Below are 1,058,672 nucleotides of genomic sequence, written 5' to 3' on the forward strand. Positions count from 1 at the left end.
CTTAAATAAGAAGTATTATTATTTAAAATTTTAATATTAAAAATAATAGATAATCTTCTAGTATTTTTAATAATAAAATTTAAAAAAGAATAAAAAGTTATTAAAACTTTTACGAGTCGGGTTTTTAAAACTCCTTTGATTTTCTAACTATTAATAATTAAGAGATTCTTAATATAATAATTACTTATCTAAATAAAAAAATATAAAAAGTGCTTATTTATTAAAATAAGATAATATTTCTCTACACGACGGCACGTTAAGAGTACTTAAAGAAAGATTATTATTTAGAATAAAATTAAATATTTTATTATAAGCCTTTTCTTCTTTAAATTCGTTATTTTCTTTAGAATTAATTATATTTGCCTATTATCGTTTATTTCGATTTATTAAGTTAAAAACGTTTAGGTTTTGTTAAAGAATTTCAAATTTTATTAAAAATAAAATTAATATAATAATATTATATAAATAAAAGGTTAATAAATAACTTACTTTTTTTACGGCTTTCTATTTCGCTTTTCTTATTATAAATAATTAAATAATAACATTCTCGATAATAACGAGAAAAGTTCGATTATTAAAATTTTCAAATAAAAGCGATCGATATTTATTTATACCTAATTAAATGTAATTAATATAAATAATAATATAAAAAAGGAATAATATTACTTATATAATATAATATAAAGTTACTCTCCTTTTAATAGAAAAATCGATTAGATTAAATACCCGATTAAGTAAATCATTTTTTAAAAAATAAATATCTTCTTTTTTGTTAGGCTTTAACATAAAAGTCGATTTATTATACTTAAATTCGATATATTTATTTAATTTCGAAGAAAACGAAAGGTTAAAATTTGTATTTTACGATTTAAATATATTAGAATCTAAGTTTATAATAATAGAAACGGATTTTATTATATTACATTTAAATTATGAAAAATCAGGATTTATAATAAATAAAGATAAAAAGGTAAGTTAAATATAATAATATTTAAACTTAATAATAACGGTAAATAGAAGAAAATAATAAGAAGAAAATATTTAAACTAAAGAGATTCGTTAACTTATATAGTTATCTAAATTTATAATTAGAAATTACATAAATAAGAGATAGTTATTTTTAACTTAAGATCCGTAAGATTAATCCTTCGATTCTTACGATTCTTACGATTCTTATAATTCTTACGATTTTATAAGATTAATCCTTTTATTCCTTTATATTATAATACGTTTGCGTTTAGCGTACTATTAAGCTAATAAATTAAAAGTATATATTACAGAGGTTATTTATAATAACGTAATTACACTATATATAACCGAAGGGCGTTATACTAATACTATAACACTTTATCTTATTTTTATTTATTTTATTAATAATATAAAACTTAAGATTTATCTAATATTACGAATTTATTATTTATAAAAGACATAATATTCCCTTTTTATCTTTTTATTTTTATGTTTTTATCTTTTATCTTTTATCTTTTTATCTTTTTACCCCTTTTTTAAAAGAAAGTAAGTATAAATTACTTTATTAAAGATCATTATTAATTTACGCTTTATTATATAAATTAAATAATATCGATATTAATATTAAACTTATTTAATAATAATACTTTTATTTAAATGTAAGTTTAACTTTTCTAAAATAATTCTTAATATAATCTTTATTAAATAAATTAAGTAATATTTATATTTATGTTAAATCTATTTAATAATATTTAACTTATCTTTAGATTTTAATAAAAGCTTATTTTCCTTTTAATTATTAATTAAATAAAGATTAATTAAGATTAACTAAAACTAATATTAATTAGTTAATGCCTTAAATAATAACTAAATTCGTTATAAAATTCGTAACTAAGATTAGATAATATTAATCTTAGCCTTAGTTAACTTAACTTAGTCTTAATCTTAGTTATAAAGGTTAAAAAGACTAATAGTTAATTTCTAAACTTTGTTTATAAATAAAATAAAGGCTTAGATTAATTATTAAAGTAATAACTATTTATATAAAGTAAGAAATCTAATTATTATTATATTTATTTATTCCTTTATTAATATTCTTAAATTACCTTAAATCACTTTAGATTACTCGTAATCCTTTATAAGTTATTATAATCCCTTAAGCTAAATTACCTTGAATTTAACAATCTTAAATAAGCCTTTATAAGCTATGTTAATACTTATAGCTTTATACTTATTAATTACTTATTAGTTGTCTTCTTATAAAGCCTGTATAAATCTTCCTTCTTAACCTTTTTTACGCGCCTAGGTCTTTTTATTCGTACTAAAAAGTGGTTTACTTTATAACTAAATATAATTTACAGTTATTATTAAATTCTTTCCGATAAAGAATTCTAGTTATTATATTTATTATTTATTAAGTTCTTTATTTTTAATAAATAATATTAAATTCTTATAATTTATATATACATTTATTAATTATATAGTTTTATTATAGTAATATTTCTATTCTTTAAATGCTTTTATAATAATTATTAGGTTTTTATCGTAAACGTTATAATTTAATTTTAATTTATTAAGTTTTTTAAAATAAAATACGATCAAGTGTAATTTCTTATTATTTCTTTTTAAGCTAAGTTATCCTCCGAGCGCGTAATTTAACGCGTCGGGTTCGACTTCGAATTTCTTATTTAAATTAGTTATAACTATAAGTAGTTCGCTTATTACGCGAAGTTTTAGTTCTTTAAATACGTCTTACTCTTTTTCCGTTTATTAAAAAAGGGTATCCTTTTTTATTAAGTTTATTAAAATTTTACCCATTTTTCTAAATCTAATAATAAGTATTTGATAAAATTTTGTAAAGCCTAAGAAAGATTATACTTTTATAAAGGTTATTAATATAGGCCAATCTTTAATTATTACGATTTTAAAATCTTTTATCCGGATTTCTTTTAAAGATATAAAATATCTTATAAATATTACTTTCTTTTATAAAATTCGCTTTTCTTAATATTAGTTAATAAGTTAACGTTTTATAATTTTTATAACATAATAATAATATACTTTTATATTCTTAAAGCGTTTTTTAAAAATATAAAGATATTATTTAAATATATTACGATAAAGTTATTAAGGCTTTTTCGTAATATTATATTAATTGTATTTTAAAAGCTAGTTAATATATTAAATAAGCCGAATAATATAATTAAGTATTTAAAGTAATTATACTTAGTTTTAAATATGGTTTTCCATTTATCGCCTTTTTCATCTTAATTAAGTTATATATGTTAAGCAAGTTTAAAGCCGTAAATGTTACGAACGAAGGCTAAGAACTAGGCCTAAAGTGGAGAGAAGTAGCTCGGTTATAAAAGTCGCTTAGTTTAAAAGGTAATACGTTAATAATAATCTTATATCGAGCTTTTTATTAAATAATTTACTAAACTTTGTATAATCTCTAAGTATTATTATTATAAAGTTTAACTTAATATCTTTAATTATTAAATAAAATCTAAGTATTTTAAACTTATTTAATAATTCCTTAAAATCCTTTTAAAAGTTAAATATCTTTTTAATATATCTTTTTTAAAATGGCTTATAATGTCGTTTAGTTTATAATTACTCGCTCGTAGTTAAAGTATCCTTAAAATTAAGTCATAATTTATAATATTAATAATATTATATTAAAGTTATTTCTTATAATTTTAAATATAAACGGGGATATATATAGTCTCTTTATTTATAAGTTTATTATTATAAGTAATATATTCTTTATATTATCTTAAATAGTTAGCTTTATTAAAAAAGGTATAAAATAAGACTAATTAAAGAAATATAAAGGTTATTTAAAAACAAAAAAAGCTTAAAAAGTTAAAAATAAATAAAGGTTCGAATTATAAGATATAATATTAAAAAAACCTTAATAAATACGGGTATTTAAAGAAAATTAATCTTATTATAAATTTTTTGTTATTTTTTATTTTTTTGAAAACAAAAAAGGACGTCTTATATATTTAAGTGTATTATAATTTAATTTATTTGTTAATTTAAAAGTAATTAACTTGGAAATAAGAAAGGCACGTTTAATAAAAGTTAAAGTAACTAGGATTATTAAATATCGACGACTTATAATTAATAAAATTAGGTATTAATAAAGTAATATACATAAAGGGTTAACGGATTTATATTAAAAAAAGGTTTATAATTTATCTTTTTATATAAAATAAGTATAAATCGTTTTTTCAAGATAATTATTAATATAAGCTTTTATTATAGTTAAATAATAATATTATTATATTAAAACTCTTTTAAGTACATATAAGTTAGATTTAATTATATATACGAGAACTATTATTATAACTTTTATTATATAAATTAAGTAATATTAATATTAATATTAAATATATTTAATAGTATTTATCTTATCTTTAAATTTTAATAAAAGGTTGTTTTCCTTTTAATTATTAATGTTATTAAAGATTAATTAACATTAATATTAATTAGTTAATGCTTTAAATAATAATTAAATTAATCACGAAATTCGTGACTAAGATTAAATAATATTAGTTTTAGTCTTAGAAATTAATTATTAGTCTTTTTATTATTTAGAACTAAGACTAAGACTAAGTAAACTTAATTAAGCCTTACTCTTTATTTATATTATGGTTATTATCGTCGATATAAAGGGTTTTCTTATTTTGTCGTACCTTTAATTAATTGTTTATTAAAGAGATTTTATAAAGTCTTTAAAAGTCGACTTTTCTTTTTAAGTATTATTTAAAATAATAAATTACCTTATTTAATCTTTTACTCGTAATATTTTTATAAATACGAATTATAAATTATTAATAATTTTATTATAATTTTATTTTACGTATAATACTTTTAGTCGGCGTATTTTATATAATAGTCGTTTTAATATTAATTTTAATTAAATTATCTTTAAAAGTGAACGAATAATTAATAAAGGTCCGTAATAACGATAACGTATCTTTATAAGTCTTAGTATTATATTGATAATTCTTTATTTACTTCGGCTAAATAAGGTTCGCTAATAAATTATAATATAAGCTAATTTAAAAATAATTTATATTTTAGTTTTTCTTCGAAATAAAACGTATAGTTTTAGTTAATAAATATATAAAGTCTGAGTTAATACTTTGTATATTATATTATTTTTTAATAACGTTTAATTATCTTTAAATATAGCTTTTAATACTTACTTATCTTATCTTATAACGCCGAGGTATTACGCGTTATTAAAGATTTAATATAATTCTTATAGAGTATAAAATAATTACTTTATAAGGATTATAGCTTTATTTTCTTTAAAAGTATTCTTAGCAAGTATTATTAAAAAAATTATGTTTAAATAGCCTAGTTTATATAGAAGAATCGAAGTTTCGTGATATAATGCTTTTAATAAATTTCTCTTTCGTATCGTTCGGTATTTACTTTTATACCCGAAAGTTTTATATTATTCTAAAGAGTACTATTTAAGTCGTATTTAAGTTTATCTTTTAAACGGGTTACTTCATTATATTTTTAATTAGCTTATATATATTCTTTTAAATTATAATACGTATCTTTTACTTAAGTCACTAGTTATTTTCGAATTATATAAAGTTATATAACTTAAAGGGTATTATCTTTAATCCCTTTTATTAAAAGAGTACGTTTTATAATCGTCGTTATAATAAAATGTTTAAAATAAGTTTTTAAATAATAATTTAATACGGGTAATTACGTTAACTTATTATTCTCTTACATTAATTGTTTTAATAATTAATTAAGCTTATTTTCTTTTTTAAAACAGATATAAAGTTACCCTTTCTAAGTTATTAATATTTATTAACGAAGTAACCTTTTATTTTGTAATTATAATGTAAAAAAAAATTTACTCTTCTTTATTTAATAACGTCGAGGTTTATAAGTTTGTTATACTATTTATATAATATTTTACTTAGTTAATTATTTCGTAATTAATTATTATTACTGCTTTTTTTATATTTATTTTAAGCTTTTAATAATTATCGCTTTATATAGTTTTAAAAGAGGTTTACTTAGATTTAAAAACGTATTTAAATATAAAATCTCTTTATTTATATTATATAATGCGTTTTTTTATAATTTATGTCTCGTCTAAGTTATTAAAAGTCATTTTAAGTTTTTTTTCAAACCTATTATAATTAACGAATAATTCGTTGTTAGGCTAGACTAACACATGGCTGGCCCTAAGCCAGCCATGGCATTGGCGTGAGGCCAGCCATAGCTTTGGCTAGGCCAATGCCACAGATAGGTTGCTAGACATGCTTTATATAACACTCTTCTCTGACCACACGTTGGCCATGCTAACATGCCTAACATTCGTTAACATTGTTTTCTCGAGTTATTTCGGTGTTATTATTAAAATAATCTTTTATAATAAGTTTAAACCATTCAAGTACGTCTTTTCGGAAGAGTCTTGTAATATAAAGTATTTTATTAAAAGGCATAACGATTTTATCGCGATAAAATCGTAAGTACGCTTTATATTAAGTAGGGAATCCTTAAACATTTCCTTTTTTATTATTATATACTTAAGGTGTTAATATCTTATATTTATTATAAGTACGCGTAATTATTAAAGTTAGGGTAATAAGTAATATATTAGCGATTTACTTTATAAATTATAAATTATCGTCTTTAACTTTAATATAAACGGCTTAAAGTTAGTTATTTTAAACTTAAAGAGTTATTATTTACTCTTAAAAGGCTTTTATTATTATTAATATGTCGGCTCCTTTAATAAGATTATTAATAATACTTCCGTTTCGAGATATTATATAATATTCTTATATAAAGTATTATTTAATGCTTTTCGCGGATAACGTACTCAAATAAAAGTTATTAAAATGTAACGATTATATTATTAAGTTATAAAACTATAAATAATATAATAAGTTAAGTTAATATTAATAAGATATATTAATTATAAGAGAAAACTATAAAGACAAACCTTTGAAATAAAATAAATAATAAAGGTTTATAAATGTAATTATTAAAGTAATAATTATTTATTTATAATAAGAAATCCGACCCTTTTTATATTTATTTATTCATTTATTAATGTTCTTAAATTACTTTTAATTACTTTTAATTACTCGTAATTATTTATAAGTTATAATAATCTTTTAAGTTAAATTACCTTAAATTACTAATCGTCTTAAGTAAGCCTTTATATATTATATTACTATTTATAACTTTACACTTATTAGTTATTTATTAAGTGTTTTTTATAAAGCTTATATAAATCTCTTTTCTAACTTTCTTTAAGCGTTTAAGTCCTTTTATCCGTAATAACTAACTAATTAACATTAATTATTCTTTAGTTTAATAAATAATTAAAAGGAAAATAGCATTTTATTAAGATTTTAAAATAAGGTAAATATTATTAAATTTATATCTAAATAAAAGCTTTATTATTATATAAATTCAATATAAATATTAATATTATTTAATTTATATAATAAAAGTTATATTAATAATTATCGTTAAGAAAACGATTTATATTTACTTTTATATATAAAAAGAATATAAAAATAAAACATAAAAACATAAAATATTAACCTGTGTTTTTATAAATATAAATCCGTTAATACTTAGTAATTTTAATAACTTAAGCTTTTATCGAACGTGCCTTTTTTATTTCTAAGTTAACTATTTTTAAACTAAGAAATTAATTAAATCCTAATACACTTAAATAATAAAGTAATAAGTGTTAATTATATTATTATAATAATAAAAGCCTTTTTATTTCTTTTTATTTTATTATTTCTTTATTTTCCTTTCTTTTAGATTTTCTTCTTTTATTTTTCCTTTTTATTTATTTCTAAAACAAGTTATTTCAGTTTAACTTATTATTTAATAATTAAAATAAAATAAACATTTTTATTATTAGTTATTAATTTAATTATAATTAAAACTAAGACTAAGTTAATCAATATTAATTATAAGGGTATTTAATTAACCTAGTCTTAGTTATAGATTTTTTAACTAAAATTAATTTAACTAAGATTAAGACTAATTTAATCTTAGTCTTAGTCTTAGTCTTTATCACTTTTAATTTAACTAATTTTAAACTTTAATAATAAACGAAGCTTATAAAGTTCATTTAATTATTAACTTAACTTAAAAGCAGTTATAGTATATAAGTTATAAGTTATTAATTATAACATATATTATTAAAAACTTCGGGTTTAAATAAGTTTCCGTTTTAAAAGGGGGTGTTTTTAAAATAATAGTCGAGATAATTAAAACTTATAATTATATTACTTAGTTTTTATAATTTTCTAAAACGCGGTGACGAACCCTTATAAGTAAGTCGCCTTTAAGATTTATCCCTTGAATATTAAAAGCTCTTCCTGTATTAGAAATACTATACTAGTTGATTTCTCGTCGCATTTTAGGTGTATTTGCGAATACACCCACAAAATCCGGCAGAATGTGGCTAGAGATAATGGTTTTGGCATAAGAATTCCTCACTAGCTTTTAAAAGAACTGTGCTAACGTTGTGAAGTTGCCGTCGTACTCTTCTAACCCATTAACGAATATGACTAAATTCCCCTGACTGAGATGAGCTGTCGATATCAGAAGCAAGGCAATACATGTTACGAACGAGGCCATTACATGGGCCGCAGGAAAGTCCTCAGAACGCACCAACAAGAAGAAGGCTTGGCAAGCAGCATTGTGATTGGACAAGGACCACAATGAGGACACGTGACCCCTCAGCCGTGATCAGTGATGATCAGTACAGCGGCACTGATCAAAGGACTATGAGGCTCAGCCATGATCAGTATACCTCCACTGATCACCAATGAGCAGAACTATCACAGTGAAGGAATGAATGGATATAATAAGGATGGGGTTTCCTACTCTACATAGACAGTCATTACTTCAGTGATCAATCTAAGCATCTATCTTACCCATAGGTGAAGCTCACGCTTTGACGACTACACTTGTGAATCTCTTTGCTCAGTATATTCCTGAAGGTCTATATCTATAGTCTTCAATTTCGTGGCTAGCATATCTTGTTAGCATAAACCCCCTTGCATTCTATTATTTGTGGTTGTGCAACCCGATAGTATAATCGTCACAATACACATCTCAATGGTAGAAAGTAACGATAGAGTCTCATATCTATTGCCTTTCACTGTAGTTGACTCGCATTGACATGTGTAACACTATTGGCTTTGTAATGAATACCAATGCAGTGAGGGAGCCGAATTAACAGACGATGAGGACACAAAAAATTTGCATCACCTAGTACCACATAATTAGCTTGCTTTATACAGTATGATAAACCACTCATTTAAAGCACGGAACTTATAAAAAGCCTTCAATATGACTTGATGAAATTGCGCCAGCTTGCTTCGAGTAATAAACTCCGGTATCTGGCAATCCCACCGGCGTGGAGAAGACGCATGACGTTACGATTTGGGTTACTCATACTGGCTGAAGAAGGCGAGTTATCTTCACGCGCCAGTTCAACAAGTCTGGAACGATCTTCTGTATGATATTGCGCGCACGCGCAAACTCAAGCCCACCACAGCCATGCATGACAAGCAGTCCAGCCTGCGACACTTCAGAGCAAATGCTCACGGCAAAGCTCACTATAACACTTGATAATGTAGTCCCATTTGTCGTTGTAAGGATTCCTCTGTAATAACAGAAGTGTACAGTGGTGTTTTGATGCTAACTGAACTGCAGGTACAGTGATCGTGCTTAAGTGGGTCGATATGTCTGCCTCGAATTGACCTAAATTAGCATATTCATTGTCAAGGTGTTGCTAAATAACGTAGCTAGGAGTTTCTATCTACACGTCTACAGGTCTTCTTATTATCGACTGCACTATGTTCTACGTTTATCAGCTAGCATTGATTCGATATGAGGGAGGTAGAGGCGGAGGACGATGGGGACAAGGCAGGAAATTTTTGCGAATGCCAGGAGACCGGACCGTCTAACGTAATGGTCACAAGTACTTATGACTTTGTTGATGTGGCCGAGACTGAACTGGCAATTTCGCCAAATGATCGCGATTGAACACAACATCTGATCATTATGTGTTAGGCATGTTGGCATAGCCAACGTGTGGTCAGAGAAGAGTGTTGTATAAAGCATGTCTAGCTACCTATCTATGGTATTGGCCTAGCCAAAGCTATGGCTGGCCTCACGCCGATGCCATGGCTGGCTTAGGGCCAGCCATGTGTGGGGATCAGGTCCAGTTTACCGAGAACGTGGTTGCCGCCTCTATTAAGTATGAAACCAGTCGTGGAAAGATATTAGCTCAGGCTTTCGAGAAGTTTAGACCTATGAAGAGAAAGTGGAAGAAATTGACAACAATCCAACCTTGGCGCTCGATAACCAAGGGTCTCTGCGAAATATATGCGAGTCACAAGATGCAATAACGGTGTATTACAAGATTTACTTTAATACTACGCTACTGTGACTTTGATAAAATGCTGGCAATTTTGTGTCAAGTCACCGTACATCCTTCCAGGGAGTGAACCCATGGGCCAGCAGGAAGTTTCGGTAAGGTTGGGCACGGAGACTTCACACCGCATGATATGTATGTGCGTGACCATCAAAGCCCCCTACCCCATAAATGTGATCGGACAGCCAACATAAGGACACTCAAATCCAAGGCTATTGCTTTTCTTCACACTGGCCAGACAACTGTCGACCCGCGAATACTGGAGTCTCTTTTTATCGGATCCAAGTAGGAGTCGAGCTGGCAGAATGGGCGTGACAAGTCTACTGGGCCAGTACCCAACTTGGAGATGTAGACCGTCTACGAAGTGTATTCATGTGAAACCTTTCTTTCCTTGCTTGGTTTAACTGGCACTGGCATTGCCCGTCGTTTGCCGCTTTCCCCGATAAAGCTTGGGAGTTTGACTCACATGGCAAAGCCTAACCATCTTACCCACAAGGGCGACTCGATATTCGTACAGTAAGTTATCCTCGACGTATTTTGTTGACTTTCTTACGAGTCGAGCAACTCCGCTTCGTTCTGGCCTGGCAACTCACCAAGGGCATTAGCTGAGATTCGAGAGGATTTTGTGCCGCTCCTTGCATCAAATCAAGGTCAGATGAGGCATGGAAGTCTTGGATTGATGGACGAAGACATTGGTTGTAGAAAGCGACGTGAGCACTAAATACCTCTTTAACAGCTTTGTCGTATTTCTTGATTATAGAAACTGCTTTTGAATCAGCCTCAAGAACCCTGGCTTGAACCAACTGTCTTGTATTGGCTTCGAATTTCTGCTAATAGCTGATTGCGTTTCACGACGGCTTCCAATAACCGCGGATTTTTGTTGACTTCATCTAGCTGTTCCTTAGAAAACTTGGTGGAAACCAGCCTATTCTAAGGGTTTCTTCCAATCGTTCGAATCAGATTGTCCTATAGCGTAACGCCAACGTACACGAACGAAATATTTCGATCTACTCCGGTATGTTGTGCCGCCTGTACGTGGCTGATGTTCCGCCCATATGATCCGTGATCGGAACACGCCCCTCAAGTATATATTCTTCATTAAGCCCTTGCTTAAAGCACGGCGCAGGTCGGATAGCATAAGTGTGCTGAGGTAGCCACAGGATTTGTCGAGATGCACAAGAGCATATTGGGCTTAATGATAGTCGTATTTAGTTTCGAGATGGCCATAGGCTGAAAAAAAGAAATTCACAATAAATTAAAAAAACCCTTACCATGCACTCGGGTTACATGTGTAGAGCGATCCAACCATGATGTTTCGGAACACGCAATCGAAAAATGTCTCCCAAGCTTTGGACAGGCAGTAGGGCTTCACCGGCAGTCGCCACAGTCAACATTGCCACCACGGGGTTCTCCTTAGCTTCCTCGTCCAAATCATATTTGTGCTTCAAGACCTGTTGAATGAAACATCAATGTTAAAGATGTCGATATCTACCGTCAAATCAACACCTACACCCGTCAAGTATGTCGGGACCGCGTTATCAGGCCATCCTAAGATACCGCATGAATGAAGCTCAAAACTTTCTAATAGCTTATTACCGCGGACAGCTTCTTGATCTTGCCATCTTTGAATCTTTAGCCGAGACAGCCCTAGAAAACTACGGAGTTTGCGTTTACGAGTTGCTTGATTAGCTATGCTTGTAATTCTAGGCAATAGCTTTGTTTACTAGTTAAGAAAACTGGCGCACAGCTAGAGGACCTTACTAACTAGTCTAGGTTCAAGTCTCCTTTTAACGACTTAGGTACACCTCCGTCTTAGGCTTGGAGGGTTTCCTCTTAGGCCCAACCGCTTTATATGATTTAATCTGATCCCATAGCTCGCTGTCGACAGTCGTCCGACTTGTAATCGCCTGGCGGGTTTTCGTATACATGTGCTTCCGACCCAGACCAGTCGGGTGTCAATAGCCGCACAAACATAGATGTAGACGCGCTTCGTCTTGGATGACGAGGGAATCGACATTCCGCACGCATTGTGTGAGACACAATGGACGTTGGGTGCCTGGCATTGATTATACTCCGCTTTGCCAGAATAAAGCTCACGAGAGAGGTAGAGGAATCGCAACGCAGCATGTCAGGATAGACTAACACACGGTGCTGGCCGAGGGCTAGCCATAACATTGGCTACGCTAATGCCATTGATACGTAGTTAGGCATGCTCTATATAACACCTTTCTCTACTACAGTGGCTTCGCCAACGTGCCTAGCGCAACAGAATATATTAAAAGAAACCGAATTAAAAGGTTCAATGAAACATCTATTATAATACAACTATGTATCTTAATATAATATAAATTTCCAACTATGTGAATGTTTTACTTTTATATGCATAAAGTATAATCACGTGACTTCGCGTTGCATTTTGAAAATGCGCGCGTATTAGTAACGCGATTTCACTTCAGAACCCACCTCTCACATATTGTGCCTAAATATGCTCCATTTATAATAACCATCTATCTATGCCGTAAACACATTTTCTTTCAATTCCCATAGCACTTTCTCCTCTGTCTATATTGCGTCTACCATGCGACGTTCTCAACGACTTAGCTCTTCCGGTAACAGGAGTCGTTATTTCGACAATGACGTCGATGATTCCGAAGGCTCGGTGGCCCCACTGAAGACCGCGTATCAGAGAGTCAAGCCGAAAGCTAAAACTGTACGCGAAGGCTCACGGTCTAGTGACGTCCAGCTCGGCGATGCAGACATAGATACTAGTTATGATGAGAATAGCTTTGGATCACATCCCGCCCTGCCAAGGAAGAGGGGCCGTCCTGTAAAGGTCAATCCCAACAAGAGGCCGGCCGATAATCATGACGTCGAGGTCGATTTGTCTCGGAAGAGGGGCCGTCCTGTAAAGGTCAATCCCAACAAGAGGCCGGCCGATAATCATGACGTCGAGGTCGATTTGTCTCGGAAGAGGGGCAGAGGTCGTCCTGCGAGAGTGACTGATATTGCTGTAGCAGGGTCTGGTTCAAGGCGAGTCCCCACAACCAAGACTGTACCAGAAGACGACAACGACGAAGCAGACGAGAATGACAGCGATGGCGAGTCTCCTCAGGTTGAGTTCATTCCCCTACCAAAACTACGTGAAACTGGCGGAATCGACTATGAGCCGCAAATCGTCCACCCCAACACGATGGTATTCCTGCAGGATCTCAAAGAAAACAATAAGAGGTCATGGTTAAAGAGTAAGATCCACCCCCTCCAAACACCAAACCTTGGACTTAAGTTAATTTACACACAACAGTGCGCGATCCCGAATTTCGGCGATCATTGAAGGATTGGGAGTCGTTTGTCGAGACCCTTACCGACAAGATAATAGAGTCGGATGAGACGATTCCTGAGCTCCCCTTGAAAGATGTCATATTCCGTATCTACCGGGATATTCGCTTCAGTAAAGACCCAACGCCTTATAAGGTGAGTTGCATTGCTGATACGCTGGCTCGCGCCGTACCTTATCTTTGCCTTGGCCTGGCCGGCCCTGCCCAGCCCGAGCTCATGCTAACTCACAAACAGCCGCACTATTCCGCAGCATGGTCACGCACTGGGAGGAAAGGCCCATACGCTTGTTACTATGTTCATTGCGAGCCTGGCAGCTGCTTCGTAGGAGGTGGCCTCTGGCATCCTGACAAGGACGCTTTGGCAAAGCTACGAGCCAACATCGATGAACGCCCCCACAGACTACGACGTGTCCTCATGAACCCCAACTTTCGTAGGGCATTTCTACCCAAAGCAAACAACAATGAGGCCGCGGTCATTGCGGCCTTTTGTCAATCCAATCAGGAGAACGCACTGAAGACTAGACCACAGGTATGTCTGGATGTGGGCCATCTTATACTGGTAACCATGTCTATCTTTGCCACAGTAGGCTAATCGTGACATGCAGGGCTTTCATCCTGAGCATCGAGATATCGAGCTATTGAAACTACGCAATTATACCGTCGGGCAGAAGATCAAAGATTCTGACCTGACAAGCTCCAACGCGCAAGATAAGATTATGGCGATCATTGATCCCATGGTTGAATATGTAGGGTGTTTATTCCCCAATGTTGCTTTAGCTTTTGCTCATGCTCCCTAGGTCACATTCCTAAACTCAGTCGTTATGCCCGATCCTAACTTCGATTCGGATTCCGATCAAGACGACTAAAGTAGTGCAAGCGGCGATCCGGAATGACAGCCATATCATTTATGAGGTCTCCTTCTTCCGCACCTGCAGGCTTGACCGTTATATTGGATATGCTCTCTCTGTCCGGTATACCGATAAGTCGCTTCGACAGTCGGCCTTGTTTGTTTTCAGATAGTATTATCGGATGATTATTTGGAGCTACATTTTGCCTGTATCAATGCAAGTGGTGGTCTCTGACCCAGCACGTCATTTTGTCAAATTTAGGGAGACCGAATCATAATGGATACCACCATATGAGGGGTTGTCGCAAAGTCTTGTATTGCTGTCGGGAGTGAGACCATGGCCCAGGTTTCAAGTCCTTCGGACGAGGTACTACCCGGACGCAGACCGTGCGATCGATTGGGCAAGTGTCCACAGACGTGGCGGAGCGAAGATGCAGATACTGGGATGCATTCCAACTTGAAGACCAAACAAGTGGACTGTAGGCCAGTGATATCCCGTTGACCAATTTGTCGGGATGATAATCAGTTGCCCATGTTGGGTGTCGGCCACCACCAAACTTTTACTTACCATATTCGACGCGTATATAACCAATGAGAAAACACAGTACTCAGCTGAACTTGGTGCATGGCCCTGATTTCTGGACTTTTGCCCTTGTAGTACGAACATTCTTCAACTTTCAGACAAGTAGTTAGTAATAGAGGACTGTCGGCCATTATGGTTTGTTAAGAGACATCATATGACCACAAAGTTTGCGAGCCTGCTTTCAACATCCACGCTGCAGTTATACTGCTGCCTGTTGTTACGACACTTGCGTCGTATGCGAAAGCCGGAAGATTGGTGACAGGTCAAGGCGCCAATGATTAGCCATAATGCGGAATAGCTTAGTCCCCTAAGGTTAGGGGATGCAACTCTCATACGTATGGCGCCGCGCAATTAAGCTAGGCGCTCATCCGTCTATTCTACGGTAGCTGAGAGTCGGCTCTGCAAACGATTGAACAAGCTGCTTGTATCTGGAATCGAGGCATAGATTATTAGACGCGCTGGCAGCGAGCCGGGGTATCACGTCATGAGCGGATAAGCGGGCTGGTCTCAAAGACAACACCGAACTCCGAGAGCCTTGTTATCAACACCGACCAGCAGGATCCGTCGCCGGATATGTTCAGATTTGGTATCCGTAATATATCCAACATAGATCGGTGTTTCCTTCGTGTTTTTGTTCCTATCCGATCTAGGCCATGTCACTCTTTACAAGTCCATATAATATGTGATATTACACAATCGTTTGACGCGCAATCTCCTTGTCATCGCCATTTCATTCCTGCTCATATCAACCTACTGGCAGCCCAAGTCACTCTCTCCTACTTTCAGATGCACATAAAGGAGGTCCATGTATAAATGGGACTCTGAGATACAGAGTTGATCCAACACCACCCGTTTCCACACCATCCAAACGACCATCCATCACGCCCTGCAGTTCATCTGATAGCAAACACGAAGACAATGGATCGCATTAGTAGTAGTGCCCACAAGATCGATGAAACATTACCATTGCTGGAAAATGGTGATGGAGCACCGAAAGCCTCATTTAGGAGACCACGGCATAGTAGAGCCACCTCGGCGGTCTCGATTACCAGTATAAACGTGCCCAAAGCCCGGGATCCTGACACGATCGTGGCCATCGCTTGTGCTGTCATCTTCGTCTTATCGGGTTCCGGCGGCTTTTTTACTATCCCCATGACAAGGATACTCGAGGATAGGTTCTGTCGGGAGTATTACGACAGCATAAGCTCGAGCCCCGGGCCCATCGATGAAGAGCTATGTAAGGTGGATGTCGTGCAGTCGCGGCTGGCATATCTCTTTGCTTTGAACTCATTCGTTGGGGCACTCTTGGGTTGCTTCGTCGCAATGCCATGGGGCTTAGTTGCAGATCGGTTGGTCCCCTACTCATCAGCTCACCAAGAAACTGTCGCGGCAGCAAATACTGATAGACTCTAGACTTGGCCGACGGCCCGTATTCGTGCTCGGTCTGATCGGCATGACCCTAGAAACGATCTGGCAGATTGCGGTGGGTTGGTTCGGCGATGCTCTACCCATTCGACTTTACTGTCTCGGGCCCCTCGCAATAATCATCGGCGGAGGCAACGCAGTGTTGAATGGCACCATGTGTAGCTTGATGTCAGACGTTCTACCCGAAGCAGACAGGTACGTTCTCATACCTCGGAGCATTGCTCAGGGCGTTTAGATTCCATAACTAGACAAGCCGCCGCCAACCATGCGGCAAGGCCAGCCCACCTGAGGATATGTATTCCTTCTGGCCCAAACGCCAGATAAAAGAAAAAGAAAAGAGTCAGAGTGTCAAATCACGGGCTGTTGCTGACATGTTTATAGGGCTATCGGATTCATGCGGGTTCACATCGCAAGTATGCTCGGGAACCTCTGCTCTCCCATGATTTCCTCAGTCATGATGCCGCGGGTAGGTCCCTGGCCATTGCTGTGGCTATCCGTGGTTCTCGGTACCCTGCCAGCTGCTGGCATCTTATTTGTGCCAGAAACTCTCACTACCAAGGCAGCAGCCACGGAAGACCACGGCGACCTGCGTCCAGACTTACAGTTCAGTGCACGCTTGTCTCGTTCGCTGGTTGAACTGAGAGATTCGCTCTCGATGCTAAAGAACCTGTCCGTCATTCTACTTTTGTTTGGGTCCATCACTCTCACGCCAGTCATACTGTGCACACTACAGTTCCTTTCGCAGTACGTCTCAAAGCGTTATCATGTAAAGCTGGCCTATACGGGTTACGTTCAGGGCGCATACGGAGGGGCACACATTCTCTTTATTCTCTTCATCATCCCCTACGCATCCAAGCTGGTCTTGCGATCGAACAGTCCCAAATGGATTCGCATGGCCAACGAGCAGCAGCGGGATCTTGCATTCTTAAAGGGGTCCTTCGTGGCGGTTGTCCTGGGTACCTTCGTGATGAGTGTTTCTCCCTCGTTGCCGGTCTTTGTTTGTGGACTCTTCGTTCTGGCCCTGGGATCAGGCGCGGGGAGCTACATTCCAAGCACACTGGCTTTTTATATCGACAAGGAGCACCGGACTCGTATGTTCAGCCTGGTGGGCATCGTTCAGGTCATGGGAAGTCTTTACGCTGAGCCTATGTTGGCTGGTTTGTTCACCCTCGGCATGCGGATAGGAGGTATTTGGATTGGATTACCTTATCTGGGTGTTGCGGTGCTTTGTGGTGTAGCGTTCTTACTGCTTAGATTTGTACGGCTACCACGAGAGTGTGACCGTGGTAACAGCGAATACCACCGCACCGCCAGTGATGAGATTGTACCATAGAATTCGTGTAAATTACGTTTGATATATATGATAGCCATAGGAGACGCCCACCGTGGCTCTTCAGCGTCATTCGGATGGTCTGAGCGACATCCTACCCCAGAAGTTCAGGACAGGACAAGCGATAGAAGAGGTTGGGTGGTTGGAGGTTGATGCTGTGGCCAATCACGGATAGAAACATTGCATAGAATTGTCTTCTTAAAACCTAGTCTGGTCGCATCAAGCACAATTATTCATCATGCCGGTTTCAACCACGCAAACGCAGTGGCTGAATATCATTGACTTTGATGCTTCCTAAATACACGAACTCCCTAATCATATCCTCGGCAATGCGGGCCCTAGCTATACACGAGCCACTGTTCCAGGGCTCATAGCCAATTGTGGTGAATTCCATGTGACAGTCATGACCTTGCATACGGTGCTCAATCCCACGTGGTGTCCATAAACGCCTATCGCTTCCAGAACCAAAATTACACAAACTAGTTAATCCGACTCATCGTCCGCTGAATCCCAAATAATCGGCGGTGGTTCTTGAATGTCGCCATTCAACAAGCTATCCGGGAGCATCTGGCTCTTGGTTGGAAACTGCGAAGACCGTAACGAATGATGGCTTTGTCGATATGCCGTGGGACTGCTCGTCTCTGGAAGTCGGAGGGGCGCAGCCCGCCGTGCACCTATCATAGACGGCAATGGCACGGACTTCTCGGGGGACACCATAGGGCTTGACGTTGAAACCTGACTGATGGTCGTGGCTTGTGAGGCACGTAGGTCCCCACGGCCCTTTTGACTGTGTGATCTTGGCAGAGAACGAGACGAGGAGGCAGAAAGGGTCTCGGGCAATGCTGGTCTAGCGAATGCACTGCCACCTCTTGGAGTGCTTCTCTTCCGAATAGTTCGAGGTGGTGACTGACTCGAAGGAATCACCTCTGCATGATCCGGCGGCCCCCCTATTTCCGTTGCATGACTCATGTCACTTCTGATCTGATCCGCAAGTTCTTGGGATTCCGTAACATCTGGGCTGCTGTGGATGATGTCCTGATCCGTGTCACCATCCCATAAGGCACATCTAAGATTCGACGTGAGTTGACCTACGACCGCCGGAGGCACATAGGAGAACTTTTGTGGGGCGGCCGGCCAACCATTCTGCTTCAGGAGCTTCAACGATACCGGATTGTTAAGCTCATACATGTGAAGAACTTCGTAGGCGAACTTGGAACGCTTCATACCCTTATTGAAATCGGCATTGCCAATACCATCTCCACCTATCTCCCCAGCGGTTTTTGGTGGACCAAAGATGCACATGTATCTCAACTCGCTCTTCGGTCTCGTGATGTATATCCAGACACGATGGACGGACGCAGGGAATTTCCAGTCGCGAAACTCATGCGTTTTGGTTCGTGCTACCATGTTCTCAACGTGCTGGCCATAGATAGAGATGATGATGTCGGATTTGTCAGTAATCGGGCCCGTGGCTTTGATAGTCTCCAGTGGAACACGCTGACTTTCTATTCCTTGCGTCAAGGCTTGAGTGTAGTCCTGGTGTTCTTTGGCGGCGATTTCATCCGACCGATTGTCAAGCTTTTCTGTTGGGATATGTTCGATGATTTCATCTTCCGCCTGCACTGTGATGTGTGTATTGCTCGTGGACCCATATCTCCCAACGGCTCCTTCTTGACGTTTGGTATCTTCAATTGGCGGTGTCCTAGGCGATTTGGTTGTGCCGAGCTCTAGACTGGAACGATCCCCCGAAGAGACAAGAAGGACTTGGGTCTCTACTCCAACAGAATATTGCACATGGCCCTCGTCTTCAACTTCATCTACGTCTACATCTGCATCTGTAGCAATGATGATTTCATCTGCACTACTCCTGCTCCTCGTGAAGCGCTCTGGGGTGTCAGCTACGGAGACACCAATGTCGTCTTCCTCGTTCTCTGTATCATCGAACTCGCCATCTGAATCAGGCACCTCCGAAAGTGGCTGTCGCTTCGAAGACTTCTGGGACGCCGGCTTCGGGGACTTTGGTTTTGTCCTCCCTGGCGTAATGTTCTCCTTGTCTTCCGGAAGCTCAAAACGAAGCTTCTTTACAGGGGTGACCGTTCCTATGGGCATCATTCTAACTTTTGCCTTGGGCGTTGGCGTAACAGGCGAACTGTGAGTGGTACTACAGGAGTCCTGGATGACCTTATCCCTGGGCATCTTGGAGGTGCCTTTCAAGACGGATTGCGATGCAGCGATGTTGGCGGACTTGTTCTTCAGAGGCGAGGGTTCTTTGGCAGGACTATAACGCAATAACAATGGTGTGGCCGGTGATTGAGAGGATGGAATTTCTAGCTTGGTCATGCGATTGGAAGGTGTGACCGATCTGGCCGCAGCTGACAGAAAAGCCTGATGTCCAGAAGCACCCTCTTTCTGCTTCTTCTTCTTCGGTGTCTCCTTGATGATGCCCAGATCGTCTTCGCCGTCCAAGTCGGGAATGTCCCAGTCATCATCATCCTTGCTGGTACTAGACAAGAACTGTGTCAAAGTCTGTGTATGGAAGCTGCTTGGCGCACTGGGGGCATCGCCCATGGTCCTGCGCCTCTTGCTGTCCCGCGGCTTCTCGTGCTCCTGGTCATCGTCCACATCGCCCATGGTCCTCCGTCTAGTTGAACGGCCCGACTTCTTCTTCGCGCGCTTCTTAGACGCTACCGGGGATGGGTCTGCTGCACCAAGGCCATCCTCATCATCGCTCAGAAGTTGCAGCTCTTCTTGAGCGGCTGACGAGACAAAGTTCATCTGGGTGAGCGTTTGGTCCATGCGTTTGGGAGCAGTGCGGCGGCCATATGTCTTGATATGGCGGCGACGGCTCGGAAAGTGCTGCTGCTTGGGCTCCGAGACTTCAGCCCTGTACACCTTCGAGGCCTGCGGTTGGCCAGCAGCTCTCGTTTGAACAGGCATCGTAGCCCTCCACGACCACTGTTGCGGCACCTGGCCTGCTCGTATATGACTAAAGTGTCGCGGCACTGTGTACAATCTCACTCCAGTATGTATCCTACAACAACGGGCGTGAAGAGAGTACGGTGAGTAGTATCTTATCACCGGACAGGCCGGTTTGCAGGTTGCTGAACGTCTGGTGCTTACAGGGATGGGATGGGATGGGACGAGATGCGGGTTGGGCTGGCACGCGTCTTGGGGTTCCGAGCTAGCATCACGCGTCAAACTGCATAAACCCATTACGCCACCCCGCTACATGAATAGAGCCCACCAGTCAGTGGGCCGAATCACGTCATGGGGCATCTCCATCTAACGGTGGTACTTTCCCCAGCAGCATGGTCCATGTATCTACCCACTCGGGCCACTCGTGTCCACCTCGTCAGCATGCGGTGTTATACATACATGAACGCCGAAATGCTCAGCACATTCGATCCATAAACTCACGTAGAACTCAATACCTGGTGAATCATCTACCATGTTAAATTTTGAGGTCGGCGGCAACTCCATCAAGCAACGCATAACATCTATGGCACATGCTTGCACCGTGGCCACTGGCTGCTTGTCATGCCATGACAACTTTCAATTATGGCCCGCCAAGAGTAAATTCTGCACGTAATTATCTCGCGAGCGACATCATGTAGACGCCAAACAAAAGATACAAGGATGCAAAAGTCTCACAGCAGATGCCCAAGTGTACGATTACGTAGTCATCTTTTTTTGTTTTGTTCTTTTAGTACATGTGCGATTCTAGCATGAGCAAGTCTAAAGTAGACCATCTCTGCGTATTCGTGAAAAGGGTATGTCCTCCGGGTCAAAGACCTTCCCTCCAAACTGGCAAAAACTTTTTATAGTCCATAGATCGCCAGTCTAAACGACAGAAGCCGCTTCTGCTGCGAGAATCAAGTTATCAATGGCAAAAACAAAAAGGCGAAACGGGTATGTGAAGAAGAAATGTGGCATAGAGACACACGGCCGCCGGTCCCAGCATCTAAGAATCCACAGGTGCCGACGATGTCGGAGCCGGTGAGGCATTGCCGCCTTCACCACCCTTCACACCACCGCGGCCGCCTCGACCTCCTCGTCCGCCTCGGTCGCCCCTACCACGAGATCCACCTCGACCTCCTCGTCTACCAGACTCAGGTCCGCTCTCGCCGCCGCTAGCGGTCCCACGGTCCGTAGCACTACGGTAGCCACTCTGGCCGCTCGGGTTTCCTCTGGTGCTACCCCAGGTGCCTGCACCACCGCGGGGGAAAGTCTTGTTGCTCTCGCGCGGCTGGAATAGCTTGACCAGGGGCTTCGATCGGTCCTCACCTTGGCGAGACTTGTACTCATCAGGGAGACTTGCCAAAGCGGCATCCCGGTCTTCGGTGCTGGCAAAGTGGGCGACCTTGTTGTTGCTGTTGGTACCCCACTTGTCCACCTTTGAGATCTTGGACCTGTGCTCGTCGGGGAAGATATCGCGAGTCTGCTCGTCAGATTGGACGTTCATGACGAAGAGACCGACAATATCAGCCGCGGCACCTCGGGGGGCTGGCGAAGGGGCAGTCTCGGGAGCACTCGGTGCGCCATTAGCACCGGCTGGTCGCTCGTTCTCCTTGCTACCCGCAGCACCGGGGGCAGGGGAGGATGCAACAGGCTTGGGGGTTGCGGGCTTGGGCTGCAGAGGGGTGGCGGCTGCCGACTTGGCCTGAGCGGCGGAAGAAGGGTTACGCTGGGGACCAGTAGGGGGAGCAGGAACCGAGGCCGTGGGAGCAGAAGAGAGGCCACTGGCAGCAGGCGCGGGCGAGGGAGTGCTGGTCAACGGAGCGGCGGGCTGTTGCTTGGCACCGCGGTGGGAGAAGTTGAAACCCTGGGCTCTCATCTCGGTACCAATACGTCCGTCCTGAATCTCCAAGACCAGCCAGCCAAAAGCGGCATCGGCCAAATTGAAATTCCACATGTTCTTGAAAGCACTCTCGTCGACTTGTCCAAGAGCAGCTGAGCCACCCACAGGACCGCCGAAAGGGTTTCCGCCGGCGGCTGTCGTGGGCATCTTGTCGACCAGTCCAAGGGCATTCTTGAGCAGGTTCTGTTGAGCCTCGTTCTGCTGAATGGCTGGCTCGACCTCATTCTTGACCGTCTCCCACACATCGTTGAACGAGGCCTTGGAGGCAGCCAACTTGCCGCGGTAGTGATCCAGAGTAGGGTTAACGCTGAACTCGTTGTAAGAACTTCCATATCTGAAGTGCAGACCGGCCGAGATGGAGAAGTCGGCCTTGAGGCTGACGGACAGCTGGTTGAGGATACCCTCTCGGGCTGGAGAGGCATGGGTAATAAAGACACGGGTCTCGGTCGGGTCGTAGACGCGATTGGCAGTATCGACTAGTTCGCCCATCTGCAGAAGGGTTGTCCACATGGTTCCTTGACCGCCGGCAATGGTCGTGCGGCCCTCGCCGTTATCGAACAGCTTGTGCATAACGACAGCACCACCCAAACCGAGAAGTCGAAGCTTGACGCCTCCAATCTCCAGTAGCATTGATCGAGCCTCGTCGATGATGTGCAGGTTGGGAACCTTGTACTCGCCGGATCGGAACTTCTCCAGGACGCGGACATCCTCACATGCTCCCCAAACAGTGTAGACGGGGACGTCTAGCTTGACTTGGCCACTGAGGAGCAGCGACAGCTCGGAAAGCGGCAGCTGCTCTGGGGCGAAGCGCGACTTGACCCCGCCGGGACCTGATGCGATCGACTTCTTGACATGCTCGGGAATCAGGGGCGAGTATTGGGCAACATGCTTGAGAGTCCTGGTTTCGCAATTATGGTTAGTACTGTGTTGGCTTTTGGGAAGGGGAATGGACTGTCGGGGTCTGTAGAAGCAGGCTTACTTCTCCGCAATGCGCTCCAACGAGGTGTCATCGTAAAACCCGAAATCACCAGTATGAATAATGTGATCGGCGCGTGCTGACTTTGCAAGGTCGTTGAGCGAGCGTAGGTTACCTAGAAGGTGAAACATAGGGTTAATGACATTATTCGTGCTTGTGTTTTCTTTTCTCTTTATATATGTAATATAGAACATATAAAAAAAGGGACGGAAGAAAAGGTTGCATATAGAGGTGCGGCTACTCACCTCGAACATCGGCTATGCACAGAACGCGGATGGGGCCAGTCTGGAGGACTCGACCTTGGTTCGGTAAGAGAGGGGTGGCGCCAGGAGCAGGCTGGATGTTGTTGTTGGCTCCGTTGGGCAGGTAGCCTTGGTTGTTGTAAGGTTGGCGAGGTTGCTGGGTAAAAGGGTCAGTCATGTCATGGGCAAGCTCAATTCTGACATCGCTGCTGGCGAAGTTGTATCGCGGGCTGGGGTCCTGCTGGCGCATGCGAGCTGCAGGGTGGACATGATGATAGCCACCGTATCTGGAGCCCAAGGGACCAGCGGGCGGAGGAGGCATGTTCGGAGGGGGGGTAGGCAGCGGAGCCATGGGACCGCCTGCAAAAGGTGCTGCCATGTTGACGATGATGGTCATAAACGAGCGTAGCTGAACTTGAGCCGAAGAGGGGCGGGAGCTGGCAACTCTGCCAGGAATGTGCGAGAGATGTGATGAGGGGAGGGGGACTAGAGAGCTGAACAGAAGCAGCCGAACAGGACTTGTGTGTACAACCAAGTTGTATGTCCTAGTTGGGTTGCCGAGTGAAGCTTCCCACCATGTCTGAAGCAGGGCCAGGCAGGTAGGGTATCTTGGTTCAGTCGCAAGGAGAATGGGGTTGACATACAGCCATGGGTCAAGCGTGTGTCGAGAAGTGAATGTTTCGAAAGGTAATGGGATTGATGGATCAACCGATTGATGTTCGTGCGGCGACCGTGGGCAGAGAATGTTGAATATACTCTTCTGCAGCACAATGGAGGGAAGTCACGGGGCGCGTGAGTCTCTCGGAAGGGGGGAGCTTTGGATTGTCCTTTTTTTTTCCTTTCTTTTCTTGTCTCTCGAGTATTCGAGTTTCGATTCGTTCGAGATTCGAGGTCCAACACTTTTCAACAAACGGGCCTTGACGAACAGGTATTGCTGTGCTGAGCTGTTGCTGTAAAGAAGCCTGGGGTATCAATTAGATGGCAAGACCAGGACGTAATTAAGGATGGGATGGAAGACGAGGCACGGAAGAAAAAAAAATAAAAACGTGCTGCTCTTTTCTTTCCTTTTTGGTTGCGGGATGGGATATTGGATCCAAGTTGCAAGTTCCAAGAGAAGTAAAGCTGGAGCTGGAGCTGGGTCAGGGTGCTGTCTCGTTGCGCTGCCTTTTGCCTTTGCCTTGCCTAGGTACTAACGTTAAAACCAATGCCTGATTGATGTGCCTACGGTGACCTCTAGACTGCCTCAACGTAACTACCTACGCTTGCTACGGTGATATAACTACTACTGCACAGTTGGCTGTTCATGGTTAGGCTAAAGACCTCGTGGTTTTTTCCCCAGATGGCCAGCTGTGGTCCTGCACATGTCGTCCTACTCTGAAGGTTCTGTCAGCTGTCGCGCAGATGGTAGCTGGGCTCATGCCTCCATTACAAGACTAGTGCCACTCTGCTCAGCCGTCCAGGGGAAACATGCAGGTGGCACTCGACGGCAGGACAGGAGGTCTTTCGAGGTCCAGTCCAATGAATGGTCCTTGGGCCTCCACGTCAAGCTTTACATAGGCATGGTGTTCAAAGTTGGCCTCCAACAATCAAGCAAGCGCAAGGCTGCAGGTGTCGAAAAGTTAAGGTAGGTATCCACAAGCATGGGGCACGAGCAAGGGAGCAGAGAGCAACCAGCAACCAGCAACCAGCAACCAGCACTGTGGCCAACGTTGCCAGATGAGCACTGTGCCCAGGCCTCGTGTACACACTCCGTGCTCCATACGGGCACCTGCACTAACAATTCTATATCGGTAGCTATTTCTGGCTCATTTGTGTCGCGTGCACGTGTGCAATGTTCATCGACTGTATCCGTACGCGGTAGCTCCAGAAATTGCAGATTTATGCATGACACTCGCTAATCTTATACATGAATTACATAAAACGCATTGCTATCTCGCAGCTCAGAGCCACGTAACACTTTCATCGCTTGCATTACAAGCACGTACGCCTAACTTATTTCTTATGCAAAATCCTATGCCATGCCATGCCGTGCATAGGTATACCAAACAAAAACTCCATAGCCACTGAACTGAGCTTGGAAAATTCATTGAACAAATCCATGTCCCTGCCTCTGTTTGTCAGTTAGAAATGCAACACGCACTGTCACGGACGCTTTTATTACACCATAAATATGTTGCGAAATCCTGTTAATTTTCTTCAGTGGACATCTACACGATCGCATTATGCAATTGCGTTAATGTACAGTGCTCGGCTGTCCCCTCATGTCCATCTATAGTTACATGTCGAACCAGGTCTAGAGCCGCTGGCAAGTACAAGTACAAGTACCAGTACCAAGTAGTATACAGTCCTATATATACACACGCACACACGCACGCTCGTCGGTGCAAGTCTTATTTGGCATCCAACGGCTTCATTCCCTTGTGTATGGCCGCCACGCCTCCCGTCAGATTCTCATAGCCATCGCCTCCAACAACAAAACCAGCATCCACAATCATGTTCCTAAACTCCTCCTGCGTGGGAAACCGCTCGATGCTCTCCACCAGGTACTGGTAGCTGTCGCGATCTCCAGCCACCAGCTGTCCAACCAGCGGAATGCCCGAGAAACTCCACCGCTTGTACACGGCGTTCAGGAGCGGGTTGCCCACCTTGCTGAACTCGAGGCAGGCGAACACGCCACCAGGCTTCAGAACGCGGTATGCCTCCCTTAGCGCCTGCGGGATGTTGCTGAAGTTCCGGATACCAAAGGCAACTGTGTACAGGTCGAACGAATTCGGTTTCAGCGACTCGGGCAACACAGTGGCGTCGGCGGGCAGAAAAGAGAGGGCCGCTTGTTGCGAGGCGGGAAGGGAAAGAGACCGCTGCTTTCCAACAGCTAACATAGACGTGTTGATATCGGAAATGGTGACGCGGACGTCCGGGTTTGCATTGACTTGGTGGGCGTGGTGAAGCATGCGGAAGGCAATATCACCCGTGCCTCCAGCAATGTCGAGTATATTTTGAGGGGTCGGGGGGTTATGCGGCGAGAGGCCAGGGTTCAGGGAGCTGACGAAGTGATCTCTGGAAGGACAGGGCTGATGATTAGCATGACTATTGTGCACGGTATACAGAAAAAGGAACCAGGTGGTGACCTACTTCCACACGCGATGCCATCCAAACGACATGAGGTCATTCATGCGATCGTATGACTCGGCGACACTATGAAAGACACCCGCAACACGCTCCGTCTTTTCTGCCTCGGACACTCCATCCTCGAATCCAAAATGGGTTGTTCTGTCGGACGAAGGCGTTGTGTTGTTTGGGGCCGGAGTCGTGGGCTTTTGCGAATACGGCGATGTGCTGAACGACTTGGTGTAGCGCGCGGCGGAACAGGAACAAGAAGAGGAAGGGGGGAGAGAGAAAGGGCGCAGGGCGCGCGATGCAGTCCGGAAAGCAGGTCGAGTAGCCATAACGCTGAAACTGAGACTGGGACCCAAGCCCGAGTTTTTCTAGGCAGAACAAAGTCAGGACCCTGTGTTGTGTTCTGTTCTTGGAGATGCGGTTAGCTGTGATGCTCTCTGTCTCTACTTGGGTGGACTTTTTCCGGAGCTTCCAAATAAATTTGGGATCGGCGCCCGGTCGGCAGAATTTAGTTTTTGGAACATGTACAAACAGATCCGCAGTACGCATACTCCCACTAAACGTTACTTGCACAGCAGGCAATAGATGGCGCCTAATCGGCGGTACAAGTAAATAAGTCTGTACCGACAAGCTAAGGCCGGGGAAGTTTAGCGCCTGTACCTGCACCCGAACAACGTGCATGGCGGCTCTGGCAGCCTGGATGAGAGCTTACATCAAAGTTAACCCCAGTGCGGAGACACGCGCACCGTAACGTGGGACGCAAAGGATGAAGCTTGAACACTCCATCGTCGCTTTTCGCAATGGTGCTTCTCATATGCCACCTGTACAGGGAAACGGCATGTGCCACTTACTCATTTCAAACTGATGAGTCCGGTTGTGTCTGCTGCATGCGAGACCCGAACATGTTCTGTGCAAAGTTGTTGGCTGTAGCGCGCGCTTTCCAGATGAGGAATCCGATCAGGACGAACACGAAAACCAGAACAAGTGCAATCGCAACGTTGGGTCCAGCGTCAGCCATTGTCTTGCCGTCGATGAGAGCTTGTGTGTAGTACGGGATGTGGTTTTCTCAATCGTTACAAAGACGATGTTGTTTCGTTACCTTTTGTTGGCTGAGAAGAAGCCGGGGAAATTTGCCAGTAGAGTTGGGTTCACCGAGGCAACGCAACGGAACGAGTGTTCTCGCTGCAGCTGGACAGGTGAATACTGCCAATGCCTGATGTTTAGATGGTGCTGTGGTGCTGCAGTCTGTCGGCTTCGTTGAATTGCGAGCATATGTTTTGCATGGCTACAAGCTGGGGATGCATACGCCTGGACAAATGGGTGTTGCACCCAGTGAATTTACCTGGTAGATATTAGGCTTGATTCTTTGAGTGTGAATTACAGTGTTGGTTCCCATCGTACTTCTCGGCCATTGGCTGTTGCTGGCTAACACACCGTCGACAGCCTGCACTGATCCAACATTCACTTTGATAATGCCCTGTCATAATGGCATTATCGGGATAGAACATAGAACTGCTGGGCCGTTTTCTTCTAGTGATTTTCATGATTATTGCGACATTTGACATCCTCCTTTCAAGATCTAGTGTCATCCGGCCTGGCTTCCCTAGCTGTACTCTCATTGCGGAGGGGATGAGAACACGCAAACGGCGAACCCAGAAAAGTTACCAGCTATCCTAGAGGAGGTTATGCACAATTTGGGGCAACTACTACCACTGTTTGCCCTCGGCCATCGGCTTGGATACGCAACATTTCCTTCATAGACCGGACTATCTACTCACGGCGGATGATAGGTACACAGTGTCTACCACATCGATTGTGTCCTCCCTGCAGACGCTATTGCTCGAGACACCCTCGAGTTTTGAGGTCATTGTATCCATTATATGATGCGAAAGCTAGCAATAAATCGTGTTGCTTTATTCAAGGTACTAGTATTTCTGCACTATACTCTCTGGTGCCTTTGGTTTAGCAAGACTACGCTGCGAGTTAAATGTTTATATATTAGAGACTCGGAGAAGATAATTGAGCCTGCAAGTGTATTCGATGTTACCGAAAATGGAAGAATCCTAGCTAGAATGTTGTTCTGCTGATTCAGTAGCGAGCGATGGAAATTTTCTCGGATAGCAACAGTTGTTATGCCCCATGGAAAGCCAAAGCTGTGGGTTTATAGGCGGTTTCCAGATACCGTTACTCTACTGCAGCCTACTCAATAACGAGGCGGAAGAGGTTGCTCCCTCTGTGGACGTGACATATTTTGAACGGTGTTGACGGCAATGACACTGACTACAAGATATGCGAGATGTCGATTGGAAATCTATGTACCTACAGTCAGCTTCACACGAAGACAGAATGCGAGCCAGCTCTTATCACTTTGTAAACGGGGAGTCAGTGGCGTATGAGATCCAACAGTACATATCCCAACCACAAAGAGTGTATCGGGTGTACTATTTGAATAAAGCCGGTGTGCTCGAGATGGATATATTTCCTGCTTCCGTCGTTTGGGTGCAGTGGATAACCATCCAGGCATTCATATGATTGATATACAGATGTGTTCTTATCATTTGAGATAGTCAGTAGCCACGGCAAGCTAATTTGGTGAAGATTAAGCAACTAGACGAGGTGAGTCGAGACCATTAGTTTGTTTTAAAGGGGCACGTACATCACCATTCCAGATGCTTGGAACTATGTTCTCAATGCTCATCATATGCCTAGACAGGGGCGGTACTGGGACACGGTAGGTCAAGCCCTCTCGTCGCCAAAGATGGACAATTTCAACTGCTGGGCTGGAATACAACGGCAGGAGGCAGCCGAAGTACGAAGGGGCTTATTGAGTGATAATCACCACCGATTGTTACGTATAAAAGTACGTTTTTGATAAATATACTTCGCCCACAAACCACAGGAGTTCAAGTATCGATTCAGGATGGTAAAGACGAATAACTGCGTAGCTATGTGCTGGCCCGCTTTTTGGGGTGTTAGTAGCTCCGTGTCTGTCGAATAGAGACTCCTTGAGCGACTTATACAGTTTGTAACGCGTTAACAAACAAACGAGTTTTATAGATGAATACCTCGCCCGGCCCCCCCCCCCCCCCCCCCCCCCCAAAAGTTTTTTGGCCTCGCAACTGGAGAATATCGAAAGAGGATGCTTGTTATTTCTTTGCACTCACATTACGTTCGCGTCTAGATTAGTTGGCATCGGACCTGTTAAAACCTTTTGACCGCGAAACGAGAAGTCGCTGCAACGATGGATACATGAACGTAACCGCTCATCCCAGCGACCAAAGTAATCGAGAAGATACCATAAGATTTATGGATAACATGAGTATAGAGACTTATCACAGCTACCTCGATGGTCATCTTTCCGCCGCGCATGGAAGCTTACTAATCCTCATGATAGCTGGACTCGTCATGATCAGCAGATCCTGAGCTGCACAAATTGGATTTGTGTTGAGCGACCACCATGAACAGGAGCCCGACCGTACACAGTCAATCTGCCTCTGTATGTTCGTTATACTGGAGCGTCCCTTCAGTGTCTCTGAACAGCCTATAGACCTTCCATGTGACCGACACAGATTCCGCCCACTCTCTACTGAGCCTCCTGTGTTGTAATGGGGAACTAGCTGGGACAACACAAGGTAGTAAGGCTTATATGTAATCGTTTCAAGTATTTATTAATATGCCGTCCTTAGATTCCCTAGTCAACAAACCGGGGAAACTCAAAATGGGACAAGAAATGGTAGGGGAGTTGAACAGTAACGGTGCCTGTACATGTTGTGATATCCATCTATATCCCACATCTCTCCCTCCCTGCCGCCCCCTTTTTCGGCCTGGTTCCATGTTGGCGGCCCGCACGATCACTCGGTATTCGGAGAGCCTAACATGAACCTATTGAAAAGTGACACTAGGTTAGTCTAATCGGAACTTGCCAACGACTTCTAGGTCATGATGCCCTTTGGCTCCACGAGGTTGAAGAATCATAGAGAATTGTTGGTGGACATAATTCAGGAATTCGTCCACTACTGCTGGTGTCATCGATACATGCGGTTTTGGGACGGCATGTTGATTGTTCAGATAGCGGAACCATCGGCCGACTGCAGGATCAATAGATATAGCTTCGCTGTCGGAAGGGGTGGACACTGAATAGCGCCATGTTCTGACGCCGGCGATGGGGTTTGGTCTCGTCCAGAAAGGTCCTGAGAAGTACTCGAGTGACGCTCTGTAGCTGCACCAGGTTTTCGGTGAAGTTCATCCCACTGCCCCCCGCACGACCCCCCACATATTGTCCCATTTGATTTGACTTGTTCGAGAAATGGTAAAATAGCTTCCTGCACGATACAAGCGTCGTGAAGGCCCACCCCAATTTCGTGGGGTTAGCCCAGGGACAAATCACCCCCGGCACTCACTGTACTATGTAGACGAGAGCTTCTCACCGGGGGAGACCGCCCTAAGATGCCAGCGAGTCAGAAAACCCATCTTCGGGTAGCCCCAACAAATACAGAACACTGCCAAACTGAGTATTGTCGAGCAACTGATGTCTAATATTTTTGTGTAACAATTCACCTGCACACGGAATAATTAGTCAGGTTCTCATAGCAGACAAATGCACTAGTCCAACTGACGGCATGACGAGTATACAATATGCTTAAGGGGCGGTTCTGTCAGACGAAGAAAGTTCCACGATCTGGATCCAGCTGAATGTTCCGCTGTCCCAGGTGGTTTACTGTACAGATTGGCTTAAGTAACATTCTCTTTGATGAAGAAAACTCTGCGCCTACTAAATATATATGATGAATGGTGTTTGCACATTATTTTTGATGGCAATTGACATTGCCATTTAGACTAACTAGTCTAGGGGCTGCTTTGCCAGGGCCAGGGGTGGCAACGTGTCCAAAGGGGGCTGCAGTTTCGGTGGTTGGAAGCTGGGCTATAATTCAACACATAATCTCCGCACTGGCCCCCTGTCACCCCAGGTGAGGTGCGCTCACCTTGTCGTCTGGGGTAGAAGTATCGTGGGTTTTTTGTCGGTGTGTCCATTGCCCCCCCTTGCCCATTTTTCCATCGCAATACGCGGTCTCAAATAGTTTGCTTTTGAGGGACGATCCAATTTACGATACTGTCAGTGGGCCCAACATGCTTTGTTTGTTTGTTTGATCTTCCAACTACTTGAGGCTGGAGTGGGTAACAAGCTCTCGCGGCTTCTCATCCGAAGCGAGTTTTTGAATCTGAAAGTGCATTCGAAAGAACGCGATTGTACGGAGTACCACGGTTGCCATCCCCGGCTGGTTGGGCTCTCGGTATGGCGGTGCCGTCAAAAACTTTTCGTCCACATGATCAAATTATACTTATGTAATCTCCGGGTAATGATGTGGTCCATTCAGATTCGGACAGGTTCTGCAATAATGTAGTCGCTTACGAGGGCTCGGTGGTGGCATTACAGACTACAGTACACGACATGGTGTCTTCTGCAGGAGCGATTCAGAGGTTGGGGTGAAGAGGTGTGAGATGACAACGCTCACCGAGGCGCCATTATTGTGGATAGAAATCCTTGATTGTGGAAACGTTTCCTCCTGGCCGTTGGATGACAGACCGCCGCAAACCCGAGTCAGACTTGATATCAAATTAAGCAGTGGTCTTGCAATTTGGCGTGAATGATGCAGAAAACCAGGACCTGACGTACATACCTGCTCATTGGAGACGCCAAATGCATCCATATTCTTATCAATTGTGGGCTGAGTATATTTCCAAGGTGGAAGGAAGTTGCGGAATGGAAATAATATTCTTGGTTGGTTTCGTGCAGCAGGAAAGCACGCAATGTGAGTGGGTCGCATGCAGTAAGTTCCCCCCGTGGGTTCTAGGTACTTTAGCTTTCCTTTGCCTCTGTTAGCCAATACCTTCTCCGCCCTGTAAGGTGTCTATCAACCCACTATGAGTTGTTCATGCCACAGCCTGCCTAAACAATACATAGTATGCCGGATTTCTACTTAAGATGACCACAATTCAGCAGGTCATGCTCTACTACTATATACTGTGTGATCCCCATCTTAGATACCTATTGCTCCCCCAGAACGTCAATGCTTGTAATACTCTACAGCAGATTAACGAAATACGGGAACCTGTACCGGAAACGGACCCCAATCGAATGCTCTCACGGCGGAAAGCAAGGAATGGCAATCCGGACCTACAGTAATTGTGAAGCAGTGACTGGTTGCCAGGTTGTCAGGTCGTCCAGTGGTTGCCACCTCGTGCCGCTTCGCCAGTGCTTGACTGGACGAACTCGCGCTGGCTGACAGCTTCACAATAGTCAGAAAAACCTCGATGTCTCTTCTTATGTAGGCTGAGCTATGCCTTGGAATAACAAAAACCCCCCACCCTCGGGTAAATGATGGAAGCCATGTTCGAACCTTCTGTCGATGGATGTACCACGGTGACCCCAGCAGGCGACCGCCGGGCCATGTCTGCCGGGTGTGAGCCGAGGGCGCTATTGCTGCACTACAACTCTGTATCTTTCCACCATCCCTATCGGAATCCGCCTTCAAGGGATTGACGGTCAAGCAATGCTGGCCGAGCAGAAAGACTGGAGACTGGCGCGACTGGTCGGGGCTCGCGCTTCCTGACCTTCTCTTGGCTGTTTTCCATAGCGGCCTTGTTAAACGGGTCGACCTTGAACTAGACAGGGTTTCATCGGTCTGGGTCCCTTGGTTGAGCTAGACTTGGCAGAGATCCCCCAGCCCGCAGGGTCGTCGAACATGGGTAGCTCCAGAAGAGATTTGCATAGCTCTCCGCCATGTCCGCCACATGAAATCGGATCTGATGGTCTGATACGAGCGGCAAATGTGGTTCTGGTTTTTCTCGTACTCCGTAACGCACCACACAAACGTGACAATAGAGATGTGATCTACAGTAAGCTACAGCCGAAAACCGCAGGTTCGGCGTCAGCGATGGCCCTGAAGTCTGATAGCATCTGCACGACACAGGTGAACCCTATCGCCTGGAGGGATACATCTCCAAATGGCAGCTTGGACCGGGGAGTTGTATCGAAATTGTGTATCAACCGCGTGGTCACAAATTCACAATAGAAAAGGAGCACATGCATCCCCTCAAATGTTGACAATAGAACCCTCTCTTCGAAACACTTGCAACGACACATCATTACGGACGATTCGCTAACCTACCATTGCCATCTATCGCGCGTCTCGCGACAAACAAGACAGACATCCTGAGAAAACACCCGCACCGCTGTGCCTTTGCATACCTGTTCTGTTGAAATAGCTAATGGTATACCCCAAACTCTGGGGCCCATCTGCTACAAGTCACCCCCACAAAAGGGACACAGCAACTTGCGCCAATCCTCTCCAGACCTACCCTACAGCTGAAGTATTAGTACCTGTGTAAAGGTGGATTACGATTACGGAGACATTTTCTTTTCCAAGTACTCCGTACCTATTACCATACTCCACGCCTGAGCAGTGACGAAATCGACCCATACCTTGCCAGCCAGCCATAAATAATCAAACTGGCCGTCTTGTGATACCATCCAGAGCCAGGATTTGACCGCCTACCCCGACATCGGTATTCCTATATATTCTTTGGCCTCTCTTCAGAAGGCGATACTTTCTGGACGAACTTCCTTCATTCACCAAACTCACCATCAAACCCCCTTTCCGTGTTTAGAGAAGGCTTAGAGCAGGTACGTGCTTCGCAGTAGCTTTATGAAGAGGGAGATGCTCTGCTCTGCTCGCTTGACCCCGAGCAGTGAATCAAAGTCCATTTCCCGTGCTTTTGCCTCACTTTGGGTGGATGTCCATTATCTTGCCGTGCCTTCCTTTCCTTCAGGTATACAATTGATCAATTGCAAGCTAACAAAGTTTGTTGCACAGGCAACTCACAAACTCACCAATCAACACCTCCAGTACCTAGTTCAACCAATTGACGTTTTGAGATCGCTATTAAAGACCTTTCCGCCAATTCTATAAAACCGTCCTTCACGCCGCTCGGTTTCAAGTGACGAAATCGAACAACCACCCCATCAATACACACAACCTCAACCTTGACCTCACATTCACATCACCATGTCTTCCAGAACTGCTTTCCGTCTCACCAAGGCCGCAGCGCCTCTTTTCTCGATTCCTCGCGCCACTGCTCCCCGAGCTGTCCCAGCTGCCACCCGCGCTTTCCAGAAGTCGGCGATCCGCCAGAAGAGTGATGTCGTCGCCGAGACCGAGATCCCCGTCAGCGTCTATTCCACTGATGCCAAGGGCACTGGACAGAGCTCCAGCGACCACTACTCCATCCCCGTATCACGCGAGAACGCCAAGCCCTCTGCCATCTCCAGCGAGCCTGATGACACTGTCACTCCTCTGACGCAGAAGGTCTACAGCTCACTTCCCCCTACCATGCAGAAAATGTCCATCATGGACAAGGTCGTCGTCGTCACTGGTGGTGCCCGTGGTCTAGGCAACTACATGGCACGCGCCTGTGCTGAGGCCGGCGCCAAGGCCCTGGTCATCTTCGACGCCAACCAGGAGCTCGGCGATGAGTCCGCCGCTGAGCTGCACGCCAAGACCGGCCTGCCCGTCACTTTCTTCAAGGTCGACGTCCGTGACGGTGCTGCCATCAACGCTGCCGTCGACTCTGTCGTCGAGCTCTACGGTGCTCCCGACGTTCTGATCAACTCGGCCGGTATCGCCGACTCCAACATCAAGGCCGAGACGTACGACCCTGCCATGTTCCGCCGCCTCATCGACATCAACCTGACTGGTTCCTTCCTCATGTCCCAGGCTGTCGGTCGTGCCATGATGGCCGCCAACAAGCCTGGTTCCATCGTTCTGGTCGCCTCCATGTCCGGCAGCATCGTCAACTACCCTCAGGAGCAGTCCTGCTACAACGCCTCCAAGGCCGGTGTCATCCAGTTCGGCAAGTCTCTCGCCGCCGAGTGGGCCAAGTACAACATCCGGGTCAACTGCATCTCCCCCGGTTACATGGACACTGCCCTCAACCGTGTCCCCGCCCTCGATGCCCAGAAGAAGATCTGGAAGAGCTTGACTCCCCAGGACCGTCTGGGTGCCGTCGATGATCTCAACGGCCTTGCCGTCTTCCTCGCCTCCGACGCCAGCTCTTTCATGACTGGCAGCAACGTCATCATTGATGGTGGTTACGTAAGTGCTCCGACTAGTTCTTCCTACTGAATGAGATAACTAATATGAATTTTGCATTCAGACCTGCTATTAAGCAGTTGAAAATTATGTATTGGCGATGTGGTTGTACGATGCTTTAACGAGTGCGGGGGCTTACGACGATAGAACGTGCCCGCCGTTCACAGGAGAGATCAGACGATAGATGATTTAGAGGCAAGCACAGCGATCTGCTTGTTGGTTAAGGATTGGAAAAGCCGCGAAGTGCTCGCGGCACCTGGTAGCTATTGCCATATAGCCTACCTCGCATACCCCCTATTTGATTTTCTTTTGCATGCGGTCTGTCTTTTTTTGGGGGATTTTTTTTTTGCGTTCATATTTTGGATATCTGAGAAATGCCTTGTGGGCTTGCCAGGTACACAATGGGATCGATCACGGTTGTGGTCTCCCTCTGAATATGTTCACGTGTTCATTGGTGTGCTTGTTTCTCTCCTTGTGTCTGGTGCAAAGCAAAATCTGGTGGTCAGTCAGAGATGTTCGTCCACCTTGATATTGTTGCAGTGATTCTGCGTGGAGGGTGTGATGGGCATGATGACATGAGCATAGAAAGTACCAAAGAAGAGCATAGAGAAGTGAAAGCTAGAGAAGTGGAAGATGAGAAAGGACTAGAAGATTCGATAGACGCCTGAACGCTTTTGGTGAGCCATGTGCTGAGTAGCAGGCACTCCGGAATATATTAAATTACTCTTCCGCATTTTCGTGTTCAGATGTAACAAGATCCATCTGCTTCAGCTAAAGGAATGCATCCTCGTCGCATTCATCAACTACTTGGCAAAGCGCAACTTGGTGAATGTCGAGTTCTTCGTGAGCTCCTGGCCCTGGAGACAGCCAGAGATGTCGGTAGTAAGTATCATGTGCGCGCGTACTGGACGATGCCTTCTCATCGTGTTGATGGGATCGTCTATAGGAAGTTGAACTCATAATCTAGTGTATTTGTCCCGAGCCATTTCGAATGGACCGTCCGAGAGTCAAACCACCAAGGACCGTATGAGACATCTTAAATCCATATTCAGGAAATGCAGTTGTAATGATTTCATCTTGAATTCTGACTAAATTCTTAAAGGTAGGCCGAAGTTCAGCTCATAATCTTTGGACTTTTCCTCCCATAGCCATGGCCGTCGTATGGAGAAGGACCTTCCAAGAGGAATTAGATGGGAGGCTACGGTGAATGATGACGTGGGAGACGCAGATGCCATGGATTGCAGGAAGGCTGCGACCTAGGTTAGAGCAAAGCTCTTACCTAAGAACCGTGTTCACTAACAAGCACCCCGATGCTAAAGAATGGCCCTGCCCAGTGTTAGGCATCGAAACAGGCGTGGACAGCTCGGGGATTGCCACATATGGATAAACCCCAGTCAAGACTGCATGAGATTGGGGGCGGGCAAAGGGCTTGAGACAGTAGGAAATTCCTCGGCAAGGGTCTCACGGCCACTTCTTCGACTGAACAAGCGAGAAGGTTTTATTTATGGCGGAGTCGACAAAACATCGACATCACCACGAACGGACTGTGTTCCCGGGTTCCGTTGGTAGATTTGTTCCCTGCCGTACAGGAGTTTGGTACGTCGTCAGCGCGCCCAATAGATCTGACAAGCATGATCAATGTACCACAGCCATGCCGTATGAATGGTGCGTAGACGTTTTGCGCACAGGAGAGGCAATTTGCCGTCCTCCACTCAGCCTTGAGGGTCGGTTTCGTGACAGCCCCCAGCTGCCGAGGTACCTAAATGGCAAATGTCTACGAATGTATGTTATGCGAGGGTGCCGTACAGCGAGTACTGAGAATGGGAGTCTGGTTGACGATGAGGTCGTCCAAACAATCAACTCAAGTCCATACCTGGGCCGTGCAGTGACGGTGAGAACATTTGAGGTAGCACAAGTAGAGTTCATTGTTGAAAAGTTACAGCTATAGAGTTCAAAAATACAAACCAAGAGCGAGACGACAGAATCTTCAAAATTCTTTCCCAAGACCACACACTTCACCCATCACCAACACTTTAACCAAGGTGTATGGCGGCTGCATCTGATGACAATATATATTCATATATCCAGAAATGGATCGTCGTCAAGACGCAGAAGCGATGGTGGCAATGGTTTATGATGGTAGTTCACTGCCTACACGAAACTAATAGAAGCAACCACAAGAGTAAATAAATCACAAAAGCACCATGTCTATTTGTGTATTATGCGCGCTGAGTAGGAGAATGAGTCTTCCAGCAGATTGGTGACTATGCAGTTGATTATGCTAGAAAGTCAATTGGTTTATAACGGCGAATTTCCTCACTCACTACACTAGCATTGATAACGTTGGTGCATAGCGGCGGTACCAACTTTCTTCAGCAAGGTGTTAACTCATATAGTAATGACATGGTAGATTCACTGTTTTGGTTTCAAAGAGTGAGATAATCATCATAGTTTTGCTCTTCAATATCATAGCCATCTTATATAGGACTGCTTGCTATACACCTCAAGGATATAGTTTGCGCCAAATGTCAGCGCTTTTCCTTGACCGTTTGTTTTGTTTTGTTTGAGAACCTAGCAGTAATACATGACCTCCAGAGTTGAGGTAGAAGTGATTTCACCACGGATTCACATCATCGGCCCACGAGCTGATGCGTTGGCTTGAGTACGGACTGTCGGTTATGCGTGATTCCTAGTCGCGGCTACGCGAAGCCACGCCTTCACGAACAGCCTCCAAGATCAGGTCCTTGGCCTTCTCGCACCCTTCCTTGGTGCCAGTAATCTCGATAGCCTCGTCGGAAGCCTGGTCCTTGGGGACCTGAATCTGGGAGCCGCTCTGTTTGCGGATTGCGTTGACCTTGGAACCACCCTGGCCAATCACGTAACGGTAGGTCGAAGGGTCGGCAAGGACCAAATAACCAGTGGTAGACGGTTTCTTCGCCTGTTCCAATGCCTTGTTAATGGCCTCCTTGGCACGCTCGACATTCTCTGCAGTTCCCTTCAGAACCCAAGGAATATCTCCTTCCTCATTTGACGTGCTCTCGACCAAGTTCCACGAGTGGGCATCCGCGACCTCCTCCGGGTCATCCGTAATGAGAGGTGTAGCGCCAGTGCTTACACGAGCGTTGGCAGACTTCGTCTTGGTAGGGGGGGCCTGACCAGCATGGTCCACTGTGACCTTGAAGTCATTGCGTAGTCTGCGGAAGAACTGGCCGTTGTTAGAGATGGCGTTGTGATACTTGCGTGGCACCTGCACAGTCTCGGTTGGCTCCTCCTTGAAGGAAGACTGGATATGCTCCTTAGCCTTGGCAACAGCGTCCGGCTTTCCAGTAATTTTCACGCCGGTCTGGCCAGCACCTTGGCGGGGGATGTCGATGGAAACGGAAAACTCGGACTCCAGCTTGCGCTTCGCATCACCACCACGCCCGATCATGGAACGGTGCTTTTCGATGGGCACATCGACGGTCTCGCTGACTTGACTGGCGCGTTCCGACACCATGCCCTCGATGGAGGCAATGATTTTGTCAACCACGTCCTTGCGACCTTCGACTTTGATGGCGTTACCATCAGCATCTGCCTTGGGGAACTGGATGTAACGGTTTTGGAGTCGTCGGTCATCGGGGCCACCAGCCTTGGTGATGATGTCGCGAAGCGTGGAACCTGTATCAATGGTCAATGACTGTACAAAAACCGGGAGAAAATGCGACACTTACCACCAGGGCCAATCAGGACCTTGTGCCACTTCTTGTCGACCTCAACAGTCTTGGTCACACTATCCTCAAAGACCGCCTTCTTCTCTTCGATGATCTTCTTGGCCTCAGCAACCTGAGACTTTGTACCCTTGATTGTGACTTCGACCAAAGCATCCTGAGACTCGTTACGCTCATTGGGAATATCAACCTTGGCACCGGTCTTCTGACGGAGCTCATCCATAGCTGAACCTTGAGCACCAATCAAAGAAGGAAGCTGCTTCTGCTGGACAGTGATTGTGGCAGTAAAGGAATTATCCTTCAGATACGAGTACAGCGAGAAGATCTCATCACGAGCCTCATCAGCTCCCTTCTTGGGACCCCTGATGACAACCTCGTCAGCACCTTGTTGCCGTTTCGGCTTGCCAGCATCACTAGCGGCGTCGGCGGCAGAGTCGTCATCCTTGCCAGCGCGTGCGGTGCGGGGGAAATTGATGTGAACCTTGTATCTGTCCTGGAGACGAGTGATCTGACTGCCTCCAGAGCCGATGAGCTCGCGATGGTACTTGGGTTCGATCTTCAAGGTGTGGGTGGTTTCATCTGCCCAACTCTTTGCGAGAGAGTTGATGTGCGCCCTCGCCCTCTCAGCCTTGGCCTTGGGACCCTTTAGTTCCACTTCGCCGTTTTGCACTTGGATGTCCACGTCGAACTTCTCCCGAAGCTCATTAATGTGGCTACCGCTCTTGCCAATGAGGTGGTTGGCATGTTTCTGGGGAAAGTCGAACTTCAGGATGAAGCCGCGTTCCTTCTCGTCTTCCTTCTCCTGCTCTACAAAGTCGTTGGCCTTGGCAGCGAGCGAGTCGACAGCGGATGCAGTACCACGCATCGTGATTGTCGTGCCCTTGACGCTGACACGAACAGGGATCTCGCCTGCCTTGCGAGTCGTGGCATCTTGTTCTCTCTTGATGAACTTGCGGAGTTTCTCGTGAAACTTGACGGGTACCTCGAGAGTCTCGGTCTTGATCTCTTCTTGCTTGTTGATAAGGTCAAGAATGTGCTTACGGGCATCCTCCAAGCCTTGTTGGAACGCCTTCAGCTCTTGCGTGTTCGGGGCGACTTGGGGGACCTCGTAGCTCGGCTGTGCAGCACTCTCGCCTTCGAAGACGAGAAGAACAGGAAGCTGGGCCTCAGCAGCGTCGGGCACAACCACTTGGACGCCAAAGTCATTCTGGACTTGGGGCTTGATATCGCTTCTGAGGTAAGCGTGGAAGAAGGGATCGATGGGGATGGTGGCAAATCGAGAGGGAGGATGGCCTCCGACGATAGAGTTTACCTCCTTCTGAGCCTTCAGGATGTTCTTGCCGTCACGGCCAAAGAGGTCCCAGGGAAGACCCCTACCATCGGATACGGGAGTGCTGATGTGGACCTGATGAAGCTTCTCCAGCCGCTCGATCTCCTTCCTTTGTCGGAGGTATCGCGCAACGTCCCTCATGTACGATGGAGCACCGTTGTTGGCGTGCTTGTGGGACCTCGACACGTCGATGGAAGTCTGGTTCAGGAACATGGACAGTTCCTGGGCCTTGTCGACACCGCGGGCAACATCTTCCTCGGTGCCAATGATGGTCACAGTGTCCTGACTGGGGTCACTGGGCAGAATGATAACACAGTTGGTCTCGTTGAAAAACTCATCAACCGGCATGCCGTTGTCACCGATAATAAACTGGTGCCTGCTGAAGGGGATCTGCTCCTGGTTGATGACCAGCTGGTTCTGCAGCTCCTGAGCATGACGCTCAATGGCAGCTCTTGCGGCAGCGACACCGGGACGTTCGCCGGCAAGCTGGATCCAGTTCTCGTCGCGAGGGGCGGAAAACCATTGGCGCTCGCCATTCTGAGACTTGGGAATCGGGTGAGACCAGGGTTGATGAGGAGGAACGCGAATCTGTGCGCCGTGCTCCTTCTCGAGCTGAGCAAGGCGGCTGTTGTTGGGGCCGGCAATAAAGGGGTAGATCTCGGCAGGGACGGTCTTGAGCTTGGAGGTCAAGTTGGAGGAGTGATCTCCGGCGATCTTCCTGATTAGCTCGCGAGCGACGGCTGCAGAGACAGTGTTGCCCTCGACAATGACGTCGATGAGGGCATCCTCGTCGTCCTCGGCGGCAGCTTGGTTGTCGTCGGTCTTGGGCAACTGGACCTTGGCGCCGGACTTCTCCTGGATGGCCTTGATAGTTGCGCCGCCCTTTCCAATGAGGTGAGCTCTCACGGAACGGGGAATAGGCACCTTGATAGTGTGCTTGATTCCGATCTGGTTGACGAGATCACGGATAGCCTGCTGGGCGTGGTCCTGGGGGCCGGTGGCATCGATCTTCAGGCGGTTGCCCTGGTATGAGAAGGCGAGGTTGGCACGGCTCTTGCGGTTGATGTCCTTGACGAGATCGGGGATGGGCCGCTTGAGCTGGTTGCGTGGCAGAATAGAGCTGGGATCGAGGATGACGGACTCGTTGTGACGGCCAGGCAGGTTCAAGCTCTGGGGGCCAGAGGCAGCGGGAGGAGGAGTCGCGAGGCCGGCGTTGGAAGCGGGCGTAGAAGCTCTTGAGGTGCCGTTGGGGGTGTTGGCAGCTCCAGTGTTGAGCTTGGCCATCCAGATTGCAGGGGCAGCTGCCTCCTTGCTTTTGCCCTTGTTGCCATTGGCACCGGCGCCGAGGGCAGGGAAATCGTCTTCCAAGCTCACAGCGGGAGCGGAGGCGGAAGCAGCAGGCTTACGAGGCAGGTCCTCATCGGGAGCGTCTTCAACAGTAACATGATGGTTCTCAGCATGCTGCTGCAGGAGACGCTCGGCGGCGGAGCTGGTCTCAGAGGTGGTAGCCATTATACCAAGAGTGTATACCGTAAGAGGATATGCAGACGAGAGCGACCGAGAAGGTCGGAGGAAAGAGGAATAGAAATATGAATAGGAGTAGGAATGCGGGTCGGGGATCGAGGTGGAGTCGATAGGTTTGACCTGTGAGTTGGGTTGTCAGAAACAGAAGTAGAAATAGAATTAATTGAATGGCGGAGCTGATGTTTGGTTTCGGTGCTGGCAGTTGACCAATTAGATCAAATGGCGGCGAAGCTTATAGGTAAAGGCAGGTGGGTAGAAGGTAGATGCCGATGCCTAGAAGCAACTACAACCAGAGCGAGCAAAAGAATAAAGTGAGACGTGGAAAAGGGAAAAGACAAATAAAAGGGCAAAGGAAAAGAGGCATTGGCATTGGCATTGGCATTGGCATTGGCATCTGAGGATAGGACAGATATTGAAATGAAACCAATCGACGGTCCCCAAAACCTTCTCAGAGCTCCAACGTTGATGATTGCACCATTGGAACGTGATCTTGCACAGGAGCTCCCCCATCCGCACGGTAACTCGATGTAGTAAAGAAAGCCAACTTACTTGCTGCTGTATAGAATCAGTGCTCTGTGCCACTCCCGACTGGTTCTAACTCTTTGGGACGAGTCCTTCTTTTTTGGGGGGAGAAAAAAGAAACGGAAAAGGGAATTTCCACGGTAGCAGAAGAGAGAAAGTATCTCTGTTGATTGAGGCTGGTTCGAGGCCGGGCTGGTCGATAGCACGTGGTGATTGTGGGGATGGATAGAGGATTAAGATGGGTAAAGGGAGACAAATTACCAGAGCAGAGGCTCAGCACATGGTGCGCTGGAGGAGGAATTGACAAATAACTTGTAGTACAAGTCGGTTCTGTTGTGGTTTCAGGCGAGCTAATCACATTCACAAGCAAAATAATCGTTTGTTGTGACGAATGACAATTAAGGGGCGACGTGGAAGTTTCTCACGATGCCCCCCCCCAGAAATCAGTCAATTGCTCCTTAATCAACCATCACCACGACCACGACCACAATCATGACAACGACTAACCTCAAAGGTGCTCTTACGGGGGGACCCTTGGCCCGAAATGTCCTGGGAGTTTACTCTCAAGTCTAGAATCGACTGGCTCTTTCTGTACATTGTAAGACAGGACAAGGACGGATTAACTTGCTTACAGTAGCGTTGCCGAACAGGTAGGCTTGGTCCAAGCTCTACTTAGGCGATCTAACCTACTGGCGACTATGCATTGCCCGGCTGGAGTGCTGCCCTTCTCCATATCACATGAACGTGCCATTGCCAGACCCGTCCAATGATTACCTGAGGAGACCAACAGTCGACCTCTCGTTTGTTTGCACGGGTCTTTCTCTGTGGTAGTGGTTTTAGTTTTAGGAGATGCATTCAAGGCATACAATCTTCCTTGTACCAGAGTTTGTCATCCTTGGGAGGTGCCTAGACCGTCCATTGGGACAAATGGCAGCAACCGGTTTGTGTCAATGGTGGACGAGGATCCCTCAACTGCCTGCCGTAACCGTCGTGAGACTGCATTCGATTTCCGGCCCGTTCGTACTTGTATACATAGCAATACAGAAAGAACACTGCCTGCTACGATTAGTCGGCGGTTGTTGGCGCTTGATCTTATCCTGTGAACACTTATCCATTTTGAACCCACGAGCCCGCCTTCTCCGCCCATCTGCTATCCTTGGCCTAGAAATACCAGCCTGCAAACAACACATTTATCAACGCGCCGAAATCATCATGCTAGTTTGTTCAGCTAGTCTTACGAAATCCCATGTTTTGTCCCTCCAAAGTTGGCTTTTGCCGCCTCATCTACTTTAACCTAGAGTAAGGAGCAGCACGGGACGAGAGTGAACATTGCCGATTTGTTATTAGTTGCTATAATCTTCTAGGACCATGTCGTATTTGTATTGTAGTTGTTAACTAACAGAGCGTACAGTTGTCTGCTTCTAGATCAATAATCGTTGAATAATTATCTGGTTCTGTGCTCTGTCATGCGCCAATTCATGCCCGATTAGTTTCTTCCCTTGAGGCTTGGAACAACTGAAGTATTTATTGAGTACGATAGCTTCTGGTGCTAGAGTACAAGCTCTACACGGTGGAATATCTATCACATCGCGGTACAACAAAATGAAAATGTTTTCAAGAAGAATATCATATACCGCCATGTTAGGCCTGAATATACGGGCTATCAAATTCGAGGAATGGACGTTGTTTTGAATGCTTATTCAACCCTAGCCACTTCGTACGGGATGCTCTCTCCTGGGTGTCATGGATGTTTGGCGGCGGTTTTATGATTTTAGAACCAAATCCGGCTGGACGGAAGATCTGCCTCCTAGTACTAGTGGGCAATCATTGCATTGTTAAAGTTTGTAGGGGGACTTTAGTAAACCATGCAAGGTATCTGCACAGAAATACTCTGCTCATTTTGACTCCGACCCACTCGTGGTTGCTAAGCTTCCCGTGCTGCGGTCAAGAGACGTGGCTCTGCAGGGCGTTGGGAGAGTTTGTGATCGCACAAATGGTGTTTGCGTGCCAACTGCCCACGGACATAGGATTTCAAAGGGTCCATATCCGCTCAAATTGCATGACCCAGGGCGGGGCTCTGGAAATAGTTCCCGCCTGTGGATGCATGTCATTATATCCGTGCTTGTCCACGAGATAGTTGAACAAATGCCAGAAGTTGAGTTGAATGAAGCTACTGATGCATCATCTACACGTGCTTGGGAGAGTTGTCGTGCGGGTAATTCGATTGCCAAGTGCCTAAGAAGGAATTCTTTCGCAAGTAAAACATACCTGACGACGTCAGCAGTTTGTGGAGAGAGACCCGAGTGGATATGTCATGTTGTCCCAGGGACCCTGAAATAACAAAACCGGGAAAAACTTTGACGGCACAAGCTCGATTGGTGGTTTGTCCAGGGTCGAGCTTGGGCTCTTCAGGGTCCAATAAACCAGCAAGTATGAATACTCAGCCTTGGGTAGCGTCAGGGTTTTGTGCTCAGATAGAGCGCACGAAAAGAAGTTGACAATCGGATCGACGAGGTATCCTCGACCACAAAACGGGATATGACCTGAGAATTTATAGCTGACGGCTTCTGTGCTTGTGACCCGTACTTTCATAGGTATTCCTCATCGTACACTTTGCAGTTGAGAAGGTGTCTGAAGAGCCTCGCTCTCGAGTTCTACCTTGGCAAAGGGGATCGGAACATAGGTCCTACACATAGTGTCAATCATTGCCCAACTGAAGGAAGCAACGAGGTCGTACCACCAACTGTACAAGCCGGGCTGGGCCGTTAGGCCGTCCGCCGCTCTTGCATGGTCAAGATCGCCCACTCGCATTATCGTGGACATGTCCACGATTCACTATTCGTCTTGAGAGGAATTGATGCACCTGAATGTTAATCAAGGGAGTCTCCCAAATCGAATGCGCTTATTATACCCGAATCTGCCTTAATTGTGGTCCTCAAAGCGCACGTTGGTTGGCGAAACAAGCTACAATCAAGCTCTGCTTGGGAAGCGTCTGAGCAGCCCCCCACCTCAAAGGCTAAGACCTCATTACCGGTGACAGGACGTCATTGTCAGAAGCCGTCACCAGCATTCGGTTTCTGTTCGTAGTTGCAGTAGACTGATTCGGCTCGCTGCCCCTGCATCCTGGTAGATGGAGGTTTGGAACAACAAGATAACTAGTTCCCTCCCTAACTAAGCACAAGTACTTGGTATTCTCCAAAGTCTTTATGGACTGGTCAAAATTAGATACGAAGTCCTCATCTTCCGGGATGGTTCCCAGCGACGACTAAAAGACCCGCCCGCCAAGAAATGAGGATTCATGGGGAAGGAGATGTATGATAGCAACAAATGAACATAATATCATAGACTTTATCAATATTATGATTGATAAAGCCCTAGTCTAGGTTCAAACATAGAGTGGCAGAGCGACAAACTAGCCATGAGCCAGACCAAGACCAAATACAACATTGACCAAGCTCGAAAAGCCAAAAGAGACAATTCCATTAAAAAAAATTATACTCGCCGCTAACCACCCGCGCCGGCCGTTGCAGCTACTGACGTTCAAGTCACCTAACCTGCCAACTCAACTAACTCGCCCAGCTAAACGCGGCACCGGGCGTGTCAGGGAAGGGTCCTTTTGTCGATCTTGCCAAAGTTGTAAGGTCTAGGCCCTCAGTCTCCGTGGGTTAGCAGTGCGAAGAGTGCGACAACCACCTCCGGGAGATAGCAGCCACTGGCCGCATCGTGGGTCCCGGAGTCTGCGACGGGTGTCTCATCTGCTATCCTTTCGACACTGTTGCACAGGTTACGCAAGGCCAATCCATTCCCACGAATATGCGCCATCTCTAAAGCTCGCGGAATCACGAATGGCCGCTGCAGATTTCTTGAATGTCGAAGCCCATGCCAATGCCAATGTCTGGTCTTTTGCCAATGTACCTATCTTGACTTGTTCTCTCAACCAACCTAACCTAGTGAATCGCCAATCACTTTAAGACGGACCCCGGCAGTCTTGATTGAGCATGAACTACATTACGCAGTACGAGTTTGCTAATTAAAGAGATTGGAGCCAGCATCGGATACCCATCACATCAACGATCTGCATTGGAAGTTTCAAAAAGGCAGGGCCAACTAAGATTTCTTTGCATCCAATTGATTTCGGAGGTGCAGACTCGGAAAGCAGAGGCGCTGTTGTTATTACATACTTTGTAGTCTGTCGATTGATTCCGATTTTTTTCTTTCCCAGGTCACAGACCCCCGGGCGATTGATATTGTTCATACCCCTCCTTGGACCTTGGTTGGGTGCTTTTTTCCTTGGAACTCGTCCGACACGGGGTTCTGGTAGCTGTCAAGGTTGGTTACTTTTCTCTCTCTCTTGGTTGAACCGGACCATAATCCTCGTGCCAGCACACTTTGATGGTCCAGAGTCTATATCGGCTGCAACGAGCGGATCTGATCTGACACGGAGTACAGTTTACAGTAAGGCAAAAGTACACTTTCCCCCTCCAGCATCAGTGGCAGCAGTAGTTGGTGCATGGTGGCCAAGGGGCGACGGGCAGCAGAAGCAGAAGCAGAAGCAGCAGCAGCAGCAGCACGCCCCCAACACAGCCCAATCCAACCCGTTGACGCAAGCCCGAAAGCAGCAAAGCAGCGAGCGCATTCGCAATTATTGCTTGCTTTGCTTTGCTTTGCTTACCTTACCTTACATACTCCGTACCTACTCAAGGTACAGTGCCTTGAGTAAGTATTAAGTAGACCCTGCCCCCCTACTCTTAGTGCCAAAGCCCGGCAGAAGCAAGCCTTAGCATTAAGCACCGGCACTGGCACTGGTATTAGCATTGACACTGGCATTGCATTTTGCTAAGGCGGTGCCGTCTACTTTAGCATAGTGACCACTATGGACGCATCTAGCTCCAACGGCACGTCACAGCGTCGCCGACTCACCAAAAAGCCACCTGCGAAGCTCCAGTCATACAACAGCTTCAATAGTAATAACGGCGACGGCCTGACGTATGGTCATAGCCAGAGTCGGATACAGAGCCCGAGCCAGAGCCAGGGTCTGGGTCTTGGTCTGGGTCAGCAGCAGCTCCAGCATCAGTACCAGCAGTCAAGCTCGCTGCACAGCAAACGGAGCTCCACGAGTCTGAAGCGAGCACCAAGCGCTCCGCTGCAGCGAACGAGAACGACACCCACTCAATCCCTCGGCGCGTCTGCCTCTGCCTCTGCCTCTGCGTCTGCCTCTGCATCCGCATCAACCAATTCGTCGCCCCGGCACCTCCCCACCACCACCAACAAGTCCAGTGGCAGCAATCAGCCATCGCCGATTCTTGCGACGGGTGAATTCCTCCCATCTACCTTTTCGCCCAGTCACCAGCCCGCATCTCGTTACTTCCCATCTTCGTCGTCGCCCATAGCAGGCCCCGGCGAGACTTATGCGGGCGGTTATCCTAGAGATTCTGCAATTGCAAAAACGACGCGAGACCACCGCTTGTCTGATCCGCACCAGGGACAAGGTCAGGCACAAGCACAAGCACAAGCACAGGCGCAGGTCCGTGGTGGACATCGACATCTCAACTCCAAGACCTCAGATGAACTGGTCGGCGCACCTTTCGACGGCACTTCCATCCTGAATCATTTCGAAGCCACAAAGACGCACGCCTACCAGGCTCATTTCTCGAACCGGCGACCAGCGCCTCCCCCGCTTGCCCACGCCCAAACCAGTCCCAATCCCAACCTGCGCCAGTCGGCCAGCTTCACTCGTGACTCACCGGCCGTCATGTCGCTCTCGGAAAAGGCCCAGCAGGGTGCGCAGAGCCAACTCAACGGGCCCAAGAGATATTCAGATGAGACAAAGGAGCCGAGGGCTGGTGTCTTGAGGAAAAAGTCTGGCTTTTCGGGATTGATGAGCACGCTGGTGGGGTCGCCGAAGAAACCCATCATATCGGCGCCAGAGAATCCTGTTCACGTTACGCATGTCGGTTACGATAGCTCGACCGGCCAGTTCACAGTATGTTGTTTGATTTCCTTTGTTCAAGCTTTCGTTCTTGTCTCGTCCCCCCGCATTACGTTAGATGTCCAGTGAGACCATCACACGGTCTGGTGTGCGTCTGTCTTTGGTCTGTCTGTGGCCATCCATCCGCATTACAGCAAGACAGACGTCCTCTGCCCCACCACTGCCTTCATTTACATTGCATTACCCTGCCTTGCCTTGCCTTGCCTTGCATTGCATTGTCTCGTCTTGTCTTGTCTTGTCTTGCCTTGCTTCGCCTCTGTTTCTGTCAACTTTCCCATTCGGCGTTGCACAATACCACAAATCTCCTCTCACATTTTTTTGTAACACTCTACTACAACCTTGCGTCCTACCGTGCTCTCCTCGCACTGCTTCCTTACCCCCATGGCACCGTGCTTATGTAGCGACAGGGCCTGCCCAAAGAATGGCAACGACTCATCAACGAGAGCGGCATCCCCGAGAATGCGCAAAGGGAAAACCCCCAGATGATTGCAAATATCGTGACTTTCTATAAAGAGACCACAGAGAAGCCGCATGAGGACCAAGTCTTTGAAAAGTTCCACGATGCTAAAGCCCCAGAACTGCGCACCCCATCAGGAGGAGCGTCGCCTGGCGTCTACGCCCCAAACTCAAACTATGCCGGTATGTCACCTATGCTCAGTCCACCAGCAAGTCCCAGGTTTCCAATAGTGAATAATGAAGGCACCTTCGAGAACCCCCGAGCGCCGCCTCCCGTCCCCGGCGTTAGCATTGGACCATCATCCGGTAGACCGACGCACAAGGACGCCAACCTCATGCCCAGCCGCCCGGCACCGAAGCCCCCGACAGTTCTACCCTCGAGGTCTGCTGCCCCCCCTCAGCAGCACCAGTACCAGCAATCGCACCAGCAACAACAGCAACAGCACTACCCTGCCAAGGACTCGGGAATTGGTATGGCCCACAGCGGCGACGATCTGCCTGCAGTTGCCTATGCTCCTCCCAAGGAACCCGTCCCTATGCTTCCCGAGGAGCACCGAACAAGATCGAGGTCGAATTCGCGTGCCAATGGAAGCGCACCCTACACGCCCGGTGGTAGCCAGCCCTCGCCTGTCGTCCAGCAGGCGTACCAACAACAATTAATGGAGCAGCAGCAGCAACAAGCCATGGCGCAAGCACAGGCTGCGATGAAAGGCCAGCTGAGTCGTTCTGCCAGCCAAAGACAACCTCAGGCTCAACCTGTGCCATCAAATACGCAGAACCAATACGGCCGACCTCCGGAAGCTAGCGCCAACGGTGGAGGTCCCAGGCAACCTCCCGGCATCGGGCCCGCTCCCCAGGCGCGACCACGTCACCGCCAACGACAAAGCGCCACCATCGATGTCACCGCCGCTCTCAAGCGCATCTGTTCAGATGGTGACCCCCGTGAGATCTATCGTGGGTTCACCAAGATTGGGCAGGGTGCTTCGGGCGGCGTGTACACCGGACACGAGCGAGGATCCAACCGTTTGGTAGCTATCAAGCAGATGAACCTCGAACAGCAACCTAAGAAGGACCTCATTATCAACGAGATCCTTGTCATGAAGGACAGTGTCCACCCAAACATTGTCAATTTCATTGACAGTTATCTCTCAACCGGCGAGCTTTGGGTCATTATGGAATACATGGAGGGCGGTAGTCTTACCGACGTCGTCACTTACAACATCATGACGGAAGGTCAAATCGCGTCGGTATGCCGGGAAACGCTCAAAGGCCTACAGCATCTGCACTCCAAGGGCGTCATCCATCGAGACATCAAGTCGGACAACATCCTGCTGTCTCTAGACGGTAACATCAAGCTGAGTGAGTATACCTCCCCTTTGACCGTGCAGGGCCTGGCCTAACAATTGCTAGCCGACTTTGGTTTCTGTGCCCAGATTAACGAGGCGCACAACAAGCGTACCACAATGGTTGGCACACCCTACTGGATGGCTCCCGAAGTTGTGACCAGGAAAGAGTACGGCCGGAAAGTCGACATCTGGTCTCTCGGTATCATGGCCATCGAAATGATTGAGGGCGAACCCCCGTATTTGACAGAGTCTCCTCTCAGAGCTCTGTGGCTCATCGCTACCAACGGTACGCCTCAGATCAAAGAGGAGCAGAATTTGTCTCCAGTCTTCAAGGACTTCCTCTATTTCGCCCTCAAGGTAGATCCAGAGAAGAGAGCTAGTGCCCATGACCTATTGCGAGTACGTACATTCCCTTTCACCGTTGTACTCTATTACAGCACCGTGGCTAACACGCCCATAGCACAACTTCATGAATTCCTGTGTCGACCTGGCATCATTGTCGCCCCTTGTCCGCGCTGCAAGAGAAGCACGCCAGCAAGAGAAGGCTCGTAAGGGCCAATGAACTCCTTCATGATCATGAGAAAGCATGTGTCTGAATACCTATTATCATAGCGGCTTGCGATTTCTTTCTTACGTTTTGAACATCTCCCCACTTTGGATTCAACAATAGAAGACGACATGCTCTTTTGAGGGCGACACAACCCTTGGTAGAGTTGCACGTCCTGTATTATGCGCCATGATGGGGGGCGCCTTGGGGGCTACGAGGAGACGAATACGCTTCAGTGAAGGCCAATTGGGCTCTTCAGTTATCATTGAAGAGAAATACTACCATCAGACGAGAATTTCGTCGGAATGTTTTCAAACAGCTTTGCGGGGGGTGATAGTGTGGGTCAAGCATGACCACATGATGCCATGGCATTGTTCGACGAGCAGCTTGCGGACGGCGCTGGGCTGCACTTGAGGGACAACTTTCATGTTGGCGTTGGCACTTGATCGATAATACACAATGCACTACATCCAAAAAGCCGCTAACCGCCGAAATAAAGGACGACGACTGCTATTCAATGTAACAGACCACCAGGCATGATGATCTGCTTATTTCTCGTGTTCTAGAAGCCTGCTTCTGTGAAGTCAGCTCTGCATGCCCAGACCTTCAGGCTCGTGCAGACTGCGGTCGGGGGGGAAAATCACAGTCGGTCGCAATATCACTAATCGTATGAGTCGTGTAAGTTGCATAGACTGTATGAGTAGAGTGGCTAGCAATAAAATAAATAGCATCAGAATGTTGAGCTAGATCCGGAAACGGAATGTGAATATATCACCCCAATTGAACCCCAATCGAAAGTCTGGACTGATTACCTGCAGTCGTGAAGCCGTGCAAAGGATTGTTGCTACGACCCGTTAGTGACTCATAAGTATTTCTCCATGATATCCTTGACCCTGCCCAGAGGTAAGGCACCGATTTTCCGGTCCTTGTAGCCTACTAGATCTTCCGCCATACACAGAACATTGTATATTGCCTCCTCTGTAGCATCTGCAGCAGCCTCAAATAGACCGTTGATGGAAGTATCATCGATAACCTCCACGTTCAACGGCCTCGGCTTGAAAGGGTCTACCACACGTCTCGTGCTGCTAACTGTCTGTACAGGGATTTCGTTACCGGTCGAAAATGCAAGAAAGATATCGCCGGACGGGTTATGTCCATGGCCGCCGACCCTAGCCAAACCAACTGTGGCCCGCTTCGCGATGCGCTGCAGCTGTGTGGGGTTGAGTGGCGCATCAGTGGCGAGGACGATAATGATGCTGCCATCTTTTCGGTTCTTCTCGCTGTCTAGCTCCTCCATCGCCTTTTTCCTCTGCTCATCCTGTTTGGCAGCCTCGGCTTCCTCCTCCGCAAGGATTCGGCCGATCGGGACACCTCCAATCCTCAGATGCGGCTTCTTGCCATAGTTGGCTTGAACTAAAACCCCGACCGTATATTCCTTCTTGTTGCCCTCCGTGTCCACGCCCTCGACAATTCTGCTCGCACTTCCTGTGCCGCCCTTGAAATAATGACAGATCATACCCGTTCCACCGCCGACGTTGCCTTCCTTCACCTGCTCACTGCTCACGTTCTGGAGGCCGTGGACAATGTGTTCTGGCTTGACGGCGAATGAAGCAATGTCGTTCAAGTAACCGTCGAATGTCTCCCCGACGACAGGGAGCAAGAACCAGTCAATGTTCCCACTAGTGCTCTTGCCGACTGCATACCGATAAATGCCCTCGTAAGCGGCGCCTACACTGAACGAGTTGGTTAGGATGATGGGAGAGTGCAGCAGTCCTGTCTCGTGGATCCAGTGCGAGCCAGTCATCTCGCCGGACCCGTTGAAGGTGAACATGCCAGCGTAGCACGCGCTGTTGAACCACGAGTCCCGCGGGGTGATACAGGTCACACCCGTGTTTGTGCCAGCTGGGGAGAAGAGCTCCTGTGTGTGCACCTTGACGCCAGGGACATCTGTGAGGGAGTTCAGGGGCCCGGTGCTGTAGTCACCAAGGAACAGCTTGGGGAGCAGGGCGCGGATGCGCAGCCGCGGCTCCTGCTCCTGGGAGGCGGGTTGTGAGGCGGTGGAGCTCGACATGGTGAAGGGATCTTCCGTGGCTGTCGAGACAGGATTTGTTGGTGTAGAATTCCCGACTTGAACAGCATAGTCCGTCTTGTTAGGGAAGAATATATATATTCATAATCATTCGCTTGCTGAACCCCCCCCCCCCCCCCCCCCCCCCCCCATCTCATCTCACGTCCCCGCTAGGTCGACATACGGAGTTCGGAGCTCTGTTTACTCATCCATTCAAATCAAGCCGGGATTGTGTGGCTAACTGGCGAATCATATGGATTCAGTTGTGAGATGCTATCCTCTATAGCTTGTCAGGCGTAATATAGGGTTCTGCCAATCTCGCCTGATTCATCATCTGGTTGGAGGACATCGATCAACGTGCTGGCTTAGTGAGCTGACCGCTAATAAAAGAAATTACGAATGCTGCAGTCATTGATGAGGTCTTCCTAAATGGCAGCCTTAGATTGGGTCACGTTCCAGTATACGGAGTGCCGGGATCGAGCGGGTGTTGAGGACATGTGCATTATCATGAATAGGTCTCCACCATGAAAACTGCTTTGGGAAGGGGGACCTTTTGTCTCGTAGTGATGGGGTACCATTACGGAGTAGTCCAGTTCCGCATTACATACCGCCGCAATTGATGGTGGAGTGCCGAGGGTACGGATTCCATGGGTACAGAACCAGCACCGCCTCTCCCCTCATTGCGCTACCCCACAAGATCCCCAAAATGCGCCAAGCTCCCTAAGCCGGCTCACCACTTGAGGATAGCCGCGGGTTGGAGGCGTGTTCTCTCCCCTCATTGCAGGGTGTTTGGATTTATGGAGACTTGAAGTCAACATATGGCATCATGACTGTTTCCGTGTCATAGAAAAATCTGTACAGTAACCTCTTCCTGAGGAATATAGCCGCAATGGTCGCCGTGATAAGAGCAGTACCCAGTGTAAGCCCCTCTCTACTTATGACCACGTTTAGAGACGAAACAATCCTGACAAAGCCAAAGGCCGCTACCAGGGCGGCGAGTCTGTTGAGAACAGTACAGTACACCCACCCGCCCAATTGTCCATGCCACTCAAACCCAGGACACCATCATCACCATGCGAAGCCTCAGGTAGATAGGTATGCACAGCACCAGTCGCAGCGGAGGTTTGCATCGGTGCTGGACTCGTCTCAGCAGACAGAATATGCGTTCGAGATGGCTGCATCATCGATACGCTTTGGACCTGGAGTTACCAAGGAGGTCGGCATGGACTTTAAGAACATGGGCGCCAAGAAAGTCTGTGTCGTGACGGACTCTACTGTGAGGCAGTTAACTGCCATGAAGCAAGTAGAGGAGGCCCTCACAGCTGAGGGTATTGCATATGAGGTTTTCGATAGAGTCAGGGTTGAGCCAAAGGACAGCTCGTACGTCTTCATATTTATTTTTACCATACATACTTTGCAGTCTAACGTTGCCATCAGGATCAAGGAAGCTATTGCTTTTGCCAAGCCATACAGCCCGGATGCCTTCCTGGCAGTTGGCGGTGGATCGGTCATCGATACTGCCAAGCTCATGAATCTTTACACTGAGTACCCAGAGGCCGACTTCCTGGACTTTGTGAACGCTCCACTTGGCAATGGACGTCCGATTGATAAAAAGCTCAAGCCTCTGATTGCTGTCCCAACCACTGCCGGAACCGGATCTGAGACAACTGGAACAGCAATCTTCGACCTGGTGTCTAAGAGGGCAAAGACAGGTATTGCGCATCGTAATTTGAAGCCGACGCTGGGGATATGCGATCCTTTGAACACCAGAACCATGCCAGCAGCCGTGAAGGCGTCTTCCGGTCTGGATGTACTCTGCCACTCCCTCGAGTCATGGACCGCCATTCCATACACCCAGAGAACACCAAGACCTACTAATCCCATCTTGAGACCTGCATACCAAGGCGCAAACCCAATCAGCGACATCTTTTCGCTCAGCGCACTAAGAGCCACTGTCAAATACCTTCCGCGGGCAGTCAGAGACCCGGAAGACTACGAAGCCCAGAGCGAAATGCTTCTTGCTGCGACTCTAGCAGGCGTCGGGTTCGGTAACGCGGGCGTGCACCTGTGCCATGGAATGTCTTACCCGATATCAGGACAGAATCCAGGTTACAAGCACAGTGGCTACGAGGTCGACACACCTATCATCCCCCACGGTGTTTCGGTTGCCGTATCTGCGCCGGCTGTGTTCAGATTCACTGCTGCTTCGAACCCGGAGCGCCACCTGCAAGCTGCCGAGGCTTTTGGTGTGGATATTTCAAATGTCAAGCGCGAGGACGCCGGCGCAGTGCTGGCGGATGCCATCACAAAGTTCCTGGCGGAGCTTGGGGACCAACCGAAAGGATTGAAAGATTTAGGTTTTGACAATAGCCATATCGATGCGCTCGTCGAGGGCACAATACCACAGGCCAGGGTGTTGATGCTTGCGCCAGGTCTGCAGACGGAGTTAGAAAAGGAGAGAGAGCAGTTGAGAAATTTGTTCGAGGCTGCCATGACACATTAAATAGGCACATGAACAGATGGGTACAATACACACAGTCACTTGATGGTTTCTAGAATCTGTGAAATATATCACATGTTACGAATATGATCTGATAATAACGAATATATTCACAAAACCTAACCTAGGTAACTACAAAATGCTGGTTTGCGTTATCACGGGTTCCAGCACCATGGCCTCATTACCGACTGGATCCAAATCATGTAGATGGGGCCTTGTAAGAAGATTGTCGATAGGTTTTCTATTTATCAATTTAACCGAACGCCATACGCTCAATCTTCGCTTCCATGGATGCATGTCGTGTAAGTGAGGATATTCGGAAGATCAACCTATTCAGCCTATCGTCCCATAAAATTCCATGGTAGATACACACCGACTAGACCGCGTTCTGCATTGATGGATCAACGGTTCACCCTAGATATCCGACACATGTGTAACAAAGTAGTCAAAGCAAACGCTGACCATTAGTGATTACGGCCCGTTTCAACCCACTTGCTCTTTCATATTGTGCTTGAATAGCGAAACAATACCGGGTCAAATAGATCTAGCACTTTCCATTCAATCAATTGAGTATGAGATACAGTTTCGTGGCTGGTTCCATCGATGCTTGTGGCATGGTGCAGCTCCACTCGACCCTCCTCTGGATCGAACAGGAGTATGTTGACGTACGCAAAGATCTTCAATATGCAGTATTATAAGCAAAGTTCTAGCTCTACCCGGCCTGAAGGGATTCTTTTGAGAAGTGGCAATATCTGAGCAGAAGTTCAATGACACGGAAGTACAAAGTTAACGCATTTCCCATCCATCGCGACCACCAGCCTCCTCAGTCTCTCGGCGACTAAATTTTGGAACTAGGCAGCCGATATGAACATCGATACTCAGTTCAGTAATGCATCCATCGTTCTTCTATCGGTTTCCTTGGCGATTACGGGTGCAATAACCGTTATGCGCCGGATCCTCTGGCTGTTGTTATCAATGCTCTTGTCGTGTTCGGCAGTACCTTGCTTCGGGCTTGGCCGTTTCCTCAGCCTTTGCGTGACAGAATTCTTTGGGTACTGGATCGAAAGAAACGAATAGAGCAATTAAGATGCCATCGATTACCATGCTTGCGAGGTAGAAGGTTATCAAGGACAAGACGCATGACGAGATACATGGGCCACAAACTTCAACTCGAAACTGCAGCTGCCTCGTTTTTGACAGGTATTGTTATTGGATATCTCTGTATCGATACCACCATTGATAGGATGGAGTATCAACTGTAACTCAGCAGTCATCGGTAATATTTTTAGATCTGATACTCCTTTCCATAATAATCTCGAAGTCACGCCCAAACCGTGTATTGCCAGTGATAGACAGGAATAGACACATTGTGTGAGAGCTCTCCCAGTCTCATCGTAGAAGTAAAAAAAATTGCTGGGAATTTGTTGGGTTTTAGGACTGGGAGGGTCGATCCAAGTATGGTGGGGATATTGGCTTTAGCATTTAAAACTTATGTCGGATCCCTGATCACTGTGAAGAAGCCACGTGAAAACTCAAGTATCTCGTGAGGCCACTTCAGCCACGGTGACCATACAGGACCGAGTGATTTTGTCACAAGCTCGATAATATGCTTCCCGCTGTCCCCCACAAGCCAGAGGTCTCGGTGATAGCAGTGAATCATAGCTCCGTAGTGCGCAAATATCACCAAGGCTTCGGGTCGTCGCGCGATCAAAAGCTCGGTGTAGTCTGGCTTGACCATGGACAGCCATACGGTGACCCATGGCGCTGGGCCAGGAAATGATGGTCGGTTTTTGTATCCATCAATGACAGTCTGCAACAAATCGATGGCTCTTGTATATGCCTCCATAGCGGAATCGTCAAGGCTTCCTCGGGAGATCATTTCTCGGATGGACTGACATTCTAGCCCGGCGCCTTTTGACGTACTGAGGTTCCATCCCCAAACGAGAAAGGGTTGCAAATGAGAGTTAAGGAGAAACTGTCTATACTCATCAAAAATCGGCCTGACGCCACGATACACCTTTACTGATGTGAGCGTCGACTGGGTAACTGAGTATAGGTCCGAATAGACTGACCTTAAGATAACCAACAAAAGCATCAAGAAAGGAACCTAAATCTGCGTGTTGCAACGCGATAGTGTCTGAAAGTAAATGGGTGCCTAGGAGGCTGGAGAAAAGGAAGGTGGCGATGATAGTACCAGGCTTTGGCTCCTGAAGAGATGCACTGAATAGAGTCAAGGCTCTCGTTTGAAGCAAAGTAGCTTGGTCTGCATAAAACTTTGGTTTCGGCGCCGTTTCTGTTAGACTGAGATGCTTTGCTGCGAAAGCAAGAATTTCATGCATCAGGTAAGTACCTGCAAAGGCTGCCTGGTGATAGTTCTTGAGATAGTCACGACAAAGTTCGGGGTCCTTACCGACGAACAGAGGGTTGATGATGTCGTTGAAATGGTTGAAAAGCTCGATATGAGTCATATTTACCAGACTATCCGTGTTGTTGCTGGTGAGATGGCCACCCAACACGGCCTGGTTGGGAGCATCCTGAGCTTGACTGGTGGGCGGAGAGGCGGAATTCGACTCCGCTAGATGTACGTCGTCCCCATGTGAATCTGAGGCAGCCTTGTTAAGATTAGAATGAATTGGCTGATCTTGATAGGAACACTACACCATTCGGCGTCAGTAAATGCTTCTCAAGAATGGGTCCGGAAAGGGTGGTCTTCGGGAATATTGTGAAACAGTCATAAAGGACTAAATGGCCTTGATGGGGAGTACATATATGCTCAATGAACACGTTGAAACTGGTAGGAAACAATCCCAGCATTTGCTTACTGGGCGATCTGCCTGTGAGCAGTTGATGCACGCGGGGCGTCGTTGATCGCACTGGCAAAGTCTATTAGTGAGACTCTTGGACGGTGAAGCTTGCTCATACTCGGATATGCCGCCGACGGCATTCGTCACATTTGGTTCCCTTTCGGGACTTCTTATGAGATCTTCGTAGCATTGTGGTGAGTCTCATGCACTGGACTGCCGCATGCAATACGCGTAAAGGTAAAGAGGGCAAGAATACGTGGCTCTATACGGAACTCTTGGTGGTGACGTCAAATCAAAGACCCCTGCAACTCAAGGCAAGAAGTGAGGTCTGCCTTGATAGCAAAATATATTCTGTCCTGTTTTAGCGAACCCAATAACTAATGTATCAACAGCGACCGCGTCTAGTAACGATGTAGGTGGAGAATAGTCTAAGGTTAGGTTAGTCTAGGCTTGTTCCTGACAGAATCAACGCATCGCCTGCGAAGCGGCCGCTAGCACTATTTAGTCATGTACGGCTTGTGCTGCAGTGGTGCATATATAACTGTAGCGTCCTCGGTCATGCTGCAGGAGAACTGGCGCCATGATCACGAATCATCCTAAGTAATGTTATAGTCTTTCGGCGAGACATGCAGAATGGGGGAATTTCAGCGACAATTTTTTGGTGTTTACTCTATTTCCCAACTTCAAGGAATGCAACATATCTAGTCTAGAGGGAAGCAGCCACAAAGGCTTGCGTTTCAAGTATTGATAAAACATTCGATTTTGTCTAGACGCACAGTCTCGCTAAGCTATGTATAAACCAAGTCAAGTCTAGTAAACCTCGAGCACGTATCGGCCCTCCTCCTTGAGCCTCTCGATTTCCTTCTTCGCGTCGACCTTCTTGCCACTCGTCTTGGCTTCTGTCGCAATAGCCTCTTCAAGCACTTCTGTCACGTCGGGCACAGGCCAAGTAGGACCGCAGAGGTAAAAGGAACCTCCGTCAGCAATATATGCCTTAACGATCTGAGCCATGGACTGGCGCATGCGGTCTTGAATGTAGATCTTCTGTGGCTGATCACGCGAAAACGCGGCGCCAAGGTGCGTGATGACACCGGCATCCAGGTAGGCTTCCCACTCCTCGCCGTAAAGGTACTCCTCCCGCTTGTGCCGAGAACCGAGGTATAGAAGGATGTCACCAATCTTCTTGCCTTGGGCCTTCTGCATGGCGCGGTATTGAATAAAGGCGCGGAAAGGCGCCAAACCCGTACCGAGACCAGCCATGATGAGCGGCGCGTCGTCGCGAGTGGGCAACTTCATAACCGAGGGCTTGACGGATGCGGTTACTTGTGTACCAACTGGAAGTTGGCTGAGGTAGCGAGTGGCTTGACCATATCGCTGGCGGCCCTTGGGGTCGACCCAGTCGACGACAACGATCATGAGAGCAACTGCGTTTGGCGTCACAGCCTGGGCAGAAGCAATGGAGTACTCACGGCGCTTTAGAGGACCAACAAGGCGGACGATGTCGGTGAAAGAGAGCTTGGCAGATGTGAACTCTTCCAAGATGTCGGCGTACGTGATGGTGTCCTCTTCGCTGCGCTTCTTGAACTCGTCAGCACCCTCCTGAGCGCCAAGGACAGCCAGCTTCTTCTTCTCTATCTCATCGGTGGCGAGCTCCGATAATGCCTCGTAGAAGCGCTTGGGTGGCTTGCCAAAGATGTCGATGTTCTGCTGAAGAGCCTGGAATGCGGTGCGCGACTCCACAAAACCGGCCTCTCGGGCGGGGATATGGACAAGCTGGTCACCATTGAGGCCGTACGACTCAATGAACTGCTGGACCAGTTCTGGATCGTTGTCGGCATGAATACCGAGTGCCTCGCCAATCTTGTAGGTAAGTCCGGAGTTGCCAAGGTCAAATTCAATGTGGAAGATGTTACGATCATATGTACCAGGGGTCAACCGGCGGTTCTCTTTGACGGTAATGGTGTGAGTCGTAACGGTCTGCTCTGGGCGAAGGCTGACTTGGGTTCCGTAGGCCTCCTTAAAAACAACACCCTTTGCGGCTGTTTGCCAGTCGCTGACAGCAGGCTCTGGTTCGGATTCCTCCTTCTCGAATGGCACAAAGCTGTTGATCTTTAGGGCGACAGGCAAGGGCGAAGAGGTGGTCTCCTCGACAGCCTCTGGAAGATCAACCTTGCTCAAAGACTTATCGAGAGCAGCAGCGCTCTCCTCAAACGTAGGTGAGTTGCCTTCAATTGCAATAAGCTTCTGGAGGACCTCAGGCTTCATGTCAGGTTTGGCGACCTTGAGGAAGGCAAGCTCAATCAGAAGCCTCTCAAACCTGCCAGCGTCTTCATGTGCCGTAGAGTCGAGGACGTAAAATTCGATGTCACGCTCCTTGATGTCTTTGCGAACGGCAGCAGGAATGCGCTTCTCAATTTCATCGACCTTGAAGTTGAGCAGTCTGACGATAAGCTTGCCGCCAGTCTTAACACTTTGGGAGGATGCAACCTCCTTCAGCAACTTCTCTTCATTGACGAAGACGGCATCAGCTTCTTCAACGGCATAAGGGGCATCAATTGACTTCTGAGAAGTGCGGATGTCCGTTCGGATGAGACCCCCCTGCAGCAAGTTGTCGTAAGACTCGCTTGCATAGACATTGCTGGCCGAGTCGCGAGAAAGGAGTCCACCAATGACTGTTGGCGCATGTACAGACACGGAATTATCAACGTCCAAGAAGACGTATTGCCCAACGCCCTCGAGTTGTGGGACTTCGAAGCTGACCTCGGCCGAAGCATCCTTGGTAATGAATTTGGACAGGACAGAAGCAAAACTGGTTGGTGTGAAAACTTCAGAGGCCGGGTACTTCATGTCAACCACTGACGGAGCGGAGGCCCACTTGTCGGCGAAAGATACAGCCGTGAGGACATCTGCGTAAAGTGCCGACTGAACCGAAACATCGGCGACAGCAGTAGCATTGCTGACCTGGCCAAGAACTGCAATGTTCTTGACAGTCTCAGGGAGGACATTGAGGAAAGCTTCCTCCACAAAAGGCCGGTACACGCGAACACTAATGGCGCCCACCTTGATACCCTTGGAGGCGAGGACCTCGACGATCTGCTTGGCAAGCTGAGACTCGACACTGCCAAAAACAACGAAGACCGTTTCGGCTGCCTTGTCTCCAATATACTCGAATAGCTCATAGTCAGTGCCAAGTTCGCCATTGAAGGCCTTCAATAGTTCAGCGACTTTGCCGGCTTCATCGAGACGCTTGTTCAAGTTGTCTGCAGCCTTTGAGATCTTGTTGTAGACGTCTGCGATCCCGCTCTCACTGAGCGCGTCGATGACACGCAATGTCTCGCGAGATGCTCGGACGCCGTCGTAGATGTGAAGGGTAGGGAGCAACTTGGCCATCAAGGTTGCGAACAGAGAAATGTGTTGAGCCTCGTAGGCAGAAGTGCTCGAGACCAGACCCAGTCCCAGGTCCTCAGCGACTTGCAAGGCAGTGCCATATTCGCTGACAAGCCCGGCATCAGAGGAATAGTCTGCTGCGGCAATGTGGGCGACAAAAGGGCTGGCAACTCCGTAAAGAAGTGCGAGCTGATCCAAAGACGAGCGCAAGTGGCGCAGACTCAAGGAAGGTGCCAACAGAGTCTGGGGGATGTGCCTCTTACTCAAGTCGAAATCCTTGGAGAAGATGTAACCAAGAGCAAATGCGCCAGCGCCTGTACGGGTCTGCAGAGGCAACACATTGGTGGGGTAACCGTGTATGTTCTTTTCCCCGGCTTCGGCCCAATGCTTCACGGCAACGTCGAGGTCGAAGGTTTCGGGGGAGTAGGAAAAGATCTTGTCGGAAAGCTTGTAGGCAACCTGTTGGACAAGTAGTTGACCTGTGACATATGTAGGTCCGGAGATCGAGTCTAGTGACACAAGCTGGCCGAACGGCAGACTGGAGGACTGCTTTGTGAATTGCTCGCGGTCGTTCTTCGCATCAGTCATGGTGACATCCGCGCCACCGCTGCTCTCCTGCTGCTTCAATTGCATTGTGTATATATGTGTATATATACCAGTCGAGGACCGGTCCTAGACCCTGAGACTGCAAACAACGCTGAGCAGAACAACACAATCAAATGAATGGAATTAAGAGGTAGAGAGGGAGAGAGGAATAGTTCCAAGATCAGGAAGATGTCTTGAAAGAATAACAAATAGCAAGGACCGATCAGACAGCCACGGTTCTCGTGTTGGGGAAGTTGTTGTGTCTGCAGAGCAAGCAACCCGGGCGCAACGACGAATCATAAAAATTACAAAAGTCACCTACCTCACCCACCGATGACCGGCAGAGAGATGTCAGTCCACGGTATTGCGCCATCTTTGCCGACCGTCATTGCGGGTGTCGGGCAGGGAAATGTTGAAGTTTTGCTCTGAAATGCGCCAGTTGAGCTTCCGGCCGTCTTGAGAACGATCACGCAATCGCACGCTAATCCGTGTTTGGTTTTGCTAAAAAAAGTAAGGTGTCGCCTCATAGCTCCGCCATTGAAAATTCTGGTCAGTGCAAAAGCCCAAGGGACTGGCTGGCATTTTAACCCCGAATTATCTCCTGCAGTGTCGCATGCAAACATGCTTTGCATATTCGGATCTTGGACTCACCATTAACCCTTGTTTCTCGGCGAGGCTAGCTTATTAGATATTCTGGACGTGTCTGTCTATACTCATTTCAATGCTGCAGATGCCACGTCCTTGGAGCTGACATTGGGCCAGAAGCCCTCTTCCAATCGCAAAACCTGTTTCCATATGTCCAGAGCGATGTCTTCGTGGTCGCTGTCATCGTGTGCCACGGCATAATCGTCCAGGCAGGCCTGGATTTCCCTTACAAACGCTACGAACTCGTTTGAGGTCCAGTTTGGGATGAACTCGTTCCTCAATGCTCCTCCGTCCAGATCCTCCTCCCCCTCCTGCTGGATGTCCTGGCTACGACCCTGTTCTTTGGCATAAGTCCAAGCGTCCAAATAGACCTTTTCGGTAGCCCATAGCAGTACCAGGCCGTCAAATAGTGACCTGCTCGTATCTATTCCAGCATTTGGGCCACTAAAAGAGTCGAACAAATGCACATATTCCGCGGTGACCGTGTTGGGACCAAACTCACGGCGTGGAGTGGCGTCGATTTGGTCTTCCACCGAACATGCTAAATCCAAGTGATACTTGTCCGCCATTTCCTCGAAGAATGCCAGCTCCCTTGTAATGCCCTCCAATGCTTCGGTCAGAACGCTCAATACGCGCCACTCCACTGTCCCCACAGACGGCTGAGTGATGGGCAGCCTCACACGAGATAGAAGACCTCCAATAAAACGCACGTAAGCTTGGGCGTAGAGCCGATCCTGGGACAGCCATTGAGAGAGGACGAGGGGTGATAATCGACCCTGGCCAGCCCACCTGAGGAAAGCAGATTGTGTCGCACGAATGTACTGCGTTGTTGTCTCAGGATGAGAGAGAAGCCGCGAGCTTAGAGACGGTTGCAACGACATGATTGAAGCGTGGCTTTTAGTTCTAGTATACTGAAAGTGCCAAGAAGAAACCATAGAGATTAAGACAAGCGTATCGACGATATAATCGATGCGGCGAGCGACATGAAGAAAGTTATCTCAACGCATGAAGACAATGTTTGCTGCGGTGCTATTATGAATTCGTGATCTTTGGCAGAAAGACGGTGGACCATTGGTTTATTAGTGTAGCTTCACTTATACCGAAAGACTTCTTCTCTTCCGGGTGCCCCTCATCAGCGACACTGTGCAGTCCGTTGTGCTGGGAGTACGGAGTACTAACGTTGAAAAGTATGGGTGAGGGGCTCCCCCGCTCACACGATAGCGTAAACCCCACGAACGTATCCATGACATGACACAAGACACAATACCAACGTGTTGGAGGTGAAAATGATCCGTTCTGCATTTTCGACCATCTACGACTGTCTTACTCAACCTCCCGAGAATACTTACTGAAAATGGCACCAATTGTCAAGGTAGCTCTTGTGCAGCTAAACCCAAAGGTCAGTTTCCTCGATGAATAAGAACCACGATATGATACCCGAAAGACTGCTTTGCCCCTCCTTTACCGGGTCTCCATCCCCACTACGTCATTTGCGTATTCTCAAACTCAATGCGCCATTGTGAGGTGTTGGTGATGGTAGGAAAGGCTGTGCAGGAAAAGTGAGCTCATTTGGGTATGAACGGAGACCTGATAGCAGTGGCTGACCAGCCCACGGATAGGCCATTGCGCCAGCCGAGAACTTCGCCAAGGCCGAATCATTTATTAGAGATGCTGCATCTCAGGGGGCCCAATTAGCTGTGCTTCCAGAGTACCATCTCACGTCCTGGGTGCCAGATGATCCCAGCTTCAAGCAATCGTGTGTCGATTCCCAGAAGTACCTCGTCAAGTATCAAGAGCTGGCAAAGGAGCTCAGCATCTGCATCGTACCTGGTACGATTGTGGAATCAGCGAAGGATAACGACGAGGATGCCCTACTCAACGTCGCATATTTTGTATCGTCCGACGGCACAATAGCCGGTCGATACCAGAAGAAGAATCTCTGGCATCCTGAACGTCATCATCTCGTCTCGTCGGCACATGAACCGCACGAAGCTTTTGATACCCCACTTGGCCGAGTCGGGATGCTCGTCTGTTGGGATCTCGCATTCCCTGAAGGCTTCCGGGAACTCATCTCAGATGGTGCGAACATGATCGTAGTGCCCTCCTTCTGGACCATGAAGGATGTCACAGACGAGGCTTACGCACTGAACTCCGATGGCGAAGCTGTGTTCCTCAACAGCACGGTTGTGACCAGAGCCTACGAGAACACCTGCGCCGTTGTATTCGTGAACGCGGGTGGCCCAGCAGAAAGGGGCGAGAAGACTAACTACGCAGGACTAAGCCAGGTAGCAGCACCCCATGTGGGCTCTCTTGGTCGCATGGGCAGAGCCGAAGGAATGAATATCGTGGATCTGGACCTGGACATTCTCAGGATCGCCGAAGACAACTACAAAGTACGCGAAGACATGCAGCGCGAGGGTTGGCACTATGCATACACACGGATCAGAGAAGGTGGGAAGCTATGAATGGATTGAGAAATGTTCTTGGACTATGACGTTATTGTGGTGGTCAAACCAAAGCTGAATCAAGTGGCGTAACTATCGGGTAACCATTTTTGACGATGCTGGCGAAACAAAGAGCTATAATACATCGTTCCCGCCTCAAGGGAGTCATTTTCATCTATAAATTACTGCTCCCACGACCTACAACAGACATACTACGCGATGGATGACACCTGTGTCAAGTGTATTGACGAGTAGCCATAGATATTTCAGCTCCCTCTACGAGTCTTGCAGCTCTGACTACTGTCTTCACTCCACCGCCATCTTGCATCGGCCGATATGCTGTCTTCATTGGCAGTCCGACACCCATTGGCGGCAAACCAAGCACGAGCACCCCAAGTAGTGGCTGGATTGACCCTGCATTCACGACGTGTCATCCTTCTCAATACACTGATACATATCCAACATTCAGCCCGGGTGTGTGCCCTGCTGGCATGAGCTTAGTGGCATCAAGTTTCGACGTCGATAATGCAAGCACGGTATGGGGCGGCGCTTGTTGTGAAAGGTCGGTATTCGACATGCCTGACCGAATGGGTCTAATGCTTACATGACATAGTGGCTTCTCTCAATTCGACACGACGTACCTGTGTACATCCTCCGTGACTACACCTACGAGATTCCTTCTGGACCCCGATATTTCGACTGCTGATGTCTACACGACTCTATCGAATCTGATCATCGAGCACGATCAGTTATCAGTACTTTGGGAGGAGACAGATCTACCCGTCCTTCCAAGCGAAGTTGCGAGTCACTATGCTTCTGTAATGGGCATTTCAGTATCGACACCAAGTACAACTGCAATCGCGAGCACTACAAATACAACTCAGTCACCTGGGACCGTTAGTGCATCTGAAGGAACATCAAGTCAGATACAAACGGGGATGACAAGTATGAGTGTGGGGCCGGTAACAGCAAAAACATCAACGACGGCGAGGACATCGCGGTGGCTGAACTCGACAGAAACACAGATATTAAGCTCAACCACAACTTCGTCTGCTTCGACAGCGGCGGCCATATTGTTGTGGGGGGTCATGTGGTTAACTACCACGAGACTCATCATTTTCCTCTCCTGTTAGCTCTTAAAGAGAGTCTTGAACCTATTCGTACCAGTAGTCGTTCTATCGGGATACCCTGTGTTAAATATTATAACTTCTTGTCACATATCTAAGCAACCCGAACCTAGGCCAAATTGTATGTTCACAATTTCCCCAAACCTTGCATGAATCAAACCATGTTCAGATCACATACAAGACGATATACCTAATTATCATGTCGCCTGGCTAGGAATCATAAGCTTTCTTGAGGCCTGATGTTATGAACTTGCAAAATTGGATCCCCTTCTTCGTGGAAGGGGGAGCTGAATGTAGGTTAGACTAGTATTCCACAAGAGAAAGAGGCAAGGCTTTTGTAAGAGTCTTGAGAACTTCTTGAGGTACTGTTGCAACAGACTCCTTACCTTTCACTAGAGAACAATAGCGAACACGTCGCGTTTGCTGATCATAGCATGATCGCGTTTTCTTTACCAAAATGAGACCTGAGCACACAGCTACCAGGATTTTCATGAGCTTGAGTATTGCTCAAACTCACCGAAGAACGTGCGTCAAAATCAGACAATGCTCCTCCTAAAATGGGTTATTAGGGGCATGGGATCTCTTCGAGATATTTGTTGGTAGACAAATGAGTTGTCCGTGAAGTAGTTATTACCAAAGAATAGTTTGACCTGATAATACTGGGAAGTTGTGGTCCAGAATTAAAGCTGTGACACGGAATACTTGAGACCATACGGCCTGGGATCGTCTCCCGACGTTATTTTGACTTCAGCTGTCTGGTTCGCTAATCATCTCAAGTAGTTGGTCTTTGCTCATGTTATCGACAGCCTGAAATTTCATGAAGATGCTGTTTGACCTGAAATTATTGTGGTATATAATCTTAATATGTTTGTATTACAACATACCCTTGACGATATGAATGCAAACACTTTTGAAATTCGCAACATCCTCTTCGTCTCTGTCATTTTGTCAAATTCGCCAAGAGTGGACGTTGTCTCTCTAGACATGACATAGATGTCACCCGCCGGGGCCATCTAGCCAAAATGCCCCCAACCCACAACGTTGTACTTGGCTCATAGGCGCTCCGCGGATGATTCATCTTCCAAGTATTATAACACCATTTCTTCTTTTTTAACAACGAAGTGGTTGGGTGTCATGACTTTCACCGGGCGCGAGTTAGAACAGGTCCTTTCCCAGCACAACCGGACCATACCAAAATCCCCATGACCAAGCTTGTAAGAAACTCTCAATCAATCTTCCAGGATATCATTCAGATCGGTCGGGCGGAGCCCTTATCGGTCGCATCCTTAAACGTCTTCTATTCCCTCACTCTTGAGGGCTTCACACTAAATTTGGCATTCTTTGACAGATCCCACTGTGGACAGCTCTAAATAGATAGAAGGCCAATGTCTTGAGTTCATGCCTTTGTATGAAAGTCAGCAGCTGGTGTTGTGGCTGATGTAGCTAAGCTCACATTATACTGGTAAAGGATGTGGTATCACATTCAAGGACAACTGGATGCTTGCATTTAGTGGTGACTTTACAATTTTATTGATTTCTAGGCTATTATGGAGCGATTTATTCAAGAGATTGGAAATAAAGTGGCTGACTGTTTTGTCTCGTTGCAAATAGTCCAGGCAGATAATTATCAACGCATTGCGAATAAATGTATGCGAAGTAATGGTGTGGATGTAAATATTCATAGACCTCATTAAATGAGCGATGGTAATCGTTCTACCATTGTAAACCACCGACCAAAGTGCCTCTCATACAAACAATTTGATCATCGAGTTAGAAGAGCGCAGCCTATGGCGCAGATTGCCAGATGTTCGGTCGACAAATCATGTCCCGTAATGATGCCTGTCGAGTGAATGGTCAGCATTCTGCAATTGACAACGGTTCGTCAGCCGAGTCTTTCAAGGATGCCCGCTCTTCAATTTATCTTGTTCCGTCAAACTCATCGGGCCTAGACTTCCCCGACACCATGATTAAAGCAAATCATCACCCTGAACTTCCCATAGATAATTAGGCAGGGACGACGCGAGGTCAAGCGTTTTTCATCGTCGTACCCAGGTGCCGGTCTGCTGTACAGCTCAGCGCCATCCGCAATATATAAGACGCGTCGTCTTTACATGAACACTGTTGACTAAAAATAAAAATAAAAAGCTGCTCTCTCGAGTTGCATCGCGACCAAAAACCCACCGGGTACTCGGCAATCCTACGCAGCCAAAAAGCAAAGAAAGATATTGATGAGTTTTCAAGGACGCCGCCATGCAACCATGAGGCACCGAAAATCTACACCAGCAGGGATTGAAGATGCCTATACATGTTAACCATGAAGGAGGGAGAGCGAATGGACGGAACAAGAGTTCGTAATCGGAGGAGTCACCTTATCGCCGAGCTGAAGACCAAAAGTCGCTCGTAGTGCCTTGGCCTCATTTTGATTGAAATACGCTTGATTTTGTAGTCTATCTTGGCTCGTTGTTCGTGTTCATCCACGAGCCTATAAGTGACGTCTCATATGATGCCCTACTCCACTTCCCGGTGGGTTTGTGCTAAAATGGTAACTACAGTAGTCTGGGTGGTCTGCTAGGTTGGTTAGTGCATCACGACGCAGTCTTGATCAATGGTCAATTCCGCGAATGATCTGAGGCAGTCAGCGTTGTGTGTGTGGTAAATTTTTTCCTCTTCTCTTCCCCCTCCCCCACGTTATTCAAAGATGACTTCGGCCGCTCTACATCTTACTCATATGACGTGGGTACTCCGTATGGGCTTACTTCGATGTGGTGGACTTGCAGAAGTTGTTATGTTATGTTCTATTCGACTGTGTAACCCCAGCCTGGTGATTGTTGCCCGTTCGACGGTTACTGCACCCTGCCCCCTAGAAACTATGTACAGGGAATGGTCTTACCGCAGTGTCTTCCTTTTTGTCGCTTTGTCGCTCTCTGGGCACATATGATAAGCTTAAATGCATTGTGCTCCAAGCAGCTGGGGTCATCATTGCGGGGTAAGGGGAAATTAAAGGGAGGGGGCTCTCTTGCGTGCGCAGGCGTCCCCGTAGTTATATGTAGAGAGGTTTGTATGGCGAAATATATACATCATGTATCCATGAGGTTGGATTTGAGTCCTCAAATAAGCATGGTTGCTCCGGCCGACGGAGGCGCACAGATAGTCTGCGACTTTGTGGGGAGATATGCGATAAAGTTCAAGACAAAAAGCACGTTGCACGAAGCTAAAGCGAAGTCAGTACATATCCGGTGCAGGTCTTCCTCTGTGACGGGCGCCATTCATGCACGGCGTCAACACCATGCTCAGGTGATGGACGAAGCTGAAAATGTTGGAAGGCAGCGCTAAGAGACCGACACACCCAACCACTGCTGTTGAACATAAGGGTCTGTCGCAATCAGCAGAGCGATGTTGACCGAGCACAAGGGTCGCTCATCAGATACGACCTTGGCTCTCTTGGCATCAACACGCCGGATTTACCGCATCCGGACATGGCCTTCTGCTTGGCACATTGGCACATATCGGACGGGAGCCAGCCTACGGCCTGCATATCTCTTGCAGAAAGTCAGCCCGACAATTCCATAGTCGAGATGACCAGCCACTTCTGGTTGGTCCGTAGAAAAACAATCCCAGGAAATCATCCACCATGATTTTCGTGTTCGACACTGCAGCAGCCTGACTAACGTCAGACGGTCAGACGCACTTCACTCTCTAGCTACGTTATCGCGCATGACCATGCAAAATAGAGTAGTATGTGGCGCTGATCAACCCTAGAGTTGGTCTAATCCAGGCAGCGTAGAGGCTGGGCAACCTGGGCTCATTGCTGGATCATCTCTTCTCGAATTGCCATCTATGCGAATTTTAAGATACTGTACTTGTATATAAGCCTGAGTTCCTCTTGTGGTCGTATCGCTAAGATGTAAACAACCGCGCTTGCCACGTTGCTGAAGACTTTGGAGCATACGGCATCTTCTGAGATTATACTCACACTTGTGTTCAGCATCTCGAGATCAAGTTTGACATCCTTCCTTCAACATGCGCGCTTCCCTACTCGCTGCCTTCTTGGTCGGCGCTGTTGCGTCGCCAGTGAGCCAGGTACAACAACGGCAATCCGCTGTGCCTGTAGGATCAATAATAACTAGTTGTACTGTTTCTGGAACATTTGCCCTCACTTTTGACGATGGTCCTTTTGCGTATACAGCTGAGTTGTTGGACATCCTTGCAAACAACGGTGTCAAAGCAACCTTTTTCCTTAACGGCCAGAACTGGGGCTCTATCTAGTAAGTTGATCTCACAAATACTTCAGAGAGTCCATGCTAATACGGTCCATCTTCCAGCGACTACACAGCCCAGGTGCAGCGGATGATTAATGACGGCCACCAAGTCGGTTCGCACACTTGGTCACATGCAGACTTGGCGACCCTCGATGCAGCTGGCATCACGTCCCAGATGACACAGCTGGAGACTGCGTTAACCTCCATCATCGGCAAGGTCCCGACCTACATGCGACCTCCGTACTTCAGCACGAACTCCCTTGCGCTGCAGACCCTTGGGAACCTCGGATATCACGTCATCAAGTAGGCAATATCTTTTACATGCACGTGGCTCTATGTACTAATTTCTATATAGTGCCAATATTGACACTCTTGACTATAATCATGACGATGCGACAATTGATGTTGCTTTCCAGAACTTCCAGAGTGGCCTCAACGCGGGTGGCACCATAAGCCTCATGCACGATGTTCACGCTCAGACTGTGCACGTTCTCATCCAGGAGTCTATCAATGCTGTCAAGGCAAGAGGCCTTACTCGTAAGTTCTCTCCACTGCTGTAGATCAGGACCATTGTGCTGACATTGACGCGCAGCCGTTACTGTTGGAACTTGCTTGGGAGATGCTGCCGCCAACTGGTATCGGCAAGCCGGCACCACTCCTCCTCCCTCGGGTGGCACGCCCAGCCCAGATGATACCTGCGGAGGTACCAATGGCTATGTTTGTACCAACAACAATTGTTGTTCGCAATGGGGCTGGTGTGGCTCGACAGACGAGTACTGTGCTGCTGGCTGTCAAATCGCATTCGGACGATGCAATTAAAAGAAAAGTTTTGATGATCAAAAATGATAGCATTGGGTTAGGTAGCATTGACACTTACGACCGATAGATATTACACCTTTAGTTATTAATCTTTATTATTGTACCAATACATCAGCTCGTGGGTATAGTTGAACGAAGGTGATTATTCACGGTGTGATTGACTTGTTCTTGGTCAACGAACTGATAACATGCCCCTTCTTCAATAGGTCAGTCGGAAATTCTTTGAAGATGACTCTCAAGGCATTTGTATGGCAGGAGAACCTTTGTAGACTATGTGCAGATAACTTTCAATTCGTGATCTCCTTTTCTAAAGATTCAGCTGATATGTTGATATCTGACTCACGACTAAGAAAGGCACTGAGCATCTGTAATTTATTTGGATGTAAACTAGCATATTCGAGAATGATTTGGCGATACGGATTCCACGTACCACGGTCACAAAACCTTTTCATGAACTCAGAGTGCCATATATTTTGTGCAAATACGCAGCAGCTGCAGCATATCAGTATAAATGTCGTCCTTCGGCAATGTGACGCTAGATAACCGTAGTGACCAACATCGTAGCCAGAGATCAGATGACCAAAGGTGGCAAATTCCGTCCCTTTGATTTTAACATCTCTGAAATCTTTCCTATTCCACTTCTCTTCATGAGTACCAGAGATTATGCATGACAAGAAGGTCTGTTTTATCTACAGAATGTGTAGTGTGAATTTGCACGTCGAAAAGAAATATGTTGCTGGGTAAATCTGGTAAGAATTCTGTATACCATAAAGACGACAGTTAGGAGGGTAATCTTACAGTACAAGGCAGTAATATAAGCCCTCGTTGAGATATCGGTTTCTTTGTATTGTCTGGGTTAAATCTTTCGCAATCGTTTTCGAAGGATTGGCTCTCGTGCCACCTAACGTCTTCGTCGAGTTTATTTTGAGGAACGATGTCAAATCGTAAATTCGGAGAGTAGGTCAATTATCCCAACAATGCACCCATCACATGATCTAGCCGGGAAGTAGCACAAGACTTCTCTATCGCCCACATTCAATCGTTCCCACATAATATTGTCGGAGTCAGACTACTCCCAACCCGGGAACTGCGCAACTACTCTCCCGTTTGGTATACCCCCGGTCTTTCTGATCGTTAATGCGTAATCTTTGAAGGGCTTCAACCTATTTTGCCGCTAGTACCGGAAGACGAACTCTCACGCTCTCCAGGAAGATATCGATCCGATCGGCTGACCTGACCGCACGATCTTGTGCACGCCAGAAAGCGTGATTAGGCAAGCCTAGTATCCGAGCTCGCGCACAGGGTCACTACATTGTACACACAAGAATTGGACCATTTTGTGTGAGTCTTTGCTCGGGTTCGACGTGTATGCGACTGCGTTGTCAGCGTTCTTGAGGACTGCCTGAGTGCCACCATTCGCGAAAGGCACAAAACTTTTTGCCTGGCCCGATGCGGAATCATTTGTTATCCTTTTGAAGAGCTCAACCTCTGGTACAACTCCAGCTCTTTCTCAGAAAATCATACACCACCACTCTCTTGGCCCACGTTCTGGTTGTACTGACTGCGCAACTCTCTAACTCCAACTGTTTCCCAAAGAACTGCGCTATCTCCGATTCACTGCGACGATCGAAACAGTATTTTTCTTAATCCATGACCCTTTTTTCTAGAAGATAGGGTGACTTTGGTCTAGGCCTGAACTAATTATTGCCTTCTGAAAATTGACTGCAACGACTTGTAGTAGTCACTCCTTCGAGACCACTGCGCCCATACTTCATGCCACAACTTGAGAGCATCTTGGGCCACGCCATGGGTCTTTAGGCTTGTGATATAATACTGAAGGTTGATTATTATGCATAGTGGCCCCTCCTTAACATTGTCTATTTCGGCCCAAGATTGCAATACGATTGGAAAAGCCGCGCTTTCTGGATTAATGGTAGAGAGTATGTGATCAAGTTCCGCGATAGTGCGGACTGCTCGACTATGGCGACTCCTGCTTCGACTTAAATACTTATGAACATCTCGGAAGTGACGTTACTAACGCGTCGCATTGGATGGGCGCGCGTTTGGCTCCGTCGTGACATGTTGACGCACTTAACCTAGGAGGTATGTAGAAGAGCGAGAATCTGTAGCGTTCACAATGGACTGAATGCTACGGCAACGGACTACGGCTCCACCTTCCCTGCCTAATCCCAAAGTCCCTTACCCCCGAATATGTTTTCAATCTGCATCCCGGACCGGCCTTTCGCTGTGACTGTCCCCACCGAATTGGTCGTCTGGTCCTTGACTCGATCTTGTTGGCCGGATTCCGTCCCGCAATCAAGTTAATCTTCTGCCCCGCCGCATCGGACAGGGCCGTGTCAATCCCCCGCGCTGCATCCTTAAGCAATATCAAGCTCGGCTCGTCCATTTCATCGATTTCGATCTTGACCAATTTCCGATGGACATCCTCCGCGGGGAACACGTCCTCCAGAGCATCAACAAACTCGGCAATCTTACTGGCAATGTTCTCCAGAACTTTCCCGTCATGCAGCCCCCACGTTGTCTTCTTCACCAGGCTCGTCTGTTTCTGTCTCTGCCGGACGATGTCTTTCAGCCGCCTATGCAGCGCCCGGCCCACCGACCTCATGTTCTCGTCCTCCAGCAACCCTAGATTCTGCTGGTCCTTGGTGAGCTCGTATCTATTTCGTGCGGACTGGAAGAGCAGCGCCATCTCCTCGAGGATCGATTTTGTCACTTGGACGGACTTGTCGGTCGGGGAGCCGGAGTCGAACTGCGGGTCGTCGTTAATCTTGACCGCCTGTCCCCATCGTCCCATCCGTATCCCCGCAATATCTAGCTTCAGTTGGCATGCCTCGTAGTCATGCGCGAAATGCCGACCTAGCTGGATGTACGCAAATGTGTCAACGCAGTTGTCGAAGAGAGAGCCGCTACGCTCAGCGCGCCTGCCACGATGCCGAACGCTTCTGCCATTCTGGATCCTTTTTTCTTTTCTTTCTTTCAACAAAGTTCAGATCTTGCGAAAGTGCTTCAGACAACGGATGCGGCTGAGCTGCTTCAAGTCACGAAGGCGGCTATTACTGTCCAATGATATCCCACCGCAGCCTGATTGGGTATCTGGGATATTTCTCTTCGCTTTGTTCTGGAAATAACCCCGCACCAGGTAACTTCCTTTGTCGCAATGATGAATAGCACCAGAGATATCACGCTCTCTGGGCAAGCCAGGCTCCAGGTTGGAAATGTTTACAACGACTACCAATCTGATGCAAGCAACGTCCATCCACTAATTGTGTATGACGCAATGTTCGACAGCCATGCCGAGGAGTTTAATGCCCGATGTCTGGATGATACTCGAGTCGACCTTCTCCGCGACATCACCGAATGGGCCGATAATCCTTGCGGAGAACCTATATATTGGTTGAACGGCATGGCTGGCACCGGCAAGTCTACGGTGTCTCGTACTATTGCTGAACGGTTCAACGAACGTGGAATTCTCGGCGCGAGCTTCTTCTTCAAGAGAGGCGAGGCCGACCGAGGAACAGCAACGTTTTTTTTTACGACGCTTGCCGCCCAACTGGGTCTGAAAGTGCCCCAAATCGCAGCATCCTTCAGAGCAGCCAGAGATACCGACCCAAATTTTAGAAAAGCTTTACGAGAGCAGTTTGACAAGCTCATCTTACAACCATTCTCAGAGTTTTACGACGCACACACCCTCTTGCTTGTCGTTGATGCCTTCGACGAATGTAACGGCGACGACGATATCAAACGTATAATACAGCTCCTCTCGCAAATGCAGAGTTCACACGTACGCCTCAAGACCTTTATTACCAGCCGGCCTGAGTTGCCAATTCGCCTCGGCTTCACGAATATCAAGGGGAAATATCAGAATCTAATCCTTCATGAGATTCCCGCGCCAGTGATCGAGCACGACATCTGCACTTTCTTCAAGCATGAGCTTGTCAAGGTCAGGGACAGCTACAATGATGTGATGCCTGAGGATGTCCGACTGCCTTCAGATTGGCCCGGTCAAACTGTCCTTTCAACCCTTGTCCACATGGCCGTCCCGCTGTTCATCTTCGCCGCCACGATATGCCGGTTCATTGATGATGACCAGGTTCTGGACCCTAAAAGCCAACTAGAAAAAGTTTTGCAGTATCGGGAAACCACACCCGGTTCTGGTCTGGGCCAACTTGGCCCTACGTACCTCCCTGTCCTTAATCAGCTTGTCAGGAACGCTAAGTCGAAAAATCGCACGTTGAACGAGTTCCGTGATATTGTTGGTCCTATTGTGCTGCTCGCTGAGCCGCTCTCAATATCGTCCCTCTCTGCATTCCTTAATCATACTCAACAATTCATCTGCGCCAAGCTCAGTCGCCTTCATTCTGTCATCGATATTCCATCTAAGACAAATTCTCCAGTTAAAATGTTCCACCTGTCCTTCCGCGACTTTCTCGTCAACCGAGATCATACACATGACTTCTCTATAGACGAGATAGATTATCACACTAAGATCGCAGACAGATGCCTCCAAATCATGAACGACAGCCTCCGAAGAAAAGACATCTGCGGCCTAAGAGCTCCTGGCTCTCGATGCGCGGACGCTGCCAGCAAGATAAGCACTTATCTCCCGGCACATATCCGGTACGCCTGTCTGTACTGGGTGCATCATTTGCAACAAAGCAATGGCAGGTTACGAGACTTGGATCCAGTTCATAAGTTCTTAAATCATCATTTCCTTCACTGGCTTGAGGCTCTGTGCCTCTTAGGCAAAGTAAACGAAAGCATCGAAATGGTTAATACTTTACAAAGGCTTGTTGAGGTAAGTTAGAAAGAACCTTGCTCAAGAATTGTGCTAATTGATAGTCTGGGACGGTTGTCCAAGAGTTCCTTCATGATGCGAGCCGGTTTATTCTCAATTACGCATTAATAATAAGCCAGTTTCCTCTTCAGCTCTACTTCTCAGCAATTATTTTTTCCCCAATTCAAAGTAAAATTCGCAAAACATTTATCAAAGAACGATTGAAGCGGGTATCTCTACCAAAAGCAGACGCGGAGTGGAGAGCCTGTCTACAGACGTTCGAGGGCCATTCTGATTGGGTGAATTCGGTCGTGTTCTCACCAGACGGCCAACTACTGGCGTCAGCCTCAGGCGATAAGACTATCAAGCTCTGGGATCGGACCGGCGCCTGTTTACAGACGTTCGAGGGTCATTCCAGTCCGGTGAGTTCGGTCGTGTTCTCACCAGACGGTCAACTACTAGCGTCAGCTTCAGACGATAAGACTGTCAAGCTCTGGGATCGGACCGGCGCCTGTTTACAGACGTTCGAGGGCCATTCTAATTGGGTGAATTCGGTCGTGTTCTCACCAGACGGTCAATTACTAGCGTCAGCTTCAGACGATGAGACTATCAAGCTCTGGGATCGGACCGGCGCCTGTTTACAGACGTTCGAGGGTCATTCCAGTCCGGTGAATTCGGTCGTGTTCTCACCAGACGGTCAACTACTGGCGTCAGCTTCAGAAGATGATACAATCAAGCTCTGGGATCGGACCGGCGCCTATTTACAGACGTTCGAGGGCCATTCCAATCCGGTGAGTTCGATCGTGTTCTCACCAGACGGCCAACTACTGGCGTCAGCTTCAGGCGATAAGACTATCAAGCTCTGGGATCGGACCGGCGCCTGTTTACAGACGTTCGAGGGTCATTCCAGTCCGGTGAATTCGGTCGTGTTCTCACCAGACGGTCAACTACTGGCGTCAGCCTCAGACGATAAGACTATCAAGCTCTGGGATCGGACCGGCGCCTGTTTACAGACGTTCGAGGGTCATTCCAGTCCGGTGAGTTCGGTCGTGTTCTCACCAGACGGCCAACTACTAGCGTCAGCTTCAGACGATGAGACTATCAAGCTCTGGGATCGGACCGGCGCCTGTTTACAGACGTTCGAGGGTCATTCCAGTCCGGTGAGTTCGGTCGTGTTCTCACCAGACGGTCAACTACTAGCGTCAGCTTCAGACGATAAGACTGTCAAGCTCTGGGATCGGACCGGCGCCTGTTTACAGACGTTCGAGGGCCATTCTAATTGGGTGAATTCGGTCGTGTTCTCACCAGACGGTCAACTACTGGCGTCAGCCTCAGACGATAAGACTATCAAGCTCTGGGATCGGACCGGCGCCTGTTTACAGACGTTCGAGGGTCATTCCAGTCCGGTGAGTTCGGTCGTGTTCTCACCAGACGGCCAACTACTAGCGTCAGCTTCAGACGATGAGACTATCAAGCTCTGGGATCGGACCGGCGCCTGTTTACAGACGTTCGAGGGTCATTCCAGTCCGGTGAGTTCGGTCGTGTTCTCACCAGACGGCCAACTACTAGCGTCAGCTTCAGAAGATGATACAATCAAGCTCTGGGATCGGACCGGCGCCTGTTTACAGACGTTCGAGGGTCATTCCAGTCCGGTGAGTTCGATCGTGTTCTCACCAGACGGCAAATTTCTCCGTACAAATATTGGTACATTTATTCTTAATAATACTGATGTATCCAATTATCAGCTACAAGAGCTGACACAACAAGAACGGCAACAGCACGAGCTTCGACAGTACAGCTATAGCCTTAATGCCGACTGTACATGGATTCTACACAACAGAGCAAAGATGCTCTGGCTGCCCCCAGACTATCGGCCAGGGGTGTCAGCCGTGGCAGGTTCAGCCGTAGCGATCGGTTGTATTTCGGGCCGGGTCGTATTACTAGATTTCTCAGAAGATGAGTCAGTTTAATCGAGCCTTATACTCCTCTTCTATACCTAACTCGGACACTGAACCTGAACTTTATTGTACTGAAGACTTGATTCATCTCAACTCTTTATTTTTATTTTTATGGTAGCGTGCCACCGGAACGGTCTGGGAGGGCTCATAATTATATACTTACTTGACTGCATTCTAACACTTACGGCTTGGAGCTAATGCACAATAGAAGCATCTCGAAAGTCGTTCTCAAGACAGCCACTCCTACATGTAATGGGTCTTTGCTTCCGTCAGACGAACAATAACCACAGGAATCTACGGGACTTTCTAAACGGAGTGTAGTTTGTCTGACTCGATTTCGGAATACCTTGATGATGCTAAACATTTAATGTGTAGTTCCGCTATCGACCGCTCGTTGCAATCTCAGTCATCTCCCGTGGTTTCTCCCGGCACTGGGAAGTCAAACTCTATTGGCTGCCTCTCGCCAGCGGGCCCAAATGGGAGGACACATACTAACAACGCTGCCTTTCCAGTCCGTACTATATGACAAACCAGGAAATAAGCACCACCCGCAAAGAGCAAATTTGCCAGATTCTCTGGCGCTTCAAAGTCGGAGGACGAGGAAAGGTTTGTCAATTTAACTACTGCTAAGGCGCTTATAGGAGTCTACGTTTAAGTCTCTATAGTGTGTGCTGCACAGGAAATCTGAATTGGTATCCTGATTACCATACTCCATCAGCCTGAAAAGACGCAGTGACAGGCAGGGATGTACCCTATTTTTGGGACGTGCCTTCCACGCTACGAAAGATATACTTTCAAGTGTCACGGCGACATTAGTTGCAAAGAGACAGTTGCTTTTGACCATATCTATTGGCGAAAATATCAAAGCTAAAGAGTAAGTCTAACATGAACGCTGCTCAATAGCTCAACCTGTGGAATGGCTTCTCCATTCAGTTCTTTCCGTACAGTGTGGGCGACAAATAGATCTATTCAGCGCTATCGTACGAAGGAGAAGAAGGGATTCTTCCCCTCGTACGTGGTCTATAGATAGGGGTTTGGGGGTTCACCCGCACGGCTGCTGGCTGCCGACAGCCACATCGTGGCTGTGGTGGCTTACTGCCAGCACGCCGGTGACTACCTATACTACGTAGTCAACCGTCGTACGAGACCGCGAATAATATATTCCAACACAACCGCCTTTTATGGCCCGACAGTCCCCACATCCTCCGCATGTGTTATCTAACCTACATGCTTCTGTCGATCTTCATCACACTCTACCTTATAACTCCACCCACACGTTAGCCCACGCGTCTATGTCGTTCAACTTACACGCAGGCAGGCTGTTATGGCACGCGCTGTGATATAAAGCTCAATCACCGTACAAAAGTCAAAGCCGGCTTTATTTCAAAGTCTAAGCCCGGATGCTAAACCTGAAATTTATTATACAGTTTAAGCATGTGTGTACTTGGAAAATGGTAGTACTATGAATGCGTGAGCGTTGGAATTGACGCAGGATTAAACTATGTAGAGAATAGGAGTTCTTACACGGAGTATACTTAGAAGCATTGCTTATAGTACTTTGAGGCTACTAACTGGGTAGCTGACTACTCGGGTCAAGCCATAGGAATGGATTCTCACCATTAAAGTTATATAACCAAAGCCGCGACACCTATTTCCCCTTTTAGTATAAAAGGTTCTGAGTACACTAAACCTAAGTACGAGAGATTGGCATCGAAGAGCACCATAAGGACGCCAATGCAAAGGAAACCCCATAAATTTTAGATTATCAGCGATTGCTTTTTGTCGTTTCCCGGAGGACCGGGCAGACCTTCGAGTGCATGCATTTATGGTAATAACAGCGGACGGTCTAATCATTTTGATTCACATTGGTCACCACCGCTGTGATGCACCCCCTGGCGCTCCTTCGGTTTGGCTGTTGCAGGAGGTCTTTCTGTTAGTCTAATCCCCACTTCTCTCTACGGATTTTGGCCGCATCAAAAGCGGCCAAGTAACCCATCCTTGAACGAGCTAGCTCTGGTAATTCCCGATGTTCGCGTCGAACTTTTACGCTTCTCTTCCATTCCACAGCCATCGAGTTACGAACAAAAAGAAAAATCGAATACATACAACACCGGGGATTCGCTGGCCGTCACCGATCCAACTACTAATCCAGCGCTTCTCAGTTTATCTAGGGCAGAGCGGACGGGATGCCGAGGTTTCTAAGAGCTATGGTCGTATGTGCTGACAGCGCCGACAATTTAGGGATATAATATTGAAATAAGATCACAATCAAGTATATATAATCAAGCACCAAATCGATATTGTATTCGTTTTGCCAATAAATATAGATAAATCATACTTTACGAATCGGAGTAGAATATAAGTTTATGTAATAGTCTTCTTTATAGCATAACGAAGGGGGAAACTCTCCACTCTATATCAAGGAACATATACAGAAAAGAACAAATCTTGCACCTTATCGCGCGACTTAAAACTGTGGTAAAATGCTAGGAAAGGCTGATGCTTATTAAAAAGCTGGTCAGGGCTTTCGAACGACACCTGGGTCGTGGCTTGTAAGACCCCCAAGAGCTAAGCTGAACAATTTTTTATACTATACAAGATGGATGTACAAACGAGTCCAATGCTTATTCATCGTTTCTATGCGAGCCACCCGCTTTTTGACTGTAGTCTAGTGTTATAGCTCAATATGCGCCCCTTGTGATGGAAACGAATGCTTGCCAGACCATTGCAAAGCCCAGAGCGGACCACGAAGCGTTTGTTTTGATCGAGATGACGATGTATGCTCCATGTGAGGATGAACAACACCCCGATCTAATATGAACCATATAGAGTTCTCCTTTGTGATCTTCACAGTGACGTCGCTGACGCTTACATGGCGTGCCGACCCAGTACCCAGTACGGGCGGGACGCACTGGCCTCGCAGTGGCAACCACCCCCCCTCCCTCTGCTTCGATTGCCCCACGAACTTTCCCGTCCGGTAACGGCCGGGACACCCAACGGCCTGGAACACGTCCAATGCATGAGGCCGCATTTCACATCACGGACCTGCATTCCCGATTGATGCGCTGTACACTTGGCCTGAGTCGAGGCCGGTATCACCCATGAACCTTCACAGCCTGCCACATCACCTATCTTAGTAGCTTCTGCACGTCTCAGTGGAGGCGCATATCAGCGGACCTCACCGCTTTCAGCAGACGGGTTTGGAAGTCGGGCTCGTTGAGGCCCGAATCTTCTCCGTTGGTTCTCCTTCGTGTCACGAGACCTCACGAGACTTTGAATATTAGAGAGTGCGAAAGCACAGGCAAAACGTGTCAAGGCGGACCCCGACTTATTACCACGTCGCATACTCTACCTGGCCGCAGTATCTGTGAATTCTTACTTCTTTACCACCGCAAGTTTGTAGAACACCGCAAAGGGAAGCAACCATCAAAGACACACATCAGTACACCATCCACCAACCAGCAAAGATGTGCATCGCCCTCCTCGCCACCTCACACCCCAAATACGCCCTGATCGTCCTCGACTCGAGGGAGGAGTACATCCTGCGCCCGACGTCGCGGCCGCACTTCTGGACCCACCGGCCGTCGGGGAACACCATCCTATCGTCCCGGGACCTTCTCCGGAGAGAGCGCGGCACATGGATGGGGATCACCAAGACCGGCCGCCTCGCCGTGCTCACCAACTTCAGGGAACACGTGGACCCCGCCGACGCGCACAATGTCTTCGGCGTCAAGAGCCGCGGCGAGATCGTGAACGCGTGGCTGGGCGCCCCGGAGGAGGAGAGCCTGGACGCGTTTGTCGAGAGGACGCTGGCGGAGAAGCTGATGAAGGGGGTGGGCGGGTTCTCGTTGATCTGCGGGGACCTGAAGGCGAGACCGCGTACCTCTGGGACCGATGGAGGAGTCAATGGCGAGCAGAAGGCCCTGGGCCCGCTGGTTGTCATCTCGAACCGCAGTGAGGCCGTTTCTGGCGTCCCGCGGATCGGCGGCGAGAGGGATGGTGTCTGGGGCCTAAGTAATACCATCTACGAAGATTCTCCGACATGGCCGAAGATTGTGTTGGGACGGAGACTAGCGCGGGATGCTATTGAGAAGGCAGTGTCACAAAATGCGAGCGAGGAAGAGCTGTTCGATCTACTATTCGGGGTATTGGACACCAACACGATGCCCGCGAGAGACCCCGGGCTGGACCACGAGAGCTACGTCGACCAGCTCAAGAACTCAATATTCTGCCCGGCAATCAGTGACGAGGAAAAGGACCGGGACATGGCAGCGGCCGTCGCAAGAGGCAAAATGAAGCCCGCATTCGACGAGATCGAGGATGAAAGCCGTGAGTTGGCGGAAGAATCGGATCATCCGGACGCTCCGGCTATCTTTGACAGGGGTGCCTATGGCACACAGAGACAGACAGTAATATTGGTGGATTGGGAGGGCCGAGTCACGTACAAGGAAAGAGCATTGTGGGATGCACATGGAAACCCCATTGAAAGGGGTGAAGGAGATGTCGTGATAGAGTACGATATTGAAGGCTGGAGGTAGGCAAGCTGTAGATAGAAGACCGAGGGCGGCCCGCCCTCGGTGTTAATACCACTGCGAGATTGAGTAAGGTATATTAACATAACACTAATCTATGCGTGTCTCCCAAGAGTGTGGCTCAATTCTTACAATATCTTGACAGTGCCAGTTTTAGGATATGTGGTTTCAACCAGAGTGAGTATATTTTGAACGATCATTCATGCCTCCTCAATGTGCCCGCCCCGCCAAACCTAGACATCGGCTATTCTTCCATCCGAAACCGCGTGTATAGATAGTCTAATTAGGAATGCCGTCTACGGATATTTGTCTGATGACTTCCGCGCCAAGGAGGATAAAAAGCTACTGCTATCGTTACGGCCACAGGTAGGTTTCATTGAGGCAGAGTCCGCCTGTGCCAGAATGTCCTTCAATATCGCTTGGCTCGATCGCTTTCGTTGTACACGCAGAAGCAATTCTTTCGATGATTTGGTGTGATATGTCCCGTGAAACTGTGGCAACGCCCCCGGAGGCTGATCTTCTAGTGACGGGAAGCTAAACCGCCGGAGCTTGTCCAGTGTTGTATCGGGCGTGGGCTCTGTTCTTTGTTGTGGCTGAGCACTACTTGTTCGTTTACGACTCGAAGGGCCAATTGTACTACCCATTCCCTTCCGAGTGGCCTTATTTATTTTGTCGTTATCAGGAAATCTGAAGGATTCTGATGAGTCCGATGCCTGCTCCGTATCTTCCGATGACAGCGGCGGCGATCGTCGTCCAGTGTGGGCATCAATACCGCGTTGATACAGTGTGTTTGACTTGGCTTGACTCTGAATCGGGCGATTCTTGACCACGTTATTATCATTCACGGCGGACCAAGTGCTACTACTAAGTTGTGGGACTGAAAACAAAGGCAGCACTGAGCTGACGGTGGTGGTGGGCTCTGCCAGTAGGGATGGTGGAGGCACAATGCTGTCGAGCCTGGTAGTCAGCTTAGCATTTTCGTCCTTGGCTGGCCGGGCAGAAAAGCAGCCAGAGGGTATATCTTGTCCGTGTATCCGTCGAAGACCACTTATGACGATATCGAGTATTCCTGCAATATCGTTGCTAGACACCAGGAAGGATTCAGGCATTTCATTGGCGGCACGATCCCCATTGTTGCTGAGATCATGACTTTGATTTTGAGAATTTTGATGTTCTGCCTGGGTGGACCGCGTCTGACCAGAGCCAAGCAAGCAGTGGTCATGTCGTGAATTTTTCAGGTACACCCGAATGTTGAAAACAATATCCTTGATGCCACGTTGCACAGCTTCTGCGTCATCGAAACGAGTCGGGTTTGGGCTGTGAGGCTCAATTGTGCTCAAGTAGGAGCCGATACTGGTTGAACTCCAACACTTGGTTGTGACGGGATCGGCGGGAGATGAGACAAGTTGCTCGATGGTCAAGGGTTCTTCAATGTACGCCGTGCCTACGTCGAGGTGGCTCAGCGTACCGTTTGTTCCACTTTTGGAAAGCGAAGAACGTCTCTTTGCGAAATGGTCAATCATCGGTTTGGCGCAGAAACGATGATGCTCTGGCTCATGCTGGTACGGCAAAGGCCATCCCACTCTGCTCGGGCAACTTTTTACAGGGAGTATCGGTAGCGGCTTGCTGTCGCCAACAGCGGGTAGTGGCGAGTCCAAAGCTGATTTGATGCTTAGCAGAGATACTGGTGGTGTCTCGTCCGTTGCGACGCTGACATGACGGGTTGGTGGAATACTGTAGAACAGATCATCATCGCCGTCGTCAACCGAGTTTCGATTGGAATGGGTTAGCATGATGAGATACTTGTGGAGGGAAAAGACAGGAGGTTGTAGGTTATTCGAGAGAAAACTGTGAAATTTCATGTATGGATTCGCACTCCAGTCGCGTACGGACTTGAAAATATTCCCGGCGCCCATTGCAATCTGGTCCATCCTGCCGTGGTCAAGGTGTACTGCCTTTGTTCAAGGCAGGAACACTGCAGATAGCTTGACCAACAGATGGCAAGTGCGATGAGGCCATGCAGCCCGTAGCAACAGGCTCTAAACGGGCGGTTCGGACTTTCAACTAACACCCAATGACATGTTGCGAATTCATTCGACGTGAAAGCGAGCTTAAAACCCTCGCACTTTGGGTGAAATGGTCTTACCATTGATGTGACAAAATATCATGCCTCGGGGCTTTCCAAGATCCACTCGGTGAACCTGACAGCATGCCACAAACGCCATCCAATGCTCCAGAAACACCGCAAACTGCCTGATGCCCCCCTAATAAAATCACGTTCCCGACTACGAATCGCTTCTGCGTTGATTCTTCATGAAATCCCTTATTTGCTCGACCTTGCTCGCAAAGAACATACCCTTTTTGTCGTCGGCCCACTTGAGGACGCCGATATCTTCAGCAAACCTTCGGACCCCGTCGTACTCCTTGACCGAGTCGAACTCCATGAAGAGGAAACCGGGGGTAGCCTGCATACGCTCCGTGTCCAGCTGCCAGAGCCTGATCTGATCGATGATGACAGGCGGAAGGAGTGGCTTCTTAGTGGCGGCTGCCACACGGTGCATTTGCTCATGCGCGTGCGTGGCCAGATAGGATATCATCTGCTCTGACGTGATGCCCATGTCAACAGCACGGCGGATGGAGTTGCGGGTGAGCCGCCCCGAGACTAGTTCCCTGAAGCGCATCTTCAGCTCGCAGAAAAGAGCCAAGACGGCGATCTGTAGCGGCGAAGAGGTGTAGGCATAGATTCTGAAGTTGGTTTCAAGAATGATGGCGTTCTTGTCCTGCGCATCGGCGACGCCCTCGCTGGCGGCAGTGAAACCGGCGCTGACACTCCGGAGGCTGCTTTCACTGCTGGTGAGGGTGGTGGCCAACCTGGTGGGGAAGAAGGAGGCGTTGTCGTGTCTCGGTATGAAGACGAGGCCAAAGTCGACCAAGGACGGCAGCATGTTTCGTCGGGATTCGGTCAGGGCATCGGTGCTGTAGGCGCGGCCGAGCTCCAGAGAGGCCAACAGGAAGAGGAAGGATAGCATGTCGACGTGATCCAAGCCGGCCTCCGGCCTTGCCTCGGCGGCCTCGAGCCACAGCAAGAGCAAGGTCCAGACCTGGGCGTTGGCTTCCTGCAGCAGAAAGGTGAAGCCAGCTTGGGTGATGTGGACAGTCGGGGACACAGGGCTCCGCCTCTCGACAAGATGGCCCCCGATCAAGAGATCCTTGACGGTGGCATTGGGGCCACTAGTCTTGTCGCCAGCCATGCGAGAGCCGTCTGTTATGCCGACCGAGTTGACGACGTAGTGCAGTATAGAATCCCATCTCTTTCGCGCCCAGTCGTCGAGGAAGGGTATATCGTACTCGGCGGGGACGGGCAGTGAGGAAGGCACGCCGAAGGAGTTGTGGTCGCCTCCTCCCTCCAGGGCCAGCCGCAGACTGTTCTTGAAGTTCTTGGTGAGGGACAGAGTCTGGGGGGCATCCTTGGAAAGCGGTGTTATGGTGACGATGTGCAAGGCGATGAGCATGGAGATGGCCTGGTCCTTTTGGCGCTTGGACGTGGGCTTGACCCAGATGTCGAGATCGGAGAGGAGGAAGGGCGTGGGCATGTACAGAATGGCCATGACGATGGTCTTGGCGAGGTGAGGGAGCATGCGCCTGAAGACGGCGAAGGCGGCCGAGGGCTGTTGATAGAGGCGTCTCAAGGTTGTGCCCTGGACCTTCTCGAGGTACTCGGAGAGCTGGAGGGAGTTGGCCGACATGTTGAAGGAGTCGTCGGCGCCGTTGCTGGGGTGTGCTACCTCATTATTATCGTACGTCTGATGCTGCGACCCGAATCGACTTGACTCGGCAAATGTCGCGAAACGAAGCTTTCAAAGGGAGTGATGATCGGAGGTCACAGCCACTCGGTGAAGTATGCTATGCAGTCTAGACCAACCGTAGTCTAACCGTAGTTTGAACTTTACAGTGGCTACGCTACGGTCAGCAGTAAGTTATGTAATGCAATTGGGGAAGTTGCCTGGAATTCCAGCGCCGAAGGCCCACCTGTGTTCGTGATTACGTACAGTGCTGTACGGGTCCCGTACCTGCATGGTACATTTGGGCAGTAAGTTAATTATGTACTACCGCTAAGTTATGTACCATGTGCATGTGCCTGCAAGTGGTCGCAGCTTGCAGAATGCAGAATGCGCCGTACTGTAACCCTCGTCGTCACTTTCGAGGAGAGGAAAAGAGACACCCAAATACCAAGCGGGAAAAGAAAGAAATAAAAATAAGGTTGCATTTAGCGCCTCAGATTTGATCCTTCTAGCCTTGGTACTTAGCAGATTAGGTTAGGGGGGCAGGGGGGGCCAACAGGGCATTGACACTGAATTAACGTTACTATAAAGGCCCCTCCCCCCTACCCTTGGCTTCACGTTCTGGTATTGGTCGGGGTCGTCATGTCATCTCATGTCATCTCGGATGTCATGCAGGGCGGAGAGAAAGAGAGAGCCCGAAAAAGTTCAGGGCATTCCACAACACGTGACTCTCATCTGCATAGCAAAGCCTCCTGTTAACACCCGGCCATAAAGTTTGTCGAATCGATCGACTATTAGGGAGACATCGTATTAGGTTGAACACGCCTCTCTTTACCTACACTATGTTCATACCGCAGCTCAATACCATCGCCATCTACCATGAATTTCCGAGCGATCCATAACTATTCTCCAGCACCAGTTCTCCCTAATCATGTACTCTTGTCATGATACCTCGAATCGCTTCTTTAATTTTTCACGTACATCAACCAAGCGCCACCCCGACGAAGCTGCCACGCCTCCCATTGTGACTACCCCGTCCAAGCAGCCGTCCTACCCAGCCCCTGTCTTCCATGCTTCCGCCTCTTGGCAAAAGCTGCTCCTTGCCCTTACGCCTGGCGTACTTTTGCTGCCATGCATGAAGGCTCTTCCTGGCTTCGCTAGTCGCACAAAGAGCCTCCAAGTGCAAGAATACTCGCCGCGCTCTGTTCTCTTCATTCTCAAGACGCCCCGCGTCCACGCTGCCTCCCCCTGCTCGCAACCTGCTCTTAGTGGCAGTGCATGTTGAGTATCTACTGCTTTGGCCCGTAATTATGTTGCGCATGAGGTTGGGGTTTGATGCCGACGCAGGCATATGTGCCGGGACACTGGCTCTGTAATCCGGCACAATGGACCGTTCAGCGTGAGCCGTAACAAGTGTCGTCATGTTTCCAGGCAGTAGCATCTCATTGTGGAATCGATCTTCTAGAGCCACGAAGCGGCCAGTCCAGTATGCTGAAGATTGTGCTGTATGGATTTGTCGAGGATTACCACTATCGATGCCCGACACACCCAGCGAGGTACCTGAAGCATTACAAATACTGCTTCTGGGCTCCGAATCGAATGTTGAAGAAATCGAGGTCGACCTGCTGAACTTGGACAACGAGCTGCGAGAGACTGAGGCTGTTAAGTTAGAGATGACGTTTAATGTATTGGACTTAGGCAGCGCGCCGACAGTTCGTGGCTTGGACTTGGTTCCTAGCTTTGCGGCGGCGATCTCGATGCTGTTCTTGTGCTTATGCTGAAGACCAATCAGGCTGCTGTGAGGTGGAATGTTCTCTTGATTGTGAGCATGGTATTCTGCAGCCATTTCGTACGTGGTTGCTGTGGAGGCTTTCGGCAACGGAATGCTGGTGGGTGTGGTCTTTCGCATAGATAGGCGTGGGGCTGCGGCATAGGTCGTAGGAAGTTCGCCGCGTGTTGTGGATGCAGTCAATGACGAAGTGGCTACCGATGGAAGACACGATGGAGGGCCATCAGTCGAAAAACCGGCTGAGATGCGGCGAGTTGATGTTCTTTGTTTGTTGACGGGATGAAGGCCAAGCGGGTTCGGATGACCCAGCGAGGATTCGCAAGCTTCTTCGTTCATCTCTCGGACCTCCAGGACAGGATTTTCTTGTGGAGGTAGACCAGGATATTCCACAGGAAGAATAGAGACCAGCGACATAGTTGTAAAGATATGCAGGGAATACAAATCTTGGCGATGGTCCAAAAGCCGCTGAGCCAGAGTCTGCCGAGCTCAAACAAAGTGACCAGTGTCGTCACAAAAAATACTTGCCAGTAAAAGTCAACAAGTTCACTCAATGCCCGCAGTGTTTGGGAGACCAGCAGGTACAAAATAGCGGTAGCTGACTTGAGTAGTTGAAAAGTCTGAGGGGCAACAATATCTTGTTGCTGTGGCTGATCCATTACCGTACTTGTCTGCAATGCAGCAGGTCAGCCAGGTCCACGGCCAAGGTGGGCAGAGGACGGACTATATTGATTTTACTGGCCAACGCAATTCATATTTACTCTGCATGGAAGGCACGACAGCTACATTAGGCGTCGTCATGCCGGAGTAGGGAAACTGCCTATGCAAAACGCGGTACAATGACGTACCCCAACTTGACGAGAATCTCTTTAGAGTTCGTTCATCTTAGGATATGCTGCATTTAGGGCTTGCCGCTTCCCATCCCTTATATGGGCACAAGTGGTGACTTTCACAGCTTGGCGTGAACGCGAGTAAGATAGTCTGGATCGGCATCAACAGCAGTGTATAGTGTACATGTGGATCCAACATATTTCATTAGATGGCTGCTGGAGCATTTATGATCGTACAAGTAAGTCACTCGACTTGTAGAAACTTAAACTACATGCTAATCACGATATACTGTAGGCGTAGACGACAGTTACCTGACCTCATGTCAACAATAACACAACACGTACGCGGGCCAATCAATTAGCCCAAAAAGCCAGCTACCAGCAGGCCACCCACGAGCACAGAGAAGCTGACACCAATATTGGTTCCAATGCTGCTGCCTCCACTGCCTGTCGAGTTACCAGAACCACTTGCACCGTCACTTCCACCACTGCTCCCAGTTGTGCTTGTGCTGTTACCGCTATTGCCGCCACCCGAGCCGGTGGTGTTTACCTCGACATAGCTCTGCAGAACAGAGACTAATGCACTGAGTACACTCGTCTGCGCAGCAGCGGATGAATTGTCAAATTTGCCATCTGCCCAGGTGAAGCCACACATGCGCTTGTTGTCACCACCAGTACAAGTCAATACGGCAGCTGCAGCACTTGTCTTGAGAACTGGTAGGATTGTTTCTGTGGTGTGTGGGGCGAGCTTCATGGTGTAGGCAAGTGATCGGTGAAGGATCCCCTTGTAGAAAAGCATGTCGCTGGTACAACTCTCAGAATCCTCGCATGCTATCTCAGTCGCAATACCCTTGGGGAAGAATAGCTCCAGTGTGCGGTCAACAAGACCATCGACACGTGTCTTCCAAATATCGTCATTTGTCTGCGGCCACGTCAGCTACGAATCGCGAATTACCCCAATCCATCAGAGTGGGAAGCTTGGTGCGAATGTATTGCTTACATAGTTGTACATGTATGCAGAACCCTGCAAGAGAACACCGGCGGCGTACGAGAATTGAACACGGTTGATAGCATTGCATGCATCGGCCTAGGACTTGATGAGTGCTGCGGGTCTGAGGAGAAGAATAGATAAGTTTTACCTGCAAGCCATCGTAGACATTGAAGTCATCAGAGACCAAGCCAATCTTGCTGAGGATATCATACGTCTTGGCGGCTTCATCGCCATATGTATCATTCTTGGTCAAGACAGCTAGCTGGGCGCCGATGCTGAAAAAGCCTGCATTGGAGGCGGCTGATGACATGTCAGTAAGAACTAAAACCATGGAGAAGCAATGGTCGACACATACTGTTCACATAGCTATAACCGTTGTTGAAAGTGTATATCTGCCATCTCAGAGCGCCTGAGCAGTTTCCTTCACTAACGTGGCGTCCCTCAACACTCTGCACATCAAAAACAGTCTGTGCGAGAGCAAGCCATTGTGCGTCCCCTGAAGGAGGATCCACGAAACCTGTCTCGTCGGCCAACAAAGCGGCTTGTGCCCAAAAGCTTTGATCATCGTTGCCTTCGGAGGCAGTCCAGTTTGCCGGCATGAAATCGTTGTCCGAGCCTACTTGCCATTGCAAGCCTTCCAGTATAGTGTCATCGTAAGTTGTATTTCCGGTACGCGACCTGTAGTCCAAAAGAGTACTCCAGAGGAGTGATCCTGTCCACCAGTAGTAGTCGCCTGCCGGAGGAGCCGATCCAAAGATGCCCGGTACGCCACCCGGTTTATCTCCGTCGTAAAACGATAGCAAATCCTCTGCTACCAGTGCAGCAGCCGCCTTTACGGAATCTAGAGTTATGTCAGCCCCTCAACACGGGTCAAACCTCGCTGTCATCGTACCTGCATCGTTGATGTCGACTGTTATGGCTCCCAACACGCCCGGAATGGCAAAGAGGAACTTCTTCAATAAGGTAGCGGAAGACTTCATAATGGCAAACGGTGAAAAGAAATATTGCTACTGGTGCAGAAAACGAGTGTTTAATACTAATGAATGAACGAAGATTTATTTGCACAGGAAAGAAAACCTCACGCAAATGAACAGCGAACGAAGGTGAAGGTGGACTTGACTGCCTGGCAGACCTGGAATCAATCCCTGTGAGATTTTGGGTTTCTAGACTGGCACCGCCCAGGGGTGAGGCGTAGTAGTCCCGTATTGCACTCGGTAGCCAATCATGGGTGGCCTAGGAGATTAGCTGCTAAATCCTTCAGAAATTGCACCGCTCCGTCTGTCTCAGGGCTTAGCGCGCCCTTGGCGATGGCTCAACCAAGCTGTCAAAAAGTAAGCTTAAAGGTTACCGTGCAGTGCACGCAGATTTGGAGTCATTGCACCAAGGAACAGGATCAACCCATTGTCATCAAACAGAAACCATTCTTAATATACTGATTTCTCCAGGATACCCACTACGACACCGCGAAACCAGTGTTGATCAAGAAATTTCCTCGGTACTTGTTAGAGAAGCTATTACGTACACAATCATTGAAGAATGCCCACACTGAATGCGCAGCTAAGAGCAATGTCATACAGAGAACAAAATATCGAATTGTATAAAAACCCCGTGGAAGGCAAGGCATTGAGAAGCTTATAGGTTGTTGTAGGTACGGGTAGTCAATAGAGGAGATGTCTGAGTACGAAGTGACTACTTATGGTTTGAGATACAATTGTCACCGACTATGTACTTGCCTCTTTCTGAGAATGCCTCCAAAAGACTCGGCAAGGTCGTATTAAGCGAAATAATGTTCGCTGACTATTCCTTACTCTATTTGGTCGCCGACTATATGATTGCCTCCTTCTAAAAATGCCTTTAACAGACCTGGCCAGGTCAAGTTATGGTAACTTGTGATCGCTGATTGTACTTCACTCTTTTTGACAGTTGAAATCTAAGTTATAATGATAGTACTTATAGGTCATGATTGCCAATTCCAAGCTGTCACACTGGAGCAATTTCTAGGAAATTAATGATGAGCCATGTGATAGAAGGTCATAGTCGGCGACTATGTACTTACTGTTTCATAGCAGGGACCTAAACAAATAACTAAAACTGTTATAATAGTCTAGTTCAGAAGACTAATCTAGGCTGATGAAACCCCAAGAATCACAAGACAGAGAATAATCAGGCATAAGATTAAACCATTCGCTTTCTCCGCCAAGCGAACTTCATTTAATTCGTGCTTGCGCTATGCGCTCTATTTGATCAATAGCGAGCACTCTCCAGCAAGAACGCCACATGCCTTGCATACCGCTGAATCTAGGGCCTGAGCTGAGCCGATTGCCCCCGCGATGGCGTTCTTATAAAGTACGTAGTAAAGATTATGCGCTGACGCGCCATGCTCTGATTTCTTGGTCCTTGAGATGTGGGTAGCGAGATGCACGACTAGATGCGAGCGCACTCTCGACATACCAGAAGACCGACAATACACCCGCCAAGTCAGGACTCAGAACGTACGGCGAGTGTGCTTTTGAAGTGATTCTTGTTCGAGTTCTCTTGCCCTAAAAACAGTCACCAACATTGTGTCCGGAAAGGTTCAGGTCTCATGAGAAGTGGCTTTGTTACGATTCCTGTCTTTGCCTCGCTCTTTCTATCGCATACCTCCCGACTTTGAAATGTGCTTAGGTACAGACTATCATTGTTGGGAACCGGTTTCTTCATAAGCTGCAAAATTGACGGTGTCTGATTGAAAAGCTCTGTTAGAAGCATTGGTGCCTCGCCCTTGATAACATCTATATGTACGTGAGATCTCTAGCTCCCACTAGGGGGAGCTACAAAAGTTTACGGATGTTGCAATTGATTGCGTTGACCATCGTTGATATAGCACGATACAATCTCAAAATTTGTAGAAATTGTTAGTCATATTAGATTGAAAGCTAGCGCGATATGATGCGAAATATAATTATCACAGTTACATCAGTAATCGTTGGCGTTGAGACTAGTTTAGTCCGTTGAATCATGCGTCTCCCCTGCCCTATGGGAGCAGTGAAACACATTTGGGCTGTACCTCTTCTAACCTGGCTGAGAGCTCTCTCCAGATATCGATCTGTAAATGTTGGCCTTCTGCATTACTGACCCAATCAGGCACCCAATACTCCTTGATCTTGCAACCAGATAGTAATTTTCCGTGACTTTCCTCGCCCGCCACCAAACCATGCAATATCGTGCGACTTCCAACTTCTGCTGTCCGTGCCATCATTGTTCGCAGGGTCGCAAGCATGATTTTGGTCAAAGTCTTCGATTCTCGGCCCAGGCCAGTCGTGCATAGACCAGGAGCGACCATGTTTACAATCACACCTGTACGCTCCATAGGGCATAAGGCTGCAAACTGACGTATGGCACATTCTTCGACCAGCTTCGTCAGAGCATATCTGGTTTGGGCATAAATCAGTCTTCTTGAACAAGGCGCCGCATAAATGCGCAATTGTCCTCTCACCTTTGGTCCATATTAGCCCTCTTCTCGTCGTTAAGCCCGTTAAATATCCCGCCTTTGCGACTTTTATCCATCTCTTCCTTAGCAGTATATCCCAAGACACTAACGACAAAGACGATGGTCGGTAATATTTCATTTTTGCGTCCACTGTCGCTCAATTTGGGCATCAACAAAACCCCTAGAAACAATGTATTAACAACATTAACAAGGATGCTGGTCTCCAATCCTTCGGTAGTTGACCATGTATCCATCAGGACGCCGGCGTTGGCCACGACACCGTCAATCCTGTCCAACTCTGTCGAAACTTTCTTGACAAAGCACTGAACTGACGTATATGATGCCATGTCCAGGTGCCAGACCTGCCACATGGATAAGCATCTCCAGAAATGAACTGTTTTGAACTTTGGAAGCGTAATTACCTGTACAATTCCTTTACGTCCTGTAGACCTTTCGATGTCTGTTTTGGCTTCTTCTCCTGCCGCTAGATTCCTCACAGCCAGAACAACGCACACGGCCGAAAACCCAACAAGATGCCGTGCAGTCTCCAGACCTAAGCCAGAGTTACCGCCTGTGACTATATATGTTTTACCACAACACGTCGACTCGTCAGCCAGGATCGGCAATTTCTTGTACTGCTCGGCAGTCAGTCGGAGCATCACCATCTTGCCGGTGTTACGACTTTTCCACCAGGTCCGTAGCTGAATTATGAGAATTTTATGATATATTTGACGTCTAGATCGTTGTCGCAGTTCACCGGAATGGCGACGCTAAATAGTAGTTGGAAGAGAGTCTGCCTTTGACCACGACACGCAACACTGGTTTTTATATTAAAATGGACCCTTGCTTGTATGTGTCGGATCACTTAAACTCCAGGGTCTCTAAATCCGAGACATTTCTGCAAATCCGACATGCTAACGAAGAGATACACAACCATATTGATCGAGTATCTTCCTACTTTGGGCGCTCAAGATCTAGCCCCCATTACTTAGAACAATATTGGACCAATCAGACATTGACATCCATTCTTGGTTAGATAGATTTTTCCATGTCTCAACGCCAGGCCAATCATATCTTGTTTCCCTCTTTTGGACTAGCGTTTCGACAAACAATGCCAGCATGATCTGACTCCAGGGAAACCATTCTTCAGCTTCAATCATTCTGAAATTCCATTGCTATCAGGATTCTAGCTTCAATATTAATAAACGGATCCCCAACTACGTTTATATGTGCGAGATTGACCGTCAAGTACGGAGTATTTCCCATATCACACTTCAGGTCAGTCGCGAAGTGAATGGTGCCCGCAGGATAGCGTGCCTATTTGAGCTCCGCAAGAGCTCCAACACCTCAAGGTTACCATTCTGTCACTGCACAGCCACACACTCTCCGACTCTGCCCAGGCCACAGTTCCTATCACTGTTGCTATAGAGTCAGGATTCGTCTTACATTTTTATGACGTTGCCATATCGGGCTAGTACAGCTTGCTAAGTAATATTTAGAGCCTTTCCCCTCACAACTGCCGTTACAATTGTCGCACGCAAGCTTTGGCAACGCAAGAACTGGCTCCAAAGCTTGCTCGAGTACTGCGTGAGCAAGGATACTTGGCAGGCCGAGCCTGATTTTCAACAATACATCTGTTGCTTCATGTAAGTGAGCAGTGCGTGCGTGTAACATTGCAACATCATGGGGACAGCGCTGCAGTTCATCAGCCAGGATGCGCATGGCATAGGTTCCTCGGACCGACGTATCATTCGTTCTCATGTCATGAGAGGCAAGACCGCAGGTAAACCACACCATTCAACACGAAAAGGAGTTCCCTCCATTCACGTCAGACGCATCATCACTGGGACATCAAGCTCAGGGTTCTCGAAATCGCGACAGCTACTCTGGAACGACTTATGCCTAACGACATTTCCTCAACAACTAGACTCTGAGTCCACCAAACTCATGCATCGATGTACAGTACTCTAAGACCTATTATTCGTTTCATCTTCTCTCATATTTCTTAGGGTTCTTTGATATCAGTGATGCGTTGTTTCCGCCCCAGTTCTGCTCGAAGTTTGATATGGTCAAGTCCATATGGGTGAACTGCATCCTGGCAGACAAAGCATGTGAGTGTAGTTCATGTCCCTGCACGGGGCACTATTAATACATCCAGACTTTCACTGCACGCTGGCGATATCAGCTTCTTACATCAACTTCCTTGAGCGTGAATCTCGATTATCTTTACAGACTTTCCATCATATATCGAAGGCGTATGAGCTGGTCAATCTGAAGCTCTCAGGCCCCGGATCAATTTCAGACAGCGCCATAGCTGCCGTGATTTGTCTTGTAATTTACCAACAAATACATAATCAGCTCACCGTTGGCTTAATTCACCTTCAAGGGCTCTATCGCATGATTCAACTACGAGGAGGAGTAGTCGAACTGATGCAGCACAATCGTATGTTAGCGTTGAAGGCATTGAGGTATGTAAATTGTGGTTCAATCAGTCAACGGAAAGCTCATTTTTTAAGGCTCGACGTCGAGTTGGCATTACAAAATGGGTCTACTCTGTTCAAAAGTGACGAAGTGGCTCTTTGCATGACGTCAAGCGATTTTCATGGTCCTAAGGAGCAGTCCCTCGGCGCAACTCCTAAGCTTTCAGATATTATGCTCAATGTTGTTGAGTTTGCCAGTGATCTAAACGACCGATCAAGGAAGGGACACAGGAAGCTCGAGCCGATGAAGTTTACGGAAACACTAATATCACTTCTCTACCGTCTGATGGAGGGCGCCCCTCTGAGACGACCAAACTCTGTGCCTGGGGAGCTTTCTGGGAAAATGACACATCTAGCAATGCTGGCTTTCCTGACCTCTTTGCTTCCGGTGTACGTCCATGATTGCTCCAGTTATCCTCTTCTTTCCGACTGTCTTCAGTACACTATCCAGGGGTTCCATTCAAACTACCTTGATACTGAGACGAGTGGAACGTTATTGATTCTATGGAGTCTGTTTATTAGTGGCGTGTCTGTTCTGAAATACGGCAAGCATAACTGCTTGTTACTATCCATTTCAAAGTGCTGCGAGCGCCTGGGCATATCTGATTGGCCGACTGTCCGTCGAAAGCTCAGTAGGTTTCCTTGGATATATACATTACACGATATTCCCGGCAAACGGCTTTGGGAGGCTGCCCAAAAAGAAGTACTCGGAATTCCGGGAAGCCTCAAGGAAGTAGCTAGTTGATTTTCGCCTACGTCAGTAACCTGTAATAGGTCGGCTCACTGGGATATGCTTGCCGCTTCTCATCACAAACTAGCAGACATAAATCAGGCATGAGAGGAAGAAAATCTTGAGTTCAGTGACCTGTGATATGGTAGGAGGTCATGCGACCATGTCGAGGCCGTCAGAAGTAGCTTGACTCATGTTAAATATGCTGCAGTACATGTTCCCAAAACTTGTGATCTCACGACCCAATTTCGTCGTAAGTGTATTCCATATCATACCATAATGGCACAAGTAGCACAAAAGAAATTTCATGGAGTCACAATCAATTCCTAGTGGAATCTCCGCTTACATAATATGGAAAAATCTTGAAAGCTCTTGACTTCAGTAAATGCCATAGGAGGGAGCTAGTTGTATATTATCGACGAATATACTGTAACAGGGCCAGACTAGTGACTGTCTGATTTATGCGAATTCGTGTGCTTTTCTTGTCGATAATTTGTCGCAGTAATTACCTTATAAACTTTCCACAGTTGTAAACATACCAACGAAAGAGCAAGATGCCAAGAAGCATCAGGATACTATAATACTGTAGTTACACTGTTTAGACCAGCGATGGTCGTCTGTCAAAATGTCCCCCGAACGGAAGGCTCACCACATGGCACTCACTATCCTGTAAACAAATCTTGATGTCACGGGACCTACTGGCACTGTTGTGGGAGGAGTGCCATTGTAGCGAAGAGGCTAAAAGTTTTCACTGCCTGCCAAGTGACTCCCGAAGTTTGCTCGAATCAAGCTTCTGAAGTGACGAATGAAAGCTTAACAAATGAATTAAGTTCTTTTTGCACAGTTATATGATATGCAGAATAACACAGACTGGCCGCAAAACGATTCATAGTAGCGGCAGCCATCGATCTAACTCAGAAGATACGACTGCGTTCAATGACGACTAACTATAATCAATGACCAACCAATATTCCTTCGCACCTTCTCCGATAATCCTAACCAAGCAAGACGACCGAATTAGGTATGCTATATTACTACAATCTTCTCAGAAATTTCGTTTCTCATTTTATATACAAGACCTTGCTCCCGATCTTTTGCTCGCCTTGTCCTGAACTTACTCGTCACATACATAAGCAAGACCGAGATTATCTTCCTTCCTGTTACCCTTCTACTTTTCCGAAATACATTCTAATAACATTATACTTATATGAATTAACAGACTCTCCACGAGTACTCAGAAATCAAACCTCGGCATACGTTATCTGAATGACTTGGTCGCTGTGGATTTCATCAGCACCCCAATTTTCTCTACTGCGACAATATCAAGACCACACCAATTGCCATCATCACATTGGGTTATTGAAATTTAATTATATGCACCTCTGAAGCCTTGACAACAATGCGCCAGTGTATTATACAATTTCATGGTTCCTTTCCATAGATTCATGACCTCTACTGGCTTACTCTCATGCACCATTAACTCTATCGTACAAAATTACAACTACGTATTTGTCGTGTCTCTCGAACAATCCCGTAAATGCTTGCTCGAAGGCCACCTCGTGGTCCCCAGTGATGTCGTAGCCAACTCTGAATTCATACAGAATGATGTTTACGCCGCGCAGTACCTTAAGTATAAGGTAATGACACTCCTGCCGCTAGTGCAACGAATTCAACGAGGACATTGTCCACAGGCGGCTGCACATACATTCAAGATGCTAGATCAAAACATGAACAGTATGTTTGGTCACGCTATGGACATGCAGTCTTTCGGATCTACCACGACAACCAGCGTCTGCAACTCATATTGCCAGAATGACTCGGACTCGTTCTTCGTACCAAAAGAATTTAATCCAACTTTTGACGATATTTGTGAGGTTTCTCCGTCGAATAAGCCTGCATGTCCTCCGAGTGCTCAGGGTCCAAAATTTGACTGCAAATAAGCAATTGAAAGATGATCTAGCTGCGCAGCTGATATTAGTAGGGGGATTGTACAATGATTTATTCGAGTCGCTGCTTGAGAAGATCTCAGATAAACGTTATGGTATACCCCACGGCAACGTCCGTACGGCGGATATTTAGTTTCTTTCCAACTCAATCCAAATCGCCCCGACCTCGGACTGGGATATCATAAACTTAGGCAAAACGAGGCGGATCGGGTTGAATCACACAAGAGTAGACCAGTCCAATTAACCAGGGGCGCAATCGGCGTCAATGCAGACAGCCGCTTGCCATGTCAGCATTGCAAAGCCTAAGTGTAAAATTAACGATCGTGAAGACGTTAACAATCGTGTGACAAAAAAACAAAACAAAAAAAAAGAAGAAGGAAAAACCCCTCACCCCAGAAAACGCTGCAGCAAAAGATGGAATTCTGAAAAAGAGGAGTACAGCACGATTGTGATATTACAGGCCTGTGAGAGATGCAAGAAGGCCAACAGAACCTGCAAAATTGCCAAAAATCGAAATGGTACCAGAGCCACTATTTCATGCACTGCATTAGCAATAAGGTTTATTGTGGCCCTAATGAGCAGGTCTGGAATGGATACAATCAACGGGAGCCGATTCATGGTTATGGGAAGGAACTCGATCAGCTCCTCGTCAAACCACGCAATTGACAAATGCCGATCTGATCGCGCGTCGTTGTAGGATGCAAAACTGGGGATACTTTGTTTGGAACAACAGTGCAAAGAGTTGGGCGATTGAGCGTCAATGGGAGTCGATATAGCTGGAGCCGGAGTGTAATGGTAAGATAAGTGGCCGGGTATGTATTCGATGCGCCGTTATAGGCATAATGGTTTCCATAAGTCCTCGGACACTTATGGCTTAAGTGTAACCTATACAAAGCCGGGCGAAAACCTCACTGATTCGCGGTTAAGAGTGTCCGAGGACTTATGGAAACTAGTCTGACAGGTGCTGATAAAGTGTCATTACAGCTGGCTGGACTTGGCATAATAGCCTTTGCTTAGCCGGCTGATAGCACCATGTCTACCCGCCGGCACGGAATTATACCAACTCACTGCCAATTGCTGGTCGCTGAGATTAGCACATCTGTACTTTGGATGGATGGATTTTTTATATATATATAAAGAAAAAAGCAAACAGTTCCTTGATAATAGATAGTCAATACACCAACAACTTCATTGACTTGTTTATCCATGAGGTTGTCATAAGTCCCTGAATCAAAGCTTGAGATAGCCGTGTGAGGTTTGGGTTCACAATGCCGACTAGCTATTCAGAATAAACCGATCCTGCGCTGTTGAGCTCGGAAAGTAAGCCTCTCTGCTCAGACCCAGTCGGTATCGCGTGACGCAGTGGCCCTAAGATTGCATTTCGCGCGAGAATGGGGCTTATATGTGCCTGGTTGGCTTTAGAATTGATATAGAGTACACTTAATCTCCCTGATTGCACTGCTCGCCAAGTTCAAAGTAGCCCTTACTCTGTTAAACGGCAACGAGATCTTACCGCAACAGGAGTGTACGCTGAGTCGGCAATCGAGTCTGCAAGACCTCTTGTATGATGATGTAGACGTATTTAATGGATGACAGACGAAAATATGGACTTAGGTGTATGGTAGTTGTTGATTCCAGGATATAAGTGAATGTGTTGATTCCCTCTGAAAAATATATGCTTGGTGCTACATAGTCGCCGTTTGGAAGACAGGCTTTAGAAGTGCGTTCATGCTTTCAAGGGGTCAAGTATGTGTTTTAGCAGAGTCACAAATTTTGAATGAGGTGACACTTGGTAAAAACGAGAACAGATGAGCTTGATGAAGTCATGTACGATTGATAATCCAGGGCTATGTACTTATGCAACGATGTCCGCGTTAAGAGACAGACTGTTCTGTCCAAGCTTCTGCCCAAAATACCATCACATAAGTTTGTACGGTATGCACGCTAATACATATGACTACACGAGCTCAATAGCTTTGACGGCATCGCGATGTCTATCGAGGCGGGAATGGCTTCCCTGTTGGTTTGGGACCGCCGGGAGGTTTGCCAGTCGCTGATTTCATGTTAGTTTACAGATTTCTGGCTAGCGGAGACGGTATAGAATACTTACGCTTGGGTGGGTGAGGCCGGTTGAGGGGAGGCTCGCTCGGGTGTTTGTTGACGGCATCACGAGGAAGAGATAGTTTGGTCGGGATGGGCGGGATGGGCAAGGGCCACTATTTGAAAGTTAGTTGATGCATGTGGTCTCCATCTTGAGGGCCAAGATCAAACTCACCGGTAGCTTTCCTGTCGGCTTTGGGCCAGGTTTTCCTGTTGCTGTATGATGTTAGACTCGCCTGTAGCATACGGACATGACTAACTCACGTGTAGGCGGAGGTCCTGATGGATGAGGATGATGGAAGTCGCCGTCTACGACGGGCAAACCGTTTCCGAGAGCGGCAATAGCCAAAATGACCAAGTAGAGCTTCATCTTTATCTGTGAGATTCACGTTTCCCTGATTTGAGATTGGATGTCCACAAGGGAGTCAAACAAGACAAGTCACGCTCTTTTATAACATTCATTCGACCCCCCCGTTACTGCGGAATCTCGTCATGATATCTTTTCGGACAGCATCTCTAAAGCCTCCATGCAATACATCCTGTTCTTGGCAGGTCCATATCCTGGTCTGCCGTTATACACAGTTGACATCCAATACTTCGATACACACACGTTATTGGATAGACTACATATTGCTCTACTACGTCCTACCGAGATTTCAAACACATTTTCAAATGCGATGTGGCATTGCTGTTCCATGATGGCCCATCTCTCAACAAGTAAACCCGCAGGTCTGTGGGCCGTAGTACCAATCACGTCGCCTAAACCGGGAGAATATTAGGAAGCGGTGTCGCACCATTTGTCGCTTTTGATGCAACGACGAGATGCTGAGGTAGTATTATTGGCGTCTTCCGAGTGCCCGCAGTGTCTGATCGAGATGAGCATGTTGCGGCGTAGCTGACAGATTTCCCGAACACACTGACCGTCCCTGCCATATACACACAAAGGATTGGTCTGCTGGATATCCATGAAGCATCACATAGGATGGTGCAAACAGAAAAGATTTCTTGCCGGAGCCAATATCCGCACCAATGTTGCATTGGTGCTTGGTCGCACAACAGGCGATAAGCTGGATTCCCCGGCCCAGCCGGGTTAGCGAAAGCTTGGCTTAGGTTATATCATGCTTATGGGTTCTCGATCAAGCCATGTGTAGCATCCACATTCTATAGGCAGATACATCTATGTCGATCACCTTGATCCAGCCCACCTTCATTCCTAGGTGCCAAGAGGTGATTGGTTAGACTAGAGCAGGAGCGTAACCGCGTCGGCGCACCGCAGAATAGTCCGGGAACGTGGTTGCCCCTGCAGGAGCAAGCGCTATTGATTCGTGCTTTATGTGCGAATTGCATCAGACATTCGGAGAACTTACAGAAAGAGAAAGTGCTTTCGATATACCTGCCCGGTGAGAAATTTAGGATTTTTCTCTTTTCTTTTTTTCTTTTAAGTATGGTTCTATAAACAATCCCGCATTACCATATTGAGTTGCCCATGCAATTGGGGCTGATGACCTCATAAATCATGCAAGCCATCGGCATGAAGATTCACAGAGTCGCATAAAATCAAGCATTTATTCACTTCACTGCGGTCACATATTCATCCCGCCTTATGTTATTGGCGTTTTCTCTAAAATGACATACAAGTGGGAGTAAGTTCCAAGGTTATTCTAACTCAGAATCAGCTGTACTCTGGGCGAACCTTTACCCACGCGTCACTTGATCAAGCATGGCGAGCGGATATACTTGAGTCCACGGCCTCGAATTCGAAGGCCTCACAAAACTCTGGTCTGCAATTTACGAGATGAATGCCTCTCGTCGCAATTGCCAAGTTGTATCATCTTTGCACATTTACACAACGCCTGTCGTCATGCATGCGTCCCAATTGAGCAATGGCCGAGAAGATTAGTAACATGCTTAAGTTGAGGTCGCTTATTTGATTCCGCTCCTATAATTAACTTTTTCGCGGGCGCCGAAGTATGAAAGCAATTCATACAGGGTACTGTTGGCTTTTCTTCGTGGGGATAAACACCCGACGGCTGCTTAAATGCCACTGCAAACCACAGCTCCACAAGACTAATTTACCTCCAACCCCAGGTTTTGTCGATGTCTACCTACGCGAACATATACGGTACATGGTTGTACAATGCTACAGCATCTTCTCTTATGACACATTGTCGCGTTGGATACCATAGCCAGGGCGGTTCCGACTACAAATACTCTGTTCGATTCATTGTGTATGCAATATACAACAAAACCAGGATGAATTATACGAAGGAATCGTGGAACCGACCCAGATTTTGCCCACCTACCATTCAGCTTCGCTTCTGGCTGAATGATATCTACTTGACACTGTTTTCAGCTTACTCTGATCTCGTACACGTGGAGTTTTTTTTAGGGGGGTTTTTTTTTTGAAGGAACTAGTTGCTTTCAATGTCTATCCTCTCGCAATTTTCCGTACCAGGGCAGGAGTCGCTTAGAGATCTGCCGAGTATTTCTGTAGCTGAGCGCGCTGGGGCTCATTTCCCACGTGGTGATGAACTCAGACTGCTACACGGTAAACGGCAGCCGAAGCTCTCACCTCCGGTCACATCATGGCTCTAAACCAGATTGAGCTGAGCATACCGAGAATTTCCCCGCGTTGATTGGAGTGACCTGAAAGGAAATCCTCAACCGGTTTCGAGAGTCTGGCACGTTCGAAAGTAGTAGGTCGTAAACTCGTTGTCGTGAGTTACACAGAGTGACCATCATGCGTATCGAACTCAATCGGTCGTCGTTGGTGGTAGTGCTGCGGGTATTACTATTGCCTTTGTGCTTTACTGTTGAGTGTGGGGCCAAAGCAGCCGCCACCTCTGGCGCACCTACTGTGACGCTCGCCAATGGCTCCTATTACGGTCGCTATAGCGCTGAATATGGCCAAGACTACTTCCTCGGTGTCCCCTTCGCGCAACCGCCTGTTGGGAACCTTCGTCTCGCCGCACCACAGCCTCTCAATACCACTTTCGATGAGCCACAGGGCGCCACCGCGTACGGGCCGGAATGCATCGGTTACGGCTTCGACCAATGGATTCTAGGAAATGTCATCAGCGAGGACTGTTTGACGATCAACATTGTACGGCCTTCTGGTGTGGCCGAGGGCGACGATCTGCCTGTTGCCGTGTGGATTCATGGAGGTGTAAGTCAATGTCCACTACATATAGGCTATTGTTAGCTTTGAGCTCACATGCGGAATTCAGAGCTTCGTCAACGGAGGCGGATTAGACCCTCGTTTCAACCTTTCTTTCATCGTGGCTGAGTCTGAACGACTTGGTTCCCCCATAATTGCGGCAAGCATTCAATATCGTCTCTCGAATTGGGGTTGGCTTTTCAGCCGCGAGCTCCAAGAGGCAGGCGCTGGCAACCTGGGCCTTCGAGACCAGAGGTTGGCTTTGCAATGGGTGCAGGAGAACATCGGCTCATTCGGCGGTGACGCAAGTAAGGTTACCGTCTGGGGAGAGAGCGCTGGTGCCTTCTCGGTCGGGTTTCATCTCAGCGCATATGGCGGGCGTGATGACAAGCTGTTCAGAAGCGCGATTCTGGAAAGCGGAAGTGCAGCTGCTGTGAGGATGACAAATGTAACAGAATGGCAGCCATATTTCGATGCGGTAGTTGGTGAGGCCGGCTGTACCGAACAGACCGACGTCCTAAGTTGTCTCAGAGCCCTACCATGGGAGACTCTCAATGCCATATTCAACTCAACAACTTTCCCTGTCAGCAAACCGGGTATAGGTGCAGTCATTGATGACGATATTTTCGTCGAGCAGGGTTCGACGCTGCTACGTCAAGGCAAGTTCGTGCATGTACCGGTCTTGATGGGAATCAACACAGACGAGGGTGCATCGTTCGCCACACAGGGCATCAACACCACAAGCCAATTTCTCAGCTTCGTCCGTGCTACAGGTGTGAATATCGGCAACGACACAACGGCCAGAATCGCAGAGCTCTATCCAGATAACCCGGACCTCGGTCTGCCAGCTACGCTAAAGGGGACTCCTGCTGCCTACCCATGGGGCTTGCAATGGAAGCGAGTAGTGGCATTCTATGGTGACGCGCTCTTCCACGGTGGTCGCCGTCTTATGGCAGAGGCTTTCGCACGAGCCAAGGTGCCGGTCTTCTCATATCGCTTTAACGTCCTAGTCAATGGAAACCTGGCACAGCAAGGATCGAATCATTTCAAAGAAGTCTCTTTCGTCTTCCACAACATCCACGGCGATGGATATGGCTTACCTGGTGGCCTTGCGAAGCCTTTGGAGGGCAAGGGGCCCGAATTCTATGAGCTTGCCGACATCATGAGCGGATCATGGATCTCTTTTGTGGCAACCGGGGATCCAAACACGCTTCTGCGCCATCACACCAATGCGACTGTTGGCAGTCCCCGATGCGGCCATACATCTAATTCCACCTGGCCTTTATACACTCTTGAAAGCCCCAAGAACCTTGTGTTCGATGTTAATGTCACGAACCTGCTCTACGTGGAAAAGGACGATTTTAGAAAAGAGCAGATTGCCTACGTCAATGATGTATGGCACCCATAGTGAATGGGCAATCACGAAAATCCCGAGTGGAAGTTCACAACTGTTCACACTTGGATGTATTGACTAAACTAGTACCAGAAGGATATATGTCATCTCTTCAGCGAATAGATTAGTAAATTATCCTGCAATAAGTGCGGTATAGCAGCGAAGTGACACTATCAGTACCGCTATTGCGAATGTGCTCAGTTCTGGATAACTCACTTGCGCATGGTAGTGAAAACATCAATTCCTATTGGTCAAAAAATAACTTGCACTACCATCTGAATGAGCCAGTTACCGCCACATGATGCGGTCAAATAGAGCAAGTAAAATTGCCGAACAGTCTTATAATAGCAGGAACGTTATCCTTCAGTGTCACGTTTCTCCCAGCCTTCAGCAGGTCACTCAAATTCACAACACTGCCACCCTTGCCAACTATGGAGTCTGTGGAGAAGCACAATACCTTGGGCGTTATTCGTCTAGAAGAAGCAGGAGTAGAAGAAGCAGAGCAGACGGCATTGGAGGAACCGGAACAAGATGATATATGTCCGATCTGCCGCGAGCTCTTGTTCCAGCCAGTGACCAGCTCCTGCCAACCAGTACCACACACGGCATGCTATCGGTGTATCATGACCTGGGTTCCGCACACATCGACCAGCGCAGGAGTCGCCCACTACAGGTGTCCATATTGTCGATCCGAGACCTTTTGTTCAGTCGACTACTACCGCCAACGCACCTTGAGACATAAATACCCTCAGTCCAGCAGCGCGAAGGAATCCGAATACCTGCGAGGCTTGCAAGTCGCGCCTTTCTTCTTGCTCTTCGGAGACACCCCAAGTCACCAGCACCGACTGGGATGCTACCTATTGTGCTCCCTGCCTAGTGTCACGAGCGCGGTTCATTTTCAGCCCTGGAGTAGGGTTCAATTGGGGCAAGTCATTACTCGCCGAGAATACCCATACCAAGTTCTGGTCGCCGAGCAGAAGGTCAGCGACATGGAAATATCTATTCAGCTTACTGAGGGCTGGGAATGGGACACGCCCACTGCCCCTTCGCAAACAAAGGTGGCCGGTGACCCATTCTACATCTCGAATAACAAACTCTCTTTATGGTTTGCGTTGGTCCCTGGCAGCAGGATTTCGCATTCAATCAATTCTGTACGGGTGAAGAGGGTTCAAGAACGACCAAGTTGAATTGGAAAAATGTCTAACCTTTGTCACATCTTGGTTGCCCGTTTACTGCACAAGATACAAACACTAGAACTCATTTGGGCCTCACCTTCTCGAGGTCCCTCAGCGAACTAGCGTTCCTCCCGTGTAGAAGCACTAAAGGATATATAAAAAAAATCTTTCTATTGTTTCAACTCTAGTGCAGCACAATACGCAAGCGTCCAGAGGTTTCGCGTAGCTGTGTGTGTAAAATAATCAACAGTTGAGGTCCAGTATCTGGCTTTATATATCGAAAACAAGCTTTTGTGTGCCCAAAACATTAAAAAAGTGCCTAGTGAATCAAATAAACTCCGCCGATGCTTCCCTGATATCCAATTTTTCCCGGGCCTGTCCAAAAGAAACCAAACAATTCCAATCTAGTACGCACAGTCGCTCGATGCAAAGTTGTAGTGGCTTAGACCTTGTGGTCACCCTTCTCGTGCGGAACACCGTTTGCAGTGTTGCTGGATCGCTCGAAGTTGTTATAGGGTCTGTTTCGCAGAGCCGCGCGGATCGCGGATTCTGGGCGCTGCGCCCAGGCGTGATAGCTTGATTCACTGTAAGGGAACATGACCTTGTTTCGTGAAGACTGAACGTAGTCTGACATCTTGGGCTTGGGGCGAGCAGCAATGGTTTCCATGTCGTCCATGACTTGCTTGCAGTACAGTTCTAGCGGCAAATCGTTCACATCGTCGCCGAAGGGGTTCTCGATTTCACGGCCGATAAACAAGATACCAAGAATGATATAGGCGGCAACAATACTGGCAGGAATAGTGATCCACGCCAGTGTACCGATAAGCTGGAAGGGTAGGACGAGAATGTACGCCCAGGTAATCTGGGAGAATGCGATGGTATAGGCAATGGGCAAGGGAGTGTTCAGCACACGGTCCACACCGGTAAGCACGTCATTGAGCGCACCGACGCCGTTGTCTACACCGACGTTAGCCTGAGAATCTAGTTAGAACTTTGAAGTAGTTCGAATAACTCACATAGACCGGTCTGCGTCATGGGAATGGGCAGTTGTCCGTTGGTTACAACTTCATCCGCGTAGGCCGAAAGGTAACACAGAATCTCGAGCGGGAGGTTACCGGTAGGGCTTGTCGCTTTCTTGATGGTCTTGCGAGGGTTTGAAACCGCAAAAGATATGCCGAGCATATCACCAGTGGCTTTGAAAAAGTTGGGCTTCTTGGCTTTGAAGACGGTCTCATCCGTCGCATTCTTTGCAAACGTCTCCAGGTGATCAATAAGGTCGCCCAGACCTTGGTAATCACCATAAGGCTCGAACCGAAGCCTGTGCTTCAAGGCAATGGCGAAGGAAATTAGCATGTTCATCGCAGTACTGACGGAAAATAGTTAGTGACGCCCACAAAGATGTGAAGATTCTCATCTGGGAAGATTCTAGCATGACTTACAGTTTTGCAAGCATATCCTCCTTCTCACGACCCGGCCGCTCGTTCACATGAACCCAAAAGATCCGGCCGAGCGATTGACACGTCAGTTGCAACTGGCCCCAGTATCGTCGACCCTCAGCATATCGCTCATAAGCCGTCGAACTTCTGAAAGAAAGACCCAAACCAACGACGAAACCAGTGACGGTGAGCAGAACGCTGTTGACGCTCAGGTCGATGTTGTCGTACTTTATGGTGACTGCAGTAATCCAACCAGACCACAGGCCAACGAAGATGAGTGGTATGATCATTTTGGGGGTGATGGAACCGTGCATTTGCATAAAAAGTGGCCATTTCGAGTGTTTTCCGATATCTCTTGGTCCTTGCTGCGAGACGGTCAGACAATGTACAGATATCGGCTGCGATTATTTGCAGAAATGACTCACGAAGTAATCGTCCAAATCGAGACTGGTATTCTTTCGGCTGAAAGGGTTCGGTGTCGCAACGCGTGGAGATATCGGATATTCCTCTTCGACGGTGGTGCTGGATGTGGTGACTCTGTCCGTCTTGATTGGTGCGGGAGGATCAACATGCGCGTGGGCATTTCCGGTGCCGTGCGTTTGTGTGACAACCGGCTCAGCTCCGCCGTGAGCGCCACCTCCGTGAGCAGCAGGTGCACCGCCGTCTTCGCCCATTGTGAGTGGATTGACTTTCGGATTTCTTTGCAGGTATTAAGAAGAAAAAAAAATACAAAAAGAATTAGATGTATTGAGACTCGGATTGTCAGTGGAGGATGGGATCGTTGCCGAATCGCAAAACGACGTGATTTAGCTAATGAGTGGGCTGGAGCCTGCAAAAATGGACCCGGAATCTTCAAGGGAGGAGAACGAGGGAAAGAAAGTATTTATGGAATAACATATGAGAAGGAGTGGCAATAGCTTCACGTTGGAAAAGTGGTAAACTGCGAGCTGATCCTGGCATAGTGGAGGAATCTTTTTTAATATTTCTTCTTCGTCCGACAAGGAATATATGATCGGTCCCCGGCCCGTGCCCTACCTGAATCCAATCCTGCACTCTGCATTCTGCACTCCTTGTCGCCAACTCACTGGCCCTTTCCGCGAGCTCTCAGGGGGCGGTCCAACGTGGTATTCAACCATGCTAGCGGAGCCGTTTGCGCAGTTGGACGTAGAATTTTGAAACAGTCGACAATCTCAGGGACACCAATTGGCGGCATGGGCGAACCCTCAGCGGTTGAGCAGGGACCCACCGGCTACGTGGTAGCTCCCGCGGTAAGGCTTGGCTTCCAGGGGCTTGCATATTCTCACGAGCAGCGGCCGCCAGGACCCCAGAGGCATAGCTGGGTTTTCTTCTTCTGATGTCCGGCTTTACGCTACCAAGACCGCCGGCAGTCTCAAACGCCTGTCAAGCGAGCCTGGCCGCATGATTTGTTTCATCCATTTCAACGCGAGAAGCAAGAGGAAACAAAATATCCCAGAATCCCCAGAACCGGCAAATGTTGGGATGGGCGGTAGACGCCGAGATCAACAGTTCGTGATTCTGGGGAAAGCTCATTTGCTTGCGTCCTCATTTGCGTATTGGTATCCATCGTGGCAGTGTCGCTAGTACGATCGCTGATGAGTCGTCAAAATCTGGGAACCCGTCGAGTGCCTAGAAATCAGACGAAATGACTAAAGCCTAGGCCCGTCTACATTGTCGTATATCTCCACCAGTGTCTGAAGCTCTGGGTGCATGAATCGTTTGATCCTGTCGCCGTCAATTGTTTTGAGCTGAACCCAGAATTCAGACGCGACACTCGGTGCGGAGTAGCTGAGGTGTCAGTGCTGCACCAAACCGGGTGTAAAGGAGTAATGATCCTCGCGGTTCGGCATCGAAAGATGTGCAGTCCAAGCGTGTTCTCAATCATCCCAGTAGACGCACGTATGGCTTTGGATTGTTCGCGCAATTCTGTGCAACGGTCTCTTCCTCCGCTCTTCGTCCGAAGACTCCAGTGGTGTCTAAACTCTGGAGAATACGATGTGCATGCTTTCAGACGTACGTGTATGTCGGATGCGTCCTAGGAGATGAGCCTGCAGTCAGACTGGGAAGTGGCCGGGAATAGGATCCTCTGCAGCCTGAACAGGTCGCCCTGCGGCCGAAGGCTGAATGTACTTGTTGCCCAAGATTCGAAGGACTCGTTCTCATAAATGGCACTTGACATTGAGTGCCAACTATAGCTTTTGGCATGATGAGGCGATGTTCAGATGTTGTTTGCTGGAATTTCTAGGGGCTTTTCTGCCCCAGGTGTAGTGGGGGCAAGCTCGGCGACGCACCTTCTGTATGGCACGCGACTCCTCAAAATGTGATGGTGTACCAACTTTGTCGATAAACAATAGGCCAGCGTAGAAATTGTTGTACCCCCGAATTTGTGAGGAAAAAGAAGGGATTATTATATTTCGGAAGTCTGAGTCGATATCGGCCCGCCAATCTCAACACAAGTTCCACCCGCCAACGCCGTCGTCTCGCAACATGCCGTGCTACCCGTAGATAGCAGCGGTCGTGACCAGGTTCATCGCGTCACCTATTTGACATGACTGGTATAGGCACCCTTCGATAACGATAATGTAAGGAATCCCAGGTAGCAGGGGATCAGGGTAGTAGGCCATGATCCAAGCGACCTAAGAGCATGATCAGCATCGCAACTCTATCGTGCGCTCGCTGCAGCAAGATGTCAGTCTAGACCCAAATACGTGTCTCCAGTCCACCCAGAGCTGTGCGCTTTAGTCATGGAGAGTTGAACCAAAGGGGCGAGGATCGCAGCGCAGTACGGTAGCAAGCCTTGGAAAATAAATCAAAAGTCAGCTTGACAGCAACCGGAATTGAGCAGAGAAATGTCAGCCATCAAGGGATATATATCTTTAATGCGTATACGGCAGTAGGATCAGTGCTGATGTGAGATTGGATTGGCCCTCTATCGCTTGTGATACTACCACATGTCTACTACATGATGAAAATACAAAAGAGAATGAACATCCAATTAAGCCAAACAGAAATTGCAAACCAAGATAGTCATGAGCCGTACAATCATCATGCATCATCTATCATCTCGACCCAATGCAACACCAAAACCCAATGCAGACCGTCAACACCAAAGATAATTGCATACAAGACTGTCTCCAACAATGTTTAAGCCAGAACGCTCTCCAACCGGCTAGACTTGCCCTCCTTCTCCTTCTTCCTCTTGAACATGTTCTTCAACATGCTATCCTTGCCCTTTCCACGAATCACCATATCAATGGTGTTTTCCTTGTCCTTGCTTCCATCCTCGAGCAGCTTAGGGTCGCGTTTGGAGGATTTCTCGGTCCGATCCGAACGCTTTGAAGCGGTGCTCTTGTGGCTTCGATGACTGCGCTCACTGCCGGCAACGCTCTCGTTGTCTTTGACACTGCGACTGCTGCTCTTCCTGTCAGGGATATCCATCCCGTCCACAGCGTGGCTCCTGCTGCTCTTATGCGAGTGCGAAGACTTGTGGCTCTTGGATGACTTGGTTGTCTTGGTAGTCCTGGTGGTACGCGAGCTGCGGACGGTGCGGGCGTCATCAGCGAGGTCATACTGGCTGCGCATGGCATCTGGCGTGATGAGCTCAAGGTCTACACTCTCATCGTCACAAAGCTCATCAGCCCCGTAAGGCGCAATGCCGCGGCGCCATGTCTCAATCGTGCTCAGTTCCTCCTCGAGGCGTTCATCCATTACCAGTGCCTCATCGAAGCTTTGTTCAGATGGAGGATATGGCAGCACCCGTTCGCGGCCCATGGGCAGGTCCCCAACAGGGTAGTGCATCGACGGGGCCTGCTGCGTCTCAAAAGCCATGGGCGCCTGGGCCTCCTTCTGGGCCTGTATCCGCTTCACGATCTTCCAGCCGCCAAACATGACAACGGTGACGCCGACGGTCAAACCGGCCGCGATCAAGAACTGGGGGCTCGCCAGAAGAGCAAAGACGGCGGGGCTGCCAGCCTTGATCGCGCCAAGGAAGGAAGGCGACATCTTCTTCAGCAGAGTCGAGAGCTCGGCCAAAGTCAGGGCAACAGCAGCTGCGGCATCCGGCTTTGTCTTGAGGTGGTCGATCATATGGTTCGCGGTGTGGTGCATGCAGTGCGCCTCGGTAAGTAGACCTTCGATCCGCTCCATCAATGTGTGAGCCTGCTGCTCCTTCATGGCTGCCTTGTAGGCCGGATCGAGGTCGACGCGGGACTCGAGATCCGGTGGGATGTTACCGTATGCCAGGTTCATGTCGATTTCTTTTTCCTTCTTCTTTTTGAGCGAGGGATCAGACATCGAGCGGACCATCTCGTAGCTGATGGGCGCTGTCGGCGCGGGCGGGTACTGAACATACTGCGCCGGCATGGTTGGGTAATGATGCAGGGTCGGCCGACTCACCAGAGCCGAGTCGTAAGGTGCTGTTTCTGCATAGGGAGATCTGTAGGCGGCAGAAGCCTGGGTGGGAGCCTGGGTGGGAGCCTTCGTAGGGGCCTTTGAAGGCGCAACCGAGGAGACTTCCGTGAGCGTCTTCAAGTTCGACGATGTCAGGGCCGTTCCCGCCCTCGATCGCGACCGCGACCGTGACCGCGACCGCGATCGACTCCTGTTCGTCCTGGTATGCCTCGAGCGGTGGCTCCTGCGGGAGGATGTGTGGGAGGCGACATCGTCGTGCGACACCCGTCGCCCGGGGGCCGGTCTTATGTATTCGACCTCATCGTAATACTGTGGCACCGCGGCAACGTCGTACGTATTGCTGCGCTTGAGGGCGCGCTCAGCCTTGACGGACGCCTTCTTCTCCTGATAGGATGCCTTTGCTTCCTTGAACAGACCGAATATGTGCTTTCCCTGTGAGTGGGAGCGATTGCGTCAGCATAACGTTGCTGCATCTACATGCTTTTCCTTTTTCTTTTTGACACCGGGCCCCATACGCGCGCCCGCGTGCGCAATGATTGCATTTAGGGCGGCTTTGGTGTTGCGGGGTAGGGGGTGCAGAATAGAACAGAAGAATACCCAAGTTAAGCTTGACTTACGTTGGTTATGATCTTCCCCGAGTTATTGATGATTGTGACCGTCTCAATTGCCATTATTTCTGCGACCTTTGCCTCTTCCCCTTTTTCTCTTGACTGTCGAATGCAGAAGAAGTGAGCTATGCAGAGGCGGCTATGTATGAAAAGGTTGTTCGCCTGCTTCGAGGGCTGCAGTCTGGTGGCTGGCAGGGAGGCCCGCGGTAACTAGCACCTGGGAGCGCTGGAGGCCCCTGGGAAAAGGGTCAACGTTTGCAACTTTGGCGGTGAGCACACAGGGAACTGTCGGCTCCCATGTACAGCAAGTATGCAACTTAGTCATGTAAAGTAGTGTAGTGTATCGCGGCCATGGGCTGTTCACGATAGTAGTATAATCATGCGCTCAGGGATATCCTTTCCACAAAATTGGGAACCACTCTGGCTATGATACTTGTACAGCATTTAGAGCAGTATTTAGAGAATAGGCAAACAGCGGGACGGACGGCGATCAACGGGACCCTGACAGCAGTTTCACCCAACCGCCCATTCGGCTTTCCTCATCGAATGGCTGATCGATCATCTTGATTGGACCTCGCTTGACCATCAGGCTTCTTTGCAGCGGCACATTTCAAGGAACATTTTCCAACGGCACATCACATCACCTCCCTTCATGTCTCGCGATTGACAACCCACGCAAGGGCCGCCACCTAGTTAAACTACATTCAAGAATAAAAACTACCAAAGCGACGGGCCCAACGCCGGCAACCTGCACGGTGATGTGACACATGGATCAACTATTGGAGCATCTCACAACCTCCAGCGTCATGTAGGTCTGCCAGGTGTTACACCGCAGAAAACGTGCGAGCACAACCCACATGGAGTTTGTGCACCCAAATCATTCCTCCCGTTGGACGTCAATGCAGGACCCAGTCTGCATCCTGCACACACAGCGCCCCCCCAGGATTCGCAATGCTCCGCGATGGTGTAATCAATCCCGACTTCCAGGTCAAGAAAATCATTGCGGAAGACGGCTTCGAGATTGGGCTCCGATTCACCAGTCACCTTGATCAATTGTCCAGCAGGGCGCGACTATGAAAACATGTGGCTCCTATCGGCACCAGTTCCAGGCGGTCTTGGGCGGGGGCTGCCGGGGCGCAGAATGGGACCCCACCCAATCACTAAAGTCCCCAGTTGCAGATTGACCGCCATTGGGCAAGTCATGAACTATTTCCAGCCATGTGAAGGCTTGGTGACAGGCGAGTGAGGTCAGAAAGCGCAGCCAATATGGCCGATGGATCCTTTTGGCCGTTCATCTCAGTTTTCTGGTTCTCATCACTCTGATCAGCGATGCGGCCACCCACCCGGAGAGCCGGGTCAGAGATGTATCCCACTCATACATGTGTCGTTGTGGTTCCGATTGGGCTAAAAATGGCACAAGACTCTAGGGAGGCTGGGAATTTGAGCCGATCTGATGGTGTCAAAGCATTGGTGACTCTTGACGGTCATATCTCAGATCGCTAGAGTGCCGGCCCCTATGAACTCGCAGCTGCCAGGAAGATTTCGTCGGGTACATACACCAAAGGCACTGACGACGTATTGGCGCTACCTGCCCAGTGAGTGGTCAAAGTCATCAAGAGTCAAAACTTGAAAGCTGAACATTCTCAATCTCAGCTCGGCAGATGTCAAGCACAGACTGACGGGGTCACCTAGCCCAGTCAATCCAAATACGGTAACCCCGTAGGTTGTAACCGTGCTTCTAGCGGTCGAGTGAAGCCATCGTCAACCGTGGGTCGCAAGTGCACACCGCTCGCATTGGTGGATTCGGCGATCCGGGGCGCCATCGAAACTGGATATCATTAAACTAAGGATACTTGTAAATGCAAACCGCTCAATATGCGAACCCTCTAATGACTTTTCATGTCTCGGGTCTGAGAAATTAGGATAACGTTCTTCCCCTGAAAAGACTTCCTTCATTTTTGATTTGCCTCACGTCGCCTTCCAACCCAAATCCAAACCTAGGCGTGTCCCCTTCTTCATTCATTCCCCGCCCAGTGTACCTCGTGGTCTCTTCCTCGGGCACCACGCCAAGCGCGTTTGTTTTGTGAATCAGCCCATACCCAACCCTCATTTTTCTGACTCCGGGATCCAAATCGCCTTTATCCTCTTTCCACATGACCTTTTCCAGTGCGGGCCCTCTTGTCGCTGCGACAATGCTGGAGAACCTCGTATCATAGAGTCGGCCTTCGTTTTCGAACACGGCAACAGTTCCGAGCACGACGGCAATCACAGCGCAGAGGAACGCACAGCTGTACACGATCCACAGGTCTCGAGCGATATACTTGTACCTATTCTCCCATCTTGATTTCGTGCATGGCCATAGAGTCGTCTCGTTGCCTTTGAGATCGCCAGGCGTTTCCCATGGCTTGGCGGCCCATGTCAACGATACCATTCTATAGCTCGAAAACAAAGAAAGAATAATGTCTTCGTACAGATCCCGCACCAGATCTTGCACATTTGGGTATGGAAACCACTCCTGCTTGGGGTTCATCAATTTTGTCTGCAATGCTTTGGTATTTGCACCTGGGTTCCCGATTGGGTCCGATGCCATGGTGCCATTGATGGCGTTGCGCAACATCATACCCAAAGAATGAAACGTTGATACCCGGCGATATCGCATAGTATCGTTGGGATATACGTAATTGCTTTCAGGAACCGCCGTCGTGTTATCGTTTGTGCCATCCACCGCATCTTTACCTTTGATGTAGGTCGTGTCCATGACTTTTGAGAGAAACTCCCGTCTTGTCACATTCGTGAACTGGTCTTGTCCTTCATATTTGAACTCGACTGTATATGCTGTCTCATAGTTCTCGCACGCAAAAATCTTGGGTGTAAATGCTTCGTTCCACCCTGCCATGCTACTATTAGGCGGTGTTGTGTCAGGGTCCTTCCGGACAGAATACCCTACCCACACAACTGGTTCCGTTCGAAAAACGCCAAGATGTTCCGGAAGCGACTGATTCGGCCAGATGCGCTCGCCGTTTTCATCTACCGGCATTCCTCCCGGCTGCACCCGCTCCATCTGTGCCCGATCGTACTCGCCACCGCTTGTGTAGGCGTAGTAGCTGTAAATGCCTTCGGGCACCAAAACACTCGTGTTGAAGGGCGTCACGTTGTTGCCGAACTGTTGTACCTGGGATCCAACACCGTTCGCGATCTCTTCACATTTATACCCTGGAGCCACGAAATCGATCGTGTAGGTGCAATTCCAACCTGCGCCACAGATGTCAAAAGAGGCATTTTTTGCCCCCATGACTTGGTGCGAATATACACCCAGATTAGCCACTGCTTGGAAGAAATCGCTCGGCCCAGTATAGTAGTCGAACCAATCCGCAGCGCTCACATTGTCGTCAGTAGTATTCCAATAATTGACTGATAACCCAAACATGCCGTCAATCTTTGTCGGATGGCGGAAATCTTCGAGCTCATCCTTGGTAAAGTTCAAAGTTCTCACATTTGGACATTTTGTATGATCGATGTTTTCGACAAGTCCTACCAGGAGCGTGTTGCTGGTAAGGATGATCATCAATGGCGTCAGCCATGCTAGGGAAGCCAGTGCCATGGCCATTTTGGCTTTCTGGTAAACCTCGGTATTCCAAAGCGCCGAGACATCGTCAGTGGCGGCAAACAATGAGTCCAGGGCACCAACACTCAGTAGCTTATTTCGAACCGTCACCCATATCCGTTGCCGGTACGCAGTGATGACTGCTGCAACAAAACCTGCCTTGGCCGCGAACGAGAGGACGGTACCATAGCGTAGCATCGCAAGCTGGTTGTCCGCTATACGACCATCCAGGGACGCGTAGAAAAGATGATGGCCGAGTGCGCAGCAGAAGCCGAAGAGCAAGAAAATATACATAATATACGCTGGGCGCCATTGCCACCATTTCTTGGCTTGGGGCAAGCCAGAGGCGTAAGGCGGAGGCGTGCGCGGTGTTTGAGTCCATTCTGATATGGTTGGGGTATTGTTGTACAAGAGATAAGTTCCCGAGTCACCAGAGATTGTGCGAGTGCGCTGGAATCGCTCGCGCGGCGAGAAGGCAGATCGCCAAGAGCCACCTGGCGATGCTTTCCACGGACTGTGGTCTTCAAACTGCATCGGTGTCGGCTTTGGACGGCTAGCAGAAGACGCTGGAGATGAGTGCTGAAATGCTGGTGGTCTTTGACCCTGTCGGGGGCTGGTGGTGGTTCTCATGTATGGACTTCCAAAGTCAGGAGATCCCATATCTAGGCCGCCCATGCCGTCGGCTGGGGGGTTTGAAATTCCAGCGCCCTGCATTGGAAGCCATTGTTGATATTGTTGTTGCGATTGCGCAGAAACCGGCCTGTTGAAAGCGCTATTGTTGTTGTCTGCTTGATATCGAGAGTCTAGGGAGACGTCGCTGATATTCCGGCGATGCGGGGCATTATCCACAGCTCCCATGACGGGGGACGGTGGCTTTTGGGCGTAGAACTGGGACGACAATCGGCTCTGATGACCTGGTCTCTGGATCCATTCGCGGTATTCGGCCATTATAGTCGATCGAATATTTAACTACATATTACTTTGTTTTTAAAATGTTTACCCGAGGTGTAGTTGTGAGAAAAAATATCATGAAAATGGTAGGTGTCCAATTGAGATGTCATGCAATGGGCAGATCGGCAAGCTGGCAGTAATGTAATATAGAGTGAAGTAGAAAGGCAGCTCAGCCGCAACGAACAGAGATTCAGGCACACGTTTGCAGCAGTGTTCGTAGTTCTTAGAGAACGTCATTGGATAAAATCAAATCTAAGCCCCCCTCATGCGGCTTTGCTCATGTCCAGAACAGACTACATACGCAGTGTTGTTTTCGCCAGGTGCATCCCGTGCCGCCCAAGCCCTCCACAGTAATTCTCCAAGAGCTTACAGAGTTTCCCTCCGTTCTTTGCAAGTTCCCGACAAACAACGTACGGCATATCTATCGATGCAACGTGATTGGCTGAACGCCAGGGAGTTTGCATCCAACTGCAGGCTTGCAGCTGAAAAGTTGTGATGATTATGCAGTAGAAGGGCCCAGAACCCCCGCAAAGGTTGCGTTCCGACGACAGCCCTATCTATCTATCTTAGCCCATACTTAAAACCTCGAGTCCCGAGACTGCCAAAAGCTTGAAGAAATAACCTTTTACGAAGCCAGTCGCATTGATTGGCCAAGCATGGTAGGAGGATGCGGTATCTCTAATGTTAGCGATACGAATTAGGTTGTCCCTAGAGGCCGAGATGCTCTAATAGTACTCAACAGCAGGACGTGGTTCCCTCCCCCAGTGGCCGCATATAGTTTGGCAGCCAGGGGCCTGATGGGCAATCAGTCGCCTGAGGAAATGTGTGATAGCGAAAGTTGACCAGTAGCAGTGTGTACCACCATGCACAGAACTGGAAGCTAAATTTGGCATTCCCGAGCTTTGTGATACAAAGATTCTATGCCAATGCTACGCTGTATTTTGCCATTAATGCAACATTAATAATTGCTTATCTTTCCAAAGCATCGCTCTGAGGAAATTTCTTGAGTGGAAATACTCAGTAAACTAAGTAGATTTCAGGGAAAAGTGCCCGTCGCAGGCAGAACATAAAGTTGTGTACAAGGACTGTCCAGGCATTCTGCTCTACGGCCCGATGATGCAACGTCATCGGTCCGAGTACGATGCCACGGGCACACGAAAAATTCCTGGTAGAAGACACATGGACTCTAGCATTTATTGCAAGTTTGTCAACACATCTTGTTCTATCTTACCGCTGAATTTCGACTCGAAAATTATAGCCGAGTTTGTCACAGGAAGCTTCAACGTCATTTGTATTCTAACCTCGGTCAATGTGCACTAGACTAGTAAGTAACAAGTTTTCAAGCTCGTGACGGGAACTTTTAGTCCAACACCTCACAGCCTCGTACTCCATCTCCGGTGTTGTGGTTATTTTAAAGCAACTTTGTTGCCCATGGCTCAGCAATAGCGCCTGTTGATCTGACGTATGGTTTAATAAAGCTAAACTTATCGCTTATTAGAGCTGATGTTGACATAATTAGCTGGGAATTCCATGCTGTCGTTTACTTGTAATTGACGGTCGATGTCAAACATGTCCAGGTGGTCACGTTCTCTACTACATCACTGCACAATAAACGCGTCATCTTAACGAGGGACAGAATACTGCATGATGATGAGGCGTATAACTAATCGTGGCAATTCAGGTAGCCCCCAATTCACTTGCCGTTTAGAGTCAAAGAAACGAGTGGAATTTCTTTTATACATTCGCGGAGTAGTCGCACACAACTATGTGCTGTTATCACTCTGTTCAAATTGCAGGGGGCTCCTATCTAAAGATTGCTGATGGTCTGTTGTCTCTCTGGCACCACCTTTATTTCTTTGACAACAGGTAAATCTCGCCCTCGGCACTGTTGTCACTACCCACAAATAGACCCCGTCCCGCTGGATCCCAGGTAGCCGCAGTAAGACGGAAGCAGTTGCTTTGGGTCAATCCATTGGCCGTACAAGACTCGGGGGTTGTTGCCGAGAACACATCAGAATACCCCGTAGTGCTCGTCGCAGGAGCCACCGGGTCGTATTGTCCGTTGGCCAACTTTGTGAACGGTACCTGGACAACTTTGAACCCAGTCGGTGGCTGTCGGTCCCATGAGCCGTGGAAGGTGACGTACATGTTGGTGGCATTGGCATCAAACGCGTTCCAAATTGGTGCACTGTGAGGCATGAACGACAGACGCGGTGCAACGGCCTGGGTGTTACATGTGGCGTCGTTGAAGGTATTGTTAGGGCTCAGAACAAAGTGGTCGCCAACTTTCAGGGCGGTGTTATCCTTGAACGCTGTCGGGTCCCATACTGTAAAGCAAGTTGGGTATCCGTACCATTGATTCCTAGCAGTCAGAGGATTACCGACTCAAAGTGACAAGGTTAGCGCTATAGTGACATTCGATGAGACGAAATACATACGGTTATTAAGCTTCTCCGAAGGATTATTTATGTGCACATCTGTTCGGGCGCCATTTGCTGTGCGAGTAAAGTCCTATTCCATGTCAGTCGAGCGTGTGAATAGGAGATATACTGGGCTGCTTACATCTCCGCTATTCTCAACACCCCAGAGAACCCCATTGGGGTCGAAGGTGAAGCCGATCTCATTGCGAAGGCCATACGCGACAACTTCACCTTGTGTCTTGTAGTTATATCCGCTAGCGGGTGCTTGACTCATGTCGAAGATCTTTATGATTGCCCGGCCGGTGGCTTTATCGGCAGAAGCCATGTCAAGATTCTGGTTACTACCGACCTGCACGAGGACCATGTTCGGCTTTGACGGCACAGGGACGACAGCCCTCGAAGAGTGGACGCCTGTGTCCATTCCTTGTACCACAGTCTTCTGGTTGCTGACTGCCCTAGTGCTCGGGTTGTAAGTCCAGGAATATACGGTTTTTTCGCCACTTGCGTACAAGGTGTTGCCGTCCGGAGTAAGTGCCAAGCCATGGTTGAGGGAGTTGAGTGCAATGAGAGTAGTGCTACTGTTGATGCATCCATTCGACCCCCAGGTATGAACAGAAATGCCCTTGGTACCTTCGGCCACGAGCATGTTTCCGAGTGGGTCGAAGACGATCGTCCGTACTTGCTTCAAGTTTCCAGCGATCTTCACGGCGGTCCACCCATTTGCCGTCTTGTACTGGTATCGCATGGCTGATACACCGCTACAGCTACTTGGCAGCGGTAGTGCAGCAATATCTGCCGCGGCATATTCTACATGAGTGACTATCAGTGTAGTGCTTTTGCCCGTAGTGGTATAAGGACTTACGGATGCCAAGCCAAGCCACCAGAGATGTTATAAAAGCAAGGGAACGCATTGTCAAAATATGATCAGGGAGTATGAGTCAAAGACAATCTAAAATGAAGCGAGCCTAAACATTGTGTTTTGGGAGCGATGCTACAGATTTATACCAACCTCGAATGAACCAGATTTGTGCTTTATCAATGGCACCAAATCTCCGTGCCAAGAGGCGATGCAAGCTTCCATCGGCAGTTTTCATGTCCATTATACACAGGCCGGCAATGTGGGGGCAGCCAATTCGCCATATCCGTCACAAGTCATCTTATGCCAATTGGTCCGTTATATTACTAGCCATATTATCCGCAGATTTCCCCAAATCCGCTATTGGCTCATAACATCCGTCTTCAACGACAAATATGGCACCGGGAAAATGCTTCTGAATTACTTGATGTCATATACCTTCCGAACTGAGGGTGATGCGCATACCATCTCTTTCTCATCTTTGCCTCAAGAGCGCTGCGTACCAACAGTAACCCACTGAGTCCATTTCTATTAGCAATTCACGTCGTTGCAAGGAGTGAGCCAATCCTTTAGAGGCTAGCGATTGTCTAGATTGCTCGGTTATCAAATAACCAAGTCACGGTCGAGCCATAGGATTGGTTCAGCTGTGCGACACAGTCGTTTCAAGCGTCCTCGTTCACTGCTGATTATATCCAGAATCTGGCCAGTCGGCGCGTCACCAAGGTGAACTTACAAAAAGACTGCCGCGCCCAGACGGCTCAATATAACGCGAAGGATAAACCAGAACACAGGACGATCAGAGATACGGTAACGTGGCATGCTTATTCCTAGTGTGGATTAAACACGGAACTACTCGAATCGCCAAGAATCTTTGGAAGTGACTGGTAAGCTTGAGGTATGGACTAAGAACAAGCATAATCACTTGAATAGAGTATTGCCAATGGTGTAATAAGCAAAGCTCTTCATGGTTGATCACTAAGACTCCGTATAATGTCTCTAAGTTGTCGTTTGGGCTCCTAAGGATCATAGCAATGCAGAATGTTGATGTTATTATTTGTCAGACTAATCGTGTGATTCTTGTAAGATCTCATTGCTAGCACTAGAATTCGAAGGACGTTGTAATACAGAGGTTAGATGTTAGTGTATCGCTGTTATAATCTACAATATATCGAATGGTCTGTCCTGCTATCGGTCGGCGAAATGTATAATAGCTGCCAGTTGCCAAGCCTCGCCAAATTTGGAAGCTTTCAGCTGCTTACAGTCAACATGGTTATGAACAAGTGCTTGCAGTAAAATTTTTTAGTTATTCGAGAGGGATCGTGCCACTAACAGGTAATTCTGCTCCACTGAAGTCTTAAAAAACAAGTTATAATGCTCACTCGGCAACGCCTCTTGATTGGACCAAGTCGTTATAACGACAATCACATATCATCATTCAACTGGTTTGGGTCCACTGACCACGCAACTGCCGGCATTTTGAGAACCTCCAACCTCCCAACCATTATCCAAACTTGTAATAGTCCTCAACACCACATTTATTTTCAGTGCCTATCCAGGTTCTGCTCTGTTTCCCAGCTTATTTTGTGCCGTTATTACGGGTTGCTCTAGATAATTTAAGAATTTGGTTCCTTGTAGTCTTGAGGTGACACAAACGGCTCTAAAGAGAGAACAAGCTTACGGCTTCACAGTCGTGGTGTTCAGACAGCTAAATTATAGCTTCGTTCCACATTAATGCAGAAGGTACAATCGTGCAACCTTATCAACACTTACGTACTCGAAGCGGTCTCGTTCTTTTTGAGTCTATTGAATCACGAACACTTTGTTTAGTTTTATTTTCCAAGATTTCACTTGTTTGTTCTCTTATTCAGCGAGTGTCTTGGCTGTTCGGGGTTGGTAAAATGGGATGGAAAGAGTATAGGCTTTACCGTCCTCTCCTCAATCTTGATCCTATATCCAGCTAATCCTGACCGCCAGTTTTTATAATTCCAATGCCAATTCTGTACCATCATCTATAGTACTTGAATTACACCGCTGCATGGGGTGCATTGTTTTTTAGTGCCGTTATATTCATTCTCTACTGCGTAGCATAAAGGGCATAATCTTATCAACTGGATTTTGCCACCATAATACCAGCTATCTTACAAAGAGTAGCGATGACAGCATAAGTAAATATCTTGCATCAGAATACGACGACTTGGTGTTGAAATGAAATTAGCTAGGCCGATTTCTAATTGCTTTATATATTGTCGCTATCTTAATTAGGCAAGTGAATATAAGAGTTTAGCGAGAGTGAAATTAAGTCTTAATAATCTTCTTCAAAAACAACTGTAAGATTTAAATGAAAAACTAACGTTTAATACGAAAACAAAATATTTTATAAATAAATAAATTAATATTCAAGTCTATATAACTTTGTATTCTTTACTTTATATAATACTAGTGTTTAGGTGAGGAATGAAATACTATAATTATGTTATACTTTATTAAAGATTTTTCCTTAATGAGATCATTTGAACATCTAGCCGTATAAATCTATTTAACTCATAAGTGACAATAATTAAAACCGGCATCGAGTCTTCTGGCCTCGCGGAACCCTAAAAGTATGAGACTTATAAATATGCGAGAAAGCCCGTGGATACGTTGATGCCCATAATTTGGCGTCCTGATTGTTAGCGTTCCTCCGTGCTGTTTTCTATTAATTATTCGGTCGACTAGATTTGGCTATCATCACTCCAGCCAAGTTTATGTGAGCGACTATCACATATGTATTATGTTACACCGCTGACTACAGGATACCTTTGTGCGACTATAAGCTAGATGGCACCAACACTATTATTGTGCACATGATTGCATCTCACCTTTGTTGTGGAATAATAGGAAGCAGAACGAGTAATATTTTCTGTCCTGGCTTGGCAAAAAAAAACTGTTTGATTACGCCGCCGATCTTCCGGCAGAATGTGTGACCATTGAACCATGACAAGACAGGAGTATTTTGCATGGGGCTTATTATAACCACTGGGGAAATCCCCTGATTCTGTCACAACTCAATTGGATCTGAATGCGATGTTGCACCAAGCTGGTGCTACGACGACATTAATTGATGACCTGAACTCAGTGATAATATCGTTTTCGGCAAGGGTATGTACAAGTATGGGGGTCGCATTGCTACAACGATTGAGTTCTGCAATCCGTGCGCATTTGTTTTTGTTCCCGCAGTTTGTGAGCATAATTCTAGTACAGAAACGCTCACACTTGGACAGGCGTGATCAGAAGGTATAAATCGTCAATCAAAAGCCCACCAAGTCGCATAAATCCAAGCGTTCACTAATGTCACTAGGATCATCCGTATTGTCCCATGTTATACGATCAGGTTTTTCTTGAAAGGACGTATTGATTATCGCAATCTTTTGGAATAATTCATTATTGTATCGCTGGAACCCTGCTAAGAGTTGGTTGCACCCCTTCTTGGACTTCTTGTATGCGCCACTTGGAGGCAATAAAGTCCCCTAAATCCCAGGAACGTTGAATTGTGGGACTGATCTAGAAAAAGCAACGTATTGGCTTAAGTGGATGCACGTGTGATTAAGGTTGAGGACCCGGCCTTGGTATTAGACCGAATCACCGGGTGGGAAAGTCTCAAAAACTTGTTGTGCCAACGCAATCCATGAAATGTAATATTGGAGCCAACTGCAACCTTAGAGTCATTTTCGTGATACTCCCTATTCCGCCACGTCCGCCACGTCCGAAATGCTCAGAATGATAGGCTACATGAACATCGATTGAAGCACCACGGAACAACTCCGTCTGCGTAAGCCGAATGAGGAACGGGATATATCAACTTTGGACAACGAGACACTATTTTCAAGGTAACCACGAAGAAGGTTGCAGACTTTGAATTGCCGTATGTTAATCTTATTTGTGCCGCTAACGCCACGTTATATCTCTGTTCCGCCCGCACTTAAGGAGGCCGCTGTTATATAGATAATGCAACTACTTTTGAGTTGATTTTCCGTTTAGTGACGAGATTCAGACCTTGACTACTAATAAGGAATTACTTGTATTTTTTCCCCCCTGGTGAATAAGGGGTGTGCCCGTGACTTTAAGAGTATACCAGATCACGACATTGGCCTACTCAACGTCCCTCCCTCGAGGATTAATCTTTCAGTATACTTCAAGACGCTCCGAATAATTAATTACGGACATCATGCGATCAACATACGTAGCCGGAGCCTTGGTGTCGTTTCTTGGGCCATTAGCAACTGGCGGACCTACTGACACCGACGAGTCAGGTATGATCAAATTGATGGTGGTAGGCGATTCCTTGTCACATGGCTTTGAAGGAGACCATACGTGGAGGTATCGACTATGGGAGTGGCTTCGCGACCAAGAGATCAACGCAACGTTCGTTGGGCGTCATACTGGGACATTTCCTCAAGTCGAAGGACAGGGGCCAATATGCCAGAACAAGACACTTTTGAAGCAAATCAGCGATGCAAGTTTCAGATACCCAGTTCAAGATGCAGGATACGCCGAGGATATAACACACGACTGGCCCAACGCACACTCATCAATGTATGGCCGACAAGCCTCCCGGTTAAATCTCAAGAATATGACGGCAGACTTCGATCCCGACTACATCATCATACAACTGGGCATCAACGACTTAATTCATAATCTCAGCCCGCATACGGTACGGGCCCACCTGGGACGACTTGTCGACGAAGCAAGAGCTGTCAAGTCTGACGTGAGATTTGTTATCGCCACAATGCCAGGAATCAAAACTCTTCTTGGAATACCATTTTCCTTCGATGATCGATCGGAAAAGTTGAGCGAGATGATCGAGCACGCAATCAGAGAGTGGGATATCGCAGAATCGCCCGTTGCCCTCGTGCGCCTTAGAGCGACCTATGATTGCGATCCTGACAGATGTCCCGTGGGCTGGGACGGCAGAAATCCAGCTGAACTAGGCGAATATCAGATCGCTAGCGCATTCAGCCAAACACTGCACGAAAGGTTTGGATTCGGGAGAGTTCCGCTTAAAGTACCCGCAGAAGCGGTTGTATCTGAACGACGTGTTTCAACGCCGAAAAACTTCATGATTGAACGAGTTCCATGGGGTCTCAAGCTTACATGGGACAAGGTCAGCAGCGCCTATAGATATGATGTCGCTGCAAGAAAAGCGAATACGACGGAATGGCAGATGGTGCTTTCGGGTAACGGGTACGAGTATGGCGCAAGACGCTATGATGTCTTAGATGTGGAGACTGGCGAGGAATGGGAGTTCAAGGTCCGGGCGAACAATGGAGAGGTGAATGGGACTGAACGTTTCTCAGATTGGACGCCGATCAAATCAGAGACTACAAATATCACCACAGACATGTGTAAGCAAGGTTTGCGACCAAATGGCGTGAACAGAACCCACCGGCATCAAGTTGATCGCCCTCCATTTCTCTCGTATGTAGCTCTCTTCATCTGCGTTGCGACAATCTATGAGCTCGGCCGTAGATACCTCTTACACCCATGGCGGGCGACCTCAAGCGCTTATATGCCGATACGTTGATTGGCGGTGGAGAATGAATGCCTGTAAAATATCCCATCTTCAAGAACGAAGGGAATATGCAGTTTAACTTGCTACATTGGAAAGACCATGAGAACGATAGACAGATGGCTTAAATCGCTAAATCAGCACTTGATTTCGCATGATTAAGCCAAAATTCTTTGAACAATTCAAGTCCATCTTTTAGGTAATTTAATTTGCCATTAAAAGAGTCGATCATGGCTATTATAGGTTCTTTAGTAGATATCCACCACTTCCCACGTTCAAATTCGAAGCTAATCTTACAGACAACAACTGATTTTAGTGAGGCTATCATGACGATTGCTTGGTTGCCTTGTATTCACCTAAATATAAGGGGATAAATGAACCGCACTGAGTTTCTATGTCCGGGGTCGGCGACTTTGCATGGTCTAGTGATCAATTGAATGGAGAGAAGATGTATCGCCAGAGAATAGCGCAAGAATTTATACCTGAAACTTTTTTTATGAAGTTCATGGAACGTTAGACTAGAGTGCGTAGAACTAAGTAATACCCAGCCCACATTGTCCTTTAATCCGCTTAGACTAATTCTACCGATTGATCTCGATGGTAACGTCGAAACGAATGAGCCAAAGGCTACCCAAAACTCCAAACACCAACACGATCTCATCAATTGCCATGCTCTTTCCGACCTCCTTTAACCCAATCGTATGCAAATTATCGAGGTGTCGACCCGTCAGTATATCACGAAGCTGCGTTTCTCCTTTCACAAGACCTCCCACAAGACCTCGGAAGCTGTATAGATGCAGAACTTCTAATGATGCTGGTGACGCTTCCTCAAGAGTCAGTTGCGTGAATTTTGGGGTGACCTGCCCGCATCTCTTTGTGTGTTTGGTCATGCCAAGCAGGACTTTGGAGCAATTCCCATCACTTTCAGTTCGGTCAGGCTGCGAAGATGTCCAATACGTTGTCTATGTTTGACTGAGTTTGTACAACCAACACGCCTGTAAGATACAGGTGTCTCGAGTTTTGTCTCATGCTTAAGGAGGGCATCGCCAAATGGTTCCGAAGTCGCCATCGCTAGCATAATAATAAGAGAATTTGACGTGCTGCAGCTGCAACATCTGGAGATTAGGTTATACCGTGAAGAGAGATTCCAAGGCCGTGATTTGAACGGGTACTCGATCGAGGTTGACGAACTTGATTCCTGAGGTCTAGATAATTTCGTCAGCTTTGACTGGAGGTCCTTAGCTCTACACCGATGCCGCTTATTTTCTGCAGACTTAATACAGCAAAGAACGTCGCGAAGCAAGTGAGCAGTGGAGGTTTGTAGCTCACTGCGACTGTCGACCTTTTTTTTTTTTGTGCTTTGATCGAGCATTCTGATATTTCAGGAATAGTCCGCTCCGTTTCGTTGAGCGATGCCTCTATCTACATGTCTGAAGCGAACGAGAAAAAAGCCTCCAACCACTTAAAACCATCTATCGGGCTTTCAAAAATATATGACACGCCGTAAAGTCGCCAGAGAACCGGAAAATCCTAATTTACAACCAAGTGCGGTGGAGGTTGAGAAGCGCTGAGGCGATGATGTTTTTAGCTTTGTTACTACTTTCAAATTCAGAATGATTCGAGTTAATCAAAGTCAACTTCGAGGATGCCGTCGCCCTTGTAAGTGGATACACCTTGAGCTCTGTGTTCCCCAATTCCGGGTCCTCACGAAGTTACGGAGCTTGACGATTGGTGATCGCAAGAGCTACATCGATGTATAACCTGCGATGTAGTAGAGGTTTAACAACATGCCTGAACCCCTTCATCACGCGGCATAGATTTGCAAGGCTTCGGAATGCCTCAAGGGACTTGTACTAAAGTGCCTCAAACTCAACCATGATCTGGATAGCCTCGAAGATAAGCAACGAAGTTTATACTGGAAAAGACATATCTGATGAAGTCTATAGCGCAAGACACGGTGAGTCTACAGTTACAGATGACTTCTGTCGAGCGTGGATGCGGTGGTCGATTAGGGTATACGGAGTGATAAGGATCAGCTAAAAAGATATGCAATGAGTAGTTTCTCTTTAAAGGCATATCCAGGCCGACAAAATATAAAGAGATGCCCTGCAAACGCATCCTCAATGCCTGAAGTAGTTTTCCTTGTTTGAAGTCAGGCAAACACTCGTTCACCCACTAGCAAAACTCAGAGGCCTAGGAAGCGATGAATACATAACTTCACCAAGGTTAATTGATCTTAGCAGGATTTTATTGAGGTGATATATTTATTATAACGTCGAAATGTATTAAAATTCAGCACATAACATGGTGAATAATTAGTGCTATGATATGAGATCTACACAAATCGATCAAATACAAGTACGATACACTTTGAATGTGGAGACTCAAAGTTCCAGTCATGAATATTAAATAATTTGAATCGATGTATTGTCTTAACATCGCTAACCAAACCCCCAAGTAGTATTGAAAGAATGATGGGTATAAATTTGCTCTCTTAGTTCAGGAATATGAAATGGAATATATGCTCCGTCGTATATTAACCCCCCACCCCAAAAACACATAGTAACAATAAGAGGGAAGACCAGGTATCAAGAAAAAATTTGATCATACTTGGTTAAGAACAAGGCAAGTGAAACGGGTTCAGCCAGTCTTTAATTTCCCATGTCTCTTCGCTCCGCTTCTCTCTTTTCAACGTCATTGCGGTACTTGGCCTCTTTGTGGTGATCACGGATCTCGTGGAATGCAGCTGTCAAGGCATGAAGAATGCTGTGAAATTGTCAGACTCGTACAAACCATTGATGACGGCAGGGATATAAACTTACGTGCTAATGATAGCAAGGATGAATGTGCCCCATGGAAGGTTGCAGTTATGATTGCGACGATAGCTTTCGGGGACGATTCTTCCAGCAAAGCTGTCTTGGACTGCACAGTCTCCACTGTTAGGACCGGCATTACCGCCTTTGGGGCTGGTGAGTGTTGCAACTGCGATGAAGGCGCCGACGAAGAGGATATCCATGATAACCAGGAACCAACGTAGGAACTTGGGTCCACCGTTCTTCACGATTAAGCTCAGCAGCATTGCCAGGAGAGAATATAAGACTGCAGCAGCCAAGATGCCCTCAACAGCGCCATCAGCCGTGGTGTAGTTGTCTCGGGCAATCTTCAAAAGTCTGTGAAGACGGGCGGAGAAGAAGCCAAGCGAAATGATAGCCGACAGGAATTGGATGACTCGCAGTAGGCGTTGCAGCCAGCGGTTGGCCGACGATGATCTGAACTTTTGTAGATACGACATCTTACTCGAATCGTAAAAAAAAGGTTATCTTCTTGAGCTGTGTGGTGCTGAGCAGATATGTGATGTGTGAAAGGACAAGCAAATCGCTGTGCAGGTTCTGAACCTGTGTATTTACTTATACATACAAACCAAACACTACGTCGGTAGGCGTACAAGTAAATCAACTCAGGGAGTAAACGTTCCGATTGAGAAGGTCACTATGACGCATTGTTGTGCTAACATGCAAGCAGGGTATTTTGGGTCTCACAAGTCCAACGTTTGATTTCGTGGTGACGGTGAATAATCTCCACTTTCATGATAGGCACAACAACTGGCAGGACGAATTAGCCGTTGAATGGAGAGAGCTGTTCTGTCCAATGGCAATCAAGTTGCCCAGTCTCGAAACATGGGTTCCAACAGCAACATGTCGAGCCATGAGCCCCAAATCGAACCACTTCATCTGATGCGTATCTTCAAGAGCACCACATACAAATCTGAAAGACGCTCAGAATACGTGGGTATGCGGACGAGATACCGCATATAGAGTGTCATCAGCAAACCCAAACTGGCACTTGCCAGTTAAAGTGAGTTCCTCTATCGACCAAGTTCTAACAACCATTGTTCTAGCGCGTGTTGGACGCGCCAGATCGTGATGGACGGACAGTCCCGTCTTCGCCATGTGATTAGAGCATCATGGAATGCCACAAAATCGTCAACTCAGCCACAGGCGTGCTGAACTGCTCACTGCAATCTTGCGGCCATGGAATTGGTACTTAGATAGGTCGCGGTCATTGGTGAGCAGCTGCCACGCTGTACGGATCCATAGCCCTACGGGACTCGCCCTATGATTCCAAGCCAGTAAGCCCCACGTCATGGTAACGCTAATTCATCGTCGACTGCGGCTCACAGCGGAGAATGGTTGTCCGCTTGCAGCCTGCCGCGACCTGTAGCCAATCACTGAGTCAGGAGGCGTTAGGCCCCGGGCGATCCCTACAGGGTTAAATCCGATAGTGCAACGTTAATCGTAATACTTGATCACTATCATACCTTCAAAGAATTAAAAAGAATTTGTGCTCTTGTCTCATTCCTTGTTTTTGGGCCAGGACGTAGAACATCCGTGGGGACCAGGTTCTAGAACTCGATATATTGTATGCATGTTGCGCAATGGACGGCCACTGTTCTTGTACCGCCAAGTATGCCAAGAGGGTTTCTCGATCACTGGGGCTATTCAACATTGCCGGGAAGCCGAGTCCTTGTTCGGGTTCCTGTAGTCTCTTGCATCAGCTCTTCGTCATCCGGAACAAACTATTCCCAAGGTTTGGTCCGTTACACAGTACTTCAAATTCCACTGCGAGTCTTGGTAGATTACTTCAACTACTAAATTCGCTGGCACAAACCACATCGATTATACACCAACACCTCGGAAGTGGTTAGATCTCATGAGTAAATGCGCATCTCGAAGGGCTCCGATCCGTCAGACAAGCGGAAAAGTAACATTTAAGGGTATACTTGATAATCTGAGCTCATTACACATGCGTCACAATCGACACCGGCCTCAGTATGGCGTTCTCTTCGCGAAGTGCATCATACTCCGAGCCTGATCGTAAGCCACAACATAGCTCCTCTGCCACACTGCACCGATGATGAAAACGTTGCCAGCTGTGTTCGCTCCACCATCAGCAAATGCGCTGAAGCAAACATCCTCGTAGCCCGGTAGACCATTGAGACTCCGCACGATCATGTCTTGGGGGTCCATTGGCATCTCAACACCGCCGATTACATAGGCTGCATAAGGTGCCTTCGCATTGCAGTCCACGGTGTAATAGTCGAGCGTTGCATTGTATACTGCGGGCGGGTCGAACTGCGCATTCAGTGCCTCTGCCGCTCCTGTGGGAATGAAGTTGGGCGATGTACCGCTATCGACAATGGTCTCGAAAGCACCACTCGTTCCAAGATCCGTGACGGACCCGTTGGCACCGTACTTGAACGTCGCGTCGACCGTGTACCAGGTATATTCCCCTCCATCTTGTACGATAGGAACGCTAGTGAATGGCGCCTCGTAGTACGTCTTGGGCACCAGACCACCGAGCGCCATCAATCCCGCAGGCGCCAGAGGCGACGTTCCTTGGGGCACTCTGTCGATGACCAAGGTGAAGATGCCCTTCGAAACAATGCTCTGCTCCACCATGCTAGTGAACAAAGGCCCGTATTGAACATAGCGGCCCGATGTTCGGTTCCTGGCCGAAGTGAGTGCAGGGTATCCAAGTCCCAGCAGTCCTGAGGACGAGCCATCACCAATCCACGCTGCATAGTTGACCAGCGCGACCTGCTGCTTCGGAACGGTCAAGCCGCCCAGTGTGATCGGTGCATATCCCATATCACCCTTCAGTGTTTCACCTTCGGGGAAGTAGCTGATCGAGAAGGACTCATCTGTAATATTCGTGAATGAGCCCGTGGATGAATCGTAGAGTGGACCGAAACCACAAGCGTCCTGGCTCAAGGGTACCTTTGTATCGATATCTACACACTGCAGATCGGTGGAAACCACCCAAGTATCCGAACTACCTGTATCAATGAAGCTGATAAACTGCTGTCCTGGCGACCCGTCTGTGTTACCCCAGGTGAGATTTACCGTTGGATAAATGCCGCTGAAAAGAGTATTGACAGTCGCGCTGCCAGTCTCGAGCCGTTTGCCAAGCTGCTGGGCGGCGATGCGCTCGCGGACCGGGCTTTTGAAGTGGTCAGGCTGCGGGTTTTGTAGTAACTGCACAAGCGCCTCCGACGAAGCCTCTTGGATTGAAACATCGCTGCGAGTGAACAAAGGCCCAGTATAAGCCGCGCCCGACCCCGCGACTGCGGCGCCCAGACCGAGGGCTGGCAAGCCAAGAGTGAGTGCCAAGATCAACGACATCTTGGTATACCGTAGTCAATTGGTGAGTTAGCCCAGCCTGCAGCAGGAGAAACACTTAAGGTTAGAGGGTTGTGGTTGGCTTCTAGTGTAACCACAATGCCTTCTTTCGTTGCCAGCGATTGACTGAACGTACAGGCGTCTTGACGACCAAGGAGCAAATATGATGATCAACTAAATAAACCAAAAATGATTGGGCTCACATGAAGTTGGCAATTGTAAAACTGTTTGTGTTATGGTATCCTAACCTTTCAAGTCAATGGCTTCAATTTACTTGAAAGACACGGCCGGTATCCGCTTGGCAGGTCATCATGCCCAGATTCACAGAAGTGCGGGTAGAGGCTGCCTTTTGTTGTGCAAAGAGATCCTGGGGGGGGGCATCTTGACTGTTCGGCAATCGCACATTACGGGTACCTTACAGACTGGCCTCCGGCACATCATTGACGTATTCGGAAGGTCGTTTAATCAATGCCCTTGGAGATTGCCAGGACGCGATTAAAGCTTGATTAGGTTGTCAAAGGAGCTCATGGCCAATCATAAGGAAAGGACTTGCCCTATTCGGATGCGGCCGGCAGCATTGCTCCGCTAGCGAGTGCCGCCGTTGTGACTCTTGTGATTTGGTGATTGATCGTATCGGGGACGGGAAACGCGCAGTATCAAATTGGCAGCCAAGGAGCTATTATGACCATTTCTACACAAGGACATGTAATCGCTGTGTTATGGCAGCATCTGAGACGGAAACCCCTTTTCGGTCGGACGGGCGAATGTTTATGTGCGCTCGCCATTAGCCATCACCGAAATTATCGCAACTTTCACTATCTTGTAGGCGGTCACTCGCACCTAGAGTCCACGGTGCAATTTAGTATAATAAGCCACCGCTTACGTACAGAGGGCGCTCAAGTCGAATGTCATATCAGTTGTATCAGTACATTATAATCCTGTCCGGATTAGGCAAAAGAATCTATGGACGCCCGGAGGGCATGAGAGTATGCAAATGTCTACTTAAACCAATTGCATGCATCCCTGCGTGCATTCGCACTAAAGAGAGCTCCTAACACCACTCTATAGAATAACACAGAGAACCCGGGTATTTTGAATGATGTATGATCGGCAAATGAACAATTGTATGGTGTAACGTGTCGTTACATCAATTGAAAGTTTGCACGTTACTCGTTCGTCAGCGACTGCGCAAGGTAAACGCCGACGACGGACATTCGTGGCCACCAAGCGAGACTCTGCTGCTATGCTATGGATAGTCGCTCTACCTCAAATAGCTAACTTAGCGCATGTCAAAGCTCATGGATACTATAACTACAGTAATTCTGAATAGACTCCCACTGATATAATACGGAATAGCCTCAATAATTACCAAACTGGGTATGTGCTTAAAGTAAAAAGCCTGTAGTATGCTTTGAAATAGGATGGAGTAACATAAGTAGACTAGTTGATGTCCAGATTCATGCGATTTTCGTGAATTCTTGTTTCGATTGCTGGCGACTTCCAACTGATCAGGGGCAACTCCGCAGAAAACATGCATCTCGGGTACTTGGTCGAAAGAACCAATGTTTGACCGCCAGTTGGCGTTATGGAGAAGGTCGAGACTCCAGAAATATGCGTTCTACCACTAGTTGCATAGGGGACAGATGGGTCTTGGGCATGATTGGCCACCTCGACATTGATGCCCACTCGAAACAACTCATCACCTCCCAACATCACGCGCTTCCACTGAACGCAACTTTTTGGATCTTCAGGTCAACTTCTGTCATCCGTCGTGGTTGCGTTTCCGTCTTAGTAAATAGTCACGACATGGCGATGGAAAGCAACACCTGAAAGAACCGTCCTTCTAGGTGACCACTCGTGGTATCATCAACAACACAGTTTTCGAATACCCTATCGCAGAAGGCTTGTTCATCGCAATCTAACGTCTGCGCCCAAGAAGAGCATCATGGGAGACAGAAAGGGATTGGCCGTGGAGCTGCTCCGAGCCTTCAGCGGCGCTGCCATTGAGAATGGAGCCAAACTCAGGAAGAAAAGCGGCGGCGGCCAGCTCATCGAGAAAGCCGGTGCTGGGTCCATGTCGGTGGTCAAGATGATCGAGGCTGGTCAGCACCTGTGGAAAGCAAGTCAGGATATCGACAGCCTGCCAAAGGCAATCAGTATCATCAACGAGGCGATCCCGATCTTCCAGGTCATGGCGCATTCGATATGCGACAGCGCAAAAGTGGTTACGAGCTTCGGCAATATCGCCACGGCGCTGGGCACCGTCGGAAACCTGGTCGTCACGTACCAAGGCGTCAAGGCGCTCCAGCTGATCGCGTCGCATCTCAAGGACATCAACGACACGCTCCAGGCGCAGACGGCGCTGATGTCGATCGAGAAGTTTCCCCAGGCGGTCTACGACCTGATCGAGGAGGCCCTGCACAACTACCAGGATACGGATGAAATCTCCAACTGGTTCTTCGTCTACCACCCCGACACTATCTGGACCCCCGGCTTTCACCGGCTGGTCATGAACCGAGGTCTTCATCGTCGCTTCTGCGGCCACAGCAGCCAGCTCGACGCCGCAGTGGTATTTATGCTCGCTGCTCGGGAGTTTGCTGACCGGGCCGCTCGCCATGCGGATAAGCGAGGGAAGCAGAACCGCCGGATCAGACTCCATTTGTTGATACCGGCCTACCAACCCGTTCTCATCAAAGACCCAGTCAGATTTCCAGAGACGTTGGGCGAGTTTGTGGTGCACGGGAAAATCCACAACAGCACGCCGCTCGTCTGGATCAACGTCGATGCAGACCAAGAGCACTGCTTGAGCGGAGTCGGCAGGTGGCAGCCCCCAAGCCTCAAGTGGTTCGAGTCCATGTTCAACCAACCCGCCGCGCCTAAAACGAGGGAGCTCGGAAGGCCGCTCCTGGAAGAGTGACGAGTACAATGCGACCATTTTTGCCCAGAAGATGCCTACCCGAGTTTATCTCATACACATTCTACCGGAATTGCTTGCTTGGCTCGGTGAATATGTCGTAGGCTCAGGCTTGATGTCTCGACCGTCGCTGATAAGATGACAAGATTTTCTCCTGGAGAGCGACCGGATCGAATTTTCATATTCACCAAAGTACCTCCTAACGCGTTGGGAAAGGACAGATTCTAAGTCACAGACCTTTATCTAGAAGGAAAGTGGAAGCGTCGCAGCAGTCAAAGTCGAACATATGCAGTTCAGACGTAGTCTTGTAACTCAATCTGCGACAATGGGTTAAACAAAGAACAATCGCAAAGGTTGTTGGGGCGAACAGTAACAATGTGAATAGTGCGAGAGGTTTGATAAGGATATATGTGAGCATGTTGCGAGGACCTACACCTGAGCACGATTGCGAGTACTTACTCTACCTGGTATATGCTGTTGGAACTGTTCTGGTCTATGATGCGTTACTTTATGAGCTATACGCCAGTATACAAAGCGTCATTGCATGACAGCTTATCCCTATACCATGAGGTTGCTAAAGCTAAATTACCTGTCAGATGGTCCATGAGGCCAACCACACAAACCTAGCGTTTTCCCTTCTTGAAACAGGAAGTCTGACCATGCCATGCTCGAATTAAATAACTTAGTCTGCATTTTCCCATCTAGACCCAAATCATCTCGGACGCGAAATTCTAAGATAGTTTGTAAGACTCAGGTCAGACGCTCTTTTATAATTCCGTAAGACTTAGTCGCTGGTGTGTCCGACGGCGGAGATACGACCACCGTGAGAAAGCTCAAGTGTGACCAATGCATCCCAGAAACAATTTGATGAAGTGCGGACAGGATATCTCCTGTTATAACTATTAAAAACTCCGTGATCGTCGCGGAACAGGTAACCGGGCCCGAGTCGCCTAACATCCATCAGCCCGTGCCACACGATGCATGGCACGATCCAGCACGGCATCCATGAACGTGAGCTTGTGCTTATTGATGATGTTCTGCTCAACTGTAAAGCGTGGCCAAATAGACTTCTTCTAGGGGTCCGTGGGGTAGTCTATACAAGCGTTCAAGTCCAAGATAGCAAAGTCGACGGACGAGCAGCTCCTTGATACTATCGTCATGTAACCTTTTAGGCATCGATACGGTGATTAATACATCGTACATTTTCCATGTCCTCGTCAGTCCACTTGAGCTCCAAGACCTGCTGGAACATCATCCAGCACAGAGAAACCATGTGCCAGTAACTACAGCCGATTTCCTTCGTTCGCTGGATTTTATTTTCTATTACTGGATTGGTCTAGGCTGAAATAAACTGAGCTTTGCTATTGGACTTGAACAGGGTTCACTACTGAGGTCAGGCATGCCGGCCTGAGCCACATGAGCCAAAACAGGCAGTAGAGCTCACATCGAAACAAGGCGCGCTAAAACTTGACATACTCTTCATAACACATTTCTAACATCTCTCCCGAGACAGCGCAGGGCCTTTTTTTCTCGGAAGGGTTGGCGAGCCCAGCGAGAACGGCTATAGCGTTGGTCCTCGAAAAGGGCTTAGCCACCTTGAAAGCATGGTTTGTTGCAATGCGATTGGCGACAATTGCAAGCCCGTGGGGATGTACGAGAGTTTCCAAGCTTATAGGGCTTTCCAAACGCAGAGTGCGTTCTGGCCTTGCTTTCAGAATGGCCTCGATCTTGGCATTACCTCTGTCGTTGGAGTTTGGTGGGCTGTCCTGGGGATATCATATATGGAATACTCACGGCCACGAGAGCATCGTTTGTGTTTTCCGGGTAGATTACAGCTCAATCAGGATGAATGATTTGACGATATGCAGTGAATACCTGGAAGAAATGCGGGATGGCTGATATAAGCCGTAAGATATCTGTTGGATGGAGCTGCTGTAGAACAAGGAGCCTGAGTTCAGGCGAGAGGTCTTCAATAGTCACCATGAATGATAGTGTTCTAGAAAAAAGCCATGCCATTTTACGAGAAGATAAGGAAGATCGTTCTGTAGGGTGGTGCGATCAAGCTTCTGGGAAGATGAGAGAATATATGCACGCCGGAAGGCTAATGCGGCAGTTAGAGCTGGTTTCCTATGCAAAAAGGGTTGAAAATATGATGCCGCCGAGAGTGGCACGTGAAACAAGAAGAAGAAGAAAGTAGATAGATGCGATGGTTGTATTTAGGATCAATGAGATGCATTATCGCTGTGTTGTGACCTTTTGTTCAAATGTAGTTCTACCTAGACTAGACCACCTATAAGTTACTGGACGAAGAATATTAAAATTCAGGGCACTGCTAACTGAATGGCCCCTCTGATTTCCAGCTGGCCTAGACAAACCAAACAGCGGGTTAATTCCGCGCCAGCAGCTCCGACCCCCATCGAAAAACATCAACAGCGCATCAGAGCTCTCTTTTAAGCTTCAGCAGCTGGTTTTCCTTTCCTCGTTTCACACCAGCTTTTTGCACAGTCTGCGCAATGCTCAAATCAACCCACAAGCCGTCCGCAAATGCACCTGCGCCCTTGCCTCCGGGCTGGACCGAGCACAAGGCCCCGAGTGGACATACATACTACTACAATGCCGCGACCAAGGAATCGACCTACAAGCGCCCTGGTGTCGAGACCGCCAGCACGCCCGCGCCCGCGCCACCAGACCCCCGCGCAAGCTATCGCCAGTACTCCTCCGTAGGCTCCCTCGCTGATCCTGCCGCCGCCAACGCCTTCCTGGCACAGTACGCACCCCAACCAAGTCGCCCGCCACCGCACCGCAATGCCAACGGCCCGGGCAGGGGCGGACACCATGGCGGCGACAGACCGAGACCTCAGCCGCATGATAAGCCAAAGTCCAAGGTGCCTATACCGGGCTTCGAGCCGTGGATATTGGTTTACACCAAGTATGGGAGACGGTTCGCCTACCACCCCGAGAAGAACGCGAGCTACTGGCGCATACCGGAGAAGATCCTGAAGGGTGTCATTGACCTGGACATTCAAGGCGCACTGGACAAGGCCGACCGCACGGCGAAAGGGGACCATGGCAAGGCGGTCGGTGCAGCAGCCGGCGACAATCAGCGCTCAGCTCTGGCGGCGGAAGCGGCGCAAGCGGCTGAAGATGCGGAGATGCAGGACGACGAACAAGCGGAAGAGCTTGACTCAGACTACGAGGAAGTAGAAGTTACCGACGATGAGGGCGCCGAGGGGGAAGAGGCGGCGGATGGAGACGACGCACACCCCTCGAAACGGCAGCGAACAGAAGAGCCCGAGGAAGAGATGCCGGAGGAATTCACAGAAGACGACATAGCATTCCAACTGCAGGCAATGGGCGCCGATTATGGTCTCGAAGCGGGTGAATACGACGACGGCACCGATCCCTCCACCTGGCCAGAAGGAACCGAGGGCTTACCCATATCCGATGAAGATGCGCAAGAGCTCTTCAAGGATCTCCTGAACGACTACGGCATCAGCCCCTTTGCCCCCTGGGACAAGCTCATAGAGGATGGCAAGGTTGTCGATGACCCGCGATACACCATTCTCCCCAACATGAAGAGCCGTAAGGATACCTGGGAGGAGTGGTCGCGGGCACAGATCCAAATCATCAGAGCCCGCCGGGAACGGGAGGAGAAGAAAGACCCTCGGATACCGTACCTCGCCTTCCTGAAGGAAAAGGCAAACCCGAAGTTATACTGGCCCGAATTCAAGCGGAAATTCAAGAAAGAGCAGCCGCTGCGTGACACCTCGCTGTCCGACAGGGAGCGCGAGAAGCTGTACCGCGAGTACGTGGGCAGACTGAAGGTGCCCATAGACACGCTGAAGAAGGATTTGTCCACCTTGCTGAAAAGCGTCCCAACCAAAGACCTCAACAACAAGACCATGCTGGAGAATCTGCCAAGTCAGGTGTTGGCCGATGTGAGATACATATCTCTGGACGCAAAGACTAGAGACCCGTTGATCGAGGCATACATCGAAACACTGCCACCACCACTCGAGGAGGGAGAGGCTCAAGAGGACGAAGCGGCACGGAAGGCCAGGGAAGATAGAAGGAAGCGCGAGAAGGCTCTGGAGGATCGCGAGAGGCAGGTCGCAGAGGAGAAGCGGCGGCAAAGGCGCCAACTGGAACATGGAAGGGCGGCCCTGAGAGAGGAGGAGCGGGAACTGGAGGCCGCAATGAAGATCGGCAAGCACGGCATTCAGAGCCAATTGCTGAAAGAACGGGAGCAGGGACTGCTCGACGAGGGCGCTGCAAAGGAAGGCGGCGGTTAGAACCACGACGGGTTGCTCTGCATGGTCACTGTACATATCTCCGTGCAATAACTGATTTTAACGGGCGGGAATACCCATGTGGTTTTTTTTATTGCGAATTGGACATCTGATCATCTACCTGGGTTGCTGTTCTTTGCTTTCATGTTCTTGGACGATCACAGCTCTTCTTTTCAGAGCTTAACCTTGGTGACATTTCCTCCCTCCCTCTTCTTCTTCTGCTGCTGCTGCTGCTGATGCTGATGCGGATGCTGCAGTCAGTTGTCCTCGCCGACCAACCAGGTGTCGAACCAGGTGACGGCCTGCAGGAAGGCCTGCTCCTTGGCGTAGCGCTGGACCTTGTTGCTGAGGTCGCAGCGGACGGAGAAGCCGTGCGCGACCTGGCTGTACAGGTTGATCTGGTAGGGCTGGGCGCCCTTCTTGAGGATCTCCTCGGCCTGGTAGCGCTTCTCTTTGGGGAAGATCTCGTCCGTCTCGGCCGCCGAGATGGACAGCGGGCCCTTGAAGCCCTCGAGCTCCTCCTCGTCCACGAACGACGGGTGTGCGAAGTAGCCGACCGAGATGGCAGGGTAGTGGCGCGCGACGTACTGTGGTTGGGGGGAAAGAGACCGCAAGTCAGTAAAATGATGTGCATGCGTCGAGGTACCTAGGAAGGGAGAGAGGAGAGAGACAAGAAAAGAAAAAGAAAGAAAAAAAACAGAACTCACCTTGGCACCGAAGCAGTAGCCGACGCCGCCAAGCTTCTTGACGCCCTTCTCCTCCTTGAGGTACTTGATGGCATCCTCGACAATGGGGTCGACGTACTCCTTGGTGTGGGGGTTGTCGCCGGTGCTGCCCTTGGTGAGCCAGCCCATGAAGTCGAAGTCGGCGTCGCGGTTGAGGGAGAGGGCGTCGCCGTTGAAGACATCAACGATCAGTGTCAGGTAGCCGTTGGCGGCGAACTGGTCCGCGATCAGCTTGCTGTTCTGCCAGATGCCGATCACGTCCGGGACGATCAGGATGCCCGCGTCCTTGTGCGCCGCATCGCTCTTGGGTACCGCCAGGTACGCGTCGTGCTTGCCGACCTTGATTTCCTGGCCGGTGGGTGTGCCTCTGTTGTCGCAGTGTCAGCTATACCATGTTGCGCGTAGATGCGGTTCAGTCTTGGCTGGCGGATATATAGCGACCGGGGCACTTGGTGGCCATGAGGGGGTAGCTGGAGCTTCGTGATGCGCTAAAAGCAAAAGAAATGGCACGCTTAAACTGCGAGAATTTGAGGAAAGGCTGGTCGGAGCTTCGAAAATGGAATACGAAGCACCATCGCGGTTCAATGGGTAGGTAAGTAGGTAGGCGGGTAGGTAGGTAGGTATCATTCATCATGTCTTGGCGTGCCATCGATCACAACCACTCCGAGACCCTGGCGATGGTGGGGTAGATGAGGTTACACAACAGCAGTGCCGAAAGGAGAAAAGAGCAGCAACTTACTCATGCTTGACACCGAGGGTGCAGCATTGTGCGGGAGCTGAAGCCAGAGGCATGTTGTGTTTGTGATGCTTATGTATGTGTGTATGTATATAATTCTTTTGGTATTTTCAGACGTAAGCAAAGGTTGGCGCGAATGACGGGAAGGACATGTAAACTAATAAGCAGAAAGTCTGCAGTCTGCCAGAGCGGATGAGGGGTACCCAATTATGTACGCCATCGCAATGCCGTAGTCACACAAGAGGCTTTCGTGACGGTGGAGATACTGATGGAATAACTTGGAGATCTCCTGCCAATCTGGCAGCATGCCCATGTCCGCCATGTGCTTTTAGGCATGAAAGCCGGCATTGCGTCAAACAATGGAAACGTTTGAAGCTTTTTCCCGACCCCACCATGGGTTGAACTGTGACGAATTGGTCATCGTTTTGGGCATTCGTAGTATACTTAACAGAGCTTGCGCTCCACCTAGGCTCGTCTACTGGCTCAAGTTCCTATATCCGCTCTACGTCCGCACGTAGCCTGGATCGCAGTTTGCCAGCCGGCTTCGGCTCCGTATCTATATCCACTGCGCTGGGACATATCCGCAACGGAACACTGCCGCGTTCCCCTCACCGCACCCTATTGCCGCATCCTCTCCGCTTCGTAGACATCTATCCACTATCCAGAGAAACAGTCGTGCACTTACTCACATATATTGGTCATTGTTTCTGGATAGAGCAAGGTCATCCCATGATCTTTGCATTTCCCACGTGGTGTACAGACTGATCCTCAGGACTTTTCCCCCCTGCCATTGCACATTCAAACTTGACCGGTCTGACCGCCTCTGCCTCCTTTGGTCCTCTTGGAGTTGCCGTTGGCTGCTGTTTCACGGCCGTCTGCCTCGTATATTTGGGGGTCTTCGGTCTGTGTAGCCGCTGTGCTCACCCAGCTCATTGTTTCTGGAGGCGAAGGTTTAGACACGCGCCTGAACCACCCGCCTTTCTTCAAGCCTGGAGGCGCTGTCTGGGGTCTATCTTCGTTTGACCTTCTGACACCCGCTAATGGTACCGCTTCACCATTACGGTATCTGGCTCTGCCGTACGAAATGGCCGACGCGTTACTTCCCCGTTCTCGATGTGCGTCACGAATTTGAATATGTGGTGAGTCAAGTGGAGCTAGGCCATCAACGGATTCGTCGGGGCTGACGGCCCGACTTTGTGGTGTCGGAAGCATACTCTGGAGCCATTGTCCAAGAAACCCAGATTTTGGCGGCGATGGCTCTATGGGCAGAGGTGCGAGCTTCTGAGCGAAACTGACAGCTGCTGGGGGCATCTGTGCAGGATGGGACATGCTTCGCATAGCCTTGGTGACACGTTGGCCGCTGTCGTGGTGAGTACGGGCCACAGGTGGAGTGGGAACTGGGCGAGTCGTGACAACTGATTTTGAACGTTGACTGTTGCCATTGAAAGAAGGAAACTTGATGAGGCGCGGTCCTTTTTGTGCAGCTTGTTCAGCCGGTGTTGCGTCCGTTGCATAGCTATTGGACATCAGCCGTCCTCCTTGCTTGGCTTCTGGACGCTCGGCACCAGAATGTGCGCGGGTTTCCTGCGTAGGTACAGGTCGTAAGCGATCCTTTGCTTCGCTATTGATACCATAAGCATCATGGGTTCCGAAGCTTTGTCGTGCAGGCTTCCGTCCTGGTTCATTCCCTGGGTAGCCAGTGGCACGATGACCAGCAACAGTTCTCCATTTGCTGCGAGGCTTGGAAACCCCTACAGTATCTTCATCTGTCGTGAATGCAGTCGGCGTATCGTCAACAGGCGGCAGGAAGTCATCTTTGATATGTTCAGCCCTTTTGTCCGTGTCGGAGAAATGGCGCTACCGCTTTCTGCGTTCAATTCTACCGCCCAGGGCCCTTTCTCCCACCTCCGGATTTTGCCGTGCACGGCTCTGCAGACGAGGTCGACCTGATGGTTTAGGACCCGTCTGACGTTCGATATGAGCCTCAGACTCATCCTGGGCCATGTTATTTGGGAGCTGCCTTTCAACTCCCGTGTCATAAGGATGTGTACTACCACCAGGTCTTGTTGATCCTTTCCTGCTGGAGCTATCGCTGGCCCTCTTCAGTGCTCTAGCGTCCGCAACTTCGACCTGGTGGCCTATGTGCTCTGATGCAGTACCAAGTCGATCAGCAAGCCATTCGATCGGCGTGGCAACAGCTTCAAGGACTTTTGATTTCGCAGACCGCGGTGCCTCCTCCTCTGTTTGCTCGTTAACATCCTGGAAAAAGCGTGAGTCTGAATGTTCAGCCACTAGCGTCGTTACAGTAGGCCATCGATCACGGTAGTCAGCTTGATCGGCTTTCTCAACTTCAATTTTTGCCTTGGCTTTACTTGCGCGCCTGTTCAATGCAAATCTTGCCAAGAGATTCCTTTTTGGTTTGCCTTTGCTTTTCTCGGCCTTGACTCTGCTAGTTTTGGTAATACTGTGTCGCATCATCTCAGGCTTTGGCGAGGGGCTTTGTGGTGGTTCTATGCCAAGTTCCCTGGCGATGTCGATGGGATACTTGTTATTGAAACTCCAAGGGTTCGGCGGCTGACTTCCGCTCGGAACCAGGTTCTCTGGCATACCTTTAACTATACATCGGGTTAAGGTAGTGGAGGTATACGGATTTGTTCATGAGAGGTCTCTATTCACAACAAGCCGGACATCAGTTGGTATGAATGAGACGTGTCGCGCCTTCTGTGCGACTGGGCAGTTCGCTTCCGCATAATGAACGTGCGGCACTTCCTGTCTTGGAGTGACTGTGGCTTTCCGTCTCGGCACTTCCATTTGAATAAAAACGTGCGAAAAAGAGTGGCGTACGGCGAGAAGTAGTGTGGCAGGAATCCGCATGCTTCTCACCGAGGCGACAATCCAAGCACCTTCCCGGTTTATATTTGACATGTTACCTTCGAACGATTGGGGAAATACGAGAATACGAAGCTGCAGCTCTACAGCAAGGCTCTTGAAGGTTGCGTCTATAGGAGGAACGGCGGCCCGCTAGTCTCGAGCTTGAGCAATTGGCAGGTGCTAACTTCGGTGTCTGTGGACCCAAAGATCATTTTGTGCGTGAATTGCGTGATGCTTTGAAGCCATTAGTCAAACCAGCAACCACTTGATCCGAGTTTCGGTTCTACACTCGATTTAACAGAGCACACCTGCCCCCGTTTTGTTCTGTCTGTATAAGCCAGTCTCGAAGCCATCATGGGTCTCACCACCACACCCCTCTCGTCTCTGCCTGCCTCTTGGCAAGGCCTCACGGACCGCCTGACCAATGTCGGCGACTCAGCTTACATCTTCTTCATCGTCGACAACGATGCATCGACCGGAAAGCCATGGTGTCCCGATGTGCGAGCTGCCATCCCGGTAGTGCAGAAGTACTTTGAGAAGAGATCTGAAGATATCCTTGTTGTCAGCGTCGGGTCACGGCCAGAGTGAGTCTCCGCGGTTTGAATCGAGTCTCGACTCTTCTCTAATTCGATGTTGGTATAGGTGGAAGAAGCCCGACAGCCCATTTCGTACAAAATGGGATCTGAAGGCGGTGCCGACTTTCGTGAAGTACACACGGACTGAGCAGGGCATTTCGCAGGGCCAGGTAGTCGAAGAGGATATCCTTAACGAGGGTAACCTGAAGGCGTTGCTTTAGTCGTATGACGTGGGGGCATATGTATCCAGTGGAGAGGTCGAGGCGTGACTTGGTAGTGGTTGACCATATCCGTGAAGAGCAAATAAGCTGCTGGATACCATTTGCATGAGTTTGGTCGAGAAACACACCACAACGAAATCGATGATCCTAGCGCAACTCATGTATAGGTAATTCACTGGTAATCCCGCAGGAACAAAAAAAATAACCAATTTCTTGTGAGAATGACCACGGATATATTGTTGACATGAGGCGTAGCAGGCATCTTGTCAGTGGCTAAACGCAGGGCGTCGAGTGAACATGCGCTAAGCGAAGTCGTGACATCGTGTTGCAGACAGCCCCAAACAGACATGACCTTGATGTCAACGTCTAGTTTAATGGCCAACAATGTGATGGCGGTCTTCAAGTCGACCGCATGCCACCACATGAGCAATGCACAATATGAGCCTGGCGAAGATGCATGCAAGGCTCGACAGGCTGAACGGGACCAGAAGTTCCTCACCGTGGCCTCACCGAGTTAGCTCGGTGTGCTAGACACTAATAATTGATTAACCTTAGCCCGTAGATCCTGGCGCTAAATGGCCACGCGACCTCTCAGCACCTCAATTACGTTACGATCCGGCCTGTGGTTATCTCCTCTACCTTGAGCTTTCAAGACAATGTTATGGAATATTTTTAAGAATTGCCGCAGCTGGTGACTATCGAGAATGGCACCACGGAACGGGAATAACGGCAACGATGGGGGCGGCGGCATCCTTGGGTCTGTCGCTAGGTTCTGGACTGTACGTCACACTGCCCTGCACCTGGCTCCCAATTGACATGTTCCCTACACTTCAGCTTGAGCTTGATAACACGCAAGCGTTACCGCATCAGAGTTTTGAGCTGATCAGAGTCGACGATATAGCACTCCTACGCGCCCGACTATGTGGGCTTCGCCGGCCTCCTCACCGCTTACATGCTGATTCAATTCCTCGTCGAGCCATTTCATCGCATGTTCTTCATCAACGACCTGCGAATTGCCTTTCCGCACGCCGAGCACGAGCGAGTACCCGTGTCAATGAACTTTGTCTACGCGCTGTTTATACCTTTGGGGTTCATCATCCTCGTCAACAGCGCCACGCGGGCCTCATTTCACAAGCACCACTCGACTATCCTTGGGCTAGCCATCGCCATAATCCTCACGAGTTTCCTTACGGATATCGTGAAGAATACTGTGGGGAGACCGCGGCCTGATTTGATCGCGAGATGCAAGCCCAAGGCAGGCACGCCGCGAGATATGCTAGTCACGATCGATGTCTGCACCGAGACGGACCACCATACCCTTCATGATGGTTGGCGGTCATTCCCGTCGGGACACTCGAGTTTCAGTTTCGCTGGTCTTGGATATACGGCCCTCTTCCTAGCTGGGCAACTGAGGATATTCAGGGACAAGAAGGATCTGGGAAGGGCACTGATTAGTCTGGCGCCTCTGGTAGGCGCAGCTATGATTGCAATTAGCCGATGCCAGGATTACAGGCACGATGTGTACGATGTCTGCACAGGATCACTGCTCGGAACGGTTATTGGATTCTGGAGTTATCGGAGGTATTGGCCACGTTTAACTAGCAAAGATTGTGACACACCATATCCTGCGCCAGGCACTGACTTGGACGAGAGAGACGAGACCGGCTGGCGCAGAGTCCGAGACGAGGAAGAAGGCCCAATCTTGGGAAGGAGTGGTGCGTATGAGTTAAATGATTTGGAGTCGCAAAACTGAGCAAGACTGACCGAACATTAGTTGATTGATCGAATTGTGCAAAGCGACAAATGCTGATCGGATACACGTGTTGAATTGTATAGAAACGAATTTTTGGGTACTGTTTATAGCCTCTTTGTTTTTTTTTTGTTTTTTTTTTTTGGAAGTAACATAAATTTGGCTCTTAGATTAAGATATCTTGGCCAATGTTATTATTCGAGTCCCATGTCAACGTTGATGCGACCTGTGCCCCTTTTGGTTAAATGCGTTGGAATAGGACATGGCAGTCTGCAGGTATCGAGCAAAGACTGTGTCTATATCGCCATCCATTCCACCCACTATAGAAATGTCCATGTACGAAACGCTTGAAATGCACTCGTCTGATCACTTGCTTCGGATGCGAAATGAAAGCTTCATAGACCAACTTTGATGGCTTGATAATAAAGCGGTACCACTCTGTACAGCAGGCTGGCAGGTACGACTTCTCCAGGCCCTTTTAAAGACTTCCCCACTAAAGCTCCTGGTTTTAGTGCAACAGGTCTGTTCACAACTCCACGTACAACATGCATAGCAGCTTGTGAATCTCCGTTACGGATCTCTGACCTAGACTAGTACTAACTAAATTTAGGCCGCCCCGCCGCCACTTAACGCGTAAAACGCGCCAGCCACCGCGTTTTGTGCCTAGCCGAACCTCAGCGTACGCGACGGTTGCTCGGCCATAGATGGCTTCTGTTAAACGGACCCGCCATTGCTCCTATCACGACCTAACAGAATGTAGCAGATCTTGAGGTTGGATTAAACCTCTCCACCAAGCATCCAGCAAATCTCAGCTTTGTTAATTGCCTTTTTCTACCATCACTTCGAGTTCTTGCATTACTGGAAAGTACTCGGTCTTTGAGCTATCCCCATCCATCCATTTATCTCCTCGAGGTCTCACTTGCGGCTACCCCAGTTTATTCTGCACAAGTTACGTCTTTGGCCTCGAGGGCCCGGATCTCAAGGTACGCCTTGTCATTACAATGCAAATTAAAAAAAACTGGTCCCTCCCTAACATGCACTAGCAATAGCAATCCCATATGCAAGATGCCGCCTCGCACCCAGGTCAAAGTTGAGCTGGACGAGAGCGACCTTTCGTCCTCAAAAAGCCTGTCACCATCTGTTGCCCATCAAAGTCAGATGGCTCCTCCAGCGACGCCATCTGCAAATGGCACTTTCAATCGCTCGCATGCTCGTAAGTGCATCACTTGCATAACGGTGTCAACAGTTGTTCTGACATACTCATAGCTAGCGCCGATACTCGTGCCTTACGTCCTCAGAACCAGTTCAGAGGCGGCGACGACGTCCATTCTGAGACCACCCATGATACTCCTCAGCTTATGGAGCTAAGGACTCGCTATCAGAGTGTTCAAAATGGTGCTGCGCGGCGAAGTACGCCATCCTCACAAAATGGGGATCATGTCATGCAGCAGAGCTTCACTCACCAGTCCTTCACGGATATTGCCTCGAAACTGAAGGATTGCAATGACACATTAGCGGAACTACAACAGCTTGGAATCCAGCATGTCGCTCAACTTCCAGAGCTGGTCATGGTGGGTGACCAGTCAGCGGGCAAATCTAGCTTGATGTCAGGCCTTGCAGAACTTGATCTCCCCCGCAGCGGTGGTGTTTGTACGCGTTGTCCCATTCACATACGACTCAGCCGCCACGACCGTTGGTCATGCACAGTCTCATTACAACAAGATTACGATTTCCGGCCACATGGTCGGATCAAGAAAACAGATGTCACCCGAACCAACCCATTTCCCCCCTGGGTACCCCAGCATCGAGTAACCAAAGACTTCAAAACTCTTGATTTTGATGACCGCCATGAAATTGAGGATGTCCTACGATGGGCTCAAATTGCGATCCTTAATCATGACAGCCCATCTCAGCTCTATGTCCCGGGACATGGCGCATACACTAGAGAGCATACCTTGCAAGAGGCTGCAGAATGTACACGTGCGCAATTCTCTCCCAACATTGTGGCATTGGAAATGAGAGGGCCGAACTATCCAGATCTCAGCTTCTATGATCTGCCGGGAGTCTTCTCTACTCCTGCGCAAGAAGAAGACGAGTACCTTGTCAAGGTGGTTAAGAACCTCGCCAGCCACTATATCCGGAAGGAATCAGCAATTATTCTTTGGGCTCTGCCCATGAACAACGATCCAGAGACTTCTATCTCTCTGGGCCTAATACGAGAGGCTCAGGCTCAACGAAGGACGATGTAAGTTCTCTTTGCCCGTGCGCTAGACTTCTTGACCGCCATGCCATTGCCGATGGTACATCGCATGACCAGTATGTTTTTCTTTGACGGTTATACTGACGAGAACAATCTAGCGGAGTGATGACGAAAGCCGACATGCTTCGTATTGACGATACACCGTCTTGGCTTGCGATTCTCCGAGGTGACAAGCACTATGTCGGTCATGGATACTTCATTACTTCCCGGCCAACCTTGGAAAACAATGAACCCCTGGAACGTCTTGCACAATGGGAGGAGCAATTCTTCAGCAATAATTATGACGGGTGGCCGCGCGAGTTTGAACCATTTAAAGAACGATGTGGCGTTGACCTCTTGAAAGAGTTTTTGTCTAAGCGACTTGGCGAGGCGTTCTCACTGAGCTTACCGCACATCGAGCAAAAGGTCAGAGAAGCTAAGCGTCAAATCGAGTCTGAGCTTTCCGAACTTCCTGAATTGCCGCGCAACGTCGAGTTCGAGGTCAAGCAGAGCTTGGAAAAGTTCAAGAAGGAGGTCAAGGATGCCATGGTGCTACATGGGTTCCAGGCCCAATGGAATCTGCTCAACAAACAATTCCAAGCATGCATCTTAGCGATCAAGCCTACGTGTACGGTTAGGACCCAAGAACGACCACCTTACAGAGTCGACCCCACCGGAGCTGTGGAAATTCTTTCGGATTCTGAATCTGTCGCGGCTGATACCCCATCAAGAAAACGTCCCCGCGCAAGTGACTCGACTATTCGTGGCACGCCCAAGCGACCGCGTGCAGAACCTGCTGCCACTACGCCAGTTACTGTCAAACAGGAAATCATGCTTCCGAGACCGACACCAAGCAGTTTGCGGGCAACCCCAATGCCTGACCCTCAGTCACCCTTCTCAAACTTTCACCAACTCGGCCGTCGAGGCCTCGACATTCAGAACATCCAGTCAGTCCTTGCAAACCGTAGGCGTGCTGGTATGCCTGCAGACATCATTGGTCCAGGTGTCTACGACATTTTAATCAATAAAGCCATTGAGAAATGGCTGCAGCCTCTCGAGCTATACACTCAGCTGACAATGAGTCTATTTAAATCCATGCTCAGTAGAGCTCTCACCACGAGCATGTCGAAGCTGTCGAAACGCCTTATATTTAACGAGTCGCAACAGTATCTTGAAGAGTACATCACTAGGATGGAGGGACTCCAGACCGCTGCCATCTTTGATCTTTTTCAGGCCGAGACATATGAAATGTACACCACTAATGAGGATGCATTCAAACGTTATCGTGCTGAAGAGCTAGAGATCCTCACTCGTGCAAGGTCCATAGAACGGCTGCGCGCTATTGGCGTTATCGGCCTCGAATATAGGACCCGGCCCTTGGATCAGATGACCGGCGAACAGATTGCCCAGGAACGGGAGATGATCGCTAAGAACCTCCCGAAGCTCGGCGCGGACGAGTTCAGGAACGAAATTGAAGTTGCTTCCGTTGTCCGAGGGTATTACATCCTGGCAGCTATGCGACTCGTGGAAAGTGTCACCCTGAGTGTCAAATCGAAGCTCTTCCGTGACGTTGCGTCGGACAACATGCACACTTTCCTGGAGAGGAAGCTGGGTCTTGATCAAGCTAGTAAGTCCCGACGTGCTATAGGGTGTTTGGCTTCTACAGAACTAACTGGACCTTCAGATGATGACACTTTCAACCGTTTGATGGAGGAAGACAGAGATACTGCCAGCAAGCGCGAGCAGCTGAAGAGAGAACAGAGAAAGCTAGAGCTTGCCATTGAAAAGATTGGCAACCTTGAGCTAGGCGAGAACAGCAATTTCAGTACCTCTACGGCAATTGGCCACGAATTTGATGACGGTATCGATGAGGTGTAATCAGGTGGGGTGTTGGTTTATTGTCTGATCTATGTTCTTTTGTAACCGGAAAAGTGTAGGAACCTCCGTTGTTTTCTCTATTAAGTAGGGTTTAAACAATGCATGGATATGGTTGACGTGTAGTGCTTCGGACTGGTTTTGCTGGAGTGGAAGCGATTGTCATGCGTTGCTTTTTTCAGAGGCACATATGTATATGTCTTAGGATACCCCGAGCAAAGAATTGTATGGTTTTTTTGATGATTTCTTGCTCAACTGATATTAGAGCCTTGTGAAATATGTCGGAGCGATATGCGCCTGCTGACTCTACAGTGATACTCTAACACGGAGGCGGACCTTGTCCCAGTTGGCCAAGCCACCGGCTGGTTTCCGCTTGGGGGTGATCGCCATTGCATCAACTTATACGTTGCCCGTATGTTTCGTACCGGTACTCTACTGACTCGAGAATCGGTAAGTGGACTCTGGCTTTACAACGTGACGACGCGGACGATTAAGAGTTCAAGGAAGAGAGATATTTTGTATTATTGCTTTGGCATCTGTCGGGTGACATTCTCACAGGCCTGGTAATCAGCCCGCAAACTGCCTACACCACTATCCTAAAGCGATCGCATCCTACAGCCAAAGACGAATTTTCAACTTCCTCTACCCATTTACAAAGCGGACTTGGGCGAAGTAACATCCTCCTCGTGGATTCCCTCGGTGTGGATCTCCTTCTCGACCTGGTGGAGGTTGATGTGAGCAACGTTGGCATCGGTTCCGTCGAAAATACGGGCGATCTCCTCGAGGGTGGGGCCCTTGGTCTCGACGTAGACGAAGTAGACGAAGACAAACTCGAGAAAGTCCCAGAGCTGGAAAGAGTGCGCGTTAGTGACGTCTTCTAAGGCTATGCGAGAAGCGGCTTGAGGGTAGACTTACAGTGTAGAACAACATGAAGTTCCAGTGGTGGGGCAGGTTGATCCAGGCAAGCTGGTTGGTCTGGTTGCCGAGGGCGAGGACGGCCTGGACGGTGATGTTCATGATCATCATGCCCTTGGCACGGAGCTTGAAAGGCAGAATCTCGAGGGCGTAGGCAATCAGCAGGCCCGAGAAGCCGACGTCGTAAAAGCCACTGAAGAGCCAGATGAAGACAAGCTGGGCGTATCCAGATCCGGTGTTGGCGCCGCCCGAGTTCTCGTAGACAGCACCGCAGATTGTCCAGCATACGAACGAGAAACACATACCACCGGCGGAGATGAGGAACAGGGGGCGACGTCCGAATCGGTCGACGTTCATGGCGGCAGTGATGGTAATGATCAAGTCGTAGATGGTCCTGCCAGTGCTGAGAGCCAGCTTCTGGTTCTGGACACGGATACCGGCGCCCTCGTAGATGGTGTTCATGTAGTTAGAGAACAGAGCGTTGCCGCTGTATTGGGAGATGACACCAAGCGAGATGAGAATGGCCAATCGCCATCGGTTACCCTTGGTGCGGAGGAAGTCGACGTAACCGGACGAGCGGGCGGCGTCTTTCTCCAGGCGCATGGTCTCACGAATCTCGCGAAACTCGAACTGGACAGTAGGGTTGTTGCGGTCACCGGCACCGTGGTAGTAGCTCAGCATCTCCAGGGCCTCTTCCTCGCGGTCCTTTGACAGCAGGTATCTGGGCGACTCGGGGATCCAGTAAATGAAAACCAATTGAATGAGCGAAGGAACGATCTGGATGAAGGTGATCGATCGCCAAGACCAGTCATTGTTGACGCTGGAAGTGCCCCAACCAATGCAAGACACGATCAGAGCACCTGCGTTCCACAGACAGTTGTACACAGCAGTCACCGGTCCACGATGTTGAGGATGGCAGATTTCGGTGAGCAGGAGGGGTGATGCCATTTGGGCGAAACTGTTTCCGAAGCCAAGCAAGAATCTACCAGCAATGTACACTTTGAGGTGTTAATATCTTCTCCAATAAGAAAAATAAAGAACCGTTCTAAGCCACACTTACTGTTATAGCCGTTGCAGAAAGCAGTCAAGCAACCACCGAGAACCATGACCAAACAGCCGATAATAATGGCAGTCTTGCGGCCGTAGTGATCGGCAACAAACGGGGTGACGAAGAAGCTGAGGATACTGCCAATGTTGAACATGTTGACCAGGAGACCAAGGTACTGTGTTCCCATGGGGTTGTGGGGATCCGCTTCGGGGAAGTATTCGCCCCAGAGCGATATCTGTTGGGAAGTGTTTACCAGCATACTGAGGAATTCCACGTTAGCTGAGCTATTACTACATATTGCTCCGCCGGTACTCACCCATCGTAGCCAGTGGTGGCGGACGCAACCATCAGCACGGCACCCCAGGCGTACAGCTTGCGCAGCTGAGGTGTCTTTGTCCAGGACACCTTCTCGAACTCAGGCGCCTCTTCTTGTGCAATGGCGACATCCTGAGCTGTGGAGCCCTTTGAAGGGGCGTGTACAGGAACGTGAACCATGGTGACTATTGAGAGCCCTCAATGCTGAGGCGGCCGTTATACAGCGATAGGGAGGAAGGCTGAAAGAACGATGTCACGGAATGCCACCCTTCAGTGCAGTGGATTCTGAAGAACCAAGTTCGAACATAATGAAGAAGAGGAATGCTCCCAATATATCTCGAAAAGCTCCACGCGATCCCAAGGGTCAACTGCATGACCATCTGCTGGGGGTCGCATGTAAGTGGAGACCACGTAGACGAACCAGGGTGGCGCGAGATATTAGCCAGGATAGAATCAGCACACATCAGTCCGGTACTGATCTCGCTTCCGGGGTATAGATCATTGAACCAAACATCGTACACCGTAGAATACGGGCTAGCTACTTGACTCGGGGTCCGATTAGTCCTGAGGGTTGGGTATTGGAGCTGCCCATTGGCGGTAACGGTTATGCGGGCAAGGGGATGCGGCACAGCTTTTCGAGCGCCGACTGATTCTGGACTACCTGCACACGGTCGAGTCCAGGATCGAGTAGCTTGGGATTGGTTCGGCCTGACCCTGCCTGCACTCGTGGCTTGGCTGGCGGACCGAAGATCCTGAAAATCTGCGAATGTGCTTAAGGCGAACTGTGGCCCGTTACTACTAGAGAATTCGAGCTACACTCTGAAAGCCATTTGAGCAGTCTATGGTCGATTGAAATGGTCGTCGTTTGTCGTTGAAGCGTCAGACGCAAAGACTCCAGGTACTTGACCATACATTGTCTGGACTTGATTGTGGATAATATTCCCCATGCAAAAACCCCATGGGAAAGTTCCTTTCTGTTGCTGCTAGCAAACGGACGCTAGCCTGAGTTCTGGCTAAACGGAAGCCGGGTAAATAGGGAAAATAGCAAGACCTCCAATAGCATCAAGGTTAAAATATGGGGACGGGAGGAAGCGTTTCTACCCCGATTAATACCACATGCATTAGCGAGAGCAGGAGGAAGTATGGAGATGGTGGATCTGGGGTCAAGAGACACAATTTTGATAAAATTTTCAGCAACAAAGATTTGAATCGGCTGAGGATGGTAGGGATTATGACGGGATCTACACACAAACACTATATTCGAAATCCACATGACCAAGATGTAGCTCCGAGGCAATTGTCGGGGTTCGCTCGACTCGCTCAAGTCGCCTACAGGAACTCGAGCAATCGTACCGAGTCCACGTGTCAGCGATTGGTGGTCTGTGCCATAGCTGCCCGAGCTGTCAACAAGTACAGTACTCTCTGTACGGATCCGTAAAATATACGCCGTCAGGGCAGTCTCTAGGTCACCGGACGGGACATCCGCTGGATTGGGCTTTGCTCCAGCTGCATCGACGATAATACTACTTTCCTTCCCCAATGACCAGGATCCGAGGGCGGAAGAAACACGAAGGATTCCACTAGACTAGCTGCAAAGCTGATTCTGAAAACCAGTGATGGTGCTCCAGAATACTACACCTGCAAACCGCCGACTATTCATCGGTCCGATACTGCCATTTGCGATGGTGTATCACGAGCGAGCCAAGCCTCTTCCTTTATTATATAGAGCTGTCAAAAGCGGCTCAGTCAACCGACCATTGCTCGGCTGCATTGCAGCACCTACACGAACTTGAGCTAGTCTAGCAATATTAGCGGTCCCGAATCCTTGGGAATACACTACATGGTCTGCGCATGTACATTGGCTAACGGCCTGGCATTGCATCGCATCAGTTGGTTGTCCATAAGCGATGACTCGTCCACTCTAACCTGTAGTCATTTATTGGGCGAATCGATGAAACATGGATCTCGACTACGTGCAAGTGATCAATCTCAGGCACAGCTCTAAGTTTAGCGCAAAGCAAAACCTTTAGCCATCGTGACAGCGACCCTGTTGTCCGAGTTACATTTAGCCTAAACACTGACAGCCCCGGAGCCGCGCGACTAGCCAATACTCTAGACCCGGGCTATGGCCTGAAATACAGCCTTGCGGAGAGCTGAGAGCAATGGCCGAGGAACAAGAAGGGAACGAATCTTTCGCTTGATACTGCGGTACAGGAAAGGGCAAGCGGTATACCATGAGTTGGCACTGTATTCAACCCCAAAGAGTAGCTGATGACCACTGCAAATAGATTATCGTATGTCCATGTTCCAGTTTGTAAGATATTGCAAGGTTTTATAGAATGGAATTGGTTCATGACTTGTATCTGAGAGAACTTCTTACAGTCAGAGTAATTCGAGCCTCAATGACTATTATCATGTTTTGTTACCTGTTACTTTGTGGAGCTCCCAGCACCCTTACATTGTCTTATATAATGGCTGGGGCTGGTGCTGCTGGACACCCTCAATACAACGCGGAAAACCCTACGTAGTGGTTGGTGTACATTTTTTTTGTGCTAAGCTTGGATGGCTGGACACACCTTCTGCTGGGACCATGTAGATATTAGGACTGTTAGCAGCAATATAAGCTTTATGCGGACTGCTCATATTTGAGTTTTTACGTAGTTTCTTTTGTCACATCCAATATGTGGCAATTGAGGGTCGCTTACGAGCTCGGTATGCTTGTTCTTGAGCATCGAGTGCAACGTTCACATCGAGCTTCTGGCTTTGTTTTCGGATTGGTACATTTCTAGGCCTACGCTAGAGGCTTGGCCACGTTCCATGTTCGTTCTTTGCGTGGAATTTATGTATGATTGCTGCCTTTTACAGAACTGGTCCACTGCAAGCTGCGGAATGACATGGTGCAACATGGTACTATACCGTTGCTACAGGGGATCACTACTTACGCGTTCTGTAGAAAGAGCGAGCGATCAAGTTGCGAATACCTAGGTTCAAGACTTACCTGAAGGTATCTTTTGATGTTAAGAGGGAGTAGCGGGATCAAACTTTGTGGCTCGACTTCTTCACGATTGTGATACGCAAACTGTTTGAAGCACAACCACTTCTTTTATGTGAAGTGGAGATTTGACTTGGAGTATGGTTAGAGACATCCGCCTTGATGTGGGTTTTCACTGTTCTTTAGTCGCCTCTTTAGATCTACGGTCCCCGAAACCCTTTCATCTTCTACCCCCTTTCTTATGTGGTCTCCTTGAGAATTTGGACCTAATTAGTTCACGTGGCGCAGAAATGACACTCAAAAAGCTAACGATCTCTCCGCCGCAGAACAATGCCGTTCAACGTGGGCATAGTTTAACACTCATATTCCAACGTTCAACGTTATTCTGTTAATGGTTTTCATGTGGAAATTTGTTTCAAATAGTGATCCTCACCTTTTCCCGAGACATCGAGATATGTTGACCCAGGACGCCGAATCCGAACGAACAGAACAAATGGCTCGAACAACAAGTTCCTAGGACAGATAGCCTAGAAAGACACACTCGCGATTTGCTTGGCTAACTTCAAGACCTAAACTCATGTAGATTTTTATGGTCTTTTCAACCTAACAAATGCCCCAATCGCCACAAACTACATATCCAACCATAGCTCATGAAGACAGCCTATACCGTTGGACTGATCGCTAAGTTCGTCCGGTACTATGAACCCGCATGAGAATTCTGTTCTGATCCGGAGAAACGATGACAGCTCCTACCAGTCATACGTCGAGGGGACCTGCATCATTTTCAAGAAGTGGCCAACGTGTTAGACAAAAATATCAAGAACCTTGAGAAGGAGAATCCATCGTGATGATAGCATTGGTGCGACTATGTGTCTAGGACAGCGCCCTGAAATAAATAACAGAAGGAGTATACCCTGACCCATTCCCGGAGCTTCCTAGAAAGACTGTATCCCACGATTCGGGCTAAGCTGACACAAGTAGAGGTTGCTAGGGTCGTACCACCCCTTCTTACCAGGACTCTCGACGCGGCTGCCGTGCATGAAATGCTGAGCTGGTTTGTTGGATTGACACCGAGCATAGGCTATTGGCACATTGAATTCGGTTTGCTAAAGTTAATACTGCATGCTGGGACGCTGCGCGCTCAAGTGCACAAAGCCTCAAGCACACATGGTGCTGTTGCACATGCAACCAAACATCTAAGATGAAACATCCTACTGATTTCACGATCAACAACCCATATAGTCGCCCTGTATGGCTGGGCGGGCGGGCCCCACGGTCGTTCTGCTGGGCCATATATTAGTGGTTGCTCGTTAGTTCTGATGAAAGGATGCCTGCCAATGATTTGCTCGTAAGCATACCAAAGGGGAGCAGAGCACTCCGTTTTGAAAACTCCTATATCAACGCAGTCCAAGAAACGGAGCTAACATTCGTGCAGGTTCACAGAGCTTTGAGCCTGCAAAGCTGCCGATACAAAACTTTATGGAGTTGCAAAATCGCAAACCAGTTCTTGATCCAATTGTTAGAGTTTAACTTATTGCATATTATCCTGCTAGCCTCCCTTCTGAATGCAATTACTGAGTTTGACAGCTTTTAGGGGCGTTTTATATTATATTAGACTAGTGGAGGACCACTCGGAATTACCTATACTCTCCGTGACCTTTCCATGACCTGCCACCTGGCCGCTGATCGGTGTGTTTACTTACTTTACGATATGCAGTAGGACGCCAGCAAAAGAAACGCAATAAGTGTCACGAAAACCTCGACTTTTGACAATACCATAATCTGGCTTTAAAATTTGCAACGCGAAATAGTCTTTAGATTGTCTAATCGCGCGGCTCTTAATAGAACTATTACTTGGGCGGGCTAATCGATGTACAGGCAAAGCTCTGTAATTTCAGGCATTTGGTGATATCTGGCGGGACTTGTTGCATTCCTTCTGCGGGCAACCTGGCAGCTGATAAATCGTGGGATTTGTATTTTTTTTTTTTTGAATACACTCCAGGCCGGTTCACGAATATTGTCTCTGCTTTCAAGCCGAACCGGCGGAGCTTTCAGCAACTCGTCGTCAAACTACACCCCACTTCAAGGAAGCACGCAAGGAAAGAGTTGTGAACAAATGCACCATTAGTGGATAAGCGATGTCACAGACCTTCCGCATTGGCTCGGGGAGGCGTAGCGCGGGCGAAATGCCGCAAGATGGGTCGTAGCAAGCACTGAGGGGTCTCCAGGCGCCGGTGGTGTACGGAGAGAATTCGCAGTCCCCATCAACGTTGATGTTGATGTTGTTGATGTTCTAGAAACCTTCTGGGGCTGAAACGATTTATATAACTGACGTGCAGGCCAATATAGTGCCTTGTAGCACGTAGTTACCGTAAAGAAATGCTTGTCTCGATATTCAAGGGGCTTGAGAATGACTTGTGCGGCATTTCGCCGTGACTCGAGGCGTTGGAGCCCATGTGATCCACATGCTCGGGGGATTTTGGTCGTTGGGTAGGAACCAATTACCTAATTGAACGTCAAGACCGAATCAATCGAGGTTGTAGTCGTACATCCCCGATTAAAAAGCTTTGGAACGTTGGCATTCCCAGAGGGGTATGACGACGATGAGTGGAGCAAAATCCATCTTATCACCAAATGGATCTAATCTGATTAGATTATCAGATCTTTTAGACAAGGATTATCACCACCATGTGCTGCGGAGCGCGGTACTTGGCAGCGGTCGAAATTTTCCCAGCCGACGCCGATTTCGCCAAACTGTGGTCCAATCGGTCTTGGGTCAAAAGACTCTGTCGCGCCATGGCTCGGCCCAATGTTGTATTTTTGGCATTCTCGTGCTTGACATCTGACAACGTGCAAGTCTGTGCCACTGCAGATGCACAACTCAGTCAACATGAGTGAAATCACTCAAACGCTGATAGGCTTCGCACCCTCCCCAAAGGTTCTCATCTTAGCTCTAGGCGCCGCTGTAGCTCTTGTTCTGGTCTACCAGTACCTGTTTACGCTGCGATACCCCAAGAATTTGCTCCGCTTGGGCGAGCGTGAAGGGGTATCATGGAAGGAGATGAGGAAAAGATTCCACGACGACAGTCTGACTGTTTTCAATGAGATCTATGAAAACGTAGGTCACTTGAACCCTGCACAGTCACGAAGTTTCGCTCATCATAGCACAGTATTCGAAAAAAGGTCAGACCGTGCTCATACCAGTCTTTGGACCCAACGATGAGGTCATCTTGCCGCCGTCTGCGTTGTCATGGCTTGTGAGGCAGCCTGACAGTGTTGTCAGCTCGCTTGATGCCCAGATTGATGGAATCCAACTTCAGCATACCCTTGGCGGCAAGTATGCGTATGACCCATGGGGAGGTTGGCTGATCAAGAATGACCTGACCGGTGCACTGGAGAACATAGCTGATATCATGAGCGACGAGCTCAGTGCTTCATTCGATGCTAACTTCGGCAATGATGTCGAAAACTGGAAGGAAATGGACCTGTTTCCAGCTTGTCGTATGCTGGCTGGCCAACTCACCCAAAAGTTCACGCTTGGTGACTCCCCAGAAGGACGCCGTCTTTGTAAGTGACCACCGACAGCTATGTGCGCCTTGCACTAACTTCATGAAGGCCGGGATCCGACGTTTGTTGAAACCTGTTATGGCGTCCTCGATGGCATGCTGGATGCAGCTGGGTACCAGGCCTCCGTTCGCAAGCCCTTCAAGCCTTTTACTGGCGTCTGGGCAAGCCGACATATGGGTCCAAAGCTCAAAGCACTGGAACAACGTTTTGAGCCCCTTTTCCAGGAACGACTTCGGATCTTGAAGCAACACGCGGAGAACCAGGATGTTGAGAAACCTCGGGACCTTCTTCAGATGTTGTTCGATTACGCCGCCAAAGAACGCCCTCATGAAGCCATCAGCCTGAAGGACATGACGAGGCGCCTCGCCGTGATGAACTTTGGTACCATGCACCAGACGATCTTGACACTCCACAACCTACTCCTGGACGTTCTCGATTCCGATTCGGAGTACAAGACTATTTCGGTCATTCGTGATGAGGTCGACCGTGTGATGGGCGCCGGCGGCGATTTCAGCACGAAGCAGTGGACGAAGGCCAACATGGCGACCATGACTCGAACAGACAGTATATCGCGCGAAACGCTACGTCTACACACATTCCTAGGCCGGGCCGTCCAGCGACTGGTGATTGCCAAGAACGGATTGGTGACGGAAGACGGGATTCATCTCCCGCAGGGTGCCATGGTTTCCATTTTGGCCTATCAGTCGCAGACCGACAGCGACTCTTTCAAGGAGCCCTTCAAGTACGACCCGTTCAGATTTTCTCGTCCGCGCGAAGAGGCTGCCGATGCATCAACAGGAAAAGTGGGACTCAACAATCTCAGCTTTGTGTCATCGTCAGTCGAGTACCTCCCTTGGAACCATGGCAAGCATGCGTGCCCTGGCCGTTTCTTGGTGGATTTTGAGTTCAAGATGATCCTGGGATATGCCCTAACGCATTACGATATCGAATTTCCGGAGAGCTACAATGGTAAAAGACCACCGAACACTTGGTTTGTTGGATTTGGTATACCGCCTCTGGACGTCAAGGTCAAAGTGAAGAGGAGAAAGTGAGCACATCAGACATGGGGAAACCACTACCCCTTGGAAGACACCGCGCCGGGAGATTACCTCCAAGGACCCCTCACGTGGCAAAGTTCTAATGTCACTGCACATACTGCGCGACGATGGTGTCTTGCGCGGCTTAACGCAAAATCGGCTTTTAGGTACAATAGCATCTGGACTGGCCTATGTGCCGCTATATCCATCAAAGAATGACACACGTTTCTCTGCAGAAAGAGCTGAGCTATGATCGTCATCGAGGCATGTTTTGAACCGCACGTGCGTGCGTTGGTGTCATTGGTACGTCTTGCAGCCTACTTGTCTGTCCCGGGCGTTCCGCGGAACTCTATCATGAGTAGTAGCCATACATCCAGAAGTTCCTCGAGAGGATATAGTTGTGCCGACGGTACAGACGGATGGAATTGTACGCGTTTAATAATTACTAATTCGAGCGATCGTATGCCAACCAGGGGCTTGGCGTCAGACGGTCTTTCGGGCTGGTTACTATTCGCCGCTGTATGCCTCAAACATAAACACGGGCGCAGTATGCCTTGTACCGTACTATGTACGTGGGCACATAGGCAGCAAGTATTACAACACATCTATTGGCTCACTGCTATCGGGGCTATGCTGCAGCCCCGTCAGAACCCCTCGAAGGATCGAAGAGACGGGTATAATGCATACGAACGTAAAATGAGCCCCTGTGCGAAATACGACGCCAAACATGAATCTAGGTCCTGCTCGAGCTAATAATTCGTTGTCACATTGCCATTGACCAATTGTATATTTGTGATTATGCGACTTCATACATGATGTAGCAGAGGGGCTATGCAACTGCGGATACAACTGTGGCAGAAGCTCAAGGTTGTGTAACATCAAAATTGCTATAAAGTCGACCATGACTACTCTAGTCAGGAAAACGATGCGATACAACAACCCGTATTAACAAAGTGTCAAGATGGTGGCCATGTATAGCTTCCTGTATGCTCTTTCAATCCCAGCGATTGCGCTCGGCTCCGGGTATCCTACGCTTCCGGAATGGCATCCCCCGGGAGTTGGTGATGGTATTTCCTCCCATAAGATATGGTCGAGATTGTGAAGCTGACCTGCTCGTAGTGCGAGCACCATGTCCAATGCTCAACAGTCTCGCCAACCATGGCTACTTACCGCATAGCGGGAAAGGGATTACCCTAAACATCACCATCGATGCCCTAGGCGAAGCCCTGAACATCAACGCTGAACTGGCCAATTTTCTGCACAGCGAGGCTGTCACTACTAACCCTACACCGAATGCCACGACCTTTGATCTGGACCACCTCAGTCGGCACAATATTCTGGAGCACGATGCCAGCCTTAGGTCCGTATCTCCTTGCCATTGCTTGTCCCTGTCTTGATACAACCTGCGCAAGACCGGGTGGCTATCTCATACACCCAAGAACCAAACAGAGCTAAGACCATTGCATGTACAGTCGCGCGGACTACTACTGGACGGAAGACTCCCACAGTTTCAACCAGTCTGTCTTTGACGAGACACGATCGTACTGGAAGGGCCCCATCATCGATATCAACGAAGCGGCTGCAGCCCGCAACGCCCGCGTTCACACCTCCAACACCACCAACCCCACGTTCGCGATGAGCGAGCTCGGCGACGCCTTCAGTGTCGGGGAGACTGCGGCGTACATCATTGTTCTCGGCAACGGGACCTCGGGGACGGTCAGAAAATCGGTTGTGGAGTATCTCTTCGGTAAGAGGCGTTGGGCACCCCGAAGCGCGGCGCCCGAGTGTAAGCTAATGTGACCCCTCGGCAGAAAACGAGAAACTGCCTGCCGCGGTCGGCTGGACCAGATCTCAGGATGTCATCGACTTCGAAGCTCTGATCAGTACGATGGATCGCCTCCGGAATGCGACTGGCGCTCCTTCAGTCGGAGCTCGACGGGTAGGCATGCACAGCGTGCCGCGACTGTGATGGAAGAACTTCCCATTGGAAACCTGCCGTTGATTTCTCCATGGCGTAATCACCTTTACATAGGGGTGTGCTATCACCCACTCTCAATACGTGGCTATAAATAAAATGTTATATCGATTTCGCTGGGGCTGATCAGGAGTCACTTTTGAAGAATCACCACCTATATGTAAAACTAACGACCCCAACAGCACACCAGCCGTCAGTTAGTACACTTGGGAAAAGAAGGAAAAAAGGAGGGGAAAAAGCCGCCGCTTAATGAGACGCCCGACTAGCCACCTATAGCCATACACACCTTAGTTAGGGCTTTCTTCCGCTACGTAAACTTACACGGCGAACTCTACTAACCTATATGGCGTCAGTGCAGCCCTGGGAACCACTCCCGGCCGTCCAATCTCGCAGTAGTAATGCCGGAAGATCTTGTCACAAATGCCGACAGCGGTCTCTTGCTGCGACAAGTGAACGCCATCCCCAGGAGGGAACTTACACAAGCACCAAGCAGTCTTGGTCAACTCATCACTATAGCTTGCATCCTGAATTGTTTCTAGTTGGGTATTGTATTTTAAGTACACTTAGAACTGGAATGCAGTCGCACTGACATCATTCTCCCCAAGATCACCCAGGCTCCAATTGTCTTCCACCGTCTTTGTCAGACTGTAGTGATTATATTTGGTCGAATCAGTGGTGCCCTGTTGCCCAGAGATAGCACCACCCAGGAGCACAGTGAAGACCCTGTTTTCCGCCAGGTAGTTCTCGCTCTCGTCAAATGTCAGCACAATCAGCGTCTTGGCGGTGTTGAAGTTCTTGTTGGCTAGCAAAGGCGTAAGGAAGTTTCGCGCCCACTTGCCAGCGACCGTTACGCTTGTGTCGTGGCCGTCGTTGGTCATGTTGGGAGTAATGAACATCCATTGGGGCAGCTTGTTGGCGGCAAGGTCCTTGTCGAACATGGTGAAGTTCTTGGATTTGGCGAGGCGGTTCAGGTCGTTGGTGGCGGAATCGTAGCTCATCAAGGGGCTGCGAGTCAGACACGTCAGTCTCTTCTCTCATGATTACGTGGTTGTGGGTGAGGCATGCGTACTTGTGCTTGCGAACATAGTCATTCGCGCCCGTCTTTTGGTTTACGTAGTTGGCTTCGAAGCCTGAGTAGGGCATGTCTTCCTGGTATAAGCTCCAACTCACGGCCTTGGTGTCGAGTAGATCGACGATGGTCTCGACGTCGCCGGAGATGCGGGCAGCACTGTCGGATATGACGCCGTGAGTGGAAGCGCCGACTGCCGCGATGTAGTTCGGCTGTGAGGGGTGCGTAATGGCGTAGTAGTTGTCGAGCAAGATGCCCTGCGTGGCCAGGTATGCGAGGTTCGCTGTGTCGGGCCATGTTAGAGCATGCTCAGCGCGCAGCACAAGTATAGCGCTACTCACGATCTCCAGCAGCGATATCGAAGTCCTGGTTCTCCAAGAAGATCTGGACGAAGCGGTCGAACGACTTGCCGGACACACTGCTGGTCGGGCTCAGGGTGAGGGCGGTGGCCTGGGCGGCCGCGACAGAGGCAGACGCCGTGGCCGTGTACATGGTCGGCCCCGGGAGGGAGGTGGACGATTGTTGGTTACCCATCTTTGCCGAGCGGATGCGATGCTGTGGCGGACAACACGAGCGTTTCGCACAAGGCCGTAGGGGTCTGGGGCGATGCTCCCATTCTTATGTCGTCCGAGGACTCACAGGTGACTGAAGGCAAATGCTCCTGGCCCTGCCGCTGCTTACGAGCTTGCTGGGGTGTAATCTCGCCAGGCGCAGTACGCCAGTCCGAAAAGTAATGGCAATCCCGACAGATGGCCCTGTCGCAGCCGTAATGCCATTTTGCTTGTGGATGTGAGGGACATTGCGTCTCGAGGCACACGGTCCAGTAATCTTCAGCATCTCGGCATCGTGGAAGATGGCGACTCTGGGCCCCGGCCGCTAACGTTATTGTGTTTATGCTTTGCAGGTGCTGTGCTCGGTGCTGATTGGGGCAGTGGAAAGCCGTTCAGCGTCGCACTCGCCAGTAACTGCGGGCCGCTAAGCTGGCACAGCTGGGGAGGGTGGCGCTGGAACGCGGTAGAACTCGAGCGGGGAATAAGGCCGCATAGCGATCTGGCCCAATCAACAAACGTCTATTTCCCACGGTGGTGACCCCCCCCTGACCCCCCCTGGAATTAGGACGGCTGTCTCGTGAATAGCTAACCTTAGGTTGGTAAGTAAGGTTATTTCACATGTGCTTCCGGACTAGACTAGGTTACATATATACAATTCTCTCCGCCAAGGTCTTGTATGACATGCGATATGGCATGCGATATGACAAGCTTCGTGCGGCCTTCATGTCCTCCACGATATACGGTCGCTGGGTTAGTCATCTCCGAATACCTATCACATACCAATACTACTGCACAGTAAGTAGCCCACAATAGTGATGGCCAGGCTATCCACTCGTCTGCCCGTTATTTCTGCCGCCTTATACAGAATCGGCTGACACGTCGGCGTTTTGCAACACAACGCCGATATGATGAGCCGAGTGCAACGGCGATAGACGCAGGAAGTCTTGAGCCCGATACTGTGCTCGTGCCGTCTGCGCATATAAAACCGGAACACCAGAACGTCGTTGGGGGGCAGTTACATTACCCTAGCCATATCTGCGTCTCTATCAAACAAGAGAGTAACAGCAACAACAACAAGCACTGATTGTCTAACCATGGCGACAACCGTCTACAACCTTCCTCTACAGGGAAAAATTGCTCTCGTGACAGGCGCGTCTAGAGGTATTGGCGAAGGCATTGCACTGGAACTTGCAAACCGAGGCGCTTCAGTACGATGCAGCTACGTTTAATTTCCCATGTGTGTACTATCAGCTGACGCAGGAGGCAGGTGGTACTAGCCTATGCATCGCCAAGAAGCGAGGAGAAAATCAGCAACCTCACGGCAAAGATCGGGGCATTGTCACACAAGCCCGCTGTGCACGCGGTGCGAGCAGATCTGGGCAGCGTCGAGGGCCCAGGAGATATCATTGCCAACCTCTTGCAATGGACGGACAACAAACTGCACCTTGATATCCTGGTTAACAATGCAGGCGTAGAGCGCGTAAAGTCCCTATCCGAAATACAGGTTGAGGACTATAACGCCGTCTACGACCTCAATGTGCGGGGTATCATTCTGCTTACTCAAGCAGTCCTGCCGTATCTAAACCCAAAAGCTCGCATCATCAATCTCAGCTCTGTCGGTTCGCGCGCGGGTTTCAAAAATCTGAGCCTTTATAGCTCTTCCAAGGCCGCCCTCGAAGGTCTCACGCGGTGCTGGGCGGCGGAGCTTGGAGGCAACGGCACGACAGTTAATTGTGTCAACCCTGGTCCTGTTCAGAGCGAAATGCTGGATAACATTCCCAAAGAAATAGTCGAGATGCAGAAAGCACAGACACCAATCCAGAATCGTCTAGGCACCGTCGAGGAGATCGCAGATATAGTGGCGGGACTTGCTGGTAAAGATGGAGCATGGATCACAGGACAAGCCATAAGTGCTAGTGGTGTAAGTATTCGCCTCGGTTTCTTGCTGCGCCCTCGCTTCGCAATGCTAACCGACACGGCCACGTCAGGGCTCGGCTATGTATTAAATATAAACCTCAATACTGCCAGCATGCATCCGGTACACTTCGATTTTTGATTGTGCCAACAAGACATCATCTGTAATTACAGTCTATGTGCGTGAGATCCAAGTGTTACTTAGCAACCAGCACCGAGGAATTCTTACTTATGCATGCGGGTGTTTATGTCCTTGTCTCCAACCCCGATGCTCAGTTCACCAGATCCTGCACGATCTTCGATGCACCCGCGAAATTGAGTTCTTCCATTGTCTCTTCCCACAACCGCTCCCGAACCTGGAGCCCGTCGTCGGTATAGAGCAGTGGCGGATAACTGAAGCTGGTTAGGAACAATTCAATTTGAAACTCATTTCTAGTACTTACGGCCGCAATGTCCAGTCACTACAGAAACTGCCGTGGCTTGTTTTCCCTTGAACCACGGTGGCATCGATGTAGGTTGAACCGCCAACTTCGACACTCCTGGTCGCCAATGCCTTGAGGCCTCTGAACAACAGGCTCTCGCCACCAGGGCTCTCACCTCCGATGGCTGTACCTGAACACCAACCTGGGCTAACCATGTTGACGATGACCTCGTCGGCATTGACCTGCTCGGCAAGCTTAGTAACGAACATCATCTCCAGTAGTTTGGTGCCCATGTATTGACGGACGGTCGAGTAGCCCTCCTTCCGATCGAGCTGTGCGAGCACCGGCCCTTTCGTTTGCAAACTTGACCAATAAGCCATATCGGATGTAACGGTGCAGAGTACAGGAGGGTGCGAGGGATTTTGTCGCTTTGACCTCAAAATTGGAAGCAGGAGGAGTGACAACAAGGCTGTCGAGAGGTAGTTGACTTGAAGAACTTGCTCGTGGCCAGTCGCCTCCACGATTGTGTACTGGGAGGTTTGTATGCCGGCATTGAGTATCACGATGTCGATGCGCTCAAGTTCGTGGCATCTTGCTGCGAAACCCTGGATTGAGTCGTAGCTCACCATATCCAATGTCCACACCTCGATATTCGCATTTGGAAACGCCTCTCGCAAAGGTTTCGCCGCTGCGTCTCCCTTACCTACTGATCGCACAGCTATGATGAGTGTCGAGAGGCCTAACTGTAGGAACTGTCGGGAAGCTTCGAGCCCAAGACCGCTGTTGGCCCCCGTGACAATGGCCGTCTGGCCCTCCAGGCTCGTGCCGGCCGGGAGTGGTCGTCTGTATTTGAACCATTGTCGGTTGATGAATCCGAGGAGGCCACTTTCGAAGGCGGCCTCACTTTGTAGCTGGGCGGACATGGCGACTCAAAGTATATTCACATCAAACCTCGTGGACAACGTTCAATGCTGAATCTTTTGTGGGTTTTTTTTTCTTTTTATGGCGAAAAACGCTTTGGCGAAGATTTGCTTTATCTGCATTTTCAGAATTGTGTCCCTTTGACAAGAATACCATACCAAATGATATTATGCTAGCCCAACAAAGCCTTGTCATGACGCATCAAAAACTCGCGTCGCGACAAGAACCCTGGCGTTGATCAGATTATTCAGTTTACGCTAGAATGAGGACGCTTTGTCACTGACGACAAAGTGCTCCCGGCCTCTTATTGGCTGATTAGATGTAGCTATTTGGTCGTCGGTCCCGAGCAGTGGTCTGGCTGATTAATTTTAATCGCGAAGGGCAGGGTGTCATTCTTCTTCTCGAACAAGGGGCTTAATGGCCTTTTGAGGCACGTCTGTACACTGCAATCCCCCTAACAAGTTTAATTGTCGATTGTGAAGAAACCGTAGTCGTGAGTACCCGCGTGCTTCAATTTGTAGCTCGTTAGTGCGGCTGCAGCTGCGGAGTCAATAATGCTTAAAAGTTAAAGCTAAGCACAACCAACCGTCTCATCCTTAGAGGCTGTTACAGCGTTGGTAAGCCTCAAGCCACTATCAGAATGATACGGCCCAAATGTGTTCTTTCGTGGTATGGTTCGTTTCTTCTGAAAGGAACAGTGGCCTTCGATTCGACTTATGATAGAACGGCTTATCAAAGACGCAAAAGTAGTTTTACGTCTTTGCTCACGTCCGTCCGCAGCAGAATCGACCTCAAGCGAATCTTCATTCAAGTATTTCGGTTATGAAGACATTAAAAGCAGTTATTTTTCAATACATGAGTCACCGTGCAAGATTTGTAGCGAGGTTAGCCAACAACCCGCATTTTGAGTGTTTAAGTTGGTCGGAGTGCCAGTTCTAGTCTACCTCATGGCGATGTGTGCAGCTCGACCATCCACCAGGATAGTCATTCCAAGGAAGAGAGAACAAACAAAGGAAAAAAACCACACAAAAAAAATTCCCTGGGTATGAGTACCCTCAAGCTCTACAAATAGATGGAATCGTCGAAATCGGTTCATTGTATTCCCGGTCACTTCAATTGAGGCTGAAGTTCTCCCCCATTCTGTCCCTGATCTCGGCAGCTCGGTACGCTAATGTTCCACTAATGAGCAAGACTAAACTATGCTGTCATTCTCGCACGATGCGACTATGCGCTCCGCCAGGTCACTATTTTAGTCGACCAGAAATCAAACTCCGTCAAAAACATGTCACAACAAGGCAACGGAGTCGTCCCCCTAATCTCCGAAGTTATCGTTTCTCCAATTTTTTAGAATTTGCCTCTCTGTTCTATGAGCTGATCATCAGCTGGGGGTCCATCGGCTTCTATCACTCCTTTCCCAATAAGGAAATACGGAGGGAGGCTTCTTCTTCTTGGCTATGGGTCAGTTCTGACAAGCGTGCTTCGGATATACTCAGTGGGATTATATTTGTGACACGAATAGATATACGGATCCGTACACTGCTCGATGATGCAATGCAAAATTCGAGGCTTCAATAAGCATATTTTAGACTCCTCGCAAGCTCGTTGTTTTATAAAAAAGTTTGTAAGTGCTCTGAACATATGTGGTCTGCCGCTGCTTCTGCTACTAGCGTTCAACGGTCGCCAACAAGTAGAACCATGCTAAGCTCACGATCTCCAGTGCGTTCCGGCGCCATTGCCGCGCTCGCACTAAACGTCTTGTGAGTCCATACCTTGGTTTGTTCCTCTCATGGTTTATTCGGTCAGCTTTTGATTTCAAAGAAACTGATGCCGGACGTTGCACAGAACTGTATCTGCTCGAGTGCTCACGAGAAATGCAACTTGTGCTGATGTTTGGACACCTACCACGGCAGCTGATTGGGTAGCCGCTATAAATCCTGGTTGGAATGTGGGCAATACACTTGATGCTACTCCTGATGAGGGCTCATGGAACAACCCTGCGGTCACTCAGGAGGTGTTCGACGATGTCGCAGCAGCCGGATTCAAGAGTGTGAGAATTCCTGGTAAGGCCGAACAGGATATGACCATTTATCACGTTGCTCTCTTATTAACATCAAGCAAGTGACGTACGCCTATCATTTTACGGGAAGTTCACCTGACTGGACCATCGACTCAACATGGTTGCAAAGAGTTTCGGACGTGGTCGATATGGCATTGGCGAGTGGTTTATATGTAGTCACCAATGTCCACCACGGTAAGAACTATACTTTAACATCTGGGATATCTAACCGCTGACGAGCTGACCTAGATTCCTGGGTGTGGGCCGACGTCACAGCTTCCGGCGCAAATCTTACAATGATTGAGGAAAAGTTCTACCGCACTTGGCTACAGATTGGCGAGAAGCTTGCATGCAAATCGTCGAGAGTCGCCTTTGAGTCGATCAACGAGCCTCCTGCTAACACTGCTGCCGACGGTGCAGAACTGAACAAACTTAATGAATTATTCATCCAGGCCCTACAGGAGTCCGGCGGTTACAATGCGCAGCGTGTAATCAACCTTGCTGGTGGTGGTATGGACAGCGTGAAGACTTCAGAATGGTTAGAAATCCCGGCTGCATGCACCGATCAATGCGCCATCCAGTACCACTACTACAGTCCTTGTAAGCTTAGCCTAAACCAGTTCATCAGTACATTTGTGTCTAACCAACTTTCAGACGACTTGATCTTCCAGGCTTGGTAAGTTCGCAGGTGATATTGCTCATGTATCGTACTGATCCAGACGTGCAGGGGTAAGACGGTCTGGGGGTCTGATGCAGACAAAGCAGCAATAGAAGCCGACATTGCAAACATTCGTGGAAACTTCACAGGCATCCCTCTGTTGATCGGCGAAACCGAGGCCAACATGCAAGTGGAGCCGGGTGCAAGACGCAAGTACTATGATTTCCTGACAAGCACCGCGACCAAGTACGACACATCTCTGATCGTCTGGGACAACGGCGAGGGTTTGCTTGACCGCAACACAAACACTGCGCGTGACCCTCAGGCGCTCGAGATCATTCTCAACGGCGTGAAGGGTGTCGCGAACAGTCTCTCAGACTCGACAACCGACGCTTCAGCCACCTCGCAGAGCAGCTCTGCTTTTCTCTTCCACAAGGTCGGAGACGAAGTCGCTGACCAGACGGTCAATTTCATCTTGAATGGAAACACAATCAAGTCCATTGCTGCGGCTGATGGAACCACACTGGAGCCATCTTCAGACTACACTGTGTCCGGCGGCGATGTCACTTTGAAGTCGTCTTTCCTGGCCCAGTACTTATCTGCCGATGCAGCACCAGGGAGCAAGACAAACCTCACGGTCTCCTTTTCGGCCGGTGCTACTGCGAATGTTGATGTCGTGCAGTGGGACGTTCCTGCGTTCTCATCGACCACTTCGAAAGCTGTGTCTGGATCCGATCTTGTGATTCCTGTTACTTGGAAAGGCATCTACAACATAGCTGCTGTAAAGATGCTCCGAGCCGACGGTGTGTACTTATTCGATGACTGGACACAGTACCTTGGGCCACTGCAGCAAGCTCGTGGAGTAAGTTACCAACAAAATATGGAGCAGCTCTTCGGAAATGCTAACTTTTTTCCCCCTCAGACATACAGCGGACAATGGGATCGAGATGGCGCAAGCGTGAAACTCACTGCTACCACTGTTGCGGCAGTTGTTGCGGCTGGTGTAGATACGGTTTTCATGTTTGAGTTCTATCCTAGAGTTCCCGGAAATTCTGTCAACTACACTTTGACTGTGTAAATGGACACAAGAAATTTTATCCCCTTTCATCTGGGAATAAGACATTCCTTTTCTTATTGTATATAAATTCAATCAAAAGACACCCATAATACCAAACTGAACGCCCAATGCTACCGTGATCCTGTTATGCCAGCGCCGTGACTAGTCCTACAACACCACCGAGGCCAATGACAAAGGCTCTGACCAAGTTGAGCTTCTCAAACTTCGACAACAGCCTCCTGACTTCCGCGTCTTCTGCATCACTGGTGTCTGACGGCGTCTTGGTCAGAGGTCCACTCAGGTCAGTAAACTCGGCACCCTCGCCCCTGCCCGCCACCGAGTCCGCGGCACTCCTGCGTCCCGACGGGTACCTCTTGCTTGCCTCGTGGCCCTCGGCACTCCGCGAGCCGCCCTTGGCCTCGTTCAGCTTGATCAGCTTGAAGTTGGTGGGGATCATGGTCTGGGTGATGGGCCCGATGCTGACGCACAGGGCCGCTGCCAGGGTGTAGCCGCCCACTGTGGGTCCGTTGGATCCGAGTTTCAGCAGCTGAAGGAAGGTCCTGGATGCCACGGGGATCGAGCTGTAGGCCAGGGCTGTGAACCCGGCGGCGGAGGCAAAGGCTGCCGTGGGAAAGATGTGCGAGCCGCGGCTGAAAAGCCACCGAATGCTGGGCAGTGAGCGTGAAGCGGGTTGTGCCGAGAGGATTGGCACGTCGAAGAGCGATAGGGCGGCAATGCCTCCAGAAGCTACAAGCGAGGTTGTTATGGAAAACGCCTGCAACTGTGATGTAGATGATGATAACATTGTGATTGCGTGAGGTAATACCGTGCTTGCAACTATGAGTATTACAGGAACTCTTTTTTTTTGTACCGTTATTGCGGAATTTATGGTATGATATTTTAAATTATGTTCGTAAAATATATATAACACAATATGATAAGAGATTGTCTGTTAGTAACCAATTTTGAACCAGTAGCTGCCAATATACAACTAGTCTATGAAGTCATGACCTTAGCCCTTTCGCAACCAACAGCTGCATCGACCCAGACTATCCGTACAACGAACAACAGAAAGCGTGATTCTAGTAATTACCATGACCTATAAAATGAACGATGTCGGGGGTTGAGAAGTTTATCTCCATGTCGTGACGTAGGCTGACGGCACCACGGCGGTACCATATGTTGTGCGAGAAGTCCGAAACGCCCCACAAATGCTCCGGTCAGACAACGGGATTGCCTCTATGCGGATACGGCAAGTCCTATGCTCGATTTATATGTGAATAAGCAGAAAATCTAATTCAACAAGACAAATCCGAATCTGTCTTTGTAACGAACTTGTTTGCTCACAACATGTGTATCGAATGGGCTCGCAACAGCCTTGTGGTACAGCGCGTATTATAACTATTCTATGATTGGTACTTAGTATTTCAACTGAAAAGTATCGCAACTGGACCCTAGACTAGTATTAAATTGACGGACTATACGTTACATAAAGTCTTGTGCTGTTCGATTTTGTTTCGTGACGAGTCAAGTGGAAGAAGTACAACTCAGGGATCTCACTAGGTTAGTTTAATCGAAGGTTGAGAACTTTACATTGTTGAAAATCTCAGAATCCCTTTTAAGGGCGGCCGAAAGTTCCTGGTTGGTTGGTAGCCCCATATGCCATAATGCGGTTATGATATACAGGAAAATGCTAAGTTTGACATGACCACTTACAATTTTGAACAGTCTTTGTCGGTCACTGCCAAGACTATGGTTGTAAATGACAAGCCACAAGACGGATTGCAGCAGTTTGTGGCTAGGTTGAGATTGAGATTGAAATTGAAGCGGGTTGCGAACGTCACCCATTATTGGCTGATTCCAACAGTGACAGCTGTCTCTAGACTAACTCATTGTACTGTCGTTCTATGCAACTTAAGAAGCCCGACGTCCTCTGCTCATGTACATCTTGCTTACCATTGAGGTATGGACCATTGCCATCGCCAGCGACAGTGCCTTGAGTGCTGCTTCTGGAAGACGGTATATATGTGTAGGTATAATTACATCGACAGCCAGGTGCATTTGGCACATGTGCAAGTGTATAGGCGTGTTACTGGATCATAACCCATACTACAACGGAAAAGTCGTTGCGCATCTAGCTGCATACTGGATTATTGGCATTTCTATTGCGTAACAATCAAGAGGTTGAACTAAAAACTCGTTGCTTTGTTTACAAAATCGCCGGGAAAGCACTGGCACTTCCAGCTGTCAGCATGAGCACTTCGTTTCAAGCCTGCGTACCCTTTGGTTAGTGTTCAAAATGTGTGGAAGTGTCTAACAGCCATAACGTTCTCTTCGCCATCCTCACGCTCTACAAAGTATCATTTCTTATCATACCATACATCACAAAAAAAGAAAAAGAAGAAAGAAAAGGGCTTCATCTCGCCACTTTGAAAGTGGGGACCGCAAAAAAGAAATTCTATATTATCTCCGACACGGGGAATCGAACCCCGGGCATGACGGTTCAAGATTGAGAGCGTCATATGTTAGCCACTACACCATATCGGATCATACGATTATGTAACATAGTCCACGTATTTTTAACTAAGGATGTTGTGGTCCTAAGTGGCCGACTCTCTCTACACTAACTTCCAGAAGTAGCGGGGTCACAAGGGGTAATTTCGGTGACAACCGAAATTATTCAACACACTTCGAATTTGGAATATAACAGTTTCTTCGACGACGAATGATGCTTGATGACCTTGCAGAATCCATTGCTGCAAACACTTGGGCTTTATAGTGAAACTTTCATGACCAGATTCGGCAATGCGAGCGGGTTATCAAGTGTTGGTCGTTGCATTTGACCCCTCAGTCCATGAAAGGGACAGAGACTCACAAAAGAACCAGCCACAACTTGGCCAAACATTGTGGTTCATTCCTTCTTTCTTTCGATGTCAAGTCAACTTAAGCGTGTTTGGCTAACCGTAGACAACTTGTGCTTCAAGGCAATTGATGTGCCCTACAACTCTATTCCCATGTGGCTTTGCCGGCCGCACACTTTATACATATGTCTAACCTACTAACCTAGACTAGCTGACCTACGGCCAGGCGTTTGCCTAAGAAGTTAGCACTAACACGACATGGCCTGAATATAAATGCACTGTTCTCCTGCGCAGAGCTTGAAAGAGCCATACATATAGTTCTCCGTCAGTCATGGCTTCCAATTGATGAACACGTACACATTTTCAGTTCACATTTTGAACAAAAGAAACAATGTCGCATTTCTAGCTCTGCATTCATGGGCCCGACAATATTCATTGTCCCGGGTCTCTGGGAAGGTCCGGCTACTTACGGCCCTCTCCGGAAAGTGTTGCATGCTCAAGGATTGAAAACACATGCAACTTCTCTGAAATCTACTGGCACCAAAGCACCGCATAACCCTTCTATGCGTGATGATATTGACAACATCCGGGCCGCACTAAAGAATGTTGTTGAGGAAGCCGGCGCAGACGGCGTAATTGCGGTCATGCATTCGGCCGGAGGATTCATCGGTAGCAGCGCGTTACAGGGGTTGACGTTGCCTGCAAGAAAGGACGCCAAGAAAGTAGGCGGCGTACTCAAGATTGTGTTTATAGCCGCCGATATTGCACCTGAAGGGAGTGATAAGTTTGGTGGGTCTTTCATCGTGGAACGGGTGAATAAATAGTGGTGAAGACAGATGTATAGCGGTGCATCATGGCTAACAATCGTGAAGGACGATGGCTCTGCCGTCTGTAAAGACTCCAAGAACAACCTCTTCCACGATTTACCTGCCAAAGATGCAGAAGAGTGGCAGAACATAATCCAGGTGCAACCCTCCCTGGAGCAATGGAAAATACCGGTGTCTTACTGTGGATGGAGAGATGTGCCGAGCATCTATGTGCTTTGCGAGCTGGACAGACTATTGCCAGTCTCAGTGCAGGAGATGATGGCAGGTCTCGCAGGAAGCAAGCTAGTGCGCCTTCAAGCCGGACACATGGCCCAATTAAGTATGCCTGACGCAGTTGCGAATGTTATACTTGAAGCGGCGGGGGCATAAGCACAATACTAGCGCTAAGCAACACTATACGTACGATGTCTTTGGTGTTCCTATTCTGACTAGCTACTTTATCCTGATAAATCACACTTCCTCAGAAATTATGCTGTGATATAGAAGTCCAGGCAACTCTCGTAGGTCTGGCTGTTGCTGTCGGACCACCAGTACCATTGCAGCACGCATTTGCCTGCCTCACTGCAAGGCTCGCTTAGAGAGGCAGGTATAGTGGCGTTAAAGTTAACTACCCAACGGTCAGTAAGTGGTGTTGGTTCAATAAACATCGGTATGGACACATACTGTCGTCATTTGAACCGGAAATAGGCCATTCGTCAAATGCCTTGAGAGGATCTCCGATGACAGTGTTTGTGGCCAAGTCGACCGCGGATAAGTTCTACAGAGCATGAGTATTCGAATTTTTTGGATCAAGGAAACACTTACAGCCCAACCTGGATGATGTCCAGCGACTAATTGGATATGAAAGGACAAGAACTCGTCTACAGTGTATGCGTAAACATTGTCGGTGTTGTCCTCGTATTGGTACCCACGGCAGAGATACGCGTTGCAGTTGTATGTTCCGTTGTCCTTTGCGACTGCGTCTTCAATGGGGCCGGTGATGTCTGCAAAGGAATATCAGAAAAGGGCCCGCTGATGCGCCAGACATGATTCGGAGCATACCTTTCTGCAGGGCAGTAGTGACTGCAGCACCGCAAAGCTCAAGTTGTGCTGCACCACCCTATCAAGTTGATCAGTACAATCCCTTTACGATCAAGGAGACGAGCCAATCTAACAACACGGGGCTTGGGGGTCTGCATCACGGCGTGACCCAGAACTCCCGTCACCAGACCAGCAATCGCGGCCACTTTCGTGAGTGTGTTCATCATTATTAAAGTTCGTGGGGTTTTCGTGTCTCCAAAGTCTTGTGAATACTGGCTCGCAACAACGATAGCACCATGGAGCGACACTGAAGATTCTGGCATCACCCATGCCCAAGATCCCTTCTATACCAGGTCTTATACAATATCCAATGCTGTATTTTCAATGGAATTGCCAGGGGCTTGAGCAGGTACGACGGCCCACTGTTTCTCCACCAAGCAGCATCACTGATAGTGCCAAGGCAATATAATATTCTAGCAAACAAGACCACTATACCGTTCCCATGAGCTTTTGTGCTTCCAAGTCACACATCCTCTTTGCGACTTTCTTGGCGGCATAGGCTGTGTGGAAATTGACGTTGCTGGGCCCAGTTGCGCTACCCCATGCGCTTGACCTGCAACTTGAGGGATTCGGTACAACGTGGGCATTCGAGTGCGGCAGTCCTGCACATCGATCGCATACACCGTGACGCTCTCAAATCACTTGATTCTTGTAGTGTTCCGATAGCAAGTGTCACCTAAAAGACAATTATTGATCCCGAATGCGACCTGCACCCAGATGTTCCACCACTAATAGCAAACTGAGCTACCCCACGACGATCATCTCGATGACTTAAACACAACTACCGGGATACCACCTGGTGGAATTGAAGGCTCCGAACCACCCAAGTTGGGAACCGCTCTTGGCGTTTCGAAATGGTGTAAAACCAAGGATGTCCCCAAAATAAAATTCCGTTGCTCAATTTTTAGTGGCTTGCAGATCCTCACTTCCCTGTCATCGCTTATGATAACCATGCGTCGAGGCTTCAATCTGTTTCTGGTCCTAGCCCTATGGGCACACATTATCGTCTCTAGTCCCATACATTTAAACGAGTTTGGTATTGTTGCAGAAACGAGAGTGGATTCTGGTCTCGTGGGCTACCTTGGAGCCTTCTTTCTTGGAGCCGATCCCTATGTCTATTTCTATCTCAGCAATGGTAACAATGCTATCTCTTTCAAATCATTGAACGGCGGCCAGCCGGTCATCAAGCCGACAAAAGGCACGGGTGGCATCAGAGACCCGGCCATTGTTCAGGGTGGCGGCGCCGAGGCTGGAAAGAAATGGTATATTGTCGGTACAGACTTGAATATTGCCAAGGTGAGTGCCCAGTGGTAAAGAAACGCAAACCAGGTCTAAATAAAATACGAAGACTACATGGGATGCTGCGCAGCGTACCGGCTCACGTGGAATTTTCGTCTGGGACACCACGGACCTAGTGAACTGGAAGAACGAGAGGCTTGTCGTGGTCGAGGATACTACAGCAGGGATGGTCTGGGCGCCTGAAGCAATCTGGGATGCATCCAAAGGTATTCGTGCGTCGTATCCTAATCATATCATGTGCTGACCGGAATAGGACAATATCTTGTACATTGGGCGTCTAAGTTTGTGGGTGACTGAAGTCAGGTTGGCAATGGATATAGCTGACCCAAACTATCCGCAGTACTCTTCTTCCGACACCAAACACACTGGAACACCGTCAAACATCCGCATTCGTTACGCATATACCAGCGACTTCAAGACGTTTACTGCTCCGCAGACGTATATCGATAAGTCCACATACGATGTGATCGATCTCGACATCTTGCCACTAGACAATACGGGCAAGAACTACCTCCGTTTCTTGAAGGACGAGACCGCCAAAAAAGTCTTTGTGGAATATTCAACTTCTGGTCTCTTCGGTTCCTGGACTCGCGCTGGAGGTAGCTCTGGCGTCATCATGTCTGGGGTGGAAGGACCAGCTGCATACAGGGACAACCTTGCAGATGCCAAAGTCCATGTGCTTCTGGACTTCTACGGCAGTGACGGCTACCGACCATATGAGAGTACAAATCCTAATGGCAATGTTTGGACGGCTAGCGACCGCTCGGGTTTCCCAAGTAACCTGAGACATGGGAGCGTTTTGCCTGTAAACCAAAGTCTCTACACTGCCATCAACAACAAGTGGGGTTGAGGAGGTCGTGCATAAAGTCACGTAATGTAATGAGGCAATGTTGCCATGTAACGGATGAGTTGACGATCAGCTTTTGTGGTTTTCGGTTGAAGCAGCCACATTTGGGGTACAAGGTCCATAAAACATGGACAGCATGGTCGACTAAGTGGCAAATGCAAAAATTCACGAATACTACAAGCAATTTAAGTAAACTTCCAACAATTACAAGAGATAGCCTCTGAAACCTCCCATGTAGGTAGTTTAAGAAGAAAAAGAAAGAAAGAAAGAAAGAAAGAAAGGAAAGACCGACAGCAAAAGGTGGGACAAAGTAGAGTAACATAGTCGGACCAATTGATGCCCAAATTTGTGACTTTCATGAGATTTGCATTCGTGTCTTGCCGACCTCATAATGACGACCTACAGCAGAAGCGTCGAGCAGAGCGTACAAACAATGGATCTGGGACCAGGCATCGTAAATCTAGACCGAGAATAGAATTATATTTCAAAGCATTCTTCGTCTAAGAAATATTTCCCAATTGCTTTCATCTCTAGACTGGCGCGACTTTCAAGTGCGTAGTGACCCCGCACTATTTCTAACCTCAGTACAGTAGGTCAGCTCACACTTGCTTATAATCACTCCAAACACCTTTCATCACTTGAATGCTTTCAGCAGTACCCTGAGCCTAGATATTGTTCCCACGAAGTCCCCTTCAGTGATGGACAATGGCGTTTTCTATTATTTTTCGCATCTGCCGGTTGAACTGCGTCTGGCCGTTTGGGATGCCGCCCTATCTGCAGGTTCAGTTTTAGGGATTGAAGAAGTCAACAGGCGCGCAGGCAAAGAATATCTGCTGCTGAATCCCTTTATCGGGTGGGATGCATCGGACATGAGCCAAGTCTGTCGGGAATCACGTCTTGTGGTGATACAGCGCTGCGAGAAGATCAAACTTCCTCGATTCCTGCATTACATCTCCGCCGAACGGCCTGTGCATTGGGTCGACTTTTCTCGCACGACTTTCCACCTTGAGCCTGTACCGAATCGCGATTACTACTACGCGATCAATGACTTCCTAAATCTGCACCAGACATATGCTTCCAAATTGCAATACATGAGTTTTGAATACGTTGGCTGGCCACCTTTCGGGCCAATCTGTGCCTGCCTCGCTGATTATTGGACTTCTCTCAAGGCCATCTTCATATTGGCACACGAGGACGTTTTTGGTGTCGACACAGGACACCACGGCCATGTGGTAGATGATGAGGACAACCGATGGGTATTGCCTGGAAGCGTGCTGGGATACGATGAAAGCCAGTGGTCAGCAGTTCCGCCACGAGCGTCGATTTCCGACACTCTAGACGTTGGGCTGTCATGCAGCAGTATTCACGGTGGGCCACTCCTTGTACTTCCCATAGGATATTCTTGGTATACTACGGTCGGTCGGTCAGATTTGCGCGAACGACGTGTTGCGACATCAGTATAGGAGTTCGGTTCAATGGTGCAGGAACCAAAATCTACCCAAGTTCTTGAACATGGTAAGCAGTATTGAAGGTGGAGCCGAAATTGGCATTGCGCAAGGTGAAGAAGTCTCAACAACTGAAGACGTGTACTTCTCATGGGCTACTGGGTACCTTATGTCAATCATCAACAACTCGAAAAGTTCTTGGTCTAGTCTAGACTAGTGGAAACACCAAAACTTCCGACTATCACTGGAGGTAAGGTAGCCTATCTTTGCTTTAATTTACGCGAGGGGGTTTGCTAGCATGCACTGCACTACATAGCGCCGAGGATGGACCAGCAAGTTGATGCTGCGTGTGGGTTCTGTGTCGACTTTCTCACGCCATCTCATCTATATAAGCTAAGTGCCGTCCCTGAAATGAGGAAAGGCCATGAGGGCACATGTCGAAACTATATCTCCCCATGTTATCATAAGACTCTGCAACGATGGAAAGGTGAGCGGTGAGAGACGAGGTGTAGTTACTGTAGGAAGGAGGGCAGATGACGAAAACTTCAGGTTCAGGTCCCTGCCAGCCCCACCACTTAAGTGCAGCCCCCACACGAACTTGACAGGTCCCTGCATATTGAACCTGGCGATCCACAACCGGCATTTCGCAGTTGTGCCAAGGTTAGAAAATTTCAGGTAAGCATTGAATGTTATCGTTCAGCGGCAGCGAGTCCCTCTTTCGCCGTAAATAAAGGCTCTTCACACGTGAGTGCTTATATTTACAGCGCTTTCGAGGTGATGAAGGTCATCAGTCATCGATCATGTGTCTGCGGCAAAGCAGAGTAAGCATGACTTGGCCAAACGGATTGACCGGGTCAGCATGGTCCCTACATAGTAGAACCATTTGGCAGCGGTGACAGGAACATGGGGCTTTCCATTCCAATTAATCAATCGCGCCAATCCGGGAACTAAATTAGCCCTGATAGGCGATCCTACCCCCATCTCTTTGTCGCTCATGGTCCTTTTAACCAACAACAGAAACCATTGTTGGCCCTTTACTGAGAGTGTTGCATCACTCTGGAACCCTAACCTGGCTTCATTGTTTTGCTCTCGAGAATTTTCTCGACCAGGCGAAGACCATGAGTTCGACGGCAAATCCCGTATCTCCTACTCAGGGGTCGACTACGGTTAGTGGAGATATCGAGTCTTCTCCACGACAGACGATCCTTAGGGGGCTCCGAGAGGGCTTTCTGGAGCCAAGTGACAGATTTACCGGACAGCAACTTTTTTATCTGCTGGTCCCTCACGGTATTATTGCAGGCATCATTTCGGGGGTGATCAACCTGGCCATTGCTGTTGGTGAGTAATCTAGTATGAACTCGCAGTGACTGATCAGCTGACCCAACATCCAGGGATGTATGGCACGACTAAACAGGCAATCAACTTGTTTCAATTTCCAAACACACTTGTTGGAGATGCGACCGTTACAGTCATCCTGCAGTGTATTATTACGTGGCTGATAGAGCTGGCACTTGTCAACCAGGATCTCAAGCATGGCCGCATCCAATCGGTTGGAAGCATTAGGGAGCCAAATAGTCGACTGGCCCGGTGGTTTATGTTCTTGGATCGCACCGACCCGGACTATGAGGGTGGTTTCCTAGCTCATTGGGTGGTATTCCTGTTCTCGCAGGTTCTTCGCGCTTTCCTCATTGCGGTCATCACGTTTGCTATCTTCATCGGCCCCACGATTGGGTTATTGATAGTGGTCGGCACCCGAAACGGAGGTGACTGGACGTACACAGGAGGTGTCACTCCGAAACCCAACCTCGAGAATTGGAAACCAATGATGTTCAAGGCAATTCTAGGGACTGCAGTTGGACTGCTGACGACGCCGATATTCGCATTGTTTTGGATGGTGAGGTGTGGATGGGCTCTGATACGGAACGAAAATCGTTATGGCGCAAGTTTATCATGAAGCATGTGGATATATTCTTAGTCCTGAAATTCAGTATCATGGTATGGTTGAGTACTTGCTCGAAGATGACTCGAATGATACGGTGAATTGCTGGGACGATTGGGATTTGATGACGTTAATAATATGTGGACGATTACTGAAAGCCTTGGATCACACGATGATATAACCTAATATGCTTACTGTAATTGGATTGTAATTAACATCCACTTCATTGCTAGGCCCAACACAAGTTGTCACTTTGCTTACAATATCGACTGCCAAACCACCATGAATAGTTTCCATCACGGGGAGGCAGAACTTACCCAGGGATATCTAATGGTTTACCCGCATCTCCGTGTCCAAGACGTAGTGACTATCAGTAGACCTACGTCTCGAATACTAAGATGAAAATAACAGTCTAACGCGTGATTTTCAGGGCAAGCTGATCACCATGATTCGCCATCTGAGTACGAAGCTTCAAGACCTCAGCTCTGAAAATGGTGAGGTGAAGGAGAGGATCTACAAACTACTGGCTAGTAACCTCAACGCGATACAAGAATCAATGGAAGCGAAGACTGGGCTAAAAATTCTAGAAGAAGCGAATTACTCGCTTAAGGAAACAGTACCAGGCTCTGATGATATATTAAAAGAAAAGCAACAAATTGTCACGTCCGAACCGAATTGAAAGCACCAGGTTTGCAGGCTTTGAGGAAGTACGAAAAGAAAGTACACGGGGGAAACATGAAGATGTTAGGGAGACAAGCGGGGCATACTAGTTGTAAAATCAAGACTATAGAAATAGACCTTGAGAACGGCGGGAGTAAAGCAAAGACATATTAATCGTAATAGCGAATGTGACATTGGAGTGGATAAAAAGTGATCCTTTAGCATAGTGCGTAGTACGCTGGTGATGAATTACTTGAGATAGGCCGGGTATCCGTGGTTGTTCAGAGATCAATCGACTTGAAGGTAAGAACATCATAAGTCCGAACTGCTTACATTGCAGAAATGATGCGTTTAAATAAGTAAAATTTTCCTCTAAGTCTGAAAGCTGAAAGAAGGCTCTACCAACATTTTATTCACATTATGGGCTCTTGAAGAACTCTTCGTTTCATAGTACATTATGTCCTCTACATCATGTTTTCTGGTCATGACACTAAGCGTCTGGGCATTACCGCCCTCTTGTGCACTTTGCCTGTCTATGTCGTACTACATTTTGTAAGAGCTATGAATGAAATGAGCTTAAGGCCGGCGAGACCTTATTTGAGGTTATTATTGCCGAAGGCGTGACCGATAGTGGTATTGAAGGCAATTTGGAATTGGCACTGGTGACGCTGAGCCTTTGGAGCTGTGGCAGGTGTCTCCTTTATAGCGCTTTTATTTTCCCAGCTGGCTAACGACACCATCTTAATGCGCAGCCTTTTCCCGTGTGCTCCTATGGTCACATGCGCTTTTACTCATATCCCCGGAACTGCAACTTGCAATAGTTCAGGATGTGTTCTAATTGTCTAAGAACCAGCATATACGGAAATATGGTGCGCAATGGAGACCACCTAGGTGTAGTTATTGTCACGGGATATTGCCCAGGGAGGTGGCTCTCGGCATCCCTCGGCCAACCATCAATAAGAGCTCGTAGTCTTGTGACCCCATTTGAAACCAAACCACTCCTTAGAACTCTAGTCTTCATCTCGTCCCCTAGGTTTAATATACTCGTATGTAGTAGGGAAAAGCTCCGGCCGAACAGGCACTTAGACCCTCGCAATTTTGAGTAGCATGTTGAAGGGAATGGGGATGGTTGGCTGCCTGAATGTAGATCAAATCATTAGGCTGGCGGCAACGGCTTGCACTGGTCGCTCCTTACATTTGAACGCACTAGGTGCATCGATCAATCAGCAATCGTTGAGTCCGACGTCATTGGTCATTAGTTGCTGCCGGTCGCGTTGCGATCTTGTATTTTGTCCGGGCAGTAGATCACCTGGAAGTATTTACGGCCATGTTGCCGGGCAAATAGCCGCTCGTACGATGTTCCCTCTTTCCCCGGCCGCTTTTCTATGGCGCCATCTATCTTCCCTGGCTGGTCGATCACACTGCCTGCTTCCATTGAAGCCATGGGCGGACTTCAAATGTTCTCATGTTCGTCTTTCGTTAGCTACCATGAATCGGCAGCTGCTGTCGCATACACAGCGTAACCGGCGCCGACCGGTGGCTTGATTTACGGTATGTACTGTACATCACTCGGGATCGGGAAAGCTCGTAGTCGCGTCTCGGTCTCGATGATATCTTGTTGTCGAGCCTAATCGATGGTGCTGGCGATCGTTGATGGGGAATGTCGTGTTGCTGGAAATGCGCCTTGGCGCATGCTGGAATGACGGTATACCGACAGCGCCTGGAAACGAGGAGTAAATGGTACTCTGGTAGAATTGCAATATGCTCCATTGTGAGTTGGTATTATGTGGCTTGTACTCAACCACACCAGTATACTACTTTTTTCAACTACGTTTGCAGCTTCTGGAACTGCTGCATCATACCGCAAATTTTATCCTGTTTCTGCTTTTTCCTCACCCTTGCCTACACCCATGGCATTGCCCTGTGCTATATCACTTTCACTACACATTGTGCAAAATAATTCGCCCATATGGGTTTGACGGGATCACGACTTGAGGTTGCTTTCGTTCCTGTACAAGCACTTAATAAAACATATAAGTGACTTGGTTGGTGGCATGCTACAAACCTAAACGAATGGTACATATGGGCGCATCGTTATGAATGTCATATACTTGGAGCGTGATATTCACCCGCGAGTGTCTTGACGAGCATGTGTTGAGTCTACAGTAATCTGCCAAGTTGGCCACGTTCAGAACAAACGTAATAAACTTATCTATTATTTACATTGTTTTCTCTGTTGCGACAGTGACAATGTAGGTTTCAAGAGAATGCTGCGTACCCCCAGTCGTTTGAGCATGAATTTTGGTCCATGCTATCGTTCTATCACTCAGCTCAGCATTTCGTGAAAGGCACAGAAAATGAGTGTGGCGCTTGACGCACCTGAAATTCTGGTTTAATCATGCAAGAATTTGAACTGCCAACATTTTCTCCCTCATGGCGTTCTTAACTATCATCTCCGGTGCAAACAATGTCACAGCTGCCATACATAAATTTACACTGAACGACCGGATATCTTGACAAGCGCCGCTCCGGAGCTTTTGAGAGCGATTGCATTCACACGAGGCCTTGAACTTCTCCGACGTGTCTGCCATGATGTTTAGGTGGAGAACTGTATAGATGGATGCCAGCAAAGTTAAGACGCACGGCCATACTATCGCCAAAGTAGAGCGCAGTGGCGGAGCAGCGATATAGTTCACTCCACTGGAAGGAAAGGTACAATTCGTTAGAAACGTATTCCACGCCATACTGTGGATGAACCCTGGTGATATATGTATAGATATACTTGGTTTGCTGAAAGGTGGGAGGCCACAAAGAAAATACCTGCTAGAGCGATGTTGTCTGTGAGGGTATATTTGTATATGTGCGTGCTAAATGAGGATAGTTGATGAAGCACATGAGAAATGAAGAAAGAAACATAAGTCTGTGAGATGCGTCAAGGAAGGCAGAAATGCCTCTGTGCAATGTGGACACACAACATCTGCCAAAGCGCGTGTGAAAGCCCACTGACTGGCGTAGCAGTGACTTGATGATTGACGTGCTGCTTCTCGGCATAGCACACTGCCGTGAGGCGCTAGATAGTCGAGGCGCCACTTGCAGTATTGTTGACGAATAGTCGCGATTTCTAGACGCGATGGTAAAAGAACTTTCCGCAGCCACGGAATCGGGCATAATAAATATTTTGGGTGTAGCAGCATACTCATGGCGGCGGTATGTTTTAACTTTAGAGTGCCAGGCTAAAACTCGTTCCTCTTACATTAAAAGGCATGGGCGCATGGGCGTCTCTAAAAGGGCACCCTGTACGATGAGCCTGTCTATTATAGCTCGGGCCATAGACACTGCGTATCTCGTAGATTTCCTTCCAATCAGCAAGACACTCCCAACAAAACTCATACTTGCAGTTCGGCCTTGGGCATCTCATATGAAAGCAGGCCTCGCCTTTTTGAATTCGTATGTTGCAGCCTGGGCACGGCTTCGTATTCCGCATGATCCAATTCTGGGATTCCTGACACCTTTCACTATCAACGAGCTCGGCGCAGGTCATGCCCTCGTGCCAAGGACATTTGTGCTCAAAACACATCCGAAACTGGCACTCGTGACAGTGGATGAGTTGGAGCTTGCTGTTAGGTGTGATTGGCACGTATGATGCGCCAGAGCCACAGCCTTTTCGTAGACACCAGACAAAGCTTTTGTCATCAGTCAAGGCCTCAATCGTGCAAAGTTGGTCGTATTTCGCAAAGTCTGCGGGACTCGCTAGATGTTGCAGCTCGTTGTGCGTCAATACGCGTTCGCACGAAGAATAGGGGCATCGAATGTCATTGACACAGCCGCCTTCTCTTGTAATTTGAGCCTTAATGTGCGCTGCGATACACGCGCGACAAATATCGAACGGGTGGCCGCAGGACAGTATCTCTTTGGTTGGGAAGTGGAAGATTTGCCACGTCCACTCGCCGGCGAACTCGGTGGCTATTGTCTTCCATGTGGAATCTCCTGTCCTAAGATTATCATATTCTTGATATTCCTCCATACAGATACAACATTCCTTTGGCACCTTCCAAAGCAGACCAGTGAATATTGGGACTTTTCCAATCACATCTTTTTTGACATGATGTACTGGCAGTACTTTGATATCCAAATCTTCAACTTTGGTCAGGCTCGATCGTGCACTAACCAGTTTCCTTGCGTGCTCGACCTCTTTCAGACGCTTTTGTAACTTGGAGCAAATCCACATCCCAACCTCATCAATTTCTGGTAGGAACTTACTCAACTCTTCTCGGATCCTGATTACTCTTGAGAACGTGAGTATGTGATGGTTGACATCATTTCTGTCAAGTAGCGATTTCAGCGTTTGCGATGTTGTGTTTTGCTGAAATAATTCGCTTGGAAGTGGATGTCTGCAGTTTTCTACAGGACATTGCATCCATACTCCCAGGTCATTACCGATAGATTGCCACCACATATGATAGATATTCTGCAGTACAGCTTCTCCATAACATTTACGACAAACAATCTGCTTCTCGCCTGGGCAGCTAGCCAAAGTATGATGGAAATCGTCCACCACTTTACCCCAGTTTTCTTGACCACGAAAGCGAAATTTCGGCAGTTCGCAGACAGCGCAGATATAGATGTCAGCTGCGTAACTGAACTTTATGGAGTCATAATCTCCATTCATTTGTCCTTTGAATTTCTCAATTTCTCTTTTCGTTAGAGGCTCATCTAACCCGTTCCGGCCGACCAATTTCGTGGCAAACGACGGTTTCTGGCATGACATGCCACTGTTGTAGAGCCTCTCCAGTAGCAGCTGCCTAAGGGTCAAAGGTTCATACAATGGCCCTCCAGATTTATGATTGGCTGTTTTGCTGGTCTCTGCCCAGCTCTGATGAGCTTCGTCGGATAAGACTGCGTATGCGCGGAAACGTGCACCAAGAACAGGGTCGGATGTGCTCCCTTCGAGCAGCGTATTGAGAGATGCCAACCGGTCAAGAAGGTAGGATATCTCTCTTTCTAGGGTAATCCCGTCCAGATCATTCAAGGCGACCTGTTTTTGTGATTTTCCCTCACCATTGACATTGCGAATTCTCTCGAATCGACGTTGTTCCTTCGTCGCATCATGATTTTGTTGTGCTTCCATGGTAGTGACCCAGCTTTGAATAAGTCCTTCTAGTTTTCTGGTAATTTTCGTGGCGGATTGTGGGTTGGCTCCAGTCTGCAGCAATTGCGATTCTCGCCAACGTGAGATTGTCGAATACTGATCTCGATCGACATTTGGCACCGAAGAATGGCTTAGTGATGACACGGTACTTATATCCATCTTCTCAGGTGCAAGAATGACCGAGGTAGGCGCAGGGTCATTTGAACGCTGAAGGACAATCATCGGCGGCGGTGGAACAACTTTTGAATTCTCAGTTTTCACTTTGGGAAATCTTTCCAGGTATCTTCCCCATCGTCTTTCATCAATTGAATTTGGGGTGTTGTGGTTTAGCATGGACACCTCTGGGGTAGTTCGATGGTCGAGTACTAGTGGTTTGGATTGCCGGCGCTGGTTCATATCCATGGCTTGAGCGTCGTTTGTAACTCCCCCCAGATGGTGCCAAGGACTTCGAGCGGACCGTATCAGCTGATTGGAACCAAATCTCCCATTGTCGCGATACAATTGCTCAGGCTCAGATACCATTATACGAACGATGGTGATGTTTCTGCAGCGTTGCTAGATGAAGCGTGAAGAAAAACATGGCTTCGGTCTATGCTTGTTGGCCTGCAATGACAAGGGCTATTAATCATCGAATTTTAAGTATCTGTGAGTACGTGATTCTGTTTGGCGCGGTATGTGATTGTCATTTCATCGAAGATCTGAAACGCACACGGGTCAGCCGCAGCTTGAGACATGGCAGCCACCACTCTAGCCGAGATGATTGATCTCACAAACTTCAGAAGGTTTACGAAAGCAATGACTTGACTAGTAGCAACTATCGATTATATCATTGAGTCAAACAAAAGTACCCCAATAGTAAGGGACGGCGGAAAGTTACGGTCGTGGGTTGAATAAGAACAAGGAGAGAAACACTTCTCACACCATAATTATTCAACAATCGATTCATTCAAGTGCTCAAAAAAGAAAGGAAAAAGAAGAAGAAAAAAAAGGACGGTCATATATGGTTCGCATAACTTCGATCCACTGTGGGACGTTGGCTCTTAAGTGCGTTGCTGAGGAACTTGAGATGCAGCACGCTATGTTCTATTCGACTATATGCAGATAGATATTTAAAGTATATACAGGAATGGGCAAGGTCCATGAGACGCTTAATTATGAGCCAAGTGCGGCGGTCATCATCAGCGTGCAGCCTTTAGAAGTAGGATGCGTCGTAGTAGCCGGCGCTAGCGTAGCTGCTGCCGAGAACGGTCGAGATAGAGACAGCGGAGCTAAGTTTCGAGGCGAAAGAGGCACGGGTACCGGAAGCGCCAGAACCGGTGTTACCGTACTCGGCAAAGGTGACACCACTAGTACGCGTATCAGAGGTGCTCCACACAGACCAGCCGGCAGAGTTGATGACATTGCTCATGGAAGTCTTCTGGAAGACAACACGGGCGTAGGCACCCCAAGGTCGGCCAAGGTAGAAAGCACCGGAAGAAACGGTGTTACCAGAGGCAGCAGCAATGTCACAGTTGTTGAAGACGTAGTAGGAAGAGCTGCTGGACGAAGCACGGCCGCTTGCTAAACTTCTTGTCAGTTCCATTCATAGCTTCGGTTGCCAAGTAAGCACTTACCTGTAACATAGCCGAGCGAGGCAGAAACTACACGGAGATCGACGTTCTCAAACCAAGCTGGGGCATTCTGGCCGAAGATGAAGTCGGTGGCACCCTGGATCAAGCTGTTGGCGTAAACCTGGTTACCGGTCTGAGCCAAGACAGTGTCTTGGTAACCGGTGATCTGGCAACCGTAGTAACCGCTGGCAGCGTAGGCACTCAGGGCGATAGCCTGGCTGCCCTTGCCATATCCATTCACAACATTGACGTTGTAAAGCTTGAAGTTTGCGGCCTGGACTCGCAGAGTGCCGGTCTCGTCGTCGGTCAGACCATCCGCCTGGCTCAAGCTGGACGTGATTGTCACCTTGTTACCACTGTAGCTGGAGGTGTCGCTGGTGTAACCGTAAATGGTAAGTTGGGCCTTGCGTGAGCTTACGACGACCTGCTCGCTATAGGTGCCAGCACCGATAAAGATACATTGAGCAGTGGTAGAGGTCGTGGAAAGCGCATTAACGGCACTCTGAATAGTAGTGTAAGAACCACCGCTCTTGGCGACGTAAAGACAGCCCGAAGGGGCAGAAGTTCGGGCGGTAGCGAGAACTGAGGCGACGAAGCCGAGGCCGGCGATGAGAAACTTCATGATGGCTGCTGTTGGAATGAATGTAGAATAGGAATGAAAGAAAGGAATGACGCTATCGCTGTTTGTATAGATATCTTGGCGGCTTGGGAAACATCGGGACCTTTATGCAGTTTGGACCTTCAGACCCTGGCGCCAAGTGTGTGCCAAGCTGAGGGCCATGGACCGTTGCGGCTCCGTTCGGTAGATAGTGATTGGTGGACTTGGGCATGTCAACTGATGGATCACCTTGTATATTGATTCCCCTTGCCAGGGTTATCTCATTTCTACGCAGCGTTAGTCTTAATTGGCCACCGGACAATATAGTGCAGCAATGACAAGAAGTAGACTTTTGCGGGGAAGTCACAAGGCTCCCTAGCTCCCTGCACGCCACGCAAGCCCACGCAAGCCGTTGTTGCAAGTGAGGATGAAGGCGTAAAATACAAATTTGGATTGGACGTTGTTGGCGGAGAAATTGGATGAGATTGTAGGGAGCTGCTAACAGGTTCACCCATACCCAAAGGGTCCTAGTCGCAGCGGATAAATTGACCCATCTGGCACTACCCATGGCATGTTTCGCACGACCCTACGGATCCGTAACCCCCAACAAAGAATTATGACGAGCTGCTTGTGTTTCGTGACCTCAAAAGCTACTTGTCACTGGTGGGAAGCCTTGGCTTTTGCTTTCCGAAGAGATCCAGATCGCGACCCTTTCGATCAAAGTCCAAATAATAGCCCCACACGAAGTAAAAGTGCCTGTTAGATCTGGACCGTGCATACGACGCATTGCCATGCGTGAGAGCCTCAAAATGTTCTCCTTTTCAGTGGCCCGGATATCTGGCAGTCCAATAATTAAACTCAAATTGATGTTTTATCATAGCAACAGCTAGTTGATCGGATGGAAATTATGGCAAGACTCATATGTGGTACGTGTTTGTGCTATGTATAGTGATTAGCGAGTACGTATCCGTAGATTGCACGTCCGTTCGGCGCATGAAAATACTGCCTCCAACACTTGGTCTCTGAATGCCGCCCCGCCGATTTTGAAATCATTAAAGTGCCATCCCGAAGGCATCCAAAAGAGACAGTGTTTTCTTCACCAAGCCACTATTCGGGGAGATCCTCCTTGCGTAAATGACATGTCCCGCCCTGTCCCCCAACCATCTCACGACTGGTCTCCTGCCAAACAGTGCTCAGGTTATCAAATTAAGCTACTTACCGAGACTTGGCTCTGCTTGGCAAACTCCAGGCCAAGATGCCCAAGAAAAAGCTTGACCATGAGACTAAATCCTGCAACCCTTGAAGCACCAACCATCTGTCACTCCAAGGAGTTCATTTGACATTTACAGGTTCCACTTAGAGATTCATGTAAACCGCTTCGATCGACGGTCTGGATCACCTACACACAGCCGAGATATCCGTCAGGACTCCATTGTGCTCGCGACACGGTCATGCCTGATTCAAAGTGGATAATATTGTCCCAGGTCCACTGCTGCAGTTTTCGTAAGTGTCGCAAATACTGTTGTTTTGGACGGAGTTTTTTCTTGTTGTGCGCAAATGCTCTTCTGCACTCAACTTTGGAAATAAGTTCAAGTATGCAGCTTTAGAATAGTCTTAATCCTGTTGCTACCCTAAAGCATCGCATCAATCGCTATGATATCGTATCTGAAGCCTTACGTCAAGTGGGTTAGGCTGGTTGGTTACATTGCACCCAGCGACCGGGGGACTAATTATTCTGATGGGTACTTTCGCCGGGGCCGGAACTGGTCCCAATCACGGGCTCTGCCGGTCGGTCCTCAACCTAAGGATCGTTCAGAGGGGCTGGAGTCTCGAGGAATTGCAAGGCACCATCTTGAGTTCCGGTAATCCCCAAATCAGTTACCCGCAGACTGCGATGCTCGTGGTCGTGTTTCCTGTTTTCTTTGCTTCATAAGTAAGCTGGTGACGATACGTTAAAAGGATCTCACGTGGGGCCAGGTCGAGAGCCGGCGAACCCCTTAGTCCATGGTTGAGATCAATTTGAGCATTGTCACTGACAAGTACATGTTCATTAAGTATGAGATTACTAACACTGACCTCCCCTGGTTCTTCTGTTGATGGCCTTCCTTCTTTCACTCCGGCCCGATACTTGGATGCATCAAGGAGCTAGACTACAGCAGCTCTAATTTCACCAGGTGCAGGCGTATCGTACGAGACTCGCGGTTCCTGACCAGGGGAGAACCCAAGCGCACACATAGGCAGACTGGCCACGTAAGTAACGCTCGTGTGTACATCGTAGCTGGGCACTATATTGCTCTAGGTATTAGACATGCCTCGGAACAGAGCAGATACTTGCGCAATGCCGTCAAAGTACGTAGTGGTTTAGACTTGCCGGTTCCGAGAATTGCTTGAAGATAATATGAAAGCCAAAAAGGGATTTTGGAATGCTTCCTAGCTGTCACGTTGCTAACTAATTATTATTTGACGCCAATATCTCCTGCTCAATCGCTTCGCCCAAGCTTTTCGTATTGCCGTGTCCACCCATGTCAGCAGTCAAGACGCTCTCTTCAGACTTAGCAAGCACATTCTCGATTGACTTTAGCATAGCCGCAGCTGCGTCTTTGTAGCCGAAATGCTCGAGCATCATCTGGCCAGCCCAGATCATGCCGATAGGGTTTGAAATACCCTTGCCAAAGATATCGGGTGCGCTTCCATGCACAGGCTCGAAAAGACTTGGGAACTTGCCCTCTGGGTTCAGGTTGCCGGATGGTGCGATGCCGATTGTGCCAGTACAAGCCGGACCCAAATCCGACAGAATATCGCCAAACAGATTGCTACCGACTACGACGTCGAAAATCTGAGGTCGCTGGACGAAGTGTGCCGTCAAAATATCGATGTGGTACTTCTCCACGTCAACATCTTGGTAGCTGCCAGACATTTCCTTCACCCTCTCATCCCAGTAGGGCATTGTAATGCTGATGCCGTTGCTCTTTGTCGCGCTGGTAAGCTTCTTCCTTGGCCGGCTTTGCGCAAGATCGAAGGCATAGCGCAAAACGCGATCAACACCAGTCCTCGTCATCACGGTCTCTTGAATGACTGTCTCTCGTTCCGTACCCTCGAAAATCCTGCCTCCGATGCTGCTGTACTCGCCTTCGGTGTTTTCTCTCACAACCCAAAAGTCGATATCCCCAGGCTTCCTACCAGCAAGTGGACACTTCACACCCGGCATGAGCCGGCAGGGCCGGAGGTTGATGTATTGGTCGAACTCCCGCCGGAACTTGAGCAGACTGCCCCACAGTGAGATGTGGTCGGGAACTTGATCTGGCATGCCGACGGCGCCGAAGTAGATGGCATCGAACTTGCTGAGCGTCTCCTTCCAGTCAGACGGTAGCATGTCGCCGTGTTTCTTATAGTAGTCGCAGCTGGCGAAATCAAAGTGCTCAAATTCCAGCGACAAATCGAAGACTTTGGCTGCGGCTTGTAAGCAGCGCACGCCGTAAGGCATAACTTCGATACCGATGCCATCGCCGGGTACGACTGCGATTTTTAAAGTTTTTGGTGTCATATTGCTGATCGATTGGGATGAACGATTGAACGAAGTGGTGTTTTGAAATTTATCTAAATGTTTATACTGTAGATCAATTGTATATTGTTGTTACTAGATAGTCGCGACTACTGCTCGACGATCTTGCTGGACTATTGCTAGAAGCGGCTAAAATAATGGCCGATCATCACTCCCGCCACTCGCTCCTCCTATGTATGGGCAGTTTCTGACCTTAGACAAGTTGGCCTAGTGGCTGTAGCTGGCCGAGCCGCCGGACATGGCATCCCCCGTAGGAATGCGAGCGGTTAAACTAAGTACCGACGCTTCTGGGCTTCAATGATTGCCAAGAAGCAAAGTCCAGAACTACATAGGAAGATCCGGCTAACCTAGCCCCCTGCAGCCTTTTGGGCTCTCCTACTTTCTACGATGCCGGCACTCAAACTGATCCGCAGTCAATCTTCCCATTCCATGTTGGCTCCTTGCCGGTTTCTTACCGGCCCAAATGCTCGGCTCTCTTGTCCGGATACAAGTTGCCTATTTGCTTAATTTTGAGCTAGTCTAGTCGAGAAATTGTACACAATCTGGCGCTGGCTGTGAAATGCTCGCATGGTGGTATTGATGTCTATACCTGTGGATCTCCGAGACCACGTTGACCTCAAATCTTGCAAATAAATATTGGCTATTAGATTATTTGAAATACGCGGATGTTCGCTGCACCTAGCCGACAGGCAAGATATTCACGTTAGCAAAGATAGACTTGGCATATGCTTCATCTGCTCCTGCATATGTGGTGACTGTTAGCCCCTTTGGTGTATTCATATGCTTCAAATGGTTCAACTCTTTCGCATGCAAACATATGATTTCTTCAGGCTAACGAAATATCCGACTTATGTCTCTCAAACGAAGAATTCCAGGATGGACTTCAAGAGGTCGTCAGGCACGTGCTCCGGGATGTAGTGGCCGGACTCGACTGCATATCCATCGACATGAACCCCTTCAGCCGTCACCTTCTTCCATTCCTCCACTGCCTTGAAGCATTTCTCAATGACTCCGTACTTTCCCCAAAGTACACGCAAAGGCACCTTGTTCAGCTTTCCTTCCGCCAAGTCTTTGCGCGCCTCCTCCAAATCTAGGGTCGCGCCGGCACGGTAATCGTTACACGTAGCATGCACCGCAGCGTAGTCCGAGAGGTTCTTGACATAGGCTTCGAAGGCTGTCTCCTCGAAGATCTTGAGGCCATCCGTTTGGCGGCCGCCCATGAACATCTCGGCAACCTTTCTCGGGTTAGACAGGATCATGGTCTCCGGCATTGGAGCCGGCTGGATAAGGAAGAACCAGTGGAAATACGCCTTGGCGAAATCAAAGTCGGTCGCCGTGTACATGGCCAGCGTGGGGCAAATGTCCAGGAGGATCACCTTGTGCACTCTGTCTGGGTAGTCAACCAGCAGCTTATGCGCGACACGGGCGCCTCGGTCGTGGGCGCAGATGTAGAACTTGGACTTGTATCCTAGCTGGTCCATTACCGAGACACAGTCCTGCGCCATGAGGCTCTTCACGTATTGCCCAACATCATCTGGCTTCGAGGATTCGCCATAGCCGCGGATGTCTGGAACGATGACGTCGAACTTCTCTGTCAATTGCGGTGCAACATGGTGCCATATGTGATGAGTTTGTGGGTAGCCATGTAGTAGTAATAGCGCTGGCTTGTCAGACGATTGTTCCCCGCTCTTCAAGCCAAAGATCTCCACAGTCGGGTGGGATTGAGTAGTGACCCTGAATGTTTCGAAATGTTCAAACATATTCGGATTCATGAACAGAAGCACGAGCAAAGCTATTAAGTGTTGGACTCGATATTTTCCATGTGCTGCTCGTCTGAGCAATAATATACTGAATCTCATCGCAGCCGCACGCCCTGTGCTTAGTGTCTCATGGTATGGAGACAGCCGGTCAATCAATTACGCGCACCTGTGAGCGCTATGACGTTCAATTGTAAAGTTTAGGGCGCAAATGCAAGAGCTGCCGATGACTGCAGCATATACCATCTCATCAGGAGGCTCGGGAACGCGGCAATACAACCGTAATATAGGATCGGCACATTTCTTCTGAGGATCTGATGCTTCTTGCGCACAGGTAGCATCTAGGCGTCCGAAGGTCAACGGTTCGTTCGGACTCGCTACATTGGCGAGGATGCCGCCGACCAGGAGTCGTGCTGCATGTAGGGGATGCCGCGACAGGAAGCAAAAGGTAATATCCCAAGATAATGACACATACTCCAAATGTTTGACGTTATATAGTGTGATGAGAAGAAGTATGTCCCATTACTATTACTATATCGGCCCTCATTAATGAATCAAGACCAACTTGCTCTAGGTGTCGGCGGCTGCAACGGGCATGCGAATGGCCAGCGATCCAAAAACGGTGAGCACTTTCAAAACACGGTAAGAAAATGATCTGACCTCCAAGATTAGAGGACCAACCAAGGGATATACCGAAGCGCTAGAGCATAGGCTAGAGGCCACTGAACATGCCTTGTTACGGTTACTGTCTGTCACCAATGATACGTTGAAAGCAGCTGCATTCCATAAGAGGAATTGGTCGGCCAGGTCTGAAAATAATACTATCACTAAGTCTGAAACGAACCCTATAGTCCGCTCAGCAGAGGACAAGGCTATCTTAATGGAACAATGGGACGAGTTTCCTCTGCGTAGCGCCAATGACCTTCGGCGGTGGGCGCAAACCTGCCGGGCGCCATCAAACCCATCGAGTTTCATGCCCATTGATACGACAGCTGGGGCTGATCATGAGCCAAGTGACCACGAAGAAGCTTCGCTTCTGCCAACTTCTGTCGAAAACATACCGGTTGGCCAACACCGCCTCACACTGACGCACACCGCTTTCAGTCAGGATGAGTTGACGCATGATAGCGGAGGATCTTATGAGATCCAGCTGGAGAGAATGTCTGCGGCGCCATCAGACATGAGAGGAAATTGTCTCGGCGACTCAGAAGCCCCCACAACAAATATTGACACACCTGATCCTAGGAGAGATACCTGTCAAATCAGGGATGTGCCGCAACAGTTCCGCCAGCAATTCCTTTGGTAGATGTTAGGGCATCGTCATTGTGGCCTAAATTCGTTCAGCTGCATACCGTGCCTTGGTGGCTGTCACTCGGCCATCTATTCGTACTGAAGACTTCTCTGTACCAAGCTAGACTACATGGCATGGTTTTCGATGGCGAGGCACAGAAATATCTGCACACCTAGCAACCTGCATTGTATCGATTTCGACACTCTGGTAGGAGCTAGTGTTGGTGATATGTAGAATTGATAGCGTTGGAATTCAAACTAAACTTCACCCGCTGCTGAAGTCTTGCCAACCCATATCATCAAATAGTCCTGTGTGATTCAGATCGAGGGCATTAAGGATTTGGTCCTCGCCTGGTTGGATGTCGAACTGTAATGCGTCGAAGCCAAAGTCTGGTCCGTTATACTGAGCAATGGGTGCCCATTCAGGCAACAAGGAAGCGTTTCCGCTAGACTCGCTCGCGTGGTTTCCAGATCTCCTGCTGGAGATTTCTACTTGCGTCTCATTTTGCTCTCTTGGCCTTTTGGTGCCGCGTGGCTCTCCGGAGGCCTGCACTTGCACAGCCGATGTTCCAGGCTCCATGGTTCGCGACTGTTCAATGGTTGGCATCAGCGCCTGCCGTTCCATGTCTGATACTGGTTGATCGTTCAATCGACTTAGAAGCCTTTTCATTGCATTGTGGCAGTGTTTCGCGCTAGGCCATTTTACACCCATCAACTGAAGTGTTTTCAAGCACTTGGTGATTTCACTACGAAAAAATGGCCTGTCAATAATGGTGTTCTTCGACCAAAACTTTGTGCTTAGAAATCCAGGGTGGACTTACACAGTTGATTTTGACAGGGGATACATGTCAAGCAATGTCGCAAAAGCAAGTACCCTACAGGATTTGAGGTTAGTAATTGCTTCTTCATGACGGGACGGGGGCCGTCGGGGGTAGCGTTAAAGAGCCATGAGGAACCAACCGCCTTTAATAGACAGATTGAGCTCCATGAATATACTGAATAGGGCAGAAAACGATCCTGGAATTCGCTTACAGTCCCGCCATCCAAACTGCCGAGAGTATGACAGGGTAGTTCATTAAAAATGGATCGTTGACGACATGTTTCAGCTTGGAAATCAAGTCGCGACTTGCTGTAATAGCACATTGCAAACTCGATCGAAAATCCATGGTATGTATCGGAAGAGACAGAAAAGGACGGTTGATGAGAATGAGTAAATGATGGTACGAGATGGCGAAGAAGGCGGCATAGGACGGCTTAGATGTTTGTGTCTCTCCAATCAGATCTTCTTCCACTTGAAAGCCCCCAGGGAGGCCGTTCCACCACGAATTTATTTTGAATGTCAGCTCTGTAATTCTAGCGCGAGTGATCGAGCGAGCATGTAATGATTTGTGAAATAGTTCAAGGGCTTCAGCGACGAGTTGTGAATCTGCGTGATGGAAGCATCCCGGTTAGTAAAGTTTTCAGTGATCCATAGCAAGGAACATGCTTCATGGTTCTGACTTTCAAGACCAGTAATTTCACACCTCAGAAGTCCTATAGGCTGAGAAGGCCATGGACTGGTATTTTTCTCGAAGGATAAAGGAGAGTTGAGGAGTCAGGTTGTTTCCCAATACGTACACTTGGCAAATTGTTCTTGTACATTGACAGCAGATCCTCCACTGCCCTGATAATTGCGAAGAACCTGATTATTAGTCAATGTTCCATTTGCGCTGGAGTTGACACGAGGCTGTTGTGGCAATTCCGTTGATGATCCTACATTTTCGGCATCTCCAGCGCTTGCGCTGGGGTGGTCACTCGGTAGATGACTGTTGATGTCATTGACCGGAGAAGCCTGAGGAGACATTCGGCAATGGCTAGTGTCAACAGGTTTGTGTAACTCGGTGCCAGGCATACAAACATCAATGTCTGAGTCCTGCAATCCTAGAGGGTGGCCCAAAGATTGACTCAAATATCGGTCATGTGTATAAGCACACCAGAGAATTCGTTTGCGCATCTCGCGCACATCTCGTGGTAATTGAATGTAGCGAAACGGGCAACGATGGAGGCCTGAATGGTAGATGAGTCGCGTCAATGTCCCGTGAATTGTGGATGCAGCCCTCAGGGACATAATCGTCACGAGATACAGCTCTGCCGCCATCAGAGCTTGAAGTGATGCCAGATCACGATCAACGGAGAGAATCCCAAGCACCTCTAGCAAAGCCAATGGCGATTGGATGCAAGCGGTAGGAGGCAGTCCTCGCGGATGAGCTGCTGCGGCGATATTAAAAATGCATTGATAGGTGACTGCTCGACATAGCCTCATGCGCCTACGTCGTTCGCAGGATGCATCCTGAACATCAGGAAGCGTGTTGTCGTAGAAGGCACTCAGATCATCAAAAAATGTCGGTCCATGGAGAAAAGGGAAAAACGGGTGCCAATGCTCAAAGTAAAGCATAACTAATTGTTTGGCCAGAGTCGGGTCGGGAGGATTGCCAAGTCCACGCACACTGATCCCATAAGTTTGGAGCCCCAACGTTGGACGCTCTCCCCCACGATGCGTGGTAGATGCGCCGTCTAGTTGCGAGCTCGCATTTTCAACAACTGGCTCCTGGTTTGATTCTGCGGTGCCGATGAAACCATCGACTGATGCCGGTTTAAAAGAGTTTGCGGTCGGGGCACTGCCCGTTGTACCTTGACTGAATTTTGCGAACGCACGAAATACTGTGTTTACGAAGAACACACCACTCGAGCTGCCGGTAAATTCACTGTTTTGTGGATGGAATGCATCGAATGTTCCTATCTCAATTGGTGGAATTGAAGCACTATCCACGACAGGCATCGTGACAGACTATTTGATAAAGGCAATATTGTCCAGATATCATGAGATATCAACAAAAGATTGGTGATATTGCTTGCTGATTGAGATTGTCTTGTGGGTTTGTGACGAAGAAATCTGCATTCGCACTTGGGGCCCAGCAAGACTAATCATGGTTGTCGCGTCTGCTGATTTACACCACTTAGTGCCGGGCCCAATCTAGCCTACAACGCGGGATTCGTCTGAGAATTAGCCTTGTATACAAATTTCATGATTAAATACTTCAGTCGATAGACTAGATACTTAATCAATTAAGACATAAGTCCTTGCAATTTGCATTTTACGGGGCGTTTCAATATTTGGGCAGTAAAGCTCTCTGCAGGATACTTTGTTAGTTCAGTTCAGCGGCGCATTATGGTGCGTCAGTGAATTCATATAGCACAGCGTCAATAACATATCAAAACCAAGCTTCAAAGAGCTTCACGTAAAACTATACACATAACCTTTTTTTCTTCCTATATTCAAGATTCAAATTGCACCAATTCTGTACGAGTACGATCCGGAGTGTCCATCGCACAACACACTTGTACTCATGGAGATTAATCAGTTCGCGGAAGCAGCTGGTAAGGAGTAAGCGAGTGCTGATGGAGTGACTGATGAGTTCTGATGTAGACATCAAAGTCTTCTAGCCTCAGTGATTCGCTTAGATGTTTAAGTCATTTGCGACCAAAGGACCTGGAACTTGTATCGCATTATTCTCGTGACACGATAGCATCTGGTTTCGCAAAGCGCTCTCTGGTAGCCTCAAGGTAATTACACCACGTGATCTGCAGATGAGACCTGAGTATATGGTATATGCTCTCAGGATTAACTACAAGGAAGATCCGTATCGAAGGCTTCAACGCTACGAGAATCCAGCGTCTTCTCATATACATATGCACTGGTCCACTTGGCAAGGAACAGCTTTTCGCTGCACTGGGCAATGGTGCACAGAAGTGTTTAGCCCTCCTCAAAGGATTTTTGATAATTAGAGGAATTTTTCCACTTGAAAGACTTGAAGTCTTACGCCATATCAGCAATAGAAACATATGTGCCACGATGGTGTACTTAAACCCAAGAGGACCTTGCTGCTTCACTAGACAAGTTTCGAAAGACGCAGTCATGGGAAACCCCCTGGTCAAGTACGTCCATGATCGCCAGACCCCGTTCAATGGCCTATCTTAAAAATATCCATGAACCAATGTTACTCACTCAGGTTTGCTCCTTCGCAGAGTGACGAGACCATCAACCTTGTCAATGAATTACCACAATTGTCTTACAACATGCTGTTGAGAGTGGTGAAAGCCGGCGAATTCAACGGCTGGAAATATCATCAGAAGTCTAGTGGATGCCGAGATTTTTGTAACAAACTCAAAGGTATTCGCATTTCTCTTGTACAGCGTTCGATCGAAATAGTACGAGCTCTATGCGCTGCCAGTAAGGAATCAGGTGGCTCCTTGGCGACAGAGCTAGCTTGAGGCGGTCAGGTCTTCAAAGCGGCTGGGACGCGAACACAAACAAGGCGGCACGAAGGGAGCATTCGTTGATCGAGGTGTCCATGTATGGCACAGTATGCATATTCGGGACGTGGATTAGAAATGCAACGCAACAACGAACGGGATAAATGATGGGCCATTGAGAGATTTAAAATATTATGCATCAAGCAGGACTATGCATTTTGCGGGTTGCCAAGTAAATTGAGTTTGTTGTCTAAGCAAGGGCATGTGAGCGAAGTAACCGCGGATGACAACTGGCGGGTTTAAAAGCGCCTCGGCTCCCCGGGTTAGGATCCTACACCATGCCTTGACCATCATTCTTCAAACATGTCGTCTGAACGTACGGAAACGCAGCAGCGCGTGATTATTGTAGGCGGCGGACTAGCTGGTCTAGTCGCCGCTTTCGAACTGACGCAGCGCAATGTGCCTGTTCTCATTATCGACCAGGAAAATGAGAAGAACCTTGGTGGCCAGGCCTTCTGGTCGCTGGGTGGCATCTTCATGGTCAACTCTAGTCATCAACGGCGAATGGGCATCAAGGATTCCCGGGAGCTGGCAATGCGCGACTGGTTCGCGTCCGCCCGCTTCGACCGTGAGAAAGAGGATTACTGGCCGCGTAAATGGGCTGAAGCGTTTGTGAACTTTGCGACAGATGAGATGGAAGACTACGTCAAGGCACGAGGGATGGGATTCCTGCTGAACGTTGGTTGGGCGGAGCGCGGTGATGGACGTGCAGATGGGCATGGTAATTCTGTGCCTCGATTTCATCTTACGTGGGGCACTGGACCTGAAGTCGTGCGAGTCTTTAGCGAGCCTGTGTTAGCGGCGGCAAAGACAGGACTCGTGGAAGTTCAATACCGCCATCGCGTTGATGAATTGGTCATTGACCATACTGGCCGGGCTGTTGGAGTGAGGGGCCGGGTCCTGGAGTCCGATGACTCCGAAAGAGGTGCAAAAACCAACCGAACCGAAGTCGGCGATTTTGAATTCAAAGGATCAGCAGTGTTGGTTTCTTCCGGTGGAATCGGTGGTAATATCGAAGCTGTGAAAGCAGCATGGCCGGTGGAACGCTTGGGCAACCCACCAAAGAAATTCGTCATCGGTGTACCAGCCCATGTGGACGGTCGAATGATCGGAATAACCGAGAAGGCTGGAGGTAATGTCATCAATCGTGATAGAATGTGGCATTACACCGAAGGTCTCACAAATTGGAACCCGATTTGGCCTCTTCACGGTATTCGTGTACTCCCAGCGCCTTCGTCCCTTTGGCTTGACGCAACCGGCAAAAGGCTACCCCCCTTTCTGTTTCCGGGATCTGATACATTAGCAACTCTCGAGTACATTGGTAAGACTGGATATGATCACACGTGGTTCATTCTCGACCAGACAATCATCGCACGTGAATTCGCATTATCGGGTTCAGAGCAGAATCCGGATCTCACAAACAAGAGCATCTGGCAGTTCATAACTGGGCGCATGTTTAGTAGCAAGGGCACAACCCCTGTTCAGAATTTCCAGAAACACGGCGAAGATTTTGTAGTCCGAGACAACTTGAGAGATCTGGTGGAGGGTATGAATGAACTGGTCAAGGCGTCAGGAGGGCCAGTCCTCGACTTTGAACAGATTAAAGAGGTGGTTGAGACAAGAGATGGGCAAATGGACAACGCCTACTCGAAAGATGCACAGGCAATGCTAATTCATAATGCACGAAACTATTGGCCAGACCGGCGTGGTCGCGTCGCCCCTCCCCATCGCATCCTTGACCCAAAGCATGGACCACTCATCGCCGTACGCATGAACATCCTGACTCGCAAGACTCTCGGTGGTCTAGAAACAAACTTAAGCAGCAACGTGATGCGATCGACCGGAGAAAGATTTCCAGGACTATATGCAGCAGGAGAAGCTGCTGGCTTCGGTGGCGGTGGTAAGTAACTTCCAGGCACTCTCATCACCTTCTCAGTTGTTCGATCAGTCAACCGAGAGGCGGCCACAAATCAATTTCGTCCTTGTTCAATAGAGTGCTAATGGCCTATGGTGTTCACACAGGTGTCCATGGATACAACTCGCTTGAGGGCACTTTCTTGGGTGGGTGTATATTCTCTGGGAGGGCAGCGGGCCGTGCCATAGCTGATGAAGTTTTGGGGGAAGTTGTCAAGAGTCGTGAGACGAGCAAGCTTTGAAGGTCTCGAGACTACTACCCACTCCATGTATGCTCGGAAATTAAATGGTCAAATCCGTCGTCAGTCAATAGTCAGTAGAGATCATCGTTACTTTGTGACTATTGTGAGTGCTTGGTAAAGAAATACCGGACCTAATTCATGATTGAATCGGTCCCAAACGTCTTGTGGCCTGTCAACTGTGCATACAGCCTGTACACGGCTGGGATACACTGTTAGCCTTGTTTGACCTGCTTAATACAGTCGATTGTTGGTTGTACATTCGCCGACTTGTGGAAGGGGTGTATTGCGATTGTATTTCTGTGCGACCATTTCTGCCAAGGGCTGCTTCTAGTCGACTCGTCAGCGTGGCTGTGATCTTAATGGTGCTGCCATTACCACCCTCCATACCCGGATTGAGGATCTTCGAGCACCACGGAACGAATTCGTAGGTTCATAATTCATACAGTGCATATAATTCTTGTGGTTCTTTCTTTCTTTCTTCCTTCCTTTCGTTCTTTCGCAAAACTAAAGAACCAAGCAAATTTGGTCACTGATCTTGTCAGCTGGTCCCCAGGTCATGTATTCAAATGTCATGCTAGACTAGAGTAACCTTAGTCTAACCTTGCACAGGCTCGGGAATTTCAGAGCTGCTGCAGACGTCCCCCCAGTTTTTAAGCTCCGTGCGTGTATCGGGGATGTAGGGGCCAGGGGGCTGTGCTTGTTCCAGAAGCATGCCCCGTCTAATTTCATGGTAAAGATGTTCGCGATGACAGCCGAAGGATCGCTTGGGCACGGCACTAACCTCCAGGACAGGGCAATCAGGACTTGGCACATCTCACGTGATGGACCATCGTCATCGCCCGGTTATGCGGCGGCTGCTGGTGACTGGAACCTGGCGCGCGATTTCTCGTTTGGAGAGCTTACAGGGGTCAAGGCGGGCGGCTCAGCGCAAGTTCTTTGCTAACAGTGGGGACTTGGCACCACAATCTTCCCCCTAAACATATCGAAAGTTAGGATGATGAGCTCAATCCAGACGCCGACACACATGTCCGCTGATGAATCCTAGACGAAGACTCGAACAGCTGCAGACGAAACAGTAGTTCAATCAGACCTGAACCTGGTATCGCCAGCGGCCTTTGTGGCCGGTCGTGGCGCGTCATGGCTGCACGATCCGAAAGCTCAACGAGGTCCAAGCCTGAACAGCTGCCCGAGCTGCCCTTGGTCGGGAACCAGCCGAAATGGAACAGAATAAAGCTTATACTTCGTTCCATATCCCTCATATTTGAGATTGCCGTCATCGGTTTAGCTGTTCCGATCAAAGAGCTCTATGTGATTATACCCGTAAGTTCGCCCATGTAGATATTCCCAGAACTGGCAAGACTGACTGAGTTCAAGGTGTTATTCGCTTTCCTTTGGGACATTTCAGAAATCATAAGCATATGTGTTCGACGCAGTTTGTCCAAAGGCATTAAAGCCGGTGCGCATGTTGGGTGCGATCTGCTCCTGTTCATGGGCTGCACCGTTGTAACAGTCTTCATAGTCGTCTCCACCTGGACCTACCAACGCTCCTGGTATGACTTCAGAAACACAGATTACTACGCAGACTATCGGCGTTCTTATCTAATTATGGTTGCATCCTGCCCATTGCTTTCACTAATAACGTAAGATGGCCACTTTCAGGCGTGCCATGATAACCGCTAATTCGTGACTAGCTTACTTCACTTTACGTTGTTCGTCCGGGCATGCGTTGAGGTTCACAGGCGTCGGAAAGACCGCCGCATCCAGCAGCTCGTGATGGCTATGATTGCGAGTGGCCAATCTCCGGCAGAGCACCTGAGCTCTGCGCTGAAGGCTGGCACCGCTGCCATTCCTTTGTCCGACGTAGAAGCCAATAGGACACCGAAAGAAACAGTGACACGCAAGACGTATCGGGAAGAACCCGAGGGCAGCATGTCGTGCCAAAAAGAGATGCCTTTGGCACCTGAGGACTTGGGAATGAATGAGAAGGTCTTGTTAGACGACATCATACGACAGGTACGAGTAGAACTTAGTCGATGAAAACCGATCAAAACCTGCCAGCGTTTCGAAGGGGATCTCGATAATATTGTGATGACACTTAGGGCTTGGACCCGGAGAGTGCTGGCTGCGGTCGTACACCGGTGTCATCGTGGCAACCCAAGAATGCACAATGACATGTTGATTTGTGTGCGGTTCGGCCATTGGTCTTCGATACCAAGTGCACATGAATGCTTTGCAACAGCCAGCCAAATTGAGCATGGCCACCAAAACTCCTCCGCATGTAAAGCTTCTCATCATGAAAGATCTTGGGGGCCTCGATGAAGGTGAACAGCTCAAACATATTTGGCAGCCTGCCGTAGTGATTTACAGTGTGAAGCGCTCCGATGTACAAAATAGCCCATAAGCCGTCTCTGTCCCGTTCCAGGAAAGATCTGTATAAGTATGCATAAGTGCTATCTAGTAAAGTCGCGGGACAGCCTACGCTACTGACCACACTGCCCCACACGTGATCCTGGAAATTTGAACCGTTACAGCCTGCATGCTACACTGAAATCTAACTGCTCTGGGCTTTACAAAGTAGTTGCACGCCAAGCTCAGAATGGCAGCAATTCCATATAACAATATTGAGATCGCAGACATTTCGGATCCACTGTGTAGATATGGGATGTCCTATCAGTTTGTCGAAGTTTGAGGTTGCGATTTGGTGCCCTACGACACCTTGTGCTTTATACCTTGTAAAACATATGTGCCTGACATCTGACCGGCCGTACACGTTATGGAACTTTATAGGTTGAGGAGCCGGATACATGAGTTGACATGCGGCGCACATTCTTGGCTACCCACTTTGCCAACCGGTCACTCGAATATGTGCCGAAGGGCTCCGAGAGACAGTCTTAAATGCATTAAGGCAACGTATATCGGGGTCTCTGGAGCCTGAAACTGACAATTGTTAACGATAAGGCGCGGACTGCGTACCCCGCGGACTGTGTGCCAATATTCACGTGCATATGTTTTGTTCAAATCATACAGTTCCATTCGTAGTATAATCGTACGAGAAGCAAGTTCGTTACGAACACAATTCGGCTTGCCACTCTTAGGTTGAATGCAATCTTTGTTTTAATGAAGTATCCGAACCCGGCGACTAATTGCGTAGTGTAGTGCTATAAATATATAGCATTGATACCACGTTTGTGCATTTGTTTGTGCGAAGCTGAAAAGAACTGAGAAGGTAGACGCAGATCTGAGACTGCGACCATCGGGTAGGAATGTTGAGACTAATAAGCGAATATCTCCCGTTCTATTTCTGGGACGTATACTAAACAACTCGATTCTGGAGTGATGCACATCGACCGTCAAAGCGGTTTATTAGCATAGAATACGATGGCATACCATAGAATCCCTAAATTATGTCCGTACAATCTTGTGCGGCTGTATGCAAGGACCAATCCTTGTTCATGTTGATTGCCGGTTCACAGCATCCGAAAAACGGGTTTTAGCATGGCGCTGACAACCTGCAATGTCTCCACGAACAATCGCTGGAAATGAACGTGGCAATGCGTCTCAAGAGAGAAACCCCCCACCCAACAGTTGGAAGTTCAATGATCCAGTCGTGTATTGATTCAGAGCTCCCCATGCTTGCAAATCATCAAAGCGGTATTGCTGATTTGCCGGCATTGTCTCAAAACCCTAAATCACAGAGCCAAATGGAGAATCAAGGAAGAAAGTCTTCACTCTCACTGGTATTTCGCTCAACCGTTATGCAGTCGCAGTCTGTTGGTTTGCTCCCAACGGAAGCCGCAATATTTTGGCAAACGCGTCACTTCATCATAAGTTACTGTTTGTCTCCCATCATTTCCACTGTGATGGTGATCCATACTTACATTCACAAACGTGGTACTATTTCTACTGAACCCAACCTCGACAGACTTCAAACCAAAGGCATGAATTAAATCTAACCTCGATAGACCTCAAAAGAAAATCATCAACTGAACACAAATATACTTCGCGCGTCAAGCTCGAGTATTTGCAACAAAAATGGCTGATTTTCGAAATGGCCACAGCAGTCAAAGTGGCCAAGCTGGCCATGACACCCAAATAACCGATCGTGACGCCAAGGCGAAAAATGATACAGAACGCCAGAGGACTGATGCCTTCATAGGAAGATCCGGTGGAAATGACCCCTATACACGGGAGCCAGGCCCCCATCGGCCATATAACTCCAAGCATGAGGACGAAGGCCAAAGATTTTCACCAGGAGCCGGGGAAGACTTGGATGATGTTCGCTATAAGAAATAATAAATACCTGGAAGATGGGTATGGGGTTTTAAAGGAGACTGGCTAGTTGCTGTTATCACTGTTGTCAGGATGGTGACACCATGGTCGGTTTTCTCGTGGTATTAGGCACACTTGTCAGGTCTCGAACAAGTAGGTGGAACCACAGCAAGTTGATATACAAGACATATATGTTGCTGTCTCCATCAATCAGTTTTGCTTGTTCTTTTTCCCCTCGTAAATATGTTAGTTATCGAATGAGCGAAAAGGCCCATACCTAGATCTCCTAGGAAGTCAGACTTAGTCTCAAGTGATTTTATGCCTCTAAGACGGCTTGAAAATATTGCTGTACGCTCACAGATTATTTGAAAACCGGGTGATCAGACCCCTGCGTTGGAGAGGCCCACCTGTCGAGTCGCGAGGCTATTGGCAACTGCTGCAAGTTCTAGTCAGCGTGTATAGCTTAATTTATAACGGTGAACTAACAGCACTGCTATCATGGATTAATACTAGACCGATAGCACATGCCTCCAAAACGCCAACGCATGATTGCAACGATTACATATCGTATTATATGATGAACCCTGATACGTTCGACTGCTTTCCATGCACACTGCACCGGCACTTCAACGGTCAGTTTAATAACCCGAGTCAATTTGAACTCGACAATATATGTAAGTCAACTAGCTCTTATCCCGTTGAGCCAGGGGGGTGCCAAACGTTCAGAGCTCCATGCCGCACGCGGTCACCAAACCCTCCAAGCATAGACTTGTGTACGACACATAAGATTGCTATCATGATTGTCTCCGTGCTACGTGTTTTCGCTTGATTTTTGGGGTGTGGGAGTGTGGAACATACAGGGTCAGGGCTCTTCACCCAGGGTGATGTACCTTTGAAGATATTATTGACAAGTCTAGGCATGAAACTATTTACACAGGAAGAGTAAGATGAGGCGCGTAATCGCATGACGCACTTCTAAAAACCGAGGCCTTGATGATACCATCTACGTTCATCGACGTGCGCACGCTCGGTCGTCCTGGCGAATAAGGAACCACCGTTTCCACGCTTCACTCCGGGAGTCGCTGTGACGGTGACTGTGACAATGTGTACAGTTTTGGAAGGACTAGTGGCGGTCTTCGACGCGATAGCTGATACTGACGCCGTCGCTGTGATGATTGAACCAGTTCCTGTCGGCACAGGGTTGCTCAGCGGAATGGACACAGCGTCCGGGATGAGCGTGGGGCCAGGGACAAGGTAGCTGGTGACTCCGGTAGTGACGTTGAGGCTTCTGTCCAAGCCTGGCTGGGTACTGTTGTACAAGTGCTCGCCAAGGATCCCGACTGGAAGTTCAGTGCCGTTGCCAGTAATCTCCAGGTTCAAGCACTGTGGGTAATGCTGGGCTCCGGTGGTAAGGTTATGCAATGCGATAATCTCAGTCCGCAGCACATAGAACCCAGGCTTAACCGATGATGGGATCTCGACGAGCCATGAGTTGTTGTTTGCGATTAGCTGATCGGAAGCCCACTCGCCATAGGGTGCCATTGCGGACGAGTTGATAAGGCCGCCTTGGTTGATCTTGAAGAACTCTAATGTGGTTTTGTCAACAGACTCACAGCCTTCATCGCCGCATGACGCAAGATAATCAACCACAGGACCCTTATGCCCTTCTGGCCAACCATTCCACTGAATATGCACCTTGTCACCAGCAGCCACTGGAGCGTATCCCTGGGCATTTTCCGCATTTTTGTGGCACACAATGTCCGGGGTCGCATAGGAATCCTCCCCAATCCAGCCCATATCCCACGCTGATGTATTCCAGCCGACGATGACGGGAGCGTTCTCTGAACCGTTCATGGGCCGGAATCCGGGGTATGTTTTGAGGTCGACATCGATGTCTAGGACATAACTGTGAGCTGACACAGTGACCGCGCCGGCCAAGGCCAGCCCGATCGAGCTAAGCGAGTGCATATTCGAGGATGATCAGAAGAGTATGGCTGATGTGAAAACAATGGCACAGGTGTAAGAAACAAATATCACGTCACGCCAGCGTGTACAAAAATAAAAATAAAAGAATAAAGTAATAGCTCTGCTAGCGAAAAGGTCTCCTGCACGAGAGTTGAATGAATGAATGGATTGATGAAGACATTCTGCCTAAAGAGCTGCTATATGAATATTCATACCATGATCACTGAACACCAGTCGGCTGCATGCAGATCTTCTGCCGTCTCGGAACGGAGTCTGCAATATCAATCGCATCTAAGTAGAACAGATGAATTTGCCGGTGGATACGTGCCGTCCCATCGACCTTCATAGGCCAAGGCGCCATCTTGGGACGATCTGGTGATAGTTGGAGCACCCAAGACCATTGCTGAAAGCACAACGCCTTACAATTGGTTGATTATAGATAGGGTCAAGGTTTGAGTAAGCTTGATCCAAGCACAAATTAGCCCTCTGGCGTCAAGATCAGGTCAGACGAAGATGTGCTAGAGATCCCGCGTCGCATTGTTATTGGGTACTGCCGAATGAATGAATTGCGATCCACGTAGTCGCAATCTATTTGAGGTTGGTTGAAACAAGAGCTGGTGGACTTTTGCGGGGAGAACGCCATCTGCCAGCAGCTGTGCCGCGCCCTGTTGCACCACTTAAACGACTGGCGATTTTCGGGAGCTTGGATTCTTTATTTTTATATTGTCATAGCTTCCAAGATGCTGGCTATTGTGCCCGGAAAGTCTCTTCCTCAAAGACCAAACCACCCTGGCCGATTAGTTATCGGTAGACCACTAAGCTGGAGTACTCGAGTTTGCATACTGCAATTGTGCTGCGCAGATAAAGGCCTAACGGACGGGGAATTGTGCTTCAGTGCCAAAAGAAATACTGTCATAACATCCATAGCTTCCACTAAAGTATTGTCCAGTTGGGATGCTACCATAATATCCAATACCGTATTACTGGGTCCCTTGTTTCAGTCGCTGGTGCGCCTGACTTGACTCCTTCCCAGCCAGAGTAGTGAAAGCAAAGTGTCATTCAGTATCAACTAGTGACACGCAGGCTTACTTGAGATGCTAGTCTTTCGTATTAGAGCAGAACACTTTGTCATGGGGCCCAAGTCGGACAAGCTCTCGAGCTCTCTATTGGGCAGTTGACTCTGGTATTTCCCCTACAGATAGCTTCCCATATTATACTTTCACATACGTTGATGGATGCGGTCTGGGCACACTGCATTATTCAACAGTGAAATATTAGTTCCGATTCATTATTGCCCGTTATTGCCGCAATCAAAATAGCTTGTAATCTTTGTGAGTTATTCTTCAACACAAATCTGGGATACAGATACATTAGAGACGAGGAAAGCAGCGCATGAGGCTATGTAACAGTGACAATGCATAATTTCCGTCCATATTTAGAAGCTCTAAACATTTTCCGCAACCGAACAATATACATAGAAGCTTCGCAGTTAGCTGCACCGTCATGTCTTTTACGAGCAAGGCGTGGAACAGAGAATTCCTGACACCAAATCGAATAATTTGGCTGACTTTCCAATGCTATACGTCTCACATCATTTGTTCTGCGTGCGAATGCTTATCATAAGATTATACAGCGATGAAACTGCGTGGGAAATGATAGAGATAGGCCCAGGCATTTATCCTAGGGACCGCCATAATAGCAATGGTTAATGCAACTCTTTGAAGGTGATCCAAAACGGAAGGAATGTAGAACAGTCATACCTAGTGACCTGAACTGGTTGAGCGTAGTCTTGCGCCGACACTGAAACTGATCGACTTTGGTTGTTCAAATGGGCACAAGTGGAAAATCGAGATCACCGGGACGCTGTCCTAGGCTCCATTTCGGCAACAAGGGTATACAGGAAGCAATTGGTTCAAGATTGGGCGATACTGTACCGACTCGGCTAACAGACCTGCAGACGCTGGCGTATAGGCGCAGTCATAGCGTGACAAATAGGGCGTGCACACTTCCCAACATGCCTTATTTTGCGAATGAAACAGAAAAATCCATCAAAATATTGATACGACGATATGAACTCGAGCCTTAAGCGCAAATCTAAATTTGTTTAGTGCAACGAGGGTCTTGCATACCATGGAAATTTTAGTGAGTTGTTGCAGTGCTTCGAAATGTGATGTTCCGTTTCTGTATGCTACGACAAGGACAGGGCTGCGCGGCCAACAAACTCCACGGGGTATAGGGCGTCAGAAATAAACCTGAGGAGGCATTCCGGTGGCGTTCGTTCGTTTTTGAATTATAGTACCAATTGGAATCCAGGACTTAAGCAATTCCCGGCGGCTTATCGTTGACATAAGCTACGGGAAGTTGAAATAAAGTACCAACACTTCAGAGTTGATCTACCCTGATCGTACGTTGTCAAAATACAGTTAGAAACAGTCAGAGCCGAACTGGATATGACTACCTATCGTCGATTTAATGTACCAGGAACATTCCAGCGATACGGTATTTCTGTTGAAGGAACCAAGATTCTGTCCTAGGCGGATGGGCGACGACCGAAGACCTAGAACGACCCACTGAACGGCCCACAAGCGCTGTAAGTCGAACATACATAACCTAACCTAGTGCACTTGCTGTAAGTAAGTCTGTCTGGGGTTTAATGTTGCGCTAAAGCGCACCACCGACGATGAGGGCTGTCTCTCGACGAAGCTCGGATCAAATAAAAGACCTGACGTCAATTGTTGACACTGTCGTCGCGGGTCGTGTGTTATTGTTAGTTCGTCGCGTCTCAGAGAACTACCTACGGTATACACTCGCACTCTCAGCCGTGATACCTCGCAGAGGCTTTAAAGTATATTCTTATCTGACTCTATCGTACTTCCTCTTGACCCGGCCCTTTTAGTCATTCACACCTCTTTGGGCACTTTCCATACCGTTACGGACTTATTGAAAATCAAACACCCACCATCCTTGTTCCACGCAATGTCTCCTCGCTGGTCATGGGATCCTGCCTCGGTGCTACAGGACTTTAACTCGAGGCGTCTTAGTAACGGGCCCGGTGCCACAATGCCTGCACTGCATCTTCACGTAACCATCCCTACCTTGAATAGCATAAACTTCCTTTTAGCAGTTCTCACTGTCCAGCCCGAAAACCTACGTCGCTGATAGACTTGTAGGCCTACCCTATTGCTTCCGATGACCAGGAGAATGTTCCACATCATCAACTCCTTGCGAAAGGAAGTAATGCTAAGGCCAAGCCAAGCGCCACGCCTGCCATGGCTTCCCAGCCCTTGACATCCGCGCCACCCACAAACACCAAGCCCGCCCCAGCATCGAGGAAGCGCAAGTCCGATGCCGTCGCGGAGCCGGAAGCCTTACCCGAAATCGATGACGACGACCCCCGCCTGCAAGAGGTAGACCAGAGCTGCCAACAGGTTCGCGCAAAGGTGAGGCGATTCCTCGACTCGGGCGCAATGAAAGTTGGCGAATTCCAAGCCGCCATTGATGTTGGCTCGGTCCAGTATTATCGCTTCATGAAACTGAATGGTAAAGATGCTGGGTTTGGAAGTGATATGTATTACAAAGCATGGAGATTCTTCAAGAAGAGAGAGCTTCAGGGAATAAAAGGCACAGGGGCAAAGAAAGCCAAGACAGCCACCACCAGAGCCGCAGGCAAGACGTCTGAAACTCTTAATGTCAGCGAAGTTACGCTCGATGGCGAGGACACAGGCAAAGTTCCTGTCTTCGACACTTGCGACGAGGTGCGCAAGAAGATACGCGCCTTTTTGCGAAAAGACGACGTTACCCAAGCCGCATTTCTGCGGGAGCTGGCCAAGTGTTTCCCGGAAGAGCGCAAAGTGCAATCCAAGCAACTCAATGACTTCCTGTCTAAAAAGGGCCCACTGGATGGCAACACTAGTTGTGTCTTCTATAGCAGCTATGTTTTCTTTGAGAAACTCCGGATCAAGGGCGATAAGCCGAAGAGTGCTCACCGGCTTGAGATGGAAAAGGTGCATCCAAAGTCCGGAGTTGACGTAGAGATACCACAAAATCGTCCCATGTGGCTTGCGGGCGACGAACATGCTTATACGGACAAGTATGGAAGAGTTCACATCGTCAGTGGGAAAGGTAGAGACACGACCATCTAAATTGTTTGTGTTGCAAGTTGCCGCGGAACTATCGCCATTCAAACTGGCCGGGTCGATTGCAAGTGATGATTGAAGTCGTGGCGGGTTGCACCTAATGCTCACGGATCCGTCAATGACGGAGGCAATCCCAAACGGATGACTGTAAGGGACTGTCATTTAGGGCGCATCTTCGGTTCATAGCGCTCTGAACAATATCAATGGAGACCGGTTGATCACAGCTAATGAAGCTGTACGCGGTTGCTACTGGACTCAAAGCGTTATCACGGGTGTCTTGTGCGTGTCCTGCTGGTTGCGGTAGAGAGCGTAATAGTCACCATACAAATCTGGGAGTGTTTCCAGGGCCCTTTGGCAGCATTCTTCAGTGGTTCCAATTTCCGGTGGGACCGGTTGCCTACGTCGTCGAATTAGTGTAGAAATTGTTCCTTGCCATAGCCAACAACAACCAAATTCTCGTCTCCTGTGAGCCTCAAGATAAAAATTTCATTCTTGTCTCTGTCTCTGGTTCAAACGAGACTGGACCGACCACTTGCTTGGGTGTACTGCAAGGCAGGTTGGTTTGGCTCGTATCTCACCCGCTCCGCTACCCAGCTCCGAGATCATATGCTTGCCTTTTGAATTTCTTTTTGAAACGGCAATCAAGTGCGACCTCAGTAAATCACGGTGTACAGACACTCATATGCGCTGCTGTCCAAGTCTTCTGATATCATGTATCAGTTCGTACTCGTTGAGAAGCAAGAATCTTGCTGCTAAAATGATCATTGTATCAAAAGTACAAACCACGAACTGACACAGTGGGATGCAACAATGTCCAAGACCAGGAAGCAATTTGACTTGCGCATGTCTAGGAACCTCTAGTACACTGTATGTGAAGACCGTCGTTACTGTCATGAGATATCACACTCGGGATTCCAAAAAGGCTCTAGAATGAAGGGTAGGCTTATCATTGCAACATCTTTTTCGTCGGCATCGCAACCAGTGGCAAGATAAAGCCAGATCGTGTTCTACAGACAATCACCTCTTCCGTCGGGCTCGCGTCCACAACGTTTTTGAATCTAGCCACCCTGGCCTAACCCAAGTATGTTATATGCGATTGAATGACCGCGACATTTATGCGCACCCCAGCTTCTATTCTATTAAATCGGGTCGCGTATTCCTGAACTTTCAACTCGGTCTCGTCACCGGAATGACTGATGCAGGTTTCTTCGGTAGCCTCATTCTCCGGCGAATCGGCGAGGGAGTATTTCTTTTTTCTACTCTCCTTGGATGGAAAGTTGGAGGTGAGGGTCACGAAACCTTATCACTATGTAAGAAGATGAGGTGCTGAAGTGGTCTCATTGCAGAATGGTGTTATCACCGACAATTTTGCTGTTCAACCAAATCCTATAATAGCAAAGCCGGTCTGCACATGTTTGAATTGTCTGCAATGATGGCCCCGTGTCTAAAGTATACTACGCCATTATTCCGAGAGCCCTCGGGAGCTCGTGCATTGGGGATGTCGCCCTTATTGCGGCCGATGAGACCTCCAAAATCTAATAGAAAGTCAAAGGGAATTACGAACAAGCGTGATGTAGTGTTGACAGTTAGGACCTTTTTTTTTAGCATCAGTCTCAAGTGCATCTCAATGTCAATTATAGCTCAATCAAGCAAAACGTGCAGGCTCGCGTTCGGTTTGTCTACAGTCATTTATGGATTATGCTTAGGTTAGTCGTCTATTAGTTCTAAGAGACAATTAATCATGAACAAAATGTGTGGTATGCAGCAGAGCTAGATTAATGTTCATCTCTATATAGTGTTATGAAATATATAAATTTCTGGGCTTTAGAGCGCAATTTAGATTGGAGCCTGGAAATTTAGCGATGTAAAAGAACCTTGAGGGTCTAAGAGCACCATAGATGTTCTGGTCTAAGGTTAGGTAACTCAGTCTAAAGTTCTAATCAACGTCGCCTTCGGTGTCAACGGCAGACCTGAACTCTTTTAATGCCGCCATAAATATGAGCATCATGAAATTTGCACAGTACTGAGAAACATTTGATACAATTTGCAAAAAAAATAAAATTATAAAAATTTATTTTTATTTTTATTTTTATTTTTTACCCATGTATGTCTTACGCTTCTTCCTGGTCGTTGTGAATTACGAAGCTTGCATCTTCACATAAGCCTTCGAACTACCACTCGTTGACCAGGGCATTGAATAACGGCTGTCCGAACTGTGTCCCAATTGTCAGGCCGAGGTTCCTTGACGCGATTGATTCTGTCGGCTACGGGCACGTGGTTAAACATTTCTGATTTGGTAGGCTCATTGAGTCTCCCAGTTCAACGAGAGAATCATGGCGTCTATCAGCATCTGGAGATGGTTGCACATACGATTCGTAGTGTATCTTTTCAGGATAATAGCCACTTTTCGGTTGAGGTCACTCGCGAAGCGCGATCTGCTACTTTCCGATGATATTGAGCCCCGCCGCGTGCGTCTCCCATCACGAGACCAAGGTCGATTCATCAATGGCGATTTGTACTACCCGCCCGGTCTTTCTGGCTCCTTGTCGCACGGAAAGAGACCTGTTCTCGTCAACTGGCATGGCAGCGGTTTTGTTATTCCCTGCTTCGGTAGTGATCGCTTGTTCTGCGCCCGTGTCGCACGTGAAGCTGGCATCATAGTCCTGGACGCGGATTATCGCAAAGCTCCAGAAAATCCGTTCCCGGCGGCGGTCAACGACGTGGAAGATACACTCAGATGGATCGCGAGTCGACCGGATCAGTTTGATGTCACTCGTGTTGCCGTATCAGGGTTTAGTGCTGGCGGTAACTTGGCCTTAGTCGCCTCCTCGTCACTTCGGCCAGATCTTTCCAGGTTTGGTGTAAAGATCGTAGTGGTTGCCGCGCTCTACCCAGTGACGGATTTATCGATCGACTCTGCGGCCAAGAAGGTCTCAAACCCTGTCAACCCGATACCTGCAAGCATTGCAGCATTGTGGGATGACGCTTATGCCCCTGATAGGGCATTGCGGAAAGACCCGCGTGTATCACCTTCTCTGGCCGAACCATCTTCTTTTCCAGAAACCGTGGTCATTATTGCTTCCGAAGGCGACACGTTGTCTCCCGAGGCTAACGCTCTGGCGGCAAATTTACAGGAAACGAACAGGACTGTCGTTAATAAGACCCTACCAGGAATGGCTCATGCATTTGATAAAGGGTGTTTAGAGAGCACCAAAGAGTGGCATCAAAGGGAGATTGCATATTCTACCGTGATCCGCTCGCTCCAGGTGGCTTTGAAGGTGTGAATTTCCATGCAAAGCAGTCCTCAGATATGTGTGGCACACAACAAGCTCTAATGGGCGTGGGGGGTCCTCACAACAAAGCCATCAGGCTGAACAGGCACAACCGCTCCTTGGAATCCCATATGTGTGATGGCGCACGAAAATACCCGATTGGTACCCGCAATCACACGATTAGGCGTATTGGTTGGACGCCTGATGAAAGTCATTTGACACCACCGTCGGCATGACTTGGTCCGTGCGCGTGGACAACACCAACACCAATAAGAGGGCCAAAAGTCAAGACAATATGCCGAATTGAGAGCTGTATAGGTGGTCGAAGTCTAAAATGTCCATGAGATGGATGCAGCAGACACCAACATTAGTGAGAAAGCGGAATATCCTGTATATAGATGGCCATCATGTCGTAGTTGTAGGTGAGAGATGCTCAAACATTTTTAGGTTCACAGTGAGCTCAAGGAAGAGTATTGAGTTGGCAATTGCATACTGAAGCTGTCGGCACCTAAGTCGTGACCTCTTATTTTGGCAGAAACTGCAATCAATTTTCATCGCGGAGAAGATAATTCACCGTTTGTTCAGCTCTGTTAATTTGGCTCTTCCCATAACTACTCACCCACCTGCGTCTGTCATTTGTCTATTTTCGAGGAACATTCATCACGATTCTCATAACATGGTCTCTATTGAAATGCAGCAGCTGGTCTCGGCCTTAAACGACATTGACAGCAACGGGCATCTCGATTTGGTTCTTCGGTTGTATGAGGAAGAAAGTCCCGCGTATCATACAGAGTCTGACCAGAGCGACGAAGAAGCGGAGAGCCCGCCGCCTTATGACACCGTCCTCGAAGCAAGTCCTGCACCACCATATGAAGCGGCCAGTTCGAGTGCGCCAAGCTTGCGGTGCCGAAAGTGCCATGGTAGATTCGCAAGCAACGACGCTCTGACCATGACTTGTCCATGCCATAAAGGTAAATTATCCCACAAGTAGTGCACCAGATTCTCAAGCTGAACACAATATAGGCTACATCATCGGCGATGGAAGTTATGAGAATTCCGGTGTCAGAGGAAGTTGGAGTTGCTGTGGCAGAGTGGATGGCTCTCCTGGCTGCACTTTCCGCTACCACAAGCTAGGGTCACGTTGGAGTACACAGAAAACCAGGTTAAGCAAACAGCTTATGAAGTTGGGTCGACTAGTCGCCGTGCGGTAAGAGCTATGGGCATGAGTTTCTCGGGGTCTTTGGGTGGAGTCTGAAGTCATGAAATTAGGGCAAGAACAGCAGTGGTGCTTTCATAGATATCTCTTTGCAGGAATGAGACTGCGCTCTGACAGCACCAGTCCGGCGTCGACGCCGCCCTACTATGCTGCCTACATACGGCTTACTTTTCGCCACAACAAAATACTCTGAAATTATCAAATATGCGATGCTCTCAGGATTCTTTGGCCCAATGCGTTCCGCTCCATAACGCTGGAGTGGTCCACAAAAAATAATCCCTTCCTTTGATCAGCCAGACCATGAAGCTTGGCAATTGCCACCCAAAGGCGGCACCAACTCCCTTGCTTCTCCCTATGGGCACCATCTGCATCTCCCGCTTTTCCTCTTTGAATTCTCTATCGGCTCCCACAACGGACTGTCCCGCTGCTGATAGTAAATCCCGCTTGATATTGGCACCCAACACAGGGATTGCGCCGAGAATATGATGCACAGCGGCTCTGGCGAAAGTAGACGCATCGCCGATGGCGTAGATACGAGGACCCGCCTGGTCTACACGCAAAGTAGCAGTGTTGGTGTTGACGCGGCCGTCATCGGCAAGCAAGGACTTGTCAATAAATGCTGTATTGGGTGTTGTGCCAAATGCAGGGATGTATAAGTCTGCTTCCAGAGTTCTGCCATCTTTGAGGTTGACGGTCACCGGGCCCTCTTTTTCACTTATATCATTGCTCGAAGAGGTTACATCCTGGACAGGAGCGTTTTTGACCACAGTTACGCCAACTTGGGCGAGCAACTTTTCAGCCTTTGCCGCGATTGAAGGGCGGAGGACTGGGAGCAGTTTCGACCCAGAGGTTAGCAGCGTGATCTTTACCGTCGGACTCTTCAAGCCGTCTTGAAAGAACCACGCTCGCCCGTTCAGATACTCTCCGAGTTCTCCCGCCGTCTCGACTCCAGTCGGCCCGCCGCCAGCGATTACAACGTGCTTCACAGTCGGAAGAGTTCGTCGTAGTTTACTCCAATTCGACTTCAGGAGTTCCTGGTCTCCGTTTGAGCCTATAAGCGGTGATGGTGCGGAAGCACCGGTCGCAATCACGAGGGCATGGAAGTCGAGATTCTCAGTTGTACCCGACTCCGTAAGCTTGACCGACACAACCCGGTCGGTATGTCTCAGATGCGTTGCGGCGCCTTGAATGAACCGAAAGTTTTCCTTGGGGTATTGCGCAAACTGTTTCGGAATGTTCACGAAAAGTTTCTCCTGGGAAAAGAACTTGTCCGAGATCATCGCACGAGGGCAAGCCGGTCGGCACATTACTTCCGTTCCGATACTGACAAGGACCACTCGATATGTATGGCTCTCTGGTAACTGGGGTATGACATGTCGCAGTACATAATGGGCAACGGACATGCCTCCATAGGAGCCACCCAGTATAACGATGTTCTTGGTGGGCGACTTGTCCATCAGACCTGCCATAGTTACTGAATGTTGATGCTGGGAAATAGAAAAGTGTTTGACACTACAAGCAAGCTGCTTTGAAGATTGAGAGAAAACCAGCTGTATGTGAACTTAAACAAGCAGGCACCTTCATATATCCCTTGCGTTCGGACAATTCGGACAGCCTTCATCATATGTATAATAGTTTCCCGGCCCACTAGCATCACCGGGCCCCTTGTCGCTGCTATTTAGGTTGTGCAGGCGGGAATCACTAGAACCATTCGAGCTTAGCACGGTGTATTTAGCAAGGCTTGCACCGGGCTTTGGCGGGGATCCGTATGATGTCCGTCCGAGCTCGTCCGTGGCAGGATGCGTCTCTCAGAAATTAACACAGGTACTAATCAACCGTGTGAACAATTAGTCAAAACAAAGAAGTCAATTTGAAGACAGATTCTAGTATTACATAGTGATACATCCGCGTTTTTGGCATCTTGTTTCGTGCTTCCTATCCCGTCAGCGGATAGGTTGTGTACATACCCCAGCGGAAGCTTTCATGCCGCGGGATGCCATATTCTAGGTGTGCAACCACCCGTCTCAAATCTAGAGCTTCAAGGCAAGTTGAAGTCCACAACGATACGACTAGGGTTGTTTTTAATAATTCGAACGGTATACCAAGAATGAAGAAGAAGAGAGAAGGAAAAAACAGGTTGGCAACATACCCAGCAACTAGACCATTCTTCAACTTCTGAACGCTCTCGTCGAACTTGGATAGTCCTACAACTGTCGGTTTTAGGCGGAGTTTGCCTTTGAAATGTCAACCATCGACCCAATTAAGAACATGCCAATGTCTCACCTCGCACAGCGAATTCAAGTGTCTCGGCTACGTCGGCGAGGCTGCTCACAAGCGTGCCTTTGATCGACTGGTTTCGGAACAGAAGTACACTGGGATTGACATTCATATGAAACTCGCCAGTCGGAGGAATACCAATACTTTTCTTGTTAATTCATTGCAAAGTTGAATGCAAATTTGAGGACATACCACATCACAATACCACTAACACGCGGTCCCAGATAGTCGAGAGCGATCGGATACGATTGGATTGCTAATTTTCAGTAAGCCCGGGCATGTGCAATGAATGATGGTAACGATTACCTGTGACAAAGACACCGTGAGCACCGCCACCAGTGATCTCAACCACCTTTTTGGTAGGGTTTTCAATCTTCTTGAAATCAACGAATACCTCTGCGCCCATCTCCTTAGCCAAGGCCTCCCTTTCTTCGCCAGTGTCGACAACGATCGAACGAAACCCCATAGCCACAGCGAGCTGTACGCCTTGGATACCGACACCACCACCACCACCCGGGAAGCAAGCCCACTGACCAGGACGCAGTCCGGACTCTTTCAGCGAGGTATACACGGTAGATGCAGAGCACATAATAGGCCCCGCAATATAGTCGCTGAGACCGTCGGGGATAATAGTGGTGTATCGTTCTGGTGACTTGACATATTGCATGTAGGATCCTAAGATTCGGCAATTAGCTCCGGTTTCTTTTTCCTTTTTGGCAGGCTGCCCACCATCTATATGTAATCCTGTGAGCACTGCGTTCATGCAGTAAGTCTCTCGTCCATTTTGGCACTCCCAACAGGTATGACAAATATCCTGAATAGGTTTGTAGCCAGCCCTTTGGCCTACCTTCAGATGCTTCACATTCTCCCCAACCTTGACGATTACGCCCGCGCCCTCGTGGCCTGCACATTGGGTGCCGAAAGTTGACATTGGCGGCTGGGACCAGTCGTTCAACATGAAGTGCACATCTGACATGCATAGTCCAGTAGCGTTGAGCTTGATAAGGACATCATCGGGACCTAAACAATAATATTCATGTCTTAGCCATGTGAGTCTCGGGCTAGCGTGGTACAGGGGAGCGGAAACCTACCAATTTCAGGGACGGGAACATTCTTGACCTCGATATGGAAGTTTGGCCCCTCATTGACAACCACGCCTGCTATGCATTCACTTGGGATCTCGAAGCTAGTGTTGCCATTACCTGAACCCATATTGAATATATGCCAGATGTTAGTTTAACTTATAGACCCTGACTGCAAGCAAGTGTTTGGAAACTAAAGATCTTGACGAGTCTCGAAAGTTCCCTGGCACGGTAATGTCGTCTGTTTTGTACAAGCCCTTTATGGAGCTTCCCCTCGTTGGCTGAGGCTGCCGAGACAATGCGGGGGAGGGGACCCGGGCCTGTTCCATTCCTATGCACGGGTCACTGCATGCGAACCATAGGGAGATGGAGCAAGAGATCATGGTTGTCCAATCGATTCATAAAGGCTAGCGAAGCAGGCAATGGAAGTCTGGCCGTCAACAAGCATCTTATTACCACGGCATCCATAGAGGGGCAGGATAGCGGGCCTTCGTATAATGTACTGCGGCCTGCCAATGGCGACAACGAGATGGGGTGGCAGTCTGCTGAACACTTATTAAAGGCAAGAAACTTTTTATAAAGTGCACAGAAGTATGTTGAGTACGTGGAAACCACGATATATGGGTTCACTTCATCTTCCAGAATTCTGTGGTTGTACGGCATATGTCGCATGCCAAGGCGACTAGTTGTGCTTTGTTCCGATGTGCTTGGCGTATGGCATGCAGACGACGTATTTGCAACTAAAACGAAGGCATAGCGTGCACATTTATGCTGCGCGCGACCGTGGAGGTCTGCACAGGCTGCTGGGACGACACGAGTGATGGGGCCGAGTTATAAGAACACGATAAAGTCGTCGCTACGCGCCCAGCTCTTGGTCAGCATTTACTTTCATATCTGCCTCAAAGGATGTTGAGGACGTAAAATATCAGAATCAGAGACATGTTGCTTCGCATTACATACTTGAATATCACAGCATGGTCGGGTTTCGAAGCATTGCTTAATTGGGAATACTGGATTGACTTCTACCTCTAGCGTCATCTCCACTTATGCTGTCTCAATAGCTATCAATACCATGTATAGTATAGATACAGCTTCACAGACCGTCAATTTATATGGGTCCTGTTAAGCTGATCACATAGATCTTCGAGGTGCTTTTATAATGTGTCTCGGACTATTTGATGAATAAATGTACATGCAATGGGCACTTGTCCATGTGCTCGAACCCACTGGTGCTAATCTTGGTTAAGCAGTAGCCAATCATAGCGCTCTTAATAAGCAGAACAGCGCTTGCAGGGAGCCAGGGTTTATGTGACGTAACTTGCACAACCGCAGAGAAGATCCCTACCGCTATGGATCCGTATGCTCGCCAGAGAATCGTACCAGAGCTTCAACAATGAGGGGCGACGAGGTCATGCTCGCCCTATCTTCTATCGTTGAAACAAACAGGGTTCAAGCTAATTGCTTCGAGAACCGGATTGGCACTAAAGTTGTCTTGTAAGGAATGGCTCCATATGGATTTGAGGGGTTGAAGAATGAATAAGGCATCCGTCCCTAGACTAGATGCAGTTTACATTCCTTCACCTCCCATTCGTAAGTCACTACCAGATTCAACTCCATCCAGCTTGATCACCAACTCAAACAACTTCACCATGGCTGCTGCTACCGTTTGTCCCGTTGTTGGTAAGAATGCCGAATATCAATCGGTTTTCAACATAACCACTGACAATACCCTACAGGCACGACCAACACCACCCTTCCTCCTTCTCACCCCGGTACGTTAGAAACGATGCACCTACCTCGCTATTTGTCGCCGATTCGATAGCCAGCCAGCCTCGTATATTCCGAAATCCTCGTCCTGTCGGCTAACACTTGACAGAGATCGACCTTACAAAGTCTGGACAGACCTGCCCCGTCGTGGGTGCCAAGACTGACCACCACCTCAGTTAGTAACCCGGTATAGAGTACATCTGAAGAGAAGGGGCATAAGTTGACGTGGCACATAGACCTGCACAAGCACCCTTCTGTCCCTCTTCCATCAGACCATCCCAACGCCAGCGCAGCAGATGCGCAGAAGTGTCCAGCGCTGAACAAGGCTGTCAACCAGCCCAAGGCTCAAGCTTTGGACGACAAGATCTGCCCAGTTGTGGGCACTGCCACAACTGTGCTCCCTCCTGACCACCCGAGGTATGAGCAACCATGTCCCGAGTCCGAGCTTCTATACTGATATGTGAAATAGCACCGCAAATGCTTCCGAGGGCGATGTCTGTCCCGTCACCAAGGCCACCATTGGTCACCACAAGGTATGTCTGCTGTCGTTGCTTTAAAGCAGCAATCACGCAGAAGTACTAACTCCTTCATAGGACAAGGTGTCAGAACACCCATCCCTCCAGGCAGACTCTGAGGCAGTCTGCCCCGTCACCGGCGCCAAGGGCCCCGCTCATTAATGACGTGCATGAAAGTGATTTGGGTAAACTGGCGTACTGGATTTTTGGTCTCAATAAAGAAAGGCCGTCTGACAATATCAGGTCCATTTTGCAAAGCTCATATTTTCCTCATTTCCCACCGAAAATCTTGCACTTCGAAAATCGTAGAAGTTTAATTCAACTGCAATATTATTTTCGAAAATGTTTCTTGATTCTTGAGAACACGATCAGGCGTCGCGAATCGAACACAACTCACGTGTGAGAATTCCATTTGCTGTAGTTTTGGCTTGTTGGAGAGCAATGCCTTGTTGCAGCCGCTCACAGGAAACGCTTCGTTGCCCAACAACCTGACGACATTTTGGTTGGCAGCTACAGATAGCATGTTCAATTGTATCGGAGGCACATGGTCTTGACATCATGCTCCTTAAAGAGCCATCCAACTCAGTAGTTAATATCCCACACTGCGATAGATGAATACGGGCATCTCATTGCTGCTGGTTATGTTCAGGCTGCCAAAGAGCTATCATGAGATAGCGAGCCATCTTGGGCTGTTAGTCAGCTTAGCATCGGATGCTGCACAGTTGTTGATGGGAACCATGATTCCAGGCGAGCCTTTGTACACAGCTACGGGGGACCAATCTACACAGACCGCAACCATAGCCATGTTATAGGGCATTATCAAGAACCCCCTTCCTCCAAAACATAAAGCCCAGCTGACTTCTTTCTCATGGTGGTACCTCGATGGATTTTGACTTGGAAAAAATGGGACCCTCATCCAAAGAAGGTTTATGAACCCCATATTTGTGCTTGAGCCCAAGAACGTATTTACATTCTTCACTGAAGCTGTTCGCGGTACATCAGCAGCTCAATCCTGTCTTTCATCCTTCCGCATTGTTTTCTTGTACGGCCCTGAACAAGTTTCAATGAAGATGAGGACTGGCCCCTCAGCCGACGAGGTCAAGAGAAAGCTCGCGGAAAAGCTTAGCGTGCCCAACGAGATTTATGGGCTTGCTGCGGTGAGTTTGGTCGAAGGTATAGCCGCAATAGTGCAACATATGCTGGTGCTGATTATATGACACCATCAATTCGAAGCCTTCTAACAGAAACTATGGCAAGAAACCGGTTATCAAGAACCACACCTTTTGTGTCCTCCGACCTCTATTGATCAAAGCAAGTCTCAGGCATGGTCTGGTTCATGATTCGTCACTTGAGTGAGTTCCAACGAATTCGATAAGGTTGCAGACGGAGCTCTTTTGACAGCGTTATACCAAATATGTAACCCAGTACCCATGGTACCATCCTACCAGTGCGCCGAGAAGTCTGTATTTGAAGTCGTCACTGAAGACGAGGATTCCACTGCGATGACTACACTCAGGTGGGCGCGCATCATCTTCGATGCGTACAACGAGTTCTGGGAGGTGTCTCCTGTAAAATACGGCAATGTTACTGAAAAGAGGCGTCATCCCAATGTGCTTGACGCAGCCGACGTCGTCTAAAGGACCGAAGAGCTGGGTACCGCAGCTCTGTCACGGAATAGCCATTGATGCTGCAGGAATAGAGTATCACTGGGATCATGTGCTTTCGTGAGACTTGGCCAAACGACCCTATCATGCAGGGTTGGCTGAACGATTTGTAGAAGTATGCTGGTACGACAGCGTTCAAAAGACAAAGTCTGGAGTGAGTATTACCGATCCGAGATTAGCCATCTATAGAAATTTCTCATAACCACAACCTACTAAAATCATATCAACCTTAATGCTAAAACGACAGGCTAGGTTAAGGAATCCGGGATTGAAGATACTATGGCATTGCTTAGACGGGTAGTAGAGGGACCGATCAACGACTAACACTTGCTGCAGTTCAAGATGATGGCATGAGACGAGTTGTTAGCGACAACTTGAGTTCAGAGTCTTGTTATCCCTCCTTGTTGAAAGGGAATACAAGAGCGTGTTCGTAGTGTCACGGTGTAACATGAAGTGCACTGGTAACGAGTCCACTGTTTGGCAGCCTTGGAGGCCTAACGCGTTTGATATTTCTGAGCTTCGATCGCGACCGTAGAGTATGTTATTCTTCGTTCGCTTTCACACTTAATAAACCACACTATACTAGAGCTTTAATCCTATATTTACGCGCTACGTGACACACGGTGGTGATTAGTTCTGGCTCGAACCAGTTTCGGCTCCAAGTTGCCTGAACTCGGGTCTTGAGAGCATTCATATCAGCTGCCTGGCATGATTCATGACTTCATGAATGACATGTACAATCTATATCTTTCACGCCGCGCAACATGCATCTGCTTTGAACGCCTCTGGACAAATACTTCATTCGCATCCTGCCTTCCAACAGGAACTGCGCCTACATCATGCAATATGGCAAATTGTGCTAATTGGTTCGTGGGATGGTATCGTGCGGGGTTCGCCGCCTGCATAACCTTAGCCTTGCGAGATCTGCCTCGTTGGGCAACGGAAGGCGCAATGGTTTTGTAGGTTCGTAGAGTATACGATACATGATACATTTGCAGCAAAGTGAGCGCGCACGGTTTTCTGATGTGTCATGCCGTTTATGTCGCTTTGGATAGCTTTTAGTGCATTCCAGAATAGTTACGACGATAAAGCAACTCGATAGTTCGATCACCGCTAGCAGAGGTCCCCCCCACTCCGTCGACGATGCGTCTGCTCCGATATGGAAACGACGAAATAAGCCTGACCGACGATCTGACCAGCGATATTCCACCGTATGCGATCCTGTCTCACACCTGGGGCCATGACAGTGAGGAGGTCACCTTCCAAGACGTGGTGGAAAAGAGGGGGAAAGGTAAAGAGGGATCTTGTTCTGCGGGCAACAAGCTAAGCGCGATGGCCTCGAGTACTTTTGGGTGGACACGTGCTGCATCGACAAGTCAAATCACAATGAACTCGCCAGAGCCATTAATTCCATGTTTCGATGGTATCGAAACGCAACTCACTGTTACGTGTATTTGCCGGATGTATCGACAAGGTCAATCAGTTCATCAGGTTCGTGGGAGACTCAGTTCTCACGGAGCCGGTGGTTTACCCGAGGATGGACGCTTCAAGAGCTTCTTGCTCCCGCTTCGGTCCAATTCTTTTCGGTCGAAGGCGACCTCTTGGGTAACAAGGTGGGTCTGGTCGATGAGATCCATGACACCACCAAGATTAAGATCTCAGCACTTCAGGGGGCACCACTGGCACGATTTTCTGTCCACGAGCGGATGAGCTGGTCTCGCCGGCGCCAGACGACAGAAGAGGAGGATGTGGCCTACTGCCTACTAGGGATATTCGACGTATTTATACCGCTGATATATGGTGAAGGCGAGGCAAATGCACTAAGCCGGCTGCAAGAGGAGATCGATAAGCGGAGAGGCATGCCTGACGTTCCACGCCCTGAGGATGAACAATCTGACTCTGGAGTCCAACTTCCGACGCGGACCCGCCGTTCAATGTCAGAAGCGACACAGGAGGCTTATCTTTTAGTTCCCTTTGGACAGAACGATGAGTTCGTTGGCAGAGAGTCTATTCTCATAAAGCTAGTCGGCAAGATCCTACCGAACGCAAAAAAGAACGACTGCCAGAGGACGGTGATCGAAGGGCTCGGGGGCGTTGGTAAGACACAGATCGCCCTCGAAGCTGCATACCGCGTCTACGACCAGGACTCTGACTGCTCCATCTTCTGGGTTCCTGCCGTCACCCTGATGACATTCGAGAACGGCTATCGAGAGATTGGCGAAGCACTCGAAACGCCCGGCATCGATGATAAGAGGGCAGACGTCATGACACTGGTCAAAATGGCCCTCGAGAAGAGTGCCGTGCATTGGCTTTTGATCATTGATAGTATTGACGACGTCAGCTTATTGGATAATAGAATTTTGCAAGACTACCTCCCGTTCAATCGAAAAGGCTCGATTCTGTTTACTACGCGTAACCACGAAGTGGCTATACAACTTGATATTTCTAAGAAAGATACGTTTATAATTAACGAGATGAGCGAAGACGAAGCATTAGTACTACTACAAAATGGATTGAAAGAACGGCAATACCGAGACATAGAAGCCACGAAGAACCTTATTCGGCATCTCGTCTGCTTGCCTCTCGCGATTAAACAAGCATCTGCTTATATGACACGAACAAATGTAACGACAGTTACGTACCTACAACAATGTCTTGCATCTGATAAGACTCAGATAGACCTCTTAAACACCGACTTTGAAGAGCGGCGGCGGTACTCGAAAAACACAAACCCTATTACTATGACATGGCTTATATCGTTTCATCATCTGGAACAATCGTATCCTCTGGCAATAGAGTACCTTAAGTTTATATGTTTCCTAGCTGAAAAGAGCATTCCTATATCTCTTCTACCCCCTGGAGAAGACGAGCAAGTAAAGGAAGTAGCAATTGGAATACTTCAAGGATATGCATTCATTTCTATGCAAGAACAGGCGGACTCGTTCGATATACATCGCTTAGTACGATTGGCAACTCGAAATTGGATCCAGGCTGAATGGGCGTTCCATTGCACAAGGGTAATAAGGCACCTGGCTAAAGTATACCCTTTGCCCAAGGAAGAAAATCGCCAGGTCTGGACAAAATATATGCTGCATGCTGAAATCGCTTTATTGGAACAGCAGTGCAACGACAGAGAGGCAGAGGCAAATCTTCTTTCTGCTGTTGCGCGTAGCTATAATGAACTCGGCAAATACGAAGAGGACGTAGAGCTGCGTTCGGGCAGTCCAGAGCTCTGGAATCAATTACTAGATTTATACCCTTGGTCGCCAGTCGACAGTACAGGAAGCCTGACGAACATGTTGGATAGTCAAGGCAAATATGAGAAGGCGGAACGAATGCATCGTCGTACGCTAGATTTGAGGAGACTGTTACTAGATGCAAATCATCCGTCAACACTGGAAAGCATGAATGACCTCGCTGAAGTGCTTCATCATCGAGGGAAGTACGAGGAGGCGGAACAGATACATCGAGAGACCCTAGAGCTAAAGAAGTCGGTGTTAGGCCTAGACCATCCGTCGACACTAAACAGTATGAATAACCTGGCGCATGTGCTCGACAATCTCGGGAAGTACGAGGAGGCGGAAAAGATGCATCGAGAGACACTACAGCTATATAAGTTGGTATTGGGTCTTAACCATCCGTCGACACTAGACAGCATGAACAACCTGGCTTATGTTCTTGATAGTCTAAGGGAGTACGAAGAGGCGGAAGACATGCATCGAGAGACACTACAGCTATATAAGTTGGTATTGGGTCTTAACCATCCGTCGACACTAGACAGCATGAACAACCTGGCTTATGTTCTCGATAATCTCGGGAAGTACGAAGAGGCGGAAGAGATGCATCGAGAGACACTGCAGCTATACAAGTTGGTATTGGGTCTTAACCATCCGTCAACACTAGGCAGCATGAATAACCTGGCCAATGTTCTTGATAGTCTAGGAAAGTACGAAGAGGCGGAAGAGATGCATCGAGAGACACTGCAGCTATACAAGTTGGTATTAGGTCTTAACCATCCGTCAACACTAGGCAGCATGAACAACCTGGCCAATGTTCTTGATAGTCTCGGGAAGTACGAAGAGGTGGAAAAGATGCATCGAGAGACACTACAGCTATATAAGTTGGTATTGGGTCTTAACCATCCGTCGACACTAGGCAGCATGAATAACCTGGCCAATGTTCTTGATAGTCTAGGAAAGTACGAAGAGGCGGAAGAGATGTATCGAGAGACACGAGAGCTAAGGAAGTTGGTATTAGGTCTTGACCATCCGTCGACACTAGACAGCATGAACAACCTGGCTCATGTTCTTGATAATCCCGGGAAGTACAAGGAGGCGGAAGAGATGCATCGAGAGACACTACAGCTATATAAGTTAGTATTAGGTCTTAACCATCCGTCGACACTAGACAGCATGAACAACTTGGCTCATGTTCTCGATAATCTCGGGAAGTACGAAGAGGCGGAAGAGATGTATCGAGAGACACTAGAGCTGAAGAAGTCGGTGTTGGGCTCAGACCATCCGTCCACTATACAAAGCCGGGACGATCTTGGGGAACTTCTGAAAACTCTGGATGCTAGACATGAAGGTTCTCCGGACGCAAGTTCTGATGATTTAAGTGAAGGCGGTGTCGCCCTAAATGTTATGACTATAGGACAGTCATGATAAGAAGGCGACGTAAGTGAGGTGCGACGACGGAAACCAAAGACTTGGACTGGAACAAGACTGAAAACTAATGGACTAACTAACGACGGGACGGACAAGACTGATATATAGTGGCTGTCAGCCCTAACGACTGGGCAATCGTCACAATTATGTATATTATGATAAATAATATCATTATGTTCATAAGACTATAAAGTAAAATGGTATTTTTATAAATAACTTCGACCTTACCTTCGTATATTAGAAACGAGATAAGTATAGTAATGCATTATCGTCCCCGGTGTTGAGCGGAGTGATAATATGAATGCAAGTGAATTGTAAATATCTCGACGCAATGTGCTTCTAATGACAAGCTGTCAGGGAAAGAACTCAAAAATCATTGTGTAAGCGCCTCCAATCTATCCACTCCCTGTATAAACAGAACCGCCCACGTCTTACCACGACATGCTAGTAATGTTTTTTCTTTCTTTAATTGGCTAAGCCACCTGCGTAAATTCATGTCATTTAAGGCGGACCCGTCCAGGGAGCTTCAGTTGACAAATAGTATTTACATGTCGATAAAACTATCCTTCTGTACGTCAATACTAGCTTTGCGCAGGTTGAAGAATTAGAGATGTTTAGTTTTGTCCGCCAATCTTGTCTTGTTTTGATTACGAGCAACGTTGTTCCTTATAGACAGCAAATCATTGAGCGAGTTCGTAAGTAAAGTATGAAGGCTCACCCAGAGTCTGGGGGAAGTTGCATGGCTTGTCGTGAAGAATTATAGCGCCGAGCTCCGAGACCGTAATATCGGACTTAACATGGATAATTTTGCACACGTAGCATAGGGGCCAAGACTGCGGCTCTGTTGTTCATGAAAAGCTAAATTCGGTCATGCATAATGGCGTGTGATTCCGCTCGTTTCCCGGCTGCAACGAGACGCGTCAACTGAACCATACCAAAAGTAGCGGGGCTTGTTGAAAGGCCGAGAACGAACCCTGATCTTCAGCGGCTTAGGCATATCCCAAGGACAGCATTTTGGTTTCCACATCATCCGTGACTTGGTATCAACCCCCAATCTGACGTTGTCTTGACGGATAGAACTAAAGTTGGACCCCATTGAACCCACAATGGATGCGGGGTAAATTCTTCCCCAGTCTTCGGAGTCGTCCCCAGATTTTGGGGCGCCATGTCCAAGCAGAGAAGATTCTGAACGATGCCGATATTGTGCTGCGAACCAAATAATGGCATGTTTAAGACCTTTCCATCCCCAGCCAAGCGGTGTCACTCAATCACAGTGGGTCGCTCTTAATGGGATGGGCATGTGGTGCGATGCGAAGAAAGCTTGACATTTCTACCTGCCACTTGTAGGGCGAAGGTGTCTAGATTTCAATTTACATGCATACCCTACATACAGATTTCGATACATTGAAGTGATATTCGATTTTACACACATTACGCATCTAAACCGTTGAAGCATGGTGCCACCTTCTTTGTTGGATAATACAGCCAAATATGACATTGGAGACATTGACAATAGTGTTCACAATTGTGAGTGTTTGCGACGTTTTCCGGAATGGTTCCGACACCGCCTACAAGTCCACAAATTCTTGCCTAGTGCACCCTAAGTTAATCAATGACAAAAGTACCCGCAGTTTCAACCTGCGGAAGAATCGTGGGAGTGCCCGTCTAATCTAAGTGATCTAGGAAATAACATCTTTTAAACACATCGTCGTTGTCGCCGCCCTCCGAAAGCGGCAGATCCACTCGTTTTAGGCGTGTTGCTTCACTGTTTTGTTGAGGATAGGTTAGGATACCCACTTTAGCGGACATGCCTTCTGTAAGAAATGGTGGATGATCTGGCAGGCTGGAAAGAGCAGCAGCAGCAGCGCCAGCTACATATTGGCGAAACTTGAAACATGTGATTCGTGACTTGGTGAAGATCTTTCCTTAACAACGTCGAAACGAAACCGGGAAACTGGAGATCAGCTAGACGGCCCGAACCCGATTACTTTGCATGCATATACATATATAGACATAGGTACAGTACTGCGCAACGTCAATGTTTAATAGTTCCGGATCTGCTTCCGCACTGACCGTTTGGGTAGTTTCGCCCAGCCGGCCACTAGAATCTGAGAACAGCTTGGCTTGGGGTAAGTGCCTTATCAGATGCACGCGAACGTGCCGAAGAATCTGTCTAAGACGCAGTACGGTTTAACTAAGGTTAGTATGTGTGTTGCTTGACAAGTTGTGCCGAGCCGCGATGCGCGCGCTGCCGCCATAATGTTACATTGCATTTGAAGCATCACTGTAGCATTGACGTGGTATGTACGTACATATGCAAAGCTGATGAATCAAAACCCGCAATATTCCCGCCCCCGTCCATTTTCAAACGATAGCCGCAGACGCTGCCGGCATCTGAGTCTCGACCCTCGAGTCCTTGCCCAAGTATTCATTACTCCAATTTGATTGATGCCACCCAATCTCTTGTTGGAGAATCCTGGTTCCATACCCCGACGGTTTGTAGCCAACAAACCACCATGACGCGGCCAAGGCGGCAGTGATCTGTGTGGCGTTCCTCGCCAAGTAGTTGAGTGCTCTTACTGAGCCAAGCTTGGATATAAGCTATTGAAGATTTATAGTGATTGAATTCAGCTGTGCATCACTTCCATCCATCTCTGCATGCGTTGTTTAAGGGCCCCCCAATAGTCGGCGTCCCCCGGACCAACACAAAGCGGTATCTAAGGAATGTGGGAGAGCCAAATCACATTAAGCGAGTCAGAATACAATGGGGAACACCACAATTGTATGTACAGCAGCGATAGCGCACGGAACTGGGGCTTGTGCTTATGCGGATATTGTTCTGGGTCCGATATGGGGTATGAACGCTACGTCTTGCTCAAACGGTGGCAATCCACCGCCAACGGGGGCCTGTATCTCGCCGCGGACCAACCATGGGATGAGGGCCCGGTGGACCGGGCAAGCCCTCCTGCGAAATGATGGAGTAGCTTCAACTTCCCCTGTTCCTCCGCATTTCTGCAGTAAAATGTTTTATCGAAATGGAGTATACCCCCGTATTTTGAGGCAGTTATTTATCTCTTCCTCCCATCTCTTGGCCGAGCTCTAGTTTCTGAGACCTTGACTTTGTGGTTCGGCCTAGGAAGTGTTCTCTGACTTGGTCTTCACCTGTCGACGACTTCTCTAAATACATATCGACATCTCAACATTTCACGATGGCGACGTCAGGATACAACACCCCAAAGACGGAAAGCAAGAACGAAGTGGAAGATGCCGAGCGTCAAGCTGTTCAGGCGCCAGCGACTGTATGTTCCAGCCACGGACATTACTACATATTGAGGAACAGTCACTAATAATTATGGTGGTGATAGAACAGCGTTGAAGATCTATCCGATGAGCATCGCCAATACCTGATGGACAGACATGGGCAACTGACTCTCGAGCCGGTACCTAGCATGGATCCTGCTGACCCGTATAACTGGCCCAAAAGTACAGTTAGTACACGTTGTACCTTAAAGTTACTTGAACGACTCTGCTGACGGCATCCTAGAAAATCACCAATCTGGTGCTGGTGGCGTTCCATGCCATGATGGGCACTTTTACGGCCGCTGCGATCCAGTCTGCGTTCGTCAACATTGCCGAAGACTTCGATATCGAGGTACAGCAAGCCAGTTATCTCACCTCACTGGTCATCGCCATCCTAGGAGTTGCGCCCCTAATTTGGAGACCGCTTGCCAATATTTATGGAAGGCGGCCTATCTTCCTGATCTCTTTGATTTGCAGTATGGCCGGCAATATCGGCTGTGGATTCAGTCACTCTTACGCGGCCATGGCCGTGTGCCGAGCGATCACTGCCTTCTTCATTAGTCCAGCCGCGGCCATTGGTAGCGCGGTGGTGTCCGAGATGTTCTTCAAGCAGGAGCGAGCCACATTCATGGGCGCCTGGACGATCATGGTTACGATTGGTGTCCCGATCGCCCCGTTCCTCTTCGGTTTCCTTGCCCTGCGCGTCAACTACCGCTGGATCTACTATGTGCTCGCCATTGTGAATGCAGTCCAGTTTTTACTGTATCTGTTTCTTGGACCGGAGACGTTGTATCGTCGCGATTTTGCTGTTAAACCTAGTAGCCCCAGATTGAAGAAGTCATACTTCACTTTCCGCCGCATCAACCCTGATCCGCTAACGTTTAACGATTTCGTGCACCCATTCATCTACTTCACCAAGCCGGTCGTTTTGTTCCCAGCAGTTTCGTACTCGATGATCTTCCTGTGGTCCAACATCATGCCCACCCTTGAGATCCCCCAAATATTCCCGAAGAAATACGGTTTCAATGAGCAGGAAGTCGGTCTTCAGTTCCTGTCTTTCATCCTCGGTGCCATCATTGGTGAGCAAATGGGAGGTCGCTTGTCGGATCTATGGATGAACCATCGCCGCAAGAAGACCGGAATTGCTCCCCCGCATGAGCACCGTTTGTGGCTCAGCTACATTGGGCAAGCTTTGGCTATCATCGGTGTTATTGTCTTCCTGGTACAGACCGCGGCGTCGAAAACGTGGAATATCACACCTCTGGTCGGTACCACCATTGGCGCGGTCGGAAACCAACTTGTCACCACTGTCTATATTACCTATGCTATTGATTGCTACAAGGAGGATGCTGCTGGGGTCGGTGTTTTCATTACCTTTGTCCGTCAAATCTGGGGGTTCATCGGTCCGTTCTGGTATGTTTTCCAGGTTCAGCTAACAAGCTGATATGTGAAATTCGAATCAAGCTAACCATCGCCAGGTTTCCTCAACTGATTGAGGCGGCAGGTATGGCCGGTACTGCTGGTGTTGCAACTGGAATGATGGTCGTCTTTTCGGTCCTACCCACTCTCGTGCTCCAGTTCGCAGGCAGGAGGTGGCACCATCGAAGTGAATGAGCCAGGAGGGGGAGAAATTTACAAGGAAGCACTAATGAAGGATTGGTTGGAAATAGTTGTTATTTGTAGTAAAAACAATAGCACTCTGGCCATACGATTCTCGGCCGTTCATCAGACCATCGGGAGTTTTCGGCCATTTTTCTTCTCATAGTGGTGGAGCAATTGTTCTCGCAGCTATCCACAACAGGAACGGCTAACCTATCATTTCAATCTGATCGGGAGCACTTTCTCCCCATAGCAAGCCCGGCATAGAATCAGGTTATCTTGCGAAATCGGAGTCCTTCACCCTAGTCTGTCGGGCACTATGGCTGGCATAAAAATACAATCGTGATCCGAGGAGAAAACATCACTTGGTGGGTATCATCTGGTAGCGTATACACTATACCAGACCACAAGACACAACCATATACTCCCGCCTGTAATGCGGCATACTCCAGTTCGAGCTCATCGACCAAGACTTGCTATTTTGACACACTTCTTCTTACTACAATGACATCAGCCCGAGCGACAAGATCCCTGACATCGACATGATCCGTGAATAAGACCAACTGCTTCCCTTTCCCTCGTAGTCCATCTCCATCCTCATGTGTCATGTCCTTGAGATACATGCTTCGCAAACTGGCAGTCTTCGCTCTTTGGACACTGTCCGCAACAGCTGAATCTCTGTAGGCGTGGTGATGTACGGACCCAGTCGTGCTCGGGAACGGCATGGACCAATTGTCCTGTCATTTTGCACGTCAGTAGAGCTGTATCATTGCAACTAGCTGCCGGACTCACCCGGGTGGTATTGACAGGCCTCGGCATGATTGTCTTGCTGCCGGAATCGCGAACCACAGTTCTGGCAATCATGATACAGAAGCGTGCGCTTCATGACGATTCTCGGCTGCTTCCTGGTCGTAGCCCTGGCTGAACTCTTGGTGACTCCGAACCGTTTGAAAAGGTCTGGGAGCTCGGGAGGTGCGCGTCGGCTTGGAGTTTTGGGAGACGCAGGCTGGAGGCGTTGAGCAGGTGTGTCCAATCTCTGCAAATTGCGCGCCGGGTTTAACCCACGGGCGTCACAGACGACCACTCCTTGAGGAGTTTGTCTCCACATCAGGGTTTGAGTTGTACCACAATTGCTGCCACATCAATTAGCTTGGAGTATCTAGAATAATAGCAGAGGACCGTACCTGCAGGCTTGGCCATCGAAATTTGAGCCTTGGTTGGGTGTAGCTGGATGGCAGAATTGATCCGAGACGTTGGGAGAGGTCGCTGTTGGGCTAGATGCGTAGCGCATCACATTTATATGTGCTTGAGCGGTATCCTTAATGCTCTTTTTCATCGAGAGCACAAGTATGAGCTCGCGGAGCTCACCTGTCGTGAGGCTGTAGAGGTCGTGTGTGAACTTGTCGGCCATCGCACTGAGACGAAGTTTTCTGTTGCTCGTGTCTATGAATGGGAAGGTTCTAATTATGGGACATGCTGTGGATGGATTATGGTAATATTGTCGAGGGAAATTTTTGGATTACGTGCGGCTTGCTAAACAAGATGGTGAAGTCTGTCGTGCATGATTTGATGATTGGTATGATGATTTGTTTCGGAGATTATCTTTCCGTTGGATTCTCTCAGCAATAGTTTCGAATACAATGTCCACTTCAAAGAATCCAATACTGCGAAACTGCTTGTTGAGGTCTGGATGTAGCGAGTCGGGCTAATACGTACCCAACGTAACCTGGCAGAATAAGCTAGGCCTCGTTTTCCAGATATATAGTATGATTAGAGGGAGACGATGGATAACAGCATTGTTCTTAAAAAACACAACAGACAAAGCCAGGTCCACGTGTGTAAAACGCATGACATCAAGCTCTAAGAACAAAAACAGCTGCAACCCCACCTGACATAAGGTGATTTCCAGCTTTGACATTGGCTGAATCTCCCTCGTCTATCAGAAAATACCCCTTCGCGCAGGTACTTCCTGCCGGTGATGTGTTCATTTTGGATATTTCACAGCTAGTTTCATCCACCGCTACATGCATCATTGCGGCCACTCCCAATAATGCAGGGCGTCGCCCTTATACCATCGAGCGCCTTCATCTGAAGTAACCCCGGAAAGACACCAGAAAGTAGAGGAGTTTAATTCCCAACCGTGACATATGGACCGGGTAAGAAGGATATATATCGAACAAAAACGAAGTTCATCCGACCATTCGTAAGAGATGGCATCTTGGGCCCCGCACATGGTCTTGGATACTGATGAGTTCAAAACGCGCAACTACTTAGTGCAAACTTTGCAACATGCACTTGTGGTCGTCAGTATTGATACCGCATTCACTTCAGAAAAGGAAACTCCTCGTTTCGCTGACATGAAGGCCAAAGATTTGATATTTGCCGGTTACTGTAACGCTGGTGGGAGGTTTTCAATAAGATCAGGTATACCGTTACATACCAAATCATGAACGGTCTAGTCCGGCTGACAATCAAAGAGGAATTCAAGGTAAAAGCTACGAATCTGACACGAGTTGGCCAGATGGAGCTGGTCCAACGGATATGAGATGGGTAGCTCATTGCGAGAATAATGTATTGGCCAGAGTCCTGCTTTGGACCGAAATCTTCAACGAAGATGATGTCAAAATCAATTGAATTGTTTCAATTACTGACAATAGGCCTTCATGCATCCTAGTCTTGCGAATGGTTGCGGATATAGCTCGAAGGAGTCCCGCACAAACAATCCTGGCAGACTCCAATCTGGAGCGTCGGGATATATTTCACCTGATGAAAGTCATGTTCCTGGTATGGCAACAATGATGACTCGAAGACCTCAGCAACGCATGCAGGGCACGAGATGGAGAGTGATATGCAAGTGCCCCAATCAGGTTCCCGCAGCACGCTTCCTTGTCTGGAGTTTATCGTTGATAACATGTTCTCTCTTCAAAGATCATGAATCCTCGAGCTTTGGTTCGATTGACTACCCCGCCATTATGATTGGGTACTGCAATGTAGAGCGAGTGGCTCTTTGCGGCCTACCCATAGGATCATAGAATATTTATCAAAGACGAGAACTACTTTCGAATGCAGATTTGCCCATGACACCAGGAAAGTGATCAACGGTTGGAGACGTGTAGTACCAAGCTGTTTAGAACGATAGCTCGCATTCATTTTGTTTTGCACTGCATAGTGACAACCTATCTGTTTGAAGCCAGAAGTGCATCAGTAGATATTGTGATACAACAAAACCAGCACCAATTCCGATATCGATGTGATGGCGCGATCGTTGCTGCCCACGGCTTTAGCATGCAAACTGGCATCTCAAAAGGATCTAGCAGATCTAGTAAACTCCGAGACAATGCGACCCAAATTCCCCTTCTTGATACCGTCATAAAATTCAGAGACCCAAAGCTCCCTTACTTATGGTATTATTCGATAGTCCGAACTAGGACTGCGACTATTTCTCGGGGTACCTATCTCGTCCGGGCTATCTATAAGATGATTTCCATTGGTCCCATCAATGCCGTTCATATCGTGATCGTCCAGATCCAGGACTTCATAACTCTTCACTAGCTCATCAAGTCTCTTTTGTTGTGTGGCATCATCTAGACCAGCGTTCAATAGGTAATGAGAGAACACGTGCTCCGCCATGAGCCGTTTTCTTTTTTCCTCATTGTCGATACTTGCAAATTGTTTCAGTTGGCGCGCATCGTCTGGCGACATCGAGTCACGGAGGATGGAAAATACTACTTCCGCTATATAGAAATGTCGCGCCTGGTCCCGTAAGCCTTTGGCACAAAGGACGACGGTAGACAGTTTGGAGGTTCGTTCCGGACCACTAGTTGTCCCGAGTTCTCTGAGGGCATCGAAACCAACGAGATCAAGATACGCCAACATAATCGTGTCGCAACTTTCGAAGCTATGTCGAGCGTAGTAAAGATGCACGAGTGACTCAAGGGAGTTCTTCGCAGAAGCCGCAACGGCTTGTGCAGAGATGAAATTTCGCCTGATGGGGTGACTTTGCGTGACTGGGTGCTCGACGCCATTGAATCTGACAAAGAGAAAGATCAACAAAACAAAAAGTTGCATGCTGGAAAGAGTTATTCATAGAGACCAAGGAGGAAATCTGATACACACTTACTATATCTTCAGATGTGCGGGGAAGACAACTCGATCCGGCTGCAACTCTTCAGGCAAAGTAATTTGCCACTTGAGCAGTTCCTCTCGAAAGCCCAAGGCCTCTGAAAATGTGATGGGTCCCAAATGTCTCCCCTCGCCATAACACCGAGCGACGATGCTGTTGAGAATAACGAAAAATTCGCACATGGCTATAAAGACTAGACTGTGCTGGACCCGGGTCGGACACGGTGCTTGAGGGTATAACACCCATAACTCACAGAAGTAAGGTCGCTGCAGTTTGTCCTTCATTGGGACTCGAGGAGGCTCTAAAATCATGGGGGGTTGGCGGTTGTGGAACATCTGTCTGCTGTTGTCGAACTAGTCAGCCAGTTGTAATCAGTCAAGAGCCTCACGTTACTCACGCTTGCATGCAAAACAAGCCCCAAGCCGTAGCCGCAATGACGGCTTGCCTCTGCTCATCCTCCAATCGGACATGGTGCGAAAATATACCCATGTCGTGAGCCATATCGATCGATAGCTGTAAATATCGAACACCGATCCTGTCTGTGCCATCGCAATTGAGAACGTATCCAATAATTGCGCCGGCTTGTATCGTGGTGATGTGGTTTCGTGACTGCTCGCGATCCCAGAGTCGTCGAGCTTCAGCCATGAATTGGTAGATCAGCTCTTTCGGAGACCAAAAGTCGGTAGAACTTGTGGGGGTACGATAACAGTGCTACATATTATTTAGTCGACCTCTAAGCATCCCAGGCTCGTAGTGTAGTATGGGGAGGCTTACACAAGCGCATGCGAGGACCGCATTCACGAGCAGGGACGAACAGTATGTCTTTCGTCCGGTTACTAGACTGGCGACAAATGCGTCTTTATGGAACAACGAGTTGAACGGGAAATCGAAGTACAGGTACGCTTTGAGAAGCGTACGAACCAGATCATCCGAGTCGGTAACGGTGGTCCATTGAGAGGCGCGCACCGTTTCCAGAGACGGTTCCACGAGCTCTGCCGCATGATATGGCCAGTCATACTTTCTGTCCTTGTCCTGGATTGGATTCTTACCGTGAGCTAGAGGGCCCGGGGTGCTCTGGTCGTAGAAGATCTTGTGATATAGTATTGAGCTGGTGAATGGGTTCGCGTCCGGTTCTAGGCACGAGGGCATCGAAGAGTGCATCGGGAAACTGTATCTGCTTTGCTGTAGTGTTGTGAGGCGACACTGCAACAGGAGGTCACCCTGTTGGATAAATCTGACCAAGGCATCGACGCTCTCTCCGGCCCTGAGCCGTTGCAGGACTGAATGAGCATCGTGCTGGTCTCTGGTACGCAGGATGTTGATCAACTCGACCTGAGTACCGGATTTGTCCTGTAGATCTTTGAAATTACGTTTTAGTGCGTTCTGGGCGACAACGGAATCGCTCGCATATACGCAGGTAGCCCTGGCGCGTCGACATTTCGAACATGAAGGACGGCCGCCATCGCACTGGTGTTGTCAAGGTTAGTTGGCTATGCGCATGCGATGTCCCAAGTACCTATAGGTGGTCTGTTACCGGCAAGCCTTACCTTGGTCTTTTTTTGCCTACACTCATTGCAGGCTGTCAGTGTTTTGGGGGCAGGTGGAGTTACGGTCTCGCTGTGTGAGAGCGACGGCGGCACCGGCGGAGGGCCAGGTCGCGGAAGCAAGGGTCGCATACTCATATACTGAGACCTCGCCGAGAGGCTCTCATGGGGAGGTTGTGGCCATTAGTTGAACTCCACTGAAGCGCAGACGTTGCACGATGTTGGAGTCGGTAGTCAACGCCTATATGCGTCCATCAATGCCCATGGTATTTTGGCAGAGCACCGAGTTTCCACAATGACCACCGGTGCAGGTGACGCTGTCAGGCCATCCAGTGGACCCGGAGCTTGCTCCGAGCCAAGGGTCTCTCCTGTGAAGCCGTGGCGGAAGGCCTAGAAGCATGGGGCTGCACTAGGGCAAATTGAAAAGCCCATGTGCTTTGCGGACATCGACGATGGCTGTCCGACCCCGTTCCTAGCCAATCCCAAGTTGCCCTGTCAGCCTCCCCGGTCCTGCTGGGCCCTTGACAGGCGGCCACTGAGCCAGTTGCAGAGAGAGGCCCGGACAACACTAGCCTCGCTCCAAGGTTGTGCCCATTCATACGTCAACAACAACAACACCACCAACAACAACAAGACCCCCAGATCGTACAGGGTCCCGTATCTATCATGATACGACGTCTGCAACCGTCCCCCGGCCCAGTGTCTAGTGTACAGTATCCTGTGTCCAATGACGGTATTGCGCGACGACTTTCCCGCTCGTGTGGTCAGTGGGCATCACCTCCCGCCGCCGCACGACCAAGTAGGCTGTGTGGAGTACTGCGTCACACATGTCGTACCACAACTGCCACAGTAGAATTTGCCCAACGGTTAGTATACTGCCATGTACCGCACCCCGTAGTTGACTGAACTACTGGGAGACGCCCGCGTTCCCGAGTATTTTTTTAGGGTTCGCGCTAACGGCTTCATTTTATTAATATGCTCAGGCTACATTCAAATTCGCACATACTCGGTACATACCTATTGCTCTTCACCACAATTTGGCAAGGGGGAAAATTAGCGGGTGCCATCATAATGGCGACATTCTGAGGTACACGGTCTCGGTTGGCGCACGTAGGTTTCACGGCTTGTGCACAGTAGCAAGGTTAGTAACATGCTATCATACCCCGACTGATTCTGATGCAAAGCAAAGACTGTGGACTGTCGTGCATCGTTTAAATATGCATACTGCAGCATCAAAGACCCATTTTGCCGTCTACAGCGTGAGTATGGTCTTATCCATTGCGCACCCCCGCGAGATCCTTGTCACCGTTGTCGAGGCTATAACGGCACACAGCTCGGAGCATTTATCCTGGTGTTCGAACACACATGCTTCTGCACGGACTTGGCAAATCAAGCTTGCGCTACCCCATTCGTTTTTATTGTTTCTTGCAACCACGTGAGTACCGAGTACGCATCCGTGTGACCCTGGAATCTGTATACCGACTCCGTCATTCAAACGTCTTGCATACTTATCGCGTGTTTATCCGGGGTGGTTGTGTTCGTGCTTATAAGGTCACCAACCATTCAAATCCGAGATATCCAAGCCAAAAACCCCCATTTCGTCCGAAACCTCGTACGAAAAGCCAAGCCTAAGCAGGGATAATGAATGATGCAAAACAGATCCTTTGAGTAAGAGCCCAAGTCTTGGAAAATATTGGTGTCGACGACATTGTCGACTCAAGGACTGGTTGCGATCATTACGGATGGATTACAAGGGATGGAGACTGCCGCCGTGCGTCATGCACTCCGCGTTAGGTAGATAACGCGCCGCCAATAACATGACTCTCAGCACAAGTTCAACCACAACACCTACCAGTGCTCCTTCCTACATACCAAGACTATAATACGTCCGCACAACACCAAAAACACCAGCCTTGTATGCAGAGTCAATTTTCAAGATCCATTCATAATTGGTCTCATAGGCCCGTCGACTCCGCGTCTAAGGTTAGGCAGTCCAGGTTTTGATTAAATAGCACAGTAGGTTAGTCAAATCTTTGTCTAGGCTAGGTTAGTTAGTGCTTAACTACTAGTGCTGGCTGGAATATTGTCAGCTAGACTAGGTTGGAAAATGTTATATCCTGCTTGCATAAGACTGTCAATCCTTTATTATGCTCATTGAGATTCAAGTTTCATTTATTACAGAGGCTGGTTTTCACCAGACCCTGCTCGACTACACAACAACGAGCGCCGTTCACGGCCATTTCTCTCCTCGTTCAGTCTCCATAACGGGCACAATTCCTGGCGGTAGCGGTATCGCCTCTACATGCGGCGCTTCAATGCGGTCCAGGAGGGGCATTCTCCATTGTCGCAGTTAGCTGAGCGATATTGGTTTCGATGCGAATTATTTCTTTCATGCGACTTGCAATGAGATGGATCCGAACGACCCCGGCCAGTGACGTGGTCTATGTATTGCGCCAGCGATATCAGCGTTCCAATGGCCTACCAACGACGCCCACAAGAGCGATCGTTATCGGCGACGATGTACTCGCGAACCATTGCTTCTGAAGAATCATGATCGTTTTCAAGACGTGATAACCGAGCTGCTCGAGGCACTGCAACAATTCCTCGCGCGTGCGAACAGCGGTCTGGTCTGCACCTAACATTCCAGGAACTATTTTTTTGTGACAACGCGGGTAGACTTCAGTATGAATAGTGGAATCAGCTTGACTGCTAACTTGGTCTTTATGGTGGGGTGACTTCCTATCTGACCACCAAGTACGAGTCTCCCCAAGCGCAGTCCAGAGGTGAAATCGATTGACAACTTCCGTTTTGGACCATTGAGCTCTTCATCGCTTTAGGTTCACTAGCGTCCATTTTATCAGCTTCTCACTGTCTATATGACCCTACATTTAAAGGCTCCAGGAAGGTGTGAAGCAGGTGTATGAGATCACACTGGGTAAACGTCAATATTCAACATCTCATAGGCTACAAAATAATCTCATGGGAAGTTCAAGGAGATCAATAGCTCCGGGTGTCCGTTCGCATACTTCTCATTAGCCAGAACCAAATGTTGGTGTGTATGTGTGTAGAGGTCTCAAACATTATCGTCCGCTATAAAAATATCGTCGGACCCAGCATGTGTCATGCCTTTAAATCCAACTCGTTCAAAAGATACTGATGAAGATATTAGATATTAATTGAAAGACGGCTGCCGGTGCAGCAAGGTTTTTTCACATTGTTGTTGTTGCATTGTTTAATGTTGTGGTGGCCTCTAAGTGACCATAACCTCCCCAGAGGTATGCGACGTGACAAGCTATATACACAGGGTATATGTGATGCCATTTCATGCCTCAAGGGCTCGCAATCAAAGATCTCTTGATCGTTTCAGATGGATCCTTTAAGAACAAGTTCCATAAAAATAACATAAATAAACAAACACAAAGGAAGGTATGCGTATCAACGTGCGTGGTGTTCGTTCTGAGCCTCTCTACCGCTTCCACCCTCCTTCCCTGTTACAGTCAATCGTTTTCCGTGATTTCCCTACCGGGATTAGTCAAAAGAAAAAAGAAAGCAAAATACTTATGGGTTCGCAGATGGACTGTGAAATAACACCACGCATGCCTTTTCCCGTTAGCTAGTTCTTCTGGGGCCACTATGATCATCTTGATCCATCACTCATACCACCGAATAAATGCTGGCTCCGGATCTCGTCTACTCAAATTCATTCACGATTTTCTTTAGACGATGCATAATTGAAATCAACCACGTTAGCACCTTACTACCGCTCAGGTACCCTTGCGCACAATTATATCTTTGCACGGCTCAATACTTCGCATTCTTATCCGGCAAAATGAGCAGCTCAATTCATCAGCCCGAGACTTCGGTACACATACCAACAAAGCGCAAGCTTGTGGCCCTTCGTCGCATCACTTCGCTCAAACCCATCAAGCGCAGTCGTTGGGAAGTAGCGATCGTGGGGGGCTGGAACATAGTCGTGACCAAGGGCGAACACAGCGTTGGTGAGCTAGTGGTCTACATCGAGATCGATAGCTTTCTACCCATGTCAGACGAGCGCTTCTGGGAATACACTGGCCCACATGCCAATCACCACTACGAGGGAGAGCGAGGCTATGTCGTTCGCACACTTATGCGTCTCGGCCATATCTCGCAGGGTCTCATATTTCCTCTCAACGCCTTCCCAGAAATCAACGTTGAGAAGAGGGAAGAGCTCAAGGGCGACCTCGTTGGCAGCCCCGGACGTGTGGAAGGAGCTATGATGGAGCTTGATTACTCTGAAATGCTTGGAGTGAAGAAATTCGAGCCGCAGTACTTTGAGGAGGAAGGCGCCCCAAGCTACGGCCCACCTCCCATAATCTTTCCACAACCCGGCTGCGAGCGCGCACAAAACGTTGTCAACCTATTCCATCATTATTCAGATATAGAGTTTTTGATCACTGAGAAGCTGGATGGTGTTCCAATCACGGTCTACAGCGTGGAAAACAGATCACAATGGTACAAAGCACTTCCTCGTAAACAGGGCAGCGCAGATTCGCCAAGGCCGCGTTTTGGAGTTTGTGGAAGATGGACCGATCACATTGAGGAGGAAGAATCCCTCTTTTGGAAAACCGTGAGGCGGCAGGGCATCATTGAGAAAATACCACAGATTGGGATGCAGTGCACCGCAGCGGGTCGAAAGAAAGGCGGCAACAACTTCGCAATCCAAGGCGAATTCTGTGGCGAAACCATCCTGGGCAACAGCATGGGATTCGAGGCTGGCCAACATCACTTCTACGCCTTCGCCATCTACGACATCGACAACCAGAAGTGGCTTCCGCCGGACCGTGCTTTGAGTGTATGCAGGAAGCTGAATATTGATCACGCTCCTATAATTGCTCGAGTCAAACTGAATGAATTCGCCAATAACATGGAAGAATTGCTTCAAAAAGCTGAGGGCAGAGGTATATTGGGAAACAATAGGGAGGGCTTGATGTTCAGAACCTTGGACAACGCGTTCGCTTTCAAAGCCATTGCGAATAATTGGCTGCTTGAGTATAGCCACTATAAAACCACGCCGGATCAGTGGTAACGGTTTGGGCTCATATTCAGGTGAGTCTAGGCTGGGGAACGAGGTTATCCGGCAGCAAAGTAGCACCTGTAGATTGAACGTATTTAGCGTAAGCCCGATTCGCAGCCATCATTGCATCATTTATTTCAATCAGAAAATATTGCTGCGTGTGATGAAGTAAACAATGTACCGCGCTATCTGTTCTTTGTTTGTTTTTAGTGCGAAACAATCTGCATCTCGGAAATGAAGATTAATGTCTTTTTGAAAAGCCTCGGCTCCTGGCAGTATGAAGAAATCATCGTCTGCCTTACGAAACCAATAGATATATAGCTATAGAACATGCGGTCAGCTCCGACACATCGCTAATAGCGTGATGAAGTGAACACCGCCGCGCGTGAGTATGTGCCAGCCGTGCGACTTTTGCAACAGCCAGCAGCCCCCCAACTGCGTTGCAATAATATTATCTACTTTCGGTTTATCTAAAATTTAAATTGTATAGCGTTACTTTCTATTGACGTTTGCTCTTCCGCTCTTTACACTATTGTTACTGGCCGTTCTCGTCATTCCCACGTGGTGACTCACTGCTGCCACTTTTGCAACACCGTCTCAGGGGGGTTATAAAGCCGTATCTCGCCAATTAGGTGTCAAAACCCCCAGATATGATGCCAAACCCTCCCATTTCCAGTCCTGTGGTGACCAATAGCTCCCAAACTGATGCGCGGTAATGGTAATGTGCCAACCAGCTGCAACCAGCTTCTCGTGTGGCTCAACCTTGTACCAGCGTCGCATTCTGTCACCGTTGAAACCCCACCTTCTTCTACTGGCGTTTGCTGGCACAGTTGATGGTGGTCGCTCGTATACTTCAGCCCACCCGATTGTAATAGTAAGATCTGCTCAACGCCGAAAGCAAGACCACATCTTGACATGCGATATAATAAGAATATATCCATCATTATTGCTCATTGATTTCTGGGGGCGGAGAATGCAGCCCGTCAAGCCTGTAGCCTCCGGGCTCCGGTATCTCTTTGGGTCCGTCAGGACTGTCACCAAAATGTTTCGTCATCACTACATGTGGGCAGACATAATGATTTAGAAGATCGAGCGCAGTACTTAGCGCTACCGGGCATTATTCGTAAAAGACGAAACTGTGAGTAATGGAAAAGAGAAGCTCGCCTTCGATGGTCTTAGCTGACCAGTCCCGGGTTCAAGGTGGTGTATTGCGGGTTTTGAGCCTAATAAAGAACTTTCGAAGGTCGTTTAGAGGTGTCAAAACGGGGCTGATAACGGATGGGCTATTACTACCGAGCTTTTGCCATCCAACAAGGGGCTGGCCGTTAGGTGCACCATAAAGGTGCTGGTTCAGTTCTGGACCGCAGAGTACGAAAGAGGGTGGAAGAAATTACAAGGTGTCAGGATGTGTGGATGTACGTACAGGCTTTTGCGGCCGTGGTTGTCGAGCCGAAAAAGAACTTTGCCTTGTAGTGAACAGCGCTCATAATAACGGCCTCGACCTTTGCTGGGAAATTTGTGCTTATAATTCAGAGCACGTATAACCCATTAGGTGAATTAATGTATATCAGTTTAGTAAAAGGAGTTTGACAGCGCGAATGGTAATCTATATGAAGTGCCATGCATAAAGCATGGTGTGTTGGCTACGTGACACTTTCTCTTAATCAATCACATGATAGAGACAGATTACAGTCCATCCCGTAGTTTTGAAGGTATATTTTGCACTAAAATATTACTATCTTCTATCTCTCAAAGTGGTGAGTAAATATGCCATATTTTAGTGCAAAACGAATCGCGAAAAGTGCGGAGGGGGACTGCAAAGTTTATAGGACTCAATCGTGAGGAAATGACTTATGGCCGCCTGACATATTTCAAGGAAGCTCAAAGCTACATAATGAAGGGACCTAATATGGTAAAGAGTCACCTAGCATATTTCTTAGGCTTTCTTTCTTTCTTCCTTTTCGCCCCGCTGTATGTAGAGTGGCCCCCAGACCGAGGCTTCCAGAGCGCTCACAAGTAGTATGCTTTTTCGATTTTCCGCGTTGATTGTAGCAGCATTAGCTGCACGGAGTATCGTTAGCAGGTTCAAGAAAAACATAGAATCGCCCCTCAAAAAGGTAGCAAGTCCCACCGCTTTAGAGAATGCAGCATCTCTTATGATGGGTCTTCAGGTTCCACGAAGCATACAGAAACCCCTTGGGGACAGTGGTAGGTACAATAGCGTTTTCTTGAGGCATAGTGTTTGCCATCATTGCATCCTCCCGGATATTGGAATACTCTTGGTATGTCACCAACTATGTGCGATATATGATGTAGCGAGATAATTGTTTTGTATTATAGCAAAAGGAATGAGGAGGAGTAAGCCCGTGTAGAAAGGGGCAAGAATCACTTTTGTACGATATTCATTTGCTTCACGTGCAATATGATGTCCTGAGTAACAATACTTCGAAAGTCTCCGAATCTGTTCGCCATCAATTCTTTTTTCCACAATCATCTTTATCGCAGATAACTGGAAGTAACTCTGCGTTGACATGTTGCGCACCCTTCATAATAATTCGGTTATCTCTTGCCTGAGGAAAGTGAAGAGTTTCTGGTCAGAGTTAATCAGGACCGCGCCGATCAGTCAGCATCACCATGATATACCCACCTAGGTTAACCAAAAGACTGATTAATAAACAGACATGCACTCGATTGGGTGGTGTACGTTTGACATGTGATACATCATTACTTTATTTACATTCGCTGATATATTCCCTGCAAAGCGCAATCTTCCAACTATATACATCCATCAAGAAAGGTAAACACGACGTCGCGTCTCATCCTCCAGACCTAAGGTGATGTCTAACAGTTGGTACTCAGGCTTTTGACAATGCAGTAAGTACCATCATTACCGGAGGAGACCTTGGTTGGCTCATCACCGTCGTTGTTGCCTTCGTAGTTGTCACAACTCTTGCCGTCATCTTGGCAGCTGTTCGAAATCGTGCAAGAATCGCCATCTGGTAGCCCGAAAAGGTTAGCCTTTGCTTTTGTAAATCGGGTGAACACCACACTATCGCCATGTGAAGCTAGCACGCATATATCCGTGGCCTCTCGAAATTTATTAAGAAAAGCATGCGATCACAATGCTTTGACCACTTACAGTTGCCGTTGATGCCACAAAGAACGCCACCGTCGACCGCGATGACATTGTCGATGACGATATGGCGAGCTCCGCCATTGTTGTCGCAGTTTCCACAGGACCGTGATAGCTTTCCATAGTCTTCAGCGTAGAAGTTCTTGATAGACACAGTTCCGAAACCACTGTATATGTGGTCAGTAAATAATCTCTACTCGTTCCTAGGGCACTCGGAACATACTTAAACTGGACAATTTTGTCAGAAGCTGCGAAAGCACCACCGCCGTTAATGTTGGAAGTGCCGCTGGACTGCTTGAAGGTGATGGCATCCTCACAAACGTCTTGCCACCAGACGTTGTTGATGGTGCTGCTTGTGGGTCAGTATCATGCCATGCCAATTGACAATGGGAATAAGGCTCACCAGGTGCCCTGACAGTGAACGCCCTCGGCTTGACCGGCCCCAATGATGACGTTTGACAAAGTCGCTCCGTCCTTGAGGACAAAAATGGCGTCAGCTTCTCCAGTTTCGGTCTGCCCATCACAGACGACTGGGTAGCGATCATATTTCTTCATGCCACCGTCGAAGCTGCTGCTGACAGTGATGGCCACGGATGTAGACACGGCGCCCGAAGATGATGGTAACTTGGTAGTCAAGCCAGTCGGCCTACGAGGTAAAATTATTTTAGTAGTTAAGTTCAACTTTAAAAAGGAAACAAAAGGTGGAAAAGGAAAAGAAAAAGAAAAGAGGAAAAGAGGAAAAGAGGAAAAGAAAAAGGGAGAAGAAAAAAAGAAAGGACAAACGTACGTGGAGCCGCTCCCGGCTGTGGTGGTGGTGGAAGTCTTGATTGTCGTTGCTGCTGTCGTTGTCGTGGATGCCGTCGTTGTCGCACCCGAGCCCCCAGTAGTGTAACAGCTACACTCCTTGGAGATGGCAGATGGCTTGTTCGAACAATTGCTTGCCCAGGTTGGCAAACTTGTGGTCGCTGTAACAACGCTGTTCAAGTACGTCGAACAGACAGAGACATGTCCGCTGATGTAACTTGCACAGGCGTTGGTATCCGGGTTTGAGCAACCCAGAACAATGGGTAGGAGACCGATCAAGGTGTATTTATGCATCTTAAGTGACTAGTAGTCAGAAAAGGATTAAGATTTATACCAAAGAAGATTCAAGTTGTAGCGAATGCTTCGGTCGTGGAAAAAACATCCATCAAGTCATGATCGTCACCACATTTTATAGAATTGGGCATTGTTTACAGAGCCTCAGCAGTCGAATTCCAAGACATGCCATCCTCACCATTGGAGGATGCCATTTTCCCGTCTCGTTTCCTCCAGTCAAAAGGCAGTGTGGATGAGTTATAGTCCCTTTTTCGTTATATTCCTTGTTTGGGAGAACTTTGATATGGATGCCTTGTGAATTTGACAGGATAGACAAGCTAGTCGGTCAAGGACCATGTGGCTGCACGCTGTTCCTGGGCTTGTCTAGGATTGTAGCCCTCGACGAATCACAGTCGAGGCTTGAGAATCTTTTTCATGCATCACGTTCGCGATTTTAATAGAGTTATTGATGGCATCGGAGATATATGGCGAATCATTATGTCTAAACAAACCTGGGGTACCTGAGATTCTTGTTGCGCCGGATTCACATACGCCTACACCACTGCGTGACATTAAATCGAGATATTGAAATTACTACTATTAAACAAGCTGACAGACGCGCTTAAACGACTACGTACCAAAAGCAAATCCATTTGGCGTGCGACTTCATGATAACAAGTTGCCATCCGGGAATGTTGACTGCCATTCGTGGACTTTTACTGTCTCCTACAAACAGAAGTTGACATATACCGAATTGGAACTCCTATGGTCAGAAAGCAAGTCTAGAACGATCGCAATTGACATGAAGTTCATGTTTTAATTTGTGTTTTTATCAATTGTACAAGAGGGATACCAGTGTAATATCACCTTTCGTTGAGGTTTAGATACGTTGATCACTACTTTGACAACTTTCGGATGAAACACGCAAGATAGCCAGCAGTGCTCAACTCTAATGGACGAGAAATGAATATGTTTCAGATTGTCAACAAGGATAAACTACTACTCCTTGGCATGGACGGCGTAACCCTTCTGCCTCGTCCCCGGCTCTGGGGTTCAAAAAGCCACCAATACCGCCAAGCGCCAAGACTGAACATGCGCCACCCCCGGAATGTCGAGAACCGCAACGCTATTTGGTCTCTCAGATGAGCTCAATACGGGCTGATAACTCATCCTCAACTGTGTGACACAAGACAACCGTATCCTAGGCAGCGAGTGAGTGATACGCATCACAAGTTGGTATGAAAAAGGAGATATGTCGATGCCGGCTCGGCGTAGTGAGCGCGCTTCAACCTCGCTGGCACTATATTAACCCAAAAGTCATGCAGAAGCCCGAAAACCGTGGATCACAAAATACATCGACAATCCCGTGGCGTATCCTTTCGAAGAACAATCAGTTGGGGACGCAAGGGTATCTTGTTGCCTTCGACAGGAACCAAACCAAAGGAACCCCCCTATTCATCGCGATGCCCACACGATCCCAGGAGAACGACTCGCGACAATGGAGCATTCCCGACCACGCTGAACGCCAAATTGGTTTCAAGTACCCCACGCAGATTGCTGACTAGTACCAGTCCCATGTGCAGAGTATCCAGAAGATAAGAAAGGCCCAATCAAAGGAACCAACAAACGAAACCCGACCGATAGCTCCATGAGTCTACACGACCTGCCTCGTCTTACCTGTCTCAACTTCATAGACCCACCCACTGATGGCAACACCCTTTGGGACCGTTTCTGTTTTCTTCAAGAAGTCGACATCGTCCTTCACAGCTTGTTCCAAATCGGGGAATGCCAAGAAGTCAAGGCCTGCGATTTCCTTTGCGGCGCCATCACCGAGGTTCTTTTTGACAAGGCTCTGCGCATCCTCGTTCTGGAAAGTCAACATGCCACAGCCAGTGTGCTTGACTAAGATTATCTCGTTTGTACCCAGCAGTTGTTCTGAGATGATGATCGAGCGTTGAGCATCCCTTGCACTAGCACCAGCGTTGCGAATGACATGAGCGTCGCCCAGCTCAATGCCAAATGCGGCAGCGGGGTCGATGCGGGCGTCCATGCATGTCACTGCATACTGTTAGTGAGCAGGCCCACTATTCCTGTAGGAGGGCGTTGAACCACTTACGAACAAGATACTTCTTCGCTGGTGGGAGTGCAAGATGGCCCTTTGTAAACTCCGCTGCATATTTCGCATTCTTCTCCTGTAAATTCTTCTGAATGGCAGACATGGCTTTGTGATGATGCAGTTCGGCAAGACTAGCGTCACATGTGCTTTGGTTTTTGTCCAACAAGGGACTCGAGGTGATGGGTATAAGTACTCCCATTTGAGTCGAGAGGATGTCCCACATTCTCCGGCAACTGCACTAATTCGGGCTCCAGGAACTTGTCGCGTCATCATCATAAGACCGAAAGAGGAAATAATGATTTGCGCACATGGCTAAAATGAGGGGTCCTCTAGTGGTGAAGAGCTCGCCATCATCGCCATCCATGGCGCAATACCATACAACTCAAGCGTCTTAATAAGAGATCGACCATGGGGGCTGAAAACCAGACGAATTATTGGGTATATGGGAACTAATCTTCTTCGGCTTCTTCCTTATCCGAAAAGCAAATCGGCATTTTCGGCATGACGTATATGCAAGAGCTCCCTTCAACATTTTAGACTACTTGAACGTTCCTTAACATACTGATTACTAATCACTCTATCCCATATAATTCCGGCAGTTTTGCACAGGTTACGACTACTAGAATGTAATAACTTTCGGGCTATTCCGTTTCATACCATGGAAGTTTACTGGTGACCAGTTGTAGCTATAGTTCACTTTTGTGCCATACCTGCTCAGATTTGGTCAGCAAACACCCGGTAGGTACGAAATCTATCTAATATAGTATCAATCAAAAGACATAGTCTACTGGCAAGTGAGCCCTTTTGCCTTTTTCCCCTCTTTTTTTTTTGTCCCTTTATACACAAACGAAAAACGCTAGGTACTATATGGCTTTGTCCGAATATCGAGTCCATGACCGTAGCTTTGCTAACCATGTCATTACCATAACCAACCACATAACTCCTTCCTCAATTCCCAAACATATTCAATACTTTGGCCGAGATGGAATAGTTGACAGGAAACTCTTGATATCAATCTCAACTCCTAAAAGTTTGGAGAACCATCCTAAAATAATGAAGAATGAATCGGGTTCGCCCATATGTTTCTTGTCCGCAACATAACTAGGCCTTTGGTCAGCGGTCTTGAACCCTAAGCTCCTTGGAAACAAATACTTACCGAGCCAATTTAGGATCACCATGTTGCAAACACAGGTAGTAGTCATCTATTGGGAATATCTCGTCCTCGGTACCATTCACTAGTAGTAAATTCGAGCATGGTTTGTCAAGAGTTCCATCCTTTAACAAGGAGAACCTATCCATTGCCTCCTTCTTGAACCTTTCAAAATCAGTGCCGTAGCCATATTTGTGGCAAAGAGTCTGTGCTAGGCTTGATTATATCTGTTAGCAGATTGCATATACACGATATCGGTCCCGATTTTATAACTCACTCAAAAGGATATTCTAGGTGGTCAACATGGTCGAGCCATTCGGGATCGAACATGTAATGACATCCGCCGCCGAGCGCAGCGACACCCTTCAGCTTATCAGCATGTGTATGTGCGAGCCTGATGCTATAATAGCCGCCTGTGCTAAAGCCCCAATTGACTATCTTGCTTTGATCGATAGCTTCTTGTTTACCAATCCAGTCGAACATGCTCGTCCACACGCGATCTGGACTCGTCGGATCCGATGGTATACCAGGGTTATCACCAGTACCAGGAATCTCAACGACAAGAGTAGCACAACCAACTTTCCGCCACCCTTCTTTCCACACTGAAAGTTCTGTTCTGTACCCGTCCAGACCCGTGAAAATGATAACCAGGGGCACCTTTTCAGATGCTGACGCGCGTGAAGGAAGGTGGTAGAACCCTGGCAGGACATCACCATCACCTTGTTTGGCATGAGTATGAGAGATGTCAACCTGAACCATTGGGTATGTATGCAGTCTAGACGTTGGAAATGTCAGCCCTCAAGAATCAAGATATATCTATTGCCTACATCCATGCGTGAGCTCACCCAAGGCCCTTTCTAGCTGCTTCTTTGCCAACCTGCCAGGCATATCGCTGTTTCTCCGAGCGTGGTGCCGGAAAACGTGCTATGCGGTATAAAGCCGAAGCTCTCCTATTTTTGAAGTAAGTTATATTTCATAGATGTAGAGATGAGCTTTGATTTGCGCATACAAGTACAATTCTGACGCCTTTTTTTTATGCCCTGCCTTCTCTGCTGCCTCAGCCACGGCGACGAGTTCCTCCGCTTTGGGAAAGAAACAAGATGCATATTCATCCCAATCGTATGGTTCTTTCATGTCTTTCTACGCGATATCAGTAGTCGCATTAGTATTAATGTTCCTACTTCGTACCTTGACAATGCTTTCCACGACAGGCTCGAAGTCCTTTATGGAAGCGAACATGAATGGGTACAGCCCCTGGGCACACTGCAGACCAAATTAGTTACTGGAGACTATAAGCTTGAAGTTTCATACGGGTTCTCGCCATTTTGTCTCCCACAAGGCCTGAAAGCTTGCATGATGTGGTGCCGGAATCTTTAATTTCTCCTGGATAAAAAACTTCCCTCCTGGGGCCGCCATTGCATTGCTTTTCAAGACGAATTAAAAGTACAACTCAAGCACTGCAAGTCTGAGACATAGATAAAAGAAAATGTTGCAAATGGAAAAATTGGCAAGTCGACTCAATCCACGTTCTTGACGTTATTCGGACGTGTAGCCATGTCGAGTGAAAGTGCACGTCCGCGGACTTCGGCCTGGGGTAACCCGCTGTTGAAGCCCGCTAGTTCAATACGCAGCAACAATGTATTTCCATCTCCTCAAGTATGAGGGCGTCAAAAATGACGCAGCCGGGTAAGTAACTTGGTTTGGAGGTAATGGAACACGTACAAAACTGCTAATGCTGCACGTACGGCCAAAGAACACACTCCAACGGAGTTTAGGATACGCCTTGCGACTTGGTGAATAGTTCTCCTTAGAATGCTCCGGATGCGCAAAGATGCTCTTGTAGGAGTATTCACTCCGCCAACTTGCCTACAAAAGAAGAAGAGAGGCGAGTAGGTGCAAGATATGGCATTGAAACTATCCAGGAAAGGAGACTCATTGGAACAAGTTAATCAGGTCATCCTACCTGATCACTGCAACAAAGGCTTGACAAGCCATAAGGCAATGTGCCTAAGAGGTATTGATATCAACAAACAATACCCACACAGAAATAAGACCCTCCATGGTTTGAGACTTATTCCCAGCGTCTTTTCTCACACTCGAATGCACAAGTTAAGTATTTCATATAACGACAATGATAGCATAATAGAGGGGGCAAGCCGGGGCAAGGGCGACGCACCCGGCAATTAAACGCGTGTGAGCAGAATCACAACGGTGAGGCGGCGATCTGATGCTAGAGTTTGACGAGGTGAGCCAAGAAAAGACAAATCAGAGATTGTTAAGGTGCAGCAACAAAGGGACTGCAATGTTGAACCTGTCAAGTTGTTTAGCTGGTCCAATACCACTCAACATCAAGAGTTGAGGTGAACAGGCTGCTCCACTACAAACAATCACTTCTCTTCTCACCTTTACAAAAAACTGTTTCCCCGGTTTCGATCGAGTAGACTTGAAATGTACACCGGTGACCGTACATCTTCCAGCATCAAGCTCCAACCGTGTGGCGATAACGCCAGTACACACGGTTAATTGAGAACTCCTGGCTATAGCCAGACGTTGGGTAGATACGCGCTATACGCGCTATGCCGGTGGCCGTTTTGGTCAATTGTGTAGTCCAAGTAGTAGTAACCTGCAGCGTGGCCGTCTGGATTATTGATACTATCCTCGATAGGGAGACCTAGAGCAGCAGCTGACTTATCGATGTAGTTGTGCAGCTGAAACTGAGGCAAATGCTGAACAATATGCAGAGGCCCATTGTGCCCAAGGGATGCAGCGTTGGGATGAGAGACGCAGTTCTCGATACGCTTGAAGATTGGTTCAACCATTTCCCAGCTCCAGTTCGGATGCTCCATCTGAGCCCATTCATTGTACATTGCAGGCATCCCGCGAGTACATAGCATCTGGTTTATCCTTGACGATCCACCGAGTGCCTCACCAGACCATAGGTCTGCTTGTCTGCCATTGCAACTTTCAATGGGCTCTGACCAACGACGAGTTACTTGCAGAATCCTGCTTAGACTGCCGGAGATCAAGGGTATACGCGACAGCCAGTGATCATTAATTGCGCCTTTCTCCAGAACCAGGACAGTCACGTCTGGGTCTTCGCTCGGTCGGGACGCTATCGCACAGCTTGCCGTGCCTCCGCCAACGACAATGTACGAATACTCTTCGCCATGTATCTCAGGCGCTTTACGCTCGGGATAAGCGCTTTCAAAAGGCCACATCCGTCCTCAGCGCACACCTCCTTGAGTTCAGACTCTCTCAATTGACTCTATAAGCCCGGGGGGGGGGGGGGGGGGGGGGGGGGGAGAGTGTTGCCAAAACCGAAGAGCTGAACCATGTCTTCATGATTCAAATGACAAATGCAATTGCTATTGCTAGAATAAACTACGGTCCATATCTTTGAATGAATCTGAAAATTCATATCGTGACCGGCGGGCTTAGTACTGTAAATGCATTGCTTTCTGTCATACCATGTTTTTGTGTTGCAGTTTTTTCTTGATGCTAACATGAGAAGCAAATGTTATGCATTTGATTGCTTAAACGCTAACTGTTACGAGCAGCACGCCGAGCCCGCCGAAAATCGAAGGTTGGGGTATGTCTATGTTCGTCATGACTTTCAACCCCACAAAGCAACAAATCAACTCCCCACTCCCATTAACCCAATTCCTGTGAAAGGCAACCATGAACGCCGATCATGACAATTTTCTGTTTCTTCCTTAATGAGATAATAATGTGGACTCACTTTCATTTATCGTTGCTCAAAGGTACACCTACGGAGTATAGCCTTGCTAATAACTGGGTACCCTAGCTGCTTAGCTGTCATGGTAATATAACCGGTAGGCGCAAGACATTGATAAATGTCGGGCTACGGTCAACTCTTCTCTGCTATTGGATATGCTATTACTAACGTATGTTAAGCTGCCATGATACAGTTTATGAGTCAGCAACACGCGAGAGTTGTGACCTTGCACGTTCTCTTCTTCTTGTTCTAACTATGTACCTGCAGAGAGTGCGCGACGACAGTATTGGCGGGGGTCGTCCGTAATGAGGCTAATGCCATCATTGTCCCTGCTGTGGTAACACCTTGCATTCGCCGTCACCAGTGGTCTGCTCTTGTCCCACTTGCTTTATGATTCTATGGAATGCATCTGATCACCGTAATGCCCGGGTTGCAACTTATTCGAGGCTTATCTTGCGTTCCCGCAGCGGAGTGCGTTACGTTACCTTCCCTTTAAGTACTAGTCGGCTGCAGCTAATCGTTATTCCCAGTAATATGTCAACGCAAGCCACCAGGATCGTCGACGTATGGACGGAGTCGGCGGCGTACAATGATGTATATATCATTACCTCATGCCAGCCTAACGCGATAATCTCTATTCAGATACTGCCCTCCTCCCAGCCGTCTTCTGCTACAGTATTTTACATGCAGCATACACTGGTATTATCTTCTTAGAGGTTGCGACCATGGCAAGTATTTTGAAAGGCTTCACCGCCTTGGTTACGTTGTTGGCGCCAATCAGTATTGCGCAATTCGTCGCTGCGCCAACGGATCTGATAGCCAAAGAAGGCTATGCTGGCATCACTGTGAGGTACAAGGAAGTGCCGACTGGAATCTGTGAGCTCGACCCGAATGTGAAGAGTTTTTCTGGTTATGCAGATGTGGCGGAAAACGAACACATCTTCTGGTAAGATATTCACCATGGGCAAAGTAGCATGACCCGGGAGCGATGGGAGAAACTGGGCATTCGTGTCCGGATCTGCCTAATAGCGCAACAAGCATGTCTACATATATCCATGAGTTAGCGCAAGCAGTCTACAACGGGTTCTTGGACTAGCACTCATTCGAGTCAACTCTTGAGGGCTCGTGCTAATATCTAATTTACAGGTGGTTCTTTGAATCAAGAAACCAGGATCCTACCGAGGTGAGTGTCAAAGCAGATAAAGCCGGCTGTAATAACGCTAACTCACTGGCAGGCTCCTCTGACTGTCTGGATCAATGGAGGTCCTGGATCGTCTTCGATGATAGGACTGTTTCAGGAATTGGGACCATGTGGAGTTGACATCAACGGTGAACCCTTCAACAATCCTTATTCATGGTCGAACGTGAGCAATATGGTACGTTGAATGTACCATTACTTTTGGTGCATCTTAGACTGAACCCCTGGAAGCTTTTCATCGACCAGCCTACCACGGTTGGTATGTCATATTCAATTCCCATCCCCGCGTACGAAGACAGTAATGGCAATATTGTTCAGCTGCCAAACGCATCCTGTCCAGATTATGCTCAGCAATACGACAGTTGTGGAACATACTCGAAGCCTGACATTACTCTGGTCCCGAACAATACCCTGGGCGCGGCGCCAAACATGTGGAAAACACTACAGGGTTTTATGGGCGCATTTCCTCAATACTCGAGAAGCGGTTTCAGCTTCACCACTGAAAGTTATGGTGGCCACTACGGTCCAGTATTTAACGGCAAGTCGTGTCATGCTATGCAGGTGCTAAGATTCTGACCAGTCTTAGAGTACTTCCTTGAACAAAATGCCAAAAACATTTCAGGCGCGCACAAAATTGAGCTTGAGAATGTTTTGATTGGAAATGGCTGGTTTGACCCCTTGATCCAGTATCAGGCTTACTACAACTTTTCCGTTTACCCAGGCAACACGTATGATTACGACCCGTACACAGACGTACAGAAAGCCGAGTGGTTCAACAACATTTATGGCGAAGGAAACTGTGTCGACAAGACATTACAGTGCTATGCTACTGGACGGAATGATGTATGCTCGGATGCCGACAATTTCTGTTATTACAACGTTGAGGCGCCATACGACATATACTCTGGTCGTGATGAGTACGACATGAGAGAGTTGACGCCTGATCCTTTCCCATATTCATTTTATGTGGATTACCTCAACACCCCGAGTGTACAAGCTGCCATTGGCGCGTATCAAAACTTTTCGGAAGGATCTGGCACTGTGAGCACCGCTTTCGGAAATACTGGTGACGACGACCGCGAATCGAATACGATTGAAGACGTGCAGAAACTGCTCAAAGCAGGAGTGCAGGTAATTTTGTACTATGGAGATGCGTAAGTGTTCCCGAGGATAGTAGCTCAAAATCTGGCTAATCATTGTGATAGTGATTACAACTGCAACTGGTTGGGCGGTCAGGTGGTTGCCAAAGAGATCAATGCCCCTGGTTTCGAGGATGCCGGGTTTATCAATATCACCTCTTCCGATGGCATTGTGCATGGGCAAGTGAAGCAGAGCGATCTCTTCAGCTTTGTGCGCATCTACGAGTCTGGCCACGAAGTTCCTTTCTATCAACCATTGGCGTCTCTAGAGCTTTTCGAACGAGCTTTAGCACGCAAAGATATCGCGACAGGAACGGAGGATGTTACCCCCGCGGGTGGCAAGTATAAGACCGTGGGCACTGCCACCAGTGATTATCGTGAGGGCAACAGCACAATCGTCGGGGATGTACTGCCCAGCAATTCCACCTACAATACAGCCCTCAATGGACCAGACCCTATTCCGACATGGGCGCCGGTTATCTCAAAGAGCAAGCGAGATCTTGAGTCGAACCTAAAATCGAAGAGAAGTTTCAGAAAACTTGGTAGACCGATACGCTCCAGAGGCGGTAAACGTCCCGTGTAGGAGGGTGTAGTCATTAAGAGACATATGCGGCAAAACCAATGCCGAAGAGTTTTCTCGGGGGAAGGCTTTCGAAGAAGCCCACATGTCAGATAGATATGTTCATGATCCTAAATTATTTTTTTGTTTGTCATGTACCTGGACCGCCAAAACCTTGAATACGGCCAAGACCCCTTAATAAGCGAGCTGGGCTGCTATGTAGTGTCCTACCCTGCTACCTAAAGGCAATCTTCCACAAATCGCCTCTTCGAACATGTTGAGTCAGATATCCATAAGACATGGGCGAATAGAAAACCAGACTCGACTCGTACCGAGTATGCGAAATGGCGGAAATAGGTAGGTACTATGGTATGAGGCATAGAAAAGCACAGTTAGGCGAGCATTCTGGCAAAGAAAATACAATTGGTTCGGAAACTTAACAAAGCGGAAATGCACTCCCTGTTATGAGCCCAATACTTGCCCCGCAAGTGATATCTCACCCTCTATACTATAGCATCGCATTTTTCACGATTTGACGTTCTTTGACTGTTCTTAATGCAATCCGCCGGAGAGTTTCTCGCAGTTATCTTGGTGGATCCGGCTATCGCTGGCGTGTCGGAACGGAAAAGTCTAGCGTCCAACTCTAAATACGTCGTGGTCGCCTCCTTCATTTAGGTTCTCTTGTGCAGGATGTAGAGAAATCTTGGGAAAACTTTTCGTAAAAAGAAAAGCCAAGAGATTTCCTTGTACGACTCGAAGAATCTGAACTCGTAGTTGTTCTTTTTTGTTATTGTTGGTTTTTGTAAAGCACCACACCAGAGTCTCTTATGGTTCAACCTGCACTTGTTCATAAGGATCGACAATCTGCTCATTTCCCGAAATACCAACATAGACTTGTTTGGCTTCCGGGGGAGGTCACTAGATCCCCGGACTCTCTTGACCATAGATTGAAGATCGGCTAAAATCGAAGGTCACTCCACCGATCAGTGGCCAATAAATGCCAAATAGATCTTTTTTCGCCTGCGGTGCCTGCCCTGTATTGTACCGGCATTTGAGTCATGTCCCACATAGCGGCACATGTCGATCCTAAGAACCCTGAGAGCTAACCTCAGCTTCCACGCCTCATTGGCTTAGCGAGTGTTTGGTGCAAAGTATAATACCAAAATGATGTAGTGCTTGCTTCGCAATGCCAGGGGCCATAGCGCTAGACCTTGACAACTCGTCAGCTCATATTTCTTGGGTTTCAACGTGGATTCGCAAGCAACCCAGTCTTGCCAGCTGATAATAAGCTTGGGAACCCAAAGTTCTCATCCAGCCTTCCTCCGTCTTTTCAACCTTTCCGACTGCCAATTGTTGGCATCTCGACACAATGTCAACCGTTCAATGATCCTTATCAATTGCTTTTTGGCGATCGGAATCCACCATTGCCCAAGATGACGGGCGAAACGGGGCCAATTGTCAACGTGGTGTCGCTACCTGTGGCTATGGTCATCGGAGGATTTTTCGCACTGGCCTGCTACAACTGTATTGAGATCTACGGCTTCATCTACTACACGTTCAAACGAAAGCAGGGACTCTACTTCTGGAGTATGCTGATGGCCAATTCCGGGATATGGATACATGCATTAGCTGTTCTACTGCGGTTCTTCAGTTTGGCACCAAATCTGCCAATGTCCGTCGTAATCTGTCTCGGGTGGTTTCTCATGGTCACCGGCCAGGCATTTGTGCTGTACAGCAGGCTGCATCTCGTTGTTGGCGACCCAAGGAAGATACGATGGGTACTCATCATGATCGTCACAATGTTTCTTGTGGTACAGATCCCTACAGCTTTGCTGTTCATCACGACCAATTCGAACATACCCACTCAACCTCTCTCTGAGAGGATCTTCATGGTTTATGAAAATATCCAAATCGCAGCATTCACCCTACAGGAGACTATCATCTCGGGGCTTTATGTGTACGAAGCTTCAGTTGGTTTGAAGTTGATGGATGTAATCAAAGGCCCACGGGTGCGAGCTATAAACAGAGAGTTGATTGGGTTGTTCGTATTGGTCGTCACACTCGATATTACGCTCATGATTACGGAATATACCGGCAACTTCCAAATTCAAACAACATACAAGCCTGTGGTCTACAGCATCAAATTGAAGGTAGAAGCGCTGGTCCTTAACAACCTTCTGTCATTAGTTCAATCGAGTACATGTTCATGCTGGGACTCTGTGGAGCGGCAGTACTCGCTTTCCGAACGGCGTCTCACCGAATCTACGGTAAATACGGGTCTTAGAGTCCCGCGCGCTGTTGAAACAAATTCGTCGATCAGGTCGACCTCGGAGGCGGCAGCTTGGATGGACAACTGGGGCGGTATATACGATGGGAGACCACGCTTCCCGAAGAAAAAGTCCAAAGATTAGTAGCCAGACGTTCAACCAAATTTAAGCGTCTTGTGTGTCAAGAACCTTTTTTGTTAATCTTGAGTCAACACGTTGTTCCTCCAAAATGCTGTCTGAAATGCTACTAATTCTCAATAGACATTCATTTCACATCATAGCTGATTGGCGACTTTTACTCATTGTTGAATCAACGGCACCAGTCAACATTAGTATTACCAGACAAGAAAAAGTCTTCTGTGAAGCAGTGGAAACAGGCGATCATGTAGGCTCAGAAGCTCGATAAACATGGGTAGCTCTAGACCAGACTCATCCGCCGGCAAGAAATGCGTATAGGAATCATTCACTTTAATTACAACACACGTCACGCGCAATTGTCGCAGATCCATCCGCCATTACTGGTCGAAAGGACTGTAATTCGAGAAAAGGTCTGCGTAATATACCGATCGCATCTCGCCGCTGATTTGTAACTTGAGCCAGCTTTTTTCTCTGTTCATTGTACTTCGAAACAGAAAGGTCACTCATGGTAAGGTGTCTCATTCAAGTGGGTCACATCGAACTTCATTCAGCGATCAACTAACTATCAATTAACCTTGAATTAAATCAGCTTCGTCTCATAATACAACATTCATCTCCGGAGTTGAGAATTTTAAGAAAAAATGTCCATTTATGTCTTTTTTTTTTTTAAAAAAAAAATAAAAAAAACCGAACCTCCCCATCGATGGGTAGCAGTTTGATCCCGTCAAAAGCTTATTAAACTCTGCTCTGGGCGTGCGCGAGATTAGCCTCGCGAAGCATTCTGAAATCGGCATTTACATTTACGCACCTTTGCACACCTTTGCATGATTGGTATCGAAAAACAATGGTCAGGGTTGGATTACAACAATCGACACATTGTAGGCCACTTCGTGCTCGTATTCAAGTTGCTTCGTGTATATATTTCAAATACTGATATACTTCTACTGCGAAAACAACGACTCTCAAGACAATCTTGATGTCGGAGCCTAAGGTGGGATGGAGTCAACACAGGTTTCAGAGTGATTTCATATTGTAACAAAATTAAACTGTTATCGAAGACTCGAGAATTTAACGTGTTGATTGGAATAATGTCCTAGGAAGTCACCGTGTGATAGTATTCGCCACTCCGTGTAAACACTGATTCAGCTGTTGTGTGTAATAGGTGCGAAGGCGCCTTGCGCACCCGCGGCTGGGTTTTTGTGCCTGGAAAGGCCAGCTGGTTCTGATTGGGCTCTGTACTTAAGATTATTACGAAATTATATATCTTCTTTTTGAACTTAACATGCTATCTACTACATTTTCTTGCAACATTGGATGCGAAAGCGACATCATCTCAATGTATAGGGCACATCTGGGCTCCTTTTTGCAGTTCAATGACACCAATTCAAAATGTGATATGGAGGATACAAGACTTTTGAATCTCTGTTTACGTTAGGCTTCTCCATTCCGCTTAGGCAAACACCATATGCGTATCGAGACAACTCTCGCAGGCTTGACTTACTGCCAAATACCCGGAGGAAACCCAACACTAGCATAGCTGAAATCGTAGCATTTCGTAAATTGCCAGACATCCCATGCTCCAGGTAGGCAACTACCTTTTACGCCGATTAATACTTATACCAGTACGATCACCGCAAAGTTCAACTGCAATTTTACAGTGAATGAAGGTGCAGTTCCTTAGATAAGAAACGATTCTCGTTTCTAGGATATTAGTGTACAAGCTACATACATACGATTCCATGAGAGGATCATCAGAGTATTTATAAATGCAACGGGCAAGTGTAGTTCTTAGCATGCGAAGCTATCACCACTCAAACAATGGGCAGAAAGACCTGCTCGCTTATTTGTGGTTTCATGTCATAAAAGTAGCCAATTCAAGAAGATTTGTTAGAGACAAGTTGCATCTCTACGGGTATCATGCCTCAACATCGCAGAAAGGCAGATACCCGTGCAAATATCGAAGGCCATCCTGTTTGACTCAAAAATGTGTTCCATCTACTACAACTTAAGTATGTTGTTATATAACCCATTAAACCCTTATCACAGCGTAGAGAGGATGAAATACTCTCCGCTTGTAACGAGCTTCTTGTCCGCTCTCTTGAGCATGATCTTCATGATAACACATGTCTAGATCGACACCCCAGAAGAGGCGGCCATGGGAAAGTTGGCCATGACATACCGCGGTCTGTCAGAGGAAGAAAACAAGTGCGGACTCCAAACGGTGCCTAATTGATTCCGAAGGTTTATGATGCTTTTTGAGCAAGCGCGCTTCTCGGGGCGTGGAACTGGCTTAACTGAAGACCATAGCATTCGACAAGAACCGCAGATGTAGAGGAAGAAATCGGCGTAGCACGCGGCGTTGTTGGTTGTCGTCAACGTGATCCTGAATTTCGATGAAATGTCTTGGTAAATATTGCATAGCTAGTAGTGGTAACTGATGGCGTAGACTTATACTCCTCTCATAGATTCGTCGAATACACAACTCTCAGAGGGCGCGCCGAAGACAGACGGCTGAACAATCCAAATAGTACAACAATTTGGGAACTCTCATAAGAAAAGAAAGCTCACTGATAGGTAAATAAACTAGTCAGAAGCTCTGCTAAGAACTCTTGAGCAAATCTTATGAGTGCTAACAAGACAGGATCTATCATTAGCATTGTGACAAGCTACCATGAGCAGCGAGTTCTCTTTGAACGCAACGGTTGGGTCCCACTATACAAGCTTGATAACTCGGTCGATAATGCTTAAACGTCTCTGTATCTAAACCTCGAAATTCTAGCTACGTAGAATGATACCAATCCATCTATCCCTCAAATTTGAGGCTAGCCTTCTTCATCCATACCTGCTTGTACATAAATATCGCCCACAAGGACATACCCCACAACCCAAGAACTAGCGCTGGTGTGGCGATCTTTAGTCTGGTTCCGTGTGGGGAATGGGTCTCGAACAACCCGTATTTCCCTCAAGTCGTCCTCAGAGGGGTGATGGAAGGGCCCATAATTGCTGAAACTCATGTCATAAGGACTAGGTTTGCTTGGTGTATATATGGTTCTTGGGAAGTCGAAGAGTGCTTCCGTGCTGGCCTCTTCGAAAACCTGTGAATGCTATGATGCGCGATAGTTTCAAGCTCGGATCACTTTGAATATCATTACTCCGTACGTTGTGTCCGATTGGTCGCTGGAAAGTATTTTCAACAATGCAGCCAACCGACCTTTTAGTACCCGATTGGAAGATACGGCGACTTCGGGTGGTGGGTTGCAGATCATCAAGATACACCCTTGTTGTGTAATGTAGAAGCAATTTTTTTAATCCTCCACTTGATCCTTGCATGCAGAACCTCATGAGCGTCATGAATAGCATCCTCTGTCACAGGGACGATGGTCCATGGTGATCATGTTGCGCGATCACGCTATCATACAATTGCGGGGTCAATAGCGCTTACAATGTCGAATAGTAATACCAGCCCGCGATTAAACTCCGCGACCAGCCGGTGATTTACCAGATAAGAAGCATTTATTTTCAAAATCTCCGTGTAAACTCAAAGAGAAACTCAACTATTCTGTGCCATATATATATAGATCATCGATCCGACAAAGAGCAATGACAAATTCCACGTCAAACCCACCAACTAAATTTGGTGTAGTTCTGTTCACGGGGTTTCAATCTTTGGATGTCTTCGGACCCCTCGATATCCTGAACTTCCTCTCAAAAATGAGGAAGTTGGAACTAGTCATTCTCGCCAAGGACTTGAACCCGGTGTCGACGTCATTGACTGCTGGCGGTTTCGGCCAGTCGGTGGTGCCTACGCACACGTTCGAGAATGCACCGGACGACATCGACGTGCTCCTAGTTCCGGGAGGCCAGGGAACACGGGACGATGCGAACATTGCACCGGCCTTGGAATATGTGAAGCGGGCGTTCCCGGGACTTCGCTATTTCTTGACCGTATGTACGGGAAGCGCTCTTGCTGCCAAGGCTGGCGTCCTGGATGGGAAGCGAGCCACGACAAACAAACAGGCGTTCAAATGGGTAAGCAATTGCGATTCGAGATTTAATCGTTTACTAAGATTTTACAAGGCAACATCGCAGGGCCCGAAGGTGGAGTGGGTACTGAAGGCGCGATGGGTGACGGATGGCAACGTGTGGACGTCGTCGGGCGTATCAGCAGGCATCGATATGATGTTCGCATTCGTCGCAGAACGGTATGGAGATGATGTGGCAGAGACGATATCCATAAGGTCTGAGTACCGTCGAAATACGGACTCGACAGACGATCCGTTCGCAAAGTATGCTGGTGAAGGCTTGTGAACCGAGCCAACGGCTTTCGATATGATTAGGTAGTGGATACGGGCGCATTTCGAAGAGAAACTTGGAAAATGTTGTCAATATACGCATCTCGCTCCATGGCCGGGTTGGGGTGTCCGCTCTCAGGCCTTGCGTACCACTCAGCGTCTCTCAGCTTAATTGCTTCTTTGGCTATGTGAGTCAAAGTATTGACCGTAGGTCTAAGTTCATGTTGTACGGCTAAGCAGCTGGCGATCGCCGTCCTAAGACTACTGTCGAGGCATGGCACCGGATCCTGACCTTGATCATCAGGTAGAATCGACATGGCCATAGTGCGAAAAGTTTCCCCTCCACCCTGTAGTGTGAAAGATACAGCTTCCTCCGTGGGCAGGTCTATTACCTCTTGCGACTGCAACGTGATGAGCTCCGCCATTACCTATCAAGTAGTTAGGACCGTTCTACGCCTTTTGACCGAAACTCAAACTCACACCTCCCACCTGAAAGATGTTGTCTTTTACGGGATCATGATCAGAACGCCTACCAGACATTCAGCATACTATTCTTAGATGATACTGGAAACGTGTAACTTACGGGGGCTCCTCAGTCGCATAACCAAAATCAATGAGCTTTAGTTGAGGGATGATATCGTGTTCATACTCCCCAGATGATGGGTCCTCGGCGCCAACCATGACTTCGTGACACGTTAATTGACAAATGGTACCACGCATGTTACTTTTGACGTACTGTTGAGGGTATGCATATCATTGTGCGTCATATTACCCGGGGGTCTATCGCCCACATGCTCTAAGCGTTGCCTCATATACGCAGGTTGAGCGGGTGGCCACGCCATTGCGATCGTCATCCGGAGTACTGCGACGTTCCCTTAGAAAGTGGCTTCACTTAGCGTAACGTGGAGGCTCACAGCAGAGAAAGAATCTCCATAGCACTCGGTTTGGCAAGGTAGCGAGACCGGCATCTATTACTCGTCCGATGAAGTCTCTGACGGTGCCATTTTCTATCCATTCGAGATATAACCAGTCGTCCATGCGATGTGGCCGAAGTGGCAACAAGCTTGCTAAAGGGTCATAAGGGACGGCGAAAATTTGGCAAATATGCTTTGCCCATTGCAGCGACTACCAGGTGTATTAGTAAGTATTCAGGTAGAAAAGCGTACCTGCGAGACCTATGGCCTACCGTCAATAGACGCTTTTCTGTCTCAAGCTCCGTCTCTCGTCCGCCACGACGAATCCGGTCCATGGTCTCCGCGTCCCGCGCAACATCCTCATCCGTTTCAACAAAATCTTTGTCATACCGCACTGGGGCGCGCTCGTGCTTCAACACAATTTTCTTCCACGATGACGAAGCTGTTAGTCTATACCGAAGTCTCCACGTATACCCCTGAGCGCCCTCGCTTATCGGTCTCTCAAACTTGAACCTGTCTTTCCCTTCGTTACGAAAATAGGCTTTCAACAGATCACCGAAATCTTCCGCCCGGAAATCGTTAGGTGTGATGAGTGACATTGCGTGTCGAATGACGATCTGTTAGACACAATCTTAGAGCATCTTTCATGGCGGCGACGATTAGTAGTCCACGGTCTTTTGGATCAGTGACAAGAGCACTACTAACAAAGCCACATTCGGAGCCCAGCTCCATTCTTACGCTCAATCCGGAGTCGGCGCAAAACAAGACAACAATGGTCTCCTTGAAAAACAAACAAATCTTGAATTATTGAACGGTGAGTTATGACGTGGTCCTTACTAGTTGTATCTTCCCCCGATTGCTGTATGATTATACCGTATCTTTGATTGCCCAACATCATGCCTGGCAGAAAATGTTCATGTAATATAAGTAAAAACAATAAGAGGGTTTATAGTAGATATTCCCATATTCATACTGCCGACTTCAATTTCCAAACTCCAACCAGAACTGCGCCGTTGTGGCGCCCCTACTGAATAAGGCCAGTAACGAAGCTGCTTGCTTGCTGTACCTTGCCCGTATAGTCCAGATGCGCGCGCGTGACGATCAACGTCCCATCGCAGACTTTGTCTCCATCATTGCAAAGAATAAGTGTTGTTGCCGGATCAACATTAGGGACCTGGTCATCGTCCTGGTCCTTCTGTGTGTCCCCGAAAGTGACCGCAGCAGCGATTTGACTCAGGACAGACGAGTCCTCGATCTGCTCCATAGCTCTGTGGATCAAGGCAGCACCTTGGCTATAGCCTGAAACCACAATGCGTGACTCTGGACATGTAGCAGATATATTCGTAATCAGCGCGGCTCCGTCCTCGGCGCTGTCGGGGTCGGTACCGCCTGGAATCAGATTCTGCACAAGACCTGCCGGGTAATCAATACCCTGGACTGCGACACGATCAGCACCCAAAGCATCCTGTAAGGACGCGGCCAGTTGAGGTCCTGGCTGGTCGCCCTAGATTCATCTCAGTCAGCCGGGGTTTTGAGTTCAGAGAAAGGCCTTACCAAGTTCCCGTCTTGGGTGCTCCCTCTTGCATATACTAGCACGACGTCTTTACAGCCGGAATCCAGGAAGTCGTTCGCAGTAAACTCGGCATCGGCGTTGTCCGCCTCCCTCAGCACCAAGTTGGTCTCGCCTCTGGCCACCAGCTCCTCAATGCTTACACCTTCTGGCACGTCGTATATACTTCCTGTATATACCACCGGAACAGCACTGACATATGTAGCTAACAGCCCTGGTAATATTACACTAAAGAATTTCATGACTGGATCGATAATTTGAATATTGCACAAAGAATCCTATTAAAGTAGACCGCAAGATAATGAGCGAAAAAGATGCCACACGCACAGCGGCAGCAATTGGAAATTGGCGAAGAGAAGTTAAAGGAAAGTGATACAAATCATTTGCAAGCAGAACGGAGAATTCAAAGGTCCCGTGAATAGACGAGTTTGTTGTCCAGTAGCTCTAATCGAAGTTCTTATAGTCAACTGTTCTCCCTGCATATGCGCCAGACCACCATAGCCACACACAGGATTGAGAAAATCAAACATGCTGTCAGTTTGAGTGGGCATGGAAGCTACCACATCTGGCCAGGACCGCGACACAACTTTATTGTGCGGGACAATTCGCCGGCATGAGAATCTATCTCTAGAAGTTCTTCAGAGCTTCCATGCTTCCATAGCGCGCGGCAAGGGGGGGGGGTCGTGTCATGATTCGACACGTTGTGATGACGCGCAGTAGAGACGGTTGGCGCTTCAAGGGGTAGCAGTAGAGTGCCTATTTAGGATAATGCAATAGCCAAAGGATGCTTACAGGTTTCGGTGTCAATGTTTCAAGGGTCCATGATCGGTGTGGGGATTAGGCGGCAGAAGTGTTGAATGCGGTATATGAAGTCTAAATTCGGCCCTTCCCGCGGTCATGCCCTGCTGAGAGTCGGCAGAGCGCCAGTAAAGCTTGTGACGCCAGAAACTTTCCGATATTCATGGAAATATGTCTCTTGATTGAGGGGTAGCGAGATCATCCCTGGTCTTGATCCAGACAATCTGATTCACGATTGTTGGTTGAACAACGTTTGGGTGTAAGCTAGCGTTGACATAGTATGATACGAATCGCAGTTTGCAGAGTCAATGATATTACCTCAGAACTTACGATCAGAGCTATTGAAATGCTCTAATTCCATGGTACTGATGTTTCGCAGCGTTTCTCCTAATGACTTGACCCACGTCGTGCTATGTATGGATCAGGCCTCACTGATACATTTCGTTGCTTGCCTGTGATGTGGATACAGCACGCACTGCTGCTGCCATTGTATTGCACACCTAGGTTACCTGATAGTTGTACAAGTTAGGACACTTGCATCTACTGTCGTCAAATTTTGTATCGATTGAGCTGTGGATTAGCTCAGAAATCACGAATTGAAACAACAGAATGACCGTCACCAAGGATGTCTCAAGGAGTAGCACGATGAAAGTGATTGGGAGATGTGCAGGTTGGCGGCTTGACGCTATAGGTTAGAACTTAAGGGTGTTCTAGCGGACCAGGTGCAATAATAAGCTTCATGTGGCAAGAGTACAAAGACAACACTCCGAAGAAAAGGAAGATAGAATTAATCCTTGATGAGCTGGTGAGGCATGTAGTACATTTTAAGCTTGGAATGAGAATTGCTGTTGACCAAAGCAACAAGCTTTAGCCACAGGTTAAGCGTACTCTCTCCCTTTACACAGTATTTCACGGTTCAATGACATACATGGTTCATGCAGCTGCAGCTGCAGGGCAGTTGTGCTTTGTTCTAGTGCATCTAAAAGCCGGAGCCATTGGTCAACAGCGCTTCGGATCCCCTGCAGAATGATGGACTGATAAGGATTTCCCCTGAAGCTTTCTTATCGACACCTGGACTTTTATCCACGATTGCAGTTCTCACCTCAGCGCATTGCAACCTTGGCAGCAGTAAGCGGGTCGGTCGTTTGGACTCTTCCACAACATCCTGGAGCAGCTTGAAAGCGATAGAGGCGCTTCTTGTAAAATGCTTCCACGTCTGGATCATCGTTTGCGACAATGCCGGGAACAGTAATGGAAGCTGCTGATGACGCCTCAGCCAACGACACCATCATCCAGCACCATGCTCATAGGAATGGAGGTGGGCATGGGGACGCCAACTCCGACGCCGACGGTGCAAGACCTATGCAAGCGACGGAACCCGATCATGTCATGAGACCAGAAGCGAAACAACTGCCCTCGCCCCAGCCCTCGCCTACCGTCGATCCATTTCCCTCTCTTGAAGTCACCGCTTCTACTCCTAATGCCACTGTCCGTCCAGCCGGCGGTGTGGCGAGGCATGGCAATTTCGAAGCTACGAGGGAAGGCACGGCTGGAGAAGACGAAGAAGAAGAAGGAGAAGAGTCGGGGCACAAAGAAAGCATATCCTCTTCTACAGATTCTTCCAAACATAGCGATAATGAGTCTTCGTCGTCTTCTTCGCCAGCAGAAGATGCCAATACCGCAGTGGAGAGACCTCCGCAGAAAGTACTAGATGCCCCTGCGCAAACAAAGACGCCGTCCACGTCTACGGCGTCCTCCAAAGAAAAAGAAATCAATGGCACCGGCACCGGCACCGGCACTGGCACGGTTCGCAAGCTCTCTGCTTCCCAGATGCAAGCCCTGACTACATCACCCGAGTCTTTGCCAGTTGCCGTGGTGCCCCCTCAGCCACCCGTCGGTAACAATCGCAAGCCGAATGGAATGGAGTATCCTCTATCTGCTGGGGCGGCGGAATCAGTCAACCGTCAGTCGTTGACTGACCAGGTGCAAAGCGCTGCCGGTGTAGGGCTGGGCATACAAAGCATCATCAACGGGGCTAGTAGGTCACCGGTACTGAATCCAAGGACTGAACCTTTGCAATCCCGCCACTTCTCTGAGAACCCCCTGGCCACTCGGTTCCTTCCAGACAAACGGCCATCTGTTACCAATAGAACGCTCTCTCAGCCTCCTGTTATGCGTCGGCCGACTGTAGGGTCTGGGTCTGCGAATGCTACGTCGCCAAACACTGGCCGGCGCAACTCCTTCAACCCAGCCGCTCGTCCACCCCCGCTGAACCTGGGAAGTTCAGTCAACATCACACCTGCTTCAAGGAGGATTACGCCTTCGTCTCGCAGGCCAGACAAAACACCGTCTACAGAAGACATGGAAAGCACGGAGCCTGTACAGGCGGCCCCCATACAACAGCCAACCATACCTCTTCCTCCCATGTCTTTGCATACGCATCTACAGCTTGAACTGGCAGGCGTGCGGCCGAGTCCACTTTACATTTACCGGCACCAAACATCTGATATACCCTACGAATCTAGCGCTGTCAAATTTGAGCGCTTGCTTAATGCCTTGTTGATACCCCCTTACCTGGAATTGACACTTGTTTTTGGCACGTTGGCTTGTTTTGACGCTTTCTTGTACACATTTACCTTACTTCCTTTAAGGTTCTTTATTGCTGCTTGGGTCCTGGTCAAGTGGTGGGGCTATGTCGTATGGAAAGAAGTCAAGTGGCTTACAGGCTTCGTCTGGCAAGGCAGCTGGCGTCTTTGGAAGAGAGGCCGAAAAAGTAGGGGCCGTCCCTCTGCGAGCCGGACGGAGAGCACTCAGACGACAGCAAGCGAAACTGAATCTAGGAGCCAAAGCAGAGCACGCGATACTGGCTATGCTTCTGACGCCTCTCTAGATGCATCTCGGCTGAAAAGCAACGCTGGCTTCCACCCCCCAAAACATGCCATGCCGAAACATAGGCCCGGAGTCTTTCGGCATCGAAGAACCAAGTCAATGCCATCAGACTTGACTCCGTACCACAAGGCGGACCTTCTACAGGGAGCTGTTATTATATGTAGCTCTCTCGCTCTCATGACCGTCGACGCAAGCCGGATGTATCACTTCATACGAGCCCAGTCCGCAATGAAACTCTACGTCATATTCAATCTCTTGGAGGTTGGTGACCGCTTGCTCGCCGCGATCGGCCAAGACATTCTCGAGTGTCTTTTTAGTTCAGAGACACTATCTCGCAATAGCTTCGGTCGATCGAAGATCCTTCTCCCACTGGGCATGTTCATCCTCTCCCTCATATACAATGTCGTTCACGCTGTTGTATTGTTTTATCAAGTGATTACTCTTAACGTTGCAGTTAACTCCTATTCTAATGCACTCCTTTCACTGCTCATGTCGAATCAGTTCGTTGAGATCAAAGGCAGTGTGTTCAAGAGAATCGAGAAAGAGAATTTGTTTCAACTCACCTGCTCAGATGTCGTCGAGCGTTTTCAACTTTGGATCATCCTAATCATCATCGGTATGCGCAACATTGTGGAGGTTGGTGGCTTGTCAGTTCCAGGTGCTGGAAGTGAAATGGATCCATCCATGTCGGGTCCGGGCCCAATCCATACCGCATCCAACTTACCGGCGAGCTTTACTTTGTTGCCCTCGTGGATGTTCTCGGGCGAGGTTCTATCGCCATTCCTCATCGTCATTGGCAGTGAGATGCTTGTCGACTGGATCAAGCATGCTTATATCAACAAATTCAATAACGTCAAGCCAGTCGTTTATCGCAGAATGCTTGATATATTTTGCAAAGACTACTATACCAACGTGAGTACACACTTAAGCCTATCTACCATCTGGCTTTAATACTAATCTGATCAGGCATTCGGCGCCCCTGCTCTCACCCGCAGAATCGGCCTGCCCCTCCTGCCACTCTCATGTCTCTTCATCAGAGCCTGTGTGCAGATCTACCACATGTTTCTCGCTACACATCTACCGCCACCGATGCCAACAGCAACCACCGCGATCTCTCTCGAGTCCTCGGTACCATCTTCGCCAGCAATGCTGGCTGCGCTTGACCGTCTTGACAGTCTTCTCCGTAATGCTTTGGGTCGCGCTGTTTACGGCAACCCCTTCACGCCTGCTGAGGGCCGGGCATTCTGGTCCTTCAGCTCCGATGATGCTGTCGCTCTAATCACCATGTTGACCTTTTTCTTCTTGGCCTGGCTCGTGCTCCTCCTGGTCAAACTTCTCTTGGGAATGGTACTTCTCAAGTATGCTCGAGAACGTTATGCTGCTGTTCAAGCACAGGAACAATCCATCGTGACAGGTGAGAAGAAGCGGGAAAGCTTCTTTCAACCTGGAAAACGAGTCGGGGGCTGGGGTCAAGTAGAGGTTGGGGACGAGAGACGTAAGCTGATTTATGCCGATGATCCCGAAGGTCTCAAGAGGATGAGGGATCGTGAGAAGAAAGGCGAACAGGCCGGTAAGAAGATGGAAATTGGCGATGATGGTCTGGAGAAAGTGACTAGATATGAGATGATTGCCAAGAGGATCTGGTAACATGGTGCGGACATAACTTGCATTGCACTTCAGCATTGTTACGGCGTCACATCACATTTTCAGGAGCATCAGGGTAATTGAAGGCATTTTCACCTTGATTCGTTTCTTCATTATGATTAAAACTGAAAAGTGACAAGCTCGTTAGTGTGGCGCTCCTGTTGGCCAGATCAGTTTGATGCAGCATGAATATATATAAAAAAGCCCGCCTCGCACATGTGACACAAGCTCTGTACGCATCTGAAAGTTTTAATTTTAAAAAAAACATATCCAAAATTCATTAATTCCACATTAACAACAACATCAAGGCTAAGGACCTCCAATTACGACCTCCATGTTCAATCCCTTTTCGTGGAAACCCAGAATCCATCGAGGGCTATTTATCGCATGCGATGTCGCGAGTAAAGCCCGATCCTCTGATAAATAGCCGTCTGGTCACTTTGTATGTAGCTGTCACGCGGGTTAGGGAACAGCCATAGTCGGCGTTGCAAAGTCTGAATGACTTTGGCGGCCTTTGCATTCGACATCGATGAATTTCTAGCTTAGGAAACCGCGCGGAGGACGATCATGTGGGATAGACACGTCACGCGTGGTGATCAGTAGTAGTCTATTAATATGGAGTAGGATGTAACGGTGAGGAACAGAGCCATCCTCTGTTCCTCTGAAGGCTACTCCAAGTGGTTGCCCTAAGTGTGTACCTGAGGCATCCATTTAATGTGTATGTTAGAAGTGGTTGAAATTCTCTTCCGCTTCCTTTACGATACACTAATCGGTGGTATCTTCTCAACATTACGATTGGGGTCCACCGCGTATAAGCAATCTCGAATCACTTAGTGCTCCTGCTCAATGCCGCCGGGCCAAGGGCCTCGGAAACTCCACTTCTTGATATTTGATATCAGCGGGGAAATGGTTCCGCAGAGAGATTCTTCGCGATCGGCAATGAGCGCCAATTTATTGAGGCCCAGATAAGGCTGTATATCAGAAACAGAGGCTCATTTATAACATCTACTCCAATAGTCTGACTTGAAGATCTAAGATTGCACCAGATGGGGTTCCACGCATGATCCTAACTTTGATCCCTTGTAGGTGGTTGTTGGTTGGGAGGATGAAGTTGACGATTTACCACTGGGTTCACGTATGAACGTGCTCGATGCGGCTAAGAACCACTTCGAGGACAAGGGGAATCCTGCTTTTGATCTCGTGAAGTGGGCTTGTGGTGGCCGATAGTTGATGGGTTAAAGTAAAAAGAATCGATGAAATACGCAACACCGTGCACTGAGAGTATATTCTGTGATGCCGCATCATAGTGATGAGTTAAGCTATAAGTTAGCAGCTGTATGTTTAATTGCCAGCAGGGCCACGAGGAACCCCTGCTCTCATGCCTGTTACGTGAGTCTGCATGAATGATCTTATCGGAGACTCTCATCTTCTGATGCTAGTTGAGAACCTGTGGCAATAGACTTGCGTGAGAGTGGGACGTTCTAAGGAGCCAATCACGGCGAGCACGAGATATAGAGCTGGAGTTAAGAAATATATAGCCGATATTACTGTTATTGCAAATCTTGCCAGAAAGTTCATCACGCCGCGTTGTTGGATTTCTCATTCCTGAGCTTGCAAGATCGCTGCCTCGAAAACCTATTAACCATCAACAAGTCCAACCGCAAAGCTGATGCTGTTTCTTGTCCCAGTCTACCAGTTTTAGCGATCATAGACTCCATTCACATCCTCGGTGCTCACTAAAGTTATACGTGTGCTGAACCCACCAATCTTGAGCCTCATCGACGAATGAAGTACGCTCTGCGATCAACGCGTCACAGTGCAACTCTGCCCGTTTCTCACTCTTTGCAGATGCATAAAAATACGTTCGAACAATATCCAAAAGTTCTCTTGGTAGCTTCGTCGCTGCTTGAGCAGGCCATGTCTCGTCCGGAAGTAGGCCCATTTTTGTAGTAGTTGTGCCAATTCCGGCGACAGCTTGGAAATCTTCCTCTCCCTTGACGACCTAAACATGTGTTCCACCCACCAACTGTGCTGATTTGGAGGAACACTGGCCGTGGAGATAATTCACGTATATGGATCGGCAAGCCGCATGGTAATGAAGCTAGCTGGAAGCCACTGATACGTTTCTGACCAGGACGGAGGGGCAGCGCGGCACTCGACGTCAAGATCCCATGCACCAACTCCAGGGCCACCACAGTACTCAGAGTCAAACTCGTCTGCTGATGGGAGCTGAATTATCTGCCCGTTGCCTGCCCATTTTTCGATGGCGTCCTCGAGACCGACCACCTCATCACGCAATACTTTGCTTTCATTATAGACGAGGGCAAACAAAGAGGGATGGACAAGTGCCTAGATTCATCACGAAGTTCTTTTACAGGCTGACAAATTCAGCACCGCTTACATAGGGATCTGGCTGAAGAAGTAATCCACGTAGTCAAAAACCTCTGATGTCATAATATCGATTAGCGACGTTGGAATGCAGCCGATGCCTTTCGAGAGTTCTCTTGCCAAAAAGCTTCATCGCCGATTGAAGGAGCAATTTAACGCCGCGTCTCAACGTTTTCATTGCCAAAACTTTCCAATGCCAATTTTCTATATCTGTGAGTTCATCCATGCCAATCATGGCGACTTCGCGAACGGGCAGCACTGCGGACTCGGCGCCGCTACCAAAGCCTGAGCTCCCACCGGATATGAATCTCCTATTCCTTGAGGGAATCCCTCAACAGTAAATCAAACCTTGAGTAATTTATCGCATCAAGCGACGAGGTTGATGCGCTATATGCTTACTATTATCTTGTATTAGTATGCGTCTCTGCTATATTAAATACACTACTACGTACCACGGTGCGAAGAGCGTTGGCAACTATTTTACACCCTGACGCCGGGGGAGCCTCCTTGAAGTTGGGGCAGCAACAGCTTCAAAATTGATGCGCGAATAATTGTAATTATACATAGGGGTCCTTGTTTCTTTGGCCTGTCTCCGCCTGATCGTTCGCACTACTGTAGATTCCAGCGGATTGGCGAGAAATTTTAGTGGAGCGGATCGCTATCAACGCGTAGGCAGGAGTGTGGGAGGTCGTCGAGCGCATTGATGTTTACAGAGGTATCCCCGCATGCGACAGGACATCTTGAACTTGGAAGTGTCTTGTCCTTTAGCAATTGAACCGATCATGTCGAAGCTATCGGATCAGGTCGTGCTCGTGACTGGCTCAAGCCGAGGTCTTGGTCTGGCTACAGCCCGTGCTTTCCAGGCAGAAGGCGCTCGAGTTGTGCTCAATTGTCGCGGGAAGGACTCGCTCCCGAAAACGGAGGCAATCGCAAAAGAGCTTGGCGGCATCGCGATTGCAGCCGACGTCACGGACAAAGAGCAAGTGGCTGCACTGTTTGACCAGGCCGCATCACATTTCGGGCAGCCCATAAGCGTCGTGGTCAACAACGCCCTGGCAGACTACCAGTTCAATGGCGATGGCAGGAAAAAGTTGGACTCAATTGAGTGGGAAGATTTCGACAAGCAGATTCGAGTCGCCGTGCAAGGGGCCCTGAACACTACGAAGGCCGCTATATCTGGTTTCGAGAAGCTCGGCCGCGGTCGCATCATCAACATCGGCAGTAATCTGGTGCAGAACCCAGTGGTGCCATACCAGGATTACTGCGCAGCCAAGGGTGCGCTCCTGGCTTTCACTCGTTCGATGGCAGCGGAGCTCGGCCCCAAGAATATCACAGTCAATTTAGTGGCTGGAGGTTTACTAAAGGGAACTGATGCTAGCAGCGCCACGCCAAAAGCAGTGTTCGACCAGATCGCCGCCGTAACACCTCTACGAAAGGTTACAAGTACGCATGATCTGGCTGGCGCGGTCTTATTCTTCGCAAGTCCTTGGGCGAGTGCAATCACTGGCCAGCAAGTCATTGTGGACGGCGGTCTTGTCATGTCCTAGAACCGGAATGCCGCAGGTTTCAGGTGAAGAGTTGTGAATTTCTACCTCGAAGATGTTTCATGGAGTACTGAGGGCGTAAAGTGCCATCATGCACTACTTAATCGCACAAGGGAGCGAGGAAATGTGCACTGGTAGTGGCTCTTAAAATGACGAAAAGAATTCCATTGGGTATTCCAAAACTAATCAATATACCGAAGGATATGTTGATTGCAAACCCTCTACTTCGTACCATATAAGGCCTCAAGCGTTCGAGGTGGCTAGCTTAAGCCTCAAGCGCAAGGACATACCACGCCGAAAATTGGTTGGTATTTTGCGCATGAGGCGGTACTGCCAACCTGTTTGGAACGGTGGTCCAAGCTCTTAGAACTCTGAAGACGTAGGATCGATCATGCGGATGCTGCAAGATTCCGAAGTAGTGTTGTACCTATGCCGGGCTCAGCAGGCCAAAACCACCCCCGAAAGAATTCTCTGCGCCGTTTCTGACAATAGCACCATTGAATCCGCCGTCATGTTGGACCCTCAAGAAGTGCAAACCATGCAGAACAGTTCTGGTATGGGCCTCACCTGAAATCCTGTTACGTGCTCAAAGTCATTCGGAAGTACAGGTGAGGGTGTAGGAGCTCCAATAGGCAACCCTGGAAGAATGTAAATGTTGTGGCTAATCCAGACTACAACTGCCATATCGCAGTAGATCGTGAATGGCTTCAGGATACCAGCGCAGGCGACTAGGTTAGTTCTATGCTAGCCCAGGTGAGATTCGAAGTCCCTCGAAGCACCTAACTATGGCCTACAATGCTGTTATACCCATTGCAGGCCAACCCACCACACCTTGTTGCCCCCTTTGACAGAACAGTGGCATGTGACCGAAACCTCTGAACGTCCAGGAAATGGGACACTGTATCCGCCCAAGAATTATCTGCGAAATCTAACCATGTCATTTGATGATCGTGCTCTCGATCCCATTAAGACATGATGTAAATAACATAGGGGTCAGCACGATTCGCTGCAAGGCCAGGGTCATGATGCATATCGGGCCGGTGTCGGTATATGAAGAATACGAAGTGGTATTTTGGCTCGCCGCCGCTGTTTGGGTGCGATGGGCTGACTGAAAGTGGAACGTAGGGTAAAGAAATGTCCATTGCGTCGGGTACGGGAATATATATATACATTGATTTTGGTAAAGGCTTGTTCAACTTTGGGATATCCAGGACCTTGAAATGTATATAAGCGTGCATACCAGCATTTAAATGCTGCGGCCCTCGAGCCTGGTAGAAGTTGAGGGCTTCTGTCAAGTCCGTGTAGTTGGGCACATCCAGGTTCCGCAGGTCTTGTAGAAACCGCAGTAGTCGAGATCTCCGTTGCGGGTTAGCCTGCGGCATTAGATTGCCAACGCTTATGAGGGATACTGGCCATGACAGAGCTATCGATGTTGCCATGGCTGCCATGTTTGCTGAATTTCGTCAAGACAGTCAAAGCCGTACGGCGATAGAGCATGATAGTATCCATGCTATAACATGCGCATTAGTCACGATAAAGAGGGACCCGGAAGCGCATTTTGGAGTAATCGGCATAGCTTCCGATCGTGAGTATGCATAGATGGCTTGAAATCTGGAAAGTCATTATTGAAATTTTGTGTCTATCAAATCGGGCTTATTGTACGAGTGCCTTGCCGCCCTAATCACGCCGCATGCAGCGCATTGTGCGCAATTAGAACAAAGAAATCGGTAGTAATCACTGTGCACGACTCAGCCATAACCGATTTTCTGCAAGGATTCGTAGAAAGATCCCATAGCCATAATCGCTTCCATGTGCGTCTCTTTCACAGCTGATAGCATGACATGTTTGTATTCTAGCTACATAAAGTGGAAATCTTTGTGCTTGCCCATCACCCAACCTCACCATCTAGAGTAACCACCCTGTCTTTTTCGAATAATGATCTACTCAAGTACTCCTCAATCAGTCTGGTCATATTATTGAAGAACTGCAAGACAGTAACATGTTGTGATATTTCAGCTATAAGTGAAGATGCTTTTGTCGAAGAGCTCTGGTAAATTTCGCTTTTCATGCGTCAGGGTACTGGTCTACTAGCGGCTCACCCGCCATGATAGCCTCAGCATTCAGTCTCACGCTCCATCTGACCACATCTGTATAAGCCTTGTCCTGAAATCCATCTCCGTGATCCGAGATGTCACTGTTTCCACTCTTCGGCCCTTTCGGCCTGTGATGCTGAAATAGTCCGGGCGATGAAGTCAGACAGGTATGTGGTCTTCTTCCCCCGGTGCCCTCACAGAACCACCTCAAGATGATGTCGAATGCTGCATCGAAGTTCTTAAGTCCGGCTTCATAGAGCATCTGGCGAGCACCTTTCTGTGACACTGCATAGACCAATGAGCATACGCCGTCCTCGACATGATGAACCACACGAGTATGCTCTGGATACAACTCCTTTACATCGTTGGGGTTAGAGAGGGTCCAAAGATGCTGTTTCTGCGGTACGGTCTCATCGTTCTCATGCACAACAAGACCACTCGGGGTGTCAAGTTTATCGCTTGCGAAGTGCATACCGCAATGGCCTAGCCACAACACATCCCACTCATCGCCATAAGGCGATATGCTTGGATTTATCGTATGTGGCAGGTTGTCGAGATGAAGCTCTGTCGCTACTGCCTGCTTGTTTTGCGACCGGGGATACGATGTATCCATATAGACGCTCTTGGTACCCTGCAAGGGTTGCGTTAAGGCTTGAGACGACAGTGCAAATGCTCGGAGCTGCTTTCGCAGCCGAACATCCCAGTCCGCATCATCTTCCATGATCAAGGCAGACGAGAGATTCCGCCGTACAACCTCCTGGATCGCGTTCATGTGTCCCCGCCAAGATCCAATGACGGGGTTGGCCGGCCGCTCCTGGCCAACTTTCCCGATTGGCAGAGCCTTATCTGGAACAGTCTCTCCCAAAACGCCATCGGCGAACTCGAGTTTTATGTTGCTCAGCGCAGATGCAAGCACCAAACTGTCGCGCCGGTCGGTTCTGGACGGTAAGCCGATCACGAAGATATTCTCGAACTACGAAAAAGGTCAGCCGATGATCAAGGCGCTTGCGTGTACAACTCACCCCTAGAGTGCTATTGTACACATCGTCGATGCACCCGCCTGCGGGTGAGGATTTTTTACTGTCCTTGCCAAATGAAAATGGCTGAGTATTCGTATCATTTTTAACACCGAAACCAACGAATGCAGAAATCAAAACAATTCCAACGACGATGAGAATAGTATTAGAAGGTCGCCTTGAAGACATGATGAACCATGACAAGCTCAGGGGCACAGTGACCTAAACAATAAAGAAAAATAAAATGTATGCAAAAGTCCCGGAACTTCTATGTTTGACAATATTGGAAGAAGGCGGCCTCGTGTGCCCCAATAATATCTCGGATGGCCCCCAATTCGCCATGCGCCTGGCGAGGTTGCATCGGAGAACCAACAAATGATGAGCGGCACAGCTCGAAGATCCCTGCTCAAAGAAATGTCAGGAAGCGCTATCACAGGTCAATTTTATTTCAGCCAATAATCGGCACTGCCGAAAGCCATTCATTGCCGAATCATGATATCTTACCACGCCAACCGTTAAACTGGGCCAGGTACAACCAAGACACCCCCTGATCCAAACTGTCGGACTGTCATAAACTGCTCGCAATATGAGCTCGTCGGTCACAAAGGAGACGTCACCAAGGATAACTGAAAAGCCTTCCACACTAGGCATTTTCTAGTCTTTCATGATTCGCTGTCTTAACGATATTTCATTCGAGATGGTCTAAAATTTCTATACTCGAAATGAGAATGAAAGGCCATGAAACGACTAAATTTCGTTGACGTCTCGGGAGTGTCCCCTGAAAGGGCTATGCAGGAGGTTGACTAGGATTTGCAACATGTCGACTAGCCTTAACTCTTTTGAAAACTAAGCCCTGCTTACGGACTGAGGCCGAACTCGCGGTACTTCCGGACGCAAGGCGTTACATTCAAGAGAATATACCTCATTTCTGAGAAGCCGATCGAAGACCTTGTCGCCACCGCCGACGAAGATAGAGGTTCACTAACTACTACGAGACGTTCAAGATAGGGGGTTTCATGGTTCTGAGCCTAATAAGCGTTTCTCGTTATTAATAAAAGGGAAATATCTTATAAAACTATAGTAACGACGGTGCTTAAGTATTGCAAAACGACATGAAGAACGCCACCAAAAAGAAAAAAAAAGCAGGGAAGCCACGGGTGACCTTTCCAACGAGAACGAAGTACCGTGTTTTTAAAGGAAGTGCCTTTAAAATACGAGCAGGCCAATATCCGCTTTGGGTTAGTCGACCTCCTGCAAATCCTAGTTGACTTGCTTCATAGCCTCTCCCGCATCCCTAACACAGGTAGCCTGATATGAGTCTTATAGCAACTCAGCCAGATTACCATGTCACGATCCCTGTGCTGGCTCCCATGGTAGCCCAGGAAAGAGACACCCAGGTCTCAGCTTTAACCCACACCCCATGATAGCGAAATTCTCGCTGCTAGTGTTGCAGTGCTTGGGTTGTTCAGTAGCTTTGCTTCTTCCGCCTCGTGTACCATATCATGAAGTCCTCCAGTCCATAACAGTGTCCAGGAACTAATTCGGTAGAAAAGCTCCCGCGTCGACGCCATACTAATACCGTTTGAAGTTGTGCATCAATGATCAGGCCTAAAGCCCTGTTTCTATTCTTTGCGACTCTTGTCTCCTGTGACCAGGAGTCGCTTGCGGTCGGAAAGTTCTTCAATCCACCAAATGCGCCCGAATCTCCGAGTCCCTTCTCGGACAACGCAGTTTGGGCCGTCGGCGACGTGCAGACGATCAAGTTTACGACAACCTATTCCAACTACACCGTAGCCCTCTGGCAGCAGAACCTGGAAGGAGGTTTCGCCCTGCTCGGTCCGGTCATTTTCCGTACGTAGAGTGCCCGGTCCCCCAGAACCCCCCTTGCTGAAGTGTTGCTGATGTTCCTCCTCAAGAGACCGAGACGAACGCGTTTCCGCAGTTCGACTGGGCGATCCAGGTGTTCGACCTGGATCTCTCGTTCTCGAGCGTGTTCTTTCTCTGGCTCCACGCAGGTGTGTCGGCCGATCAGGGCAAGCCGCAGCCGCTCTCGGTCACATCGGCTTTCTTCAACATCACTCGCGCAGCGGCAGCAGGGTCAGCTTCCAATGCGACGGCCACTTCCAGCGCCGTTGCCTCGACTTCCACGCCGGCCGTCATGGTAACCGCCACATCAGGCCCTGCCATCGGCGAGGATGGCTCGGGTCAGGTCGATGGTCTGTCGACGGGGGCGAAGGCGGGAATAGGGATAGGAGCCTCACTTGCCGTCTGCGGAGCAGTTACCGCGGTCTATTTCTGCCTTCGGAAGAAGATAAGGGCCAGCGCCGATCGGGCGAATCGAACAAAAGATGAAGTTGAAGGAACGAGGCCAATCGACGGCGCCGTACACGAGAAGCCGGTAGACACAGGTCTGACGGAATTGGATGGCCAGCAGGAGTACCAACACCATATCTCTCCTATTAAAAGAACCCCTGTAGAGCTTAGTCAAGACTAAGAGTCACACCAAATGAGAACTCATTTATCCCTCCGTCCGAGATGATGAAGCCTCGGTACTGACGGAGGGTGGCGTGTCCATTTAACTTTCGTGATTCCAATCGATCCGCGGCCTCGATCCATGGCTATATATATATTTGTGTTTTCACGTAGCGTTCTTCGGCAGACCATCACGTTTATGATCGCGTTGACAATCGTCATAATCATACGTATTCGATTCGTATACACACGTTTTCGTGATCACCAGTCTATGATCGAATGCTTACCTGTAGCTCCGAGACACCGTGTTCAGGCCGACCTTAGATGCCCAGTTTAATATAATCCAACTCTCTATTATATCTGAGAAGGTTTGGGGGTTTCTTAAAATACAATTTAGAATGTCAATCACCCGCCACCAGTTTTGCGCTGAGCAGATAGACTCGTGTAACATACCGCTAATACGTAATAACGTAGATCCAATTCGGTAGCGAATTAAAATATGTTCGCCTATATGCCCTCAACTCTTTATCGCTGGAACACAAACTTATAACAAAAATTTCTCTGAATATAGTGCGTTATTTGAAGTCGTTGATTAGGAATCCGATTGTATCATAATGGAAGAACATGTCTCTTATTGCCGCATCGTGCTAACCATCTTACCGTTTAGTTAGAGACAAAGTCGAAAGGTTCTGGCGCAGGTTTTACGTCCATTATGATCTTGGTAAACGCGCACGAAAATTATTATTCCTATGATTACCGTCATGACCAGCGCGGCCATATTAGGTGTAAACCCCTATTCCTTCAATCATTTAGTCTTACACACCCGTGGTATCCTCCCCCAAACACCCCACGCTTTGACCCGTTTGAATTCCGAACTATGGCATGATTAAAGCCATATTGAGATTTAGAGCAAACACATGCGTCAGTGCCAACCAAATCAGCAATGGTAATTAATGGTGCAAGGGGTGCCAATTAGTGGGTTTTGTCGGGTTGATACCATGCGTGACAGCGAATCCCTTCCCGTTAAACCATTATTTCACGCAGTTCAGTGCGTGTTACGCGTGCATTGCATCAAGATAACTTCAGGATCTTGTCACGGGTAAAACGCAAGACAGAGTCCAGCTCGAAAGCCACCTCGGCAATGGCTCCCTTTTTATCCTCGTCAGCTTCTTCCACATTATCCAACTCCAGTAGCTTGTTCCTCATGAGACCCTTCAGCCCCTTAATTTGTGTCATAACGTTGGCCATGAAGTCCTTCACCTCTGCGGGCTGGCCCGGCTGGCCTGCCAATGACTCCAGGTCCGAAATGGACGGGCTCAGCAGTCGCACGGGAATCTGTAGCCCATTTACAAGCCGCAGCTGCTCTCGAACTTCGTTAAACTGCCGCTGAAGATCTGCGAACCGGTCGTCATTGCGCAGATTGAGAGCTGTGTCAATTGACGTGACAGGATTGAGGGGTTGCTCAACTAGTTGCGTGTGACGGAGTCCCTTTTGAATTTCTTCGACCTGCTCCTTCAGTCTCTGCACATTCTTCTGAGTGATGAATTTGGTCATTTCCAAACTGTGATCCATATACTCCCTGACGTCGCATAGGTCTGTGGCAACTTTATCAAGCACAGCATTTGAACCTTGGAGCATTTGCGCTTTGACGTCTTGGACAACCGTTGCAAGCTCTGTGACACGTTCCTCGGAGGCACGTCCAAGCAGGCGGGTCTCTAAAGCCCCGATGGCTGTTGCCAGGCTTTTGACCTCTATTGTCAAGGAGTTTTGGTGCAGGAGATCCCACAGTTTTGTGGTCGTTTGCTCAAGAGACTCGATCCGCTTACCCGGAGTTTTTAGGTTGCGTTGTTTCTTGAAGGTCTTCACGTCCTCCTCAAGTTGAGGTATGCGCTCGACCTGTTTTTTTATGCTATCATTGCTGGACGTAAGCTCTTTCAAGGACTGTGAGTGCTGTGCGTGTTGTGCTCTCAAGTCTTCTAATTCTTCGTGGAACTTTCGGAGAAGCCCCTTTCTTGGTGCGAGCGAGGCAACGTGAGTCTGTAGCTCATTCACAGCTGTTTCAAACTCGGATGTCCTTTGAGCAACATCGTCCTTGAGATCACTGTGACGCTTCTTCAAGTCTTCAATTAGATCATGTGACCCAGAGGTCCACTGAGTCATTTCGTCCCCAAGCACATGTTGGTGCTTGTCGGAGTCCTTGGCATGACCACTGGATCCAGATATTCGCTGAGCAACTTTGTCTCTGAGTTCTGTGTGGCGCTTTTCCAATTCATGGGCGAGGTTATTGAAGACGCTTTGCTGCCCATCGACCTGATTTACCCGGCTCTCGATACGCTTGAGTTGTCCTTCCAGCCCAAACGTTTGTTGTGTGACTTCTTCCCTGAGTTCAGTAAGGTGCTTTTCAAAGTCCCCGACAAGATCATTTGTGGAGCTTTGCTGTTGGTCTCCCCGGCGGTCTAGCTCCTTCAGCCGACTTTCAACGCCCTTCACGCAAGCAGCCAGCTTCGTAAGGTGTTTCTTTTCGGGCCGAGCGTCAATTAGATTTGTTAGATTTAGAATCTCAGCCGTCATGTCTGTCATTTGGTCTTGTCCAGATACCTGTGACTTTTTGAGTTCCTCAAAACGAGTCTCCAATGCGTGTACTCGAGCGACTGTCGCCTGAGTTTGGGTTCCTTGAGTGGTCTGGGTTGAACTTTCGAGCCTCTCAATTCTCTCTTTGTACAGCCCTCTGTCTTCTTGCAACTCAACTACCAAGGCTCTTAGCGCTTCTATTTTAACGTCCTGTGAGGTTTGATCCTTTGGTTGTCCGACAGTTTTTATGGTGTTCTCCAGCTTATCCACTCTTTGTCTGTTGATGGACCTCTGTTTCTGTTCATTCTCCAAGGTCTTTCCCAACAACTCCATACTAGATACCCTTTTTTGCTCAGATTGGTTGAGCTGAGCACTAAGATGTTGCACCTGCGCCTCGAGTTTCTCGATTCGCTCTTGTGATTGCATAGAAGGTTGTTTGGCAAACTGTTCCTGCCAGACACGCATTGATGCTTCCATATCTTCTAGCCTTTTTTGTCGTAATTCCAGGCTCATCAAGAGTTCGTGTACCGCATCTGAAGGCTCTGGTTCCGGACCTGGCACCTTCATAGGTAAGGGCATGGCGTCTTGAGTTGGATTGGGGCTTCTGGACTCGATATTCACGAGTTCTACGATATTATGAGACTGGTTGGACATTTTATCCGTGTCTCGTGGGAAATCAAGCCCTACCCTCATACCGGGTTCTGTGCCGGACGTAAGCGACGGGCTTTTTCGGGGACCAGAAACTGATGCTGTCGGCTGCACCGGTGATCTTGGTGGAAGACTACAGTCTGGCTGTGTTGGCACTTCCGGCGAGTCAAGTTCCATAGCCACTTCTTCTTTCTCTTTTGCATGTTCGGCGGTCGTCGAGAGTAAAGATGGTTGGTCGTCAGCATTTGCGGCCAAGTCTGTGCTTTGGTCTTGCTGGGGTTTCGTTTTATTTATGGCAGATAATGCGGCTACTATGTTATCGTCAGACACTTGTGGCTCTACTATGAGTGACCCAATAGCGGTTCTTTTCGGTTCCGGACTAGTTTGCTGGCTGCACTCGCTGTGTCGCCGCTTCCGAGGCCGCTGTTCCACACAAGCATCCCTCACTTCACTCGAATTTGTGGCCACATGACTCTGGAAGACCTGTCGAGGTGACCGGACCTGGTTCGACATCTTACGTCTTTCGTCATTCGAAGTCTCACGCTTTGGCTGCAGATCCAGGCGGGTGCTGTGCTCGTCATGTTTGCTGGAATATCCTGCTGTTTGCTTTGCTAGAGCCTCGTCTTGTTTCCTCATTCTGGGACTCATTGGTGTGGTGCGAGCAGCCAACGAGCAGTACATACGCAACTGTGGATCGCAAGTTCCATTTTCCATTTGTTCATCAGTAACCCCTAGATCTCTCTTGACCTGATATAGCTTGTCCAACCAAGCTGGGTAAAATTTCTGCCAGTCTAGATGAGACACAGAATATCCGGCCCATGGCGAATCACGTGCTTCTCGTCGGACCTCATTGATTTCATCGGCCAGCGCTTCCATGCGAGTAACAGACCCTGGCGGGTCTTCTTGAAAGACGTAATCGATTCGGCCTGCACAATAGGCATTAACAATGTCTTCCAGGTGGTAATCCTTCGTTTTCACGTCGAAACCCAACACATCTCGAATTCGTGCCCAAAAGTTCACCGCTCCCAGGAATCTGGAGAAGTGGTAGACAGCCTCGAAAATAACCCGTAAGTTCGTCTCGATCCGAAGTTGACGGACTGTGCCACGAGGCAGACGTGACGGCATGAAGGAAGTTTGTGTCAATATGGCCAAGAATACTGCGGGCTTCGAGAACGGTGGTTTATTGAAGGAAAATCCCCGGATAGACCACGGACGATATTGATTGGGCGCCATGGTGTCAAGTGGTGAACCCCCGAAGATGCGGCCACACAACCGACAGAAGTACAGCGGCTAGGGCCGCTCAATGAAGACCACACGAAACTTGTGGCTAGCCAAAGAATTAAAATGGCAGCTTGGGTTCCAGCATGAAATTTATGTTTTTCAAAGGACATGCAAGGGCAATTGCCACAAGGGGCGAGATGTGGTCGCAAAGTGTCGAGTGCTCTGCTGGGGTTGTTGGTCAGCGCCTGTAACCAAACGCATGCCCCAACCACAACACGTCTCGTTTGGGTCTCGCCTATGCCTCCACTACAATGCACGGCAGCATCTGGTTCTCCTTAATGTACGTGGTGGCGCGTGGTGGCGCGTGGTGGACGTGGCACGCACGTGCAACCAAGTCATGTACCTGTTCTGCCTGTGCCGACCGATTTCGATTCAATCTGTACAACGGAAGGCTTTCGATGTCTTTCTCGAACCCTCGAGCAGACAAACATATAGGGGGTGAAGCTTCGATTGGAGAAAGAAATTCTTGGTGCTACAAACTAGTCCCAATTACAAGACGACTCACACCAACGTTGTCACATCATGGCAAGGGTTACAGTGGGGTAAAAATATTGATTTATGGAGTAAAAACAACAACCAAGCAAGTTGCATTGACCCGGTATGGTGTTTGCTTTTCTTAGTCCATGCCCTTGACGCACTCACGAAATGAGGGGAAATGACATTGGGCGTTTGACAAGGTAGAGCGTGAAAAGTATGACGGGGCTATCATGAAAGTTGCAGTTGCTCCCCTTGACGGTTGAAACCTAGTTCTCCTAAATATGTCGAGTGTTTGGACTCAGCACTCCAACGCCTAGGTTAGTAGTGGTTGAGATCACTTTTGGCCTGGTACCTGGAAACACACTTCCCCCTGGTCAATGGGCCGTTCGTCTCACGCAAGGGGTGCATATTCTAATAGTAAACCGTTACGCGCTAGAACTAATCGAGCACAACAGAACCAACTCACTTGCGGCGAATGTGCACAGATGATTGGCGAGCATCTTCGCTTCTAACCATGATCTAATGCAGCAGTGTGGTTGGTAGGTAAGAATCAAGCTTCGGGCCAGGCCAACCGTGGTCAGCCTCGCGTGCACGTCATGGTAATAGGCATGAGGCAGTGTCGAATTTTGAAAGGAAATGCTGTGCAGTAGAGCTCTTGCAGAACAAGAACCATCACACCAGTGAAATAACATTTTAGCTCTCGAGGCCGTGGGATGAGACTGTGCATAATCTACCACGTGGAGGTTCCTACGTTCCCAACCTGAAAACCCGTGAGCGCGTGTGCCGGCCTTGAAATGGCTGCTGTCACAATTCAAATATCCTCAACGTCAGCTTAGGCAACATATAATGCTTCATCGGGTGGATTGTAGTTATAGTCTAACCCGATATCTAATTTCTAAACAAGCGAAGGCCAGCTTCCGCGGCATCGACATCATCGCCCATCTCCTCGTCAGTGGCCTCATCTTCGTTGAGTACCATCTTCTGGCCGAAGAGAGTGCCGAAGAACCGGTCAATAGCATGCTGCTCCCAGCCCCTTCGGTCTTCCGGTGCCATGAAACTTTGTAGTTTCTCGTGCACGTTGAACCGCATCTTCCTGCCTTTGCTCGCTTTCGTGTCTACGTGCTTCTTGTTCTTTGCCTCCTTGACGGCGGCATAACGGATTGTTGCTGCCTGCCCGGCGGCACCTGTGTCGGCAGTGCGCTGATCGACCAGCTCCTTCAGAAGCAGCTGGTAAAAGTCTGCATCGTCGTAGATGTCTGCGTCCTCGTTGACCTTCTGTGAGACTTGGACCGGGGCGCAAGATCGAGGGACTCGTGTCCGCTTGATGAGCCTTTCGGAATCTTGCAGTTGGTTCTCCAGAAGCATGGTGAGAGGCTCGTCAACCTTGACGAACTTGCTTCCTTTGCTGATGCCCGAGTTGTTCGCTTGCGTAGCCTTCACCTTCTTAGACCAGTTCTCTAGGACAGCCTTCCGGCGTGCCACTGCTGGACGCTCGAGCTCCTGGATGCTATCCCAAATGTCTCCACTAGATGCACCCACATCAAGGCCCCTTTTCCTCTTCTGGCCGGTCTTTCCTTGCATGGCGAAGCGATAGTCGCCAATGGTATTCAGCAGCTTGACTGCGGCAGCTTCGGCGGCTTCATAAGGCTCCGTCGTCGCCTCTGTTTCGTCCGAGGCGCTGAAGGAGTTGACTGCTACCAAAGCCTTCTGCAAGCGAATCCGGATGTTAAGTGCTGCATCGAATGCTTTTCTTTGTTGCCGTACGGCCTGACCTTTGGCGACGTCCTTCTGGATCGAGCTGGCAATGGCACCAGTGATATTTTGCGCTCCCGAGGCGAACGTGGAGGCCAGATCTCCGCGCTTGCCTTTGGCGGCTGGTGCCTCATCTTCGTCGTCATCGCTGCCACTGCTACCTCGCTCTTCATCTTCATCGTCCTCCTCTTCCGATTCGTCCTCGCCGTCATCGATGAATCCCTCGAGGTCAGAAGCGTCCTCATCCTCTTCGCTGTCATCCTCCTCGTCTTCATCGGCTTGTAGTGATCGACCCTCGTCGTCTTCCGACTCGTCGGCTTCCTCGTCCATGAAGTCAGACGCCGTTGGTCTCTTGACCTTCTTTCCTCTCACCGGCAGAGCCTGGGAGCTGCCCCTGAACGTGAAGTCCTTGAACCTCTCCTCGTCGCTCTCGCCAAGCGCGTCCTCGCTGTCGATCTCAGCGTCCTCGCCATCATGCTCCAGCTGGTCTCTCTCCAGATCTGCGTCATCGGGGTCATCGAACCCCTCCTGTGCGCTCTCGTAGTCTTCCGAATCAGACCCCAGCCCTTCTTGATCGTCCTCTTCCTCTTCGTCGTCGTCTTCGTCGTCATCAGAGGACTGGTCAAGCGCATCGCGGCTCACGCGCGCACCGCGATACTGCGGACCGAGGGAGACGGGGTCTTTGCGCTGGAGCTTCGACTTGCCGACGGAGACATAGTGCTCCGTGCCGGCATCCTCGTCAATATCATCGTCGTCACTCTCCTCATCTTCGATGCGTGGTTCGGTTTCAGGGTCGTAATCTATTGGTTGGGGGGGTTTCCCGCGGTCAGCGATGCTGCGAAATCAAGTCGCAATTGAAAGGAAGCTTGACGAACCTTGCACGGGCTTCTCTTCCCAATCAGCGAACTGCTTCGCTCTTCCCTTTGCTTTGGGCATCTTGTAATTGTGTGTATCGGCAAACGCAGATGCTCCAATCAAAATAAAACAATCGACTTCCGCTCCGTTATCCAAAGCATCTGGCAGCGAAGTAACCGATTGCCAAACGTTGCTCGGCCCCACTGCACAGTAGAAAGGACCCTCAAGAAAATTTTAGCGGTGTCGCATGGCAGAAACTGAGCTGGCGCACGCCCCGCCCCGCCCCCCATCGCATCTCCCAGTGAGCAAAAAGTGGGCGCCTGGCCCCCCCGCTGGGGAGGGTGTTCACATCGGCGCGACGCCTAAAAAACGTCGAATTAAGCTCAGCGCGGCCGATTTGATGGTGAAAATAAGCTCCGTCTGCTGCAGTGCAGCCTCTCTTGAACCCACCCACCAGTCCAGCCTCGCTTGCAGCCGCTGCATCCCCCATCCTTCAGAGGAGGAATCCGCGCTGCTGGGCACGTTGTTGGTAAATCTCTTATTTCAGCAAAGAAACCCTGCGATGCTCGGTCGAGCTTAATTCAACTCCAGAGAAAAAGGGGGGGATTGTTGAACACCCAAATTCATACATAGTGACAATACAGTGCTTCAAAGCACGTGCGGTCATGAAGGCCTCTGCGCCTCGTCTCTTCCATGCGCTCCGAGCTCTTCAACATGAAAATCCCCTGGTGAGTTTGCAACGCACCGAGTCAGAACGGATCATCGTCTTACGAAGAATAGGGGCTGCCCAGGACTGGCTCTATTCCGCGGTTCCAAAGAGGTCTGCCGGAGCGCCGTAAGATCAAAGATGTCGCAAAGGTCATCGCGGTATCATCGGCCAAGGGCGGAGTGGGCAAGAGCACAGTAGCCGGTACGTAGCATGGTATCTCAGTGATTTTTCATGAAAACCATGTCCAGCATCATCTTCCACCTTACTGTGCTTGGTCTAAGTTTGCACGGATCATGGGACTAATACGTCAAAAAATAGCCAACCTCTCCCTAGCTTTCGCTCGGCAGGGCCACCGAACTGGTATACTAGATACAGACATCTTCGGCCCGTCCATTCCAACATTATTTGATCTTTCTGGGGAGCCGCGGTTATCGTCAAGTAGATATCCCCCAAGATAGCCACTGTAGCTCTCGAGCTCCGCTTTACTGACTTTACACAGATAACCAGCTGGTACCCATGTCCAACTATGGCGTCAAGACCATGTCCATGGGCTACTTGGTCGGCGAGGATGCGCCCGTGGCGTGGCGTGGTCTGATGGTCATGAAAGCCTTGCAACAGCTTCTCCATGAAGTCGATTGGGGCGGTCTGGATGTGCTGGTGCTCGACTTACCACCGGGCACTGGCGACACGCAGCTGACCATTACGCAACAGATCGAATTGGACGGCTCAGTCATCGTGACTACACCACACACGTTGGCGGTCAAGGACGCGGTAAAAGGTATCAATATGTTCAAAAAGGTCAACGTGCCGTTGCTGGGGTTAGTGCAGAACATGAGCATATTTAACTGCCCATGTTGCAATCACGAGACGGCCGTTTTCGGCTCCAGTGAGAGGGTCAAGAAGGTCTGTCAGGAGCATGGCATAGACATGCTCGGTGATATCCCTCTGCATCCCAACATTGGCGACCATGGCGATCAGGGCAAGCCTACGGTGGTCGCGGAACCCGACAGCTCGAGAGCTCAGGCGTTCATGAAAATTGCGGAAGAAGTCGGCAGGAAAATCGGACTGTAAGATATCATTGTCAATTTAGCGATTGTAATATTCACAACAATCACAACAAACTGGGCGTAGAGACAGCGTCGACTTCCGGGGGGGGACACATGCTCCCATTCTTTGGCTTCACGACCATCAGGTGTAACTGAGGAGATAAAAGTAACCTTGTTGACTATTGAAAAGGCGCGCTCTGTTTCCTGTTGGTACCAAAGACTTAGCAATCGACTCCGGCTTGATCAAAGCAATGCAATGTAGAAACCTTGGCATTCTATGAAATTTCTATTCCATATACAACAATCCCGCAGCTGACCTGAATACAGCACTGGCAGGGGATGATGAGAGAGACATGTTGCTCGTAGACCAAGTTAGCATTCGCAACGGAAAAGAGGCAAAGAAGAAAGGGTCAAAGCCTGAACTCCCCTAATCCGAAATTCCCAACGCCGTCATACCCGTAGAACAATCAGGTTCGCCTTGTTGTCCAGCGTCAAGCGAGGCTACCTAGAGGCAGCATTAGTCTCAATCAAGTTCATCGTTCGTTTGATAGATATGGCGAGTTCTGGCGGTGTCCTTCCGCATGGCTTGTCCAGACCCTGTAAAGCCCACTGTTTGACAGAGTTAGCTATGGTCACAAACTTAGGAATAGGAGATAGGGGGAGAGGATGGTCTGACCTCTGCCAGTGACACCTTCGGGTGTCCGGAACATGCTGTCTTTCTTGGGTTTTCCTGCCTTTGCAAACTTGGACTTTGAGTTGAACTCTTGCCACTTGTTCTTCCCAGCGACGAGCTCCTTGGTCGATCTGATCTTCTTGGCCTTGGGCTTCTCATCGAGATCGGGTTTTTGTGCTGCCTCCTTGTTCTTGGCGACCAGTTCGGGGTCGATACTGGCAGCCGAAGAGATGACGCCAGGAGCTGGGGCGGCGGGGGCGACTGTGGGTGGCGGCGGAGGCTGTGAAAGCGAGGGGGCTGGGACTGGCGTGCTGCTGCCGGTAGGTGTTCCGTCGGCTTTCCTCTTCTGAGCGACTGGGCGGATGTCCTTTGCTCTGAGCTGCTCTGTATTGTCGTAACTCTTGAACTTGACAATGTAGATGGGCGCCGCTGACGAACCCGTGATTGACATGATCCTGGCGGGATAGAAACCTTTGTCGCCCGAAACCCACTTGGCCACGACATTGTCGTTGACATTGTAGTTGACCGGGCCGGTTTCTTCCTTCTCTTCGGGAAGTGCTGCCTTCTTGAACGCAGGGTGGTTTTCACGGGACCATTTCGGAGCCTCGGCAGGCGGCGACGGAGCTTTAAGCTTGGGTGGTGCTTTCGCAGGCTTCAGTTCAGCAAGGGTCTCGTTCAGCAGGGCGAGCGCATCGTCTAACTCTGATTTTAAAGCTAAGAGCTCTGCATTATTGGGGTCATCTCGGAGGCCAGCGTCGACTACCTCGAGCTGCGCAAGTGGTTAGCTAGGGGGGTAAAGCACGGTGAAGGCTGGGTGGTCGAGGTGACGGCTTACCTGCTCGCGATATTGCTGGATATCTTCCTGGATGGCTGCGACGTCGGCCATAGTGATCGAGCGTAGTATAATAAAGTAAGAAATGCGAAATCGAAGGTGCGCGACGAGAATTTGGATGTCCGGCTTTCTCGTAGACTACGTGCAGGTAAAGAGAATGTGACGTTGGCTGTTAAAACGATGCACATTGAAAGTGTCTGGCTGCAAGTGGTCTAACGTCAACTTGCCTGCCCTTCCTTATTACTGATCTTGGTGGCGTCCAACTGCAAGGTGTGCACGGTCCAAACCCCACAGCCGCTGTAACTTGCCGTGAGACAGTATGTATGTGGGAAGGGGGGGGGGGAGGTTCCCATTCCAGTGCCAATTCATGAGAGGCTTCTGACGTTCCTATCTTTGACCGCATCTCATCTCTTGCTGCGCCGACACAACCTAACGTCTGACGCAGCGGCTTTTACCAGGCGGTATATCACATTTCGGCACTGTCAAGTGAGAAAAAAGGAACCCCCAATGATATGGTGGCGTCCGTACAGCCTGATCACTATGTTGGCTTTCAGACATGCATATTCGGTGCATATGTGGAAAGGCCCATGCTCCAGTTTGGCGTACATGAGCGAAAGTATGTAGGGTAGATTGCTATACAGCTATCGGTGGCCACTCTGTATCATATCTCTTATTGGACTCAATTTCACTCAAAGTGTCAATGTAATGAAGCCCCTACGCTTTTGGTCTTGTTTTCATTATCGAGCAATTCAGATTTCCATCAATATCACCTTTAATGATTCGCTCTGTCATTGGTTTGGCCCAATAATGTGCAGCCTCTTTTAGGTTGGAGAATAAGAAGTACCTGGAAAACCCCACCTCTGTATCAGTCTCCATCTTGTCAACCGCCTATAACATTCGCCATGTCCACGTTCGCCGCTACAGATCTACACCTTGAAAGTGGTCATTCTCATGACCGCACGCCGCTCCCAGAGGAACCGTCTAGCTTCAGCGCGCTAAACAAAACCTTTTACTTCATACTACCAGTATCAGAAGATCACCTTCATCCATTCGGTAAGGCAGCACCCATAAAAGCCATGCATAGCTTTCGGCACGCGAAAAATAATAAATATCAAAGCGGGTTGTAGTCGTCATATTCCCTTTGGCAATGAAGCAGTACAAGAAGCGGCGCTACATATGCACGATCAGACCGGCAGCCTTAACTAGAAACTGCCTGGGGCTGAGAGACGACGGCTTATGCATGATGTTGAAGACCCATAGAACGTGTATTAAATGGGGGCGCCTACAAATAACCGAAAGTATACAAGATCGTCAGTCATTGCGGCAGCTGGTTTCAAGATAGTGCTTCTTTAAATTATATAGCCCGACTAAGCGAAATACAGGTGCTTATAGTCGAGGCGAGGACGCCTGTAGGGAGTCGTAGCAGCAAACTGTGACTTACACAACGCACAAGACGAAAGTCGGGAATGCCGACAATGACAACACTTCCAAGAAGGTAAAGGACGTTGATATCGACGCTGTCGATATATGTATGGTGCACGATGTTGGCCGTCGGTTCGCCTGTCCATATCACAATAGAAATACTCGGAAGTATTGCAGACAAATACCTTGTGTCAGCCCCAGGTGGGTTGAAATGTATCGTGTAAAGTTAGGACCCTTCAAGGCTCATTCCACCATACCACTCTAAATCCGTATCTAAATGTTCGCATTCGGCAACATGCTTTATCCCATCAATGCCCTCAATGCTGGGATACTTTCGGACCCGAGCCTTTGCGAGATCTGCGTTTGCAGAGCCATACACTATGCCAATTACGCAGTAATGATATACTGCTAGATGGATTCACCAAAAGAAAAGAGGAGCAGTTGAAGAGCAGGAAGATGCCAGAGGAAGCAAAATCCGATGCGTATCGATGGAGAAAGATCTCTATTACTCCTTTCCCCGATGATGACACACGAGGCACACCAAGGGCTTGTAAGTGTAAGTACCAAGTGCCCGAATCCCTGAACCAGGACACTTCAACCCAGCTAGCGAAACCTACAGAGCAATGATAATAATTTTGCATGGTGCGAACACGAGTGGAGACGTATCACCTGGGCAGCATAGGACACAAGAATCTAAATGAGTACCGATTGTATATTCTCCTTGCGTTCAAACATAGCCACGCAATGCCAGTACTAGCTATCGGTCCTACCACAATACTCCTGACATGATTTAGCCGGAGCAGCCCTTGAGTCTGACGCTGTTGGAGTACATCTCATAGGTGTCGGCGTTGGCAGCAGCCTGGGCAGCGGTCAGCTTCTTGGCGGCCGTGGGTCCGTAGGCGTAGTCGTCGGTGCCGTACAAGTGGGTCATCTCGTGGAGGATGGAGCCGGCCTTGTCGTAGTCGAAGTCGGTACAGGTGGTGGCGAGCTCAGGGAAGTCCCAGTAGCCGTTGTTGGGGCAGGGGACGATGACGTTGGCGCTGGGGACGGTGTAGAGCAGGGCAGTGCCGTCGGTACAGTCGCTGTAGGTGTCCGTGCAGGAGATCTTGGGCGACGTGGTGCGCACGTTGACGACATCCTGGTAGATGGTCTGGACCTTGGTCAAGACGGAGGTGGACTTGAACCAGGTGGTGTAGTAGTACAAGGAAGAGGCGGCAGCGGTCTTGGCGTTGGTGGCCAACGAGATGGCATCCGTGACACTGGTCTTCAGAGAAGTTGTCTGGGCGGTGGTGCAAGAGCTGTAGGTGATGTCTCGCTTCTTGATGCGGGAGTTGAAATCAGCACCAACGGTGCTGATGTGTGTTCTGAAGAGAAATTGTCAGTCTGGGTTCAAATCCGAGACGGTTTTCAGACCTACTCAGCGACACTGCTCTGGTCGGGGGTGATGGTTGCGGGAGCGGAGCTGACGCTCTCACAGAACTGGGTGTCGGCCAACGTCTCAGGAGCCTCGGTTCCTTCAATGTATTTGAAGCCCTGGATAGCAGTCACCTGAGCCTCGGCGACACCGTCAAGGTTGTAGGTCTTGGCGGCGTTAACAGAGGCAGTGACAGTCTCACCAGGCTGGATAGTCTGGAAGTGCTCAGGTGCAAGACCACTCTTCTTGTAGTTGACGTAGATACCGTCGAATGGCAAAGCATTGCCCTCTAGATTTGCATTGTTAGTGTTGATGCTCCAGCTTGTACAAGTCTGTGCAGAAGAGAGTAACATACCGGCGTCATCTACCAAGAGGTCCAGAGTAGCGTGCTCACTGAAAACGGTGTTACCCTTGAAGACAGTGAGAGGCTCGCTACCAGTGTTGGTGACAGCGACCTGGACAATATGGCTGTCAGTGCCAGCAATCTCAACAGAGAGAGGGCAAGCAGCCATAGCTGCGCCAGCAAGGGCGGCGACGGGCAGGGCCTTGGAGAGCATTTTCAGAGTTATCGAACTGCGAATTGGCTTCGTGAGTTGTCCATCAAGGTACTCAGAGATGGGATGAACCCACGACTATAAGTACTCAGATTGCCACCATTTTCGATCCATGGCACCGCCGTGGAGGCCCGATGGCAATGAGCCATGGGTTCGGTATACCCATGCCATGAACCTTGAATGCCATTCCTGCCAACGGAACCAAGAGACGCGCGTGCCGTTGCTGTTCTTGTCTCCCGATAAGAAGACAGCGGGCGGGAAATGAGGAGCCAAGAAACGCCAAGACATCTGGAATACTTATATGTAGCATCAATGGGGCGGCACGAATGTGCGTCTTCCCGAATATAGTAACTCAATTAATTGTCAATGCCGGATAAGCAAGACGGCTACACTGAATTAGGCAGGCCTATAATGCATTAGCGCCAGGTGAAACGCTGAAGAAATGGAGGTGGAGTGTAACTTGGCACGTGCTTGATGAAGCTTATGGAGGCTAAGCGTTCTTGGTAGGTTGCTTGGCCTCTTGGTTGCATCGACAATAAAATTAGAAAGTATAATCCGGTACCTGCTGGCATTGTATGCGATCGACATGACCCCAAGCTCAATTGCAACAGTTGATTGGCGGCATTGAATCCAGTCGTTGGCGGCGTGGTAAAGCTCATTGAAAACCGCTGCCAGCGGTCTACGCCGGCTATGTAAACAGGCACTACGTCAAATCGCCGACGGATCGTACGGGTAGATGCTTTCATGCTCGAATAGGAACGATAGGCCGGAACCCACGATGGTGTCGTTTGTACAGATGTGCATCGTAAGGAATATCGCGGTAACGTTCATTCCGAACTTGTTTGAACTGTTGTTGGTATCGAGGTGCATATGTGCTGGATTCCTGACCTGTCCTAAGCAGACTCGCTACAGGCTGTAATGCGAGCGTCATGTATTCATCTCTTTGAATTGACAACCCATTTGATTCGTCGAAATAGCTCACGGGTGCAGTACCTGTCAAGTTTGTGTTTCTTTTTTTTGCCTTGTTCCACAACAGCGTTTAGAGGTTTTGAACAAATTAGCAGTCCAGCTGGCATTATCATACGCCGCCTTTGCATCTTACTTGAGAGTTTGGCTTGCAGATCTTTGAACTCAAGGATGACCACAGAGTGTCATTGGCTACTTTAGTATTACGTGTAACCACACTCGTTACTTATATGGACAAGCCCACTTCCCTAAACAAGCAACGGGATCCCCCGCAAAGCTGTGATACAAATTCCCCCCACCAGATAATACTCAAGGCAGTGTTAGGATATGAGACGACATATTAACTCAATGATGTGTTAGCCGAATCTATAATTAGATTGCTCACAGGAAGCACATTTGGATCAAGATGCGCACATCGAAGGCATCATCAAATAATAGACATGCGCTCAAGCTGGGACCACGCCAACCGATGCGCATGTCTCGACTTCTCGACGACTGGAAGTTGTTCTATTCCATGGCGTCGCGGCCGCATCGTCAGTTTGAACAAATCACACAGAAATTGAGTCTCGGTAGGGGTATTCAACGTCAAATAGTGGCTATCTCATTAGAAATGAATCTTTCCATAGCGTGCTTTCTTCAATCGTTTATTAGTCCAGGCCTCCTGACTGCATCAAAACGTCTTGCAACATTTCTTTTTAAGAAGACATAGAAATCCCGTTGGGGACTGTTGCACGGAAATCTTTAATTCAACCGGATAAAGTTGTTGCATTCATAGGATGGAATTGAGTATTGTTACGGGGCGGCCGGCTTTCTTTCAAAGTGTAATAGATTTAGAAGGGCATAATTGTCCAATAGGTTTTGCTCGTGCTAGTCCTTGCAGTACCATGATTATTGCATGTTTTGACATGATATGATATGATTATGTCTCTACTTCATATATGACCATGAGGCCCGTTACTTTGTTCCTTCTTTCTTCGGTGGGATAAGCTATGCTTTATGCTAAGGTTTTGTTCAACTAGACCGTAGGGCTGGAGAGCAACACCACTATCTAACCATCGGGATCCAAAAAGAGAAGCCGTCTACCAAAACCAGTGAATCAAGGAGTGCTCATCGATATTATATAAATTTAGAATGTATGTATCTCTTCATTATCGAGTCCTTAGCCGCACAAGATCATGTCCGTGGCTATTTTTTCACTCTTAAAGCAATCTCATTGCTAAGTAATGACGGGCAATATTCAGAGTTCAAAGTTTATTCTCATCGTATGCGCCGCACGTTTCATTAGTTCCTCTTCTAATTGGCTAAGGTTATAGCTCGACAAGTATCAGATGACTTATAATCTCTTTCTAGCCTTTTTACTAGAATGCTATTCAGAAATCAATCTACAGACTCTCGAGTATAATATTTGGCCACATATGTAGTTCATAGTCGCAGTTCAATTATACGATGTCTCGAATGTGTCCTTTTCTCAATACTCCCATCATACCAGTAAAACTGTCCACGGATGTGTTGTCTCGTCTACCTGTATACAAATAATAAATATATCACATTTTTCTCTTTATCGTTGGCGTTATACTTCCCCTTTACTTGTTCACAGTAATTAGTGGACTAGATCAATTCATTGGAAAATCAACAAACCTTTGGGGAACCGGTTTAAATAGTCATGGAAGGTGCACGTGCATCGCCATTTCCCTTTCTATCCTCACAGAGTAACTTCTTCAAGCAGACTACTTACAGCGTGCTTATATTGCATGTCATTTAAGCTCTATCGACCACCAACTGGAGATAGTTTATCCTTTCTCATAAAAACTACCGTGACCTCTTCACAAATACTCAATCCTCTTTATATTCACTACACAGGCATTCTTTTCCGCCGGTCCTTCCTCTCTTCATCCTACACTCTATTTCCTGCCATCCAAATCCACATTATTAAGTCGACCTTTCTCGAGCGTTGCGATCTTCTGCTCACGTCGGGCTCTTACGTGATTGCCTCTGAGATCAATCAATCTGCTCTTTCCAATGGTAGATTAAGTGATAAATACTACCAGCGGATTCTATACGCCTATATATTCAAACGCTTTTCACCACTACCGTCACAATCAACGCTCCTCGCCATCCACAACATTTCCCCCATGCCAAGCAAATTACAACTTCTCTACCACACATCACTTACCCAATCTTCTTTATTCTCTCATTCATCAAACCTTCTTCTCGTCGCCAACAACTTCCGCAATTGTCAAGAACACGACAGAAACCAATTGGTCTCTTGACTCTAGAACGTTTGGTAGGAGAACTTTTCGAACAATACATTTATTCCATCAAGCACGTTTTTTATACTTCTCATCTTCCGTTACAATAATTCCCTTTCATCCCAATCACTCATCTTCAGCACAAGAATTTCGTCTTGATATGCCACACAGCTATCATCATGTCTTCAGACGAAGCTCCCCACGATTCTGGCAATGGTGAGCTGCAAGGCGATCGTCAGAACGTTCCAGGTGCGCTAGGACCTCACTCAGACACCCCGGATGAGACCACGAGATCTGGCAGTCTTCCGAGTAGTCAAGATCCTACACTGACCTGTGCCGGTAATCAATCGAATGCTGCAGCTACCACAGGAGCTCCTGCCGATCCAATGGTCGGATCCCACTTCCAGCCCGCTGAGCCATCAAAGGGTAAGGATGAAGACATGTCACCAGAAGAAGACATATCAAGCAATGTCATTCATAATGAAAACTCGTCTAACAGTTTTAACAAAGAGGACGTTCCTGAGCAACAAGTTCAACAATACTGTCGTGACAGTGGTGAGGCTGAGCTTGAAGGCAGCAATGATGTCAATCGACCTGAGGGTCACTCCAATCACGATGATGAGAATACTGCCATGCTGGAGCAAAAAGGTTACATTGGAGGAGGCAGCTCAGCCAATCCAACTCACACAGCTTCTCCTGCTACTGATGACAATTCGAATCAGAACAATAACCCTGTTACTAACAACGGCTCTCATCAGCAAGACTTAAACGATGATACAATCAAGAACTCCGGTGATAATGATTCTGACAAGATCAATAGTAATCACGAAGAGCATGATGAAAACTGCGAAGCAGAGGATGGTAACAATCAAGGAGATGATATCAGTTCAAAAGACTCGGATAGTGAGGCCGAAGGTAAAGCTTTTTCCTTCACTCATGTGACAATCTTTGAACCCAGCTAACCGTTAACAGACCCGTCCGTCGAGGCAGAAATCTTGGAGAATCTGGATGAATCGGAAGTCGACATCAATACCAGCGCAAAAATCCTACGACGCATGCTGCGGAGAAAAACCGAGGAGCTCAGATCAGTCCGAATAAGTGCGCTTCGACGTGAGAATCAACTCCAGGCAGATCATGAGGCCGAGAAAGCCACGCTTGAAGCCCGTGTTGATAACCTCTTGAACAAGCTCAACGGTATCCGCGAGCCTTCCATCGTAAGTAATAGGAAACTGTTGAGTGAGCTCGAGGGAATAAATACTAATGAATGTCGTACGTAGCCTTGGCGAAAGCTAGCAGATGCTTACATGCATGGTCGCCTTAGCAGTAACGGTAAACCGGTCTCTTGGAATTGTGTTGTTCGAACATCTTGCCGCCAAGGGAACATGTCAATGAATCCCAAAACGGTCCACCCCGACCTTCAATGGGCAGGGCGTAAGTACACGGATAGACAATTACGTCGGCCCCGAGATGATTTGCAGCGTGACGAAGTACTTCTTCTCTCACAGGATAAGCAGAGCGATGCAGCAGAGGGTGGTGAAATTGTCACTATCCCGCCTTTCCCGTTCGACAAGCTCCCGCTCAATGTTCAACATCGAGTATTTCAGTACCTCCTCGTCAAGCCTGGCCTCATCCACTGTCTGTCACGTCTCAGCCAGAAAAATGAGCCTAGAGAAGATGGAGTCTTCCCCTTTGCGAGCTCTGGGAAATGTGGGTTTCCACACAGATTCGTTATTGGAAACCAAGGCGTTTCTAACACTTGGACATGGAAGGGCTCTGATGTACTCTACCCTCTCTTGGTGAGTCAACGATGGCTATACGTCGGCCTCCACACCTTCTATGGCATGAACACCTTTGCATTCAGCTCTCTAGGCGAGCTCGGTCGCTTCTTCAATGGTATCGGCCAATCACGGGCCGAGCGAGTCGCACACATAGAGCTGATGTGGCACGGGAGCATTATGCCGCGTGTCAAGTCGCGCATCAACCAGCGTACCCTTCCGCTGAACTGGCTGACACGGATGAGGCAACTCGCAACCTTCACTGTCTTCATGGAGGAGGGTGCAGAACGCCGCGTTCGCCGCAAGCACGAGTTTCCAAAGATCCCGGAGGAGGACAAATTCGAAGAAGACTGGAAGTTTTACGATTTCTCGGACCGATACCAAGATTATACCCGGATGTCAATCGAAAAGATTAATTCACGGGGCCCAAATCCTCACTGGGATCCTCTGAATCCTCCCTCCACCAAGTCTAAGGGTTTCAATCCTCGCCAGTCTCTCATGAAGCGTACCGCTGGTCAGCCCAACTGTCGAGCCAACAGATCACTGCGAACATGCCATGGCATGGATTTCGTCTACCAGCTACGCGGCATGAGATGGGTACGATTTTATGAAGTTGGCCAGAACAGACGTCTTGTTCGCGATTGGTCCTTCACAGACGACATCAATAGCGTTGCGACAATGCCGAAGTCTCCGCGCTATGCGGTAGAGTGTGAGCTTGCAAATCTCACCACTCCGCATGGCTTGAACCGATTTGTGCCAGAGGGTCAGGACAAAGACATGGTCCACAGTTTCTATAATCCATGTGCCATCCTGTCAGTGTGTGGCGGCTCGGACACAAGCATATCCGAGAACCTTTCGGGTGCTGATTCCGCCGGCTCGTCCAGTGACACAAATGGTGTTCCAGATGCCGGTTCTGATGATAGTAGTCCCAACGATGGTGATTTCGGCGATGGTGATTCAGGCGTTGATATGATGGGTGTAGATGAGGATGGCGACCCTATTTTTAACCTTCGATACCCAGACGAGTGGACTGATTCCGACGATTACGACAATCAATATGTCAACATGGAGGATAACGATGCCACCAATTGCATCATATACCCTGACGAATCCGATTTCGAGAGCGGGGATGATTACGATGATGTGGATCTCGACGATACCTTAGCTTGTGAGGATGGAGATTCAGGCGTCGGGGACATATATAGCGACGTCGAAACATCTTTCATTGATAAAGATGATACTGCCGCCAAATACGAAACACAGCCTACCACGCAGGAGGAAGGCACGGAGTCTCATTGCAGCGTATTTGTCGCTGGCGCCGGCCCGGAAAATGACGACGACGACGACGACGAGAGCCTGTTCGTAGCCGAGGATCGTGACAACACAACGGTCTCCCCGACAGAGAGCTCGCATCGAAGTCTCTCGCCATATCCTAGTGCCGTGGCATCAATGGGGCCGCCACCCAGACCTCAGGCAGGCACGACCGTAAGGAAGACTATCACGATCGACGAGGCCGCAGAGATCATCGACCTCACGGGCGACGATGATGACAAGAGCACCGGGGACTGCAACGCTACCACAAGCGACCGGAGCGACTATGCTGACGGCGAGGTCATATTCGGTCGTGCCCCCAGCGTCGCGTCCACCGTGGTCAAGGAGGAGCAGTGGTCGAGCGACGAGTTCCGTCGTCGTGTCCTCATGATCGACCTCACAGGCTCCTTTGACCAGCCGGCCCCGCAGGGGTCGCTGAAGCATGGGCATGGCGAGGATAGCGACGATCCGGCAGAGCAGCCCTCTGCCAAGCGTGCGCGTACCGAAAGCCCCCAAGCCTGAGCGAGAGCTCGGCGAGGACGACGGTAACTCCGCTGCCACCGTCTCCTAGGGGCGCGTGCAGCGCTATGTCACCCGTCTGAAAATCTCTGATTTGCCGACAGAATCGAGCTTTAGCCTTGACATTGCCCCGGATGGTAACCGGGGGTTGCTGACGGACGCGAAATTGCGATGGATTTTTGGAATGGTTTAACAATACTTTCTCCTGGATTACCAGACGAGTCAACGATACACCCGTATTGTTTCGAACAGCCGTCCAGATTACTGAACCTGAAATACCTCAAACTTTTGGTGAGAGGAATCGGCGTTTGGCTACGACGATTGGACCCCTGAGATCGAAAATTGCGCATGATTTTGGAATGGTTGCGGGTAGATACAGCTTCCAAGTTCAAGCCTTGGAAGCTCCCCATAGAGCATTTCTTGCACATTCAATGAATAATAATGTTCCCAATGAGCCTAATTTAGTGGACACCATGAGGGCGGATGAGCACTTGGATACTGAAAGTTTGTTCGAATATTTTCTGGCTAACGTGGTATCTAGTCGAAAGTAATCTTTTTGCCCTGGAAGGCAACCTTCTGAGCAGCCTCCTTTGCTGCCTTGGCGGCCGCCCAACTTGCGTGAAGCGGTCCCTCATCATCCTTTTGAGGTTTCGGCTGCGGCTTGGGGACTACGCGCTTCGGCACTTCGTCTCTCTGATGATTGGCGATCGGCAGACTGCCAGAAGCAGCCAGCTGGGCGCGACGTTGTGATCTGTTCAGGCGCTCAGATCCTTGCTCACGTTCTGGCCTTGATTGACGTTCCAGTCTCTGTGGTCGTTCCGGTCTCTGTTGACGCTCTGGCTCCTGCTGATCAAAGTTGGCCTGTCGATCAGGATGGACTCCTTCGGGGGCCGACTTCTTCTCGAAGGGGTTGCGTATACCCTTCTTCCATGGCCCAGAATCCTCCTCGCCACCAACAGCTCCCTTCTTCATGTCCCAGCCTTCATCCCTGGAAGACCTCTCCTGCTGCTTCCTGACATGGTTGGCTTCCTTCTTGAACTTCTTCTCCCAAATCGCTTGGCGTGCACGCTGACCACGTCTGTTCTTCTTCAAAGGTGGCGCAACATCAATATCTGAAGCCTCGGATTCAGAACCTGAGATATAACCGCCCATAAGAGAAGGCAAGAAGGTCGAGTTACCAGAGGATGCTGGCTCTGGCTTGGCGGCTTTGGATTTGGCCCTCTTTGGTGGCGGTGAAATTGCGCTGGCGTCGGATTCTTCATCGTCCTCCTCGTCATCATCCTCTTGATTTTCTTCTCCGTCACTTTCTTCGTCGTCGCCCTCTGACTCTTCCCCCGCCGAAGAGCCAGAAAAGTAGTCTGATGGCCCTCGAATTGACTTTGCGCGACTGTCCCCAGCCTCGTCTCCGTCACTTCCATTTCCGTCGTCGTCCTCGCTCGAACTGCCCAGCATATCGTCGAATCGTGAGAAAGCCTTCTCTTCATCGTCAATTCCGGCCAGGCCCTTGAGATCTTCGCCAGCCTCAGATCCAAAGCCGTCCCATGACTCGGCATCTTGTTCTTGTTCTTCTTCATCTTCAGAAGCCTGCTTGGCCTTCTTGGCCGGCTTCTCCGCGGGCACTTTGTTTTTTACGTCGTCAGCTTGTTGTTCGGGGTCCTTTCTGTCATTCTTGCCCTTTCCTTTGCCCTTCTTCTCCGGCATCGGCACCCGCAACGCGATACACGTCCCCATGATCGCTTCGTCTATGACATCTTTGACCTGTTTGCGGTTGCACAGGGCGCTCGTGACATTGTGCAGGGCCGTTCTCTCGTCGTCGGTCAGATCGGGCTTCGGCACGGGCTTGATGGCCTCGGGGAGGTTGGGGGCATCCGCGACGCCCTTGATCCTCAGGAGCGAGGAGCAGAGGTGCTGATGGGCGCATTGGTGGAGGTCAATACTCTACAGGCGGAAAGCGGTTAGCCCAGCAAACTCTCTGTCGGGGCAGGCAGTCAAATGCAGCTCCCGGGCGGTTGATCTACGTACCTTTAACACTACGATCTCCCTCTCCAGCCGCGCAGCCTTCTCGGGATCGGCCTCGCGCTGTCGCTTCGCATATCTCTGCCTCTCGAAGCCCTTTGCCGCCTTGAGGCCGCGCACGAGCTCCTTCTCCCATTTCTGTAGGTTCTCCTCCAATCGGGGTTCGGACCGCTTTCGTTTGACCATGACGTTCTCGCGGGCGCAGCAGGATTTCTCCGGTGATTTGTCTGGTTCGCCGTCGGGAAATCTCACGATCGTCAAAAGTTTTGGCGAGAGCTCCGTTCGGGGGATAAACTTTAAAGTGGGGCACCCTGAAGAAATTCCAGCGCAAGCGCCAACGATAAGCAGTCGGTGTACGTAGTGAAGCCAGCGCAGCGAGATGCAACTGTCCGAAGTTGTGCGGACTTGATACCAGCACGAAAAGGGAGCATCTTCCACCCAAGATCACGGACTTGTCCCATTGCAACACAATGTCCCCTCCGGTCCAATGTCTCGAGTGATTCCATAGTGTTGGATTGTTTTTTTCATCTTGGCCCACGAGCCCACAGATCAATCCGTAGAGTCGCGTCCTTTGAAGGATTGGATTGTACTGGGCGACTTACACGGACGATTGGGACACTAACCTTGCGAGAGTACGTGTGCCAACTCTAATGTGACTTACCCGCTCGGGGAGCCCCATTCGAGGGGTATTCGCGGGACCCCGCCGCGTTATAGGCAGCTCTCAGGGCGCTGGATTGTGGCATGGGAAGGGTACTCACTATTTAGCTATTTTCTTGGCTTGCCTATAGACTTTGGGTAACAAAAGAGACCCATCACAAACTTCTTTATAATAGAAAGGTATGTCCCATGTTTTATATATACTAGTGGTGCAAGCGTTTCGTCTCACTACGCCGGGGTTTTGGTGATGACAGCACCAGCGTGATAAAACTGCGGCACAGCCAGCTTTTACTCAGTCTCTCCCGCAACCCTGATAGTAGGACTACGACTACTTGTTGTTCGTGTTGCTGTGTTCTTGAACGGACGTCCATCTTGTCGAATTCGAATTGTTTTCATCGCTGCGCTGTTATAGATTATAGCTACCATATTCATACAGATACTTGAGCATGATGCTGACTGCTGCGGAGCAGACTTGAATCATATACATTTATACACCATAATTACATATTTGCTTGGCAATATCAATTTCTCGAAAGCATGGCCGCTTCTCAGAATTCCAGCTCAGCAGCCCTTCAAGCTGCACAGCTGTTCAACGTCGATGGACTTGTGGTGGTCATTACCGGCGGCGGCACTGGTGAGCAAGCCCTCCTGTCTCTAATCACCACAAGCTTTGACCCATATCTTTCGTCTAGGAATTGGTGCCATGATGGCTAAAGCCCTGGCTCACAACGGCGCCGCTGCGGTATACATTCTCGGCAGGCGTAAGGACGTGCTCGACTCCGCCGTTTCGTTGATTGGCAAGTCCAACGTCAAACCTCTTGTATGCGATGTGACATCCAAAGAATCCCTCCAATCGGCTGCGGACCAGGTCAAGCAGGAGGTTGGGTATCTGAATCTCTTGATTTGTAACTCGGGAATTGGCGGACCACAAACCGTACGTCCTGGTGCTAAAAACCAGGAGAACCTGACTGTCGAGGAGTTTGCAACGGCCAACTGGGATGTGCCGTTTGAGGAGTACACCAAGACGTTCGCCGTCAATGCGACTAGTGTGTGGTACACGACAATGGCTTTCCTGACGCTCTTGGATGCTGGCAACAAGAAAGGAAACGTGGTTCAGAAAAGCCAGGTCATTGCTACGAGTTCCATCGGAGGGTTCAACAAGGTGCGTCTTCAACAGTCTCTACTCGCCCCTGCTTGGGTGGGACTAACAGATGTCGTTCCGCTAGGATGCACCTGGTGGTTATGCTTATGGCCAATCAAAAGCAGCGGCAACACATCTGATCAAGCAGCTATCCATCGCTCTGCCAAAGTTCGACATCAGAGCCAATGTATTGTGCCCTGGCTGTAAGTGGCTGACCCTTTCTCGACCACTGCACAGATAATTGGCTGACTTGAACAGTGTATCCAAGCGAGATGTCCGCCCCGATCATTGAGAAAGGCGGTATCGGCAAGGACATGATTCCCTTGGCAAGAGCCGGCGATGAGTCCGATATGGGAGGAACTGTTCTCTACTTGGCTTCAAGAGCCGGTGCTTACTGCAATGGGACGGTCATCGTTTCCGATGGTGGACGACTTGGAATGTTCCCTTCTACGTTTTAGCATGCTCGTCCAACCAAATTACAGGAACCATGCATGGCTCGTCTTCCGACGAGGCGCTGGAGTCTGAGAGCCTATAGAGAGGGGTAACATAATCAAACAATGCATGGTGTGCTATCAAAGCAAGCGATCAAGACCTCGGAAGTTATGAGCCTCCGGAAAAGGCCGGAAGAGTGGGGGTTCTGAGTCGGAAGTCGTGATTTCGACGAAGCGATCCGAAGTGGATGCGGGTCTGTACGTGCACTTCGGCATCAAACTTCGGGACCAATAGCTCAGGCCTAGGAAATGAGAATCTTGCTTAGGGCTTTTCGCTCGATTTAAAATTCGATCAGTGGTTGTTCCGTGCCCACCTACCATGAAGAGAGCTTACAGCAATGCGGGTAATAGCCAATTTGACCCAAGCTGATGTCTTATATTGCGCAGAGCAGACGAAAGCTTTCCCAGATATTGCGGCTCTGTTAGTCCTGAACCCACATCAGGACCCTAGTCGGCCAGGACGGTATTGAGTGGTGGAAAAACACAGTCCGTGTAATTGACAACTATACATAGAGATGTCAAGTTCGAGCGGCGACACAAAGCTTCTAGGAGTATCAACGATCAGTAGAAGCACGACCACCTTCGTAGCAAAGCGAGTCCGCGTATTCCTCCGTGAGATCCTTGCGGTGGTATATTGGTTGAGAATCAAGCTCGATTTCATGATGTCCGACTCGGCAACTTTAGGTTCCACCCTCAACAATATCTGCCATGACAGAAAGCTTGCCAGCAGAACGCACCGCACAGCCTCGTGCGAAGATCTGGTTATCTGTCATCTGAGATCGCTATAAACAGCATATAAAGTTGCTTTCGATATGCAAGGTTCAAGTCGGACAATGGGTACTCCGTGACGTTGGTGGTGCCGGACATTCGACGGTCCGATTAACCTGCATATGCCCCTGAGCAAGTGGGAGCGGCTTAACGATTGGGCTGCAGAATTGCGACATGGTTTAGGCGTACGGTCGTTGTGTTGGCAGCCAGAGCCAAGAAGTCTGAAAGGTTCTTGTTTTGTTGAATACCCACGTGCTTCCCACGACCCTGGGATGCCATCCAAGAGTCCAGGCCTATGGCGCCTGAGCGGTGCATGGAGGAGCTACGTCATCAAGTTACAATTGCTGAACAAGCGCCCAAGTTCTCGTTCACCAATCGTCTTGTAGTCTAGACTAGGATTAATGCATGGCCAATCCGATATCATGCGTTACAGACGCACCCCTCCCAATGGCCCTTTGAGATGAACTAGGTACTCAAGTAGCATGCATGATAACTCGGACAAAATCGGCAGCTATGCATGTGCTTCAGTAGATATGCTCTACGTAGCTTATCGATATGGGAAGAACAGGGAGCAGGGAGCTTGGAGGCTTGGAGCTTAAAGCTTGGAGCTGGTGCTTCCCCGCGTTTATTATACACGAGGGGCATCCCAAGGTGGAACGGCTTTTGATTCCCGGCGACAAACTACTTTAGTAAACATGCACAGATCATAACCATTGCATCAAGAGAAATGTACAATTCCGGTTCACCATGGCGGCCAGCCGGAAAGGAGCACGCCAGGTAATGAAAATCCCTGATTTGAGCTGGAACGGTCTTGCAAAAGCTACGAAAAACTACCAAAGACAAGCGTCTAGCAGTGCCTCATTGAGAGTTTGAGTTCGCCTCGTCTCGGTTCAGCGGCAGGTATCGGGTACCTTGCCGGGTCATGTAACAATGGTGTATCTAAACTTTATACTCGGCGATACTCGAGCATAAGCGATAATCGACATCTCACTCAGTGCCTAATCATGCCCGTCGCCATGGTTAACAATCAATTATTGTCGCACCGAGCTCCCGTGAAGCGCCCGTCACCAAAAAAAGAACAATGGCATACGAACAAACAAACTCGTGCCATTGCCGGGTTCACTGATCGTGATGGAGGGTCGATTGGCAACTGCATTGGAAGCCTCGAGACAGGGCCACAGCCCGGCATTGCCTCTAGACTCCTCTCTTCTCCAACTTTTTGTGTTTCTGAACGCTCGAACTACTTGACCACCACCATCAGACATAGGCCTGCGACTATGTACCACATCCAAACACGCACTACCAACACTAACCTAGTTGCCCAAGAAGCCCGTCTGCCCATCAACCCAATAGTCTTCAACCCCGCATTGTCTGGGGAAATAGCAACACCTCACACATGTAGGAGATACGGAAATCAAGTGACACAAGCACTACAAGGTGGACGAGAGGAGGGCCGTTGGCTTTGAGGGGCTCCTGAGCTTCTTTCTTGATAAAATGCGGGCGGCGCGCCCATTGCCATCGACACCATGCCCATGTTCTGCTGTTCTCTCGAAACTCTAAAAAAGTAATGAAGAAAAAAAGTATTCAGCATTTACTCTGAAGTGTCTTTTTTCTCTCTCTTCTGCCTTTTTGCTTGAAGGTCCCCTCTCTCTCTCTCTCTCGATTTCTTGGTCATACCTGCAACCGTTTTATCATATCTCTGCGCCGTTTAAGCATACTCCTACCCTGCATTCCGGGCACAACACTACCGAAGCATCGACAGCTTTTTGTTGGGCCGCGCATGTCACATATTCCCTCTTCGCCCTCTGGGAAATTCCATATATTCTTTGGCCCCAGCTATTGGCGTATAACGACGTGAAAATTCCCTCAAGTTATCTCGATTAGTTTCGCTTCGCCTCGCGTCGTCGCAATAATCCAACCCCGGCTCGTCCCATATCATTTGTAGTGGTTCCGGAATCTTGCCCGGTCGGCCGGCAAAAGCACGCGGGCGTTTACGGATCCCGCCCTTCACGACTGGTGTTTAAAGTTACAGAGACCACTTACACACGAACCGAGCTAAAAAAGAGGAAGACACATTGACCATTTACACGTCACCGGGTGTTTTGGGAATTCGGAAACCGAAGACAGAAGGCGGTTTTATTGGCACATGTTAGTGAACTCCCATTTGCTCAAGAAAAGTCCCCGCGATCATTTGGCTTGCGAAGCAACCCCCGTTTCGGCCATATTTTTCATGGCTTGTCTTGCTGCGTCGTCAACCATCCTTCGCTGCATAGCAGAAGGTGGATCCGCTCCCACGCTAGCCCGAGCCGAGAGACTGGTTACAGAACCACCATCAAAGCTCCTCTCTCTCCCCTTATTACACGTACCCCAGCACACCCAAAGCTCATAGCTCCACTCCCGGGCTTTCCCGATCATGTTTCGTCCACCCTCGGCCATATAACAAAGGACCGCGAGTGAGTAGAGGGTACATTGCGCCGGAACAAAACAGCAGCGTTGTCAGCTACCGGCTCCTCTATCTACTAGCAGGGCCGGAACCAATGATGCAAGACCTATTCCTCGACAACCATTGGGGGAGAAGTGGAGTACCGCTTATACCTGGTTGGTCGGGAGAGGCATGAATAAACGATCATCGGAGTAGCGACACGGCTTGTGTGTTTTTGGTCTGGGATCCTTTTGGTTCTCGTCTCGAAAGGAGTATTAAAAGTGCTCATGGTGCCCGGTTTTGCTAATCATGGTTGGAAACCTCTAGTCCACAAGTTGTTCAGCTCCACGCACGCCCGCAGCTCGCTTATCAGCTTTCCTATATACTAGCCCTGGCTAGCCCGAAGCAGTGTTTCCGTGACTGGGGTTTCGGAACTAAGCAACATCTTCCTTCTCGCTATATATCGAGCGCGGCATCCTGAGATTAGATCCTCAGACATCATGAGCTCCTCCACTCTCAAGCAAGCAGCTGAATCTGCCCGAGCAAAGGCATCCAACATGAGCAAGAGCATCACCGAGAGTGGCAGCGAGACAGCTGCCGCGGTCAAGAATGACTTCCTCCACACGCCCATCGTGAGGGCGGCCCTGCCCTTTGTCAACGGAGGCGTCTCGGGCATGATTGCCACGACCGTCATCCAGCCTATCGACATGGTCAAGGTGCGGCTCCAGCTCGCCGGCGAGGGCGTAGCAGCAGTCGGTGCCAAGCCCAGCGCCGTCGGCATAGCGAGAGACATCATCGCACAAGGCAAGTTCGCCGACTTATACACGGGGCTCTCGGCCGGCCTCTTGAGACAGGGAGTATACACGACTGCCCGCCTGGGCTTCTTTGACACGTTCATGGGCAAACTCGGCCAGCGTGCCAAAGACAAGGGCGCGTCGGTCGGCTTCTCCGAGCGCGCCGCCGCCGGTCTGGGTGCCGGTGGCATAGCAGCCTTCATCGGCAACCCGGCAGATCTGGCGCTCATCAGGATGCAGTCCGACGGCCTCAAGCCCCTGGCAGAGCGCAAGAACTACAAGTCCGTCATCGACGCCCTGACGTCCATCACGCGCTCGGAAGGCATCACGGCTCTCTGGGCCGGCGCCACGCCGACGGTCGTGCGGGCCATGGCACTGAACTTGGGCCAGCTCGCCTTCTTCTCCGAGGCCAAGGCACAGCTTAAGACCCGCACGCAGTGGTCGCCCCGCACGCAAACGCTGACTGCTAGTGCCATTGCCGGGTTCTTCGCCTCGTTCCTCTCTCTGCCGTTCGACTTTGTCAAGACGAGGCTGCAGAAGCAGTCCAAGGGCCCGGATGGCAAGCTGCCCTACAAATCCATGGTGGACTGCTTCCAGAAGGTGGCAAGAGAGGAAGGCCTGCTCAGATTCTACCGCGGATTTGGCACGTACTACGTGCGCATTGCACCTCACGCGTAAGTCTCAACCATGTTCTGGTGTTCGCTTTTTCATGATGCTAATTACGCCATTTTAGCATGGTAACACTGATCGTGGTCGACTATCTCGGCTGGCTCACGAAATAGGCGATCTAGCACGTGCTCGTCTTTCTTTTCCCCTTCTGTTTGTCGCAAATGAACTTCTTATAGTCGGCGTTGTTCGGTAGCATTGCTATTACCGATGGAGTCTTGAATGTGAACCAGGAATACCAGTACCAGTCGTACATAGCTTCTAGTCCAAAAGGCTTTTCGATTGCTTGCCGTTGCGCAAAATACAATATATATAACTTTTGTTTATCCATTGTTGCTCTCTCGTGACTTGAATTCACGCGCTATATCGCTTGACGCACCAAGATCTCACATCTTCTTGGTGCAAACGATCCAGTTCAGTTCCCCTGTCGGCCACAAGAACCTCTCTCGCCCGCTCTTGATTTCCCAGTCCGTTGTGTCCGCCCCGCAGGTTCGCAGCAATATCTCCACCTCTTCTGGCGTTCGTGTCCGCAAACTCGAGATCAACCCGTCAAAGACCAGCACGAACGGGACGATGGGGCACAAGTATACGAAGAACAAGCGGGTTGGGCTCCACCAGTAGAAGAAGGGTGCGCACAGCAGGATGAAGAAGCCATACAGGAAGCATGTGACGAGACTGGAGAAACTGCGGTCCTGCATCTCAAAGATGCCGAAACCGTCGCTCGTCTCGACGGTGTTCTTCAAGATGGCCCGAGCAAGTGGGTCGTCGAAGTGATGGAAGGCGAGGTTGAAGAGTCGGAAGACGCGCTTCCCACCTTCCGTGTACTTCTCAATGAGGCCCTCGGGGGCGGCGGAGGCGTCGACGGGGAAGGGAACATAGGTTACGTGTCTCGAGGCGGCGGCGATCTTGGACCAGGAATCGGGATGCGGGTGCAGGTCGGTGAGGACAAAGTCCACTGCCCTGGAACTCGCGTCGCGGCCGGCGGCGGATCCATTGCCGCCTGCGGCCACGTCGGCGTAGGACGGCGTGACTCTTGACGCTGCATCGGTGGTAGAGGGTGCAGGAAGGACGGTGCTCGACTTGGAGAGGGAGGCATTCAAGGCCTGCTCGATGTACGGAGTCGGACCGCCAGCGCCAGCGCAGAAGTCGATGAAGGTATATTGAGAGATGGCATTGCCGAGTTTGCGTTGCAGCACACGTGCAACGAGGGTTGCAGGACTGGCGGACCAGAGGAATGGGAGGCTGAATGTCCAGGCGTGCATCAAGCCATCCTGTACACGGGCACGTAGGTAGGGCGGAAACCTGTCGATGCAGTGTCAGCAAAAGCTAGACAATGGCCTGGCGAAGCGAAGGGTTTGGTTTAAAAGGGCACGAGGAGAGGGGGAGGGGAGAGGAGGAACAGGGGGATCTGTGAGCACGACACGATATTGGAGGAAACTGATACGTATACATACCACGGCTGGTCGTCGATCTCGAAGAGATGCAAGCGAGGAATGAGAGGTGCCATGTTGTTGGCGAATTGGCACGTCGCAGAGATGTGGAGGCTATTTCGAGCTTACACACAAGATGCCAGATGTATGGGGTTGAGTTCTCCGGAATATCGTGAAAGTATGTTGGGAGGTCCTCCCGCACATTTAAAGAAGTCACAAATTACATCGTCATGACCAACTGTACATACTACACTTAAAGGCCGGCGTACGGATCTGCACCTGGGCTGCTCAGAGTCCGTACCGTATTTAGTGGAGCTCAGTGACGGTGACGGAGTTTCACCACAAGGGAGGGATGGAGAGCCAGAGCTTCTGTAACTTAACCTGAGGTGAGTAATAAGTATGGTAGCGACAGCGACAGGGGTGAGCTTTTTAGTGGTCAATGGCAAAGCTATTACAGTTGCAGTTACAGCTACAGCGTCACAGTTTCAACTTCTTCCGCCCGAATTGGAGAATGAGACCCCCTGTCAGCCACATGTGCACCGGGCTACGGTTACTACCTAGGCTAGGTTGGGTCTAATCGTGACGTGAAGACTTCGTTACCACTCATATGTTAGAATATGGATATCAAGTTCCGGATACCGATTGTTGCCTGCGTTTAATATTGGTTTTGGTTACACTGACGGGTGTCGCTTCCTGTTGAGATTGCTTTTCTCCCTTTTCTTCTTCCTCTACTTCTTCTTTCTTTCGTCATGTTCATTTCATCTGTCAAGCAGTTGTAAAACTCTATTGGGCCCGGCAAGGCGGACCCGGCAAGTTGGACCGGAAAGTTGAGAATTGGCCGATCGTTCCACCATTCCCACATCGGCTTTTCAGTATCGTGCGACTTGTAATTCACCGCCGCTCCCGGACTCTCTTCTCACCACATAGCACAAGCTGGCTATTTCAGACTCTTGAAGGCATGGCACTCTTGGAGGGACCGGTCCTGTACGCGCTCGGCCTCATTGGCGTTATTATCAGTTACCGCTTTCTAATCTACACCCCAACTCTAACACGAAACGGAGCCCCCTTGAGAAAACCCCCCAACACTCTTCCGATAGCTGGGAATGGCCTTGTATTCATCCAGGCACGCCAGAAGCTTTTCGAGTATTTCACCAAGTGTGAGCGTCAGTTTGGTTACGAGACCTTCCAGATCTCTGTTCCCACACTGCCGCCGGGGGTCGTCATCAACGATCCCAAGAATTTAGAGTTCGTATACAAGCACGAAGGAACTTTCACCAAAGGGGAATTCTTCAAGCGACTATCATGGGACTTATTCGGTGGTGGCATCATCAACTCAGATGGCGACCTGTGGAAAGTACAGAGGAAAGCCGGACTCGGTTTCCTGAACGTGCAAAACCTGCAAGTTTTAACCGATGTCGCCTTGCCCAAGTACCTAGACCAAAGCCTTGACCTGCTCAAAAAGCGAGGCGACGATGGCGAATCCGTGGACTTGCAAATGGTGTTTCATGAGATTACCAGCCAGCTCATGGGGAAAATGGCGTATAACATGGAGATGCACGCTGACGATGAGTTTACTTTGGCCTTCGAATATGCCTCCGGCGGGACCACGGCCAGGTTCCAAAATCCTCTCTGGTTTATCACTGAGATGTTTACCGGCTATAAATTTCGAAAGTCGTTAGCAGTTGTCACGTCCTATGGCAAGAAGATTGTGCAGAGTGCAGTGAACGACCGGCACTCGGGCAAAGAGACCGGTGGCAGTAAGCTGGATGAGATTTCAGGCTCGTTGATCCAGTCCCTGCTTGACTCTATCGATAACGAGAAGATTGTCGCCGATTCAGCCCTCAATTATCTGTCTGCTGGCAGGGACACTGTTGCGCAGGCTCTGACTTGGACATTCATGCTGCTCATGGAAAATCGATTCGTTACTGGAAAACTGCGGAACGAGATTCAGGAAATCCTCAACGAAGACGGCAGCGATATAGATGTCAAGGTAAATGGTGGAAATGTGGACCCTACAGTATTCACTCCGACGACGTTACCATACGCGATGGCTGTGTTCTATGAAGCGTTACGGTTGTTCCCTCCAATCCCATTCGAAATCAGGCAAGCGGAGAAAGACGTCACACTACCCGACGGCACATTCTTGCCAAAGAGTTCCATCGTTTTGTGGTGCACATGGGCCATGAACAGGTCAAGGATCATGTGGGGAGAGGACGCTGATTCCTTCCGTCCTGATCGCTGGCTTGTCGACGGTAAATTCGTGACTAAGAGCGCCTCAGAATTTCCAGTATTCAACGGCGGAGCCAGGACATGTCTGGGCAAGAAGATGGCAGAAGTAATGGCAGTCCAGATCATCGCATCAATGATGTTGACTTTCGACTTCATGCCGGCATATGGAACAAAGCGTGTGAGCAAGAGCAGTCTCACCTTACCGATGGAGGACGGGCTCCCGTGTTATGTGCGAGCAAGGAATCACAGACCAGAATTATAGATCAGTTTGCTTTTTTGGCAATTAGACATTGATATCCTCTTCTACTTTCCAAGGCCGACATGGCCATCTTAGGGCGTTTTACCCCTTCAACCCATTCGTAATGTTCGTATCGATACTGTGAGGGATGTGCCCATGTCCTAACTCAACGTCTTCCACAAACAGCATAACTGATAATCATCCTTGAACAAAATTGAACTCCCGAGCGAACTAATTTCTCAAGTTTTCCACGATTCTTCCATCAAATTTAAGTTGAAAGGTGTTTCTATGCTTTCCTCCACGCTGTCGTTGAATCTGAGCTCTTTCCCATTGCTGGCAAATATTTCAGGTGCCGACTGGTTAGTCGGACTTGAAGGCAGAATCAATAGTACTTTCCCCCCAGGACACATATTGCTCTTTTGTATCATCAGCCTGGCGTCGTTGTATCTGGAGTCGCAATGGATTGCGCTTCGGAATTTCCGGCGCAGGATCATCTGCTTGCTCATAGTACTCGACCACCCCATGGAGCCATTCTTGAATGTAAGTGCCAGCTTGAGAATATCCGTCACTGCTAGTCGCCTTGTTGTGCGTAGTGCTCATCCTGAATAGTTGGAGATGTTAAATCAATCCGTAGACAGCCTTCGCGATCCTGAACATAGGCAGTAGTTGTTAGCCTTATTATAGTAATGCATTCATTGTTCGTCTAGCCACGTGAGTTTCCGCAGTTGAAAAAGATTAGGTCTAGCTAACAAAGCGACGAGAAGACTCGGTTATAGACAAAGGTCTTTGTTTCGGAATCCTCAAAGCGTGGAACCTACTGGTAACGTCACCAAACAAGACACATGCTAAAATGATCTTGGCATTACTCAGTAATATTAGAAGACTTGGAAAAAAAAAAAGGATACCAAATCATATATTGCGTGCTAGGAAAGGACGACATTTCTTATGTCGATAATCACAATACTAAGGCGAATTAGGGAACAATGAAACTCAACATGCACGAAATCGTTGGGCGGGATTTCGACGCGGTGCTGCCTGTACATAGATGTTGTCATCAATGGTCCAACGATTCATAACCCATGGTCCTACAGTATACCAGGTCCTTATTAAAAAGTAATCCCGACATTATGAAGAGTATACAATCCTTTATCCAGGTTATACGATCTTCCTTTTACCTGTAGGAAGGGTCGCCATACAACCTACTCGGCACTACTGCTTGTCTCCGGAGAACTGTTTCCACGACTGTCATTATTGAACTCGCGGCCCGGAATCACCGTCGCGTCTCCCAGATCTATCGTCTCATACTTGTAGAAATGCTCGATTATCATGAACATTGTCTTCTGAGGCTCAACTACATTCAGCTTTGTTAGGAACACAGGCTTTCTTGTAACCGAACCAAAAGTGAAATTAAAAAAAAACCAGAAGAAAAAATGCTTCGACTTATGTTCAAATAGTTTACTCTCAGCCTGAGCTACAAGAAATGACCAGAGTAGACGCCGACATATCTACTATACTAGGCCATCACAGAGTGGTATCACCAGGTACCAGGCAATGGACCAGCACTTTGTGGATGCACAATACAAATTCGATCGGGAGAACTACCCGGCATACTTTGAGTCCTACTGTTGATTCTGTGCCGTGGCCACAGAGGTCACCACCATCCTGCTTTTGCCAATCAAAGCACCAGAAGATAGTTCTTGTTGCCCTCTCTCACTGAGATCCCATTTGCTAAGACAACAGTACCTGTGAGTCAATGACAGCATTTCTCATATGCATGTGAACGCTTCGCTGGGTTTGTCTTTCGACATACCATAGCTTTTTCACCTGCATTAATGCCGTCTCACATACTCGTCAGTGGAAATGAATCTTGAACTCATGGCCAGTTACATCACTGGCGCGTGATATCTACCGCGATTTGGACCGGGTGATCTACCCGCTTCCCTGAACTGGAATCTGACTGTAGCTCCTGATTGGTGCAGAATCAGGGGATCATGCAGGACATTGAGAGCCAAGTGTTCTTTTATGTGCGGCTGAGGAGGCTTGGCCCTGTAAGAGGGGACTGACAACCACCCGCAAATATTTAGCACGACTACCAGTGTTGTACACAGCGGGAAAATTGCTGTATAGCAGGTTTGTAATGTTCAAACAGGAAATACAGCCGTTGCTGCACAGACACTTAGGTCTTTAATACCAATGTGGCCCTTGTAGTCCTGCACATCAGCTCAATCAACTCTCTGACAATGTAAATGAGGCTTGCACTTATCCTCCAATCATCTCTTGTGTTAAGGACCTTTTTACTTCTTTACATACCTAGCGCAATGTCACGGCAAGGTCTATGCATGGTAAATGGGATCTGTACAGGCCTCGCCAACGGGAACATATGAAGACGATGTGCTCGGCACCTAAAAGTCATGATGCGGTAAATCAATTCTCCTCGTCGCTCTGCATCTACCAGCTCCTCAGCGCCGTGGGTAACCGACGTGATTCTGCATTGTTGATCTGATATTCAACTAGTGCAGGTATTGTACTATTACCATAATTAGAACGTATCCACGCGACATGGAGTCAACTGACTCTCGGGCTACGGCACAGTTTAGCGAATTCCCAGAAGTAGATCAGCGAGCTTGGAATCAACCCAGTACCCTTCCAGAAGTGGTTCAGCCCAGCTATCCAGAAGCCCATGGATACATACGACCTCGAAACGAACCAGGTGAAAAAGCTGCGAAGATTTTGGCCTACGACCTGGTCGGGAAAGAAGTCAAACATGACACAGCCAGTCCGCTAACCTCAGATGGTGCACATTTGATATATCAGCAAACTGTACAGTCGATGCCGAAGGAGCCACCGTCAGAGAAAATAGTGTCTGAAACGTCAAAACACCTCTTTCGCGGGTGTACACCTTGGCGACTCCTAGTCCTTGCGGTCATTGTGATATTGGCTGCCGTCGGGGGTGGTGTCGGTGGTGGCATAGCGGCAAGTAGAGCTCAACAATCATCTGTTGTTTCACAATCTGTCACTTCAAGCAGGTATACAACATTCCACATCGACCGCAAAATACGTCGCTAAATTTCCAAGTAGTGCCGCTCCAGCCTTAACTTCATCATCGCCATCAACACTAGCAACCGTGTTATCAACTACCTCTTCTTCACCAGCCGTTTCTCAGACACCGACGAATCTAAAGAATCAAACGAGAGAGTTCTCCTTTCAGGCTTATGAAAGGCCAAACTATGAAGGCGGAGCAACAAATATCTACAGGACGATAGGATCTCAAACCCTCGACTTCAATTGCACGAGTTACATCTGGCAACCGAACGAAACAACCTGCTGTGTGACATTCTGCGCAAACCACAAGTGGGGAGGCTGGTGGTGCCAACCGAGACAACAATTAGTAGGCATCCAGCCTCTGACGCTTGCCCAAACACTGACCTCGTCCACAGAATGCTTCTGGAGCCTTCAATAACATAATTATTGGTTGCGATAACGAGACGGAAGGGAACTCCAAGCAACGGTGCTGACGTCTTGCTCAAGGCCTTGTGCTTGTGCTATCATGTTAGGTTTGTCTGAGTTTAAGCAGGCTGATGTTGGAAAGTATGATTTTTAAAAGAAACACGCACGCCATCGTATTTCCATATTTGACGCTGGTGGGCCGGGCATTCTCGGGTACGGGTGGCGTCTTTGTTATAATCGCAAGCAAATCAAGAGCCAAACATATGTGGAAAAATAGAAAACAGATGCAGTTCAAACCTGGCCAATCCTAGAGTGCATGTACGAATAGCCACACCAAAAAATATGCACATGAACAATCACAATTTTCATTCGTTTTTCTCTTGTAGTACCCCTGTCTGTGGACAAACTTCGACACATCATTGTACACATAGGAAAGCGCTCTGTTCACGAATAGCTGGAAGTACAATATTCCTGGTAAATCGAGGCTGCTCGAACTACTATACCTCTGACTTTATTTTTCCAGGTTACATGGACGCTAATTTTGTTGTTTATGTTTGATAATACCTCAACTTATTAGCCGTTGTCATCCAACTTCAGAATAAGATTAGGATAACGCTAACCATGCTGGCTTTAATAAGACGTTGTCATTGAAATTTAACTTAAAAAACTTCTATTGTGGCCATAGGATCAGAATGGAAGGTAAACGTGGTAGCTGCCAAAGGCTCTTGGGACGATAAAAAAGAAACACAACAAGTGACCGTGAACAGAAACGAATGAAACCCTTAACCAAGGCTAAGGTGCGCTCTGTACCTGCAAAGACTTCGGTGAGCTTCTCAGCACAGCCAATACAGCCACATACATCCCAGCACGTCAGTATATGATTTATGAGACAGGATATCTTACCCATTCCAAAGCCACTTACCTAATGGTTGCTATAAGTTCCAATATCTACCTCATTTCCAAGTAAGTCGACCAAGGGGTGTCCTGAGGCTGTTTAATTACTTCAGTACTAGTCTTGTCTACACAATACTTCGCAAGAGCCCAACTTGCCCTCTCCTTTTCATTTATTTTCTGTTTCTTTTGTGAGTATGTGTGTGAGTGAGAGAGAGAGAGATCCCACATGATTCAAATATGTTCAAACAATCCTTAGTGTGGAGTTAATGGACAAGTATAGTTAAACTAAAACCCGTTGAAGCACTTTGTTCTGACCACGACTCTTGTAACAAGGTTTCAAAGCCCCTATTCACTAAACATTGTTTTCTTTTTCCTAACCTAGTACGGTCCACGCTACTATTAGCTTTGTTCCGTTCCATAGTTAATCACAAGAACACTGATGATAACAACATGGTCCTGCGCAGGCAGTAAGTAGCATTTATATCACCTCGGACAGTTAGAATATTCCTCCTGTGCATTACTCAACACTAGTATCTACTGAAACCGTCTCACCACCTCTGCGTTTAATCATACTTCATAGAAACATGGCTTCAAAGCAGTTCAAGAACTGCGATGGGACTTGTCAGTACCAGGCCGAGCATGCTATTCTATTCCGTGGAAAGAGCGAGGCTTTTATAAAGGCCGTTCATGATACTGACCGTCGCCGATTACAAATCCAGCGCGATACTGTTGAGCGCCAGGCCGTAGAGCAGAAGCCAGGAGGTGAACATCAGGGTTCTCCATCTAATGACAATACCCGCCGTAGTCAAGACAGTGAAGAGACACGCGAGCACCTCGGGGCACTTGCAGAGCTTGAAGCCGGTAAGGCCCAGGCTGAAAAACAGATGTATCATGCAGAGGAGGAAGGAGCAGACCATATGCCTGTATTGCCGCCAAGAAACAACCAACACGTCGAGGGTGACTACAAACCTCGGCAACATCGACCATTTCGTGAGCAACCTCGAGATTGGATTCGAGAAGCCGACGAACTTGAGGATACTATAGGCTCTGCCTCTGGCACTCGTTACTATCGTTCATGAGTAATATGCCAATACAGGTAAGCTGATATTACAACAGGTCTATCTAAAATTTGATAGTACCTGAGCTACCACTCGCTGCCTTTGAACCACGGGTCCTTCTCAAATTCTTCGAGACCATTTCTTAGCCTTATGTTGTCAGTAGATGTCCTAATGAATGCCTCAGGCATGCACCTGGGGAAACCACTTTAGGTAGCCTTAAGTAGAACAGAGGATAGCTCTGTTCTTCGCCGCAAAACCACAGACCGTCAATAGACCTACTGGTAATCACGATATATGTTATGTGTCTATCATGTCCTTTATATGACTATAAAGCAATGTTTGAGTTCATAAAGAAAAACAGCAATTAGTTGCATGAATTGCCTTGTCATCAACATGCTTTTATTAGCGATGTTATTAAACAATAAGAATAATCATAGAGGACGAACGTGATACTCAGTTGTATAAAACAAGCGCCACGTACAGACCAGAACGTTACATATTCAAACCCAATGGAAATCGTACTCTCCAACACTTATAAACTCATCAATCTCATCGCTCCAGAAGCCACGACCTTTCCCACCAATCATCAATCATGGTTCATGTAATAATTCCTGATGATGACAGCATAGGACCGTTGACCTTTGGCATTGAGCTGGAGTTCTTAGTTCCAATGTTGAAACCATTGAAGCATGAGAGAAGCCCTCCGGATCCCCGTCCCATTTTTCATGCTGAGGATTTTGATGAAGGGGATCCCGCCGATCCATTTAACAAGTTCATTTTTCCTGCTCTACAAGCTGTCGACGGCATCCAAGTACGAGACCATTTCACGGATGTGTTCGCTTATCCACTTACCAGTATACCCAAATACGACGCCTGGCGACTCATTGATGACTTCTCCGTGAAGCCCGGACATGGTCGCGAGTATTCACCATACGAATGGGCCGGCAAGGAAGTCACCTCGGAGGTCCTCAAAGCAGATGATGCTGGCTATCCCAAGAAGATCACCGATGTGTGTCGCGCAATCCGTGAATGTCGTGTACATCTCAACTCCAGCGCCGGCGTTCACGTTCACATCGGTCATGGCGACGATGGCTTCTCACTCAAGACCCTAAAGCGGGTTGCTACAATCATGTGGCTGATGGACAGCCGTCTGCTCTACCTCCACCACCCCTCTCGCAGGGACAACGCAAATTGCGAACTTCTGAGCAAGATTTCGAAACTCTCTCATACCCAGGAAGGCAAGCCCGCGGCCGACCCAGCCGGACGCTACCACAGAATTATGGACGAGAATGTCCCCACGGACATTTGGCCGGCCCTTCATGCAAAGCTTCAGCAAATTTGGTTTGCCTCGGACATTGAGCAGATAGCGCATCTGATGAGTGACCGCACGCCGCCAGACTCAATGCGGGCAATCAGCCGGGGCACAGTCGGATTTCGTCGGCTCATATCCACGGGAAGGAACAGAGTCAACATCAACACCGTCGAGTTTCGGCAGATGGCAGGCTCACTGGAGCCCGACCATATTATACAGTGGGTCAAGGTCTGCCTCGCAATAGTGGACTTCGCCCGCCACTCCGAGAATGATAGCTTCAAGTCAGTTGTCCGTTCTGCTAGCATGCAACCAGAAGAAAACACATACTTTGCCTTGGATTTCCTAAACGATATTGGCTTGTACCTCGGCGTTCCCTTTTGGGCCGAGAAACTGGAGGGCTACATATTGAAACGCCAGACGGCGATGGAGTTTTACGAAAACAGTGATAGCAACATGTTCGTGCCTGCAATGCAATAGGACATCTGACGACATCTGACGACTGAACTCGACAATGAGTTAATAGACAATGGGTTGATGAACAGCGGGGTTCTCTGGCTTGAGATAGGTACCATCATGATACAGGATAATAATAATACTAATAAAAACTAAGGCATCGGAATACCTCACCGGCTTAATCTCGAATAAAGTGAGTAATGTGAAATGATGCCGGCAGCGATACGACTGAAACATTACTATGCCAATGCTTGTGTCCACTGTATATAAGAAGTTCCCCTGACTTGTTTATCAAATTGCCTTGACTTGCCTCTTGAATCTCGGTATCTCTTTGGTGAACCTCGCAGGATCATCCCGTGCTCCGTCTTTCCAGTACTCGTATTCGATCCATGCGTTCTCTGGCATCTGCTCCTCCATGGCTACCATCCACTCACCAAGCGCAGGGGACAACGGGATGACACCTGTTTCAAGGACATACTGGTCCCATAGTTTGATCAACTGCTTAAGTCTTTCCGGCTCCTCTTCCGACAGGTCGTGGATTTCTCCGGGATCTTTGGCGAGATTGTATAGCTGCCACCGCTCGGGACCTTTTGGTTTTGGAATAAAGACGATTTTCCAGTCTCCTTTACGGCACGCGGCACGACCGCAAGTTTCCCATCCGTTGATGAAATCGTTTACGTGAATGGTCTTCGTTTCGCCTTGCAGATATGGTACCATGGATTTGCCTCTCATACTGACGACCTCGCGCCCTTGATACGTGGGTGCTGGGTGTATGACGCCTGCCATGTCCAGGATAGTAGGGGCAAGGTCCATGACAGTTGAGAACTGATGAGTTATGGAGTCCGCCTCAAACTTGCCCCCAAAGCTTGCCGGTGGCTTCATGAGGAATGGTACACGGACGCCGCCCTCAGTCGTGTATGCTTTGTAGAGCCGGCTGGGTGCAGTTGCGGCTTGCGCCCATCGAGGCCCGTACCAGATGAACGAGTCTCCGTTTCCCAAATTGTCAATGTGGTTGTTGTAGTACTTCTTGAGGTGCTGAATCATCGATCCTTGCACAATCGGGTACGCCTCATAGGCTGCGCCTTCCGCGCCATTGTCCGACATGAAGCACACGAGGGTGTTGTCGAGCTCGCCGATCTCCTCGAGGTAGTCGACAACTTTCCCGACATTGGCGTCGATGCATTCAACCATGCCTGCAAAGACCTCCATTGCTCTGCAGGAGTTCGCTCTTTCTTCGGCGCTCATATCTTCCCACTCTTTGACTTCGTCAGCAACAACTGGATGGGGTTCCACATCCTGGGGCACCATCCCCAGTTCCTTGAGTTGCTGCAGTCGTTTCAACCTCAACGCATCAGGTCCATCATCGTAGACCCCACGGTATTTCTTGATGTACTCCTGCGGGGCCTGCAGAGGCCAGTGTGGCGCGGTGAAGGGAAGATACCCGAAAAACGGCCTCTCCTCGCCGCCCTCTTTCCAGTCCTTCAAATACTGCAACATCTTGTCACCATACCCGTCTGAAGAATACCAGCCATCCGGAAGCTTCTTCACATACTCCCCATCTTCGTTGTGCAGTGCAATGAAGCTCATGGTCATGAAACCGGGGATCTCGTCCCTGCCTTCCAGCTGAGGTTCGTATGCATAATGGTTTGAACATGCAGGCAGGTGGGCGAAGCTGCGCTCGAAGCCTCCAGCTTTCGGGCTCCGCTCTGGTGTAAGACCCAGGTGCCACTTTCCAGACATGAGAGTGAGGTAACCCGCGTCACGCAGGATTTCAGGCAGAGCAGCTACCCGCTCGTTGAGGTAGCCTTCGTAGCCCGGCATACCACGTTGGACAGATGTCGACATGTTGCCGCTCGGGTCGTTCTGGCCGGAGATATTGGTCCACTCAATCAGGTTTCCAAGCCCAGCAATGTGGTGGTCAGTGCCAGTCATGATCATGGCGCGAGACGGGGAGCACGCGGCTGCGGCGTGGAAGTCTGTGAAGCGGATGCCATCTCTCGATAGTTTAGCTAGGTTCGGAGTGTTGATTTCACCACCAAAAGAAGAAATGTCGCTGAACCCCAAGTCATCGGCAACGATGACAAGAAAGTTTGGCCGCTTTTCTGGTGACATCTTGATTCCTGTAAACTGTTTGAGGATGATCACTGATTTGTTCGACTGAGACAACCAATGGATATATGAGAGGCGATCACGACACGTGCGTTTCTAAATATGAAATCCTGCCTCGTCGTATCAAAGTAGTATTAACTGATGCTTTTGTGGAGTTTGAGGACATTGTCCACTAAGAAACTCTCTCGATCCCCGCATGTAGCTCCCTATAGATCAACGACGGATCTCGGCCGTCAATGAAGCTCATTGGCTCGTTGTAAGATTGGGGTCCGTTTTCACTGCTGAAGTTCAAGCTGTAGGAAAGCAGACTGAAACAAACTCTTCCATAACATTAACTAATCTGTGAACTGACCCTGTGGAGTGTACCTCCACTTCGAGACATACGCGGGCGTATGTCCGTCCAGGCCATTACTCGTGCAGTATACGCCCAGAATGACGCCTGTGAAACCCCAACTGACCAACGTATTCGAGACCTCAATGATAGTCTGCGTCTGCGATCTAGCCTCCGCCGGACCCGCCGAGAAAATATAATGCGTGGCATTGCTCTCTCTAATCTCAAGCCTTAGGGGTTTGTCTGCCCACGCCTCTGGGATGGGAAGTACAACGGGGCCGGGAACGGCGAGATACGATTCGGCGCGGAATCTGAGGTGGGGCACCAGTGCTGCAGGATCATCCGGTGTGGTAGCATTAGTCCCTGGAAACGGCCCAGTACTGCTGTTTGCGGGCAACAGGACGATGCCGAGATCGAGGTGGTGGTTTTGTGTCAGAAAGACGGAGACACCTGCTTCTTCCTGGAGACTTGTCGGTGAAAAGTCAATATTCACGCTGTACGTGAACAGGGTATCTTGCTGCCGGCGGCCGACAAAAGTCTGGCCAGAAGGTCCTGCATAATTTCCGTTCAGAGCTGTGAGATTGAGCTTTGATGGGCTAAGCTGAAGAGTATTTGGGTGCTCGAGGGGAGACACTACGAATGATTCGGGTATCGGATAGCGCCAGTAAGTGAAATGCGCTGGCAAGGTGGAGTTTGGCTCAAAATCGATGTGGTCGCCTTCTGCAATGAATGGCCTATATTCGTCAACAATATTTTCCATTAGAGTCCCTGGTGCAGTAGCTCACCCAGTACCCTCAATTTCGAGAGCCTTTGGTGGGAACTGCCAACCGCTCACCTCCCCATTCACAGGAGTGAAGATGGGAAATTCATCTTCCTCCCAAGTTACGGGAGTCATGACGGTTTCACGTCCCATGGGGAAATTCTGCCATTGCGGACCAGATCTGGTCGATAGTGCCACCGCCCACCTGTCTGTGTCAGTGGTTCGCTCGATGTTTTCGATATTGTCTAATTATGCGCTGGCTTACCAGTTGCCATTCGGATCGTGGAAAAGATCAGCATGGCCGACAGTTTGGACTTGATTAACATTTAGCAGACGTGTGAAACACAAGACATGGTTTTACCTGCAGTAGTCCGTAGTATTCGCATTGGTCAATACTGGGTTGGTCGGTGCGGGCTCGTAGGGGCCGTTGATATCTTTGGATCTCGCCATTGTCACCATGTGGCCCAGGCCGGTGCCGCCTTCGGCCAGCAACAGGTAATACCAATTATCTTTGAGATATATGTGTGGACCTTCAGGAGCCTTTTACTGATTTGAGCATTGTTGTGTGCTTTGCAATGAGTCATAGAGCGGCGTAACTTACAAGACCACCCGTTCCGTTCCAAATGTCGATCCAATCCCCCACTTCACCAGTATCGAGGTTCGCTTCCGCTTGCCAGATGCCTGGCCTACAGCCAGGTGAGGTGCATTACTAGGGAGCGGTTGCAGGGTAAAACTTACGAAATCTTATATGCATGCGATCCCGTGATATATACTTTCCCGTCCAAGTCCCAGAACGGTGACGTATCATATCCAACGAAGTCAAAGTGAACAGCATTTGTCCATGACGAGGGTTTGTATGGATCCTCAGTCGTGAATATTATCTGAGGCACGTTGTCAACAAAATAACGAAGACCCGCAATATCTTGATTCCCATGCTTACGTTGTCCCATCTCGAATCATCATCTGCTGCACGGTCATCGTCGACCAAAGTCGTAACCAAGTAAAATGTGCCTTGATTGAAACGTAGGGCTGGTGCCCATATGCCGCTGTCGCCCTTTCAGTATGGATGTCCGGCGCACCAAGAAAGTTGTGTTAACTCACCTAGTCGAGCGGTTTGTCTCTGCCAGTCGAGGAAGTTGCCCTTTCCGGTTCAATACATGCCCTGCCCTATTGGTCAACATGCCGCATCATGTTTCTCATTGGTGTCATCTACCGATTAGCTTCCAGTTCTGCAAGTCCCTAGAGGCGTGGATTGGGATGCCCGGAAAGGCATTGAAACTTGATGATGCGCAGAAGAACGTGTCGTTCCACTCAGGCACGAAAATGCAACTCGGATCAGGGTGGAAGCCCGGAAGGATAGGATTATAGTATGTCGAGTTGTTAGAATGTGCAAGTCCCGATGTCGTCAAAGCTGGCAATACCACTGACGCTGCCAATCCAATACTCTTCATCATTCTGAAACGTTCGGTGTAACGAGCAGTTGCGCTGTAACAATAAAAAGCTTTGGCCTGGGTGGTTGAAACATATTGGCCGGATCTGTTGACGATGTATACTGCGTACCTACCAATAGTTCTCCAACTCTCCACAATCCCCGCATCCGGGGATCTTGGAGTAAAATGCCGGGTAAAGTGCTGGTTAAAGCTTGATGCGGAGTTGTGACGCAATTCGGTTGAAGCCAGACCGAACAGATGAGGTTCTCTTCTCTTCTCAATCAAGGATACTCCAGGCCAAATTCGTTGGGCCCCACATACGAAGGTCAAGCACACGACTTCAAGTTACCTTGGCAGAGAAGCTCGCCTAGCGTAGCCATCCGTGTTATGGGAATATGAAACTTCTCATGCAATCACAGTTCACTGATGCAAATCAGAAAGGAATGGTTGCCAAAAGGTTTGTAAATATGTGCATGGATTCGTTTCTATGAACGAGAAAGATCTAAAAACACCAACCGTCTAGGCAAGGGTATAGGGAGTTCTAGAATCTTAGCTTAAGCTGTGCCGTAGTGAACCTTACGGAAGAAATCCTGTACTGGGTATTAGCATATCATCATTCAACTGTCCAAACATGCTCGTCACTTACCATGACACCAGTGTAAACGACGAGAAGAATACCACCACCGGGTCCAAGTCTCAAGACCTTTGGCAAGAAACCCTTGTACAGCGCAGCGAAACCTTCCTCCTTCATCACAGTTCCGACGGCTGGCCATGCCCAGTTGTACTTGGGCACAGCGCCAGCGACCTTGGGGCTGTTCTGAATTCGGGACCTTGCATAAAGGTTAGTAGCTGTCGTACGTGCGAGTAATAATCAAAGTGTAAAAGTGTATTGCCAAGTGTTTTTACAGGCAGGAGATGGGATTGAAGGAATAAGGACTGGAACATACTTGACGACATCCATAGGGGTGTTCACGATGGTACCGACAGTGCCACCAATGCTACCGGCAATAATGTCGTTTGTGATCTGGGCCTTCTTGGTTTCGGCGGCAGGAAGCAATGAGCGGACCTGGAAGATACATCCGAAGTAACCGGCGTTCCAGAGAATGTGTCTCCACAAGGTGCTCTCCAAACCGTTGTATAGCGCCAAAATACCTTCATTGGCGATTGTCTTCTTCACGACGTCCAAAGGACCGCTGTAGAGGTGAGCAGAGGCCTTGTTCTGTAGACGAATCTTGACTGGGCAATTGTTAGCTCACGCCTGGACGACCTAAAGAATTGCGTGTAGTTGCTCGTCCCGCCTCGTGGTCTTGAGAAATTCGGGGCAACGACTTCAGTCAACATACCCAGCTCGAAGGGCACAACAACGAATGCCTCGGTGGCACCAGCAGAGGCGCCAGTCAACACAGACAAGCCCTGGGTCATCTTCTGCACACCGAAGAGATCCCGGTAGAACTTTCCCCATGAGTCGTTGGCGGCGAACTTGGTTGCACGCTTGGGGGCTTCCATCAGAATGGGAGCAGTGATGCCTCTGTAGAGCCTCGAGGCACTTTTTGGCCACGTCAGCATACATACGTCCTTTTATCCCTCGCTGTGAGATCTTACCCCTCGTGCTTGACAATCTTTCTGAAGCAATCCAGCATGCCATTGTAGGAGTCTGCGCCTGTTCCAACACCGGTCTGAAGCTGCCTATAGTCCTGTGAGATGCTGCGGGTGGGATTCGTGAGACGGGTGGACAAACACTCGGGTCTTGACCACGTCAAGCGGGTACCTAGGCGACAGTCAGTCATGGGGAAAAACGCAAGAGGACAGGACACGTCAGAGAACTCACATAACCAGAATCTATTGAATTGCCGCAGGTTAGCGATTTGTGCGACCTTGAAGCCGAACCACTGACCTCAGAAACACCAGCAACCGCGCCTAGAATTGTGCTATTAGCATCGCGTGATCATACGAGCGGTGCTGGGAGTCGCACTTACCAGCAGCGAACTGGTAGTGGAAGGGAAGAGGCCTCGCGTCGGTCATCTTGGCGGATATTTGGGTCTACAGTAAAATGCGTTAGAGTCGGCGACTGCGATTGCCAAAGTTTCTTGTAAGGGCTGATGCAGGTACCTTTGAGCGTAACTTTGAGAGCGTTGCGCGGATGTGAAATGGCCGAAATTCAATTGAGCGCAGTTACATAACACCACCAAAAATGAGCCGCCGCTATCCCCACATCCTCCGTGTATCGGATTGAAATCCAAAGCCAAAATCCATATCCAAATCCCCCACATTGATAGCGATAAGCCGGCGTGTGAATGCTTATCCTGGTGATGGCCACTTTATATGCCAAACACATAGACCACTAACAACAGCAATGATTTATTGCAAGTGCTGACTGAGGACGCTCGAGGCGCGAATGATACATGATTTGGCGGAGAGGAAAAGAGAGAAAAAGATGAAGACTATTGACTGGTACCTGGGCACAAGCACACGGAATGTCCTGGCACAGCCACCTCTTTACAATACAGTACGTGAACATGCTCGTTCGCATGGAGATTGCTTCCTCGCGGTAAATGGCACAGCATGGATTTATTTACGGTATCACCACTTCGCATGGAAGCCCTGTGTTGTGCTGGTCGAGAAAGGTATACTTTTCTTGACTCGGTAGCTATCCCCATTCGTCACCAAGACTGCAGCTCACCCGTCCTGGGTCTTGGTCTTGGTCTATGCGAACGGATGGATCTTCTCCCCCACAATTGATAGGCATGTCTTCCATGCACAACAAGCGTTGCTGAAGCGGCCAGCGGGGGTGCTCTCTATAGCTCGCTGAGAGCATGTGAAGTCATCCAGCCAAGCAACCAACCAGCAGGCACAGATTCGCAACGAGGTCTGGCAGCGTAATAAAGTATGATGATGTTGGCGCTGGTCATGAGAATTAGGTCTTGGTCGCCTTGGGCACGCACACCCATGCTGGCATGCAACTTGGACAAGGCCAGAAGCTTTCCAGGCTGCACGGGTCTTGAGAAGGATGGAAAGCACCCCATGCCGCTGTCCACGGCTCCCATTGGCCAGACAGCTACCCTAGATCGCCCGTATCTCGACACCAAGGGCCGGCACGCGCACAGAGGCGACAGCTTCAATTACGACACCAAGTCCTGATCTTTTACTCCTGTCCTGCTGCCCCTCTTGAAGAATCATCGCACGCCGAGATAGCATACAGCCGCACGATTGTCAAGGCCCATCTAACTGACCAGACACCTGTACAGCAAATCAAAAGACGCCCAGAGCTGATCCAGTCTCAGAGCGCATCAACGTCATCTTAGACCCGAAGCTTATCTCCTGGAATCCGCCCGCACTTGAATCACCATCGCCACAACGCCTGAGCCAACAAAGGAACCCAGCACATCATACCATCCAGCGGTTCCCCCTGGATTCTCCCCTTTGCCGTCAAAAGCGCTTCATTCCTGCACCTTTAAACAAGCCGTAGCCCGATTTTCGAGGCTCCAGCGAGGTGCTATCTGAAGTGCTTTGTGACACCCGCGTCTGCTACACATGAGTCATCTACTCTGGAAATACTACTGGGAAAATGATGTCGACAGGTTTTGTCGGCTACTGGCTCCGGCCGGTCATTCCCATAGTCCCTATTCGACCAGGAGTCCTGGCCAGGGAGTAGGAAGTCCCGGCGCATTCGGTATTTCGCCACGAGTCGCTGCAAGGTCTCGCAAGATCTCTGCGCATGGCGCGAGTGCTCTCTCCAAGGCAGATGTCAACAGTCGTGACCATGCCGGTCTGACCATCTTGTTGCGCGCTGCTTCCTCGACATCCGCCGATGCGACAGCCTTCATTGAAGCCCTCCTCGACCATCCTGCGATCGACCTTTATGCGCAAGACCCGGAAAGCGGCTGGAATGCACTACACCGGGCCCTCTACAACGGGAACATATCTGTCGCAAGATTGCTACTGGAGAAGGAGCGCAGGGACTTGACCGAGTCCGTAGGCCTGAACACCACGACCAAGATCGGACAGCTCATCAAAACCAAGGATAACGAGGGCAACAGTCCTTTCGATGTCTACAATGCCTCGATCGCATTACGTCAGCTAAGGATGGCGGGAGACGATTCAGACTCGGATTCAGACTCTGGTGCCGACGACGCTGGCGATAATGATGAACACGGTGGTCATTCTTCGAAGATGCATGGCCTCGGTGAGGAGGTATTCACGTTTGGAAGCAACAGAAACATGTCACTAGGACTGGGTGATGAAGACGATCGACAGTATCCGGAGCGTGTCCATCTTAAGCGTCCGGATCACCTGATCCGTTACTTCTACGAAAGGTTTTGCGAACAACGAAAAAAGCACCCGACTATGGAGGATTCGCTTTCCTCTGATCTACTCGAGGTACCTGTCTTGATTCAAAACCGGCCTTTGATGGTTCAGGACGTAATCATGGGCAAACTACATACAGCAATCCTGACCACAGACCCGATCTCGAATTTGTATATTTGTGGTGTAGGACGTGGTGGGCGACTCGGTCTGGGCGATGAGAATGCCCAATTTACCTTTAAACCGGTGCAGAATGGCCTTCTTGATAAGAAGGTCACCCAAATCGCGCTCGGTTTGAACCACTCCATGGCAGTCACTAGCAATGGGGAGCTGTGGACTTGGGGTTCAAACAGTCTGTCGCAACTTGGATACGCACTTCCTCCTCCATCGAAACCGGACGAAGAACCCATTAGCACCACGCCACGCCAAGTTTTTGGACCATTGAAAAAGGAGTTCATCGTTGGCATCGCCGCTTCAGCCATTCATTCCGTGGCTCACACGGGATCTGCACTCTATTGTTGGGGCAAGAATGCCGGTCAGCTAGCTCTCATGGACGCAGATTCTAGGTCCTTGGAGGTTCAATCCGTTCCTAGAAGGGTGGCAGCATCACTTTTATCGACCCATTCATCCATTATAATGGTTTCCGCGATTGACAGGGCGACAACGGTATTATTTGAGGACCGCACTGTGTGCGTCTTTACCAATTACGGCTATAACATGATCAAGTTTCCTTTTCACGACAGTTTCACCAACTCTCCCCTCCAGAGTTCCGGCAAACTGTCCATGTCTGTGCGTTATGACACTGGTCGTCGCGAAATACACTCCATCACTTCTGGTGGCGAGACGATTGCGGCTTTGACAGGAAGCGGTGATTTGTTCACCATGAGCTTGAACCATAAGGCTGACGGCAACTTGCCAGCCACATCAACAACCAATCCAGCCAAAATCAAAGATGCTGTAACCACTCCTCAACTTCTCTGGAATTCGAGGAAGGATGGTGCAAAATCCGTCACAATCGGCGAGAATGGTACGCTTATGATCTCAACGCAATCCGGAGCTGTCTGGCGCCGGGTCAAACGTGTCAAGGCGAAAGACACCAAATCTATGCAAATAGACAAGAAGCGCAACGATTTCAAGTTCCAGCGTGTGCCATATATTACTGGGGTCGTCGGCGTCCGCAGTTCCATGTTTGGTGCTTATGCTGCGATACGCAAAGATTGTGATGTCACCCGCAACCAGATTGAAGTAGACGATCAGAACCTCTGGCATGACCTAGCTCCGTTATGTGTTTTGCGTGGATTTAAGGCAGCAAATCCGCGCTTACGTGAGAACAAAGATACTTGGAAGTTTCAGAATCCCGAAGTGCTGAAAGGTCGTGTTGATAGTCTCGGCTATGAGATATTGACATGCACGGATCTTGAGGAGGATTTAGCGACTCATCTTCAAAGCTGGAATTTCAAGAATGAGCCTTTGGGGTTGGTTGTCTGCACGAGTTCGGCACGCGGTCTACAGATTCCAGTGCACTCCTGGCTTTTGACAGCACGGAGCCACGTCATCCGTGCTGGCCTTCAACGATTCCGCGAGACTGGCAGCTATGACATACCGGACCTACTTTCGATCTCGCAGTCGGGCGGTTCTACCGTCATTGAATTCTCGGGCATCGATCTGATTGCACTATTGAATATCGTGGTCTACGCATATATTGACAGGGTGATTCCTGCGTGGAATTTTACGCGGCAGTCGCCGCCCCTTGCTTACCGATACCGACAGATCCGCACGGATTTGATGAATGTCGCTGGTAAACTCGGCATGGCTAAGCTTGAGCATTACGTCAGGATTCAAAGCACGCCAGCGAAGTCTTTGGACCAGGACTTCAGAAAGGCTATCGAAGATCCTGCGTTCTTTGAAGATGGAGATGCGCTGCTCGAACTGGATGGTGACGAAATTCCCGCTCATAGCTCCTTGCTTTGCCAGAGGTGTCCTTGGTTCCAAGGTCTTTTCAATGGTCGTTCTGGCGGCATGTGGTTAGCCAGCCGCCGTGCTGGTCAAGAAGCCTCCGAGAAGACTCCTATAGATCTGAAGCACTTTGATCCGGAATCCTTTCACTTTGTCCTGCAGTATCTATATGCGGACGTAGGCGAGGAGCTTTTTGATGATGTAGTTGCCGACAGTATCGATGATTTCTCGGAGCTTGTCATGGACGTGATGAGCATTGCCAATGAGCTAATGCTCGACCGTCTGGCACAAATATGCCAACACGCCCTTGGCCGCTTTGGTTAGTACTCTTATCCACCCGCTATCGGACTATCACTGACTGTACAAGTGACCACTCGAAACGTTTCGGTGCTACTGAATTTGATGAGCTCCTGCTCAGTTACAGAGTTCAAGGACAAAGGACTGGAGTATATCTGCTTACAGATGGAAACAATGCTCGAGAATCAGTAAGTTTTAGTTCGTTGCTGGATTCATCTCGGATTCTATGGCAACGCAGAAAGCTGCCTGACCCACAACCTGTAGAGATGACCTTGCCACTAACAATTTACTAGTCTCCTTGACAATCTAGACGAAGATCTATTGTTCGAGCTTGACCAGATAGTCAGGGACAACCAGCTCGCACGATGCCCTTTCGCCAAAAGTGGAAGAGCGGATCTGCTCCTGCATGAGAGGTATCCTTTACTAGCTGAAGATATTGAGGAAGAGAGGCAGATTCGAGTGAAGGCAATAGCCTACAGGACGATTGCCAGAGATGACGAAAAGAAGCTTTCATCTTCATTTAAAACGAAGTTTGGCAGTGTGGACGACTTGACCGCTGAATCACCCTCCTTTGATAGAAACAGGCGGAAGTCGAAGGCCGGTCGAAATGAACCTTTCAGTCCAGCGCTTCGGCCGATGGCTTCCAAAGCCGATCTCATCTTCGATATGGAAGAAGAAGGGTCGAGTGTGGCGAGTCCGTCTTCACCGCCGCGTCCCCTGGACCCATCACTTAAAGACGAGCTTGATCAGCTTCCATCACTCGAAGAAGCTTGGAGCAATCCAAAGGGCAAAGGAGGAAGAAGCCCACAGGCTCCCTTCACGAGCTCTCCGGCAGGCAGAGCTACTCCAAGCACCACTCCAGCCGGTGCCGCGGTTGAGGGCAGACGAGTATCCCACGGAGGTAGTCCTTGGGCCCCTGCAGCGTTGTCGACAACGCGTCTAGACCTTAGGGATATCATGGCAGAGTCTAAGCCAACACAATCAGCCCTCTCTGCTGGTCTGGCCGCAGAGAAAAGCCAAGCTGCCAAGGTTGCACCTCCGAGGATGTCACAGAAGGAAAGGAAGAAGTTCTTGCAACAGCAAGCGGATGAGGCTGCTAGGCAAGAAGCATTGACAGTACAGAAGCCACAAGCTGCTTGGACACAAGTGGGGGAAAAGAAGAGCGTGCCATGGAAGGCCACCCCTACCGTTCCACAGGCTTCGTTCAAAGCAACGATGAACCCAGACGCCAAGTCAACGCTCGCACCACCTGGCGCGAAGCCTCTTGTTGCAGCGGAGGCATCGGGGATCTCTATTCCACGACGAGCTGCATCTCCCGACACTAGATTCTCGGGACAGACTCGATCGGGGTCTGGTACTCCTCGCGCAGATCCAAGTCGAGTAAATAGTGGTTCAATTCCGACCACGTCCTCACCATCCCAGTCTTCTTCGGCTCAGCCAGTCCGGCCTGATGCTAAGCCCTTGACGCCACATTCAAAATCATACATCCAGAAGCCACAAAAGCTAGTTGGAAGTCTCATTGGGTTGGGTTTGGCGGATATTATCGATCAGGAAAAACGTGAGCAGGAAAGCGTGAAAGAGGCAGTGGCGAAGCGCAACCTAGAGGAGATCCAACAGGAGCAGGCATTCCAGGAATGGTGGGATGCCGAGACTCGTCGCATACAAGATGAAGAAGCAGTGCGGCAAAGTCGCGACAAAAGCAAGGGCGAGAAGAAGCATGGTGGCGCTCGCAAAGGGCGTGGTGGTAAGCCGAAAGCTGGGCCTGCCAAAGATCAGAACGGTGCGACAGCTTCCAACACCGAGCATGCACCGCCAACCACGACCTCTAGAGGCAGGGGCAGAGGTCATCGAGGTGGCAAAGTGGCAGCACAGCAAGCATCATAACCGCATGTAAAGTATACGGCATTTTGAGGCGTCCTGGTTACACGGCAAAAATATAAGATGCTGCAAACGCAACGATACCGGTATTAGTTTCTGTTAACGATTGGCCTTGTTATCAATCATATGTGTATATACTTCTTCTACTTAGATTAGTGAACCAAATAACATATCGGAGCATATCACGATACGAAACGAAGATACCGTTTGATGCTACTCCTGAGTGTATTCATTCTGATTTCGACGGGGTTGGGCTCATGACTTGTCAAACTTATATTGTTTCCTATGCCCATTGTCCCGCCACGTACGATGAAGCCCTTTTCACCCAACCATGCCGTTCTCAGTCTGTTATTTCACACCTGGTTGACATGACGAATGGGAGGTATTAGTGATTCAACACCAACAACGCTGCCAACTTCCGGCTAGTTAGCTATGACTTCCAAAGTGTGACCGCGCGAGGGCAGTGTTTCCAGACGCAGAGTCGTGCCGATCGGTTAATCACTCTACATACTTCCATCGAAGGGAACCCCACAACATCTAACTACCTGTGACCGTGATCTAGGTTTCTTTCCCTCATCTCTGACGACTGCCTGAGTCCGAATCGCGATGTCTCGTTTCTTCCGTCAGTCTCCAGATGAATATGGCTTTCCCTTGCCGCACGTTGATCCGGTTCTATCCCGATGCAATTAATTAAAGGATTCTGGCTGAACAAAAGGCCACGTCGCCAAAGCTGTGCATACCGAAAGCAAAAAGAAAAAGAAAAAGAAAGAAAAAGAAAAAAGAAAAGATTAAAAAATAAAAAAAAGTGGTTTCGCATAACCGAGAACCGCGTAACTCAAAGCATTCACTTCTCAACTACGGCTAAACCCATTTTAGCCTATATTATACCACTGGCTGCCCTGTCGTGACCAAACTCGAAAGCCATTGGACTTAAAAGTTTTGTTATTCTTGTTTTTATTAGATATTCCCGTGCTACACTAATGAGGTCTAGCCACCCAGGTATCAAGACGGTTATGCCCCGCCGCTGACTTTCGTGCCCACCACTACATGACCGCATGCCCAAAGAGCCAGTGATGAACAAACGCGCGGACCTACGCGGCTCTCGGCCTGGGGAGGTGGCAGCAGAGAGATATCGTCTAAAAGGAGTCCGCGGCGGTGAACCACCTGCCACGCGTGGGGCAAGCCCTTCTAAATTCTCCCATGGCTGAAGACAACATCTCCGAGGATTCCCGTGACACGACTGGGCATGCAAAACTTGTGGTTTGCCATGTTTCCTGTGAATGTGGATCCGAAGACGGCGTACACTCTATTCGAACTACCTAATACATGCCCCTGGTCCTTCGCGCGTCCTTGTGTATATACGCATCTCAGTTTCCGATATCTGAGTGCTACCTTGCGAGAAATTTGAAAAATAATCAAAAAGAAATTTAGAATAAAAAGAACCTGCACAAGCAGTCAACACCAAGAACGCCCATGACGCCCTCCCGTGCGTGCGGTCTATGAATGACTTACCAACAATTATGCCTATGCGAAACGCCGATTGCCTCCATGGCTTATGCCTCCGGTATCATCCGTTTAGCTTTCGAAGCTGCCGTGGCGCCTTGGGGGTTGAGGGGGTACGGTAACCCGTATTTTTGCCCAGAACAACCCATACATGATGTCATTGGTACATGCACTCCCGTTCCATCCAGCCGTTGAACCTTCCAAAACTCCAAACAGAACCACCAAATCCTAGAATTGCACGCTTAGCATCGTGGGCAGATGTGTCCACCTCTTGCGTACGAACTACCATCTGCCCTCGTCGATCATCCCTGCTCGTCCGCCGCCGACCTGCTGGTTTGGCCGTACGCTTCCGTAGAGCATTTCCATGAGCTTGCCCTTCTGTCTCGCCCGGACGCCCTCGAGGTAGATCCCGACGTCTTCCAATCCCCTGACCTGCTCTGTGACGCTCAAGGTGCTCGAGTTCACACTCCTCACCAGCGGCGATACGAGCTTCCTCCTCAAACTCTCGAGATTTGCCTTTAGGGTCAGCAGCCTACCGTTGTGCTCGACCAGGATGCCTTTATTGAACACGGTCTTCTCCCGCACGTTCCGTAGTAGCTGCCGGTTGCGTTCGTACTTGTTGACCTCGCTGGCCTTGGGGCCTAGGATGCGAGTCCAGAGACTCGACAGGTCGTCGGCATGGCGGTCTTCTTGCAGGGATGACTCACGGACTACGATGCGGGCAAGGTTTAAGAACTGGCGGTCGATGGCTTCGAAGAGCCCGAAGAGTGCCAGACTGTGCTGCAGCTCGTTGTTGATAGCTTCCTCAAGCACCGCCAGAAACTCCGTGAATGTGCGCTGCAGTGTCGAGCGGGTGCGCTGCGGTTGACTCATGCCAAACACGGTCGTCGCGATGGCCCCTAATTTTGTTGGCGTGCCAGTCGTCGGGTTTTCGAGCAGACCGGCGTCGCATAGGATGTTGTGTATGTTGGCCCAGGCTGTCGCTAGCGGCGGGCTTGGTTGGCCCTGAAGCTGTGTCAATTCCCGCCTTGCCCAATCCATGACGATTAGTATCCCATCAATATCTCCATCGACGTTTGCAAAGAACTTGGTGAGCTCGATGGCCAGCGTCTTGAGTGAGTCGGATAACTCATCGAGAGACCGCACGATGAGTGGTGCGCTCGTCATATTAGAGCTGCGCACACTCTCGCCAAGATCCCAGACAGCAACGCCGGTAGCTTGCAGATCACCGACTTGTGATACGCCATTCTCGGAGTAATAGATCAGCGGCTCGAACGAGCGCGCTATTCCGGCGACCTTGACCAAGTCCGGTACTGGTCGCTGTGATGCTGGCTGGAAGAGCGAGCGAATCGTAGACACCGAAAGTAAAGCAACTAACGTTGCCAGTATGATGTTGGCCCAAGACTTTGTAATAGCCCGCACTTTTGACCGCACAAAAGTAATTGCAGTCTCGATGGGTTCTGTACGTTGCTGGATGTCTGCGCGAACTGCAAACCGGATGTCTAGGGCATTTAGCATTTAGTTTGTTTTAGGAGTCTTTTGTTTCTCAGGTCAAGCTTACAATTGTCTCTCCTTGTGGCCTCGGGCGACATGGACGCCAACACACTGCCGCGCTTCATATCGTCCACTTCCCGTTTGACCTTGACTGGACTTGCCGATAAACTCTTCATCTTGACCAACGTTTCGTCGTCATCGTCGCCTTCGCCGTCGCCATCGCCTTCGTCATCGTCTTCGCCATGGCCGCGCAATCCAGGTTCCGGCGTGCGACCCTTTTCAGGACTTAGCGACCCGGTAGGCAGACGAGTCCTAATCGCCTGCTCGAGAACATGGTCGCCTTCTTCGTCCTCCTGCACACCGTGGCTCATATATCTCTCATGACTCCTATATCTATCTTCGAAGTAGTCACCCATAGGACTGGCGCCACCATATCCTCTATCCGTGCCCATGCCCATGCCCATGCCCATGCCCATGCCCAGGCCTAGCAGGTTGTCGTTGCGCCTCCAGAAACCGGAGCTGCGATTACCGTTTTCGAGCCTTCTCCAGGCTGGTGGGCTGTAGCCACCGTTTGAGACTGAAGACAGATCGCTGGCGTTCCCGTCCATCATGGCCTCTCTCACCTCCTCCTCTCCGGGAAGACCGTCGCTTATGGCTTGCGACGACTGGCACGACGCTGCGAACCCCGAGCGAGCCGATGGGTAGCGGACGAAGGACGGCGGCAGCGTCGGCGGCGGGGTCAACGGAGCGCGGAAGTCGTCGAGCGACGCGTCCAGATGATTTAGGTCGTGTTGCTTGTGGTAGGCTGTCATCCTCTGTTGGTGTTGTCTCGTCCACGCCGAGCTCTGTTATCTCTATACTTGTACTGCTCCGATGTTTGTTTCTGTCGCCAGGGGAGTAGGCCTTGTTGCTGAGGCTGCTTGTGCGACGGCTGCTTGAGAAGAATGATCGCAAGCTGTTGCGACCAGGCGACTGAAGGGGCGACGGTGAATGCGACAAGTTGTGCTCGTAGTCGGTCAATTGCAGGAGCGGTCTCTCCTGCTGCGGCAACGCTGGTAATGCCTTATGGCTCCGCCAATAGATGTCGGGCAATGCGACGAGGTCCGTCTCTAGAGACGCCGGCGCAGTCGCAATGGCGGGTTTTGGTCTGAATATTCGCGGCAACGGATTCAGACTGGGGAATCGAAGCGGCGCAACGAAACCAGATATGACGAGATAGGCAAAGAAGAAGAACAGCGACAGGGTGAAGGATGCGATAAAGGTACTCGGGGCAATATTGATGTGAAATAGTGCGACGTGATTGTGCACGGCGATTAGAGGCATGGAATAGCGAACTCTCGTAAAGTTCGAACCGTCGGCAAGGGTTCGCACGAGGGTAATGGAGGGCAGGTATTGATTCTATTCGATTGAGTAGGTATGTATCGTATCGAGTATGAGTATGGCAACCCGTACTGATAAGGCCCTGATAGGTATAAGCCCAATTCCAGACGCCTATAAGTCCAGTCCAGTCCAATCCAATCTCGGGACGCAGAGGGGAAGACGAACGTCGAATAAAGTCCCAGTCTCTCTCTCTCTCTCTCTCTCTCTCTCTCTGATCTCACACACGGACACACACACGCTCTCTCTACCTCAACTCTCAATAGTTTGATTATCAAAACCGTCGAAGCCAAGACAAAGTGACACAGTTCTTGAGGAGTATGTGCGATGATCTTCTATGCGGTGTGATTTGCGCAAGTTTTCCAAGAGGTAGCAGCGAGGTCTCTATCGAGTGTGGAATATGTGAAAGTAAATGCGCCCGTCAACTGAAATAGAGAGAGGTTGGGGGGGGACCCAGACGGGGGTGGCGGCCAGAACGGTGGGGGGGAGCTTTGTCTTGTCGCAGTCTAGTGTGACTCTCTCGAGACCAAACAGCCAATTGTCAGGCGGGTAGCAAGAGGCTAGGCCTGTTAGGGATGAGTAGGTTCAGCCCGTGCGCCTTCCGTGGGAATTTCCAAGGGCAGCGGTATTGCTTGTTCCTGGCCCGCAACTGCCTGCGCTGGCGGGGTGGTCGCATACAGATTACCGCCAGAAATGGTATGGTTAAGGTGAGACTTGATTGATGAGGCTGCTCAAGATCGGCTCTTCAACTCTCTCTCCAGTCAGGTAGGTTGCGAAACATGGCCCATCGGTTTAACACTGCACTCGAACTTCCGATCTGTGATAGACGTGTATGTAGCTTCTTATCTGCGTTTTCGTCCAGGCAAAGACTGCTGAGATGGTCCCTCTAGCTTTCCCACCCATACGTAACATACATACCCACTCACTCACTCACTCACTCACTCACCACACCATACCTAACCATAATCCCCTTCCCTGTCAATGCAAGCACTTCATTCTCAAAAACGCGATGCGGGAGCGCTAGACACGTCTCCAAGTGGGAACAAACTAACCCCGCGACCGACCAATGCCGTCGTCTCATTCATTCACCATCATGCTCATGGCCGTATCTTATCACCCCGCAATTGGATTGTCGGTCTGGTTAGGCCCCATCGTCAACGCCCGTCAATGCAACTAGGTCGACGTGGTTGGCCAATCAAATCCCCATGCCGCCAGCTTTTGTTTACAAATCTGCAGCCCATCTGGTCATGGGACGAGGAATATAAACATTCCGCAATCCTGGGGTGGACGTCGCTATCATGCTTTTCTTCTCGTCCCCCTCTCAATCAGAGGTATCTACTAGTCTAGTACCCACCTACCTAACTTCACCCGTCAGGTAGCTACTTAATTTAATATACGGCCTATCAGTACTCAGCCAGGCCACAGATATTGTCGCAACTTGCCATGGACGTCGTGCAAACGCTCAAGTCGTTCCATTTCATGTGAACCACATATTTAGAATGCTACAAACACGCTTCTAAGCACTATTTACTTGTTTTGTTTAGACAGCACAAACTGGACAAAATTGAGCTCCTCGTTCCTGTACTGTGGCCCCCTGTTGCGTTCTTTTCGCTAATGTTTCTCGTATCATGAAACTCGCCTATGCAAAAGGTGAAAAAGAGCAAAACGACAGTTGATAAACATTCAGTCATAACAATCTCTCCAGGCCCCAAGTCATGTAGGTAATAGAGATTCCTACGCCCCAGAATTATGCGGTCCGTAAAAATCCTGATCTATCACGATGTAGTGATTATATAAGTCTTTTGAGCCTTGCAACTTTTTTTGTTCTTCTCCCCCCCCTTCTCCCCCAGGCTAGGATCAGTTCTTTTTCTTCAAGGGCTTTCCTTCCCGAAGTACTAATCGATCCGGGCCGTCTCCAGACTTCGGGCAGATGGGTTCGAAAGGTTATTAATCTGCCTGGGCGGTGCTTGGTACTTGCTCTTCTTGCGTAGTCGCTTTCGAGCCACCATTACAGGGGCAGAACTCTTAGTGACGAGGTAATTGCTGAAAGAGCCCAGAAGCGTCCTAGCGCACAGTCAGTAACATTCATATCTACCCAACAATTTTACTTACCCCTTAAGGGCGCTCCGGCCGCGGCTTCCCAAAATGACCAGCGTTGGGCTGACAAGATCTATCACTTCCGTAATCAGATGCTTTGGATTCTTGCAGTGAATGCACTCGATGATGACGCGAACTTCCAGTTGCGTCTTCCTCAGAAGCTTAGCCACCCGGTCCGTGACGTCTTGAACCGCTCTTTCCCGCTCCTCCTCCAACTTCGATTTGCCTCTCGAAGGCGCAGGTGAGGGCGTGTTGCTACCAGCCTCCGCAGCACGGACGCGTGGAGACATGGATGTCCGACTCAGGTTGAAAGGATTCGGAGTGCCCGTCAAAGGTGGCTTGGTGCTTTTGGCTAATGAGTTGACCACTGCCGCTTGCTCTCGCATCGACTTGGGATCGTCCGGTATCTGTGATCCTGCGTCGATGGAGCCACTAGCTTCCTCGTCCATACAGTAGAAGGCTATAAGCGTGTCTCCATCGCGGAGCACCGTGCCTACAGCCCATTCGAGTGCATGAGTAGACTCATCACTCAAATCCATGGCCACGAGGTATTTGCGCAGTCGTCGATGCTCCTCCACGGCATGCTGCTGTATTCTCGAGAATTCGCCTCGATAGAGAATGCGGATTGATCTGTGTACTTCAGGAGTAGATATGATGGGCGTTGACGATATCCCAAGGTCCTGCGCACGTTTGATAGCATTCACGTCTTGATCGTCTTGGTCTGCATTCGGATCTGGCGTAGGCGCTCGCGTGGGAGGATCCTGGTCAAAGCTCGTAGACGGCTGTATTGAGCGTTTACCAGACCTCCTGGCCTTCTCTCCGTTCGGACTGGTCACGGTGATTTCCGGGTCCAGGAGAGATCTGTACTGAGGCTGCGACGCAATGTGTTTACCTGATGTTGTGTTAGCGGCTTCAAGGGTGTGCTCGAACAAGCAACTTACGTTCGTCTTCCGCGGCGGCCAGCAAACTCTTCGCAGCTCTGTCTGGATTGTTTGTGCCACGGCTGTCAGCTCTTGTGGTGAGTTTTCTGCCTCTATGATCTTCCTCATCCGAAGAGTTGACCACGTCATCGTCACTATCATCGGTCAAGATCTCTCCATATGGGCTCATGTTGGACTTCTCTATGCGCCCATGGCCTTCTCGGTCCGATTTCTTTCGAGGCAGCGAGGACAGACTTGAGCCGCCAAATACCAAATTTGCGTCCGAGAGCCTGCGATATGCACTGTTCTTGTCAATGACTGAACCGTCCTCGAGAGTAATGGTGCCGTCATCTCGGACACGGGCCGAGGACGCTCCGAGCAGATTGGAATGAGGCGAGTTGGAGCGCAGATTGAGGCGGTTATGCGGTGACTTGGACTTGCTGTTTCCTCTCAAGAACGATGTCCTCCCATGGTCGCCCGGCAGGACAATGTTTGAAAGGTCGGCTCCTCTTAGAGCTTCCCCAATGGAGCCTGAGCGGTGCTGGGTACCAGGCGCACGCCGATTTCCTGGCAAAGCCTGGCCCACATTGGTCGCGTAGATATCAGAAAATTTGTAGTCAGTGGTGAGGTCCACGTTGCGATCTCGTGGAAGCGGTGGCGAGCGTGGGCCAAGTAGATCAGTATATACAGGCTTCGCGGAAGCGTCTGACATGCTCCTGTGGTGAATGTCGCCAGACGGTACCGGCACTATACGGCGTGTAGATAAGATCGGTGATGTCTGAGCACTTGCCACGCCTGGAGATCTAGTCGTAGGCGCAGCTGTACTGTCGACATCGAGCATGCTACGGACTTGAGGGGGGCTCTTTCTGGTGGAGGATGGGCCACCCACATCCAGCATGCTCCGGACAGGCGAGCGCGGGCTCATGAATGGCGAAGGAGAGCGTCCTATCGAAGGCGGACCTCGCGAGGTTGGTTGCGACAGCAGCGCCTCGATCTGCAGCCGCTCCTCTTCCATCGCAGCCTCCAACGACATGAGTTTTCTTCCAGACATGTTGAAGATTGAACAAATAAAAAATCCCGAACGTTGGATTGGAAAGTTTTCGTGGGAATTTGCAATTCCTCAGCCTCGTACTCTTCGCGGTGTTGAAAGGCAAATGTTTGCAAAACGGCGGACCTTGTGAGCTGGTCGTTCAATGGAGCGTTTCGTGGAATCGGATGATATTCGTGCATCTGTTGTCGAGAACCACAATGGCGTCACAGCAGACTCTCGGCGGCGCACCAGTGACTAGTCGAGCTTCGTAAGGGCGGTGTTGCGCAGTGAAGAGCATATGCATCTCGTGGGGAGAAGGGCTGTCCTTTGAGAGCTTCGATGAGCCACTTCTAGCTCAGAGCATTTGCCTCCTGGGGAAAGGGCTGCTTGTGCGTTATGGATATCTTGCGCTGTACCGTTCCGGCTGGCTCAAGGTTCGAGTCTTGGCTCTCTGGCGAGAGGGTGGGGCCAAGGGAAATGGAGGCCTCGTGTGTCGCCAAGCGTGGTGAGACCGTCGCAGATGTTAGAGTTATTGTGTAGCGAGAGAGGCTTGGGAGGTCAGGAGAGTGCGAGCCGTTGGAGCGGGGGAAAGTGTCTTCTCAGGCTTGGCGAGCGACAGGAGGCACGACTTCGCAAGGTTGGGCTTTCTTGGCCTCTCGAGATAATTGGGAGTTGGTTGGGAGTCGTCATTGATCAATCGCTTAGTCTGCATACCCGCCGCGGGCCCCAGGCTTTCGATTCGACAGGGTCGTTGCTGACAAGGTTTTTGATTAGGCGTAAATCATCCTCCCAAGCTCCATCTCCCAAATTTGTCCATCTCAGCTGCAAGTATTTTGGCTAACATAAAAATGCTCGCCAAGCCTGCCCGCTGCCCGCTGCCGACTGCCCACTGTGCCGCAACACCGAGACCCCTGCCGCTCAAAGTCGATTTTCCGTGCCCTGGGCACGAAACCGTACATTCCTTCTGCTTCTTGTTGCTGTTGTTGTGTTTCCGTGCGGTGATATATGTAGTCTTGGTCTTGTGTGCCATGCGCCCGGCAAGTGACGGTCACTAACTGATCACAAACGTTCGGCACTCGAACAAAGCTAACGTTATTATTTAGACTCCAAACTTACTCCGCACCGGCCAGTGGCTGAGTATTTCCCTGCGCCTGCGAGCACATGTCATAAATGTGCGCCAAGTCAGTCATAGTCTGGCTAATTAATTACACTAATCTACAGCAAACGGTCACTTCCAAAACATATAACATAATTCCTTCATTCTTCTGCTTCTACATCTACTTCTTCTTTCTTTCTTTCTTTTCCTTCCCTCACATCCTCCTTCCCCAATTTCTAATATTCATACAGTTCGATGCCATTCCCTGTGGCTGTAAGTGATCCACGAGCTCGATACTGTCTAGTGTGTTAGTTCTTATCTATGCCGCAGTATTCTGCGGAGAGCTTCACCAGCAGTGACTGTTTGTATTCTTCAATTCGTGACTACATTGGACTGGACGATCATGGGGTGGGACGAGTCGCATTGTGTTTGAGGTGGCTTCGGGAGGTCCCTACGGGGGTATATCCGTTGTCTCTGAGCATGAGTTGTAAAATCGAACAGTTTCAACTTCACCGTTTATTTGTGGCCTACGTCTTTATTAATATGATGCCGGAATGTTCACTCAGGTCGGACTTGAGACATGGAATGGTTCTGGGAGTAGCCTGGAAACCGTCCATGCTGTGTCGTTGAGAATTTACAGGATACGATGCTGTCCGGGCGTACGCCTACCAGGACTACATTAGTGACGATACACGTATGTACGGGAGTAAGGTGGCACACAAATCATCACTAATCTTAGAATTACACTTCGTAGAGTGTTTATCACACAGTGTCAACGCCTTTTTTGAGGTGAATATTTTTATTCAAGGTATCAGAAGCTCCTGTCTGGACTGACCTCCGACCCTCGGGATTTGTATCCCTCTTGGCAGCCTTCTGGGTATTTAGGTCTGAATCATGAAGCCGCCATTCCCTTCGGTGCCAATTTAAAACCACAGGCAACCCTACTTTTGACCGTGAACGCCGGGTGTCAATCAACACCATTCAACCAAAGCAAGTCTATCAATACACGCAAACAGTAATTGGGGGTTGTGGTCTTAATGACATGCGGCGAGTCCAAGATGTTCTCAGATCCACCAAGCATTAAGAAAGCATGTGTCGTGAAGCCGTAACATATGACGTAATGGCGGAAGAAATGCAGAAATTGACACGCCCATCCATCGCTGGAATACGTGCCAGGTATCATAAACTTTTCCAGTCCCATTCGAAAGATCGACTGTGCCGACAGAGGGGCAGATCGATAAACGAGTAATCATGAAAAAAAAAGAAATGAAAACGAAAGACCAATCATGGCCGTGATTGACGAGGTTCGCAGCATGAGAGAACATCTCGTCGCTACTTGGCATAGGCATTTGCCAGTTTACGCCTTCTCCTCGGTCTTCTCCTCCTTGGCCGGCTCAGCCTTGTCGGCCTCGCCGCCCTGGGACTTGACATACTCATCGTAGACAGCCATGGCCTCATCGACCTTAGCACGAAGAGCGGTGTCATCCTCGATCCTGTGAATGTGTCAATATCATAATCAAATACGTGTCAGGCGAGAATGAGCTTACAAGTTGACGAGTTCGGTGTTATCCATCTCCAGGAGCATACCAGTGATCTTGCCCGCCAAATCAGGCTGAATAGCAGAGATCTTGGGGAAGATGACCTCACCGAGCATCTGCTTCTGCTGCTGGGGGTTTCCGTTGTGTGCCTGAAGTTGAGACTGGAGCAGCGAAGATGGAGTTAAATCTTGCTGAGGGGCGGGGGCTCCACGTCCGCCGGGGAATTGTCCACCAGGTCCATTGCGTGGGGCACCACCACGGCCGCCAGGACCCTGTCGGCCATTAGGAGGATATCCTGGCATACCGGGGCCACCCATGCCGGGCATGCCTTGCATAGGTCCACGACCGCCAGGACCGCCACGGCCGTTGCCACCAATAGTCTGTTGAGCCTGGGCCATGGCAGCCATGAACTGAGGGTTGTTGGGTTGGCCGTAAGGAGCGGCGCCAGGGGGGAACTGGCCAGGCATGTACATCTGGGGCATGACCTGGGGTCCAGGGCCACCACGTCCTCCTTGGGGGAAGGCATTGGGGAACTGACCAGGACGACCACCCTGAGGCATGCCCATACCAGGCTGAGGGAAAGGCAAACCGCGACCGCCAGGAGGGAAGGCGGGCTGCTGGCCGGGACCGTAAAAGACAGGAGGCTGCATGAACTGCTGAGGCATGCCAGCAGCAGCAGCGGCCTGCTGCATACGGAGCTGGTTGCGAGCTTGAATGCTAGCCTCAAGCTGGCTCTTTCGGACGTCCTTGCGCTGGGCGAGGGCCACGTATAAGGGCTTGCCATCAAACATGCGCTGGTTCATCTCGGTAACAGCCTTGGTAGCATCCTCGGGGTTGGAGAAGCAGACAAAGCCAAAACCCTTGCTCTTGCCAAGCTTCCTGTCGCCGGACTTCTTCTCCTTCTTGTCGTCATCCTCTTCCTTAGGCTCTTCGGGAATCTCCTCCTCGTTCTCCTTGTTTTCCTGGCCCTCCTTGGGCTCGGCCTCGTCGCCAGACTCGCTGAGGCTATCGCGCATGACCTTGGCGGAGGTGATGGGACCAAACTCAGAGAACATAGCACGGAGCTTCTCATCGTCGACATCATCGTTCAGGTTCTTGATGTACAGGTTGACGCCCTGGTACTTGCTGGCCTTCTCCTGACGGGCAGCCTCGTAGGACTTGCGAAGCTCCTCCTCGCGCTCGTGCTTCTTCTGGGCACGGCCAACGTACAAGTCTTGTCCCTGGAAGTCCTTGCCATTCAGGTCATCCACGGCCTTGGCAGCAGCCTCGTGGGTGGTGAAGTTGACAAAACCAAAGCCACGAGACTTGCCCTCCTGATCGCGGGCGAGAGATGACGAGGTGACATCACCGAACTGCTCGAACAGCTCACGGAAGTGGTCGTCAGAAGCCTCGAGGGCGATGTTCTTGACGTAAACGTTGGTAAAGTTGGCCTTCATCTCCTCGAACTTGCTCTGGCGGTCCTTCTTGGGAATGTGAGGGCCGACGTATACCTTCTTCTCGTTCAAAAGCATGCCGTTAACATGCTTGATGGCGGCGGCGGCGGCCTCGTCAGTCTCGTAGTGAACGAAACCGTAACCCTTGGAGGCACCGCTCTCGTCCTGGGCGACCTTGCAGCTCAGGATGTTGCCGAAAGCCGCAAAGGTATCATGAAGAGCCTTGTTATCGATGGCAGCATCCAGGTTCTTGATGAAGATGTTCCCGGCGCCGGTCTTGCGGAGGGCAGGGTCACGTTGAGACCACATGATTCGGCAAGGGCGGCCCTTGATCTGGGTGTAGTTAAGTTCTTCGAGAGCACGCTCACCATCGGGGGTGGAGTTGTAGTTGACGTAAGCGTAACCAAGCGAGCGGCGAGTGACGGCATCACGGCAGACACGGATAGATGCAACAGAGCCAATGGAAGAGAACAGCTCGAAGAGCATGGCCTCAGTGACGGAGGGATCCAGCTCACCGACGTAGAGGGAAGCGGAAGCGTGGGGGTGGGGGGTCTGGGCGGTGCTGGGAGTAGCGGCCTCGTCGCCTTGAGCATCGCCAGCGACGTTGGTGTCGACGGTGGGAGCCTTGGCATCGCCGCCGTTGAGGGAAGCATTGCCGAGATCAGTGGTAAGCTGATCAACAGCGTTGGTTTCAGGAGCGGCAGACATGGTGATCTAGTGAAGAGTGGTTTGCTCGACTGCGGAAAATCAAACATTAGCTGTGGGCTTCGGGAGAAATGGGAAATGAAGATGAAAATGAGTGCGGCTAGATGCAAGTCTGGAACCGTGATAGAGTCGTCGCATGGACAGAAAAGAGCATGGGTGGCTTACCAAGACCTTAAATCGAAGCTGCGCGCGGCGTAGAAGTCGGAACGGGACAAAGACCGATGACTTCAAAGGGCCAGATGCGAAAAATACGACAAGTTCTCCGTAGAACGAGAACGAGGAGTTTTCGGTGGTAGAGGAAGGCTGAATAGATAAGGGCTTGAGGAGAAGTTCGAATCTATTCAAGAAGCCTCAATTTGGTGATAGACACGAAGTCTGGAGATTGGGATTTTGTGCGAGTTGATTTTAACCTTTTTTTGTGTTTTTCTTTATGGCTGGGAAGAGATCAGCTGTGTAGTACGAAAATTCGCACTCCTTGACTGAGATCTCAAGTGGGTGAAAAAATAGATGGTTTGATGTTGGTGGTTGAGGGAAGAAGGGAAACGGAAGGCCATTCAACTCGAATGGCCGCAAACGATTTTCAAGAAAAAAAAAATTCGAATGACTGAGAAGGTGCGAACCTACTGGTTGGCCCGTGCTCTGAGTGCCTCAGACCGCCGCGGGGCTTGAGCCATGCCTGCATGCCTGCCAACACCGGCCCCCCAACATCAACCACTCTGGATTCCCACTTTCCGCTACATTGAACCGATATTATATTAAATTGTCATCAGTCGCGAATGTGTGTGGAATTTCTTAACACATGAAGAGCTCACAAATGAAGCGGGCTGTGTTGCAGTGTTGCACCAGGCAGAGGGCTTCTTTGAAACGTCATAGGATCTATAAAGGTTGGCTGCATATCGAAGCGCATCACAGAATCAGCCAGTCTTGCGCGCAACGCAACCTAGAATAATTGGTTTCTTGTCTCAAATGACACTGCATTTCCAAAGAACATTCTTTACCAGTTGGTCTAATATGATGTCAGCAGACAGGGTTTAAGCCGTTTATAGCCTCTCGATAAGCATCCACGTAGTCATTTTAACTTACATATCAAGTCAGCAGCATTTTATTACCAGGAAGCGCAGATTTGCCCAATAGCTAGAAATATGCCAACTTCCTGCCGATACCTCGAGTCTTCACAGAACTATAAGTATATATTTATCTACTCGGAAGCCTTTTAGAAGGAAGCATGCCTCTTTGTTGGTATTGATCAAAGTGTATTGTAGGGCTGAGAAAGCCACCGTCTGTGCGCACTCATCGGACCCTGAAAACTGTGAACAGTGACTGAAGGTTGAAACAGACTCAAATATCAAACAGAGCCGCTGAAGCTAATTCGTTTACAATTAAGATAACGGGCGCATTGCCATGCCCATCACTGCATAGACACCTGACCTCTCTCATATCGAGAAATGGTATACAGAGCAATACCCTACGTGGGCAGAACCAAGGTCATTCTAGGTCAGTACTCCTCACTACATTACTATATCTTATCGACAACGACAGCATACCGATATTTCTGATTTTTTTGGGGGGAGTTTGGACAAGCTGCATTTCTTTTTCAAGGTTTCTTTCTTTCTCTTCTTCTTCTTCTTCTTCTTTTGCCCTTTGTTTCCCCCCTCATCTGCTCCTTGATCCAAGAAACTGGAGGGTGAAAGAGTGTCATGGCATTGCACGACACGACATGAGCGTTGGGTTAGTTCAATTTGGATGACTACTCACTGCACTTCCCTCGATGATTCTGCTTGTGCAAGTTCGTTCATGCGTCAGAGCCAGTCCACTTCTTATCTTAGCCTATCTACGGTGGCCCAAGATAAGGAAGGGGATAGCTACTGTACCCCTCCATGTTCTGTTACAGTTTAGCTTCCCCTAAGCACATTTTGAGCGGTATGTACTATAGCAGGGCATAGTCTTTCTACGAGTGCCAGTCAGGTACAGAGTGATGTAAAAGCAGGCAATCTTTGTGCGGACATGTGCACGATATGTCTCACAGAACTGTGGGATAAATACAATATTATCTGTACACTTTTACAATACTTGCCGGCGCTTTCTCATGCTGTAGGTTTACGAGAGCCCCGGGAAGAGCGGTGGGGCAAGTGGGTGGCGTTACGTTACGTGATTACTCCGACTTGGTGGAAGCAGCTGACAGAGCAGTGACCATTGCGACGTCGAGAGAGAGCCTAGTTAGATCCAGCCTTAAGCTTGCTCAAATGCGCATTGTCAAACCCGCGCGAAAGCATTTCTACAAGCTGGCCTATGTAGGCAGGCCTAACATTTGAAACCTCTAGAAAGGCATCAAGGCGTTTGTTTGGCTGTCTTTAATTCTCCTCGCTCACGGCCGTGATTCGGCTCAGGTTTGGAGCCGAATAATGCTGTTTTCTTGTAGCACACCATCATAATACCTGGCACAGTTTCGTTGCATCAAACATCGCTAAGTAGGATACATGTCGATCTTGGGTGGCATTTTTCTTGCACATAGACGGCGGTCAACAGGCAGGAGGCATTATCACTGCTAAATTTGATTCACTGCATCGACGAACACAGCGTCGCCAGTCTCACAGCTGCGACTCATCCAAACTCCTCCATCTCCAACGTCAGCGAGAAACCTTCCACATTGGCGACATCAGAGAGATCTCACATATCTTTCACATCGGCGATTGTGACCCCTTCAGCTTTCGAGTTAACCCCCGACACCGCCGCCATGTTTTCAACATTTACTGGTAACTCCAAACGACCTCGGAACGTGAACCTTAGTGGACAAAAAGCTACGAACCCGTGGGCAAATTCGGGCTGGAATGCCGCACCTTCAGGAGCTTCGCAGACTGTGGTCAATGCTCAAGCAGAAAGGGAAAAGAGACAAAGAGAACGGGACCAGATTGCTGCTTCAAGGCAAATCCAGCGCGTGTGGAGGGGACACAAGATTCGCACGGATGTCCGGAATCAGCGACGAAGAGATTGGGACGACTTGTACAAGCAGAATATCAACCCACAAGATCGCGTCATCAAAGCCCTACCTCTTATAAACACTTTCTTCGACCCAGCCGAATCCAAGGATCAAGAAAGACTGGACGGTTTTGTGGATGATCTTAAAGTTTCTGGCAGAGTGGACCTGCACGACCGTCAATGGCGAACTTTGACCACAGTCTTGGTGGCGGCGTTAGAACCGCGGTCGATAAACACTTCGCAGCGTCTTCTTAGTCTGCTGGTAGACATTATCAAAGAGAAACCATCTTCGGTCGCTCGTATTTCGGACAGATACTACCAACTGATCATAAAGTACTGCACGCAAAGTGGCTTTGATAACCAACCCAATATTTCTACCAGCAACGAGGAATTGCTCGCCACTGCCATATCGGCACCTTTAGGCCAGACAGGAACAGAATCGTACGAGGCGTTTGCTTTCTCCTTCTTGACATCACCAAGCTTGGTATTTCTGCAGCGCAACCCTTCACAGGTCACCAGATTTCTGAATATTCAGGCATTGTCCCAGAGCATTATTGTTGGGCTAGTACAACATGAACGAGCCCATCAACGATCTCGCGACGATCTTTTGTGGTTACTGGCCCATTTCATTGCTTTGAATCGAGCGTCATTAGCATCACAAGGCTCCGCATATCTTGAGGCTCTTTATCGACAATTGACTGAGCTATCTTCAGACATCCGATTACGCGGTAATCCACAACATGACGACGAGGAGTCTGATGACGAAGCCGATGTTTCCGACCTAAAGTCTATTGGACCTTTACCCCCATATGTCACAGATCAGCTAGACTCTCTTGTTAGTGAAGACTGCATTACAGAGCTCCTAAGTCGCTTCACCTCTACTTCTGTGTCAAGTGTTCAGATGTCTGAAGACGCAAGTTTGTTGGCTGGTTACACATTGGTTCTACTCCGCTGCTTCCCAAGCCATGGCGATGACATCAAGATACGCCTTTTCCAGGGCGATGTCACTACACAGGACTCTGCTATACCTACAACTGTGCCCTCAGTTAAGTTCTTGTGGAAGGCAGTTTTAGGTACACACATCTTTTCTGCGATAGCACACAAGGAAGCTGAACAGAAATCGAAAGCCGTCGTATCTCTCTTACAGCCAGATCCTGCTCGGGACCAAGAGTGGCGTACTCTGCTCTTGTTCCTTGAACTTTATAATTTCCTTCTCCGTGTGACTGACGACGAGGATTTCCTACCCAGGGAGAACGAGGTCCATTCTGTTCAAAGCCCAGCTGTCTTGCGTATACGGGGCAGCAGTCTGAACCTGGCAGAACTTAAAGAACTGGTCTCGTTCTTGAAGAACCTTGCCTTCCCACTCTATTACAACCTCAACGATATTATGCCATCCACTACACATTCGGCAAAGACGGATGTCTCTGTACTCTTCGGCTCTTCAGGCGGCAACACTCAAATCGTACCTGAGAAAGTCGCCACGTCATTTGCCGGTATTCAGGGTATGGATGTTCTTGAACTGAGAACGTCGGCAACTGCTACTATGCGCTCACTTTATGAGCGAGATTCCCGTAGGCCTTTCTTGCAAGAAGGCTTTTGGCTCATGACGTCCCGTTTTGACATGGATGGGTTCCTATCCGCTGTCGTTCTGGAGGAACAAAGGAAGGCTGAAGCCGAGGACGAAGATGAGGAAATGAGTGATGTCGATGTGGACGCTTCGCAGGGTTTCCGTACTGCTCATGGTCATCGCGTCTCACGCTACGCTCAAATCGAAAGAACCAGGCAACACAGAAGGGCACAACGAGAAAAGCTTCTCGCCCAGGTCGGGCCCAAGCTTGAAATCCTTCGACACATGCCATTTACAATTCCATTTGAGGTTCGCGTACAAATCTTCCGTCAGTTTGTGCAGCTTGATAAACAAAAGCGAAGGAATGGCTATATTGATGCTGATCAGTGGCGTATGTCTGTTCTTCATGGACCATCCAGCCATGGAGGGCGAGATGTCCTCGGGCGACATTCTGCGACGATTAAGCGTGGTCAGCTGTTCCACGATGCATATGACCAGTTCTGGTCGTTGGGTGAATCACTCAAAGAACCCATTCAGATCACATTTGTTGATCAATTCGACCAACCAGAAGCTGGCATCGACGGTGGTGGCGTAACTAAAGAGTTCCTGACCAGTGTCACCAACGAGGCGTTTAACCCAGAGCACCACGGGCTCTTCGTGACCAACAGCCAGAACCTACTGTATCCAAACCCCACAGCATATGACGAGCGCATGGAGACACTTAGATATTACGGCATCCCAGAAAACTCTCTCGAATGGAATAACCGGCTACAAGACCTCTCAAAGCAATACGAGTTCTTGGGACGTGTAGTTGGCAAGTGCATGTACGAGGGAATCCTCATTGACCTTGCATTTGCCAGCTTTTTCCTGTTGAAGTGGTCTTCATCTAGTCAAAGTTCATCGGATTTCCGGGCTAGTCTGAACGACCTACGAGACCTCGACCCTGATCTATACAAGGGCTTATTAAATCTGAAGAACTACCCTGGGGATGTTACGGATCTTGCTCTGGATTTTACCATCAACGATCGTGTTGCGAATCCGGAGACAGGTCAAATCAAGACAATTACTCGTCCTTTACGGAAAGATGGCGAGAACATTCCTGTCACCAACAAAGATAGGCCACTCTACATCTCATATGTAGCACGCCATCGACTGGTAGCTCAACCATTCCAACAGACCAAAGCTTTTCTGCGCGGCCTAGGGAGCATCATTGAGCCATCATGGTTGTCCATGTTCAACCAGTCAGAACTTCAACGCCTCGTAGGTGGTGACAGCTCGGAAATTGATGTGGAAGATCTCCGCAACAACACCATCTATTCTGGGCTATACGTTATTGGCGACGATGGCCTTGAACACCCAACAATTCAGATGTTCTGGAAAGTTATGCATGAGCTCAAGGACGAAGAACGCCGAGAGGTCCTCAAGTATGTGACTTCGACACCAAGAGCGCCTCTGCTTGGGTTTTCACAACTAAGTCCCCGCTTCTCCATCCGTGATGGAGGCACCGATGAAGAGCGACTTCCCAGCACGAGCACCTGTGTCAATCTTCTCAAGCTCCCCAGGTACAGCTCGGCTGCTGTCTTGAAGAGCAAGCTATTATACGCCGTACAGTCAGGGGCTGGGTTCGATCTAAGTTAAGATGTTGTGAGCTGAGAGGTTTTAATTGAGGGCAATCATGGTCGCCCATCTGCTAGACAGATTCGTCAGCACGGTATTGTGAGGTAATGCATGGACTTTGGCCAGTTAGTGTAATAAATATTGTCAACTAATCGACCTCTTGTGCTACTTGCGTAATGTTATCGGTGAACCCACAGTCATGGGTACATCTCAATATGTTTCTATTTTCTTCTCAGATAGTTGGAACGGTTTAATACCGCCGGACCTGTTTTTGGACGTTGTAAGCTTATTGGGAAGGCGTTCGGGATAAATCCAAGGTCGACAGATTAGCGATGCTGCTGCCGTAAGGGTCCGGCATGAAACCCGCCACGGAAGCCTTGGGAGCTACTCGTCACCGCCAGTACACAGTTCTAGATTCTCGTGTTCTTTATGCCTACATCGCGGTGAAAGTTAGCTATTGATTGATTGGATCAACATGAGTCTTCTCATCAATAACAAGAAGAAGAAAAAAAGAAAGAAAGAAAGAAAGCAAAGGAGCAAAGGAGCAAAGAAGCAAGGAAAGAAACAAGAAAAATACTTAAGACCGTGAACGGTTATTCTGGCTCGGTAACACCTAGGCCAGAGACAACATCTACAACATAATTACAGAAATACTCCAAGATGAGTGACCAGAGCCAAAACCAGCCGAAAAAGGACCCTTGCACCTGAAGGTAACTCCCGGCCGAAGGCAACCAGGAGTCGAGCTCAAAAATGACTTGCAGGAGTCGGAAAATAAGATCGTTGCGCCCCACGATAATAGTGTATAATACAGGATATGCAGAGACTCTGCATGTGGAACAAAGAACTCGAGTGGATCTACCATTGATCTCGACATCTCTTTCTCCGATACCCAAAGGCTCGTATGTGTCAACTGATGAGCGGGTTCCTTGATTCAGACAAAGCAACCAAGATCCTCTTCCTGTCAAGAGAAAGTATAAAGGTGGGTATTAGGTATATAGCTACATTTCTGTCACAAACGTTACAATTTCCCACCAGTCAGCCAATTGACAAGACTTGTATTATCTATCATTATCAGTTGGCACCACACTCATGCTTTACTCATCCATCCTCCTTGGCCTACTTGGCCTCCCAGTCGCCGTCCTTGGTGCCCTCGATGTGTCCACAGGGGACGACGAAGGCGGCATCTCCAAGTACAGTGGGACGTACAGTTACACAGACCTCTGCGGAGATGTCACCGACTGGAAAAACGAGACGATGGCCCTCTCCCCCCTCAAGTCCGATTGCCAGGCAATCTGGCGGATTATGAACGACTCTCCCGGCTGGATTATGTTCGCCAACCTCGGCGAGTGGGACAGCGATCAGAACCACGGTCTGTACCCGCTTGTCACTCACGGCACTTGCACTTTTGCCATCAGGCCTCAGGTTTGGGAGGGTACCTCGGCCAGACTGTATGTGGGCTCGTCTGACCTGAATGGCATCTTCAATAATGCGCCCAACGACCTTGGTGGTATCGATAGGGTTGGGGCGTCGGGCAGAATGGGATGCAAGTTCCGCAAGAGCGGTGAGCCGGAGAAAGAGATTTTTTTCAGGATCTACAATCCCAACGACCAGAAAGCGAAGGACTTTGGTGATAGTTGGTAGATTTGGTCGCTCATTGGTGACTAAATTAGCGAGAGAAAGAATATGGTCCTATTACATATATGTGAAGTCAATCTTCCACCTCATATTTAACTAAAAAAAAATAAAAAATCTTAGAAGAAGAAACCCCTCCCCATTATGGTTTTATCCATGCCTCAATAGTATGTGATGATTATACCCGAAAGTATTGCATAGTCACTTTGTAAAACGCGCTCCATGATCTCTCATCATACCGTGGTTGAGTTGATCGCTGTAAAACCTAGAAATTCCCCAGCCTATACTAGCTGAGGGACACGTACTGCGTGCCAGATGGTCTCCACGCACTGTTCTATCTGAACGGGCGAGAATATTGAGACTTGCCGAGATGATTTCGCAAGACACATATCCAAAAGGCCATCGCCATACTACCACAGGTGAATCTCTGGTTTTAATGATTGCCAAAAGAGGCTCCAGCCGGAAACAGGGGGCTAAAGGCAGTGCACACCGTACGAAATAGGCATATCATTACGTTACGTCATACTTGTGCTGCAACGCTTCGATGAGCCCTCGACCGACTTTCCTTCAGTGCCCCGCCATCAGGCCTCAACCCCGCCAAAGATTCTCAGAGAGTCTCACCGGGCAAGGCGACACAAGTCCGGCTCAGCTTTACGTCTATTTTGCTCGCTCTAATTCGTGTGCATTTTTCAGAGGAAGTACCACTCTAAAGACAAACACATTTGACGTGCCCATTCTTTTTCCTTTCTCCTGTTCATGCACCCACCGCGGGCTATATTAGACGCACACGCTCGCCTCTGCAGCAAACAGTTCAACAGCTTTATCTCTCTCAGGCCAAACGACATATCTGGGCAGCTGCCACAATGTCGCGCCACCAAGCATACAGGAATTATGATTACGAAAACGATCTCGACGAGTACGATGGAGGCGAAGGATACGGCGAGGAGGAGGGAGAGGCGCTGAGTGCTGAAGACAAGGGTACGCCGATCCGCACATTTGCCGTGGAGCTCGCAAGAGCTGCGCCAATGATTGGCCACATACTGCTAATGGCGATGCCAATGCTAAATGCTAACGTTATGTTGTGTAGCACAAATGGAAGCAGGTACTGCTGAGGTTCGTGCTGCCCTCGCCGCTCGAGCATCCAAAGTCACGACGGCGCAAATACAGGAGGCGCTCTGGCATTACTACTATGACGTCGACAAGGCCATCGTATACCTCATCACCAAGTTCATCGATCCGCCCGCCCCCAAGGCCGCTAAGAAGAGCGCGCCCGTGCAAAACAAAGAAACAGGTAGGCCTATTTTCCGTTTGTTTATGACATCCATTTTCGCACCAAGAGCAAGAAGAAGAACAAGCCAAGAACACCCCGTAAGAGCAGATCCCCCGGGGTCAGCACATATACCACGTTGGCTTCAGGTCTTCGCTGTAGCTGTACGTCAAGCAATACACGTACGTACCGGCCAATACGAGTACATTGTATGAGCTACGTGGCTAATTGCGCTCCAAACAGATACTATGGCTCAGAGACGCCGGCACTTCTCTTTCGCGCACTTCTTCCAGGACATGCCATGGTTGAACACTCCACAAGATCGCCAGACCACCTTCATCGAGCCCCTATATCCTCGTGGAGGCCTGCTCGGTGGATCTGGAGCTCCGCCCAAGATGTCCAAGTTGCAGCAATTGGCTGCAGAGCGCAAAAAGAAAGCCGAGGAGCAAAAGGCTGCCCAGAAAATCAAGGATCATGAGAAGCCGCCAGTCAAGGAGGCCACTCAGCACTTGAGCAAGTTATCTCTCAGTTCAAGAGCTAAACAAAAGGAGGCTGCGTCTTCGTCTGCTAGCACAAGCTTGGCTCATGAGCCGAAGCCCCCAGCTGTCCCCATGAAGAGGAAGACAGATGACATTGTCCAGCTTGACGGTCCTCCAGCAAAGTTCCCGGCAAACACTGAGCGCAATCCTGTTGAGGACATCGCGCCTGTACAGCCAGCTGCACCGTCTGATTTTGCTCAAGCTCTCCTGGGATCCGCTCCGCCTGCTCGCACACCGAGGACCTATGCTCTGCCGTACATGTCCTTCGTCTCGTCTGTGACTGACGCGTTCTCTGGGCCCAGTCCTGATGATGTAGTGCTGACAGCACAGGCGAAAGGTTCGCTTTCAGGTGCTAGGAAAGCATAAAAGCGCAATTACTAACCAATTGCATTAGCCAGTAACAAGAAGCTTGCCAATACTACCAAGAAGAAAGGTGGCGATAATAAGGTAGACGAAGCGACAGACGGAGTCAAGGCGCTCAAGGTCGATGATGCACCTCTACCCAAGAGCAAGAACTTAAATGTTCTTAACGAGTATGAGAAGAGCAAGAGCAAGAAGAGCGCAAGTTTTGTGGTTGTTGGTAAGGAACTCCAGCAGCAGCAACAACAACATTTAAAACAACGTAATCAAGCTAACGGCAGCCAGGTCACGTCGACGCCGGCAAGAGCACACTGATGGGGAGGTTATTATTGGACCTCAACGTGGTTGATCAAAGAACCATAGACAGATATCGTAAGGAGGCGGAACAAATGGGCAAGTCATCATTTGCCTTGGCATGGGTATTGGACCAAAGGACCGAGGAACGAAGTCGTGGCGTGACTATCGATATTGCCACAAACCGGTTCGAGACGGAGGCTACATCTTTTACCATCCTGGATGCTCCTGGCCATCGCGACTTCATCCCAAACATGATCGCAGGTGCAAGTCAAGCCGACTTTGCGATATTGGTGGTTGACGCGTCCACCGGATCTTTCGAGTCAGGACTTAAGGGGCAGACAAGAGAGCATTCGCTTTTGCTACGGAGTATGGGCGTATCTCGAGTCATCGTTGCGGTCAACAAATTGGATACCGTTGGATGGTCGCAAGATCGGTTCGATGAGATCTCAAACCAGGTCTCTGGGTTCATGTCCGCCACCGGCTTTCAGCTGAAGAACATCAGCTTTGTTCCCGTGTCCGGGCTCCAAGGCGATAACCTCGTCAACAGATCCACAGACCCTGCAGCAAGCTGGTATACGGGCGAGACGCTGATCCAGGAGCTTGAAAACTCCGAGCCTCTCGCTAGAGCGTTAGACAAGCCTCTGCGTATGACGATATCAGAAGTCTTCAGGACCGCACAGAGCCCGCTTACAATATCGGGACGGATTGACGCCGGATCATTGCAGGCCGGGGATGCGCTTCTGGTCCAACCTAGCGGGGAGAAAGCATACGTCAAATCACTCGAATTGGACTCGGAACCGGTGGATTGGGCGGTGGCTGGTCAGAATGTTGTCATTCATTTGACAAACATCGATCCTATCCATGTGCGAGTCGGAGACATCATCTGCGACCCCAAGTCACCAATCAATTCGATCGACTCTTTCACAATCAAAGCTCTTGCTTTTGACATCCTCATGCCAATGCAAGTGGATGTCCATCGAGGACGGTTGTGGGCGCCCGGACAGATTGTGGAGATGCCTGCTATATTGGACAAGGTCAAGGGTACCGTACTCAAGAAGAAGCCCAAGATCGTCAAGCCGGGCAGTGTGGCTAGAGTTGTGGTCAAGATGAACAGCAAAGTTCCATTAGAAACAGGCCAAAGAGTTGTGCTCCGGAGTAATGGTGAAACTATTGCTGCTGGTTTACTGGAATAAGCAAGGAGATGCACCAAGATAGCTGATTAGAAGTGCGAATACCAAATGACACTTGAGAAACTGAAAGGATACTGGGTATATTCGTGAGTATCACAGTTTGGGGAATGAGTCGGAGGCTGAGTCAAAATAAGGCTTGCGGTACGTGGGCCAGCGCCATGATTGAGGCTCTTAGAAGGAGCAGCCACACTATATTCGGATGCAACCCTTGACAGAAAAGGTGGGTACATCTGTGACAACCACTCGAGTTCCAAAGCCGGGGTTGTTGTCAATAAGGACACGGTTCTGTATATTGGTAGTGATCTCACAGGCGCGCGCAATTTATCCGGTCCCCATCAAGAGTGTCACGCCTAAAGGGGCCTTCTGTCCGTGAGTATCTGAAAGTCGACTTTTGGACATATGGCAGGGATGCCCCGCATGACAAAGGACAAGCGCTTCGTTCCCCCAAGAGAAAATGCTTTGGAGAAGTGCCCCCCATGGGAGTGTAACGAGTGAGAGACAACTCAAAGGCTCAAATGGGAATTGCTCTTCGACAAAAAAAATTGGTTTTAAAATTTTTATTTTTTTTGCCGGTCCATAGAAACCAGCTCATAAAACCACGGTAAGCCATGAAACCACGCGTAAGGTGTTCGTGTAAAGTAAATATATATCAACTGTTGCTTTCTGTCTCCACTACTTGTGCCCTGGAATACTTGGCTCAAACTCGCGGCAGTTTGTCCGCTGTGGGTCCTTACGTAGAAAGCTCGAGAAGTACCTACTGTAATCCATGCTGCAAGGGACAAGACCAGCCACATGTCGGTCAGCTTCAAAGCGGGCGTCGGGGGACGGCGCAGTGTGCATGAGTCTGTCCATAGAGGCGAAATTAGAGAGTGAATGAGTCAATTCGTGTTGCCAGCAAAGGACAACTATGTGGACGGGCTCTTGTTTGAGTCATTCGTGATCAAGTGAGAAGTCAAGGTGAAGCCAGATATAAGCTTAAAAGTGGCAATTGCGGCGGATAACGCACACTGTAAGCTGGCAACCAGGCTGCAGGGCTGCTGGGAAATGTGAGATTTACTCCGTACATACATCTGACGTACAGTAGGGAACAACTACCATGAATGACAGGACAGGACAAGGCGGCCCCGTCTAGAGTAATTCGAAGGTATTCTTTGGGGCGACTGCTTGCTTAATTGGGTGACTGCAAAACGTGGCTTTTACAGGGCGAATACTTGACAAAGAAGAGGTCCACGGTTACAGGGGCTAGGGGGGAGGGGAGGAAATATTGGAGATACAGTAGTCTAGGGGACCATGGATGGTCCGTGCGCAGACCCAAAATTTAGTTGTGATGTGGCCTTTATGAATTATCTGTTCTTTCCATTGGGGACAGGTAGCTTTCCAACCAGTGAGTTGGGTTGCTCTGTTTAGTTCTCTACAGTACATAAGAGAATTCTCCCAGGCCCATTCGTCTTCAGCTTCGTTTTCTTCCCCCATTCACACACTTTCGCCGACTGAGCGACGACAACGACGAATCATCACTAACACACTGGGCTATATTTGCTCAAGGGTAGTGGTGTGCATTCTCGACGGAGACTTTTTTTTCTCTCCCTCTAAAACCAAACTTAGAACATCATCGTCGCTGCTTAACTGTAGTTGATTTCTACACATTTCTCAAACTCACATAGCCGCAATGGCTCGACCCCAAAATTCGTGGGCCTTGAGCTTTGGCTTGATCGCTTGGATCGGCCTGCTCTTCTGCGCTCCTCTTTTCTTCGCCGGCTCTGCCCACGCAGATGATGTCTCAGAATATGGAACTGTTATCGGTATCGTAAGTCACCCACGCACATGACAACAGCTTCCCTCTGGCCTCCTCGCTAGGCTTTCCCTTTCCTCCTTGCTAATCCGTTTCTTTGTCACAGGATTTGGGTACTACCTACTCTTGCGTTGGTGTCATGAAGGGAGGCAAGGTTGATATCCTCGTCAACGACCAAGGAAACCGTATCACCCCGTCATATGTCGCCTTCACCGAGGATGAGAGATTGGTCGGAGATGCTGCCAAGCAGCAGTTTGCCGCCAACCCCACCAACACCATCTTCGATATCAAGTGAGTAAATTTCGCCTGAAAAAAGAACACATGTGTTTTGGAGTCAGTACAAGGGAGAAGAAAAATAACTGACCGCTTCTCTTCCAATAGGCGTCTCATTGGCCGCAAGTACTCCGAGAAGACTCTCCAAGACGACATCAAGCACCTTCCTTACACCGTCAAGAACAAGGATGGCAAGCCCGTCGTTCAGGTCAAGGTCAATGGTGCCGACAAGGTTTTCACCCCCGAAGAAATCTCTGCCGTCGTTCTCGGCAAAATGAAGGAGGTTGCCGAGTCTTACCTGGGCAAGAAGATCACCCACGCCGTCGTCACTGTCCCCGCCTACTTCAACGACAACCAGCGCCAGGCCACCAAGGATGCCGGTATCATCGCCGGTCTCAACGTCCTCCGTATCGTCAACGAGCCCACTGCGGCTGCCATTGCCTACGGTCTTGACAAGGTCGACGAGGAGCGCCACATCATTGTCTACGATCTCGGTGGTGGTACTTTCGATGTCTCCCTGCTCTCTATCGACCAGGGTGTTTTCGAGGTTTTGGCTACTGCCGGTGACACTCATCTCGGTGGTGAGGATTTCGACCAGCGTATCATCAACCACCTCGCCAAGACCTACAACAAGAAGAACGGCGTTGATATCACCAAGGATGTCAAGGCCATGAGCAAGCTCAAGCGCGAGGCCGAGAAGGCCAAGCGTACTCTCTCTTCCCAGATGTCCACCCGCATTGAGATCGAGGCTTTCTTCGAGGGCAACGACTTCTCTGAGACTCTTACCCGAGCCAAGTTTGAGGAGCTCAACATCGAGCTTTTCAAGCGCACCCTCAAGCCCGTTAAGCAGGTTCTCGACGACGCCAAGCTTAAGAAGGATGAGATCGACGACATCGTTCTTGTTGGTGGTTCCACCCGTATCCCCAAGGTTCAATCTCTTCTCCAGGACTTCTTCAACGGCAAGCCATTGGCCAAGGGTATCAACCCTGATGAGGCTGTCGCTTTCGGTGCTGCCGTTCAGGCTGGTATCCTCTCCAACGAGGAGGGCACTGGTGATGTTGTCCTCATGGACGTCAACCCTTTGACTCTTGGTATTGAAACCACCGGTGGTGTCATGACTAAGCTGATCCCCCGTAACACTCCCATCCCCACTCGCAAGAGCCAGATCTTCTCGACTGCTGCCGACAACCAGCCCGTCGTTCTGATCCAGGTCTTCGAGGGTGAGCGTTCCATGACCAAGGACAACAACCTTCTTGGCAAGTTCGAGCTTACCAACATCCCCCCCGCCCCTCGTGGTGTTCCCCAAATTGAGGTCTCCTTCGAGCTTGATGCCAACGGTATCCTCAAGGTTTCTGCCCACGACAAGGGAACTGGCAAGACTGAGTCCATCACTATTACTAACGACAAGGGTCGTCTTACTCCTGAAGAAATTGAGCGCATGGTTGCCGAGGCCGAGAAGTATGCTGAGGAAGACAAGGCCACCCGTGAGCGCATTGAGGCTCGTAACGGTCTTGAGAACTACGCCTTCAACTTGAAGAACCAGGTCAACGATGAGGAGGGTCTCGGTGGCAAGATCGATGAGGAGGAGAAGGAGACCGTAAGTTCATACAAATATTATCTGATTCTACTACACATTACTAACATGCTACCTAGATTCTTGACGCCGTCAAGGAGACCACCGACTGGCTCGAGGAGAACGTTGGCACCGCCACCGCTGAGGACTTCGAGGAGCAGAAGGAGAAGCTTTCTAACGTTGCCTACCCCATCACATCCAAGATGTACCAGGGTGCAGGTGGCGAGGACGGTGGTGACTTTGATCACGATGAGTTGTAAAACATGCATAGCAGGCGCATCACATGTTGAAATTCCTAGATTTGAGTTGTTACTAGCATACCCCACCAGATACACAAGCAATAAAAAAAATAAAGAAACTTAATAAAATTGAAATGTCTTTCGTACCTGCATACGTGAAATGGGACAAATAGAGGTGTAGGACATGTGGGTGAATTTGAGTCTTTACAACGTAGTTCCACCGGCAAGATTGTTGTCCTAATCTCAAGCACATGGCAGATGGCTGTACGTTATAATGGGTTGTTTCTCCCGTATCTGACATCGTACATGGTGCACGAATCTCGCCACGGAAGTTCATGTCCACATAAATGTCTCGGACATGTGCAGTATGCCCAAGTGGTGCATACAAAAATCCGAGAAAGCTGTAGTTAATACCCAGCAAGGTTCCACTAGACTAATGTAAAACAAAACAACCTCGAAAACTACTAGATTCCATATTGCTTTCTGTATGGGAAACTAGTAATATAACCTGGGATAATCATAAAAATTACAAAATTACAACGCCGTAATTCCCCAGTCGACACCGACCTGGGTATTAGTTCAGCGCGCATTGGATCATCACTAGGGTTAATTACAGTAGACAACTAGTGCTCCAAAAACGGGGTCCTCGCAGCCCTCCCCAGCCTGAAGCATCGCTTAGCAAAACCCAGACGGATTCGAGCCCCGTCTTAACTAGCGCGTTTGTCTTTTCACGTTTTTCTTTCATTTACTAAATGCCGTTTCCACTTGTACTCGATTACTATATACATTGGAGCTTTAGCGCCTATAATAGCAGAGTCCTGTTTGCGTGTGACCAATCAAATCAGTTTTCGCAAAATGCCAATTGATCGACACAAAGGCGTTCAAATAGAAGAAGCGACCAGTGCAGGCCGGCGGCTCCAGCCTAGTGACTTGATTTATATTCAAGTAGCCAACAATCCCTATTCTTTCCACATACATGCTACCATAAACGACGGATAGGATGACGCCCGCGATGTGACACGTCGAAAAAGCCCGTCTTCGGGTTCAGATATAATTAAGTGCATGTTGCTGTTACTATACGCCTGATCATACATCACAACTCAATCGATTGAGACATGATTGCTCAGCGCCGTAATAGCCCTCGTCTCTTTCTGTGAGAATGCAGCCCGAACGCCGCCAATGCTTTGTTGTGTATTTGAAAAGCCGAAACATAGTGCCGGCACATTATTTAGTTGTCTTCCGTTCTCCATTTTGCGCGTCTAGCATAACTACAGCTGATTGAACAGCCAACACACCGGCTACAGAATAATGTAGGTAAGCTAATTTACATGCTTGTAACTCACGAGAGCGTCCTTGAGTTTCATAATATTTTGCCAACTAGCAAAGCCGCATATCTATTCTGCGTTGCCAGGCCACCACGAGCCGCTATATGAACAGAAAGTAGACCAGGTTAGTGCAATTAACATGCAAGTATCCTGAGGACATTTCGCGAAAACACCATAATTACTCCTTTTTGTTTCTTGCGATAACCCGCTCCGGGAATGGGGCTGGCCACAATGGTCGATTGTGTCCTCTGATGTTCTCCTCATAGTGTACGTTTGGGTCGGAGCGTTGAAAATAGGCACCCATCGTCGTCTCAGAAGCTTCATAAGCCGAGAGATCCATGCCGGCCAAGGAAGTGTGATATAAGTCTCGAACACGGACGATCGTCGAATCCGGCCTAACGACCTTGATCGCGTGCTCCTGGTATTCGACGGACCAACCCGGCTCCTGCCAACGCCGTTTCACAGATTCCGGCATTGCGGAATTTATATTCCCGCTACACTCGGCTACTTGCGCATCACCATCCTGCTGCTCGCTGGCAATTTCTTCGACAAGGTAAATCTCCCGGGGAATGGCAAAACAGGTAACAGCAAAGGCTCGCATGGCCTTGTTAGAAAACCTGTCTCTCCACCATCGAGATGGTATCGCGAGCCTCTGAATGGCCTGAGCGAAGCGTCTTTTCCCCTTTTGGTCAAGCTCAATCTTCTTCAAGGTGCAATTGAGAAGTGTATCCAGATCCTTCCCCAGAAAATTGTATTCGTGGCGCCTAGCCGTGTCGGCCGTTGGCAGGATGAGCACCAAATCGTGTTTGGGATCGATGTACCGCCTTGCCTCGTTGCGGACCGACAGACCATGCCAGCGATAGATGGGCACCTTCATGGTATAACGCAATAGCGCTCGCGCGCGCGACTCGGTGCAGATGCCCAGCGCCACCGGGTTTTTGTGAGGCGACCACTGCGTCACATCTGACTTCACTTTGGAATCTCCATCGCTGCCGATTATGATGGTGAGGAGCTTCGGTTGCATCGTTGCATCCCATATCTGTTCACGAAGCTCCTTGGGAATCCGGGAGAATTGTGGAAACGTTTTTGTTCCCGGTGACAGGCTCATGGTCGAGCAAGATCAAAGAAGAGCATGGTATTAGGGCTTGAAATCAGAGAACAAGAAGGGAAAAGGAACGGCAGGCAGAGCAGCTGGTATCTGTGTACTCTTACATGTGCCAGTAGAGCTGCCTGCATTCGTGGAAGTGGGGGAAATGGATTAGGTTAGTGATGGGTCCGCACGTGGCAAAATATATGAACCATGTAAAACCATGCAGCTAGTAACAATGCATATCTATTGGTGCACACTGTGAGATACCTAGTCGAAAATATGAATCCTTCCGTTTATATCGTTATTAAGCCCTGCACGAACATCCATTGAGTCCTAATTACAAGTCCAACCACCAAGACCATTGGCGCTGGTAGCCAAGAAACCCCACTGTATATTTTTGTCAGTGACCGTTCTCAATGTCGAGAGGGGAAACAGGTATGCTTACCGGAGGGTCACAACCACCAACAACGCCAGTGTTATACTGATACATCCAGCCATTGGCACACTGGCAGACGGCATAGTCAATACCACAGCCCGGGTTCTGACTAATTTCGTGGTTAATGTCAGCATGGCATCGTGAAGATTCGTGGCAGCTTCATATGAGAGATGGAGCTCAAACATACTAAGCGTAGCAGCCGCTGGCACTGCCTCTGATCTCAACGGGGCTTGCGTGAGTGGTAGCGGCCGAGGCCAATGCAATAGTAAAGAAGAACTTCATGGTGTAGCAAGATTATAATGACAAAGGGTTTAATGGCGTTTGCTGGATGCGATGTCTGTTTGAGATGAGCTGAGAAAGATTTTTATGCGTCCATAGACGACATTATATATAAATTTTGTTTCCATCTCGGCGACGAGGCAAACGATCGTAGCCTTCCAGACCCAACACCTCACATGCGAGTCGCTCTGGGATCACTCGTATCACCACCATTTTCTTTTGCTCCACTTGACTGTCGAGAGGTGCATACAAGCACAGGTGCCGCGTCAGCAGTCAGGTGTAAGATCGAAACCTCCATGCTTCATTACTGTCAAGGTCTTAGCGAACGTCGAGGGCCACGATGTAAGAAAGCATGCCAACGCTGTAGTCTACAGAAGTTCCCTGGAGAGTGGAGCTAGTTTGTCTAGCTCTCGTTGTCTATTCCAAAATGAGGGAGTCACCTGCACCGGGAAATTGTATACATCAAGCGAAGGAGTAAAAGTTTTCCCTGTGATGATACCTCATGTGCCGGACTATGGCTAGGACAAAGTGCCTCCATGCGCGCAGACATGAATAGAACGTAGCCGGAACGACGAGAAGTCCGTCCATAATTGAATGATCTGATAATCAGTGGGATGCTTAGTGGAATTGTCTTGCAGCTATTCCTGATACCACCTAGCGCTCCGAGAGCACGAGGCAGCGACACCATCGTCAATCTAAGTTTAAAGTCGCTGTGCCTCATGTTGGTGATCTGACTATGGGGCCGTCTCCACCGATTTCTTCCAGTGAACTATAACGCTATGACAATATAAGCAATCCCCCAAAAGGATTTAGGAGTCACAGTAGTGTACGGCACAGCGAAGAAAATGAGTGATTTCCATCGCAGAATAATCTCTGAACCCGGTTAGGTTCTGAATCACTGAGGAATCGCGACCCGTCCGTCGACTTCCGCGGACGTGGCCGGGGATAGATTCTCCGGCCATGATGCAGAGGATGGACTTCATTTCGCCCGGCGTCGTACTTGCATGTTTGGCGCTATATCTGGCAGCTAAAACTCCCGTTCAGTCGGTAATTGATTGATTTAGCTTGGCAGTTCTTGGATGAGCTTGGAGAAGCTTATCTCTGCGCTTACTGCAGGCGGATCCGGCTCATCGATTAGCGGTCCGAACGGAGAGCCTAACCTAATAAGGTATACAGGGTGTGATATGGGAGACACAAAAGTACTCAGACATGGAACACAGGTCGACAAGCATAAGATCAGATCATCTCACAAGAGCCAGGCTATGCTGTATCGTTTTCGGCAGTACATTCGTCAGGTGCACTAGACATGCAATTTACATGCGTCGGAGAAAGCGCGGTGCGGCCAGCCTCATCCATATTTCTGAGTCGCTCGTCTGTATCTACGAAGAAACGTTACATGGCATCCGAGCCGAAGTAGCCAACCCAATACCAGTCAGCTCTTCCAGGTGGCCTGAGCTAGCCAATGCCAATGCAATGAGGATTGGGAATGGGTGTCGTGGTTCTCATGCTTCTTTCCAACGAGTGTCGAACCATTTACATCTGATTCTGATCGATTTAACCCTGGAATATCTATCATCAGATTCTTTGAGGCATCACATTTACTAGTGAACAAGTGAGGTTAGCACTGAGAATGATCTCCGGCGGATGTCTCACACTCCCAACTAACAAAGGCATGCTCGTAAATGGTTACTTTGGAATGCCACATACCCAAGAAGTCGACTACGACTACAATCAAGTAGCTCAGAATAGTGGAAGATTCTGATTTTGAGCATTTTAACGATTTATAATCTCTCAGAGCTGCTATGGAGAAAAAATTGAAGTGTTTAAACACCAAGTCGAAAATGACTCCCGTATACCTCTACCAATATGGCATTCATACCAATAAACGAATAGACTAGATGATGGCTTATTTGAAACTCTCTAGACACATATGATTGTACCATGTGCCTTTTCCATTATCCCGCATATGTGATTATTTTCCATCTAGCTGGCGGGCTGCTAGTTCTGATGAGTGGCGTACCCTGTCCAAAACTCTTGGCTCTGTCCATAAACTAATGGCGCATTCTGTGTAGTCCAAAAGGCAACAGCCGCATAGGTATAGGTCTCAGGATTGTCGATGGCTAATGAAGCATCCATGTAATCGCCGGCATCGTTGAAAGGCACTTGGCCAGCTACCTCCGGGAATCCGTAGACCTCCTGGCCATTCAGCCCACTAGGTACACTATCCTCTTTGCCTAATACAAGATGAAAGAGCTCGCTGAGATTGATTGTCAGCGTTTCCGATCATCTAACAAGGTGAATTCGTGTAGTGGTTGATTGTAGAGAGCTTTCAAATACAGGTAATAAGACTAGCAAATGTTCGCTTACTGAAATATGGTGCCCGAGGTAGGCATGACGTCCCATATCCATCCTGCAGTTTCAAAAGCGCTACCATCAAGGATTTTGCTTACATCGGCAATGGTATAAGAATCAACCACCGTAAGTTCTTTGGGATCGGTCCAAGACGCTTGGCAGAGGGACATATATGACGGCCCAGTAGCAGGTGTCCATGTGGTCGCATATAGGCCATCAGTGGTACATGGTCCATCGGTAGGGCTATCGCCATACTTCTTGCCGAACCAGTACTGAACCAGCGGATCACTCCAATACTTATCAGATTATGCGTCAGTCTTAAACAACATGATGAAGGTTCCAAACTGAACTTACAGGATAAGTTGCCACTCCATAAATAGCTTCAGCGTCGTCTCTCCATTCGACCATTTGCTCACTATCGCTGATCTTCATCTGATTACCGTCTTCATTCAAGACTGGTTGCCCATCAGCGCCGAGCAATATGTCACTCATGCTTTTGCGAATGGTCCACGAATCCCCACAGAACAGAAATGGTTTGAGCGTGGTACGACCACCATTAGTTGAACCACCATTCTGAAGCCAGCTCAAGACCTTTTCATATTGACCTAGGATTGTGTTCTTATTAGCCTTCTGTTATATTTGATGTTATGGAAGTGCAGGCTACTTCTGATAGATTCTATGTCATCCTCGTCAGGTTCTCTGAAGACTGATTCTGCAAGCCTAGTCGCCTCAGGGTTGAGTTCATTATCCGTGTTTTCATACGCGTCGCATAAGGCAATGCCAGCCTGGGCCAAAGCAATACTCTCAGTGATGAAATTATTCAATTGGTCCTTTCCCGCGTCCAGACAAGTGCCCGGATCGTTAGCTCCGAACTTCACGTTGAAGAGATCGGTGACGTCTAATGCAGCCACCAATGTGAGCAAAAAAGCTATAAGCCAGCTCCGTGAATTTGCCATTGTCTGTATATAGAGTTACGAAAGAATAGTAAAATACAAATGTAATCAGACACTCCTGTGAGATACGACAAGAGTCAAGTCGATATATCAAGCCGATCCTCACGTATGAAAGCGTCTAGGCGAAAGGGGAGCAGACTTTCGAAACTGAGATATCTCTCAACGGAGAAACACGGCATCCATAACCAAAAAAGCAATTTAAAATATCACATCATGTAGGTAAAATGACTCCGTCGTCTGACATGAACTATTGGTGATAAATGCGAGGGTATAACGGGCTAGGCAATAGATGGCCATGCAACCGATGAAGCTGTCCAAAAGTCCACTAAGCGCGAATTTTCATATTCACCCGAGATCCCAGAATAGCTTTCTGGTGAAGATACCGAGTTCGCAACCATCCGATTCATGATCTGATGTGGAGTATGTCAAAATTGTTGCATGCAACTGACGCTTGCCATTACTGGTGGAGCTCGTGGTGTGCCAGGACCTTACATGCTGTGGATCCAATGATCTGATAGTACCAGGGGTCTGCATCAGTCCGTAGATCCTAGGCTAGACCTGTGACCGATTCAAAAAATTTGCCATATGCCTGTAATCAGATTTCGTCTCACTCAGTGGATGGATAAGTCGTGCCATCAACAAGGGCTATTACTCTAACAGGGATAACCGACCATTTGGCCCCAAATCCTGCATGGTACCTACTTCTGCAGCACCACCTAAACCTATACAATGATTATATTGATTTCTATTATCAGATAGATCTCGAAGACCCATTTCTTTTACCCAAAACCCTTGGAAACCTCGGTCAATAGCACAATTCCGAAGCTGACGGATTTTTGCTGCCTACTGATCTCAGGGGTCAATGATCATGGCGCCAAATGAAATTTACCACACTCTTAGAGGAATGACAAAAAGTCTCGATATATTTCTGGTGCTGCTTTGTTTTTTTAGGCGTCTCTCAACTTCAGCTTTGGCGGGGGCGCGGAGTGACCACGAATTCTATCCACACGACTTTCTTCTTCGTATTTCTCCTCCATTTATGTAGGACCCTCCCGTCTATATCATTTTCTTATGCTCATCGTTTGGGTTCGGAAAGGCATCTCTACAATGGCTTTCAAACGTACACTTTTATTAATGGCACCGCTCTTCGTAGCCGGAGCTACTGTAAGACATCGGGCTGCTTCCACATTTCCGCCTTTACCAGCCGGCACACCCCATGTAAGACAGTTCTACATTTGAAAATTTCAAAGTATACGAGCTAACTCATGCCAGCCGCCGCCGGATTATATGAAAGACAATGTGAACAACTATTGGGGCACCGCACCAGATAAGGGCTCTATGACTGGACCTGTCCTCGGGTCTCTCAATGAAAGCGCCTTGGAGGCCATCCATGGGGCGAAGCAAGAACGCGACAACAGCGATGATTACTGGCTATCAAGTCTGGGTAGCATTGGTTCCGTAAGTTGTTGACGAAATAAATTTCACCTTTCTCATCCTCTCGAGGGCAATGAGTCTCGAACTCGACTCCGCAAATGGCGTGATGATGCGATATTCTAGATGAATGAAGCATATAATGTATTTTATGGGATCGCGCTGAACTTTAGAACCCTCATCGATTACTCAGTGACATGAAGCTGACATACATAACAGATGCCCTTGGCAGATCCTGGCTATCAGTTTTTCCGCAATGTCAAGGACTTTGGCGCCATTGGAGACGGCGTTACCGATGACACAGCTGCCATTAATCGAGCAGTGGCTGCCTTCAGCTCGAGCGACATTAGCACGCTTCGCTGCGGCGATGATTGCGGTTCGACAACAACTCAGGGAGCACTCATATACTTCCCTTCTGGTACCTATCTTATCTCCACACCTATCATTCAGTATTACTACACTCAGTTTGTTGGCAACCCGAACAGTAAACCCATAATTCTGGGTTCGGAGAACTTTACTGGAATCGCTCTTTTTGACTCGGATTTCTATATCCCCGGCGGCAATGGTGATGAATGGTACATCAACCAGAGCAACTTTTACCGCCAGATCAGAAACTTTGTCTTTGACATGACGGCTCAAAATTGGACCAATTATGATAACGACCAAGAGTATGTACCTTCAGGTGTTCACTGGCAGGTGGGCCAAGCGACCAGTATCACCAACTGCGACTTCAAAATGGCCGTCTCAGCTGAGGGTCAAGCAGCGACAGCTGTAGGAATCTATATGGAAAATGGAAGTGGTGGTTTTGTTTCCGATCTGACCTTTGTTGGAGGCAATATCGGGTTCCTCGCGGGGAGCCAGCAATTCACCGCTACCAACTTGCAATTCACCTCTTGTCTCACGGCTATCTTCCAACAATGGAGTTGGGGCTTCACGTGGAAGAACATATACGTCCTTTCTTGCTATGTTGCCATTGATGCAACCTCCTACTCGGGCACCTTGGAACAGGGCACCGGCTCGATCGCCGTGGTCGACTCGCACTTCAACGGGGTGCCGTACGCGATCACCCTCGGCCAGAACGAAGATCAGCAGCCCACTGTGGTCCTTGATAATCTTCTCGTTGAGAACTCCGACTCGATAGTTCTCATCTCGGGCGGTGATACCCTTCTGGCGGGATCGGCAAGTGCCACATATATCAATTCTTGGGCCAATGGGTACGAATATCTCCCGAATGGTGCCGGGGGCAAGAGACAAGGCTTCATGAGTCCGGCACCGGAGAAGCCGTCATCACTCCTCGATGATGACGGGGCTTACTTTTCTCGTCTCAAACCACAGTACGAAGACGTGTCGGCTGGTAGCATCATTGTGGCAACAGATCAGGGTATTTCCAACGATGGAACTGGCGATCAGACCGATGCCATCAACTCAATGCTGGCTGGTAATGTAGGATCCTTGATTTACTTCCCTGCTGGTGTTTATCTGGTCGAGGGTACAGTTCAAGTACCTGTTGGCAGCAAGATTATTGGCTCTGGCTGGAGTCAACTCATGGGAACAGGCTCATATTTCCAGGATGAGTCAAACCCCCAAGTAATGGTCCAAGTTGGCAACGAAGGCGACTCTGGCATCATTGAGATCACAGACTTGCTATTCACGGTGAAGGGTCCTACAGCGGGGGCCATTTTGATGGAGTGGAATGTTCACGAAGACAGCCAAGGAAGTGGTATGTTCCCTAAAGTGACAGCTTCATGTTATAAACTGTCCGACAAATACTAACGTTAAACAGCTGGCATGTGGGATAGCCATTTCCGTGTTGGTGGTGCCACTGGTTCTGACCTCCAGGTGGGGGATTGCCCCTCGAAGAGCTCATCTGTAAATGAAGAGTGTAAAGCCGCATCTCTACTGTTACATGTCACATCAAAAGCTTCAGGTTACTTCGAGAACGTCTGGGCTTGGGTTGCCGATCATGACTTAGACAACCCTGCGAATGCCGACGCAACGGAAAGCACCGATGGAATTCCTCTGAATGTTCACACCCAAATTTCCATCTATGCAGGTCGTGGTATACTTATTGAGTCGCAAGGGCCAACATGGATGTATGGAACGGCATCTGAGCATGCTCAGATGTACCAATATCAGTTGTACAACGCTTCCAACATCTATCTCGGCCACATGCAAACCGAAACCCCTTACTATCAGCCCAACCCCGTTGCCACTGGGCCATTTGTGGCCGGTCAGTTTCCTTCCGATCCAACCTTCTCGAATTGTGCCGAGGATTATTGTAAGGAGGCCTGGGCTTTACGCGTGCTCAACTCCAATAACGTCTACATTTACTCGGCCGGATTCTACTCCTTCTTCTCAGACAACGAGCTTGGGTGCACTGATCAGGAAGAATGTCAATTAGCGCTCATCGAGACCAACTATGCTTCAGATTTATATTTATACAACATCTTTACGAAGGGCAACGTTCAAATCGTTACCCCGCGTGGCGGTCTGCCTGCGCTGCTTTTTAACTCCACGACCAAAGATGGCTACACAAGTGAGATCGCTGCTTGGCTAGCTTTGTCCACTACTGGAGAAGATATCGGAGATGACTCAGTATCTGGCCCAGGTAACGGAACGGACTCCGGATACGTCACCATAGACCCTGCGATCTGGAACGAGCCAACGGACTCTGTAACTGTTGCATGTAACGCACCGTGCACATATGTGCTACCTCCCCTTACTCTGGCAACGGATACAACGTTTTCCTACCCACTATACACTGGTACAATGGAAGTTGGTTGGCCCACCACTCAGACTTTTACGTATCTAGGTACAACCTCGACAACCGTTGGCTACATCAGTGTCATCACAACAACCACCATAACAATTCCTGCAGTAACAACATCTGTCATTTCCGTCTACAACGTACCTGTCGGCAGTGACGCCGGCGGTACCATCATTTATGCTACGCCTAGCATAGTACAATCCCCTTTCATCATTTCAGATGCCACCATTATCAATGGTACTACGCATTCGCTCAACACTAGAACCTTCACTCCACCACCATGGCCGGGTAGTGACTGGTCTGAGTCAACTCCCACCGCCAGTGTCTCTGGTTCGACCAAGACCTCGTCCACAATAGTCTTAACAATCCCAACCAGTACTGGTAACACGGGTACCAAGATCACCACCGGTGCCTCTGATTCGGCCACCACCTCGTCAGCAACAGTCTTACCAGTCCCAACCGATTCTGACACACCAGGTGGCTCAAAGACTTCACACGATACACATTTCCCACCAATTACACACACGGACGGACCGCCCAAGCCCACATGTATTACGCCAGGTGGCTGTGGCTCTGGCTGCAAGATATTCTGTGACCCTTGTTTCCTGACTTGTCCGGATACCAATGGTATAAATTGGTGGGACTCTAATGATCCGGACAGGCCCGTCGATCCGAGCGACCCCAATGACCCAGACAACGAGGACTGCACGACTGCGACCTATAGTTCGTGCAGCACTCATTGTATTACAGCCGCTGCAACATCAAGTTGCACGAGCACGTGCAAAGGTAAGTACTGGGGTATTGTGGAGTTGAAGGATGAATACTAACACTTCGACTTCGTAGACGTGGTCGGCTGTGATACGACAGGAACAGAGGTGATGGCCGGCTACACCATGGCACCGGTCTTCACGCCAATTTTTGAGCTTTGGACTGGATTGAAAGATATGGATGACCCAGCAGAGTGGGAGCCAAAATTGATTTCCGAGGTCCTGGGCTCGACAACTACCCCCCCGGTAGTGACCAGCACGAAGACCATAACCACTGTTCACACAGGCGAGCCAACAACTACGACTACTACAACTGTAGTGACCACAACGAGCACTTGGGAGGTTGTTCTCTACGCTACTACCTATTGTATAACTGGAGATTTCGACGAATATTATACATTAGAAGGCCCAGCGTATCCGGAACTGTCTGATAACGTGGAGTGCATATCGATCCCCCGAGTGGGTATCCGAGTGATATCTTTGACGAGTCATCCATCAATTGCCGGCACTATACAGATGGTGGAAAGACGTGGAGTGGTTGTGATGACAGCCTCTTCAATGAACCAGGATCATGGGTGATCAAAGGAGGTAGATGCCAGGTATTCAGTGAAAGCGGTTGTCCCAATGATTCGGGCGAATATGATTACTACGAGCCTGAGGGATGCCATACGTATGGAGTGGCCATCTACGACGATATCAAGACTTGGAAATCCATGAAGTGCTTCTCCGATGGCACAGCAACGACACAGTCGCTCCGTACCAATTCACTTGTCGCAGCGAGCACTCCCAACAACACTGTCGTCGATGCGGGCGACGTTTTGTGTTGGAGCGACTACAACAACTACAATTCCAGCGACATCGACAGGTATCAAGAATTCACATTGGCTGATGCTCAGCAAGCGTCCTCGGCATTCTGCGCCGCCAACTACACACTCACGCCAGATAAACCGCATGGCTTTTCCCAAGCTTATAGCAGCAACAACTACACTTTATATGCACAGATGAGATGGGCGGATGGCCCGGACGGCTGTGGGGCGGAGCAGGATGTTGAGCTTTGGCATGCCGGCTGCCTCGATGCCTTTGAGAGCACCTTCTCCAAGTGTGAGTGACTACCTGATTCCATTCGTGTTCGTTGAGTTGCGACTGCTTGGTTCCGTATACTGATTACTTGTAGGTACCGATGCAAGCGACAGCAAGAGCTTTGGGGGTTCATTCGTCTATAATTCGACCACTCATGGCTGCATCCTTGTCAGTCTGTTTGCCCCCACCAACAGCACAACACCAGTCCAAGGCCCGATGGCTGGTAAATTTAACGCTACGACCGTGGTAAATGCCTCTTGGACGTCGACGTCAAATGGGTCCACAGTTTCAGACTCTCCATGGAGCTTTTCGAACACAAGCAAGGTCGCTCTACGTGGCCTCTGGTAGTTTCATAGGACCAGGCTTTCTATATTGTCAAATAATCCAAGTAGGAGTTTTACATAACCAAATACTCAATAAATTGAAGTTTTAGTGCTTGTTCAGTGGCGGTGTAAAGAATCCCGTACCTTGTATAACAAGCTCTAGCTATAGGACCTCGCGCCTATGTTTGTTATAAGTGTTAAGCAGTTTCCATCTCCAATCGACTAGACTAGAGGTAAGATAGTCTTTTCCCGAGAAGTACGCCAATTAGATCTCTTATACCGTCGACTCTTCGTCATCTTCACCTTATCTCTAAGCGAGAACAACCAGACTCGAGCAGTATCGAGTAATCTTCTATGGCATCGGCAACCTATTCTACTAGTCATCGTATTTCCTAACTCGACGGCAATAGCATCAAATACCCCATAAAGCCGCAATAGTCGTTCTAAGCATATAAGAAACTACAGGATTAGTATTCGCTCATGCGCGTTGTCTAGTAAATTTTAATTTTTTTGGTAAATCTTTTCGTTCCACGCACTTTTCCAAAACGTCGAGTCAACACAAAACCCATCGAAACCTATATAGTGTTAGCAAACTATGATGATATTTAGAATCAAGTCTCTTACCTTCCACCCACCTTCCCTAATAGACTAGCCTTCATGTTATCTTGGATATCCGGTCGTCCCTACCACCGACCTAGACGTTCACGCTCTCGAACTCTTGCTTGTACGTAGTCGCGGATGTCCGCCTCTAGTAAGCCCTCTCCTATGAATATTGTCGTAGCCAGGAATGCGAGCAGCCCCTCCTTTCTCCCAGAGTCGCAAGGTCCAGTGTCTGTTACAAAAGGTAGTTCGACATGCGCTTCAGTTCTCTCTTACTAGCTATCGATACTATATCGGTAGCAATTGCGTGTCGCATGCACCGATCAAGTTGATGTTAACTGTATGGGCAAGCCCTGTTCTGAGTACTACCGTTCCCTTCTGTAGAGAATCGGGTCAACTCGAGGAACTCAAGTTTGCTGCACACATCATATAGGACTCCGTCGAGTTTTTGGCTGCGTATTTCAATGAGTGCGTAAGCCACAAACCCGTCCCACTGTGGAGACGACACTCCAGAGGTTCTATCCAATTGGCAAACAATCCAACTCAGAACTACACAAGTCACATAAGATCAGGATACTTCTCTCAAGGGGCTTATGTGCCTCCATTGCAATTTCTTTCTTAAGATTCGTTTTTATCGAGCTCAACGTAGTTAGATAAGCTAATGGTAACAACCTTTTATATTTGACGTTGTTTCTCAATGATGTGCTGCTTGCTTCATGTTTTCAAGGCAGTATCGTTTGGGGTTTGCCGGAAATGGGACAAAGATAAGTTTGGTCGCTTGATATCATGTGGGAATGACATGAGAAAGGAACAAATTTTGTTGGATTATTCTGGACCATCAAAAAGAGGGCCGGAAATATAATATAGAACAATACAAATAACAGTACAATTGAAACTTATAATACAACGAAGGATTTACATTTTGTCGTTGAATGGCTACTCAAGATGTCAAGGGTAAAGGGTGCGACATGGAAGGGTTGCAAGTTTGTAAGTCACATCTGCACAACCTCACATTTGCTGCTCGAGTTTGGATTAGCTTACTGCAGACGAATCAATATATCTATTCTTAGAACGTTGGCCAAATCTTACAGCGAGCCGTGTTATTCTGGGAGAAGCAGAAAAAGTGGACAAAAAGAAAAGAAAAAAGGAAAAGAGAACATGCACGTCTCGAACTCGACACCTGCAAAAAAAGATTTTGGCTGAGGGAGGACGGCTTAGCCAGAGTATATGGATGTTAAGGTAAGGATATTAATCATAGGTTTGAGCGAATAACCACTACACCACCGTGGCCTGTGGTTTCGTGGAGTGTTGATTGGGGTCGCTTTGTTTGGCATTATATATCCGTTGGTTCAAGAGCGACGGGATTTTTTGACCTTTTTTTGCCGTGGTGGTTGAAGGATATCAAAGTTCAACTGAGTTGTGGGTGTCATGCAGGTCTGAAAGCATGTCTGGACCGTGAACCATGGTTGAGGAAACCGTAATCTGGCATGCCGGGACCGACCAATGAGACGATACTATGTCCCGGATTCATAATGTTGGCCGTGTTGTTGTTCAAGGCGTGGATAAATGAGTATGAAATGGGAAATCTCCTTAAGGTTGATGACTTGATATAGAATTGATTTAAAAAGGCGATCAATAGCATCAATAGGAGATTGGCCTAGACCAACCCGGAGACGGACAAGGTATTGGCCACTATATCAAATGAGTGAGGAAGCTGATGGTTTACATATCAGCACCTGTTCATCCATTCTTATGAGGTGATCGCTGTAATGAGCATCTTGTAGTTGAAGCGGAGATTCGACCGAAGTTTTTACCATGAAGGAGTATACAGACTGGGGCCATTGATTAATCTCGTAATGGAACCAATATATAAGATTACAAAGACCGAATTGTATCCCATCGACTTCCACTGATATAATATGGAATAGTCTCGAATATTGCCAGAGTAATATAGTTAGATTAGTTGATGTTCAGGTCTATACGACTTAAGTGAAATTTTATCACATTTTCTGGAGAGAATATCTCTGAGTGGGAACAAAGATCGTTAGACAGATGTTGGATCAATATTTGCGATCTGTTATACCCATATCCAATCTTTCCATGCTGAGCAAACAAAAAATTATATCCACACATATATTCTAGCAAGGGATCGCTGGCTCAAGTAATTCTCTGTCACATGGTTAGAACCATCGAATGTGGTACAATTGGACAACTCAAACCTACTTTTTAGCTGTTGCGAGAGGCCTCGGTTTAATATGTTATCGTGCTGGAAGTCGCGGAATCTTCGAATTTATGTATAAAAAGCCGGAGCATCGTGTTCAATTATTTGAACAAGAAATGCCGAAACTGAATAAGTTCAGGCTTGGAGAAACTTGTTATCTCATTGGTCACAAACCTGCGTCGATGCAATTTCGCCTTGGCGTGTAGCTGTCGCGTACTGCCACAGAATCTTGCATAGCCCGCTTGAGAGATCACTTATGAAGGAAACCCCGCCTCAGAATTTCACGCACTTCTCACTTCTCACTTCAGAGCTTGATCGCAGATGGCATCGTCGTAATGGACCCCGCGTCTGCTATCGGCCTGGCGGCGGCAACAGCCCAGTTTCTGGGCATTGCCATCAAAGCAACTACATTGTGTATACAAATCAGAGACAATGCTGATTCATCCACGGACCTGAATCGAGAAATAGAAGAATCGATACGCGATGTAAAAGAATCCCGACAGCAGCTTTCTGCAAGCTCGTCTAATCAAACACCACGGCGCATCACCGACTTGGCCAATAAATGCGAGAATCTGACCGAGGACCTTCTACAGCTCTTGCAACATGTTCGTGGCGCTGGAAAGAACATCAGTACGGCTAAGAAATTATTTCGGGTCATGAAAGAGGGTAAGAGAGTTGAGAAACTCAGCAACTTGTTGAAGGAGAAGCAAAGGCTTCTGGAGTCTTTACTTGTTCAGGATATATCGTACGTCTTTATGAGGCAAATTAAGCCCATCTGTTCATTTTAAACTAAATAAATCCTAAACTGATAGTGTGTAGGCGCCGCTTTGACCTACAAGCCGTCGAGCAGAGCCAGCGATCTGCGTTGCTTGATTCCCGGGGGCAGGAAATCGTCAGAGAGTTGCTCAAGCAGCAATCGAACATCAATGATAGCACAATACGATTAACACAAGATATCGGGTCTCTTGAAGTGGGACTGACTACTCGGCTTGACAAAACTGATGATATTGTGCAGACGCGATTCGACCAAATGCAACGAGCAGCCGACACAAGGTCAAAAGAAGCCAAGATGAAAGCTCAGAGATCATCGGAAGAGTTGTGGCGGAGAGAATGTCAGGAGGATTTCAAAAGAAGTCTCTTCTTCGCAGAAATGGGCGAGCGACGTAGCAACATCAAAGACGCCGCCCCTGGTACTCTTAACTGGATTTTTAGATTCGAGGAACACCATGAATACAAGTCCGACAGCGACTATGAAAGCCCGGATCTCATCCAATGGGATGATTTCGTGGCATGGCTTCGTTCTGAGCCTTCGCTTTACTGGGTTTGTGGCAAGCTGGGCTCTGGAAAATCCACTTTGATGGCTCATGTTATTGACGATAGCCGTACCCAAACTGGACTTGAGTTATGGAGCCGAGGTCGACGACTTCATGTGTTGTCGTTCTTCTTCTGGCGTCCTGGGACAAAGCTTCAAAAGAGCATACTTGGTCTTCTACAAAGTTTACTCTATGAAATCTGTCAAGTTGAAGCTGAAATCGTAATTCAGCTATTAGCTGAATTGTCCATTGATCCGTGGAGAATACCCACCTGGACTGAGAAAGGTTTAAAGAAAGCGGTAATAGCAGCATTTGGAATAGCTCAAGATGCGCAGTTCTGCATTTTCATCGATGGACTTGACGAGTTCTTGGGCGACTATGGCGAGCTAGTGGACTTGATATTCGAAATACAGAGCCTCGAAAACACCAAAATTTGTGTAGCAAGCCGACCAGAGTTGCAACTAGTCAAGAGGCTCTCAGCATGCAAGCAGTTGCACCTGCAAGATCTCAATCATATCGACATCGCCAAATATGTCAGACAAAAGCTCTCCAGCCATGTTCTGTACTGTGACAGCACAGAACTGAACGGCATACAATACATGATTATCAGCCGAGCTGAAGGTGTATTTCTTTGGGCAGCTCTAGTAACCCAAGCTGTGTTACAAGGCGCCATATCTGCCGATGACGAAAACACTCTTATACAGCGCCTTGAAAGAGCACCCGAAGGTATTTGTGATCTCTTCGAAGAAATGCTTGGGAATGTCGATGAGCTACACAAAACATCGTTGGCCTTTTATCTCAAGGTCATGGATATCCCGTGTTTCAAAACTAATTATTACTACCATCCTTTGGAGCATATAACTTCCGTCGCCGTCATAACCGCAGCGAATATGAGTGGTCCTATTACCATCTCAGAATCTTTCCTGAAGCTGTGTAAGCAAACGGAAACCCAAGTCGTGGCCCGAAGCGCTGGTCTGTTGGAATTCCGTACTACACATACGGCGGAATTCAGCTACGAGTCGTGGAAGTATGGTTGCGACTGGTTCATATCAACCACTGCAAGCCAACCTGATATATCAATGCGCAATCTCTTCAGCCCCTGTTCCCGCATCATGTACACAGAGCCTGTGCCATATCCCCAAGTACTTTCATACGAAACAAAAACCCTCCAATGGGTGCACCGTTCGGCGCACGACTTCATTTGCAGTTCTCAGACCCTCGAAAAATTTGGGTTGCAACTGCCATCCAGTCAAGAAGTCATCGAAAAGCTTATAGAGGGAGGAATGAAATACTTCGCTGTAGCTCCATCATACCAACCCGGCTTCTTCGATGGGGTGATAATAACGTGGTTTCGTCTAGAGTGGTTATTGATAGCGTTGAGGAATTTGGAGAGAAGTGGTTCTTCTGCTGCCCTGGCGGCAACTGATGCGTTGCATGCTTTTGTATGTCAACTAGACCCTCGTGAGCTTCTGCCTTCCGGCCAAGAGGAAAGTGTGTTGCCTGCTGAATATATGTTCTGGGAACTATGTGGTGTAAACGGCTATTTGGACTACGTGCAACGCCGACTTCATATCATCCCGCCTCAGCTATACGCAGTAATGCTCAAGATCACTTTGTATCGTGGTTCCTGGCACAAACCGGCGTATGAGCTGGCTTCAGAATTTTCGAGACTGATGATTCAGAGCTCCAACCTCGGGAAGCCGATGTCGCCCACGTCGAATCGCCACATCAGATATCTATGTGGTCGACTGGATCCGTTCCATGAGAGTATCTCATACTCTTGTGTTCCACATGGTCAACATAAGAACATATCCCGCGCCGAGACGTTAAGCTTAGCAGCATTCTCGGCAGCCGTTGTAGGGTTTTGGCGTAATTCTTCGGATCTGTTTATCCCGGAAGTACCAAGATCGTCTGTGGAGAAACGCCGCCGAGAGAATCAGCTGCTTTATGCAAACAAAGTTTTGGATGACATACATACGATATCAACTGCAGCCAATCTGTATATTGAAATAGCGCGTTATGGACGATTGCGTCTCCAGTTATCCGTGCTATTTTTCCAAGACTTGCTCAAAAACAACGGCTTTCTGCACAGGGCACGTTCACCGGATGTATGTGCTTTGCGTATCGTTTGTCTGCCATGGACTTACTTGGAGACACGCGCATATGACAGCATATATCGGGAAGCAATCCCCAGCTCACTGGTGCCACACATATTCGCGGAAGTCAAACCATTAGTGACGTTGATGCTTAGCGAGATTACCACCAGCTATTCTCTTCAGTTTTTATGGTTGACCGAAAACGTACTTGAAGAGCATTCTAAAGATCTTGAGCCGCAGTTCATCGCTACAAAATTTGAAGCCAAGCGATGTCAGAAATTGATCATCGGTGATGTGTGCGCCAACGACCAACACCTGAACGCTACAGAACAACTATACGCTCGCGTCTGTACTCGTTTATACTTACACCATCTATTAGAGTCTATTTGGATCAACAAAAAGAATTCACTGAGGTGTAAGAGAGGTTCTACCAGTGGAAGCTTTTTAGATGACGAAGAAAGTTCCTCGAGTGATGAGGAAGGTTTTGCGGATAACGGAGAAGATTTGACGGAGGGCCAAGAGAAACGTAGAGAAGAACAAGCGGCGAGCATAGACAGTATCTCCCAGGAAGAAGCGTTAGATGATTCAGAATGGGTCACGGATAAATATGAAGATACGGACTCGGATTAGGTAGTGGAAGCTTGAAATACCGGATCAAACACGCGTGCTAAATAGGAACATACGTCGTCTTTGTGTTCCAACATTTCAATCCCAAAGTATTCCAATTCCGAACTATGAATGGGCGCCACAAGCATCGGCACCAAAGCAAAACCTCCTGAGAATTGAATGCCTAAAAGTTGTTCTTAAGCTCTAGGGTGAGATAGATGGTGACTACAAGACACCAGCAGTTGTTGTCTGGGTGCGTTGTGGCTATATATTTCACAGCTTCGTTTTCTGCAGAAAGAAATCAAGAAATTTTTAGAAATTACTGCAATAGTGAAACTGTCGTGGTCAGGCGAGCCATACAGATCATGGTGCTCGAGCGAAATATCATAAGATCTCGCTGAGCTGCAAAAATCCCTGGCTCGGACGATGTCGAAGGATTCAGGACCTGGACATAAACCATTGAATCTTGTCACAAAAACCTGTCGTCTCGTTTCTATTCTACTCATTGTTGTAGGTTTGTGAGAATAATGATATCTCCTCCGACCTGGCTTGCTCGGCTGAATACTCGACGCTATGATTTAGAGGACTGGTCCAAGAACAATAGAAACAATGGTTGAGGTTCGTTAAACACCAGGGCGATTATTAATGTGAATTCCTTGTCGAGGGAAAGCGCTGTCCTATCTATCGAGCATATCTAAGACAGAGCAACAGGAGATCTATAATTCTCTAGGCAGGTTACCCCGTAGTGTTTATCCTGGACAAAACCATCGCGAAGAAATGTGGGCCGCCTGCTACCCCATATAGAGTGTGACTAGAAGCAATAGGTGATCATCATTGGTTTCGAGTTTACTCTAAATTTGACCTCAACCTGACGAGACACAACTCCTAGCATGATCGGAACTTGAATATACAAAATCATATCGTAGCGTTACATGACTATTCTTCAACGCCGGCTCACGTGATGAATCACGTTCAGAAACTTGAATCCAAGGGAATCGGACTTCAGTGTTGATGGCGCACTTGGCCCACGAATGATCCAGTCGCCCATCATGTCGAATTCTTCACTGTCAAAGAGAGAAGTACGGACGTTTTGAACTGATTCAGCGCTGCTTGAAACCCCATAAGCCATTATTCAAGGCAATTAGGACCAATTTGCTTTCGTCGAGGGGGGTTGCTCATATTTAAGCAGTCTTCTTCCACTGCGAGTAAACACCAATCAAACTGCTGACAGTACCAGCGAGACCGACAAAGCCGTCATCAAACCCGATCCATGTAAGTGCACTTGCTGGCACGGTAAAGTCGCAAAGATCAGACAGCAGCTGTAGTCGAGCTGCGGCACGTTCGCTATATGAGAGTCAGCACCTCCGAGGTTAAGGCGCAGGCGGAAGCAGATTTGTCTTGACTCACATGGTAATGCGCTTGGCCTCCACAACGCCCTCGCCCTCCTTCTTGTCGACCTTGGTTTCTCTCTCCCTCAATCTGTACAGTGTGTAGGTCTGAGCGACGATGCTGCACAACAATCCCATGGCCCAGAATCTGTAGGCCTCCTTCTGCGCGCTCTTGGCGCCCTCCCACTTCCTGACTCCGAGGGAGTCGGCGACTGTGGCCAAATCAAAGGTCAGGTATCCGGCATAGCCTAGCTGTCGTCCGACGGTAGCATAGCGCAACACGGGGTCGATAGTCTTGGAGTCGGCAGCAACGGCGGCAGCCTTGAGATGCTCAATGTTCTTGCCGATACGAAGGACCTTGCGCGTCAGGCCGAACTGCTTCTTGATGGCATCGTAGGGAGCGATCTCGGCGGGAGTGCCATTGGTGCGGTACAGGTACCAGGAGTAGAAGCGGGCAAAGTATTGCAGAGTGCGCAGAAGCTTGTCGCGACCTACGGTAGTGGCGACGAACTTGAGGTAGTGGGACACGGTTGGGTGGTAGATGACAGCGTCGGCAACCATGGTGGGCTATCGGGTGCAATATCGCGTGGACTCGGGGATTAATAGTACAGTGAGTAGTAGCATGCGACTTGGGTAGGCGGCAAGCAATCGACTCTGGAGAATCCGGTTGCGTTGGTAAAGAGGGAGGTGGAAGACCGGTTTGGACTCTTGGAGTATAAATATCACACAGCCCACTTTGACATCAATACCAGATTAGGAGGGTTTGGTCAGTTGGATGGGAAGGATCAAACAAAGTGTACGACGAGCTCATCTCAGCCGACATGGCTAAGTTAAACGTTTGACGCTCCAAATCCCAGCGCATCGGCGGGTTGGCAGTTCACATGCCGAGGTCCACCGAGGCAATCAATGGCGGCATCCAGTTCAAGTTCTAGTTAGTCTAACCTTGGGTTAAGTTACAGTACTTGATTCACGCCCTTGACGTCCCTGCTCTGCTCCGGCTACTTACGGATCGGCACTAGTCTAGACCAAACGTTATCTAGTCTGTTGGACGGTTTGCTCCATTCCGGCTTCAGCTGCTTGTGTGAGAATTGGAAGGAAACGCTCCCTGGCAGGCCCTGGGAGGAATCTGGGGTCAGAACCGGCGAGGCACTTAATCCACCTCCGAGCGCCTCCACGAGTCTGCATAACACGAGTCTGCATAAGCCCTTGGTCTTGTCTGTGTTACACTTGCATAAACCACCCACCCTAACTGAATAATTATGTATTCGAACTCACCGTTCACAATCGCGCCCGGATAAACCCACCACGCGACAGGCTCCAAATAATTTTGCTAGGAGCAGCAGCAAGCGCATTTCGGGCCAAGCTCAGGAGCTCGATATCGTGATATCTATCGACGACCGGTGCACATATCTTGTCGCATTGGTGACCACAATGGCTTCCAAACTTAGTCCCTGGCGCGTCTGCCGGAGCCTCGCCATCCGAACACGGCCTGCAGCACAATGCACAGAGCGACGCATCGCATTGCCCATCGCGAGACGAGGCCTGGCAGATGATGCCACTACCACATCCAACACAAACGACTCCATACCCCCGCCGGAGCTGCCCAAACGAACAGAGCTCTTCGCCGACAACTGGCTCAATGCGGAAGCCCTCGCCAAATTGGAGGAGGCCTCGGCACGGGAGGGTCTCTTCGACGAGGAGGCAGGACACAAGTTCGGCATGCCTGTCCCGCCCGGCAAGCACGACAAGCTGCAGGACAGATATCCGGCGCTCATTCACCAGGTCACCAGATTACTCATGCGCGATGGCAAGCTCAGCCAAGCCGAGAGGGTAAGAGAGCATGGATCTGGGCACCCTGCATAGCTAGGAAGAGCTAACATCATCTCTAGCATCTGGCCCTGACACTCAACTTTCTCCGAATCTCCCCGGCACCCAAGGTCAACCCTCAGAAGCCTTTACTTCCCGGTGCACCCCCGCCAGAGCAACTCCCTCTCAACCCAGTCCTATATCTCACCCTCGCCATCGACAGTGTGGCACCCCTGATGCGAATCAAGAACATGAAGGGCATGGCCGGTGGTGGTATGGCTCTCGAAATCCCAGAACCTCTCTCCGTGCGGCAACGGCGGCGAACAGCCATGCTGTGGATTCTAGACGTTGTGAACAAGAAGAAGTCGAGAGGCAGTGGCAGGACGCAATTCGCCTCTCGACTGGCTGAGGAGCTCATTGCCGTGGTGGAGGGCAAGTCTTCGGTATGGGACAAACGACAGATCGTGCACAAGATGGCCACAGCATCGCGAGCCAACCTGAATCATCCTGCTATGATTGCAAAGCGACGCAAGTGATAGTGTGGCATGCATCTAGGTGGAGAAATATATACTGCTGGCTGTATGATAAGAAAGTGTACTTATGCTGTACATATGTTTGTACTGATATCTCGAAGCAATAGAAAGTTGCACAGGGTTTCCCGCTGGCTCAAAGCAGAAGTGCCATCTCTGTCAAGTGAGTTGCGTCTTCAGCCGACTCAGGTCGGTTCGTTTACTGCGGAAACATGACTGTCCACTGTGTTCTGCCAAGGAAGCAGGCTTGTGCTACAGGAGTTGAGCCGAGATGGAAAGTCCCAAGCACTAATTGAATCAACTTCCAGCAATTGGTGGCAAGACAATGCCATAGCTTCTTATCCTGCCAGTAAGGCTGACCGAATACTTCGCTTTGCTCCGGCTTTTTTCCACAAATCTTTTCGGGCCCTTCAACAGCATCTCATATTCGAGTAAAGAGCGGCTTAGTCACGAAATGCAGAACTCTTCTATCTAGCATATGATCTTTTCTTGCTTCTCGCAAAAATTATAGGAGGAGACATCCGATCACCCCTTACACTATCAATCAATTGCACATGTTTGCATCACTACTTCAGAGCTACCATATGTGCTGGGGAGAGCAGCTTGTGTTTTGGTTATTAGCAAAGTTAGAAGGCACTACAATGCGGTGGAGGATCGCAGCTCTGAGAAAAACGTAGAAGAATTGAACACAAACAAGGATCATTGCCACTTCGTTCATAGAGTCAAGTCACTAGACTGGGCCGTGGCAGACATGTTAATCACACAGATACTCAAACATGAGTAGCCAACATCCAATCAAAGGTGGCTCTCTAAAATCGTTGGCGAGTAAGTCGAAATGACCGTCAGGCCCCCGGCGCAAATGAAGTCGACACAGTAACGCATTGAAGATCACGAGATGGCCCTTTACCATATTGCTTTCTTTTTCACTTGTGAGCTTGGGTATTTCTGTGTTATGTTATAAGAAGATATCCACATGGGGTTAGAGGGAGGGGTTTTCATGGGGATTCAGTACGGCGCTATCCGAGAGTCTTCATTCGACGAAGCTTACTTGCATCCTTGATGGGAGTCTCTCAGGCCCAAAACAGTGATAGCCTGTCATGGTTTTGTAACTTTCAATATACATCACGACAACATTCATGTCTATCCAGCACAAAATTCGTCACAAAATCACAGATTATTTGGTCGTTGCATCAGCCCAGTCTCCAAGATACGTGGCGGGCTATAAGGCCTGATTTGCTTCCATGTTAGCGAATACTACGGGCGCATAGCAGCTGGGCCGCCATGTCTACTTTCACGATTTTGATCGCATTGCCGGAAATTCCCTGTCATATGTAGCTTATCATCACCAGCAAACCACTGTTCTAAGGGTGTGCCGGCTATATGGACAGCACCAAGTCTCAACAATGGGCTAGTCTCTCCATGTCGCTCAACACAAAGATGGCTCTCTACGAAACGGATCTCACAATTTGAACGTGAGATCAAGATGTAGAGATATGAAGCCACATATATTTTTTGGTCTTCCTCTACTGTTTTCAGCCAAGTTTTAGTAGCAGTTGTACTCCATAATGTATGAACGAACAACAGCTTGAATTTGTAGGCATGCCGTCTCTCAGTCTTTTGCGGCCCTCGGCACGATGAAGGGTAGTAGCCGTGCCCGCTCTCTTCTGCACTGTGAGGAATACTCGACTAAGTTTCGCGTCGGGAATAATACTGCGGGTACAAATCTTTCAAAAGGCCGACTGCAGGTGTCGTTCCCGCAAAGGATTGTTTCGAGCACTTTCGAGAAAGGGTCCGGCGTCGTTTTAAGGTCGTCAAATAAGGCAGATGTACAGTGACACGCTCCCGATAACCTCTTTTTAATCTCGTAGCCCGAAGGTAATGCCATGAGAAGCAGCCCATAGCTCTAAATTATGTGGCACGCGACCAACTGCACGTCAAGATTTTGAGCGACGGCATTCACGAAACCTACCAATCGAGCGCTGGCTTGGCGTGCAGGGTAGGATTTGGTGGCTTGTCGGCAAGCAATAAGCTTCGGCCATGGCCGGGAACCATGTCGTCAAGCATTTTTTTGAAATCCTCCACAAGCCTGACAAGCTTCCGGGCCAAATAGTAAGTCAGGTGTGCAGGATGTCTTGATTGTGAGTGCCTGGGAAAAGCACGCACGGTGATCTATCCAGAGTGCCAAGCACGAGGTAAATCTCGTAGATCTGATAGGTGAATATGGAGCACATGAACAACGCTATCAGCAACTCGGACGCTGGACCCATAGGCTATTCCAACTCTTCAGGATAAACTCCCAATCATCGTGTCACAGGGCGCAGATAGGTGCATCCTGCGGTGGACCACGAACACAAAGCTATTCCATTTCTTAGCACTTCAGCGGAGTCTCTTGTGATAAAAGTGCTGGATCCTGGAACAGGCAAGTCCTTTATGAGCAAATCAAAGATCACCAAGCGGCCACCCCTCGTACACATTGACCGGGTTATGATCGATAACAACAACCCTTGGATTTAATAGAGTTCTGCAGGTGTTCATATCCGAGCAAAACCGAAAGATTGCTTAGTCTAAATTCATACCATGTAAAGCCACTGCGGGCAAGTAACATTTGCGCATCATGTAGCGTAGCTCGCAGATAGCACGCGGCTCCTGCAGGGTTCATCTGAGCCTTCCTGCCGTCCCAGATCGTTTTTCTTTTAAGCTTCGACTTCACCGCGCAGATCTCCTCTTGATGAGCTCCTCTCCTCATTATCCTAAGAAAGGCATATGTGCCTCGTTTCCGTTTCCTGAAGCCTCCTTGGCGCTTGTAGTCCTGTAATGCATTAGCTTTGCTATAGAATTACAATAGCTAGGTTCACTATTACTTACAAACTCCACTTGACTCCCGAGACCTACATACCAGCTCTTCATATTCTTGAATTGAGGCTATCGCGCAACCACTTGCACGATGTTCAACTTCGGGCGCAAAAAGCCCGTAGAGGAAGATCCAGTCACTCAAGCGGACACTGAAACCGGCCCTGCGATTGACCAAAAGCCGTTTTGGGAAGTCATCTGGCCTGTTCTTGCTTGCGGCGCTGGTCTATTCTCCGATGGTTACGTCAACAATGTTATTGGTTCTGTCAGCACCGTCTTGGGCTACGAATACGGTACTCTGTACACAAGCTCCACCGCTAAATCGAATGTGTCTGCGATCGCATTCGCTGGTACTGTAAGTGCTCTGCGCTGCGCAGTTTGCGGACGATTCCCAGCAATGCTCCTGTTCAAATGACTTACACGCCCCTCCGCGTACAGGTTGTTGGCCAATTGGTTTTCGGCTTTCTTGCGGATCGCTGGTCACGAACGGGCTCTCTCCTCGTGTCCACCGTTATCCTGATCTTGTTTACAGCTCTTGCAGCTGGTTCGTACTGGCATGGCGACCCCGTCGGCATGTTTGGAATGCTGACTGCATGGAGATTCTTCGTAAGTCATTATGGTCAACTTCTGGCTTGGAGCTTCCATCTCAAGTAGAGTCGCTAACTTCGTCATAGGTTGGAATTGGTATCGGAGGTATGATGATCTACTGCGCCTACCTACTTGCGATACTGACAGTGTACCAGGAGAATATCCCGCCGGAAGTGTGAGCTGTGCTGAATCCAGTGGTGAACTCAAATCCGGCACCCGTAATAGGTGGTTTATTTTGTTCACGAATACAATGATTGACTGGGGTTTCGTCATTGGCGCTTTTGTTCCATGTGCGTTCCTGAACCATGCGACGCTTCGTGCTTCTGTTGGTGCTGACAATTTGCAGACGTTGTTGCAGCTGCTGCATCCAATATCTACTACGGAACTATCTGGCGAACGAGTCTTGGTATCGGTGTCGTCTTCCCATTGATTCTGTTCGTCTTACGGCTGAGGCTGAAAGAGCCTGAAGAGTTCAGCCGGAACTCGATGAAGAACGCGAAAACTCCTTACTCGCTGGTGCTCAAGTACTACGGGTTCCGCCTAGCTATTGTATCTTTGATCTGGTTCATCTACGATGCAAGTATATCGCTTGATACTCTGAAACACAACATACTAATTGTCCATCAGTTCTCCACCTATGCCTTTGGTATATTTTCCTCGCCAATGCTTGCAAGCATCTATAATGACGATGCGCCTTTAACCACTGTCTTTGGCTGGAACACCGTTATTAACCTGTTCTACATTCCTGGAACCATTATCGGTGCCTTCGTCAGTGACCGCTTTGGCCCACGCTACACACTTGTCGGCGGCGTTCTTGCCCAGGCCATTGTGGGTTTCATCATGGCTGGCTGCTATTCCAAGCTGGCGCAACCCCAGTATGTCGGCGCCTTTGCTGTCGTCTATGGCATCTTCCTCTCCCTTGGTGAGTTGGGACCAGGCAACAATATTGGCTTGTTAGCAGCGAAGACTTGCGCTACCGGTGTACGGGGCCAGTACTACGGGATCGCAGCAGCCATCGGAAAGATTGGTGCCTTTGTCGGCACCTACGTATTTCCCTACATCATTGCTGCAGGAGGCGATGACAGTACTAAGCAGTATCAGTACCCCTTTTACGTGTCCGCCTGTCTGTGCATATTCTCCGCCTGCTTGGCCCTCTTCTTCCTGCCGCACATTGGCCAAGACACCATTACTAAGGAGGATGCTGACTTCCGCGCCTACCTTGAAAGTCAAGGCTGGGACACAAGTCAATTGGGCTTGAAGCAACCAATTGCCAGTGATAGCGAGCAGGGTGAGCATGTTCGGGCCAGTAAGGAAGAACCGGTTCTTGAGACGAAGACTTAGGACGACCATCCGTCTTGAAGACGGCCTCCCTGTATTCGAAGGTGAACGATGAAACGCAAACAGTGGACATGGGTGGGTAGAATTTCATACCCGCCACCACGGTATACTCACCCTCAACCTACTATTTCAAAGCCTGCTTCTTGGCGTGGATTGGTGCAAGGGCTGATGCGCAAAATTGACATATTACGGGTAAACTGGAGTCAAGATGAGGAGCCAATTACATAAGTAATATTCTAATGAAACATATTAATATATCTTTCGCGGCACCAAGTTCTATGCAAATTCTCGCGGAAGAAAAAAGCAATTCTACATCTCTACATATTATCAAATACTCTTTCGCTACTGACATCATGATGATGAATAAGACCTAAAACCCTTCCCTAGGCACACGGAAAGAATATCGGGCATTAATTGCGAGCACTTTGGCAGTATCCCCAAGAATTTTCTCCAAGTTGGTGCAGGCGAGTTATGAAACAGATCCGAAACTCCATTGCTCCTGGCCGATCTCATTGTGTTGGTCACTAAACAAACAGATATATCTATGCTGTGGATGAGATCAGTAAGTTGTTACGTATTGCGCCCCGTCGCCTTTCATGGCCTGACTTACGATACCGGTAATAATCTCGCACTCACCTCCATAATTGGAGTTATGATTTACGATCGTTCATTTTTGCTGGGCCGACGCGCCCAAGGGGCTTGCTAATTGCGTGCTTACACGGTACCAGAGATACCGGGCCCGTAGGCGAGACAGCCCCCTACATGGCGCCGACCACGATGCTGAGACGCTGTGCTTTCTGCAACGGATGACGACTGCGTCTCTTTGTCCTTCGTGCTTGTGGACCTGGTCGCTGACGGCTCTCTTCGTTTTGTGTTGGCGCAGGGCCCTGATTTTCTTGATGTGCTTGGCATTGTGATGTGCGATGAGCAGCGATTCGAAATGATTGCTGTTTTGAGGCTTTGACTTGAGCTTAAAGAGAAATGTTGCAGCCAAAAACTTCAGGTCGACTTCCGTAAGATATGTTATATACTTTACGTCAGGGTCTATAAATACGCCTGCCCGCGCCTGTCGTGCTGCGGCATTGTTCCCGCTATTGGCTGAGTCAGCTGCAGGCTGTGATGATTGCCGTCTTACACGTACAGCCTTACAGCCCCCCGGACGCAGGATATCGCTTCGAGAAATCATGTGCATACCAAAAATTACGAAGCGGTGAACGAATTTGGAGAGAAAGATATGATAAGCCCGGTCAGGGCTGGAGGGGTTCTTGAACCCCCCACTCTTGCTGTGCCCTTGGTGGTGCATCGCTGCTGACATTATGCATCATGCTACACCAGCAGGCTGAGCTGACGGGTTTAGTCTGACCGGTGTGATCATTGCCCCATGCTTGGTTACGTACGGCTGCTATCCATGGCTAGCCGTAACCTGAAGCGATTGAGACTCTATGTCATGGCCATATGCGGAATAACATTAAAACGTTCATAATAAAAATGTTGTATTGAAAAGTTTGTAATATGTACATTGATTTTGATTACATATACTATGTTATACCCCATTGAATCAGTAAAACTTATATTGAGAAGTATGGTGGTGACGTGGTGTATATCAAAAAGAGCATGGGGAGGCAATATATCCGCGGGTCTGTGACTATACACGTATCTAACTCAATCTAGTCTAGATTAGGTGTATGCCCTGCGCAGCCGTTGGCTACAACCTTGGCGGCCCCCTACCACAACGCAGCAAAATGCCGGCTTACAAACAAAACGATGGTGATCTCACTGTTAGTACCCCGTTACAGCGTTGCCAATTGCTTAGTCCCTAACTGTCATGTATCGTCGCAAAGGACCCACCTCTAAAATAACTAACCGTGCCCACCCACTTTCGCACGCACCCCCTTTTGCACGCCGATTTACCGACGTTTCCTCAAACATACTAATAGATAGATACAATAACTGCCAGCTATAACACCATGAAATTAATTCAAATAAACTATCTCTAGGTTATTTACGTGTCCGCTTTCGCGTGGAAGGTTGTATTTCGAGGAACGAGTTAATAAGGACTTGTTCATTGCGTTGTAGCTTAGGCATCTTCCTTTTTAGCTTGTCTTACGTTGGTCTAATCTTTGCAACACTAGCAAAGACCTTATTCGGGTCTTTTCTAACTGTTTGACGTTTATCAAGCTTATAATTATCTAGTTTAGCTTGCAAATCGAGGTTTACTTAACGTGTTATTATTAGTTTTGCGAGCGTTATGTTAAGTAACTTAGTACATTTCCTAAGCAACTCCCTTACGTCTTTAGAAGTTTGCGAATAATTAATGGTAACGTCCCTAATTTAAAGTCGAAGGTCCTTATTATTATAAAGAGTAAACAGACTAATTTTAGCTAGATCTAACTCGTTTTGTAATGTTATAAGTTAAATGTTAAGTAATAATAAGAAGAACTTAGGGTCACTTAACACCATTAATTCATTTAAGGGGTAAATACCCGTTTTAGCCTAGCCGCTTTCGATAATTTGTTTCGTAAAAGTAAGGGCATAAGCTTTATTATAAGCTTTAAGCATCCGTTACTTGTTAACGGGCCTAGTAGCTTAAATACCACGGTATAAGCTTATTAGCTTATAATAATAAGACTTTAACGATAAGAAGACCGTCTTGTCAAGTGGTTAGAGCGCTTCGCTTGTATATGTTAGTAAGTATATTAAGGCAATCCTCTTCCTAAATGCCCTTAATATAAACCCGGGTATAACATAAGTACTATGGCCATCGAGGAGGAGCATCCTCCATGGGTTTAGGCAGTTTAGGGACTCTTATGGTCTGGTTTCTAGCTCGAAGACCTCTAACAACTATGATAACGCCACTACTAAGTTAGTCCAGCCTTTAGGGGTCGCTATATACTTAGCTTCCTCAAGATCCTTAAGTAACCATTATGCTTGTAGTATTATTCCTCTTAATATATACGTATTCGTTGTTTTAACCCGATAGCGTTAATACTATGGATAACTAACATCTATTTAATTGCTAGGTTTTTTGTAACGCGTGAACGACGTGACTTAGACGTCCCGATGACTATGCCTTGACTTTGTTCGGCTTCTTGTATACTTGTTTCATCTATATTATAAATGTCCTTTAGTAAGATCTTATAAGTGTCTTTAACCTATGATATATACGTGTAAAAGTCCTTTACGGTCTGTTTTTCAATGCCTTTGACCCTCTTAGCGTCAATTACACGTCTAACCTTAGTCTTTAAGTATAAGTGGCGGCTAAGGAACTTATATACCTAATTGTATCTAGGGGTGACCGTATCGTCGATTTCGCCGATACCAGTCATGATATTAGCCGCTATTTGTCGCACCATATTCGAGCCCGGAGCGCGTCTACACAATTCCTTATATAAAATCCATTGCTTAAGCTCCATTTCTTGCAATTTAGATAGGTTCTTTGACGTTTCGTGGGCTGAGGAATGTAGTTGCGACCCGTTAAGTCGTCGCGACAAAGTAGACCGTACGATACCGAAAGCTTTGGCTGCGCGCGTTATCGTTTCGCCGTTTCGAACCAAACTAATTACTTCTGCTATATCGCGTTCATTTAGTTTACCCATATTGAAAATATCAGATCGATAGGATTACAATTAGTTGAGTTCTAGCATTTACAAGAAAAGCGTGGTGTTGTTGACGCGTCGGAAGATCGGCGTGCAAAAGGGGGTGCGTGCGAAAGTGGGTGGGCACGGTTAGTCTAGTCTAGTGTGTATCCTCCATTATAATTACTTCGGCGCTGCCAGCCAGCCGTTTGTTATACCGGTTATTTATGGAATCGTTAACTAACATGTTATTGTTGCTTTGGTGAGTATGTAAAAGTTGGGAAATCTGGGCTGTGTATGGTGCTTTCAAGGCAGCGTATGTATCAGGCGTGTAGTTGTTGTGACCGCCGGACACATTCGAATTGCCTACTATATATGAAGGCTGAAGCTGAAGAGACTGTTTCGACAAAGAGATCACTCGAGGCTGGCGCTACCATTATCACTGGCGTGCAACTTGTTTAAGATGTAGACATTATATAATCGGCTGACCACCTTATTCCAGGGTACCTCTGAATAATGGTTTGGTAGTGTTTTGGCAGTGAACTAGGTTGCCCCTTGACGTAGGACACGGGCAGGGAAGATGGGGTAGCGGCTTTTTTCGAAATAGGTAGGAAGAGCTTAAGGAGACCTGGTGTAGAAACGAACAATTACTGATCTCCCTCGGTTGTTCGAGTCGTAAAGGGGGGATGGGTTGTTTGTAAACTGTTCGTCGACACAAATTCGGTCCCCGTGCGATATGATATCGTTCCGGATAAGCTCTAATTCTTGGCCGTCGATTTCAAGCATCCACAGAGGATTTGTACTGCGTCTCAATTACTTGAGAGATAGCAGTCATGGTGGCCCAAATGCTGCTCTGGGATGATCTTTCCAAGCCACCGAGATCCAATAGTGTCATAGTGGTTCAGAGTCATAATTAGACCTCTTTTTCACCTATGATGGAGTCATATTTTCATATTTTCCGAGCGCCAAAAATGCACTGTACTCCTTGAGGTTAATCGTGATCGGAGCATATGTCATGTTTGAGCCTCGTAGACCTTACCGCTATTTTTCACTCGACCTATTTAACCTAGGAATATTGTGAGCGACTGTTGGTCGCGTCAAATGCGCACAATCGCGCGACCGCTTTTAACCACTTACAGCAATCACGGCTGAAACTATGCCTTTCTTTTCTCGACGCTGTCGAATCTGGACTATGCTTAGAAGTTGTCATGGACGAAAGGAGAGTCTGGAGCACCGATTTCTAAGCCCGATCCTGCCACCGACTGAGCTTGATACTGAGTACTGCTTGGCAATGTTGAATCTAAGACTGGCCTAGAATTGCGTTCCAGAATATGGGCACCGACCTTCAGAAGCAGAGCCATCAAACGAACGAAATAAACTAAACCAACGGAGGCGAATATAGTCGTAGCAGCCTCTGGTTGCTTATATTACTCAGGAAAGCACAAATATCTCGGGAATTGGTTTGGTCAGCCGCATGTGGTACACCCTATTTAAGTTATACAAAATGAGACAGTCAAGAAGACATACAGCTACCGATGCAGGCTCGATACATCGGAGGCATCGGAGGAGATCGGAGGTGGGTTGATCGGAACGGGAGGTGGTCAGAAATGGATGTTTGTATCTTGTTGTACCACTTGTCAGTCCGGATGACCCATTGCCTAACCCTGAATCTAGAAGATTTCTGATAGTTAGGGGCAATTTTCCTTCGTGCCATGTTACACCTCACCAACATCAAGACACGGGCCAAGCTTCGCTTCTAGGCACGGAGGACTATCTCACACGAATTTGATACTGCATGCAGTTTCCTGCGGATCTCTACTATGCCATAGAGACAAAGGCACAGGCAGAGATTTCTGCAGCAGCCAAGATCCGGGTCACCTCGCTCTTGGGAACCGACCTTACTTGGGACGGCCATGTTGTTACGCTCGCTGAGCGTTTCACGCCCAGGGTTGGGTATCTGGAGTCCCTACAATCTATCTGGACGGTGTCAAGATCATAAACGGCGATGATATGCTTTTGTACCATCGAGAGGACTATCTGGCATTGGCCAAACCGGAAATTAGAGATCTGGCTTTCAATTGTAACCCTTGCATCATCTTACTAGATAACCTAGATTAGAGGTTACGATACAGCTCAACTATAAGCCGGATCTGCCCATTTTGACAGGCATCATATCCCGAACGAGAGAACCAGAGGCGCAGTGTCTGGCATATAAGAATCATCTTCTCTTGTCATCATCCTCGAAGAATATACGGCTACCTTACCCACATCAGGTTTTTAGAGATGAGTTACGTTCCACCATGGAACAGCTTCACCGCGATCCTCCCATTCCCCCGAGTATAGAGGGGCTATATTCTTGATGCCTCGTCTTTCTATAGGCGCTTAGACAATTGACGACTCATGACCCTGGACCTTGTAGGTTTTCCCCACGGTTATACCAGGTGTTCATTTAGTCACTCAAAAACACAGGACTGTCTCACGTGCAATATGCCTACACAGACCTGTAAGTATAATCTTCGAAATATCAAGAAAAAGCCATCGTCTTATATCAGACATAGGCTTGTCATAGTCGATTGAATGATGAAAACGTGCGCTATCGACGTTATGAAAGTCCTTCTACTTGCGAGGAATTACAGGCCCTATAACAGTTTTAGTGGCATTGCTAACGTTCAAATAGTAAGTATTTCCTTCATCCACTAACATATCTACCCTGATTCCTTCTTAACATATTTGTGGCAAAAGCTTCTACGCTCCATAGAAGATATTTTCGTGCTTCGTAAAAAGAAAGATTACGACAAGGCCATATTTAACGGAACTAGCAGTATATTACTCAAATATGATGTTCTGATCCGACGCGTCATATTGCTATAATATGTCTACTGCGGTACGATAAGGGTCTGCTGACTCATACCTACGGTGTGCAGCCCCCGTTTCTACCGCTTGTAAGCGCCGACCCGAAGCCTCAAATTGCAGCATATATCACTCTTTGTGACCAACCACTTAAATCTGACAGCAAAAGCCCCCTTAATGACGTTCACCACCTCGGGAGGCTTTTCAACTTTTCCCGTCCGATCTTGCCTGACTTAAACCTCACACGCCTGATACTATGCGCTTAATCAATGTTAAAACGCTCGAATTGCACGAGTACTTCGGCGACAGTATACCGCAATATGCGATTCTTTCCCATACCTGGGGCGATCAAGAGGTCACATACGAGGAGTGGCTATATGCACAGCGCCAGAACCCCCGGCGGTGGGGCTGGGTACACGTTAAAGAAGAAATAGACGACATCAAATCAAAGACTGGGTATCGAAAGATCAGGTACGCGTGTAGAAAGGCCCGGCGTGATGGGTTCTCATGGCTATGGGTGGACACCAACTGCATCAACAAAAGTAGTTCATCGGAACTAAGCGAGGCTATTAATTCTATGTACCGATGGTATCAAAATTCGGAGATTTGTTACGCGTTCTTAGATGATGTACATGGTGCGGATCAAAGTACATGCTTTAAAAACGATAGCGAGTTTCGACGAAGCCGATGGTTCACTAGGGGGTGGACTTTGCAGGAACTTATTGCTCCTTTGAGAGTATTGTTCTTCTCCTCTTCTTGGGACCAGATTGGCACAAAAACAGAACTTTCATCCTTGATCAACGAAATAACCACAATTTCAATTACTGTACTTCAGGATCCGACCGCGCAAGGCGCCTGCCCAGTCGCCGAAAAAATGGCTTGGGCATCAGAACGGAAGACAACACGTGAGGAGGACACAGCATACTGCCTTATGGGCCTTTTTGATGTCAATATGCCCCTACTGTATGGAGAAGGAAACAAAGCGTTTCTGCGACTACAATTGGAAATTATACGTCAGCGCCCTGATGTTACGATTCTGGCTTGGCAACAGGTCTTGAGCAAACCTCGAAATATCTTGTCCATCATCACACCCTGGGGGATGAAGCCACTCAAAGCAGTGCGAGCTTTTGCTTCCAGCCCACAAGAGTTCTCATTCACTGAAGGATTAAATTTCACAGATTATACACCCACTTATTTTCGGGTTGATGGTTTTGGGATAGCCATCCGGCTCCCATTGATAAAGACATTGGCAACCAACTTCTTCTTTGCCATTTTACCTCACGTGAGGAGGCGAGGCAAGCGGATGGTCTGGATTCCTCTTGTCCATATCGGGGAGCAGAGATACGTTCGGGTAGATTTTCCTGTTGTGACGTTTGATGCACCGGAAACGAACTATGGGCCACCAACTGAGATTTTCTTACCGACACATGAGGGTCACTTATTCCACCTTGACAAGGAATTGGTGGTAGTTCAGAAACCTGGGCTATACCACAATCAGATTACTTTTACACGTACCGGGCCAGTCCTTCTATTTACTTTCCCATGTGGCTACGGAGAGTTTAAACTCACTCATCACTTCCCGGGTGGGTTCGATCCTGGGAGGCCCTCCCATTCTCTTCTCCAACGTCTCTATATCAGCGATGACGACCCTCTGAACGCTTTCGGAAGCCTTGAGTTCTACCATCACCATCACGGGCACCAGAAACGATTGGAAATACTGTTCCTCGTCAGGCTAGCGAATAAAGATGATTCAAAACCCGCGAAATGGACTTGCCGTGATATTTCGAATTGGCCTATATCAGTTGCCGAATACATGAACCGGAATTACGGTACCAAGGGTTTGAGTGTAAATGAAGTAGCTGGGCAGAGATACCGCCCCATCATTGAGAGTTTGTATCATCAACCAAGTAGTTCTGGGAAGCATTTCTGGCGTTCTGAGGAAAAGCTATGGAAAGGATACGAAGGAGCTGAATTCGATGGTCATGCGTTGATGGACAACGGCGTCTACGACCCGAGTAACGCGGCTTTTTTATCGCCACTTGCGTCGGAAAGAACCTTGAACGTTATGAATCAGCCTGGGCCGTGGATTACAGTACAGATAAACTTCCCAACAGTTGTAGACTGAAAGACTTAAATAGCAAATCCCTGAAACAATATGTTGAGAACAAGTACAATGATGAATTACATAGATTAGCGTCTCGAGGGAATTGCCCGACCTTGGAAGGCGATCCCGAATCCTTACCTAATTAAAGGCCTAAAGCTCTACTGACAGAAGGAAAGCATCGGAGGAATTGTCTGAGAGAAGGAACCGGAGCGCAGACGACAAGGGCGCACGCCTCGAATTGGGACCGGATCACCGGGTCCATGACGTCTTCTGTCTATTGTGAAAACGTGAAGCCGACTAAGGGTGAAATAATACGTCCTGGTCATATCTGTCCCAAGCTGGCCAATATATGATACGCGAATGATCACAATGACACAGGCACTACAAATAGAAGTCATCGGGTTACAGGAGCAAGATATGTGTAAGTTATTTGCTCACGACAAACCTAGCGAAAGCATCAGGGCCGCACGGATCCTCTTCAACTTCGATAATTGAAGCTTCCAGACCGCCGGGATGGGGCTGGATGAAGAGGCAGAAATCCGTGGCGATTTCGATACCGAACTAGGGAAGGCCAGTATAAGCACATCTATGTGCAGTCTATCCTAGTTCTAGGGCTTACCGAAATGTATAAAAGAGCTTCAAGTCGAGACAAGCGCCTTGCTCCTGAATATCACATGTGGGCCTACATTGGAAGACAACGACCGTGGTCGCTTCGATGCCCTCGGCCGCTAACACGGCAAGGAGCACCTGGTTGATGCGTTGGGAGACGTGGCCGGGAAGCAATCGAAGGCAGAGCATCACGAACGACATCTTCACCATGGCGAGGCCCCACACGTAGGATAGCTACGCAAGGAACTAGAGCTGCAAGGTGATTGATTCGAGACTCAAGCAAAGCTAATAACAAAGCCCGCCTTAAAGAATTGAGAAAGATCATCCTCGCAGACTTCATGAATTGGAATCCTGAAGCCGACGTTGGTCACTGCAAAGATCAGTTCTAGGTTTCCTGGAGATGCTTTTTCGCTGAACTAACTGGCTAATACGCAGCTACAAAGTGCAACTGTCAGGGAATTGTTATTGTTAGTGATGGCTCCTTTCCTAACTAGAGCGTAAACCATACGTAGCTAAGCAAAACCAGAACTAATCTTGAGTAAGCATCGAAGATGTTATCCGCGACTCATAGGCACTATATCACCCAACACGATGTTGGAGACATGGATCATGACAGGTTGACATCTGGATACGGCTACACTGTGAATAGGATAATCACGCAAGTATATAGCCCTGCATACAGGCATGGGTACACTAATTTAGGTCGGGATGGGCGTCGACGATGCACTAGATACATCGCTGGGTACTTCCCACGGTACCTGTGCAACCCGCCCCTAAGTTCCATCATTAAATCTCAATATTGAAGCTCCAACTACTGCCTATCGACCTATGTCCTCTTAACATGACGGCACATTTCTTCTGCAACGTTCCTGCCATCTAATAGCTTATCATTAGCAACCAAACCGCTGAATAAGGATGACCAAATTTTTGGACGGCCGAGGCTCTGTAGATTACATTGACTGTTGGTAGTTTGCAAATACTCATGTATGGAGTGGACAGTGGGATAACAGTGAGGCTCCATCCCTTGCAGCTCCCTTGCAGCCTGCCAAGCTGTGATATCTCCCGTATAATTTTGTCTGATTATCATTAATCTAAATATATTAATCCAATGAGAAGTTAGCGGTATAGCATCAAATAAAATGGCTTACTGACCTGAAATAATAAATTCTCGAGTTCGTATAGCCTCGAGGACTTTGGTATCGGTAGTTTGACCGATATATGTACTTACCGATCAAGAACTCCAGAACTTACAATATCAGACAGTATCATGCGGCAGTCTTCAGATATGCTACTCGAACACATCAAACGTCATACAGAACCATGAGTACGGCCGAAATGCAGTGTTGCTGAAAAATATAGATCCGCAACAAGCGCCGGAGATCAATTTAGGAAGCCTCATCTTTGTCTATTGCCTCGGGGTCCTCTTTCGGGCCATATTCCCAGTTTAACGCCTCACTCAAGTCTGATTTTGACATGTTAGAAAGAACATGTGATGTGCCTATGGCTATATCAGACCTCACCTTGGTGTTTCCAGCCATTACGGTTACAACACTCCATGGGATGGAGGCCCATGTACTCATTCGGGACCAAGCCAGTAAAAACCTCCATTTTCTTTTCTTCTGAGAGGTTGAAGAGACGTTTGGCCTGTCTCAATACTCCTTCTGCGTGTTCAGGGTCGATCCCCTGAATTTGTCAGTATCACTGATTGAAAACCGAGAGTTTAGGCTTACATGGTGAATCAAAGTGAAAAAGGCCTATCTCCCGGGAAGCATGCCGAATCTCTTCTGCGACAGCTCGACGGGCCTCATGGTCGGGGCTCCAGATTCTCGTTGTGTCAATAACGGGTATCTTTTCTCAAGTTGTCGAGATGGTTGAGTTGAACTTGAATACTGCCCATTGTTCAATGTACCCTGCCTTGGCGCAGAGGTGGCGGGCGCAACGGTGGTAGTCTGAAACATTCTGCGTAGTTGTGAAGAAATAACGAGCAACTAACTCTACTTGGAGGGGTGACTAATTGATCAAATCACATGTAGAATTACACTTGTGTATCATCCATGTGACTTGGTACATAAATGCCAAGCGGGAATTTTTTTCCGGCGTTAGATATTAACCTGAGGAACTGCACAACGGAAAATCGTAAGAACTTTGTATAATACTGCATTATCATGAACACCTAGTCGTTGGACGGTTGAACTGCTAAACTATAGAATTGCGAAGGCCCAGAAGTGTGATACATGACCCACTTCGGTCTAGTCCAACTATTAAGGTGCTCCATAAGGTCGCAAGCCTACAAGTTATAATCAAGTCGGATTGGTTTGAACATACGGTCCTTGGCACTTCATCGGCCTTTGAATGATCACCGGCTCTTTCAATGTTGGCGGTTGGACCACCGGATCATCTCTGATCTCACTTGGTCTCAATATCTGGGTAAGTGGCTGACTCGGTCTTTGCATTGAGTGTACATTGTGTCTGACTGCGAATTTAGCAATCAATGCTAGCGATCATCGTAGCCCACACCTTCATGGGACTCTTGTGCGTCCTTGGTGGCCAGCCTGGTGCAAAATGGCACATTGGTTTCCCTATGTGGATGAAGTAGAACTGGGGCATCTGGGGCTACCTCTTCCCAATGGTATGTAGAGAACACTCGGGTTGTTGAATTTCCACTCACTCCCTCGCAGGCTATTCGTATTTTTCTCTCTTTTGTGTGGACTGCGACGAACGTCTGGTATAGAAGTCAATATCTTCGAGTTCTGATCACCTGCATATGGCCATCAATTCTGAACCTTGACATCCCACTTGCTTCAGGCAGTATGAAGGTTTATGATTTTGTATTATTCGTCATCTACACCGTGATGTGTTTGCCGCTCATGTGGTTCAGTCTAACTATATACGGTATGCTCGAAAGCCTGGCGGCCAGATTATGGCACAGCTGGTTATGGTGCCTCTAGGGACGGACAATCATCGTCGCTTGTGTTGGCATCATCTGCACGTCGTGCGCAGCAACGCTCTATCCCCAGCAGACCTCGCTTCTGTGGCAGCCATATGCGTTCCTCGACGCGGTGCGCAAGTACGAGGGCAGCCGAGGTGCCCGGGCGGGCGTCGCGTTTGCCAGTATCGCTTTCATGCTCTCCCAGTTCGGCATGGTCGTAGCCTCGAACTCGGTTGTGGCCGGCATCGACCTGGCCGCCCTGCTACCGCGGTGGTTCACGGTGAGGAGGGGCGGATACCTGACTGTCATGTTTGCGTTTTTCATGCAGCCCTGGTCACTGCTCAACAGCGCGACAAACTTCCTGACCGTCGTCGGGAGCTTCAATACATTCCTCGGCCCGCTGATGGGCATCATGTTCGCGGACTACTTCCTGCTTCGAAAGCGGACCGTCAAGCTTACTGATCTCTACGGGAACTCGGCGCACAGCATATACTGGTACTACGGAGGCTGGAATCTGCGTGCTGCTGCCGCCTGGGTGGCGGGTGTCTGGTTCTTGATGCCGGGACTGGTGCAAAGAGGTGTTGCACCCAAAGCTGATTGGGGCGGTTGGACGAGGCTCTATCAGCTGTCGTGGTTCATTTGATGTTTGGTGTCGGGTTTAGTGTACCTGGCTCTTGAATGGTACTGGCCCATCTCGCACAAGATAGCCGTGGACGATCTGGACTATTTCGGAACGTTTGGCGATGCGCCGGTCCTCGATGGCGTTGGGCCCGAGAATGAACGTTCGCAGACCGGTCTGGACGAGAAAGGCAGAGCTGAAGAGAAGGTTATTGATGTATAGCATTCTACAAGATCTTTGAGATTCTTATTATTTTATTACAAGAATTGAATGACCCAAATAGGCATGGATCCGTTGTTGGCATGTTAGACTGCCGTGTTAATGGCTACGGTGATTCGTCATCTGCAGTGAAACATGATGCGCTGCTTGACATGGCCGAGCTCTTCTCAGACGAAAGCAGGAACGAATTCCACATCGGTCTAACCTTGGAAGAACCACCAGCTGGTATAACATTTACAACTTGGTTTGTCCCGCGCCCGTGCCCTGTCCCGCTGCTGGGCCAAGGCTATATTATATCTATATCCAAACTAATCTAATCCATGATCTCTGTGGTGTGTATACATACGTACTACGATCCCGGTTTTGCCTTGGTACTAGTTAGCGTCAGAGGCATGCACGATACTTGCTCAGTAAGCCGTGCGGAAGTCGGTCTCTGGGCCCCATGACATACAGATTTCTACATACCAGAACTAATAGCAGCAATAACAAAACAAAAAAGCCAGAGTCCTCGGGCATGTGATGCGGCGCTAAAAGAGCGCTGACGCTAACCCGGCTTAAACATGTGCCCTTTCTGGGGTCGGGATGGGGTCTGATGTCAAGATTGGACAGGGATCCTCGAGCTCAAGTTCCGAGGTTCATTGTGGGGAGAGGCACCAGGCGAATGAATTACTTATCCCATTTGCTTGCCGGCAGAGTTTCGTTGGTTCCCCTTCCATTTTCCATATATCCTCCTCAATTAGCATTGTTTGTTGTATCTATCAAGCAAGCAAGCATATCACAGACAAGATGGGCGGTAAGTAGCAGTGCTCTGGCACCCACTGACATGGGCCAGTGTGCATCCGCGCCGACTTGCCACGAAAAGCTGACTGACAGTGGACTACAGCCGCCGACAGATTACAACAGATCTCCAACCAGGTCTCTGGTTCCAAATCAGCAAAGGAGCGCCTCCTGATCAAGAGCCCCGATGATGTGAGTGCCTCCTCTCCCAATTCTCCATCACTCGCAAAACTCGTTCTCCACAGCGACTGACCAGTCCTCTCTCCAATCCACAGATCGTCGTGACAGCATGTCTCCGAACCGCGTTCACCAAGGGCGGCAAGGGCGGCTTCAAGGACACACAGGCGGCTGACTTGATGGCCGGCGCCCTGAAGGGTCTCATCGAGCGCTCCAAGATCGACCCGGCCCTCGTCGAGGACATCGCCGTCGGTGAGGTCCTGGCCCCCGGCGGTGGAGCCACCGAGATGCGCGCCGCCGCCCTCGTCGCCGGCTTCCCCGAGTCCACCGCCGTCCGTACCCTCAACAGACAGTGCTCGAGCGGCCTGCAGGCCTGCGTTGATGTCGCCAACCAGATCAGGGCCGGCATGATCGAGATCGGTATCGGTGCTGGCGTCGAGAGCATGAGCACACAGTATGGGTACGTGATATTGCCCCCTTTTCACCTTTTCATCCACTCCTCCACCTTTCTCCCTTCAAAGGGGAAGAGTACGGAAGAACCATGCTAACATAGAGTTGACGCACAGCCCCGGCGCCGTGTCTGAATTCTCCGAACTCCTCGAGTCGCACCCCGAAGCCGCCAACTGCAAGGTGCCCATGGGCGTGCTATCAGAGCAGATGGCCGCGGACCGCAACATCAAGCGGGTGGACCAGGACGCGTTCGCGGCCTCGTCGTACCACAAGGCCGGCAAGGCGCAGGCGGCCGGGCTCTTCGACGAGGAGATCCACCCCCTCACTGTCAAGTTCGAGGACCCCAAGTCCGGCGAGACCAAGACCATCACCGTGTCCAAGGACGACGGCGTGCGGCCCGGCGTGACGGCCGAGTCCCTGGGCAAGATGAAGGGCGCGTTCGCGCAGGGCGGTTCCATCCACGCCGGCAACGCGTCGCAGATCTCGGACGGCGCCGCCGCCGTGCTGCTGATGAAGCGGTCGACGGCCGAGAAGCTCGGGCAGACCATCCTGGGCAAGTACGTCGCCGCCTCCATCGTCGGCGTCAAGCCCCTGCTCATGGGCATCGGCCCCTGGAAGGCCATCCCCAAGGTCTTCGAGAAGGCCGGCATCACCAAGGACGACGTCGACATCTTCGAGATCAACGAGGCCTTCGCCAGCCAGTGCCTGTGGTGCGCCAACGAGCTGGGCCTGGACCTGGAAAAGATCAACCCCAAGGGCGGCGCCATCGCCTTTGGCCACCCCCTGGGCTGCACGGGAGCGAGACAGGTCAGCACGCTGCTCTATGAGCTCAGGAGGCGCGGGGAGAAGGTCGGCGTGACGAGTATGTGCATTGGTACCGGCATGGGCATGGCTGCCGTCTGGGTCGCCGAGTAGACACAGTGCAAACGACAGTAATCATAGAGTTTGGCGCACCATGTTATATGTATGAATTATAAATGCATCGATATACACAAACCTCGAGCGGGATCAGAAGTGATCAAAGTGTCTATTTTTTGTTTTGTTTAAGTTTCGGTATCTTGTAGATATACATCAACATCTCCGAAACTTTTGTGGCATCTAATCATCTAATCATCTAATCGCTAAATTGTTTGCCCATCTGCAGCAATTTCGCCCGGACTCTCTTCATCATGGGACACAGCATGCCATTCAAGCAGATATTCACCACATCCTTTGAAATCGTCTCAACTCCAAGGTAAGGCGCCAAGGGAGAATGATGCTCGTCCTACGAGAAACTCTCAACCTGAGTCCCTACACCTCTGTCCCTCGCTAACTTGATGATCTCCATGCCAACGACCAGATCCATCAACCCCAAGCCGACGCTCTTGTAGATCACATTCCCACTCGTCAACCACCGGGCCAAGTGGTCGTCTCGGTTCTGCTTGCCCCGGTCAACCGACCCCCGGCTGGAACTCCGGCGCTTGTGGAAGAACCCGCCGTGATGTGAACGAGCTGGACTGGATGGAAGGCTGGAGTCTGCGGTATCCTTGGATGCTGAGGACCCGAAGACGGTCGATATGGCCGAACTGCCGGTCGTGCCCAGGGACAGCGAGTCCATATCTGACGAGATATCGGTGGAGCCCCGAGTCGACCCCGAGGCCATGGATTCTTCCTCTTCTGCCATGCGAGCTTTTTGGATCATCGCCAGCTCTCCGAGTCTGCGTCAGGTTAGCCGCATTCTTCTTCTTCTATATTGAGCATTTGATGGGATGGAAGAGATGAACGTACTCGACAAGTTGTTTCGGTTCCAACTGCGCCTCGATGACTTCACCCGCCTCTTTGAGGGCACCGTCCAGCGTATCTACGATGATCACACCGCCCTCGATCGCATGCTTGTGGAAATGCGTTCCCTTGTGGCTCTTCACTGCCTGCTGTAACAACTCCGTGGGCAATTCCCGCATATCTGGGGTGTAGCTGCCCACGGCGATTATAAGCCTGCCCTTCCGCCTGCCCTCGTGGCTCGTGAGGATGCTGCCCTCGAACAGGGGATCCCTGCTAGGCGTGGTGCAGTATATCACGTCGGACTCCCTGACGTGATCCTTCAGCAGGCGGTGGAACTCGCCATAGCCGGGCGTCAGCATGCTGAATTTCGTGTGCTCCCAGCCCTCCCTCGTCTTTGTGTCGGCGTGCACGGCATAGAACTTGTTGAGGATGTTCTTGGCGTTCTCGCTGAAGCGGCGGTTGATCACGTAGACATGGCGGATCGTGGGGCCGCGGAACATCAGCGCCAATCGGATGTGCCAGTATGCCTGCAGTCCCGAACCGAAGACCGTGATGGTCTGCACGCGCTGTCGCTTCTGCAGGAGACAGGTTGACGCCAGTGCAGTTCGGAATGCAGTCAGGGTCTGCGCATGTAGGAAGCCAATCGGTGCACCCAACGGCGAGAAGAGGGTCAAGGAACCAGTGGGCTTCACGGTATGAGAGGGATCGGCCTCTGGCGAGGGGACGGTCATGACTGGAGTTTTAGTAGTTAGCAACGCCTCAAATCATCGCAACCATACTGCCATCGTAGGCGCATACCTTTGACACCATGTCCTGCGACACTACACGAGGGTACGAAAAGTGTCGTCGAATTCGAAGCGTTGGAATGAATGGTCGTCCTGTCTGGCTGATGGATCAAGCCTGACTCGATCGACTGTGTCCCAGTAGAATATTCATGCAGCGCGCTCTTCAGAGAAAAGGAGAACCCTTCAGCTTCCTCGAGGCTAAGCGACTCGAGGAGACCCCTAATATCTTCGTCCGAGAGAACGGCGAGCGCCATCACGATACTCTAATCAGCGGCAGTTGTCCGTGGGTGTGAGAAGTAGAGAACCTGGCTTGGGGGATTGAAGTCGCAAATGTGCGCGGTCAACAGAGTTTCAGGGAGAAGCGACGAGGAATATTCTGGCTGCTTCAAGCAATTGGATTGGGTAGAGTGTCAACCCTTGGTCAGAATCACCATTTGCTTTACCCCGAAGCAGCATCTCTGATGGAGCTTCCATCTCTTGGCATCGATGGGATCGAAGATCGTTTCTTTTCCTCGCTTACTCACAAGAAAACCGCACGCCATCGAGAAGCATTAGAAATCCAGCTTTGATTAGTCAATTGGGTTTAGACACCAAACTGCCGTTTCTGTTCAACTTCTCAACGCACAATGAGACCACAGGAAACGTTCGACTCCGGATCCAATCCGGCCCTCCAGTGCCCCTCCAGTGCCCCTCTAGCTGCAATGACGTATGGAGGGGCAGATACAGCACCTTGAAGAGGCGCTGGCTCACTAAGCCACCCGCATGTAATTATAGGTGCTGCGTATCCTGATGTCGATCACGATTGGAGCGCATTCAGAACGGATCAAGGAACGATAGTGGTGCAAAACTAACAACTGTACTGAGGTGTTTGGATGAATGAAATTTGTACCTTGTAAACTAGTACCAGAAATGGCTCGACTAAATAACCAAACCTCGAGCCTTCGCTGAATATAAAGCGAAACCGTTTTCTTCTCATGTCTACCATTGCCTTTCAACTCCGTGTCCCTTGTCGCAGCCTAGGTCAACCGCGAAGATCCATAGGTCTCCTATCCCATAAAAGCAACCCCCCCCCTCTTTTTTTTTTTTCCTAATACAAATCTGAGTCTTATCGAACCTCCATACCAGCGCCGCTGCTCCTAAATACCAAAGCCGCGTGCTTGCCTCTGATGACGTCTCCCTCGAGCGTGGCATCACTCACAAGCCCGGCCCGGCCTGCCTTACCCGTGCCGTGACCCAGGTCCTTGATCCTCCCGCTCGCGATGTCGAAGAGCGTCCCATGGACCTGCAGGCCTCTGTCCCGGATGTGTTCCGCGACCGTCGCATTGGCCAGGAGGACCTTGACGCCCTGCTCGACGTTCATCTCGGCGATCCTGACGGCGCGCGCCCCATCGTCCCGGATGGCGCCGAGCTCGTCGCGGTGCGCGTTGCGGAGCTGCCTGAGCGGCGTGAGCCAGGTATCGAGGACGCCGCCAACGCGGGCGTTGCCCAGGGCGGCCGCGGCGCCCCCGCACGCCGAGTGGCCGCACAGCACGACGTGCTTGACCTTGAGGAACGCGACCGCGTACTCGATCACGGCCGACGTGTTGATGTCCGTCGGCGAGATGATGTTGGCAATGTTGCGGTGCACGAAGACGTCGCCCGGCTGCAGACCCAGGATCGTCGTCTCTGGGCAGCGCGAGTCGGAGCACCCTAGCCAGACTATATGTCCCCAAGTGAACCCCAAATTAGCCACCCCATACTTATATCTTTGTGTAATTTCACGGCAATGTTCGAGAAGAAGGGAGAAAATTTAAATAAGACATTGTAAGAATTTTCGAGCGAAGAGTGATAACAACGTACGTATCGAAGGACTCTGTCCGCCGGCCAGTTTCGTGAAGAACTCTGGGTTCTGATGGCTCTTATACCCAGCCCATGCCTGATTGGACGAGAGCGCATAGCTGAAGGGGTCCGTTGTGTCTTCTAGAAGCGCGTTAGCATTTCGTCGGTCAGCCCACTATAGAGCACATGAGTAGCTCCCGTCGCAAGTAAATTGCTTGGGGGGGTTGAGTCTTCAGAATCATGCGACTCTCATGTTGAAGGCGGGAGTTCTCGGGGGTTTCTGCCCCCTACAATACCCTCCACAAAAGCTGCCAGATCCTGCGGGGCGGGATCTTTCCCGAGATCTCGCTTCGCTTGTCGCTAACTAGGGGCGCGGGCAGATTTGGGGTCGAGTTTAATTGTACCGGAGTATAAAACTTACGAGGCATCATTTCTCGCTAGAAACTCGTGATTTCGTCTTATCGATTCTCTCTCACTCTCCCTCTCTCTCATCTATACCAGATAGCGACGCTGGGGATGAAGATTTGGGATCGAGACAAGACCCGAATGCAGTCTTCGAGTAGGACCGAGGGATTTATGACCGTTGTTCGTTTTCGAGCTGCAGCTTCTAGCCTTCATGCAAGCCCACAATCCTGAGTATCGAACCTTACGGGCGAGCACCGGGGTATCCGGCGATGGGCTTGGGGGTCACAGCGAATCCGGCGGTAAGATAAAGTAGCAAATCTTGTTTGCTGTCAGAACCTACAATGAAACAGGCAGGAAAACATAGAAGGAGAGCAATGATGGGACACAGGAATTATCGTATCACAGAGCAGGTAACAAAATGTCCGGCGGAATAAGTCAGGTGTTCAGGTCGTGCTGTGAACAACGCAGAGGCAAGGTCACTCATGAATGCTGTCGATGGTCAATACCGACTTAGACAGCAGTGTCGCCCCATGATCCATCCCGCGCGCGCGCACAGCAAGAAGTACCTTAGCAAAAGGTTTGGGGCTGGGGAAGCACGAATCGGCCAGGGTAGTTGAGATGAAACTTGTTGGAGATACCAACACACCCATGTTCCCCATCTATCTTCATCTGAGTATATAGTGTCCAAATTCCAGCTAAGCCGGGGGAAGGAGATCGGGGACCGATAGCTTTTTGTGGCGCGTCATGATAAGCCAACCCATAGCAACGGGCGGTAAGTCGAAAAAAACCATGCGCGATGCCTGCGTGGATTTCCTCAAAGGGAGAGAGAGAGAAGGAAAGAAAGGGAGTAGAGTTTATCAAACATACCGCCGAACTCCAGGCCGCCAAGCATACACAATTTCATACATGTTTAGTCGTCGGGGCCGTGGATTATACCAAGGCGGCACCAAGCGTTGCCCAGCGTTCGTCGAGGCAGGTCCCGTTTGGGCTTTGACATGATAAGCTTCTTGGTGCACTCAAGCTTGTCACACCAATCGCAGGCGTACAACTCACAGGCCGACAGTAAGCTGACGACATCTGGGGGAAGAATCATTTCAAATCTAGTAGGCGATCCTGAGCTAATGTAAGACAGATGACAGCCGCTAAGGAATCTGCCGATTTCTTGTTTGGCTTGGCCAGAAGATTTCGGTTCACAGACAACTACACATGGTCTATACAGATGAGCCTATGGTCCACAGCAGCTCTTCATGGTCCGTCATCCCAGGAGACGAGTAACACAGAGGACTTGAAATGTTTCACGGTCACAAGATGGACGTAGCTTCGCAACCTTGGGCAATGCTGTACAGTAGGCGGTGCATTGTGATGGTTCCTAATTGCCTTTTGTTACACACTATTTCGTGGGGACAAGCCATTTTGGCCGCTAACTAGGTATATAATAGTCTACCCACAGTCCCAAATCATTACTGTGGTCACAGAGGCTTGTGCAGTAGATCTAGACATAGTATGGCTCAAGTCTCAAGGTCATATTCCAGCCTTTAGCATTGACTATTCACATTCACTGATCCTGTGCAGGAACGAGGTGAGTAGGAGTAGGTGTCGTGCAAATCCATTGATTGGTATTCCATTTTACCCCTCCAACGCCGTACAGTGCAATGATTCAGATTCGTAACTCCTTATCCATGAACAAGTCAAAACCTTAAACCTTAACGGCGGTCTCGAGAGCCTTCTTCTTCTTCTCCTCACGCTTGTTGGCCTTGGCACCCATAATGCCACCACCCCACTGCTTGCGAGCGTTCTCGGAGTTGGCGAGGTAGCCGTCCTTGACAGCGCTGACGAGCTTGGAGAGCTCAGACTTGTCCTCGGAGCGAACCTCAGTCAGGGCCAGGACGGCGGCGGTCTTCTTGTGGACGACAGTTCCGAGACGAGCCTTGCCCTTGATGATGGCGTAGGGGACACCCATCTTGCGGCAGAGAGCGGGCAGGAAGATGACGAGCTCAATGGGGTCGACATCGTTGGGGATGAGGACGAGGGAAGCCTTCTTGTTCTCGATCAGGCCAACGACGTGGTTGAGACCGTACTTGACAGCGTAGGGCTTCTTGCTGACGTCCTCCTTCTTCTTTCCCTCCTTGATGGCGGTAGCCTCCTTGGTGAGACGCTCCTTCTTCTCGGCCTTGGACTCAGGGCGGTACTTGTTGAGGAGCTTGAAAGCCTGGGCGGCGGTGTTGCGGTCCAGAACGTGCTGGAACTGGGCAATCGCCGGGGGAACCTTCAGGCGGAGGTTGAGGATCTTGCGCTGGCGCTGGAGCAGGACATACTCGGGCCACTTCACCATGCGCGAAAGGTTGCGCTTGGGCTGGATGTCACCGCCGATGCCGAAGCTGCGAGGGCGCTTCTCGATGAGAGGGTTCTGGCCATCAAGTCAACACCACAATGGACGACACCAGGGGAGGGCACGACTGGGGGGTTGTCACTAACCTTGGGAGCCTTCTTGCCGGCCTTCGCGGAAGGGAACGGGGCCGGAGCGGCCTTCTTGCCAGACTTGGGGGCCTATCATTGAGAAAAGACATCAGCAATTGTTCTATTGACTGTAGTCTTTGATCTCTAAAGAGAAACGTGATACGGTGGCATCTCTGCACACCCACGATATCTCAAAGCCATAATCTTCACCCGCGTCCGAAGACGACAAGCGGAAAACTGGACAACTCGACGAGCGAGTGCCACTTAATTTGGCGTCATGTGAGGAATTGATGGCGCGTGATGGCGCATCATCGGAAAGAGTGATTATCGTATGCTTACCATGGTGATTGTTTGTCGTGTGGTCGTTGGGCGTTTGTTGATGATCGACCTGTCCGCTGAAGTTCGAAGAGAAGAAAAAGTTCGACCCGAACAGCTCGTGAAATCAATTTGTGGTGAGGGTTTGTGGAAACAGGCGAATTACGGGTAATTCTCGGTCGGCTAGCGCTGGAGCTTGCGCAAAGTGGGCCTAGCGCACCTGCCCCTCTGTGTGTACGTACCGGAAGTGGGATGTCGCCGCTCAGCTAAAAGAATCTCGGATTGACTCAGATGTCATGAGCATGATTAAAAAAGCTGCAGAGATTATATTTTGACCTGGTCGTTTCGAAAAATCATCGCTACGATTCATCGCATCTACCGTACTTTTTGCGCCATCCAGAATGCCACCAGCCTTATGCGCCATCTGCAAGACAGAGCGCGCTCTCATAAAGCGGCCCAAGAATCACCAGAAACTCTGCAAGACCTGCTTCATTCAGATATTTGAAGATGAGACTCATCACACAATAACTTCCTCCAAGCTTTTCTTTCGTGGCGAGAAAGTAGCCATAGGAGCTTCCGGAGGGAAAGATTCCACAGTACTGGCATCTGTGCTCAAGACGTTAAACGAACGACACGACTATGGCCTGGACCTGGTTTTGTTGAGTATAGACGAAGGTATCAAAGGCTACCGGGATGATTCACTGGAGACGGTCAAGCGCAATGCCCTACAGTACGAGATGCCTTTAAAGATTGTAGGATATGACGAGCTTTATGGCTGGACCATGGACCAGGTCGTGTCCACCATAGGCAAGAAGGGGAACTGCACATACTGTGGCGTTTTTAGAAGGCAGGCTCTTGACCGAGGAGCGAAAATGCTGGGCATCAAACATGTTGTCACGGGCCACAATGCAGATGACGTAGCAGAGACTGTTTTGATGAATCTCCTGAGAGGAGACCTGTCACGTCTTTCCAGGAGTACGAGTATTGTCACCGGTAACGACGCAAGTGAGGTGAAGAGGAGCAAACCATTAAAATACGCTTACGAGAAGGAGATTGTGTTATATGCGCACCACAAGAAGCTTGATTACTTCAGCACCGAGTGCATATACAGTCCAGAAGCTTTCCGAGGTAGTGCAAGGGCTCTCATCAAGAATCTCGAGAAAGTACGGCCAAGCTCAATCTTAGATGTCGTTCGAAGTGGAGAGGACATGGCACGGCTCGTTCCAGGACAAACAACGGATGCCTGTGGTTGCAAGAGCAAGCAAGTTGCAGAAGCTAAAGCAGCAGAGGAAGAAAGCGTTGGTGGCTGTGGCTCGGCAGACGGTCGGAGCGCAGGTGGCGCGATGGCTGTCATGGAGAAACAACTGCGAGAGAACGAAAAGGCTGTTGGTGAGGGTCTTGAGACCGAGGTGACCACCCCCAAAGCTACAGCTCAACGGCACGACCGGAAAAAGAAGGGCGATCATGCCGTAGTCGACAATGGCATCAGCGTTCCAATTAGACCGAAGCAGACACTCGGAACGTGCGAGAGATGTGGTTACATGTCAAGCCAGAAGTTGTGCCAGGCATGTATGCTTCTGGAAGGCTTGAACAAGAACAGGCCTGAGATTAGCATATAGAAGGCAACAAAGGACAAATTTTAAATATCAATGATACCCGTGCCAATGGCCATTTTTGTATGCTGGCATGGCCCATGATTTGACAAATGAAGTTGTTGATAAATGCTGTCTTCGTAGGCTTTTGTACAATGGTTGCCCTGGATGCATCTGCGCTGCCAATCGACTGTTCTTTCTACCCTGCCATTGCCACTTCTCATCTACGACATGCGCTTTTCGACCTGCAGGGAAGTTAGTATATGTGGCTGCTTGAATCTTCACATTGTCGCTGTGACGTACCCTCCATGGGTTATTCAACTCGAAGCCAATCGGCGCTATCGGGTTGTCCGACTGTCCTCTTAGGAAACCTGTGATCCTTCGGTCGCGGTCCATCATTTGCTATTTCACGCGAGTTAGCCTTTGTCGAAGCCCTCGCGTCCGCCCCGTAAGGAGAAACCATACTCTGTCCCACTGATCAATGGATCGTCGCTGTCGCTTGCCTCCGTTTTGCATGTGCTTGATCTTGTTCAGGCCGGCGCCGGTGACACCGAACATCTGTATCTCTCAGTAAGGTGGTCCCTCAATTGTCTTCGTGGGAGAGAGCGCTCACGGCTAGGATGATTCCATAGGGAATCAGGGCTTCGAAAGGGACAGGCATTGCGGCGGTTGTTGGTCGCGACTATATTTTGAGATCAGTCAATTAAAGAAGCGTGAGGAGGCCGCTACAGAACGGGGAGAAACCACCTACTCAATGCCTATCGAGGTTGTTATCACAAATTGGTCGCGAGTGTCTACAGCACGGTGCTCGTCAATTGACGTCCTTCCATTGGAGTTCCGAGATTGGAGCTTGGGTCTTGCCTCAGGCCGAAAGCGTGCATAGGATGTTCCATTAAGTTGTGCAAAGGTCATGTGCAACCGGCCGGTCTCCTTTTCCGCCCCCCGCGAAAGGGTCAATGCTCGGCTGTGGATGCTCTCAGTGGGTACTTCCCCTAGATAGTACCTAAGGTACGAGCCAATTAGCACCTTCCGTGCCACCAACAGCAAGTGAACTGCGCAAGCGTTCAGCAGCCACGCCAGGATAGACGTGAACCGTCTCGAAACTGTGTTCGCCTCTTGACGCATCGGACATTTGCCAATGTAATACTGTTTTCACGCGCCAAATTCCTTGAGGCGCCTGCCACTTCTGATATTCTTTCCTAATCACGGCTGTACGCCACTTTTTTGCGCGTTCAGTCGCTGTCCAGCTCCCTAGCCCACTGAGGTCCCAATGCCTATCGCACCCCGTCGTCGGCAACGGTCATTCATTCATTCATTCATGCAACTTTAACCGCGTCCTTCGAAACTCAAGTTAGTCCAAGTCGTGCGACATTCGCGATAGATATGCGACAAGGCGACCACCAACGAAGAGCGTGCGCATCGACGAGCTTGCCCTGGCCGCAACTGACCAAACTTGCCCATACCTCCCACCAAGACCCATTCTCCACCACCTAGACCAAGCACACCTGGCGACATGGCCAACGCCCAGGCAGCTCAAGACGAGCTCCAACAAAGTGTTATCCTCTCGGAAGAGGACGCCGAGTACGAGGAAGACGATGCGCCTGACGCCATGGATGTCGACGCTCCCTCAGCCGGCGAACCTGTCACGAAGATCAAAGTAGAGCTCTCGGACCACGCCCCCAAGGCGCAAATCCTCCCACAACAAGAATATGAAGAGGATGACGCAGAGGGCGAGAGCATAGATGAGACTCAACAAGTCCACGCAGATCAGGTGCCAGATATTGAGCCTGGAGATGCAGATGAAGACCCAGATGCAGAAGGGGAACCAAGTGAGAACAATGACCAACGTCACGCTGATGATGGCAGCGAAAGCCAGAACGGAAGCGACCATGACGAAGATGCTGGGTTTGATGAAGATGCCGAAGGTGAAGATGACGATATGATGCAACCGGATCCAAATGCCGTCCTCAGCGGCGATGACGAGGACGAGGATGAGGAGGACGAAGCCGAAGGTGTTGGTGCTGTCAAAATCAAGCCTGGTGAAACCGATGAGGACGAGAGTGAGGTTGAGGAGGATGCGAGCTTTGCCTCTGGCGGCAGTGATCAAGAATCTGTCGACGAATGGGAAGCTGAAGCTGAAATTGAGGAGGATGACGAAGAGGAAGAGTCAGAAGTTGAAGCGACTAACCTTTGTATGTTCTGTAAGAAAGACGAAGAGAACGATCCCGGCGAAGACTTCGAGTCGTTCCTTGCGTGCAAAGGTTGTGGTGAACATGGTAAGCTCTAAAGCTCCACTTTGATGCCGGCCATGGCTAACGTTTTGTCTGTAGCTCATCAGCAATGTGCTCACGATGCGGATGCATACGACGATAAGTCCAGTAAGTTTAAAGTGCGCATGAAACGGAAGGGGAAGTGAACTGACACGGTGACGCAGGAAGCGCCGGCTGGAAATGTCCTGAATGCAACGGCGGATCTTCTGAATCAGAGTCTGAAGCTGGTTCGTTACCTGACAACGCAGAGCCGAATAGGGAGGCCCAACCAGACGAGGTGTCACCAGCAGCTTCTCGACGCTCGACAGCGTCCAAGATTGCCCGCGAGCTACTTCCCACAAGACTGAACGGACCCGACTCTCATTCAGTATTCAGCCAACTTGTCATCGATGAGGATCCTATGGATGGTTCTAGGGTATTGCGAAAACGCAAAACTTCGTCCGCTGATGTGGAGGCCGACGCTCACGACAATCCTGAAGAAACTATGTCTCTTCGAAAACGCCAAAAGAACACGTCGGACGAGTCTAATGACGATGCGAACGAAGATTCTGCCAACAGCACCGATGAAGATACCAGACCCCGGTCATCACGTTCGCTCAGACTCAAGATTTCGAATTCAACTGGTCGATGCACCGTATTGAAGCAGTCCCGAAATGTGCTTTTGCTGAGGATGCGAGTCGCTCCTGCGGAACTTCAGCAAATTCTCTCAAAGGAACCACAACCGCGCAAACGTTCTGGCCGCTCTGGTCGATCCGCCCGCTCAATTGCGAGAACAAACGCTGCAGCCACAGAGCCGCCAATGCCATCACTGATGCCCTCCAGCTACACTCAGCCATTTTATTCATTTTATGATAAGGAAACGGATGAGTTGAAGGGAAAGCCTTACGGAGGTATTCTTACCGAACCCGAAGCCGACACGTCCAAAACTCTGCCCACGAAAGACGATAGGAGGCGATTTGACGAGGCAAAGCAAAAGGCCGACGAAGAGTGGCGCGCGCGCATCCTGGCAATGCAAGCCGAAATGGAGGCTGTCCCGATCAAGAAGTCCAGGAAACCCTCCAGTGGACCCGCAAGTCAAATCGAGTGTATCGAGTTCGGCGGCTGGGAAATCGACACTTGGTACGCTGCACCATATCCAGAGGAATACAGCCGTAATCGTGTGCTGTATATATGTGAGTTCTGTTTGAAGTACATGAACTCCGACTACGTAGCATGGAGGCATAAGCTCAAATGCCCTGCCAAGCACCCACCAGGCGATGAGATCTACCGACAAGGGTCTGTCTCCTTTTTCGAGGTCGACGGCAGGAAGAACCCGGTTTATTGTCAAAATCTATGTCTGCTCGCCAAACTCTTTCTCGGGTCCAAGACACTCTACTATGATGTCGAGCCATTTCTTTTCTACGTCTTGTGCGAGTACGACGACATGGGTTATCACTTCGTCGGCTACTTTTCAAAAGAGAAGCGTGCCAGCAGCCAAAACAACGTCAGCTGTATCCTCACCCTCCCAATCCACCAGCGAAAAGGATACGGCAACCTCTTGATTGATTTCTCCTACCTTCTTACTCGGGCGGAAGAGAAGACGGGTTCGCCGGAGAAGCCATTGTCAGACATGGGTCTGGTGTCTTACCGCAATTACTGGAGGTTGATAATGTGCAAGTACCTTTTGGAGCACATGCCTGAGGAGAGACATACTGGGAAGGGCTTGAGTATAAGGCAAATCTCCGACGATACGGGCATGATGCCGGACGATGTCATATCTGCCCTTGAAGGATTGCGCTGTCTGGTCCGGGATCCGCAGACAAAACTTTACGCCTTCCGAGTAGATCTTCCATTTTGCCGCGAATACGTAGCCAAGTGGGAAGCGAAGAATTATGTAAAGCTCAACGACAAGGCCTTGACCTGGACACCCTATGTCATGGGTCGCAGTAACGCTACGAACTTTGAGTTGGGACCGGCGATTACTGCGATTGCCCCCCGAGAGGAAGACGAGGAGGAAAACAAGGCGGTCCAAATACTTGCCAAAAGCGGGATCGCCGCTGGGGATTTTGCGGTTCCAGAGGAAAGCATTCTCAAGCCTATAGCACCGGTCGAATCAACAGTGCTCGAATCAACGGAACCCAATGACATTGTCATTGATGAGCCAATGGAAGATATCAAGCCAGACGACGTGGACAAGGAGAACAATCACATGCAGATTGAGGTACGATCACACCAGTCTGCTGCAGTTTCTGCTGCAACTGAAGCAGAGGATGACTGGCATACGGCTTACATCAATATCCCGCCCGTTCGGTTTGAAGTGTTCCCACCAGTCAACCCCAAACGCCCAAACCCATCACGTATAAACTCGACCATTACAAGACCGGTGCTGCAGCGAGCTCCAGCATCGGCTCCACGTCCAAGAGCTAAGAGGCGGCCTACCGGCACCAGGAAGTCGGCCTCGCGACCTAAAGCTAGCGGGACTCGACGGAAGACGGGCGGCACAGGGCGTGGACCCGGACGTTGGCCCAAGGGGACAAAAAAGAGTGACTATGGGAATGCTGATAGTGGTCCGGGACTTCCGCCATCCTGGCTTCAACGTAAACAAGCTGCTGCTGCCGCTGCCGCTGAGAGAGGCGACGCAGAAATAGGAGACACAGTTCTGGTCAAGCAGGCGAGGGGCAAAGGCGCGAAAAGTCAGGAGGCCGAGACCTTGGCTACTCGATTCGAGGTCAAAGACGATGCCGAGTCGAGCGGTAGCGATGCCGAGGACAGTGCAGACGACAAAGACGCAGACATGGTGATGGGAGAGAACGACGACGAGGAAGAGGAAGACGAGGATGAGGATGAGGATGCGGAAGGGGAAGATGAGTAGTACAGCTCCTCACCTCCCTGAATGTTGCTTCGATCCTAGGCTTTTGTTTTGTTTTGGGACGATGGGAATTGTACAGCGAGTTTTCCATTAGCTAGAGAGCCGGCGTTCTCTTACATGGTGCTTGAGCATTAAATAGCCAAGCTGAAGGGTTTGGCGTTATCAGGTCTCGTAGGATTAGATCGATACCTCTCTACGCGTGTTAATAGGCAATGAATTGAGACGACGCAGTGTACGATGGCGAATTCGTTTGTCTACATTGTTTTGATTGAGGCATGTTTTAGTCATAGACGATGGGGTGAATATATAGTTGCCTCCAACAAGATATGAAAGACAGTGGGGACCTGAGACGGCCACTATACAGTAGTATGCATTCTCGCATTCTCGCATTCTCTCTTACGAAACAGGCAGTCTGCCGTGTGCCTAACAAATACGACCGACATGAATCGTACAAGTTGAGCACAAGGGAAGGGGGGGGGGGACATTCGCATGCAGATTACGTCAATAGTTCCTACCAAGAGTGGCTTAGCCCCAAGGTCGTCGTCAGAATGGCCACTGACTGAGATCTGGGCTGAGCTGCAGCGTTGGAAGTACTACCTGCAGCCGTAGTGGACATGGCAGGCCGAGACTCTCGAGTTGGAAATTGTTGCACGAAAGCAGGCGCTGCGAAATGTGTGGACAATTCGTCAAGACCAGACCTTTGATAGTTATACCGTAGTATGGTAGCTTATTTCAGAGAATATTCAATATTCTCTCACAGGAAGGTTTCACCACAGGAACTTAGAATATCAAACCTTGAAATGAAAAGCTTCCAGCTGGACGTCGCTTTGTTCTTCAGCGCTGGATTTGTACTGCCAAGCCTGGATTTCACGGTCTAATTAACTCTTTCAGTGGACACTTTGGGGGAGCCTTGCTCGGCTGGGCTGCAGCCGGCCCCTCGCCCAACCTCATCATCGCATGAATCGCATGAGCTGCCCGTCTGTCAATGCTCCATTCGCCTTACCCAGAGTTACACTTGTCGGCCGCGACACCGTCAATTTCAAAGCGCCGCCTCATAGCCTCAGGCGTGCACGATTTTCTTCTCACACACAACAAAACAACCATCGTCGACAGCGATCTGGGGTCACTCTGTTTAGTGGTGTTTTTGTCCAGTAATTGAATCACCAAGCACCAAGCGCAAGTGCCAGTGCCAGTGCAAGTACCACTACCCTCACCAGTTGTTGGAAACTCCGAGCTATCCACAGGCTGGATTTGCGACGTTTAATTGCGCCCGCCGATAATCGTCATATCTCAAGGGGATCTGCCGACAACGAACGTGCACCGTAGTGTGCGTTTCGCAACGACCAACAACTCCCTACACATTCTGAGCACCTACATATTATTGCATAACGTCAATCAATACCGTCAACATGTCGAAGGTGATGCGAAGTGTCAAGAATGTGACCAAGGGTTACTCCAGCGTCCAGGTCAAGGTGCGCGAAGGTATGCTCATGCTCATGCTCATGCTCATGCTCGAACCCCCAGCCCAAGCTCAAGCTCAAGCTCTTCCGGTCACCAGTTGCCGCTCGACTTTCGACAGGAGACCAACAGACTGATCAACTTCACAGCGACAAGTAATGACCCATGGGGCCCCACGGGAACTCAGATGAGCGAGATTGCTCAGCTGACATACAATTCGTATGCAGAGGCGCTACAATACCTCCCAGAGACACGGCCTGTTCTGACAATGATGCTAGATCAACCGAGTTTTATGACATCGTCGATATGATCGACAAGCGCCTCAACGACAAGGGCAAAAACTGGCGACACGTCCTGAAGGCATTGAAGGTTCTCGACTACTGTCTGCACGAAGGCTCCGAACTGGTCGTGACGTGGGCCCGCAAGAACGTCTACATCATCAAGACCCTGCGCGAGTTCCAATACGTCGACGAGGATGGCCGAGACGTCGGACAGAATGGTAAGCAGTGCTCATCTTCTTCGCTTCATCGACACCTGTATGGCTGACGACACTGGATGTGAATAGTGCGCGTGGCCGCGAAAGAACTGAGTGCTCTGTTACTTGACGAGGAACGACTACGGACAGAGAGAAGCGATCGCAAGACGTGGAAGTCCCGGGTCACCGGCATCGAGGAATTTGCACCCGAAGGCAGCGTCCCACCACCCTCCCAGAGACGTCCTCGCAGACAAATGAGCGATGAAGACGATACTGAGTACAAGTTGGCGCTCGAGGCAAGCAGATACCAAGAAGAGGAAGACAGAAGGAGACGGGAGGAGGGTCGCACCAGCACCAACGACAATGACGATGACTTGGCCAAGGCCATCAAGCTCAGCAAAGAAGAGGATGAGCGGAGAAAGCGGGAATTGGAAGAGAGCAACGCTCAGTCTCTGTTCGACGATGACCCTTTCCCGTCCACGAGCCAGCAGCCTCAGCCTACCGGGTTCAATATGGGATACCAACAGGGCAATAATGTTGACTGGTTTGGTAATCCCACACAGAACCCCGTGGCAACGCAGCCGACCGGATACAATTTCAACAATGCGCCAAACCAACAGTATACTGGCTTCCAGAACACAGGATATCAAAATGGTTTCGGTGTACAGCAGACAGGCATGTACGACCCCTACGGTCAGCAGCAACAGCAACAGCAACAGCAGCCCCAGCAGCCCCAGCAACAGCAATTCATGCCCCAGCCCACCGGCTTCAACAACCCTTACGCGCAACAATCACAGTTCCAAGCGCAGCCCACAGCTTCGCCATCTGAACCTGTCGCCCAGTCCGGCAGTAACAACCCCTTTGGCCGTGCTCAGAGCACGTCTCCAGCTCCTATCATGTCCATGAAGACGGGCTCCAACAACCCCTTCGCCTCAGGTTTCGGACAGCCTCCACCGGCCCAACGAGCGCCTGCCATGCCGAGCATGCCCACCCTGAACCAACTTCAACCAATCCCCGAGCCCAAGTCTCTTCAGACATTCACACCGCCTCCTCAGCCCACCTTCCAGCAACCACAGCAGATCGCACAGCCACAGAGAGAGCTTACGGAACACGAGGCCAAACTCAACCAGCTTCTCGCTGGAGGCGAAGGATTGGATACGTTTGGCAACACTGGCAACCTGCGTATCCCGGCTCAACATACCGCACCGGGTACCTTCGTGAACTCTGCTGGCTCAGGTCTCAATAGACTAACGGCCGAGGCAACCGGAAACAACCCATTCCTCCGGCAGCAATTCACCGGTATGCCTCAAGCCACCTATCAACAACAACAAATGCCGGCGGCTACTGGCCCGGCTAATATGGGCATGAATGGATATGGCGGCCAGCAGAGTGCCAATCCGTTCGCAAGGCAGCAACAAACCAACCAGCAGCAGGGGCAGGATCTGATTCAGTTTTAAACCGCGAAAGCGTGACATATTTCTACTTTTTGTTGGCGAATCATTCACCGATAGGCTAGGCTTTGGGTGGCTCCGCTTGCTTGTGGATGAACGTTTGTGTTGGCCTACCACACTTCAGAGTCATGGCGTTTAGGCTACTGTCAATAACTAGCCGTATCTATTTTTTTTCTTACCATTTTGCTATTCTGAAACCATGACATTTCATAGGTTTCTACTCGCAAATATAATGTGACGCAAGTGCTGACTTCTAGTCTCGTAAAAAGGGGGAGGGAGGGAATTCATAGCATGGAGGTCGTCCCCCAGCTTATAGATATTCGTCCCAGGCACCATACCTTCTGAATACACCATAAATATCTGAGCGCAGTCGTAAATAATGCTGCCCTCCCCAAAATGCATATCATATTACACAGCTATGAGATTTAAATATTCGTATGTCTTCGACTAATTATTCTTGGTTTGTTTTCCACATTTAACATTGGTGTATGACGTCCTATGTCACACGTCTCGTCGATCGACATACGGGCTGCCCCAAAAGAACAGTCCCTAGGTATTGAGACCGTGGTGGAACTGCCGATAGTGATCCCACGCGCCACTAAGCACCGCATAGACATGTGCGCTCACAACAGCCTTGATGACGGTCTTGCCTTATAAGTGGTGCCATGGATAGTTTATCTCTTGTGGCCTGCTGAAACCTAAGAAGGAACGAGTTCTAGCTCAAGAAATGGGGAGCAACACCGCCCGGTTGTTCTGCCCGGTCACAATTGGTCAAACCCGCTGATTTGAGCAAATATGTCATTATTCGTGTACCGTATTGGTCAAGGTTCCCAAGTCAACACTCAAGAAGTCCTCGAGCCTGGATCAAATCTTCAGGCCTTGCTCCTCAGCATCCTGTAAGATAGAGCTACCACGGGGCTTCGCAGCTTGTCGAGTCTATCCAGGTGCTTCGGGAGAAGTACTCGGACAACGCTTCGAACGACTTCGTAGGGGGAATACTGCAGAAACCCACATGGTAGTACTATAGAGCTAACATTACATATTTTCTATCAACCCTCCGTCTTTCATTATTCTCCCGTGCTTAATACGACTCAGATTCTTGCCATCGACTAGTTTTCGAGTGAAGAAGATGGCTTGGCATATGAAACGGACGCGAACTAAGCGTGCGAGAGGCACTCGTACATCGAAGGGTAATCAATGTACATACCAATCGAGCTTTGTTAAGATATCCCATATCTCAACCCTCACAAAGGCCCGGAAAAGGACGTGACCTACATACTGGGAATGCAGTGGATATGCTGAAGGAATCAGTTTCAGCACCAAACGCGAACGATCATTCTGATCTGTGATTATTGAGAAGAAGTTCAAGCAACCACGAAGGAACATCTGTTTTGTTGCCTGCGAATTCAAACGTTTCTTCAAAATGTAGGGTGTCACTTGAGCAGCGAGCTCGATGTGGTCCTAGAACAGCTGTTCACCACATATGATGAGTGTAGCCCAGATGACATGTTCCATTGACAGTATCGAAATCAAGGAAGTTGAAATGTCTTGTGTTGCAAAAATGAGCAATATTCCTAGGCCAAGTGAACGTCTATGCCTGTTTTTAGAGCATTGCCAACAATGCATAGTAAATTGTTTGTTTGTCAGTGCTAAACGTGCCGGGTGAACTGAGAATTCAATAACTTATAAGCGAATCTAACAGTTGAACATGCAGCCGAGTGGCTTACAGATTGGAGCACAATAGCTAGCAGCTTCCGAAACTTCCAAGGGAATGGACTAGAATAATAAGAGTTTCTTAGTTATCCGGATGATCGATGCGGATCATGACCTTAGCAAAATGCTTCTTCTCTTTCAATCGCCTATAGGCATCCTTGGCCTCTGCCAGCTCAAATACCACATCATCCACGACCGGCTCGATGCCCTTCTCGTCGATGTAACGCACAAGTTCGCGAAGCTGGGCTCGACTTCCTCCAAGCAGCCCTCGGACAATGCAAGTGTGCAGTAATGCAGCGAAGAGCGGGACTGGCGCGCCGACCTCTGCTACTTGTCCTATGACCGCGACGAGCCCGTCTACTCGCACGGCTGCCAAAGACTGTGGAAGAGTTTGGTCGCCGCCAATATCGACTACTATATCGAATCCTCTCCCACCAGGCGTCAAACCCCGTGCCTCTTTTCCCCAGTCCGAATTCTCGCGATAGTTTACCGTATGTGCGGCCCCGAGTGACCGAAGGCGGTTCCCTTTATCTTCCGTCGACGTGGTCGCGACAACGGTAATGCCAGCGGCCGCCGCGAGCTGCAGCGTGGCTACGCTCACGCCGCCCGTTCCCTGGACGAGAATCCAGGTGCCTGGTCCGGCTTCCTGACCTCTGAGCCCGAAGAGTATGTTCCATGCCGTCAGCCAGGTGCACGTCAGTGTGGACGCTGGCAGTGGTCCCAGGGTCTTGGGCGCCTGCACGAGCGCTGCCTCGGAAAAGACAGCCCGGGAACGTAATGTCCCGTCGGTTCCCTGGCCCAGCATGGCAGAGACGTCTGCTATGCTCGATTGTGCATCATCACCGCTGGATTCAACAAGCTTCGGCGCGAAATACGTGACAACTCGGTCGCCTGGTCGGAAGTCCCGGACTGATGAGCCCACCGCCTCGACGATTCCGGCTCCGTCGCAGCCAGGGACAATCGGAGGTGTAATGGGCCCGTTCACGCCCTGTCTAGTATATCAGCACGCTATATGGATAACTGCAGTCTGAGAAGACTTACCCCGGGTCCTGCGATCACTATCTCGCGATAGTTCAAGCTAGCTGCCTGTATTTTGACCAAGACGTCGTGCAAGCCGAGCTCGTCTGTGGATGGGATGCTGACATTCTCCTGGTATTTGAGTGAGGTCTCGAATCCCTCCTGACTGTTAAGAATCCATTGCCGTGCCATCCTCTGATTTTTAATTATAACTAGCGTGAAAGGCTTCTGTATCATATACGTTGAAAGTCTACGATGGGACAGATCCAACGTTGAAAATACTAATGATGGGTTCCATCTATATATGCGTCTCAGCAAGTCAAAATACCAATATCACTCATACATGTTCCATCTATAACACATTTGTCAGAAGCCTGTACCTAAAATTGAATATCCTTTTACAGAATAGACTGGTGATCAGGGGTTGTTTCGATTCAAGCTGTCAACCTCTTCAGCTATTGACTATAAGAGTTGAACTTTCCCTAATTCGGCTCGGCACGACTTGTCTAGCCAATCGTTCATTCGCATATGGGGTCTGACTGCTTGGTACTTTACTAATCCCTATGAAATTGATTTTCCTAATCCGGTATAACGTGGCGGGTCCATGATCTCACCTCGGTCATATATGATATACATCACCTCTTAACAAGGGCAATCTCACGCCTGTCGTCTTCAAATTGATTTTCCGCATACAGAAAGCCCAACATGAGCTCGACACAGTTCTTGTTTCTGAATGCGACCGGCACGTCGGAGTTGTCCCACTTGGACGCAAAGCAGATGAGGGCCCACATAACGAGGACCAATTTCGCAAAGAGGCGCAAGCGAATACATGGTGACTTTGAAGCCAAGGCAGCCGAGACGAGTTCAAGCTACAACCCAGCCGTCTGGAAGGCAGCCAAGCCAGCGAGCCGGAGCACACGCAGTTGCGGTGACGACGTGCCGGCCCTACCGCTCACCGCGCAGCTTGCAGAGCAATACTGTTACGCACAGTTCCGTACGTATGCACCTCCGGGGGACGGTCTTATGAAGGGGACGCCAACTTGCTGAAAAGTAACCCCCCATCAAAATAGTGTCCGGACTCTGGTCGCTCGTCTTCCAGGACGGGCGTGACTATCCCACCAACGCGGACGAGGCGGCGTGGATCGCGCTCCTGGTCTCCGAGCCCGCGCTCCTCGAGTCGTCCATGGCAGTGGGGGCGCGCCACTGGTCGCCGGATGCCTCGTTCCAGAGACAGGCCGAGGCGCACTGGTCGCGGGCCGCTGGCCTCGTCGCCCGGCGCATCGGCTCCGGCGCTGCCGCCCACGTGGACGCCGTGCTCGGTGCTGTGCTGACCATGGCGTTCGGGGAGCGCCTGAGGTGCGACGGCGAGGCCTGGGCTGTCCATATCGACGGGGCGGCACAGCTGATCCGAGAGAGGCGCTCCCGCGGCGTCGGGGGGCTGCCATCGTGGTTTTACGACCTGCTCATCCTGTCGGTTAAGTCCGCTCCAAACTGGGGCTGAGCCCCTCGCAGCTGACTTTTGTGCCAGTGACTCGACCAACGATCTGCTCGGGTTCCCGCGATTCTACCACCGGAAGCTGGCCGACGAGGCCAGCGCTTACGGCCACCGGCCGCTCTCCGACGTGGCGGATATCTGCGACGGCCTCTCTAGGCTCCTGTGGTCGCTAGACGCGCACCGCAAGGACCAGCCAGGTCCAATCTCCGCGGGAGAAGAAGTCGAGATCACCACCACCAAACTGCTGAGCCAGGCCCGGGCCCTCCGGGCGCACGCCGGCCCGCACATCCGCGCCACGTCCTGGACGGTGGAGCTGATCCTCCACCTGTCCCGGGGCCAAGAGCCAGGAGCCGCCGACCTCGAGCCGGCCGCGGGGGAGCTGAGGGAGGCGCTGTGCGGGCTCCGACACCAGCCCTGCTCGTACATGAACCTGACGTCCTGCACGCTCATGATCGGGGCCCTCGCGGCGGGGGCGGGGACGCCGACGCGGGCCTGGTTCGTGGGGGCGCTGGGGGGCGCGGTGCGTGCGTTGCGGTCGCGCGGCTGGGACGCGCCGCTGGATATCCTTGAGGGGGGCTTCGTGACCCATCCTCTCTTCCAGGCGCGCTTCAGGTCCTTGTGGAAGGAACTAGACCGATGACGTATAGGAGTCTTGGTTGGTCACATCTAATAAGAATGACCGAGAAAAGCTCTTGATCACGCATGTGATGGTGAAGCACCAGATGATATGATATGATCGATATGTTTTCCAGTACCATTGTACGTCGCACGTTATGCCAAAGACCCCCCCTCTTCGAATACTGGGTATAGAAAGAACGTATATACAACTTCCTCTCTTCACACTATCCTTCAAAAAAAAAAACCCTTATTGAGATGTGACATCACATATCCTTTTCACCTCCTGCGCGCTCCTCCTTGGCTTGCCACTGCAGCTGCCGCCATTCTCTCCTTGCCTTTCCATTTTGTAGCAGGGCTCGCTGGCTCGTCGTCTTCTCGAAGATCGTCAAGCCTCTCTGCCGCGGGCTGGCCTGCTTTTGTCTTCTCGCCTTTGTTTGTCTTGTAGCTCATGTCTTTCCTGACACCGGTCCTTGCAAGGGTACTCAAGCTGTATGTGTTACCTTGACGAGACTCAATGTCAGTAACATGTTGGCATTATGATCTCTCTCATCCAGGCCACCCATGCCGAGCTCACCCACTCAAGAAGATGCCCAGAAACTCTTCCCGATTCACGCCCCCCTTGTCCTCGATGTCGAACTGCTCTATCATGTTGAGCATTTCGTTTTCTGGGATGTCTTCTCCTAATTCTTTGACGACAATCCTCAGGTCGTCCAGGGTTATTATCCCTTTGCCGCCCTTGTCGAACATGCCAAAGGTCCGGAGTAACTCTTCTCTTGGGTCGCGTTGCGCCATGTACTCTGCAGCTATGGCAAGAAATCCTTCTCTCGGCAGTCTCAAGTCGGCTGTGACAGGTATTTGTGACGGAGGCGGCTGGCCTGGTATTGAAGGTAGAGGAGTCCAGTCCGGCCGGGCTCTTCCCCTGTCCTGGAATTTGGCGATGAGCTCCGGCCGCGGTATCTGGCCCAAACCCAGGGATTGCAGGGCGTAGCGGAACTCGGAGAAGTCGAGCTCTTCGTCCTTGTTCATATCAAAGAGCTGGAAGCAGTCCTGTATCTCAGTGCGGTGCTCGTCGGATATCTGGTCCCAGGGCTCAGGCTCTTCTGGATTTTGGATGGGCGGCGCAAAGCGTCCGGTGCCCGGTCGCATACTACTTGAGCCACCGGGCCGTACGGGAAGAGAACGCGCTCCGATCTGCCTCGAATCGCGGTCTATTGGACCTCTCGTGTCGTTGTAATTGGCCATCATGCTACTGGCGCCGCCATATGCCGCCATTGTGAGTGGTTGCGCGTGCGGCAGCTAGATGCTACGTCCGCGCCGAGGGATGGGCGAATGGCTACTCGAGAGACTGTGGAAGGTCGCGACGGCTCCGAGTGCCTTAGGCAGCGTCGTCTTGTATACGTTTTGTCGACTTGGTGTCGCGTCTTGTCGAAAGTTGCGAGAAGGGGTACCCTTGGGGTCGAGCACACACCGCTTGCAAGTACGCGGGGCAATAGTATTCGCAAGCAGCGCAACTGCTCAGGGCTTGGATATGCAAGGAAGGGTGCGCACGTGGGTGTAGGTAGGTGGACTGTGTGGCAACAGAAAACAATATCACATACAGCTCAGACCAAAGCTTGGCGAAGCAAGAATAAGAACGGCAGCGTCATTCGGGTCATACGGGAGAGCTTGATCAATGTAAACAACAATACGGCAGTGTGGAATGAGGGCTTGAACGAATGCAAATGGATTTACAACATCATGGCCGAGAGTCTAGATTAATTGGAGACCGGGGGGATGATGCTTTGGGTGGTTTGGGTGCTGGACAAAGGAACGCTGGCGCGTGTTAGTTGACTTGGGTCTCGGGTTTGTGGCTTGGTGTGAGATCGCGAAAACGACCAGGACAGCCGAGGGGCAGTCGCGACTTGAGCGCGTCGCACCAAAAAAAAAAAACTCCCCAAAAGTTTTTCAATTGAGAGCTTGGTTAACTACTGACTGAAAGCTCGAACTCGGTACAACGTAGCGATTGACAGTGTGCGACAGGAAGAGACACGGTAGACATGCACTGTATGCAGTATCACGCATGTACTTTGTGCTCAGCAGGCACCCACCTCAAAATCTGCCTTGCTTAACAATCGACGCAGGAAAAGCAGCGCATGATTGGTAGAGCAGCACAAATTACTCACACACAAAGCCTGGGAGCCAGAGTATTAAAGCTTGCCAGTCGGGGACAATCTGGGACGGTTTTGTTCTTGGTCTTCTTCTCCTTCCTTGTGTTCATCACAGACACCAGGGTAGAAAGAAGACAGAGACAAATAGTGCATCGTGATCCTCCCGGCTCCAAAGTTTGGCATCGATCGCGCGTCTTGCTGTGAAGTGATTTCTAGTTGGAGACCTATGATGTGCCTGAGACCTGAATGAGACTTCCGACTACCCTCGAGCCTAAAAGCTTTGTGTGGGCCCAATGTGTTGGACTCGAGCTTCAATTCTGTTCTGCCAGCAATAGCCACCTGTCCCAAGACGCTGTCAGCAGCCGTCCAGCTCACTTGTTTGTGGCCAGCGTGCGGTGTTCTTCAAACTCAGTGCTCACTGTTCAGTGGTCGGCCCCCAAGGCGTGACCTTTGCCCGACTTTTTGGACCTTTGGTGGGGACCTCTGAGTTAGATTGAATTGGCTGAAGCTGGAGCTGGAGCTGAGCCGATCAAGATCCTGGCCAAACTTCCCATACCTTTGCCCGAGACCTCAAGAAATTCTGCTGGCCCTTTGTTCGTCTGTCTCGCCTGCCCCCAGCCGTCTGGTATTAAATTCCGACCTCAACTGCAAAGGCAGCATCACAACACCCACCCCAAACCGGTGTCTGTCCTTCTTATCCATTCCCAGACCTGCATCGAAGCAAGTAGTCTTTTGTTGTCTTTTTCTCTTGACTACTGTTCTTCGTGCCCTGTCGGTTTTTTCGTCAGTCGTCCTGGTCAATCCGTATAGGTCCGGGTTTGATCGCTTGCGCACCGCCGAAAATTCCCATCCTCACATCTCCATCACCCTTGCAGAGCGCACCTGGGAGAACAAGACCGAGCTCTGCATCGACTTCGCAAGAAGAACACACCCAGCACGCGCCCTCTCCTTGGCGTGTAGCGATCAAGAGCAAGAGCTAGGGAAGTGCTGTAATCGCATATCTGCATCCATCGCACTTGGTCATCCCATGTCTCCGGAACCTTAATCGAGGTTCTCGTATCCATCCCACACGCGTCTGACGCGCTCTTCTCTTGCGACAACACCCTCCACCTCCCTCATCGAACAGCTCTGCGACATCGCCATAATGTCGTTCGGTGGAGGATTTGGAGGCTTCGGCTCCAATACAAACACCAACACCAACACTGGTTTCGGTGGCTTTGGCAGCACCAACAACACCAGTAACACAACCGCGAACACAGGTACGTCACATCTTCCGCCTCCCTCTCCCTCCCTCGCATCCCCCCTCTCCTTCCGCTACCCCTCGCAATCAACACCCAACGAGAACATCGTTGACCAGCTTCCTAGGTGCTTTTGGCTCCACGCCCAACACCTTTGGTGCCACCAACACCACTACTGGTGGCGGCCTCTTTGGCGGTTCTAGCAGCAACACTGGAGGTGGCTTCGGCTCTGCTTCAGGTATGCAATATGCAATATCCAACCGACATGTCTTCTTCTGCTTCTTCTTCTTTTTCCTCTTCTTCCACCACAAAAGGTTCACATTTTAAAAGGCAATGCTAACATGTCTCTTCCTCCAGGCGGATTCGGCTCCAACACCTCTGGAGCCTTCGGCGCCGCGGCGAACAAGCCTGCTTTTGGTACCACAGCGTCCGCCGGTGGTGGCTTATTCGGCTCCAGCAACCCGGCCTCTACATCAGGTACTGGCTTTGGAGGCGGCTTCGGCAGCACCCCCGCCGCGCCCACGACGACGAGTGCTTTCGGTAGCAACGCCAACAGCGGCGGGCTTTTTGGCAACGCTGCAAACAAGCCCGCTTTCGGGACGTCTGCAACTGGAAGCACTGGTGGCCTTTTTGGCGGCGGTGGCACCACAAACACATTTGGAAACACGGGCAGCGCATTCAATGCTCCTGCAAGTACAGCTTTGGGAGGTCCTGTTGGTGATGCCCCTGGAACTGCAACCACACCATTCACGCCTACAATAGAAAAAGAGTCTGCCGCTAGTCTCGCGCAGAACTCGTTTCAGAACGTTCTCTTCCAGGAACCCTACAAGAAGTTCTCTGCCGAAGAACTGCGACTTGCCGACTACGCACAGAACCGTCGCTTTGGTAGTGGTGCCGGTCCCAGCTTCGGAGGCGGCTTTGGAGGTGGTTTTGGCGCCAACACGAACACCAACGCCAACACAACCACAAGCGCCTTCGGTTCGACCAACAACGCCACTTCTGGTGGTGGATTGTTTGGATCGAGCAACACTGGCTCGACAGGCTTCGGCTCGAATACCGCCAACACCGGCTTCGGCTCCAGCACTTCCGGAGGAGGACTCTTTGGGGCCAAACCTGCGGCGACCGGTGGACTGTTCGGTGGTGGTGCGGCAAACGCGGCTGCACCACCTTCTGGCGGGCTTTTCGGCTCTGCTGGGAACACCGGCTCAACTGGCTTCGGTACGAACACCGGCGCTACTAGCAGTGCCTTTGGCACAAACAACGCGGCTGGGGGCGGACTGTTCGGTGCTCAAGCCGCCAAACCCGCCGGGACCGGCTTCAGTTTCGGCACCAACACGGCCAATAATCCAGCTACTGGCGGTGGTGGGCTCTTTGGCAACACCCAGCAGCAGCAGCAGCCTCAACAGCAGCAGCAACAGCAGAGCACCGGCTTCGGAGCTAGCAACACAGCCGGGGGTGGGCTCTTTGGCAACACCCAGCAAGCCGCCACAAACACTGGTGGGGGCTTTTCGGCGGCAACAACCAACAGCAGCAGCAACAAAGCACTGGGTTTGGTGCAAGTGGCGCCTTCGGCACAAACAACGCCCAGTCATCCGGTGGTGGATTGTTCGGCAACCAGCAGCAAGCCAAGCCAGGCGGTTTGTTCGGCAGCAGCACTGCCGGCAACACGGGAGGTGGTCTTTTCGGAAACAATACCGCAGGTACTCAAAACAATGCTTTCGGCACAAACAACCAGCAAGCTGGAGGACTCTTCGGCAACAAGCCGGCCGGCACAACTGGTGGCGGTATCTTTGGTAACAGCACCAGCACCCCGGCCAACAACCAAGGAGGTGGCTTGTTTGGCGGGCAACAACAGACACAGAACCAGCCTGGTGGAGGTCTCTTCGGTGGTCTGAACAACTCTACCCAGAACAAACCCGGCGGCCTGTTCGGTCAAAGCACTCAGTCAACCGGTGGTGGTTTGTTTGGTGGTCAGAATAATGCACAGCAGGGAAGTAGCTTGTTCGGAAACTCTACCAACCAACAACCACAAAACACTTTGGGTAACTCCATCTTCAGCAATTCAATGAACAACCAGCAAGGTCAACAAACATTGACTGCTAGTGTCAATGATCCTTCCGCCTACGGTACAGGATCTCTCTTTGGCAATCTCGCTGCTCCCAGCAACGATCCTGGTCCTCTTGCCACACCTCTCTCAAGCAAGAAGCCGGCTAGGAAGCCATCTATCCTACCCATGTACAAGCTGAACCCGGCTTCCGCTTCTCGCATGGCCACACCACAAAAGCGAGGCTTTGGTTTTTCGTACAGCACGTATGGCACACCCAACAGCCCGTCCAGCGCTGCTAGTACTCCTGGTGGTTTGTCGCAAAGTCTCATAGGTGGCAGCAGTCTGGGTCGAAGTCTCGGCAAAAGCGTCTCCGTTAGCAACCTTCGTCGCAGCTTCAACGTTGAGGACAGTCTGCTGGCTCCTGGCGCGTTCTCCGCCAGCACCGGCCCACGATACACGGGTGGCAACGTCAAGAAACTTGTCATCAATCGTGAGCTGCGGAGCGATCTGTTCTCCACCCCTACAAAGGTACCGGATGAGACTACGAACGGCTCTCGCAAGCTCAGTAAGCGCGTGAGCTTCGACACTGATGTTCACGAGGCGCCAAAGGCCATTGATGGCCCGAGTGCTTCAGGCAACTCGACACCGAGCGCGGAAGAACTTGGCTACATCCGTCCTCAGACGAATGGGACAAACGGATCCAAAGCAGTCAATGTCGAAGAGCAGTCCACGAGCCTGACCATTGTACACGAAGAGGAAATCGCCAGCCCAGCAGCACCGAGCCCGTCGGCTACCGCTGCCGACAAGGAACTTGGCGAATACTGGATGGAACCCAGCAAGGAGGAGATCCAAGCCATGAACAGAGTTCAGCGCCAGAAGGTCTCGAACTTCAAGGTCGGCCGGAAGAATTCTGGATGGGTCATGTTCAAAGTGCCTGTCGACCTCACGCAAATTGATATTGACAATCTGTACGACAACATCATCGTCCTCGATATTCGGTCTTGCACAGTCTACCCGAACCCTGCCAAGAAGCCACAGGTCGGAAAGGGACTGAACGTCCCCTCACTCATCAACCTGGAGAACTCTTGGCCACGTGCAGCTAAGACCCGCGGCAAGGCTGCTGCCTCATTGAAGAAGCACATCGATCGCTTGTCGCGTATCGAAAACACTCACTTCGAAAGTTACAACGAGTCGACTGGTGAATGGACCTTTTCCGTGGACCATTTCACTAGGTATGGCTTGGACTATGACGACGAAGATGACGAGGACTTCGAAGCCGATCCATCCATGGATACAGCAGAACCTCCAAGGCATGACTCCGCGTCCCCGTCACCTTCGGCACATCCTGACTTTGACCAGGACGATATCACCTTCGACTTCCGACGCAGCCAACATTCATTGCCGGGTGCATTCGACGCAGCCGAGCGCCAAGACGACGAGGAGAGTGTAGAAGAAATGGCGGAAGTCGATGGTGCTCGGTCGTCTTTTTTAGGTAGTCGCTCCGTGGGTTCTACTTCCAGAGCTCTTGTGCCTGTTGCACAAGACGAGATGGATGAAGAATATGGATCGTTTGAGGAACAGGATGCGAGTGCTGACCTTGGACGCCATCATGCCGCGGAGCAGGATGAGGACTCGTTTGCTGCTAGCCAGATGGAGTTTGTTGCAGAGACGCCTGCCGGGATCATGAGAGCTCGGATGCGCGCCATAAAAGGTTCCGCTACCCCGGCCAAAGTCACAGTGACTGCTGGCGACGACTGGATGGATATGTTGCAGAAGACTGTCAGTCCCCAGAAAAGGGATCGAGCTCGGCTCAAGGAGAACCAAGAAGCCGACAACTACCGGATGAAGGACAGCATACAACTGCAATCACCCACCAAGAAGCGAGTTGTATCGGACAGTCGTGGATTTGCTACTAGCATTGACTTGATGAAATCGATTTTCGATCATGCCAAGACTCCGGTTGAGAAACCTCAACCCGCTGTTCGACCAGGAAATGTAAAGGTCGGTTGTTATTAGTTCCTCTCCCTATACAATTTTCGATTACATGAAAGCTTCTGCTTCACAAACCTATATCACATTGAATAAAATAATTGTGTTTCACTGCTAAATTGTGTGTTTATTCTAGTGGCCCTACAAGAGGATGACAAAAGCTCTCGACGAAAATGACTTGGACGAGAAGGAGAGAACCTGGCACGACACACTCCGCCCTACATGGGGTCCCAACGGCACTTTAGTCTTTGCCGCAAATCCCCAGGCGACCCCGTTCGGCAGATCTGGTCGCATCACCGAGAAGAATGGCCTGATGACAGTCACCAAGAATAACTTCAACTTTGAATCTCAGGACATCCGGATTGCAAGATTCTCCAATGAAGTAAGCCCAACATTATATCACTTATCCAAGGCCCCAAGACTAATAAACAATCAGATGTCTGCGAAAGCAATCCGCGCCCACACCGAACTTTCCCAGATCTACCTGGATAATGGCGTACCTACCGTACAGGGTCCTAGGGTCAGCCTGAAGGAATTCGCCACAGACACAGGTGCCAAAAACCCCGCTGCCGACCACGAAAAGCTTGTCTGGGAGCTTGCCAGCACGCTTTTTGATAACGTCAAGATCCCTGCCGAGCTTCAGAATCGCCCGGATGCCGCCGAGAGGATTCGACGCGAATCTCTTTCTCGCTTTTGGGAAAGCATGGTCGAAGCTGAGTCCAACAAGGGTATTTCCATGGCCGGCACCAGCGAGGAGAAGGCCCTTGCTGCATTATCCGGTCACCGTGTTGCCGAAGCTTGTAAGCACCTCCTGGATGGCAAAAATTTCCGCCTGGCTACTCTGGTTGCCTTGATTGGCACGGGGGACAGCGTCAAGCGGGACATGCGAGAACAGATTAGAGAGTGGCAGTCTGGCAGCATACTTTCGGAATTCTCAGAACCTATCCGGGCGCTATATGAGATGCTTAGCGGGAACGTATGCGTTTGCGAAGGCACGAAAAGTGGCCCTTCAGAGAACCGCGCCGACTCATTCATCATCTCAAACAAGTTCGGTCTCAACTGGAAGCAAGCCTTCGGTCTCCGTCTCTGGTATGCCAGCTCTTCCGAGGATGCGATCGCGGATGCAGTTGAGAAATTCAAGGAAGACTACGAACAAGACAGGGAACAGCATCCTTCAGCGTGGTTCGTCGAACAAGGCATCGGCAGCATCTGGGATGACCCTAAGGAGGCCGACCGGGAGGACCTACTCTGGGGTCTCTTGCAGCTTTATTCTAACAAGCATGCTGACCTCGAGTCAATTCTGCGACCCGAGAACTCGCAGCTCTCTCCTCTCGACTACCGTCTGACATGGCAGCTTGGCCAGGCCCTGGCGGCAACCGGGAAGGCTTCTTTCGGGAACAACGCGACTGAAAAGTCGGACGCCGCTACCATCTCTTTTGCCTCACAGCTCACGAATGAGGGTAGCTGGGTGGAGGCTGCATTTGTTACTTTACACTTGGCTGACCCGGACGCCCGATCAAAGGCTATCCAAGAACATCTGTGCCGCCATGCTGGCCTGATTGGCGACGAGCAATCTGAGAGTTTCAGGGAGCTGACCGACAAGCTGAAGATCCCGAGTCGATGGATCTGGCATGCAAAGGCTCTCTACATGCGTAGCGTCAAGAAGGATGCCGCTGGAGAAGTTCAATGTCTTCTACGCTCGGAGTCATTCGCCGAGGCTCATCAGACTTTCATCAAGGAAGTCGCCCCTGTTGCCGTCATTGAACGCGATTATAATGCTCTCGCGGACTTGCTCCAACAATTCGATGGCCGCCAGTCACAAGTGGCCGACTGGAATCTTGGCGGTGAAGTCTACAAAGCATTCCTTCAGCTGGTGGGATTCCAACGCCGTCACGAACAGCCACCTCTGGCTCTCATCAGTGGCTTATTGGAAGGTCTGCCCGCGATGCATGGCAACACACCTGAAGCTGGCATTGTGGAATATGCGGCTTTGACGGACATGGCCGAAGTGGTTGCCAAGGTGGTTAGCGACTTGGCCAAGAGCGGAAAGGTATGTTACACTGTCCCGAATTGTGATGGCAGATTTGGCAGGCTAACACTTCACCAGATGGATCATCAGCGAATTCTCAAGCTGCCGCTTACTGAGGACGTCCTGCTCCGCCACAGCCGCGATCTTGCTTGGTCACATTACCACAATGTCATGGCCGGGCACTAATTTTGTGGAGGGGGATATGGGTTGTACAATTATATAATGGCACACTCCTGAATGGAGCGGAGTGAATGCCAAGAGGCAACCTGGAAGTCAAAAACATGTGACTCTGGGACAATGCAGTCAGTGGCTTTCCGGAAGCCAGGGTTGAGGCTTGAAACCCAGCATGTGTGCGGTCTGCGTATCATACGATAGCGTATGGAAAGGAAAAAAGGGGCCTGGTCGAGTTGGTATTCCAGAGTCGATTAGATAGCACAAATCATACGATTTTCACATTGATTCTAGATGGAGTATTCTAGCCGTTGCCCCAGACATTGATCGTAATAACCATGAAATATGCCAGTTGTCGGTTGAACGAATAGCAAGCGTGCATATATTACAAATCATAAACCGGCGCCCGTGGCGAAAACAAGTGTCTCTTTGCTCTTGCTCGTCCCTCTTGACGTAGCACACGGCACATGGGAGGAGATTGCGATTCCGGCCTGGGGCCTCGATCACCACCGTCGCAAGGCATGATGGTGAAAACCATTAGGCAGGAAAGCAGATTAGAGGAGAAACACTCCCAAAAGGTTAATCTATATCTATGCTGGCACTACCGTTTCCGCGCCACTGTAGCCTCTTGCATGATTGATGTCGAGGTTCGAGTGCCATCATGGGGAACCACAGCAGGTCCTCATGTATCGCCGCCACGGTTCACACGGTTAGTTTTACACAAGTCCGTGGGTTGTATTTAGCCCATAAAATGGTCATGATCAAGTCTTGTCATTTGGCTTCGTGACTGTACATTAGTCTATCTATCTCATTCATGAGCACATCATGGATATGCCTATTTTGTGTAGCCCCGAGTCCTTTGTGGATAATTATCATGTCTAGTAGTCATCATCGCCGGAGCCACTGATGATCACGTTGTTGATCTTCAGCACCATGCGGCACAGTTGTGTTGCCAACATGAGCTGTTGCCTCTTTCCGATGAGGGGATCGATAACGAACGCCTGCTTCATGTCGTTGCTTCCCTTGTTCATGCAGTCCACACCCAGCCTGCCTCGCACTTCAGGGCCGGCCGTGGCCTGTTGCGACTTGACCTCAGCAAGGGCGGCAATGGGGTTGAGACCACTGTTCTCTGCCAAGGCCATGGGCACGGCGTCGAGGGCCTCGGCAAATGCGCGCATGGCGTACTGCTCCAGGCCAGGGGTCTTGGTAGCCTGGTCCTCGACTGCTAGCGAACAAGCAATCTCGGCAGCACCACCTCCGTAGACGACACGGTTGTCGCGCACCAGGTTTCTTACCACGCAGAGAGCGTCGTGCAGAGACCTCTTGGCCTCGTCGATGATCTGTGAAACGCAGGTTAGCACTGTAGTAGTATATCAGCATGAGACAGGCGATACTCACCATCTTGTTGCTGCCTCTGATGAAAGCAGTGACAGCCCTTGTGTTCGCACACTCCTCAATGACCAACATCTTCTCCCTCGTGGTGCCAAAAGTCATCTCTCGCACAATACCGGCGGAACCAAGCTTCTCGGGGCTCAGGTCCTCGAATCGAGGCACGATTCTTCCGTTTGTGGCAATAGCAATAAGCTCGATCTCGGGACCACCGACCCATCTTACGGCGGGCAGATCGTTCTGGAGGAGCAGGTGGTTTGCCTCGTCATCGAAACCCCATTGGCAGATGGCGAGGTTGGCGCCGGCATCCTTGATTTGTTGGATCATCTCGATAAACTTCTCGCGCTCGTAGTTCTGCAGCTTCCTGTACTCCTCGACTGATGTGATTTCAAGCTTGTGCTTGGTCTTGGGCTTCGGGGGCTCGAAGGCACATGTTAAGATGGCGATCTTGGCGTCTCTGACCTCGGAGGGCATTTGCGGGTGAGAGAAGTCCTTGTCGACAATGACACCCTTGACCAGGAGGGAGTCCTCCAATGAGCCTCCGACCTTGCCATCGACCTTGATCAACTCAAAGTCGACGTCCTTCCGTTCCAGGTCGGCGACTGACAAGACGGCGTCGACGGCCATGTGGGCGAACTGGTCGTGTGCCTTGGAGACGATCTTGCTTCCCAAACTCGTCCGTGCGACCTTGATGAGGTTCTCTGTGTTTGTTTTGCTGAATTCGATGGTGTCTGCGATGTTGTCGAGCTCGGCGACGGCAATGTCACAGGCCTGGTCGTAACCGTCTGCGATGCGGATGGGGTGGATGCCCTTGTCGATGAGCTCGGCAGCCTGCTCGAGCAGGGCGCCCGCCAGCACGACGACACCGGTTGTGCCGTCACCGATCTCGTCGTCTTGCGACTTTGAGAGCTCCACCAGCAGCTTGGCTACGTGATTTGAGATCTCCATTTGCTGTAAGATGGTTGCGCCATCGTTGGTGACTGTAATGTCGCCGTCGGGGGAGATGAGAATCTTATCGAGACCTCGGGGTCCCAGAGATGTCTTGACGAGGTTTGCGACTGTTCGGGCGGCGAGGATGTGCGATTTGACAGCTTCGTTGCCGTACTGGCGCTTCTTCTTGCCTTGACTGTGAGGTGAGAGCTGTCAGAACTGCCCCTGCTGTGAGACGTCGACATGATAACAATGATGGAGCTTACTCTCTCACTACGATGAAAGGTCGCCCCTGCTCGTCTTTCATAACATGAGCTGCTCCAGTTAGCGACTCCTCTTCTCGACCGTCGGCGGCCACGCCCACGTCCCCCTCGGTGCAGCAGCATACGTACCATTGTTGAGGTCAAGATCTAAACTTTCAGTTAGCGAGGAGGTATAGGACATGGTGGGGCAGTCAAGGGGCTCGTACTCAGAGACATCTTGAAGGGGTTCCTGCTCGTAAGAGCCTGGCGTTGGAGAGTGCGATCTTGGGAAAGGAAGCTGCAGGCCAAAAGTACTGAGGGAAAGCTTGCACGAGATGTGGTGTTCTGTTCGTGTTCCACAGCTGTTTACTTCTGCCCCTCCGTCTGCCTGTGCTTGTGCCTGTGCGAGGGTCGCCCAAATTCTCGAATTTCTGCGGGTCCAATCTCCCCCCAAGATTTTGGCGGTCCGGAAAAACAATCGACCCCACATGCAGGTGCGTCGTTCTCGTTCGCCCGTCAAGACACCAAGACCGGCCTTTCTCATTGCAACATGCGCCTTATACATGTCGTCTCGAGCCTCCCGCACGCCAAGACTGCTTGAAACTCATGGTGTCTGCATCTAGTATACAGCGCCCTCGGTGCTCTCCTTGGTTCTGTTCGTGGACGAGACTGGGGCAGATCGGTACATCCAACTTGGAGCACGTCGTGGGCTGCATCTTCCTCTCCCGTATAAACACGGTTCGGGAGAGCACTGCGTTATCGTCAACATCCGGGAGTCTACTATGAAACAACTAACACAGGTTCACCACTTGGCTGAGAAGGCCATGATAAAACCGTTGGCACACCACTGCGCACTCGCGAACCTCGCACACCTAACTCAATCCAGCTTAATCTGTCACTGCAGGTGGGGCTCGTGTACTATAGGACCTGATTAAGTATATGGACACTCTATGCCACCTAATGATACAAACCCTCGCACGCTTTGCCATACCAGGCTAAAGCCCCTCGCTCTCAGGCCCATATATCCGAATATTCTGGGTCTCGGTGTGTAACATTCATCCCGAACCGGTCGTCAAAAACGTATCATATACAGGCGTTGGAATGTTGATTCCCCCCCCCCCCCCCCCCCCCCCCGTTGTTTGTTCGTTGTGATCTTGCTGTGACCTTTTCTCGTGTCCCAAAACCGTGGCCGGCTCCAACAATGCACCTCTGCAACACCCTCGTGTACGGACGGAAGTGATACCATGTGACTCGTCGCTGCCTGCGTCCGGCTAAACAATTGTATGATGGTCCTGTTGGCTTCTATCGCACTCACCATCTCTCACCCGGCCCTCTTCCATTTCACGAAGTCCGGAAACAGGGGACTTTTCAAGGAAGGATAGAAGTTCCTCTTCAGACATGTCTGACTATCCTGCAACTCGTTGGGAAACAGGCTCATGAGCCGGGCTTTCTGTGCACATACGTTCATTCCGTTTTGTTCAATCAGCGTCGTAGGGAAAGGTGATAGATAATCGCACTCATTAGATAGCAATTATACCCTGATAGTCCACAGGATTTATCTTCACTCAAATGAAACGAAAACCAGGCCTGCGAAATTCGTTCAGGGCACTTTGATGTCAAGATATCTCTTCGGCCAGTCGAGCAGCCGTGACCTCTCGCCCTTGACAATACCGTCGATCTCCACAACCAGAGCCTCCGACCAACCTGACGCCCACCAAAGCCCATCTGGCCTGTAGAAGCAGACGGCCCAATAACTCAGCAGTATCAGCGCGGGCTGCCACCGGTTCTTCAGATGGCCAATAAAGGACCCTCGCAGCTGGATCGCCCAGCCGACGATCAGCTCGAACCACTCCGAAGACCGTGCGAGTCTGAACTGACTGGTAAGACTCATCAGCGAGGGCGAATCTATCATGCCTCTTAGATCCTCGCCCTCCCCCTCAAACTCGGACTTGAGATGTGCCAGTACGTCGGCCGTTTCCTCAGAAAGCTCTGGCAGGTCAGCAAGATCTGGCGACCACGTAAATTCCGCGTACTTCCCGTGCAGCAGCCAGTGGCGTCCTGCCTGGACTATCGCGTTGACAGGCTGGATCCTCCGGACAAGCTCGATGAATTGGTCCAGCGCAGATGCCGAGACGACATCCTGGTCGGTATCGGGAGCAAAGTGGAGTTCTGCGTCCGTCGAGAGAATGCTCAGCTCACGCGGAAGGTTGTTCGATGCGAGCGCCCAGTACGAGACGATCATGGATAGAGGAAACACCACGTTGCAGCTCTCGGCATCCACAGACGGGAGGAGCGCCAGGAGCCCCTCCAGGGTTGCCCTCTGCTTCGTCAGAGTCAGTATTCTGAAGTCAGCGGTCGTCTTGGTGGTGACTATCTTGTGTATGGCACTAATAGCCAGTATGCCGTTCAGCAAGGCCGGCTGCCTCAATGCCTCCTGGAAGACGACGTCCCGCCAGATGAGCTGTCCCGAAGGCCGCGACCAGAATGTGCTGTATGTCCTCGTGATGAAGAAATGGATAAGATCCATGTCAATAAGATACGACTGGGACAGTTTTCCGGCACCATCGTCAAAGGACGAACTGATATCATCTGGCAGCGGCGGTGGCTGGCTGAACTGCGTGGTGCTTGTCATGGGCGAGCCCAACTCCTCGTGCCCATACTCTTCTATGTATGAGCACTTCTCCCGCCGGCGCAAGCAGTGGTTGCAGCGCGGTAAGGTCTCGTCGCACTACCAGGTTCCCCATCAGTTGTGAATATTGAACCACCGATCGCGACTGCACCCACCTTCACTTTCCTCCGCTTGCATTGCTTGCATCCATGGCGAGACTTGCTATGGTTTCTCACCATATCCCCGGAGATCTTTCGCAGTTCGAGACTGCCAAGGTCAGACTACTCAGTCACATAGACGGCGATGTAAAGGGAGAGTCTAGCAACCATGCCTCAAACAACCAGAGGTCACCGCAATGATATCCCGGTTTCCCCGAAAACTTTCGTGGCTTGACGTTCGGCGGAAAGTAGTAATAGATGAATTGTTGCCGGCAACAACAGCCAAGGCTGTCAACGTGAAGTTAGTCTAGCGTCTTTTGTTGGGTGTGCGTGGCACCCACCTGGCAGCGCTTGGCACGCCTACCGCGTCGTGTCACAACAGACCTGCAAATTGAAGAGGGAAAAAATCATCAAATGATATATTACAAGAATTTGGAGAATTGAAGAAGAACAGAGGAATACGGCAGTTTTTTGATAAAAATGCACATTACTAAATGTACAAACAATGGCGCCTATCATAAATCGCAAAGCCACACTGAGTACGCCAATCGACCGTATCGTCACTAATGCACAATACATAGAGCTGAATGCCTAATTAGTGGTTGATACAGTAACAATAATTTATAAGCCAAGTATACAAATTAAGAGGACTCTTGGTCATGCATTCAAGCTAATCAACAACAGCGCCAAAGAAAGAAAGAAAATAGAGGCAGCTACGTCAAATCGTACTCTGCAGAACAGTGTGCAATTATACAGATGACCAGGCGGCACAAGATTGAGAATTCAGATTCCCATCAGTCGACCATTCAACAATTCTGACGCTGCAAGCATGCCATGATTTCGCCGATGGGCAACTTTCAGACACACGTCTGAGTTCTACTGAGATGTCATGCCTGTGAATTAAAAAGCTGATGGACCATATAAGACAGACTTTCCACCGGTAGTGAGTGTGTCGAGACAGAAGCAGAAACTAAACTGCCAAATTACATATTATTATGGAAAGCAGGCATGTTCCATGCGAATCCTTCTTAGCGACGCTAAGTAATTACTGATAATTTGGACACGAAAGACGAAATTTTAACATTAGTGAATCGATATTAGTGCTGTACCTAGGGTTCAATGTCTAATACTCCAGTCTACTCTGTTGCCTCGCCCACCTAGTCATGGAACTCCTGGGATGATATCCTGTTTCCCGTGCAGTGAGGCAAAAGTGGTCACAGTACCATAACGTAGATGATAACTGGCCGAAATTAGCTATAGCGGTCGGTTACCCATTGGTTAAGTAGAACTTACTGCTTAGAGTCCTGCCACAACGATTGGTACATCGGTTGTTGATGCCCCAGAAATTTGGGTAGTAAAAATTGGTTCCGCAGGAATTGAAGTGAAAGTTGGCGCTATAGTTGGCGAGATTGGGGGGAATGGCGGTAGAGGGATTGGTTGAAATGGTGGAGCGACCACGGATTCTTCACCAACAAGTGGTACGTGAAAGGTGAATGTATTAGGAGGCAAATATTCGGTGGTTGGACTCGTTACGACCGGTGCTGAACGGTTCTGTACAGCCTTTGTGATGAAGCATGTTGTATCCGTTGCGGCTGCTAGACCAATCAGGCAAGCAATGTTCAGATTGTAGAGTTGCATAATTTATGGCTTGGCGTGAAACGCCTTTAGTCCTTGAACGGGCTTTCCTCGTTTTGAGGTATGAAGAATGACTTTGTAACAAAACTGAAAAGTGCCTGCGTGAAATAGTCAAACGGAGTGCGCTATGAGCCCAAAAATTCGAAGAATACAGCTGAAGAAGAAATGTGAGTAGAGAAAAAGTCGAAGTCGAAGAATGTTGAGAGGACTTGGGACTGAACATGTAACGCTGCTGGAAGGACGTTTGGCATCTGTGAACCTATGATGTAAGTTCAATAGAGTGTTTGGGACAGCACGTTGGTGAATCCGGCAACCGCAAACACTCATGGCACATAAGTGCGAAGGACCTCTCCTAGAAACCCAGGATTGAACAACCGCAATGAGAAGTCAAGTCAGACACTTAGGCTCCATGATTTCCCAAACCCTCCGCTTCATGAATCATGTATCAGCTCGAGATCATCATGAACTGCAATAAATTGACGTGGTAAACGTGAGTGATGATAGATGCCAGATTTGTCAATTCAGGTCAAGTGACATGAAAGCTCAATGGGTAAATATATGGTAGTATATTTTGCAGAGTGAGGGGCAAATTACCCAAGGTCTCTGCGCCTGCTACTCCTACCCATTCCAAAATCTCCAATGATCTATGCAAAAGTTTCCCTCGCATCCGTCCCATTATGTACTTACAGAATAGTGTCAGTCGGATCGCAGTCGCGTCAATATAGGCTTGCTACACTTTCTGACTAATAATATTGGTGTCATTCTATATTCTTTTAGCTCTTTGGTCTCCACAAGGTGGAGCTGTCTGACTGAAGTGGTCAATTCATGGTCATGGTCCAATAACTTATATCCTAGGTTAGACCTCTAAATCATTATCGGCTATTCCGCTGTCGACGCTTCACTGTGCTAGAAGCGTATCAACGTGTCGCTTGAGAAGTAGAAGTTTCCACGTAGTCGGTTTGTTGAAACTTTGTAGCAACTGGTCAGTAGCGATCAGATGATTGGGAGTGATGCGACATCTCATTCCGTCGTGTGGTCCGTTGTATTGTTGGAGTCGCCGGCATTTGATGCATCTATCTGGCACTCAACAAGGCGGATATGCGTGCTGCGGTTCGCTATCCTCAGTACGGCTAGAGGGTGATAGGGTTTTAGTTCATGATCAAGCATGTGGGGAGGATACAGCCAAGCGTGATATAAATATACCACAGAATATACGGTTTTGTTGCCTTCTATATAAGGTTCCTCAGCAACCACATTCATTGCCTTGATTTCACTGTTGGATTCGGCATTGCAGTGCAAGATGAAGAATTTGCTAATGAAAGCCTTGGCATAGGTATAACCGCAGGCCAAGGTTTGTATATAACATCGGTCTGCTCTCTGCACTTACCTGAGTGCACGTTTGTCACTTTGTAAAATACTGGTGCCCCAAGATGTCAACATGAACGACGATGCAGACGGTCGCAATGGTCATTTGGGTACCCCTGTCTCCATAGAGCGTATAACAGCAGTTGGCAGCGAACCCAACGGTTTACACTTGCATTGCGTGCCACTGGTCCCTTGGTTCGGATTTGGACTACGACTGAGCTAGGTTACAATGGTACCGCCATGTATGCCGCGCATGCAAACCTCGTGCTAACGCAACTCATAGTTTAATAAATTTAGAGGTGAGCATCCTGTCCGAGCCGTAATTGGAAAACCTAGATCACAAAGGGGGTGGGCCGCAAATATCTGCAGAGCCCGGCGTAAGCTTCAAGGCAGAAGTTTGGCTGCGTGTGGACGTGTAGGTCCGACATTTCTTGTGGCGCATGATCGATATGCCTCGGCTCGCGCAGTCGCTGGCTGACATCTGAGTGGCTGGGTAAGGTTTGTGATCAAGGCATGGCTGCTATTGTGATATTTTGTTGAATAGGTTCGTCTTCTGTCATAAGCAGTGAGGAGTGATGATAAGCTGACCTCGAGATTTTAGAAAATATATACATATATATAGACTACTTGAGAATACTGGAGATATCAAACGTCAATAGCATGCCGATTCCTGGTTTCTTGGTCTTCTAGATTTCTCTACCTACCTTCTCAGTGGCTGGAACTCTGTTTGGATCTTAGCTGTATCTAGTTAGCGTACTCTATAAGTCTGGCGCCGACGTCACCGAGGACCCCTGGACCAGCCTTGGTAAATCGGTAAGTTGCTTGAGCCTCCGAATTTGAATTTCTTAGCATTGACGATCCCGAGACGTATCCAAATTTGTTTGTTTATTCAATCTCGAGTGTATCTTCAACACCTGTCCATCTTGTGTCAATATATTTCGACGATTTGTTGGTATCGAATCCATCAATCTCGACATTTGCGACTAGCTTGGTGACATCATTCTTACAAGCTCGCTACATTTTGCAAATCTGCCAAGCCTATCTTGAGCTCCTATTCAGATACACCTTAAAACACCAGCTTCAGATCACGTAGACCACACACTTCACAGCTGTCATCATGAGTTTACCGGAACAGAAGGAGGGTATTATGCCCCTTCATTTCGTCCAGCAGCCACCTTTCTCAGTCCAATCTCCTGGCGAGCTGGCCAAAGATGGCGAAACACCACCTTACCGGAACGTGAAAGCCAAAGATGGGCTCATAGACAGGCCTGCTCCCAATGTTGGTACAATCTTTGAGCTACTGAAGAATAGCGCAGACAAGTACCCTACCAAAAATGCCATGGGATCGCGGAAACTCATCAAGGTGCACAAGGAGATCAAGAAAGTTGACAAGGTGGTCGACGGAGTGACCAAGAAAGTCAACAAGGAATGGCAATATTTTGAGCTTTCCAGTTACTCCTTCCTCACATACTCCGAGTATGAGAAGTTGGTCCTGCAGATTGGAGCAGGACTGAGAAAACTTGGGCTGGACCCCGGTGACAAGTTGCACATCTTCGCTTCTACCAGCCGGAATTGGCTGTCCATCTCACATGCGTGCTCTTCGCAATCACTGACTATAGCCACGGCTTATGATACACTGGGCCCGGAGGGTGTGCAGCATTCCTTGGTGCAGACGAAAGCCAAGGCCATGTACACAGACCCGCACCTCCTGAAGACGGCAGCAAACCCTCTGAAGGCGGCCAAGGATGTCAAATACTTAATTTACAATGACGATACCAACATGCCCGTGGACGACTCCGAGATCACGAGTTTCAAAGAGGAACACCCACATCTCAAGGTCATCTCGTTCTCCGAGCTCCAGTCCCTGGGAGAGGCAAACCCTACTGCTCCCGTCCCGCCCAAGCCAACCGATCTGTATTGCATCATGTACACGTCAGGCTCAACTGGCCCACCCAAGGGTGTACCTATAACCCACGAGGGCATCATCGCCGGTATTGCTGGCCTGCATTGTAACGTAGCTGAGGGAGTTTCTTTTAAGGAAGTCATCCTCGCCTACTTGCCTCTTGCGCACATATTCGAGCTCGTTCTGGAAAATCTGATTCTATTTGTCGGCGCGACGATGGGTTACGGATCACCACGAACGTTGGTAGACTCGAGCATGCGGAACTGCGCAGGAGACATGAGGGAGCTGAGGCCTACGATCATGGTTGGTGTTCCGCAGGTCTGGGAGACTGTAAAGAAGGGCGTCGAGGCAAAGGTCAACTCCTCCGGTGCCCTAACGAATGCCCTGTTCTGGGGCGCATATAACCTGAAGTCTACATTTGTTTCTTACGGCCTTCCCGGCGCATCGCTGCTGGACGATGTCGTATTCGGCAAGGTGCGGCAAATGACGGGAGGCCGCTTGAGATTCATCGTCAACGGAGCCTCCGGCATCTCTGAAAGCACTCAGCATTTCATGTCTATGGTGGTTGCACCCATGATTTCCGGGTATGGTCTGACCGAAACCTGCGGCAACGGGTCCTTAGGCAACCCTCTGCAGTGGACACCGAACGCGATCGGCCCAGTCCCAGGTGCAGTGGAGCTCAAGCTTGTAGGACTACCTGAACTGAACTACAGAACGGATACGACCCCGCCGCAGGGAGAGATTCTGCTTCGAGGAAAACCGGTGTTGAAAGAGTATTACGAGAACCCCGAGGAGACCGAGAAGGCCATAACCCCAGACGGCTGGTTCAAGACTGGCGACATCGGAGAGATTGATGCCAATGGCCATATCAAGGTCATCGACCGTGTCAAGAACCTCATCAAGATGCAGGGCGGCGAGTACATTGCGCTCGAAAAGGTCGAAGCTGTCTATCGCGGAAGCAAGTACGTGGGGAACATCATGGTGCACGGCGACTCCTCGCATCCACGAGCCATTGCGCTTGTCAGCCCGAATGAGAAGAACCTAAGCGAGCTGGCGAAGAGTCTGGGAGTCGAGGAGAAGCACATGCATACCGACAAGAAGGTCAGAGACGCCGTTCTGAAGGACCTGGGCGGAGTCGGCAAGAAGGGAGGCCTGGGCGGCTTGGAGATGATCACCAATGTCGTGCTAGTAGATGACGAGTGGACGCCTGCTAACGTATGTTCTTTACTTTCTCCCCCCACCCGAAATTCTTTTTCTTTCTTTTTCGTGAACAGATTGTTTGCTTCGGTGGAATGCTAATCCTTTAATAGAACCTCGTGACGGCAACACAGAAGGTGAACAGAAGAAAGCTGAAGGAGAAGTACGGCAAGGAGCTCGAGAACGGATTCAAGGGATAGACATCAATTTCATGTGTTTACGAGCAAGATGTTGGATATGCCATCATCTCTACGGCATCTGGGTCGAGAGAGCCCCGAAACAGATTATAATAGTCAGCTTTTATAATATCAAATAATGAATTTCTTCACTTCAGAAAAGGAACGACAGAAGGAACAAGGAGCACCCGACGAACTTGATCAGTAGAAGAAGTGAGCCAGGTATTTCGAAGAAGATCTCCTGTCAATGTCTTTCTAGGAGTCTCGCAGCTCTTTGACGATCTTATCATACGACTTCCGTTGTTAAATTTCAGCATGATCCCATGATAACGGCTTAGGACGTATCTACGCTTTACTATGGTCGACTCGGAATAGCCAACAATAACAGTGCAGGACTGTTGAAATCAACACCCCGATGCTGCGGCCTGCAAGGCAAGCAAAGCAAGACCGTGAATAACTCAACTCGCTGGTATCCTACACGCCAACGGTAATACTCGTTTGTTCTTCAAAATTTTGCTCACCGCCTTCACCCACGTATATATCAAAGCAAAAGGACGAAAGATAAAAACATGAACATGATCGCAGATCACAGTATGCACAAAAAAATTAAATAAAAGATTTGGTGGGCAAAGTGTCCAGCAGCGTGATCTAGAATTATGCATAGTAATAGGATATCATCCTCTTGTTTTTCTTCCTGATGGAGCCGAACGCCGTCCTAGATGCAAATCCCGCTTCGCTATGTGGTGGTGTGTATGCGTATCAGAGAATAGAGAAAGAAAGAACACCCCCCCCCCCCCTCCACATTCTATCACAGATCTTTACGCTTGTAAAACAGCATGAACGGCGTAAACTTGTTGGTACAGTCAAACCACTCGCGCTCCAAGGGCGAGTTGTTTCCCGAGGCTCGGACATATCGTCTGTATACGTCCTTGTCATTGCACACGAACCATTTGTCCTTCTCTGGGCCGTTGTCCTTGACGTGTGCGATGTAGTGACCCCCGTTGGATGAGGCGCCTCCGTGTGTGATCACGGCGTAGAGGTCATACAGGTAGCGACCGAAGCCGTCTTCCTTGGCGTTGGGGTTATGGTCGAGGCTGTACCTGGAAAGGTCCAGATTTTCGACGTCGAACTTGATCTTGCGCATGACTTTGGCGCCGTTAAAGTCCCACCTCTTGAATCGGATGGCCAAGAGTGGTGGGAGACGTGCAAGCTTGGTGAAGGCCTCCTTAGACATGTGACGTTCGCCGATCTCAGTGCCACACTCATAACCCGTGCCTCCATCTGCTCTTCGAATCTCCTTGGTGTTATATTGCTCGTCTAGAAGTTCCTTCAGAGTCAGATACTGGTCGGTATCAGAACCAGTTATCCCAAGGTCCAGGTAGTTGGAGTAGCCAAAGCTGTCGACGGAATCCCCGCAAGTCTGACAAATATTCCTGTCAACGTGCAGAACACCCCAGTATGTTGTCATGATGGTGTCATGAAACGATTTGTAAAGCCGCCAAGATTCCAGTGCCAGATCGGATGGTGATAATCTGCGAGCTCTGTCCTTATCAGCTTTCTTCAGATCTTCGCCTGGTTGGGAGTAGTTGACGAATGCGGTATCGCGACTACGATTTGTTTCGTTATCTAGTTGTGAGAAGACGAAGTCAAACAAAAATTCTGATGAATCGTGCTGGGTACCGTCACCGAACTTGAAAAGTCTGTTGGAACCTGGTAGACGGTATCCTTGGTGGATCGACTGGCAGTATTTCTAAGATAATGTTAGCATTGAGATTCTCAAATAGACATTGCATTGGTCCAGTTATTGCATCTTCCACCAACCTCTGATGGGGTGAGGCAGAATCACATGAAGCGTCAAGCGAGAACATCGCGGTGAAATCAATGGAGGGGACGAAAGGGTTGTAATGACCTGTGGATCGACACAGAATACCTTGAGGTATAGCAACTTACCATGAATGTGGTTGGCTGCATCGACTCGAATTGTCTGCCAGCAAGCCACTCAATCAGGTTGCCAAGTATTCTGGACATAAGTTGCGGCGTTGGGGCTGCAGGCCTCCACTGGTCAGCCCATTCCTTCCTTGCAAGTTCAGAAGCGAATCCCGGCGAAGCCAGGATAGCTTGTATAGCAGAATTCGCAAAGCAGTTCATGTGAGGATTGATGAGCCCGGTAGGCCGGTCGCGGGTTGTGGCCTCTGTTAGAGGCCCCTTCGCGGGTACGACATCGTTGGCGGTAGATCTGCTAGAAAGCCCGCTGTAACTTGTTCGTGGAACAGAAGGTGCTGGACGGGCCGGGGGTGCTGGTGGGAGGTCGGTCTCGAAGTGTGATCGGGAATCAGTGACTGGGGCGGCCATGGACTCTTGGATTTCAGAGGTCGAAGGATACCGTCGAAGGAAGTCTGCCGTGGATCTGACAAATTCTTGCGGTGATTTTGCAGCTGCCTCGTCTTCTTGGATCTTCTTTTCAAATTCCTTGATCTCTTCGGGTCTCAGAGCCTTGGTTTGAGCTCTGGCGCGACGTCTTTGTGCCGGCCTGAAGCGCCGAAGATCTGTGCGTGGCTGGCTAACTGCTGCTGATGTCTTGGATTCTTGAAGACTATAACGGCCAAAAAGATCGACCCAAGCTTCGACGCCGCCGCGCAAAAGTTTTGGCTTGTGTCGGAGTTCTCTTCCGTAGTTGAACTGGTCGAGGCCTTGATAGAGGACAAACAAAGCTGTCGCCTGGTCGTCCCCTTGGGGCCCGCCGGGTAAGGAAGAGGAATCGTCGTCGTAAAGAACGACGAGATCAAATTTGGCGCGATCCTCAAAGGCCCTCATTTCTTCATCAGGCGCGATACCCATACTCTCCTCGATGTCATCCGCAGATATATGCCCCCGAGCGAGAACAGAAGGCTCAATGCAGATGGTATTTTGTGACATGATATGCCCGTCATCAAACTCCTCACGACTGCGAACATCGATGAGAAGCAAGCGCACAGCATTTGCACCTTTTTGCATGTACTCGCGGAGTTGCTCGGGGGTAATTGTTGTCCCGGGCGGTATTTGCACCCGCGGTGATGCTGGCGCGTGCGTCGTCACGAACGTTTCTGGTGTAGGCCTTGCCCCGATATCTATGGAGTTTCTGGCCGATCCAGGAGCAACAGATGCTATAGAGTTCGTTCGACTGAACATGCCTCGGGGGGTGCTCGAAGGCAGATTTGCTACCTCGCTGGTGACAGTCCCTCTGGCGGGACTGTATATGGCGTCGGGCATCTTGGGCATGGTTGGTACCGAACTGTTCACCTTGGGTCGGGGTATGTCCCTGGGCCCGGAGGGCTTTGTCTGAGTATTCAACGCATCTTTGCTTACGCGCAGTTGGGCAAACCTGCTGGCGAGGTCTTGAGGACCACCGTTGGCCAAGGGCTTAATTGCGTTCCCATGCAGGGCTTGTGGTTTTGGCTGGACTGTGGGCTTTGCCCTATGGGGGGAGCTTGTGCTGCCATTCCTGCTGTGTTTGACGGGCTGGCCATTGCTGGTGCTGTCGACATGGACACTTTGCGATCGCGAGTGCGTTCCGTTGGTCTTGGAAGTTCGACTCGGCAGGTTGGTGGGTGCGTTGGGAAGGTTCATGAGCAGGGCACTTCTGGGCTGTACGCCACTCCTTTGATTATCGGCCCTGATCTCAGCCTTGATGCCGTCGAAGCGCTCCGAGTATCTGGTGATGTTGGTCTTTAGAGCGAGGTATAAGCGGCCCAGGTCTGTGCGATCATTCTTGACGGCAGGGTAGTCCTTGTGCTTGGGTATCTTCTCGACGGCGATGGTGAAGGCCTTGATGTATTCGCGCAAGGCCAGGTCGTTACGGCCGAAGTCGCCGAAGGTGATGGCTTGTCGCATAGAAGCGTCGCCGGTCTCGAGGACCTTGCGCAGTGGCGTATGGGGGTCCAAGTCGACGGTGACGGATGTTAAGTCGTCGACATGAGGATATGGTTCCTTCCGGCCTGGACCTGAGGCTGAGCCCGAGCCTGCGCTTGAGCCATGGCTAGGGGAAGAATAGCCATGGGCAGGAGCAGCCATAACGGTTATATCATGTCGAGGTGAAGAATGGGGGACGTGGGTAATGTATGGTAAGTCGCAATACGTTGTTAGTCAATCTAGTTACATGTATCGCCGCAATGGTTCTCAACTGCCTTGCATGTGGCTGCGACTGACGTCGTGCGCAGGGTGAAGCCCAATGCGGTACATTAAGCGGGTTGAGGTGGGATGTGTCCCATTCAGCACTGCACAGCCGACCGGGGGGGCCAAATAGTTCGGTATGACTTTACTTGCTGTGTGTGATTACAGTATGCATGCTATGGACTAATTCACGGGGGCCGAGGGAGAGAGCAAATGTACCATTCCGTGTTTTCTTGTGCATTTTGTATTGTGTTGTTTTATTCCCTTTGGCTCACTAGCAATGCATACAAAACATGGATAGAGTTTCCAAGTTATGTTTCATACACACCGTAGTGTCCGCCATTCGCCTCTGTTCTGTAATATCCAGGGAAGAGTGAAACATTGAGCATCTCTCATAGCTACTGTACAACCATTCTAGCGGTTGGTTCAGTTGGAATCCCGATCCACCAGTTATGGACTAAGCTTAGGTTAGGTTAACAGGTGAGCTCTAAGTTAACTTAGGCTCTAAATGCTAGGCTCTAGGCTGCTAGGCTCTGCGCTCTAGGCTCTACTACCACCTATGTAACCCGGGATGGCCCCGCCAATACTTTACTTACATACAGCACACATGTAGTCAACCTGACGGCTTGACTTGACGGCTTGGCCACTGACGGCCTGCCTGAAGCTCAAGCTCCACCATTACCTTACCTAGCTTCAGGCGGAAAGTATCCCTGTAAGTTAAGTTATGTAATTCATGCTTAACGAGCCTCATCGGTGCTGCCTTGTCTTGCCGCGCAATCATCAAGATTCAAACGTCGCGGCCTTGCCTCCCCAGTCCGTCTTGTTCTATTTACAAAACATAGTGTTGACAGTACCGACCAACCTAGACACCGCAAGTCTTGACACCAGCCCCTCCCCTACCAATCTGCCCGATCTATATCTACGCCGAACAGCACAACGACACATCCAACCCTATTCGCAAGCCGCCACAAGCAAGATGATGGGAGGCTGGTGGTCTTCCTCGGCCAACAGTGCCTTGGACGAGCAGATAGACAAGGCCACCGGCAGCAGTCTGTAAGAGATAACCCCCAAAGCAAGGCATCGCCTTGGCCGCGCAGGAACTGACCACCGCCTTGCGCACAGAGAGGATATCGCACTCAACCTCGAGATATCTGATGTCATAAGATCCAAGACGGTCCAGCCCAAAGAGGCCATGCGCTCTCTCAAGCGTCGCGTTGGCAACAAGAACCCAAACACCCAGCTCAGCGCCTTGAACCTGACAGACACATGCGTCAAGAATGGCGGCCAACACTTCCTCGTCGAGATCGCCTCGAGAGAGTTCATGGACAATCTCGTCTCCCTCCTCCACGCAGTCGGCCCCGCCGCCGTCAACCTCGACGTACGCAGCAAGATCCTCGAGCTGATCCAGTCGTGGGCTATCGCCACTGAGAACCGCTACGAGCTCAAGTACATCGACGAAACCTACAGGTCCCTACAGCGGGAGGGTTTCCAGTTCCCTCCACGCGTCACCGTCGCCAGCAGCATGATCGACAGCAGCGCCCCTCCCGAATGGGTAGATTCCGATGTGTGCATGCGGTGCCGCACTGCCTTCACCTTCACCAACCGCAAGCACCACTGCCGCAACTGCGGCAACGTCTTTGACCAACAGTGCTCTGCCAAGACGCTGCCCCTCCCTCATCTGGGCATCATGCAGCCTGTACGAGTCGACGACGGATGCTACATCAAGCTTACCGACAAGGCTGGCAAAGGCGGTCCCCCGGGCCCGGGCCAGGGCCAGGACCATACGCCTACCGTTAGCTCTTTCCCACACAAGAACAGGAGCTCGTCGGCAGCCGTCATGCAGCCGCGGGACGCTCGGGTGGACGATGCCTTCGACGAGGATCTCAAAAAGGCTTTGGCCATGAGCCTGGAAGAAGTACAAGGCTCCAAAAGCAGCGGCTATACCCCCAACACGACCGCCACTGCTCCAAAGACCAACGGCAGCACATCCTCAAGCAAGCCGGTCGAGGAGGAGGACGATGATCTGAAGGCTGCAATCGCTGCGTCGCTGGCAGACATGGAGGAGCAGAAAAAGCAACACGCAGCAGCACTGAAAGAGCAGACCCACCAGCCCCAGTCTACATCATCATCTACGCCTTTTGCACTGCCCAAAAACGATTACGAACTCTCACCAGTGGAAGCCGAGAACATCAACCTCTTTTCCACACTGGTCGACCGTCTTCAGACCCAGCCTCCCGGTACCATACTCAGGGAGCCGCAAATTCAGGAGCTCTACGACTCGATCGGATCTCTCAGGCCTAAACTAGCACGCACGTATGGAGAGACCATGAGCAAACACGGTGAGTTTCATGCCAGATACTTGGTTGAATATGCCCGTCGCTAATGATTGAAAGATACACTGCTCGACCTGCATTCCAAGCTGTCCACCGTAGTACGGTATTATGACCGGATGCTCGAGGACAGGTTATCCAAGACATATAACCAGCACACAATTGGTGGTTATAATCTCCCGCAACAACGCCAATCCACCGGACCTTATCCCTCAATGCACCCAATCGTGCCGAGCGCTTCAGGCCCGGCCGAGAGCTTTTATACCGGCGAGCAGCCTGTCCACTATGCCCCTCCGCAGCATTACCCACAATCGACACAGACACCACAGCCACAATATGCCAATTACGATCACCGCGCTTCGGTTTCGGCCGTTCCAGGTAGCCAGTATCCTCCCCAGCCAGCACAGAGAGCCGAGAGTTGGCAGACCCAAGCACCTTCAGCACCTGTGCCGTACCCAGGCTATGCTCCCGGTGAGCCACATGCCCACCCTAGTCATCAAACTCAGGCCCCGAGGGCCCCCGAGTCAGTGGGAACACCGGCCTCGGATCCAAATGCAACCTTTTACTACAACAACACTCAGCAGGCACAAGGCCGTCAGACTCCTAGCGCAGTCGGCGACCCTACGCCCTCACCGTATCCCAACTTGCAGCAACCCGCGAACTATAATCGACAATCAATCCCTCCAACGCCCGGCTCAGTAGCATCTCAGCCCGTACAGCAGCAGCAGCAGCCGAACCAACAGCCTCCGCAGTATCAGCAGCAGCAGCAGCAGCAGCAATACTGGCAACAGCCCCAGCATACTGGACAGCAACCACCAGGCTACCAGCCAGCACAACCTGCTTATCAGCCTGGCTACTCACAGGAGTCATTTCCTTCAGCCCCACAACACGCACCACAGCAGCCAGTAGTTGAGGAGAGTCTCATTGATTTGTGAGCTTTTGGGTTTCGGTCAAAAGTAGGGCGTTGGAAGGACCCTGAAGTAGCATTTGTTGGGTGCAACAGGCCTACTCAGCTTAATAGTTGTTGTTTGACTACGTCTTGTAATCATACTTGAGAATTTTTGCAGATACCATTGTCTATTGGCAGAGACAAAAGAAAAACAATGCCCTGAAATGTGTTACTAAGCCATAATTTGTTTTCTCTCCAACTTCATTTGGACATACCAAGCGTCAGTGATTCCAAAGCGGGCAACGCAGAATAGTAGAAACCGAGGTACACTAAATAAAGCCTAATCTCAACTGACACTACCCTCGTGAGACTTTAACACGCAACTCAATCGGCATTCTTTCAAACAACTATGCGAAGGGCTGTACTACATAACACTCGCCATATAGATATGTAGACGAAGCCCCTGCGCTCGATTTGTGTTCGCATCCATGCGACGAAAAGCGGGACGTTCGGATTTATGATCCCCTGAGTTCTCCTCTCCGAGGCCCACTGGGTGAGGGTTACGCCGCGGGGCCCGCAAGGAGCAGTCTTGTAAGTCAGGCTCGCAAATGTCTTGGGGGGAATTATTGTAAAGATGCTCTTGACTGATGCGGGAGTATAAAGGGACTTGTGTCCTCTTTGTTTCTGAATCATGGCTATAGGTAGAGGGGGGGGGGGGGGAAGGAATTGTATTTTCTCGTCAGTCGCAAACCCCCATCGCCAGAACCATCCTATATTCCTAAAGCAACGCCCCTATCTATAGCTTGCATATTCTAGACACTATACCGGAGAGGGAAAAATATGTTCTCTAGTCATAACACCTTCAACCCAAACACGGACATGCCATCCCTGCGTGGCAAAACCGTCCTCGTCACCGGCGGCAACAATGGTCTCGGCCTGCAATCCGTCCGCCACTTCGCCGCGGCCGGCGCCAAGGTCTACATGTGTTCCCGCTCCGTCTCCAAAGCGGAACAGGCAATCCAGTCCTTGTCGAAGCCATCATCGGCGGCAGACCCTGACACAGAACCACCCTCCTCCCCCTCCTTTTCCAACATACACATCCTGCAGCTGGACCTGAGCTCCCTGGAGGCCATCAAGACGGCCGCCCGCCAGTTCCTGTCGGAGAACGACCGCCTCGACATCCTCATGCTCAACGCGGGCATCATGGCCCAGCCCCCGTGCCTCACGGCTGACGGCTACGAGGCGCAGTTCGGGACAAACTACCTGGGGCATGCGGCGCTGGCGAGGCTCCTGCTGCCGGTGCTGACCCGGACCGCAGAGCAGCAGCCCGGCAGCGACGTCCGGGTGGTCACGCTCACCTCGGTGGCCCAGCAGTGGCTCGCGCCCGCGGCGGGCATGCTGCTCGACCGCGTCGGCTCCGACATGGACGACCTGGGCCCCTGGGGCCGCTACGGGCACAGCAAGCTCGCCAACGTGTACTTCGCCAAGGGCCTGGCGGCGCGGTCGCCGGGCCGCATCCTGAGCGTCGCTGTGCACCCCGGCGGGGTCAGGGGCACTAAGCTGCACGACGCGGCGATGAACACGACGGGCAACTGGGTGCAGAGGACGCTGATGGCGGTCGGGGAGAGGTTCATGGCGCCGGTCGAGGAGGGGGTCAGGGGGCAGCTGTGGGCTAGTGTCGCGGATCGTGGCGAGGTGGGGACGGGGAGGGTGTATTATCCTGTCGGGAGAGAACACAAGGGGAGGGAGCTGATGAATGACAAGGAGCAGATCGATAGGCTGTGGGAGTGGACAGAGAAGGAGTTGGTGCGAAGAGGATTTTGAAGCAGCAATTAGCGGACGATCGAGCTATTCGACTGACCAATGTTTTTATGATTTATAGTCAGCTAAGCAATGAAATTTATTGATATGAGGAAGGCCGGGGCTAGGGATGGCCCCGCAGGTTCGACTGAATATATGATATACCTATCCCCGGAGATATAGATCGTCGAGCCGATGCGCCCTCATCTTTGCGACCGGTAGAGGTCCCCTGTAATTCTTGTAATTTTGCTTGTGCATCTCCGGCATCCTCTGACTCTTGGTGATATCGTGCAAAGCAATACCATCACCTGTCTCGATGATGCTGATCGGGCTTTCCTGATAGCTGTACCCGCTTCGGTGCTTCTTGTCCGTGCGCTGCATGTGAAGACGCTGACGCGGATGCTCTCCTTGGTCTCTGAGGCTCATTTGCACAAGCTCCCCAGTGAGCCCTGCATATATGGTCGACGACAAATCCGATGGCTTAGCCAGAGAGTAGACTGGTGATACTGATTGCTGGGTGGGAGGGAGATAGATAGTGCAGTTCGGCCTGTAAAAGTCTGACCTAGCTAGTATATGGCGGTTGCACAGAACACCGGACCGGTGGTTGCATTTGGCGACGTCTGTGGAGTGTGGACAGTATGCCATGGTTGGTGGTTTCGGCGTGGGTACAAGTGGTTGTACTCCGCATGGCAGAGCGTCCGTATAGACATATCCTTTGGTCCATCTGAAGTCGAAGATCTTAAGAGTCGCGGTGCGGGCACTTCCGGCAACGAACCTTTCCATTCCGTGCGAAACAAGAGGACCTACGGGCGCTGATACCTCGAAGTGGTCCTGATAAATCGTGTCTATTGGAGAAGGACTCCGGAGATCTTGCAGGCGAATAGTTGCGTCGTCATACGAGCTGAGTGTAACGTTGCCCCCTCCTCCAGCGATAGACGCCGTACTCAACGGCAGAATATCACGAATAGATTGCTCATATCCGACATCATAGACATAAGACTCTGTACAACGTCTCGAAGACCGCAACTTGGCCGCGTTGATAATCTGGACTCCTGATGGGGTTCTTTTGAGATATCGTAGAGGCTCGGGACTGTAGGTCATGCCTAGAGCCAGGTCCCCATTACCCATGAAACGCACTGCCTTGAGAAATCTGAACTGTTTGGAGTTTTCCATGTTTCTCACACTGACTGCCTCCTTCGGCGCAACGATGGCATCAGAGGAGCCATTATTCTGATCTGCCGAGACCAACGATGGGTCGTTCAGTGGGTAGAAGAACAAGCTATCCTTGGTGATGACAGCCGCTGTGTCTTTCCCATTATTTATGTCCAGGTGTTGTATCTCCTTCTGCTCCAGCGGTACCCGTCCCTCAGATGGTATAGGTTGGAAGTGGACTGCCGAACGTATAGAGTTATTCTTGCCTGTTGATAAAAGTTGTAGATAGCCGCTTGCTCTACCAACTAAGAAGTTGACGCGGTTAGAGGTATCGTTGACGATAGAAAGAGCTGTCACATCATCCTTCCCGCTGGCGAAACCCATTACGGCGCCTTCCACAGACGTCCAAGATTCCTCCCTCCTTGGCGTGAAACGTCCCAGCCGTTTCCGCCAAATCACAAGATCTTCTCCTGCACCCCAAACTATCGTCTCCGCTACGGTACTTCCCGTCAACTTCGAGGTCGCATCCACGATGATGTGAGGTGGGAAGGTCTGTGTCCTAAACCGACCGCCATGACCGTTCGTGGCATGTGGTTTCTTGACGGGTGGGATGAACGATGCTACCGAGAATGCACGTCGATCCCATGCACGGGACTGCCCTGTCACGTCCCTCGTCCAGCCCATACATTCTTCGTCCTTCATGCTTTGAGGCAGCGCTAGGCTCTCGAAATGGCTCCTCAGAAATATGCGCCACCCATCAGTCCGAACCACAGCGTGAAGCTTCTTGCATGTGGATGCAAGGCTCGCCACGCTTCTGGCCGTTTTCAGATATGACAGAATGATGAGCAGGATGTCCAATGGCAGATTTTCGAGCATTGATAAGTCTGCAAGGCTCAACGAAGCCACGTCTAGTTCTAGCATGACTTTTGTTGCTGATTTGCACTCGATGATGTGTGGGTGCTTTTTAAGAAGGTTTGAGATTGGCTGATTATGATATGAATGGTGTCTAGTCAGGACATCTCGAGTCTTATAACCAATCCACTAAATCCATATTAATGGTTTTGTACAAGGATTGTAAGGCCGTGTTTGATATTACAACTAGCAAGCCACGGGCTGTGCCTCTGAGAGTCATTCAATGTGGGACCAGGAATTGACATCATCATTAATGATTGGATCAATTTGCCTCTGACTCACCTGCGGTTAATATTCTCGAGAAAGTGTTGAAAACTTGTCTAGGGACTTCCCAAGACAGAAAATAACAGTGTTATATCGAAATTAGCTCTGGCTCCTAATGCACACAAGCTTAGAAACGCCAGCAGGACACATTTCTGGCTTTCGACTCATCTTGTTCATGCTCTGGGCAAAACTTTAGCCGCCAGTACGGATCCGTAACTGGCTGGCGGCGAAGAGGAAGGCCCGCCCCACATTGAACCCTGTACCTGGGCATGGTTGACAGCGGCGAATTCATACTCGTTGCGTATCCCAGCGTCTGGTATTACTGTAGACCTGGTATTTTATACTGTAGTTCTTCCGATAGCTTGTCCCACACGAGATATTGGCAGGCATCTTCTACCATGATGATATGTGTTGTTTTCTGGCCTTCAGCATCTTGTAACCACTCCCGAAGCTGAGCCCCGAGCAACTAGTCTAACCCCAGCATCATGGGGTATAACGAAGGCCACCACGATAGCCACATCGCAGCCACGACGGCAACGCTTTTGGTTACAATATCTTTGCTATATAGATATATCCTATACCCGGCCTTCTTCTCACCACTGGCAAAGCTCCCAACCCCACACTGGTCCTGCTCTGTTTCCCCAGTATGGATACTCAGTGCTCGATTCTATGGCCGGGAAAACAGGACCTTGCAAGAAGCGCACAAGGAACATGGGCCTATCGTACGGTTGGGGCCCAATGAAGTGTCCGTGAACGACATGGAAGCAGTCAAGACCGTGTACCAGGGAGGCTTCGACAAGCATGAATGGTATTCCGTGTTTGATAACTACGGGTACGTGTTGCAGCATATTGTTAGTTGAGCACAAAAGAAACGCCAGCTAATCAAATCCAAGTGTCCCGTGTACTTTCTCATCATCAGAGGCCAAACATCACTCGCTGAGGAAGCGTATGGTGTCGAATGTCTACTCCAAGTCATACGTCCACTCCTCCACCTCACTCGCTGCGCAAAATCACGAAATCCTTAATTCCAGGCTCCTACCACTGCTGGAGGAATCGACGCACAAGAGTCAAGATCCTCATGGCATTGACGTGCACTCTCTCTTTGCTGGCGTGGCCATGGACTTCATAACCACCTACTGCTTCGGGCTGCGGAACAGCTCGAATTTTATCCAGCAAAAACTGTACCGAGACCATTGGCTCGAACTGTACAAGGTCCGAAAAGGCTACGGGTTCTTCGACCAGGAGTTGCCCCGCCTGTCGAAGGCCTTGCGGTTCGTCGGGCTGAACCTGACCCCATCGTGGGTGACCGCGGCGAACAGGGAGCTCGAAGCTTGGTGCAAGAAGCTCTGCGATTCCGCGCGGGTATTCCTGATAGACGACACCGAAGCAGATCCGCAAGGCACGGCAAACGACCCAGTGGTCCTCCGCTCTCTGCTGGTGGGCATCGAGAAGGAGGAGAGCACCAGCGGGGCCGCCTCTCCGCTCTACTCGACCACGATCCAGCGGCGGGAGCTATCGCTCGCCTCCGAGATGTTCGACCACGTCCTCGCCGGGCAGGAGACCACGGGCGTCGCGCTGACCTATGTCTCATGGCACCTCTCTCGGTCACGAGATCTGCAGCGCGAACTGCGCGCGGAGCTCCTCACGCTGCTGCCGGACATGCGTCTCCGAGAGGGTAAAGCCGCAACCCCGGACCCCAGGCAATTGGACAGACTTCCGATTCTCCATGCCGTGATCACGGAGACGGTGCGTCGCTATGCCCCAGCCGGCGGGCCCGAGCCTCGCGTCACGCCAGCGGCATCATGTCGCATAGGACCGCACGAAATCCCCGGCGGTGTCCGGATCTCTGCCTCCGTATACAATCTGCACCGGGACGAGAGGTATTTCCCCGACCCGGAGACCTGGGATCATACTCGGTGGTTGCCGAGGGACGGGGACGAGGACGAGGAGAAGAGGAGAGATCGGCAGAGACAGTTCTGGGGGTTCTCGAGCGGAGGGCGGATGTGCCTCGGGTCGAACTTTGCGATGCATGAGATGAAGTTGGTCGTTGCTGCCATCTACTCGAATTACATGAGTCACATTGTCAGTGATGACGGCATCGAGCCCACCGATGGATATACTGCACATCCTACAAGTGGGCAGTTGTGGCTACGCTTCGACAAAATCGCCTAGTCTCTACCTCTGGCGGTGTTATTAGCATTAGAGATCACAATATGAGTCCAAACTTCAGAATCATTTGGCTGCTTCCGTCTAGCAGTGATACTTCACGATGTCTCTTCTGCTTGAAGCATAAACCGGGCTCATATTTAAAAATGGGAGCTCAATGGTAGTAACAACTCCAAAACAGACGAGACTGCTAGTCATGGCGCTTAAAGGACCCAATGATGATGTCTCTTCTTCCCTAATATCTCTACATTGAATGAATGGCATATATGATTATACCCCAGCCTGTTTATTAGGCAAAGCCAAAGCCCTGCGCATTTTCCAATGCCATCCCTAGCCTCTCCTTCAGCACTTCCCTATCTCTGTATTCTGGTAACAGCAGGGTACCATAACACGTGTAGGCGGTTGGTAAATGCCCCGCGTCGCCCTCCTCGGCGCCATTGCGCTGAACAACGAATTGGACATTTCGCATCCCACCGACAGGCACACGATCGCTCGCCGTGACGAATTCAAGCAGCTTGCGCTTCATATGGTCGTCGTAGCGCTTGACGATGCTCCAGAAGTCGCGCACAGTACGGTGTGAGGCATCCCAGCCTACATAACGTGCTGCACGACGAAGCTCGGCAATGTCAATTTCCTGGGTACCCTCAACCATGGATTGTAGGAGTGGCGGCGTGAGTAGTCGTAACGATTTAGTGCTGAGACAAGTGCGGAACCCGCGTGCGAATGCTTTGTATTGAGGCGCGACACTAATGTCCGTGAGGTAGCGGATATAGTCGCTCACGTAGGCTTCACGGTTGTCGCCGGTAACGAGTGGTGCATCTTCAGGGTTTCCTGAAGCAAGCGTTTCAGCGGATGGGTACTGAGGGAATTGAGGCCAGGAGATATTATTGGTTGGCTCCATTTGGCGCGATATAGGTTGGCCGAACATATCGATTGAGAACTCGTAAGTGCGTGCGAATATGTCTTCCACTGAACCATCGGCTTCGTCCCATTCGAGTAATGTTGTGAGCCCATTGGCAAGATCCGGCCAGCCATCTGCAATATGGTGAAGCTCCGTGACGGATTCGTTAAGAAGCTTCATGTATAGTGCTTTCGGAAATGTGATGGGAAGTGTCAAGCCGTTGAAAACGGCTAAGGATATGAGCAATCCCACGAGCTCAAATTTCCATTCTGGCTGTAATGATCCGGGCTGGAACCACGTCATCCGTGTCCTGTCGTCAACTGTAAAGGCACCATAATCTGGATTTAAGGCTTCCGCAATGGCAAGCCTGAAGAATTCCTGTTGGACACCTCCAGAATCAAACCCTTCTTCTCCGCTATCCTCACCGAGGTGGATTTTCAAGGGCCGCAGAAGTTCGCGCTCTTGCCTCCTCCATAACTGATCGAACGCGTCCCGGATAACTGTCTTTCTGCCAATATCAAGAATTAGGAACTTCGAAGAGGCGACCTTGAGCAAATCCTGAAGCACATCTTTCTGGTGTCGATCAGTCACGAGACTATCTGGCGCAACTATTGCACTTATCCTGGTCTGCAGTGAGCTAGACTCCTCGTAGGCCCGACTCATTCGTGAAAAGTTGATTGCGCGAAAGTAGGTCACTAGTGAAGGAGAAGAGAACATGTATGGATGATCAAGGAGATGGGCTTTTTGCCTTGAAGTATTGCACGCCAGCCAAGTAACCGGCGTTTCAATGGAATCTAGTCTGTCCCCGAAATACTCGGTGCGGAAGACGGCATCTCCCAGGAGCAGGGACTTGCGTTTTTGGTCTATGAGAAATGAGCGGCTTGTTTCTAAAAGAATTGTCACGAACGTTTACTTACGCATGGCAGCAATCAGTGAGAGAGCGCCACCAAATGGGCCGTCACCCGGGACCTCCGGATTTCCCTGCCATTCACAAAGCATAACAGTACGTGCCCAGTCGAGAAGTAGGATTGGGACGCGTTTCTCGTGTATCTCGCGTTCAGTAAATGGGAAATCTGGCAAGGCCGAGGAAATGTCTCTGCCAGGTTCTAGGTGTGAAAGGAAAATATCGAGAACAGCTGTGTGCTCTGAACCCTCTTCGGGGTCTCTGTCTTGCTCTGCGAGATCATCGAAGTATATGCGCGTTGAAATGGCCGCGAGAAGCCTCCTGGCTAATCGAACGGCCAACTCGTCGGTAAATGCATCCTCATACTCGAGAAATAATGGAATGTTCTGCCCAGTGCTGGAGCCACGCGATCGATTCCGTGACATATCAAAAAGTTCTGTTGCATTGTCCACAAGAGGAGCTGCGGCTACAAGAGCGTGAAAACAAACCGACAACAAGAACCCAGCTTCCTCATTTGACAGAGAAATCCTGTGATGCTTAGGGACAAGGGTAGCGTTAAGTGATCGCGGTGACCGCAGAGCCTTCGGTGGAGCAAACAGGCTTGCCGATGCTTGCCACAGACTGTCGAATACCAAGCTTGGCGCAGCTCTGGTCATTCGTAACATGCGATACCACAGCGTTTGCGAGTCGATTAGACCGTCCTGTGTCGCAAATGACGCAAGAATGGCACAAGGATCGCTGAGAACATTGAAAATGCTTTGTTCAACAAACAATTTCCACTCAAATTTTAGGTGCTGGGGACTTGTCTTTTGCATAGTTTTCTGCCTTCTTAGAGGATTCGAAGACTTGGAACCCTTGAAGGGTCTAGAAATGGTCGGCGGTTCAAGCAGGTGACTTTCCAATGTCCCATCCTGTTGCAGAACGTCACAGAGGAAATCGATTAAATCCGTGTTGAGGCGTGACAATGACTGCGGGAGCTCCGCTTCAGCTGTTCCGCCCGGATTTTCTTGGTCTAATGGGACTTTACTGAAACCGCTCTGGTTGATAGAAGGCCGAAACGGTTCTTTATCACCTGCGACAAACCCATTCACCGCCGCAGGAGACCGTGATTCCCGGTCATGATGCTCACATGCGTTGGATGAGAGACGCAGCCCTTGCTCGTCACCTGTGCCATTGGTAAGTCGCTCGCTCGACCGCTGGCGCATAATCTTTGAAGTCGTTCTGACAAGCCTTTTTGGAGTGTTGGCGTTTTTCGATACTATGGATATGGGAGAAATAGGCTCGTGTATGTTGCCATCTACTCGAACTCCTGCGGCATGGTCCATTGATAGTGACTTGGGCTTCGATGGGGTCCGAGCCCGATTACCTGAATTCGTCCTTGATTGAGGCGGGCGCGTGCTGCCATTAGCATTGCTATTGCCGTTCAATGATGAAGTGTCTCGTCGCGGATCGGTTAAAGAAATCGGTTCGAGGATCCATGGGTCTTGGTCACGATCCATATTCTGCCTTGGTGACAAGTCCGAGTCCTCCAGCTCAGCTGATGAGTTATTTGAGGGCACGAACAGTTCATCGTCAGAGTCATTTGGTGTTGAACGTTCATTGTTGCCGCCGGGGTGGGCTCTTTGCTCCAGGATCGCGGCAGCCTTGTCAGATATGGCGTCGATATTGCTGGGTGTCATCCATTCCAACATTTTGTATGCGACCGATCCGAAGACATTTGCTGCAAATGAACGGTAGTCCTTGCGAACAGGCCGTTCGTTTATGGAAACCCCCTGGACCTCATTCGAAGGCGGCGACAGGTCGAACTCGGATTCCTGACCATGATTATGAGTTTTCTTTTGGGTTGGGTTGCGCTTCGATGCCACCAGGCTCGGCTTTGACGCTGGATTCTCTTGAGTGGGCGGCAAGTGACGGCGGATGTTCTCCCTTTCCTCTGCCGAGACATTACGCGGACTGGCATTTGACCTCTTCACTTTCCGACTTTCGCCAGGATGGCTTTTCGTGATGCGAGGTTTTGGTCCAAAGATCAAAGGCTTGATGGCGTCGCTAGGATTCCTTTTCGTGTCGAGATTGGGGCACAGGTACTGTTCTGGATTGTCCTGGCTTGCCATGTGGATAGCCAACGTGCGCGCACTCACGGGACTGTATCGTCGTATGGGAGCCTTGCCAGCCAGGCGCCTCCTGCAGCTGAAGCATGATGATGTTGGGCAATCGTCGTAGCCGCAGCCATAGCGTAATTGTGATATGAACTTCTCGACAAGCAGTTGCAGATTGTGTCGGCGCGTCGCACGGTGTATTGAGTATACTCGTCTGGGATTCTCGATTTCGACGACCAGTTCTTTCAGCTCGGGCGGCGCGTCGTACGGGAGGCGAGGGAAAGGAACTTCTTCCCATAGGGCGGCTAGGATCTCCGCCTCGAGATCAGCATGCCCTCGGCCATGGCCGTTGTTGGAAGCCTGCGGAGTCATATCATCGAAACGCGAAGGATAGGGGAATGCTGGCTAAGTAGGACTCATGGGCAATCAGCCTCGTTGAGAAGATCAGAAACTAAGTTGGTCGAGGCTTCCTTGCCAGCCGGGCCAATGACGTGCTGTTGGGTCTAGAACAAGCACTTCGCTTGGTGTACGTGAAGATTTGGTTGATATACAGTTGGGATTGAGTGATGTGATGGCTCAAAACTGCCCGCAGGAAAGAAAATAACAAGCTGTCAACGGCTGAGATACCGGGCGGTACGAAACAACTGCACCTGAAGTGAATATAGGATTAAGCTGCACGCAATGCTGCGCCGATCAACCAACCGGGGGTGCCGGTGCAGCTTTCGAGTCCCAGGTCAGTACCAAGCGTGGATATCCGGGTGCGCTGGCGCTGGCGCTGGTGCTGGTGCTGGTGCCTCGGTGCTCATCTGTCATTTGCGTACGGATTATTACAGCCTCCATCCAGCACGGCCCGTTGCCCGTTTTACTGTACTAACCTAACCTACTGTGTACATGCGATGGAAGGTTCCACCGTTTCGCAATGCTACGGCAGTGCCACAGCGCCTGGCAGCCTGGGCGACCACAAGGTCGGGTGATTGTATGGTTGGTTTGTGTAACGATTAACGATGGGGCTCGAGGAGAACGACTCCGATGCTCCTTGCAGGTAGTCAAGTAACCGGGTCCCCGCTATAATCCATACATACACAATCCATAATCCACCCACTTCAATCATCGGTACTAAAAGCTGCTGGGGTTTAGTTCAAGTTGCCACCTCAGTCGACGATGAGTACTGGGTAGATACTACTTCCAAGTTTGTATTGTTGGCCAAAGCTGTGATACGCAGCATATATACCGGTAACAGGATGCTAATTAGAATGGGAAATAAAATGCTAAATAGGGGGAGGGCTATTTTTCACGTCTCGATTTCTGCCAGACGCAGTAAGACTGGATCATTGTTTCAATCATGTACAGGATGCTGACTTTCTGTCCAACCCGCGGTGACGGTTCGACAAGTTGACATGGTCAATCTCGTTCCCCATGAGAAAATGTTGGAGCCCGTTGGCGCTGAGCACATTGCTGAATAAGAAGAAGTCTTGGGCACCCACCCAACGAATACCCACCAGTCGGGAGGCAAGTTACACACATAGGATACCAAGCACGTAGTATGTATCTACTGTAAGATGCCTTATGGATCCAGCTAGTATCGCCAAGCATGAGCCCTGGCATTGCCCTTGACGTACATGTCTTGATAAGCGATAAAACCTGAGAAATCTACGAAAACCCCCACCAACGCCACCTGCCGGAATTTTTGTGAAAGGGTCTGAAGGGAAAAGGTCCTCCTGACCTGATGTCCGCGTGCCTGAGGGTAGAATACTTCCCTTTTTGTTAGAAATTAGGTCATTGGCAAGTCTATGACTGTTGCAGAATAAAGATAGTCTAAGCTCGGGCTCGTTCTTTTTACTAATCCTCGCTTTCCTTGGGCGTCGAGATTTTTGGAAACTCCATAAAAAAAAGAACCCCTCATAACCGCCACTTACACCTGTGACTTCTGTCATACTTCTTTTGGCGTCCACAGACAAGACAAAACAATCCTGCCGGACCTTGCTGTTCCTCACGGCATTCAACTGACTCTTGACTTCACTCCCGTCTTCTCCGACATCTCCTGCGTATTGTTCACTCTTGTTTGTGATCCAGACCCCCGCCGAACAACCGATCCTCTTTGATCAACATTCCAAATCAATCAAGATGGCGTCTATCGCGGGCAGTCGCAATGCCTCATCCGGCTTCTCTGGCAAACCCGACACGTCTTCGCACCAATTCACCTGCAATACTTGTCAGGTTGCCTTTCGACTTGCCGATACACAGAAGGGCCACATGAAGAGTGATTGGCAGTAAGTCATCTTTTAACTGCACACGATTGCGCCAGAAATGTGGTTTGCGTTGCAGTACGTCATGGCATAACCTCAGTGCTAACATGTGCCTCACTTACAACAGTCGGTATAACCTCAAACGTCGCGTTGCATCGCTACCCCCCATTTCATCCGAAGTCTTCACCGAAAAAGTCCTGCAAGCCCGCGCTGCCACGGACGCCGAAGCCGATCGTGCCGGATTCCAGCAGGTTTGTGACGCTTGTGAGAAGTCCTACTTCAGCGAAAACGCCTACAAGAACCACATTGGAAGCGCTAAGCACAAGGCGAAAGAGTTGGCCATGCAGCGTCGCGCTGAGGGTAGTGTCGCTGGCGACGACGCTGCAAGCACCATTGTGAGCTCAACCTTCTCCCTGGGCGAGCCGCTGCCCAAGGAGGAAGTCGACTCAGATGCCGAAGATGAGTTCAGCGAGGTCGTTGAAGGCCTAAAGAAGGCAAACATCTCAAATGAGAGGCCGTCTCCAGTCAAACGCCCATCGAACCCCGCGCCTACCGAAGAGGCTCAACAATCTAGAGAACATACCATTTCGGATACTGCAAGCCAAGGCGACGTCTCAAGTGCAGCCACACCTGTTCCTACCTTGACTCTAAAGTCATGTCTGTTCTGCAACTACGACTCGCCCACCATCGCCTTAAGTGTTGTCCATATGGAGAGAATACACGGCATGTTCATCCCGGAAAACCAGTACTTGGTGGATCTAGAGGGCCTGCTCAAGTCTTTACAGGAGCGCATTCAAGAGCTTGCTGAGTGTCTTTACTGTGGCAAGATGAAGAGCAATGCTTTCGCTGCACAAACTCACATGCGGGATAAGGGTCACTGCAAAATCCCCTTCACAACTGAGGATGAGCAACTTGAGATTGGCGAGTTCTACGATTTCCGAAGCACATACTCGGATGACGAATCAGAAGACGAGGAAGAAGAAGATGCTGGTAAGCCTGTCGGTGGCGCCAAGCTTGGAAACAAGAGGGCAACCAAGGCTGTTGGCGAAGACGGTGACGAGATTATGCAGGAAGATGGAGATGGTTGGGAGACCGACAGCTCTGCTTCATCAGTTGACTCCGATGAGCTGACCTCCATCCCTGTTGATCTTCACCTCCATAAATATGAGCGACTTGACAAGCATCCTCACCACTCGTCCCACGATCCTCGCCATCATCATCAGACAGACGGCTGGCATTCCCATGCTCACAAGCACCGAGCCGTTTTCTACGACGAAACATCGCTGCACTTGCCGAACGGCAAATCTGTGGGTCACCGATCTCTCAACAAATACTGGCGCCAGAACCTGCATGCCCATCCTTCGCCTGAGGAACGCCTCGAGAGATTGGCTCTTGAGGGTAACGACGACGCTATGGACGTCGACGGCGAGGGTAACCAGGTCTCTACCCGTGGTGAGCGTGGTCGCAATGGTGCTTTGGTTTCACGAGCAAATGGCAACCTGGGTATGACCGGTGTCACAGACGAGAAGAAGCAGGAAGTTCGCCGCGCCGAACTGCGTGCCCGCAAGAGGGAGCAGAATGCTCAGCGTCGTAACGAATGGACCGTGAACAAGCAAAACAACCACCAGAAGTACTACAACTACCAAATCTTGTAGAGCTTGGAATTATGGTTGCGGTCGGTGATGAGTGTTCAGACTTGCTCGCAGTTCACGAAGATGCATTTTCTTTTGCAATGATATAGGAGTGATTCGAAGAACGCTGGCTCTGCTGGGGGAGCAGGCAAGTATCTGCCCTTTGGGCGATTATGGAGCGGTTCAATACATAAAACATCATGATCAATAGAACAATGTTTCACTTATCCTATGTTCCCTATCGTCGGACTGGACCTGACATGTTTGTAAGGCCCATTGACACTAAGCTAGTTTAGAGCCGTTCGAGAACAACAATAGCCTTGCTCTCTGCAGACCTTTCTGTAACATTTGCCAGGCCGTGGGGCTTTGGACTCTCATTTGCAGCGCGCTTCAGAGTTTTGCCAGAATTATGTTGTCTGTTTCACTGAATATCGACTAATATATTCCCAGTACTTTTGGTCAGAGCTGACTTCAACGCCGACTTACTCGGTAGATTCCCAGACGAACGTTGCGTGCCTGCACTAGATTTCCGAGACGACTTTCAGCGGTCCCCAAAAACTCTTGGACTAAAGTCTCCTTGACTTGCTTGCCGGCTTATCGTGGATAGTCTTCCAATCCCAGCATGTTACTACCGTTATCGACATTATAGAACAACCTGACAATTGTAAGAAACGTTATAACTGCTACGATGTAGGAAAATTGTACAAGGCTAATACTATTAGTATGGTAAAACCGAATCAGGTTGCGTAAGTCGGATTAGTCGCACTTGGGATTGTCCCAACATATCCACCACAACATTAATGAAATACGTCTCCGAAGCCTTTCCTTGTCATCATGGCGTAGCTTTTCATGCTGTCCGGGGTGTAACCAGGTGAATTATCTGAACCTGGACGTCTGCGCCACTGGCCTCATTCATTGCTTGAGTTTTCATGATGCGGGACGTCTTGATTAAAGACACTATCGCGTATCCGCAGTCAGCAGAGGTGATCGAACGAAAAGAAGGCCTGCTTGCTTATCAACCCTTTCTAGAACGGGGAGAATAAGGAGAAATACCATTTTGTGTGGATCCCAATGGGCTATAAACTAGATGAAGCTTTGCAAGCTAATAGCTTAGAGATATAACCATTTCCATGTTCATCGTAGCAGGTCATGCATTACGACTTACCAACCCTGTATCATATCCTATGCTCTAAACAATATTAGGCGATCTCTCTGAATATTTCATATTCGCGATTTAGTTCGTTCTGAACTCGACAAATATCGGGCTCAAATCAATAGCATAAGCAATCCTCCAGATCATTTCAACTTCCTAAGCGATATCAAACACGAAACAAAAACGCTTGTCATAGCGGACGAGCCTGTGCGTACCAACTGTAACCAAGAAGAATCATACTATCTATGCACAACGGCATGTCACTCGATGCAAGCGACATTCCATAAGGCCCTCCAGCCCGGTTTCCTCGCTACCAACAATGGTCCTCTCAATTGCAGCGTAGTTGCCGTCAAACAAGTATGCAATTGAAGTGTTTGATCCTTTCTAACCTGTTTTCTGTGGATTGTCTAAGCTGGGTGCTCGTCTGTACAGGATCAACTTCATATGACCTTGTTACTAGATATAGCACTCGCCTACCAACCACAGCAAATTTGCTACACAAGACACACATACATACATCTACTTGAGGCATCGAATCGACGTTGTGCAAAGCCGTTGGAGTAACATTTGAAGTCAAGCACACAGATTCTCATTGTATATGCTCCTATTGGTTGAGATACTCTCTTGTTTCTCCTATATCATTCCACCTTATTTTTTTGAACCTGTCTAACTCCCTAGAAATAGGCAGTCGTTCGTGGCGCTTCCAAAGCCACCTTGCTGACGCAATTGCCCACATGGCTCTGCATCTCTCCTATATGATGATATGGTTTCGTCTGTTGCGTCAAACAGCGGCGACCAGCTCCACTTACTCACTCTTCTGAAGACTCTTGTGCGACAGGTAGATGATATGTGAGTAAAAGAGGCCGACAAAAATATAGACACAGAAAAAGTATGGCGTTACCCGGAATCGAACCGGGATCTTCACGGATCAGTTGTTGGTTTGAAATTCAAGCCACAACATGATGTACTAACCATTATACTATAACACCGACGTGTTGTATCACAGTTGGATGTGATTGGATGAGAGACACCTTGTTAGCAGATCTGATATTCCAAATTTTCATGGCTCTGTGGGTGCTAGGTCCGGGTTAGGTCTTCTCCCACCTCGGATGTCGTTACAATGAACAGTGGTGGGCGACGAGTTTTCATGTTGATCCGAAATCACTCAGTCTGAAATCTAATCACTCGACCATCTCTCTTAGTTTAGCGGCTATTAGATAATGGTTTTGTGGGTGTGAGAGTGGAATGAAGGAGGCGAGTATGATACTGTTATAGCCCCAGGGCGTGGGAGTTTCTTCCAACCACGAGCGTGTATGATTGTCAATGGCCTATGGTTGGCCAAAATGATTAATGCAAAGAGCAACGACAATTCAGGATAGCCTTTCGGGGGTTGCCTATGCTATCTTTGGCACTAGAATACATTACCTGACAGTGCGGCTGTGTATACATACGCAAGAACATTGCTTTAAGTGGAGCTGGGTGACTGTATAACACGTGTGTTCGAAAACATGATCATGGCATTGTAGCATGTGTTAGATCTGCTCCTCCCAATGGTGCTTCGAATACTTACCTAATCTAGTCCTCTCATTCAACTTGAACGGATTTGGGGCAAATGCTCGAAACAAATTCTGTATATCACCTATAATTCTGACACACCCTGGACTTCGTTCTTAGATACTCCATTTGTTATGATTTTTATGTTTTTAATAACAAACCTAACAGATAATCTGATTGAAAATAGTACCTGGGCGATGCCGATGCAGTCAACTCATAACACATTTACTTCACCGTTATAGGACGGGCTAGCGCGTGTGATTTTTGGCTTTGTCGGGTAGTAAGACTTGAGGCGACTATTGGAACCTTTATCTCCACTGCGAACAAGCTCCCCACGACCCAATGATATGTATATATTTTTCTGTTGTTGAAGGCTCTTAGTTAAATGAATTTGCCTGCAAAGACGTAATTGCTGTGACAGTTTTAATGGCAGTAACAATCTTCAAGGAGACATTAAATTAGTAAGTGTAAGACCACGTCCAAGCTAAATATGTAAGCACTCATATAGTCATATAATCTGAGCATTCACTGGCCCCGCGAGATAGCCTATCTCATCTTATCGTATATTGTTCTACTGAATTTCATTCATTAGACCTACCGCGCTTAATAGCTTTCGGGGGTGTTCTATACTTATTGTATGAATAGCAGCCTGTCAAGAACTCACTACAACCCTTGTGACATTTTGTGCGTCCTACTTGCCTGTCATAACATTCAATCGGAATGAGTCTTCTGTCTAGGTGAATAGGGTCGTCATACAGATCTACAAAAGTCCGGGGGTGCCGTTCGGATCCTGTTAGCCGTCCTCATTACCAAAGTCTGAGAGTTTCTCCTCTTTCCTCTTGTATCAGCTTCATCTTCTATTGTCAGAAGTATGCGAATGAGAAGGCTATATCGAGAGCGGTGTCTTCCATTCCCGTTCTTGTAGGTGCTTCGCTGGGAGGATTTCATGAACGGCGGTGGATCCAAGAGACCATCTTATCCCTTCGGTTGATCACCGTACGAGTATTCTCGTTGACGACTGAGGCACAGTTCGAACTCTAAAGTGCTCATTCTTGGTGGCGGAATTCCGTGGAATAAAGCTGCCGGTTATTGCAAACGTCGGCTCCCAATTTAACGCGTAATGCCCTTCTACTTATGATTGTAAGGACTCGACAAGAGTTTTGCCTGACCTGGTAGGTAACTGATTCAACCACACTTGACATCGCGAAAAAGACAGAGGCGGTCCATATTCAATGGCGACATCTGTGCAGAATTGCGGCTATATTAGTTGCTAGCTCCATTCTACAACGAGGAGCTTTGAACGCGGAGAATGCCCTCGGCAACCCGCCGACCCAATCGGCTTTTTGAAGGGCCTTACTGCGGTGGTCACAATCTGGTTCCGAAGGTGATTGCGTTTCGCTTGGCATGCATTGTCCCCTGTATTTATATCGAGGCTTGCGTAAGCTACCCGTTTCCCGCTGCCGCATTCAGTAGGTCAAGCTTAGAGCCAAGAATCATTATAGGCCACTGTGTACGTGAACCTGTACTGCAAAATCATGCGACACCAATCTGCCGGCCCGAAATAGACATTAGGAACCAAAAGTAGATGGAACCACAGATTTACTAATTGATAAGGTTTAGGATTAGACTCCCATGCGCTGTATGGGGGGCATGTGCCTCTAATCCATTTCCATCGAACGAATATAGTGCGTCTTCAAAGGCGAATTGCTTATGATGAAAATACTGAAATGATGGCTAAAGAAAAATTTCAGAATCTTGAGGGGTTCGCAAACATCAGAAATTCATCCCATGAGTTGAGCATCGTTGGTCAAAAACAGGTACCATTCAGAAGAACGAGATTTACATGACTTTGAGGAGGCTCAACCAGGGTCTCGACACGTGCTATATTCGCACTAACCAAATATGTAAGGCACAGAAGACGCCCAGCCGATGGAAGCATACATGGTCTAGATGACAATACCCAATGAAAACATACATATTACTCTAGCACTGATGCTGTCTATGGTTGGAGATGGTTCCACTCCGCAAAGCACGTCTTGCGTTGTGTCAACTAAACCAGCCTTGTAGCCGGCGAAGACTCCTCTTAAAGGACACTGGTCGTTAATGTCACCATGCTCATTGGCAGAGCGCACGTAATGAGGTCGCATCTGTCAAGCAGACAAAATATTACAGAAGTGATGCAATTAAGATGAGCCACGCCATGGTTCATCATAGTAGACTTGCATATAAGATCTCCTGGGGGCTCTACACTATATCTCCAAAACTTCTTTCTATCCAAGGTCCTTCATTCTTTCACAGGACTCCATAACATTCTCGATTTGATCTGACACAATTCTTTTTCGTTCAATATGGTCAACTTCAAGAACTTTGCTGCCTCCTTGGCCGCCTCCTGCATTATTGGAGGCGCCATTGCCCACCCCGGGGAGATCCAGTCTGCCAAGCAGGTCAAGCGTGAGATCGAGAAGTACGCTCGAGCTCAACAGAAGGCTGTTCGCTCTATGGCCAACCTCGCGGACTCGCCCCAAGCCGTGGCTCTAAAAGCTCGGGCTGCTGAGCGTCGCATTGCTACCGTCGCAGCCCTCCGTGCCAAGCGAGGCATCACCAGCAGTAGGTGTAACCACCATATGACAGACTTATAACAATTTACTGACATGAGAGAAGAACCCATGTTCGGCAAGCGATCCTCCACTGACCTGAACAAGTACTTGTCCGAGTCCCACGATGCCTCCGACCTTGGTTACACCCTTGACACTCCTCTCGACGTTATTTTTGGCTCCAATGCTACTTCTGGTCTTGCTCCTGAGGTCACCATCGGACCTTACTTCGTCTCTGGTGAATTTATCCGCGAAGATGTCACAGACGGCTATGCCGGTGTCCCAGTCCACTTGGATCTTCAATTCGTTGACATCAACACGTTCTATCCTGTCTCGGATGCGCTGGTCGATATCTGGCACTGCAATGCTGTTGGAGTCTACTCCGGCGTCTCTTCCGGTGGCCAGGGTGGTTTGAATTCCACCTTCCTGCGTGGTGTTCAGCAGACCGACAGCGATGGTGTCGTCGAGTTCGACACGGTCTTTCCCGGTCACTACCAGGGTCGTGCTCACCACATCCACTTGCTCGTTAGCGAGAACTCGACCATCCTCCCCAACGAGACCTACGTTGTTGGCAAGACTGACCACATTGGCCAGATCTTCTTCAACCAGGAACTGATCACTGAGGTTGAGAAGACCGACCCTTACAACACGAACACCCAGCAGCTCACTCTCACTGCCAACGATGGTATTGCTGGTGGCCAGGCCACTGCTGAGCATGATCCTCTCGTTGAGTAAGTCAAGCAATGAACCATATGCCAATGTTCTCTATTGACAGAGTTAATAGCTACGTGATACTCGGTGACGACCTTACTGATGGTCTCTTGGCTTTCATCACTATTGGTGTTGACACCACTGCTGACTACTCGGATAACTACACTCCTGCCGCTCACTACCAGGAAGGTGGAGGTATCGATACCGGCAACGGAGGTGGCGGCCCGGGTGGCCCTGGTGGCCCGGGCGGCCCAGGAGGTCCTGGATTCCCAACTGTATGTCTCACCTGCTATAACATTCAAGACCATTTGTGGCTAACTTTCGATGACAGGGCAAGCCTAGTGGACCGGGGTTCCCATTCCCCACCGGCTCTCCCGTCGCCCGTCACTAGATGCATAGGCCCCTGAGGAGGACCATTCCATGCATGTAGAGTACCATTGTCAACTACATCTCTAGCTTTCATGGGATTATAGCCTCAAGTCAGCAGTCAATGCTGAAAGAACAACCGAAACTGGAGGTCTGGAAATTCAGTGCAACGATCAAGACGTGCCTCTGGCACAACGAAATTTCATGTCAATCATTTAGTGGTACTTGAGTTTCTTTGCGCAAGCAGTCCAAACATCCACGTACTACTCAATACGTCCATAACCTCAAATTGCTGTAAATTGAATGACTATGGTGATAACGATAGTCGTGAGAATGACAGTCATGGCAGCGACCCTCAAACACTAACAGACACTCATTGCTGACTGAAAAAATTACGCGATTGAGCCAGCTAATCGCAACACCGGTTTATACTCCACCGTAACTAGTATCTCTAAGGGTTTGGGCTAATTAGTGGTGAACCACCTTCATCACAGCTGTTCAACGTCGGCCTTCGCTGGGGAGATTGCTGGATCAGATTGTCATTTCTTACGGCGGTATTTGATGTCATGGATCATTGTCGGCTGGTCGGGTTTATTTCAAGCATAAGCATAGTTCCAGAGCCACAACGAATACTGGCAGTTCGTATTTTCTAGCCCAAACGATACGACCTAACCTAGTATTGTTTAACTGAGAGTTTAATAGTGTTTTAGGCTTACTTAAGTCCACAACTAATGCGGACCGAGAGTGACACACTATTGTGACGTCGCTGTCAGCGAAGTAACTATATCATTGAATGAGTCTTTATTTCGCTTTGAGCCATCAGATAGAAATCAGTGGACATGATATTGAATTACATCACATAAATCAAACTAGTATAACTCCGTAAAAACACTACATAACTCCTCAGCAGCCTCTCTGTAAACACACAAAACTAAATCTCTAATCAATTATATGAGAACCTTCTCCATCCCACAAGTCCAACATGATGAAGATTCATATCGAACGCGTCAACAGCGCCGGACGCTACTATAGGTAGGAGCCGGGTGGTATTCAGCTAGGCTATAGTCGGTCTTAAGGTACGGTGTGCCATCCCGCGGCCCGCGAGGAGCTCGATGGAAATCGTGGTAACTGACATCGAACTGATTCCTATCACCATCGTTATAAAAGGCCCTGACAGGCCCAGACGGTCGCTCTTGTAGTTCCCGGGGGGCGCCCCGCTCAATGGGGAAGGGACAATCGGAAACTCATTATAAGGTGGTTCGGCTTTTAGGGGCTGGGGTGGCTTGTTGTGATATGCTCTGAGGTAGGCGCCTGCAGAATAGTCTCTCAACGAGCTTGTCGTACTTGGCGCCTCATATCAGCTGCTTCAAGGTTCTTGTAACTTGGTCCGACAGTCCTGGTGTTATACTTAGCCGCTAAGTTTTTTTTTTTTAGCGTTCTCTGAGCGTACCTAAGTGCTTGTATGTCTCTTTGCTAGAATGGGATTCAGTTCCTTGGTGCTCAATTACGTAAGGGCTGGTACTTGTAATCAAGGAAATACCCCCATCTTCCGGATCACCAGAATATGCTTCGTAAAGTCAATCTATGTCAACGATTGGGATTTTCAATCTCTTGCCAGACGAAGCTGAGAAGCCGGTTGCTTTGCTGCTGGAGCGAGAGAATAGAGACATAATGAATGAGATAAATGATTCAACGATACCAAAGTGAGAGGAGGCAAAGGACTAAGAGCAACGGATGTATCGTAAAACTTGTAGGCCTCAGGAGGCGAGTGTGCTTCTCGGAACTAACTTTGAAAGAGAAAAAAAAAAAAAAGAATTGAAAGAGATGTGTATGACTGAGAAGCTGCAGAATAATGGCGAGAGCCCACGGCATCATTTATTTTTGACATCTTCGTCGGCATCGGTATTCATACATCACCCTGCTTGCGAAGTCAACCGAACAAGGCATAATGTTCCATCCGGCACTTGACCCGGACCACAACGGCCCTCAGGTCATCCAGGATTCGTTTCATGCAATATACCAATCTTGGAAATTTATGAATGCATACAAGGTATGATTAGAAACGATGTTGGAAACCCGAACTGGCGGAATTTATTCTATGCGTGCCAATACCGGGCGTTACACCCCGTGATCCGTGTGTCTCCTAACGTACAAAACTACGGCAGAATCCCCGTCAGCCCGGGAAGCATAAAATGAAGTGATCGTGAACTACCAACGTAACAAATGTTGGTGACAGCTGTGTTGCGCACTGACGGCCTCGTGGGTATGATTGACCTGGGGCTGAGTTGCTTGAGCCAACAACCTCAAGTCGACTTCTGGTTGGTCGCTTGAAAAAGTGGGGGTTAGTTAGTAGGCAAGCAAGGCTGCCTTAAATCGCTTCTGTGGTATATAGGCCCCCCAAGTCACTGTTTCTTTCTTCCTCATCATCTTGAACAAACCTTTGATTGCGGCTACAACACCTGGCACACGATGTCTGAACACAAAAACGCTTTACTTTATCTTAATTTAATTAAAAAGAAAACCCTTACCTCACAGGAAATCGATATCGTTGACGCACTTGCTTGCGAAAACGTAAATGAAGCCGCCCTCCGTATTGACTCTTGCTGTCCTCCTCTGGCGGAAAAAGAGGAGGCCACTGACTATTTGTGGGCGGTTTGAGATGTCATACTCAACATCGTGACGAGTCCCGACGTGACGAGTAAGATACACGAACATATCGTGAGCGTTATCCAATGTTTAACGCAAGTTGCAAAAGGAAACTTGTTTGTATGGACCGTTAGTATGCGCCTCCAATTATCTCTGGAGCTCCCTACTAATGTCAATGTTTAGGGCAATCAGCGTGTGTGGGCAGATTTGCCATTGTTTCCTCAATGTGTGGAGGGATATTATAACAGTATGTTACTTAGCCATTCTCGTTTGGAAGAATGCCTCAGAATTAGAGAACAATGATTCTAACGTGTACACCTTGTAGACCCTATGGCGGATGGAGCGGAGTTCACTCTTGAATACTTAGCGACATGGCGTAAGATGAACTCTTTCGCCGCTCGATGTCTAGGAGCAGGTGTTTTAGGTCCCTATGACGAGGTAGTAGACGCGTTGCAAGAAGCAGTAGAGGAAGACTTAGACATCGATCAAGGCATCGTAAATACAGAGTGTAAGATTCAAATCGCTTGCGACTGGATCGCATACGGCGCTATAAACATTCTTCGGTGGGCTCGGGAGAATGTTGGACTCGTTGAAGTCGCAGAGGATGACACGCAGTACTTTCCAGGAGGTTATTTATACCAGGGGCCACCCTGCGTATGTCCGAAGCGGTGGGAGTTCTGGCAGACTCGGTTCCAGGAGCTGGGCAAGCATCCCTGCTTAAGGGAGGAAATCCGGAGGGCAGCGCTCGAAGCTGCCGACACAATGACCACGGTAGAAAGGCAGATAACTAACACGATATAATTGCTGGCGGCCTTAGCTTAATATGCGACAAGAAAAGAGGAAAGGGGCAAACTAGACAACCTCACATCAGGCTGCCAGGTTTCTTCAGAGTTGAATTTCATTTTGATAGCGATATCACACCTATATCACATGTGAATCATCGTTTGCAGCGATTCCCAGTACTGGAGATTTAGGTTGAGATCCAAAATTAACAGACTCTGTATCACGTAATGAACTCGGAAAGGCTTGCCGCAAGTGTTGATAACGGTGAGGCTCTGATGTAGGGCAAGTGACTCTAGAAGAAAACACATTCACCCTGGCGCATCGAATCATAAGGTTGTCAAAGTATCCTCGTATTTTCCCCTTATAGGTAACAACCCTTCAAACCATAGTATAGTCCAGGCGCAACATATCCACCGAGCCAGGGTGCCAGGGTGCCAGGGTGCCAGGGTACTATGTGGGACAAAAAGGAAAGTATAAGCCACTAACTCGAGACTTGATTGGTGCAATCAATCTGTCCCAAATACCACGACGCTTTCCTGGCGGTCCCTAGTGAACCGGTCATTTCTATGTCGTCCTTTCATGGTGGTCCCTTCAAGATAGGGTTTATGTTTTTCTTTTTCATGGTGGACCTTACAAGGCGATCCTATTGGAGAAATATTATAACATGCCAGGTATTTCAATTGACTAAAATTGACATACATTAGCAGCGTCTCTTGTTCGTGTTTCAATCTGTGAGTTCAATGAAAAAGTGAGATCTTCAATCCTCAATGGAATGTGGAGATTTTAATTACGGCAGATGCACCGTATCGAGCGAATCAACGTTCACCATCGTCTTGCAAACCAGGCCCATCTTTATTGAGCTATACATTAACAAAAACATACCGCTGACATAGGTTAAAGAAATTCTAAGGAGAACCCGCCGGTTTAACACGTTATGAGTTTAGCTTCGGTGAAACAAGTCCTACTACGGGACCTGGTAATATAAGCGGAAGGTCAATGAGTAGCGTTTGCACACGTATTCTCGTACCGCGAAAGGGCATAGTGATCGGCCTCATACTATCGGAGTTGTTCAGAGGAACAACTTGCGCCGGAAACTAGACGATGAACCGTACATATTAGCAAAATTAGTGAAATAAAAGTAAAAGTAAAAACAAAAATAAAAATAAGAAAGTTGAAACTCTCACCCGGCGCAATCAAGCACTCAGGGCACTTGCAGTTTCTTGAGAGGGTCTCCAAGAAACATATGAGAAATGGTTACCACTGTCTTTAAACACGGAATGACAAGGTCCCGTAGCACCCTGGCCCTAGACCAAAACCATCCGTCCGCTGTTGATAGAAAACAAACTAAAAGCCTCAAAAGTGGCACAAATTCCAACCGAATTCGTTCAACACTGCTTTTACTGTCAATGGTCTTGAGTGCGTAGATTCATGTGGGCTCCCATATACCAAGCATGATCAGGTATCATATCGGCTACATAGCCATAATGTATACGCTACTTTCCACGCCATTATTTTCAGATGTCGGAAATGTCTCTCGGGCACCGAAATTTTGAACAATTAATCGGCGTTGCGTAATACTGATCGTGGCTGCAGCAATACATAGCCAGCATCATTACTTACTGTTACTACTGCAGCACCGACACGTCAAATTTTCGTGCGACAGTCGTTGGAGGGATATTTCGTATTCTTGTACTGTGGTGATGCTGAGTCAGAGCATGCCGTACGTTGAAGGTCGCAGGCCGGTTTCTATGTCAAACCGACGAGTGATTTCACACGCTCCCTAGTCTGCCTAAGTGTAGAATCTTAAATGGACTCAATTCAGGCCCCGGGGCCTGTATTCCGGTGGTGGACGCTCGTGGACCGGGATGGCTACCCGAGCCGAATTTGGAGTCTGGCGACACTGCATAAGCTGAAAAGCTGATACGACGAGGTGGCGCTCCAATCCCGCCTCTTTTGAATCCTTTTTTGTGCCGGAACGCCTACGGAAAGAAACGCCATGAGTCTCTGGGGGGTGCAACGTGACATACTATAGACATAATGAGAGTTATGGCCAAGACTTTTGGTTCAACTGAACACGAACTGGTCTTGAACGTCTAAAAAGCTTCGTTTTCTTGGCATAAGACTCGTTCGGTGACATGTCATGTATCCGAGGCTGGTCAAACAGCCAGTAAGTATAATTAGTGAAATGTCACCATGCATTCAGTTTCGCAGTGTCGTCCGAGCATTTCGCACATTGTATTTCGTCACTCATCAGCAGCATTACCCATCTGCAGCCACAGACCCGTCCTGCAACGATGTTGCGAACACTCCTAGGTTATACTCTTTTTTGGTGAGCTCTTTCACATCAAAAGAATGCCTGTGAGCGTCGACTACTCAAGCCTTCCACAAAGAGTCTCTTGATACATGGCCTGTTTCTTCTGGGACCTACTCCATGAAATTGACGAGTTCAGAGGCTGACTTTTTACGGATCATAGCTGCGTTCTCCAGTATGCTGCAGCTAAATGCAAGACCACGTCTAGCACATCTTCTACCCTGCCGCCTGTGGACACTCATTGTCCTACGGTGACTTCCAAGGCGCTATGTAGTACATGTAATTATCCTGCATGTCTTGAGATATCGACGATCTCGAATCCATGCGACTGCTCGGCGCCTGTGCCAACAGTCTCGACGACCTACCCATGCGACGGCAGCTGCCCATCATTCCGCTGCGCTGGTACGCAATACGTGTCGGCAACTTCGTCCTCGGTCTGCGACTCGACACCGACCGAGCCCCGGACGGACTGCACGCCGACGGTAACGGTGTCGGCGTATCCCAGTGAGGGTTGCTCCATATCCTGTGGCGGGTTTTGCATTATCGATAGTAAGCCCTCGACCCCCCGAGTGCAAGCGAAGGTGAGTGATGTGGCTAAGCAATTCGGCAGAGTTTGTTACTTTTCCCTGCGGGTGCCCCACGGTTGGTGTTGGCGTGGTCACGACGACCGAGGTCCAGCCATGCCCGACAACGGCCCCGTGCTACGACTGTCACACGGGGTTTCCGTTCACAACGGTTGAGAGTCCTTGTCCCACGGATCCTCTACCTACGGCAACATCCTGAGCTCGGCCTCTGCAGGATGTGGAAACGTTGAGTTGCTGTCAAGGTGGCGGCTTTCCGCAGGTGGGGAGATGGCCTTTGCCAGGAACTCTCATTAACTTAACTGTGCAGACTAGACTATCCGTAGTTCAGTGTTTATCTGTGGTGATCATGACACTCTACTCAGGCGAGGAGGATTGATGTTATCATGCGCATCATTGGACGAATAGCATTCTAGTTGAATACAAGTTCTTCTTTAAAACGACTCTGAATGACGAAAATGGCCATTGAATCGATACCGACAGACCCAATGGTCACAGGGAATATGCTGCATGCGTACCTGATAACTGCTAAAAGTAGATGGGAGTCGTGTGGGAGCTTGCAAACGTAGATGCGAGGAGAGATACTGAGGCAACTGCTGGCAGCTGCAGCTCAGCAGCACATCTTCCGTCGCCAGGGAACGTGTCTGGTGCGTGCCCGTTTCCGGTTTCCAGCTCCCAGCGGGCAGGGGGGTCTCCGGTTAGGCTCGACTCCGCCATTTACAGGGGTCAAGCGCTGATGCATGCCCGTGCCCATGCTAATGCCCATGCTAATGCTCATGCTCATGTTCATGCTCATGCTAATGCTTGAGGACGTGCGTGCATGTTGTAGCCCGCGAAGAGAGAGGAAACTTGGAAACGGCACTTGAATGCCAAAAGTCACGACACCCAACCCAAAGCAACGAGCATTCGGGGCCTTGCCGGTATATTTCTCAGTCTCAGAAGCGAAGCGCCTGACCTTGCGTACACGATACGGGCCCATCTTCCGAACCAGCCAGGCTGCGCAATTGACCAGCCGTCCCGAACACGTAGACAACATACATAGCAGTGATAGCTTGCCTTGCGCCCAAGCTTTCGAGCTCCCAGCGGAGTAGTGACGTCGAGATGCCACATGGCCAGAAGGGATTCGCGATAGTCGCCCATTGCACGTAACCCTCTATTATATCACCCAACTTTGACAGCATGGATGGCCCGCGCCAGAATGGAGGCGCCGGCCCCGGTCGCGAGATGAGCCGCGCTGAGAGGTTCGAGGAAGAGAAACGGCGCATTGTCGAGAGCTGCTTCAACAAGAAGGACACAGATGGTTCATGTAAGCCGATCACTGCAAACTCATTCAACCGCCCACAGAGCTGACCACGCCCCCCCTCTCTCTCCTCTGCAGTGCTCGAGACATATATCACCCACATTAGGATCCTGGAATATAGCTCCTACCCATCCCAGCCACCTCCGCCCGAAGCCGTCACCCCTCAGACCGAAAAGCCCCGAGTCATCATTGTAGCGGTCCGCAAATCCGGCCGTGTGCGTATGCACAAGTCCAAGGAGAACGTGAACGGGACCTTCTCCATCGGAAAAACATGGGATCTCAACGACCTGACTGGCATCGAGTCCTTCACCTCCAGCACTGTCGACCCGCGGAGGCGGCAATATGCGCGAGACACGGGCTTCACAATCCACATCGGAAAGCCATACTTCTGGCAGTGCCAGGCCGACAAGGAGAAGAAGTTCTTCATTGCCAGCTTGGTCAAGATATATAGCAAATACACGGGCGGTAGACTTCCCGAGCTGATTGGCTTCGATCCTCGCGAATTGGACCAAGTGCTTGGCTCGCGTCGACCTCCCCCGGGAAGGACACCTCCTGCTGAAGCAGCCTCACAGCGCACAGAACGCCCCGAACGCCCTGAGCGTCCAGGGCTCGCGTCAGGCCAGAGCGACAACTCCATGTCGAAAACCCCTATACAGGCATATCAGCCCCCTCCTAGACCTCCGGCATCGCCAGCCAGGAATCTGGCACCACCAAATGGGAAGCCCGCGTCGCCAGCCTCTAGTTTGGCATCTGGTAGAGACCCGAGCCAACCCCCCGCCCTTCGACGCTTAGCTGCCAACAATCCAAGTCAAGACTCGATAGCAACCAGGAAGAGCGACGATGCGAACAGTATACCGCCGAGATCTAGGGGCGGCATGAATGGCCCAGCCACTTACGGAAGGTTTGGAGACCGTGATGTGACAGCGACGCCACCTCCACCTCTTCAACCACAGCAGCAACCACCTCCTTCCCAACAACCAAATTCTCCGGTAGATCTGCCTGACAGGAGGCGACCGCCCATGGACCCTGCCAGACCACAAAATGCTTCCGTGGACAACGATCTGGTGCCAGCGCCTTTGATGAGTCCAGGTTTCAGAAAAGACCCGCAGCCACCTCCGACGCAGCCACTGCCAACACAACCCCCGCCGAGGAATGCAGAGAGGATGTCACCCCGGAAGTTGTCAGCTCCGCAGAAGCCCGAAAGTCTTCAGAGTGTATCTCTTGCCACTGCGCTCAACGAAGAAGAGTCTCCCCTCGGGACTCCTGAGCCTACAGTGGCGGCGCCATCACCTGTGGCTACTCCCATTATCAGTGCCGCTGCAACGCCAGCGCCGTTGGAAACCCCGACAGTGCCTCAGGCACCGCCCCTCGACACCGAAGAAAAACCAGGTCTAGGCCCCATGATCAAGGCCAAAAAGTCCACTGACCTGGCGGGTACTTTGTGGAAGGCCGCTTCAGCCGCAGCCGCTTTCAAGCCGCGCCCGGGAGGCGCAGGCGAAAGATTACGGGAACTGACGCGATCTAACAGCGATGGGCCGGAAGCCATGACTGAAGTTGTACCCGCACCGCCCCGGCCAATTCCCAAGGTGGAACAGCCCCCGCCGGAACCTCCTAAAGCCCCAACCCCCGAGCCGCCCAGATCTCCTAAGAGAAACTCCAACGTACCCGAGGTCAAGATCACGGTTCCTAACTCGAGCCGGCCTAGCAGTCTTCAGCCATCGGTGTCGGAAAAGAGCACAGTCGCCGAGTCCATCATCAAGAAGCCTGACGAACTGATTCTTACAGGCAATGACGCTAGATACCTGACTACTCTCGGCATCGATACGAGCATACTCGCTGGTCAGACGGCCGAGTTTACGAAACTGCTCGACCACTTCGGCTGGATCCCTGGCGAGCAGATGCGCAGCCGTAACTTCGAAGAGATGAGGATGGACGTGGACCGCCAGCTCAACAAAGCCCAAGCCGGAGATTGGGTTGTGAGGTTTGAGGACGAGGACGAAAGAATTGATGCTATCAAGCGAGGTCTTGACCTTGCCATCAGTGAATGCGACGAACTCGACAATCTCCTAACACTTTATAGCGTTGAGTTGGGAGTAAGTTTTACATATTGTCTCTAAAACCCCACCTTGCTAATCTATTCCAGACTTTGTCCGAAGATATTGCCTACATCGAAGCACAAGGCCAAGGTCTGCAAGTTCAAGCTGCGAACCAAAAGCTTCTGAGGAAAGAGCTGGAGTCTCTCCTTGATACATGCGCCATACAGCGTGAAGATCTGCGCCCTCTTGAAGTCGCTCCCCTTGACTCCTTGTCAGGATTGGAAGACATCGAGTCCACACTTGTCACTTTGTACAAAGCCATGACCAAGATTGACCCGACCATGGATGGAATGGAGCCGAGCAAGAGTGAAGATATCGGCCTTGGCGATCAACAAACCGGGTTCAACGCTGATTACGGTAAAATGCGCATTGTGCAGGAAAAGAAGGAAATGTATCTCTCAAGCAGTGCGCAGTTCATTCAACGATATAGGATGTTCATGGAACAACAGTTTGATCAAGCAGCACGCGAAGTCAAGAAGAGTCTCGATGGAGCTCTTTCGAAGAAGGTCGATCCCAAGCATCATGATGTAGGTCGCGAGCTTCTATGGCGTTACAATGCGCTCATGGTATATGCTCGCGACCTCGATCTAACTGGCTGGAACACGTTCCTTCAAGTCTACCAGGATAAAAATCTCCCAGTATACAGGTCTGAATTCAGAGAAGTGCTTACCGCGTGGAAGCGCAATGCCAGGAAACCGACTGGCGAAGAGGCGGACTTGCTGTTCACAGCCCAGGTCGAAAAACAGCAAGAAAGTACCATGGCGAGGGCAAAAACAATCACGATGAAGCGAAGTCAGACACTAGCGAGGAACATAAGATCGCCCCTACCAGACAGGGGTAACGTGGAGAAGGGCGATCGTGTAGTTCCCTACGAGATTTTCGCTGGTATCGCTGATGATTTGTTGCCCTTGGTGGAGATGGAACAAAATTTTATCATCGACTTCTTCCATGCTACCACCTTGGAGACTGCCGACTTCCCTGATGCAGTCGCTGCTGCTAAGCCGCGAGAACGTCGTCCTGGTGATCTCAGGCGACGCAGACTCATGGAACCCGACCGAGACCTTGCCAGAAGGGTAACGCGGGCAATGGAAGTCATCTTTGCGTTTTTGGAGGCGGAGTTGCAACAGACCGTGGACTGGGTTCTGTCGCAGGATCCTTTGTAAGTCGGCCTTTCCTTTGGTATTCCGAGCAAATTACTAACACATGTTCAGACAAGGCGTCGGTGTCCTAGCAGTCCTCGAACGCAAACACTCAGACATAACCCAGTCCAATCAAGATTTCCTAAACAATATTCTGCAGAAACTCCACAACAGTCTGGAATCGCGTTTTACCAAATTCGTGGATGAACAAATTCGCGCCATCGAGGAAACCAAGGTCAAAATTAAGAAGCGGAAGGGCGTCATCTCGTTTATACGCGTGTTTCCACAGTTCTCCGCTGCCATCGAGAATATGATGGCTACAGCCGAATACAGCAGCTCTGCTCGCCGGTCCATCGACCGGGAATACGACCGTATAATCAAATCAATGTTTGAGTCGCTCAAGATCATCGCTCGCGAAAATCCAGCAACCCTTACCAATTCCGGTGCTGATCCAGAGGATAAAGAGGCGCTCAACTATCATATTCTTCTGATTGAGAATATGAACCACTTCCTTGAAGAGGTCGACACACACGGTTTAGAAATTCTCGAGGACTGGAAAAATGCCGCCAATGGCGAGATGAATGAACACATGAACCTATACCTCAATGCTGTCATGCGCCGACCTCTCGGTAAACTTTTGGAATATCTGGAGAACATCGAAGCACAGCTCGCTTCCGGGAAGTCACCAAGCACGATCGCAGCACAGCCATCCAACTCCAAAGGAACGTTCAACAAGGTGTTGTCGGGCTACGATGGCCGTGACGCACGAAAGGGTGTCGAGGCGTTGAGGAAAAGAGTTGAGAAACACTTTGGCGATGATGAAAACCCTGGCAACACGAGCGGAAGGGCGCTGGTCAACCGGGTTCTCAATGGGTGTGAGAGATTTTACGGCGAGGTCGAGGTCAGGATCTCGACGATTACGTCCACAGTATACGGCGGCGATGTTTCGTATGAATGGCCGAGAGGTGAGGTCAAGAGCGCCTTTGCCGGCGGAAAATAGATGGGAAGTACAGCGCAGATGTCAATTATTAGGGGACGTGGTGTGTATATCATGGTAAAGGAGGAATGAATGATACGATTTGCATGTGTTTTGGTATTCCGCAATAACTTGAAATGTTTCTCGGCTGCTAAGCACATTTACTCGCAATTAATACCGATTGCCTGACAGCTTCACGAATATTTGCAACTTATAAAGCCAAATCAGTGGCCGGGTTTTGACTGGGCTATCTTTTCCCATCCGTTTAGGCCGCCGGTGAATTGATCTACAATAAACGTGTTAGCTCGGTTCCGTTGTCTAAGAATTATGTTCTTTTCTTTTCTCCCTGTGGCTTACCTGCCATGTATCAATGACCACATAGCCGTTCCCTGCCGTCAGGATCCCAACGGCCACCACGTTGTTCAGCCAGTAGTACTTGGCACTACCGGTCTCGAACTTCTCCCTCAGATGAATCTTGCCATCGGTCTAATTACGCCGAACTCTCAGTTTAGTCATCGAACTTGCCTCCCTCCAGACATGCTTACTTTGGTGGGAAAACGGTAGGAGAAGAGGAAGAAGAAGAGAAAGAAAGATAGGTACCTGTGCCGGCCCCTCGGTCTGGATGAAGATGTTCGCCCCGTCCGACGTCCGCAGCTGGTACCGCGTGTCCGGGTGGAACGTCGAAGCGCCGCTGGGGTCGTGCGTGTCCGTCCAGCCCCAGTCGGCCCCGAGGTTGAGGATCGTGCCTTGGAAGAGGTCAGCACACGGGGATCTACGCCAAAGAGGATGGCGCCGCAACCGAGTCATTTGTTCATATTTACAAAAATAACAGAAAGCAAAAAGAATTGTGAAAAGAAATAAAATAAAACTCCGTACCGTTAATCCTGGGCCCTGAGAACGTTCCCCCGATGATGGGTATGGCCTCCCGCTGCCCGTACGGCCCGACGCCGATGTCGATGGCTGGCTCAATGCTCACGTTGGCTGTGAAAAGGTGGGTGAGCCCCGGTGGAACGGGTGTCGCGGCCCCTGAGGGCAGGGGGAACGTAGTGGAGAGGAAGAGCGGGAGGAGGGTTGAGAAAAGCATCTTGATGAGCCTACTTTGAAAACGAACGGCTTTGTTTGGGTACGTGTCAACCTTCGGAGGAGTTTTGGGCCTGTGGTTGCACCACACCAATGCAAATCACTAGGTTAGCTAAAAGGTTTGTAGAAATAGCGTCTGCGGTCTACGATTTCAAATAAAAGTTGGATCAGCAACGATAACCGGAAGAACGTTGGAGTTATATTAGTAGTTGGATTCAAATTAGGTATATTCACTGTGGCTCAGCAGCTTCCGCGTCGTCGACCTATCGGGAAGGTCAGACTATACTGTTCAGTTGATGCCCGCTATAATAGTGATGCGAGGTCCCACTCACTCCGCATTTTACCCCAGATTACCGGCCATCGGCAATTGACCACGGATGCTGGCCATGAACTACATACGCATTGACTTATTCGTTTACTATGATGTGTAGCTTGGGACAAAAAGTTGGAAATAAGACGATGGTATTGGTACATGTCACATTGCAATGGATGGAAGCGGACCACTGAAAAATCTGAACGCTTCGCTCTTGTTACGGTCTCGAGCGTCAACATAAGCAACGCTGGCTTTGTTCACAAGCGGATGCAAATCAAGGCACGTATACTCAGGCATACTCATTCAACTTAACCTGGACGGTGAGTGCCAACATAGATGTGACCTCATATTAGGCAGAGCCCCTGCTTATAAGTCACAAAACAGGGTGCGCTGTCTGTGGAATGACGTAAATATACAATTCCTGTATTCTGCGTCATTAAGCACATGAATCGTTTGCCGGTCTGCGTATCAGGCGAAGACTAGTCCTTTGGAAGAGAATTTCCCTAGTTGTTAATGTTGTTCGCAGTCAAGTCTAACACCAAGGTTTACTGTGCATGCGAAACTTGTGCTCAAACATCTCGCTAGGGCGTCAATTGTCAAGAATATGGCAAACTCTACATCCCCTGCATGACAGCGAGTAATGTCCTGCTTCTTTTCGATGGGGCACATGTACTTTAGGTTAATCAATGTTATACTCGTTCCACTAGGTGGCAAACTATGATCGTTATGAGGAACGGCGTTTCGACGTTCTCCATCTTTGAACCTGTAGCAGATAATTATTATTTGGTTTTAGTGGCTGCGAAACTGTTGAAAATTCTTCCGCATTGGTATTCTGCTGAACAAGGCTGATCCGAAGTTTTCTTGAGCTTCCTGCATCTCACCACCGATTTTTGCACCTGTAGAAACGGTAATTACGTTGACGATACGTTTGCTCAATAGGTCGCACTTCCTAGGTATTTTGTGGTGACGACTGTTTTGTGGTTCTCAAGTACTGCGTTGAGTGCAAAGTACCGAAAGCAGACGTGTACTTCAATGCCCTTGTTCAAGATCTATAAGTTAAAGAAACCATGGTGGCGACACAACCACAGCCGTCGTGTCAGTTGCTGGGTTGACCTTAATGTGGTTGATAACTGAACCAGATACCTCGAAAGCCGTCGAGAATAATTTGCGAGCAGTTTTTCTGTGTAAGAAGAAGGCAGCTGTTTCAAGGTGCTAGAGTGTTCACTTGAAATAGGCTTCCACATTTGTAAACATCCAAACTGTAAGTATTCCATTTGGCGTATATATGCACAACACAGCTCTGTACTAGCATACGTGAACGAATATTTCAGAAAAGGCGACCTCGTTTGATCAATTATCGGATACGCCAAAAACTCACGTCTATCCTAGTCTTACGGTTCTCCACATTTTCACACAGTCTTGAAGGTCCACGGCCAGACTGCCTTCATGCGCAGTTGTTGTGTCTTTGATCATGGCCACCAGAAGACTAGCCTGTGCAAAAGTTACTTGGTCATCCTTGAGTGCATAGAGATCTGACTTCCTCATGCCAGCGTTGTCAGCCCAGCCCTTCCATAAGTCTAACATGTTGCATATTGAGGAAGTGAAATGCCCATCGAGTATCATACGATGCAACACCATTCCTACGGCATCCTTCAATGTAGTGGACTCGGCGACGAGCTGTTTGTTTTTCAACCATTTCAGATTATGCTCAGCAACTAGCTTGGCGTCCCATTTAGGACTTTGAAGGGCCTCTAGTTCATGTTGTTCTAGACGTTGGCGGTCTAGACGCAATTTGTCGCGCACTATCGACACCGTTAGGACCAGCTCGAGGCTTAGAGAGGCTTGATGACTCACTGTCTTGCATTCGTTGGTACATCTCCGTTTGCATCCGGTTTCCTATCGCGGTCTGTCGCTGCTCAGGGGACATTTTGTTCTCTGCTGCGATGGCAAGTCTCTGCTCTTGCTGCCGCCTGACAAATAATTCATGTGCATCTGAGTTGCCATCGAACCTCGTGGCCCATTGGGGTGTATTCGATTCATCGACGATCCCTAACAGCGAGAGTACACCGCAAGGTACCGTGTGTTTGCCCGCAAAGGTCAGAAGCTCGTCGGGAATCTTGTAGTTCCAGAGCACAGTTTGATTCGTTGTGCCGTAAGCTGTGATAGCACTTGCAAACCATACACCGACTAGATTACCAGTGCGAAGGCGCAAGTGCTCGATATACAGATTTTGGAGGCCGGAGTCTGATCTTGACGTGTCCAGATCTTGACTCAATGCTGTAACCAACCCGTCAACAGAAACCTGGCAGTCAATCACTTCTGCCGAGTTGGTCTGAGCCTGCTTCTGGACAGAATCCAACGACTGCTTTGGAATTTCTTCTTGGCCCTTGACTTCCTGCTCAGCTTCTCCAGACGTGTCTCCTGGAGTTTCTGAGATGGAGGCTTCAGCCTGGCCATCAGCGTCTAGCGTCGTGGGTGGTGGTAGTCGTACCCAAAAAGGGGGCAGAGAGGCGGAATCGCGGGTAGTCCAGGACGACGACCAGTTAACTGCCAAAGACAAATGCCCATCGGAGTCATCCAGCGGCGCGATAGTCAGCGCTTTGTGACCCATGGGCGAAACCATCAGAGTACAGCCCGCAGGCGTCCACATTCCACTTGAGCGGAGGACTTTCCAGCTGTGGGCATCCGGCACGGCACCTAGGTCTAACAAGTAGGATACCAACTCATCAAACGCGACCTCGACTTGTGGCTGCCGCAGTTGATCCGCATACTCGATACGCTGTGTCTTGATTCCGATTGTGTTAGTCTTCCAATTAAACGTGGTCCAGCTTCCTCCGGGTATTTGACTGGGCTGTCGCGAGATCTGCCAGTATTCATTCCTCTGACTGAACCGGTCCCATGGTGTGACGGCATACCGCGGCAAATCTACCTCTATAACTTTGTTGACAATATCGCTTCGTGTTAGTGCGGTCAGCCTAGCTCGTCGCAACATGCGCTTAATTCTCGACAGAGCAGCAAGTGTTGCAACTGTATTATACAAGATTGGCAGGACCCCTAACACGGCCAGGGGCACACCGATATAAGTGATGATATCGGTGGCAGAACGGCCGTCATCACCGTTGGACATGGTACACGTTGGCAGATGCAGGAAGATCGAATGCCACGTCTGCCTAGAGAGCTTGTGACGCGCTGTATATTGTAAGCTCTTTTCTATATTTACCTTGATAAAGACGCAGAAACTGCTCATCTCAATTCGAAGCTTTCAGCCGCACGCATCAACGTAGCTAGAGCTGCATGTTCTGCTGGTGGCGTCCAAAGCACACATGAGAAGAGAGCGCGCTATACCAATTTTATCAACGCCGGTCCCTTACCCTTGTCACTATCGCGACTGGGGTTCAACTGACGGGGGAGCACACCTACAACGATCATGCCGTCCTTTCCAGCATTGCCAACAAGAATCCTTGACGAGTAGACCGCCCAACTACCTGGTAGCACGGATTCTCTATGACACGGGTTTCATGTTCTTAGAAATGCATCCCGAATGATTCAGCAATACCAAAATATACAGTCCAACAATAGCGAACGAGATTGAGCATGCACTACTCGAGTTGTGTCTATGAGTTGAGGATGCTGTGCTATTACCAACCCAGCTCTTTTTCCTAAGAGGGACGGGACGGAACGGATCCACTCGAGTACTTCTTAACTCTGACTCCTTGGAAACAGACAGACTGTAAATGAATAACAAGGATTTTGGGCATACAAAAACTCAGACCGCTTTCTTACTCAAGACAGCATGGCTCAGTAATCTCGAATGGTCGCTCGAGCTCAAAATGGATGGGAATGTGAGAATACTGGTCATGGAGGGACAAAGTCACCTGGATCGATATTTGATCAGAGATACGATGGTGTTTGGGGGTTGAAGTTAACCTAGTTGGTTATTTGGGACGCGTTCCTGGTTTTGACAGAACACTTGGCGCTGAAACTAGTCAGGTTAGGGGGTTCCTGAGGGGGTCCGACCCCCTGTCGATGGCTGCAAGGCACTAAACATCCGAGAACCAACTGCGCTGTTAGCGGTCAAGTGCTCACTGTGTAACACTCCCACAACGTTTGGAGAAGATAGCTGGTGCTGTACGGATCCGTACGGCTGCTGAAGCAATGAGCCTTTCCACAGTAACAATCAACACTGAGACATGGAACAGCCCTTTACATGAGGCCTGGCCATTCCCTTCCTATCCCTCCCCCATACGCCCCGCATCATCTTGATTTGATGCCACCCGATTTGTCTCATGCATGATCGCAATGCTCTTCTTGGACCGGCACTTGAGCTTGTGATTGCAACTACTCCAGAGGCTTAACCATCATGATAGCCGCCATTCGGCGACGATGAACCTTATCGGCCATGTCCTTCTCTTCGCCACTGGAGCACTGGCTCAGTTCCCCAATATTACTCCAAACTTGACTGTCGTTCCTTCTCCAATCGACCCAAATATCACAATCAGCTACAAAGTTCCTGATGGCGCCTGTACCACCGCATTCGACGCCCAGGAGCAATACACAGGGTGGGTGAACGTCCCAGGCGACTACCCGACGAACCTGTTCTTCTGGTTCGTCGGCGCGCGCGAGCCCTCGTCAATCCTGACGATATGGCTGAACGGCGGCCCTGGCTCATCTTCCATGTTCGGCTTCTTTAACGAGAACGGCCCATGCGAGGTGGTGGACGCTGGGTCGAACGACCAGTACAGAACCATAGCCAGAGAATGGGGCTGGGACAGGGCGTCAAACATGCTGTTCATCGACCAGCCAAACCAGGTCGGGTTCTCTTTCGATACCCCGTCCAATGGCTCGCTGGACCTGCTTACGAACAAGGTCTACGTGCCTCCCGAAACCCGCCCAAACTCAAGACCAGGGAATCTCTTCCTCAACGGTACCTTCAGTTCCATGAGTGCCAACCATACGGCGAACACGACAGAGACTGCTGCTTTGGCAGTTTACCATATGCTACAAGGGTTTTTGGGCACCTTTCCGCAGTTCAATCCACCCAACCGTACGTCACTGGGGGTGAACCTGTTTGCCGAGAGCTATGGCGGAAAGTACGGGCCGGTCTTTGCTTCCAAGTGGGAAGAGATGAACGATGCGAGGGTCAATGGTACCAAGTCAAACACTTCGACGGTGGATATCCACTTGACATCCCTTGGCATCATCAATGGCTGCATCGATGACCTAATCCAGGCGCCCTACTATCCTATAATGGCGACCAAGAACACATATGGGCTGGTCGCAATCAACTCCATCCGCGCTCAGGCTGCGAATGCGAGTTTCTACGTTAATGGAGGATGCCAGGATCTAATTCGACAATGTCGAGCAGCTGTTGAAACCGACGATGCAAACAATAGCGGCAAAGTGGCGTCTGTCAACGATATTTGCTCACAAGCGTACGAGTTCTGCACGGAGAACGTCATGCTGCCATACGCGGATGCCGGCCGCAGTGTCTATGATATTTCGGCACTGCTTCCCGACTCATTTCCGCCGTCGCGGTATCTGGGTTATCTCAACAGCGCCGGTTTCCAATCTGCCATCGGCGCGAGTACAAACTACACCGAGACCAGCACGGGGGTAATCTCTGCCTTCGCGGCGACAGGGGATTACGAACGCGAGTCTCTCGTACCTAAGCTCTCTTCGCTCCTGCGCGCTGGTGTGCGCGTCGGTCTGATCTACGGAGATAGGGACTACATCTGCAACTGGCGCGGCGGAGAAGCCGTCTCGCTCTCTCTAGCAAGCATGGCCTCGTCTCCGGTGTCTCCGCCGAAGTCCAGTTCAGACGCAGGATACTCTTCCTTTCCTGATACCGGCTACGCCCCGATCATTGTCAACGATTCCTACATCGGCGGGGTGGTCCGCCAAGTAGGCAACCTCTCGTTCTCGCGAATCTACCAGGCCGGCCACTCTGTGCCCGCATACCAGCCCGAGACCGCATTCCAAGTCTTTGCCCGGATCATCATGGGGACGTCCGTGTCTGACGGGAAGCCAATTGACCTGTCGGCGTACAACACCACTGGCGCGGCGAATGCGACGAGCACGTTCGCCCTGCCGGCGAGCCCAACGGGTACGTGCTGGGTGAGAAACATACCGGGAAGCTGTAGCGACGAGCAGGAAAAGGAACTTCTCGACCCAGACGGGGACGGGAGAGGGGTCGTCATCGTCAATGGCGCACTCGTCACGAAAAGCGGCACCAGCATCCCCAGCGCCACCACCGTAGTTAGCACAGCGACCACTACCGAAGTCCTCACGGGTCTCTTTACGGCCACTGCCACCCCTAGTAGCTTGGCACGAGGGTTCGAAGTTGATGCTCGGGCACCACTGACTTTGAGGCTACTAGGCTGGCTGTGTGTTTCTTGGATCATATTTTGAGTGGGTGGGACACAGGACATTATGATGCCCCTGGGTTTTGCGATGACATTTATCTGCAGACCCTGCTACATCTTGGAATCGGTTCTACGCTAGTCTGCATCCCGGCATATGACCATACATTTAGGAAAACATGCATACACCAATCAACCCAATTACCTCCATCGATGGAGATATTTCGTGACATGGATTGTAATGTGTAATGTGTAATGTGTAGGGTGTAGGGTGTAGGGTGTAGGGACGCATCTTCAGACCGAGCAAGCAGAAATTGGTATGGGGATATATTTTCCTCACGACCAGGCAACAAGGCGTGGTTCATGATGAAAAAGTGGAAGATACCACCAGGTATTCCGAGCACCTGCCCGAAAGGTTTTCCCCTTCACGATTTGAAAGTCTCCAAATCGTTAGTGGCCAGCATTATACTTCTCTCGTAAATTAAGGCAACTCTGAATATCCTGTTAGTACTTTGACTATTGACATATTCAATAAACAGGATCGATAAGGATTTTTTTTTTTCAGTTCTTAATAGTATGCCTTGTCAAAGGCGATATCATCAAAACCCAGAAGGCTATGTTGACCGTCGTGATAATATGATCATCATTATAAAAGGCAGTAGGGGGTTGAGAAGAAAAAAGTCTTACCTAATAATGCGCAGGTACATAATGCAAGAATGTTTCGCAACTGTGTGGGCAAATGCTTAAAACGAAGTCAGTAAACCAGGAACAGAAAAGCTCAAGCTGAATCGTGTTTTTGGGGGGAAGTCAGACATGACAGTTCTCTTCTGCGCCGTGAAGCTCTGACATATGCTTGTCAATTGGTTAAGTCGGATCATCATTCGTGTTTAGGAAAAAGCAAGCGAAAAAAAGATCTTACCTATTACGACACTGTAGAAGGCCTCGAAATGAAGACGATAACAGAAGACAGCAAAGCACTGTGGCATCCGAGGTAAAGTCAAGAGCCTCTACAATAGACTAATTATCTTGGTTAGCCTTTGTTCAAGGATTCGAATCACAAATATGTTTATTCGACTTCGCAGTCAGATAGGCATGAATGGTTATAAAAGGATGTTGTCTGCATTGGTAACCCAGATAAGACTCGTCATCTAAGTGTTCATCACGCGAAGGGAGGTTCAGGGCAGACATGACTTGACTTACTCATAATTCTAAGAACATAGCACTGGAGTGCTTTATCCAACGTCTGCAGCCAACCATGATTAGATTACTGCTCAAACCAATTCCTGATAGAATCGTGCGGTGATAATGTGGATCAGTGGGCGAGGTTTTCTAGGCCTGCCACAAGATGGCGTATCGACTCATGCGTTTGTAATTCGGAGCCCAGTGCCGCTTCATCATAAAAGGGAAGGTTGAAAATGATGTGATGGGAACATACTCAACACGAAGGACCTGTCTAGACGAGTAATGGTTAACATACTGCATTGACCAAAAAAGCTCGAATGAAGAAGTGTGGGTAATATGGATCAGAAAACAGCCAGGGTTTTTTCGTCAGAGATAATCAGACGGTAATTCACAGCTGTGCCGAAGCACAGAAAATTGCTCATCATAAAGTGAAGGTATAAGGAGATGGGTCTAAACATACCGACTTCGACAGGCGCCGGGTGACGGGCAAGACCGGTCCTGTTGCCTAGGGCAATGGCCTAGTTGCGAGGTGCTCAGATTCCTAGGTTCTGCCGTACAGTTAGCACGTAGCTCGGCCAAACGAATTGAATTGAAGCAAAGTGCTGATGGCTCGTCTCAGACTGACGTGTAAAAACAGTTTCATTCCAAAAGGTCAAAGACTCTAGTTTGCGGTTTACAACTTGTCATCAATGGGTAGGGGGAGGGTGTGAAGGGTAGAGATGTTACTGACCCGAGGCATCGTCGAGAGAGCTCAGCAGAGCTCAAGAAAGCTCTGAAATTGCCAAAAGCTGTGTGTTGTAAAGCATGTAAAATCGTGGACTGAAAATTCAACGAAACCTTTTTGAGTTGAGCCGCGTCGAGTGGGGCGGTGGGACACCAAGCTTGAAATGGCGGAATAACAGAGCGCCCGATCTGGCCCCACCCCTTAGACTCGGTCCTTATTTATGGAAGAAAGCTTGTCCGAAAAAGTGCGGTGACTCGTGCCTGAACAAGACTGACCTTAGCCTGACCTAATGGTTCCCACTTAACTTCTGCCCAGCGGGTCGTGCTTGACAAGCTACAGCGGGGTTGGCGGGGTGGTATTCGACCTCTATGCGGTCATAACCAGGACGAAGATGAAGATCTTCCAAGACAACCACACAGCTGCAGAAGCAAACATGTCCTTTCCTTGCAATATGGTGTTATTTCCGGCAATTGGGCTGGACTCTGCTTGGTAGCAATTGTGTCTCCTGAAATATGAATTGGCTCTGGAAATAGACATTAGCTGGACGCTCACACGACCAATCTGTAATCTCCAAATAACGGTAATGACCCGAGCTGGCCGAAATCTCCCGCCTCGGTACAAACCATTGCGCGCGTCACGATAACACCCGGAAAATCCTCTTTGGAGCTACCATGGCAATGCCATTTGGCCGGCATGGGGGCATGAACTTTGCGACTGTCATTTTGTTAACCCGTTTGCCGAACCCGCGCATCTATCGTGGGCCCCCAAATGTCAATAACCTCCAGCTTGAGGGGTGTGGAGTAGAAACAGCGGGCGTTGACTTCATAAGCTCAAGCTTTCCCCTCGATCGATCCGCTGCTCTTGTAGACATTACTTATGTACCAGTTTCGTCACACATTGAGTCTCTTGCTTGGTCTTCTTCTTCATCCTTCTTGTCTCGTGATCACGAAATTCTGTCCTGTCTAACTTCCAGCGTCCTTCACAAACTGTCCACTACTTTACTTCACTCGGCTCAGATTAAACATACCAACACCAAACGATCGCAATGGCTTCAACCGGCGATGTGCCTCCCGCCGAGACGGCGACTATCAACACAAACATTGTCACCCTAACCCGTTTCCTCACAGAAGAGCAAACCAAGGTTGCAGAGGCAACAGGAGACTTCACGTACGTAACGCTTCCGATGACCCCACGACATGGTTGTTGACTTACACGGAAAAATTCCAGACTTCTATGCCACGCCCTACAGTTCTCCTTCAAAGCCATCGCATACTACATTCGCCGAGCCACGTTAGTCAATCTGACCGGTTTGGCTGGTCAATCGAACGCAACCGGTGATGATCAGAAGAAGCTCGACGTGATCGGCAACGACATCTTCATTGAGGCAATGCGATCGTCTGGAAAGTGTGCCTTGGTAGTATCAGAAGAGGAGGAAGACATCATCTTTTTCAAGGATCAGAAGAACGCCCGGTATGCCGTAGCGTGCGACCCCATCGACGGCTCGTCCAACTTGGACGCCGGTGTGTCGGTGGGTACCATTTTCGGTATCCACAAGCTTGCCGAGGGTTCGACGGGCACAAAGGAGGACATTCTGAAGCCCGGAACCGAACTGCTGGCTGCTGGTTTCACCATGTATGGCGCTTCATCCCAGCTGGTCATCACCATGAAGGGCGGCTCTGTCAACGGCTTCACTCTGGACGCGTCGTTCGGAGAGTTCATCCTCACACACCCGGATATGAGGATCCCCAGGTCTCGTGCCATCTACTCTGCAAACGAGGGTAACTCACTGTACTGGCAAGACAACACTAAGGAGTACTTCAACTCCCTGAAGCAGATACAGGCCGACGGCAAGCCATACAGCGCAAGATACATCGGTTCCATGGTTGCAGACGCATATAGAACGCTATTGTACGGAGGCATCTTTGCATACCCCGCAGATAAGAAGAGCCCGAAGGGAAAGCTCAGAATTCTGTACGAGTGTGCGCCAATGGCCATGGTATTTGAAAACGGTAAGTTACAACATCTCCCACCATTGCAGATGACCTGAAACTGATGACGTCGCAGCGGGTGGTTTGGCAATTGACAGCAACATGAACAGGATGCTCGAGGTTGTCCCAGAAAGTATCCACGACAAGTCAGGAATTTTTATGGGTAGTTATGACGAGGTTGAGAAGGTCAAGTCCTTCCACAAGTAATCACATTGAACATTATCGGATATCTGCAAAATTGTCTGGCGCTTAATGAGTTGGGTATATCATCAGGGACTAGGCTGCCAAGCCTTGGAGTTCATGTGCACCATTAATATCAATTGACTGGGATTGTACGTCATGTTGATGATTTCGCCTACTCATATACGCACTTGTGACCTCACTCTGCCTCTGTTTGTAATAAATTACTTTTGCGACCGCAATACTGTGTACCTTTACTCAACCAAAAGAAACATCCTAGCTGGGCTTACGCAACAGATCCACGGGGAAAGAATTTGACGCTCACCGATGGTATCTGTCAGTCTACTTTAGAGGCATTCGGATAATCCGCCTGTTTGATGTTTTGAAGGATATAAATTACCCCATCCTTCCCAGGTACTCTAATTCCTTCTATCTCAAAGCTCTGTGATATACTCTATGATATTCTCTATACAAGAAATTACGACTCCTCTATTATGCAATTTTACGGTAGAAATAAGAGTAAAGGGAGCGCGCATGGGCAGATTTAGGGTTTCTATAAAAATACATAACTAAACAGCTCCTTTTCAACTTACGTTTACATAGCAAGAGCCAAAACAGAAAATATTGCAATTATATTGCAATTTGACTCGCATCCTCGAAAACATGTCTTGTTCAAGCAACTTCAAATCTTCACCGCCAAGAAAACCATGAGAGTACGCTGTCCCGACGAACATATACTCTCCATCGCTAGCGCACGGCCGCAGGATGGCCGCCCCGAGCATCCCAAACAACACGAACAGACGATCGCCAGGCCGAGTGACCTATGAAGCGAGACGGAGATTCCTTCCCTTGGTCAGAAGAAGGCTGCAAATTACAGTTTGAAAAGCAGCCTTGGTTAGGATCTTCTCTTCGCTAAACAGTCCGTCGGCGCCAAATTCTGCAAAGCTGTCGTCATTGGCATCATCTACTCCATTACCCGAAAAAGCAAATCCATTGTGGCGTCTCCTAGGGAAAACAAGAAAGAGCTTGCTTTGATACTCTGCCGCTGTCATCTCCAGCGCCCTGGTAGGCTGGGGATATTCCGTCTTTGTTCGATCAGGCGGTGGTTGCTCGGCACCGCTCTCCGAATGCTTGACCCATCCTTCCCGAGTGCTCATACGCCCTGAATTCAATATGTCGCTCAGTAATCTGCTTATAGCCATGTGCATAAGCCCAGCGTTTCCTATCCTTCGAAAAGTTTCTGACCAGCAGCCGTAAGTAGCAGTCCGCCCGATGCTAGTTAGGCAACAATGTTGTCAAGATCCCAGGTCCAATCTCCGCGTCCGTCGGTGTAATATATCTGAAATGGCTCATCCGTCCCCTGGACTCTTACATCCTTCACGACACCGATGAGGACTCCGTCCATATAAAGAGCCCAGAACCCATTGGAGAAAGATATCAGGCAAACAGGCGCTCATTTGAACAGAGGCAGTGCCGGCCAGTATTTGTAAAACCGCCGTCGTGCGGCAGTAAGTCATATTTGCGATCCATGAAGTGCAGGGACGAGCTGGAGATGATCCCATGTCGTGGACAAGATGAACTAGAAAGAACATTTCAAGATCATGGTATATCATGATATCAGAGGCGAGGACTGCCGCGAAAGACATGAGTGGCCGGTCTTGAATAGTCTGGCCGAATATTCACCCAGGTCACACTGTTCTTCATGCCCAGCATCGAGAATATTTTTATTTCTGTGGCCGAAGTATTAACGCCGATAATTGTTCATGAGTCATAAGAAATTAACATGCCTGTTTCTTACATACTTGTGACTAATGTACATCATATTATGTGCTCGGTATCTTGAACACAAGACTCAAAATGGATGAGAGAACTGCGTGATTTTGAGGTTGGCAGTGTCATAAGAGTAAGATTATTAGAGATAGTAAGATTATGGAAAGAAGTTGGAACTGTACATAAACTTGGCCGCCTGCGCGTTGCCAAGTTCCTGAGCAACCCAAGTTCCGTTCCACCACCACAGCATCCCAAGTCAGTAATTAATTCTTCATAATGGGTCAGAGGGTCCTCACGAGTATTGTGAAACAGCCACAAGGAAATGATTTTCTTTGATACACTATGTCGGCCCCGTACACATGCTAGAAAGGGCAAGTATGACTCCAAAAATAATATGATTGGCGCTAGCATATATTCTATACATTTGTGTAACCTTTCCCTTCACCTCGAGGTTGTTCTCATGACCAATACAGATTGCATTAGCCCAGAAAGCCGAAATTTTATTCTTCTCACGTAATCCGAGTAGTGCGTCATGGTCGATTAGAACCCCATGGATATGGATATCTCGACCCAGGTGTATGACAGCCCTTGATAATTGCTATTGGGTTGGTCAGCCGTATGCCGTACCCGCCGCAAAGAACACCGGATCGTGTCACGTGGTCGATCCGGAAGCAAGTCCAGGGGTCGAAAGATACCATGGGGTCTATGTCAAGACTTGTGTAGTCATAACGATAGAACCCTTAGGTATTAGCTATTTCGGAGGTATACAGTTCATTCAATCCTAGTCTAGGATACTTATTGTCCGGATTTACTTATGCCGGATGCGGCATCATCCATGCTGTTGTGGCCAGGTTGAAGTGCTCTGAGATTTGGCAATCATAATCAGAGAAATAGATTCACAATCGCGGTCGCGGGGCATCATGAAAAACGTTGATACTGATCTCTGATTGTAGGTGGTGGTATTATTCACCCGATAAGGCCAAATTACAGGCATTGTCTCTCCCGTCTTTGGGAATGAACCAGGAATGCATGAGCTGACAAGCTATTGGCATACCAAGTAACGAACCGAACCGAACCACAGTAGGTTAGTTTTGTCCTATCGCGAAATTACTTTCAAACATGCGATTTTGCAGTGTGCTACGACTCATACCAAGCTGAAGTAATGCATGACTGATCTCCACAGGCCCCATATTATTGGCAGGAAATGAAAGACTGCAAAGTCAATAAGGAATTATAATACCATTAAGGAGACTATAATAGACTATTCCGAACGTCGACAATCCATAATCTATGCAATTCGACAATCACGCATCGAGCCCATCGTGAGTGACATACAACTACGCTGCAGATCCAGCAACCTTGAAAGGGTGCGCTTCCGTATTGAAGACCCAAGTGTTGTGCTTGTCAGCAGACACCTGCCACTCTGCCTCCTCGGCTTGAATCAGATATGCATATTTGAGCACCTCGGCGAAGAAAAAGGACTCTTGTTCGTCGTACTTCTGACCTCCGTCCGGGGAGTTCACATCGCTAACACCCGCAAACCCGATATCACCAACGGAACACGTCTTGTTGATGGCCAGGAAGGCGCTCCAAGCCCAGTCCTGATACTTGGAGTCACCAGTGGCACGCCAGGCATAGTAAAAACTCTCAATGACCTCGGGACGAAGAACGTAAGCGGAACTACTAATCCAAAAGCCTGCATCTTTGTAGAAGTCCGCCTGGTCGGCAGGTGCCGCTGTGTTGCTACTGCTATTGGTGACGCTATCTTGCCATGCGAAAACCTCAGGTCCAAGACCGGTCGCTGTCTCGACATATGTGTCATGGCAGCCATCAACTAGTAGAAGACCGAAATCGATCTGAATGTAAGTTAGCGTCGTAAGTCTTCTTGTTATCTCGTCGGCTAGTCATTGACCGGAACAGCAATCTCCTCAATCCTCAAGCCCGAACGGTCTAGATAAAAGACCTGGTAATAGCAGCCATATAACAGAATCTTGTACTTACATAGTCTTGTCGGCTCAGAGTGAGTCCACCAAGAATGAAGTTGCCTCCATTGAAGCATGCCAAATGTTGAGAGACATATCGCAGGCTTGTCGAGTTAGACCAAGCCGCAAGGAAAGTCAATTCTGGGCGGCTTGATGGATGAGATGTGAGATACTTGATGCTGGAATCTACAGCCACAACCCAGCGTTCCTTGTAGTCACCGAAGCGCTCGGTATCGTAGAGGTACATCTTGATAAGATACTCATAAAAGCTGTCGTCGCCGCCACCCCAGCTCCCCGAAGAGGTTACGAACGAGCCGTTCGTCACATCAAGATACGTTCCGAGAAGTCCCGGGAACGGCTCTCCGATATTCTTCGGCTGAGGATCAAGTAGATACGCCTCTCCTTTCTGTGATAGCTCAGCGTATGTTTTATTACCGGTGATATCACTCAGTCTTGTCCATTCCAGGACTAGGGTACCAATCGTCGCAATACCATTGGTAGTGTCGTTCTGGGGACGAGGCGGTTGCCAGTCCAGGTCATTGATGGGAATTCCACTGGGTGTGTCGAAAGCAACTGACAACAAATCGGCTAGCTTCACTGCTTGTTCCAATAGCGCAGACACTTTTGCCTCATCGTCCGCTAAATCTTTTAAGGGACCAGATAAGAGATCATACCCTACCAGACTGTTAGTATCACAATTGTTGCAGAAACCCGGCAGGAAACATACCAGAGATCAGACCTCCGAGGTAACGAATCGTTGTCTCGAAAAGGGAGATAGAACCAGTGTAGTTTGCCGTCGAAAAGTCGATGTCTGGGATGTAATCCAAAATCTGGTTGACAACCTTCTTGTCTCCTATGATCAAAGCTGTGGAAAGTGCATCAACAGCACTTGCTCCCCAACCACCACTGTGAGAGGTGTTAGCACGACCCTTGATCGCGAGTATGAAATGCTCACAAGCCATCGAGGTAGGATTCCGATAGAGGAGCAAGTGCATCGTGGGGGAAGGCGTATGTGTAGTAACCTGCCCAGGCTCTGTCAAATGCTTCTTGGATCGCTGCAGCCCTTTCTGGATGGGCGATATAGTCCGCCGTGCCGGGAGTTGCTGGAGCAGCAAGGACATGAGCCACGGAAGCCAAAGTGGCTATAGCCTGCTTAAATGATACCATCGTAAAAATAGAAAGTTGACAAGGTATTGGCTACTGGGTATTGTCAGCACCTGAGGTAGAGTAGAGTCCAGTGAGTAGTAGGACAAAGTTTTATTTTCTTGGGGGGGAGCAAAGCAGACGGCAGAAGCAGCCAAACTATATACAGCGCGTAGGATGGCCGTTATGTTAGGGACTTCCAAGGTGTCTTGATCACCTTTGCACATGAGCCCATGTCCCCGTGGCAGCCTTCCACTAATGTTGGGGCAAGAAGCTGGAAGGTGCTTGTTGAAAGAACTCTACACTGTGGAAGGGTCTCCGACTATGTACTATCAAGTCATGTACACTTTACGGGCTCTTCCGAGCGTATCTAGGTGAGCATTATAATAGTATTTACTGCAGAATTCTATTGGCTAACAGATTCTCAATGCATGTACGTATCAACGAATGCAAACTGACTCGCAAAATGAACGTGACCCTGATGAAAAGCCGGCGACAGGGGGACATAACTAGAACTGTGATCGCCAGATCGGATGGAAGACGGTATAACACAAGAGTCCCTGATATAGACCAAGTCACGGAACCTCCATGCGCAGACACGACCTGTAAGACACGAAGCATAATGCCTGTTAATATGAGCATGGACAAGTAGATCCCATGCAGGCAGGGGAGGAAGAGTCCATCCAGGCCTATTGAACCTTCCTATGTCATCAACATGCCTTGACTTGCAGGCACTAGACCCGCTTCACTAAAGGGAACGACGATCCTGGGAAAGCCGGCAACCCTGCCATCTTAGATCCAGCTAAGTCGTGTGGGTGACCAGGCCATGGGTAAAGTGCATGTAACTCAACATTTAATGAATGACCAGAGATACAAACACGAGATTAGGGTAAGAGCAAGGGCATTTGGCATCGTGGGTACCATGTGCCACGACCTTCTCGCCTATTGTTTCAATAAAGAGCCATTTGTCGCTATGAAAACCGCTTCGAGAGATAGTCCAATCAAGTACAGAAAGACTGAGACTAGTTAAATAGAGGGTCAGCTGCGAGGATAGCACTGGACATTCTCGAAGTGAAGATCGACCGCCGAAGAGCGATCTGGTTTGGCCAGACTAGGGCAATGCACTCATCAAACGGGCATGAGTTGATGTATAAAAATAACCATGGCTTCAGAAGTGTGAATGAAGGCTGGCCGCCTATCACCGACCTTCCGGAAGAGTGGTAGGCTGGGAATGTCTGTTCCTCAACAAAGTTCGAACAACGGAACCGCGGAACAAGGGAATGGTATGTAGGATTATCTAGGGTTGAGCTGCGGTAAACAAAGCAGCTTCTTAGACGCGTGCAACGAGTTTGCATTTGCAACGCGTGAGATTGTGATAATCTGTGGTCTCGGCTCTTTTGGCCCATGTCTTGCAGCATGTTGGCCGGTCTACAGACAAATGACCCAAGATCTAGCACAAGCACTGGACACTTTTGAAATGAGCTTGATTTGACCCCTGCATCTCACTGTGGGGGAGCAGCTAGCGGCGGTTGATTCTCTCCTAGCGCATCACTGATCTGCGGGGGAGCTCTTTCGCCATGGCCGACCATCAAATCAATCAGCCATCATAAGACCAAGCAAGACATGCTTTGTGACAGAAGTTGCTGAGGCGATGTTACTCTTTCTCTTGCCTAGGCTAGTAAAGAACTATGGCTGCTTCTACAAATTCCTAGTAGACCAGATTTGCAGTAGAACATCCACCACCTGAATAGCTTGGTCCCTATTCTATCCGCTGACCACTCCGAGTTGTTATCACCTCGCCTAACATGATGCGAGGCAAGCATGCACAGGTGCCTGCGGTGTAACATCTCATGATTGCTACACCGTACCACCTTTGTCCGCATGGACATGGACGTGCATACTCTAGGATATGCGCGAGCTGTAGCCATCCGATATTGAGTAAGCTTGAAGTCAGAATCTCCTTCAGGAAGTAACGAGTATTTCGAGTGCGACCCCTCGTTGCATAGTCATTGAGTTCCTGCATGTCGCGTGGCTTGAGTATACGTTACGCAAGCCAATCGCCTGATCTACCGTAGCCATGACATCTTGCCTCTTTGATTAAGAGGAAGACGCGAGCATGGCCAGGGCAGAAAACCGGATGTAACAACGGCCTACCTATGAGCCACTGCAGAACGGAAGCAAGCAAACAAGCAGCACGAATACAGATGCCTGAAATAGGCTGTGATTGAGCATAATCTCCGCCTAGATGCCAGGTATTGGGGACAATATTTCAGGGCATACCCGGGCAGGCCCCCGCCGAATTCGGAGTTATGCAGGGGATGTAATAATTTCGATTGCATTGTTGCTTGCGGCCAACACTGTCCATTGCCTGGTATTAATCCTTGTCCCTAAGCTTGGCCAATGCCGCGGCGATCCCCTCACTGAGCTGGTCTTCCTGCTGTCGAACAATTGATGAGCCCTCCAGTGCAGCAGTCTTTTTCGACTCCTCGATAGCCGCTGCAATCATGGTTTCTTCATCCTCTTCATCATCATTTGGATCCCATATTTGGTACTGACTTGGCTTGCTCTTGGATTTCTCAGGTTGCGGAGGCCGAGGGGTTGAATTGTCCTGTGAGACGGCCGTCGAGAGCGTGGGCATTTCTCGTAAAGGCACTCTGCTGATGGGTACAGCCTGGTCAATAACATTGCTGTTCTCACTGGTCGCAAGATGTCTTTTAGCAGCATGCTGAATTCTGAAAGGCTCCTCAACCACACTACACCATCTCTTGACTTTCTTTTCTCCCCAACCTCCAATAACGGCCACTTGCTCTGGATCCGCGTTGACAGCATTCCGAATGCTTCCAAAAGCACTGACCAAAGAAACTGCGTCGGCTTTGTTAATGCCTCTCGGCACTGTGACAAACTCGACTAGCTTTTCAGTGTAGCTCGTTGCCTGTTGCCCTTTAATTGCTGAGAAGCTGGCATGTTCGTACGACTTGTAGAGCTCCAGGTAGCGAGCCGCTTCAGCAGCGGACCAGCATAATATCACCGTGACATTGTTGACAAGCGAGGTCTTTGAAAGTTCCCGGAGGGAGTCTTCGTGGTTTGGAATGTCCACCATGGTCAGGACAATTCTCAAATTGTACTTTCCCTGCAGATTCCGTATGCGAGTATAAATATACTCTGGGTGCAGACGATGATACTTGAGGCTCAAAAAGAGAGCGCATGTCGTTAATCCCAAGCCATAATCGGCTGGAATGTCACTGTATTCCCACGCAACAGACCGCAAAGCTGCCAATACGGGGTTGCCCTTCTGTCGAGGTGACACTAGAATGGATGATCCTACCGAACGTTGAGGTAAAGCTTGTGGTGTAGGCTGTACAATCTTTGGCCCCGAGCTATTAGCGGGCGGTGCTTTATCTAGTCTTTGAGGCGTCGGCTGCTGTATCTTCTGTGGTTTGGGCTGTTGAATGCGATTTGCCGCCCGCTGTCTGCTTTGACCTGAATCTCCTCCACCTGTAGAAGTTGCCAAAGCACTCAGAAATTCCGAGTCAGCACCAAAGTCATCGTCGTCCATGTTGGCGGTTGTGGAGTGCCTGCGAACTTCTATGAAAGCACCTGCAGTGACGCGACCAAGTTGCGAAACATCAAGCCGGCAAGGCGACAGTACAACTGGGCTGCCAGCTGGTTGCGTGGCGGCCAGGTGGGGTTCAAAGCACTTATTTTAGTGTGCTTGATGTTTAGGTATGCGTGACTGGACGTTATTCCCGTTTAGAAACACAACTCTTGCTGCTCCAGTGTCCATGAATAAATTCGCTTCTCACACATATGTAATCCCTCCGTTTTGCGTGGTTCTTGAGTGTTCTCAGGCGTACATGCCATGGATGTACACTTCCAGCCTTGAAGTTAAGCCCCTCGATCAAGCGGAAGCGTCGCATCCCGTCAGGTTACCAATTCTTATTTTTATTTAACAACGGCCTAAAAAAGATTTGTTAGGTTAGAATGAAGAACGCAATATTTATTCTCCTGTCAGGCACCTTTCCATTTATAGTATAGATTGTGCCGAGATTAGTCGGTTCGCGGATCATCTGCCCTCTGGCAAGCTGCGTGAGATTGGTGCATGAAAATGGGATATTTTCGCTTGAACAAGTCTTTCGAGACTTGATTAACCAAGTATTTTATGACACGCTCAGCGGCAGATATCGCCTATGCGCAACTATTTGAAGTTGTTATAAATTCCGACGCTCAAGCCACCAGGCAACAAAGTCTTTTCAACGACTCCAGCACGTACGTGTTTGTAAATATTTGTGGCAACGAATATATACCCTGAGACTAACATCGTCCTATTGACGGTGGGCCTACTGTTTTTGAATGTCACAATATTCTGTTCTAAAAGTCGGTAAAGTTGAAGAATAATTTGTGTTCCTGCTTCACCTCACATCTGAGAAGTCCGGTCGGCAAGCATGCTACTCTACCCGTCCTTCAATGGGCAAATACAGTTGTGACGTCCATGCCAAGTAATAAGGTTAAACACGAAGCTACCACTTCTCCTTTAGATCCTCCAATTATGAAAACCAGTTTCTTAAATCAATCTGCAATCAGGGTCCTCTCCTTACATGCTCATTTCAACCATTCAATATAGTCATATCCATCAGACGTACTCCTAAAAAGATACCTCAAAATTATTTATTGCTACCTAGCTGCAGTTCGAGTACAACAGTCGTGCTATTATCTTGCGTAGGTGGGTGAAACTCATCATAGCAACGTCCCGTTATTCGTGTTTTAGATTTCAGGAGTTATAGTAAGGAATTAAATCGGTTCGTGGCGGTCGAGGTCAGCCTTGTATAGAAACTTGGAATAAGTTAGTCAATGAACTCGTACCGCTCCTACTCGACAACGCTCAAAGCTGCAACCTGTGAGAGTGTATAAACCTAAACCAAAATCGTGTACAAGCGTCACAACCAGATTATCAGATTTCCTGATAATCTTGGTACAATGCCCACACTCGTTAATTAGGTAGATATGACTTCATACGCTCACACACACACACACACACACACACACACACATATATATATATATGTATATGTATTATTTCTTTTGTTCGTGAAAATCTCCTCGTTGAACAGAGCTGATAAGCAACAACAAGAGTTCACTAAGAGAACCTGTCGTAATAGCATCGTCGGAATTGAGCTTCTATGAACACATGTACTACAGCAATTGATGGGTCTGAAGGTGTTTGTGATGATAAGCTTAAAAATCTAGAAGATCTTACGAGTAAATAGGAGCTCTTGGCTGTTCCTCAGATTTTCTCTTTCTTCTCTGGAAGCCATAGTTTGAAAAATCACATTATCTAGAAATACGTCAAACGTGCGAAGGCAGTTGTGAAGAAAACATGTCGATTCTATCTTTTGGTAATATATTAGTGTATACTGCTAGGCTGATTTGGTAAAATTGTTCTATAACAATTGATGTTCCAAAAGAATTTGATGTCCGTTAAAAATGGTGAAAGACACATTCTCGTGTACAAATGTTTTCCAAATAGTACTAATTACTACGCGAAATTGTAATACGATATCCTGCCACATTGCCGACTGAAACTACCCACACACCCTTGTCGAATTGACACTTGGACGTCTGCAACCTCTTACGGGTATAATATATATTACGTTAAGGCCTCCACCTAATGATTTTCTCAGTCGTTTGGTTTGGCGCTACGAGTCAACGATGTCCCTAAGTGGGCGGCGATACTTTTTATTCTTATTACTGTTGAGGGTTACTAGCAATCGTCGACCTTCGTCCATTTACCCTGGGGCACACGGAATTTTGCGGTACTGTTGCGACTCTACAAGACCCACAGCCATACGGTAATCGTTTTCAAAAAAAAAAATTTGTTAGGGCCACGTAAGACACGAGATGGTCTTAAGCTGGTTGAAACACGGTTCTGGCTTTCAGTAAGGGACTCGTCTCTGGCAGTGAACTCGTGGGTACTGGAGGCAGAAAAAGGCCTACCAAAATAGGGTGAACTATGGATCATTGCTGGGGCAGGAGAGTGTTTGCTGTTGGAGCCAGAAGGCCCCCACTGCCGTAGGCGGGCTTGGGCATCTCGGCTTGATCACCATTGTGGATGGCTGTAGTTACCTCCTGGCATTCCAAATCCACTGCAGTGGTATCTTTCTGCACACTGAAATTCTTATTCTCGACTGTATCAAGAGCTCCACGGCTAGGCTCTTCGTTGTGGGCGTCTAGTGCTTCATCCAATAGATCTCTTGATGCATCAAGAGCAGACGAATTCGCCGCCAAGGCCATTCGCTCAACGCGTGAAACTGCATCCCACTCATCAAAGAGGGTATCGATAATTTCCGGATCCGGTCTCTCCTTTCTCAGCATCGATATGGCAGGAGGTTGTCCTACTAGACGCTGAGAGGGCGCTGCTTCGTTATTTGCTTTGCCTTCCTCCCTAATAGCCTTGACGACGCGACCACTCCGGACTCGTTTGAGTAACGCATCACCGACATGTTCGGGATTGACAAAGCAGACTTTGTTCGCAATGTACCGTTCGTAAATGCGGAGCATCTTCAATTCGGAGCTGACACGACTTGCACAACTGGCATCAGGCAGGTCGCACCACATGCAATTGATGAGACTTTTGAGTCGACCGAGGAGTGCCCTGATTCCGCTTCGGGAAGAAAAGACACGTTTGTAGACACTCTCAATTCTGTCTCGTAGACGAGTCTGCTGTCGTCAGCGAGTTATCCAAAGCGTTCTCTACTAGGCTCATCGGCAAACCTTTCTTCGCCTTTGTCGTCGGAATTGATGTCGATAACTTCAATTGGCGGGTCGCACGTAGGCGCCTTGGTATTGCTTTTCGTTTGCCCTCGGAGGACTTGGCTTTGGACTGACCTTACCTAAATGACTGGAGGATACGATACTCTGGTCGGAATCATCTGTGGCCAGAGCTGACTTCATGTCTGCTGTGGCGGTGGACGACTGGTTTGACCGTTTACTAAACATTCCTAATGCACGGTTATTCATGTTTTAGTTAACGAGGGAGTGTGCGGGCTGAGCTCCTTTTGAATAATTATGATTGCGAGAAAGAGAAGAGGCTTAGAAATATACCAAGGGTCAGACAACCATTCATTGAAGATTGCGCCGTTGGTGGTGGTCGATCACCTGATTAATTTAATCCAGAGAGATTGTAGTAATCTGATAGGAATTGACGAGTATTTTGAGTCGGGGTTTGCAGGAAATAGCAAGCGATCTGTGCCATTTCTGCAATCATTGTGCAGACCAAAGACACGATCGAGCTCTCCATTGTGGGCGCCAACAACAACAGACTGTGCTGAGAAAAGCTTTTGTTATGGCGACATCGTTCTTCAAGCATGGCTAAGGGTCAGTGTGTTCAAACGGGGCAAATGTTGATCGGCAGATCGATTATTATTTTTCGACTTAGTGTTACATGAGTTTGGCATTTCTTTTGAGTCGTTTTACCAATTCTCCCAGATGTTCTTGGGTATCACTTCTCTCATAACAGCCCAATGACCCAGCCCGGTCTTGTCATGGTAGTTGGCCAGTGCAGCTGTGTCGTTCTTCCTGACGAGCTTGATATCGTCACCTGTCATGAATGCTGACTCTGGGACTTCATTCCTGGGCATGAGGTAATGAGCCCGGGCTCTGCTCTGTAGTAAGTCGGCTTGAACCACGGGGCGGAACGTAATCTTGTCCGCCGTCTTACGGCAGAACACAACAACATTGTCAAAATCCCGACCGTTCTCCTCTAATTTCTCGGCGGATGGGGCTGGCGATTCTCGGAATATACGACAGGAGGGGAAGACCTCCCTGATCGTGTGCATTACGGTGCTTAGCGGAGGCAAAGTGAAGTCACCAGCGTAGTTCTGTGCATTTGTCAGTCACCAGGAACTTTGCTGTATTTTGGTAGAACTTACAATCGCGACAACACCATTCGGTTTGAGCAAGTTGTTCAAAGACTGTAGAAACTCCAATGTGAACAACGGAATCGGCTCAGCACCTCCCGTGAATACGTCATGGATGATGTAGTCAAAACTTTGGGCTTGATCTTGCGCAATGCGTTCAGTGTAGCTGACGGCATCTTCAATGGCTGCGGTGTGATTTGCAGGTAAACCAAAGTACTTGACTGCAAAATCGTACACGATAGGATCAATCTCAACAATGGTGGTGTCGATACCGTGCGCAATCAGTGCTGAAGGCGTAGTGCCGATGCCCAACCCACTGCAATCACATGTTAGCACACATCCTCATCCTTGCAAGTATTGCTGTAACTTACATGTTGAGAGCCTTTGCCTGACTATCAGGTACCTTTTCTGGTACTTCCACCAATCGCACGGCTTCCAACATTGTGAAAACAGCGTATACCGGCTCACTGACAATCGGCTTAGGTAGCTTGTGCCACTCGCCGCCCAAAAGACTGTGATCACACCTCATAACCCTGTAGCCGTCCCGATCACTTTCCAAGACTGACACGTATCCTGTGATTGACTCCCATCGGTCGAGTAGAGTCCAACCGTCTGCGTTCAGGGTAGAGTTGAGCGACTTGGTAGCAATCGGTGTCATGACATGCGTATTCAAAAACGCAGCGTGCAGAAAGGCCGGGATACTATATAATAGTAGCTTTGACGGTGCCATGATCGTATAAGTGCTAGCAAGCACCAATTCCCATCCCATGCGGGTCTGCAGAAACGACTGGCCAATACCGGACGGCAGATTGTCCGCTGCGAACATCTCGAAGAACTTGTAGATGCCGTAGGAGAGAAAGCCAGGTGCGGCATCGGCAGCCCACTTGGGCAGACCATCCAGATCGGCCCTCTCGAGGATGTCTGCCACGCATGCGACCGAGAAGACCAGAAGCGGGAAGATGGTAAGCAGCTCGGTGACTAGAGGACCGTGGGTTGCTGCCAGAGTCCCGCTCACTTTGAAGAGGTAGAATTGAATCATTGGGATATAAGCCGCGATGAGCGGAAGGAAGTACTGCGTCTTCATGGGCAGGTTGCGTCTCAGCAATAAGTTACCAGCCCATCCCACGAAGGCACCACCTATCACCACCTTGGAGTGGTATATGGACGATGGAATGCCACCGTAGACAGGCGACAAGGCCAACTCGGAAACATTAGCGTACACGGCAACGACGGCCAGCAAGGCCGCGGCCTTGGCCCAAATGACAGCTTCCTGAACGGCCCATTTCCCCCAAGTCTCATTCTTGGCTTGATCTGCGAGGTTCTTAAGCTCAGCCCCAAAGTTCTCGGGCGTGAAGGATGACTTCGGGTCGATCGCTGGCACCTCCCTCTTCGCGTCTTTCTTGCCTGATTTTTTTGGAGGCATGATGATGGTTGTACGTACAGTGCGGTTACGCTAGCTGAATCATCAAGAGAAAAGAATTGGTAAACTGAGTGAGGCTGAACACAGGTCCGTAACTAAAAATGACTTGAAATCGGGCGAAGCTGGAAATTAAAGATACAGTTCAACAGCCTGCTGTTGCATTTCTCAAGTGAGGATTTTGTTACCAGAACACATGGCCAGATATTCGTTTCGAATGCGACATTCGCTCAAGCTCAGGGATCAGAGGGTGGAGCCACAATTTGTTTCAACTCCAGCTGGAACCACGTTCACTCTTCCCTGAGCTCTGAATTGAGCGAGCCCGATATGAGCCAAGACGCTACCGGCTTATCGGAGTCTCCAGCACGTTGCGAGACATGTTCCCAATAGAGGTTCAATTTGTACGACCGTACGGATCCGTACGAAGAGCAGACCGGAATATATGTGATGGACACCCGTACCTGTAGAATCACAAACAAATTTAACCATTAGTTTTGCTTTATAGAAGAGCTGCCGCCTTTATCTTACTCTCTACCGTATTCCGCAGGTGCCGTGAAAGTAATTTCAGGTTAGCGAAGTCGAAATCGTGATGAATACTCTAACCTAGGTATGCATCAATGCGAGTTAGTCTACAAGCCCCTACAAGACATCTAGCTCCACCAAAAAGTCGTCCATCGCGAGGCTCACACCACCTCACCCAGCACGCAGATAGCCTCGAGGCCTGAAAGTCAACGCATCTACTAAGCTCTCGAGCAGTATACAACAGCAGCAGCAGCCCATCATGGCGAAGAAACGTACGTTCAAACTCATGTCTTCCCAGCGGGCATCCGCATTCCGCACCTGCCAGTTCTTCTCCCAATCACATCATCCCATTCCCCCTTTGTCGCATCCGTTGCAAAGCAACAAAGCTGACCGGAGCTCCATTGTGCTCCAACAGCCAAGTCCCGCATCATTAATGTGCGCCTCCTTTCGATGGCCATGACCGGCTACTTCTACAGCTTCACGAGGCCACGCACGGCGAATCCCATGAGCATGCTCAAATACGACCCGATCAGTATGTTCGAATTCGAAACGGCGTCGCGCAGGGCCGTGCGAAGCTAATAACTTGATTCTAGTACGGAAAAAGGTTTTGTTCCTTGAGCAGAAGCGGAAAGGCAAATAGACGGTCAAATCAAAACACCGAAGGCTTAGCAGGGCGGAGGAAGTCTTGAGCCAGCTCAGAAGACCTGGCGTCCCATGTATGTGGGATACATGTCTGAACCAAAAAAAAAACAGTCACATAACTGTTGGCCGCCGATAGCCAGGGTCCTTGTCTTGATGAGGCCGACACTACTCTTCACCAACCAAACTGCCACCAGGCCTTGTGTATGGACTTGTAAGAGAGTGAAATATTGTACATTAAAGAATATGCATTGGAAGGCGTTCAAGATTGGAAGCAACGGTTGATTGCAACATATCGCACCTCTAGCTATGTTACACTGTACATCCCCAAGCAAATATGAAAACGATATTTGAGTCATCCGTTGTTTAACGACGTGGCCCCAAATTTGCAACTTGCAGATCAGAACTTTAGCACAGCAAAAGTCCACCTAACAAACATAACTGACCGGTAACAGAATGCTCCCCATATCTCACGTTCAACTTCCCTGCGACTCGGTCTGGCGTCAACGTCTTGAAAAAGTCCTATCGGAATTGGCGGTCAGCGCTCGTTGCGTCGATCGTCTTGACGAACCTGAAGGCTGCCCGGACTCCTTCGGAGCCTGGTTGCCATACGTGACGAGATTGGCACCATTTCGACGTGAGTAACCATTGTCAACAACTGCGAGCCTGGAATTACCAGTGGTTGGTATCAGCATGTCTTCCTTGCCGACCTCCTCTTCGTTAGTTTCTCTGTCCCCAAGGACGGGAGGACGGCTCGACATGGCACGAGTTGGTCTGGCAGCGTTGCCGTCTGAAAGACCAGCTTCAGATGTTTTCCTTCGTTTGCTAGCCACTTGTGCGGTATCTTCTTGCACTCTCTTGCTTCCGCTATGGACTGGACGGTTGAAGGTGCTGTGAGTGACCAGCCCCGATTTAAGACGGCGCTGCACTGCTTGTGCATTCGGGTCTGATGTTTTGTCAGCCACGATTGCATTTGCCTGCATCTCATTTTCCTGTTCCCTTTCCATTTCTCTTGCCTTTGTAGATTGTCGCGTGGTTCTCAGACTCGATTTTGGAGGTTGTGTGGTTCGACGAGCCTCACGCTCCTCCATAACTGTCGGAGCTGGAGGAACTGGTTCATCAATAGGAGATCGGACGATGACACGGCGCAGACGTCCCATTTCTTCAACCGATGGAAGCGTCTCCTCCGAATGGGCTCCTGGAGTTTGTGTTTCGGCTTCCACCAGCGTGTCCAGCACTTGAATTCGCTCCTCGTTGACTGTGCTCAACATGACTAGTTCCTTCCGTTTCTTGGTAGCACCCGCAAGGTCGTTTATGAGATTCTTGTATCTTTCCTCCAATGCACAGAGGTTGGCTCTGCTCTCGTTCCATTGCGATACTGGATTGAGACTACTCAGTTCTGTCTTAATAGCGTTGAAGCTATTGGTAAGGTCTTGAACTCCGCGGATATCCTCCCGCAAGAGTCTCGTTAGGTCTTTCGCTTCGCCTTCGCGGTTTGATGACAGTCGCTGAATCTTTTCCTTGGCTTTGTGCAGGTCTTGTTCCATCTTTGTACGATCACCGACGGAAGCCATGAGCCGTTCCATGACGTCTTGACACTTATCTCGAAGTTGTTCGATCTCTTGTGCACCCTCGGTAACATTCTGCTCTTGACTTTTAGTCACCATGTCGAGAGCTTGTTGCAACTTTTGGTTGTTGTCCTGGCTCTCTTGAAGTTTGTTTTGCAGGTCAGCAATAGTGGTATCCTTCTCAGATAGGAGGTTCCCCAATCTGTCACTTTCTCCTTGAGCTTCTCGACTAGCCTCGATTTTGTCCTGCAACTCCATGACTTCATGCTCAACGATCGCAGTATGACTTTTGAGCTCTTCGTGTTTGCCAGAAACTTCCTGAAGACAGTTGACGGCATTATCAGCTTCAGCCTGGAGGTAACGTTGCTTCTCTGCGGCATCCAACAACTTTGCTTCCGCCTTTTGGCACTTCTGCTGCCAATACATTGTTCCATCCTCACCTCGCAGATCTTCATCAATGGTGCGACAGAGGGTGATGACTTCATCAATCTTCTTATCACGTGCAAGGCCCTTTTGGTCGGTGCCAGCATAGAGCAACCATGATTCGAGGCTTTGGATTTCTGCTACAACGCTCTTGGTGATATCCTTATGAGTTGACGCAAGACTTTCTGTAATGGAACCGGGATGGACGACTTGCGCTTTGAGCTCTGCCACTTTGTCAGCCAAGGAGCTCAGTTTGCTGTCACATTCGTTGACTGCTTGTTCGGAGTCCTTCGAACGACCTTGCTGCTCTTCCACAGCCTCGAGAATTTTGGTGTTCTGGACTTCGAGACTCCGAAGTACCTCGGTGTTGACCCGGTGGGACTCTTCGAGCTCACTTCTAACTATTTTACTCGACTCCCTCTCCTGATTTAGCTCTTGCTGTCGTCCTCCGAGATCTGCCTTCAGAATCTCGATCGTGTTCTCTACTGAAAACAGTCAGCTCTGTCGACCACAACTATAATTCACAAATGACCTACATTCAGCAATCTTCAGGCGTGCATGTGTCGCAACGTCATTCACATGCTTTTGAAGGGTCTGCCGAGTTGACTCTGACTGGTCGAGTACTGCATTCATGGAATTCTCTCTCGACCTCTCGGAAGCTTGTTGCTCGGTTTGAAGCTGATGAACAATATGCTTGATATTCTGCTTCGATTTGGTGTATAGTTGTTGTTGCTCTACAAGAGCCCTGTTCAACCCGTCTTTGTATTCTCGGCATTTGCTACGCAGCTCAACAATCCTCGCATCTTGGGTATCAAAGTTCTTCTTCTGAGTATTGAGTGAAGCATGAAGCTCGGTATTCTCGGCTTCTAGCTTATGAATAACTTCATTTTGAGCAACCTCTGCAGTCTCAAACTGCTCGATGGTTTGTTCATATTCCTCAATATAGCCCTCCAAACGATTGATTTTTGCTTCAAGCTTCTCCAGATACTCGTGCTCACGGCTGAAGTATCCGTTCCACGAATTTGCCAGAATCATCCGTTCCTGGCGTACAGTCCGCCTCAAAGGACTAAGAGGAGTTTGTGCAGTTGGTCTCGGTAATGGGTTCGGGAATCTACGCTTCGAGATGTTTGATTCCCGGGAAATGGGCCGCAGGCAGCGTTCTTCGGCCTGCGTTGTTTCTGATGATCGATTTGGAAGTTTTCGTTTCATCTCCTTGAGATTACCTTTCCCGCCTCGGCGCTGGGGACGTGTCCGTTTGACTGGAGGCGTGAATGATAGGTCTGTCACCACACTTGCTATTGGGCTAGGGGATTTGTTCTTAGCCCCTTCAGGTCGAAACCGAGGCTCGCCACTTACCGGGTGGCTAATCTGCTGACTTATCTTGGGATCAGGAGGTGCCACATCATCCTTGTGTTGAATAGAACGTTGAGTTTGGTCAGTACACTCGTATCGGAGGGGCTGTAGAGCACTTTTGGGGTTCTGCTGTAGGCCAAATTTGATAGCAACTTCATCTGGCTTTGACGTGTGCTGGGAGGAGATATTCGTCCGAAATTCCGCCGACGAACGCAAATAAGTTTCCTTCCCAATGAGTTGTGGAGACATATCAGCCACTTGATTTCCTGATGCCGACGGGTGATGCGTCGATAGTAACTCCAGTTGGTTTTCGTCATTGTTAGCCGAAAGAACATCAGCTGTATCGTCAATGATACTTTGACCATGGCTCAATATTTCTTGCTCATTGTGCTCCATTGTCTCGTCTTCGAAGTTGTGTCGCACAACGTCGACCTCCTCGAGTGTACCGGTCGAGTCGCCATCATTCTCGTTGTATCCATTATGATCATCTTGTCTGTGAAATTCGACCAGTACAGTCCTACGATGCGACGCGTCGTCTTGTTCAATAGAATTTAACGAATCGTACATGAAATAAGACCGTTTCGGACTTTGAGCTGCTTCAATTTGACGGCCTTCGATATGGTCAGATTCTCCCCTATCAGACGAATTCTGAGTACTACGAAGTGAACTAGATGTAGGTTCGATCGCCGGTATTCCCGCTTGGGAGCGTTGGTGATATGAAATGATTGGATCCCTTGCCACTAATGCTGATGAAGCATTTTGAGCCAATGTAGAAGCCGGATTGTGTCTTTGAGAGTGTTTGCTTGTTGCTCCTGAGGCGCCAGTACGCCGTGCTTCTGAGTTGGACGGAGCTAGGCTGTTTGGCTGGAATTGGAAGCCAGTCTGAATCTCCTCAATTGACTCAGTCTGGTGAGTAAACAGTCTGTTAAGCTCACCATCAGGCTGTCCCTCTGATGCATGCTCTGGCTTGGTCCGTGGGACCGGGGGAAGAAGCTCACCACCCGGTCCTGAGGGCTGTGCCTCGGGCTGGTCATGTTGCGACTGAGATGATTGCAGCATGTCCGGGGCTGTAGACCCAGAGTGTGTGTGTGTCAGTGAGTGGTCTCCGGGAAGCCATGCCTTTTTCAATGTCGGTTTGGATTGCGACTGAGAAGGTGCCATCAATTGGGATACATTAGCCCAAGAGTTCTGGGTAATAGGGTAGGACGCCATCATAAAGGCTCTTAAATGAAGTCCAGCAGAGAAACAAGTGCAAACGGCAGGAAGAGAGAAAGAAGAAGGGGTGGGGGAAAAGGCGGACCGAAAGAAGCAACAGTCTGAAGATGACGGAGACTGATGTTGTGAGGCTCATCAAGGTCTTCTCTGATCTCGAAGAGTGCTCATTCAGTCGCTTTGGTAGAGGTTTACGACCGCGAATAATGGTTTTGAAGATGTATAAATATTGAGGCACTGCCAAAAAGCTGAATCTTTTCTTTCCCGAGACGGTCAACCACGCCCATTGGACAAATACGCTTTCCTTTTCAAAGTGAAAGAACGATCACCGGCGTCTCAACAACAACACCAAATTTTGGAAACAGGACGGTGCGCCTTCCCTTTTGAACACATCTACGATACAACGGCAGCTTCATCTGCATAAATGCGCCAATTCCCATCAACCAGAACTTGCGAACTTATTTTACGCATTTAGTAGAAAATCATAGTTAGTTCAACTGTATTGGTTTTTATTTGGGAATCACTATGGTATTGAATACCTGGACGCTGTCGAGCACAGAGTCAAGCACTTTTGCCACACCGTCCATATGTTGGCGAGAAGTGTTTACAATGCCAATGTTGATTTGCTTGCCTGAAGACAAGACAGAGAAGGTTACTGACAAACTTGCGGTAATTTAATAACATCATCTAATTGTGGTAGTCTGAAGCAGTCACGTATAATCATAGACGTAGTGGTGGCTTGCCGGGCCTACATCCATTGAGACATCTCTCTCGATCTCAATTAGGCATAGAGATGTTCTCTCACGTGGAATTACAGCTCAGAAGTTTGGCTGATTATGTCCGTGTAATTAGCCGGTGGGTCAATCCTATTATGGACGTCCGGCCTCGTTTGATCTTGTCTAATATCGGATGTCAATATGAGAGTGCGGGCCAATGCTGTTTCGAACCACGAATAAGTGGGCTCTGGATCAGTGTACCTGGCCACACATGCAACAACCGCCGAGCTAACGTGGATCCCACATGGGTCGATGCACTATACAGCATTCAGGCTCAAGCTGTGAGATATTTGCTGATATACTGTACTCTAGTTTCGTGGGAAAACCCCACCAGGAAGTATTTCCGCAACGAAATTCTATTGTTTCGAAACTTTATTCGAATTGGTAAGAAAGCCACGAGGACAAATTTGCAGTATGCTGTACCGATAACTGCCATTGCATGTTTGACTTTCACAATTGTAAGATAGTAGGTTCTGCACTAGTCTCGACGTAAAAACGGTACCGACGTAAGGTTTCATGAAGATGCTTCACCATCACCACTCGGCAGCTTGTATGGCGCATAGTAGTCTATGTGCATTAACTGGGAAGTAATTTTCCATGTTAAGTATTGAGCACGAGCAGTCGGAAAACACTAGGTAGGAATTTCAACCCTTCTCGAGAGCTTTGAAATGAGAAGACGTAGCCAGCTACGCATGAGAGGCAATCACTCGTCATGCCTCGACATCAATTCTTGGGGTAAAGAAGAGTTGTTCATTTTGGATCGCTTTCACTGGCCAGTTTGGTATAACTAGTCAAACGGAAATTGCCTATCAAAAATACTCGCAGGGTAAGAACCGAAGACTGTTAAGATCGAATAAAGTGATGGGTAGTCTATGTCGGATGTATGATAGATAGTGGCGATAATGGCATCCGACAACATTCGAGGTGCTCGACTGGGTGATCACACTTGAGATCACAACTGGTAGCTATACCGTCAGAATGTGGTGTCATTCTGTCGAGTCATAGTGACACACTATCTTAAGTCTCAACTTGACAATCAATCATGCAGTAAGTATACTTGCGTGCACGATACCCGGGAATCACTCGGCCTCGAATGCTCTATCGAGAACCTCATTGCCGGCGCCAAGTAGCTTGTGTGTGCAGACAAGTATCGTAGCGTCCAATATGATGTATTGTAGCCCAATGGCGACTGGTACCTTTTGCAGGCCTGGTCATGAGATTCGTGTGAAATCTCCGGAAACAAGCTTGTGCATATAGATTGATGTTGATAACGAACCGCTCTTTGCAACCTGCGAGGCCTGGCGAGGGGGAGACGGCACCCAAGGGCACCCAACCGCTTGCGTGATCGACATCTGTAAAGCTTATTCGCCCCGAGTTGGATGGGCCATTTCCAAAATTTGACACCAGTGGTTCGACCCGACGAAAACCTTTGGCAAGTTGAGAAGGGCCAATGATAGAAAACCTGTAACATCCACCAATGCGCGTCTTATGTTCTGCTAGGTTATGTCATTGTCGGGATACGCCGTTACTCGTGGTGGTCCGCTGCCAACTTGGGAGGTTCTTCATCGACATATGTCAAGCCTGTTCGCAGACAAGAACATCTGGAAGAGGAAAGAAAATTCTTGGCAGCTTGGCAGTTTGGCGACATGGCGCTTTAAATCAAGGGGGACAAGCGTCACATGCTGACATTACTTGGACTTGACTAGCATGTTTATCCTCTCTTTGCATGATGCAACTTGATGGATGCGACATCGCAAATGCAAACGCGGGGCCGCTGTGTATACCGCCTCTGAGATCGGGATCTGATTCCTGGAGCGGAAATGACGCCGGATTTTAGATTATGTACAAGCCTACCAAATGGAAACCACTCTCGGAATCATCGCCAACAGAAGACTAGTTCTCAACACCTCCCCGTGTTGACATAATCTCTGTTTCCCGCTTTCTCTATCATTGGGATCCATTGTAGCAATTGCTTCGTAGTAACTGCACTGGAAATCAGGTCAGGAGGAGGTATCTAAGTCGCAGACCGATGCAAAGAAAGGATTTGGCGGCTATGATCCAACTAACCCCTGCGATTACTGTATGAGGTGGAGGCCTAGATTGTGCATCATGTGCCGTCCAATCTCCCAGCGCACTAATGGGTGCTTCTCCAGCTTCATGCATGTTACCCACACAACTTTCCATCTGCACTTCCTTTGTTGATAGGTCCTGTACCGCTACGATAATTCTATTGATTGGTTTGCGTCGCTGAAGATAACTCTACTGATTGGTTTGCATCTTCAATGATAGCCGAGAATGACCTGCATCAACCACCCAGTAGCCATCATGTCCCTGTGGCACTCGCCCAGTCCCGCACAGCCAGAAACGATCTTCGCGACTGCCTAAACAGGAAGGCAAAGGAGTCGGGAGAGCAGGCCAGTTGGTCAACTGAAGTTCCCAAATGCCGCGCCAAGTCAATAGGGTACTTGCTGGTATAAAAACCATGAGGCTTCGGCCTCATCTATCTTGAGCCTTGGCATTTCCTGGGCATTGGCACCATATGATATGGATGCCTTTTTTCCGAATAGCAATTGGGTCACGTTGTCGGTGGTGTTGATCGCCCAGATGAGGCTCAGGATATGTACGGTGGCACCACATTAGCGCTATCATTCGGCTCTCTGAGCAAAAGCCGGAATTCGAGGCCCGGAGTAAGTGCGATGAGACGCTGCGAGAGAGATCAATCTCCAAGACAGGAAAGCTTACTCTGTCTTAGGCTTCTCAGCTATTATTTTTCCGATGGATCCGGCCTCCAGCAGTTGCAGCGGTCCTTTCCATGGCCAGTCTCCTACACAGAGCACAATGAATACATCCTGTCAAAAATAGATCCACGTTTACACGGACCGAAACCTTTTCCAGGGTCCCAAATAAGTCCATCGAAGGAGTCCAGATGGAAGCCACAAGCGTATAGTACACCGCTATTGGCGGGGGTGGTTTCCAGGGCTCCACCGTCTCCGTCTTCTAGGGGTATACCAACCTCAACTGTTCCAGGCAATTGCACGGCGGACCTGAGCAAAACAGTCCTCTCATTCTACAATGTAGGAAGACGCTTGGGCCCTCAAGGTTCTCAAAATAGCATGCATCCAGCATGCATCGTACCTTCGCCGGCCCCGGGTACCATGCAGCATTGACACTACAACAGTGTGTGCCCTCCATATCTTAGGATGATGGACGATGTACCTGACAAATTCGGATAGGCACCCCAGATGTGTCAGCCAATCACATACACGTGCAGCACAAAGAGATGCCTCGACGTTCGAAATGACATTCTACGCCTGTATAGACGGCATACCAAAGCCAAGAGCCTCAGAGCGGCTACCGGCAAGCTGACTTGGTGGGTCCACGATAAGATTTGGTCGCCGTTGACTGAAGCTCCTTCCCAAAGTTTTGATCTTGGTAACATCGCAACTCTCATTCTTGTGTTTCTGCATCTCTGGGCGGTCTCTAGAGCTATTGCGACATCAAGGTAAGTGTTAGACACAGGTGTTCATGCGTCTTTGGTCTTGTCATTGTAGTACTGCAACGTACATCTGACTGCTTGCGAGTGGCGCCTGGAAGCCATATCAGGACTAATACGATGCAAGGTTCGAGGATCCCATGGTATAGTATAGTAGAGAACAATATCGGAAGTAGCTCAGCATGTCGGGCTGCTATGCTGTTCATCAAGTGGCGCTACTGTAAGAGCTCCCATGCCTACCATTCGCTAGAGCTATAGTTTCCCGGCTGTGCATAGGGCTTGGCGACCTCCCGGTCTGTTCCTGATGAGGAAGGCGTCGACACCATGCAAGTGTTTAACGAACAATGACTGCGGAACAGTTAAAATGATTCTGATATATAAACATCTTCATTGTCTCAGTAATCGTAGACTTTTCTATCCAAGCATCGCTCTCAAAGCTTCGACATCGTTTGCTCTGCATCAATACTTCTCTTCCAAGGTCAACACTCCAAAATGAAGGCTGCCGCTATCCTCTCTCTCTTGCCTTTGGCTCTCGCAGCCCCGGCCACCAAGCGTGCCGGTGGCCCTGCTCCTGTTTTGACACCCCGCGATGCCGGCGACAAAGTCATTGCTGGTCAGTACATCGTCAAGATGAAGGAAGGCATGAGCACCGCTACTGTCGACGATGTCTCAAACCTCTTTGAGGGTGACGCCGTCCATACCTGGACGAAGGGCTCCTTCAAGGGATTTGCTGCCAAGTTGAACGACGCTGATCTTGATGCTATCGCCAACCACCCTGATGTAAGTCTTGGAGGTTCTAACAGTGATCAACGACTAATTTTCTATTCAGGTTGAGTACATTGAGAAAGACGCTGTTGTCACCATCAACACCTACGTCAGCCAGTCCAGCCCGCCCTGGGGTATTGGTCGTATCTCCCACACTGCGTTGACGACTACCCCCTACACCTACGATGACAGTGCCGGTACTGGTGTTTGTGCCTACGTCATTGACACCGGCATCTTGACCACTCACACCCAGTTCTCGGGCCGTGCTACATTCCTCGCCAACTACGCTGGTGATGGCTCCAACACTGATGGCAACGGACACGGTACTCACGTCGCTGGTACTATTGGAGGATCCACTTATGGTGTGGCCAAGAAAGTCAGCCTCTACGCTGTTAAGGTCCTCAACGCCTCAGGCTCCGGTACCAACTCAGGTGTCATTTCCGGCATTAACTATGTCGCTACCGACTCCAAGACCCGAAGCTGCCCCAACGGTGCCGTTGCCAACATGTCCCTCGGTGGATCCAAGTCAACTGCTGTCAACAGCGCCGCTGCCGCCTTGGTTAACGCTGGTGTCTTCTTGGCTGTCGCCGCCGGAAACGACGGTGCTAATGCGGCCAACTACTCCCCTGCCTCCGAGCCCACTGCCTGCACTGTTGGTGCCACCACCTCCGCCGATGCACTCGCCTCGTACTCCAACTACGGTGCTGTGGTTGACATTCTCGCTCCCGGCTCTAGCATTCTGTCTTCTTGGATCGGCTCCACCTCTGCGACCAACACCATCTCTGGTACCTCCATGGCCTCTCCCCACATCGCTGGTCTCGGCGCTTACTTCCTGTCTCTGAACGGAGCTAAGACCCCGGCTGCTCTGTGCACCTACATTCAGAGTGTTTCTACCAAGAGCAAGATCACTGGTGTTCCTTCTGGCACCAACAACTACCTCGCCTTCAACGGCAACCCCAGTGGTTAAATTATTTCTGTCGAAACAGGATAATCTGTCGCTCAAGCAACCAAGAAGCAAATGCTTCTTCAGCAACGGGTTTGGTGTAGAACCAACGGAACAAGTCTCTCCTAATGTTTGTACATAGTCACTTGTTAGTCTTTAGTCTGCATCAATTGTACCTTGGACACCACAGATATGAATTCATCAGATGCCCTATAACTCGTGAAAATCTCCTTTATCTTACGAACAGTGACATTAGATAACTATGTCAAATATCCTATGATCTCTGAACAACGTTTGAACTGATCCGTAAGAGCAGTGGAGCAATGGATCCGCTTAGACCCATAGTAGTGGCACGAGCAGCATATAACGAGCCGTATGCTCCTTTTCACTCTTTTTCTTCCTTTGGTAGACAGACATAATTATCACTATATTTGGATTTATACGTTGAAGCATAATTCACGTAGTCCTGTGCTCTATTGCTTAGTGTGATCTCCGCGTATGTGACCAGGGGTGCTCTCCTAAGTGCCACAATAACATATTGTCCAAGCCGGTTTCTCTCTTTCTCTTGAAAAAGAACGACAAGTAATGCTAATCATATTAAGGTGTTTCACCTTCTGAAATGTTTGATTTGGAGAGCTGTGGTAGGCCTAGGCAGCGTAATCTCTGGCAGCAGGCTGGCATTGCAATTCTTGCCGTCGTTGGGGGGTTGCTTTGGCGTGATCACTATTTCAACCGGGACAAAGAGGCCGAGGAACGTGCTGGATTTTGGTTCAAGCTTTCAATCGAAGGTTGAAGTCAAGGATCTGAGTGACTAGTGGCTTGGGTATGGGAAGGGGTTTGCCAAACTGGTAGCCCGGAGGGATACCCGGAGGGATAAAGGGGAGGACTATAAGTCTATAAAGGAAACGAATTCCTCAGGGCGTGTATCGCCGCTGAACACCCAGGCTCAAGTCCTCAACTTACGTTCTCTGAATTGCAGCAAACCTATCTGAATAGTGTACGGGGGTTGGTCCTAAAATTAGCGTGACACTTTACTTGCTAACTTACAACGATATAAGGGGCTGAAAAGGCAACCTGCTGAAAATTTGGCGTGACCGATATGATGGTGGACTCCATCTCCGTTATGCCGATGGACTGCCACATTACAGCAAATGATATTCAGCCATGCCTGTGATGCTAAGGTGCGCAGCCATTCTTTCGTAAAGTAATTACTCATCGTTTCGCTAGCAATAGCGGCGTGACAAAGACGGGCCGCCGTCTTTGCGCGTGCAATCAATCAAAGCTTGCTGGAGTAGTCAATCTTGACTTGTGCGCCATCCTCAGGGAGATATTACACCAGTTGCCATAGAAAAGCCGAAATAGACGCCCGTTAGTCATGGCTTAGCCTTCTCTTCTTTGCCGTGGGTTAATACCCGGATGTTATATTGCTCAGCATGGTTGTCAAATATTAAAGGGGGCAGGTTTTCAAAGCCTGTGTAATGTCAATAGGGGCATCTCGGCGGGCGTCAGGCACAAGTGGGGTATTTGAGTGCCTCAGGTAAGGAATGATCTGTCAGCACAGCACAAACAAACACATCACACGAAGATTCCTCTTCACACATTTCTAGAGGTTCAACCAAACAGCTTGATTTTAAATATACCATGGCATCTTCGGGAACGCGCGCTTCCTGCGACAACTGTCATAATCAGAAGCTGAAATGCATCCGCGATCCTTCCGATGGAAAGTGTCGAAGGTGCTTACGACTGGATAAGTCATGCAACCATTCGCGAGCTGGGAGGTCTGGCAGACCCAGGAGGCTTCAGTCGTCGACCTCAATGGCAAGCATAACACCTGCCTCATCACTATCTGTGTCGGATGGTGTTTCGGAAACGCCTGCAACCCCCCATGCTTGCCGCTTAACATCGATTTCAGCTCTTACAGACATCTTGGACTTCAATGATGGTTCCAATCCCGAAATATTCACTGCCGATGATATGATTCTCGTCGGGAGTGGTCCAATGCCTGAATCGGGGTTCCTTGTGCAGTCTAATGCGGACCAAACAATTAAACTGGCCGACGTGGCCACGGAGCCCGTCATTTTCACGAGGCTATCCGAGATCAACAACCGATTGCAAAATTGCAACGCCAGAATAGAGAATCTGAACTCGCCCATCAAACTCAACTTATTTAGCTCTCACGATTCTCTCATCAATCTGGATAAGGGCGTCACTCTAGTCGAGTCCCTTCTTGTTATCGGTCAAAGCTATCTCAACATCTTACTCGAGCTGAAAACAACCGCGGAGCGTCCATACGATTTGAATATCTCTGCAGCACATAATATCGAAGCTATTGATCTGGCTCTAAGCTCCGAAGGGTCGCACGGCGAAGGCGAAAGCTCGCAACAGCAACATTTGGATCTACTGACCGAAAGTCTGTTTCCAACAACTTTTTACACCAGGGTGTTGGATTCGTCAACATCTCTGATGGTCATTGGAATCTACGTTCAATTGACAACCCTATGGGACCTCATGGCTTCCCTGGCGATCAGCGAAATGCATGGGGGAACCAGCATGTTGGACCTTGGACCGGCAGAGGGACTACGATTTGGTGCATATGCCATGGATGACGGCCCAATGCAGGCCTTGGTTTATATACAGATGGTGACGAGATTACTCACCCAGCTCGACCGGCAACTAGGTCTGTCCCCAACCGATGAACTGCACCATCAGTTACAGAACCATGAAGCTCTCCTTCGGCCACGGCACATCCAACTCCTTCATACTGAGCTGAGTGATGATCAGTACCAAGGTTCAAAACGAGAACGATTGAAACAGTCTTTGAGCATTACGAAGATCATTATGGAAACTTGCGGATGAGTCCGATTTCCTCTATTCTTGGATAAATACTGTTGCGCCGTTGGAGAACCGTGCCGTGTTGAATAACATGACGTTCTCACCATAGGGACCACCTTTCGGTGGAGAGTAGAAGTAAATCACCATTATATCCGAAGACGCCAACTTGGCAGGGCAATATATGACGATGCATGTACCCGTCATAGAAATTTTTTTGGCGGAAATGATCAATAATGCATTTATAGCAACTTGGTATAGGACAAATACTTGAGATGTCTCGATGACTAATGAATTTCTGCTGAAGATCAGGGGTGCTATTATAATCCACACAGCCGAGTAGATATACAACCCACTGTTGATCGCAAGCGGTGCAAGTAAGAATCGCTGCTACGACCGGTTGAGATCGACGGAAAAATCAGAGCTCAGGGGGTCAAAAAGCTATGAGGGATCATTCCTTGTTCTCGTATGAGGCTATGGCCGTGACTGTTTTGCTGGAAGTTCTTCATTTCGAAACCGCCGGGACGGCGTCAACAGTAGCTGGTGCTTCCTTCGGCGTGGTAGCCTCGGCATCGCCTTCTTTCTTGCCCCTCTCCATGCCGAAGTCGGTGTTAAGGTCTGTTCGAAGCTTAATCTCTTTCTCGATGAAGACCAGCAAAAATGAGACCCCTGAGAAGACGATACCAATCTGCCAGACCTGCTTGAGAGCGTCCGTGTAGATGCCGACAATCTCATTCCTTGTGACCTCAGAGAACGAGTTAATGAAGTCGGCAACGGCGAACTGGTAAGCATCGCCGTGACTGAAGATTGCCGCTACTTCTGGGTCCGTGATAAGGTGTGCCAATTGGCCGAAGCGATTGTTGAAGACAGCAGCTGGAATGGCGACGCCCCAGATAGCACCGAAGCTGCGGATGAAGGACCAAGCGGCGGTGATGGTGGCCTGGTCTTTCTCCTCCAGCGGCGCTTGGCATGCGGGAAGCAAGGTATTCAACACGAAACCCGAACCGCCGGCGGTAATCATCTGGAAGACGACAATTTGTGCCAGGGGGGTGTCTTTGTCAAAGAGAACAAAGAGTCCAACGCCGAGGGTGAAGATACCGAAGCCGATAAGGTGAAGAGGCTTGTAGCGGCCAAACTTGGCAAGAAGTACAACCGCGACGGCAGCGCCTGGCACACCGATTACAATGGCTGGTAGAAGCAGAATGCCGGATCTGGCAGGGGAGGCTGCAATTTTATCAGCCGCGAATCAAGTGAAAAGCACCGTGAAGCAGGGGGTGCGATGGCTCTTACCTCCTAGTATAGCTTGGAAATACACAGGTAGGAAGAACATAGTCCAGAATAAAAGGGCAGAGTTGAAAAAAGTTACAACGAAGACGGTCGACGAGGTTCGGTTGGCAAAAAGGCGTGGCGGTATAACGGGCTCCCTAGCTCGGCCAAGTGCCTCGTAAACCATGAATAATACAAGACCCAAGAGCCCAACGATGAGCGGGGCAAGAATTTGACCTGACTTCCAGGGATTCCTTGCACCTCCATATGTCAAGGCGTACAGAATTGCTATCGTGGAGATAATTAAAATCGAGTTACCAATGTAATCAACGCGACGGAGCTTCTGCATAAATGGCATCTCCTTGTTGTATTTGACATGGAGGAAAGCGAAGATCATGGCCATAGAAGCTCCTCCAACCTGTGCTATGTCAGTCGAGTATGTGGTTGAACGAAAGTTGAGAAAGGAGGTACTCACAGGAAGGTTGATCCAGAAGACCCAGCGCCAGGTAGTAGTTTCGACGAATGCGCCGCCGACATAAGGGCCGACGGCCATTCCGACGAAATACACAACGAGGACGAATGCCATGTAGTTGCCACGCTCTCTCAAAGGAACAAGATCGGATATGATGACATCGATAATCAAGTTAATGCCTCCACTGCCCATACCTTGGATGGCTCGCCCGGCGATAAGGGTCGCGCCATTTGAAGCGCCTCCAGCGATACCACTACCCAACGTGAATAGGGCTACGATAAGCATAGTAACCCATCGCCGACCGAAGATGTTGGCCATCTGTCCAAAGAGAGGCTGAACGGCGGCGCTGGCGGAACCGAATGGGTTAGTCTTGAATAAGAACGAGGCCGGCACCAGCAGCGGCACAGCATAGAACCACGTACCTAGTCAAGAAGAACACATTGGTGACCCAAATATAGTTCTCCCCTAGATCGAGCTCGGCAATGATGTAAGGGAGCGAAGTTGTAACGACTGTGTTCTCCAAAGCACTCAGAAGACCGATGACGCACTGTGATGCATGGTAGATCAGCAATCGAAGGACAATGGCGAGTCTGCATGGAGCTGGAACATGCATACGAGAGTAGCGATGATGGCCCAGAATCGGGGTCCGCGTTCAAAAGTGGGAGCGCTCCCATCTTTTGCGACAACATCGTCCGTCTGTTCCGGCTCAGAGGTGGTGTCGGTGCCATTCTTATCCAGGTTGTGGTGGTTTTGGCTGTGGATTGAATCGGACACGTCTCGAGCTTCCACAGAAGGAGGCTCTTTGAGTGAATATTCCGCGGTAATAGATGCAGCCATGACGGAAGAATAGTAGACGACGAGGTGGACAGGTGAGGTTGGGATTCAGAAAAAAGATGCGTGACGAAAGCCGATGGCATTCACTACTGCGCTTATCGTGGCTCTCGTTTTCTGTTCGTTTGATTTTATGGATTGCTTGGTTCGAAAGGTGGCGTTGACGTTATGAATGTCTTCCTATTCGGAGGATAAACTGATTCGGAGGGTTGTTGGCGGTTCGGATGGTTTGTTTTCTGTGCGCCGCCAAGACACCATCATGTCCAATATCTATCGAAGCAGAAGCTAGATACCTACCACTCATCCCGTGGGATCTTTGGTCATGAGATTTGCCATGCCTTGTTAGAAAATGCAATGTGCTCCTTCGCAAGTACAAGTACTCGCCGACATAATCCTCGTACAAGACTCATGAACTTTGCTAGATGCAAGGTTTCGTGGGGGTTGCCTTCAGGCAAATTTCATGACTGAAGCAATAATATCATTGAAACATTCGAGGAAAAAAATGCCCTAGCAGAGTAAAGGATGTCTGAGGCGGCATTGCGAAGTACGTGGTGTATGAAACCGAGTGTTATCCACGTCCTAGGCCATTGACCTGCATGAATTAATAGTGGGAAGATTAGAACTTTGCGTATACATAACACTGAAGGTCAGGCTGAACATGTAGGGTGCTATCTTTAAAATGTATTTGATAATAATTCCAAGCCTCGCTCACGTTAACGCCAATTTCCGCGGGGGAGGGAATATAGTCAGAAATAGCCAGGATGCTCCTAATTATCGCGACGCTCCACGCGGGATCCTACTATATTAGGGTTCTCTCGGAGAATTGTGGACAGGACCAGAGCCAGCTTGTAGGAGAGAGTATTAAAGACCAGCCGGTGAAGAAGAAGCCAGCGGCAGAAACCTTATGTACTGTTCCGACAGAACCAGCTTGGTGAAACACGGTGAGGAAGGCGTTGCTTTGAACCGAGAGGGCGTAAGAAGAGCGGAAGCTGTCTGGTCTGTAATAAGTGAGTGATCTTCTCTTACCATCCTTAACATTGCCAAACTGCCCGTTGTAACAGACTTTTCCAGCTATATCGTATGGAAACAAATTGAACCACTGTTGCCACGCTAGCGGTTTGCTACGAAGCAAGAAACGATAACGCACCTCGGACATGTTGGATGCCATCCGTTTTGGTATGGTTCACAATAATCCTCAGTAGGCTGTCAATGTGTCTATATAGGATAGGCACCTGTTCCTTCAAGACTCTCGAGTTGAAGGCCGGCGCTAGAAATCTGCGGACAGCGCGATGTTTTTGGTGGATTTGGCCAACTTCAACTCCCGTGTAATCTTCTTTCCATTGCTGGATCTCTGTCTTGGGAAAAGGGGAGCGGCCCTTGGTGCCGGGCATGAGAATATATAGATTCGGGTCTCAGCAGACTCATCATGATTGAGTAGCTGTATGTTTCAACTATACTGGCTCAAGCCTCCAATCTGAAGAAGGTAATTTCTGTTATCTTTGCCGCCAAAGTCGGAAGGCTGGGCGTGGCTATTCGGATAGTTTCTCTCGAACCTCTCTTTGTCCGAATGTCAGTGACTCCAGAACGCACATTCCAAGTCCCACGTTTCTTACTACAGTTCTGCACAGCTGCCGACCATAATTTCCGGAAAGAAGGGCTTAACCACATTTGCTACAAGCTGACCTCTTTCCGACGTATGATATACACCGGCCGGAGCTTATCGCGGCCAAAGAAAATTTCCGTGCTCTCCGTGTTGATGCGCCTCATTCCTGACGGCCCGCGTTGCTCAGCCTTATGATCGTGTGTGTAATGCGCCCTCTGATGCTTCCTCGAGGAAGACGCCAAGGCGGAAAGTGGAGAATCGTCAGAGTATCGCGCTACGATGGACCGAGCTATAGAGTGATGAGGCACTAAGTCGCTCAGAGTTCGAGACGGGAAGAACTATTTTTGAGCATTGACGAATCTTCCCAATCGTTTCATTTCGATACTCGATGTGAACGGTACACAATGTGAGTATGATACACATAGTCACACTAGCATCTATCGTCCCAAGCCGGAATCCCTTCATCATCGTCGGCAGACTCCCTCGGGGTTATCAGCCGTACAATGCCCCGCTACATCACGGTATTTGGAAGGATGCATCGCGCCAATTTGAGTCCTAAGGTAAATTCTCGCCAAATATGAGGTGGAAAGAAAGATGGACAACTCACATTCATGACAGTCCCATGAATGTATGCATCATGTTAAGAAAAGGCCCTCTTGACCTAGGAATAGCATGGGATGAAGCGATGCCGGCATCTCGGGATGCATGCAGATGCTCAGATATAGCATCAACAGGCATTTTGCTTCCGGAACGATTACCATCCATCTGAGTAGTTGGTGTGCAGTATCAGGTTATTTTTAAGAAATGCGATGCAACAGTTAAGCATTGCCACGTCTTGCATTATGAGCGGACAGAGACCATATGGCCGGGCTTGATCCTTCTTGACACAGCTTAATTGTTTTGAGTTCCGGATTAATATAGACTCAAGTAAGGCCGATGCCGACCAAGCTAGAAGAATGAGTAGGGAATTACATATGCGTTCGATTCAACGGAACGGGGTCTCAGTGCCGCCAAGGGAGCTGCAGAATCTGTGCTTGTGCTGAATTAGATATCTGTACGGATCCGTAGAGCTCCCGGTGGTAGAGCTTGTCGCCCAAGACCATGTCCATCCAATCAGGAATGCGGGCGCATGATGTGACGACGCCAGGGCCTGGCATCTGCCGATCCTTGTAGAAACGTTCTAATTGGCCGACCAGCTTAATCTTCAGCGCTTGCACCTGCAAGCTGCACCAATCATCATGTTGGAATAGGCTTTGACCATCTTATTGAGAATGTCTTAAGTCAGGGACTTGTTTCTGCATAAACCAATGAGGACAGTCTTGGGAATTCTTGGGCAACTTTGGGCAGACGCCAGTTGCGTTGACAGGCAATGGGCAAAGTGCCGGACGTGAAAATGTGATTGTGCTGTACATAGTGAAAGATGCGGGATTGCTGGGCAGATCACAGATTGCTCGTTCACTGTTCGAGCCTCATATGTTCTGGCACGCCCCATCACGGCGGCTGCAGAGGCCACTTGGTTGGCGAGAGGCGGATTGACGATAGTCAATGATAAAGTCGCAACTACCCGGCCTGGTGCGTCGCCATTCATGAATGAAAATTATTCTTTTTATTCTTCACGTTCTCCTAAATTGGACCCGAAATTTGTTGAAGAACATTCGGCGTCTGAAAGTATAATTCTTGCTGGTCGACCTGTACTTTCGCCTCACATTATCTGAACCACCGGTGTCTCTCACCAAGTAATACTCTGCGTCGTTCCGAATTCAAGTGCAGGACACAATGACGAGCACAAGCAATGCTTTCCCTTTAGCCACGCAAGATCCCTATACAGGCGGACAGGACAGCAGCGTGGGATCTGCGAACTCAGGAGGCTCCGTCGACAACGAGGCAGGAGCAGCTGGTAGTACCTCTGGAGCAGTGGAATTGTCTCATGGGGCCTTAGTCGCCATCATTGTCGTTGTTGTGGTCGTGGCACTGGGTGGCAGTAAGTCCAATGTTTTTCCATTTATACGATCAATGTACTAACATGCGAAACCAGTTGCATCTGCTGTGCTGTTCTATTTGGCAAAGAAGAAGGAATGGAAGATCAAAGAAAGTATACGCCGATCAGCTAGGAAGGTCGTCACTGCTTTGACACCCCGTCGCTCTGAGTTTCCGAGGTCAGTCAAAGAATCTGGCAGGTCGTCAAGGGGCCGTGTTCGACTGGATGACGTACCGCCGACTCCACGATTGAGACCGGAAGATGTCGAGAAGGGTCTAGCTGTGAAGCCTAGCATCCGCCAAAGCCCTGAGGGAAGGAATACTCGGAGCAAGTGGGCTCGAAAGTAATATAGAAGCGTTTCAGCAGTTCGTTGTTGTCAGGTGTGATTGTCTTCACTCAAAGACGGGTTGATCAATTCAAGTGGCGGTTTTTCTGATTTACATGTCTGGGGCATCGGCGTTTGGTTGTGAAGCAGGCTGCGTTTCAAGCGTGTATCATTATTTTGCATCCAGAAATACAGGGTTATGTCATTGACTCGGGTATCACATTCGTCTAAAAGTATTTGTGCTAGCACTCCGTCTGCCATCCATACGCTTGGGTTTGTATGTTGGTTCCGCGACTTCTTCGGCCTGCTTCCTCCGTCGGTTTTCTGGTACAAACGTGACAGATCTCTCTCCTACCACATCCGAGCCACGATTCTTGGTAACTCGCCCCCCCTGCTGCGTTCGAGACCCTAGAGAGGTATCCTTGGCTGATCGGCCGCCACTTCTGTTTGAGGAAGATACCCTCATGTCAAACGTGTCTCTAGGCTTCTGAGGGCGTGGGATATAAATTTTGTTGTCGTCTGAAGCATCTGAATCACTCTCGTCATCAGAAGCTTTGGGTGCTGATTTTGAGGTGGGTTCGTTGGCACCCTCAACCTTGGTGCTTGGGTTGAGTACCCTGAACTCAAAGGTATTCTCGTCAATGGCATATTCTTCATCGTCGAAGATCTGGCCGAAACGGTCATCACCCAGCATGCCGGCGTTGAAGTCAGGTGCCGTCCTCTTCTCCTGGCGTTTGACGAGGTTGTTTGCCAGCTTCTGATTGACCTTGACCTTCTTCTTGCCACGAATTCTGCTCTCACGCTCCTTGTCGATCTTCTCCTTGATTTTCTTGGTTCGTTCCTCCTCCCAGGCGTAGGGGTTGGCGATCAATCTCGCTTGGTCATACAGTTTGGACGCCACAAAGAATCCGTGCATGTAAGGGCGGAGCAAGCTTGTCTTGCCAATGAGATGATCCAAGCTGAGTGTCTTAAGCTCAGGTCTGGTGACGAATTTGTAATTCTCGTATGTTTCGGTGCGAACCTCCTCAGCCATTTCGTCGACCATGTTGTCCAGGAAGCTGGCCCATTTCGGTGCAGGACCCAGCTCGGGGATGAACCACGCGTGCTGTTGTTTGCCTTCGTTGGCGCTCAGAAGCATTCCGGTGTTTTTGCACCAGGCTACCGAGTTGATGTCGACAAGAGGTTCGACCGAAGTCCAAGGGGTGCCGTCCTGTTCGTCCCAGATCTTGACCACTCGCTTATCTGCGGAAAGGATTTTCTTCTCTTGAGAAGCAGTTGTCAGGTGCATCAGCTCCTTGACCGCAAAGCCCAGTCCTTGGTCTTTCTGAAGCAGGGGCAGAGGACTTCTAAGGTCAAATAGCTTGATCAGACCGTTCGAGGAACCTGTAGCAAGCGACAATCCAGAGTCGCTAAAATCCAGAGCGGTGATCTCGCCTTCTTGCCCTCCAATTATGCTAACTCTGTTTTTTGATCTGGGGTCCCAGAATTCAATGGTGCCTTTCGATGTTCCGAATGCTGCCAAATTGTGAGTGTTCTCGGCCTGAGCAGCAACAAGAACGGCGCCAACATTGATGCTGCCTTGAAGGCCCCTTTCAACGCCCTCGTCGGCGCCGAGTTCAATCTGGTATGACTTCATGAATCTTCCGACCTCAAGGTTCAGTCGGAAGACCTCTCCATGGCCGTCGGCATCGAGACCAACTGCTGGGACTAGCGCCTCGGCGGAGTGACGGTCGTAAATAAGATCTCTTCCGTAACGGGGGATCCTGGTTTCGTAGTGTAGGGCGCCTTGGCCCTGCAGCTCGATCTTGCGATCACTCTGGAGGTGGATAGACTTTGTGTAGTCGGTGGAGAGGAGCTGGAAGGTCGTGTTCAAAGAGGTGGTGTGACGGGCAAAGGACAGAGAAAGATGTGATAGCTGATGGACATGGATCTGAGGCTTGTATGTGCCGGTAGACATCAACCAATCGCCGTCATCTGAGACGCGGACACACTGGCTGGCCTCCTCGAACTCGAAGTCCTGGAGCAGCTCAATGCGATTCTGGTACTCGGCATCGTTCTTCAAACTCCGCTTCCTTCGGCGTGCAAGCCAGTCTGGAAGTGGCCGGGCAGTTTCGGCACCAGCTACGGTGTATACGGACACGTCGCCAGCCTTCTCGGCTTTCATCGTGCTCGAAAGAATGGCGTTGCGAATTGCTGGGGTGCAGAGATGGAGGGAAGGCGGAAGAGCGGACGGGGATTTCTGCGAATGCCAGGAAAATTATGGCGGGGCCTTTGCTTATCGGCTTATCTCGCAGATGTCCACGACGGGGACGGCGACAGCGACGGCGACGGGGACACAGTGCCACAGGCGCTAAATTAGCAGGCTGCAAAGCACCCACAACCATCCTTTGAACGCTAGGCTAACCTTGGGCCCTTAAAATGTACAGTACGGAGTACATAACTTCATGCCTACGGTAACTCGAGGTCGATTCTGTACCCAAAATTCATCGAACAATTGCACATGGATGAATGATACGCTACATGTATATGTACATGTGAGTAGTAAACCAGGCACTGCGTAAGGCACGGCGATAGATGAGGTATACACAGTGATTGGATTGGGTTGGACTGGTGCCTGTCAGCCGCAACATCGACCGCCTCAGTCGGGTTGCCTCTGCTTTCTTCTGCTTCTTCTTTCTGATTGTCATTATCATTCTTATTACTATTACAGTATGATTGCTATTAACACTGTGGAGGGCGCGGGGGAACGGGAGGCACGCGCATGTGCTCTCTCACCTTATCCCGCGAGGACCCTCGATTTGACCTGGTCTAAGGATAATAAGACCAAGGCCGACATGAGCTCGGACCCTGCGTATGTAGCTTTGCGAATTACCGAGTACCTACCTACCTTCTTAGTAACAACCTTATTCGCTCGAACTCTACTATCCTACCAGACGGCAGGGCATCCTTTTGTATCTCGTGTTGCGACAACGACCCTGAACGCTTGCAGCATCAACTCTACAGCTCTGGGCGACTGCTGCTCGAACTTGCAAACCCTCCGATTTCGACAAGATCCGCTGCAGACGTTGACTTTGTGCCCCTTATTTGCGATGGGGTCAAGCACCTGGCGTGCGCGAAACGAGACCCCCAAATGCGACAGCCGCGCTGCCTCGATGCACGCCCGCTTGATCTTTCACCTCGCCCATCCGTCTTCGCGCCCATCAACACCCCACGGCTGGTAGTCGTGGTTGACCATCAGCCTGGCCCAACAACCCACGTAATAGTCCATTTTCGGGCATAGACAGAGACAGACGGAGACAGACGGAGACAGAAGCAGAGCCAGACACAGAGACAGGGACAAGGGGATTCAACGAGAGACACGACTTACGACATGGATACTGCTGATTACGAAACTAATGCTCTAGTGGTTGTAAGTCTAGACACAGAGAGCACAACGTCGTGAACGCATCACAGTCTGACTGATCGCCCTCGTTAGAATAACATCTCTTCCATTGCTTACGCCTTCTACGAACTCAATTCGCCGCCCGCCGACTTCCTCGGACACGGAGCCCTTGACTTGGAAGGCACCCTGCGGAAAGATGGTTACCTGGCGCATATAGATACCGCCCGGCGCGGCATCTGGTGCTTTCACTTGCGTAGGAGAGATGCACACCAGCAACAAGAGGCCAGAGGCTTCGCCAAGTCGATCGAGTCTTATGGATACAGCCTCTCAATGGTCGAGGAAGGCACATATGAGCCCTCTGCACTCCTCAAGAACAAAGGCAGCGCAGGACTGAATGCAGCCAACACCCCAAGCAGCTCTTCTTCGAGCTCATCGAACCCCTTGGATGCCGCATTCAGGGCTCACCCACCTCCGGCTCTCCCTGGCACTGTCCTTGATCAAGATGCCAAGACATTGGCTCTTGCGGACCCGAGAACCCCCACCACCACAACTGTCAAAGAGGCACATGAATATCTCATATCCGCCGCCCTCTCTGCTCTACTGTCAGCATTTTGTGCTAAGCTAGGGGCTACTCCGTTGAACGCGCGCACCATCCTTCTCCCGCAACAAATACAGGGCCAAAACGGCCTTCCCATACCCATCTTGGCTTCGTTACGAGTATATTTAACAACCACCGGTGCCCTTGTCTCACTTCTGAGTCTAACCCCAGTCGAAGGCCTCATCTCGCTGTCCGACAGTCCCTTACCACCCTTGCTAGGCATCACTGTATTGGCAGCTCCTTTGGGCATGTTTGCAACATGTCAGGCTATCACTGAGAACGAACAGTCTTCAAGCCACAGTGTGCTGGCACAATCACCCGACACCCAGGTGTCGCGTGTACGCCCGGAGAAGGAGAATGGACATTGGCGGGCCATCTGTACAAAGCTGCTAAGGGCTAAAAATCTGCCATACCCCATCAGTGGCACTCAGAAGTGGCTCAGTCTACAGCGTGTGAGAAGGAAACCCGTTGAGCATGGCTATGATGGAAAAAGAACTCCCATGGTCAACAATCTGTCACCTAGCATGTCGTGGCCCTCGAGTCTTTGCTTTTGCAAGTCGTTCTCGAAGTTGACCGTCAATAATGGCCATGTTGAACCATCTGCGCACACCCCAAATGCCTCTTTTGACCCACTCATAAACGCCAAATCATGGTTCCTCGGCCTAGGCGAACGCGAAGAGGCCTTGGCCAAGAAGAAGCAGGAAAGAGAAGCTGCCGTTGCTGCCGCCGCCGCCGCCGCTCGGCAGCTAGGCCCAAACGCGCAGCCACAGCCAAATAGCGCCTTGTCCCCCATAGCATTACACAGACCCAGCAACGCCGGTCTACCTGCGGGGGCTATGTATCCTACACCACCCGACGGCGTGCAGACCATGGTTGGTTTTACGCCTTCAATGGATGGGGGGCCCATGTCTAGCCCCGGCCACCATATCGGCACAACCGCCGTGGCTGATGCTGACACCAACATAACTGCGGCGGGAGAAGCATTTCAAGATGGCTGGGAGAATACGGAGGTCAAAAGAGAGCGTGGCAACAGCTCGTTCGAGTCTGAAAATCTGTTCGGAGACCTTGGACCAGACATGTTCGGCGATAATGACATCACCGATGCTGATTTCAGTTTCTTTGACGAGCAACCGGGTGGCATGGACCTAACACTTGACGTTATGGATATGACCAATACCAATAGTCTTCTTGACATGGCTCAAAATTTCCACAATGCGACGGTACCCGTAGCCAAAACCGAACCGATTGAGCCACCACCGCCTTCATCAGCACCTCCAGCACCAGTGTTTGCCAAGCCGGAGTTGAAGGATGCGAGAAGCTCTTTGAACGAGCAGCCTAGACGGTATACAGAACCTCAGGTCGATCGGCAAAGCTCCATACCGACGAAGCGACAAGCTAGCCCCTTTACCCCGGACACTGTTTTTAAACGCATTAGAGCCTCGATCGACAGCCATAACACAGCACATCAGAAGCAGAGTTCCAAATCATCGCAGCCAGGAAGCATATTCGACAAAGTCAACTTCGGCCCTAGCCTTTCCGTGGTCAATCGCAAATACCAAGGCACCGGTCGCTTCAGTTTCTCCCTTGGCCGAGACGAAGAATCAAAGCCTTTTAGTTTTAATGCACCACCAACAACAGATTATCTGCAGCGTCACGGGAAAGGACGAAGATTTCCGAAAGACCCTCCGGCAAATGTCGGCGAGCTATTTGCCCGGGTGACCAACCGCCAGGGCTCAGCCTCACAACACCCAAGCCCCACGAGATTCGACGATCCAGCGTCAGATGCCGATGAAGTCAGTCTTATGTCTGACCAAGATGACTCAAGTTATGAAAGTGATGAGCCCTCATCACCTTTCAAGACGGGGAGTTTGAGGCGAAGACGAGTGGATGATGACGAGCAGTCGCTAGCTACCTCGCTTAGAGAACTAGAGTATCTAGATGCTACATCTCCCAACTTGTCGGTGGATCTGCCTAGATTCTCCAAATCGGATGTCGACCTACCACTGACGAGGTATTTTGCCGACGCTGAACCCATGACTGCACCGATATCCCTTTCTGATCATGACTTTATTATTGCCGCACAAGTTTTGACAGAGCAAGCTTGCGTAAGCACCCTGGGTTTCAACGCTGAATCCACAATATCTCTTCAATCAAAATCAGATCAGCGACGTGAGCTGTTGTCCATCACAAATCTTGCGATGGAAGAGCTCCGATCTGTTCTGCCTAATTGGTTCGGGGATTGCAATGAACTCTCCTTTAGGCCCTTCCTCGAGATTCCAGATGTACCTTTGCTGGGCCAGCCAACTCGAATGCAGCCTCGACCTCCGGGCGCTGAGCAACTGAAACCAAGTAATCTGTTTCAAGTTCCTTCGCCTCGCTTCGAAATGCGACGGTATGATTCTAAACTATCAGTTTTGCCATCAGCGGTGACATTTTGGGAGAGTTTGGGGCTGGGCCCATCGAATGGCGCGAAAGACATCAACGCAGTCTGCATATACCCTCACAATGAGGGACTGTCCGATGATTCGAGTTCTTTCTTGGAAAAAATGCAAGGTGCTTACGAGTCGTTAAGATTAGGCTCTTTCGACCGAATGTCTGCATCACCAGACGTCCCCGGTGGGCTGCTTTCATATGAGGTGGAGAAGTCTGGCCAGGACCTTTTTTCTTCTTCAATTCTGGGAACCTCGCTTCTGAGCGGTTTGACAAAACTCAGTGATGTGTTGTCACATCTCACAGTCAAGGAGACGAATTTTGTGATATTTTTTGTCTACTCCAACAAGGTATCAGGATCAGCTGTGGAATCATGTTATGCGTTCCACCAACTCTTTGACAGGTACAAGAAGCTGCTTTTTAGCAGCAGAAAAAAGGTTGAAAACGAAATAGTGTTACAGCTAATCCCCATGGACTTCGTTGCCTCGACAGACTCTCTGCCCACTCCGACGCCTGTTGACTACGCTAAATTGGCAGTTGAGACTTACGATCGCTGCACTCTCTTCGGCGGTCCGATGCCTGCTCCTGCGATTGTCCTTGAACAAACAATACCGCGCATGATAGATTTTAAGTTATCAACAGCGCCTTCTGCTTCACTTCTTCACGAAAACACATGTCTACATATAGCATACGCGCAAAGTGTGGACGATCGATGGATCACTGCCGCTTGGACCGACAACCGTGGTAGTCAGCAGATCACAGCGTCATATTGCCTAGGCCGAAAAGGCAAAGCTATCTGCACTCCATTCAGCGATGTGGCCCAGGAGATATGGGCAACAACGCTTGAGATGATCAATACATGGAAGGTACACTGGAGGGTCATTATAACCAAATGCGGTATCATGGAACCAGTAGAGGTCGAGTTATGGTCCAGCTTAGCACAAGCCGAGTCAAAAGCCAATATCACCTTAACATTGATGACAGTCGACACGGATCCGTCTTTGCAGCTTCTACCACCTGAAATCAAAATATCCAGCAATGCGCCCGCCATCTTTTACACTACACCAGTCTCGACTCCACAAGCATCTATGGTCTCGCCGGAACAGTCAGGCAACCCACCGACACCTTCTTTACGTGATGCAACAAGTGCGCCAACGCCAGGTGGACCTGGGGATACCGCTCCAGAATCAGACGCAGAAGCGACCCTGACTGATATCACGGATCAAACCTGGGGCGCCATTCAAGCGCATCGTTTGAATAACTCTAGCTCGCTCCTGGATCTCAATCCAGCCATTGTAAGCGGGTACCTAGTGAAGAAAGGCGGTGCTAAGATCGATGATCCACCAGCCGTCATGGAAGTCAACGTCGTCCACAATGAGGGCAACCCCAGGGCATATGAGACGCTACTGCGGGAGATGCTCGCCTACTTCCGCGGGTTGGGCACACTAGCGCGTGCTCGAGGTATTACTGATAAAGAGACAGATGTTCGACCTTGGCATATCGCTGCGGCGGAGAATGGTGCCAGAGCTTTATACATGCTCATGTGAGCGTTGTGCATCTATTGACTGGTACTCGAACCGGCCGGTACTATTCAGGATTCAGTCAGCATGTAATTGTACGAATTGTCCGGCAAGTTATAATGCTATTACTCGAAACCAGTGTCTACATATATCCATTGAATTTATACAAAGTTTATCTAAACCTGTCCTGACTTTTGTATCCGGCGGGGTTGCTTCTGGGCTTGTAACTACCAGTAGCCGGAATCCGCTCTTCACTTCTTTCTGTCTTTACTAGAATCGAGCACGCTACTACTCACTTAACGTTCATCAAATCTAGTCTTGATCTGCGTCTGAACCCCGATTTGGCCTGTTGGCGGAAAACACAACGCCTCCTCGCTAGAATTATCATCCAACACACTTTTCCCGAGCACTGCCGTTGAACCCTTGCCGATTTCCGTCCTGTTGGTCCCGCTCTGTAGCCCGAATCTATTGTCACCCCTTTCCATGCTATGCAGCTCCAACGTCCCGTTCCTATCCCTCGACTTGAAGGCACCCGAGGCCGAGGACGACTTGAGATACGAGGACCCCTTGTTGCCATTGGACTTGTTGTATGATGAGCCCAGGAGGCGGGGCATATAGCGTGATGCGATGGGCTTCATTGACGGGATCGAGGCTGCGAGGATGCCGATATTCAGCTCGATTACTGACCAGTACATGGCGCCCGAGATAACGTAGGTCGCGTCCTCCGAGACGAGCATCTGCGGGATGAATGTTATGCGGACGATGGACGATATACAGGCACTAGGCACAGATCGGAGTCAGCTTTTTGTGTTTTCCTTACCCGGTAACGAGTGAGGGCAACTCGAATAGACTTACAAGAGTCCCAAGCACAGAATGACACCCAGGCCTATCTTCTGTCTCTGAGGTATCTGCAGGTTGATGATGAGCTTGATGGGCAGGGTGTACGTCAAAAGGTCTGTGAAGATGTTGACCGCCGCGTTCGCCAGGTAGAAGGCGTTGATGTTGATGCACTTCTTGTCGGTGATGGTCTGGTCGTAGGCGGCCTGAACGGGCGTGCACTGGAAGATGGCCGCCAGCACGTTGCCGCCCGCCTGGCAGCAGACCACCCCGACCATGACCAGCGCGAGCCGCCTCAGCGTGCGGTCGCCAAGCCGCATGTACAGCGCCAGCACGGAGATCTTGATGAAGCCCAGCGTGGCATTGTAGAAGATGGAGGACAGCCAGACCACCTGCGCGTAAGCCGTCAGGTTATTGTTCTCCTGCGCCAAGGCCGCTTCGATGTGCTGGCCGAGCCCGTGTTGGACGGCTGCGATGGTCACGGCCATGAAACTCCAGGACAATAGCGCCGCGATACAAATGAGGACTGCGATGATACTTGTCAATACAATGTATACTCCACATGGCCCGAGAGCAGGTGGTGGGACTTACTATCATCGGAGCCAATATGCTTCACCAGGAAGATTCGGGCCCACAAGCGCAGAGATATTGCGATGAGCGTCATGATCCCGAAGACGATGGCGACGGACATCACCGTCGGTCCCTGGGTGTCGAGCGCCATGGCCGGTTTATGTGTATACCAGGACGAGGAAGGAAAGCACGGAAAAGAAAAGACAAAGGAATGTGAACTGCAAAATTCAAAGTATACTCCAGCACCGACGACCGCATCCAAGTTCGAACGTCAAAATCAGTCTGGTCCGAACAACTACAACACAACTAATTGTTCAAGTGTTCGAAACCGGGCTGGTCTCCGCTCCGTGGGAGACGGACGTCTTATTTCACCAGAAAGCGTTGCCTTTTTTCCCATCCCAGCACACGACCTGAACTGGGGTACGTTTAGGGGGGGTTTTGGGAAGAAGAGCCTGCCATTGGTTCACAGGGGGGGTTCTGTTGCGAAGTAGGAGAAACCTTAAATGACGATCTGACGCATCGTAAAGTAGCACTCGCCTGAAGTACCGTTAAAGCAGTCGTTATGAGCAACGAAGATATTATGTCGAGGGACCCATGACTGCCCAACTTGTAACGTTAATTCCTGAAGCAAACGCTGCTCGCAAAGAGCGCTTTGTGACTTGGCTACTGTGAGAAGTTACTTGGTCAAGCGTGACAGGGGCCATAAGGTCCCTACGCCCTTTGACAATCTCGCCTGTTCGTAGTACGGGATCGAATGGGATTACGTACTCTTACGAGCTGCAAAAATCAAACCTAGGACGACTAATAGAATCCCATCGAACCCGAGGAGGCGTGTTGTGCACCTAGGTCGGGGGTTTATGAAACAGGTTGCTTTTCTTTGAACTGCCGGTCGCGCGTCAAGCGTGCCAGTCAAACAAATTGTTGGAAAGGAGAAATATCACATGAGCGCCTCTTGGTTGTCATAAATGCTAAGCGGAAAGATCTTCAGGGGATTGCCTCTGCATGAGGAAACACCCTCGTAGACAGACAGTACTGATCAGGCAATGCGAATGCCCCCTCTCCCCCAAAACTCATAATATGCCACATACAATATGGTTTGGAACGTCCAGCCAACCGAAATAGGGCTCTGTACGGTACAGAGTCGGTCCACTTAAGTTATGCCTAGTTTCCATATCGAATCTGGCTCCTCTGTGGGGTCTGTGATCAACATTTAGACGCGGCGAGGGGGACTGACACTGGTCTAAGCCTCCTGCCGAGCACCGAGAATACGGGGCAAGAATTCTGGGCATGGCCTGACGCGTGATACATCATGTTGCGAAGTAGTCAGGCTTAACCGACAGGTTTCATGCAAAAGAATTTCAAGTGGGTAACTTCTTCTGCGAGAAATTTCGGAACGGTCAGTCACACACGACATTACGGGGCAGTACTGTATATACATATGTAGGCAAGGTAGGATTGGCAAACCACACTTGGTACAGAAATTTGGAGCGGTCCGATTTTTCGAGAAATTCGCGGAACGCTTACTCGCATGCGAAGTTGGCATACCCGGCGCCGAGGACGCCGAAGAAGAGAGGCACCCCCCACGCTGCAATTTGCATTGTCAATCCTTCGGCTGCTCACCGTTGACGTTCGGCCGGTGTAACTCATCCCCTGTTGATCGTCTTCGTTATCGCTTCCACGTGAACCGACATGACTGGCAACGGACTTAGATGTTCGAGCCACTTCACAGATACCGGCCATCCCATTCTGGGATATGGCGAATTGGTTGGGGGAGGGGCAAAAGATGATATATCGTCTTGAGCGGCTCAGTCGAATACGCTAATTTTGCGACACCGTCAGAAAAAGCCATTGCAGTTTGGTTATGTCAAGAAATGTTTGCTAAAAAAATGCCATATTCAGTAATCGATATGTAGATGATGCAAGGTTTCTTTTATAACTGCTACTGTGTACATATAGTAGTACATTACCCAGTCTCCGGAAAAAGAATAATCTCGTTAGAATTGAGCGAGCGAACGCCACCAAGCCCTGCGCGATGCAACGCTGCTGCATTAGTATAGGCCGGCCCGTCTTCCGCTATAGCCCCCGCGGCCTCCAATCGCAAGCGCCGCAAACTAGGCTGAGGAGGAATATGTCCAGGGCCAGCAGCTCCACCAGCGTTCCAGGGATGGCTATTATGTTGTTTACAGAAAGAGATCTGCCATGGGCTACGATCTACCTGGGTTTGTCTCATCGCAGGTGGGGGTGGATTGTGGGAACTTTGATGCTGGTCGCAGAAATTGCAATCATATTGGAAGCGAAGCCATGTGTTTATTGCGCACATGTTGTTTTCGATAGGTTAATTTTTCTCTCCATTTTTATTCTTCTTCTTGGATAGAAAGAAATCGTCTCTCGATATGGCTGTGCTACTAAGAAATGTCGAATGAGACGCTCTTTACACAACGCGTGTCTAGTGGTTATGGGCTTCTTCTGATTATCTGCCAAGACGCTCGCTTAGCTTGACGGTCCGAGTATCGACATGTTCGTGTATCTCTGCGCCTGTAATGGGACAATTGGCAGATTGGCTCCAGGGTGGGAGCAATTTGTCTTGACCATTATGCTGTGCCCAACAACAAGTCAACTCTCACAAGTCGGCCAAGAACGAGGGCGTCAGTAATATAAGGCCTCCAAGCCCTTGCCCAAGTTCCCTAGGTTAGGCAAGTTTTCGCAAAACGTCACAACGGGGTGGACAACTGCCAGGCTTCTGAAGCTGGTTTCTCCTCACCAAGGAGTCATGCGGGCCGTTCTTCTAGCTCGGGGGGGCCCATCCGAAATGAATTGGTGCGGTGGGCCATCAATATCCACCGACAAGGATCGGGGTCCCTGCAACAGCCAGACATTGTGCGAATTTCCATGCGACAGGCGAGCAAAATATTATGCCCTGTATGCCTGCTTGACAGGTTACAATGACTCCAACGAAATACCGGGGGGTTTGCCCCTCAGTATGCTTCGAAGCAAGGGAATGCATAAGATGGACACACAATGTCAATACAAAGAGATCGTGCCTAGCGGGTTTGCCGTGGTTCAGTCCCACATTGACCATCAGATCGTGAATGAGGAGGATACCTGATTCGGGACAAAGTTACATACAATGGCAAAGCACTTGCATGAGCTTATGGCTTCCCTGTTCAAAAAAGTACGATAATCGCTGAACCCCGTTCCCATCTCCTAATACTTCGCATGTTACTGGTGGGTTCGAAAGCACAGGTCTCGGCAGCTGGTTTTCTTTTCTGTTTCCCTTCCTCCCAAATATTTGGAGAAGAAAACGAAAAAGGAAACGAATGTGACCTGTAGCTTTCATGACTGGTCCTTGAGTTGTGACAGGACCGAAGTATCATGGTGTTGCTTAGCATAAGCAACTTTGCCCTACTTGGGTTGGCATATGTCTTGTTTAAGATCGTATACCAAATAGTATACTACCGCTTTTTGAGTCCGTTGGCTCAGTTCCCTGGGCCGTTCTGGGGGAGCGTCACGAGACTGTGGATCGCATATCACAACGTGAAAGCTGACGAGCCTGAGGCTGTGCGAGAGTTGCACCAGAAACATGGTATGCGATGATATGCGCGATGAGAGAACATATACAGCACCATGCTAACTGCCCGTACAGGACCGATCATTCGCATCACGCCCACGATGCTCATCGTGAGCGACGCGACCAAGCTGCCCGAGATCTACAGCCGCAATGCGAACAAATCGAAGCACTACATCACGGGCAGCTTTGGCGACACCGAGTCGTTGTTCAACATGCAGGACCACAAGGTCCACGCCCACTTCCGAAAGATCGCGGCGAGCCCTTATGCTTTCTCGAACATCAAGAAGATGGAGCCGCTCATCGACGCCAACATCGAAAAGTGGATTGGCAAGCTTGAAACTCTATTTGCAAAGGACGGGAAGCCGTTCGACTTCTCGCCATGGGCTGTGTACATGGCGTATGATATCATTTCCGAGGTCGGATTCGGTGCGCCGTTTGGATTCATCGAGCAAGCGAAGGACGTCGAGGGTCTTATACAGGGCTTCCACGATGGACTAGTGCCTTTCGGTCTTATGGCTCGATTGTATCCTTTCACCAACTGGGTCAAGGGCACTTTTCTGGGTAAACATCTGGTCGCTTCTCCTGAGCAGGAATCTGGTATCGGCACGTTGATGCGCTTTCGTGATAGGCTCATTAAGCAGCGTTACGAGGACATCGAAGCCGGTAAGAATGATGGCCGAATCGATCTGCTTCAAGTGTAAGTTAACCAGCGTCGGATCCAGTTTAGATTTGGCAGAAGCTCATCAAAGACAGGTTCATCGAAGCCCGAGACGACAATGGGGAGCCGTTAGACCTCGAATACATCAAAGCTGAGATTCTGCTGGTACTCCTGGCAGGAGCAGACACGACCGGTACAGCATTTCAAGCGTTCATGAAACAAGTCATGTCTCGGCCCGACGTTTATGAGAGGATGATGGCCGAGATCGACAGCGCGACGCGAGCGAAGAAGCTCTCCCCTATGCCGCAATACGACGAAGTCCTGGAACATTGCCCTTACTACATCGCATGTGTCCGCGAAGCGATGCGACTGAACCCCTCCGCCCCCAACATATTCCCGCGCCTGGCACCCAAGGGCGGCCTGGAGCTCTTCGGCAAGTTCGTGCCTGAGGGTACTGAACTTACATGCAACCCGTGGATCGTGCACCGGGACACCAACATCTATGGTGCTGACGCGGACGAGTACAAGCCTGAGCGCTGGCTGGACGTAGAGCGGGCCAAGCTCTATAACAAGTACTCGATGGCGTTTGGCTATGGTGCGCGGGCTTGTCTGGGCAAGGACATTGCGAGTATGGAGCTGTACAAGGGACCTTTGCAGTTTTTCCGTACTTTTAGGCCAAACATGGTCAAGCCAGGAACATATGTGTACAAGGGCGGAATCTCATATTTTGAGAACATGGAGATCTCCATCGAGCGGAGAGCAGCAGTCATATAGATCATGTTTATAGCTGTATATTCTAGCTCTTATATTTGATCTGTCGCTGGCGAATAAATATCATTCGAACACGTCAGGGCTTGGGTTTGAGTTGGATTGCCCGATGAGAGCTTCTAATCCTCCAAGAAGCCAGGGAAAAGATACCGGGCGGCTTCCAGCGCCTTCTCGCTTCGCCCCTCGGGCTTTGTGCAGAAAGACACAGCGCCCTTGCTCTGTCCTTCCCAGTGCTTGGCAGTAACCAAATCGCTGTTCTCCTCTTTGGTTAACTCGTCCAAAACAGCGCCTACCAGCCGCTTGGCGTTCTGACTGTTTGCGTTCATGTATTGGAAAACCATGGAGACATCGACATCGTCGGTGCTGTGCCAGCAGTCGTAGTCTGTGGCCATGCAGATCATTTGGTACGCCATCTCGGCTTCACGGGCGAGCTTGGCTTCGGGCAGAGCAGACATGTTGATGACGGATCCTCCCCAGGCGCGGTACAGGTTCGACTCGGCGCGGGTGGAAAACTGGGGTCCCTCTGTATTCTAGTTAGCCATGCCCTGCGACTTGCTTGCCGCGAAGGGGGGGGGGGGGGGGGGGGGGGGGGGACAAAGTAGCAGAACTTACCCATGCAGATGATAGTTCCCTTGTCGTGCAGCTTCACGCCGTCGCCCTGCATGGCGGCAGCGCACTCCTTGACCACACCAACGATCTTGCTGTCGAAAGGGTCGCCGAAGGGTATGTGGCCCACAAGACCACCCTCGAAGAAGGTGAACGGGCGGATGCCCTTGGTACGGTCGATGATCTGATCAGGCACCACAAAGTCCATAGGCTTGATCTCTTCCTGCAGCGACCCAACAGCGCTGAAGGCAATCACACAGCGCACGCCGATATGTCGCAGAGCTGCGATGTTGGCGCGTGCGGGCACCTCGTGCGGCGCATGCTGGTGGTGAATGCCGTGGCGAGCGAGGAATGCGACCGGGACACCGTTGTGCTCGAGGATTTGGATCGGGGCAGATGGATAGCCCCAAGGGGTCGATGGGTTCACCTCGGCGACGGGGGTGAAGCCATCGATCTTGTAGAGACCCGTGCCGCCAATGACGGCGATGTGGACCGGGCCTGAGGACGACGCTTTGTTAGAGAAAAATTCGACGTTATTCCGAATGCTTTACAGGCGCGACGGGCGTAGAATATCGCGACAGCGGGGTAGTTCCAACTGCCAAAATCTTCGGAGGGGTATGCAGGAAATCGGAACTCACGGTCATATTTTTGGGGGAGGGAAGCCATTGTGGTTGACTTGCTCGATGAGAAGGCACGAATGTCGCGGATAACGCAAAGCTCACCAGAATACAATATGTATTAGGGAAATGAGAGAAAGAGAGACAAAAAAAGATTCAAAAAAAAATAATTGGATTCGCAAGGTTCCTATGCGCTCGGGTTTAAATGTGAGCACTATAGCAGAAGTGCCCCGCGATACTTAATCACTAACTTAAGCAGCTTCTAATCTATTAGCGGCTGGTTCCATGAAAATTACCAATCCGTATTAAGCACGACATTCACCTCCTCCATCAAAGTCCTTGCTCTTATCCACGTCAATATTGCTTCATGACATGAAGTTCTGCCGTCGCATTTTACGCAGCACAAACATCGTTTTACTAAGATCAAGTGAATATGACTACTTCTCGCCATGCCTTGTGAGACTCTGTTCTATGCATCAAGTCACTCAGTAGTGAACGTAATATATAAAATCCACCACGCCATGGTGCAATATTGATCTTATTGGAGATCCCTCTCTTTTGCTTGGTAGGCCTAGCTAACCCCCGAACAAGGCCGTGGTTTCTAGGTTAAGGCGGCTTCAGCCTCACCAGTGCACGAGCTAAGGACGATTCATCTTCGACAACCTTTCACCACACCAAGCTGTTTGAATGGTTTTTACGGTATAATTGCTATGTATAAGTCCTCGCACGCAATCAGATCACCAAGAGATAATCGAACAAAAATATTTGGTTTGCATTACTTTAAACCAAATATGGTGAATATTCATGCGATGTGGAGATTGCTGACACGACAAAGGAAACATTGGCTACAGATTTCTTGCAATATGCCAGCTTCATCCAATGAGTTTCCTTCATCGAGAAGATACGACAATCGACACTGTTGAATCCTATTGACACTGCAAGATAGCACAGCTCAACTTGGAGAAGAGCTGGACTTGCTCGATAAAGGTCTGAGCAAAAGTTTCCTAGATGTTGATAATGTCACAGTTCGTAATGACAAAATACCGTAGTGAAATATTTTCATAAAGTACATTTCCGAAGAACCGAGCAACGACGGTATACACCATATCTCTCTTAACAAAATTATCATACAGTCTCATTGATCGACCCAGATGAGGTCCTGAATAAATTTATAAATCCTGAGGCATAACAACGGCCACCTCCAAGGGTTATCAACATTATCATAATGTGGCTGCAAACACAAACTGGCCAACCGAGTTGGGAGAACTCAAATATCTTGACAAAGCCGACTTTATATTTGCGACGAGCTCACCAAAGTCAGCTCTGCGTTCCCTCTTCAAGCATTGGGTTTTTATCCTTTTGCTAAGTTGGTTGATTTGGTTACCTCTCAGGCCAGGGCACCGTGTTGATGAAGGCGATTCTTTAATAATATACGGAGCGATGAGCTAGTGGACGCATTCATATCATTTTTTGTTTCTATATCTGCTTTTGTCACGCTGGTAAGCCCGCTTTGAATGCTCACAACAATCCAGGATTTAACCAGCAAACTGGGAGTCATTACCCTGGTCGTCACTATTTTACTTGTCGTCCTGACTTCGGCGGACCTGGCAAGGCCATTTGAGACCCTGGCTACCACTACAGGCATCGTACATATAACACTACTTTACTACATGTACTTAATGTTTACAGATGCTCTGTTGTTCTAGTTGTATTTCTCCAGGCTGGCACAGCATCCAGGAATTCTGATACCAGGTTAGACCTAGGCCGCCAGACGAGTACACTAACGATGTAAGACAACTAATTAAAATCAGATTATCATTGGCACTGACTATCATACTATGAGATAACTTGCTCTTTTCCACCGTATTAAACAGATGCTGTGATTTTTACAAACATGTTTTTTTGGACATAAACAAAATATGACATTTCATCAACTGCCTTGGCAGGATAAATTAGCTGGAAGTCGAAATTGCGCATCAACTATGATCCTCATCGTTAGCATATCCCAATAAAATGTGCTGAAACATGTGCTTACTTCGAAGTAAATCTTGTTCAACTCGACCTGCGCCACCATCTTGCCCGCACACATCCAACGACCAAACCCGAATACCAAGTCAATGGTTCGCTCCATTTCGTACTTCTTTTCTTCGCTGCACTCTAGAAGTCGCTCGGGTCGGAACGAATCAGCATCGCTACCGAAGATCTTTTGGCTTCGCATCATAGCTATACTGTTGTGGCCGATGGCAGTGCCGCCTGGAATGTGGAGCCCATTCAAGGTATCTCCTTCTGGAGGTACGACCTTATAGTGGCCATAAACAGCAGGTGGCCGCATGCGGAAGCCCTCGTGTATGACTGCCTTCCCAGAAAGATCAGAAATGGTCTGGAGTGGCTATTCATTGGGCTTACTTGTAAATATGGCAGCTTTCTGGCTTGCTCTACCGTGATAGGGGTAGAGATGGGCTGGCTATGGATGGCTTCCCGGATCTCATTCTTCAGACGATGGTAGACAGTTGGTGTGGACATGAGATACAACAGAGTGCTCCGAATGGCCACGGCAGTTGTGTCGGAGCCAGCAAGTATAGTCAGGAAACCTTCAGCGGCGGCTTCCGGCTGAGTGATACCGTGACGCATAAAAGCTCCCTAGACATGTAAGCTTGAGCATTGTGTATTTTGATTGATGAACGGGCTTACAATCATATCAGGGCTCTCGGAGTTTTCTTTTTCGAACCTCTCTTTCACAATATTCTTAGCGGTCCTACACCGACAAGAGCTGTCAGCCGCATCGTGGGTCAACAGTTTTGAAAATTTAACTCACCCTAAAACCTTACCCAGCCCATTATCGTCTGTAGATTTCGGCAGGAAACCTATCAATAATGGCGAAAATATTATCCACCTTAACATCGGTAGGTCTGTTGCCAAGCTCAAAGCCATAATTAAACGATCCACAGAATTCGTGTAATTGTACAAATCCCCCTCCGCATCCAGGAAGCCAAAAGGTTCGCCGTACGATAACCGTGTAATTACATCAAGCGTGAAGTAACGGATGACTTGACTGAGGTCAAACGACTTGGGGTCACCTTTTGTGCTCACATATCGTCTCTTAATAACGTCGACGAGATGTGTCACCTGCAAGTCTACCATGGCCTCAATGCTGACATTATCGCGACCATTGTATCCGTGTAGGAGTTTGGCTTTCAGTCTATCGTGTCGTGCAGTGTCAATAATTGTGCCCATATTGTCGTGCTGCTCTGTTCGTATCGCTTTATACCAAGCGTCACGGGGATAGCTGCTCCGGGCGCCGTTGATGCGACGTAGAATTTCAGGATCGTCGGTCACGATGTACCGTGGACCGGTGCGGACGATGGAGCCATATTTTCTTAATGATTCGTGCTCTTGTGCACCTCGTCCGAGGACATTGTTTTTAATGATCCATAAATATGAGAAAGAAGCTAGAAACGGGCCTGGGATGTGACGAAGGCGGTACCAAGTAATAGCTGCAGTTCCGATGTACCATGTGAAGAACAATACCGCACAAACCTCTGCAACACCAGCTATACTCGACGGTAGAAGATTCTTGAATTCAATGTACGTCATTTTGTTTGAGTTTTATCAAGTTGAACTCAAGAAGACGAGAAGTCGAAAAGAGAAGGGATATCAATTATAATACAGCCCGAGGACACAGCGACTCTTATACTCTTCACTGGCCTATGCGGTGTCGCCACACCCCAATCAATAGAACGGTACTCGAAAGAAGTACTGAGTCCGGAGCCACATGCTTATCAAGGCTCCTGACCCCTCCATCCTACATTGCATCTGTATGGGCGTGGTGTGTGTAGGGGAGTGTCCTACCGCAACCGAAGAGCCAGACTCCACGAATCGAATTTGCTTGGTCAACTTATTCGATCTTCGTACTGATGCAGTGTTACAGACGACAGCTGAAAGCCTAATGATAGGGTGAGCCTTGAAGAGCATGCTATGCGGGGATGGTTGAGGGCCAACCAACCATGCATAAAATGAATACTACCTAATAATCGTGCGCTGCTTTGAACCGCAAAGTGTTACCGTTCACTCCACATTTGGCGCAGCCACAGAATCGTGACCTTCCGACTACCAGTCATACCTGAGCGTCCAATTGACGGTGCATTGAGACATTGCTTTTGTTGATCCTGGTCAAAGATGCAGAGCTCCGAATCAGAACTGTTGCTGCACCCAAGACTTTCCCTGCGTGGGGTTCAAAGATGAAAGACTGACCTCCGTGGAATCTTTTATAAATCTCTGCAGATACGGATGCAAGCACTACATCATGCTGCAATGTAGAATGGCTCAAAAGATGAGAACGCAAGTTTATGGATCAACGCTTGAGGGGGTAATCAGCAGCAAGCTTTGCTGGTTCGTAGTACTGAACGTAACAGAATATGGCTATCGGATTCTGGAGAGGAGCACATACGTATCGCTCAAAAATAGATCAACAAAAATGGAGCACATCCAAAAAGCATTTTTGGTGTGGATGGTTTATCGCATCACTGTGGCAAGCTTCTTTAATTGGTTTTGTTTGACCCGTCGTCATTAGTTTCCTGTCTTAAGTCATGATGCCTATGCACCGTCCTTCACTTTGGCCCCAAGGAGAATTTCCTTCAACGTTCTCTTCGGTCTCGCCTTTTCGTATAGCGGCTTATGCTCTTCATTAATATCATGATCATCCTCATAATCAACATGGACAAAGGCTCTTTCAACGTCCGCCAGGCCCTCGAGCTTCCTCTGAAGTGACTGGCCGACATCATGTGAGATTTTGAGTGGCACGCTTTGATCCATGATGACGTCTACCTCGACGTAGTACTTTTGCCCGGCATGATATGCTCGACATGTATCTACCTTTAAGATCTGTTTGTCGTGTGTCATTGACACGTAGACGAGCTTTGAAATGAACTCCCTTGGTGCTGACTTCCCCACAAGGAGCCATACTTGCTCGAAGGCATTTGATACCCACGAGAAGAGGATTAGCAAGCCAATGCAGATCGCTCCGATTGGATCGAGGTACCAAACGAAGCGTGATCCCACGATGGACATGACCAAACCGAATATGTTCACTACAATATCGTTGCGGTGGTCGATCTAAGTTAACAAACAGGTGAGTGGTAATTCGTTGTTTCCGGGGAGAAACACTCACGAAGAAGACGTGGACAGTAGGATACTTGCGATAAGCAAGGCAGTAAAACATCAAGGTGGTCTTAGCGAAAATTGCCACGGCGACGAAGATGATTGGGATGATGTGCAACTCCTCCGCATCTTTCTTCTCTCCAGCACCTAGCGTTCGGCCCGATTCGACCTGAAGTATTGAGTTAGCCTTTTCAAGATATTCCTTAGTAGACGTACTGGGAAAACTCACGATCAGTTGAATAGCGACTGTAGTCATCAATGCACAGAAGAGGATAATACCAATTGTCTCAATCCTGGTTCGTCCCTGTGGACACAGCTTAGAACAGCCACGATATATGAGTTCTCGACTTCCTTACAACAGGATACTTGTAAACGCTGGCCCTGGCAGCCATTCGAGAAGTGATGAGCATTACAAAAGATGAGACGAGATCCATCTGTTCTTGATTAGTGGCGGTTCAATCTTTTGTAGGAATTTTGCACAAACAAATGCATCGGCAGCCGTGGCAAAAAGCTATCATAATGATTAGCAGTGGTCGTTTCAGGTTTGGGACACGCCAACTCACTGAAAGCGATCCCGTCGAGATGGCCGCATACATCTGAATAATGAAGAGACAGAAGTTGACCACAAACGAAGCGTTGACAGCTAGCTTGATCCTTGGAGCGACTCGGGCATCTTCTTCAACAGCTAGCCGCTCCTCATCGTCTGCGCCGAGGAACTGGTCGATAAGCTCATTCTGCTTGTTATAAAACCTTTTCAGCTTCTTCTTGTCTCCCTTTGGATGATCGAGCTTCATTTGACGCTGGGTGACATTTTCACGACGGTGACGACCAAAGTTCAAAGGGTCGGACGAATCATGCTCGGATGCGGACATCGCTGTCACGCTCTGAGTGATATCTTCCGGATCACGAGTGCCAGCGGTAATTTCATCCTCATTACTGCTTTTTGTATAGTCTCCAGAGCTGGCCAACACAGGAGTTTTTGGTGTGACGGTAGTATTGCCAATATCAGCGTCTACAATAGTTGCTTCGAGTACAGTCAGTCATTCACATGTTCTCTGCTATTGGTGTGAGGGATGCGATGACAAATGAATCCGTATGTCAGATTCGATGTACCTTCGCGGAATTCATTTCAAGTTCACGATGGCTTGCGCAATACTGAACATATTTGAAGATAACTCACCTGCAAGTCGTATTTCGGTTGGTGCATCGGAACTCGCCATGCTATAGTTGGGCTGCCTTGGCTAAGGGTGCTGTATGAGACTTGATGGATGACTTGGGGCAATGTTTGACGAATTGTGACGAGGATTCCGTTATTATATTACCATTGCGGACCGGCATAGCGTAACCAATGGCCAAGGCGACAGTTCAGTCGAAGGCAAGAGCAAGCGAATTCAACCCCTGACAGATTCAGATACGTTCGACGAATGCTCCAAAGTGTCAGAGGATAATATCCCTTAACGCATGCACCTTTCTTGCCACCAGCATTCGCAAAAAGAAAGCAGACGTGTTTAGGGTGCTTCTGAGATTTCTTGGCGATGGCCACGGAGCACCGAGTATACGGCAAGGGCTAATATAGCCAGTATGTTCTGATCGGTTGGTGTGATCCACCACTGCATTGTTTTGGGGACTGTCAACAAGGTTAGACGCCTCTAAGGTTAGTCTAGACTAAACGTACAGATCCGTAGAGTGCTCGGACACTACACGGATTTGATGGTGCCAAGGCTTATGCAAATACTAGAGTCCGACATGCCAAGCCGACAGAGCTACTTTGAAAGCTTGCTTTGTTGTTCAAATGCACAGTCCCCAATTGGATACCGCAATTTTCTCGCGATGGGTATGCCTGCAAGTGGTGGTGCTCAAGCTGTTCCGCGACAGCGTCAACCATTGGAACTGTTGTTCTGGGTCTCTGGGTCTTGGTGGCCGTGCAGAACCCCACAGCACGCTTTGTATTCTCCAGACTTTGAGAGCGGCGCCAAATCGGTGCTGGTTTCAGAATCTGCTCGCCTACGGACACGTTACTCAGCAGTATCACCATTGAATTTTCGGTTCAGCCTTCTGAACCACAGAAACAATATCAGTGTACCTGGGGAAATGGCGTGTGCTTGACCACTTCACTTCAACCCACGGGCTCGTTTTGGCGACCTTGTTTCATTACATCCACAGCATCATCGTCACAGTCTGGCATTAGCGCCAATCTGCTTTTGCGTTCTGTGGGCAAATTGTGGTCACTGTCCCCCGTCCCGAGTTTTTCGAGGGAAAATGGTGAGGCTGGAGTTTGAGCGAGGTTCTCACTATTATCCCACAGACGCCCTTGGTGGTCTAGAACTTTCTTTGAGCGATGCTGAGTTGAGATTGGCCATTAGCACACACTCAGCTGGCTACAAGGTAATTAATTATGCATGCAATTTTGCCAGTGCGCCCTTGTGTGAGTCATGTTGCAATGATTCTTTGACAATCCAAGTGACTAATTATTGCCATGAGACCTTTACAACTTTCCAGAATACGGTCAATTTGACGTGATCATAATTTACAAGACATTCACAAACTCATGAATACTCTAATCCGTTCTGTCAACCTGCTGCGTTCCAAGGAGGTCAGTCAAGTGCACTCGTCAATTAAAACCACCATCTTCACGTTTGCAGTCGGCACTATATGACGGTCGCCTCGGAAGCTCAAGCACCATCCGCACATCTTGCTTATTTTATTATTTTTCAAGGTTTGAACTTTGAATAATGTCAAGTCGGCCAGCTTTATAATGCTCAAACGAGACACGTACCGCGCTGCTACAAACCTCGAAACGATCACCTGATGATTTACGCATACTAATTCCGGAACCGCACTGATCGACGTAATGTGTTGCTCTTAGATATGCATAGAGTACTCGAAACCGTCCGAAAGTCAGACGGGGCATGATGTGGAATACTTGGGCAAAACAAAGCAAGTCTCCATGGGTAGTTTATGAAAGAGAGTGTTTCTTACCGTGCCTCAAACAGGCAATGTTCTTGGCACATAGCTCTTGCTCTTCGATAGGCAATTTTTGGCAAGTAAATCTCCAGCCTATGGGTCAAGGTTAACCGTTGATGGTTCCTGGGAAAGTCATTGCGTTCAATGCTCGTATTAAAGCTTCGAGCCCTTCCAAGAAATTTCCCCGGTCTTGGTGTCTTTCCACTTCGTACACAGACATTGGGTTGCACTGCCTCGATCGCGGAGGATCTCATCTTTCCACTCTCATTCTTCGGTTCCTCTTGTCAGCTGGGCGAAAAGCTGGTTTTTCATCTATTGTTTAATTCCGGGGAAAGTCGCAGGACGACCAATCCAATCTATCGTTACTGCGTATTAGTGTCGAGCCATCTACATTGACAGCGTTTCCCTAATCTGATTCGAATACCTTGGGGAGCTGGGCTGCTCGGTTTTTTCTTTTTTCTTATTTCTTTCTATTTATAATACACATTACAGTATTATCCGTCCAAATGGCCGAAGACATGGAAATGGTAAAACCGCTGTGCGGTGGCGGAAAAGAAGCGGGTGAATACGATGTTGGCCTACATGCTGTCGGCTTATGTTAGTGACTGATACTCCTTTTTTGGGGGTTTCAAACGACTGCTAATTACTTACTAGTTCTGGTATTGGGAGCCTCAATTTTCGGGGCTGGTTTTCCTGTTGCCGCGAAGAAGCTGAAGTGGCTCAAGGTACCTGAGAAGGTTTTCTTTGCTTGCAAACACTTTGGTACTGGCGTGCTGATTGCGACCGCCTTCGTTCATGTAAGTTGTCATCATGATGTATTACTAAGTATTTACTCACGAACTGCTGTATCTAGCTGCTTCCTACTGCTTTTGGCAGTCTTTCTGATCCATGCCTTCCGGACCTCTTCACCAAGGACTATCCTCCTATACCCGGGGCCATCATGATGGCGTCTCTGTTCTCTTTGTTCGTTATTGAACTATGGCTTAACAGCAAAATGGGCGGTCATTCTCATGGCGGTGCAAAAGGCTTCGAGGTCAGCATGACTCCAGAGCAGATGGCTAGAATGGCAGGTATCAAGCAACAACAGGCCGGCGCACCCCCGCGGCCCGCTCGCCCAGCAAGTGTAGAGTCGTACGATACTATCGCTTTTGAAAAGAAGCTAGCTCGAGCGAGAGAAGCTGAAGTATCCGATAACCCAAAAGCAAATCCTTTTGATGACATGGACCAGATGGATGCCGCGCCTTCTACGATGCCACCATGGTTCGTCGTATTTTACGAGCAGTATGTTCGCCAACGTATGGAGATGTTGTCCTTGATAAGGCAGTCTGGGCTTCCAGCTCCTAAGCAAGAGTCCATCGTGATTGCGGAGCCAATGTTTGATGTCGAAGGCCAGAGCGTTGACCCTTTGGTATACAAGAAAATGTCCATGAATATCACACTTCTGGAAGGTGGTATCTTGTTCCACTCTGTCTTCGTTGGTATGACAGTCTCAATTACTGTTGAGGGTTTCGTCATCCTCCTTGTCGCCATTCTCTTCCATCAAATGTTCGAAGGTCTCGGTCTCGGTTCACGTATCGCTGCTGTTCCTTATCCCAAAGGCAGTATCAAGCCATGGTTACTTGTTGTTGCCTTTGGTACAACGGCACCCATTGGACAAGCTATCGGTCTTCTTGCTCGCAATAGCTACGATCCGAACAGTGCATTCGGTTTGATAATTGTTGGTGTTTTTAATGCCATGTAAGTATCTCTTGAATATTTTTTCCAAAATCGTATTACTCACAACCTCGATAGCTCTTCCGGTCTTTTGATTTACGCCGCTACGGTTGATTTGCTTGCGGAGGATTTCCTTTCGGAAGAAGCACAGCACACACTAACTAAGAAAGACAAGATCACTGCTTTCAGCTGGGTCCTGGTTGGAGGTTCGTGATATCACTCGAGAATTCTTTTTTGATATTTGCTAATAGTTACTAGCCGCTGGTATGTCTATTGTTGGCGCATTCGCCTAACAAATTGAAAGGTCTGACTCGATTTACCCCTGGGCGGAATCCAGCGACAAACAACAAGATTCCAATCGGGACGTTGTAACAATCACACGAGCTTTTTACCACTGGACTCATGATGATTGATTACTATAGACTGGCAATTAAACCGCTCACGAACAACTCAACCTTCCCAACCTTCTACTAGTCTACACCATTCCGCATCGGCTTACACAGACAACCCCACAACATCGGAACGCAACTAGGCACAGATTCCTGTCTTTACCATCACCGCCTATCATTGAACGTCCACACGGATAACGATAAGGCGATTATCTCCGATTATCACTGTCTTTACAGAATAATTATCTCTTAATGCAATTTCCACGGCTCTACCGAAGTTCTAAATGGCCAATACACATATTGTATAAACTAGAGTTGAAATGCAAAGTTGGCCTGGAATGACAATCCGAAGCTTGAGGCTGCACTTGCGACATATTGCCAAGTTACGGAAGCTCTTTTCGTACGTTACAAACCATGTAAAGCCCTCTTCAATTATGCATCAACATGGAGCACCTGGAGTGCCACAAGATCATAGTGTTGGTAACATAAGTACACATATGCATAAAAACTAATTTAACTACCGTCAATCTTTATCACATGCATATCATAGATGCTTACTTAAGTTGGCCAGTTTGCCGATCCATTTCGTCCTTCACGGCATTTCAGTTACTACGTGAAACGACGCTAAGAGCTTATATCCATCGTCATCGCCATGCCCTAAGACGTAAGCTTCTACAAATGGCATCAAATCATGGCGCAGAATCATGTCCGGACCTGTTCAAGACAGCGAGAGTTTTGACTATTTGTGCGCCGGCTGTGGAGGTAACTCGAGTCGAGCAGGGAAAATGTCATATACTATTGACTAGACCTAGTCTACGCTACTAACCTTAGTCTAGATGGGTTAGTCAGTCGAGGTCGAAACAAGCTTCAGGAACACTCATGACCCAGCGCGATGGCCTCTGCCAGAACTTCTCCCCAGAAAATCAAACTATGCACACTGGAGATTTATAGAAAGAAAGCAAATAACGTCTGTGCAACCCTTCTACCCGCAATCGATATGGTCACAGACTAATATATAATACAATCGATCTAAAATACTCTCCCTCCATTTCACACGACTGGCAGACGAGCCAAAAAAGCGATTCTCCTCGTTCCGTATTGCCGCGGCGTTACCACGTATTCCTTTGATCCTTCTCAGCCTTGCAGGAAGATCAACGTCTTATTACGCGTCCCCCCCGGGGACGGTCCGGTGTGATCGTCCCGGGACAAGCCAAGCAGGAAAGATTTTGAAACGGCTTGGCGCCTGTTTCGCCCGCGACCCCTGAGGAAACCTATCCCGTCTCGGAGAATTTCCTTTTTTCTCTTGTCACCGTCCCCACCTCTCGTCATGATTTGAGTTCAGGTTCCTTATTCTCCGATTGGGATTCCTTGTTTTGGTCAGTTGATGTGACTGCGTATCGTACGAGCGTGCAGGTGATTTTGCCGATCAGGTGTGTGACGACCGGACGCGCATCAGATGGATGATTCTTATTCGATGCGGCAGCCATGGCGGTCGGTGCGCATATGCTATCTGAAAGACGATTATGCCAGCGATTAGAGCTCGTGAAGTACCTTTGCCAGCATCTGCTCAGACGACGCTTCGAAAGAAGTACCTTGCTGACCTTTTTGCGTATTGAGCTTGCTAGCGATTCGCTTTTGTACTTGTAATCCGTGTTTGCTATAAACAGTCAAGTACTTTTTCTATGATATTATCTGCCACTATCACCAATAAGCCGCTAAAGATTGTAAAATGTGCAGATTCCCCTTGGGTTTCGCTTAGTACACTAACCGGGCCTCTTCCATGAAAGATACACTGTCATTTCGTTAAATCAGTGGAAAGTCTTGGCATCAATGAGGTATGCTTGTGCAGATTACTGATCAATGGGAACGTTCAAGATTTTATGGGCGCTACTCCGAACGACGGAGGAGGACATCCCGTCATGCAGCTCATGCTCGAAACCTGAAAATAATACGAGAAATTGAACTGCGTGAAATAATACACTGGGTATGAAAGGACGAAGACGAAGATTTAAGATGATATACTCAAATCGTTCGATATTTTAAACAAATCTAATTGTACCAGATGGCATTCATGCCAAACCCGGGCTCCGGTATTCTAACCCGTGCCACGCGACCTAAGAACTCGTCTTTCCACCTGTAAATCTCCAGCCAGCCTTCCTGGTCGTCAGTGATCGCGACCCACTCGTCGCTCCAATCGCACGGCGAGACGGCATTGCTATGACCACCGCTCGTCGGCGTCGGGTTCAAGAAGAGCTGCTTCTCAATCGATCCGCAGTCGCGCAGGCGGAACGCGGCGATGTAGCCCTGCAGGTCAAAGCTGTTGGCCCGCGCCGTCGCGAACAGGTACTTCCCGGACTTTGTCAGGGAGCACACGTCCGATCGGTACATGCCGGGCCCGGCCTCGGTCTTCCACTGGCCTGGGATCCCGGGCGGGATCAGGGGGAACGAGTGGTGGGTGTAGACGGGCATGTGCGTTGCCGGGTCGATGACGTACTCGCACAGCCGGTTGCCGGCCTCCATCAGCGCGTATAGGTAGTTGCCGGACGGGTGCATGGCGACCCAGCGCGGGTGGTCGCGCGGGTCGGGCGCGTCGACCGAGCCCACTAGCTCGACCTGCCCCGAGGAGGACTCCTTCTTGTGTACCCAGAGCTTGTTGGCCTTCAGGTCTGCCGAGTAGAGGTATGTCTCGCTAGGGTCAAAGACCATGCCGTGGATGCCCGTGTTGGGCTGGTATTCGAAGTTCTGAACGTTATCCTCGAGCTTGCCTGTCGAGGATACTGAGAAGACGGAGCCGTGACCCGCATGGTTGTAGAAGGGGTTGCAGTACACGGCGTAGGGTTCCTGCTGCGCGGCGAGCAGGAAGATAGCGCGAGTATTGGTGTCGGCCGATGACGCTTTGGCTGTTCATAGAGATTCGAGGTCAGTCCCCCGAAAGATTTACCAAAGACGGTGGTAGAGTATAAGCGGCTAGATCGGGAAATGGGAGACATACGGTCGTGGAGCATGGGATGTGAAGCTTCGTGAACAATCTCTGTTGGGCTCTTGACCGCGAAGCTGGACCATTTCTTCATGGCAGCGCCATAGATGTTCTTCTTGTCATGCTGGAGCGAGACATTTAGCTTAAGTGGGCAATTGAGGAAAATTTATGTCTCTGGGACTTACACTGAACGTCATCCATGAGATAGGCTCATCCTGGGGAATCTCTATGCGTTTTACCAGTTCACATGTCAACTTCTCATCATCGAATGCGACAGTGAATATAGCCCCGGGAGGAGTCCATGTTCCACACATCAAGTAGTGAACAGGCATCTTGGCAATTCTTTGATACTGTTGAGCCGGAAATGTCAATTGCTTCAAGGGGGAGAGTATTTTCAGCATTCAGTGTAGATTAGATCCAGTCCAATCTCCTCCTGGGGAGACAAGTTTGATGTCAATTGCAAATGATCGATCACGATACCTTCTGCGAAACACATGCGGCGCAAAGTTGACCCCAAAGCTCGAATACCTTTCAACTGGTCGTGCCGCGATTCGCTCTACTGGAACCCGTTCTGCAACTACCATGGGATGCAGCTGGTCGGGGTCCTTTAATTCTCCAATTAGGTATTGTTTTCGAAGAGCTAGATATATTTGACATGGTTTCGTCATCCCCCACATCTTTCTAAACCCCAATTTTTAGTCACTCTCAGCCACTGAAGACCCACGAACAGCAATCAAGTGGAGTAATCTAACCCCTCCCCCTCCATTTACTGGGGGAAGAATGTTCACCAGTGATAGACGCTTTCGGCAGGGTTTTGCGGTACTCGGGCGGAACAATTGTCTGATTCGATCTAGCAACCCGTACAAGCCGGCTAAGTGATTCTCCCCTGTTGACTTTTGCTGTGGTGAGGATGCTTCATGAGCCCTATTCTATGTTTTGACCCCGAGGACTTAATGTGACACCGTCTATATATATTGGCGATTTGCTATGTATACTAGTTTAGCCGATTGAATTCATCTCATTACGCTGACCAACATTCGTCTTTGTAGAGAACTCTATCAATCCCCCTACATGACGGCCACACCTAATGGCAAAGTAATCGTCAACATGTCAGCTTGTTTGGCGCCAAGGGTGGTCGTTCCGGGGGGGGGGGGGGGGGGGGGGGGCAAATGCAGGAATTATTGACTTTTATGTTAACTCCAACACTAGTTTGTGAGAATGCTGCGTATACTATTGTCTCCCTCTTCCACTAAACACTCTGCCTAGATGATATACTTGGAACATGGCCACCGTCATACACACCCTTATAATACACTGCTTACGCGTTATCGCAAAGCGACACATTATTTGCCACCTTTTCTCTTCTTGCGACGGTTCTTCTTTTTAGATTGACCCTGACTCGACGGCCCATTATTTTGTTCTGTGTTTTCCGGACCGACCGTGTCATCTGATCTATCGTCTTCTTGCACGTCCTCTAGTGGCCGTGACGAAGAAATAGGGCTACTTTCGTTACTGTCGCCGTTTTCATCATCGCTGGAACTCGTAGCCTCAAGAACAAATTTGCGGACGCCGCCCGTATTGACTTCAATCTCAGTAATGCTGCCACTACGCACATATCCTCGCTTCACCCGTTGTCGCTCGGCGCCTGAGACACCAGTGTTGGCCAAAGAAGAGGCAGTACTCTTGGACGGTCCGTCCAATGATCCACTGCTGAGTGCAGGTTTGATCTGAGCAGAGGTCTCCTCGCCCTTCCCATCTGAGATCGGAGTAATCAGCAGCTTCGGCGTCTCCGGTTCTGCACGCGTTGCGTTTTGTAAAGGCGAAGTGTAACTTGGAACGTGGCCATTACTTCCCTCATTTCCATTGGGAGGCGGCCGTAGCAGGCTTGTACGCTCATTGGCGCCGTCAGCATCATGCACTTCTGTGGCTACTGATCCGGATCGTGTTTGAGTTCCACCACCGGGCTTGATTTTGACGGTAGAAACTTTGGTACTCTTGGGATTGGATGCTGGATTCGACGGACCGAGGTGCTTGAGGTGACCTCTCATTTGCTCGAAGTTGGCCTTCACAGGAACGGTGGTACGGACCAGTTTTCCGTCTTGGCCAGTAGAGCTCCTACGCATCAATAACGTGGTCCTTGGGCTACTGGAGAGGATCGAAGGCGATTGATTTCTGCCGGTCGCGGAAGCAGTACGGCTCAGTCGTAAGCGCTGGCTTTCTTCATCATCGTCCTCGTCTAGGTCAACAAGTTTGCCATCTTTGATAGCAGCATCCTTGACCATAACGTCTTTACGCTGAACACGAGCCTTAGGTGCAGGATGGGTGCGGCGGATTGCCTTGTGTACATCCACATACACATCCGACTCGTCAATGATTTCCCTTTTCAAGTTAGCAGATTATCGAAAGCACTCTAGGAAAGGCGACACTCACTCTCCAATAAGCTCTTCAATAACGTCCTCGAGAGTCACGACGCCCAGGGCTCCATAGTCCTCGCCGGGATTTTCAGAAATCAAAACCATATGAGACTTACCCTCTTGGAAGAAGTTGAGGATATCCAAGCAACTGGTTTCGGGGCGGGTTTCAGGTAAGGCGGCCAAGGCGAAGTCTCTGACCCGTTTCGCGTCTTCTGGGTCGTATGTGATGAGCATTTTGACAAGCAGCATGCCTACGAAATCCCTTCTGTTTCCCGCCTTATGGATAGGGATTCGAGAAAAGCCCGCCTCAGAAACGAGCGCTGTTATCTCCTCGTCCAGAATAGTTTCCTCGGAGAGAATCAACACGTCTTCCATGGGAGTCATAACTTCCTCGACAGGTTTCCTCTTGAGGTCCAGGACGGCACTAATTATGGTGACTTCATCTTCATTAAGTCTTTCGTTGACTTCACCCAATGACTGATGAAGTGTGACCAACGTCTTGAGCCCGCTCTTCTTATAGACTGTACCGTGATCTTCACCCAGCAGCCAATCAAGGAGTTTTGCCGTGGGCCATGCTACAGGAAACACTGTAAATGTAGTATTAGCAACCTGCTCTTCGGGACCCGTGAAATTTGGAGGGCCACAAATCCAAGACTCGTGTGCGGAACTTTCAGGCTGGGAAGTGCGGAAAACAAATCCATCTGTAGAAAAGAAAGAAAAGAAAAGCATTGCTTACTAGCCCACATTAGACACAGAACAGGCTTCGACATGTAACCACCGATTTGGAGACCATATCGGACACAGACAGATTGAGGTAGGACTTCGCCGAAGATGACTAGCTCGGGATAGTGTTAGCACAGTTTCAATGAGCAAGCACACTATCGACACGACTTGGAAGCCGTAAGTCCAGCGACCTGCAGGGACGAGGACATACCAATCAAGACTGTGCTACCAACGACAGCAGCCACACCACCGCCAAAGCACCGGTCCAGCACGACGGGCAGGGTTTCATTGACGATGACGTTGGACAAGAGTAGTGTTACCAGAACCCAATGCTTTCCTTTCTGGAGCAGGTCGTAAACACGCTTAGCGTTCTTACGCTGTGGCTCCTCGCGATCCTGCGCAATAACTTGGAGGTAAATGCTGTCCTGTCCCATCAACGCGATTGTAAGCCCGGCGAAGGCACCACCCAGCAAGACCAATACCATGGATACAATGTAGAGCACCCAGAGGGCGCTGCCTTCGGCTTCAGGCTCGTCATCGTGTAGGTCTCGAGTCCGGATCGAAGTCGGGGCGGCGGTTACGGCCGAGTATCCAAGGGCGAGGACTCGTCCTAATGCCAGAACGGCCGGTCGCAAGGTGCGCAGAACATGGTTCGTTTGTCGCGTCTGTGGCATTGTCGCTGAGACGACGCACGACGCGCGGTTGTCGGGCGAAAAAGAATGCTCGAGAGCAATACGACGGGGGCGAAGGGAGTAATGACAACAGTGCCCAAGGTAAAGTTGGCGGCGAAAGTTTGTTGTTGTGTCGTACTAGTTGGGGTCACAAGCAATTGGGAGCCGAAATTCCGTCGTCCGTCCACTGTAATCCGTACGGATGCGTACTTCTCGCTTGCGCGGGTCCCCAGAGATGAGATGAATGCTAGACTAAGTCCTGTTCCTTGGATATCCACTTGCCCTTGAAGTATGCCTTGCCTTCAAAAGTGAGGCCAGCAGGATTTTCTTGCCGTGAGAGATGAGAAAAGCCTTCGATTGACACCCTCCAAAGCCGCGACTGCCCCTCGTCGCCTCGGGGAAAATAGGTGCAAGAAACGCTGTATAGGAAGATACAGCGAGTTATGTCAGTAATGAAAAGATCAGAATGGGAGCTTGGATCAGGATGACGCGAGCTATTGCAGCTCGAGGTTCGCGGGGATGGTACGGCCACTCCCAATTGGCTCGCGTTGGGCCGGATCAATTGAATCGGTGGAAACGCTCCGTACGGCAGGGACTCCGTGCTGTGCTGTGCTGTGCTATGCTGTAATCAATGGGATACTATGCGTATACGTGCGTTCTACGCGTGAATTCCCCCATTGCTCTAAGAATTGATTGACTGATGGATGAAGGAGGATTTGCAGTTCCGCGAGGAACCTCACCTTGCCCCTTGATCTTTTTTGGCTCACTCTAGCCAACCTTAGACCAGTTCGAACAAAGTCTCGAGTGCAAAAGGTGCCATAGCAAACCACTACGTCATTAGCGGCTTCTAACACAGTACTTCTAGTGCACAGCGGCACTACACATGCAGGGCTTGACCTATTTCTAGCACGCTAAAGAGGCCTTGGGTCTGATATTTTTGGCCCCCCAGTAGGGCATCAATCATATAGCATTTCCATCTGGCACGAACGAATTCGCCGTACCTATATATAGAGGTTCGCGCAAAACCTATTCGGGGTCGTGATCAACGCGAGAGTCTGCGAGGTTACACCGCCTTCAGAATCGAGCAACACAACTGCCGCTAGTGTATCTTCGTATCGTTATGTCATGGTCCTACAAGCATCAACCACGGACAAGACTGTGAAATTGTGCGACTGGCTTTTATTGTCATAGATTACGAAGGGTCACTGAGATTCCGCAATCGTTCTCTCCGGCTTTCACCTCTTAATACTTTACTGATGCCTCACGTGCATGAAGAGTGTCACCTTATCATTGACTAATACCTGAAAGCTGACACGAGTGAAATGAGCAATATGAGAAGCATTGGCCTGAGCTACGAATTGCATTCCAACTTCATATCAGCGCCTTCATCAGCACCTTTGTGAAACGCCTCATGCTTGTGATACTTATGGACTACTAAACAACGGCACGCAATTGGACAATTAACACTTGATCAAGCCTATGCTAACATCTAGGACGCCTCGGCGGTTTGCTTTGCTCTCCCATAGGTAGTGCCCAATCTCTCAAGCATGTGCTCCTCCGCCGTGATGACCTTGCCAGTCCAGGGCTCACTACCATCGAAAGGGAGCAGTTTGACGTCAGTGTTGCCATCCACGAAGAACGGGACCGAGTATCTATCCTTGTTGCTCTTGTTGATCACCCGATGCACCGCGCTCTTGTACGCGTTCTTCGTCCATATTGATAGCATGTCGCCTACATTGACCACGTAAGCGTCTGGATTGGGTGGAACGGGGACCCACTCGTTGGTCCTGTCGTTCAGAACCTCGAGACCTCCCGACATGTCTTGCCATAGCAATGTTATAGCGCCTGCGCGAACTCAGCTGTGTGTCCATACAATACGTACGTATCTGCCTACCAAAATCTGTGTGAGCTCCAGCGCCAAGCTGCCTGGCATCCGTCGATTTTTGTGGCGGATAGTGCAGCAGCCTTATCGAGCACACAGGGTCATTGGACATGAACGGCACGAATATATCGTTGCCATATGGGAGGCTTTTGGCAAGGATTTCCATAATTTTGGACGCGAGACTCAAGCACTCTGAGTAATACTGCTCTGTGGGCGCCTTAAGAACGTCTTCGGGGATCTCTTGTGGGAAAAGATTGGGCCCCATTAGATGAGGATGGGCCTCCGCCCGCTTGTCCTCTTGTGGTATATGTTGCCCGATGTAAAACCCCTATTTTCTTTGAGTTCAAGACATTGGAAAACGCAGTTGGCACAACGAACCTCTTTCAAATCGGGGAGGGTGCCTTCTTGTAATGCCTTACTCATCCCGCACGGGTTAGCAATTTCTCAGTTGCAGTGTTTCGGGAGTATTTTAGAGCATCTTTGGTGCCTTGAGAGCATTGCTGATCAAAGTGGCCTGCTTTAGCTCCCGAGACGGTCCAAACAGAGAATCAGTGACCTTGAATACTGACCTGCGAACCGATAATCTCATATCCTCTGTTCTTCAGAGTCGGGTGCATCAGTTTCTTCTTCTTCTCTAGCGGCAGAGCAAAGAGAGCCTCAGCCGCTTTCTGCACGCGCCTTTGCAAGTCTTTCGAGATGCCATGACCCACGAGCTGGAAGAACCCGCTGGTTATGGAGGCTCGGCGAACTTGCTCCACGACCTTGGCAGCCTCTTCCGTAGATGTATCAGACAGGTACGGGCCGAGATCGACCGTAGGAATGATGAACGGGATGGGTTGGTCGACGGTCATGTTTATCATGGCTCCCTCTTCTTTGAGACTGATGAATCGCAACTTTTCTTATTGGTGATTTGATTATGTCCGATGGTTGATGATACAAAGTTTCTTGTACATCAAATATCTGGATATATAATTCTCCTCTCACATGGGCTCAATAACGTGATCATACACCGAGATGAGATAACGCAGTGGGAGCGAGGTGTGGGGTACGGAGCACGCCGGGCATCGGTGCGCCAGCACCCGGGGGAGATATCGTTGGACCATTTTATTGGTTCTAACGTTTCTATACTCGGAATTAAGACAACGGACGGGTTTTAGTTGCAACCTCCAAATGTAATGTGAATTGTTCAACAGTCCAGTCTAGAGGTCATATTGAAAACGTGAATATGGATTGGAACGTTGGATGATGTTGTGAACACTAAAATTTGAAGTTATGTTACTGTCTCGGAAACTTGTTGAAATGACCGGTTTTCAATCCAGCCCATGTGTAATCATCTTTTGATTATGGACTTGATCAACAGCATCTCAACATAGGCAACAATTCTTCTCAGTTATTGAGCAATAAGCCGCTGGCAGCTTTCCAGACGAGCATCTCAGTTCCAGAAGAACATCTCAGTTGCAGACGTTGTCTCAAATACATTGTCAAGCAATGTCCAATGTGTATGCCCAAAGTGCTACAGCAACAACTCCTCTCAATCCTATGGTTCGAGTTCTGCACCCTGCATCTAATGGGAATTGCTTTTCTAACTAATACGTTCTATGGATGTCAAACATCGCTCTACCTAAGTTTCTAAAATCTCAAATATATGCTAATCGTATTCGTCAAAGTATGTGATACTACAAAATGGAGTCTAGCACAATCGCCGATGATGCATTTTCGTTGGGATCAGCTGCAATCTAACAGGTCTTTATTCTTAAAGTCATGTGCTGACAGCATATTTGACACATAATGGTGTCACGGTGTAAGGTTATATATAGGGCCATCGTGACATTAAATCCTAACCCAGGGGATTTCGGTTGGGGTGCCTCAACTCGGAGCTGTGGGTTTCAATTGCGGCTCGATATGTGGCTTCATACGACGGTGATTATAGAATTCTGAATGTCAGATTTTAGTGAGTTGATCTGTTTACCCGTCGGCTGCAACTACTACGTGAGCTCACCAAACATATCGTAAAGGGGCTGTTCCGCCGTAAAGGACTACGACTGAATACAAGGTGGTAAGATCGCCTCGATGTGATGAATGGTGTCTCAACTATACAGTACTTTCAGTTCAAGTCGACTCGTACATGCTTCTTTAGTGCCAGTGTCCATTTCATTATATTTAGTTTCTTTTGCAGCAAGTAGTCCCCTGATAAAGTAACACTATTCAAAGCATCTTTCCTCGCAACAGATCGCGCGACTCAGAGTTTACAGAGGTCAGAACCACAATCAATCGTGGCCTTCACGGTACCGTCACTGTCAGCAGTATACACACGATGAAACCGCGCGATCAAGCAGAAATACGTTGAGAAAGATCAAATAATACAAAAAGCACGACTTGTCTATCTCGGTTCTCGACGTTGGAGAGTTTCCTTCTTTGTTTTCACCTGTCATACAAAGCCCATAAGATCTGCGTCTCTATTTGCTACAGTTCGACGCGTCGTTGTGAGACGCCGTTGCAACTAGTAACATACGTAGATCTTGAGGCAAGAGAGCAAGTACAACTTGATCTCTAAGATACCTCGGTTGGGTTGTTGGGGTTTGTCGCATGTTGGCGTATTTGATTGGTTACTGCCCCCTGCCCCACAGCTTTCGTCACTGGCGCCAGCGCCCTCGCCTTTAAACTCTCAAATATCACATCTACGCTACTGTGTACGTACATCTGTTATATGCTGCTTTGAAATGGCTGCTAACGCTTCGAAAGAGTATGCTTCCTATTGCGGTTTAATATACTCAGATAACTGAATTCGTTACAGGCCTGTCCACATTCTCTTCGTCGGCGCCGGCGCCGTAGGGTGCTTCTACGCATCTCGCCTCCATCATGTAACCTACCCGTCCATTGCTTCCAAACCGAGCTAATTGTGGAATAGCCTTCACACCGCATTCATGCTTCTTTGACAGCGAGGTCTAATTACTCTGTACTGGAAGCTTCAGGAGTAACACTGCAAACACACAGTTTTGGTGATTACACATTCAAGCCCCATGCTGTCTTTCCCTCGGTCGAAGCAGCAGTACCGAGCACAAGCAGTTCGGCCAAGGCGCCACAAAACGGATGGGATTTTATCATCGTGACCACAAAGGCTCTACCTGACCGTTCTGATGATTCTGAGCTGATTGCACCAATTGTATCGGCCAAGTCTTGCATAGTGCTCATTCAGAATGGGGTGGGTGTGGAAGAGCCATACCGAAAGCGATTCCCACAAAACCCCATAGTCAGCGCAGTCACTATCGTTAGTGCTGAACAGATCAAGCAAGGCACAATACGGCAAAACAGATGGACTAGGATCAGTCTCGGACCCTACGGTGGTGGTCTCGTGAGAGATGTAAAGGCGAGTGTGGAAATGAAGCAGCTTGCCAGCCAGGGACATGGACGTATGGTTGAGCTTGCCAAGTGGTGGACAGAGCTAGGAGGCATCAAGGATGTTGAGATACACACAGAGATTGAGCTCCAAACCATCCGCTGGCACAAGCTGTGCATCAATGCTGCATTCAACCCTACGGCAGTAGTATCCGGTGGAAGGGGCAATGCCGATCAATTGAAGGATCCCGAACTAAGAGAGCACATCCTTGGAATCATGAATGAGATCAGGGAGGCTGCCCCTAAAGTTCTCGGGAAGCCGTTTCCAGACGACCTGGCAACACCGGAAAGAATCATACGAAGCACTGAGCGTAATACGGGAGCAAAGCCAAGCATGCTCTTGGACTGGGAAGCAGGGCGTCCAATGGAACTCGAGGTCATTTTGGGTAATCCGGTTCGTATCGCGAGAAAGGCAGGTATTGAAATGCCCAGGCTACAAAGCCTGTACGCGCTCCTAAAGAGCATGCAGCACGTCAGAGAAGTTGCGAAGAAGGCGAAACTGTAGGCGGATACCCCATGATCGCGCATAGTCAAGCTGAGGATCACATCACTCGCATAAATCACGCAGTTGCCCTTTTCAGAAACAGCTCGCGTGATAACAACATGAGGCAAATTCAGCACCTGTGACATGCATTGCGATATTCTTGCGAGGCAGCACTTTGCAGAGCTGTAGACCTCGTTTGTAAGAAAAAGTCATCTGACCTCGAACAGTGCGCGATTACTTTTCAGCCATCGAATAAATCGCATCTCCTGTAACCTACGAGAGGCATTTGATTATTTCGCTCAACGACATAGGCACCAGGTTACTAAGTGATGCAGATGTGCACAATAACTTATCAGATGAGGCTAGTTCGGTCCCCATTCTCCAACATCCCCATCCAAGTCAGCGGTGCTTGTTGCTCGACCTATACTATGTACCAAAAACCGTCATCAAATATTTGTGCTCAGAGGCAGTGGTCAACGTGCATTTACCGGGCACAAAGGTGCCTACGGAAGCCGGGTGTGGGTGAGTTTTGGCTATCCAAAACCTTGCTGCCATTGGTCTTCTCGTCGCGGGGAATCGAACTCAAACCTTCGCCAGCCGTTATACCCGAATCAGTGGGGACGTGCTGCTTACTGATTACTAGGCTTTCCAGACTATGTATCAAAACTGCTAACAATGGTTCCTAAGATCTAGTGGTCACATCGATCATTGGTGGCTTGTCATTCCGACGTCACTGAGCTTTGGAGCTCTGAGAGCAAACACTCCCGGAATACCCCTCATCGACGAGCATGCTTGCCGCTGGACGAGTTCTTTGGGGTAAAACGTTTTAGACTTTAAAGCTGATTGCTTCCCCCCAAGTTCTCTTCTTGGTACGGAAGCCATATGATGATCTGAATAGATAGCATTTCCGTTTGGTCGCCATGTCTGACTCCAACAAAAACATACTCTCGTATCTCCATCAACGCCGAGCTCCTGGTCGGCCAGTTGATGATATTGAGGCCACTGCCGCCAGCGAGTCCGCGAATAACATAGCCAGCGGGAGCCATAGTGGCACCAACGCCGCAGCCAGAGAAGTTTCTCACGATGATGACCTTGCTCCGGACAGTCATGGAGCCAGAGCAACCGGTCGCGAACCCTCTCCGGGAGCCAAAGATATCTCCAACGATGATGACCTAGGTCCGCATAGCCAAGGAGCCAGGACAACGGGTCGCGAAGAAGCCCCGAGGTCAAGCAACCTATCCCCTGGTCATGATGACCATATCAAGTTCCCTGGACATCTGCCAACTCCGCGTCCAAGCATCGCTAGAGCAAGCGGCGAGTTACCAGAATATGAGGCTCTGGACCGTTACATCACGAATTATGACGCGGAACGTCGTGCTTCTATGGTCAGCTCAGCTGGAGGACAGAAAAAGAAAAAGAAGTGGTGGCAGTTTTGGAAGTCGACAGAAGTGTATCACACTGATGAGCACCCTGTTCAGGAGGTGGGCAAGGCGCCGGATAGCTGGCTGAATACTCGAATTAAAGAAGGGATTTCTACCAGTGTTGTCGAGGAGCGCCGCAAGCGATTTGGCTGGAACGAACTGACCGCTGAAAAAGAAGATATGGTCGCCAAGATATTTGGTTATTTCCGTGGACCAATCTTGTATGGTAAGTTGTCGTATCGCTTAGCATGTACAAGAGAACAGTGTTTGCAGTCAATACGCTGACACATGTACAGTCATGGAAATCGCTGCATTGTTGGCCGTTGGTCTCGGCGCCTGGATTGACTTCGGAGTGATCTTGGGTATCCTTGGTCTCAACGCCTTTGTTGGCTTCTATCAAGAAAAGCAAGCCGCAGATGTCGTCGCGAGTCTTAAAGGTGACATTGCCATGAAGGCGACAGTTGTCCGTGATGGTAGGGAACAACAGATACTGGCTAGAGAACTCGTGCCGGGAGATATTGTAAGTCTGCTCTGCCTTTCGCATCTCGTCAAAGTCATGGCACAGTCTTGCGAGGGGTTTGGGGCGTATTCTCGGTACTAACATTATAACAGGTTGTCTTGCAAGAAGGTCAGACGATTCCTGGTGATGCGCAATTGATTTGCGACTATTCTCGGCCTCAGGACTACGACGAGTTCATTGAGCTCAGAAATGAGGATAAGTTCGATAGTGATCCGAATGAACCCGATACAAAAGAGGGTAATGGTAATGAGAAAGGCCCAGCGGGCCCCGACGAGAAAGGGAAAGACAGCCAAGACGAAAATAAACCTGATGAGGATGACGACGATGATGATTCCATTCACTTTGGTCAGTCGCTAATTGCTAGCGATCAATCTGCCATTACTGGAGAATCACTGGCAGTCGACAAATACATGGGTGATATCGTATACTACACCACAGGTTGTAAACGTGGCAAAGCGTACGCTATCATCACTACTTCTGCAATGTATTCTTTTGTTGGAAAGACAGCAAACCTGGTGCAAGGCACTAAAGATCGCGGTCATTTCAAGCAGGTGATGGATTCCATCGGAACCACGCTGCTCGTGCTAGTTTTGTTCTGGATTCTTATGGCATGGATTGGTGGTTTCTTCCATCATATTCCCATTGCTACGCCTGGAGTACAGACTTTACTCCACTATGCCTTGGTTCTACTTATCATTGGTGTACCCGTGGGTCTGCCGGTCGTAACTACGACTACGTTAGCCGTCGGAGCTGCATACCTGGCCAAGCAGAAGGCTATTGTGCAAAAACTGACCGCAATCGAGTCGCTAGCAGTAAGTGAGTACAGTTGAATTATAACTGGCAAGGCTTACAACAAATCTTAGGGTGTCAATGTCTTGTGTTCTGACAAGACTGGTACACTGACCGCCAACAAGCTGAGCCTCCGTGACCCTTACGTTGCAGAGGGACAGGATGTCAATTGGATGATGGCAGTAGCTGCTCTTGCCAGCTCCCATAATATTGCTTCATTGGACCCTATTGACAAAGTCACGATATTGACACTGAAGAAATTCCCCAAAGCCCGAGAAATACTGCGTGAGGGCTGGAAAACAGATAAGTTCACCCCGTTCGACCCCGTTTCAAAACGGATTACTACAGAATGCCGACTTGGTAAAGATAAGTACATCTGTGCAAAGGGTGCTCCGAAGGCGATCCTCCAACTGGCACCCAATCTACCGAATGATATCCGGCAGGAATACAATAGCAGGACAAAGGACTTCGCCCGCCGCGGTTTCAGATCCCTCGGCGTTGCATATAAAAAGAACAATGATGACTGGGTACTTTTAGGTCTCCTGTCGATGTTTGACCCACCGCGAGAAGATACTGCTCAAACCATCATCGAGGCCCAGGCGCTAGGAGTTCCCGTCAAAATGCTTACTGGTGATGCAATTGCTATCGCGAAGGAGACGTGCAAGATGCTCGGTTTGGGCACCAAGGTCTACAACTCGACTAAGTTGATGCATAGTGGCCTCACCGGGACTGTTCAGCATGACCTTGTGGAACGTGCTGATGGCTTTGCCGAGGTCTTTCCCGAACACAAGTATCAGGTTGTTGAGATGCTGCAGCAGCGTGGATCGTTGACTGCCATGACTGGCGACGGTGAGTTTTCCATATCCTTCACGGCGGATGGACGAAAGACACGTGTACTAAGTGCTGCGCAAACATCCAGGTGTGAATGATGCTCCATCTCTCAAAAAAGCAGATTGCGGCATTGCGGTAGAAGGATCTTCTGAAGCAGCCCAAGCAGCTGCTGACATCGTATTCCTGGCTCCTGGCCTCAGCACCATCATTCTATCGATCAAGACTTCTCGTCAGATCTTTCAGCGAATGGTAAGTAATCATTCTTCTATCCTACAAGCTTTGATTTCTGACTTGGTGTTTGAACCATATATAGAAGGCTTATGTGCAATACCGTATTGCTCTCTGTTTACACCTGGAGATCTATTTGACAACTTCTATGGTCATCCTTAACGAAACAATCCGGCCTGATCTCATCGTCTTCATCGCTCTGTTTGCTGACCTGGCCACTGTGGCTGTTGCCTATGACAATGCCCATGTCGAAGATCGCCCAGTAGAATGGCAACTGAAGAAGATCTGGGTCGTAAGCATCATCCTAGGTATGCTGCTCGCTGCAGGCACTTGGATCGCCCGTGGTACCATGTTTCTTCGCAGCGGTGGCATCATTCAGAACTGGGGCTCGATCCAAGAAGTCCTGTTCCTACAAGTCGCACTGACAGAGAACTGGTTGATCTTCATCACGCGCGGTGGCAAGACTTGGCCATCCTGGCAACTGGTCGGTGCCATCCTGGCTGTCGACGTCATTGCCACCCTCTTCTGCCTTTTCGGTTGGCTTTCTGGAAGTGGTGGAGGTGTCATGTACACTACGCCTCTAACCCCGTTCAACAACTCGTCCAATGGCTGGACTGATATTGTTACTGTGGTGGTTGTTTGGCTCTATTCTTTCGGAGTCATAATATTCATCGCCATCATCTACTTTATCCTACAGCGTGTTGACTGGATCAATGATCTGGGTAGAAAGGATCGCCACAAGCGGGATACGAAGATGGAAAATATCATGGTTTACCTCAGCAAATTGGCAGTCGAACATGAGAAGGATCCTTCTACTAACGCAGATCGGTACTATCTAGTAGAGAAAGCTACCGATGAGGACGATGAGTAATTCTGTTTCGTCTGTAGTCAATATTTTGGTTTTATTTCTTCTTCTGTGGATGCGGGGTGGCTGTGGTTACGTATGTGATTTTGTCGATGATTAACTAATATCTGCGATTTTTCTGAGTTGATTTTGAATGGTAATTAATATTAGAAGCAGGATGCGTTGTGCTTCATTTCCACGCTTGTAAAGTTGTATAGTTGCACAGTTGCTGAAATATTGGCATCAGTGTAAGCTGTACAGCCTCTAGGTACATATGGTAGATTGTTGTTTCAATAACCACGACATTGTACTAACTTACGTGGTCCTCCAAAGTAGTCTTGTATGTGTTATTCGCATATAGCATAAATAATCGGCCAAGAGTTGGTACTACTGAGGAGATAGAATGTATAACCATGAACAGGTCCCAGAAACAGTATTTTACGATTAAGATGGGCGGTGTCAACCCCCCTGCGGTATGCCGTGACTCACCTCGCGTGAGACTAGGTTCGGGCCACGAAGAGTTCCTCGAATTCGCACTTTCGATGGCTAAACCGAGAACCATCCAAACCGTTGCTCCAGTGGGTATCGCGTTTGACCGAGCTTTGTTGTAAAGTGCATTCGTCATGGGCATATTTTGTCGGCTTAGAATATGCTGCGATGGTGGGGAGGGTTGTTAGGTCCATTTAAAAAGTCGTGTAGCACTTTGTCCAAAAATTGAGTATGCCGTCTGCTCTACCCTATTTGTCCTCTTGAAGATAGTAAAACGAATCTAACCTTGCTGAATACCGGTAAAATACACAATCGGTTCCCTCTTTCTCCATAGAGTTCCTGAAAATTGTCAAAATTTTCCTTTGAAAAGAAAGGTTTGAAAAGCACTTCAATTCACTCACTATCCTATCTCAAATAGACGAAGTAGAACAGGCGATTATAATTATGGGCATTGTGAAACTTAGGCCGGTGAAAAAGGATTATCGGGGGATAGCAGGGCATACGGTTTATGCAGCGATAGCGAGATTCCCGATCGGACATCCACAGTTGCGAGATACCTATTAGAATGAAATGAGGGGGAGTGATATTATTTGGCGGACTGTGGTCGCCTGGATTATGATCTTTGACAACTGTTATATAATTAAAGTAGGCCCGCGGTCCTTTCAGTACTGTGCATTTGGTCAACGTGTCAAGAGCGTCGAGTGCCATAGTGATATAGTTTCCCCAAGTGACAGATCTCTGATTGTTAAACGATGGTGAGTTATTTTGTCTAATCTCTTGAATGATGTCGAATATTACATCAGCTTGCGCGGTAGTCAGTCGAGGTGTCCAGTGTGCCTTATTCATATCCCCATGGTGACCTTTGTATCCCACAATAGTTAGTACTTTCTTCTATTAGAATATCTATTCGATAATTTTGAATATCCATGTTGCCTGTGGAGTATATGTTGCCAAATTGGGCATTTGCAGTCCCAGTGGAAGTCTGAACCGGGGGCTTAGCGGCCTTGACTACTAACTAGTAAAAGGAAACGAGGCGAACATCGTGAAGTCAGCCGTCGGTATTTGAAACATTGAGCTATTCCAACGTGGCCCGCGTATTTTATTGCGACAACGAATCGATGCTATACTCCCCGTACTAGCCGGTCAGGTGTGCACCCGTCCACATTTTGCAGATGTATTGGAACGGGAGTAGCCATCGAATGACGGAAAACTACTTTGTTTATAGTGTTCAAATTCGTAAAGGTGATATTCGCTATATTGTAGTAAAATTGTCGCCCAAAATCTCTGTGTTCAGAGATTAACTTCCTCCATTCAACTACTCCAACGAAGGCCATTTTTCGTGTTTAATTTCATAGCTCAACACAATATATAGGCGAACGTGTTAATTTATTGCTCCCCGTTTACATTCTAGTTTCATTGACTTGATTTAGATCTTATGCCATCGGCTCAGACGCAGATTGGCGTATCTAAAAATAGAAAATTATGTGAACTGCTAAATATTATTTGCCATACAATTTTCAGATTAAGTTGGAGCTCAGCTACATATTAAAATTAAAATAAAGTAAATAGTTGTTAGTGATAATGGCGTAGCTAGGATAAGATGAACACGCAGGAGTAGATGTAGGCAACGTTCGACAATTCTTTACGATCATCCAACGACTTCCTTGATTTGCCTAACGGAGAGCCCATAGTCTTTGGTTATTCAATTGCAACATTAGCTTCTTATAATGGGAGAACTACCTATAGTCATGGTAGTAGCTTCGAACACTGCGGGCAGGCTTGGTGGATGTGAAAGACAGACTGACCATTGATGCTGTCAACCTCCATCGGATCCGTTGCGTAAATTTCATGGTCAATGTCGTCAATATCCATGGCATCAGAGTTATCGATGTCCATGGTATCAAAGTCGTGGGGAGTCATCAATCTGCCCAAGGTCCAACTGCTGAATGTAATCCAGAAGAAATGTAGGCTAGGGGATCTTAAGGGAACGCCAGACCAGCTGTCAATCACCACTTCCCGTCGCTGTTGAGAATCGAAGTAGCGAGCGTAAATGCGGTCCATAAATTATGTTCAGTATTGGTTAAATTAAGCGCAGCAGTCGCGGTGGCAATATGAGGTCTCCGTAATAGCGAGTCCCAACGGCACTTAACTTGATTGCACTTCAGTACACTGACAACCATTTCCTAATCAAACGAAAGTCGAACAAGTGCATAAAGACTGATAGGTCAAGCTATCGTACGGTCCACGAGGGTACTTCTTATAAGATTAAGAAACAATGAGCAGCGGTCTGACTATGACAAAGACAGTATATTGCGATCTGTAAGATTACAATATCACAATGGATCGAACAAAAAGATTGTTGACGAACCCGAAACACCGAATCGCTCCGACCATACAGACCCCTGGCCAGTTTTAACCTCAACATCAACCAATATTAAATGCACTGATTTATTAAGTAGGGCCAACCTGTCAATTTGCCCATGGAGAGCTCAAACTAGCATTCCAAAAACCATGAGAATTGGCGTTGCTACTGCATGATCGAAGCACGAAAGTGTTTATTGTGGATAACCCCTAACTGCTATGCGATACTAGAAATTGCCAAAAATCGACTGATCCCAATATTCGAGGTACGTGCGGAATATTTGTTCTGCATACTTTTGAGGGTTAGGTTTGTCGAGAGGGGAGAAAGGCAAAAATTCTAGATATCGCTTAAGACTTTCTTGCCATTTTTATCCAAATGCATATGAGTGGCACCCTTTTTTAATTTTAATTTTTTTAATAAAAGATTTTTATAAAGTAATTATATTATGACAAACACATAAATGGATGCACTCAGCCTTGACTAGCTTAGTGTGGTGTAAGAAAGTACAAGGGGTGCAGTTTAACATCAGGAACATGAAGTCTTTTCGGAATGACCTGATTTGCTGTGTTATCTGGTTTTTTTTTCCTTTTCTTAATTGTGACCCTTTTGATATTTGTTACGACTCAAATTGCTGCGGAAACTCAATGTCTAGAACCCACTCTATCCTAATCGAATCAACTAACAAGAAAATATTTGTAAGTTTATAGAGGATATGTTCACGACCACAGAAAGTTGAAATACCTTCACATTCGTGCCTAGTTACCGATCAAAGATGCGAAACATTGGAGCCAAGTGATTAGGAAACCTCGTATTCCATTAAAGATGTCCTTATTACTCTTGTAGCCCAAAACAATCCTCAAGTCGCTATGTTCTCACTAGAGAATATCCACAGTTGCGTGCAGCTCAGGTGCTCCCACCTTACGTTGTTACAAAGCAATCATCAGTTCGCACTGGAATGCAAAGCGTTAAGTTGCAATATCTGGCTTGAGGCAAAGATAGATACCACCATTGCTTTGTGAGGCAGAAGTCCAAACAGCGAGATGTTCTTCGTGTTATGTATAAGTCGTGTCCTGTGGGCTGACACAAGAATTGGCGCACAGTTGATTTAGAGTGGCCTGTGCGCCAATTCTTCTGTCACGTACAGGGATACCCGGAGAATCTGCTCCTCTTGTACTCCATAAGATCCTCATTTTTAAGTTGATGTGAGTGGAGGCCCAGTGAGATCCCCTCCTCCAGGAACGTCGATCTTTACTCTATAAGGCTTGATAGCTAGGCCAGAAAAACAGGACTTGGGACATGCATGGGTTTCTGCTTGAACCAACGAAAATCCCATTTTTTTGCCATGCAGAAATCTCGATGCGCATTACATATCGCCGTACTACGTAGATCAAAGATCAATAATCGAGAGCTATCTCGTTTCTGCGCCTTGAACCCTGTTTCTTTGATGAGACTTTCTTCCTTACTATCACACAGTCTCCGGACTAAAACGTATGAAAGCAGAAATCCCTTCAATACCTGGACTTACAACTCAACACAAATAGCCAAAGCTGATTTATAAACTTGTTAACAAGTCCTATAAGAAATATTGAAGTATATGATGACTCCTTTTAATTATATTCCATCTTGATTAATACTATTAGTGGTAGAATATACTAGGCAACCACTTGACTGTGTGCGTTTTAGTATGGAGACCGCAGGCTGATTTTATTACAACCGCCGCTGGACCCAAGCTACCAACGGGGCTTTCAGAATCTTTTTCAGATTTAACTAGTCATGCTTCTCTAAGAACTTGAGACGCAGGGCCGCTTGAGAGCCCATGCCATTCGATGACACGTGCTTTACCAAGGACATGTAGGATAAGTGGACTCGCATGCTCTGGGCCTGCTGGGATGGCTACTAGCGAGCGAGCCCTTACCAGAAAGCTAATAACTACGGCTATGTACGTACTATAGAAGTGTTGAAGCGAAGCGCCGAAGCTGCAGCTCTATCTTCCCCCCCCTATTTTACCTCCCTCTTTCCTGCATTCGCTAGTATGGTCTTGGACCCCTTCTGTCTTTGGAATGACCGTTTGCCATACAGCCATATAGCCATACAAAATCCCGATCGTCATGATGGGTTGGGGAGCCGGACACAGCTCCTGTCAAACTAATCATCTACCGGATATTGCTCAGTGGACCCCACCAACCCGGACCTGGTCCGGCTACTGGCATGCAGGTTTTCCAAGATCGTCGATTTCGATATTGAATTATTGCACTGGCTTGGTGTATTGCCTGCATAAAACCCATTACTGTCCATCTGAAGGGGTTTTGTGTATTGTAACATTTTCAGTATGCTTTTGCGCACTTGCTACATTCATTCTTACGCTCCTTCAAGATGGAGCATTGAAGTACAAGTGAGTGATGGAGTGCCCCACGATTGATCTGCAGCAACTGATCGTCCAAATCATGGTTTAGCACAGGGTTGTGTGCGCTGTTTTGATACCAAGTTTCGGACAGAAGACGCTTGCAGCAGATTTCCCCACAGAAAGATGAGGGTACATCATACCTGCATACCTACTGTTGGTTAGACACCTCCAGCTACAAGCACTGGGCCCAGCGGGGCGGTCACTAAGCTCCCAAGAATGCCCTGAGACTCTCGAATCTTTTGCCGTTTTACTCACAGTTTGCAGTGCGGAAGTACGTAGACATTGACCGTAAATTGTGCCAATGTGCTTTTTGGAAGTTTGCAAGCCTAACCTACAATAGCTGGCGAGTAGGATAGCGTACCTATTGGACGCCTAGTCGTTGGGGGTCGTCGATCACCTTGGGGCTAGCAGGTCGGTATGTGAGCCTACTGTATTGACTCTACTTTGGATGGTAGATATGCCCTGTTCCCTTTCCCAACACGTTGCTATTTTGAATACATCCCTTCCACAGGTCATTTGCGGCAACAAATTCAAAATTCGAGAGTTCAGGATTGTACGCTCAACAGCGAGCGATGAGTCGGACGAATGAATAAATCGACGCCGCCTGGATTGGAACTAGACTACGCAATCTATCAATTGCGACTTTGCCACTTCCTTCGATGACATAAACCACTACAGACTCCATACTGTAAAGTTTTCTTTGCCCCTGGAAGAGGAACGGAAGCACTCGCCCTCTTAGCCCGTCATTCGCTGCCTCCTCAGGCGCATTCGAAAGGCTCTGCCAAGCCAAAGCCACAGCAGACCCAAAAGTAGGGACCGAGAGCATTTTGATACTATCTAGGAGCAGAGCAGACTCACTCGGGTTGCTACAACCCAACACTGTCTGTGGCCACCGTCTCCCCCCAGTTCAGTACCAACAACAGTCCGATCTTGACCTGAACCTTGCCTTGTATTGCTCACCTGACGATTTTACTTTCCGCTCACTACATACGCTACACTACAACTACACTACACTACACTACAGATACACTACACTATACCACACACTCATTGCCGGCCAACTTGACTGCTGCGCTGCTTTGCCAGTCAGCCAGTTGTCACTACCCGTCCGCGACCTGCACATCCGACTTTAATTGAACCATACTTTACCTCCTCCCACGCCGGCACCCATACGATCTGCACACCCTGACAGCCAGAAGCGAGTGACCCACAATACCTGTACCTCCACCCACCCTCAGGTCGGGGTCTGTGTCGCAAAACAGAAAAAGACGAGCTGGCGACACTCAACATCCGCCCCAGTTGATCTCGCTGTGCCATAGCTCAGATCCAGCTCCTCGATGCGATCCGAGACTTCTGGGTCGCCCCGCCTCTGCTCGCCCGCTATGGACCAACGATCCTCAGAGCCACAGGACGACATTCGTGCTGGGAGCCCACGGAACAATCCTGAAGAGGACCTCGGCCAAACACAAGTACCATCATCGTCGTCGTCGTCGTCGTCACTATCAGCGCTGCCACTTTCGTCGGGCTCAGCACAAAGTGATCATGGTGGCACACCAACCGGGACACATGCAATGCCATATGCACGTTGCGAAGATGATAATCAAGACATCACGCCGCCCGCAACCAAGAAGCCTACCTCGTTACCAACGGCTGCAATCGACCCCAACATTGGCATGAATACAGACGGCCCGGCTCCTGCTCGTCTGAGCCTCTCCACCGGGTCAGCAGGATCGTTATGGAGTCGGGCTTCAGATCGACAGCTTGAAAATGCAAGCGCGAGCAGCAGCACAGCCGATCCTGGAGATCGTGTCTTCCCTATTCGCTCTGTCGTCAGCGTTGACCCAAGCCAGTCCCAGGCCACACCCTGGCCGACGCGCTCATCCGGCGAGCATGAATACTTCCCTCGTCTTGACCCCAATGCTGACGAACGTCATCGTGCTAGTAATGCACGCCTTGAGTTGGACGACCTCAGACATCCTGATACCGTACCCAAGTCGTCAAGACCAGGTTGCAACGACTCCAATATGCCGGCGAATGTGTCGGAAAAGAGGAATACCACCATGTCAGGCGCCGTTAGTAGTCCTACCAACGATATGCATCCACCACTCTCAATTTCCATTGACAGCTCTTCGGATGCTGCCTCGGAACGTTCCAACATGAATGATGCTGGATCATCTGGTTTATTCGCATCATCGGCTTCCGGCAGTGGTCCTAGTCCCATTGCCAGTTTGGGCGAAGTCAGTGAGCAACTCTATACTACACGTTTCAAGCATGTCACTACCGACGAAGGGCACTACGTTATCACTGGTAGAGATGGTGTCCTGCAAACATGTGAAGACGAGCCCATCCACACGCCTGGGGCCGTTCAATCTTTTGGTCTTTTAGTCGCGCTGAAGGAGGACAGTGAGGGCCGCTTTCCTGTCCATGTTGTCAGCGAGAATTCTAGACATTTCCTTGGAGTCTCTCCTCAGCAGCTCTTTAAGCTCGACAGCTTTTTGGACATCTTCTCAGAGGAGCAGGCCGAGAACATTCTCGACCATATTGACTTCATTCGCGATGAGGACGCCGACATCGCTTCTAACGGGCCGGAAGTTTTCAGTATTTCTATTCGTCCGCCTAAAGAGCGAAGCATCAAGCTGTGGTGCGCCATGCATATCAACTTGACCAATCCCGACATGATCATTTGCGAATTCGAGCTAGAAGAGGACCATGAGCACCCCCTCCGTCCGGTCGACGAGATAACACCGCCTGCACCAGAAGACACACTCTACCAATTGCCAACTCTTGAGGAATTCAACGAGAGTACCGAAGTTGGCAGCAAGCCACTGAGAGTTCTGCGTAGTGCTAGGAAAAAGCGAGGAGAGGCTGGGGCTATGCAGGTGTTCGATATAATGTCCCAAGTACAAGAACAATTAGCCTCAGCAACCGATTTGGACAAGTTCCTCAAGATCCTTGTCGGAATCGTTAAGGAGTTAACCGGTTTCCATCGAGTCATGATATACCAGTTCGATTCGTCGTACAACGGGAAAGTGGTTACTGAACTGGTTGATCCGACTCATACACGCGACTTATACAAGGGCTTATATTTTCCAGCCTCTGACATCCCTAGGCAAGCCCGTGAATTATACAAGACGAACAAAGTGCGACTACTTTACGATCGTGATTTGGAGTCGGCTCGACTGGTTTGTCGAACACAGGTAGATATGGAACAACCGCTCGATCTTACTCATTCTTACCTACGCGCAATGTCTCCAATACACCTCAAATACCTCTCCAACATGGCTGTACGAGCTTCCATGTCCATCTCCATCAACGCGTTCTCTGAACTCTGGGGGTTGATCGCCTGCCACTCTTATGGGCCTAGAGGTATGCGTGTGGCTTTTCCGATTCGAAAGATGTGCAGACTCGTGGGGGACACGGCATCAAGGAACATAGAAAGGCTATCATATGCCTCGCGTTTGCAGGCAAGGAAGTTGATTAATACAGTTCCCACTGATAAGAATCCATCTGGGTACATCATCGCCTCTTCCGATGATTTGTTGAGACTCTTCGATGCAGATTTTGGAATGCTCTCCATACGTGGCGAGACTAAGATACTCGGAAAGCTCGAGCAAACTCAAGAAGCTCTTGCCTTGATCGAGTACCTACGACTCAAAAAGTTTAGCTCGGTCGTGACCACGCAGGATATTGGAGCGGAGCTTCCCGATCTCAGATATCCTCCCGGGTTTTCCGTCATTGCTGGCATGCTGTACGTGCCACTGAGCGTGAGAGGTCAAGATTTTATTGTCTTTTTCCGAAAGGGTCAGGTCAAAGAAGTTAGATGGGCAGGAAATCCATACGAAAAAGTCATCCAAGAGGGCACCTCCGACTACCTCGAACCACGCACGAGCTTCCAAGTGTGGCATGAAACTGTCATTGGCAAATGTAGAGAATGGTCAGAAGAACAAGTCGAAACCGCCGCGGTACTCTGCTTGGTATACGGTAAGCTCATTCAGTTTTGGATCACATTTATGCTCCGCTTAATATAGCACAACCTCTGACAATTCATGTAGGCAAGTTCATAGAAGTCTGGAGAGAAAAAGAACAAGCGCTGCAAAAGAGTCGTCTAACGCGACTCCTGCTGGCGAACTCGGCCCACGAAGTCCGCACACCACTCAACGCTATCATAAATTACCTCGAAATAGCATTAGAAGGCAGTCTTGATGGAGAAACACGAGACAACCTATCTAAATCGCACTCGGCATCCAAATCGCTGATTTACGTAATCAATGATTTGCTCGATCTGACTAAAATTGAAGAAGGGCAGAACCTTGTCAAAGACGAAGTAATAGATTTGCCAGCTTGTCTGAAAGAAGCTACTGAGCCATTTACAGTGGACGCAAAGAGAAAAGGTATTTCTTATTCGGTGATCGAGCATCCAGGTCTACCTCGTATGGTGCATGGTGACCACCGACGTGTGCGGCAGGCCATTGCGAATATGACGGCAAACGCTGTTGAGCATACGACAAAGGGGTCGGTCACAGTCGAATGTTTCGTAACAGAGGTGGTTGACAGCCGGTGCAAGATCGAAATTGTGGTTCAAGACACCGGGCGTGGCATGAGCGACGCCAAGCTTGATGCATTATTTCAAGAGCTTGAACAAGTTAGTACAGTCGAGGGTCTCGATGACGAAATCGATAAGCCGGTTGACAATCGTGCCCTTGGGCTCGGATTGGCTGTTGTGGCAAGAATCGTTCGCAACATGGACGGTCAGTTACGTTTGAAGTCCGAGGAAGGTCTCGGTTCCCGGTTCGTTATTCAGCTGCCGTTCGATCTTCCAGAGGGTTCTGTACCAGAGCAGACCGACTCGAACAAGAAAACGAGGACACAGGCAAAAGGGGCTCCCAGTGTGGCATCAGTCACCAAATCTCTACCTCCAATTGAAGATGGCGAGGTCACACTGGTGGACCGCGGATCTGCAATGGGCACAGACTCACCTAGTCGGACTATCAGGCACCGCAGGAGCTTTGACGAGACAGGTAGTATTCAGAGTCTGAGGAGTGCGACGAGTAAGGGCTCAACAACTAGTAACAGGAGTGATGCCGATCGCTTAATTGACGCCCTATCGACACCATTAGCGTATGGCGAGGGTGACCCAGACTCTGTCGGCCTGCAACGTCGCTCCTCGAAGAATTCCATCCGGTCTAGTCACAGTGCTGGCGCCAGATATTCGCCAACGGAAGGGGGCCATCCAGGAAGGCATCCACCCGAGGTGGTACGTCAAGAGCGTCCAGGTCTTCCATCTCGCTCGACAACGGTACCATCAAATCAATTGGGATTAGCATCTTCACCAGGAATGGCACACGTGAAGGATTCGAAGACGCCTATCAAACCGATTAAAGTACCCGAAGAGTTTTCAGACATGCCACCGTCTGCGCCTCAACCAGATCAGACTCGTGGTGTCCTTTTCGAAATTTCTGATCAACCCCACAAGGACTCTGCGGCGACACAATCTAAACCAAAATCGTCTGTTCCAGATTCCTCTGAGAAATTGAAGGTACTCATTGCCGAAGATGACCCCGTCAACAGCAGGATACTGCGGAAACGGTTAGAAAAGGCCAGCCATGAAGTCGTTCATACCGTGAACGGCGAAGATTGTGCAACCGTTTTTAGTGAAGACCCTCAAACGTTTGAAGTGGTGCTTATGGACATGCAGGTAAGTCATAGATGCTTCCATCTTGCCGACACCTCGAGAAATAGAAGAGCACTGCTAATAAGCGCCCCGTAGATGCCAATTGTCGATGGATTGAATAGTGCCAAGATGATACGAGCTTTTGAGCAATCAGACAAATGCTCTGGCTTGTCGCCGTTGGCCCAGCATTATGGCAGAGTTCCTATTTTCGCTGTTTCAGCATCTCTTCTTGAACGAGAGATGACCAAGTATGTTGACGCCGGTTTCGATGGCTGGATTCTGAAGCCGATTGATTTCAAAAGATTAAATGTATTACTGGAAGGAATTAGCAATGACGCAATAAGGCAGGGCTGTCTTTATGCCCCTGGCGAGTGGGAGCGGGGCGGATGGTTTGAAAGTCGTTCCAATGAGGACACAAGCACAGGCACCGGGACTGGATCATGAGACTGGCAGTCAAAGCAGCTTCAACGCCACGGGTCTGCGTGGCGTCTTTCGGTCAAAGCAGTTTGGCATTATGCATTGAATGCCGCTTGCGACTGGCAACGCCCAACATACAACGACTCAAGCAACTAGACTTTTGCTCTGAGAGATGCCACACCTCCGTTGCAAAACTATGGAATCTAAACATACAGGGGTTTTGGCGTTATGGGAGGCATGCAAAGCCTTAGAAAACTCGTCAATATTTCTCGTTGTCGGGCTGGAGTAGATATGCCGGCAACCATGCCAAATTACCAGCATTGCATGGAGGAGTTTGGGAAGCGTGGTAGCTAACAGCATCGAAGGTTGAGCTATCTTCGTGGCATCAACGTTCGGCGTTTGATGATTCGGCCATTGTGTCAGGGAACTCTGAGCCCCAAAAGCTACAGCCACTTGGCCTATGTTTACATGGCCCAAAATGAGCAAAATTCTGAAGGAAGCTCAAGCATAAGACCTATGACATGACAGAACCTATACAATATCATTTCAAATTGCTCACTTTTCTCTATTCTGATAGTACGTAATTACCGGAAATCATCGACGCCGCCCGAGTTATGTGATGCTCAAGTTCAATGCTTACTGGGTTTCACCATTAGGCATGGAACATGAACGGACCGGGTTGATCATCACAGCAAGGCGAGTAAGATCTACGCACATGCAACCATATAGTCTTGACCGTCCACTCCTCGGTCCAAACTCTTACCTGTCTAGGCGGTCATGGTAAACATCCAGCTTTGAGACTACGAAAGAACTGAAGGCGGAACGCTTGTTGTCTTCTTTTTCTTTGAAAACGAGTATGATTCGTCATACCAGTTGTCCACATCACGAACTTCCAAGCTCTTCATCCAAAGAAGTGATACAAAAAATGAGTTGATCGTTGAAATTCTTCTATATACATAATTCGTTCTGCTTCATCTCTATCCCAATACTCCCTGTTCAAACGCTTTTGCAGATCGCGGCTGCAACCATGCCCACGTACGTACGTGTGTATATGTTAATCCCGGATATCCTTTCATCGCCCCAGATAAACCCGCATCCTTTCCATTCATGAGAGGGGAAGATTTCACCCCTTTGCCAGATCCCCCAAAACGCCAGTTGCCTAGATCATATGCTGGAGATGAGTGCGCAGGCCGCTCAAAAGAATAAACGTGAAAAATAAGAAGAAAGTGGAATGCCGTGACCCAAATGCAATGCTAAATAAAGAAATGGTTCCCCAATTTCCGCGTTATCAGGTCCTCTAGATGTGATCTTGAATATCTGTGATCAACGAGGTCACTCGAGCAGATACAATTCCTCCCAGTGGAAGGGGACCGGTTTTCCCCGCTTCCGGACGACGACCAAGGCCAAGATTTTGAAAAAAATTTGGCGGTCGTCGTCAATATAAAAAGGGGCACAGTGTGCCAATTAGAGGGGGTGGGGGGATGTGTGAGTCCCCCGCTCGTCTACAAAGACATCATCATAAGCAGATGAGACACCCTTCTTCTAGTTATCAACTAGTTCGTCGCTAGAGCTGCCGCTGCTGCTCGTCGATGTGACGGTGCCCTGATTCCTCGCGATGTGCACGAGGCGGTAGATACCGAAGGCGATCAGCGCCAGGACGATGAAGAGGATAATGATGATGATGGCGATGACGTCGTTCTCCTTCATGGCTGCGGATTGCCTACGATGGGAGTGTGCGTCGAGAAAATGTGGGTTGTGTGGTAGTGGTAGGCTTTTTGGCGTCCACCGTTTCTGGCCTGCGAAAGGATGAGGAATGTGGAGAGAGAGTATGAAACTCGGGCGTATTAGAGAATTCGGCAGGTTGCAGTCCTGGAGGGATGAATTGTTAGCCTAGCCTTCGTAGATGTCACTGTTAAAGCAAAGTAAAGCGAAGTATGGAAGACCAACCTATTAAATCCTTCGATCAATTAATCAGTTCAGACTGTTACTAAAGTTCGGGGCTTGAAGCTATTCCCAAAAGCAAAAGTATGTAAGTCGTCAAGTTCGTTACGTCGTAGCAAGTAGTCGTTGGCAGATAAATCTCTTGAAATTCCGAAGATACCTCGGAAAGAATGGTGCCTGTATGATTTGCAAGCTGGTCACAATTTGCATGTAGGAACAAACTGTAAGACAAGAGAAGGCGTATCATAGACAGGCAGAAAAAGAGAGAGGGTGTGCGAGGGCCGGCTGATATAGGATCGGTTGCCCCGCCATCGATTCCGCAGTAAATAGCGAGGCTGGACGCTGGTTTCCTTGCTGCAAATGCAAAATGCAAGGCTGGAAAGCTATGACAGGGGTCAAGCTTCAGGCTCTTAGTGCCAATGACGGAGCATGAGACAGGGGTTTTCGCGCTCCAAGGTCACGGTTTTAGTGGGTCGACCGTCTCCAGCCTCTCTATAATTTTCAGGAACCGCGTTGTCATGGTGCGTTGGATGACAAACAGGCATAGGACACGCAAAAAAAGAAGAAGAAAACCCTACCCTCCCAAAAAGGAAGAAATAGATTGCGTCGGCTGTACAGGCTACTGACAGAATGCCACCACAGAGCCGAATGCAGAGAGCAAGCACTGAGCTTGTCAGCATAAGTGCACCCACGATATGTACAGGCGATAGGCTACATGTCTCGGGTGGATCTTAGCACAACCTTCCAGTCGGAGCGCTAGACACTGAAGTCGGGACCCCAAGGCACGTGTCAGGACTGTTTGGACCTGCAGTTTCCCAGTTGGTGTCTGATAACAAGGCACACAAGTCTGGTGGTACTAGACAGAGGACATTCATATACTGCGGAACAGTCAGTGTGGCAATTGAGAGGTCCTCTGGCCTATGCAGATTGGACTTTTTGGTAGTTACTGCGTTAGATCTCAACTGCCAAGTACTGCGCAGCGTTTAAATACTGCGCCAAGTTCTCATAACCATACCAAAAATTCTGAAGCCGTAAACGCCATTCATTCCTGTCCTCAACATACAGAAGAGTGCTGCTGGTCAAGCCCACAGCTGAGCTGACAAGCATAATATCCTACACTAGTTACCTGATGAGCCCCTACCCCCATGTCCTAATCCACGTCTGCCTTGGGTGTAGGACTGACGATCTTGACGTGTTGCTCATAGAATTGTAGCATCTTCTGGGGACATCTCGAGTACACAATCTTGGTGTCGTGTTGTGTTTTGTGGCCGTTCTTCCATGACAAGTAGACAATTAGCTTGCCTGTTTCCTCGTCGTGGCAAGCATCGATCGAGGCGACATGGTCTTCCCAGGAACCGGCTGGGGGTGTCCAGGCCTTGGCAGCGCTGGCGGGTGGAGTGGATGACGCCGGATGACTCCCGCGTTTTGAGCGTTTCGTACCGTTCGTGGGTGTGTTGGTTGAAGAAGGTCGACCGCGCTTCTTTTGTGTGCCTTTTTTGGACTGCCCGGCGATGTTATCTCGGCCGCCCACGGATTCTAGGTATGCGTCCAGAATGTCTGAAGCGTTTTCTCTGTGTATCGATGTTAGAACGGGTTTCTTGATATGAGACGATCTGGATTGCATTGACGAACCTGAGGTTATCCTCATCCTCCCAAGTCAAATCTTCTTCCGAGTCCCAGCCTTCCCATTTCACTTTGAACTTCAAGGCACCCTGCGAAAAGTTTAGCGCCTACAAGAACCGAAGGGTATCAGAAGATCGGATGTATGCGCATACCTGCTTATAGATGTGCCCCACGATCTTCTCGACGATGAATCTGCAATGATCCCAGTTCAGCTGTCTTGAGCTCCAAGATTCAGCATGAGGGCGCATACTCATCCGGCTCCAAGTCTTCTCCATCTTCTTCTTCTTCTTTTTCATCCTTGTCTTCTTCATCGTCCTCGTTTCCGTTCAGTGTGTCGCCCTTGACTTGTGTGATGGTGGCATCATTGTCCCTGAATACGTCGTCATCGTTGTGCTTGACGGTGGAGATGGGAACCACAACGTCGCCAGCCTCCGAGGCTTCGTCGTCACTGATAGCTGACCGATTGGTTAATCGCCGAAACATGGATCGCCACATGATAATAACTGAGGGAGATGTGAAGTCGGCAAAGCGCAGGAATGGTCTGAAATGCGCATTGGCGCAATTGTAGCTGGTCGTGGGGGTGGATGGAATAATGCAGCACTTACCGGGTGGCATTTTGGACGATTGGATTCTGGTTTGCTCAGTTACCCAAGAAACGTCGCTCACGGGCAGTTGGGTCCAGGTCTCGTAACTCGGGTTCATCGATATGTTTGGCTATAGTGAGCAGAAAGGAAGGAATGAGAGAAAGAAAAAAAAGAAAAGAAAATAAAAAGAATAAAACGTTCTTTGGACTGACACTTGCAGCTGCCCGTTTGAAGCTGTCGCGACAAGCATCCCAGATGTGGAGGCTCTTCACGCGACTTGCTCGCAGGTGATGATTCTAACGGTACCATAGCTAAGTTGCTCCATAGTTTGCGTTGAAAGGTGGCTGGCAGCCACGCTACTCTATACCGCACAGCCACTCCTTCTGACAACCAACAATTGCTGTACCCAATACCTGTCATCGGCTTGCGACTTGCACGGGTTGTGCCAGAACGAACGCCTCACCGCACATTCTCTACTTCGACACTCGTTCTGCGCTTTCACTATGTCTTAGCTGCTCACGAAGAATCGATTGTAGAAGCATCTCTCATCTCCATTATAAATAGGTCGGCAGTGATGGCCTCGCGCGAGGGGTCACTTGGAACTATCATTAGTTTTTCCATCGGAATAACGCCAATAAATAACCAAAGGCATTCATGGCGGGCTCAAATTACCTGCCATTGCCACAAATAACAACCAAAGAAGCTTTCCTCCACGCGAGAAAGCGGCTTCGCAACTCAACCAAGTTCAAAGTCGCCGGTGTCGTTCAGACGCCTCATGATGCTCAGCTCCGCAACAAGATCTTGAGCCGCTTATCTCGACTCCTAACCCATTCTCTAGGTTGTGCACCAAACTATCCCACGTGGGCATGCCGCAACTCTAGCATTTCCGGATCCTCGTAATCCGGTATTACAACGAAATAAGGTTTGCTATTGTCTCTAGCCTGAGGAATTTTAATATAAGTAAGCATGGCCGACTCATCCCAGAGCCGTATTTATTACCGCTGTCTCAGTCCGGCAGTCACAGATCAAACATAGAGATCCTGCAATGCATGTGAATAAAGGGAAAAAGAGGGACCAGGGCCGAGACATGTCCTCATCACCCTTAAGATCGAGGCTTGGACCTGACACAATCGCCAGCGCCAGAGAGCCAGCAGCAGCGAAATGATTGGCCGAGAAGAACTCTTCTGCCATGGCAATCCGACCGAGGGGGAAGGTCTGTCTGCAGTGCAGGTTCAAAGAGGATTTGCTGCAATGGTGAAATTCCCTCAGCCTGCGAGTAGAAAGGGGCAGGTAGGGCTGAGCAGGAATGCCTGCATCTCAGTGAACGACGATTCAATCCCACCTAATATTTACAGATATACCGGTCAGGTACCGCATCAGAGCAGTATATTTGCGCAGGCATTTGAGCCTCTACCCAAAGCCCAATGCAGCTTATATACGCTGAGGCCACTCCGGGTCACATTCCACGGGCGTGCCTCTCGCGATGGAATGCTTTGGAAGCCACTCGTTCCCGAAGTTTTATGGGTGCATAAGAGTTGAAACTTGGAGAGAGATGATTCACGCCTCCAGCAACCTATCCTATATTACGCCTGCCCATGTGGGTGCAGTTGAAAGTATGATGCGCGGCCCTACAGGGCTCGGCGATTTGTGCTGTTCCCATGCGACGCTTGCATTTCACCATTGATTGGAGCCCAAAATCATCTGCTTGCCACAGCGTCAACCTACTACAACACCTGCATGCTGTCCAGATTTGTTGTCATTTCCACCGGCCAGTTCATGATGCATGAGACCTATGCATCCAAGCATCCAAAACATACGTCTCCTGCAAGTCGGCTGGCCCCTGAAAGTTGGCTGGGGCTCTGTTGGATCCGCTTTACCCGTTTCTATGTGCTGAAGCTTGGCTCCAATAGCTGACAAGCGGGTAGCAAATGGGCTGGTCCGCGGGCGATCAGCCTGGGAGCTAGCGATGGTACGGCCAATAACGGGAGTCAAACCCGAGCGCTCATTCACCGCGGGTACCTTGAGCGAAACATGGCCAGACTTTCCAGCTTCGTCTGACATGAATAGGCGATTGGACCTGCACTTTTGAACGTTGGGAACCATAGCCATCAGCTTAGAAGTTACTCACTGATTTGTTTCTCACTATTGGTATGGTAAAGGGGCATTTGGGGGTGGCATGACGAACAATACGGCCCGGTTTAAAATTTACGTGAGCGGTTACGTTTATGTAGGCGCTATACGAGGTACTTGTATAGGGGTTGGCTTGGAAGTATGTACTCCGTTACAGGCCGCTGTTTGTAGCGGTATTGATTGATTAGTCTGGTTAATCTGGGGTCGTTTTAGCGTTGAACCCTGGACTTTTATTAGGTGCTACAAGGAATAAGGTAATAATCCAGGTCACATTTTTTTGCAACCGCTCTCTCCCTTCCCTTACTTAGTTTTGCGGGACAAATTTCCCGGTGAGTTACATAGGGACAAGTGCCCGAGGAAGAAGAGAAAGAAGGAAAGAGACACAAGAGTTTTGAGGCTTACATTCCTCGTGTGCTCGAAAAGTTGTAATCACACGTGTAAGAGACGACCACGACTGGGGCCCCTCGGTTGAATCGCATTACTTTGTAACTCAATTTATGACAATACATTAATCAGACAGTGACAATCATTTGGCACTTTGGCACTGGACACGGAGGCACGGCGGTTCAAGTTTACCCACCAAACTCCTGATCCTAGCACTACGGTAAGCTAGCTTTACCGTTAGTGCCCCAAGCTGCAGCCCCTGGATCAAGTCAGAAATTCCCGACTCGGAAAAAAAAAAAAGTGTTGTGCAAAAGACACTCTCAAATCACAGCTTACAGGAGTGGTCGTGGACCTCGCGTCTACGTCTACAATCCTTTAGCTAGCCAATCAATGTCTTGTATATTTCATCGAGTCAAATATTAGCTCTATCTTGTCACGTATGCTAGTACGCAGGACCTACAGACATACCTCTATCGACTCCATTGAGCACTCAAGGGCACCGTGAACGTGAGCAAAAGAGGAGGAAGAAAGCTCATGGAGAGCTCAAGCTTTCCAATTCATTCGTTTCTCTCCCTGCTATATATCTATTCCTCGTTCCGCAACCGCAACCTCGATCCTGAACATGTCCGACGACGGTGGTAACGGCGCTACCGCCGAGTCTCCAGATGCATCCAAGAACCATGCCTCCAAGGACAGGAACTGCCCGTACTGTGGCCAGGCCTTCACCTCTTCCTCGTTAGGAAGACATCTTGATCTATACATCAAGGAGAAGAACCCGAAGCCGGCCGACGGCGTCCATAATGTCGACGAAATCCGCAAGATGCGTTCCGGCATCACAAGGAGACAACCTAGAGGATCCCTTGCCGCCCGCCGAGATACTTCCACTCCCGGTACTCCTACGGGTTCCACCACAACCACAAGAAAGAGCCCAGAGGCGAGACAGCCATCGTCGATACCCAAAGATGGCCAGTATCTCGTGGATCAGTCGCCTGTGTATCCCTGGCAGCAGCCTAGGTGGGAAGCTACTGGTGTCATCAACGACTTGCCGGCCAAAAACGGGGAACCTCCAGCCAATTGGGATGACAACGCAGACCAGGCGGCCAGAAGGCCAAGTACACAGCAGCAGCTGCAACGTGCTCCCAGCAGAATTGCCCAGAAGCAACAGCTTGACGCGAGGCAAAAGCTCACAGACGCCATGGATACGGCAAGGGCAGCTGAGCTGGCCCTTAAGGAATTGCTCAGCTCTTGGAGAGCAGCCAAGTGAGTTCATACCCGTCAATTATATTCCGGTACTTGCTGTACTAATAAGACTCTTTTTGCAGGCAGCAAATTGATATGAATTCGGTCCCCTTCGACTTCGATCCTCTTGCTCTCGACTTCCCCGCTCTCACACTCCAGTGTCTGCAACCGCCTCCCACTTTGTTCTCGTCGACTCCGATACCCACCTCTACTTCGTGGTCAATACAGCCACCCGCGAAGAAGCAGCATGACGCTCTGATCGCCTACTTCCAGGAAGAGTTCAAGAAGTGGAGGCAGGCTTGTGCTGCTGCTACTACCGCCACCCAGGAGGATCTTACATATCCCCCGGCACAGAATCACGTTCCAGTCGACCTGAGGGAAAGTATCAAAAAGGCAGAGAGTAATGCCGCGAACATGGAGAAGCAGGTCAATGAGCATCTGCAGTCGACATATGTCGTCTGGGAGCAGCTTCCTCCACCACGTCAACAGGAACTATGGGTCTTGGAGTTGGCACGAAGTGTCGGTCGTAGACAGAAGGATGTTGAAAAGCACAAACAGACACAACACTCGCTGAAGCAAGAGGCCGCCAATCTTCAATCTCAGATTGACCAGCTCAACCGTTTGCAACAACCCAGGGAATTTCGAATGATGCAGCCAGCTACCATACCTTTTGATCAAGCTTATGTGTCTCACGTCTTGAACTGGGGGTTTGAGACAGGCATCAAGGGCAATGTCGGCTTGAACATGAATGACCGTCATCTTGATACTAGCACAGTGGTTCAGCGAGCCATTGATCGGTGGAAGAATGTCATTGTTGCTTCGCGAGCTTCTGGCATGAGTGCCCAGCGCGCCCTGGACCAGCCTCCTCCAGCATCGCAACAAAATAATACCTCCAATGCGGCTCCCGCACCTGTCATGAACCACGCTGCTTCAACTCCAACTCCTAACCCGCAGAACCAACCCAGGGCAGTGCCAGCTCAGGCGCAGCCTCAGCAGCCTGTTCAGCCAATGCCTACCACTAATGGTCCTTCGCATGATGCCCGGTCGACAACAACTGCAGCAACGTCAGCTTCGGCCTCAGCAGGCAACGACGAAGGAAGTGATGAGGATGCTGATGCTGAAATGGAGGATGACGACAGCTTTGCACCAATTGCCGCTCCGCCTGTGGTCGCCAAACCTATCCCTCAACAACCGCTCCAGAAACTCGCAATTCCCCGAACGAGAGAACATGTTCAACAACGAAATAACGCACAATTCGCTATGAACGGTGCGGGACAAATGCCCGTCAATCAGAGGATGAATATGGCCCGACCCATGGCAAACATGAACCCGGGTGGGATGCAGCAGGCTCAGAACCAACAACGAGCGCAACAAGCCATTATGAAGAACGATTACGTCACGGCTGTTCAAGGCATGGGAAATGGCGAGCCCATGTTCATGGACGGTTGAGAGTTCGACAGTGTTCCCTGTCCAAAAACAGCTGTATGGGTTTGATTGCGTATATATTCCAGGAAATATGGTTTAGGAAAAGTAAACTATACTATGCCCGAAGCGATTATTAGTTTATCGGCAGCGTCTGTGTTCAAACCTATAAAGAGGCGACGAGCTCGCGGTGTATTAATCTATATCAATTGAAGACCAATTCTAGTATCATCGGGAGTGCACCTTCCAGCAATTTTTCGCGCCTCTTGAGCTTTGTCTAAGTTTCGCGGTAACTTCATGTAGGAGCGACACTCACTGTCGTTACCTGTTGCAGTATCAGTCCCTACATGGAATTCCATGAGGATCTTGCCTCAAGTCTTTGACACAGGAAGTTAACAAGTGCCAGATAGAGTATCGTATCCGTGGATGTCGTTGACGGTAGCAACGTCGGGCAACATGCAATGTTCGGTTGACGATGAGAGCTTTTCGCAGACACAATCTGAAAGCGAGAGAAGATCCTATTGATTTCTTTTTCTTTTTCCTTTTCACTGCTCGGGTCACAGCTTTCGTTTCTTCTCAAACACATGGATCCGACCAAATTTTGTCTACGTTCATCTTGCACGCCTGTACGTAACAGCACTTGTCCGCATACCGGGCACTCACAGAGCGTGTGAATCGCCTCAGCCCATCAACTTTGCTGCCCCTGTATCGCAATAATCACCTGGTGGTATTCTAATCATCTCAGACAAGAGGGACAATCCCTCGAAACTTCAAGATACAAGTGCTGTTCACGATCGAGGGAAGCTCGGTGCTTGGCAGCAGTTTGTAAGCCTCAGTCGTGCATCAACTTCGACCTCCGGCTACGGGGCGACGCTGTTCAAAGAATAGGATGAGACTCTAACCCAGATAAACCCCCACAAAGTCCTTCCAGGTGTTTTATACGCCGTAACTTAGCACCAAGCACTGGTATGTTGGGATCTTCACAGAAGGCAGCGCGGACCTTGAGACATCTTGCGGGCATTGTTGTTGTTGTTGTTGTTGTTGTTTCCAGAGCGCTAGATTCCTTATTAGAAATAGTTCCCACGACTCTTCCAGCGCGCAGCCGCACACTTTGTTCGCTCGTGCAAACTGTGTTCACCCAATAATGCGCGGCCGGGAGTGATGATGACTGCATGGAACTTCATAAAGAAGAATAGCGGCACGGCAAAACAACATCAGATCACTTAGTCTCGCGCCCAATAGGATGGAATTCTATGTTCAGGGCAAATGGACCGGGGAGATGACACATAGCAATAATTGGATCGGGGCATTGTTTGCATTTGAGCATTCCTGATGAACCGAACTGGTGAAGTTCACAGATGCGCTTGTGGCCAGACTTTTGTGGACGGGGTGGGCAACGGTCATAGGCTCTTGGCACAACACGAAACTTTCGTTAGGAGCTGTTTTCAGGCTGTGCTAGTAGAAGTAGCCCTGCGGAAGGGTAGTAGTATAGTCTTCCCATAGATCTGCAGTTGCTAGTTTTACCGAGATAAGACTCAGCCTACCAATTGTAACCCCCCCCCCCCCCCCCCCCCCCACTTTTATACTCTAGGTAGTGTACTCATGGCAACGACGGCAATGCTGATTACTGCTGAACAGAGCAACTTGAAATGAACCAACAAAACCATTCACATGGTAAGTACTCTGTGGATTGAATTTGCATCGTTTTGCTTTGTAAAGTTATGCAAGAAGCAAAAGTGCTTTGCAACATAAGCTCAATCAGGGAAGGGCCAGAGGGGGTTCGTAGGTTGAGCAAACTAACCTTAAGCAAGCCATTTTTAGAAATGTGTGGTTTCTAGGATCTTGGGTGCCTTTAGTAGTGCAACTCTGCCTCAAAGGATCTGCTTAACATGCAAATGTCCTGACGGTATTGCACTCATTGCATATAGCATTGGCGACATTGGATGCCGGCTTCGTCTTACTCAAAACAACACCTTGATCCGAGGACCTTGGAGTGCTAAGGCGAGAAAAAGGAAGATAGCAGTCGGTACCTGCATTTCTCGAAGTACGGAGTAGTGGTGATTAAATCAACTGCCGGAGCCCAGGGTATCATGGGGTATACAGGGTATCTATCTCGACATTCGGAATCTTTCCAAGTCGGAAAGGACAGGTTAAAGCTGTTATTGGAGACAGCCGAAGCGATCAAGAAAAAATTTGCATGCGCATCAAGGCGTTAGGGGGGATTGTCAACCTCGGTCCCCACGAACTCGCGAACCCGCGAAGCTTCAAAGCCGTCCGTTTGCATTGTTTTTGGTCTTAGCATTCGCAAGGCGTTAGCTTGTAGAACTCGCAGCACCAGGCTTAGCAAGGGCGAAGGAACTACGCCCTAAGCATGTAGGTTAGTCGAATTGTGAAAGGTTCCACTCCGCTCCCACCACCGCACACAAATAAGAGTTTGACCCGTCTGATGTTTTGGGAAGTGTAAGAGTGTCTATTAGCTCGGCCTTTCTAAGATAATAGGAAGCACCAGAGAACCAAATGACGCAGGATACCAAGAGAAGGTTTTGCTCCGAAGCGCACATAATATGTAACGCGTCCGTTGCTAGCGCATGGAGGCCCAAGGCAAAAACGGATGTCGTTCAGTCATGGTCTACCCTAGAACCTGAAATTGAGCATGTCATTGTACCTTTTTCGGCTAGGTATTGTGTACATGATTGTCAGAACTGTTTCGAATCAAGGACGTAGAGAGTCTGCAATAGGATGGGATCTGATGTAACCAGTTGACTTATGATTGCAAACAAGATGCTGTGGTGCCTGATGCACCGGCATGTTTTCAGCAACAGATCGAAGCCACTAGGTATATATATGTATGTACGGATGTGTGTATGCGTGAAGTCGTCAAACAAAGCTCGGATTGCAGGGCTGGGGTCGGGAGAAGCTCCGTGGGCTACCCTGGGCTTAGTTGAATTTCGGCTGCGGCGTGGCAATCCATACGAGTCTAGAACTCCACAGCCAGCGGGCTTCTAATGCGTAGTCTTGCAGGTCGGTCTTCTTCTTCTCAATCTTCGGTAATTCTCTGTAGAACCGTATGATATTCCACTGTCCCTGCGCGCGCACGACGCTCACTCATCTGCAAATATCTTACATTTGGGACAAGACCAACATGGCAAATGGCGTTGAGTATAGAAAACGCATGCAGTAGAGCGGCAGTACGCCATAGGGCAGTTCGTCAGAATGGCGGGCAGAGCAGCCTACTTTCCAAAGGGTGGAGCTGAAAAACCCTCAAAATTCACAAAGCCAGAGCTGCCTGCTAGGCCGACTGAATATGGACCAGTCTTCGATACAGAGCACTCTCAACTGCCGATTGCTGGTTACGACAAGGATCTCTACGACCAAGTCTATGGGGGCCGCTCGGAAACAGGCGAGGCCGTCGTTCCGGATGCTCCGCCGGGGTTCGATCAAAGTTATCTTCATCCCATGCTGAGTGAGAATGAGAGACTGCGGTTAACTCTGCTGTGGTACCATACCAGATTGATCGAAGAAGATGATGTTCTTCTGGCTAAGATCGACACCCTTGTTAAGGGTCTACAACAGGCTATTGGTTGGGATTATGCGATTGCCGGCATCTTGAACGAGTCAACATACACAAGACTAGCGACATCTCATTTGCCAATTGCTCGTCTTCCTCGGAGGGAAGCCACTTGTGCTCATACCATTAATCAAGAACTCAGCTCCGTCTTCATGGTAGCAGACATGTCCCAAGACTGGCGCTTCAAGCAATCACCCCATGTTGAGTGCGGAGGGCTGAGGAGTTACGCCGGCACGCAATTACGGCTCTTGGCAGATCATGGAGAAGAGATAGCTTTGGGTTCCCTTTGTGTTGCTTCCGATACGCCGCAACCGCCTCTATCTCAATTTCAGCAGGATCTGATTGTTCGGTTTGCCGAGCTCATCAGTTCTTCCATTACGACTCATACACGTCAAAGGCGCTTGAAAGAGCGAGAGCATATGGAGTCTTTGCTCTCAACTCTTGAAAACGACGTCGGGCTGGACTACGAAACGAATGCAGTGAACGTCGTGCGCCAAATGTATCCCGATGCGCAGGTTTCTCTCCAGGTCTCCAGGGACGGCATGCTAGCTGTGAATGGTCGGCCGGCTTTCTCATTCTCAGAAGTCTACCAATCCCTTTGGGAGGATACTCAATTCATCGAAGAAATAATAAGAACTTCCAACTACGCGGTGCTTAAGGCGGCCCAGACTGTTCGTGCTGTTGTGGCTCGTTGTGGTAGCTCTGATAAGTATATCGTTGTGGCGTCGAGCAACATCCAGCATGTTTTTGATGACTTCGACGCATGGTATGTCTCAAAATCCGCGTCAATCATCGGAGACACTTTGCAAGGGCTCCTTCTCCAGCAAGCACTAGAGGTTAGGGAGAACTTCCTTCGGGGAATGACCCACACGCTACGAACACCATTACATGGAATTCTTGGGTCGGTCGAATTACTTGCTGAAGAATTGGCGTCCCGGGCTGCTCTCGATGCAGGCATTGATTCCCGTCCGGATTCTACCTCGCCTTCGGCGTGCATTGCAACAATAAAGAATTCGGGGCAAGAGCTAATGACAACCGTCAATAACATTCTCAAGCACAACACTTGGACAGATGCTCTCCGGCCATGCCAGCTTGAGCCATACAACTTGAAAAGGCTTGAACGCGACATTTTGCCAGAGGTCTTGGCACTTCTACCGTCCGAACGACTTCGGGGTGTCTCAATCGATTTTCGGCACGAGTTTATGGACGACCGCTGCATATTTAACACGGATGCTCAAATGCTGAAAGACTGCCTTCAAGCGATCATCCTCAACGCTATACAGGCTGTCCTGCTAAATGTCGTCGGCGTTGTATCTGTGACCGCTCGAACCACTTCTGATATCTCCTGGCTTATCATTGATATTGTGGATAACGGTTCCGGTATTGAACTCGCTAACCACCACAGAGTGTTCGAGCCGTACGAAAAGCTAGATAGCCTCAAGCCCGGAGCAGGGCTGGGCCTTACATTGTCCAGTAAGATCGCTACTACACTTGGAGGTTCTGTTAAGCTGGTCTCCTCCGCCCTAGCTTCCGGCTCGCATTTTCGAGTCGAATTTTCCCACCCAGACATGTCAGCCCTTACGGAATCCTCAGCGAGCGCAATGCCTACCCTCGATAACTTGCCACGGAGATTCTCCGACGTCAGTAGCGGAGACACTCGGAATCATTTTATGGATCATGTCACGAGTTACCTCAGTAAAAACGGCTTTGAGCGCAGTGCAATCGCAGACGCGGGCCTAATCATTACTGGCAAAAACTCAAAAGAGTTCATCGCGGAAATCCGTAACTCTAATCCAAATGCCCCCGTTGTCAACTGCCAGCCAGGGCACAACGTCAACCCGTCAGAAGAACTGCCATCTCTTATTACGATGACTGGCCCTGTCCACACGCAAAAGCTTGACGAGATATTGCACCGTGCGGACCAATTATACCAAAACCTCTCCAGAGAAATGGCCAAGAAGAAATTGAAGGAGATTGGGACGGTCTATTCGCATTGCGAATCCGTCGCGGAAGCACCTCCACCGTCGCCCGATGTACTGACTATGGCACGGCTCAGCCTAGATAGTGATACGGCACCGTCAACTCCCCGCAACACCACTTCTCCGCTGAAGGCGCTTTTGGTAGATGACAATCTCATCAATCTCCGAGTGCTTCAAATGTTTTGCCACAAGCGGCAAATCCCCTACATTACAGCTGAAGATGGTGATAAAGCCTACCAACAATACAAAAGGGCTGCTGAGGCCAGAGAGCCATTCACATTGGTCCTAATGGACCTTCAGATGCCGCACTGCGATGGTATACAAGCAACAGCAGCGATTCGTGCATACGAAGCGCAACGTGGACTCGAAGGCTGCTCAATCTTCATGGTGACGGGCCAAGATTCGGCGAAGGACAAGGCCGGCTCGAGGGGCGCTGGCGCTGATGAGTTCTTGGTTAAGCCCGTCGGGCCCCGAGAGTTGGATAAACACATTTCGCATTATTTCAAGCATTACAAAGCAGCCAGGCAATAGAAAACAGATGCTCAAATACGATATTTCCTAGACACGAAACAAAGATACCCCTATATGTTAAGTAGCACTATGCTGAGCTACACATGAGCTTATTCGCCCTTCTAATAATTAGAGTCATGTTGAACTCCAGAGATGACTCTCACTCTGGGATGCAACGCAACGTTCGCTTCCTGTAATCATGTTCGCAGAGCCTATAGGGCAGTGTGTTCAATGCAAATTGAACAGAATAGGGCGGTAGCAGCCTTGCATAGCAATCTACGTATTTCAATGGATCGCTGTGTCCCAGATGAAACGGCCATAGGAAGCTTACAAGTGAGACAAGTGGGCCGGTACAACTATGTTGGTGTCCCGAGGATCCGGTGGCACAGCCAGGCAGACAGCGAAAGTCTGGAACAATATTGGAATATACTGTTTCGTGAAGGGCTCTTTGAACATGACTGGAAAGACTGCCATTTGGTTGCATATTGCATATAGTATTGCATTTGGAGGGCCAGCAAATGGGTGGGTCTTTTGTGGGGCTCTCGCTGCCCCTCCAGAAATTTGAGGGTTACTTCGAGGAGTCATGTCAAAAAAAAATACCCCGCGATCGGTATGATAGTTCGTTTGTGATAAACCTTTGAGTCGTGATTCCAAGCAACCACAACATCACGATACGGTAGCAAACATGGCTGATTCAAGCGCACCCTCGACCGAACAAGTCGCCGATCAGGTGGCTAACCTGCACCTTGATGAGGTCACCGGCGAGAGGATCTCCAAGACCGAATTGAAGAAGAGACAGTGAGGATCGAGCATATCCCCCCACCAGCATATACTCGGCGACTGACTCCAATTGCAATGTAGAAAGAAGCGCGAACAGGAGGCCAAGAAGGCCCAGAAAGCCGCCGCTGCTCCTCCCAAGGAGAAGAAGGAGAAGAATGCTGAACAGAACGAGGCAGAGTTGACGCCTAACCAATAGTAAGTGGTTCATAATGCATCTTCTTACCAAGGAAGTACACAATACAGGGCAACCGCTGATATGCTTCTGCGACCAGCTTCGAGATCCGTTCCCGTGCCATCACGAAGCTCATCGAGACCAAGGATCCATACCCGTATCCTCACAAGTTCCAGAGCGACTACGATGTGCGAAACTTTGTCACCGACTTCGGCCACATGAAGTCGGGAGAGCACCAGAAGGACAAGGTGATCCGGATCCAGGCTCGCATGTACAACAAGAGGGCTTCCGGTAATAAGCTCGTCTTCTACGATGTCAGGGATGAGGGCGTCAAGCTTCAGATCATGTGCCAGGCGAACGAAGTGGGCGAGGGAGCTCCCGAATTCACCAAGCAGCACGAGCACCTCCGCAGAGGTGACATCATTGGCATAATTGGATACCCCGGCCGCACTGCACCCAAGAACAAGATCGAGAAGGGCGAAGAGGGAGAGCTGTCCATTTTTGCGACCGAAGTTGTGCTCTTGACGCCCTGTCTGCACCAGCTGCCCGACGAGTACTATGGCCTCAAGGACCAAGAATTGCGCCACCGCAAGCGTTACCTCGACCTCATCATGAACCCCAAGACTAGAGAGACCTTTTCAACCCGTCCCCGTGTGATCAAGTACATTCGCAAGTACCTCGATGACGCCGGCTTCCTTGAAGTCGAAACCCCGATCATCAACATGATTGCTGGCGGTGCCACAGCAAAGCCCTTCGAGACCCACCTCAACGATTACAACATGGACGTCTTCCTGCGGATAGCACCTGAGTTGCCCTTGAAGATGCTCGTGGTAGGTGGCCTCAAGAGAGTATACGAGATCGGTCGTCTCTTCAGAAATGAGGGTGCCGATCTGACTCACAACCCTGAGTTCACTACCTGTGAATTCTACGAGGCTGGCGCCGACTTTTACGAGTAAGTGGTTAAAACCTTCAAGGACACATCCAGGTCAATGCTTACAGTGCTGTATCTAGTTTGATGAAGAGAACCGAGGAGCTCGTGTCCGGACTGGTCAAGGAGCTGACTGGCGGATACACGACTACTTTCACTACACAACACGGCGAGACCTACAACGTGAACTGGGAGGCACCCTGGAAGCGTGTTTCCATGATTCCCGCTCTTGAGGAGGCTACTGGCGAGAAGTTCCCCGACCCCGATCAATTGCACACTGACGAGTCGCGTGAATTCCTCAAGAAGGTGTGCAAGAAGGTCAACGTTGACTGTCCGTCACCGCAAACAACCCCCCGTATGCTCGACCGTCTGACGGGCGAGTTCATTGAGGAGACTGCTGTCAACCCGACCTTCATTACCGAGCACCCTAAGATCATGTCGCCGCTCGCCAAGGACCACCGCAGCAAGCCTGGCCTGACAGAGCGTTTCGAGGCCTTTGTGTGCAAGAAGGAGATCGCAAACGCCTACACCGAGTTGAACCAGCCCTTCGAGCAGCGTCTGCGATTCGAGGAGCAGGCCAACCAGAAGGCACAGGGTGACGACGAGGCTCAGCTCATTGACGAGACCTTCCTCAACGCTCTCGAGTACGGCCTGCCACCTACGGCCGGGTGGGGTCTGGGTATTGACCGCCTGGTCATGTTCCTGACCAACAACTACAGCATCAAGGAGGTCCTGCTGTTCCCCTTCATGAACCCTGAACAGCTGGCAAAGAAGGATGACGACAAGAAGATGCCGGAGCAGGTTGCCGCGGCGGGTGCCGAGCCGGTCCCTGCTGAGGGTACCGAGGGAATTCGTGAGTTGAAAGCCATATTTTATTCTGAATAATGTTGTGATGACTAACACGTGCTAGCCCACAAATAGAACATGAGTAAAAAGAGGAGTTTGCTACTGTAGACCTTGATTGAAGGTGATGGGAATCTGGTGTTATTTGTACACAGATGCTCAGAATAGCATCTCATAGATCATACATGATGAGTCTAGACGTGATGAGAGGGGCGCGTGAGCCAGATCCTCTTTAAAACCCAAAAGAAATTACAGTAAAAGTACACACATTTCTAAATGGTCTTCCTTCTTATTCAAACATCGTGCCCCTTTTCTTGACGGAAAAAACGCTATCGCTTGACGTGAGCCTGAGTGGCCTGCAATCTCCTCTGCACCTGCGCCAACAAAGACTTGGGCACCCGCAGCCGGTGTCCCAGAACGAGCGCTCCAGTCAATAGTGCCAGTGCACCGGCTTGATGCGCGGCACCGAGCGGGATAGGCACCATGTAGATCAGTGTGGTGATGCCCAAGGCGACCTGCAAGCTGACCAGGTGCACCATACCCAGAACGCCCTTCTTCACATCGTTGGGCATGGCAGTCGCGACCCGTCCGGTCCTGGAGTAGGCGAAGAGAGCGAGAACGGCGAAGAAAGTCGTCGTGGCCAGGATGCGGTGGTCCAGCTGTACCAGAGAGGGGTTCTCGAGCATGTTGCGCCACCAGAGATCCGACCCGTCCTCCTTGCGGCTGTAGAACTTGTCCCAGAGCTCGGACTTGGGCGGTGTCAGACCCAGGCCCATCTTGGGGAACTCGTTGTAGATCAGTCCCGCGTCCAGGCCTGCGACCAGAGCGCCGGAGAGCACGGTGACGAAGACCAGGCCGGTCAGCAGAGCGGTGGAGCGGCGGAGGGTCGAGAGGGCCGGCGATTGGAGGGCGGTGAGGTGGCTGAGGCCTTGGGCAGGGGCGGCGAGCACGCGTCGCCCGCGCAGGATGGTGAGGGCCGAGAGCAGCATCCAGGAGTAGCAGACGAAGGCGGTGGCCAGGTGGGCGGCCAGGCGGTACTGGCTGACCCTAGGGTGGCTGCCGGGGGCGAACAGGTCGTCCTTCAGGCCGGACTTGACCATCCACCAGCCGATGAAGCCCTGGAAGCCGATGAGGCCGCTGATGCCGACGAGGGAGAGGGCCATGCGGCGGGTGACGCGCCGGCGGGCGATGAAGTAGATGGTGGGCAGCACGAAGGACATGCCGATGACGCGGCCCCACAGGCGGTGCGTCCACTCGTAGAAGTAAATGTTCTTGAAGTCGGAGAGGTCCATGTGCGAGTTGAGCATCTTGAACTCGGGCGAGGCCTTGTACTTTGTGAACTCGGATTCCCAGTCCTCCTGGGACATGGGCGGGAGCGAGCCGGTCACGGGTTTCCATTCTGTGATGCTGAGACTACATGCGCGGTGACCGACGTCAGTACGGAGAGAGAGGCATAGCATAGTAGGTGTAGGTGGTGGGTGGTGAAGTGGGGTCATGACTTACCCAGACTCGGTCAGCCGTGTAAGTCCACCAAATACGACGATACCGAAGACACTAGCGGCACTGCCGAGGAGCCAGTATGCGACGGACTTGGACGATGTCTCGGGCCATGCTCCTCGTCTTCCTTTCGCTGCTTGCTGGGGAGCACGAGCACGGGCACTCGTCGACGCGACTTGCCGTGCCACTTCACTCAATGGCGTCTGTGTCGTGGTCGCTGTGCTCTGAGACCTCGTCTGCCGTACAATGCGCAGTATCCGCGACGGTGCGGATTGTGGTGTCGACCACTGCTGTTGTTGTTGTTGCTGTTGCTGCCGCGTGTATCGGCGGCAGACGGAAGCAGAGGAGAGCGGTGCCCTCAGGGCTACTCTGCGTAGTCCCGGGAGTACCAACGACATGGTCGGCAAACAAACCTCCTGGACCAGAGGGGAAGTGCCAGTTGCAATGTGTGTGTGTGAGAGAGAAAGAGAGGGCCTTGAGAAAGTTCGAGCCTCGGAAGGTATAATCGAACGATGGGGGGCAAGCTTTAGCTAGAAATTTAAATGCATGACCCTGAATATCCAATCGAACGATAGCTGATAGGCCCGATCCCCGGCGGGCGGATACTCGACTTGTACGGGGGCTTGGGCTAGGTGAGATCTTTGGTGGGGTCGCCCTGAATCTCGGGTCTACGATGTACGACGTTTTTGTCTTGTCTTGTAAGCCGTAATATCTGCCGATTAGTCAGGAGCCCCATCAGTCTATAATATGTAGCCTTGAGGCCCTGGAGTCCCATCCCAATCTCACCCATGTTCTGGACCTTTTTGACAGCGACAGAACAGGTCTTTTGTTGCAGCCATAAGTTATGACATGGATGAGCCAATCCTATTCGTTTGGCCATCCGTAGTTGCCGCAATGTATGAAATTGGAGCGCTTTACTTCATGGGCGTTCCTTATACATCTCCCTACTACCGTCGATATAAGTGGGGAGGGGGCTACTAAGCAACTGTTGAGGAAGTGGTAATCGTTCTCTCAAGCTACAGTAGCATAGAAAAATATTTATTCAATCGCAATTCAGCGATAGCGACTGCGGCTGCGATTTACCGCTTGGCCACAATTACATTCTCCAGAACTTTCCCACCATGATGGCAGCTGGTGACTCTCGTCTTTTTGGTTCGAGCCACTCACCAAAGCACAATTGAACAAGGTCAAAGCTATGCTCCTGCTTCGGCGATACGACTGCCTTTTCGCGGTCACAATCAACCTTGACGGCTCTCTCGCCCATATCAAGATACCTGTCTCCAACCTGTGACACGGCCAGTCTCTGGCATATCTGATAGGCATTGTGCTGCATCCTTCCGCATCCCGAGCAGCTGCCATTCGTCGCGTTCTAGTACAGTCCCCACCGCACCAATACACTGCGAGGGATACGACTGGGATGAACCTCAAGGGGGGGGGGGACGCTGAATCCCTGGCATGTGCGGCTGAGCTGCGCAGCAGTATGTCGACTTTCTGTGCAATCCAGGCTTCACGTGTAACGCGTAGAAGACTATTTATCCGTCTTGCCGTTCATCGCAAGATTGAATCACCAATGCCGGCTACAACCACAACTTGAGAATGAGTGTAGCGGTATCACTTTCCAAACACACTACGAATTACATCGACGTTTACACCGTCTACCTCGCCTATTATGAGCTTTGGCGTGGGGTTTGGCGATGTGGTTCTCCTCTCCAAGTTAGCCTGGAATGTGTATTTGGCTTGCAAGGAGTCCAGCGATGACTTCAGGCGTCTTTCCACCGAAGTCGCATCCTTGCACGTTGTTCTCAAGGAAACCGAAGTGTATATCAATGAATTCACTGATCTCGACCCGTCTCGGAAGAACCGCCTTGAGATCCTGACAAATGGCTGCAGTGGCACTCTGGGCGATATTGAAAAGCTGCTGAAGAACTACGAAAGCTTAGGCACACAGGCACAGCGAACATGGGATCGAATGCGTTTTGGCTTGGAGGATCTGGCTGACATGCGGTCTCGACTCGTTAGCAACGTTACCATGTTGACCGCATTCAATAGCACATTGGCCAAGTATGTTTCTAAGGTGCAGTCTGTGAGACCGGTTTCCTAATCCTAGCACAGTTCATCAACAACACGAATTGAAAAGCGCCTCAACAAGTTCATCGCTGAAGTCAAGGCAGGCTTTCGCGAGGGATCTGTCGTGACCACCCCTGATGTTACTGAGACAATAGAATCGCCCGACGTCTGGAATCAGCTCCGCCGCGAACTGGAAGATATCGGCATATCCGCTAGTGTCATGGAGGAGAACCACGAGTACATCTCCAACTGGATGCGAAATGCTCTTAGGCAAGGGCTGGACGAGCTAAGTCCTGAAATTCTGGACTCGCGGCGGCCGAGTGACTCTGGATATGGGGGCAGTGTCATCGGACAGAATGCAGCAGCCATGAATGTCGCTAACGAAGAATTCGAAGCTGAGCTGCGACGCAAACAATCCGAAAAGCCTCTAGATGAGATCTTTCGCCCAGTGACCAACCAGTCTCTCACCCCTAGTGTGAGGAGACGAAACGATCCTACTCGCCTTATCAGGAAGCTCTTTCAGAAAGACACGGCCATTGTACAAGCCGCCAGTGATGGGGATCTTGATAAGGTGGCCGATCTTGTTAGTATTGGCTGTAATGTAAATGCCAAAGACCGTTGGGGGTAAGCACATCTTACACGACCTTTCCGAGCCAAAATCCTAACTTCAAGTCCTAGATGGACTGCTCTCAGCATGGCGGCCTATGGCGGGCACTTGGGCATTGCCCGATTGCTTTTGGAGCATGATGCTGACATGGACACCGTCGATGTTGATGGCGACACTCCTATGCAACTGGCTGCCACTCGCGGCCACTCTGATATAGCCATCTTGTTTGACCAGGTCCGCGCTGAAAGGGACCTCCGTGCACGGGAGTGTGATAACGAACAACCGAGGAGGTTAGTTGTGACTACTCTCTGCTATGGGACTCTTACTGACAATTCCAAGGGTTGAGACATGATCATTTAGTTCATTAGTGCTCGTTATTTCCGTATCTCGTCCACCACTACCGTTTGATCTCCAAAAAAATTAATTTACAGGGAGGTTTCGATGGTGTTAACAATTAAGCTAGATGTTGTAGTACAATCTCCTGAAAAATATGTGGCCCTATGTACTACATCAAGTTGTGTCATAAGTTTCAAATCCTATTTCTCAATTTCTGTCGTACTATTACATAGAACTGAAAACATTCATAATGGTAATCCCCTGAGTCTTCCGCCTAGAGACTCATCATTCGGGAGTTCAAAACTAAAGTCTAGGAATACCAAAACCATAAAGATTTCTACTTAGCGTAATATCATGCAACTTCTTGTTTTTTCTTATCTTTCTTTCTTTCTTTGTTTTCCCCTTATCCACTCCCGGGGCTCAGTAGATTCGAACTGAGTGGGAGCAACGACAATATATCGATAACCATAATAAACGCTTTCATAACCTACTCCTCGCATTTTTAGTCACTTCTCTTCGGCGCTTATGTTTGACGAATCTGGAAGCCGCGATAAAAGGCCCCATCAGGAGCTGAAAGATGCCAAGGTTGACATGCATTAGTGGGTGACACCCTGCTCTGTCTGTTCAGCAATACCCCGCGTGTTGCTGCGTTGCGCTGCAGTGACTTGTACCAACTGGAGCTTGCAGCGAGTCTGCCTCGCCGTTCGCCTGGTGGTACGCACTATATTCCGACCTGGGTATAATTACACGTCGTCGGTCGGCTACTCCAACCAAACTGTTCAATTACTGCTTTGGACCATGATCGACAGATGTGTCTTCATGTTCCAGATATGTGATTATTGTCGTCGATATCTTTCGTTAAACGATCCGTTGTAACAATTACATCCCGGCTTTATGTAAACTGGGCAAATAGCTATATCAGCTTAGTTATTCAAGATGAGCAACGAACCTCCGAGGACACCTCACGTCTGCGTTGTAGGGGCTGGAGTTTCCGGGCTCCGGTGTGCTGATATTCTACTATCTCATGGGTTCAAAGTGACCATTCTCGAAGGCAGGGACAGAATAGGCGGTCGGGTGCGAAAACAAGACCCGCCAAAGCATGATTCGGACACAAAGCTTATTCTTCGTATAGATATGTCAATCTGATGAGCTCGGGTACACGGTCGACTTGTGAGTGTCTTCCCTCGTGATCGCAGGCCCGACATTGATGTGCAATCTTGGTCAGGGGCGCAAACTGGATCCACACCTGGGACTCGGGTCAGGTTCATCCTATCTGGAAGCTGGCAGTCGAGACCGAAACCCCGATTCACCACTGGAATACCAAGCAGCTCATCTATGACAGCTCGGGAAAGCCCTTACCGGATGAGAAGACGGAAAGGCTGTCCACGCTGCTCTGGAAAATTATCGAGGAGGCATTCGAATTTAGTATCAAAGCTCGCGATGTGGATGGCGGTCAGAGCATTTCTAAAGAAGACTCACTTCACGACTTCATCCGGAAAAGAGCAGAATCTGAGTTAGAGGACGAAAAGGAAAGACGGACACTATTGCAAATGAGCGAGATGTGGGGTGCTTATGTTGGAGAGCCTGTGTGGAAGCAGAGCTTGAGGTTTGCGTGGATGGAGGAATGCTGTGGCGGAGGTGAGATATGACTTCTTCTTTATCCCAGAATTGATTGACATTGACCTGAGACAGAGGAGATGTTCGTCTCGTCAAACTACTCTGCCATTTTGGATAGGATTTCCCTGCCGGCAAGGGACGGGGCAAGCATCATGTTCGGCAAGAAGGTATCCATGATAGAGACCCCAGCGAACAGGAATTCTGCTGGCCCAGTGGTCGTGACCACGGACGACGGGACGAAACTCTGGTTCGACGAAGTAGTCATGACCACGCCTTTGGGATGGCTGCAGAAGCACCTCGGCAGTTTTAGTCCGCCTCTGCCCAGCCGGTTAGAGCTCGCCATCAAAAATCTGAAACTCTCTCAGCTTGAGAAAGTGTTTATTACTTTCCCCTCGGCCTTCTGGATATCTGACAACACAAGTGACTCATTTCCGAGTTATACCAACTGGCTAAGTCCGCAATATGCAAAAGATACAAATCCGGACGGTTGGCCGCAAGAGATCTGGAATCTGGCATCCTTCGCGGATCCTAATAGTCATCCCACAATCCTTTTCTACCTCTACGGCGATTGCTCACGGTATATAGTTGATGCAATACACGGCAAGTCAAAACCAGAGAAGGACAAGTTTGTGGATGCGTTCTTTTACCCCTATTACTCACGACTGCCTGGTTTCGATCCAAACAGCACAAATTGCGTACCAAAAGCAATATTGGCTTCAGAGTGGTTGAAGAGCGAGCTTAATGGCTACGGCAGTTATTGTAATTTCCAAGTAGGTGTCGAAGAAGCAGACAAGGACGTTGAAACGATCAGGAACGGATGTGTTGAGAGGAGGTTGTGGTTCTGCGGTGAACATGCGGCGCCTTTTGAGGAGTGTGGCACTGTTGCTGGCGCATATCTATCCGGTGAATCTGTAGGCAGGCGTATTACTGAGCTGTACGATAGTACGTAGTAGTTCCTAATGACTCTGAGAATCACAAGCAGTTGTAGAGTAATCACAGATTGAAGTCAGAATTTCAGTGCACAACCCAATCAACACAACATCGAAAACACGCCACCTCAACTTAGTTCAACGATATATTCAGATTAGTACAAATTATTTAGAGTCTGCCCACCGACTCTAATAATTTATAAACTCCACGATGGTGAAACCAATGATTGACGGACCGCAATCAGCTGGCAAGGTGGACATTGGCAATATTCCTGCTCGTCGACGACAGAAGCATCGGCGCTGACGGATATGGCATGATGGACTATCATCAATCAATTTTATGAACTCCTGGGAAAATCCAGCAGGCTAAGTTCGAAGGAGAAGAAGGCTGGCGTTCATGTGTTGAAATATGGGCAAACAAAGCGCGGCTATACCGTCGAACTGGCCATCAAACCTTCCCTATTTAGCACAGCCCACCTACGCCCCCCACGTCAGCAAGGCCCAGATCGCAGCGCTGAAGATCCGGCCGAGCGATCTGGCAGAAGAAGTCCCCTCGAATCTACCAAGGGGGCCCTCCGCCGCAGTCAAGATAACGCCCATCAGCAACCCTGCGCACCCGGCCAACGGGCAAGCCGGCCTCTTCGCAGCCCGGGCCCTGCCCGCGGGCTCGCTCATCCTGCCGTACTACGGCGTCGTGCACTCGGCGTCTCCACCCCACAGCCTGGAGCACGAGAGGAGCGATTACGACCTGTGGCTGGACCGGGAGGCGGAGGTCGCGGTGGACGCCGACAGGGCCGGGAACGAGGCGCGGTTCGTCAACGACTACCGCGGCGTGAGGGACAGGCCGAACGCCGAGTTCCGCGAGGCCTGGGACCCGAGGGCCGGGCAGAAATGTATGGCCGTTTTCGTCCTGCCGGCGGGCAAGAACACGGCCAGGGGAAAGGGAAAGGGGAAGGGCGATGGTGGCATTGCCAAGGGAGAGGAGATCTGCGTCAGTTATGGGAAGGGGTTTTGGGAGAAGAGGAAAACTGAGGAAGAAGAGGCTGGTTGAAATGCATCTTTGTCATGAGAAGGCAGGTGAGTAGAGATTTGTCGAGGGACAGCGTTGAGCAAGATCGACTCTGATCTTCAGTGGGGTAGCTGGGGCTCCTTCTACGCTCATGTGCTTCGCAAGCTTCGTGGGTGGCACTTTCAGCAAGATCACTTCTCATGTGGTATGCTGTAGCGGCGAATATTTACCTGATTGCTCGAATGCTTACTTGCTGTCGGATGCAACAGATTCTAGGTTGGCTAGGATCATAGTTGGGCCTAGCAGTCGTTTCTCCAGAGCGCAATTCATGCCACTTCAAATATGGTAAAAATGATATATTGAGTCTGTCCATGAATTTAGTAGAAACATCTGACGAAGGTCGTCGTGGGACTACCTCAGCAATATACATCTGTACTAGGACATGTCTATCGTCCCAGGAATTGACGCTAAAATATAATACTCTTGTCAGCTAAAGTGGTTGTATTGAAGAAAAATGGGAACAAAACTTATGCATTTAATGACGACAAGTGATGTACTGGTATCTATGAATGATGTTGAGATTGGCTGCACTAATATATGTGATAACTTGGGGCGTCACCAATAATCTCTTAAGGTTTCATGTAGTACTTTGGTTTTCCGTCGGAAGCCATTCGGCCGGCGGGACCGATCCTCGTCCCTCTTCAATCACAAACAAGGGAGCCACGACGCTGAACTCAGTGAGCCCTTTGCCAGGCTCATCTGCATCGAATGCCCAATACCCCGTGGCTTTTCCTCGCTTGTCCGGCAGAGACCGACACGGCACGTCGCCACGAAGGACTGCGGCAATGAATGATTTCACATTCTTGAGACACCCAGCGGCATCGACTTGAGCAGTAACATGCCCGGCCGCGAGGGTGACGCGAGGTTTTCCAAGCACATTCTCCTCCTTGACAAAAGTTTCGAGTTTCTCGACGCTCCTCCACCACTGTAAGATGTTTCCCTCGTTGGGGAATATGATCGGTGCAGCAGCTTCCCGGCCCCAAGGAGCGTTTCGGGAGTAATCGGTCTCTTGTTGGTAAAGGCTATCGCCCACGTAGAGTCTTCTTGTCTCTTCATCGTACCAGCTGAGGCTATCAGGCGTGTGTCCTGGGGTGTGTATTGTGATGATAGGCAATGTCATATCAGCTCCCATTTTGTGTTTGTAGACTAAACGCTGCTCATCGAGAGCCCATATATCTGGCACAAATCGCGGAGTATTGAGGTGGTTGGCTTTGCAAAGTGAATGCTCTTCAAGACTTCCATGGGGTATCAGGAATGATTTCTGGAATGATGAAGACATGATAGTAACATCAGTGTCCTCTGATGTCACTCGTTCGCCTTCTCCCTGATCGGGCGACAGGAAGTTTTGTAGGCCGAGTATATGATCATAGTGGCAATGGGATAGTATAATCAAATATGGTATATCTTTCGAAGGGTTCAGATGATGATCAATGAAGTTTCTAATGGTCCAGACCGAAGAACCACAAGGAGCCTCGTGATTTTCAGCTATTGTACCGACTCCTGTGTCATTGAGAACTACCAGACTGGTTCTGCTGCCTCCCTTGTCACGTGTCGAACAAATCCTGGCGTAAATATGAGGGTATTCTCCCTGTAAGAATATCAATACTAGCACCAACAGCTACAGGGAGAACAAATGCTCACGAAGGCATCATGTTCTCGAATCAGCCATGTGACTTCATCGATTCCGGTGATACTGAAGCGGCCCAGTCGGTTGTCTCTCTGACTGCGCTCAGTTCTGAACTCTGGCCGACACATAATGCCTTACAGCGGTCTTGAACTTGTTTCTCTCCCTTTTCTCAATGGTTAATAGCAGACTTCTGTTGGATGATTGCCAAGCCCACGTTCTTATAAAAGTCCAGAGGGATTGAGGTCATCTCAAAAAGAGCCAAATGTTGTGCAACCCGAAGTATTAGCAATAAATCAATTGGTACTTGTTGGGTACCTTACCACAGGCTGCATTAAATGTTAAGGTTAGGTATGACAATGAACCTAGAACGTTACATAACGAGCGCTTTACCCCGCAGGCCACTAACACAGCACAACGTTTTTACCCTGATAATAAGTACACTTTATCCCATTGTTCGCGGGAAGGTTTATGGACGATAACATTAGAAGCCCGAGTACATAGTTAAGTAATGTGAGAAGTTTTGATTAATCGACTATTTCAGATTCCAACATATAGCAGCGTTTTCGTATACCGGCGGGGATAACACTCAATTTCCACTAACTAGTGGTCGCCTGCCTGTAACTAATGGGATAGGCTGTAGGTTTGTCCTTATTGGACTGCCACAAAATCATATATAAAGAGCTTGTATATGCAAGGACTTTCTTGTGTATTAATTAGTAAAGCCCCAAACCTTTCCCAATTTTATTTATTTTAGACATAACTAAAAGTATTTAGTCGGGAGGATGTAAATTACGAGTTAAGTTTCAATCAAAGCCTATAATACTACGCATCAGCACAAACTAAAGTAATGGACGGTGAGCGACGTGCAAGAAAAACCTATTTGAAAACTCTTCTTCTTCTTCTTCTTCTTCTTCTTCTTCTTCTCCTTCTTCTTCTTTTTCTTCTTCTACTTCTACTTCTAATTCTTCTTCTAATCATCCTCCAGCCAAACAAGCAAATGGCTCGAACACAAAGCTCGACCCATCTTAGCGCATCACAGCACAAACATTGACACATGCCACCCGCTTGGTGAAGCTACGTTACACGACTTTAGTACTGGCGACTTTGCTCATCAATTATGCTGCTATATTAATGGTAGTATATGATGATCATGATAGCCACATTTCTATCGTACGGCTCTCCCCTGCTGCAGTCGCAGACGGGCAGCTGGACAGGTTTGTTTAAACATTCCATATGTCACTCTAAACGAGCTGGTGATGTTCTATTTCTTGCTTTCTGGAATGACAACGATATGGAGCTAGCTGCCATCCGCGAGTCATGACGAGCAAAACGATTGCCAAGATGCCTGACGGAAGAATGTACGCCTGGGTACACAAACTGCGGCGCAGGCTGGGAGTGCTTCGCGCTGTCCATGGGATATTATTATGTATAAGGGACTCAAGGGCTCGAGACTTTTCGAATAAATACTGCGTAATAGACGAGTAGAGAAACGCAAGCCATTGCGGGTCTCTGGATTCTCTCATCCACATGCCCAACAAGTTCCGCAGCAGTATTATGATCGCAGATGCATATTTTAGTACCCAGGTTAAGTGTTGCCCTATTCCCGGCTTAGAGAGCACATGAGCTATAAACAACGATGATGACAGAAATTGGCGAGAAAAGAACTTCTGTAGATAAGAGGAAAGCGACAAGATACGTAGAAGAAGAAAAATGCTGTGGGACAAATCTTGAACAGCGACGGTATATATGGCCAATCAGAAGTCTTTGGAAGCCATTATTAACAGGTGCAGATGGCTATTGCGATATTCTTTTTGTCACACGAATGCCCCTAAGCAGCGTGACAGAGGTATAGTCCAATATGGCCTTGAAAGGACATTTATACCGGCTACGGGTACAAACATCATTTATCAGCTCCGGGCACTGAGTGTAACAAAGAGGTGCATGCTGGAGCAGTAGATGTACGAGCCCTATACTGTCATTATGACATACTCCTACGATCAAGCGGATGCTTAGATGCTAGAATACGTTTATCGACCCGATACTATTTCATGTGGGTCTACGTCACACTACATATAAAGGATCGAGCAAGGACAGAACAGCTCTAGGACCTTGATACGAAAGACTTGAGCAACATAGACAGTTTCGAGCCGCAACCAAAGGTTCATAACCACATGAGGTAGTAGGCGGAAGCTGAAAATACTCATGTAAAGCTTTAGAACGAATTTATGGTCTGTCATAGACTTTATAGTTTGTGTATTGCAGTCGTTGCCTCTCGTATTAGGGTTCGAAATTTCGATGCCATATTCTGAGAGAAGTCTACACTGACAGCGTAGTCTACGACATGTACGGTATACATCTTATGTTGCTTTATTAGTCAAGAGGTAGCATTAAGTCCGACCTGAGCTTTGTCATTGTTTGTACGACGATTGGTAATGCGAGGCATTTGCAGATCCGCGTAAGCCGTTCAGTAAGAAGCCGCTGTACCGGCAGTAGCATCACCTTGCATCTCGTAGTAATCGATTGCATCCATTCTATTGCAGCTATTCGGGGAACTTGAAACGGCCGACGGACCGGCCATTGTAGAGTTAAGTCCGGTGAAAGGTAATGCACAAAGGGTCCTACCACCCCAGGATGCTCGCCTGCCTACGTAGTACATAGTATGTTGCGTAGAGTTGATTATATGAGTAGAGAGGCCTCCAGCGCGCACGGTTGAGGGCTTTTTTGTCAAGAGTATATAATCCTCTGAGATCTATGCTGTAAGACTTTGCTGAACTTGTCTTGCTTCCCCCGGGCCATTTTCGTGTCCAGGCCATTATCAGACGGTTTTAGCAGAGAAAAATGCCTCAAAACGGACATGACGTTTGATTGCAGCCCAGTAAAGAGCTCTTAGCGCGCAACAAACTTGCGCGTTCGCCAAATATATAGGTACGCTTCGTTCCTGTTACTTTTCGTCTTCAGTCGCTCGAAGAGCCCTCGAAGAGAGCCGTAGCTATACTCGACAATACTGGGTGACAACTATACGAAGATGGATAGCAGGAACTCGGCACCGCGACGAAACCCACTCAGGCGATAACCGACCGACTGCTCGAATCCGTGAGCTCTCAAAACAATCCTCCACAGAAAATGATCACGGGACTGTCCAATTTATTTTGGGAAGAGTCGACGGATGCAACAGATGTTGGATATTAGTGGTGGTTCACCGCCGATATGACGCTTTCCGAAGCTGCCGAGCCTGATCGCCTCTCTCCTCCTTTTCTCCCCTCAATCCATCATGCCCGTTAGTCACGATATCGTGTCCTTGGGTTTAATCAAATCAAAATAGAATGAACCCCATTTCGGCTCGCGCTCGCTCGTTGCAGTTCACCTCAATAGTCGAAGGGGCACGAGGGGGGCACAGCAACCCCCCACTCTTCACAGACCTTCCTACCAAGTACTCCGCCGAACGATTCGTTGCCGCGCTATGTGTCCTCGTCCACTCTTTTGTCTGTAGTGGACCTTACCGCTGGATTATTGGCGCTTGCTTGTTTGAATTTCCCCGTCTCGCGTCGCGATCCCTCATTTCCCACTGGTGGCCTGGATAAACGATCTCGATTGCCATGCGATACCGAGGCTGCGACTTAGTAAGGCGCCTTATTAAGTCGTACCTAATCAATTGATCCTTCATACTATGGTATAAACGGCATGATCCGACACGACTCGCGCTTGGCCAACCGCCTGCCGTTACCCAAAATTGCGACATCGGTTACATGGAACAGGCCCCTGTGCTGAATTAAAACTTTGTGTACCGCATGCAGCCAGCGCAGGATGCAGGCGTTCGCGCAGCACGCAGCACGCTGAAATCGGATAATTCTAGGACCCCTGACAGGTAACCGTATCCTTTCGGAGGCCGTAACCGCAAAGAGCATGGCCGTTACAGTTGTAACCAGCAACTCAAATCCACAGAGGACCACTAATGTCGTCATTGAAAACTTTGTCGCATTCTCGCAACATGCATGGCTCGGCAAACCAAAACGGCATACCCAATTCGGAAAGTATATACTTGGTATGCGAAAGACGGGACAAGGGAGAAAATGAACTTTGTGGAATCATCGTGACCGAGATGGAGCGTTACATGACCAAGAACCGACGCCTATCTCTCTCTCTCTCTCGCTCGTAACCGTCTATGTCTAATGTGTATAACGGGAAATGCCAAGTCGACCGTCTATCCCCCCATACTTTTAGGTCTAGGAACCGAAAAAACTTGTAGCAAAAGTAGGCGGAGACATGTAAGAAGTATATACGGTGGCAGGAGACAAACTTGAAAAAGCCGCCATGGTGCATGAATGAGAATATGCATAACCAACGCCACCAGGTCCTGCACCAGTCGCCAAGAATGTCCTCGACCTAGTCTTTTTTTGTGTCCTCGCTTAGCCGTGTTCATAATCATATGATGAAATGTAACCCTCAAAAAGATGAACCCATCGTAGGGGTATAATATGCAGAAAATCTTGAAAACATATGCATCATGGTATCATGAGCTAATCCGAACTCCGATGCTTGATTGAAATGTTCACTGAGTGTTGTTGTCCCAGAAAGTTGCGGCGACGGGATCGGGTGACTGAGTGATCCCATCGGTGAAGTTGTTCATTGACCAATATGTATCCTCCTCGAGCAAGGGAAATTCACCATTCGTCTCATCCAAGGAACCGAGGTTCGGCAAGAACTTGTTTGCGGCGGCAGCGGCCTTGAACGAGCCAAAGTCGCCACTGGAGAAGTCGCCCAATGCAGCAGCAGATTGGCTTTGTTGCTGCAGGCTCATATAATTGGTAGCTGCACTCCATCGAAAACCCTCAATCTGAGCCTCACTGAACGGTCCCACGAAGTCCTCAGTCTCCGAGACATCGCCCGAGTTTGAAGTCAGTGTCGGCTCAGTTGAGAAATCGAACGCGGCACTATATGACTGAGCCTGATCGTAGCTGGATGGGGCAAAGTTGTCGGCCTTCATGTCTAGGCCATCATACTGCGCCCAGTCGACCGAAGGAGCACTGAGACCAGCACTGAATACGGGTTGCTCATCTATGCCATGGAATAGATCGAAAGAACCCGGGTACTCCGGATATTGGATACTCGAGAGATCCAGTGGGGGCAGCTGACCGTTGAGATGCTGAAATGCTGAGTTGCCAGAGATGAGGGGTGAGGCCTGTTCTGATTTGGCCTTTCGCGAATCCAAATCTTGAGCGATCAGGTCCTTGCTTCGGGACCGAGTGGGCGCCTTGTGCAGGTTGTCTACTGATCGGTTGCCCATGCTGCTCGTGCTAGAAATACTGTGCATCGAGTGACCGCGGCTCAAGGTGTAAGGTCCACATTTCTGCGAGACCTTGTTTTTGTGAGCTGGCTTATGGTGGCCATTCTCATCGAAGCTCAAGACTGGTTCCGAGTGAGTCGTATTCGCTCGCGATCGGCGACGGCCGGCTGCTCTCGCTTTGCTGTGAAGAACAGGCTCTTGGTCTTGGTCGGATTCCGACTCGGGCACCGTATCTAAAGCCGGCTCCTTCTTGCAAGAGCAGGTGCAGCGCCCTCCATGGTTGCAGCAGCAACTGTCTGTACCCAGGTCTCAGAATACTTGGTCCATATCACGCTGGGTTCTTATCCTATGAATGGTTATGTGCTTACCCGTATGACCCGGCATGGTGGGCTGCAGGTGCTGGCATTTGTGCGTCTTCTCGCCGCAGTCGCACTTTACGTGAGACGATCGCGATTTGCGCATTGAGCGACAATGCTGACATTGCGACACTGGGCGTCCCTGTTGAACGAGGTGTTAACAGTCGTCGCTGGGTGGTGGCGCAAACAGGCCTATCACTCACCTTTTTGTTGATGTGTTGTAATGGGCGATCTGAGCAACAGAAATAGTCAGCGCAATGTTCGCATCCTTTGAATGAATGTAATTTTATTTTTCTCTTCTTCTCTTTTCCTGCTGCCAATTCTGAGGGCTCTCCCCCACGAGCTCACGGGCCCCTGCAGGTTGCCCCGCGGCGGTGTTAGGTGGCTAGGATCGGGATACGGGATGTGTGTGTTGTTAGGGAAGCGGCAATAATCGCTCACCATGATGATTGCAGTTGCTCACGCGGTGTCTACGACGATCAGCGTTAGTGATGTTCTAGAAGGCTTCTCTGAGAGATCAGGGTTGAGATGCTGCCGTAGAAGAGTCGAAAAAGCAAGCAAACAAGCAATTGAGAAGACTCACCCTCGCACGCAGGCTTCGCAAGCCCTATAACCACGGTGTTAGTGCTTTGTGCCTTGTCTTAAAAATTTGGAGAAAGTATGAGGAGTTACCATTTCTCTCCGTCTATCAGCATGGTGATGGATATGTTTGCGTATTCAAGGGTCCAGTCCAGGGAGGGGGCGGAGAGGTCGAGAAGCGTAAAATTAAAGACCAAAAAAAATACAAAAAGCCACAAGACGAACTCTTTGTTCGGTTGAAGCTCGTGTCAATTGTCAGGTCCAGGTCCCCGGAGCTTTGAGTTGAGGCGGGCGACTGACACGCCGAGTGTGTCGCAGATCTCAATGAGGGTTGGTGCGTAACGTTTTGCGGGAAACGCGCCGAAGCCCCAAGGGTGACCTAGAGGTGACCTAGAGACGACCGGGGGTGGGATAAAGGGCCGAAGTTTGAAAAGGCTGGCAGTTGTGGTTTTGCCTTGGGTGCCTTTGGTGCCTTTGGTGCGCAGCGCAAATACTGGGGAATTTCCGATTTCGATGGGGCCAACAGGCTCAATAAAAGACGGAGAAACTGCAGCGGTAAAAGCGGCCCTATGCGCGCATCATTCCTCTAGCAATCAAGTTGCCAAGCGAATTACCAAAATTGCCCAATATAGTCGCTGCTGCGGCTATGTCGAATCTGAACTGAACGCACGGCTCTGATTGGTATGATCCGACGAGAGAGCTACAAAATGCGAAATGCAAGATGCAGTCCGTCCGGCCAAGCGAAGTCGAGATGTGCAAATGAAGAAAATATGAGTGGAGATTTTTTTTTTAAACCCGACTTGCAGTGAGGGTTTAGAACCTCTCGGGCATTGGTGTCCGACTGGACAGTTAAGGTAAGGTAATGTAATGTAAAGTTGCGAAGAACCGCAGCAATTGAGATCGGAGTGGGCTGGAGTCAAGGATGGAGACGGCGGGCCTCGGCGAGCTTTAGAGCATAGTAGGCTGTATGTAGTTTAATAAGTCGGGTGCAGTTGATCTTTGAGTCTGGCTTGGCTTGGTGTGGGTTGAGTGATCTGTGTCTGTGTCCTTGTCCTTGTCCTAATCCGACGGGCAAACTTCTGACTTGCGCTGCGCTGCTGCAAGTCACGGCTAGCGGGGACCGTTCGAATGGGATAGGATTGGAGGTATGCCACTCTGCTGTAATAAAAGTGACAAAACACTACAGTAAAGTATGAGCAACTTTCGCCGATAGACCTGTTCAGCCAGTTGGCCGACTACCTTACTGGTCGGATGACCCAAACTAGCGCCTCGAGGCTTACCAAAGACCTCTAACGGCCTTGCATGTATCTCGACCAAGGGAACGAGAAAATGAAAAGACAACAGAAAGGGTCTCGGGGCTGGGCAACGCTGGAGAGCGAGATGTGACACGCAGATACAGGCCCAGATACAAATCCAGAGTCGGTAGAAGGGGCGAGGGAAGTGGGAGAGGATTCAGGCGTCCGGTATGAGGCGTGGGCCGACCGAGGGACGGGAGCTTTTTAAGACGAAAAGTCAATCCCATTGTTGATGGCTCGTGTACCATGTCAATATGATTTGTATCTGTCGAGGTATCTATGTAACTATTATTCCTTAGTCACGGAATTATTCATTCTGCTGTGCGAAACTAGCGCTCATACAAAGTAGCTTGTGCGAAACTTATCGATCCTGGCAGGCCAGCCCACGTCCAAGGTGCGCAAGTGCTGGAGACGCTCCAAGCAAGGCTAGAGAGAGAGCAGACATCCGTGTATTGCACCGACGGGGTGCGCTCAGAGATGGGGACCGGAGAAGCTAAGCTTGCGGGCAAAGGCCGCCATGACCTTGGAGCCAGAGCCAGAGCTTGGGGGAGCAACGGCGCCCAAGGTTGCAGTGACCCCCAGGTGGTTGGCTACACGTTTCCGAGCTGGGTACTCTGCAAAGGTATTCAGGGTTGGGGCTCCGTATTTTCTCGCAAGCCGGCCACATTTCGTAATGTGCCAAACATGAATGATGGTGGGCATTGCTAATGGAGTCCCCGGAGATGGGGATATGCTTAGAGGCCAAGTTGAATTTACCTGTGGTGGGCTGGCTGCCACCACCACCCCCCAATCTCCAGGATTCTCTCCAATTTCTCTAACGAGATGTGATGAGTTACCAGTCCACGCCTCGACAAGCGCCATCGTATCGTACCAAGTAACCAAGCAGCCTGATGCGCAGTAGTCCACATCCACTTCGAGGGTTGCCAGCTCCAACCCTACGTACATACGTCGGAGCTCGTGCGGGAGGACGAGGAAGCTAGGCGAAAGGCGGGATCACTTACAGGATTCTAGCAGGGGAGCCATGCCAGATTCCATCATCGACCGCCGTGAGAGGGACTTTTCTGGTCAGCGTATGAGTGGGATGGATCAGAATGAAACAAGTGCAGCAACCTACTGGAGTTTCTTCGTGGCATTGGGGCGTTACCGATCGCATGGCCACGGTTGTTGCACGACTCCCTGGCGAACAACCTTCTTCTCTTCTTCTTCTTCTTCTTCTTCTTCTTCTTCGATGCACACCATCATGATGACTCCAAATATACATAGTATATTATGATGGGAGATGTACCCTCCTAATGGCCAATTCGATTCGTTATGCATCATTCTGCTTGCTATCGGGACTTGTCTGCATTTGCATTGCCCGCCGCCGGTTTATGTTCTTGCTTTCGCAGTGGGGCCGGCAAACCAGAGGCCGATTTGATAGAGTTTGACTTCATTACTACCTGCTTAAATGACATATCACCGTAGATGAATCAGGACATTTGTGAGATAGGCTTTCGTTAATGTCACTGGCATTGTTTCTTCCCTAATCAAACACTTTGTCCGCTGTTAAAAAAAAAAAAAATGGCAATCTGTGTATAATGTGATAGTTTTCTACCATAGCTCATCATGATCTTGGACTTGCTAACCTGCAGTAAGTAATCTTTGTTTACGGTCTAGCACAACACAACCATAGTCATCAAGCTATTCAGACGAGCCGAGTGTATAGAAATCATGCGACTCTTGCAGATTCGACACTTGATGTACTGTTACAGACTATGATTTCCGCCACACCTTGTCAATATAAGACGGTTTAGTATAAGCATGCGAATTTGCCTCGCCGAAACACAGCCACTTACACAGGTGTCGCTGTCGTTCCGCAAGCAACGTGGTGAGCAACACACAAACTTAGGTAACATATGTCTCAGTTGAGGTTGACCAACGGACCAATTTCAACAATGGCATTGGTTCACACTCGAAATGTGCTTGTCAACACGGTAGACATCCCCGTAAGTATGACTGCAGTGACGATCGCTTACATGCTCTAGCAATCCTACGGGTAGAGCCGCTTCTTAGGAATTGACTGAATCCTCCCTTCCTTGCAGAGCTGACATGCGGCAAGTTGTTCTTTTTTCTTTTCTTTCTTTCTTTCCCTTCCACCCGGTCTTTGCCGACTTTCTCGAATGAGGTTTGCATGCAGCATGCCTACTTCACAAGTCGTTGTCAAGTTTCTCAACATCCCGAACCTGCGCTGGGCTGACTTGGTGATCTCATTGGCGGAAACAGAGCAAGCGCCACTTATAGTCATATCGCATGTTGACCTTGCTTTCAGTCGGAACGTAACTCCTGGATAGAGCCTAACCTCAGACTAGTTGACGTTCCTCGACAAGAAGCAGGCTATTCCTCTTCTGCATCAATGTCTCTCTTCTTAACGCAGGATGCTGGATTGGGTTCATTTGCTTACTTCCCCTGTGCTTCGGGATGTCTCTGTGTTGCAGGCTTAGTGGGACATGATTCCGGTTACAGTACATGACCATCACCAGTGGAAGCAAGCATAACATCACGTAGCGGTCCTTTTGGCACAAGACCATCAACCGCTATTTGCCATCCAACTCCCCAAAATCCAAGCTTTCCCACCGGGCCGACAAGACTTTCCACTATTTTCCACACTTCGTTTAACAGCGGACCCCAGCAGACCCTTGCTGCTGCAGTCCCAGAGTCCTTCTCCAACCAGAACCCGTCTCCCCCAAACTGCCCCAGTATCGACTTTTTTAGCCCATGGGCGAGTACAGTAATGATGCACCTCGCAGCCATGGTCGCCTACCCCGACTTGCCCGACGAGGCAATGACAGAAAATTTCTTGCGCATGCACGAGATCCTCCATTCAATCCGCGCGAATCAGATGTGCATGAACTGCTCAGTTCTCATACATTTCGAATCCTTGAGCGTCCCGCGTGTTCCATTTATCCATCAGGATTCGATACTCTCTCTTACCTCAGATTGATCGTGGAGCATCCGATTTTCTCCGTCTGCGACAGATCCTCCCTGCATGCAGCCTCATCACTATCGTTATTGGACCTGCATAGATTGATTGCAGGTTCTATTATCCAGATCCGCGAACAGGCCAAGATGCCTCAATACTACCGTTGCTGATGGTTGCGACTGGTCTTCGGCCCCGCCGTTCGGCATCGCTGTAGTAGACCTGCACGTCTACTAACACCGACCGTTGTATTTGGGCCGAAAGTTGTCGCGAAAGATTGCCAAATTTCTGATTCGCTCTCGGTAGACACCACTAGGCGACATGTTACTTGCGATAGTTTACACCGCGCGCCTTAGAGACACACCAACTACGAGAGACCCTGCTTTCCGTAGTCCCAATTTCTAGGTCCAAACGCGGAAACAGTCGCAGGGTTCGACAGAGCGTTCCTCTGCCTGTTGTGTCACAACTCACTGCCAAGTAGCCGCATCTCAGCAAGGGCTGGATTTCTACTAGACTAGTCCAGCCTAAACAGCCTGGACTATACGACATCAACCTCATTGATGACCCGTTCGACCGGGTTGGATCTGGCAGCCTAAGTAGGCATTCTGGAAGCTGCAGCGCACTTTCACAAGCGAGGTCTTGGGTACAGTTGTACTTGATGCTCAGCTGGTCAAGAGAACCACCGTGCTTGCTACTCTCTGCACAACAACAATGGTTGCCAAGTGGCTGGGCTGAATACAAATTGGGCAGCTCAATTGGCAATCTGTGGTCTTCTGACAAATTACAACTTCGGCTCAAGCTATCACACGCTTTTTCGATTGACAACATGGAGACTCAACGTCCTTCACTGCCGCCCTGGTTCAGTTGTTTGCAGTGCCAGAACCTGCTAGACTATCATATTTGCGACGACACAAACAGCGTTGCTGTCAGTTCTCTAAACTATTAACAACCAAGTCATTTTCCAAGACATTCTTATCCCCAGTCAATGCCCTTGCTAGAACAACTCATTTCATTGGAAAACATCCTCGGGATGATCATCTTTTCACCCAGATCACCGTGAAAGACCATTTGCGATTTGTCAGATGCCGATACGCCGTTTTGACCTCGAAAACATGACCGGATACGAATCGGAGCCAAATATCTTGGGTGGTTTGAGCTTTTCCATAACTTTTCTAGAAGCTTTCTCTTGGACGATGTGGTGTGGCTCCTCGCTGCATCCGCTATTGGCTGCAGTGCTTCTTAACCACAATGCAGTTTCCTGGCTCTCTGCGTCTTCGGCAGTTGGAACTGTATAACGCGCCGGGCAGTCCATTCACCTCTTCTTCTAATGCTAGTATTGCCGCGAAATGGATGTGGCTAGAGCCAATTGCTACTGCCTGCTCGTGGGGCAGCTATTGCATTGCTTTCCACACCGTTTGCCATCTTCCCAAGCCGGCACTCATGATCGTTAGCGATCAGAATTGCTTTTTCCTATCCGACGGTATGGGACTCACTCTGTAGTAGGTTTGGCTAACCCCTTCAATCACGACCAGGCGCGTGCATAATGCGGGCAGGCTTTTGTTGCAGCAGAAATAGTATGCAGGATTCAACATCATTTCTCCTGTACATGATTGGTGGTGCTAGGATCAAAAGGTCTGCTGACAGCGGCAAGCTCCTTCGAGCTGACCCCCACACCAGACAGACAACCGTCAATGATTTCAGCAAGAAATTACAACCTCCAATGGATTCGGGGCGCGAAGCTATACTAGTTTTTATCTTACATTCAGCATTACGCAACCTCGCGCACCCTCCGATCGTCTGATTTGGATAGAATAAGCGACTTCGCCGTCAAGTTTCGGTGGCCTCAAACCATGTGCTACGGCTTCAGCTGCAATAGTTGAGTCGTTATCACAAGCATCTTCATAGTCAATGGCCATACACTGAGCGGGGAACTACGGCGATAAGGCACAGTGACTTCAGTGGCTTTTAGGCTTTAAGATTCACGCTTGCTGCTTCTCTCAGCAGGACCTTTGACAACAAATCTCGTCTAGCCGAAACGATGTAATTTCAACCAAGAGCTCTCGAGATCAATTTAGCTGCAATGAGGTGTCCATACTCGATTATTGATGGCACCATTCACAGCTTCACCATGTATTTGCGAACAGCTGAGCTTTAGTATGCAGCTTATGAGTCTAGACTAGGTTGCGATTCGACGCGATCATACAGGAGGCCGGCCTATGTAGTCTTCGCGATAGGAAGCGGATTCGGAATACCACTCAAAGCCTGAAGTGACTGGGGTCAACGGATTTGATGTCGCTTCTCTACTCCGTAATTTCAAAATACCAACATGTCGCCAGCGTCCGATGACTTATGCGCCCAAAAAGCCGTGCAATCATTGGACTAGCTTGCGGTATCACGACAGGTCTCTGCAGCGGATCTGACCGGCCCGCTCCATGTATGCCACAGATGCACCTTGTCCGCAGTCTCGGCGTGGGATCCTATGCACTATAGAGCTTTTCGTTATCTTTACAGTTTGGTTGTGACGCAGAACCTGATGGACTGTAGTACGCATTCCTGCGGTTGTTCACTTCAGACACCGAGTCCCCAGACGTTGTCAAGGAGCTGTTGATCCATCGACAGTCTCGTCTCAATATTTGGTCTGATCAGTATCGGTCTAGACTAACCTAGCACATAAACGACTTCTTTAGCCAATCACAGCTGGACCGTGATGGTTTCTCTTCGTTTCGCGGGAAGAAAGGAAAAAGAAAAGAAAAACCGGGGCCGCCGTCCTGGAACGGGCTTCGGTGTAGTTAGCGCGTACGGAAACCATCACGAAAGCTCCGGGGAGGGAAGAGGTATCAAATCTGCGGAACCAACCCACCGTGTGTTAGATAGGTATAACTATGTGTAGCACCCAGCACGTGTTTCGACAACGTGTGCAACCACTGATCTTCATAATTGCGAGGAGGCGCAAAAACGAAATCGATCTACGGCCCACAGGCGCGGGATGTGACTGACCCCCAAGCCACCCTAACTGCAGAGGGCCTCTTTTCAAAGCTAAACACTTGGCCCATCACAAGCCACCAAATTACCTTACGTATCAACAACGATCTTTTGTTTTGTATCAGGCGTGGGCTTGCGACAATATCCCAGCGGACCCAGAGCCTAGTAGGGAGCAGGGGACCGGAAATAGACTTTTCAATGGAAACTGATAGCGTGGAATGCGTTTTTCTACTTTGCTTTTTCTCAAATAGAAGAACCATCCATTTGGGAGCGCGTCCTATTGGTTCTTCAGCACCAGAGATGAGACATACCTTTTTTTTTTTTTTTTTTTTTTTTGTCGTTGTCACACGTGCAGCATGTCAGGTTTTCTTCTGGGAGGCCTGCCCACGTGGTCGGGAATCGCACAACGTGAAATAGGAGAGAACAAAAAAGCAAAGCAACGACGATTCTATTAATGCAACCCGAGACGCCATGGGCATTGCGAAATTGCGTGCTTGACTGGTTTCAACTCGCGCGACGGTTAGCACGAGGGAGTACCTACATTGTTCTCAAAGTACAGTCATGGTTCTCCATGTACCCAAGAGTCTGTTCTAGATCTTCTGACTATAAACCCCCCCGGTGCGAGGGGGTCTCCCAAGCCAGGTCCATGGGACCAGGGGGGCTGAGCGAGCGGCATGCCGACGCTGAGGCTCATTTGTGACAAATTGTGCCTTGCAGTATATGGCCGGGACTGGGAATTGCCTAATTTATGTCAGAAGCTTGATGAATATGGCTGGTTGTCTAGTCCGGGGCTTTACACGAGATAACGCAGAACACTTGGGTATCACTTTGTACAGGGTGCAGTGTTGTATGCAATGCTCTGATGAGTGGTCGATTGGAGTCTTTCTCCGTTGATTAATTGTAGTATTCTAGTGGACGCGGTCTTCGATGTACCCGACCGAAGATATAATACAGCTTAGCTCGCGGTGTTCTTTTCGAACACCGTCGATGAATGTTGAAGAGTAGGGTACATTAATATACATGGAATTGTCCTGAGTGAAGGCACTTGGTGGTACAAGTGTTGATAGCGATCGCTTCGAGAGCCGATGAAGTTTTTTCAGGCTATCTTTCTATTTGCACTGATCAGTCTTCCTCAGATATGTCAGACTCCTCACTTATATTAGACGTCAGCAAAGAAGGGAGTACTCTTGCATAATCTAGCCTCTCCGACTTTTAACAAGAGCCTCGGCTGGTTCCAATTTTGAGGAGTGACAATAAGGAGTTATCTTTCGACAGCCAGGCGTGGAGCGACAAGTGCATTAAGGTAGCCAGTTCGGGTCAGTTCTCTTGGGTCGAACCCAACGTGCTCGTAACTGTCGCTCATCCGAAGACTGGTATCGCCCTTGTCTGGCTTAGTGTCCATCTCCGTAGCAGTGGCCAAGTCAGCTAGGTGCTGAAGGCTCTGACTTGCAGTAGCTTCCATTGTTGCTTGCGCTGTCGAGGGGCGAAGACTTTCGGAGATGCGGTCCCTGATGGTATTATCCCAATTAGAAGGTGCCACCTGAGTTTCGAGCAGCTCTCTAAGTAAAACATTGGCTGCCTCCCGTTCCGAGTCGACCTTGGTAAGCTCCAACAGGGCCAGTGTCGTCAGGCAGAAGAAGTGGTGATTCAAAGGGTTGAGCATCTGGGGATTTCCCACCAGAAGGCTAACAAGCTCCTTACACGGCCACATAACATCGCCGGTCTTGGCATTGGTCTGGAAGAGATAGGCGAGAAGTCTGCTTTGCCAGTACACCAGGTGTAGAATCGGGTGAGTTGAAGGAGTTATAGTTGGTGGTAGCACTTCCCGGAAAAGCTCGATGGATAAGTTTAAGAAGGAACTTATCTGCAATCCTGCACCCGAATTAAGAGTCATCGTCTGCGGAGGCAAAAGAGCTACAGGAACGAAATGACCGAGAATGTTACAGAGACGCGCGAGATGATAGACGTTCTCGCCGAGCAGGTCTTTCAGACCAGGCAAAATGACGACACTGTCATTGGGGATAAAGACGGGGCTAGCGGTCGAAATGGCGTTCCATCGATCTAGCATGACCAACGTCCACCATGCTCGAATCGCCACGTTCTCATCAGCATCCGAATCACCACTTAGGTCAGCATTTGCTTGAGAGGCGTGCAATCGCATTGAATAGGCGACCCCAATCGCTTCTCCCAAAACTCCAGACTTGTTCGGGCTGCCCGACTCGCCTGTCAGAGATGCAGGGCCGCAATGATCAGACGCGATAGCAATCAGGATGAGCGTCTGTAGGTGCACGAGCCTAGCAACATTTGACATGGACGACGCATTAGCCTTCCACTCCGTAAGCGATCGGGACGCATCGGTCAGATTTTGACGAAAACCTCCGTCCACATTGAAAGAGGGAAAAGACTCAATGGTGCCGTTCAGTGCTGTGGTGAAAGCATCACGTAGAGTAGAGGGACATTGAGCCAGCTGTTGCTCTAGTCGCGACTTATTGGCTGCTAACACAGGAAAGACGGGGTGGACCAGGGTGAGGTATCTGTTCAATATTAGCTGCTTGGCCGTTAGCTAAGTGGCACCAGAAACTCACGCAGCAAAGGCCGTCTCGTCTATTTCTTGAACCTGGTCGATATGGTTCAAGTCCAGTCCCATGCCATCCATGACGGCGGCAGGTCGTGAAGGGGTATCGTTATCATGCTTTGCGGCAATAGGGGTCGGGGCCAGCCCGTTGATAGAATACGGAGGCCTGTAACGATCCGATGGAGTCGTTTGGTATGGTTGTATCTGCCTAGGCTCAGAACCAAACTGGCCCGTTGATGTTGGTGTCTCGTATTCGCCAGCTGAGATACTGGAATATGGCCTCTTGCGACTCGCATCAGCCGGCGTAAACAGGTCCCCCGAATCTCTGCGCGCGCCGTTCAGAAGCTCATTCAGTTCAGCATTAGCCCCCTCACTGGCCAGCTTTCCTTCGATGGAATGGATACGGTCTGCCAGCTCTTTGATATAGCCCTTGCTGGGTCCACGCTTCTGAGGAATGCGACTGAACAGACAACGCATGTTGGAGCGACGGCAATTTGAGCAGGGCTCCTCACCAGTCTCGGATGGCGCGTCGCACTTGACCTTTTTACGCCTACATTCATCACATGCACGAGATACCTTGGATCGTTTCCTCGGTGGGACATTGCTGTCTTGCATCTGGAAGGGCGATGCCATGGCGTCCATGGGGGCAGCAGGCTGCAGGTGTGGCTGCTGATGGTGTTGATCGGGCAAGTATTGATGTTGCATATCTTGTTGCTGTTGCTGTTGACCCTGATGATGCGGCTCGTGCTGCAGGTGCTGCTCGTGCTGGGCATGGTCCATTGCTTGCTCGTGGTCGGGCATGTGGTCGTGCATCTGTTCTTGCATCTGTTCTTGCAACTGTTCTTGCATCTGCTCTTGCATATGTTCATGATCATGCTCATTGACGGGTGGCAACCCATCGTGCTGCTGAGGCATGCTGTCGTGCTGCTGCTGTTGGACATCGTGATGGTACTGTTCGTGGGCATGGTTCATTTGCTCCTCATGCTGCTGGAGTTCCTGTTCATGCTGTGCCAGACCGTGGGTCATGACATGCTGCAAGTTCGGGTCGTCGTTAAGATCCCCCATGGGCATGCCATGAGTAAGGCCCTGGCTGAGCTGGGCAGCGAGTTGCAACTCTTCGGCGCTACTGATAGTGCCTCGCCCGCCTTGACGTGGGCTGGTAGGTTCTGCAAGCTGTCCACCGTCATCGTGTTGGGTATCGAGATCGGTCGGAGGCTGATGTTCCTGGCGGGGCGTCGTGTGGTAGAATGGACCACTGTCTTGCCCCTCGACGGTAGGTGAAGGATAAGACTGCATCACTACATCGTGCTCGACATCTACCTCTGTCACGGGATCATGCTTTTCAAGCATGGGATCTATGTCGGGCATGTTGCCGCGAATGCTGAGCCGCGTAAAAGAGCAGACTGCCGAGTTCGTATATCTGAGATCCTAATGATTTGGTGTTGGTATTGGTATAATTATAATTATGATTATAATTATATTCGTTTCCCGTGAGAACGGGTTCGCGTATGCTTGATCGTTGGCGACGCTTGGTCCCAGGTCGCGTCTTTGAAATCAGGGGAGTCGCCGCAGTGCCGTGGTCGCGTCGCGGATTCCCAATCGCCAGGCCGTGTATCTGTCTGCAAAGTTGTGTGGCTTCAGAGGGGGGGAGTCGTCGCCAGAAACAGGCTGCTCGTGGGCTCGTGTCAAATAGGGGGTGTCAGTCACTGTAGTGGTCATGGTTAATTTTCTGGTCTGGGCGGGAAAAAGTTTGATATGTTCAATTGACTTGGTGTAGCTCCTAGGTACAAGATGCGCGCACCATATCAGCGCCGGGGTGCCGCGACGGCGAGCTGTCGCGTTGAAAGCCATTGCGACGAGCTCCCAACGATGTGGTTGCGTGTTCACTGATGTGGCAGCAGTGTTCAGCGAACGGGTAATGGGAAATGTCACGTACCTCGAATAACCTCAATTGTCGGCGATGGAAAATCGTCGCGGCGTCGCGGATCAAGGAGACAACTTTTTTCCGTGACTTGGATCGCCGAAGAGACGTGCTTGTGCCTTGTCGCTTGGACGGGGGTAATCCGTAACTGCACTGCGTACTAACTTACCACTTATTCGAGGGGCCAGACTAAGGTTAGGCAAGAAATGAGCTCGGTGGATTTCCGGTTGGTGCATATGCAGTAACCTGCACTCCAAGCCCTTCAGCGCTAACCAACCGTTTTGTCGCACTAATTACGCACCACCCTCGCTATTGTAATCATTATGTGTTGGCGGCTATTACATTACCTCATGTGGAAATCGGTGACTACTGCTCCTCCGCGGCGTTGCACTACCGGTTATGGATGAGACCGACGAAGGAGACGTCGCAACGATAAATGCACAGTACCACAGATATCACAGCACGACGAAGATGTGTATGCTTGAGTATTCTGTTGGACATGACTGTGCCAGATAGCGCAGTTTAATAGCTGTTCTGACCAAACTGGATGGGACACGTTAATCGGGTTCCAACTTCGTGCTGGATATAGGGCTGTTCAAAACTGGATTAGATACACAAGACTGATAAGTTTGTGTGCCATCACAAAGCTTGATATCTGTTCAAGATAGACGAACATAACGATATATCTAGGTGTAGGTCATTCGTATCCAGGACCCGTGCATGTGGAAACCCAGGCAATGGATGCTTTCCAAATGAGCAGGTCATCGTACGATCGAAACCATCTTCTACCAAACATTACCTGGTGTGCATGTCTGGCAGATGGTATTTGAACCCGAGGCCACAATATCATCCGTTCAAGCATAGCCTCAAAGGCCATTTGCACTACCTCCTGGGGCGCAAGCCACTGTGCTTTGAACCACAGAACGAAAACTCCATTAGCAAGCCAAAAAGGTCATCCGTGACAGTCACGCGCGGGTTGTGTGTCGAAGATGACACACTTATAGATCGCCTACCTGAAACTTATTTACTAGTAATACAAATACTGACAAACTATTGGTTTGGGCGGAAGAGGAAAACAGAGAAGCCTTTCCGTACGTCTGCCGTTCAATGCGTCCCATAGGTCATTTAATGTGTCTAAGAAATTTTGCGACAAGTCGGGAAGCCTTTACAATGACGAAACATGGAATACTGCCGTGAAACCATCTTACGCAGCTAGAAGACTCTAACATGAATGACGCCAATGTTATTCCACATTTTGTGGTAGTCACAAACCTGAGAAGCGGGATGAGCAACAGGGCGAAACTCACAAGGTTGCTGTATGTGAAATGATAGTATAGACCAGTGTGCAAGTGCACTGTAATACTAGCTGTGTGATCGAGCGATTCGAGTAAAATAGCAAGAACATGAAGAGACCAGTGCTACTTATTAACGATAACCTAGTCGGGGGCACAAGCCACGAGGCGATGCCGCCTACCAGAAGGTAACGTTTAGCATGTGGATAACTGCCATGACCATAGTATGGAGAACATAGGTCGTGATGAAAGCTTCATTTTGTATGATTACAGATGTGCACAAACAGCGACTGCTTGATTGCGGCTCTACCGGAGGTACCCTGCGATGGAAAAGTCTGTATGGTGATGGTTATCATCGGACCATCAGTCTGGGGTGGGTCGGTCTCGACCGTACAAAGCATGTAACGAGGACGAAAGATAATGCCTCTCCTCTGCCTATCGCTTGTCCTCTGGAAAGATAGATATTCTTGCAAATCTGAGACACATGGGAAAACCTTAAAGCACGAGCTTCGAGTTTGGCTCATATGTACCGCGTCGAGAGGAATGTAAAATCATCTTCGTATCTGCTCAGAATGGGCCGTGTCGGTGGGTTCTGTTCATATCAACGACGATGCCATTAAGGTATATATAGCCAAAATTATCCTAGCTTGCTTGAGATGCTCAAGTGGTGGGACAAGTGCGGGATCGGTATTGAATAGATAGGTACTGCAGATAAGTGTGCAGCTGCAACACAAGGAGACAAAAGTGAAAAGGTGGATGAAAAAAAAAGTCCATATGCTTGAATCAAATATATCAACTGGCCTAAGATCAATCTTAATATGTGGAATACTGTTGTATCTAGTGAAGTTTGTATTATAATTGTGATTGTGTTAACGGCTTATAAACCAAAGAAAGAAAGAAGAGAAAGGAAAAGAAGAAAACAGGCTTCGTGAGTATCGTCGGTACATACAAGTGGTCTGTATAGTTTTGGTGCAAAATTCTGCCCAGAGACAGGTGTGGCCTACTTACAGGAAATTGACACTGGAAAATTCAGAGACTGAGTGTTTCTTGTGACAACTTACTAGTTGTTCATTGCGCAAGTCTCGTAGCCAAATTCGCATGTGTCAACCTAGCAAGAACTCGGAGCATGATCTTACCTGTAAGTGGTGGTCATAACCATGATCTGAAGATTGCTCTCTCAGCGACTTTGACTCATACTTCTCTAACTATAAAGGCCAGTAACCGGCAAACAGTAATGACATGGTAACGGCAGCTGGGGTCAGTGGACTGAGAAACAACGATGTAGACTTCCCCACAACCGTTGTTACTGCGCGCCGCTTTAACGAGGCCACAGTGAAGCAAATTTATATGATTCGAGGAATGAGCCACAGATCGCGGCTAGATGGGACGTGGCTTTTGTTCCAGTGCGTAGAGATTCTTGGTTCGCTGGATCTGGAGGCGTAAATCTTGTCTAAGCACTAACCGGGCCATCGAGATGCTGTTCAAAAGATCCTGTTTCGGAATTGTGCTCTATTCATTAACCTGAGTAGTTTTGGAGGAACAATTGGGTGTTGGGTCGTGATAAGCCTTGGTACAAGTTCTAGAGAGGTGGTGCATGCGGTTGGCGTACTAACCATTGTTGCTGGCATTACGATTAACGTGAGGATATGCAGCCACCGTATGATCGCGGCTAATATTGCATAAGTTAATCTTCTATTCCTGAAAAATGAAGGGAAAAACAATCAGCTTCTCCAGCAATCAAAAATATCAGTGAGGATGCTTCTGTATTTCCATGGTTTCGTGCTGTTGCTCACATAAAGCTTGTAAGGTTTCATAAGCAGTCATCATCTGGACAACCACTGAGGCTGAGAAGCGATGATAACTTTCACTTACTACCACATCAGGTCCGAAAACTTGCGTTAGGAAATAATCGAATTTTAGCCACCATCCAATGTTATAGATCGCAGCCAGCTGAACATAGAGCCTTTATATCGAACGCAATGTCGAGAACTGCAGGTATTGTGTGTCCAGTATTTTGAATACTATAGTCTTTTGTTGCTACCAAATTCCGGCTTGCATGATGAACCACAGGTTTTAAATCTTCGAGGTATCCTATTCGACATAACAACATGCCAAAGGTAACGTTTGCGAATTCCCTGTTGCACACCACTGAAGTAGCCCTCCGGAGGCAATCCGAGGCCCAGGCCTGCCCAGGCGTTTGGTTCTGTTTGAATGGAGTGGGAACTTTCCCAAGGAGAAATTGAGCAGTGGTGATTCTATTTATACAGTGACTACCCATGCATGGGACCAGGACTTTCCAACGGCTTCCCCCAACAAAATGAAATTATTCCTCCATCTTTGAGCTACCAGGGCTAGAGAAACAGCGACCTACTCGGACGCCTTACAGGGGAGGCTCATTGGTCGACACGATACTCTAGACAAGTGACATCGTTTAATTATGCTGTTTACCTCGGTAGTAACTAGGGGTTCTACCTTGAACTTCATCGCTGGATAGGACGCCCGAAATAAGATTGTTAAGTCTCATCATCCGCAAGAATCACAAATCCCAATTTGCATAACAGAGGCGCAACAGTGTGGTAGACCACTTTTAGTTTATCGCTGGAGGGGGAATTTAGATCTTCAAATTTAAATTTACACCATCTTCAAAAGTCGAAAGGTGAAGAGATCCTCCAACTACATGATCAGATAGAATATCCCGCCCTGAACATCACAAAACAACAACCATTGATGATGACGACGGCTGTTTCCGCGATTTAAGTTTTGCAGATGGCCAGGACTCCAAGGGTCTGTTATATAAGCCTGCCCCTTTATCAAAGAACTCTTGAGTTTGTTCTCCTTCTACTTCAGTGGTGCAACACTGCGGTCAGAGTTCCATTCAGCATTTCTAAGAGTATGAAATGTGATTATGCTTTTGCTTTCTGTTCATCTTTTCCTCAGAACAACAAAATATGTCACCCTTTTGAAGCTTTCCTGCTTGGAAGGTTTCTTCCAATAATATTGTCGGCATAAGATCAACAAGCTTCGGCCCATTCAAAGCAACGGCCAGTACTCATCTCAGTGACCCTGCGTTCCATCTGTCCGTAGCTATTGACTACAAGGCGTCTGCAACGTCACCGATATGCTCAGTGCGAGAGTCGGAATCGCGCAACGTACGGGCACCGTGATAGCTACACTTGAGGTCGATGGCTAACGTGAGATCTTGTGGTGCCAATCGAAGGAGCGGCCGCGTCCTTTTGTAGGTACTTTGGTAACCAAGCGGTTGCTAAACTCAGAATGTAGCCTGGGTTTTACTTGGTTTGATACTTGGTTTGAAGAAGGCTTTAACGTCGATTGACAGGTACCGGGCGACCCAGTAATTAGAGTTTTAAAATCCACGGAAACGGTCTTTCCGGGCCAGACCTCGGTCGGCATCACCTCTCCGGTATCTTGGATTTTGTTTCTCCTTGATAATATATTTCTCTCTGATAGTATAATAAAGGCAACTTCAGGCAGTTTGCTCGTCCAGCAATCACAAAGTAGATCTGCCATCCCATCCGCATGGCCTCACAACAACATTAGTATCCGTGCTCTTTCCTTGGGCAGTTTCCCTCTATAGTAGCCATATATGAGCTGCTTACATACAGTATAAAATCACAGGCCGGTCTGGAATCGGTAAAACTATATGATACCCTCAAGAATAATGGGGCGGTCATGGAAAGACCAATTTCTACCTCCTAAGCTTATCCACGAGTGGGTATCGGTATTTTCTAGGCGCCTCGACTCATCAGACTTACCTGGGGCTCACGAAGTTCTTATGTTTCTCAACATAATCAGGGACATCTTCGACGTTGGGGAAACTGGTACTGATCCTAGGACAAGGGACCGACCACGTTTCTCCGAGATCCACCTTGAGCCAAAACCAATACCCAGCAGCTTGATCAAGACCGGTTCTCTTGTTTCCCCGAGCGAGGCCGCGAACATGGAGCTTGTAAGATCTTTGCAAACCAACATTGCCGTACCCAAGGTTTTGGGTGTATGGCAGGCCCATGAAACCGGTTGGTGGTGTATCAAGATGTCATATATCGAAGGCGTATCCTTGGAAAAGGTATATGACACCCTCGACGATGAAGAAAAGGAATGTATAGCCAAGCAGCTGAAGCAATTCTTGAAACGGATACGAACAAGGACATCAAAAGTGGCGATAGCGGCCGCCGACACAATGCCGAGCCATGATCAGATGCTGCAAAACTACCAGACAGTGTATCGGAACGAGGAGGAATTCAGGAGCCATATCGTTGATGGATTCTTGGATCGTGTCGGTGAGGACAGTATTTTCGGGAACGTTGACACCGAGGTGGAGAAAATTGCGGAGGAGCTTCGGTGCCTTAATGTGGAAGATACTTACAATTTTGTGTTCACACATGGAAACTTTACGCCTCGGAACGTGTTGATTATGCCAAGGCCAATGGACCATGGAGGACCCAAAGTTGTTGGGATATTGGACTGGAGCCAGGCTGGCTATTACCCCGTATATTGGGAATACGTCAAAGCACATTGCTGTGAGCAAGTCGAGGTGCTAGAGAAAGGTGGGTGGAGAGTAATGGAACCGAGCTTCCTGGAAGACCAGATGCCTGATCGACTACTTGAAGAGCGGTATAATGTAGTAGCGTTGTGTTTCAAAAAAGCGTATCGGAAAGTTTGGGGTTATGGTGGAGATAACTGATATGCGCTTTCTGTTCTCAGGTGGTTAGAGTCAATCGACCAACTGACCAGCTTTTTACCCTGTTTGCCTATTCTCAGTGAAGGCGCGCTCGCAGCCATTATTTCTCCCTCCTCAGGCCTGCTATCAAGCACCTACAGGTAAGACTTTATGGGAGAAGATAGCGTGGTCCAACAACGCCGAAGCACGACGTGTAATTAATAATAGAGTCGGATAAACGGAATTAGACAAAAAGTAGACCATAATAAGAACAACATAATATGATATCAAAATGCACTATCCCTAGGAACGTTGACCTGAATAGTAGGGTGGATACGCGTGTCTTAATAATGTAGATGGAAAATATGCAGAGACTGGATGACCTGACCTGATATTAGTAGTAAAATAATTGACATGATCTCTGCGTTCCTCACATCATTTGACTTTATTAGTTCCCTGGTCAGAGTCTGAGCTGTGGTGTTAATTGGTGAATATCGGCACAAAATCCTGAGCACGATCGTTTCTTCCAATCACGCTGTAGCCCGGTCAAAAAGTCTTATTTGACCGCTGGACCCGGTATGCAGACCTTGAATTCTGCCTTTAACGGCGAAATATTCCGAATTAGAAGACCCTCTCCAGTCAACCCTTGTGCTACCAGGGCCTGGCCCAACCCTATTGGCATCTTGATCGAAAATTAATAAGCCGAATAGTCTTTCGATATAGTTCATTTTTCAAAAGTGAGACTGGCGAGTGGCGTAGATGTTACTGAATCCTCAATAGGAGACGGTTTATCCCGAATGAACTGCCGAGCACCTCATTCCTTCGTGGCACCACTCATCAACGATCCATGGCATAGCCAATCTTTCTAAAACACAGTATTCGGAACAATAACCGGATCATGATCATGAAGAAATGATCACCCTTAGGGGATTGTGACATACTTGTTATTGAGTTGTTTGGTGCAACAGATCATATCTGCAGCGTTACACTATTGTATCTTGGTCACAGGGTGTAATTAATCGGTGATGTACGCCCCCAAGAGATAAGGTATCAACATGTATATAGAGATATAACATTCTTAGCTTCACGAATACCATCGCTCTAGAAAGCGCTCCTCACGGTTTCAGCCTTGGATTGAAAACAAGTGTTTACAGCGCCAGTCATGACTTCTGTTCAATATTGTGAATAAGATGGAAATCCTATTCTGCTCCAAAAGACTTGAGGTAGGTAAAAGACAGGATATCTTTGGTTTACGATGAACAAATTTACATTGCCGGCAAGCACTGCGGCAATTCAGATGCTACAGTAGGATTAGATCATCAACCTCAAGGTTTAGAATCCACGGGTAGGACAGCGATGATATCAAGGAGTGACCCGGTAGTCAGATTGGCCGTTTTCATTATGCTTTCGTAACGCCCGTATCTTCTTCTAAGCTTAGCGATGGGTGTGGTGACTCAAACTTATACAGATCGGCAGATCGAAATTCTTGATAGTATGGGGGCTATCGAACACGTGGCATCACTACCAGGCTGATGCGGTCAATCTGGCGAGGACGGTTTGAGCCGAGAGCAACAGTTGTGTTATTTGACAAGTGCCAAGAGAAGGCGTCCACACGCTTATATTCATCGACCCTCTATCCCCGTCTTGAACCTTTCCTTGTGACTGCCCCCACAGGCATCCTTGGCAGATTGTGTTGTATTTCCTGGAGCAAATGTACAAATCCCCCTTCGCTAATGCTGAAAAACAGAACTATCATACATTGCAAAGGCCTGCCTTTCTCCGTTCCATACCAGCTGACCGCCCCGAAATATCATCGAGACATTGCGAGTGAGATAAGTCCCATATTTTGACTGCACTATGCGTACCACCGTGCGACTGAGTTTTGTAAACATCTGATTTCCCCGATACTTTTTGTGTTTTGTCAGCTTCGAAGATCCGTGGTGAATTATTGTCAAGTCAATGTTCTTCCTGGACTTCGTCTATGCGCTGAGTAAAGCACCCTTTACTGTTTAGGCAAAAGCAGGGCTTTCCCATGATATCCAGTATCCAGAGCTGGTGGGCGGGCCTTTTGTATCGTTATGTAGTCATGGACGGTCTTACCCAAATGTGCAGGGAGTGCACCACATTGGGGGAATCATCTGGAAATCTATGATCTGAACCAGCTTCGTGAACTTCGGCGGCGTTACCAAGCTTATCACCACATGTCATCCTGGTCGTTGCGTCGCCGATCATCTTGCTGGTAACCACCGTGACCATCATATTGATCTTTGCCATGTTCGTAGTCGTACACCTCAGCATCTTCAGGATAGTCTCCTGTCTGCTGCGGGTGTGAGTCACCATATGCATTTGATGACTGTTATGGTGGTTAGTCGAGAATACTTTTATGCAACAAGAGATCAACTGACCCGGTGGTACTCAAATTCGTATTGACCCATGTTATTATCTTGAGCTTGCTGTTGCTGTTCCAAGTATTGTTGTTGCTCCAAATACTGCTGCTGTTCCAGGTACTGTTGCTGCTGCTGTTGCTGCTGCTGCTGCTGCTGCTGCTGCTCTCGTCGTTTTCTTTCTTCCTCCTGAAGTCTTTTCTGCTGAGGCGATTGTGGTACTTGGATTTGGGGATGCATCGCTTGGACCTTGGCCAGATAAGCGTACATAAAATTGCTGAGCAGAACTTGGCTATGCAGTGCACGCCGGGGATTTGCCAGTTTGATGTGAGCCATCCTGTAGATAGCACGCTCCTCCAGTATGGGAAATCTGGTCCAGTGATAATCTGTATCCGGCACGAGCTCTCTCCACGGCGCTGGCTCCGGGGAAAGGGCACACTGGCCCTGTGACTTTCTCCCACCTGATTCTCTGTCTCCTTTCTTTTTGCCGCCGAAGATGTTGGAAAGAAAACCGTCCTTTTCTTTCTTCGAGTCACTCTTGCGATGGCTTTCCTTCCTCCTTTCCTCTTCCAACTTGTCGTCTGCGCTTTCGCGTTCCAACAGGAGACTCTCCCGACCTTTCTGCTTGACATTATCAATTGAGGTTTGTAGGACATCCAAGCGAACATTATCATGTGTTTTCTCCACGACCACCTTTGTTTTTGACCTCCTGTTCTCGTCTTCCTTGTCCTTCTTTTCTTCCTTCTTTTTCTTGTCCTTGTCATCACTCTTGAAGATTCCCCATTTACCCCAACCGCTACCGGAATCTTTCTTACCCTTCTTATCCGTCTTCCTCTCTTCAGAAGCGGCAAATGTTGGGATAAAAGTTAGACTATCAGTTCTGGTGGAATTGGCTCCAGGCAACGGTGACGGTTGCTGAACGACATCATTTGAACTATGATCGGTTTTCTGATGCGATTGTGGGACAGGCTGTGGCTGCTGCTGCTGCTGCTGCTGCTGCTGCTGAGCTTGGAGCTGCCCGTAATTTGGTCGTCTGCTTGACCGAGCGGGGGGCTCCTCGGGAACTTGATTGTATTCCAGGGAGGGCTGCGCATTGGCACTCTGAGAGGAGGACCGCTCCGGATAAGGGCTCGATTGAGGCGCGGGCTGTGACGCCAAAGGTTCTTCAACAGCTGGTGTCTCAATGATTTGTGGGATTAATGGGTGAGGCGAATGAAGACCTTCACTAACATCCGAATGGCTAGTGTCTATAGCCTCCTCGGAAATTGTATCCTGATATGCTTGTTGTGGCCCATCCGACTGGTTACCACTAGTTTCTCTCGTGAAAGGTTGCTGCCTCCGGACTGACCGCGAAGGCCGCGAAGAACTATCAGCAGCAGCTCCTACGGGTTCAGATTGTATTCGTGATAATGTGTGCCCTTTGGGCGCATCCACCGGAGATGCCGTGGCATTACCATCACCACCAGCCTCTTCGTTGATTCGCGCAGCCATACGGGTTTTGTAACTTGCCCCCCTGCCAGAACCTTTGGTGTCCCGGAGACTCCCACCCTTACGGTACTGTGTCCGAGTCGACCGCTTGAGGCCCATACCAGGTGGCATTGGCAGTATTGGCCTATCAGCCTCGTTGTCACCACTAGGTTGTTGAGATTCCAAGGTGAGTTTCTGTACAGCCTTCGTAGGGTCGTTGACAAGTTCATCTAGACTTAAGCCCTCAGGGGTTGCGTAGCCCGATGAGTCCCTTCTCTTCAAGCGCTCTGCGCCATCCATGTAGCCTTCAGCCGCACGTCCGCCGACATTGTCGATTTGCCTGGATAGCATGGATTTTTTCCTTCTTAGCCCGCTGTTGCTTCTGTCTAAGCCGTCTACAGAAAGGGACGAATTGGACTCGCTGGACCTCCTCTTAATTGATTGGACTCGCTTTTCGAGGAAGTTTTTGAACTCAGTCGGTGCTAGTTCGGGATGAACACCGGCAGGCACCCAAAGCAATCGAGATGGATCGCCTTCATCATCGTCGCCTTGTGGCGCAATCGAGGGCATTGCCATCAGAGAGACACCGGAAAAGGGCAGCAGATCTGGGTCGGAGTTGTTAGAGACATCCATGGACATGCGCCTCAGGGCCTGAAGATTGTTGAACTCCTTGGCTATGTCGTTCGCATTCTCGATGTTGCCCATGGGGAATTGTGACCCCTCTTCGCCCGTCATTTCACGCAAAGTCGGAGACAACGGTGATCTGGGTGAGTGTTGGCCTCCCGACAAGCTTCTTTCACTCGGCATTCGGTTCGGAAGTGGGTGAGATTTCTTGGCCGCGCTTCCGTTTGCAGTCGAAGGTGCCGAGACCTGCTCAACATCGTTATCCGAATGTGAGCGGACTTGTCTGAGTCGCGACTCCTCAGGGGAGGAGGACAGGTGGCGGCTGATTTGCTCGCCCCCATACGGGGAAGCGATGAAGCTCATGGGCCGCGAGTCGTGTGGTTGTGTCTGGTAGTCATCGTCGTCGCCGTACAAGGTACCTATCGTCTCGGTGATGTGGTGATTGGTGTCGGATATGGAAAGCTGATTAGCATGACCCCGCCGGTTTGCGAAACTGCTGGCGACATCGCGGGGACGAGATGAGGTCTAGCAAATGAGTGAGTTAGTCGCAGCTTCCTCGTGAAAGTGAGCTGTAAACCGCGCTTGATGGACACCCTGAGATCCGGGCGTGTTTCTAAGCTCCGTCTCCAAGTGATGAAGCCCAAGTGGGCGGCTAGCTCTCTCTATGGCATACGCCATTGGTAGAACAGGCAAAAAAACTCACCATCATCTATCCGTGTGGTGTGACCTCAAAGGACGAGGCCCAAGGCACATTACCTTCCCGATATATGGTGTTGTGTGGCACGAGGCACAATCTCGATTATCGCAGAGCTACCATGAGGGCGCGAGGCCGCAGACGGCGTAGATCGGTCGGGGGGGAAGACGCTCGCCGATATGATGATTTGATTGCTTGCAATGATACACGGCAGGCGGTTCTTGCGGTCACGCAGTGCCCTCCAGCGGTATGATGTGGTCGTTGGCGAAGTTCCGTCTATATCGACCCTTGCTTCCGCTGAGAAGCTGTCTTCTGGTTCTTTTCAATTGCTGGCTGACAGAGCGAAGAAGTCGCGATAGAGGGTAAAGGGGTGGTGGTAATTGGCGCGACGTCCAAGTAAACCGGATTTGTATCAAGGTTGCTGATACCGCTAGACACGGAGTCACTAATTATTGGCTATGTAGAGAACTGCTGTTCCCAAGTCGTCAAATTCATGGTCAGAGAGCGATTATTCTCGCATAGTCAATCAAGGATCTGGATCTGAATCTGAATCTGAATCTAGCTGTGAACGTGAACGTGAACCTGAACATGGACCTAGACCTAAGGTCAGACATGGACATGGACATGGACCTGGACCTGGGTCTCGAAAGATGGGCTTTTAGCCTTTGGGTCTTTCCCTTCCTGTCCGTTCTTAGAATCGATCGGTCGGTTGTTTCCCTTCGCCTTCGCCCTCGCCTTTGCCCAGCGCATTAGCGCAATTACAGCGCCCAACCTTCGCTTCATTGAACCCCTGGAGCTGTCACGTGTAGACGGTTTGAGTGGCGTCAACCGCCCGGCGCTCTTAGTGAATCTAGCCCTGTTGGGTCCTAGCACCCGCACCTCCAACACCTCCAGCAGTCCTTCAATACCATTCAGGTAGTAATTCAATATCTGCAACAGAGTTTACTGCGCATACATGGTTTCTTTCACCACACTCGACTCTCCAAGACCACATTGAGTTGTTCTTTGAGTCCTCAGCTGTCCCATTGAACCCTCGCCCGGTCTTTCGTTCTTTGCTGAAAAGTCTGTCGACACAACGCCGAATGTGCCGCTTTGTTTACTGGCTCGCCTCCATTAATGGAACCTTAAGCTTGTACTATGGTAATCATTGACGTGGGTCGGTCCGCATTGATGATTAGACGGTAAAAAAGACCCAGTTGCACGGATCCCAAATCGAACATGGACCTGATGTTACTGACTTTTGTGGAATTCGACATCAGGCCCAATTAAAGAATTCTTCATGCCGTTGTCATCGTGTGCTCCTATTATAGGTACCTCTCTTTCAGGAATGAGCAGCTATTTCGACATCGTTCCAGCGTCCGTAAGCCCCCAGTAACAACGAGCCCCCTGCTTTCAAGCACAGGTCAGGGTAGATCCTAGGCTTCCAGCCATGAACAAGGAGAACGTCATTGTCTTTCATCCACGCATGTAAGTTACTCCGCAAGTGCATTAAGCATAATGTTCGCGACTTACACTGATTTCACCGCCTGCCCCTTGCGAGTCATTGATCATGTCGTACCAGTTCTCGTGGTACGTTGACTTGAACACAGGCTATGCATTGTAATGCAAAAAGACCAGATATATCTGTTTAGCTCCTCGTTCTCAAGATGCCATATGTCTACCAGTAAAGACCAGCGCAACCTTTGCGCGATGAACTTAATTGGGTGGAACACTGGCCGTCTTAAGCGCTGGTATTGAGCTCTCTGCTATGCCGTCATCTTGCTGATGGTGGACTCGGTCCCATTGGCTGCTTGAAATGTGATCCCTGGACTTGCACTGTCCAGTGCAGTCAAATCTTACAAACACTAAACCTCAGAAGGATTCTACCGCCGTCACCTGTACCGGAAGAATGACAGTAGTGTGTGATGGTCTTTCTACTGCCGCTTCTCTCCTGGGAAGTATGGGATGCGATGCAACCACGAAGGATTATCTCTTTCAAGAACTCCCGCTGAGGGAAATTATAAAGCACAAAGCACAAATCCCATGAAACTGGCTTGGCGGCAGATGTGTTCGATGGTGAAAGGTGACTTGAAAAGTTCCCCGCTTCTGCTTCCGTCATGCTTAGCTATATAGGTAGGAATTGTTTTTAGAAGCAAAATTTCTTTATCACTGGCTTAAACGTTGAGAATCCATAAGAAACATCGTCTCATACATCGGTATTAATCCTGGGTTTATTCCCCCTTGCCTATTCCTTCCACCATATATACAGTAAGCCTCGGATAATAGGCTGTGGTCATCGGGCCTTGTCGAATCAAGGTCTCGTTTCTGAATATGCTGGCCGTCTACCTGAACATTCAAAGTTTGTGGTGCGGAGAATCCTGGACTTCAGTCACAGAGCCTCGCCAAAGAAAAAAAAATTAAAGAAAAAAGGGTATGGTCTGTCAGATATGTGCAGTCACGGAGTAAATTCCAACCAAGTATTAGTGCCGCATGACACGATACTATGTATGTTGTCAGCGCTTCCTGTCCAAATCTTCAATGGAGCACCCATCAACTGATGCAGTCAGGCTCACAAATCACCTCAATGCGTCTTGGTCGACACCGGTTTGATCATAGAATTCCGGACTTTGCGCTTTTTTCTATTTGCAACTTTGCCATGCAGAAGTGGCCGAAACTCTGTTGATATTTGTTCATGTCGTGACGTATGTACCTAACGAGCTAATGTTAGGGCTGTTATCCGGACTTCGACGAACTTAGAAATGTTTTACGTGATGCCAAAAGTTGAGTGTTGAAAAGCAAAGTGTTAGGCATGCTTGTTCTACATATCCTCACCTTACCCATGGACATATTGAACCCACACTACCCGCTTGTCTAGATGCAGTCCACCGGAAACCGATCGTGGTTGCGAAAGAGCTCGTCCCGAGACTCGCGAGTAGATCACTCCGCGCTCTCACCCCGCTTATCGCGGGTCACGGATCTATGATCTGCAAGACATCCGACCTCCTACATTGTGATCTGCTGCTCTCAAGGTGACCACTTCTCGCACGTCCGGCAGTAGCGTCCGTCTTTGCTCCCCAAACTGGGTCTTAGACAAGCAGAACACCTGCAGGGGAGCTACATACGATGCCGTGGGGCTATGCACCAGAGCAAACAGCACACGGTAGGCAAGGAAGGGCGAACTTACCTCTCTCGTTAGCGGCAGCCCACATGGTCGGCATGTTCACCAACACAATCAAACATGATACCCGTATTATATTGAGCTTCGTTTGCATAGTCTTTTGATGGGCGTCCTACTCTTTCCTGAACGCTATTCACGCGTTTACACCTCCCCCAGCGTTTCTTGGCGTACCAATCTTTGTTATCTTCTCATGGCATTCTACTTTTCAGTTTTTGGGGTCTTCTTGTGGCTCTTGATCACCGTGCATCAAGCTTCTGCACAAACATGTTGGAGAGACGCGCCATGCAGTGATATCTCGAGTGCTGCATTTCCTGGTGTGTGGGATAACAATATATTTGCACCCTCGTCCAGGACTGTGCGACCTGCGGCCTTCCTTGATGGTTCAGGAACCAGACGATTAACGGCGCCGCTTGACGCGTTGAGCCTGGACGTCAGCCAGCCTGCTGTGGTTGTTGATTTTGGTGTGGAGGTAGGGGGAATCGTCACTCTCAATTACACAGTGATATCCCTAGAAGGGGTCAACGCCGTGGGACTGGCATTTACTGAGGCCAAAGACTTTATAGGCTCCAACTCAGACAGCACGACGGGGAATTATGCCAAGCCTGATGGGGCCATATACGCGGATTTTTCTCAGACGGGTGATTTTACATATGTTATGCCTGACAGAAACCTCCGTGGTGGCTTTCGTTACATGACACTGTTCCTTCAGCCTGGCAGCGTTTCCCTAAATATCAATAGTATTTCTCTCGAAATCGCTTTCCAACCGACGTGGTCGAACCTTCGAGCATATCAAGGTTACTTTCACAGCAACGATGAGCTGCTAAATTCCATTTGGTACAGTGGAGCGTATACCCTACAGACAGACGCAGTCCCTCCATCCACTGGAAGAGTATGGCCTGCACCCGAGACAGCATGGCAGAATGATGCCCACCTAGGACCAGGGAACACCATTCTCACCGATGGTGCAAAGAGGGACAGAACTGTTTGGCCCGGAGATTTGGGCGTTGCAGTCCCTGCCTCGTTCTATAGCACCGGCGACTTGGAGTGCGTTCCCCTTTCTTACAAAAACGGAACAATACTGATGTTTCACAGAAGCACAAGGAATGGCTTGCAGTCTTTGTACGACTATCAGGTAATTATGTGAAACATGAACAGCGGCACAACACGTGGATCTCTTGCGTCTAATACTGTTGTAGGACGAGACTACCGGCGAGCTTCCGTTTTCCGGTGTTCCCCTCTCCGCAACGCACTGCGTTTCATATCATATGTGAGATATTCAGAATGTTGTATCGCTGTATCCGCTGACCAGTCCCTAGGTGGACAATGATAGGCACATATAATTATGTATTTTATTCAGACGATATCGAATTCCTCACAAGTAATTGGGAGAAGTATAAACTGGGCATGTCGTATGCTTTCAGCCAGATTGACCCTACAACTGGTCTCATCAATAGCGACAACTTTCTGAACGACTGGGGTCGACTGAACGCTAACGGCACCCTGACCTCACTACAGGCTATCTTCTATCGAACCCTTGTTACAGGCGTACAACTAGCTGACTGGGTAGGTGATAAGACTGGTGTTGGAGCGCAATGGCTCCAACAGGCGGAAGGGCTTCAATCTCGGACAAACGACATCAACTGGGACAGCTCTGTGGGTGCATTCTTCGACACGACTGACCGACCAGACATCCATCCACAAGATGGCAACTCACTGGCAGTTTACTTTGGCATAGTCAACACATCATCCGACGCGGCTAGTAATATCTCCGACTACCTCACACATAACTGGACACCTATCGGAGCCGAATGCGAAGAGTTGCCAGGCGAGATCTCACCCTTCATCTCGTCCTTCGAGATCCAGGCTCACCTTTTGACCGGCAATACTCAGCGCGCCCTGGACCTGATCCGCAACTCGTGGGGGTGGTATCTCAACCATCCGAACGGCACCCAGAGCACGATGATCGAAGGGTACCTGGTCAATGGGACCTGGGGTTACCGCTGGGATGCCGGGTATCAGAATGACTTCTCGTATACCTCTCATTCGCACGGCTGGGCCACAGGCCCCGTTACTGCTTTGACAGAACACATTCTAGGTCTAAGTATCACTGGCCGTGCTGGTAGCACTTGGAGGCTGGCGCCGCAGATCGGTGACTTGACGCATGTGGAAGGTGGGTTCACCACTAAGCTGGGCAAGTTTAGCGCGAGTTGGACGAGGACAGATGATGGAACTATCGAGCTGGAATACGATGTCCCGGAGGGCACAGAGGGCGATGTGGTTATGCAGATCGATAGTGTTGCTGTCAAGGTTGTAGGGAATGGGACAACCATGAAGAGGGGAGCATTTGAGGTTGTGGAGGGAAGAGATGGAGGCCAAGCGATTATTATCAGGAGTCAAGGGGGCAAGCACAATTTCGCGTTTCATTGACGAACCCGTGAATGTATTCTTATGTCTACTCCTCCCCCCCTAGTGTAGTTCATGGCTTTGAAGATGAAGTACTGGGATGCTGACTGATAATTGGTAGCTTGAAGGGTTATAGACCGCATACATAATGATATCCACTAACCGTCTGGCTTTCTTATATTGATGGCTGAAGTAGTTAGTTCCTGGCTGCAGTCCTTTTTGCAGCAACTAAAATGGGAACACAGCTTCGTCGGGCTGATGCAAACTATCGTAAAAATTCGCATCATACCGGGTTCTGGCACATCAATCTGAAAGCCATACCCCTCCACCCATTATGTCACTGCTTCTTACTCGGTGCCTTGCTCCCAGCACTAAAGCCACCAACCTATATGACGACTTCAGTGACAAGATCCAAGCCCACCCCCATGTCCCATAGCTTGTTGTCTTGGGCTCGCACCACGACGATTGATGGGAACCCGAGTTTTCGTTCCGGTCTACACTTTCGCAACGTCGTCGGCTAAAATTTCTATATTGCTTAGGAGTTCTCATAGTAGCGTGAAAAATTGGTTCATTATGTTACCATGTTTGCTGTATTCTTGTTGGTTAGGTCCTTCGGGCTAGGTTTTGCTTCTGTAAAGTTTGCGGCAGTAATCCTCCTCCAGCTATATCTGTTGTCGTGCATAGGTACAAAAGAGCGCAAATAAATTCACTGATTGAAACTGTAGAAACGATCTTGGAATAAACACTTCGATGGGTTGAAAACATACTTTTATATCCTATGGTGGCTGGCCTCTTAACGCGAAAAAGTCAAAACGAGTACTAAATACGAGCTGCACTTGGGTATATACTATAATGAAGAATCGTCCACCTGATTTTCCCTGAGATATCCGCTACCCCTTTTGAATTTCTCCTCTGACTTGCCTCTGATTAGAAGGTCGGAGCAACCTTAATCTCTACCTGACCCTGCCCGACTCTCGGGCTCAGCTTGAAGGATCTGAGCGAGCCACTGGTCGAAGCCCTTGCACGTTGATGGGTTTGCAACAGCGGGTGCGAAGCCTGTCGCATATGCATCAATTTAGCTCTCTCGTCCATACTTGGCCGGCGTGGACCGCTCAAATTGACCGGCGACGAGGCACGGGTTGAGGATGACCGAGAGCGCACATTGAGTTTGCCCATCATAGAGCCGATGGCCGCCGCTGCATCAAGGGGCGGTGACGGGGGGAGATGAGCGGATTGCATCGATGGTTGCGGCATGCCCATGTTGGCATAGTTGTGCGAAGACGGAGCCGAGTAGCTGGGGCCAGTGGGCATGCCTTTGATGAAGAGACCACTACCCTGTGCGGCAACCATCCCACGAGTCGGTGAGCGACTAGAAGATCTGCTCAGCGGCGGTGTGATGACACCGTTCGGAATAGCAGGCAGTGGGGATCTGGCCATGATGTCGAAGTTTGGTGGCATTGATGGCAACTTGCTGAGTCGCCGTATAGCGCGCATGTTCTTGTTCACAAACGAGGACATGTTCCGGAGTGCAGTGCCATTAGTGTGCGACTCAAAGGCAGAAGCACCGTTCTGTGGGGCTTGCGTACGCTGGATGTGCATCTGATTCAACGTTGGTTGAGAATGTATGGACTGTGGGTACTGAGGTGCGGGCGCTTCAGCAAGAGTTTGTTGGATGTGCGACATGACCCGATCGAAATCAATATTGCTCTGCACCTTTTCGGGAATATATGAAGGCGCAGCACCCATGACAGTACTTTGTGTGAGGATGAAGAATGAGCCGTCTCGGATGCGTTGTCGTAGAATATGCCACCGTGTTCTAGCAGGGTTGCGCTCGATCGCCGGTTGCAGAATAGTGTGCTGTGCTAAGTTCGAGTAAAAGACTTCAAGTCGCTTTGCCATGCGCTCCATGATCTGAATGAGGAAAGATGCCGTTGTGGTAAGCGTTTTAGGGTCAGTATGATCGACATCCGCAATGGATTCAAGAGCATCCATTCCATAACAAGCTTCTTGACGGATGTCCTCCAGCAGTGCCATGTCTAATACTACCGACTTGCTTGCGTATGCGATGATTCCGCGTTCATGGAACCGAGCACCTCTGGCATCTCGCACAAATTCGCCAATTTGTGCGACTTGTCTTGAGATCTTAACTGCATTCTCAGATGTCTTCGCTCTGGCAATGACACCCAGAACGTCAGGAAGCTTGGTGGACGCCCCATTGGACGCATTCGCGAGGGCGAACGAAAGTTTCAATATCAATTCTTGGAATTGCGGACCAAACATTGCTGAAAATCCGCCTTGCAGAAGTCTTGACTGATACTGATAGAACGAGCGGATTCCCTTGATGTTGATAAGGTCAACACCCTTGAGGCTATTCTGGAACCACCAGTTGTCTGCATCAATTGGAGTGCCCATGTCGGATCCCATGAACCTATTCATTTCAAATTGCTGCGCCACAAGGGTCTCGACAACAGTCTGAAGGTATACGAGCCACATGTCGTAGAGACCGTTTAGCTCATCACTTGCATGATAATCGGGTTTCGGTGTGAGGTTGCCAATGAAGTACTTAGTGAGAAGACTTGATACTTCAGGATTGTTGGTATGCGCAAGATTGTCAAAGGATTGCGAACAGTCAACTCCGGCATTGGAGCGGATAATCAACACACCACCTGGGTGAATTGGTGCGAAGTCTGTCACATCATAGACTTTACCATGGACGGAAATCCAAACACGCGTGTCAGGACGATGACCTGTATGAAGTGCCAACTCAGACTGAGGAATCGTAGGAAGGTTGCAAGGCAGTGGCTTAGGAGTCATAAAGACATCTAGCATGAAACGCCGCTCAGCAAAAGCCGTTGCGATGATAGCGTCACTAGACTCCATAGTCGCACTTCGCTGGTCGTAGATCGCTCGGCGGATACCAGCCATGACTGAATCGAAGACAGCCACAGAACCACAAATATAGATGTAACCGCCCAAACCTCCTTGCTTCTTGCTCATGACAAGGTCACAAACAGTGTCTGCCTGCTCTACAACAAGACCATCGATATAACGAGGCGGCGTTGCCTGCTCAACAAGATCCATGGACTGTCTGTCAAAGACGAGACCTCTTGAGTCTCGAGAAAATGCAGTGTGAACCTCAATCCTTCCAGCTTGCATAAGTTCTCGAAGCTCATCTTCATAGCAAAACTTCTCACGGGACTGCACGCCGAGATACAGAATATTACGACCAATGCTTCCATCAGCAAAGCGCTTTTGCCAGAAACTTCGGAAAGGCGCAATACCGCTACCACCGGCAAAGAAGGCACACGGAGCAGCTCCGTCGAGAGGAAGTTGGAAATTGACGGGTCTAGACACACCGATAAGGAGGTCCTCTTCAACCAGCATGGCGTCTTCTCCAGAGGACAAGGAAGGGTTTAGGAAGCCACTAGAAACGCCGCTTCTGACGGTGGGAATGCCGTTTGTGAACGTGTCACATACTTCGTAATCGGCTCTGGAAATGGTAAGGTCTAAGGTGCTTGGGAGAAGCTCTTCAGGGTAGCTTGAAATCGAATATGTTCTTGGGACCTCAATCTCGACAAGGTCAGCTAGCCATGCAAGACTGTGTGAAAGATCAAATGCCTGGTCCCAGATCTGGGACGGCGTATCCACAACTGCAGCTTGAAGTAGGTCTCCAAGGGATCCCCGGACAGGCCATTCGTTAGTAGCAAGAACCTGAAGAACAACATTCGACGAGGCCCTAAGCATAGAATGGACCTTGAGAACGAGGTCTTGCGTAAGTGGCGCCAGATGTCCTCGCCGAATTATATCGCGGACGGCCAGTTTAGGCGCTGCTTCTCGAGAGACTGAGCCTAGGTGATCCGCGAATCTGCTCCACTTCTGGTTGAGGACCACTGGAATATCCAACATCTCTTCTAAGCCCAGAGCCAAAGCCACCTTGGCACACTCTTCCCAGTTATTGAGAGGCATGACTGCAAGTCTGTCGCCAGGCTGAAAAGTGACACCGGTATCTCTCAAGTCCAAGGTAACCCGAGCGATGGATCGCTTGTGATCATTGTCAACGAAGTTACGGCTGAGAACCCTTGATCGAAACCGGCATTCTTCAAAAGTACCGCGTATTTCGTGAGGCTCATTGAGCATCTTACCACGAAATGGTTCAAGTCGTTCTTTCATGGCTTCAGAGAATTGTAGGTGAGTCTCTTCCCATGGTCGCATCCTTACTCCACTTTGACCAGAGTTGCCGTTAGTTTCGGTCCGCCCCGTCTTTGCTGCGATCTCAAGAATGCCAAAGACTTTGTATCGATGGACACCCTTCAAAGGATTAGTTATGCCATATATGAGTACAGGGTAATGCTTACCATGAAACCTCTCTCGCCTGTGTAAGCCTCAACGATACCGTCCAGAACACCATGAAGTCTGGGATCATTCGATTGGGCCACATATTCTGGGATGCGGTGATGGTACTCAATAGCGGCAATAAACGCTCTCATATTTGATGGTGACCATGCCCTGAGATGAAGACCTTCAGCTCCAAGAAACGAGTCGTATTTCTTTCGGCCAAGGAATGCATCCATGACAAGATATGGAGGGAATTGCAAACCCGATGAAGCGGGACATCTCTTGGATAAGGGGGCTGAAAACTTGGCCCATCGAACCCATTCGTCTCCCGAGACATAGTTCTCGCCTGAGCTCGGGTTTGGAGATATCGTGTGAAAAGCATTTGGCATTCGTTCCAAGATCTCCTTGAGTCTAATCATTTCGCGAAGAAGACCTTCGTTATCCCGCTTCATAACGGCTTCTTGGCAAGCTGCAATTGCATCTGGCCCATGTTGAAAAGAAGCTGTAAATGGATTAGACAGGCAAACTCATGTCAAAATTCGTCACACTCACCACTTGTGTCGGCAACACCTTTGAGAAAAGCTCTCTCAGCTTGATCACCGAATATTGGCCAACGCATATCCGTGTTGTCGAATCGTCCGACATAGGGGTACTTCGATTTGGGGTCCTTGACTGTGACATTATAACTGCTCTGGTCGACAAATGTTAGATGAGGAATGGGCCTTCCCATTCGTTTGCAAATCTGAACATATGGTAACCCGATGCTCCGAGGAAGGCCCTTAACTTCTTCGAGAACATCGTCACCCTGATCCCCCATAAGCTTGCTCTTCGTTCCTGAGTTTATGCTGATACCTTCATGCCCATCGTGCTTCTCTTCATATCGATAGAGTGAGCACAATAAGCCGAGGGCGACTAAGGCTGCCCACAGTGCAGCATCTGGAATTACGTCCTCTGTACCCTCAACGATCGGTATTGTCGCAGCAGCCTCCCGAAAACGTCCTCGAGAAATACAGCCCGGCATGCGTTCACAGAGATCACTCCACACACGGCCGGGTGAGTTCGCTAAAGCTGACACCGCCTCATCCATATCCGGAGGCACAAAGCCATACTCTGCGCTCAGGAAGCCATCGCGCCAACCTGTCTTAGGCCCAATCTCTTCGGCCCTAAGCAGCACTTGACGGGCGGGTGCTCCAAGCGCGACTGCCAGAAGGTCGTGTTCATTGGCGGTCAATGAATCGATATTTTGCGTTCGATTCAGCTCTCTATTTTCTGGTACGTCGGAATATAAAATCTCGTTGATAGTTTTTCGTTCCCTGGTCGCCAAGTCAATTGTGTATTTTGTGCGTCATGCTGTACTCTGCTTACCTCATGCGCAGCCAGTCTTCTGTATCTATGGCGTTCGGTATCTGTTGTTATGCTAGTATCAATCACACGGTTCGCTGGTGAACTGTCGGTGCTGACTTACATCGAAGGCAGCTCTAATATCACCTGGTTGTGCGAAGCCTGAAAACGAGCACCCCCTAGGCCCCATCTGACTTCTCGCGGTGGATTTTCCTGCCGGGCATTGGCCTCCGGCAGCGCCAGACACCGGACATGAGTATTCTGACATTGTTGTGTGATAGATTAGGGGTATTAGTCAATGGAAATATAGTAGATAATGGCCACCAGGGCGCGGAGCCACAGTTCTACTGGGAAGAAAGTTAAGTAGGGTGGTCAAAGAAACAAATTCAACGACTAGACATGAAGCACTAGATCGTTGATCAAAGAGAAGAGCAGGTAACAAGCCTCTGAGACCATCTTCACTTATAACCCATATTCGCTGCACGAGCCGCCATCACGGGCCACTCATAGCCAAGAGCCGGCTCACAGGGCCATAAACCAACTCAGGTCCACAGTTTCCGAGCTCTGTCTGGCTATGACAGTATCATGGGCACCACTGACGCCTTCAAGGACATGGAATGCACGACCATTCTCTCGAGAGCGAAGTAGCCACTTGAGTGGTACCAGTGGACCACTGCCAAGCTAGTCTGATACATCGCTGAAGTCTGCCAAGACAGCCATCCAAGACCAGGAAAGGGACTTTTATCAAGGTAATAGTGTTGACTTCGGTATGTGGGTGCCCAGTTGCAGCGGATCCAATAAACCTAGTGCCAGTAAAACGGTGGCCAAGTGGCACATGCAGAGAATATCAACGCATTTGCGCTTCCCCATGATTTTGAAGCCCTCGGATACTGACTTTCGGAGGCGTCGATACTATGTAATGGTCAAAATTATATGTATAGCACAGGTAGTTAGTTGTGCTTCTCACCCCAACAGCGCCTAGGTCTGAGTGTTTTGAGGCGGCTTGACCGAGTGTCGTCCGGTCGTGCTTTTCTGGAGCCCTGAGCGATGGCATTTCGCAACATCTCATCACTTCCTTCTTTTGGCCTTACAAACTCAGCACTTTCGGCGTAACGCCACGTTAGTTGCCCAAGAAGCGAGGCATTGTGTTTCGAATGCGCCATTGACCCACAGTCTGGAATTTGTCGAATTGACGATGGAACTCCAAACAGTTTGGGATTCAAGGTTAATTTTAGCGCCAGTCCACTAATTTCAGCACGCTACAACCCTCTTTGCCTGTCTCGCGGCTCCGCCGACCTGTAGCGTTGCATCTGCACCGGAGTATTTTTCTTGGTATCGATCGCCATATGAGTTGCGTTCAGACGACAGCTCGTCGTCTGGGCTGGCAGGCCGGCAGGTTGTATACTATAGCACAGACTGTCCTTGGCGAGCAAGGGTTCCAGACAAGCCGTTGCCTTCTGTGACAGATATTTGCTTGCTGACCCGGAAATTTTATTTTGTACGCGCGTCCATTACTCACAAGTCAATTCACTGGAGGCAGAGAAATGTTGTCACATCCATTCGTGATGGGTCATCTGTTCATCAGACCTCTTTTCTTTGCTTTAGTCCAACGCTGAAATCAGTTTATACAACCCTGTTGAAACTCAACCTCTGGTATATGTTCTTTGCCCTTGGGAATTTCATCTATCTGAGGACCACGCCCCGCCCAAGCTGTTATGGACTGTTTCTTCTGCCCGTAAAAGCCCAATGAAATATTCTGGCTAGGCATCGCATCAGCCAAAAATTGCCATACGCTCTAATTTCTTGTATGGCGTTTTCCAAGCGAATCAAATCTAAAGTCATGCAATAGCGCGCGCTTCTGGAGTGTATACTGCTCGTAGGAGGTGCGATGATTCTTGAGGACACTACGTATATACCGAACAACAAGAACAATAAAATCAAAGAATCATACTGCGCCAGCCTCTAAGGAATATACCATGTTCCGAGGCTCTGGGAGAGGATTGACGTTGCAGACAACGCATCTTGACTCAGTTGTTACTCAGCGTATCGCACAGATCGGGCCTGTTGCGATCGACATATCTGTCAACCGATCCTTCGCAACCGAAAGCGATGCCTTTTTGGTTCAGAACGTTTAATGAATCCGACCTGAGTCTGGGGTACACATGAACCTTTAATCAAAATATTTTAGCCACTATTCGGTGGCCAATTGTGCATATTCGCGTGTCAAACAACAACATAAGTTACAATTCCAGCCTATGATTCCAGTGCGACGCACCTGAAGCTCAATGTTAAGTATTAAAGATCAGCATAACTGCAAAACCTGCGCGGTAGCAGTCCAATCCCCTGGCTTGCCTGGTAACAATCCTTCCCCACAGAAAACCCAACCTCCAGCCTGCCAGGGTCTCGTGTTTCATCGTCCTCAAGTACCGTGTCGCGGATGTTGATCCACATTCCGCCCAGAATGCGCGCGGCCACGGTGATAACCGCATTTCCGGCCAACGCGGAGGGAACCCCGGCGGAAAACCGGGTTGGCATTATGTAAAATCGTAGAATTGACGAGGTGTTGAGATGCCAAGGTGTCATAAAGCATTCTAGATGGCGGATTTTGAGACGACCTAAAAATAAGTTCATTGCATAATGAAGATGTTTCTTCAACAGCTAAAACCTCAGTTGTGTCAGGAGCCACAAATAGAGCCAAAGAATCAGATTTGTTTCTCGATCAACGATCGTATGAAGAAAAAGCGTGTAGTCAGGGCTGCTTCTCGAACCCTCTACCTCTGGAACGTTTCTAAGTTAAGAGCTTAACGGTTCCCGCGGGCCCGTTTTGACAAGCTCTTTTTCTTCAATGATATCACACCATCTGATCTTCGAAGTGCCAATCCAACTTGTGTCGGCCGTCCATCCAGACCCCAGACGAGTTTGCTGGATTTCTCAATGGAACTCATGCTTCATTGCGCTGCGACTGGTGCTGCGCACAGTGTATACACAAATGATTGGGTAGTAAACCTTAGCCTGGTTGCACTAATCCCATTTTTTGACGGCTGTGATTGTGTATGAAAGACTGTGCAAGCTGCTTTTCTAAACCAAATACGCATTGCTCAGGATCTTATCTGTAGCTTATAATCCTTTCTCCTTGTCTCTCCGCGCTTTTTCCCGCGTCACAAAGCTCGTAGGGCGTATATTCCCTCAGGTGAAACCCATACCCAGGTGGTATCATTAGTCTCTTCAGCTCGTGGAAAGGCTCGGCGGCAAGTCCTCGTCCGCTGTTCCCCATATGCTTTCTTCTTTCCCCAATGTCAGTTCCAGCACACCACCATGATAAAAGAAATCATGGGTAATCCAGTTCTTCGTATACGGCTTTCCGTTCAGCTTCGCACTCTGTATATAGATCGACTGGTAAGTCGGATCAAAACCGAGATTCCGGATGATTGCCTGTTTACCAGTTGGCGTTCGGATTCGGACTTCCCTGAACAGCGGGGGCGTAACTAGGTATACACTCTGTCCTGCAACTGGGAAGAATCCCATAAAGACAAACGCTGTGAATGCGCCCATAGCACAATCGTCGTTGCCAGGAATACCATTGATACTGCTATTGAACTGCGCCGGTATGTACCGGTGCACCCAATAAGAGCTAAGACCAGGACGGCCTCCGTAATGGAATTGGAAAGTGGGCAAGAAGCTCTGTTCGTTTCCCATATAGACAATGTCGGACGAGTGGAAGTACTCAAGCCGGTTGATGAAAGATTTTCTCCCCCCTAGCGTCTGGATAAGAGAAGCCATATCTTGCGGCACGAAGAACGTGTACAGCCACGGACTACCCTCATAAGTGTCGTACCTAGTATCAAAATAGCAGACATCTGCGTTGTCAAACCTCATAATTAGTTTATTTTTCCATAATGATAGGGAATATATTTCATCGTTCTGCCTTGATTGAGACCACTAGTCCCACATCTCGGAAGACTTGCAGGCTTAGATGGCCATCCATCTACCAGTACTTTCTCGATGGTCAGGAAAATCGAGGACGCAGGGGGAATTTTTTCTTTCTTTCTTTCTTTTGGTCTATACGTACGCTGCTCATAAGCCGGGCTGCAGAGGCGTGGATTTTGAACCATAAATGTGCCGTTGGTGAGGCGAGGTTGGAGAAAACCCCTAAACGGGCTTTCGACAATGGTGCCGTCTTTCTCCACGTATCGGTCTTCTTGGTCAGGATTGTATAGACTCTTCCAACCCATACTTCTTTCCCGATATTTTTGTTCATCTGCAGCCTTACCAAGACCTTTAGCCATGAGGTAGATCGCAAAATCGTCGTAGGCATATTCGACTGTCCTGGAGATTGATCTCGACATCGGCCCGGTGCCGTTCTTGTCTACGTCGTCCTGGGGCACATAGCCGTAACTCTTCCAAGCCTCTATATTACCTCTTCCAACGCTGGTCCAATCGGACGGCTCAACCTCCGCATCTTTGGTTACCGCTTCATATGCTAAATTCCAGTCGATACCGGCTGTCAAGTTCTTGACAAAGGCATCAGCAAGAACCACATCTGCATTTGACCCACCTTGGGTGTAGCCTTGCGAAAAGCTCATGCGGCAATCAGGCAAGTATCCTTCATGCTTGTATATATCCAGCAAGGCTCGCACCATCCGTGTCTGTTCATCCGGATCCACGATCGAAAGCAGCGGGTGCTGTGCCCGGAAAGAGTCCCAGATACAGTAAAATGAGTCGAAATACGGCTCGCTTGAATTCCATAGCTGATTCTCTCCCGTGTAGTCTTGAGGTGAGAGGAGAGCACGGTACAAGCCGGACCAAAATGTTTTGAGGAGGTCGTCTGAGACCCCATAATGGTCCACTTCAATGACGGACATCTTGTCGGCCCAGGCCTTCTCAGCAGCTTGTACTGTCTTGTTGAATTCGAAAAGGGGGATTTCGTTCTCGGCATTACGGCATGCTTGGTCCACTGAGATGAAGGATAACCCGACGCGAGCTAGGATACGATCCTTTATAGGCCGATCGAAGTGTATCCAAGCGCCTGCTGAGCCACTTAGACGAGGGGATCCGGTCACTCCCTCGCCCAAGGCCTTGGCCGTTTCGTTCGCAAGAACACCATGAAACGTCCCTGTCTTACGTATAGCCGCCCCGCGAAAGTCGGCACAAAAATGAGCATTATACTGTCCTCTGCCGAAAGAGGGATTGAAAGTTCCATTTCCCGTGATTCGGCCACTCTCTGGATCAACCTCAACCGAGCCACCAAATCCGTTTCCTGCGAGATCTGAGAGGTCAATCAGCACCAGAGGCTTGACTGGCACTGCGTCTGTCCTCAAATGTACCTCGGACACATTGGGAACGGTGAAGTGATATAGTGTTGTATGCTTTGTAGCAGTCATTTCTGCGTGAATCAAATTGCCCAGCCCAAGAGCGAAATAGCCTGGACGTGCTTCAACAGAGCCATTCACTCGTTTGGTAGCTCGAGCAGACTTGCTAAACTCGCATTGAGCAAACTCGTCTCCTGGGCAACCTGGGTGAACGAAGAGTGGAAAGTTCCCCAAAGATGGTGACTACGTTATGTTAACAGACATCCTTATAATAAAGAAATTGCTTACCCCTCCGGTGCCTTTCAACAATATTAGTAGTCGCATCTTCAAGAGGAGACCAATACTCACCAGAGTCATGCAGATGTGAAAAGCCTGTTATCAGCGAATTGTCGGACACAAAACCCGCAGCAGCTTCCCATTGACTATTGACATCCGCCACTGCTTTGGCCATACCTATCGTTCAGACGTTAATAGACAGTCGAGTATTTCCAAGAGCCAACAAAATAAAATCTAGGTCATACCATAAGGGAGTGTTGCGCCCGGAAAGACATGCCCTGCTCACATAATTAGCAACCCTGGATGGCGGCATAGCCAAGGATTTGATTCACCTCCGTTAACAGTTCCGATGAGCGGATCGATATATGCCAACACGTCTGCACCAGTACTCATTCTTGCACCTACGAACAATGAAACCAAACTTCCGGAAGACCTTATGCCGTCGGATGGCAGCAGAAGCCAAAAGGTGAGAATACACAGGCCGAGTACCAGTACCCGCTTCAACCGTGGCACACTTGTCAACAAAGGCGCCATCTTCAAACGTCGACGCAAGAGCGTCCAAGTACCTCAAGATGTCCTTTTCAAATCCAATTCACATATTCGTGCGGCACAATTTCTCATAGAGCGGCGCCTTTTGTGCTATCTTCCACCAGTCCTGCGGAAAACAAAAATATGGACTTCTAAGTTCCACGCCATCCGCAACTCGAAAACGTGCATGTGAGATGGCAGAATCAGGAGGTTAGGTCGTTGGTCACAGCATACGGATTTTGGTAGTTTTGCTCAGGTAAGCAATATCTAGCCATGTGGCCAGACCTCAACTGCCAAGATAGCGGAACATGGGCTATATTAAACCGCAAATACACCCGTATTGCAACGCTGCAGAATGTGGCGTCAAGGCACGGCAGATGATGCACGAAAAGCAAAGGATGAGCGCACCGCATGGTTTGCCAAGATCCTTAGAGCTGCATCGCAGTCAGGACAGTTTAAGACATTTCTCTACCGGCTGTTCTGAGCCTTGAAGCTGTAGCTGGAAGAAGGTTGCTGCACAGCTGACGGGGTCTGAGTAGGAAGATTGACGAATCAGAGTGCTTGTCGCTATACGAGCTGCCTCATAGGGTCAGGTCTACCCGCCTAGAAGGACCCTCAATTCTGGAGCAGGCTTGGTAGGTAAAATAGAGAGAAAATCCACATATTCTCAAATTGAATGCTACCTTGATTGAATTGTCGGTGATATTGCATCTTGTCCTGCAGTTCACGACCATTGAAGTGGAAATCGCTAAACACGTACACTGCGACGAGCTCCCGATTGATGCCATTGGCTCCACCTAAATTCAACGACGTTACTGGAAACTTGTCTGAAGCACTTGCGGCTTCCTATCCTTGAGATCGAGAAGGAGCTGACCGAACAACCCATTAGCCCAAGAGAACCATTGCCGAGTCCAATCAGACTGATCAAAGGTGTTGACAGATTCGTGGATTAAACCAAGCTGATCAGTTGAAGAGATGATTTGCCGTAGACCTGACACAATCTCGGCATCGTCGTCAGAACTGAGTAACGAAACAATGATAGACATGGGCCAAGCCTTTCCAGGTCCAACGTGGGGACCTCCGGTTCTACAGCATGTTAATATAACTAGAAATTAAGCAACAAAGTTTGGAAGCTTACCCATTGATAACTGGACCGTGCATGTAATAAGGGTCCCAGGTACTCAGAGCGAAGTGCCTTGTATTCTGGTAGATGGTGTCACTGGCATCAAGGTAGTCAATAATCGGCGCACTCAAAAGGCTCGGAACATTGGCATCATCCATCAGATTACTAGAGCCGAAACCGTCGATCTCATATGCATAAATCTCTCCGAATACCGAGTGTTGTACTTTGCCATAAGTCTCGACTCCGTTGCGTACATTGGTTGCCAGATCGCGCATGCGCCCTGCCAAGTTACTGTCAAGTTTCTCCATAATCGCCGCGCACTTTCCTAAATAGCTCGAGAACATCATGTTGGCAGGAATGAAGAGCTGGAAAATTGTCGAGTCATCGGATGGTCGGAATGCGCTTCGTACAAGACCAGTTCCACGTCTCACGGGCGAGCCGGAACCTTTGTTGAGCAACGTTTCAGATGCCGACGTGGTTGTCCGCTGAAATGTATAAGGTGAGCTGTTAACATGCCCATCATCTGCATAAGTGCCAACTAGCAATGCTTCCGCCGTGTCCAGTACTGTTTTGATGGCATTGACCCATTGGAACTTTCCGAAGAAATCACTATCCTGGGTTTTGTCATAGTAATCATATGATAACTGAAGAAATGCTGACAAGCTATCCAACTCGTATTTGCATTCGAAAACAAAATTCTTATCGTAAGCTGGGGTCACAACATCTGTGTCTGCTGCGCTATTGTCCTGCGGTGGCTTGCCTGATTCCGCTGGGGCCTGGAAGGCATTGCAATGCGGACTGGTAAGAAGATAACGAGCCTGAAGGTTTATAGCGCCACGGAACAGAGATGCTAGAGAGGCACTCGAAGCATTGGCCTCTAGTAGAGGCTTGTAGCTTCGCAGCTGGTTCGCGCTGTCCCGCAGCCACATAGCTACAATGTCTCCTGTGGTGATGAAAGTCAACTTTGATCAATTAGCATCATTCACCCTATTCTGTATTTGGGTTTGCGTCTACCTCCTCGTCAGAGTTCCCACTCGCGAAACCATGCCATGAAATGGTTGTATCGAGCGTATTCGGAAAAGTATTTTCAAAAAGTCTGAACAAGTCTGGGTCTGAAATAGCTCCCCTCATGTCCTGGATGGCCGCCTCGACTTCAGGAAGACTGAATGTACGGCATGATTGTTCTGGCCTTTGATAACTCAGCTGATACTTGCCGGCGGAAAGAGGCTCATGCCTTTGTGTTGAGTAGCCAGCATAGTCAGGACACTGAGCCAGCGTGGTCCTCAAACCAGAAAGCAGGAGGCTGGATTTAAGTAGTGAAAATGAGGAGAACATATCTCAAGGTTTTATGACACTGTACAGAACTTGCAACGAACACAAACCAAATGCGAGAGAAAGCATTATCGCTGGGGCAGACATCCCCTCATATGTAAAATAGTGCCATTTTTGACACCCACTATAGTAACCATCATCCACGAGGACCCTCAGGTACATGTTCGTTCCTGTGGATTCGGTCATTGAGTACATGTTGTGTTACTGGGTTGTTGCAAGCGCAAGGGAGCAGCAAATGACGTTTGTCTTGAAGCAGGTGAGAATCAGTTGTAGTACTGCCGGGAAACATGGACAACATGCGGGGAAACGCATGCACCTATGGACCGATCTTGAAAGAAGACGTTACATCAGAATTTGTGCAGGTGAGCATAGTCAATCATGACCAGGTCACGGTTCCTGGAAGAGCCTGTCCTATGTACGGAGCACAGTACTACATCCACCATGTAAGGTTGGAACTTGTGCTGAAACTAAACCCGATGGGATAGGCTTGACAGCGCCTCCCCAGATTTTGGCTGTGGCGCTAAAATCTGCACCCCGCTTCGGGCGAGCCTCCAACCTGGTACTTTGGCTCATCGTGAGGGGTTTGCACACGATGGTAAAAAGGTTTTGCAGAGGTACCTGGTCCCAGTGGCGCTATCAGTCAATAACGAAAACGTTTGACTACTAGGTTGGCAACCAGAATTCTGGATGTAGGTGGTCATGAAAGGTAACGGCGGAGGGCAACTAGTCGCTTGTGACGGCAGAAAAAGGCACCATGTTTGACGTTCGCAATTCACAGGTTTGAACAGCAAACCCATCAATGAAGTGCGTAACGTAAACTGGATTTCAATTTAATGTGAAATTTCAAGTGACTGCAATCCCGCAGAACATGAAGTTGCAGTGGTACATTTTACAGCAGTTCTTGTGTGATATAACGAGCATGATGTAGTACGGCGCTGGGCAATGAGTTTGTGCTGATTATACAGCTGGGGGAAGCGGAAGTCTTATAATTACGTAGAAGCCGGAATGCGAGATTGGTATCAGCACTATTATTTACTTATTTCACTCAAATTACTTTTAGTAGCCAAGCATATATCCGCTTCGATCATACCGCCCTGGTAATGACAGGAGACAACGGCCACTAATTAATGGCACTTATAACCAATCCAGTGCCGTAGGGGTTTGTATCTCTGTGCATCACTGAAAAGAGAAGAAAAGCTAGGGCTCCCAACTCAGCCTTGTTCTGCACTTTGAATCACTGGGCGGCATCATGTTAGAAAGTGTAGTTACTCCGTATGGTTTAAGCACCGTCATGCAGTCAGCCTATCTCTTGTCGAATCATTAGCGCCGGGTTGTGAGTCAAGAGACTTCCGTTACCTGGCCTGCGACCAATAGCGTGACGCAGAAACAAGCTCGCGCATTCAGAGTCACCAGACCCCCATGGCTTGGGGGGCTTGGGGGGCTTCTCTGGACTGCCAGTCTCATCGACAACAATTAAGTAAGTAGCGTCCAAGACAAGGTTGCCAAATCTAGCTGCACAACAATTTTTGGTGAAAAATGTCTTTCTTTTTGCAGGTCAAACTGGTTGCCCTAATTCTCGTTAGACAGGGACAAGAAATATATATGTACATCGCTTCTCTTATCAGCAAAAGCATGAGACGTCACCAAAGAAGAGTCCAGAGTAAGCACCTGGACCCTTGTCGAACTTGCCATGAGCTATCCTTATCTACCCTATCAAGCGGAGATCTGAATGGATCGCTTGCCTTTCCTAGCCGATGACGGATGCTGTTGCTGTTTAGGAGACTTTCATCACGAGGTGCCAGCTACTGACCTCGCCTTGGCGATCCGTTCATGTCAAGGACTGTGCACTGACTCTATGGATGTGCGCCGGGTGAGCTGATAACGCAATTCTCACTGCGGTCACGTACTTGTACTTGTACTTGTCGCCGCCTCATCGCCACTGCAGTTGATGCATTGAGACTCGTCCTGGCTCCATTTATGCGCGTAGTCCTAAGTTCTAGCCATTTGTATCTGTAACTAAAATAACTTACAAGCACAGTACAGCACATCAACCCACAAACCATCATGGCCTCCACCCGCTAGGCACAACCCTGCGGGTATCCGCGTCCAGTAGCAGAGCCGCGATCTCGACGACCAATACCGCGGCTGCATCTCTGACCTGGCTCTCTGTCTGCCTGTGCCGAGTGGGAAGCCTTGTCCACTCAACTTGAACCCTGCACAGCTGATAGCCAAATTCAACATCCTGCTGCGATTCACTGATCAAGTCAATCTGCCCTAGATTCGAGGTTGGGAGCAATGGATTACCATCACCGGTATACTCGAAGCAGCATCCAATAAACTTGGCCCGACCGGCAGCCCTACATCAGGTCATTTGCTTGAGTATTGGGCTGTCTCCAGCGATCACCTGAGATCGCCGCCATCGAATCGAATCTCCGAACATTATCATCAACCCACAACATTCACCTGGAGAACCAGCACGATGCATCAAACTCCCCGCCCGGGGCCTCGGTCCTCGTCCCCCGCTTCCTCGCCCACCACAAATCCCATGAGAACCAACAACCCCAGGGAAACCACACGCCCCGGTGGCCACTCGAGGGCAGGGTCGGAGGCAACAGCCCAGGAGTCATCGGTTCCGATAAGAGCTAGAGAAGAAGGGGCCGATGCTGGTCCAAGCAGAGACTCAGTCAAGAAGTTGGACCAGATCATACAGGTAGGAGTCATACACCACATACGGCTGTCGCCATGTTGTACTGATTACAGTCCGACTCGCAGAATATCTTCGCCAAGACCGGTACTTTGATTCTGCAAGAGCGAATGAAGGTGACACCAGTATTGGTTGCTGGAACCAGAGAAAAGAAGATCAGTAAATGGGTATGTCTGACGTTGTGGTGTTTGTGCCTATGTCGTTGAACCACACCTAACAGTATCGGCGCACAGTTCCAATTAGACACCGATGAGATCGAAGATTTCCGAGACGAGTTCCGGACATGGAAGCATTGCGGTGGTTTCGAGAACAGACCTCCTCCAATCATTATTGAAACATACCTCGACACATCTCGATTAAAAAGCGGACAAAGTCTAATAATATTAGATGAAAATGGCAAAAGGTGGGATGTCGTCGAGGCAATGAATTCATCGGATCTGTCGAGCGACAGCAGCAGCTCTGGCGGTCGCTCCTCCAAGAAGCCTAACACTCACTTGGTACTAGAAAGATGGCGGGTCGAGCTCAAGGGATCAAGTCCTAATGACCCTGAAGAGTTTGGCCCACTATTGCCGACCGTGTACAAGAAGGCCATTATCTTCATCCGGTCCATATATACGACGACTGGTATACTGCCAACTTGGAAACTTGCCAGGAACTCGAAAACCAAAGGCTCACACCCTGCTCTGCAAATCAAGTGCCGTGTCTTGTCGGCTGAGAGTCGTCCTTCGGGATTCGATGCATTGCGCAGCCCTCTGTACGAGGGCAGAGGCGATGTCTCAACCGATTATATGTTCGGTCTGCTCGAGGTTCCAGTTGGCCGGTTTTACGCATCTGTGTCCTATCGAAATAACTGCAATTTTCAAGTGGTCGAAACTGAATCGCTACTGAGTTCGCGGATTGGACTGGCTATTTCAGATGACCTATTCAAACCATCATTACCACATCGTGGTGACAGTCGGCGTGACACCGCGGTAGAAATTGGGTCGTTACCTTACCATCGCCACGAGATAGACATAACTGAGAACCAACAGAGATACGGAAGTCTCTCGACATTTCACGGCGCGGGTCCTCACGGAACAAGTCCTATATCCGCTCTTAGAGCTATCAAATCGCCAGGTTCTGACACAACGTCACCTCCGCAGTCCCAGCCAGCAAGCGTTGATGCACCCCCTCATTCGCTCCCAATTGCTGCTCCAGCAAGACCCCCCATCAGACCAGATGGGCGTGATAGACGCCCGTCCGTGTCTTTTCAGCCGTTCAAGCAAGGGTCATTGTCTCAGTCTCCGGTACCGCGGATGCAAGATTTCGAAAGGCCTGCCTCACCACATTCACTAACCCGTGGCCCGGGATTAAATCAGCTCACACACGTCAGAAACCGGTCTTCTCTAACTGCTGGTATGCCTGCCTCTTTACGTGGCGGCCCTCCACCCGCGGCTGCAGACAGCCCACTCGTTGGCTCACCTAAGCCTGGATCCACGAATCGGTTCAGTAGTAGCTTCACTCACCGCCGCAGCAGAGCATCCTTTGGAGGTGCAAGCCGAGCCGGCGACGACGACCAAACGAGTAGTGGGAAGCAGAGCCTCGCCTCGTCTCTTGCGCAACCGGGCTCTGGCCTGCTGAACGAGGCCGGTGCAGGTGGTAGTTCAAGTTCTTTCCAGACAGACGACGACAACATTCAAGAATTCCTGAAGGCTCTGGAAAGCAAAAAGACTCTGCAGAGCTTCGAGCCGTCTAAGAGAGGCGAGGCGACTCGCAAGACTAATGCCCAGCTGTCAAAATTTCATTTGATGCGTGAGTCCAATAATGCTCTTACAGATTCACTGAACTCGTCGATGCAACTACACCGATCATCAAGCTCGTCCAGTAGGCAACTTGCCAATGTGCCGGGCATGTCGGTCTCGTCGTCCCCTGGCAAACCGCTTTCTCCCCACACGCCACATACGCCGGCTGTACCGTCTCGCCTAAGCGAGAATTCAAGTGTTGACTACGCTGCGCCCGCCCGATCAGCGGCACGAGCCCGGACGGGTCGCTCAGTTGAGGCACCAACTAGTGTTCCTCCAACGTTGGAGGGTACCACTGCTATTGATATTCCGTTGTCACCGAGACCATATCAACACGTGCGACGGTCAAGCTCAGCTGCGCAACCGCGTGTCCTAGCAGATGACGATGATGCCCATCGGAGTCTTAGTTTAGGTGCCGATGATCGCGAGCCACCGAGCCTCAGCGCACTGCTAGGACGACACGAAGCTCTTGAAGATGCTGACGAGGCCGCGGACTCGCCTATCCTGCAAGCTCCCGCTGACATCAGAAGTGACGAATCTGCAGAAATGCTGAGGCAAGCTTCTTCGTCTGCCGAACGAGAAACTAGACCTCCTGGCGGTCTCTATGGGGGCCTGTCGAGCTCGCCTTACAAACGTTACGGTGTCGGAAGCGGTCGTGGGTCGAGTACACCGCAGTCCGGAAACAGCAGCTTGACTGGCCCGAGTACCAGATATGGAAGAAGCTACCCCCGGGGCGGGGCGGCTGGTCTAGGGGTGACTGGGGGCCCTTCTGAAGAGCCTGAGGAAGAGCTCCTCTTCGACATGTCTGAGCTCGGGCACGCCTTGAATCGCCGAAGTATCGAAGAAGGCAGAGGGGGTGGCAGTGTTGGGTCTGCCCCCGACCGTGGAGGTTATGATTCGTCTCGTGGAGCAAGTCGCCGGTGGTAGGATCAGCGGCGAATGACAAGATGAACCAATGTAGCGAGCATGAGACTGATTTTCCTCTTGTCATTGCATGGTCTGAATTTGGGATATGGTGTTACGCTGCCAGATAAGGGGCAAACTAGACCGAAGTCCTGACATTTCTTGAATTTGGGTTACTTGAAGCCCTCAGCACTCAGCCCGGACGACATGGAGGTTATGCTCGAGGAGATTTCCTCTGGCGTTTGTGGTATGGTATGGCACGGATGGGCTTGCCGATAGGAATGGTAAAGTCGATTCAGGCTTCTTCACGGCATGGTTGGATTATGTGTAGATATGGTCACGTCGATGCCCGACAATCAGACTACATAGAACGAATATAAAAGATCACGACGGAAAAGGTCGTATGTTCGCCTATTACCGTGTTGAAATGTGCATATCTACGCGTGAATTATACTACAGTCGAGCACTTTCGGTCATTGCAGTTGCAGCTCGGCAACAGAGTGAAAAGTGCCCCGTTGAGTTGACCTGTCCCAGCGATGACGAGTTATTTAGCTGACCTACAGTACTTTCTTGGCTTTGGACCAACCTTAGGTTACTGTAGGGTAGTTGATTCAAAGCTGCTGGTTCTGTGGAGGGGTCGTGGCGCAATGAGGAGTCGGTCGCCGCATTGCGCGTTCGCCAACTAAGCTCCTGCTAAAAGTCCTAAATTTAGTAGCGCAGCGTCCCCATTTCAGCTCGAAGCCATGGCACGGCTTCGGACGAGTGAAATCAGCCCGTGCTATAATGAATATAAATGTTGGTACATTGAGATAGACCATGCCAGTAGAACCGGAGATGCGTGCAAGAAGAATTGACCTCCGTTCCTGTAGAAAGCCCAAATTCGAACCTCCTCCAGCAGTATCTTGAATCGCCATCATTTCCTTGTTTTGCTAAACCTTGTGGTCGCGCTGTGAACACCAGAAGCTGGGCAGCTGTGCAACAAACTCCAGTGAGGCTGAGCCGGCGGGTCGAATGCAGTGATCTCGTAGCCACTAGGGTTGATAATTACTGAGTCGGGGGTTGCAAAACAGTGCTAAGCGATCTATCAGCACGCTATCCCGCCAGGCTGCAGCTAAAGGATGGGAGAGGAAAGGAAGATCAACTGAGCTTAATTATTGATCACGCTCCCGCCCCTACCCTCCACCTACCTACCACCTCTCTCCCCGAAGAACAACGGCCGCATATTCAGTCCTGACAACGAAATCGGAAAATAGACCGGGTTCAGAGAAAAGAGACGCCAGCTCCGAAGATACAAGCGCACCATCATTCACTGAGACTGGTTTACGCTGCCCAGCATGTTTCGAGCAGCAGCTCCCGGCCCGTACGACGAGGCCATCGGTACGTCATCATCATTGTAGAAGTCACTTTGCTTATGCGCAGCGCAACGCAACGCAGCGCAGAGCAGAGCAGAGCAGCACCATGTCTTGAAGGAGCGGCGTCACATACCATAGAGAGCGCGTACACTGACATATTTCCAATCCACAGCCAAGGCGACAAATGAGAACCTCACGTCGGAAGACTGGGGCGCCATCATCGAAGTATGCGACAAGGTCTCCTCGGACCCCAATGGCCCCTCGCAAGTAGTTCAGGCCACCATCAAGCGCCTCGCCCACCGCAACGCGAACGTACAGCTCTATACCCTCGAGGTAGCCAACGCCTTGTCACAGAACTGCGGGAAGCCCATGCACCGCGAGCTCGCCTCCCGCGCCTTCACAGATGCCCTGCTCAAGCTCGCCAACGACCGCAACACCCACCAGCAGGTCAAGGCCAAGATCCTCGAGAGGATGAAGGACTGGAGCGACATGTTCAGCAAGGATGCTGATCTCGGCATCATGTACGATGCTTACTTCCGCCTCAAGCAGAATAATCCCACTCTTCAAGCCCCGAGCGCACCCCAGAAGAACAGGCTGACCGACGTCGACCGCCAAAAGGAGGAAGACGAGCTGCAGATGGCCCTGCAACTGAGCTTGCAGGAAGAGGAACGCAAGAAGAAGACACCTGAGACTACTTCGGCTGCTGCAGGACCTAGCAGTGCCGGTGCTTCAGGAACTGGAAGGCAGGCTGAGTCGCAGCCCATCAACCAACACCCCACGGGGACAACAGCCGCCACCGTTTCACGCGTCCGCGCCCTTTACGACTTCGTCCCAAGCGAACCTGGCGAGCTCGAGTTCAAGAAAGGCGATGTCATTGCCGTGCTGGAATCTGTTTTCAAGGACTGGTGGCGCGGCAGCCTGAAGGGCAACACGGGCATCTTCCCCTTGAACTACGTCGAGAAGCTCACAGATCCTACCCCGGATGAGCTGCAGCGCGAAGCTCAGATGGAGGCCGAGGTGTTTGCAGAGATCAAGAACGTTGAGAAGTTGCTCACGCTACTAAGCACCAGTAACACCGCGCCCAGGGAGGAGGACAACGAGGAGATCTCCAAGCTTTATCACCAAACTTTGGCTATCCGACCCAAGCTGATCAAGCTCATCGAGAAGTACTCGCAAAAGAAGGACGACTTTACTCAGCTGAACGAGAAGTTCATCAAGGCAAGGAGGGACTACGAAGCCTTGCTCGAGCAGTCCATGTCGCACCCACCAGGCCCAAGCTATCCTCAATATGCCCATCGGCCAGCTGTGCCCGGGCAAGGAGGATATCCAAGTATTCCCCAAGGATACGCTCCACCAGGACCGCCTCAGCATCTGCAGCAGCAGGACCCTCAACGGTATTACACACCCGGCCCTCAAGGACCGTCTCCCCAGCAAGGTATGCAATAGTGATAAGTCTTGTCGAGGCGCGGCTGACATGTTGCAGAACAGCCTCCTTACCAGGCTACGTCACCTTCTCCTAACTTCCAACGACCTCCACAAGGCACACCTGCAGCTCCTTTCTATCTGCAAGGCGCTGAGGTACCCCCTCATGCCGCAGCTCCTCCGGCCCAGCAACACTATCACCAGGGCGGTCCTCCACCTGCTCAACAACAGTATCCTCAAGGCGGTCCTAACCCTGTACAACCGCAGTACCCTCAGAGTGGCCCGACGCCAGTTCAGCAGCAATATCCTCCTCGAGACCAGCGATCTCCATTATCCTCAGTGGCTGCCGGAAAGCAGCCCGCTCCGCTTACTACATCCTCGCCGCCACCACAGCAATCATATCAAGCATACTCGCATCAGCCACAGCAGTCGGGCCCGCGGCCGCAGAGCACGTATGGCAACCCGCAAGAGCTTGCCACGTCAGCCTACGACTCGCCTGTCCAGTCTCACCAGCCGGGTCATGACCCCTATTCAGCATCGGTGTACTCAACAGAAGATCCATATGCAAGCAGCCCGACGGCTCCTTCAGCGCCTGCTCCATCCGCACCCTCCGCACCTCCCCAAGGTGTGCCAACACCTCTAGCTTTCCCATCAGCCCCATCGGCTCCGTTGGCTCCGTCAGCTCCTCCGCCACCCTCGCAACCACAATATACCGCTTACAGCCCTCTTCAACACCAACAACATCCATCATATGACGCACCTTCTGCACCCACAAATGCACCCCCACCAGTGCCAACGGCATCTGCACCTCCCCTCCCATCCCCAGATGATGGCAGCAATGATGTCTTGTCACCCCCACCGCTGCACCTAAGCGGTGCGGCTTACGATTCCCGGAATCATCTACCGAGCCAGGCTGGACACCAGGGAGGCCAGTCCCAGTATAAAGCGTATGCCCCACCATCAACAGCGGGTGGAAACAGCGAGCCTAGTGCACCGCAAGACTTTTACCGGCAGAGTGCTTACTAGTATCATATTGCTCGGGAAGAAGCACGGCCAAGCGTGGGAACAGGTCGATGACGCAAGCAATGCATGGAGAATAGACATATGGGCATTTTGTTATTTGTCATCCTAGCGTCAGTTTTGATCGGCTGTAGTTTCATTTCTGGAATTTTGTCTACTTAGGTAGAGCACCCATTTTCACCCAGACAGGCATGCGGACACAGCCGGTCTCTTCGTAGATCATACTATCTGTACCATGTGTTCATCATTGACCCCTCTAAATTGTAGAGATTTCTGTGACTTGAAAGGTATATGCACTCTGAGCATATGGACATTGCTGGTTTGCTAGTGGTGGGGATCATTGAGCAAAACCGTGGTCAAACTGGTCTGAGAGCTGGTGGAGGCGAGTGCCTCCTAATCTGCAGCAACGCAATCTGCAGCCTCGTTGTTTGCTCGAATTGGACCACATGAAAAGTTGGTGACCAAAAAACTCCTTATCTTGAAGTCTGCATCAGGCAAGGCAGTTTGTCTCAAAACAACAAGATATAATTTACTGCCAGACCAGAGGAACACCCATCTAATCTCATTTACCCATGGAAATAGAAAGAAAAATTCTCTTTCTTATATTTCTTCTTTATCCGTTTCGATTTGCTCGCGGTCTGGTTCTTTTCATTCTTCGCTTCTAATCACCTGTTCATTAATCGCTACGGCCGATCAGGCAGATGGACTTGGTTGCCTTTTGTTCCCGTGGCACCAACGCCTTCATTGGAAGCCGGTCGTCCACGTTGTCATTCATTTCTCTTCATTGTCTTTGCCAGAAGATACTCGCACTACCCGTCAGAAGTCTGGGAAATGACTCTCAGGAACCACGGCACGGGCATACCCTCTGTTCTGAACATGTTCTTCCGCTCTACTGGTGCCACTTATTTATATAAAGGTGGCCTGACAGCACTGATGGACGCAAGCACCATTCAGCTTTATGTGTAGCCATGGGTATCTCTGGTGGAAGTGGAGCTTTCATATATTCATGTCACCTTCCCCCCTTTTGGCTGCGAGAAGACTCTCGCACCCACGGCAAAATATGTCTGCGAGATTCATTCAATCAGGGCACACATGTCCGTGGAATGGGCACTGCACCCCTCTGTACATGGAATGACTTTGTATTATCTCCTGTAGGGCGGCTTGATTGCTGGCTTCTTGGCCGCCAAGGGTGTGATGTTGATTTTGCTGTCCTTGACGTTCCCTTTCAGATAATGGATATGCACAGCCTCAACGCCATGATCATTCCTGTCGAGATCTGCTCGATTGTTTTTGGTTATACCTATCACTTCATATTATGTGGACTTTGTGATAGCCGACTGGGATATTGACGCCGACTATGCCCTTCCCATATGTTCTCATGTTTTGCCCGGGATAGGCATTCATTGTTGCCAGCGAGCGATGTGTTAGTGGAAGAACTCTCATACATGTGGAAGACTGAGAGGCATCTGCACCGGAACGGTTATTTGCCTTTCCTAGGAGGACCCTGCCAAACTCAGATGACCTTATTCCCCCTCCCATTTCCGGCTTACACGATTGATAGCAGGAGAGCTATCTCGCTCGAGCAGATCGTTGGATATGGCATGTGCTCTTCTCTCCTCCCCTTGAGGAATAGACTCCCGGCAGCACTGTCAAATACAACACAGCTGATTGCCTGTGCGCGCTGGAGATTGGTGATTCTTTAGTCGTCTTTGTTCCTCTCGCACATCGATTGCATGTTGTGGAAGTTCTCCTACACGCCCAAATTCAAAGCTTCCGAGGAAGTTGCTGGTTAGAAAAACTTCTCCTTGACCGACTACACGAGGAGCATCAAGACAGAGCACCCCTGGAGATGCTTGAATGGCATTTCCCCTGTACGTCAGTGGAACGGGCGGGTCCAGCTCTTGATCATGTAAGACTTTGTGTCTCCTTTTGCAGGACATGCCCGCCGGATATCTAGAGCTTTTCGATCTTTTTATTGGCATTCAAGATCAACTAGGATCTATACAGTCTGATCATGTCTGGTCCATCTGCAACAGCTGCGGCGGGAATCCCACGTGTTTCCGGCTTGACAAAGAAGGACCTCGTTTTGGCATGGAGCCAGGGACAGTGTCGCCGGCGCCAATTATCCTCCACACTTTACGCGCTATAGTTTGAAGCCATTGGTAGCCCATGGTGGAATGACGACCAACCGCTTCAGGTCTGGGTGGCCGTTCCCAGGACACGGTGGGTACAATAATACCTACGGAGAATCACTGAGAATCCTTATTACCAGCCCCCTAAAGAACTACACCGTTACGGTAACATAAATGGCGTACCCCTTGGGTCTAGAGGGTCGAGATGTAGCGACCACGGACTTTGGAATGGCTAGCCCTTGAGGCAAGAATTGGTATCACACTCAAAAGATGTAGCTTACCACGTCCTGTCCCCCTGGGGAGGTTGCACCGGTTGCTTCGCAGCCCTCACCTCGACGTTAAACGATACAAACAAACTGGGTGGCCGTTGAACGACCGGCGCCAACTGCTAGGGAGGCTCTGGGGGACAATCTATGGAGCAGTCGTCATGACTTTATTGGAGTAGTGTCAGATATTCTGCTCCGCAGTAGATATCATATTACGAAGCCGTGCATGGTTTGCAAGAAACTCTTTCCGTTACGAGTTTCTTAACGGCTAAGTTCGTGCGTTGGGCTACTTTGAAAACTGTAGGGTGACTGGCACTCGAATTTAACCAGGTTCCATGTCTGCGGCCTGACAAGAAGCGCAGTCTTGTTGGTGCTGATGGGCCTTCACGCTTCCAGGCGATGCGTTGCCTCTGTCTAGACTCAGGCAAAGATAGCATCATGGATCATCTTGTTCTGCACCTCGGGAACTGGTGGACTGTCTCAACAGCATCTAGGGTGTTTGGTAGAAAATGCCACAGAGTCGACTCAACCGGGACACCGCCACTGCTGACACAAACAAGGCCCGAATCACTCACTCCCTGCGACAACTTTCCGTCTTAGACATACGCAGGGTGAGTTGGCGTGGCGATAACCAAGAAATGTATCTTCACTCGAAAGGAGGGCGATTGTGGCGAGACTTGTCCCCCAATCGTCTTCATTTCATCCTTGAGTAGTGGACATATCGCCACCAGTTCGCAAGTGCAATGCCTAGCTTATATAGAGATGCGTCTTAAAGCAATGGATCCATGTCGGGTCCTCTAAGAATGTGGGAAGAGGAATTGCTGAAGGATGGTTTGATATCCATGGCGACGTATGGGATCAAGAGAAGACGATAGTGCAATTGCCCTTTATTTCTGGCTTGTAGAAAAGTCTCATTACCTACATTCTTTGCGGGGATTCCAGCGCATCCGTCGTCACGTTGTATTATCTGGGCTCAGAAGAGCTAGCGATGAGCACTCTACACACACCTCTCACTTTTTCTTCTTTTTTTTTTTTCCCCGCTTGGCCTTGGCGTAGACAAGAGCACAGTTCCGGGGGAAAGTACACTTATATGATATGGGATATAGCCGAGCATTTTCTAGGCTGTCAATTCAAATCCCATGTCCCACTTACACGATTTTCTATCTTCTTTCTTTTGCTTGTCACTGTGCCTCACTGTCTAAATAAGCACAATCAACATTTATGTCGTGGATTAACGTCGCTAACTTCATAGCGAGATCCCATCGAAATCAACCACTACGACCACTACGCCGTATTTGTTTCGCCATCTTCAGAGCTTCGCCTAATCTTTCAATTCCTTCAACCAACTCGTCTACTTCATGCCATGCCCAACATAACCGAGCTCCATTAATGTACGTTTTCGACCGTGACGGGTGCTCTGAGTTGTCGTCGCCAACCGTGAACAGCCCACCAGGTGCTATGCGAAGATTGAATTGCTCTAACGCCAGGCTATGAATTGTCTCGATACCTGGTAGTGAGCCATCTTCGGGAAAGAGTACATATAGAAAGAAACCCCCAGCAGGTTCTGCACTCGGATTGCCCAGCTTGTCTGTCACTATTCTCACGCCGTATGGATACAGATACTGTCTGATCGCTGCTACCATGGTGTAGTATCGCTCCCGGTAGGTAGGTATCAACACGTCTTTAACATGACGCTGCAGGCTGTTATTTGCAAAAAGCTGTCCTAAGATTAGTGATGCCATATGTGCTTGGTTCCCGCCCGAAGCACTTGCACCCCTATAGAAAGTCAGCACGTGGTTCTGGATCGCGACGTAGGTATCTTACACGCGACTCAATGTCTTCACAAACTCTGTTGTTCCTTCCATCCACCCGACACGCACACCAGGAGCGACGATCTTCGAGAAAGAGCCATTGCTGATGGCATGGCCGAAGGCGTCCTGGCCTGGTAACGATCGATCGACATCCACGAGACGGGGAGGACATAGCAGGTGCGCATCCTGACAATTGCAGCCCTCCGTTGGACACCATCGGAGGACATCATAAACATCGTCGGTCACCAGCAGAACATCGTGCTTCCTCGCAATACGGACTAGCTCCTTGCGATCCTCTAGTGCCATGGTCCTTCCGCTAGGATTTGAGAACGTGGGCACCATATATAAGATGTGGCGATAAATCTTGGGATAGCCATTCCCTGAGGTCTTGTTCGGCGGGGCTTCTCCAAACAGGGTCGACTTTTTCTCAGAATCGTCAAGCGCTTGCCTCAAGAAGTCGAGGTCAGCGCCCTCCTTGCCCTCTGGCACAGCCCGGATTCGTCCCAAAAAGCCCGCATCGCGAAAAATGGGGCACGCAAGATGGTATGTCGGCTCGACCACCCATATCGTCCGAGTATACCCCGGATCAGCAAACTTCTGCAGAATGGTGGCCAGTCCGTTGGAAGCGCCGTTCGTAACAAGTATACGTTCCGGCGAAATCAGCCCCGCCGTGGGTTGGTATTCATCCGAGAGCCAACCAGCAATGTTGGCTCTCAACCCGGATTCTCCTTGTCCTGGCCCGTACCGTAATTGTTGTTGGATGTCGGGACTAGCGAATACCCTAGCCGCTGCCGCTTCCAGCTCCTTGGCTGGGTGAAGACGCGGCGTGGGCCATCCTCCTTGTAGATTGATTTGTGTCTGCGGAATGCCGTATTTCAAGACCATTGTTGCAATCTTGACACAGCAGCTTGAATTGTACGAGTTAGTAGGTGACTGGGCGCGACCTCCGTTGGCGGTGGCTCCCCGTTTCCGGAGGTGGGTTCTGCGGGTCATGGTGGAGATGCTCAATTTCGTGATTGATTCGGCGTATGGATACATTACTAAGCTGTGCAATATAACAGTTTACCCAAGCATGCAACTCGAACACCTTCTGATTGGACGGCGGCTATACATTCTGCTACACTCTATACCACTGACTGCGTCTTTTGAATATATTGAAACCGAGTGACTTTTCAGGTTATTCCTTATTACATCAACGAAGTTCATTTGCAAACAATCAAGCCCTTTAGTACCCAATACTTGACTGCCATTCGACGCTGAGCCCCTCAATATAAATGAATAAATAAGAAAGAGCTTCCGGGGGCTTCTTCTACAAAGGATGTGTTGTATTAATGTGTTTAGATATGGAAGTTGATATTACAGTATTATATCAGACGCTGTCTTATACACCCTTCTTCCGTGCGACCCAGTCCACTCTGTAGGTGAACATACGTGGTCCTTTTCCCTTTATTCGCCATCCACATCTCACGCATGAAGATTGTGGATGAGGCCTGAGGTTACGGCATGTGATACAAATAAAGTAATCGTGGACACGGAGTCCTCTCCAAGGGCTTATTGATGCCGGAGACTTATTGACAAGCTCCATGCCTCCCGCCATTGGAAATCTCCACTTTCGTGCTCCAAGAGCTAATGATTCCAGGCTTGCCCTTCGACCTTCGTGATGGTCAAATTCCATTGTGAATCTTCGGAGGTTCGGAAATCCTGAGAAAATCGATGGCCATCCCTCAGTCAAACTTTCGAGATCCTTACTGTCGGCCGTTACCATTTGTGTTTGTGTCATGTCTGACATGGAAGTTCGAGGCATATATGGAGTGACCGACAATGATTGGTTGAAGTGCGTCATTTGCTGGGAGGATACTCTATTGTATAAGGGTCTGATAGTGATGGTCAAGTCTTCGAGGCTCGAAGCGATGGAGCTCAAGTGCTCGGCTCGGAGACAATCGTGCCTTCCAGCCTCCAATGACAAGCTCTGAGCGAAAACGTGAAGATTGACAACGTTCGCACCCGTTGGCGGTACGAAGCATAGCGCCCTGTCTCGACTTTTCTCATTTGCCGAACCTCGATGAGGGCCATGGAAGACATAAAACTTGTGCGTTTTGATACGGTGCAATAGCCGATGGGTCTCGTTACAAATACGTTTGCAGGTACAAAGGAGGTCAAGTGGAATGGTCATACGCGAAGTACAGCCAGGTCGAATCCAGGGAGGAACATCCATGTCATATAGCGCCCAATGACCTCGTACGTTGGTCGACGATTCGAGTGAGGTGTCTTCAAAGTCTTCGTCTCCAATCCGCTTCACAAAACGGCCACCTGGGACCTCGACCTCTGCCAGAGCACAGCTGTAAACCATCCGGCGGATCTCTGGAGGCAAGCGAAACAATAGTGACTGCTTCTGGGAATGGACATCAATGGTCGCATCATGTCTGGGCCAGGCGAGTGGCATTTCGCCGGTTTGAGTCTCGTTGAGGGTACTCATGGTGCAAGATCCGACCTGGGGCTTGCCAACCAGCTATAATACGTGATGACTATCTAGGTTAATTAGGTTGTACAGTGAGGTACTAGACCAGGTGATTCGGCGGCGAGGTACTGCAGACAACAGTCGGCTCAGTTTCGCAACACATATCGGTCATGGCGGCACTGCGTCAAAAGAGTTCTGGACTGCTCTAACGTAGATGCCCTCATCGGGGGAGCGTGTCCTTATCTAGCCTGACCTACGTACGGATCCGTAGCAGGTTTGAGGGTGGACGAGACAAGCTCGGCTGGGGGCAAGTATCCGCGCACTAACAGCATCGCTAGACGCATATGCACCTAAGACGCATTGACCTGAAATGAAGCCCGTGAGGGGCACGGCAGCCTGAACTGGGTGGACCTCGCTGCTGGTTGGCCGGACATTATGTCATAGTAAACAAGCGCATTCAACACCAAGGACGCATTGTATATGTACATGAATTTAATTAAACGCGGTGCCAGAACGCGCAACACGAGATAAGAGAAACCGGACGGTCAACATTGGGTTCGCATTGGCATCGCATGTAATGTCCCGGCGTACATTTCCTTGAAGCGTGTATAAATACTCCAATCGTTTCCAACCACAACATCGGACAGCGTTGCAGATTTTACAACGGGCTAGCTAGTTGCCCACGGATTCTGAAAAATCGGCACCTCACAAGCCTGGTGCCGACTTCTACCTTCTCACAATCTACGATACGCTACGGTCACACTCTAGCACCTTTCAAACCGCCAAGCTGGAGCGAGACAAGAGCCCCAAGGGTTTCAGGGAGAGTCTGAAGGAGGGGCTGAAGGAAACATTCAAGGAGGGGCTGAGGGAACTTTTGCACCCACGATCACGATCACCAAGTCCGCCGCCCAGCATGGTTCGCGAACACGCTCCTCCGTCTCTTCCACTCCGGCCGTCGAGTCACGCCGGCAACGCTGGTGCCTCGTCAAGTCAGCTCAACCAAGAAGGCGACAAGCCACGCCCCTTTCAGAGCCACAACGGCTTCGGTCCTATCGCATCCTCAAGTCGACCAAGTTCACAAACAGGCCGGCCTCACCCAGCCCAAAGCCACCATGGTGCTGCCTCCACCACATCCAACAACACTTCGGTTCCGACACAAAGACCTGCGGTGAAAGCCAGCGCCTATGGTACCAAGACTTCGATGGACGACAAGTATGCGAATCTGTTTATCCAACCCAAGTCGCGACCCGAACACCACCGCCCAACACGGATAAACGGTCCGTTGGGCCCTTCTGCCAAGGATAGAAAGCCCCCGGCCCCGCCAATGTTCACCACCGTGGGCTCCTCCGGCAATCCTATCTCCGTCGCCGACTCCTCACCTCGGACGACATACACCAACCCCAACTTCTTCTCGTCTCAGTATGTAGACCCGAAGAAGGCGAGTGCCGACCTCAAAGCGCTCATCGAAGGCTCCTTGGAGGACGAGGAGGAGGACAAGGTCGCCGACGACAGTCATGATAGATCACAAGTTGAGGGACTCAAGGTCAGATTACTGCCTCACCAAGTAGAAGGCGTAGAGTGGATGAGGGGCCGCGAGCTGGGCCCAGTCAAGAAAGGCAAAGTCCCCAAGGGTGGCATTCTTGCCGACGATATGGGTCTCGGCAAAACTCTGCAATCCATCTCTCTGATCCTCACCAACTCCAGACCCAAAGACTCGCCGAAAATGCAAGGGGTTGAGAAAACCACCTTGGTTGTTGCGCCACTGGCTCTCATCCGCCAATGGGAAGCAGAACTGAAGGAAAAGGTCGACGACTCTCACAAACTCAAAGTCCTTGTTCACCACGGCCCACAACGTACGAAGCGATTCGAAGACCTGAAGCGCTATGATGTTGTCATCACAACTTACCAGATCCTGGTTTCCGAGCATGGCCATTCGAACGCTTCGGTGAAGGCTGGTTGCTTCGGTCTGCACTGGTACCGTGTCATTCTCGACGAAGCCCACACGATCAAGAACCGCAATGCCAAGTCGACCAAGGCATGTTATGACCTGCGCACCGTCTACCGTTGGTGTCTCAGCGGAACCCCCATGCAGAACAATCTGGAGGAGCTGCAGAGTTTGATCAAATTCCTCCGCATCAGTCCGTATGATGATTTGAAGGAGTGGAAAGAGCATATTGAACTTCCGATGAAGAACGGTAAAGGTGACGTTGCAATTCAACACCTGCACAGTGTCCTACGCTGCTTCATGAAGCGGCGGACGAAAGACATACTGAAAAAGCCCGGCGCATTAGATGTTGGTGGCAAGAAGTCCGTCGGCAAGGATGATGAAGAAAAGAGTGCAACCTCGGACTTCAAAATTACCGAACGCAAGGTTGTTTCTGTGCAGACTGTATTCTCGCCGGCCGAGCGACGGTTCTACGATCGTCTTGAGGCACGGACGGACAGAACGCTCGAGACAATGATGAAGACCAAAGGTAAAGTCAGCTACGCTAATGCTTTGGTCCTGCTGCTGCGGTTGCGACAGGTCTGCAATCATCCCAAGCTGGTCGAAGGCAAGCTTGAAAAGGACAAAGAAGCATTGAGCACAGAGTCGAAGACCAAGAAGGGCGATGCAGACGTGGATGCTCTCGCGGACTTGCTTGGTGGTCTGGGTGTCGAGGCCAAGCACTGCGATATCTGTGGTTGGGAGTTAGACAGAGACAACCGTGTCCAAGGAAAGGAGATCTGCAAGTCTTGCTTCGAAGACCTCGAATATTTCAACAACCATGAAAACGAGGGCGCCGAGGTCCCGCAGAAGGTCAAGAAGCCAAAGGCGAAGGTAAAGAAGGTCATCAAGGAGAAGGTCAAGACAGAGCTTGTCAAGAAGCCTGTGCGTAAACCCAGAAACCGCACGGCAGTTCTCGACAGCGATGACGAAGAAGACAACTCTATCGTTAGGCCAGCTCGCAAGCCTGCGAAACGGAATGCCATCCTCGACAGTGACGACGAGGAGGCCGATGGGAGCTGGCTTGTCTCTGGGGACGAGCAAGGTTCTCTGCGTCTTGGCAAGGCTGGTGGCACAGATGATGAGAACGCAGAGGGTGAAGGCGATAGCATCAACACCCGTGACTCAGACAGTGATTCTGAAGATGACGGAAGCAACCTGGACAGCTTCATTGTCCATGACGAGGAGGATGTAAAACCTGAGGGCTTGCAGCGAGCTTCAACAGATGCCGAGTCAGATTCCGAGGATGAATTTGAGTCTATATCTGTCATCAAATCACAAGTGGAGGCCGAGAAGGCCAGAGCAGCTCTCAAATCCGAAGAGGCCGACAATGACTCGGATTCCGAAGAAGGTATCTCGGCCTCTGAGTTTGAGTCGGACTCTGACGCCGACCGATCTCTTAACCCCTTTTACTCTCAAACACGCAAGAATAAGGAGAAGACTCCACTTGTCCTAGCCTCCGCCAAGATTCGGCAACTCATGACAATTGTTCACAAGGAGGTTGACGAACACAAGTTCATCGTCTTCTCCCAATTCACCTCGATGCTTGACATCGTAGAACGCTTCTTCAAGAAGGATGGCATCCGGTATACACGGTATGATGGCGGAATGAAGAACGACGCACGAGAAGCCTCCCTCGACTCCCTTCGCAACGATCCCCGCTGCAGAGTCCTGCTCTGCTCCCTGCGCTGCGGTGCCCTGGGTCTCAATTTGACGGCCGCGAGCCGAGTCGTCATCCTCGAGCCCTTTTGGAACCCCTTCGTCGAGGAGCAAGCCATCGACCGTGTGCACCGTCTGACGCAAAAGGTCGACGTCGTGGTCTACAAGTTGACCGTCGAGAACACGGTCGAGGAGCGTATTCTCGAGCTGCAGGAGAAGAAGCGTCTGCTGGCAGAACAGGCCATCGAGGGCGGCATGCGCAAGGAGGGAGTCAACAAGCTCGGCGTCAAGGAGATGATGGAGCTCTTCAGGCATGTAGGCGCCAGTGCCAGGAGCGGATTCGTCGACGACAGGACTGTGGCACAGGATGTGGGACACTACATCAGAAGGAAGCCTAGGGAGGAGAACAGCGTATACGGGAGACGGTGGTAGGAACGGGATTATGAAGAGGATTACGTGACGAAAGTGGGATGATCTAGGGATTGAAGAAATGAAGGGCATGAGGCAAGGCGGTTTTTTCGGCTGGCGTTTCAGGATTTGTTTTGTTTTTTGCTCGTATCTTAGGTAGACTTACCGAGATACAAGTCGTACATCTGTGTTCTATGAGAGAACATCGTGGTTTTGGCGCGCACAACACATTTGGAGATCAACGATATATGTTCCTCTGCGATGATGCATGTGATAATTATTGTTCTATTTCAATTTCTTCTGATGTGGCCATCTCCGAACTCCTGGGCTATGCACGAAACGCAGTTGCAATGACTATTTTTCTCCTCCTCCTGCTCCTCCCCCACCCCTTCAAAAACCTGCTGGCCCACTGCCGCCTCCTTCAGGCCCATCAACATAGGGATCAAATCCCATCTTCTTGGCAGCCTCTGCCCGTGCTGCCCAGCGCTCTTTCCCGTGAAGCCCGCTCTCGGACGCCGACTCATCCAAGTAGAACTTCAACACATGATCAGGGATAGAGAGATGTGTCATCTGCTCGAACTCTTGCAGACTAGTTAGGCGGAGCAGCATCTCGAGCAGCGAGAGCGAGGTTCTGATCGCGCCGAACGGGGAGCGCTCTATCGTCGTGGGGGAGAGAGGTGCGGAGTCCTGGGCTCGAGGCTGTCTCATGAGCTCTGTGGAGGTGGAGAGGTCGACATCCTCGTGGCCGTTCGTGTATGCGTACGAGTGAGAGCTCGAGGGCGGGGAACTCGAGCCCGTGTTCGAGGCCACCCTCATCCGCTGGAGCTGGGTGATGAGGTTCTTGTCCACCGAGGTCCTCGATGCTGCGTGCGGCCTGGGCGTCCTTGGTGCGGATGATGCACCATCCTCGTCCGTTTCGCGTTCTTCGTCTTCATCATCTGTGGAAGAGCCTGAATCATCGAACTCGAACACTTCCATGGCCATCCACTCGGGGTCAATGTTATGAGGTATAGTCCAGGGACAACCGTTTGAGACATTCGAAGGTTTTAGAGGCGGGTTAACAAGGCCTTGCTGGGGTGGCTGAGAGACTTCGTCTGTCACCTCCGCTGCTTGGCTCTCTTCTCGAAGCTGGCGATCGATGTCATCCTGCGGACTTGGTTCCGAAAGAGTAGAATCGGAGACAAAGCTGGCCTCCTCGATGCTTTCTACAAGGTGATGTTGCTGCTCCAGCACCCGGAAATCAGCAGTATCGGTCGCAACATGGGTTTCATGTACTATCTGTGAAGTGTCTCTTTTAAGCAACAACACAGGATTGCTTGACGCGCCATCTTCGTTATTGATGTTCAAAATCCTGCCGACATCAGCGTAAAACATTTTCGATATCTGACCGACGGGCACTACTTCTCGGACCCCGGCAAGAGACATGCCATCGTAAGGCCCTGGCGCAACGTTTCCGTCCTCAAACGTGTGCACGCGTCCATCGTCCAGGTCTTCAACAATCTGCAGCTGATACGCGTAACCGGTCGACTGTCTATGGCCATTCGACTCAAATCCTTCGTCATGGAGCTGGTTCGTAGGCACACGATACAACCTGACTCGGGACTTGTGTATGACTTCCTGCCACATTGGCTTTCTCTGGCCCTCTTCGACTCCGTAAGCCTCGCCGTTCTGGGCGAAAGCGTGTCCCCGGAAAAGCATATACAATGACAATGTGAAGTCCGGTCCGATCTGCATAGGACGACTCGGGGCAAGAACAAATTGTGAGTCGCCGACGTTGACTACCATACTTGCTTGAAGTAGACGCGATGGTGAGAATGAGGCTTGCTCGGGCTGGATACCCCCTATAGCAGACACCCACAGGTTTATAGACGGAATCAAGTCGTCTATGCTGGCCATGAGCTGTTTCGTCTCTGTCAAGATAGACCGTAGCTCAGCCCCGCGGTCCTGTGATGACGGTTTCTTGCCCATGGAATGGAGCTGCTCTTCCAGAGTAGCTGCATCTTGATATCTGGCGGTCAAGGCGTCGATCTCATCTCGAAGCTCTCTCCCTACTCGCACAACAGCTTCCAGTGCTGAATTGCCACGCGTGTAGCGGAACTCGATTGACTCCAAGATAGGTGACACAAGCTAGAAAGTTGTCAATACTGCAAGTCTATAAAAAAGTTGGAATAGTTGAAACGTACTTCGATTTTCCGAGCAAGGCGCCGTTGCAACGCAGCCAGTTCAGCTCTGAGAGGGTGGTCATCGACGGTCTGGATGAGTGTGAGGCTCAGAAAGAAGAAACGGAACAGGGAGCCAGCGCAGGAGGCTTACCTTGAGTAACCGCGAACCTTGTTGTATCACTAATGTGGAAGTTAGTGCCAGGCAGGAACGTATAGCATAACTCGTTGCGTGGTAAGAAACGCGGGCCAGAAACGCATCCATGGCTTTTTAGAGTCGACGCCAGCACTGGGGTCATGCCTGGTTGTCTTGTTTTTTCCGTGAAGTGCGAGTTGGAGTCAGAACACATCCAGATAGAAACATGAAAAATGGTAGAATAAAAGAGAAAAGACAAAAACTCGTCAAGAGTTTCCAAACAGCCTCAATCCTTTCACACCTGTCAGGGCACTTCACAACAACAAAGTTTGGGTTCTGTGCACGCCGTGCATGAATTCAATTGGATGCTTTGACAGAAACGTGTGAAGCTCCCCAGCAGGGTGGACTATTGCACAGTGTGCAGCTCACTCCAAGGCCGTCCTGACGAATCATTATATACCTTGGCTGCCTATTTTGGTGGACCATGCTAGGCTTCTGGCCACTGGATCTGGGGTTTTAGGGGTTTTAGGGGTCGATACAGTGCAAACCTGGCTTTAATCACAGTCTCAAGCTTGAAAGCCGTTGACAGCATCAGCACATGACCAGTCCATCTTAGCGGGGACCCGGGCACATCCTGTCAGAGGAATGTAAGAAAAGCATTTTGCAAATATTAGATAAAACATTCATCTGCTGTTGATGTGATTTACCGGAATTGAATATTGCCTGCAGCCCAACATTCAAAGTTTAATCGTCAATCGTCAATTATCAACCGTCAACCGTCATGGTGGGGCAAATTTCAGATGGCGGGAAGGAACAACCCCGCTGATTAGGCACAGCTGAACTGCCACCCGCCTCATCGGGCCAGACGGGTTGTAAAATCGAGGGGCTAACACACGTAGACATACTCATGAGAATAGTCACAGTTTCTCGAGCCGTGATAGATATTGAAAGATCTGTATTACCAACATTGCAGGGCGCAGAACTTAGGCAGCAGATGATGCGTGACTCATAAACCATGCTCATGTTGTAGGACATGTATATCTGAACTCGGTTGCATCGCCCATGTCCCCGTCCCGTCCCTGGAGCTACAGCTCTTTCCGAAAATTCCAAGCACCACACTTTGCATTTGAAAATTGCCCCGCATTGACCTGGAGTCGCTCTCCCTGCTTCTACAACCTCTGTGATCAATACCAGAGGACTCAGACTCGACTCAGACTCACACTGTTTCCTGACGAGTCTCTTCACTGAATTCGGACCGCTGCATAATAACATCAGGTCTTTCTTAAACGATTGTGGCCATGTCCGACCTCAACTCCTGGGAAGACGACCCCTCAGCGCAGGATGAGAACCTGTCGCGTCAGGCGCAAAATTTGAACCTCAACAACCAGCAGAGACAAGGTGGTTTCAACGCTGGCGGCGCATCATTCACTCCCGGTGCCGCCTCCTTCACCCCCGGTGCCGCTTCCTTCACCCCCTCCGCTCAGGCCTACGGTGGCTACCCCCAGTACGGCCAGCAACAATACTACGGCGGACAAGGCGGTTACCCTCAGTACGGCGGTCAAGGCTTCAGCCAATACCAGAACCAGGGCCAGGGCGCAGGCTACGGTCAGCAAGGCTTCCAACAAGGATACGGTATGTCGTGCTGTCGCCCTTCCCAGCCTGGCACATGATCAACTTATACTGACTAATAAATAAAAAAGGCCAGCAATATCCTCAGTACGGCCAACAACAGTTCCAACAAACCCAGAACCAGAGACAGAATCAGCAGCAACAAGCAGCCAAACCTACTCCCACCATCGCCAAGCGCCCAGATTCCGCTGCTTCCTCGTCAGCGACCGACAAGCCCACAGTCGAGAAGACTGGTGGTACAAAGATCCTGAGCATTGGAGGAGACGCTGCTAAGCCCACGGTCACTAAGGAAGGTGCTGCTAAAGTCTTGTCCATTGGCGTGCCCGCTCCCCCCAAGGATGAGCCCAAGAAAGAGGCTGAGGCTGCTCCTGAAGCAGGCAACAAGGCTACCGCTGCCAAGGCTGTCGAAAAGGCTGGAGAGACCACCAAGACTGCTAGCGGAAGGACATCGCCAACACCATCAGCTGACTCGGGTCGATCTAGCCCTAGCAGAGCCGAGGTCAAGCAGTCCAAGGCAGCGGCTGCTGCTGAAAAGCGAGAAGCCGACGCAGTCGCCAAGGCGCAATCAGCTGATGTCGATGAAGAGACCTTGAAGGACATGTACGGCAAAGAGCACGTCAACGTCATCTTCATCGGTCACGTCGATGCTGGCAAGTCCACACTTGGTGGTGCCATTCTTGCAGCTACTGGCATGGTCGATGAGCGTACTTTGGACAAATACAAGCGAGAAGCAAAGGAGCTTGGGCGTGAGACCTGGTACCTGTCGTGGGCTCTGGATCTCACCAAGGAGGAGCGTTCCAAGGGTAAGACAGTTGAAGTCGGTCGAGGATTCTTCGAAACCGAAAAAAGACGATACTCGATCCTCGACGCCCCTGGTCACAAAACATATGTCGCCAGCATGATCGGCGGCGCTGCCCAGGCTGACGTCGGTATCCTCGTCATTTCTGCTCGAAAGGGTGAGTACGAGACTGGTTTCGAAAAGGGCGGCCAGACCCGTGAGCACGCCATGCTAGCCAAGACTCAGGGTGTGAACAAGTTGGTCGTTGTTATCAACAAGATGGACGACCCCACTGTTGAGTGGTCAGAGGACAGATACAAGGAGTGTACGACCAAGCTGGCAGTGTTCCTCAAGGGAACCGGTTACAACTTGAAGACAGATGTTTTCTTCATGCCCATCGCAGCGCAGCAGCTGTATGGTATCAAGGACAGAATACCGAAGGGTGTCTGCAAATTCTACGACGGGCCATCTCTGCTCGAATACCTCGACGGCATGTCTACTGTCGAGCGTAAGCTCAACGCACCCTTCATGATGCCCGTGGCTGCCAAGTATCGTGACATGGGTACTATGATTGAGGGCAAGATTGAAGCTGGTGTTATTAAGAAGGGTATGTCCTTGATCATGATGCCTAACAACGACAAGATCGACATCACGGCTGTGTATACCGAAACCGAAGAAGAAGTCGGCATTGCCCAGAGTGGTGACCAGGTCCGCATCAGATTGCGTGGTCTCGAAGAAGAAGATATCCTGCCTGGTTTCGTTCTCTGCTCGCCAAAGCGTCTGGTCCACAGGGTTTCAGAGTTCGAGGCTCAGATCCGCATTCTTGATCTGAAGAGCATTCTTAGCGCTGGTTTCAATTGTGTATGCCACGTGCACACAGCTATTGAAGAGGTCACTTTCTCAGCTCTGCTTCACAAGCTGCAGAAGGGCACCAACCGCAAGAGTAAAGTACCTCCTTCCCATGCCAAGAAAGGCGACAGCATTATTGCCCGCCTACAGATTATTGGTGGCGCCGGATCAATCTGCATCGAAAAATTCGATGACTACCCTCAGATGGGCCGTTTCACCTTGAGAGACCAGGTAAGTTATCCATCACTCAAACACAAGTGCTCTAAATACGGGCTGAGAAAACTAATAAATTTCCCCAGGGCCAAACCATTGCCATCGGCAAGATCATCAAGCTCATCACGGATGAAAATGCTTAAACGACCACCGCATGACTTTACGAAGCACGAGATTGGGCCAAGAGTTTGTCCGGGACGACTATACCGTATTCGTGTGGCTAGTCTCATGAGAACAGTGTATGTACAACGAGCTACGGCAACTAAGATAGAAGTGGAAACGGGAGGACCACTATGGAAAATGCTGAAGATCCGGGGACCTAACGCGTCCAGGATGTTCAGAGCCAACTCAGTACTAGCCATCGTAGATAGAGGGGCTCGGCATTGCATGCCTAGCCTCGAGATAGTTGACTAGGCTGCCAAGTATAAACACGTCGCAAAAAGAACCAATAGCTCGCTCTCAACTTGGCCTAATCTGTTACTATACCTATATATATATTCCGTGGAATGCTTACAATATTTAGATATTATGTGGTAAGTGGTAGGTTCATATGTGTTACACGGTTGTCTTGCCAAAATGTACAACATTTCCACTAAATTCACCGAGATCAGACATGAGTTATGACATTTAAAACATACACAAGTATCTCGAGTGGTTGTGCGTCTCCTGGAATATCTCCCTATTCTGCGAGAAAATTTCATCGCCTTAGATTCTGGGCATCATGTTCAGAGTGATGAGTCACCGAGTATCAATATTTATTGTCGTGAACCAACGGAGCTGCTGTCAATGAATGATCACACGCAACAGTTGTGCGACTCTCTGGATCAACAATTTGTACAATTGTTATGGAAGAGGGACACCATTGCAGTTTGTTGTTACTAAGTTGTCAACATGACTTTTTGAAAGGATTGAGAACGAAGAAGCAGAGGACATAAGGTATGACGCTATCAGTGTCGACGATTCCGTAACTTACAGTAGGCTGTAGGTATGTCGCAGGGGTATGTGCGCTTGTGTCACTATTCGCTGGCTGTGGGGTCCGAGTTCTCCCGATATCGAAATAGTATACAAATTTCGGAATGATTCGGTCACCCCTGCAGCGAGTATACATTTTCGGGACATCTCGGGCAGCACAGGGCTGGTTTTCCATATTCGGGGGATTGCATAGCGATGGGGTAATATGCGGGGAGGGGGGCTGTAGGTGGGCTAGCGTCCGCCCGGCAATCTGTCAAGCATGTGAAGCATTACTTGTCGGGTTTCAACTATTGTGTGTTAATCAGTCTAGATTGCGCATAGATAGACTCGGAAGAACTCGGCACCGAATGACGACTGAAGATGGAACTGTGAGGCTATGTCTGAGGCGGCAGTTGCACTAGATACGCCCCCGGCTGAGCGGAAGAGTGTATAGCCAGGCAACCAGGGAAGCCAAATTTGCCCTGGTAACCTTTCTCCGCGAGCTAGGAAATGGGACGAAAAAGCTTGTCAGTTTAAGAGAGAGGGCTGGAACGGAATCGTTGCATTAGCTACATTTCCTCAACTGGGATCGCTGATGACTTCACAGTTTATAGTTGTGGGCACTACGTCTCGGTGTTATTGTGGACGAGCTGCACGCGATACCTGTGACAATGTCGTTTACACGGGCACGCAAGCCGCAATTTGTAGAAGCAATGGCGGCCTCCTGGCCCACTTCCGTTGTGTCGGGAACTTGGATCTTAGAACCTGTGTGAGTTTTGCCAAGCCGAGTTTCCCATGGGCGTAGACAAAAGTTTTCATTAAAACGAGCTCGTGACAGACAGCCACAACGGGGAGCTCATTTGTCGTGCGTACGTGCAGAGTCACGATGGTAACCCATCCCAGGCGCTCTGATAGTTCGGACTGCCCAAGCCAGACTTCCTTCCTAATGCCCTTGCCCTGACTTTACGTAAATTGTCCTTGTGGTTGACTCAATTTGCACGCTTTCCCGGACTGGCTTAAAGCATCTCATGAAATATCCAGATTTAGCTTGCAAATATTGAGCCGCTGATAAGCCCCAGGCCCCGCGCGGGTCATATCGGAGGTGAATCTTTGGGGGACCCATGGCGGGTGCGGGGCGCTGGGCTGCATCACCTTTGGCAGGGCTTGGGTCGTCATTGAGGACCGTGGAGTTTATGCAATGCGAGCGCTGGTCTACAATATGCAAATTTCTGGCTGACGGTGTTGGCACGGGCTGGGTTATTAATTATATCTATCTGTAAGCATCAGAATTTTCGCCAACTCAAAAAAGCACTTGTAAGACATCGATAGGTAGTACTGTATCAGGCATGTGAATAATCGTTGAAAGTTTGGGTGTATGCCAGCTGAGTGCCTGGGGCACCCCACATTCTGTCTACCCCTGTCATTATGAGTTACCGCTTGGTGGTCCCGGAAAGTCAGAGGGCAATCTTTGACACGAGACGGGTTGAGAGCCCCTGTCAAGCCACGAGAATGCCCCTCCTAACTCTCTTCGTGAAAACCGTTTGTAGATACTGATCGACGTTCCGGCTACCTGATATCGAAATCGAGATCCAACCACAAATACTGAAAGTGTCATGAACTACAGGAACAGCGAGAGAGCTCAGTATTACTAGATGAAGGATAATGGTATATCAATTCAAAGGCAAAAGACAAGTAAAGTTTTGTGACGAATGTTTCGAAAATGCACTACCTGTTGGTTCAACTTACGGCACGAGAAAGTGTAACCTGGGTTGACGGAACGTGGGCAATGATCTGGGGAAAAGTGGGCTGTATCCAGAGTCGTTCTCCAATCAGGAACTGGTCATAGTCAGAGTCCCGAATACCCACCTCCTAATACTGACAACGCAGTTGTTATCTAAAAGCATCTACACTGCTCATTATGTGTGCTCGCAGATCCTGATAATGGGAATCATTCTAGTTAGACTGTTTTACTATCCCGACAATTTACTAGATTTTGCATATACCATGTATCATCATGGCCAAAAGATAATCAATCATGCATGGCTATGTGCAAATTCCGGGGTTGCAGGGTCATTGCTCCGGTTTGAATTCGTGACCCAGCGCCCAATCACTATTAACGATGACTACTGACCTATTGGATGTGTCCATCTAGTTTCGGCTTCTCCACATCAGGTTTACTTCTTATATCCTCGGTTTCGGCCCATGTATTGGAGGCCCACGACTAACAAGTCTCAAGCCAGCATCGTCGTCCTGAATCGCCCGTGTATCACCGACAAGTGGATCTCACTATCCAGTCCTCATCGTTATCAGAGAAGAACCCAGAGTTTAAGAACCATGGCCAACCCCATTGCAAGAACAGCTTCTCCCATTCCAAGAACAGCTTCTCCCTATCCAGACAAATCCGTCACCGGTCCTCGTGGTCAGCAATTGAAGTCCGCAATCACCCATTCTCTTCTCCAGGATCGCAAGATGATTTCCAACAACAAAGTCAATAAGACAGCCCTCCACCCTGGTGGCATTGAGCCCCAGCAGGAGGTGGAACATACAGAACTTGAAATCGAACTTCACGACAAGGCACACATTGACTACGACCGAGTCGCCATTGTACGTCGGCTCCAATATTCGGAACTCGTATCTTGTACAATGCTAACGTGGTTATTGAACAGATTCACAACCCATCAGTCGCCGCGTTGTACGAAGATGCTCTTGTATACGAAGTCGGTTCAGCCATCGCTTCCAGCGGTGCCCTCACAGCATACTCCGGTGCGAAGACCGGTCGATCACCCTCAGACAAGCGAATTGTTAAGGAGCCATCGTCAGAAAACGATATCTGGTGGGGGCCCGTAAACAAGCCTATGGCACCTGAGGTACGATTCACTCTTCTCAATTGTTCTTTTCTGCCATCATCCCAAATCACAATGTCTCTCTGTCCGGCGGCATTCCCATGCCCTGTACTCCCCCGTCGTACAACACAAATCACTGCCCCACCACGCCTCACACATCCTCCCCGCAATGGTTTAGACGTGGGTTTCCGGCCATGGGGAAACCTTGCGTCACAATGAGAATTCCCTTCTGTGTCATTGGTGCAGGTCATAACCTCGGGACTTCAGAAATCTGGAAATCTCGGCATTTTGTGGGCGCTTGGGTTTGCAACGGTGCTGAATCTTAAACATGACCACGAGGAGTGTGTCCCAGTGGCGTCATTGCTGCAGTAGATCACTGCACCCCGCCTTTTCACAAGCCACACTAAACACTAGCGGGTGTACCTCACGTGCCTCCCTTCATCTTTACCATCACGCCTCAAGAGCATTCATACAATATTGTGGCTAACAACTTAATAATAGGTGTGGAAGATCAACCGCGAACGTGCTGTTGACTACCTGAACACCAGGACAAGAATTTACGTCGTTGATGGTTACGCTGGATGGGACGAGAAGTACAGAATCCGTGTCAGAGTTGTCTGCGCGCGTGCCTACCATGCCCTGTTTATGCGCAACATGCTTATCCGCCCTCCTCGTGAGGAGCTGGAGCACTTCCACCCCGACTACACAATCTACAATGCCGGTACTTTCCCTGCCAACAGATACACTGAGGGTATGACCTCGGGCACTTCAGTGGCCATCAACTTTGCCGAGAAGGAGATGGTTATCCTCGGTACTGAGTACGCTGGTGAGATGAAGAAGGGTGTTTTCACTGTTCTGTTCTACGAGATGCCTATCAAGCACCACGTTTTGACTCTTCACTCATCCGCCAACGAGGGCAAGGATGGCGACGTTACCCTTTTCTTCGGTCTGTCCGGAACTGGCAAGACTACCCTGTCTGCCGATCCCAACCGTGCCCTGATCGGTGACGATGAGCACTGCTGGAGTGATCGTGGTGTCTTCAACATTGAGGGTGGTTGCTACGCCAAGTGCATTGGTCTTTCTGCTGAGAAGGAGCCCGATATCCACGGTGCCATCCGCTACGGCTCTGTCCTGGAGAACGTCGTCTTCGACCAGGACACCCGAGAAGTTGACTACGATGATGCAACTTTGACCGAGAACACTCGATGCGCATACCCTATTGAGTACATCTCTAACGCCAAGATCCCTTGCTTGTCTGAAAACCACCCCAAGAACATCATCCTGTTGACTTGTGACGCTCGTGGTGTATTGCCGCCCATCTCCAAGCTCAGCAGTGCTCAGACCATGTTCCATTTCATCTCTGGTTACACCTCGAAGATGGCCGGTACTGAGGATGGTGTCACTGAACCGCAAGCCACATTCTCCTCATGCTTTGCACAGCCTTTCTTGGCTCTTCACCCCATGAAGTACGCTAAGATGTTGGCCGAGAAGATTGAGAAACACGAGGCCAACGCATGGCTCCTCAACACTGGCTGGGTCGGTGCTGGCTACACCCACGGTGGAAAGCGCTGCCCACTCAAGTACACTCGTGCTATCCTTGACGCCATCCACTCTGGTGAGCTCGCCAAGGTTGAGTACGAGACTTATGAGGTCTTCAACCTGCCTGTCCCCAAGACCTGCCCTGGCGTTCCTGATGAGTTGCTGAACCCAGCCAAGGCCTGGACTGCGGGCGAAGAGAGCTTCCAACAAGAAGTCAAGAAGCTTGGTGGTCTCTTCATTGAAAACTTCCAAAAGTACGAGTCGGAGGCTACTGACGACGTCAAAGCCGCCGGTCCCGTTGTTTAGACGTTTGGCTTCACAGCTTTTGTTTTTGATTTATCGATACCTGCCATATTTTATGAGGAAGGAAATGCCAGATTTGGAAGGGCCAATAGCCTCACGTTGGGAGAAGTATATATATCCAGGGAGGAGAGATTGGGGTTATCGAATTGGGACATAGCTCTAGTGCAGAGCTCACTGTACAACTTAGGTACTTGTCGGAATGGGGATGAAAAGTTCCGCAGAAAATTCTCGGACTTGTGAGGTACATTGCCGGAATAGAACAGTACCGGTTAAGAATGAATGAAACAGATTGGATAACCAGGTATTGGACATGCACATTGAATGCACAATATGTGAATTAAGGTCTCGGGACCGAATGTATGACTTGCAAATGCATTTCAAACGACGACTACTTCCTCGGAATGATGCATCACATGGATTGCTGTTTACGACTTGTCACACACGAGAGAGTGTTCACGTCTACGATTCAGACCATATCAGCGTGCCTCGTACATTTACATGCAGTATTTCGGTCGAAGGGAAGCCCAATTTCAGTCTATTAGGGTCATATATGTAGTCAATAAGATCTAACGAGAAATTCCCATGGTCTGTCAGGCTTTCCGAGGTTAAATTTCTATATTGACAGAACTAAAACATATGTTAAATAGAAAGATTATTGTGACAAGGCAAGTATGGAAACGGCCATCACATATTCCGGGCTAACGAAATACAAGAGTGAACCGATATTGCCACTCTAGTTGTCATCTTGTCCGACCTCAGCCATTCTGTCTTTGTCCGCACTATACTTCTTAGGCCATAAGGCAACTTACATAGGCAAGGAAAGCCAGCTTGTTCGCTTGACCACAGACAAGCATCATACTTGATTGATGTTCAATCCTGATAGCGATCATAGGGAAAATATGAGGATTCCTACAAGATAGGTTTGCACTACACAATACTGATCCCCCCTAGCCCTGCTAGCTATCTACATACCACTGGGAGAGGCTGACAATCGCATGATCATAATCGCGTAGTTAAGACAAGGATTAATGCAGAGCAGTAACAATAAATTAACCCCGCGATCACGGGTCGGAGAGTGCTCATTAGGTGAAGGTCCGTGCGCGTGCTCAAGTCAAAACCTTTCTGATTCTCGAAGCTACGGCCTGCTGTGTGTAGGCTAACGTTATTAGAATAGAACAGAATCCAAGCTCATGCCCCGCCAAAGTGCTCGTTCCTACAGTACCGACTTTACGGATCCGTACTTGCTGTACTACCGAGACAGGGATTTGACAATCAGATAATCGCATTGCAAGGCTTAATTGTTATTAAGTAAGGCTGTAATCCGTAACGGCAAGCGGGTTGTCACGCTACAGAGCTCTGTTCACCTACACTCTCGGAAGTTGATGCCAGTCGCATGATTTCATTTCCACTCTTCCACAGCCGGGCGATCATGACATACGCTCAAAATGGATGCAGACTGGGACGAGGTACGTTATACATCTCAATCTTCTGGCCTGAGAGCGGAGAGGACAGGGACAGGACAGAACGTGGTGTCGCGTCAAGCCAGCCTGATGCCCCGCGTCTCTGGCACCCTTCGCGCGCACCCTCACCCTATAATGGCTAGCTATAGTACGCCTCAGCTCGCCGATTGCTTTGAACTGACAGAATACCCCCTTGTCGCAGGTATCCCAGACACCCCTACCTCCTCCGGGACTTAGGGCGCATCACACTCCAGTGACGACGCTCGCTTTCGATACCAGCCAGGAGCTGCTCTGGGCCGGAAACGACTATGGAAGGGTCACGTCCTTCTATGGCACCAGCCTTCTCAACCAGTATACCTCCTTCAAGGCCCACAGCTCGCAAGATGGCAAGGTACAGCAATTGCTCTTTAGCGACAAGGGCGTCATTGCCCTCGGCCCGCGCGGCGTCCATATGGCTCTGCGAAGGGGGCCGCCCTTGTGGAACATCCGACACGAAGGCATGAAGGACCTGCGATGTATGACTTTCACCTCCAAGGGGACGGCCGAGATTCTCGTTGCCGGCGAGCAGGACAAGATGTTTGTCATTGACGTGAACAAGGGCGAGGTGACTAAGGTCTTGCCCGCTGAAGCACACTATAAGATTATGAGGAGGAGCCGGTACATCTGCGCCGCCACCACTGGTCCTGCCGTCCACATCTTGGACCCCCTGAGCTTTAGGGTGATCAAGGCGTGGGCCCCTCACGCCGGCATCATCCACGATATGGATGCTCAGCACGACTTCATCGTCACATGCGGTCTCACTCTCCGGTCCGGTTATTCCCAATCAGCTTACATGTGCGACCTGTTCGTTAATGTCTACGACCTAAAGAACATGGTCTCGATGAACCCAGTTCCCTTTCCCGCTGGCGGTGCCTATGTGCGCATGCATCCTAGAATGTCGACTACGAGCATAGTGGTATCACAACACGGCCAGATTCATGTTGTCGACTTGATGAATCCCAATACCGGAACTATCGTGCGCCAAACGAATCTGCTGTCCTTTCCCACTGCGTTTGATATAGCACCATCAGGAGAGGGTATGGCCCTTGCCGACGACAAATGCAACATTCATCTTTGGGGTTCCGTCAGTAAAATGCATTTTGCTGAAGTCCCGACCCCAATAGAATGGGCTGATCCTGAGACCCCGGCGCCAGATGTCGATTGGGACGATAAAACGTACGGATTTCCTCCCAACAATTGTCGTATTGGCTGTTGGGCAAAACTAACATGACTACAGGCCTCTGAATTCGGTCGGTATACCCTACTACAGGGAGACCCTGCTATCAGCTTGGCCGACAGATGGAGTCTATGAGGTAGGCGCGGCACCAGCAAGAGATGATCCTCATTTCTTGCGCAGCCTTCAGAGCAGAGATTGGGGTCTTTATGGCAAGAATACCAGAGCCCTCAAGCGCAACCAAGCCGAAGATACACGAAGACTTCAAAATACCAAGGAATTCGGCCTCATCAACAAGCCCAAGTTCCTGAGCGAACAGGCTCGCGAGCTAGGACATTCACCGGCTGGAACACCGGCACCAGAGGACGTTCCCAATGATCCCTTACAGGATGTAACTAACAAAGACAAACCACTGGAAAGCCACAAGCCCAACGTCCCAGAGCTATACCGGAGTATTGATATTCAGTACAGCAAATTTGGTATTGATGATTTTGACTTTGGGTATGTTCGACGAATGTAAAGAGTCATTTGGCATTACTGACTTTACCAGGTTCTACAACAAGACACCATACGCCGGTTTACAGAACCACGTTGTGCATTGCTATGCCAATGCCCTTTTACAGGTCATGTTCTTCACCCCTGCCCTGAGAAACCTGGCTCTACAGCACACAGCCTCCCAGTGTTACGATGAGCACTGTCTGCTCTGTGAACTGGGATTTCTATTCGATATGCTTTCCAAAGCAGGCTCGGCTCCGTGTCATGCTTCGAACCTGCTGAAAATAGTCAGCTATTACCCGCTTGGTAAGTCAGGGTTTGAAGAACCTCAGAATGCATATGTGCTAACATTGAGCAGCGGCCAACTTGAACGTACTCGAGGGGCGCTCAGGCGGCCAACCACGGTCTTCAATGCTGCAAAACTTATCCCGCTTTCTATTACCCCAAATTGTGAAGGACCACATGAGAACTGAACATTCAGACACGATGGACAAGGTAAGTTGCAAACTTCCTCTGAAAAAGTCAGCAACCGCTGACCTGCAAAGCTTCTCAAAACCGAAGCCACAAGTGTCATAAAATGTCATCTATGCGGAGTTGAAGCAAAGAAAAGCAATCCATCGTATTATCATGAATTGGACTTCAAAACAAGCGTGAGTATCCAGCTCCATGCACCTTGTTGCACAACTGACACGATGAAAAGAAGTCTGGATCTAGACATGCCAAGAGCGCTACAGTCACATTTTCTCAGATCCTTAAGAAGAGCATCGAGAAAGATGTGAGCCAAAAGGGATTCTGCCACAATTGTCGCGGGTACAAGTTGCTAAGCAACAGGAAAGTGACCCATCAGCTCCCAGTCGTGCTAACACTACATGCGGGTGATTTCCGAGATGTAGACCGAAGACTGTTGGCGACACCAGGATGGCTACCAGAAGAAATCGGAGTCATCATCGACGACGGCGCATTTTTCTGCTTTGAAGGTCATGAATTGAAGTCGCTGATAGACAGACAACAACGAAACCAGCTTCAACACAAATTGGTCGTGTACTCTCTTACAGCGCTCGCTGTTGATATTGACACTGGTATGAAAGAGAGTCATCTTGTTGCAATGGTAAACGGTATGTAATGCTCTGCACTCAGAGCAGGAAATGGCGCACTAATCATCACTGTAGTTGCTCATTCGGCAGAGCAGTCTCCTGGAAAGAACCAATGGTACCTTTTCAACGATTTTCATGTTGTCCCAGTTGCCCGTGAAGAAGCTCTCACCTTCAATTCTTCATGGAAGTTGCCATCGGTCATCACATTTCAGCAAAAGGAAGCGAACAACAAGATTGATCATAGTTGGAAAGAAAAGCTGGATGCCAGCCTACTCTACTACGACCTGAAGTAGGTCTCCTCCCCATAAAAGCGTTGCGCGCTGCTAATTGCTTTCCAGGCCCGACTTGACCGATAAGACTTACCGTACTCTCAATGTAGAGACAGAGAAGGTGTCGTCCGATACCATTATTGCGATTGACACTGAATTCGTATCGACTTCGAACCGCGAGATCGAGATAACTTCCGATGGCGATGAAAGAACAATTCGACCAACAGTGCACGCATTAGCACGAACATCTGTCTTGCGCGGCAGCGGCATAGACGAGGGCGTGCCCTTCATGGACGATTACGTCCACATCAAAGATGAGGTTGTCGACTACTTAACCCAATACTCCGGCATTGTACCAGAGGACCTAGATCCTAAGCGGACAAGCCATACGCTGGTGCCCTTGAAGATTGTCTACAAGAAGATGTGGATCCTGTTGAATCTTGGCTGCAAATTCCTTGGTCATGGCCTCAAGCAGGATTTCCGTGTCATTAACATACATGTCCCGCGGGACCAAATTATTGACACTAGCGACCTCTTCTTTGACTCGTCGAAGAAACGGAAACTCAGCCTGCAGTTCCTCGCTTGGTATCTTCTCAAGGAGGAAATTCAACTGGAAACACACGATTCGATCGAAGATGCCAGGACTGCTCTTCGTCTTTACAGGAAATATCAAGAATTCACCGATGCAGGCATATTCAGGTCGGTTTTGATGGAGATATACCAGAAGGGTTTCAGTATGAACTTCAAACCGCCTTCCAAGCAAGGCAATCTCGACGCCAACGTCCCGAGAACCGATACACCGCCTATTGATGGATCGACCGGAGGACCAAGCACGCCAGGCAGGAAGACCGGAGGAGGTATTGGAATGTTCGGTGCAAGCCCTAATTGGAGGGACAGCCCGGTCTCCTCGAAATTGAGATAGAGATTCAACTTCGCTGGGTGTCGCTAGGAGCACAAGCCAACGAATGAGCTCACACCTGATGAATTGAAAAGTCACATCCAGGCCGATACGTACACAAAGGTGAAAGAGAACGGAAAGAACCAAAATCAGAGGGGTAACGCCATTGATCGACGCTTTGGGGGTACTTCTTCACAGCAATATGCGACACGCGTGGCCGCGGCTCGGCCGTCATCTCTTTGGAAAACGACAACGGTGACGCCAGCCCAATTCACGCATCGTACCATGCCCCTAAGTCAAGAACCTGTCCCACGAAGTCGAATCTATACACCACATCTCCCCCAAAACCATTTCCCGAATGAAAACGAACGAAGAGGATGAGAATTGCATTTTGTAGCAGAGTCTGAGGGCAATGATAACTCTTGAGACAGATCATCGTGTACTTCTCCGTAATACGTTGCAGTACTCAGGTAGACAGTTAGACAGTCGCAGGTATCGAACGAACCCACACAAAGACTAGTTGCACTTGAGGTTGTCTCAACTAACAGTGAAAGAATCGAATTTCAATACAGACTGTACGACTAATCGGTGCCAAGTTAAACTCATATCATGTAATCGTGTCCTATTTGGTTATCTGCTGGCGCTGAATCATGCCACAAAGTCTTTGTTGATCACATGTGACCGGCTGTGAAATTTCTGCACTGATATCGACGCATACTGTAGATCAATTTTCCGTTATGAATAGATACACCGATATAATTTAGTCAATTTATGGGAGTTTAATGATGATGCTACTTATGATCGTTGTTACCGCACATCCCAGGGCCCACGCAAAATCGATAAATCGATGGCATCAGAACCAAGACGCCGAAATAGAGGCGAGTGCCCATCGAACCTCGAGATGTAGCGTGCCCCTTGTCCAAAATAATGGTTGACCCTTGAGAAAGAATACCGGCTCACTCTTGAGGCATCCGTACAGGAGGCGCTGTCTTTTTCTACGACCTGTGTGCTAATGTCCATGCCCACCCGGTGCCAGGTCTACCACATGGTGTATATCACGCAGCTCGGCGACAGTGGAACAACGCAGCTCCCGATGGGTCCCTGGGGGAGTCCCGGAGTCTCTACTAGGCCGCGGGCAGGGCGAAACCACGATAGGGTATACTAGTTATTTCCGTAGTCTGGCCGCTTACTGCCTTGGGTGCGAACGTGGTAAATACCTCGTGCAGGCGTGGTCAAGCACACTGTGTACCAGCTCTGCGTATGGATAGAAGGAGCACGGGTTCCCCCGGTGGAACAAAGTGGGTTCAGACTATACACAGTACATGGTGCGGCTGAGGCACTCGGTCGGATCTTGGCTTTTACTATAGATGTGGTCTATGAAAGAGCTCGGATAGCGCAGCTCAGGATTGGGGACTGGAGGGACGGGCAGCTCAAGCCAGTGGAACCCAAGGTGATTGGTTCTACATGGACGGATTGACGCTTCAAGTGATATGCCACGGTCTTTTGTCTGGGACTTCGAAGCAGGGAGGGTATTATAACCTCTGGGGGCCCACGTATTGTTTCTTGTCGTGCTACAATAGTACGATGACCACAATCGTCGTACGACAGTGGCACGAAGCGGAAATCCCCCAAGTCTGTTGTTGTGATGTAACCGTCTGCAAGGATACCATCCACAAGCCACGTTCTTTGATGATGGTTTGGGTTTAGATGGTTCATGGAGTGCATAAGCTAGGCCTACTATGTGTGTGGAGTATATTCAAGTTGGGAAATCCAGCTGGTATAGGGCCAACTAACTGACTCGTTGCGGACCTATTTTCCACGTTGATTGGATTGTAAAGACAAACGCGAGCAAGCAAGCACCAATGGTGAGTGACATCAGTGGCGAGGTTTTCGATTGACAGGTTACATGGAGTTATACATTCCCAAACCCTGCGGTCTAAGTCGATGAAACACAATCGCCGGCACTCGTGGTTAAGGTCAAAGTTGTGCTGCTTAAACCAAAGCTTCGGGCCGGGGCAGACTGGAGTGCCACGAGAGATTGGCAAAGGGGCATATCATAGTGAAGCCGTGTGCATTGGTGGTCAAATTTATCGTTCAAGCCAAGGTAAGTCACAGAAACAAGGTTTGTTGTCTTGCATGCATGTAGCGGATAACCATGGGAAAAGGAAGCTCTAAGGTTTGGGATATGATTAAAGGTGCTGCAAATACCACCCGTGCGGTTCAGGAGTTATTTTGAGGCATGCAGAAATGATAATTCCCTGATGGCGAAGTCCATGTTTGTGCTGTCTATTGGCATGCAGCAACGCGCGCAAAGTTAGCCATTTGCCGGCGACAATCTCCGTTGTTGTCGCCGCCGTGCGCAAGGTGCCTGTAGGAGGCCAGTACTTGACTCTGCAATAGCTGCATACCAATTCATGTCCGGCTCTTGTAAACTTCCAGTCAGATGTGGTTGGTGGTTTGGATGCGAGTCAGACTGCGCAGAAGCAGCCTGGCAGCAACCTCAGCGTGCAGGACGGAAGGCCTCGAAACGGCTGCAGAGTGATTGGACGCCTGCCTACCTCTAAACCTCGATCAAGATCTAGAAGTGGAGAGAGACATGACTCCAATTTGCAGCGGAGGAGGCTTACAGTCGAACCAATGAGGTGCTGTGCGCAAAAGTTTGAAGCAGCCTCTCGCGTGAGCATTCAATGGTACGAACGTCATGTACAGGAGCGCCAAGGTTCTGCAAACGCACCTGGGCTTGCTGGGCTCCATCAACCCGTTGGCGAGCAACCCAGTCGGTCATAGTACCGAAGGTGCTAGGGCATATGAAGTTTAGCTACCGCGGCATACTTCCGGGGGCATGTTGCTTGATTTGGGAAAGCATGTCGAGGAAAAGACGGAGTTGATTGAAAGTCGATTGGGTGGCATGGTGGTGAGATCGACGTCGACATCATAATGTACGCCAAGGTTAAGCAACAATAAGCTGAAGGCATGGTGTCCAGCTCATTTCAGAGCTTGGCTGGAGGAGGGAGGGGGGGGGGGATGATATGCAGTCATTGTTGTGTTCAAGCGGACGCAGAGTATGAGTGATGTGTTTCGCATCAAGGGCAATCGCATTTGGCAACCACCAGAGGAAGATTCAATGAGATACAACATTCAATAAATTTGGGCTGACAATTCGTGTAACACAGCATCCGAGAGATAGATAGCCTTGTCTGCTTGTTGTTTGCAACGGTGGGACGATGTCTTGGAGAATCGCAGCTGGAGAGGGTGTATTGGAGGACACCGACTTGAAATTGAGAGTGCATCGAGGGTCAATGAGCATGCTTGAGCATGAAACCTCCGCCAAAGCAGTCGCAGTCGTCACTGCCGGTTGGTGCAGGAACGCTGAACGCTTGACACCGGCGCGATTTATTTCCTGACGATCCGGCTGGTCGTTGTTTGTTGTGCTCCGCTCACACGACTTTTTTTCTAGCCCAAGTGGACTTTTTCTTTTTCTCTTACTTTTTGGTTTTCTGAGAGTCGCATCTTCAGTCTTAGACTCCTAGCTCCGGTGCAGCTATTGTTCTCCCGAGTTTCCCTCGGAAAAGATATTCGCACTGTCCCCCTGTCATGAACCTGGAGCACTTCTGCTTCTAATGTGCAAGGCTGACGACAGAACTTTTTCCTGTCAGTCGCCCTGCCAGCTAAATATTTTTTTTTTCTCGTCTGGCCTGCGTTCCATAGTGCACGCCCGGCAGCACCGTCCAATCAGATTTTAGAGGGAACTGCTTTTGGAAGATCATCCTGCAGTACGGATCCGTATGTGCTCGGGGGAGCAATGCAACCTCATGTGTGTACGTGCATTGGCCATCACTTACCGCTACTTCCAATTTATTTTTCTCTTGTCACTCTCTGCGAGTCCATGACCGTCACTCACTCCCTCGGCATCTCCAACTGACATCAAAGGCGATGTTTGAGGCAACCCGCCGCCTTGTAGAATGAACGATGAGTACTAAGGTAAAGCGAGTAACACCGAATCAGTTACGTACACAGTGGCGGGTTCATGTCGCATGAGTAGCTGAAATCTTATGAGAAGAAAAAACGAAGACCCCTAAAACACAGACGTGCACTTTGACCGCGCCGCCGGACAGAATGGGCCAATCAATTATACTGCAAGCTAGCAAGATGGATCCCAAGCCATTCTCGAAGCAAGCGATTATCCCTGCACATCCCTCCATGCTCCAGGTACCTCTCGTGGGGCCATGCACACAGCCTAGAGCCATGTCACTTTTCATTCCGCATACTCCGTACCCAGATTTTTTCTTTCTTTTCTTCTTTGGGTAGCTCTAGCAGTCAAGCTCAAGGTTTCGCGCGCCAGTTTTTTTTTTTTTTTTTTTTCCCTCCTGCTTGCAGCCTGCCACAGCCTTGACACATCCTTGACATCGACATCCCTTGGAACCTTCACGGAGACCCATGTCCCCCTTCTGTCGGTTCCAATCCCCATATCCATACTGTACAGTGACTATATTCACTAGTCAAGGGTCTATTACGGAGACACTGTAGAAACTGCTGTTTGCCGACTCCCATATTGATTCATTTCTATTCGTCGCATCGACAACGCACTGTTTTAACGCCATCCATCATCCATCAACGCCGCCGCCTCTTTCCCCTACGTCTTATCCTATTTCTCCCATGCTGCACTCTTCTCGATTCATACATTAATTGCATGCATCGAAGTTGTCCACCGCCTTTCTCGTCATTAACACACACACCCCGGCCTTAATACATACCTTGTTGTTGTACTACTATTACCAGCAGCTGTTGTCTTGTAACTTACACACTCAACATCTACCCTTCCCCTGACTCTCGCTGTTTTAACTCTACCCGTCCCGCAGCCGTGCCACAGTCTCAACACTCTTGGGCCATTCTGATCTGCATCATTTAATTCAAATATCACATCCCCCCTCCCCTGAGCACTTTCATATTTCATCAATATGCCTTACGATACTCGCCGCAAGTCGTTGTCCTTGACATCCCTCGGCATACACGTCCCGAAATCTGCGTCGTCCAAGTCGAACACATCAAACAACAAGACACCAAGCATGTCCCCGAAAACCGCCCGTTCGTATTCATCGTCTGAGGACGACGTGTCACATTCAAGCAAGAGAAGCAAACGATCGCATGACAGGGTGGATGGGTCAAAATCGGCAACCTTGAAAGCGTCGAAATCCGCCAGATTTGAGACAACTCCTCCGCCATCGCCGGGTCTGCACATGTCCATTGAGGAGGAAGACGAAAATGAAGCATCAGCACTAGAACAGATGAAAAGCATCGATTTGGGCACCGTAAACGATGAAATTGTCGAAGCTGTTGTCGTGCGCCTGCAAGAGTCTAGAAACCGCCCTCACCTGGTCAAGGAGCTTGCCAACGTATTAATGGGGCAAGTAAAGATAGTTCAACAGTAAGTTCAGCCGCCATTTGGCATAGCACAATCTCCAAGTCCAGCTTGCGCTTACCCTTTTTACAGATCCGCAAATCCTTGTGCGATCATTTCTTCTCGTCTTTCGGGGTACCTGAAGCGCTCGTGTTGGTCCACTATGTCGCCTTGCCCTCTGGCGAAGGAGCTGGAAACAGTACATCCCAGAAGAACATATTTCTACCTTACGGTTTGCCCGCACCAGCCTCTTCCTGATGCTTCCAACCAGTCGGTGGCGCGTGCAATCGCGACACCGGAACTATCGAGCTCGACCTCAACATCGGAAGATGCTGAAAGCGCAGACAACGACCGAAGAAGAGAGCTGAGCCTCTCCCCCGAAGTCGACCTGTCGTCGCCCGAGTTCGATGATATGGAAGAGGACGTCCCGATGCCTGGTACGCCTATGGGCGCAGTCTCATTGTCGCGCCATCGAACGGTGAACTCCATGTCGAAACACAAGGATGAGCCGCCGTTGGAGAAGGACGAGAGGGAGTTTACACAAACCGCGGATGGGCTGCAGAAGCGAAAGCTTAGCGGCAGCTTGTTGTCGGTAAACCCTGTCGAACATATTGATATGTACGATGGCATGCAAAACGACATGCTCTTTGGTGAACCAAAAGGTCTCAACCTGGCCCCAAGTCTGCTGCCACACATGGCCTATATGACTAGTCCCGCGATGCGACCTAGCCTGGTCGTGTCTACGAAGAAAGATAACGAAGCAGAGGGCTGGTCCAAGCTTGATGCCATGCTAGATTGGGACAGGAGCCCTGAGACAGTCGAGCTGGATGAGCTCGACTGTTTATTGAACGACTATTGAGTGGTTGTTCGGCTATGATTTTAAGTTGTGTACGATGAAGTGAAATGTTTGGGCTATGACTTGGGGCCCGCGATGCACTTTGGTATACTTGCGTTTTTGGGTTGCATAGGAGTTTTCGGCGCTTTGACCCATTCTTTAACTGTGGTCGCTGTCTTGTGGTTGTTTTACCGGGGAACACGACCTCGATCATTATGTTGATTGCCGACTCTGAAGTGCTGCCAGAGGACATGATGATCACATAGAAGGGGTGTTTGGATGCGTCTAAACCGTGGCGAGAATGATAGACAAAGGAGATTATATCATCCCGTGGCTACGTCCACAACGATCGCAGAAAGGATTCTGCAATGATCTAACTTTGTATCGGCATTATGGAGAGATGAAACCGGACTTTCTGGGTAGACAAAATTATGATGTACATTTAGAGTAGAATCGCTCACGACCCAGTCGCTAGCGCTAGACAATAGCGACAATGACGGCCGAGAGCAAGGGAACGTATCACTCTCCAAAAACAAGAATAAAATTCCACTTTCAATAATTAATTCCATCAAGTGTACATAGAATTATCGTAACACACTTGTCATTCTTTACAGTACATGATTTTATACAGCCTCTCGTAAATACGAGACCAAGATTTAATTCTTCTTTCCGTCAATATCTTTAGGCTTTGGTGTCAATATAGACGAGCCCGGATCCCACCAGCTTGATCGACCTTCGCCGTACTCATGCACCGCTTTGGCTGGCTTCTGCCCCTTTCCGTCTTGCACGTCTCTCACTCTGAGCTCGATCCAGAAATGCGTCCCAAACTTGAACCACCCGGGCCTTTTCATCTCCACAACCTCGAGACCTGGAATCTTCCGCTGCGCATCCTCGACGATCATCTCGATGTCCCGATTCCACCAGCACCCAAATCTCTCAAAATGGCCCTTGGCACTACGATCCAAAAGCCCGTTTACTAGATCCCACCAGCTACGCCCATGCTCTAGCAGTATGATGCGTCCCGTCTCCGGCCGCACGACGCCTGCCATGTTCTCGAGGAGTTTCGTCGGGTCTCGCACACTGCAGAGGCCGAAAGTCTGGATCACTGTATCGTACTTGCTGCCATCCAACACCCTGGGCCTCGGCAGGTCATCCTGCGCGTCGCCCTTCAGTATCCTCACCTTTCCGTCCAGCAAACTTAGACACCACCTTCCGTCCTCATCCTTGGCTAGATCCGCAAATATCGGCTTCTTCGCCGGCAACATCTCCGATCCGTGCGGGACCACCGACCTCAACCGCTTAAGTCCGATATCTAGCATACTCTCGCTGACGTCCATGGCCGTGAAGCTCTCCATCTCCCGCACATCCTCGATCTTGCCGCGCCCCCATCCGCTCTTCTCGAGCAGATCCTTGTTCCTTTCTCCCCTGGACACAAACCTCTCGATCAGCTTTCCCCAGTCGTAGAACTCGAGGTTTCTGCCCGTACCAACGGCGACCTCGAGCACGTGGCCCTTGGCCTCCGCGCCCAGCTCGCGACGAAGCTTGGTGATCCCATACCTGTGCTCCGACTTGTCGAGGTGCAGGTCAAACTCGAGGGGCGACTGGATGCCCGGGCGGCCTGTGGGGACGGCGGGCTCGTGCCCCGTACAGTAGATGGGCGCCGGGCTGCTGTTCAGCCAGACAAACGAAGCTGTGAACGAGCCGAGACAGAGAGCCGCGGCGCCGGCGCCGAAGAGGGCTATCCAGCGCGTACGGACCAGCTCGGCTATGCTAAACTTTCTGGGGGGTGGGGCGCCACTGCTGAAGCCGGCACCATCATGTTCTGGATTCGGTCTTGGTGATGGCGATGAGGGTCCTGGGTCTTTGGACGAGGATGTGGATCTAAAGGGAAGCGGCTTGGGTTTACCGGGCATAGGTTTTGATGCAGTGCGTCTAGGAGGCCCCGTTGATGCTCTCCGTAATGGTCGCAATGCCGTATGCGAGCACGATTTGGGTGCAAGACATCGTGTACCTGGCGGGCGTGCTAGCATTTGCCTAAGCGCGCCGTGCGCATGAGCAGATAGTGCCATCGTGATGTCAAGGCCACCCAGTATATCACTCCCCTGAAAGAGAGAGAGAGAGACTAGCCCCAGAAAAAGGGGCGTCCCTGTCGCGTCTGTCTTAGCCCAGCACGACGTGGTGTCAGCCGTCCTGGACACTCTGCTCAGCCTTCGCTCGTTTCCCCTCCGCCAATTCTGTTGTTACCCGCGCAAGACAACGGTGCACTGCTCAAACTGCCTTGACGAATTATGTTATCACCGTTCCAGATACCTGACGTCAATCAATATACTGCACAGTGGCTCGTTTATCAGATTGCAGTGCTCCAACGCCGGTCCAGAAACTGCACCCGCGTGATTTCTGCATTAGCCTGTAGGCGCGATGATCAAGTATGGAGAAATGTGACGCAGGAGGCATGCAGGATGGCCCCCTTTCCGTCGATCGTTGAATGGATCTGCGCCTGCTCGGCTGCAGGTCGATGAAGTTTTTGGCGTGAGTTTTTTTAGCGTGTCCGGCTCCGTTGACCCCGTTTTTCGGGTGGGGCTTGATCTTTCTCAAGGGTCCTGATAAATGGATTCAGGGGCGCAGGGGGCGGAAGAGGGGTTGGAGCAAGAACCATCAAGGTCATACTGTAGTATACTTGACGTTGCATCATTCGGACAGTCGATTGTTTGGTTATCTACGGGAGCATTTGATCAGCTTCGGGATAGGCGGGAACGTTTGCTATGCCGCTGAGTACCACGTGGAATCATTTTCATCGTGTGTGCACTTGGGAGCTGATGAAAACTTTGGCTTTCGACTTCTAATACTAAGTTATAGACGGGGCACAAATATAGAGGATTTTGGGATCATGACTAGAGTAAGAGTGTGACTTGATACCCCTATTATCCCTTCACTATGTATCTCCTATCCAAGAGTATGACAAGTGTTGGCGCGGTGTCCAAATTCGTGAATAGTAGATGGCATGGCTTAAACCAACCCACTATCATAATCTATACGAAATGTCTATATTATGTTATTGGGCTCTCTAGTTATGCTATAAAACAACGTGCGTCAAGGTGATCTCTTACAAATTATGTTGGAGAGCTAGGACACCACAAACCAGCAAGGTGGATGGGCGAGAAAGCACATGAAGGCATACAGCCGTTTACTACAGAGACTATATCGACATAATGCGTACAGCAACAACCTCGAAGATCAATACATAGATTCTACTAGTTAACCAAAGTGGGAAGCCTGTGTTATCATGTGCGATCAAGTGGGTGAACACGTCCACGACGACAATTAGATGCTCCAGTTGTATGACTGCATGAACTTTTTCAAGCGCAGCTTGACAAGTACAAACGCCAACCTCTGTTGTCTTGTGCTTGTCATTTAAATCTATCTCCAAATAAGTAGTTCACTGGACCCATGCACTGCACTTATCGGCAAGCAAACGCGGTTATGGAAGTTTTCAGGAAGCTTCTAGAGCTCCAGATTTGCACCACCTTTTCCGTAACAGAAGATACAGGTGCTTGTCTATTGGGTGGTGCAAAGATACCCTTGAATTTGGCGTGGATCTAAGCCTCGTCTTCGGGTCGAGATTTCTTCTCAGATTTCTTCTACACGATCATTGGGCCAAGTTGCCTGGTTTCTTGGCCGCCAGTCGTGAAGGGTAACTGCGCTCCAACAGTCCGGGACGCGAAGTACCCTTGCCATAGGTACGCAGGTGTTTGCTTGTGAGTAGCCTCATCATTGGTTGCCAAGTTGACGACAGCATTTTAGGTGGCGCCAAGTTCTTGTCGCAAGCACGGGTTGGTGCATTGCTTACCCTCTCCTTATCGTATGCAACTGTCCATCCTATGGTATGGCGTTGAAGTGTTGCACCAAAGTCTGTGATACGGGAGTGCCATACAACGGCCAGTGTAAATGCCGAGAGCGTTTACACCTTTACCACAAAGCGACTCGGAACCGGAATATGCCCACAGTAGTGTCGCCCCCACCTCCGTACATCGTATACACCATGATCTCTCGGTCGTGTTGCATCGCGCCATCTTGATGCAGACACCGGGTATACATACATAGGATCAGCGAGTATAGATGCCCTCTTCAATTCCCTCGAGGACTCAGTATCTATCTAGGTATGTTCGGCGAAAGATGTGACGATAGAAAAATAGTGACATACCTCCGGGCCTGGAATGTCTACAGTATGAAAATATTGCGCTATGTACCTACTTCTGTGATATACGTACTGTGCCATTCACGCGAGATTAGCAAGCCCAGTCAAGGATACAAAATGTGCGCCTTTTGAGCACTTGGCAGCTTGGTACCGCGGCGGCCTCTTGTCCCTTGCGAGTGGAGATATAGTATATCTCCACTGTTGGAAGCTAGAGTTGCTACGGCAAGCACAGACCATTATGGAAGCTCTTGCTAGCGCAGAATATAGCCGTGGCTATACTCTACCCAAAATGTGTCATTCACATAGTATAGAAAATTCAAGCAGCTAAAGTAGCAAATCCATGGCTTTGCGGCGACCAATTAGTCCTAACTTTCTATACATTTTGAAGACCATACTAATGGTATGCAGGCCCTCATAACGTCAATGAATGCTTCCACAGAGGATAAGAGTTTTATGGCGCAGTAAAGCAAATTTAGCCTAGATAACAATGGAAACGAAATGATGCGTGATGGTCAACAGAACCTGAGACACGCCTGAGGGATTCTGCCTTACCTTCCTTCCATCCCATACACCGGCTTTGTGTATTCCATATTATCAACCTATGGCACTGTGAAAACAGTGGCCCCACCGTTATTTCGAACAGTAGTTATCATGGTCTATATCCGTTGCCATACAACCACAACTTGCAGGTGCCTGGGCGCCCGAGTACGCAGAAGTGGTGATAGCGATCCAAACTCATCGTAGTTTTCCGGGCTACTAAACACTGCGAGTGCAACTGCTTGCTTATCCGCCCTATCATATGGTCTTACGAGCCTGCCGCCCCAGATCCTGGCTGCTCCGATAAAACTGGTGTGGCTGCCAGACCGGAGGGTGGAGTAGCAGCAAACCGCGGAGTTCTGTGAGACACCATCAGTCGAGGGGTTCGTTGTTATGAGAATGCGTAAATTTGATGACGGGTCTTGAGTCGTTTGGGGAGAAGTGATGCACTTAGGATAGAGTGGCCTCTTGTAAGGAATAATATGACTCTAGCGATGCCGCATAAATAGAGTTCCCGGAAAGTGAGACTTTGCCTGGGAGTTTGATGGGCAAAGCCAGGCGCCGGTATCTCCGTTAGGTGACTCTCCCAGGATGGGGTAGGATGTAATCATCTCACAGATGCCTGCCGAACTCCCCAAAGTTCCACATATCTGGACTGGTTCTCATCAAAAATGTTTATTCTCGCCTCCCAATCGGCGGACCTGACTTTCCTAATCCTGGGGGCCTGTCTTTGGGCATGTGCACCAGCTTTGTTCTCGCGCTGACATGGTCATGCTTCAGGAAATCGGTGATGAGATAAACCGAGAAGTAAGCCTGGGTGCTCTCATCCATAAGCCGCAGCATAGTTCGACGCACATTGAGCTGCGTTTGTACGAGTGAACCTCTGATCACTTTGTCCGTCTCGACCAGTACGCCTACTTTGGAGATGTGCTAGACGAGGTCAACCCAAGTTATACACATGATTATAAATCCTCGATGAGCTTATTTGGAAGATGCTATATTAGTACCATTCTTTTTTCTATAAAGATATTACTGCTCCTAATGAAGACTGTAAGATTCATAGCATAACTGGGAATTCACGTGGTCGCAAGTTACCAGTAGACCATTAGAAGATTAAATTATATACAATTCCCAACAAGTCCTATTCAAGTTCGAACGGGTAGTCAAGTAAATCAGAGAATGGATGGAAATGACAAAAGCCGATCAGTGTGAAACGGGTCTTCCTATTGGCCGCCGTGACTGTGCCACTCATGCCCGTAGCATCCTATTTGACTGTGAGCGATGACACAGTTAAATGTCCCAGGGCTGCTGTACATGCGGTTATGGTTGCAGTTGCTGGTCTCCTTTTCTATTCTGCCGGTGTAAATCTTGGATTGTTTTGGTTGCGCAGCTGAGCCTTGAAGCACATATATTCGTAATGTGACATGTTTTGTTTCACATGTCTATATTTCCATTTAAAAAGATAGCGGTTGGCCATTTATTTGACTCGATAGGATTAACTCGATAGAATTACAGGTTATAGTGACGAGTAAAATAGCGGTTGTCATCTGCAATGTGGCAATAAGTCTTATAATTATCTTACACAGTCTAGTGGCTGTTATCTTATCAGCGGCGGTCGCCTATGACGCAGGTCTTTGTGTAGATGCGCGTCGTGCATCTAATCTAGACTAACCTAGGTCAGGTTAATTGACTACGCGCCTTTCGCCCTCGAGTTTGGGGTTCCAACATTGGGGACAACGGTTAGGAATCTCGACGGTTTCTGCTTTGGAGCCTATCATCGAGGGGATCTCTTCACCATGGCTTCGCAACAAGATCTTCAGGAGCTACTCCGTCTTCTGACTGTGGGCAAAGTGCCCATAAAAGATGCCATGATGCGTGTGAGGGCTCTCCAAGCCAAGAACCTACGGACGTATGTTGCTCCCAGTTCTCACAAGTGACCAACCACTAGGCACAGAAGCTCACATCGTCTTCCTCTTTTCAAGCATTCACCAAATTGCCGAAGCACCCCTCTCCGAGATCGAGTCCGCAATCACCGATCCCAAAGCCGCCCGCTCCCTCCATAACGCCTGCAAAGCACGCCTCAAGAACCCGAGCCTGTCCTCCAGTAGCAAGCGCGCCGGCGCCGAGCTGCTCCAGTCTGCCAAGCGCTCCAAAACCTCCTCCTCGGCAAGCGATAATCCGTTGTTCGTGGATGGCCCGGCATCCATGCCGCCGGCCGAGTACGAGGATTCGCTGTCGCTGCCCTGCGAGACGGACGAGGAGCTCATCTCGAGGACGACGCTCGTCACGAACCGCGCGCCTCTCGTTCTCGCGTTCGCCGTCGAGCTGCTGAGGCACACGATGCCGGAGCAGCCGCCGAGCTCGAGGCTGAGCCTGGCGCAGGCGGTCGTGAGCGCGAACTCGCGGAGCAAGGCCGTAAGTATCGGGCTAGACAAGGGGCCGAGCGCCGATGATGAGGGCTGGGGGCATGGACAGCCTAGGATTAGGGTCATGGGGCGGGAAATTACGGTGTTGAAGCGGGGAGGGTATGAGTGGAAGGGCGAGGAAGAGAAGGGCGGGGAAGAAAAGGGCGCCGACGAGGCGGCAAAGCACGATGCCGTGGAGGGCCAACTGAACACCAAGAAGGAAGAAGAAGAAAAAGATAAGGATCATGCTGTTACCACCAAAGAGAAGCCAGGACCGCTGGCGCATACATCGAAGACATGGGCAGCGAGCTCGCCCGTCTCCTTGAAACAGTCGACGTTCATCGTACGAGCGACACAAATCACGGAAGCATCACAGAGGCAACCGACTCTACAGGCACTCTTTGGTTCGATCCCAAATCTACAGACGGCAAGTCACAACGCCTGGGCTTACCGCGTCAAGAAGCCCGATATGTTCGGCTCATTCACCATCAAAGAGGACTCCAACGACGACGGCGAGTCTGGTTGCGGCGATTTTCTTCTCAAGGTCATGCGAGAGTCTGACGCTGTTAATACTCTGGTCGTCATGACTCGCTGGTATGGTGGTATCATGCTCGGGCCTGACCGCTGGCGCATCATGCGAAACTGCCTGAAGGAGGCACTAGCGGAACGACTTAGAGTCACGGGCGCAAAAGCAAGCTTAGGCGGCGAGGCGGTATGGGGTTTAGATCTTGAGGCCATGAAGCAGAAAGCAACATCTAGCGCCACATCGGGCGGCAGATCTCACGAGGCAGGCGTGGTTGGTATGCCTGTACACAGACCGGAGGCGGCAAGAGGTTACCTCCTGAGAAGCTTTGCAGACCGCAAGGAAGAGGGCGAGGACTCAACGACCGCGCCAAAGAAAAAGACAGCTAAGGCTCTCCAAGACGAAAAAGAAGAGAATCTGGGAAGGCTGCTAGGTGCACTGAGATTAGTGTATGATAGCTGGGCTGACCATCTGAGTGCTGCTGAGCTGGACAGGCGTGCCTGGACTTGGTATACAAGCGTCAGACCTGAAATCGAAGGGGGACAGGCTGGGTGGGGCGCCAAGGGTGACCTCAAGCTGGAGACGATCTTGAATTTGCGACGAAAGGAGCCATGACGCAAAAGCTAAAATGAAATTGTTGAGTAATGATTGTTTTTAGAAAAAGATACCCCTGGCGTTGAGACACGGAACGGCTCATGACTGTTAGCGATAATGTGTTCAAGATAGGACTAAGATGAGAACGAAACCTGTCAACTAAATTTGCTAATAGTTTTGTGCTAGCTTTCCAGTACCTCACTATTCATCTTGTTCGCCCCCAGAGACTTGCTGGAGTTGATAAGAGCTTGTCTACTGCTAACTTGAGCTCATAACAGATAGGAGTAAACGCACAATCAGGTTCAGAGCCCCATTTCTCGGGTAGTGAGCTGAGTCTCAATATATACTTGTACGGATACCTTGGCTGCTGAAATTTGAGAGAGCTGAATATTTGTAAATTGCCAATCCCAGTCAACCGCTCTTCTGCACTACTGCTGTTCTTTTTTTCGACTACTGTCCCACGACCTGTTTGTTTCTCTATTACACTCTCAACACGCCTGAAATGCCTACTCGGGACCATATATTCGAGAATGGATTCCTTTGACTACCATATAAGCCTTTCTATGAGTTGCGCTTGACAACTTTGACTATTCGTAGTGAGAGCGGGTGTGGTCTAGAAAGGTGCGAATATGTCACAAGTATGATGTTGTTCTTCTCAAACCCTATATTGACTATTATAACTCACCCGTGCTGCATCATATCGAGAGACGGATACGAAACCCGCCGCTCGTTTCCACTACAGCTTCGCATCGCCCCCATCAGTCTTGTCCTCTTCGACCCAAGGGGTCGGCTTGTTCTCCACGAACCACTTCCGCTCCACCTCGCCCTTCCATGGCGGCGCCGCCAGCCCGTTGATGCGCCACAGGGACCGCGGCGTCTCGTCGATGTGGTACTCCCAATCATACCCTTTGTCGGCGATGTGGGGCTTGAGCGCCTGAAGGAATTGCCAACCAGGTCAGCCTCGATTGTTGTCGGGATTGCGTCCGTATGCCGTTTGATGCTTCGCCCGGGGACAGAGGAGCACAAGGACTAGCATCGTGGCAGCCGAACATCTTCACGTTTGGAAGACAACATCGAAAACAGAGGAAAGAAGCAATGGTAAAATAGGAAACATAGAAACCGGGGAGGGGGGGGGGGTCCCAGCACATACTTGATCAACCTTATCACACCACCTCCTGGCCCACTCCTCGTTCTCAATATGGACGGCAATCTGGTCGATCTGAAATCTGACGAAGGGCCTCTCCCTCTTCCGGACGCCCTCCACCGCATCTCCGCCCTGTAGCTCCGCGACGTCGCCCATGTACCGGTAGTCGGTCCAGGCGTCGCCCGGGGCGAATTTGTGGAAGTACACGTTGACGTAGAACGATGGGAGACCGCCCCCGGTGTAGAGAGGCGTGATGGATTTGACGAGCTCTGCCTTCTCGCGCGGGTCCGTGAAGACGCTGGAGGGGTGAAAGATGTGCCAGATAGGCATTTCTTCTATATAGAGAAGTAAGTGTATATTCAAGGGGGGGTTTGCTTGTGTTGTTCTGTTGTAGAACTTGTGACTAAAACGGTTGTTTGGCTGTCTTGTGGAATCGAGACAGGCGGGATCAATGTCAAACGTGGCAGTGAATGCATAGTTTATATTCGTTGATTCACTCGCTCTTGTTCACATCATCCCAACAAGATTGTGAATACCCTGTGGGCAGCCTCGGCATGCATTTTCATATATTATCAACCACAGGTCGTCCGGTGCATTCTGCACAGTATAGTATCGGACCATGTTCAGTAAACATTGTGAACACAGACTTTATCCAAGACCGGGTAACACTGTACGCTCCGACGACAGCCGGAGGCCCTATGTATGGCCAGCGGGCGGTACTCCCAGCAGTATCCACGTCAAGGACGTGGCCGTCCGGTGTGGTTCTGCAGCGGACCCACCTGCAGTATGCTTCATCTTTTGAGGACTTGTGTAAGGCCTAGAGGTGCATGTTCACTAAACAACGGACGATCACTCCATCTCTGCATCTCTGCATCCGAAAACGTCCAGATCTTGCTTTGTCAGGCCCGAAGTAATGCCAAAAATAGGACGAGGCCTATCCGACTGCCTCCAATGAGCCTATAACTGATTACTAAACAATTCGTGCACCATATCCCTGCCTCGGCAAAGCTTACCTGCAAGGCAACAAGTTGCATTAGTGGTAGGTGGGTACTTTTCCACGTCAATTGTGATAAGTTGTGGTAGGGCTTCTTTCGTACACGAATACATGACATTCATTCATCCTGTGCACATACAAATGATCTGCTTTGGGTGCTGATTAGCTGGCGACTGTCGTGTCCCGTGGGCGAGACGAACAACAAAGGTAGGAATAACTTTTTTTCTTCCTTTGTTTTCCTTTATTTTTTTCTTTTTGGAAACCATTTGCCGTGACGAGAGACAGATGAACACTAAAAAGTTTCTCTCAAAACGAGCAATGGCAGGTCTGTCGCAAATTGGCAATGGATGAACATAATAATCTGTGCAGATCTATATTAATACAACCTGAGGAAGCTTGTACGATAAAGACGGCCGATAACCTTGAACCACATGCCCAAGTGGGATCAAGACCAGCAACCACTTTTTGTCCTCCGCTTTCCCTCTTTTCAAATAGAAAAAAAAAAAAAAAAAAGACATGTAGGTTACAGACCAGTATAATGCAATTCAGAAATCCATTCTTCCCAAAGCCCCTTTGACGCCTCTAGAATGCTATAGTCATCGTTCAAACGAATAGGCATCATCATCATCGTATGAGTTTTTACCGCCGAATCAAACGCCAAGCGCGACCGTTTATACAGGTATCGTGACCGCTGTCTGTAAAGTAGTGACGTCTAAACCCCCCCATCGTTCATGCCTCCAAACCAGGCTCCGTTGCCTAAATTCCAAACTGTTCAAGACACCGCTCGTACCGTGCAGAACGCGCCGACAACGCAGAGAACGAGTGGTGGTTCATATTAGAGATGATAAAGTAGTGAATCCAAGCCTGGATCATTATACAATGGTGGCACGTGGGGGGAAATCAGGCGTGCTTCGATTTCGCCCTGGCTCAGGGCATATTATCAATGCTTCGAAAAATGCCCTGAAAGCGCTCTCGTACTTCTCGGTCGGCCTTGATAAAAGGTTGATCGAAAAATACGTATTTATCGTTCCTAAGGAGCTCGAGAGTGACGTAAACCAGACCCCAAGGCTGCGGCCAGTAGCCCGAGAAACGTTCGAGAAGTATACGAGCCATCTGCTGGCGGATGTCAACTTCTTCTGGGTCGTTGACATCGTCGCCCCAAAGTTCAAACAAGAATTTGCTATAATAGCTCGAGTGAGGTCCAGCGAACCGAAGCTCATCAATGATGCTTGCGAGGAAGAAGTAGCGTGACTCCGCATTAAGCTCGTGTGCCAAAAGAGATAGCGTGGCAGCATCTGGAGATCTAGGGTTGAACAGGTCACTGTCCTGCTTTGCTCGCTTGATGGCGAAGGTGCCGACATACAACACCACAGCACTGATCAGTGCTGTGTTTGTCGTAATGGGTACGTTTCCAAAGATAGTCGATCGAGCATCAGTCCGGCTAACGGCATGAGTCAGATGCGCAATCGCGTCTTCCGATGGTCCTTGCTGGAGAAGCTGATCGACCAGGTCAAGCAGACCACTTTCTCGAAGATAACTCTCGGCTACATCATAGTGGCTCAGAGTGGAGTCGGCAATGTCGCCACGTGGTTGTGCAGACAGAATGATGTTTCTGAACTGCGTAGCATGTGGCGGTAGCGGAGTGCACAACTGCACGTGGTTTGCCGCGAGGAATTCAGGGAAATCATGCTGCAAAACAATCATGAATTTGACTGCAGCTCGTGCGTACTCCTTCGCAACGTCGTGCATGTCGGTGACCTTGAGATGCTCACTTACGTTACGAAGAAGCGCTACGACTAGTTGAGTGAACGACTCCCAGCCGCGGCTCGGCTCAGAGCTTAGTAGCTCGGGCATGAAGAGTCGGTGCTGTATAAGTTCCAGCCAATGGAAGGCAAAGCCTGGGAAACGATCTGGCACAATTTGTGCGAAGGTAGCGGCAACTCGAAGTAGATATTCTTGTCGGTGAACCTCAACATCAGACGGGGACACGGTTGCTGATGTTGCGAATTGATCAAAGACCCGACTGGCCTCGCAAATCAGCATCGCAAAGAAGCGGAAGAATGCCCGGGAATTGAAATGTTCGCCCCTCTGGGTGTGGTGATGATTGAGGACTAAAGTGCCCAACATGAAGACTATGTCAAAAAAGATTACGGCGCCACGTGCAGCATCGCTATGCTGCATGATATTGACTTGAGCCAGTACTGCTATGAGATTGACCAATGCATCAATCGCATTGAAGCAGTCGTGGTTCAGAGCGCCCGCGAGAGTGGCTTGTTCGTGGTAGTTCACTGCAAGCTCCAAGGCGCGTCGGAGGAACGAAGATAAATCATCCTTGTTCGTGACAATGCCTTTCTCGAGTAGTTGCCTGGCGAATGAGGTGGCTGCCTTGTCTGGTGTGTTGTGGTTGTAATATTGGCGCATCCACTCCTCGAAAAGGTACTCGAACTGCTCCATCTGGGCGTTTTTAACGAGGTGCTCAGGTGGAATTATACCCGAGTTGAGGATCTTTGTCTTGAGACGTTGACAAGCCTCGAGGTCAGGTTCGGCATTGATCCAATTCCAGGCTTGAGGTAGACTGCCAATGAAGTCGCCGTAGAGAGCGATAGGTCTCTCCGAGCCAAGAGTTAAATCCCAAACTCTCTCGAAGAATTCAAGAGACCCGGGCCGTCTCTCAGTCAGGGCCGCCTTTGCAGCTTCGTCGACGACCTGCAAGTTGAGAAGGTCGGTTCCAAGGAGAACGGTGACTAACTCTGCATTCAAGAAACTTTGCAAAGGCTGTTGATCAACGGATGCCTGAACCCTGTCCAGCAGACCTGTGCCAGATCCTCCATAGATTTTCAGTAGAGACTCGAGGACATGAACCAGACTCTCGAGAACCAAGGAGTTGTGATCAATAGAACTAAACAGGCTTTGAGTGATTTTGTCGGCTACGTAAATAGCGAAATCATCAGATGATTGGGACGTCCTGATGATAAGCTGAGTTAACGCATCAACGGCTTCCATAACTGGATGGTTTCTTGGTAGGTCTCCGAAATGGTCCTCGCGTGCATCCGCAGCGGCGCGTTGAAGGTCCGTCAATAACTTCTGAACACGCTCCGCAAGAGCGCGAGCATCGATTTGGTTGAGGGGTGCACCACTAGGTCGACCATTTGTGATTGCGCCTTGTTGTCCGTGAGGATACGGAAGTTGTGGCGGCATATGCGGCATAGAAGGAGTCTCGGAGGGTGTTGGCAAGTTTGGAACGGAGCTGAATTGGTCTTGAAGAACCTCATTTGCAACACTGCGTGTTGCATCGGAGGCGGATGCAGCATGTACTTGTGTTGCTGGTGCCAACGCCCGCGACTGCCTTCCAAACTCTTCGTAGATGGCAAGCTGCTCTTGGTTCAGACCAGTCATGTTCGGAGATAGCTTGTAAGGGTTCGGGATAGTCATCGCCCAACGACTCAATCCTGGATCAACATAAGGGTCATTCGGCCGTTGAAGACGATGACGTCTCCTAGCCTCCAGTTCCTGCTCGATCATTTCCTCGATTTCGGGCACGGCACGTTCTTCGGCATGCTTCTCAATGACACTGCAAGCCAGGTCGAGATTGGAGGTGACGCACATTATGATGGTTCCTTCGGGTAGGGGCTGTTGCAGCTCGCTCGAAAGCTGGCGCATGTAGTTGGTAATGTTAGCTCGCAACGGCTCCTTGCTTGTAACAAGAGCTAGACTGCCAGCTGTCGCCTTCACCATAGTGATTGCTGATTCGCGAATGCGCTTCTCATCCAGCTCAGTCGCGAAGTCCTTATGAATCATCTGTTGTGTCGATATCGCAGCAATAGTGACGGATCTATCTACCACGGGCGTGATGATGTCATGCAGTGCACGTGTAAGGGCTTGACGAACAATGTCAAGTAACCGAGCAGCGCTAACAACCATCTCATTGTTGGGAGGTATCGATAGCTGCGCTGTGAGGTCTGGAATTGTCACCTGCACGGGATGGGGCGACAAGCCAGGCGCACCAGTGACACCGTTGAGCGTGAGGTTCTCAAATGGCTCAAGCGCTTCGACAGTCGCTAGATCAGCGATTTCGTCAACATGTGCCCGGTGTTGCGAGAGTTCCTGTGACGGTTCAATGCTCTTGTGATCAAGGTTCAGATCCTTGCAAAGAACCTCAATTTCGAACTTCAAGTTGAGTTTGAGATCGCCATTATGGTACAGCTCAATAAGGAGGTGAAGAATGTCCATAAGCCAAGGGTTCGGTGGTCTATAGACGGTCGACCGGGCACCTTGAAGAAGTACTTTGCACACAAATGGAATGACCACGATCAGTCGTTTTGTGTCATAAGCCTCCACGAGGAGTTGCTTGAAGGCTATATTTCGATGCTTGATAGGTTGGTCCCTTGCAATGGTAAGAAGCCCAAGCCATTGGCCGAGATTCTTTAGGTGGGTTCGCTCGGTAGAATTTTGCATTGTACTCTCAGCGTTGATCATCCGAGTCACGCTGATGTACGTCTGCCTCAGCACTTCGGCAGAAAGTGCTTTATCCTGGAACAACCGAACAAAGTCCAAGTAAACTTGATGATAATTAGGCTGCATCTTGGCACGTTCCTCCACAAGATGACCCGCGAACCATTGCTGATATTGCCGTTCCAGGTGTTGTTGTATATCAGAAAAGACGCCGTGCAACTTAGCTGCAGTAAGGTTGTTGAGCCCAAACTGGATGTGGTCCTGTGTCGTTTCATTTGGCGCTTCGAACTGGACGTTGGTAGGGGCGTTGTCAGCATGAACGGAGTTGAACGGGGGCGAGGACGTTTCGCCACCAATGCCTGTGCCGTTGACCACGCTTTCGGTGGTGCCCGCGGTGTTTCCTGCTACGCCGTTCTGGTTTTGGCCGCCATCCTCTTCGTTGTCCTTGATGACCTGCATAGCCTTCTTCCATGCTTCAGTACCTTGCAAGCCCGGTATTGATACCAACTGAATGCAGAATCCAGGCCATTCCTGGAATCGGCTGAACAATTGCATCAAAGCTTGGAGACCAAACTTGTACATGGATTCATCAGGTGAGTGATCCTTGACGGCTTCTAGAATCATACCGAGACCAACTCGCAGAGGTAACTCGGATATTAATTTGCGGGATATTATACCACCAAAAAGTACTGCCGTTGTTGCCAACGCCTCCAGGGGGTAATCGGGAAAGTGAGAATACTCGTCGAATAAACCATGGATCATGCAGGCAAACACGTCCTGATCCAAAGGGTCACGCGAGTGTTTGTACCGGAGCAGTGTATCAACGATATCCTTGACCTGTATATCGCTCGAGTACATCGTCTTAAAATGCTCTTCCATACGAACAACAGCTTGCTGCGGTAGCGAATTGCCTGCTGCGCCGTTTGCATCAACGATGTCGTCGCAACCCTCGCCATAGTTGATCAGGCGTGGGTATGCAATAATACACTGTCGCTGGACCATCACAAGTTCCCGCAGGGGAGGGTTTCCAGGCAAAAGATCCTCAAGAATCTGCAGCATGGCGGACACCGTCTTTACCTGCAAAGGCCAGCTTTCCTTCTGGGGTAGCTGACCCTCTGGCGGTCGTTGATAGCGCAACTCCATGTCTGCTTTGATAGCCAAGAACTGGAGAAGTGACCGTGAAATATCAGCAGCTTGCCGGAAATTAACATTTGCCCACTCCTGCAGATTCAGAAACCCTTCAGCATGAGCCAGGGCCGCCAAGTCGAAACCAAAACCGTTAGGGACATTCACCAAATCATCTAGCCAGTTGTGCTTGATGGCATGGGTGAATATGATGGGGAGATCAAGTGGCTTCATGGCGTGGGCTTCGAACAGGCGTTGCCTAACCCAATTCTTATCCTTCCTCCAGAGACTATCCATGACGAACGCACTCAGAGGGCCCTTCTTGTGGAGAAACTCGGCGAATAGTGACCCCATTGTCTCCATGGCCATATTTGGCCATGGTTTTGGGACGCCAAAAGCGGAAACGAGGAAAACGTCGAGGTTGGGAATGACAACCTGCTGGAAAAGGCGTTTGGCCTCGCTGCTCTGTGAAGCATGAAGCGAGTGCAAAGCCACCTGGAAGATAGCTGATAAAGCAGTTTCGGAAACCAGGGGGTGCTTCACAGCTTCCGCGGCCCTATCGCGGACTTCTTGGGGTGACTGGTCGTATTCATCGAGGCTGAATGTCGCTTGTAGTCGCGGAATGGACGTCGCGTCCAACTGCTCGGGGGTTAAGGACGCAAATGCGCAAATAAATGCCAGCTGAGTTTCGGGGTTTTCCCAATGTTGGCCACCCCATAGACATTGAATATCGAAAGCCGGTTGTTCTTGAGCAATGGGCAGCAGAGCTTGATACAAACGCAAAAATTGTTCGGAGGATAACCTGACGTCACGGTGGTCGAAGTATGCAAGGACGTCCTGCCATACGAACGATGCAGGCAGTACTCGCCTGAGAGCTAAAACGAGAGTCGATGGATTGTGTCGAGGTGTTTGACTGATCGTGGTATATAATAGGGCAGAAGATAGCTGCTCTTTGCTGAGATCGATATTGTCTGGCCGGTTTTCGAGGTGTCCATGGCACGTGTCCTCATCTCGAGTGAAATCAACACCTGTCCGCTGGATATACCGGGTCAGCGCGTTGGCTGGCTTGTCACCTAGGACTCGCATCAAATCCAACGCCGCCAGCACGTTCAAAGGAGCAGCTTGATCCATCGATGACCACCGTGCTTGAACCTTGTGGGCTAGCTCCTGTTTTGCCGGCGAGTTGAAATTGGGTGGGTGGCCCTGTACATATCGGTCGACGATGGCGGCGATAAAGTCACCGTCGAGGTCGCCGTGCGAGCCGTAGTCTGCCCGCGCTATGATATTTACGAAGGTCGGAAAGTTAGTAGAGAGAATGGCGTCGGCTAGAGGTTGTATACGTCAGCGCAAACCCAAGAGCGCATCTGCAAGGACTGCAACAAACCCTTTGTCTTGAGATTGGGATCGGAACCAAATTTGAAAGCCAACGCAAGGATGGTCTTCTCCAGTGCGTCAAGCTTGAAATGTTCCATGAACGTTGATAGGTCGAAATTCCTAAACACGTTGTCGGTCCCTGTCTCGATGGAGTCGGCTATCTTGCCCGCTTGGTCGAGGTCGTGTGATATCTTGTCCATCTCTGCAACGAGTAGAGAATAGTCGCCCGAATTTGGGGCAGGCCGGCTGGAGCCCTGGAAGATAGTGCCGGCATTTTGGGCTACCAGCCGGGCGAAGTATCTTGGAAAGACTTCCATGCCGTGGTCATCGATGAGCTGCTCACGAAGTTGTATTAGCTGGGCCGTTCTGCACTACTGAGGGACAGGTGTTGATAGCTTCGAGAGCTATCAGAATGATGCATAAGGGGTGGATAGCAAGCAACACAAGGCAGACTAGGAGATGCGGCAAGCATGGTTGGAAACAAGGCGTGCCGTCGAAGAATAAGGAACAACCCACACACCTTCTTGAGCTGATCTGCTTGAAGTTCCCACTTAGCTCTGTCCTTGGTATTGTCTCTAAGCAGATTCAAGAGCACATAGATCTGCGTGATGGTAATGGTTGTGTCGAATCTGTGACCGCTGGTCGGGCTGCCAGTAATTGGGGTCGCAGCAGAGCTCCGCCCGCCGGTCTGCAGAGGCTGGCTGGACGGGGGAAGGGGCGTGAAAGTTCCTGATCTAGACTGTGAGTGGGACGCTCGCGGTGGTGGTGGGACCATGGGCGTCAGTCGAAGGGAAAGCAGCTGATGGTCAGAGATCGGGGCTCGCAAGGCAATTCCCTCTGGGTGATCTTGTCGACACTGGTGCGGAGTCGTCAGGCTTCCAATGTCGACTGGTGTAGAGTCTGGTAGGAAGCTGAAGCTGAAGCCGAAGCCGAAGCTGTCGGGCAGGGGAATGTGCTTGGGCTTTGGGGTACAGGTACAGGTACAGGTAGAGGTTCAGGGTCAGGTTTAGGTTGGTTTGAGGCTTGTAAAACCACGATGCGCAAACTCCTTTGATGGGCAGTCTCAGGAGTCATGCGCGCGTCGTCGGAAACCCTAACAATGCTGGATATGCCTGTCTCGATTGCAGGTCGCGTGGCGATGGGTTCTTGTCGTGGCTTGATAGTGGATGACGGGATGTGGTGAAGAGAAGCTGACAACTGGATTGCTTCCGACAAGTGAAGAATCCAATCTGGGGTCCTTTGCTGGTCTGTGCTCCCCGCTATGGGCTACGGGCTATGTGCCATGGGCTACGGAAGGGAAGAGTTATGATCACTCTGGGCAATCATGTGTTGTGCGTGCAAAGCACATACGGATCCGTACATACCGCGATAAGTAAATTTGTGAACGAATTTATGCAGCAGACATGACACGATACTAAACCAGTACGGGCAAGGGAAGCCTTTTGGACAATTATGTCTTCTGTGCTGTCGTTGACGACAAATTGGTGTGAAGTGGAGGTGGGGCTGCAAGCTCACAGTTCGAACTTTGAAGCAACTGCCCGGCATGGGGATGGAGTGAGTGAATGGGCGGGCATTCGCTTTGCAAAGCCAGCAGCACCTGGCCCTGGTCCTGGTCCCCGAAAGCTCACAGCACGAGATTGCATTGCTTAATTCGTCAGACTCAGAGATGGAAGAGCCTGCAGGTGCCTTGACTGACTCCCGGAGGCGTTGGCCAATCACCATCCAAATCGTTGCGGCTCTTCTGGTCCGTGCACGTCAAGCTCTTGGGGAGCTTAACAGATCCATGGAATGCGACACAGCTGCTTCACCATGGGTGCTCGTGTCTTCAACGGTCAATTTTGCTCGTAACAGTCTGGCTACTATTCTCGTTGTTTTTATTGCGAAAAGGCTTGCACCTTTCCCATCGTTTACATGCTGGTCTATTGCCAGCTCTACGTGTCATGATCAATCCCACTAATTGTGCATAGTTTCGTTGGACACCTTGATTTGTCGACCGAGCACGCTTTCTAAGCTGTAAAGCGTCATTTGGGTATTATTTATTATGTGGTCTGCTCATATTATGTACAGTGTATCTTATTCGATCGTGCCTCTTCCTTAATTTAAGCTGCAGTGATGGTAGCCGTAGCACTGGCCAGTGTCGACGAAGCCGACGAGCACAGACATCCTGTACCCGCAATGCTCGTGACTGGCGGTGCTGCGCAAGTGGGGTCCAAACTCCAGCTCGATACAGTGGTAGTCGGTGCATCCGCCTTTCTCAAGTTATCGGCCTTGACGAGAACCGGAATTGCCTGACCCGTGGACAGGCTGAAGGCCCGGTGGCCTAAAACGGACAGCAAGCTCTTGATCTCACCCGAGTGGCTGGTGACACTGATCCAAGTGTTATCGTCGTTGCTGAATACATCGTCAAGCACTTTCTTGCTTCGTACTGCCTGCGCAGCCGAGGTCTCGGCATATGTTCCATTCCAGAGCTCATCGTACTCGGTGAAGCCCGCCTCGATCTGATAGAAAGGGAACAAGGTTTCGATGTGGCTTTTGTTACTGCGGCGGTCACACGTGTGGATGCTGATGCCCTCACGGAAAAGCTCCTTGACCGTCGGCACGAAAGGGTACTCCTCAGGCAAGTCCAACCCGTTGAAGGTCAGGTTCGCGGTGATGGTGCACCTGTTCAGCGGGCTGGTGTAGTAGGACCGGGGCGCGGGTTGCTTCTGGGTTGCTAGCTGCCCCTTCCAGAAGCTGTTCGCCTTGGTTGTTTGCGCGAGACCAGCCTCCGTCAAGTAAGCATCGGCCCATGTTACGGTGCCGTTGCCGTCTTGCTCGGACCAGTAACAGTTCCACGCTGGTGTACCGTAGAAAGTCTCCGCAGCATTGTGGTAGCCTTCGCCGTGTCTAGCAAAGTATACGACCTTGTACTGAGTATTGGAACCTGCCTCCTCGTTGAGAGTGTTCACGTAATACTCGAAGCGTTCCCACTGGGTTTTGGTGCCATTGGGATCGAACTCTGCATCAGTCTCATACGTCTGATTAATCAACCCATAGTTTGATGTGGTCTATCTTGTATTAGTGCAATGTTACACATTCTCTATAGGGATCACTTACGTAGTCAAACGTACTGGCGTCAGTGGCTACATCATCCTGCCGGAAAAGCCCAGTGACAGTGGTATAGTTGATGTAAGAAGAACCACCATGACAGTTCATCCGCTGCGTGCCAGTCCACTTGCCTGACTTGCCCCATTCCCAAGCGAGGGAACTGGGCGTCAGCGCAAGGATCAGAGTTGCAGTTTTGGAAAGCATCTCGCGGTTAATTGAAGGGGGAGACACGAAAGGCTTCAGACACGCGACACAGGAGCAAGAAAAACGAGGGGGTGCGAACACGAGGTTGAAGATCTTCAGTCGTACCCTGTCTGCACGGGGCGATGCGTCTTTAATATACCCCAAATCCTGGTAACATATCTAGTCCTCCATTGCAGGTTCGTTTCCGAGTTTCTCAGTCGGCCAAACCATTCTGTCGGGTCCAAGACCTGCGTTCCTGCATGAGTAGTGGTGGACCAAAACAGTTACCAGCACGTTTTTGAGCAAAACGGTGACTATTGCACGTTCTAGTGGAGATACAGTTGATAAACGATATTAGATGTGATGCTGGGCGGTCGGCAGGGTTGCCCGAACAGTGCCGATCGACCAATCGTTCAGGAACGTGAACACCAAAATCGCAGGGGTGGGGTCGCTCGAGGTGGGATGAGCGCCTCCACATCTGGAGTGCCGGCAAGCCAGCTTTGTGATGCTGACGACACATTCGATTTCTACTACAAGTCGCATGGAGCACGTGGTGAAGCTCAAATACCGAAACTCGTCAAACTACATACAACCTATTTAAGTTGCGAAAGGAGAAGTGCTTCAGGAGAATACACAAATGGGTATCTTTACTCGTTCTCAACTGACAGTGGCATTCGGTTGGGATATTGACCAATGGAGCTATCCTCACCACAAATTTAATCTATCAATGATGCCCCAATACCCTTGAATTCTTCTTCATAGTATTCCAAGAGACTCAGCTGTGATTTAAGATGAAATAAAATCTAACAATTTTAGCTTTGGCGATGGACAATGAGCGTATTTGCTACCTCCAGAGTACTATCATACTGGTTCATGAAATTGGTCGATTAGTCTCAGGGAACAAGAGCCGTAATATCAAAAGGAGCCTGAGGGGTGTCGCTCATATGTTCTCGTATGCTGGGAGCGGAACTTATCCTTATATACCTATGACATTGTCACCAACCTTGCAGAGCAAATCTGGCCCACAATTCACCTAAATTTTGCAGACATACAATTTCCTTTATGGACCAAGACCGCGAGCTTCCCGACCAAGGAACCTAAAAGGTCATTAATTCTCTAGCTGTGGAAATGATTAACGTAGTCATAAATCAAGTACTTACGGATGAGTGCCATGGTTACCTCAAGTAATGAATATTTACAGCCCTGGAGAACATCTTCTACAGACGCCATAGGCGAATACAATGGTCCAATTCATCGCGTGTGATCGAACAACTGAGTCCGTGACTGAGTAGCATTATTGGCAAGGCTTTCGACCGAATAAGGTTCTTCATCACCATAATTCGGTACTGGGAGAGGCGCTCAAAATGCTAGATTTTGGTGACCGTGGGAGTATTATCGGGGAAGCAACTACTTGTTGATATCTCTGTTGTTAGTTTCACTAGGTCAACGTTGAACCCCGTTACTTATCACAGAGGCTGATGAAGGCTGAACTCTTTTCAGAGCAAAAATAACGTCTTCTGATTTGCCCCTGATTATATTAGGTAGGTAGGCATTCAGCCCCGTAACTACAGCATTACTCCAGAATATTTACTCCTCACTCGAGCGTGTATTCATTCATTCAATAGCCGCACCTTTAGCGGCCAGCGTGGCGTAATACAACTCCGTCTCCGCCATGATGACAATACGCCCATCACCAGCAAACTGGAAGTTCGCCGCACCGGTGCCGAGGTAGATCTTTCCGATCAACTTGCCGGACGGATTCCATACATGTAAACCGTCCCCACAGCCCGCATAGACATAGCCCTTGCTGTCACAGTGCACACCGTCAGGCACGCCCGAGGATACGTATGTGAAGGTCTTGCGGTTGTCCCAGGTGCCATCCTCCTGGACATCGAAACGGTAGCTAGATGGGAATCAGTGACATGTCCGACGTGTGTGAGAAGATAAAGTAAATGAAAACTTACATAGAAGCGGGATCGGAAAAGTTCCAGCCCCAGAAACCGTGGTTGGCGCCCGTGTCCGTAACGTACGCGTAACCACCGCTGGGAGAGAACGTCACGCCATTGGGCAGAGTGAAACCGTCGGCGACTACAGTCACTGCTCCGGTCACTTCATTGAGTCGGTAAACTTGGTTGCGAAGACCAGGCGCTGGTCTAAAGTCTTGTAAGTAACCGTACAAAGTGTCGGTGAAGTAAATATCCTTGTTTCGAGGGTTGATAGCAATATCGTTGAGCGAGCTGAACTGTCTGCCGAAGTAGTTGTTGACAAGGACTAATGCTCTGTTAGACCTATGTTTCTGATATACGACAGACCGGACTTACTGCTTGTGTTGTAAGGCTCGACGGGGTTCATCAGAACAAGTGCTGATGGTACATTGTCTCCTTGACCTTCGGCGGCAAAAATGATGTTGCCTTTGTAGTTTGTGGCACCTATGTATGTGATTAGACCGGAAATGTCATAGAAAACTTGAAGGGAAGAAAAGAGGCATAACATACCATTAGGGTTTACAACTTGCGGGTTTGACGGCACTACAGTGACCGTAACATTACCGGTTGCGTTCCTTACACCTGTGACCGCATCTGCCTCTGCGAGTGAGATCTTTTGGATGATTGAAGATTTGTTCAGACCTGTTCCAGAAGCTGGGGCACCTGCATTCTGAACAAAGAAGACCTCATTCGTGGGAGGATTCCTTGTTGCCGTAAGTCAGTATTCAGTTTATTGAGAGTGGTCTAGGACTATAAGTACCAAACCACGGCCTCGTGGAACAATGGATCCGAGTCCGTGCGGGCAAGCAATGTCAAGGTCGGATTCTCGCCAATAATATCATAAAACTCATCATCGTAGATGTGGAACGGCTTTTCCACTAAAGATTCTTCGGTCACTCCCGGCCACAGAAATATCTGCAAAGGGTATTAGTCAAAAGAAATTCTAGTTCAAGTCTATACCTCGGAAGAAATTTTGCGGTCGACTCTGATGCAACTCACCGTGGTAGCATTGGCCTCTGCTGGAGGCGGTACGGTCTCCAGCACCAGGAAGGCCTTCTGATCTATAACCTGCGCCTGGTCGGGAACCGTCCTCGCCGCAGCAAACCGCGACAGAGGGTTCAGTCCCAGCGGAACGAGGCCTGCCAATAGTAGTACGCCAAGAGCCATTGTTACTCCCAATCTGGAAAAAGTTGAGCTGCCTTTTCTCCCAGTCACAGCTCTACTCTCGTTCCGGGCATCGGGTTTTGTAGTTTCCCTGCCCCGCTTCTGCGGAGTCGGCATTGTACCAAATCTAAATAACAGTACCGGGTGACATCAAGGTATAATGACCTCATCACGGCCACAGTAGACATGCGGTGCTGCAGACTTTTGCATGCCCGTCCCAGCCTCTCTGCCGCAATTTTGGCATGCCCTGCTGCGAGCCATGCCAAGGACCCCTGTGGTCAAGCAATGCCGATGTGGGGAAATGCGGCGTTTCCCGGTCTAAGTGAGGGGGTATACATGTGGGGAGGCCAATGACAGTCGAAGCTGTGCGGAGAGGGTCCTAGAGGTTATCTGTTTCTAGAATATTGCGGAGTAACCTCGAGTCAGTGAAAGTCTATGCCAGCCTTTCCACCGGCCTTGGTTCGGGCTTGGTCTCCTAAAGTGTCTTTCTTGGCTGATAGTGATCATCAAGTGTAATGACCGGTTGGCCCTGGTTCCTGGCAAGCTATGCGCACAGCGGAAGTCACGGAATTGTTACAAGCGAGATCGGCTAGAAAAGTAGCATGATAGATTCCGGAAATCCAGATATGCGCTTTCTTAGTGTTTGCAGACTCAGAGCTGTGAGCTTTAAGTTGTATGTCGTGTCATATACCTGTTGTATACTTATTGTACAAGTCTCTAGATTGTCCAAATTCTAGCTATACTATGTCAAGAGGATGCCCTTATGCCTATCACTAAACGTCCGATACGCCAATGCTGTTCTGGCCTTATACCCATAACTGCAACCAATGCCTGCCATAATCAATACCTAGCACTGCCTCTTATATCGTTAAATATATCCGTCAAGATTGGCTTCCCCTTCAACAATGCCTTCTCGGTGACCTTAGCTTTCTTCAGAGGCATCGGTCTGATGTTCTCCTTCCCAGTACCAGGTCCGACACGTCCCTTCACCGGGCTTCGTTTTGCGCCTATCTTTATAGGAGACCGAGAGCTTGGCATATGGCTCCCTTCCGTCCTTATTCTACCTGCAGGAGCGGTCATCTGTGTTTGGTCATCCTCAAACCAATGGCTCTCGAGCGCATCAGGTGGTAAATCATATATCCAGTCTTTCTCTTCCATGAGTCTCACAAATCTACTCACCATCTCACTATCACCACAGTTGCGTAACGTATCCTTGCTTCCCACAACCAGTAGCTTCGTCTTAGCACGCGTGAAGGCAACATTTATTCTCCTCCAATCTTTGAGTAGGTCACCAATGCTGTGCTGTTCATTGGATCTCACCAACGAAAGAACAACGACCTCTTTGTCACGCCCTTGAAACCTGTCTGCGGTATGAAGCTCAATATTAGAGCTGCGCGAGCGCAGATTATGCTTTAGTAACGAAAGCTGGCTGCGGTAATGGGTCATCACGCCAATCTCGGAAGCCGGCACCCCTACAGCCAGAAGGCCGTCAACAAGTTGCGTTACGATGTGAGCCTCCGTTGGGTTGACCGTGCGATTTCCCTTAGCTTCTTCACGGGAGTCCGGAAGAAAATCTGTGTTGATGAAGCGCACGCGAGCCTCGGGATCAATCAAAGACCGCAACCAGCATGAAGAACTCGTCCAGTCGGCACAAAATGAACGTGGAGCAGCGGGATGCGCCAGCCCCGAGGCATCAAAATGTTTGTGTCGCAAGGCATCCATGTCGGGAACTGCAAGTTTGCGGCGTCGGAGCTCTTGCGTGCCGCACTTGAGACGGCCATTGTAGATAAGCGTATTGCTCAGAGCCATCACATCCTCGCACATGCGATACTGATGCTCGAGATTGACAACCGAATCAGGATGTGTATCAGAGAGAAGCTTGAATAGACTGATATCCAGCCCTCCAACCCTGGCTTCCTCATTTTGCACCAAAGGAGGAAGCTGATTATGGTCTCCGACGAGCACGAAAGTCTTCGCAAGCCGAATTGGACCCAGGCAGATCGGCAAGGTGATTTGCGACGCTTCATCAACGATGCAGTAGTCGAAAGTTCGTTCGTTGAAGACTGGATGGCTGACACCTAGACAGGTTGTTGCGACAATAGGAGTGTTGTGCCACGCGTTGTGTATTTCTTCGAAAGTGTCCATACGCTGACTTGCTAGGATGGCGAAATCCTGCACTTCAGGATGTACCTTGGCGGGTGCTCCAAGACGAAGTATCGGCATTTTATCCTTTTTCAGTTTCAAGAGAATATTGTCAACGGCCGAGTGCGTGTAAGAAGTGAGAAGCACACTCTTCTTCTGCAAGACCAAAGCTCTGATGATGTGCGCGATGGTGGTTGTCTTGCCGGTGCCTGGCATGCCAAGTACAAGAGCATAATCTTTGGCGCTCATCACCTTAGAAATTGCTCGCTTTTGGTCGACGTTGAGGCTTCCGTGATCCTTGATGGTGTACTGTGTGGAGACAGCCTTGAATGTTGGAGGAGCAAGATCGACTACCAAGCGACGAATTTCTCGTGATCCGAAAACATCGTTGGCCATAATTTGGACCAAGTTGTTGCGGACGGTTGCCATACCATTGCTGAACTCGTCCTTGTCCAGTCTATACCTAATCGGCGATTTCCTGATCATGCCTTGTGAAAGTGCAGGCGTTGCGCCCTCAGGCACGACTTCCATGATGCTGGCGAAGACCTGGTTGTCTTTCTCATCAAACCCGGGCTGCCGTATGCGAGCATTATGCAATCTTCGGTCTACGGCAACACTGATTCTCTGCTTTCGCACGACCGTTACATAGCCTAGCGCCAAGGCAAAATGGCCTTGCTCGTCTGACACAACTATAGGCTCCCCAACCACAAGTTGGGAATCCAGGAACGAGAAGCCCGGCGCTGGCGTATCCTTGATGAAAGTGTATTGGTAACGGTTGATCTTAGGGCTGTCCTTCTGTTCCTGAGCAGACCCTTCTTCTATCATGACATTTGCAAAGCATCTGCCGACTTTCTCTCGCTCTGAACTCAGCATGGTCCAAAGTTCTCGCCGCAGCTTTTGGCTTTCCTTCTCTTCTTTGGTTAGTAGATCTTCCCACTTCAGGAAAAATTCCTGATGCGTCTGTGTCAAATGCTTGACAACCTCATCGAATTTGTTCTTTACACCGCTTGTTTCCGCATCACCATTGTCTGCGAGTTTATGGTAAATGAAGCATGAGGACTTGGCATAGCAGTTGCCACAGGTATTGATGCTCTGCTTCATTGGAGGGAGCTGCACGCTTCTTTCTCGAACATAACAAGCCAACTCATTGCGCTGCATGATCAAATGGCGCAGTTCCTGGCGGATTGTAGGTATGCGTATCGTGTTCGAGCTTTCCGTATAATACAGTATGCCATATGCGATCTCAATATCATATCGATCAGCCATCAGTAGATTGTAGAGGGATGTTTGTGCTTGATGGTTTGTCGTCGCATTTTTTCCAGTTTTGACTTCGAAAGGGACGGTCAGGGTGCGTTGTTTTGAGCCATCTTTCATGGTGACCTGGACCGTCGCATCAATATTGCCCTTTAGCCCGTACATAGGGGACCACACGTGCTCCTCGACGTCGAGCAGCTTGCTGACACACATGGTACCCTTGGCACCGTTGCGCTCTTGGACTATGGCATCCGGCTATGCATCAAGTTAGTCAACTTGTTTCAACTACCATTTGGGGTCGGTGCATACCTTAGGCTTCTCGGAAACAAAAGCGGCAGCCCAATGTCTCATCTCGGTCAATTTCGAGCGGAGGTGCTCGCGCGCATCACTCATGGAAACCTTGATCTTGTACAGATCCTCGACATGCTTTGCAGTTATCTTTACGATTAACGCGTCAAGAAATGGATTGCTCCATTCATTGGACATCATGGCCTCTTGAAAAATCTCATGTAAGAGTGTTCCATAGACCAGAGGTGCCGAGGCCTCACTAGTCGCCTTCACGCGATCCTGAAGAACAGCTCGTCGCATGCATGTAAAACTATCTGCTACCACAGTGGCAGAAATTAGTTGATCAGGGTGCAGTATGAGGATATTCTGATTGTTGTCGATAATGCATTGTCCACTGGGCTCAAATCTTCCAATGACATGCACAAACGCTTTCGCATTGACAGAAGTATCAATCCAGTCGCCGCGAAGATGAATTGTCTTCATCAGGTTACTTCGGTCGACTTGGACAAATAAGATCTAAGACTTGTAAGCATAGTTTGGACAAGGGCTTTAGTTTATGTATTACTGACTTTTTCTGCGACAGGCCGACCACAATCGTTTGTGAAGCTCGTTTCGACAACCTTAGTCACCAAGTATCGCTGAATTGCCTTGGGCTTGTGTGTTTCCTACATTTTATTTTAGCAAAGTGTTCAATGCTAAGCTATGTCACCTACGTACGGATGGTACCGATCCGCCAACGCTGCCCATATGCTTAGCTGCCTGTGTAGCCGACACCTCGGCGGCTTCGAAATCAAAATCATCTCCAAAGTCATCATCATCATATGCATCTTCTCCAGCGTCCTGCCTTCGACTGTTTGTTCCCATATGACGCACTACTGCAGGGCTATCCGTAGTGTTACCAGGTGTAATATGAGACGTACGACTTGAGTCTATCTCGGCTATTAGATCCTCGGCGGCAGCAAACACGTCATCATCCATGCCCCCAAATTCATCATCGTCTTCTTCTGATATCTGGGGTGGGGTGGGCATGGTTCTTGGATGTGCTTTAGGCCCTGTGTCAGGCGAAAGAGTTGCAGATATCGTTTCTTCATCACCGGGCACCAAACTGGCTTCCAAAACCATAAGTGTATCCTCGTCAAAATCGTCATCGTCAAAATCAACGTCGCCATAATCGGATAAGTCCTCTCTGGCGGCAGTTCGTACAAGATCAGCTCCTGTTCCCGTTGCGGCAGCTCTTGGCGGAGACCTGAAGAGTGGTGGCGGCGGCCGCGGCGGTGGAGATATCCTATTAGCAGCATTGACTGAAGTCTGATGTTGCTGACCTCTCTTCTTGGGCGATGGAGACTTCAGCGCATCATGTCTGGTCTGAATGGCTTTTGAACGGTTGAGTTCACCATTGACGCTGTCCAGCAGGGCATTGACCATAGAGGTCTTGGTGCCGTGGCTGGGGCTCTCGTCCATGGCAGTGCGAGGTTGGCCAATGTATTCTCCGCGTTCTGTCCTGCGCCGTTTTGGCCAATTGACGCCACAACTTATGGCCCTACGCAGACTGTTTGGTGTTGCCGAACCTTTGCCACCCGGGGGGAGTGTCTTGGAGGGCTGCGGTGAGGAGGATACCATGATCTGGGCCAGAGCAGGGTTAGCACCTCCACGAGGTGTTATGTTCGTCGATCCGCTCAAGGCAAAGCGATCCCACAAGTCGATAGCGGGATCGGCGTGTGCTGACTTGAGTGCCTGTGTCAATTTCTTGACATTTACGGCGGGCGTAGCCGGTTTCGAATAGCTCGACGGGGAGGAAGTCGGGGATGAGCTGCGGGCCCTCTTCTTGCCCCTCCTGCGTGTGATCATGGGTGATAGATTGGGGACACCTTCGGCGCGTTTGGACTCCCATAGGATACGTTCATTTGGGCTTGTGTCCTCCTCCTCCTCCTTCTCTTCGGTGTCACCAACCAGCTCCTGCCATACTAGCTTGCTGTGTGGTGTGATTGCTGCCCTCTCCGCGACTGTGTGATCTTGTGATCTGGTCAAACCGTCAATTCTCTTTTCCGGGTCGCCTTGGGTCGTTTCTTCGATTATAGTCGCGGAGGTGCCGTGGTTGTCAGGTTCGACAGGCGCTTGAAACTCGAAAGCATGGAGCTTGTTCCTGCTCGCTTCAGAGACGGGCTGGAGAGGCTTTGGCGCTGTCGTTGGTGTCGTGTCAGGCGCGGCTGAATACGTTTTGGACCGGTGCCATGATTGCTTGCTTCTCGCTGAGGCGTGCTGCTCTGAGAAAGACTTTTGAAGAGGCATGTTGCTACCTGGATTGCGATTCCGTGTTTTGACCCATCACGCTTGTGCCGTACAGCGCCTGGATCCCAAGAGAAGGGAAGAAGAAGAAGAAGAAGAAGAAGAAGAAGAAGAAGAAGAAGAAGAAGAAGAAGAAGAAGAAGAAGAAGAAGAAGAAGAAGAAGAAGAAGAAGAAGAAGAAGAAGAAGAAGAAGAAGAAGAAGAAGAAGAAGAAGAGCGAGAGAAGACCCCCCCAAAAAGGGTCCGAAATGGCAACGACAGCACGTTACAGTGATTAACCAAAAGATACTTGAAGGCTGTCAGTCCACAGATGAGTCCGTGTTGAGTGAGTGACTAAGTGAATAGCCAGGATCAATTGACTAACCTACGCAAAAAAGGGTCCATCAAGTTGTTCAATGCTTCAAGGACCCGTAAGAGGGACGGGAATCCGTAGGGTTGGTTAGCTAGGTTAGATGACTGGACCTTTTTGGACCTCAGACGCGTCGCGTCCCCAATGTCAACTCAGGTTCAATCAACACGTCTCAATGCAAGATTGAAGACTGGAGCTGGAGCTAACCGCGTCGCTACCCCGCCAAGGAGAGAAATTACCAGCTGCTGCAAGGGGCGAGAGGATCGAAAACGCCCTGTGGCTGCAGGATTGGCGGGCAGCTACGGAGTACGGAGCACGCTCACAGGTAGTCGCAGGGAGCTTGGGCCTTCGGTTCAAGCACTTGCAGCAAGACTCCAAACCGGCATCGTCACCGTCATCCACTTATCATAAGCTCCAGCTCCACAACCCAACGCAGACCTCACTCGTGCGTGCAGCTCAGCCAATTTTGCCGTCGTCTGCTGTTGATCCGATCCGACCCAACTTGCTCCAACACTGATTCCATTGTCTCGTGAGGTCTACTCTGTCAGCGAAATATGAACAGGACGGATCTCGAGGCCGCTGTGAAAAACGTCCTCCAGGACCTCCCGGAAACAGCAGCACCACGATCACAATGGCCTACGGGTGATCCACGTAAGCAAACTGCAATCGAGACCAGATGCTTCGAGGATGGTGCAACGATCCACTTTGAGAACCTCGCTCCTTTGCAGAGCTGGGCTCCTATCGTTGGCATGGATATGAGAAAGCGGACTGGCTTCGTTGTCACAAATGCAGTCAGGCTTGCCGTCGAATCCAATCTCAAATTGACACAGGCAGAGATCGATGCCATATCCGAATCTTGCGCCAAGAATTACAACCGTGGCGCTTGGGCTTCGCCAATGGCCACGGTCCTCACCGCTGCAGCTGTCTATCAAGGCCGGGACAAGTTCAGGTTTCCCTTCTACACCCCGACCGATTCTTGGTTTAACTCTCAGTCCTTCCCTACTAAGCGCTGGGCTTTCATCAAAGGGCCTTCTGCAACTTACGCATGGCATGCCTTCAGGTTTATGGCATATTATCCTCTGATTAAACTCGCTACAACTCTCTTCTACTCCTCTGTGATCAGGATGAGCTTGGCCGCCGACATGTTTTCCGATCGGAGAATGGCTCGAGTTAACGATGCCATCATGCACAAAATTGCCCCCAACCGGCCGACAAGAAGGACGCCGCAGTCTCAGCCCGGGCACCAAGGATCATCAGGCCAGCCCGTCGAGCAGTCCGACGCCCAGCGAAGAGACGATAGCTACCGCAGGGTTGGTCTCCCTCCACCTCTACCTGAGGAGGTGAGTCGGATGGCTCGCCAGGGACGTGTGCCAGAAGAGCAGCAGGATGCACAAGAACCAGTGTCGTGGGGTTCTAGCGAGCAGTCACAGTCGGTCTCCCAAACTGACCAGTCATCTCCCGGACGAGGTGGCATCTTTGGCAGACAAACATCCCCTACATCACAAACGTCCAGCTGGGGCGGAGCAGTATCTCAGGATCAGCCGAGGCAATCTGAGCAATCAAGTTCTTGGGGTGATTCTGAACTCTTTGAAGACGACGCATCCCCCGTCTCCGCAGCCGCCAGACGTGCGGAGGAAGCAGCACAATCTCAGGCACAATCACCAAGTGCTTCCAGAGCTTCTGCATGGGATAGAGTGAGACAGCAGGCCAAGTCTGATGCGGCTCCACCTGCAAAAGGAAATCGATCGAGTCAAGACACGACGTGGGGCCGTTTACGGCAAGACTCAGCGCCCACAGACAGAGACCGCGACAGGACGCCACCAAGCGAAAGCTATAGCTACAACGAGGCGGATGAGGCTAAAGACTACGCCAGGAGCCAGGCGCAGAAGGAGTTCGATGCCATGCTAGAAGCAGAAAGGAAAGGAGATCCCAACAGTGGTAACAAATGGTGGAAATAAGCCGCTGGTTGTCATCCTTATGGCAATATCACTGGAGAACAAATTGCGCATATGCTATGTAGTATGATATCTAACACACAGACCCTCTCAATTATCCAAAGATGGAGAGATAGACGGCAAACCTCCCAAGTACAACGACTCCATGCTGCGATTATTGTATACAACATACTTCAGAACGCGTCTCCCAGGTAGGCGAATGCAACGGTTCTTGAGGACCCTGAAAGTTTCGCCCAAGTAGAGTGCTTTTCTGTACAATTCATTGTTCCAATGGCCAAATGAACCTTGATATACACATATGGAATCCAGTCCTGATGCCCAAGCCACGTAGACGACCCGCAACAGCTTGTCCAGCTTGACTATACTTGCGTTCGAGACTCTAACCCGTTGAGGTTGTCATAAAAGTCGCACTCAACCCGTTCCGCGAAGCCCGTGGTCCGGCCGGACGCCGCTGTCGTATCGGCCGTCGAGAAGGTCCTCCTGGAGAGCTTCCAGATTTTACACCAGCGTGTGAAGAACCTAGAAGACGACAACAAGCAGCACGCCGACACGCTTTTTGCTGGAGATTTCCGGGACCTTGCTAAGCTTGTTAAGCAGCTAGAGGTTGATAACGTCCAGCTCAGACAGAGTGCTGCGAGGCTGGAAGCAGCTCCCGCGCCGTCGGCTGAAACGCAGATGTGTATCTGCTTCGGCATGCCATATCGTCGGTCTTCAATCATTTTGATGGCGCATGCGTAACTGATCACTTGCCTTTGTTCTAGCTACTTTCTCCTCTTTCTCATGTAATGGTACGAAAATCCCCAGTACAGCAGAGGCACATATTGGCAGGAAGTTGATCAGTGCACGCGTATTTATATTTATTTTATGCAGTTGGTGACTTGTGTTGCTCCGAACTCGAATTCAAAAGTCGTTTCTGTACTTCTCTATCTGTTATGTTATCAAAGTGATGTGGTTCATATAGGCAGCGTTCAGCTGGTAACTGGTACGGGATCTCCGATATATGCTGTTGTCGTAGTATACCGTCACCATCTGATAGGGGAAAAAAAAGAACAAAATAGATTAGTTTGTACGTTTCAAAGGGACTTGACAGATCAAATCAAGTTCACAATTTAAAAGATAGCGGTTTATATCGTAAGGCATCAAATTCATCATTGGTCATTTCATGACAATCTACCATCATCTACCATTTCCTCATCATGCAAAGCGCACCCAGATCCTTTTGTGTAACCAATGGTTCTCAACATGATTCCAAAAACCGTCGATATGATGTTACGAAAGAAGACCGCTGTGACGGGAAATACTCTCTAGAAATGGGGGTATTCGTGACAAATAGAAAAAGCAAAAAGCAAGGTGCCAATTGACAACGAACTGCGGTTGGATGGTGCCAGAGCACGCCAATAGCTCGTCATGGCCCGGGGGGCTATTGCGTAATAGGATCATCCCCCAGCATAAATCCTAACGCACGCTCAGTGAAAGCCGCGTTTCCGCAACTATAACCAGTACTCGGCGACCACGTTTCTCAAGTGACTTGATATGAATTAGCCACGCATGGATGCTATACCACTCGTTGGCGCAAAGTTGTCGTACATCTCGTCGCTGCTGTCGCTTACACTTCCTGGGCTCACAGCTCCACTGATATCCGCACTATGCATGCCGCTCTGAAACTGAAATTCCGTTGGTATCGAACTCATACTCATTGAAAGCAGGCTTTGCCTACGCCCAGCAGCTTCCATCTCGGCCGTGCTTCCACTTCGACTCAGTTCTGGCTTCTCGGGTAGCTTTTTCAGGAGGCCGGTTGATATGTCGAGCATACCCATCGCGAACGCTGTAAGGCCTTTACCTTCGCCGGGTTTGAAGCTCACACTAAGCGTCCAACGGTATTCTGCCAGTCGTCGCCGATACCAGTCTGCTTCCTCTCGCCCAGGCGACGTTGCCCAGAGCAGAGAGCCGAATGTACCGATCAGTGCGAAGTTGGTCTTTGAAGCAAAATACCAGAATGCGCTTAAGTGATTGGGAGTCAACCGATTGACAAAATCCATAGCGGAGATCAGTCGCGCCTTAGCGGCACTGCGACAGATTTGCATCAGGTAGAAGTCTACAGCTGTCTCGTCGGCAGCGAGCGAGCGGATAATCCGCCGATGCAACGTAATCTCTGTTGCATAATATGCCAAATGGAGATAGCCGATACTTGATAGCCGCCCAGATACCATTGATGATAGCGAGTTGTCCATTCGGATGACCGCCGGTATCGACGAATACCACTCTTTCAGCTTCAACTGTATCGGCTTTGCAAGCGACAAGACCAAGTGTATACCTTGAGGACCGGCATTTGTCACATTCTGCATTGCTTGCAATGTGTAAAAGGTATCCTGGATCTCGGCAAGGATCTGGGATAGGTATATCATTTGTACGAACAAAGTTCGACCGCGCTCGATGTCGAGCCTTTCATCGGCGTTCTCCTCGTCATAATCGACTTCCGGGAAGTCGCCAGGAAGCAAGGGCTGCACTACCCAATTCGTTTGGAAGATGTGAGAGGGCCGCCCATGGACCAAAGCACCCCACTTATCCTGCATGTACAATGCCCAGGCAAGTCGTTTCCTCAAGCCCTTCTCCCAGAGCGGAATCTTCCAATGCGTGCAGTCGAGATGGAGGCCCAGTTCTTGAGCAATGGCCACAAGCTGAGCCGTTGGTGCCCATTGGTCGCCGTCAGGTATTTGCGATAGAAGGAGTCCGGCTTGAATTGTCGAGAGCTTCGGTCTCCACATAGCATCAACCAACGACGATTTCATTATCCTCTCTAAAGCTTTCAGGTCTGGGCGAGGATGCAACGAGAGCTCCTCCGATTGGTCCCACCAGTTGATCGAGAGAATGTAAACGGCGGCCAGTAATGGTGGTGAAAATTCACGGTAAGAACGTTCATACTTCTCGAGGAAGACCTCTTTCTGAATGATTGGGAAAGCTGGGTGTATAACGTCAAAATAGAGATCAATCAGTTTCCGGCCGTGTGGCGCAACGAGGTTCTCGATTTCATCAGCGTCCACAATCTGGTACTCATATCGCTCCGTCTGGCTGTCAGGGAGCAGTAAGAACGTGTCGTTGTCGCTGACTTTACGGAGTGTCCCGCGGGCCAGTAAGCTCTCATCATGGTTGTCGAAGGGTGATAAATTGATAAGAGAAGGCTCGAAATCTGTCGTTGGCCCAATGTACTGGCTGTAGCGCTCATTTTGAAGCCCTAATGTCCTCTTCAGCAGGGTTGGCCCTCCGAAATTTGCCATTTCCTCAATTAAAGAACTGCTGGCAGCTGTGCTAGAAACACTGAAGGTATCTTGCCGAAATCTTCTGTTATCTTGCCGACCAGGTGAGCTGTTCAACCAATAATGTGTTAGCGATGGACAACTAGGATTCAGCGCCGCCTTTGCATGGGGTCTAGCCAATATCCGGCAGTTCGTTGAAGAAGATTGGGGGGTCGAGACGTCTGATATGTATTATAACTTACCCTCGTAGCACACTGTCGTCGGCGAAGTCACGCGCTAATTTCCTCTTTCGAGGCTGAGGACTTTGATCTAATGAACAATCAATTCCATTGGCCTGGCACGAGACGCAGGCGCCACTGTCATCGTCCTCGCTCATGACGCATTTGATCCTCCGACGTGTACAGAAATTACATACTGCACTCCCACTTGAGGGAGTGTCCGAGTCCGCGGAATCATGGCCGTTCATACCACCTGCATATGCGTCGTGATGTAGTCCAGGTGTGCCGTGACGACTACTGGGGTTGAAATGTGATGGTTTGGGGGCAATAGCGATAGGAGCTGTTCTTGGAACAGCACTAGGCGTAGCCATGTTTAAACGTGGGCGGCCGGCGCCTACCCTGTCTTCGGTCCCTGTTTATCTGGCAGAAGACGGCAAGACTCTCTGCGGTCGTAGAGAGCGCTCAGTGCGTCAGTTGCAGCCCGTTGGAACTATACCCCACGGTCAAGGATATCTTCCACCTCTGTATGGCCGGGCAGAGTCGTCGACCCAGCTAGAACAAGGTAAGATCCACCGCTTTGAGATGGACGGGTATGCGTGAATGGCCGCTGATCCGATGAACTCCGGAATCTCCTAATATAAGGCTGATAAGAGGTTCCAAGAGATAAGGGTCTAACTGGTGGATGACGGGGTTGAGCGGCAGCCAACCAGATCGTCCTATTTCAATAACCAACGGGTGTCACGAGATTCCTTATCGAAACAGGAACCAAGGTGTAGTTGTTATTAGACTATAAATCCAGGATAGTACCCGATAGATATGCCCAGCTGTCGCGCTGACGAGCCTCGCCTGCATACGGCAAACGTGGGTCCGGGAAATGTAGAAATGAGTCCCCCGTTGAATAAATGGGCGGGCAGGTGTCGGGAAGCCAATTGATCTGGATCTAGCATTCAAATTGATACGTAACCCCGGGTCCAGCAGCTTTGACTTTAGGTGATGACTGAGGCAAGGATGAGATAAGATATGCTTATCCGCGTCATTGGAGCACCGTTACTCAATCGGAAACGCAAAATGAACAATTCCACAGATTGGTGAAATGGGGGAAGGAGAGTTGATAGGGAATTGTATGCAGACAAAGTGGTCGGACAAGTCCGTTGTATTGACTGCCAGTAGCCAAGCGGGAAGCTTAATGAAGACGGTGTTCTGGGGATGTGACGCAGTCAGGGATAGCCCAGGGCCTCTGGAGAGCTTGCCAATTCAGAGTTGTGGTCCATGCAGCCACGCGATAGATAACTTGACTCGGATCGCCGAGCAAAAGCATGCGCGTTTACCTTACGAAAAGTGCAAGGATTGACAAACGAACCTCTAACCTAGGTGATAGAGCGAACGTTCCAAACGTGGGCGATGTGCTGCAAGTATCGAGAAGCCTGGATATGTTGAGCTAGTATTCTGGAACCAGCATGCATCGGGCGGTCGGTCAGCACCTCCGTTGATAGGTCACCAGGCGCTTACTTAAAGATTGGGTGAACGCGATGATCACAGGAAATGGCAAAGAGACAGACACGGCACGTCAGTATGGGACAAAAACTATGGCATACCTCATTTCTTGCGCATACTTGAGACTATCACTAAGAGCCAAGCCAGGCCAGGCCGGCGAATTACGGCAAAGGCGCTGATAAGAGATGCGCATCTTATCTTTTGTCAAATGACAATATAAATAATCGTAAGAATTCCATGGATTAGCTGAAGGTTTACAGACACATGTCAGCATGCGAGATGGAGGCTCTTTGCAAGTCCACGGTACTTCCAGGAGACACCCGAATTTAGTGACCAGCGTGCGTGCTGCCAATCCATCGGGCCTTTCGATTGACTGCCCGTTTTGTGGGGGACAGCCTCGACCTTAATTGCCGGCTCCGCCTACCGACCTAGCGGTTCGCTAAAGACACAGATACGTGACGAGTTTCCCGACGAGCATCTCTGACAAACTGCGATTTGTTTTCTCCATCTTCTATCTTGCCAATGAGCGGCGGGCGCGGAGTCACGATAATTTCCAAATAACTAGTACTTTATATGACACAAGTAACCAGCTCGTACCGGATACTCGAGAAATTATGCGAGTTGTGGAGCGGTCGTTGCGAATAAGACTCGAGAGTTGCTCCCATTACCAAATAGAATTCGCGATTTGGTTAGGCCGCCGAATACCTCTAACGTAATGGCACCAACCACGCCGAGTCATGCAGGGAATATGGAAAGACGCTGACGTTGAGAAATACGTTTTGGTTATCGGAAGACGGTTATGCTTTGCTTCCTTTGGCCAGCTCCATTCATCGGGTAGCGGTTCCTGAGCTGGATATCCCGTGAAACATATCCACCATGACAGACTTCGAGATTGTGACAATGCCGTCATTTCTTCTCCGATACTGGACCGCAACTCACTATAAATATTAACCATGTGGGGAGGAGATGGCATTGGAGGTGCCCACCAGCAACCAGGGCGCCGGAAACACAGCTCCAGTACGGTCGCGAAGCCGCAGCATGTCGCGACAGGCCCGACAAATGGCTTCCCGAGGTCATCGACTCCACGAACAGGACCCTCAATATTAGTAATGGTGCCTTGGTGTTTTGGCAGAATACAGCAGGTCGGGAATGGATATTACTATGGGCCCCATTCACTCATTTCAGGGTCCAAATGCTATCCGCCGCGATCGGTTCTTCGCAGGTGTTGCGGGACAGAATATCCCGATCCTTCACGCAAAAGTACAGCAACTATGAGGTGAGGCCCATTGCAGTATCCAGCACATCATTCGTGACACATTATCTTGGCATTTACTGAGCCTGAATTTGCGTCGATTTGATAATGACTATCCTAGAGCCAGCATCGTTCCACCAGTGCAGCGGCCAAGACGAAAATGTAACCCATGTAAGCGACCCCCCACGATCCCCGCGCTGATTCTGTCTTGGTCTGCGCCAGGGCAAGAGGGTGGCACATGCTACCACATACCTTATTTAGCGAACACGATGCCGTTCTTGCAGCCTTCTCGGTTGGTCCCATGATGCTTAAATTTTGCAGGAAAAAAAGACTTTCAGGTTGCAGGTGAAATAACGAGCTGTTGTTGGACACCCACTGCTTGGCACCGGCGGAATGGTTCAGGCTCAAGAAAAAGGCAAGTCGGCAGACAACGTGCATACCAGCATGTAATGCGATACGATACGACGCAACGCCAAGATAATAAACAAAACACATTCACACCTGGTCCACCGCACCGGCCTGTACGAGACCATGAGGTTCTGGAGGCACACGTTGAGGATACGAAAACGTCTCTTATTCAAGTTACTCATTCCAGTGTTCTGTGGCAAGAACACTTCAGTGGGTCTTCATGCTTTAAGCAGATGTGATGCTTGTAAGGTAAAACCTCAATAATGTTTCCCCATCGAGTTGTTACAAAATGGTGAAATCAGTAACACGAATGAACATGTATTAACAAAACCCTACGTCATGATACGAATACTAAAGAACAAACTGCCTCTGAGGCCGCTCCGGTCGCGGTTCTTATGAGCGACTCTCATCCATATGCCCTAGGATGCGTCAAACCGCATCTTACGTGCTGTGGAGGCGCAGAAGTCCTGGACAAATATGTGGGCTGGCTCGCGACGCCAAACAGTCCTATTTCAACTTCTTGGCTTTTTTACGAAGTACCAGATAATGCGTCACGTTGTAGAAACAGCAGTTTCGCACCTGCATTGCAACGTTGAGCGTGTTTTGGTGTATGCATACCTACAACTGCATTGATGTTTTTGCGCCAAGCTTTGCTCAAGCGAAGTTGCTTACCGCTCATAAGGCCCTGATGAAAACATCGCAAGAAACAAACCAAAGAAAACAGATGCCGCACAAACTTACACCGTATTACATACAAGAAGGAGGCGTCGGTCATTAGTTATATGAGTACATCTAATAGTACGAACGTACGACTACTTAGGCTCATAGATAGAGCCGTCTGGGGGTCTGCCAAACTTTCTATACAGAAATTCACAAAATTCGCATATATTTGATAACAACTACTCTAATTATGTTGCCCCATCTTATCCCATATTATACCACTGAGGCTTTGTTTAAAGCACTTACCGATTTCAGTGGTTCTAAGGTGGTTGTTCCGTATCATGTTAGTGAGAGCCATTCAGAATCAGCTACAACATCCGTGAAGTTTTAATGCGCGCCACTCTTATACCAATGTTCTGTGTAATCCACATAACTTTCTGTGCCGTCATACCTTGTTCTGTATATTGTTTCAGTTGATACACGTTACTCTGTGGATTCATATCGTTACTTTCCGTTCGACTCTACCCTGTTCACCTAATTGTCCTATTGAACCTCTCAACCCATTATTAGTCTATAAAAGAAGAAAAATATATTGTCATAATCCTTCGCCGATAATCACTATGGTATTTGCATGATTATCAGAGGTTCTATATGGTTCTTCGTTACCTCTTCGATCTACTTCTCACATGTTTCAATGATGTGACCAAGGACTGCCACATGAGCTTTCTTAAATAATTGAACCCTATACCACCGATTAACACATTAAGATTCCGGACAACGGCAGGAAACTATACATGTTCCTTGGCGTTGCTGAAGTGCATGATATTGACTATTTTCGATGACGATGGACAAACGAAGTGGCCGATGACACCGTCAAGGACCCAAACCTATATGGAACGTGGCAACGTTTGTGTTACTTCGCATATTTCTGTTCTCGCCCGCAAATCATGAGATTCTAGGGTATTTCGTTGTTAGTAATTATAATTCTGCTGTGTGCTCTATCTCCTGGGCGAACACGGAAAAATCCTGTGAATTCTGCTTGATGGATCGGTTTCTTTAAATATGGCAGGTGGCCTGTCAATGTGATACAATTGCTTTTACCACTGAGGTCTAAAATAGGGCGCTGTAACTCTCAATGAAGATGATAGCTGCAGCGTTTAGCACCAATGTACATTGCCTGAACTACCTGCGCCTTTTGAGGACTGATATAATGCTTTTCAAACCGCGGTTTTCGGAAGTCACTGACATGAACACAGAACAGGCAGAGTGCCTTCTCCGATAAATCGAAACAGACTGTAAAATAGACTGGTCTTCACTCTGTTATTGTCGAGCCTCCTTCATAATTACAACAAGCAGGTAACATGCCCATCGGCATTTGTGTTGTAGCCACTATCCATGCCGTCCTAAAGCCCACCAACGACTATCGATATGCTTTTATATTGGCGTTTTATTTGATTGGGCTATATATAAATGGTCGTATGTAAAGGGTTGTACCGCAGACAAGAACCCATTGTGGCAAGACTATAGGTATTGAATCTTTCCTAGTATTTAAACTAAGAGGTTAACCTTGTCCTTAACATTACTGAACTCATTTGATTTCACGTAGGCCATTCAACACGGAATTTCAGACGGTAAGATATACATACGGGGTTCTGCTGGTTTCGTAATCAAGTCAATATTTATTGTAGCATGTTCTGCTTTTGATGATGACCATGGCGCGGTTTCGTCGATTCCCGCTCTAGTGTAATTGATGTACAAAAAGCCACCGATTACCTGTCTCTGTTGCCATGGAAGTCTACGTTAGCATGTATACCGATGGTATCAAAATCGTGTTCGGTAGTATCCAGGTATTGCTTCTCGACCTGGTCTATTGTGCATATGAAAGGTTTGTGTCATTATGGACTACGTAAGGAGGGAGCGGTTTGATTATTTTTAATTACTGTGTAAGCACACCCTCAACTCCTCAATGTTCTTAACCTCCTGCTTCTACTCTCTTCTTTCTACATATTTAATCTACTGTTATTAACACAGCATTGTGAGTATTTCTCTGAATTGACAGGATTCCGGTGTGGTGCGCGGTTTCTCAGTTTCTACATATCGGATTCCACTGAATGCTCATCCAAGTCATCAACCTCTTTTTATTTTTCTTACTAACTGACTACCTGGCTTCTTCAGTAATCGGAATGAAGAAGGACGCTTATGTGAAACAAAAGTGTTCGATGGCTACTACTTGATTTACTTAGGAACCGTACCTACAATGTTATATGATCATCATTTGACATCACTCCTGGATGTATGCACGAACCTTATCATAGCCCACCCTTTCGCCACTAGCTTTCAGCTCTTTCCTTGCTTTCCACAAGAAATATGACAGAAGAGAAACCACAATCAGGAGCGGAAGACCGACTCCAAGACCGAGTCCGATCATCTGTCCGGCACTATACCATCCCCACCTTGAGCCACCGCCCGTGGAAACTGCACTAAAACTTATAGAGGACGAGTTGGTACAGCCATCACTACTAAGAGGGGCACCTTCTGACGTTTCAACGAAGGTGATATCAACACACTGTTCCGACGTATCAGCATCTCATCATCTCGGTCAAGTACGAAACACCACTCACACTGTACAAGGCCGCCCCATGCTTCGCTGCTTCCACAATCTGAATGGTGGCATTATCACCTGGACTGACAGTTACGCCGGCCGGAAGCGGTACATTCGCCAAGCATATCCCGTCCTGGTATTCGGCATTCGTAGGTCCGTCGATATTGAAAACGGGTACCATGACTTGGCTGTAGTTCGCCGGGGTCGTGCCTAGTCCAAGATTTATGTATATCAGGGCTTTGGAATGCCCAGCCTGTAGTCCAGGCTGGAAGGCCAGAGCGCCACCGCTCATTGGCCAAGAGGTCCGATTCTGACCAACTGGCAATCCTCCACAGGGATATTGCCATTGCATGCCGTATGGGAATATCGGGCTGTCGGTTCCATTCTCTAATCCGATCGAGAGGCCGTTCGTCTCCGCAACTGTTCCGTTTCTCACGAGGCTATCACCGCGCCGGCCTGGATAGCTGATATGCAGGTGGGATTGAACGCCAACTGCGAAGGCGAGCAGCTTGTAGATTTGTGATATCGAATATGTAGCCATTTTGACAAAATCTCAAAGTGTTCTTAGAGAGGAAAGAGAAGGTGCAAGAGACAGTCGATGTTTATCAGCCGTTCAAATAGAAACCCAGAGTTGCGTGACAGCCCGTCGTTTTCCAACCAAGCATGTCAGATCTGGTTGACCACAACGAGCCTTAGGGCGGGCCTCAATCATAGAGCTTGGACATTCATTCATCATCACAGGCCACAGCCTTTCCGAGATGCCAACGAAAGGCAATATGAACGAGTTGCACAACATTGCAGATCGCCCCCAACAACTATTTCAAGTCTTACTCGCCGCGGTGAGAAATTCATTATTGCCCGGTGCCAGTGATGCACTTTCTGTACTCACCGACCTGATCGACATTTAAACAAGGCTGGCTGCAAAAGAAGCTTTTTACGCCGGCCCGCTTTGCAGTGTAGACTTCTTCAGGCTGGTCGATAACCCAATAGACTGGTGTATAATAATAGAGTTGACGATCAGCGCTGGAGTATACCCGGGAAATCAGGAGAGAGGTCGCCGCGTTTCTTGGCGTAAGACTTTAGAACTGGGCCAGTGTTACTAATTGAATGCGACCAAAAGCTAATTTTGGAGCGCCTTTATTAAGTCACCAATTGGCAACGTCGAGAGGGCATGGTGCGGAGAGCAAATGGCCCATACGAAAGTTCACCGAAGATATGACAAACTCTTAGTGGGTGATATTCTATATGGTAATGACCTTAGAAACCACTAGATTTAATATGAAATCTTTCCCTTCTTCATTTATTTTTGGAAAATGAATTTTTAAGGAAAATCCAACAATACAATACGGAATAAGATGGCCAATGGTAGTGATATCAATGAACGCGCGAGGTGGCGTAACTTCGTAAATGTTTTGTATTAATAGCTTGGGAGACCAGAGTTAAGCATATCAAACATATTAAGCAACTCTGCTGGTAGTGATAGTCCTACAATTGACTCGCTGCTCAGCGTCAAAGTGGTCTTGACGGCGAATCGGCTTATTGGTTCAGCTCTTGCTGTTTGTCGGTCATGCTAGCCAATGCTAACTCCTATTTCTAGAGTAATGAAAATAAACTACCATCAGAGTAAAACAAGATTTTCTATCAGAAGGAGTTAGAAACATCTTGGGGACTATAGAGCAATGCAATCTCTAGGTAGGCAGTAGCACCAAGATCATACAAAACAAAGTTTACTATAGGTCCAGAGAACCAAGCATTTTCTCAACGCTTAGTCGGCAGATGGATTGAGTTCTTTTCTGGGGAAAGATGGACAGCTCATGCCTCTTTGTGGTTTTGGGCTTTTATGCACAGCTCTGGTCTCGTCGCATGTTGACTAAAACAGGGTACTATTACCCTGCATGAAGAGACCTTGTTTAGTGACAGTCGTCGGCGTTATTTCAACCTAAAGGAAAAAAATAAAAAATAAATAGCAACGTTTGATTGTTGAGTCAAGTCTCAACGACCTAATTTCCCTCTAGTTATACATTCTCAGGAGGACTATCTCATCTGGTTGTACATCACCACAAACAAATGATGTGTGAGTCGAGGACCTCATGTTTCGTGGAAGCAGACATCAGGATGAACTTGGGCTTGAAAGGGCACCCCACGATTCTTATGTGACCAGAAGCTACATCTGCAGCTGTGCGCGCGAATTACTGCCACGCCTGACAATCCTTCCGAGGAGGTAAGGGACGTCCTCGGGCCGCAATCTCGCTCGCCATTAGTCAAGATTCCTGGTTGCCTTGGACCACTCTCGATCAAGAACGAGATGGAGGACTTGCTCCAACGTCCCGTGCATAAATGAAGTCCCCACTGACATCATGGGAAAAGTCCATCCAAAGTACTCCTTAAAAGCCTCTTTGCCCTCTCTGCTTCGCAAAGGAACTTCTCTGAATTTTTCTCGTTTTACCCTGAAAGTTCCATGCAGGAAGAGACATTACAACGTGCATGATAGATAGTGTTCCGATAGGTCGCAGCCTGGGGGCACTCAGGCTAGCGCTTGTTGAATGGGAGTTTGGTGTATGCCACTTGATGGCAGTCATGGTGTTTTCGCCACGCCTACTTTGTTGCAACCAGGCTGTAGCCAAATAATACTGACTGTGTGAGCCGTCATGCGCATTTTAGTTCTTCTTAATTTTGCTGGCCAGTCGTCGCAGCATGGTTTGAAATGGTCTCGTCCCCTCATTTCGGATCGAGGACCGTGTCGCGCTAAAACTACGTTGCATGTCAGAATTGATGGCCGCATGTACGATAAACCCGGACTAATTCCCGCGCATGTATCTGTATAAGAATGTCCATGGGCACTGAAGCTGCTGTTGGTTTTTGTGAGCGACTCCCTGAGAGCACAAAGTACCATACAGCGAAGGCTTCCTGTGTCCAATCGATGGCGGTGAAGCGAGGTGGCCCATAGAATATAGTGACCCCTCCGGGGGCCCTGGCGATCAGATCATATCTGACCTTTTCGCAGGGGGGTTGAGCGGGGCAACGTCATTCTCCGATCAATTTGCTCACCAACCATAAGAGGGCAATTGGGGCTTTTGTGATTGTGCAGGTTCTGGCACCTGGGACAAACATTTAGCGAGTGAAGACAACCTGTTACGGATGCACTCACATGGGCAGCTCCGGTTCCGAAGCATGGGCTCTGGCAAATCGGGTTTGATCGCCCTGTGCCTCCCTTCCTCCCTCACAAACGGGCCTTTACTTGGTCGTCGGTTGGGTACTGCAGTCTCTGGACATTGGTATTGTAGTGAACGTTGTATCGGGCTTCGGACTGGTGCCGAACTACCGCTTCAGTGTGAGAGGTGGCTAGGCCCGAAAGAATGACATTTTCTAATGATTCTTGACGTGTGATGAAGCTCCCATCGGCCCGCCTATAACGCATCGCATTGGGCGCTTTGTTCGATTTATAGTCGTCCATACCGGGTGGTTAATCTTAAAAAGCAAATGAGGATCGCCGCCTAAGAGCCGCTGCGGAGAGCAGTGGACATATTGCAGCATTATACATCTTAACGGCCATGTTTCATTATACAAACAACAGACGTCAATGACACAAGCATTATTCCGCAGAGAAATCGAAGCGTACTTCTGATATGCCTGTTGTGAAGTCTCCACGTTCTAATGCAGCAGGTTGGATGCGAGACATGCGCTTGTCCACCTTAGCCAATCAGATTCGAGATAAGAAACGTCCTTCTATAAATATTCCCTGTTGCTGTATCGTACCTGCACGATATATTTTCCTGACAAAGAATTCGAATGGGCCAGCGAATGAGAGCTTTTAGTATGGTATCTTTGTTCGAATTACAAAAGTACGGTTGAGAAAGTACGACAGAATTACAAAAGTACGGTTGAGAAAAGAACGACAGAATTACCAAAGTACGATTGAGAAAAGAACGACAATACGGCCATATAAAAGCCGACCTTCACGGCACATCTTTTGCCCTTGCGTTTGGTCTGCTTCTTTTCGTTTGCTGGACTATGATATAGCATGCTGTCACAACATTCAGATACAGCATGGGATTGACAGCCATGATAGGAGGCTTGAGTTCGGGTCATGTGAAGATATCTTACGTCGCGGCCTTGATCTACATAGGCAAGGCCATTTTTAAGTCATAATAACCATGTACATCATAAACGGAACACTGGTCCTGAGAAGAGTAAATTCAGAATGTTCGAGAGGTTCTGCAAACCAACAAGGAAGTGATGTGCTTCGTTGAACCACGATATCGTGATGTTGCCAGTCTGGAAGAATTGATTTTTCACACGCAACAACGTAATGTCCTAGAGGAATGCCAAGTTTTCTCAGTACGAAAAGGACACATTCAACTTGGCCTTCACTATTTGCTACTATTATGTTCTAGCTATTGTTAAGTCCCGACCGGTCTATAGTGATAGCGGTATAGTAGCACGAGAAAATATCAGTAGGAATATGTCCGTTGACACTGTCCTATAGTCTGGCTTGCCTCAGGGGACAGTGGAGTGCGTCGTCCAAGTTGCCACACAACATCAAGCCGTCGAATGACAATGCTTCATTTCGTCCTTTTGTCAAATCCTTCGAAATGTGAACAACGAACATGTGGCCCATGTAGGTAGACTGACATGAGCTAGTGGTCCCGATAGTCTGGTAGAGACCACATCCACATGCTCGTTCTCCATCCACTGTATTTTTTGACGCCACACGGTCACCGATCATCCAATGAAAAGCCTGTATATTGTATCTTTGGCCTTTTCTGAGAATGAACATGCTGACAGTATGGTAGGATCATTGAAGCAGGCTTGGTAGATATCAAGCGGCCCAATGAAATTGGCTGATACAGGACCATTGTCGATATTGCGAGAACCAAGCTCAAGCCTATTAGATTGCTAGATTGTGTGCTTTTGTATTGTTATGCAGAGACTTCATACGAGAATTGCAGTGCAATGGCAAGTCTTGCCTAAGCAGGTAGGTCACTTGTCACTTCCAGCGACCAACATGCATATCATGAACATGCTTGTAGCATTTTTGCCGTTGTCTTTTCTTTTCCGCCAAGAAGACGAAAGTACGAAAGATGAAACATATCAAAAAGGAGGTATATAAGGTAGAGTACCCCCAAGGCGAGCGTGCTGCGAGTCTGGTTGCGCTACCTCAATGACCAGCTAGACAATGTGAGCCTTCAGTACATCGGCTTATTCTCAACACGGCTGAAAATCCAGGAATAAAGCAGGGTTTGGGTTGCCAACTCGGTACGTAGACGAAACAAATCATATTAGACTAAAATTATGCATCCATCGTTCTTTGCGCTTAGTGTTCTCAAATCTTACAGCGCTCGTACGTATGCAGCTGTGTTGTACCTGTCCGCAGCCAGGTAAGGTCTGCTCTTCAGGTGGCAAGTGTGATGTGAACCTTCCGCCTCCTAGTTGTGACTTTGGTTTATACATTAGAATCTGTGTTTTTGAGCATCGCCGAAGTATCAGGTTTTGTAAACCAACACCTCGACCCAGACCAGTCACGTGTCTGGTTTTTGATGATCTAGTGATACATTATGATGGCCTCTGGTGTTGGATTTAGCCGTGTCGCCCGTGCTTTACGCATGCGGCTCCTGTTCCTGGGAAGGAGCAAGTAGTCTCTCCAAAAGTCGTTGCTCCTGCTCCTGCTCAGCCTCTTCGCGCATGTGGTTCTCGACAAAGTCATATTCCTCCTAGTCTTGACTTGCTGAAAGATCCAGATTCTTGTCCCAGAGGTTTCTGAGCAGTGCTGCAACTCCATCATCGTCACCTTCTACGTAGCCTCCCCCGCTTAAATGAGGGGTGTTGCCTTCAGTCTCATAGCTCGAGTTTGCACCGTTAGTCTTAATCGAGTTATGCTGCTTAGGTGTTGCCGGTTGTGATCTGTGTGCTTCTCCCACGCTTGAACCGAGCCCATATCTATTGCCTCCTGTTTCAGACGGCTTCTTGCCATGTGTAAGACCATTTACGCCGTTTTGTTTCGGAATATGCTGCGTCTTGTTGGCACCAGGAAGCTGCTGCAATCGTGAAATCGATCTTGCGATAGGATTTTGATAACGTCGTACAACGAGATACTCTTGTCCAGTTCGCTCGATGAGCTTTCCAATGCGAGGATCACGATTGTCATAAGCAGCACCGCCCAGCAAAGGACTGGCACCAACAGCACCAACTCCGCCACCTCCAGCTGGGACTGGCTCAATAGTAGAGCTGGCACGTTGAAGATTCAATTTCTGCTGCGTACGTGACTTATCGGCTGGGGGGGCTTTATATTGCGACGAAGATCTCCCCGTCCTCGGCGCCAGTGCGCTTGTATCATCTTCTTCGGCATCGTCTGTTGCTGAGGAGCGATGGTCTTGGTGTAGATTGCCGAGGGACTGCGGTCGCTTCACACGTGTGTGCGCTCGAGTCGGCGAAAAGAAAGAGCCGGTAGCTGGATTCACTCCTGAGCCAGGTCCGCTCACAAATCTTGAAGTGAGCTCGTCGCCTGGAGTGCCGACTTTGTCAACTCGGATAGGGTTTGCTATCGCTGCTGGTTTTGGTGAATCATAAAGTGTAGAAGATACGCGACTGACTGCCGAATCCGGCGAAATGGAGCGTGGGTGGACTTGGACTGTCTCGGAGGACATCTTGGGTGGTGCGCCGTGGGATGGGGTCCTCTGTAGCAAACGTGAAGTTAAATATTCCTTGTGCTGGACCCTCTCGCGTTCAGGCGTCTCTTTTGATGTTTGCTTTGTTTGTGATTGTGTTGGCGGTTTGGGTGGTGTTTGTGACGGCGAATCTCCGTCTTCTTCTTCTGCTTCCTGCTTTGCTGAACCTTGGCCACTGCTGATGACGGATCCCCGGCGTGACAGATACGGAGAGGCAGAGGCACTTGCATCTACCCACTCATCGTCCTGGCCGTCATTGCCGAGATCAAAGTGAACCGATGTTTTATTTGTGGCTTTGAGCTTATTGACTTCTTTGTGGGATGAGGAGCGCTTGATATTGGCGGCGGATTTTGACTTCTTGGCTACCTCGACATGCGACTTGTTGTGCTTCAAACTCGTATGCGATGTATTCTTCTTAAGATTAGATGCGGAAGCGTCGCGCGACAGCCTCACGTCCGAGGTGGTGCGACGGTGAGCTGACGAGAGCATGGGAGGACGCTCGGCTTGGTCAGCAGTAAGGGCGTTGTTGAGAGCGGTGCTCGGAGAGTAAGAAAGCTGTCGGCGGTGGTGTTTATTGGTATTGAGCTTTGCATTGGAGGTTACTTGCTGGGATTTCTGCAATGCCTTGGAGGAAGGGACGCGCGAGCTTAAACGTCCGTGGCCGACAACGTGTTTCTGGTGCTTGGGGCGTTGATGAGCAGTACCTTGCGACGCAGTGTCGCTCACCTGTGAGTCGCTCTCATTCGCATGGGTACTGTAGGGCTCGGTGCTACGTCTCGGGTGCAGCTGTGGACGGTTTGATTGGCCTGCATGAGCTGAGGTGTCACTGTCTCCTTTGGCCATGCTTGCTTCCTTGCTCAAAGCGGTTTAATGAGCAGGCAGCGGGATGACAGCGCAGGTGGAGGGCGAGGGCGAGGGCGAGGGCGATGGCGAGGGCGAGGACGAGGACGAAACCAAAGCAGTCGCGTCGCCAGTGAGGAAGATACGAATGCCTCGTCGAAAAGGAGGAAAACCTCGCACGTCCAAGATCGGTAGACACGCTGCTGGAGGTGAACAATATGGCAGAAAGGCGTTTCGATTCCAATCCGATATGTACGCACTTTGATTTTAAATTTGATGCTTGCCGAAGCCACTGGGAACAGGGACTTACTCAACTCAACGCCTTCGCTGACTGGGATTGAAGGTGTGTGTGCGCCTCGGTTCAGCTGTCAATAGGATGTGATTCATAGGTTAGTTGCAGAAGCGTTACGTGAGAAGGATATCACAACCACAGGAACAGGTTCTGATCAATCCAATTGGGCTACGGTGAGTTGGGCTACGGTGAGAAACTACTTGACATACAGTACAGTACGTAATGTCTTGAGGTTAAGAAGAATTGCTTAACCTGTTGTTAGCACAGTCGACCTTCTCCACAACACTAAGTTCAACCAGAGCTGTGAATAGACGCTCCAATGACCACCGAGAGTCCTTTCACGATAACTCCCTATTGGCTGCGTATCCACATGTAATGTAGCCCAGTACATGGTAAAGACGAGTCAAGGTATCGCGGCCAGAGTGCACAGGTCTTCGATACGAACAGCTCGGAGCCAACTGGTTCCCTCCAGTTAATTGTTCACGAACTCTCACAGCGCTGAGCAGCAGCCATGTCCTGTTGAGCTTCGGTGCAGTCGCGGTAAAACATAATTCTTTGGAGCTTTGATTGGCTTATCTATCTCCAAGCGGCTCCCCCACGTACCGTCTCGGCAACGAGCAGTTTCAGGCACGTGGAAATGGAAAGTCTGGGGTACGAACACCAGGAACATCTTACCAAGTACAACAAAAAAACAAACAAGCAAAGTGTTTCCTTTGCCCGGCTTATGTTGTCGCACAACTTCCCCCGTTAGTGGCCGCATCATTCAACAGGTTTCAAAGGGATCCATGTTTTGTTTAACGAGGATTGCTTGCACTCGGTCAATGATCACCTTTCAGATTGTAGATCGTCCGATGATGCGAAGACAAAGTGCGGCGTACATTGAGCTGACCTTAGGTTAGGCTAAGCCTACGGAAAACATTGGTCTGTCAGTCTGTAATCTTTGACCCATCAGGGATCTGGAGTTAATACCTTGTCGTTTCCCCTTCGACGGACCCTCCTTTTGAAGGGCATTCTTGGACTACTAGTAGTCTGTACATACGGATTAAATATGAGGCGCACATGGAATCCAGGAACCAGCCTTCCTCAATCTATATCCCGGTCCCCGTATGATTGCCGGCCTGGTTTCATGGGTCTTGGCTCGCTACGGGACCTGCTAGAACTGCTGGAATTTCTAGAAGCCGTGCCCCCTCCAATAGGCCCTGTGCCTGGCCGACCACCGAAACCCCCGATCTTTACATAGTAACGAGAGCTGCTGGCCCCACCTCCCTAATCTGTCAGGTATCTCTTTGCCGCAGAGTGATGGATCCTAGGAAATACATCTAGGTTAGGGCTTTCCTCATTAGGATGCGATGCGAGCCTCTAATATGCTTATCTCAAAATGCCAAGAATGCCACGCGTGTCTCTCGATCGTCATGGCGCCAGGATTGCAACATCGTACTCGAGCTCATGAAAGGCCGATGAGGTCGTGCTAAGTGCAAACCTTCGTGGCCATTACGACCTGTCCCACCCAGGTCACATCTCATTGCAGCATGTGCTATGCAACCGTAACCCAAACCGGCCACTTATGCCGTAAATGACAGGTGCTCCAGAGTCAGGCAACATGCCATGTGATGCAGCGCATGTGAAGCGCAATCTCTATAATCAGTCGGTTCGGAGCACAAAACTCATAAAACCCGTGGAATGGCGCAATTCTATCCTCAAGCTCATCCTATAGACAGGCTTCAGTCCGGAGAACTTTCAAGACCGAAGTTTGAATCGACACTATGGATACGTACAAGGCCAGCTTTGTTGGGCTTGCAGCCCTCAGCGGCGTGCTCCTCGTCAGCCAGCCTACTCGACATACTATGCTGAGGGCAATGGCTGGAAAAGCCAAAAAAGCTGATCCGGATGCCAAGATCCCTCCATTTTCTAAGAAACACCCTCAGAAAACTATCTACAAGGTCTACTTCTTCATAACTATATCAGCATGGCTACAGGTAATCGCGCACAATCAACACAGTTATGGCTCGCAAAGTTGACAATAATCACAAGGAAATATTTATCAACAACCTATACCGAAAAGACTATGGCCTCTCGGAGGAACTCATCTTTCAACTCACTTTGACGAACTTCGTGACTGCTGGCGTTGTCTCACTTTTTGTCGGCTTGTTCGCTGACAGATATGGCCGAAAGTCTACAAATGTTGTACTCACGGGCTCATATGGCGCTGCGGCTTGTTTGGCCATGATTCCCGAGGTTCCTGCTCTATTTGCCGGGCGTTTCTTGGGTGGCATTGCACAGGCTATCATGTTCACTGTTCTCGACTCCTGGATTGTGGGTGACTTCTTCACCCGCAAGCTACTGACTCAAGGTTGCGATCTCTACCGCACTTTCGGAACTCTGGGTGTCATCAACAGCTTTGCTGCCGTACTTTGCGGAGTTTTAGGAGATCGCCTGATATGGGCGACGGGATACAATAAGGCACCGTTCGTTGTCAGCTGGCTCGTGATGTGGCAGGCGATGCAAGCTGTGTGGTCAAAGATGGTAAGATAATACCAACTCTACCGTGACTAAGTTTCTAACATTGCTAAAGCGAGAGGCATACGGCGCCGTAACCACCGATGACTTGGAGATGAAGAACAACACGCCCGCTCTATCTGACTTCTACAGACGCCCGTATATCTGGGCTCTGACTCTCTCATCGACCGTTTTCGAGGGCTCGGCATTCTTGTTCGCCTTCGCCGCACTTCCTCTCCTAAAATCGGTTCACAAGACCAAGACCGAGTTGCCAACGACATACATCTTCGCTTGCATCATGACCTCCGCTCTGGTTGGTGCTCTAAGTTTCAATATCATTGGAGTCAGAAGGAAGATTCGATTTGTGCGTCTGATGTCTCTGATCCTTGCTGGTGCCAACTTCGTCTCCTACCAACTCGCACGCGCCAAGAATGAACGAAGCACCTTCTGGCTATCTTGCGCTTACGGGCTTCTTATCGGCCTGTACTACCCTTGTATGGGTACCTTGAAAGCTCGTTTAGTGGATGAGGGCATCCGGTCAACAGTTTTCAGCTGGCTTCGCGCCCCCGTCTACTTCTATGTGGTTGCCCAGCTTCTCCGGAACCAAGGTGCTCCTAGTACAGTCAAGTTGTTCCAGACTTCGTCCTACTGGTTCACAGGTGCATTTGCTCTCATGTGGCTTATCTCGTTCCACAAAAAGCTCCCATAGGTCAAGCTCAAGGAATGGCTCGGAGTTCATGGAGAACCACATTATTATGGTTGGAACAGAACCTGAGGTCATACGAGTCTTGCTAGCAACACGGTGTGCTACAGTCGCTTGCTTTATGGTATATATGGCAGGACTCGTTCGCTAGCCAAAGCTCCATGAATGAGGACAACGAAACAAACATTAAATCAAAGGAGGTGTCTAAATTGACGTGTCCAGATGAAGGAGATAAGTAGCGTCTTGACAGAATGGACTTGGACATGCGGGCCTTTGCATAAGACTGGATAGGCGTTAGGGCGATGGATGGATTAACCGGGGACATCATATACCCCATATCCACAACTTGTACATATAGGAGCGATAATTGCATAAAATGTCTTACTGCAGCCGGATGTGCATCATAAATTTAGATTCGTGCTAATACAAAAAGATAAAATTCTGAAGATAAAATTCTGACTACTGCCGACGACAAACATGCTAGGACTTGTTCCAACACTATTCAGATCAGTGACTGGTGGTGGGTACGTTATCTCATGACGATGCGGTATCAGCAACTTACTTCCAAACCTGTATGAGGTTTAATGCATCTTCGAAGGCTATTCTTGGGTCTTGGGGGAGCTAGTGTTCTTCTACTCCTACTCTTCATCTTCATTTTCCTTTTCATCTTTCACCTCCTTCACGTCCACTTCCTCCACTTACTTCACTTCCTTCACTTCCTCTTTCTCTCCTTCATTTTAATCTTCATCTTGCTCCTCATTGTTTACCTCCTTCACTTACTTCTCCTCATCTTGTGTGGTCTCATCCTCTATTCCGTCACCTTTTGTGTTCTCATCTTCTGTCTCGTCATCCTGTGTATACTCATCTTGTCCATTCTCATCTTGTGCGTCATCCTCTAGTTCGTCATTACTTCGTGATTGCTGATTTTTCGACTTTTTGCCAGCATGAGAACTTCCGCGGGGAGGGGGTAAGCCGTCGTCAGAGTCGGTATCATAAAACCATTTCCGTCTATTTTCAGTTACCGGCGGTGAGGGTGAGGCAGTATCACTGTCTGCATCAGGCAGCGGATAATGCATGTCATCAGACACAGGTCCACCGTGCTGCGAGTACTCATGGAGACGGTTCCGGTCAGCCCTTTTCAGCCTATTCCGGTAAGCCTTGTGATCAAGCAGCCTGTGCCCAGCCCTGGGCCTGGCCTCCAGCTGCCACTCCCTTGCGGCATCCCTGAGCCTCTCGATGGTGTAGATGCTGTAGTCCCGGTTCTTCTGGACGAAGTGCTTCTTGAATTTGGCGAGCCAGAATGATTTAGCTGGCTTATTGCCCCTCGGTGCGGTGATACCCTCTAACTTGAACTCACGCACGAACCTATCCTTAGTCCAATGCGCAGCTTTTCGAATTCGTGGATCGTGTGGATCCGTATGGATGGAGCACGGCGCCCTAGGCGGTGAAGGCGAACGAGGGGATCCCGTAGGAGTGGGATCTTTACGATAAGTAACAAGGGGACCGACATGGCCCGTATTGCCCACGAGGACTAACCATACCGGTCCCCTTAAGACGGCAGCACCTATCCCACTACCTCTGATAGGAGGCCGAGGTGAGGCGCTCGATCTGGATCCTGATCTCTCATGTGAATTCTTGATAAGTGACCCCGAACCTTTACTGATGGAGAGACGACTCGACTCGGCATAGGCCTGTGCCTGCTGCGACATATCTGGATGCAAAGCCTGCCATCTTCTGCTCTTCTCTACAATGTTCTGTACTTTGTTCACCTTGGCTTGCGTCTCTGCTCGATACTTTCCAACAAGCTGAGCATTCTTTGCATCCTTTGAAGCCTTCGCAGCCGCCTGAACAGTAGCTTTTGCAACTCTTGTCGTTCCTGCATTCCGGGTAACGGAAGAACCACCCTTGCCACGACTCACATCAACGGTGCTATTAGTCTTAGTTTTACCTCCATTATTGGAGGTTGTAGTTCTCTGAGGACCAGTGGTACCCAATTCATTGGCCTTCGTGGTCTTCCTTGCCGCAGCTGTCACGGTACCGTTTCTCTGCGCTCTCTCCGTGGCTTTTCCTCGCGCGATGGCTCTGGCTGCAGCTTGCCTCTGCTTGCGCTCGACAAGCAGCCACTTGGACTCTTCCCTCATTGCCCACACCGTTGTGTCGTGCTCCAAGGCATGTGGGCGGATGTAGCTCTGCACTCCACGCTCTGCTGGCGCCGGTGGAAGAGCAGGCGATGGCTGTGCTCCATAATCGCCAGAGGTGGGTTGTGTCCCAAAGCCGCCGTGAAAAGGGTTCCGTGCTCCAGGATTACCGATGGCAGGGTTTTGTGTTCCAAACCCTCCGAAAGGGGGATTCCGCGTTCCAGAAACGCCGAAAGTGGGCAGCTGTGCTTCAAGGCTGCCGAAAGGAGCGTTCTGTGTTGCAAATCCACTAGAATGACGGACTAGCTGAACAGAAGACTGCACCGTTGGAGAAATCAAAGGGGATGGTGGCTTGACAGGTGGCTGTACACTTGGAGATCTCGATATCGAAAGGGGTGGTGTAGGAGGAATTCGAGAAGCTGATGGTGTTTGCTTTGCATCCCTATTAGTGGGCGGAACAGGAGACCGCGCACCTCTCGTTGGAATGCTACCCGTCGTAACTTGAGGCGGAACACTGACTATCTGAAGCCCCCTGGCGTCGAGCGTGTTGAGGTCAACGTCGCGGTTTCTGACATACATCAGGAGCCTGGCTCGGAAATTTCCATGTCGATTCATAGCGGACCAACTCTGATTGATGGCCAGTCCCTCGCCCGAGGGGCCCCCAACGTCGTCCAAAAGGGTCCACTGGTTATCTCTACGGCGAACCCAGGATACATAATGGCCACTCTGGTCGGGAAGCTGCATTGGGAATCCAATCACAGCCTCAAGCCTGTATAAACAATCCGCCTTACCTGGCGGTGCGCTCAGGTCGTCCCCATCAGGGTCGTCCCGAAACTGACTCATGTCTAGATACTCTGGAAAATTGGCCCTATTGCGTAAGTTGGTGCGAAGACCTTCTGTGTAGTTGACCCCAACCATCAAGACTTCGGGCAGGTACACCATCTTGTAAAATCGCGCTCGCTGTTTGACAACGCCACAATGCACACAGGGGTATTGTCGGCTGGGACCACCGTCGTACATTCTCTGTGAAATTGCGGTGCTCAATGGTACCAAGGTACTATTCATGTTTACGACGCTAACTTCGAGAATGGTGCCTTCTAGTGTCGCGAACTCGTTGACCCTTTGCTTGTTTTTTCTGCCCGCGGCACAGCAGTCCATTAATTGTCTGCTAACCATTTTGTATTGAAATAACCTCCAAAATCTTGTTACGAGGTTACGCCTGTTTCAATATGTTGTCAGTTGATAAACTTGGATAGAGCGTTTAGATTGAGTCGAGAACCTACTGAAGCTGTCTATCACTTTCATGCATCTTTTCTGATAAGTATTCAAAAACCCACATGACGAGTTCGTTACAGTCTTCTGTCGAATATTCCTTCGTCACTTGCTGCGCTTTCTTGTCTGTCGTATCGACTCTATGGCCTCGAACTTTCATACGAGTGTGCCACGGTCCGTCATTTCCATCGGGTAACGTGCCAATACGGTTCCAGAAAGTGGCAATTCTTTGGAAATAAAGTGTCATCCTAGGAAAGTGGTCGTCCCTATGGATATTACGAAAGGATTCAGATAGTTCCCGCAACTCAACGAATACTCGGGGGAGATCATGGTTCTCCAGAAAGTTGACAAATGGGGCAAGGTTGAAGAGGGCTGCTAGTGTGGCATTACGATAACAGGAATTCGCAGGTATATGCGGCACTGGCATGAGAGGGGCATTGTAATCGAACGTGTTCACCACTTCCGCCGCAGTCGGTGGCTTTGCATCGGCCGCCACAGGGTGGTACAACTTGCCTTCAGGATTGTCGAAGAAAGGGAGCCGTCCACCTGTTGTCGGTATATCGTGATACAAAACGTGGGGATACGCAGGAATTTCGATTCGCTTCAGCCCCGATGGTAAGGCCATTTTGATATATCTGCGCTCGTGTGCTGGCACTTTCTTGCCAGCTGATACTAGGAGAACAGAATGAATGTAAATATGATAAATTTCACTAAATCAAAAGAAAGTTCTTCAGAGCACGTCAAAACGAACAGGGAGTATTTGCAATTCCTTAGTACCCGGAAATGTCTACCTCATTGCGTGGCCTTTGTGTCTTAGAGTACCACTTCCGCATTCGTTGGACTTTTCAAGCCAATACCGTAGGCTCTATTGTGACCGAGACAATGAACAAGCGGTCAATAGTACAACGGTAAATAAAAAAAAACAGTCCCGACCAGTATACGTATGGTAGTTATAGACTCCCATTCAGATCATCTATACTGTCCTTCCAATTTGATTATAACACTCACATGGTTATATCCTACTAGTTGTACGTAACTTTACGCGTGAAAATGCCACTTTAAAACCTGATACACGTTTATATTCCTACTTAAATAGACTACATCAATTGTTTTGCATCCATGTGTAAGTGGTCAGTGCTTCATAGAACCGACCTTTGTCTTCTTGTTTCTCAATTTTATTCGAGACTCGATGTAAAGCATAGCGGCTTTTTATTTTTTTTATTTTTATTTCTTTTTAGAAAAATGGTTCATATTTTACTGGTCGTCTGAATGCCCTGTCTTGATTATTGTCTGGTGGATTCGTGAGGAAAATAGTGACTGTCCTCCAAACTTTTTGGTGATAGCGTCAAACTGCTTGATGTTGCATCCTGCTCTGACTTTAGGCTCGCAACTCATCTTGATAACGAACTTTAGTTTATTTTATATTTGTTTTCTGAGGCCTGCTTCGACCGGACTTCCTACCAAGGCGACAATTGAACGAAATACTTGATCATCTTTGCCGTAAATGCGTGACTACAGCATGATAAAATCTGGTATGCATCTTATCCTGTGATGCCTATTTGGAGATGTTGAATTGGCCAACTTACTTACCCATCTGACGGCATATCGCCGATTAGATGGGATTCAGAGAGGTATTGAGTGGGCTGCTATACCAAATGCAAAAAACGATTACTTAATGCTTCTTTGTACGAGGCATGGTACATATAACCAGTCTCCCTAGTTCCATAGATGTGAATATATTCAATATAATAAAGACAAGTACTTCCCATCTCTCCATATATGTGTCTATATGATCGCTTCGGAATGGTTTGCCAATCACATTTGGCTAGTTCATCTTCATAAGTCTTCTTGATCTTGACCTTCTAAGCTACCAACTACTTTCGGACCGAGCCCGAAGCTCCGATGACTTCCCGATTAAGCTTGAAGTAAGCATACCCGGTCGATCCCCACAACGCGCGGGGCCAGCGTCCCGACTCCCCCCTGAGAACCCACGATCATAGCGCCGTTCACGAACTATCAACTCAATAACCCACAATTTGCAATATCACTAGCCTACGGTTCCAACAACCGAGCCTGAACGGAATTGAACTAATTCCACAGATCACAATTTGCCCTCTTCGTGATTCCTCTGCTCGTAGCGTGGTTCATCTGGTCTTCACAGAACCTGTAGGACAGGTGAATTGGTGAGATCCAAATTTGCTCCACCTTTCTGGCTTCAATGATTTGCAAAGAAACAAGGGAATCTCTTTAACTGAATCGGTTCAGGGACCCTTTAAAGACACGCTTGAAAAGATTGCTAAATCCGGGCTGCTTTGCACGAAAAACGGAACCCGCCGGCGTCGTTGGCCTCTTCATTTCGCTTTTTAGCACAAAGTTGAACAAACGTGCATAGAATTCATAAAGGCTCCGCCGATGCGCCGCTGATGCGGCACTGCTTATTCGTCCGTCATTTCTCTATGTACATATTTGATGAAAGTCGCAAAAAGCAAAGATGCCGCTGCAGGTTTGCGGCTCAGTGACCCCTAGACGTTTATCCGAGATGAGCGCATAGGGCTCCATCTTGGCCCAATTTACCTGTCGGCCAAGATTTCGGGAAATTAAAATGGATTCCGTAAGGATTAGAGATCCATAGTTTCGTAGAAGTAGGGCCTTGAAATAAACTGAGCTTGTTATCGGATGTTAATTGTGCATTCGAGTTGTTTGAATGCAGGCGTGTCAATGAGTGTTCTTTCCTTGATTCAAGTGAACAAAGCGATGATATTTCACCAAGCTGTACTCCCTAGAATTTGCAGCAATATAGACAGTATATTCTCTCAAGTATCTTCGACGTTCTTACAATGTTCTATGCTTTCTTACAAACAATCCGCTAATTCTCTTGGCCCCTGTGTGGGTACATCCTCCAAATGATGCGTTCCAAATCCTTTCACATGCAGTCATCAAATCAGATCTTGTCGCGCGTACAAGACGCTTCACGCCGGCGCCGTCGGGTATCCCAGTTCAAACATGATTATAAGCAATTGTATTTGTTCAATGCCGACCCATTTCGACCTATAGAGCTGATTTAGCTGGAGGAGAGATGGCGGTCAGGCTGGTTGTTTTGGCTAAGGATCGTCGAGAAACATAATAAGGCCGACTAATCGGTCGACATCCGTGCGCCCATGGTATCACGAAACACTTGGTATTCCTTCAATCCCGCGCTTACAAGACGAGGTAGGCGAGGAAAACAGAGAGTCCGAGGAAGGAAGAGACACCCTGCTTGAGCGCGGCACTGGCTGGAACGCTGCTCGTGGCGGCAGCGGAACCAGTTGACGAAGCAGCGGTAGTGGCGAGGGTACCAGTAGCAGAGGTAGCAATGGTCTCAGTGCCGGTAGCGCTGAGGGTGACGTTGTTGTCGCTTCCAGCAGTAGCCTGAGTAAGACCACCGGGGGTGGTGATGGTAGCAGTGGCCAAGGTAGTCTTGGAGCTGTCGCCGCTCTTAGTGGAAGAGTCGCTCTTGCCAGTGCTGGAGGCAGTAGAAGTAGCAGTAGAACCAGAGCCCGAGGCAGTACCAGAAGCGGAGGTGTTGGCCTCGCCGGCATCAGTGAGAACCTTGATGCTCTGGTAAGAACCATCGGAGCCATCGTTCCAGCTGTAGTACTTGGCACCGGAAACACCGTTGGCGTAATCCTGGATGGAGATGGACTTGTAGTAAGCGTTGAAGGGAGCGGCGTCGAAGTTGGTGTAGCCACCAGCCCACTCGACAGTGCCCTTGGGAGCGTCCTTGCGACCAGCAACCCAGGTTCCGAGCTTGATCTGCATGGGAGTCTGGGGGAAACGAGTGCCGTCCTTGGCATCCTTGTAGTTCAAGGTGCGCACCAAGCTTCCATCAATGTACCATTTGACGTATTCCTGAGTCCAGTCGATGGTGTAAGTGTGGAAATCATCCTGAGGGCTGCTGACAGGGTGGTAAGCACCACGGTCATAGGTGGTGGTGTCACCCTTGCCGAAGTAGTTGGTCTGAACCTGGGTGGTGTCGCCGCCGAGCCACTCCCAGTCAATCTCGTCGAGATCATCGGACTGAAGGACAAAGCTGGTAACAACACCCTGACCGGTGCAGGCACGAAGAGTGACATCGATCTTGCCAAAGAAGATGTACTTGTTGGCAGCAATCGTAGGAGCTTCGGTCTCCTTGTTGATGGTGAAGACAGCGCCCAAGTCCTTGTCGAACGCGACCGAGGTACCATCAAGCTCGGAGAAGAGACCAAGATCACCCTTGGTGAAGTCAATCGTGGTAGTCGTGCCAAGAGCAGCATCATCGGGGCACTCTGTAGCCTTGTTAGTTCTCCGGGTAACCAACTGTATATATCAGGGGATTCAAAACTGCTTACTCTTCTCTGTGGGGTTGCAGCTGGTAAAGGTCTGAGCGGAGACCAGCTGGGAAGCAGCCAAAGCCACGGCGGCAGCGGAAAACACCTTGGAGAACATGTTGATTAATGGCGTGTAGCAAGATGTGTCTGCGATGTGACGCTGGGGAATCGAAGATTTAAATAAACTGCGGAGTGGGTTCACGAAGTATTACGGATCGACAATTATATGGAGAAGCCGTAAAGTGAAAATAGTGTTAAACGAGAGACACTAGAAAGTAGAAAAAAGAAAAAACTAGTGGCTGGCTTTAATCAGCAACTTGCAGTTGTGGAATGCTTATGAGCGAATGTGGATGGAGGGAACAGGAAGATATTCACGGGTTTCGTCCGGGGGCATGACGATGTTTTTATTTCCCTCCATATGAAAGCGCCCTGGAGCGCGGGTGGCTTTGTCAGGCCGTCTTACTCTGACCTGATGGGGGGTCGGGGGTCGTATATCCCTAGCAATGCTAGCACTAGGTCCCCAGGCAGGCTCCATTGAACAATCTCATGATGGGCGCGACTAACCTTCCCAAGAATGTGCTAGCTGTGGTGGCACTGCCCACTTAAGACCAGGGGGCGACAGCCCGTTTCGTCAGGGATCAGCTTGTGCCTGACAGGATTGTTCGTGATGGTCCCTTGTATGATCCATTTGACAGATCCCAAATGCACGGAGTTCCATGTCGATGTCTTCCCGAGTTGAAAGCGACGTTGCTTTGGTGTGCCCCAGGGCTCTGGCAGAACCACTTCCTCCACTTTTGCACAATCGCGTCAAGTCATCGAACCCACCGACATGATGTATGTGTGATAACGACAAAGAAACTAACTTTGAAATGTCACTTTTTGAAACTTCAAGACTCGGCCATTGACTAAGGATTCTGTACAACGGTGATCGTGCATCCACCTGCGAGGTTGGTCGTACTACAGTATGTGCGAGGTGGGCTGGCGCCCGCGTCTGTCAAATGCTGCAAGCACAAACTTTGTGCTTGAGTGCCCTGCTGCCTGCTGTAGATGTGCTGTTCAAATTGGACCCTGAGCCAACTGAAATTCTCCAATTGATGCAATCCGCACAATTGGGGAACCAAGACACTCGTTGCTTTTAGTCGCCTGGGCGATGCCCCCGTTCTTTCGCCTCTCAACCAATCAAGCTCACTGATGGATGGACCGAATAGGGGCTCCAAACAAGCTTAAGAGGATCCAAGCATTTTCATTTCGCTACAGAACCTCCATCAATGGGCCCACCATACTCGTTAGCCAGCTCAAGACATACCCTTGATACGATGGTTAGTTAATTGCAGTTGGGCCACATGATTGCAATATATGGTCAGTGAGTGAAATGACGATCTAGGGAAGTTAGCCCGAAAGTACTGCTTTCTACTTTTCAGCTGGGGCACTGTTGTCCAAGGACCCCCCCCCCCCCCCCATGTCATGTGAACCATATTACTCCCATCTATCGTGCTCAATGGTTATTGACACATGTTGGTGCGTTTCAGACAGTATTGAGTTGCAGACCATCAAGCCATTCAAACCCACGAAACACTGCCAAGAATCTGCAACATCGATCTGAGCTGGAGATGCGGCAGAATTCTTCCCCGTAGTACTTCCATCCGAAGTGATGCGCCACCAGAAGGGGTTGAAACAAAACACTCATCCTTTCTCAAGCAGTATCGATGATCGGCCCAAACTATCCGAAAGAAAGTATGTCTGCTATGTCATCAGACGCGACCACTCACGAGGCCCAGGTCGGTAGCACGGTCGACGATGTCAAACGTCAAGAATAAAGATACGAGGGGCAGTTTCTAGAAAATGCAATGGAACGTTATCACTTGACTGCGCCGCCTCAACCGATTGAGTCATTTTGCCCCTCGGCAACTCCATTCGTGGTGTCTTATAGCGCGGCATTATTGACACCGAAGGGCCTTGGTTCTTCCCCAACTTCGTATTGCTTGGTACAAGGCTAAGGCTAGAATTTTAGCGTTACCCGTGCTATTTCTGGCTTCCAACCACCAAACTTTAAGCGCGTTGCCAGGCCATTCCTCCCTAGCATGTACAACGGGAACACTATTGGACTCTAGTTAATGCTGTCACTCCCATCGAGCGTCTGTCAAAAAGTGCCTGCATGCGCCCAAATCTGGACCCTCTCCCGCTGTCATGCGCAGTCACCATCGTAAAAACCCCAGCATTGCATCATCTTCAAGACTCGACTTTCGAGTTGCAGCTGGTACAGCGGGCACTTTGTGCGCCGTTTGCCTGGATACTTTTAATAGCACCGACTTCTGGAGCTCTAAAAGTCATGTACGAGACATCACTGCGACCATCCAAGTGATCCACTTACGGATTACGGAGTACACTAATAAATTAACCTTGAACCTTTCAATCGTTCTGTAACAGATTGACGTCGGCGGCAGTCAAGTCCTCATGATTTCAGTGTTTGTTGCCTCTCTCGTGTTACTCAGATAAACTCCGCAATCACGAGTGGACTGATTTACATCTAGTCTAGTCGGATATGATCGCCCATAAGATTCTTTTGGTCATATATTTCACACCTCCCGCCATCGCAGCGCCGCATTAACCGCGACAACAGCAGTCGCTGTCCCGAGTTCCCACCCCAAAGCAGGTCAAAGACCCTGGGCACTTCTTTTGAGTACTAATACCCACCTCTCATCGTCTCATATCCTCTCCTCAAAAATAATCCTGATGAATCCGTGACAGTTACATCTGCTACATTAGCTTTGGTCTACCATCGACATAAGGTTATATACGAAGTAACACTTCAACAAGGCAATGCGATTATAAGGAAAACAGTTCACTATTGGAAACAATACTAAAGAGTAATCAACCAGGTTAAAACATTATGTAACTATTAATCGCGTTCTACGTTCATCACAGAGCTATGCTCGGCATTCAAGACACTACGATTAAACTCCAAGCGATAATATGCCCGAAGTATTCGGGCAGATCGTAGATATACCTGGATTATAACGACACCCTTTGTTATCCTTTGCCGGCCACTATGCCTACCATTTCACTTATATCACTAGGCCATTTTCCGTAGAACAAAAAAAAAACGTCTTTACATAGAAAGACTAATCTTCTAGTATTGTTCCTCAAACAGATATATACTTCCATATATTTGCTCGGTATATAGCTTAAAGCAGAAATTAAAATATAAATAATTATTGTTAACCTTCGAATTAGTAGCGGTCGCTTACGGGTTATGATCTATCACGTTGCCAGTCTCTATTTACGCTTGCTTACTTTTTGTTATATAGTTATAATATACTAAAATACTTGTGTTTCTGTTTAGAATAACTAGCTTTATCGTTAAGTTTTATTTCTACCCATTTTATCTATTATTTCTATCTTTAACATCTCGAGTATTATTATTAATTTATACTATTAATCATTATATCGTAAGTTTATTTGCCATTATATTTATTTATTAACTAAATTATACTCTATTTATATTCGCTAGCATTAATGTTATAAAATAACAAGTGGCTTATTACGAAACGCGTAATGCGAAAACCCTAATCAATTTTTAGTATAGTAGTTTTAAGAGTCTATATGAATTATAATAATAAATAAAGCGTTTATAGAATCTAAACCGTAGAATTAAGTCCGTGGAATTATTCACGAGTCGGCGCTTCGTACGATTCGTCGTAAAACAGCGATATATGCCGTAAAAGCTCGTAATATGTTCTTTACTAGTTTATACTCGATATTATAACTAAAACCAAAAATTTCTTATAAATTTCAGTTGCCTTTTAACGCGTAAACCTATATTATGACTCTTGAATTATAAGAAGAAGAAAAAATGATTAATCCAAGATATCGCAGTAGTTTTTACTGGTTAGCATTTCCCTTTTTCTTTGCTTATCAACCTTTAGGCGTACCACGGAATGGGTGTTGCCGTCTTAATCACGAAGAACTAGGTACAGTGTCAAATTCACATTATCAGATTTCCATGATTTTATCATTAACCTGGTACCAAATTAAAGGATTAAGTTAAAAGTACGAGTAACGGAAGTATAAATAAAGCACTCGCCCTTATTAACAATATACAATGTACATTGCAAAGGTTTTCTAACCCAGCAAAAACAGGGTCTCCGCAAGCAAATTACAAAATCATCAGTATATGTTCGATACATTGGCAAAAAGCACAGCTTAAATACAGTACGTATCAGTATCGCTATTACCGTCACGTGGTTCAAGATTCTGATTTTGACATGACAATGAGTCTGGCTATCTTTTGCAATCACACAATGAAGCTGTCTTCTGCTATCATCTTGCTTGTAACCATCGGCACGGTTAGCTGTGATGAGCCCATACCCGTCAGGTCAGTGGGCTGCACCGGCAACGAATTGAATCAGACCGACATCGCTGCCGCGAAGGAAAAATTGGTGGGATGGGGACACGCAGGCAACAAGGTAAGACCCATAATTGGCATCCCGAGGCGCATGGTGGCGCTGTGTGGTTTCTGTGCAATTGCAAGACCTTTCACATGGACCCAGTCGTGAGAACTGAGCTTGACCATGCCGAGCAGCTGATCAAGGACAAGTGCGGCGAAGGCCGCTCCGGGTGGGTGTGGAGTAAGCAATGGGAAAAGGGATTCAACCTACAATCACTCACGGTCGCGGCTCCAAGAAGACCAGCGGCACTATGTCCGTTATTTTGTATCTACCCTGCGATACATTGGGCTTAGATTTTACAAAACCGAACGATCGTCACAAGGGATAAGTACGCTTTACTAATCGCATCCTTATGATTAGGCATACTTGACTATGCGCTGAACAACGACATCAATCCATATGTTAAGATGTATCGCTTCTCTAAATGAATGAAAGAATTAATGTCGTAACAGAATAAAGCTATTTCTTACGGGAAATCCCTGCCTTATATACACTTTAATTATTTGTTTTATTCTGGAAAATGTTTAAGAGTTTATCTAAAGTTCATTCGTACTAAGCGTAGTACATCTTATGTTAAATCACTTAGCGACTACTTAAGGCATCCTAGTACTAAGATGGTATTATAAAGTGGCTTTTTATATAGTAGCTATTATAAGTAGTTACTATATGTAGTGAGACTGTGGATTAGTGATTAATGTAAAATTATTAAACGATGTTATTATCTAATAGTAAAAAAAGAAAAAACGAACGAAACCCTAGATTATAACCACGGTAGTAACGCCATTACACAAACTATTCTAGATAGAAGTTCACTGTGTAATAGCCAGTCTCGTCTCCTTATCTCGCCCTCTAACCTAGCGATCCACCCATGAGAGCTTACTTCCCCTTAGCGTAGCGTCCTTATTATAAGATAAGTTAATAATGGGTAATGAGTAGAAAAATAGGGTAGTGTTAGTAAAAAGATAATGGTGGAGTATAACTACAAACAATGTAATAAAGTAGGGACTGTTATAAAGCATGACAGAAAGTGCCTAGTATGCTTCTAAACAAGGGTAGTGAAGACGATGGATTATAAAATGGAAGGAACAATACGACTTACCCTTCACCCGCGGGACCGTCCGCCTCTCCTTACTCCATAGCATGGATTAGAGATCTAGACAGCGAGAGTTAGCTGCGGTCGTCGTGATTTAAAGAGAGAGGGACAGAAGAAGAAAATGACAATGGAGATAGACGAAAGAATAGATAATGTTAAGTAAATGGATATAAGGAACGGGATGGGAATCGGCCACTTACAAGGAGGGTATATGGGTTTGAGCTAACGGCCTTTGGGTTAGGGGTTAAGAGCTGGCTAGGACTGGTCGATAATTATTAGTGTTAACCGGAAGGGAAAGGGGTGGAATTCTAGGTTGAGAAAAAGGCATGTTAAGTTAAGGAGTTAGTAATTGAGATAGCTGGCGTAGGTATTTAGTAATGGAACGTGTTTGATGTTAAGAACTACCGGGATCGTTAATTGTCGTTATTATCGGAATTATAAGGAGTCGACGCTTAAAGAAGAAAGAAGAGAAAGAAGAGGATTTAAGAGCAAAAGGCATATACTTATAGCTTTATCAGAAGTCTCTAAGGATAATGTACAAGAATAACAAGATAACCTAATCCTTCTTAAAAGAAATAACATTTACTTCCTCGAGGAAACTCTAGTTTATTAAGTTCCATTATAAGAATAACAAAATGAACCGATTCGTCTTCCGAGAAACGATAATAGTTTCTTACGGGGAAACTACATTTTTCTCGAGTGCCGTTATAATAACCCCGTCTCGGAGCAATCGGTTTTACACGACGCGATATTACCGAGCTTTATTTCCTAAAAACGGTATCTTAAGTAAGTGCGATAGGACAAAAGCCACGCCTGCTATCTTCGAGCATAAGAAAAGACGTGGCTTCTAAGGCAGACAATATAATCATAAAAGGGTAGAGGTGGGTAAATTAGCTACTTAATAGTATGAAGCGTGGTCTTACTTTAAGGAGCAGCCTCCGTATTAAGGCGGTACCTCACTTATAACGTGCTAGTCAGTATCAATATGAGGGCACTAGTATGATTCATATTCACATGGCAGGTACCGTCATGTAAAGAGAAGTGCCTTGGTGAAGCAAAACAATCATGACGTCTTACAACTTGTTTTGAGGGTCGCGACTACAGGTAATATGATTGTCTTGTGCAAAATGTGACGCGAAAGTGGCGTGATTAGAATTCGCAAAGCAAGTACCGCTGCTAAGCAGGATTAGACATTCGTGACGGAATGATGCGTCTGCGCGTTAAGCGGTATAAAGGAAAGCGAGATACGTTTACCAACGCAACTTCTCTTACATAGCACATTATATGCCCCTTAGAGAAGTGTAAACGAGCATACAGGGTGTCTTGTTATATCTGTAAACCAAGAAATGGAGTCTATTAACAGTGCTTAATACTATAGGAAGAGAACTTACTTATGTAGTCATTGATGGCACGTCTTGTGGTGTTTTGGTTTGATCGAAGTGCGGGTCGTTCATGTCATCATGTATATGCCGTTAAAATTCTTCTAACAAGAGGCATTGTCATCTGGCAATAGCACTAAGTAATACATATCCGTTGATTTGATAGGGGCAGTTTGATGTATTGATCAATAGATATGCCTGCGAAACTATGTTTAGATATGAAATGAGCATGTCAACCATTGTCAACTACTAACACTAAAAAAGCACACAATTTTCTATTTTGGAATATTTCCACAAAAGAGTCACAGAACTGTGCTTCTCTGTTCAAAGCCCACCTCTTAGTTACTAAGGCAGCTCTTAGGAATCTCCGACACGTTAACAAATACCTCAAAGCTGTAACTATCTCAGCTGTTCTTCTACCCTACTGTTACCTCATCTCCACTCAAGCTGTGCAGCTACAAGCTGGCTCCCGTCAAAGGACCTGTCTCGTGTCAACTTCCCCGCCGCTCGCAGGATCTCTCATCACTCCCCTCCGATTTCAGAAGTCTCATCGGAGAAAAGGCGCTGCGAATCGTCCACAGCCCCATGCGATGAAATCAGTAATTCTACCTTTTGCTCCTAAGATGTAACGAGTAATTCGCTAAGTGATAATTCTAGTAATTTGTTCATCGTGGCCGTATTTTCTGCGTCATGCTCCAGCATACTGTTGATAGCTGCCTTTTCCTCCATGTCAAGCATTCCGCGCTTACGCTGGATCTCCAGTAGCTTCCTAGATGTTGCTACCTCAGCATCATTCTTCATCTGCACCATGATCTCCGCCGTATAGCAGACTTCTGCAGATATCTTTTTAAAAAGCGTGGCTCGTTCGTGATCTCTGAGTATAAAGGCTAATGCAGCAGCATTTTCAATTGCATTAACAATATCTGTAGCGGCGAGCTTGATTTGACGAACAACAAGCCCATGCAGCCTCTGAGCCTTTTCCAATGTGACATTCAGCTCCTGCTTGGCCGAGTTGAATAGATAAGGAGATAGCTGCTTGCTAAGCTTTTGTAGCAGCCACAACCATTTCTCTAAGTCCAAAGCCTCCGGGCAATTGATACTCTGCTCTTCCAGAACGAGTGGTTCCGTTGTATGAACCGAATTGAAGCAGGATACCTTGAGTTGTCGTTCGATCTCGTCGAGTAGGAAGTGCTGTATCTTATACTGGATATGTACAGGACTCAGGGTGGGGAGTCTATCAGTCGCAGATAGCAGATTCGCTGCCATACTGATCTTGTCTGACGTATCTATAGTTGTAATTAGTTGGACGATTGTTGGATATTTGGTAGTATTGCTTTATTGCTGAACTGCACCTTTCAAGTTTGCAGGGAGATAACGGATGAACGGGTAAAGCACTTACCATCTTGAACAATTGCCCTTTCGCCAACTACGTCTTCTGCCGATGATGCCTCGTCATTACAATTCTTCTCTGCCCCACGAATCGTATCTTTCACATGATCTGCCTCCAGAGATTCCGCATGGCAGTCATCAGATTCGTCCCCATTGGCTTCATCCGAGGGCTTAGAACTAGATGCTCTAGCCACAGACTCTGCAGTCTCATTCCTGGGAGTCTTCTCGACAGTGTCTCCTAGCGGAAGAGACGGGAAGAGGTCTGGAAACAGGAGACGCGCTTTAATTTCAGACTCGAAGACTCCATTCCTCAACAGGAAACAAACTTGCTCCAAGATACCATCGATTGTCATGGGACTGAGAGACTGCAGAATACCTTCGTGTTTTGCCACCTGTATGCGGATTCGCCACTCGCTGCGGATTTTTGCCTTTGATTCGTTGAAGATACTGCGGTAAGCCGCGTAGACGCGTTGTTGTCTACGGTGCTGCTTCTTTGAGTTCATGGCTTTGAGTGAAATAGTATATATGGAGGTAGTACATTCGAAAGATAGCTTTTACACGTATGTGTCAAGAGAACTCAATGTCGTTTGTGGTAGATGCAGCAAGATCCTGCACATTTGTGTTGCTTTGAAATCTTCGAATGTGATCTAAGGTTCCATTTGACGTGTTTGTTGCGACCTTGAAGAAACGGGGCGCAATACGGGATGCTTTACAGTGTTTGCAATGTTGAGTTGGCATTATGTATCCGAATAACCAAGTTCCACGGTTGCCATGACGGTTTGGCCGATGAACTTTGCTCGCACTATTCCAAATGATTTATTTCTTAGTAAATAATCGGGGATTTGTAGCATCTGATGTGTTGCTTTTACACTCTGCCTGTGTTCAGTGTCCAGAAAGGTCGGTCATCTGGCAATGATGGTATCTTGAAGCCAAGCAGCTCGAACCTACCAATGATGCGCTGGATGGCAGCCAGCTTCTCAGCACTCCGAGCGCCATCAAACTTGAGGATATCATAAGCGACGCGCGCTGTGAAAATCCTCGAAGCAGGACCTTGGATTTTCATATCGTCCTGAAGGACAAAGTCCATGCTCCGGTAGATACTGGTTGCATGCTCCACTGCCTGGTCTAAGGTTGATTCTTGGTTCACATCTGCTGAATCTGAGACTCCATATCGCGTTTGCAGGAGGTGTAAGTGGATGAAGCAGATCGCACGGAATAGCCAGTAGTTAAGCCAGATGTTGGCGGTTGACAGATTCGTGAAGCGATAGGGGCTGTCTGGGTCATCAGGAAACACTTGCCAGTAAGAAGGCGCAGTTGCTTCTAAAACAAATGATTCGTATATCCCACGGATGATTTTACGGAAGCCAGTTGTCAACGCTATTGCTGAGAGCTCTTGATTGAAGGCATCCATCTTGTCCAGTGCATCGAACTTTTCAAGCAGTGGTGGAATGTCAGCTGCTATAGTCAGGGATCTCTGGATGATGTTTTGGCCTTGGAGCTTGAAAGGTTTAGTTTTCCAGTCAACATGAGAGGTGAATGAGCTTCTACGCATGTATATAGCCTCAAATATCTTGCAGCGAATCGTTAGTTCTTGCAACGTACGGAATTCATTCAAATAGCTTACGATTGAGCCCCTGAACCCAGCGAACAACTTGTGTGTGGCGACCGAGATGAAACCTTCGGGGCCAATCGCCAGGAACAGGTCCTGTAGCCCTTTGTGGTGAGTCTGACGGGTCTGAGTGTTTTCCTCAATTGGTAGCATAAGCTGGTTTTATCAAATCATCAGCAAGAGCACCAATTCGGTCCTACGTCCGAGGAAGACTTACGGCTGCCGTGTATAAGCAAATAATAGTCGCTAAGACCATGAATCGATTCCCTTGATGTATGTTTTTGAGTGAAATTCGAAGTTTCCGTAAAGCAGTTGCATAAGTGGTCAGATAACTCAATTTAGTCGGTCTGAGATCCGCCTTGTGAGTCGTGATAGCAGCGGTGAGAGCCATAATGGCCGGGCTGAGACTATCGTTGTCAATACCAGAGGATAGGGAGGGTAAAGCGTCCATCCAGCCTCCCCAGTCCCGAACCGCTCGGCCCGATGATTGTTGCTGCTGTAACATTTGCATTTCACTGTCAGCAGTGAACGACCTGATGGCCAGATTGAGTATGTCCCTGGTAGGTGGAGATAGCGACATTGTTTGATACGACGACGGTAGCCCGAAACAATACATCCTCATGCCTCCTTGATCAACTCTGACCGTTGTTTGAGCGCTATCACGGGCCCTGCTGGCTTGGACCATTGGCCATGGCGATTCTCTGTGAGACCGACGGCCTGTCACTTTGCAATCGTGAGGAGGAACGCATCTCGTAGCACCTCCCACCTGTCGCCAATTGTGAAAGCAGATTTCGCAAAATGCCCCTTTTTGGTGAGACTGTTAAGCGATCAGTAATGCCGTGCACGATGCTTGAGTGGTTCTCTATCATTGCGGCTGTGGACTTACGCCAAGGGCTCTCTGTATGCATGTGGGACACATAATCGCCACCTCGTTGAGCAGCCAATGGCTTCTGGCATCTGTGCCTCCCTTCAGCAGGACGATGTATGTTATGATTCAGCCTTTTGGGAAGTAATGGTTGATCAACTCAGCAAACATGACGAAGATCAGTGTGCTCCGAGAACCAAAACAACTAGAAAGGTCGAGTGTCAATGCCAAGGTACAGGCTACCGTATGTGACATGTCAGCAACGGCGGAAGCTGGATCCCCCCATGCAATGCTTACGCGAGCCACAAAGATCCTGGGCAATAGAGCTAACAACTAATTCTTTTTCGCAGGATTTTTTCGATTGGTTGGTTTCCCCATTTAAAAGCATCTAAAAGTACCCTGTCATTATGCAGGCAGGGTTACCACGGTAAAGCCAAAATGAAGTTACATAACCCTTTGGCTATGGTAAAAATCCGAGATGGTGATTTATGACTCAGATTAGCTATAATTGTGCTCATGCTGGATGTACCCTGTTCGTCAGGTATACGTTACTTCATCACAAGTTTTGAGTTTTGGAGCCTGATTCCTCAATGAGTTATGGCCCCGTTGATGTTGCGCATTTGGTAGTGAGGTAGTTCGACCTAGACTAACTACTTTCGAGTGCATTCTCACGGGCTTAGATCTGCGTGCTTACTCAGTGGTTCCGACCGACCCAGGATTGCCTCGAGCGCTGCAGCCACAATATCCGCCCATCAGGCTCGCCTATCATGCATCTAGGTACTGTTGGGATGAAGAGCGTTTCTGACATACTACTGTGTATGGTACTATATGTACGGATTACTCGAAGTTCGAACTAACGCACCTGCTTCACCGACACGATGGTTTGTCGTTGAGCGTATGAAATTAAGTTCTTACATGCATCCAAGCCACCCAAGCCCACGGATGGACTTCTTCAGACGATATACCCAGCGTAGTCGGGCGGACCAAGACCTGGAAGACAAGTCTTCCGCGGTTCTCGGTCCCGAACACGCACGACTCCACAATAATCCGTCATAGGAAGTTCCTAAACCCGTATCCCTCATTCTCCTGCCCACTCTGCTCTTTACCGGGGTCAAGCCCGGCAGCCCGCGCCTCCGCATCCCACTTTTCAAACTTCTTGTTCTCCAGTGCAAGCCACGTCCTCAAGATAAGAGCCAAAACAGCGTTGAAGAACATGAATGCAGCGCAAATACTCATGCCTTTGACATAGTATGGTTTGTCAGCCGTAGGAAATATGCGAGTGCCAAGAAGAGGACCACATTGACCAACGATGTTCAGGAGCGCAATACCGGAACCGCGCTTAGAGTCACTTCCCTGGTTATTGATTGTCCACTGCGACATTTGGAGTTAGCATGGGTCTTTGGAGCGCCATCAAGTGGGCAGTATACGCTACTTAGACATTATGAAAAGTGTAGAAGGTAATTCTAAAGTTTACTCACGGGCAGGATATTGGCGATTGCTGGAAATACACCCGCCGCGGCGAGGAAGACACCGAAGTAGCGAACGCCTACGCTCTTGCAAGTTGCCAGCAAGATATAACCAACTCCACCAATTATGGAGAGAAAGATGAGCATGTATCCTCGCTGCCGTGTCTTGTCCGCAATCCAAGTCGTCAAAATACAGATGATAAAAGCAAGAAAGTATGGAGGCGCAGTCAGTCCCTGCGCGTTGATCGAAGAGAAACCCATGGTTGTCAGAATCGTAGGCAGGAAGACGGGCAAACTACTGAAGGAGACATTGCAGCTGAAGTACATCAGCGGTGGGAGCCACGTCTTGATGTCCAGAAGTGCTGCAAATACTTCCTTCATGTTGATATGCCCGACTCGCGCGGCACCTTCTTGGCCGGTCTGCTGGATAGCACGAGCACGCGTCACCTGTCGGTCTTCTTCGTTCAAGAACTTGGCCGTATCTGGGGAGTCTGGCATAAAGAAGAACGCGACGAATGCTAGAATGATGGAGGGGATGCCTTCTACGAGAAACAAAAGCCTCCAGTTGGCAATCGATGGATGGCCGGAAGTGATACCGTAAGCGAGCGCACCGGCAAAAGTTGTCGCGAGAGGGGCTGCTGAGAGAAAGATGCCGCAACGAAATCCAAGCTCATGTCGTTTATAGAAGAAGCTGAGCAGGTAAGGAATACCGGGTCCGTATCCAGCTTCGGCAGCGGCAAGGAAGAATCGGCATGCCATGAGACCTTGCCAGTTGAACGCCGCAGCTTGCAGTGTTGATGCAATCCCCCTAAATTTGAATTAGCATGAGATACTGAAATGCAGACGTGCAACTTACCAAACAAGCACACAGGAGAACGCCCAAATATGCCTATCGTAAATCAAGCGTCAACCGGCATCCCATATGAGCAAGATCTGTGACCCTTACGGAGGAACGAGTTTCCACATCAGGGCAGCGAATTCGAAGACGACTGGGAGGTGTTAGCGTCGTTTTGGATGAGCGAACTTTGGTGGTCGAACACACTATACGGGATGTAGAAGATTGTTAACAGCCACTACATCAGAAACAGTCAGCTGATGTATTCGACTCCCTTAGGAAGAGAATTGCTCATACCTGGTATTGCGCATCGTCAAACCCAAGGTCCTTGTTCATACCGGCAGTTTCCGCATTTCCTATGTTCGAGCGGTCCAAGAAAGCGACAAGATCTGGCGAGCATCAGGCTTTCATCCCTCATATAGTCGCCAACATAACTTACAGAGAGCCGTCACGAGCGGTATTAGAGCTCGATCCATTTTACGCAGCACACGCTTTTCCAGTGCAGGATCAATATGGTTCATAGTGTCGCCAATCTTCTGGGCAGTGCCATCAAGATCATACATCTCCTGTCTCTCACCATACGGTTGAGCTGTCTCGATCTTGGAATCGTCCATACTGAGCGGCTGGCAACCTACTGTACAAGGCACAGAAGACTTGGGAATTGGTATTGACACGGCAGACTTGGCGATTGGTATAGACACGGAAGACTTGGCGATTAGTATAGTCACAAGAACTAGGAATGTTGTGTATTATGGAAAGTCTAAGCATTTGCCAAGATTTTGTCAGTCAAGATGACCCCAACTACAGAAACGGGAATTCTTTCGCCCAGCATAGCCGCGAGTACTCCGAAGAGCCGGCATTGGTGAGCGAGATTGGATGATTTGTGTAGAATATGACATCAGGAACAAGCTTTTAGCATCCTGGATGGCCCCGTTAGTTGTTCCAGTGTGGGGTATGGAGCACTCCCGAAATTCCCCAACGTCCCCCCGATTGACATGGGGATTTTGCGGAAATCGATATTCTCCAGAAACAAATCCATCGCTCTTCTGGAGCACAAAAGCCTACTCGAAGCTCCATGTATAATTTTAGTCAAGACAAGTTCCAGACCGATAGGGTTTTTATCTTAATTCGAAGTGCAACATGAAAAAGTCTCTATGCTTAAGAGTCGGAGGCTGTAGATGGTGTCAGCGAAACTCTGCTATGGTATTTCGGCGACCAGCTTCCGGCGCATCCAGCGCGCAGTAGTCGCAGCGGGTCGCGCTGATCATTCGTAAGCCTCTCCTCTGTATGGACCGTACATGCGAGGAGGTGGACTCGGTGAAACTCACATGTCTGTGCCCCGAATGTGGAATATATTTCAGAATCCGACCTACCCCTATCGGCAAGATAACAACTTCTGCCGCGTCATTAAGTGGAAGACGAATTTGGTGTCTTGCATTGTTAGAAGGTCGAGGGCAACGATAAGAGAACCGGACACTGGAGTGATAAATGCAAGCAAAGTGGGCGGCTGCGGGCATGAGCGCTCTTGACGGGCAGTGGTATCAGAGACTGCTTGCTCCCCCGAAGCTGGTGGAGAGTCACATGCGGTCCACGGAGTTGAATGACGGATTGGGGATTGCCAAGAGTAATGATTTTATTTGACTCTCAATGCGCAGCTGCCATGATAACGCGCAAAGGCTTGCACTGAGGTTCTGTTAGTTATATGATTCGTCCAATGAGTTGAATCGTACAGATAAAGTGCAGCATACTGTGTGTACACAGTAAGGCAATGAGTTGCACCCTAAGATTCACAATTCTGCACTAACCTAGACCAATGAATCTGGGGTTTAACCTTAGTGGCATGAGGTGGGGTTGATGCAATTAAGCACCAGTCCCAGATCTGCTTACCTAAAGGCTACTAGAAGACCAAGCCAGGCAATTATGGTCACGTGGGCGCGTTCTCGAGTTTCGCGTCCAACGTTTGGTGGTGCGCCTTCTAGACGCGCCTGGCCGGGGTCCAAAACAATTACCATGTTAATTCATCCCACCCTCAATTGTCGCCTATTTAATTTATTACCTACACGCAAGTCACCAGTCTCCAGGCAACTACAATATCGACAAACCCAGCCAATCGCTTTTTCTTTTTTTTTGGAAACATCTGCTCTGTTTCATTCATTCCTGAGGCTTTCTTTCTCCCAATGTCCTAGCATAAGATCTGGCAACGCTCGAGCTTCAATTTCTTATTATGGCCGAACAGGACGGCGCCGCTGGACAATTGTTCAGCTCATGTGTATTCACTTTTGTAGAAAGTCGAGACTTGTCCGAAGGACTTATTGCAGAGGTAACCGCATACTCGCGAGGCATGATATCTTCTTGACACGAAACTGACACATCTTTTGTCTGTCTTGTTAGCTATCTAAAAATGTCACGGATTTCGGTGGCCAAGTCGTCGACGCGCGACGCGACAGGTCGCTTCATCTCGAAAAGGTCACCCACATCGTTTCCAACACGATCGACTTCCCCCAGTATACGGATGCACAAGCAACAATGATCCCAACAGTCAAGCACGCATGGATCTTGGCATCCGTCGCCCGAAACAAGCCTGCTCAATTACGTCCGTATTCCCCAGACCCGAGGCTGTTTTTCAGCGAAGTCGTTCTTTCCGTTGCCGACGACATTCCGCCGACCGACAAGGAATCCATTATAGGCGCCACCATGGCTATGGGCGGTGTAGACTCGGAGAATGTCACAAAACTTGTCACACACATCTGCGCTTTATCGATGGACAACGACAAATGCCGGATAGTCCAGGCTAAGAACCTAAAGTGCAAGATTGTGTTACCACATTGGTAAGGGTGCTTTGTTCTGATCGTACCCTCATTGTAATGCTGACAGCCATCCACAAGGTTCGACGACTGCTTCAGACTCGGAAAGAGAATAGACGAAGGGCCATATCTCCTGCCGGATCCCGAGATCGTTAATGCGCGGTCAAACGATGAAGTGGCAGTACCAGCGAGCCAACATCTCGAGGGTGCGACATCAGCCCGCCCCCAATGGATGCCCCCACCAACTGACTCCATCACAGGAGCGCGACCCAAACTCACAGTCTTTCTTGAGAAGAAGCTCTTGTTGTCTTCGGACTTGTTCATCACGGATCGCCTCCGGGAAATCCTACAGGGACTTATTGAGGACGGCGGCGGACAAATAACTGACAGCTCCGAGGAATGCGATTACTTTATTTGCCAGTACCGAGATGGGCCCCAGTACGTCCAAGCCTCTCACGAGGGCAAGGTTGTTGGTAACCTGTCATGGCTTTACCATCTCATTAGCAACAATTCGTGGACTTCGCCCATGCGTCGGCTGCTCCATTACCCTGTCCCCAGAGATGGCATACCTGGCTTCAAAGATCTAAGGATCACTGTGTCGAACTATGGTGGCGAGGCCCGTATCTACCTCGAAAACCTCATCACCGCCGCAGGCGCCACCTACACAAAGACCATGAAGGCAGACAACTCGCATTTGGTCACAGCAAGGAACAACAGTGAGAAGTGCGAAGCCGCTCGTGACTGGAACATTAACATGGTCAACCATCTCTGGATTGAGGAGAGTTATGCCCGGTGCGAAATACAGAGTCTTACTGTCGAGAGGTATACGCACTTCCCAGCTCGAACAAACTTGGGCGAGGTTATTGGCCAGACCTTCTTTGACGAGTCGAGACTCCATGCCACGTATTATCCTGGTGGACCGGAGAAGCTAACCGCTGCCGGCACACGTAAGCGCAAGATGATGGATCTGGCCAAGGAAAATGCACACCCTGATGGACCTGCTGAAGGTGTAGCAATCGGCCGTCAAGCACGGAAGGACTTTGATGTGATGAAAGACACTGAATCCGACTACGCTAACAAGACAACTGAAGAGTTCGGGCTGCCTGCGCCCACGAAACGCCGCGCGACGGAAGCAGCCACACCTGTACGAGGCCGTCACGTACGCGTTGGCAAGGAGAACGAAACGCCATCCTCTGCCTCGACCGGAAGCCGCAGCGCTAAGGAAAAAGCACAGAAGCGATTGCTGGACCTTGCACCCGATCTTGCTCTGTACGAAAAGGAGAAGAAGCGAGGACTTAAAGACGGCATGTGGGGCGGCAAACGCGCTGCGGATTACATTGATCGGGAGAATCTGAACCGTCGGAGTGTATCCAGCCCAGCTGCAGAAGAGGCAGAGGAAGCACCAGTAAAAAAACGCGCAGCCAAAAAAGCCAAACCGACATTGCCGCAGATCGAAGCAAAAGTCATTCTCACAGGATTCAAACGATGGGTCAATGATAAGTTTAAAGAGGATGCCGATCGGGTGAGTTCATAGTATCTATTCCTGCTAATCATCTGATAATAATTGACACCTTGAGCAGAAAAAGCTTCGAGACCTCGGCATACAAGTCGTCACAGATGGCCAACAGTGTGACTACTTGGTTGCGCCGCAAATAGTACGGACCGTCAAGTTCCTTCGTAACTTGTCCAAGGGCGCAAAGGTTCTATCGTCGGAATGGATCGAGAAATGTCTAGATGATGGAGAAGCGCCCCTTCCAGAGGATTACCTTCTCAAGGATAAGGAGAACGAGAAGAAGTTTGGCTTCAAGCTGCATACATCCATCGAACGTGCGGCCAAGGCCAAGGGCAAACTGTTGTGGAATCTCCCCATATATTGCACTTCTTCCATCAAGAACGGTACCGATAGCTACAGAGCGATTGCTGAAGCAAACGGCGCACTCTTCTTGGTATATGCTGCAAGGAGCGGCACGACCATCAAGCCTACCAAGCCAGACGAGGACGAAGGAGGGCCTGAGCCAGTGTACCTCCTCAGCACTGCAAGTCCGGAGGAGAAGAAGCTATGGCCAAGATTTGAAAACATGGCGCGCCAAGGCAACATGGAGCCCAGGGTAGTTGCTTCGGACTGGTTGCTGGACGTGGTAATGAAGCAGGAGCTTGTCTTTGACAAGAAGTATCTCGTGACGAACTTCTTCAGCTAGTCCAGCATGCCGAGATCATTGTTGTTGCTTCTATTAGCCCGGTGCATGGCGTCAGGGTTCTGTTTTCGTATGACGTATATGACGGCCTTGCTGGAGGGTTGGCTATAAACCAGGAGGCGTGCGGTTTAGCATAGCGTTGCTACGAATACTTGCATCACGACCCTAATCCGTGTCTCTCTCTCGCGTGATCCGTGCCCTATTTGTTCTCTTCGTCTTTGACTCTCGCGCACACGCTCGTCGATCAGAAGAACTTGACACCCTCTCCCTGCCCAAAGACCTGCGCCTTGCCCCTCTTGACCAGAATCTGCAGGGCCTTCTGCAGCACCTCCTGGTCCAGGCCCCTGATGTCCGTCCCCAGCGTGGCCTCGCCCTCGGTGAGCTCCCACAGGGTCAGCACGGCGTTCTTCTGCCCGTTGGCGTCGGCCCAGCCCTCGAGCTCCCGTGCCCACTCCTCGGGCGTCCGCCAGTACACGAAGACGACGTCGCCGTCGCCGGCGCCGCCGGTCTTGCCGCCGCCGTTGACCCACTCGGCCCGGCCCTCCCGCCGCATGAACTCGAGCACCTCCCGCGCGTCCGCCAGCGACAGCCGCTTCGACAGCGCCTTGTTGTGGAACAGGTCCTCCGTCTGCGGAGACGACAGCGACAGCTTGAAGATCCGGTGGTGGGCGCAGTAGGACAGGATCAGGGTGGACCACTTCTCGAGCTGCGAGTGCAGCGTCGTGGCGTTTGGCTGTCGGCTGAAGAAGGGCGGGTAGTGGTATTCGCGCGGGAAGTCGAAGGGGGGCTTGTCCGGGTCCGTGGTGGTTGTCATTTTTGGGTGCGGGCAGAGGTCGGCGGGGAGTAGGTGTCAAGAACGAAGGGATGGGTTTGAGTTGTTTTAGAGACGATGAAACAACTGTAGAAGGTTGGTTACGTGCTGCGTCGGTATCTATAATTACTGGTATGCCCTCGAGCTACATATGCGCTATCGTGGGTGCAGCAATTGGAGTTGGAGGTAGGTATGATGGATTCGGACATGGTGGGGCTACCTAGCGTATTGCATGTGGGGTCGTAATCGTTGCTTCAGTCTCACAGATTGCTTAGTACATGAACTCTATATTCTCCCGCTATATTGACATGTTCTGATGTCTTATTCATGGGCCAACGTATTCAGACCTTCGGCATCGTGATCTCAGCCCTCGATCACTGAGCAATTCATACGAAACGCTCCATCCCGCCGTTGATCCTGTTCACAAAATCCATCGGCTTCGCTTCAGCTCACTAGTTGGGACTCGAGACTAACCTAGCAACTTATACGCAGAAACTATGCGGAAGTACGGTATTTGTTAACACCAAGCGATGCTTTGGAAGCGTATGTTGCGAGCACAGTCCTACCAGACGCTAGAGATAGTGTGTCTCTTTGCAGAGATCATATCCAGCCATGGAGAAAATGTTGGTGCCGTACCATAATCGAGACACGCCAGATATGAAGCTTCACGCTTGATTGTATGGATCATGTCTGTCTACGATGCAATACGCGTTCGCATGAATGACCAGCCTAAAACTATAGATTTTGTTTCAAGTGTCACAAATGAACACTACGCCAAAAGTGAAAATGCCTCTCGAGGATGTAACGTCGTCCGAGGTTAGCAGATCTCTTGGTCTTTTCAATGAGACGTTTCGTTGCTCAACAAACAAACTCTATTCAAATTCAATTCACTCATTTTCCAGAGTTGCCTTGCTGGACACGACTTCAGACCTGGGAAAGGCAGCCCAGAGCATCACCTAGTCCTTACTGTCAGGCCCAGCTATAGTCGCCATTCGTCTCAAGGTTCTGACGGCGCCGGTACCGCAACCACAACAGTCAAGGTAGAACCCATGGCCTAGACGTAGGGAAGAAGAAGAAGATGAAGAAGAGGAAGAAGAAGAAGAGTAAGAAGAAGAAGGAGGAGGAGGAGGAGGAGGAGGAGGAGGAGGAGGAGGAGGAGGAGGAGGAGAAGGAGATACGACCGTTATATTTCAGCCGTACGACCAGAAAGGCATGGGAGTTCGCAGCCTGATCATGGCCAACATCTCCGAACCCAGGCCACCTTCTTAGGATGGGCCACTCCGAGCGTCAACGGTGGCTACGTTGACCAACCTGGGGAACTTTTAGTTCCGGTTGAAGGTGTAAACTACTTCAGACCATAACTAAAGGTCACGTCTGCGCATTTGCAAATAAGTCACTTCGTAGTTTGACACTTGATACCCTAGGATAAAGTACAATAAACTCCAAGGTCGGACATTCAGTGACATACTCCTACTATTCACTATGAAGAACTAATAGTTGTGCATCAGCATTTCTGTTGATCAAGTGGATATTTTATTGAAGCAGGCTTCCCTATTCCAATTTGCCGGAACTGCATGATGACACAAAGGGTGGGTATGAATGGCTTTCGGTCCTTGGAGCCCAATTAAACCCAACAAAATCCGCATACTCATACAACCAGTAGATCTCTTGGTAGGCCTCCGACCTGAAAGAGCGCAGCAAGCAGCGGTACCCCTCCTGTATATCATCCCATCCAGAGCTTCAAGGCGGCCTCGTCGTACCAAGGTGGAGAATATTCAAGCCTCACTTAGTTTGTGATATGCTCAATATGGTCATCGACAATTTACATCGCCCTAGAGCAACATGTAGGTTTTTCCCGCAGGGCACTTGTAAGAATGGACTGGATTGTAAATTCCTCCATACGGCTGAGGAGACGGCCCCGCAAAAGCACGGCGTAAATATGGCTACTCAATCCAACAGCGACTCGAGGGGATTGCTCCCTTGCAGGTACTATTTCAAAGGCGGTTGCCGCTACGGAAACGGGTGTCCTTATTCTCACGAAGTCCAGAGAGCCATTGCTCCTGAAACAGTGGGTATCTAGCCCATTGTCATGCAGAACACATGTTGACCCAAAACAACCCCAGATACCATTAGCGACAGACCATGCAGACGATTGGAGCCGAACCATCGGAGGGGCTGTCGTTGAGTTCGAGCATGGTGCCGCCGTCTCCAAGTTGTCATTACATTGCGATTTCTCTGCAGTTCGCCTCACCGGGCTGCCACGAGAGGCATCAGAAACTTCGGTAACAGCACTCCTCAAGGAACTGCGCATAGAAGAGCGGAACCTGAAGATCCGCATTTCACCGTCGCCAGCGGTAGAAGGTACTTGCAGTGCCGAAATCAAAGCCGAAAGCCCGACCTTCGCCAAGACTCTTTGTAGTAAGACGGAACCACTACGACTCCGTCATATCGATGCAGTCCCTGTCGATGCGTTCCAGACTCGAATGATGGGTCTTACGCGCCTGGATTGCAGGAAGGTCATTTGCTCTTGGCACCGGCCTGTCAAGCTGGCGTGGCTGAATTTTGGCAACAAAGATATTGCCTCAAAGGTCCAGAGTGGCTTCGAGTCTGGTGTTTATAAGATACTGGATCGTAAGGTCAGCGCCAGCTCTCCAACGGGCAGCACAGGTGCAGGCCAGCGCTTTAATAGACAAGGTATAACGGTAGCCCTGAGTCTCGTTCCGGGATTGGCAACAAAGAATCATGTCCTGTGTGATATACCCAAGCATCTTCAGCCACGAAACATCAGCCTGGGTGAGCCCAGCTATGTTGCAGATTTTGAGGCAGCGTGCGCAACAGTGAAGTCGATGGTTCAGCAGATTGGTCCCCTCGAGTGGTCAGAGGACTCGGCCTCGACCGGTTCTAAGAGGGCAAAATTGCAGGCTCGATTCCTCGACGACACTGATGCTCAGCAAGCCGTAGCGATCCTCAACGACGCCCCGTTGTCATTTGCTACCAAGGCAAAGCTGACTCTACAACTGGTAACCTCTGCAAAATTTCGAGTCAAGGAAAAGAAATACTCGATCTTGCAGTACTCCATCGAAACCCACAAACAGGAGTGGGAGAAGCAGCACATCCGGTACACAGTTTATGATCCTGACAAGGGGCATCGAGGCATCAAGATCGAGGGTCACCAGAAAGACGACGTTGCAAAAGCAGTTGTTACACTCGGCAAAATCTTCTCTGGACGGCCTGCAAAACAAAACGATGAACCACTCTGGACTCCTGCATTCACCACGGCCAGCCACGCGTACACCCAAGTCAAAGAACTCCAGCAAGAACTCGGTGTCTTCATTGAACGGGATTTGAGCAAATCCGTACTCAGGTTGTTTGGCCCCGAGCCAAACTGCAAACGAGCAGAAATGCGGATTTCCAAGATCATCCAAGAGAACTCTGCGTCGAGAAAAGTGATCGATCTGTCGCCTTCACTTCTGGGTTGGGCGCGGCGCGGCGGTCTAATGACGCTGCGTGCGGCGCTCGGGAGCAACATCGCTGATCTCGACAACCCGCTCAACCCAAAGTGCATACTCATAAGCGGCTCCCAGGACGACCGCGCCCGGGCAGCAGCCATCCTGGAGTCGCAGGACCCGAGTGCCGTTCTCCAGCTCGACAGCGGCGACGACGCCGACTGCTGCTGCAGTGTCTGCTGGACGGCGGCCGAGGACCCCCTGCGCACCCGGTGCGGGCACCTGTACTGCGGCGACTGCTTTGAGAACCTGTGCCGCTCGTACTCGTCGCCCGACGCCAGCCCCGAGGAGTTCCGCATCGCCTGCCGGGGCGAGGAGGACAGGTGCGGGGCCGTGTTCGAGCTCGGCGAGCTCGAGGAGAACCTGCCGTCGGACGTCCTGGAGGAGCTGCTCGAGGCGTCCTTCAGGTCGCACGTCGCGAGGCGCCCGGACCTCTACCGCCACTGCCCGGGGCCCGACTGCGGATACCTGTACCGGACGGCCGGCGGCGGCGGTGGCGGCGGCGCCGTGATGCACACGTGCCCCGGGTGCCTGACGACCACCTGCACCGGATGCCACGACGCGCATGCCGGGATGTCCTGCGCGGAGCACAAGGACCTCGTCTCCGGGGGCGCCGAGGCGAACCGCCAGCTCATGAGGAAGCTCGGCATCAAGGAGTGCCCCCGGTACGGGATCGCGATCGAGAAGACGGAGGGCTGCAACCACATGATGTGCAAGAGCTGTCGCGCACACATTTGCTGGAAGTGTATGCACAATTTTGAGTCCAGCGAGGCGTGCTACGACCATCTGCGTAAGCACCACGGGGGTGTCTTCGACTATCCGGAATGATTCTATGTCGCTCCAGGAAGTCCTCTGTCCTGCTGGTCATTTCGGGTAGGTCTGGCTAGGTGAAATTGTACACAAGGTGATGCCTGTTCCCATCCGCTTTGGGCATCGCACAGCAAATGAAGTCCGGTGGACGCCTCTCTATATTTAATGGTCATATTTTGTATGAGTTTACCACTCGGGGTTTGTGGGAAGGGGGCCGTATGGTTGTATCGAATCGCAACCTAGAGCCCAGGAAAAAATTTGGACCGAAGTATGTTCCAGAATTACAGCTTGCAAAGTCTGGGTAAATTTAAAAAGCAATTGTGTCGTGTTATATACAACAACCCAGACCATTCCATCCAATCGTGCGTGTCATAAATAGGTATCTCTGTCATAACCCCCAATCAAGAAGCAAAACATCCAGAACGCCATGAACGGCAAAGCGCCATATCCACAAGCGCTGCCACATAATAGACCAACCCGTCCAGTCAGACATCTTGTTACCTCAGGCATCTTCTTCTTCATCCACCTGCATCTCCTCAGGCACCAATTCCTTCTCGAGCTCATCTGCAACAAAGCTCTCGTAGTCCTCGAGGTTCTTCTGGACGTGCACCTTGAATTTGATGATATCATTCAACATGCGCTCGATCTCAGTGTGAAGTTCCTCGCGCAGAGCATTCGCCTTGAGAGTGAGCTGCTCATATCTACCGATCCGATTAGTCTCCCAGGTGCAAGGCCTCCAAAGTCAGATGCTCAACTTACTCAATGTTGGTGTTCATTTCCCTCTGCTCCAGAAACTGCAGACTTTCAGTCAACTGCGTGCGCATTTTGGCGAGCTCTTTCTCCATCTTCTCGATCTGGGCATCGCTCGCCAGTTTCTGCGTGGTGGTGACCTCCTTGGTCTTCTCGTACTCCTCCTCGGCGGCGCGAACGCGGTGGCGCAGTGCCTCGACCTCATTCTTCTTGTCCTCGATGGTCTCCTTGATACCATCGAGGAGTTCGTGGTCCTTGATCATGGCGTCCATGGCCAACCCGCGTCGCTCGCTCACTTCCTTTCGTAGCTGCGCGAAATTGGTCTTAACCGTTCCGCGCAGATCGAGGTTCAAGATATGGGCTGGCTGGTAGCCCGTTACGGAGTCAGCCAGGAGGCGCTCAGTGCCAGTGCCCGTAGATCCATAAGAACCTCCCTTCATGACCGAGCCGGTGAAATCTGACTCGTTTACGGTGACGGCGAGCTCGTACTGCTCGCCCTTGGCGTTTTCTGCGCTGGCGGGGATAAGCAGATTCTGGTACGCCATAGTGTTGTATCCGTCGACCAGGCGCTCGAGCTCGTCGAGTCTTCGACTAGCCTCTATCTCCTTTTCAGCAACCTTTTTCTTAACCTCCTCGAGGCGCACAGCTGCTGATTCGATACCGCGCTGCAGTCGCTCGCGCTCCGAGGTCATGCGGTCGATATCCGACATGCTTATTCCTTGGCTGTCGACTTCTTTCTGCAGGCCGCGACGTTCGTCGTCTACTTCCTTTAGCTCTTCCATCAACTTGTCGTATTCCTCCTGCAAGACGGCGATCCGGCTCTCGTACTTTTCTGACCTCTGCTGGGCAAGGGCGTTGTACTCCTCGAATTTCACCTTGTCTTCCTCCATGATCTTGAAATGGTCGTCGAGAACTCGAGGATCAGGGGTGGACTTCTCCAAGTCTTCGATTTCCTGCTGTAGCCTGGCGTGTTCCGCCTCAAGCATGTCAAGCTCGGATTGATACTTGGAGTTTGACCTGTCAAAGGCTTTAGCCATGGCTTCAATGTGAGGTGCCAATGCTCTTTCGGCATCTTCATCGCCAGCATCGTCGCCCATGTCCAGCCAGTCCCTATAGGCGGTGCTCAAAAAGTCAAAGATAATGTGATCTCCAGACACGTCGATGCCAGCCTCTATGCAGGCGTCATCGTAGCGGTGATGGGAGTATCCCTCGAGCATCTGAGCCAGTTGCATCATCCAATGTAGCAGGCCGAGGAAGGTGCTCCAGTTCTGGCCACCTACAGCGGCAATCTGGGACTTTGTGATGCTCCTCTCGAAGGGGTAGCGCAGCTGTTTGAGGATGGGGGGCACTTCTTGGTCGATGTTCTTCTGGAAGCGATAGCTCGGATCGATGCGATGGTACAGCCACTGGAACATGTAGTTGAAATCTTTTTGTGTGGGGGACTTGATGATGTTCTGGGACAAGTTGTGCTTCATCTCCATCTCGAAGTTGTGCTGGGCGAGGTAATCGAGTATTTCCTGGCCGATGCGGGCCTGGTAGGACCGATCGCGCAGGGGGCGCGGGTCGCGTGGTACGCCGGCGGCCTGTGGTGCTTGTTGGAAGAAGCTCTGATGGCTCATGGGGCCATTTGACGATGGTCGCGATCGGTAGACGCTGCTCCTCCTCTGATCGCCCTCTGAGCTGCGGCCGGGCAGACCGGCCGGGGCGTAGGTCCTGAGCGACGTGTTGTTGGGGGCAATTGACGCACGCTTCACGGACGACATGCCTATCTCAGCGAGGTTACCACCGGACGAGGATCTCGAGAATATGGGCTGCGCTGGCCGGCTGCCCATGGCAAGGGATTGCCTAGATCCCGAGACGGAGCGCACATGGCTGCCACCGAAGCCGCTCGTCGAGTTTGATCTTTTCATGGCGGACGCGGGCTGGGGAATTGCGGAATTCGAATTGAGGTTAATACCTCCTAGGGTCTAGGCAGGCGATTCGGGCATCAGTACTGCATGTTGCGAGGTTGGAAAGTGGATTGCGCCTCTGAATTGAGATTGGAATAGAAACAAAACAAAACAGAATAAAAACTTGAGCCCTTACCTCTCGAGGCCTTCGCACGCTCCAGAGCCCCGTATCCTGTGACATAGTGCGGGACCGCGGGCCTCCAACAAGATGCGAGTGAGTATGAGCGAAACAAGAGATTGTGACGTTGCGGCTCGAGTTAATCTAGCAATACAGGCATATACAACAAACTATCTAACCTTGGCTACTGCTGGACTTCCGAGAGAAATAACAGCCCAAGTTGTGAGATGCATCAGCGATGATACCGCTGCAGCCTTTGACGTCGTGTTGCTCAGGTCGCAAGTAAACAAACCATTCGAGCGCCTTGATTGGCTGCGCTGTTCCACTAGTCTAGTCTAACAGCAAAGCAAAGCAAAAGCAAAGCAAAGCAAGTGGTGGGGCTTGACTTTTTTTTAGTTGATGCTGACGGCACGGCACCTGCAGGACGCGGCGGGGATGTTGCTACGCATTACCTACATTACAATACAGTAGTATCATGTGCATATTCTTACCGAGTCCTGTACTGTACGTACCTGCTTGATTATATTGACACAGGCTGCATCTCGGCCGTCTGCCCAGTACAGTGCTGCCCTTTGGGGTTGGTTGGATGGCAAATACAGACACTTCATGAGCACAACCTTTGCTCGCAATCCCATCTTCTGCATTGACTGCCTCTTTGGTGCTCTATTCTTGGTTATCAATTATTGTATCCTGGGACATCATGACCCGGGCTATAGCTTACACCCAGCACCATGGCGTCCAGAGTCATCATACTCGCTGGTGCGCCGGAAAATTCCTCACTTGACTGGGAAGCGGATATGCTTTTGGACCATTTCTTGGAACCAGTTGCACGATTCGCTGGCGTGTACAAAGCACAGCAGCAGTCCATGGAAACCAGTGTGGCTGAGGAAACCGTTCTGGATATTGCCACTTGGCGAAGTATCCCATTGGAAAAGGCTATGCTCGAGACTGGTTTCTCCCAAATACATGAATTCAACAATCACTATCAAGGCGATCAAAACTTCTTCAGTACAGCGCAGACCCAAGGCACCGATTCTGCGAGTCAATCCGTCCTGGAAGAATTTTATCGGCACTCACTGAGAGTCCACGATGAAATACCCTCTTCACAGCTGCCCACGGCAACATATCCCAGCACTGCATCATCCATGTATTCGACTCAGCACGACAGTATGGATGACACGACCATGGGAGATAGCACGCTTCTTGCACAAGGAGACCGAACACTGGGTATGGGGACAGCTCACCTGAGCGACCTTGAGGATGTACCCAACGCAAAGTATCTGAGATCCATCGAGCCACAAACCATGTCTGTTAACCTAATCGTTGGCGTTATTTCCATAGCGGAACCACGAGTCATAAAAACCAGATATGGGACGTCCAAATCTCTCGTGGAACTGGTCGTCGGCGATGAAACTAGGTCTGGCTTCAGCGTTACCTTCTGGCTTTCCGACGAAATCGCATCTGTTGCAGATGCTACACTCAGAGCACTCAGAAGACAAGATATTATCCTTCTGCGCAACGTCGGACTAAGTCACTTCAAGCACAAGGTCCATGGCCAAAGCCTGCGAAAAGGTCTGACCAAACTCGACTTGCTATATCGACGGAAACTTGATGACGATGATATCCGCGGGTTTTACAGTGCCAAGGAACTCATATCACGCAGTAATCACCACCCTCAATTAGCAAAAACCAGAACAGTACGAGATTGGGTTCTGAAGTTCGTTGGAGGCGACGGTGTGCGCTTGGGGAAAAGGAAAGAAAAAGGCAGACCTGTCAGAAGCTGGGAACTACCTCCCGCCGATACCCAATGAGTTAATCTTCCCAGCAGCTCAGGAGCATAATCCCACCTTCTTAATCGTGACCATGAAAAAATTTGGTCGCTGTGTCCTTTTGGTGTGTGCATATCTGGGCGCCTCAGTCTTAGCTTGTGGCAGTCCAGTGCATACTCAAATGCAAACTTTGGAGATACGATATAAACTTGACTTTGAATCTGGGTTGAAACCTGTTGGGTATCCTAATATCGGTCTTGCACACCGACAGCGATAGTATCAACCCTTTTCGCATGTTTGATGGAATTACCATTGAGAAACGCCGCGATTATACGATGGTCATCGGACTTGGAAAAGTTTAAAAGATGAAACTCACTTTCTAGCCAATGCGGCGTTGTGTTGAAGCCTACGAATTCCTGCTTTGAGGTTGCCACACCTCCATCCCGGTGCCTGGCATGATTGGCCAAACACCATCAGGACTTCCAACACTGACATCACTAAAACACGATGGAAGAAAAAAGCAGCATCTCACACGACTGCGGGGACAAATTAGATGGTATCTTATGTTACAAGCCTATATATCTTGGAAATACACTGCACGGACGACAAACAGCATTTCAAGCAGGCGGCTATACTCAGACTCATAGTTATTGCTTTCTCGTCCCGTCATACCCCTGTCCCCACCAACCGTAACCAATCACACAAGACCAACCAAAAATGGGCCTACCCTACTCCAAACAGATACACACGGCCTTTGACCAAGTGACGCCCCTCGTCGCTGCCGGATTTGAGGTCCTGCGAACGACCAAGAATATCGCCGTCTTCCTAGCATTCCTCCAGGTTTTCGTCGCAGTGGTGCTGACCCTCAACCTGTGCGCATTGCTGGGTTTGATCATGACGGTGAATCCGGAACTCGAGCTGGAGAGGACTCGGATCGTGACCCCGGTCCTCAAGTGGCTCGCGGGCTGGGTATTGCAGTATGCTGGTACGATGCTGTGGCTTCTCAAGCTCGGGATCGTGCTGAGTACGGCTGCTGGTGGCGTGGCTGTCTGGCAAGGGAGTCTGGCGGGCACGAGAGTTCCGGGAGAAGGGAGCGAAGGGGTAGAGAGCGAAAAGGGCGGGGAGACTGGGGAGGTTGGCGATGGTTAGGAGAATGGAAGTAGATGGGTTGAGCTGGAATTCACTTTGGGAGCACAGTGTACTGGAACGACATTACATGGGTGTCACGACAAGGACGGATTATGTCACTTGCTTAGCAGAATGGATCTTAGCAAGCGGAGGTGTTTGGCTATTCTATTTGAATATTCTGACCAACAGGCTATATTCTACGAGCCATTGGTTTTGCGGCGGTTTTTGGCAGGAAGACATTGGTCAACAATATATAACGGAGCGTTCTTATACGAGTTGGGCTCCTAGCATTTGCTGGGCAAATCTACATAGGATATAAGACCTTTTTGGTGCGTTTAGACCCTTTCAGTCAGGTTCCTTGGCATCACTAGCCAGTAAATTGGTCAAGGCCAGTACATTGGAATACTGAAGGCAAAGACTAGCCAGGATGACACAGCTCTCACTTGGCAACTAAGCCATGCGCTTTTAAAGAGAGCTTTTCTGTAGCTGCGTGAGAATTTCTAGGTGAGTACGGATAGCATGCTGGAAATGACGAACGAAGCTTGTGAGTACAGAGAGCGAGTGGCGGCAAGTAATATCTAGTCTAGTACATCTACTGCTTTATAGAAGCATCAGAACGAGGTTGAGACTGATGTAGAAAATAAGTCTCAACCTCGTTACAGAAGGTGGACTTGTCCACAGCTTGCGGATGTACATGTATGGAAGCCACCAAGAAGATTGTGGCCGTCAAATATAGCGCCTGAGAGAGGCTCATAAGCATGTGATCACAGATTCGGTGTATCACAGCGCATTTGCTGTGTCCAGACAATCTAGTGTGGTTGAGACATGACGATGATCATATAACCTAGCCAGAACGCCCCAACGCGGGGAAATGATGGACTCAGGGTTGCTAGAACAATTGAGGGGGCGCTAGAACACGCCATTTGCCGGCGGCCAACTGCCCCGGCAAGGTCCCCTAGCTTGAAACATTGCTGGCTATCAGACCCCCTCATGCCTGCTGTGCAGCTACGTAGGTTAGACTAGACTAAGGTTAACTAGGTTAACTACCTGAGGTTATGTAAATAAATGATAAACGTTGTGTAGTGGTGGTAAGCATCGCTAAAGCATTGCATCGCCTGGCGTTTTAGAATTCAACGTCACCCACTCCGTTTCCCACCTTCTCCAGGTGTACTGTTGCTTGGTACAAACTTCAAACACATTTTCAGATGGCGATTAGAGCTCGAAAAGAAGACTGACACCTGCACTTCGAAACTGACGCGACATTGGCTACCCACCAGTGCGGCGATATCACTCCATCGGCCGTCCCAAACACGGCAGACTAAGCGCCAACAATTGACCTTTCGCGACAGGGCCGCAGGCCATGAGAGCACCGGTTCGACATACCCCCTTGTAGAGTTTCGTGCAGGATCATTGCCCACGGGAGCCGCATTGTCTTGTATATATGGCGGGAATCCAATATGACGAGATAGCAGTCATGGACGAAATGAAGACAGGAGGCGACGAAGCAGTCGCTGGCGACCTGCAAGGTGTAGGTGCTGGGGTAACGCAGCTCGAGAGATCGCCTCACAGCCTGACAAAGACACGAAGTCTGTCCGATGGGGGAGGCGTACAGCTGTCACCATCGCCCTTCATAATTGACACGAGAAGAACCTCGAAAGACGACAGCGAACTCAGAGATAGCTCGGCGGCACCGAATACGAGCGCAGCCCCTGTCACCCCACGGCGACCCGACTTTGGCTCGACGATACGAAGCGGCTTGTCGTTGCAGATAACCAGTCGCGACTCATCCTCAACCACAACTCCGGGACAAGGACAAGCACAAGCGGCGACCTATGTCAAACCTAGTCCTTTGTCCCCAAAACTCGACCAGTCCCACTCCTATGCTTCTCCCACAAACATTCTCCCCCGCCGCTCGCGGGGTCTTGACTTTTCAAGGGCAGCTACAAGTCTGCATCACTCAACACTCGCCGAGCAGTCCTCGCCCGATGCCTCACCAACCACTGGCGGAAGAGCAATGAATATCCCCGCTCGAAGTTTTGGACAGTATGGTACGGAGCAGTCCTCAAACTCCTTGTGGTCCGTCATGGGCAATCAGGAACGAATGAACATCTCGAGCTCGGTCGGTAGCGCCAATCATATGATATTGGGGTCAGACAGCTCGTCGAGCTCCGACGACGACGACCTGATGGACGAGGAAATGGAAGACGCATTTATGGGCACCCCGCAAGCAACAAAGAGCGGTCAGGTCGCCGGGGTACCATGGATGCCCGGCAACTCGCCAGCCGCCAACAGTCTAAACAGCTTCAGGACTCGGCCGAGGAAACTACAGACCAGGAGAAAGCTCCGGGGCCCATTGGGCTTGGGCTTCAACCCTGCCGCACCACCACCTGGTATTTCCAAGTCGCCTCCTAATAACGTGGTCAACGAGATGAGGGACTCGCCTGGGGCACACGCAAGAAGGGAGAGCATAAGCTGGGCTGCCAACCAGTTACATATCTCCGCTGTCGACGATGAGCGGGCCATGGATTCAGCAGACATTCCGCGAGACAATCGGGGAGGTGTCATCAAGCGAGTTGTGACACGACGAGGGAATCTCCTGGTATGGCTTTGGCTTCCCCATCAGCTCGTGTTGGAGGTTTCCGTGCGCTAACTACTTATACAGCCCAAGACTAAAGGCTTCGCGCGCATTCGGGCGGCCCTTGCTGAGGAGGGAGCACCTGTGGACTCCGAATTTCGACGAGAAGCTGAAGTTATTCGTCAAGTACGCGAAAGCGACATGGATCTCGAGCCCCGGATACCCTCTGGTAGTGCGCCAGTCGACATTGGTTCCGCCAAGTCCTCGCCCAATCTTAACAACGAGAATATTGACGATGTTCTGGACGATGATCTCATGGGAGACTCGGGCTTGTCGAGCAGTTTCAAGCAACATGCCCTCAAGAATTCTAAGGGAAAACAATTTTGGGACGACTTCTCCGAGACAAGCAGCGTGGCCGGCAGCCGCACTACACCTCCACCGCCAGCATTCCTTCCCCGTGGCTCTTCGTCAGGCATAAGTGATATGAATATGGACTCACCGTTACACAGAGCCGACAGCCTATTCGGACCAGGGCCAGCACTGGCAATGATTGGCAATGAGAGCGACAGCCAGCGCTCCGAAACACCGCAAGCCACAGGCTCGGCTGGAGGTTCGCAAGGGTCAAAACCTCCACCCACTGCGGAGGAGATAACACGTCGTATTAACAAGAAGAGAGGTAGAGATGAAGACTTTGATCCTGTTAGCTTCAAGAGAAGAGCAGTAAGTCCCGGCATGAGCGTGCATAACTCTCCTATTATGCAAAGTCCACTACAGCGCGACATGGCGCCATGGGGCTCTCGGCCGGGAAGCAACCATGGCGGCGACAAAGTTTCCGGTACGCCCAGTGACAATGGCAGTACAGGTGGAACAAACAATGGCGGCACCCCAACCGGCGCGAGACCTATCAACGGGGCTAAAGGCCGGGTTGGATTTCAGGGTATGGTGGACACGCATGACGGGCTGATGCGCATGAGCATCGAATAGGCGGTGTCCTCATTATACCTCTCTTCTACCAAGGAGCCAACTACGCAGCATTGCGAGTAACAAAACATTGGACTGGCGTTTTGAGCGTTGCTTTTCCAGCATTAATGGTTTTGGGGGCAGGCGCTACAAATGGTACCGACAAGAAAACCGTCCTCTCAGCTTATGAAACACACATTAATGGGTTGTTGCGATTTGCGAATATGAAAAACACTTTGTTCCTATTTCTGGCTGAAAGAATTGCTCACAATCGTATATTGTTTAGGCACCTGCCATAAAGTTTACCAAGCCTTTCAACTAGTCTAGTCGTAGTCTTGGTTCGCAGTGAAAACAACAGAAGCATATCTTCATACTGTTGCTTCTTCCATTGAATATGGCAAAAGTGTGTATCAAGAACTCTTACATCCTCCTCTGTCAAGATGGCAATACGGGTGGCTGAGGCGGACTATCAGACCACGAGTCTCAGTCCCGACGCTACTGCACTGCACAACCCTCCACACTCGACAACGGCGGACCTCCGACCACGCCCGCGATTCCATCTTACCAAAGAACCCAACGTCGCGCGGGCTGTTCGGAGAAAGGAGAACAGGTTCAACTTTTTCTTTTTCCCGAACGGACTGTAAGATCACAAGGTATACCTCGAAACTCGCATACCAAGCAGGTTAGACTTACCATCTACCATCATCAGCGTCATCGTCGTCATCAACCCCCAGCTCCCCTAAGATGCCCCTCCGCGGCCCCGTCCCCGTCCACCACCAGACCCGCGAGAACAGCGAGAAGGTGCAGGTCGGGCCGACGACCATCTACATCTTCGAGGACGGCACGCACACGGACAACAGGATCGGCTGCATGCTGCTGGAGCTGCCGGCCGGCGCCAGCGGTCCCCCCATGCACTGGCACCGCTTCCATGACGAGTGCTTCTTCGTGACTAAGGGCCGGGTCACGTTCGTGACGCCGGATAAGGACGTGACCGTGGGTGCTGGTGAGCTGTGAGTTTTGTTTCTTTCTTCATCATCATCTTCTTCTTCTCTTCCTCTTGTTTTATTTGTCTTCGATTTGTCGTGGACCCTAGGAGGCTAGGCCAGCGCATGTGGTCTAAGCTGGGAAAGGGGCGGGACTTGATGAGGGGCCGACATGAGTGGAAATGTTTTGTCTTTTTTTATCTGGTCTCGTTACTCTAGCTTACATCAGTTGTCGATTTGTAGGATGACGGTGCCGCCGAGGGCCATTCACACTTTTAAGAACGCGAGCGAGACGGAGCCGGCCGAGTTCTTCATGACCGCCACGCCAGGTAAGCTCATCGTGTGAGATCAGTTCTCTCGCTCGAATGCTAATCGCACGTTGTTGTAGGCTATTATATGGACTGTGAGTGCTTACGCAGGAACCCTACCCGGAAATGAAGCACAGCGCAGCTGCTAACCAGCCCCCCCAAGATTTCCGCATGATGGACAAGGTGACGCATTCTGGTGAGAAGTTGACCAAGGAGCAGACCCAGCATATTATGGAGCTTTTTGGCACGTTCCCACCTGACACGGAATCGGAGCCTTGAAGGAGACGTTGGAGGATGTGATCCATCCGTTGTATGAGGGCATAGTTCTGCAATGACTGTAATTCTGGCTGGGCTGAAATCTTGGGGAAATGGATCAGGCTTTTTACAGCAGCGAGCTAGATTCGACTCTGACGCCGTACGCTAGCTGTTCAAATTAAATTGTAGAATACTTGCCGAACTGCAATCCAGAGAGTTCGCGATGGATTATTAACATGTCCAGCGTCCATGCAACAGAAAGCCATAGTTACCTTGATTTCTTCATTATCTGTTCACTTGGATTTACTTCGTGGTCAGCTCCTACGTCAAGTTTAATCATCGCCGCCAGAGTTTGGCAGCGCGGACCGATATAATATACTGGATTACTAAGATGGTTGGATAGGTGACACTTTTCGGCAGCTGAGAGATTATATAGAAATAAAGTTGAGAGGCAGAGGTTATTTAGTGAAACATATCACCTATAGCAGAGCAGGGCCAGACAGGGGTGGAAAGTTGCTCCTTGCCAACCGAGTATTCATATTATTGGTGAAGCAGAAGCGTGTCGAGACCAAACCCTCATCTTCATCGCTCTGATCTATTTGTTCTTTCTTGAATGCTTCTGGCGCTGGAATGCCAGCTCAGGTCTCTAGATTATGGTCTCGAGCTTTGTTGCGGTGCTCATCTGGTCCATGGTAAACGCCGCTGTTCTATTCCTCCGCAGCCATGACCCAGCTCCAAATTCGGCGTTGCTCTTGTCTTCGTCATGCTCTCCCATCTCCCCCATTTTCTCGACGACAAAGATGCTTCCAGTCACCGGCCCATAGCTTGTTTTACAGTTACATGTCATGAGATCCGTCCATCTAAGTTTAGAGGAGGGGCAGCATTATCTACAATTCTCTTGTGCTTATATTGGTATATGAAAGCCGTGGTTCATAGAAATGTACAAGCTTATGTAAAATGTAGATCTTTCCAACCTGATTCGTTACAATCAAGGCACCTCTTCCTATACTCTACAACGCTACCCACATACCGGGCGATACTCCTCTCCTGCTTTCCTTTCACATTTGTGTTCACGCCCGTCATCCAGCTGTCCACCTCGTTGCCTAGCAGCCCCTTGCTACAGTCCACAACGTGTTCTCCCCAAGTCTGAACCGCTTCCGGCTTTGCTTCGGCATACGTATAGTTATGATCGAAAATATGCTGGAGCATGTTACATATCACATCCACCGCGTTCTCGAGGCTGCGAGTACCGTTGCCGAACGGCTGATGAGGCCCGAGAACCATAAAAAAGTTGGGCATAGCCGGCGCCATGATGCCAAGGAAAGTCCTGGGCTTGTGGTCCATCCAAATGGCATCCTTGTTATGGCCCAGTAGAGGCCGGTAATCCTTGCCATGGAAGTCGATGGCGCTGAAGGACCCAGTGATGGCATTGAATCCAGTCGCGAAGATGAGGATATCCAGCTCGTGGATTCTGTCATCCTTCGTCCGGATTCCAGAGGAATTGACCGTCTCAATCGGCGTCTTTCGCAAGTCTACGAGATGCACGCTGGGCTGATTATAGATCTCGAAGTATCCACTCTCAAGTGGCACCCGTCGCATGCCGAAGCCGTGATCCCGGGGAACCAGAGAACTGGCAACCTCGGGGTCGTTGACGCGTGCTCTGATCTTGGCAGTCATATACTCAGAGTAGAGCCTGTTCGCATCACGGTCGGTGTAGGTATCTTTGAAGACGCCAAGCCACTTCCCGAACCCTTGGCCATCGTATAACTTGTCCCACAACGCGGTACGTTCTTCATCAGTGACCTCGGAAGATTTTCGTGGATCGGCCTGGTACAGGAAACCCGACGAAGTACTAGCACATTGACCGAAGATTTTGTCGTAGTCCTCCGCATGCTTTCTCATTTGTTCTTTGCTTATCTCCGTATTGCGTAGCGGCGCCGACCAATTGGCGGTTCTTTGGAACACTGTTAACGATTCCACCTCGGACTCCTTCGCTATCGCCGTGATTGTCTGAATTCCTGTCGCACCGGTTCCGATGACGCCAACTTTCCTGCCAGCGAGGTCCTTCTTGATATCCAGGTGTGCTGGCCAAGCTGACGTGTGGAAAGCCTGGCCCTTGAAATCCTCGATTCCAGGTATCAGAGGCAAGGTGGGCAAAGACAGGAAACCCAAGCAGCTGACAAAAAATCTAGAGCGATATTGTGCGCCCTCAAGGTCCGTCAAGAGCCAAGCATCAGTGTTGGCCAGCCATTGTGCCGACTTTATACGGGTGTTGAGTTGTATGTCCTTGTGGAGATCGTGCTTCTCGCACACTCGCTCGATGTACTTCAATACATCTGGCTGAGTAGAGAATGTCTCTTTCCAATGCCATTCGTTGAGTAGCTCCTTATCCCAAGAAAACTGGTAGGTGAGCGACTCCGTGTCAACTCGCGCACCAGGATATCGGTTGGTGTACCACGTGCCACCCACACCTGAGCTGCCCTCAAGCACTTTGACGCGCCACGAGGGGAAGCGTTCTCGGATGTGATGAAGGGCGCAGACTCCAGCGAACCCTGCGCCTACGATGAGGACTTCGTAATCAAGAACAGGTTGGTCTAGCGAGCCCATGATGAAAATTTCAATTTGGTTACTTTAGTTCCTGAGTACCGGTATGGTTTAGATATCAATGTAGGTGGTGATCAAATTACAGGTAATGAACATATTGATGTATCAAAGGTCATAGAGCATAAGTCTCCAACATACTTATTTATCAGTCAAAGCAGGTGGATTGGGTTCATAGCCATATATCGATGCGTCCCGGAAAACCAAATGAACTACCGTTCGATGGTAACAGTCTTCTCCACCCCTCCTCCCAGCGAGATCACCTGTGATCGTTCTCGAGCGACGGCATCCCGACCAACTTTGCCATGCGTGGCGCTGCCATTGACAATGCGAACTCATGAATGTTGTAGGAAAGTGTCCCCCGCGGAAGATAGCGGAGAAGTTAGGCTTATGTTATGGCGTAGTGCAATACGCATAAATCCATGTAAATGTTATCGGTCAGCGGGTCTGGGGACACTTTCCTATTTGGCTTGGGTAGCACTAACTCAGAGTGTTTTCCCCGCGTTCCACTATACTTTGCCAAGCAACTAAAATCTGGGCATCAGAGACCGAAGAGCGCAGTAGGTTAGATACACTAACATTGGTCCACAACTTCGGCACTACTCGTGATATCGCAGCTCAATGCATGGATACGAGATGATAACGATGATACTACACGGTGTTGGTGGACCGAGTCGGGCCTTTTGTTATCGTTATCAACATTCGTCAGTCATGTACACGAGGAATTAAATCAGGCGTGAACTAAGAAATAGTGACACGCTATAGTAAATATGTTTACAACAACTACTTCACGCTTCTGCCCATCGTGATATGAGAATATGAGCAGCAACACTCCGATCAATTTAGTATGAGTGCTGCGATAGATTATCGCAATAGAAATCTTATCTACCTCTCAGTATATCCACCGTCAACCATGAGTGCAGTGCCAGTGACAAAAGAACTTCTTCCACCAGCAAGATAGACCACACCGTCAGCGATCTCCTGAGGTTTGCCCACTCGCATCATTGGTACAGCAGTCAAAACTCTCTCCTCCATTGCCTTGAAGACTCCAGGGTTTTTTGTGGTCAAGGGCGTTTCTGTATAACCAGGGCAGACTGCGTTGATTCGTAATCCCTCCTTTGCGTAGTCTTCAGATGCAGACCGCGTCAAGCCCAGTACACCAGCTTTCGACGCAGCATACGCCGTCGATAAAGGAATACCAGCAACTGACTGTATGGATCCGAAAAGCACGATCGAGCCCTTCTGAAGCGGGCGCCCGTCAATAGATGAAAGTATCGGCTCTTGCTTCAACATGATCTGCGCCGCGGCCTTGAGGATGATAAGAGATCCGGTGAGATTGATATCGAGAATGCGGTGCCAGTCGCTGAGATGAGCAAACGCCGCACCGCCTTCATGCTTCATCGCAATACCAGCAGCATTTGCAACATAATCTAGTCGACCGAATTCTTCTGCCACGGCCTTGACGGCTCTAGTCACCTGTGCCTCGCTAGACACGTCCACCTGGTGAACTATCACTTGGCACGGCTGCCCGTTGGAGTTGTACTGCTTCTCGTCGATTTCAGCCTTGACGGCCGCTAGTGCTTCGGTGTTGACATCGAAGAGAGCAATGCCCGCGGCTCCATCCTGAGCGAATGTGTTGGCGCATGCTCTGCCAATTCCAGACGCTGCGCCGGTCACCAGTGCAAAGCCGGGTACGTCCATTGCTGAAATACTTGGTAAGATTGACTCGCCTGCGTGGAAGACAACGAAGCCGAGATATTTGGCTGCTGAGAAGTTGTGGTCGTAATTAAAAAGTAAAAGAAATTTGGTGAACCTGATATGAATATTTAAGTGTATACGAATACTCCTGGTTAAGTATTTACACAGGCATGACTAGGACCGAGTATGCGACCCTCGTGGGCCTGTAGGCACATACTCGAGTGAAAGGGGTCTTCTGTATGCGCTATAGGAGTTGCTAGTCTGGACCCCATACGCTAGGTTAGGCCATACTTACCCTGGTGCTGGATTAGGAAAGTCTCCCGCCTGTGCAATCATCTGCTATTCAAGTACGTAAGATGCACTACGCTGACTGTTTCAATCACCACTTATCTCTACAGTCTGATTATGATACAGGTCTTGTCAATCAGTACGTCGAGGATGGGGTGAAACTATTGCCTAAATGGCCAATTAGGAGAGAACGAGGCAAACCTGGCTTGGCAGGTTAGTCAAGAATTTGAACAAGGCTCCAGCTTCGCCGACTTACACTGGGCCACACGTATCGCTTTAAAACGAACAAGGGTTTGAATGCATACGGCCAACGAGTATCACGATGTTTTGCGCCTTGGTATAGCAAAGCTAACTTGTTCTCTAGATTCTCCTACTCATTGTTTTGTCCTCCGAAGAATGACACAACATTGTGCTATACCATAATGAACATGATGTTTAAGGGGTGTTGCAGCACTTTCCTGCGGTATTCTCACTTGTGGACCGCCCTTTATGCTTTGCGCATCATGCAACGCTTCAAAGACCGCAAGATCCCTGTTTTTCCCGATGAAGTCGCCTCTTTTTCTTCTTCTTGAAACAGTTGGGCGTCGGCCTCAACAATAGTCAAACCGGTGACCAGGTCCACGGCTCGGGGGCTGTACATCCACGAATCGTGTCTCCCAGAGGTGAATTTGTGTCTTAGCCAGATGAGCAAGAAAATCGGAATTCCCACATAGGCCGAAAAGAATCCGGGCGTTGACCAGTTCCCGGGGAAGAATACAGTGAAACCATTCAATAGACATAGAACGGTGAAAAGAATCATACAGATCCAAGCTGCCCACGGCTGGATTGGTGATCTGTAGGGAGATGTTATTCCTTGCGCCTCACAAGCCTTGCGGAACCTAACGATGGTAACGCAGCAGATGATCCAAGAAGTATATCCAGCAGTATTGGTGAGATTTATAAACCAATTGAACACCACGCCCGCTTCAGAATTGCAGACCATGTATGCGAGTGGTAGAAACAAACTGGCAGCCATGATGGAATTATACGGCACACCCCATCGATTACATCTTGCCAAAGTCTTGGGCGCATGTCCGGAAATGGCCAATGAGTAGATTGATCGGCTTGACATGTATAGATATGAACTTCCTGAGGACCAGGCACTTGTGAGGATACCTGCATTCACAACAGAAGGCAGAATTTCAATGCCTGCGTTGTGTATAGCGATAACCCATGGTGATGCGTTGGCATTGCCGGCGCCCGACACAAGTCCCGGCGAGTTCGACGCGCAGATGGCCCCGATGGCCAGCGCGCTCAAGACGTAGAAAAATATCAGACGGTAGAAAAACTGACGGGAAGCGATAGGAAGGTTCTTCTGCGGGTTGCGCATCTCGCCTGAAGTGACGATGATAAGTTCGGGGCCAAAGTAGAAAGAAAATCCAGACAGGATCCAGACACGGAGGAATGCGACAAACCGGCCGCCGGCACCGCCAACAATCGACTCGTTGACAGCACCGGGGTCGTACCAGTAGCGAAACCCGAGTCTTTCATGATCTGGCCCTCCCCCAAGCATAAGAACCAGCGACAGAATCAAGAGGCCTGTAATCATGGCGACTTTGATCCCAGCGAACCAGAACTCTGATTCCGCATATACTCGTACAGGGAAGATATTGAGAGCGATGACGACGGCCATGAGAACTGTGATCCAAACGGCAACATGGACACCGTGTGGCCAATAATCGATAATGATCGTGGCGGCCGTGAGTTCGTAAGCGGCAATGATACCGAAGGAATAGAAATATAGATAGCCTAGCGCGACACCTAATGACTTGGATACATAACGACCACAGTGCATCGACATAGTGGCACCGGAAATGGGCAAATGAGTGCCGACCTGGAAACACAATATTTAGTACGTGAGAAGAGTCCAGAGTGTTCTTCTCCGTGGGGTTTATCAGTACACTTACCTCAATGACAGCAGTAACAATGCCGTAGACCATTAGAGACATTACAATATAGGCGATCAGCAGGAGTGCTGGACCGCCAACAGCAAGAGCTTGACCAGAGGCGACGAAAAGACTAGTACCAATCGTACCACCGATCGCAATCATCTGTGCGTGGCGACTCTTGATTGCGCGTTTTGTACCTCCGGAGTCGATGACTTGTCCATTTGCACCACTCTGGATTTTGGTGATGTCCGCCGTTTTCTCGACGTCTTTCTCCCGGCTTTCGTAGCCAAGAACGTCGAGCGTAGCCATGATGAAAAATGTCACTTGGATACTTAAAACTATGTGTTGGTCGATCGATGTCAGTTATGATATAGATATGGCCCTGAAGGATTTCGTTGTGCTTGTGCTTGCAAAATGATTTATAGAGAGGATTCCCTTTACATTTATGGAGGTACATCCGGCGAGAATGCACTCCTTTTTATTTGTCTACTTATCTGACGCGTATACCTAGAGGCGCTCTTCGTTTCACAGCTATCTCCTGATACAGCCAAAACAAATGTTCGACATCTCAGCCAGGTGACTATCCCAAATCTCGCTATCATCCAGGCTCTCGCCCTGTACTATAAGATGCAGCTAAAACAATCTAATGATGGGGAATCTGGGGTAAGCGTTTTCATTACGTGTTCGTTTTCGTAGTTATCTTGATTAGCATTTCTTGACAAAGTCCCTCGGACCCGAAGACCAATTATATCCGGCGTCGGCAATTGACGCTATGAGGATATCTGAGAGAACGTGGCACTCCCCGTACCAGGTCGAGGTTGGGTGATTAGATCCGTTGTGCTGACGGTGGCCAGTTGTGGTGTGTGAACGCTTGGAAGTTGCATATGTTCTTGTAGATATGCTCCTGAGGCTATTTGAAAAGGGAAGTTTTCACCAGCGTCTAGGCTATCTGCGGTTAGCATGATGATTTTCTAGCTTGCCCAGGTGGGGAAAACTTTCCTATATTGTCTCCACCGGCCCAAGCTCTACTCCTCTTTAGAAGCACGTCGGCTGCACAAGCTGGAAACCATGCACTTGGGGCGACTATAATCAACAATGTAAGATCCCGGATATCTGGCAAGTGATGGCAGCGCCGGGAACCATTGCAACGCGATCATTTGGGGGCTGTGATACTGTGAGTGGGAAAGTGTGTACCGAAACACTGGTTACACTTTCTAAATAGATAGGGACAATTTCTGAGCGATGCTAACATGATCTCGGCTCCTTGTTAGTGCCGCAGTCGACGAGTTAAGTGTGATGAGACGCGACCTCTTTGCCATTTGTGTAGAACAGTAGGGTTGGTGTGTCGTGGGTACGGGAAGAACATCTTTTTCACTTCAGGAATAGGCGATGTCGACCGCGAAAGAGAAAGCGTCCGCTTTCGACGCCTGCTATTCACCGAGGTGGAGCGCAAAGAAATGAGCTCATCACTCACGGCAAGTGTTCCACCAAGGTTCGTTTCTAGGCAGATTTCCTGCCTTGACGTCGAATCTGAAGGTGCTACTCCTGATCAACACCTTGATCTTCAGCGCGGTCCATTCGGGGTCTTCAGAAGCAACACGTCATATGAGACTCAGTCCAGAATCGATTTTGTTTTGGACTGTAATCCCGATGTAGGATCGCTAGAAGTGCATGACGCTCTCGGTTATGCTCAAGAAATAGCACTTTACGACCACACGACAAATCTACAGTGGTCTCCTTCCTTGATGACTACCATTTTTGACAGTCCCATGCAGATGCTGCAGCCACAGAATCATAATCATACGGATATTTGCGGGCCGCTGGGGGCCAACGCAACGGGGCAAGGTTATCGCGAAACACTGCCCGCTCACAATATGCAAGCACAAGAAATGGGCCCCTACGGAAGCTCGCAGGCAGACTTGACCATGACTGAGCCGTTGCAAAACAATAGCTTAATAGCAGACATGTTGCGTGGCAGTTTCGATGAAAACACAGTCACTAGGGTAGTGCCTAGTGTCACGACTATGTCAACGCCCATGCCCGGAGACGCCGTGTTCTTGCTCAAACATTATACGTCGATCATAATCAATTTCCTGACCCCGTTTGGACATGCCAAGACTCCGTGGCATGTTTTGTTTATACCCCATGTCAAAAGCTGCCTCGCTGCTTTGACGATGGGCGAAGAACTTGGTCATGCTAGCCTTGCCATATTCTTCGGCACTCTCGCAATAAGTGCTTCAAGCTTAGACAAGCAAACACGGTCACAACCAAGCATGTGGCTCCAACAGGCAAAGACGTACGAGCGTAAAGCACGCGAGCATTGTCGCTTGATGTTGGACACGGCTTATTGTGTGCCCAAAGTGGCCAAGTATAAAACTATCTTAATGGCGTTATTGACTTTGGTGCACTTATATACTCTGAACGGCAGGCGAAAAAGTGTGGACTTCTACTTCGTCGAGGCTGAAAAGTTCATCAGAGTTCGCGGTCTTGGCCGCAGAAAATCGCGGAAGGTGCGTCTACTGCACCACTGTTATGCTTTCCAGCGGATGTTCTACGAAAGCCTATGTATTGGCAGACACACTCAGCATAGGCGTGAGGTCATGAAAGCGATCGAATCGAGCGGGTCCGGCGTACACAGTCGAGATAGCTTGACGTTCCATGCATCCCAGTGGCATAATTTGCCTCAGGCGATGCTGATGTCGAAGACCCAAGAAGAAGGAGAAAATGATCTTCACCTCGAGCATCCTGGCGTGTGGCCAGCGACGCTATATCCGGAGATATACGGCATCCCGGAGGTACTTGTCTGGCTACTATCTTGCATTATACGACTTGGAAATGAGAAGGAATCGGCAGGACAAGGCGCACAGTGTGGCAGTACTATCGCTGACTTCCTGCGGCGAGCAAAAGCTTTAGAATGGTGCATTAAACAGTACCAGGAGCAGAGCGATGATCTAGTAGCACAGCTTCCACAATCAGATGCAACAAAATTGGACAATCTGACGAACATCATAAACGCTTTAAAGAACGCGGTGGCAATTTACTTCTATCGCAGAGTCTACGACATTGACTCATCACTGCTGCAGCCACTGGTAGCAAGCGTATTTGAGTCTTTGACGAGAAATCAATCTATAGAGGTCGGGTCGGCTTGTGGCTCGCTGAGTCTTGTTTGGCCTGCATTCATCGCAGCATGCGAGGCGGAGGGCGACGCAATACGGGCAGCATTTACACAATGGTTTGAAGCCCGTGCGAAAGACAGTGGCTTAGACACTTTTGCTGTAACGATCGGGACTATTAAAACCGCCTGGAGAGCGAAGTCCTCGTCAAATGACGTGGGGGTATCTTGGATAGACATGGCTAGGGGCGCTATAGCTTGATGAATGATGAGTCCAAGCAAGCTCAACAAACAAAGAATGGGCTTGAAAATCGTAGCTTCGACGGAACGAAGAGCAGTTCACTCAAGGCGATTGGAGATGTAGTGCAAAGCAAGATATGTGTTCTTGTAGAGAGATTGTGCCCGCTCACTCACATGTTACAGGGAACGACTGAGGCTGAATAGATAATACTGTAAGAAATAATGTCCTCTGATTAAAGCTGGTTCCCATTACTCTCGCTCTTGGGGCGTTGCAATCGTTGTGATTGCTCAATGGATAACTAACAGAATCACACAAGATTTACGTGAAACAGCACTTATTCGTTACTCCATCAACGACATGCGATGTCCATTTTCCCGGTTGACACTCCGGTGATTGGAAGTGGAGAAGGGCTGACTTGCCTATTCGGACACAGCCGGTGTTCATATGGGGACCTCATGACCGCGTTAGGAATGACCCGCAATTGATAGGCTAACTTTATTACCGTTTAGTAATGCCGTCGTTCAGGCAGAGCACTGGGGTAATAGGCAAAGGCCACCAACTACAAGTTACTGTACAGACAAGACCAGCTCATCAACATCATTATCCCCTGCTCCTGCGGCTTTGATTATATCCAAAGACTGGACAATCAAAGTATCAAGGACGATGTCGTCATTCGAGGGTAAAGTTGTGTGTCTTTCGGCGCCCACAAGTCCTACTAATCACATCGCTAATAACACATCAGATCGCCATTACAGGTGCCGCCTCAGGCATGGGCCTCGCAACAGCTCAGCTGCTCGCCTCTCGCGGCGCAATCATATCTCTTGCTGATATAAACGAAGCCGCAGTGATCAAGGCAACAGCTTCACTAGAAAAGCCAGGTGTCAAGGATCACATCTACAGCATTGTTGATGTTCGAGACAGTAGCTCGGTCAACGATTGGATAGAAAGAACGGTACAGAATCTGGGCGGGTTGGATGGTGCGGTCAACATGGCCGGCATTATCAAGCATGCCAAGCCTGTAGCCGAGTCGACGGATGAGGACTGGGACTTCACTTTCTCGGTGAATACGAGGGGTGTTTTTGCTTGTCTCAGGGTACGAAAATTCGCATTACTCTGGCCACGATCGATATTTGTTATTCAGATGAGATGCATGGAACACGCTAACGCACAGTCTCGAGTAGGCTCAAATCAAGGCAATGAGTGCTGGTGGTAGCATTGTAAGCTTTAAATTCTGTGTGTACAATTTACAACTCGAGACTCCTGACAGGTACATAGGTTTCTGCTGCAAGTGTCTTTGGGCAGTTTGGGTCGCCAGGGAATGCAGCTTACTGCGCAAGCAAGGCAGCCGTAATTGCGCTCACGCGCACCGCCGCTAAAGAGAACCAAAACATCAGGATCAATTGCGTTTCCCCAGGTATATAGGATACACAATCTGACATGTTCGTGTTTGAAAGACTGATATCGATGTAGGCTCTGTGAGAACGCCGCTGTCGGAAGGAGAAAATCCTGAGGACGTGAAGCGCGGCCTTGCACACACGGCACAGAAGCGAAGAGCCGAACCGATTGAGGTTGCGCAAGTGATCACCTTTTTGCTCAGCGAAGAAGCTTCTTTTGTGACCGGTGCAGTGTATAATGTTGATGGTGGTTGGGTATGTTAGATATTAGTGAGACTTAGTCATTGGGATGAAAAATCTAACTGCATATTAAACATCAGCAGTAATGCCTAATGCATACCCTTCATAATTCCTAGTACTGGTATTGTGACTAATGCGTTGAGAGCGACCTAATTCCCGGCTGCAGTAAGTAACCAAGCATATAAACTCTAAGAATACCTACTCAGCAAGACGAGTGATACGATTTCTACACTTCTTACTTTCCTTCTTTCTTTCTTTTTTCTTTTTTCTTTTTTCTTTTGACAATTATAACAATATAGAAGCATAACTTGAGGAAAAATCAGTTCGACCAAAACAAGTATCGTACTGCATAATGATATGGGACAATGCGGATTTATAAGGGTTAGCAATTGACTGAGGTGGGCAATACCCTGTCGTGAAAAGTCTGAGACGTGTATTCATGCGTCATTTGTCAACAGACGTTTTGCCATTTTGAATGCCATGCAAGATATAGTCTTTATGCCTTAATATCTCTATAGTACATAGCAGACTCATCAGTACCAGTTGCCAGGGTTCAATACACATCCGCCGTGCATCACATCGCCAATTCAGACAGCTCTGCTACTCAACCTCCCCGACCTTCTCCTCCCAACTTCTGAAACTGAGTCTTCCGCTTTGGCACTGAGCTTGTTCTTGTCAGACCCTTCGTCCATGACTAAAGCCGGAGTCTGTTCCTTCTTTACAGGCTTGCTCTTCCTGGATTTCTTCGGTTCAGGCGCAAGAACTTGCCCTTGGTTGTCCTCTTCCTTCAGCACCTTTCGTTTGTTGATACTAGATTGCCTGGGAGCTGATTTGGTTTCCTCGGCTTCGTTCTTGCTTCCAAAGAACTTGCTCTCAAGATCCTCGCCTTTCACTTCGACCTCTTCTTTAGTGTCTGGGATCGTGGCTTTGCCAGTCTTCTTTTGACGACTCGGTGCGACGCAGCTCGTCCGTCCACCGACTGTGATGAACACAATCTTTTCGCCATTCGGCAGGGTGGTCGAATGATCTTTCTTACCCTTTCCCCATCGGTGGTTGAAGAGCCAATCGGGAGGAAATTGTTCAGAGTCACCAAGAAGTTCCACAGCTATGTCGCAGACATATCGAGTCGCCTTGTAGAGCTTTGCGATGTCCTCATCGCTGAAATCATCGCTGTACTGCTCCGGATGCAGTCTCGCCTGGTACATGATTTCATCACCAACCCAGTTGCCGATGCCGCTTATCACGGCCTGGTCCAATAGTAACGCTTTGATGGGCACATGTCTGCTCTTCATCTTTCGCCTGAGATATTCCTCGGTAAAGATGTCCTTGTCCACCACCGGATCAGGTCCATTTTCCTTCAGGGGCGAGTGTTTGCGAATGTCCTCCCCTGGGCAGTCTACCAGGCGAATGCGAGCAAATCGTCGGGAATCTACGAAAGCCACCTCGACTTTAGGATCGCTGTCTGTCTCTAGCAGGAATTTCCAATATTTGGGTGGCCATTGCTCCTTTTCGCCCTTGGTCCTTTCGGCATACCGTGTGTAGGCCGTCTGCTCGCCACGGATGTGCACCCAGCCCGTCATACCCAAGTGCATAACAGGATGTGGAGCCTTATCGAGCTGCAGCCAGAAGTACTTCCCCTGACTTCCGGCGCCTATGACCGTTTTGCCAGCGACAGCTTTCTCAAAGGCAGGACCACTGCAGCCAACTTTGCCAAATATATTGGCATCATCTGGTGCGGTGACTTTCTTGACGACCTTACCAACAAGGTGTTGGCGTAGGTAGTGTGTTACTCGTGCGACTTGATGCCATGTCAGCTGAGATATGGTTGGTGGCGCCCGGGCGCGTCACGTCTTACCTTCAGCAATCTCCGGCATGGTGGAAAGATCCAACAATTCCAGTGCGCGACAAGAAACGATAAGCCAGACGCGCTTCAGGGTTTCCTGAAGAAGTTCGAGATCTGTTCTGATTTTGGCAATGCCTCAAAATTTGCACGCTGCAAAATAATATTCAGCATGTTATGTCATCGAGTTTAAGTGGCCTCAGGCGCGCCCTTCATTGACGCAACCAAGGGAACGCCCGGGCCCAATGGAGCTTGTTCCAATGGCCAGCACTAGGTTACTTTGGTACAGCCTGGGAGCCTCCCGTGCCCCATTGAAGAACCCACTGTAAGTGGATGTCTCACTCCCTGATCCCCGTTCCTGCCCCGCAGGTTTCCTTCGGGCCTCCACAACTTCTCCATTTCCATCCTCATTTGGTTGTTGAGGTCCATGGTCACCATCGTATTCACAGTATACCCAGCATCTTCTGATTGGCTCTTCCGGGACCTATAAACTCGAGGTCCTTCTGTGTGTATTGGCCCTCCCTCGGCTAGTGCCTACCTGGTGCCCCATCCGATGACAATAATTACTACAGAGATAAGCACACTTACTAAGGCGGTTGGACTACCAAAGCTCTGGACTCAACTCGATACTGCTTCTCAGAACGGCGACATAATCGCTTTCTCACTCCTGGGCATACGACAAATAGGTCAATATGGTCAGAAACATTGTTGTGATTTCAGGCAATTCGCATCCACGTCTAGTAGACAACGTTTGCAGCCTCCTGGGGATAGCACCTGGGGACCGCATACTGAGTAAGTTTTCAGGCGGAGAGAGCAGATGCGAAATCCAAGATTCTGTGCGAGGGAAAGATGTATTCATCATACAATCCGGCGGAGGCGCCGTCAATGATCACATGATCGAGCTGTGTATAAGTAAGTAATATGTCTTGTCCATATCAGCCTTATGAAAAGCGTCTAATTGGACATCATGAAATTAGTGCTATCTGCATGCAAAACTGGTTCAGCAAAGAGGGTGACGGCAATCATGCCACTGTTCCCCTACTCTCGCCAGCCAGACTTGCCATACCGCAAGGCGGGAGCTCCTCTGTCTAAACCTGCGGCCGATATACCAAAGGACAAGTACACCTTCGAGAGCGTACCGCCTACACCAGGCCCAGGTACAGCGAGAAGTCTAGGTCTAAATCATGGCTCGGATCTGCATAGAATGCTCAGCAAAGCATCGGCGTCACTGTCGAGCGACAGGCGAACACACAGATCCCACTCGAACTCGGTTACCTCTCAACCAGGGTCTTTCACGAAGCACGACTACGAAAACAACCCAGCCTCTGACGTAGTGTTCGAAGCTAAGCCTGGTTACAAACGCTGGGTCGCTCAGGCAGGAACCCTCGTAGCCGATCTCCTTACTTGTGCGGGGGCTGACCAGTACGTATATTTGCTCTTTGCTTACAGTTGCGACGCAACAAGTGCTGCCATGTCGTGACTCATCAAACCTTTTGGACCGTGCTAGGTTAGTGAATATCCTAGTTAACGAATTTCTAGTGTGGTCGCTCTGGACTTGCACGACCCTCAATATCAAGGGTTCTTCGACATACCAATGGACAACTTGTATGCTCGGCCACTCCTCACTCAATACATTCAACGGAACATCCCAAATTACAAGGAAGCAATCATTGTTAGTCCTGATGCGGGAGGGGCTAAGCGCGCAACAATCATAGCCGATTCCTTGGGCATGGAATTTGCCCTGATTCACAAGGTAATCAACACCCGTACGATATCATCGCACCAGGGGTTCCACTACTGACGCTTGAACAGGAACGACGTCCCACCAAGATCACTGATCGCCAGAACGCAACCATGATGCTCGTGGGATCAGTGGCCAACCGTGTGTGCATTCTGATTGATGACTTGGCAGACACGGCCAACACTATTACACGCGCAGCGAAGCTGGTGCGGCGCGAAGGCGCTACATCCGTGTATGCGTTGCTTTCTCATGGCGTCTTTAGCGGTGATGCCCTCCACCGCATCAATGCGTCCGCTATTGACAAGATTGTCGTAACCAATTCGGTGCCTCAGGAGGAAAACAGGGCCATTTGTCCCAAGATTGAAGTTCTAGACATTGCCCCCATGTTTGCAGAAGTCATCCGACGCATTCACCACGGCGAGAGTCTCAGTAGTCTGTTTCACTTTGCCTAATACTCTTTATTACAGCCAATAGAGATACGCTACAGATGGATGTCACTGGGACAGATTGATTGGCCCTGTCGGACATACATGCGTTTCTGCATATAGCCGCCAAGTCTTCCACTACCAAGGAAAACGGACAGAAAGCTTATTTGAGTGACACCGGACGAAAGGTAGCCCTCTATTCACCAAAACGGGGTTTGTACAGATAGAATGACCCGCCTCAACGAGCAAGGAGTCGGGGACATCTCGGGGAACATCTCGAGAGAATGCACAATTATACTCGAATCTCGCATGATCGAAAGCATACCCGTCGTGTGTATCTTTTGCTTTGTTGTAGGGCTCCAAAAAGCTTCACCGGCGCGTGATTGGTTCCAGCACAGTGTATGCTTGTGATTATGTGGGTGACAACGGGCCATGTCCCTGGCCGAAATAAGCCACAACGTCCCCGGTATCTGTGTGAAATACCTGGCGCGCATATGTGGTAGGATTTGACTCTTGGAAAAACAAAGCATCGATTGATGAAGATTGCAGTGGTGACACAGCTGAGCACATGGCGAGCATGGATACAGGGGGTTGCGCTGCGTCAGGTAGTCTGTACGGACTTAAGCAGGGATGCGAAGCTCCAGTATGGTTGATCGAACATCTCGACAGATGAGTTGCACACCTGAACACTACTCGATCGAACGGCCGTGTATTTGTTGGCTTGATGTCCGTCAGCACCCGTGGCTGTCTATGCCGCAATAAGGAAAACAAATATCCGTTGTGCGAGCCCGTATTAGAAATGTTCCAAGCGGTGAGCAAACGTATATTTGCTTCAGCCGTTGCGGTATGGCAAGACCAAAGTCTTTGAGACAGGCACGATACGAATCAAGCCATTGCCGCTCGGCTCTTAGAGCTTAAAAAGAAAGTTCAACATTGAAAGTGCTTAGTATTGAACGGTTTTAGCTCGCGCACCTCGTGAACCCTTTCTGCGTCCTTCTGCGAGCATGTTCTATCCAGGGTTGCCGAAAGAGGCAATCCTCTCTCGGGTGGATTTTGTTCTCTGATTGGACCATTGCAGACGAAGCTACACCATAATAGCGTAGGATCGTGAACGCTGGGCGCAGTGGAAGGACTTTCATGTTGTGAACATTACCCCGAGCTGCGTCGAAGCCTCGCTGCGAGCACATGCGCTGTGACGACTGATCTTGCTTGATGATTGCCATTGCAGCAATGCGGGAGCGCGAAACATCCCCAGATCAGGTCAAGCTCAACCGATCTTGCCGAGCTTTTCTGCAGGCATAGGTTGAGCCTGCCTGTCTTCCCGACCCCGACCTCTCCAGAGCCCCAACCGTGGTGGGTTGGTTTCGAGGTTTTAAGTCCCCTGTAAAGTCCAGGGCCCACTGCCACCCGCTGCGCTGGGATGGATGTTCCTGCCATCACGGTGTGCCGTGAGATCAGAAAGAAACGAGGCGCGTCATCAATGGCTCGTGAGTGAGACATATCCCGCTGTCACGAAGCAATACATGCAATGCTGAAGTTGCAAAAATAGCGCAAGTAGCTTACCTGAAGTTGCAAATGGGTTGATGCCAACAACACCTTTGAATCTGCAGCTAGCATACCGGTTGAGATTTGATGACATGTAACGGCGTTGGCCCCAAAATGACAATGTATTTGACCCTCCATTGGCTTTTTTTCGCAAGCCTTTTGATAGGGCCTTGGATACTTTGTCATCGCAAGTACTTGCACAATGCATGCTGCAAGCGCCTTGGCTCAGAGCTCGGTACTTTTCCAACTTTGCCAGCATTGCTTAGTCGCCGAATTGACTTACCTGGAGTCGTTCCCCGAGGAATTTGCCCAGGAGATCAATCTGAACACGAATTTTCATGTAAAGAAATTGCCTATTCCTCGGCTCTTCGCATCGTATCTGCCACCTTTTGCTGAAATATTTCAATGGCGGTTTATGAGTGCTGAGGCACCTAGGCAATACTTTGTGCGTATCCAAGTGCTGATGTTTAGTGGTTGTATTATTTTCTTTCTTGCTCACCGGTTTACACAAATCCCTGCGAAAATCATCTAGCTATGGCTTCAGACTGGTTGCAGTAAAGCCGCCAAACATGCGAAGTTGATAGATCCAATACCAGATGGGGGTGCCAACCTTGACTTCAAGTCCCTGGCCATGCCAGATCGGCCGGGTCTGCTGTAAAAGAGGGTAGTATTTATGTTTAGTTTGTATGCAAGGTTTGGGGGTTCATTCAAATTGAGTGTGTGTGTGTGTGGGGGGGGGGGGGGGGGGGGGGCCAGTATGGAGATCATTGAGAAATACGGATATGTTTGCAGAGCTGAATCAATCATGATGTCGCGAGAAGAACGCACAGATGTTGCATTGTACTCGAATGTGAAGTGATTGATGTTCTCGAAGAAAATGTAGAAAATTTAGACTTTATTTTTATTTTTAGCGCTGATCTTGTACGACCAAGTTGGTACTTTGATGACTCAGAATGCGCATTACCTGCAACAAGCCCTTTATGAGACGTTTGTCTCAGTCGTGTACCTTGATTTCACATATTTTGCACAAATCTTTAATATAAACGTTAGACCCGACAGAGAGGTTCAGAGGCCAGAAATGGGATATTTTGCGACTGCCCAGCTCCACAAAAAGAAAGCAAAACTTCCAAGACCTGGTATACTCTACAATGATGACTGATAGCATGCCAACTTCGTCTCCTTCGTAAGATATGTCTCTTCCTGCCCATGGTCACACAACGTGCGCTCGCCTTCCCCACCCTCGATTCGAATCCACTCTGCTCCAGTCAAGTAGCGGATGACCTTGCATCACAGGGACACTCTTGTGTTTGTTCTGATTCGCGAAAGAGCTCTTCCGATGGTTTCTTGAAGCCTCCCGCACCTCAAACGGAATTCCAAACTGGCGTTGCATATGCCGACGAGACCAAAAGAAATCTTCAGTTTTCGGATCGCCGGTCTCCTTGTTCTTCAAGTTCCACCCACATGACATACCCATGAGAATCAATCTACTTCCGAAACAACCGATCACCTAGTGTGGGATTCCAGCCAGCTCCAACAAAGGCCCTAACATTCCGTGCCAAAGAATCTGAGAATCTGCGTATCAGATGAACTGTAAATCTTGAAGACCATTCCAAGAAAAAGAAATAGAGTATGAAGCCCTTGAGATTCCCATGCGTCGAGCCAGAGGAATTTGTGCTTTGTTCCTGGCGCTGTGTCTGTTCTCGCCTGGGCCGTGAGGCTACTGATCCTTTTCCAACGCCGCATATACGTAATTACAACCCAACAAAATGAGATGAAAATGGTAAGTGAAAGATCTTTGGGAAACTGAGCAGCAACACCAGCATTTTCCTTCCGACAATCCTCTAATAGCCGGAATTGCCCAGCCAGGCAATGGCGGCTTCGGCTGCATCTTCCTTGGCGTTGTTGAGGTTTCTTCCATCGTACCAAAACTTGGCTTTGACGGGTGCTCCTGCGACCTTAACGATACAGGACCAGGCTGTGCGACCTCCTGGAGATATCATGTTTAGTTTCGGTCCTAACCAGAAATCCCCCAGAAGTAGAGCTTACCTCGCCTATCTGATACGATCTGAAAGTCAGGCATGGCCCAACCATACTCGTGACACTTCTCTGTAGACAACATAAGTACAGAGAAAGAACACTGCTAGAAGATACGAACCGTGGAGATGGTCCTGCCATGGAGAAGGAGCCGCTGGTGGTTGAGATGTTGCGGATGGCATGATCTCAAATGAGTTACTCAAGTCGACGCCTGGTAACGGTGGGTGTCTATGGGTTGCTATGCGTTCGATCAGATTTGATGAAGAGGAAGAGATGCGTAATCAAGCGGGAAAGTAGGAAGAAGATGGTATTGAATGGGGTTTTAAACTTGATCGCTATGTGTCTTCAACCACAACAGTCAGAGCACAAGTTATGATGTGGCTCTTACAGCGTGATCGGCTCTTCGTACGATGTTTGCACGTTGATGTGAGACGGCAGTGATAAACACTTCTTTTTTTTTTTTTGTATCGGGAGGCGGCCTGATGCATCACGGAAGGGGGAGATGATGTCTATTTCTAACTCACTGGTACGGTACATATCGAGGTTTCCATCTTAAGACAGCAATCCGTCGGAATAGGACGTGGTCTCTTGTCATAATTTGCTTTTCTCTTGAGTTGAGGTAATCCCTGCAGGGACTATGTAGTGTTTCAAGCGGGAGAAAAAAACCATTAGACCAGGAAAGGAAGTGGCATAGGTAACCGGTACGCTGTACCTACTCAGACTAGGCAGGTTTGTTTGCACGTTGTCATATCGTACTCCACTGCTGGAATATTTCAGCCGCGCCGAGTAATGCCTATCGGGGCATCGCGTCGAGTACAATGTGATCTGGCATGGCAAGCGAGAGCAGATTATTGCAGAATATGATAATCCTCAAGCTGTTGGATTTAAGACAGGCATGGCCTTGCGAACTCGCACAGCCTTCGGTGGAACAATGCTTTGACCGTGGTACAGACCGGCCGGAGAATTTCCTTGTTGTACCATGCACAAGTTGTGTACTCGAGCGCTTCCTGCGGCTTCGATCTGGAGTGCGCGCAAGATCCTTTGATTCAATGTTCGTAGACTCGTTGCAGAGTTGCTGTGCCCAATGAACTTGGCGCTTTGCCGTCCATCCACTTTAGTAACAGGCATTAGGTCGAATCTGTTGGCCCCTTGGCGTCATCGTGCGTGCCCTTCAGACCCAACGGTATGGAAAAGGGCCGCCACGAATTGACTGGGGATATCAGTCGCCAAAGGGATCAGCAAAACAGAAGCACAAAGCTACAGTACTCACATCTTTGTCCCTGTTGGTGACCGGGCGTTGTCTTTGCAGAGTGCATGGACTGCGGCACCCACAGGGTTGTACTACGAGCTCAACGTACGGCTGGCATGTATGTGGTCATGCGTGAGTACACATTTGGGGGTTTTCTCAGAGTACACGACTTTACTGTCAGCCTCTTGAGTTTGCTTTTTGGCTTGCTCATCCAATGCATCAAACGTGCATCAAAGGCAAGCAAGGTTTCAGGGGTCCTCACGCATGCGTACCGAGATGTAGGATGATCAAGCCAATGATACGGTAACAGGGAAGCGAGTACAGTATTGATCGTGCAGGGCGTTAGATTGGGCTCGGTAAAAACCTAACATGCAAGCAAGATTTGATCTGCTTACCGAATCATATAATGGTCACAAATCGTTGGCATGAACAGGTGCCAAGTTGCGGGTGGGATGTGTATTCTCTGGTGGAAGAGCCCCTCACTAACAGGCTCTAAGGTTAGTACCTACAGTACCTACCTAATCAGAAGGGGACTCGCACAGTTAGGGGCTAGGTTAGTAACTAACGATTGCTTCAACGATTGCGTCTCGCCCTTGCGGGAAATGGCAGGTTCACCTGGTCGGAATATTGCTTTTCAAAACGGTGAAGATTCTACTCTTTTAGCGAAATGTGTTGTTCAACGAAGATGATTTTCAGTAATCACATGATTGATATAACAAAACAAACCTACTGGAGCCTAATAAGTGACTATTCGTTGAAACTGGCGTGATTCTGTTTGGAATTAATTGGCCCTGTAATCTGTAGTTCCTCTGAGGCCTGAACAAATCGTTCTCCATTGCTGCAGGTTAGAAATATCCTACCGTTATACTACAACCAAGCTGGCAATCTACAGAAGACGATATGCTCCCACTCCCGCTGTCGCGGCTCGGTTCTCGGATGAGTAGTGCCACTTTGGACGCAACCTGTTGCACATATCGGAGAAATTTGATGATCGTTGTACCAAGTGCCGCGATTTCTAGCATAACGCGCCGGTCAAAGAAGAAGAAAAAAGCAACCTCTTCCAGGACCTATTCCGGGGCAGAGGCTTCCATCAGTATATTCTGTACAGTCCTCAAACCAAAGCATAAACCATGAGCTCGAATAGTCTCAGATGTGGAGTATATGCAGAACCTGGCGGCGATCCAAATCGAATGGGTCCGCAGTCAGATAAGCGTGAGCAAACACTCTGTGAAGCATTGGACTATGTAACTGCGTACATTGGTAGCTAAAAGCTGAAGAAATTTGACAAATCCTCTGATAGTGGATGGCAATAGGACGACGGCCACGTCGTCCCGCTGTGCCGTTGAGATCGTCTGATTGTGGAGCACTTGGAGGGGGCTATTGAAATCGTACCTCTCAGCTTGACAATACTGGCAGAGTATGAGCGCGATGTGAAAGTAAGACCAGCTTCATGTAGGCTATTGCACAGTATGAGCTTGCTGCGTTGCAAAGCCAGCATTTAGTCTCCACTTCATGTTGCTTCTCACTTCCAACCGAAATCTCTTCAAGTATACTGTGTGAAAATTTGATCTGTGCCTCACATCTGCACACCTCGTCCCTAATCACTCCCTGATCATCTGTTCTGTGTCAACCTTTCTATTGGGGCAAGCATGGTTTTCTCCTGTGCCTAGCCAGATGTGCGGCAGTGATACCATTCTCAGATGATCCTTTACAACTCGCGGAAGTGATGAAACGGATGAGAAGCATAGGACCGAGTCGACAACAACAACAATAGCCGTTCCGTTGGGACCACTGGGAGTGGGTAACTAACTTTACAGCCACCAAAGCTTGGAGGGCAGCGTCAACCGCAAAGCAAGACGCTCACATGATGAACAGAAATCTAACGTTAGGATACCGACAGGATGTTGCGCATCGTGGTTGGTATTATGTCGTTATTCGGGTTCCCACCGCCAGGTCACACGACTCATCGTTCCATAATGAATAAAGCTGCTCGAAGAGCCTCGTCACCCGTCATTTGCTACGCATCACCTTCTTCAGGCCGAGCATGTTCGCCCAATCTGTCCCCACAGAGAGATGTAACGCCGGACGATTGCAGACGTAAGCCAGAGATGAGTGTACGTTTTCTTTGCGACTCTTCCGATGCGCGGCTCTAGGTATTTTCTACATCTTCGTGTCGTACATTGATGGGCATGACAGAACACATGGACGGCCAGCACCGCAATCTAAGCGAGACGCTTGCGCTACTACTAACAATGCTTTCAATGTCTCGAAGTTCAGACTCATTTGTCCGCGTTTCCTTGGCATGTCACATGGGGACTCAAGGTGACGTGCTAGTTACTAGACTACGGTTAAGAGCATACTAACGTGCCCCTGTATGCCGATGCGGCGTTGCCCCAGACTCCAGGAATCTGGCCGTAGCCGAATGTGGAGTAAATACCTCGGCATCTTTTGATCACGTCTCATCAACACCCGGTGACTGTTTAGTTGAACACAACTTCAACTTTTTTTTTTTTCAACAGTCTTGTTTAAAGAGAGAGTCATTGAAAAATTATTTCGGCGTCTTTATTTCTTGAGTCTTGCATACTTGATAGAATAAATAGGTGCTGCCAGACAGAGCTGAACTCGTTGCCAAAGTCACTACGCCTAGTTTGAGAAAGCTGCTAGCTGACAAAACTACAATGCCATTCGACACAAAGCTTACTCGTGCTCTGGGCATCAGGATCCCCATCGTCCAGGGTGGTATGCAGTATGTTGGATACGCTGAAATGGCCTCTGCCGTGTCCAACGCGGGTGGGCTGGGTTTACTCACTGCGCTGACCCAACCAACACCGGAGGATCTGAGGAAGGAAATCCAACGTACCAGGACCATGACCAAGTACCCATTCGGTGTCAATATTACGTTACTACCGTCTTTGAACCCGCCCGACTATGGCGCCTACGCTCAGATAGTTATTGAAGAGGGTGTGAAGGTTGTCGAAACGGCCGGAAACAGCCCCGGGCCGGTCATTAAGCAGCTCAAAGCTGCGGGTATCATTATCTTGCACAAGTGTACCACCATCAAGCACGCACAGAGCGCCATCAAGCTCGGCGTTGATTTTCTGTCGATAGACGGCTTCGAGTGTGCTGGGTGAGTCACGAATCAAATAGCCTCGTACACGGGTTTTCTTGCACGACATCGGCTGACCTCTACATTATAGACACGTGGGCGAGTCAGACATCACCAATTTCATCTTGCTCAGCCGCGCACGTCAGTCGCTTGAGGTACCATTTATCGCTTCTGGCGGATTCGCTGACGGCCAAGGTCTGGCTGCCGCTCTGTGCCTCGGTGCCGAGGGGATCAACATGGGGACTCGTTTCATGTGTACCGTCGAGGCCCCGATCCATCAGAACATCAAGGAGGAGATTGTCAAAGCCTCTGAGACTGATACGGCCTTGGTCATGAGGCGATGGACTAACACCACCAGATTATACAAGAACAAGGTCACCGAACAAGCCTTAAAAGTGGAAAGAGAAAGCAAGAGCGATAAATTTGACGAGATGGCACCCCTCGTCAGCGGCAAACGAGGCCGGGAAGTATTTATCAACGGTGACCCCGAATACGGTGTAAGTTGTTTTCAGAGGCAGGTCTCATCCATACCTTGGCTAATCATATGTACAGGTCTGGACCGCTGGCCAAGTCATTGGCCTCATTCATGACATTCCCACCTGCGAGGTACTCATGACGCGGATCGAGAAGGACGCAGAGGAGACGCTTACTTCGAAGCTGAAGTTGGTTGCAGCTAAGCCTAAGCTGTGAACAATCAATACTTTAATAGGACTGTGTTTGAGCCCCTTTCGGCATTGGTGAAGAATTAGCATGTGTTCAACATATATATTACTAGCTCACTACGAACCCGGGAATAAAAATATAATCTCTTTCGCCTTGAATGGCAGTGAGATAATGAAAGGATACCTCGAAGTTCTGTTTCCGCTTTACCTGTAACGTACATTTGTTACACATAATTACAACCGGTTCAAGTTTCAAGTACTTACTGACGTGGCTTCCCTAGAGTCCTTCATAAAAGCATAGAGAAAGTGAGATCGGCATTGACGGTCGGTGACGTCCCATACCCTGGTCTTTGGCAGGATTTACTTCCATGTCAACTTCACTATTGCAAAACAACAAAACATATTCGAAGTTGTATTTGCGTTCTTGTGGCTTGGGTGAGTCAATTCAAAGCCTTCAAATGGCCCTACAGCGTTGATCGGCAAGAGTATTACCGGATAGGGGCATATTCTAGGTGCACGGGCATTCTCAATCGCTCTGGTCAACCAATCTTTCAGCCCCATTGGTTGCTTGTTATTTTTGAGTTCAATATTTCAGGTGATCACCATTCCAGAATGTCATATTTTACCTGCTTTCTGAGTTCACAATGACGAGTTTGCCCCACTGAAAGTTTCGTTCTTGCAATTATTGGATATTACGACACATATACTACTTGTTTCATATAGGATCATGCAACCGGGGTATCTAGCACTACTTCATGTATACCCTCCGGTCGCTAATTGCAACTGATCAACACCATGGAAGCTCGCTCGGGTGCGGCTTTGCCGATGATCCTTGCCTTCCAAGATATGCCAACAATGAAGTCACAATGACGACAAGCACGCTCACTATGTACTCCCGAACAACTACCCTCGACAAGCTGAAATCAGGGGAATCCCGGCCAACGCTCAAGCTATACAATGCCAATATTAATGTTATCTAGCCTTACTGCTCGAACTTCACCCACATGTAGATGTAGACCCAAGCAAGACAAAAACTAAAAACTCTTGGGTCACGGCAAGTATTATCGGCATCCAAAAATTGTCTTCTTGAGCAATGAGAAAAGGAATGCACAGTAAACATGAAGTGGTGGCGTCGCTTAGATCTTACTATCTAGTGTCACCAGAATAATCGACCCATGGTTGTCATGTATAGTATGCTACGGTTAGTAAGGTTTCGTTTCGAATTTTAAGATCACCTACCTGAACAGCCTACTAGATCCCAGTGATTCATCGTCTTTACCTCCATTTTATGATAGTGGGAAGCACATAGATATCGGTTGGTGGCGCCAAATCTTACGCCCACTGCTTGACGGGACCTTCTGGCACGAGCCGTTCCTCAGTGGGAGCTCTAGACTATTACGATGCGACCTGACCGCCAACAGGCATTCGCCTGAATTGACTCCACAAATACGAGATCTGGGAAACATCCTCACGACATGTTTGTATACTATCTGTCATGTATATAGTGTAGCGAGTGACTTGAGCATACCAAGTCTACATAGCTTCGAAGGACAGGCATATCCATGGGAGATAGCTGGCTCGGCACGTTCCGTTACCTCAGGGGTTACCCGTGCTAGGGAAGCTATCATTCTTTTCCTTTTCCCCCTGCGCTTGGAAGGATTCTAAGGTCGACCCTTCAGCTGATACATACTTCGTTGTTGACCAATCAGTTTAATGGTTCGAACGCAACCACCATGGTCTTTGCTGGCATCATGCGATGTTCTCGAGTTTTTTTTTGAGTCGATATATGCTTGCACTGACATCAAATATCGGCTTTGATGTAAATCAATCTTCCAAGATCCACGGTCGATCATGTGGAGCCCCTAGCAAAAAAACACTTTAGCTACAACAAAACCCGGTGATGTACCACTTCTTGAGTAGCCATGGCCATTGGAACAACCATAGCAAGATGTAATGTACTGTGTAGAGGTATACGAGGCCAATATTTTGAAGATGACTTACCAGCACCCTTGCCAGACCAAAAGAATACACCCAGAAACGAATGAGCAACTTGAAACTCTTGCCTGTTTGGGAGAGTACATAAATAATCACAAGGTCCAGCTCACCGATCACACTGATAGCCTTTGTTTTCTCTGCATTACAAACTTCCAATTCGCTGAACAACAATCCCATTGGTATGATACCGCTCAAGGGATAACCCAATCATCATTTTGAAGTCCAGCATCAAACCTATACTTAGTCAGTACATACTAGTTCCGCTCGATACTTCGCAGAACTTACCCTTGCTCTCCTACAATAACTTTGGTATACTTTTCTAACTCCTTCAGCTGCTCAACACAGCCTGTCAAGCTCTCATTGTAGGAATAGCTGTATATCTGTGCCCACTTCTCAGCTTCCGTCTTCACAATTGCCGAGTACTTCCCGCTTGCCGCTAGCTCGGCTTCAAGCACCTTCGTTTGGTCTAGAAGTTCCTTGCGTGCAGCAGCCGCGTTAGGTAGATATTTCTGCAGGTTATTAGTAAAGGAAAATACGGACGCCGACCGCTACTTACCGGCACTTTCCTGTCAGCCCTGAGGGCTCCAGATAGGACATATAGGTTAGTCATTACAGTAGCAATAGCATCTCTACGATAACCTAAGAGCCGAGCTGCAGCTTCTGGGTTGTCTCGGACGAAGTGCGGATGATAAAAGAGCGAAGACTGGCGTAATGCAACAACATATTCGAAAAATCGCTCGCAAGCGTCGATCAATGCTGAGTACGGTAAAGGATCGTAGGGTGATCTCAGGCGAATCTCGTGTCTCGTTAGTCCCTATTTGTAAGTCAGTTATGCGATACTTCTAATATCCCCTCTCTGTGAAGCATCACGGACCAGCAGTTGCCGTAGCCTCACGAATCCTTCTCGGAGGCGGCCTTCCAAGATCTCAGACGCCTCAATGTCCGCCTTGGTTGGCTCGTGGCCTTCTTCATAATAAACATATTTGGACACAATAGCTTAATGCGGTCAGCAAATCGACTGTGGATGTTTTCATAATCCGCTTACCTCTGTAAATGATACTGCAGTAAAATAGCATCATTGATATAGCCTTGCGAAGATCGTGACGTGCTACAAACGGCCAAATGATCCAGTTCACAACTATCGAGGCGATAACGCCGACAGCAATCGCTCCTCCTCGCGTAGCGGCTATGACCAATGGAGATTGATCGCCCTCGTGGGTGTATTCTGTAAGCGATACGACGGTAAACGCGATGCAGCCCACCAAACCTGATCTCTAGTGCAAGTTAGCTTTTTAGCACCTACACACAACTCCGTACAATTGTTGAGTCACGTACAGGATGAGTGCTCTGAGTAAATCTGTAGATCATGGGCACCATAAAGATCAGAGCAAATACAGCCGTTACGTATGGATTGCCGTTCCCAGAGACGAATGACAAGCCACCCCAGACAGCTCCAAGCACTGCGCATAGAACTCTAGTGAACAAATCTTGGACGTTTCCTCCAACACTGCGACATGTTAGTTGGCAATTCGTTATTTGAGTCTTCAAGACTTGGAAGCATACCGAGGGGCCATGATCAGCCATGCCATCACAACGGCCCACCATGCCTCGTAGTAATTCCACCAGCTATTGCTTTGTGCCAGCCACGCTGGTATGGCAAGGATAGATGTCACAGCAGTTGTTTTAAGGCCAAAGCGTGTTTCAAAGCCTTGAGCTCGATGCATGGCCGACCATACGGATTTTCTTAGACGGACTGCTCTACTCGGTGTCTCATCCTCAATCTCAGTCGCAGTCATTGTGGAAGTCATCTTCTCCAGCTTATTTGCATGCTTATCTTCCCTTCTGGAGAGCGGCTCATACTCCTTCGATGTGATTCTTTCCATCAGTTCTGCTATCTCATTGAAACTTCTGAAGTAAGAACCTAGGTTTTGACATGTCAGCATCCGTGATTACTAGACATCGCAACAAGCAGATGTAATATTCGACTGGCTAGTTAAACTGACGAGCAATATACACAATAGTTGGCTCACATCCAATTCTATAATTTTGGAGATGATCGGCTGCTTACTGCCATAACGGAATAGGGAACAAGTACAACAAGCCGCTGGGGATGCATTGATGGTATAGAGTTGTCGACACGAACCTCACTGGCACATCGACATATGACTTTCTGGTTATGTAGGTAACTACAAGATTCAAGGTGACTACACCATTCTTGTGTACACTACTTGGCCGCCACTAGACAAGAGAAAATGGATAGATGATAGTGGTTTCTTTATTAGAAGAGAAAAACGATTTAAAAAATTTCTGGGGGGGGGGGGAGGGGATAACAACATTAAAATGTTGCACATTGACGTTGAGAATAGATAGGGAAGGGAGGATAGACATGGCATAGAGTAGGAATTCAGTCGCTTGAACAAAACACTTAGAAACAAGCTGAGTACGTACCTGCTGTTAGACCACCTCTGTCGTGACGAACTTGTGCATTTGTGCGGTACAAAGATTTCCAGAATGGGTAGTCAGACGGATAGAATTTAGGACGTTCTGGTTTTTGTTGTTGCACTACAGTATTCGAAATCAGTGGTTACTTCGTTGTGGTCAGTTGGGGGGGGGGGGGGGGGGGGGGGGGGTCTTCGGGAATATGGTGAAACAATCGCAAAGAGTTCAATGACCGTTAGATATCTATATAAGCTCTGTAGACATGGCGAATAGGACAGAAAACAAATTCAAAAACTGCTTACTTTGATTGACTTTCACAGCCAAAGCTTCAACCGCTGTTGCAGCCTGATGAACAGGTCGACAATAGGCAAACAACTTCACAATCTCAGGGTATTCAGCATACGCCGGAGGGAGCTTCTCGCTTGCCAAAACACTGTCTTGTGTCGTCATGAATGTGATGATCCGTCGGCGAAGTTTAACAAGGGACCCAGCAACATCGTCAGAAATGTTCCGAGGCGGCCCAAGGTATTGCCTGTGCCCGCACATGTCCATCAAGACGGCATCACAGCGTTGCAGAGTTACTCTCATTCCAGCGAAAAGTGACTCTGTGGGTTCTATCAGATTTTCTGCCACGAATCGGAGTAATTCTACCTCGTGAGCTGAAATATTAGCCCGATCTCGTTCGAAATCAACGACGAAATCTTCGACTCGTGCTTGCAAGTCTTCCGATGGAATGCTGCTAGTCTGCTCGAAAATATCAAAGAGCCGAGTATCGGACTTGAGGCTCAATAAGGCTCGAATAACTCCTTGCATCAGATTCCGCAATTGAAGTACATCCTTGGGATCGAAGAGTGTTATCGAAAAATCCAAGACCAAATCTCGATATGTTTGCGATAGATTGACGAAGCATTGAGCCAGTCTTCGACGGGCCAGCCGATCCATGGGAGTCTTAGTGGTTGCAGTCTATTAATGTCAGTGCAACTCTTGCAAGCAAAGTCTCCAAGTCACGTACCACCATGACAGAAAAGGCATTATGCAGGGAAACGGCCAGAGGACGTGCCCCTGCATCTGGAGCTATGAGTACACAAGGCAACAACGCGATCGCTTGTCCCAATGCCCAAGGAACTCCATACGTAAGTAGTTTTGACCATGACACCTTCGTCCCAGATACATCCGCTAAGCAGGTATAGCACACCGCGATGCCAGCACAAATAATCAGTTGATATGTTCTGATATAGTAAGAACGGATGCAAGCAATGACAAAAATGAAGAGGCACAAAAACACAGCCAGGATACCACCAAATCCCACACGGGCGTTAACAGAAACAGTGGAAAGCCAAAGACCGAATGCACCCCAGCCCAACCCTGACGCAGTTCCAATGATGGTAAGAATAGTGCCCTCTACCTGAGCGCCAACGGTTCTTCCTGAGTGGTTTAGGAGGGTCGATATGGCCATGATGTAATTGTGCGTGCCGAGCCAGTTTCTCACAGATGGTATCAGACAGAGAATATATGCAACGAAGAAGCCAAGGGATGACTTCAGGAGCTTAATACCGGCTCGAGTCTTGGTGACCCTACTTAGAACACTCTTAACTTCGTGCCATTGTTTAGGGAAGAAATTTGTTAATGATAACGGGTCCTGCTTGCGAAATGCATAGGGCAAGGTGAGCTTGGCGTGCCACATGAGATCGTCAATGTCCACTTCCTCAGGCGGATAGAAAACAGCATCAAAGAAACTGTCCCTCATTTCTGTTACGCCATAGGTGTTCAATGCCTCCCTGTCTTCTAGGTCCAAAGGATGTCTTTTGGGATCGGAACTTTCACTCTCATGGCCAGTTTTGAACAAGTTGTCTAGAGAAGCGACGGATGGCAGTCGATCTCTCGGGCTCCGACGTCGACGAGCACGAGAGCCGATGCCATCGTCGCTCAATATCTTCTTCGCCTCTGATCTACCAATATTGGCTGAACGGGCAGCTGGTCCCGTTTGCGCATGAGTGTAAGTGGCTGCCATTATCTAGCCAATGAGAAGGCCTGTCGCGTCTCATCTGGGAAGTAGTTTGTTTGCTTGGAATGTTTTAGATTCAGGATCAATTCTGGGCATAAAATTTGATCAACAATATGCAGGGGCGTGGCATTCGTGCCTGATTCAACAGAACCAATGGTGAATATTTTGTGGACTCACGATCTTTGACTCCTGCGTGCTCAGGTACACACCAGTTTTTGGCTGGGCATCCTCTTGTCTTTGGGCAGGCACGAGTCTGCACATTAAACTTACATAAGCTCGTCAGGTTATGTAGGTGCTTTGGCAATCAATCGATTTATGCCTTAAACGAGTTGATTACCCCGCCGCGCGCCCGTGCCCGGAACCTGTTCAAGAAATTGGGAGCCCCTCCAAAGCCGCAATAAACTCGTCGCACGTCAACATCAACAAACTTTTGATTTGTTTCTGAAAGCCACTACTTCTGTCATCATCCTACAGAATAAGCTCGACTACCACACCGAACCCCCCTGGTATATTCTCTATAGCCTTTCATACAGACAAGATGGCTACCAGTATGTCCCCTCCAAGCTTGGCGCATTGCTCTCCTTGCACCGTATCTTTTGCGGACAGAACATACTTTTTTATGGAGCGTCGGCTAACAATTTGGCAGACTTCGAGGAGGTCGCGAGTAAGTTACAATATAGATTCTTCCTCGACGAAACACGGTTATCGGGACTTGGAGCACGACTGATCATTCTCCGCCCCTAGACCAGTTCGTCACATTCTACTACAGCCAGTTCGACAGCGACCGAAAGCAGCTCTCTGCACTCTACGTAAGCCGACATACCAAAATACCGCATATGATGACGAGCTAAAAATTGGGAACAGCGTGAACAGTCTATGTTGACTTTCGAGTCTTCGGCTACACAGGGCGCCGCGGCCATTGTCGAGAAGCTTGCTGTGAGTATGCTTCGAAATGAAGAGGCTGGGAGCTGTGGCTGACATGATAACTTTAGGGCCTTCCATTTCAGCAAGTCAAGCACCAGGTTGCCACCATTGATGCCCAGCCCGGCCTTAACGGCGGTGTTTTCGTCCTGGTCACTGGACAGCTTCTGGTACGTTCAGGTAACACACGGTCTTCAGCACGGCATGCTAATCAAGAATACAGGTCGACGAGGAGCAGCGCCCGATGAGCTACACTCAAGCCTTCCAGCTCTTGCCCGAGGCCGGCTCTTTCTTCGTCTTCAACGACGTCTTCAAGCTGGTTTTCGCTTAATTTATCATGCTGAGGATTGCTGGATTAGAAGTTTCTATATATGATCACCTACAATGGGATGGTTGAATGAGCCAACAGTTGAAGATCAAAATTGCGTAGAAGAGATACACAGGATCACCACATGATACGAGATGGTCTATTGGATGACAAACCCATTTAGAGGGTACGTGCACCAACAGTTCCGGTCCAGGTAGCAGTGAAAAATGACGAATGATACGAACACAAGTACAGGTCAGAAGTTCAATTCTGGTGATTCTTTCGTCGAGCGAAGCCTTCTTTCCACTCACACTCTCAACTACTCGCGAGACAATGTCATGATGATAAGGTACTAAATGTCCCTGCCTAGCATAGCCTTATAGTACACGTACAACAAGACGTAATAGTGGCAGACGACTAGGCGGAGATATCACGGAAACCCAGGTATCCAGCACAGCGGAGCGCAGTCGACATGAGACTTGCCAATGGCATACAAATGTGGCTGCCTGAAACTGGAGAATGAAGGTGAGCGGTATGTGCAGGCCAGCGACGTGACCACAGAAAAGTATGGTGCAGTATATATTAGTATGGCCCAATCAACCACGTGCGTGTAATACATGTTCAAAATACATTAGTTAACAAGAAAGGGATCAATCATCATTGGGCACCCATACAAACATTTGCGCTTGTGCTTACTGTTGTAGGCCTTGCTTGCCTGGCTGCCTGGGAAGAAAAACGTTGCACAGCGGGCAGTGTTTCAAGCACCAGAAAAGTAAGTGCGTTTACGTAGGGTCCTGAAACGGTCAGAGTGGCCCAAGCGCTTTACATTCTTCAGTGTCGTTTTTCAGGGTCTCAGACCCCAGAGGTTGGAGTCCTGGGGATTCAATCCAGTCCAGCCCCCTGGCACCTGCTGGAAGAAGCGCAAGTCCATCAGCAAGGTCCCAGCGACTAGGCGCTAAGGAAGGTTGAACTGAACACTGGCGTTGCTGATGAGGCGGCTTTATCTGGAACGGCAGCTCGGATCCACCTCAAACCTTCTGAACAACAGGACATCTGGTCATCTTCGTAACACCAAACAACAACCCCCAATTAAGACACGACGAGAAACAGGCAGCGCGTTTTCATAATCTACATCGAATCCTCACCTTTTACTGCTGCTAGTATCTCGAGACAGCCTCGAATCCCTCCTTTTACCACTGCCTGTCTGCACTGTACTTGAGTGTGCTTAGCCGCAAGCTACCGAGCTCCGTCCTCGTACCAGGCAGCTTAGCTTTGGTCCCTGTTGTCGTCAGTTACTCGACACCAAAGTTGCAAAGCAAACAACCACATCACCATTAGCCAGTCTTCCTCAGCTGTACACCGCTACCATGACTCTCAAGGAGGAATTCCAGACAAGGAACTTCAGTAAGTACCCCTCCGCTGGAGAAACCCTGGCGCATCTTGTGATACCAGTCCAAATGCATTATGGAGTGACTGACATTGTGCTCTACCACTGTAGGCATTTACGGGCAATGGTAAGCCTCCCACCATCCTACGTCGCATACTATCTCACAGCTACGCACATGCTTTTCCTTTGGGGAGATCTGATCGCGGTAGAAAGCCCGGCGCAAGCTGCCAGCTCTGTCGATGTGCTTTGTTTTAGGCCCTGCATCGCTGGCTCTGCTAACCATCTTCTCCAGGCTCGGAATCTTGTCCATGATTCTGTGCTTTGCGCTAGGAATCTCGAATATCTTCACCTTCAATGTTATCATGTACATATTTTGCGCCTTTGCCCTGTAAGTCACCACATCGTGGCTCGAACGAAACTCTCTGCTAGCCAGCAAGTGGTCAGAAAGCTAACGCCGACGAAACTGTAGAGCGTCCTCCCTCATCATCCTCTTCATTGAGGTGCCACTCCTTCTCAGGATTTGCCCTACCTCGTCCACCTTCGATGCTTACATACGCAAAATCTCGACCAACTACATGCGCGCAGCCGTCTATGGTGTCATGAGTCTTCTCCAGTGGTTGAGTGCGATTCCCGCAAGAACCAGCTTGATTGCTGCCGCCGTCTTCCTCATGTTTACCGCTATCTGCTACCTGATCGCTGCCCTCAAACATCAGGCTTTTACTGGAAGCAAGACCTTGGGTGGCCAAGGTGTTGCTCAGATGATCGTATAAGAGCGGACCAATACCAGCCAGCATGAGCTCTACCAAGACCCGAATCTGGAGTGGCTGGAAACAACAAAGTAAGAAATGCTCGGAAGCTTGATTAAGACATCATGGGCGCTCCAGCTGTGTAGGATGAACGTGGAAAAAGATGCCCCTCCGGCATTAAAACAGAGTTGTGGTAGAAGAAGAGGTTTCAGCATTTTTGAAACTGGGGTTTGGCGTAAGGAATTGCGTGGGCACTTTTGCTTTACAGCTTTACTTTGATTTTTCATGTCCGCGTGGATGATACCTCATCTCCTTGAATTGAATCCATTAATGGCACTTCTCCTGGTCTGACCACACAGTCTCGACTCTTTGAGTCGACCTCTACCCTGACACATTATTCCTCGACTCTAAGACTCATCCCGCGCACAATTGATCGACCAGCTCTTGGGCAAATCAGTGAGGACAAGGCTACCGCAATTATACCTTAAAAACTGACTTGTCAGGTTCGCTTGAGGCAGAGCCTGGCGAACACTGTACTCATGAGCAGAGCTCAGTCTGGGGCGGATTTGCACACAATCCTTTCGTCTATGTCATCGAGTGGAGGGCACTGGAACCTTCTTACATGGTTCGGGCCGACGGAGTTGATATACTACGGCGATCTTCAGATGATCGGCACTCTAGCTTTAACGGCCATCTTCGGCATCAACAGCGATACCACAACAAAGGACGTCCTGTCTGCAAACTCATAATCAGAACTTCGGATTCACCTATGGCGTAAAGATGTCTTTGGTTACCTTGATGAGTTTTATCTGTCAGAGTTCAAAAGACCAAAGGAAGAAAGTCGTTAACAGGGCGGTGTGTAGGTAACGAACACATACTCTCTGGATCTGGTGTAGATGAACAGACAATATTCGGAAGTGATATTTGTAGTGTCGTGGCTGTCTCTGCAGCAGTAGCCGGGCACCACGATATAAGCCATACTAGAGCGTCCCGATTATAGCCAGCTTCCGGCAATTGACTACTCGTTATGCAATCAAGAACGCACTTGGATTCATGAGAAGCTTAAGCGCTAGCCAAAGAACAGGCGGTACTACATGTAGCTTGGCCGGAGCGGTAGCGGCTCAGTAGGGAGGTGTCCGAGGCCATAGTATTTCTTCTTGCGTTCTGGGCTCTACTTGACAAAATGCCAAGCCGTGCTGCTTACGATAGTATGTTATACTCAGCAAATGGGCCACGTTTCAACATGAGCAACTTGGTCAGACACCGCCGAATCTGTGTTCGATTTGGTGTCACGTAAATTGATTTACAATTATATGGATTTCTACAGCCATAACCATTGACCGATTTACGGCGTCGGTGTTTAGAGTGTAATGGAGGTGCGGGTGGCAGATAGCAGCCAGCTTTAGACTTATGTAGACGTGATCTCCTCTCCACGGTTTTTGTCAGGCCCCGATCTGACAATTCGAGTGATCGTCCACCCTGACGATATTTCGTGGGGATATATCAATGATACAAATTCAAAAGAGTTTTCTAGATTTGAATCACCTTGTCGTCTTTGGATGCACTCGATGATCCTGTATTTCTGTTCCTGTTGTAATATGTCGTCATTGCACGAGCAAAAACTGTTGAAACGTAATGCGGGGGATCTACATATTACTCGAAATAATTCTGGCGTCCAAATTTGGGGTTCTAGAATCTTTGCGAGAGATCGAGAGATCGGCCTTGGCCCAAACGAGCTTAAGAATCTCACAGTTGCATTCAACATTTCAGGACGAAGTAAAACCAAGAGCTGCAGTTTTCGATCCCAATTTGATAAGACATAGAATTCATGTTTCTTTAACAGTACTAGTTCATACATAGGTGATCATTAATGCTACTTGAGAGAGCACAACAACGCTTTGCAATTCAACAAGCCCAAATCGGGTTTCGGGGGCAGGGGGGAGAGCTCAAGCGCCTGACGAACACAACAAGATCGATTCGTCAATGCTAATGAACCCCTCGTGGTGGGGATTGGTGCGCGCAATGATGCACCCTTTACGCCACCAGCCCGCATTTTCAGGGCCATGTGGTGCTGCTGTCAAGCATCCGGCCTCGTGGAGGTGCAAAAAGCCATGCACGCCCAAGAGAACCGTCCATGCAAAACGATTAAAGCGGCCATTGTGGAACTTTTCTTCTTCCTCGACCGTATCCGAGACCGTGAGGTACCAGCCACAGCATTGATGATCATACTATGAAGCTGGTATGATAGAGGTAGAAGAGGCCTCCCTCGAACTATCGTGAGAAAGCATACATGCAGTAGGAAAAAACCTCATATCGATGGCATTGCCGGGCGTGAAGCGGACTATCAACAGAAGCAGACCAGTACATGTTACAAGGCTCTGACCGCTCCATTCGACCCTGTGATTGTGCAGGTTTTGAAGGCCCAACCTAATGCATCGTGATCAGTAGGGAACCCATAAATGGGTGGCACTTGGAACGGAGTACTATGTAAACGGGAGCATTATGAGAAGCCGGATGAAGTTTCCCAAGTTGTCCGTAGTTTACCCCACGATAGCTTTTTTTCCTCCTTTTCTTCTCTTTCTTTTCTTAATCATCTGATAGGGTAATGCCAACGGAATTGTTGACTATGTAGAACACACCGATCTGATTATACCCGGGCATTTCGATTAAGTTTTAGTGAGCAGAGAGTCTTGCACGGCACAACTGGAATATGATGCTGGGAGACTAGAACTTTACACCTACTATTCAACATGCCACTTCATCTGAAATTGATTATAAAGGAGTTATTATTATTATTGTATTATTGTTATTATTATTATTATTATTATTATTATTATTATCATCATTGTTTCCAGACATTCTTAAAAGGGACACGTGAGCGGGGCGTCAAAGATAGACGGCCGAATTTTCAGCAATATGAAAAGGGTTTTTCACTGTTCTATTACCGAAGCATCACAATAACACTTGCCTCAGCTAGCATCAAAACACCCCGCTGAGAGCCCATTTTTTACAGGGCTGGCCAGTTGAGGCGCAGGGCCGGCTCCAGTTGTTCGTGCTAGGAACGATGACACCTTTGAGGAACCTTCCAAGTACTCCACAGGTAACCCCAACAGCAGCAAACTCGTGAAAGCTCCGGACAAGCTTCGAACCTGTCGTCGTTGCTCATGGATGCGCCTGCCGAGATTCCAGCGGGATACTTGTGAAGTACCGGGAAAGACTGCTGGGCCTTGCTGGAAACGATAACAACCAGTGAAAACCAACAAACTATGTATCGCGGACCAGCGCACCTGAGCACCAATACTACGACGGACCATCCCTGTTCGACCTGCTCGTTTGCTGTAGCTAATAATGGGGATCCGAAGTACAATCATGGCATCGCAATGGCCAGGCTCGGCAATACTTCAAGACACTGGGCAAAGAACAAGTGGAACGTATTAAAGCGGTCTGCTACCCAGGAGGTTTCGTCTTCGTGAAGACTCGCAAATCTTGTAGCAAACCTGAACTGCAGTCCAGCTTTTTCTCTTCTGTGCCCATCCTCGATTACTTACTTGCCTTGCATATTGCGATTCCTGCGCAATCCTCTTATCAGCGTTGTCAATTCAGGAACCCGAACACCCCAAGCCGTTTTAGGTTCCCGGTCAAAAGCGTAAAACACAGCGGCAGCACTGCAGCTTTACGGATCACTGGTAAGTCGAGCAGGTTGGAGTCGTTTGCATTGTTGGGTGCCCCTTTGCTCGTGCCCATGAAGAGGGAGCGAGCTCGGCTTCTCGTGTTAGTCACGAGTTGCCGGAAACGATCTCACAGTCACAGCACGAAGAGAGATCTGTCACTTGCAATTGATAATCCCATTTGCAAAGGGTTTTGAATGATTCGTCTAGCTTGACGCTCACCATATCAAACCCTGCTGTGCTTATCATCTGCACCTTGCATTATCTTGTAGCTCTCGCGATCCAGGCCGTCTAACTGACCGCAGTTTCGAGCTCGACCGCCCGCAGGCTAAAAAGACAAGCCCAGCCAGGCAGCGTATCTCTCTCTGTTCCTTGAACTTGCACGCAGCTATCGGTATTTTCCCTGCGTGGCTTGCCGCACTGGTACCTCCGAAGATCAAAGACCAACCTCAAGACTCGTGGCCTTTTATGCGGTGTGTATTCCGATGACTTATCATGCACGCTGATTTGCCGTTTCCCTGGTTGGCTGCAACCCCATGCGCTTCATCGTCAATTTTATTTTTCAGAGGAGGCTGCATTTAGATTGGAATCGGGTCTGATACTTGTCCCTCTCGATTGCACTCCAGCTATTGTTTTCCAGCAGTTTCTTCAATTTTCGTATTTTTTTTATATCCTGGCTTCGGCTTCGGCTTTTCCCATCACTATCAATAACTACAGCTTTGTTTTTGTGTTTCCGCGGGTTTTGCGCTTACTGACTTACACGGATCCACGCTCTAGGTCACAGCTTTCCCCGTTTGACGTCAGTTACATCATCGAGATCTTCGAGCCCGATATTTGACCCAACCCAGCAAAAGGCCACTTTGCTTCTGGCTTCTTCTGAAGAAAAAAAACCCCCCAGAAAATAACAAACTTCAACGAATCCAATGTCCACAGCCGCAGCTATGCAGCAAACACCTGCAATCCCACCTCGTCCTTCGAGGAGCACCGAGAACGATAACAGCTCCTCGGCCCCCTCAGTTCCCCCACGGCCGACCAGGCGTTTCAACCGCTCCGTCTCGCCTAATCCGGATCGATTTGCTCCTTCTCCTCTGAACGAGCCTGCCTTCAACCCCAAGAGCCCAGGTCGCCGTACCTCGAACAACACGCTTAACGTAGAGTCAATCGACCGTCCCGGCAGCGTGAGCATTCCATCAATCGGCCAGGAAGGCCAAGAGTATGCCGCCTTTGATGACGTTCACTCTTCTCCTGAGAACCACCAAGCCGTTTCTCCTGAGCAGACCAGGACGGTCGGCGAGGATATCAAGCTGCACGCTCCTAAGCCTAAGCTGGCCCAGGAAGCCGCTGTCCAGAGAGTCGCTGCCGTCACTCGTACGGACTCCGACCGGGCTGCCGAATTTGGTATTGGTCGTCCCAGCAGCGAAGACCCGTATCCCAGAACCTTGAAGAAGAAAGCCAGCACAACCAGTCAGCTGTCCCACATAAGTCACGATGAGGACGAACACGGCATCCCCGAGATCGGTCAGCGAGTTCCTCTGCTTGGCCATGCCGGAGACGCCCAGGCCCCGACACCCGCGCCGGGTGCGTCTGCAACACCCGAAATTGGGAGACCTGGTAGCCGTCACCATACTAGAAGAACAAGTGGTCGTAGCCAATTTGGACATCTGCCCTCTGACAGCTACGGTCTGCACGGCCATGGCGTTGAGAACAACGACAAGCTGGAGAAGGCCTACTACGAAAAACACCCCGAGGCCAAGAAATTTGATCTATACAATCATCACTTGCGCGATCGTGTCAAGGACTACTCAATGAGCAGTGAAGATCTCAACAAGCTAGTCCGTGACAGTGATGGAGCCGGTTTCGGTAACACAACCCATCAACAAACTTTGGAGTGCGTCTAACAGGTCTTAGGTACCAACCGCGAGTTTGTCAGCACCCCTAGCGAGCAGGTCGGCTTCGAAGCTACTGATTACTACGTGTCTCGCAATGCCTCTCCTCGCCCGCCCTCTGCTGCTTCCAAGCGCTTGAGCCAGAGCTACGCTGATTCCCCCTTGAAGACTGCTACGGGACCAGATATCTCTGTGTCAGCAGCTGACGGCGATGAGGAGGAAGACGACAACGTGATCCACGTGGACGAGCCAGGTCGCCGCAAAGGGTTTGCCAAGTACGGCAATGCCGAGCAAGTTACTCAAGATGGCACTGAGAGCGATTATGAAGCCCCTATTCTTGCAGCTGATGAGATGGCCAAACGCCGATCTCTATATGACACACCTGCCGTTGAGCCACAGCCCGAACGTCGTGGCAGCTCTTACGAAATGGAACAGCCAAAGAGCAGACCTCATAGCAGAGCAGCAAGCGTTTATGACCCTCCCGTCCGCTCTGTGCCTCTGGATGATGTGGAAGAGTACGAGCCCTTGTTCCCGGAAGACGAGAATAGCCAAAAGAAGGCTGCTGAGAAGGCCGAAAAGCGGAAGAGCGCGCAGCGCTTCCCGAGCCGCGACATCTGGGAAGATGCCCCTGACAGTGTGCATGGTACAGCCGAGGTCTCTACCCCAGAGCCAACCGAGGGTTTCAAAAGACCCGACGCGGCTGATATATCTGATATCGTCCCGCGTGAAGGCGAGACCATCGCCCAGGCTTTCGCTCGGCGACAAGAAGAGCTTGCCGAAGCCGAGGATCGCAATCCTGACAGCTTCATGCGTACGCAAAACTCGCGATCTGGGTCACGACCCCGTTCGTGGGTTGAAGCACAGCCTCACTTGGCTAAGGAGATGAACCAGCCCAGCAAACCAGCCAGCCGCCGTTTCCCAAGTCGCGATGTCTGGGAAGACACCCCTGATTCTCTCCGTTTGGAGACCACCGTTTCCACCCCGCAATCAGAGAAGGACCCGCAGTCTGCTGATGCAGAGGAGAGCCCTGTGGAGAAGTCAGAGAAGCCGGCGATACCCGTACGCCCTGCAAAGAAACTTTCAGGTGATGATAAGCCCACAATTCCAGATCGTCCAAAGCCCCAAATCCCTGCTCGCGCTGGTAAGCCGGCCACCACCGAGTCTAGGGAGCCCGAAGCTGCGCCAAAACAGAAGCCAGCGGTGCCTGCTCGGCCCGTAGGCGGTAAGATCGCGGCTCTTCAGGCTGGATTCATGTCGGACCTGAACAAGCGTCTCCAGTTGGGACCCCAGGCCCCTAAGAAGGAGGAACCCAAAGAGGAAGAGATAGCCGAGGAGAAGGAGAAGGCACCACTATCAGATGCTCGAAAGGGTCGCGCTAGGGGTCCTCAGCGCAGGGCTCCTACGAAGAGTTCTAGTCCCGGTGGTGCTGCTCCTCCAGCATCCAACGGCAAGCCAGTTCTGTCGTTCTCGATGACTAGGACTTTGTGGTGCATCGATGAAGAAGGTACCATGAATGTTCAAGAAGAGCAGGAGCCATCCGAAGCAAAACCAGAACTTGACGAGGAACCCACGCAGTCTCGAGAACCGCAATTGGAGGAGTCTCGGGAGCTGATTGAGACAGAACAAAGCCCAAGCAAGCCTATCGAGTCAACAGAGACTCCGAGCACGACTATCGACACCAATACAAACGCGGAAACGAAAACTTTAGCGACTAATACCGCAGGCGGTTCGATATTACAGGAGACACTGGACAAGAAACCCGAAGGCGACCATGTGGTGGATGTTGAAGACGTCAAGGACCAGGGTCTTGACTCATGAAGCTTACCTACATTGTTGCCAGCAAGCGCTCTTCTCTTCCGGTCAGATTCGACGTTTTAGCATGTTAATCCCCTTATCGTCTGGGGATTGTTGGAGATGATGGGTTGTTTTGCGCACAGGGGGAATCGTAGACCATATTATGACTTGTGATTAAACTTATGTCTATCCTTATTTACCGGACCTCATTCCTTCTACAGAAGCGATGAATATAAAAGTTGTAGTTTTCCCGTAGGTTGTCTCCGACCGCCGCCTAGCCCAGTAACAAGTAGTTGCAAGAATATTATCAATTTTAGTTTCATGTTGAATGTGAGTCGATTCGCTGCCGTGCGCTATAATTTCACCTTGGACAATTTATACCAAACCCCCTCAACGCAGAGGTAGGCAGTGAAGGCAGCGCAGCGTCGAGCACAACGTTCCGTGCGTACCTGCGTATGGCGTCGTCCATCTCTCGCATCGGCACGCCATTCAGCTGCATGTGCTCAGCCGACATCCGAGTCTTCTCCAAACACTTGTCCAGCGCCTCCCTCAGTCCCGGCCGGGTCGACCGCCACGAACACCCCGGTGCCGCCGTGCGACCCGTCGCCCACGAAGCGCTGGAACTGCAGGTGGTATCTTGTGCCGAAGTACTCCTTCACGATTCCCCGGGGCGCTGTGATTAGTGAGTTGCCGGTCGTGACTCTGTGTCTATCTTCTGGGGAAACGAGAAAAAAAGAAAGAAAGAAAAGACAAAGAGTAGGGCCAGTACCATACTATTAGACCTTACCCAAACCCGCACTGTCCTTTCAGAGAAGGGTTGTATACAAAGGAACTTATACAGCGCATTGTCAAGTATAATTCAAAATACTTTCTAGGCGTTTAATTTCGACTATGCTGGATGCCTCAATCATGAGAAGGTCGGTCTGTGTGTGGTAATGAGGCCTGGTGGTATTAGTGTAACGACGAACCCTACAAAGCCTGACCGGAACGCAGGCAGCAAATCGTTCAATCCCGGCCCAATTCAAGAAACTGATGAATTTTGAACCCATCGTCTCCTGATAAATGTCTCAATGCCGTGGCGCTTTCATAGCCTTGCGCGAAAATAATAGCCATGTCAAATACGGACATATAATCAAACCTTGCATTAGTGGATATATGTCTGCGGTTGTGTCGCCAATGAAGTGGTGAGAATACTTTCCATGGAGGCCTTCGGGCTCTCAGAAGAAAAAAACAGTTGGACAAATATAGAGTGTACTCAGACGCAGTCTCACAACACACCGCATCCTTCCTCCTGACCTGTGCCTGCAGTATCTCCGAGCCGTTGAGAATGTCCAAAAGACCAGCCCAAGCTTTCCAGCTGGCCTAGACAGTATATCAGAAGACCAGGAGAGTTTCAAGGCTACCTACAATGTCATTCAGTGCCCAGTAAACGGAGGAAGCTTCGTAACCCTTTACACGAATAGAAAATAGACTACTCCGAGCATAGGCAGAGAGCCACACGTTCAAGTAAGACATGATATGTATTTGACACCGCGACTACCGTTTTGGTAGCCAAGACGACGTAATTTAGGGGTGTTCTAACAAAGCTTCCGCATACATAACACAGTCAGTAATATAGCTCCGTCATCAACATCAACCTGGATGGGCACATGAAACTTTGTAGCACAACAGCCTCCAGTTGCGTCCCATATTTGGTGCATAGGGGAGATTATGTATGCAGAAGAATACAAAGCTGAAGGTCTAAACCAGACGCCCTTTCCCTTGAGAGTATGTGTTCCCTACCAAAGCCACCCCCAAACCCTCATGTTCTCTTCGTCGAACATGTTGTACTCATATCGCTGATCAAACATGTTGTTGTGGTAGCCACGCTCAGCCGGACCGTAATACTGCGCGTTGCCGTAGTATGGACTCGGGTATCTGGCCGGGCCTGGTAGGTCGTAGTTTCTGGGCCAGCCTCCATTTTCGAAATCGTACAGGTAATCCGGGTGGCTGCTGCTCCATTCGTAGGGGCGCTGAAGCATATTGCCGTATTGGTATGACATGTTGTTGGCGGGCTGACTGTAGGAGGTAGTATTTCAAGAGTGTATGGTTGGAGATTCGTTTATCTTTTTGTTTTGGAATTTATAAGTCGTTGGCTTGTTGAGTTGTCAACACAGATTTATCTCGGTTTTGTGCTCGAATGCCTGCAATATTCATATTCTTGGGTGGACTTTATTCACAGCAGCGTTTGTTGTGGGGTATATCTAGAATTCACCTATACAGCTTCAGAGTAGCAAACGGTTCACCTGATCTTTTCGTTATAGAATTCGATGCACTGCACACCTGGCACACTCATATAATTCCATCTCAATAAATTCTCAGGTGGCTTTGCATCATTACTGTGAATTACAAAAGTGACTAGTAACGGTTGGGAGTTGGACATTTAGAGGATAAAACCGATGTGACGGTCTGTACCAACACTGAGAAGAATGGATAGGTACTAATGGAATTTATATGAACGTTGCCATTAAAGATTCAGAGACAAGTGATTATAACCCTAAGCCATAAACCACGAACCAAACAGAGATTAATACCATGAAAATAAGCCAGACACGTAATGCCAAACGAACAATTTGATTACCGTGTTGTTCACCCGTACAAGTTTCGAACCAACCTGTCACGAACGTCTGCGCGGGAACGGGGGCTGGCCCGCAAGATATATTCCCGAAAGCAACAGTCCACATAGCTCCTACCACCGTGGTGCAATGGCTAACAAACACTTCTAAATCGCGTTGTTCAGCCATGAAACTACGGCATGAATCGATAAGAACATCGGTGCCTTCGGGTCGCTATGTGCTATCCAATGATACATAGTCGATACGAGTCGACAGTACTGCAGCTGCTAGCTACCGTATGGTCCAGCTCAGCACTATAATACTCATAATGACCACTACGATGTATCTCGCCCACACAGCCATAGGATCTAGGGTATTACAGATAGTGGCGGGGTAGCAGAAGAAATTGGCGGAGAAAGGACCTGGCAGAGCAAGAGGAGATGCTAGGTTACGTACCTATCACTGCGGATGCTCATAGTCTGTGATATGATGGTAAAATGTACAGCGGTCGTTAGGCAGCCTGTACAGCATCACTTTCCTCACGAGGCAACGATTTATGCGACTCCCGAATGACCGAATATATATTGGTTTTACTCCATAGCGCTGATGAGTACGCTTCTGTGTCCTGTTCTAATTTTCTGCCGTAGCCTTCCCAACCTCAGGGTCCATGTTTTGAATCAGGTCTTTATGCTCGCCAGAACAAAGAACAGTCAGTATACTACCCGTCGAATCGCCCCAACACCAAATCAACAACCAATTTTCGCTGCTTGACTAATTGGACACTCCGCTTTCCGAACAAGGTTCTATAACTCTTCATCCTCCTCGTCTTTGGGTCCCAGGACTGCGCCGGGTGCCTGCGAGAACTCCTTCGCCTTTTGCTCTGCTGCAGCCCGAGCAAGTACATCACCAAGCGCACTGGGGAAGCCCGTGCTTCGATCTTGGACTCCGTCGGCGTTGGCTCGCTGCTTCTTCAAGGGACTACCTATTGAAGATTCTGCGGTCAGGGACTCGCTGAGAAGACTCGAGACGGCACCAGCGGGTGCCACATTCAACGTGGTATCTGGAGGCGTCGTTCCACTTATAGGGCCCACAGAAGGTGACTTGTGGTTTGCTGCAGCCGCTGCGCTGTCAGGTTCGGCTGAGTGTTGTCTCTTCAGCTGTCATCGTGTCAGCATAACTCAAAAGATTACTGTAATCGCACCCGACAGACATACCCGAATTCTATCAATACCAGCCTTGAGCTCTGCTGACTCGGCATCCTCGGGACCAAGACGGGTCTTATCCACCTTGGCTTCATATTCCTGCTCCATCTTACTCAGTGGGTTGGTGTCATCATCATCGTCGTCACTGTCCTCGTCCATATCGCCCCCCAAACCACCCTTGCCCTTATTTCGCGACTTTCGTCGCTCCGTGTTCTGGTCCCGGAATGCAGAGAAACCCACGGTGCCCTCCTTCTTCAAAGGACCAAGATTGGAGAAGTCAAGTTGCGTGCTACGTCGCTTGGCCGCTGGTGTTGTCGTCTTGTTATCCTTTGCCGAGGGTAGGATGCCCATCTTGGACAGTTGACCTTTTTGCATAGAATCAGTCATGATTTAATCAGATACTTATGAATTCGACATGAACTTACGTTGTCCGCGATAGAAGAAAGTGAACACTGCATACGGTTTTTCAGGGCCATCTATCCCAGTAACGGTCTGAGTACTGATAGTCTTGGGATCCAACGTCTTGGGCTTAGCAAAACTCGTAGTGTGCTCGACGTCGGCATCGATTCCGTTGCTCCCCCCCTGCTTTGCGCCGCTTTCGTCGTCGTCGTCATCATGGGCGTCGAACTGGGGCGAGTATTCCCCCTTCTTGATCTCACCGGACGCTATCACACGGAACATGGCAACCTTGATCTGGCCAGTCGCCTCGGGAGGTTCATCATCATCGTCGGACAGAGACTCTGAGTCGGAACCGTCGTTGATATTGTCTGCGGTGGGCTGCTCGCTGCTACCGTATGCAAGTGTATCCCGCTGGCGGTTGGACTTCTCCGTGTTCATGCCGGTCGCCGTCGCAGACTTTTGGCGGCGGTGTCGCCTCTCAAACTTCTGCCTTCTCTTCTCAACCTTCTCGGCAGCATCGTGGCCTTGCAGATCCAAGCCGTTGAGCCATCTCTCGAGGCCCACTTCCCTGAACAAAAACTCGCGCTCGGCAAGGCCGCCGCCTTCGCTGCTGGGCACCTGAACCCATCTGCTGTTGACCCAAGTCTCCTCGCCGGGGCGTAGCAACGTAGCCACCTCCTCCTTTGCGCGACCGTCAAAATAGATATAAGCAGCGATTGTCTCATTCTCCGAGTTGGTCATGGGGATGTAGGGCGTGATGGTGTTCGCATGTCTAGAGGGATCGGCACTCGAAGAAGGCAGAGGCCCGGCAAACAGGGGTTTGGGATTGGGGCTCTCCGCCGTTGGCTTCGGAGCGGTGTATGGGATCGAGTGGCCGGGCGTCAGCAAGGTGATGGAGATGGCGAAGCGGGCGGGCTCGTGCTGAGCAGTGTCGGGGTTCAGCTGAGGCGAGGGAACGGGTATGTAGCTGCTGATGCGTGACATGCGAGACTGCTTCTGCATGCCGTGCTCGGCGAGCGGGGCTCCGTTTGCGTGAATGCTCACGGCGATGCCCTTGAAGCAGGGCATCGTGAATGAAACCCGGCAATCAGAACAGGAGAGTTAGCGGGGCAGCAATGTGCAGATGGACGAAGCCGGGGCGAGTGGTGACCGTTTGGCTGTGTTCAAGTTTCGCAGAGAAGCCGCAGTCGCCGCAGATCAGATGAACGGGGGATGCTTCTGTGTTTGCAGGGCAAAGACTAAATGAGTCCGGTGGTGATGTTCACGAGGGGTCCCGCAAGTGGTTGGTGCTGGACTAGGTCGGTGAGAGTCAAGCTCCAATTTCCAACATGGGCGGCGTCTTGAGGCTAGCGGGGAGCAAGCTCAAGTTCGAGTTGGGCTGCAAAACAATGTTCATGGGTGCTGTGTTCTGTTTGCTAGGTAAGCAATCTCCTCTCCGGTGATAGCTTCCGAGGCTCTTGCAGATATGTAGCACCAAGTAGTCTGTCAGCTGTGAGACGAAAAAGCAGAAGAAGAAAACAAAAAGATGCGGCCTCGTTTCGTGTAACGCGAGCTGAGGGCAAGAAAAGCGTCCAAGTTGTGAGCCTCCCGTCCTCTCCAAGGTGCTGGACTGTACTGTAGTTAGCAGCTTTGCCGTGCTTTGTGCGTGTGGTGTGCTGCAACCTTCCCCCTCCCCACGTCGTACACCACCTTGCTTGCCCGCAATGCGAAATTGTATTGGACCAGGGCGGGTCTTGGGGTTTTGAGCCTCCAAAGGGCGTTGGGCTAATGCTGATCGGGCTTTGGATTTGAATATGATTCTGGAGCCAGTCGTGTGAAGATGGATTCGAAAAGTCGGTATATTGTAATTAGCGTCCCAATAACTTCTTTGGGCGGGATTGGAAACTACTGCAATGTGTGCGGCCAAAAGTCATGATAACAAATTACGGCATCTTGTTGAATGTATTGTTAATGTGTAAACGAGGTCAACCTATCTAACGTGGCTGGCTGGCCTCTCTCCCCAATTCAACACTCGAACGTTTCCTTCCAAGTGCTTCCCGACGACGAGAAATCAATTAAACCCGCCCCCGAGTCGAACAAGTCAAAGGCTGTCACCACGTTTCGTTGAGTCCCGCTTCCGCTTCCACTGCGCTTGGCCTGGCCCCTGGCCGGGCCCCCGCGATTGTGCTGTTGTGTGCAAGCTCTCTGCTGCTGCTGGACAAGCAGCAATCATCCTTGTTTAGAACCGAAACTTTCATTGGCCGGATCTCTCGAGGCCCAAGGACCGCATATATATTGTCACTATCACCAACTGTCCTCGCATGAAAGCTACCCAGCCGTGGGTGTCTTTAGGTTCGAATGAAACTCGGAGCAAACTCTGCGTGTTAGCCGTATCTTGCTCAGCTGCAAAAGATGCCCTGGAATGTAGCAACCTTGTATTTCACCGAGACCTTGCGCAGCAGACTATCTTCTAAGTTCATAAATGTCACTAAGACTTGAGCTTGACAGTAAATACGAGACAATATCTTGTCGTCCCCCAATGATGCGTCAAGTCTTCCGATAACCATTCGTTGGACGACTTCGCGGAGGAAAGTTTGTGGTGACTTCACGGTCTACCGCTGATACTCGATTCATGTGTCGCCCCTACACGTCAACGTAGGAATTGGTCAGTTTCCAGTTTTTATTCTTATTTTTAGAAATATCTACATGTAAAGAGGTCCTGGGGAAATAGGTCCCGAGCGAACTCTTGCCCTACGGGCAAGGGGCCGCTCCAAGAATCATATTTGGACATAAAAACAAGACCCGTGGCGAAGAGCATAGAAATACATTTCCCTTCCATCAGTTGTTGATAGGCCGTTGTTTGGTGACATGAAACGGTTTGAACAGACGTCTGGCAGCCATGCGAAGCTTGCAGTCATCTGCTTGGATAAGAACAGGCGGAACGCTTCAGCCTGCAATGTAAAAGTAAAAGTAAAAAATAAAAACAGTTCATCTCTTTGGTCGGGGTATCTCCGCACAAACCGAGTTCGAAGTCAAGCCAACGACGACGCAGATGATTCTCCGGACTCTCTCCTCCTGACTGCTCCCTTACCTCTCCCGTAAATGTTCCCAGTGCCCTCGCCCTCATCGTCTTCGCCATAGCCAATCCGTCTCGGCGGCAAGTCCCTTTCAATGCTCTCCTCTTTGATGAACCTCTCATAAGCCTCTTCCTCTTCGCTCTTTACTGCTCGATCCTGGCCCTTGTCTTCCTTGGAGCTTTCGGCGACTGTGCTCTCTGCCCTGTTCTCGCGCTTCACGACTGCCCGACCGTCACCTCTGTCCACCTTGTAGCCGTCTTGTTCAATCGCAGGGACCTCCTCGCTCTCCCTTGTCCAACCGAGGCAAAAGGCCAGCACAGATAAAACCAAGCCGAACGAGGTGATCTCCACGCCCCAGAACAACAACGTACCCGCCACGAAACTGATGACCCTGTGATTGTACATCATCCACCTGAGGCCCTCCAACCTTGCCACGAGCTCGATCTGCGCCTCGTATACCTGGAACGTCTGGCCAGCCTGCACGTCGAGCAGCAAGCTCAGCGGCAGCTGTTCTCTGAACTCTACCAACTCGCCCATCGGGACCGCCAGCACCACCTTCTCGCTCGCCGGCGCAACGACGTGCCACGCCAGGAACAGGAGCCGGCTCGTCAAGGACACCAGGGGGTCGGTATACGGGACCAGGGCCGGGCGGCGCGAGGTGAAGACGACGTTGGAGGCGCTCATGTGCTTGTAGGGATCCTGGACGAGGCCGAAGGATTGCGCCGGATTATCCAGCGAGGAGCGGGTCGCGAAGAGTGCGATCATGAAGTTGCCGCGCTCGGTGTTGGGCGGGGAGCGTGGGAGCGTCAGGGTGACTGTCACGTCGTAGGCGGTTTCGAGCATGAGGTCCTTTTGCAGCGAGGTGACGCCGAAGGGATTGAGGCCGGCGCTGAGAGGACACAGGTAAGCATACTGCAGCTCTGGGATAGGCACACAGATCTGTAGCCAGAAGAGAGATGGACGTACTTGTATTGCAGATGTACCGGGATAGACACGACCTTCTTAGGGACGTAGGAATAGTAGGCGACAGAGTACGACGCGGCGGCTAAGAAGAGCAAGATGGTTGATACGGCGATGACAAGAAATGTGCTGAGATAGAACCTCTGGGCAGCTGGAGTAGTCGCAGCTCGAAGGGGGCGCTTCACGTATTCCTGTTGTGCAGTTTCAATTAGTCCAGGTACTGGCCGACTTGCACTTGGACTACAGCTTTCACATGTGACGCTGTGAGAGCTATTGGCGGTACTCACCATGATCCCGAGAGATGCGCCTACCGGCGCGGCGGCATGAGATGTTGGCTCACAGTCTCTCGAAGGCGAACAAGAGCAGGAAGAATAGGAAGAGGAAGAGGAAGACAAAGGCGGAGGAGCTGGAAGGCAGTAGACTAGTTGTTGGTGGACAGTAACACAGCAGCGCCCCGTTCCGGACTGGTGAACGTCGACTTGGAGCTTCTGTCGCATAAGTTATAATATCCCTGTCCCTGCTCGTGTGCTTCGGACTAGACTAGGTTAGACTAAACTTGGACTAATCCTATGATAGTACCCCCGCGCCTAATACGCGCCGACGTCATGGCAGTATTGCGCCCCTAGTAAGTGAGCCGGGACTTATATAATGGTCGTTGTCTTCTTCAAGACCCCCCATGCCGACCAACAACTTGCAGCAGGTTGGCATGCATCATTAAAAGCTAGCACTGGAAATTGAGGCGTTGGAATTTACAGTTAACAACACGACTCGTGGATAGGGGACAGAGAAGAGTCACTGAAAATCAAATCGTAAATGCAGTCAATTAACTCCGGCCTGAGGCGCTACTCATTGTATGACTATACACGCTCTTTTCCCAGAGACAAATAATCCAGATATGCTTAACGCTTCATGTACCCAGCGGTCGATCGTATGTGCGGTTGCTTGCAAACCTTCATTTTTACATTATCATCCCCAATCAACACAACTCCCTTTCAATACTCTCACTCGTAGCTCCTGAGTTGACATCTTCTAACACGGCTGCAGATAGTTACTAGGTACCAGACCACTTCTGCCTTGCTCATTGCCAGAGTGGATCTCAGCCTCCCACCAACCATCATCCTGGTGTCGCAACACAGCAAGGTAGTCGCCCTTGCTGAAGCCCAACTCCTCAGGAATCGCTGCCTGGTATACGTACAAAGCACGTGCTGCAAGACTCGTTAGCTTTTGACCTTTTACTTTGGAAATAAACATGCTGCTGCTCACCAAAGTGTAGGATTGCTCGCCCATCGTTGGTGTACTGCCTACTAGGATCAGCGAGGCTCTTGCTGCGCTGACGAGACTCTGATGGCTGTCTGCCGTCGTAGAACGCCATCTGCCCGCCTTGACTGGTTCCTGGTCTACCTTGGGCGGTTCCTGGTCTGCTCTGGCTAGTACCAGGTCTGCCGTTACGCCCGCGTTGCGACCCGTAACCACCATCGTCTACAGGCGCAGGCTGCACCGCCATATCGCTGCCAACACGGCTGCTACCCGGCCGGTCATAGTTGAGCCTCGAAGGTGCCGGAGAAGCTGACCTCGGCATGTCGTTTGATGAGGGCTGTCTGTAGTATCCCTGATCTGGAGCACGCTGTGGTGCCTGGCTCATCGAAGACTGGCTGCGATGGTGCTGGCTGCTGGCATATGGATTAGGGGATGCAGACCCGTTGCTGGTGTTGCTTTGTCGGAACTCAGCCTGTGTACCTGGTCTAGGAGATGCACTCCGCGGGGGAGCGGGAGATACAGCACGTGGAACCTCGGCAGTTCGTGTAGCCGGTCTTGACTGGCTTCTGGTGTATGAGGAGCCTGGGCTGGGACGAGTGACACTGGGGCCAGGACGAGTGGCACTGGAGCCAGGACGGGTAGCGCTTGAGCCAGGGCGCGTAGCACTGGAGCCAGGGCGCGTAGCACTGGAGCCAGGACGAGCGGCGCTCGAGCCAGGGCGATTCTGGGTGAACATGTCCCGAGTCTGCTGCTCGTACTTGCGCGAAGTTGCTTGCATCGCCTTCTTCGTGCAGGCAGGAGCAGGCACGCCGAGTCGTTGAACTTGTTGGTCATAAGAGGGCGGAGGCGTACCGCGGAGACCAGCACCTACATCACTCCCGGCTCTAGGTGCAGGTACCGACCTAGAATATGGTCGTGCCTCGTTTTGTAGAGGTGCTGATGCCGGCGAGGGAGTAGCAATTCCATGATAGCGATCTGCCGAAACCCGTTCAGTAGACTCCTTCTTGCCTGCAACTTCTCTGAGTTCTGCCAGTGCCTGTGCGATAGGATCCAGTTCTTCCTGCGGCTGCGGCTCATTCTTCTTTTGCCTGTCGGGGTTGGATACAGCGAAGACGTTATTACCAATATTGAGAGCTAGGCTCGCATCAGCCTCGATTGGCTCCGGGCTGGCAGTCGCTCGATCGGGCGCTATGCTCTGCTCCGGCTGGTATACTGAACGCCTTGATGCCGATCCTGTACCAGAGACGCTCTGCGTTGATGGACCCCATGTGTTTCTGTTTGATGCTTGAATGTCCTTGGTACTCTTACGTCGGAAAGGGCTGTGGTTTTGGAAGAAACCGCTCTTCTTTTGCCGCAGTCCGCGCTTCTCAGGCTGTGCTTCCGTAACTGGCGGCGTAGACTGCTGCTGCTTGAGTGGAGATACGTTGCCGCTTAGTGCCTCCTGACTAGAGAAAGGAGGTGCGTCTGCGTAATCTCTATTATCGACACGACTGGCTGGTCGGTTGAATGACAAGTTCGAGCTGGTTGCCGAGTTGATGTTCGATTCCATACCATTATCCCATGATCTGTTGGAAGACAAATTCGAGCTCGTCGCTGAGTTCAGACCCAAAGGCATAGCATCATCCCATGACCGGTTGGATGACAGATTCGAGCTTGTTGCCGAGTTCATGCCCGATGGTACGTTGCTATCGGTACGACACAGCATTGTCATGCCATCCATGGGGTAAGGGTCGTGAGGCACCGCCGCGAAATCAGTAGAGTCATATGGCTGTTGCTGAGGCTGTTGCTGTGGCTGCTGCTGGCGCTGCTGCTGGATTGGATGGCCTTGGCGGCTACCAGACAGTGGATTGAGAGATGCTGGTACTTTTTGTGGTATGGCGGTGGCTTCTCGGCTTGCTGGAGGTTCATCGTCATGATGCAGAAGTTCTCGGGCCATGTCCCGAGCCGTCGCGGAGTTCGGGTCATGGTGTGACTCAAAGGTTGACGGCTGTGGGGAGGAAGTGCGATACACTGGATTGATACTTCGTGGAAACTGTGCCACTGAATATGCATCATCGTCCACTGAAGCTATCGACTCATGATCGTCCACATCGCCTCGGCAGAAGTTGATGTACTTTGGGGGGTCCGGGATCTCCTGGCCAGTACCCCTCTCGGTAATGAAGTTGATGATATCCTTTTCGACCTCCAAGTTCTCGAGAGATAGCCTGATCTTCTCGCACGAGGAGTCATCGCTTACACATACTGTCGAAGCAATGTTGGCGAAGGTCCACAAAGAACTCTTGGTGAAGTCCAGTCGCTCTTCTTCCAGATCTTGAAACTTGTCGGCAGCAGCTTTCCACTCTCGGTTCCACCTTGCGGTAGTATCTTCCAGAGCTTTGACTGCATTCTCGTACTCGGCATTGGTGGTGGCCAAGCTGATCTGCGTCTTCTCGAGCCTGGCCTTGTTCTTACGCTCCTCCTGGCCCATAACCATGTGTCCTTGCGCTAGATAGCCCTTGATCTTGAGGCAATCTTGCTCGTAGCGGTCTCTCGTCTTGTTGACGGTCTGTGTCTGTTGCATCTTGGTCTTGTGCAGCTTCTCGACAGTATTCTGGACAATCTTCCGTCTCTCCTTCATGCCACCACCGAAGGCGGCCAGGGGCTCTTCGAGCTCGGTTTTCATCTGTGCTGCATTGCTTGCGTGCTGCTTCCCCATTGACTCCAACTCTCCTCGTACAGTATCTAGGGACTGCTTCAAAGTGCCCAACTCATGCGAACCCAGGGACTTTTTGCTGAGCGCCAGAAGCTTGCGTGCGTAGTCGTCTTCGATGGATGCGCGAGCGCTGTAGAAGGATCGGAGTTCGTCGCATGTTTGCTTTGCTGAGAGCATGCGCTCTAGCAACGGTCCTACACCCGCGTCATCTTTCCCCCAGAAATTGTTGGCGACTACACGGTTAGCATGCCATGGTCTTGCATGGAGTCCATAGGTGAATACATACATGACAGTGCGACTGTCGGCACCTCCGTAGCTGCAGGCATGACGCCCCTGTGTGTGCAGATTGGAAGCGAAACTCCCTCGTCAGCCTCGAACAGAAACACTGGCAGCCAAGTGACAAAGGGCCAGGCTGAAGTAGTGTCTGGAATTCCAACCGTGCGGGATGGTGGTGGTGGTTCCCTAGATGTGTCGAGGTCGGGAAAACAACCCCCAGTGAGAAAAGACCAAATTCAGAGAAAACGCTGCAAAGATATACTGCGTTGTCAGTAGCATCGACAGGTGTGCGATTTGAAAATAAATGACCAAGGTTCATCCTATTCAACCGTGGATGCAGCTGGTCATCGAGATGTTGACATTGACTTCTTGTTGCGGGGGGCAACCGTGGCCCTCTGTGGGGCAAGTTAATCGCTGGCGCCCCAGCGCTTAACTTAAGTTACTTTCTTAAGAGGTGCGGTCCATCCCCTTGACCTTGACCCCGGATCTTGTGGGGCTGTCCACCTGGGTAACCGGCTGGGCCATCAACGCATAACACGCATAACACACAAAATGGTTGGAAGGTGAAGTTGCAGCCTTGTTGTCTATACTGTAGCTATCAGATCAGTCTGGAGGCCAGCTTCCCGACCCACTGTGACCACGTTGTTCCTTACTGGTCTTCCAAACAACTTAGTTAACTCAAGGAATGACCGTAGTAAATCGGCATCATTCCCTTACTAGTAATATCTTCCACAAGTCAATCTCGCATAGGTATGGCTTGTCTCTTTGGATTTACGGGAGATCAATCATGGCTGCTCAGAAAGCATGGGAAAATGTATGGATTGACACCCTGGCTAGTGTTGAAGAGAGCATCAACATCGAGATACGTGGCGGTTACAGCCTCGTACAACAAGCAAAGACAAAAGCTAATCGTGGACATCGTAGATGCCAAGAGAAGGCAGGTTGTATGTTTGATAACAATCCCATACGCTCCGAGCTGTACTTCTCTATTTTACAACTGCTCCGTGTATTTTGTCGAGGCAATACGCAAACCCATGCTGATATCCAAACTTTAACTCGTCCATTGGACCAAGCTGTGAAACATTCTCCGGATTATAGAATGGGGAAGTTCAGAGCTCACTGAGTCAAGACATTGTTATTCAATAAAGAAGTGCTGTGACCAATTGTCAGAACGCACCGCAGAAAAAGACCAAGAAATACAAGCGCTGAGGAATAGGGTATAATGAGCAATCTCGCTTGATTATCCAGCTCATTGATAGTCAAGCCGGTTTTTTTATGTCACATCGGTGCTTGAAACTTTGAAGTCACCCATAATGGGAGGCTACATCACAATACTCGCTATAGTGACCATTCTATATCTTCCATCTAGTCCTACTAGTGTAAGTTGAACATTCTGCGGAAATCTACCTCCGTAACATGGACAGGTCTTACTTACATCACTAATAGACTGTCTTCGGATTTTAAATTTATAATGAGTTATCTATTCTTCGATTTCTAAGCGATCCTTTCCACCTCATTTCCATTGCCCCTCCTTCCACAGAAGTTCACAACGTTATGCTGAACACAGAGCTTCCTGACCCGCATTGCGCTTTGAGGACTCTTGTGTCCCGTTGCGTTGTTGTCGAGACCCGGAAGACGTGGGAAACGAAAAGTAGCATGTAATATGGTTATATTGAGGCGTATAGTGGACGAATGTTGCCCCTTGCATCATAACGTTCAGTCCATCCTTTCAGGGCATACCCTTCCGAGGACCCTGTCAGCGGTACCACCTGCCTGGGCCTAGCGAATTGTCGACATGGCATGAACATGCCCTGGACCATTTTGTTTCGACCAAACCATGTCGAAAATCATTGAAGCCACCCGCTATCAATTGATGTCTCCTCGCCTATTATGTACAGTTCCTTGACAGGTTCGCAAGAGCAGGAAGTTCAAACTTGAAGATTCGACCCGATGACCACAGATGATAGTTCTACCTCCGAAGTACTCTGTCTAGCCTAGCAGTAAATAGCAATGGAAATGTGGTCGCTGCCCTTTAAATAGGTAACGTAAAGTAGAAAACTCATAAGCAAGTTAGTTATAGATAGTCGTGTATACACCGGTTGAGATGACTAGTACTAGACTAGATGACGTGCTAGCGGCCTGTCTTCCGAAAACCAATTGTCATGTGCCCCGCCATTGCCCCTCCATCCAAATTTCGGACCCCGTCGCCGTTTATCGGGAGTCTCAACTGGTAGTGACCGTTCGGTACTGATCGTGTATACAGTTGATCAGCCCATCGTATATGAGGTATTGTTCTCGGCATCCTCTTACTATTTATAAATAAGCTTCTGCCTGGGACCTTTTCCAACCGCTCATCTAGTCCTATTGCCAAACGAGAACTATACCCCGCCGTCATTGCCCAAGATGCACATTCTCGTAACGAACGACGATGGCCCTCCCTCGACCACATCCTCGCCTTATGTGCACTCTCTAGTACGTGCCCTTCAAAAAGCCGGCCATGAGGTGTCCGTCTGCCTTCCCGCATCCCAGCGTTCCTGGATTGGCAAGGCGCACATGATCGGCCAGACGGTAAAGCCGACCTACTACCGCCCGCCGCCCGTCTTCGACCCGCAGACCTCTGCCTCTGATATACAACAAGGCACGACACATTCGCGGCCGTCCAAGTCCAGGGATGTAGAGGAATGGATCCTAGCCGACGGCACACCGGCCAGCTGTGCGCAGCTCGGTCTGTACCACTTCTTCACACACAAGAAGCCCATCGACCTGGTGGTCTCAGGACCCAATTACGGACGCAACACGACGGCGGTGTTTGGTCTGAGCTCGGGAACACTAGGCGCCGCGCTCGAGGCCGCTGTCTGCAGGCGCAAGTCTATTGCACTCAGCTATGCCTTTTTCAGAGACCAGAATGACCCTCATCTGCCCGAGATCGTCGAGCAGGGCGCCGCACATTCAGTGAAGGTGATAGAAAAGCTATATGAGCAGTGGCCGGCGGACAAGAGCGTCGACCTGTACACAGTCAACGTGCCATTGGTGGATGGTGTGGGAACGAACAAAGTCTTGTTCACCGAGATGTTGGCCAACTACTGGGCCGAGGGCCGCGCTTGTTTCCAGGAGGTTGAGGGTAGTGTCGGCGACGAAGAGGAGGAAGAGGAGAGGATACGGGAGTCTGAGGGTCGTGATGAGAAAGAAAAGACCAAAGTCGCGGAGAACGAGGATTCTAGCTACCCGCATCGACATTTCAAGTGGGCGCCGCAGAAGATGATTGCTGATGTCAATCAGAGTATCATTGATGCAAAGCCTGGGAATGACGGCTGGGCCGTGATGCAGGGCTACACAAGGTAAGTTCATTCGCACCAGTTCCATTATTAAAACGCTGCTAATAGCAACCGACAGTATAACACCGATGAAAGCAAACTTCTGGCACGCAGCGCCAGAATTAAATGGCCAGGAGTTGAAATTGTAAGTGGCGTGAGCGTTACTCGGTTTTACGCGTTGAACATGATGATGCATGCATGTAGACACGGGCTGAACAAAGCTGGCCACTGCTACATGGGCAGGCCAAAAATGTATAGATTTTAGAAACCTAGATCGTACATATGAGGAAATCCTGAGCGATTAGTTCAAAGGGTGTAAAGCAATATACCCTGTGCCTTGTCTACATGCATGCTGAGTTCCTTTGTAATGTTACTATACCTATATTGAAGTGCTTAACCTGACTCGTCATATCAGGGAACCTGTGGAGGCAGAGACATCCGCATCGACGCAACAGAGTGTCCTTCCTCATCGACCAAAGAACCACTTCTACGCACTCATTGATTATGAGGATCCTTACGTACAACCGCTTATTCTATCTGCCCTGGAGAAGGCTATTCCGGCATCGTCGTATACTCTGATCTCACCCCCAACGGCTACGAACAACGAACAAGCTCAGTCCGAGATTGCACTGTCGAGCCTTTTACCAACCCCAGATGCTCACATCCTTCAAATTACTCCGTACGAGTCCATCGACTGGGACTTTGCCGACTCTCACGACTCAACCTGCCTCGTGAATAGCTACATGCTGCGCAAGGCGCTCATCCGCAAGCACTACCTTGGCAGCACGGTCGAGAACTGGGTGGCGAAGCGACCCCAGTCCATCCTCAAGACACACGTCCAGCGGAGCGAGGCCTTCGAGCTCGACTACGCAGAGTTCCTGGACGACGCGCTCGTCGAGGCGTTCGAGCTGAGGGCCAGCCTGGAGCGCAATGAGGAACAAGAGGCCAAGGCGGACAGGGAGTGGTGGATCCTGAAGCCCGGAATGAGCGATCGAGGACAGGGCATCCGGCTGTTCAGCACGATGGAGGAGCTGCAAGGCATTTTTGACGAGTGGGAAGAAGGGATGCCCGATAGCGATGATGAGGAAGAGGATGAAGAAGATGGAGGACGCCAAGGTCCCTCCTCCGATATACCAGCTTCCAAGGGTGATGACGACGACGAAGGCGGCGAGGGAATCATGACCTCACATCTACGCCATTTCGTTGCACAACCTTACATCCACCCCCCGCTGCTGCTCCCTGGATCCGGCAATCGCAAGTTTCACATCCGGACATACGTCGTGTGTGCGGGCAGCCTCGACGTCTACGTCTACCGGGACATGCTGGCGCTCTTCGCCGGCAAGCCCTACGTGGCGCCCTGGGAGCAGCAGGGCGATGGCGGGATCGACCTCGAGGCCCACCTCACCAACACGTGTCTCCAGCGCTCCGTGAGCGACGGGACGGTGCGGAACTTCTGGGACTTGGAACTACCTTCAAACGATGACGAGAAGAACAAGCCGTCAAAGGAAGGGATATTCGCTCAGATCTGCGACGTCACTGGCGAGGTCTTCGAGGCGGCTGCCAGGGGTATGATGATGCATTTCCAGCCGCTGCCGAACGCGTTTGAGGTCTACGGCCTGGACTTCTTGGTCGATGCCGAGGGGACGGCCTGGCTGTTAGAGGTCAATGCGTTCCCGGACTTCAAACAGACGGGCGACGAGCTGAGGGCTCTGGTTCAGGGGCTGTGGGAGGGTGTGATGAGGGTGTCTGTAGGACACTTCTTCGGGGTGGAGGGACTTGCTGGCGAGGAGAAGCGGAGGGAGCAAGATGAGAGGCTCGTGCATGTCAGGAATGTTGATCTGGGAAAGCGATGGGGCTAGTTGTGATTCGTTCTGTCACGAAGACAAAAATAACCAAATGACTGGTTGAGGTGAAAATTACTTAGTAAAGGGATATTGTTAGGCAACGAGCTCTCATGACTACTATCATGAAGAAACAGGTGATAGACTTATGCAAGACGTTGTCTCCCTTTGTGGCCCATCTATATCTGTCTCGAGTAGGTTATTCTTCCTCATGCTAGGTCATGGTCTGGTTGATATCAAGTCTTGCCGTATCCAAGAATTCGATGTTGACTGCCAAGACAAGCCATTTCCATGTTTCGCGGGGAAACATATGTAACACAATCAACACGACCAGGACGCTGCTGAAGAGTATATAGGCTGCTATGGGCGACGTGTATTGAAATACTCGCACTGGCGATTTTATCAGATGGCAGGCTTGAGTCGTGATGCAATCGCTTTCCCATTAACGTTGTACCGATTACAACCACCGTTAGTTTATCATAAATGCGAAAAGCTCGTATCACGTCTACACCTTCCAGGCAGTGCTCTCATCGAATGTCTCAGCTACTGGACATATATAAGCTTTCCAAAGCAGCAACACAATTCGTGTGCTTCGTTCGATTTTTCTTTGAGAGCAACGTTCACAGGCTGCCAAATTACTCGGTCTAAATCAAATGTTTTCGCATCATTTCACGATGACAAGCTGATCCTACGCCCACAAACTGGGGCAGTGCTCTTTCTCTAACCCAGTAAGGAAATCTTGAACCTGGATCACGATCGCCGCCGAAATTTTTTTTTAACCAAAGGCACACGGGCAATATATTTCGTCTAATCCCGAATACAATTTACTGCCACTCCAAGACAGCAATTGACCAACGCCTCGCCTAGACGTGGCTATTTTGTCAAGCCAGGGGAATATGACGCGATCCAAGAAACGCCAAGTACAGCCAAGTTATTGCACTTGATAGCCAATCCTGCTCGGTGCTGCTGTCTCGTACCAGGAATGAACGTGAGCAAAAACGCATCCCAGTCGCACATGTGTCTGCTTCGATTTGGGTGCGGTAAAGAAGGGTGAATTTCACATACCTATGCATCATTTGACACAGCCACGACTTTGCGGGTTGATGCATGTTAGTAAGCTGCTGCGATAAGAAGGTGTGGAACAAGATCCTCCAAACTTTAGATTCCCCGTGCTTAGCAAAAGATGTCATCAAGCCACTTATCTGGTGATCATCACCTGTGAGATCTCTGGTGTCCGAGCTGTTGTCAGTTCCGTGAAGGGAACCGATCATTGCCTGCTCGGTTGAAGAGCGGTCCTCAATAGTCGAGGTTCAGCTACTACTGAATATGCGCAATTGCAACAAAATCCGAAGCGGCGATGGTTGCACACGTAGTGTTTATTAGCTTCAACAGCCAAGTGCCCGCTATTTACAGGTTGACATTGGTGTTAGACTAGCTTGAAAGTCGCGTTCTAAATGACAGCTGAATGAATATTGTTACGTTCTCCCGCATTAATCTTCAGACGGAATTGCCTGCAGATCTTACGGGTCGGGATGTCCCATTTGGTACCGGGATGACCTGCTGATTAGAGTTGGTTAACTTTAGTAGTTGTTTAGAATTCCACAACCGTTCCATTCTCGGCAAATGTCATCTCCGGAGCATACGAATCACGGCGGTAATGCATGACTGCACTGTTGTTGCCGAGAAGCAATTGATGGAGATCCTCCACTGGTAAAAAATGGCTGTTATTGAATGGTTCGTTAGGATGCCTGGCTAGGTCCGCTTGGCTGATATTGATATGTAGTGGCATTGACGAGATCTAAGAGGGGGTTCATGACTTTTACTTTTAGGCCCAGACCCGCATAATGTACAAACCGGCTTGAGATGACTTGCGGGTCTGATCATACGTATCAAAGTTTCGTAGATTACGTGTAGACAATCTGGATCGCAGCATGGAGTATAGTCCAGGAAACTGACACGGAGGCTGGAGGCTACTAAGATATTGCTGTTGCTAGTCAGGGGGGCGTGAGGTTGACTCGGAACCTTGTCGTAAGGCACATGGAGAGCTCCGATTAGCGAGAATTATACTCACCATTGGTCTCTATTATCATTCAAGCAGATGCATGCTCTGCATGCGTTCGTGGTTGGGCAGACTCGACAGGCGAAATCATCTGCGTAGGTGGATTTCTTCTCCTGGAGACCATGATCATGTTGATTAATGGTCGGACACACGTACGTATCGGCTAACAGTCATTCGGTAGTCGAGATTTTGCAGGTTTGCGTTACTGTAAGCTTTCCGCGGTGGTGTTCAAGATGCGCTGGTCCCGAGACGACATGGTGCAAAACCTATGTCGCTAACGCACAACATATGTGCCTGCCAATGTTGTAATCTCATGACCACGTAACGGAAGATTGTTGACTCGGAGCAAGAGCGGACATATCTTGGCTCAAACTTGACTCGATGTAGAAGTTCGTCGCCAAGCTGCCACCAGCTTGAGGTTCTGCAGTTAGAGTGCACTTATATGTTAGCTCCATGTGAGGCAACCTTGTCGGTTGACTTGAATGGCTGACCTTGACTGCAGAGGCGCTCAGCTGGTTGTTTGGAAGCCACTGACGATGATGACGACGTATCGCTGACTTGTCCCAAGGACGATGTTGCCAAGGCGCAGGTATCGTGGCAACTGTCACCGCTGACGACTCTATGCATGAGAACGGGCTATGACACGAAAAATTGAAATCAATGCTGCCATAGCTTTACATGCTTTGTTCCAGTATGTCTCAACAATCTAAAAGCACAACGATCACAACTTGGACTATTCCAGACAAACTGAGTGCCCTGGCACTACGTAGTACTATGTACAGCGCAGGCACGCAAGCACGCAGGCACGGAGACTTGCCTCCACAACGGAGCAGGTTGGTGCCCACTTGGTGGCTACCCCGAAATGGGCAAAACACGCTAAGTAATTGACAGAGCGATAGCTACCATGTGCTAATGGTTGTCTCTGCTGTATGTACTGGTTGGATATACTCTGGTCTCTGTATGACGTCGTGTATACTGCCTTGGGTATGGCTGACCGTCTGATCTCTGTAGAGTGACCGTGAGCTTTCTCGGTATCATGCATGGTCATGTTTTGTGAGAATCCCTTACACAAGGGTCCTAGCATCTTCGTGTACTTCATCTGTGCACTTTCGCCTTGGTTTGTCCTCGCTACTACACTAGATATTTTAATTGGGGCTACTTACGGAGGAAACATTGATTGAGGTCCCGATCCTCGTTTTTGGCGCTACATGTTTTTGCACTGCCTCTCTTGGCCCTGGCTTTAAGTCCTTGGCTTCTTCCAAAGGTCGCCTCCAATTCGCTATGCCGCCCACAACATGCGTTGATTTGCTTGTTCTCGTTTCTCTGCGGTACGGCACAAGTACTTTGACGTTGGCCAGGCCAGTGGGTTGAGGTGTCCCACAGCAGCTATCCAGGACATCCAGGGGTTTCCGCGTGGGAGGCCCTGATAATTGCTTGTAGTCCTTGGTGTTTTCACTGGGCGCTGGGCACTGGGCTAGGCACTTGGCTGTGCCGTCGCGACTATCGTAAGGGGATTGATTCTGATTGCAAGGGGATAGAAAGTACGGATACCTGCGCAATAATATCCCTGCCCTCCCTGATCCTAACTTGCATCTGCATCTGCATGGTCCTGGTTCGCCTCCACCTCCAGTCTTTTTGTACCCAAACCTAATTCCAGTCATTCATGTTTCTTTCCCATCTGGCCACCCACCGCATCTTGCCGCTTGCGTGCTGTCGGCCCTCGTCTTCTTTTTCTCCCGTGCTGTAATTAATGTTATTCCTTATCAGTCGATGGACCACACTCTCTCGTGAATCGGTTTTCTTTCCTTCGTCACCCACTAGCTGTTGTTGCTGTGCTGTTGCAGATTAAGGTGCTCCGTTCCCTCGGCACGAAGCACTTCACTGCCACCACCAAGTTCGCCAATGGTAGTACGACGTCGTGCCCAGCCAAACCGATCGACCATTTAGCTGCAGTAGCCTTCTCCCGGTCTCTTGCGAGAATATAGGCATATTTCGTGTCGCATCGACCAATTCATCTCACGCCTCATCCATTATTACTAGACTCGGGTCAATCCGCGTAAGGAATCAGGGACAGCAAAGACGACCCATGCGGCATGCTATGACAGCAAGCTCCGAATAACGTGTGACAAGACATCTGCTCAGCCTCGTCGGGCCCGATTCTCTCAGCAGGCCTCCTAAAGAACGCGGGCGTAGCGCAGCCTTGGAGTGACGCAGTCGCACATTCCAGTCGTCCCATCCTCCCGCATTTCCTGCGGTTACCCTACTTCCAACAAACAACAATAATGGCTCAAGAAAAGTCTGGTGGTAGGCCCAGGGCGTGAGTTTCACTGTTCCACCCTGATCTATTTTCAGCAACATTCTGCATGCAGCCTTGCTCACATATCACTTAGCCCTACCATTACCATCGACACCAGTGCCGACACTACTGCGGCTGCTCCTCGACACTCACTTGGTTCCCCTACGGACTTGACTGCAAGTCCGACAACTTTGTTCCCAGACATGCCTCAACCTTCCGGCGCTTCGCAAGCGAGCTCGAGACCAGACTTCCAACCCGCCCAATCGTTCGAGAGCCAGCGAGAGAGTCGCCCTCAAAGTCCCCACAATGTGTCTAGTCCTGTCGCATCACGGAATAGGGGTCCTCCCCAGGCCTATCTGGCAGTTCCCAGTCACCGCTCCAGACAGAATTCTGTTGATAGCAGTAGCGAATATAGTGAGACCGCTGTTGGCTCGGGCTCAACCTGGCAGGGCACCGAGAAGGGCGACAAGGGAGCCGAGCTTAACCATGACAAGATTAAAAACGATCCCGACGCCCTGAAGCCCGATGCCGGCAAGGACAACGATTTCCAGGTCGAGAACAACCCCTTTGCATTCAGTCCTGGTCAGCTCAGCAAGATGTTCAACCCCAAGAGCCTTCCCGCTTTCTACGCACTGGGAGGTCTTCAAGGTATTGAGAAGGGTTTACGTTCGAACCGAGCCAGCGGTTTAAGCGTTGAAGAGAAGCGCCTGGATGGATCTGTCACCTTCGACCAGGTAACTGGCAAGAGCTCTACTAAACTCAGCACCGAGGGAGTCGAAAGCCCTCAAACGCCTGTCGCCCGCAGAGGCACTGCTGGCACGCAGAACGGGGATGGAGCTTTCGCGGATCGAAAACGTGTGTACAAGGACAACCGCATTCCCGAAAAGAAGGGCAGGAGCTTCCTCCAGCTCGTCTGGATTACTTACAATGATAAGGTGCTGATCCTCCTTACCGCCGCTGCTATTGTTTCTTTAGCAATTGGCATTTACGAATCAGTCAGTGGAAACGGCGAAGGCGTCGAATGGGTCGAAGGTGTGGCTATCATTGTAGCCATTATCGTCGTCGTACTCGTTGGCTCACTGAACGACTGGCAAAAGGAGAGGCAGTTTGCAAAACTGAACAAGAAGAAGCAGGATCGACTGGTCAAGGCCATCCGATCTGGCAAGACCGTGGAAATATCTGTCTATGATATTTTGTCTGGCGACGTGCTTCATCTTGAGCCCGGTGACCTGCTCCCGGTTGATGGAATTCTCATTCAAGGTTACGATGTGAAGTGCGATGAGTCGCAAGCCACGGGAGAGTCTGACGTGATCCGGAAAATGCCTGGCGACGAAGTTCTCGAGGCTATCGAAAATGGCGACCAGCTCAAGAAGGCCGACCCCTTCATTCAGTCTGGTGCTCGTGTCATGGAGGGTATGGGCACTTACATGGCCACCTCAACTGGCATTTACTCGAGTTATGGAAAGACTCTCATGGCTTTGGACGAGGACCCCGAGATCACGCCACTCCAGCAAAAGTTGAACGTTATTGCCGAGTACATTGCCAAATTAGGAGGTGGTGCTGGTTTGCTTTTGTTTATCGTTCTGCTCATCATCTTCTTGGTCAAGCTCCCCAGCAATCATGAAACACCCATCCAGAAGGGTATGCAGTTTCTTGATATATTTATTGTCGTGGTCACAATTATTGTCGTCGCCGTTCCTGAGGGTCTACCACTTGCAGTCACACTGGCTCTAGCATTTGCCACGACGCGCATGGTCAAGGACAACAATTTGGTTCGTCACTTGAAGGCTTGTGAGGTCATGGGTAACGCAACTACAATTTGTTCCGACAAAACAGGCACATTGACGCAAAACAAGATGCAAATTGTCTCTGGAACTCTCGGAACCGCTCATCGTTTCGGAAGCTCTAATTCTCACGGGTCTGAGGACACGTCCGAATCCACTTCGCCTTCCGATGGCCTCTCTGCTCAGGAATTCGCCAAGGTCCTCTCGCCAGATGTCAAGCAACTATTGCTCAAGTCAATTTCACTCAACTCGACTGCTTTTGAGGGCGAAGTTGACGGAGTCAAGACTTTTATTGGTTCCAAGACCGAGACTGCCATGCTCATTTTCGCCCAAGAACATCTTGGTATGGGTCCCGTAAACGAGGAGCGGTCCAACGAGAAGATCCTTCAGCTTGTACCTTTTGACTCCGGCCGAAAGTGTATGGGCATCTTTGTCCAGCTTCCCAATGGAAGAGTCCGACTATATGTCAAAGGTGCATCAGAGATAGTACTGAACCAGTGTACCGAAATCATTCGCGATCCCGCAAAGGATCTGACAACCTCTACTTTGACGGATGAGAATGAACAGACAATCAAGAACTTGATCGACAGCTACGCGTCTAGATCTTTGAGGACTATCGCAATCGTGTATCGCGAATTTGAACAGTGGCCACCCAAGAACATAAAACGCTCCGAAAACAACCCGAACGAGGTCTCGTTCGACGATGCTTTCAAGAAAATGGTTTTCATTGGCATGGTGGGTATTCAAGATCCTTTACGCGATGGCGTTGCGGAGGCTGTGAAGGACTGCCAGAAAGCCGGTGTCATGGTTCGCATGGTAACAGGTGACAACAAACTCACCGCCCAAGCTATCGCCAAAGAGTGTGGAATTCTTATTGGTAATGGCATTGTTATGGAGGGTCCGGAGTTCCGCAATCTCTCAAAGTATGAGCAAAACGAAATCATTCCTCGCTTGCAGGTTCTTGCCCGCTCCAGTCCAGAGGATAAGCGAATTTTGGTGCGCCGACTAAAGGATATGGGCGAAACTGTCGCTGTGACTGGCGACGGTACAAACGACGCCCCTGCTCTCAAACTTGCCGATGTGGGTTTCTCCATGGGTATTGCCGGTACTGAGGTTGCGAAAGAGGCTTCGTCCATCATTCTCATGGATGACAACTTCAACAGTATCGTAAAGGCCCTCAAATGGGGTCGTGCCGTGAATGATGCAGTCAAGCGCTTTTTGCAGTTCCAGCTGACTGTCAACATTACTGCTGTTATTCTCACCTTCGTCACTGCCATCTCGAACAACTCAGAATCATCGGTCCTCACAGCTGTTCAGCTGTTGTGGGTCAACCTCATCATGGATACTTTAGCCGCTCTGGCTCTGGCTACGGATCCTCCTCAGGACAGTGTATTGGACAGAAAACCCGAGCGCCGTGGATCCAGCATCATCTCTATCACGATGTGGAAGATGATCCTTGGCCAGGCTATTTACCAGCTTGTCATCACCTTCATGCTTTACTACGGTTCGGTACAGATCTTTGCTTTAGATACCGCAACGGAGCAGGAGCAGCGTGAAACTCTGGTGTTCAACACTTTTGTTTGGATGCAGATCTTCAACCAATGGAAGTAAGTCAAAACCACTGCCACTTTAACTGGCCTTTATTATGATGCTAACCGGGACTAGCAACCGTCGTTTGGACAACAGGTTCAACATCTTCGAAGGTCTATTTCGCAACTGGTTCTTCATCGGTATCAACATCGCCATGTGTGGCGCCCAGATACTCATCGTCTTCAAGGGTGGCAAGGCGTTCAGCATCTCTCCCCATGGACAAACAGCTGAACAATGGGGTTATGCGATAGCACTCGGGTTCATCTCGATTCCCATCGGCATGGTCATTCGCTGCATCCCTGACGAATTCCTCTCCAGGCTCATCCCGACCTATCTGAAGCGCAGATCTTCACGCGTCCCTGGCCTTACCGTCTCGGATGAAGAGCGATTCGAGCACTATCCTGAAGCTTTTACCGAAGTCAAAGACCATCTTACGTTTATCAAGCGGTACAAAGGTGGTCGTCTCAACAATCTTAAATACGGCCTGAAACACCCCAAGGAGGTCATCATGCAAATGCGCAGCCCATCACACTCTAGGTCAAATTCTTTGAGAGAACCTCTGCCGCCTCGGACACCGGTTCGTGAGGATAGCACCGGCGACTCGCTAGCACCTACACCCGAGTTGCGTGCTCGCTCTCGATCTACGCGATCAGGTAGGAGCCGGTCGAACTCGGCTCTCGGTGCCACTACTGTAATGGCTGGTATTATCGCTGGTTCCGTCGGTGCCGGTTGGTCTCCTGTCCAAGAGCGTAGCAATGCGGAATTCCCTCCCCGTGGTCCAGCCTCTACTCCTTCACCTCTGGCACACAACGAGGAGCTGGAACCAGTTGAGGAAAAAAGGCAGGTCGATGTTCCTACCTTGAAAGTTCCCGAGCCGCCTCACAAATCGTAACAACCGTTCGATTCCTTGTAATTATTTTACGTTGTAATTTTGAGTTTAGATATGATACCACCAATCGTTCGTTTCTGAAGTGGGTGTCTTGATGTTTTCCTATCTCAAGTCTGGCAATTTCAGAAACATATCCTGGTGTTAAGGAGTTTCGGCGTGAAACAACATATTCCTACAGCTGCATGTTGTCAACGGTAGAAAAATAAAAGCGGTTGCGCATGAAGAAAATATGGATGAGGAGCAGGGGGCTAAAAGATATAATGTAAATAGTCCTCTCTTTCTCATACAGTGGAGGGACATCAATAAACGACCTTTGTGTCAGTCTAACTTATTACTATACTCCTACACATTGTAATATATTACATGGTTCAATCCGCCACGCCATTGCATTCAAAGAAGTAGAAAAAAAAATTCGATATGCGTCAAGCATGCTTTTACTTAACACAATCTCAAATGTGAAAATGCGTAGGATTTTTGAAGAACCCGCAAGTCTACACACGTCAACCACAGGAGTTAGAGTTCATCACAGCCACTGCGGACTTCATCGGCGTGTTCAATACAGTAAGGTACAATTTGAAGATACAACGCTCAAACTGTTTTCAACAGTCGCTGGGTATTCGGCATAACATAAAATGGTCAGATCAATTCTTCCCAGTATCACATGATGAAAATATGTGGTAGCCACGTTGGCCACAAGGATATTTGCTCGGCCTCGCGGATTCACCAAGATTACCGCGAGAGGCAAAAAAACACGGATGCGGCCGGGACGGAAGGTTGGACTGAGATAGTGACTGGGGCCAATACTTCTCCCGTGTGCATGCTTAATGACCGGCCAGTACAAGTTCTTAACAATCTGCCATGCTCTTATACAATCGACGCCCCGGGAATATGTAGTTCATCCCCCAAACTCAAGAAACGTTATCTACTCATAACCGGATTGGCAGCTCGTAGGCAGTTATGGTGTGAATTTATTATGTAGAATTCCTCGCTAAAGACAATTTTGCCAGCATATAGTGGGGCAGGCAGTAAGCCTGGCACGGGAGATAGTACTATTGACGTTCTGGGCCTTCGGAGGACTGACTGTCTTACTAACGTAATGCTGAAAATATCTCGGAGAATTGTAGAAAAGCGGTTTCTTTGACCGGAAAAGCAGGTATGGGCGAGAGCAAACCTTAACCGAGGAGATCCAGTCGACCGACCCTTATGGTGTCCAAACACAGCCAGCGGGTGTAAGTCGCGAGACACAAACCACACTTTATCCTATGCCATCCAGCTCAGGTCCTGCTGTGGTTATGGTAAACAAGATGCTGTCTTGGTTAATTATCGAGATCGCGTATGGATTCTTTTCACACTTCCCCACACCTTTAGAAAGTTGTAGTAAGAATCAATCAGATTTTCATAAAATGGTGTGCACTCCATGGCGCTAACTTCTATATCTAGCGCCTGACTGCATCTGCAGCGGCTCTCCATAACAACCAAAACCTCTGTCTTTACTCACTGCACTTCCCCTGGCTAGTTCCTTGTGCCGGAGTTTTGATTGTCGGTGAGCACCTTGGACAGCATCACACATGAGTCAAGCGCTTGTCGCTTGATCTTGTATTCCGCAATACTCGGTTTGACAACAATACTCAACAAACGATCCTCTTTGCTTCTGCCACATGTTCGGGCGAGCTTTTAGGCACTCATTGCATGTAAGGATCAGGCGGCAGGCATCTTGAATGGCCCGATGACTAAATTTGGAGCCACGGCTGCATCGGCGAATGGCATCAAGGCGAAGCTATACCTATACTTATTGCATTCTTGCCAAAGAGAACTCGGCGAATTAAGGAACAGACAAATTTCCATTAAAAAAACCACAATGGTTCTTTCCTCGCAACAAAAAATGTCTAACCGTGTGGTCATATGATGCAAGGATCGTGAAAGCCCGAATAAAATGCGCAGTTACACTACACGCAATAACGAACGAACGTGACAAAAGATCGCCGCCATTATGGGGCTTTCTAGTGATAGATACGTCACGGATGAACAAGAGGTAATGCAACAAGTACTTTAAGCAATATAGACAAGAACATTCGAAGGAGCATTAAATCCGCAATTATTAGCATATGTTCCAGATAGCGGCCTTGGTTCATAGTAGAGTGTGGACGGACTTGTGAAGTGGCACTTAGCCGGCCGGAACCCTTTCGAATTACGACTAGACTAGTTGGCATCTCGGTTTCAGACTCTTCCCTTTACTTCTTTATTCCTCCTTAACTTTCAACTAAATTTGCCCGCCAAGGACATCTCGCTCAACTCCAACTCACAACGCGTGTTTCGTAGTTTCACACGCGGAATTTCTCCATCAGATCCCAAACTCTATTATTGTGCTGATAGTCTTATTGGCAATCCGAGTTACACATTTCAGTACGCTGGTCTCAAGGATACTTGGTCTTACACGTCGACCGTTCCTTATTAGTGGGATTAAGTGGAAGTGCGCGTTACCTTTGCATCTGTCACTTGCCTAGATCCACATTGCTCTTGATTTGAGCATCACCAAATACCAACTTTTTACAACTCACCCCTGCAAGTTGCGCACCTGCTGTTGTCATCCAGCACACTGCCAGAGTTTATAATAGAAGCACGCCATCAAAGTCCACATACCACAAACCCTCCATCATGCAACCAGTCAAGCGTGGTCGCGGTAGGCCCAAGGGTTCTGTGAACAAGAAACCAACCAAGAAGAGCAGCATTCAAATCAAAGTGGAAGAGGTCCCTATAGATAACGATCAGAAAGTCAGCCATCTGATCAAACAAGATGTAATTCGCAACCAGGAGCCACGATTGACAGAGCTTGAACAGCGTCTTCAAGATATTGACGATTCATGGGAAACCGAATCGCTCTTTGAAGACATTTTGGAAGACCTCTCTGACGAGACAGCCTTTGAAAATGGTATGTATTCCATATATGCTTGCGATACTACAGCTTTGTTTCACCGCGACTGTTTTCTTTGCAATAGTTGACTAATGCCTTTACAGACCCTGAGGCCTGCACACCGGAAGAGGCCACCCGGTATCGCCAATTGCTACGATCCTCTGGGCCAGAAGAGTTTATGGAGCTCACTGTGTTCAATGATAGCATCAAAGCAAAGAAGCTGCTGACTGCCTTTGGCGTGCGTCCGCCACCATTTCTTGAAGGTGAAGATGATGACAAGTATTATTCCTTGCTGGTGTTGGCCATGACTCGCGAGCTCAACAAACGAGCAAAACTGATGAGGTATAACACTGTTGATGATGCGGCTACCTTGATCCAAAAGTCCAAGAACATCATGGTTTTGACAGGCGCTGGCATCTCTACATCTCTCGGCATTCCCGACTTCCGTTCTGCGCAGACTGGTCTATATACAAAGTTGGCCGACCTAGGACTGCCCATCAATGACCCGCAAGAGGTTTTCGATATCGAAGTCTTTCGCAACGACCCCCACATCTTCTACACCGTCGCAAAGGATATTCTCCCTTCGACTACGCGGTTCACTCCAACACATGCATTTATTGCGCTGCTCCAAAACAAAGGCAAACTTTTGACCAACTATTCACAAAACATCGACAATATCGAGGCCAGCGCAGGAATTATGCCAGAGAAATTATTGCAGTGCCATGGTTCTTTTGCAAAGGCCACTTGTCAGAAGTGTGGCTATAAGGTCCCCGGCGATACCATCTTCCCGGACATCAAAGCCAGCAGAATTCCACGATGCGATAGGTGCACTTCGCACCTTCGTGCCAATGGCTCCTCGAAGCGCAAGCGTAGCAAGAAACGAGGTTCTTCTGGAAAGCGGTCACGCTACAATTCCGATGACACCGATGAAGACGATGACTTCAATATCGAGGAGGCCGGTATCATGAAGCCAGACATTACCTTCTTCCGCGAAGACTTGCCCGACGATTTCCATGATCGCTTGGCCCGCGACATGGACCTGGTAGATCTAGTCATTGTCATCGGCACCTCGCTCAAAGTTTCTCCCGTGTCCGAAGTCGTGCCCTGTTTACCTCCCCATGTCCCTGCAATCTATATCTCGCGTGAACCGGTTGCACATATCAACTTCGATATTGACCTGCTGGGCGACTGTGACGTGGTCGTGGCAGAGTTGGCTCGACGCGCTGGGTGGACCCTGGACCATGAGATGATACCGCCTAAGCAAAAAGTTCGAACAGCTATATACGACGGCAACGCTCACCAGCATATCTTAACCACTGTTGAGGACGAAACAGCTATAGACTCGCTAAACAACCCCGTTTTGACCATTAGGGATGGAGAGTCGGGGGTGTTGAAGCGTGAGGACTAGGGACTGTGCACTTTCGCGATGCAGGGGTTTGACATTTTTTGGCAGGGCGCTCAGGTTCATATGCTCTGGGTGCAGCGATTTTCATAGTTGATCATCATTCATGACGGCGCTGAAGGCGTGGAGGGACGCTGGGTAACTTTCCCGAAGGAGGGGGTCACCAGAACTACGAGCACTAGGTTGCATATAGAGTTCTGGCAGAAGTTTGTCTGTCTAATACCGTGAGACGAAAGCACAACCATCTTATTGGGCAATATCCGGAGAACAAGGTCAATAGAATCAATTGTCTTATTGCGCAGTAATTTGAGCACTCAGCATGACGCTGGAAAAGAAAGCTACAATGCATACGTGGCGGTGGGTTCCATGGCAGAAGAAAACCGATGCCGATGGATTGTGTTTTGAACACAAGATTTGCATAAATGAATCTGAGACACCCACAAGCTATAAAGTAGTCATAAACATGCATCTTTGCGATAAGACACCAACCCTTAATCGCAGATAGATTTGGAATGAGAAAGCACCAACTTACGTCTAAACCGTCAAAAAGCGACCAACTAAGTCTAAATGATTGAACCACATAAAGCTGTAAAACAAATTGCCGTGTACAATTGCACTCTTTTTCAGCGATCCACAGGTACTGACTGTATTCATATGTTACAAGCTTGATCAACATTTTGTTTGAGGATATGCACATGGCGATGACAACCAGGAAAACCATAAATCTATTTGAATGAGTCTTTATCATTAACACGGTGGAACATCTACTGTTGTTCAGTAACTAAAGCTAAAATGACTGGATGTATAACGTTATGAACATCCAGCGGCTCAGTAAAACAATAGCCACAGGGGTTACGGAGAGGTGCTCACAGTTGACATGAGAGGTGCGGTCAACTCCGATGTTCATAGTCCGATAGCCGAATCTTCTCAGACTTGTGTCAATACTCGCCGGCCACAACACAGGAAGTAGTCACTCAGCTGTTTGAGGGGTGACTATAATTTCGTTCCACAACTGCATTTTTTCTCAATTGGGATAAGTCAAGACGCATGCTCAGGCAAACTACACAATGATGTTGTGGCCCCACTACGCATTGGCGACAGCGCTTATATCAAGCACGGCTTTGGCAACACAGAAGGTGTTGGTGGGAGGGAAGGAGAATCCCCTGAATTCAAATATATACAAGCTAGCCATTGAAGCTCTGGAAGAATGGCACGTCCCGGGACTATCGATCGCTATAGTCGATGGTGAGGATACTTGGGCTGCGGTAAGTCGAGTTCGGAATTCCACTCAGTAGCGCAGAGGTGGGCAATATGCTCGGTGGAGGGCGTGAGATGATTATAAGATCAAGCGACTATACACGTCCATGTGCGTGTAAGCTTCAGTGCTTATGGAGGAGCAGTGGACGACAACATACTTGAGAAAAACACTACCAAATCGCTCAAATGCGGATCAGGTCTCAAAATTGGATATAGAACATTTGGGTCATCAAGAGCTATCATGGCCACTTGCACATCTAGTCAAATATCACGATATGTAGCTATTATGTACTGATGTGTTGCAGGGCTACGGTAACGCAACGCTCCCATCGACGCCCGTGACGCCCTCAACCCTGTTCTACGGCGGCAGCACCACCAAGGCCTTCACCGCGGCCATCGTCTCGCTCCTCATCGACTCGGGGGCCTACCACCCGTCCCTGTCCTGGCAGACTCCCATATCGCAGCTGATCCGCGACGACTTCGTCCTCCAGCCCGAGTACGCCTGGGCGCAGGAGCACCTGACGCTGGAAGACCTGCTCTCGCACCGGACGGGGTTCGCGCGGCACGACAAGTCGCTCGCGTCGCACCACCACCAGGGCGGCGACTCGTCCGAAGAAGAAGGAGAAGAAAAAGCCAGCGCGCGCTCGCTCGCGCGTTCCCTGCGCCACCTTCCCATGGTCACCGAGCCGCGCACCACGTACCGGTACTGCAACCTCATGTATCTGGTGGCGTCGCACGCGATCCAAACCCTGACGCGGACCGGGCTGGGCGCGCTGATGCGCGACTGGATATGGGGCCCTCTGGGCATGCACAGCACGTACTTCTCGCTCGAGGAGGCGCTGGCGGCGCCCGAGCACCTGGCCGCCGGGTACTACTGGGACTATGATGCCGGGGACGGCGGGTTCGCGCGGGTGCCGTACATGGGGCTGCGGGAAGCGAGTGGTGCGGGCGCCGTCGTGAGCAACGTGCTCGACTACGCCAGGTGGGTGCGGTGCCTGGTGGACGAGGCGGCACCGCTGAGCAGGCGCGGCCACGGGGCCCTCAGGACGCCCAGGATCGTGCCGGCGGGCGGCGCCCAGGGCTACGACGGCGAGATGAGCTATGCGCTGGGCTGGCGCGTCAACACGTACAAGGGGCACAGGGTCTTCACGCACAGCGGCGGCATGGAGGCGTACGGCGCGGACGTGTGGTTCTTCCCGGAGCTGAGATACGGAATTGTGACCATGGGGAACACTGCCGTCACGAGCAACTTTGTCGGTAGAATGGTGGCGTGGCGGCTGATCAATGACAGGCTGGGCGTGCCGGAGGAGCAGAGATACGATTGGCACTCGCAGTATGTCACGATGAGCTCAATATCGAGCTCGCTCGGGAAGGTTGGCTAACATATGTGATCTAGGTTTGAGCAATCGCTGGAGGATCTCAGGGGCCAGTTCGACAAGGCCGAAGACAAGCTCTATCCAGACCGAGCACAGCCGCCATTGCCTCGAGCCCTCCCGCTGGAAGAGTACACTGGGACGTATTTCCATCCGGCGTATCGTAACCTCACCATCGCGCTCAGCGATGCTGCCGAACAGCTCAGGGCCGTGCGCAAAGACTCAGTGTGGAAGATGACGTTTGACTTTGGTCGTGTGTCGGGTGAGTTTTGGGTGATTTACATTGACATGTTGAATACACCGAACAAACTCAATGGACAGCTTGCGAAGGCGGAGTTCGTCATTGGGCCATCCGGAAAAGTGGACAAGCTGATCGTCGAGTTTCTGGAGGAGGGCAGTGAGGGCATCATCACATTCGACAAGATAATGTAAGGCATGTGAGACCAGGGTTTCAATTCAAAAAATAAATTATAGTAAACTAGTATGGATAGATACAAAATGCTGGGGATATGCAAGACATAACGAGATATGCAGCGTCCAAGCCCATGTATAGTCAAGTGCAAAAACAACAAGATAGTTGATCTCCATTCAGTAGTAGATGTGACGTTTTCTCAGCAACCGCAATTTGCGTCTGAGTGAGCTGGGTAACGTAGAGTACTCATCATTATGGAGAGAAGGAAATCGAACGAATGAGATACACCTACCGTGTCCCGAGCATGGTGACTGACGTCTTTGATCTCAAGACGCCAAAAGTTGACAATGGTACAACACACACACACACACACACACCCACGCAGGACGAGCGATATTGCCTAGAGCTTTGAATCTGTTAGCACGAGCGCATAGCAGAAGGTGTGTTTAAGAAAGAATGTTGATTGGTGTTTTTAATCAGACTGTTGAGCTTGATAATTTTGGTAGTCCACACAGATATTCGGTTGGCCGTTCTTAATGGAAGAGTTTATCATCATAAAAACCACGCAGAGCGCGGATGAGAGTGAAGAGAATGTGCAAAAACTTACCGATATAGTTCAAGTGCTCATTTCGCAAGCAGTCGTTCACCAACACCAGAAGTGTTTATGCAGAGAATTGGTTGCAGAACTTGGGATGGTTTCTGATGTTGGGAAGGGAAGAGCAGGAGCGAGTTTTGTAGCGAGTGAAAGATCTGCGCTTGAAGTTTGTGACCTCGAGAAGACCCGCACTTCACGTGATGAGCGACCCGCTCTTTCTCAAGTCCGTTCGACCGCCCATTCGCCTGTGCTAGCAGCGCTCAACCAGCCAAAGCTCTCCTCAATTGCTCGACTCAACTCAACGACAATCCATCACACCCCCCCGACGTACCTTCGCAACGCAACACTGCCGGTCGGGTCGAAGCTCTCCACTCTTACCGCCCGCTTCTCTTTTCGGTTCATCATCAGTTCGACGACGGGAAATCGAAGCAACCTCCCCAGCACCCATCGACACCACAGACGCACCATGCCCGCCGTTCGTCCCCAAGCCGCTGCACGCGCAACCCGCGCCCTGCAGTCGACCTCGCAGTCCGCGGCGACACGGCCTTTCTCGTCGACCGCCACACAGAAGGCCAGCCACGGCCCCCAGTACGACCCCCCATCCGGATGGTTGTTCGGCGTCAAGCCCGGCGAGACGTACAAGAATGAGGGCTGGGAGAAGCCTTTCTTCTACGGGTTCTGCGGTTCCATCGTCTTGGCGGCTATTGCGTATGGATTCAAGCCGGATACTTCGTGAGTCTCCTGTCTTTTCCTTCCAGATTGCGAAGAGCCAGGTCAGGAGAATTAGGGAGGAAAAGAGTGGCGTAAGCTCTGTTATCCAGAAAGAGTTAGATGAAGGGGAGGAGGAGGATGGCAAGCGATGCATGTGCTGAGACAGACGTGTTCCGAGAAAGCAGTCCGAGGGACTTGGGAGTGGCCACTTCACAGGCGCCGCTGCTAACTGTCTTACAGGATACAGACTTGGGCTCTCGAGGAGGCACGCAGGAGATTAGAAGCCGAGGGCATCTTGGAAGACCCGGAGAAGAAGTAAAAGATTCGTTGCGCAAAGGAAACGACGAACTACACAACTGCACGGGTGAACAAAAAATGACCGGACAGCTACGACAAGCTCGGCAAACTTCAAACGACTCCATCTGTATATGACCTTGCAAATATTCCGAATTTTTTTTACTACTCTCTTTTGTGGTTAGGCACTGCTGTCGATGGATTGAGGACGGTTAGAGGGACAGCAGCAGCATATCATAGACGGGTCGCTCCCGACTAGACAGCCGGCAAGGTCAATCCCTCACCGGTGCAAATTTGATTTGAGTCACTTGCGCTCTTTCTCCTATAGGTGCTGCTGTCATGCCCCTGCTTAGAGGCTCATGTGTGCTCAACCTCCTGCAACTCGCCTATTGCTAAGATTCTCGTCTTGCCTGATAGGCGTGATATATTAGAGCGTAGAAGGTTTAACGGTTTGCTCGAAAAAAAAAACACCCCAAGAAAGGAGACAGAAAAAAAAACCTAAAAACTGGAATATCTCTTCACGACCTGGTTCATGATAACCCTCACCTGTAGCAGTATTGGCAATAAGCTCAAAAGTCTGCATATTTATGTACTCTTTATTACAGAGACCACTCAAGAGCACAAGTCATTTAAGGCTTCGGTTCGGTAAATCTTATTTGATTATGCTATTATAGCCGCGTACGCCAGGCGCCAGAAGTACATTTTCTCTAGCCATGTAAATGCGCCAAATCTCGCGACCGCGTCAAAACCCGTGTTGGGATGTCCAACTACAGTCATACCTCTTCTAGTTCTCTAGGCGATCTAGCAAGGGTAGCTCCAGGCGTTGTCCGGCTCGTCGCCGTACTGGATAGCCTCCATCCAGCCCTTCATCCTCAGCGCGATCTCACCTGACTCCTCCAAGTCGCTCAGACCACAGTCCACGAGGTTGCCCTTCCAGCTGATCTTCCTGACGGGGCTCACGATGGCGGCGGTACCGGCGCCGAAGGCCTCCATCAGCCTTCCCTCCTCAGACGCCTCGGCGAGCTCCTTCATGGTGTACTTGCGCTCGACAACGGCCCAGCCCTCAGGGGCGAGCTTCTCCCTGGCGAGCGACAATATCGAGTCGCGCGTGATGCCCTCGAGGATGGTGCCGTCCAGAGGCGCGGTGATGAGCTCCTTCTGGCCCGTCTCCTTGTTCTTGAGCGCGACAAACATGTTCATGGTGCCGACCTCGGTAACGTACTCCTCCTCACCAAACAGCCACAGGTTCTGCTGGAACCCACGGCTGGCGGCCTCGAGCTGGGGCACAATGCAAGGCGCGTAGTTGGCGCCGAGCTTCTTGTCGCCCACACCGCCGGGCCAGGCGCGCACGGCATAGTCGGTGGCCTCGAGCGAGACGGCCTTGAAGCCCGTGGGGTAGTAAGGGCCGACGGGGCTGGCGATGACGTAGAGCAGGGCGCTGCCGGGAGGGCCGACGCCGAGGGTCTTCTGGGTGCCGATCATGGTCGGGCGCAGGTAGAGGGAGTAGCCGCGCTCGTTGGGGATGAACTTCTCCTCGAGCTTGACGAACTTGGCGATCAGGTCGATGAGGGCCGTGGGCTCAAAGGTCGGCAGGGCAATGCGCGCCGACGACTTGTTGAACCGCTCCATGTTCTTTTCCGGCCGGAACAGACGCACGTTGCCCGATTTGTCCTTGTACGCCTTCATGCCCTCGAAGCACTCGAAGGCGTAGTGGAACACGCAGGTTGCCGGGTCGAGCGACAGGTTCTGGTAAGGTGTGATCTTGGGCTCGAGCCAGCCGTCTTGTTGTGTCCATTCAATGGTGAGCATGTGTTCTGGAGGAGGAGCGGTTAGCACAAGGATTCAGGGTCCGTGATACTGGTTCGCATTACCTGTGAAAGATCGGCCAAACACGAGTGTTTTAGGGTCGCTAGGGGTTCTGGGCGAGTCCGTCTTGGTGATGGTGAGCTTTGACGGGTCGAGGCCGACGGGCTTAGAGTCCGAGGCTGCTTTAGGTTGGATGCTGTAGCATCTTGCTGCTTGTCCCGAGACCAAGGGAAGCAATTGGCGAGCAGCGGGTGCTCTGAAAGCCCTCCCAGCTCGAGGAACTATCTGTCGTAGCATATTTGCGGTGTTCTTGTTGTAGGCGGTGTGAAGGCACAATCGAATATCTACAAACACCAAAATCCAGAGATAAATACCAGAACAGTCTAAAGTACACAATGCACCAACGTAGGAGTCAGACAAGTGAGTCAATTGGGTCAATGGCAGGCTTGTAGTAGTAAGCTCAGGGATGCATCTGTCACGACGGGAAAATAATATAGAAGGCCGCTAAAGCGAGCTCACACAGCGGTTTCGGAGCGCGACAGGGCGTCTTGGGCGCCTTGGGAGTCTTGGGCGCCGCTCACTCGGCCGACCTCTCACGTTTGTGTGCAAGGGCTCGAGCCAATAAGAGTCCGAGTTAGGTCAGCTTGCGACGCCTGGTGCTTTGTGCTATTTACTTGGTACATAAGTTATTACCTTTGTCGGTAGCCTCCGGCGTGCTGGAACAGCTACATACTTTCAGTTCAATGCAAAGCGAATTGTTGCGGTCGGTTATACAAGTGTGATTCTTGAGATTGTTTTCATACAAGTAAGCTGTTTAGCTGGACTAGTACGAAACAAAGTGTACCTCCCTCACCCTTAGCTGTATACATAATTGGTCTGATTTGCAACCTGCTACACGTCTACACTCATTCTTGAGAGAGTGCCTGCCCTATTGTGTTGGTACATTCATCCCCACTAAACGCCAGCTGTGTCTCTACTAGGTAAGCTGTATGTCTCAGAGGACAAAGTCGAGCAATCTTGGCGCTTTCGATAATAAAGCAAAGCTGCATCTGTCATCTTCCAGAATTGACTCGACATTTGCTGATAAGGCGCCCAAATAACCCATCATATCGACTGCTCTCTGATCCAACCGATCTGCTATTGCGCCCAGAACTCGGCTTATACTTGATCTTGTGAGCTTCTTGCTGCCGGCGATAACGATAACGTGAGACCGACCTGTCGCGAATCATATTCAGGGGCGCGCGCCAGCACGACCGCCAGCCCAGCGAAAAGAAACGTAGTCTTTGGGCGACTCCGTGCTTGCTCCGGGGCGAACAGAACAACAATAATAGTAATACGGCGCATTCAGTGTGATGATCAAAGGCTCTTTACAAGTGCCACGACCTTTCATTGTGTGATTGGGCCGTCTTTGCCCAAACCAAGAGCTGGCACACCGGCGTCACCGGCTGTTCATGTTTCGAGAGCAATGATAAATGGGCTGTATGATAGGGGCTAGGGCATTCACACGATAATCAAGGGTCACATCCTTCTGTTACCAGAGGTTGCTACGCGAAGCGTGTGCGGCGCAGGTGCGCAGCTTATTTGTGGGCATCATGTTTTCCTCCTTGAAGAGCAGCTTCACTTCCAACATTACGAGCAACTACTCGATCGCGACCAATCTCACTTCGACCGCCGGGCCATGGAAGATATACGATGCGACCTCGAAGAAGACCAAGAAGCCATATTCGTTGTTCGTGTTTGATAGGAAGTCGCTAGATTCTCACGGCAACTCGCTCGGCCGGTCAAGTGCGTCTGCATTCAAAAAGGCCGCCGAGGAGGTCGTGGAACGATTAAAAAAGGAGGCATCATCTCTAGCCAGGCTACGGCACCCGAGTGTGCTGGAATTGGTAGAACCGGTCGAGGAAACACGAGGAGGAGGCCTGCAATTTGTAACTGAAGCTGTGACCGCATCCCTAAGCAGTTTACTCGCTGAGAAGGATGACCAAGAAAGATCTGGAGGTGTTGGAGGCAGGGCCAGCCGCTACGTCACCGAAGATGCTGATGGGACGCGGCGCAGGAGGGAGCTCGAGATCGATGAGCTAGAGATCCAAAAAGGCCTACTGCAAGTCAGTAAAGCTCTTGAGTTCCTGCACGAGAATGCTGGACTGGCACACGGCAATTTGACACCAGACGCTATTCTTGTCAATGCCAAATCAGATTGGAAAATCAGTGGACTGGCATTCTGTAGTCCGCCAGAAGGATCTACTAAACCCACGTCGGTACAACCCATCAGCTTGTCGGAAGCACTCAATTTGGATCCGCGATTGCCCAAACATGTACAGCTGAATCTCGACTATACTTCCCCGGACTTTGTTCTAGACAACAACCTTACCACGTCTGCAGATATGTTCTCACTAGGACTTCTATGCGTCGCACTATACAACTCGCCACACCAATCCCCTATTGAATGTCACTCCAGCATATCAACATATAAACGCTTGTTTAACTCGTCTTCCACGGTTCCATCCGCTTCAAACCAATTCTTGTCAAAAAGACCCTTGCCGAAAGAGCTAGCAAACTACGTACTGCCACGCTTGATAACACGGAGGCCCGCCCAACGTATGACCGCCAAGGAGTTCCAGGATAGCGAGTACTTTGATAACATACTGGTGTCGACGATACGGTTCCTGGACTCGTTTCCAGAGAAAACGCCGAACGAAAAACAATCTTTCATGAGGGGATTGAACAAAGTTCTGCCATCGTTCCCGAAGTCCGTAATGGAACGTAAGGTTCTGCCCGCCTTATTGGAAGAACTCAAAGATCGGGAGCTGCTGTCTCTAATCTTACAGAATATCTTCAAAATCATCGAGCTGCTACCTTCCGGCAAGCGGTCGTTTAGCGAACTAGTCCGACCAAAGTTAAAGGAGATATTTGTCACCAATGTCAAAAAAGAGCAGGCACAAGAAAAAGATCCTGCCAGAGATGCTGGTCTCATGACGGTTCTCGAGAACACCGACACGATTGCCGCCAATTGCTCTGGCAAAGAATTCAAGGACGGTAAGTGATATCAGCATTAAAGCCCCGAGGTTATGGTGCTAACGAATTCAGACATATTGCCAATTCTGATGACAGCCATCGAGTCCCCTACCCCTGCTTTGGTGGATGTAGCCATGCGAGGACTCCCTGCTATCTTGCCGATATTAGACTTTAGCACCATCAAGAGCGAGCTGTTCCCAATTATCGCCATGGTGTTCAGTAAAACAAACAGTCTTGCTATAAAGGTTCGGGGGCTACAAGCCTTTGTCGTACTTTGTGGTGGCTCGAATGACCCGTCAGGTGGCAGCGATGGCCTTGATGGCTTTGGCGTTGAAAAGAAGAAAAAGACTTCGTCATCTAGTGCGCTTGACAAGTACACAATGCAGGAAAAGATCGTACCCCTGATCAAAGCGATCAAGACAAAAGAACCCGCAGTTATGGTGGCAGCATTGAACGTACTGCGAATAGTTGGAGATGTCGCCGATGCCGATTTTGTGGCTATGGACATCCTGCCTATCCTCTGGAGCATGAGTCTGGGTCCGCTGCTCGACTTGAAGCAATTCCAGACCTTCATGGATTTGATCAAGTCACTATCCAGACGAGTCGAGGACGAGCAAACTAAGAAGCTACAGGAGCTCTCTGGAGGGGCTACCAACGGCAAGGCACTGGAGAACGAGGATTTCATGGCATTTGGAGGAGTCACCGGGACACAATTCGAATCAACAAACGGCGCCACGGTTGATGACTTTGAGCGCCTGGTCAAAGGGAAAGCCACAGGTGCTCTGGATTCGAGTAACCCCATGGACTCGAATGGTTGGGACTCGGCAGGCCCTGCAAGAGCTGCCTCACCACGTACAGGTGCGAAATCACCTACACCTGCATTCTCGTGGTCTACGCCCAGCCCCACAACCGCAGCTCCAGGGGCAACAGGAGGCTTGGGCGCACCTCCCAAGCCTCAATCCTCTTTCAGGACGGTGACTCCAGACTTGGCCAACTTCCAGGCACTCTCACCACAATCGACCCAGTACTCCCAACCTCTGCAGCCAACAAGTGCTCTCGCCAGTCCAGCTACAGCAGCTCCGGCCAATCCTTGGGCCGCGCCGGCACCCAGTGCAGCAGTCGCAAACCCTTGGGCCTCTTCAGCAGCCAACAACCCAATGTCCCCACCAGTAACATCCATGTCTAGCATGAGTCTGAATCAGCAACGGCCGCCCATGCAGTCCAGCCTGTCGTCCTTCTCGCTCGCGCCCCCGCCAAGCTCCGGCAGCACTCCGTCCGGGTTCAGCCTTCCCAAACCCCCCGGCGGACCTCAGATGGGCCAGATGGGACTGACGACATCATCGTCATCATCATTCGGCCGAACGTCGAGCTTCGGTAGCATGAACAACACTATGGGCGGCATGAACAGTATGAACAACATGAATTCTATGATGGGCTCCGGTATGGGTGCGATGAAACCCATGAACACGGGAGGCAGCATGGGTAATATGAGCATGAACTCGATGGGTAGCATGAACTCAATGGGCGGCGGCATGAGCAATACTAACATGGGGATGGGAATGGGAATGGGTATGGGAGGCATGAGCGGGGCACAGCAACCGCCACCGCAGCAACAGAATCAGAAATCGGGGTTGGACAAATATGACAGTCTAATCTAGACAGGTTGACGCCTGTCATGGTAGGGGGCATGAGGATATGTGATGATATGAGTCAGGTGGGGGGCTTACCATTTGGAAGTGGAATAGAAATTTAGGTAGATTTGAGCCGAGAGATGACCAGCGAAACTATAATTATCACTCAACCCGCTCTATCTACCTACTGTTGTTGCGCAATCGAGGGACCACCCGCAATGGTGTGTGCATTCGTGGATATCACTACAATGATCACTGAAATCACTACCAGATGGTCACTACAATAGGTTGTGAGACTATACAAGTAGTCATTCTCCCTGAGAAACTATCTATCCGTGTCCGTAGCAGTGTCCAGTTCCTGCTCACAAAAAAAAAAAAAAAACCAGCTTCGCATTTTGGAGGCGGCAACATGAGAAATGCCTCATGACATTATGGACCAACCGAAATACATGCTCAAGAGTGGCGCGAAATACATAGGTGGAGCGCGGCTGTGATGGATTCCCTGATTAACCCCCAAAACGCCATGCCACATCGCAAAATCATCATCGAACGCCCTCTTCTCTTTCCTGACCCGCAAAGGGCCTAAACATGACGAAATAAACAAAAGTGCTAATGCATGAGCTCGACAATTACTAGTGGAGACGGTGTCGGAGATAGGCCGCCGTCAAGTCCCTCTCTGGGTCGACCTGTGCCGCCTAAGCACGCGGGCGCTTCAGTGCTCCATCGTTCTGGAGGATGGTGTCGGCCTCACGCTTGTGACCTGCAGTAATAGCACTGCTCTTGGATCGTCGCCAGGCGTCAAACGGGCTGCGCCTACTGGTACGCTTTGCCGGAGTGTCGTCTGCGGTCAATCTCTTGCTCACACGAGTAGCACGGGCAGTAGTGGGAGGAGATGCAGGCGCAAAGCGGGGTGCGGAAGGTGTGTCCGGTTCAGCCGGCTCCTCGAGCGTGGGCGTCTCGACTTCAGGTTCCTGCACCTCTGGCTCGGCATTGTCGGCCAAGACGTGGTCCTCAATGTCGGTGGCAGCCTCCTCATCATCGGTCTCGAGACTGACCTTTGGCTTCGCCTGTCGTGGGAACAGAAGGCGGGGCTTCATTGAGGAGCGGGTTGTTCGTCGAGGCGGAGATCCAGAACGTTGCAACGAAGGCAGGACAAGGACCTCGGCGTCGGCTTCAGGGTTTTCGGCGGGGTGCTCATCATCGCCGCAATTGCCATCCTCGCGCGGCTTCCAGAAAGATTTCCCACGGCTACAAGATAGAATGTTAGTTCAACGGTTTGAAAGATGAGATGAAAAGCCTGCTGTGGGACGAAAATTGCGAAGATGGGATAAAAACTTACAATACGTAGACTATGCCATCGCCACGTTGGACAGCCTCATCGACAGGAATTCTGCCCATGCCGGGAACGAGGACCTTCTTGACCCTGGTACTTCGTCGTGTGCTGGTGCTGGGTTGCTGATTCTCAATTGTGTTGCCATAGAAAGGGTTGTCGTTGCTTGCATCCACCTCGGGGAGTCTATCACGAGTATCGGTGAAGATGGGGATTTCCTCGTCTACTTCCTCAGCTCTGAAGCTCTGCAATGAAACGCCAGAGTACGTCTTGGCCTTTCTCTTGCGGGGCGAGGCAACAGCTTCAGCTGTGGATGACTCGCCATGGAAGAGAGTGCGGGCAATGCCGCGGACACCGGCTTCAAGCTTGTCATCAGGCTGCTTGCGCGGGGTCTTGGCTGGGGTAGGAAGCATGGCGGCGGTGCTCTTCTGATGCGGCTTTGACGGTCCAATGGTCAGCAAATCGGCTGCGTGTCGGGCGCTGTCAGCGCGTGAGGAAGATGCGTGGGATGCGCGAGATGCGCGAATGACCGAGTCCATGGCGGGGGCGCGCTTCTTTTGAGGGGATGTCGCTGGGGTTGAAAATGTTGATTTCCTTGACGTTGTGTCGCGGGATGCTGATGTTGTCGACGAGTAGGGTGAAGGTGTGCGGTTGGCAATTCTTGCGGATTTTCTTGGCGGCGAGTAGGGCATCCAGCTGTCACCAAACGCGCCGAACTTTGGAGTTTGAGGTGTTCGGACGCGTGGGGGAGGTGAAGGCGTGTTGGACACCTGAACCTGAACGGCGGCCATTGTGAAAGTGGGGCGGAGCGAGCACTTTGAACCAAAGCGTTGCAAGCCAGAAACTCAATTCCAAATGAATATGAATGTTGATATTGGCTCACCGTACACCAAGTAACCAGTGCGTGTAACCAAATTCGAACCAGCCCAAAGCGAGACCGATACCAGGCGCCAAAGTTTTCCACCAAGGGATTCGAGAAACCAATTTGTCAACGGGGGGTTCGAATAGGCCAGACGTCTCGTTCCACTGTAGACGGCCGGTGCAAGTTCGAGCAGATGATGCAAGCCAAAGCAACCCTTTTGAGGTCGTAGACAACAACAAACAGTACACTTCTGATCGCTAAATATCCCGATGTAGGGACTGTTTTTGAAGCTGAGCGGCGAATAAGCGATGCTGTCGATCCGAGGCTGTTGTCTGATGTTGGTGTTGAGATGATCTCTCTCTCCCTCTCCACACGGATTCCTCCAGCGGTGAATGCGAATTCAAGGCGACAAGTCGATTGGTGAGTAATGTCCTCTCAAGATTATGTCCTATAGGCAGTGCGCTTGTGAGTATCAAATCGGGAAATATGCAGTCGAGTTTCAGGGGGTCGACGATGAAGTTGGTGAGAATATGTGTGCGATGTGAAGAGAAGAGGTCGACGATGAGCAAGGTCAGATGCACAGGAAAGTGGCTGGGTGGGCATGGCTGGGGATTCGGCTCATTGTCAGGAATTTGGGGGACGTGCATCATTCTTGCCAGCCATTCGGACATGGTAAACAGCCGATCCCTGTCTCTCATGGCCTGTTGTCTTACGTTGCAGTGCACTTCATCACAACCTCTATTGATACAAAGTCATTATGTTCGTAGGTATTGGTGAGTTTTTCCCGTCCAATGTTCGACTGAGTGAAGACCACATGGCTGCTGTAACAGGTATTATCATCGCAGTTGAACCGAACCTGAGTCGTTGTCTGGCTTTATACACCATGGATACAGCACCAAGCAGCCCGCCTGGCTATATGGACGACTTTGCTGGGAATTTGCTCTCTCTCTCTCTCTCTCTCTCTCTCTCTCTCTCTCTCTCTCTTCCTCTTCTCTTTATTTCATTTTGTTTCGCTCGTCCCGTTTGGCCCATGAACTAGAACCATCAACCCCATACTTTTCATGATTGTCGACAGCTAGTCTAGAGGTTTACCATACAGAATACGGCTGTCCCAATTCAGCATCATATAGGCCAGCTCATGAGCACCCACTTTGGACCCTTGTCAGCGGTCGTGTCTGCTGGATTTATGCCCAAAACGCGTCCGATGTATCCCTCGCTTGTGCTGGATCCAGGATCCGAAATCCAGAACCCCGTTTTGACGCGTCGCGACTGCATCGTCGTCCACCAAAACCCTGCAGAAACTAATCGCCCCGCCTGTCCCAGCGTGCGTCAGCCCAATTGCCGGACAGTTTGAGCCCTATCGTTACCCGTGAGAGGGGAAGACGCCCGTCGTCATTTGTTTTGTTGCGCCACCATAGTAAACACACCGTTTCAAGACTTGCGCCATTGAGAAGAGCTTGTGCTACAGCATCGAGAAACTTGATTCGAGTTGTTCCTGCATCGGAGACATAAGCAATTTATTACTACACAACACCAATCAAGGCTATAGCTATTGCCCCTCTTGACAGCACAGTTTCTGACTTTGGTGTGGCCAACACAGCACCCAACCCGCCATACAATACCCGTAGTGCACGATTGACTTGGCTATTGTAAATCCAAGAAGAAAAAAAACACCGCCCACATCGCCCTACCAAATCCATCAGTCATACAAGATGTCCGACCTGGACTCGTCAGAACTGGCCTTCTCACCTGAGAAGGCCACCCTGCCCGAGCGGCCCAAGACGCCGAAAACGCCCACCGGCCCACCACCGCGCACCGATCCCCTCGCATCCACCACCTCTTCCTCCTCGGACCCGGCAACGCGCGAAGAAGCCCTGCAGCGCGAGCTGCACGGCGTGCGGAACATCAACGAGCTGCTCGAGGGCGTCATCGGCACGCTGGAGCGCGCCAGGGGCAACATGGGCACCGTCTCCCAGACCGTCAACACGGCGTCCACTCTGCTCAACACCTGGACGCGGATCCTGAGCCAGACGGAGCACAACCAGAAGCTCATCCTCAACCCGGACTGGAGGGGCGCGAGCGAGGACCTGCGGGAGGTCGAGAACGAGGAGAGGCTGCGGCAGGCGGCCGTGGAGCGCAGAGCCATGGAGGAGGAGCGCAGGAAGTTTGAGGTCGAGAGGAAGCGCGCCGAGGATGCTGCTAGGCGGGAGGCCGCGGCCAGTGGTGGGGCGTCGGGTTCGAGGGGGCCGGCGAGGGGGCCAGCTAGGGGAACGACAAGAGGGACGACGAGAGCTGTCGGCAGTACGAGAGGCACTACGAGGGGTACCAGTGGCGTGACGGGCGTCAGGGGCACCAGAGCATCGACAATGGCGAGAGGCAGCGGTGTTACGGGTGTCAGGGGAACGAGGGGAGGTGTGAGCGCGTATGGTACCAGAAAGGCGGCAGAGAGCACAGAGGAGCCCTCGGCCAGCTTCGCTAGCTCTAGAAGCGCAAGCGGAATTGGAAGGGGGCTCGGCGGCACCAGAGGCAGAGCAAGAGGTGCGAGAGGGACCTAACCAGAAGCATCGCTTTGCATATGGCCATGTGCAGGAGCGAGAAGAACGTTCCTTGGAATTGTCATTTCAAGTACGTGGATATAATATACCCTGTGATATACTCTGCAGAGAGCCACACACTATATACCCAGACATAGACAACGCCATAACGAGACCTAGACACCAAGCGCCATTCTCATGGCTTTGTGACCAACTGGTCTTGCTTCCGTCGGATGTTTACTTCTTCTTAAAGAAGTCGCTCATCTTCTTCATGCCGGCGACATTGACTTTACCCAGGTTCTTCACGCCTCTGCTCGTTCCGGCCTTTTGGCGCTTGTCCTCTTCTTCCTTCCTGCGCTTCTTTTCGGCCCTTTCCGCGAGCTCGTCGTCGTCCAGCACGCGTTTCCGCGAGTAGTCTGCCACAGACCGCGACGCTACAGCGTCTTGTCTGAACTTGGCAACTTGGGCGAGGTACTCATCCAATGCCGCAAAGTCGGCAAGGCCCTTCTTTTCCAGCAGCAGGGCTTTTAGTGAAGATGCTTGCGACGGTGCGATATAACTCGAGAGTATAAACGAAAATGCTACCCGCAATCTCTGTAGTGAGATGATCTCCGAAGAAGCGACTATTGCGGGTTTGAGCTCAAAGGCCTCGGCTGCAGCCACTGTTTCCTCCTCAGCCGCTACCGAGGTCGCAGCCGTGGACGCTTCCGATACTCGGGTCGAGGTAGTGTCTGTGGAGGAGACTGACGACTGGGTCTCCACCGCCTCGGTTTTCGGTGTAGAAGCGCTCGAATCCGTGGCCGGCTCACACTTTCCCGTCGGCGCAGCCTCTCTCTTCACGCTGAGCATGGGTGCCTCGAGGGCCTTGGCGACAAACTTCTCCTCCATACTCGTCGGCAGGCCGTCTTTGCTCACCTGTCTCGCCTTGTCCAGCAGCTTCTGTAGAAGCTTCTCTTCGCTCAGCCTATACATCGACTCGTCGCCGGCGTCCACCGTGTCGCATATGGCGGCCATGCGCGATTCCAGCAGCTGCCGCAAGGTGCCCCATCGCAGGATCTCGGAGAAGTGCGGCGACGACTCCCGCGCCACCGCATCGAAGTGATCGTCGCTCGTCAGGAAGAGTTTCTTCTCCGGCCTAGAGGTCGAGGGTTGTCCGACCAGCGCTGGGAGGACCATGAATAGGGGGTCGATGGGCGTTGCGATGAACAGGTCTGCCCCTTTTGTTACGTATGCGCCAAAGTTGGCGTCGGGGTCTCGGGCAGCCTCTCCTTCTTCCTTGCCCGCCGAGGCCGAGGCCGAGTCCTGGTTCTTGCTGCCATCTTCGATCAGCCAGCTCCGCGGCGTGCTTTGCGGCGCCGCGATCTTGGTAAACTCGTAGATGCCCGTCTCCGGACATGCCAGGTACCGGGTGGGCTTGCCATAGCGTGGGTTCAGCAGAGAGACGACGCGGGCTTCTGGGGTGGCTCTCGTGGGCAAGATGAAGATTTTAGGCGGGTTCGCGGATTCTGGTGGCAGGGTGTATCTCGATTCTGTGGTGGAGGATGGCTGTGATTTTGTGGTAGACTTGGAGGTCCCGGAGGTTGCGCCGCCTCTGGAGCGTGTGCGCGCCATGGTCTTTCTATGGCCAACTGCGGAACAGAAGATAGGTTTACAATTATCCAGAAAGAGGGTTGTTGGTTGTCAATCACGAGATAGTGAAGTAATTGAGGCTACCAAAAAAAAACACCCCCCCAAAAAAAACCAAGTACATACAACCGGTGAATACTCGCTGTCCCATGTAGGCCGCATGAGTATTCAATGCCGAATTGTCTTATACGCAGGACCCCTGTAAACGCGACTCGGAGACGCGTTCCTCTCAAGGAGACTAACGTCGGGTTAGTGGCTTATCTCGCTGTTCTAGGCAGTCCGCATGGAATAATTCAACTTATTGAGAACTGATAACACAACTAATGATTTAGAGCAGATTCTAGTGATGGAAAGGAATTTATAAAACAAGTATATACATTTCCCTTCGTCCCCATCAATTACCGTCTACTCTATCACATCAGCAGGGGGTTACTATCTACCCCAAGGAAAGGTTTGGCTCCGGAGAGCCGAGATAATTCACGCTTTCCACCGTCTCATCTCATTCAGAACGCGTACCCGTGCCTAGACTGCGTAGTTTCACCCGCTGGAAACGAGACGAGACTTAACCACCCCCAATTACCCTAATTACCAACCTTATCATGAGACTTGTTTAACTGATAAGAAAGTCGCTCGCAATCGTTTCCAGGTCGTCTAGGGATTGCGCCCCTCCTCATGTCTAGATCAAACGAACCTGATTAACCATTCTCTTTGGTTTACGAATTGAAGCTGGCTACCCCTGTTGAACCACGTCTATATTGATTGGCCGATATAAGTGCTGCCGGGCCCCTTGCAAGTCGCAAACAAGCAAGCACATTTGATTTGATCCTTTCCTTCGTGAGAGTACGAAAGCGGAAGTAGGTGCGACAACACAACACTCTTCGGCTCCCACCTACGACAGCACGGTAGAAATGGTTTGCTGCTAGCAGGGCAGCAATAGTTGAAAGGCACAATGCCTCAAAGTAAGCCCTCCACTACAACACCTCTCTTGCGATGCTCACCCTGGACAAAGGAATAAGCCCTACCAAACAGGCCCAATGGCCCCCGCGATCACCCCACGATGTTCTGATCGGCACTCCAGGCGGTCGCGAGCGCTTACGTCGCATGGCCGAACGGACTTCTCCATCCCCTTCGCCTCTGAAGAAGTCAAGATCCATATCAGTCCTCAACGTCCGCCATCGGGATGGAGACCATGATGCCGAAGACGGGGAAGATGAGGAAGAAGACGAGGAGACATTACAGCTGAAGCTGCAGGCCATCGAGGCGAAACTCAAGTTGAAGGCTCTCCAGAAGAAACAGAAGAAAGCCGTAGGGGGTTCATCAGACGCCGAGAACGGCTCGACACACAACAACAGACCGGGCTCGACCGTGCCCGACGTCCTGGCTGCCAGCCGAGCCCAATCTCGCGCAGCAATGCTTGCGGAGGGCCCGAGGATACGACCACAATCTCAGACGGAAGTACAAGTCCCCGCGTCACCAGTGCGAAGGGCACAGACAGTATCCGAGCAAAAATCGCCTAGCCGAGTCTTGTTGGGCATCGACAAGGGCCTCAAAGCCAGTGACGTCTCCTTGAAGCGAGCACCAAGTTTGCGCAGACCTACCGAGACTCGCAACGGGCAAACCGGGGGCTATCTACGACGTGCCCGCACACCAGCCCCCGGTAGCCAGGATGCCTCGTCTTCCTTCGAGCAGGACCGACCCATGACCTTCAGCGAGCGACTGGCTGCCGCTAGAACAGAGGAGACAAGTCGAAAGGATAAACAGCAGAGGATACAAAAGGTCAGGAGTAAGACCTTTGAGGTCGGTCAGGACGAAGTGGAAAGATACAAAGAAAGAGCAACCGAGATACCCAATGTGCTCCAAGAACCAGAGACATTTAGCCGTGAGGATGTTGTGGCGGGTAATGGCATACGAAAGCGCAGAGATGGCGGAACACAGGACCCGGAGGCAAACTCGTCAGCAGACTTCGAGTCAGCCTTGCGCAAGAAGAGAGTTGCACCGTCAGAAGTCCCTGAAGATGAAGCAACATCCTTCGAGCCCTACTCCAGCACCCATCTTTCCAAGAGAATACTACCGCATAACCTCCTCACGCGAACATTTAGTACTCGAAAGACTCTGCTCATCAAAGACTTGCTGAGAGATGTCATAGCGCCCGATTTCCAGCTTCCCGAAGTGGAGCAAGACATCGTGGTTTTAGGGATCGTGGCATCCAAGTCCGAACCCAAAACTCACAAGCCTATGCCGGGTACCGAACTACGAGAGAAGAAATCCAAATTCGCCGAAGAGGAGGACCGTGGCAAGTATATGGTTATCACTCTGGTTGATCTCACATGGCAAATCGAATTGTTTCTCTTCAACACTGCCTTCTCTCGATATTGGAAGCTACAACCCGGCACGCTGATCGCGATACTCAACCCCACCGTCATGCCACCCCCTAAGGGCCGCGAAGCAACAAACAAGTTCAGTCTGGTCATCAACAGCGACGGTGACGCCATACTCGAGATAGGCACAGCCAGAGATCTGGGCTACTGCAAATCGGTCAAGAAAGACGGCAACCTCTGTAACTCTTGGGTCAACAAGAAGCGCACCGAATTCTGCGAGTTCCATATGAACCTTGCACTAGAGAAACATCGACTCCTTCGACAAGACGTGAATGCCTTTGGAGGCGGCTTCGGTGCTAACAACAAGAAGCATCTGAGGGAGAAATACAATCGCGGCAAGAAGGATGAAGTGGATCGTAAACATGGTCGGTATGACCGCGATACCCATAGTCACTTCTTTGTGAGCAAGGCCAGTGCGGCGACACTGCTCGATGGCGATCACATGCTACCTGGCCAGGTCGCTGACAGGGTCGAAAGAGGTGAAGCAATACGGAGGCGGCTGGCGAGCCAGGAGAAGGAAAGAGAGATCATGAAGCAGCTCGGCAGTGCGGGCCGAGGTGCGGGCAGAGATTACATGAATCTATCCCGGGCAAAGCTAGGAGCCGATGCGTTAGGTACCATGCCGGGTACTCCGAACGATCTTCCCGGCGACGAACGCGCCAAACCCATGGATGCGAAAAGTCTTGGGATAGGGCAGGGTACAAGCACCAAAATCTCACTCAGTCCCATCAAACGGAAGAGAGAGAATTCAACTGTCAACCACCCCGCATCGTCCATGTTGAGTTCGAACTCGAGATCTTTTGGCTGGGGTGGTGGTTTGCGGGACAAGTTGTCGAAAATGAAAGATGGCGAAAGCCTGAACGACAAGAAAACTGTCGATGCGACACGGAGTATTATAGCAACCAAGAAACTGGACAGCGCAACAGCAGCAGACCAACCGGCCCGTAAGAAGACACGTTTCGTCACCGAAAAGGGCATTCGAGAAGCTGGCAGGGAGAGTCTAGGTACAGAGCTTGGGAAGAGATTTCCCATGATAGGGTTGGATAGTGACGATGAACTGGAGATCCTCATGTGAATCTCATTTGTAATGATAGGGCGACTCGGCTGGTCTGGTGGACTTTCATAGCGCAAGGCGTTGAGGGAATTGCCATAATGCCATATATTAAGATTGGCAGGCGGTCATGGGCCAATGTTTGTTTTTCGATTTGGGGATGCAGCATTTTTATATCACTTAGAATCGAAGAAATATGTCGGTCGACTTATTCATAAATCGTTCCTTTTCACGATGCAAATTAACAATCGTTGAAAAGAAATGCCTGGTTTAAACTGCACTGGCTTTCCGACCTGAGTCTCGATTTGTATCCACATTATGAGACAAATTAAGCATACAACAATTATCTTGTGGTGATAAGTACACGAGCACGCTGCCGGAACTTTATTTCTCGCCCCGAGTTTTGGACTCTGGTTTCAGACAATCAAGCCAGTCAATGTGAGAACTCCAGAGAATCTTTCGCGATATACATAGGATCGATATTAGAGAAATATCAGCTCAAAATCCCAACTTATGAAACATACACAATATATTGTCTCGGCTCACGGTAGCTTCCTGAGATCATGTCTTTGCGCCTGGTACGCGCCTTGCACCCGAGACATTCAATTCAAGGAGAGCCAGTGTTGCTTTATGATATCTGCAGGATGAAATGCAAACAGCATAACTGCGTATTTCGCCCTTGCCATAATCAGCCTATCTGGTTGATACCCACTTGATGTAACTCCATAGATCTACCTTGGCGACCTTCCATACTGGGCTATAAGCGTGATCGATGGCGACGATACTGCCTAATACAACCATGCAATGCTGTGCTTACACATTGCAGTAGCGCAGTGATCGCCGCATCAAGTTCGTTTGTTTGGTTGCGTCAATTGGACTGCCCCTCTCACATGCAGTTCACTTCCGTGAGCTTCTATACGAATTCCGAATAATTGTTCCCGGACACTTAATACTCAACGCCACAACACACCAATTCGAGCTCAGGAATTAACTTCACTGAGACGCAAAGCTTTCATCGCCCAGCATGAAGGCATTTTTGTTCGCGATCAGCTCGTTAGCACCTTTGCTGGCTAGTACGGTCGGTGCTAGACACATCAAGAAGCTTCCTACCAGTCCTCACGTCGTTGACAGAAGCATTGAGGACTTGCCGTTCATCGCCCACGTTGATGCTCGACAGGAAGGCAATGGTCGTCCGACTTCTTACGTCGCGCAGTATTTCAACCAGAAGATTGACCACTTCCCAACCAGTGATCGATACCTCCCTCACACCAATGACACTTTCAAGCAGACGTACTATGTTGACGACAGCTACTACAAGCCTGGTTGGTTTTTCGACGGGCCAAAAAATGAAGTGAGAAAAACGTGAGACTAACAAGAGATCTAGGCGGACCCGTCTTCTTGTACATTGGTGGAGAAACCAGTGGCCGTAGTCGGTGGTCTAATATGCAGACTGGCATCATCCAGATTCTGATGGAAGCATTCGACGGTCTTGGTGTTATCCTCGAGAATCGCTACTACGGAACCAGCTACCCTTATAACACCTCGACCACGGATGAGTTGGCCTACTTGACCAACGAGCAGACAATTGCCGACTTCGCCAATTTTGCTCAGAATGCCAATCTCCTCGGCATCGACGAGGACCTTACAGCACCAAACACTCCCTGGATCCTTTACGGAGGCAGTCTTGCAGGTGCCGAGACAGCCTTTGCCGTCAAGCAGCACGGTGATGTCCTGTATGGTGGAATTGCTTCGAGTGCTCCCATTTGGCTCTCTGTCGGCTACTCCAATTGGTACACTCCGATACAAAAATATGCGCCTCAGGATTGCGTAACTCGCATCAACCACATCATTGACAATTTTGATGCACTCGTGGATGCTGGCAACCGTCCTGCCGTCGAGAAGTTCAAGTCCCTCTTTGGTTTCGAATCCCTCACCGATGACCGCGACTTCGCCACGGCGATCGCCAACCCAATCGGTAACCCTGGGTTCTACGAAGCAGCAACCTGGCAGGAGCTGAACTGGAACCCAGCGTACGGTTCCAACGACTTTTTCGAGTTCTGCGGCAACGTGACTAACCTGGACGCGCCCGAGAATATCACGCAGGTCGACTACACCTTCGCCAACTACACAGGCGGCCTACCCTGGGACGGCCTAGGTGGCTATGCCGACTACATCAAGAAGTACCTCATCCCCAACTGCGCGGGCGGTGACCTCAACAGCAACGACTGCTGGGGCACGCAGAACGCGAGCTGGTGGGCGGACACGTCGAACTCGGGCACGCGCTCCTACCTGTACACGTCGTGCGTGGAGCAGGGGGCCTACATCGACGCGCCGGCCAGTGGCCCGGCGCTGCTCTCGCGCGTCGTCGACACCGCGTACGAGCAGCAGTGGTGCGAGTGGGCCTTCCCGGCGGGCTCGCACAACGCGATCCCGGCGTCCGGCCCCGACGTCGCCGCCTACAACGCCTTCGGCGGCTTCGACTTCCGGGCGGACCGCCTCGCCTTCATCGACGGCGACCAGGACGTCTGGAACGACCTGTGCTTCCACTCGGACCTGGCGGCGTGGCCCCGGCCCGAGAGCACCGACCTCCACCCGCAGTACCTGATCACGGGCGCAGGACACCACTGGGATAGCTACGGCGTCCTGGACGTGGAGGCCGAGCCGCAGTTCATCCGCGAGGCCCACAAGTGGGAGATCCGCACAGTCAGGAAGTGGTTGGACGGCTTTGCAGACTGGAGGAGTGCTTCGGTGCCAGGTCGCGCTTACGGTGGCGGCAGCGCCTGAAGCATGAAAATGGCTTAGACAGATGCAAGGATTCCGAGCGAATCATGATATACTTGAGAAAATACAGGTGTGCTGTAGACCCCTATCCTAAAGTCTACCTAAAAAAGGTAATATAGATCGAAGATTGAGACAAGTTGGCCTTATTGTGAAAGGTAAATCAGCCAGTATTGGCGGTGTAATCGATGACAGGCAGTAGTCGTAAGGTTATGTCAAACGAGCTACATTTTCGGTCAACAGTGGTAAATCAAGGATTTGGTTTGGGAGTGCCGAATCACGTCTTCAGCGGCAGGTAAGCAAGATCAATGATCTGCTCGCCTATTCGTGTCTGTCGACATAATCGACCTCTGACAAAGCTGCGGTGACGTTTCAGCACAAAGAAAAGATAAAAAGAAGAAAAGAAATAGTACACTCAGAGACGTGATGTTTCAAGGACCAGTTTCTCACATAAAGGATTGCCATTCATAAAATTCTCTTCCCGCCTCACCGGCCCTACAAGAAATCAGCCCCTGAAACCATCGGTTCAAGTAACACCTGGGTATTCGAGAATGCTCTCAGTACAATGACTCATGGGTTCGAGAAAACATTAAAAATTAAATGCTGCACTAGCCGCGAATCGAACGCGGGGCCCATCGATGGCAACGATGGATTTTACCACTAAACCACTAGTGCTGTGATGTCTCGAGTGAGGTGCGAGATAAAAGAGTTGTGTCTAATCGCAGACTATATTAGATGGACGAGACTCCGCAGTTGTCAAATTCGTCTTGTGTCTATCTGGGTGGGCGACGGGATGCTTGGTGGAGTTCGGCACTAGAGGTAGGTATAGTGTTAGATTCCCTAAGTAGTTCTGTAAAGTTTTGTTCAGTTGAGGCTAGAGTTACAAAAGAGTTGCCAAAGCGAACGCAAGAAGTATGCAGTCGGAACAGGCTATGTCGTGTAGCTGGGCTGTCATCCGTGACAACTTCTACGGCAGATGCTGGTCTGAAGCCTCGCACTACTCTGCTGCTTGCTATCTATTCTAGTACGATTGCCAACAGTACGACTAGGCTAGAAAATCAGTGTCGAGCCGTATAAGCCAGATCATTATGCTTGATGAAGTCATAGGTTGACAGGATGTTGGTACAGGCGCATTAAATTGAACGGTCGCCACCAGTGTGCGATTTTTTGTTCCAGCCAATTGGATGATCTCTACGGAATACTCGAATGCTAATTCTCAACTCGTATCCTATACAGAATGGGTCTAGATCAGTTACTCGCACTTGGGATCTGCTAGATGAGCGGATTGCCCAGCAGAGCAATACTCTTTTGAGAGTCCAGCCCATCGCAGTCAATGTCCATATCCATGTCTGCTCGCTTGTCATTCGTAACTTGTACGTAGACGGGTTTTAATATGTTTTTGCGATCAGCACAGTAGGAAATCGCTGTGTAGAAATCAAAATGCCAGTGAGCAGCGTTGGTAGTGTTTGGGAGTACACATCCAGGTGTCACAACAGGAAACTCGCTGTTCTTATTTTCTTTTCCGCCAGCGCTATGAAAGCCCGTACACAGCTTGTTGGCGCATGTTTTACTTGAGCTAATTAATTATGAGAGCTCTTGATATTATTCAAGATGCTATATGATCGTGCTGACGCCGACACACACGGCAACAAGACTACAAGGCTAACGAATAAAACATGTTGTAACGTCTTGCTTGAAGCACCAGATTTTTATACACGAATGGAGATGATACATCAGTGATTTTATTAAAATTCCGGAAGCCAACCACTTGTCTCTTATTCGTGTAGCTCTCGGCTCGTTAACCCGAATGTACATACGAAAAACCAACTGAGATATCAGTTCGTTCTTCTCGGATTGTTAAGATTGGCTGCACGCGTTGTTTGCACGACCAATCTGTCAGAGTCCAGTGAGTACACGGTAAAAGCAAGAAAGTCTCAGAACCGTTATGGTGCATCACAATCTGGTGAGTAAAAATTCCCCGATTGGTGAATCTCTTAGCGACATCTTAAGTAGCCATCTCGCTTCCACCGGAAGTACTAGTAATAACGCTAGTAATATTGACTCCCTCTCTGTGGCTGTGCTATGACGGTTTGCGACCGAGTATAACATAAGACTATCGGTATTGATGGATGTTTGTGTTCGGAAATTAAGGGATATCATTCAGCTAGTCTGATACTTGGCTACAAAGTGTTAGCTTACTATAAATGTTTAAAGGAACAAGCAAGACGTACGCGCTTACTGCTTCTAATACATAGGATTCTTGGCGATCATTGTCAGTCCGACTTCTCGAGCAAGGACAAACATACTGACAATCTTGTCCTCGTTGTTAGTCATCATGAGGTGAGATTGGCGATCTGTGTCTACTAATATGCTGATAGTCGGGCACCTAGGCTCAGCAAATTATACATGACTCGGAGAAGATGCACAATGAGCTCATCCGCAATGTGAGCGATGACCGTGTTACAACCCCGTCAGATCCAAAGCCAGGAGATACTGTCTCCATACAGTTACTGCATTGGTTATAGCTTACTGATAGCACAGCCGCCAGCCGCCGATCACGACCGAGAGTATAGATAGGGTTCAGGACGCAGATATTGAGGAAGGACTCTCGGTCCTCTTCCCAGTTGTAATTCCAGAGAACTACTAAAGAAAAATAACAATGTATTTTACATATTAAGCCAGAACGACGAAACTGCTGCTCACACGAGAGCCGTTCTCGAGACCACCTCACCATTTCAACTCACTTTGTTTGCCACCCTGGATAAACAGTGCTACAGATCTAAGCATGCACCTCATCCGACCCATTTGTAACCGGCGGAGTAGCAAATGGCACAGCGTTCGTCTCTTTGCCGCCGTATAGCTTGCTCGAGCCAACCTTCGTCCAAGGGGCAAAGGCATTGTCAACACCATTAAGAGCAGGGCGCAGATCAGGGAAGTGACGAGTCAGCACATCTATCATGGAGTTGTTCTGCACCCAGTTGAGTCCCTCCTGCGTGTAAGTCTCCGTGTTCCATTGGCCCGCAATGAACCTGTCGCTTTTCAGCCGTCGGCTGGCCATGAGGATGAAGACGCGGAATGCTGTGTCGCTGAAGCCAAAGCCTTTGGGCAATGGTTCACAGAGACTGCCAACAAGCAGGTCAACCAGCTCGATCTTGCCGTCATATACTGCGCTGACCTCGTCGGCGAGCTTTTGGTCGCCGCCAGTGAGGTCGAGAAAGTTCTTGGCGGGTGGCATGTGAAAGAGACGGCGGAACTCGTTGTAACGTGGCACACCCCGCTCACGGTCTCGGAGGATGTCTACGGTACCCATATCCAAGTGCCTACCATCAGGTAGATGAAGGTCTCGGAGGAACTCTGGGGTGTTGTGATGGGTGATTGCACCAGGATAGTTTATGCCAAAAGAATAAAATGCGTCCGCAAAGCTCAAACCATTCTTTTCGAAGGGAGAACGTGCATCTTCGAAAGCAATACTCTTGATGGTCTTCGTGGTATTGTGTTCGCCGGTCTGCACCTTGAAGAAAGCGACGTCATCGGGGATGAGAGGATGTAATCGATAGACCGAGACAAACTCCTCGGTGAGAGAGTATGGTGCGCCATCTTGTTCTACGCCTGAGCCTGGAATGCCGCTGATGGCCTCGCTAGTCTTTGAGATTCGCCCTGCAATCTTCCAAAGCTTTTCACCAGCAACTCCCCACCAGTTCGCAGCCATACCGATTTGTAAAGCTGGGTGCTTGAGTATAGCAGGTGTCCACTCTACAGTATGAATCTTGGCCATTAGAGCACAGTTGATCAACCTTGCTGTGTCAAAGAGCTGGTCGCTTGTCCATGTCGGATGCGTAAGCCTCAGCTGGTTGCAGATAGAGTTGTGTTCGAGGGCGAACAAGGTGTGGAGCAATTCTAAGCCGAGCCACCAGTTCTCATTAAAACCGGTCAATGGAATGTCATCTGCGCCACGGGGCAGGAAGATGGCACCGCCCTTCTCGAGGTCAACCTTCATCTTACCATCTTCACAGTCCGCGCGTAATCTTCGTGTCGCCTCTTCTGATGAGCCATATATTTGAGACCCGTCCCACCAATGTGTATTTTCGTTGAGGTAGCCGGGTGAAGTTTTGTCTTGTTCGTTCTGTACCTCATCGGCCTCTGTTCGATCGATCTTCATTCCATTGTCGTCCGACCACTTATCGTCCTCTGCAAGCGGCACTTCCCAGGTCTTCTTGCTTCGAAAGTGTTGCGCCCAGTCATGGACTTGGAACTGGATCCAAGCGGCAGCCAGGAGATTGACGATAGTGGCAGGTTTAAATGTACCATTTTCACGTGCCAAGAGCGTCTCGCTAATCACACGTGGGTTTGGCGTCATCAGCTGCTGCTCCGTCGGCGCAGTCGTGTGTTGACGTGGAACATTACGACCAAAGCGCATACACCGGCCTCCCATCTTCGGGTGTTCGAGGTCATTGAATTGGCCATCAGAATTGCGCACCGAGATATACTTCGTCTCAGGCATTTCAGGTGCCGAAGCTGTTCCTTGGTCACTGGGGTTGTCATAAGTGTCGTAGAGGTTCTTATCGCGGAGTTCATAACGAAGTGCCAGAATGTTGATCACACCGAACCAGGTCGGTAGCTTATGCCATGGCACGAATAAGTTAACCAATTTGAACGTCCATATTAAAAGACGCTGTCCAAATTTGAGAGCCATTCTGCGAAGACCAAACAAAATTTATATGATAATAGCAATCCTCAAACACGGATAGAATCGATAGCACGAAAGATGTGACTGCTTTTGATGGAAACTGCACCAGGCTGGCGATTCGGCCATCTGTTATAGCCTTATATAGTAGCCGGAGGTCTCATCATCCATGTCACATCCGACGGCGCAGGCGCGACCAACTGACATTTCGGTGACTCCTTCTATGCAACTCAGCCCCGTCTCAAGTAAGCAAGCCCATTTGGCCGCTCAGAGAATAGGCTGGATGCCAAGATGTTGCCCGTGCCTCATCGGCTCGCATGAGCACCAGTAAAGTCTCACACAAAAGACGCGGCCCGCATTCATTCTGTATTTTCCCGCCAGGGTGTGTCAGCTCATCTACCAATAGAGATTAGACGCTCATAGGGCTGACAGGTTCAAGCCAAGGGCCAAGGGCCAGGGTGCTGTCAGCCAGCCATGGCAGACCCCTGTCAAGCCGGGAGGTGCAAAAGCACCCGACGACTCAGAGAAGATGCATTCGACAACGGTCAGAGCCTTGCTGCGCCATTTGCACTATTGCAATTGGAGGTAACATCACACCATTCGCATGTGAAAGCTGCTCTCCCCACAGGAACTCGACGAGACAGGCGGCCGACGAAGTGTACGCATTCAAAATGGAAGCGCTTGCATCGTAATCCAATATCCAGTGGTGCCTACTTGAGCTTGTAGTCCTGTGACGTCACCAATCATTCAAAACATCTGGTCTAGGAGCTTTGTGGGAGAGAAAGATTCAACCTCTATTTTGTCGCAGTTAGACTAACCTACGGTTAGATGAGTTGATCTTGCTTAGGTTAGATATGTGAGGGCAGCATTGGTAGCATATCTTAAGCGCTAAACACCCCCTTGCAACGTGAGTTGCCTGGTGACTGCGATGGTTACATCCAGGATGAAAGATAGCGGCAGATCTCATTCTTATGCCAAGTCCCAATTATGATGTTATCCTATGCTCCCTATGCAATGGACTTAATAAGCATCCCAAGGGACTCATCAGGCTTAACTGTCTCACAGTATGGCTGTCATTGTTCCAAGCTTTTGCGCGCGCGATGGATTTGCGTCGGCAAGCTCCGGCGGTGACATGCAGTGAAAGCTCCAGGGCGCTAAGTTGGAATCTTTCACAGCGTCGCAAAATGCCCAATAATACATCAGTATGCTGACATTACAGAACATAATCTTTCCCCATTGAATAATGCTTCGCGATCCGAGCACTCGGCAGACGGGTCAAGATCCGTCTCCTCGTGGATCCCTTTCAAAGGGAGTCCGGACTTCCCAACGACGTTCGTTGGCTTGCCAAGGTATACCCAGCGTGGAATTCGCCTATTGTCACCCAATCTGACCTTGGTGTAGAATGTACAAAACGTAAGGTCAAGTGCGATAAAGAGCTTCCATGTTCGCGCTGCAAGAGACTAGGTATCTCATGCTCACGAGAGACAGTTCGTCTCAAACGTAGCCTTCAGCATGAAGATCAAATCGAATTTCTTCGCAGCATCACGGTGGATCTCGAGGCCGTCGATGTTCGTGACACTTTGCAGCCGACTATTGATAAATTAAAGCGGCGTATTCAGCAATTGCAATTTGGTACAGCAAACAGCGGCTTTGAAGGCCATACAGATCGTCGATATTCTGACGAGCACGACTTCCAAGAGCCACTCCAAAACCAATCGGATAGTTCTCAAGTCACAGCGAAAGACGCCGATCCTGGCCTACTTACAACTCTCGAGCATTTAGCATGGGGCAGAGTCTCGGGCAACTGTTTCCCCCACAAGAACTGTCGATGTGAGCACCGAAGCCATGATGTGCCACCTTTGGACACAGGTCTTGCCTACAATCTCCTGTCATTGCCCAACTCGGATCATGCCAGAAAACTCGTAGACTTCCATCTACAATATCTTGCGTGGCATCACAACTGCCTCCACGGACCGACATTTCGGGACGAATGTGACGGGTTCTGGCGAACAGGAAGACCTCCTCATCCATTATGGCTTGCCCTGTACTGCTCTGTAATCAGTGCCACGGTATTTGCAGTACAAAACAGCGAGAAGTCTAAGAGTATCGTTAGCATGGAACGCAATTTGCCACAAGCCCATGAATTGTTCTCTGATAGTAAGCAATTTTCGGCATCAATTTCTACCCCTTTTAGCATGTTTACAGGGCTTGTAATGCCTATTAGATGCACTTGATCTCTTTGTGACTGTTTCATATCGCGCCTAAAGACCCCTCAACCGATCCAGAAGAAGAAAAAGAACAACTACTGACTCCGAATGCTCTAGTGATTACGGCTTTGTATCGCTTCCATTTTCTAAAAGATCTATCAATATATACCCTGCAGGCTATTACTATCTCCACTGAGGTAGCACACAATCTTGGACAGAGTCAGCTCAACGCCACTCTATTCAATGCGGGCGTTCGGATCGCTGAGTGTTTAGGATTACATCGAATCCAAGATTCTGAGACTGGAGACTGGGAAGAAAAGGTACAAAGAGAGGTCGGGAAGCGTATATGGTGTCAAATGACCATTCAGGATCATTTTGCCATTCCTTTCACCGAGTCTTACGCCATATCCCCTGGCCATGTGTCAACTACAGTTCCGTCGAACAGTGACGATCATGATTTACTAAGTCATCCGGAGCATGTGCCGACCGTTAGCAGTTATGTGCGCGTTCTATCTAAGATGGCGGCGTTGATGCCACAAATGCGGGATGGTTTGGGCCCTGTGCAAAATCAAAAGTCTCTCCAAGAACAATATATGCACATTCTGAGCATAGACAAACGCATGCGAGACACCGTCCGGGCATTTCCACAATACTTTTTGAGACAAGATCCACGTCAAGAAGCCCTCATTCCGTGGCTTCGTGTGGCTAGGCGCAGTCTTGCCATAACTGCATCAGAGAAGATTATAATGATCCACAGGCCATTTCTTTTGAGATCATTCCGGGTACCGTTATATGACTTTACTCGGAGGACTTGTACGGCGGCCGCAATGACGATACTTCGAGAACATGAGTTGCTTATTCAGGATGACGAACTCTCAATTTGGACACATACGGCATTTTGCATTACTGCGGCAGTAATCTTGTGCTTCGAAATTTACCACACATCCAACGATGTAGCCGTGGTAGAAGGATATAAATCATTAGTGGAAGCAACACGAGACAGACTCGTGTCTCGAGATAGTGATCTTTTAGCTCAACGTGGTGTCGCATTGATCGAAGCATTACTCGAACAACGACAGACGCATCCCACATCAACTGATGGTGTAGTCGTGGATTTTGACTACGTGGCTGCGGCGTTATACCCGGTCACTACTACATCGCCCACACAGCCGCCAATATCTGCAGATGACACCTCCGGTGTCGAGAACTTCACAATGGAGGAGTCTCATCTGGATCGCAATTACGCGGAAGCCGGATTCGACTCTTGGTTCAATGATATGTTTATGACCGATATGTCCTACACATAGTAGGACAATCGCTTTGAGTGTATGAATGATCCTGTGCTTTGGCATCCGGACGCGTGATAACGAGATTTCACATTACTATATCGGCCCCGATGTATGATCTGGTGGCCCAACATCCGCAATTAGGAGTTAGCTGTCCTCCGAAAGGCGTGGGTGGGGAAGCAGACGCTAGTATATCGACGGCTTCGGCTTCGGCAGGATAGCCTTTTGTGGCTCCCTTATAAGAGCAAGAGACGCGGAAAGGAAGTAATCAACTTGGCCGGCTTAGTGTTCTTCAATCAACGCGAAGTTGTAAGACAATGAGTCAAACAGCAATTGAGCTTGAGCGCTTTGGCTCAAACGCAAGAACGACACCGGATACACAACCGGGGCAACAGGAAAATGGAAATGCCCAAAGCTCTCCGCAGGAATTCTCACTGCCCCCCGTCGACTCAGGGAAGGATGCTTGGCTTTTTCTGGCGGCGTGCTGGGCAGTTGAGGCATTAGTATGGGGTGAGTCCGTAGAAACATTGTACTAACTGGCTTATTGACTGACACATAATGTTAGGTTTCGGCTTTTCGTTTGGAATTTTCCAGGACTACTACAGTAACCATGAGCCGTTCATAGGAGAAGGCAATATCGCAGTTATTGGTACATCTACACTAGTGAGACCTCTTCTAATCGTCTCTCCATGAAAACCAAAAGTCGTGCTTATCAAATCAGGGAACTATGTATATCGGAACACCCATTGTGATAACATTTTGTCGACTATATGCTCGTCGAGCTCGCTGGTTCACTCAGGCCGGGCTTTTTATGGCCTCGTTGGTGATCGCGCTGAGTTCTTTCTGTACCACGGTGCCGCAGCTCATTGCCACTCAAGGTATTCTTTTTGGCATAGGCGGCTGCTTTGCATATACGCCTTGCGTGTTGTATATTGACGAATGGTTTGTGAAGCGCAAGGGAATGGCCTACGGAATCATGTGGAGTGCTGCAGGGTTTGGAGGCGTTGTTCTACCACTTCTTTTTGAAGTGTTATTGAACAAATATGGCTTTCGAACGACAATGCGCATCTGGGCTTGCATTCTATTTGGTGCCTCGTTTCCTCTCGCCTTCTTCGTCAAACCTCGACTTCCTTACTCGGCCGCAACGCATACGAGACCCTTTAACATGCGCTGCGTACTAACGAGGTTCTTCGCGCTGCACCAGATCGCCAACACAATCCAAGCGACCGGCTACTTCCTGCCCAGCATTTACCTCCCTTCGTATGCTCGAAGGGAGTTCGGCGCCTCGACTTTCTCTTCTGCACTTACCGTCTTACTAGTCAACATAGCGTCGACTATCGGATGTGTAATCATGGGTTCAATGACCGACAAATTGCACACCACCACCTGCATCATTATTTCGGCCGTCGGCGTTGCGCTTAGTGTATTTCTCATATGGGGTTTGTCCTCGTCATTGCCCGTTCTTTACCTATTCTGTGTCATGTACGGCCTTTTTGGAGGCTGTTGGACGGCAATCTGGCCAGGTATAATGCGAGAGATAAGCCGCAAAGGTGAACTTAGTGGTCAGTATGTTGATTCCACAATGGTTTTTGGCTGGCTTTGCGTCGGACGGGGCATAGGGAACGTCATATCGGGTCCTCTTAGTGGCTCATTGTTAAGCGCTGGTAGCGCTTGGGCTGGACATGTGAGTGCCGGATTTGGAAGTGGTTATGGCGGCTTGATCGTTTATACTGGTATGACGGCCTTGGTTGGCGGAAGCAGCTTCATCTGGAAACGTCTGGGTTTCCTTTCATAATAACTCTGGAATGGGCTTTCAGTAGGGTGGCATGCGTACTCGTCGTGGTCCACTAGAAACGGACGGTGCCAACGATGGAGCTTGGGGCAGAACAGCTGCTAGATGTAGTAAATCAACAAAGCCAAGTAATCATGCCGAGACCATGCTCAAAATGAAACCGAAGTGACAGTCTTGCAGTTGACACCATGCAATTCTCACTCCTGGGAACCAGGTCGTGTTCGTCTCGCAAAAGCACGAAATATCACGTTCGATGAACCGGAATAGTGAGCCTGTCTCTCTGGATGAGTCTATATTTGTACTCGGACCAAAGCTGTACATTTATCACCCCCTCGAAAGGTATCACGAGGCGCCACGACCATCAACTACGGAATGCAGTGCACATATCATTTGGCATGAAATATTTTTATTATAATAATGCCATGTGGGCAGAGGGAATCAAAGTGGTTTCTACACGGGAAAAATAGTCGCAATGGCAATAACAGACGGAAGACGTGGTGCAAAGCCGAGGACGATTCAAGTAAACTTGAGCTGGGGGATTTACTACTCATTAAGGTCTAGATATTTTGCAATCAACGAACGTAACCGGGGACGCCACATGCCCACGGCTCAAAACTAGAGTTTGAAATATTACTTGAAGGAGTAGTCTGATGAAGTGCTGCCATCTAATGATTAGATAACTGGTTTGATGGAATCTCAAATGCTACAGTGTTCCGATGAACAGCTTCCAAGCGGCACCGAGGGGATGTTCTAATTGTGTGGAAACCGGAATGAAAGTTTCCATGAAACAACCGCTCCCAAATTGTGGATTAATACGATGAGGTGACAGAGCAATTCCAACTTGTCTTCCAAATAAACCCTCATCTCTATTTTCGTGCACATGTCGTTTTCAAATGTCTGTGCGGTGCGTCGATCACCAACAGGCACTTGGCGGAACGTGGGGATGTTTGACGCTGAAGTGGTCCACGTTTGATCTCCGGTTTGAGAAAGCCTGCCACCCCAACATCTGGGAAGCGCGATCTCACAGAACCTCAGCATGTTATGCTTAAAAAAGATTTGCGCGTTGCTTGGCGTCTTAACAGTGACGCTCCAGATTGGTCTGAAGCATGTTCATTCCATTTTTCGCAACCTGGTTCCACTTCCCAACGTTGTCTGTATGATCTACTTCAGAGGAAATCTTATCACACATCTTCCGTGTTTCGAGAACGCAGATGGAAGGCTATGATTGGCTGTTTTGACGAGGAAGGTAAATCTCTAGGTAGTGGTTGCTGATCACAGGCTGCAGAAATTATAGATCGTTTCTTGACCCTGGAGCTGGGAATGGAGGCTGAGGCGAGGTCGTGGCCATTCGTGCTGTAAAACTCATGGTGCCGGGCTTGACGTAGCTTCGAACATGGCAACGCTGATGGTGTGGGATGTGAATTCATGGCTCTTTCTGATCAACAGGGGAATTCCTTGAATGAGTTGAGGCTTAGACTTTGTCGGACGACCATAAATACTATATCTTCCCAGATGCCGTCCTAACCGACCTCTCTTCTCTACAATCCAAGTCTGCCCTGTCCACTATACTTTCTTCTTTCAAGTTCTTATACCTAGAGGTCAGTTGTAGAATGAGGTGCTCCTACTAGTCGGTTACTAACATCACTTTACAGCTGTGCTCTTGTTGTCTTCTTCACACCGTCTTTCAGCATTCTTTTCTCTTTTATTCCATCTGTGCCAATTCTTCCAACTGTTTTAATAACGTTCAGTCGCCATTATGAAGAACATCGGAACAATGTTGATGCTGCTGGCAGCTTCTGCTAGTCACGTCGTTTCTCTTCCGGCTCAGCATAACGGAGATGTTGCTGCACGTACAGCGCAGGAGCCTCGTAAGAAACCTCCAAAGTATGCAGATCTTTGCGCAAGACTAACACACTTTGTAAGACTTTGTGGCAAGATCCGCTCCAGATCATGCTGCCAATCCGGACATGGCCCGTCGCTTGATGGCCCGCTCCTTCCCTCGACCTCTTTCCCCTCGAAAGAAGAACAAGGACAACGCAGACGACAATGCAGCCGGCAATGCGGACGCTGCTGGTGATGCTGCTGCCGGGGATGCTGCCGCTGCTGCCGGTGGTGATGCCGCTGCTGGCAATGCAACAGCAGTTGATGCAGGTGATGCCGCAGCAGCGACAAATGGAACAGCGACTGCTGATGACAAGGCAGCAAAGAGTGAGTCCTACCCTTCGGGCTGACTATCCCATTCTTCTACCAAACATGTACTGACATCGAATACAGAGGCTGCTAAGGCGGCTGCTAAGGCTGCTAAGGCTGCCGAAGCTGGTAAGTGACTTTAAACACACTGTATGCAATGGTATGCTGATCTAATTGGTCTTTAGGGCAAGCAGCTACTGGTGATGCGGCCGCTGCGACAAATGCGACGGGAGACGCTGCAGCTGACGCGAAGGCCCAGAAAAAGGCTGATAAGGCTGCAGCCAAAGCAGCAAAGCAAGCAGCTGCGGATGCGGCAGCCACTAATGGTATGCGTTTTTCTTCATTCTTTCGGTCTGGGAAGGTCGCTAACAGTAAACAGGCACAGCCGCAGACGCTGGGAATGCAAATGATGCTGCTGCTAGTGATGCAAAGGACGCTGCCGCCAGTGATGCAAAGGACGCCGCCGCCGCCGCCGATGGTTCTGCTGCTGTAAGTGTTGTTGGCATCTCCCGTTCCTCACGATATCTTTGTGAGTGGCCACAGAATATAATTACTGACGTCGGCCTAGGCAAGCGCTGATCCCCTTTCATCGCTGCTCGGTTCTCTCACCGGCGCCACGGGCGGGAATGCCGATCTTGGTAGCATCCTGTCCAACATCGGCCTCAGGAGACGCAAGCAGACCTAAGGTCCTTGGTATTCAGCTTCGTCCATCGATTAGTTTTGAATACTGATTAAAGGCATAAGACTCGCGGTGCGCAAGACGTAGAAGCCGTGGGTTGGATAGTTGTACGCTCACTGAGGGTAAGTAATCAAGCAGGAATATGGGCTCCGCCTATTTGGAATCACATGAAGCGAGGACAGGGCAGGATCTCTGGCATCTGTGACTTTATGTACCAATGCTGTTGGTACCGGCGTCTAGCTAGACTAGAGCTGTTTTTGGAGCGTGCTACTCGGGCTCACTTGGAACTGGATTTACCTTCGCTCGAGCATTGATGGGAGCTGCATCCCCAAAGGGCAGGCAGATACCTTGACATAGCAAAATATGACAGGCAGTAGAGGTCATGGACAGGGGTCAGTAGAGCTCGGTAGCAAGAGTGCAACCTCTCATATATGACGAAATAAACGCTCATGATACTTCATACCCAGTCAAAGCTTTCTCTGTTTCCGCGCCGGGGCCAATGCAATGGCATGTCCCGGAAAAGTGCATCGACATGACATGCCATGCCACTTTCCGACTCCGGCCACAGGACACGTACTTTGGGGGTCTCGTGAAGTTGCAGTTGAAACGAGAACCATTCGATGTAACGAATGATACATTCGAGCCTACGGGGCCATTACAGTGGGCGAGAGTGGGAGAGAAGTGGTGCAAGAGTGCGGAATTTAGAGCCTGCAAGCGCTAGAGGTTGCGCAACTGGCCGGCGCATTTCACACTGCCAGTGCCACATGCTGCAGTACAAACCGCAGTTCGCAACTAGACTAGACTAACTGAATTATGTATGTCTCCTAACTTACGGAGTATGTGCAAGTAATCGCCTCGTTCTCATTGGCTGTCCTTGGGCCGAACATGTGGAAAAGTATCCACGCTTACAAGCGGTCCACTCTTTAACTTAAGATTTTGGTGGGCGCAAAGGAAAATCATCCCGAGCGCGGCAAACAAAAAGCACCTCGGGCTCTACCGAGGTCGCACTCAGCACTCAGCACTCGAGGAATTTTGATGTCATTGATCATATGCCTGTATGCTACCGGGTTATTAGACTGGCCTGACTGTCCGCTTCGCCGCCCACGCTAGCAACTGCTCTCTGAATATCCTCATGGCGGTTTGGCGCGGTGATTCTACGAACTGAACTGTAACAAAGACACTCCGCGAAGCCAGCAGTGGCGCAATCTTGCCTGTTCCCCGTGCGACGTACCATCGAGCCAGCAAGCTGTGTATCCTAGCCATGTCGACTTCCGCCCCTCTTCAGAGATGTGTGCGCCGCAGCGCAGTGTCGGCCAGGTCAGGCTTGACCGGACGCCTATACAGGGCCTCGAGGTCCTCAATCGCAGTATCGCAAGAATGGAGCAGACATAAGGCTTTGACTGCGACAACTGGTCTCCGCCATGTAACTATCGCCCGGCCCTTTAGCACATCTCGGCCATTTCGTATGGCAGATGCCGATGACAGCTTCGATCCGAAATCGGTTGACCGTGAAAGTGACGAGGTCGATGTCTGTATAGTTGGCGGTGGTAAGTAACGTCGACCCCTATACTCAGCCATTCTTCGCTGTGTGCTCTATTTGCTGATTCTTTGCATTCACCTTCAACAGGGCCCGCCGGACTGAGCGCAGCGATTCGCCTCAAGCAACTAGCGAACGAAGCAGGCAACGAAGACTTCAGGGTACTCTTATTAGAAAAGGCCGGAGAGCTAGGTGCACACATCCTCTCTGGAGCTGTCATCCAGCCTTCTGGTATTCAAGAGCTACTTCCAGACTGGCTCGATGAAGATAACCCGAACCGCTTCGAACATGCAACACCTGCTGGAGGCGACAAGATGCGTTTCCTGACCAAAGGAAGCGCCATTCCTCTACCCACGCCGCCTCAGATGCATAACGACGGCAACTACATTCTCAGCTTGAACCAATTCACTGCATGGTTGGGTGAGAGGGCTGAAGAGGTCGGTGTCGAGGTCTACCCTGGCTTTGCTGCATCCGAAGTCTTGTACGCATCAGATGGTGCAGTCAAGGGCGTAGCAACCAACGATCTCGGCATTGGGAGGGACGGGAAGCCAAAAGACGGCTTCGAAAGAGGCATGGAGTTCCATGCTAGAGTGACCATGTTTGCCGAGGGTTGCCACGGCAGTCTGACTAAGCAAGTCATCAACAAGTTCGATCTCAGGAGGGACAGCCAACACCAAACGTACGCCCTGGGTGTCAAGGAGGTTTGGGAGATTGAACCTGAAAAGTTCAAGAAGGGTGAGATCAGCCATTCTATGGGCTACCCACTTCCTGCAGACACGTATGGAGGCGGTTGGATGTATCACTTTGGTGACAACCTCGTGAGCATTGGTCTCGTTGTTGCTCTGGACTACTCCAACCCTTGGCTTTCGCCATATGGTGAATTCCAAAAGATGAAGCAGCATCCCATGTACAAGAGTGTACTCGAAGGCGGCAAATGCATCTCTTACGGAGCCAGAGCATTGACAGAGGGCGGCTTACAATCCATACCGAAAGTTGCCTTCCCTGGTGGCGCTTTGATAGGAGACTCTGCTGGCTTCGTTAACGTCCCCAAAGTCAAGGGTACGCATAACGCCATGAAGTCTGGCATGCTGGCAGCCGAGGCTGCATGGGGTGCTCTGAAGGACGGCGACTCTAGCACGGTCTTCCTCTTCGACTACGAGGATTCACTGCGCAAGTCCAGTATTTGGAAAGAGCTCAAGGAGGTGCGAAACATGCGCCCCTCATTCCACGGCCCATTGGGATTGTACGGTGGTGTCATGTATTCCGGGCTTGAAGCTTTCCTCCTGAAGGGACGCGTACCTTGGACTTTGAAGCACAAATCCACAGATCATGGCTCAACAAAGACTGCAGATCAGTGCAAGAAGATTGAATATCCCAAGCCGGATGGAAAGATTTCCTTCGACATCCTTACGAGTGTGTCGCGGACAGGCACGAATCACGAGGAGGACCAGCCAGTGCATCTCCAAGTTGAAGACTGGGATGCGCACACTGAATCGACATATCCTGGATACAAGGGCCTTGAGAACCGTTTCTGCCCGGCTGGTGTCTACGAATATGTCGAGGATGAGTCCAAGCCCCACGGAGTAAGGTTCCAAATCAATTCTCAGAAGTAAGTGCTGGCCCGAGTCGGGAATTAAGTTTATTTCACGCGAAATGGTTACTAACTCAATTGTTCAGCTGCATTCACTGTAAGACGTGCGATATCAAAGCCCCCAAGCAGGATATCAACTGGTCTGTTCCTCAGGGTGGAGAAGGACCAAAGTACTACATGACCTAAATTCTACCCGCAACGGCCCGTTTTGTGCTGTCATATGTGGGTATCCGTGCTATTTTCAGATTTATGGTTCATTTCTTTTCGTTTCGACGCTACGCTGGGCTTTATTCGACGGGGATACGTCGAGTTTATCCATACTTACAACACTGATGTAGCTTATTACAAACAATCAAGGATAGCCATAGAGACAAAGCTGCTGTCAATCTGTATATATATATATAGCTTGTTTAGCCCAGGCGTCACAGGAAGCTTGAAAAGGTGAGGGTGTGGAGTTCATGGCAGCTATGCGATCAATTGAGCTAAAGCAAAAGCATACACTTTGAAATTGCAATTGGGTTCTCTTATTTCATCGAATCACAACACTTGTTCCTTCTCATATACAAGTAGGGTTCAAAGCTATCTACCGTGTTTGTTTCTCGATCAAGCGGTAATGAAAAGTGCTAGTCTTGACAGGGCTAGGCCATAAATGCAATGGGGCTTAGTCACTCGTATTCCATTTTCTCCTATTAAACAACAGTACCCGGACTTCCGAGCGCGTTGACATGTCCACCTTATTATCGCTGAGTCGTCCATCATATGGCACTTGACCAGAAGAGTCCAGACATTGTATGCAAGTATCGCCTATTCGGGGCACATGGTACTAATATTTGAGGATCATAAATTAATATGTGGCCACCGACAACATGAGCGGCGGCCTAGACCAACAACATAATCGTTGTGCGCTTTGTAGCAAAACATTCCGGCAGAGTATAGACATCCTCTCCTCCCTCATGTTGCACCACGCACCTTGCATAATGCGGCATTCCACAACTCTACCGGTCAAGCCTTGAGAATGATGTTGCTGAGGGATAAGGGCTAAGAAATAATACCAGAATCATCCCTCGTGAGGCACGCCAAGAAATGCACTCTAGAGCCAAAACCGTCAGTCCGGCAAAAAGCTTGCAAGTCATGTACCACAGCCAAGGCCCGGTGTGACCTCGTACGGCCGACTTGCTCGCGTTGCGTCTCTCGCGGATTCACCTGCACGTATATCCGGCCTCTGCCTCCTCCCGTCACCAGCTCTGGGTCGGATTCGGCTCCGACAGAAGCCAGGGTCCCCCTGGTGGCCCATCATCATAACTCCTTCAGCTCGCATGATGCCGCCGTCACCGTCTACGACTTTACGGATCTTGATCCGACCGGCACGTTAACGCCGGGCTTCTTCTCGTCGTCTGAGGATGGCGGCGTTGACATTCCCTCCTTCCTAGACCCGGGGGCTATTGCCTCAGCGAATCTTGAACTCTTACACACAACGCCAAACCCTGGCCCACCCCCGCCGCCGACTCCAGAAGGGATAGAACAGTTGTTGCAGGCTGTTTCGAAACAGCCGACACAGGATCGTGATGCAGTCCTCAAGCATACCAGTAAGTGACAGCTCCGAGTTGTTCTCGTCTTGATATTGTGTTGTTGGATTGTTTTTACCGTATCTACGTTACGGGAATGTAGTGTTGAACTTGATATAACAGTGCGTACTATTTTCAGGGTCCTCCGTTCCTGGCCACGGATGCTCGCCAAGGGATTTCAACTACCTCCTATAATTCACTTCCTCCAATTCAAGGACGGTACGCCAAGGCCACTAGCAAACTGTATCACACTATGCAAGATGTGGTCAAACCAGTGCGATGCCAGTACCGGGCCAATGGTCGAGGACGCTGTCCGGAAAGAAGTCGACATTATTCTTAGCAAGGTTTGCCGTTCCCTCGTTTCCTCTTCTACATCTTAAAAGCCAACCGTCACTAAAACCTGGTGGTCTTGTAGTATCGCACATACGACCAAACCACCCTCCTCGGTGCCTTGCAGTCTATCATCATCTATCTCCTTCTCCTCATATTCCCTACCCCGGACCAGACCTCCCAGTCGCTCATCTCACCCTCTCTTTTCATCCAAATCCAAACCCTTGGCTACTACATCGCTTCCACGGGCCTTACGTTGCACGAAGAATCAACACACGTCCGCCCTCTTTGGCCTATTTGGGCACATGTCGAAGCCAAGCGCCGTGCCATGTGCTCTCTGTACCTTATACATTGGGCGTACTCGATCTACCACAGCGCCGTCCGCTTCGACTGCGGCCGGGAGCTGTCGCGCATGCCCGGCCCGGGAGCCAAGTTCCTGTGGTTGGCGAGCGACGAGCAGAGCTGGAATGCGCTGTATGAGAGGTGGCTCGCGCAGTGGGATGAAGGCCAGGGACTAATGTTTGCCGAGTTCGTGGGAATCGATCCGGGTGTTGTGATGAATCGCAGGGCTGAGATCTGGTTGGAGGACGCGGATGAGCTGGGGTTCTTGATGCTGAGTCTTGGTACGTTTATGTTATCTTCGAAACTGCGCCGACCAAATGGGTTGTGGCGTTGATGAGAGAAGTCATACAGTGTAACTAATCGTTTTCCAGTTAATGCAACCGAAAGAAATGTATCACGGGTGCTTGGGGAATCTTAGAAGAGAGCCAATTTAATCATAAGCACGACTACGGAGGTTGATAAAACGTCACCCCAATTGTAACATTACGATATATAGATGTTATACGGGTATGTGCCTACCGAGGTATCAATCTGCCGTGCTAAGATCTGATCAGCTTGAGTGGTTGCGATTCTGATTGGTGGCTAAGACATGACTTTCGCTTTTCGCTTGCTACGGCCAGAAGCTGGATAGTAATCATGGCAGTGCAAAGCATGAGGCTTGACCGCACGGCCAAATTGAGGCTCTCACTTCAGACACAGATCCTAGCTAAGCCTTGCTCCAGTCTCCCAGAACCCAGCGGGTGGTGAGTACCCCATCAATTGGCCAGCATCACGCATTCATGAGTCCACAAAATCGACTGCACGCCCTTCTCAACTCGGTGTTCCAAAGATCGCAGTCGATGGACAAGAAATAACACGAAGCCATCGATAGGGCGAAACCTAGGCAGATCGCAGGAATTCGTCAATGGCTTTCTAAATGTCAGAAAAATGCATGGCGACACTTGTTGCGCGCCTTCGATTACTTCCGACATGATAACAGCACATTTGTGGCTCGTTCGATTCTTGGGAGGGTTGCGTTGTCCCTGCGGTGTCTAATGGCTATGTGACGCTGAGCTACGTTCGGAGCATCTCCAACCCGTTCGGTTTGATTTTATTAAACTCCGAGTCACTTTGGAAACCCGGTGCGCCTCTTACGGAAGACCGAGGCCGAGACGATCAACGAGGCGATGATACTCGCCCGGCAGCTGGGTTGTCGGTACATCTGGGTTGACCAACTTTGCATCATCCAGGATCATGCGTCATCAAGGCATTTATAAACCAACCAGGTTATATCTTCGTAAACGCCGAGTTGACGATGGTTGCAGCCGGAGCAGAAGATCGAGCGGGCGGGGATTTTGGTCTTAATACTAGAGAAAAGAGATACCGAACGTGGAATTAGACAAGTCTCCTTCTATCGCAATCAATTTGGGTGAGTTAATTCACAATGGACGAGTTGCTCTTTTTTCCTTGATGTATCCTACTCTAAGCCTAGGGGTTGCTACCAGCGAACGCAAAGGTTACGGTACGGTGCGACTGGCGCCACCGGCAAGGAGCCGCGTCGACTGAGACGACCTAAGTATGCAGTGGTGACCTGGGATTACAGCTAGAGGAGCTCAACGTATCCGGACGGCAGCATGGCAGCGTTTTGCTGGAGTGACAACAAGATTAGCCGACTGTTTTCCATGTGGATTTTTTATGAGGTCTTTCCAGTTATTTGTTTCGATGCTGCCCTGCTATGGCAACCAAGTTCAGGGACCGTCTGGAGGAAAACCAGCCAGATGTCATTTCCTAGTTAGTCCTAGATAGGCTGGCAAAGTGGAATTCCAACCACAAGCTGAATATATGAATGATACGATCTTCTGGCCCAGGCATTGGAGTTCCATCCTGCCGAGAACGAAAAGACAATTAGGCCTTCGTGGAAATATCACGATGGAACGTATTTGGGGAATATTGAAACCGAGTACAATCTTCGGTCACCCAGCATGTTGGGTCGAGAGGTCGTGCGGGAGCCATTGTATCATTCACATACTCTATTGCAGACACCAGCTGGAATGGAGTCCTTCCGCGTGAAATGGAAATGTTTCAATGTGAACCTCGCCAATAACAACACACCACAAGTCCAGAGATGCGGCAAATCAACCTCGAATTGGTTGTATAGATCATGTCTCCGAAGATCTCTCAGTATCACGACAACATCCTATCCCCAGATTCGTTGCAATATCTCAAGGTGTCGGCAGACACCCGGACCATCCCATTCTGGACAATTTAGGTTTCAACAGAACATGCAACTGCCACCAATATCAAATATCCGAGTTTGGTGTGAGTCGAAGCCAATGAAAGCGGCTGTAATCTAGGGCAGCGCAGGGAACTATCTCTTTGGATGGATCGGAAGCGGGCCAACCGGAGATACTCGTTATAACATTGATATAGTTCTTGTATCTGCACATGGTACATGGGGCTAGAATATGTCATTCCCAGAAGAGGCCGGTCTCGTTTCGAGAGCTGGCGTTGAGCGAAGCTACGTGGCCGTGCCGCTCAAGATGAAAACAAGTCGGGGAATCTACTGCCTGCATTTACGCAGTTCACCGTGATGGCATACTAAATCAGACCACCCACCACGAATTTACGGCACCAAGTACTGCTTGCTTGCGTATCAAAACCTCGAATATGAATATAGAATTTTGATCATCACTGGCGTCATTGCCGCGTGCATCATTTGAAGTTCACATGCCTCAAATTAATGTATCCGTTGAAAAGAAACAGAAAACCTCCCATCGCCACCATCTCGGTACGACTTATGGAAATGCTCAAATCTAGGTCTGATTCGCGCAGTAGGCCTGGTCAAAATATAGTGTGATTGAATGGCATGTTCGCAGTCAAGCTCGGTCATCCGACCGCCTTGCTCGTGAGGCATCAAAGCACTTGACATTGCCGTTCTGGAGGTCAAGGATTTTGTGGAACAAACGCAGGTGATAAACATACTGTCTGACCTTATCATTTTTGGGTACGACTTCTTAGACATTTCGGAGCAAGGCAAATCTATGTATATATAAATATTCAATATCTACGAAGTGAACCCGCCCTACCAAGTCTCGCCATCGATCTCTACATGGGCCCAAAGAAGTGGCCTCCATACAGAACTGCATGCGTGACCACAAACTTGACGAAACTCATAATAGAGAAATCAACGTCGTCGAAGAACCAGAAGAACTAGAAGCAATAACAACCTCAACGTCATCGGTTTCGGACTGGCAATGCGATTTTGGTGGTCCGCAGAACAATGTTACTTGTACGTGGCAGGTCTGCTGGGAAACGGCCCAGTTGCATTAAGTTATGCGACGAAATATTACAAACAGCAAAGTTGAAATTATCGAGGTTTGTTAAATAGCCTATCTTGCTTCGAACGAGTGCTAGATGCGCATACAAAAACCACGGGTGGCTAGTATACAATGTAGCTAACGACGACTTCATGTACTAAGTAACCTCACCGCAGGGCAACGTTATTGGTGTTGTATTTCAAGCATGATGATGATGAACTACACAACGCTAAGAGGCTACAGATGGTAGGAATAATTACTAGTAGAAGACAGATGTTGAAAAACGATATATTTGTACATATCACAGCTCAGAAAGGCAGGTATAGCTATGCAGCTATGAACCAGAGCCTCGCCTACGGCGTGTGTAGTAGTGGTTCGTAGTTCGAGTAAAATGACGTAAAGGGCTCAGAACCACAGTGCTGGTGATCCGACCTGAGTATACAGCCGTTGTCGGCCCATCAAACAATGCTTTATGCAGAGCCTCCATACATCTGCATGGTACTAAGGCAGCATGTGGTATAGTATATGTCATCGTCACTCTTAGCTTCTTCACCGTTGGGCCGCGTAATGGCCAATGAGCGTCCTAGTTGGCTGACTCGCAGTATTCCTGAACACGAGCCTTGTACAGTGTTTATGCACTGGCTACACGGGGGTACTTGTCACCTTCGGCCGGCTCCCTTGCAACGCGCATGGTCAGCCCGCTTGCATTGATGGAGCAACCAGCGCTTGCCTGGGATCAATGCACCAGTCCTGTCGCAACAATATTTGACACCAACACGAAATTTACCAAGCCTGTTCCGAACAACCTGACAGAGCTACATACGTCTTCGATCGGCGATAAGGACAGCGATATGGCGTGCTCCACTGGGCGTAATGATTCTACTTCGCTGAAACAATGGGAACAAATAAGCTCGGCGAGGAGTTCACAACGCCACTCTGGCGACCTGCTGAGTTTGATAGTGAAAGAGAAAGAAAGATGAAAAGGCTGTGGAACGCGACATGTTTGCAGTGACGGTGGCGTGTGAGTCATAATGGGCGATGCTTTGCGACGCATGGCTGGACGAGGCTGGGTGCCGACAGCTACGAAAATTCCAAGGTTTGGACCAGGGATGGTTAAGCAAGAGAAATGAGCTGACTGCCGGTCATGATGAAACCTTGCTTATGGGTACCCACAAGCGACTTTTGTCGGCCATTCGAGACACTTGCACCGATGGGTCCTGCGGAGGAGCCAGTCTGTCAGACTGCATGGGCGATTGTAGAAGAACGAGCCAGGACTAGCCAAAATACCGGTGTGGTTTTGAAAGACAAGCGAACACATGAATGAATGTTGCCATGTCATTCAAATTCCACAGAGGGTCTCGTTTGCTTGTCGTTCCAAGATGTCATGATGCGCTTTGACAAAAGTGTTGGATAATGAAGAATGAGCAACCTTTGCATGACGAGCTGCAAATTGCCAAGATGCCTGAGCAAAAAGTCGTTTTCATGTACCTCGGAAATGATGAGTGCTGAGCCCCGAGAAGCTAACGAAATGAAAGCAAAATGGGAGCAAAAGGGTGTGTGAAAGTTGTGCCGTCCAACCTGGCCTACCGGAGGCGCGGCATAGTAAAGACACGCACGCAATTGCAGTCATGGGCGGATAAACAGCAAATGCAGCGATGGGAGAATAACAACGTGTTGTCGTTGATGTAGGAGGTTACATCTAACCACAGAATGTGATGATGGTGAGTGACTGATGGCGATGATGTGATGTCTTCCAATGGAAAAAGCCAAAACTGGTTTATGAAGCAAGAATGAGAAAGGGGACAGGCTTGGGAGGGGCAATTGTTTCAGAAGATAGTAAGCGTGTGCGAATCGCCCCAGTTGGGTTTTCCAAGAACCATGCGACATCTACTCATGATTGGCCCCTGGCGGCCGCACCGGACTTTTGTTAGCCACAGTGCGCGCCGGCAACAGGACGGACCATATTCTACTGGGAAGCGTTCCAGTGCAAACCTTCTCCTCTTCTCTTCTTTCCACTCACTCACTCACTCAACTCACTCATCATCCCAACCACTCACTCCAACAACGACAATGAGTCGTGATGCAGTCGGGCCACGACTCAGTGCTGCGACTTTTTGTCAGCTTCATTTCATTGCCTTCTTTGAACAAGAACAGGCGATTTGGAAGACTGCAAATATCTTAAGAACATAGTGTCAGGTAAGGCATGGGCTGCATGGTATCGTCGTTTGAAGGGATCCGACGTGTTGAGCTTTTTATTTTATTTTATTTATCTTTTTATCGGCATGGGTACAGTGAAAAAGGGGAAGCCTGGCGCAAATCGAGACTTGCCGGAACCACGGGGTTGAGGATGCACGCAAAGAAAAACAAATTAGAAGCAGATAGGGGCCTTGTTCTAGCGTTTCATTGGTTGTCGCGAAACTAGCGCGTCCACTTAGGTGGCAGGAAGGAGTAAATCTGTGGATTCCCGCCACACTGGGTGGCATCGCGCTGCCTTAGAAAATTCAGCACACGGCTAGATGAGGTCTTTACCTCCAGAAAAATACTTAAAGCCAGCCTGCCCCCTCATTTCAATAATTTTCGAATCTCTGCGCGGAATCCCCGACCGACCCTAGCCTCACGTATTGCCAGCTGCCAACCTGCCAATACTGTCCGGCCTTATTTGACACCTGCCACCCTACAATCCTGCTCTCTGTCATCCTCCCCACTTTTCTTCCTAATTCACCTAGGTGACCGTGAACGGAACTGGGTCATTGTTATCACAAAACAAAGGCATCGTCACTACACGTCACGCTTGCATTCATTAATCAATCGTCCATCATCTGCGCTCGTCCACCTGTCCTCTTCCGGCAAGAACCAGCAACAATAATTCGGAGAAAAGTCTGAGAAGCCGCTTCCAGTCTTTTCGCGTTTCATTGTCGTCCCTGTCCGACATTTAGACTCGAGCACCTGCAGAAGACCGACGACCCCATTCATCCGCAAATCTCTTCTTGATATCTCGCCGCACAGGTCACGGTGCAGTGTAGCCAGAAGAAGTCCATACCCAAAACCCATAGACAAGACAAAGAAATTGAAGAAGCGCGAGGGTCAGGCAATTTGGTAATAGCCAGATCGCATCGCCGCCCATCAGCAAAGACAGGATCCGATTCGAGTCGCTGCCGCCGTCATTGTTGCATCGCATCATCCCGATACCTCGACGACATCGACAGCACTCTTCTCGCATCCGACTTTGCGCCCCGTATTATTAAAGCAACGGTCCGCTCTCGATTTCACTATCGCGAAACGAACGTTGACTTCTAAAGTCCCATCGTGTGTGTAACCCGTGGTCGTGGTCTTCGATATCCCATCGATCACTTCCACTCTATTTGCCTACCAGGCCTAGCAGCTTCTGCTGTGTTGGGGAGACATTGACTTGTTCATCTCCTACACGCCAACTGGTGAGGCTACCTTTTTTCCTCTTTCTCTTTCCTTGCTGCTCTCTCTCTATCTCTCTCTCTCTCTCTCTTACCTGCCATGCCTCATCACATTGTGTATTCGGGTGGCACGAGACACAATACACAATAAGCATTACAACTAGTGAATCTCGGCGCCTGCCATTGTAGTTGCCAGGTTGAGGGAGGTTGATTGTTTTGGAGTTGGGGTTCGGTTTTGGTTGCTGTGACCCCGGATCCACAATAACTTCTCGAAGCTACACCGCTGCCCCACTACCACCGCGTCGCATTTCTATTTAAGCAGCATCTTGGCGACAGCTTCACACATCCCAGATCAATCACCCACTTCAATATTCTTTCCTGCGCCTGCATTTCCGTTGTCTCATTTTCACTTCTGCTTCAGCGTTCTGCATTTTTACTGTCTTCAGCGTCTATCCCATCTCCTTGGCGAGTCCATTTCGACGACCTCGATCTAATATAGACATCTAGTTCTGCTCTTTCTTCATACAAACAAGAAGTTCACGAACAACGTCTCTACACCGACGTCATGGAGGGTATCCAGACACATCCCGCTACTGCTGCGCAGGCCAAGGCTTTCACTGCACCCGGCTCGCTGTCGTTTCCTGGTGGTGCACATGAGCTCACTCCTCCTGCCAGCGATGCTGACAAGCGACCTGCCAACGGTGCACCGAACGGTGCTGCAAACGGCGCTGGGGTGACTCCTGCCACGCCTGCTGCTACGCCCGCTGCGACTCAAGGTGGTAGCGGTCTGACACCTACCCTTCAGTATGTATTACCTTGATGGCTCTTTCATCTTGTTTTACATTGTGCTCACACGCATGTTAAGGAACATTGTGGCTACAGTCAACCTTGACTGCCGCTTGGACCTTAAGACCATTGCACTGCACGCTCGCAATGCTGAGTACAACCCCAAGGTAAGCTCACGTAGATCAGGGTCATTGTGATCCTTTTGCTATACACCATGATCACGAGGCTGACACATCCAGCGTTTCGCTGCTGTTATCATGCGTATCCGTGAGCCCAAGACGACCGCCCTGATCTTCGCATCGGGTAAGATGGTTGTCACCGGTGCCAAGTCCGAAGATGACAGCAAGCTTGCCTCGCGCAAGTACGCTCGTATCATCCAGAAGCTGGGCTTCAACGCCAAGTTCACCGACTTCAAGATCCAGAACATTGTTGGCAGTTGTGACATCAAGTTCCCCATCCGACTTGAGGGTCTGGCATCTCGCCACCATAACTTCAGCTCTTACGAGCCTGAGTTGTTCCCTGGTCTCATCTACCGTATGATTAAGCCTAAGGTTGTCTTGTTGATCTTTGTCTCTGGCAAGATCGTCTTGACTGGTGCCAAGGTCCGAGAGGTAAGCTGCTGTGACATGATTCCGCATTTACCCCATTCTAACAAATTGCCAGGAAATCTACCAAGCATTCGAGATGATGTATCCCGTTCTGCAAGATTTCCGCAAGATCTAAACCAAACCCTCGAGAATCATCACTACTCCTGCGCTTTCCGTCCCCCACAGCGCTTGTAAGAGTCTTCACGATTTCACGATTTCCCCCTCAGACTCGGGCTTAGCATTTGTTATGTGGTTCCTGCCGCATGACACCGCTTCGCCTGTAGTCTTGTATCACTTCTTTTTTTTTTTCCTGTTTCTGCATCGCAACGGCGTTTATTTTGGTACGGCTGGACATGGCATGGGCCAGAAAATTTCACTTCTACATCCTGGTCAGAAGTCCGCATAGATTGATTTGCGCATGACAATCCTGACAGCACATGCGCTGGTCGATGATGTTGTCATAATTCGACACGAGGTCATATAAACGGAGAGTGCCACGACCGGAGGTGGTAGAAGTGGCCATCACCCAAAGAACACGATGAGAGTTCGGTGTGAGCATGGCGGTAGGAGCAGCAACTAGTGAGTGTTTGACAGCAAAAGAACAAGCACTTTAATGGCTTTGAGCCACGTGCCCTTAGCAGTCGGGCTGGAATGCCTGGTCTCAAGTTCATCTTTGCGTAAGCGTTTAGGCATGTGGATTCGCTTCTTTGACTGGCATCCTTTTGACGTCGGCGAGTGCGTTCGTTCTGCATGCCTATTTCTTGTGGTTGGCTCAAGAAAACATGAAGTCGCTGGTACCGTAACTCTTTAGATAGACAGTATATACCATTGCGGACCAAACTGATGTTATCCACTTGCCCTGTGATGTCGAGCTTTTTGATTCGTGCAGGCCTTGTGATGTGTTGCCGGCTGCCAACGTTGCTAGACGGCCATTGTTCAATTGCTTGCAAACAATGCTCCGAAAGTTTCCCACGAGTTGCAGCAGTGCAAGATACCAGTATCGTAGGTGAATAAGTTTGTTCTGTCGTTGTTGCATCGCCTGCTTGTGCAAGATATTTTTGTATTTGGGGGAAGGGGGGGGGGGGGTTTACCCCCTTCTGTCCTTTTTTTTTTTCTTTCTTTTTTTCCTTACTTTTTTTCTTTTTTTTCTTTCTTTTTTTCTTTTTTTTTCTTTCTTTTTTTTCCTTTTGGTCACCCCTTCCTCCTTGGTCCTATCTTTCTGTCGTAACCAGCTCATGTGTCCGTCTCATGGGTTGTCGGAATACTTGGCACAACTTGGTGACACACCGGGCCACCAAAACTGGCTCGATTCTTGATTCGGATGTAGATCGATTTGTCGATCTACAGGCAGTTGTATTTAGTGGTCTGTATAATAGTCCTCGGAATTTCAGTTCCCTGTTGTATACGCACCCGATCTTATCTGTATAGGCTGTGAGAATAGCCTATGAGCCAGTTGGATTGGCGTTGTGGCTTTATCAGGCAGTATAATAGTTATGTGTCAGAATAGAACACTTCAGTATGAGAGAAGTATCTCGTTCCTGTGTTCGTGGCCAGAACGGTCCAGGGGCTCCATTGTTAACTGAATCACGAAGGATTCTCTTGGGGCTGAGGTTCAGAACTTGACACAGCATTCTAAGATGGAAAGGGATGCTTTCATGTCGAAGAACCAGAAAGCTGTATAAAATAAGTGATTTACAGTATTGAGGACCCGGATGGGCCCTTGGTGAATGACCCGGATGGTCACTGTCAGAAGCACATCAACTTTGAGATCAGCATTTTTGTCACATAGGAAGATAGGCAGCCCCACCATGATACCCTATGTGAGCTCATTCTATTGATCCTCCATAATACCCACCAACGGGATAGCTACTGCACATTAATGGTACCCAGACAAAATATCTGTGATGGCTAGAATGCTAGCATTAGAAGTACTCGAGCCTGAGGGATTCTTTCACTAGTGTAGTTAGCTGCACACAGCCAGGAACAAGTCAAATGGTCCTAAGCAAGATACGTGTGTGATGGGACAATATTATCTAGGGGTAACACTTGAGTCTGCAGATGCAGACTTGTATTGGACAAGACAGATACAACAACAGCGCAAAGACCATGTTCTAGTGATGACTTCCGGGTATGGGATCCGCTTGTATCTTCTTTCATGCCTTGAATGGGTCTTACCACTGTCACTAAGATGCCACATGTTATGTGAACATCATCAATCCCTCCATACCTTACACCCTGGATGCATGTGTTCGGGAGTGCTTCATGGCTATCAGGGAGTATTTCTCGCCTGTTACTTGCGTGATAGTTACGGAAAACTTGAAGTATTCCTGGCTAGTCATCTTGAAAACAGTGAAATGAAGGACCGGGAAAACACTGCCAGCTCTCTTTTTCTTTTTTTCTTTTGGGTGTAAGGGGGGGAGGGGTTAGACCTTTCATATGAGACATCAAAATGTCACCAAATATCTATTCACCACCGGCAGAAAATTCTAGAATCTAGAGCCATTTTCGGTGGTTGTATGGCCTATTGAGCAAGATATGCCAAAATATTTGATTGGACGGATGATTGGATTGGCACATGTATAGTATAATATACTGCCCCAACCTGCTCACTGCCATGGATTTGCATTGCCTAATATGAAAATCCGAGCGGACCAGCCCTTGTATGAAAAGTTTTCAGTATCACGAGTGGGACATCTTAGTGAGATAAAGTTGTCAACCATTCGAAATGAAGACTCTATTTGGTTGTTCGTCTTACACAGCCACAAGTGTCGGTTCGATCGTCTGCTCCGTTCAGGCTTTTAAGCACCAATAATTTGAGACACACTAATATCAAGTTTTAGTGGAACCAGTCCACAACTTCAGAGCCAAACTTGCCAACAATAAAGATAAAAACAACGACATCAGTCGATATGATATATTGATACTGCTCTTTCAGCTCAGTAGCGTCTACTTGAAGAATCAAATCTTACAAAGTTCAACATGTACATCTCCAACTAGTCGAATTTGTGTTGTCATAATTTACAGACGCGAGCCATTCTTCTGTAATTCGTCCATAAGACACAGGCCGACTCGACCACCTCTGCTGCCATCTTCCGTGATGATCTGCGCCTCGATATCATTTGGCTCCTTCCAGCTCCACTTCTCCCTGAAGTCGGCTGGGTAGTTCTTCTCGATTGTGTCCGCGATCTTGCTGCCCAACACTGGCAGGAACTTGAAACCGTGCCCACTGCCACCTGTAGCTAGAAAGAGGCCGTCCCAATGAGGGTGGTATGTGATTATGAAGTCGCCACTTGCTGTATCTGTGTACCAGCAAATCCGGCTGTGAGTCCATGGCCGGTCCATCAAGCCTGGCCATGGCACCATCTCTCGCAATCCCCTCCTCAGGTCGCGTTCACCCTCAGCCGGAACCCAGAGCTTGGAATCATCGATGTGGGTGTATGGCTGTGAAACGGTGATTTCAGGATACGGCGAGTCTCCCTCCTTCTTGGGGACCACCAATGCTGATGTCACCTTCTTCGGGTTCATGTATCCATAAGCGTGTCGTCCAATCTTGACCACGTTGTTGCTTGGTGTGATCATGAAGTTTGACTGTGTCATGTTCATCAGCACCGGGACATTTGCCAACCTCGCCTGCTCTTGATCGTTGATGTCTGTATACGCAAGGGCTTGGCCAGTGGCCACAGCCTGGCCCCTCAGATCAACCAAGCTCGGAGACCAGGCGCCAGCCGCAACCACGACCAGACCAGCCAGAATAGTCTCGCCATTGCTTAGCCTCGCGCCGGTCACCTTTTTGCCTTTAACCTCTAGCCTCTCAACGGTTCCACCAACGAACTTGACCCGGCCGGTCTCGACCACCTTGTTATAGAGGTAGACCATACTCTTTTCCGCATTTGCCCATCCACTCCTCTTGTTGAGGTATCCCCAGTCCCCGAAAGGTGCCCCTGTTCCGCTGGCCTGGGCGATCTTGTCCCGCCCATCAAGTTCCACCACACTGCCTCTTGGCAAGCCCTCCATCTCTAGGAGCTCTAGAGCGTTTTTGTAAGACTCCTTGGCATATCCCAATCCGGTCTTTGTGCCGTCGCTCCTCCTCTCAGCGCCCTTATCGGCACAAATCAGGAAGCCAGTCTCTGAATACCGTCCCTCGCCACCCCAGGAGTTGGGGCCGGGCTTTCGCCACTCCTCCTGTGCCACAGCCGCGAGATGGGCGTAAGCCCTGTCTGCGTAGTCTGCGCGCACGATGCGCGAGGAGTCTATGCTCGAGGAGTCCTTTGAAGGGAAGGCCGGCCGGGCGCCGGCCTCATTGGGGTGGGCGCGGTCTAGGACGGTGATCTGGGTCTCGGACCATGCTGGGCGCTTGGTCAGATCATAGGCTGTGGAAAGACCGAAGACGCCCGAGCCAATGATGAGGATGGATGATGGCGGCGCGAAGTCGCCCGTGGCTGCCATTGTGGCTTGGTTCGTTAGATAGAATGGAATTTACGTGCACCTGGTGAATGATCTAATGAGCCTAATGCACTCGGACTTGTGAGCACCAGAGCACTTATGTTACGAGAAATCTACAAACGAGAGTTCATTGGAAGCAAGGGTGGACAGGCGGTAAGGACTAAGAATGTCCGAAAATATTCAAAAGGAAAGTCCATTAATCTCATACCGCTGCTACTACTACTACTGCTGCTACTACAATGCGTCAGTTCCGATTCGCCTGGACCTTCCACAGATGGAGGAGCAAGATGGTTTACCTTTAGTGTGGGTAGAAAGGAAAAGGCACTACGATATCGGAATACCGACAGTAGGTATGGAGTAGAGCTTTTCCTATCCAACCCAGTCCAATCCAATAAGTAGAAGAGTATCGTCTTATTCCCGTGACAGGGGCCCGAGCAGCACGAGCCTTCACGATCTCTGAGGTTAGCTCCTTAGGTTAGGTTAGACTAGTCTAGATCCAGTCTTAGCTTCGGGGTCTGCCGATGATGGCATGAGGCTCTGCAAGGCTCATTCTGTCCAACTGTCCGCAAATGGCACGGAGCTCTCTGGATGAGCTGTAAACAACGTCAATATATCGAATGCATCTCCGAGGTGACGACGGCACCACGACTCACCAATCCTGCGTGTCACCCGGGCCCGAAGTCTGGTGCGTAGAGATTGCGCAGCTTCTGACTCGCTGTTTTTAGTTTTCACATGAACACTTGTGAACCACGATTTAATCTTGACTGGTCAACGCCACGAGAGCCCGGACTAGTAATCCGAGAACTCTGTGCCCACGTATACCAAGGGCTTGATTACAGCATCAACCTGCTCAAACATATTTTGACACGACTTTAAACTCATCAGCTCCGCGGGCCCCTCGGGCTCCTCGGGCTCTTCGCTCCTCGTCACTTTTGTACCATGTCTTCGTCGTCCAAAAAAGTCGTTGAATCGTTTCCAGATGTTGAAGCCAAGCTTCAAAAGGCCCACAAGCAATCCGCATTCGACAAGGAAAGAGCCGACCGAGAAGCAAAGCGGAAGCGTGAGGCAGCCGAGACGGCCGCAGTATATGAAAGCTTCGTGAAGAGCTTCGACAACGAGGACGATGACGATGACGAGATCAGTGCAATCGCCCGCGGCGGACAGGGTGCACCCTTCAACAACAGATCACAGGGGCCCGGCAGAGGAGGCTTCGCACCCGTACCCGGCCCTGGAAAGAGACACTTTGGAACAGGTTTAAAGAGTGGCCCGGGGAGCCTGGGTCCAGGCCCGTCAAGCTTTGCAAGGAGTGGACCGGGGAGTTTGGGACCAAGTCCAACAGGTTATGGCAGGAATAGGGGTTTCGACGAAAGCTATCGACGCGATGATGCCAGCAGAGGACGACTAGGCCGGTACGAAGACGACAGAGAATATGACCCAACATCGAGAGGAATCTCGAAGGCCTTCAATACCAGCGACGATGAAGCCGAAGGTAGGACGGCAGACAGGGCAGAAGACAGAGCCGTCGCGAAGCCAACGCTGAGACTTGCCAACCTGCCACCGAGGATATCGCCTGCGGTCATCAAGGCCTTGATACCACCAAACCTTAACGTTGAGAGTGTCAAGATTCTGCCCCCAGCACCGTCGGCCGCCAGCGAAAGGAAATCTATGACATCCATTGTCATTCTCTCGCCAGATACCGCCGCCACGGACATTGATGCTGCTGTTAGCTCACTCCAAAACAGGTATCTTGGCTTTGGCTTTTACTTGTCTTTGCACCGTCACTTGTCATCCGCAGTAGCCGCTACAACAGTATCCTCGTCACTTGTAACTACAGCGTCCTCACACCCATTCGGCGCCAAGCCTGTGGCTCAGCCAGAGGACCAAAACCGTAACCAACAGACCCAGTTCCATCGCGGGTTTGCTCCACCAACCTCATATGGTCCACCGAGTGGTGGGCCCCTCGCCAGGGCCGGTCTTTTCCATGTTCCCATACAGGCACCACGAGACATCAAGCAACTCCAGTTGATCCATAAAGTCATTGAGTCTGTGCTTGAGCATGGCCCGGAGTTTGAGGCTCTGCTCATGTCTCGGCCAGATGTGCAAAGAGAAGAGAAATGGGCTTGGCTCTGGGATGCCAGAAGCGAAGGCGGTGTCTGGTACAGATGGCGCCTTTGGGAAGTCATTACTGGCCTACGCAGCAGAGGTGGCAAGCCCGGCAAGTACGTACCTCTGTTCGAAGGCAGTCATGCCTGGAAAACACCTGAGAAGCCTTTGATGTTCGAATATGCCACAAACATTAGCGAATTTGTATCGGATTCAGAATACAATTCCTCGGATGAGGAAGATTACGAGGACGAGGGCAACAAACCTAATGACAGCGGACCTGGTAATGAGAACGAGCATGCCTACCTCAATCCCCTAGATAAAGCTAAGTTAGTACATCTACTTGTCAGGTTGCCCGCTACCTTGGGGCGGATACGCAAAGGCGACATAGCGAGGATCACTACTTTCGCCATCACACATGCCAGCCGGGGAGCTGATGAGATTGTCGAATTGATTGTATCAAATATACAGAAGCCATTTGGAACGACTGCTGCAAACCCTGAGTCGAAGCAAAGCGTCCAGGCCGCCCAAGATATGCCTCCCAGAGGGCAGGACTTTGACCCATCAACGCCAATTCCGGATGATAAGGAGAAACAAGGCAGCAACGAACAGGTCGACACAAGTCCTGCAAGCCTGGTCGGTTTGTATGTTGTCAGCGACATTCTGTCTTCTTCAGCGACGAGTGGTGTCCGGCATAGTTGGCGGTATCGACAGTTGTTCGAGTCGGCATTGCGGGACAGGAAGATCTTCGAGTATCTCGGCCAGACAGCCGAACGAATTGGTTGGGGCAGGCTTCGAGCCGACAAGTGGAAACGCAGTGTTGGACTCATCCTCAGCCTCTGGGAGGGCTGGTGCGTTTTCCCTGCTGAAAGTCAGGAATTGTTCGTGAAGAGCTTTGAGAACCCACCCAGTCTTGCCTCTTCAAATAACTCGGAATCCCAGCAAGTAGTGGACGCCGCTGAAGCGGAAAAGAAGGCTGGTGGCCGTTGGAAGACAGTGGAGGCTGGCAACGATGAAGCACATAAGGGTTTCAAGCCTGTGAGCATCGAACCAGGATCCGGCTATGATCCATCAGCAGAAAAAATGGATGTGGACGATGAACTCGACGGGGAGGCCATGGACGATGACCTAGGTGACGATATGCTGATGGATAGCGACATCGACGGCAAACCAATGTCCGAGGATGAAGCAGAATTAGACGAAGATCCTATGGACGAGGATACACTTACTGTTTCCAACTTATCAGCACCCACTAGTTTACCACAGCAAGGGGACGAGGCCACCACAAAGCCTGTTGCAGAGGCCCTGGATAAGGAAGAACGGCCCGTCCGAAGAAGAATGAGAGCAGTGGATATGTTCGCAGATGATACAAGCGATAAGGAGCGATGAAGGATAAATTGGTAGGTAGTTGTAATATCAAGCAATACCTTTGTGCCTCCTGCTTGTAGCTCTCATCATCCCAATGGCATGGTTCCCTGATGCGCGGTATCCAACAACTACTAGTCTAGTTGGCTTTCAAACGCAAAAGGAACCGCACTTGCATCAGAAGTTAGACTCGACCCCAAGACACGGTCACAGACATTGGGAAAATGTTTTAGACCGACCCCACGGGCATGGCTGAATTTTTCTTATTCCATGCAAAACCAACGCGCGTCCCGGGCAGACGACAAACCTTACATCCTCTTGTGACTTCACACAGGCCTTAAGGCTGCATGCAAGGCTACAACCGTTTTCTATTAGTCATCATACATCCAGGATACACAACATGCTAATTAAAACACGCAGTCTATGCTTCGGAATGGTACGGCGCTAACCAGCGATCACTTAAGCAACTTAAGGCCAGGTACTTTGCTGGTTGCCCTGCAATACGCGCAATTAAAACCAGTTTTTGGTGCATATCAGATTTGTACCCCCCAAGTCGGGTTTAGATGAACTGTCACTCCTTGTGCACTCGATCAGCCATTCGTGGCAGATGTATGGCGGCGTTTTCTTGCCAGCAGTAGGCTGCTGGCATGATGTGTGCTCATTTGTCCCTTAGCAAGACCTGGCAACCGTCCCTAATTGATGGTATGCCAGGATGAGCTCAGCTGTGCGGCATGATGTGTGCTCATTTGTCCCTTAGCAAGACCTGGCAACCATCCCTAATTGATGGTATGCCAGGATGAGCTCAGCTGTGCGGCATGATGGATCTTTGGGATGATGCCATACCTCGTGGTGCAGAATGCCACAAGGTAAGTCACATAACCGGGGGATAACTACTAAGAATGAGGAATAAGTCGCAGAAGATGCGGACTGTTTCTCATCAGGTTCGGTGAATTTATCTTATTATCTTTATCATGAAACTTGTGGCCGAACCAAAGCTGACTGATTTTAGACGCTTTATTGAGATACTCTCAACAGTAATGCCACTTAACTATTATATTGTGTTGGCAAACAGCTGGGGAAAAAATAGCATGTAGAACAATCACACACTCTATCTGTACCCAGACTGTGTGTGGTAAGTCCTTATTGTAAGATGGATCATGCAATAGGGCTCTCGGTTCTTGCTGGCTCAAATTTTCCAAGCCTTACTTTAACGCCAATGCTTTTTTGATTCCACTTTCGAACCCTTATCCCCTACTTCCGTTTGTGTCGTCGCGGACTTTCGCTCCAGCCTCCAACTTGGAGACATTACGGGCAAACACGGAACGTGTTTGAGACCACCATATACATAGGTGACATGGCGCGATACAAAGTTCCTTCACATGGTAGTCCATTCTTTGCTCACGGTAATGAGATTTGGTTTTGCACTGGTTCTTACCAGGAATTTCGTACTTTTGGATGTCATCAGTTCTACAATTCTATTGCAGGAAGCTTTGTTCCACGGGTTAACTCATATTGTGTATCAGAGAGCTATGTACCATTATATCCCATGATACATGGGCTTATACGGTGGCCATGTGCAAGACAGTCCTCAATTTTGGTAAGAAGATACACAAGCAACCTTTCTCTGGTTATCTGTCTCAGTGCTGGCTATTCAGCGGCAAAATTAATAATTAGGTAAGCTACTCCATAATCTCCAAGGCAGTCTACTTCTTTGGTAGTCTTCTTCGCCTGTGGCAACTATCAGTGTTCCAGCCCCACAAGTGACTTGGAACAGGGCGGCCCCAAGATCAACTGGCTCTCAGTTGTTGCAATTTTTCATCACACTTCAAAAGACAGCGGGTTCCGCCGCTCCAAGGCATGCGAGTATCCACAATAAAGAGCTACCAGATTTTTATACCTTACTAATCAATGGGTGAGATACGAACCATGCTTCCACGCCACCAAGATGAGTACTAGCCACAGTTCAACGAACATCCGGCTAAGATCTACCGTAATAATATCTACTGACCAGTTTTGAACGTAGTCATGTTCAGGTCAAGCCAGGCCACTTTTACCGGTTTGCGCCGTCTTGAGATCAGTTTATGTCGACCCAGAGGAAGAATTTACGTAAGCGAATCTCTCCATGGATCTAATCAGTACCGATCATGCTCAAGGGACTTGAGAAACAATGTACCGTCGGGAAGGCGCTGAAGGACAGCAATGGCAGCTTCACTGGTAAAGGCGGTGCTTTGCCCGCCGTTACGAGCACTAGCAACCGCTCAGATTGGATACAAGTCAAACCCTGCTTCGCTACCAAAGCCTAACAATACGTTTTCAATTCAAACACACATTTTAACAGAGAGCTCGGTTGACTCTTTCTGTAAAAATTATAATGGCTGCCTGACTTCATGCCATGAATGATACCATCGCTTCGATACGTACCTTGCGAGTACAGTGCGAGTCTATCTAATCGGAGAAAACTCCCAGCACCAGACGCTTCTCCTACGTAGGTTTGGAAAGGACCAAATAACGTTGTTACGTCACGATACAGCACATGGTCCTTCTGCTAGCTCTCCAAGGCAACCAAACTCTAGAGTTTAATTCTCTTGCACATGGGCACAGAGAGGCTCCATGTCACTGCGGTAGTGTAATGTAGTTCCGCTGATATGGCAATCAGATAGCTATGGTAAACGAAAGATTTACGTTTTTAATCACGATCTCAATCCCTTCGAAGCTGTCCGAACCAAAGTGTCAGGTTCCTGTGAAAAGACATAGCGGTACGAATTCCTTGTGTCAGTTACCTTAGGGGACTTTACCGTGCACTTGGAACCTGAAAGACGAGGAAGACACGAGCTCAATTACATTGAACGTCGTTTTTTGAGCCCCCCTCCCCTTCTCTCTTCCCCTAAACCGAATTATTTTCCTTTGAGATTTCGTGCTTAGCATCTTAGCACTCCTAAGAAAAAAACTGTGATAGAATTAGATTTTTTATTAACTCTTGAAGGCAAGATCTTGTGCTTTTCTAAGATGTGCTTTAACAATCTTTCCTTACTTAACAATATTTTAGAAGACCAACCAAGTCCTTGCTTGGTACGGTGTTTCGAGAAACCCATTCGAATCCAAACTTTATTCTACTTTCCCATCTCCGAAAGAGAAGTCCAATCCATTTAACCAGCTCCAATCCTAATACTTTTTTCAATGTCTCTCTTTCCTCCTCTATCTCAAGTCCTCGTTATTTCTCCAAAGAAGCAGTGTAGTCAAGCAATTCATCAACACTTCTTCAACACTTCATCGACACTTTATCAACACTTCTTCAATACTTCCGCCTTATTACTTATAAGTGATACCCTTCTTTTCAAATAACCAAACCTATCTTAATACTACTTTACCCATTCTTCGTAACACTATAATCATCATGTCTCCATCAAAGAAGGCCTCTGCTGGGGCAAAGAAGACTCGCAACGCCCCTACTCGCAACGCCCCTGCCCCTACTCGCACCACCCCTACTCGCAACACCCCCAAGACTCAGGGTGCGACAAAGAGGGCTAAGGGTCCCCCCAAGCAAGCAACAATGTGGGAGGGTCAAAAAATATCTTGCATGACTTGCATCAAGGGCCATAGAGCAACGGCATGCGAACATCTTTACGTGCGTCCAATGTTCTTTACCAGGAGTCCCGGTCGTCCTTTGACAACCTGCCCACATGCACCATGCTGGTGCGGCCATGAGTTGAATGCCAAGGAGTGCTGTGGGCATGTTGAACATTGCGAGAGGGCCAGTGAATGGAAATTGGCGGTCGCCGCCAACCCGGAGCTTGCACGTCAGCTCAACACGGACGACGATGTGCAGCCTGAGCAACCAGCACAGCCCAGTCCGCGAAGCTCCCTCCTGCCTTCCGACGGGCAAGTCTCCGCCATGGTTGGCGGAACCAACGTCGCCGCGGGCCCGTCCGGCCAGACCGGGTTGCCTATGCTTTTCCCGGTCGTCAACAACACGAATGCTGAGCCGCGTGTACTTGCTGATGCCCAAGCCATTTCCCAGGGAATCTGGGACGAGACCGGCCTCCGGATCAACGGCGGCCTCGTCGCGGGGCAGCAGCCACTTCCGCAACCCGCTCAGTTTCAGTGGGGGGATTCGCACTTCCAGGTCGGCGGCGGCTTCAATATGGAGAGGCAAATGCCTCCTCAACCCGCTCCGTTCCAGTGGGGGGATATTGGCTTCCAGGCTGACGGGGGCTTCAACATGGGGCCGCAGTTTCAACCCGGTCTCACGCAGTGGGGTTTGGATGGTGCCCTGAACGCGGAGCAGCCCGCGGAGCAACCTCCAGCCATATCGGTGGAGCAAGATCTCATGGATGCGCTGTTGGACCCTGCCCTGTTCGACCCTGCCGCCGACCTCGTTAACGGCTCCGATATGCTGGGGCTATACAACACGTCAATCCCGCTATTACCGGGCAATGGACAGTTCAGCGGTGGCATGTTCGGTGGTGAGTGGGATCAGCCACCATTGTTCGGCGGCGCCCAAGAGGATAGCATGCCGTTTGCTATCTGGTGAGCTAGTTGGCCATCTGCCGGTACAATCTGCAACCAGGTCACACGATGGTTGACTATCAACTGATATGATGGGTAACCGAGTATCATAATGGTTGACTATCTGCTGGCCTGGTCTGACTGGAGACCGAATTGTGTGATGGTTGGCTACCAACTGGCGCAGCCGCGGTGGCCTGTTTCCTTTCATGTTGTGGCGTTTGTTCTTCACTGTATGCATTCACGATGCATGTGGAGTTTGGGTTTTACGGAATGCTTTATGGAGTTTGGGTTTCACTGGATACACTAATGATGCAAATGGAGTTTGGTTTCCACTGAATGCATTTAACGATGCTTATGGCATTTGTTTTTTTAACCGACCTCTATGGAGGCCTCTACGATGGAGGCATGTGGCATTTACATCATATTGTTTATCAACGATAAACCTACGGAGTTGAGTTCCAAAGCAATTATTTTCTCCAACATGTACAAGTTGGATTGATTGGGCTACCACTTCTGGGCCTGCATTTAGCTTTATTTTTATAGGAATCAAAAAAGAATTTCCTTCTCATTAGTCCTCTATGTGATCTGTATCTTGAATGTGAATAATTATCGAGATTTCCCCCATGTTGTGTTGTGTCAGTAAACGTGTGGTGCAAGCCCTGGTGATGCCTGTGAACATTTATTTACTTAACACCACTTAATTACCTGGGCAAGCTCAAGGCTCCTCACATCAGTCGCACTTACTGGCATTGTCACGAAACGTCACCGGTGTCCGTCTTTGGTATAAAATTTATTGAAGAGTCATTCCATTCAACGCCGAAGAACTGTAATCAAAATATTCCAGCCCCAAACCCATGCCGCTTCCAATCGTTCATGCAATCTCTCCCATTTCCATCAATCTACCTCTTTGTGGTACTCAATCTGAGCCCACCTGGGAGATACAGTTGCCGCCGCCTGCAATCGCCGCCTATCAGTACTGCGCCAGATAAGAAAAGTTTGCTGGGAGCCTAAGAACTTACAGTAAGGGTTTCCGACGTAGTTGGAGGTCAGGATACCGGACGAAGGGTCGTTGCTGCCCTGGTCGACGAAGTGTATGGGAACCGAGCCGCAGGTCGCGCAGCCATGGCCGCCGATGGCGTCGACGAGCTCGCGGATCTGGGCCAGCGAGAGCGAGGCGCCTTGGGGGAACAGGCAGACGCCGCCCGTGCCGATCGAGATATCACTCTCCAGGCTCAACTCACCGCCTATGCCCTCGACCTCGGCGCTGGCACTGGCCCCGACCGTCACCTTGGATTGTGTGCCCACGCATACGATGTGGTCGCCGCTGTTGTAGATCGTATTCGGATCCTTGTCCGTCGCCTTTAGGAGGTCGTGCCACAGCTGCAGGATGTTGACCCCTGAATGGTTCTCGAGGGTGGCGAGAGGGCATAGGCCAGAGCCGCGGCAGTTGATGCCGAGAGCGCGAGGGTTTAGGTCATCGGCTGGGAGGGCAAGAGTGCTGGCGCTGAAAAGGGTGGTGATGGCGACGATGCTGGTCTTGATGGATGAGTACATTCTGACGTTGATAAGGGGTTTTTAAAAAAAAGAAATTATAAAAAAAAGCCTGTGACGGTCGATTGATAGAGATTGAGTCTTGCGTAGGATACAAGGGAAGACGAGTTGCTTTGAGGCTTGTTGTTGTGCTGTGATGCTTGTTTGTGATGATTGTATCGAGAGTCCGTCAAGAGTCGAAGTCAAGAACCCTTATATACTTGAATTTCTTCATAAAAAATTTTTTCACTTCGATTGCTTCCAGTATTGCTTCTATTCCTGTAATTCTGTAGATGTGTATCCTCGCCTAAGTGCCATTCCGTTCTATTCTTGGCTGATGATGGAGTCAGATCTTCAACCCCTAAGCAAGCTGCGAAGTGCATTTTCAGAGCTCTTCCTTCAAATTAATTTCATGCAACATTGTCCTCTACTGCCCTATTTTCACATCTTCAAATACCAATACATGTCGCCAAAGTGCATATACTGGAGACTCTTGACGGTGCTGGTTGACGGTGCTTTTAGCCTCCATCCTGTTACAGTTAGCTCAAGCCCTGGATGTAGCAGTTCCGCCAGGCGCAGCAACAATCCTACAATGCGAGAGGCCGGTCATTCATCAAAGGATTTAGAGCTGAAGTTAAGCTTCGAGTTCAGGGACAGGTTTTCCGTAATCAGCATTTAAGCCAGTGATCGTCCCCGCAGGCACCGAATACGTTTAGCAACATGTGCTGGAGATCCTGGCGGGAACAGCCATTTCATGCGACCTGACGTCCTCGAAGGAGCAATCCTTCCCGAGCGATCTGGCGAACTGTCTTTGTAGATCTCCCGATGCAGAAATAGAAGAGTAGCGAAGGCCGATTCAATTGGCTATAGTATTCGAAGATTAAAGCCGCGCATAGGTAAGCCCGAATTCTGCGAGATCGCTTGTACAGCTAGAAAATGATAGCAAACCATCCTGTGCGTAGGCAGGCAGAACGACAATAAGCATCAAGAGGCACAAACTGGCGGGAAGTCATCTTGTTGGGAGGGGGAAGGGGGGTTCTAGTTCACAAAGACTGTACTCTACTGACGTTATGGCATCAGTCAATGGTGTATCATATGCTTTGTCATTCCCACGCTTCAGGATCTAAGGTTTAACCATCACGCATTGAGCATCGAGTGCTTGCAGACTGTCTACAGAAGGTGACGCCATAAGCTTAAGGATTGAACTTGGACCATAGGAACTTCTTCGCAAAATTCCTTGGGATGCTGGGATATGCGTTCGGGGGGCTTTTCCCCCCAGGAACATATCTTACTGTATACATATCCTATCGAGCGTGGATGGCGTCATTCATTCCGTGTCTGGACTGAGAGGTAGTGGTTGTTAGCACGCACTCGACTAAGTGCACTGGAATAGATTTACCCGAGAAAGGGATTCTACAACGCAGGACGTGTTCTACGGCATAGAACTAGGTTAGTTAATTAAGCAAACCCGCTTGATCAAATTACCAAGAGGGTCGTGACCAATGTTATGCTTATCCCCGAAGGAAGACGGATTCAGACAACGCCTTTGTGATTGCGGGAGAAGGCAGGAGCAGTGTAATTAGGACTTCTAAGGAGCTAAAGTACATAGGCTCCCAGAAAGAGGACGGGACGGGAGCGTTTTCTCTCACACGACTCCCCTGTTAGTTTTGTATGAACTCTATATGGACAGCATGGATAGTCTGGCTAACGACCTCCCGGGCGCCCCCTCATCTCTGCTAAGCATACCCCCCCGGTCGTTCCCCAAACAACAAAAGTCTGAGTTTGATCATATATGATCCGTGCTTATCGTGCTTATCGTGCTTATCGTGCTTATCGTGTCTATCGTGTCTATCGTGTCTACTGGGACTTCAAGATTCAACTTGGAACGCGTCGGTCAGTGATTCGCAACTTAATTGGTTAGTGATGAAAAAAAATTTAAAATCTGGTCATTATCAGTGTTATAGGCGTATGCAATTTAGGTTCGGGGATGAAGGAGATCGACGAGAGTCCCCTTCATTTGGGAATATGATGGGCTTCAACGTGGAGCATTAGAGGACCCAAGGCGTTATCCCTGAAGCTTACAGTAGTGTACATAGCTGCACTATGCACTAACTTTAGCGTCTTATCCTGGTGCTCTCTTCCCCAGCTACCGACAAATTAACTTACCCTCCTACCCATTGAATGTTCCAGCTGGGCGGGTACGTTGACGGTTCCAATAGCTTTTAGTGCCAGAACTTGGGAATCGCCCGTGTGAATCATTTCACGATTATCATACCTCCCATTGCTAAGCCGCACACGAGTCGATCATGCCTGACTTCGACGATCATGGCCGCGACGATGTGCTGCACCCCCCACCCAAGAGACGCCGCCGCGATGACGATGAGCGCATCCATAGACACAATGACCATTCCCGGCGACGGTCGAGATCTCCAACATCAGGAGAACACAGCTCAAGGCATACTGGCGACCGTAGTAGAGAGCCCTACCGCTCTCGAGAAGGTACAGACCTGTCGAAACATGATGTAGCAGATCGTCACCATCGCCACCACCACCACCATCACCATCGCCACCGTCACGGCCGCCACGGCTCTCCAAACCAGTCCGCGCCTCGTCCGCAACCCGCTCAGCTTCCATACTCTGCGCGACCGCTGTCCAAATCAGAACTCGACGTCTTTCGGCCCCTCCTCGCACGTTATCTTGATGTGCAGAAAACCAAGGACATGTCTGGCATGGATGAGCGCGAGATCAAAGGTCGCTGGAAGAGCTTCATATCAAAGTGGAACGACGGCTCTTTGGCCATAAGTTGGTACGATCCAGAGCTGTTCGAGGAGACGAGACGAGATCCGCGATGGCAGGATGACGGGAAACGACGACAGGAGGCTGGCAGAACACAGCGGTCACCATCACAACACGAAGAAGCACGGGAGAGAACCAACGAGACAAAAGGCTACAGTGATCATGGTCCAGAGGCCGACGAAGGGGATGAATACGGCCCGGTGCTTCCAGGATCTTCCCACTTAGGGGCGCGACAGGGACCGGGAATACCCAGTCTCCAAGACCTTGAGGTGCGACGTGAGATGATAGATGAGGATCGTGATGACAGCATCGCTCAATTGCGCCAAGAGCGCAAAGCAGACCGTAAGGAACAGAAAGCCAAGCTCGAGGAGCTCGTACCTCGTGCCGAAGCTGGGACGCGGGAGCGGCAGCTCGAGAAGAAAAAAGAGATCAACGAGAAGATGAAAGGTTTTCGCGAGCGATCACCCGGTGCCGCCGAGGTCAATGATACTGAGCTCATGGGTGGGGGTGATACCTTAGATGAGTACAAGCGCATAAAGGCATCTGCAGAGCGGAAGAAAACTGACAAGGAGATACGGAGAGAGGAGATACTCCGAGCGAAGGAGGAGGAGAGACAAGAGAGGCTACGAGAGTACAGGGAAAGGGAGGATAAGGCCATGATTGTGCTTAAGGAACTGGCCCGGCAAAGATTTGGATAGGTTCAAGGTCAGAGAAAATATGATACCCAACACAATGGAAAAGACCTGATTCAATATATCATCTCAAGCTTCTTTTTAAGCTAGATGAGTACAGGCTGAGGAGTCTCATCTGATGTGTGTGACCATATGAACTGGAGCTCGCTGTCCATCGGTCTATCATTCATGTCAAATAATTCACAGTCTCCTCTATGATCAACTCATTCTTCCGATCTATACAATTTTAGAAGCGAAAATACGCCTCAGCTCTAACATGCTAGCGCATCTAGGTTCAAACCACGGGTTTTGTTAGAAATCATGGTCGCTAGAGTAAGGAATGTCCATAAAGCAGGTACAGTGCATCGCACACCCACAAAAACTGTACTTAGCGCACTAAATCTTCACAATGCAGCCCAATGAGATGAAAATCCACATTCAAATCGGGCAGTTGCGATATCTCGCGACTCCTCACCAAAATTTTCTCCTTCCAATTAAATACCATTTTCGCAGCAATACAATGGACGACGAGGAGCAGCTTGATGTTGGCATGTTTGAGGAGCCAGCGGATTTTGCGCCGCCCAAGCCTCCTACAGTGGCTTACCACGAGATGAAGTCTGGCCACAAGGTCCCCATCCATCTCGTTGGTTTCAACCTGCGCGAAGGTCACTACCTGTGGAACGGTGCGCGCTACATATCTAATTGGTTCGAGGACAACGTGTCGTCCATCAAGGACAAGACAGTCTTCGAGCTCGGCGCTGGAGGTGGTCTTCCAAGCATCGTAGCCGCAATCCTAGGTGCAAAGAAGGCAGTCTGCACGGATTACCCAGACAGGGAATTGATCGAGTTCATCGAAAAGAACATCGCCGAGAGCAGTACTCTTATCCCGGAGCCTAAAGACAGAGTGGTTGCTGAGGGCTATGAGTGGGGACAGAGTCCGAAGCCTGTTCTCGCTCATCTCGATGAGCAAGGGCGAAGTGATGGGTTCGATGTGCTGGTTCTCGCGGATCTCCTATTCAAGCACCCCCAGCATGAAAACATGATCAGGACGATCGAGATGACGCTTAGCAAGAAGCGGGACAGCAAGGCGCTGGTTTTCTTCACGAGTTATCGTCCATGGCTGCAGCAGGCTGATCTGGCGTTCTTTGATCGTGCGAGAGACCACGGATTCAAGGTCGAGAAAATCTTCGAGCACAGGCTCGAGAAACCCATGTTTGAAAACGACCCGGGCGACTTGGACGTTCAAAAGTTGTGCACAGGGTGGGAGATCAAGTGGCCCGAGGAGAAATGCTCTGCCTAGAGGTTTGGAATATGAGAACTACGAGGGAAACAATGGCTTCAATGAGAAACGATACAATGCATGTTTAGGAAAGGGCACAGATCATTTCGAGCATGACATGCTTGCAGACAAAGGACGCCTCGATCGTGTGAGACGATATCATACAAGGCATGACATTACGTGCGAGGCATGGTCTTAGCGGAGTGATGTCAGACCTATGTTCGCAACGGGGCCGTAATGGTCTCTACATACAGTATCAACGATTCTTGTAATCTAACCAATTCCCGACGACGTGGCGCGACAAGGGCTTTCCCCTGACCCCATACTCGTTCCCAGCTAAGACGTGGAACCGACATGGCCGCTTAAATTGACGTTGCAACTATGGAGGATCCTTTACCTTTTTGTCGCGGTAGAGTATAGAAAGCTTGGCGCTTGATATGTGTCGACCAACTGGTTCCTCGGCCCCCAACCTTGAATAAGAAATAGGGGAGCCCTTCAAAATGCTCGTAAGTGACGTCCTCTTGTGAGATTGTCACCGAAGACGGCCATAGATCTTGATCTTGGGCGCCATTCCACCGTTTTCGTTCCCTTAGCGCTCCCATTGCGTACGCCTAGTGGGTCCTTGGCTGTTAGCCAACTGGTGGCTGTGTCCTGCACACTAACAGTCAGTTCTACTCACAGCCCGCCGTTGAGTCTCCGACGTTGCCGGTGACGCGTCCCCATCGCTGCAAATCAGCGATACGTTGTCATTTATTTAGTCTGGGCGAGCCTCCAAGGTCTCGTGTGAGTGAACCACGAAGATGTTTCATTGGTAGCCTTGAATTGTCCCAAGTATTCCAAGAGGCCTCTTGACACGAATATCGGGCTATGCCGACCGTTCGCACATGTGGGTCCATCCGGCCTTGTGTTAGTCTAGTTGGAGTTGACATAAAATTTCAACCACTTTTGTTAACTTTGCTCTCGGAACTCGAAGCTCACCTTGAGACTCCAGTCGCCTTCTGCATCTCATGGCAGATCCGGCAACGAGTGGAAATTATCACCCGCATTAGATTTTGTAAGTAAGTGTCCACTTTAGGGGAAGGTTCGTAGTATTTTCTTTTTTTCGCAAACCGCTATCAATTTTCGGACAGAAGTCTGTTTACCATTTCCTGCCCCCCATTGTCAGCGATCCGGCGCTCATCTGCTGTTTCTTCGCTGCACGCATGTTGCAGCTGAAGAGCACTGCCCCGTTCCCATTCTTCCGACCGCTCAGCGCTACCTAGATCTCCTGCGTCTGACAAGGAACATCACTCTTAGACGGGGCCTTTACTCGGCGTCCGTTCTTTTCTTTACCAATTGCTTGCTTGTTTCGTTTCTTCATCCCAAGTTTCGATCTTCTTCCCCGTCTTTGCCAAATGCTTAGGTAAACGAAACACTCGTTTGCTTTATCGCTTTCCTATAGCCTTCACAATAAAGATGGCGAAATGGGGTACATCCTCATATCTGGTAGTGGTCAGATCACTGCAGGTCCTGGGGACCTTGATCTCTGCTATACTTAATGGCTTTCTGCTGGTGTATATTCACGTGAACAGGCTGGGCCTATCGAGCACTATGCTCGCGCTAGAAATCATGGTCAGTAGTATCACAGGCTGCGTCGGTCTTGAGGTACAGACAGTTAATGATAGGCTAGACGTGTGTTACATTAGTCTATACGGCGATCGTGCTGTTAGTGCAACATACTGGTCGGCGGCACCTGAAGTCGAAGGACACGATTACATTCGTTTTCGTGGTTGGAGATATCTTATTCACTGGCCTGACGATTGGTTTGTTCAGTATCATTGCACGCACCGGTGTACCTGCAAACTGCGCAGGAATGACGAGAAGCGACTGTAAGACCACCTCTTACCCATCCTAGAATTGCGCCAAAGGCTAATCATGATTCAGATGAATCTGACGATGCTCCTGACAAACCGCAACAAGGTTATGACACGATTCGCTTCGGGTCCGGAGATAAGAAGGGGCAGCTTGACCGTTTCTGCAGTCTTGAGAGGGGATATTATTTCATCACTATTGCCCTGCTGTAAGCGATGAGATACTGCATATGTTCACGTGTCCCCACAATCTGATCAGTTGCAGCTTCTCGTACATGGCAACAGTCGCTATGGGTGTCCTAAAGATCGCCCACGTCTCGTTTCAAAGGAAACTCGACGAGCGCCTCGCGACCGCGAACGAGCTGTTCCGACTCCAGTCCAAAGTTTCGCGAACACGATCCTCGCTCGTTCGCCAATCATCCGCTCCATCGTCGCCGCGGCAAGTGTCCTCACCTCGGCAAGAATCCATCACATCTCCGCGGTCCCCGAGATCATTCGCCAGTCGACAGTCGTTGCGCGATCAAGTCGCCGCATCTCAACAACAGCAACAGCGACGGGTTATGATGCCAATATCGCCGCTGACCATTAATACGGCCTTCACAGCGTCGCACAACGATCCAGCGCGCCAGAGCCTGCTGATAGAGCAGAATAATACTGGGGATAGTATCGAGAGCGCGGCTGAGGAGGCTATGATCACCGATGGATACAGGAATCCGAGACATCAAGCGCTTGCGCATACCAGCATGTCAGCGCCGCCACCGTATGTGCCTGGTGAGTCGTCGAGATTTATGACGGGGCACACAGCGGATGAAAGTAATGAGATGAGGCTGAGCGATTACGTCAAGGGTCAGACGCGGGCACAGAACATGAAAGATTCTGGCGCGTTATGAGGCAATCGGGACGACGGGACGAAACTATAAAATAATGGATGTGGACGAGTACGGATCATGGGACATGAAGATCCCGCAGAATCGTTGGTCGATTGCAGGATATGGCTTATAATGGCGTTTGGCGCATTGGACTGCTGAATATAGGGCAAGGATAGTTGCCGAACGCAATTCTCTTATTGGGGTCAATTCCGCCTGTACAAGTATTAACTCGCAGGGGTTTAGATATTGTTGTCGATACCAAGTCTAATACTGCTTTGGATGTATACATCACCAACAATTGGTTTTATTGTCAAGCTAATGACGAATTCATCAAGTCGTACAAACTCTTCCGTCTACTGGTCTGGCTCGAAACAGCCGATCGTATCTTATATTCTACTGTTGCATATCTTTTCAAAGACCTATCAGATCTAGTTTACCTTGAGGTTATTCCACACTAAACTAGAAATAGCCCCCTAGAACTCTGACGTACGCTCTATGAACATTTGTATGCACCACTAGACAGGATCACCGAGAAAAGCATTTACCCGGGCAGATTTTTTTTTAAGTTACGTATGTAAACGAGCGTAGGATACAAGCATTGAAGCACAGCAAACAATACGTCAAGGAAATATTCCTCCTTTGCCACCACCGACCGTGAGGTCATTTCCTCTAGAGCGTCATAAAGCCCCATATCTTCTGACCTATGCCACTACACCAGCCACCTGATGGATTGGACGCCTCTCTCCAGGTGAGAACAGTCAAATGTAGTACCGCGGCGAATGTCGACATGGCCGAGGAAAGGGTCGTTCTCATCGCAAACATCGTTGGCATACAGACGGACTATGCCCATGTTAGCTAGATGTTTCATGGAGTATTTAGTAGCTTGACACCATGAGGTGTGGCCTCAAGCTATATACACCAGAATAGGGAACAGAGAGGTGGATGGAGGTGTGAAGACGAGAAAGATCACACTTACCGTCGACTGTAGCATTGTTCTGTAGCACGGCAAAATCCGGCGCTCCTCGCGGGGCTGTACCACTGATATTGATACATCCCCCACTGGTGCTTTGGGCGAATATCTGGGGAAGCCCGACCGGAGTTCCATTGCAGCCGCCGTTGAAGAACTGCACAGTGACTGTGCAGACTGCCTGGCGGGCTTGGAGCAGATTGCTGGAGCCAGGCATGGCGCTGGCGCTGGCTGCAGCAAGAAGAGCAATGAGGCTGGTTGTGAACTGCATTTTGGGTTCTAACGTTGGACTGCCCTGAGAGGCTTTGGTAAGCGGTTTGAGAGTCTCGTGTTGTTCTTGAACTGTTCTGGATGAATGAAACAATAAATGCTCGGGGATTTGGCCTTTTATAGCCATTCGATCTTGGAGGAAGTGTCAAGATAACTTCGAGTGTTGTGGTCCTACCCCATGAAGATGTGATACCTGCTGAGAGGCGTTGTCGTATCGTCAGCACTTTGTGGTCATTTAGCGTATAGCATCATATTTATGACGAGCAAGAAGCTCTCTAAGCGGTCAGAATCAAGAGCTTCCACCTGATGTATACAAGCCCTTGCTGGTCTGCAGCCACGGCGCTCAAGCTCCCCGTAACAAGATACTACGTTGCTAAACGCTTCCAAATATTGGAGAGATATGCGCAGCTTCGCTCCTCTGGTATATAGTTAGACACGAGAGTAAGCACTTGGTTGGATATAGCATTAAAGCCACCACCAGTGTCACACGAGGTAGGAGAGCCACAAAACAATAATCATCTCTGGAAAAGTCTCAGAGACGTACACTGGTGTTGCTCTAAGGTGAAAGCGGCGTGTATAGTACCACGAAATAGCATCAGAATGCCCGATCTGAGGGAAAATTGTCTTTGAATTGCGACACGACATGAGAAGGCTTTCTCTACAGACCCAAGAGAAGTTCGGTGATTACCTTTAACAACGGAACTGATTAGACCCAGACAGTATCTGTTCCTGCCGTGCTATATTTCAGGTATGAATGATCATATTGCGCTTCTTGTTACAGATGTCATGCATATGACCTAATGGAGTGGATCACTAGTGTGACTATTTCCTCAATCTAAACAAATGGACTGTTGGCTTGTTGCATAGAAAAACACACACACACACACACACACACACACACACACAGTCAGCCTAGCTAAGATGTGAATAGGCGACTGGCGACCCGCGACATGTCGAACCGTGGTTCCGAGTACACGATCTGATGTAAGAAGCAAGAATCATTATCATTTTTCGGCCCGGTGGCCATTCAGAATGTGCAACTCGTAAGCAGCCCTACGCATGAGGTGGCAGCCCCGCGAGGCGTTTAAAGTTGTTTGAAACAATTCACAAACCGTTACGCTTAATGAGCTAGCATTATATGACGTTGATATAGATCATAAGTTAATTTGTACTTTGCTTTGTCGTATCCTCCACACAAGCCAAGCTGAATCGCCAAGACTCGTGGGCCGCATTAGCAAGTCCATTGCAACACTACCAGTGAGCTAATGAGTTTGTTGGTATAATTGAAAATGTGTTATGAGATGTGTTATGAGAATAAGGCATAGAAAGAAAGTTTCCGGGTAATGACAAAACAATGCTGTAATTGAATCCTACATTACAACACATGATCTCACGTTTAAAAACTGCCAGTTCGGTAACCAATAGGATAGCCCCCATAGTTAATCGCCGTACCAGACGCAGCCTTGCTCATGGACTCAACTATGGTTCCCACTAAAATCTCAGCATAAGTAGTTAACGAACGAGACAGAAGGCGTGCTTAAACCTATCGTGTAAAACACACATAAGTCGGAGTGTCTAAGCATCACAGGGTTGACGTGAACCAGATTTCAGGCACACCATTCGTTTAAAGTACATTTCTTCGTATATTCCATATTCTCACCTGCTTGTCATAAAACAATTCCCCGCACTCCTAGACCTCGCCGCTGAAGTACTTCAAATTATGCCAGTATGGTAAAATGTCTTAAAAGACTCCATACCAAAATGTTGTAATTCAAAAGGAAATAGCAAGGAAGAAGTAACAAACACGAAATATTAGCTTGTTGGTCGTATCAAAACACGGTTTGCGGGCCCATATAACTTTTTTAGTGATTGTAGATAAACCCATTGAAAAGTGACCAGGATCTCTGGTATCTAGAACTTCAGTCCTGATGCGAATATCCGACATCGCCGCTCTCGGTGCCAAGTTTGACCAGTCTTTGTTTCATCGCCTCAGCTCGAGTCCGTTCCTTGCCACTTAGCGAACTGAAATCGCACCGATCCACCCACTTCCCAACGCCATGTTGCAAAACATTCCTTGCCCTCAGCTGGCTACCGCCTGCATGGCCTACAGAGCCGTGAAGACTCATCCTTTCCTTTGACGAGTCGTACACGCCCCTGTGCAGGATGTTGTTATTGTAGAAAACTACATCTCCAGCGTCCAGATGCACGACCTTTTGCCCCGGCATGTCCTTCTCGAACGGACCTACATCCCTTTCCTCGCCAGTCCTCGCTCTCGCATGCGATCCAGGTACCGCTATCAGACTGTCGTCGTCGTACAATGCTAGATTCCACTGCGTATGCCACTCTGGCTCTCCGAGTCTTTGCATCTCCTCCCCCGGCGTCGCAGTGGCCGGGATATCATCACGATGCCACCTGAGCTCGAAATCCTTCTCGGGCCTCACCAACATATTGAAGAGCTCCATGACCAAATCGTCATCTCCGCACTCCATAAGCTCCTTGGCGATGTCCAGGATGCCATCACTAAAGTAGTTCTCCGTGAAGACCTGGTGTTCTGGCAGATCCGGGTTCAACAGGCCTTGCACGCCCCAGATGCCTTCGGGACCCGGTGTAGACGGCCATGGTGGGAATTGCTTCCCCACGGTGCGGATGTGTGGCCAGCCGCCCTCACGTGCGCGGGCAGTAGCTTGAGAAGCCGCGTTGCGGAGATGGGAGAGCTGCGCCGGGCTGAGGATCCGGGGAACTATCACGAAGCCATCTTTGTGCAGCTGGTCACGGAGCTTTGAAGTTACCATCTTGGAAGTTACTGCGTCTTTCGGGCTCCTCGTGCTATGCTGTGCCATTCGTGACGATGAAGGTTTTAACAGATTGAGAATCATCTGATTGTCGTGATAGTCGCGTGCTGTGGGGCAACGTTTAGCTGCCGATAACTCTTGATTACATTGTATGGTGAATGGCAAGTCATTACGTCAGACTGTGACAACTCTATCAAGGGACACTTTCGGGAGGTTCCAACAATAAATTTCCAATTTGAGACAACTTCGAAATGGCGTTCAAGGATAAGACTTGGCTAGTATGGAGTCCTCACCATAGATCACTGGTTAAACAAAATAATTTCGTAGCTCCTTACCTAAGTACGGATTATAGTCAACTAACTAACAGAAACCACACAACGATAATCAGAACCGAGTGGCCCATTCACGATCCGCTTAAGTTAGACAATTGCGTTGTGAGAAAAATCCAGAAGATTGGTCAACGAGAGAGGGAGGTTGTAAAAGGAGATGCAACAGCTAGTATCGTACTCATCATGGAACAATCGATTAAGGTAAGAATTATACGGCATTCACCTCAAAATTGATCGTAGACATCAACCTTGTAAATCACCTTGAAATTAGTCCCAACCATATCTGCGCATGAAGTATCATATGCTCGGTTCATAACACTATTTATTTACACTAACCTTAGATGTATAGATCCGTATTTCTGGTGGAAAATCTTTGGTACAGGACTCGGATCCAATGCCTAGTGCGCAAGCTTCGGCGGAGTTAGTGGTCCATGCTTGTGGCCAGCCCAGTTGATATTAGCGCTCTTAGGCGGTAAAGGCTTCTACAGCTACCGCCCGGCACTTGCAAACTTGCAGGGCAGAATTGCCCCACTACCAATATGATTATAAGTATAGTGATGCTGCCCTCGTAAATTTTTTTCCCTTTCTTCTTCATGTCGACAATACTTCATGTAAGCACCCCCATACTTGCGAAGCAAAACTTCACAAGTCTGCTACCGTCTTCGGCGCAAATGCTGACCTTTCCCTCCACAGAGAATCATTTCTATAGTAGTCGTCCTTTGCTCTTGATTTCTCAATCAAGCTGCAGAACCTACGCCAGTTGATGAACGATATCCCCGCTACCCTAGAGTGAATATCTATCCTATGGTAGCTTCTGCTGCCGTTTACTCTCGCTCTGCCCGCAAGGGTGGCGGTTCTTCGGAACTGTACAGAGAGTGGTGATGATCTCGACCCCGATCAGCTTCGTTCGTCCTTGTGGCGCGTCGCCGGGGTGGGTAGTGGTGGAAGTCTGATGGTCTTTTATCTTGTTTTTCGTTGCTTGCGATCCCTTGCGGATCGCAGTGAGGAAGGAACACCCAGATTCCGCCTCTTGCGATGTCTGGTCTAATCACCATGCTTGATGTGCAAAATTTTCCTAGGCTCGTTGCCACAGCAATCACTGGAAAGCAATAAGATTGCGCAGATAAGTGGTGCCACTTGTCGATACATCCAACGACTGGGATTTTCTAGTCATCGCGTTCTTTGTCATGCAAAAGCTTTCTACAACTTTAATATATTCGACTTGGGGGTAGTTATGTAGTATGCTTCCGCTGCTCGGCACCCTATAATTCACGGTCTCCACTTATAATATCTGGATTTTCTGGTCTACCCTCATCCTGTCAACCACTCTTGAATACTGCGATATTCGCCGCGAATGTGTTCACGTTATCTGCCCAGCTAGCCAAGCTCGTACCATCCCTGCTGATCATGCTCAGCGAGCCGATGGTATTGAGATTGTAGATATTCACATTGCTAATGGAGCCCTCTAGGGAAACAATTCGTGACTGACAGTTCTCGCCCGCCGCGACAGTTGAACAAGCTATTTTCAACCAGTTAGCACCATTTAAGCTCTAACAAGGATGCAAGAAAAGAAACGGAGGAGAACTTACTGGTCGAATACGACGAGAAGAAACTGTAATGCCCCGCGCCGTAAACAAGGACATCGCTCGAATCTAGGATCCTCAACCCCCAGGATGCAGCACAATTTCCAGAAACACCCGAGCAGCTCGTACTAAAGTTTGGATCCCTTAGCGCCGTGTTAACTGGGAACGGTACCAGCGCATTCGGGGTTGGCATGAAGTAAGGCGTCTCGGTCTGCAACTCAGACGCAAAGATGTTCTTGCTGTTGGCGATCTGGTAGTTGTACAAGACATGATGTTCGACCGCAGTGCCCACCAACCAGACAGGGCCGTTGCGCGACTCAATGTACAGACCTCGACCCGCGTAGATGGTGGTTTGGGTATTCGAGGCGTCTTCGATGTCATGGTCCGCGGTCCATAGCCAGGTGTTCTCCATATACAGACCCGATGCGGAGGCTGTGACGTGCATGCTCATGTACGCCGCGATGCAAGAGGACACGACGGCAGAGGAGCCGGGATTCTTGAGACATTGTGCCACTTGAAGCTGCGAGCCCGCGAACCCGCCGATGCGCGTATGTACGTCCCACATGCCTGAGGGCGAGCCCGATGGGGACGCGAGGTTGAACTCGATCAACACAGCGCCGGGAGTAGACCCCTGCGTGCCAACGATGAAGTCCGAGAGCTCAACAGCGCCGGATTGGCCTGAGGTCGACCCGATTTGGATCACCGGTTTAGGGGTGTTGATATCAGACCAGTACGAGCCGGAGGCCAGCAGAACTGGATAACCCTCACCTACGATCTTGGAGCCAGGTGGGATGACAATAGGTGAGGTGAGACGGTAGAGACCAAAGTCGATGAAGACGATCTTGCCAGCAGAGGCAGCGCTGTTGATCGCGGACTGGATAGCTGCGGTCTTTACAAAAGGGTTAGATTAGGCCCGAACCAACGAAAGGATCTTACATGTGCCTTCTTACATCATCTGTAGACGCGTCACCTCTGGCTCCAGCGCTACGAACGCTGACAAAGGATGATGCTGCAAGGGTTTCGTACTGGGGCTTTGAGCGTTGATAGTATCTGCCGTTGCTACCCAGAAGGGCTGATGGTCTTGAGTTGGGTGTGACTTGTAGGACGGTCAGTACACAAAAGTTCAATCATCTGGGACTGCTACATACTGGCTCCTAGGGCGCTCTGCGGGCCACTGGGAGTATATCTGTGTCCCTCACTCCAAGCCGTGATGGTTGCGGTACCACCTGAGAGCACAGTGCCGCTAGGACCTTGAACTGCGACGGGTACATTCTGGAGAATGACGTTCTCCAGCACAATGCTACCAGCGGTAGCGGGCTGTGAGGACGACGTGTAAGCTGTAATGATACCGACGGGCGTGTTGACAAAAGTACTATCGATGACGGTGATGGATCCGACATTCTGAGCAGAAGAACCGCCGGCCGAAATGTCAATACCTTTACCACAATTGTTGATCGACAGGTTAATGTAAGTCCAACCCCAGTTCCATAGCTGGATTATGGCTATGAATCTGTCAGTTGAGTATATGACATTTCAACGCTATCAACTCACCAGTTCCACAGTTGTTGAAGACAAGGTTTCTCATGGTGTATTGTTGGTTGCCCATAGAAGCTCCCGTGGCACCACCATTGAAGGTCAGATCACTCATAAAACCTCCTGAGCCTGAACGAGTTTAGAACGACGCACATGACGAAAGGATCCTCTGATGCATACCACTCTCAATGAATAGACCAACGTGTACAACGCCGGAAGCAGTTGGCATATTGAAAACAATGTTTTGCAAGCTGGTAGCTTGCGAGGTAGGCCAATGCATACCAGTTGCTGCTGTGCCGGCCGCGATGTTAGTCGTGTCGATGACGAAATTCCGCACTTGACGGTAAAAGACGTTCACGGAGACCCAGTTGAGGTTTTCGGACCAGTAGGGGTTGCCGTCGATCAGACCAAAGCCCGAGAAGCCGCTTGTGGCCTTCAACGTAGGAGGCGAGCTGGCATCTCCGATGAGCTGGGTGAAGTAGTACGGAATAATGGAAGAAGATATCAAGTAAGTTCCTGCAGGAAAGTAGACAACGGCTGGGGTTTGGGTTGTGGAAGCCTGGGTATGTTAGATATGGATGACAAGGCGGGGGCGTGTAAACTTTTGAATTGTATAATAAATTACTTACGCAACCTTTTCCACATCGATTTCCGCCAGCGGTGATGGCAGCATTGATAGCAGCAGTATCATCTGTGACTCCATCACCTGTTACAGTAATTAGCACATGTTATTAGGCCGGAATACTTTGATGCAGCCCGGCACGAGTTTTTATGCAGCGAAAAAACATGTAGTATTGAATGTTCACGTACCTTTGGCGCCGTAGTCCTTCACATTTCGGAATACTGCATAGCCCGAGCCAGCAAAGGGTGCAACGCCCTGATCTGTTCATCTACATCAGTATGAAGTACGGTCAATCTTCCCGGTCTACCTGGACTTACGCTGTATGTCACCAAGCCAGTAGGCATGTATACTGACGATGAGGCTGAATAAAGCCACGAGAAACGTGGTCGGACGCATCTTGGATAGATAAGCAATAGAAGCATACAGAAAGTTCGTGGCAAATACAGTAGATACATGTTTGAAACCGGAGAGCCCAGGTTTTATAACTCTTGGGCAGAAGCAAGCCACCACACATACATCTTAGTCAAGAGACGCCGCGCTCTGTCATGTACGCCGCCCTCGCTAGTAAACCCATCGTGAGCAACGAAACAGCTAATGGACCCACTACGGCTATGAAAGGAGATCAACCAAGATGATTGTGAGGTCCAATAAGCAGTGTTAGCTTCGGGCGAATTTCTATCATGGTTGTTTGGCCGACTGTCACCATAACCATGGGATAAGTCCACGAGTTCATGGGACCCCAGAACCCATCGCGTAAGAAATCCTGGAGAGGTCATTAGGTCTAGATGCTATTCTGGACCGTGCATAGTGCTTGACGATCTTGAGTATGGAGACCACCCCCGCAAGCATGTGACCACAGAAGGGGGTGTAGGCGGTATGTGTTCACAGACTTGGGTGAGAGTGTGGGACTGCGTGTAACGTTCCTGAATGCTAAGAGTCAAGAAAGACCGGATACCGAAACCCAGCCTATACAAGCGTGGTTGGTGACAAGCTTTGTATTGTCTCCTCGCTGAAAACATGCAGCCTTGAGCAGCGCCATTGCGAAGTCATGTAAGTCAGCAGTGCGACCAGATACGCGGAGCTAATTTTCCCGCTGGAGAAGGAAATCTGGGGTTGGAACGAAGAGACATGATTCGTTGGTTGACTACAAACCAGCACATGTAGATCGGCCCGATCCAGGCTTCGATCAGACCAAGGGTTCGACCCTCATCCCTGCTAATGAGGGCACTGGCGATTCTAGAAACCTCATTGACCCATGAAGGTAATTATTGAAATTACGATATGTTACAAGATGTCTGAGAGCCGGGTACCGATTCCTGTTGAGTTTGATTCTGTAGGCTGACCAAAATTCGATGACAACTGGCGTCTTGACGGTTCCTGGGCGCTAAGTTTGGCCTGGGCGTTACATGTTAAGACAGTCCATACAAGTGCTACAAATTGACCAGACTTCTCAAGATTTAAACACGCTTCTAGAAACTCGGAAACACACGCCAGTGTCTCTCGCATACCACAGCCTCGGAATCAGAATCATTAGATGGGAAACAAATGTGGTGGCATAGAGAAGCGGCGACTTGTGCCACAATACAATGTCATGAGCATACTGGAGTATCGTCATCAATCCTGACTCGCGTGGTGGACATGAGACCCTGAGATGTGTCTCGTGGAAGAGAGTTCGCGGCAACCGAGACCGAAGCGTGGAAAACCACGTTGTTGGAAAATACAGTGTCCAAGTACAGTGCAGTTGACTTGTCCATTCTGAAATCACTGTGTCTCTGTTGGTCTTAGTTGGCGGTCCAATGATGATCCTCCATATGCAATCGCATGACTCTGGAACCAAGTCTTGCACTCCCCTAGTTTTGCATATTTTTGCTATGCAAAAAAGCATTGTGAGCACATGAGAGTTAGGAGTCGTGGCTTATTCGTCTATGTTCGCCATCCTGGTTGTCAGATGTCTACTCTAGTTCCCGTCTGCATATTCATGACTACCGCCGCCGCTTGACACCCAGACCGCCTCCCCTAGTTCGCAGGACTGGCTGCCATCGTGGCTCGTGACTTGCCTCCCGGAGGCAAGTAGTTGGTTCATTGTTGCGCAACAGTTCTTGGCATGGTTAAATCCAACCATACCCTCCATTCTCCATCTGGCGTGTTCTCTCATGGGCGGATCATGTTCTACCGCAACATATTGGGTAGAACATACGGCAGCTCGAGCTTTGCAGAACGACGAACTCGTGGGCTATGGCTTGTTGCAGAACCCATAAGGGGGGGAGGGGGTGCGGGGGCATATAGTTGTCTCCAATTCTTTTCATCAGGGGTTGTTTGAACACCATGCACTCATCAACTTTACTTTAACCGCAGGACAGTGATGACGCGACTGCGACTGCGACTGCGACGGGATGAACAAGGACTTATGGGAAAGCTTCAGTGTGCCTCCATGGTAAAGACGAGGTGCTCCGCATGAACAGGCATCCTTGGCCTCACTTTTGTGAAAACAAATGATGGAAGAGGCGCAAAATCCTGCAGTCATGCATTCAGCTCGAAGTGGGTTGCTCCATGGCTGTCAATGATCAGCAGCACATGTCTGTCAACAACCGTTGAACCGCGGACTTCGGAACTTAGCACTCACGCGCAGCTGGAAGAAGAAAAAGTCTTGCGACACCCCAATACTGCAAAGAGGAATTCCCTCCTGAAACCCGGTGTCTGTGATGCACAACACGAACTGCAGACAAACTGTACTTTAGTCTTGGTAAGTTGCCGGCATGTTGTTGCTACTTTCTCCGCATTTATCTCCAACCTTTTCTCCAACCCCCGGAAAATTGTCTGCTTTGAAGCACATACAGATGACCTCCGCCGTTTTAAACTCCATGTATATTACCATTTTCGGTTGCGGCGCTTGAATTGCAATGTTGCACAGTAGCAATCTATCTTTCCTTTTTCGGTTTTATCTTACTAGTATAGTAGTACAAAACGCTGATCGCGAAATATGGCCTACTCTGATGCTCAACAAACATGCTGGTTGGCTGACGTGCTCGAGACTCATTTTGCGCCGAGGCAGTAAGGCAAATTGACACTTTCTTTGCACGCCGGGATCTCCAAAGGCCCACTATATTACGCCTGTAATCCCTAACCCACCACTCTTTGATCACTCGTCGCTCTCCCGTGTTACAAGGATAAGACCAAGCAGATCATTGCCATTGTAGGTATCTGGCTAGCTGGCATTGAACACATCGCCAACCTGCTCGTGCACCTGCGAAGGAGGCCTTCCGTGATGTTACCCAGCAGAAAGAAAAGACATGGGGCCGCCCTGGCTACATACATACAGTGCAAGCCCCGGAAAACAGGACATTTACCCTGGAGGTGCCATCTAGTCTCCATGCTGTCGAGACGAACTGGGGTCCGGGAATATAATGGTAGGCAGCAAAGAACGCCATTTGGTGATCGTGTTTGGTGGGATTAGCTTTGGACCGACGCTGAACGCTCTCTTCACTCGCGAACCCACTGTGCGATGGGCACATTCGCTGCTCAAGCCCTCGTTGACACGTTCCATCCGTCAGGGGACAGTGGTCTGCCCAGTGATTAAAACTTGTTAATGATGGGTTCGGGACTGGCCAGAATGTCCGGCATGTGCACACTTGGAAGTGTTTGGGGATGCGGAGTCAAGTACGGATTGCCTTTCATGCTTGACTCCAGCGTTGTCCGTCAAAGGTCTAGCTTGGCTTCCCCAGACGCGGGGAAACAATGTGGGGGCCCCAGTAAGACGCTTCGCTTCGCTTTGCTTTGCCTTGCTTTGCCGTGTGAGAGTCCCAAAGGTTGTCAAGCTTGGTTCACTCACAGGAATCTCGCCAGATTGACGTTCCCAGCCCAGCCCCTCGAGCTTACTCCTCACGATCTTCACTTCTAACCCCAATATCGTGGTACATCGTCTTCGTTCAAGCATTTGTAACTCCCATTGACTTAGGCCCGTCATAGCCCTCAGTGCTTATCTTCTACAGTACACTGGTGCGGTAAAACGCACTTGGCCTGCAGCGTACTACCGTTGTCGCGTGAGAAACCGTCTGTCCTTCTCCGCGCGCGTCATTCTGGCCGGGCATTTCCCCAACTCCTCTCCACCTCGCACACACACACACACACACATATGCCACCACGAAGCCATGGAAGAAGCTTGAGATAACTGTCTACCAATTTGGAGCCTTGCGTCCAATCTAATGACCTGGCATCAATCGCTGGGTATCGTATAGCGCTGAGACCTGGCCATCACGCAATCATAAGAAAAGGCAGTGTGCCAGGAGACACGGCAGCACGCCAACAAGCTCAGATGCCGAAGTGTGCAATACCAAACCTACTGACATAGTGAATATCCACAAATCGTCACACTGCAAGTCACTACTTCTTCCGGTCGACTCACGGTTACTTGGCCCCATTGTCACTCAATCCCCCACTTTTCGCCCTGCGTGACCTCCTCGTCTACAATACATCCATAGTCCATACGGGGATTATCCATATTTCAGAAACTTTCACTTATCACCTCGACCATGCAGTCAATTCAGTCCATAGAGGGCGCGGGTATGCCAGGTGTGGACGAGAACGTGGAGGGCAAGCAGCAGAAGCCTAAGACGCTACCATGCAAGTACTGCAGTAAGCGGTTCAGGTAAGAAAACAAGAGATACGACGGCCCCTATGTTCCATTCTGTCGACCATCTCGCTTACATAGATAATTATTCCGCCAGGCGCGTTGAGCATGTCCAACGGCATGAACGGACCCATACTAAAGAAAAGCCATTTGCTTGCGGCTGGGCACGTTGCGGAAAGACGTTTGGGCGCAGGTTAGTTATACTCTTTATATCCTCCAACAAAATTTCAAGTTTGGGTTCCCCCAAGCCCAAGACATCACTCTCCTCCACTCGGATTCTTTGCTCACAAATCCACTTTCCCCTCTAAACCACGTTGATCTCTAAGCATCTCCCCATCTATCCGCCTTACTTGGTGGCCCAAACAACAACCATCTTGTTCACAAGTGAATATGCTTATATGGACATCAGAGATCTTCTTGTCCGACACGAGAAACTCGTTCATCTCAATGAAGGTTCGAATAAGGACAACAGTCGGCCGCGGAAGCCGTCGACCGCTGGGCCCATCCAGCAGATCTCGCCCGAAAGTCATCATGGCGATACCGAGATGTTAGGCATGCCTCGTGCACAACAACACCAGCAACAGCAACAGCAACAACAACAACAACAACAACAACACTATAATGCAGAACCTATCAACCCCATTCCAGCGCATACACTGGCACCAGACCCACGCATCATGCCCGCCAGAGCTGCAGCTTGCAACCTTGATTTGTTATCTGATGCTGCCACGCAGATCGCATCGGCAAACGAAGTGAATTCGATCCAGCCCATGATGGCTGATCTTGGTCAACAACCCGGAGGGCTGGCTCGCATGAAGCCATACGAAGATGGTATGACATATGACAGAAGTAGGGAACAAGAAGCGAATGCCATGACAATGGGATTTCCCGGTCAAGCATTACCACCGGTATTTGACGACTATAATCTCTTCCTAGACGACTTTGCTTCAACTTCACATTTCCTGCCGCAAGCATTTGAAGTCGACCAAAGTCTTGGGATCTGGCCAAGTATGCAGAGGGGCGGTCTTTCCAAACCTGCGTCTCAGTTCCCGTCTCGCTTCCCGTCTGTACAGCCTGATCACAGAGATCCGTCCGATGGTGGTGGCAGGGCACACGATGACTCCAACAGGACGCTCCCCCTACGAGTGTCCGCTATGGATCACACCGTGATCAAAAACCGGTTGGATGAATTCTCGTCGGTTTTACCAAACGATTTCGTATTTCCTTCTCGCCACACTCTTACGAGATTTCTCGAGGGCTATGTAGGCGGATTTCATGAACACCTCCCTATACTCCACCTTCCTACCCTTACGCCTGCAGAACTTTCCCCTGAACTATTATTGGCGATTCTAGCAGTCGGTGCCCAACACAGATTCGAGAGCCACCGAAGCAATGCCTTGTGGTATGCCGCGAAAGCTGTAGCATTGGAGCAGATACGACGTCGTAATAGCCATGAAGTCCACGGACTACTGCCAACCGCCGCAGCGTATAGTCCTCACTCAACTCGACCATCACCAAGCCACGGATTCCGCCATTCTTTCAGCTCAATGCAACAAGACAGGCCAATGACCCAGGAAACACACCGGGAGCCATAGTAAGATCTTGTCACTTTACCTAGTCTGCATGGATATCGGATAGTTGAAACTAACTATTCAGCAGTTCACCAAACACACCCCAAGCTCGTCTAGAAACAATACAAGCGTTGCTACTACTCTTCACAGTTGGCTTGTGGGGTGCCAAAGCTATATTACATGAGGCACTATCATTACAGAGTCTTCTGGCCATGCTTGTACGCGAAGAGGGTCTCCTATCCGAATCAACTCAAACTGCCGACTGGGAAGCATGGATACGTATCGAAGGGATGAACCGCACAAAACTCATCACGTACTGCCTTTTCAATCTCTGCAGTATAGCTTACAACATGCCGCCACTACTACTTACATCAGAGCTCAATGTATGCCTGCCTCATTCTTCGAAGCTATGGCGGGCTGAGACCGCCTGGCAATGGCAAGAAGCTCGTCATACCTACCCTAGCATGGACATATCCTTCCAAGACGCTTTCTCAAGGCTCTTCAGCCGACCACCACAGGGACCTCCTGCTTACATGTCGTCTCTTGGAAACTATGGTCTAATCCATGCTATTTTGCAGCATGTGTTCTTCCTCAAGCAGACATGCTTCACGTCAGCGCCTTATGAGGTCCCGAGAGGCTTAAGACCTGACGATGTCGAAGATGTTCTGCAGGCCTTGAGGATCTGGCAAATGAGCTTCGAGCAACATCAAGCCCGTGTATCTGAAAACGGTCAGCAACTTGCGAGCGACTCTTTTCCTGGCGGGCCTGTTGCATATGACTCCACCGCATTATTACGATTAGCTTCTATACGTTTGTTCACCGACTTGAGTCCTAGTAGAACTCTGGAAACAAGGAACGCAAGCCAGATCGCGGTTGCCTTTGGGGACGCACCATACTTGATTAGAAGCGCACGACTGAATAAGGCAATATTGCAGGCCATTCATGCGCTGTCGATGCTCGTAAAATTAGGTGTTAACTACGTGGCGAGAAGGAAGTCCGCTGAATGGAGCATGCAGCATTCGTGTATGTCTTGGTCGGCCCTGATACTGCCCGCATATGCTAACGATATCGCAGTGTGTAATCTAGAATGTGCCATCTTGCTCTCCAAGTGGTTGATGACGCTTGCTTCTATTGGCCCAAGCGACCCTCCTGCATCTCCGGATGAACGAAACCTTCTCGAAATGCTGCGAAGAATGCTTGATGAAACTGAATTCGCCGTGCCAATCGACCCATCTCTCTCAGGTGGCCAAGGACATCCGTCAATCATGGACATAACCATTCACGACAGCACAAGACTTCGTCAACTTGCGGCTGCTGTCATCAGAGTATGGGCAGAGACTTTTAAAGGCAATCACATATTTGAAATTGTCACAGTTATTGGAACTGGGCTTGAAGGTTATGCAGATTTGATTGAAAAGCCGCGAGACAGGACGCCTCTAGGAAGACTGGCACCAAACGCTTCCCTGGCTTGATATACAGCCGGCTCACCTCGCCGGGAATTTTGTTCTAGTGAAGTTCCTATATATAGGCAAAGCACCTGGTCTTTAGCTCACTTACGATCTTAGATAGGTAGGACGGATGCATTTGAGGATTTCAAGATAGAGCCGCGAACGTCTCTACTGGGTGGTGTCAACCTGTTCTGATTTAGTACAATAAGCTCGAACCTGTGTGAAGGGCTGACGAACCCCGTAATACCATTGCTGCTTTGGAAAATCATGTATCTAAAAGACATAACTAATGATTCATGGGAACCGTAACGAAATTAGCATAGCGCAGCATAATTAGCATTCGAGAAGGATTAAAGAAGTGTGTCGATTTCGATGTTAACTTATACTCAGGAGATTCATCTGGCCCCGAAAATAGCATGAAGTAGGGAAAATCGGAGAAGATAGTCTCACCTTCGATTTGCTAGTCGACACAGGCTGTGTGCCACCATCCGACTTTTATGTCTGTCACATTATTCTATAGCATTAGACATGCATTAAGCTTTCGTCTGTATCCATCCCCGACCCATTTCCCTGTCTACTCATGCTAAGAAAGTATATTGCTGCTGTTGTTAATAGAATTGACTCCTGCTCAACTCCGTAGGTGAATATTCATTCATATTAATTGCCAACAATTAATTCCACATTTGAGGTGCCTCGTTCTATCTACACTCTTCAAGCTACGACTTGTATTACTGTGAAGATATCAGCTTTACCAATGAGCTTTAATAAATGATCTATAGACAAAGTTACTCATTCTGTAAAGTCCACATGTTGCAAAGTCTACCAGCTTAAGCTACACTGTAGAATGGCGGCAGTAGCAAAAATACAAGTTGAATGTTACTGGCTGGCTATCATTATAGGTAGTATTTCTTTACCGTTGCAGCAAGGTTCTCTGGAATTTTTTTACTAACTAAAGCGCTCTAACTTGCCTGCCTACCATTAAGTTTCTCAAAATCTTTACAACCGCCTTGGCGCTCATTTCTGCATTGTTTAGTGATGGCCACATTCTATGATTTGGAACTGTTTTTGAAGGGAATAAAAGAAGAGGGTGAAAAAGAAAAAAGAAAACTTGGTTCATAAGAAATGCTTTTGTAATGTATACATCTCACAGCCCTCACTTCCTTATCATGTCGATCTAGATGGCGGTTTTGCTACAACCACCAATACCTAAGATGCCAACGCTCTTAGGATAAAATTAACGTGAAATCGCACCCGAGAAGAATATCATTCAACTCAGGTCACATCGACTTCATCCAGTATTCTTCCCAAGACCACCTCTTTGAATGAAGATTACTTCGCTGTACCCGGCACCTCGTCTTAATCCACCACATCCTCACTGCGTAATATTCTCTCAGTCAGCACAACAATTCGACAACACCTAGTTTAATAAGATCGACTCAACACGCTTCCGTCCTTGCGTTACACTGACTTCAAGTACTTTGGAAAACTTAGGCTACATCTCCAGCGCACTAGATTGGCAGGGAAAGCTTCAGCTAATCAGTGATAACACCAGCGCTCTAATTTTCTCCTTCGACATGCCGTTGGGCATAAATTCCTTTCAGTTGAACCTAATAGAAGGAGAATATTCTTAATCATACCGACCTCCCCTACGTTGCAACGCTCACCACTTAGATACACCCATGTTTCTAGTTTTGATATCGGGTATGGTCAAGTCCCATCTTTCGAGTGATGGTTCGAGTGCTTGTTAATACTTTTCCTCCGCAGTATCGTGGGTCTTTGTGTTATTGCACTTTCTAGTAACAATCGAGTGCTCTCAGTTTCAGAGATTTGTCACTTGTTCTTTGCCCTAGCGAAACTAGGCGCCGAGCCCAAAATGCTATCGAGGTCCCTTTGACAGTTTAGGCAACTCTCGGTTTGACGTCTACAGACCCGCCAAAGCTCTAAAAACAGCTATCGTCAGTTCCTCGGTGTAGCGGGACGAGAGTATGCCCCAGCGAAGCTAATATACCCTAGAGTGGTCAGTGGATTTGTTGAACAAGGACCTATCAGTTCAGTTCGTCAATTTGAACAATAATATGTTTCCCGATAGCACTACACATCATCCCATTCGACGTTTAGCCTAACAACAGCCTCATAGTTTCCCATCCTAATATCATTTTCGACCTTTGCGCCTCGGATGCAGGCTGTGCAATCGAGGGACATATAGCATAGGTCCAGGGTATCTGGGAACCTGCAATCCTATTAGACTAGGCCATCATTTGTGATCGCGACTGTGAATCTGATTTAATTTACCGGTCAGTATAGGCTGGAGGAGGACGTTTGGCTCACACCAAGCTAGGACATTCCCTCGTCTAGATATCTTATCTCATGTCGATTATTGTCTATCACACGTTCGTTGAAGATTTGCTCGGCTCATGATGCAAAATACCAAGCTCGCATCTGTTGAAAACACAAGCCCGGGGCCATCTTATTTGTGAACCTGGTAAGATCATTCGGCCTGCTGCTGTATGCTGCATGATGTGAGAGGTCATAGTCAACCTACGCTCGGCCCTTTCTATGCACTACATCCTTGAAGTTTATAGGTGCGACATTACATATATCTCCTTATTCTCCTTTTCATCTTGTTAGTAGTTCAAGTCTGACCAGTTCACGAATCCTCCAATACATCCCAAAGTTGACTAGTCTGTCTATTTGGGCTGCATTTTGGAACGACTCTTTCTTCGCTCCTCTTACCATTGTACGCGGCACTCATGCAAACTTGAGAGCTGTCGAGACGGAATAGTCCAGGGCAGGGTAGCCTTAGTGAGGGTCTATTCCGGCGACCAAGACTTTGAATCACTTTCTTAGTGATCCTTTGGGCGTGGTTATATCAAGAGAGCTTGAAGCAATATTAAACGTGTAGATTTGTCGCAGCTCGATGCACAAGTCGTTAGGCACCTGGGCACTGCTGCTTATATTCTACTATGTATAGTTTCGTGCTCCACTTGCATTGCCAACCCAATAAGATACGAAGAGGTCAAAGGTTGGTTTCAGGTCTTGGCATTTGGGATACTGTATTTTTGGTCTAGACTAGATCATATTCTATGTAACTGCGGAAGATGTTGTCCTCCTGCTCCGCACAAACACACTGCCGAATGGGTGGAGTTGTTGCATTTTGTGCCATGCGACCAATTAGAGCTGATTAACGTAATGGGTTTCTGAGTGAGAGAATATCATGCTGCCAAGACCTTATTTCGTGCTCGGGTAGTCTATGATAAATGGCCTATATTCCACTCACGGATATTAATTAAGAGAGTTTAAGGTTGGTGGAAGCTCTAAGTTGATTTTGGGCAAGGCCGTGAAGAGCCGCGTGGATTACCTGTGCTGGTAGTGGGATGACGAAACTCTCTGGATCCTTGTAGCGGAAGTATAGTTTGTATGTGAACCCCCGTCAGATTGTACCTAACCTAGGCAGCCCCTCATCAGGCTAAGGTTGGGGGGACAGTTCAGCCCACTTACGGGCTGACTGATGCGCTGGGCTGGGCTCCGTGCAATGGAAAGCGCAACACCGAACTCAAACGTACTTCGGTTTGCTCACCACTCTAGGAACTGCTTGTGACACTGCAAAGTTGTGAGGACCAACAGCGCCACGGCTTGGGCTTATATTATCAGCCTGCATCAAGAAACCGTGTACATCTAATCGCTTTTGGCGCACCGAATAGACTACGGACTCGAGTCTTGTAACACCCACCGCTTTCGTCCGATTGTTGACCGATTGCTCGACCTCACCCATGTGCGAGGGTCATTGAGCAGACCAGAGCAGAGCAAGCGCGATAAGAGGGAATTCGAACACGAAGAGACAAGCTCAGCGGCCTGGATGGCGTAACTAATGGCATCGAGAAGTCCCACTGCGAACTCGCGACCACCTGCAAGATCGTTAGCCGATAACGATACTGCATCGCGACTTCCTTCCGCAAGGTCACGGTCCAAATCGAAACCGCCCAACCTGCCGTCAGTCGCCCCTGCCTCTGTCTCGCCACCGGCTTCATCCCTATCGCCCAGGTACGGTAAAACTGCATATTTCCATATTCGATAGTGTCCTTGCATAAATTTCCTCTGCTTCTGCAATATCCAACGTATCTCTTGGTATCACCAAACCACACCACGAGACCAATCACTCGAGCAGTCCCCTTCCCCCCATCAACCCCCTTCATCCATCCATCACCGCAGACAACCACTCTCTAGGCAGTTCCGACAGTTTGGTCCAGCACCTAGCCCAGTCCACCAAGTACTGCATCAACGACTGAAGAAAGAAAGAAGAAGAGGAAGAAGCAGAAGAAGAAGAAGAAGCAGAAGAAGCCGAAGAAGAAAAGAAGCGAAGATAAAAGATAGAGCAAAGAGTGATCCAAGCTCAACTTTGATCTTGCTTTTCTTTAAGCTCCATTCCATTGGTCTTTTGTACTCTGCTGCATACATTTCTCAAGTCTCGAAAGTCATTGGTGACTGCTAGATCCATGGTCCCCGGCTTTGCTTTGTCGTCACGAGACGTGGGGTGTTCAAAGCTGCTCACCAGCTCCAGCCTTCCACACTCACGGCAAGCCAAGCGGAAGGTGTGAGCCACGCACATCACACACATCGAGAGTTGGAAATTCTGCATTCCTCGTTGACTTCTGCCCACCGGGTAGTCGGCCAACAGACGGGGTCCCCCAGGCAGACAAACACGCCTTGCATCAACTGCATCCTTGCGTGCCTGTTGCCAATCTTTCTGCATTCTTCCGACGCCATCTAGTTCGACTGGCGACATTCTCTCCAGCTCTTTGAATGCTTCGCAAGTCACACTGAATATCTACTCATGTCTCCCAGACGCACACGTTCTTCGGCCCGCTACGCTGCGAGTCAAGCTGCCTCACCAGCCGGACCATCATCTGGTGTACCATCCGGAAACCCCTCGCCCACAGCTTCATCGGCTCAGGCAACAACGACGACGACGACGACGACTCCCCGCTCCACTGCCACTCAAGGTCCCTCTAGGAAGAGAAAGTCTCGTAACAGTGAGACTAGTCCGTCGCAACCGACCCAGCCCGAGCAGCCGGCTTCCTCTACCCGTCGGCCCAAGAGGCAGAAGGTTCAGGAGTTAGCCACACCTGCAGCTCAACCTCAACCTCAACCTGCAGCTACACGAGCATCCACACGCAAGAAGAAGGAAAAGACAGCCACCGATATGTCAAGTCCTGAAGAGTACGTTTTGTTCAGGTGTGCGTAGTCAAAAGACCGTTGTGCTAATAATAGTCACCATAGTTCCCCACTGTCCCCTGCATTGCAGGACAAGACTCCTTCTGGTTCAGCCTCTGCATCTTCTAGCAGAAAATCTAGCCGCAACAAGAGAGGTAACCAGTCAGCTCAAGGTAAGTCCTGAACCCGTTGAGCTCTGCCAAATCACCAATAATACTAACCCCAGCGTCGACAGAGTCCGCATCTACCTCAGCATCAGGTCGACGATCGAAAAAGGTGTCGAATACCCAGGCATCACCAAGTCAAGATGTCTCCATGACTGGCACAGATGAGAACGAAAGAGACTCGGAGCCACCCGCCCCGCCTCCACCAGCGCACGATCCGGACGATGATAGTGACGACCACGACGAGGATGATGACGAGGAAGACGACGATGACGAACAGCACCGAAACTACGACGACGATCCCTTCGGTGGATTCAGATCGCAAGGCGGCTCTAGTATCTCGGAGACGCTTCGGGCTCTGACTGGCATGATGTCTGGTATGGGCTCTAGGCTACGAGGGATTCTGGACAACTTGCGGATGAAGGAGGAACCGTCAATGCAGATGATCGCTCTGTCAGACCTCTCTGAAATTTTGCTCATGGCGAATGAGGACAATCTTGCCGGACACTTTTCGCCCGATGCTTTCGTCAAAGAACTCGTGGCACTCATGCAGCCCAACGAATTTACCGGAGAGGAGAACCCCGACATGATGCTTCTCGCCTGCCGATGTCTCGCCAATCTGATGGAGGCACTGCCCGCAAGCGCTGCCAATGTTGTCTACGGTGGAGCAGTCCCTGTTCTGTGTGCAAAACTGCTTGAAATACAATACATCGACCTTGCCGAGCAATCTTTGAGCACCCTCGAGAAGATATCAGTCGATTATCCTACTAGCATTGTTCGAGAAGGCGGCTTGACTGCCTGTTTGTCCTATCTTGACTTCTTCGCTACCAGTACCCAGCGAACGGCTGTCACCACTGCAGCCAACTGTTGTAGAAACATACCCGAGGACTCGTTTCCAGTCATCAAGGACGTTATGCCAATCCTGCTGAATGTCCTTGGAAGCAGTGATCAAAGGGTTGTCGAGCAAGCTTCTCTCTGCGTAACACGGATAATTGAGAGCTTCAAGTACCAGTCGTCCAAGCTGGAGGAACTCGTCAGTGTCGATTTGCTCAGGGCAATACTGCGTCTTTTGGTACCAGGCACCACCAATCTCATATCAGCAAATATCCACACACAGTTCCTGAGAGTCCTGGCCATTACTGCCCGGGCCAGTCCACGACTCTCAGCCGAGCTGTTCAAGCTGAACGTGGTGGAGACTTTATACCAGATTTTGACTGGTGTGTCACCTCCTGACGAGACTGAGGACGTTGCTTCGAAGCTTGACAGCGTGGTCATTATGCAGGCTCTAATACACCGACCACGGGAGCAGATAATCGAGACTCTTAATGTTGTCTGCGAACTACTTCCGGGATTGAAGTGGAACGAGCTGTCAGGTTCTGGACTGCCAAGCGGACATGATGTTGCGGAACCGACCACTCCATCTTCGGTGGGTGGTTCGCGGAAGAAGTCGTCATCGGAAAAGCGCCTCGAGTTGCTTGAAGGCTGTAAGGACCAAGTTCGACGCTTTGCACTGATTCTATTTCCGACCTTGACCGATGCTTTCTCAAGCACCGTCAATCTTAATGTTCGGCAAAAGGTATTGACGGCACAGCTCAAGATGCTTTCAAACTTGGACAAGGATATCCTCGTCGATGCCTTAAAATCAGTACCCTATGCCTCATTCTTGGCTGCCATACTGTCACAGCAGGATCATCCATCTCTAGTGCTCTCTGCTATTCAAACTACCGAGCTGCTTCTTGCGCGTCTGGACGACATCTACCGGTATCAGATCTACCGTGAAGGTGTCATTACGGAGATTTCTAAGCTTGCTGAAAGTCAAGACTCTGCGCCAAAGACTACTGAAACACCACAGACCTCGCCAGACCCTGCTTTGGATTCTGTCGATGGTGAGGGCGATAGAGTTGAGATCCACAATGATTCCGGAGATGAGGATGATGCTGGAGATGGAGATGGAGAAGGAGACCACGAAGAAGATCATGAAGCAGATCATGACGACGAAGAGAACGATGACGAGGATGAAGAAGATGATGATGATAATGACGAGAATGAGCACAATGACGATATTTCAGGCTCCCCTGTCAGTTCTGACGGTTCAACCATGTCAATCGACGGACCTCCTCGGCTTTTTGTTGCTGACATTCCGTCGATGAAGTCAAGAATATCCGAAGTTGCCAAGAAATTTTTGGAAGCACATGAGACCGAGAAACATGGCAAGACGATGAAAAAGAAGGCCACCAAAATCCTCAGCGACCTCCAGGCACTTGCGGCAGACATCGAGGCCTTCTACTTGCACAGAACTGCTAAGAACCTTGGTCCCAAGGAGGGCGTTGCTCTTTTTGAGACACTAGCCTCTTATTTCGATGCGGACGTTCTAGAAAACGTTACCAGCGCCGAGCTTATGGCGTCTGGCCTTGTCCGCGTGCTGGAAGAAGTTTTTAGCAACCCCGATGAAGCACTTGCCAATACCGCTAGAGCCGCATTTCTTGAAGTTTTCATGGGTCGATCGGTCAAGTCTAAGCCCAGGATCGCGAGTGCAGACTCACCCGCCACCCCATTCAGTATTATGGCCCATAAGCTTCAGGACCTTCTCAGCCGATCCGAGCACTTTGAGGTCTTGACCGTCCATCAGAACACTTTTGACGGTAACCGGAGCAGTGCTGCTTCTATGTTGGCCAAACAGATTCGTCTCAAGCTTGTGGCAGATGAGAGCTCAGATATTCCGCGCGAGTATCGTGGCATCATGGTATCAATCCATGCCATTGCAACTTTCAAGGCTTTGGACGACTATCTCAGGCCTAGAATTAGTTTGCACGAGAGACCTCGCCGTGGGCCTCGTGACTTTGCGAGAGCCTTGGCGGAGATGACAGGAGTACCCCCGGGTCGTCTTATGGATCGTGCTGGTTACTCGTCAACTCCTGTACCACCACCTCCTGTCCCCCCTCAAGCTTCAAGCTCACGACCTGCTCGCAAATCCAAGGCTCAAGGAATGACTGAAGCGGAAACCCCTGCCACGCCCAATCAGGGCAGCCTTCGTAGATCAACTCGTCGGAATCCTGCCGCTTCTGCCGAATCGCCGGCCCGCCCTCCCCCGCCTGATGATGATGACGACCTGCAGAACGCCTTGGAGTGTGCAGATGAAAAGCCGATGTCTGACGATGATGACGACATTCCAGACAGCAGTGCTTTAGAGGCATTGATCGGGGACCTGGATGATGACATGGAAGACGACGACGACGAACCTCGGCCTGACCCCTCTGCGGTTAACCTTGAAGTTGCCACCAGTGGGAAAGTAACCGCTAGAAAGGAAGATGGCACACGAGTTCTGACTCCGGCTCAAAGTGGTGGCCCTGGGAATCCCCCAAGCCGCAATACTATGCAGGCAGCTCCTGCAACCGCCCAGGCTACTCCCACCCCCGCGGCCCCGTCCTCGCGACCTTTCTCGTATGCAGCGGCAGTCCAGTCTGTCCCACAAGACTGGCACATCGAGTTCAGCCTTGATGGTAAAGTTATTCCGAACGAAACCACAATCTACAGGGCCGTACATAGCGCATCAGCCAATGCTGATGAGCACCTTACTCGAAGCATATGGTCAGCAGTTCATTCCATCAAGTTCAGAAGGGTGCCTGGACCGCCACCCACTGAATCCATTGGGTTCAACGGTGCTTCCGATGCAGCCGTTAGTGCAGATGGTGCACCAGCATCGCTGGCAAAACATCCCACTACAGGGTCGATCCTTCGTCTTTTGAAGATTTTACATGATCTGAATGCTAACCTCGATGATATCGTTGTGGAAAACAAGGATGCCCTCAAGCTCAATCGTGAGCCCCTTTCACAATTCGTCAATACCAAGCTGACCGCGAAGCTCAACCGGCAGCTAGAAGAGCCTTTGATTGTAGCAAGCAACTGTTTGCCAGGATGGAGCGAAGATCTCGCCCGCCTCTACCCATTCATTTTCCCATTCGAGACTCGGCATCTTTTCCTCCAGTCCACGTCATTTGGCTATGCCCGATCTATGACTCGATGGCAGAATGCTCAACAGGAAGACACCAATCGTCGCGACCGACGGGATGAACGACCTTTCCTCGGACGCCTGCAGCGTCAGAAAGTGCGCATCTCACGTTCCAAAATTTTGGAGTCTGCACTCAAAGTTATGGAACTGTACGGAGAGTCTCGCAGCATACTTGAGGTCGAGTATTTCGAAGAAGTTGGTACTGGTCTTGGCCCTACATTGGAGTTCTACTCCAACGTTTCGAAAGAGTTCTCCAAGAAGAAGCTCAAGTTGTGGCGAGAAGTGGACTCAAATGACTCGGACGAATTCATCTCTGGCCCACATGGTTTATTCCCACGGCCTCTTGCTGCTGACAATGCTGCGAACGTGGAGCGTGTACTGTTCTTATTTAAGATGCTTGGCAAGTTTGTTGCTCGGTCCATGATCGACTCTCGAATCATCGATCTAAATTTCAACCCCATTTTCTTCCGAGTTGGCGATGAAGGGCCTGCGGTCAAACCTTCACTTGGTGCAGCCAAGGTCGTCGACCGCGGCCTTGCCAACTCCCTGAAACACATCAAGAAGTTTGCCACAGCGAAGCAAGCCATTGACGAGGATCCAAACCGGACTCCTGCGCAGAAAGTCGCAGATACCGATCAGCTCGTGGTTGATGGCATTACTATCGAAGACCTTGCCCTTGACTTTACTCTTCCCGGATTTCCTGATGTTGAGCTTGTATCAGGAGGCGCTCACACACCTGTCACAATCTATAATGTGGAGTCGTATCTAGATAAAGTCATCGACATGACCTTGGGCAGTGGTGTCAAGCGCCAAATTGATGCCTTCCGCGCAGGCTTCTCCCAAGTCTTCCCTTACACCGCTCTTAGTGCTTTTACACCCAATGAGCTCGTGTCGTTGTTTGGTCGTATTGAGGAAGACTGGACCTTGGAAAGTAAGTCACTATTTCTATCTACTTGCCGCGCTACTTTTGTGCTGACTATCTCGCTAGCTCTGATGGATTCCATCAAAGCTGACCACGGATTCAATATGGATAGCAGAAGTGTGAAGAATCTGCTCCAGACGATGAGTGAGATGACCCCGGGTCAGCGCCGTGATTTCTTGCAATTCACAACCGGTAGCCCCAAACTACCAATTGGAGGTAAGTGGTACACATCACCGAGACGAGTAATTCAAAAAAATCTAACATGTCGCAGGCTTCAAGAGTCTTACTCCTATGTTTACTGTGGTTTGCAAACCCAGCGAACCACCTTACACAGCTGATGATTACTTGCCAAGTGTCATGACTTGTGTGAACTATCTCAAGCTGCCGGATTATACAAGCATTGAAAAGATGAGAAAGCAGCTATTCACTGCAATTCGTGAAGGACAAGGTGCCTTCCACCTATCCTGAAGCGTGTTTACCGAAAAGCAGTTCTGGAACCGTCTCTACGGCAGCGGTTATAGCGATGAATTTAAGAAGAAAAATGTGCCCAAGCTCATACTTTGACAAGGCTCTCTGCGTGGCGTCAGACTCGCTCGCAGCTCAGCGCAAAGAAGTCGTCTTTTGGCACGTGGACGCGAATACGAACCACAATAATAATGATTTGTCATGAAAGGGATATAAGAGAATGAACAAAAGGGCTCTAGCATCTGCATGGATGGTTGTTCTGGCGTCGGGATATTTGCAGTTTCACATGATTCCCGGATAGCATGCAGACTGAAAGGCACTCGACAATCGCTTTGTTTCCTCTATTCATCCACACCCTGGGTTCGGGCAAGCATTGCTTATGTAATTTCCCGTAGATAGAAAGGTCAATTTGATATATTCCTGCTGTGTTTCATGAATATTCATGTGACTTTTGGCACATGGTTACGGCAGGCATCATTAGTGATTTTAGCTCAAAATTGAAGCCTATACAAAAGGTGAAGTTATTGCTAAACTCCTGCTCATATGCCATGACAGCCTATCATCTTCGAGGAAGCCCAATCACTTCCAACTAGTCTACTTGTTGAGCTCTTAAATATGGCTTGCATATACTCGACCTAGAAAGTTCAATATCTCGTGGGAACGGACGCGCTAGAAGGCTTGCCCAAGCGCTGATCGCAGCAATTGTAATGACTGCCGACGGGTCAAAACATGCCCTGTGGCTTGGGGCAATCCGACCAATCGTACCTCGAGCCCGGATTTTATCTTGCCGAGGCTCGTTATGTCCCGCGCAACCCCCTGGTCGGCTGTTTTTTACGGTTTCCATTCCACCCTGTATTCTGTACCATAAAGTTGACCACTTGACTGTCAATATTCACCACTATACCCATAGCTCAATGTAGGACTTTTTATTCCCGAGTTCGATTTTCACCCAAGGTCGAATTACCGCGGCGAACAATTCGTTCAGTTGCGAAACTCGTAGAAAAGCGCACGTTGCCCTATACTAGTTTAGCCACTACTGTTTGCCGCAATCTCAACAGCCGTACTCAGGATTACCTCTTCGATTCACCAGCGGAGCCTAGAATACGAGTGTGATTGCAATCACCAATCACAACGCAGGTATTCAAATTGATTTAATCTGGTATCTGATATATAGACCAGGATAACTCAAAACTGTTCTATCCAACTTGCGTCGCACAACAGGCCTCTAGTGGTGTCGACTGAGAGTCCACAGCATCCACTGGTATCAGTGAGTGAGACGAATTGGGCGGACCTCATAGAACAATTCGTACCTCCGGTTTGGCGCTTACAAGATGGAGTTTCCATTCCATATTAAGGACCACCTAATACCTACTCAACATGTGAGAGAATACGCCCGCGCAACAGCCAACTCACAAGAAGACACGCTGTATTTGGCTGTTAAACAGTACATCCCCAAAGACAATCCGTCACCACAGCCTGGCGACGTAACCATCATTGGCGCACATGCGAATGGGTTCCCGAAAGAACTGTATGAGCCGCTATGGACGGAGCTACACGTCGCAGCCAGGTCCCATGGCTTTCGAATCAGGGGAATTTGGATTGCGGACGTGGCAAATCAAGGGTACAGCGGGGAAGCCAACGAGCTCACACTTGGTAATGACCCGTCGTGGAGTGATCATGGTCGCGATCTCTTACACATGACCAACGTGTTCAGGAAAGAGATGCCGCAGCCTCTCGTCGGTGTCGGTCACTCTTTCGGTGCAAACTGTCTGACACACCTATCACTATTACATCCGAGGCTGTTCACGACCTTGGTTCTTTACGATGCAACGATCACCAAATTCGGCTTCAAGTCCGTCGGGCCAGGCATCTCACCAGCCAAAGGCTCTGCATATAGGCGCGACACTTGGTCAACGGCCGAGGAAGCCGCTGAAGGGTTCCGGCGCTCGCCATTCTACAAGTCCTGGGATCCTCGTGTGCTCGAAGCTTGGATTGCTCACGGCATTCGACCTGCTCCTACGGCTCTGTTTCCCGACGCCGCCCCAGGCACTGTGACGCTGCGCACCACCAAGCACCAAGAGCTCTTCACATTCTTCAGGCCGTTGTACCACTACACGAACGAGGATGGCACTCTTGACCTGTCGAGGGTCCGCGACTTTGACCCTGCTGCGCACGAGGACTTCAACGGACGGGCGGCCTTCCCCTTCTACCGTTCCGAAGGGCCCGGAATTCTAGCCAAACTCCCCGAGGTGCGCCCGTCCGTACTGTTTGTGGCGGGGGAGACCTCAGACCTCAGCACGCCCGAAAAGCGAAAGATTCGCCTAGAAACCACCGGGACAGGGGCAGGAGGCAGCGGAGGGGCGAAAGCGGGCAGGGTAGCGGAAGTGTTGATGAAAAATAGGGGACACCTGTTCCCGATGGAGGTGCCAGGCGAGTGTGCCGAGCATGCTGCGGCGTGGATCGGAAAGGAGATGGGAAGGTATAGACAGGAGCAGATTAGATACGAAGAATGGGTTCGGAGCAAGGGGTTGTTAGAGAAGAGCACCATGGACGAGGAGTGGCTGGCCAAGATCGGACCACCGCCGCAGAGGCAGCCAAAAGGGAAAGGAAGGGATGCGAAGTTGTAATATAGTGCCGTCTAGCCCTATTGTAGTATTGACTCGACGTCACTCATGCGTCGCCGCCTTAGCCCACTATATTGATACAACTTGTGGAAGCAAGGCTGCGCGTGGTGACTCCAATTCTTTGCAATACTGTCATCGCCAAAATAGCATTTTGTCATAGAGTATGTGGTTCAGGTTTCTCGCAACGACTTAAAGCATACACGGCAGCTCTCAAACTGTTCTCCACTTACATCATATTATTATCATAAAGCTGAGTGCGATGCGTTTCGAGGGCGCACGAACTTTTATGTATCACTTACGAGAGAGTCGAGAAGATTACAAATGCTGATCTGAAAATTTATACAATAATGCCTATATACACTGGAGTGTATTCAACGGCAGCAGCGTACAGGCACCAAAAGCCACGTGGGCTGTTGCGTTCTAAGTTGTATGTCAAACGACCTCCCGTCTGGACTCTGTGGCCAGGTCGCCACCCGCACCTTGGTCCTTTTCACTATCGGTCAGATTGGAGGCAGCAGCTCTTAATCCACTCTGGTCGCCTTTGCTCAGTCTGCGAAAATGCCCTTCGTCGCGTTGCTTTCGCGTGGTATAGCCCACTGGCATCCACTTGGACGATGACCACGGCTTGATGTCCGGCGCGCTGTACATGATGTCGACGTTCTCCAGGCTGAGGGACACGGACTCGTACAGGAAGAACCAGACGAGCAATGCGGCTGCTAGGTTCGTCCCGACGAAGACGAAGCCGTAGGCGTAGGAGATACCGCTGTCTGCCAATGGTGTAAGGAAGGATATCATGACTAGAATAATATCATTAGTATGTGTGAGCAAACCATTTTCACGACAATATACGTACAATTGCCTAGCCAATTTCCAGCAGTTGCCAGAGAAGCCTGCTTGGCACGGGTTCTCAGTGGGAAGATCTCGCCGATGACAACCCAGGCCATTGGACCCCATGTTCTATTCAAACACATATTAGTAATATCTCATAATTTCGTGTAGTTTCTTCAACATACCCAGCAAACGAAGCAATGAACATGCAGGCGGAGACAATCATGACGATGCCTGAAGCGGGATTCTCACTTGGCGGCAGGGCAGTTCCTACCGAGGCAAAGATGAGCAGCCACATAGCCTGCCACAAAGCGCCCAGGAACAGCGGCCACCGTCTTCCGAATTTCTCGACGACGTATAACCCATAAAAGGTCATGGCAACATTGACAGCGCCAAGAATGAGCTGTGTCTGGATAGGATCTTCGATTCCCGCGGAATCGAAGATAGTTGCTCCGTAGTAGAAAAAGTAGTTGACACCAGTCCACTGCTGCAAGAACTGGATCGAAATACCCAAAAGTGTTCTGTAAAGAAGCTTTGGAATGTTTGAAGGCCGCCCGGTAAAGCATTCCAACCAAGAGCTGCTACCGGCTGAGGCCTCCTTCTCGATGACCGCGTACATCTCCTTGAGATCGTACTCCACAAGTTCGTTGCGAGGGTCGTCCTTCATGCCACGAAGTCGCGCCATCGCCATACGTGCACCTTCCCAGTCATGGCGGCCAGCTAGCCAGCGGGGAGACTCAGGCACACACAGGACACCAAGACCAAGTGGGATCGAGAAGCAGATGCCAAGTCCGATGACGATGCGCCAAGAAGCGTCTGAGTCTTGGATATTTCTCACACCATAGTTGATGATATTCGAGATGAGGATTCCAATAGTGATCATGAGTTGGTACGAGGCCACCACGGCGCCTCGGATCTCTCTTGGTGAGCACTCTGATTGGAACATTGGCACGCCTACAGAGAGGTTACCTACGCCAAGACCGGCGACAAAGCGGCCCATCATCATGTGGATCCAGCTGTTCATGGCGGTAATCTGAATGACGTTACCCATGATGAACACCACGACGCCGAAACTCAAGCTTCGTCGTCGACCCCACCAGTCTGCTGTGCTGCTTCGTGTTAGCAGACTATGGTCATGTCATATATTCCTTGACTTACTAGGCGCCAGATAAAGCACCGATCAAGGTGCCAATACTCATCAATGAGACCAGGAGTGACTGAATAATGGGGACCCAGGCTCTTGTTCCGTCCGGCTGCTCCTGTGCAAATCGATCGACAAAATCAGTAAACAGCAGCATGCCGGATCTAGCAACAACAGACATGTCAGTCTTTTCTGGAAACTAATTGGTGAAAGAAATAGTATCCTCTCCAATATAGAAGGAAGTACAAATGGATCGGTCACTTACATCTGACCAGTGTCGTAACCGAAGAGAAAGCCTCCCAGCGAAGTGACAGCTCCGAGGAGGATAGCCTCCACGCCGCAGTCTGCGCCATTGACACGAATACGCCTACGATATTATTAGCAGCAATATAAGGGAGGTAGTTGACTGTATCAGGCGGGAACTTACTTCTTTCCTAACTCCATATTTACTGCGACCTGTAATATTCAATTATAAGTCCGTAGAATAACAGAACAGATTCTGCCCAAAATTGCAATTCATACATCATCAGTTCCGCATCGGGTGAGACATTATATAGATCTTCCCCCATCCATTTGATTATGGGGGCAATGTGGGTTTTGTTGATTCGGCCCTACAGTGGCACAGCCAAGAGGATAAGACACTGAGACTGACGTTGCCCCAGATTTTCGAAGCGTCCGTCTCCCCTCTCCCCATAACTACCTGGTCGCGTGGACACCCTACGACACAGGATTTGTCTGGAGAAAAGAGTTTCGGTGTTGTTTAGCGTATTGTCTGCACTTGGCTATCGTCACCAGAGGGGATCAAGGAAAATTCGCAGGCATTTCGAGAAGCTCGCCAAGATCTCTGAAAAAGGAGGCCAAGATCTTGGGAGTGCGCTAGCGATGCCTTCCTAGCCGGGGCTTCAGCCTCACCCCATCGCTCTTGCAGTGCGATCACTGATGGAAGAATTATAAAATTTCTCGTCACAGGCTGTGCTGATTCAATTACTCGCGTCAAGCCGCCAAGCTTCCACCAATGGGGTAGGTGAGGGAGCGAGTGGGTGTATATCTTGGAGGCGGGCGTTGCCAAGCTTGGTGCTGGAGAGAAGAGGAGCAGTTGACAACAGGAAACTTTGTTCTGGTATCAAGGCCCGATGATTGCGGGCATCGTGCCACTGCCCTCTGCATGTTCACTGGCGCCAATCGTGATCAACCAAGTGGTCGGCGGCACAATGATGAGAGCACCTTCTCCATCGCTAGAAAAAAAGTATAAAGTAGAAATACAGCATGATTTGGGGTGCTTCTGGAATTGAGTGGTTGAAATCAATCAAGACACACCCTATAGACCTGTCAGTATAATATGTGATCATATCGAATGTTCATACCGTACTGGCGATGCAATTGATAGAAACAATTGAGTTAATTGCAAGACTCTCGTGTCTATCAATTGCCAGTATTATCACGAAGGTGATGATAAGTCAAATGATCTGAACGGACCTCATAACTGCTCTTTCTGAGAAACGAACGTCAAAAGGCGAATCCCCGATTTCTATGCCCAAAGCGTTGAAGCCGTCTGACGAGAATATGCAGAACAATCCAGCTCTCCGAAAAGTCGAATCCGAGGTTTCGAGTGATTTTAATAACAGACCGGTTACCCAATACAATATTTTACTACGTATAGTAGTCTTTCTATCTGCCTCGCTATCCAAGATGATACATCGCAACGGTAAGCAGTAGGTCCCGTCTTGAATTGGCACATACGGGTCGTCTTGAAAGACCATGAATGGTGCCGATGAAGGTATATTTTTCAAAGGACAAACCAGTCCCCGAAGACTTAAATGGCCGTCAGATACTTGCCCAAACTCGGAGGATTGTGTTGTCTGAGTGAGCTCCACGAAGACATCAGCAACCAAGGACTTCCAGTCGAGCTGAATGGTGGGAAGTGATAACATAGTAGTTTCTGGACCGCGCTCGGTGTTCCAATAGTAGATGAAGGATTCCCAAGTAGTGCGGCGGTTCAGAACTTCCCGTGCGTCGAACATTCGTGGTGCAAATTCGAATAACACACGATATTCAACACTTGCCCATGACCAACTCGGAGCCCGGTAATGCAGCGCTCGGCCCCCTGCCTTTGATCCTGCGCCGTGCCATTCAAGCATCTGAATAAGATGTGGATCGAACAAGCCAGCATAGTATGTGGCCGGAACGTGGTAATAGCGGTGGTATAATAACGATGTCATCTCCGCCACTCCTGCTAGCGCTATCAATTTGTCGTCAGGCTTCGTGACGCGTGTGCGCGTATATGCTGAGACGGTGTTACACCAAAAATGTAAAAGTTCCGCAGATACCGCATGCGGACTTTGCACAATGTCTTTGCATGGGACTGAAGACTTAGCAGGCAGTGATGGTATCGATGCAGAACGTGGCGTGTTCGAAAATATGGAGCCAAAGCGACTCCAGGTTCTGAGAAGGAGCTCACCGTATGTGGCATGCCTGCTGACCGCCGCAGATCCACTAAACTCTTTGCTGAAATCGAGCATATCTACAATATCTAGTCGTTTAAAATTGACGTGGCTTTCAGTTTGTGTCTCCTGCGGCAATCCATTCGGGTAGATTTCGCACGCATCGACCGTCGCACATTCCCATAGCATTTGTCGCGATCCAAAATGAAGTACTCTTGGGGGCAGAAATCTTTCTTGGAAAACCCACCCACGCTTCATGAGTGCTGTGTTCCAGACCTCTGCCCACCAAAAGTGAACATCAATCGCTACCCAACCACCTTTGGTCGAAGGTGCCCATGAAGGATGGACTTTTGCTGGGAGAAGGAGGGGTTTGTTGAGCATATCCGTAAAACCCATCGAGTTGTGCGGAACTCCAGTGGCAGAGATATTGCATATTGAGTGCGCGTATATTTCGCGCATCTCGAGACTCTGTGTTTCCCAGTCTTCTTCTGAATCCTGGATGATACAAAGGCAGTCGATCCACAAGTACCTGATTTGCATGCTACGTGCAACTCCAACAGCATCTTGAAATGACTGTGGCAGGTCATCTACAGGTTGTCCAGCCACGAATGCCTCGATGTTTCCACGCAGAAGCCGATATTGCTGGTTAACACTCCAGCGGTGACTTACGGTCATATAGTGGTAAGACAGAATGTCGTGTTCGCCATGTGTGACTAATCGCCACGATCCACTGTCTTGAACCCCGATGTCAACAAGCCTTTTCGGCTGATACCTTGTCACTGAGGTCTTCCAGGCCTGTAGGCGGGCACATCTTGGGTGTCGAAGGAGACAATCATTCATCCAAGACTTAGCTATCTGCAGCGAGGTTCTCGAATGAGAGTGTTTTTATGGCAAGGACAATCGCAGATCTAAATGATCAGGTTTGGAGCGCTTTGATAGCCATAGCACGCAACGTACCTTTGTACTTCACAAGTTCTGTCCTGCGACCGTGTCTAAAGTGTCCGTCAACCATCCAGGCCAGAAGAATGGAGAAAGGCCGACCTCTGCGTGGACGCAAGAGAGTCCACGTTGTCTTCGAATTAACCTTGGTGTGGAAAATGAGTTCTTCCAGATTTCCGATTTCGGTTCCTAGGGCTGAACATAGCTGGCATCCCTCAGCAAGCGAATTGCGAAACGACAGAGTATCATGATGGTGTGGATACTCTATTGCCTCATGAACCCCGAATTCTGGCCGGAACATTGATTCGCAAACTTGGCATATCATCGCGCTGTGTTAGTGCATTTATAGTTATTCGCGGCGATACAGTTTACTTTAAACAGCAAAGTTTATGAACGACGATTTGAGCAATCTTGGTGTCATGGCAAGCTGAGAACGTGGCTACGTCTAAGCTGACTGTCAGCAGTCGGGTGTGGTAGCCCCGCATTGGATACCTGTATGTCTCCCAGTTATCGGTGACATAGAAATTATAGGCTACCTATGCATTTGTTTTCTTTTGTTCGCATTATACGCCCAAACTGCTGACGAAACGAATGCCTCAAGTTTTAATAGACGCACGCGCCTTCTCAACGAAGAGAGCATTAGCTAATAACAGGATATACTGAGATTCCAGTCATTGGCTTGACAAGTCTGAGCCTATGAAATGTACTCTTCTTGTCCAGCCGAAAGTTCCCACAATCTAGTAGCCGAGTTTCTAAGAGCAGTGTAATGCTGTTGATAGAATTGGACAGTATCGAACGTGATACTGTTATCGGCGGATCTTGATATACTACCTTGCGCCAGGCAGAAGAATGTTAGGGATATTTTTCTTCAATTAACAATAGATATACGCATGTACTCAAGACATGCAAAATTTGCTCAACTTCCCATGCAGCATATGTTTCCTCATTGGTCTAGACTATTCTTCCCGCCCTCAAACTCGTTGACGTCGTACTCATCCGGGTATCTATCTAAATGGTCTCTCAGTTGCTTCATTTGTGCCACGAGGTCCGGAGTCAACTCTTCGTAGACATCCTCGAACATTGACCTGATTGGCGGTTTTTTCCCTTTCTCCGCCTCGGAGAATGCTTTCAACACGTCTCTCCTGATGCTATCTCTAGCGTCCTTCTCTTGGCTTTCATCCCAGATGCCCTTCATTTCCATATACTTACGTAACCTTGAGATGGGATTGTCTCTTCGTTTCCAATCCTCAACTTCAATTCTAGCACGGTACGCAAACGAGTCATCTGATGTACTGTGATGGCTGACGCGATAACTCATGGCTTCGATGAGAACCGGTTTCCCACCATCATGGAGCGCCATTTCTCGTGCCTTTTTCGTAGCTTCCCTTACTGCCCATATGTCGTTCCCATCAATCCTTATCGTGTCAATCCCATACCCAATACCGCGACTTGCAATCCCGTCACCACGGTACTGCTCCAGTGTGGGCGTCGAAATCGCATATCCGTTATTCCGACATATGAAGACAACGGGGCATGCCCGTGTCGCCGCGATGTTGAGCGCTGCGTGGAAATCTCCTTCACTTGCCGCGCCTTCGCCGAAATAGACCACAGCAACTCTGGGCGGTATGGAGGGATCATTGATCCTCTGCATCTTGAGTGCATAGGCTGCTCCACTGGCGTGGGGAATCTGTGTCGCTAGCGGGCTCGAAATTGTATGCTGTCGCCAATCAGTCCCACCGTGCACACCCAACCATACGTGATTGACTATACTCACAATATTCAGCTCTTTACTTCCATAATGCACTGGCATGTTCCTGCCCCTTCCCGGATCCTTGGTGTTCGCAAATAGCTGGTTCATGAAATCGCTCAGCTCAAACCCCCTCTGCCTGAAAACGCCTTGTTCACGATACTGACAGAAGACTACGTCCTCTTTCTCCAACACGGACGCCGAACCAATGCTGATAGCCTCCTCGCCAGCTGATACCATGTAAAAGCTAAGACGACCCTGGCGTTGCGCATCAAACATTACGACGTCCATAATGGAGATCAAAAGCATGTTTCTGTAGAGCTTTATTATCTCCTCGTCGCTAAGATCGGCCTTGAAAGATGAGTCCACGATTTTCCCATCTTGATCTACCACTCGGTATGTGGGCAGTGACGGCGACTCGGACGCAAGCACGAATTGTAGGTCGCTCGTAAACGCGCTCTTCACGGCGCCGGGGAACGATACATGGCTCGCGCCTGGTCGTTGCGAGACACTGCTCGCCCTTCGTGAGAAGACGTGTGTGGTACTCGGCGCGCTGGGGGGCATCCAACGTCCAGCGCCGGTCACTTGCCGGAGCGGTACTCTAGGAAGCAATCTCGTCTTCATTTTTAAGACGGGTCGAAGAGATGTGGTCAATTGGCGCTATACATACGCAGAGAAGAACTGTCTGCGTCAAAGATGAAATAATCAAGCCCGTCATGTTCAGAATGCCCGCTGACCCGTTGGAATGGAAAGGTGCAGCAGGACGTCATTTGAGCCGCTGGAAACCGAACTCCGAGTATAACCATGAGTTGCGGGGAGTGCCTCTGGAAAGCGCTAAATAGACTTCGCGGGCGGCTGAGACTGGGGAATGGGGATCGTGGACTGGAGAGTTAGTGATGAAACTAATCCGTATGTATCCACTAGGATCGGCAGCAAAATAAAATGCTTCTCGTCCACGTATCTATCCCAAAGCACTTAAAATCTAATTTGCTAATAAAAATGAGTGCAATGTGTCTCGCAACTGACGCATCTCAGCGCCGTCGCACCCAACTCTGCTACTTATCTGTACACTCATAAAAGATAGTCCGAGCGCTGCAGCAGCTCGTATATTGAGCAAGGAATCTTTTATATTTCGATTCTTTCATCTTGCATAGCCTTTATAATGCATCCCTTTCCATAAAATCCTTCAAAATTTCTTCCCAGTTCTAGTAATATCCTCCACGACTTATCAAAAGCCGAAGTGCCCCAGAAGTACCATCGTGGCCTAAGTCTATGGAGCTTGTCGAACTCTTCACCTCCGTATAAATAATCCGCATCTCGATTGGGCTGGTCTGGTGCGAAGAACTTCATCTCCGTCTAAGTATGACATATACGTACAGTACCTCCAAGCTGGTTCTCTAGCCTGCTTAATTGAGGCGCGTTATGGCTTGCAACCGCGTGAGCGAATGATTGTGCTAGAGGAACTAACATCTCTGGGTTTGTTGTGGAACGAAACAAGGTCGGCGAAATTGCGCCGTCCAGCTTATCCCACGTAAATTCAGGCATCCAGTCTGATTTGTCCGAGTCTTCCGCATCGAATGGACCAGGTGATATCTCATTGTCAGAATCCTAATCTCCTTCCTCTTGTCAGGCTTGGTATAGATCACCCATTTTCAGGTATCTTCCGTCGGGCGTAGTCATAGAAACGTCAATCGTGAGCTCCTCGAGCGATGGACAGCAAATAGCGGGCAAGTCGGGATGAGGTCCAAAGGACGCGGGAGACAATGCCCATAATGTTTCTAAACGTAGCCTCCGCAGTGTCGGCAGCTGGACTGCGCGTCTGATCGCAAGGCTGAGATCATCGAAACTCTTGGGGTCATCCAAGAGGCTCTCCGATTCTAATCTCTCATTAAATGGATCATCGTCCTCCATTCCTAGAGTTATCTCGGCCAGGGACGGTGAAAAGTGCATGTCTTTAGCGCCTTTGCCCAAGCTGACCTGATGCTTCTTCAGGCTGACATAGTCCTGCGCTGTGGGAGGGCGGAGGTCCTTTCGATCTCCTGAAAGCCTCGGCATGAGTTGAGCATAGCAGTTAGAAAATTCGGATGGAGATCCCAGCGCTCTATATCGTATCCAGCACTGACCTCGATCTTCGACACACATCTCACCACGGAGAGGACGATATTGCCTTGCTCTAACCCGACGAATTTGTTCAGATTTCGCGCTTCCCATATGCCGGGCTTACGGTTGTTGTGTGTTGATTAGTGTACCGTTCTCTACCAATTCATCAATCCGAAAATCAGTTAGCGATGCAGCTTCGTCTGAGAGACTGATGCTAAGCTCTTCAGGTTCTCATGCACTCAATTGCTCAAATAGAGTTGATAGGGTACGCATAAAAGCGCCATTGTTAGCTTCAGCCTCGGATCTGCCTTGCATTTTTCAGCTTCTTCATGCTGACTTCCGGCTGCACCACATGATATCGAATCTTTCTGACGTTGGCGCGCTCATTAGGGGCGCTCGTAAATATCTTGCCGAATTCTGATAAACTCTCACTGCTGCTCAGTACCCGTAGCTCTGAATCAGACACCCAGATACTGTCGCCCATGGCTGAAGTTTCAGTATCGAACATTTCGATTCATTGAAGATACAAAGAAAGATTATGCCTGTAATTTAGCCAGGTAGTAAATATAGTGGTGGCCGTGAGTAGAGAAGTCGCCACGATAACTAAGTATCCACTGCGACGGTGACTTTTATAATTGCCGGTCAGCATACAGCTCGGCCAAGGCCTCCATAACAACAGAGAGGTTCGAATGGAATATAATTCATATTGCATGACTAGTATAATGTAATATGAACGAAGCAGCGTAATATGGTCTCGCTTGGACGAGTCAAGCTGGAAGCTGGTAGAGTAGACCGCAAGTTATTATGGTGAATTTCCCAACGACCATCAACGAAGAGGCTACCACGAGTGTGGAAGCACAACTCAAAGATTCTTGCGTTTACGTAGTACAATTGTTTCCCCTCCAGGTCCGAGATGGTCAACTGAGGGCTTCTTATTGGAGTTTATTGTCCTCGAACGTGATAGTGGCAACAGCCGTGGTATTAGGTAAAGACCGGACAAAACGCCACGCAAAACATCAATATTATGATCAAGCAATATTTCAACTGAGACTGAGCAACTAAGAATATAGGGCATCTAATAAATAAGGCATCGATATAAAGATTCGCAATTATCAAATACACACTCAACTGAGGCCTTCAGTCCATGAGAACCATTATAAGGGGCCATAATGCCCCGCTGCCCTTTTGCGTCTGGATCTCGATGATAGGGTCAGTCAGTATTGGTCCTTGTCCTCGTGGCATTCGGCCAGATTGTACTTTAAGCTATCAATTAGCGACAAAATTCAAATTGAGCAGACGTGACGATAGATAAAGCTTGCCTACAAAGCAGGCTTCCACTTCTCGTGGTGCTGGGCCTAGGCACATCAGCCAGCAACAGCCGGGGTTGTGTGGGCCGACTTCGTATACGGAAGGGGTTTTTGATGCGGAGCATTTCCCTCATAACCTTGCTAGGTTAGCTATAATCACACAAATAACTGCTAGTTTAGGCATAACTCTCGAATCCTGCGATACCCACAGCTCGAACCACCAAAATGGACAAGCTAAGCCAAGAAAGCTTATCTTCACCACGAAGGATCATGGCCCTGGTTTTTGGTATTTGTGTCCTCGTTCATTCACTGCACATCGTTCTGCTTTCAGTATCGGTAGCACGCGCCAGAAAGGCTAGCTTTCGCTCCCATGCCCGTCCGTTTGTGCGTAACTCAATCAATTAAGGCGGAGTTCATTCAAGGTTCAAACGCCTTAAATGCTTACGCTTTTCGATGTTGTCCAACACAAGCCTTGATAGACCGACATAGCATACTGGATGAGGAAGAAAGTTAGATCTGGGGGATCTTCTCCGCATGCCCCCGCCCCCCCGGCATTGTGCTCTTGTACAATGGTCCAGTACATGAACATTTAAGTCGTTATTTTAGGTCACGAGTCTCGGATCTGCGAATCAGTATCTTGTGTGCAGAGGAATTTTTAGAGTATCTTGGCTTGTCACAGACGATATGAACGAGTCTCCACATGAACGTTCTCTTGCAGTAGATTTAGATCTATGGTTTGCTTCCAGTAATATACATGACCAATCACTTGTTACCCACAGAACCAAGCATTCGAGGACCATGAAGTTCTTTTCGTCCAGCAGGAATCCGATCTAGCAGTGGCAGACGGCAATCAAGTCACCGTAGGCGCACGTGCCTCCGACGCAAGCGTCCTGGCAGGCAGCGCGGGAGTGGTAAAGACCGGCAGAGCAACTGTCGAGTGGTGATGTCAGTATAGGCCCCCTGCCAAGTAAATGCACAGTCGATCAAGAAGATCGAACTTTAAGGTCGAAGGGGAAGCTATTAACTTACCGAGTTTCAAGCTTGGCTTCTGGGGCAGGAGCTGCAACGGCCGTGCCGATGATCATCGCAACCAGGGTGAGGCTGAGGTACTTCATGCTGAAAGTTGTCTTTGGCTTTTGTGAGAATACTTTGAGAGATAGAAGAATGAGGCAGTTGAAGCTGTTATTGAGAAGTCTTGCAGCAGGAAGAGCATGGTTCTTATACTCATTGGTTCAACCTCTGCGCAAAGGATGACACGGGGTTCTAGATGGACCTGTCATGCTTGTAGAAACCCTGGTCAAGGTTCGACTTCGAAGGATGCGCTAACTGTCCATCTTTTTCGGATTCGAGATTGTCAAATGCAGATATCGCATAGGAATAGCGACCTGTCGCGTACGTTGAAAATGAAGTCACAAACCAGATCCTTCGCACTGGGATTCTTGTTGTCGCACAGCGTATTTTTACCGAAAGATTTAGGACCGACACCCGTACCGTAATTCTGGGGCGAGTGGCACCCGACATACGATACATGCATGCGTGCTGGCAGAATGCGCAGGGTCCCTAGTCTACTGCTTAGTACCTGCTCTATTTGGAACGCCACGACCATGAAGCTTTTTAGAGACAACATCTCATAGCATCATTGGAATAAAGGTAACAGGTGCGATATGGTTTCTGCCCATCTCGGAAAATCCAGTGTCCATGTAGCACATAAGAGGTCTTGCTAGGCGTGCAGCGGGGTGGGTGAAGGTGATCCCGATTGCTTCTTGACTATTCTATCGATACATTACATAAGTCTTCGACGTTGACAAGATAAGATATTGAACAGTAGCGGGTAACTAACATCATTAACTATGTGGAGGTTGACTGACCTTCGAACACAAAACAACGGGTATCAAGTGGCACGTTGCCCAGCAAAATATTTCTCAAGCAAGTCTCAGTTAGCAAATCTTTACGTCCTCCATGCCAATCTGGATTTTCATCCAGATCGATTTCCTCAAGATGCCGGCGACCGCCACTCCGCCAGGATTGTCTATGAAGTAGGAGATATGGTCACATAATTAACGACTGCCCCTGAATAGCATTTGTTTGAGCACTTTATGAAGCATTGATGATATTGATACATAGAAATTTCACGAGTCGTAAATGAGTCAGGTTGTTGTAAAGCAACAAGAAACGTCTTTCTAAGTTGTGCCAGGATGGCCCCGGCCAGCGTGAGCTTCTGAAGCTGCCACCATATCGGGGTATATCGTCTCGTTCAAATTATCGAATCTCGTAACTCCCTCTTACATCACTTCTATTTCTATATTAGGTGTCGTACATGATAGTATCTACAATTCTATTACACTGTACACACAGTACGATTTATAGATAGAGCCTCTCAAGTCACGTACAATACGTGCGTTATTCGAACACAAGTCAATTTTGAAGGTGGCCCTTGGTCAACGACGGGATAGGAAAACTGGGAGTATCGTTCCCTTTGAAGCTGCACTACGGCTGAACTATTTGTCCGCCGATCATGCTTGGCTACCAATGAATGAAATTCTGTACGTATGTATTTGTTGTGACCTAGCACGTCCCTTACAACCGCTGTCTCAATATGAGCAGGATATGCATTCACTTCCCAGGTAATGCTAAACCACAAGCTCACAGCGAGGTACCAACTTCTGACTTTGACCTACTGCCCTGCCCCTGTGGTAGACCCTCGGCATGGACATGACGTATCAAAGTCTCGTCGGGCATCACACGGATTCCAACTGAAGGCGTTTCTGAGTCTACATTTACGACCATCAGCAATACTAACTTTGAAACCATGGGGACAGTCCAAACATTGACACGTGAGGCAGTATCATCTTGTCACCTAAATGTTTGATGGCTGCAGAGTTGGTAGAACGTCCCCCAAACGCTTTGCAGACTATAGTGCAATGCCCCTTCCACGTACTGTGAAGACATGGACAGCAGATAGGTAGCTTACTACAATGTTTGCTTGGAAGGAAACATATTTGGTGGTTGAGCTTGTCCTTAAAGCGTCGTGGAGTATACCCGGACACATAGTAAACGGCAGAAACAGAGCAGCAAGAAGAGGACTGGTAGTGGTTTACTGCTCGTTTTATTCACTAGGCTCGCGTTCGCACCTACTCTGGTGCCGGGCGCTCGGCGTTTCAATGAAATCGTCGTCAGGTCGTTACGGCTATACGTCAACACACTATCAAATAGGGCTAAGTGTGGTGAGTAGTCATACAATTTCGCCAGCCTTGATTTGTAGACCCGCGGCTTTGTCGAATAAATAAACTAACATGCTTATATTACACCTTGCAAGAGCATACATTATTTGCCTTCAAGGGTGACACGAGTCGTATAGTACCTCACTACAGCAGATTTCAAGCGGAACGTTCAAGTACCACTCTTCCCAGGCGCCTCTCCTTTCTTGAACAAAATATACTTCTTGTCGATACCAGTTCATCAAGGATTTGCTACTTGCAGCTTTTAAAAGTCCTACATAGTGTGCGCAGCTGAAGCCAAACTGGAAACTCATTCTTCAGCTCGCTTCCATCTACAGCCCGGAATAGTCTGCGTGCAAGTTTCGAAGGTACTGAGGGGAACGCTACCACGGACAAAATAAGATTCACCCAGGCCAGCAAAAAATCCCAGCAATCTATCACCTGTAGATGAAGCAGAAAATGGAGGCTTGTGTCAGGAAAAAAAAAAAAAAAAAAAGGAACATGAATCTTGTGGTTGTCACAATTATGTACAGTGCCCGGCTCTAATCTATTTCTTGGGCTCCTCCTTCTTCTCCTCGGGCTTCGGTGTGGGAAGCTTGAATGTGTCGGGCTTGCGGTCAGCACCGGGCCCAACGGGCTCCCAAGCAGTAGAGCCTCCCTCAAAGTTACGGAAAGCTTGTGTGAGCTCAAGAGGCTCTGTGACAATGCGCTTCTTCTCCTCGTCGTAACGGATCTCGGTGTAACCGGTCAAGGGGAAGTCCTTGCGCAGAGGGTGACCCTCGAAACCGTAATCAGTCATGATTCTGCGGAGATCCGGGTGGCCAACGAAGAAAACACCGAACAGATCGTAGACCTCACGCTCGTACCAGTTGGCACCGTCGTATAAGCTCGTGATGCTGGGGACTGGTGTGGCCTCGTCGGCATATGTCTTGACTCGGATGCGAGCGTTATGCCTGACACTGAGAAGGTTGTAGACGATCTCGAATCTTTGGTCCCTCGTGGGGAAGTCGGCGGCTGTGACGGTGCTGCACTGGGTGAACTCGGCGGCGGTGTTGTCTGGGTGCACGTTAGATTGCTGCTTCTCCAGGCGAAACAAACGGCGGGCTGGGGGCAACTCACACTTCAGGAAGGAGAAGACGGGGATGACTGCGGAAGGGGCGATGTAGAGGACCAACTCATCCTTCCAGACGGAGAACTGCTGGATGTACTTGGGCAAGCAGCCCATGACCCACGATCCGTAGCGGTGCAGGTCGTCGGCCTTGGTCTGGTACTTGTCGGCAGGGTTGACAATGGGGGCCTTGAGCTCCTTGGGGTGATCTCTAGGAGCTTGCCTCATGTTCTGGGCGTCGGAAGGCATGGCGATGGCATTGGTGCGGGCAGTGGCGCTGATGCAGCGCAGCTGGACTGAGGGCGAGGGCCTCGCGGGTCGCAAAGCTGAAGCCAAAGCCCTGCTTCGGCCAAGCTTGGTCGCCATGGTGTTGGATGTTGTAGTGGGTGATCCAATTGGCCGTCGGGGTTGGTGTCTATGCTATCGCGAATTACCACGGGGCGCAGTCGAGCTCTGTCTGTCTCTGTCTGTCTCCCTCTCAATCAGAACGCAGTCGTCAACAAGTGTCATGGCCAATTCCCGAGCCGTGATTGCTTGGGCCGGAAATTAGTTAGTGCAGGTTCCGGATTGTGTACGGAGCCGACCTCTGAGAGTAAGGTAATCAAATCAACCTTGCGCGAAAGAATGCAGCTGGGGAGAAGTTGCCCCACGTTCATCTTCATCATGGCCCGTGCTTGGAGACCACTCTGACTGAGGCTTCCTCCAGTACATGACACACATAGATTCTGGTGGTAGCCTCGACGAAAACAACTGTATAAGAATGCTGCTGGACATGGCAAGGTGCAAGTCTACAACCATCCCACATCACGTCATGAGCACATGTGTACGGAGAGCATATTGGACGAGATGCGAGTTGGGGTGTCCTTTTTTATGTATTTCTCTTTCCTTGGAGGACGTAAGGCTACCTGTGTATCTGTATCTACGTGCCAACCGTAGTCATGGGAGTAGAAGTCCGAGTTGGTACACACGTATAACTATGCCTTGCTCGATTGCCTGTAAGCGGCTGTGTCGTCTTTGTGTAGCAAATGGTCCAGTATCCGCATCCGCGCGTAGGTTGAAAGTTCCCAGCGCGTTTGAAACCGTTTCCAGTGCTTAGCACATGATATCCATTTCAACTTGAGTGTTTGCTTGCCACAACACACCGATCAACCGGTATAATGTCTTTGGGCAATCAAGCAGAGTGCCAGTAGGGTACGGTAGGTTACGTTCTACTGTTGCAGCCCCCACCTGTGCCTTTTGTTGCTATTCGGACACGTGCACTGCAGCTATTCAATATGTGCTTTGATGCCTACCTCCTGTGTGTACTCTGCGAGACGAGCACGATTCCGTGTGTAGACAGTGCGCTAGTCTACATCGGGGGCGGCTGGTGCCAGCGCTCGGGAAACCTCGTCAACTCGCTGGCAGGCTTTGATTTCAATCTCAACCTGCACTTCACAGTCAGTCTGCTCATCTCAAACCACTTCCTTGCCACGACCAGACCCGTCCGCTCAAGCTCACCGAACCCACCGATGACTTGACTTAGGCCCGGATCAGTCACTTATTTGTCCTCCGTACATTTTTCCCCCTGGCGTCTCGACGAGGTCTTCCATGATTTTCATGTTCTTGCAAATCTGCTGCTCTCTTCTAATCAGTCAATCAATCAATCCATCGATCGATCACTCAGCCACCGCCCAGCACAATCCGTAATACACAAAACCGCCTTACCCTGCAGCGCAGCCGTCGATATAACCATCTGCTACGTAGCCGCGTTCATCTATATCTATATTTCGTCTCCGCTCCTCAAGTCACCTCAGGCTTTACCCCTGCTTGAGACAACACAGCTCCTTCTTCACACTCTTCATCATGGCCCCTCAAGACAGTTTCATCGACGACGAGGAAGATACGTGGTATGTTTTGGTGCAAACTTCGCAACATCGACATCCGTCCAGAGTACTGACCACGCTCCTAGTCCCCTCTGCATAGAGGAGCTTGACATTCAGGACAAGAACTTTTATCCGTGTCCTTGTGGCTACCAGGTATGCAGTGCAATGCAATACCCCGTCCATGACCCCCGCCTGTTCTCCAAACTGACCACGTCGTCCTCGCAGGTCTGCCAATTTTGTTACAATAACATCAAGCACAACCTAAACGGTCTCTGTCCTGCCTGTCGACGACAATACGACGACAGTTCGGTCAAATTCGAGGCTGTTACCCATGAACAGTATGCCAACCATGTCCACAAACTTTCCCCCTTGCCACGTCACTAACGCTTTGCCAGGATCGCCGAATTCAGGGCAAACATACAAAAGAACCAGAAGAAGCGAGCCGCTGAACAGCGCCAAAAAGAGGCACAAAAACGAGAGGTCACGGACAGGACCAACCGCAAGAACCTCGTTGGCGTGCGAGTGGTGCAGAAGAACCTTGTTTACGTGACAGGTTTAACCCCCACCGTACCCGAAGACGAGCTCTTGAAGACGTTGCGAAAGCAGGAGTTCTTTGGGCAATATGGCAACATCCAGAAGATCTCGATTAGTAACCGAAAGGCGCCGGATGGCCAACAACAGTCCCTCGGCATATACGTTACATTTGAGAAGAAGGAGGACGCCGCCCGGTGTATCGCTGCTGTCAACGGTTCCCACAATGGTGATCGCATCCTGAGGGCGCAGTTGGGCACCACCAAGTATTGCTCTGCATGGTTACGGAACGAACAGTGCGGCAATCGCCAATGCATGTTTCTGCACGAGCTGGGCGAGGAGGAAGATAGCTACACCCGACAAGATCTCTCGTCCCTCAACAGCATACACACCCAGCGGCCTTTGTCCAATGCTCCCGGCTCTTCTCGATCTGCCTCTCGTCTGCAAGGAGGTCCGGCTCAACAACCTCCGCCTCCCATCGCCCAGCCCATGGTCCGTACCTCTAGCAAAGAAGGATCGGACATGGGCGATGGTCCTATTCTACCCGCCACAGCCAACTGGGCCCGGACCACTCAGCAGAGGAGTCGCCGTGGAAGTCATGCTACGAGTGGTGCCGCCTCTAGTCCAGCCATCTCCAACTCGTTGCCTGTTACTACCGAGTCTGCGCAAGAGGCGATCGAGTCTTCACCGCCTCCTGAAGAGCCTGCACCTACTCCTCCACCTACCGCCCCGGCATCAAGTCGAAAGGCGGGAAAGCAGCCCGCTGCTTCAAAGGAGCGGGAGGCCAAGGAGATTACTAATGCCCAGCCTTGTGTCAAGGATCCATATGCACTGCCCGACTTTAGTGACCTGATGAAGAGATTCATGGCGATTCCAGACTTTACTCCCCCGAAAGAACACGACGATTCCTTCCCGCCTCTGTTCGACCCTTACGGTGGCTACAAGAGGCGCGTAATGCGCGAGGAGGAGGAAAAGGAGACTAGGGCTACCGAGCAAGAAGAGCAGGCCGATAAGCTTTCCGAAGGGGAACCTGAAAGTGGCAGTCATGCACTTGGCGGCGAGCCCGAGGATAGAGATCAGGAGGTCTTTGACCAGAGAAGGAATCCGGCGCCCATTCAGCGATCGAGCACGGATGCCTTGTTTGGGCCCAGTTTGACGTCCAGCTACGCACAAGGTGCTGGCAACATTGGCTCCATTGGCAGTCGGTCTATCACACCCCAGCAGTTTGGTCGGGCTCAAGGCAACTTCCCGGATCAGGTGCCCCCAGGTCTTTCGGCTCCTCAGTCAACACTCTTCCAGGGCCAAGGTCATACTCGGCAGCAGTCGCGATTCAGTTTTGCCAATGAGAATGCTTCAGGCTCAAAGGTCAATTTGGCTGCTAACCCCAGACTCATGGCCCAACAAACTTCCATGATGCCGTCTTCCTTCCAATCACAACCTGGTAACCAATTCTATGCGTCTTCCATGCCTGGGCCGCCTCCTGGCCTCAAGTCAACAGGTACTCCCCCTGGTGCTGGCATGTTCGGACAAGGGCAAGGTTTTGGCTCTGGTTTTGGCGGTGCACCCTCCAAGGACAATGCAACCGAGTTACTTCGAAATATGTTTTCGAGGGGAAACGTTAGTGGCCATGCCCAAGACGTGGGTAAGCGTGAGTACTTTTCCTCTTTTCAGAACCAATACCCAAGCTCCTCTACCTCCTCCACCCCTGCTCCTGCCTCCGGCCCGAACGTCCTGGCATCGCTCTATGCTTCCCAGCCTGGAGCCTTTTCTCAGGATTTTGGACCCAAGCAGAAGAAAAAGGGGAAGAAGCACAGGCACGCTAACACTTCCTCCTCTGGGGGAGGTGCTGTAGTAGATCTTGCAGACCCGAGCATCTTGCAGGCACGTATGCAGCAGCATCAGCACCAAGGCAGCAATGCCGGAGTTGGACAGGGGCTGTTTGGAGGTCAGAGTCAAGGTGGGTACAATCCAAACATGATGTATGGTGCCGGTGCCGGTGCCGGATATGGCAGATGGTGATCGCCATCTGAAATGTGAGAATGAGGGGTTGGAAGTGGTGGCGTTTTATTTTCTGCGGGTTGCTTTTTGTACACAGGGTGTGTTTGTTGGGCGTTTAGGATTGCGGCAAAGCTTAAAAGGAAGGCTTCAAGGGGTTTTCGTCATTTCGAGCGCGCATCAAGAGATATGACTCGGGACGAGTCTACGGTTGCATTGGCGTCCACATGTTCTTGGAAACGACGAGATCACATGTTGAAGCTCGGCGTAGCGTCAACAGAAGGGAAATCCCCTTTTTTGTTTGTTTGGCACTGGCACTGGCATTCTGACGAGTTCGCGCATCTTTTGAGGTTGATGTGGTCACGCCCAGGCAAGCTATCGTCATCTTCCACACTTGTTCTCTCCTGTATGTTAACGAGCAGATCATGTCCTACGTTTTGGGAGGCTGGTCAATATAGCTTTTTGCCCCCTTATAATCGCATTCATGTACATCTTTTGTGGAAGATGACGATAGCCAACCTGTGATGATCCTTAAAATGCCGCTGTGATTTTTTTTATTAAATTCATGACTTCTTGATTTCTGGAAGCTAATGATGTTATTTTCTAGAGGACGAACTTCTCCCACTCGACGAACAGTCTGTCGATGCCTTGGTTGCGGATACAGATCCTTTGGATTTTGGCGGTTCGATACTGCTGGGGCGTAGCGGAACCACCACGCCAGCACCACCACCTGGACTTGGCTTCCCACATCATCACCACCCTATACAATCAATACAGTTTGGCGAGACGAATTCGGTAGCATCAACGCCAATTATTCAGAGTCCCGCCATCGCAATAGCCCGTCCACAGCCTGCAATCCCCCAGCCGGTCACTCCTCTTGTTACTCCGGTCACTCCCGTAAAAGTAAAGGCCAGCTCCAAGAAAGCTGCTAAAGGTGAGGCGGCTGTACCCACCTCCGAAGCGAAGAAGACAATCAAAGACCTCGCTGTCGAGAGTGGCCTGTCCAAAGATATTGCTTCGCAGCAAAGTCAGCCTCTCAAGGAAGAAGATTTCCCAGCACTTGATTCTGTCAGAGCAACGTCAACTCCGAAGGTCACGCCCGCTCTGCCTTCGAAACCTGCTGCCTCGGCCAAGCCTGAAAAGGGAAAGAAGAAGTCAGAGCCAGAGACGCCAAGTAAGGCCTCAACACCCAAGAAAACAGCAACGCCAGCAACAACCAAGGTGGATAAACGCCCCACACCAGGTATCCTCGATATTGCAGCTGCCACAAAATCGGCGACCCAATTTAGGGAAGCCGACACGACTGTTGATGCGAGGAGCGCGGCATCAGGTCCTACCACCTCAGCTCAAGCACCCAAATCCGTGGCGTCCTCAGCTCTTCCAACCCCGACGCTTACCTCGGCATCTGTTGCGTCACCTCTCGCGAGAGCCGCACCAAAGACTCTGCGCTTGATCCAAACGCCCAAGACAGAACAGCCGCCGAATCTACCCTCGGCTGCCGTAGCATCGATCCGCTCAGCTGCGATCGCGGCAGCTGGTCACCGCCCTGGCACCCCTGCCAGCGAGGTTATCTCAGATTCGACGTCGGTAATCAGTGCTTCGGTGTCTGCTTCACGTACGAGCTCCCCGCCACCTTCCAGAGTTGGTTCTGCCGCTGTTCGTGTGACCACGAAGAGCCAGCAGCGCAAGCAGCGTAACAAAGCCTCAAAAGATGCCGTCGCAGCGGCAATCGCCGAAACAAAAGCTGCTGAAGAAGAGGTCGAGGTGGCCCCGATTGAAGGCAGGAAAAAGAAGCAAAGGAAAGAAAAGAAGGCGAAGACCCCGAGCGTGGACAGTCCCGCAATCAGCCGACCAGAGACGCCCGTTCCTGAAGCATCAAAGGCCGTTGCTACAAAAGTCGAGGCATCTACTGTCAAGACCCGCACCAGTGAAGAGAGAACGACCCCCAAGGAGAGAGCAACTACCATTGTATCTCCTGTGACTGTTCCAGCTCAGACGAGGGAGACTGAAACCAAAGAGCTTAGGGAGGCTCTCAAAAGCCCCACACAAATTGACACGTCGATCAGGTTGAATGAATCTACTAAGACTACTGTTCTGACGCCTGATTACGTACAGCCTAGCGCGGAGCCGCGACAGCAAGAGGCCATGTTCGAGGGCGCCGTAGGCGAGGTTCCCACTCTGTCTGAGATGCTCCAGAGCCTCATTGCGGAGGGAGAATTGCCAGATCCTGACGACATGAACCTGTTTAGACCGGTACCAAACTACCGTGTTGAGGTTGAACGAGCTGCCGCTGCTGCATTGCCACCTACAGTTCGCTCTGTCGTGACCAAGGAAGATGAATCCGAGCTCAACGCCTTCCGGGCCGTACGCAAGGAGATCAATGGCCACCGTGTCCTCCTGACACCCAACGGCGACTTTGTGCTGAATCTCACTGATGAGGAAGAAAAGCGTTATCTGGACCTTCAGGCCAGTATTGCCAAGACAAGCGGCGAAGCGATCGCTTTCACCCATCCCAAGCACGCGATTCCCGGTTCGGGCTTCAGTCTGATCAAGGGTCGGGCTGTTCCTAATGGTGTGCCGTCCTTCTTTCCTATGGGTCCCGGCAGCTTTCCTCCGGACCCTGTAGGTAAGATGCACCGCGAAGAGGCTATCGGTTGTATCAACCAACATGTGTTGCCCTCATTGAACCTCGGCTCCTATAAGACAAATTCCGCATTCCCGAATAATGCCAACAGCGTCAACCTGCAAAGTCTTGCTCCCTGGATTTCCGGAGCTACGAACTTGGTCGACAAGGACGGCAAGCGCGCCAAGATGTTCGGTGACAATTGGGATGACATGGATGACTTCCCCCATCATGACGCTGAGGGCGTCGCCGGGGCTCCCTCGCCTGCCATTGGTAGCACCCCTCTAATGAGTGTCGAGGAGGCCGAAAGCGTGCTAGCACAGGCCAAGAAGCAGCACGATGCGACCGATAAGAAGTTCAAGTCGCAGATGCTTAAGTTGCGTCGCAACCTGGGACTTCACTGACTACCTACGGTACTCCCAGGACTAGCGGCCGGTTTCGCCAATCGTTTTGGCGGCAGATTGTTCGGAATGGTCGTCGCATACACACTGGTGTTCGCCGTTTGGCTGGTCCATTTCGTCGTACTGGTCGGGATGGTTGTAGCCAGAATTCTGATCGACAGAGTGTGGACAGTGCTTGGGGCACTGATCGGCTTATTGAATCCTAGTAAGGGTCTCAAGAGCCGCCCGTTTTGACTACGTGATGAGAACTGTGGCTTTTTTGCAGGCTCTTATCGTGGCACCGAGTTTCGTGTTCTAGTGATGCTGCGTCCAGGTGTGCATCTTGCACACTTGAGCACATTTTTGGATCGATTGGATCCGACGTCGGCGTTTTTGGCATCATGCGAACCTGGTTTCTCAGAAAGGATAATGACAGCACGGTGGTGTTGTTGAATAGATGTGATGCTACTTGTACGAGTATTGACTGGCTTCTCAACATCCCACTCACTTTTTCGAGTTTTCTAAAGCAGTAGAGAGTACTTCTTTTTAGGTTTAGCCTACATTATAGCGACTATAGTTTTGATTTTAGAGAGGGAACATCCCAACTCGGCATCTTTGCGCTTACAGATGGCGCAGAGCAGGGTGTTGTAATACTGTATCAGTATCTGGTATTGGGGTACGATGTTTGCATCAGGACAGGATATGATTTGTATTATACCAGCCTGCACTGGATAGCAGATAGTAGTTTGACCGATGTCTGAGATAGCGAATAGGTGTCAAGTCTAGCATTGTCAACACGAGGTAAACACGTCGCTGCCCCGAAGTTGTTTTCAAACAACCCTGAGGAGCGATCACGTGGTTCGACCAAACCTTATCGGTTCTCTTGTGCAAGCACCCGTTTTCCTTATGCCTCGTCTACGCTGCAAAGACATCCAGCTTGACAACGCTTGCGATTCGGGCGTAGCAAGGTCTAAGTTTGGCGAAGTCTTTCCAACTTGCATGCGGGCGTTTAACATTCCCTATTGTTTGACGAACCTCCTGCCAACTTGCTCCTTTAACATCATAATGTGAGTGAAGATAAGTGTTGGAGACGTACGGGACACCACAAGCTATTCCTGAACCGCGAAGTGTACCTAGCAACGCGGATGATGTCGAACCAAATTTAAAATAAAGTTCAGAGGCTCAAGAAGCGCAATCGACGCCCTACACGGTGATCCCCTTCCCCACTATCAACCGGAATTCTCTCGTCTGCGTAAGTAGAGGTCCTGCCCAGCCAAAGGCGTCGTATAACACGAAGACAAAATAGTGACAGCATCGAGAGAGATACGCCCCGTCGGAAGCAACAAACTTTCCATGGAAGGACAGACGGGAGACCTGCGAGCTGTCTTACATATCCGGCCGCCGCGAGATGGCACAGATGTGTGACCGGCCCCGAAGATCGAGCTCATTGCTCACACATGGTTGCACGACCAGAAAATGAGGCGGCACGAGGGCGCGCGCGCGCGCGCCTGGTCTGATGTGTATCTGTCCAGTGGTATGTTTCGCGGCAACGAGGGAGAAACCCCCCGGTGGTCAGTGATCAGGGTAGCTCCGTCGTATAGACTGGGGGCCTGATGAGACAGGCGTTCCGCAGACTGATCAGATTCCACGTCGGCCGGGCCTAGCGGGGACGACGACGTGGGAGCGAGATGCTTCGGCTACAGCAGTAAGATGTCCTTCACAAGAGCAAGCTGCCCGGAACCTAGCACAGAGGGCAACAGCAGTGCTGGACTTGTAGGATAGGCTAGTTCCCTCGGTTCATGAAACACAAAAGCGAAACTCGGAATATGGGGCTGGGAGAGGGTATACAAGTAGCCCATACTTGCGCTATTTAGTCACTTTGCTACTTTATATGAACTAAATTAACAGGTTACAAAGCGACAGCACGTTGAGTCTTTTGCAGGTGGTGACTACATGTCCTCAACACGCAGCATGGCAGATTTTGAGGGTGGCCGACGAATTCAGTTTGGCCTCGAGCATAATATCGAATGTTCTGATAGAGGCACAGGAGATCGCCACGTAGTTGCCGAAGCTCTTACTCCCGACACCAGCGATATCACTGCGGAAATCCATAATAGACTAGGCCTCTGTATGTATCTTTGTTTCATTACATAGCTGGACTTTGGTATTTCAATTTTACCTTGCTTTTTCTCCTATACTGCCAGTCATGCATGTTTCACTTATAGACTACCTGCAGGGTTGGTAACATCTTAAGCTTTCGTGCTATTGCTCAAATAGGTAGATATTATGAGTGCTGGCTGCGTCGAATGCGATATGCAGATGTGTAATCCGAAAGTATCGGGTAGTACGGCGTTGTGAGTGATTTCTACATGTACACTGCGTGGGGTTGTCAGACCGACGGTGAGAGCAAAAGTGGCTTAGGATGTCGTCATTGACTTTTCGGCTGTCGTGCCTGACCAATGGCACGACATGACTTGAACCATGTTTCCAAGCTCCTGGGATGAACTGTTGGACGCCAGCCGTTACGTGCTGTTTGTCTTGTATGCGATGCGGCCTGAGTCTCGTGGGGACGGATATGCAACGCTGTGGCACAGCTCATTCAGTTGTGGAATGCGAACGCAATGTGTTTTTGCCATTTGCGACAATTGTCATATTGTTGCAACGATCTAACCTCAGTCCGGCCAACCCTGACGTTACTTGTCCTTTATGGGCGCCGGCGGAAGCTTGAGCGCCAAAATTATGGGCCCGGGTCGCATTTGTCCCTGCAGATTTTATTTAGATGGATCCGCTTCGATTGGAGGATCGTTGATGGACGGCGATGGGAAAGAGCGGGCCTCCCAACCATGATCGGACGGGAGCCAATTCCAATGTGAGCACCGCATTTCCCTACTGTCTCAAGCCGTAAAAATAAACAACAACTACATGCGGGTATGCAGCACTCCTCCTCTGGCCCAATGATTTATTTAGCTTTCGGCATCGGTTTCGTGCGTGAGTCTGTCTGCGCGTCCAACGCCGAGGCCAATGGAAGAGAGTCGATCGCAATGGACGTCCATAATTTGTCATCTGCCAGTGCCGTCGCATACTCTGGACACCATATCTGGGGGTGATGTGGAATGGCCAGAGAGTGGTTCCGTACTCGTACCATTTTCGAGTTTGCAAACCCCATGCAATCTACATGACCGGCATTTATGTTTTCGATGGGCTCAAGATGGATATCTCAAATTGGATCTCCGGGCTCTCTCTCTCTCACGTATGGCTGTAGCGTAGAATGCTTGGGTCGGTACTTGGTACTGCCATCGTGATTTCGAAAGGGATCGAATTTCGGTTCTCGATAAGACAGTGGAAAGCCACATACAACCACCGCCTTCACTGCATCGAGCTTTTCTGGGGTCCGTCAGTGTCGATGCGGTCCACTAGTCTAATAGTGCAGAATGCCCGGGTAGCGTTTGGTTCAAGTGGTCCCTTCCAGAATAGGCGACCATGACGGCCTGCCAGCCACTGATCGTACAGGAAGACGACTAGGATGACCAGGATCGGTGCCCTATCACTGGCCAGGAGTATGTGGTCCGCGGGGGTAGGGTCCGCTCGCAGTTTGTTTCCCGTCACGCTTCTCTGCGTCTCGATCTGCGCTTGCCACACTTTTGTAAAGATCTACGAACAGCGGGAGCATCCTGATGATCGAGTCGGCGCCTGTGTTTGCGGTTTGCTAGGTCCTGCCATCCTCATCCCTCATGCCCTCCTGGGAACACAAAAGACGCATCGGGCATCACTGCAATACCGTCGTCCAAGGGCATCTTGTTTGCAACTTTCCTGATTACGACCGACAGCTTTTGCTGCTACATAATCTCACTTATTGCCGAACACATATACCTACCTCTATAACACCCCTATCAAATCACGCCACTGTTTTTTCTTATTCTTCTCGCCTGTCATCTATCTTGGACATTGGACTAGTCGAGTCTCACTAGCTTTTATTCTTTTGGCATGCGTACCTACCCCATGGCCGGCATGCCTGTCATGAACCCTTGGGAACAATCTGCCCTTCAGGTATGTTAGCTTCTTCATGTCAAGCATCGCCGTATCATTGGTCTTTGCTACGTTTTAATGCCTTCTGAGACTTCTGTCTGCACTGTTATTCCCACCGTCTGACTTATTTAATTGTGTAGTATCACTTCGATGCGGATGGCCACGCAACTTCCGAGACAACAGAACTGGAAGCAATAGCTGTTGCCCCCAAAAACAATGTTCACGATGCCATTATCTACCCTGGCCTGTATGCCCCTAGCGGGTACGACATGATGAACATCCTTGTAAGTTCCAAACCGCGACAACAAACAGGATTCTCTCGTTAACACAGCATAGATTCGAGTCATGTCCAGGGCGAACCCAACCGTTGAACTTGGTGCCATTGACGCTTCTTGCGCTCTTATTCTTTGCGACCTCCAACAACCAGATTACCCCGTGGTTTACGCCAACGATTCCTTCACCTACATGACTGGCTATACCCAGCGGGAGATTATTGGCCGAAACTGTCGCTTTCTTCAAGCGCCTGGTGGAAAGGTGCGAAGTGGGTCATCACGCAAACATGTTGACAAGGAGCTTGTCAAACAGATGCGTCGCGCCGTAGACGGCAACCAGGAGCTGGCGGTCGAGGTGGTCAACTTCAAGAAGAACGGTCAACCGTTCACCAATCTACTAGCCATGATTCCCATTTGCTGGGATAGTGCCGAGCCTCGATTTTCCGTCGGCTTCCAAGCCGAGAAGACTTGGTAACCAACAGACATTCTTACGACTTTCATTGGATCATTCAGGAGTTCTGCCCAGCGACAATCAGACGAAGGAATATGCTGCATATTTATTGGTGCTTTTAGGCATTTTCAACTAGACGGACGCATCTACACGGCAGCATTCAGGGCATCATTTGCTTTCAGGCATTTTCTTGATACCCATCTCTAGCATATCGCAGCTTGCATTTAACAGCGCGAAAGAGTTCTTGATTTGATATTACGAGCATGGAGTTTATCTGGGCATGGACTTGAGGTTTGGCGCTTTACTTTACGGCTTCTTTTAGGTCAAGCCAATTTGCATAGGTGGAATAAGCAAAACAAGGGGCGTCACGGGAATACTTGTTCGAAGAGGAATCATATGATATTTGCATCTAAATTGAACTGAAACATCGTTTAAAATGCATGTGTTTACAGACGGGGGTCTCTTGAAATATCGTTTTCTTGCTTATGAAGGTGTATTAGGGCTCCTCAGTGTACAAAGTTCCTGCATGGAACTTCAGTTACCACAGGATCTTTATTCCGCCGACGCACTGCATGTAACCGGGCGAATCCGTTTTATCTGCGTCCACTTGTGGTGCCATGTGGAACATAGGCTTTGGGGCAGCGGCCGACGGAGTGTCTTGTCACACCAAACAGGTGTTCACGATCTTGAGGCCCCTGCAGCTTGTATGCACATGCCCATCATCGTGCAGCCGACGGCTTGGCCAGAGTCACTTGAGCCACAACGCGTGCTGGAAATCGGATGATGAACTGCGTCTTCTTAAAGTTCATCCTGTCTGTATATCGCGAGGATTGCAAGTTGAGAAACTGCTGCAAGGTTTGAGTAGGCCAGGGTTAGCTTGCAGCCCACACCGATGGACAAGCAAGGCATGTAACACTAGTAAATAGCGAACACGAAAATGTGGTGGTCGCTTTGAGCAATTGCCGGCATTATGAGAATCATCTGGCATATCCTTGAGTTGTGCTAACAACGTTCATCTCAGTAGTTATAGACCCCCAATCGAAATTCCCCGGCTACCCTGTCATTTTCCCGGAGTCTACACCTAGCCGATTCCGTAGGCTGCGACATAGGTTTCGGTGGCCATAGTTGCCGTCAGCCACGTAATATGGTTTTACCCAAATGTGATATTTTGAAGAAATTTTTCATTTAAACTTTTCCCTCCTTCCTGCAGCAGTAGCCCCCGTTCACCATCGGAGATGTGGACAGACGTCGTCCTCTGCACAGTCGATAGCGAAAGCTCTTCTTGCGCACGTTGCGACAATGGGCGGAGGCTATGTAGCTTTTGGAATTAGGGTGTCAAAGTTGCAAAACTATTGTCGAATGTCCTGCCGTCTCCGTTCAAATGAAATGCTTAACCAGCTACACCTACGCGTATGCGTATAGCATGACCCTGTCTACTCTCCTGAAGATGAATCACACGGATTGCTGGGATGTGAATCGCTGGTCATAGTTATGGTATAGCGTCAAAAATGCCTAACGTGAAAAGTGGTCTATGCGTGGTGCCTTTTAACCAATCAACTGACAAGGATACCGAGTTGTAGTGGGTTCGCCGTGCACAAGCGAGAAGGTCATGCACCTATATGGATTTTGGGCCAGTGGTCACCAGTCACCTCACCTCAAGCTCCTCACAATGCGTGGAAGAAACCTCTATTAATTCATGTTCAGCTTCCAATCCCAGCATCCTCTTGTCGGCCACGTGTTAGACATCGGTAATCACCAATTCAGCGTTCGACCGCAGGACCGGGGCGCTTTGCAGATCTCGGGATGTTACGAAAGCGTCTTCCTGAAACGTGGGATCAATCCATACCCGTTGTATCAGTGCGCCGTTTCGGATCCCCCATCTCGCCCAAGAAACATCTTGACCAAGAATCTGTCAAGATCTGAAACGCCACACGGCACTGATTTGCACCAAGATGTGCGCGCTTATAACCTCTCCAGTCCCGCCTCGACGCTCTGCGCGTCTCAGGTACTCAGCAACGGTTTGAAGGGGACGTGCCCTATGGGTGTGGTAGAGGCGACTCCGGTCAAGTGATGGGAATTGGATCGCGTTGAAATATCGGACGACTTCCAAGTGCCGAAAGCTTTAATAATGGTGGTTTTAAGTTGTGTTTTGTTTCCATGCCCTTTTTCTTTTGGCATTTCAAGAAATGAGCTCTTGTTTCTGTTTCTGAACCGTAGTTCATGCCACTAGCTTCTGTGCCACGAGATCTGATGAACGCCTGCATGAACAAGACGTCAAGTGATCGAAGCTTAAACTGACTGATATACCCAAACATCAACCATCGCGGGCCATAAACGCTCTTACACAGGCGCCATGGCTGCACTGTGCAGTAACCGCGCCGAGGGCTTCGTACGTTCATGTCATGTGCCAGCATATTCCTGCAACAGATATAACTAATCTCCAACCCTAGGGCCCCATCTCACAACTAAGCAGCCCGCTCCCAACACAATGCTTCTTCGACACAGTGCTCGTGCCTGTGCCGACGTGGCTCTACCTCATCAGCCTGCCGATTCTCTTCCTCCTCACGCCCAAGCGCAGCCGCAGCCCAAAGCGACTGCCGCACGCCTCGCTCTCCTCGGCCTGGCGCGCCAAGTGGAAGCGCATCCTGCTGGTCGCCGCGTACTACTTCGTCATCGCCGTGCTGATCCTCATGGAGACGGTCGAGGTCGTGCAGCTCGCCAAGGCGGGCCTGGGCGTCGGGCTCATCCCGTTCGCCTACGCGGGCTTCCTGGCGGCCATCGTGCTCCAGGCGACGGACGGCGGGTTCAGGAGGATACGGGGCTACTGGGCCGCCAGCACCGCCTTCTGGGTCGCGGGGGCGGCGATCACGGCGCTGAAGATCGTCGGGGTGCTGGGGCTGGGGCTGGAGGGCCGCTTCGCGAGGGAGGGCACGCCGTATGCGACCGTGCATCAGTTTACGGACCTCGTGATCCTGGGCGCGTTCTACGTCCTGGCGATTGTCGGGGAGATGGGCATCATGGTGGTGCGGAGGAAGGGCAGGCATCTAGAACGAGAGGATGATGCGGTGGAGCTGAGGAGTGAGTTTGACTGGAAGTGACGACGGAGACGAGAGATGAATAATTTGTTATTATATGTATGAGTATTCGTACTTTCGCGTTGTCTGAGTAACCTTAGCCTAGAGGGCAGGCTCATCGATAATGGATAATTAATACGATCAACGAAAATACGAGGTCAAAGGCTGGGAGAATGTGACATGATTCCAAGCACAGGGTCCTGTGCAGGACGGATACTCTTGACCGCTGTGCAAGACACCATGAGTGAATTGCATTTGACGATCTCTTCCTGAGGTTGAGACGAGATCCGAGAACTGTGTATTATTAGTGACTGTGCCGACTTTTTGACACCTCGTCCTAGACTGTCTTGGATGTCCTACTGGCGCACAAAGGCGGGATGTCAACTCAGTTACCCACACACACATGTCGCACGATACATTCACACCTCTGCATTAATTCAATGGTTCATTCCGAGTAATGAAGGAAATATCTTCAAGTTTTCTATCGACAATATGAAGCCTAAGAGAAGCTATGCAACCTGCATCCCAGCTTTTGTATGCTATCTACATGAAATGAACATCTGCAGACATTGCCAAGCCCACCATCTCGCGACGGTGACAACAATCAGTTCCGGACCAGCGTAGGACACTTTATTGGGTGAAGGTCGAGTTAATGGGCCCGAAGCGGATGTTGCTGTAGGTAACCTGGTCACTGCCCTGCTTGGACTCGACATCGGCAGGGACACCGGAGCTGGTGTCGCAAGAGCCGCGGGCGGTGCCGGGGGCGGTGCCGTCGACGGGGTAGGTGGAGTCGAGCCACAGCATGTTGGCGGCGTGGTCGTCCCAGATGGACATGACGAGGACCATGGGGCCGGCGAGGGCCTTGCCCATCTGCGCCAGCCCTCCCTGGGTCTCGAAGTTGTTGGTGTCGCCAAAGGCCGTCTTCTGGGCCGCGCAGTACGTGGGGTCGATCTGGTTGCCGGTGGTGCCGTCGATGGTGGTCTCGGAGTTGGGGATTACCTTGCCGTTCTGAACGTAGTAGCGCTTGATGGCATCGAGGCCGCCCGAGGAGCCCTTGATGAACTGCGTCACGACAGTAAACTTCTTGGAGGTGTCGACAGTCAAGCCCTTCCCGTAGAAGTCGGTCACACCCTGGCGGTACGAGTTGAAGTCGCAGCCATCGGGGTCACAGTCACCGGAGTAGCGGTCGCTGGAGTACGTCCCACCACAGGCGTCGCCACTGCAGGCGTGCTGGCCGATGGTCTTGCAAGGGTGAGGTGTGAAGGCGGTGGAAACACTGTTTGCCTCTGTTGTGCTTGTCAGTCGCTTATGCTTCAGCATTTGGGAAAAGGCCGTCAAATATCACGTACCCCAGATATCCATCTCGGAGCAGCACGAACCCTGCTGACCGACACCTGCGTTCGCGTCGTTGGTCGAAGGCTTCCATTGGTCAGAGTTTGCCTGACCGTTGATGAACTTGAGGTCACGCGGGCACTGGGCATCGCAGTAGCCGGTACCGTATTTGGCGCCGGCCTTGTTGGTGGAGTACTTGGACTTGCCACCGTCCTCGTCCATGGAGACGAAGTACAAGGCTCCGTTCAAGCCACAGCCGAGCTTAGACACGTCAACATCGAACGTGAACTCGTTGCCCAAAAGGGTAAACATCTGGTACTTGTCCACGCCGTTCATAAGGTACAGACGGGATCCAATGTTGGTGGCTGGGATTCATCAGCTGGGGTTATCCATTTCCAAACCGACCGCCATCGAAGACATACAGTATTGGCCCTTGGTAACGAACTTGAGCGTCATGGCATTGCCGCTAGTGCTCACACCATAAGTACCAGGATAATCAGCACCATCGAGAGCGCAATTAGCAGCACAGCTCTTGGCGTCGGTGCAGGCACTAGAGTTCCACTCGTTGCCGGTGTAGCAGTTAGTGGAGCCCGACGTGCTGTGAAGCCACCGCCAGTTAGAGTCGACGGTGACCTCGCCGTTCTTTGTCGTGCAACTACTAGCGCTTGTGCATGTCTGCCAGGACATCTTGGGATGAGTCTCAGTTGTCAGGGTGCCGACCTGTTGAGCCTTGGCCGCAGCCAAAAGGCCACCGATTGTAGCGATTTTCGAAATCATTTTGGCAACAGTGAATGAGTCCTGGTGTATTGAATGATGTCGATGGTTTTCTTCCAAATGAGTAGGATCTGAGTAAGGCTTGCTTCCTCCATCTTTATATGAGAAATGTGAATGGCCAAACCTTGTGTAAACGTCCTAATCCGGATGTCGGTCATGGTCGTCCATGATGTCCAACTGACAGATATTAGAAGCAGTGGAGTCCTCGGCAAGCTGGGCCTGCTTGCCGGATGATCTTCTGCCAGCTAGCACCGATACGTTGTGGCAATATCTTGAATTGGTGCAGGCGATACGATCATGACCCTGCGGAACGGTAGAGATAAGCGGGTCCGTAAGATACACCACAATATTCGCTTGACGGAAACGATGCATAGAAGTGTGCCGTTTGTGCATGAGACATTCCCCATGGGGAAATGAGTCCAGTGATTCCTGCAGAGGTTAGTCGAGATCTGCGCGCTGTACTGATCATAGCTCTACAAACTGGACAACATGAATGAAGTTGAATTCAAGAGCCTCAACTTCACTCCAGCATGATGACAAAGAGAAAATATCGGCCATCTGCCTTGCAGTAATGAACAGGGTCTTATCGTCCTGCCAAGTGTCTTGGACACCGGGAACAGGAGCGAGGTTCGATGCTTGGCCGACGTGGGATATTGGAGAATGTTGGAGACGTTGGTCTCTAGAACTCTGGTGGGTGTAGATGACACCAGGCAGATTGCAAGAGGGAGACAGAGCCTTGTATTGGTAGTAAACCACCTGATTTTGCTGCGACGTAACCAAACGATCTCATCGCTACGGACGCTACCTCAATACGATTTAGCGCATCAATATGTCCCCTTGGGTATGCAGACCCAGTGATGATCGGAATGGTTGCTTGATAGGTTTAAACATGTGAAAATCCCTGCATAAGCGTAAGTCCATTGGCCGCTGCCGCTACAAAACACAGCCGTCCAGAGGGGACAATTTCCTTTTCCATAGACCTGGCCAAGAAGCTGTTTAGAATGAGAACACCATCATTGTGCGCCGATCTGGCAGCTCATCCCGAGCGTACTTCAGTTCGAGGTTTCAGCTTTGGAGGCGATCATTGCAGTCTTGTGCTCGGAGCTACTGCATGGCGGCTAAAGTTCATCAACCATAAAGTGGACGGGAATCACTGATTTGGCAGTCCCATGCTAAAGAAACATGGAGCCGGGCAGGGGTTCTCCTCATTCTCCGAGGGAAAATAAATAAGCTTATGTTAATCACCAGCCAATGAATGTGTACGAGCCAAGCAACTGCCGTGGGACGTTCCGAAGTGTTTATATTTGCCTCGATTAACTGGTTCCGGATAAATGCCTAGTTGCCAGACATACCTCTTTCGCACCACCCTAGCAAGGTTCCGGCAAGAAATTTCATCCCACGCTCTCATGATATCTCGGGGCGGATCTCGGTATTATTAACCAGCCTCACCTCGTCTTGGCTGGCGGTCATAGGTCGATGGATATTGCGCAGAACCAAGACATATCGGGCATTGTTGCAAGTATATTGTTGCAAGATCTGCTTTTAGCCTCGCGGACGGCGAAGGCCTTTCGAACCGGCCTGTAGTAGCATCCGGAGCGTGGCAGAACGATCTTTCCTTTGTGGGCGGCGCCGAACGGCTCTGAATCGGCGTTCATGGCAAAGATATCGCATGTTATTGGCCTGTTGCAGTCTTGCATCGAATGCAGCCTCATATACGTACGAATTGGCTGACGAGCATACCTCACTACTCTAGAGGCGCGAAATTCCGCAGCACAGCGCGTTGTCCGGCGGCTCGGCTTGAGCAGCGCGACATTTACTACCATGTTCGCGTCCTGCTTGACCATGCATGGGTTTCCCAAGTGTCCTGAAGCACATGCGCCTTGGTCTGGCGGCCGTGTAGAAACTGTGCCTAGATTATCGTCTGCCATGTATGTACTCAACTTTCTTCGTCTGGAATGCCCAACGTTCCTAGCTTGTCGTCCAACCACCGCGCCAAGTCCTCCGCCTGTCTTCTCATCAGCACCACAGCTCCTGTAGTCACAGTGCCGGTGGTTGCGACACTGTTCATCGTGGGTGCCGCACTGGCCACGCTGGCGACCTCACTGGGGCTGCCCAGTGGCGGACTGGAATGGGTATCTCCCGCTGCTCCAGGTTGTGACTGTTGCGAGCCCGGAACCGCTAAACTCTGCTGCGGTGCCCCTTGTGCGTGGGACTGGCTCTGATCGGAAGCAGGAGCGCTAGTACCATCAGGCGCGGGACCTATACACACGAACAAGAGTCCACATCTCAGCTTCCTGACTACGAGGACGCCGGCGCTTAGTTGTATTGTGACGGCGGTCGGCTTGTTCTCGGTGCCGTTCCGAGAGCCCCGTGCTGCGCTTTGCGGTAATGCGTCGTTCGCGGGAGGACCAGACGAGTATATTGACCATACGGAAGCGGCGACTGTACACTGGGTTCGGAGGGTGCTGACGGGATGCGCTGAGGCGTGGGCGAGGAGTTTGCCGGATAGAGTGGTCAAGAGGGCTGTGTGGATTTGGGGCGACAAGTTGGAGCGCAGGAAACCGGTGAGTCGTTTGGTAAGTAGAAGAGGCGGTGTCGGTGCGGAGAGAGACATGGCTGCTATGTGTGTGGGTGAATATTGTTGCTGTCGGAATGCGAAGATCATCAAGCGTTGTTGCATGTGAGGTGCAGGTGTAGTAGGTGTGGGTGTGATTGTGCTAGCTGCTCTCGACCGACGCAGGCATATACCGGCTCGGAGGGCTACTGTCTCGTAGTCTAGGGAGAGGCTTCTCGTAGGAGTGGGCGTGCTCTTTTCTCCGATGAAGCTCAGGGCCAAGTGAGGTGGATGTCAAGCTCTCGGAAAGCCGACGTTCCAGGGATTGGAAGTCGACTGGAAGCTATTCAGTGCTAACCAGCTGCCCCAACGCTGCCCCTCTGTCATACTTCGTACCATGTAACCTTGGGGAGTTAGCGCGGCTGTGGCCCGAGCTCCGGTCCCCCCCTATACATACCACAGTACCCTCACCAATGGTGCTTGCACGTCCGAGGCAGGCAGTTATTATATTGATCTTAATTCAAATATGACAGGTAGAACCTCCAAGCCCCTGGATCGCACAAAGCTATGAACTCCTATCCCGCACTTCCTACGAACGCCTTCATCTTCCAAGCACGTCAAAGCAATTCCCAACCGGCACCGATGAGCTCAAAAAAAGGGGACACGATTCAATGCACCATTCCTGGGCGAAAGTGAGTTTCAGCAGTCGTGTTTCTTACTTCGTCAACCACCTCGCTGATCTCCTGCAAGAGCAAGTCCATACTCGTTGGTTCCTCGGCATCGTCGTTGAAGCGATTGCTAGTCTTGAAATGCTCGAGTAAGTCCTTCTTGCGCTGCTCCTGTCTCGCGTGCTTGGCCTCAGCCTCCCTGTCTCGTCTATCCTGTATCCCCCGAACATGATCAGCCGTCACGACGTCCTTGCCCTCGTCCTTGACGATGCGGAACTTATCGTAGAGATCCCTGGCCTTTCTGTAAAGTGTGAAGGTCTTGTCCCGCTCGAACGTGTTGTGCTGGTCAGCAGCCGTGATTACACTTGTATTGTTAGCACGAGGCTCTTCAATCCTATAGAGCTCGTGAACAAAGTTCTTGAGCACCTTGGTGTACGGCGCGTCCGCGAGTTGCCGCTGCCACTGCTGCTCAGGTAGAGTTTTGGTATATGTAAAGTGTCGCAATGCCTCGCTGTGGGTTTCTGGTGGAATCATCATGGCAACGATCACGTCTGCTAGTGCACGATACTCGCTCGTAATTGTGTAGATCGCATCGGCCTGTAACAACACCATCAGCAAGTCGCACAGTAAATCTTCACTCAACATGAACTTACATATCCGGAGGTAGTGTCTTGATGAGAGTCCAAGTCCCGGAGTTCTGCATAGGAACTCTGCTTGCCCGTCTGGCTAGGAGGAGCAAGCACTTTTTGAGTCGAGGCTGGTGGGACTACGTCCAGGACACCATTGAAGACCCCGGAGACAAAGGCGTTGCTGAAGTTGGCCAGCTTGCACAGTCCATAGGTCTCGAACTTGGTCTGGGGATGACAGAAGAAGATATTATCGGGTCGGATATTCCGATGTAGGATGGTATGCCAGTCAATGTTCGCACCCTTGACCACCCAGGCGTTCCGAGTGCAGTCCCAATCCTCCCTTAGACCATGGTGCAGCCAGGCCAAGGCTCTCAGCACAGAGACGACTACGTGCCAACAGAAAGCTTCTGGCAAGAACCCTGTCCACTCCCTCTGGGAGGATGGGAGGCCGTCCGCGGCTTCTCTCTGAAGCTGGTCGTCGTGCAGACTCGATCTGGACGTATGTCTCTCCGCAAAGAACAAGTTTTCCAGAGTGCCAGCGTTACAGAAGTCCCAGATGAAAAATTGCCGTGGTGGACCTCCCGAGATTGTTGCAGTCTCGGTGGTTTGTATTTGAATCCAATCAACAAAATTGATGAGATTCTCGTGGTTGAAGATGCGCATGATTGGCTCCATGATATTCATATCATGTTCGTCTGGGCTTAATACATGTCCGAACGGGGTCAACTGACCGACTGCATCTTGGAGTAAGTCTGTCTCATCACGTGCTAGAAACTCGAAACGATCTCTCTTGCGGCTGACTATCCAGGTGCCGGGGGACTTTTCGGTAACGAATTCGTACTTTAGCGATCTCTTCTTAGCAGCATCGTGCTCGAGGCGCTCTGTGTCCACCTCAAACGTTGGCTCTTGTGGAGTGGCCATGGTGCATCAACGACTATTGCACACGGAATTGCAGGTTTGCAGTTGGGACGATTCTGCAATCCATTGGAAGGACCTGGGTAGAAAAAGAGCCATGAGGTGAGCCTTTGGTATGCATGTTTGCACTGGCATTGTTTCAAGTTTGCGAAGCATTTGGTACATTCCAGACGAAATGAACAGGAGCCATTCTTGTATCTCTTTGTTGACTCGAGGGAGAACATTGAGGCCAGGTTGCCATGGTGTTCATGCATCCCTCGCTTCGTTGCTGCCTTTGCTTAAGACTCGAGTAGTATCAAAGCCGCGCAGGAGAATCACGGAAGCTTGATTTGAAGCCCCATATTGGACTGCGCATCTCTTACTGGCTGCCTCTCCCAGAATACGATGGGAGTATGGTCTCCTACTTACTGTCGGGACACTCTTCGCTGGTGATGTTCTGTCACGATGTTCAACAATGGATAGTACGCGACGCACTCGCAACCTCGCTTACGTAGAGACGGAAATAGCTTGATCTAGGTCTGGAGACTGATACCGCGCGCTTGAGCAACCGCGCAGACGCAGAAGCGATGCGCGATCATACGACACGACTTCAAGACACCACGCTCCCTCGCATGCGGCTGCAGATTGTGTCGGCAAGCGGCGGCCAAACATATGACCAGTTTTGATCTGATCTGGTGGCGAAACAGCGGGAAGCGGGAGGCCGCTTGGCTGACCCTGTGAAAGGCAATGTTTCGACGTTTCGGCACCTCATAACTGTCGTAGAGCCGTCTTGGCGGGGGAGCTGGCGGGCAGGGTCTCTCCTGCTTGTGATGAGTGGACATGGCGCAATGACTGGATAAGCAGGCCAAGATGCCTAATCCCAGCTATCGAATACCAATTTAAATCCGCCCAGCGGTATCCACTTCTCAAACGCTCACGGAAGTCAGACTACACCATATTAAGTGCCTGTTCCTGCATTTTTGGCTCCTGCTTCAATAGGCTGCCAATCAAATGAGCTCGTTCCCCCATCCGTGCTCCCAATACCCTTGCACAGATCGTAGGACCCTTGGAGCTACTGGCCAATCCTAAACCGAAATGTACGAATCTCAAACCACACACCCGCCAAGCAAGGGCTGTCGACCTCGTCCTTTCCGCGTTTTCCAATCCGATGGCTATCTCGTCTCGTCTCGTCTCGTCTCGTAGTCGTACTCGTCCCTCGTCAGCACCATTCATGAGATACTAGGTTAATTACCTTCAAACCCTCGTCGCTCTGATGAAGCTGTCGTACCCTCATTTCGCTTGCAAACAATCAATTGCAATTATATACACGGGACAATCAACCCACACACCCCCGTACAATCGTTCTGTCAATTCTCACGAGCTAACCTCTCACCCGAGTCAATCCTTTCCCTTTTTTCGCCGCAGTCCACCTGCCGCATCAATCCGAGCGCATTGTCGTCGCGCTTCAACTTGAGACGCTGCCCTGCAAGCCTGTGAGGGACGATCATACTTGGGACGGTTCCCTCCAGCCCAACATTTTGTGTTAATCCATATTTCTCGCCACTTCGCTGTCCTGGAACCGCTGTCCGCCTCTGTTGTAACCCGCACAAGCCAAGCATAACCCATACTGAAAACGCAGATCAGAATTCCACAGCCAAGAATAGCGTTGAAGGTTTGGCAGAACGTGTCAAGCATGTCACCACAATAGCATCCGCTTTGTCACCCGATTAACCTTGTTTGGAATGCGCCCTCTCTGCTAGGAGCTGAGACCTGTCGCAATTGACAGGCGTTGAACTTCGTTGTCGCCGGCCCACGCTAGGGTTATTCTCAAACCAAGCCTTTCTCTGACTTCATTTCGTTCATTCATTTCATCATTATATCTTTCTTGTCAGGTCCGGCAAGCTTTAGTCTTCCTTACCCAACAGGAGCACAGTCGGATAGCTTCGCGGGCGAGTGACGACTTGTGCTAGACGGCGGGACCGGTTGGACGACACGATACTGATCACGACGATTCAAACGACGATACTATTTCTTTCCTTTCTTTGATACCCTAACTCGCTGGGTAGCTGGACTCTGCTTAGACGAGTCTTTTCTTTCGCGTTTTCTTTTGTTCAAGGCCGCTATTGGATTACCAGCAATATCGGACCCTACATTGTTCAGGTGACATTTACAACGTTTGTCCAAGAGATTACTCCAAGATGGGTTTATTTGGCGGTCGAAGCGCCGTCGAAGTGCGTGCTGAACAGAAGTGGGATTATATTGTAAGTGTGCTAGGACGCTGTCACTCCACATGAGACATTGCTAATGCAGCCCTCGCAGAGTTTAAAAGACTTCAAATCCAACTCTGGCTTTGCGGTTGCCGCTTACATCTATTTGTACATTTCGGTTCTTATCTCACTTGCAGTCTACGGCGTTGATAGCTTTACTGCTGTCTCGCTTCTGGCTTTTGGCAAATGGACATCGAGCATTGATGCAAATAAGATCATCGACTTTACCATTCAAAAATGGATCTTTTCCGTTTGTATCATCGCTTCATTTGTCAATCTTGGTTATGAACATTTTCGTGCCTGGCGCGTCATGAAGCGCGGCAGTGTTGCAGAATGCTATTTGGACAACTTGGCAGTCAAAATGGAAAGTACGAGGATGGGCAGTGGCCAAGGCTGGCGACGCTTCTTGGTCTTTGCCGAGTTGACCAAGTCCAAGAAGGGAGCCGAGTATGTTGCCTTGTTCACCTACTTTAGCTTTCAGTGTGAGTAACTCCAATCACAACCAAGACCCACCTGGTGGCTAACGCTCCCTAGCTTGGATCCGAGTCATCTTGTGCTCTGGACCACGTCAATTTGTCAATGCTATTACAATCTATGCCGTATTCAAATCGGATGACTTTTTGACAGACAAAGGCTCTGCCGACCAGTCTATTATGAACTTCTTCACCAAGGTTGGTGCGCTTGCCAATGAGAACTATCAGCAGGCAGTTGTATTATCTGGCATGGTATTCACGTTGATCATCTGGGTTTTCTCTGCTCTGTCACTTTTGCTGGGGGCCATCTTCTACATCTTCTTCCTCTGGCACTACATCCCTAAGCAGGATGGGGGGCTATCCGGGTACTGCGGACGGAAGATCAACAAACGATTGATGAGGATCGTTGCCAAGAAGGTCAACAAGGCTATTGCTGAAGAAGAGCGACAACGTGCCAGGGCTGAGTTCAAAGCAGCCAAGAAGGCGGGTGAAAAGCCGCCGGTGGGAAGGCAGGCTACGTTGCCCACGATACCAAACCTGGAACCGAAGAAGGACGATTCTCTGCCAGATATGCCCATGCTCAATCGCAACGATACAATGGCAACATTGCCTGTGTATACGTCTCGGCCTGGCAGCCCGGGTGGCATTGAGATGAATCCTTTGCCGCAGCAGCGTCCAATGCCACAACGCGCAGGGACAAGCAATACCTTCATGTCACAATCAAGTTACTCTTCCAATGCCCCGCTGATGGGCAGTGCTGCTGGCATGGGTTATGATCGTTCTGCATCTCCTGAACCAACACTGCCCCAAATCGACCTCAACAACTATCCTCCATTCCGGCCTAATACATCCCAATCGAACCGGAGCTTCGGACAGGGCCCTTCGTTGCATAGAGTCCAGACTAGTAACGGCTCCAACTTCGGCGCGCAATACGCTCAAAGTCCATCAGCGTACCAATCGGACCAGATGCCAGTTATGCCGCTACCAGTTAGAGCGCCGACTGTGGGAAGCATGGATAGTTACGGTCCTCCTGGACCTCGCCCAATGAACCAATTCGGGTCTGGCCCTAGGCCAATGCCTTCGGGCAGGCCAGTTTTCGACGATGGCATGAGTGGCCGTGCTAGTCCTGCGCCCTCAAACTTTTCCTATCGCCCTGGTCCAGGACCTTCCCGACCATTATATGAGGATGGAATGAATGGTCGCGCTAGTCCCGCACCCTCTAACTTTGCGGGCCACCCAGGTCCCGGTTCAGGTCCAGCCCGGTCAACTTACGACGATGGAATGAGTGGCCGTGGCAGTCCCGCGCCCTCCAACTTCTCTAGCCGTGGGCCGCCTATGAATAGGCCTGGCTTCAATGGCGGGCCGATGTCGCCTATCCGTAGCGCAACTGGTCCGGTCTATTTGCCCAACAGACCACAATTGCCGCCTCAGAGAAATATGACAGCACCGATGCCGCCCAGACCTGACGACTACATAAACCGTCCTGGGACTGCTACCAGCCAGAGAACTATGCCCATGCCGCGACCCGGACCTGGGCCAGGATATGGGTATAATGATGACATTGAGTCTCAACGAGGTCCACCACCGCGGTGGTGAGATAAAACATCAATGAATAGAGCAAGACGAAAGAAGGTTGGATATAAACGCCCATCATTGTGTATATAAACTTCGATCTGGAAAGCGTTTGTTTCTGTATATATGGCAGATGATGCGAAACCAGGGATTGTAGACTCGGAGAGAGCTTTTGCTGCAGAAAAGAGCGTCTGCTTGTATTTATGGCGGCATTGTCCCCTTTCGGAATGAGACATTATGAATTATTTTCAACATACATTATATGCCATGCTATTGACTGTCCGTCTGTGTACTTTTAGTACGAAGTAATGTGATAGATTCGAGCAAACCGAAGATGCCAAGCATTGGCTTCAGAACTCAGCTTTGGCATGTAAGAACGGTTTCGAAGTTTCTAATAAGCACGCTTTGATCGACAAAAACCAACAAGTTTCGTGGCACGGTACCCAATGGATCGGTGCTTCTTACCGTTCATATCCATATTGAAAGTGTACGTCTAAGATTATTATTACTCATTCCATGTTCGTATAAACTTCATCTAATCGTGTTCCAGTGCTGTCTTAGAACCACTCTACCATAACCGCTCCAGCTTAAATCTCATTGCAACCCAGAAACTCCAACTGCTATTGATGCCCCCGATATTACGCTGCAAAGTATTTCTCAACTGGCGCGCCACGCACGCGCTGTTCTTACACTTCGTCGCCATTAGTGGTTCCTCCGGCTGGCGCTGGGCTGGACTTTGTTCGCTTGGGCTTCAGATGCGCGGCCGTAGCAGGTGATGCGTCTGGGTCAACGGGAGCAGCGGCAGGCGATGGATCTACCGTAGCCTGGGCCGGAGGTGCAGGAGCAGATGCAGGTGCAGGAGCAGGAGTAGGTGCAGGAGTAGGTGCAGGAGCAGGAGTAGGAGAAGGAGTAGGAGGAAGCGCTGGAGCAGGGGTCGGGATAGGCGTCGATTCGGGTACAGGACTTGAACTTCCACCATCACTAGAACTCGAGGGTTCGGCTGCTTTGGCCTTCTCAATGGGCGTTTCACCATTTGACGGTTGCTCCTCGGCTTTGGGTTCCTCCTTCTTATCCACTTTCGCAACAACCTTTGTGGCGGGCGAGGCGTCTTCGGGCGCGGGCACAACTGGCACAACCGGGCCCGCGTTCTCTCCCGCAGGCTGAGGCGCGGCCGGCGCCGTGACAGCAGGCAACGTCATGCCCGGGTACTGGCCGCTGCGGCTCGGGCGCACACCACCGCTCGGGTTCCCATCGAAGCCGCCGGCGCCCGCCATGTACATGTCGGGGTTGTTCATGCCGTTGAGCCTGACGGCGCGCTCGTACAGGCGTGTCAGGCGCGCCACCTCGGACCGCACCGTCACCTCGTCCGTGTCGATCTCATCATACCCGTGCACGCCCTCGCTGATGCCCCGCCACATGACCTCCGAGTTCTCGATCTCGTCAGCGAGCCGCTCCAGGTCGTCCCGGTACATGCGCGACCGCATCGGCTGCCCCCGCGACTTGAGGTAGGCCACCAAGCCCGCGATGATGGTGTTCATCGCCCCGAAGATCGTGATGAGGATGTGCGACGAGGCAGACGCGCCCAGCGCCGTGAGCGCCGCGCCAAGCACAACTTGGGACAGCAGCAGGGTGTTACTCAGCGCGGCGCTGAAGTTGTAGTTGAGGCGCTGTGACGCCAGCAATGACGTCGTGCGACCGTAGAGGGAGTTCTTGTTGACGGCGGGCTTCTTCTGACCCGGGGCCAGACCACCCGACGAAGGGCATCCCGTCAATGTGCAGAACTGGGCGTGAGGGTTGTTGCCCGATAGGTCCTTGTGCTTAATGGTGTTGGCGGCCACCTCATCTTGGCGCCAGTATGGCAGCCGGTCCTGCGAGCGCGACCGGTATGTGTCCCGACGTACTACGTCTGACCAGAGCAGTGGTGTTGTTTCTGATCCAGGCATCTGGCCAGACGAATTTGATATTACTATTAGGAGAAAGGCAGCGTGGATATTGTCAGATCCTGGTCGGCAGAGAACCTTTTGATCAACTCGGAAGCGCTGGTACCGAAATGGAGGTTTTGGTCACCAGTCGGAGTAAGACAATGCAGAGGCTCTGGGGTGTCCTGGAACTAATACCAGCTTTGGCGATTTGCGACAAGTCGTACTACATGTATAGTTTCAACGAGAGGAAATAGATCGTGGCAAGCCAATCGTGTCTGCGATACCGAGAGGAGCGGTGACACTGGGAATGGGTCTTTACGAGCGGGAAAAAAAGAGAAGAAAAAAAGAAAAAAGCCACTCGGCACGTGGTGACTATCAAAATGACATGGGAATAAGTTCTTCTCAGTCGTGCTAGGCATAATAAATGAAGTTCCAGGCCTGTTTTGGTTTGGTAAAGGCGACTAGTAGATCGCTAGATCTATAGTTATTGCGCCGCTTATTTCGTGACAGGGCCCATTAGCGGCGCCGCTGTTTGCATGGTGCAGAGAGGAAGGCGCTAGACACATGAACTAGTCTAAGGTTAGTTGGTGCTCGTAGTGTCCGAATTATTTGAGGTAATTAAAGTAAGTACGTTATTAAAAGTGGAGGATCGATCAATCAGTATAGCGTCGCGAACCAAGTTAAAATGGATGAAGGGATCAATAAAGCACAGCAGATTACAGGAGAATATATGATATTATAGTGGCTTGTTCAAGATGAAATCTTCCACTAGTATAGATTAGCTATTGAGCAAACGATGTCTATGATGGGCTAGCTGGGGATATCACGCCAACTCTTGTGCCTGCCGCTTGGCAGATAACATACCGCCAATATCGAATAACCAACCACTACATTTCGGCATTGCTTATTTATTTGTTTGCTCGTTTGTACAATGAATTGTTATGTTAACCTATGACTGTTATCGATATATCACTCGCCAAAACAGTGCTTAAATGTCTGGGTGGCTTTAATATTATCATTAGCTCGTCGTTATCCGCCCCTCTCGCATACTGGAGATGACGATCAAGAGGCGAGTCCGAAAACATCATTGAGGTCACGGGAAAGCAGAAAGAGGGTTATCACAAGCAGGCCACCTCCGATGGCTTTCACTACTTCTGGATTGACACATATTGCATCAATAAGTGTATAGCGCCCAGCGAGCTTTCGGAAGCTATCGTCTCCCTACCAGAGTGTGGATAAATGTTACGTATATCTTTCCGATGTTTCTAAGAGTAACCGCGCCCGAGAGAAACATATTTGCGAGCGTTACCGAAGTCTGCTCTTCGAAACAGCAGATGGTTTAAGCGTGATTGGATGCTACAAGAATCATGGCCGTCGGTTTAACAGTGGCTGTAATGCGAATCTTGGAGACTTAAAGTGGAACCCTTCAAACCAGTGTCCGCTAAAGCGTTAAAAACCTACTATATAGTATATGGTATATACTATATAGTGTGTTCCGCGCTCTAAGGTTGAATCGACGCTTAGATTTATACATATAATCATAGAGCTAGACTGGACTCCAGATCTATTGCAAGCGTTGCCTAATGAGCTACTCGGAAGCACAAAGACGTTCGACTAGAACTGGCGTTTGCACATTCCGAAGAAGTAGATGGTATTTGCTAGGTAGGCTATCCGGGAAAGAGCTCGTGCGATCGACAGGTACATCTATGCAAGAGCCACATGGTTTCCTCTCTTTGGGAATCCCCTTCTATGTAGCATTAAATTGCGTCCTAGATTCTGTACCTATAAAGGTTGTACTATTACCTAGTCTAGTGACAATCCACGGCAGGATAGCCTAGAACGGGACCACCGACATGAGAATGCCGCAATTTCGAGGCCCGAATATTTTTTCTACTTAAGCAATTCTTAACCTCGAGGCCTACGCCCACGGCTATTAACCTCTCTCGTCCAATCGGGTTGTGGGGTATGCCTGGACCTGCAGGCTGAGTTGCAGGCTGAGTTGCAGGCTGAGTTGCGGGCTGAGTTGCGGGCCATGTGACATGGCTCACAAAAGCCGAAACAAGATATCCCCTCATTTTATTAGAAGATGTGCTCGAAATAATGCTAACTTGAAACGTGCAAACCTGAAATTCCCTATATCTCACTTGTTCCTTTCCATCGGCCCAATCTTAATTGAAATTCCGAAATATCTAACAAGAGCGTGCCTATACATGGCAGACCCACTGTCGGTGGCTGCAAGTGCCGTGGGTATCATTTCGCTCGGCATCCAACTGACCCAGTCCTTGGTCGCCTATTACAACGCAGTCAAATCCCAAGATACCGATATCGCTTATACGGTCCGAAAGCTAGATAACTTGCTGGAGATTCTTGATTCTATACGGCATCATGTCGATGGCCGCCGATTTCGAGCCGACGAGCAGGACCTAGTCAAGAGTATCGAATCTCTGGTCAATGAGTGCAAAGATTGTATACAAGAGCTTCAAGATGTGGTAGACAAGTTTACACAATATCCTCTCAACAGTGTTCAGTCTGCCATAAGAACAACGACCCGCCGCCTGGCCTATCCATTTCGAAAGAGCACCTTGGAAAAGTTGGACGAAGACGTCGACGATATCGTTGATCACTTGACATTGGCCCTGCAGTTGTTGCAACAGGAGGTTATTGGCCGTGTTCAAGATGATCTTGAAGATGTCAAGGCACTGCTCCGCCTCGTCAGGTCCTCACAAGTCTCTTCAGATATTCAGCAATGGCTTAAGGCTCCTGATGCCACTACCGACCTCAATGAAGCTTGTAAACAGAGACAACCGCAGACTGGACTTTGGCTAGTCAAGGGCGGATTATTCACTAGCTGGCTGGACTCTCCGAGATCTTTTTTATGGCTGAGAGGCTTTGCTGGATGCGGCAAATCTGTACTGTGCTCGACCGCGATTCAGTACACCTACCGGCACCGCAGATCTAACCCGAGGATTGGCATTGCCTTCTTCTTCTTCAAATTTAACAACGAAAGCAAGCAGGACGCATCAGCCCTTCTCCGGGCTATTGTCTTGCAATTGTCGACACAATCAGGTACCAGCACCGATCTCACACGGTTGCGCGATGGCTACCGTCAAGCTGCACCGCCTGACGATGTATTGCTAGACCATCTCCGTCGGCTTATCAGCGCGTTTCAGGACGTCTATATACTGATCGATGCGTTGGATGAGAGCCCTCGAGACAAGCATAGAGAGGCAATGCTTCAGCTTCTCGTAGATATTCGTGCGTGGGAAGAGCCTCGACTTCATCTTCTCGTTACTAGCAGGGACGAAGTCGATATTCGGAACGAACTCGACGCGGATCCCGCATCTATCATTGAAATGAAAAATAACGAAGTAGACCGAGACATTGCGGCCTTCATTTCGCAGAATCTCCAGATGAACCGCAAATTTGCCAAGTGGAAAAAGCATCATGGTACCATCGAAAAGGCGCTTACACAACGATCCAATGGAGTGTGAGTTCACTTATACCGCTCTCTCGTTGCATTTATTAACGTGCTATAGGTTCCGCTGGGTGGAGTGTCAATTCAGATCACTAGCACGTTGCCCACCAAATCAGCAATTACTTGAGAAGCTCCTTCACTCGCTACCGGAGTCACTGGACGAGACATATGCTCGAATGCTCAGTAACATTGCACCAGAATTGATTGAATATGCCCAGCAGATGTTCAGCATTTTGTGCTGTGCTGCAAGACCACTCTTGGGCACGGAGCTGTTAGAGGCTTTGGCTGTTAATCCCAGCGACGGCTACAAGTACGAAGTCACGCGGAAGTTTGATAATTTGAGCGCTCTTGAGGAGATATGTCCTGGTTTTATCGAAGTTGATACCGGCTACATAACTCAAATTGTCACGGTACGCGTCGCCCATTTTTCCGTCCAAGAATTTCTTGAGGCAGAGAGAATACTTCGGTATCAGAGCATCTCTCTTTTCCATATTCGAAAACCGCAAGGTCATACTCTAATGGCGGGTGTATGTCTAGCTCTGCTGCTTCGACCTTACCCAACGGAATGTGACACTTCTGAGAAAGTCGCCGAGGTAGATCCGATGTTGGCATATGCCGCTCAGTGCTGGCCTGAGCATTTGGAGCAATGTGATTCAAAAGCCTATATTGAATCTCAAGCATTACCATTATTTCAAGTCACAACCCACTACTTCGGTCGATGGGTTAAGGCCTGGAATGCTAGTCGCGGCCATGACTGGCCGGGAAAGCAAACACTGACCCCCCTCTGTTATGCTTCGCTTCTGGGACTGACTTCATTAGTAACTGCTGTTCTTAGTCAGGAAAGTGTAGCTGCGGACTCGGCTCTATTAACACAAAAAACGCCGAAAACTTTGAATGCCCAAGGTGGACACTACGGAACAGCACTACAGGCAGCGTCACGTAATGGCCATAAAGATATCGTGGAGCTATTACTCGAGAAGGGTGCTGAGGTAAACATCCAAGGTGGATTCTACGGAACAGCACTACAGGCAGCGTCACGTATTGGTCATAAAGAGATCGTAAAGCTATTACTCGAGAGAGGTGCTGAGGTAAACATCCAAAGTGGACAATCTGAAACAGCACTACAGGCAGCGTCATGTACTGGCCATAAAGATATCGTGGAGCTATTACTCGAGAAAGGTGCTGATGTAAACATCCAAAGTGGACACTACGGAACAGTACTACAGGCAGCGTCACGTAATGGCCATAACGATATCGTGGAGCTATTACTCGAGAAAGGTGCTGAGATAAACATTCAAGGCGGACACTACGGAACAGTACTACAGGCAGCGTCACGTACTGGCCATAAAGATATTGTGGAGCTATTACTCGAGAAAGGTGCTGATGTAAACATCCAAGGTGGATACTACGGAACAGCACTACATGCAGCGTCACGTAATGGCCATAAATATATCGTGGAGCTATTACTCGAGAAAGGTGCTGAGGTAAAGATCCAAGGTGGATACTACGGAACAGCACTACAGGCAGCGTCACGTAATGGCCATAAAGATATCGTGGAGCTACTAATCGAGAAGGGCGCCGATTTAACGATCGTTGATAATAACGGATAGACGCCACTGAATAGTGACTCTAACAATGAACATATCGAGGTGGTTAAGCTGCTTATAGGGAGTGGTGCTAACTCAAGGGTTATTAATAAGAATGATTTCGCACCACTTATTAATGCTATGGGGAACGGACACTTTAAAGTAGTTAAGCTATCTTTCGAGAAGAATGTTTGCTTAACGACTACTGATGGTAACGGGACTCCCCTATCATGGGCCACTAGACTATGAGGGGCAACATAGCTGTGGGAAGTTGCTTCTCTACATTGGAAGATATAATGTCAATGCCCGAGACTCAAATAGCCTTACTTTTACAATATGGGCTGCTAAGAAAGGTTATGTGAATATTTTTAAATTACTTATTAATAATGGTACAAAACTTTTAGTTCAAGATTCTTTGGGACAACATGCCTGTCTCTAGCGTCCAGAAACGGTCATCTTAAGGTGTAAAAATACTCCTCGAAAATGCAGTTGGTTGGAGCGTGTCTGACAAGGCTAAACTGGACGCCCTTCAAATTACAATTCTAGGAGGCTATGATTAAATAGAAACGCTTTTACCTTTTGTTATAGCCGCGCCTCCAGGTGACGTTTTTGGATTTGAAGCTTAGCGGGGGTAAAATACTTCGATTTACTCCTTCAGTCGACTTATTTGAAATCGATTATTTGTTAGAGCGCAAAGGTTGTCATAGGCAAAGTTAGGCTGTTTTATTAGCATTTGTTATTGGATTTAAAAGCTGTGTCTTTTATGTTTCAGTTGCCAATTACGACGAGACACAATTAAAGAGCTTTCGATCTAATCTGTTGTCGACTCGTTCGTCTTGATGAATATATTCCATTATTTAAACCTTACCTTTAACCAATAAGCAACTCAATTAGCCTGATACGGCATCCTTAAGGGACTGTATTGAACAGACCACCGTGGTCATCCCCATGGTGGGGCGGCCATGGTAGCCTGAGCTCTAGACTAGGTTAATAGGCTATTACAAGTTGTGGCCTTAGGCATCATTTATAAAGTTGTATGGTTAAACTACGTTCTGTAGCTCTTGAGATAAGAATGGGATCATCCTTTTTACACCACACAATAGTGCCCCGTAGCATTCGCACCATAGCCTTATACGTCCACGTTTGGATGTGACACAAATACGATCCTCTTACTTCTTGAGTAGACGATAGAGCAGATGGTATACTCATGAACGAAAGCCTAGAATGGGAATCATATAAGTGAGAGGTGCACCATTATTTTCTGATCGTTAATTCATTATATCATGGAACTTCCGTAGAACAAATCAAGGAAGCTGGAAAGAGGAAAATGTACCGAATTCTCGAGATTACCTTTTTATATATCTTTTTGAGCATCTGGCTGGTCAAGGCTACTATGTTATGAAGAGTATCAATAATGAAAACCTAACAGGATGGCAAAACCTGCCAACAAGGGAATAGGTCACTTAAGCCACTCATCATTGCCCCAACCACATCCTCTGGGCTCTTATCACGCGTGAACGGGTTGCAAATTCCGAGGTGAGATTATTGCTAGATAATACACCCGATTGTTTGCGCGCGTCAACAGCTTTCGGACAAAAATAGTGATACTCACTGCTAAAATTAAAGTCAACCAAAGTCATCGTGCGTAAAACTGTGCCAGATGAAGGTTGTTAAAGGAGGGGAACTATACATAGTAGCAAACATGGTGCTCGTGGTCATATAACTCGTCACATACCAGCTTTCCTATGGCTTGCACATTGTGATGCAGCTCGACATTCGGTAGTGGCTTCATTCGGAGTCTGCTCAGCAAGTTACTCGTCAGCTTTCGTGACCATTTCAGAAAGCGAAGTGAGTAAATGTCAAAGTCACTTGACCCCAAGTGTCAATTTCTGAGAACATGCACATCTCACTCCTTGTGGACTGAATGAATATTCAATGCCAATTCTTCCATGAACCAGAAAATGGTGCGATTTAAACTGACTAAGCTGCGACCCAGCACTACGCAAAAATATGAAGAAATGGTGATGAACGTCACCACTCTGTAGGGTCTTGATATTGATCAATGGGTGTATATTGATCCTCCGTAGAGTATTGTTCAGTGGCGTGGTCCCTCAGCTATTCTGAGGGATCCCTGAGGGCTATCTTTTAAGGGTGGACCTCTGGTATCTATCTAATTGGTGACACTAGGCAATCATCGAATGGCGACTAGACTACTGTAGAGTTACACGTCTTATACCTTCGCATCTCCTAGTTTTAATTCTCTCATGCCGCCGCACCTTTCCTGCGTGACTTTGTTCACCCGGGCCTCCAGGGCTCGGCGGCCGCCGTCGTCGTGCCTACGTTTCAAACAAGATGGTAATCGCCCGTTCTTGTTGGCCGTAAGTAGATGTTTTAACCTTTCTTCCATTCACCCCTGAAGCTGGTCGCTTACATTTGGGTTTTCATAGCAACCGTAAAAGAAAAAAGAAAAGGAAAAAAACCAAATGCAACTGACATGATAAGTAAATATTAGGGCTGCCTCTTGATGCCGTTATCATACATTTCCATGATTTGATCATGTGTTAGGTAATATGGTCGATTAGGTGGCGGTGATAACGATGAAAAGCTAAGATCCCTCTAATCTGTACAATGCTTCGCTGAGCCGCGATGAGCGGGTCCCTGTCAAGCCGAGCGGGAAGAATTTGAAGGCATCTGAACAATGTCTAGATATAAAACAGATGCGCACTGAACCTCGTGAGGCTTCTGGGGACATTTCACTCTAGAGTTTGTACGCGGAATTGACAATATAGTGAAATCTCTTACTCAGCAGATGGTTCAGGAACTTCGTGACGCCTACTTTGTTGAGGTTGATAGAAGGAGAGGCTGAAGACTACCAACCCACAATCTTGCCCCAGCACCGCCAATCTTTACGCTCTATGCGCAACTATAATGGCTCATGTGTATTTGGGACACTATTAAGATACTTTTGTTATTCGCTTCTATAAAATTGAATACTCTCAACTTTATATAAGCACTTTTTATACATCAGTACACCTTTTCTTTTCCTGTTTCCAAACCTAGCATGAAATTCTAACAATTTAGCTCGCTCTTGGTCTTAAGCTTGAGCTCCTTGGCGGTTTGGGGAGCTCCCTCGCTCCGAACCTCGATCTCGTTGTCCCCGCCGTCAAGGTGTCTATCCGAACCGGCCTATGCAGGGACACTAAAATGAAGCTTACCTTCGTCGCGAACCTAGGCGTCGTCTTCACAAACCCGAGCCCTGCGGATATTGATGAATACGTCAGGCTACGGTACGAGAGCATGATGACCCAGACACCCCGCGCGGATAAGGAGACACACCTCACGGCCGCGCTCTATGTCAAGAACAAGGGCGTCTTCCTCTGCTCCGTGCCGGATGGCCCAGCATCGGGAAGATCAGGGAAAATCAAGGAAGGCGGCGCCAATTGCCACGCCGGCTTGGTGGGCGCAAGTGCAAAATCGTACACCAGTCGTCTATATTCACGCCGATGATTGTACGGTGCACCGCTATAAAGTGTCGCTCGGGGTAAATCTTGCACCTGGAGGTAGGTACCCCGCGGGTTCCTACATCAGCGTGTATGGCAGTGTCAAATTCAAAATCCCTCGCCAAAGTTCGCCTTTGTTCTGGCGGGCGCAATCGGCCCTATCAACTCGTCTTACTCAACCGTGTTTGAAAAAATCAGTTTCAACTTCTGATTGCATAGATAGCTGCCGGAGTATGCTGTGGTGCTATGAGAGCCACGGGTGCTTATCAGGTATAGAGTGGGTCAAATTTTGTTCAGTTAGCATCGTTTGGGGGATAATATTAGTGTTGTGTTCTTTTCTATGTTTGTTTCCATAGGTCTCCATTATGACAATCGTTATTTTTCTCTTAACTATTATACTTCGAGTCCCCAGTGCTTAGACCTTCCCAAAATATAATCAATGTATCGGAAACCCGACTTTAGCGATCATACATGATATCTGAAACTCATCAGCACGAGGATGAGTATAGTGTACCCGGATATGACCCTTAAAAGCAGCTTCGTGATACCTTCGGGGCCAGATTTGCGAGCCATCTGCTGCGATGATGGGACCTTCCTTGCTCTCGCCATCAAAATACCGCCGTAGAAGAGTAAGACATTTCCCTCGCGCCTCGGAGTTATGTCCAAAACCCGTTATCTCCCTTTCGAGCTCGCAGGAGTAAGAGGCCTGAGTTCCACCAGAAGAACATATAGGCCAACCCCAAATAGATGAACAGGTCTCGACAGTCACGAAGTTGCACTAGAGGGGCCGTGAACAGCTAATAAGTAAATCAAATAGCTGGTGGAGATTGCGGTTCGGCCTCAACGTCTATGAAGAGGCCCAGATCAAGCTTGCTGAAATCGCACTGTCTGGTAAGATTAGTCAGGGCTATCTTCCATTGATGTAAGGGTTTACCACCTCACATGATTAACTTTACCCGACTGGACGAAAAAGTTATATTCAAAAATCGAAGGAGTTGTGAAGCACTAGGCGGCAGCCTGCGAAAACAATTTGCGAGCGGGGGGAGTTTCGTGTTGAACCCTTCATAACCGTCCAGTCGGCTGTCAGTCGGCAGAACTCTGAATCATTTTCATAGGAAAAAGATAGGCCTAGACATCTCTTGAAAATGTTGACTAACAAGTAACATAGGCAGCAGCAGTCTCTAGCAGATGCACCTAGTAGAGTATGAGCCGTATTTGCGTGGACACGTGCGTTGTGGTACACTTCTTGCAGTAGTCAAGCGTTACCAGCCCCTCCTCGGCTCACCATTCCAGGTCGTACAGCGCCACTAGATCGGAGTAGTTGAGGATCCGTGTCAAGATGCCGGTCGGAAGGTAGCACCTTTTTACCTTGTCTTCTGACAACTGCGCAGGTGACTGGTTGACGAGCGTCATCGCTGTCCGGTTGCGAGGAAATAGGTTTCCCAGCTGCAAATTGGACGGAGTCGAATAGAGCAGTCTATAAGTTTGGGCATGCTCGAAGGCTGTTCAACGAGATTGTGTGGTGTTTGTATGTTCTGAGTGTCGCAAACACGGTCGAGGCGCAAAGCTCCTGGTTGGTAGTAGGCAGCTAATCTAGCAACAAGTTTCTACCATTTCTCCGAGATGGCTGTATGCTGTCTTGCTTGTTTGCGAAGAGGTTGATTGTGAACTCTGTGGTTATGGAAATATATAGCATGAATACAGGGCTCCCTTCGAATAGAGAGCGCGCCCGTAGACACAGGAGCAGTTATTCAAACGCACCGTTAGGGAGCGAAGACACGACAGAGCAGATGCGCTCAAATAGGGTAGAGGCTTCAAGGCCGATAAGTCACTTTTTCTGAAAGTGAACATGTTTTAGAAATAGAGAATGCGTGTCACTCCCTCCGAAATGGCTTGCGAAATGTGAAGGAGATTGAAGGGCAAGGGGGAGCACTGCAGCCAGGTATGTAGTCACTTACATAGTGTCTACCCAGGAGCCTACTTGATTCAAAGAAGCAGACATGATCAATAATGGATATTATTTTCGTCAAGATAGTAGCGAGTACGGAGGCATTCTTCATTGGGGTGATTGGGCAGAAGCGGTCGAGTCTAGTAAGGAGGTAAATGCAGCATTGTAAATCGTAGGAGAGATCTGAATCATGTCACCCTTGAACCACTACATGGACAAATTCCATACCTCGATATAGCCAAAAAATTTTCTCAATAAGACGCCTACTATCTCCAGTCATTGACGTCTATATCTAAGATGGCTTTGTGATGCAATTGAGCTCCCCCACCACAGCAATATTCACGTACCTTACAAATATGTATATTTCTAATCGCAGCGGCGCATGCAAGAAAAGCCGAGAGTGAGCTAGGTTCATGTGTATTAACACCCAGCCAATACAATGAAGAAAACAACGCTGTATTACTATCGCTATACATAAATTCGAGTTCCCAACGCCGATTCCAGTCATGCTGTATACGTATGTCAATCCATATCCTCACCTAGTCGCTCACATATCCCCTCTCTTCCGCCCCAGCTGATACTTCAGGTATAGGCGAAAGACTTCGCCCGCGCGACGGCAGTATCCTGTTAGCACGAGTAGCTCTCCTTCCTCTTACCGCCTTGAAGGATTTCAAAGTCCTCATCCTCCTGCGTGAACCTCCACTGCTCCGCTAGAGTATGTTGCTCTACCACAAGATGCTTTGAGAGCGAAAGACAACCGATTGTTTCCATGGTTTCCATCCCGACAATTCTAATGGGTGCAATAAGCTCTCCTAGAATGGCATTTGCCTTTGTCCCCCATCTCCGACATCATGCCCCCCATCGACAGCAGACGGGCCACTCTAGTCCTCGTCTTCAGAGTCGGATGCATAATCTGGTCTGATGGCTCTATATCTCCTGTTCGCCAAATCCTCGACCAGTCCTCCCTCACTCTCAGGGTCGACATAGCCGTCGCCACCAATCAAACTCAGCAGTACGGGCAAGAAAATCAAGGCGTGCGTGGCTGCAAAGAAGACGAGCGCGAGCCAGACACGGAAGTAGTAGATCTCAAAGATCTTTGATGATGTAAAGGCCAGAACAAATACTCCAAGAAGTTTTGTGACTGTAATACCGCTGAACACGGAGCCACCAACGTTGACAAGCGCCGTCCAAGCACGCGCGTCACGACCCCTAAAGCGGTGTTTAGCGCGCTCCATGACGGAAGCCGAGGGGAACATGAAAGCGCGAGCGATATGAGCGCAGAACTCGACAGCGATGCCAACACAAATGATCAGGTTGACAAGCGATACGGCGTTAAGTGAGACATTAAAGACAGCCATGGCACCGATGATGTCAATTACAGTCATAACAACCGTAATTGTCACCGCGAGAGCTGTTAGGACAGAGCCCAGAAGAACCGAAGAGACAGCGAAAATGACCGCCACAGCAGACCCAAGAAGCGTGGCGCTGAGGTTGACAATGCCAGCATATTGGTCGAAAAAGATATAGAACACACTGTAGGGAAATACTTCAATGCCAGTATTAGCTTGGAAGTCATCAGCGATACGGCGAGCCGCCGCGTATGCGTCCATAAAGTCTTCCTGACTCCGCAAAGGCTTATGCATAGTGCGGAAGCTGCTGGCGCGGATAGTGTTTGCCTTTTCGTCGATAGAGACGGCCGAGCTGTAGGAAGCTTGTCCTCCAAGTGGGCACTCATCATCGGTAGGCGACTTCAGGAACTTCTTCAAGTAGTAAACGAACTCGTCACCCTCGGGCATCCCGTCCATTGTGATGTTCCAAGCAGGGTCGCGGTTGGCGAAACATGTCTCGCGGCCCTCTGTGCAACACGTATCATAGTCTGGGTTGAGCCATAAAAAGAAATCATCAACCCAGCTAGCCGTGGGAGAAGATATGTAAGAAACCGCGGGTCGCTTGCGCTCTTGCTCGAGGATGTTAGTGAGTGATAAATCATTACAAGAGGTGAAGCGAGAGCAGATCTCTTGTTGATGTTTGCGTTGTGTAGCATTCAGGTCCTTTGTGACAAAGTAGACAGGCGGGCCGGTGTCCAAGTAGTTGTACAAATCGTTGAAATAGTCGATTAGGTAGGAATCATCTGGAAGAGCTACTCGTTGATCGAGACCAAGCTTAACTTCAGGAATCAAGGCGATACCAGCAGCCAACACACCGGTGAACAAAACGATAATGAAGACCTTGGCCTTTTTGCCCAGCAGAGCCGGTGCATAGTGCTTCCTGATGATTTGCTGCAACCAACTCTCTTCTGGTCCGTCATAGGGTCTAGGACCTGTATGTGCATTGCCGTTCAGGTGAACACGAGCGGCTTTGACCTGAATGCAAGGGAAGCAGTCTGCCCGATGATCCTCGGTACGGATCTGATTATATGATAGGATTGAGATGAAGAGTGTCATCTGCAGCAGTGCATTGATAAAGACTGCTCCGGCGGCATAAATGGCAAAATTTCTTACCGCAGGCATGCCCACGAAAGCGCCGAGAGCGAACGAAACAGTCTCAGTAATAGCGGAGAACAGAATCGAAGGGCCCATGCGACCAAGAGCTTTTGCAATTCGCTCCTCGACCATAGCATCGGGGTGGCTAATATTGACTCGATCGAATTCGTGAACTATAAGGAAGATGTTGTCCACGCCGACCGCAAGAACAATAAAGGGGATGACTTCCGCAATAATTAGGGTTGCCTTGATGCCGGCCCATGAAAATAGACCAATAGATGCGGTGATGGACATCAAGACAATCAGGATACCGACGAAACCCAGTGTAAACTTGCTCTGTACCAATGCAACAGCTGGGTTTCTGAGCAACTCGCGGAGGCTCATGCTAGTAGAGCCCAGAGCTAGTGATGCATAGAGAAACATCACAATGTAGCTGATGACGACGATTGTGGCATCAGAGTTGGTGGACTTGTTCAGTTCCTGCTCCAGACTGATTTCAGTTGAGAAGGACAAGCGCAGCCCGAATTTCTCGGCAACCTCATCTTGTGCTTGTAAAAGACGATCTTTAAGTACTAGTTCCCAGTCCTTGGCTCTGGTAACTTCGGGGCTCCCTTCTGCATAATTGCTGACGACCCAGGTGGCGGTCATGGCAGGTGCGTTGGCAACGTCATCAATACCGTTGTAACCACCAAGAACCATATTCGGCTCAATGGGTTGACCAAAGTCAGGTCGGCAATTGACAGGGGATCTGGCGCATTCTTGAAGATCTCTCTTCCAGGAATCCTTGTCAAAGTACAAGTTATCCCAATAGGCTGCCACTGACTGTACCACACAAGCAGGGCCAGTTGGTTTGAAGCATACATCTTGTAGTGTAGCACCGAAGCTGGGGCTTTTAAGCTGCTTTACATCCTTCTCGAGATCCATCCACCACTTGATCACGTCACCGTTCAGGACAGGGCCGCCAGTGTCGTTGACCAAGAACACTTTTTCAGCACGGTAGAATGGGCCAAAGTTCTCATCAAAGAAGGCTTTCTCCTGAGCAGCTGCCGATGTTGGGCTGACCCAAAGCTTTTCGGGTTGCCTTTCCACGTCAAACTTTATCCATCCGACGCTCAGCACGATGACCACCACCAAGCTTGTGAATATAGTAATTGCCGGGAACCGGGCACAGACATGACCAAGCTTGCTGAAGGCACGGTCACACAGAGTATTAATCCTGTAGTACCTCTGAGGTCTGTCATACATGGCTCCGTTGCGGACCAGATGACCCTCATCATCGTCGTCATCACTCTCCGGGGCTTGCAGGACATGCAGCCGCTCATGCTGCTTGCGAGCGTGGCGGCGATAAGCAATATGCCCTGCAACCACAATGACAAGGGAGAACAATAACACGCTGTATGTGAAGATGGAGGCAAAAGACAGGCAAGGCAACACGCCCACCTTGCAAGAGCCCTTGCGCTCAACATGCGGCAGTGCCGGACACACTGCTGGACAGTCTACACATGAACATCTGTATGCCGGGTCTTCGTCATTGCACTTTTTCGGCTTCATTTCCTTGGGTGCCATGTCAGGCTCGGAATAGGAAGTTGGGAAGTTGATTTGGAAAGGTGAGCCGATGGCCTTCTCATCGCCGAGGAACTTGAGCATTTGCGTGTAGTTCTTGGCACCACCGCCGATGAAGTCAATGGCTTTCGAATTGGAAGGGCCGAACTTGACATCCTTACAGCTGTTGTAGAAACCTGTCCCATAATCCTTCGTAATGAGCTGATCTAACTCGGTGACCTGCTGCTTTCCGTTCTTATCCTGTGTCTTGGTGACGTTGATGAACAGCGACTGGTCGGGGGAACAAGTAAAGGTGCAGAACAAGTTATAGAAGTTGTCCTTGCAAGCCGGGCAGGATCCGATGATCTGGTTTGGAGTCGACATGGAGGACTTGAGGGAGTCGAGCTGGTCTCTGTCGCAACAGACCTTGCTGTCCCTCCACTTTGCGCCGCAGAGGGCCTCGATGTCTTTGGCGAAATCATCGTCTACTTCGGACTGTTGTTTGGCCAATCCGTTGTCGAGACATGGTAGCTCCTTTCCGAAAAAGCTCTTCTTCCCGCAATGTCCACGAATCGCACATCGGCCGGCCTCGTGTTTCGGCGTGAGGGGGTCTGCATTTATTGTTGTTGCAGCAAGCAGCACTGCTGTTGCTGCGATGACGGCAGATAGTCGTGTCATCTTATCGTCGCGGGAGCCTCAGCCTGAGCACCAGATAACTGGGGAAATACACCCAACAAGGTAATAATCAGGCACTTATCATGCGCGCATGACTTGAATGATGCAAGTGAAGGAAGACTGCTGGTTGATGTTCAATGATATGGGGAATGTTAAGAGTCAAAGGATCACCACACACGACGAGGGAAGCTCTGGAACGTCACAGGCAGCCTATGCAGCTAAGAGCTCTAGGTTAGTGCGTTTAACGAAACATACACATAGGCCCTTCTGTTTACAGACTCACCCCAACATGTTTTAACAGCTGCAGTATATCAGAATCGGTGTATGCGGGCATGTGAAACGTTTTCTCCTTCTTTCGGTTCTATTAATTAAATTTCTTGTTAATAGTCAGTGGGTAGCTGCCGACTTTGCAGCTAGAATATTCAACATATGCAGTAAATACATATTGACTGATATATGAATCACGTCTCCAGCCGCTCAGAAGCTCCGATATGTCTTGCGTCATACACTTGACCTGGGGCTTCAGGTGAAGCGGATTCCCTGGCGCCTACAGTAGGGTTAGTGTACTAAACGCGTCTTTTTAGGGGGGGCAGGGGGGCGGGGTTTGGGGTAGCAGGGATATCGCCCCTATGCTGTCACAAGACCATTACCTTGTCTCCACGTGCACCAACTGTTCTTGGAGGCGTCACATTTGAGGATTTTATGAGTACGACTGGAGAAGTTATTGAGCTGTAGTTTGTTGGACCTTTTGTGAACAAAATGTATTTGTGAAGTCAAGCTCGCAGTTCTGTTGAACGCTGATGCAGCACATTATCTTTTTGTCAGTCCTAGAAACAGATGTACTTGAACCTTCAAGTGTAGTGGCAGTCGTAACCGCAACGTGGTTGAGAGTAATTTCAATTCGGCTGTCCTGTTCTATGGCTGTAAAAGAAACAAACGGGGTCAAGAATTTGCTCCATTGCGCCGGGTATCAGTCTATATGAATCATGTTAGAGTAACGTCCATTCCGGATCCTCGTCGTCAGCTGCAAGCTCTTTCCCTATATCATCAGGTTTGGAATTCGAATGCCGCCGTTCGTGATTAGAAGTCTGCTAAACGAAGGGTCAGAGAGTCGTTTCATACTGTGCGATTAGATTTCAACATACCTCATGAATTGCCAAACGGTCCATTAGCACACGCATCTCTCTGAGATGGTCTGCTAAGGCCACCATATCCTTCTCGCTGTTCGGCTGATCTTCCCTTCCATCATCACTGTGCTCTTCGTCTACGTCAAGCCGAAGAAAAGGAACTTTGTCCGTATCTGCCATACCGAGACCCATCATGGCAGCTTCATGGCCACTACCGCTGCGTGTCCTCTTGTGTAGCTGTTTCTTCAGGGTCTCCCGCTCGCGAATCAGTCTTTGAACGTGCTGGCTCGAGTCTCTCAATAACGCATCTTGCTCTACAAGCCGATCCTTTAGTCTGGTCATCTCGCCTCTCCTGCTCGCCCCTTCGACTGCTACTCCATTGACGCCCTGCGCCCTCACCATGTCACGCCCATTCGCAACGTTTTGCACTGTCCTCCGTAACTGCACCTCGTATTCCCTCAGGGTATCCAGTCCATCCTGCAGACCATCCTGGATGCCTGGGTAATACTGCTTGAGGATACCGGGAATCTTCAGTGCCGGCTGTAAGATATAGGTTTCCAGGGTGGAGCGTGAGGCATCGAGGAGGTGTTTATTCTCTCGCGCCAGCTCAATCATTTTGCTTGATACCTCCACACAGAATGCGGCATTGGCATTGATTGTCCTGGTGAGGTTTGCGATGCGCTCCGCTAGGTCTTGCTGCGATTCATTTGGTTGGCGGGGCACTTGTCGCGGGTCAACCAAGTCGGCGTCCGATTCCCATGAATCCACGCTGGTGGAAGAGTCATGTCGTATATGCCTGTTTCTAGTGCTGCTACTGGTAACCCGTTTATCAAATAGTTGCTCCGTTTGGTGCCTTATTGGTGCTGGTTGTGGTGCTGCTCGTCTAGCAATCGTAGGTGGTCGCGGTGGCGTAGGTTTGTAAGATGGAATGCCGGATGAGGGCCTAGACGATGAAGGAGTAGAGGCAGAGGAGGGCCTGGTACGCCCGAGCAGCTGAGAAGAGAGCTCCAACTCGCTGATTTGGCTATCAGTCATTAGATCGTCGAAAAAGAGACCGCGGCCCTCATCGTCACCGGCAGGGCTCTCCATGAAGATGTCCATATTGAGCGCCGAAAGGCGGGGCTCAGAATAAGGAATGCAAGGTGAACAGACGTCGGAAATTTGTGAAATTAAACCACGCGTTGTTGATTCTTCATCTGTTTCTTTGCTTCCATGGAAGGGGCAGGCCCATGCTCGTTCCTTCCTCAACTACCACGACGGCGATGTGTAAGCAGATGTTGTTGGGTTGGACTTTGAGTGTGTGCACCAAATAGGTCCGGTTGCGGGTAGGAGGGGCAACCTTTGCTCAGCCGGCCATATTCATTTAGCAATACAATTTACAGCTCTAACACTTCAACCATTTAAGTTGAGAATAATATTAATGGCAGTGTGAATCGATGCCAGCTCGAAGGACGGTATGAAGTAGCCTTGTAAGTTAGCCTTCACCCGCGCAGCAAAGAAGGGTACACCTGGCAGCCTCATCATGCGACCTGACGCAAGGCAGCCATCACCTGCGCACGTTTCGCCTCTGGGCCAAGTGCACTACAAGTCACTGGCCCAACCTACTCAAACAAACCAGAAGCAACCTACTCATGGTACGCTTGAACCATGGTGAGTCGATGCAAAAGGCAGTGTTCTTGGGTTGAAGTATAACCTTCAAGCCTGAACGTGTGATTGGAGATTGCACATGCTTTATTGAAAGAAAGGACTAAACTAAGCGACGATGACGGCGTCGGGTGACTACGTACCTCGGTTTCACACACAGCTCGAAGTTACCACTACTGGTTGGAAAAGCAAGGCATCATGGCCCAGCGCATCAAATTTGTTATCAATCAAATCATTATTAGCAACTTCCGCCTCCGCATGTATTCGCTAATATTCGGATGTAATCAAATGTAGAAGAAGCTGATCTGCCAGTAGGACATTTAAGACAAGACTTGAATGCATTAGGTATATTCGTTACTTTGTTCTCTCTGGAACTTATGTGCTTTCAAAAGAGCAAAAAGCAGGCTAGTAGTGTATAATGTAACACTGGCGACTTCTAAGTCGCTGTAAATCAAGTCTCGCTTCTTATCTCCCAAACATCAAGAGTGGGATTCATTCTTTAGAGCCTCAGAGCACTTGCCACGCTATGAGAGCGAAGCGCTGAAATGTGTTTCCGCACAGGACGATCCGTCCGCTGTCTAGCCAGGAACTGATGTTCCCTCTATCCAAAGCGGGGGGTTGGTACGGATGAGCCCACCAAAGGGTAAGTCGTCAATTACTGAGAAGTGTCCGAGAAGCCCAAGGATGCTTTCCAATTCTATCCGGCCTTGTTCCATGCAAAGCCAGTGGCGTTCTCGACATTCCCATCTTGTTTTCATCATAGTTCAACCTGTTCACAACCGACATCCTCAGCCAAAACCCTTGTCGTATGATAGGCAGTGTGACACTATCCAGTTCAAGCCTTTTCCTTGAGCTTGCCGCCAGCAGGTGTGTCTTCATCTTGGTAAAGGCCGTGCTGGGCGATATAGTTGACCACCTCGGTGGGTACTAGGTAGTCAATATTCATACGCCTCTTGGACAACAGCCTGACTTTAGTGGAGGATATCTCGTTGATCACAGTCTGTGGGATGTAGTAGATGTTGTTCTCCCACTCCTTCAAACTACCCACGGCTTCCTGGAAATCGGTACCGGCACGTTCAACGACAAAAGCGCCATATTGACCGAGAATATGGGCCAAATCCTCTTGGCTCCAGACACCTGGAGTGCCCATGGTCTGGATAAGGTCTACACCAGCGAGAAGAGCAATTCGTATAGGATGCTTGACGCCATTCGTGTCTTCGACGCCGCCGATTTGGCCGTTCAGTTCGTGCTCGAAGTGGTCTAACACCTTGGCAGTGGGCCTGCAGATATCAGCGTGCGTGTTTGCTGCATCGTTGGACGAAAAAAAAGCTTACATGTAATCGGTGTGAATAGCCTCCCAAGGGTCGACCATTAGACAGTCGGCAGTCGCTGTCCTCCTTTGCACGGCGAGCTCGGCCATACGGATTCTGTGATGTGCGGGTGCCAAACCGACCTTCTTGTAGGCATCGCTGACGGGGGAAAGGTATGCGCCAACGACTTGGAAGTTGGTGTTGGCCTTGACATAGTCGTAGGCCAGCGAAAACATTCGCAAGTGGAGGAATGTTGTTGGGGAGAAACTGCCACAAGCGACAAGCACTAGCGGGGTCTTGCCAGGCTCGACGTCGTGCAGTTGCAGGCGGTGAACTGGGAATCGGTATTCATCGAGCAACAGGCCGGCCGATTGCTGTGATTGCGATTGTGATTGTGAGTCCGCCATCGCGCTTGTTCGTTTGTTTGTGCGAAGCTCTAGCGAGGACCTGGTAACAATTGAATGCTGAATGCTGAATGCTGATGTTGTTTACGGCTCTGCGACGGCAGGCTCGGGGTCGAGGCGAAGCGCGTGAATTAGAGACAATGACGACGGATTTCGGCGGGGTGTTTGCAATTCACGGCCAGTGATTTGAATGAGATAAGCTTGGACCCCAAATTGGGTCACCTAACGTGTTAATGGGCTGAGGCTATGCTACGATAGGTCTTGGGTATCATGTGCTTTGCGGATTTCGGCGTTCTGGTGGTCTGGTTGAATTGAGAGATGGTGAACTGAGTAGCACTTGAGTCTTGAGGTGAGTGAATGAGCAATTCACAGGTGGGAAAGTCGGCTGCGATGGCAGTTTAGTAGTGGAGAGAGGGTCCAGTGTTCTAACCTAGACTGCCTAGGCTCACAGTAATCAGAGACAATGGCACTACACTGCGACACTGGAGACTGATCCATTGACGGTACAGTACCATGCATGCTTGCTAACCTAGAGCTTCTTCGCTTGGCTTGAAGATCGCTTCTGTCCGGGCGTTTGGGGGGCTGCACCAGCATAACCCCGCGCCCTTTCCAGCCAGCATCAGTCGCATCAAGTGGCAGACACAGAAGTGTTTCCAACTGAACACTCATGTCGCAACCTGGAACTCCACGGAATTTATTCCAGGAACTCTATAGAATTCATTCCAGGAACATATATACAGTAGATACAGAATCCGACGGAACAGCATGAATCTCCCAACCAAGAGCGACGGGCCTTTGGCTACCCTTTGGTGACTAGTACAGCGATTTCGCCATCTCTTGTGTCCACTATTTGCTGCCTGTGTAAGTTGATGCAGTGGCGCCAGGCAGCCTAGAGTCAGCGCAGGGTATAACGACACATTCAAGCCTGGTCATCGGCCCATTAAAGACGGGATTATAAATACACAAATGCTTTTTACATGGAAAACCGCGGGCTTTTGTGAATTTATACGCAGTGCCTCAGTTCTTTGAGATAAATCCGTCTTGCACATGGTAATATCCATTGAAGCGCCTATACCGGTTGCATTTGCTCGAGTTAAAGACATTGACTATGAACTCGATCTTGGGCAATAATTGCGCCACATTGCATACATCGTGAACAGGACCTCGGGATTCGGTTTCCCTCAAACCATGGTTCTTGCAGAGCGATACGACTTTGTTTGTTTCAAATCATATTCATTGTGCTTTCTACCAAGTATTTTTCGGGGCACCACGAAATAAAATACATTCCCCTCTGGACATGAAGTAGAAGAAGAAGAGTGTCGATGTTTCCCTGATACCCTCTTTGTCATTGTTCAATATAAACCAAGATACAACACCGGCCATAAACCGGAGCGCGACCGCTCGGCCGAGCAGCGCCTAAGAAGGCAACCTACTGAGAACCATCGTGAGCGGCCCCCCACTTTCCCAAGCAAGTAGAATCTGCACGTCCACGAGACGAGACGGCGGGCCCTCTTGCTTTGTTTTCGATCATCGGGTAATATATCCGCTTTTGCGCTGGGGACCAACAACCCGCTCATTCACCAAGCGGATGCATCCGAGCGTTTCGTTTTTTTTTCTTCCCCCCATCTTGGTCATCTCTTGTGACCTCAAAGTCCAGTCTGCCCCTGTCGTGCATGATACTCACCAGGGAAACACAGATCACCCGAAAGGCATGGCGTATCTAGCGTTGGAGGTTGCACAATGGGGGATATGCCAAGCACGACATTGAAACCAGGCAAACCTGTGCATAGGGATCTTGGTGACTGCCAATGACGATAGGTAATGCAAAACTCGGTTCCCATTGCGAATCTGCAGGACCCCCGCATAAGCCCAGCCCGACACCCAGCCAGACACAACAGTGAGCCCGGTAACTTTTCTTGCTGGAGGCTGGCAAAGCGCCATCGTTCAGCCCTGTGAACTTCAACCCCAACTCTTGGGGGCTAGTGAACCTTGAGTATACAGAGTCTAGGACGAAGGGATGTGCCGAAATACATACGGTCAGAACTCCACAGTCTACTTGGTATATCTGCATGTATGAAACACGTTAGTTAAAATGATTAACTGGGCCAGAAACCCCAAACTGGTAAATGGGTTGTGCCCACTCTCGCTAGGTAGTCTAACATAGTCCAAGGTGGATAGGAAGTACCTATGGATGCCGAGAAACTTTAGTAACTTGTGCACGGAAAACCCACGATTTTATTCGACTACTAGTCAGTTGACTGTTTATGCAATGAACAGAGAGTTGTGGGCTTGAACAATAGGAACCGGCGAGGTACGGATCGCCCATGTTTGTATTTTCTTGAAGCCATAGAATAGGGGCTTGTAGTACATGACGATTATACCATGTTATCATCCTCCAACTTCGACGGCATGAGACCCCAGCGAAGCAGGGGGGAAATACCTCAGCTCGTGAGAGTGCTTGGTGATCGCTTCGATGCATCATTAGTAGTTGAAACTCTCGTACACCATATCCTCATCTTTCAACCACTTGGACAGTTCCGTCATCAATGTAGTTCCAGTGCAGCAATAATATCTCCTCCGACCCTTTTCCCCCAGCTCCAAGATATCTTCAGACCTCACCCTACGCTCTTCGATGACTACACCCGACATTCGCAGCCTTTTTAATGTCTCAGAGTTCTGCTCCATACCCCGTCCTGTTACGAAGAGGTTCGTAACTTTATCCAGTCCCTCGAGTTGCTCGAAGACCTTCACAGCCAGTGGGAGATCTCCCGCCCTCAAAGTCCACAGCAGCTTCAAACTTTTCTTGTCGCTCTCTAGAAGTTTCTTCGCCTGTGCCATCAAGGGCGTGATACCCACGCCTCCCGCCACAAAAACAACATCCGTCCCGCTCTCCTTCCCGTAAGGCAAACGGAATCCATCACTGCCACCAAAGCCCACCACGGGTACCTCTAGGGGAGCCCTGAGATTCCATTTCCACAACAAGCCCGTCACGGGTCCGTGTCGCCTCGCTGTGATTTCCAGCTCTACTCTCTTCGGATCTGGGCTCGTCGACGGGGGGGCACTGATGGTGAAGGTCCGCACGAAGTCGTCATTCAGACTCTGGGGGTCATCTTCGCGCATGTGGCTCCATCCATGGTCCAGCTCGGGCCCGAAATCGAGCGTGACGTGCTGACCGGGCTGCCATAGGGACTCTTTGGTGGGTGCCTTGTCTTTCGAAGCCAACGGACCGAGCGTGAGATCAAAAACAAATCGGGCGATGGTAGGGGTTATGATATCTCGCTGGACCAAGGTGGCAGTTGCGATGGTACCAGGCCCGGCGTCCGGTGTTGAGCCATCCTGCTGCTGTTCGCTGAGGAGTCGCCGGACAGGCGGGTTGTACGGCGAATAGTCGATTACAGTACCGCGAAAAGGTAGGCCGTCCTTGACGAACCGTACCTCATCAACGTCTACTTTGACAGCCAGATTCGTGTGCGGTAGATACGCCGACGCTTTGTCTCCGATCAGCGTCGTGGTGCGGCCGGTGACGTAGAGAACATTTCCGGTCTCGAAGTCTGGAACCACGAGTCCGCAAACAGGGTCTGCTTGTAAATTGCCTAGAGTCTGGTAGAGCCTGTTTCCCGAGTACTCTGGAAAGACGAGTGTAACGCTACCCGCCTCGTTTCGGTCAAGTCGCAAGAGGCCGGGCGGACCGCCTCGGTGGTTCACATCCATGCTCCCGTTCCCATGCTTGGAAGAGATGAAGAACAGATCTGCTTTCTGTAGCAGCTCGACGGCTTCTTTCGGCAGTTGGAGCCCATTGCCATTGCTGAGAAGCTCCGGATGCGGGGAGTGTGGTGTGATGTGCTTCTTGTTCAGGTATTTCGGACAGTTGCCCAAGGTCTCCTGGACCTCAAATGCCAGCTGAAGCTCTCCGACTCCATCATCCGTCCTACTAATAACAGCTCCGGCAACGAATCGACCAGCCGCTTTTACACGGTCGCGCGTCTCTAGGTCGATGGACAATGCAGCCATCACCCTGCCACCGTCCGGCTTCACTAACCGCTCATCCACGATCTGCCTTTCGGAGGCCCCTTCTTCCTGAACAGCAAAAAGTTCTTGCATTACAGGGTCGAACAGCGCGTCCGCTTTTGTGTTTACTCCCAAAAAGTTGTTGGCAATAGGTCGACAGAAACCAACTTCGCCACCCCAAAGTGTCGTCCAAGGACGACCCTGTTGATCTAGAGTGCCAAATGCAACCAGAGGCGAATTCATGATACGTCTGTGATATTGTGGTGCCAACCCCGGATAAGTCGGGTTGTCACCGTGTGGCACGCGGAGTAAACGGTGGACTTCCTCCTCGCCGGAGTGCCAATTGCTACGGAGTCCCAGTGTAGCCATGCTTTCTGCTAATTCTGTCTGGGCTGATAGAGTTGTGAGAGCGGCGTAGACGACAAAAGCACATATACTGATGTGAAAAGTCATCAAGTAAGAAGAATTGCCACAATAAAGATGATGTTAGAGTGGTAGTTCTCTACGTTAGAGATGTTCCTTTCTCGGCACCGTATATGTCTTTGCGAAGGGCGCGAAATGCATTCGGTTATGACAAATTGTTTTCCAGCGTTCCTCTATTGGAGCATCCATTTTGCGATGTAGGTCACGGTCAGAGTGTGGCTTGTCTATGAGTAAGCGACGGCCCCAAAAGTGTCCATGAAAGGCAATCGCAAAAGCCATTCCATCTCACATAATTCATCGACGACAAATCAAATATGCTGAAAAGGGTGTATGGAAAGTTCAAGTGGGGGAGAGCTTGGCATTCGGGAGGAGCTAAACTTATTCTGGATTTGTGGAAACCCTGCCCCCTCTACAACAAGATGGGTTCCAGTATACAATGTGCATCATATTTCGTTCAGCATCAGATACACAACCTCACCCATACTATTAATACGGAGTGCTTCTGGATAAGGACGGTAGCAATGATAGTCGAACAGAAGTTGAATTAGGAAATGAAGTATGGGGAGAGTAAATAGTGGCTTTTCCGGGTTCAAGCGCCGTGACTTTCACGTGGTCACATTCTCGTTTTAAAGATATGGCATTGTGATAATCAATGTGAGAACCAAGGCTGAAGAGTTTACAAACACAAGTGGGGGTACATGATTGCCTTCAAATTAATGGGTATATAACTCTAGGTATTTAGTCTTCCTCATCGCTGCTATCGCCAAAGATGGCTTTCAAAACGTCTTCTTGCGCTGGCTTACTCTCAAGCGCTTCATTGACACTGGCGTCCACCGTAGCCTGGGCTATTGCCGGAGCAGGCTTTGTGCGAGTTTCCGTGCTTTTTATTGCTTGTGATTCGGAGGCGGTGCTTATATTTGTGTCTTGAGCCTGTCGTAGCAGCTCATCAAGCGTGATGGCTGTGTTATTCGTAGCATTGTGACTTGCGGTAGAGGGAAAGCCTGCCTCTGTGCTAGCATTGGCCGCAGACCGCATCGCAGCCTCGGCTTCGGGATCAGGCTGAACGTGGGCTGGGGGAGGTACATTAAATCGCTTGCAAAGAAGTCTGGTAGGATAGAAGTCCTTCGTGGCTCTGGTCATAGTGCCGTACATGCCCATCTTCGCAGCCTCCTCCGCTGGGTCCGCGGGCTTTGGCAGAGGTTTGGAAACCAACTCGGTCTTGTTTCCATCAGTTCCGCCAATGAACTTTGAGGAGGTCGAGGGCGCAAATCTCGATGCCATCATTCCAGACATTGGCCTAAATATCATAGCACAGCTGTGGAACTCACGTAGTTCCCGAAGCCATTCCTCATTGCTTTGTGTCGATGGTTTGACGGGCAGAGATGCTTTGCCGAATCCCGCCGAGTATTCGAGATAGGCACGGTAACGCGTACGTTTAGCCTCGTCGTCGGCATAGGGAGCCGTCCCACTGGCCCCACGGGTAATGGCAGCTATTGCGGTATCCTTCTCCAGCTTGGGTATTTGAGCAAGCAACTCACGTTGCTTCTCCTCTGGAGTTAAAGCATAGCCTTCTGGCACCTCTCCTAATGCTTGTGGCAGGTTGGCCTTTCCCGTCGCGGAAGCGATGCGATCTCGGGCAGCAGGATTCAGAAAATCAAAGACGGACTTCCCAGGCAATTGCGCTTCTCCGAGAAGAGCGGCACGGGATTTGGGATCCAGGTTCGACGCTTTCGCCGCGTCTGCTGTGGACACGAAGGCAGAATTGCCGGAGCCGTCTTTATTCTTGCCCGATTTCCAGTCAGTCGGTATTTGCGGTGGTGGGTATTTGATGTCTGAGTTTATCGTAGACGTGCAATTGTCTGGCACTGTGCAGAAAACGAAACCATCTAGAGGCAATCGACCATCGTGGCACCTCCTCAGGCTTTTCCCAGCTTTCGACAAAGCACTTTTCTTGGATTTGAATACAGGTGCTGAACGCACACTCGGGTTTGCGCTTGTCGTATTAAGAGCCTTCTTCTTTTTCTTGTCGCCTCCTATAACCCTGTTGTATGAAATCCGAGGCCCGACTGCATACGGATCGTCGTCGTCGGACCCAGTATCATTGAGAATTCCAATTCCAATCCCTCCCCTGACGGACTTGACCTTTTTCTTCTTTTGGACGGATGGTCTTATCAAAGGACCCTCGTCCTCGTCCTCGTCAGAGCTCCCGTCAGCTCTGACATTGGTGCCGGACGATACGGGAGTTAATGCGGCTTCACCTGCATAGCCTAGACCTTTGCGATCAAGCTTCTTGATAAAAGCAATCATCGGGACATTTTCTGGAGCAAAGAGATGTGTCTCGGCACCCTCTTGACCTTCGTTGCTGGTCTTTTCACCTGTTCCGAGTCGTGCTTTCCGACGCACCTTGGGACCGATACCTTGGCCTTCCTTCCAGCCCATTCGCTTCAGAAGTTTCACGCCCATTGTTTCGCCTCTTGGCCGGAACAGATCTGCCAGTCCTCCACGGCGGACCTGAACCTGGTCGGTGGAGCCCAGGCCAGCGAACCCGCTGGCAGTTTGCAGCTTTTCGCTCTCGGCTTTCTCGGCGAGGTCTTCTTCGTCCATGAAGTCCTCTGGGCGCTGCCCTTTCCCCTCGTCTTTTCCTTGGCCATCTTTCCACCTCTTCGTTCGCGACGATACGAAGGTGCTCGGTGCCCATCCTTCTTTCGATCCGACGGTGTTGAAGTAGCCGGCGCTGAAACCACCGGTGAATGCACCGTGCAGACGCTTGCGGCCCCGCTCGTCTGTCACCTCCTGCTTCCACACTGGCACGTAAGAACCATCATCGCGAACGTCGGGATCGAGCGGCGGTAGTGGGGTACCGAAGAGGACGTAAGGCGATTGCTGGGCTTGAAGATCTACTTCAAAGTCCTTACGCGACCGTTTGTAGGACATTGGGCCCAGCGAGTCAAGGGATACCGTCGAGAGAAGCTACGTGTTGTATTCGCGATGACGTCCAGGTCGGCGATGGAAAGATGTCCGATAAGGCTTGTCGAGTGCTTATCGGGCGCGGGAGTTTTAGTGGATCACAGCACTAGCCAGGGGCGAGCTACCCTGAGCTTGTTGTCATTGTTAACTGTTACCTATGGCCAGCTGAAGAGCTTCAAAGAAAGCTAAGGCTGGAGACTATATATACAGCAAGTCCTCGCCTCCCCTAAACGAGTGGGAGTAGCTCCGTCATTAAGACTTGGGTTGGCCAATGAATTACCTTAGTAGTTATCCCAATTATCCTTGCCGTATGGACCCATGTGTATCCTATCGACCAGTGCAGCTCAACCTGTTCGATTTCACAGAGTAGGAACCAAGTTCTACGAGTGCTCGATGCCAAATCATGCAAGGAATCCGTGGTTTCTCCGTAGAAAAATCTCTATTGATGTGCGGACTATAGTCACGACATGTGCAGTTATTCCGGTAGCTGCAAAGGTCAGCTGGTGTCAGTGTCACCTTAACACAGATGCTCAATAGTCGAGGTAGGCCTGACGCATCAACATTCCAGCTGTGAGAGTGGGGTTCACCTCAATCTATGATCAACTTCCAACGATTCTTCTGGCTAAGAGAATCGTATTAAATGGCCGTGTCCGTTGAATTATCTGATTGGTAAAATTATACTGAGTTTTCCGAAGTTCCGTGCAACATTTTCTGTCTATCTGCGCTCTCTTATGTCTCTAGGTAGGCTGCAGTTTGGTCATACATGATATTTTGGTAGCCTCACATTAACCATAAATCCGAACCATTAGTTCGGTCGATATACCTTGCAACTCAACACGCTCAATATTGTTATTAGGGACAAGTGTACTAATCGGGAATCATACGGTAACTTCACCACGTATAAAGCTTTATGCGTATGACAATACTATAATTAATAAACCTCCTATCAGATTTTCTTTTACGAACGTTTCCTAGAGCGCTATACAATGTTGTCAAAAGACGATTCTGCCCTCATATGTCTGAGCATGCTGGGTCGGGGTCTGAGCAGGCGCCTAATTAAGATGTGCATGTTGATCACGGACGAAGTATTCATACTTCGAAAAGGCACAGCGTGAGACAACATTATGCGGGACCCGGGTGCTCTGATTTTCAATATTGCAACAAGCCAATTAACTGCTCTTTACGGCACCCTTGCCAAGCTATAGGTGGCTAGGATCGACTCGTCCTTGGTCGTAACGACAGACTCATACGCGGACATCGGTGCATTTGCCGAAGTTGTCAACGAACGATTGCCACGCGCGGCCTGGGTCACCATTGGTAACCCTGCTCGGACGCTTTCTGAACGCCTGCAACTACACATACTTTTATTTTGTTCCAGTCCTGCCTTTGCCTGGTCCTAAGTAACGTTTTTGCAGATGCGGCTTCCAGCTTCGTGAATGCATTTGTTCCTAGCGAGGTTTGCGACATGAGTCTTACCTAGTCTAACCTACATACGTCTCAGTGCCTTTTCTGTACTCAGCTCCGCTATCGAGGCTGCTGTTGGGACTGCTACCTGAGCACTTGATAAACCAGATGTGCCCCCATGTCCATAAACTCGGTCAAGTTCACTATCAATATCATCCTAGATCTAATCCTTATGTCGAGGTTTCACGTCCGATTTGTCACACCATCAGTAATCTTGCATGCGGATATTCCAGCTGCATGCAACTTGTCTTCGGCGTTCATTGGCCTCGTCTACTTTATTTGGATAAACACACGCCGCCACTAGAAAAAGACGCAGCGTACCCACGAGTTTTTGCCAAGTTGGAGCCGTCTGCTGGTTCTTGGTAGGCAAGGCATTGCTACTTTCGTCGAGTCTGCCGTACGAAATGCAACTCTATCTATGGCTCACTACAACCCTTGTAGCGCTTGGCTCGACATATGCCATCGCTGGGGGTGTCTTCAACAGAAGCAGGTGGGGGCATAGTAATGGTGCCAGTACAAGCTTTGGAACAGACCTCTCTTGCTTTCATCGGCCATCATTGAGAGAATGGCGAAGGCAAGTTGGCATTGAAGATCGGCAACCTCGCATGTCAAAGGTTGGTCTCAGAAATATCGTCAACGAACCACTTTATTCTGTTGTAATAGCATTGGTTGTCAAAGTCCCTCTTGCCATTTTCCTCTCTATTTTCAGGGCCCGGCCCTTCGCCCCATGTTTGAGCGGCTCAGAAGTCGCTGCTAATATTACGGCGAGTATGTTGCGAACTGTCAACTGGTGCTATGTTTTCTATGATGCATTGACACAACTTGCAACCTTCTTGCTTGCTACACGGCTTAAATGATACCCGTATCAGAGCTTAGCAAGCAACTACCTCTACGTCTCAACATGGGCTATTGTTTACCAGACTTTTCATTTCGACTAAGGCAGTGCGTGGAAATATCACAGTTTCGTTTTTGGTGGAAGTTTGGTGTTTAGCATGCTTAACATTCTCATCTTCACCATTATCTAGGCGCGGACTTTATTAAAAGGCCGAATGACGCTTGGAAGTCTAGTTTGGGGCCAACGATACTGACAAAGGAATTGGTAGGGTAAAGCTGGCTTTGTTTTTAATGAAACGTTACACGTCTATCTAGGCTATATCCATTATGAGTACCAAATAGAGCCTAGAGTAACGCACCGGAACAAATTGATTGAATCATTCCTTCGTCCTCGTTGTGGCCAAAATTTCATATTTCCATAGCCAATGCCCAACGACACTCTCTTAGGGCCTAACCGCCCTCCTGCAGAGCTCCGTAGTGAATCCCTCACTATTTGTTCTTTCAATACTTCTGCTGCGGGCCTTAGCATCAATCTCATGGCTGGCACGCTAAACGTCTCGTTCATGGAGACTTGGCTTCGGTCTCTTTTACTTCTTCTGACATATATCTCCTGATAGGCAACAATCTTTTCGTTGCCCTGAAAAACGGCCATGGTTGCTTTCAAGCGGCAGCAACGAAAGCAGGGTTTCTCATCAGATAAACTCAGAGTGGAAACCGTGCCGAATTGGCTACGTTTATCATTGCGAATGGTCTTCATGAGCCTATCGCAGGTCCGAGTCAGTTTGACCGGTCCATCTGAACATCAGAAAGTGCAGCGTGGAGGCAGGCTTGCAATTTATGCAGACTCTATCGCAGTGTCATGGAATTTTGCTTCGCGGTATCAGACTTCTAAGTTTTCGATATGTTTCCAAGCTATGCTGCTGTTTTATGTACACGGATGATTTGGCTAGCGTTTCTCAGTACCAACCGTGACGAGCGCCTCGAAGGATTTTCATAACGACGTCGATATTGATACATCGTGGCAGAACTAGCTAACTTGCCGATATTATGATTAAAATAAAGAGATTTGGCATTCGCGTGGGTCAATTCCTGCTGCCTTGAAAAGGTCTATCATCTATGAATGAATTCCTCATATTTACCTATGAGATCTCAAGCGTTTCCACACCTGCCACCCCTCTCGGGCCTTCTGAAGCGTTGGCCGGCCTTGAATAAAAAATACTGATGTGGAGCTTGGTTGGGAATCCTATGAGACCCATCACGAGATTTGGGTTGGAGCGGACCCTGGCGCACACGGCTGTGACCTCTGCGTCTTTCATGAAGACCAGACCTAGACCTTGCCAGTTCCAACCAAGCGATTGGCCGGCTCGTAATTAATAGTGGTTCTATGGAAACAGGACCGCCTACGACGACTTGTTCAGTGATCAGCACATTGACTCGCAGTAGAGCTGCCGTCCGGTGTTTTCTAACTTCAGAGAACCACCCTTTAGTCTAGACATAAGACTCGGGGCCCAGGAGCCAAACCGGAGTGAGGCCTCAACCTCTTAGCTGACAAATGGTCCTGTAGGCAGGATCTTCCATGTTGACTGCAGCCTCTTCTGAACAGGAGACATCCGGGCGCCAATTTCAGGGTTGCTTCCGAGGGTGCTTCCGAGGATTAGCAGCTCCACTTCCCTGTCCCTAGTCCGCAACTGGGACTTGCTCCGTTGGGACGATCAGATAACTTTTAGCTCACATTGCCAAGCGAGAAAATTATTCCCACCATGGCTGATTTAGAGTTATCTGATGGCGCTAAATTACGCTTCATACTTATGCTTCTCTATTGGCGTCGCCACTGGATCAATATAGAGCCAAACCATAGCCGCTTTGCCGTCCTACGGTGCTTATGCCCTGTTTGTGGCTTTGCTATCAAGTGCATTCTTCAATGTGTACATAAGCAATTGCCAGTAGAATTCTTGCGGCGCATGAGGGATGCGAGGAGTAGCTAAAGTACTGAGAAATTAGAACATGGAAGCGCGGTAATTCGTAGCAATACTACCACCTCCCACGTTAACACCTCACACATACGACTCTGCTCCTCTCTCGTATTTTTCTAACATGTGAGAGGGGGGAAACGAAAAGTGCATGGTGCCACCAACAGCGATCTTCGGCCTTGGCAACTGTGCAAATTGTCACAAAAAGTAATCTAATCAGATCGATCATCGGGCTTCCATTGGTTGCGCTTGTGCCCAGGGGCAAAGCTTCCGAATTCTTCTCTTAACAAGGACTTGGCGTTCTCCATAGCGTTCAGAATGCATGGGTGGTGCTGATCCTTCTTCGTGATGGCATGTTGGTTTCTATAAATGAGTCCACGGGTGCGTGAGCTATCACATAAAGCTTGTTGTAAGATTCAGGTGGTGCAGCACTCTGTCGTACCGCCAAGTAGCTTGATCTACCTCAGTGTTATATATCGAAAAGACTACTTTGGTATCTGGCAGGAACGAGACATACTACCACAGACCTAATGGCAGCGGTTCATGACATCGACAAGATGGCGCGTGCCACTGCTTCTTTCGAAGCACCAAATTCTGCTGTGCGAGACAGCGATCCCGAAAAGAATATCTCTTGCGCGACAGACACGGAACCAAATTACAATCAAGATGACACAGAAAAAAGTGACTCGTCCACCCCCGAAGGTGTCAAACAGGTTGAGGCGGTCACCAAGACATGGACAAGGAAGACGTTATGGGTGACCTTTGTGCTGTAAGTTTTGACTGATTGTGCCATGGCCAGCATTAGCACCGAAGAGCACAGTATTTTCACACTGTATATTGTCGTACGGTATACTAACGTCTGACCTGTCAGTATTTGGTTCCTTTCATTCGTTATCGATATGCTCTCCTCCGTACAGGATGCGCTTTCCCCGTACGTCACATCTTACTTCTCCAAACACGGTCTGCTGGCCAACCTCAACATCCCGTCCCGCATCATCGGCGGTGTCGTCCTGCTCCCCGTGAGCAAGATCATCGACCTTCGCGGTCGGACGGAAGGCTTCATCGGGTCCATCTTTCTCATAGTGATCGGCATGATCATGAAGGCGACCTGCCAGAACGTCGAGACCTACGCCGCAGCCCAGATCTTCTACTGGGTGGGCAAGGCCGCGCTCGGCTTCGTCCTGAACGTCTTCGTCGCCGACATAACCACGCTGCGGAACCGCATGATCATCTTGACCCTCAACGGCACCCCCATTCTCATCACCACCTTCGCCGGCCCGGAGATCGCCCAGCTCTTCTATGAGCACTCCAACTTCAGGTGGGCTTTCGGGGCTTGGGCCATCATCTTGATCGGGTTTTCGGTGCCGGTCATCGGCATTCTCTTGTTCCAGGAGCGCAAAGCCAAGAAGGCTGGCATAGTCCGACAGAAGTCGGGGCGCACGCTTGCGCAATCCGTCAAGTATTATTTTGTGCACTTTGATGGTACGTCTGGCCCCATCATCTCATGTGTCTGAATGTAGTTTTGCTGACTGGGTTGCAGTCGTGGGAATGACTCTCATCGGAGCAGGGTTTATCCTGTTCCTTCTGCCATTCAGTCTGGTGTCTAGTGCGAAGGCTGGATGGGAGACACCCCATATCAGCGTCATGATTGTTCTGGGAGTGGTCTGCCTCGTCCTGTTTCTCGCTTGGGAAAGATGGTGGACGCCGATCAGGTTTTTCCCCTTCGAAGTTCTGAACGACAGGACTGTCATCAATGCGGCATTAACACACGCTCTCATGTTCATGACAATATTGTGAGTCTGACACATCCATGTTTCTTCTCAAGCTTTGGCTGACAACCTCCTTTCCATAGTATCTGGAATGCCTATTACAGCTCCTACATCCAGGTTGTTCATGGTCTCAATATTAGAGATTCTAACTACGCACTCAATGGTCTTGCGCTTACCTCATACTTTACCGGACCGTTCATAGCTCTGTGAGTAAATCTTCTCTGCTGCTATCAAAGGCCCGACTCTAATTAACCTAAACAGATACATCCGATATACTGGTCATGTCAAGTACCCAGCCCTAGCTGCCATTCCCATTTACCTCTTGGGCACAGCTCTGATCGCGTACTTCCGAACTCCTAGCACCAAGATAGGGTACGTCGTGATGTGCCAAGTGCTCATCGGATTCGGCTCCGGGCTGCTGACCGACACGTCGCGGCTTGCGGTGATGGCGGCCGTGCAGCACCAAGATGTCTCCCTGTCTCTGGTCATCCACAGTCTGTTCACGTCCATCGGGTCCGCCGTGGGCTACGCCATCGCCGGCGGCATGTGGACGAACATCCTCCCGTACAAGCTCGCGGAGCTCCTCCCCGAAGACGTCAAGTCGCAGTCGTGGGAGATCTACGGGGACATCACGAAGCAGCTCCAGTATCCCATCGGCCACCCCGTTCGCGACGCGGTGATCCTGGCGTATGGCGACGTGGGCAGGAAGATGGTCATTGTTGGCGCGGCACTCACTCCTCTCATGATCATCACTGTCCTCTTCTGGAGAAACATCAACGTCAAGGACACCGAGCAAGAGGAGAAGGAAGCCCGAGGCAACGTGTTGTAGACAACTTTGGGGAGCAGGTTGTCTACGCAGGCCGCCAATCTATGCCGCGGTTGCCCTGACTGATTGCTGGAAGGGATGTCGCCAAGCACGATTAGGCCTGAGTATCACAGTAGTTATTTTAAGGAAGTGGTTTTGGCGGACTTGGTTTGGTTGTGATAGGTCTTTTATGGTGTAATATCGGCTCGTACGACCGTCCTTCGCGTGGCATTGGATCTCCATCACATGTACGGTAGACAAGCATGGAACACGATAACTACAAAATGCAAACACACAATGAGAACGTCAATATGACGTTTTGATAATATCACTAGTCTTTATGCTTCGTGCTTTATGTGAGTTGAGGATGCCTTAACCGTAGGAACAGTAAGTTTTGTGAGGATGGGGTGAAGAATGTTTGGGCATAATTGTTGAAGCCGGGCAGTTAGTGCACTAGCAGCTTTTGTCCACGATAGCGAGGTTCAGATGGATTGTGTGTTTCTATTGATAGGGAAAACGAACTGGTCGAGCTCCAACGTACCCGTTGTTTTCTACCCTGATGATGACTTTAATGGTTAGGCTTCGCCATAGGTGCAATAATGCCCTGTTTAATGATGACCCTCGGCTTGACGGCATCCTGGTGCGACTTCTTGGTAACCCATTCCGGACCGACAGGAAGTCTTAAAGAACGCTCATACTGCGTCACATTTTCGAAAGTATGCGGCAGCTGAGAAGCCAAGTACTTGTTGTTTTTCTGGACAGAATCATTAGCCTTCCACTTGACCAATTCGTTGATGACATCGGATTGTTAGAGCTTACCTTGATGATCTTCTCGTTCATGATAACGTTTTTGAGCTTGGCGTCCTTGCGCTTGTCCTTCTTGATGCCGTCTTGCTTGGTGAGGAAGCGTCCCTGATGTCTTCGCTTCTCTTTTGCAGAGACACCATCTCCTACC

General features: G+C 49.4%; 320 protein-coding genes and 3 non-coding genes across 324 annotated transcripts in view; 161 read left to right on the plus strand and 162 right to left on the minus strand.

The window, feature by feature from the left end:
* Positions 1-13,013: 13,013 nt before the first annotated feature.
* BKA67DRAFT_539188 (uncharacterized protein) lies at positions 13,014-14,636 on the plus strand (the record flags this gene model as incomplete). The annotated part of the gene is made up of 5 exons (XM_046100593.1): positions 13,014-13,677; positions 13,737-13,906; positions 14,006-14,299; positions 14,358-14,516; positions 14,568-14,636. 5 exons carry the CDS (start codon positions 13,014-13,016, stop codon positions 14,634-14,636), a joined length of 1,356 nt encoding a protein of 451 aa, XP_045953823.1.
* A 1,154-nt stretch (positions 14,637-15,790) lies between these two features.
* On the plus strand, positions 15,791-17,999 carry BKA67DRAFT_577111 (major facilitator superfamily transporter). The gene is made up of 3 exons (XM_046103612.1): positions 15,791-16,549; positions 16,614-16,820; positions 17,007-17,999. The coding sequence occupies exons 1-3, from the start codon at positions 16,119-16,121 to the stop codon at positions 17,956-17,958; spliced, it is 1,590 nt and encodes a 529-aa protein (XP_045953824.1). The 5' UTR covers positions 15,791-16,118; the 3' UTR covers positions 17,959-17,999.
* A 138-nt stretch (positions 18,000-18,137) lies between these two features.
* On the minus strand, positions 18,138-21,175 carry BKA67DRAFT_577112 (uncharacterized protein). Its single transcript, XM_046103613.1, has one exon. The coding sequence runs from the start codon at positions 21,166-21,168 to the stop codon at positions 18,439-18,441; it is 2,730 nt and encodes a 909-aa protein (XP_045953825.1). The 5' UTR covers positions 21,169-21,175; the 3' UTR covers positions 18,138-18,438.
* A 741-nt stretch (positions 21,176-21,916) lies between these two features.
* Positions 21,917-24,209, minus strand: BKA67DRAFT_523822 (uncharacterized protein; the record flags this gene model as incomplete). The annotated part of the gene is made up of 3 exons (XM_046098511.1): positions 21,917-23,711; positions 23,793-23,904; positions 24,035-24,209. 3 exons carry the CDS (start codon positions 24,207-24,209, stop codon positions 21,917-21,919), a joined length of 2,082 nt encoding a protein of 693 aa, XP_045953826.1.
* Positions 24,210-26,421: 2,212 nt separating this feature from the next.
* On the minus strand, positions 26,422-27,829 carry BKA67DRAFT_594438 (ubiquinone/menaquinone biosynthesis methyltransferase; the record flags this gene model as incomplete). Its single annotated transcript, XM_046105049.1, has 3 exons — positions 26,422-27,088; positions 27,164-27,345; positions 27,809-27,829. The coding sequence occupies 3 exons, from the start codon at positions 27,827-27,829 to the stop codon at positions 26,422-26,424; spliced, it is 870 nt and encodes a 289-aa protein (XP_045953827.1).
* A 7,385-nt stretch (positions 27,830-35,214) lies between these two features.
* BKA67DRAFT_594439 (uncharacterized protein) lies at positions 35,215-36,373 on the plus strand (the record flags this gene model as incomplete). The annotated part of the gene is made up of 2 exons (XM_046105050.1): positions 35,215-36,300; positions 36,362-36,373. 2 exons carry the CDS (start codon positions 35,215-35,217, stop codon positions 36,371-36,373), a joined length of 1,098 nt encoding a protein of 365 aa, XP_045953828.1.
* Positions 36,374-38,986: 2,613 nt separating this feature from the next.
* On the minus strand, positions 38,987-42,846 carry BKA67DRAFT_662120 (uncharacterized protein; the record flags this gene model as incomplete). Its single annotated transcript, XM_046107941.1, has 2 exons — positions 38,987-39,954; positions 40,008-42,846. 2 exons carry the CDS (start codon positions 42,844-42,846, stop codon positions 38,987-38,989), a joined length of 3,807 nt encoding a protein of 1,268 aa, XP_045953829.1.
* Positions 42,847-48,889: 6,043 nt separating this feature from the next.
* On the plus strand, positions 48,890-49,561 carry BKA67DRAFT_577135 (uncharacterized protein). The gene has a single exon (XM_046103614.1). The coding sequence runs from the start codon at positions 49,133-49,135 to the stop codon at positions 49,436-49,438; it is 306 nt and encodes a 101-aa protein (XP_045953830.1). The 5' UTR covers positions 48,890-49,132; the 3' UTR covers positions 49,439-49,561.
* A 56-nt stretch (positions 49,562-49,617) lies between these two features.
* On the plus strand, positions 49,618-51,820 carry BKA67DRAFT_383879 (kinase-like domain-containing protein). Its single transcript, XM_046096568.1, has 4 exons — positions 49,618-49,720; positions 49,777-51,184; positions 51,236-51,570; positions 51,632-51,820. The coding sequence occupies exons 2-4, from the start codon at positions 49,852-49,854 to the stop codon at positions 51,731-51,733; spliced, it is 1,770 nt and encodes a 589-aa protein (XP_045953831.1). The 5' UTR covers positions 49,618-49,720; positions 49,777-49,851; the 3' UTR covers positions 51,734-51,820.
* Positions 51,821-52,196: 376 nt separating this feature from the next.
* Positions 52,197-53,915, minus strand: BKA67DRAFT_383820 (peptidase family S58-domain-containing protein). Its single transcript, XM_046096567.1, has one exon. It carries the CDS (start codon positions 53,787-53,789, stop codon positions 52,581-52,583), a length of 1,209 nt encoding a protein of 402 aa, XP_045953832.1. The 5' UTR covers positions 53,790-53,915; the 3' UTR covers positions 52,197-52,580.
* A 623-nt stretch (positions 53,916-54,538) lies between these two features.
* BKA67DRAFT_577138 (iron-containing alcohol dehydrogenase-domain containing protein) lies at positions 54,539-56,391 on the plus strand. Its single transcript, XM_046103615.1, has 3 exons — positions 54,539-54,705; positions 54,766-55,166; positions 55,224-56,391. The coding sequence occupies exons 1-3, from the start codon at positions 54,676-54,678 to the stop codon at positions 56,287-56,289; spliced, it is 1,497 nt and encodes a 498-aa protein (XP_045953833.1). The 5' UTR covers positions 54,539-54,675; the 3' UTR covers positions 56,290-56,391.
* A 1,384-nt stretch (positions 56,392-57,775) lies between these two features.
* BKA67DRAFT_662124 (uncharacterized protein) lies at positions 57,776-63,110 on the minus strand (the record flags this gene model as incomplete). The annotated part of the gene is made up of 3 exons (XM_046107942.1): positions 57,776-58,303; positions 58,359-58,898; positions 59,910-63,110. 3 exons carry the CDS (start codon positions 63,108-63,110, stop codon positions 57,776-57,778), a joined length of 4,269 nt encoding a protein of 1,422 aa, XP_045953834.1.
* A 665-nt stretch (positions 63,111-63,775) lies between these two features.
* On the minus strand, positions 63,776-64,588 carry BKA67DRAFT_662125 (uncharacterized protein; the record flags this gene model as incomplete). The annotated part of the gene is made up of 1 exon (XM_046107943.1): positions 63,776-64,588. The coding sequence occupies one exon, from the start codon at positions 64,586-64,588 to the stop codon at positions 63,776-63,778; it is 813 nt and encodes a 270-aa protein (XP_045953835.1).
* A 473-nt stretch (positions 64,589-65,061) lies between these two features.
* BKA67DRAFT_594446 (putative hydrolase, carbon-nitrogen family) lies at positions 65,062-66,172 on the plus strand (the record flags this gene model as incomplete). The annotated part of the gene is made up of 2 exons (XM_046105051.1): positions 65,062-65,106; positions 65,327-66,172. The coding sequence occupies 2 exons, from the start codon at positions 65,062-65,064 to the stop codon at positions 66,170-66,172; spliced, it is 891 nt and encodes a 296-aa protein (XP_045953836.1).
* A 4,929-nt stretch (positions 66,173-71,101) lies between these two features.
* Positions 71,102-72,429, plus strand: BKA67DRAFT_384114 (uncharacterized protein). Its single transcript, XM_046096569.1, has 4 exons — positions 71,102-71,543; positions 71,601-71,840; positions 71,893-72,074; positions 72,130-72,429. The coding sequence occupies exons 1-4, from the start codon at positions 71,299-71,301 to the stop codon at positions 72,354-72,356; spliced, it is 894 nt and encodes a 297-aa protein (XP_045953837.1). The 5' UTR covers positions 71,102-71,298; the 3' UTR covers positions 72,357-72,429.
* Positions 72,430-74,091: 1,662 nt separating this feature from the next.
* On the minus strand, positions 74,092-75,353 carry BKA67DRAFT_384170 (prion-inhibition and propagation-domain-containing protein). The gene has a single exon (XM_046096570.1). It carries the CDS (start codon positions 75,169-75,171, stop codon positions 74,506-74,508), a length of 666 nt encoding a protein of 221 aa, XP_045953838.1. The 5' UTR covers positions 75,172-75,353; the 3' UTR covers positions 74,092-74,505.
* A 181-nt stretch (positions 75,354-75,534) lies between these two features.
* BKA67DRAFT_523744 (WD40-repeat-containing domain protein) lies at positions 75,535-79,121 on the plus strand (the record flags this gene model as incomplete). The annotated part of the gene is made up of 3 exons (XM_046098500.1): positions 75,535-77,172; positions 77,238-78,781; positions 78,950-79,121. The coding sequence occupies 3 exons, from the start codon at positions 75,535-75,537 to the stop codon at positions 79,119-79,121; spliced, it is 3,354 nt and encodes a 1,117-aa protein (XP_045953839.1).
* Positions 79,122-82,576: 3,455 nt separating this feature from the next.
* On the plus strand, positions 82,577-83,647 carry BKA67DRAFT_594448 (NRDE protein-domain-containing protein; the record flags this gene model as incomplete). The annotated part of the gene is made up of 1 exon (XM_046105052.1): positions 82,577-83,647. The coding sequence occupies one exon, from the start codon at positions 82,577-82,579 to the stop codon at positions 83,645-83,647; it is 1,071 nt and encodes a 356-aa protein (XP_045953840.1).
* Positions 83,648-83,792: 145 nt separating this feature from the next.
* On the minus strand, positions 83,793-85,749 carry BKA67DRAFT_384326 (uncharacterized protein). The gene has a single exon (XM_046096571.1). It carries the CDS (start codon positions 85,570-85,572, stop codon positions 83,938-83,940), a length of 1,635 nt encoding a protein of 544 aa, XP_045953841.1. The 5' UTR covers positions 85,573-85,749; the 3' UTR covers positions 83,793-83,937.
* A 177-nt stretch (positions 85,750-85,926) lies between these two features.
* BKA67DRAFT_594449 (transcription factor Tfb2-domain-containing protein) lies at positions 85,927-87,387 on the minus strand (the record flags this gene model as incomplete). The annotated part of the gene is made up of 1 exon (XM_046105053.1): positions 85,927-87,387. One exon carries the CDS (start codon positions 87,385-87,387, stop codon positions 85,927-85,929), a length of 1,461 nt encoding a protein of 486 aa, XP_045953842.1.
* Positions 87,388-88,053: 666 nt separating this feature from the next.
* On the minus strand, positions 88,054-89,764 carry BKA67DRAFT_577166 (uncharacterized protein). Its single transcript, XM_046103616.1, has one exon. The coding sequence runs from the start codon at positions 89,624-89,626 to the stop codon at positions 88,406-88,408; it is 1,221 nt and encodes a 406-aa protein (XP_045953843.1). The 5' UTR covers positions 89,627-89,764; the 3' UTR covers positions 88,054-88,405.
* Positions 89,765-90,184: 420 nt separating this feature from the next.
* Positions 90,185-92,178, minus strand: BKA67DRAFT_384359 (glycoside hydrolase). Its single transcript, XM_046096573.1, has 5 exons — positions 91,923-92,178; positions 91,386-91,860; positions 91,179-91,330; positions 91,040-91,126; positions 90,185-90,961 (listed from the first exon to the last, which is right to left on the minus strand). Exons 1-5 carry the CDS (start codon positions 91,926-91,928, stop codon positions 90,398-90,400), a joined length of 1,284 nt encoding a protein of 427 aa, XP_045953844.1. The 5' UTR covers positions 91,929-92,178; the 3' UTR covers positions 90,185-90,397.
* A 1,865-nt stretch (positions 92,179-94,043) lies between these two features.
* On the minus strand, positions 94,044-95,164 carry BKA67DRAFT_524103 (uncharacterized protein; the record flags this gene model as incomplete). Its single annotated transcript, XM_046098536.1, has 3 exons — positions 94,044-94,440; positions 94,506-94,861; positions 94,922-95,164. 3 exons carry the CDS (start codon positions 95,162-95,164, stop codon positions 94,044-94,046), a joined length of 996 nt encoding a protein of 331 aa, XP_045953845.1.
* Positions 95,165-96,182: 1,018 nt separating this feature from the next.
* BKA67DRAFT_523286 (uncharacterized protein) lies at positions 96,183-97,724 on the plus strand (the record flags this gene model as incomplete). Its single annotated transcript, XM_046098449.1, has 4 exons — positions 96,183-96,456; positions 96,509-96,610; positions 96,658-96,967; positions 97,016-97,724. 4 exons carry the CDS (start codon positions 96,183-96,185, stop codon positions 97,722-97,724), a joined length of 1,395 nt encoding a protein of 464 aa, XP_045953846.1.
* Positions 97,725-101,467: 3,743 nt separating this feature from the next.
* BKA67DRAFT_384408 (uncharacterized protein) lies at positions 101,468-102,167 on the minus strand. Its single transcript, XM_046096574.1, has 4 exons — positions 102,020-102,167; positions 101,931-101,971; positions 101,766-101,871; positions 101,468-101,708 (listed from the first exon to the last, which is right to left on the minus strand). The coding sequence occupies exons 1-4, from the start codon at positions 102,123-102,125 to the stop codon at positions 101,650-101,652; spliced, it is 312 nt and encodes a 103-aa protein (XP_045953847.1). The 5' UTR covers positions 102,126-102,167; the 3' UTR covers positions 101,468-101,649.
* A 2,019-nt stretch (positions 102,168-104,186) lies between these two features.
* On the plus strand, positions 104,187-106,521 carry BKA67DRAFT_610010 (lipase). The gene is made up of 2 exons (XM_046105384.1): positions 104,187-104,921; positions 104,983-106,521. Exons 1-2 carry the CDS (start codon positions 104,496-104,498, stop codon positions 106,318-106,320), a joined length of 1,764 nt encoding a protein of 587 aa, XP_045953848.1. The 5' UTR covers positions 104,187-104,495; the 3' UTR covers positions 106,321-106,521.
* A 215-nt stretch (positions 106,522-106,736) lies between these two features.
* On the plus strand, positions 106,737-107,619 carry BKA67DRAFT_694415 (uncharacterized protein; the record flags this gene model as incomplete). Its single annotated transcript, XM_046109266.1, has 1 exon — positions 106,737-107,619. The coding sequence occupies one exon, from the start codon at positions 106,737-106,739 to the stop codon at positions 107,490-107,492; it is 756 nt and encodes a 251-aa protein (XP_045953849.1). The 3' UTR covers positions 107,493-107,619.
* A 387-nt stretch (positions 107,620-108,006) lies between these two features.
* BKA67DRAFT_508379 (Bestrophin/UPF0187) lies at positions 108,007-109,410 on the minus strand (the record flags this gene model as incomplete). Its single annotated transcript, XM_046097156.1, has 4 exons — positions 108,007-108,437; positions 108,497-108,846; positions 108,920-109,281; positions 109,342-109,410. Coding segments are annotated over 4 exons (1,212 nt in total), but the record flags the coding sequence as incomplete, so codon positions are not given.
* A 2,393-nt stretch (positions 109,411-111,803) lies between these two features.
* BKA67DRAFT_610014 (uncharacterized protein) lies at positions 111,804-114,015 on the minus strand (the record flags this gene model as incomplete). Its single annotated transcript, XM_046105385.1, has 2 exons — positions 111,804-113,776; positions 113,962-114,015. The coding sequence occupies 2 exons, from the start codon at positions 114,013-114,015 to the stop codon at positions 112,079-112,081; spliced, it is 1,752 nt and encodes a 583-aa protein (XP_045953851.1). The 3' UTR covers positions 111,804-112,078.
* Positions 114,016-115,870: 1,855 nt separating this feature from the next.
* Positions 115,871-117,850, minus strand: BKA67DRAFT_594456 (uncharacterized protein; the record flags this gene model as incomplete). Its single annotated transcript, XM_046105054.1, has 1 exon — positions 115,871-117,850. One exon carries the CDS (start codon positions 117,848-117,850, stop codon positions 115,871-115,873), a length of 1,980 nt encoding a protein of 659 aa, XP_045953852.1.
* Positions 117,851-120,355: 2,505 nt separating this feature from the next.
* Positions 120,356-121,838, minus strand: BKA67DRAFT_662143 (soluble quino protein glucose/sorbosone dehydrogenase; the record flags this gene model as incomplete). The annotated part of the gene is made up of 4 exons (XM_046107944.1): positions 120,356-120,891; positions 120,946-121,018; positions 121,070-121,734; positions 121,790-121,838. 4 exons carry the CDS (start codon positions 121,836-121,838, stop codon positions 120,356-120,358), a joined length of 1,323 nt encoding a protein of 440 aa, XP_045953853.1.
* A 3,927-nt stretch (positions 121,839-125,765) lies between these two features.
* BKA67DRAFT_384506 (SGNH hydrolase-type esterase domain-containing protein) lies at positions 125,766-127,508 on the plus strand. The gene has a single exon (XM_046096575.1). It carries the CDS (start codon positions 125,988-125,990, stop codon positions 127,341-127,343), a length of 1,356 nt encoding a protein of 451 aa, XP_045953854.1. The 5' UTR covers positions 125,766-125,987; the 3' UTR covers positions 127,344-127,508.
* A 2,471-nt stretch (positions 127,509-129,979) lies between these two features.
* Positions 129,980-130,620, minus strand: BKA67DRAFT_539219 (uncharacterized protein; the record flags this gene model as incomplete). Its single annotated transcript, XM_046100594.1, has 2 exons — positions 129,980-130,094; positions 130,151-130,620. The coding sequence occupies 2 exons, from the start codon at positions 130,618-130,620 to the stop codon at positions 129,980-129,982; spliced, it is 585 nt and encodes a 194-aa protein (XP_045953855.1).
* Positions 130,621-132,154: 1,534 nt separating this feature from the next.
* BKA67DRAFT_662146 (aspartic peptidase domain-containing protein) lies at positions 132,155-133,510 on the minus strand (the record flags this gene model as incomplete). Its single annotated transcript, XM_046107945.1, has 1 exon — positions 132,155-133,510. The coding sequence occupies one exon, from the start codon at positions 133,508-133,510 to the stop codon at positions 132,155-132,157; it is 1,356 nt and encodes a 451-aa protein (XP_045953856.1).
* A 2,086-nt stretch (positions 133,511-135,596) lies between these two features.
* BKA67DRAFT_523955 (uncharacterized protein) lies at positions 135,597-136,424 on the plus strand (the record flags this gene model as incomplete). Its single annotated transcript, XM_046098523.1, has 1 exon — positions 135,597-136,424. One exon carries the CDS (start codon positions 135,597-135,599, stop codon positions 136,422-136,424), a length of 828 nt encoding a protein of 275 aa, XP_045953857.1.
* Positions 136,425-138,860: 2,436 nt separating this feature from the next.
* Positions 138,861-140,791, plus strand: BKA67DRAFT_577194 (uncharacterized protein). Its single transcript, XM_046103617.1, has one exon. The coding sequence runs from the start codon at positions 138,935-138,937 to the stop codon at positions 140,711-140,713; it is 1,779 nt and encodes a 592-aa protein (XP_045953858.1). The 5' UTR covers positions 138,861-138,934; the 3' UTR covers positions 140,714-140,791.
* A 176-nt stretch (positions 140,792-140,967) lies between these two features.
* On the minus strand, positions 140,968-142,227 carry BKA67DRAFT_539223 (dienelactone hydrolase; the record flags this gene model as incomplete). Its single annotated transcript, XM_046100595.1, has 3 exons — positions 140,968-141,297; positions 141,418-141,802; positions 142,175-142,227. 3 exons carry the CDS (start codon positions 142,225-142,227, stop codon positions 140,968-140,970), a joined length of 768 nt encoding a protein of 255 aa, XP_045953859.1.
* Positions 142,228-142,731: 504 nt separating this feature from the next.
* BKA67DRAFT_682468 (uncharacterized protein) lies at positions 142,732-144,778 on the minus strand (the record flags this gene model as incomplete). The annotated part of the gene is made up of 2 exons (XM_046108949.1): positions 142,732-143,985; positions 144,055-144,778. The coding sequence occupies 2 exons, from the start codon at positions 144,776-144,778 to the stop codon at positions 142,970-142,972; spliced, it is 1,740 nt and encodes a 579-aa protein (XP_045953860.1). The 3' UTR covers positions 142,732-142,969.
* A 693-nt stretch (positions 144,779-145,471) lies between these two features.
* Positions 145,472-145,811, plus strand: BKA67DRAFT_491617 (uncharacterized protein; the record flags this gene model as incomplete). The annotated part of the gene is made up of 2 exons (XM_046096989.1): positions 145,472-145,626; positions 145,685-145,811. Coding segments are annotated over 2 exons (282 nt in total), but the record flags the coding sequence as incomplete, so codon positions are not given.
* A 568-nt stretch (positions 145,812-146,379) lies between these two features.
* BKA67DRAFT_577202 (phosphatidic acid phosphatase type 2/haloperoxidase) lies at positions 146,380-147,737 on the plus strand. The gene is made up of 2 exons (XM_046103618.1): positions 146,380-146,617; positions 146,740-147,737. Exons 1-2 carry the CDS (start codon positions 146,543-146,545, stop codon positions 147,589-147,591), a joined length of 927 nt encoding a protein of 308 aa, XP_045953862.1. The 5' UTR covers positions 146,380-146,542; the 3' UTR covers positions 147,592-147,737.
* A 444-nt stretch (positions 147,738-148,181) lies between these two features.
* BKA67DRAFT_577207 (dynamin family protein) lies at positions 148,182-151,945 on the plus strand. The gene is made up of 5 exons (XM_046103619.1): positions 148,182-148,571; positions 148,632-148,801; positions 148,855-149,833; positions 149,947-151,454; positions 151,512-151,945. The coding sequence occupies exons 2-5, from the start codon at positions 148,654-148,656 to the stop codon at positions 151,703-151,705; spliced, it is 2,829 nt and encodes a 942-aa protein (XP_045953863.1). The 5' UTR covers positions 148,182-148,571; positions 148,632-148,653; the 3' UTR covers positions 151,706-151,945.
* Positions 151,946-152,352: 407 nt separating this feature from the next.
* Positions 152,353-154,160, minus strand: BKA67DRAFT_524080 (putative MFS hexose transporter; the record flags this gene model as incomplete). Its single annotated transcript, XM_046098534.1, has 4 exons — positions 152,353-152,550; positions 152,618-153,615; positions 153,678-153,925; positions 153,982-154,160. 4 exons carry the CDS (start codon positions 154,158-154,160, stop codon positions 152,353-152,355), a joined length of 1,623 nt encoding a protein of 540 aa, XP_045953864.1.
* Positions 154,161-159,862: 5,702 nt separating this feature from the next.
* BKA67DRAFT_682470 (cytochrome P450) lies at positions 159,863-161,801 on the plus strand (the record flags this gene model as incomplete). Its single annotated transcript, XM_046108950.1, has 3 exons — positions 159,863-160,090; positions 160,143-160,539; positions 160,588-161,801. The coding sequence occupies 3 exons, from the start codon at positions 159,863-159,865 to the stop codon at positions 161,589-161,591; spliced, it is 1,629 nt and encodes a 542-aa protein (XP_045953865.1). The 3' UTR covers positions 161,592-161,801.
* Positions 161,802-162,537: 736 nt separating this feature from the next.
* On the plus strand, positions 162,538-163,545 carry BKA67DRAFT_594464 (Chloroperoxidase; the record flags this gene model as incomplete). Its single annotated transcript, XM_046105055.1, has 4 exons — positions 162,538-162,643; positions 162,696-162,936; positions 163,049-163,323; positions 163,388-163,545. 4 exons carry the CDS (start codon positions 162,538-162,540, stop codon positions 163,543-163,545), a joined length of 780 nt encoding a protein of 259 aa, XP_045953866.1.
* A 569-nt stretch (positions 163,546-164,114) lies between these two features.
* Positions 164,115-165,154, minus strand: BKA67DRAFT_662157 (phosphoesterase family-domain-containing protein; the record flags this gene model as incomplete). The annotated part of the gene is made up of 3 exons (XM_046107946.1): positions 164,115-164,556; positions 164,621-164,903; positions 164,962-165,154. The coding sequence occupies 3 exons, from the start codon at positions 165,152-165,154 to the stop codon at positions 164,115-164,117; spliced, it is 918 nt and encodes a 305-aa protein (XP_045953867.1).
* A 1,111-nt stretch (positions 165,155-166,265) lies between these two features.
* BKA67DRAFT_539232 (dehydrogenase) lies at positions 166,266-167,177 on the plus strand (the record flags this gene model as incomplete). Its single annotated transcript, XM_046100596.1, has 3 exons — positions 166,266-166,379; positions 166,439-167,092; positions 167,160-167,177. 3 exons carry the CDS (start codon positions 166,266-166,268, stop codon positions 167,175-167,177), a joined length of 786 nt encoding a protein of 261 aa, XP_045953868.1.
* Positions 167,178-167,357: 180 nt separating this feature from the next.
* On the minus strand, positions 167,358-168,897 carry BKA67DRAFT_649131 (uncharacterized protein; the record flags this gene model as incomplete). Its single annotated transcript, XM_046106005.1, has 2 exons — positions 167,529-168,897; positions 167,358-167,484 (listed from the first exon to the last, which is right to left on the minus strand). Exons 1-2 carry the CDS (start codon positions 168,428-168,430, stop codon positions 167,358-167,360), a joined length of 1,029 nt encoding a protein of 342 aa, XP_045953869.1. The 5' UTR covers positions 168,431-168,897.
* A 1,226-nt stretch (positions 168,898-170,123) lies between these two features.
* BKA67DRAFT_682484 (putative cellulase) lies at positions 170,124-172,310 on the plus strand (the record flags this gene model as incomplete). Its single annotated transcript, XM_046108951.1, has 7 exons — positions 170,124-170,185; positions 170,271-170,488; positions 170,548-170,679; positions 170,734-171,084; positions 171,139-171,160; positions 171,212-172,004; positions 172,065-172,310. The coding sequence occupies 7 exons, from the start codon at positions 170,124-170,126 to the stop codon at positions 172,218-172,220; spliced, it is 1,734 nt and encodes a 577-aa protein (XP_045953870.1). The 3' UTR covers positions 172,221-172,310.
* A 34-nt stretch (positions 172,311-172,344) lies between these two features.
* Positions 172,345-173,004, minus strand: BKA67DRAFT_539235 (uncharacterized protein; the record flags this gene model as incomplete). The annotated part of the gene is made up of 1 exon (XM_046100597.1): positions 172,345-173,004. One exon carries the CDS (start codon positions 173,002-173,004, stop codon positions 172,345-172,347), a length of 660 nt encoding a protein of 219 aa, XP_045953871.1.
* A 1,662-nt stretch (positions 173,005-174,666) lies between these two features.
* Positions 174,667-174,746, minus strand: BKA67DRAFT_t150. Its single transcript has one exon. It is a non-coding gene; the product is annotated as a tRNA-Glu (tRNA).
* A 730-nt stretch (positions 174,747-175,476) lies between these two features.
* On the plus strand, positions 175,477-176,256 carry BKA67DRAFT_523363 (Alpha/beta hydrolase fold-1; the record flags this gene model as incomplete). Its single annotated transcript, XM_046098458.1, has 2 exons — positions 175,477-175,844; positions 175,905-176,256. 2 exons carry the CDS (start codon positions 175,477-175,479, stop codon positions 176,254-176,256), a joined length of 720 nt encoding a protein of 239 aa, XP_045953872.1.
* Positions 176,257-176,354: 98 nt separating this feature from the next.
* BKA67DRAFT_662163 (uncharacterized protein) lies at positions 176,355-177,131 on the minus strand (the record flags this gene model as incomplete). Its single annotated transcript, XM_046107947.1, has 5 exons — positions 176,355-176,494; positions 176,551-176,644; positions 176,692-176,870; positions 176,929-176,986; positions 177,042-177,131. The coding sequence occupies 5 exons, from the start codon at positions 177,129-177,131 to the stop codon at positions 176,355-176,357; spliced, it is 561 nt and encodes a 186-aa protein (XP_045953873.1).
* A 787-nt stretch (positions 177,132-177,918) lies between these two features.
* On the plus strand, positions 177,919-179,116 carry BKA67DRAFT_662164 (glycoside hydrolase family 43 protein; the record flags this gene model as incomplete). The annotated part of the gene is made up of 4 exons (XM_046107948.1): positions 177,919-178,263; positions 178,316-178,472; positions 178,520-178,551; positions 178,607-179,116. The coding sequence occupies 4 exons, from the start codon at positions 177,919-177,921 to the stop codon at positions 179,114-179,116; spliced, it is 1,044 nt and encodes a 347-aa protein (XP_045953874.1).
* Positions 179,117-179,811: 695 nt separating this feature from the next.
* Positions 179,812-180,576, plus strand: BKA67DRAFT_662165 (uncharacterized protein; the record flags this gene model as incomplete). The annotated part of the gene is made up of 1 exon (XM_046107949.1): positions 179,812-180,576. One exon carries the CDS (start codon positions 179,812-179,814, stop codon positions 180,574-180,576), a length of 765 nt encoding a protein of 254 aa, XP_045953875.1.
* Positions 180,577-181,511: 935 nt separating this feature from the next.
* Positions 181,512-182,855, plus strand: BKA67DRAFT_385100 (uncharacterized protein). The gene is made up of 2 exons (XM_046096576.1): positions 181,512-181,896; positions 181,950-182,855. Exons 1-2 carry the CDS (start codon positions 181,677-181,679, stop codon positions 182,510-182,512), a joined length of 783 nt encoding a protein of 260 aa, XP_045953876.1. The 5' UTR covers positions 181,512-181,676; the 3' UTR covers positions 182,513-182,855.
* A 2,780-nt stretch (positions 182,856-185,635) lies between these two features.
* Positions 185,636-188,851, minus strand: BKA67DRAFT_682493 (uncharacterized protein). The gene is made up of 4 exons (XM_046108952.1): positions 186,411-188,851; positions 186,130-186,227; positions 185,978-185,995; positions 185,636-185,915 (listed from the first exon to the last, which is right to left on the minus strand). The coding sequence occupies exons 1-4, from the start codon at positions 188,826-188,828 to the stop codon at positions 185,711-185,713; spliced, it is 2,739 nt and encodes a 912-aa protein (XP_045953877.1). The 5' UTR covers positions 188,829-188,851; the 3' UTR covers positions 185,636-185,710.
* Positions 188,852-189,498: 647 nt separating this feature from the next.
* Positions 189,499-190,538, minus strand: BKA67DRAFT_539241 (putative pectinesterase precursor; the record flags this gene model as incomplete). Its single annotated transcript, XM_046100598.1, has 2 exons — positions 189,499-189,866; positions 189,920-190,538. 2 exons carry the CDS (start codon positions 190,536-190,538, stop codon positions 189,499-189,501), a joined length of 987 nt encoding a protein of 328 aa, XP_045953878.1.
* A 2,021-nt stretch (positions 190,539-192,559) lies between these two features.
* On the minus strand, positions 192,560-194,154 carry BKA67DRAFT_577247 (uncharacterized protein). Its single transcript, XM_046103620.1, has one exon. It carries the CDS (start codon positions 194,056-194,058, stop codon positions 192,964-192,966), a length of 1,095 nt encoding a protein of 364 aa, XP_045953879.1. The 5' UTR covers positions 194,059-194,154; the 3' UTR covers positions 192,560-192,963.
* A 779-nt stretch (positions 194,155-194,933) lies between these two features.
* BKA67DRAFT_662169 (Alpha/Beta hydrolase protein) lies at positions 194,934-195,836 on the minus strand (the record flags this gene model as incomplete). The annotated part of the gene is made up of 1 exon (XM_046107950.1): positions 194,934-195,836. One exon carries the CDS (start codon positions 195,834-195,836, stop codon positions 194,934-194,936), a length of 903 nt encoding a protein of 300 aa, XP_045953880.1.
* A 244-nt stretch (positions 195,837-196,080) lies between these two features.
* BKA67DRAFT_385157 (uncharacterized protein) lies at positions 196,081-197,264 on the plus strand. The gene is made up of 4 exons (XM_046096577.1): positions 196,081-196,281; positions 196,332-196,345; positions 196,393-196,455; positions 196,506-197,264. The coding sequence occupies exons 1-4, from the start codon at positions 196,225-196,227 to the stop codon at positions 197,137-197,139; spliced, it is 768 nt and encodes a 255-aa protein (XP_045953881.1). The 5' UTR covers positions 196,081-196,224; the 3' UTR covers positions 197,140-197,264.
* A 124-nt stretch (positions 197,265-197,388) lies between these two features.
* On the minus strand, positions 197,389-199,941 carry BKA67DRAFT_539244 (fungal-specific transcription factor domain-containing protein; the record flags this gene model as incomplete). The annotated part of the gene is made up of 4 exons (XM_046100599.1): positions 197,389-197,884; positions 197,945-197,998; positions 198,156-198,549; positions 198,741-199,941. 4 exons carry the CDS (start codon positions 199,939-199,941, stop codon positions 197,389-197,391), a joined length of 2,145 nt encoding a protein of 714 aa, XP_045953882.1.
* Positions 199,942-201,779: 1,838 nt separating this feature from the next.
* On the plus strand, positions 201,780-203,632 carry BKA67DRAFT_594475 (fumarate reductase/succinate dehydrogenase flavoprotein-like protein; the record flags this gene model as incomplete). The annotated part of the gene is made up of 2 exons (XM_046105056.1): positions 201,780-203,376; positions 203,499-203,632. The coding sequence occupies 2 exons, from the start codon at positions 201,780-201,782 to the stop codon at positions 203,630-203,632; spliced, it is 1,731 nt and encodes a 576-aa protein (XP_045953883.1).
* A 976-nt stretch (positions 203,633-204,608) lies between these two features.
* On the plus strand, positions 204,609-206,130 carry BKA67DRAFT_577257 (uncharacterized protein). Its single transcript, XM_046103621.1, has 3 exons — positions 204,609-204,952; positions 205,007-205,272; positions 205,324-206,130. Exons 1-3 carry the CDS (start codon positions 204,770-204,772, stop codon positions 205,667-205,669), a joined length of 795 nt encoding a protein of 264 aa, XP_045953884.1. The 5' UTR covers positions 204,609-204,769; the 3' UTR covers positions 205,670-206,130.
* A 2,746-nt stretch (positions 206,131-208,876) lies between these two features.
* On the minus strand, positions 208,877-209,869 carry BKA67DRAFT_524107 (glycosyl hydrolase family 61-domain-containing protein; the record flags this gene model as incomplete). Its single annotated transcript, XM_046098537.1, has 1 exon — positions 208,877-209,869. One exon carries the CDS (start codon positions 209,867-209,869, stop codon positions 208,877-208,879), a length of 993 nt encoding a protein of 330 aa, XP_045953885.1.
* Positions 209,870-213,135: 3,266 nt separating this feature from the next.
* Positions 213,136-214,008, plus strand: BKA67DRAFT_594477 (uncharacterized protein; the record flags this gene model as incomplete). The annotated part of the gene is made up of 1 exon (XM_046105057.1): positions 213,136-214,008. The coding sequence occupies one exon, from the start codon at positions 213,136-213,138 to the stop codon at positions 214,006-214,008; it is 873 nt and encodes a 290-aa protein (XP_045953886.1).
* Positions 214,009-214,018: 10 nt separating this feature from the next.
* Positions 214,019-214,885, plus strand: BKA67DRAFT_577262 (uncharacterized protein). Its single transcript, XM_046103622.1, has one exon. It carries the CDS (start codon positions 214,230-214,232, stop codon positions 214,419-214,421), a length of 192 nt encoding a protein of 63 aa, XP_045953887.1. The 5' UTR covers positions 214,019-214,229; the 3' UTR covers positions 214,422-214,885.
* Positions 214,886-216,060: 1,175 nt separating this feature from the next.
* On the plus strand, positions 216,061-217,720 carry BKA67DRAFT_577263 (Alpha/Beta hydrolase protein). Its single transcript, XM_046103623.1, has one exon. It carries the CDS (start codon positions 216,336-216,338, stop codon positions 217,284-217,286), a length of 951 nt encoding a protein of 316 aa, XP_045953888.1. The 5' UTR covers positions 216,061-216,335; the 3' UTR covers positions 217,287-217,720.
* Positions 217,721-217,950: 230 nt separating this feature from the next.
* On the plus strand, positions 217,951-218,485 carry BKA67DRAFT_539250 (uncharacterized protein; the record flags this gene model as incomplete). Its single annotated transcript, XM_046100600.1, has 2 exons — positions 217,951-218,245; positions 218,298-218,485. The coding sequence occupies 2 exons, from the start codon at positions 217,951-217,953 to the stop codon at positions 218,483-218,485; spliced, it is 483 nt and encodes a 160-aa protein (XP_045953889.1).
* Positions 218,486-218,705: 220 nt separating this feature from the next.
* BKA67DRAFT_523371 (FAD/NAD(P)-binding domain-containing protein) lies at positions 218,706-219,947 on the minus strand (the record flags this gene model as incomplete). The annotated part of the gene is made up of 2 exons (XM_046098460.1): positions 218,706-219,602; positions 219,642-219,947. The coding sequence occupies 2 exons, from the start codon at positions 219,945-219,947 to the stop codon at positions 218,706-218,708; spliced, it is 1,203 nt and encodes a 400-aa protein (XP_045953890.1).
* Positions 219,948-220,446: 499 nt separating this feature from the next.
* BKA67DRAFT_385320 (alcohol dehydrogenase 1) lies at positions 220,447-222,085 on the minus strand. The gene is made up of 7 exons (XM_046096580.1): positions 221,859-222,085; positions 221,497-221,787; positions 221,074-221,442; positions 220,960-221,023; positions 220,774-220,910; positions 220,640-220,724; positions 220,447-220,559 (listed from the first exon to the last, which is right to left on the minus strand). Exons 1-7 carry the CDS (start codon positions 221,977-221,979, stop codon positions 220,529-220,531), a joined length of 1,098 nt encoding a protein of 365 aa, XP_045953891.1. The 5' UTR covers positions 221,980-222,085; the 3' UTR covers positions 220,447-220,528.
* Positions 222,086-223,181: 1,096 nt separating this feature from the next.
* On the plus strand, positions 223,182-224,458 carry BKA67DRAFT_577284 (uncharacterized protein). The gene is made up of 6 exons (XM_046103624.1): positions 223,182-223,529; positions 223,586-223,621; positions 223,726-223,791; positions 223,853-224,033; positions 224,086-224,149; positions 224,210-224,458. Exons 1-6 carry the CDS (start codon positions 223,382-223,384, stop codon positions 224,291-224,293), a joined length of 579 nt encoding a protein of 192 aa, XP_045953892.1. The 5' UTR covers positions 223,182-223,381; the 3' UTR covers positions 224,294-224,458.
* Positions 224,459-225,007, plus strand: BKA67DRAFT_577285 (uncharacterized protein). The gene has a single exon (XM_046103625.1). It carries the CDS (start codon positions 224,743-224,745, stop codon positions 224,941-224,943), a length of 201 nt encoding a protein of 66 aa, XP_045953893.1. The 5' UTR covers positions 224,459-224,742; the 3' UTR covers positions 224,944-225,007.
* A 1,709-nt stretch (positions 225,008-226,716) lies between these two features.
* On the plus strand, positions 226,717-227,763 carry BKA67DRAFT_682503 (uncharacterized protein; the record flags this gene model as incomplete). The annotated part of the gene is made up of 3 exons (XM_046108953.1): positions 226,717-227,086; positions 227,119-227,663; positions 227,701-227,763. Exons 1-3 carry the CDS (start codon positions 226,939-226,941, stop codon positions 227,761-227,763), a joined length of 756 nt encoding a protein of 251 aa, XP_045953894.1. The 5' UTR covers positions 226,717-226,938.
* BKA67DRAFT_523368 (uncharacterized protein) lies at positions 227,730-230,459 on the plus strand (the record flags this gene model as incomplete). Its single annotated transcript, XM_046098459.1, has 1 exon — positions 227,730-230,459. One exon carries the CDS (start codon positions 227,730-227,732, stop codon positions 230,457-230,459), a length of 2,730 nt encoding a protein of 909 aa, XP_045953895.1.
* A 3,383-nt stretch (positions 230,460-233,842) lies between these two features.
* BKA67DRAFT_523581 (major facilitator superfamily domain-containing protein) lies at positions 233,843-235,376 on the plus strand (the record flags this gene model as incomplete). The annotated part of the gene is made up of 3 exons (XM_046098487.1): positions 233,843-233,950; positions 234,007-235,175; positions 235,241-235,376. Coding segments are annotated over 3 exons (1,413 nt in total), but the record flags the coding sequence as incomplete, so codon positions are not given.
* Positions 235,377-235,958: 582 nt separating this feature from the next.
* On the minus strand, positions 235,959-236,772 carry BKA67DRAFT_539256 (uncharacterized protein; the record flags this gene model as incomplete). The annotated part of the gene is made up of 3 exons (XM_046100601.1): positions 235,959-236,098; positions 236,154-236,494; positions 236,546-236,772. The coding sequence occupies 3 exons, from the start codon at positions 236,770-236,772 to the stop codon at positions 235,959-235,961; spliced, it is 708 nt and encodes a 235-aa protein (XP_045953897.1).
* A 1,988-nt stretch (positions 236,773-238,760) lies between these two features.
* On the minus strand, positions 238,761-240,954 carry BKA67DRAFT_523723 (uncharacterized protein; the record flags this gene model as incomplete). The annotated part of the gene is made up of 5 exons (XM_046098499.1): positions 238,761-239,430; positions 239,482-239,826; positions 239,882-240,195; positions 240,259-240,617; positions 240,705-240,954. Coding segments are annotated over 5 exons (1,938 nt in total), but the record flags the coding sequence as incomplete, so codon positions are not given.
* Positions 240,955-244,857: 3,903 nt separating this feature from the next.
* Positions 244,858-246,093, plus strand: BKA67DRAFT_682509 (RNA ligase-domain-containing protein; the record flags this gene model as incomplete). The annotated part of the gene is made up of 1 exon (XM_046108954.1): positions 244,858-246,093. One exon carries the CDS (start codon positions 244,858-244,860, stop codon positions 246,091-246,093), a length of 1,236 nt encoding a protein of 411 aa, XP_045953899.1.
* A 2,829-nt stretch (positions 246,094-248,922) lies between these two features.
* Positions 248,923-250,312, minus strand: BKA67DRAFT_523502 (pectate lyase; the record flags this gene model as incomplete). Its single annotated transcript, XM_046098479.1, has 5 exons — positions 248,923-249,077; positions 249,221-249,381; positions 249,438-249,563; positions 249,618-249,860; positions 250,002-250,312. 5 exons carry the CDS (start codon positions 250,310-250,312, stop codon positions 248,923-248,925), a joined length of 996 nt encoding a protein of 331 aa, XP_045953900.1.
* A 1,633-nt stretch (positions 250,313-251,945) lies between these two features.
* On the minus strand, positions 251,946-252,510 carry BKA67DRAFT_524004 (carbonic anhydrase; the record flags this gene model as incomplete). The annotated part of the gene is made up of 2 exons (XM_046098529.1): positions 251,946-252,349; positions 252,408-252,510. 2 exons carry the CDS (start codon positions 252,508-252,510, stop codon positions 251,946-251,948), a joined length of 507 nt encoding a protein of 168 aa, XP_045953901.1.
* A 521-nt stretch (positions 252,511-253,031) lies between these two features.
* BKA67DRAFT_682510 (Alpha/Beta hydrolase protein) lies at positions 253,032-254,973 on the minus strand (the record flags this gene model as incomplete). Its single annotated transcript, XM_046108955.1, has 7 exons — positions 253,032-253,508; positions 253,564-253,773; positions 253,835-254,332; positions 254,403-254,507; positions 254,567-254,697; positions 254,746-254,820; positions 254,869-254,973. 7 exons carry the CDS (start codon positions 254,971-254,973, stop codon positions 253,373-253,375), a joined length of 1,260 nt encoding a protein of 419 aa, XP_045953902.1. The 3' UTR covers positions 253,032-253,372.
* Positions 254,974-256,094: 1,121 nt separating this feature from the next.
* BKA67DRAFT_539262 (glucose-methanol-choline oxidoreductase) lies at positions 256,095-256,775 on the minus strand (the record flags this gene model as incomplete). Its single annotated transcript, XM_046100602.1, has 1 exon — positions 256,095-256,775. The coding sequence occupies one exon, from the start codon at positions 256,773-256,775 to the stop codon at positions 256,095-256,097; it is 681 nt and encodes a 226-aa protein (XP_045953903.1).
* Positions 256,776-257,672: 897 nt separating this feature from the next.
* Positions 257,673-260,537, plus strand: BKA67DRAFT_385757 (carboxypeptidase S1). Its single transcript, XM_046096581.1, has 7 exons — positions 257,673-257,764; positions 257,824-258,239; positions 258,440-258,476; positions 258,529-258,669; positions 258,723-259,029; positions 259,078-259,645; positions 259,697-260,537. Exons 2-7 carry the CDS (start codon positions 258,019-258,021, stop codon positions 260,211-260,213), a joined length of 1,791 nt encoding a protein of 596 aa, XP_045953904.1. The 5' UTR covers positions 257,673-257,764; positions 257,824-258,018; the 3' UTR covers positions 260,214-260,537.
* Positions 260,538-261,285: 748 nt separating this feature from the next.
* On the plus strand, positions 261,286-262,740 carry BKA67DRAFT_577328 (uncharacterized protein). The gene is made up of 2 exons (XM_046103626.1): positions 261,286-262,632; positions 262,718-262,740. The coding sequence occupies exon 1, from the start codon at positions 261,623-261,625 to the stop codon at positions 262,598-262,600; it is 978 nt and encodes a 325-aa protein (XP_045953905.1). The 5' UTR covers positions 261,286-261,622; the 3' UTR covers positions 262,601-262,632; positions 262,718-262,740.
* A 3,454-nt stretch (positions 262,741-266,194) lies between these two features.
* Positions 266,195-266,902, plus strand: BKA67DRAFT_539265 (class I glutamine amidotransferase-like protein; the record flags this gene model as incomplete). The annotated part of the gene is made up of 2 exons (XM_046100603.1): positions 266,195-266,623; positions 266,672-266,902. The coding sequence occupies 2 exons, from the start codon at positions 266,195-266,197 to the stop codon at positions 266,900-266,902; spliced, it is 660 nt and encodes a 219-aa protein (XP_045953906.1).
* Positions 266,903-266,927: 25 nt separating this feature from the next.
* BKA67DRAFT_694461 (uncharacterized protein) lies at positions 266,928-268,399 on the minus strand (the record flags this gene model as incomplete). Its single annotated transcript, XM_046109267.1, has 6 exons — positions 266,928-267,314; positions 267,367-267,415; positions 267,470-267,569; positions 267,623-267,748; positions 267,801-268,011; positions 268,073-268,399. The coding sequence occupies 6 exons, from the start codon at positions 268,397-268,399 to the stop codon at positions 266,928-266,930; spliced, it is 1,200 nt and encodes a 399-aa protein (XP_045953907.1).
* A 325-nt stretch (positions 268,400-268,724) lies between these two features.
* On the minus strand, positions 268,725-269,765 carry BKA67DRAFT_385933 (cutinase). Its single transcript, XM_046096582.1, has 2 exons — positions 269,355-269,765; positions 268,725-269,304 (listed from the first exon to the last, which is right to left on the minus strand). The coding sequence occupies exons 1-2, from the start codon at positions 269,610-269,612 to the stop codon at positions 268,825-268,827; spliced, it is 738 nt and encodes a 245-aa protein (XP_045953908.1). The 5' UTR covers positions 269,613-269,765; the 3' UTR covers positions 268,725-268,824.
* Positions 269,766-271,223: 1,458 nt separating this feature from the next.
* Positions 271,224-274,909, plus strand: BKA67DRAFT_694463 (eukaryotic membrane protein family-domain-containing protein). The gene is made up of 2 exons (XM_046109268.1): positions 271,224-273,969; positions 274,024-274,909. The coding sequence occupies exons 1-2, from the start codon at positions 271,405-271,407 to the stop codon at positions 274,702-274,704; spliced, it is 3,246 nt and encodes a 1,081-aa protein (XP_045953909.1). The 5' UTR covers positions 271,224-271,404; the 3' UTR covers positions 274,705-274,909.
* Positions 274,910-277,733: 2,824 nt separating this feature from the next.
* BKA67DRAFT_577338 (3-ketoacyl-reductase) lies at positions 277,734-279,118 on the plus strand. Its single transcript, XM_046103627.1, has one exon. The coding sequence runs from the start codon at positions 277,815-277,817 to the stop codon at positions 278,634-278,636; it is 822 nt and encodes a 273-aa protein (XP_045953910.1). The 5' UTR covers positions 277,734-277,814; the 3' UTR covers positions 278,637-279,118.
* A 480-nt stretch (positions 279,119-279,598) lies between these two features.
* Positions 279,599-280,081, minus strand: BKA67DRAFT_662196 (uncharacterized protein; the record flags this gene model as incomplete). The annotated part of the gene is made up of 1 exon (XM_046107951.1): positions 279,599-280,081. One exon carries the CDS (start codon positions 280,079-280,081, stop codon positions 279,599-279,601), a length of 483 nt encoding a protein of 160 aa, XP_045953911.1.
* Positions 280,082-280,421: 340 nt separating this feature from the next.
* Positions 280,422-282,040, minus strand: BKA67DRAFT_577341 (uncharacterized protein). The gene is made up of 2 exons (XM_046103628.1): positions 281,749-282,040; positions 280,422-281,699 (listed from the first exon to the last, which is right to left on the minus strand). The coding sequence occupies exons 1-2, from the start codon at positions 281,929-281,931 to the stop codon at positions 280,698-280,700; spliced, it is 1,185 nt and encodes a 394-aa protein (XP_045953912.1). The 5' UTR covers positions 281,932-282,040; the 3' UTR covers positions 280,422-280,697.
* Positions 282,041-282,852: 812 nt separating this feature from the next.
* On the plus strand, positions 282,853-284,315 carry BKA67DRAFT_385963 (uncharacterized protein). The gene is made up of 2 exons (XM_046096583.1): positions 282,853-283,593; positions 283,659-284,315. Exons 1-2 carry the CDS (start codon positions 283,341-283,343, stop codon positions 284,234-284,236), a joined length of 831 nt encoding a protein of 276 aa, XP_045953913.1. The 5' UTR covers positions 282,853-283,340; the 3' UTR covers positions 284,237-284,315.
* Positions 284,316-285,004: 689 nt separating this feature from the next.
* BKA67DRAFT_577345 (uncharacterized protein) lies at positions 285,005-288,835 on the minus strand. The gene has a single exon (XM_046103629.1). It carries the CDS (start codon positions 288,664-288,666, stop codon positions 285,286-285,288), a length of 3,381 nt encoding a protein of 1,126 aa, XP_045953914.1. The 5' UTR covers positions 288,667-288,835; the 3' UTR covers positions 285,005-285,285.
* A 684-nt stretch (positions 288,836-289,519) lies between these two features.
* On the minus strand, positions 289,520-289,981 carry BKA67DRAFT_386011 (uncharacterized protein). Its single transcript, XM_046096584.1, has one exon. The coding sequence runs from the start codon at positions 289,881-289,883 to the stop codon at positions 289,617-289,619; it is 267 nt and encodes an 88-aa protein (XP_045953915.1). The 5' UTR covers positions 289,884-289,981; the 3' UTR covers positions 289,520-289,616.
* Positions 289,982-290,079: 98 nt separating this feature from the next.
* On the minus strand, positions 290,080-291,879 carry BKA67DRAFT_524220 (apoptosis-antagonizing transcription factor; the record flags this gene model as incomplete). Its single annotated transcript, XM_046098553.1, has 2 exons — positions 290,080-291,743; positions 291,819-291,879. 2 exons carry the CDS (start codon positions 291,877-291,879, stop codon positions 290,080-290,082), a joined length of 1,725 nt encoding a protein of 574 aa, XP_045953916.1.
* Positions 291,880-292,463: 584 nt separating this feature from the next.
* On the plus strand, positions 292,464-293,578 carry BKA67DRAFT_524168 (nucleotide binding protein-like protein; the record flags this gene model as incomplete). The annotated part of the gene is made up of 4 exons (XM_046098547.1): positions 292,464-292,526; positions 292,579-292,708; positions 292,826-292,945; positions 293,007-293,578. The coding sequence occupies 4 exons, from the start codon at positions 292,464-292,466 to the stop codon at positions 293,576-293,578; spliced, it is 885 nt and encodes a 294-aa protein (XP_045953917.1).
* Positions 293,579-294,076: 498 nt separating this feature from the next.
* Positions 294,077-295,112, minus strand: BKA67DRAFT_594495 (uncharacterized protein; the record flags this gene model as incomplete). The annotated part of the gene is made up of 3 exons (XM_046105058.1): positions 294,077-294,162; positions 294,230-294,995; positions 295,062-295,112. 3 exons carry the CDS (start codon positions 295,110-295,112, stop codon positions 294,077-294,079), a joined length of 903 nt encoding a protein of 300 aa, XP_045953918.1.
* A 2,066-nt stretch (positions 295,113-297,178) lies between these two features.
* BKA67DRAFT_649168 (deuterolysin metalloprotease) lies at positions 297,179-298,874 on the minus strand. Its single transcript, XM_046106006.1, has 3 exons — positions 298,250-298,874; positions 297,898-298,183; positions 297,179-297,844 (listed from the first exon to the last, which is right to left on the minus strand). The coding sequence occupies exons 1-3, from the start codon at positions 298,449-298,451 to the stop codon at positions 297,271-297,273; spliced, it is 1,062 nt and encodes a 353-aa protein (XP_045953919.1). The 5' UTR covers positions 298,452-298,874; the 3' UTR covers positions 297,179-297,270.
* Positions 298,875-301,567: 2,693 nt separating this feature from the next.
* BKA67DRAFT_386051 (uncharacterized protein) lies at positions 301,568-302,796 on the plus strand. Its single transcript, XM_046096586.1, has one exon. The coding sequence runs from the start codon at positions 301,843-301,845 to the stop codon at positions 302,623-302,625; it is 783 nt and encodes a 260-aa protein (XP_045953920.1). The 5' UTR covers positions 301,568-301,842; the 3' UTR covers positions 302,626-302,796.
* On the plus strand, positions 302,797-305,538 carry BKA67DRAFT_386045 (uncharacterized protein). The gene has a single exon (XM_046096585.1). It carries the CDS (start codon positions 302,968-302,970, stop codon positions 305,269-305,271), a length of 2,304 nt encoding a protein of 767 aa, XP_045953921.1. The 5' UTR covers positions 302,797-302,967; the 3' UTR covers positions 305,272-305,538.
* Positions 305,539-305,805: 267 nt separating this feature from the next.
* Positions 305,806-308,027, minus strand: BKA67DRAFT_539277 (Bud-site selection protein; the record flags this gene model as incomplete). The annotated part of the gene is made up of 3 exons (XM_046100604.1): positions 305,806-307,206; positions 307,291-307,595; positions 307,946-308,027. 3 exons carry the CDS (start codon positions 308,025-308,027, stop codon positions 305,806-305,808), a joined length of 1,788 nt encoding a protein of 595 aa, XP_045953922.1.
* A 451-nt stretch (positions 308,028-308,478) lies between these two features.
* BKA67DRAFT_523403 (uncharacterized protein) lies at positions 308,479-309,540 on the plus strand (the record flags this gene model as incomplete). Its single annotated transcript, XM_046098466.1, has 4 exons — positions 308,479-308,575; positions 308,634-309,103; positions 309,168-309,285; positions 309,341-309,540. 4 exons carry the CDS (start codon positions 308,479-308,481, stop codon positions 309,538-309,540), a joined length of 885 nt encoding a protein of 294 aa, XP_045953923.1.
* A 1,805-nt stretch (positions 309,541-311,345) lies between these two features.
* On the plus strand, positions 311,346-311,807 carry BKA67DRAFT_539279 (uncharacterized protein; the record flags this gene model as incomplete). Its single annotated transcript, XM_046100605.1, has 1 exon — positions 311,346-311,807. One exon carries the CDS (start codon positions 311,346-311,348, stop codon positions 311,805-311,807), a length of 462 nt encoding a protein of 153 aa, XP_045953924.1.
* Positions 311,808-313,047: 1,240 nt separating this feature from the next.
* On the plus strand, positions 313,048-314,474 carry BKA67DRAFT_386186 (mitochondrial 2-oxoglutarate/malate carrier protein). Its single transcript, XM_046096587.1, has 2 exons — positions 313,048-314,231; positions 314,291-314,474. The coding sequence occupies exons 1-2, from the start codon at positions 313,264-313,266 to the stop codon at positions 314,337-314,339; spliced, it is 1,017 nt and encodes a 338-aa protein (XP_045953925.1). The 5' UTR covers positions 313,048-313,263; the 3' UTR covers positions 314,340-314,474.
* A 135-nt stretch (positions 314,475-314,609) lies between these two features.
* BKA67DRAFT_523984 (uncharacterized protein) lies at positions 314,610-315,730 on the minus strand (the record flags this gene model as incomplete). The annotated part of the gene is made up of 3 exons (XM_046098526.1): positions 314,610-315,189; positions 315,304-315,525; positions 315,678-315,730. 3 exons carry the CDS (start codon positions 315,728-315,730, stop codon positions 314,610-314,612), a joined length of 855 nt encoding a protein of 284 aa, XP_045953926.1.
* A 543-nt stretch (positions 315,731-316,273) lies between these two features.
* On the plus strand, positions 316,274-318,181 carry BKA67DRAFT_577382 (cytochrome P450). The gene has a single exon (XM_046103630.1). It carries the CDS (start codon positions 316,612-316,614, stop codon positions 318,142-318,144), a length of 1,533 nt encoding a protein of 510 aa, XP_045953927.1. The 5' UTR covers positions 316,274-316,611; the 3' UTR covers positions 318,145-318,181.
* Positions 318,182-320,679: 2,498 nt separating this feature from the next.
* BKA67DRAFT_539283 (uncharacterized protein) lies at positions 320,680-321,580 on the plus strand (the record flags this gene model as incomplete). The annotated part of the gene is made up of 2 exons (XM_046100606.1): positions 320,680-321,097; positions 321,147-321,580. 2 exons carry the CDS (start codon positions 320,680-320,682, stop codon positions 321,578-321,580), a joined length of 852 nt encoding a protein of 283 aa, XP_045953928.1.
* A 1,465-nt stretch (positions 321,581-323,045) lies between these two features.
* BKA67DRAFT_539284 (uncharacterized protein) lies at positions 323,046-323,540 on the plus strand (the record flags this gene model as incomplete). The annotated part of the gene is made up of 1 exon (XM_046100607.1): positions 323,046-323,540. The coding sequence occupies one exon, from the start codon at positions 323,046-323,048 to the stop codon at positions 323,538-323,540; it is 495 nt and encodes a 164-aa protein (XP_045953929.1).
* Positions 323,541-324,111: 571 nt separating this feature from the next.
* BKA67DRAFT_662211 (putative amidoligase enzyme-domain-containing protein) lies at positions 324,112-325,391 on the plus strand (the record flags this gene model as incomplete). The annotated part of the gene is made up of 2 exons (XM_046107952.1): positions 324,112-325,286; positions 325,355-325,391. The coding sequence occupies 2 exons, from the start codon at positions 324,112-324,114 to the stop codon at positions 325,389-325,391; spliced, it is 1,212 nt and encodes a 403-aa protein (XP_045953930.1).
* Positions 325,392-325,575: 184 nt separating this feature from the next.
* BKA67DRAFT_523801 (alkaline-phosphatase-like protein) lies at positions 325,576-327,396 on the minus strand (the record flags this gene model as incomplete). The annotated part of the gene is made up of 1 exon (XM_046098509.1): positions 325,576-327,396. The coding sequence occupies one exon, from the start codon at positions 327,394-327,396 to the stop codon at positions 325,576-325,578; it is 1,821 nt and encodes a 606-aa protein (XP_045953931.1).
* Positions 327,397-327,562: 166 nt separating this feature from the next.
* BKA67DRAFT_386200 (glycosyl hydrolase) lies at positions 327,563-330,033 on the minus strand. The gene is made up of 9 exons (XM_046096588.1): positions 329,698-330,033; positions 329,586-329,646; positions 329,425-329,530; positions 329,223-329,365; positions 329,086-329,170; positions 328,850-329,024; positions 328,750-328,798; positions 328,510-328,689; positions 327,563-328,458 (listed from the first exon to the last, which is right to left on the minus strand). The coding sequence occupies exons 1-9, from the start codon at positions 329,936-329,938 to the stop codon at positions 327,729-327,731; spliced, it is 1,770 nt and encodes a 589-aa protein (XP_045953932.1). The 5' UTR covers positions 329,939-330,033; the 3' UTR covers positions 327,563-327,728.
* Positions 330,034-330,310: 277 nt separating this feature from the next.
* On the minus strand, positions 330,311-332,048 carry BKA67DRAFT_577405 (mitochondrial carrier domain-containing protein). The gene is made up of 9 exons (XM_046103631.1): positions 331,891-332,048; positions 331,809-331,831; positions 331,743-331,753; positions 331,653-331,682; positions 331,517-331,600; positions 331,258-331,460; positions 330,862-331,150; positions 330,561-330,744; positions 330,311-330,504 (listed from the first exon to the last, which is right to left on the minus strand). Exons 1-9 carry the CDS (start codon positions 331,934-331,936, stop codon positions 330,469-330,471), a joined length of 906 nt encoding a protein of 301 aa, XP_045953933.1. The 5' UTR covers positions 331,937-332,048; the 3' UTR covers positions 330,311-330,468.
* A 1,397-nt stretch (positions 332,049-333,445) lies between these two features.
* On the plus strand, positions 333,446-338,353 carry BKA67DRAFT_662215 (BTB/POZ domain-containing protein; the record flags this gene model as incomplete). Its single annotated transcript, XM_046107953.1, has 3 exons — positions 333,446-336,491; positions 336,540-336,657; positions 336,763-338,353. The coding sequence occupies 3 exons, from the start codon at positions 333,446-333,448 to the stop codon at positions 338,351-338,353; spliced, it is 4,755 nt and encodes a 1,584-aa protein (XP_045953934.1).
* Positions 338,354-338,564: 211 nt separating this feature from the next.
* Positions 338,565-339,292, minus strand: BKA67DRAFT_577418 (uncharacterized protein). The gene has a single exon (XM_046103632.1). The coding sequence runs from the start codon at positions 339,162-339,164 to the stop codon at positions 338,889-338,891; it is 276 nt and encodes a 91-aa protein (XP_045953935.1). The 5' UTR covers positions 339,165-339,292; the 3' UTR covers positions 338,565-338,888.
* Positions 339,293-340,089: 797 nt separating this feature from the next.
* Positions 340,090-341,619, minus strand: BKA67DRAFT_386504 (uncharacterized protein). The gene has a single exon (XM_046096589.1). It carries the CDS (start codon positions 341,366-341,368, stop codon positions 340,133-340,135), a length of 1,236 nt encoding a protein of 411 aa, XP_045953936.1. The 5' UTR covers positions 341,369-341,619; the 3' UTR covers positions 340,090-340,132.
* A 2,997-nt stretch (positions 341,620-344,616) lies between these two features.
* Positions 344,617-346,789, minus strand: BKA67DRAFT_662217 (uncharacterized protein; the record flags this gene model as incomplete). The annotated part of the gene is made up of 3 exons (XM_046107954.1): positions 344,617-344,785; positions 344,834-345,710; positions 345,760-346,789. 3 exons carry the CDS (start codon positions 346,787-346,789, stop codon positions 344,617-344,619), a joined length of 2,076 nt encoding a protein of 691 aa, XP_045953937.1.
* A 2,483-nt stretch (positions 346,790-349,272) lies between these two features.
* Positions 349,273-351,540, minus strand: BKA67DRAFT_504186 (uncharacterized protein; the record flags this gene model as incomplete). The annotated part of the gene is made up of 2 exons (XM_046097114.1): positions 349,273-349,357; positions 349,412-351,540. Coding segments are annotated over 2 exons (2,214 nt in total), but the record flags the coding sequence as incomplete, so codon positions are not given.
* A 2,242-nt stretch (positions 351,541-353,782) lies between these two features.
* Positions 353,783-357,852, plus strand: BKA67DRAFT_577433 (uncharacterized protein). The gene has a single exon (XM_046103633.1). The coding sequence runs from the start codon at positions 354,275-354,277 to the stop codon at positions 357,719-357,721; it is 3,447 nt and encodes a 1,148-aa protein (XP_045953939.1). The 5' UTR covers positions 353,783-354,274; the 3' UTR covers positions 357,722-357,852.
* Positions 357,853-358,789: 937 nt separating this feature from the next.
* BKA67DRAFT_539292 (uncharacterized protein) lies at positions 358,790-359,341 on the plus strand (the record flags this gene model as incomplete). Its single annotated transcript, XM_046100608.1, has 1 exon — positions 358,790-359,341. The coding sequence occupies one exon, from the start codon at positions 358,790-358,792 to the stop codon at positions 359,339-359,341; it is 552 nt and encodes a 183-aa protein (XP_045953940.1).
* Positions 359,342-360,195: 854 nt separating this feature from the next.
* Positions 360,196-362,988, plus strand: BKA67DRAFT_523777 (uncharacterized protein; the record flags this gene model as incomplete). The annotated part of the gene is made up of 5 exons (XM_046098504.1): positions 360,196-360,295; positions 360,420-360,748; positions 360,857-361,475; positions 361,533-361,718; positions 361,784-362,988. 5 exons carry the CDS (start codon positions 360,196-360,198, stop codon positions 362,986-362,988), a joined length of 2,439 nt encoding a protein of 812 aa, XP_045953941.1.
* A 593-nt stretch (positions 362,989-363,581) lies between these two features.
* BKA67DRAFT_577443 (uncharacterized protein) lies at positions 363,582-364,217 on the plus strand. Its single transcript, XM_046103634.1, has 2 exons — positions 363,582-364,022; positions 364,081-364,217. The coding sequence occupies exon 1, from the start codon at positions 363,594-363,596 to the stop codon at positions 363,825-363,827; it is 234 nt and encodes a 77-aa protein (XP_045953942.1). The 5' UTR covers positions 363,582-363,593; the 3' UTR covers positions 363,828-364,022; positions 364,081-364,217.
* Positions 364,218-364,353: 136 nt separating this feature from the next.
* BKA67DRAFT_577444 (molecular chaperone bip1) lies at positions 364,354-366,997 on the plus strand. The gene is made up of 4 exons (XM_046103635.1): positions 364,354-364,792; positions 364,884-365,068; positions 365,159-366,647; positions 366,704-366,997. Exons 1-4 carry the CDS (start codon positions 364,655-364,657, stop codon positions 366,881-366,883), a joined length of 1,992 nt encoding a protein of 663 aa, XP_045953943.1. The 5' UTR covers positions 364,354-364,654; the 3' UTR covers positions 366,884-366,997.
* A 1,368-nt stretch (positions 366,998-368,365) lies between these two features.
* Positions 368,366-369,295, minus strand: BKA67DRAFT_539295 (uncharacterized protein; the record flags this gene model as incomplete). The annotated part of the gene is made up of 1 exon (XM_046100609.1): positions 368,366-369,295. The coding sequence occupies one exon, from the start codon at positions 369,293-369,295 to the stop codon at positions 368,366-368,368; it is 930 nt and encodes a 309-aa protein (XP_045953944.1).
* Positions 369,296-369,610: 315 nt separating this feature from the next.
* Positions 369,611-369,995, minus strand: BKA67DRAFT_662224 (uncharacterized protein; the record flags this gene model as incomplete). Its single annotated transcript, XM_046107955.1, has 3 exons — positions 369,611-369,664; positions 369,723-369,822; positions 369,901-369,995. The coding sequence occupies 3 exons, from the start codon at positions 369,993-369,995 to the stop codon at positions 369,611-369,613; spliced, it is 249 nt and encodes an 82-aa protein (XP_045953945.1).
* Positions 369,996-371,892: 1,897 nt separating this feature from the next.
* Positions 371,893-373,300, minus strand: BKA67DRAFT_694491 (uncharacterized protein; the record flags this gene model as incomplete). The annotated part of the gene is made up of 4 exons (XM_046109269.1): positions 371,893-372,249; positions 372,360-372,640; positions 372,699-372,949; positions 373,009-373,300. 4 exons carry the CDS (start codon positions 373,298-373,300, stop codon positions 371,991-371,993), a joined length of 1,083 nt encoding a protein of 360 aa, XP_045953946.1. The 3' UTR covers positions 371,893-371,990.
* A 1,188-nt stretch (positions 373,301-374,488) lies between these two features.
* BKA67DRAFT_610162 (pectate lyase superfamily protein-domain-containing protein) lies at positions 374,489-379,287 on the plus strand. The gene is made up of 6 exons (XM_046105386.1): positions 374,489-374,515; positions 374,570-374,755; positions 374,948-376,448; positions 376,512-377,885; positions 377,973-378,281; positions 378,339-379,287. The coding sequence occupies exons 2-6, from the start codon at positions 374,585-374,587 to the stop codon at positions 378,839-378,841; spliced, it is 3,858 nt and encodes a 1,285-aa protein (XP_045953947.1). The 5' UTR covers positions 374,489-374,515; positions 374,570-374,584; the 3' UTR covers positions 378,842-379,287.
* A 3,534-nt stretch (positions 379,288-382,821) lies between these two features.
* Positions 382,822-386,525, plus strand: BKA67DRAFT_539298 (uncharacterized protein; the record flags this gene model as incomplete). Its single annotated transcript, XM_046100610.1, has 2 exons — positions 382,822-383,231; positions 383,306-386,525. The coding sequence occupies 2 exons, from the start codon at positions 382,822-382,824 to the stop codon at positions 386,523-386,525; spliced, it is 3,630 nt and encodes a 1,209-aa protein (XP_045953948.1).
* A 1,157-nt stretch (positions 386,526-387,682) lies between these two features.
* BKA67DRAFT_662228 (peroxisomal biogenesis factor 11) lies at positions 387,683-388,450 on the minus strand (the record flags this gene model as incomplete). The annotated part of the gene is made up of 2 exons (XM_046107956.1): positions 387,683-387,845; positions 387,909-388,450. 2 exons carry the CDS (start codon positions 388,448-388,450, stop codon positions 387,683-387,685), a joined length of 705 nt encoding a protein of 234 aa, XP_045953949.1.
* Positions 388,451-389,320: 870 nt separating this feature from the next.
* BKA67DRAFT_539300 (ribosomal protein S7 domain-containing protein) lies at positions 389,321-390,231 on the plus strand (the record flags this gene model as incomplete). Its single annotated transcript, XM_046100611.1, has 2 exons — positions 389,321-389,719; positions 389,779-390,231. 2 exons carry the CDS (start codon positions 389,321-389,323, stop codon positions 390,229-390,231), a joined length of 852 nt encoding a protein of 283 aa, XP_045953950.1.
* A 1,125-nt stretch (positions 390,232-391,356) lies between these two features.
* On the minus strand, positions 391,357-392,289 carry BKA67DRAFT_649191 (uncharacterized protein; the record flags this gene model as incomplete). Its single annotated transcript, XM_046106007.1, has 2 exons — positions 391,357-391,894; positions 392,195-392,289. 2 exons carry the CDS (start codon positions 392,287-392,289, stop codon positions 391,480-391,482), a joined length of 510 nt encoding a protein of 169 aa, XP_045953951.1. The 3' UTR covers positions 391,357-391,479.
* An 880-nt stretch (positions 392,290-393,169) lies between these two features.
* On the plus strand, positions 393,170-395,004 carry BKA67DRAFT_524256 (major facilitator superfamily transporter; the record flags this gene model as incomplete). Its single annotated transcript, XM_046098554.1, has 5 exons — positions 393,170-393,430; positions 393,514-393,681; positions 393,750-393,768; positions 393,819-393,953; positions 394,010-395,004. 5 exons carry the CDS (start codon positions 393,170-393,172, stop codon positions 395,002-395,004), a joined length of 1,578 nt encoding a protein of 525 aa, XP_045953952.1.
* Positions 395,005-395,668: 664 nt separating this feature from the next.
* BKA67DRAFT_539303 (uncharacterized protein) lies at positions 395,669-396,316 on the minus strand (the record flags this gene model as incomplete). The annotated part of the gene is made up of 1 exon (XM_046100612.1): positions 395,669-396,316. The coding sequence occupies one exon, from the start codon at positions 396,314-396,316 to the stop codon at positions 395,669-395,671; it is 648 nt and encodes a 215-aa protein (XP_045953953.1).
* Positions 396,317-401,569: 5,253 nt separating this feature from the next.
* On the plus strand, positions 401,570-403,580 carry BKA67DRAFT_577476 (heterokaryon incompatibility protein-domain-containing protein). The gene has a single exon (XM_046103636.1). It carries the CDS (start codon positions 401,683-401,685, stop codon positions 403,549-403,551), a length of 1,869 nt encoding a protein of 622 aa, XP_045953954.1. The 5' UTR covers positions 401,570-401,682; the 3' UTR covers positions 403,552-403,580.
* Positions 403,581-406,303: 2,723 nt separating this feature from the next.
* Positions 406,304-407,909, plus strand: BKA67DRAFT_694498 (permease for cytosine/purines, uracil, thiamine, allantoin-domain-containing protein; the record flags this gene model as incomplete). Its single annotated transcript, XM_046109270.1, has 3 exons — positions 406,304-406,768; positions 407,140-407,673; positions 407,731-407,909. Exons 1-3 carry the CDS (start codon positions 406,702-406,704, stop codon positions 407,907-407,909), a joined length of 780 nt encoding a protein of 259 aa, XP_045953955.1. The 5' UTR covers positions 406,304-406,701.
* A 229-nt stretch (positions 407,910-408,138) lies between these two features.
* On the plus strand, positions 408,139-410,334 carry BKA67DRAFT_577483 (3-ketoacyl-CoA thiolase peroxisomal a precursor). The gene is made up of 4 exons (XM_046103637.1): positions 408,139-408,699; positions 408,790-408,875; positions 408,959-409,320; positions 409,427-410,334. Exons 1-4 carry the CDS (start codon positions 408,489-408,491, stop codon positions 410,223-410,225), a joined length of 1,458 nt encoding a protein of 485 aa, XP_045953956.1. The 5' UTR covers positions 408,139-408,488; the 3' UTR covers positions 410,226-410,334.
* BKA67DRAFT_577485 (UbiD family decarboxylase) lies at positions 410,335-412,475 on the minus strand. The gene is made up of 3 exons (XM_046103638.1): positions 411,870-412,475; positions 411,078-411,804; positions 410,335-411,007 (listed from the first exon to the last, which is right to left on the minus strand). The coding sequence occupies exons 1-3, from the start codon at positions 412,108-412,110 to the stop codon at positions 410,575-410,577; spliced, it is 1,401 nt and encodes a 466-aa protein (XP_045953957.1). The 5' UTR covers positions 412,111-412,475; the 3' UTR covers positions 410,335-410,574.
* Positions 412,476-412,722: 247 nt separating this feature from the next.
* On the minus strand, positions 412,723-414,102 carry BKA67DRAFT_694501 (carbonic anhydrase; the record flags this gene model as incomplete). The annotated part of the gene is made up of 3 exons (XM_046109271.1): positions 412,723-413,554; positions 413,696-413,815; positions 414,096-414,102. The coding sequence occupies 3 exons, from the start codon at positions 414,100-414,102 to the stop codon at positions 412,962-412,964; spliced, it is 720 nt and encodes a 239-aa protein (XP_045953958.1). The 3' UTR covers positions 412,723-412,961.
* A 1,416-nt stretch (positions 414,103-415,518) lies between these two features.
* Positions 415,519-417,143, minus strand: BKA67DRAFT_577491 (60S ribosomal protein L8-B). The gene is made up of 3 exons (XM_046103639.1): positions 416,876-417,143; positions 416,555-416,626; positions 415,519-416,486 (listed from the first exon to the last, which is right to left on the minus strand). The coding sequence occupies exons 1-3, from the start codon at positions 416,876-416,878 to the stop codon at positions 415,776-415,778; spliced, it is 786 nt and encodes a 261-aa protein (XP_045953959.1). The 5' UTR covers positions 416,879-417,143; the 3' UTR covers positions 415,519-415,775.
* Positions 417,144-417,252: 109 nt separating this feature from the next.
* Positions 417,253-418,470, plus strand: BKA67DRAFT_662237 (uncharacterized protein; the record flags this gene model as incomplete). Its single annotated transcript, XM_046107957.1, has 1 exon — positions 417,253-418,470. The coding sequence occupies one exon, from the start codon at positions 417,253-417,255 to the stop codon at positions 418,468-418,470; it is 1,218 nt and encodes a 405-aa protein (XP_045953960.1).
* Positions 418,471-418,667: 197 nt separating this feature from the next.
* On the minus strand, positions 418,668-419,104 carry BKA67DRAFT_662238 (uncharacterized protein; the record flags this gene model as incomplete). Its single annotated transcript, XM_046107958.1, has 4 exons — positions 418,668-418,688; positions 418,747-418,845; positions 418,909-419,001; positions 419,057-419,104. 4 exons carry the CDS (start codon positions 419,102-419,104, stop codon positions 418,668-418,670), a joined length of 261 nt encoding a protein of 86 aa, XP_045953961.1.
* Positions 419,105-419,465: 361 nt separating this feature from the next.
* On the plus strand, positions 419,466-423,996 carry BKA67DRAFT_610183 (uncharacterized protein). The gene is made up of 3 exons (XM_046105387.1): positions 419,466-420,719; positions 420,774-420,821; positions 420,878-423,996. Exons 1-3 carry the CDS (start codon positions 419,957-419,959, stop codon positions 423,562-423,564), a joined length of 3,498 nt encoding a protein of 1,165 aa, XP_045953962.1. The 5' UTR covers positions 419,466-419,956; the 3' UTR covers positions 423,565-423,996.
* An 847-nt stretch (positions 423,997-424,843) lies between these two features.
* Positions 424,844-427,052, plus strand: BKA67DRAFT_387423 (uncharacterized protein). Its single transcript, XM_046096594.1, has 4 exons — positions 424,844-425,043; positions 425,169-425,238; positions 425,298-425,518; positions 425,585-427,052. Exons 1-4 carry the CDS (start codon positions 424,971-424,973, stop codon positions 426,949-426,951), a joined length of 1,731 nt encoding a protein of 576 aa, XP_045953963.1. The 5' UTR covers positions 424,844-424,970; the 3' UTR covers positions 426,952-427,052.
* Positions 427,053-428,740: 1,688 nt separating this feature from the next.
* Positions 428,741-429,867, minus strand: BKA67DRAFT_662241 (putative zinc-containing alcohol dehydrogenase; the record flags this gene model as incomplete). Its single annotated transcript, XM_046107959.1, has 2 exons — positions 428,741-429,646; positions 429,700-429,867. 2 exons carry the CDS (start codon positions 429,865-429,867, stop codon positions 428,741-428,743), a joined length of 1,074 nt encoding a protein of 357 aa, XP_045953964.1.
* Positions 429,868-430,170: 303 nt separating this feature from the next.
* Positions 430,171-432,084, plus strand: BKA67DRAFT_682656 (uncharacterized protein). The gene is made up of 3 exons (XM_046108956.1): positions 430,171-430,669; positions 430,746-431,145; positions 431,204-432,084. The coding sequence occupies exons 1-3, from the start codon at positions 430,381-430,383 to the stop codon at positions 431,808-431,810; spliced, it is 1,296 nt and encodes a 431-aa protein (XP_045953965.1). The 5' UTR covers positions 430,171-430,380; the 3' UTR covers positions 431,811-432,084.
* A 283-nt stretch (positions 432,085-432,367) lies between these two features.
* Positions 432,368-432,868, minus strand: BKA67DRAFT_487271 (uncharacterized protein; the record flags this gene model as incomplete). The annotated part of the gene is made up of 1 exon (XM_046096933.1): positions 432,368-432,868. A coding segment is annotated over one exon (501 nt), but the record flags the coding sequence as incomplete, so codon positions are not given.
* Positions 432,869-435,079: 2,211 nt separating this feature from the next.
* On the plus strand, positions 435,080-441,424 carry BKA67DRAFT_539316 (nuclear protein 96-domain-containing protein; the record flags this gene model as incomplete). Its single annotated transcript, XM_046100613.1, has 7 exons — positions 435,080-435,194; positions 435,301-435,411; positions 435,531-436,726; positions 436,762-439,221; positions 439,346-439,591; positions 439,646-441,259; positions 441,317-441,424. The coding sequence occupies 7 exons, from the start codon at positions 435,080-435,082 to the stop codon at positions 441,422-441,424; spliced, it is 5,850 nt and encodes a 1,949-aa protein (XP_045953967.1).
* A 535-nt stretch (positions 441,425-441,959) lies between these two features.
* Positions 441,960-444,367, minus strand: BKA67DRAFT_577522 (chaperonin Cpn60/TCP-1 family). The gene is made up of 5 exons (XM_046103640.1): positions 444,198-444,367; positions 444,121-444,138; positions 443,995-444,043; positions 442,808-443,924; positions 441,960-442,749 (listed from the first exon to the last, which is right to left on the minus strand). Exons 1-5 carry the CDS (start codon positions 444,205-444,207, stop codon positions 442,288-442,290), a joined length of 1,656 nt encoding a protein of 551 aa, XP_045953968.1. The 5' UTR covers positions 444,208-444,367; the 3' UTR covers positions 441,960-442,287.
* A 734-nt stretch (positions 444,368-445,101) lies between these two features.
* Positions 445,102-447,118, minus strand: BKA67DRAFT_577526 (uncharacterized protein). Its single transcript, XM_046103641.1, has 4 exons — positions 447,078-447,118; positions 446,755-447,024; positions 445,286-446,698; positions 445,102-445,231 (listed from the first exon to the last, which is right to left on the minus strand). The coding sequence occupies exons 2-3, from the start codon at positions 446,815-446,817 to the stop codon at positions 445,571-445,573; spliced, it is 1,191 nt and encodes a 396-aa protein (XP_045953969.1). The 5' UTR covers positions 446,818-447,024; positions 447,078-447,118; the 3' UTR covers positions 445,102-445,231; positions 445,286-445,570.
* Positions 447,119-450,588: 3,470 nt separating this feature from the next.
* On the plus strand, positions 450,589-453,174 carry BKA67DRAFT_577530 (uncharacterized protein). Its single transcript, XM_046103642.1, has 2 exons — positions 450,589-452,854; positions 452,950-453,174. Exons 1-2 carry the CDS (start codon positions 450,854-450,856, stop codon positions 453,034-453,036), a joined length of 2,088 nt encoding a protein of 695 aa, XP_045953970.1. The 5' UTR covers positions 450,589-450,853; the 3' UTR covers positions 453,037-453,174.
* A 610-nt stretch (positions 453,175-453,784) lies between these two features.
* On the minus strand, positions 453,785-457,320 carry BKA67DRAFT_577532 (uncharacterized protein). Its single transcript, XM_046103643.1, has 2 exons — positions 454,963-457,320; positions 453,785-454,762 (listed from the first exon to the last, which is right to left on the minus strand). Exons 1-2 carry the CDS (start codon positions 457,060-457,062, stop codon positions 453,821-453,823), a joined length of 3,042 nt encoding a protein of 1,013 aa, XP_045953971.1. The 5' UTR covers positions 457,063-457,320; the 3' UTR covers positions 453,785-453,820.
* An 817-nt stretch (positions 457,321-458,137) lies between these two features.
* Positions 458,138-460,426, plus strand: BKA67DRAFT_662249 (uncharacterized protein; the record flags this gene model as incomplete). Its single annotated transcript, XM_046107960.1, has 3 exons — positions 458,138-458,214; positions 458,284-459,500; positions 459,555-460,426. The coding sequence occupies 3 exons, from the start codon at positions 458,138-458,140 to the stop codon at positions 460,424-460,426; spliced, it is 2,166 nt and encodes a 721-aa protein (XP_045953972.1).
* Positions 460,427-461,220: 794 nt separating this feature from the next.
* Positions 461,221-462,204, plus strand: BKA67DRAFT_523352 (uncharacterized protein; the record flags this gene model as incomplete). Its single annotated transcript, XM_046098456.1, has 1 exon — positions 461,221-462,204. The coding sequence occupies one exon, from the start codon at positions 461,221-461,223 to the stop codon at positions 462,202-462,204; it is 984 nt and encodes a 327-aa protein (XP_045953973.1).
* A 141-nt stretch (positions 462,205-462,345) lies between these two features.
* BKA67DRAFT_539323 (uncharacterized protein) lies at positions 462,346-464,253 on the minus strand (the record flags this gene model as incomplete). Its single annotated transcript, XM_046100614.1, has 1 exon — positions 462,346-464,253. One exon carries the CDS (start codon positions 464,251-464,253, stop codon positions 462,346-462,348), a length of 1,908 nt encoding a protein of 635 aa, XP_045953974.1.
* A 740-nt stretch (positions 464,254-464,993) lies between these two features.
* BKA67DRAFT_662252 (cytochrome P450) lies at positions 464,994-466,680 on the plus strand (the record flags this gene model as incomplete). The annotated part of the gene is made up of 2 exons (XM_046107961.1): positions 464,994-465,340; positions 465,402-466,680. The coding sequence occupies 2 exons, from the start codon at positions 464,994-464,996 to the stop codon at positions 466,678-466,680; spliced, it is 1,626 nt and encodes a 541-aa protein (XP_045953975.1).
* Positions 466,681-466,963: 283 nt separating this feature from the next.
* On the minus strand, positions 466,964-470,947 carry BKA67DRAFT_594531 (uncharacterized protein; the record flags this gene model as incomplete). The annotated part of the gene is made up of 3 exons (XM_046105059.1): positions 466,964-468,438; positions 468,493-469,516; positions 469,739-470,947. The coding sequence occupies 3 exons, from the start codon at positions 470,945-470,947 to the stop codon at positions 466,964-466,966; spliced, it is 3,708 nt and encodes a 1,235-aa protein (XP_045953976.1).
* Positions 470,948-472,239: 1,292 nt separating this feature from the next.
* Positions 472,240-474,678, plus strand: BKA67DRAFT_694519 (C2H2 type zinc-finger-domain-containing protein). Its single transcript, XM_046109272.1, has 2 exons — positions 472,240-472,845; positions 472,949-474,678. The coding sequence occupies exons 1-2, from the start codon at positions 472,700-472,702 to the stop codon at positions 474,474-474,476; spliced, it is 1,674 nt and encodes a 557-aa protein (XP_045953977.1). The 5' UTR covers positions 472,240-472,699; the 3' UTR covers positions 474,477-474,678.
* Positions 474,679-476,497: 1,819 nt separating this feature from the next.
* BKA67DRAFT_t149 lies at positions 476,498-476,594 on the minus strand. Its single transcript has one exon. It is a non-coding gene; the product is annotated as a tRNA-His (tRNA).
* A 2,913-nt stretch (positions 476,595-479,507) lies between these two features.
* On the plus strand, positions 479,508-480,855 carry BKA67DRAFT_662255 (putative extracellular dioxygenase; the record flags this gene model as incomplete). Its single annotated transcript, XM_046107962.1, has 4 exons — positions 479,508-479,766; positions 479,821-480,484; positions 480,538-480,739; positions 480,796-480,855. The coding sequence occupies 4 exons, from the start codon at positions 479,508-479,510 to the stop codon at positions 480,853-480,855; spliced, it is 1,185 nt and encodes a 394-aa protein (XP_045953978.1).
* A 2,444-nt stretch (positions 480,856-483,299) lies between these two features.
* BKA67DRAFT_649215 (uncharacterized protein) lies at positions 483,300-484,391 on the plus strand (the record flags this gene model as incomplete). Its single annotated transcript, XM_046106008.1, has 3 exons — positions 483,300-483,482; positions 483,660-483,723; positions 483,802-484,391. The coding sequence occupies 3 exons, from the start codon at positions 483,300-483,302 to the stop codon at positions 484,275-484,277; spliced, it is 723 nt and encodes a 240-aa protein (XP_045953979.1). The 3' UTR covers positions 484,278-484,391.
* A 1,898-nt stretch (positions 484,392-486,289) lies between these two features.
* BKA67DRAFT_577553 (uncharacterized protein) lies at positions 486,290-487,701 on the plus strand. The gene is made up of 3 exons (XM_046103644.1): positions 486,290-486,588; positions 486,734-487,119; positions 487,181-487,701. Exons 1-3 carry the CDS (start codon positions 486,554-486,556, stop codon positions 487,351-487,353), a joined length of 594 nt encoding a protein of 197 aa, XP_045953980.1. The 5' UTR covers positions 486,290-486,553; the 3' UTR covers positions 487,354-487,701.
* A 674-nt stretch (positions 487,702-488,375) lies between these two features.
* Positions 488,376-492,686, plus strand: BKA67DRAFT_523834 (exocyst complex component Sec3-domain-containing protein; the record flags this gene model as incomplete). Its single annotated transcript, XM_046098513.1, has 4 exons — positions 488,376-488,457; positions 488,530-490,544; positions 490,595-491,706; positions 491,759-492,686. 4 exons carry the CDS (start codon positions 488,376-488,378, stop codon positions 492,684-492,686), a joined length of 4,137 nt encoding a protein of 1,378 aa, XP_045953981.1.
* Positions 492,687-492,806: 120 nt separating this feature from the next.
* Positions 492,807-494,016, minus strand: BKA67DRAFT_387749 (uncharacterized protein). The gene is made up of 4 exons (XM_046096595.1): positions 493,539-494,016; positions 493,263-493,408; positions 493,020-493,148; positions 492,807-492,948 (listed from the first exon to the last, which is right to left on the minus strand). Exons 1-4 carry the CDS (start codon positions 493,744-493,746, stop codon positions 492,928-492,930), a joined length of 504 nt encoding a protein of 167 aa, XP_045953982.1. The 5' UTR covers positions 493,747-494,016; the 3' UTR covers positions 492,807-492,927.
* A 1,419-nt stretch (positions 494,017-495,435) lies between these two features.
* Positions 495,436-497,182, minus strand: BKA67DRAFT_539332 (uncharacterized protein; the record flags this gene model as incomplete). The annotated part of the gene is made up of 2 exons (XM_046100615.1): positions 495,436-495,857; positions 495,910-497,182. The coding sequence occupies 2 exons, from the start codon at positions 497,180-497,182 to the stop codon at positions 495,436-495,438; spliced, it is 1,695 nt and encodes a 564-aa protein (XP_045953983.1).
* A 1,256-nt stretch (positions 497,183-498,438) lies between these two features.
* BKA67DRAFT_662260 (serine carboxypeptidase) lies at positions 498,439-500,463 on the plus strand (the record flags this gene model as incomplete). The annotated part of the gene is made up of 1 exon (XM_046107963.1): positions 498,439-500,463. One exon carries the CDS (start codon positions 498,439-498,441, stop codon positions 500,461-500,463), a length of 2,025 nt encoding a protein of 674 aa, XP_045953984.1.
* A 2,902-nt stretch (positions 500,464-503,365) lies between these two features.
* Positions 503,366-504,515, plus strand: BKA67DRAFT_539334 (fructose-1,6-bisphosphatase class 1/Sedoheputulose-1,7-bisphosphatase; the record flags this gene model as incomplete). Its single annotated transcript, XM_046100616.1, has 3 exons — positions 503,366-503,487; positions 503,548-504,329; positions 504,385-504,515. 3 exons carry the CDS (start codon positions 503,366-503,368, stop codon positions 504,513-504,515), a joined length of 1,035 nt encoding a protein of 344 aa, XP_045953985.1.
* Positions 504,516-507,478: 2,963 nt separating this feature from the next.
* On the minus strand, positions 507,479-509,764 carry BKA67DRAFT_577571 (glycoside hydrolase family 47 protein). Its single transcript, XM_046103645.1, has 4 exons — positions 509,196-509,764; positions 508,968-509,146; positions 508,260-508,915; positions 507,479-508,114 (listed from the first exon to the last, which is right to left on the minus strand). The coding sequence occupies exons 1-4, from the start codon at positions 509,405-509,407 to the stop codon at positions 507,596-507,598; spliced, it is 1,566 nt and encodes a 521-aa protein (XP_045953986.1). The 5' UTR covers positions 509,408-509,764; the 3' UTR covers positions 507,479-507,595.
* Positions 509,758-510,086, minus strand: BKA67DRAFT_577575 (uncharacterized protein). Its single transcript, XM_046103646.1, has one exon. It carries the CDS (start codon positions 510,023-510,025, stop codon positions 509,777-509,779), a length of 249 nt encoding a protein of 82 aa, XP_045953987.1. The 5' UTR covers positions 510,026-510,086; the 3' UTR covers positions 509,758-509,776.
* A 1,495-nt stretch (positions 510,087-511,581) lies between these two features.
* BKA67DRAFT_387999 (restriction endonuclease type II-like protein) lies at positions 511,582-513,031 on the minus strand. The gene has a single exon (XM_046096596.1). It carries the CDS (start codon positions 512,937-512,939, stop codon positions 511,758-511,760), a length of 1,182 nt encoding a protein of 393 aa, XP_045953988.1. The 5' UTR covers positions 512,940-513,031; the 3' UTR covers positions 511,582-511,757.
* A 2,140-nt stretch (positions 513,032-515,171) lies between these two features.
* BKA67DRAFT_694527 (uncharacterized protein) lies at positions 515,172-516,402 on the minus strand. The gene is made up of 2 exons (XM_046109273.1): positions 516,152-516,402; positions 515,172-516,097 (listed from the first exon to the last, which is right to left on the minus strand). The coding sequence occupies exon 2, from the start codon at positions 515,993-515,995 to the stop codon at positions 515,396-515,398; it is 600 nt and encodes a 199-aa protein (XP_045953989.1). The 5' UTR covers positions 515,996-516,097; positions 516,152-516,402; the 3' UTR covers positions 515,172-515,395.
* Positions 516,403-516,849: 447 nt separating this feature from the next.
* BKA67DRAFT_594539 (spermine/spermidine synthase) lies at positions 516,850-518,719 on the minus strand (the record flags this gene model as incomplete). The annotated part of the gene is made up of 3 exons (XM_046105060.1): positions 516,850-517,257; positions 517,309-517,612; positions 517,668-518,719. 3 exons carry the CDS (start codon positions 518,717-518,719, stop codon positions 516,850-516,852), a joined length of 1,764 nt encoding a protein of 587 aa, XP_045953990.1.
* Positions 518,720-519,494: 775 nt separating this feature from the next.
* On the plus strand, positions 519,495-519,875 carry BKA67DRAFT_662266 (uncharacterized protein; the record flags this gene model as incomplete). The annotated part of the gene is made up of 3 exons (XM_046107964.1): positions 519,495-519,507; positions 519,651-519,767; positions 519,829-519,875. 3 exons carry the CDS (start codon positions 519,495-519,497, stop codon positions 519,873-519,875), a joined length of 177 nt encoding a protein of 58 aa, XP_045953991.1.
* A 9,316-nt stretch (positions 519,876-529,191) lies between these two features.
* Positions 529,192-530,431, plus strand: BKA67DRAFT_539341 (peptidase S8/S53 domain-containing protein; the record flags this gene model as incomplete). Its single annotated transcript, XM_046100617.1, has 2 exons — positions 529,192-529,479; positions 529,529-530,431. 2 exons carry the CDS (start codon positions 529,192-529,194, stop codon positions 530,429-530,431), a joined length of 1,191 nt encoding a protein of 396 aa, XP_045953992.1.
* A 1,529-nt stretch (positions 530,432-531,960) lies between these two features.
* BKA67DRAFT_388085 (uncharacterized protein) lies at positions 531,961-533,269 on the plus strand. The gene has a single exon (XM_046096598.1). The coding sequence runs from the start codon at positions 532,049-532,051 to the stop codon at positions 533,261-533,263; it is 1,215 nt and encodes a 404-aa protein (XP_045953993.1). The 5' UTR covers positions 531,961-532,048; the 3' UTR covers positions 533,264-533,269.
* Positions 533,270-533,741: 472 nt separating this feature from the next.
* On the minus strand, positions 533,742-535,811 carry BKA67DRAFT_662270 (DNA repair protein RAD50; the record flags this gene model as incomplete). The annotated part of the gene is made up of 5 exons (XM_046107965.1): positions 533,742-534,460; positions 534,527-534,920; positions 534,978-535,320; positions 535,397-535,521; positions 535,590-535,811. 5 exons carry the CDS (start codon positions 535,809-535,811, stop codon positions 533,742-533,744), a joined length of 1,803 nt encoding a protein of 600 aa, XP_045953994.1.
* Positions 535,812-536,460: 649 nt separating this feature from the next.
* Positions 536,461-537,432, minus strand: BKA67DRAFT_388097 (uncharacterized protein). The gene is made up of 2 exons (XM_046096599.1): positions 536,953-537,432; positions 536,461-536,798 (listed from the first exon to the last, which is right to left on the minus strand). Exons 1-2 carry the CDS (start codon positions 537,194-537,196, stop codon positions 536,605-536,607), a joined length of 438 nt encoding a protein of 145 aa, XP_045953995.1. The 5' UTR covers positions 537,197-537,432; the 3' UTR covers positions 536,461-536,604.
* Positions 537,433-539,184: 1,752 nt separating this feature from the next.
* BKA67DRAFT_662271 (uncharacterized protein) lies at positions 539,185-539,733 on the plus strand (the record flags this gene model as incomplete). The annotated part of the gene is made up of 2 exons (XM_046107966.1): positions 539,185-539,389; positions 539,444-539,733. The coding sequence occupies 2 exons, from the start codon at positions 539,185-539,187 to the stop codon at positions 539,731-539,733; spliced, it is 495 nt and encodes a 164-aa protein (XP_045953996.1).
* On the minus strand, positions 539,734-541,953 carry BKA67DRAFT_388120 (WD repeat-containing protein-like protein). The gene has a single exon (XM_046096600.1). The coding sequence runs from the start codon at positions 541,873-541,875 to the stop codon at positions 539,929-539,931; it is 1,947 nt and encodes a 648-aa protein (XP_045953997.1). The 5' UTR covers positions 541,876-541,953; the 3' UTR covers positions 539,734-539,928.
* Positions 541,954-543,081: 1,128 nt separating this feature from the next.
* BKA67DRAFT_523455 (mediator complex subunit 13 C-terminal-domain-containing protein) lies at positions 543,082-547,668 on the plus strand (the record flags this gene model as incomplete). The annotated part of the gene is made up of 2 exons (XM_046098471.1): positions 543,082-543,120; positions 543,187-547,668. The coding sequence occupies 2 exons, from the start codon at positions 543,082-543,084 to the stop codon at positions 547,666-547,668; spliced, it is 4,521 nt and encodes a 1,506-aa protein (XP_045953998.1).
* A 269-nt stretch (positions 547,669-547,937) lies between these two features.
* On the minus strand, positions 547,938-549,199 carry BKA67DRAFT_662274 (uncharacterized protein; the record flags this gene model as incomplete). The annotated part of the gene is made up of 3 exons (XM_046107967.1): positions 547,938-548,421; positions 548,497-549,004; positions 549,070-549,199. 3 exons carry the CDS (start codon positions 549,197-549,199, stop codon positions 547,938-547,940), a joined length of 1,122 nt encoding a protein of 373 aa, XP_045953999.1.
* Positions 549,200-552,420: 3,221 nt separating this feature from the next.
* Positions 552,421-554,048, plus strand: BKA67DRAFT_594544 (flavonoid 3',5'-hydroxylase; the record flags this gene model as incomplete). The annotated part of the gene is made up of 3 exons (XM_046105061.1): positions 552,421-552,631; positions 552,692-553,313; positions 553,370-554,048. The coding sequence occupies 3 exons, from the start codon at positions 552,421-552,423 to the stop codon at positions 554,046-554,048; spliced, it is 1,512 nt and encodes a 503-aa protein (XP_045954000.1).
* Positions 554,049-554,104: 56 nt separating this feature from the next.
* BKA67DRAFT_388173 (phosphorylase family protein) lies at positions 554,105-555,435 on the minus strand. The gene is made up of 3 exons (XM_046096601.1): positions 555,287-555,435; positions 554,655-555,146; positions 554,105-554,565 (listed from the first exon to the last, which is right to left on the minus strand). The coding sequence occupies exons 1-3, from the start codon at positions 555,312-555,314 to the stop codon at positions 554,162-554,164; spliced, it is 924 nt and encodes a 307-aa protein (XP_045954001.1). The 5' UTR covers positions 555,315-555,435; the 3' UTR covers positions 554,105-554,161.
* Positions 555,436-557,069: 1,634 nt separating this feature from the next.
* Positions 557,070-559,009, minus strand: BKA67DRAFT_649234 (cytochrome P450). The gene is made up of 5 exons (XM_046106009.1): positions 558,081-559,009; positions 557,957-558,020; positions 557,672-557,905; positions 557,301-557,621; positions 557,070-557,245 (listed from the first exon to the last, which is right to left on the minus strand). The coding sequence occupies exons 1-5, from the start codon at positions 558,857-558,859 to the stop codon at positions 557,132-557,134; spliced, it is 1,512 nt and encodes a 503-aa protein (XP_045954002.1). The 5' UTR covers positions 558,860-559,009; the 3' UTR covers positions 557,070-557,131.
* An 837-nt stretch (positions 559,010-559,846) lies between these two features.
* BKA67DRAFT_388433 (cation efflux family-domain-containing protein) lies at positions 559,847-561,887 on the minus strand. The gene is made up of 7 exons (XM_046096602.1): positions 561,603-561,887; positions 560,986-561,446; positions 560,907-560,933; positions 560,779-560,856; positions 560,652-560,726; positions 560,433-560,591; positions 559,847-560,377 (listed from the first exon to the last, which is right to left on the minus strand). The coding sequence occupies exons 1-7, from the start codon at positions 561,640-561,642 to the stop codon at positions 559,859-559,861; spliced, it is 1,359 nt and encodes a 452-aa protein (XP_045954003.1). The 5' UTR covers positions 561,643-561,887; the 3' UTR covers positions 559,847-559,858.
* Positions 561,888-563,766: 1,879 nt separating this feature from the next.
* BKA67DRAFT_388490 (Zinc/iron permease) lies at positions 563,767-565,600 on the plus strand. Its single transcript, XM_046096603.1, has 5 exons — positions 563,767-563,983; positions 564,041-564,183; positions 564,240-565,123; positions 565,178-565,305; positions 565,358-565,600. The coding sequence occupies exons 1-5, from the start codon at positions 563,893-563,895 to the stop codon at positions 565,390-565,392; spliced, it is 1,281 nt and encodes a 426-aa protein (XP_045954004.1). The 5' UTR covers positions 563,767-563,892; the 3' UTR covers positions 565,393-565,600.
* A 1,794-nt stretch (positions 565,601-567,394) lies between these two features.
* BKA67DRAFT_577627 (3-carboxy-cis,cis-muconate cyclase) lies at positions 567,395-569,094 on the minus strand. The gene is made up of 3 exons (XM_046103647.1): positions 568,651-569,094; positions 568,481-568,589; positions 567,395-568,388 (listed from the first exon to the last, which is right to left on the minus strand). Exons 1-3 carry the CDS (start codon positions 568,864-568,866, stop codon positions 567,538-567,540), a joined length of 1,176 nt encoding a protein of 391 aa, XP_045954005.1. The 5' UTR covers positions 568,867-569,094; the 3' UTR covers positions 567,395-567,537.
* Positions 569,095-569,808: 714 nt separating this feature from the next.
* Positions 569,809-572,276, minus strand: BKA67DRAFT_523912 (uncharacterized protein; the record flags this gene model as incomplete). Its single annotated transcript, XM_046098519.1, has 4 exons — positions 569,809-570,844; positions 570,896-571,466; positions 571,616-571,714; positions 571,814-572,276. The coding sequence occupies 4 exons, from the start codon at positions 572,274-572,276 to the stop codon at positions 569,809-569,811; spliced, it is 2,169 nt and encodes a 722-aa protein (XP_045954006.1).
* Positions 572,277-573,617: 1,341 nt separating this feature from the next.
* BKA67DRAFT_577630 (2og-Fe oxygenase family protein) lies at positions 573,618-575,253 on the minus strand. The gene is made up of 4 exons (XM_046103648.1): positions 574,725-575,253; positions 574,534-574,569; positions 574,168-574,483; positions 573,618-574,118 (listed from the first exon to the last, which is right to left on the minus strand). Exons 1-4 carry the CDS (start codon positions 575,013-575,015, stop codon positions 573,763-573,765), a joined length of 999 nt encoding a protein of 332 aa, XP_045954007.1. The 5' UTR covers positions 575,016-575,253; the 3' UTR covers positions 573,618-573,762.
* A 1,622-nt stretch (positions 575,254-576,875) lies between these two features.
* On the plus strand, positions 576,876-578,056 carry BKA67DRAFT_539356 (2-dehydropantoate 2-reductase; the record flags this gene model as incomplete). The annotated part of the gene is made up of 3 exons (XM_046100618.1): positions 576,876-576,898; positions 576,950-577,016; positions 577,064-578,056. The coding sequence occupies 3 exons, from the start codon at positions 576,876-576,878 to the stop codon at positions 578,054-578,056; spliced, it is 1,083 nt and encodes a 360-aa protein (XP_045954008.1).
* An 899-nt stretch (positions 578,057-578,955) lies between these two features.
* BKA67DRAFT_524399 (uncharacterized protein) lies at positions 578,956-582,695 on the plus strand (the record flags this gene model as incomplete). Its single annotated transcript, XM_046098566.1, has 6 exons — positions 578,956-579,682; positions 579,753-579,976; positions 580,069-580,788; positions 580,840-581,614; positions 581,685-581,845; positions 581,910-582,695. The coding sequence occupies 6 exons, from the start codon at positions 578,956-578,958 to the stop codon at positions 582,693-582,695; spliced, it is 3,393 nt and encodes a 1,130-aa protein (XP_045954009.1).
* Positions 582,696-585,988: 3,293 nt separating this feature from the next.
* On the plus strand, positions 585,989-586,324 carry BKA67DRAFT_577648 (uncharacterized protein). The gene has a single exon (XM_046103649.1). It carries the CDS (start codon positions 586,053-586,055, stop codon positions 586,224-586,226), a length of 174 nt encoding a protein of 57 aa, XP_045954010.1. The 5' UTR covers positions 585,989-586,052; the 3' UTR covers positions 586,227-586,324.
* A 3,241-nt stretch (positions 586,325-589,565) lies between these two features.
* Positions 589,566-594,334, plus strand: BKA67DRAFT_388876 (putative cyanobacterial phytochrome B). The gene is made up of 4 exons (XM_046096605.1): positions 589,566-589,807; positions 589,866-591,904; positions 591,976-593,618; positions 593,691-594,334. The coding sequence occupies exons 2-4, from the start codon at positions 589,948-589,950 to the stop codon at positions 594,036-594,038; spliced, it is 3,948 nt and encodes a 1,315-aa protein (XP_045954011.1). The 5' UTR covers positions 589,566-589,807; positions 589,866-589,947; the 3' UTR covers positions 594,039-594,334.
* Positions 594,335-596,752: 2,418 nt separating this feature from the next.
* BKA67DRAFT_682712 (uncharacterized protein) lies at positions 596,753-598,190 on the minus strand (the record flags this gene model as incomplete). Its single annotated transcript, XM_046108957.1, has 5 exons — positions 596,753-597,523; positions 597,585-597,664; positions 597,728-597,767; positions 597,826-598,078; positions 598,181-598,190. The coding sequence occupies 5 exons, from the start codon at positions 598,188-598,190 to the stop codon at positions 597,103-597,105; spliced, it is 804 nt and encodes a 267-aa protein (XP_045954012.1). The 3' UTR covers positions 596,753-597,102.
* A 3,105-nt stretch (positions 598,191-601,295) lies between these two features.
* BKA67DRAFT_662287 (uncharacterized protein) lies at positions 601,296-603,361 on the plus strand (the record flags this gene model as incomplete). The annotated part of the gene is made up of 2 exons (XM_046107968.1): positions 601,296-601,933; positions 601,996-603,361. The coding sequence occupies 2 exons, from the start codon at positions 601,296-601,298 to the stop codon at positions 603,359-603,361; spliced, it is 2,004 nt and encodes a 667-aa protein (XP_045954013.1).
* A 1,284-nt stretch (positions 603,362-604,645) lies between these two features.
* BKA67DRAFT_577662 (uncharacterized protein) lies at positions 604,646-604,874 on the plus strand. The gene has a single exon (XM_046103650.1). It carries the CDS (start codon positions 604,667-604,669, stop codon positions 604,835-604,837), a length of 171 nt encoding a protein of 56 aa, XP_045954014.1. The 5' UTR covers positions 604,646-604,666; the 3' UTR covers positions 604,838-604,874.
* A 1,673-nt stretch (positions 604,875-606,547) lies between these two features.
* On the plus strand, positions 606,548-609,412 carry BKA67DRAFT_539361 (uncharacterized protein; the record flags this gene model as incomplete). The annotated part of the gene is made up of 1 exon (XM_046100619.1): positions 606,548-609,412. The coding sequence occupies one exon, from the start codon at positions 606,548-606,550 to the stop codon at positions 609,410-609,412; it is 2,865 nt and encodes a 954-aa protein (XP_045954015.1).
* Positions 609,413-610,076: 664 nt separating this feature from the next.
* BKA67DRAFT_662289 (lysyl-tRNA synthetase) lies at positions 610,077-612,192 on the plus strand (the record flags this gene model as incomplete). Its single annotated transcript, XM_046107969.1, has 5 exons — positions 610,077-610,189; positions 610,253-610,366; positions 610,444-611,295; positions 611,355-612,124; positions 612,182-612,192. 5 exons carry the CDS (start codon positions 610,077-610,079, stop codon positions 612,190-612,192), a joined length of 1,860 nt encoding a protein of 619 aa, XP_045954016.1.
* A 251-nt stretch (positions 612,193-612,443) lies between these two features.
* BKA67DRAFT_662290 (putative cytochrome c oxidase assembly protein) lies at positions 612,444-614,009 on the minus strand (the record flags this gene model as incomplete). The annotated part of the gene is made up of 2 exons (XM_046107970.1): positions 612,444-613,527; positions 613,618-614,009. 2 exons carry the CDS (start codon positions 614,007-614,009, stop codon positions 612,444-612,446), a joined length of 1,476 nt encoding a protein of 491 aa, XP_045954017.1.
* A 1,271-nt stretch (positions 614,010-615,280) lies between these two features.
* Positions 615,281-616,637, plus strand: BKA67DRAFT_539364 (uncharacterized protein; the record flags this gene model as incomplete). The annotated part of the gene is made up of 4 exons (XM_046100620.1): positions 615,281-615,672; positions 615,724-616,302; positions 616,357-616,575; positions 616,625-616,637. 4 exons carry the CDS (start codon positions 615,281-615,283, stop codon positions 616,635-616,637), a joined length of 1,203 nt encoding a protein of 400 aa, XP_045954018.1.
* A 680-nt stretch (positions 616,638-617,317) lies between these two features.
* BKA67DRAFT_577696 (uncharacterized protein) lies at positions 617,318-619,221 on the plus strand. Its single transcript, XM_046103651.1, has 4 exons — positions 617,318-617,695; positions 617,754-617,791; positions 617,847-618,259; positions 618,314-619,221. Exons 1-4 carry the CDS (start codon positions 617,558-617,560, stop codon positions 619,186-619,188), a joined length of 1,464 nt encoding a protein of 487 aa, XP_045954019.1. The 5' UTR covers positions 617,318-617,557; the 3' UTR covers positions 619,189-619,221.
* Positions 619,222-619,294: 73 nt separating this feature from the next.
* On the plus strand, positions 619,295-620,310 carry BKA67DRAFT_389024 (SET domain-containing protein). Its single transcript, XM_046096606.1, has one exon. The coding sequence runs from the start codon at positions 619,577-619,579 to the stop codon at positions 620,216-620,218; it is 642 nt and encodes a 213-aa protein (XP_045954020.1). The 5' UTR covers positions 619,295-619,576; the 3' UTR covers positions 620,219-620,310.
* Positions 620,311-620,709: 399 nt separating this feature from the next.
* BKA67DRAFT_389035 (beta-lactamase-like protein) lies at positions 620,710-622,179 on the minus strand. Its single transcript, XM_046096607.1, has 2 exons — positions 621,878-622,179; positions 620,710-621,824 (listed from the first exon to the last, which is right to left on the minus strand). The coding sequence occupies exons 1-2, from the start codon at positions 621,989-621,991 to the stop codon at positions 620,814-620,816; spliced, it is 1,125 nt and encodes a 374-aa protein (XP_045954021.1). The 5' UTR covers positions 621,992-622,179; the 3' UTR covers positions 620,710-620,813.
* Positions 622,180-626,118: 3,939 nt separating this feature from the next.
* On the minus strand, positions 626,119-628,637 carry BKA67DRAFT_389536 (uncharacterized protein). The gene is made up of 6 exons (XM_046096610.1): positions 628,176-628,637; positions 628,087-628,110; positions 627,945-627,973; positions 627,707-627,735; positions 627,516-627,645; positions 626,119-627,443 (listed from the first exon to the last, which is right to left on the minus strand). Exons 1-6 carry the CDS (start codon positions 628,196-628,198, stop codon positions 626,413-626,415), a joined length of 1,266 nt encoding a protein of 421 aa, XP_045954022.1. The 5' UTR covers positions 628,199-628,637; the 3' UTR covers positions 626,119-626,412.
* Positions 628,638-629,848: 1,211 nt separating this feature from the next.
* Positions 629,849-630,638, minus strand: BKA67DRAFT_539368 (uncharacterized protein; the record flags this gene model as incomplete). The annotated part of the gene is made up of 3 exons (XM_046100621.1): positions 629,849-630,312; positions 630,379-630,433; positions 630,492-630,638. 3 exons carry the CDS (start codon positions 630,636-630,638, stop codon positions 629,849-629,851), a joined length of 666 nt encoding a protein of 221 aa, XP_045954023.1.
* Positions 630,639-636,295: 5,657 nt separating this feature from the next.
* BKA67DRAFT_389111 (uncharacterized protein) lies at positions 636,296-639,452 on the minus strand. The gene is made up of 2 exons (XM_046096608.1): positions 637,901-639,452; positions 636,296-637,849 (listed from the first exon to the last, which is right to left on the minus strand). Exons 1-2 carry the CDS (start codon positions 639,256-639,258, stop codon positions 636,577-636,579), a joined length of 2,631 nt encoding a protein of 876 aa, XP_045954024.1. The 5' UTR covers positions 639,259-639,452; the 3' UTR covers positions 636,296-636,576.
* Positions 639,453-644,515: 5,063 nt separating this feature from the next.
* BKA67DRAFT_389725 (kinase-like domain-containing protein) lies at positions 644,516-645,915 on the plus strand. Its single transcript, XM_046096612.1, has one exon. The coding sequence runs from the start codon at positions 644,765-644,767 to the stop codon at positions 645,803-645,805; it is 1,041 nt and encodes a 346-aa protein (XP_045954025.1). The 5' UTR covers positions 644,516-644,764; the 3' UTR covers positions 645,806-645,915.
* A 2,060-nt stretch (positions 645,916-647,975) lies between these two features.
* Positions 647,976-650,965, minus strand: BKA67DRAFT_662298 (uncharacterized protein; the record flags this gene model as incomplete). The annotated part of the gene is made up of 3 exons (XM_046107971.1): positions 647,976-648,134; positions 648,187-650,781; positions 650,960-650,965. The coding sequence occupies 3 exons, from the start codon at positions 650,963-650,965 to the stop codon at positions 647,976-647,978; spliced, it is 2,760 nt and encodes a 919-aa protein (XP_045954026.1).
* Positions 650,966-654,297: 3,332 nt separating this feature from the next.
* BKA67DRAFT_523973 (Six-hairpin glycosidase-like protein) lies at positions 654,298-656,534 on the plus strand (the record flags this gene model as incomplete). The annotated part of the gene is made up of 4 exons (XM_046098524.1): positions 654,298-655,151; positions 655,200-655,239; positions 655,304-655,374; positions 655,424-656,534. 4 exons carry the CDS (start codon positions 654,298-654,300, stop codon positions 656,532-656,534), a joined length of 2,076 nt encoding a protein of 691 aa, XP_045954027.1.
* Positions 656,535-657,437: 903 nt separating this feature from the next.
* On the minus strand, positions 657,438-662,454 carry BKA67DRAFT_539374 (sulfite reductase flavoprotein alpha-component; the record flags this gene model as incomplete). Its single annotated transcript, XM_046100622.1, has 5 exons — positions 657,438-660,818; positions 660,866-661,347; positions 661,398-662,158; positions 662,211-662,251; positions 662,311-662,454. 5 exons carry the CDS (start codon positions 662,452-662,454, stop codon positions 657,438-657,440), a joined length of 4,809 nt encoding a protein of 1,602 aa, XP_045954028.1.
* A 2,957-nt stretch (positions 662,455-665,411) lies between these two features.
* Positions 665,412-668,305, minus strand: BKA67DRAFT_524315 (family 92 glycosyl hydrolase; the record flags this gene model as incomplete). The annotated part of the gene is made up of 6 exons (XM_046098559.1): positions 665,412-666,043; positions 666,256-667,738; positions 667,784-667,794; positions 667,844-667,948; positions 668,017-668,052; positions 668,104-668,305. 6 exons carry the CDS (start codon positions 668,303-668,305, stop codon positions 665,412-665,414), a joined length of 2,469 nt encoding a protein of 822 aa, XP_045954029.1.
* An 806-nt stretch (positions 668,306-669,111) lies between these two features.
* Positions 669,112-670,757, minus strand: BKA67DRAFT_523976 (uncharacterized protein; the record flags this gene model as incomplete). Its single annotated transcript, XM_046098525.1, has 3 exons — positions 669,112-669,385; positions 669,438-670,384; positions 670,437-670,757. The coding sequence occupies 3 exons, from the start codon at positions 670,755-670,757 to the stop codon at positions 669,112-669,114; spliced, it is 1,542 nt and encodes a 513-aa protein (XP_045954030.1).
* Positions 670,758-673,299: 2,542 nt separating this feature from the next.
* BKA67DRAFT_523374 (autophagy-related protein 13-domain-containing protein) lies at positions 673,300-676,166 on the plus strand (the record flags this gene model as incomplete). The annotated part of the gene is made up of 3 exons (XM_046098461.1): positions 673,300-673,464; positions 673,527-673,625; positions 673,692-676,166. The coding sequence occupies 3 exons, from the start codon at positions 673,300-673,302 to the stop codon at positions 676,164-676,166; spliced, it is 2,739 nt and encodes a 912-aa protein (XP_045954031.1).
* A 1,115-nt stretch (positions 676,167-677,281) lies between these two features.
* Positions 677,282-680,176, plus strand: BKA67DRAFT_577748 (uncharacterized protein). Its single transcript, XM_046103652.1, has 3 exons — positions 677,282-677,519; positions 677,667-678,929; positions 678,978-680,176. Exons 1-3 carry the CDS (start codon positions 677,477-677,479, stop codon positions 679,940-679,942), a joined length of 2,271 nt encoding a protein of 756 aa, XP_045954032.1. The 5' UTR covers positions 677,282-677,476; the 3' UTR covers positions 679,943-680,176.
* A 3,426-nt stretch (positions 680,177-683,602) lies between these two features.
* Positions 683,603-685,030, minus strand: BKA67DRAFT_524166 (pyridoxal phosphate-dependent transferase; the record flags this gene model as incomplete). The annotated part of the gene is made up of 2 exons (XM_046098546.1): positions 683,603-684,110; positions 684,159-685,030. 2 exons carry the CDS (start codon positions 685,028-685,030, stop codon positions 683,603-683,605), a joined length of 1,380 nt encoding a protein of 459 aa, XP_045954033.1.
* Positions 685,031-685,447: 417 nt separating this feature from the next.
* Positions 685,448-686,884, minus strand: BKA67DRAFT_577752 (uncharacterized protein). The gene has a single exon (XM_046103653.1). It carries the CDS (start codon positions 686,619-686,621, stop codon positions 685,527-685,529), a length of 1,095 nt encoding a protein of 364 aa, XP_045954034.1. The 5' UTR covers positions 686,622-686,884; the 3' UTR covers positions 685,448-685,526.
* A 632-nt stretch (positions 686,885-687,516) lies between these two features.
* Positions 687,517-690,678, plus strand: BKA67DRAFT_662306 (SNF2 family N-terminal domain-containing protein; the record flags this gene model as incomplete). The annotated part of the gene is made up of 1 exon (XM_046107972.1): positions 687,517-690,678. One exon carries the CDS (start codon positions 687,517-687,519, stop codon positions 690,676-690,678), a length of 3,162 nt encoding a protein of 1,053 aa, XP_045954035.1.
* Positions 690,679-690,965: 287 nt separating this feature from the next.
* BKA67DRAFT_577754 (RanGTP-binding protein-domain-containing protein) lies at positions 690,966-693,448 on the minus strand. Its single transcript, XM_046103654.1, has 3 exons — positions 692,968-693,448; positions 692,838-692,906; positions 690,966-692,781 (listed from the first exon to the last, which is right to left on the minus strand). Exons 1-3 carry the CDS (start codon positions 693,076-693,078, stop codon positions 691,045-691,047), a joined length of 1,917 nt encoding a protein of 638 aa, XP_045954036.1. The 5' UTR covers positions 693,079-693,448; the 3' UTR covers positions 690,966-691,044.
* A 417-nt stretch (positions 693,449-693,865) lies between these two features.
* BKA67DRAFT_577757 (P-loop containing nucleoside triphosphate hydrolase protein) lies at positions 693,866-696,863 on the plus strand. Its single transcript, XM_046103655.1, has 3 exons — positions 693,866-694,581; positions 694,650-696,436; positions 696,505-696,863. The coding sequence occupies exons 1-3, from the start codon at positions 694,248-694,250 to the stop codon at positions 696,559-696,561; spliced, it is 2,178 nt and encodes a 725-aa protein (XP_045954037.1). The 5' UTR covers positions 693,866-694,247; the 3' UTR covers positions 696,562-696,863.
* A 2,840-nt stretch (positions 696,864-699,703) lies between these two features.
* BKA67DRAFT_524319 (phosphoenolpyruvate carboxykinase-domain-containing protein) lies at positions 699,704-702,057 on the plus strand (the record flags this gene model as incomplete). The annotated part of the gene is made up of 3 exons (XM_046098560.1): positions 699,704-699,973; positions 700,036-700,236; positions 700,714-702,057. The coding sequence occupies 3 exons, from the start codon at positions 699,704-699,706 to the stop codon at positions 702,055-702,057; spliced, it is 1,815 nt and encodes a 604-aa protein (XP_045954038.1).
* Positions 702,058-703,499: 1,442 nt separating this feature from the next.
* BKA67DRAFT_662310 (ubiquitin carboxyl-terminal hydrolase-domain-containing protein) lies at positions 703,500-707,507 on the plus strand (the record flags this gene model as incomplete). Its single annotated transcript, XM_046107973.1, has 9 exons — positions 703,500-703,520; positions 703,717-704,729; positions 704,791-705,228; positions 705,278-705,528; positions 705,581-705,717; positions 705,768-705,872; positions 705,923-706,337; positions 706,392-706,605; positions 706,655-707,507. The coding sequence occupies 9 exons, from the start codon at positions 703,500-703,502 to the stop codon at positions 707,505-707,507; spliced, it is 3,447 nt and encodes a 1,148-aa protein (XP_045954039.1).
* Positions 707,508-711,579: 4,072 nt separating this feature from the next.
* On the plus strand, positions 711,580-711,844 carry BKA67DRAFT_577769 (uncharacterized protein). Its single transcript, XM_046103656.1, has one exon. It carries the CDS (start codon positions 711,600-711,602, stop codon positions 711,789-711,791), a length of 192 nt encoding a protein of 63 aa, XP_045954040.1. The 5' UTR covers positions 711,580-711,599; the 3' UTR covers positions 711,792-711,844.
* Positions 711,845-712,441: 597 nt separating this feature from the next.
* On the plus strand, positions 712,442-713,740 carry BKA67DRAFT_539386 (uncharacterized protein; the record flags this gene model as incomplete). Its single annotated transcript, XM_046100623.1, has 2 exons — positions 712,442-712,908; positions 712,975-713,740. The coding sequence occupies 2 exons, from the start codon at positions 712,442-712,444 to the stop codon at positions 713,738-713,740; spliced, it is 1,233 nt and encodes a 410-aa protein (XP_045954041.1).
* Positions 713,741-714,290: 550 nt separating this feature from the next.
* On the minus strand, positions 714,291-716,054 carry BKA67DRAFT_390375 (uncharacterized protein). Its single transcript, XM_046096615.1, has one exon. It carries the CDS (start codon positions 715,783-715,785, stop codon positions 714,373-714,375), a length of 1,413 nt encoding a protein of 470 aa, XP_045954042.1. The 5' UTR covers positions 715,786-716,054; the 3' UTR covers positions 714,291-714,372.
* A 4,074-nt stretch (positions 716,055-720,128) lies between these two features.
* BKA67DRAFT_577774 (uncharacterized protein) lies at positions 720,129-722,483 on the plus strand. The gene is made up of 2 exons (XM_046103657.1): positions 720,129-720,357; positions 720,431-722,483. The coding sequence occupies exons 1-2, from the start codon at positions 720,245-720,247 to the stop codon at positions 721,989-721,991; spliced, it is 1,674 nt and encodes a 557-aa protein (XP_045954043.1). The 5' UTR covers positions 720,129-720,244; the 3' UTR covers positions 721,992-722,483.
* A 223-nt stretch (positions 722,484-722,706) lies between these two features.
* BKA67DRAFT_539389 (putative oxalocrotonate tautomerase) lies at positions 722,707-723,444 on the minus strand (the record flags this gene model as incomplete). Its single annotated transcript, XM_046100624.1, has 2 exons — positions 722,707-722,904; positions 723,121-723,444. 2 exons carry the CDS (start codon positions 723,442-723,444, stop codon positions 722,707-722,709), a joined length of 522 nt encoding a protein of 173 aa, XP_045954044.1.
* A 1,591-nt stretch (positions 723,445-725,035) lies between these two features.
* Positions 725,036-731,834, minus strand: BKA67DRAFT_523458 (CCR4-Not complex component, Not1-domain-containing protein; the record flags this gene model as incomplete). The annotated part of the gene is made up of 3 exons (XM_046098472.1): positions 725,036-731,010; positions 731,070-731,394; positions 731,580-731,834. The coding sequence occupies 3 exons, from the start codon at positions 731,832-731,834 to the stop codon at positions 725,036-725,038; spliced, it is 6,555 nt and encodes a 2,184-aa protein (XP_045954045.1).
* Positions 731,835-733,158: 1,324 nt separating this feature from the next.
* BKA67DRAFT_662316 (histidine phosphatase superfamily) lies at positions 733,159-734,350 on the minus strand (the record flags this gene model as incomplete). Its single annotated transcript, XM_046107974.1, has 2 exons — positions 733,159-734,106; positions 734,156-734,350. The coding sequence occupies 2 exons, from the start codon at positions 734,348-734,350 to the stop codon at positions 733,159-733,161; spliced, it is 1,143 nt and encodes a 380-aa protein (XP_045954046.1).
* A 1,593-nt stretch (positions 734,351-735,943) lies between these two features.
* Positions 735,944-737,481, minus strand: BKA67DRAFT_662317 (gluconolactonase; the record flags this gene model as incomplete). The annotated part of the gene is made up of 6 exons (XM_046107975.1): positions 735,944-736,232; positions 736,294-736,600; positions 736,651-736,758; positions 736,825-737,018; positions 737,075-737,229; positions 737,314-737,481. The coding sequence occupies 6 exons, from the start codon at positions 737,479-737,481 to the stop codon at positions 735,944-735,946; spliced, it is 1,221 nt and encodes a 406-aa protein (XP_045954047.1).
* A 4,197-nt stretch (positions 737,482-741,678) lies between these two features.
* Positions 741,679-743,607, minus strand: BKA67DRAFT_577791 (uncharacterized protein; the record flags this gene model as incomplete). The annotated part of the gene is made up of 1 exon (XM_046103658.1): positions 741,679-743,607. A coding segment is annotated over exon 1 (1,580 nt), but the record flags the coding sequence as incomplete, so codon positions are not given.
* A 489-nt stretch (positions 743,608-744,096) lies between these two features.
* BKA67DRAFT_390470 (uncharacterized protein) lies at positions 744,097-745,933 on the plus strand. The gene has a single exon (XM_046096616.1). It carries the CDS (start codon positions 744,352-744,354, stop codon positions 745,753-745,755), a length of 1,404 nt encoding a protein of 467 aa, XP_045954049.1. The 5' UTR covers positions 744,097-744,351; the 3' UTR covers positions 745,756-745,933.
* Positions 745,934-747,290: 1,357 nt separating this feature from the next.
* On the minus strand, positions 747,291-749,595 carry BKA67DRAFT_523853 (fungal-specific transcription factor domain-containing protein; the record flags this gene model as incomplete). Its single annotated transcript, XM_046098514.1, has 2 exons — positions 747,291-749,115; positions 749,249-749,595. 2 exons carry the CDS (start codon positions 749,593-749,595, stop codon positions 747,291-747,293), a joined length of 2,172 nt encoding a protein of 723 aa, XP_045954050.1.
* Positions 749,596-755,319: 5,724 nt separating this feature from the next.
* BKA67DRAFT_539396 (uncharacterized protein) lies at positions 755,320-756,181 on the minus strand (the record flags this gene model as incomplete). Its single annotated transcript, XM_046100625.1, has 2 exons — positions 755,320-755,604; positions 755,660-756,181. 2 exons carry the CDS (start codon positions 756,179-756,181, stop codon positions 755,320-755,322), a joined length of 807 nt encoding a protein of 268 aa, XP_045954051.1.
* A 2,222-nt stretch (positions 756,182-758,403) lies between these two features.
* BKA67DRAFT_539397 (uncharacterized protein) lies at positions 758,404-759,094 on the minus strand (the record flags this gene model as incomplete). Its single annotated transcript, XM_046100626.1, has 3 exons — positions 758,404-758,611; positions 758,689-758,738; positions 758,879-759,094. The coding sequence occupies 3 exons, from the start codon at positions 759,092-759,094 to the stop codon at positions 758,404-758,406; spliced, it is 474 nt and encodes a 157-aa protein (XP_045954052.1).
* A 2,257-nt stretch (positions 759,095-761,351) lies between these two features.
* BKA67DRAFT_539398 (uncharacterized protein) lies at positions 761,352-763,148 on the minus strand (the record flags this gene model as incomplete). Its single annotated transcript, XM_046100627.1, has 1 exon — positions 761,352-763,148. The coding sequence occupies one exon, from the start codon at positions 763,146-763,148 to the stop codon at positions 761,352-761,354; it is 1,797 nt and encodes a 598-aa protein (XP_045954053.1).
* A 1,910-nt stretch (positions 763,149-765,058) lies between these two features.
* BKA67DRAFT_390722 (uncharacterized protein) lies at positions 765,059-766,683 on the plus strand. The gene is made up of 2 exons (XM_046096617.1): positions 765,059-765,960; positions 766,010-766,683. Exons 1-2 carry the CDS (start codon positions 765,439-765,441, stop codon positions 766,640-766,642), a joined length of 1,155 nt encoding a protein of 384 aa, XP_045954054.1. The 5' UTR covers positions 765,059-765,438; the 3' UTR covers positions 766,643-766,683.
* A 663-nt stretch (positions 766,684-767,346) lies between these two features.
* BKA67DRAFT_649282 (uncharacterized protein) lies at positions 767,347-770,671 on the minus strand (the record flags this gene model as incomplete). The annotated part of the gene is made up of 2 exons (XM_046106010.1): positions 767,347-769,993; positions 770,058-770,671. 2 exons carry the CDS (start codon positions 770,669-770,671, stop codon positions 767,413-767,415), a joined length of 3,195 nt encoding a protein of 1,064 aa, XP_045954055.1. The 3' UTR covers positions 767,347-767,412.
* Positions 770,672-773,244: 2,573 nt separating this feature from the next.
* BKA67DRAFT_539401 (concanavalin A-like lectin/glucanase domain-containing protein) lies at positions 773,245-774,510 on the minus strand (the record flags this gene model as incomplete). Its single annotated transcript, XM_046100628.1, has 2 exons — positions 773,245-774,350; positions 774,414-774,510. 2 exons carry the CDS (start codon positions 774,508-774,510, stop codon positions 773,245-773,247), a joined length of 1,203 nt encoding a protein of 400 aa, XP_045954056.1.
* A 3,798-nt stretch (positions 774,511-778,308) lies between these two features.
* On the plus strand, positions 778,309-779,324 carry BKA67DRAFT_577817 (uncharacterized protein). The gene is made up of 4 exons (XM_046103659.1): positions 778,309-778,442; positions 778,533-778,604; positions 778,669-778,858; positions 778,975-779,324. The coding sequence occupies exons 3-4, from the start codon at positions 778,694-778,696 to the stop codon at positions 779,131-779,133; spliced, it is 324 nt and encodes a 107-aa protein (XP_045954057.1). The 5' UTR covers positions 778,309-778,442; positions 778,533-778,604; positions 778,669-778,693; the 3' UTR covers positions 779,134-779,324.
* Positions 779,325-781,792: 2,468 nt separating this feature from the next.
* BKA67DRAFT_391106 (uncharacterized protein) lies at positions 781,793-783,385 on the minus strand. The gene is made up of 2 exons (XM_046096618.1): positions 782,712-783,385; positions 781,793-782,598 (listed from the first exon to the last, which is right to left on the minus strand). The coding sequence occupies exons 1-2, from the start codon at positions 783,202-783,204 to the stop codon at positions 781,931-781,933; spliced, it is 1,161 nt and encodes a 386-aa protein (XP_045954058.1). The 5' UTR covers positions 783,205-783,385; the 3' UTR covers positions 781,793-781,930.
* Positions 783,386-783,566: 181 nt separating this feature from the next.
* BKA67DRAFT_662327 (uncharacterized protein) lies at positions 783,567-784,890 on the minus strand (the record flags this gene model as incomplete). The annotated part of the gene is made up of 3 exons (XM_046107976.1): positions 783,567-784,271; positions 784,326-784,466; positions 784,528-784,890. 3 exons carry the CDS (start codon positions 784,888-784,890, stop codon positions 783,567-783,569), a joined length of 1,209 nt encoding a protein of 402 aa, XP_045954059.1.
* Positions 784,891-786,225: 1,335 nt separating this feature from the next.
* Positions 786,226-787,997, minus strand: BKA67DRAFT_523985 (major facilitator superfamily transporter; the record flags this gene model as incomplete). Its single annotated transcript, XM_046098527.1, has 7 exons — positions 786,226-786,546; positions 786,654-787,449; positions 787,498-787,530; positions 787,588-787,630; positions 787,684-787,714; positions 787,774-787,865; positions 787,916-787,997. 7 exons carry the CDS (start codon positions 787,995-787,997, stop codon positions 786,226-786,228), a joined length of 1,398 nt encoding a protein of 465 aa, XP_045954060.1.
* Positions 787,998-789,496: 1,499 nt separating this feature from the next.
* BKA67DRAFT_577838 (BRCT domain-containing protein) lies at positions 789,497-792,974 on the plus strand. Its single transcript, XM_046103660.1, has 4 exons — positions 789,497-789,796; positions 789,868-790,304; positions 790,362-791,802; positions 791,861-792,974. Exons 1-4 carry the CDS (start codon positions 789,701-789,703, stop codon positions 792,476-792,478), a joined length of 2,592 nt encoding a protein of 863 aa, XP_045954061.1. The 5' UTR covers positions 789,497-789,700; the 3' UTR covers positions 792,479-792,974.
* On the minus strand, positions 792,720-793,525 carry BKA67DRAFT_628876 (ESCRT-II complex subunit-domain-containing protein; the record flags this gene model as incomplete). Its single annotated transcript, XM_046105571.1, has 1 exon — positions 792,720-793,525. The coding sequence occupies exon 1, from the start codon at positions 793,287-793,289 to the stop codon at positions 792,720-792,722; it is 570 nt and encodes a 189-aa protein (XP_045954062.1). The 5' UTR covers positions 793,290-793,525.
* Positions 793,526-794,364: 839 nt separating this feature from the next.
* BKA67DRAFT_662331 (putative ariadne RING finger) lies at positions 794,365-797,620 on the plus strand (the record flags this gene model as incomplete). The annotated part of the gene is made up of 2 exons (XM_046107977.1): positions 794,365-794,482; positions 795,426-797,620. The coding sequence occupies 2 exons, from the start codon at positions 794,365-794,367 to the stop codon at positions 797,618-797,620; spliced, it is 2,313 nt and encodes a 770-aa protein (XP_045954063.1).
* A 484-nt stretch (positions 797,621-798,104) lies between these two features.
* On the minus strand, positions 798,105-800,262 carry BKA67DRAFT_662332 (HEC/Ndc80p family protein; the record flags this gene model as incomplete). The annotated part of the gene is made up of 2 exons (XM_046107978.1): positions 798,105-798,303; positions 798,362-800,262. The coding sequence occupies 2 exons, from the start codon at positions 800,260-800,262 to the stop codon at positions 798,105-798,107; spliced, it is 2,100 nt and encodes a 699-aa protein (XP_045954064.1).
* Positions 800,263-801,150: 888 nt separating this feature from the next.
* Positions 801,151-802,230, plus strand: BKA67DRAFT_539411 (uncharacterized protein; the record flags this gene model as incomplete). Its single annotated transcript, XM_046100629.1, has 1 exon — positions 801,151-802,230. The coding sequence occupies one exon, from the start codon at positions 801,151-801,153 to the stop codon at positions 802,228-802,230; it is 1,080 nt and encodes a 359-aa protein (XP_045954065.1).
* Positions 802,231-802,905: 675 nt separating this feature from the next.
* Positions 802,906-803,337, plus strand: BKA67DRAFT_539412 (uncharacterized protein; the record flags this gene model as incomplete). Its single annotated transcript, XM_046100630.1, has 1 exon — positions 802,906-803,337. The coding sequence occupies one exon, from the start codon at positions 802,906-802,908 to the stop codon at positions 803,335-803,337; it is 432 nt and encodes a 143-aa protein (XP_045954066.1).
* A 1,060-nt stretch (positions 803,338-804,397) lies between these two features.
* On the plus strand, positions 804,398-806,000 carry BKA67DRAFT_577849 (uncharacterized protein). Its single transcript, XM_046103661.1, has one exon. The coding sequence runs from the start codon at positions 804,758-804,760 to the stop codon at positions 805,964-805,966; it is 1,209 nt and encodes a 402-aa protein (XP_045954067.1). The 5' UTR covers positions 804,398-804,757; the 3' UTR covers positions 805,967-806,000.
* A 1,595-nt stretch (positions 806,001-807,595) lies between these two features.
* BKA67DRAFT_662336 (RmlC-like cupin domain-containing protein) lies at positions 807,596-808,421 on the plus strand (the record flags this gene model as incomplete). Its single annotated transcript, XM_046107979.1, has 4 exons — positions 807,596-807,861; positions 808,078-808,163; positions 808,223-808,237; positions 808,306-808,421. The coding sequence occupies 4 exons, from the start codon at positions 807,596-807,598 to the stop codon at positions 808,419-808,421; spliced, it is 483 nt and encodes a 160-aa protein (XP_045954068.1).
* Positions 808,422-809,043: 622 nt separating this feature from the next.
* Positions 809,044-811,429, minus strand: BKA67DRAFT_694597 (putative flavoprotein; the record flags this gene model as incomplete). Its single annotated transcript, XM_046109274.1, has 2 exons — positions 809,428-811,429; positions 809,044-809,221 (listed from the first exon to the last, which is right to left on the minus strand). The coding sequence occupies exons 1-2, from the start codon at positions 811,002-811,004 to the stop codon at positions 809,044-809,046; spliced, it is 1,755 nt and encodes a 584-aa protein (XP_045954069.1). The 5' UTR covers positions 811,005-811,429.
* Positions 811,430-811,883: 454 nt separating this feature from the next.
* BKA67DRAFT_539416 (uncharacterized protein) lies at positions 811,884-813,032 on the minus strand (the record flags this gene model as incomplete). Its single annotated transcript, XM_046100631.1, has 2 exons — positions 811,884-812,811; positions 812,992-813,032. 2 exons carry the CDS (start codon positions 813,030-813,032, stop codon positions 811,884-811,886), a joined length of 969 nt encoding a protein of 322 aa, XP_045954070.1.
* Positions 813,033-813,301: 269 nt separating this feature from the next.
* Positions 813,302-815,221, minus strand: BKA67DRAFT_594582 (AAT family amino acid transporter; the record flags this gene model as incomplete). Its single annotated transcript, XM_046105062.1, has 3 exons — positions 813,302-813,317; positions 813,560-814,857; positions 814,931-815,221. The coding sequence occupies 3 exons, from the start codon at positions 815,219-815,221 to the stop codon at positions 813,302-813,304; spliced, it is 1,605 nt and encodes a 534-aa protein (XP_045954071.1).
* A 962-nt stretch (positions 815,222-816,183) lies between these two features.
* Positions 816,184-819,923, plus strand: BKA67DRAFT_523350 (uncharacterized protein; the record flags this gene model as incomplete). Its single annotated transcript, XM_046098455.1, has 5 exons — positions 816,184-818,241; positions 819,008-819,358; positions 819,447-819,482; positions 819,541-819,679; positions 819,736-819,923. Coding segments are annotated over 5 exons (2,772 nt in total), but the record flags the coding sequence as incomplete, so codon positions are not given.
* A 188-nt stretch (positions 819,924-820,111) lies between these two features.
* On the minus strand, positions 820,112-821,933 carry BKA67DRAFT_577864 (Formamidopyrimidine-DNA glycosylase N-terminal domain-containing protein). Its single transcript, XM_046103662.1, has 2 exons — positions 821,755-821,933; positions 820,112-821,697 (listed from the first exon to the last, which is right to left on the minus strand). Exons 1-2 carry the CDS (start codon positions 821,771-821,773, stop codon positions 820,487-820,489), a joined length of 1,230 nt encoding a protein of 409 aa, XP_045954073.1. The 5' UTR covers positions 821,774-821,933; the 3' UTR covers positions 820,112-820,486.
* A 386-nt stretch (positions 821,934-822,319) lies between these two features.
* On the plus strand, positions 822,320-824,033 carry BKA67DRAFT_391273 (ribose-phosphate diphosphokinase). Its single transcript, XM_046096619.1, has 4 exons — positions 822,320-822,651; positions 822,717-823,161; positions 823,279-823,492; positions 823,552-824,033. Exons 1-4 carry the CDS (start codon positions 822,432-822,434, stop codon positions 823,930-823,932), a joined length of 1,260 nt encoding a protein of 419 aa, XP_045954074.1. The 5' UTR covers positions 822,320-822,431; the 3' UTR covers positions 823,933-824,033.
* A 1,496-nt stretch (positions 824,034-825,529) lies between these two features.
* Positions 825,530-826,183, plus strand: BKA67DRAFT_391276 (uncharacterized protein). The gene has a single exon (XM_046096620.1). The coding sequence runs from the start codon at positions 825,653-825,655 to the stop codon at positions 825,980-825,982; it is 330 nt and encodes a 109-aa protein (XP_045954075.1). The 5' UTR covers positions 825,530-825,652; the 3' UTR covers positions 825,983-826,183.
* Positions 826,184-827,291: 1,108 nt separating this feature from the next.
* On the minus strand, positions 827,292-827,666 carry BKA67DRAFT_662344 (uncharacterized protein; the record flags this gene model as incomplete). The annotated part of the gene is made up of 3 exons (XM_046107980.1): positions 827,292-827,437; positions 827,497-827,556; positions 827,606-827,666. The coding sequence occupies 3 exons, from the start codon at positions 827,664-827,666 to the stop codon at positions 827,292-827,294; spliced, it is 267 nt and encodes an 88-aa protein (XP_045954076.1).
* Positions 827,667-831,411: 3,745 nt separating this feature from the next.
* On the plus strand, positions 831,412-832,529 carry BKA67DRAFT_524384 (2-nitropropane dioxygenase-like protein; the record flags this gene model as incomplete). Its single annotated transcript, XM_046098565.1, has 3 exons — positions 831,412-831,860; positions 831,931-832,336; positions 832,392-832,529. 3 exons carry the CDS (start codon positions 831,412-831,414, stop codon positions 832,527-832,529), a joined length of 993 nt encoding a protein of 330 aa, XP_045954077.1.
* Positions 832,530-834,173: 1,644 nt separating this feature from the next.
* BKA67DRAFT_391449 (uncharacterized protein) lies at positions 834,174-834,754 on the minus strand. Its single transcript, XM_046096621.1, has one exon. It carries the CDS (start codon positions 834,671-834,673, stop codon positions 834,380-834,382), a length of 294 nt encoding a protein of 97 aa, XP_045954078.1. The 5' UTR covers positions 834,674-834,754; the 3' UTR covers positions 834,174-834,379.
* A 23-nt stretch (positions 834,755-834,777) lies between these two features.
* BKA67DRAFT_594586 (uncharacterized protein) lies at positions 834,778-838,946 on the minus strand (the record flags this gene model as incomplete). The annotated part of the gene is made up of 10 exons (XM_046105063.1): positions 834,778-835,005; positions 835,053-835,310; positions 835,371-835,492; positions 835,542-835,770; positions 835,832-836,003; positions 836,099-836,417; positions 836,945-837,040; positions 837,238-837,883; positions 837,948-838,717; positions 838,760-838,946. The coding sequence occupies 10 exons, from the start codon at positions 838,944-838,946 to the stop codon at positions 834,778-834,780; spliced, it is 3,027 nt and encodes a 1,008-aa protein (XP_045954079.1).
* Positions 838,947-839,293: 347 nt separating this feature from the next.
* BKA67DRAFT_577891 (nuclear transport factor 2) lies at positions 839,294-840,439 on the plus strand. Its single transcript, XM_046103663.1, has 6 exons — positions 839,294-839,488; positions 839,587-839,604; positions 839,685-839,749; positions 839,805-839,876; positions 839,933-840,031; positions 840,085-840,439. The coding sequence occupies exons 1-6, from the start codon at positions 839,479-839,481 to the stop codon at positions 840,190-840,192; spliced, it is 372 nt and encodes a 123-aa protein (XP_045954080.1). The 5' UTR covers positions 839,294-839,478; the 3' UTR covers positions 840,193-840,439.
* Positions 840,440-841,535: 1,096 nt separating this feature from the next.
* Positions 841,536-842,325, plus strand: BKA67DRAFT_662348 (uncharacterized protein; the record flags this gene model as incomplete). Its single annotated transcript, XM_046107981.1, has 4 exons — positions 841,536-841,572; positions 841,667-841,682; positions 841,848-841,943; positions 842,025-842,325. 4 exons carry the CDS (start codon positions 841,536-841,538, stop codon positions 842,323-842,325), a joined length of 450 nt encoding a protein of 149 aa, XP_045954081.1.
* Positions 842,326-846,426: 4,101 nt separating this feature from the next.
* On the plus strand, positions 846,427-849,757 carry BKA67DRAFT_391674 (altered inheritance of mitochondria protein 21). The gene is made up of 2 exons (XM_046096622.1): positions 846,427-847,829; positions 847,878-849,757. The coding sequence occupies exons 1-2, from the start codon at positions 846,893-846,895 to the stop codon at positions 849,671-849,673; spliced, it is 2,733 nt and encodes a 910-aa protein (XP_045954082.1). The 5' UTR covers positions 846,427-846,892; the 3' UTR covers positions 849,674-849,757.
* Positions 849,758-850,152: 395 nt separating this feature from the next.
* BKA67DRAFT_662350 (uncharacterized protein) lies at positions 850,153-851,691 on the minus strand (the record flags this gene model as incomplete). Its single annotated transcript, XM_046107982.1, has 3 exons — positions 850,153-850,322; positions 850,518-850,591; positions 851,432-851,691. The coding sequence occupies 3 exons, from the start codon at positions 851,689-851,691 to the stop codon at positions 850,153-850,155; spliced, it is 504 nt and encodes a 167-aa protein (XP_045954083.1).
* A 1,355-nt stretch (positions 851,692-853,046) lies between these two features.
* On the minus strand, positions 853,047-854,912 carry BKA67DRAFT_523701 (uncharacterized protein; the record flags this gene model as incomplete). The annotated part of the gene is made up of 3 exons (XM_046098496.1): positions 853,047-853,400; positions 853,458-853,810; positions 853,871-854,912. The coding sequence occupies 3 exons, from the start codon at positions 854,910-854,912 to the stop codon at positions 853,047-853,049; spliced, it is 1,749 nt and encodes a 582-aa protein (XP_045954084.1).
* A 1,857-nt stretch (positions 854,913-856,769) lies between these two features.
* On the minus strand, positions 856,770-858,150 carry BKA67DRAFT_539429 (putative adipose-regulatory protein-domain-containing protein; the record flags this gene model as incomplete). The annotated part of the gene is made up of 4 exons (XM_046100632.1): positions 856,770-856,774; positions 856,915-857,789; positions 857,867-858,051; positions 858,148-858,150. 4 exons carry the CDS (start codon positions 858,148-858,150, stop codon positions 856,770-856,772), a joined length of 1,068 nt encoding a protein of 355 aa, XP_045954085.1.
* A 733-nt stretch (positions 858,151-858,883) lies between these two features.
* Positions 858,884-862,408, minus strand: BKA67DRAFT_391778 (uncharacterized protein). Its single transcript, XM_046096623.1, has 3 exons — positions 862,096-862,408; positions 859,124-862,042; positions 858,884-859,065 (listed from the first exon to the last, which is right to left on the minus strand). Exons 1-3 carry the CDS (start codon positions 862,133-862,135, stop codon positions 858,890-858,892), a joined length of 3,135 nt encoding a protein of 1,044 aa, XP_045954086.1. The 5' UTR covers positions 862,136-862,408; the 3' UTR covers positions 858,884-858,889.
* Positions 862,409-864,488: 2,080 nt separating this feature from the next.
* Positions 864,489-867,258, plus strand: BKA67DRAFT_539431 (survival protein sure-like phosphatase/nucleotidase; the record flags this gene model as incomplete). Its single annotated transcript, XM_046100633.1, has 3 exons — positions 864,489-865,423; positions 865,479-865,544; positions 865,815-867,258. 3 exons carry the CDS (start codon positions 864,489-864,491, stop codon positions 867,256-867,258), a joined length of 2,445 nt encoding a protein of 814 aa, XP_045954087.1.
* Positions 867,259-871,581: 4,323 nt separating this feature from the next.
* On the plus strand, positions 871,582-875,861 carry BKA67DRAFT_662354 (uncharacterized protein; the record flags this gene model as incomplete). The annotated part of the gene is made up of 3 exons (XM_046107983.1): positions 871,582-871,616; positions 871,690-874,986; positions 875,045-875,861. 3 exons carry the CDS (start codon positions 871,582-871,584, stop codon positions 875,859-875,861), a joined length of 4,149 nt encoding a protein of 1,382 aa, XP_045954088.1.
* A 2,652-nt stretch (positions 875,862-878,513) lies between these two features.
* On the plus strand, positions 878,514-880,177 carry BKA67DRAFT_523541 (DHS-like NAD/FAD-binding domain-containing protein; the record flags this gene model as incomplete). The annotated part of the gene is made up of 2 exons (XM_046098483.1): positions 878,514-878,787; positions 878,874-880,177. The coding sequence occupies 2 exons, from the start codon at positions 878,514-878,516 to the stop codon at positions 880,175-880,177; spliced, it is 1,578 nt and encodes a 525-aa protein (XP_045954089.1).
* An 823-nt stretch (positions 880,178-881,000) lies between these two features.
* Positions 881,001-883,271, plus strand: BKA67DRAFT_577926 (beta-lactamase/transpeptidase-like protein). The gene is made up of 3 exons (XM_046103664.1): positions 881,001-881,436; positions 881,734-882,761; positions 882,825-883,271. Exons 1-3 carry the CDS (start codon positions 881,239-881,241, stop codon positions 883,231-883,233), a joined length of 1,635 nt encoding a protein of 544 aa, XP_045954090.1. The 5' UTR covers positions 881,001-881,238; the 3' UTR covers positions 883,234-883,271.
* Positions 883,272-884,274: 1,003 nt separating this feature from the next.
* BKA67DRAFT_662357 (ESSS subunit of NADH:ubiquinone oxidoreductase) lies at positions 884,275-884,838 on the plus strand (the record flags this gene model as incomplete). The annotated part of the gene is made up of 2 exons (XM_046107984.1): positions 884,275-884,540; positions 884,760-884,838. 2 exons carry the CDS (start codon positions 884,275-884,277, stop codon positions 884,836-884,838), a joined length of 345 nt encoding a protein of 114 aa, XP_045954091.1.
* Positions 884,839-885,614: 776 nt separating this feature from the next.
* Positions 885,615-886,916, minus strand: BKA67DRAFT_539436 (branched-chain amino acid aminotransferase; the record flags this gene model as incomplete). Its single annotated transcript, XM_046100634.1, has 2 exons — positions 885,615-886,627; positions 886,685-886,916. 2 exons carry the CDS (start codon positions 886,914-886,916, stop codon positions 885,615-885,617), a joined length of 1,245 nt encoding a protein of 414 aa, XP_045954092.1.
* A 1,114-nt stretch (positions 886,917-888,030) lies between these two features.
* On the plus strand, positions 888,031-891,626 carry BKA67DRAFT_392000 (kinase-like domain-containing protein). The gene is made up of 2 exons (XM_046096627.1): positions 888,031-889,655; positions 889,707-891,626. The coding sequence occupies exons 1-2, from the start codon at positions 888,212-888,214 to the stop codon at positions 891,290-891,292; spliced, it is 3,030 nt and encodes a 1,009-aa protein (XP_045954093.1). The 5' UTR covers positions 888,031-888,211; the 3' UTR covers positions 891,293-891,626.
* Positions 891,531-893,550, minus strand: BKA67DRAFT_391947 (uncharacterized protein). Its single transcript, XM_046096626.1, has 2 exons — positions 892,605-893,550; positions 891,531-892,513 (listed from the first exon to the last, which is right to left on the minus strand). The coding sequence occupies exons 1-2, from the start codon at positions 893,384-893,386 to the stop codon at positions 891,961-891,963; spliced, it is 1,335 nt and encodes a 444-aa protein (XP_045954094.1). The 5' UTR covers positions 893,387-893,550; the 3' UTR covers positions 891,531-891,960.
* A 1,440-nt stretch (positions 893,551-894,990) lies between these two features.
* BKA67DRAFT_391944 (DASH complex subunit Duo1-domain-containing protein) lies at positions 894,991-896,120 on the plus strand. Its single transcript, XM_046096625.1, has one exon. It carries the CDS (start codon positions 895,170-895,172, stop codon positions 896,010-896,012), a length of 843 nt encoding a protein of 280 aa, XP_045954095.1. The 5' UTR covers positions 894,991-895,169; the 3' UTR covers positions 896,013-896,120.
* Positions 896,121-897,912, minus strand: BKA67DRAFT_391943 (ribonuclease H2, subunit B). The gene has a single exon (XM_046096624.1). The coding sequence runs from the start codon at positions 897,600-897,602 to the stop codon at positions 896,229-896,231; it is 1,374 nt and encodes a 457-aa protein (XP_045954096.1). The 5' UTR covers positions 897,603-897,912; the 3' UTR covers positions 896,121-896,228.
* A 654-nt stretch (positions 897,913-898,566) lies between these two features.
* Positions 898,567-901,070, plus strand: BKA67DRAFT_662363 (uncharacterized protein; the record flags this gene model as incomplete). The annotated part of the gene is made up of 2 exons (XM_046107985.1): positions 898,567-898,576; positions 898,627-901,070. The coding sequence occupies 2 exons, from the start codon at positions 898,567-898,569 to the stop codon at positions 901,068-901,070; spliced, it is 2,454 nt and encodes an 817-aa protein (XP_045954097.1).
* Positions 901,071-901,954: 884 nt separating this feature from the next.
* BKA67DRAFT_392009 (peptidase S28) lies at positions 901,955-904,050 on the plus strand. Its single transcript, XM_046096628.1, has 2 exons — positions 901,955-902,368; positions 902,431-904,050. Exons 1-2 carry the CDS (start codon positions 902,071-902,073, stop codon positions 903,828-903,830), a joined length of 1,698 nt encoding a protein of 565 aa, XP_045954098.1. The 5' UTR covers positions 901,955-902,070; the 3' UTR covers positions 903,831-904,050.
* A 378-nt stretch (positions 904,051-904,428) lies between these two features.
* On the minus strand, positions 904,429-904,499 carry BKA67DRAFT_t148. The gene has a single exon. It is a non-coding gene; the product is annotated as a tRNA-Gly (tRNA).
* A 1,481-nt stretch (positions 904,500-905,980) lies between these two features.
* On the minus strand, positions 905,981-908,517 carry BKA67DRAFT_539442 (heme peroxidase-domain-containing protein; the record flags this gene model as incomplete). Its single annotated transcript, XM_046100635.1, has 4 exons — positions 905,981-906,004; positions 906,355-906,467; positions 906,569-906,581; positions 906,616-908,517. 4 exons carry the CDS (start codon positions 908,515-908,517, stop codon positions 905,981-905,983), a joined length of 2,052 nt encoding a protein of 683 aa, XP_045954099.1.
* Positions 908,518-909,481: 964 nt separating this feature from the next.
* On the plus strand, positions 909,482-912,348 carry BKA67DRAFT_392028 (uncharacterized protein). Its single transcript, XM_046096630.1, has 3 exons — positions 909,482-909,857; positions 909,910-910,665; positions 910,833-912,348. Exons 1-3 carry the CDS (start codon positions 909,752-909,754, stop codon positions 912,020-912,022), a joined length of 2,052 nt encoding a protein of 683 aa, XP_045954100.1. The 5' UTR covers positions 909,482-909,751; the 3' UTR covers positions 912,023-912,348.
* On the plus strand, positions 912,171-913,932 carry BKA67DRAFT_392024 (major facilitator superfamily domain-containing protein). The gene is made up of 3 exons (XM_046096629.1): positions 912,171-912,511; positions 912,567-912,664; positions 912,723-913,932. Exons 1-3 carry the CDS (start codon positions 912,319-912,321, stop codon positions 913,794-913,796), a joined length of 1,365 nt encoding a protein of 454 aa, XP_045954101.1. The 5' UTR covers positions 912,171-912,318; the 3' UTR covers positions 913,797-913,932.
* Positions 913,933-915,549: 1,617 nt separating this feature from the next.
* Positions 915,550-916,912, plus strand: BKA67DRAFT_682824 (uncharacterized protein; the record flags this gene model as incomplete). The annotated part of the gene is made up of 6 exons (XM_046108958.1): positions 915,550-915,661; positions 915,717-916,001; positions 916,068-916,112; positions 916,169-916,309; positions 916,363-916,472; positions 916,552-916,912. The coding sequence occupies 6 exons, from the start codon at positions 915,550-915,552 to the stop codon at positions 916,666-916,668; spliced, it is 810 nt and encodes a 269-aa protein (XP_045954102.1). The 3' UTR covers positions 916,669-916,912.
* Positions 916,913-917,923: 1,011 nt separating this feature from the next.
* BKA67DRAFT_594598 (electron transfer flavoprotein) lies at positions 917,924-919,976 on the plus strand (the record flags this gene model as incomplete). Its single annotated transcript, XM_046105064.1, has 3 exons — positions 917,924-918,209; positions 918,290-919,808; positions 919,877-919,976. The coding sequence occupies 3 exons, from the start codon at positions 917,924-917,926 to the stop codon at positions 919,974-919,976; spliced, it is 1,905 nt and encodes a 634-aa protein (XP_045954103.1).
* Positions 919,786-920,521, plus strand: BKA67DRAFT_577949 (uncharacterized protein). Its single transcript, XM_046103665.1, has one exon. The coding sequence runs from the start codon at positions 920,011-920,013 to the stop codon at positions 920,233-920,235; it is 225 nt and encodes a 74-aa protein (XP_045954104.1). The 5' UTR covers positions 919,786-920,010; the 3' UTR covers positions 920,236-920,521.
* A 7-nt stretch (positions 920,522-920,528) lies between these two features.
* On the plus strand, positions 920,529-922,640 carry BKA67DRAFT_577951. 2 transcript variants are annotated; one of them, XM_046103667.1, is made up of 5 exons: positions 921,162-921,376; positions 921,495-921,699; positions 921,771-922,308; positions 922,399-922,534; positions 922,588-922,640. In XM_046103667.1, the coding sequence occupies exons 2-4, from the start codon at positions 921,517-921,519 to the stop codon at positions 922,443-922,445; spliced, it is 768 nt and encodes a 255-aa protein (XP_045954106.1). In that variant the 5' UTR covers positions 921,162-921,376; positions 921,495-921,516; the 3' UTR covers positions 922,446-922,534; positions 922,588-922,640. The 2 variants fall into 2 exon arrangements, with proteins under 2 accessions (XP_045954105.1, XP_045954106.1); XM_046103666.1 differs by lacking the exons at positions 921,771-922,308; positions 922,399-922,534; positions 922,588-922,640 and adding an exon at positions 920,529-920,720 and having other exon boundaries at positions 920,846-921,376.
* Positions 922,641-929,298: 6,658 nt separating this feature from the next.
* Positions 929,299-930,242, plus strand: BKA67DRAFT_524072 (TATA binding protein; the record flags this gene model as incomplete). The annotated part of the gene is made up of 4 exons (XM_046098533.1): positions 929,299-929,537; positions 929,599-929,686; positions 929,759-930,130; positions 930,183-930,242. 4 exons carry the CDS (start codon positions 929,299-929,301, stop codon positions 930,240-930,242), a joined length of 759 nt encoding a protein of 252 aa, XP_045954107.1.
* A 2,608-nt stretch (positions 930,243-932,850) lies between these two features.
* On the minus strand, positions 932,851-934,931 carry BKA67DRAFT_694626 (FAD dependent oxidoreductase). The gene is made up of 2 exons (XM_046109275.1): positions 934,846-934,931; positions 932,851-934,783 (listed from the first exon to the last, which is right to left on the minus strand). Exon 2 carries the CDS (start codon positions 934,550-934,552, stop codon positions 933,125-933,127), a length of 1,428 nt encoding a protein of 475 aa, XP_045954108.1. The 5' UTR covers positions 934,553-934,783; positions 934,846-934,931; the 3' UTR covers positions 932,851-933,124.
* Positions 934,932-935,488: 557 nt separating this feature from the next.
* On the plus strand, positions 935,489-938,041 carry BKA67DRAFT_523746 (uncharacterized protein; the record flags this gene model as incomplete). Its single annotated transcript, XM_046098501.1, has 2 exons — positions 935,489-935,838; positions 935,881-938,041. 2 exons carry the CDS (start codon positions 935,489-935,491, stop codon positions 938,039-938,041), a joined length of 2,511 nt encoding a protein of 836 aa, XP_045954109.1.
* A 3,370-nt stretch (positions 938,042-941,411) lies between these two features.
* On the plus strand, positions 941,412-942,548 carry BKA67DRAFT_662373 (uncharacterized protein; the record flags this gene model as incomplete). The annotated part of the gene is made up of 1 exon (XM_046107986.1): positions 941,412-942,548. The coding sequence occupies one exon, from the start codon at positions 941,412-941,414 to the stop codon at positions 942,546-942,548; it is 1,137 nt and encodes a 378-aa protein (XP_045954110.1).
* A 161-nt stretch (positions 942,549-942,709) lies between these two features.
* BKA67DRAFT_578011 (uncharacterized protein) lies at positions 942,710-942,998 on the plus strand. The gene has a single exon (XM_046103668.1). It carries the CDS (start codon positions 942,730-942,732, stop codon positions 942,976-942,978), a length of 249 nt encoding a protein of 82 aa, XP_045954111.1. The 5' UTR covers positions 942,710-942,729; the 3' UTR covers positions 942,979-942,998.
* Positions 942,999-943,439: 441 nt separating this feature from the next.
* BKA67DRAFT_662374 (uncharacterized protein) lies at positions 943,440-944,077 on the minus strand (the record flags this gene model as incomplete). The annotated part of the gene is made up of 2 exons (XM_046107987.1): positions 943,440-943,477; positions 943,543-944,077. 2 exons carry the CDS (start codon positions 944,075-944,077, stop codon positions 943,440-943,442), a joined length of 573 nt encoding a protein of 190 aa, XP_045954112.1.
* A 2,131-nt stretch (positions 944,078-946,208) lies between these two features.
* BKA67DRAFT_578013 (uncharacterized protein) lies at positions 946,209-947,769 on the plus strand. The gene has a single exon (XM_046103669.1). The coding sequence runs from the start codon at positions 946,360-946,362 to the stop codon at positions 947,545-947,547; it is 1,188 nt and encodes a 395-aa protein (XP_045954113.1). The 5' UTR covers positions 946,209-946,359; the 3' UTR covers positions 947,548-947,769.
* Positions 947,770-947,799: 30 nt separating this feature from the next.
* On the plus strand, positions 947,800-949,156 carry BKA67DRAFT_392345 (uncharacterized protein). Its single transcript, XM_046096631.1, has 2 exons — positions 947,800-947,875; positions 947,936-949,156. Exons 1-2 carry the CDS (start codon positions 947,861-947,863, stop codon positions 948,818-948,820), a joined length of 900 nt encoding a protein of 299 aa, XP_045954114.1. The 5' UTR covers positions 947,800-947,860; the 3' UTR covers positions 948,821-949,156.
* A 902-nt stretch (positions 949,157-950,058) lies between these two features.
* Positions 950,059-951,592, plus strand: BKA67DRAFT_392347 (uncharacterized protein). The gene is made up of 4 exons (XM_046096632.1): positions 950,059-950,410; positions 950,469-950,667; positions 950,723-950,858; positions 950,915-951,592. The coding sequence occupies exons 1-4, from the start codon at positions 950,255-950,257 to the stop codon at positions 951,537-951,539; spliced, it is 1,116 nt and encodes a 371-aa protein (XP_045954115.1). The 5' UTR covers positions 950,059-950,254; the 3' UTR covers positions 951,540-951,592.
* A 491-nt stretch (positions 951,593-952,083) lies between these two features.
* Positions 952,084-952,756, minus strand: BKA67DRAFT_694632 (uncharacterized protein; the record flags this gene model as incomplete). The annotated part of the gene is made up of 2 exons (XM_046109276.1): positions 952,084-952,358; positions 952,495-952,756. 2 exons carry the CDS (start codon positions 952,754-952,756, stop codon positions 952,228-952,230), a joined length of 393 nt encoding a protein of 130 aa, XP_045954116.1. The 3' UTR covers positions 952,084-952,227.
* Positions 952,757-954,290: 1,534 nt separating this feature from the next.
* BKA67DRAFT_578023 (phytanoyl-CoA dioxygenase family protein) lies at positions 954,291-955,785 on the minus strand. The gene has a single exon (XM_046103670.1). The coding sequence runs from the start codon at positions 955,629-955,631 to the stop codon at positions 954,675-954,677; it is 957 nt and encodes a 318-aa protein (XP_045954117.1). The 5' UTR covers positions 955,632-955,785; the 3' UTR covers positions 954,291-954,674.
* A 1,410-nt stretch (positions 955,786-957,195) lies between these two features.
* BKA67DRAFT_539457 (pectate lyase superfamily protein-domain-containing protein) lies at positions 957,196-960,010 on the minus strand (the record flags this gene model as incomplete). Its single annotated transcript, XM_046100636.1, has 9 exons — positions 957,196-957,395; positions 957,466-958,348; positions 958,410-958,555; positions 958,608-958,961; positions 959,011-959,121; positions 959,173-959,551; positions 959,622-959,698; positions 959,803-959,874; positions 959,932-960,010. 9 exons carry the CDS (start codon positions 960,008-960,010, stop codon positions 957,196-957,198), a joined length of 2,301 nt encoding a protein of 766 aa, XP_045954118.1.
* A 3,851-nt stretch (positions 960,011-963,861) lies between these two features.
* On the plus strand, positions 963,862-967,329 carry BKA67DRAFT_392607 (uncharacterized protein). The gene is made up of 5 exons (XM_046096633.1): positions 963,862-964,259; positions 964,339-964,434; positions 964,651-965,835; positions 965,901-966,835; positions 966,887-967,329. Exons 1-5 carry the CDS (start codon positions 964,144-964,146, stop codon positions 967,282-967,284), a joined length of 2,730 nt encoding a protein of 909 aa, XP_045954119.1. The 5' UTR covers positions 963,862-964,143; the 3' UTR covers positions 967,285-967,329.
* A 4,762-nt stretch (positions 967,330-972,091) lies between these two features.
* Positions 972,092-978,034, plus strand: BKA67DRAFT_662382 (uncharacterized protein; the record flags this gene model as incomplete). Its single annotated transcript, XM_046107988.1, has 5 exons — positions 972,092-972,477; positions 972,538-972,644; positions 972,707-977,575; positions 977,633-977,782; positions 977,838-978,034. The coding sequence occupies 5 exons, from the start codon at positions 972,092-972,094 to the stop codon at positions 978,032-978,034; spliced, it is 5,709 nt and encodes a 1,902-aa protein (XP_045954120.1).
* Positions 978,035-978,888: 854 nt separating this feature from the next.
* BKA67DRAFT_578044 (Alpha/beta hydrolase family-domain-containing protein) lies at positions 978,889-980,879 on the plus strand. Its single transcript, XM_046103671.1, has one exon. The coding sequence runs from the start codon at positions 979,363-979,365 to the stop codon at positions 980,656-980,658; it is 1,296 nt and encodes a 431-aa protein (XP_045954121.1). The 5' UTR covers positions 978,889-979,362; the 3' UTR covers positions 980,659-980,879.
* A 99-nt stretch (positions 980,880-980,978) lies between these two features.
* BKA67DRAFT_392741 (general substrate transporter) lies at positions 980,979-983,412 on the minus strand. The gene is made up of 6 exons (XM_046096634.1): positions 983,052-983,412; positions 982,890-982,991; positions 982,642-982,788; positions 981,669-982,592; positions 981,509-981,612; positions 980,979-981,452 (listed from the first exon to the last, which is right to left on the minus strand). Exons 1-6 carry the CDS (start codon positions 983,066-983,068, stop codon positions 981,088-981,090), a joined length of 1,659 nt encoding a protein of 552 aa, XP_045954122.1. The 5' UTR covers positions 983,069-983,412; the 3' UTR covers positions 980,979-981,087.
* Positions 983,413-983,747: 335 nt separating this feature from the next.
* Positions 983,748-985,876, minus strand: BKA67DRAFT_539463 (heterokaryon incompatibility protein-domain-containing protein; the record flags this gene model as incomplete). The annotated part of the gene is made up of 3 exons (XM_046100637.1): positions 983,748-983,859; positions 984,101-985,707; positions 985,838-985,876. The coding sequence occupies 3 exons, from the start codon at positions 985,874-985,876 to the stop codon at positions 983,748-983,750; spliced, it is 1,758 nt and encodes a 585-aa protein (XP_045954123.1).
* A 1,071-nt stretch (positions 985,877-986,947) lies between these two features.
* On the minus strand, positions 986,948-988,315 carry BKA67DRAFT_523499 (dehydrogenase E1 component; the record flags this gene model as incomplete). Its single annotated transcript, XM_046098478.1, has 2 exons — positions 986,948-987,721; positions 987,779-988,315. 2 exons carry the CDS (start codon positions 988,313-988,315, stop codon positions 986,948-986,950), a joined length of 1,311 nt encoding a protein of 436 aa, XP_045954124.1.
* Positions 988,316-989,239: 924 nt separating this feature from the next.
* On the minus strand, positions 989,240-990,052 carry BKA67DRAFT_392774 (uncharacterized protein). The gene has a single exon (XM_046096635.1). It carries the CDS (start codon positions 989,960-989,962, stop codon positions 989,378-989,380), a length of 585 nt encoding a protein of 194 aa, XP_045954125.1. The 5' UTR covers positions 989,963-990,052; the 3' UTR covers positions 989,240-989,377.
* Positions 990,053-991,853: 1,801 nt separating this feature from the next.
* Positions 991,854-992,579, minus strand: BKA67DRAFT_694641 (uncharacterized protein). The gene is made up of 2 exons (XM_046109277.1): positions 992,188-992,579; positions 991,854-992,088 (listed from the first exon to the last, which is right to left on the minus strand). The coding sequence occupies exons 1-2, from the start codon at positions 992,271-992,273 to the stop codon at positions 991,989-991,991; spliced, it is 186 nt and encodes a 61-aa protein (XP_045954126.1). The 5' UTR covers positions 992,274-992,579; the 3' UTR covers positions 991,854-991,988.
* Positions 992,580-994,842: 2,263 nt separating this feature from the next.
* Positions 994,843-996,064, minus strand: BKA67DRAFT_578058 (uncharacterized protein). The gene has a single exon (XM_046103672.1). It carries the CDS (start codon positions 995,848-995,850, stop codon positions 994,924-994,926), a length of 927 nt encoding a protein of 308 aa, XP_045954127.1. The 5' UTR covers positions 995,851-996,064; the 3' UTR covers positions 994,843-994,923.
* Positions 996,065-997,511: 1,447 nt separating this feature from the next.
* On the plus strand, positions 997,512-999,896 carry BKA67DRAFT_523676 (uncharacterized protein; the record flags this gene model as incomplete). The annotated part of the gene is made up of 2 exons (XM_046098493.1): positions 997,512-997,684; positions 997,742-999,896. 2 exons carry the CDS (start codon positions 997,512-997,514, stop codon positions 999,894-999,896), a joined length of 2,328 nt encoding a protein of 775 aa, XP_045954128.1.
* Positions 999,897-1,006,874: 6,978 nt separating this feature from the next.
* Positions 1,006,875-1,007,648, plus strand: BKA67DRAFT_539467 (vivid PAS protein VVD; the record flags this gene model as incomplete). The annotated part of the gene is made up of 3 exons (XM_046100638.1): positions 1,006,875-1,006,922; positions 1,007,042-1,007,185; positions 1,007,238-1,007,648. 3 exons carry the CDS (start codon positions 1,006,875-1,006,877, stop codon positions 1,007,646-1,007,648), a joined length of 603 nt encoding a protein of 200 aa, XP_045954129.1.
* A 2,329-nt stretch (positions 1,007,649-1,009,977) lies between these two features.
* On the plus strand, positions 1,009,978-1,010,722 carry BKA67DRAFT_539468 (uncharacterized protein; the record flags this gene model as incomplete). The annotated part of the gene is made up of 2 exons (XM_046100639.1): positions 1,009,978-1,010,013; positions 1,010,075-1,010,722. The coding sequence occupies 2 exons, from the start codon at positions 1,009,978-1,009,980 to the stop codon at positions 1,010,720-1,010,722; spliced, it is 684 nt and encodes a 227-aa protein (XP_045954130.1).
* Positions 1,010,723-1,011,181: 459 nt separating this feature from the next.
* BKA67DRAFT_628954 (glycoside hydrolase) lies at positions 1,011,182-1,012,807 on the minus strand (the record flags this gene model as incomplete). The annotated part of the gene is made up of 3 exons (XM_046105572.1): positions 1,011,182-1,011,984; positions 1,012,048-1,012,395; positions 1,012,432-1,012,807. The coding sequence occupies 3 exons, from the start codon at positions 1,012,805-1,012,807 to the stop codon at positions 1,011,329-1,011,331; spliced, it is 1,380 nt and encodes a 459-aa protein (XP_045954131.1). The 3' UTR covers positions 1,011,182-1,011,328.
* A 1,933-nt stretch (positions 1,012,808-1,014,740) lies between these two features.
* BKA67DRAFT_539470 (uncharacterized protein) lies at positions 1,014,741-1,015,418 on the minus strand (the record flags this gene model as incomplete). The annotated part of the gene is made up of 1 exon (XM_046100640.1): positions 1,014,741-1,015,418. The coding sequence occupies one exon, from the start codon at positions 1,015,416-1,015,418 to the stop codon at positions 1,014,741-1,014,743; it is 678 nt and encodes a 225-aa protein (XP_045954132.1).
* Positions 1,015,419-1,016,026: 608 nt separating this feature from the next.
* Positions 1,016,027-1,017,576, minus strand: BKA67DRAFT_539471 (uncharacterized protein; the record flags this gene model as incomplete). The annotated part of the gene is made up of 2 exons (XM_046100641.1): positions 1,016,027-1,016,623; positions 1,016,680-1,017,576. 2 exons carry the CDS (start codon positions 1,017,574-1,017,576, stop codon positions 1,016,027-1,016,029), a joined length of 1,494 nt encoding a protein of 497 aa, XP_045954133.1.
* A 2,171-nt stretch (positions 1,017,577-1,019,747) lies between these two features.
* On the plus strand, positions 1,019,748-1,021,885 carry BKA67DRAFT_662395 (uncharacterized protein; the record flags this gene model as incomplete). Its single annotated transcript, XM_046107989.1, has 3 exons — positions 1,019,748-1,019,810; positions 1,019,869-1,020,298; positions 1,020,351-1,021,885. The coding sequence occupies 3 exons, from the start codon at positions 1,019,748-1,019,750 to the stop codon at positions 1,021,883-1,021,885; spliced, it is 2,028 nt and encodes a 675-aa protein (XP_045954134.1).
* Positions 1,021,886-1,022,352: 467 nt separating this feature from the next.
* Positions 1,022,353-1,024,220, minus strand: BKA67DRAFT_578073 (uncharacterized protein). Its single transcript, XM_046103673.1, has one exon. The coding sequence runs from the start codon at positions 1,023,802-1,023,804 to the stop codon at positions 1,022,548-1,022,550; it is 1,257 nt and encodes a 418-aa protein (XP_045954135.1). The 5' UTR covers positions 1,023,805-1,024,220; the 3' UTR covers positions 1,022,353-1,022,547.
* Positions 1,024,221-1,032,048: 7,828 nt separating this feature from the next.
* BKA67DRAFT_539475 (uncharacterized protein) lies at positions 1,032,049-1,032,351 on the plus strand (the record flags this gene model as incomplete). The annotated part of the gene is made up of 1 exon (XM_046100642.1): positions 1,032,049-1,032,351. The coding sequence occupies one exon, from the start codon at positions 1,032,049-1,032,051 to the stop codon at positions 1,032,349-1,032,351; it is 303 nt and encodes a 100-aa protein (XP_045954136.1).
* A 2,635-nt stretch (positions 1,032,352-1,034,986) lies between these two features.
* Positions 1,034,987-1,039,488, minus strand: BKA67DRAFT_393364 (niemann-pick C1 protein). The gene has a single exon (XM_046096636.1). It carries the CDS (start codon positions 1,038,993-1,038,995, stop codon positions 1,035,174-1,035,176), a length of 3,822 nt encoding a protein of 1,273 aa, XP_045954137.1. The 5' UTR covers positions 1,038,996-1,039,488; the 3' UTR covers positions 1,034,987-1,035,173.
* Positions 1,039,489-1,039,981: 493 nt separating this feature from the next.
* BKA67DRAFT_539477 (uncharacterized protein) lies at positions 1,039,982-1,041,220 on the minus strand (the record flags this gene model as incomplete). Its single annotated transcript, XM_046100643.1, has 2 exons — positions 1,039,982-1,040,083; positions 1,040,138-1,041,220. The coding sequence occupies 2 exons, from the start codon at positions 1,041,218-1,041,220 to the stop codon at positions 1,039,982-1,039,984; spliced, it is 1,185 nt and encodes a 394-aa protein (XP_045954138.1).
* A 1,378-nt stretch (positions 1,041,221-1,042,598) lies between these two features.
* On the minus strand, positions 1,042,599-1,043,480 carry BKA67DRAFT_539478 (uncharacterized protein; the record flags this gene model as incomplete). The annotated part of the gene is made up of 2 exons (XM_046100644.1): positions 1,042,599-1,043,043; positions 1,043,098-1,043,480. The coding sequence occupies 2 exons, from the start codon at positions 1,043,478-1,043,480 to the stop codon at positions 1,042,599-1,042,601; spliced, it is 828 nt and encodes a 275-aa protein (XP_045954139.1).
* A 2,284-nt stretch (positions 1,043,481-1,045,764) lies between these two features.
* On the minus strand, positions 1,045,765-1,048,234 carry BKA67DRAFT_578089 (uncharacterized protein). Its single transcript, XM_046103674.1, has one exon. The coding sequence runs from the start codon at positions 1,047,936-1,047,938 to the stop codon at positions 1,045,959-1,045,961; it is 1,980 nt and encodes a 659-aa protein (XP_045954140.1). The 5' UTR covers positions 1,047,939-1,048,234; the 3' UTR covers positions 1,045,765-1,045,958.
* Positions 1,048,235-1,048,520: 286 nt separating this feature from the next.
* BKA67DRAFT_578091 (uncharacterized protein) lies at positions 1,048,521-1,051,285 on the minus strand. Its single transcript, XM_046103675.1, has one exon. The coding sequence runs from the start codon at positions 1,050,840-1,050,842 to the stop codon at positions 1,048,647-1,048,649; it is 2,196 nt and encodes a 731-aa protein (XP_045954141.1). The 5' UTR covers positions 1,050,843-1,051,285; the 3' UTR covers positions 1,048,521-1,048,646.
* A 4,415-nt stretch (positions 1,051,286-1,055,700) lies between these two features.
* On the plus strand, positions 1,055,701-1,057,741 carry BKA67DRAFT_523482 (major facilitator superfamily domain-containing protein; the record flags this gene model as incomplete). The annotated part of the gene is made up of 5 exons (XM_046098476.1): positions 1,055,701-1,055,912; positions 1,056,015-1,056,625; positions 1,056,684-1,056,936; positions 1,056,996-1,057,118; positions 1,057,174-1,057,741. 5 exons carry the CDS (start codon positions 1,055,701-1,055,703, stop codon positions 1,057,739-1,057,741), a joined length of 1,767 nt encoding a protein of 588 aa, XP_045954142.1.
* Positions 1,057,742-1,058,122: 381 nt separating this feature from the next.
* Positions 1,058,123-1,058,672, minus strand: part of BKA67DRAFT_393384 (Utp14 protein-domain-containing protein) — a 2,979-nt gene continuing 2,429 nt past the window's right edge. Inside the window, exons 1-2 of the mRNA XM_046096637.1 lie at positions 1,058,537-1,058,672; positions 1,058,123-1,058,471 (exon numbers count right to left, since the gene is read on the minus strand). The exon at positions 1,058,537-1,058,672 is cut by the window's right edge and continues 2,429 nt beyond it. Coding sequence (XP_045954143.1) covers positions 1,058,286-1,058,471; positions 1,058,537-1,058,672 — 322 coding nt within the window. The 3' untranslated portion in view covers positions 1,058,123-1,058,285. The remainder of the gene's footprint in view (positions 1,058,472-1,058,536) is intronic.

The sequence above is a fragment of the Truncatella angustata genome, assembly GCF_020726525.1.
Source record: "Truncatella angustata strain MPI-SDFR-AT-0073 chromosome Unknown BKA67scaffold_8, whole genome shotgun sequence".
Taxonomy (NCBI): domain Eukaryota; kingdom Fungi; phylum Ascomycota; class Sordariomycetes; order Amphisphaeriales; family Sporocadaceae; genus Truncatella; species Truncatella angustata.

Excerpts from the sequence above, each read along its gene's own strand:
- BKA67DRAFT_577111 (XM_046103612.1), top strand. The coding sequence starts at position 16,119 with ATGGATCGCATTAGTAGTAGTGCCCACAAGATCGATGAAACATTACCA. Across the intron at positions 16,550-16,613 it reads TGGGGCTTAGTTGCAGATCG|ACTTGGCCGACGGCCCGTAT; the intron begins GTTGGTCCCCTA and ends GATAGACTCTAG. Across the intron at positions 16,821-17,006 it reads GTTCTACCCGAAGCAGACAG|GGCTATCGGATTCATGCGGG; the intron begins GTACGTTCTCAT and ends ACATGTTTATAG.
- BKA67DRAFT_577112 (XM_046103613.1), bottom strand. The coding sequence starts at position 21,168 with ATGGGTTTATGCAGTTTGACGCGTGATGCTAGCTCGGAACCCCAAGAC.
- BKA67DRAFT_577135 (XM_046103614.1), top strand. The coding sequence starts at position 49,133 with ATGTCGCTCTCGGAAAAGGCCCAGCAGGGTGCGCAGAGCCAACTCAAC.
- BKA67DRAFT_383879 (XM_046096568.1), top strand. The coding sequence starts at position 49,852 with ATGATTGCAAATATCGTGACTTTCTATAAAGAGACCACAGAGAAGCCG. Across the intron at positions 51,185-51,235 it reads AGACGGTAACATCAAGCTGA|CCGACTTTGGTTTCTGTGCC; the intron begins GTGAGTATACCT and ends AACAATTGCTAG. Across the intron at positions 51,571-51,631 it reads GTGCCCATGACCTATTGCGA|CACAACTTCATGAATTCCTG; the intron begins GTACGTACATTC and ends ACACGCCCATAG.
- BKA67DRAFT_383820 (XM_046096567.1), bottom strand. The coding sequence starts at position 53,789 with ATGTCGAGCTCCACCGCCTCACAACCCGCCTCCCAGGAGCAGGAGCCG.
- BKA67DRAFT_577138 (XM_046103615.1), top strand. The coding sequence starts at position 54,676 with ATGGTCGCCGTGATAAGAGCAGTACCCAGT. Across the intron at positions 54,706-54,765 it reads TGATAAGAGCAGTACCCAGT|GCCGCTACCAGGGCGGCGAG; the intron begins GTAAGCCCCTCT and ends ACAAAGCCAAAG. Across the intron at positions 55,167-55,223 it reads GTTGAGCCAAAGGACAGCTC|GATCAAGGAAGCTATTGCTT; the intron begins GTACGTCTTCAT and ends CGTTGCCATCAG.
- BKA67DRAFT_384114 (XM_046096569.1), top strand. The coding sequence starts at position 71,299 with ATGCGCGCTTCCCTACTCGCTGCCTTCTTGGTCGGCGCTGTTGCGTCG. Across the intron at positions 71,841-71,892 it reads CTCGGATATCACGTCATCAA|TGCCAATATTGACACTCTTG; the intron begins GTAGGCAATATC and ends ATTTCTATATAG. Across the intron at positions 72,075-72,129 it reads CAAGGCAAGAGGCCTTACTC|CCGTTACTGTTGGAACTTGC; the intron begins GTAAGTTCTCTC and ends ATTGACGCGCAG.
- BKA67DRAFT_384170 (XM_046096570.1), bottom strand. The coding sequence starts at position 75,171 with ATGGGACGATGGGGACAGGCGGTCAAGATTAACGACGACCCGCAGTTC.
- BKA67DRAFT_384326 (XM_046096571.1), bottom strand. The coding sequence starts at position 85,572 with ATGGACCAGATTGCAATGGGCGCCGGGAATATTTTCAAGTCCGTACGC.
- BKA67DRAFT_577166 (XM_046103616.1), bottom strand. The coding sequence starts at position 89,626 with ATGTCGCTGGTCTCTATTCTTCCTGTGGAATATCCTGGTCTACCTCCA.
- BKA67DRAFT_384359 (XM_046096573.1), bottom strand. Across the intron at positions 91,331-91,385 it reads CGGTTATAGCTATGTGAACA|CCGCCTCCAATGCAGGCTTT; the intron begins GTATGTGTCGAC and ends ACATGTCATCAG. Across the intron at positions 90,962-91,039 it reads CTGCATACATGTACAACTAT|ACAAATGACGATATTTGGAA; the intron begins GTAAGCAATACA and ends ACGTGGCCGCAG.
- BKA67DRAFT_384408 (XM_046096574.1), bottom strand. The coding sequence starts at position 102,125 with ATGAAGCTCTACTTGGTCATTTTGGCTATTGCCGCTCTCGGAAACGGT. Across the intron at positions 101,872-101,930 it reads AGCCGACAGGAAAGCTACCG|TGGCCCTTGCCCATCCCGCC; the intron begins GTGAGTTTGATC and ends ACTTTCAAATAG. Across the intron at positions 101,709-101,765 it reads CCGGCCTCACCCACCCAAGC|CGACTGGCAAACCTCCCGGC; the intron begins GTAAGTATTCTA and ends ACATGAAATCAG.
- BKA67DRAFT_610010 (XM_046105384.1), top strand. The coding sequence starts at position 104,496 with ATGCGTATCGAACTCAATCGGTCGTCGTTGGTGGTAGTGCTGCGGGTA. Across the intron at positions 104,922-104,982 it reads CCGTGTGGATTCATGGAGGT|AGCTTCGTCAACGGAGGCGG; the intron begins GTAAGTCAATGT and ends TGCGGAATTCAG.
- BKA67DRAFT_384506 (XM_046096575.1), top strand. The coding sequence starts at position 125,988 with ATGCGATCAACATACGTAGCCGGAGCCTTGGTGTCGTTTCTTGGGCCA.
- BKA67DRAFT_577194 (XM_046103617.1), top strand. The coding sequence starts at position 138,935 with ATGCTCAAATCAACCCACAAGCCGTCCGCAAATGCACCTGCGCCCTTG.
- BKA67DRAFT_577202 (XM_046103618.1), top strand. The coding sequence starts at position 146,543 with ATGGCACCACGGAACGGGAATAACGGCAACGATGGGGGCGGCGGCATC. Across the intron at positions 146,618-146,739 it reads CTGTCGCTAGGTTCTGGACT|CACTCCTACGCGCCCGACTA; the intron begins GTACGTCACACT and ends TCGACGATATAG.
- BKA67DRAFT_577207 (XM_046103619.1), top strand. The coding sequence starts at position 148,654 with ATGCCGCCTCGCACCCAGGTCAAAGTTGAGCTGGACGAGAGCGACCTT. Across the intron at positions 148,802-148,854 it reads TTTCAATCGCTCGCATGCTC|CTAGCGCCGATACTCGTGCC; the intron begins GTAAGTGCATCA and ends ACATACTCATAG. Across the intron at positions 151,455-151,511 it reads GCTGGGTCTTGATCAAGCTA|ATGATGACACTTTCAACCGT; the intron begins GTAAGTCCCGAC and ends CTGGACCTTCAG.
- BKA67DRAFT_385100 (XM_046096576.1), top strand. The coding sequence starts at position 181,677 with ATGAGTTCGACGGCAAATCCCGTATCTCCTACTCAGGGGTCGACTACG. Across the intron at positions 181,897-181,949 it reads CAACCTGGCCATTGCTGTTG|GGATGTATGGCACGACTAAA; the intron begins GTGAGTAATCTA and ends CCCAACATCCAG.
- BKA67DRAFT_682493 (XM_046108952.1), bottom strand. The coding sequence starts at position 188,828 with ATGGTATCTGAGCCTGAGCAATTGTATCGCGACAATGGGAGATTTGGT. Across the intron at positions 186,228-186,410 it reads ATGCGCCCATGCCTTTTAAT|CGCCTCACGGCAGTGTGCTA; the intron begins GTAAGAGGAACG and ends TCGACTATCTAG.
- BKA67DRAFT_577247 (XM_046103620.1), bottom strand. The coding sequence starts at position 194,058 with ATGACACCAAAAACTTTAAAAATCGCAGTCGTACCCGGCGATGGCATC.
- BKA67DRAFT_385157 (XM_046096577.1), top strand. The coding sequence starts at position 196,225 with ATGCCGCCGACCAGGAGTCGTGCTGCATGTAGGGGATGCCGCGACAGG. Across the intron at positions 196,456-196,505 it reads TGGCCAGCGATCCAAAAACG|AGGACCAACCAAGGGATATA; the intron begins GTGAGCACTTTC and ends CTCCAAGATTAG.
- BKA67DRAFT_577257 (XM_046103621.1), top strand. The coding sequence starts at position 204,770 with ATGGCTGCACGATCCGAAAGCTCAACGAGGTCCAAGCCTGAACAGCTG. Across the intron at positions 204,953-205,006 it reads AGCTCTATGTGATTATACCC|GTGTTATTCGCTTTCCTTTG; the intron begins GTAAGTTCGCCC and ends ACTGAGTTCAAG. Across the intron at positions 205,273-205,323 it reads CCATTGCTTTCACTAATAAC|CTTACTTCACTTTACGTTGT; the intron begins GTAAGATGGCCA and ends ATTCGTGACTAG.
- BKA67DRAFT_577262 (XM_046103622.1), top strand. The coding sequence starts at position 214,230 with ATGAAGCTGTACGCGGTTGCTACTGGACTCAAAGCGTTATCACGGGTG.
- BKA67DRAFT_577263 (XM_046103623.1), top strand. The coding sequence starts at position 216,336 with ATGGCGTCTATCAGCATCTGGAGATGGTTGCACATACGATTCGTAGTG.
- BKA67DRAFT_385320 (XM_046096580.1), bottom strand. The coding sequence starts at position 221,979 with ATGGGTTCAGGTAATGGCAACACTAGCTTCGAGATCCCAAGTGAATGC. Across the intron at positions 220,911-220,959 it reads GTTAGTGGTATTGTGATGTG|TATTGGTATTCCTCCGACTG; the intron begins GTATGTCCTCAA and ends TAACAAGAAAAG. Across the intron at positions 220,560-220,639 it reads AAGAATGGTCTAGTTGCTGG|TCGTATCGTTGTGGACTTCA; the intron begins GTATGTTGCCAA and ends AAACAACCCTAG.
- BKA67DRAFT_577284 (XM_046103624.1), top strand. The coding sequence starts at position 223,382 with ATGAATAAGGCATCCGTCCCTAGACTAGATGCAGTTTACATTCCTTCA. Across the intron at positions 223,530-223,585 it reads TACCGTTTGTCCCGTTGTTG|GCACGACCAACACCACCCTT; the intron begins GTAAGAATGCCG and ends AATACCCTACAG. Across the intron at positions 223,792-223,852 it reads CAAGACTGACCACCACCTCA|ACCTGCACAAGCACCCTTCT; the intron begins GTTAGTAACCCG and ends CGTGGCACATAG.
- BKA67DRAFT_577285 (XM_046103625.1), top strand. The coding sequence starts at position 224,743 with ATGAATACGGGCATCTCATTGCTGCTGGTTATGTTCAGGCTGCCAAAG.
- BKA67DRAFT_385757 (XM_046096581.1), top strand. The coding sequence starts at position 258,019 with ATGGCAAGTATTTTGAAAGGCTTCACCGCCTTGGTTACGTTGTTGGCG. Across the intron at positions 258,477-258,528 it reads GAAACCAGGATCCTACCGAG|GCTCCTCTGACTGTCTGGAT; the intron begins GTGAGTGTCAAA and ends ACTCACTGGCAG. Across the intron at positions 259,030-259,077 it reads CTACGGTCCAGTATTTAACG|AGTACTTCCTTGAACAAAAT; the intron begins GCAAGTCGTGTC and ends GACCAGTCTTAG.
- BKA67DRAFT_577328 (XM_046103626.1), top strand. The coding sequence starts at position 261,623 with ATGACGGGCGAAACGGGGCCAATTGTCAACGTGGTGTCGCTACCTGTG.
- BKA67DRAFT_385933 (XM_046096582.1), bottom strand. The coding sequence starts at position 269,612 with ATGAAATTCTTTAGTGTAATATTACCAGGGCTGTTAGCTACATATGTC. Across the intron at positions 269,305-269,354 it reads GCACCCAAGACGGGAACTTG|GGCGACCAGCCAGGACCTCA; the intron begins GTAAGGCCTTTC and ends AGATGAATCTAG.
- BKA67DRAFT_694463 (XM_046109268.1), top strand. The coding sequence starts at position 271,405 with ATGCCGGGAACAGTAATGGAAGCTGCTGATGACGCCTCAGCCAACGAC. Across the intron at positions 273,970-274,023 it reads GCAAAGACTACTATACCAAC|GCATTCGGCGCCCCTGCTCT; the intron begins GTGAGTACACAC and ends TAATCTGATCAG.
- BKA67DRAFT_577338 (XM_046103627.1), top strand. The coding sequence starts at position 277,815 with ATGCGACAGGACATCTTGAACTTGGAAGTGTCTTGTCCTTTAGCAATT.
- BKA67DRAFT_577341 (XM_046103628.1), bottom strand. The coding sequence starts at position 281,931 with ATGTCTTCAAGGCGACCTTCTAATACTATTCTCATCGTCGTTGGAATT. Across the intron at positions 281,700-281,748 it reads TGTACAATAGCACTCTAGGG|TTCGAGAATATCTTCGTGAT; the intron begins GTGAGTTGTACA and ends CCTTTTTCGTAG.
- BKA67DRAFT_385963 (XM_046096583.1), top strand. The coding sequence starts at position 283,341 with ATGATCAGGCCTAAAGCCCTGTTTCTATTCTTTGCGACTCTTGTCTCC. Across the intron at positions 283,594-283,658 it reads GCTCGGTCCGGTCATTTTCC|AGACCGAGACGAACGCGTTT; the intron begins GTACGTAGAGTG and ends TTCCTCCTCAAG.
- BKA67DRAFT_577345 (XM_046103629.1), bottom strand. The coding sequence starts at position 288,666 with ATGGCGCCCAATCAATATCGTCCGTGGTCTATCCGGGGATTTTCCTTC.
- BKA67DRAFT_386011 (XM_046096584.1), bottom strand. The coding sequence starts at position 289,883 with ATGTTATTTCACTGGTGTGATGGTTCTTGTTCTGCAAGAGCTCTACTG.
- BKA67DRAFT_649168 (XM_046106006.1), bottom strand. The coding sequence starts at position 298,451 with ATGCTCTCCAAGGCCCTGCCCGTCGCCGCCCTTGCTGGCGCAGCTATG. Across the intron at positions 298,184-298,249 it reads CCTCTTGGTAGATGACGCCG|AGGGCAATGCTTTGCCATTC; the intron begins GTATGTTACTCT and ends ATGCAAATCTAG. Across the intron at positions 297,845-297,897 it reads GACCAGAGCAGTGTCGCTGA|AACACACATCAGCACCGTTG; the intron begins GTAGGTCTGAAA and ends ATTTCTCTTCAG.
- BKA67DRAFT_386051 (XM_046096586.1), top strand. The coding sequence starts at position 301,843 with ATGTCTTCAGACGAAGCTCCCCACGATTCTGGCAATGGTGAGCTGCAA.
- BKA67DRAFT_386045 (XM_046096585.1), top strand. The coding sequence starts at position 302,968 with ATGCATGGTCGCCTTAGCAGTAACGGTAAACCGGTCTCTTGGAATTGT.
- BKA67DRAFT_386186 (XM_046096587.1), top strand. The coding sequence starts at position 313,264 with ATGAGCTCCTCCACTCTCAAGCAAGCAGCTGAATCTGCCCGAGCAAAG. Across the intron at positions 314,232-314,290 it reads GTGCGCATTGCACCTCACGC|CATGGTAACACTGATCGTGG; the intron begins GTAAGTCTCAAC and ends ACGCCATTTTAG.
- BKA67DRAFT_577382 (XM_046103630.1), top strand. The coding sequence starts at position 316,612 with ATGGCACTCTTGGAGGGACCGGTCCTGTACGCGCTCGGCCTCATTGGC.
- BKA67DRAFT_386200 (XM_046096588.1), bottom strand. The coding sequence starts at position 329,938 with ATGATGAAGAGTATTGGATTGGCAGCGTCAGTGGTATTGCCAGCTTTG. Across the intron at positions 329,366-329,424 it reads ATGATTCGAGATGGGACAAC|ATAATATTCACGACTGAGGA; the intron begins GTAAGCATGGGA and ends AACGTGCCTCAG. Across the intron at positions 328,799-328,849 it reads TGCGAATACTACGGACTACT|TCCAAACTGTCGGCCATGCT; the intron begins GCAGGTAAAACC and ends ATGTTAATCAAG.
- BKA67DRAFT_577405 (XM_046103631.1), bottom strand. The coding sequence starts at position 331,936 with ATGACCGACGCGAGGCCTCTTCCCTTCCACTACCAGTTCGCTGCTG. Across the intron at positions 331,832-331,890 it reads CCACTACCAGTTCGCTGCTG|GCGCGGTTGCTGGTGTTTCT; the intron begins GTAAGTGCGACT and ends GCACAATTCTAG. Across the intron at positions 331,461-331,516 it reads AAGATTGTCAAGCACGAGGG|TGCCTCGAGGCTCTACAGAG; the intron begins GTAAGATCTCAC and ends GTGGCCAAAAAG.
- BKA67DRAFT_577418 (XM_046103632.1), bottom strand. The coding sequence starts at position 339,164 with ATGCGAAACCACTTTTTTTTATTTTTTAATCTTTTCTTTTTTCTTTTT.
- BKA67DRAFT_386504 (XM_046096589.1), bottom strand. The coding sequence starts at position 341,368 with ATGCTAAATGCCCTAGACATCCGGTTTGCAGTTCGCGCAGACATCCAG.
- BKA67DRAFT_577433 (XM_046103633.1), top strand. The coding sequence starts at position 354,275 with ATGTTTTCAACATTTACTGGTAACTCCAAACGACCTCGGAACGTGAAC.
- BKA67DRAFT_577443 (XM_046103634.1), top strand. The coding sequence starts at position 363,594 with ATGAAACCACGCGTAAGGTGTTCGTGTAAAGTAAATATATATCAACTG.
- BKA67DRAFT_577444 (XM_046103635.1), top strand. The coding sequence starts at position 364,655 with ATGGCTCGACCCCAAAATTCGTGGGCCTTGAGCTTTGGCTTGATCGCT. Across the intron at positions 365,069-365,158 it reads AACACCATCTTCGATATCAA|GCGTCTCATTGGCCGCAAGT; the intron begins GTGAGTAAATTT and ends CTCTTCCAATAG. Across the intron at positions 366,648-366,703 it reads ATGAGGAGGAGAAGGAGACC|ATTCTTGACGCCGTCAAGGA; the intron begins GTAAGTTCATAC and ends CATGCTACCTAG.
- BKA67DRAFT_610162 (XM_046105386.1), top strand. The coding sequence starts at position 374,585 with ATGAAAGACAATGTGAACAACTATTGGGGCACCGCACCAGATAAGGGC. Across the intron at positions 374,756-374,947 it reads GTCTGGGTAGCATTGGTTCC|ATGCCCTTGGCAGATCCTGG; the intron begins GTAAGTTGTTGA and ends CATACATAACAG. Across the intron at positions 378,282-378,338 it reads TTGCACGAGCACGTGCAAAG|ACGTGGTCGGCTGTGATACG; the intron begins GTAAGTACTGGG and ends TCGACTTCGTAG.
- BKA67DRAFT_577476 (XM_046103636.1), top strand. The coding sequence starts at position 401,683 with ATGCGCTTAATCAATGTTAAAACGCTCGAATTGCACGAGTACTTCGGC.
- BKA67DRAFT_577483 (XM_046103637.1), top strand. The coding sequence starts at position 408,489 with ATGGGGTCTGATGTCAAGATTGGACAGGGATCCTCGAGCTCAAGTTCC. Across the intron at positions 408,876-408,958 it reads TGATCAAGAGCCCCGATGAT|ATCGTCGTGACAGCATGTCT; the intron begins GTGAGTGCCTCC and ends TCCAATCCACAG. Across the intron at positions 409,321-409,426 it reads AGCATGAGCACACAGTATGG|CCCCGGCGCCGTGTCTGAAT; the intron begins GTACGTGATATT and ends GTTGACGCACAG.
- BKA67DRAFT_577485 (XM_046103638.1), bottom strand. The coding sequence starts at position 412,110 with ATGGCGCTCGCCGTTCTCTCGGACGAAGATATTAGGGGTCTCCTCGAG. Across the intron at positions 411,805-411,869 it reads CGCAGGACATGGTGTCAAAG|TCATGACCGTCCCCTCGCCA; the intron begins GTATGCGCCTAC and ends CTAAAACTCCAG. Across the intron at positions 411,008-411,077 it reads GAACCGAAACAACTTGTCGA|ACTCGGAGAGCTGGCGATGA; the intron begins GTACGTTCATCT and ends AACCTGACGCAG.
- BKA67DRAFT_577491 (XM_046103639.1), bottom strand. Across the intron at positions 416,487-416,554 it reads CCGGCAAGAAGGCTCCCAAG|AACCCTCTCATCGAGAAGCG; the intron begins GTTAGTGACAAC and ends CTTGATGGCCAG.
- BKA67DRAFT_610183 (XM_046105387.1), top strand. The coding sequence starts at position 419,957 with ATGGCCAACGCCCAGGCAGCTCAAGACGAGCTCCAACAAAGTGTTATC. Across the intron at positions 420,720-420,773 it reads CAAAGGTTGTGGTGAACATG|CTCATCAGCAATGTGCTCAC; the intron begins GTAAGCTCTAAA and ends TTTTGTCTGTAG. Across the intron at positions 420,822-420,877 it reads TGCATACGACGATAAGTCCA|GAAGCGCCGGCTGGAAATGT; the intron begins GTAAGTTTAAAG and ends ACGGTGACGCAG.
- BKA67DRAFT_387423 (XM_046096594.1), top strand. The coding sequence starts at position 424,971 with ATGTCGAAGGTGATGCGAAGTGTCAAGAATGTGACCAAGGGTTACTCC. Across the intron at positions 425,239-425,297 it reads GCTCAGCTGACATACAATTC|ATCAACCGAGTTTTATGACA; the intron begins GTATGCAGAGGC and ends CAATGATGCTAG. Across the intron at positions 425,519-425,584 it reads CCGAGACGTCGGACAGAATG|TGCGCGTGGCCGCGAAAGAA; the intron begins GTAAGCAGTGCT and ends GGATGTGAATAG.
- BKA67DRAFT_682656 (XM_046108956.1), top strand. The coding sequence starts at position 430,381 with ATGAGCTCGACACAGTTCTTGTTTCTGAATGCGACCGGCACGTCGGAG. Across the intron at positions 430,670-430,745 it reads ATACTGTTACGCACAGTTCC|TGTCCGGACTCTGGTCGCTC; the intron begins GTACGTATGCAC and ends CCATCAAAATAG. Across the intron at positions 431,146-431,203 it reads TTTTACGACCTGCTCATCCT|TGACTCGACCAACGATCTGC; the intron begins GTCGGTTAAGTC and ends CTTTTGTGCCAG.
- BKA67DRAFT_577522 (XM_046103640.1), bottom strand. Across the intron at positions 443,925-443,994 it reads CCTTTCATCGTAGTGAGAGA|TCAAGGCAAGAAGAAGCGCC; the intron begins GTAAGCTCCATC and ends CTCACCTCACAG. Across the intron at positions 442,750-442,807 it reads TCAGAGGCAGCAACAAGATG|ATCATCGACGAGGCCAAGAG; the intron begins GTGAGTATCGCC and ends TGCGTTTCACAG.
- BKA67DRAFT_577526 (XM_046103641.1), bottom strand. The coding sequence starts at position 446,817 with ATGGTGAGAAACCATAGCAAGTCTCGCCATGGATGCAAGCAATGCAAG. Across the intron at positions 446,699-446,754 it reads GCAAGCGGAGGAAAGTGAAG|TGCGACGAGACCTTACCGCG; the intron begins GTGGGTGCAGTC and ends GGAACCTGGTAG.
- BKA67DRAFT_577530 (XM_046103642.1), top strand. The coding sequence starts at position 450,854 with ATGAGTTTACCGGAACAGAAGGAGGGTATTATGCCCCTTCATTTCGTC. Across the intron at positions 452,855-452,949 it reads ACGAGTGGACGCCTGCTAAC|AACCTCGTGACGGCAACACA; the intron begins GTATGTTCTTTA and ends ATCCTTTAATAG.
- BKA67DRAFT_577532 (XM_046103643.1), bottom strand. The coding sequence starts at position 457,062 with ATGGCTGCTCCTGCCCATGGCTATTCTTCCCCTAGCCATGGCTCAAGC. Across the intron at positions 454,763-454,962 it reads TGCAGCCAACCACATTCATG|AAATACTGCCAGTCGATCCA; the intron begins GTAAGTTGCTAT and ends ACATTATCTTAG.
- BKA67DRAFT_694519 (XM_046109272.1), top strand. The coding sequence starts at position 472,700 with ATGGCGTCTATCGCGGGCAGTCGCAATGCCTCATCCGGCTTCTCTGGC. Across the intron at positions 472,846-472,948 it reads CACATGAAGAGTGATTGGCA|TCGGTATAACCTCAAACGTC; the intron begins GTAAGTCATCTT and ends CACTTACAACAG.
- BKA67DRAFT_577553 (XM_046103644.1), top strand. The coding sequence starts at position 486,554 with ATGTTGCGAACACTCCTAGGTTATACTCTTTTTTG. Across the intron at positions 486,589-486,733 it reads CTAGGTTATACTCTTTTTTG|CTGCGTTCTCCAGTATGCTG; the intron begins GTGAGCTCTTTC and ends TACGGATCATAG. Across the intron at positions 487,120-487,180 it reads CGGGTTTTGCATTATCGATA|AGTTTGTTACTTTTCCCTGC; the intron begins GTAAGCCCTCGA and ends GCAATTCGGCAG.
- BKA67DRAFT_387749 (XM_046096595.1), bottom strand. The coding sequence starts at position 493,746 with ATGCTTTTCTCAACCCTCCTCCCGCTCTTCCTCTCCACTACGTTCCCC. Across the intron at positions 493,409-493,538 it reads CTCAGGGCCCAGGATTAACG|GCACGATCCTCAACCTCGGG; the intron begins GTACGGAGTTTT and ends ACCTCTTCCAAG. Across the intron at positions 492,949-493,019 it reads TGGTCATTGATACATGGCAG|ATCAATTCACCGGCGGCCTA; the intron begins GTAAGCCACAGG and ends CGTTTATTGTAG.
- BKA67DRAFT_577571 (XM_046103645.1), bottom strand. The coding sequence starts at position 509,407 with ATGGTATCATTTAAGCAGGCTATAGCCACTTTGGCTTCCGTGGCTCAT. Across the intron at positions 509,147-509,195 it reads GAATCCTACCTCGATGGCTT|TGGTGGTTGGGGAGCAAGTG; the intron begins GTGAGCATTTCA and ends CACCTCTCACAG. Across the intron at positions 508,916-508,967 it reads CCTCGGAGGTCTGATCTCTG|GGTATGATCTCTTATCTGGT; the intron begins GTATGTTTCCTG and ends ACAGTCTGGTAG.
- BKA67DRAFT_577575 (XM_046103646.1), bottom strand. The coding sequence starts at position 510,025 with ATGCTCATATTAACAGGCATTATGCTTCGTGTCTTACAGGTCGTGTCT.
- BKA67DRAFT_387999 (XM_046096596.1), bottom strand. The coding sequence starts at position 512,939 with ATGGACGACGATGACTTTGGTGCTGACTCGGAATTTCTGAGTGCTTTG.
- BKA67DRAFT_694527 (XM_046109273.1), bottom strand. The coding sequence starts at position 515,995 with ATGTGGTGCGACCTGCCTGATGCCAGTTGTGCAAGTCGTGTCAGCTCC.
- BKA67DRAFT_388085 (XM_046096598.1), top strand. The coding sequence starts at position 532,049 with ATGGCATCTTCGGGAACGCGCGCTTCCTGCGACAACTGTCATAATCAG.
- BKA67DRAFT_388097 (XM_046096599.1), bottom strand. The coding sequence starts at position 537,196 with ATGCCCGGCACCAAGGGCCGCTCCCCTTTTCCCAAGACAGAGATCCAG. Across the intron at positions 536,799-536,952 it reads TGGCATCCAACATGTCCGAG|ACAGCTTCCGCTCTTCTTAC; the intron begins GTGCGTTATCGT and ends ATTACAGACCAG.
- BKA67DRAFT_388120 (XM_046096600.1), bottom strand. The coding sequence starts at position 541,875 with ATGAAAGCCGAGAAGGCTGGCGACGTGTCCGTATACACCGTAGCTGGT.
- BKA67DRAFT_388173 (XM_046096601.1), bottom strand. The coding sequence starts at position 555,314 with ATGGCTTCCCTCCCCCAAAAATATGACC. Across the intron at positions 555,147-555,286 it reads CCTCCCCCAAAAATATGACC|GCCCGGTCCACATCGCCGTC; the intron begins GTGAGTTCCGAT and ends CGTCGTCCTCAG. Across the intron at positions 554,566-554,654 it reads GGGAACTATCATCTGCATGG|AGGGACCCCAGTTTTCCACC; the intron begins GTAAGTTCTGCT and ends ACTAGAATACAG.
- BKA67DRAFT_649234 (XM_046106009.1), bottom strand. The coding sequence starts at position 558,859 with ATGACGTACATTGAATTCAAGAATCTTCTACCGTCGAGTATAGCTGGT. Across the intron at positions 558,021-558,080 it reads GGGCTGGGTAAGGTTTTAGG|GACCGCTAAGAATATTGTGA; the intron begins GTGAGTTAAATT and ends TTGTCGGTGTAG. Across the intron at positions 557,906-557,956 it reads CCGAGAGCCCTGATATGATT|GGAGCTTTTATGCGTCACGG; the intron begins GTAAGCCCGTTC and ends TTACATGTCTAG.
- BKA67DRAFT_388433 (XM_046096602.1), bottom strand. The coding sequence starts at position 561,642 with ATGGCGAGTTCCGATGCACCAACCGAAATACGACTTGCAG. Across the intron at positions 560,727-560,778 it reads GCGTTTACAAGTATCCTGTT|GGACGAACCAGGATTGAGAC; the intron begins GTAAGGAAGTCG and ends CTGTGTCCACAG. Across the intron at positions 560,592-560,651 it reads CAGTCGCTATTCAACTGATC|GTCGAATCGGGCCGAACGCT; the intron begins GTGAGTTTTCCC and ends TCAATACTTCAG.
- BKA67DRAFT_388490 (XM_046096603.1), top strand. The coding sequence starts at position 563,893 with ATGGCCGAAGACATGGAAATGGTAAAACCGCTGTGCGGTGGCGGAAAA. Across the intron at positions 563,984-564,040 it reads CCTACATGCTGTCGGCTTAT|TTCTGGTATTGGGAGCCTCA; the intron begins GTTAGTGACTGA and ends ATTACTTACTAG. Across the intron at positions 565,124-565,177 it reads GTTGGTGTTTTTAATGCCAT|CTCTTCCGGTCTTTTGATTT; the intron begins GTAAGTATCTCT and ends CAACCTCGATAG.
- BKA67DRAFT_577627 (XM_046103647.1), bottom strand. The coding sequence starts at position 568,866 with ATGCTGAAAATACTCTCCCCCTTGAAGCAATTGACATTTCCGGCTCAA. Across the intron at positions 568,590-568,650 it reads TCTCATGGATGACGTTCAGT|CATGACAAGAAGAACATCTA; the intron begins GTAAGTCCCAGA and ends GTCTCGCTCCAG. Across the intron at positions 568,389-568,480 it reads ACATCCCATGCTCCACGACC|CCAAAGCGTCATCGGCCGAC; the intron begins GTATGTCTCCCA and ends CTCTATGAACAG.
- BKA67DRAFT_577630 (XM_046103648.1), bottom strand. The coding sequence starts at position 575,015 with ATGATAAACATGACCGTCGACCAACCCATCCCGTTCATCATTCCTACG. Across the intron at positions 574,484-574,533 it reads CCCTCCCCGATTTGAAAGAG|GGGTTTTACATCGGGCAACA; the intron begins GTTCGTTGTGCC and ends CAAAGAAAATAG. Across the intron at positions 574,119-574,167 it reads TGGAGCTCACACAGATTTTG|GCGCTATAACATTGCTATGG; the intron begins GTAGGCAGATAC and ends GAGTTCGCGCAG.
- BKA67DRAFT_577648 (XM_046103649.1), top strand. The coding sequence starts at position 586,053 with ATGAAGTCTTTTCGGAATGACCTGATTTGCTGTGTTATCTGGTTTTTT.
- BKA67DRAFT_388876 (XM_046096605.1), top strand. The coding sequence starts at position 589,948 with ATGCCGGCGAATGTGTCGGAAAAGAGGAATACCACCATGTCAGGCGCC. Across the intron at positions 591,905-591,975 it reads GGTACTCTGCTTGGTATACG|GCAAGTTCATAGAAGTCTGG; the intron begins GTAAGCTCATTC and ends CAATTCATGTAG. Across the intron at positions 593,619-593,690 it reads TGGTGCTTATGGACATGCAG|ATGCCAATTGTCGATGGATT; the intron begins GTAAGTCATAGA and ends AGCGCCCCGTAG.
- BKA67DRAFT_577662 (XM_046103650.1), top strand. The coding sequence starts at position 604,667 with ATGAACCGAACTGGTGAAGTTCACAGATGCGCTTGTGGCCAGACTTTT.
- BKA67DRAFT_577696 (XM_046103651.1), top strand. The coding sequence starts at position 617,558 with ATGAGCAACGAACCTCCGAGGACACCTCACGTCTGCGTTGTAGGGGCT. Across the intron at positions 617,792-617,846 it reads CTCGGGTACACGGTCGACTT|GGGCGCAAACTGGATCCACA; the intron begins GTGAGTGTCTTC and ends AATCTTGGTCAG. Across the intron at positions 618,260-618,313 it reads GGAGGAATGCTGTGGCGGAG|AGGAGATGTTCGTCTCGTCA; the intron begins GTGAGATATGAC and ends GACCTGAGACAG.
- BKA67DRAFT_389024 (XM_046096606.1), top strand. The coding sequence starts at position 619,577 with ATGGGCAAACAAAGCGCGGCTATACCGTCGAACTGGCCATCAAACCTT.
- BKA67DRAFT_389035 (XM_046096607.1), bottom strand. The coding sequence starts at position 621,991 with ATGTGTCGGCCAGAGTTCAGAACTGAGCGCAGTCAGAGAGACAACCGA. Across the intron at positions 621,825-621,877 it reads TTCGAGAACATGATGCCTTC|GGAGAATACCCTCATATTTA; the intron begins GTGAGCATTTGT and ends ATATTCTTACAG.
- BKA67DRAFT_389536 (XM_046096610.1), bottom strand. The coding sequence starts at position 628,198 with ATGCTGATAGACGGAGAGAAATG. Across the intron at positions 628,111-628,175 it reads CTGATAGACGGAGAGAAATG|GGCTTGCGAAGCCTGCGTGC; the intron begins GTAACTCCTCAT and ends CCGTGGTTATAG. Across the intron at positions 627,646-627,706 it reads TACAACACATCAACAAAAAG|GGACGCCCAGTGTCGCAATG; the intron begins GTGAGTGATAGG and ends CTCGTTCAACAG.
- BKA67DRAFT_389111 (XM_046096608.1), bottom strand. The coding sequence starts at position 639,258 with ATGCCCGACATAGATCCCATGCTTGAAAAGCATGATCCCGTGACAGAG. Across the intron at positions 637,850-637,900 it reads GACGAGACGGCCTTTGCTGC|ATACCTCACCCTGGTCCACC; the intron begins GTGAGTTTCTGG and ends AATATTGAACAG.
- BKA67DRAFT_389725 (XM_046096612.1), top strand. The coding sequence starts at position 644,765 with ATGATACCCTCAAGAATAATGGGGCGGTCATGGAAAGACCAATTTCTA.
- BKA67DRAFT_577748 (XM_046103652.1), top strand. The coding sequence starts at position 677,477 with ATGTTTCGAGCAGCAGCTCCCGGCCCGTACGACGAGGCCATCG. Across the intron at positions 677,520-677,666 it reads CCCGTACGACGAGGCCATCG|CCAAGGCGACAAATGAGAAC; the intron begins GTACGTCATCAT and ends TCCAATCCACAG. Across the intron at positions 678,930-678,977 it reads AGGACCGTCTCCCCAGCAAG|AACAGCCTCCTTACCAGGCT; the intron begins GTATGCAATAGT and ends GACATGTTGCAG.
- BKA67DRAFT_577752 (XM_046103653.1), bottom strand. The coding sequence starts at position 686,621 with ATGAGTACCCTCAACGAGACTCAAACCGGCGAAATGCCACTCGCCTGG.
- BKA67DRAFT_577754 (XM_046103654.1), bottom strand. The coding sequence starts at position 693,078 with ATGGATGCGTTTCTGGCCCGCGTTTCTTACCACGCAACGAGTTATGCT. Across the intron at positions 692,907-692,967 it reads AAGGTTCGCGGTTACTCAAG|ACCGTCGATGACCACCCTCT; the intron begins GTAAGCCTCCTG and ends ACACTCATCCAG. Across the intron at positions 692,782-692,837 it reads GCCTTGCTCGGAAAATCGAA|CTTGTGTCACCTATCTTGGA; the intron begins GTACGTTTCAAC and ends ACAACTTTCTAG.
- BKA67DRAFT_577757 (XM_046103655.1), top strand. The coding sequence starts at position 694,248 with ATGTCCGACCTCAACTCCTGGGAAGACGACCCCTCAGCGCAGGATGAG. Across the intron at positions 694,582-694,649 it reads AGGCTTCCAACAAGGATACG|GCCAGCAATATCCTCAGTAC; the intron begins GTATGTCGTGCT and ends TAAATAAAAAAG. Across the intron at positions 696,437-696,504 it reads GTTTCACCTTGAGAGACCAG|GGCCAAACCATTGCCATCGG; the intron begins GTAAGTTATCCA and ends AAATTTCCCCAG.
- BKA67DRAFT_577769 (XM_046103656.1), top strand. The coding sequence starts at position 711,600 with ATGGGCCAATCAATTATACTGCAAGCTAGCAAGATGGATCCCAAGCCA.
- BKA67DRAFT_390375 (XM_046096615.1), bottom strand. The coding sequence starts at position 715,785 with ATGGCACTATCTGCTCATGCGCACGGCGCGCTTAGGCAAATGCTAGCA.
- BKA67DRAFT_577774 (XM_046103657.1), top strand. The coding sequence starts at position 720,245 with ATGGCTTCGCAACAAGATCTTCAGGAGCTACTCCGTCTTCTGACTGTG. Across the intron at positions 720,358-720,430 it reads CAAGCCAAGAACCTACGGAC|CATTCACCAAATTGCCGAAG; the intron begins GTATGTTGCTCC and ends CCTCTTTTCAAG.
- BKA67DRAFT_390470 (XM_046096616.1), top strand. The coding sequence starts at position 744,352 with ATGAACAGGACGGATCTCGAGGCCGCTGTGAAAAACGTCCTCCAGGAC.
- BKA67DRAFT_390722 (XM_046096617.1), top strand. The coding sequence starts at position 765,439 with ATGGCTCGCAAAGTTGACAATAATCACAAGGAAATATTTATCAACAAC. Across the intron at positions 765,961-766,009 it reads AAGCTGTGTGGTCAAAGATG|CGAGAGGCATACGGCGCCGT; the intron begins GTAAGATAATAC and ends ACATTGCTAAAG.
- BKA67DRAFT_577817 (XM_046103659.1), top strand. The coding sequence starts at position 778,694 with ATGAAGCTGTCTTCTGCTATCATCTTGCTTGTAACCATCGGCACGGTT. Across the intron at positions 778,859-778,974 it reads GGGGACACGCAGGCAACAAG|CTGATCAAGGACAAGTGCGG; the intron begins GTAAGACCCATA and ends CATGCCGAGCAG.
- BKA67DRAFT_391106 (XM_046096618.1), bottom strand. The coding sequence starts at position 783,204 with ATGAACTCAAAGAAGCAGCACCGTAGACAACAACGCGTCTACGCGGCT. Across the intron at positions 782,599-782,711 it reads AAGGGCAATTGTTCAAGATG|ATACGTCAGACAAGATCAGT; the intron begins GTAAGTGCTTTA and ends TTACAACTATAG.
- BKA67DRAFT_577838 (XM_046103660.1), top strand. The coding sequence starts at position 789,701 with ATGGCCGAACAGGACGGCGCCGCTGGACAATTGTTCAGCTCATGTGTA. Across the intron at positions 789,797-789,867 it reads CCGAAGGACTTATTGCAGAG|CTATCTAAAAATGTCACGGA; the intron begins GTAACCGCATAC and ends CTGTCTTGTTAG. Across the intron at positions 791,803-791,860 it reads TTAAAGAGGATGCCGATCGG|AAAAAGCTTCGAGACCTCGG; the intron begins GTGAGTTCATAG and ends CACCTTGAGCAG.
- BKA67DRAFT_577849 (XM_046103661.1), top strand. The coding sequence starts at position 804,758 with ATGGCGGGAATCCAATATGACGAGATAGCAGTCATGGACGAAATGAAG.
- BKA67DRAFT_391273 (XM_046096619.1), top strand. The coding sequence starts at position 822,432 with ATGGTCAGAAACATTGTTGTGATTTCAGGCAATTCGCATCCACGTCTA. Across the intron at positions 822,652-822,716 it reads CATGATCGAGCTGTGTATAA|TGCTATCTGCATGCAAAACT; the intron begins GTAAGTAATATG and ends TCATGAAATTAG. Across the intron at positions 823,162-823,278 it reads ACTTGTGCGGGGGCTGACCA|TGTGGTCGCTCTGGACTTGC; the intron begins GTACGTATATTT and ends ACGAATTTCTAG.
- BKA67DRAFT_391276 (XM_046096620.1), top strand. The coding sequence starts at position 825,653 with ATGCATGCTGCAAGCGCCTTGGCTCAGAGCTCGGTACTTTTCCAACTT.
- BKA67DRAFT_391449 (XM_046096621.1), bottom strand. The coding sequence starts at position 834,673 with ATGGGATTGTTGTTCAGCGAATTGGAAGTTTGTAATGCAGAGAAAACA.
- BKA67DRAFT_577891 (XM_046103663.1), top strand. Across the intron at positions 839,750-839,804 it reads AGCAGCTCTCTGCACTCTAC|CGTGAACAGTCTATGTTGAC; the intron begins GTAAGCCGACAT and ends AATTGGGAACAG. Across the intron at positions 840,032-840,084 it reads TGGTCACTGGACAGCTTCTG|GTCGACGAGGAGCAGCGCCC; the intron begins GTACGTTCAGGT and ends TCAAGAATACAG.
- BKA67DRAFT_391674 (XM_046096622.1), top strand. The coding sequence starts at position 846,893 with ATGTCCACAGCCGCAGCTATGCAGCAAACACCTGCAATCCCACCTCGT. Across the intron at positions 847,830-847,877 it reads CAGTGATGGAGCCGGTTTCG|GTACCAACCGCGAGTTTGTC; the intron begins GTAACACAACCC and ends AACAGGTCTTAG.
- BKA67DRAFT_391778 (XM_046096623.1), bottom strand. The coding sequence starts at position 862,135 with ATGCCTGCAGCTACGGAGGTGCCGACAGTCGCACTGTCAT. Across the intron at positions 862,043-862,095 it reads GCCGACAGTCGCACTGTCAT|TCGCCAACAATTTCTGGGGG; the intron begins GTATGTATTCAC and ends CTAACCGTGTAG. Across the intron at positions 859,066-859,123 it reads GCGAGCAATCCTACACTTTG|CACGTGCTTTGTACGTATAC; the intron begins GTGAGCAGCAGC and ends CGAGTCTTGCAG.
- BKA67DRAFT_577926 (XM_046103664.1), top strand. The coding sequence starts at position 881,239 with ATGATGTTGTGGCCCCACTACGCATTGGCGACAGCGCTTATATCAAGC. Across the intron at positions 881,437-881,733 it reads GTGAGGATACTTGGGCTGCG|GGCTACGGTAACGCAACGCT; the intron begins GTAAGTCGAGTT and ends GATGTGTTGCAG. Across the intron at positions 882,762-882,824 it reads AGATACGATTGGCACTCGCA|GTTTGAGCAATCGCTGGAGG; the intron begins GTATGTCACGAT and ends TATGTGATCTAG.
- BKA67DRAFT_392000 (XM_046096627.1), top strand. The coding sequence starts at position 888,212 with ATGTTTTCCTCCTTGAAGAGCAGCTTCACTTCCAACATTACGAGCAAC. Across the intron at positions 889,656-889,706 it reads TGGCAAAGAATTCAAGGACG|ACATATTGCCAATTCTGATG; the intron begins GTAAGTGATATC and ends TAACGAATTCAG.
- BKA67DRAFT_391947 (XM_046096626.1), bottom strand. The coding sequence starts at position 893,386 with ATGGCCGCCGTTCAGGTTCAGGTGTCCAACACGCCTTCACCTCCCCCA. Across the intron at positions 892,514-892,604 it reads GATGGCATAGTCTACGTATT|CCGTGGGAAATCTTTCTGGA; the intron begins GTAAGTTTTTAT and ends TCTATCTTGTAG.
- BKA67DRAFT_391944 (XM_046096625.1), top strand. The coding sequence starts at position 895,170 with ATGTCCGACCTGGACTCGTCAGAACTGGCCTTCTCACCTGAGAAGGCC.
- BKA67DRAFT_391943 (XM_046096624.1), bottom strand. The coding sequence starts at position 897,602 with ATGGCGCGCACACGCTCCAGAGGCGGCGCAACCTCCGGGACCTCCAAG.
- BKA67DRAFT_392009 (XM_046096628.1), top strand. The coding sequence starts at position 902,071 with ATGAAGGCATTTTTGTTCGCGATCAGCTCGTTAGCACCTTTGCTGGCT. Across the intron at positions 902,369-902,430 it reads CGACAGCTACTACAAGCCTG|GCGGACCCGTCTTCTTGTAC; the intron begins GTTGGTTTTTCG and ends CAAGAGATCTAG.
- BKA67DRAFT_392028 (XM_046096630.1), top strand. The coding sequence starts at position 909,752 with ATGCTTCGCGATCCGAGCACTCGGCAGACGGGTCAAGATCCGTCTCCT. Across the intron at positions 909,858-909,909 it reads ACGTTCGTTGGCTTGCCAAG|AATGTACAAAACGTAAGGTC; the intron begins GTATACCCAGCG and ends ACCTTGGTGTAG. Across the intron at positions 910,666-910,832 it reads CCATGAATTGTTCTCTGATA|TGATTACGGCTTTGTATCGC; the intron begins GTAAGCAATTTT and ends CGAATGCTCTAG.
- BKA67DRAFT_392024 (XM_046096629.1), top strand. The coding sequence starts at position 912,319 with ATGAGTCAAACAGCAATTGAGCTTGAGCGCTTTGGCTCAAACGCAAGA. Across the intron at positions 912,512-912,566 it reads AGTTGAGGCATTAGTATGGG|GTTTCGGCTTTTCGTTTGGA; the intron begins GTGAGTCCGTAG and ends ACATAATGTTAG. Across the intron at positions 912,665-912,722 it reads TTATTGGTACATCTACACTA|GGAACTATGTATATCGGAAC; the intron begins GTGAGACCTCTT and ends TTATCAAATCAG.
- BKA67DRAFT_577949 (XM_046103665.1), top strand. The coding sequence starts at position 920,011 with ATGTGGGTATCCGTGCTATTTTCAGATTTATGGTTCATTTCTTTTCGT.
- BKA67DRAFT_577951 (XM_046103667.1), top strand. The coding sequence starts at position 921,517 with ATGCTCGCCAAGGGATTTCAACTACCTCCTATAATTCACTTCCTCCAA. Across the intron at positions 921,700-921,770 it reads TCGACATTATTCTTAGCAAG|TATCGCACATACGACCAAAC; the intron begins GTTTGCCGTTCC and ends GTGGTCTTGTAG. Across the intron at positions 922,309-922,398 it reads GTTCTTGATGCTGAGTCTTG|TTAATGCAACCGAAAGAAAT; the intron begins GTACGTTTATGT and ends ATCGTTTTCCAG.
- BKA67DRAFT_694626 (XM_046109275.1), bottom strand. The coding sequence starts at position 934,552 with ATGGCAGCCACGGGCGACTTCGCGCCGCCATCATCCATCCTCATCATT.
- BKA67DRAFT_578011 (XM_046103668.1), top strand. The coding sequence starts at position 942,730 with ATGTTGTGGCGTTTGTTCTTCACTGTATGCATTCACGATGCATGTGGA.
- BKA67DRAFT_578013 (XM_046103669.1), top strand. The coding sequence starts at position 946,360 with ATGCCTGACTTCGACGATCATGGCCGCGACGATGTGCTGCACCCCCCA.
- BKA67DRAFT_392347 (XM_046096632.1), top strand. The coding sequence starts at position 950,255 with ATGGCGAAATGGGGTACATCCTCATATCTGGTAGTGGTCAGATCACTG. Across the intron at positions 950,668-950,722 it reads AGGAATGACGAGAAGCGACT|ATGAATCTGACGATGCTCCT; the intron begins GTAAGACCACCT and ends ATCATGATTCAG. Across the intron at positions 950,859-950,914 it reads TTCATCACTATTGCCCTGCT|CTTCTCGTACATGGCAACAG; the intron begins GTAAGCGATGAG and ends GATCAGTTGCAG.
- BKA67DRAFT_578023 (XM_046103670.1), bottom strand. The coding sequence starts at position 955,631 with ATGATTCTCAATCTGTTAAAACCTTCATCGTCACGAATGGCACAGCAT.
- BKA67DRAFT_392607 (XM_046096633.1), top strand. The coding sequence starts at position 964,144 with ATGCAGTCAATTCAGTCCATAGAGGGCGCGGGTATGCCAGGTGTGGAC. Across the intron at positions 964,260-964,338 it reads TACTGCAGTAAGCGGTTCAG|GCGCGTTGAGCATGTCCAAC; the intron begins GTAAGAAAACAA and ends TTATTCCGCCAG. Across the intron at positions 964,435-964,650 it reads GGAAAGACGTTTGGGCGCAG|AGATCTTCTTGTCCGACACG; the intron begins GTTAGTTATACT and ends TATGGACATCAG.
- BKA67DRAFT_578044 (XM_046103671.1), top strand. The coding sequence starts at position 979,363 with ATGGAGTTTCCATTCCATATTAAGGACCACCTAATACCTACTCAACAT.
- BKA67DRAFT_392741 (XM_046096634.1), bottom strand. Across the intron at positions 982,593-982,641 it reads GGTGCTTTATCTGGCGCCTA|CACAGCAGACTGGTGGGGTC; the intron begins GTAAGTCAAGGA and ends AACACGAAGCAG. Across the intron at positions 981,613-981,668 it reads TTCATTGCTTCGTTTGCTGG|AACATGGGGTCCAATGGCCT; the intron begins GTATGTTGAAGA and ends GTGTTTGAATAG.
- BKA67DRAFT_392774 (XM_046096635.1), bottom strand. The coding sequence starts at position 989,962 with ATGGGAAGCGCGAAATCTGAACAAATTCGTCGGGTTAGAGCAAGGCAA.
- BKA67DRAFT_694641 (XM_046109277.1), bottom strand. The coding sequence starts at position 992,273 with ATGAAGTACCTCAGCCTCACCCTGGTTGCGATGATCATCGGCACGGCC. Across the intron at positions 992,089-992,187 it reads GAAGCCAAGCTTGAAACTCG|TTGCTCTGCCGGTCTTTACC; the intron begins GTAAGTTAATAG and ends ACCACTCGACAG.
- BKA67DRAFT_578058 (XM_046103672.1), bottom strand. The coding sequence starts at position 995,850 with ATGGCGACCAAGCTTGGCCGAAGCAGGGCTTTGGCTTCAGCTTTGCGA.
- BKA67DRAFT_578073 (XM_046103673.1), bottom strand. The coding sequence starts at position 1,023,804 with ATGCCTGGATCAGAAACAACACCACTGCTCTGGTCAGACGTAGTACGT.
- BKA67DRAFT_393364 (XM_046096636.1), bottom strand. The coding sequence starts at position 1,038,995 with ATGACACGACTATCTGCCGTCATCGCAGCAACAGCAGTGCTGCTTGCT.
- BKA67DRAFT_578089 (XM_046103674.1), bottom strand. The coding sequence starts at position 1,047,938 with ATGACTTTTCACATCAGTATATGTGCTTTTGTCGTCTACGCCGCTCTC.
- BKA67DRAFT_578091 (XM_046103675.1), bottom strand. The coding sequence starts at position 1,050,842 with ATGTCCTACAAACGGTCGCGTAAGGACTTTGAAGTAGATCTTCAAGCC.